We start from the raw sequence: 1,153,433 nt of genomic DNA, 5'->3' as shown, positions 1-1,153,433 counted from the left end.
CAGATTCTTTTAACAGCCTTTTCGTAATTGATCTATTTTCTGGCTTGTATAATTAGTTGTTCCCTTTCTAATTGGGTTTGATATTTATTGCCTGGTCCCAGCCCCATGGCCCTTACAAAGGCAGGCAACCTTAACTATTGATATGGCACTAGGCAGCTCTACAAGCAATATTTTCCTGGACATAGTGCCACACTAAAATAGCAATATTCTGGGTGTGTCTACATGAAATGCTTTACTGCACATTAAATTAGCCTAACGTGCTGTAAAACATCCATGTCTACATATGTTCAGGACTTACTGGGCATGTTTACACATGCACATTTCCTATGCAGTAATTTAAGATTCCTGAGCAGTAACTGAAAATTACTGCTTAGTAACAGTGTGTGTCTACATGTGCATGCCCTTACTGTGCAGTAAATATGATGATTAAGCCGACTGGGGCTTAAATTTGATACCTGCATTATTCAGGTATCAAATTTACACCTGATTAGTTACTGTGCAGTAACGCACGTGTAGACGCCTTTCTGTGAAGTAACACTGTGTGTGTGGACTGACTTGGGACTAACTTTAGTCACAAGTCAGTCTACACACAGCATTACTGTGCTTTAATGGCTGCACATGTAGAGGCCAGCTTAAAAAATGCTTACTGTGTGGTAAGTTACTACACAGTCAATGCATGTGTAGGCATGCATGGCCACTGTGCAGTAAATTAGGCTAATGTACTTTTGCTAGTACCAACATGCAGGTACAGTAAAAGCTCTGTTTTCTGGCATCCCCCAAAATATGCTGGTTAATTGAGCAGCTTCAGCCACCGCTTCTCCAGCCATGTCTGGGGCATCCCTCCACCCCTCCCATGGCATTGCCACTCCTCCTGCCGCATAGCCACCCCTCCTGCAGGTCCTGCGGGCCCCACAGAACAGGGAGGCAGGCCCCACACAGCCCCGCACAGCCTGTTATATCCTCAGGCCATGGGGGCTCAGCAGCACAGGCTGCTTTGCCCCAAGTCATGGGGGCTCAGAGACATGGGCACTTCCGGTTTCACTTTATCTTACAAGCCAGCATGCTGGTTAGTGGAGCATGCCGGCTTGTAAGATGCCAGTTAACAGTACTTTAACTGTACTAGATTAGTGGCACATTAGCTACTGTGCAGTAGTGCACATGTAGATGTTGATCGGAAAAAAAATGCTTCCAGTCAGCAAATTGCTGCAGGTCAGCATAGCCAGCAGGGGGCCTTAGGAGATAGGGGAGGTGGGAATTATATGTGGCTCTGGCACAGCTCAGCTTCTGGCTCTACCCTCACATCTTCCTGTCCAGTCCTGGCACTGCTTACCCATCGTGTCTCTCCCTGAGTCCCAGCACTGCTTCACCCCCACACTTGGACATGGCACATCACTCCAAACCAGCATTGCCAAGCTGGGCTGCAATCCCTGCCAGCCATGGGCTGGCAGCTGGGAGGGCCTGGAGCTCCCCCTGGTGGCTGAAGAGGGACAGAGCAGGACAGGGGGGTAGGATCAGCCCCAGACTCAATAGCTCCCACTGGGAGCAAATTTGATCCTGACATGGGTGCATGCATAGATGTGTGCTCCAGAGCACTTTAATGAGCCTGATTTTTCCTCACAGAAAATTCAGGTGCATTAATTGCACATGTAGACATGCCCTCAATGGGGTTCAGGAACTAGCGGACAGGGGACACATTTACATGAGACCGTACTGTGGAGTAGCTCATTGCTATAATGCAGTAGCATTGCTAGACACTAACCATGATGTGATGCCACTGCACAGTAGTAATGAGCTTTCCTCTGCCCTGGCATTAAGGCATGATGGGATTTAATATGTGACCCCATAATCATGCCTCCTGCCATGCATGTGTGGAATGGCAGGAGGCATGATTGTGTGGATTGTCCATTAGATCCCATTGCACCCTTACCTGCACATGTAGAGGGGCCCTCATTGTCAAAGTAGAAGCCCAGCTTATTCCCATTTAGTGTTGGGAGAATTATGTTTTCCAGTGTGCAGCATACCCCATCTTTATCTGCCAGTCTGGGTGTCAGTTTTTGTCTGTTGACAACCTGCTTCATCTTTTCCTTCTCAAGACCAGCATGTCTGAGGTTTAGAATTTCCTTTGATCTTAGGCACAGCCTTGAGGAGAATAAACAATTCTGTCCTGGATGGAGTCAGCTAGGGGATATTAGAAATAAACAGCTTCCCCTCTGTTTCCTCCAGGCTCTATCATTGTTTCACTTCCAATGCTATTTCTTTAACAACCTTTCATTTAACACCTGGCAATCAGGCAGGGCTAATAACAAATAGGTAACCAGAGGGAAATACAATATTTATATATAAAAAACCACATAACTCCTTCTCTTTCAACATGTCTGCAGTGTTTATGTGTAGCATGCATTGTTATATAATTTTATTTTACCATCCAAGTTCCTTAAAAATAGGTCTCAAAAGAAGAATGTTTACAAGCTATGGATGATAAAAGTAGAGCTGGACTTCATATGGGAAGGGTTGGATACAGATTTTGATGCAGATATTCCCAAATATTCTTTGGGCTTTTTTGTTTAGGGCCCAGCTTTACACAAGATCAGTTATGTTGCTTATTAAACAGGATCAAATATAAACATCAGAATGCCAACCCCTTTTCTCTATCAATATAGCTCTGATCAACAAAGCACTTAAATACTAGCTAATGTCTCCCTGAAAACACTACCTAACATTAACTGTGTGTATTCCTGACAAGGAAGGTCATGTGATCACAGCATAAAGAACTCATTGTAGTACACTGATGCTAACTGAATACCTTTCACCGCAATTGTTACGTCATCTTGAAGGTGTTATGAAAATATTACATTCATAATTTTTTTATGCCTTCTACTTCAAATACATAACTACTGTTAGCATATGTTTTATGTCAGTGAGAGATTTATTGTGACTATGCTGAGTGAAAGAGAAACAGGAAGAAACAGATAGGCAAAATGTTTAAGCTAAATAATTCAGTTGAACAGATTCTACCACCCTTATATCCTGGGCGGTATCTTTGAGGGAGTATTACTCTTGTTCACAATAATAAGAAGACTAAGGAGACAAGAAAAATAAAGAACATAAGAATATTGGATAGAAGAGCTCTTCTGCTATAAAATACTACAGAAAGTCCTTGGTCCTCTCCCAATACTGTAGCTTGGTTTCTGCATTCTGTTAGATATCTGCCTGCTTTATAGCTGGCTTGCAGAGGTAGAAAGCACTACCAAAAATATTTTCAACAAAATATATCTATCTGGGATGGACTCTATTTGCATTGGGATGAAAACTAACAGCTTGAAGCACACCAAAAATAAATAAAAGCAAAACCAATATTGGTTTGGGCTCTTCTGTAAGTTGTCTGCTGTTTACTTTAATATCTAGTATTCAGTTTTGTGTTTTCCAATTATTTCTTTTTGCACTCTTGAGAAGCAAAGTTTTAATATTGTATAATATTACACACATGCGCACACACACACACACACACACATATACACACAAATGTTAGTATTAGTTGTGGCTTAAAATATAAAGCCACTTCTCTACCCTAAATTCCAGTTTAATATTCAGGTTAAATTTAAACTATTTTATGTTCTCAAATAATAAAAATATTGTACTTTAATTGTTTAACTGAACTTCATCCAAATTTCCTATATAATTAAAATGTAGCTGATTTTTTAAATGAAAATGGCTCTTTCTTTGTGGATTTTTGGGTACTTACTGCATAGAGAAATAAGCTAAGAAATGTAATAATAATAGTATTATTGTTGTTGTTGTTATTGTTGCTGTTAATAATAATATTTAGTTGTAGTAGTATCAACAGCAACAGCAAGTTTAAACAAATAAAATCCAGATAATCATTTTTAACTTGTCTAAATTGTATTTTATGTGGTTTGCATCTACTCCAATGGGAATGGTATGTCTTAGCTAGAGAGTATCAGTCCATAAGCCAGTCTCTGGCTAAGACTTACCATTCCCATAATATATACATGCCATTAGACCCTTTGGTTTAAGGAAAACTATTTCCATAATGGATAGAATTTTAAGAATCATCTATATATTTAGCAGCTCCAATCAATAAGAGCTGAATGTTAGATTTACGACCTTTGGCACCTAAATTAATGGTAAGTTTAGGTGCTTAAATAGGCGTTAGGTACCTAAATAGTTTCTGAATCTGGACCTAAGTCAAGTAGGGTATATCTGCACTGGGATGCAGTGTAGATATACCCAAACTAACATTAGCTGCTAGCTCAGATACCCAAGCTTGTACAGCCACAGCGGCCATGTCCATAAGAGCACGATCCATCTTTAGTGCTTCAAATTGCACATTCAGGTATTTTCCTAAGATCCAGGGGCAAAAAAAAAAGCAGGGTGGCACCCACAGAGACAGTGTGCACAGCCCAAACTGGAGCATGGATGGCTGGAGCTATGCTCCAGCAGCCGGCCAGACTCCAAGCTGCAGGAGCAATGCAGCTGCAGCTTCCCCAGCCCTAAGGACCCCAAATAAGGCTGCTGGGGTCAGCACCTGTGGTGGTTCCAGCCTCTCCTACCCCACTCAGGGTAACCTGCTGTGCACCACGGGGCTCGTGGAATGGGCATTCCTGGGGGACAACTAGAAGCAGCACAAGATGTCTCGCTCCTAGTTACCCCAGGGAGCCAAATGTCTGCACTCATTTAGATGCAGCCAGTAGCATGGAGATCTATAAAAAGAGTTGTTGTTTGAGGGTGTGTGTACACATTCAGGGGGGCACAATCTACAACTACATAGCTTACTTTAAGCCATTTGATTGTAGATCAGGTTTCACATTTACAGATGTCTGCTGGTGTCAGAAGCCATGCCATGAACTTGATGTAAGCCAGTCAGGTTTGGGGAAGTGGTGGGCAGGATCCAGGACACTGAGTAGGTCTGTGGAGAGGGGCATTGGCAGGATCCTTTAAGTACCTCCTATTCTTAAGTACCTTCTATTATTAGCTGGCAGGTCTGTTGTGGGGGGGGAGGGGAGGGGAGGGGGAAGTTTATGGGTTGTGAGGGGGTTGTCTATCTAGAGATGCAGGGGGTGTGAAGTTAAATTAGCTTGGTCAGGATATGGGGTAGAAAAAGCACAGCCCTGAGGGCTAGAGCAAGTGGTTGGGCTTTCCCAGATCTAGTGCTGTGCTCCAAACATGGACGGATGTTTGTTTAGATTGAGCTAACCCATTCTTAATCTTAGTTCACTGCCTCAGGTAGACTAAATTAGATCAAGCCAGCCAGTTTTTTCCTTATTTAACCTTCCCAAATGTCTGTACAGTTTGGCACTTAGATCAACCTAACCCTAGTTAGATCAATCTAAGTTTAACATCTGTACGCACCCTGAGAGAACACATCAACTATAATTGTTATATCTGTATGCTCATGTAGGAATTCAAAGTAATTAATTTGTTAAAACTTTAACTCCAGATAAAACTTACATCACTCTGAGAACATGTAACTGTTAACAGTTATATTTATAACAATTTATCTTATTATTAAAGGATGCCAGTACAATCATTATATTTGCCTATACCCATAGGCTATTTAACCTGACATTTTGTCTACCTGTAACCAGGGCATTTCTTGGCATTACTGCTGGCATGGTAAGTTTATAGTGTAGATTTCTTTTTAGGCTCTTAAGTTATTTAGACACTCTTGACAATGTTATCTTATAAGACTGGGACTACTTTAGGTTCACATTAGTATTGCTCAACACACCAAAGTCCAGAGACATGTTCCTGGATATAGTCCTGAGGGTCTTCTTGGGAATGTTCTTCTGTATCCCCTTAAAGGCCTTGGTTTCAAGAGTACTTCAGCACAGATGTTGAGGACAATTATGTCAATGTACTTCCAGACTTGGACTGTAAATGTGGGTGCAGGGCTGGATGTGCCAAGGGTGACTTAGATGAGCCCTTACTTTTTCAGGTTGATTCATGTATGTACAAGTGCTTTATAGGGGCTCTCTAAAGCCAGAAGGACTCAACTGCTTATGTTATTCAGTCACAATGTATTACTAGTGTACTCACTTGAAACAAAGAACATCTTTTTTTTGACTATGGAAAGTTAACAAGGGAAAATTTACTACAATCTGAATAAATTTGATCATTATAGGAGGTATTTCATAGACTTCCATTTCCACATTAACGTGTATCTATATTTCTCTCTTATTTTCAAATCATCTCAATTATAATTACTGTTGTTTTAGTAAGCGACCTGAACCCAGTTCTTAAACAAATATGGATTAACCAAGCCTTTCCTTATACCAGATAGAGATTATTTTTAAATGATGCAACATCTATGATCCTATGATATCTCTCCATCAATGTTTGGATTCATGAAGGAATTGGAACCTAGCAACAATCTTCCTGATAACAATGAAAAGATCCCTATAGTCCTTGACCTTTCTGCCTATCCACAAAACCAATATCAGTGTTGATGCCATAACAAAACAAATATCAGCAGTTTTTCTCCCTAGTTTGGAATTGATTTTTGTTTTCCAAACTTATGTTATCTTGAGATTTCCCATCAGTGTCTTTCCTCAATTCTCCTCCCCAAAGAATGTGAGTTTTGAAATGAGTAACCTATCTTATATCCAACAGAGAAAATGAAAACTCTGCCAGACTTCATGATGGGATATCCAAGAAAGGTGTTTTTTTTTAATGTTTGAAAATAGATACAAATATTAAAAGAAATAACAATACAGATTTTTGGAAAGTATTTTTAACAAACCTTAAATAAAACCAAAGAAGAAGGATGGAAAATACCTATTTCTGTTTAGTTCTTTAAAAACAACATCCACCAATGCTTTCTAACCTTAACAGAGTTAGGTATATTGCATAATTGGGAAAATGTTTATTTCTGCTTGATCAAACATTGAAATTCTGATGGAACTGCTGATTGTTGCTTGCTGAAGAAACAGTCTTATACACGTTGTTAGTATTTTCCAAGACATGGTTAGATAACCTGTATTATGGAGGAGGAAGAGTAGGAGAAATTAAGAATTTGGGGTATTAAGCATTAACAGAAATCTAAAAAGGATTGTTCATCATAGAGCCATAGGAAAATGGGACAGAAGCCTCAGGAAGACTTCCAGTCCAACTCCCTGCTCAAATTTGATCTTCCCTGTCTAAATCATGTCATACAAGTGCTTGTGCAGTCTGGTCTTGAAACCATCAAAGTATGGCAACAACACAGCTGTTGTTGGAAGTTGTATTACATAGGTAATATGTTCCTGAGCTTAACTAGCTTCATATATAAAATTTCCTAATATTCACCCTAAATTTGTTTTAGGGAAATTTAAAACCATTACTTTTTGTCCTTCCCTTTTGTACATGGAGACTCCTATACCACCATCCTCTATAATACCCCTGTCTGTATTTGATTCCCATTGCTAATTCCAGCCTACCCCCCATCTTCTTTTCTCCACAAAAAAATAATACCAGTTCTTCCAATCCTTTCTTTATAAGTATGCTTCCCAGATTTCCAGTCATTCTGTTGCTCTCCACTAGCATACTCATTCAAAATTTCCTACCTTCATTGAAGTATGATGCCCAACACTAGATACAGTACTCCAGGTGATGACTCACCACTGCTGAACAGAATGAAAGAAACACTTTCCTTGACTTGCAGGTGACACTGCTGTTAATATAAACCAGGAGGTTACTGGTGTTTTTTGCAACAAGAGAAAATGTTGACTCATATTCAGCTTGCATTCCAGCTAGTCAGATCCTAAGCTAACGGAGAGGAGCTGCAGAAGGATATCACCAAACTAAGCGGAAGAGGAAAAAAAAATAGCAGATGAACTTTATCACTGATAAGTGCAAGGTAATGCACATGGGGAAAATAATCTAAACAGTACATACACAATGCTGGCTTCTGAACCAGCTGTTATGACTCAGGAAAGAGACCTTAGAGTCATTGTAGATAGTTGTAAAAAAATGTCAGTTCATTGTGCAGTAGCAACCAAAAAAGGGCAATAACATTTTGGGCATCATTAATAATGGATTGAAAACAAAATGGAGAATATCATTGTGCCATTATATACATCCAAAGTATGCCTACATGTTGAATATTCTGTACAATTTTGGTCTCCACATTTCAGAACAGATGTAGGAAAAGGTACTAACCTTCCAAAGTTTCTACTGTCCCATTAGCTTGGTGTCATCTGCTAACTACATACTAAATCCCATCCTCACTCATGAAGATAGTTACAGACACAGGACAGAGTGCTGGGGAACTCCACTCAGTACTTCTTCCCCATTAGACATTGTTAACTATCTTTGAGCACAATGATCTAACCATTTATGTATCTACCATGAAGTAATATTATGTAGTGAATATTATGTAGTTATTATGTAGTTAACTGATATGAATATCATATGGAAGAGTACCCAAAACCTTGCTGAAGTTGAAGTATATCACATTGGTCTCCTCCCATGCACAATTCCCATTACTTGTTGCAAAAGGAAATCAAGCTGATCAAGTAGGACTTGCTCTTGACAAGCCCATGGCTACTGTATGGATTGTCTTTGCATTTTGAATCTAGAGCTATAAAAAGGAGTTTTCTTTATACTTCCTTCCCCAGAACCTAGAAATTCTGCTAGATATTTCTGGCTTCCTCCTTTCTGGTATGTCTCTTAAAAAATAAAAAAGAACTGCAGAGATAACCCAACCAGAGACAGAGGACAGCAATGTATCTCAAGAAAGCAACTGAAACATACTACTGAACCGGAGTGGGATGGAATATAATTGGCTCCAGGCTGAGTTAACTCTTCCCCCAACCTCTTTCAAGACCCTGAACTGTACAGAGGATACTCTCTCTATTTGCGTTGTTCCGGGGGGGGGGGGAGGGGAGGGGAGGGGAAGGAGGAAGCAGGAGCCATGCAGCTTTCACATTACCCCAGACATAGAAGTCAGAGAATAAGGCCAGCAGAGCAGAAATGGAGCAGAAGCAGAAAGTAGTTCAAGCAAGGACTGACTGACACAAATTATATCAGCATATTGCCTTCTACACTCTTCACTCCAATTAATTCTCTCCCATGTCAAATCAGTGGGCCCGGATGAACTCCATCCAAGGGTGCTGAAAGAATTGGCCAGTGTCATAGCAGAGCCACTGGCATGGCTGTTCAAGTACTCATGGTGCTCCAGTCAGGTCCCAGAGGACTGAAAAAGGGCCAATGTGGTCCCTATTTTCAAGAAGGGGAGGAGGGAGGAACTGGGAAACTCTAGGCCAGTTAGTCTCACCTCTATCCTTGGGAAAACTCTGGAAAAAATCATTAAGGATCACATTTGCAGGAGCCCAGCAGGGGAAATAATGCTAAAAGGGAATTAGCACAGATTCATTGCAGGTAGATCCTGCCTGACTAACCTTGTTTCTTTTTATGACCAGGTCACAAAATGCTTAGACACAGGAGTTGAGGTAGATGTCATCTACCTAGACTTTAAGAAGGCCTTCAATACAGTATCTCATTCTGTTGTCATAAATAAACTGACAGGCTGTAATGTAGATAATTACATGGTCAGGTGGGTAGCAAATTGGCTTAGGTGGTACACCCAGAAAGTGGTGGTGGACAGGTCAGTATCAACCTGGAATGATGTGGGCATTGGAGTCCCCCAAAACTCAGCCCTTGGACCGGTGCTATTCAGTGCCTTCATCAGTGACTTGGACGTGGGGGTGGAGAGCACTATGTCCAAGTTCACAGATGATACCAAAATATGGGGCAAAGTTAACACATCAGAGGGTAGGTAATGGATCCAGGCAGATCTGGACAGGTTGGAAAAATGGGCAGAATGAAATAGGATGCAGTTCAACAAAGACAAGTGTAAGTGCTGCAGCTGGGCAAAATGAACCACCAACACACTTACGGGATGGGGGATGACCTTCTCAGCAGCACAGCAGCAGAAAGGGATCTTGGAGTCATAGTTGACTCCAAGATGAACATGTGTCATCAATGTGATGAAGTGATCAACAAGGCTGACCTGACATTATCATGCATTAGCCAATGCATGACAAACAGGTCCAGGGAGGCGATGCTTCCCCTTTATGTGGCACTGGTCAGCGCACAGTTGGAATACTGTGTCCAGTTTTGGGTGCTGCACTTTAAGAGGGATGCGGAGAATCTTGAGAGGGTTCAGAGGAGGGCCACTCATATGGTCAGAGGCCTGCAGGCAAGGCCCTATGGGGAGAGACTGAGGGACCTAGATCTCTTCAGCCTTCGCAAGAGAAGGCCGAGAGGTGATCTTGTGGCTGCCTATAAATTCATCAGGGGATGGCAGCAGGGAATAGGAGATGGTCTATATACTAGAGCACCCCCTGGAGTAACTAGGAACAATGGCCACAAATTGACAGACAGCAGTTTTAGAAAGTTAGAAAGAACTTGTTCACAGTAAGGGTTGCCACAATCTGGAATGGGCTTCCAAGGGAGGTGGTGCTCTCCCCTACCCTGGGGGTCTTCAAGAGGAAACTGGACAAGCACCTAGCTGGGTTGTCTGATCCCAGCACTCTTTCTTGCCAGGGCAAGGGGTCAGACTTGATGACCTACTGAGGTCCCTTCTGACCTTAACATCTATGAATCATCTATGAATCTATGTCCTGACTCACTGCAACCCCTTGTGGCCTGTATTTTCTTTGTCCTTCCCCTCAACTGATCTCTCTACTCACATAACTGCACAGAAAGTTTTTGAACAACAAAGAAAATGAAGATAATGAGGATAATTTTTACTTTCTATCTATGTCTTTCACCTACTGTTTGTCTCTCTTTCTGTTTATATAATAAACACTTATGGGCAGGGACTTTTTCTTCCTGCATTTGTACAGTGCCTAGTACAATGAGACTTCACACTTGATTGACTTCTAGCCACAACTACAGCAAACAGGATTAATAATAGTGATAAATAACCCAGTGATACTTATGACTGCATACCATAAAGGTAGCAGAGTGTAAATCTAAGTTATGATATACTACTGAGCATGCCATTTCTATGTTATATCTTACTCAATTTCTTTCATCTGACAACCATGTCACATTAATAAAACTGGTGAGGCTTGAAATATGAGATTATACAGACTTCTTAAAGTTATCATCTATTCAATAGATAGGAAACAGTGTTGATCTCTTCCATTTTTTTGTTCTAAGTTTAGTTACTACTATTATGCAATGGATATATTCAGTCATAGGTTAGGTACAGACATTAAAAAAGCCTGAGGTGGAATCAGTCTAAGTTATGTGGTCTTTGTAATCAGTGTAGTTTAGAACGATAGCAAAGAGAATACACATTTGCCCTTTGGTGGAGGGAGTGCAGGGGGAAATGGACAGATGACAAATCTTAGATTCTGTTCTACCACTTTTCCACTTTTAAATCAGGCTATGTGTACCAACTTCTGTTCTGTTACAGGTATAGACCAGATTTGTGTGCTGAACTTCCATTCTGTTACAGGTATAGATCAATTTCCAATCACTTATACCAGTAAACGTGTAATGTCTGTACCTGGCCATAGGTAATAAAAGTCTGTAGTATTTTTCACTAGGAAATCTGTTATGCTCTATTATCACTAAAATAAACAAACAAAAAACGCAGAAGATTTTAATATGCTCTCATATAAAACAGAAAAGAATAGAAAAACAACTGGCTTTAAATTCTGTTTGCCAGCTGGATCCTTTTTTATCTGATCCATTCCCTAGTTATTATTTGAACAAGATTGGAATAGATCAATGGCTGATGTTAAGTGTTATTTGTTCCTCTTCTTTTTAGCATGTGGTATTGGCTCTATTGTTGTTTTTGATTTTGCCTCAATGAGGAAACTCAGAGCACTGACTCCAGGAGGAGCTGATGATATGGCTGAAAGGGATTTGAAGTCTTTAGCACAGAAGGAATCTTTAAGGCAGCACATTGTATTTCAATAAAGTGCTTATTGCTATTTGTAATATATCCAAAGTAATTAAGTCCTTATTTGGCGTTCACTTTTGGTCTTCAAACAAAGCCTTTCTACATCTAAATCTGGTTTTGATGTTTGAGAAGATTTAGTTTGTAAATATTTTGATATAAGACAGATTTTCTATTTTTAGTGGTAGTAACGACATGCTGTGAGGGGATGGGCAGAATTGCCAGTAAGGAAACTGTTGAAATCTTAGCAATAAAACTATCTCCTAGGGTACATTTTTTGTTTGTTTGTTTTTAAATCTTGTTCCTCTCTTTATACAAAGGAATATTGCTTTAATTCTCCTGGCAACTGTTTGTTTGTTTTTTTACAATATCTATGTAGAACAAACTCCAGGAGTAAATTTGCTGCATCATTACATTTTACTGTTACAAGGACACATTGTTAGGTTGCATACAGGCATTTGCTGCACTCAGTGAATGTTCATGCAGCTGATTTTAAACCACATGAACATAGACAGGGGGTGCATCTACATGTCACTCTATGGTGAAATATTGATCACATGGGTTTACACGTGATTGTAGGCTATGTCACCATAGCAGCACGCTCCCTGGTTATAGCGTGCTACTACAGCAACGTAAGTGGTATATCTAAGAACGTGCCACCTGTACACTGCAGTCTGGGCAGTTACTACACCGTGTTCCAGTACTTCCACGTTGCAAATCCTAAAACACGGTGCAGTTACAACATCACCATATGGTGACATGTAGATGTGCCCAAGGAGTGGAGCATGCAGCTGTTCATCAGTCCCAGGAGTAGCATGGGGAAACCAGAGTAAGTCACTTGGTGTGGGGGAAAGGACAGGCAGAATTGTGGGGGGGGCAATGTGTATGTGGCAAGTCCCATAGGATCAGAAGGGGTGCACAGCTGGTAGGTCTGCAGTAGTGAGGGTTGGGAGGTTTCCATCCAGGAGTTCAGCATCAGGGAACTAGAAATAGCCCAGTCACAGTTGTGGGGGGTGGAAAGGCACAGCCATGGGGATGGGAGTTCACCTTCTCAGGTGAACTAACTTATATTGGACCCACTATTTCTTGCCTGATTTAACCCATCTGAATGCCTGCACAGATGGGCATTCAGGTTGACCTAGCACTAGTTAGGTTGATCTACATCTAATGCCTGTACACAGCCTCTGATCCTCAGTTTTCTAGTCTGGAATCAGCTCTGTTCCTGATCAATAGACTGTTGATGTCAAAACAGTTGAAGAAAAATAGATAAAAGAAGTAAATATGGCTTCATTTACCTGGAGAAATCAAATCAGGCAAACAAAACCCCTTTTATTTTTGCCTTGGGATTCATATCTGTCAAAAAAATCAATTAACAATCAGATTTTCTCTTTTACCTGACTATTAACATGATGAGAAAGGTACAATTAATAGCTTGATTTTATTTTCACCAATCACCCATGCTCCTCATGAGGATGCACTGAAAAATACTTACACAGGAATGGCATGTTTTAAAATGGATATGCTGTCTACAATTCATAGGTTGTTTCAGAAAGTAATGGCAATTTCTAAATAAAATCATTCTGTGTGCAGTGATTATTTACTGGGGCACGTCACTTCTTTACATAGTCATAAAGGATGGATGCATATGACAATACTGCCATCAGCATTCCCTGTTGCTGTGTTGTTTCCCACTCATTGCACACAAAATGGTTTTATTTCAAAATTGTCATTACTTTCTGAAACACCTTTGTAGACATGAATTAAATGAAGCTGTGAGTTGGTCTTATTTTCCTGGAGTTTACTTATTAATATCAGTCATTACAGTCTCTGATATATAGCATATTGTCAAAATGACAGGGTTAGTGAAGGCCAACACTTGTAGGCAGCTTCAAGAGAGAGAAGACAATTCCTTTCATTTTCTTTTAGGAGGTAACCCTAAAAGATACTTTGCTGAGACAAATATGATTGTATATTTTCTAGAAACTGCTGATGAAAGCATAACCCCTGTGAAAAGTAAGAGATCAGAAAGTGCAAGCTTTAGACTTACCTCCACTTCCTCCACAAAAATTATTTAAAGAGATTATCTTTCAGAAGCATATTCTTGTACTCCATGGTAATTTAGAATTGTATAAAAACATTTCAATTTTGGATTAAGCTTTCCTCAGTTATCGTTAGAGATTCTCAACATAGAACCGTTAGTATCTCCTAGTTGTTGGAACTAAGGACTAAATCAGAAGGGAAAAAAGAAACCCCCCAAACCAAAAACCAACCTTAGAAGCCTAAAGGTTAAACTTTGAAACACCTGGGGCCAACTACTATTCTGTTAACTTAGATAGCGTAGAATCAGAGAAGTAGGATTGGAAGGGACCTTGTAGATCTTCAAGTCCGACCCCCTGCCTGGGCAGGAGAGAAACTGGGCTCAAGTGACCCCAGCCAGGTAGGCATCGAGCTGCTTCTTAAAGACCCCCAGAGTAGGAGCCAGCACCACTTCCTTTGGAAGTTGGTTCCAGATCCTAGCCGCCCTAACTGTGAAGTAGTTCCTACGGATGTCTAATCTGAACCTGCTCTCCAACAACTTGTGGCCGTTATTTCTTGTTATCCCAGGGGGCGCTGGGGGAAACAAGGTCTCCCCCAAACCCTTCTGGTCCCCTCTAGTGAGTTTATAGACGGTCACAAGGTCCCCCCTCAGCCTTCTCTTGTGAAGGCTGAACAGGTTCAGGTCCCGTGGCCTCTCATTGTAGGTATCTAAGAGTTGAACTGTAATCCTGAAATCCTGAAAACTTTTTTATCCATTTTTGTTTGTTTGTTTGTTTTTCCCCCCAAAGACTTAAGCAGAGTTGGATACAATTGCAATTAGACATTTAGGACCACAGTCTTTTCTACCTATTAGGTGTATAAGTCAGTTTAAGTAAGCATGATCCTTTTTCATCCTGCTCAAGTCCCTGAAAAACTATTAATATAAAAGGCAATGGCTCCTCCTCCTCTTGCTCCTCTATTCTTCTTTTTGACTCTGCCCTAAGTGGAAGGTGATGGTTGCAAAAGTAGATGCATTGAAGATATTCAAGACTTGAACAGGGTGAAACAGAGTCATTTTTAACTGCCTAAACCATGTTGTAGATATCTAATAGGTGGAATAGAATCTCACCCTGGATGCCAAAGTACCATTTAGACACCTCATAGGTAGAATAGGATCTAGTTGCTAAATTTAGGCACCTATTTCCTGCAGTATCCAGAAACTTCTATATGTATGGTTCTCAGAATAAGATCCAAAATAACTAGCACACCGAGCAGAAAACCACATAGAACCTGAAGAGTTAACATGTAGCTGGCTGGAGTGAGCCAAAAGAAAATACTAAGGTGTATATCTTATTAAATCCAGCACCCTCAGCAGGTGTTCAAAGCAATGTCTCCGTGTACTCCAGCCTGTAATTCTATACTAACAAGTCAAAAGTGATGTCTTTCTTTGAAAACATAGCTGAAGAAAGAGGTGCTGCTGCCCTTCTTTAACACAACAAAATAATGTTTAGGGTTCAATTCCCTCTTATTCATACCTCCATCTCCCACCTCCCTAATAGCCCTAAATCAACAAGCGATACATTGTTCTGAAAAGAGAGGAGAGGCAGCCACCCCCTTCTGTTGAACTGTGTCCCTACACAAAAATAATAAATTATTACTTATCTAGCTTACACTTCATATGACACCAAAATACAGCCATTACAAAGATGGAAAGTGTCAGGTGCTTCAGAGCAGCACAATGAAGTATTGTATAAATGCTTGGATAAATAATACTTCTGTACCCAAGTGAGTTTTAAATAAGCAGAATTTAATTAATCTAACTAGGATTTTGCAAGGATACAGGGAGGAACAGCTCTACATTGTGAAAAGTTCAATGTGATATTTAACAATGTGTGTCTAATATCTTATGTTTCATCCAAAAATGAGCACCTGGGGAGGTATTGAACCTTTCTTCATTATGTGGTAAAAATATAGCTCCACCTTAATTAGCTATCAAAATAAGTAAAAAAGATATTTATTATACATATAGAGCATGAGATAAGATAATTATTAAGATAGTTTACACTCTTATTGGGCAAAATTCATCTTGATTCAATTCTATCAATTTGGAGTAACTACAAAGAGACGAATTTGGTCCATTCTGTTTTCTCCTCCTCTTCTCCCTCCACCAACTTCTCACATATAGAAAAAATGAGGAAAACTCTGGTGTTCTCCAGCAGTTTCAATTTTCTATTTGCTTGTCTAGTGAGTTGCAGTTGTTTCACTGGAATTAATAAAAAGCTGTATATATGTAGGATTAGAAAACATGCCTTATAGTGAAAGTCTCAAAAAGGTCAGTCTATTTACTTTATCAAAGAAAAGGTTAAGGAGTGAATTGATAGCAGTCCATAAGCATCTCTTCTTAGGAGCAAAACTTTGATAATGGGATTTTTAGTCTAGTAGAAGTATGTGTAATGCCTACTGGAAATTGAGACTAGAAAAATTCAGATTAGCAATAAACTACATTTTTTACCGGTAAAGTAGTTAACCATGGGAACAACACAGTAAAGATCGTGGTACATTCTCCATCACTTGTAATTTTTTTAATCTGTTGATTTTGTAAAAGATGCCCTATTTCAAGCACAAATTAATTGAGGGAAGTCTTGTGGCCTGTAATATACAGGAATTCAGACCAGGTGACCAGACTGTTTCATTCTAATTTTAAAACTCTATGAATAATTCATAGTTGTTAGTTTCATAGTGCTTAGGGTCAGAACAGGACCTAAACAAATCATCAGGTTTGACCCCCTGCCCCGGGCAAGAATGAGTGCCAGAGTCATAACACCCCAGCCAAATATCTGTCCAGGCTCCTCTTGAAGGCCCCCAAGGCAGGAGAGATCCCCACCTCCCTTTGGAGTCCATTCCAGAGCCTGTCAGCTCTAACTATAAAGTAGTGTCTCCTGATGTCCAGCCTGAACCTTCTTTCTAACAATTTGTGGCCATTATTCCTAGTAACCTCCGGTGGTGCCCAGGGGATCAGAGCCTCACCCAGTTTCCTCTGGTCTCCCCTGGTGAGTTTGTAAATGGCCACCACATCTCCTCTTAGTCTTCTCTTATGGAGGCTGAATAGATTCAAGCCTTTTAGCCTCTCTTTGTAGGGCCTGCCCCACTGCCCCTTGACCATGTGAGTCTCCCTTCTCTGGACCCTCTCAATCCTAAGCACATCCCTTTTGAAGTGCGGTGCCCAGAACTGGATGCAGTAGTCCAACTGTGGCCTGACCAACACCACATAGAGGGGAAGGATCACCTCCCTGGACCTGCTTGTGATGCATCTGTAGATGCATGGCAAGGTGTGGTTAGCCTTACTGACCATTTCCTCACATTGGCGGCTCATGTTCATCCTGGAGTCAGCAATGACTCCAAGATCCCTTTCTGACACTATTTTGACAAGAAGGGTGTTCCCTAGCCTATAGGTGTGTTTCTGGTTCTTTCTCCCTAGATGCAGTACCTTGCACTTGTCTTCATTGAATTCCATCCTATCTCATCTGCCCACCTCTGTAAACTGTCTAGATCTAGCTGGATTCTGTCCCTCCCCTCCAGCATGCCCACCTTGCCCCACATCTTGGTGTCGTCAGTGAGTTTGGACAGCATGCTTTCCACACCCACATCCAGATCACTGTTAAAGATGTTCAACAGTACAGGCCCCAGGACCAAACCCTGGGGGGACTCCACTGCCCACATCCCTCCAGGTCAAAAATGACCCATCCACCACCACTCTCTGGGTATGACCATCTAGCCATTTTGCCACCTGGTCTGTAGGCAGTCTATAGTAGACGCCCACTATCAAGTCCCTTTCACCACAACCCCCTTGCATTCTTACCCAGAGTACCTCAGTTTGCCCCTCTTCTAACCCCATCCTGTTCATTGAGGGTGTGTATTGCTCTTTGACGTAGAGCGCTTCCCCCCTCCCTACCACTTTTTCCCTGCTCTGTCTTGCCTGTACAGCCTGTAGCCCTCAATTTCCAGTCATGGGTAGAATCCCACCAAGTTTCCATGAGCCTCACTAGGTCTGGGTATTTGCTAGCTAGCAGGAGGGCGAGTTCCTCCTGCTTATTCCCCATGCTTCGAGCAATTGTGTAGAGGCATCTGAGGCCTCCTGTAGGTGCACATGCCACCCCCTTGTTCCTAAGCCTGCCCTGGCCCCTGTCACTTACCCAGGTACTACTTGCATGTATCCCCCAGCTTGACAGTGAAGTGTCCTCATGTTCCTCTGCATCCCCGTCCCCCAGTGAACCTAGTTTAAAGCTTGCTGTATGAGATCAGCCAGACTGGAAGAAAAAAACACGCTTACCTTTCGGGGAGAGATGAAGCTCATCCTGCCTGAGCATGTCCTCTGTGTGGAAATGGGGGTCATGGACCAAGAACCCAAGGCCCACCTGGTAACACCAGCTCCAAAACCACCAGTTGACCTCACTGATGCATGCTTCATGACGCCGTCTGCAACTGCTTACCGGAAGAATAGAAGAAAAAAAACACCTGTGCCCTCATCTCCTTGAGCTTGGCCCTTAGAGCCTTGTAGTCTCTCATGATGCAGTTTGGGCTGCCCCTGGACACGACATTCATTCCCATGTGGATGAGGACCATGGGGTATTGACCAGATGGTCGGATGAGATCCAGGATCATCTCCGTGATATCCCAAATCCGAGCTCCAGACAGGCAACAAACCTCATGTGCCATGGGGTAAGGGCAACAGATGGGCCCCTCCGTTCCTCGCAGGATGGACTTGCCGATGACGAGGACCCAGCATCTCTTCCTCTTGGTGTCCCAGTATCGCTTAGTCTGTGCCATGCATGGAGTAGCATCGGCTCCTCTGGAGACATCCTCTCCCTCCTCCCCCTCCACAGCTGCCAGGGCCTCATACCTGTTCCCCAGCTATACCTGGTGAGCTGACACTGTGGCAGCATAAGTAGCCCTGGCTCTGGAGGTGACCGTCTGCCATACCGCTGCAGTGGGTCTCTCCTGGAGGGCTTCTCCACTAGGTTCCCGATTCTGCAGAGAATGAAAGTACCCATCAGTTTCATCCTTGGCAGCCCTGATCCCCTGCAGCCTGCTGACCTCGGCCTGGAGCTCCCTTACCTGCACCGCCAAGGCCCAAAGGTGGGCACATATGGGACAGACGAGGGAATTCCCACTCCCCACTCCCCTCCAAGGCTGCAGAGGCCCCACCAGGTAGCTCCCACAGACAGGGGGGGAGGGTGGCTCTAGCCCCCCAATGGGCTTCATCTGGGTGGAAGCCTCAGAGGAGCCCTGGGTAGGCAGTGACACTGGGGGCAGGGCCCTGGCAGTCCACCATGTACTCACCATTATTGTAGAGTGAAGTGTCTTCCTCTCTTCCCTGTCAAAACCTCCAACCTGGCTCCTCCTGCTTACCCACCTTGTATGAACGCCGGTATGCCCTTACAGAGCACATCCATTTGCATGCAACTCAGAAGTGCAGCTCCATGCTGCTCTTTGCTAAATGGGATCCCGGGGCTTTCCCTTTGGATCCGCTGCAGCTGCATCCACCCCTCCACCCTGCTTACATTTCAGCTGCTGTCACCTCTGCCACTGGTGCTGGTCTTGGGTGAGTGTGTCGAGGGCACACATGCACTTGTGGCACACGTGTGCCCGCTCCTGCTCCCAGTCCTGGTCCCATCATAGTTGTTACAGACTGGAATGCACCTTACAGATTATTGGGTCCAACCCCCCTGCACTTGGGCAGGAAAGACTGTTGGGATCAGATGACTCCTGCAAGGTAGCCATCAAAATGCTTTTTGAAGATCACCAGAGTGGGTGACTGTTCCACCTCTGAAGGGAGCCTGTTCCAAACCCTCAGTACTCGACTTGTAAAGAAGTTTTTCCTTATGTCTAGTCTGAAGCAATCTTCAATCAGCTTGTGCCCATTATTTCTAGTCCTCCCCTGGGGGGCCTTGGTGAATAGTTTCTCCTCCAGGCCCTAATGTACTCCCCTGATATACTTACTGGCTGCCACCGAGTCCCCTCTGAGTCGTCTCTTCTCCAGACTGAACGGTCCCAAGTGTTTCAACCTCGCCTCATATGACCAGGTCTCTAGGCCTCTAATCATGCATGTGGCCCTCCTTTGGACTCTCTTGAGCTTCTCCACATCCTTCCTGAAGTGCAGCACCCAGAACTGGATGCAGTACTTCAGCTGTGATCTCACCAAGGCTGAGTACAGCCAGAGGATGACATCTTTAGCCTTGCTCGAGATGTCTCAGTAGATGCGTGCCAGTGTTCGATTAGCTCTGCCAGTTATGGCATCAAATTGTTGGCTCATGTTTATTTTGTTATCTATCATGACACCAAGGTCTCGTTAAGTTGTCATGCTTGCAAGTGTAGCAGTGCTGAGCCTGTGTGTTGTGGATTATTTCTCCCCTGATGGCGCACTTTGCACTTCTCTGTATTAAACAACATCAGGTTGAGGTCCGCCCTCCTCGCAAGCCTGTCCAGATTGGCATGTAGTGCCAGCCTGTCCCAGAGCATGACCATGCTCCCCCATAGTTTGGTATCATCAGCGAACTTTGCCAGTTTGCTTTTAATACCCAAATCCAAATCATTGATGAACATGTTGAAAAGCCCTGGTCCGAGTACTGAGCCTTGAGGGATGCCATTGGTCACCTCCCACCATGATGACTCAGTTCTGTCAATCAGTACTCTCTGGGTCCTACCACAGAGCTAGTTAGCTAGCCACCAGACCATAAAGTAATTGAGGCTGCATTTTCCCAATTTAACCATGAGAACATCATGAGAGACCAGGTCAAAGTGAAGTGTCCTCATGTTCCAGGTCAAAGGTCTTTTTGAAATCCAAGTATATGACATCAACCTCATTTCCCCTATCCAGGTGGTGAGATACCTGATTGTAGAAGATGAGGTTGGTCTGGCATGACCTGCCTGTAACAAAGCCATGTTGGCTATCCTTCAGAATACTACCTTCTGTTAGCCTGTGTTACGCCTCAGCTCTGTATTCTTGGGCAACCCTGGCACAGGATGCAGTCTGTCTGACTCACAAAGGACTCCCCCACCCCCTCCCCTCCTCTACATAAACAAAACTGATTAAGATGCAGTGAGAGACGCACCTAAAACTCTCCAGATAAGGGTGATAAGAGTGAACAACTGCCCTAGGTCTCATTTACATCTGAGATGGAACCAGATGACCATTCATTTACATGAGAGATGGAAAACAGAAAGCCTGAAGCAGAGACTGCAGTGAATTCTGGGACCAGAGAAGCAGGAGAGCGCTGCATGATGGGGAATCTGTGCTTCCAATGTTAATCAACCCATGTTCACACACACCCAGCTCAGCATTTATCAGACCAGTTCTAATCTGGATTTGCTAAGGACTTTTCTCCCCCCAGACACACACACACAGCTCTAAGTTTAATAGGCATCTTGGGCCGTGCATTCCCCGGTCCCACTATGGGAGGCCTATTTATCTTGATTGACTAAAACTCGGTTGCCGGGTTAGGGAATGCCGAGGCAAGAGACCGAGTCCGAGGGGGTACGGGCAACATTTGAACAATGGTTAAGGGTTCATCACAGCATCCAGCCTGCTGGAGCCCTAATCCCAGGTGTTGTCGTATCTTTCCCGAGACGACTGGTGGGAGTCCTCTCCACAAAAGGTTATGAGCAACCCAATAATTGCTTTAAGTCTGTTAAAAGACTATAGTAAAATCTGGAAAAGTCATGCTAAGCTGAGGCTTGTGCACAACAAGTAAAAATCCAAAATCCTGATACTGCAAGCTATCTATTGTTCCTGAAGAAACCACGAGATATCCCATCAGGATATCTGCCATCCATAGGAATCTCAAGCTGGCTCCCAAGTATTTGGGTTACTCCCTTATCTTAAGTGTTTCCTGATTATCAATCAGTTTCCTGAGATGGTCCAAACCAGATAACCCCTTGTCAATAGAAAAGACAATGATTTACACTACTGAGGGTGCTTCAAAGCAGCTGAACTGAGGGTATAAAAATCTGTAAGTGTGTGTGCTTAAAAAAAGAAGAAAGGAGAAAGAGAAAGAAGAAGAAGAAGCAGGAGGAAAGAGGGAGAAAGAAAGAAGAAGAAGAAAACTCCTGTGCTGACACCATCCCCTGTCGTTCTTGGGACGCTGGAAGAACAGATCGTCTCTCTCTTCAAGGATTGTGCTACGGACTGTGCCTGTCAGCTTTGCAGCCTGGGTACCGTGGACTCGGTGAGATTCCCAGCGTTCTCTCTCTTCTTTCTAGGCATAAACTTCTGAACCTGACCTGTATCAGTTAAGCTTGAGCTAAGTTTCCCCAAATACTTAGTGAAACCAGGGTAGTATTGTCATTGTTTGTGCTTGTTTTTCTTTTGCATGTCTATTACTACTAGTACTATTCTATATTTCATATGCTTAGCAATAAATAACTTTTATAGGCAAACTGGTAGTAATTGGGTATATTTTTCCTTCTCTGCTTCTTTTTCCTCCTGTGCTCTGCAGCAACGCTTCTTTTACCTATGCTAAAGATCCCGGTGAAGCCTAAATTATTGTGGGGTCTGCTCATCAAGAGGCCAAAGATTGGGACGTGCTGAGTTTGAAACACATAAGGGGATCAGCTTGTACAGGCTGATTGACCCAGTTTGACTCAGACGTGCCCTTATGAACTGAATGCTGGCCCATGAGGGTGTCAGCTGGACACCCAGCCGGATTCAGAGGGATTCTGTTTACCTGTGTGCTTGTGTCTGACTGCATTTTATTGTTGCTCTTATGAACTGATTCTTGGCATATGAGGGTGTCAGCCTGTCCATGCTGATCAGCCCGGCCAGATCAGGCGTGCCACGTTAATTTGTGTGTGTTTGTGTGTATGACTGATTTGGTAACTGGAGGAACCCAGTCCCATTGAGATTGAGTCCTGCAAGATAGCTCCACTGGGGGTGAGGGCTTGCAGAAGGGAGAAATACAGCTCCGTATAGTAACACAAGCAGCACATTGACAGAATCACCAAGACCCTAGAAACTATCCCTAATAAATGAGCACACCCCAAAGTAATGGGCAAATTTGGTAACACCTGTCAGTGATGAACACTTGGATAATTTTTTCCAGGATTTTACCCAGGATTGAGGTCAAACTGTTTGGCCTGTAATTCCCTGGGTCCTCCTTTCTACCTTTCTTTAAGATAGATGTCACATTGGCCTTCTTCCAGTCTTCTGGGACCTCTCCCGAGTATTCAGATAAAGCAGGCTGACACCCTTGGATTGGTAGAATACTGACGTGAAGGATTCTTGCAGGAGTTTGGTTTTGTCCTGACTATTGGTTATCAATCATCCCATTTTATTCATCAGGGGCCCTATGCTTCCCTTATTTTTTCTGACTTCCTACATATCTAGAAAAGGACTTTTTGGTGTCCTTGATTCTAGTTGCCATTCTGTATTTATTGTGTGCTTTTGCTGTCCTGATTTGCTCCCTACAGGTGTGGGCTATTGCTGAGTACTCCTCTTTGGTAGTTATTCTTGACTTCCATCCCTTGTAGGCTTCTTGTTTTGATTTCAGAAGGTCCATGACTTAACTATTGAGCAAAAAGGGTCTCCCAGCCCTTTTGCTTCCTTTCTTTTGAAAGGAAATAGACTTCCTTTGAGCTTTTAGGATTGCTTCCTTTCAGAATGACCACTCTCATTGTACTCCCTTCCTCATCAGACCATGGTCCTGCAGGGCCTTGTCAACCAACCTCCTGAGCTTGTGGAAGTCAGCTTTTCTAAAATCAAGGATTTCTACTCTACTGGCCAATTTCCCTGACTTATGGTGGATAGAGAAAGTGATCATCTCATGATCACTGTCACCCAGTTTCTCTTTGATCCTCAGATTACTCACTAGGTCATCCCCTTTGGCCAGAACCAAGTCCAGGAATGCCTTGCCCCTGGTTGTCCTGTAGACTTCTTGAGCTAGATAGAGCTCCTCAATGAAAATGAGGAAGCTTTGTGAGTGACCAGATCTTGCTGAGTGCTCATTGCACAGGACATCAGGTAATTGAAGTCACTTATGATGACCTTACTCTGAGAGCATGCAGCCTCTGCCAGTTCACCAAAGAATTCCCAAGTGAGCTCTTCCTCTTGGTTTGGAGGTCTGTAGTAAATTCGTATGGTCAAATCCCCTCTCCAATTCTCTCCCCATATCTTGACCCAGAAGGTCTCGAGTTGCCCTTCTTTATTTCCAATCTTGATTTTTAAGGAGATGTAGTGTTCCTTCATGTAGAGAGCAACTCCTCTACCCTTCTTCCCAACATGATCCCTCTTACATAGAGTGTACCCCCCTATGCCTATGGCCTGGTCTTAGGTGGAGTCCCACCAGGTCTCTCTAATTCCTATGAGGTTGTATTGGTTTTTGGGTAGCAGGAGGGCCAGTTCCTCCTACTTCTTTCCCATGCTTCTTCTGTTAGTGTACAGGCAACTAAGCCTACCATTGGAGGCCTTAGGCTTCCTGGTGAGCTGTTGAATAACCTATTCATTGGCTGTTGTTGGAGAATGTTTCCTATTGTACCCTAGGATGGTTTCAAGGTTGCCATTTCTCAGGCTTGTGCTAGTAGTTGATGGCTCATCCCCTGGTGATCTCAGTTTAAAGCCCTGTCCAGGAGGTCTGTCATTCTAGCTGAGAAAAGCTTCTTCCCCTTTGATGTGACGTGGATGCCATCTCTTCCCAACAGGCCACAGTCCCCGATTCCATCAACTACCACTGAAATATTTATATTCCTTAAGGAATCTTAGTGATAAATTGGAACTACATTGTCTCTGTGTGTGCACATAATGTAGTTCTGTACATATAAAGTGTGTAGGAGGTATTTTGCTTAGTAAAGCTAAGTAACATTCTCAGAAATTTTGAAATTAGCTAGGTTATAAGAACTTTGAAAGACTATGAACAAAGTGCACATATGCACCCCCTCCACCCCCCACCCACACACACTTTCCAAGGACAATGTAAAGTTTTTCAATACTGCTGTCTAATTCCCTTGAAATGCCAGGATCAGATTTTCCATTTATTTATGCTGTTCGTTCCTGCTAGTTGCAGGAATTACTGGGTGACATTCAATCCCATGTTATATAGGTACTCAGGATAGTGAAAATATGATGACAACAAGTATACATAATTAAAAAGTATACTCGTTGGATATATAAAAAATTACATTTACAACATAGTTTTCTTACTCACTATAAAAATATCATTTCTTCAATTATGCTACATAAACTCACTTTGGAGTTTAGCATCTGCTATTAGTTTGGGAAAATATGTTGAATTGATGTTAGGACATCAAACTACAGGGGCCTTCGGAGATAGATAAATGATGTTCTTTGCAGATTGCTGTGTCTGAAGCTTTCAAATACATCCTTAAAATTGGAGTTTAGTATGCCAGTAATGATATTGAACTCCCAGTGCTCATCCCCCATTTTTTAAGAAAAGTGTTTTTTTCTTTCCCAAAATTCTACCCCTCTGATTGCTGCTTTCCAATTCAGACCTGTCTGTATTTTAGTCATGCATAAAATTCTATGGGGTGTGTGAGATTAAGGGGTACTACAGGAAAGAAATCTATTTGAAGTAAAATATTACACTTAGTGTTTGCTATTGCCAGTACTTCTCTAACATATTTGTTCAGCTATTTTTAATATAGTAATAAATTTGTTATTGACCCTACAGCTCTGAAAAAATAGACTTGAAGGCATTTTCTCCTTCCTTATTCCCCTCCTCTCCCCAACCCTGCAACACTTTCTCTTTGATTGTCAAAAGCCATCAGTGCATAAAATGACTACACTTTAACCTAGATGAGCCTGAAAGGCAAAATTCCCAAACTATCTTGAAAGCTTGTCTCATATTAAATCCCTATGCATCTGTCTGCCTTGGTGTCATTTCTGGTTCAGGTCCTTCTAATTAGAGACTCTTTTAGGGGGGAAACATTTACTGACTATCCTGGCAGGAATTATTCTTGCTTTCTAATTTGAAGGTCAAAGCAAATTACATTTACTGGGTTTTTGTTTCTTATAATTCAAGGAATATATATCTTTAAACGTATTTATCTTAAAAAGGAAAGAACACACATTGAAGAAGATGTGAAAAATATCCTCATAGTTGAGAAAGCTGCTTCTCATTTCAGTTATAAGATGCGAACAATTATTTTATGCACATTAACAACAAAACACCAATTCATTTTACTTGAAAACATAAATAGGAGAGAATTGGGACGTATACTGCCTACCTATAGAAATAAATCCCATTCAGCGTAGGTTTTCATTTATGACAATGACAATGCAGAAATGTAAACCAGTGCCAAACTTGGCCCATGAGCACTGAATGGAGACTCATAGCAAGATAATGCTGGATAGAAAATGAACTGCAGATGAAGTGTAAGAGATACCCTGAAGACCATGCTTGTGCAGACCTTTACTTTTGGCTCAAAAAACAAAGTATTTACTAGAGAAGTGGAAGATCTCTTCCAGCACCATAGAGGAATTTTCCATATAAATTACTTTTAATGGCACATTTATTCTTGCATAGGACTCTAAGCAGGTATATGTGATAGCCTTCTGTTGTACTTATAAAGAAAATGTCACAATATAAATTTTTTTTAGCTCATAAGTAGAGGGAGATTTAATTATTCATATGTGATGGGACCACAGGCAAAATTTATAACTATTTTCTAACATGCATGCTATAAAACCTATCCCTGACACACTCTGCACTCTGTTTATTTGGTGGGATTCATTTTGTAACTGATATTTATTTTGTCTTTTTACCTTAATTTCCTTTTTTTCTTCCTCCGGTCATTTCATCATTGTGCTCACAGTGATATTTACTCAGTCTGCATTTGCTCATTTTCATTGGTTTAAGATCACCATGCAGTTAGGTAGGTTTAGTTTAGGCAAGGTAATGGGAATGCTTTGGAATTATTTTCTAATTAAAAGCAGGGAGAGACCATGTCAGTGCAATACAGATATAGAGGCAGACAGAAGGATAGAGCACATTGATATATACACCTTATATTTCAAATATATTATATATTAAATATTATATACACACCTCATTATGACCTTGGTTCTGCAAACAAATGTGTCATTGTGGACCATTAGTCATACACAGCATACCACTGACAGTCTCTGACTGGTTGTTTTGTGTATTTGAGGAAACTACTTGATTTTTGTTTTTTATTGTTTTTGCTTTTTTTTTTTTTTTTTTTTTTGTCTAGGAGTAGAGCCCATAAAAGGTACTTACTTAGTGAAAAATCTAAATAAAGAAATGGTAATAGAGATTTGTCTCCCAAATAAAACTGTTATATTCAATTACTCAAAAGAGTAATTGAACTGTTACATTCAATTACTCAAAAGAACAAAAAAGATACAAAGCAATTTGGAACTGTAGCTGAATTAGCATAGGTCAAATATATAATGAAAATGACAGAGAAAATCAGGATACTTTTCTGTGTCAATAAAATATACTTGCACTAAATTGGTTTCACTTTTACTTGTACGTAGCGTTTCAGCTTGACACTGCAGCTTAAAATATAAAATTCTTTACGTATTCACAATGACTTCTTTCATTTAGAAAACGTAAACTTAATATAAAGAGGTTAAACAAAGCTTTGTTTTACCTGGTATTTACCTTAGGTTGTATCTGCTTCTTCCCCAGACCTGAGGAAGAACATTTTGTGCCGAAACGCTTGTTTAGCATCTCTCCCAGCTACATAACTGGTTCATGATATTGAAAGACATTGAAAGATATTGCCAAATTAATATTTTCTCACTATGTATGCAGTATATTGAAAATATGAGTACTCAGTGGGTGTATCTACATGTGCAATTAATTCAAAGCAATAAGCTCTGGAGCAGTTTGAGCTGGAATAAACTACTTCCAGGCATAGTGTCTTCACACACACCTGGGACAGCAGCAATTTAATCTGGGGTGGAACAGTTTACTCCAGGGCTGCTCCTGACCTGCTGTGCTGTGAGCTTCAGGTGGCAATGTTGGGTAACAGAGGGGCTGGCTGGGGCATGAGGGTGCTAAAGGTAAGGATCCATATGGCTAGGCAGGCAGGAGTCTGGCTTCCTGCTAACTGGGGTGACTGAATGCAATTTACACCTGCAGTCAGTGTCTACACATGCACGTAATCACAGATAATTACGCAGCCATGAGATAGTGCTCTCCCCAGCAGTACTATCTTACAGCAGTATGAATTAGTTTACTGCAGCCTAATACCTTCACATGTGCAGATGGTGATGCTTTACTCCACAGCTAATTAGTCTACTCGACAGTAAAGCACACGTGTAGATGTGGCTAGTGTGTAGTAAAACATGCAAGCACAGCATAGACTTGTATTAGGAATGATTTTGTGCAAATTAAGGAAAATAAGTATTTTCAAAATTTAGAGCTGCTCCAACTTTATACTTCTATTTAAGTATAACCAGGTCTCTGCCAATGTGACTAATTCTACATGTGGTGTGAAAGAAAACTAGAATCCATGTAACTGGTAAGAGTGAATATTGCAGAAAAAGACTGGCTAAAACAGAAATCATTTCAAAATTGACCTTGTAAAGTTCTGGGTTCTATGGACCTGATCCAGGAAATAACTTAACCACATACTTAACTTTAAGTAAAGGAGAAGCACAACTGGGACTAAAATCTTGAGGGCTTGATCCAAATAAAGGACTTTGATGTCCTAGTGGGAAGCATGGAGAAATCAGGCCCAGAAGTCCAAGGTAAATCCTCAAGAACACTGATAGGATGGATGTTTTCATAAAGGGTACCTACAGATGTTCAGACCCCCACTCTAACTCATGGCCCTTTTCATAAAGCTCCATGAGTTACGGCCTCTACCCCATTCGTGCCTGTTTGGTCATGGGGGAGATTGAGCCTGCCTGCACCAGTCCTGGCCAGCATGTGATGGCATTGCACCAGCCTCTGAGGATGCTGAGGTTCACGCCCCCCCCCCCCCCCCCAGCTCTGGAGCTGTCAGCAAGGGAGGGAGGGGGAGGAAGCAGCATGAAGTTTCCAGTTGGGCTTTGCCCAACCTGAGATGAAGGGGTGTGGAACAGAGTCCCCTCACCTAGCAGGGTCCTCGCCAGCTACCCCAGCTGGGGTATTGAAATGAGCCAGGCTTGGCTCATGAAGTGAAGGGTCTCTGTTCCACTCCTCTACTCAGCTTAAGCCAGGCAAAGCAGCCACCTGCTGCTGCTGCTGCTGCCACTCTCAAGAACCCCATCTGAAGCTGGGGAGGGTAGGATGGAACAGAATCCCCCCACCTGATGGGCCCAGCCTAGCTCCCCCCAGGACCCCAGACAGAGTAGCCGAGGGGCGTCCGTGAGGTGAGGGGGCTCTGTTCCACATCCCCCCCCCCCCCAGCTCAGGCTGGGCAAGTGGGCAACTCCGTGTCGCTCCCTTCCCTGTTCCTCCCCACTGACAGCCCCACCCCTGCATGGAAAATTAACTCTTTTTAAAAGCACTCTGCAGCCATGTGCATGTGTTATTAGAGCACTTTCAGGGGCTATACTGTATGAAAAAAATCACTTCTGTCTGTGTTCAAAATGCTATGGATGAACAGAACAGTAAGAAGTTATAGTTGTTTTCTTCATTTACATAATATCCAACACTGTAACATGTATCCAGGATGTGAGAGGGATTTCCTCTCTGCCAGAGAGGAATTAAATGTATCCCCCCACAACCCTCCGTCCCCATTCCCATCTCTATTGAATGTCCTTACCTGCACTCGGTAAGTGATTTTAGGGGAAGAAACATTCTCCTGCTTCACAGTGCCGAGAGAAGTGAAGATTTACTGAGCCAGAAAGATTAGACAGGAGGGCACATAGTTCTTTACCTGGTGATCCTCATCTAACAGACATAAGCTCTAGGCTCTTGTATTTACTCCAAGCACTGTTTGTTTATATATTATTTAATTACTGCATTACGTAAATACATAAAAAATAAGGAACAAGGATTTTCAACCAGGTTTCTCCTCCCATCCTGGGTGCGTGTCCTACATACTAATCATATTTCATTTCTGACCTGTGAATCCTATGTTCTTTTTCACCCAATAGAATAGCTTCACAAGGAGGAACAGTAGGGATAAGTCATAAAATAAGCTGTAGCCTGTTAGGTAGGCCATTCTCTTAAAAGAAAGAAATGTGAGTTTGAATCCTTCAGGGAGAGGAGGGGACTGCAATCAAGTCTTTCACTTCTAGAAAAGTGGCCTTACCATTTACTGTAGAGAGAGTCATTTCTGCCAGCTACAGAGGAAGACAAGAGAGAGACAAGTGAACCTTGTTCAGGATTTTGAAGCCCCTCAGGAGGGACTTTTGGGCACTAGAACCTGAACAGATGAGCGGTGCCTCCCTGCAGGCTTGAATGAGGTAAATAGGATAGGACTAAAAACTTGATCATGTCCTAAGAATTCCCCTATTGACTAGCTCTAGGTAGTTGCACACTGAATTGTACTAGTTTTCGACAATTCCCCAGCTCAGCTTTCTGTTTATTCATTTTGGACGACTATTCTGACCCTACTATATGATACAAGTCTCCCATTGAAGGCAGTGTGCTTCATGTAGGTTTCTGTGGGACCAAGTGCCTGGAAGTTAGGCATTATGGCACCTCACTTATAGTTGTACAAGTGCTTGTCTACACAGGAAAGTTATCACGAAGAAGGCTAGAACAGTGGTGTTCTGACTACAGCTCGTGGGCTGGATCCAGCTCCCAAAGTGATTGGAAGCAGCCCATGGTACAAGGGATCAGCAGCAAGCAGCTCAGTCTGGTGCATTATCCTCCCTAACCTGGGCCAAGCTGCTGATCCAGTCATCCAGGTTTCTTAGTTCTTTCTCTTTTCTCTCCCCTATGCCAGATGCTGTTTATGCTCTCCCACCCTTTTTACATCCCTATCTCCTCTAGGCAGAAGGCTTATTGAAGTAAACTGTCTTCCTCTTCCCACCCCACAAGTATTGGCAGCTACATCCATTTCTCCTCCTCACCCCCACCAGAGGGTAATAGGAGGGGAATCACAAGCACCTAACCCACCTCTATGAAACACTGAGCTCCACTGAGCACCTGAAAAGTATTTCTCTGACTAGAGTGCAGAGTAATAATCCAAGTTTGCACTTTGAGAATTGACGTGTTTTTCAATAATATTGAGCTAAATTCCAAAAATTAAAAATAGATCTCTCAACTCTCAAATCTCCAAAGTACCTCTTGAGTATCCATCAAACTTCTGAAAGAAATATAGCTAGTATAATACTTGCCACATAAAGTGGCTTACAATATAATGGATGCTATATTTTACTGTGAGTACAAATGCACTAATGTCACCCCAGTAGCCATCAGTCTTTAAATGAGTTTCAAAATCTCTCATCATTGTATTATTTAGGTGATTGATACAGAAATTAAGAATCACACAAATAAGGCTGAAATATAACTTAATTCCTTGATGTTGTTGCTATTTCTACTTCCGTCATAGTCTATGCTACAGTTTTTTTCTTTTCCTTTTTTCTCTTCATCTCTTTTCTACAAAATATTTCCTTACCTCAAACTCAGTAGTGTTTCATACTCCAACCACACGTTCTGCACTGCACTCTTATTTTTAAAATGCTAGAAAATATAGTGAAATTAACAGAGAAGTAGTTTTGATACATAGGGTTGTGACCCAAACACTGCAATAGTTATAGGCCTATTAGGCTGCTCAATTTCCTAGTGTCGTTTTACAATGAGAACTATATCCTGGGATAATATACCACTCAATCTTCAACATCAGAGTTTATTTAGTTCAAAATGCAATTAGTATCAAGTTAATAGAAAACACTGTCAACTCTCAAGATTAAAGGCAAATTACTGCCCTGTATTGCATGGACAAACTACTAGTGGAAGAGGGTGGGTGTTCATAGCATCTGGGCAAAAATGCATCCTAGCATTCTGGAACAAAATAGCTGGAAGAGCATAGACACTTCTTTTCCCAAAACCAGAAAGAGTGAAGCCAGGGGAGAAAAGCTATTATTTTTGGATTAATTCCTCTTAGTCCCTAGTCACATATTCTGTGGGGAGGAACATGCAACTAGAGCTGGCATTTACATTTTTTGGTGGGTCTGAAAATATAAATCAAATTTAAATATGGAAAACATAGCTAAGGCAGGGAGATCCTAAATCCCTGTTTGTACTCCTATTAATATGCAAAGTCTGATAAAGGGAATTTAGCAGAAGGAACCAGTATATATAGTATTACCATGAAGAAATTATTATGGTACATGAACGTGAAATCCAGCATAATAGGATAAATAGTTATAGGCATGGCTGCTGTAAACAAGAGGAGAAATGTAGTTGGATACAGCAAATCAGCTTGAATTATTCACTGGTTTTAAGTTTTCCAGTATTTTCCTTGTATGCAAGTGACATCACATTTAATAATCTAGGTTATTTTACCATTAAATAAATGCCTAAAAGATTTTTCCATGCCCACAATAGCCCAGACAAGGATTTATAGATAGACAATGGCCTGGCAATTAAACTGAAGTCCTAACTGCCCAGAGACACTGAATGGTTGGTTCAATTCCAATGTAGGCTAACTGCCACCATCTAATAGGTGGTCTGTGTGTAATGAGCTGTTTGCTTCACTTCTCTTCTTGCAACACAGATGTCACTAACATAAGCCAGGAATGGCAATGTGACTGGCAGCAAAGCAAAGCAGGATTTAGCAGGCAAGGAAACACAACTATCTTCTACCTGCTGCCCCCCAGCGGAGAGATTTCAGGCAGATGAATGCTTTAGTGGGTAGAAGGTAGTGCTGCTTATTCCTGTGCCATTTCATCAATTTCCTGTGACACTGATGCAAGCACAGGGAGGGGCAGCACAAGGTTTAATCACCACTCGGCTTTTATGTAAGCATCAAAATAGGAGTACATCAGTACTTATGCCTTATGCTAAACCTCTGACCAAGGGTGAATGTCCATTGAAGAAAGAAATGTAGACATTTGGTAGTTTTGAAATACCAAATTCAAGCAAAAATATATATATTATGAACATGGTTCTTTTCATGTTCTCCTTTTATATGTAGAGGCAAATTGATTTATTAAAAAAAATATTTCGATGAAAAGAAACATTTAGAGAAATTAGAATGACTCTAGTACCAATTTTATATATAAAACAAGCATCCTCAAGATAAAAGGCAACTGTTAAATCAGTTACTCATTTTGCCCCATCTGTATTTTGTTTTCTTAAATTATTTTATTTTATATATATCTTAGAAGAGGAGAAAATTGTGCTTAGATGGCCTATAGATAAGATGGGTAATTAAGATGTTTATCAAAATTATATATTCAAAAGTACTCATATAAAAGCAAAACTTGTTCTAAACAGTAAAAGCATTAGCCTGTGGCAACCATCACAATTCAGTCCTAATTAGACAATAAGTGTACAGAAATGTCAAATGAAGAATTTTGTTTCTTTCTTGGATCATGACATTTATTGCTTATTTTTTCCTCTATTCACAACTGGGTTTATTGGAGCAAAGGCTTATTCTGCTCCAGGCTGTTAGCTCTGTATTTAGTACCCAGAGGCCTTGTTCCAGGTGGGCAGTGGGAGGAACGGGACCCTCAGACCAACCAATTGTGAATAGATGAAAATATAAGCAATAAACAGCACGATACAATTATCCAAGAAAGAAACAAAAATCTTCATTTGACATATGGTGCACTACAGTGATGCAGTGATCATATGTGTCTACACATGATCACCAGGTACGTGACTATAGCAGCACATTCCCAGGGTATAGCACATTGCTATGGGAACATAGTGGTGAAATTTGCCTGTGCGCCCCACACACGATGCAACGGTGCAGTAACTGCCCATACTACACTGTGCTTTGGTATTTTCAAAAGGAAGTACTAAAGCAATCACCATAGCAACGTCACCATACGGTGATGTGTAGATGCACCCTCTGTCACCTAAAAACTCTATTAATAGAGGATCCAATCCTTAAAGGGCAGTTCTCTTAGGTGCATGGCCCTTTATGACCATAAAGGTGTGTTCAGACAAATGCACACGTGGGATTCCCTGGGAACAAATAGCAGTAGCACATAGTTTCATAGATTTCATAGACATTAGGGCTGGAAGGGACCTCAGAAGATCATCAAGTCCAGCCCCCTGCCCCAGGGGCAGGAAGTCAGCAGGGATCATAGGATCCCAGCAAGATAACCATCTAAATGTCTCTTGAAGGAGTTCAAAGTAGGTGCTTGAACTACCTCCAACGGCAGTCTATTCCAAACCTGGGGGGCTTGGACAGTAAAGAATTTCTTCCTTATGTCCTGCCTGAAATGGGCATGTAGTTTGTGACCATTTGACCTTGTCATCTTTTGGGGTGCTCTGGTGAACAGACGTTCCCTCAGATCCTGGTGAGCACCCATGATGAACTTATAGGTGGCCACCAGATCACCCCTGAGCCTGCGCTTTTCCAGGCTGAAGAGTCCCATGGCTCTCAGCCTCTCATCATAAGGTCTGTTTTCCTGACCTCTGATCATGTGCGTGGCTGTGGCTCTCCTCTGCACCCTCTCAAGCTTCTCCATATCCTTTTTGAATTGTGGAGCCCCAAACTGGACACAATACTCCAGCTACGGCCTCACCAAGGCCGAGTACAACGTGAGAATGACATCCTGGAATTTGCTTGAGAAGCATCTATGGATGGAAGCCAGCATTTTACTTGCTTTATTAGCAGCAGCATCACATTGAAGGCTCATGTTCATCTTGTGGTCAATCATGACCCCCCAAGTCCCTTTCGCCAGTAGTGTTAGCCAGCGTATCACTGCCAAGCCTATAAGCACGCTGTAGGGTTTTTTTTTTTCCCCCAAGGTGGAGAACCTTGCATTTTTCAGTGTTAAACACCATCAGGTTCTCATCCAACCATTTCTTGAGTCTGTCAGGTCAGCCTGGATCAACCTCCTGTCCTCAGGTGAAGACGCTTTACCCCAGAATTTGGTGTCGTTGGTGAACTTGGCCAGTCCACTTCTGATACCAATGTCCACATCATTAATGAAGATGTTGAATAGTATAGGTCCAAGGATAGAGCCTTGGGGGACCCCACTGGTCACAGTGTCCCATGATGATTGACTTCCATCAACCACCACCCTCTGGGTCTGACCACGGAGCCAATTCCCCAGTCAGCGGATCATGGTGAGGCCAAGGCCACAGTTAGCCAGTTTGGCTAAGAGGTGATCATGGGATACCAGATCAAATGCTTTTTTAAAGTCAAGATATATGACATCAATCTCTTCTCCCTTGTCCAGGTGATAGGTCACCTGGTCATAAAAGGAAATAAGGTTGGTTAAGCAAGACCTACCCACGACAAATCCGTGCTGGCTTTCTCTTAGGATGTTGCCATCAGTCAGTCTGTTAAGAATAGCCTTTTTGATAATCTTTTCTAAGACCTTCCTCGGGATAGAGGTCAGGATGATGGGCCTATAGTGTGCTGGATCCACTTTCCTCCCTTTCTTGAAGATAGGTACCACATTGGACTTTTTCCAATCTTTGGGCACTTCACTAGAGTGCCAGGAGATCTCGAAGTTCCATGCCAGGGGCTGGGCTATGATGCTAGCCAGGTCCTTGAGTACCCTGGGGTGTAAACTGTCAGGGCCAGCTGACTTGAAGGTATCCAGCCTCTCAAGGTGTTCCTTCACGAGGTCAGCATTGATGGAGGGTAAGGAGTCTCCCTCACCTGGGCCACCTTGTCCCATAGTAGGCAGGGGTGTCCCATGGGACTGGTGAAAGACCAACACAAAGTACCCATTTAGCAAGTTGGTTTTTTCCTGGGTGTTGGTTGTCAGTTGTCTCCATTTAGCAGGGTTCCAATGTTGCCCTTGCTTTTCCTCTGGCTCCCCACATATCTAAATAAAGGACTTTTATTGTTCTTGACATTTGTAGCTAATTGGAGTTTCATCACAGCCTTGACTTTCCTGGTTCACTCACTGCAGGTCCATACCAGTGCAGAGTATTCTTCCTTGGAGGTGGATCCAAGTAGTTGTGCCACTACTAGTTGTCTCCAGGGAATATTGTGCATATTAGGGCTGTGCGAAGCTTCGGGTGATGATTCTATTCAGAGGAGATTTGGCGGCCAAATCTCCAAATACAAATTGAATCAGGGGACCAATTAAAAGGTCCAAATTGATTCAAAGCTCTCCACATCTTTGGAAAAGATGTGGAGAGCTTTGATGACTTGGGCAGTCCCCAGTGGCTGCAGCAGGGAGATACAGCTAACTCCAAGCTGGTAAGTACTAGGGGTGGGAGAGAGGGGGCTGGGGGAGGGGAGAGGGGACTATGGGGGGGCCGCTGCCAGCCCACGTAACCCTGCTGCTCCCCCAACCCCCCCACAGGTGCCCCCACCTGCCCCAGCTCCCAGAGTTTAAAAAAAAGCCCTGGTGCTCACTGGGTGCTGCCGGGTGGGGGAGGGTGATACCTGCTGCCTCCCACTGTCCCATACTGCATGGGGGGCTCTGCATGAATCCCCAACCACCCCCACTTCCCTAGCTCCCACCACGGGTGCCCCACCTGGGCCAGCTCTGGCCATTTAAGAAAAAAACAACAAGAAAATCCCTAGGACTCATCACTCTTGCAGTGGCCTCAGAGCTATGGGGGCTTATGCAAAGTCCCCCATGTGGCACGGGGCAATGGGGGGGGGGTCGATGGGCTTATGCAGAGACCCCCATGCAGTGTAAGGGCAGCAGGGATCACCCTACACCTGGCAGCACCCACTAAGCTGGGGCTTTTTTTTCCCCCAAGTGCCAGGAGCTGGGGTGGGTCGGGCAGCCATTGCCAGGCTGGGAGAGCAAGCGGGGGTTGGGCCTGGGTAATTCGGAGATTTGAAGATTCAGCAGCAGCTGAAATTCTGAATCAGATTTGGCTGAATCAAATCAAATCGGGACTGTGATTCGATTCACTGAAATTAATCACTATCCCCCGAATTGTCTGAATCCGAATCTGAAGCAAATACTAGCCACTTTGCATAGGCCTAGTGCATTTGCAGTCTAGTGTGCAGCAAGTCACCCCGGGTGCGGTCCTGCAAATTAGACAAGTCTACAATGCCACATACCATACATGTGCACTTGTCTGGATGTGCCCTAAGAAGCTGAAGCATTATCAAGAGGCCAGAAAGAAACAAGAACTAAGTCCATGATGTATTTTTAGTAGAATCACTGCAGTTTGAAAAATACTTATTAGCATATTTAAACCATATTTGTGCCAGGTCAGGACTATTCTTTTAAGTAATATTTTCCACTGCTTTTTTGCAGTCTACTATTTCATGTGTTTGAATTCAAAGTTTTTACCATCTCTCTTAAGAGGTTATCTCACTGTACTTTTAAGAAGACTAGTTTGCAATTACTCTTTCTATATTATAAACCAAAAGTCCTCATTATATTTCTACACTAAGTAAATTGTGGGATGTGCTGGCAGAGTAGTTAAGGAGGTTTTCTTTCACTCCTGCACTATATTCATGCTGAATTTTGCTTCCCAGTTGGCCCAAAACAAATAGACAGTCAAAGGTATTTAGATATGGTGCTACTCACTTCACCTCCTCAGGTGCCCTTAGCTACAGAAATGTGTGCACCTTAATTTCTCTAACCCTAAGAAGTCATTAGTCTTGGAAGGACCTTTCTTTCTGAAATTGTTTATTAGGAATACGGGCAAGGAAAGAAGTCATTGATCTGTACACATACAGATCCAGGATCCAGAAACAGTGCCCAACAGGACTATGGAAAAACAGCAATCACTATTTCTACCAGAGCCTAAATTAGAAGCCATGTTAGAGCTTGGCTACATTGGTCTACAATGTGCCTTTTAGCCAAGGAGATTAATTTCACCAGAACTAGAAAACATTGCTTATTATTCATAGAAAGGGTTGGATTTTCAGAGGTCAGTGCAATGCCCTCTCTAGTCTTATTTGAATCCCATTTTAACGTTTTTCAGGGTTTAAATTGGATTTAAAGTTTACATATGCAAGTGTTGGGATGGCATTTAGAGTTGCAGCAAATTCCACTAATTTACCTGGGCTTCATTTGGAGAGGGCTAAATTTTACTATTTAAGCAGGTTTCAATGCATTTAGTAACACCAGATGTAGCATAGAACTACCTAGCTAATTTTATGTTGTGTTCCAAAGTACAACCTTTTTTTAAACCCTTAATTATTTTTGTGACAAAAAGATAAACAGGGATTAAAGTACAAATAAAGAGTGTAGCAGTGAGTAGAATGAAAGTGTCTATCCCAGGTTAACTTGAATTTTATCTTTTAGCTAATGTTTGCTCTTTTACATTCAGTGTTTGCATATTTTATCTCTGCTTAATTCTTTTGTTTCCCAGTTCTCAGCACAGATAAAGACACAACCTACACAAGGGGAAAAAAATCAAACCAACGATACAATTCAGGCTCAAAGGAGACCTATGGTTCAGCAACCCACCAACAACTTAAAATATTACCAGGCAATCTCTTTTCCATGATAAAAAACATGCCAGGCAAATAACACTATTTGAAAAAAAGATTACCTTGGCTCTGCAATATCATTTTTGTGTATTTGAGCAGTACCTGAAATGACCTCTATAGTATATTGCACAGTCTTTTGAAAGTAAAAGTAAACACCACAATTTTTCTTTTTAATCATGTCATTAGTCTGAGAGAATTAAACTAGAGGCTGTCAAAAATGTGATTAGTTACTGTAGTCTAATACAGTGGATCAAATCAGGAAACCATGACAAACACCCATAAGCGACCATAATCAGTAAAACATTAACACCAAAAATACATCAAAATAATGTTAAGGTTTTGATTTAAATAAAAAGCAATTAAATTTGTTCTTTATTGCACCAAAGAATTGAAAGGTTCTGATCCAAGTGTTTGAGTATATGTAATATACCATGTAATATAACCTGCTACCCATGGGTGTAAGTTATCATAACATAAAGTTATTTTTGAACAGCTTTTGAATTGAATTTATTTTTTTAAATGATGTTGGGAAAGAATTCCTTTGGCCCGAATAAAACAGGCAAGAGGAAAAGGAAAGAAAGAAAAAAGTAAAAAAATCCAACAAACTTCTGCACTGAGATAATATTATAAAGCAAAGAGCAGACTTACAAAATCAGTTTTGTGCCTGACAATCAAAGAAGTTTTTCAATAGATTTAAGACATAAATAGGACCATGGAGGAGTACTTGAAATCAAGCAGTCTGAAAAAGAAGGAAGGCAATTGTCTTAAAAAGTCAGTGTCTTTTTTTATAGATTAGTTTAGTAAATAGTAGTAAATGAACTTGATGTTAATCAAGGTGACTCTAAGGCTAAGTGCAGATATTGAGCGGGGTTAGGGGGAGGCTAAATAGTATTTAAAATAGCCACCGGATCTAAAGCAAGTCAGGATGGAGGGGGCTAGCAGGGAGAGTTGGGAGACTGTGGGTTACAAACAGGTGGGAGGGTATTATGGGGGAAAGCAGGATCTATGGGAGGATCATGGTGACAAGCAGAATCCACAGGAGTGATTGTGGGGGATGGGGGAACAGGCACCATTTGAGACAGGATGGGGGAGCAGGCATGATCTGCAGGAAGATAGGAAGAAGGTGTGATTCATGGGGGAATGGGAAGGGCAGGTGTGATCCATCACTGGTTGGTGAGGTCCAGGAGGGTTTGGTCGGAGCAGGGGGATCTTATAACATCTGTGGGAGGGTTTGGGGGGACCAGGAGCTATTTTTAGGTCCCCTCGGTGAACCTACCCCCCATCCTTCCCGCTCCTCACTCCACTGGCATTTATTTCCTTGGTTCCCGGCAGCAGCAAATGCTGATAAAACCAGCACCAGAAGCAGTTTGTGGGATGGGGAGCTCCTAGGGTGGGGAGGGGATAGTTGCTCTGTAAGGGGAGAAGCAGGAGCTAAAAATAGCCCATCACCAGGGGACAGATAGGAAAAATGCAGCTCCAAAATGGGGGGCCGACAGCCAGGTTTCCCCAGCCCCAGGGTTGTGCAGATAACTCACATTCAATGAACCAGTCTAACCTAGATCAATTAAGTATCATATTGATCCAGGTCTATCTTACATTGGATTCCACCATTTTTAGACTGGTCTGTGTGTCTAGAATTTCTGTTCTGTTACAGGTTTGGACTGAATTCCAAACTAGGTTAGACTGGGTAGCTGTGAATGTTTGCATTTAGCTGGAGATGCGTCAAAAGGGCACTATATCAGTTATAAGTGGGTGGTAAATTTTAAGTGGATTTCTTCATTCCTAGCCGAAAAAGAGGTAGGATACAGCAAGCATTTAATAAAAGAAGATAAATCAATCCCCCCCCACCAAAAAAAAATATTGCTTTACATTTTTTTGCCTAACTGACAACGTCTGGAACCAAACATTACAAGTAACCCCTCTTCCCAATCAGTACAAGCAAACCTGAGGTTTCAATATTCCTGAATTCTAGAGAGTAAGAAGCCAGGATCTAGATTTGTGTTTTGTGAGTTGCATTGATCCCGTGTTAGAATATGCAGAGTGAATACGTGGTGAGGGCTTCATAAAAGAACTTTAAGGAGAAACCCTGTTTCTACAAACCCTCCTGGGGTTGACTGTTGGCTATATTGTGACTGCAATGGGACCAAGATTTTGTGATTAGATTTTAGTGATTTATGTTATGACAAGACAGAGTTGAAAAGGAAGTAAATAGGAGGGGAATGGGTTAGAAGAAAATAGCAGACTGTAGAGAAATGGAAGAATGAAAAATACAAGTGAAGGAAAGGGTAAAAGAAAAGTGTGGGTGAAGGTAAAGAGGGAAATTAAGAATTACATTTGGAAAGCAGAGAAGAAGATGGAAATGAGAATCCATATGGAGCAAAAATATCAAAAGGGACAGGACTAGAACAGGCAGCAGGACCCAATTTTACCTGGAACATTGGAGGTGAACTCCATTGTAACAGTTCAGCATTGTGAAACATGAGTTGGCTCACTACAGAGACTTTTGATAATATAGTTTTTCACATCTTCCTTTTCCAGCCAAACTGGGTGTGTCTACATGTGCAAAAGCTGCCAGATGGATTTACTTCACAGTAATTTACTCCAAAGTAAACCCACCCTGGGCAGGTGTCTACATGTGCACATTTGGGAACAGAATTGCTCCCAATGGAAGCAACCCAGAGAGAGCTGCTCCCACCTCCCTCTTCCCCACCTGCAGCAGTCAGGGAGAGCTCCAGGATTCCCCTGAGTGCTAGCCAAGGGGCTGGCAGGAAGCATGGCAGGATTGCTCCCTGCCCCTAGGAGCTGCCTGCTGCTGGGACAGGCTCCAGTGGCAAAGCCCAGGTGGGGACAATGTCCCCCTTACCTAATAGCAGGGACCTCTAGACCCTAACACCCTGAGTAGGGGCAAGAAGCTTGGAAACAGCTGTGAGTGAGGGACAGGTCCCAGCCCCTGCCCCAATTTGCCAGTGGGGCAGCTAGCAGTGAGCCCCCATCTGGGCAGGGATTCCCTGCCTAGCCAAGGGTTCACTGCTAGCTGCCCCACTGGTGGATTGGGGAAGTGGGGTGGGATCTGCCTCTTCCCTGAAGCCCTCTCCAAGTCCTCCTGCTCCAACTGCCTGATTGGGGCACAGGGCTCAGGAAGAGCTGTGTGGAGGGGATCTGCCCCAAACTAGGACACTTCCTGGCCAGCTCTGGGCTGCATAAGAAAGTCTGCATGTGCAGCCCATGGGTGGCTGGGAACTGTTCCATTTTGGGCAGGGGAACATTGTCCCCGCCTAGGGTCACCCAAGCCAACCTCAGCAGTGGATGAGCCTGGTGACAGTAAATAACAAAAACACATTATTGTATTGTGGATCCAATATTTATAAATACTCTGTTAATTAAAAGTAGCCAACAATGTTCAAAGAATCTTTAAAGTGTCCTTTATCAACACCACTATCATCAGATGGCAATAAATCCATTAGTTCTGTATATATCACATCCTTGGGCTCAGGTGTTTAAATTTGCAATAGTTGTTGCATGTCTGAGACCCTCTTGAGCAAAACAGGCAATTGAGTGCTCCTTACCTCCTTTTCTTCAGGAATTTGAATAAGGTATTGCCTCTGCTTCTGTAGTTTGTGTTGAATAGAGGTGACAACCTCAAATGACTATGGGGCTTCTTCTTGTGACATCAGTACTATTAGTGACCTTTATTTTGCAGCTTAATTTACACATAGCCTTTTTCATAAATTGCCTCAAGACCATGTTGATATTATATGATACTTTTCTGTCTTTGTATCTCTGTAAGTCCCTAGTGACAGGCATCAGGTCCCAAGAGTATATCAATTCCTGCTTTCAGTTTATGCTTGAAAATAATGTTAGCCAATCTAAATAGTTATTTTTTATATTGAAACAGACCTTCTCTTTTTTCTTTTTATGTCCCTAAAATGAGTTATTTCCCTTATCTTGGCCAGTATTTTTGGCAAATTTGACAAGTCTTAACAGATTCCTCAGTGTTTCCATGCATTTGAAGCCAGTGTTAAAGAGAGAGATGTTTTAGATTTTGCAATCCATATTCCCTAAATGACCTTCACATAACTTTTATGTATAAGGAGAGATAACATCCATGATCAGAAAATTCCTGTACATGGATCTCTGAGGACAGTTTTGGCTAAAATTATCATTTATTTTTTATTTTTGTATTGGTTTACACTATGATTTATATTATTTACATGCCTCTAGAATTTAATTTTCTGTAATGCCTTATGAATTACCCTCCTGGTATCTTTCTACAAAATCTCATCTAGTACTGGGACCTCCCATTTAAATTGACAATAGAAAGCAGACATGTGCTATCCCAGCCACCAGGTGCTAATAATTTTAATTACTTTTTAAAAGTTCACATAATCAGAAGTAGGTCTAACAATCATAAATAATTTTTTGCCTAAAATCACGTGAGTTTCTTTTTATTATATATGAATAATTTAAGTCTGGAATCTATACCTTTTTCTAATGACAAGAGAATATATTTGCAATCACCAAATCTGTCCCAGGGATATATTTAGATAGCAATTCAGACATCTTTGGCTGAAAAAATATTTTTTGTATTCTCACATAGATGTTTTCCAGACCACTTTTAGCAATAAATTGTTTTCTGATAAGTTTCAACTAACACAGGGCTCCCATAAAGAAAGATATGAAACTTCTTAACTCATGGGCTATAGCTGAAGCCTTCTCTAGTTGAACATAGTGATACTTGCTTTTTATTAGTGCCTATGATAGAAACAGTGATCTACAGTTGAGTCAATGCTTTATGAAAGAAAAATGTACCACTCCCCTCCTAGGAAGCATTTATAGACAATTTATTTTTTGTGCTTACACTCACAGTATGGTCATAGCATCTCAGGACTGAAGCACTAGTGTAATTAATTAATGTCTCCAGTTTTGAAAGCCACCATTAAAATGTACATCGTATATCCATTAAACAGCTGTGTATAACAGCAGTCTTGGGTTAATGGTCCAGGCAGATAGGTAGCTTTGATCATATGGTGTTAACTTTTCCACCCTATTTTATTATTATACAGAATTTACAACTTTATATGCATAGCTTTAGGAACCAGCTCTGTCTCTTCTCAAAGCTTCTCAGAATTTCTGATCATGATCCTCTACTGCTTTTCCCCCCAATATTAAGTCATTTATAAAGACCCTTGTATTGTCTATACCAATAAAGAACAATGGTATTTCCTATTATATCAATGGGTGCTCAAAACAAGTCCATGAAAATCAAAGGAAAGGGTTTCTTGCAAGCTGCAGATTAAATAAATACAAACTCATGATCTCTTTTCTTAACCATATCCATCAAAACACTGATGGTGCACTGAACACAGTAGTGGATTAGACATTTTCTGCCTCTTTTTTTTTTTTTTTTTTTGTAGATAGTAGAAAACTAACTGTTTCTGAACATCTTTGCAGGCCTGAAGCAGGCTGGCTGACAGAAGCTTGCAGTAGCCTGCATGCTCCCAGCTGTAGGAGCCTGCAAAGACTATAGCCCATCTGAAGTTAGCAGGTACTGATTACAGACTGATTAAGAGAAGTAGACCAGCTGCAGAGGATAATTAGGTGGCCCACAGGAAGTTAAAAGTATGCTGGGAAGAGGAGCTAGGGGAAGGAGAGTGGGTGTGGGTGTGGGTGTGGGTGTGGGTGTGGGTGTGGGTGTGGGTGTGGGTGTGGGTGTGGGTGTGGGTGTGGGTGTGGGTGTGGGTGTGGGTGTGGGTGTGGGTGTGGGTGTGGGTGTGGGTGTGGGTGTGGGTGTGGGTGTGGGTGTGGGTGTGGGTCTGGGTCTGGGTCTGGGTCTGGGTCTGGGTCTGGGTCTGGGTCTGGGTCTGGGTCTGGGTCAGCAGCAGCAGAGCTGAGCCAGCAACTCTAGCAGCACTCCAAAACCAGGAGAGGAAAGTCAATTGAGATAGACAAGGAAGACTGCACTGTAGCCCTAAGGGAGCATCATGAAGCTGGCAGTACCTTCCTGGGGAGAGACCTTAGGGCTTTGAGTTGCCCTGTATGAACTGTATTTGTGGTGGGTGTTTTGAGGACTGGTTTATGTTGATTCCTGAGGGTGCCTAGGAATAAACATATGGTGTGAGAGATTTAAGTTGACTGTTTGGACTACACAATAACTCCAAACATGCTACAGGGCCTATGCCATAGCTTGTGAGCATACTCACTCTGATAGTTCCTCTCTAGGTTTATACTCTGCTTTCCTAGAGGCATGAGTCATGCAAGAGTTTAGATGTTTCACTTCTATTTTGTTCTCATTAAGCACTATTATGTCCTTTGGAAGGTGTCCTCAGATGTCATCCTCTAATGTTTTGGCTCCAGTCTCTTCAATAAGTGTATTCTGGCCTGACCACTCAGAACAAGTGCCACTGTCTAGTACCCAGCAGAAAGAACTGCAACTCTATCTGTGATTTGTGATTCTTTTTAACTCTGGGACAGCAGAAGTACAAGGTCGTGGAAATCAAGCATACTTTATCTTTTTGAGAATATTTTAACAACCTTTACAGGACAGTGGCTGTCATGGTCCCCTTGCTTTAACGTTGGCAGATCAGATTCTTGCGCTTGTCACGGTTAGCTGTGTAGTTTTGCTAATAGTTTAGTAGGGCTGTGCAAAATTTTGCCAGCTGTTTCGATTCAACACTGTTTTGACTCATTTCAAGCTAGAAACAGCAAAATCAAATCGAAACAAAGGGCTTTGAAACAGCCCTAAAAGAAAACAAGGCTAGTTGAAACATTTCAAAAGTTTCAAAATGTTTCAAGTTTTGAAGCAGCCAGCACCCAGGTGGTGGGAGATGGGAGAACCAGGGCTGTGCTCCCAGCAGCTCCACAGCCCCATGTGGCTCAGCCCGGAGCGCAGCCCTGTCTCTTTCCGCCTCCCATGGCTGGGCTGTGGGAGGTCGATCACAGCTCAGGGGAAGGGAGCTGAGCCCAGGCTCAGTTCCCTTCCCCAGCCCTACAATCAGGTGGGGGAAAGGAACTTAGCCCTGCTGAGCTGATTTCCCCTTCCCAGCACTAGATCAGGCTAATCGTAGCGCTGGGGATGGGAACTGAGCAATCGGGCTCAGATCCCTTCCCCAGCTCCACAGTCACAGGCAGCAATACCCAGCTTCCCTTCCTCATCTGGCAGGCAGATCAGGGGCCTGCAGCCCCAGGAGGACTGGCACAGCCCCTGCAGTCCTCTCGGGGTTGTGGGCTTCCATCTGCCTGCCAGATGAGAGAGGCTGTTTTGAGCTTCCCTATTATAGCAAATGGGCAAAACGTTGAAATAGTGTCACTGTTTCAACAAAGCGAAACAGAACAGCAGTTTTGATTCAAATTAAATTGAAAATGAAACTCTGTTCTGTTGAAAACTTGAAACTCAAGTCAAAATGGAACGGTACCATTTCATGCAGCCTTATAGTTTAGGCAATGGATTTATATTAAGATGAGGATGATCCTGCCTCAAGCAGGAGGTTGGACTAGATGACCTCTGGACATCCCTTCCAGCTCTACTTCTGTATAACTCTGACTGGAAGTGCAAACTGTGAACTGAAAGCAAATATATGGATACGTGGTAGTGAGAGAAGTAGACCTGAGAACAGTGGTTATTTTTAATTTTGATGTATTTTTAATCTCCTATCCTACACCTGAAAAAAATGTTTTAAGGATAACTATCCAGATATTTAGGAAGCTGTAAAATGCTTCTTAGAAACTGTGTAAAAGGCAGAGTAACAGAAAATTGGATTTTTATGTTCATACAATTAAAAAAATCCTAGCTAACAGATACCCTTTCAATAAGGTTCTCCTGAAAGCACTACACAAAGCTACAGAACATCCAAAAAAATTCTTTGTACAGAACTCTTAAGCAACCTATGGAATTGAATAGATAATACTAACCTTGATACATAGAGTTTCCACAGTCAAACTCGTTTCCTTTCTTGAAGACTGTCATGGTCATGGGATCCCTGAGGTTTGGATTTTCCTCATCATTCTAGATCCTTAAGATGAAAGCAAAGAGCTGTGATGTGAGCTCCTCTCCCCCCTGCTTGAAGATTTCAGTGAAATTCCATTAGCTAGCTTCTGGTGCCTTGTTTTTCTTTATCTGCTTTAAGGCTTTCCTTTATGGCCTTCCTGGTCAGAAGAATTCTTAGATAGCCTCGGACTGGGTGCTGTGGGATGGAGTTGAGAACCCTTTCATCAACAACAGTTTCAATTGAAAAGATTTTCAAACTGCTCCTTTTGGTGAGTGTTAATGGCTCCCCTTTCCTTGATCAGGTCTCCTCCATCCTTAGGTCTCAAGGTGGTTAGTCCCTGAGGACATTTTTACATGTGCTCTGGGGGTTGGGGACAGTATTTTAATTAGAGTGCCACAATGTCTCATGTATCGGTGTCCCCATGCTTCAAAATGGTGGAAGAGGTATTGAACTAAACCTTAACAAATGAGCTTTAGTTCAAGAACCCCCAGTGCTATATTAAAGCATGGGGACACTGATACATGAGACACAGGAGGCTGCTAGAGCATGGTAATTGCCACGCTCCAGCAGACTCAATCAATCAAGTCTCTTCAACGCAGTGTGATTACAGTGTCAGAGCAACCTCCACACTCATGTACAGGCACCCTGAGTGCTCTGAAAAAACATGCTAAAAATGCACATATTATGCTTGTCAGCAAGATGTTCTGGCAAGCACAAAAGGCCTTTCCAAACACTAAAGGCTCTTGTGAAGAAGACTCTGGAGAATGTTGAGTATTCCCCATACTTCAGAAGCCATCTCTTGCAGAATTCTGATATTGATTAAGAAATCCAACATCACCTCAAATGTACAAATTCAGACTTTGGATGGTTGAAGAAATTGATGTCTAAAGATCACAACATCAGATACAGAACCAAATGCATGGTTTATCAAGCATAATCCCCACCTTACTGTATGGAGCTGAGATGTGGCCAATGTACTGGAGACATCTCAAGTTGCTAGAGAAGTACCATCAATGCTGCCTGCAGAAGATTCTTCAAAATCAGTGGAAAGACAGATGCACTAACATTAGCATTCTCTCATAAATAAACACCATGAGCAGTGAGGTGATAATCATCCACCACCAACTTTGCTTGGCTGGTCACATCTCCCAGATGACTGACTTCTGAAGCAAGTTTTATTCTCCCAGGTCACTCGAGGCATACACTAAAGAGAAGGGCAGAGATAGCACTTCAATGAAGTCCCCAAATCCAACTTCAAAAATGCAACACTGACATCAACTTGTGGGAAACTATTGCCCAGGACTTTCCTAAACATAGGAAGAGTCTGCTGCAAGGATCTCAGTACTTTGAAACCTTTTGACAACAATAGGAGATGGAAAAGTGTAAGCAGTAGAAACACTGGACCAAATCAAGAACCCAGAGCCACCCGCCTTACACAGAAACATGCGCCTGAGTTGCAAGAGAGTCTGTCAATCCTGGATAGGCCTCATCAGCCATCTTTGAGCCCACAATAAGATGATCTTCCTCAACTTGAAGGACTGTTTATGATGATGATAATATAAAGTTATATATGCAAGCTCCCAAATATTAAGGAAGAAAACTTTATGATATGAGACTTACTTAAGAGGATATAGCTTACAGAGTCGAGAAATATAGGGCATATATAATATATTTAATCACATTAGCCTTTCTAACACAGCTAAAAGCTGGTCTCTACTAAGCCATAGAGGGAAGCAGGATACTGGTTTTTATTTGTTCTATCCTACATGAAGTTCTTCATTTACACTACACTATATTCTATCAGGTACTTGTTCTATCCTACATGAAGTTCTTCATTTACACTACACTATATTCTATCAGGTACAAAATGCTCTGTAATCATTTGCTCTATTTTTATGTAGTATGGCTGAATGTGCCTCATTAACAACTTATTAAGTTGTTAATTTCTGTCCTAGAGGCCTGCTGTACAATACATGCTTTATACAGTACAGTAATTTCTTGTTTAACTCTGGCTTAGTCATTCTATGTGGTGTGTCGCAATGCAGGGATTTTGTTTGTGCTACACTAAGACCACTTTTTTTTTTCAGCAGCATGTGCCCACACCTTCCCCTCTGTTCTCAAGTATTTTAGCATAAGATTTGTATTGTAGTGCTTCTCTACATGAGCTATGGGGAGCCTGGAATAGCCCAAAGTCATGCTGGAAATATTTCAATAAACAACAAGACATTCATTTTGCAATGATCTTTAAAAAGTTTGGCTTCTAATTTTCTGTACACAGTAAAAGATAGTGCATATAAAATTGATTTCAGCAGCAGCAGTGTGCCCACATTCAAGGGCAGAATTTGGTTCTGGATATTTTAAACAGGCCAGATTTTTCCTGCCACTTGGGTGAGTCAGAGCAGCTACATATTCTTAGAAGAAACAATACAGTCTTTGTGATGTATTGTATGTTAGTAGTTATTTTATATGGAAATTTCTGAGAATGATGCCCAGGAATTTAGTATGGACTGGAAGATGCACTGCTTGAATCAGCAAGTCTGAGGAGCACAGAAACTGGGGAACTTTTCCTGTGCACACAGAATACAAACATCACACACAGGAAGGTGTTGCTGGGCACATCAGCTCTAGTACAGGAAGTGTTGAAAAAAAGGACATATTGCTGTGGCCTGTTGCATAGTTCAACAGAGTAATCCCTTGGATCCAGGGAAGCATCTATCAGAGAGGGACCCATCAGGGGACATAAGTCTGATTTATATAATATGGAAGAAGACTGGATTTTTAGTGTCACTGACCAAGACTTGGGTTTGCATGTACTACCAGAAGTAGCGGTCAGAGGTGGTATCTGGGTTACACCCTTAATTGAAGGCATCCCTATAAGAATGGAGCTAGCTATAGGGGCTGCTGCTTCCCTAATATCTGCATCTTTGTATAAGCAGTGTTTGTTGTAGGACCCTTTAGAGAAAACCTCCATGCTTCTGAAAACTGACACTGGAAAAGGTCCCAAAAGAGATACTTCAGGTGACTGTTCCACTAGACAGACAGTCAGCCCATTTACCCTTGTATATGTGCCTAAAGGAAGTTATCCAATTATCATTGTTTGTCAGATCTTGGCTAGAGAAGCTGAGAGTGAAGTGGAATGAGATCAGGTCAATCAGAAAGGCACATCAAGGCCATGAAGAAATACTGGAAAAGCATTCCAATTTTTTTTTTTTTTCAATGCACCTCAGGTGGCCAAGCAACATCCCAGCCAAAATAGTGTAAGCTCAGAGTTGTACCTTATACTCTGCAACCCATGATGAAAGCTGATTTAGATCATTTGGTAAGTAGTGGGGTATTGTCACCAGTTGTACACCCGTTGTTCCAGTGATCAAGAAGGATCACTCAGTTCAAATCCATGGTAACTTTAAAGTGACATTGAATTTAGTTTTATGTGTTGTCCAGTAACCTTTGTCTCACATTGAAGATTTTGTTTGCTGCTCTTAGTGGAAGACAATGTTTTAGTAAATAGGATTTGAGTAATGCTTACCTCCAAATACATCTCACAAGTACCTCACCATAATCACTCAAGATAGATTATACTTCTATAATCAACTGTCTTTTGGCATTACATCTATTCCAGCCCTCTTCCAGAAAGCCATTGATGAAATCTTAAAAGGCCTGAAAACAATACAATGCTATTTGGATAGTATATCATTTATAGGAAAGGATTGGGAAGACTATTGTCAGAAACTTGGTTGTTGTCCTGCAATGTCTGAAAAAGTATAGATTGTGAGTGCACGGGGAGAAACACGAGTTTTTTCAAATTCTCTATTGAATACCTTGGGCATGTCTTTGATGCCATAGGTTTAAAGAAATCACCAGAGAGAGAGAGAGAAGGAAATCATTCAAACACCACCGGGGAAGGTATGTTTCACAGTTATGTTCCTTTTTAGGATTACTTAACTATAATGGTAAATGTTTGCCTAATCTGGCAACAGTATTGTCTATATGAACTACTGCAAGCAAAAAAAAAAAAAAAAAAAAAAAAAAAAAAATGGAAGTGGACTACAGAATGGGAATGTGCATTTAAGGAAACAAGAAAATTGTTGACATCAATTGATGTTCTTACACACTTTGATGCTTCACTTTCATTCCTGTTAGCATGTCCCGTTTCACCATATGGCTTTGGGTGTGGTCCTTTCCCATGTTTCTTGATGGCACAAAGAAGCCAATTGCTTTTGCTTCATCAATGCTAACAGCTTGTGAAAGGAATTATGCACAGATAAAGAAGAAGAATCTCAGTATTATCTCTGGAGTATAGAAGTTTCATACTTTTCTGTATGGCAGCCACAGCCATTACTTTCTATTTTTGGACTAATACAAGGTATTCAGTTTCTAGCAGTAGCTCATTTGCAATGCTAGGCATTGTTATTTTCTGCTCACTTTTATACTATTCAGTATTGAAAAGGGGGTTAGAACACCAGTTTGGATGGGCTTTCACACATGCCTTGTCCCAGTGACCACTAAAAGGAAGGCACCATGGAATTATTCTATTTGAATTTATGGATCATTTACCTCTTACTTACACACACTCATCAAGAAGGAAACTGCTAACGGTGCTGTTCTCTCTCTTGGTTCTACAAGGTATGATATTAAACTGCAACACTAAGCTGACACCTTTTGTGTAACATCAGTCAGAATTATCAGTACACCAAGGTTGCCTCTTGTGGGGGATGCAAGTGATAATACTGAGATTACTCCAAAAATGTGTTCCGTCTTCGCTTTGTGAAGGACATTTTGGCATTGTGAGGATGAAAGCTTTAGCCTGGAATTGTGTTGGCCAGACACTGATCAAGACATTCAGAGAACAGAAACATGTCAACAAATTCAGAAAGATTTTTGCCTCGCTTATTGGCACCCTTGGTCTTGACCTCAGACTACATGGGCATGTATTCCTGTGGATTATGCAGGGTCATTGGAAGGCCATATGTTTTTGTAGTGATTGATGCACACTCTAAGTGCCCACAAGTTTTCAACAAGTCTTCTACAGCTACTCAGACTACTGAGCATTGTTGTGCCTTATTTGGTCACTTTGGACTACCATTGCAATTGGTGAGTGACAACAGACCTTAGGTCTCTTTGGAGGAATTTAGGAGGTTCCTTGTTTCCAATGAAATTCAACATATACATTCTGCTCTTTATCATCCTGTGACAAATGGACTACCTGAACATTGTGTATAAACTCTCAAGCATGCATTATGAGCCAATTGGTCTGCCATAAATCTTCAAAACATATTGGACAATTTCTTATTTATTGCAACATGCCCCGTGCAACTATGCAGGAATCAGTTGTTACTGTTTTTATGTCCTGATGTTGCCTCACAGATACACAGATCCCAAAATAAACAATTGATCAATGGCACGTGTCTCTCAATTGCTTGTTCCAAGTGGGGAACTTGGTCTAGGCTTGTAGTTACTCTGGTAGAGAAAAATGGGTACTAGATGTAGGGGGCCTGTTTCATTTATGGTGCAACTCTCTGATAGTACTTCAAGAAAAAAACATATAAAGCAGTTGCAACCACAATATATACAGAAGTCCGAGGAAGCCCCATTTGGATGTCCAGTTCCCCCTGTTAAGCCTACTCCAATTACAAGTTTTGATTGTGCAGACATATTGAAGGAGACTGAAGTGCCAGATACGAATGATTCTTTACTACCACCTGATCCTGTGGTACGGGGAGACAGCACCTTAACCTCATCATGTTATCCTAAGAGGGATACAAACTTGTGATATGATTCAACCTCTAAAGTGTCTAGTTGGTGTGTTGCAAGGAGTTAGATATTCCCTGTTGCTGTTGTTGTTTTGTCTGTATTACTATTTTTTAAAGAAAATAGTATTTTTAAGGTTGGGTGTGTTTAGTTAAGGGGTTCAGTAAATGGAAATGAATTGATTGATGAGACTATTCGGGTCTCAAATACTAATTTATTGAACACATAAGAAATACCAATATTTAAGCAAGGCTTTAAATGCAACACTTAACCTTTAAGCAAACTCTAACGGTTAATATAAATATTCTTATGTAAACTTCTGATGGGTACAGTAAGTTCAGCTGGCCAGGCATTCATCACTGCACCAGGGTTCAAGTGCCTCTTGTGTCTTGTCCTGTGGGTTTTCTACTCCCCCAACTTTAAGTCCTTTTATAGTACTTATATAGTGGTCCTATTTACAACTTCGAGTTGTTCCATTTTCTGTGCAGTTCCCTGAATTAGAGTTGTGACTGCTGCAATTACAGTTTCATTTTACCAGTTGCCCAATCACCCTTTTCTCCTCATGTGCTTTCTTTATGCTTAGTCAAAAGCTTTTTAGCTGTTCAGTTTGCAGCACTTGTGTTTAGCAAGCTGTATTTTTTCCATTGCTTATGCCATGTGCCCTATACACAATATCCACCAATTATCTTTCACAGCTGTTGCTTGTTTTCCCATTAAGCTGCTGTCCATATTCTGTTGTGTCAGACCACCAAACTACATCCTGTTTTAGCTGTCTGCTGACAGGGACCACAAAAACGTTATCCCACGCTGTGACCTACCGACCTCCACATTCAGGTAGTTGTGCTAAGGGACAAAATGGCATTGCTTGTGTTAAGCATTTTGCTAAGGTGGCTTTCAAGCCTACAGGGTGGAGAAATGTGATGTATTGCATATTAGTCACTATGGGTGCCTATCCATGAGCATGGAGTCTGTTCTGACATGCTGTAATTCCAGTGCATCAGAACAGACTCAGTTAATCAAGTCTGGTGGAGCGTGGCAATTTCCACTTTCCAGCAGCCTTCTGCATCTCATGTATCAGTGTCCCCATGCTTAAAAATGGTGGTGGGGGTGCTTTATCTAAAACTCATAGAACAAGCTTTAGTTTAAGCACCCCTACCAGCATTTTTAAGTGTGGGGACACTGATACAAGAGAACACTGTGGTGCTTTAATTGAAGTGGCTCTTGAAGCCACTCTAATTAAAGCACCACCAATCCACCCCAGAGCATGTGTTAAAGTGTCCTATGTATGGTACTGTTTCTTTTAAAGTCATTAGCCTGTATGCCTCATTAGACATTATGATTTACTTTCAGTTTTGGTTTCTGTTCAGAATAATAAAGTTACCAGCCATGTGAGTTGTGTGGTGCTTTCTCTGCTAATCTAATATCCACACCACTGTGGAGTCACATGACATAAAAATCTTCTACCATAACCTGTAGGAAGAACATTTTCCAGTAAAAGCAAGTTCATTTGATGTCTAAGCACTTCACAAAGTTCATCAGAAGGCATTTTTATTCAACTACCTGAATCCCAGTTGTTTTAGTTAAAAGTTATTTCAGTAGCACCAAAAGATTAATGATAATGGAAGCAGCACAAATTAGCTTTGTAAATTAAGAAAATGTATAAACATGAAAGATAAGGTAGCTCTTAAACTCAGTAGTTACATTGTCTTCACTACCAAAATAATTAACAACAAGAGAAAATTAACACTATAACATCTTGTTTTGGAGTGGTAGTAGGGTATATTTAGAAGGCTTAGAGAGATAATGACTCTATGCCTAAGTGCTTGTTTGAGGAAACAAATGAAGGATTTCATATGCAATATAAGTATCTAGTCTGAAAATATCTCCCTTTAAATTAAAATTAAATGAAAATAAGATTGGCTGAGGATACAATGCATTTCATGCTCATAAAAGAAAAGGACTGGGTACTGGGAAGACAGGCACAGTGCCACGTGAAAGGGCAAACAAGTTCTCAAAGATGAAGCCATTGGCTTTCACTTTTATCTGCATAATCTCTGTTTCTCAGTTCTGTGCATCTTTAAGGAGAAATAACTAACTAATGGAACACAAACAAATTATTTGTTAATTTATAATAAAATAAAATGGAGGCTGTGCAACTAGTCTTTCTTTCCAAATCCTAGAATCAAAAGCTAGGAACAGACATTAAAAATCATGTAGACAAAACACCTGCACAAATACAGGATGTGCCATTCTTAACCAGTCTATTATTCAAAACTGCCAATGAAAGAGAATCCAAAACATCCCTGGGCAATCTGTTCCTTTATATTACTGTATTTATAATAAAAGGGTTTTTTTCTGAGAATTAGGGGTTTTTTTTGTTTGTTTGGTTTGTTTTTTTTGCTGCAGTTTACACCAACTGCTTCATGTCTACACTCCTGTGGCAAGGTGAGATAAATTAAGGATGTTTTGTTTGAGGGTGGGGGGGAAGAGATTAAGAGGGAGAAATATAAAAAGAACAATGAAGGATTTTACATGCAATATAAGTGACTAGTTTGAGAATATCTCCCTTTAACTTAAAATTAATTGCTGCCTCCTGTCTGAAATGCTCTTGGAGCACTCTGATTGGTTGTTTCAGTGAGTAATTAGAGTGCTTCAAAAGCATTACAGATGTAATGACCAACTAAGCCCTTTATTATATTAGAATTATGCTTCCCATATCCATGATTGCAAATCTACATAGAGAACAGCTGGGCTGTAGTCAAATCATAGGATCACAGAGAAGTAGGGCTGGAAGGGACCTCCATGGATCATCTAATCCAGGTCCCCGCCTGAGCAAAAACCATTTATACATAGGGTACATGCCTGCATCTCCCCTAAGGGAAGACATAGCTTTTCCTCTAGGTTGACTGATCTCATATGGCAGGCTTTAAACTAGCTTATCAGGGGAAGGGGCCACTTCAAGTGGAGAGGATGCTTCACCAGCATGTAGGGTGACTAGAGGAATGGAAGCCCAGGTAAGCATCAACATCCTGGGAGTAAGGGACCACAACTGTCCTGGGAGTGGGAGGGAGGCACGTGCACCCTCAGGAGGCCTCAAGTGCCTCTACACTAATGCTCATAGTATGGGGAGTAAGCAGGAGGAACTGTGCCTCCTGATTGTGAATAAGAACTTAGGCTTAGTAGGGCTCACAGAAACCTGGTAGGACTCTACCTACGACTGGGTGGCAGGCATTTGGGGATACACCCTATATAGAAGAGACAGGACAGAGGGGAAAGTTCGGAGGGGTTGCACTCTATGTCAAAGAGCAACTCACATCATCAAGGATTAGCTTTGGGTTAGAGGAGGGTCAGGTAGAGACACTATGGGTCAAACTACAAGGAGGGCATGGCAAAAGGGACCTTACTGTGGGTGTCTACTACAGACCACCCAACCAGGGGGAAAAGCTGGACCAGGACTTCTCCAGTCAGCTTATGGAGGCAGTTAGGTCAAGGGAAGTTATTGTCGTGGGTGACCTAAACTACCCAGACATTTGCTGGGAGAAGCAGACAGCCAAGTCTGACCACTCGCGTAGGTTCCTGTCTGTATTACAAGACCTTCACCTTATCCAGGAAGTGCACAGCCCCACTAAGGGTAACGCCTTGCTGGACCTGGTCCTAACTACGGGGGATGACCTGGTGGGGGGACTGTAGGTCCTGGACCACCTGGGCAATAGCGATCATCACCTGCTGGATTTCACTATCCAATGCAGGGTGTCAAGGGCTTACACCAAGGCCAGAGCCCTTGACTTCAGAAGGTCCAACTTCAATGAGCTTAGGAGACTAGTGGGGAGGCAATGAGGGCCCAGAAGGTAGAGGAAATGGGAGTCCATGAGGGATGGTCATACATTAAGGGAGTGATCCTCCAGGCCCAAAGGATAACAGTCCTTGAAAGAAGCAAGGTGGGTAAGAGTGCTCAGGAACCCCCTTGGCTCAGCAAAGGCATTCAGGAATGCCTGAAGACTAAAAGGAGGGTGTACAACCAATGGAAGGGAGGCGCTAACACCAAGGAGGAGTACACCTCCTTGGCCCGGGAGTGTAGGAGGGCTATTAGGAAGGCCAGGTTGAGATGGAACTCAGGCTAGCATCCAGAATTAAGGACAACAAAAAGTCTTTTCAAGTACATTGGGAACAAGAAGAGGGCACCAGGCAATGTAGGGCCCCTGCAAGACACAAATGGTAATCTTGTGGCCACACCAGACAAGAAAGCTGATATTTTTAACAGTTTCTTTGCCTCTGTTTTCTTGAACAGGGACTGGGACATCCCACCTACCAGAAGTAGGAACAGTATTGGGGATAGCTCTGTCAGGCCTTCAGTCAGTACAGATATAGTTAGGGATCTTCTGGAAGGGCTAGACATTTTTAAATCTGAAGGTCCAGATGCCCTCCACCCAAGGGTGTTGAGGGAGCTGGCAGAGGTCATCGTGGAGCCCATGGCCCGGCTGTACGAGCATTCGTGGTCATCTGGCCAGGTGCCGGGGGATTGGAAACTGGCTAATGTGGTCCCAATTTTCAAGAAGGGGAGGAAGGAGGACCGAAGTAACTATAGGCCTGTAAGCCTCACCTCAGTGCTCAGGAAGATCTTGGAGAGAATCATCAAAGAGCACATCTGTGGGGGGCCTTCAGGGGAGATCATGCTCAGGGGCAATCAGCATGGGTTAATCAAAGGCAGGTCCTGCCTGACCAACCTGGTTGCCTTTTATGACCAAGTAACTAAATTCTTGGATGATAGTGTTGCCATGGATGTAGTCTTTCTAGACTTTAAGAAGGCCTTTGACACTGTCTCTCACCCATCCTCATCAATAAATTAAGTGACTGTGGCATTGATGCCTGCACCGTTCGATGGGTAAAAAATTGGCTGATGGGGCACACCCAGAGAGTAGTGGTGGAAAGGTTGTACTCAACCTGGCAAGATGTGAGCAGTGGGGTACCCCAGGGCTTGGTCCTCGGGCCCGCATTGTTTAACATCTTCATCAGTGACTTGGACAAGGGGGTGGAAAGCACGCTGTCCAAGTTTGCTGATGACACTAAGATGTGGGGCGAGGTGGACACACTTGAGGGGAGAGAGAGGCTGCAACTAGATTTAGACAGACTACAAAAGTGGGCAGATGAGAATAGGATGGAGTTCAACATAGACAAATGCAGGGTGCTGCACCTTGGGAGAAGGAATCCACAGCATACATACAGGCTGGGGAGTTCCCCTCTTGAAAGCACAGAGCCAGAAAGGGATCTTGGAGTCCTTATTGACCCCAAGATGAACATGAGCCACCAATACCAGACCATAGCCAGCAAGGCCAGCCATACCTTGTCATGCATCCAAAGATGCATCTCAAGCCAGTCCAGAGAAGTGATACTCCCCCTCTAAGCAACTTTGGTCAGGCCGCATTTGGAGTACTGCATCCAGTACTGGATGCCGCACTTCAAAAGGGATGTGGCCAGCCTGGACAGGGTTCAGAGGAGGGCCACCCATTTGGTGAGAGGGCAGCAGGACAGGCCCTATGAGGAGAGACTGAGGGACCTGAACCTGTTCAGCAAAAGGAGGCTGAAGGGGGACCTGGTGGCTGCCTACAAACTCATCAGGGGAGATCAACAGCAAATAGGTAGAGTCCTTTTCTCCCCAGCACTGCCTGGGGTGATGAGGAACAATGGTAATAAGCTGATGGAGAATAGGTTTAGGTTAGAGATCAGAAGGCAATATTTTGCAGTTAGGGTGGCCAAAATCTGGAACCAACTTCCCAGGGAAGTGGTCCTCGCCCCTACCTTGGGCAAATTCAAGAGGAGGTTGGATGATCACCTGTCTGGGGTCTTGTGAACCCAGCATTCATTCCTGCCTGTGCCAGGGGGTCTAGATGATCTGATCAGGTCCCTCCTGACCCTAGCTACTATGAAACTATGGTTTTCATTCATCCTTAAATTAATATGGAATGACACAACTTGGTCCTTGTGAACAAAAATAGTTGGGGGGGGGGGAGAGGAGGGGGAAGCCATGATGTAACATCAGGCTAAGAAACACTTTTATATACAACCACAGGGTCTGAGTCATGGCCAAGGAAAGGGGGAGAAGCTAGGAATTCCCTGCATTTCCATGTTTTATTAGATGTTACTTTTTCTTCTGTGCATCCCTCATTCTGAGTTGTCCTGTACATTTCTTAATTGTAGCTAGAGGAGCTGGGCTGGGAAAAAGTAGATGTATATAGGGACCCTGAAACCTTTGACTGTTAGTATCAAGAACTCATAATCACTGATAAAAAGGTTAATTTTTAGATATGTTTTTTTTTTCCTATATACAACAGCCAGATGAATGAGTGAAATGCATTTCAGCTCAACTGGAACTTGGAAATTAATTGTGCCAATCAGTCAGTGAGTAGTAACCTGTCACAAGTGCCTGCACATATTAACTATCAAATGAGTCAAACAAATAAATATGCAGTAGGAAAACCTTTTATGTGTACAGCACACAGTCATGTCTGCTTCCAATAACACTAAAAGAACAAATGAATTTGCAGTGCCAAACAGAAATGCAAGTCTAAAGCCAAAATGGCATTAATTAACCAAGGTTTGTAGGATCACCACAGACAGATTCCAGAGTCACAAATGAGATGAAGCATCCAGTTTCTGAGCCTCTGTGTTTGAGCCAAAATAATTGTTCTATGAAACAATCTGGACAGGCAGCTGAAAAAGAATGCTACTTGGGTAAACTATTTGAACTAAGCCACAGATTAATTTTCTGGTTGATGTTTGTCATCATGGAATGACACTGTAAAAAGCGTATACACATTATTTAGTCTACTTAGATAAGCTGAATGGATACAAGTCCATGGGGCTGGATGATGCACCTGAGGATGCTGAGGGAGTTAGATTATGTGATTGCAGAGCCACTGGCCATTATCTTTGAAAATCCATGGCAAAGAGGAGAGGTCCTGGACGATTGGAAAAGGGCAAATATAGTGCCCAACTTTAAAAAAGGGAAGAAGGAGGACCCAGGGAACTACAGACCAGTCAGCTTCACCACAGTCCCTATAAAGATCATGGAGCAGGTCTTCAAGGAATCCATTTATACATACTTGGAGGAGAAGAAGGTGATTAGGAATGGTCAGCATGAATTCACCAATGGCAAGTCATGCCTGACCAACCTGATTGCCTTTTATGATGGGATGATTGGTTCTGTGGATTCAGGGAGAGCAGTGGACATGACATACTTTGACTTTAACAAGGTTTTTATATGGTCTCTGTTGGGTAGTCACCAGTTATGGGTGAGTGCCTTTATGTCTGGTTGACATTCACTGGCCTTCCCCGGGGTGCTGCAACCCTGGGTCAATCTAGGTGGGGCTCTTACTCTCTCTCTCTTCCTGCCTGCCTTGACTTTGATGTTTAAGAATTTTCCTTTTTATTTTTATTTTTTATGAGATGTTAATGAAAGGGAGGTGTGGTGACTACCCTGCCTCCACCGAGACTGACCGTTGGTTCCTGCCTGATCCCTAGGACCACGAATGGAGGGGACAGCTAAATGACCAGGCAGAAGAGATTCTTCTCTTTTTTTTTTCTTTATTGTGATGATGTCCATCAGCTTTATTCCCCAGGGCTGAGCCCCTGGCGTCCCTTGGATTTATCCAATGTTCCTCCCTGGTTTCTTGTTCCTTGCACCTGCCAGCTGATGAGGAGTTCCCTTTTTTCCTTCTCTGAGCTTATCGTGGCCATGCCCAGCTTAATTGGTGGTGCGTGGTCGTTAATGAGCCAGCAAACACAAACAAAATAAAACAGTGGGGTGGGGAGAACATTGCCTTCTCCTGCTTTCCTTCTCTGACTGGCCGTGGCTTCCTTCTGCCTCAGCCCCTGGGTGCGGCACCCCTGGAGAGACAGGGTTTCATTTCTTCCTTTCCTCTCTTTTGTAAAACTTTCTTGCTCTCCTTTGCTAGCCTCTGCTTATCATGGCTGTGCCTGTCTTAATTGGTGGCTTGCAGCAATTAATCAATGTTCACAATGAGACAAACGGATCGGCGGCTTGGGAGCATCTGCCCCGCTTTTTCTAGCTCACTTTTCTTCTCCTCTTTTACTTTCCTCTTCTTTTCCCTCCCTCCTCTTTCACCCTTTTAGTGAGGTTCCTCTGTGCCTTTGGGACCTGATTGGGCGCTTACCCTGCTCCCGGGGCATCAGTCTTGTGCCAAGCACTCCCAGTGTTCATCTTAGCTGTGGTCAACCATCCTTGCCTTCTCCTCCTCCCCGGCTCTGCCCACAGCCCCTGGATATTGCCCTGGCCATGGATTCACACCAATCTGTCTCACCTGCCAAGGTGACAAAACTTGGCTGGAGTGAACCAAGAGCTCCATCCTCAGCATGGAGGTCCTATTCTAGTGGGATCCCTGCTCCTGGTTGGGGGAGGTCCCTGGGTGAGTACCCTTCAGTCCCTCACAGTTTCCCACAACATTCTTGCAAGAAAGCTAAGGAAGTACAGTTGGGATGAATAGACTATAAGGTGGATAGAAAACTGTCTGGATCATCAGGCTTATAAAGTTATAATCAATGACTGAATGTCTAGTTGGCAGTAGGCATCAAGTGGAGTGCCCCAGGGGTCAGTCCTCGGGCTGCTTTTGTTCAATATCTTCATAAATAAGTACAAGTGCAAAGTCCTGCACTTAGGATAGAACAATCCCATGTACTGGTACAGGCTGGGGACTGACTAGCTAAGCAGCAGCTCTGCAGAAAAGGACCTGGGAGTTACAGTGTACAATCATCTGAATACGAGCCAACAGTATGCCCTTGTTGTGAAGAAGGCTAACAGCATACTGGGCTGCATTAGTAGAAGCATTGCCAGCAGATTGAGTAAAGTGATTATTCCCTCCTATCTGGCACTGGTGAGGCCACATCTGGAGTACTGTGTCCAGTTTTGGGTCTCCTACTACAGAAAGGATGTGGACAAATTGGAGGTTCCAATGGAGGGCAATTAATATGTCTAGAGGGCTGGGACACATGACTTTTGATTAGAGGCTGAGAGAACTGTGTTTATTTAGTTTAGAGAAGAGAAGACTGAGAGGGGATTTAATAGCAGCCTTCAAGTACCTAACATTTGTTTTCAAAGAACATAGAGCTAGACTGTTCTCAGTGATGACAGATGACAGAACAAGGAGCAATAGTCTAATGCTGCAGTAGGGGAAGTTTAGGTTAGCACTTTGGAAAAAAAAAAATCTCTCTCACAAGGAGAGTAGTAAAGCACTGGAACAAGCTAGCTAGAGGGTTTTGGAATCTCCATCCTTGGAGGTTTTTAAGACCTGGTAGATAAAGCCTTGGCTGGGATGATCTAGTTGGAGATGGCCCCACTTTGAGCAGGGGGTTGGACTATATGACCTTCTGAAGTCCCTTCCAACCTTAATTTTCTATGATTCTATGATTATTACTGCCCACTATGACCACTTGTCACTGCATGTGGCACAGACATTCCCCAGAGACAAGTGTGGTGCAAGGTGCAAATGTCCACACACATCTGGACGCATCCCATGAAAGCAGCAAAATAGTGAGACTTGCTTCCATCAGTAGTGATAACATAAGCAAGAAAAGTTTACTAGCTTGAAGCCTAGCATACTTGAAGAACTATGAGGCCTATCAGGCTCCAAGGAGACATCAGGAAAGGCTCGCTAGGATGTGCTAGTAAACTCTAACTCTCATTGGTCATTAAATGCACAAAATACACAATAACAATAAAAACTGTTAAAAGGATGTGGCAATCTGTCTGGCATTCGTAGGGAGAAGCACAGTTTGTTGAAGGGAAGAGCTTAGAGGTGGCCCCAGAAAGTTGGTCTGTATGCACCTAATTTGAAGCCTTGCTTGCTGTAGTTATAGCCTCTCTATAAATAGCTCTATTAATAAAGATCCAATTTATTTTTATAAGCATGGAGCTCTTTCACACTATTACTCAGCACGCGGTACATGAAACACTGTGGGTGCAATCTAGCCCTATTGAAATCAACAGGAGATTTGAAATGTACTTCAGTGGAGCTAAGATGTGTATGAGAGCAGTCCACTTAACTTCAATGTGACATTGTCAAGTTAAACACAAACATAAATCTTTGCAGGATGAGCACTTCAGACAATTTAGTTATGTATATTTATCAATTAATAAGAGAACAACAGTTTGAAACAGCATGTAACACTGACAGGTGCTTTAAGAAAAATGGTGTTATTTAATTTGACTAAACCTAATGGAAGTTCAGCTTCAATGAAATCAGCATTCCTGATCAGTAGGTTTTAGTCACCTGCTGTGTACTGAGAGAGAGAATACCAAGAACAGGCTGGAATTTTCCTGGAAAACAATATTTTACTGGAAAATCACAATTAATTGAAACCAAAATGTTTTATACAAATGTTTCACTTTCTGTACACTTGTACTGAAATGAGGAAAGTGTTCTAATGGTAAACTTTCTAGTTTACAGCTTTCCTGCTTTTCCAATGGGCTACTACAGGCAGCACAGGCAGCTGTCTAGGGTGGCAAATTGTAGGGGAGGGGTGGCAAAAATGGTGCTCTGGAAGGGCAGGAAGCCCATTGGTGCTCTGAGTGGGCAAGTGGTGGATGCACGCAGATGGGCCCACCTGGCATGATGCTGCTGCAGTAGCAGAGCAGGCTGTAGTACAAGAAGTGATGTTCAGGGTCTTTGTGAAGAGGAACAGAAACCTCCAGATTAGCTTGTGACACAGTTCCATGGTCCAGCTGTTAAGCACCCTATACACGATGGCTTCATAGGGCTGGCACAGGGGGCATGGTGCTGCACCACTGCTGGTGCATGGGGGCACTCCAGGAGGGCTCCCAGGGGACACCACTGACACTGCTGCCACCACTGGGGCTATGGTAGGCTGGGTTATTGTGGTATGAGGGCCCTGTCAGCTTCCAAAAGCTCTAGGGATAGGTGGCTGTGCCTACATGCCCCCCCCCCCCCCCAGCTGGCTGCAACTGTTATTTAAGGGTCTGCCCCACCCAGAATGAACAGGGAGAGAAGCAAAATTTTGTCTGCCTAGGGCAGCAAAAATCCTTGTACAGGCCCCGAGTCAGGCTCCAAGGATTTGCAGTTTCAGGACAGCTTTACCATGCCTGACAGACACCATGGGGATATGGTATAGCAATGTGAAACATTTAAGATTTCACTTCTACAAGCTAGCAACAAGTTCACCAATATTAAAACTTCTGAGTTGATAAGATTGTTGGCTAGTTTTTCAAATTTTCTGAAGTTGATTTAAGCCCCAAGAGGCATGGTAATTACCCATAACTGTCTAACCTGTTTTGTTTTCATTTTTTTCCTTTTTCAATCTTTATTACTAAAGGGGATTCCTGCCATTGTTTTTAGTTCAGGCAAATGACTGGTGGTGTGTGTGTGCAGGAAACTGTGTGCATAGTGTCCACAGAATCTGTAAAAGCTACAGAATTGCTTCTCAGATATCTAAACATATCAACTTGAAGCAACCTTGCTATCTAAAATATAAAATAGACACGCATTTGCAGAATTAGAAGCTATATACTAAATCCTAAAACATTAAACTTTTTTCAACTAAACTTTCCATTTGAATTTTAAATGTAAACAGCAACATGATCTTGACTAGTTTTGAAATATTTTTTGTAACCTAATTTCAGACAGAAAGAACAAGTTTGGCTCATACAAAAGCATCCACAGTTAACTAGGCTGCTTTAATTGGCATCACATCTGCAGACTGAACATTAACTGAGAATAATGCAGCCTTTTCTGTAACAGCTATTGGGCTGGAACATAAATTTGTTGAGTGGGACTTAGGTTCATGCTGATCTATTATTTTTGGGGTTGACAGCACACAATACTATGGGCACTGACAGATATGGGGGAGAAAAATGCATTCTATAGGAAGCAGCACTGAATTGCTTCAACCCAGCTCCATAGTGGCTGTAGAGACTGGACACTTCAATGGGGCTTTTTGGTGCTTTTAGCTAAAGCTGATTCAATTAGCTATTAGATAAAAGCACCAAAAAAGCCCCACTAAACTGCCCAATCCCTACAGGTGTTGGGAAAGGCAGGAGCAACCAACACACTGCTTCTTCTGGGCATGTGCTGGGCTCAGTACAGGAGCATGCCAAGTTTAAAGCATAGTACCATTTTGGGTTTTTTTCCCACATCTGCAAGCAGCTCATAAGTCTTATCCAAATTAGCATATGCCCTTTAAAGGGAATGTATGCTTTTTTGGATATAATTTAGTCAATTAACTAATTACCATAATGTTGTTACTTAATATTAGCCTAATTTATTTTATTATTTTTCTTTGTTACTTAGGTATATCAATAAAGTGTATAAAATTGATATCTATATACTTTGGTTCTTCCCAAGATGCTAGGATTCACAGTGTGAGGTATACAAGGATATATATGAAAGGTAACTTTATCATTCTCTAGTGGTGGTCTACAGAACTGCTTTAGACTAATCTTATAACTAATCCTTAAACAGGAACTCTATTGAGTTCTTAAGGAAAAGTCTGTATTGATCATTTATTTCAATAAGGAAGATAAGCTCTATAACTTTTGAAGGCCTAAGAATGTGGATACTGATGGCTTAAAAATGCTATTTAGAGGTTTGCTTGTTGGGAATTGATATGTGTGTGTGTGTGTGTGTGTGTGTGTGTGTGTGTGTGTGTGTGTGTGTGTGTGCGCGCGTGTGTATGTGCACATTAGAATGGTTCAGGAAGGACAGCAGGAGTTAACTGATTTCTAAAAACCTGGGTCTTACATATGCACTTTTCTGAGCCTGCAGAAGCAGATAGACTGTCTAACACAACAAGGCCAACTGATACACACATCCTGGGAAAGTGGGGGCATGTACCCACTGTTGCATAACATGTGATAAGGTGGCAAAAGCTCACAGGTCCAGAGCAGGAGGCTGGAATTTTCCAGTTTTGGGGGAACAGACCAAATTAGGAGGACACCGGTAACGCACAAAATTAGTATGTGGGCATGTGCAGCATACTTGCACCACTGTTATTTAACATCTATATAGATGACTAACCAATCAATTTGGAAATAAACTGTTTCATCTATGCAGAGGACCTATGAGTAACAGCCCAAAACATTGGCTTTGACCATGTTGAAAAATCCCCAAGTGAGACACTAATTGGCCTAACCTCGTAGTATATTAAAAACCAATTATGGGCCAACACAGTAAAAAACAAATCTGTTCCTTGCATCTGAAAAGCCACAAGGCCAACTGCCAGCTCAACATGACATGGTCTGGGACCCCATTAGCCAACTGCCCAAATCCATTTTACCTTGGAGTCACCATCAATCATACCCTCTCATACAAACAACACATCTGAAGCCTACCAACCTAAACAGTGAGTACCTGCTGGCTGGTATAGCTCCACCTGACATCAGAAGAGAAGCAGCCGACAGGATAGAATGATTGAGACAAAATGAAGATGTGAAACAGTTGCTGTACAGCCATCCTGCAGCACACAACTGTCTGAAGTCACACAGGAGCTTCTTCACAACCATCCATGCTCTCAATGCCTAGGAGACATGACTACAGATGTGGACCAAATGGCTGAAGAAAATACCTGAGAGTGAAAAATGGAGATTCTAGCAGCTGAGTCCTTACCAGTAGGGGTTGATGACCCATGGCAAAGGTGGTGATGTCTCAAATGCCTATGAACCAGACTTGGAACTAATGAAGTGGGGCTATACCATTGGTTCAACCACCTGTGACTGAGGCACAGAGCCTCAGACTATGTAATACCTGCTGCAATGCCTGCTGCTCAAAGGCATGTATATAATGAAAGATCTCTCAAACTACAATAAATGAGCACAACATCTGTAACAAAATGGTCAAATGTGGGTGTAGATAAAATATGAAACTTTTTATAAGGCTTTGAAGAAGACAGGTAAATCCCCTCTGTCATCATAAAGGTTTTCATCAATATTCTAAAATCTGCTTGTACCTCTTCACAAGTTCTCAGAAATGTCTTTCAACTTTCTAAAACTTGTCATAATACCCTTTTCCTTAAGCACTACCAGTTATTGTTGATTCCACAAAATATCTGAGCTGATGTCCAGGCTCTTTCTGCTACTTCTACCTTTCAAAATGCTTCTATTCTGGATTGTTGAGAGGATGCAAGACATTTTGCAAGTACTCTTTTTTACTGGACAAACTAGCTGGTAGGAATAGATTAAGATAAGCTTTTGGGTAACACAGTAGCCTCACTTGGGTACCTGAAGAGAGGAGGAATAGCACAAAGATTGCAGGCCTTACAGCTAGGGAGAGACATTCAAAACGCTTGAGCCTGAATTCATTCAATATTTGAATATTAGTCTAACCTGGCTAGGCTAAATAAGTTTTGTAACTAGACAGACATCCCAGAAATGCAGGCACATGCCTGCAGTAGCTCAGTCTAGAAACCGGGGGGTGGGTATTAGAGCAGCCCTCCCTTCCCTTTCTTAGTGCTGAGCTGAGCCAGGCCTGGCCAGGCCCCAGAAGGACACTGTGATTAGGGGAGGTCCCCCTCTTGATGACAGAGCATTTATCAGCTCTGTTATCAGCATTTAACACCCCATCAGAAAACAAAGCCTCACTCATTACAAGCTCTTAAACCACATTTTTCAAAAGAAGGAATGCAGGGACATTATCATCTGAACTGTTGATTACCTCCAAAAACCCCTAAGTGGGCACTGTCCTATCTGCATTACACAGCATTAGTTAGCATACCACATGCTGGCTACAGTCTGTCCTGTGGGAGAGAGAAGGGAGGGATCTCTGCTTAAGCAGTGAGTGGGGGAGGGGAATAGAGGGGGGCATGGGGAAGCCAGCAGGCCCTGCTGTGCCTGCAAGTCTCTGCTTGAGCTGCAGCCAGGGAGCAGAGAGGAGGCACCAGCCCTGCTGTGGAGCAGACAGTCCTGTCCAGATTAGAGAGCATGCTGGGATGCTGGGGGTGTCTGGTTTAGCTTAAACCAGCAAAGGGTCTGGGACAGACATTGCATAAACTGGTTTGACCCAAATCAGTTAAGTCTGATACTACATTCAACCAGGTTTATCTCAAACCAGTTTCAGCCATTTTCAAACTGGTTTATGTGCAGTGAACATCTGTTCTGTTACAGGTTTAACAAGTTTCTGATCACCTAAACTGGTTTATGTGTAATGTCTGTCCCTAGTCAAAAACATAACTTTCATAGCAGAGCAGATTCATTCACCACCAATTTTCTATGGTATATGAATGAAACTTACCCTCTCTAAGAATGCAGGCAATAGGAGCAATTTCAATTAAAGATGGTTCCAGACTGAAACATCAAACCCAAAGTGTCTCAGATGCTGGGGATCTTCAAGTATAGGTCTAAACTTTGCTCCTGCATCCCTCTAATTTAAGTTGATTGAGAATAGGTCAAGTTTTTTAGGAGTATTTAGCATCCATCTAGATACCTAACATTATGTCTCCATAGTGCAGATCAATACAACACTGAAACCCTACATGCATGCTCTGTGAATATGAGCTCCAGAACCCAATGGAGCAGAGCTTATTGACATATTCAGCACTGCACTAATGGGATTAACACAGCTCCATGCAGAGCTAGCATGAAGAGCATTGCATGGCATTGCCTTGAAGCATGTAGACATACCATAAATGAAGTGGCCACATTTTCAAAAATCTTCAGCCCCCACTGAGATAAATGAGTTACTGGTTTCTTAGACCTTTTAAAAATCTGTTTATTTAGGTATCTAACTGGAACTGTTTGGTGTACTAAGTTCTTTGAAAAATCAGATCTACTTTTAGTTGTAAATCCCCTCCTAGTTTTCTATTTTATTTCTTTATCTCTTTATGTTTGTCTCTCTATTTTAGTCCATAAAAGGACTGCCCCAGTAGAAAGAAAGGAAAACAATTATTTTAGGAGGAATCCCTACATATACTTCACATGGAAGTCAATACAAAACAAAAGCTGGTTGTATCCTTTACCTCACAAAGCTTGCACTTTGCACTTGCAGCTACTTCACTTGAACAGAACATTTCAGGATGGTCAGTCTGTATCTAGATGATATGAATTTCAAATTATACATAAAATTAACTGACTGAATTGTTCTTCCTTGTCAAAATTACCTCTGTGGTTGGCCTCTTAGATCAGTGACATTATCTACAAAAAGTAAGTAGATATGGATATTTAAATACATTCCAGAAGTGTAGTATCAGCTGTAGAGCAATTTTCTGTCCTTTTCTTTCTCCCCACGTATTTAAACCATGTCAAATTCTGCAGTAATTCACATTAAACTTTATCTGTAGAATTGAATGAATAGGCACAAACATTGTCTCAAATATCAATAAATAAGAAAATGCATGCATGTTTTTAATTCTTATCCACCTATGAATGACACTGCCTTTACCAAAAACAAACAAAAAAAACCCTTTCTCCCCACCAAACTAGACACAGGCTCTAAATCTGTAATATAAACCACTGCAGTTGATGGGATGGAGGAAAAAATGGTGAAGTCACATAAGTGAATTCTTATACCAAAAAGAGTAATTGCTTAAATAACTAATATTATATCCTAACTGGTTACTTGGGCCACACAAAACCCTTTCCTAGTTAAGTCTATTAACTCCATATTTCAGAATGCTGTGATTTAAATGATAAAGTAACATAATCCAAAAGATGAGGTCTGGTTGATTTTGCAGTGCTATGTAAAAACTTTCTTTACGAATTGTGTCGTAATATGATTTACCCTTTTAATTTCTTACTGTCTAATGGCCAGTAATAAAAGTAGAATGCAGTTTACTATATGGGTGAAGTCCACAATCCTCTGTCAAATTATTGCAGAGGACACTAATCAACTTGGGCCTTACCATAAAAATGACAGTCATCTAATAAAACTTGTCATAAGTTTATTAAAACTTGGTTTAACTTGTTTCTCAGTAGAGCTCTTTCTTGAGTGCCAGGCACAATCCAAATAACAGGGAATTCCGAAGGCAGCTGGGATGAGGACAAATTTCTGCTCAGTTTTAATAAGGATGCCAGCTGGAACTCTCCTGATGTATCAAGTAAAGAGCTCTGTTTCTCCCTCCCACCTTTACCCCAAAAGAATAGTCTTTATTGGTTCTTCTAGTAGGATTTTCTATTTCAGGGTAATGAGCTTATGCAGTACCTCCTTCTAGACTCTGACTTAGGATGAGAGCTTTCCTGAGGGCAAAAATCATGATGCAGTTGAGTTCTTTTTTCTGTACTTTTTGAAAGTTTCCCTATCACTTGGAAGATGTTTTTCCTCACTTGTCTTGCAGCCTTGTTACATGTTAATTTTAAGCAGCTCCTGGAGCGCTTGACCACTGGATTGGCCACACATTAACATCTGAAACTAGTTTTAAACACACTTTAGGCATCTTAAAGTTATGCCACTCCAAGGCAGGTTGATCTATGATCTGTGTTACCTAGCTTGTGTTCCATTAATGTGTGGCCGCTCTTCACAGATGAGCCTCCCAAGTTGTAGTCTTCTAGCATCACAGGATGCAGTGTTCCCTCCCTCACCCTCCTGTTGTGTGTGGACAGATTTTACATCCCCTGAACTCTATCAGTGAAGGGGGAGGGGAAGGGGCTCTGGCACCAAGCCAACTGCCCCACCCATCTCCAGGGGTGCAACTCCATGCAAACAGCCTGCAGAGCACATGCCAGATAGCCTGGTTGCAGGGCATGGACAGGTCCATTGGTTCTGGGTGCGACCCCTGAGCCAATTTGCCACCCACCTGACTGTGTAATCATCCACATCACAGCCTGTCAGTTTATTTATGAGAATGGAATGCATTACTGTATTGAAGGCCTTCTTAAAGTCTAGGTAGATGACATCTACCTTGACTCCTGCGTCTAATCATTTTGTGACCTGGTCATAAAAAGAAACAAGTTTAGTTAGGCAGGATCTACCTGCAATGAATCTGTGCTGATTTCCTTTCAGCATTATTTGCCCTGCTGGGCTCCTACAAATGTGATCATTAATTATTTTTTTCCAGAGTTTTCCTAAGGATAGAGGTGAGACTAACTGGCCTAGAGTTTCCTGATTCCTCCCTCCTCCCCTTGAAAATAGGGACCATAGGGACCACGCTGGCCCTTTTCCAGTTCTCTGGGATATGACCGGAGCACCATGAGTGCTCAAACAGCCATGCCAGTGGCTCTGCTATGGCACTGGCCAATTCTTTCAGCACCCTTGGATACAGTTCATCCGGGCCAGCTGATTTGAACACCTGCAGCCCCTCAAAGTGCTCCTTTGCTAAGTCTTTACTAACAGTTGGTGGGCTGGTGTCTCTCCTGTGTCTCTCTATGATCCAATTGGGAAATCTGTCTTGGTTTGTGTCTAGGAATACAGATGCAAAGAACTCATTGAAGAGCTCAGCTTTGTCCCTCCTCTCTGTCACCAATTGCCCTCGTTTGTCCTATAGGGGTCCTGTGATATCCTGCGCCTTCCTTTTGCTCCCTATATACCTGAAGAAGGACTTTTTGTTGTCCTTAATTTTTGTCACCAGCCTAAGTTCTAATCCTGCTTTGGCCTTCCTAACTGATTCCCTGCTAGTGCAAGTCAGGGAGGTATACTCCTCCTTGGTAACTACCCCCTGGTATCCACATCCCTCTTCTTTGCCCTTAGGCTTTCCTGAACTTCCCTGTTCAGCCAAGAGGTCTTCTTGGCCCCTTTGTCCCCTTTTATGTGCAATGGGATTGTCTCATTCTCTGCCCATAGTATCAGTCCCTTGAGGAATGACCATCCTTCCTGGATCCCCATTTCGCCAATGCTCTTGAACTTTAACACCTCACTAACTCATCTCCTGAGCGCATTGAAGTTAGCCTTTCTGAAATCTAGCACTTCAGCCCTGCTGGTTAGCTTACCCACCCTTCGCCGGATAGTGAAGTCAATCAATTGATGGTCACTATCCCCTTGGTTACCTTGTACCTGCAGATTCCACACCAGGTCATCCCCTGTAGATAACATCAAGTCCAGCAAGACATTTCCCCTAGTGGGATTGTATACCTCCTGTGTTAGGTGGAGGCCCTGTATGCAAGTTAAGAACCTATATGAGCAGTTAGATTTGGTTGACTGCTCTTCCCAGAAGATGTCAGGGTAGTTTAGGTCACCCATGACAACCATATCTCTCAACCACATGGCCTTTGATAGCTGTTTGGAGAATTCCAGGTCTAGGCCCCTAAGTGCTTACCTTAATGCCCTTCAGAGGAGATCTGCCAACCTGTAAGAAAAAAGACTCTACCTTTAGAAGAGAGATGAAGACCATCTCATCCCAGGATGCCTCTCTCATGGAAGTGCGGATCGTGATTGTAGAAGCCAAAACCCCCATGCTGGCACCAACTCCGGAGCCATAGGTAGACTTCCCTGATGCAGGCATCCTGATGCTGACAGTGACCGCTGACCAGAAGAATGGACAAGAAGACCACCTGTGCCCCCGATGTCCTAAGCCTGGCCCCCCAGAGCCCTGTAGTCACTCATGACGCAGTCTAGACTACTCCTGGCCACATCATTCGTGCCCACATGGACAAGGACCTGGATAGCAATCAGAGGGCTGGATGAGGTCATGAACCCTTGCCATGATGTCCTGGGTCCTGGCTCTGGGTAGGCAGCAAACCTCTCGTGCTGTGGGATCTGGTCAACAGATAGGCCCCTCCATGCCTTTGTTAAGTCAGCGTATTGTCTTGGATTGTTTTACTCCTGGAATCCTGTTTTGTACTCTGACAGAGGTCTGGAGTCTGACAGAAGTGTGTTCTGTTCACTGTATGAATTCTAACTCGTCTGCGTTGGATAACAAGAGGCTCTTTTCAACATGATAGTTTCCAAGTGGCTCTTAGTCTCCTAAAGGTCCAGTCTCTCCTTAAGGCATTTTTTGCCTGTATTTAACTTCAACCTAAAAGCAATGTGACAATTCAGTAGGATCTCAGTGTTCAGAACAGGCTATTGCGCTTCTTGATCCATGAATAGATGGCTAAAATAATCCTCAGGTAGGCCAAGGAGGAATTTATCTTAAATCTTTGTCAGATGAATTGAAGGAAGATTATATGCAATATACAAATATGGTGGGTTTCTCACTAGATGATCAATGCAGTTTTATTGATTATAAGTATCACCAACATGCTTTATTGTGCATGTGTACCCCCCCCCCAAAAAAAAATAAAATAAAAAAAGAATAAAAGCAGTGAGAAAGAAACCACGACTTTTGGCTGTTACGCATCTCCACACAGAAGAGCTCAGGGAAGGCAACCAAGCAAGATCTTACTAGTCAAGTGCAATAGTTAGTTGTTTTTTATATTATATAAGAAGTTTAATTTATGGTAAGCAGTAATGCAGGTCCAATATGTTGTCATCACTTGAGGGCTGAACCAATCAGAGCTAAGAATTGGGGGAAGAAGGTTTAGAGATAAAAGGTGTTATAAAATTAATCAGGTGACCTACAATAAACTGAGAGATGTGTTTGCTATCAGGAATGGGTTGAAAGAACTGTAGCACTATGTATATAGTTGGAAGTTATTTCACCTTGCCTCGCTAATGTAGCCCTCCATTAGAATATTTCACCTACAATCATGTGTTAAGACAGAGAAGTTGAACAAGAAAGTGAGTAGCTGTGACCCCCCTCTCCCTCCCTCCAACCCATAAAATGCAAAGCCTATGGAGCTGACAATTAGCTATTAGTTAGTTGTTTTACACTAGTATTTCATTCCTTTTAGAGTGAGTAGGATAGAGCTCTGTGGAGTGAAGTTCTATAAATTCTTACTTGACTTAGTTTATTGGGGAAAAAAAGATAACACCCTGTGGAATGAGAGCCTTACATAATCTAAAGAATGAGTGTTTTATATGCTGATCATGCTTCTAGCTGTAAGAATATCTCAGATTTTTGTTTACAGAAGAGACTGCAAAGTTTGGAAAAGAACAAAGATGCTACCATTCTTCTTTGAGCTCTGCTGTATCCAGAGGACATACACTATATATATTATAGTCTCCCTGCAGAGACTGAGGGAGTGTACATTTACACTGCATACTGTGTGTGTGCAATCAACTTCCTATGGAAAAAAAAAATGATCTATGAAAGAAAGCAGGTGAATGTATGTATTAAGGTAGGGATGGCCAAGCTAATGAATGTGGGCCACAAGTGGCACAGGCAGGTACTGTGTATGGCATGCAACAGATTGGGGAAGGGACAGCTAATGCACTGCAGATAGGCAAGGAAGCAGAAAGCAAAGCAGCAGATCGGTTAGGCCAAGGGGATTAGAGTGGCACCCGTGGAGAGGGTAGGGCTAATTTGGGGCCTTCCTGATAAAAAGATTGACCCACACTGTACTAAGGTATAGAATTACAAATGCTATTTTGGAACCTGCATTTAAATATATAGCAACAAAGTAGGTAGTTTGTACAAAGAACCAACATATATACTACCTAATAACTTTTGTTTAAAAAAATCCATAAGCATTTAAAAAACCTTTTAGAAATGTTTTAGTGTGTATTAAATGTCTGTTTACTAAGAAAATTATGGTATGCTTATCTTAGAAGGTGAGAATTAGGTATCAAATTTATCAGACACTCACAAATTTTCATATTTTTGTCAAGAATTAGCAGATTCCCCTTTTGTAATAATTGTAAATACTGCACCATGTATTTCTACTACTTTCTTATTTCAGTGGCCAGATGCACTTTTCACATCTCAAAGAATATGACAGGCAGCTTGGGGCTTACTCTTGAACAAACTATGGATGTTTGTGGATTAAGAGATAGAACCATTTATGGCACAATCTAATTAATTTACATTTTTAAAAGAATAACTAAATGGTCTGGAAAATGAGAAAGCTTTCAGAATGTTTATCTAGTTCCATCTATGTATTGTACTAAAATGCAGGTTGAATTTTACAACACATGACTTATTAGTCTCATTATCATGATTCATGAAAAGCAAATCTATTATAAACAAAACTTTGTTTCTTCATAACTGCTTGAAACAAAATGTTCATAACAATGATACATCTGATAAAAAATAGGAAGATTTTTTTTCATCCAAGTTCAGAATACATTTAGATTCCAACAATGATAGTATTCCTTTAGCAATCATTTTTCTAGGTCTGCCAGTTCACATGCAAAATGTCCTTCAAAGGTCAAAATGGGTGAGACTCATCTCCCACTGACTTTCAAAGGGTTTTGGCAACTATGTCCTTTTTCTACCAATTAAATTGGTTATTATGAATTATAAATACCTCTAAATTATGAAGGCATTCCTAATAAAAACTTGGTTTGAAAACCAGTTTGTGGGGATAGGCTGCAAGGGGCTTTCATTAAAATATTTTGAGAGGGGAAGGAGTGGGAGATATAGCAACATACTAACAGGAGCAATATCAGAACTTCTCTTTATTAATTAGTTATTTTCATGGTAGCTTCAGCAAAGTAGGTACCTCAGGATGACATTGATCTTGGTACTATCTTAGAAACAGTAACACTCTTCTAAACTGCAGAGATTTTCCTCAGTGCTGCTGAACATGGTGCAAACTATTTTGTTTGTCTTTTCTTATCTCACAGTAAGTGAGGCTAAACCTCAATATTTTACTCCCTGTTTCAGTCATGCAATTAATTGCAGTTTATCTTCATTTACTTTGGCATAAAAAAAGCCACATGAGAGAGTTACACTAGATCATCTGACATCTGCTCCTGAATGGAAGTGCTCCCCTTTTAAAATTGTCTAATTGTACATCTGTCCATATTCTTATTGTGTGAATATTACTCAGTAATAACTATTCATTAAGTACTAGATTCTGGCTCTGAGCTGCAAGACTGTTTTCAGTCTCATTGAATAACTGTATTCCATGCTTTACTTATTGTTGGAAAGGTTGTCATAAGCCCATAAGACCATATTTGCTCACATGTCCCAAATAAAATATGCACCTTGTTTTTGGGATTGCGGGATCCCAGACTTATAGCCACATAGGTAGAGCCTCATCTTCAGATCATTCACTCCCCCCCCCCCCACTTTCCCTGCTACTATTTTAATCTTTTCAGAGCTGAACTGTCAACAGTTCTTGACTACTCAGCCAAAAGCTGGAAAAGTAGCTACTGCTGAAGATTGGCCCCACAGGGTACTTGAAAAGAGCTAAAACAACTAGAAAAGATCTAAAAACAGTTTACAGGGCTTGAAATAGGAGAAGAGAGACCAGGAGTAGCAAATAAACAGCAAAATTGCCAAAGATTGCTTGATTAGTGGAACATCAAGACAATTAAAAAGAGAGAGGGTTGTAAACATTTCTGGAGTGAAGAACAATTAGCAAGAATCAAGTAGATCATAATGAACCATTAAGTTAATTGACTCTTTCAGCACAGGCAGCTGGTTTTAAACTTTTGGTGCAGCATGAATCAAAGCAAGGTGAGACTGCATTGTTGCATCTCCCCAGGATTTGCTCCTGCTGTACTGCACCCCTCTCTCCATGCAGCTGCTGTATGAAAAGGAAGGAAAAGAAGCAGCGGCCATCTTACAGTATAGTATCCCCATGCTTCTTTTCTTGGTAGCAAAATCCACGTCACCATGTAAGACACACAACCCAATTTTGCAAGGCTAAGTTTTGGGGGAACAGTATGTGTGGCATACAGTAAATGCAGTAATAATGATAAATGTAATAAATCCATAAGTCCATAAGAATAAATCTAATAAAGCATCAGTAAATGTGTTACCCTGAATGAAAGTTATTGACAGAAAATTAAATAGTTAATAGTGAATGAATGGGCTTCCATATTTATTTCCTCTCTATAACTTAATTTATTTACTCAGTCTCCTAGACATGAGGAAATTATAATGGTCAATCCTGCCTGTGTCTGGCACAACAATGCATTTTGCTTCACTGTCCCATTTTAACAGAAAAATACTAATCCCACTGAAATCAAACAAAGTCTTTCCACTGGTTAAGCTATGTTAACCTTATCAGGGTATAATTGACCAAATTAAGGTTAGTTACTTATCTTATATTCAGGGTCACATATACTAAGCACATGGAAATTTACATGCTGAAAAAACTATTGCAAGACTAGATACTAATGCCACCACATGGACTAAGTACAGGCATAACAACTGAAATGCTAGGACAGTTGTTATTTATATACACAAATACTAAATGACTGTGCAGTAACAGGAGTTACTATGCAGTAGCATTGCCGAATGGCTTTTAGATTATGCTGATTGCACAGTAGCTTGTTATTACTGTGCAGTAGCATCGCGTCATGCTTTGTGCCATGTGACGGTACTGCATAGTAGTAATGAGCTATTGCACAGTCAGCATCTGATTTAGATGTGGCCAGCATGTAAAGTAAGATAGCGCATTAACACCTCACAGTCACTAGGAAGCTATTTGGTAATGAAGAATAGATCAGGCTTCCATGCCTGATATTTTCCATGGGTTTTTAATCTATTATTCTAATCCTCTATACAAGTTTCTATTGGAGGCAGTTCAGTTTGTTAGTTATCCTATTGTCCCCACACTATCACAATAGTTTGAGCATAGCAGATGCTTAGTTTTGATTCCCTCTCCTTGAAGTTTCTGGGAGTTCTAGAGAGCACCCACCTATATGTGCTGGGTTTTCCCTTGCTGATCACTTCCACTGTTGCCATGAAGAAACTCACAATGTTTGTCTCTACCATCATACTAGATGGCAGTATTTCTTCTTGTTTGTGTGAACAGACCCCTGGGTTCCAAACTCTTACCCAAAAACAAATTTATTTATAAAATAGCACATTTATCAGGTGGCTTATTATCTTGGACAGTCAGTATTTTGCTGCAAGACATTTAGGCCTACAGAACTATTCTAGTATCTTTAAACCCAGGTTTTTGTAATTGTAAGAGAAATATGCTTGTATATCAATGGAAGGGGTCTAGGTAAAAAGCATCAGGAACTGAAAATTATCATTTATGAAAAAAAGGTTGATATAAATTGGCAGTACTGAAACTTCATGGGATGATTCACATTCTGGAATGTTAAAATCTTTACTTACTATCTATTTAGAATTTGAGTAAAGGAAATAGTGAGTCACATTTTACATTAAAGCCACCATTACCTGTGTTAGAGATATTGAGGACTCAGAGTGACAGGATCTTTAATGCATATGGATCAATGTGCTAACAAATAAAGCAACAAAAGTTATAGTGCTGATTGTCTATTACAGACCACTGAACTCAACCAGAGAGTAATTGATGTTACTCCTTAAGCCCTTATCTGTAATGTGAAGAAAGAAAAAAATTGCTATTTTGGGGGACATCAACTTCAAGCAATTAGGGAAAAAAAAGAACGCACATTTCTAAATGTTACAGGCAATAATTTTCTAAAACAAAATGGTATTTTTAGTTACCTGGCAGGAAGCAACTGTTTTGGACCACATTATGCCAGATAAATATGAATCGATTACTAAAAGGGTAATAGGTAGCTACCTAGGGACTATAGTGATCATGACCTGATTACAATGAAAATAGAAAAATAGAGGGAAGTCCCAACTAATTATGCACATGCTTGCTGCTTCAAAAAAACCTGATTTCCCAAATCTGAAGATAATTATGACCAAAATTGATTAGAATAAAACAAAATACAGATTGAATGAAACTGGGAAGCTTTTCAAGGAGAACTCACCAGATGCCAAAAACCCAAGAGGGCAATTTGACAATAAAAACCAATCCTGGTTCACTGTCTAACTGAAGGAATCAACTAAAAATAAAATAAAATAAAAATGAAATAAAATAAAATAAAAATGCCTACCTACATAAAACAAGCAAACACAATATATAACAGATAGAAGAAAGGGGGGAGTGGACAGTCATTGATATAGATTAAAAGTTATGACATACAACCTTTTTAAGAGAAACTTAAAATATCAGAAAAACATCCATGGCTAAAGACCGTAAGCAGGAAATGTTTAAGTATATTAAGATTGCAAGAAACCCTTACCTTAGGTGTATTTCTAGGAGGATATTCTAAAATTATTAATGGTAACAGAGATAAAAGGTAGAAATAGATTTTATAGATTTCATAGATTTTTAGGGTCAGAAGTGACCTTAGTAGATCATCAAGTCTGACCCCCTGCCCTGGCATGAAAAAGCACTGGGGTCAGATGACTCCAGCTAGGTGCGTGTCTAGTCTCCTCTTAAAGACCCCCAGGGTAGGGGAGAGCACCAAATCCCTTGGAAGCCCATTCCAGATTTTGGCAACCCTCACTGTAAATACATTTTTCCTAATGTCTAATTGAAATCTGCTCTCCATCAGTTTATTCCCATTGTTCCTAGTAACCTCAAGACGTACCCTGATAAATAGAGTATCCCTTATTTCTTGCTGCCCCCCACTGATGAATTTGTAGACAGCTACAAGATTCCCTCTAAGCCTTCTTCTGCAGAGGCTGAAGAGATTTAGGTCCTTCAATCTCTCCTCATAGGATCTAACCTGTAGGCCCATAACCATATGAGTAGCCCTCCTCTGAACCCTTTCAAAGTTATCCAGTTCCCTCTTGAAGTGCGGTGCCCAGAACTGGATGCAGTACTCCATCTGTGTTTTTACCAATGCCACATAGAAGCGAAGTATCACCTCCTGAAACCTGCTCGTGATGCACTTTCTAATGCATGAAAGAGTTCGGCTGACTTTACTTAACACTTCGTCACATTGATGACTTATGCTCATTTTGGAGTCAACTATGACTCAGAGATCCCTCTGTGCCGCTTCAAGAGTCACCTCCCAGCCTGTACGTGTGTTGGTGATTCTTTCTCTCTAGTTGTAGCACTTTGCACTTATCCTTGATACACAGCATCCTATTCTGTTCTGCCCACATTTGCAACCTGTCCAAATCTGCCTGAATCCACTTCCTGACCTCTAGCATGTTTACTTTGCTCTATAATTTTGTGTTGCCTGCAAATTTGGACAGAAGGCTTTCCACGCCCTCATCCAAGTCACTGATGAAAATATTGAACAGCACTGGTCCAAGGACTGAACCCTGGGGAACTCCACTGCCCACATTTTTCCAGGTTGAAAATGACCCGTCCATTACCATCCTTTGTGTGAGCCCTATAAGGCAATTCTCCACCCACAGGGCCATGTAGTAATTTATGCCACAATTGCCTAATTTATTTATAAGAATGGGATGCAACACTGTATCAAAGGCTGCAGCAGTGCACCTTTGGGTGCCTGCCACTTTAAAAGCAGAGACAGGCAGCTACCAGGGGTCTGAAGAGAGCACCCATTTTGGAACACTAGGCATATAAAGGCTTCAGTTTGCTGCTGCCAGCTCAGGAAGAAACATCACCTGGTTGAGTGGCATGGAAGATGTAGAAGTAAGAGCAGGAGGCTCTTGGTCCTGGGCATGACCTAAAACTGGACCCTGACAGGGAAGGGTGGCCTGGTGAGGCTCCAAGTGGCATGGGAGCCCCCAGGAAACACCAGGTCAGTTACTTCCCTGGTGAAAGGCATGTAGGGGCATCTTAAGCCCAGCCCCCACCATCTGGTGGGTAATTCTGAAAGTTAGGGGAGTTGTGGGGGATTAGGTATGCCCACATGTAGGAGCCTGAGCTCAGCAGGGATGCAGATCCCAGAAAACCCAGAGGAGGTAGTGTGTAGAGCATTGGGATGCCCCACACAGAGTAGGGCTGAAGTGGGAGTAGGCTTGAAGGGCTGTACATGTGAGGGGGCTGAGTAGGGCTGAAGTGGGAGTAAGCCTGAAGGACAGTCCCAGAGGCTCGCTGAGTAGGGCCGAATGGAAGTAAGCCTGAAGACCAGCACAAGGGCCAGCCCCGTGAGAAGTTGGATGCAAGCATGAGACAAAGATACCAGTGTCGGGTGTAGTGTAGAGTTGCCTGGTGAGGGACTTGAGGCAGAATTAGCCCAGGGTTTGGCACAAGGCTGGACCACATAGAATACAGGAACTTGCGGGAACCAAAGGCCTGTGTGGCAAAACCAGCAAGTCAGTAACGATGCCCGATGGCCCAAGAGGGTCCACTCAAGGAGGATCAAGTGCAGTGGAGTGTGGCTCAGTAATGGGTAGTATGCCAGAGGCCCTGGTGAGAGGAGGGCGGAGTAGAAGAGGCTTCTTGTGAGAGGGGAGGCAGTGTACATGAGTGGGTGTGTGGAGCTCAACTTTGGACTAGGATTGCTCCGATCTCAGACTGGGGAGTAAAATTAATCTGGATGCTACCTGCAAGGCATGGGCTGTGGTGTAGGGGAGGTTTGGAGCTGCAGATAGCACCCCCTGGCATTGGGGCAGGAAATGGGCAGTCTCCTGCATTATACCACCACTTTATGGGAACAGCAAAGTCGTGGCAGGAGAGACTGGGCATAGTGCCCCCACAGAGACAGGTGGGTGGGCTGGCATGAGACCTGGCCCCAAGAGCTGCCCCTTGTCACAAAGGCCTTTTTAAAACACAAGTAGATGACATCTACCTCAACTCCTGCATCTAAGCATTTTGTAACCTGGTCATGAAAAGAAACAAGGTTAATCAGGCAGGATCTACCTGCTATGAAGCTATGTTGGTTGCCCTTCAGCATTATTTTTCCTACTGGACTCCCACTAATGTGATCTTTAATAATTTTTTCAAAAGTTTTCAAGGACAGAGGTGAGGCAAACTGGCCTATAGTTATACTAAATGTTCAGTAAATATTTCTAATCTGTTTTTGGATTATTTAATTTATATCACATAAGGTTATTAAATATGTTCCTGTCTGTTTATAACTAAGAAGGATGTTAGGCACTTTTAAATAGGCAGGACAATTACTTGCATCCAAGAACCTGGAAGGTTCTGTTTGAGCAAATCCCTCATCCATGAGGTTAGTGTTTAATAGATCTTTAAATACAATAACAGGGCAAGTTATAGGACTGGAAAAGTCCTAATGTATGGCAACACTGAAAAGGGGCAAGTGGGAAGGCCCCAATAACAATAGGCTGGATTGTTACAGGTCATATAAGCCCTGGGCAAAATAATGCAGAAGTTAATAGGAATTTGATTAAAACAAACAATTCCATTTTTTTAATGACATTACAGATTTGGTTGACAAAGATAATGGTTTATATGTAGTGTATTTAGAACCTGTTCTAAGTCATTTGACCTGTGTAAGGATCTCTACAAAATGGAGGCAGTATCCTGGAAAACAGTGATGCCAAAAAAATGGACAAACAACTTAACATGGGTTCCCAGTGCACTGCTATGGCTAAAAAGATTTTGAATGTGATCCTTGGACATATTAACAGGTGAGTAATAGCCAAAAATATGGAGGTGAATTTTACCTACTTATGTATTACAGGTGAGACCAATACTGGAATTCTGTGAAAAGTTCTAGTGTCTACATTTTAAAAAGAAAAAAATGGAAAGAATGAAGGAGCAAGAGAAAAATTGTTGAGGGCTGGAAAATAAAGCTTTACTGTGAAAGACTTAAAGATCTCAGTTTGAATACCTTATTGAAAAGATTGAAAGGTGACTTGATGCCCACATGAAAGTACTTTCACAGAAGGAAGACATTATCAAGTAAAGATATTTTTAATGAAAGAGAGAAAAGCATAACAAGCATCACTGGCTGGAAGCCACAGCAAGACAATTTCAAAGTAGAAACTACAGTGAGATTAATTAACCACTGAAATAAACTATGAAGGAAAGCACTGGTTTGTCTATCTGTTGGAGGCATAATTTACCCTAACTGTTGAGGTAGCACACTCCCTTACTAGTTAAGTCATCAAGAGGAGAAGTATAACTATTGCTTACATTACCAAAGAAATGTGGACTAGATTTGCTGCCTCATTTCCTAAGGAAGTTCAGGTTAGGAGTAGGATTTCTGATACTTTTACTGCTTGGCATCTAGATGACTGTGACGCTGGAATCTCTCTTGGCATAATTTACAGCAGCTCTAGAGTTACTCTAATCTACAAGTGTTACTCAGGCTGCTTATGGACTGTTACACAGTCCAGAATGACTAATAGTCCTGAGCACTTAGAACTTGTCGTCTTTTCCTTGATTTGTTCACTGCAGCTTAAAGGTATGGAGAGCGATACATAGACATTTTGTTGCTCTAGTGCCAGTCCACTGAAGTTCCCAGAATCATCTTCTGACGTAAAAGAAGAGAGAAAACCTGATAAATGCTTGGGAAAATGTATGCAAGAGCAAGGATTTCTTAGGCTGATCTTTTATTGGACCAACTATGTAATTGGGATAAAGTTAGACAACTTTTAAATGCAAGACATACTTCATCAGGTCTCTTGCATTTGAAAGCTTGTCAAACTTTATCCCAACTACATACTTGGTTCAATAAAAGATAGCACCCTAAGAAATCCTTGCCTCTTGGATAATTGCTGGAACATCATAGCTACAACATTGCTTTTACATTACTAGAAAAAATATACATTTGGAGATGGTTAAAGCTCTAAAGAAACATGTAGGGTGCAAACAGAAGTGACAATTTTCACCCTATATAAAGCAGCCTATAGCCTCGACCAAGCACAAGTGCACAGCTGTAGACTGCTTTAAAAATGGCCAATCAGGTGAAAATCTGACCTCTCAATGCATGAGGAGTCAGATGATGTTTCTGAAATATGGCATCTTCTGTAACTTCTATATGTACTGCCTGCCAGCCTCAAGCTGTTTTCACAATGAGAGGGGAGAAAGGGACTGGAGGGAGCTTTTTTTAGCCCCAGCTGAAGTGTGGGGCAGGTGTACCAGAGCTCTTTTGAGGTGGGGGGCCTCCAATATGTCCAACCCCACAGTATACTGACCCCACCCTCCACCACTGGCTGGGGAGCCCCTAGAACAAGCTCACTCTCCCCCCCCCAACCCCATTCTAAAACAGGCTGAGAGAAAGGAGAGACCTGAGGGACCTTTGCTAGGGGAAACCCGCTGCAGGCTAGCAACCAGCAGCTAGATTCCCCTCCTTCCCAGAACCAACAACAAACTTCTGGTCTGGGGCAGTGTTGTAACTCAGATTGCTTCCTGCAAAGCGTTCTGAGTTAAAGCAGAGAGCTGCACTTCTGCCTGCACCCCTAATATCTATTATAGGGTTATTAATATTTACTTATGTTTAAGAATGACTTCATTTTTTTAAATGAATTTTACTCACTATGAAAATTTTTAATATGTATGAGTAAGTGAATGAGGGATGTGAATGAATGATGCACTGTCTTAATGAGAATGTTTGCTATCATGGATGCTAATACAGAAAATGGATTATACCTCCAACTTTTGCTAGCATAGGGTTTAAGTCTTGGCAGTGAGCATAAAATTATGATTACTGATGATGGAGTGTATGACTGAGGGCATAGAAAGACTTTGGTCTGTTTTTGAATGATATAAAATGTTAATTATAAAATACATTAATTATGTTTTAGATGAAATACTAAAAGCAGCAAAATAGCTAAATAATAAAGAATTGCATATTTAAGGAACTACAAAACAGAGAATTAAGTTATGATTGTAAAATATAGGCAATATTTATATTACCCCATAAAGAATGTATACTTTTTTCATTTCATAATTTGTATCTAAAAATATGTACCCCAAATATATACCCCAACTTTTTTTATTTGCATCGGAAGTCATAAATACAAAGATAAAAGGTAAAAAAAGATTACCTGTGAAGAAGCTTGTGATATCATTAGTTGGCACAGACTGCCCATTTTGCCATTCTAAGAAGGGAAGGAGGAAACTATTTCTAGGGACACAACTGGTAAATGGATAGCAGTATGCAGGAAAGGGCAGAAAACTTGACAGAACCTTTTATTTCCCAGCCATAAACCACCCAGCAATTACAGCACAGCTATTTTGAGCCTCCACACAGTGAAAATGATTTGGTACTGTTGCCGGTCAGTATTTTATCTCATCCATGAAGCAGGTGGGATACCACAAATAATAGAGCCATTCTTAAAATCTCTGTACCCACTCTGTCTATTTTTGGTATTATACACTTTCCTCTTTTGGTAGCTTGAAATACATTTAACATCTAGCCTCATGATTGATTAAGGTCACTACAAAACAAGAAGAGATTATGGATATAAAGCCAAATTAATTAATAAATAGGTTTTCTTAAAAAAATACCCAAGGGTTCATACAAACCCTTTGTATCAATCCCTTTGTATCAACAGTCACACTATTTCATTTGTATATAGCCTTATCAATGGTATGCAAGGGCAGTTTCTTCTATGCCTGTTCATTTTTTTCCCATCTTAATCTTTGTCTCTCGTTTCATCCCCTTTCATTTTTTCATGTTCTTTCTAGCTCTCTTCTTCCAGACCAACACTTTCAATTTTATACTTTTCTAAAATCTCTTAACAAAATTTTTATTGTACTTTTTCATCAAATCACATTCTTATTAGAGAATGAATTGTAAGCAATTGTATGCATCTGAACTTCCATTTTCTCAGCAATGTCACAGGCTTCCCAGCATTACAGTTAAAAAAAAAAAAAAAGAGAGATAAGGAAAAAATAACTATTATTTGTAGAAATATGAAACAATTAAAATTGTTTTTAGATTGGTTATTAGAAGCTCAGCTAATAATGTCAGGTGTAATAGAAGACAGTGACTTAGTATTCACATTCTGATTTTTAAGTGCCATCATCCTGGGATAATTGTAAATGTATATGACTTTTTGTGTATTGAAAAATAAAATGAGCCATTTGTTTTCAGGAAAAATTAAGAACTGCATTAACTGGTGGAATCATAAACTGTTTTGATGACATAGCTAGAGAAGATAAAAGCAGAGTACTTAGACTTTCAGTAGTGAAATATGCTACCAGCACACAACCATTGAGTGATTGATGCATTTATCTAGCTTTTAAACTGTGAAATAATCACTTCTATAGAAACATGGGGTATAAGCCTGGAAGAGGTACTTCTTGGGTCATCAAGTCCAGTCCTGTGCTACCAGAGGCAACCACATTTTATAATCCCTTATATGAATCGATCTAGCATCACTTTGATGCTAATTAGGTATTGCCCCTTTTGGAAGGCAGTTCCAGAATCTTACTCCTCCAACAACTGGAATCTCCTTTCTAACCTAGGGACAGACATTCAAAAATCCTGAGCCAGAATTGATTCAATCTTTGAAGGTTAGTCTATCCTGGCTAGGCTAAATCACTTTCAGACATTCCAGAAACATAGGTACATGCCTGCAGTGGCTCAGGCTACAAGCCAGGGGGAGCAGCCCCCATTTCCCTTGCACAGGGCTGAGCTGGGGGAGTGGAAGGGGCATGGCCAGGCCAAGGCAGGACTCCTGATTAGCTTAGCAGGGAATTGATAAGTGTTTATCAACACTAACTCAGTGTTTATCACCCCATTAAGAAAACAAAAGAGGCATATTACCAGCTACCTTTGATTCTACCTGTTAACTCAGCATGGGCATTGGCCACAGCATGTGGTCTGCTAGTTACTACACAGATACCATTCAGCAAGGCAGAGGGGAGGGGGGAATTCCTGTTTAGCAGGGAATGGTGAGGGGCAGGGGGGAAGAAAGCCCCAGTCTCTGCCAGAGCTGCAGACAGGGAGCAGAGGAAAGCCTTGTTGTGGAGCAAGGCCCTGCCCAACCCAGAGAGCATGCTGGGATGTTGGGGGGTATCTGATTTATCTTAAACCAGCAAAGGGTCTGGGACAGACATTGCATAAACTGGTTTGACCCATATCAGTTAAGCCTGATACTACATTCAACCAGGTTTATTTCAAACCAGTTTCAGCCATTTTCAAACTGGTTTATGCACACAGAACGTATGTTCTGTTACAGGTTTAAACCAGTTTCTGATTGCTTAAACCAGTTTATGTATGTTTGTTCCTAGCCCTAATGTTGAGCCAACATATATTTATGAACAGTGTTTACCCATTTATATGTCTACCAACATTAAAAAAAATGGAAATAGCTCTTCACCCTCCATTATGTTTACTTGTCTGATTTATTTATAGCCATGACATCCTCTCTTGGTTTCCATTTTGTCAGGCTAAACAAGCTTCAGCTCTTCATTACCTTGATCTTTTTAAAGGCCCACCACTGACAGTTTATTTCAACTTCAGGATTGTAGTAGCTACACTGGTGATTACAGACCCAGACCAGGCAAAAAGAAAATGGGAGATCTGTTACTAAGTAGGGAGTGCTTCCAGGTCCTAGAGCAGGTCCATGACTCCCAACTTCAGGGGGAAGGAAGGACAATAGGAAGGAGCTGTATCATAACATTGAAATGATGCAAGTTTTTTGTAATGTACCAAACAACAAAACTACTTCAAATCTACTATAAAGAACTGACATGTAGGCCTTTCTCAATCTAAGGAAGACATTTATTACATCCTCCAAATAGTCTCTAAGTTTAATACCATTACTCCTCCTTAGTGGGGGTGGGGTGGAGGTGGGGGGAGTTTTGAGATAGGATGGACAATGAGGCTTTGGGAATTCATCTTGAGCACATTTTGAAGATTGATGTAAATCTGTCCTTCTTTAATGACATATTGGATACATGGGGCAGTGGATGTGGGAGCTATGATGTAAAGCAGGGAAATTATTTGTGATTTATAAGCTGTGGAAAGGTTTCAATCAAAACAGAAAAGAAGGTTTGTGTATTGCCATCCTGCTTTTCTGCAAACAGAAACATTTGATTTAAAGGATATCATTTTCCTGAAGTTAAAATTCCCTGCAATTGTTCCTTTTCCAAAATTAGGCCCCCAGTTTTGTTTCTTGCAAAGAACTTTTCTTAGCCTCTGATCAATTTACAGCACTTCCATCTAAGCTCCCAAACATATATTCCTCACATTAGAAGCCTACCAGCCTCAGTTTAGTACAGTGTAACTCAAAGTTGTGAAATTAGTAAGATGTGAACTGTGCTTTGATTTTAACCTGCTTCTAGGCAAAGTCACAGGTCACATCCAGATGTGCAGGGGCATGCACTTGCAGTGGCACAAATAATAGCAGCACAAATTTGTGCTACTACTTTGTGTCACATTACATTGCTTTGCACATGCACTTTGGTGAGGGACAAATCGTCTCACTTCAGACAAACTGCCCTTTCCCAGCTCCTCCCAGTCCCAGTGTTCTGGATCAACCAGGGCACAAATGAAAAAGCAGAGACACTTTGGACAGTAGCCAGAGCATCTCCCTGGAGGACGGAGCCTCTGTTTGTTCCAATGCATGCTGCAATAACATGTGTCAATTTTTTTCTTAGCATTTTTTTTGCTACCGGGAAATCCTGGTGCCTTAAACTGCACATACCTCCCATCTGTGGAGATCCCAGGGTCAAAAAAAAACCTGTGCCAAAAAAAAAAAGGGAGTAGTACACATGGGACAGCACATGATGTCCCATACTGGAGCCTGGCCAGCCAGAGCCATTAATTAATATACTAATTGCACATTATTTTAATACATAATACAAAACAATACAAGGCAATAATACTTTACACTTACATAACTAGTTCTGTCGGTCTCACAAAGCATCCAAGCCATGGTGAAGCTAGGTGGTGAATGGCAATATAGCAGAAATGGTCAGGTTCACTATATCTTGGGTCCCCCTTAAATAACTATCCTAGAATGTTGCTTGCTCCAGGTCTTATAGCCAAGCCCAGGGGGCTGCTTATCCTTGCAGAGGCTGCACTGTTTCCCTACAGTGGGACCCCCAGGGCTGGAGGGATCTGGCCTGGCAGGGTGGTGGAACTTCTGCCCCCCAATCACAATCACAGCACTCCCCTGCACCTTCCCAGAACCGGCCTGTAATCTCTTTGAGGCCCTGCACCTATGTTGGCAACCAGCAGCAGCTGGGGGTAGCAAGTTGGCCCTGGAAGGCAGGGTGAGTCAATGCTGGCCCTGGCAGTGGATCTCAGGCAGCCTAGTCTTCCTTCCTTCCCCGAGTGATGCTCCCTAGAGTGGGCCCCATTAGATGCCTTGCTGGCTTCTTGGATCATGGGTCCCTCCCATTTATCAGATCTTCAGTTCTCTGGCCCCGCTACCCCCAAGAATCTTCTAATCAATGTGTGTGTAACAGGTTGCCCTGCCCAGTGCTATCTTCCTGGTAATCTGCGCCTTGCGTGGGGCACCCTTGGAGCCTTCTTTGGGGTCCTTATGTCCCGCCCTATACTCGCCTGCCACGTCTTGATGGAAATTATGATGATCTTGCAAGCGGGAGACTGCCTATTGTATTGGGTATGTTGGGGCCTTTCGCCTATGTGGGCCTGACCCCTGTTTTTCTCTAGCTAGGCCTCTCCATCTAAACCCACTAAGCAGGGTTTGACTCCGAGGTTCTAGCCTTTTCTGGTGTCTTGAGGCTCATGGCCCCCTTTTCTGCTCCAATCTGGAGCCCGACACTCCTAGCCCAGAGGTCCAGGCACTGGCCCCACAGCCAGGGGAAGCCACAAGTTCAAAACCAGGGGACAACCCCACATTCACACCCTCTCAATCCAAAAAAATACCAAAAATAAAGTTGCACCACAGGTGCACCAGACCTTCCCAGCCTTTTTAAGATTGCACCTTCAGGCGCCGGGGTCTGTGCCCCCCCAAAAGCCACGCCCTCACTGGTGCCAGGGTCTGTGCCCCCAAAAACCATGCCCTCGCTGGTGCCAGGGTCCCCACTCCATAGTGTATCCCCAAAAATGAGGCCTCCTCCTTCCCCTAATAGCTTCATCCAAACCACCAGTCTTTCATTAATCAAAAAGAAAAAAAAACTAAACAGTCCCATCCATGCCACCAACTAATGTGATAAAGAAAAGAGCATGCCAGCTTACATTCACAGGGTCCGGGGTTTGGCTCCCCACCATCAGCTCACTTCCTGGCTGTGATGTGGTTGCCGCCTCTCTGGGGCTTCCATGGCTCCCTTCTTTCCGCCTTCGGACCACTCCTCCATGGAGCTCTCTGAGACACTCCTTCCCCTTCAGCAACTCCCCTGCAACTGCCATTGTGGCCAGGGTTTTTATAGTCCTGCCCCTTCCAGTCAGCTGACTAGATGGCCAGGCTCAGCATTTAACCCCTTCTTTCCCAGCACTCTGTGCCCCGAAAGGTCTGGCCTTAAAGGGGTGGACGTGCCTTTTAGTAATAGGGCTAGGGTCCCCTGTTAGAGTGTGGTATGGAACATTTCCCCATGGCTGCCATCCAGCCTCCTCCTCCTCCTAACCCTCCCCCCCACCATGAGACTCTTGAGCATGTCATCTATGAGAGAAGTCCCTGGAACAGGGCTCCCCATGTTTGGGCAGGACTGGCAAGCAGCCTGCCTCACCACTTTTGCCCAGGAGGGCAATGGTCTCTCTGTGGGAAGGGGGACTGACAAAACTCAAGGGTGTCATAGCTGGATCCCAAGCAGTCTTTGACCCTGTGAATAAACTCCCTATCCCAGCATTATAACTCATCTTCACAGTGGCATGGGTAACCATCTGTTGACCTTATTCTTGGGCCTTAGCAGTACATTCCTGGGCCTGGGTGTTTTGTTCAAGTATCACAGTAATGTAAAAGCAAGCAGTCACCAACCTGCCCATTCCAACTGCCTACAATGAGGGTTCAATTTCATTTCACTAGCTCTGTCTATGTACATATCTCTGGCCAACCACCCTGAATCCATCATCTTGGGCTCCACAACTGGGTCTCCCACTCACAAATACAGAGTCTGCAGACATCAAGGGATCTATGACAAGTTCTCTGTCTGGATCCTTTCCCCTGCCCAGGGCCAGAACCCATATAGCTGGCATTGACCATGCTCTGGAACACCTGCATTCCACTTCCCAGCTTGGAAAACCAGGCATCTGGGGCCCATCTCCCTGCTGTGGGGACTGGGACAACTGGGAACCAAAGCAGCTGGGACCAGAGGGATGAACTTCTCCAGTGTTCCAGGAGGAGAAGGAGAAATGGAGTGGGAGCAGGGTTGCTAGGAAGAATTCTTGTTTTCCACTGTACCTTATCTGATGCAGTGATCATAAGTAGGTGCTCTGCCAAACAACACCTGGAGGCAAACCAACAGAAGCCCACAGTTGTAACTGCTGGCTACACCTCAGCTGTGGGGCTCTCAGGGTCTGTTTGGGTGCCATTTTGTGTAAAGTGTTTCCATGTCAACAAGCTGGCCTCTCTCAGGAAAGCAATATGAACTTGGTTATCAATTAATCAGATTTATGGTCCCACTCAATGTAACACAGACTGTTAAGCCCCCATCAGCAATAGGGGGTACTAGCCCTGGCATCTCTGCCTCTTTCCAGGTAAGTGGTGCAGGGGCTGGGACGGGGGGGAGGAGGGGGGAGGTGTTTAGAGTCACAAGGTCAATGGGGAGCATCAATAAATCAGTATTGTCACTCTTCCACCTGGAAAATCATCAAACCAAGAGTACACTGAATATCAGAGGAGACCACTGTATTCTTCCCCATGAGCATATCCCAGCTTATCAAGGAATCACATTACACTATTCCTTCACCTATAAACATCACATTCAGAAGGTCAGAAGTGAAGTCTCTGCCTAGATGTTTAGCCAGCATGACATGGGGTGCCAACTTCAGAGTTCTCAGAACCATTGCACCTGAATTGGTATACACCCAAGAAGATTATTCAGCCCCTGTATGGTCCAGAAGTTGTCATATTAAAAAGCTCAACACTGTACTTAACAGTTCACAAAGACCAATAACAGGCTGCACAACTTACATACAGATGTATTCCCTGCACTCTAGGGCATTAGACCGAGTGACATAAGAAAACCGAACCTAAACGCTATCCTGCTGCCAGTTTCCAGGCCCATGGAGAACCCATGGTAGGGTGGGATGAATGGAAATTAAATGATCATTCAGAGAAAACCAGTCTGAAATCTATTCCTAAAGCATTTTATACCAACACCAAATGAGTCCCCCTTTGGGCATGACCTTGATAAGAAGCATAGGTCAAGCTGAACAGATTTATATCTGGATATGGACACTTCAAAACAACATTGTACAAGATGAACATCTTGGACAGCCACCTGTGCAAATACAGTGTACTGCAGACAGCACAGTACTTAATTGAAAGCTGCAATCTTTACAAATGCCCAGACAGAGTAATTGGAATCTGCACCCTGAACAATACTACCAAACAGTGGCTCATATTTGGCCAGAGGGAAGAAGGGGTGAAGAGGGCTTGGAAAAAGGGGCTTTGCCACATCAGGTCATTGAGAGCCCAAGGGCGGGGATATCTCAGCAGGCAGGCTCAGGCAGACCATGAGCTCTGGCCAAGGCTAGAGCACCCCCTGGAAAGGGGGGGTGGGGGTGGGGGAAGCAAGGTGGTGTGTTCCACATGGGTTCCTGGCAGAATGCGACCTAACATGAGTCAAAATGTGATCTGGTACAGATGTCACTCTACGCTACAGCTCTGAAATCTGATAGCATAACCATCCAGACTTAACTTAGAGGAGGATCCACTTTATAGCACTATGTGCCCTGACCATCTGTCTGGTTATGGCTGTACAGTGCTTTTTGCACGTTTGTTGCACATAAGCATAATGTTTGTAGCTGGCCTATTTCAGCTTCATGAAATATTAGGCAGGTGGGCTTCACTGCACTGCACCTAGCTCAGTGACTGTCCTCTGCAGTGATCTTTATGCAAAGTTATGTGCTAGAGTCAGTGCAGAGACATCCTCACCCTTCATCGTCTCGGTCAGTAAAATCCTCAACCTGCTTTCCCTCCCTACACAGGCTCTTCATGGAAGGGCAACTGGTAGCATTGACAATCCTGCCTGCTTGGAAATGAACTGTTTGCTAGCAGGTAAATTCTTTTTTCTACTTGTTAAACCTTTCTGGGAGCACATTGCCTCCCAATATCCAAATTCCTAAAGTGGTAGCTTCATAAGTAGCAGTGGAGGGATTTTAGTTAGACTCTGTATATAAATGAAACTGTTTATGTCAGTACTTTCCATTTTCACAGGGGGAATGGGAAGGAGTAGACAGCTGTTTCCTACCCAAAGTTTTAGATCATAGGGTATGCACCAATGATCTAAGTCTTTTAATACTTCTCTATTTTTTTGTACCACGTATTAACTTATTTTACAGAATAGGAAACCAAGGTGCTAAAGGATCAAGTGGTTTACTTAAGGCCACAAAAAAGGCCTTACTTTATTTAGCAGGTCATCAGACCACCAAATTAGGACAAAAAAAGAATCTTAGACGTGGTAAATAATGGATAGGAATGATTGTTTTTTAAGGTGAGGTGGAATTCACTCCATATATAGATCTCACTGATGCAAAATTCAAGAGAGTCTTCTTCCTGATTTTGTTATTCCCCTTTACAAATATCAAGCCTAGCTTCTGGAAAGGGCATTTCTAGAACTGCTTTCACAGTATTCACCCTTCTTACAGTTTAATAAATAGATGCATTGAACAGTTATGGATGGTCAGAAGTTTTGCAAATTTGTCAAAATTGAAGCAAGATGGCACAAATCTGATGGCACAACAGAATTCAGGAAAGCTTCCTTTGGAATCCATGCAAGGTGATGCAACACTCAGTGTTCCAGACCCTGGTTCTCTGCAGTATCCAGGCTATTGCACCGGTTACCTAATGGATGGCTGGGAAATGGGACTCAGTCTTGCTGTCTCCCAAACTCTGAGGATCCCAATTCTTCCTCAGCCCACCAAGATAAATCACAACTTTGAAGCTACTGGAACCAAACTGCAAGGTCAAAATCCAGAAGGGGCGCTATGTACTTCTAAGATATGACTCTTGGCAAGCCTGCCAAGCAAACTGCCTCTGAGTTAGGGGCTCCTGAGTGGTTGGTTGTCCCAGAGCTCCATTTACTTTTTAAGAGCACTTCTAAACTTTACATTTCTATTTGAGAATGAAAATGAATTTTAAAACTCTGAAATTCTTTTGCAAACTGTAATTGTAATGGACTGGAGCATGAAAAGTCTCCCTTTATGATTAGAAACTAGATCATAAACCAGGACAGAGGGCTGATAGGCAACAATAGAAACCAAGTCAAAATTTTAATCCAGGTAATAACCCTGGGCAAGATCAAGAGTCAGAATCTAGGAGCAGAACTCAGGAAGCAAGGTAAAGAGCCTTAACAAGTAGGCAAACATAGAAAAGATGACAAAAGATTAGAGCTAGGAAAATGCAAAGGCCAAGCCGGACAAGCTTTGGAAGCTGTCAGAGACACTAGGCGGCTGAATTGTTCAGCAACCAAAGCAGAGGAAGGGATACCTGTTTAACATTAGGTCAAATTAAAGAATAGAAATAATGCTATTTGACTTAGTCTTGATATGTTTGGTAACCAATAATATGGCATAAATATCAAATGAGAAGTTGCAAATGCCCACAGTGGTTAGTCCATGAATAAGTTCTGGTTAACTATTGGCTGCACAAACTATTTTGAAAACAACTGGAAACAAAACATTTCTGAAACCTGACCTGTTTCTGATAAAAACAGGAAAATATAAATAATTTTATTTTATAGTTGAACTAGCAGCTTCTTGGTGGCAAGAATATTAAGCTGTTTGCATGGCATAATAATACGTCATTAAAGAAACAATACTGTTAACAGACTTACTATTCTTCCCTACTGAAAATGGTGGGGAAGCTAAAAGGCTACTTAGAAAATGGAGTAGCAGACTTGAAACAATTGGTGTATGGGTCCCCAAATTACTAGACTGGATGTATTAAGAAATATAGTACAGAAGATCAAGAAACTGGCTGCACCTGCTGAGATGACAGCCTTGAGAATTGTTCCAAAATGAAAAGGTAGAACAAAGGCTACATGACCAACTCATAAAAGGAGAGAAAAAATAAATAAAGGCTACAATAGATTTCTTAGATATTTCTTCATGACTTCATAAGCAGCATAAAGATCTATAGGGTTTTCTTCTTTCTTGTGGAAAAAATAGGGATGCTCACAGATATTTTTGGTATAAGAGACTACAATGCTAGATGTCTAAATACATTTCATTTCACTGATGAGTTCACATGATGGAGGAAAATACATGCCAATAGTGGGACAGAGGTGCAGTAAATGTATATGAAACAGGTAACTAAAGACCTTCTTCCCTAACTTCATTAAGGTGAACTCAAAATATCTATTAGGTAGAGAACGCAAAGTATGAAAGTCATTATAAAAACAAAATCTTCAAGAAATTTCTGACAACGTGTAAAATTCTATTGTTCTATAGCTGATTGCACAGAAATATATGTGCATTTTATGGTTTAAATTAAATCGTAATTAAAACAATTATTCTATGTGGTTTAACACTAGTAGAAGGTCATCAGAAGAAGGTCATCAGAGCTTGTCTAGCTAAGGTCTCACTGGTTGTGTGCAAGCATTCATTCAAATGTTTGAACACCAATTGATTTGCATTTCAACCTCATCTGATGTGGTGGAGATTTCCACAATACTGGCCATTTAAAAAAACAAACAAACTGAATTCCTGTGAATGCTTGTTCACCAAGCATTTCAACTTATGTAAATGTAATTCCATGTGTAGAAATGTAACATTTGCACATATTAATTTATAGCTCAATAAATATATAGATTCATAGATTCATAGATGTTGGGGTCGGAAGGGACATCAATAGATCATCGAGTCCGACCCCCTGCACAGGCAGGAAAGAGTGCTGGGTCTAGATGACCCCAGCTACATACTCGTCTAACCTCCTCTTGAAGACCCCCAGGGTAGGGGAGAGCACCACCTCCCTTGGGAGCCTGTTCCAGACCTTGGCTACTCTAACTGTGAAGAAGTTCTTCCTAATGTACAGTCTAAATCTGCTCTCTGCTAGCTTGTGGCCATTGTTTCTTGTAACCCCCGGGGGCGCCTTGGTGAATAAATCCTCACCAATTCCCTTCTGTGCCCCCGTGATGAACTTATAGGCAGCCACAAGGTCGCCTCTCAACCTTCTCTTGCGGAGGCTGAAAAGGTCCAGGTTCTCTAGTCTCCCCTCGTAGGACTTGGTCTGCAAGCCCTTAACCATATGAGTGGCCCTTCTCTGGACTCTCTCCAGGTTATCCGCATCCCTCTTGAAGTGCGGCACCCAGAATTGCACGCAGTACTCCAACTGCGGTCTGACCAGCGCCCGATAGAGGGGAAGTATCTCCTCCTTTGATCTATTCGTCATGCATCTGCTGATGCACGATAAAGTGCCATTGGCTTTTCTGATGGCTTCGTCACACTGCCGACTCAAGTTCATCTTGGAGTCCACTAGGACTCCAAGGTCCCTTTCCACTTCCGTGCCACCCAGCAGGTCATTCCCTAGGCTGTAGGTGTGCCGGACATTTTTCCTCCCTAGGTGCAGCACTTTGCATTTCTCCTTGTTGAACTGCATTCTGTTGTTTTCTGCCCACTTGTCCAACCTGTCCAGGTCCGCTTGCAGCTGTTCCCTGCCCTCCGGCGTGTCCACTTCTCCCCATAGCTTTGTGTCATCTGCAAACTTGGACATAGTACATTTCACTCCCTCGTCCAAGTCACTGATAAAGACATTAAAGAGTATCGGTCCAAGGACCGAGCCCTGCGGGACCCCACTGCCCACACCCTTCCAGGTCGAAACCGACCCATCCACCACGACTCTTTGGGTGCGACCCTCTAGCCAATTCGCCACCCACTGGACTGTGTAGTCATCCAAGTCACAGCCTCTTAACTTGTTCACCAGTATGGGGTGGGATACCGTATCGAAGGCCTTCCTGAAGTCTAAGTACATGACATCCACCCCTCCTCCTGTATCCAGGTGTTTCGTAACCTGGTCATAAAAAGAGACTAGATTAGTCAGGCACGATCTGCCTGCTATGAACCCGTGCTGGTTTCCCCTCGGCATAATTTGTCCTGCCGGGCTCTCGCAAATGTGAGCCTTGATTATTTTTTCAAAGATTTTGCTGAGGATGGAGGTGAGACTGACTGGCCTATAGTTGCCCGGGTCGTCCTTCCTCCCCTTCTTGAAAATGGGGACCACAATGGGCCTTTTCCAGTCCTCCGGGACTTGGCCTGTGTGCCACGAGCGTTCAAATATTCCCACCAGTGGCTCTGCTATGATGTCGGCCAGTGCCTTCAGCACCCTCAGATGGAGCTCATCCGGGCCTGCTGACTTAAAGGCATCCAGGTCTTCCAAGTGACTCTGCACCATCTCAGGGTCTATGCATGGAAGTCTGGCACCTTGCTGTTGCCTCTCTACCACCCCAGTGTGAGATTTGTTGTGCCCCTCGCTTAGGAACACTGAGGCAAAGAACTCGTTGAGGAGTTCAGCCTTATCCCCCCCCTGTCCGTCACCAATTGTTTCTGCCCATTTAGCAGGGGTCCTATTCCTCCCTGGGCCTTCCTTTTACTCCCTATATATCTAAAAAACAATTTCTTGTTGTCCTTTACTTGGGATGCCATCCTCAGCTCCATGGTAGCTCCATATGACGCAGAGTTTTCAGGGAAAGACTTAATAAAAAAGAATTCCCCATCAGAAACACCAGTACATTTCCATTGTTTAGAGGAGGCAGGATTCATGTGGGTCATGCACTGTCTAACTAGCATGGTGTTCAGCTCATAATGGTCATCACTGCCAAGACATAAATGGCAGGTGATGGAAGCCAAAGGAGATGCAGCAGCAGGAGTAGAACATCTGGTGCTATATGGATATTTGCATTATACATTATTATAATGTTCAAGAGACCCCAATCAGATTAAAACCCCCACTATTAGGAATAATGCAGCACAAAAGCTGCCTAGGGGCTCTGGCAGGGACCCACTTCAGTCTGAAAGGAATATTTGAGATGCCTAGATAGTGTAAGTACAGCTGTCTTTATGTATTTGTTAACTCAAAATCCATATGGATTTTGCATTTATTCGAGGCGTGTTTTCAATGACAAGTTTACCATTTGTGCCATTTTGTTTAATTCTGTGCAGCTGAGCTTTTCTTTCCTGTAATGATTTTATACTTGATAGAAATGAATAAACAAATAATCTAGCTTTGGCATGTTTAAACTCACCTGAATGATCCTGGCAGCTCTCCAGTTCGAACTGGGAAGATGCCTGTTTGTAACTATTCATTTTATGGCTGGAAGATGCAGGAGTAGATGACGAACTATGCAAATTCCATATTGTGATGTTTCACAGACTTTTGACATTACTAGATTACAATATAATGCAAGTGTTAATTAAACTCAGTCAACTAAAACATACTCTAAGAATCACCAACTTAATTTACTGTGGTTTCACATTTTCCATTATTAAAAAATAAACAACACATAAAATTAGAATTTATCACGTTGGCTGCATTTTTATACAATCACTTTTGTAGCCTTGCATTAAAGAAGAAATCTGAATCAGTGTTGTCACTATAAAGCTTTCAAACAAATCAATGTTAGAGCTATTGTGATGCAAAAGGCCCATTATTGCATTATGTACCACAGCAAAACCTGCACTAATCATTAGTGAAATCTTCCTTTCCCGCAATAATTCCTCTTCTCTCCCTGGTGCTCCTGATTGGCTTTCTCTGACTCCCAGATCTATATCTTCCACCTCCTCTATCTCTAAGTCCTGCATTGTCTCCTCTTTTCTGTATTTAGGTGGCCTGGTTGAGCTGTCTGCTGAGACCTCCATTATTCATCATATTCAGTAGGAATTCATATTGGATAATATTCATATTGGATTCAGTAGGATACCTTTCACCATTAGAGATTTAGTTACGTCCTTTATATGAGAATACAAAGACAGTGTAAAAAAGGCTCATTGACTTTAATTGGTTTTGGATAAGTTCCCAGATGACTTCACCCTATTCCTTTTAATTTTGCTTCACTGATAACCCAGTGTTATATAGAAGAGCAACCAATATTTTTTCTCAGGATCCCTTTCTGATATTAGTATTACTCCTCTATGAAGTGGTATTAGATGTCGGGAGTTTGCTGATCCACTTTCCAGTATAGAAGTGCAATGGACTCTGAGTACATTTTGTAAATGTAACTTGCTTTATTTACACAAATCCACCAGTCTTAAAACAGTGTTGTTCATGTGGTAATAGGCAATGCATGCCCTTTTTCAGGACAGTTTCTAAGCAGAATGTCTATTCTTAGAAAGGTCTCCAAAGATGTCCATTTGGTTATGTGCCAAACCGAAAACTAGGCAGATATGAACATAGGCTTCAAGAGCCAAATTAAGCACTAAGGCCCCTGCCAGAGATTCAGAGAAAGGTGTGAGAGGACCTGATGCATGATCCACACAATTATGCCACACATGCATGGCAGGAGGCATAACTGTGGGAGCCAGCATCAGATCCAGTCACACCCTATTGCTGGTGCAGGGGGAGCCTTGGGTGACAATCCTGAGCTCCCCCTGCATTGTTAAGTAGCAAGCTCCTGCAGCTGGGAGCCTGCAGCTGATAGGGCTCACAGATGAGAAGCACCCCATGTGTTGCCATAGCTGTGAGTCCTACAGCTGATGGGACTCACAGCCCCATCAGCTGATGGGGCTCCTAGTCACAGGGGGAGCACTTGGCCACACTTTCAATTAATGGCATGATAACAATGAACACATTTTTTGTGGAATAACTTTGTGGCTAACTCCTTGTTTTATCACACCATTAATTCATTGAATGTGTGTGTGGCTCACAACTTAAGACCGGATTAACTAGGTAATCATGTCTTAAGTGTATCGTATAGATGATGGGGCCTAAGGGACAGATCCAAAAACATGAAAAACAGGCATCAGATTGATTTTTTGTGAAAAGTTTCAGTTCCAAATTTCCTGATTAGTCTGGATGAACCTATAGCACCAGGTGCCTTTCTTTTCTACACAAATGTTGTTTGGGACCTGGTAGTTCTTTTGGACATACTTAGAACTGACCTTCCCTAAACAGTGACCATGAGCTGATCACCTTCACCATCTGCCATAAAGCTGGCAAGTCAGTCAGTAATACAGAAGTCCTCGACTTCAGGAAAGCTGACTTTGACAAGCTAAGGAGGCTTGTCAGAGAGGCCCTAAAAGGCCACAACCCAATGGAGAGGGGAGTTCAGGATGAGTGGTTGCTCTTCGAGGGAGCAATCCTGGATGCACAAGCAAAATCCATCCCATCTCATAGGAAAGGCAGCAAAAGGGCACAGCAGCCTCCTTGGCTGTCCAGAGAACTGGCGGACCTCCTGTGTCTTAAAAGGAAGACCTACAAAGGATGTAGGACTGGAACCGCCACCAAGGAGGTATACTCTGCTCTGATACAGAGACCTGTAGAGAGAAAACCAGGAAAGCCAAGGCTGTGATGGAACTCCAGCTAGCTACAACTATCAAGGGAAATAAAAAGTCCTTTTTTAGATATGTGGGGAGCCGGAGGAAAAGCAAGGGCAACATTGGACCCCTGCTAAACCATATGGGGCAACTGACAACTGACATCCAGGAAAAAGCGAACTTGCTAAATGGGTACTTTGTGTCAGTTTTTCACTGGTCCCACGGGACAGCCCTGCCCACTATGGGTCAGGGAGACCCAGGTGAGGGAGATTCCTTGCCCTCCATCGAAGCTAACCTCATGAAGGAGCACCATGACAGGCTGGATACTTTCAAGTCAGCTGGCCTTGATGGGTTACACCCAAGGATACTCAGGGAGCTGGTGAGCATCAAAGCTCAGCCCCTGGCACAGATCTTTGAGAGCTTTTGGTGCTCTGGTGAAGTGCCTGATGAATGGAAGAGGGCCAGTGTCATGCCTATCTTCAAGAAAGGGAGGAAAGTAGATCTGGCAAACTACAGGCCCATCAGCCTGATCTCTATCCTGGGGAAGGTCTTGGAAAAGATTATCAAAGAAGCCATCCTTAATAGACTAGCTGAAGGCAATATCCTGAGGGATACCCAGCATGGGTTTGTTGCGGGTAGGTCTTGCCCGACCAATCTCATTTCCTTTTATGACCAGGTGACTTATTACCTGGACAAAGGGGAAGAGATTGGCATTGTATATCTTGACTTTAAAAAAGCATTCAATCGGGTATCCCACGATCACCTCTTGGCTAAACTGTCTAACTGCCGCCTTGACCTCACCATGATCTGCTTCCTGGGGAGTTGGCTCCATGGTAGGACCCAGAGGGTGGTGGTTGATGGGAGCCAATTGTCTTGGTGTGCTGTGACCAGTGGGGTCTCTCAAGGCTCTTTCCTAGGGCCTATACTATTTAACATCTTCATCTATGATGTGGACATTGGTGTCAGAAGTGGACTGGCCAAGTCTCCCAATGACACCAAACCCTGAGGTAAAGCATCCACACTCGAGAACAGGAGGGTGATCCAGGCAGATCTTGACAGGCTCATGAAATGGGCGGACAAGAACCTGATGGTGTTCAACACCGAAAAATGCAAGGAAAATGGGAGGAAAAACCTGCAGCATGTTTATAGGCACAGTAGTGCAACACTGGTTAGCACTGCAGATGAAAGTGACTTGGGGGTCATGGTTAATCACAAGATGAACATGAGCTTTCAGTGTGATGCTGTGGCTTGTAAAGTGAGCAAAATGATGGCTTGCATCCATTGATGCTTCTCAAGCAAATCCTGGGACGTCATTCTCCCATTGTACTCGGCCATGGTGAGGCCGCAGCTGGAGTACTGCATCCAGTTTTGGGCTCCACAATTCAAAAAGGATGTGGAGAGGCTTGAGATTGCAGAGGAGAGCCACACACATGATAAGAGGTCAGGAAAACAGACCTTATGATGAGAGGCTGAGAGCCATGGGGCTCTTCAGCCTGGAAAAGTGCAGGCTCAGGGGTTATCTGGTGGTCACCTATTAGTTTATCAGGGGTGTTCATCAGGATCTGGGTGAATGTCTGTTCACCAGAGTGCCCCCAGGGATGACAAGATCGAACAGTCACAAACTCCACCGCGACAGATTTAGGCTGGACATAAGAAAGAACTTCTTCACTGTCCGAACCCCCAAGGTTTGGAATAGCCTACCACCGGAGGTGGTTCAAGCACCCACTTTGAATGCCTTCAAGACACATTTGGATGTTTATCTCACTGGGATCCTATGATCCCTGCTGACTTCCTGCCCCTGGGGCAAGGGGCTGGACTCAATGAATCTCCGGGGTTCCTTCCAGCCCAAATGTCTATGAAATCTATGAAACATACAGGCATCTAGCTTGTTAGGTATTCATGGAGTTTTTTTTTTAATGTTAAGCACTCATTGGATAATAACAAATAATCTAGAAAACAAGAACTGAAATTTAGGATTCCTCACTCCCTGTTGAGTATCGCCGTCATTACGCTACAGTAATTTCCCTTCTTCAGTCTTTTCCTTCTTTTCCTATGAATTTTTCATTCTTTGCTGCATAGTAGCCTACCAGCTTCATCAAAAGGAGTGGAAAGTAATCCCACCTAGTTTAGCCCATAGTCAGTGGTTTGATTGTGTTCTGGGGAAGTGGGAGATACAGATTTGAACCCCAACTTAGAATCTACAAACAAGGACCTCCACTTCGTTATTGAGTGTTCCCTCCTCTAGACTATTATATAAAGAGAGGTGACAAACCCAGCCTGTCTCCTCCCCCCCCCCCCCCACCCTTTCACCCTCAGTTCGATCTGGAACACTGTACTCCTTACAGGCCATATCTGGATCAGAGGGGCAAGCCACAGCAGGGGCGGAGCAAGCCATAGCAGAGAAGGCAGTGGCAGGGCAAGTAGCAGAAATGCAAGTGGTACTGTTGTCAACAGAACCCTTGCTTCCTCCCACAAACCTCCCCTCCCTGCACCAATGGTGGTGGTCATGCCCGGTAAGGCCCTGTAGCCTGTAATTCTGTTGCAGGCCCCACATTCCCAGGGCCATATGTTTGACACCCTTAATATAAAAGGTAGTTATAAAAAGTAGTTGTCATAACCACCTCTTCCCATGTCTTAAAAACAGTGAACCTGCTCAGTTCTGTAAAACAATTCTTCACTTTATGGAGTGGATTCAAGGTTCTGAATCCCAAGTTGGTGTCTCCCTTACAGTTGTGACTCAAGCACCTAAGATTCAGGGTGGACCAGAATTTCAGGCATTAGCTGAGCATGTCCAATATTACCCATTAGCTAGTTGTTGGGAATTCTCTGATCATCATTCTGGCCATTCTGTATCATTCTTATGGCCCAAGGTTATTAAATTCAGAGAAATCTGTGCTAAATCTGAATAGCTAGTTCATTAAGACAGTTATGGGACAGTATAGCTGCATTATAACTGTGTTGCGTCTCAGCTAATATATCCTACTTCTCAGCAGAGTTAATTAGACTGGTTGCTGTTCCACAGTATCATAGAATCATAGAAAATTTGGATCAGAAGGGACATCAGGAGTTCATCCAATCCAACCCCCTGCTCAAAGAAGGAACATCTCCATCTAGATCATTACAGCCATGGCTTTGTTGAGCCGGACCTTAAATACCTCCCAGGATGAAATTTCTACAACCTCCCTAAGTAACCTTTTCCCATGCCTCACCACCCTCCTAGTGAGAAAGTTTTTTCCTAATATCCAACTTAAATCTCCCTTGCTACAGTTTGAGACCATTTCTCCTTGTTCTGTCATCCGTCACCACTGAGAATAGTCTAGCTCCATCTTCTTTGGAATCACCCTTCAGGAAGTTAAAAGCTGCTATCAAATCCCCACTCAGTTTTCTCTTCTGCAGACTAAATAAACTCAGTTCTGTCAGCCTCTCCTCTTATATCAGGTGTCCCAGGCCCCTAACCATTTTCACTGCCCTCTGCTGGACTCAATGATCCACATACTTGTCCACATACTTTCTATAGCGGCGCGGGGGGAGGGGGGTGCAAAAACTGGGCTTGACATGTGGCCTCACCAGTGAAGAATAGAGGGGAGCAATTACTTCCCTGTATCTGCTTGCAAGACTCTTACTAATGTAGCCCAATATGTTCTTAGCCTTCTTGGTAAGAAGGGCACACTGTTGACTCATATGCAGCTTATTGTCCACTGAAACCCCCAGGTCCTTTTCTGCAGAGCTGTTTTTTAACCAGTTGGTCCCAACCCTGTAGACACAGTAATGTGGCTACACTGGACCTGACAACTGAAGTATTTCTAAACATGCTTATTTAGTTAGCACTGCATCTTGCTGCATATATAGTTTATAATGTCTTGTAAACGGAGCCTAAGTATCTAATTCTGGGCTTGGCTTTCACTCTGGGGGCCAGGCACCAACAAAAAAAGTTAGGTATGGCATTTCCTAATGGAGAATGTTAATTGTACATATAGTTTCCCCTTGCTTTATGCTATATATGTGTTCCTGGAAAATGGTGCATGACTCAAATTCACATAAAGGGAACCCACTTTACAATGTAAATAGGGCTATGTTCCAAGACCTTGACTGTACTGACCCCCAGACCCATTTCTACCAATTTACAAGACTATAGTGGTAATTACCAACAGCAGAGAGGGGTAGGAGGTAAGCTAGTGGGACGCTTAGAAGCCATAATAGGGATGGCAACTACAGAAACACGTCACAGACAACAAGTAAGGAGCACAGATCCATATAGGAGCCTATATTTTTGTGCGCTTCACTCCCACAATGCACCGCACAAAGCAGCTGACTGCAGGCTTCCACCGCACTGATCACATAAGAGTAAATTTACCTTACATATAGCAAATTTTTGGTATAAAAAGGGTGAAAGCATAAGAGTGAATTCACACGTACAGAACCTGCATAAAGTGAGGGAAACCTGTACATAATTTACTTTGTTAGCAATATATGTTTTCTTTATAGATCACACACTCGTTTTAGCTTATAACATTCATTTACAAGGAAAAAAATATCAGTGCATTGTTACTTTACTGGCTATATATGCTAGTATAGGCATTTATTACATTTTTGTTATAGCTACACAAAGATACCAAATTAATTCTGAAAATACATTTTTCAACCTGCCATGGATTTTATCATAGTTCAGGAGAGAATTGAAGTGCTACAGAAAGAAATTGAACTGAACATGAACCCATTCAAAATTTTCGGGGAAGTATTTGTTATCTTCTTTCATTAGCTGTAGTCCTAAAGTGTTCAATGAGGTTTAACATGATAAAGTAGGTGATACTGTATTTAATAATCAAGGTAGATATGCACTGCAATGATGGAATATATCTATGAATCACTTTAGACCACATGAGGGTAAATCTTAATATGCAGAAGATATATTTTGTCTAAGCATACCGTGTGTACTTTAGAATATAGTGGAAGCATAATCAAGTCTGTATTTATATACATAACTCTTCATAAAACAGCTCTCTAACATGGATTCACTTTCAACTCTTTCCCTGCCTATCTTATGCCTTAAATTTAATGTTGCTCCATGATGGAGAAGATAGATAGATGGCCTTTACGCTCAATTTCAGGATAGCAAATCAGGATGCCATTCCCTTAAATGTACCCAAAGATAATGATAGATAGCTACTAGTTACATTGTCCAGTTCATGGCATCTATACAGCCATTCTTTCCACCCTTTTTTGAGTACCCTTGCTAGCTAGTGTGCTGCAGCATGGCAGCTCAAGGCTCTATCACCTGGGCAATGGAAATCATTTCCTGGAGTTTTTGTTCAGTGCTGTGTAAGTCCAGATAAGTATGTCTGAGGAGGATGAAATTAGGAACTCCATGGAGGATGACCATGGGGGGGGGGGGGGTCAGGGGTACACAGATAGACTGATGGAAATATATAGTCATGAGAACCTGGGATGGATCCCAGGTCCCAGTTGTGGACTGGAAGAACCTCAGGTTAAGCAGAGTGATTTTCCTCAGGAACTACACTGAGATAACAGTTTTACTCCCAAGATAAGTCACAAACATGAAGGTACCTGTAAGCACAGAAAATCAATGTAGTGGTTACTGGAAATGAACAAAACCTATTAGCATCTGGTCTGTTGCCAATCATTTTGGTTTGGGCAAGTCCATGACTGGGTTGCCCATCCATAAATTGTGATTTACTATCCAGCAGGTACTAACACCATGATTTCACTGACTATCTAGCATGCAAGAGATTATATCTAGATTTACCCATACAATGTTTCTAAATTACATGAGGAGGAGAAGCCACATCCATAACCACCACCATGCAGATTGAGAGACAACTAGACAGCTAGAAGAAGAGACATTGAGTCATCATGGTGGGCGACTCCCTCCTTGGAGGAATGGAGCAGCTTTCCCTTTAAGCTATGTGGCGTGCACAGCCACGCACGTGCACTCATGCCTCTTTGCCAGGCACGCCTGCATGGTTATGCATGCCATGCAGCTTAGAGGGAATATTGGAATGGAGGGAATCATCTGCCGCCCAGATCCCATGGTATGGGAAGTATGCTGCCTGCCTGGAGTCTGGTCCAAGATGTCACTATGAAAATTCCTGAGCTCATCCAGCCCTCTGACTACTATCCCATGGTCCTCATCCATGTGGGAATAAATCATACAGCCAGGAGTAGTCCAGGCTGGATCATGAGTGACTACAAGGCTCTGGGGGCCAGGCTTAGGAGATCGGGGGTACAGGTGGCCTTTTCATTGAACCTCCCGGTCAGCAGTCATGGTCAGCCTCAAGATAGCTGTATTAGGGAAGTCAACTTGTGGTTCTGGAGTTGGTGCCATCATGCAGGTTTTGGCTTCTTCAAACATGATCCACACTTCCATGAAAGAGGCATGCTGAGATATGATGGTTTCCATCTCTCTTCAAGGCTGGCTCTCTGTTCTCTTACAGGTTGCCTAATATCCCATGCAGGACTTTAAACTAAGTTTGTAGGGGGGCAGGGATGCAGAAGACAGAGAGAATTTAGGAACAATGAACCACGAGCCATGCACTGGAAAAGTCCACATAAGTACTGCAGGGCCCAACAGACATCAGAACAGGGGTTCTCCTAGGGCACCCATCGGGGGGCTTAAGTGTCTCTATATTAATACAAGGACCATGGGGAACAAGCAGGAGGAACTCACGCTCCTGCTTGCAAACAAAGACTTTGACTTGGTTGGATTAACTGAAACCTGGTGGGACCCGGGCATGATTGGTCAGTAGGAATTGAGGGCTATAGGCTGTATAGACATGATAGAGTGGGAAAAAAGTGACGGACATTGCTCTCTAGGTTAAGGAGCAATGCACATCCTCAGTAATCAAGATGGGATCAGAGGAGGGTCGAATTGAGGTACTGTGGGTAAGAATACAAGGAGGTTGAGGTGAAAGGGACTTGGTAGTGGGAGTCTATTACAGACCACCACAACAGGAAGATGAGCTAGACCTGGAATTCTCAAGGTTGCTCTCAAAGGCAGTATGCTCAAGGGATATGGTTGTCATGGTGACCTTAACTACCCTGACATCTGCTGGAAGGAGCAGTCAGCTAGATCTGACCATTCACATAGGTTCTTAACTTGCATACAGGACCTTCACTTAAGACAGGGAGAATATGGTCCCACTAGGAGAAATACCTTACTGGATTTGGTGTTTGCTACAGGGAATGACCTGGTGGGGGATCTGCAGATATCAGGTAATCTAGGAGATACTGACCATCAAATTCACTATTCATCAAAAGGTGGGAAAGATAACCAGTAGGGCAGAAGTGCTAGACTTCAAAAAGGCTAACTACAATGAGCTCAGGAGGTTGGGAAGTGAGGCACTGAAGGACAAGAGCCTTGGTGAGTTGGGAGTTCAGGAAGGATAGTTGTTTCTCAAGGGAATGATTCTTTGGGCACAGAAGAAGACAATCCCATTACACACAAAGGGGGATAAAGGGGCCAAGAAACGCTCTTGACTGAACAGGGGAATCCAGGAAAGCCTAGGGATGAAAAAAGAGGCATACAGACTGTAGAAGCAAGGGGTAGCCACCAAGGAGGAATATACCTCCTTGGCTCGCACTTGCAGGGAATCAGTTAGAAGGGCCAAGGCAGCAATGGAACTCAGGCTAGCAACAATAATTAAGGACAAAAAAAAGTCCTTTTTCAGGTATACAGGGAGAAGAAGAAGGCACAAAGTAACATAAGACCCCTACAGGACAAGCTAGGGCAATTAGTGACAGATAAGAGTGACAAAGCTGAGCTCTTCAATGTGTTTTTTTTGCATCAGTATTCCTGAAAGTGGAAAAAGACATATCTCCATATTGGACTATAGATAGGCACAAAAGGGACACCGGTCCATCAACGGTTAGCACCAGCCTAGTGAAGGGACATTTGGAGGGGCTTGATGTATTCAAGTCAGCAGGCCCAGGTGATCTTCATCCCAGGGGTGCTGAGAGAATTAGCCAGTGTCATAGCAGAACCACTGGCAGGACTGAGCACTCATGGCATTCAGGACATGTCCCAGAGGACTGGAAAAGGGCCAATGTGGTCCCTATTTTCAAAAAGGGAAGGAAGAAGGATCTGGGTAACTATAGACTGGTTAGTCTCACCTCTATCCTTGGGAAAACCTGTGAAAAAATTATTAAGGACTACATTTGTGGGAATTCAACAGGAAAAATAATGCTGAAGGGCAACCAGCACAGGTTCATAGCAGGTAGATCCTGCCTGACAAACCTTGTTTCTTTTTACAACCAGGTCATAAACTGTTTAGATGCAGGAGTCGAGGTGGATGTCACATACTTGGATTTTTAAAAAGCCTTTCATATGGTGTTACATCCCATTCTCATAAAAAAGCTAAGCGGCTGTGATTTAGATGATTACAAGGTCAGGTGGGTGGCGAATTGGCTACTGGGACACACCCAGAGAGTGGTGCTGGATGGGTTGGTCTTGACCTGGAAAGATGTGAGCAGTGGTGTCCCCCAAGGCTTGGTCCTCGGGCCAGTGCTGTTCAATATCTTCATCAGCGATTTGGATGACAGCGTGGTAAGCACACCGTCCAAATTCGTGGATGACACCAAATTATGGAGCAAAGTAGACACACTGGAGAACAGGAAATGGATTCAGACAAATTTGGATAGGCTGGAAAAGTGGGAAGAACAAAACAGGATGCAGTTTAACAAAGATAAGTACAGAGTACAGCACCTGGGGAGAAAGAATTACCAACAAACATACAGATCGGGAAATGACTTTCTGGGCAGCACAGCAGCAGAAGGAATCTCAGAGTCATAGCTGACTCAAAGATGAACATGAGTCGACAATGTGACGAAGTGATCAATAGAGCTAACCGCACTGTATCATGCATTAACAGATGCAATCATGAACAGATCTAAGAAGGTCATACATCCCCTCTATGTGGCACTGGTAAGGCTGCAGCTCGAGTACTGCGTCCAGTTTTGGAAGCCACACTTCAAGACGGATGTGGATAACCTTGAGAGGGTCCAGAAGAGGGTCATTCATATGGTTAGGAGCCTGCAGGAAAGGTCCTACAAGGAGAGATTTAGGGACTTGGATCTCTTTAGCCTCTGTAAGAGAAAGCTGAGAGGGGATCTGGTGACCAGCTACAAATTTGCCAAGGGCGGCATCAAGGTATAGGAGATGCTCTGTTTAACAAGCCACCCCTTGGAGTAACTATAAAAAACAGACAGAAACTGACAGGGAGCAGATTTAGACTAGACATTAGGAAGAACTTATTTATGGTAAGGGTTACCAGAGTCTGGAATGGGCTTCCAAAGGCAGGTGGTGCTCTCCTGTACCTTGAAGGTCGTTAGGAGGAGACTAGACAAACACCTGGCATCATCTGATCCCAACACTCTTTCCAGCACAGGGCAGGGGTCAGACTTGATGATCTCTTGAGGTCCTTTCTGACCCTAAAAATCTATTAAATGTATAAGGGCAATCAATGGCACACATTTGGCTATCTTCCTGTGTTCAAAGTGCCATGGTTTGGAGAACAGAAACCACAAGGGTTAGTTTTCACATTGTGCTACAGGGTATCATGGACTGCCAGGGAGATTCATGAAGGTCATCATGCAAGTCATTAGGCAGAATCTACAATACCATCATTTTCAGGAATGTCAGCCTGCTGCCTCTGATAGCACAAAAAGAATTTGTCTTTAGCACTATCTGGTCACCCTGTGGCTCACAAAGCTTTACATCAGATCCTTGGATACCAGGAAGGAGCTCTGTAATATCAGCAGAGCATCTGATGTAAGATTGTGGAGTGTACCTTTGGGTATCTCAAGGCCTGGTAAAAGATACTGGGTACATGCCTGGGTAATCATTTTGGCCTATGAGCAGTATAACATCTGAGAAGCCAAAGAGAATGAGATAGTTACAGTCCAGAGACACACCAGCCAGTGATCGTCTCAAGCTCTACAATTATCAGGTGTTCTCCTGAGGGGGTCTCTGAAAAACTAATTGTAGCAATGCTGGAATATGGGGTGAGAGAAAGGGACCAATGAACAAGTTCAAATTGCTTTATTTGTTATTTGCTTGTTTGACTATTTTTATTAGAGAGATATTTTACTGTGAAAGAAGAGTTCCATTTTTTATCGTGTAATTTTTAATGGTTTGAATTAACTTGTAGCAATGCAGTCTTGCAAGTTGTCTTCTCACTTCTTATTGCATATGTAAGACACTTAAATCTCTATAAACATTACTTCTGTACATATCTTGAATTTTGCTTTGGACTACTATCATACATAGTTTTGCACTACAGTAAGTAAGCCAGCACTCAGCAGTTGTATGTAGATTAATCAAATTATCACATAAATTATATATATATTTATCACATAAATTATATATATATTTATCACATAAATTAACTCAGCTCATAGCTTTTTAAAAATATATCTGAAAAAAACTAGCAAGAGAAGATATGGTTATACAGGCTAAATTGCAAGAATTTTTTAATAGAAAATGTCATTAGTTTCTCTCAGGTGTATTAAATGTACACAGTAAGTTAATTATCAAGTGTATCTTTGGTAAAATACTGCCTTATGCCCTAAATTTTATAGCGGGGGTAATAAATTAAATACCCTAATATTTTAAAACTGCAGTATCTGTTGCTGGAGAGAAAAGCAAAGTATCTGAAAATTATCAATCCAGGCTGTCTTGGCTTAGAAATGGTATTTAAACATTTATTTTTTGGGAATAGACTTATAAGGGTGTGTGTGTGTGTGTGTGTGTGTGTGTTTAAATGTTTAAATACCATTTCTAAGCCAACACAGCCTGGATTGATAATTTTTAACCATATCTACAAATCTACAATTTTAAAAACATAAAAATTACACTTGATAAAAAAAGGAACTCTTCTTTCACAGTAAAATATTTCGGGTTAGATTTGTTCCACCAGAAGGTAGGAGTTTGTTGGTCAGTCCATTAGCATCCCACAGAGTTTTGCAACTTATTTCTCCCACCTCTCCCACTTAACAAAATTAATTTATTCCCTATTTATGAAATCCCCTTTGCCAAGCACGTTTCTTGTTTGAGGGCAGAGCACAAAATGTTTGAATGTTTATCTCTAATAAAAATAGTCAAACCAATAAGCAAATTGCAGGTGAAGCAATTTGAACTTTTTCAAATAAATACATATATAGTATAATGGTTCAGGATGGGCAGCAGGGGTTAATTGCTTTCTAAGAAGCTCCAGTCTCATAGTCACAGTTTCTCCCAGCCTTAGAAGCAGACAGGTTGACTAACACAACAAGGCTAACAAGAACACATGGTTTGAAAACAGCCTGGGAACTGGGGGAGTATATACCACACTGCCCATAACATGAGATAAGTGACACCAGCTGCAAGGCTCCAGAGCAGCAGAGGGGCCTGAGTCCTGGTTTTGGGGGAAAAGACCAAATCAGGAGAAGGCCTGGAAGGCTATGTGGACGTGTGACCACAGAGAGACAACCAACCAGAGATAGCCATGGATGAAGAGTCATCAGGAGTCATCAGGAGGGAAGGAGAATACAAAAGCAAAGACTTGAGATTAACAAAGGGTCCCTCTCTGTCCCTCCTCGTCAGTCCCTCCCTTTGTCCCATCCCTCCTTCCCTCCCTGTTCCTTCCCATCCCTGTCCCCCGGGACAAATCCCCAAGCCCACCATGGACAGAGGGCACACAACCAGCCCGTCTCATACATCCCACTGGAAGTGGGGTGTGGGCCTCTGCTTCCCACCTCCAGACAGCTAATATGTTGACAGCTGACACCTAAGAAAGATCCTCAGAGTGAAGACTGTGTTCTGGCCAGATGTATTTTGACTCTGATGACAGCTCTAGGATTTGGTAGATATATAGAATTGCTTGATTGTTTGTATTGCTTTTTTTCTGTTATCACTGTGTATCAATAAATTTGCCTATTATCGAATGGAGAGGTTGTGGTCGGTCTTAAATTGGGTTCCCCCTATCCCTCCTGGAACAAGGTATCTGGATCCTAAATCCAGAGCCAACAGGTTGCTTGTAGCTGGATTACCAAACACTTTTTTAAGGGCACCGATAAAATGACTTTTAAATAACAGCCTCCATGAAGTCAAAGGTCCTGTCTCATGAAAATATTTAAGCACATGCATAAGTCCATGTCTACTGAGGGAAGTACATAAAGCACAGTTAACTTGAAATATTCTCTTCTATTCTTTCATGAACAGAGATTGTTTTTGATCTGGGACTTAAATGCCAGATCTTGGAAAGTTTTGAAGAAAGGACAGGAAGTCAAGAATCTGGAATTCAGATTCTGAACTCAGTTACACCAGGGTCAGTGAACGGTAATATCACCAAAGTTAAGTAAATGAGGCTCAATCCAACAAAGCATTCAAGCTAAGATTGAAAAATATCCTTCATCTATTCCTGACTCTGCCATAGACTTCACATCTGACATCAAGAAACTGATTTCATATCTTTGCATTTTAATTTTTCCATCTATACAGAAATGGAAAATGCTTTCCCATCTCAGAGAAGAATTCTGAGGCTAAATTCAATAATGTTAATAAAACATTTCTAGAAACAAAGAACATTTTATACATGCAGATATATAATAGTAATGATGATGATAACTGTAATAATATCCATACTACTACTAACAGTAATAGTATGGAGAAATAATGGGGGTTTTAGGCTATGTTCTCTCTGCTACCTGCTGACCCTTAAACAGATGTTTTCATCATTTGAAAGTAATAAGGAACTGTACGTCCTGCTTAACACACACAAAAATTATGTAAAATGTTTTGGTCCTTTATTGCCTAAAGGTATGAGAAAGGGCTCTGAAGCAAATTATAGTTTCTGAAAATGACAAATTTACATTGAAGAAAAGCAAACTTACATAGGGAGTCTACATTCTACTACCAGTTTATGGACTCCACATTTAAGTAATGAAGGAAATTATTTTGCATGAACACCCTTTCTTTAAAAAAGTAGATTAAAAATTAACTTAGTAAGATTAATATGTATATATCTGATGTTTTATAGTAAAAAAACAAAAACCCCTAACTCATAAAACATGATAGAACAGCTAATTAAATGTCTTTTAATATGGATAGATGTAAGCCAAAGGCTAGCCTTAGGAACAGTGTATTGGTAACATAATAATACATTGCTCCAATCGGGCTTCATTACAACTCCTGGATATATTTAATTCTGTTCATATCCAGCACAGCTCTCAGAAAGAACCATTAAAGTATATCATCTGGCTTGTCACAAAAAAGTATAAGTCATCAATTTCAATCTAAAAGTAAAAGCCAGAGCTTGGCGAACTTCTGCAAAAATATACCTTTGCTTACTATTGATCTGTTTGTTACTTTTTACTGTTAAATTTTCTGTCACCTTAATATAATGACAATGTTCAGCCAAACTGGGACCTGAGTGATAGGAGATGACTTCTTGTAATACAAATCATAAACTTTACCTTGAATGAGAAGGCAATTGCATGAAAATGTACAAATATGCTAAGAAAAAAAAATGAGAAGAAAAAAATAGTTCTATTTCTGTTTTGCTCTACTAAAGCAGGGGTGGGCACAATGTGGCCCGTGGGCCAAATGCAGCCCATCAAACCATTCTATCTGGCCCACGAGGCCCCTAAAAAATTTAGAAAATTAATATTTATCTGCCCCCGGCTGCCTGTCATGTGGCTCAATGGCTTGCCAAAACTCAGTAAGCAGCCCTCTGCCCAAAATAATTGCCCATCCCTGTACTAAAGGCTTCTTACTTGTGTTTATTCCATGAAATTTCAGAAAAAAAGAGAATGATTTTAGGCTCCTATCTTTGTCATATCCTTGCATTACTTGGAAGGACTGAGAGAAATATTCTGAATATACTTTTATCAATCTGATGTAAACAAGTGGTGTCAGAGATAAAGGCCTGCAGACCAAGTCCTGCCCACAGTCCTATCATCTGGCCCCTGATGCTATAGGCAGCATGTGGGGCATGTTGGATGGCTCTGCATGCTGTCTGCAGTGCCTGCTTCAGCTCATCTCCTGGAACAGCAGAGCAGCTACTGTATGCAAGACAACCCTGGAGAGACTGCTGCTCTGCTCTGGGGCCATGCATGCAGCACAGCCTGGAGTGGTCAGAGCAGGACTGTGTGGGTGGCACCTGCTCTAGCCATTTCAGGACATGCACTGGATCCAAAATGTGGGGCTGGTCTACTTGTCTGTGCAGGCCTGCGTGCCAGCTTCATCCCACTCATTTGGCTCATGGGGCTGTATGAGTTTGACATCCCTGAGACAAACTATAAATTGTGTAAAAGGGTGACCAGGCTTTATTATTGTTTTTTTAACTCTAAGGGCAAATAAATAAACCAGTATCTCTCAAAATAAATCAGTGACTGTGTCTCAATTAAGAGTCTCTCAAATACCTGATTTAATATTCAGTGGAAAATGAATCAGAAGGAATTTGCTTTCAGAATTAGCCTAGCAACATGCAGTGGAATGCACTTTGCTAGCTAGCCCTTTCTCATTCAGTATCTATAAATACAATTCTGTTGTGTTGGTTCCTAGGTTAGGGGGTGACCTGAAGGGTCACCTACTCTAATCTCACTGCACAGATGAAAGATAGCTTACTCCTAAATCATCCCAGAGAGGTGTTGATCTAGCTTCTTGTTGGAAACCTCCAGTTCTAAAAGAAATTCTATAACTTCCTTTGGCTGTTTGTTCTGTTCCACTGTTCACTGATCTTCCAGTTAGGAAGATTTTTCTGAGATTTGATTTAAATCTGTTTTGTTATCGTTTAAATCCATTGTCTGATGCCCTTCCCTTTGTAGAGAAAAAGAAAAATCTTTCTCCATCTTCTTTAAAGCAGCCTTACAAATATTTGAAAATTACAATCATGTTCCCCTTCAATCTCTTTTTTTTCCAAACTAAGCATACCTAGTTCCCTCTACTTTTCCTTACATGGCTTGCATTCCAACCCTTTAATCATCTTTTGCTGTTCACCTCTCACTTCATCTCCAGTTTCTTTACGTATTTCTTGAATAACTACCTAATCTGGATACACTGTGCCAGCAGAGGCGTACTAGCAGTGAGTACAGGCCCCTGTACTGCATACACTTCCATTAATGCAACACAAAATTGTATTTGTGATTTTCGAGGCAACATCACATTTCTGATTCATGTTTGATTTGTGATCCACCATAATTCCCAGGTCCTCTTCAACAGGGTTATAGCCAAGCTGTTTCTCCCAATCTGTACCTGCCAGGCAAAATCATTGATTAACTCTTACTCCTTCACTTTCTAAAATATGGAGAAAGGCATCAGATGAGATTTCATAGTTTACAAAATTATTGCAATGCATTTGTATAAAATCCTTATCCAAGGCAAAATTTGCTTTAAAAAAAGCCCCAGGCAATATAAAAATGAATGTTCTGTCTTATTTAAAAGTTAAATATGTTTCTCTGGTTAGATTTAAAGAACAGCTGCACATTTTGCAATACAACACTAACAAGTTGTAGTATAATATACTTCCGGTGCAACAAAAATCTTCTATTAAATCAGGGCAACATTGTCTATGGAGTTATATGATTATGTTTGAACCTTAATCTGTTAATTTTGCAGTTAGTCATATTTATGAACAGGAAGAAGCATTGTCACTCATTCTAAACAGACACAATTTAATTGTACTGACTGCAGTAATTCAATCTTTTTCATAACTTCATATTTATTGCTAAAAGGGGGAACTCAGAATGTCTTTTATATTACACACTAAAGACATTTAGATTGGATCTACACAGATCAAACTTGTTAAGAAATTGAAAAATATGATAAGCAGAATTTACTTTGCTGACTTCCTTTTCCCGAAAAAAATAAGAAAACAGTAAGAACCTAATTTTAATTATATCAAAGTCCCTATACTCTACACTGGGTGCATCTATACAAGCATTTACTCTGGCCTAAATGTGCTGTGGTGTAAGCTGTCAGAAAAAGGGTTTTTGGGTAGGTGTCTACACATGCAGAAAGTAGGGAGAAATTTTTTTCCCAGTTCCCTACAGCCCTGCAATGGTCCCCCCCAGGGAGCTCCAAAGGGTGCTAGCCCAGGGGCTGGCAGGGAGCACCAGGCCAGGAGACAGCTATCTAGTCCCAGGGGACTGCCTCCTGTCCCAGGAGGGCCAGCACCAGGGAGCTCCTAGCCCTGGCTCTTTGATCAGGGGCACAGGACTTGGAAAGAGCTGCAGAGGAGGAGCAGGTCTGAGGCCCCTATCCTGATCCATCAGTGGGGCAGCCACTGGTGGACCAGGGCAGAGGCCTGGGACCTACCTCACCCCTGCAGCTCTTTCTAAGTCCCTTGCCTCAATCACTGAACTCAGCATGGGGCTGGGACCTGCTCCTGACTGGGACAGTTCCTAGCCAGGCCCAGGCTCAATGGGGAAGTCTGCACATGCAGCCTGGAGCTAGCTGGAGACTCCCTGAAACAGGATAGTCCCCAGCTACCTCCAAGTTGCATGTGCTTCCCCACAGAGCCTGGGGCTGGCTTGGAATTGTCCCAGTCAGGGGCAGGTCCCAGACAGCTCCAGGCTGGGTAGGGAACTGTCCCCATGCAGGGAGCTCCCAGCCCCTGCTCTATGATCTCAATCATGATTGTAGAGTAGGGGTTGGGGAGCTTGTTACCAGCCCCCACTCCATTATCATGGAGCAGAGGCTGGGAATAGGCTCCCAGTCTGTTCCCAGTCCCAGGCTCCACAACTCCAGAGTGGGGGCTGGGAAAAAGCTCCCTGCCCCCACTCCACAATCATGATTGAGGAGCAGGGGCTAGAAGCTCCTTGCTGCTGGCGCAGAGGAACATTGGCCCCATCCAGGCATGCAGGGTGGTGGCTGGGGAGTTTGTTCTCTGCCCAGTTGCATGAGTGTACAGCTGGGGAAGCTGGGAAGCTGCTCCCCCCCCCCCTCCCCCAGCTCTGTGCTCATGGAGCTGGAGGGGGCGGGGAAGCTCCCCATCTCCTACCAGCAGGGAGCTCCCAAAGCTAGCTTCATATTTGTTGTGGGGACACTGCTGGGAGGTGCTTATCACCCAGCATGGGGCTCAGGCTGGGAGATGCTTATCTCCCAGTGGTGGGGCTGGTAGATAAGGTCTCCCAGCCCCCCACTCCCTGATCGTGATGGCACAGCGTGCCTCCCTACTGCTCTGAAACGGACAGATTAAGCCAAAGCTATCCCACCCACCCCGTCTCCCTGTGAGGGAGGGTATATAGGAGGAGGTGCAAAGCATCCTGGGATGCTGGGGAACTGAGTTCACTTGAATCTGGAGAGGATCTGGGACAGAAGTTCAATAAACTGATTTAATCTAAATCAATTATGTCTGATACTACATCCATCCAGGTTTATCTTAAACTGGTTTTGGTCATTTTAGAAGCAGTTTGTGTACTGAACTTCTGTTGTTTTATGATTTGAACCAGTTTCTGATCACTTATACCAATTTATGTATAATTTCTGTCCCTGGCCATAGAGGGCAGAAGGCTGTTTCACCTAATGAATGACCAAAGTGCAGCATGTGACCAACTCTGTTGGATTCTTTTACTCCTCAGGGGCTAAGTACAGACTTTTGTTTTTTTTGGGGGGGGGGGGTTAGGGGGAGGTTAGATTGATTTAAAAATGTCTACCTTTTCTAACTTAGTTCACCCAGGTGTGGACCTTACACTTAGATCACTAGTTAGATGAATCTAAGGGCAAACTATATATAAGTTTGGTGCAAATAGACCAGACTATAAATAGTTGAATTCAGTCTAAGATAGACTTCAATCAATGTGCACTCAAATCAGATGGATCTACATTAGACTGCTGAATCAAACTTCTGTACAATTCCCAGTGCAGCCCCAGGCTTGGAAAGCCCAGCCCCTGGCCCCACACCCAGGACTGCACTTTTCCTACTTGCCCCCTGGCACCAGGCCACTTTTAGCCTCCTGGCCCCTGGCCTCCCCTTCCCTAGAAGATCAGCCAGCCCCTCTCCCCCCTGAATCCACCATCCCATAATCTACTCCTGGTTCTGGTTTTATCAGTGTTCACTGATGCTGGGAGCTAAGGAAGTAAGTCCTGGGGGAGAGGGGGTGCGAGGGATGAGGATGCAGGTTTGGCAGAAGGATTGGGGGGCAAAAAATATCCCCTGGTCCCCATTTACATCCCCCTGGACCCCACAAACCCCCTTGATCCTGACAAACCCTCCTGGATCCAACCCCTACAGACCCTGCTTGAATCCCTGATCCCCTTTTGAATGCTGCCTACAACCTCAATCCCCATAACTGCTCCCACAGATCCTGCCTCCCCTGATCCCTCCTTCAAATCCTGTGAGCCCTCTGATCCCTCTGTAGATTCCACCTGCCACTGATCCCCACCCCACACCCCTCCAATCCCTGTTTCCAAGCCTGCTTTCCCCCATATATCCCCAACCCCCTCACAAGTCCCACCCATCCCAATTTACCTTAGATTGGGTGGCTATTTTTAACTCAGTCTAACCCCTCCTCCCCCCCAGCTTCCCTAAAGGTCTGTACTTAGCCTGGGTATGTAAGTGCTGTCACAAACCCCACAATATTTTTAGTTGTTTTTTGGATGCCATACATATTTTCTTGAGTTTTTACTGATATGCCACTTGTAGTATCTACAGATAACTGGCATTAAGCTGTGTACAGCCATATCATTCTTATGCATTATGCATCACTTCTATGCATTATGGTATTTGATATAGAATATTTTTCTTTTAACGTTATGATTGAATAATATGATAATGATTTTTGTGTAACACTTTTATAAACAATGTGTTTCTTTCACACCTGGGAAGGGCTTTAAGCCTAAATAACTGCAGAGACATAATCACTCAAAGTAAGCAACCAACATGGGTATTACATACGAGGCAAATAGGCCCTTGTAGATGTGCTCTGAGGCATGAGCCAGGCCCTCCAGACAATGACAAATTTTAATCTTAAAAGGGCCTTAAAGAATCTTAAAAGAGACCCTAGCAGGAATGTCACCTGGGATCAGGCTATAGAAATATGGTTATTTCTCATATTAGGAAAATTCAATAAGAGACAGTGAAGAAAAGTATCTTTTTTCAGTCTCTGAAAGAATCCAAGTATTCTCCTGGTCATAATTAGATCAAGAAAGTCTTCTTTTCTAGTAAACATACACACTTGAATAGCAGAAAGTTATATGCATAGTATTGATCTTCCCAAAGAATCCAATGGACAATGTGAGTAAATGGCCAGATTACATAATATGCTTAAGCCTTGTCAAGCACAGAGGTGCTAAAGCTTCCTGGGTATAAGCTGTTTTGGGTCCCTCAGCCAGTGGGATAGGTATTCTGGCTGAAAGGAGAAAATACAGGAGACCCCAGAAAGAAGGTCAGAGGCAGGAGATGCTTGCTAACATGTTGAGTAGGGATGTGCGCAGCAGGCCCTATTCGATTTGGATTCAGATTCGGCCCAAATCAGGGACAGTGATTTAATTAATTGATTCTGATCACTGTCCCTGATTCAATTTGGCTGAATCTGAATCTGATGCTGATTTGGGAATCAGCAATGCTGACTCGATGCTGATTTGGAGAATCAGCAATTCAGATATAGATGCAGCTTTGAAAGTTTTTTCTACTTGCCTTGAGGTAGCAGCATGGCTGATGATTGCTGCAATGCTGGGAGCATCCCACAGGAGTGCAGGGGGGCCCTCCCCATGCTCGGCAGTGAACCTGGACATGGACTGGAAGCAGACCCGTGGACTGGGTCTGCCTGGGAGCATGCTAGGGCCCCCTGCCCCACGCCTGCCCAGCTCGGTGATCAACCACAGGGGGACCCCAGTTACCCCCCCAGACCCAGGAGGCACCAGTTGCTAAGCCAGGGGGGCAGAGGGAGGGCCCCAGCATACTCCCTGGCAGACCCAGAAGTGGATCCGAAGTGCTTCTGGTCCATTTCTGGGTCTACTGCTGAGCATGCTGGGGCCCCCTGCACTCCTGTGAGACACTTCATGGCCAGCATCACAGCATTCACGAGCCACCTGCTACCTTGAGGTATGTAGAAAAAACATCTAAAGCTGTGCCTATATCAGAATCTCCGAATCTTTCTGAATTGATTCAGAGGCTTTCGATTCAATTCAGAAAGATGAAAGGGGCCTCTGATTTGATTCTGATTTGGAGATTTGGCCACCGAATCAGGCCAAATCTCTGCTGAATCAGGTACCGAAGCTTTGCACAGCCCTAATGTTGAGCTGAGGGCAAGCTGCATTCTTAGGTTTAAGATGCAGACTAACATTAGATTATTGTCTGATACTTTCTTTTGTTTGTTCATTCTTCTGTCTCTGGGTGTATCTCAACATATGGTTAGTGATTTCTTATATTTGCTCTTGTTTTTATCATTTTTTTTTTTTCTGAGTGATAACTGTGATCTCATGGTGTTTGACCAGAGCCAGGCCTCTTCCAAAGAAAGAGGATTTCTCTTTTTTGAGAGTGTGACCAGACAAGGATATGATTCTTCTAGCTGGCAAGATCTGGGTGAGACAGATAAGGCTGAAGTGCCACAGGCCAACGGGTTTGTTCCTGGTATATCTCAGGTGATTCTCAGTGGTCAAGCAGTAGATGTTAGAGAAGGGTGTGGGGTGGAAGGGCACCCTATTAAAGTGTGAGAACACCCTGGAAGTGAGTTTCAAAGGCACACCTGACTGTATCCAGGGTCTGGGTGTGTCACAGGGGTGGCCATTGTAGCAATAGGATTGAACTCCACTCCAGAGTTACACAGATTGCTATAATGGGGATATATGCTCACCCAGAGCATGTAATGTAATCATTCCTATATTTAGTCGGGTAATTCAGTGCTGGTTGCAGGCTGAACTTTGGTCATTCCCTAAGTGAAACAGAATTCTGCCTAGAGATGCCAAGTACAAGTAGTTTCCTCATCCCTGTCACAATTGTTACTTACCTGAGGCTTCAAGAACAGAAAAAGGAACTCTTGGAGTAACCTTATATTTCCCATAATCTTTACAGAAGCAAATAAGCTCCAACATCAGCAGGGTATTTGCCCACACTGGACATTATTAGAGCCATCAAATCCATACTCTATGTTCACTCTTCTGTTATTCTGATTGATTTACCTTTCCTCTCTCTATGACTAAACTCCATCAGAATCTCATTACTACTTCTTCTGTGAAAGCATTTTTCCCACTTGGGTTCTATCACCATTGCAAACAATCACAGATTATAAATAATAGCGATATAGTTACTAACATAGTAGTTCCTTACAGAAAGGGGAGCAAAGAAGTTCTCCTCTTTTCCAAATATGACTTGATTTTTAATTATAGCCTATTTAACTATGGATTTTCTCATGGTCGCATTTATTTTCTATCTCCCCAGTGCTCAGTACTCTATAAACAGCAGGTTGCACTCTCTTTGTACTCCTTATTTTTAATAAAGACTTTGAGTGTTGACTGTTCTCTAGTTAGTACATTTTTTTACTTTTCCCTTGGGGAGAGGTAATGTTTGATTTGAATATACTGCCAATATGAGAGATCAGAGCATTTATATTTCAGTTGCGTTGAACAAAATCCTTGATTTGATTCTTACCAAAGATGCCTTGAAGTTTGCTCTTTCCTATGGTCTTCAACTACCACAAAGGAAGATTTCTGTCTCAAGAGAATAAGCTTTATGGGGGTTTAAGGGTTTTAGTCTTTACAGTTGGTCCTTACTTGCTCAACAATATCTTTTTGTTCTGAGTGCATATTTAGTTATTGTGTTAAAGAGAACTGTTGATTTTCTTATCCAACTGATAAAACAATAGCATTGCAAACAGAAATCTCAGATTAATCCTAGAGAGAGAGTTAAAATGTGCAAAACGTTTGAGGAGGTGAATGCTATTAGATATGAACATTTGTCATGACCAGTGGAAAAAGAAACCATTAGCACTTAACAACATACATCCCTACATCCCTCAATATAAATACAATTATAGGATATGATCCTGACCATCCAAAATAGCTCTCCTTTTTAATCTCCTGCAGTCACCAATTTTGTTTCTATGTAGATTACATATAAAAAGAATTTCACAATACTTTACCCATCTTTTAAGTAATGAAGTAAAATTATTTCCTAATAAATTTGCTCACACATATAATTGTGATCTCTAGGACAAAGATAGAAGATGGAGTCTTTGGATCCCCAAAGGGTATTAATGGATATTTTAAGTTCAGAGCTTGTATTTTACTAACTATGGCCTGAGGCAGTAATAAATCATTTTCAAACAGTGTACTGAATAAAAGATAAGTACAAATATCACTAGGATCAATAGCCTGGGGTTTTATCATTGTACTATAATTACTAATATAATTTAGCTCTAAAGCTATCTAAAATTGAGTTTAATTACCTAAAGAGAGCACAAGAATGGAATAGAGCATATCATCTAAAAATGACATTTTTTTTTGTTGCAAAAACCGACCTTCAGCTGAAATTATTTGCTAACCTGACTAGACACTTAAGCAGTCATTTGAACCCATATTACAAACTCAAAACCAAAGATATAAAAAAGAATAAGAAATTAGTACTGTAACTACTAAATATTTGTAGGAAAATGTATAATTACATAACATGTTTTCCTTCTCTGCATTTGCATCTACCTTTCTCAATATTTTGAGAATTCCACAAAGATTTTCATTTACTAGTATGATCCTCTAGACAAAGAATCCTTTTACTATTCTATTAGTAACTGTGTCTTGTACTGCACCACTGTACCTTACTCCTGACCTGTAAAGATGGTCTTTTGCAGTGATAACAGAGTAATTGAGTCCCCATACTCATCCAAGCAAAGACTGACAGTTATTCCAAACAGTTAGAATTCTTTATTTATGCTGTTATCTAAACAGAACTCAGCTGAGACCACAATACTTACTTCAAATGAATCTATTTGCATCAGGCTTTTAAACAAAAATGCTCAAGTTGTTCTCCTTAGCATATTGAAACAAAATAAACACGTGGGGGTTTTCATGCAATACAAATAATCTGCATTCTCATAGTATAAGAGAAATGCTTCTCTGGATTATTTTGGCAATTCAAAGTCAAATTAACTGTTTTGCATGCAGTCTATAATCTGGAAGGTCTGTGTATATAGGTAAAAGAGTAAAGTGACACACCCAACAGTCCCAGGTTGGCAAATATTGTTATAGGCTCAACATCAGAAATGGTACTTCTCCTTTAAACAACAACTTTAACACAATAAGAACAAGTGGTTGGAAGAAAAGTTTGCAGTTCTTATTAATGCAAAACTAAACTGAGTTTGGTCAGAAGCTTTGCCTAAGAAATGATTATGGGTTCCATTCCTGTATTATACATTCATGTATATACAATACATGAATGTACAATACATGAATATACATATACATATACACTACAATACACAATACATGAATTATAAAATAAATGACTATTTAAATTATAAAATAAATGACTGGGGGACCAGTGTGAAAAAAATCATAACTCTGAAAAGTTATTAGCTGGTCATTTTTATGAATATATAAGATCAAATTGGAAAAACTCAAACTTCTAGGTTTTCTTAGAATCTAATATATTGTGAAACTGAAGTTCTTTCCAGTTAAAATGAATAATCAATGTAAACTATTTTACATAATACCCAGCTGCATCCTATTATGATAAAACGGTTAGGTACACTTTAGTGATAAATGAAGCATAATATTAGAGTTATATGAAATATACAATACAAGATTTTAAATGCCTCTGATTTGCATAATGTGCAGTTTCATAGGTATTAAGTGTTTTGTAACAGTATTTTTATCATGATAACTTTTAATTGAAGTTGAGTAGGACACCTTTGGTGATGCCTTTTGAAGTTCTGGGCTGGGCTGGCTTGATCTGCTGATATTTTGGATGATGTGATTTTTTTTCAAGTTCCATTTACAATTGAGCCTACCCCAAATGTTGGAGACAATCATCAGAGGCCATTTGGATGAAAACTATTTAAAAATGGGGAGACTATATGGCAAAGTTTTGATATGGTTGCATTTAAGTTTGCAAATTACCCATCTTTCATTTTTTTTCCAAATAATGGTAAAATAATTTGAAACAATTTCCACCAAAAATACTATATTATCAAACTGGATATCAATGTTGGTGTTTACTAAACCTCTGCCAATAACAATTTTGCTAAAGCTTTTCATATACATTTTAATGCAGTTTTATGAAAAAGGTGATAGAAATTTTGTGAACAGTTTTTACAAACTCTAGATTTTGGTGTAATTTTTAATCTTTCAAAATAAACAGGCAACTTGTAGACAAATAAAGTTGGATTTTTTTCCTTCTTTTTTCCTACTTTACTCTGTTTTTGCATTTTGTGAGCTGTCTGAATTGGTCAAGAGCAAAACCTGAATATATATAGTGCTGGAGACATATAATTGTGGAAGTATTTGGAGTATCCAGTAAGGAAAGCACTTGCCAGTTCACCAACCTCTGAAGAACTCTACCAGGTGATAAAACAGATTAAAAACAGCAAAGCATCCGGCACTGATGGCATACCGGCTGAGGGCTTCAAAGTTGGTGGAGAAGCTAAAACCAACAAGCTCCACACACACTGTTTCTTAAAACCTGGAACACTAAGGCAATTCCTGCTGACCTAAGGAATGCCAATATTGTCACTATTTTAAAAAAGAGAGATAAGTTAAACTATGGAGACTATTGAGGTATCACCCTCCTCTCCATCACTGGGAAGATCATTGCTCAAATTCTGCTGAAGCAAGTGTTCCCTCTTGCTGAGAAAATCCTTCCTGAGTCTCAGTGTGGCTTCAGACCACTGAGAAGCACTGTAGACGTGATTTTTGTGGCCCAGCCAATTCAGGAAAAATGCCAAGAACAAAACCAGGATCTGTATATGACCTCTATTGATTTGACCAAAGCCTTCAGCTCTGTTAACTGTGAGACTCCATGGAAGATCTTATAGAAGTTTAGCTGTTCATGGAAATTTATCACCATCCTAAGGCTCCTTCATGACCAGATGACTGCCTCCATCCTATGCAGTGGCTCCACTATGGAGCCCTTTTCCATTGAACTGGAATCAAGCAAGGGTTGTGAGAGAAAGCACATCTTTGAGGAAAACCATCTCACCCTGGAGGAAGAAAAATGACAGAAATGGAAGGAAAGGAAACAAGCCAAAGAAATCTGTGGTCTGACCCTTCCTTTAACCACCACCTGTGACATTTGCCAGAGTCTGAGGCTCTAGGATCAGCCTTTTTAGCCATCAGTGGACTTATTTACAGCCCTTTACTTGAGCCGTGAGAGTGATTATGCTTGACTGTGAGGGATCACCTCCACTCCTGCTGACAAAAGGGTTATTTGGAACCGGAGAGACTTCTAAAATGCACTTTTAGGGTGCATCTACATGTGCGACTAATGTGACGCAATAATCCTGGGGCAGATTAAGCCAGAGTAAACTGCTCCTGGAAACAGCATAGAATCACAGAAAGTTAAGGTTGGAAGAGACCTCATCTAGTCAAACCCCTTGCTCAAACAGGACCATCCCCAACTAGATCATCTCAGCCAAATCTTTGTCTAGGTGGGTTTTTAAAACCTCCAAGGATGGAGCTGCCATGACCTCTCTAGGTAACCTGTTCCAGTGTTTTATTACCTTCCTAGTAAGAATTTTTTTCCCTAATATCTAACCTAAACTTCCCTTGCTGCAACTTGAGACTGTTGCTCCTTGTTCTGTCATCTTCCACCACTGAGAACAGTCTAGCTCCACCCTCTTTCAAACCTGCATTCAGGTAGTTGAAGGGTGCTATTAAATCCCACCTCAGTCTTCTCTTCTTTAGACTAAATAAGATCTCAGTTTTCTCAGTTGTTCCTTATAAGTCATGTCCCCCATCCCCCTTACCATTTTGTTGCTCTCTCCTGGACTCTCTCCAATTTGTCCACATCCTTTCTGTAGTGTGGGGCCCAAAATTGAACACAGCTCTCTACATGTCACCTCGCTAGTGTTGAATAGAAGGCATCTACACATGCACCCAGGATAGCAGCAATTTGAGCTGGGAAGAAGCGGCCTGGCTGCCTGGGCTGGCAGTGCTACCTTATGGCAGAGTTAATTAGTGTACTGTACCCTAATACTGGTAAATATATAGATGTTGACACTTCACCAGAAAGCTAATTAGTCTACTCCACCATAAAACACACATGTAGATGCACCCTTAAGGTATCTGATAGGGGTATAAACTATAACTTTTAACCAATAGCTTAGAGTTCTTAATTTAACTGAAATGCTCCTATTAAGCTGCCCTATTTCAGGTTCTGTAAGTTCCCTTCCTCCCACCTCTACCCCCACCATACAATTTGGTAGAGATAAAAGCCACCAAAGAAAGTAATTAGATTTTTTTTTCTATTTTTGAATGAACCGTAAGGTCAACACCCCATAGTTCTTCAATATACAATAAAATAGACTCTACCTTAGATATATAGACCTCTAGTGCTGCCAGTACTGCCCTTCTACCAGTCTTACTGTAAAAGAATAAAACTCCACCTGAATCTTGTTTTGCTTTAATATTTTATATATGTATGTGTTTATTCCAGTTCAGATTTGTATTAAAATAGATTACAGGATAATTTAAATGATGATACCAAATTCATTTCTTTCCTGTAAAAATCATACACATTTCCTTTTTTCATGTCCAACAAACAATACCTTGGATTTAACAGCATTGATTTCCAAACTATTTAAGAGACAATACTGCTGAATAGCATTTAGAAACCTTTGAAGGCCTATCTGGGATTGTGTCATTAATAATGCATCATCTACATAGAGTAAGACAGGGATAGAACTGCTCAAAAGCATAAATGTGTGGAATTGATTCCCTGTTAGCACATATTTTAGATCATTTATATATAGATTAAAAGTAGTGGAGCAAGGAGACATCCTTGTTTTACCCCTATCCTAGACAACTTCTAGATAGAATACCACTGATCCCATTATACAACATATATACTGTCTTTGATTAGTAAGCAAGAATGGATGGTAGAAAAACTTTGTCCATTGATATCTCTGGCATTTTCTTTCATAATTTTATTATTCCTTTTTCAATACTATAATTTATATAGTTGCAGGTAGGTCTTGCTTGACCAATCTCATTTCCTTCTACGACCAGGTAACCTATCACCTGGACAAGGGAGAAGAGATTGATGTCATATATCTTGACTTCAAAAAAGGCTTCGATCTGGTGTCCCATGATCGCCTCTTGGAGAAACTGGCCAATTGTCGCCTTGGGTCCTCCACGATCCGCTGGCTGGAAAATTGGCTCCGGGGTCGGATCCAGAGGGTAGTAATTGATGGAACTCACTCATCATGGTATCCTGTGACCAGTGGGGTCCCCCAAGGCTCTGTCCTTGGACCCATACTGTTCAACATCTTCATTAATGATGTGGACACTGGAGTCAGAAGCGGACTGGCCAAGTTCGCCGATGACACCAAACTTTGGGGCAAAGCATCCACACCAGAAGACAGGCGGGTGATCCAGGCTGACCTGGGCAGGCTCAGCAAGTGGGCGGACGAGAATCTGATAGTGTTCAACGCCAATAAATGCAAGGTTCTCCACCTTGGGAAAAAAAACCCGCAGCATCCTTATAGGCTCGGCAGTGCTATGTTGGCTAGCACTATGGAAGAAAGAGACTTGGGGGTCATCATTGACCACAAGATGAACATGAGCCTGCAATGTGATACAGCAGCTAGTAAAGTGACCAAAACGCTGGCTTGCATCTATAGATGCTTCTCAAGCAAATCCCAGGATGTCATTCTCCCCCTGTACTCGGCCTTAGTGAGGCCGCAGCTGGAGTACTGTGTCCAGTTTTGGGCTCCACAATTCAAAAAGGATGTGGAGAAGCTTGAGAGAGTCTGGAGAAGAGCCACGCGCATGATCAGAGGTCAGGGAAGCAGACCCTACGATGACAGGCTGAGAGCCCTGGGGCTCTTTAGCCTGAAAAAGCGCAGGCTCAGGGGTGATCTGATGGCCACCTACAAGTTTATCAGGGGTGACCACCAGTATCTGGGGGAACGTTTGTTCATTAGAGCCCCCCAAGGGATGACGAGGTCGAATGGTCACAAACTACTTCAAGATCGTTTCAGGCTGGACATAAGGAAGAATTTCTTTACTGTCCGAGCCCCCAAGGTCTGGAACAGCCTGCCGCCGGAGGTTGTTCAAGCGCCTTCATTGAAAACCTTCAAGATGAAACTGGATGCTTATCTTGCTGGGATCCTATGACCCCAGCTGACTTCCTGCCCTTTGGGCAGGGGGCTGGACTCGATGATCTTCCGATGACCCTTCCAGCCCTAATGTCTATGAAATCTATGAAATTTAGTATTCAAAAGACCCCTTTCAATCTAAATCCCTTTAAATTTGGGTGCCAAATATGTGGAGGACATAACACTTTGAGGGGAGACAGAGGAGACAATAAATAAATATCCTCTAATATTAATCATGCTATATTTTTCAGGCATCACCTTCTGATGGGGAAATAGTCATTGGTTTATTGGTATATTGAATGGTCACAGAAAAGGGCTAAGGGCAGACACTCAAAAAGCCTGAGGAGGAATTGATCTAACCTATGTGTGTTTCTATAACAGATATAGGTTAGATTGGAAATTAACAGAATACATATTTGCCCTTGTAGGGGAAGTGGGGGGGGGGGGGACAAAGACCTCCTGCACTGACTGAGGCCAGCAGGCTGGGGGTGCTCCTGCAGACCTCTCAGCATGCACAGCAGGCTCCCTGGGCTGCCAGAGATTACTAAGTGATTTGCCCAACAGCCCAGGTGTGGCCCAGGCATTCCCTAGGGAAAAATAGCTGTGGGGCAAGGTGCTCCATTGATACTTGTCCCCAGGGAACCAAATGTTTGAGCTCATCTGGATGTAACCTCCATGCTCTCTATCCTGTTGAAATAATGGAATAGAGACAATGATATGACCCAGTGCTTTTCATGTAAAATAAATGCTATACAAAAGTATACAGAACATACAGAAAAGTAAACAAAGTAACAAATCTTAATCATCAGACTAATTTCTTAATGAAGATGTAAACTTAAGGCTTGGGTACATGACACAATTACTATGGAGTAATTTACTCTGCATTTTACTTCATGGCAAATTTACCCCATACTATGGCACAAACACAACATTAGCTTTCTCAAGGTAGCTGTCTGCTGTTTGTGCTATTGCAGCACCTGGCAACTGGATCAGGAGAACTATTTGCTCTGAGAAAATAAATAGCCCTGGATAGGAAAGCTGAGACATGATGTGGTAGCTAAGTAACATAGCATTTACTACACATATTTCAAGAGGTGACAATACTTTGAACTCTATTGATTGATTATGTATTAGGGCTGTGCTTTGTGCCCACTCCAGTTTTGCTACACAGTGAAGTCAATTTACTACATAGTAAAAATGTTACCTATCCACACTCTTAGTAAGACATACAAAATATGAATAAAAAATTACTTTCAGTAAATGCTATTAAAATATATATATACATTTCCACCAATGTGCAAATAAGCTGTAACAACTGGCTTTCTGCTGATTAATCTGCTTTTTTAAAGTGATTAAGGAAATAAGTTTAAAAAATTAAATGTTGCAGAAAGATGCATGCTAAAATTTAAAAAGCTAATGTTTAGATCACATTGCTTTAGTCATTCAGGTAATAAGCATCTTAAATTGATCAAGATGAGAGAACAGAAACAAATGAATGAGGAGGATTTGCCAAGTACTAAGAATGGTACTGCAGAACAGTAGCTCAGCTATCAGCATGAGGTAAAGAAGGATAGAAAATAAAGAAAATACGTTAGGATTCTTTTCTCTCCCTCAACAATACCATTAAGATTAATAGGAAACTCTACAAAACAATCGATTTCTCCAGGTCCAAGTATATTCTGAAATATTCATGTTGAACTTCATTTTCTGAAACTACACTAACATGCAGTAAGTCAGCCCCCACATATTTTGTTCTAATTCTTTTCTCTTTGCTTTGTCAATTTTCTATTATCCCTGTACCCACTTGCATTCTATTCCTGGAATTTTGAATCGGGCTATAATTTGGGACAAGTTTCTCGAGTGTTCAGAAATGATTCCCTAATCTTTCAATGGATTATAGGAATAGTTAGAACATTCTGATTCTTTTTCTCATGTCTGTAATTAAAGCCAGTTTTCTTTCCATACGAAGAAGTTAATTTAGGACATCTTTTTGCAGTAATTTCACTAGTGTGGGGCAAGTGGTGCAACAGCTTATGGGACTGACTATTGAGGGGTGCTAAATTCAACCCTGAACTTCAGGATTTTTTTACCACTGCACATGCAGCCCTGTATTGCCCTAATCCAGTCATTGGAGCTGGGCAGGCAGTGCCACATGTAGTAATGTATCTGGAGAGCAGGCGGTGAACAGAATGATGTCCTTCCAATGCCTGAGAAGTCTGTGCCACCACAAGTACAGGCCTACATGCAGTAACATATCTGGGGGCAGAAAGGATGAATGTGACACCGAGGGTAGTTTTCAGGGAGCCTGGCCACAGGGCTGCTGCCACCAGAGTCAACATTGCTACAGCAGCATCAACATCATCCACAGCAGCATCAGCCTTCACTCTGCACAGAGAGAGAAGTGGCAGGCAAAACTTCTCTCCCCCTCCCATCTCTTCACTTTCCCCAGCTCTTCAGTGGTCATCATACCCCCTGACCCATCCCTCCACCCTCAGTGCTGAAGGAATACCATACACCCCTGTATTTCTATTACTGATATTGACTAGTATTTATGTTATGAATAGTTCCATTTAAGGTAATCATATTGGTTTCTTACATGGAGCTAAAATAACCAGAATATCACAGAATAAATTATTACTTAAGATAAAGTTTAGAGAATACATGAATGTATACTACATGTATACATTCATGTATATTGTATAATTCATGTATTGATTAGGGTGAAAGCTTTTGGTATAATACTAAATGTAAAGCCCACTTAGTAATCTGTATCAGAAGACTTGTCACATGCTATATTTTCATAAAATCTTTTGAATCTAAGTGTAGGACAGTTACATTTTTGCTGATATTTGCTTAAGAGTAATACCTACTAGAGTTATTAGCATCACCCTTTCATCCCCATACCACTACTATAAACACTTCTGTTCTATTCTCTCTGTTTAGAGTGAAAACTGTTTTGTAAGGCAGGAAAATGTTTTTTTTTTTCCTAAAGTTGTAAAGATCTGGTTTTTGCAGTGAAGTAGAAGGCAAGATCCTGACAAAAATCCAATCCCTTTGTGTTGCTTTGGTTGCATAGATGCTGGACAGTGTCTGGATCATCAGACCTGGAGACTGCTAAAATGAGAATCTCTAACTATTGTTATCAGTGCACCTGACTGCTGTGCAACCACCTGCAGCCTGCTAGAAAAGAGATGCTGTGGCCAAAGTACTTTACATGCTTATGTTCCTTGGAACTTATTTATCTCCTCCTAGGAGCTGCTGTTACTTAGCAAAGTTTACAGCTACTTCTGGATCCTTTCACTGGGAAAGACTGAAAATTCACAACATGTAAAATTTATATTTTACCAATAAATGGAAATTCCAAACAAATTAACTTTGAAAGGCTTTATTTTGGAACTCCAAGCTTTAATTTTGCAATTCTAAAATGTTATTTACTTCATATTGTAATTGTTAATTTACTTTTATCTTTTTTATGACTATTAGGAGTATCCATATAGAACATAAAAGTATGACACTTTGATACCACTGAGGTAGAAAGTACTTTGATCTAAATGTCCCATTGCTGAGAAAATTCTCCCAAAAGAACTAACTTGTTCTTGTAACATGGCTGGTCATGGAGACCTGCTAACTAGATAGAAATTTACCAGTTCAGGAATAGTATCATTTAGCAAGATTAAGTGAATCAATTAGTTAGTTTAACACACGGTTAGCCCATAAGGTAATAAGTCTAAACATCTTAAAGAAGTCTGTAGAGCAAATCACTTTATAATTGATGATGCTGCTGGTTTAAATGTCTTTAAATATTTAATATTTTTTCTTTCTAAAGTATGAAATAAAACTGCCAATCCTGCAGTACCTATGAGATTTATATTGTACATTCATCACTTTTAGTCATCTATTCCTTTCCCAACTTCCATACTGCCCAATTTGCCCACAGCACTCAAACCTAGTTTCTCAAAGTTAGTCATGCAATTTGAATAGATGACCACCAGTGGACTTCTGAACTGATATTGTATTTTAACTTCAGAAAGCTTACATATTACACACCCTGAAGTTCCATTAATAATTATGTTGCCATCTCTACTGTACTGTTCTAGAGAAAGCTGTAAATAAACTAGTAGTACTACTATGTATCCTCAATACTCCCTATGTTCAGGTTTTTTCCCTTGACTGGTTCAGATAGCACATAAAATACAAAAACAGAGTAAAGTTGGAAAAAAGAAGAAAAAAAATCTAACTTTATTGATCTACAAAATAAAATATAATATTTAAAATAAAATTAAAAAAAAATAACCATACGTGCCATCTCAGACCAGATTTTCATTAACAGAATACTAGGCAATAAACATGTATAAGATATATATTTCTATTCATTCAAATACTATATTTACCTATTACTGTTAAACTACTAAAGCATAAAATAACTCCAAACTACCAGTAGGAAATACTATGTAATCATGAAAATCCAAACACTGTTCAAATTCCCTCCCTGCTTCACTTGTAGGGATCTAACTAAGTAGCTATGATTTCACTTTATCTGTAAGAGAGATACCATTTTGAAAGTAAATATATCTGTACTGCTTATGTTACCTTCATTCACTTAAAATATTAAAACCCAGGGACACAAAAAAAAACCTCTACCTAAAGTATTTAAATAATGTAACAATATGTTGCAATATTAAAGACAAACATCAAATATCTGAATATCTGTAGATCCCAGTAAACAGATTTTCACAAGAATGGATATAAACATTGATGTTATCCCTATGCAAAATTAATCATTAGTGAAATTGTGCCCTTTTATACTAGAAATGAAACTTATTAGAGTGATCTACACCTTTTAAAACACAGAGGCATAACCAGTAGAGTTGTACCCTGATTCATACTTGATAGGTTTTGTTCCTGGTCCACCAAAATGGAAGTAGGGCATTAGAGGCTCTCAATATGTAGAGCAGAGTGGGAGCAGAAAGATGCTAGAGCAAATGCTACTTCCAAGAGTCAAATTAACTCTCTTCTGACTCTGAAATCATCAGGTTTATATGGCAAAGTACTTAATTCAGTGACAGCTGCAGGGAAGGGTTAACCTCATTTTTGGTCTTGACACCTCCTTCTCTCACAGTGTCTCCTATGATGGGGAGTGTTGGGGTGGGAGGAAATAAGATTTCCTGCCTCCATTCTGGCATCTCCTTTACTAAGTGCCAGGGGCTCATACCCTAGTCACCCACTGTAATGGGGTCTAATGTTCCCTTAAGAGGGAACAGTTAGCTTTAGGGCATTCAAAAAATAAACTTAAAACCCCAGAGGAGCAAGCAGAAGAGGAAGCATGCTGTGAGCTAAACCACTTGGTATATGGAGGAACCAGGCTGCTGTGCTGGGCCCAGAATCAAAGGGATTCCCCTTCCAGTGTCTGGGACAGGACACCATTTTTTTTTCTTATTTTGTTTGTTGAAAAGCCTCTGTTTTATCTGGGAGGACTGACTGAGTAGCTACCCAGGGAACAAACTCACCTGCAGAAACTAGCAGGCTAGGCAACCCACTTAGACCCATCCCTAGTTATATTGCTGTCAAAATGTTGAGACACGGCTATTGGCATGTAGGCTGCAGGTAAGTATACTCAAACAGTTACAAAATTTTAACTGCTACATAATTGAAAGGTGTTTTCAAGAGAAGGCTATTAAATCAGTGCTCCTGAATGTACACTGAATTCATTAATTTTTGGGGCCAAGTAAAGCATAAATCCAGATATCACACTTAAAGACTGTATTATGGTTTTGCCAGAAGCCCCACTTAATGGGGATGACAGTTTGCTACACAGGGGGTTCATCTACATGAGACGTGTTACTGTGCATTACAGCAGTTTCCTGTGCAGTAAACGTGCATGTCTACACATACGTGTGCTTACTGAGCAGTAAAAACCCTTAATCCCACTTAAATTTAAGAAAGATTAGTTCCTGTGCAGTAATGCATATGTAGACATGACCCAGAAGCAAGTTCGTTCCCAGTTCTGCCCAGCCACTAGGGGGGCCGGCCAAGGCCCAGCCCCAGGGCTGAAGGCGAGGAGCCTCTCCTGGTTGTAAAAGCCTGCAGACATTTGGAGCCCTACAGCATGCTCACCAGGAAGCCTGAGGACATCACAAACCCTGTGTGTCTCCCTTATTAGGCCACAGGTTACCTGTGCTTGACTGCCAGCACCAGAGCGCTACTGCTTGCACTTCACTTCTGCCCAGCTGCCAAGGCAGTGCTGTTGGGGCCAGCAGGGTGCTGAAGGGTGCTGCAGGCTGCTGCAGCCCTTGAGTAGGCCTTTTAGCCCCCCAGGACCACCTGCAGACAGCTTCTGGGCAGCAGGGCCAGTGCTACCTGCCTGCAGCATGTTCCCAACAGCCTGTCCTGTGCCTGCAAGTGCTGCAGGGCACTACCTCTGCCACATGGCTGCCAGTCCCATTCTGTGCCCCTGTGCTGGGCGCTGCTGGAAGCTGCTCAGGGCCAGGAACACTGGAAAAGCCATATGGGGGCCCAGAGAGCCAGTCTGGGACCCAGTATGGCATCATCCTGCCAACCCAGACCCATGACAATACATGTCCGTGCTCTCTACCTGGGGCCTCAACTGGACCAGGAAAAGACTGGTGACCTCATGGCACTATGGGGTGAGGCACAGGTGCTGCACTAATATGAGTGGGGCAGGAGTTCCAGTGCCACATCTGAGGCCTTGTCAGGTTGCATGCTGGAGCAAAGGCACGATCAGTCAGTGCAACAGTGCTACGTACAGGTCAAGACCTTGAGGACACAGTGGGTTGCCATGACCAACCACAACCATTGGTCTAGCCATGCCTGCAAGACCATGCCCTTTATGCGCCAACTGTCCCAGGCCACAGCCATGCAGTTTACCCCAGCACAAGTGGCCTGCCTGAGCCGCTACTCCAGCCTGGCACCTCCGGTGACACGTCAATGGAAGAAGGGGTCTCAGGTGTGCAGTGTCCCAGCTCTCCAGCTGACATTTACACCAGCAGCTCAGGCAGCTGTGCAGCCCCAGGGCCAGCCACAAGGCATGGCCAGCCATGACACTACTGGCTGCCAGCAGTGCCAGCTCCTCCCTGGGGGGTGCCCACAGCTGGGAGCTGGCATGCTGCACCCCATGGGCTGAGGACACTATGTGTGGCTGCACACCAAGTAGGAGGATCACACCAGGCCATCAGCCTTACCAGCCCTGGCCATGTGGCAAGCACTTCACTGGGGGAAGGACCCTTCCCTCCCCAGGCCCTGACCCTGTTCCCTTTTCCTTGCCCAGACCACCTGCATTCCCCTCACCCCAGGTTCTCCCCCAAAGCATGCAAGGAGGTGGGAGACAACACAAAACTTTATTTAGCAGTCCATGCCCCTGCAGCTAGGTGGACACAGGCCTCTCACACACTGATGAATATGTTGATGCCAGTAGCAATGTCCTCATCAGCAGTGTGGGTCAGGGACATGTAGCCCAACCACAGGTAGCCCTCCAGCTGGCAGTGGAAGTTGCAGGGCAGCCCAGGCTACATCCTACATTTAGTGCAGATTATTTTCCTTCCTCTCTGTCCTGGCTGATGAGCACACAGAATAGCCAAAGTAGGAGGGTAGTAAGAGGGTGCCACTCTTTCCTTTGTCTATCCTCTCTTCTCTCACTAGCCCAGGAGAGGGAGTAGTTTTGTTGAAATTTCCTGTCACTTGTACAAGTAACTACAATAAGGATGGAGGGGAGTAAAGATAGTGTTTTATGGTCCATTAGTTTTCTGTAGAATAGGTCACAGTCTAATCCAAAAACAGAGTTTTGACACTGTCTTCATTGACAACAGGATTAAACAGACTGTAAAGATAAGTAGTGAGTTGTACCTTGGTTTTATTTGGCTAGGGATAGAAATTGCACATAAACTGGTATAAGTTAAGGGGAAACTGGTTCAAATCTGTAACACAATGAAAGTTCAGGCTGTTCCTGACCACTTTCAGAATGGCTAAAACATTTAAGATAAACCTGGATGGATGTAGTATCAGACTTAGCTGATTTAGGTTAAATTAGTTTATTGAACTTCTGTCCCAAATCCAGATTCAAGTGAACTCACACAGAATCATAGACAATTAGAGCTGGATGGGACCTCAGGAGGTCATCTAGTCCATAGTTTCTCAACCTGTGGTATGCAAAACACAGGCAGGAGGTACACAGGTACCACAACACTCTCTCACTCTCTCTCTCACCTTCTTTTCCTCCTCTCAAAACTATGGCACGTTGCATGGTGCTTTAAATTCCCCAGTAATAATTTGGCATGCCGTGCAAAGCCCTCCTAGCTTTGGCCCAAGAACATACTTGAGTTGTGCACCCCAGTGTAAAAGGTGGCAACCCTACCCACAGCAGATCAGACATCTGTCATATCACGGCCTTATATACACAGCCCTTCTTCCAATATATGGCACACATTAGTCTGTAAATATAAAATCCCCTGGAAAATTGAGTGTTGGGATATGTATTAAAATTTTCAGAAGTTAGGGGGTACTTGCTACTTAAAAGGTTGAGAAACACTGATCTAGACCAACCCCCTGCTCAAAGCAGGACCAGCCCCAACTAGATTATCCCAGGCAAGGCTTTGTCTAGCAGGGGCTTAAAAACCTCCAAGGATGGAGATTCCACAACCTCTCTGGGTAACCTGTTTCGGTATTTTACTACCATCCTACTGAGAAAATTTTTCCTAATATGTAACCTATAGTTCCCTTGCTGCAACTTGAGACCATTGCTCCTTGTTCTGTCATCTGCCCCCACTGAGAACAGTCTAGCTCCATCCTCTTTGGAAACACCCTTCAGGTAGTTGAAAGCTGCTATTAAATCCCCTCCCAGTCTTCTTTTCTCAAGACAAAATAAGCCCAGTTCCCTCAGCCTGTCATCATAACTCATGTGCCCCAGCCCCCTAGCCAATTTTCTTACCCTCCACTGGACTCACTCCCATTTGTTCACATTCTTCTGTAATGTAGGGCTCAAAATTGGACACAGTATCCAGCGTCCTAGAATGCTTTGCACCTCCCCTGCAAACTCCGTCTCAACTTGTCCAAGTTGTCTGTTTCAGCGGACCAGGTACATGTATTTTAGCATAGCCCAGCTTCTGGTCTGGGCCACTACAGGCATGTGGCTGCATTTCTGGAATCAAAAGTGAACATCTGTTCCCATGCTTATTAGTTCCATTTATACAGCTTAGACTAACCTGGAAAGATTAAAGCAATTCAGCCTCTGGCTTTTTGACTGTCTATACTCTGCCTTAAAGACAACCTCTAACCCTACGCTTACTGTGACAGTTGAGATCTGCTGTACACCTTGGCTTTACAGGACTAATTTCAAGGTAATTCAAACCTTCAAAATTCAGCATGAATAAAAATCTATATATTAGATCATACAATTACATATATCTTCATTAAATTATTAGAAGTATTATAGTAAAATTAAAAGAAATGTTATTTTACATCTCCACTCTTATTTTTACCGTTATGAAAAGGTTCAACAATATTTTTAGCTTACCTATTTTTTTTAATAAAGATGGCAACAAATTTTACATGTTATGTAATCTTCTTAGCAGTTGCCTCAAAATATATATCCCTTGGTAAATCTGTGTGTGTGTGTGTGTGTATATATATAATACCTAAGTACAGCTGGGACAGAAAAGAAAAGAAAGGACAGATGTAAGTGCTGAACAACAGTAGTTCCAGTAATTATGCTAATAAAGGTATCTTTATGTACTACCTCTCAGGGAATTCAGAGAGTCAATAAAACAACTGGTAGTTTCAATACATCCATTCTTTTATGCTTAGCAGAATATTTGATGTGCTAAGAATACAAGATAAATTCTGAGATACTTACTCCATCTTTATCCCATTGGAATGTCATAGGAATTTTGCTTGAACAAATGCATGACATAATCTCATTACCACTCAAGTCAAGGGTAGTTCTGTCATTTACTTCAGATGGTGCAGAGCCAGGCCTTGAGTTAAAAACCAGAACTTACTTCAGAATTAAATGTTTATCCTCTTTCCTTTTTTTTTTCTTAATTCTTAAAATGAATCCTTTTTTACTATTTAAGGGTATATGGGACTCCTCCCTTCAAAGTTAGCAAGGCATGATGGGTTAAAGTAATCCATTATTTATTCTGTATTAATTTATATGTTGAAACACTTTAGTATCGTCCATAGCTAATCACTGTCACTTGTTTCCCCTTGGTCTAGAATATATTAAGGCTTATATTAAATACAAAAGGACTGCTACAATCCGCACCATCATCCATATGGGGAAAAAATCCTAATTTGTTATGATTTCTTAGCAAACTGGCTGACATGGGACCTTTTTTCTTGATCAAGAGATGTATGTTCTATTTAAGATCTCAGCATATGAGAGTATGCAGCAGAGGTGGGCAAAATATGGCCTGTGTGCTGTATCTGGACTGCCAGCCACCAACGGGAGCCCAAGGAGGAAAGGCTGTGCCTCATGCTTCTCTACTCTGCTGCAGCCAGGGCCAAGCCAGGCTGCATAATGTGCAGACTACTCTGTTCCTCTACCTCCAGATCTCTCCTCCCGCATCTGGCTTTATGTTGTTGCTGTGGTTGCACCGTTTTGACACCATGGCTGCTGGCAGCTTGTCCCACATTGGACAGAGCATGATGCAACATGACAAGGAGCTATCTCACCTGCCATGATGAGCCACTGCCACTGCAGCACTGCTAGTCTGTGCCAGTCACAGGGGAGGGGAAGCAACCCCCAATTTACCCAGTGTGATACAGTGACAGCTAGCTCATTGTGGCAGCCTGGCCAGGTGTGCTGCATTGTGCCCCATCCTGTGCAGGTGCAGTTGCCAGCAGCTGCAGTGCCAGGAATGCACAGTGTCACAGGCGGAAAAAGACCGGGGAGACTCCCAGGCCCATGGAGGGAGTCCCAGAGCCAGGGGCAGGGGGCAGAACGGAGAGGAGGAAAAATAAAAAAAAATAACTTACTCACCACAGGATGCGAGGAAGAGCAGGAATGGCAGGAGAAGCTCGCTCGTGGCCTGGACGACGCCTTAAGTCACCTACGGTTGGCGGATGATGTCACTCCTAATCGCCGGCCAGCAGAGATAAAAGGGCCGGCGGCGAAAAGGAGCGGGGCGCTCACGTGGCTGCCGGGAGGGAGCCTGACCGCTGGAGTCAGCTAGAGGCCCAGAACGCCGGCGCTGACTGCCGGCGCTTACCAGAGGGAATTAAAGAAACCCAGGGACGAGCCAATGCCTGAGGACAGCACGACAGCGGTGGGTGAGCCAGGAGAGAGAGCGGTAAGAGCTCTGGCAGCGCGGAGGGGTCAACGGACCGAAGAAGACCCGGAGAGAGGGCTGCGGTCTGGGGGAGACCCAGAGAGAGGGCTGCGGTCCAGGGAAGACCCGGAGAGAGGGCTGCAGTCCAGAGAAGGCCCGGAGAGAGGGCTGCAGTTCAGGGCGAACCCCAGAAAGAGGGGCATGGCCCCAGGAGATCCAGAGATAGGGTCACACCGGTGGGATACCAGACAAGGGGTGACAAGAACTTGAGATAGACAGAGAGGGGGCCACAGAACCGAGCCACAGGCAGATGACCCAGTCATTAAGCAAAAGGGCAGAGAAGCTACTGGCTGCACAAGGAAACCTAATAGGGGCAGGGTTATGCCTCTCTTGAGGTCCATTGAGTATTTATTTGAGTTTTGAAGGGTGTTTTGTGTTCCCTTGGATTAGAAAGGGCTGAGGTCGTGACGGCAGGGAGCTAGAGCTAGGGGTGAGCTCGTTGGTTGAGGATATTGGGAAATATTTGGGCAACCACAGAAACAGCCAAGATCCACCGGGCTGGGTAAAGGGCGAGGTGCAGGGGAGGAGGAGCCTCGCAGAAGACATCTACTACGCAGGTGCCTGATGAGGTTAACCGCGCTACACGAAGCTCCACCCACTGAAAGATTCAAGTCGTGGCAGGTGAGAAGGGGCAGGCTGCAGCATGTGGAAGAACCTCCTGGAAGGCCACCTGCGACGGCTAAGTGAGTACCGGTAAGCACTCAGAGCAAGGAAGCCCGAGGTAAGATGTATGAGGCCCAGTGGGTGCACACAGCACTAACAGGAAACCGAGTGGAGGGATGCATATGGGGGGGCAGAGGAGTCAGTGCATCACTTGGCCTGGCCTGGCCTGGCCCTGGCTGTGGCAGAATGAAGTGGCATGGGGTGCAGGCCTCCATCCTCAGGCTCTTGGCAGAGTCTGGAAGGGTGGATAGCACCAATTGTCCCCCTCCCCTCCCCAACAGCTCACCATAACTCCTTAAGTAGCCCTCCAGCCCGAATAAGTCACCACTCCTGGTATACAGTATAATCTTGGACTGTTTAGCTGTTATTATCCATTCATTTCCCTGATATATAGGAATAGAATACTAGATATCAGTGCATAGATTCTTAAACTGAAGCAGACATTTTGCCTCAGTACTTTACAGTGTTCGTTGACAACGAAAAGTAATTAAAAATGAAGATGTATCTCCTATTCCCATCACAAATCATATTTTATTGTTATTCATGCTTTTTTACACAAGCATTTGAAGGGTATACTTCATAAATTTTTATGATTACATGAAGAAAAGTGGATAATATTCCAAATAGGCAATAACTTTACAAATTGTATGGAAATGAATGGTAAACGGCTTGCTACTGCTGCTGCCTTTTAGATGCATGCTGCAATAACATTAATCACTTAGAAAGATTTTTATTCAAATGGTTATGTTCAGAAATTTTCTTCAATACAGGACATTCATTGCTACATTCAGTGGTCTTATACATTGTTCTTTATTACTGTTTGACATTTTCCATGCATTCTCTGCTTAAATTATTGGGCCTTAAGTTTCTATACTTGAGGGGAATTCAAAACACAGTTACCATATGGTATATTGGTTGGACTTTGTAACTGAGATATAGACTCTTGGATATGGAAGCTTGTTTGATGGAAGAGTCAGTGTGATTTGGCCATGAAGAACCTCTCATCAAAGTGACAACTTGCTATTGATTATGTTGTTTTATGTGCCATTGCCATTTGCCATGGGCTTTTCTGGAAGAATGAATTACACATCTGTACTGCACTGATAATATTCATACAATACTTTTGTAGCTTCTTGTATACAGTCAGAAATATTTACAATGGGTCCAATTAATCTGCTGTTATATCATGATAAAGAAGGAAAGTCAACCGTGACACCAGATGAATTTGGTCTATTATGAAATCACTTGACAGGATATTCAGCTTCCTGATGGTAAATGAAAACATACTCTTGCTTGAAAAAATAGCAATCTACCTACACACATGACAAGCATTTTTGGGACAGTTTTGTAGTAGGCCATGATGCTAATCAGGTGCATGTGAAAGTCTTATCTTCTAAGAATGTCTAATGACCAGTACCTATACCGTAGTTATGTTTCATACTACAGTGACTTTCATCTATTCAGAATCAAGTTACTAAGTAAGTGTTAAGAAGACTTGCTTATTTTAAGACTGATATTATGCATTGTTATCTAATACAAGGTCCTTTGAAGGCAAGTGCAGTAATCTCATAGATTTTACTGTGATCAGACTCAGGAAAACAACTATCCTAATCAGAAATATAACAATGAATGTAGTATATTAATTAAACTATGATAACTGTCATAGATATTGTTTCCTGCTGTCCTCATTTTCTATGCCTCTCTCTTTATTCCTCCCAATTTATTTCCAAAACCACTTTTCCCCTCTACCCACATTTTCTTTCCAGCTCTTAAATCTTATGCAGTATTTGGGACTTGACTTCTCTCTCTCTCTCTCTAGACTTTTCCTTATGTTTAAATACAGATAATTCTGTTTTAAAGAAATGTGATGCATAAGAGTTCTGACATTTGTTTTCGAGCCCTAATTAACATAGGCATTATTGGAGACCTTACATCAACTAATGCAAAAAGTCTGCAAATGGTTCCCAGGGATCATAGCACAGGGCATAAGGAGACAAACCCATTACATGGATAAACCACAGCTGCTGGCCTACTAAAACCACAAAGAAGCTTTAGAATTGTCTGTAGAGATACCCAACTGGTTTCAAACTGGGAACCATAGTGAGGAGAGTACATTAGCCTGCTGGTGTCATGCTAGGCCATGAGTGGCCAGGGTAGGGAGGCCACCTCAAGGTCAGGAAAAACAACCAAGATCCAAGGAGACTATGCAGAGACTGAATGTTGAGAAGCCAGGAGGTCTGTCTGGGGAACTAAGTCAGAGATCCAGAGGGTCAAATAGAGCATGAGGTCAGGAGGCTATCCAGGTCAGCTGTCCAGGAGGTCAAATCAAAATCAGGTCAGGTATCCAACGAGTCAGGCCAAACTTGGGCCTGGTCAGATACCCAGAGAATCCATCAAAGAGGCAGTAGCAGCATAAGCCAAAAGTGCAAATGCCTAGTTACAAAGTACACTTCCTTTTCTGGGTCAGAAGTTTATATTGAAAGGGGTGAAAAGTCAGCTGACTTTAGCTGAACGCTCCAGTGGCAGGGAGTGGGTATGTGGCTAGACACAGATGGAGGCCATCTGTGCCTGGCCCAGTGATCTATTGAGGAGGTGGCACACCAGGATGAGCAGTTGTGCCATGCAGGCTAAGGCCCTGGATTCAAGGCCATGGCTTGACAGCTAGCTACTGTGCATGCAGATTTAGGTTAATCTGGCTATGCAGAATAAGCTAGTTTGAGTAGGTCTGCATGGCACTGTGTATGCCTCCATAGCAATGTATGTTGTGATGTGTCTATATCCTAAAATGCCAATTGTGGCTATGAGAGAAAAAAAGAGTAAAAGGACAGCATAGACATAATTGTCATGGTTAACAGGTAGCCTGGGAATGGAAAAACCTGAAAATGCCTCATGTGGCAAGGAAAAAGCCAATTTTCTTCAAAAACTGAAGGGAAAGAAGTCTAAAAGCTGGAGGACAAATGCAAGAGTCTAACTGCAGCAACTGGAATGCTACATGAAGAGACTGAAGAATTTTTGACTAGGTACAAACATTACACTTATACTGGTAAAGTGATAGGAAGCCAATCTACACCTGTAACAGCACCAAAAATTCAGTGTACATAGATTAATTTAAAAAATGGTGGAACCCAATCTAAGATAGACCCAGATCAATATGGTATCAGACTTAATTGGTTTAGGTTAGATCAGTCCACTGACTCAGGTTGCTGTCCTCTGGCATCCCAGGTACCTCTTTGGCACTCTTCACAGGGAGGCGAGCTCCGGCTGAGTGCCCAACTGGCTCCACTCCTGAGCTCTCACAGAGCCTAGTCAGTACAGTGGCTGACACATCTTGGGAAAGGAGTGGAGGAAGGGCTGCTCGGGCTGTACCCAGTAGCCCTGTCCTGTTCTGTGGGGATCTGCCAGCTTACAGAGGAATGAGGGTCCCTGGATGGGTGTGCAGGAGCCCACCCAGAGACCACCATGGCTCCACAAGTGGACACAGCCCCAGGGAGCAAGACTGGGCTGCAAAGCATGGCTGAACATGGTTGCCTCTTCTGCATAACAGCAGCTGTATGCCTGTGGCTGATGCTGAAGAGTGGGAAAGGGCTGCTCAGCCATGCCTAGGTTGGGACCCAGAGGCCTTCAGGGTTGGGTTTGGCCTTTGTGCTTAGCTCAAGCTGCATTCTTAGCATGAATTGTGGTTGAGACATGCATCCAGTGAAAGGAGCAGATGGAAAAATACTCTCCCCGACTTAAAACAAATCAGGAAGTTGGTTAACTAAATTGAATAAATATAACCTGTGCAAAAGAAGAACAGACATCCCCATCTAAGGAAAAGCTACCCCCATCTAAGAATGAAAATGACCTCAGAATAGAAAATCCCAGTTAAAGATAACCATATCTGGCAAACGGAAGCAAGATTATTAATATGCATTAGGAGGAAGGCTTATGTTAATTGTATGTGTTAGGAAATGCAAGCTCTATAGTATATAAAGAGAGATGAGAGAGTGTACCCTTTGGAACACTCCTGAAGAAAGCCTGAAGATATCCTGTCACCGATCCAAGATCCTGTCAACATCAGATGTGGAAACCAGGAGCCCCAGACAAGACTTCATGGCTTGATCAACCAGTGAAGTTGTGTTCACAACATTATGGGGTGAACATCTGCTCTGACTAGCTACAAACCTCAAATTTTTAACAGCTAATGCTGCTTTAGTGCTAATGAGAGTTGTATCTGTTAGGGTTCAATAAACTTGCTTTTAGTTTAGGACAACTGTGTCTTAGTCTCCTTGCCTGGTATAATACCCATTATAGCGTCATAGGGATGAAACACCAGCAATCAACCAGGGGTGGCCCAGCTGGTCAGCTGCACTGGGCTCTGCTTAGCAGTCTCTGGCAGCTCAGAGAGCCACTGGGAGGCTTGCAGGATCACCCCCAACCTGGCTTTGCCCTGGGCAGGCAGCCTGCATGCCCCACCTACCAAAGGGTGAACATGTGTTCTGTTCGTTACTAATCTAACCTAAGGCACTTAAAGTAAAGAGTGTAACTTAAATCACTTCTGCTCTGAGTTTTTTGAACATCTGTAACTAGACTTTGTTTAGTAAGTATATCTAGTTATGTATTCCTTACATTTTGCAGAGTTTTCGGACTGAAAAAAACCAGGGATCTATTCTTGATCCAGCCACTGGTCTCCTAAAGGATATTGGAAATTCACATCAGCAAAATGGGATAATATTGCTAATCTTTTCTGTAAGGTACAATGAGACCTACTAAGTAAAAAGCACTTTAAGAGCAAGGTATAAATATTATTACTTCTATAATCTCACCTTTTCCTACCAGTAACAAAATCCATCGCTCATGGATGGGTAGAGATGAACAAGCTGATAGGACTGATGATGACACTAAGTGCTTCACTGAGGGAAGAAATACTTCCTGTTAAAAGCACTGCTTATGTACTTCTCTTGGTTACTACTATATTTTTTTTGAGAAAATAAGTATATAGTGATAAAGTTAAGGTTTTATTTTTTTTAATTTAAATGTGTTTTATTAATAAGCCATCACCCCATTTCAGTTACATTTAACTACATTAAGTCAATGGAAAGGGATCAATGAGTTTTAGACCAGCCAGTAACAATCTGTCTTGTGAAAGACACACCAATATGGCACACTAATTATAAGTATCTTGATATAGCCAATTAATTCTATCAAACTGTTCCATACCAAATCTTAGAATACCACAAAGGTAAAAAAAAAAAAAACAAACCAGCAACAAGTAATTAAAAAATATAAAACAGATATTTCAACAGCCCACAAAATAAAAATACCAATTCCCTTTTATTTGTAAGGGTGCCCTCACTTCTGTCTAATTAGCTGAATTTCTAAGTAAAACAGAGTTTTACAAAACTTTAAAAATTTTAAATTAATACTTTACTTCACTAGCTGACTTGTGTGAGGCAAACGATAATGGTATAGGAAGAATGTAACATAGGAATTTGTGGGAGGAAAAACCAGGGAATAGGGTGGGTTCTCTTGTGCAGATAAGCTATAAAAAGACAATTCTTGAATCCTACTAATATTTAGATGTATTTAAAGTAAATAATAAAATAATTAGGGGGCTACTGTACCTTTAAAACTCATACTGGCATTAAGGAGATGCAGTGGAGCTTCTAAAAGTATTCTGGCCAAAGAAGACACAACAATACTGGGTGATCTTGAGGTGCACCATCCTCATTAAACAAGATGCAATTCCTGTCCTTTTACATATGTAGCATATTATAGAGAGGCTGATATCATCTGCAATGCTAGCCTGGCACAGCCATTCTGCTTGAAAGAAAGCAGGACTGCATTTTGGGTCCTCAGGATATTGAAACTAGTGAAGCAAGATGGCTCTGATCCTTGCTCTTACCCACACTACCTGCATTGGCAGATCTCAGGCTTTTTCAATATCTAAATGTCTCATAATTCTGTTTTCAGATCATTAGACTGATGGGTTTCTCTGTGTGTTTATATAATGAAGAGATAAGCTCTTGCTCTTAACAGTGACTTTCATCAACTAATGGAGCTAAAACCATTAAGTATCCTATACCATTTACTTCACAAGTTTCATCATCATTTGAGCTTTAAGCAATTTTAACTAACACATTGGTATTTCTAATGAAAAAAACATTTTTAAAAGGTCCTTAGTGGCCTTGGGAATGCAGACATGCCTTAATGACAAGGGATAATTTTATATTTGTACTGCCAAGAAAATATCAACTATGCAAGCCTACATTTAATTGCAAATGACCATAAATATGAACAGCCATAGGGCCTGCATAAACATTGATAGATTTAATTAGATATAGCTTAGAGAACCAGTTTTAAATATCCATTATTTTTCTCCATAAACATCTGCTTCATTATTTTTCCATTAGATAACTGATGTTCCTCTACAATCAAGTAATGTGTACAGAAAATACTTATCTTTTGTCAGTTAACCCTGGGAAAACAGGCTCTAAATAAAGTTTGTTTTTTTTTCCTATATTGTGTACTTTGTTTTTTGTAAATCAAGCAACTCGCAATCAGTGAACAGTGTCACTGAATGTAAACTGAGATCGCCAGGGGACAGGGGGACAACCAGCAGAACAAGCCCAGGGGACAACAAACAAACAACCACTACAACAGGGGATAATAGGAAGGACACTACAACACAAGCTGAGAGAATGGAGCTTCCTCAGTGTGACAGCAAACCTAGTACCTTCAGTACACAAATGCCAGGAGCATGGGGAACAAACAGGAGGAACTGGCTCTCCTTCTTCCCAGCAGGGACTATGATATCATAGGGATAACAGAGACCTAGTGGGACTCTACCCTCAATTGGACTGTCTCTATAGAGGGCTACACCCTGCATAGGAGGGATTGCATAGGGAAAAAGGGTGGAGGTGTAGCTCTATATGTAAAGGAGCAGTATAACTCCTTGGAAGCCAAAATTGATACTAAGGAAGGGCAACCTGAGACCTTCAGGGTCAGGAAACAGGGGGAACATGGCAAAAGGGATCTAACTGTAGAAATATATTATAGACCTACAGATCAAGATGAGGAGCGAGGTCTGGAATTCTCCAGAGAACTGGAAAAGGCTGCGACAACACAGGATATGGTTGTCATGGGCAACTTTAACTACCTAGACATCTCCTGGGAAGAACACTCAGCCAGATCTGACCGGTCGCATAGATCCCTGACTTATATTGGCAAGCTCTACCTCTCTCAGGAAGTATATGGGCCAACCAATGGAAATGCACTCCTAGATTTAGTTTTGGCTAAAGAGGACGACCTGGTGAGTGATCTGATGGTAGAGGGTAACCTAGGTGACAGTGACCACGATACTATTACTTTCACTGTCCATCATAGTGATGCGAAATCTCTCAGTAAGGTACAAATCCTTGACTTTAAAAAAACTGACTTCAATGAGCTAAGGACTTTAGTGAGTAATGCCCTATGGGATATCATGGACCACAGGGAAAGTGTGGATGAAGAATGGTCATTCCTCAAGGAGACGATCCTTAGTGTACAGAAGCTGTCCATAAATGTACACAAAAAAGGTAGCAGAGGGGCCGGGAGGCTATCTTGGCTCAATAGGAAAGTAACAGATCTTCTAAAAAAGAAAAGGGGGGCTTACCAAGGATGGAGGCTAGGAATAGGCCCCAAAGAGAACTACATAAGAATGGCCCAGATCTGCAGGGGGCAGATTAAAAAAGCAAAGGCGGTGACCAAATTCAGGTTAGCAACCAAAATCAAGGACAATAAGGAGTCCTTCCATAGGCACATAGGTTACAAGAGGAAAACCAGTGGAAATGTGGGATCACTGCTCAATGCATCTGGACATCTGATCACTGACACCAAGGAGAAAACTGAACTCCTGAACAAGTACTTCACATCTGTATTCCATCAGTCTAAGAGTGATAGCCTGATGAATGCAAATATAGCACAGAATAGTCACAGTAGGGATCATCATCTACCAACATTCAATGTAGAACTGGTGAAAGAATAGGTAGAAAGGCTGGATATCTATAAGTTAGCAGGACCAGATGAACTCCATCTGAGAGTACTGACCGAACTAGCCAAAGCCATCGCAGGACTACTGGCGAACCTCTTTGAGAATCTGTGGTGCTCAGGAAAGGTTCCAGAAGACTGTAAGAGGGCCATTGTTGTACCCATCTTCAAGAAGGGGAGGAGAGAGGACCCAGGGAACTATAAGCCAATCAGCCTGACCTCAATCCCAGGAAAAATCCTCAAAAAAATTCACAAAGAGTCCATATGCAATAAGCTAGAGAAAGGCAAAATTCTCAATGACAGCCAGCATGGTTTTGTTGTGAGTAGGTTATGTCTGACTAACCTCGTCTCCTTCAATGACCTGGTTACTCACCACCTGGAAAGGGGAAATGAGGTTGACATCATTTACCTGGACTCTAGGAAGGCTTTTGACTTGGTGTCCTAGGAGGCTCTCAAAGTAAAACTAGGGGAATATGGGCTCAACAATTCAATGTTCAGATGGGTGGGAAACTGGCTCTGGCAGAAGGTAGTCAGTGGGGTTCCCCAGAGTTCGATACTTTGACCAATGCTCTTCAACATCTTCATCAACGATCTGGATGTGGGGGTGAAAAGCACACTGGCAAAGTTCTCCAGTGACACTAAGCTGTGGGAAAGTGTGGCCACACATCAGGGTAGGCTGATGATCCAGGGGGGCCTAGCCAGATTAGTTAGATGGGTGGACCAGAACCAGATGCTGTTCAACACTGAGAAGTATAAAGTGCTCCATTTGGGGAGGAAAAATCCCCAACAAACTTACAGGCTCAGTAGTGCTATGCTAGCTGGTCCTATGCTAGGACCTAGGGGTCATAATTAACCATAAAATGAAGACCAGTGTGATGCTACAGTTAGCAGAGCAAACAATACGCTGGGGTGCATCAACCAATGCATCTCAAGGAAAACTAAGGAAGCTTTTCTTCCACTCTACTCGGCATTGGTGAGGCTTCAGCTGGAGTACTGCATTCAGTTCTGGGCACCACACGTCAAGAAGGATGGTTCATGTGACCAGACTCTGGAATAGACTCCCAGCAGGGGTGATGCAGGAACCTAGCCTGGAGATCTTAAAAAGGAGACTGAATGCACACCTTGCTGAGGTTTTTCGACCCCAGAAGTCTTTCCTACCCAGAGCAGGGGGGCTAGACCCAATGATCTCATGAGGTCCCTTCCAGCTCTAAACTTCTGTGAACGTGTGTCAGTGAACCCTACAAATGTTCTATGGGTCATACTTTATTCTTTTTATTTAGTAAATTTAGTGGAGGGATTCAATTAAGATACTCTTTGAAGATTTTTTTCTGTTTTTATCTTTTATCTTTAATAATGCTTAACACTTTCTTGATGCTTTTCAACTTGGACATTTGCCAACATTTTTTCATGAACTATATTAAGTAGAGCTAGACACAAAGCAAGCTTTTTTGGTTCATGGGAAACTATATTTTATCAAAAATGCATTTCAGTTTGATTTGGACTGAAACAAAAGAAAATCCCATAAACTGGGAATTAAAAATAATAATAATTTTGAAAATTTGAAGTAGTATTTCAGTGTTCATCAAATACCAGATATTTGGAATGAAACATCTGAACCCAACAAACCCCCTAGAGCTTTTGTCAGATCATTCCCGACCAGCTCTAGTGTCAAGATGTTGACTGTCCACATTTTTTTCTTTTCTATGCCATTAAAGCAAAAATTTCAGACCACAGGTGATTTTTCTGATTTCAGTAACATAAAGAACTGTCTATACAATTTTAAACTATACAATTCATCATGTGACGATGTGTTCTTATGTAGTGTTTTTTCATTGGTGACTTTTTTTTTAGTGAAACTATAATTATATTCTCTGCTGTGGTATCATGGCAGATGATGCAATATGGATGTGTACATCTTAGTATGTAGCAAATCCCCCAATTTTTCTTTTATTATTTTAAATAATAATTTTAAACCCTCCCCTTCCCAACCATTTCTGACTTTCTCTCTGCCCCTCTATCCCTTATAAGTGATTACAAGTGACAGTAGGTAAGTTAAGTTCTTATACTCCCTCATAGTAACAAGCCCCTTTTATATTGTAAATAGTGTTCTATTATGTTTTTATTGATTTTTACTGTTTTATATTGAATTTATATGATTTAGGCCTATGTCTGTAAAGTAATGTCAAGTTTCCATTTTGTATGTCAAGCCTCCATCTTGTGTCCTCTGCCCAGGTGTACCCTATGTTGTAACTGTGACTCATGTCTAACCAGTCTCATATAAATTGGTTTCTGAATGAATGGGAATAAATAAGGGTGCTTGAGGTACATTGGCAGCAGGCCTCTACTGAATGATCAACTCAATGACTGGACCATTGCCTTGCATTGACTCACCCAGGAACCACAGACCTCGCCCAGCAACAGAACAAAAACCCAGAATTTGAAAGAAAAGACCCTACAGAAACCAGCAACCCCACCATTGTGTCCTACAAGACAATGAGGACACCTGGATCTGCACATAGGCATCTGAGCAGGACTGTCCTTGCCTGGACATGTCTCTCCCATAAGAGACACAGGTAGCCCACTCCTATAAAAGGGGTGGTAGAGTGTGACCTTCTTGGGACACCCTCTCCATCTGGACCAGCACTGTGCCATGCCACCTATCCAACCAGCGGCCCTGCTGGCAAACTCCACTGCCTCCAGCAGCATCTTGTTTCCTGCCCCAGCAGCTCCTTGTTTCCTGTCTCTACCCCCTGGTTTCCTCCGTCTCTGTGCTACCTCCCAGATCCCCCACTGTCCCTTTTCTCCCTGGCCCCTGTGCTGTTCTACTGCCCCTCACCACTGCTCCCTGATCCCCTGGCTTATCTCCACCACCTCCAGTGGCTCCTCGCAGCCTCTTCCCAGCAGCACCCACAGCTCCCAGCACCCACAGCCCCTCTCTGGTGCCTCCGCAGCCCCTACCTGGTTCCCAGCACCCACAACTGCTCCCCCACAGTCTTTCCCCAGTGCCTGGAGCCCCAATCTGGCTCCTGGCACCCAGAGCCCCTCTCTGGCACCTGCAGTCACTCCCAGCTCCCCCCGCTGCTCCCCAACCTGCCTCTCGGTTCCCCTGCAGCCCCTCCCTGGCACCCACAGCACCCGCGGCACCCATGACTCCCCAACCCAGCTCCCAGCTCCCCCACAGCCCCTCCAGTCCCCGCCCCATCCCAGTTTTCCACTCCCCACATACCTTTCGGCTCCCCCGCAGCTCCAGCTTCTGCCCTAGCCTTTGCGTCAGCTTCTCCCCAGCATCACTCCTCTGCTCTGCTGGCTTTCAGCTTTTTCCTTTAATCAATCTACACCAATTAACCTTAAGTACCCTCAAGCCCCAGTAACCTTACGTAACCCCAGCAGCCACAGTAACCTTAAATAACCCTATTCCCAAGTGACCCCAAATAACTCCAGGGTATATTGACCTCAAGTAACCCCAGGGGCCACCTGATCTTAAGTAACCCAAAGCCCCAGTAACCTCGAGTAACCCAGGGGCCACTTGACCTCAAGTGACCCCAAGCACCAAGTTACCCCAATGCCCCCTAGTGTTAACACAGCCATGAAACTGCATGTTTGTGTATATGTACATGTGTGTGAACTCACAGTGGTGTTTGTGTAGTTTGCGTGTGTGCACATAATTGTGTATCACGCCCTCCTGTCTAACAGCACAACATTCGGATCCCGAATGTTGATCTGGTATGTGCCAACAAGTACATGACAAAGACCCATATTTTCCTATAATGAACAAAAGTGAAAATATCGTTGAATTCAGTAAGCCTAAATTAAAACTTGCGTAACCTACACCCACTCCTTTATTTGTATAACATATTTAGAGTCAAACTGAGCTTTCATTGACTTCAGGGGGAATCTACTAGGTCAATAATTATAAAACCTTTGAGGCAGTGACTTAATTAACTACTTGTATGTTAATGCTAGCTTAATTTAAAGCAGTCTGGCTGGGATTTTCAAAGGCACATTAGGTAATTAGCTGGTGGGTACCTAGCTCCCATTGAAACCAAGTACATAATTACACCTAAAACTCACAAGCTCATAGATGCTAAACAAATTATAAGCACTATTTGCAGGAGTAAGTATTGCAGGGTCAAGTCATAATTCTAAAGTTTTCCACTTCAACTATACCAGGGCTTTTTAGTATACTACATGCTATATACATAACTACTGTATTTTCTTGCATACCACATATCCCCAAATATAATGCACACCTTATTTTTTTAAGGCAGAATGTAATAAAAAGATTTTTCCAGGGTCGTGGCCAACTGTGGGCCACAGTGTAAGTCCTCTCGGAAACACAGTGTGTTCAGGAAGCAATGCATAGCATCCCAGGAGACAGTATCAATGAAGCAGGAGGAACTTTTTAGTGCATCAGGACAGCAACAAAGCTAGGTCTCAGATTCTTGCTAGGGCAGTAGTAAGACTGTTACTGCTTTACTGTAAATATTTCTTTATATAAGTTCCTGTAAATAATAGAGTTATATCCACACAAAACCTCATCAGTATACTACATACTGCATCCAGCACCTTGTGTTACATAAATTGCCAATTGCTTAAATCACAAGTGAGACTTTATAAAGGGGAAGGCAAGGTGCTGCGTTTATTAATTACGTGAGTTAGACATAGAGGTTTGGACACACTATTCATACAAACACACACAAATCATCTTACATATCATTACACACATGCATATACATAAACCAAACAACCATTTCATCCACACACACACCAGATATAGTTACCAGCAATAGTTGCTCAGTATCAGTCCAGGGTGGTCAACCCAGGCTTATTGAGTAGACGATGATGATTTGAAGATAGCAGATTTAAAGATAATAGCTAGACTGAGGTGAACACATGCATCTGTGCTCTGATGAAACAGTAGTAGAGGAAGAGACTCACCCAACTTGGCATTTTCAAAGTGTTCTTTTATAGGGATTGGCATCCTTTGTTTCAGTGCTTTGGGGTTTTTCCATACCCAGCTTCTGTTTTTGCAGTTGTTCTTCGTCTTCAGCTTATCTTAGCCTTGGAGTGTTTTTGCTGCCCGTCTGGCAGGATGGGTGCATTTCTTCTTGTTATCTTCTTTGTGCCCAAGGCCTCAAAGGGATTCTTCAGCCATTCATTAATTAGTTTACTGACTGGTAACTTACATTTGGTGCCTTGTTGCTTACTAAACAGTTGAATCTTCTTCTCCCATCTCTATGCCATTCTCTCACCATTCACCCTTTTACACACACTCATACATAAAGGCTGTGCAGAGTTCATTCGCTTATGTCAAGTAGAGGGAGACAAAATGGAGTTTTCAAGTTGCTTACAGGACAAGATTAACATGGTTATATTTTACTATTATTACACTTTATGTTAACATCAGCTACATTAGCTCAGTTCATGCTACACTTGCTTACCCTCCACTAGGTGGTTCTTCAGTCAAGAGCTACTACATCACTAGCAGTTCTAAGAGGTTTAATAATCAACTCCACCCCAACTGCTTGCATCATCAGGGAGAAGTGGTGGCCATCTTTGCAATCATAATATCTGCTTGCTCTATTCTATCCTGATTCTACTCCAGAAAAGAAGCATAAGCTGGCCCACTTAAGATATGCATCCTGATTTTGGAGGGCTAATTTGGGGGAAAAGTGCATGTGTGGTTTAAGAGTAACTAAAATATGTGACATTCACTAGGAAAATGGGTCTTCCCAGTGCTGCTTTACATGGTATCTTTGTGATAAATTATAATTGTAGTCCTTTGCATATACTTCACTAGCCTCAATACCTTTTGATTCTGTTTGATAGGACACTGCTCAAGCATAAACTTAAAAAAAAAGGCAAGAAAATTATTCAGTCATTTTCAGTCATCACAGGTTAATTACAAAATTTTCAGCCTTCAGAATTTTTTCCTATTTGCAGTTTACTAATCTCCCAGAGGAAAGCAATCTATTCAACTGCTTCAAGCATTGTAGTAATTCAACATTCAGCAGCTGCTCACCTCATTTGTACTGCACCAGGGTTCTCTATTCCTGAGAATCTAGATGCAATCTGTAGTAGATAGGGTTTTTCACAAGAGCAGTGGGACTTAATTTCTTACTGACTTCCCTAAAAGGTAAAAAGAAAAAAGTGAATTTACATATGAATTTGAAAACAGTTAACTTTTTACTTTTCCCAATGTTTTCTAGACTTCTTTCCAATGCTAAGTGAACCAGCATATATTGTCATTGTCATAACTTGGATTCCAGCATGTATTCTGAATTTATGATTAGTTTTTAAAAGAATATATAAGATAAACTAAAAAAGAACTAGAAAAGAAAGGTTAAAATCACTTTAGACAGTAATCCTTGTGCTTGGTTATGATCCTGTAGGTACATTTAGCAGATATGCCTTTGTAATGAAACACCTTCAACTTTATATAGTGTACCCACATTACTGTAGTATGTAAAGGGGCTAGAAGTTGTCACTGGAATGCCCTTTCATCCTCTGCAGATGGATAGAGAGTGTTGGCAGGGACAGGTAGTGAATGGAGCCTGAAGAGGATAAGATGGAAAACCTACTTTCCTTGACCTGCTTTTGGGCCAACACAGCTTTCCCTATCTCAAACTGTATTGCAAGGTAACTAGCCTGCTCAAATCCATCAGGAGATGGACAGATATTAGAATCATTTGATGAAGTGGGTAAGAAAAACTATTTTATTGCAACATAATACAAAGGAGATTTTAGTAGGAACTTCACTAAGACATCTCTCAGTGCCATCTCAGCCTTATAGTACAAAAATAAGAATCGTGTTAGTCAAATAAATTCAGAATTTATTTTAATGCTATCCACAGTGGACACAATATACACTATCCAGAAACACCTATGAGATTTGCAAAATTAATATCTTGCATGCATCAGTGAAATGAACATCATGAAAATCAAAGTTTTCTGACAAACTACCCTACAATTTTCCAGAATGCTAGCACAGCAGAAAAAACATAAGTGGCTAAGAAACTGCAATCAGTGTTTTTGCCTTCAAAACAAAGACAACACAATATTTTGATCATTATTTTCTTTCACATTATCACAGGATAATTTCTTATAAAAACAATGAAAGACGTGTAAAGGTTTAAGTGATTATAAAGCTTCTAAACATTTTATCAATGTTGCTAAGGTTTACATCTTTTATGAATTTTTCCTCCTATGCTACACATTGATATTCTAAGTATTATTTATACACTCATTTAGCAGATGATACCCAGTCTTATTCTCTTCTTAATGCGTTATTTTTTTAGGCTTCAGCTATTGCCTTGCTATGTAGAGAGCTGAAGCTACAAAGAACAATTTTACTTCTAAGGAACTAGCTTTCATATTTTCAGAATCAAAGCCAAAAATACTATACTATATATTAAAAAGAAGGAAAGAAACTTATTTATGCTAAATAAAACCAACAACCTTCACATAGGTGGAATCAGAAACATTTCAGTTCCTGAAAAAAAATTCAACAGTCTAAAATGAACATGATATTCTACTCATGTTGGTATGTAAGCAATGGTTCTCAGTAATGGATCTATTACAGATCCTTTTGAGGTTTACCTCCTTCATTGACAAGGCTGTGTCATCACTCCAACACTCTTAATATTCCTTACCGAATACTACATCTGGCCACCAACATGCTTCCAGTCAGAGTGGAGCTAAACTACCAAATGGATGGTAGACTGTTTAATCTCAGCCTGCTCTGAGCCAAAACTAAGACTATGCCAACCAGTGAGCTACAGTACACTGATGATGTTGTAGCATGTGCTCACTTGGAAGCAGATCTTCAGGCAATTACTGATGTCTTTACTGAGGTGTATAAGAAAATGGGACTGATGTTTAACATTCAGAAGACTAAGGTCCTCCATCAACAAGCTCTTAATAAGCAGTCCCCAGCTCCAGTAATTCAGATTCATGGCAAGACTCTGGAGAACACTGACATTTCCCATACCTTTCTCAACCTGAAATTGACAAAGAAATCCAATATCACCTCAAATGTGCAAATGCAACCTTCAGACGCCTGAGGAAATGAGTGGCCAAAGATTGTGACATTAGATCTGAAACCAAGCTCACGTTTTACAATTGTAATCCCTACCTTACTATATGGAGCTGAGATGTGGACAATGTACAGGAGATACCTCAAGTTGCAAGTTGCTGGAGAAGTACCATCAATGCTGCCTGTGGAAGATCCTTAAAATCAGTGAGAAAACAGATGCACTAACATTAGCGTTCTCTCACAAGTAAACAACATGAGCATTGAGGTGATAATCATCCAACATCAACTATGCTGGACTGGCCACATCAACTGGATATCCAACTTCTGATTCCTGAAGTAAATTTTATTGTCCCAGCTTAATCAAAGAATCATAGAAATTAAGGCCTGGATGAGACCTTTGAGGCCTTAAGTCCAACCCCCCTGCTCGGGACAGGAATACAAATAATCCCAGCAAGGTGTCTGTCCAGTCTCCTCTTGAAGATTTCCAGGGCTGCACAGTCTCCTCGGTAAGTCTATTCCAGATTCTGGTCATCCTTACTGTAATCAAAGCGTAAACTCAAGAGGAGGGCAGAAAAAGTGCTTCAAGGACATCCTCAAGGCCAATTTGAAAAAATACAAGGTTGACATCAACTCATGGGAGACTTTTACCCAGGATCAACCCAAGTGGAGGAAGAGTTTGTTGCAAGGATCTCAATTCTTTGAAACCTTGCAAAGACAATAGGAGACAGAAAAGTGGGAGTGGCAGAAACAGCATGCTGGAGACTCAATCAAGAATCCAGAGCTACTCACCCCAAACAGGAACACATGTCTCAGTTACAGGAGAGTCTGTTGATCCCAGATCAGCCTTGTCATCTATCTTTGGACCCACAGATAAAGCAACCATGGAAGACAATCAACCTCAACTGTGAGGGACTGGCAATAAACACAAACATATACACATATATAAATACTTTTGTAGATTCATTTGTTCAAATGTATAGATAAATATCCAAAAACTTAGCAAGTCACAGATAACAGCATAGACAATAAAGATATTAGCTCCCAAAGAAGCTAATAACTTTAGGAATAACTGATTGATATCAAGAACTGTAACTGATACCATACTGCTATTGTTACTGAATGAACATTATCTGAAAAATGATTATAGCCAAAAAATTTGAAAAACTGGTTATCATCAGAAATTCAGACTGGATTTTCATAGAAACCAAGCAGTTTCTGCAAAATCCACAAAACCACAAATTAAATAGGTCCCTATTAATAGCTACCTCTTACTTATCCTTTAGCTTCCAATGCTTTCCTCTCATTCTTAGGAACTAGTAATCATGCCTGGGCACTGAGTGCTTGCTAATGCCTCTTTGTACTACAATTTCATCATATTCTTCTTGAATCATTTCCACTTTTCCAAAACACTGCATGAACTGATAGATCTTTTTTCTCAAAAAAAAAAAATATATATATTTTGATGTTTCAACTTCAGATGCTTTTCAGTAGCTTTCTTGCCAAAGGATTCTAAGAACAAGTAGAACAAATTAGTATTTCCTGACTCTAAAAAGCTGTCAAGGAACAATTTTGTTATTAAGCTGCAGGGAAGTCAAATAAATTTTGAAAATATAATATACTAAATTATAATGTACTCTTTCAGCAGGCTGATATTCATTTTTTATAATACAGTTTTCAAACCAAGCTGTTTGTTTTTTTCTTTCTTTCTTTTGGTTGATGGGAAGGAAACCTGATGCAGGAAATCTCCAAACCCAAATCAAATCACTAGAAGCTTAAAACTTTCTGAATTGATTTGGAGCCTCCGAACTGATTTGGAAAAGATTAGGAAGAGATTCAGAGGTTGAGAAGGCAGTCTTTATGGGGAAACAGAAACTTAGAAGAGGGAGGAGGAGCAGGGGGGGAAGGACTGACATCTCTAGCTGGCCAGTGACTGTGACTTCTCTCTGACTGCCCTTCCAATCACAGTGTCTGGGGGGAGGGACATAGAAACAACATAAAACCCTGAGTGTGCAGGCTTTTCTGTCCCTTTCCTGAGCTGTTTCTGCCTTAGCAACAGCATCTCAAAGGTACTGCGGCTACTAGCCTGGCTTCCTAGCCAGTGGCCTGCTATTTTTTGCTGTTAGAAGGGATTGGCTAAGCATCTGTCTACTTCCAATTCATTTCTTTCAATTTATATTTGGTTTTATTCCCACCCCCCAAATACTTCTGAAAGAAAAAGCTCAGTGTTTTTCCTGGCAGTGTGATCCATCACTGTGCAGGGAGGCACACATTGCACACACACACAAACACATAGAAGAAAAAAAGTCAGATATTCATAGAGAAGAAGAGATTCAGATTATATATAGTAGTTATTAGTTATTAATATTATTATAGTTAGTTTGCATACAGACTAAGGACAACACAGAAGAAGAAGTCAGATAGAGATTAATACACACAACACAGGTTGAGATTAATACACACAACACAGAAGTCAGAATCTTAGAAGAAGGAGATTTTTTTTTTTTTTTTTTTAGGTACACTACACAGAAAAGAAAAAGAAGTAGTCACACATTCATTTAATAGCACATCACAGAAGAAGACACCATATATAGTTATTAATAATCAATCAAAATCAAGAGTCAGCATACCAGGCTCCAGTACACACACACAACAACACAGAGAGTAAGCAACATACAGAAAAAGTCCCACAGCCACACACACCTTTTGCAGCACAGGAAAGAATAATATGAAGTGTACTGGAAAGGCAGGTGCCAGATCTTCTGGCAGGGTAGGGAAAGGAGGTAGGGGGAGAGCTAGAGCTGCAAGTTCCCCAGCCCCGCAAAACATAGATGCATCCTCTTCCCGAGCAGCCATGAGGCTTCTGCTGCCAGTGGAAGCAAGGAGGTGTGGGGCCAATATGGTCAAAGCTGTCCGTGGTGCCAACTTTGTTGGCATCCGCTGTGTGGCACACAGGCTGGACCTCATAGTCAGGGATGCCTTGGAGGGGGACAGGGCTACGAATGATGGTGCCACCACCACTATCGCTACAAGCCAGCTGATTTCAAAATGCGGGAAGGTGGTGGGTTACTTCTACTGCAGCATCAAGGGGGGCAAGATGCTGCAGGAGAAACTGGCAGAGCTGAGCATCCCACAACACAAAATCAAGCAGGATGTGGAGACAGTGGAACTCCACATACTTGATGCTTGAAAGGCTGGTGGAACAACAGAAGGCCATCCATGAGATGGTCTTGCTTGGGGAGATTGGGATCAGCGGCCCCCTGAACAGAGCTGAGTGGGGTACCATCTCCCAAATCTTGGTGGTCCTCAAGCCCTTCCTCAAGGCCACCGAGACCTTAGCGCTGTTGATGCCCTCCTTAGCCAGGAAATCTCCATAGTGAGGTAACTTGAGAACCAAATGGAGAAGTTCCACAGGATCAATGTTCCTGGCTGGGGCAGCCCACTCTCACCAGACATGCAGGCACTGGTGAGGTGGCTGAAGAAGGACATCAGGAGATAGCTAGATCCCTTTCAGTCCAGTACAGTCAACATGCTGACAGGCATGTGTAACCCAAAGATGAAGGGGAGGATGTGCACTGGCAGCACCAAAACCCTCAATCACTGGACGCAGGTGCTGGTCAACAAAGTCATTGAGGCCAAAGGGCAGAGGCAAGGGGATGTGGAAGAGGGGGATCCACTTTCCCGTGCCAGCACTCCCAGCACCAGCACTGCCACTGGCATCATAACCAGCCAGTCTCCTCCACACCAGCCACTGCCAATGTGGGCCAAGGGCATGGCTTCAATGCTGGGGTCCACATGCATCAGACCCCAGCCTCAGGTAGGTAGCACTGAGGTTTGGTGGCTACCTATCTTGCCGAAGATTTGGAGCTACTGGACTATGACCCCTTTGCCTACTGGGCAAGCCGCAGCCAGATGTGGCCACAGTTGCAAAGGAATACTGGTCCTGTCCACCAACCAGTATTCCAAGTAAGAGGCTGTTCAGCATGGCTGGGGATATAGTGACACCCCAACACACCTGCTTGGATCCTGGTTTGGTGGAGCAGCTGATGTTCTTCAAAGTGAACGTCCCACTGCTGGGGTTCCCCAAGCTCCACCTGCAGATGGACTGAATGCTACCCTCCTCACTCCGTCTTTACCTATTTCAATTTTTCCTTTTTTTAAAAACCAGTTAATGCCCTACTCTCATCTGGAGGGGGCACTCACTACATTATCAGCAAGCAGGGGAAGAACATGTCCCTGCTGAGCTCACCCCCCTGCCAGGATGAACTTGGAGGTATGAGCTGGGACTCTGGGGAAGGAGGAGGTGTCAGGTCCTCAGCATGACCATTAAAACTGCACCCTGCCACGGTAGGGAGGCCTGGTGGGACTGCTGGTGGTGCATCAGCCCCTTAAATGCCATGACCAATGATCCCCTTATGAAAGGTGGGTAGGAGGCACTATAACCTCCAGCTAACACATGCACGCACACAGACGTGTCACATCTTTGACAGGCCTGAGTCTTGCTGGTTGCAGTGGAGTTGTGAGGTTCCCGGTGAGCTCAGCTTAGCTGCCTGGGATTCCAGCTTTTGCATTGAAAAACCCTTTGTCAGGCTGAGGAAGTACCTGCAGTTGGTGTGTCTCCTGGTCCTGGATGGAAGAAATAGTAAAGAAGCCAGAGGCTGGCCTAGCACACAATGCAGGCAAGAAAGCTAGTCAGTGAAAATGGAAATGGAGGCATCAGGGGGTGAGGGACAGGCTGGAGTAGAGGGATGTAACAGTGTAACTGGGGAGAGGGATGTAACAGTGCAGGTAAAAGTGCAGAGGCACCTGGGAAGTCAGACATCTGGCAGGTTGTAGTGTGTCAGAATTCCAATATCTATACTGAGGCCATGAGTTTCTGTACCTAGGAAGCTGATGAAGTTAAGTTCATAGGCCCGGCTGTGAAAACTGCCACCATTTTGAAGCACAGGTTGCTCAATACATGAGGCACTGAGGATGTTTTAATTAAAGCAGCTCTTTAGAGCCACTGTAATTAAAATGACCCCCACTCTGGAGTACATGTAAAGATGCCCAATGTTTCCATAGGTTGTATCTGATGTTTAGAGAGGAAGACATATATAATTTGTTCCATTTCATTCACATATAGGAATGGCTTTCAGATGATGGTAAACTGTCAAATACAGCACCCTGAGCTGCACTATATCCTTTAAAGAAAAACGTCTAAAGGAGGTAGTACCAAAACAAATGGAGAAATTTTAACTGAGAAAATATTTTCCTTCCAAGCAATCTCAGTGTAAAGCGTATCTCTTTTACACATTTTATTGAGCTCAGTACATCATGCAATAAAACAAATATACTGAAAAAAAATAAAATTTAAATGTCTTTTTTTTTACCTCCCCTATTCTCTATATTAGATGTTCAAGTAATTGTAGGGCAGAATTGAAGATTAATATATTGGGATGATGTGCAATACATATTTTCTTGTGACTCTTACTGATCTGCATCACAGAAGTGATTTAAACTGAGAGACTAGCAATGCGTATCTTCCAAGAGAAAAAGGTTTGTTCATGCAGCAAAACAGGAACTGAAGGGCTATGCTTTCATTGTCAAAACAATCTATTTTTTCAGCAAGATAACTAAACTGAGTTATATATTTTGTTGTAAAATCTAAGGGTTGAACCTGCCTTTTTCTCCACTATACTTCTCTGGAGCTGACCTTGCTTTGCTGTACTCCAGACCAAAATACTTGTGCCTCTTTTCCACTAGGAATTTATAATGACATGACAATGTACAGTTAGTTATCTAACAGCAAAATCAAATGTTTTTTTTGCTATGAAGACATAATCTAACACAGGGCTGACTAGCTTCGGCACAGCCAGGAATTGCACATGGTACCTATTTGCAGTTTCGTGTGAGCTTCATGCTCTGGAGGCAAACCTTCCCTGCCATGAAGCATTGGGAGTGATGGCTACCACAGCCCTTGGATCACATATTAACTGCTTGCAGGTTGCAGGTGACCTGTGGGCCAAATGCTGGCCCCTCCTGGGCTTCATTCAGTCTGTGGACCTCCAGTTGGACAGTCCTGATCTAAGCCACATATTGACACTCTAAAATATTTCAATTGTAAACCCAAATTTGAATGCTCTGTTATACCTGAGTTTCCTTTAGAGAATATAATTGAATATGTTGGATCCTAAATAAAGCTTCAGTTCATTTCAATGCTCATGTGAAAACATCAGCACCAGTTACCTAAGGGACTGCTGACATCTTAGTGAACCAACTTTGAAACCCGGGTTAATAAAGGATATAAAAATGTGTATGCTCCTTATCTTTTTTGGTTTATACATCTCATTTTTCTGTCATTTGTAGTTACCACCCCTAAATGGATGCTTCACTCCAAAATAAAAAAAATTACAAAATTACAATATGAAAATTATACCTGCTCTTCTTCTTCTCTTTGTGTATCTACACCACATTTGACCATTGTGTTACATGTGCTTGTTTATTGTACTTTGAGATATCTTTCATTGTACATGTGCCTTCAAGTGGTGGGCATTGTAGCAGGTGTTACATAATGTGAGACTCTGTGCCACCATCATAGGTGGCAGAACAAATGGTATAACCCCACTTCTCCATTAGTTCCTTGGATGTCTGACACCAGTACATAGGTATTTGAGATATCCCCACCCTTGCCATGGTTCGTCAGCCTTTGGTGGTAAGGCTTCGGCTGCTGGAATGTCCATTTTTCTTCAGTCTCTCATTCCACATCTGTGGTCCTGTCTCCTTGTGTGTGGCATTGAGAAGTTGAGTGCTGGTGAAGAATGGGGATGCTTGTATGGGGGCCACAGCAGAAAAGTTCATGTTGCAAGCCCTGTCAGATAATACCTGCAAATTCTGCTAACACTCCAAAACATGGTTTTGATGATTGTACCCATTTACTCTAATGATCTGTTCCTTCTTTGTGTTCAATCACAGCTACCTAACTTCAGTGCCAAAAATAAGTGCTTTTTTCCCCCCTGGTAATGCAGAAGCAATACAGTTAATGGAAAATAAACAGGATTCTGCTCTCTACATTTATCTGAATCATCACCAATCATTTTTGATTAACAAAGTAGGGTATAGCTTAAGATAACTCATGCTTCTCTGAAAGTTAGTCTATGATGGGCCATGCTACCCTGCTCTCTGCCTAACTTCAGACCAACTTTGTTAACTACCTCTAAGTTCTATTTGTCCAATATTTCTCACAAAGAACTAGAAACCATTTATATTTTTTATGTTTGGCTCAGGAGGGAAGTGTAAAGGGAAACCCTAGATCAAAACATTAAAATAGTCTGGATTAAAAATATAGGAATCTTAACTTCATGTTGAGGCACCAAGACTTTGGGGAAACTGAATTAATGTTACTGAGCTCTTTAAATTTGAATCTGCACTATTCTTTAAAAAAATGGAGTATTTTAATCCAGTGAAATCCATTCAAGAAAAAAATAACAATATCTCATGAGGTTATCTCTGCTAAATATTTTAATATTCTGCTAAATATTTTAATATTTTAATATTCTACATATTACCTATATGCCACTAAGACTTACATATAGACTCAGCTATGTTTGTATTTATATTATATTATATTATATTATATTATATTATATTATATTATATTTAGAAGGTACCCATTTATCAAATAATATAATTATTCCAATGTGGAAGTAAGAGTCCCTGGTTTTCAGCAAAATTATTATAATTTCTTGACTGCTCCATCAAAATCCTCCTGTTCCACTTTATTTCAATGCAGTTCATATTGCATCCCTATTTTTATCAACATATTTCTAGTTATCTGTTGTTGACAGGTGTGAGATTTACACAGAGCATTTATTTAATGATTAATGTCAGAGTGCTTACACAGAGCTACTTGTAAATGTGAATTCATCAGATTAAAGCAAGAAATGGTACATTAGTTGTCTTGCCTTCACTGTTGAATTACATTTTTTTTTTACTTGACACATAGCATTGGAATGAGAGTAATCTGAGGACTAAATAGCCTTGAAGTTATAGGACTGCTCATTACCTGTAAGCATGAAGTGGGTCCAAATCAACAAAAGATCATTATGGATATATGTATTAATCAATCCAATATTTTTTGTGTTTAGCACAAGAGCAAAGTATAAAGGAAACCCTTAGATCAGAACGGGCTCCAGAATTGGTAAGGTTAATAGCTAGATCAAAAAGTTCTGATCATGTTGCTCTTTTTTCAATTTGATTCCTTTTTTAACATAAAAGTTCATAAATTTCCCCAATATCTCTGTGTGGCACGGCACTGTTGGTGCCTGCCACTTTAAGGGCTGAGCCAGGGCAGCCAGCAGGTGTTTGATTGTGGAAGTCATTTTAGACCCAGGCTGCCTATATAAAAAGAGCAGTCTGCTGCTGGCAGGTCAGGCAGTAACATTGACTACAATATCCTAGAGGTAAGGGCAAGATCTGTAGGGGATAGTTCAGAGGCTCCTGATCCTGGGCATGACCTAAAACTGCACCCTGCCAGGAGTGGGTGGCCTGGTGGGGCTCTCAGTGGCACAGGAGCCCCTAGGAAATGTCAGGCTAGTTATCACCCAGATGAAAGGTGGGTAGGGTCACCTTAACCCCAGCCCTCACCTTCAAGTGGGCCATATACCATCAGAGCAGGGTAGGCCAGGTAAGCTTCAGGAAGCACCTGAGCCTACTGGGGGAGTGACCCTGCAGGGCCAGGCATGCTCCCAGAAGCACCTGAGCCAGGAATGGGGGACCCTAAGTGCAGGCAGGAGGTGTAAACCCAACTGAGGGACTCGACTGGTCAATGCTGGGGCCAGGACCAGAAGGGTCAAAAAGGCCAGGGGTCCACCATGAGGGTTGCCCATGATAAGCAAAGAAGTTCAGGGTCCCAACTGGTCTGAGACAGGGCCAGGGCTTATATGGAAGCCAAACATTCCATGAGTGGGGACACAGCTAATGGACAAAGGGGACGGTTGAGCCAACTGCCTGAGATGCCATGTGCAAGGCTTGGGACACAGTGTAGGGGTGGAATGGAGCCATGGATATCTCCCTCCAATATCGGGGTGAAAAATGGGCAGCCTCCCATCTTAATTAACAACATAATTAATTACAAGGTGTGCCAGGAAAGTCAGGTGGGTGGTGTGCCCAGAGGCAGGTGGGAAACTAGTTCTGTGGCTAGTCAGGGACCTCCACTTTGCCATACTCTGGTCACACCTTGAGGCTATGAAGGCTAATCTGTAACTCTAAGAGAAATCCTTTTTGAGCAATGCAAGACACTTCTTTCCCTCAAAGGATCAACATGATGTACATCCAGGACGTCCATCTACTTCTATCAGTAGTGTAATCAAGTTACTACAGTGTTAGTAGACTAGAAGTTCGCCATTTACTTCGACTCTCCATCAACAGTTTTATAGTAAGGAGCTTTCAGTAACATTTTCATGTCAATAATATATTGTTAAGTGAACATTCAATTGAATATTATGCTAGAGGCTGGATTCTTCCATTAAGTATGTCTTTCATCTATGTGCAGTCACAAAATTCACTGCATATATCTACATTATATGCCAGTTATGTTTCGTGGAAGTGTGACACACTCTGGCCCTGGATGTGGCCAAAGGTGCTTTTGAGACACACTTCTGGGGTGCTTTGACACTTTCATTGATGCCTTTTAGCCCCAAATCCCTTCCTGACATTTGCTACTTCACCTCTGAGAACAGATTGAGATGCTTCAAGGGTTACTACCCTGACATGTGGCATTTCAGCTTCATCTGCCTCACCTAGGTCTTATTAGATCTTAGCAGAAAAGATTTTACCAGCTAATAGAATCACACCCCTGTCCAGTTCTGTGCTTTGAAAAGTTGGATCCCACTTCCAGAGAAGAAGCCTACCTGTATGGTCAAATACCCTGAGATAACACTTAACCTGACAAAAAGTAAGTTAGAAAGTTAACTGAAAGATTTGTTATAAAACAGGGTAAACATGAGAAAACAGTATCTATCTATCTATCTATCTAGAGAGAGAGAGAGAGAGAGAGAACATAAATAAACAAAAGAAAATGTCAGAACAATATGCTGACTTTACTCTGTATCTTAAAGCCAAGAATGAAGTTTTATTCAGCCTGTTAGGTGAGGGACCAAAGTTCCTTATCCCCAGGACGGTTTAGATGAAGCATTATTTTCTTGACAAGGCTTAAGCATGTTTTCTTAATCTATTTACAGAGCCCATGCTATGCATATAATTTTCTGAGCTCCCCACCCCGCCAACCCCAACTTCCCAATGGGGCATGTTTCTGCAACTAAAAGTCTTTCCTGATCTATTTAAAACCGCTAGAATCCTTTCAGACATACCCACCAAATTCTCTCTCACTCAGTTCTCCTGTCCTGAGAAATATCCTTCTTTGGATTGTCTGTTCCCAGGTGACATTCCTGTTAGTCTCTCTCCTTTTAAAATGTAAATTTGACATTGTCTGGAAGGACCAGGCTCATGTACCTCTGAGCAAGTAGGTCCCTAAGGGTGATGAGTAAACAAATTCATATCAAATGATAATTCTCAGCAATTATTTTTCCCAAGTATGTCCAGCAAATAGGTGAGAACAATTAAGTTAATCACTGCCACACTAAACAAAATTACATGTATAGAAAATACCACAATTCATGTAGACATATTAATGATAAGTCACATTAAGATTAATGATAATGATGCAGTTTCATGCTACCTATACGTAGTGACCATACATGCTGTATCAGTAAAGCAAAGTCAAGACATCATTTATGACCTCCCATGTATATCTTAAATTACAAAAGGGTTTGTAAAAAGCTTGTAAAAAGCCATTTCAGAGCTGATCCATTTTTGCCTCAATCCTATACATGTTGTAGAAGTAAGGTTTGCTTATTTTGTTGATAATGGAAGTAGACTCTTATCATGCACATCACTAAATGGGTATTGGTCATGGGTCCTTCTTTTAGTTCTCATACATATTTTTCTATTCCATTTACACTGGTTTTATAGTTGTCATTTGCTTTCTCCCATAAAACAGGGAAAAATATATTTTGATTACAAGATATTTTTCAATAAACCTTGTTAATGTTTAAATGCTAACTTGATTAAAATGCTAAATCAAATCAATACAACTTGAGAGAATATTTACACTTCATCTTTGTAAACTATTGTAGGCTTTGAGCTAGATTCTTTTACACCTCTTAGATCGGTAAGTGGACTTAGGTACCCAAGCATGATGTTATTCCACTCGGCTCAAGTTCCTAAAAATTAATTAATGGAAAGGTAGGTGGATCCCCTTCCTCCTTGCTGCTTTCTATGACACTATCTTAAGGCTCAGATGATGATGCATTACAAAAGGAGATATATTATTGGATTTTCAGGACTTGAACAGGGCGGAATAGAATCTCATGTAGACACCTACTAGATCAGGGGCAGGCAATTATTTTGGCTGGGAGCTGCTTAATGAGTTTTGGTGAGCTGTTGAGTGTTGTAAAGGTAGCCCCAATCTTGACAGGTGCCTTGCTCCCTGGTCACCATCTTGGGACCAGAATTCCTACCCCTAACCTCTGACCTTTGCCACTGAAAGTCCCTCTCCTTGCCCCTCTAGAAGTACTCCTTTTGGGAAGGGAGGGTTGCCATCTTCAAAACAGAAAAAAATATATGCTAAAAGTCAAACACCTACTATAACATCCTTTAATTTTATTATAAAAAAATATTTTTTGTTGTGATTGTAGTGTATCTAGAGGTCATTGCATAATAACTCAAAAATAAAGTCTTACACTTGTATATTGTGTGTGGAGGTGTGGGGTATGGATGGATACAGGTGTGTGTGTATGGTGGGTGTGGTAGGTATGTGGGGGTGTGGGTGTGGCTGTGGTTGTGGGGAGGCAATAGAGCATGTTGGAGGTTGTGGGGACAAGGTGTGGGTGTGTGGCATCTGTAGAGTGTGGGGACCCCACCATACACACTCTCCCCCATGATGCACAGCCCCTGACCGCAGTGGCAGCAGCAGCAGGTTGCGGGCACTCAGGGCACTCATGAACTATACAGGTGCTGCCATCTGGTAACATGTGGCCCTGGCCAGTGCTGCACATGGTGACAAGCAACACAGTCAGGCTGGCCTGCCTCTATCATACCGGGGTCCCCGCAGCACACATGCAGCTCACAGCACTCACTCACCATTAGGGGAAGTCCCATATGATGAAGCTGGCTGCCTTCCCTGCCCCCTGCTTCCCAGCACAGTCCCAGGACCTGCAAACAGGTACTGGGGAAGGCAGTTGGCTCCATCACATGGGGCTTCCCCTGGTGGCACGTGAGTGCAAGGAACTGCACATGCACTGCGCAAAGCCCAGCACAATAAAGGCAGGCAGCCTGGCCGTACTCCTTGCCACCACGTGCATTGCTGGCTAGAGCCAAGTGCTGCTGGGCAGCAGCATCTGTGCAGGCCATGAGTGCTTTGAGCACTCACTACCTGCAGCCCCTTCTCCACTTCACTACCTGTTGAGCAGCAGCAGCCCCACCTAGAAGCTGTGTGCTGGCCAGGCCCTTCTGCCCACAAAGGTAGGGAAGCAGTGGGGGTGGAGGCAGAGCTGCAGCTGGGTAGAAAAGCACAGCATGGGGCTGGGGCTGGAGGCAGTGTAGAGCTGTGCCCAGATTGGTGGTGGGAGCATGGAGTCCAGTGGGAGGGTGTGCCAGCTGTCCACCTCTATTATGCAGGGCTCTGTACAGCACACGTGCAGTTTCTGGCACTCATGTACCACCAGGGGAAGCTCCATGCAACAGAGCTGGCTGCCTTCCCTACCACCTGCCATACAGGTCCCGAGTGTGGGAGCAAGGTATGCAGGATGGACAGGGTGCAATTAGTTGGTGAGCATGTGCAGGCCAGATGGAACTGTCTGGTGGGCCAGATCTGGCATGCACACCATATTTTGCCCTCCCCTGTAGTAAATGAACTAAAATCTGGTTCTTTCTGTTTCCCAATAGCCTTGGTGGAAAGCCCTTTACATAGACGTGCCTAGAGTTCTTGTTCTGAGATGCTGGAGTGCTGTCATTGTAACAATTTATATGTATCCCAGGTAACTCAGGTATATTCTCCCCTTCTCCAATTGAAGGGGATTGTTAGCTGGCAGGCATGCTGTGGGGGAACTGCAGACTGCTCAGTTTCCCTCCATCCCTATAGAACCAGGCCAGGACAGTCAGGGGACTTAACTATATGCACATTTATTTACATTAACTTATCACAAGGAAAAGAAACATGGATATAAACATATGTACAATATATATATTTATAACATATCTAAACAAATAACATAAACAATACCTTCTGAGTAAATGCAATAAAACCTTATACCAGTGCTCCAGATACAGGTAAATCACAGGTAAGTATCTGAACTGAAACAGATAAACCCCAAAATAAATATAGATAGTGAACAGATAAACTCTAGATAAGTATGGTTGAACAATAAATAAGCCACAAATAAGTACAAATAAACAACAGGTGAAATAATAGCAACAGGGGGTCCCAACAGAGCCCTAGGACTCTACTCATCTACTCATTTACAAACATGAGAGTTCACAAAATATAAGGCATGACATCACACCACTTATGGCACAAGAAGCCCAAAGATAAACTTAATCCTGAGGGGAAATCCCAATGCCCTTGGGCTTTTGCCAAGCCCTACAAGGAAGCTGGTAACTTTAGGGCGGGGCTCCCAGTGGAACCTCCCATTTCAAGAGCCCTTAACTAACCAGGGGGGAATCCCCCTCCCCTGTGGGAATCCTCTTTTCCCTGCAACTCATGGCTCCCAGGCCTGGAGGTTGGCCCTCATCCTCTGTGCCAAGCTGCTCTCTCACCTGTAGTGGAAGTTGGGGGGGGCTCCGCTATGCAGGGCTTCTGGGGCCTCTGGCTCAGCCCTGTCTTCTGGCTCAGTAGCCCAATCACTGTCTGGCTCTCTGGACTCAACCTTTTGCTATGGGTCAGAGGCCTGGGCTGCCTCAGGCAGCACCAGGCTCAGTCTGCTCCCGGACCCTCCGTGCAGCACTTCCTACACCGAGCTTCCAGCCTTGTCCAGGGTGTTGAGGACCTGAGCCACACAGGCACTCCAAAGGTCCTACTCCATGCACCAGCCTGTGTACCATGCCTCTGGCTGCATGCCAGAGATTGCAGACCTGAGCAGCCTCACACAGCTCCCAGGGTCTGGATGCTGTGTGCCGTGCTGCACACCGAGAGCCTAGCTGCTGGAGCCATTCGCCATTCCCTGCTGATGGAAGTCTTCAGGGGCATTTCTGGGCTACTGCTTCGCCCTGCTGAGAAGCTCTCCTCAGCTCTTCTAAGACCCTCTCTTCTCTCTTCTCACTCCCGGATGTGTTCCCCTCATGCTGGGCATGCATCTCCTTCTATACTCTCCAGGGCTCCGCCCCTGAAGTCTTCTGGACCTGGGTGTTGTAGTCTTCAATCAGGTCCAGGGGGAGGGGGAGAACTCCTCTCCCTCTCTCTTCAGGAAAGGGGCGTGACTTAACTCCTCTTGCTGCCTCCTGATTGGTGGATGGGGCCCATCAATCAAAACAGTAAAATTTCAAGCTTGGGACTGAACCCAAGCTCTGAAAGCAAGCCTGCTACATATATAAAACAAATCATTGAAACATACAATACTTTTTGAAGCATATCAAACACAGTGACTGGTCAGTTCCCCTTGTGCTTATACAAGCCATAGCAGAGTTGCACCATATAGGGGAGTAAGTGAGCAGGTTATGCATAACAAATGTCATGGTTACTCCCAAAATGTTACAGTTCCTTTTCTAAATATAATTAATATGCCTTTTTAATTCTTATATTTGATGGCTATAGCACTGGGCAACAATTCAGGAGTCCTAGGATTTCTTTCTGGTAAAGCCAACAGTGCTGGGTGAAATTAGGCAAGACCCTCTCATAGGCCATCTGTAAAATGGAGATAATGAAATGTTGTAAAGTTCTTTGTGACCTAATCAGGAACAGTGCTATAAAAGCGATAGGTACTGTTTATTTATTGTAAATTATTATGCATGTTCTTCCTGGATATACCCTTACTTTGTATAATTCATCATAGATTAATTAATTAATCTAATTCTTCAATTTGTATAAATTTGTATAAATCAGCCACAGACGCTCACTTGGTATCAGTCAGCATAGATTCCTTAATTAAGGAATCCAGGAATTAGATATATTAATTCTAGAGCTTACACGAACTAAGGTTCTGGTCCTTCATATTTTGGAAAACTCATAAAAAGGCATTTGGGGTGCTTATAGACATGAAAAAAAACAAAACAAAATAGCACTTTACCTTCAGCTTGGTGCGCCCCTACATCAAATGCAGCACATGCCCAGAAGAGGAATTGCATCCGTTTGACCCCACTCACCCAGAAGCATCCAGGGCTTTCTGATGCTTTTATCTAAATCAGCTATTAAATAAAAGCACCAAAAAAACCTTGCTGAAGCACAAGCTATACAGATGCTGGGGAGCTGGATCAAACTGAAACGATTCCTCCATTGGTAAAGTGCTGTTTTGTTTTGTTTTTTTTCCACATCTGTCAGCACCCTTGGTGAATGCCACTTTTCCTTACTTTAGTTGCACTGAATTATGCAGCTGCACAGGTTTATTATTTATACAATGAATGAAGTACTCCCTGCAACTAGGAAACAAGTAGATTTTTTTACATAGGTGAAGCATAAATATGTTTCCAATTATTCTGTTGTATATTTGTTCAAGTAAGCATAGAATTTGAGTTACTGTTTAATCCTGCAATATAGTTATTTATAGATATTACTATAGTTTTAAACTGACTGGCAGCATTCCATAACAATACATATTTTTTAGTCAGTCAGCTTTTGCTGCACAAAACACTAGTGCATTATGTATGTCTTAATGAAAACAGGTAGTAATTTCTTCTTTTTTTCAATATCAAATAATGTTCCATGTGATATAAAAACATATTCAAAGACACATTCTTTGCTTTGTGCATTAAGTGTTAAATTCACCACAGATGGCATTTTTTATACTTACATGAATCTTGAAAATATGGATATGTTTTCAACAAAGCAAATATATGTAGTGTGTGTCTATAATTTGATACTATATTATGACCGTACAACAAACAGAAAGGTCCAACCTGAGTCTAGGTGAATCTTCAGGCCAAAATATTGAAGATACATCCGTTTCTATCTCCATTGAAGGGAGTGTTTTAGCTAGCTTCAAGTCTGACTGGCAAGCTCAAGCTCAGGAAAGATTATGCTAATATATCTTATTTAGCTAGTCTGTCGGGTACAAATGTAGCCTGCCTTACACCTTTAACTCCCCAGCCCAAATGAGCAGGTACATCTGGGTTGACCAAAGTGAACTTTGATTTTCACCTAAAACATGCTCATGTTCACACCTCTCTCTGCAGGTATGTGCCTTAATCTCTTTACCACTATAACCTTTATAGCTGCTGAGTGGCTTAGGCTAAATGGTTTGGTTGTCTCAGCCCCGGTCTTAATAGACCTCCATAAAAGGCAACTGTTTTCTCTTTTTCTCACTGAAGGACTAATGCAAGCAGCATGAGGTGGGGTTTGTGGGGGTTTTTTAAGGTGGGATCTCAAAATCCAACTAAATTGTTCATAAGAAAAAAATTTATTCTTGTTAAAATACCTAAAATTTATTGAAAATATACTTCCTGCCTACGAAGTCCTACAAGCTTATTTCATCCTCTCTCTAGAACAATATGTCTGTCTCAGATTCTCTGATTTTCTGGATGACTAGCTCTCAATCTCTCTCTCAGAATACTATTCTTCCCTTTATAAATCCTTTCTGTTCATTTCTGCAAAGCCACCTTCTCTGCAGCCCAGTCTGTCCTTGAGATCTTCATGTTCTTTTACCTCACTATTCCTTGTTCTCCCCTTTTCCCGCATCTCCTTTCTACTTACACTTCTATTTACACACTTTGAATGCAGGAGATACGTGAAACAAAGTTTTTACACATCTATTACTTTTTGGACTTAGGATTCATGAAGAAAATCACCCTGGATACAGTGTATCAGACACTTAAGCATTTGCTTTTAAACAGAATAAAGATGCATTTAAGCTGTACTCTCACACATTTTATGTTCATTTTACTATGAAAAATAGAAGTAATCAAAGCAGTTCCAGGATACAACCTAACTTGCAATGATAAATTCTCATGACATTTGCTAGTGGAAATGAATGCAAATAAAAGCATTAGAATATAATAGCTTGTTCTGCACAGAGAATATAAATTTCCTTCATGGTAAACAAGAAATTTAAATTGTTGGTGGTCATGATGTTATGACTATGGTCAGCTAAGCACAAAGCTTCAGTAAGTGTATGATGAGCATAAGTTGCCTAAAGTCCTCCATTAAAAATAAAACAGATTCTACTAGTCATTCTGGAAGAGAACAGCTTTGCAATTAGAGTATTTGCTGGGATATATACCTCAATCTAATCCCCTTGATAAATAACAAGAAGACCTGTGATAGCAATTTATCATCAAATCAGAAGGTAAAAAATGTACTGAGAAAGCTAAACAGGGAGATAAAAAATGAAGAGGTATGCACTTTGGAGTATCCGTACCCAAATTAGCCTTTGTAAACTTCTGGGAGAGCTCTATGAACTTCTTATTTTGCTCATTTTAGGTTTCTTGTTTAAACGAAAAATTAAGAGGCTTTGAGGCTACTAAAGCATTCACAATTATTCTAAAAGCACATGGAGCCTTTAAACCTTCCCACAGAGCTTTTGCCGAAATAAGCAATTGAAGAGGTACCAGGAAAAATCAAACTAGAAAAAGGATTGTGAAGCCCAAATGAACTTTGCCAGCTTTGGGGCACTCAAGATCTTTTGTCAAAAGGAAGAACTGACTGGAATCTTCTGCCTTTTTCTTTGCACCCTCTGCATCAAAGGGTGAAGTTAAACATTATACTTAGACCATATTAAGGGCACTTAACACACACATATCTGCAAGTTAAAGCTTGTTAACAAGCAGTCAGTAGTGGGGGCTGGTGGTTGAGCAGACAGCTGCTGGGCCTGGCAGGGAGATAAAGACTGGATTTAGGTATGTGGGGATGATGAAGCCCAATCTGTGGCCTGGCAGAAGCATGAGGAGGTGACACAGTGCAATGCATGGCCTGGCTGGGGTGGTGCAGGCCAATTCTGGGCATAGAAAGGTGACAGAGACTGCAGTGAGCCAGGGAGCAGCCAGGGATGAGGACCCTCCCACCACTGTAACTGCTCTCAGCCTTTTAAATATGAAGAATATTTATATGAACCTAACCAAAATCTTCTCAGAACCACCTATCCCTCATAAAAATCCCTTTCTATGCCCGGCAGCCAAGAACATGAAAACATAACTTTGTTTCCGTGAAAGACACTTATGGCAGAATCTTATTCAACTTTACATGCCCAAATGGCCATTACCCAAACTTATAGCTGACGCTTAAGTACACTTAGAAGTCCTATTCCATGTTTAATGTGGACACATACAGGAAAATAAGATTTTGCCCTTTGTTCTTGTAATTGTGCTTTGAGAAGGTTAAGACGTCTTACGTGTGAGTTTAGAAGAACCTTACCTATATGTTTCATACACGAGTTGAAGTGAAGCTCTTTTAAAATACCAAAGAAAAATTTCAAGATCACTTTTAGAAAAGAGAAACATGTTGGGTATGATTCTGTATGAAGTCACTGACTTGCTGAAACTGAACTTGGGTAGAGACTTAGATCTGCTGTCTTTGTAGTGTGTGGTAGTTTAGGCCCCCTCTAGACATACCACTATAGGCATGATAGGATGTAGTGTGTGGTCCACACAATTGAGCCTCCTGCTATACCACACACGCATGGCAGGAGGCGCAATTGTGGGATCATGCATTAGATCCAATTGCACCTTATTGCCAGTACAGGAGACGCCTGATCGTGGGCTCCCCCTACATCATCAAGAAGCGGGTCCCCACAGCTGGGATCCACAGCTGTGGAGGCCACGTCCAGCCAGGACTGAGAGTCCCCCCTGACAGAGCTCTCAGTCCCAGTTGTGTGTGTGGTACGGCTGGGACCAAGAGCCCTGTCAGGTGTGGGGATTCTTAGTCCCAGCTGCAGCCCACAGGTAGCCAGACTGAGACCCTGGCCCCTAGGGGACTCTCAGAGTGCCTGTATATATGCAGGGAGGCTGCTCTGACGTGCTGTAATTACAGCTAATTAGAACGCTCCATCAGCCTCTGCATCTTGTGTATCAGCATCAATGCACTTCAAAATGGTGGTGGAGGTGCTTTAAAGCTTGATTGATGAGCTTTACTTAAAGCACCCCCACTGCCATTTTGAAGCATAAGGACACTGATACACAAGATGCTACAGGCTCTTAATTAAACTGGCTATCAGAGCCACTCCCCCATCCCTGGAGCACTTGTAAAAATGCCTTTTGTCCCTGGTGTAGTGGACCACTCCTAAGGTCTCCCAGTTGCAGGTGTGTGTGGAGCATTTCTTCACCTCTGCTGCTGAGAAACCTCAATGGCTATGATCTCCCAGTCCCAGAGATGCGTTGTCCTCCCCAGAGCCTGGGAAATCACAGCTGCTTCAGTCTTCCTGCAGACTGCTCACAACCACAAATTAAAGCTGGATAAAAACCACTACCCCTTCCCCACCCTCCTCAGCATCCTAGGTCCCTGCTTGCTGTACCTCTCCACTCCCCTCCTGTTTACTTGTGGCTGCCCATGTTGTCTGCCCTGGGGTAGCATGCAGGGAAGGGTTAACCTGCCTTCCTAGCTGCCACTCCTGCTCTCTCTGGGCAAGCTCAGCACAGAGAGGAGCAGCAACTTGGCAGAGAAGCAGCAGGGGCCAGGAAGGCAGGTTAACCTTTCCCTGCCTGCCCCCCTAGGACAGACAGAACAGGTACCCACAAGTAATTGTAAGTGGTGGGGAAGGAACCAGGGAAGCTCTGGAAGATGGTGTGTATGGGAGGAAGCCCAGAATGGGCTTACCTTTCAATCCTCGAGGCTTCACCTGGCCTGAACATTCGACTGCTCCAAACTGAGGCTAGTACTGATACTGAACAACATTTGTGCAGCTCACAATATAACAGGCCCTGAGACCAACAATCAGCTGATTTGACTTTCTTCTGATGGTTGGAACCAGCCCTAGCCAGCACTGCATCAGAGTCCTAGACCAGTCTCAGCATTGCACCAGTCTTGAATCAGCTCCATGGCAGAATCAGGGCTGGGAATGACAATGGGGGCTTGGTACAGCAATTTGTTTGTCTTATATCTTTGGAGCAAACATTACTTGTATGATCTAGAGATACATTACTTGTATGATCTAGTGATACTCCTTGAGTGAAAAGTCCTAACTGTGCTATGGTATGATTGCACTTAGCATGTGTTTTACTATTTGAATGCATGGACACATGCGTTTTAAATGCAGTTAACACGTCTTAAGTCCTGTGCAACAAGACCCTTATGTTTCTAGTTGAATTAAACAAAAGCTTAAGGGCTAGAGTTATTTAGGTACCTACTTGGTTTAACAGCACCTGAGTGAGGACTTTAAGGACCTCTTTAGTTCCTTAACACTGGACTTTTGTGCCTAAACTGCTATCCCACCTATTTTCCTTAATCCTTTTTTTTTTTTTTTGGTATTTTTATGTTTTATTAAAGAATACTGCTGTTCCTCTTTGTCTTAAATAAGAAAGAATTACCCCTCAGTGATATAGAAAACAATCAGAATTAACAACAAACTGTTATCCATTGTTAATAGAAGAACAGTCGCTCTTTTAAACTGAGTAGCAACTGAAAAAAAATGTGGTAAAGTGAACCGATTTCTGCAAGAAGGTTGGTGAGACCTTCAGTTCTAAACTCAACACTCAGTTCTTAAAATGTTCACATTGTGCTCAATTTATCTCGTCTACATAATAGAACCAGTAGACCTAGATGTAGCTTAGACTGCTCCTGAATAAGCTTCCCCTGAAGTGCTCTGCAGATATCTCTTAATGAGGTTAGGGTAGAGAATAAAGATGTGACCAAAAATGGGAGGTATAAGAGTAAAAGGTAAAGCAAATACATTGGTCACAGCACTATATAGATAGCTTTTTTCACCCCACCTCTTTTTCAATTGTACCAGAGGGCTAAAAATTGAAATAACTGGCTATATAATCACAAGAAGGTACTTTTATGTTTTGACTGATTCACCTCTGATCTTTTTTTGTCTATGGTGATGCTAGAATAAAACACAGTTTCTTTAAAACTGATGTCCTGGCTAAAATCGACAGATGCATACAGGGACTTGGATATCTCAATGAATCAAAATTACTGGCTGCAAAATATAAAACCATTATATCTTCTATGCTCATTTTAGGTACTAAATGGGGCATCTATATGCTGCTGTTCAGCAACGTTGCTACTGTGCTGTGCTTTAGTACTTTCTTTTGGAAGTACTAAAGCATGATATAGTCTGGGTGGTTACTGCAATATGCACGCGGCACAAAGTTAGATTTTGCTGCTATGTCACCGTAGCAGCGCACTATAACTGGGAGTGCACTGCTATGTCAATGAAGATGGGGATCACGTGCAGACCCACATGATCACTACACACCTGTAGGAGAATGTGTAGACGTGCCTAATGGATGCATCTACACAAGATGCTTTACTGGGCTTATATTTGAATAGTTGACCTGTGTTCCATAATTTCTCTAGGGTAGCCTCCTCGAATTCTTAGCCAAACTCATAGTCGGAAAGTTCCTCGTCATTTCCAATCTAAATTTTTCCTGCTGAAGCTTAAATGCATTGCTCCTAGTCCTGTTTCCTATTGCCTATCTCCATCCTCTTTGTAATTGCTCTTCAGGTATTTGAAGACTGTCAAATTCTCCCATTCTTTACTTCTCCAGATTAAAAAAACCTGAATTCTTTCAGGCTTTACTCATATACGAGGCTGTCCATGGTGCTAATCAATTTTGTTTCTTTGTGCTGCATTCTTTCCAGACTATCCATAGGCTTCTTAAAGTATGGGACCCAAAGTGAACACAGTACTCCAGACAAGGCCTTATCAGTGCTATATACAGCAGAAGAATCACTTCCGTTGATTTGCAATACAAACCAGCAGGCTGCTGCTTTGGGTGTTATCTTTTTTGCCAGGGGGAGGTTACAACAAGAGCACACAGCTGGCTCATATTCAGCTTACGGCTGATGGTCCACTGTAACCCCCAGGTCCTTCTCTGTAGTACTGCACCCTACCCACTCGTTCCCCTGTCTGTATTTGTGGAATTATTTCATTCCAAGTGCAGGACTTTACACTTTTCCTTGTTGAATCTCATCTGATTGATTGTAGACTATTTCTCCAATCTCTCCAGGTCTTTCTGGATCCCAGTCCTGCCCTCCATCCAACTTGACATTATCCAAAGATTAGCTAAGTGTACACTTACCGTATTTTCGCACATATAGCCCGCACACGGATGTAACCCGCACCCATGCATAACCCGCAGAAAATTGCATTTTCACAAAATTTTCTGTGCATAGCCTGCACCCTTGTATTCCCCACACACCTGGGCGAGGAGGAGACGCAGCCCCCCAGCCCGCCTGCCCCACCACCCCTTGCCCGGCCCCCATGGCAGCAGCGGTGCAGCCCAGTTCGCCCTGGCCCTCAGGGCAGTGGCAGCACAGCCCAGCCCACCTGGGCCCCGCTGCAGCAGTGGGTGGCAGTGCGGGTGGTCTGGGGGCCATGGCAGGGCTCACTGGGCCCGGGCAGGCTGGACTGCGCTGCCGCGGGGGCCAGGTGGGGGGCACTGCCCCCACTACAGGGCCCAGGGCAGGCTGGGGCATGTCGGGGCCGAGGCGGAGGGCGGCAGCATGGGCAGGCTGGGGGGGCCACAGTGGGACCCCTAGGCCCAGGTGGGCCAGCCTGCGCCACCACTGCTGCAGGGGCTGGGGCAGGCCAGGCTGCGCTGCTGCTGCCATGGGGGCTGGGTGGGGTGCGCTGCTGCCGCTGTGGGGGCCAGGGCAGTTTGGGGCATGTCAAGGCCGGGGCAGGGGGTGGCAGCACGGGTGGGCTGGTGGGGCGCAGCGCGGCCCACCGGGCCCGGGCTGCACCACCACTGCCACAGGGGCTGGGGCAGGCTGGGCTGTGCCACCACTGCCACAGGGGCCAGGCGGGGGGCGCTGCTGCGGCTGCCGCCTGCCGGAGCATGTCAGTGCCAGGGCGGGGGGCAGCAGCAAAAGCAGTGGTGCGGAGACAAGCAGTCTTACCTCTGCCACATTGCTACTTAACCTCCCCCACCCTGCTTGCTGTCTATCCCCTGCCACTTGCCTCAGCTGGTTCTTGCCACTGCTCCACACCTCCCCCCGCCCCATCACTTGCCACTGCAGTGCCAGCACCCTAACCACTTGCCTCCACTGTAGGGCAGCCTGGATCTAGATGGAACTTTAATGCTTAACCTTATATTTAAAATGGCCTGAATTACTCCAGCAGATCCATACATATCCCCTCAGACTTTTAGAATACTTAAGATTTATACTTGAATTCCTTAGTTCAGTCATTCTTAATAAAGAACCATCATGTGATATTCTATTATAAGGGGCATGTTTTCAATATCTCCAGAATACAGAACAGTGCAATTGAGAAAATTTACTTCAGTCAATATAAAACAATTCCAGAGAAACAAATATATGCCAAGTATATGTAACTTTTTTCCCCTGAAAACAGCTACAGAACTCCTCTCCCATAAGGTCCTTTTTTTATTCATGTGGGGCTACAAATGCTATATTTTTTGTGTGCCTTGAAAGGGACAGTTTATTATTGATCATGTCATCCACAGTCCTACAGGTTATGAATTTACCCAGTTAAAATAAACTAGTTCTAATTAAGGGATCTAGCTCATAATAAAGATAGTTCATTGCGCGGAGGGTGGGAGGTGGGGAAGGGGAGTTGTTCCTAACGTAATGCCTTTTTTCCCCATTTTAAACAACATGCTAAGGTTTTGTTTTGCATTCATTTGTTGCCAGGCACAAAAGGTTTTAATCAAATAATGACTGATAACCATAAACAGAACATTAGCTTAATGATGTATGAAATGTAGCACAGTTATTTGTTTATGCATATTTTTTTCCTTAAAGAGGAATAAAAGTTGCCTTACTTTAAATCCTTATTACTTCAGTAATCCTTATACAAATGTGTCCTTTAGGATAATCTTCTCTTGATGGGCACAAATCAAATACAATTTTCCTTCTCACTGTCTACTAGCCATAATTGCATCTTGATTCTGGGCTGAAGGTTTGTTCAATAATATAAGCTGTGACTGAAAAGAAAAGACCAAACAAGATGGCAGGGTAGAGTTTGGTGTGTTTTGGAACATCAAGATAATCCATATTCATTTTGAGTCCCCGACAAAAATAATGTTTCAAGCCATGTGGTGTTCCTTTAAGTATGCTCAAAGGAATATGAGGCATGAATATTTTCATAGTTTCTTGAAAGTCACTTAGGCCACCTCTACACATAACATGTATTACACAATCACCTGGCTAATTGCACAATTAATTTAGACTTTCTACACATGTAAATTATCTACCAAGCCTTAAGAAGGTCCAACCAGCTATAAAGTTAGAGCTGAAAAATGTGCAATAACTTTATAGCTGGTTTCTATCCCATTTTAATTTGTATATGAACTAGGGTCTGTGTCCCAGCCACAGGAGTGCACAATGCATTGCCATGGCTGAGAGTTCTGAAGGTGATGGGACTCCCAGCCACAGCACCATCCCACTGCTACAACTGGGAGTCCCATCAGCTGATGACACCGGGCACTGCCTTGGCTGGGAGTTTCATCAGCTGTGGGACTTGCAAACATGGTAACCTGTTACTAGTATGTTGGTAGAGAGGGAGCCTGGGATCATGATACTGGGCTCCCCCTGCACCAGTAGTAAGGCATATGTATATGTATGTATGTATGTATATGTGTATACACACACACACACACACACACACGCGCGCGCGCACATGCACACACATATATATATACACACACACATATATATATATGTGTGTGTATATATATGTATATATGTGTGCCTCTACCCATCTTGGCATTAGGACTCAATTCAAGAGGCAATGGCAATAGTAGTAGCAATACAGCCCCTCTTTATACTGAATAGCTCATTTGTTAGAGCACTCACCCCAGGATGTGGGTACTGTGTATGTTTGGAGGCTTTCATTCTCTTCTATTGAAGCTGTCCTACTTCACATAGGACACTTAAAAATCCTTTGATTTAAGAGTCTGTATTGCATTGTATCCTGATGGTTAGTTTGTTAGTCGGAAGAGGAAAAGATGGATTCCAATCTTGAATTAATTTACAAGTTTCTGTAACAACTTTATAATTTTTTTTTAAATTAAATTCTACAGACAGTTAAAATTCTGTAGTAAGGATAACTTTATTTATTAAAACTTCTGAGATTTCAGTGTGTTTTTCATTGTATGCTAAGACTTTCAATCAAGGATTCATTTTTGGACCTTATTTGCAGACAGAGTTATAATTTTATGGTCCTTAATAACCCATTACAGGTCTTTCTACCTGTGAAAAACAGCTCCGCTGAACAAAGATTTTATTTGAAACTGAAGGTTTCTGAAAGGGCCAAGCTCAAAATTCTTTGTGTTCAGAACATACTGGAAATCAGCTCCTTTGCATGACTTCTTTGGATCAGGTACTGATGAGGGTACAAAAGAAGGGAATTAAAAAGGTATTTAATGGAAGACAAGCTAAATGCTGTTAATTTAATAGGAGTTGAGTAGTGGAAAACTGATTCCTTTTGGACAAAGATAGTGTTGACCCTTTCCCTGATCCTGGAAACTTGTATGTGCTTGCTTAAACTTTATTCACATGAACAGTAAGATCAGAGTCAATGGGACTATTTAGTGATTAATACATTACACGTGTGCACAATATTTGTTGGAAAGAGAATTGAATTCTTTCTACCTAAAACTTAGGTACTATGATAATGGATTCTAGATATATTTCGCATAGAAAATATAAATATAGACTAATCCAATGTATCCCTTTAGAGAATTTGAAGTTATGATATAAAGTAACGTTAATTGTGTATGTGCATGATATACATAGTGTGTGATCATATACATCACAAACGCAAATGTGTGTGTGTATGCACATACATGCATACAGGCATACATACATTGTACTCTGAAAAAAAGTATGCTTCTGACATAAGAAAAATGAAATTTATAATAAATATCATTCTGGGTTACTCTTGCAAACAAGTCATGTTTAAAATTTTGATGGATTTACTTTTCCTGTGTTAATAATTTCCCTTGACACTTACTAATTATAAAATGTTTTTACTGTTTACCCAATGGATTTCAGATTTCTGTCTCCATTACAGCCCATCTGCTCCTCCTACTTTGATGTTACAAGAATAATTAAAACTAGATGAAGTTTCTTTTATAAAATAAAAACTTATCCAAAACTTTATCAAGATAAAGCAAATTCCATTTTTATGACCAAATAATCAATCCTCTTTCAGCAGCCAGAGAAAATTCAGTCCCTTAGGGTGTGTGTAGATGAAATGGGGACCCTAAATTGAAGCAATAGGTTTTTAAAAACTTCGTTTCAATTTAGGGCCAATTAAACCCCCATAGCATGCATACATTCAACTTACCTGCCTCTCCAGTGGCGGGGAGGGGAAGGCGGGCTGCCAGCAGACAGAGCGGTCCCTGAGCTGTGGTGGGGGGCTGGTGTTTCCCTCCACAGCAGCGGCGGTCACTCCCCCCAGTGGCACCCACACTCAGGCACCCAGCTTGGGTGTTCCTGGGGGGCACTGCAGCTGCAGAGGGAAGCACCAGGTCCCCGCGCAGCTCAGGCAGGCAGGCTCCGGAGGTACAGAGGGGGACAGGGAAATATGATCAAAATTGATCTACCATACATAATAAAAAGTTATCTTCTCAAAGTTAGAGCTACTAATATTGGACTTTTTAAAATCACACTCATCAGGATTTTTATTTGATGTTTTCAGGGGTTTTGTCAGGAACAAATATATGAACACACTTGCACTAAAAATATGAATGATGTTTTTTCACCAATTCAACTTAAAATGTGTTCGTGTTTAGTGTATGTTGATTGGAGTTTCAAATTGGAAACTACCTTGAAACTTCTTGTAGCTTTGGAAAAAAAAAAAAGAGTTCTAAAATACAGCTAGAAATTTATAACTTTTTCACTAGTCATTCTACCATCCATTTGTTTTGAAAGAAAAATATCAAAAGATTTCTATGCAAGCTTGCTAACTGAAGAATAGTAGATTACAGCTTGACATTTAGCACATTTAAGCGTAAAGTTTGCAACATATGTATGAGGCAAGGATTTTCCTTGATATTGTTTATTAGACCAACTGTAACATTAGAACAGATGTTAAGCTAGAAACAGACATCAAATTTGTGTTGCCATAACAATTTTTATGCAAGCAAAAGCAAATGAATATCCATGCCCTTTGTCATACCACAAATGCCTTTTTTCAGCCATGGTAAAAGACAGTAATAATTTGTGCCACTTTTTCATGGTGGATTTCTATTTGCTTAATGGCTCAAGAATGTAGGCAGCCCAGAGCCTCCAGTAACCTGGGGCTTGAGGGCCTGTTCCTGTGTGTCCCTGGAATTCCAATAATTATTGGTGATATTTATTTGAGAGCCTGTGTCAAATTTACTATAATTTTGGGTACAAAAATGAAAAGAAGAATTCAGTTTCATTTGAGTTTCAAATAATTCAGTTTGCCACTCTCTCTCCCCACCCCAACTGAATTTTTAGTATTAACACCCCCCCCCCAAAACCCCAAACAAACCCCAAAACATCCCATCCCACACTGAAGCCTATAATAAAGATCATCAAACAATCATATCCTATACCTTGGGAGAAATCTTTCCAGCCTTTCAGCTTCTGGCTTTTAAACAACCTCCAAACTTCAACTAACTCATCATTAAAAGTAAACTCCCAGCTGACCAACAAGCATTCAGTGATACACAAGCCTGTCTTAATAAATGCAAAACCTGACAACACATCTCCGCTGCCATCCACGCTCCCACAATGATGCTAGAATCCATGGATCCTATATATCCATCACAATGTGGTATACTTCATCCACATTATGGAAAACATGTGGGTGAAAAAACCCAAATAACTACATTCCAGAATGAACTGTCATAGAAAAAAAGTTAAAAATGGCTACCCAGTCACATATGGGAAAACACTTTTCACAGAGCAATGGCTCCATTTCTGACCTCACAGTCCTTATACTCAAAGGAACTCTACAAAACAGCTGAAGAAATACCTGAAGAAGTGTCTGGGAAAAAAAATTATAACTTTACTAGATGCTAAACACTAGGCACTAAATATAGACCATAATACTATCAACTAATTGGTGTCTCTTTTAAATCCTCTGTCAACCACAAGTAATAATAATCTTCCTGAATCAGCTTGTTCCTTTATAGAATTAGGTTATCTCTTCGGTTGCATTTCTTTGGCTTTGAAAATGCTTCTGATAACTTCTCTTTCTTCCTAGTTCACAGCCATCCTCCACTTCTTTAAGTGCCTGTTTTGCTTTGCTTTTTCCATACAAGTTAAGTATAAGTCATTGTTTTATCTGGTATTTAACTGAAATAGTACCTCCTTCTTTCCCAGACCTGAAGAAGGTCATTGTGTGCCCAAAAGCTTGTCTAACATCTCTCCCAACTATATAGTAGGTCAATAAAAGAAATAACAACAACAACAACAACAAAAATCGACAGCAACAATGATGATGATAACAACAATCACCCTTTGCTTTTCTTAAATAAAATTGTGGCCTGGAAGTATACTGTGGTAGCTGGCATGTGATTACTTTCATATTTACCACCATCACTATAATAATACTTGAATTTTGCTTTTTTATTTTTTTTTAGAAACATACATTTTCTGCTATGTTTTTGACAAAGAAAATTTCTTAAACAGTTAATGGGGCTTTCATTTTACTAAGATTTTTGATAAAAGGCATTGTTGGTAACTATTAGTAACATTTTCTTCATTGAGTAAATATATCTGATTTTTTTTTTAAAGCCAGCAGAAAATTAAGAACCCCAAACTTAGTCTGCTTTGAATCCTGGAAAACAACACAAAACAAAAATCAGCAGTTTGGACTATCTTGCAAAAAGATGTTTCATTTCTTCAACCAGCCTTAGCTTTGTTCATAGACTGGGCCTGGCATTTACATTGTAAACCAGGATGGTAACTATGGTTGTATAATTTTTTAGTAGTAGTAAATGCAGAATTGTTAAATGCAGAATCCCGGAGAAACTGACAAAAAACAAGAAGTGAGTAGGCTTCTTGTTTTCATTCTCACTGCAGGATTTTTTGCTTTTTATTTTTTTTTGGAAGGCTTGCCTACAGCTCACTATATATTTTGTTGTTAGCAGAATCCTAAGTTGGTGTAAATTCATCATTGAAATCAACCTTTGCCACTGGAGTTGCCAGCCATTCCAGAACGCCAGTGCTAAACTCACTGACTATTTTTTGTATCTAAAAGACACAATATTTTTCCTGCAGGATGGCTCACGTCCTTGGTTTATATGATAAAACCATCACTATATACACCAATCTGGATGTTTGTATAGGGTCCTTCTACATGAGCAGGTAAAGGTGCAACGGGATCCAATGCATGATCCACACAATCGCACTTCCTGCTATGCAACATGTGCATGTCAGCTGTGGGGCCTGCAATGGTGGCAGTACAGGAAATACTGCTTACGAGGTTTGCAGCAGCAGCAATCTCCCTGCTTCTGCTGCTGTGAGCCCCTCGCCTCACATGATTTGCAGCAGGGGCAGCATTCGCCCCACTGCCCCTGCTATGAGATCCACAGCTGAAAACACTGCCCCTGCAGTGAGCTCCGCAGACAAGAAGGCTCGCAGGGGGGAGCAGGGGGGCAGTGTTCTCCCCACTGCAAGCCCCAGAGCTCACAACACTGCCACCACTGCAAGCCTTGTCAGCTGTGGGGCTCATAGTGGGTGATGCATCCCTGTGGCTGGGAGCCCTTCAGTGGATGGGGCTCCCAGCCACAGGGGACCACTTTGCCACATGTTCAATTAATGGCATGATTCAAACAAGCTCCAAAGATATTACATATTTTTCGCAGAATAACTTTCTAGTTTTTTGCTTTCTTAATCACACCATTCATTGGCTGAATGTGTACCTGGGTTGCAACTTAAGGTGCAATTATCTGGTTAATCATTTAAGTGCAATATATAGAGGGGGCCATAGTGACACTATCATCACTGTATGAACTAAAGAAGTAAAATATGAATGAAAACAACCGACTTGATTCAAACCAACTCTCAACAACTTAAAACTAGGTAATATGAACAGTTTGTAGACCATACTGAAATCCATTAAACTACACAGACTTACATCTGCTGAGGATGCAGACAATTTCTCTAATCTATGTGAGGATTTTCTAAACTCATTACAAAGATCTACAGTGACAAGTCAACATTCACCACCAGTCAGTCCCCAGTCAACCTGAATTTCAGACAAGGAAAATAAACTTACATAACTTTATGATGGTGTAAAACAGAAGAATGGAGTATCACTGCCTTACTTCACAGTCATTTCTTGCTGCAACAGTGGTTGGGAAGTGACTACTAGTCACTAAGCAATCTTACAGTAATCTGTTACAAAGTTTATTGGCAAACTTAAAAGCAATGGTGATGGGATCCAAAGGGAGTTCTACCCATTCCTCTTGAGCTTGAAGCTGCTCTTCAGAACAGCATCTTAAAAAGGAACAAAAAGATAAATGTTCAAACACATCCTTTGGTTATAGCTAGTCTAAAACAAGAATTTAAATCCTTTTCCTACCTGAAGTGAATGTGAATATCTGTTTCAAACAAGAATGAGATATCACCATTCCTCTTACAATTAAAATAATTGAATTACAATTAAAATGATTGAATGGTATAAAGATATTTCTAATCAACTGTATCTTAGTGTAGGTATACTGTCGAGGCATGCTGCAAAGATTTATAAAGATTTGCTATGGCAAGCTAGTCTCCTAAGTATGAAAAGCTCACAGAACTGATGAAGTAAATCCCATAGACTGCTACTAATCAATACTAAAGGCTTATATGCATGAGTATACAATGCTACAGATAGCTGGCATGAATGGCCTTCTCCATGAGAGCGTGCAACTGCTCTGGGGCTGTGTGGGAATGTGTGTCAATGCTCAATGAACCAGCACAACTACTCTGAAGGACTGAGCAAGTAAAATGAAAGGTATTATTATTTGTAGCTTGAACTGAGTTTAATGCATGATTTATAAAATACATTTTGTATGGATGCAAGCCAACTGTAAACCTCCGAAACCACTAGTGAAACAATTGGCATGACCTTGGGTTTCCAGTTACTGTCATAACTGATTAAACTGGTGTCTTTCATATGTAAAAGCTTTGTAAAACCTTCCATTATCCTTGAGTAATTGACAATAATGTGTGGTTTAATGGGCACTTGGGCATTACATCAATATTAAAAACTTAGCTTTTGATTTTTAGAGTTTTGTTACTTAACAGGAAATAATTTATTAATTTTCAGGTTGTTTTAGTTAGTTTAGCTTTATGTCATATCAAAACCTCAAATAAATTCCTCTCTCAATTAAAAGGATGTTTTCTGAACATAACAAAAGAGAACTTATCTAGTGCAGCACTAGCTAAGGAATTAATTTGTTTCCTGAAAATGTAGAAGAGGGAAATAAATCACCCAAAATTATGGGTGATACATACATTATGAAGGCATAAAGCTGGGAAGCTTAAGAGCTTTGATTTCATTAGAGAACTGAAACCACATGACAACAGAAGCCCAATTCAATCATTTTCTGAAAGGTATAAACATAGTCTTACACTATGCAGACTCTATAATTTGGGAATTTATCATTTAACCAGAAGTGTGCAAGTTGCTAAGTATAGTGGAATAGTGGAAGTTCACTTATTAACTAAAAGGTTTCTGTTTCTTCAGTTTTTCAGCTAATTTTCTTCTAATTAGCTTGCAAAAAAAAAAAAAAATCACATGAATATTTGCCAGTTACTATGCAAGCAATCCATGTATTAGCTCCAAACATGATGAGAGAGGTCTGCATTATCTTCCACTGAAAGAGTAATATTTCTATTTTACAGTTAAATAAAACAGTACAGTAAGTATCTTACCTCCAATTCAGCTATGAATCCCCTGAATCAAGTGCCTCATTATATATTAAGAGAGAAATTGCTGCAAAAATCAGTCAGAGACATCCTTAAAATGGGACCTCTAGAATTTACTACCTTTCTCAAAAGATGTACATGCTTCCCTAATTAGGAAGCTTTCTGACTGATTCACCTATGTGGAAGGTTAAAAGTATAGGCCTGCAAATAAGGGCTTTGGTTTCAAAGGTGTAAACTCGGTGAAATGAATAGAATTAACTGCATTGAGGAGGTCAAGGATTTAAATGTGAAGGTGGTTTAGAGTTTCTCTACATCAAACATACAAAAATTCACCTGGAACTTGTTTTTCCAAGCAAAGAAGAAAAGAGGGGGGGAAAAAAGAAAAAGAAAATACCCCAGGCCTACCTACCTTGATGAGGGCCTATGCAGGCTGCTGCCTAGGCAAAGGTTTAGGCAGGGGCTAGGCACAGGCTCATTCTGGGCAACAGTGCAGGGAGGAGTTGGGCAATAGTGCAGATTCAAGCACGAACTGCAGGCAAAAGGTGGGAGGTGAGGGGAAGTTTCAGACTAAGCAATGGTGCAGGCAGGAGATATATGAAGGTGTAGGATCAGGCAGGAAGAGAGGCAGCTGAAATTAGATGAGGAAATTGGGAACCAGACTAGCCATGGTCCTGATTCCTAGTCCTGATTCTTTTTTCCTAGTCCTGGTTCCTGATCCCTGGCTCTGTGTGTTCTAGTCTGCTTCCTGCCTTAATATGTGACTATCAAAAGTGGTGGGAGATATGAATTGGGAGGTTTTTAAATTAACCAGGTATCCAAGCAGAAGTCAGTCTTGGAAGAATCAATGTACTTCTGGTTAAGGCTAACTTTGGTGGCATAAAACTATTACTTACAAAGAAATTGCCATCTGGGATCTGGAATTCAAGATAATAGTGATTGACTACAGAGGTCACTCTGGACATGAGTTTAGGTAGTATACAGGTAATGAAACAATGAAGCATAGATAAGCAAAAGCAAGTCCCAGTCTACTGGGAACCACATGGCAGGGAACCACTGAGAATCTGAACTGGGATTGAGACAGGTTTATGCTATATTGGTGCTCAATACAACTCAGTAAAATGAATCTCAATGAAATTACTAAAAGTTCCTTCATTGACCAGTACGTGTTTGTGACAAAGATAGAGAGACACTTGAAAATATGCTCAGTGGAGGTTGGCTGCTGGTAGTGTTCTCAGAGGTAGTTGAAGGGAATGTGCAAAATGCAGGCTGTGGAGTGGACATCCAATCTAGTCCCTTGCACTTGGATATTAGTTTTCCAAGCAAGTCGGAGAGTTGGTTATCAGAAGAAAAATTGTGGATAAGTAGTTGGGTTTTAGGAAGCAGTTTTTCCCTTATAGGTTGTGAGTAATCTTGTTGGGAACCCTGTTTTATCTGGAACAGCTCATGAAAATGGTGGTCAGTCTTAGTGTACAGACTGACAAAGTATCAAGGCTGATTGGCAGATCAACTTTCACCAGCTCATCTTTTAAGTCCTCATTCAGATCTTGGTGAAAATGGATATCAACACCAATTCATTTCAGCCTGCCAGCAATGGAAAAGAGCAGCTAAGTTGAGATGGGTCAACCACTTGCTTCAAGGCAAACAGTACACCTTTGACATTATGCCTATGATCAATGTCATGAAAGATCATGAGAAGACATAAATAGGGCTTGTGTCCAATCAAGAGGTTTCCTAGTCAGCAACCTGATCATCAGTCCCATATTGATTTGGTTCATCAGGTATGAATTTGGCTGAAGCTTAACATAAATCATCATAGATGATGGAATTTTTGCTGCCACCCATCAGAATTCTCTGTGTAGGAGTGCCTGGGTTGGGCAAGGATCAAGCACTGCAACTGTCTAGTCATGCAACTCTTTCTGTGGAATTCCTTTCCCCAAAAGTCAGAGATGGTGATGGGCTCAGTAGTGACGCTGATTAAATAGTGAGGGCCAGGACAAGACTAGTTAAAGCTAGCAATCAGTAGTCAAAGTCAGTATGTAGGAGAGCAGGCAGAAATGGGGAAACAAGATGGAAGCTGAAGACAAGACAAGATTCAGGACAGGAACAGGGAAATAAGGCTGAAAGGAAAACAGGAACCAGCTACGGGCTCATGTAGCCTGTTACAACAGCCTGTTGCTACTTCTCTGTAAAATCTTAAGTGACTGAACTTTTTCCTGTTTCCTTATTAACATGGACCAAAGAGGAGCAAGACCAACCAGGGCATAAACTTGTGTTGATAATCTGCCTGTTGGGAGAGTCATCAGAAAAGTGGAAAATATGACCTGGGCAACTATAGAGTGATTTGTGGGACCTTATACTATGAGAAGATATGGAACAAATTTAGAAGGGTAGACAATGACACACAGGAGCCAGCAACACAGAACTAGCAAACACGCCGGCAAACAGACAAGTCTGAGTGGGGAAGTTTGCCTGGTCATTTTCTTTCCTTCCTTCCTTCCTTCAGTATAACCTTGTTGAGTGAAAACAGGTGAAGGAGGAAGAGGGATTTTTTTTTCAGGAAGGAACAGCAAAAGAAGAAGGAGCTATTAGGAGAATCAACAAGATGGCTAGAAAACATCACAAAGCCAAAGCCTCTTTTACTGATGGGGCTTCTTCTGCCTGTACCTGTGTCACTGACCACCAAGGCTTCTAATTAGGTTCCAGTCTGGCTTTGCAGGGCCTATGGCCTGCACACTGCTGCCAGGGACAGTCAGGTAGAGGAGTGCTTGTGGTGTGACAAGTGCCTTCTGGTGGATTCTTTCAGTAATCAGGTAAGGGAACTTCAAGGGAAGGTGGATAGGCTCAGAAGAATATGCCACAATGAGGCCTTCATCAACTCAATGTACAAAAAGACCAGCATCATGAAAGAGGGACAGCCGCGGAAGGTAGAAGCTGGCACCTCTGCAAGGTGGAAGCTGGAAGCTTGTCACCTCTGGCAACACTCCTCTTCCAGTCCTGCAGCTGTATTTCTGGACAATAGGATTGAAGCTTTGGCCAGAGAGGCTAAGCTATGCACCCCAAGGTGGGTGAGGGTCAGGTTAGGATTGCTGCCAAAAGGAAGCAATGGATGGTGGAGGTTGAAAATAGAGGCATCCATCTGCTAGGTCCTGATATCTGAAAGTTCAGTTAGTTGTTTAAAGAAAGCCTTGTTCACCTCCTCTTCCTGGTGCTGTGACCTGTAGCAGATATCTACCAATACATTTCCCTTACTACTCTCCCCTCTGACCTTTACATGGAGGTTTTCAACAAGCCTACCTTCCACTCTGTACTGCACCTCAGAACACATGTACATAGCTTTCATATAGAGAGCAACACCTCTTTTTCCCCCTGCCTAGCTTTCTAATTACTGGGACATCCACTAGGAAGGAAACACAGAAGTGCATTAGCAGTCTAGCAAATCCTGGAGAGTGTTGAGGATAACTTTTTGATATAGATGGTAGCAAGGCCAAGTAGGGGGGAAGCTCTTCCTGCCTTATTGCTCACAGACCAGGAGGAACGGGTTGAGAATGTAAAGGTGGAATGCATCTTGGGTAACTCTGAGCACAAAATAACAGAGTTTAAAATTGTAAGGGGAGGGAAGAAGGTTAAGGACACTGGACTTCAGAAAAGCAAACTTTAACAAACTCAGAGAACTGGTGGGCAAAAACATCTAGGAGGCAAGAATTGGGTCTTCATTGGTTTTCAGTGATTACTTCTCTTCAGACATCATGGCTTTTTAGCCCTCCTAGGTGTGAAAGAAGCTTATTGTTTAAGCAGTGATAGGAAATTCACTATCAAACTATGCAATTCTGGCCCTACATAGCAAATAAAACATACATTTTATATCAAATACTACAAGGAATATAAACATAAGGATGATTCAGCTAAATGCAGATTAATACCACCTCTTTGCTGAGGCCACACATGCCATGTCAGTAAAACAAACTCAAAAAAACATGAATGACATCCCATGAACACCTAATATGATGGAACTGTGATGGGAGCAACAACAATTAGGTATGCTAAAGGAGAAACACTTGAGATGTTACTAGTGGAGTTCCTCAAAAATTGGTCATAGAGATGGTCTCATTCAATATTTTTATTAAGGACTTTGGCACAAAAAATATGGAATTGGCTACTGCAACTTTCTGATAAATCTAAAGCACTGGCAATTCAGACTAGAATCCCAGTTTGTTTCAGGAAAAAACTGGATGACCATGAGAAATAAAGATTATTCATTTAAGAATTAATAACAAGAATTTCTGCTATAAAGCTTGAGGCTCATCATCTGAAATAACAGAGGAGGAGAAAGACTTGGGCATCCCAGCCTATCACAAAAGTCACCAGCATGATACAGCTGTTAACAAGACAAATACAATACTGGTTAGGTATCTTTAGCAGTGTATTAAAACCTTGTTGATATATGATAATGAAACCCAATATTGTGTGGCTTTCATACTGCATCCCTTTCTCATATCTTTCTCCAGGTTTTTTTTTCTATATTGAACAGTTTTATGAGCAAATACTCTGAACTAGATCTAATAAAGAACCTATAAGTTGCTGCATGGCCTAACTTGTAATTATTGCCTCAAAAAAGAACCTGGAGCCAAGAGTGAAGGCACTCAGCTCCCTATATAGTGCCAGGGGACATGTATACAGTTGCCCAAGAATGGTGATTCAAAGAATCGATAAACTGAGCTAAGAACTGCCTAATATTTTTTGATAGGAATGACTAAGGATGCAGGGAAGGGATTATCTTGGTTATCTCATGTCATCTTGTGGTGATTACAGGAAGGTATCTTCACTCCCAGAAATTATTGAAGGATAGTTGCCTAGAAATATTATTTGAAAAAAAAACCTGAACAAGGTTCACTATTATTTTTTAATGTAGTAATAAGAAGTGGGAAAAGAATGATAGTGCTGTTGGTTACTTAAAAAAATAGTGGTTAGAACAGAGAAATGGGAGATTGAGGCTGAATTTCCCCTTAACCTGAAGGGGTCTGAATCTCTCTCTCTCTCACCTCTCCGGAGCTGCCCTAATGACCAAACTGTGGAATTCTAGGTCAGGATGTGCTTCATCCTCCCTGTTGAAACTGCAGAGTCAAACAGTGAGATTCATGAGGCTGGAAGAGAAGCAGACAAGAAGTTCTTCGTAGCTTAATGGTTACTGAAGTTAGTTAGGAGGGAAGGGTCTTTAGTACCTCTCTCTGCTCCCAACATTATTGCTGTTTTTTTTTTTTTTTTTAATCCAGCAACTATTTACAGTGAAATTCATGAACAATTTCAAAAGGAGGGATCAAAACCCAGGAGTCCTTCCTTACAGCTGAGTGTCCTAACCACTAGGCTACAGAGACATGATCTCTCTGCATACTTGAAGTATCTAGTCCTGTCTGGGCTCTTATGGGGACTTATATGCTTCTCGGTTGAGTTCCAGAATCCCAACAGGGCTTTGGCATGCAATGACCTAATCTAAAAATCACCCTGATTACAGCCTTTGGTGTAGCTGTATCAGCATATCTCCCTACCATACACAGGCAAAGCCATTATTTGCAGTCCTGGAATTTCCTTATTTCAACAAGGTGTAATCTTTAATGGTACACTTATCTTTCCACAAGCTTTGAGCTGTCTGTTTGAAGTGCATATATGGCCCTATTACTATCATTTCAGACAAGAGCAGTTTTAAACACTTAGGGTGCATATACACAGGCTATTAATGCACTGTAATAAACTCCGGTGCATATTGCACCAGAGTTTATTGCTCCTGGGTGTTGCATTTGAACATGTGCTTAGGACCATTGCTTGGGAACATGTGCTTGGGACCATCCCACACCATACTGGTGAACAAGTTAAGAGGCTGTGACTTGGATGACTACACAGTCCGGTGGGTGGTGAATTGGCTAGAGGGCCATACCCAGAGAGTCGTAGTGGATGGGTTGGTATCGACCTGGAAGGGTGTGGGCAGTGGGGTCCCACAGGGTTCGGTCCTTGGACCGATACTTTTCAATGTCTTCATCAGCGACTTGGACGAGGAGTGAAGTGTACTCTGTCCAAGTTTGCGGATGACACAAAACTGTGAGGAGAAGTGGACACACCGGAGGGCAGGGAACAACTACAGGCAGACCTGGACAGGCTGGACATATGGGCAGAAAACAACAGAATGCAATTCAACAAGGAGAAATGCAAAGTGCTACACCTAGGGAGGAAAAATGTTCAGTATACCTACTGCCTAGGAAATGACCTGCTTGGTGGCACGGAAGCAGAAAGGGATCTTGGAGTCCTAGCGGAGTCCAAGATGAACATGAGTTGGCAGTGTGACGAAGCCATCAGAAAAGCTAATGGCACTTTATCGTGCATCAGCAGATGCATGACGAATAGATCCAAGGAGGTGATACTTTCCCTCTATCGGGCACTGGTCAGACCGCAGCTGGAGTACTGCGTGCAATTTTGGGCACCGCACTTCAAGAGGGATGCGGATAACCTGGAGAGGGTCCAGAGAAGGGCCACTCCTACGGTTAAGGGCTTGCAGGCCAAGCCCTATGAGGAGAGACTGGGGCACCTGGACCTCTTCAGCCTCCTCAAGAGAAGGTTGAGAGGCGACCTTGTGGCTGCCTATAAGTTCATCACGGGGTCACAGAAGGGAATTGGTGAGGCTTTACTCACCAAGGCGCCCCTGGGGGTTTCAAGAAATAATGGCCACAAGCTAGGAGAGAGCAGATTTAGATTGGACATTAGGAAGAACTTCTTCACGGTTAGAGTGGCCAAAGTCTGGAATGGGCTCCGAAGGGAGGTGGTGCTCTCCCCTACTGAGTATGGGGAAGTACCCTGGGGGTCTTCAAGAGGAGGTTAGATAGGCATCTAGCTGGGGTCATCTAAACCCAGCACTCTTTCCTGCCTATGCAGGGGGTCGGACTCAATGATCTATTGAGGTCCCTTCCGACCCTAATGTCTCTGAATCTATTGCACATTGAGCCAGGGTGTAGCTGCCCTGGCTGGCAGGGAGACCAGGCGGGTCAGCCTGCCAACCCAGGGCTGTTGTCACCTAATTCAGCGTGCTGCAAAGGGGCCGGCTGGGGCATGTGTGCACTCCAATGTGGGGTTGGACGTCAGGCAGTCCCCACACTGAAGTACCCTCATGCCTCAGTCAGCCCCATCAGCATCTACATGTGCATTGCTGCAGAGTAAAAAACTCCACCTCAGGAAAATACTTGTATTTACAAGCACTAACCTGCAGTGGAGTTAATGAGTTTACTCCATCACTACACACATAGACACTGAGACATTTACTGTGAAGCTTATTAGGCAATTCTGCAGTACACATCTTGTATAGACACACCCTCAGAGAAGAAAAACTTTAGCTGCCTAGAGAACTCTGGAGTGAAAAAGGGTTTGACCTAGCAAACACCAGCAAGTTTGAGTATTTCCAGAATCAGGCAACCAAAGAGTAAGGGTTGAGGGCTTACAGTTTTGGACCTGTATAAGTTAAATTTGCCTAAGTCATACTTTAGGAGGCTAAGTCCTTTCTTAGAACCGGGCCTCTGTCTTTCTGGATATTTGCACATTGTTAAAATTACAATATTAGCAAAATAGTACTAAGCAGTCATAGTATTGGTGCCTAGTGAACAAAAAGGAGAAGCATCACATCCTTCTTGTAAACTGCAAGATATTTCTTCTACAGCAAAAGTTATTAGCCTACATTTTTGAAGCTGGAAGATCAGTTCTAAATCTTGGTCCATATATTTTCTCACACATTACATGTTTGTTTGTGATTTATATGGCAATTGTGCCTTATGAAAATATAGGATTGTTACCTCCTAACACACATTATTTGTGAGAAGATCTATTTCCTAGTCATCCATTTGTACATATTTCTGAGAAGCTCGTACTCAGTGGTCCCTGTACCACCTCAGTCAGACCGATGATAACTAAATCAGAGTTTTGAGGAGGGTTTTAGTAGCATAGTGGTAAGATGTCTAAGGTGAATCTGCACCAGAGCTGAAAAATTGGGGGCTCCACTGTTGTTGAAAAGTGGATAAGAAATATATTGTATGCAAGGTCACTTTTGTATAATGTGACCTGGATTCTAAATACTTCAGTTTTTGCATACCACATTTTAAATACCTTAAAAGGCTCTGATTTTCTAAGGACTAGATGTTTTCTGAAAACGCATTTTATTAAAGCTACAAATTCTTTATCACTTTTAAGAATATTGGTCCATTTTTTTTCTGAAATAATGAATAATAAAACTAAACCAAAATGGAAAAAAGATATTTTCTGCATACAGCACTCTCATTTCTCATAAAGGAAGACAAATAAGAAAGAACAAATATATAGTCTCAATGAAAGAAAGAGCACAAACTGATTCATTCTGTAATGATGTGCATCTGCAGATAAACACAAAAGAAAAAGAATGCTTTTTTTTTGGTAGAGTATTTCAGGAGCAATAGAAAAGAACTAAAGAAAAGATTCTTAATTAAAAGTACCTATGACTGACCAGAATTTAAAAAATAATAAAAATACTAACCAAACTTTTAAGAAACTTATTTCATCATGGTTCATATTCTGAGTGAAGGTTAGAATTGGTTCTTATTTTATCTGAAGTGGCTTTACTCATTCTAAATTTAACATATACTTTATTGCCAGAGACAATGCAAGATTAAAAGGAAATATCTATAGGAAAGCCAAATTAAATAAAGTAGTAGCATTATCCACACTCCATCTGAGAGAAATTCAGCAAGAAGGAAGCTTTAGTTTCCAATATGTACCAGCAGTACCAGAACATGCCATAAGACAAAAGAAATAAAACTGTCTATCATGATTGTGGGGCCTAAAATAAGGATTACTGTTATAAAATAAAGTCAGGTTGTTGGCTCCATAGAGTATTTAAGACTGTCTATCATAAACTAGATGTGACTTAGAAATAATCACAGGAAGAAAGCCTCTCAGGTCATTTCTAGAAATAAACAAGAATTAAAGCCCTCAAACTGTCAGACTGATTTTTTTTCTTTTTTTTTTTTTTTGTTTCCCCCCTATGGGTTCTTATTGTATTAACACTTAGGACCTAACTGGTTGAAACATTTTTTCCCCCTTGCAAACATTATCTTTAGATTCTTCTGATCTCACTGCAGTAAGATAGGAAATCAAAAGTACAGGTGAATAATATGTGGTGGATAATCAGAATCACATTAATAGAAAGAAAAAGAGCACGCTGTTTTTACTGAAAGTGCAAAAGTACATTAAACTATAGGGAAAATGGAACTGCTACAGTTTTCAAGTGACAAAGAAAAAACTGGCTGTGGGTGTAGTTATTAATTTATTGGGAATTAAATAAATGTATGCCAGTGGAGAATATTGAATTCCCAGTTTAGTTTACTCACAATTATTTATATGCCTGAACAGATGGTTTGAAGGCAAAAACTGTAGCACTTCTTACAATACACAGGTGTAGCTTCCTTTTCAGAAGTCCAAAAAAAAGCAGCTGTGTTTGAGCAACTTCAGCCAGCCAACAACAGTTTCTCTTTCTTTTGATTCTCCAAAGATACTATTACCACAACTGCTGTGTGTGGGTTTCACTCCTTCTCCAAAGATAATGATGATCACTTTTGCTATAGCACAATCACAGCCTGATCTAAAATCACCCTGATTACAGCCATTGGCATAGCTGTATCAGCATATCTCCCTACTGTACACAGGCAAAGCCATTATTTGCAGTCCCAGAACTTACTCATTTCAAGGTGTAAGCTTTAATGGTACACTTGCCTTTCTACAAGCTTTGAACAGTCTGATTGAAGTGCTTACGTGGCCCTATTACTATAGCATCTGAACACTTCCAAATCTTTACTATTTTATCTTTTTAGTAGACCACTGTTGTTCAGAAACTCTATTATTACATTATAGTTTGAAGTAAAAACCCCCTCCCCACCAAAAGCCCACATTCATGAAGGCACTTGAGAAATAGGATGCATTGCATCACCTTTCTTATAAGTCCCAGTCCCTGTAGTACAAATTCATTACAATGACTTAGATGCATAGGCTGTCTGTATAGCACATCAGGAAAGTTAAATTTCTCAGAATTAGATTCATAACACCTACATGCTAAGCAGAGACCCATCTAAGCAATAGAAAATGTTGAGATCAGGGGCTTGTCTTAAGTCACCTTAGGAACCATGTTCTTCCGCTAAGGATACACAGTCTTCTTCTTAAGGTAGGAATCTAAGTTACTGAATAAAAAAAAAGAAAAGAGCTAGAAGGACCGGTCAGATCAACCTCCCCTGCCCAAGGTGCAAACATCCATCTAAACCATCCCAGCCAAGCATGCGTCTAACCTGCTTTTCAATGATGGAAAGTATATAGCTTTTCCAGATGATCTATTCCTGTGATTAACCACCCTCATAGTTAGAAAATTCTTCATAATGAGCTCAAATTTCCTTTGTTCCAAATTAATAATTTATTGTTCTGTCCTTTCTGGACACAAAGAACAGTCGATCACCTTCTTTTATATAACTAACAATAAAGTCACTTTTGTTGTTCTCCACTGGACCCTTTCCAGTTTGTCCATGTCAAAGTGTGGTAGCCAAAACTGGTAACAATACTTCAGGTGAGGCTGCGTAAATGCTTAATCAAGTGAAAGAATCACTTCCCATGACTCAAATGTGAGATTCCTACTTATACATCCCAGCCTGGTGTTAGCCTTTTCCCTCCCCCCAAACGAAAGCATGATGTTAACTCATATTTAGTGTGTGGTCTGTTATAACCCCCACACACTTTTGTGCAATACTATGGTTTAGCCAGTCATTTCCTAGTGCATTTCATTGTTTTGTCCTAAGTGCAGGACTTTACATTTATCCTTATTGAATTGAATGTGTCCTTATTGAATTTCATCTAATTAATTTCAGATCATATCGCCAATTTATCAAGATTATTTTACATCCCATTTCTATCTTCCAAGGTGTCTGCTACCACACCTACTTGATGTCATCCATAAATTTATGAAGTGTGCATTCAGTCCTTCCCCTTAGTTATCAATAAAGGTATTAAAAAGTACCAGTCCTAAGACAGAGCTCTAGTGAATCTCATTTTAGAACTCACAGTTAGGCATTGAGCTACTAATAACTACTCTTTAAGCAATGATCCAACTAGGTATGTATCCAACTAGTAATTTGATCAAGACCAGGGTTGTCCAACTTCCAAGCCCCTGCAGGTCATACCAGTGGGGGTCTCACGCACTGCGAGGGTTGCATCAGGTGTGCCATGCAGATTCTTCCCCCGACCCCTGGCAAGAGCACTCCCCAACACTGCTGCACTGGGTAGCCCCCAACCACTGTGCTGTGCAACCATGATCCCCCCATATAATATGTGCCCATACAGGAACCTCCCCACCACTGCACTGCACAGTCACAATCCTCCAAACTTATGTGGCCCCAATTCCTACCACCCCTAGACACAGCCCTGATCTCAGTCTCAACTCCCAGTGCTGCCACATGCCTTGCTCCCTGAAGCAAAAGGAGAAAGCACCAGCCAGAGGAGGGTGTGGGGAACCTGGAAACTCCAACTGCTACTACAGGTGGAACAATGTGGAGAGCAGCAGCCAAGTGAGGGCCCGGGAGCTGCATATTAATCCTCAAGGGCTGCACATAGCCTGCAGGCCATCAGTTGGTGAGTCCTAATTTAGACTGTTTCCTTCCTTTACTAATGTGAATAGCATTGGACACAGTGTTGAAAACGTTGTGAAGTATATCACATTCACTTTTTTCCTCCTACATAAAGCCCATCACCATGTCACAGAAGGAAATCAGGTTGGTTAAGCATGACTTGCTCGTGACTGTGACAGGGGGCTATCTCAAGGCTGGTCATAACATCAGCCCATCATCTGCCCATCAGCCCATCTTTGACATCAGCCGATCCATCTGTCTAGGGCACTCTGCCCTGTCTCACCTGCCACACCATGACGTATCAAAATAGATGGAAAATGCAGGAGGCTGCCCATTTATTACTCAATGCCAAGGGTGTAATACATGGCTCTAAACCTCCCCTTACACCATGTTTCATGCTTTGCAGATGGCATTCAAAATTACTTCTGAGTCTCCAGCCACTTACATGGAGCACGCTCAGCCTCTGGCCCACATTTGGCCTCAGGTGACTTCAGATGTACCTTGGCCTCCCTGTCCCCCTTCACTAGGGCCACTCCAGCCAGCCTACATGCAGTCCATTGTGACCTCTGGCTTTCTGTCCCACACTGGGCTGAACTCAGCCCCTATCCCCTCTTTGGGCCACTACTCCTCCCCTCACTGGGGCCACTTCTCTACCCCTCACTGGGCTCCTAGGCCTTATGCCCCTTAGGCCTCAGGTCCCTGTTTAGTGGACTGTGGCCCTGTGTCAGGCCCCACTCTATTGGCTTGGCCTTGCCTCAGGTCCTATTCAGTGGACCTTGGCCCTGTGCTTTTCTATCGGGATGTGTTCCCCTAGCCTTTCCCCTCCATGGGGTACCCACAAGGCAGTGGGAGCTGAGGCTTTATGGAACCCCATCCTTGCCTTTCATTAGGGAGGAACAGGTATGGCATTCTCTGGAAACTACCGCATCAGACCATCCAACACTAACAAGATGTAGTTTCAGGTCATGCCCCAGGACCAGGAACCTCCTACATCCCCATAGTTCCTACCCTGACCTTCAGGTGTTCTGGGAGCTGCAGGTAGAGTGATGCTGCTCTTCTGATTCCCTAGACGTAACTGCTGGCTCAGCTACAAGGGCCTCGGTTATACTGAGGCTGCCCAGCCCTCCTCCAACCTGGAGGCCCTCTTACAGTCATGTGACCACCTAATTGAGATCAACCACACCTGCCAGCTACACACCCTGCTCAAGCCCCTTAAAATAGTGGGCACCAAAGGTACATATCTAGGTGCAAAGATTAGAAACATATCTACATTGGCTGTTCTTGATCACCTTATTATCTTTCATATGCTTACAGACTGTTCCTTTATGGATGGGTGGAGGCAATTGTCAACCAATGGTCAGTGTCAAACCAGTGAGGGAGCACTTAGAGTGGCTGAAAGTCTTCAAGTTGACAAAACTGGATGGACTACACCCAAGAGTGCTGAGGGTATTGGCTGGAGTCATTGTGGGACCATTGGTGAAGGTATTCGAAGACTCATGGTGTTCAGGAAGACTGGGAAAAGGCCAATGTGGTGCTAATCTTTAATAAAGGGAGGAGGGAGGATTCAGGAAACTACAGGCCAGTCAGCTTGACCTTGATACTGAGTAACATTTTGGAAAAAAATATCAAGAAGTTAATTTGTGAGAGACTGGCAGAAGGCATGATTCTAAAGGATAGTCAACATGGTTTTGTTGTGGGCAGGTATATGGGGTCCCAACCCCCTTACTAGAAGGAGGGCAGGGGTAGAGCACCTCAGCACTTGCTGGGGCATTCCTGTCCCTTGTCTCCCCTCTCCTCACTTCAATATTTCCTGCCAGCGGGCTGTGGGAGCAATGCTCATGGAGAGCTAAGTGTTTTCCTTCCTAGCATTCAACACACCTGATCAGTTGGGAGCCAGGTTTCCAGGAAACAGCCTGTGACCAAATCAACTGGCCAGGAGGTCAGGTGACTACAGGCTGAGGAGGATAAGAGGGAAAAGGAAGGAAAGGCCATGGCAGCCAGAAGGAGAGAGCCAGAGCTGGTGGGGCTGTCCCCAGGAGAACCCCTAAGGAAGAAGGGGGAAACAGCAAAGCTGCTGCCTCAGGACAACAGAACAAAAGCTGCAGATAAGTTTACTTTTGTTTACATTTTTTTTGGGCTTTGCACAATCCCCATTAGCAGCCCAGGCAGGGCTTCTGGCACCAGCTAGGGATTTCAGTTTTGGCAATGCAGGGGGAATCTAACAGCAGGGTTCCTGATGCCTGAGGGGCTTCCCTGCCATGTTGCAAGGGCAGCTCAGGTTCCCATACTGTGGGCTTGGAGCAGGACCCTTGGCAGCTAAAGCAAATGTGACCAGTAGCAAAGGTGCCTGGCCAGACACACTTTGGAAAATGCACCAGACTTGTAGGTGCACCCCAGGGTGGCTTACAGCAGGGCATGTCTGACCAACCTTTTCTCCTTCTATGATCAGGTAACAAACCACTTAGATGTGGGAGATGTGGCTGATGTCATATACTTAGATTTTTAAAAAGGCCTTTGATATGGTCTCCCATAAAGCTCTTATTAAAAAAAAACAACTAGGGGGTTGTGGGCTGGCAGAGTCCACAGTCCGATGGGTTGGGAACTTGATAAGTGGTTGAACCCAGAGAGTATTAGCTGATGGGTCTGTATTGTCTTGGTGGGAGGTGGCCAGTGGTGTCCCACAGGGTTCAATTCTTGGCCTTATGCTGTTCAACATCTTTATGAACAACTTAGATGTGGATGTGGAAAACACGCTGGCCAAGTTTGTGGACAATACTAAGTTATGGGGTTGAAATGGTCATGGTAGGAGATAGGATGCAGACCTGCACAAGCTGGAAAAGTGGGCAGAGTGGAACCAGATGCAGTTCAATAAAGATAAATGCAGAGCACTTCATCTGGGGAGAAATACCAATGATATGTATATAAGTTAGGAGGAAATGTCCTGGCCAGCACAATGGCTGAAAGGGACCTTGGGGTAATAGTTGATAACAGTATGGACGTGAACCGCCAGTGCGATGCTGTAGTCAACAGAGCTAATAGCATACTGTGCTACATTAACTGATGCATTGTGAGCAGGGCTAAGGAAGTGATACTTCCTCTCTACTCAGCACTGGTGAGACCCCAGCCAGAATACTGGTGTCCAGTTCTGGGCACTGCTCTTCAAAAAAGACACAAGGAATCTTGAATGGGTCCAGAGAAGGCCCACAAGAATTACTAATGGCCTGGAGGAGAATTATGAGGAAAGACTAAGGAAACAGGGACTGTTCAGCTTGGGGAAGAGAAGACTGAGGTGGACTTGATGACCATCTATAAGTATGTAAGGGGTAAATATCAGGAGCTGGGAGAAAAACTATTCACTAGGGCACCCCAGGGGAGTACAAGGAGCAATGGCCATAAACTGTTAGGGATGGTTTCAGGTTGGTTGTAAGAAAGAACTTATTTACAGTAAGGGTGGCCAGAATCTTGAACAGACCTCCCAAGGAGTGGTACAGTCCCCAACCTTGGAAGTGTTCAAGAGGAAGGTAGACAGACACCTTGCTAGGATCATTTGATCTCATCAGTTTTCCTGCCCAGAGCAAGAGAGTTGGACTCAATGATCTTTTGAGGTCCCTTCCAGTCCTTCATTTCTATAATTCTATGATGATGTGCTCCAGAATCTTTCCAGATTGCACAGGCTAACTGGTCTTTATTTCCATGGTTCCTCCTTGTTAGCTTTTTTGAAGATGGGTGAAATATTTGCCTTTTTTCAGTTATCTGGGACTTCACCTGCTCCCCGTAGATTAGGGGGGGCATAATAGCCAAGGAATCAACAATTACCTCAGCCACCTCCTTGGTGTCTTAAGGACCAGTCAGTTTATCCAAATAATCTCTAACCTTTTTTTCTTTACTTATTTTTATTCTTTTACTTTGACTCAGACTTTCAACAGACTTTCCCACCTCATATAGTATCTCAGAACAAGTTTAAACATCTTTAACATATAAAGCAGTTTTGCCTCCTTTTTCCCCTGCCTGTCCTTCCCCACCAACTCTCAGTTATTCCAACAAGGTCATAATCATGGGTGACTGGTGCCTCCCGAGTCTAGGGGGGGGGTCCCCTAGCAGCTGATTGCTGAGCCAGCGACAAAACCGGAAGTGCACTTCTGGTTTTGCGGCTGGTGCTTCCATGGGGTGCATGGCTGATCTCAGGGAGTGCACGTGCACCTGCATGCACCCCTTACACGTTGCCAATGGTCATAATCCTGTTTTTACAGTTCTGGTTTATTCACCATTTTTCTTCAATTAATATATAAACATCTTAGATGACTAACTAAAATTTATCATTACTGAAGTCTAGAAAAGACTGAAGAATTCTGGAGGGACCTTACTAAATTGGTAGATGGGGCAACACAATGGCAGATGAAATTCTTTACTGATTGTAGGCATGTCAGGGGTAGGTGTCCAGGCCTGGGTACTATCTTGACTAGGATTGTTGTATTAGTGCCACTCTTGTCTTTCTCGCCCACCACAACTTGCTGTAAGTTTAGTTCACATAACAGGAGTTCACTATTATTACACATAACCCTCCCACAGATAGGATTTATCGCTTCCAGTAGTCACTAGTCCAAATTGAGGCCTGTCCTTTTAAGGGCTGTCCACACTTGCCAGTCCAGTTGCCCTGTGTGTTTAAACAGGACACTGCTGACAGGGAGCTCCATCATCCCGACACTTCCTCCACATCCACCAGTGATTAACAGAAATATACAATAACAGAAAAGACTGGGGCCATTTGCTCCTCTCACCCATGTCCAGGAGTGCTATAGCCAGGACCTTCCGCTGCCTCTCACTTCCTCCTTCCAGTCAGGGACAGCTGCCTTTCCTTCTCTGTCCAGATGCTGTGTGACCAATCTGTTGGCTTCTCAGCCTGCTGCCACTTAGCCACACCATCAGGCAAGTTCATTTGCATGTGGGGTTTTCCCAGGTCTCCCCAGGACCTACTCCGAGTTGGGTTTTCCCTCCAACATAGCAACCAGCAGTTTCTGTGTTCCCTATCCATGCAGGGACAGGGCTGAGGGAGGGACACAGAACCTTGCTTGTCACTCTGCTACACTGATAAACACAATGTAATGTATGTGTGAGGAAAAAATAAGCTATAAAAATATGAATAATATACACCTTTACACATTTTTAATAAACATTACCAGTTCAAGATAAGGATAGAACAGTGTAACAAGTCAAGACCTATTTCCAGTATGCAAATGAAGTTACAATAAATCAGTAAGGTCTTAGGATGCAAAATGAATATGATGAGAAGAATGAGAAAATATTATAATAATGTAGATTTATTTAATTATAAATAAACCAGTGGTAAGTGTCTGATCCAAATTACTATTCACAGTATTAGTGACCCAGTCTCAAAAATATTGTAGAATTAAAGTAGGCTGAGGAATGGGTGATAAGAATATAGAATGGCCTGGGGAAAAAAATCTAATTTTAAGAGAGATTGAAAAGATTAGGAATGCTCGCCGTAAAAAAAGAAGAGATGAATAAAAGGTGTTATAAAAAATATATAAAAGAATGGATGACAGAGGGAAAGTAGAATGGAAAGAGAATACTGGGCTAAAAAATTCATGGTTCTATGCTAGTATAGCCATAAGAGCACAGGAATGGTCATCATGGCCTGATCTCTTATTTTCACATTTAATTGTGATATATTAGACCTGACTAATGATTTGATTAAAAAACTGGAGTAACAGAATGGTAAACCAAGTTCATTAGTGTGTGTATAGCCCTTACAATTTTTAACATAACATTATCATTTGTTCTTACCCTGCTTTTAGTCTGTTTAGCTTAAGCACAAATCGTAATACTCTTTAGAGCCAAATGTGACTTCATTTACATTGTATTTCCTTTTAAATTTGTACAGCATTGATTCAGTTTCGATTCACTATGCTATTTTAGGTAGTTTCAATATGGGTTATAAGCTTGATTATGATTTAAGTGTAGGTCTTTTAACACGGCCATAAAAAGAAAAAAAAAAAGTAAAAGTTTTAGGTTGCACCTGTGATTCAATTACCTCAAAATAAAAGCCAAGTGTGCAAGCTTTCAGCAATAACTTTTCCTCAAAAAAGGTCATATAGCATCCTGACATGGCTGAGTTGCAGAAGTGTCAGTGCATTCAGTGCATTAATTAAATACCTCAATTAAATACAGAGTTGCACCAGATTTATTGTTTAATCAATGTATGTAATTTATCATTGCAAGGTCTTTTTAGACTGTTTATCAAAGCTCAACATTTTTACATGTTGGACATGTGGACTAGTGTTACCAAGGGGTGAAAGTAACTGTTGTAGGGAACAAAAGCTACTGTATTAAAAGCAGTACTTCACAGGGTATACTTTTAGTTCTAATGAATCTTTTTTCTGGAATTGAGCATACTAGAAATAAGGATTTTTTGTAGGTTGTGATCTTGGTCCCTCATTCCCAAATCAACAGTGGTCGGGATTGGCAGCTCACGTAACTTCATAGGGAGAGGAACTACTGCTTGCCTCATGTAACATAAAAGTGAGCCTTCTGGCTGGATAAGAGACAGGCGCCAATGGGATACCTATCTCTTCTTTCCTGACTATAAGGAAGGAGGCCCTGATGCAGGCATTCAAAGGGGGAGAAATGCAAATATGACAAAGTAGAGAATCCTTTTTCACTGTAAGGAACTTATGGTCTACCTTTGGGGATGAACCCCAAGTTAAACTCCAAATTTGCTTCGTACATATAACCGCAAACTCCTTGTTCATTAAAATAATACACTATAATTAGGTAGTGATGTATTAGCATGACATTAGTCGCATTTACAATCCAGTTATAATTGCTTCATAAATTTTTGAAAACTAAATAAACCTTGAGAAAAAATTGAGAAAAAAATTAAGTTAATGAAATTTACATATAAATCACATTTTACCATTTTTTTCTATGTAAGATAGAGTTTATTTCTTCACTACAAACATTTCTGTACATTGAATAAGATGACTTAGTTCCCTATGGGCTGGTAAAAAGTGTTAAATATGCAATAGGCACTCTTTCTCATGCATCAATTTGTCATAAAAACATGAGCAAGTCTGAAAAAGGAACCTGCATATTTATTGAACCCAATAAAAAGAAATTATTACTTTAACAGAGCGATGTTTTGCAGTTTTTTTGCTGGCTGTCTACAAGATAATATAAAGAAAACATTTCAGTTGGATCCTGAAATTTAGAGATTCCACAGTCTTCACTCTGGATAAGCAAAATGTAACATCAACAGATAACTGGGTCAGATGGATGCATCACAGATCTTTTCCCAGATTTTTAACCAGCTCCAAACTATTTTTAATAATACTTTAAAAACTTGGATGACAGTTTTCTTCCTCATTTCCATTTGCACTTGTCTTGTACCGTCTTATTTCTGGGTGGCAGGGAAAGTGTTGAAATATTATGTATAAAACTGCCCAAGCAGTAATTGCCATTACTCCATTAAGAACAGCAGACCTTACGTAATTTCCAGCACAATATTATATACTCAGGAGATTCTGATTATCAGATATATGCTCAGTTTCATATCTTTAATTCAAATGAAACCTCTGGATCTTAGCATTTTAGCCAAACTTCATTCCTTAATCAGGCAAAACTCCCGTTACAATCAATTTCAGCAGAAATTGGCCCAATTATATTAGCAAACAGTAATATTATTCAATTAATATTTATAAATAGTTTGGTGGATGCGATTGTAATAAGTTATTTTGAACTTAATGTTGCAGCCGATCTAGGAAAAGCCAGAAAAATAGTATGCTTCAGTAAGTTTGCCTACAGGCTTTTTAGTAGTGCTGACATGTAAGTACTGTTTGTAATATAAATTCAGCACACTTAACAGGTGGAACCAAGGTTGCTCGGGTGTACTAGTTGACACAAATTGCATTGGTAATTTTATTTCCATCTTGCAGAAGCAGACCCCACACCCTTTTAAAGTCTAACTCTGTTTCATAAGCCTAGAAACAATGAGAAGATGATCAATATATTTGGGGCAGGGCTTGGCTGGTTTAGTAACCTGTCTCTGAGGACCATTCTGATAGCTTTCTTCTTGTCACAGCTGTCAGAAACAATGCATTTATGAAGAGTTTGAGATCCCTATTAGTCATTGTTCTCAAGGGCTCTGTGAGAAACATGCATAAAGTTTCATGGAAAGGTTGAAGTTTCAAAATTGGTTTTTAGTCTGCATCAGAACAAAAATGAAACTTTCAAAGTTTCTCATAGGAAACCCCCCCCCCCCCAAAAAAAACAAAAAAACAAAAAAAACAAAATAAGCTCCACTTCAGACTAAGTCACTGGTCAGTAGTTAGGATGCTCACCTGCAATTTGGAAGATCCAAGTTTAGTTTCCTGTGAATTGATCAAGGCAGTAAGAGCCTTACTCATCAGATTATTGCCTATTCTGGGTCTCTTACTCTTCTTCCTATCTTCCAACACAGATCTGAAAGATCTTCATCAAAACAGATACACTTCCATAAAAATAGTTTTGGTTTAAATGAATCACCATTGTCTCCCAAAAAATAAAAATAAAGAAGCTTTCTAGGAAAATCCCCTACTTCCTGTGTACTTCTTCCCAGTTCCTAATTTCCAAGCCGTGTTTAGCTCTCACTGATATGCTGACCATAGTTAATTGGACTCTTGAGTGTCTTTCCAAAAGCTTTTATAATTGTCTGCTATTATTTTTTTGTTAAACGCCTGTGATTCAGTTTGTATCACTTTTAACTTTAAGCCAGTATTAGACAAATGCCCCATTGTAGTTACAAGCCATTGGACTGTTCAACATGCTGCTTTTCTTAGGAGTTAGAAATACCAATTAAAGAGCCCACAGTATTTTTCTCATGAATATTGATGTTAACCTGAATGCTTTTTAAAATCACAATTAGGCTCTGCTGTCTAAAAATACATGCAAAAATACTCATTGACATTTCAACCAGATAGAGCTTTCTGTTACAATTTGTTGCCTTCATTTCAATGGCAAAGGAAGTTAATTTCACTGGAATAAAATGATTTCCTTCTCAGTAAAAAAATAGTTTTCTTTTCTTGTTATCAAAACAAGATACAGAAGGCATTTCAGTTTTATAGTTAAAGTTGAAATATCAGTTGCATCAGAGTCATCAATCTGATAGGTCCTCCCTCCTTGGATGCCTTCATGACAAGAAATCTGTTCTTTCATGTCTTTCATGCTCAGTTTGTCCCCCTTCATACAGTGGAGTGACATTTCCAGGACTGCTTTTCATATATCTCCTCATACCATGTCTAAAATGATTCAGCTTACTCCATAATTGCTATGGGAACTAGAAATCAGATGAGGAGTGAGTTCTCTGTAGGGACAAATATTTGCAGTTCTGCTGTCCCCAATAGAGTAGTGTCTACCTGAAGTTGTGGTGAATTGCATGGTTCAACTGGGTCTCTTCTCAGTCAAATGAAGGTAGGGAGCATTCCATACATCCCTGAACAAAGTTTGGAATTTTTCAATATGTTCTCCTCTGTTTTCTTTTTTGCTTAATAGTAGGTGATGGCATATTGAATAACACAGGCAGTCAGTTATATATACATATATTGGTTGCATACAACCTGACATGTCTCTCGGCACTAGGTTTACCTGAACTTCAATACATTTAGCATAATAGAAATTTTACTAGACTGGCTAAATAGCATAAATCTAGTACTTTATTCTGAGTGTCATATCTCTACCCCAAGTTATTCTGGTGAGTTTACTTATTAAGCTATTCCTACTTTTGAGTTGATAAGCAGTTTTCAGAAGGTGATTTGTATAGTTAAGCGTGGAGTCCAGAGTGATGTCAAGGTAGAGTAGTTTGGAGTTTATATACTCTCCAGCCAAAAAATCTGTTAGATCCTTTAAGTCTGAATGTTTAAGTTATAAACACAACATTACTGCCTGAAACAGGTTGATCTTAAAGCTTCATTATTTATAATATAAATGAATGGTCTTTATTAAAAAGTCCTTCCCTTTACTTAGGCCCCTTTTTTTGTCACTCGGCAAATATAATCTGCATATTTGAAGATTCTTAAGACTGCAGTTGAAATTTCATTTGCATATAGCTTAAATAGTCAGGACAAGTATGGCAATAATGTAAATATAACATAGTTTAATAATAAAGAAGTAGTGGTAGTATTTACTGAGACTCATCTACTACACTATCTCATGATGTCTGCTGCATCTACTAGCGTAATCCACTGCAAAATCTGTTATCCTTGCACCAGTTTTCTCCAGCATAGAATAATCTTATCAAGTATGAACTAGTAAATATGTCACAGGACATGTGGACTTGGCTCTTTTCCATCATGTTTGTTACCAGTTATTCTATCTAAAATTATCTTGCAGTTATCTTGCCGTATATTTTCAGTCCTAACTAACAGCTGTGGTTTTTATTTTTTAAATATGATTATATACCTTTAGGTAAAAAGGAGCATTAATTCTTTTAAGCTGCTAACCAAGCATTGGTCATATGTGCACCTAAAACCTGCCAAGATCAGGATTTTCATTCTTTGAAAGAGTTGACTTAATAGCACTAGGTTCACAGCATCTGTTCAAGCTTTAAATTATATGTAAATATATTTCTATTGAATTTTTTAATGTCTTCTCATTTAGCAAAACTGTAGATCCATCTTGCTTACTGTCGTTTTTTTCATTAGTGTCATTTGTATTTCCTTTTTTTCTTTCTTTAATGCTTTCTTTGCTAAATATTAAGATATGCATGACAAGTAACTCACACAAAAAATTGATATACTGGAAGGGGGCTTGTCAGCATTAATTCTACTACTAATATGATTTCAACTATTTAAATGGAAACCTTCAGCCAAAGTAATCCATATACATAATTATATCATCCGAGGTATTGTTATTTTTCTTCTTCTGTGAGTTCTGGACTGAATTTCTGCATACGATATACTTGGTATTTAAAGGTCCTACTATTCATTTTCATAGCTGTCTTATTTTGCTCATATAATTTAAAAACAAATTTCTTGACTATGAATTTGGCCTACTGCTGTTAAAGATGTGCCCCTTAATCAGAACCTGAAAAAAGAGCTCAGTACATATTGAAAAAAGCTGCAAGAAATCTTTTGAAATTATGCATTCTGTCTGTGAAATTGAAATATGTTCTTTAGAAATGAGATGCTGCAGCCTTCTCTCACAAAAAGAAAAATATCAATATTCTGAAAAGGAGAGTGCACTTCCAATGAGAAAACCTAAATGTTTTCAATAGGACACATTTCAATACTGCCTATTCAGAATCTTTAAAGGCAAGGAGCACAAAGAAAGAAATTCACTCTCTTTCTTTCCTCAATCAGGACTGGAGTCAGGAGATCCTGCAGGGTGTTTCTATATTATTTAAGATGAAAAATAATCTTGAGAATAAATCTTTAGAAATCAAAATATCTTAGCCAAATCCCAGATTACTAGAAATAGTGCCAAAGAGGAGAAGTTTGTGTCCTGGAAAGCTTTTGAAGAAACCAATTTGTCAATAAAGTATATTAAAATAGTTTGCAAATACTACTATAAAATGCCTTTTATGTCTTACTAATTTTATTTAAAACAAAAGATGCAACAAGGACACAACGGTTCATTGATCATGGACCACTGAATCTTGCCCCTGCTAGCATAAGCAACCATGTCACATAATCCCTTTCATAAATTGATCAAGCTCTGTCTTAAAAGAAGTTTGGTTTATTTTTTCTGTAGCAAAACCCCCAGTTTTTCTTTTATTTATTTTAAAATGCATTCCCTCCCCTTCCCCAACCATTTCTGACTTTTTCTCTCCCTCTCTATTCCCTATAGATAAGTACAAGTGAGCTCTGACTTAGGATAAGCTTTAACATTTTTATTTTGGTAGCAAGTTTTTGGTTTTGGATATCCACTGTTTTATATTGTACTATTATTAGGTTTGTATTGATTCTTACTGTTGTATACTGTATTATTATCATTTTTGTATCGATTTTTATTGTTTCATATGGATAGTGTATGGTTTAGGCCTGTGTTTGTAAGTGAACCAAAGTCATGTCAAGCCTCCATCTTCTGTCCTCTGCCTGGGCATCCCATGTTGCAACTGTTCGAGTCACATACCCCTCCCATGTAAATTGGGTCCCCGATGAATGAGAATGATTGGGAATGATTGAAATACAATGGTAGCAGGCCTCTACTGAATGGCCTGTAATGACTGAGCTATCACCTTGCATTGATTCACCCAGGAACCACAGACCTCACCTAGGAACAGAGACAAGAACCCAGCATTTGAAAGACAAAAGACCCTGGAGAACCAGCAACTCTCACCATTACAGACACCCGAAACTGCACATCCCTGCATGGAGCACACATGCTCAGTACACCAGGGGCTGACCCTCGCCTGGGCATGCATCCTGTCACTAGGGTCACACAAGGTCTGCTCCTATAAAAAGGGGCAGTGAAGACAGACCCAGCAGGAACACCATTTCCATCTGGACCAGCACCATGCCACACCACCTATCCACCCAGAGGCCCTGCCGGCGACCCCCCCTCCGGACAACACCTACTGGACAAGGACCTCTTCCAGCCTGGATAGGTAGATATTACCTGCACACCTCCTCCTACAATTTGGACTCTCTCTCTCTCTGTGTCTCTCTCTCTCTCTCCTCCTGGACTTTCGTTGACTTCAGCCCCTGCACCAAGCCTCTCTAACCCCTACTGCCATTGTGGGTGGGTGTGGGTGGGTGCAAAAGAACCAGTAAGACATTGTGTCACCATCTCCCCTGTTCAATAAAACCACAGTCATTTGCAACCCTGAGCTGGGTCATGTTTTACTGAATCCCAGTCACTTCCTTATCTTAAATTCCAGCCTCATTCTTTCTCTCTCTCTCTCTCTCTCTCTCAGCTCCAACCCCCACTGCTCTCCACTAGTTTCCCGATCTCCTCTCAATTCCTACTGCCTTTTCCCTGTGACTTTCTGCTGCCTTTCTCTGCTTTCCTGCTGCCCCTGCTGCCTTTCAGTCTCTCCTGCCACTTTACCTGTGATGTTTCTGCTGTCCCTCTCTCTGTTTTCAGGCTTCCCCCACACCTTCTGTAGTCCTCCCCCCACTGCAGCTTCCAGATCCTCTTAGCTGTTCTGCAGTTTTTTCCAGCACCTAGAGCCTTTCTCCAGCTCCCAGCACCTACTGCCCCTCCCTGCAACTTTTCTAGCTGCCCTGGAGCCATCTTCTGGCTCCCCACACCCAGAGCCCCTCTTTAACACCCATACTTTCCCTTAGTCCCATTTTCCCTCTCCCCACCTACATTTTCAGCTCCCCTGTAGCTCTGGCTCCAGTCCCAGCTTCTGTGCCCGCATGGCTCCCCTGTCCTGCAGGCTTTGGGAATTGTCTTTTAATCAATTAAGATCAATTAATCTAAAGTTACCCCCGAGCCTCAGTTCTTCAGCCCAGGCCCCTCAAGTCTACTGGTTCTAATCCTGGTTCTGGCAACTTTCACTCCCTACACTTTAACTCTCTCTCTCTTTCTCACCTGAACTGTACCCCAAGTACACACTGTACCATCCAAGTTAGGAGCGTGTGTGTGTGTGTGTATGACATTGTGTGCATGATATATGAATTAGTGATCTGTGTCTAACTTTGGGGGTGTATAGTGTATGTGCTTGAATTGGTAATAGGTATGCATGTGCTTAGGCTGGTTTGCATGTGTATGTGCCTGAGCTGGTAGTGTGCGTGTATATGCACCTAATTGACTTGGGTGTTTGTATATGTGCAACTGTGTCACACCCTCCTGTCTAACAGCACAATATTGAGATCCTGAGAGTTGTCCTAATCCCAAAGACAACATTTCCATCAATTTTCCTATTGGAAGGCTGTTCTGTACCATCATTAATCTGATGGTTAGGAATATTCTTCTAATATCCAAGCTAAGATTGTTACCAAATTTACCCAAATCAACCCTGAATTTAAGACAACTCCCCAATACTTTGATTCTATCCATGGAAAAATTATATATTTCTTGTCATTTTCCATGGATAGAATCTAATTATTGGATGGTTATCTTAAATTCATCCCCGTCCTCACTGCTGCAAGGGGACAAAGCAGTGGTGGGGTGGGAGGAACAGGTGGGGTTGAGAGGTCAAGAGTTTACTCCCTGCCACTTGTCCCTCCCCCACCATTTGATCCCTTAATGCCTACCTGCCGCAGCCTTTCCTTTCCCCCTCCCTCCACCCCATGTTAAATAGTGGGGAAAAACTTCTGCTTGGGATCGGGTAAATACCATAGCAGGGAAATTCTAACCATTTACTCTTGTGACAAGGTTGTCCTTTAGATTCAGGAATCCACTCTTTCTTGGATATGTTGCTGAGACTAGGAGAGGGGGGCACTTTAATGGAAATTATTTCCAAGTGCAAGTTGGTTCCAACTCAGCCTTCACCATCACTGCTGCTGTAGCTACAATCACCAATCCCCACCTTTCACACCACTGCTGCTGCTTCTCCCTCCTGCCTGGGTACTGCATGGGTAAAGCCCTCCTGTTCTCCCCCCCTTTCTCCCCCCCCTCCCCCAAAATATGCTGCAGAAAATCCTGGCCCTTTGAGCTGGATGAAATAGCTCCATGGACTGGATCTGGCCTGTGGGCTGTAGACTGCAAGCCTCCTGTATAGAGTATTCCAGATGTGGTCTTCCTAGTGCCTTATACAATGGGATTAATACTTTCCTAGCTCTCTTGGAAATATCCTGTCTGACAATTATATGCACCCTTTTCTATTTCTGTAGCCATATCCCCATTTGTGCTTTTGCCCCTATGTTCAACATCATAGCCCTTATGGAAGATTTATGTGACAGACTCCTTCAATTTCTTCACCACAACTAGGGTCCTTAAACTCTACCCCATCTTAATAGCATAAAAGGTCTATTTTTATCCTTCATTGTTTTAGATTGCTAAATATATATAATTGGTTGTTTTAATTCCTTTTACAGGGCATATTTTAAATGTCAGAGTTCACTTTATTCACACTTACTGACCTGTAAAATATAGCTTTATTTTTGCTAACCAAACTTTTTTACCCCTTCACCACCACCAATCTTTAGAGGTTCTATACTTATTCTAACATCCATTTTGAAGTGGCTATTCAACAAGCTGGATTTGAAAGTCCTTTTTTCAATTTAATTTTCCCTTTGTTTGGAGAAAAAATTACAGATTTTTTTTTTAACTCGAATTCTAGACTTCCTCTGACTTGTTCTTATAATCACATTCTTCCATGGTCATCCTACTTATCCAGGGTTGCTGTCTGGGTCCTCTTGTTCAGAAGATATTTTAGAGTCTTGTGACATTTATGCAGCCCCCCACCCCCCTTCCTTTCCCTTCTCCCCTCTCATTTCTTTAAACCTCCATCTGGACTCCACCTTTGTTTCCAGCTGCATTGTTAACTTCTGGATCTGCTCAATCAGGGGACTTTTAGTACTTAAATGATTTCCATGTGATACCCATTCAATCTCACACACAAGCTCCTCTCTTTACTGTTCTCTGAGTCCTGGGTGTTTGGATCTTTGAACCTTTTGTTTATCATTTAGGTTGATCAGGTAATTGTCTATCACCTGCAAGGTTTCTTCTAGACACAAAATGCAGAAGCCAAACAGGTTTTTCAGACATTACAACCTTGAATGCTGTATGCCTCCGGAGGTGGGGGGGGGGGTATGGCGACTGCCCACAAGTGGTGTTGGCAGTGGAGGCATGGTGGTGGTGAGTGGGGAGCTCCCTTAGCCTGCCACAGCAGTGTTGGTGGCAGGGTAGGGGGGTTGGCAAGCGCTGACCGGTGGTTGACAACCACCCACAGATGCCACTGGCATCAGCAGCAGTGGTGATTGGGGACCACCCACATTTTCTCTTTACTTGTCTGTATTCACTGGCTCCATTTGCTGACCAGCAGACTGCCTGCATGTTGTGGTTCCTGAGTACGACATCACATGCACCATCATCAGAAAGAATAAAGACATTTTTGCAACTGAAAGTACTCCCTTTACTCACTCAGAGATGCTGGGGAGTAAACAAAATAGCTGCTGAGTCAGGTACTTCTCAGACAAGTGCAGAAGTAAGACAAAAAAAGATTAGCTGACCAGAAATGTTCAGGGTCATCATGCTGGCATATTCCATAGGAGTCTGACAAAAGTAAGCAACCTAGACTCAATAAAGGTGTATTCTTGGTGTGGGTAAAGTACAACTGATGTATTTACCTCTGTACAACTCAAAGGGCACAACTACATGTGCTATTAATACAATATAGGCTTACTGCACAGTGTTTTACTATGCAGTATACCTTCCCCAGGAGCACATCTGTACATGCACCCTGTGGGGAGCAAATCTGCTCCAGTGGGAGCAGCCTAGTATAGAGCTACCCCTGCCCTGCTTTGATCCCTGTATCATCCTGGGGGAGCTTCCGGATCCCTGGGGGTGCTAGCTCAGGGGCTGGCAGGGGGCACAGAGACAGCCCTGATATGCATGGGGCCAGGAGAACTGCAGTGGCAGCTGTCTCCTGGCCTCATGCACACTGGGAGGTGTCCTGGTGTTCACAGGGCTGGGCAACAGCTGCTGCTGCAACTGGCAGAGCTCTCCTAGCCCCATGCATACCAGGACATACAGCAGGGCTTCCCCGCCCAGCAAGGGGTCACCAGGAGCTGTCCCACTTCTGGGGTAGCTGCTGGTGAACCCCCAAGTGGACAGAGATTCCCTGTCTAGGCAGCTGCCCCAGGACCCCCCAGCTAAGCAGAGAAGCAGAGAGCTCCCCAGTCCCAGCACTGCTCAGTCCTGACTCCTGTGGGAAGCCAGAAGTCACACAGCAGCAATACAGGGGGAGACAGAGAGCGACCCTCTCCCAGTGTTGATCAGCTCCTGGGAGTTCTTGAGGGGAGAGACAGGAGCTGAGCAATGCCAGGACCAGGGACAGAGAACATCCCCTGTGACCTCCTACTGGTGTGGCCAACTGGATGGAAATCTGCTCCCAGTCAACATTTACATGAATGCTGCTGCACAGTAACTACTGCACAGTTAATATAGTATCTATATTTACATGTACTAGCTAACTGTACAGTAGAATAATCTACTTCATAGTAGATGCCATGTACTTGTAGACAGTGATGCTTTACTGGGCAGTAGATTAGTATACATGTGTAGAGGCAACCAAAGTGAAGATGAGAATTTGATTAGGGTTACAATTTGGTTAACAGTTGTGCTAATGATGAATAAGCTGAATTTATTTTTGCCCGTTGCCTAAGTTCCCTTTTTTTTAAGGCAGCTAATGAAAGAGCTAGAAACCAGTTTCTAACCCTTTAGATACCAATATCTTAATTTATTTTATTAAAACATATAGCAAAAGTTTGTCATCTATAGAAATAAAAGGAGAGCAGAGAAGAAGCAGTGAAGTCACTCCATAATGAGAATGGGATGGAGAAAAGGGATAGTCCAAGTATGGTCATAAACCTACTTTGCCTCACTGTTTGAGAAAGAAGATAATGTTGAACCTATGGCCAAAGACAAAATGGATAACAGTGGCAAGAACATGGAAATAGAATTATCCACAAATAAGGTGGAAGGAGAATTCAAATAACTTAATGTAGTCAAACTGGGGAAGAAGGAACCAAATAATCTCCCCTCCTATAATTCTGAGAGTGCTGGAATAAGAAATCACAGGACATGTAGCAACTATTTGAATAAGTCTATCAAATGAGGGGTGGTGTAACATTGGAGAATAGCAATTATAATACTTTTACTTAAGAATGGGGGGGAAACGACAGTTATAGGCCTATTAGTCTGACATCAGTGGCATAGCACTTGATGAAGCAGTCTGTCTCCTATGAAATTTAATACTTCTCTGAACCTATTAGCCTCTAACGTGCTGCCCTACCCTGCCTTCTGCCCATACAAGTCTTTGGAACAGTTCATGAAGGAAAAACTAATTAAAGCCACAGAGATAAATGGAAAGTGTGATAAGTTCAACTTGAGTTATCAAAGATAAATTATACCAGACTAACTCGGTAGCTTACCTTGTTAAAATGCCAGATTTTCTAGACAAGAAAAGCTAGGAAGGACTCAATTGTCTGGAATTCAAGAAAGTGTTAGACACAAGGAAAATTATTAGTTAAGCTGAAGATGTGGATTAGTAGAGAAATTGCATGGTGGGTAACAGAGTAATAGGAATGAGATAGTATTCAATAATACAAAATGAAAGTTTATTTACTTAGTGACTAATAATAGCTTATAACTGAAGTTATAATTATGAATATAGTTATTTTCACCATTATTTAGACGTGAAAGTAAAATTAACCACAGACTGACTATGAGCTGCTTATATGTAAGAAAAGGAGAATATGATCTTTAGATTTATCAAGAGAGGTATTTCTAGCCAATATAGGGAAGTATCTGGTTCATAAATCATACAAGGTATTTTTGAGACCTCATCTGGAAGACTGTATCCAATTCTGGTTACCACATTCATGGAAGATAAACTCAAACTGTATCAGATTCATAAAAGGGATACAAGGATGGACAGTCCATCATATAAGCCTACAAGACTTTTGCTTGTTTGACCTAACACAACTGTTACATAAGCTGATTTTTATTAATAAAAGGACTCCATTTAGATGACACGAACTTGGATCCTCATTTGAAATACCATGTGCTTGGTGCTCCTGCTTTCAGCCATGAGGTTTGGTATGTGCTTGGAGCAAAATTCCTCAAGCACATGGAGCTTCCTGGTTTTGCTCTCCAAATCATCCCCCCTAAAACACTCACGTAAACCTACAGGGAACCTGCAGATTGTTATACCTTTCCTTATAAAAAAGAAAACAAAGTAAAACAAAAATGAAGAGAAGAGAAATGTGTATGGTTCAGTACATAGATTTGGTTGGGGCCAGATGTTGCCAATACACAGCCCACCATGGGGACATAGCCTTCACCACCAGGCCAACCTGACCAAATGTATTTAGTATCTCAATCTTGTGATAATAGCAGGTTACAGTAACATAAAATAGCTGTGTCAAAAGACAGTAGCATTCACCCAAAGGTACCTAGGATTCAGAGAATTGACATAACCAATTCCAAGTCTGTACACATCTGGTCTCACTTAAAATGTATCCTTTATTTGCAAAATACACTTAGCCCAGCTACTTGCGGCTGTGTGTAGAGGAAATGAGAGGTGTGTGTGCACGACACATTAAAGCAGGCTAAATGATTTTTGCACCACTTTAATAGTTTTGGTGTTTGCACACCTTGGCAGTGTATTCCACATTAATTCCAGCTGTTGTAGGAAATTCAGGAGTGTAACACACCTTAAATGACTTGGGGTGCAGCAAACTACAGGGGGTGCTGCCCCTACAGTCACTGAGTGAAGCACTGGGCTCTGTGCAGCTCCAGAGCTCTGCAGGCAGCCTGACAGCAGCCCAGGAAAACAGGATCCACACAAGAAAAGCAACGAGCTTGATCTTCCCTCCCTCCCCGCTCAGGAACCTGCCTGCCTGAGCTGCACAGGGGGCACGGAGCTTCCCTCTGCATCTGCAGTGCCCCAGGACTGGCCGAGCCAGCTGCCTGTGGGTGGATGCCACCTGCAGGTGGCCGCAGCTGCCACAAAGGGAAGTATCAGCCTCCCCCCTGCCCCCCCCCTGCAGCCCAGGGACCACTCAGCCCACCAGCAGCTTGCCCTCCCCTCCCCGCTGGAGAGGCACGTAAGTCAGCAGGGTGTGTGCATGACACAGGGATTTAATCAGCCCTAAATTGAAGTAGTATTTTTTAAAAGCCACCGCTTCAATTTAGGGCCCCCATTTCATCTACACACACCCTCATCACTAGCCTGGAAGAGGGACAAGACAGCTCCTACAGCATTCTCTATCTCTGTGTCAGTGTCTCACTGGAGTAAATGTTTCTTACTCACCGGTCTTCTTCCCCTCTTGTCCACGAATCAAAATTATTAAAGGTTTTTTGCACCTTTGGCCCAACCAGAACAACCATGTAAATTATCAGGCACCTGGAAAGAGCATCTTCCCAGTTAACAGATTAAATACTGTTCCCTTAACTCCCTGGAAGTTAATTAAAGCAGGTGTCTAATTTCTACTATTGTTTCATTCCTTGTTTCCTTTTCTTAATAATTCTTTTGATTTAACTCTGAGTAATCAAACAAAATAATGTGAGGCAGGTGAACAGAAGCCTATAAGCACAGAAATACAAATATACATAAATATAAGTGCACATGCACACACGTTTATATTTCTGTATATTTGTACAAAATAATTTGTTCAAGAGATGACCTCCCAAGATGTCCTGGTATCTGGCTTGGCACTTCAGGTTCACCTAAAAAATCTCAGGCAATCCCTGAAAAAATTATATTTCTGGAAAATTTATAAGAAATAAAATTTGTATATAATTGTATAAATCTCTGCACAAAATGTGTTAATCTACACTATATTATTTAACCTCTGTGTGAGGTGATGTAGAAAGCAGATGGGATATTAAAGTCTTAAATGTCAGCAGCATTCTTGTTTTTCAAAAATATAAACAGGACCAACTTTAAGTCTTATGAATCCCTAATCAAAACCAGCACCTGGATGAATAGCAGCTCACTAAAGCTTAAGCCAGCCAAGAGAGAAAGATTATCAGTGTGAAAGGGATGCACTTAAAATAAAATGCCTTCTCAGGGTTTTGTATGCCCAAACAGCTGTACTTCTCTGACAGATTAGAAGATTGTGCTTTATCCTGGAGATCTGGCAAGAGTAAAACACATATCCAGGCATCATTACTGCAGCTACTTCTGTCTGGGAATCGCGCCATGTGCCCTGAAATTCTCCAAAACTATATTCAGGCTGTTCGTATTAGTTGTGTTTCTCAGCATAAACACAGGGCTATGTCAGCCCAGCTATACTGCTTACTTTCTGGGTGCACTTAGAAAGAAATAAGCATGGGATATTTTTAACTAGTGCTCCTAGAATTCACCATAGAGGTACTGCAGACAGATCCATAGGCTTCCGTGACAGGATGTGGTACTATTTTGTAATATTTTTATTGTAATTGACAAACCCTCAGTTTCTCTCAGTTGTATAATTTCATAGATTTCATACATTTCATAGACATTAGGGCTGGAAGGGACCTCGGAAGATCATCAAGTCCAGCCCCCTGTCCCAGGGGCAGGAAGTCAGCTGGGTGCATAGGATCCCAGCAGGATAAGCATCCAATTTTCTCTTGAAGGCATTCAAAGTAGGTGCTTGAACCACCTCCGATGGCAGGCTATTCCAGACCTTGGGGACTTGGACAGTAAAGAAATTCTTCCTTATATCCAGCCTGAAATGGTCTTGCTGGAGCTTATAACCATTCAACCTTGTTGTCCCTTGGGGGACTCTGGTGAACAAACGTTCCCCCAGATCCTGGTGGATACGCCTTATAAACTTATAGGTGTCCATCAGATCGCTCTTGAACCTGTGCTTTTCGAGGCTGAAGAGTCCCATAGCTCTCAGCCTGTCATCGTAAGGTCTGTTTTCCTGACCTCTGATCATGTGTGTGGCTCTTCTCTAGACTATCTCAAGCTTCTCCACATACTTTTTGAATTGTGGAGCCCAAAACTAGATGCAGAACTCCAGCTGCAGCCTCACCAAGGCTGAGTACAATGGGAGAATCACTTCCTGGGATTTGCTTGAGAAGCATCTATGGATGCAAGCCAGCGTTTTGCTCGCTTTACTAGCTGCAGCATCACATTGAAGGCTCATGTTCATCTTGTGGTCAATCATGACCCCCCAAGTCCCTTTCATCCATAGTGCTAGCCAGCATAGCACTTCCTAGCCTATAAGGATGCAGGTTTTTCCTCCCAAGGTGGAGAACCTTGCATTTTTCATTGTTAAACACCATCAGGTTCTCATATACCCATTTTCTGAGCCTGTCGAGGTCAGCCTGAATCATCTTCTTGTCCTTGGGTGTGGATGCTTTACCCCAAAGTTTGGTAACATAAACAAACTTGGCCAGTCCACTTCTGATTCCAATGTCTACATCATTAATGAAGATGTTGAAAAATACAGATCCAAAGACAGAGCCTTGAGGGACCTCACTGGTCACAGGGCACCATGATGATTGACTTCCATCAACCACCACCCCCTGGGTCCGATCACAGAGCCAATTCCCCAGCCAGGGTGTTGTGATGGACCCAAGGCCACAGTTGGCCCTTTTTGCCAAGAGGTGATCATGGGATACCAGATCAAAGGCTTTTTTAAAGTCAAGGTATACGACATCAATCTCCTCTCCCTTGTCCAGGTGATAGGTCACCTGGTCATAAAAGGAAATAAGATTGGTCAAGCAAGACCTACCTACAACAAATCCATGCTGGCTATCCCTCAGGATGTTGCCATTGGCCTGTTTGTTAAGAATGGCTTCTTTGATAATCTTTTCTAAGACATTCTCCAGGATAGAGGTCAGGCTGATAGGCCTGTAGCTTGCCAGATCTACTTTTCTCCCTTTCTTGAACATAGGCACCACATTGGTCTTTTTCCAGACTTTGGGCACTTCACCAGAGTGCCAGGAGTTCTTGAAGATCTGTGCCAGGGGCTGGACTATGATGCTAGCCAGCTCCTTGAGTACCCTGGGGTGCAGATTGTCAGCGCTGGCTGACTTGAAAGTGTCCAGCCTCTGAAGGTGTTCCTTCACGAGGTCAGCATTGATGGAGGGCAAGGAATCTCCCTCACTTGGGCCTCCCTGTCCCATAATGGGCAGAGGCATCCCATGGGACTGGTGAAAGACTGTCGCAAAGTACCCTTTTAGTAGTTTGGCTTTTTCCTAGGCGTCAGTCATCAGTTTTCCCATCTGGTTTAGCAGGGTTCCAATGTTGCCCTTGCTTTTCCTCCGGCTCCCCACATATCTAAAAAAGGACTTTTTATTATCCTTGATCCTAGTAGCCAGTTGGAGTTCTGTCACAGCCTTGGCTTTCCTGGTTTGCTCCATGCAGGTCCGGACCAATGCAAAATATTCCTCCTTGGAGGTGGATCCCGTCCTCCATCCTCTGTAGGTCTTTCTTTTTAGATGCAGGAAGTCTGCTACTTCCTTGCTGATCCAAGGGAGCTGCTGTGCCCTTTTGCTGCCTTTCCTCCAAGATGGAATAGCCTTAACTTGTGAATCTAGGATCTCTACTTTGAGGAGCAACCACTCTTCCTGAACTCCCCTCCCCTTTGGGTCATGGTCCCTTAGGGCCTCACTGACAAGCCTCCTCAGCTTATCAAAGTCAGCTTTCCTGAAGTCGAGGACTTCTGTATTGCTGACTGACTTGCCAGCTTTATGGCAGATGGTGAAGATGATCAGCTTATGGTTGCTGTCACCCAGCTTCCCTTCAATCATTAGGTCACTGATTAGGTCATCCCCAGTTGCCAGTACCAGGTCGAGCAGCGCTTTACCTCTCGTTGGCCCGTAGACTTCTTGTGTCAGATAGAGGTCATCCACACACAAGAGGAAGCTTTGCAACCACTTGGATTTGTCCGAGCACTCTTCTCATGAGATGTCTGGGTAGTTGAAGTCTCCCATGACAAACATGGACCAGGAGCATGCGGCTTCAGCCAGTTCCCTGGTGAACTCCTGGTCAAACTCTTGACTTTGGGAAGGAGGTCTGTAGTAGACTCCCACCACTGTGCCCCTGTGCCATGTTCCCCATGGATTTTAACCCAGAGGGTCTCTAGTCATCCACCCTAGTCACCAATATCGGCTTGCAGGGACACGTAGCTCTCCTTAACAGAGAAAGCTACACCCCTACCCCTTTTGTTGCCTCAATCTCTCCTGTACAGGATATAGTCGTATATACCTGTGGTGCAGTCATGAGTGGAGTCCCACCAGATCTCCATTATCCCTATGACATCATATTCCTTTGTATTAAGCAGGAGGACAAGTTCCTCCTGTTTATTCCGCAAGCTCCTGGCATTTGTGTACAGGCAGGACAGTGTCCCTTTGGGGGCCCTTGCCTTTCCTACTGATTGTTTCAGGGCTGGGGCAGGGGTGGGCTCCCTTAAGTGCCTTGGCCTGCTGGGTTTGCAAGGGTTGCTCAGCGGGCCAACAGTGGCAGTAGTCCCCCCATCCCCTGGTGGTCTTAGTTTACAGCCCGGTGGAGCAGGCCAGCCAGTCTGGCTGAGAAGAGCCTCCTCCCCAGCAGAGAGAGGTGGAGGCCATCCCTTCTCAGCAGCTTACTGCCTTTCTCACCAAAGAGTGGACTGTGGTCATGGAAGCCAAAGCCTTCTCGATGACACCAGCGCTGAAGTCTTTGGTTCATAATGTTATACACTGGAAACATTATGGGCGAAAGACTCGGGAGAATGAATATTATTTCTGTAAATAGATGACTCAGCTAGAAGAGAATGAATCATGAAGAATACAATACACCACTTTACCTATAGAAGACAGACAGCATGTCCGCTTGATGCAGGCTAATTATGGGAGATTTCCTGCGGAGGTCTGGCGTTCAGGAGTAACAATACAGACACTCCAGTAATCCCTAGAAAATCCTCTTCCTCCTTCCTGAGGCAGTGACCAAGGAGGAAGAACTCTTTTTCCTTCCACTGCTAAAAATGTAGCAGCCCTAGGGCTAGAATTAATCCTATAACCTAAACAGAGGGAGAGGGAGAGGTGTGGGATATATACAGATTAGAGCTGGTCAAAACTTTCAGAAAAAAATGTTCATAGACTGTAAGGCCAGAAGGGACCTTGGAAGATCATTGAGTCCAGCCCTCAGCAGAAAAGAGAACTGGAGGACAGATGACCCCAGCAAAGTAACTGTCTAGTCTCTTGATTTCCAGGGTAGGTGATTGCACCACCTCTGGAGGGAGATTATTCCACAGTCTGGACACCCTGACTTTGAAGATGTTTTTCCTAATGTTGAGCCTTAATCAATCTTCCAGGAGTTTGTGGCCACTACTCATGGTTTTCCCCTTGGGTGCCCTGGTGAACAATTGCTCACTGAGCCCTTGATGTACTCCCCTAGTGTATCAGTAAGCTGCTACCAGCTCCCCTCTCAGCTTTTTCTTCAGGCTGAAGAGCCCCAGATCCCTCAACCTTTCCTCATATGGCTTGTGTTTTAGGATCATACGGGTGGCTCTTCCTTGGACTCTCTCAAGCTTGTCAAAGTGTGGTGCCCAGAACTGGATGCAGTACTTCAGCTATGGTCTCACCAATGCCGAGCAGAGAGGAACAATCACCTCCTTGGTTTCACTGGAGATTCATCGATTGATACATGCCAGAGTATAATATGCCCTACTGGCTACAGCACCGGACTGCCGGCTCATATTTATACTGTGGTCTGTTATGACCCCCAGATCCCTTTTATTTGTGGTGGTACTCAGTTTGGTGCTGCCAAGTCTGTAGGTGTTTTGGGGATTGCTCATCCCAAGGTGGAGTACTTTACATTTCTCGACATTGAACTTCATCAGATTCTGATCCGTCCAACTTGCTAGCCTGTCAAGGTCCATCTGTTTCTGTAGCCTGTGTTCAAGCATGACCATGCTTCCCCATAACTTGGTGTAGTTCATGAACTTGGCCAGTGAGCTCTTCACCCCCACATCCAAATCATTAATACAGATGTTGAAAAATACTGGACCAAGCACCAACCCCTGTGGGACACCGCTGCCCACTTCTTGCCAGGTTGACACAGATCCGTTCACTACAACTCTCTGGGTTCTATCCTGCAGCCAATTTTTCACCCACCTGACTGTCTTGGAGTTAAGCCCCCAATCCTCCAATTTTCTCATGAGGACATTGTGGGATACTAGATCAAAGGATCTATGTTACCTATTTGATAAACTTGGCAAAAAAACGGCAAACCTTCCTCACATATACAACTGCTGAAATGTTAAAAAATCAAAATATTCTCCCAGTTCCAAATGTCACATTGTTACAGTTGGAGAGTACACATATAGAAATGCTTCTTAATCCCCAACAACCCATTTCAAAACTACTAAAAGTAGAGCAGGTGCAGGTCCCCTGCCCATATTATGCCCCAGATATGGCCTTCCAAAGGATAAGCTAGCCTTGAGACTGCTGCAGTCATTGTATATGATCTACAGATGCTTGTGCACTTCAAATGGCTGCATGAGCTTGCCTCAAGATTTGTTCCCAAAGTAATGAAATAATAACTTAAAATAGGCAATGTCTAGGCCAGTAGCTCAGTTTGCATGAACATGGAAAGAAAGTCATTTCTCCTATCCTGCAAGCTTTAAGGAAGAAGCATGCAGGCATTCACTGCTACTGGCAGCAGCACAGGCAGCCCAAGGTAAGTAACTTGAGGGCAGGGGAGGGGTGGGCAGGACTGGGGAGGGGTCTGGCAGATCAGTGGGGGGTTTGCCCACTCCAGAAATTTAGCTGGGGGGCTAAAAATAGCCTAGACTATTCAAATATAAATCTGCCTTAGGCTGCCTGTCATGTGGCCCTTGATGGCTTGCCAAAACCCAGTAAGCAGCCCTCCGTCCATAATAATTGCCCACCCCTGGTCTATCTAAATGTAACGCTCATACCTACTGGGTAGAGTTTTCTCTTATGTAACTGTCTGATATTATTTTACAAAGGCAGCATTAATCAGCTTGGACAACCATTCTTATATTCCTCAGGCAAATGCTGCTTTCTACTTGCTCCATAAAACTCTGCAGGTTACAGCTAGAGCAACAAAAGTTGCTTTTAAGCAGATGGAAGGAGATGGAAATTAGGACCAGGGAGATGGGAAGAAAGACATGATTGCAAGTAAGAAGGAGAGGCTGCTACAAATGTCACTCTAATATATTTTTGACTTCTAGATATAGGAATAATCTGAGGGCTAGATTTGCAAGCTGTCATTGCAACAGGCACCTCCAGCATGTTTCATCCTTTGAACACCCTGCCTTGTTCATCCTCTTTGACGTCCAATAGTCCTTAAAGGTTTCAGAACTCTTTGGCAGCTTCTACTTAACAGATTTCCTGCCTGTCAATTGCCCAACTAACTCTGTACTCACAAGTGCAAGTATGTATTTTTTAACTTTAGCAGGTAGTAGTTGTTAAAACTGTAATAGTGGAAATCCACTAGCAGTAGATCATGGAAAAATCATAATTTCCAATTTTTTATGGTTCTATCCTTTGTTGAAAAACATTAGATCTGTGATTATAAATAAATAAATAAATAAGAGAGAGAACATACCCCTTTCCTCCAGCAAAAGGTGTGACTTTACGATTCTTTGGTCTATACTATCTGGAACATGGAACACAGAAAAGTTCTTAAGACAGCAGGTAATGGTAAGTAACCGTATGTAACCATAAATAACAGATCTGTGAAAGTTTACAAATACATTAATACCCAAAGGCTCTTTCATGCTATTGCTGTTGTTTCTTTGTGTATAACAGGGCTGTCTAACGGATAGCCCATGGACCACTTGCAGTCCATGAAGGGTTAACATGCTGCTACTCCCTGCCCCCTGCCCCCAGGCTTCCCCACAGGGTTTTGGGGCTCATCCTTCCTCCCATTGCTTCCACTGCCTGACCCAGCCAATGCAGACCTTGGTCTGAGTGAATGGGGAGCTTGGAGCACTCGCATGGCACCATGCCATAGAGGAGCATAAAGGTGAGATGGGGCACTGTGCTGTGCAGGGGCAGTTGGTAGATGTGTCTGCTTGCCATGGACAGTGCAGCAGGTGGGGGAGTGTCTGCTTGCTCCTATGTGCACTGCAGTAAAGTGGGACAGGCTGGGGTGAGGGATTCCTGCCCATATGCAGGCTGTGCAGTGTGGTGCAACCGATGGGGTACATCGGTGCCCAGCTTCTGAGAAGTTTGACAGCTCTGGTGTATAAATAATTAAATATTCATAGGGCAAAAGAGAGAAGGGACTGACTCCAGATCAATGGTTATGGTCTCACCTATAGCATGGGAAATACAAGTTCACATTGTTTCCCCACTACCTGTTCTTTTGGACCTTGAACTTGAACCTGGACCTCCCGAATTCTCGCTAAGTATCCTAATCACCAAAGTACGCAGACCCCTGGGCTGCAGCTTACCTGTTAGCAGATAAGCTTTCTTTCATTTTGTTTGTGAATCCTACTCTGGGTCTTTCATGATTTCACTTTGAACTTGGATTCCAATCAATTGATCATGTGTTGGGGAGCATCAGTGCTCACACAGCTTTGCACATGCTACCTGGCAGAAATTTAAGTAACTTTGGGATTAGGCAGCAGTTAGATCGCATTTTTGGGAATATCAGTGGCAGCTAATTGGTGGATTTCAACTCTGAAGTACTTTGTGGTTCTGAGCATTAGTGACATCCCCAGGTATAAAAATATTCTTTTGCATTGCATTTTTTTTCCAAAATAAACAAAAAAGAGAAATGTACTTACTCTTTAACAAGGGGTTTTTGCAAAACCTAATCTATCTATTAGAGAGGGGACAGAACATAAAAGTAAAGAATGTTGCCACAAAAGTTAGAAATATCCCCTCTAATAGCTTTTGGGGCTGATCTACATAGTAGGCCTCTTGTTGTACATTCAGTCTGAAAGCTAATAAATCTGCTTATGGGAAGTCCTAAAAGGCAATCACTTTCAGAAATGGCCAATTTTGACACCAGCTATTGTTTGAAAAAATCCAAATGGCATGTGATTTATTGTGACAGCAATTGTAGATGCCAAAAATGTTCTGGGTCCATTTCCAAAAGGAGCAACATATTCTGTATGGCGAATCATATGTTATTTAAATCTTTCTTATTGCAATATACAGATTTAATGCACTGTATCCTCAGTGGAACAAAACACAACCATAGCCAATATTTTTAAATGTGCATACATAATATTAGACAGCTAAAATTATTTGATTTTCATAGGAACTAAGCAGCCACATTGACTTTAGCATCTTTGATTATTTAAGTGCCTGCCTTTTGATTTAAGGGTGCTGGCAGACATGGGGGGTAGGGGACACACTTTACCTGAAGAAGCAGTGCATTAGTTTGACCCAGCGCTGCAATATTTGTATAGATTGGGCACATCAGCAGAGGTTTTTTGGTGCTTTTATTTAAAGCTGATTCATTCAGCTATTAGATGAAAGTTCCATAAAAGCCCTGCTGAAGCACCCTGATCAATACAGATGTTGGGCAAGCTGGGTCCTCCTAATGTAATACCTTTTCTGGGCATGTGATGGACTCAGTGCAGGGGCACACAAAATTTAAAGTAAAGTGCATGGAGGTAGGGGAGAAGAGGAGTTGTGTGTTTTTTATGTCTGTAAGTAGCCAAAGTGACTAACTTTAGGTGCTCATGTTCTAAAATATTAGCCTTGATCAATATGTAATTGCACCTTTTACTTTTGTTGTTGCTCAAAGACAAGAGGGCTAAAATCACTTGTTCTTTTATTCGGTGCACTAGACAACGGAAGTTGTATCAGAAGCCAGTACTGTTGCCTAGTTCTCACGCTGCCCCAGTCCAGATATAAACCACAGCAATCTAGGAGCTATTTTAACTTATAATGCTTTGCTCTGATCCCCAAAAGACCAAGCAGGAGCTCTCATGCAGCATGGAGCAGCATTCTGTTCTTCCTTCTCTCTGTTATGTCCTGTAAATCAATGCTGCCACAAGGGACGGATGGCATAGGAACCAGCTGTCAGCTTTTCTTCTGGGACCAAATCCAGATTATTCCTACAGACTTCACTATACCTACAAATAGGCACCTTGCCCCAAGAAGATGATCCTAAATCAAGTGGATTAGACACCTAGGATCAATCAATGGAAAGATATAGGCATCTCTCTAAAGCATAAACCAGAGCGTTTAATCTTGAGCAGTCAGGTACCTAGAGGTAGCCAATACAGAATATTGGGGACAGCAGTGTGTCCAAATTCCCACCCCTCTATGGATGTTAGGCCAGATACACACATTACACATAAACTGGTCTAAGTGATTGGAAACTGCTCTAAACCCATAAACATATAAAAGTTTGGTGCACATAGCCCAGTCTAAAAATAGACCAAATAGATCTGGTTTAATGTGCACTCAAATCTAATCAATTTAGTTTAGACCAGTGAATCAAACTTCTGTAACAGATCCCCTATCAATTCAAGTTAGATTGCTGTCCTCGGGCATCCCAGCCTCCTTTGTGGCCCACCACAACCACCCACCTCCCAGGAAGGTGCGCTAGCACTTGGTTCATGCTTGGCTTCTCTGGTGGAGCGCTCAGTGGGCTTTGCCCCTGAGCTCTCCCAGAGCTGAATCAGCACAGACTCTCTCCCCCAGCCCCACCTCTTGCTTTCAGCCATTTGTCAGTCACCGGTAGGCAGCAAGGAGAGAAAAGGAGGTGCCTATGTTCCCTGAACGAGCCCTGGGACCTGGGCACCCGTGTCCCCAGACTGTGCTCCTGCATCCCATCATGAAACCCTACAATGTACACAGGCAGACAAGGTTCCTTGGGTGAATTTGATATCTTTTATTAGACCAACCCAAATGGTTGGAGAATAGTTATTAAGCAAGCTTTCAGGTTCAAAAACCCTTCGTCAAGCTAAGGAAGCTTCACCAGTTGGTGTGTGCTCTTCTGAAGCCTCCTTAGCCTGACGAAGGGTTTTTGAACCCGAAAGCTTGCTTAATAACTATTCTCCAACCATTTGGGTTGGTTTAATAAAAGATATCAAATTCACCCAAGGAACCTTGTCTGCCTGTGTCCTTAGACCAACACAGCTACAACCCAAACCCCTGCTACAATGTATACACACACCTGACACTGAGCCCAGCAGAAACTTCATGCTCAGGCACAGCCCCACAGACCCTGACCCTAGCTTCTACACATCCATTCAGGGACCTCCCCATTCCCCCATCCTCAGGCAGGACTCGTGAACGACCTGTGCCCCCAGCAGCTGTGGGGGGGCATGGCTGCACTGGCGGCAGCAGGAGCACTGCAGTGAGCAGGGGGTTCCCGCAGATGCCGCTGGCACTGTTGGCGGCAGGCTGGGGAGGTGGGGGTGAGCGTTGACCAGGGGTTGGTGACCACCTTCAGGTTGGCCTTTTTGTGAGGGGTGTACTGCCACAGCCAGGGGGTGCATGTGCACCCGTGTGCACCCCCTACACATCACCCCTGCACAGACACCAACCCTGGCTCTCACACATCCAGCCAGGGTCCCCCATACCCCCATGCTCAGGCACAGCCCCATGGACCCTGACCCTGGCTCCTGAACACCACATCTCAGAGGCCACAGACAGGCACCTTGCCACCCAGACCCCAACATGAACCCCAACCCGAGCCAGTGTTGGTATCTCACCTCTGGTGGGTCAGGGTGGCAGGGGGCAGAACATAAGGACTGAGCATGAACAGAGGCAACCCTGTGACCTCCACAGCTCAGCCACTGCTGGCAGGTACACAGGCCATGGACACCTGGGGTGTTGCTACACAGTCCTGGAGTACTAACAAGGGGGAGGTGTGTTTTCCCATGCTTGGCAACCAATCAGGGATGGCATGGGTGCTTGGCTGCACTTGGCAGTCTCTAGCAGCCCATGGGACACACTGAAAAGCATGCAGCAGTGCCCCCATCCTGCAGGCCTTGACCAGGGCAGGCAGACTCCATGTGCCCCCTTTCCCTCCCCGACCAAAGGGTGAATGTGTATACTGACTTAGGTTAGGTTTCTTACAGAAACCCATGTAGCTTAGATCAGTTCTACCTTGGGCTTTTTAAACATCTGTATCTAGCCTTAGAGTTGTACATTAGGAGCCTCGATCTACTTGTGATCCAGAGTAATCAGAGAGTAGGTACCTGACTCACGCTGATAGCACTGAATTCATACTTCACAATCAGTATCACATGAAAACTCTTAAGGCGCTTACCTCTCAAGTAGTAGTTTAATGAATAAAGCACTAATCCAGGAAGTGGAAAACCTGGGTTCTAGGTCTTCCTCTACCTGATGAGGTTCAAATGTACAGCTCCAGAAGAACAGTGCCTTAGCCACCAGATTAAAGAATAGCTGGCATTTTTACCCCTCCCATTGAAACTGGGACACTAGACATGCAAAGGGCTAGAAGGAGAACAAGCAAGGTATAATATGACTTTGTAGTCCAAGCATGGTATAACATGATTCCATAGCCCAATGAAGAAGTCTCTCCCTTGGAAAAGGGAGGCGGCCTTTATTCCAGTCCTGCAACAAGTTGTTTCAGGGTTGTTGTTTTTTTTAATCTAAAGACTAATAAATATATATAAACAGATCTGGGAACAGATACCAGAATCCCTCTACTTTTGGTTGGAAGGGAATGTAGTCTTGTTGAACCAGGATGACACTCCTGGTACAGGGTGTTAGCATGGGACAGGAAAAATGAAGGCAGAGACAAGGATACAAAGGCAGTAATAAGGTGGAAATAACTGGAGAAAAGACTACTGGCAGATTTGCTGATAGAATTCATGTGGGGCAAAGCATTCATTATCAGGATGAGGAAAAGGAGGTAAAGCTTGATATGAAAATACAGTGAAAAATAAAACGGTAATATCAGAATATGAAAAATTCATAAAAAAGATGAAAATCTTATCTTTGCAGGTGGTAGGGGTGATCATGAGGCACTGTGTAGCCACAAATCATAGAGCCACAGTAAATCATAAATTAATTTACCTTGGAAATTTATTTTAATTTCAGGTTCATGCTGAATGTATTACAGTATGGGGGTGCAGCCTGAAGGATGACTTCGACACGTAAATGTCAATGTTCTAGTTGTTTAGGGCACTAAGAGAAGAAGGGTGAAGGATCCAAATCCAATAGATTTATCTTGTAATATATTCAAATATGCAGGCAGCACACAGTCACACAGACATATTAGGTTACAATTTCACCACTAGATGGCTGTATTGATCATTAAAATTCATGTTTCTTCCTAAGAAGCAGTGTTTTAGTGGTTTTTTGTTTGCCTAGTGAAGTAAATGTGCTCATTGCCAAAGTGACATCCATTTTTATCTGAAAACAAAATGGATTTGACCAACTAAATCTTGAATTCCTATAAAATACTAGATTAGCTGAGGTAGTAAATTATATTAAGGAAATCCAAAAACACTGGAGGGATGAACTGCTTTAAATTACATCTCTCTATTTCTCTCTCCTTATAATTTTTAGTGCTATTTCTATGAGAGTCAGGCTGAAAAACAAATAATGAAGAAATGCTTCAGGAAAGAGGTATTTACCTTAAAGACTCCAAATACTAATCATATGCTTAAGCTCATGTGAACATTTAAAATTTGCCAAGTTTTTTTTCATGTGAATCAAGTTTTAATTCTACACCTCCTACTTGTATCTATATACACTGTACAATAGCTGGGATGGCCAAATGGTACAGGCAAATAACACATGTATATTCTCACATGTCAGCATGAGTTATCACTTGTGGTTGCCAGTGTTTTCTATGGAAGCAACATGTTCTAGACAACTTGGATTGGTGAGGCATGCAAAATAAAACAGCACTTTGCAAATCACTAATCTTATAGGCATCTCAAGTGTGCGTGCATCAATTGCTTTCAGGATAAGTTATCTTTTTTCAAAGTTTGTGAACTAACACAAAAGATCAATCTTTTCAAAAGCCTGGCCACAGACACAATACCATAATTCATTACAGAAATTGTTAAATTCAGGGAAGCTGAAAATATGCAGCTATAGAAGCAAACTTATATAAAAGATACAGAGAAGTTCAAGCATACAATGCTGCACATTCTAGAAACAGACTCCTTTTAAGTCATGCTGCCCTATATAGGCAACATGCTTCCTCCGCTCACTGCTGATTCGCTCCAATCCCACAGATTTACACGATAAAAAAGGATGCTCTAGGTCCACCAAACAATGTTAGTACCTAAAGTACACTTAGTAAGAATTTAGGCAGGTAAGTCCAAAACATTGTTCCTAATATGCTTGTCAGCTGCTGCGTAGCTCTGGAGTGCAGCTGAGTGCCGTAGACCACTCTTTTCATCAGCATTTTCCAGGTGACTAATATTCTGCCTGTAAGCCTACCTGTACATAAATCAGTTTTAACAGGGCGGAGGCACTCAGATCCTATTGCATGCCTAGGCCCAGTAAGGATCCAGAAACTAGGAGTTCCTTTGCCTGCCTCCCTCAAAGGGTTAGATATGATAGGCTTGCTTTGAGGAAGCTGACTTGACTTCTTCACAGAACTCAACTCAGGTTGAGTTAACCAGGTTAACCTCTTCACAGAGGCCTGCTGCACCCTGGCAGGTAATCTGGATGGAAGAGCTCACCAAGGCCACTTTGTTTCAGAGCTCTGAAGCTTCAGTGAACAATTGGACCAAAGACCTGTCAGCTGCTGCTTGGCCAGGCAACCCTAATTTGATAGCAACTTAGCAACCATACCAGCCAACTCTGCCCAGCACCAGAGCAGGACCTAGAAAAAGGCTTGAGAAACAGTAGTATGACCCAAAAGCAGCCTCCAGGATCCAGAAACTGTACTGGTCCAACTTCCCCAAGGCAATGCAGGAGATCCAGGTGGGGCTTGCAGCAATGTGCCAGATCCCCTGAGAGAGACTTCATGTCTACTTCAGCAGCATTTTCCATCCCAAGGCAGAAACTGTGACTACACATCCATTGAACCCCTTTCACCTGTTAACTCCATGGAAGGCCTTGAAGCTACATTCACATCAAGGGGGGGTGGAGGCCAGGCTGAGCAGGATGAGAGGCACCACTCCAGGTGAAGATAGAATCAAATACAGCCTGTTGAAAAAGTTGGATCCAGCCTGCTTTATGCTGCTGTTGCTCTTCAGCTGGTACAAGGAGTTCCACCACATGCATGGTTTCTGGAAAAAAAGCCATGACTCTGCTGATCTACAAGAAAGGTAAGCCTGAAAACCTGAGCAACTGGAGACCCATTGCTGTTTGCTCCACCATGTACAAGTTCTATGCCAGATGCATCACAACCTGGATCACTAACTAGGTAGTGAAGGGTGGGGCTATCAGCCTAACAGAGAAGGATTGCCTGTCAAACAAGGGCTACTATGAATCTAATTTCACCCTGTAGAAGGCCCTGGATGACACTCAGAGAGGAAGATGCCAATGTGTTGTAGCATGGATGGATCTTTCCAATGCCTTTGGTTTGGTGGCCCACCAGCACATCTTCAACACCCTCTAGGAGCTTCGGATGCCAGATACAACCATCCAACTCATCTGGAAGCTCTACAATGGCTGCACCACCACCATCACCATCCAGTCATCAGAGGGTGAAACTTAGAACATTCCCATTCAGACTTAGATGAAGCAAAGCTGCCCACTCAGCTCAATCATCTTCAACCTATCAATGGAAGCCAACCTATCCATGGAGGCCCTCCTTAACTCGCGCTTGTAGGGAGGCAGTTAGATGGGCCAAAGCTACCATGGAGCTTGACATCCCAAGTTAAGGATAACAAATTGTTTTTTAGATATGTAAGAAGTAAAAGGAAGGCCCAGGGTGGAATAGGACGCCTACTAAATGGGCAGAAGCAATTGGTGACGGACAAGGGAGACAAGGTTGAACTCCTCAATGAGTTCTTTGCCTCAGTGTTCCTAAGTGAGGGGCAGGACAAGTCTCTCACTGGGATTGTCAAGAGGCAGCAGCAAGGCACCAGACTACCATGCGTAGACCCTGAGATGGTGCAAAGTCACTTGGAGGAACTGGATGCCTTTAAGTCAGCAGGCCCGGATGAGCTCCATCCGAGGGTACGGAAGGCACTGGCTGACGTCATTGTGCAGCCACTGGTGGGAATATTTGAACACTCGTGGCACACGGGCCAGGTCCCGGAGGACTGGAAGAGGGCAAATGTGGTCCCCATTTTCAAGAAGGGGAGGAAGGAGGACCCAGGCAACTATAGGCCAGTCAGTCTCACCTCCATCCTTGGCAAAGTCTTTGAAAAAATTATCAAGGCTCACATTTGCGAGAGCCCGGCAGGACAAATTATGCTGAAGGGAAACCAGCACAGGTTCGTAGCACGTAGATCATGCCTGACTAATCTAGTCTCTTTTTATGACCAGGTTACAAAACGCCTGGACGCAGGAGTAGGGGTTGACGTCGTTTACTTAGACTTCAGGAAGGCCTTCGATACGGTATCCCACACCATACTGGTGAACAAGAGGCTGTGACTTGGATGACTACATGGTCCGGTGGATGGTGAATTGGCTAGAGGGTCGCACCCAGAGAGTCGTAGTGGATGGGTCGGTATCGACCTGGAAGGGTGTGGGCAGTGGGGTCCCGCAGGGCTCGGTCCTTGGACCGATACTCTTCAATGTCTTCATCAGTGACTTGGACAAGGGAGTGAAATGTACTCTGTCCAAGTTTGCAGATTACACAAAATGTGGGGAGAAGTGGACACGCTGGAGGGCAGGGAACAACTACAAGCAGACCTGGACAGGGTGGACAAATGGGCAGAAAACAACAAAATGCAATTCAACAAGGAGAAATGCCAAGTGCTGCATCTAGGGAGGAAAAATGTCCAGCATACCTACTGCCTAGGAAATGATCTGCTTGGTGGCACGGAAGCGGAAAGGGATCTTGGAGTCCTAGTGGACTCCAAGATGAACATGAGTTGGCAGTGTGACGAAGCCATCAGAAAAGCCAATGGCACTTTATCGTGCATCAGCAGATGCATGACAAATAGGTCCAAGGAGGTGATACTTCCCTTCTATCGGGCGCTGGTCAGACCGCAGTTGGAATACTGCGTGCAGTTTTGGGCGCCACATTTCAAGAGGGATGCGGATAACCTGGAGAGGGTCCAGAGAAGGGCCACTCCTATGGTTAAGGGCTTGCAGGCCAAGCCCTATGAGGAGAGACTGGGACACCTGGACCTCTTCAGCCTCCACAAGAGAAGGTTGAGAGGCAACCTGTGGCTGCCTATAAGTTCATCACGGGGGCACAGAAGGGAATTGGTGAGGTTTTATTCACCAAGGCACCCTTGGGGGTTACAAGAAATAATGGCCACAAGCTAGCAGAGAGCAGGTTTAGACTAGACATTAGGAAGAACTTCTTCACAGTTAGAGTGGCCAAGGTCTGGAATGAGCTCCCAAGGGAGGTGGTGCTCTCCCCTACCCTGGGGGTCTTCAAGAGGAGGTTAGATGAGCATCTAGCTGGGGTCATCTAGACCCAGCACTCTTTCCTGCCTATGCAGGGGGTTGGACTCGATGATCTGTTGAGGTCCCTTCTGACCCTAGCATCTATGAATCTATGAATCTATGAATCTGCCACTATGGCAGACAATTCAGCCTCTATGATTGTAAGCTGAATATCTTGGCCTACTGATAGCCTGGTCCTCCTCATCAACAAGGATGCTAGATAAGCTCTGAGGCAGCTGGGTAAATGGGACTCCACTTCAATGCCTTTGAATATGCCTCCCTGCACACTGACTGCAGGAAGAGAACTGTTTTCCTGGCCTCCATTGTCAAAATCCAGAGCAAGCCCATGAGGCACCTGAAGGAGAGGGATAGCTACCTCCAGCTGGGCACCCCATTGGACACTGGGTGAGGCAGACGCTGGAAAAGACCATCCATAGTGTCATGCAGGATGTCCACAAGTGTAACACTTCCCTGCTAACCCCCTGGCTAAAGATTGATGCCTTAACACTTTCTCATCCCATGCATTTTATCTATCCTGAGAGACTCAACAGTCCCCAAGATGCCTCTCAAGAACATGCACAATTAAATGAAGTTTCTCTTCAAAAAAATGGATGAACCTGCTGCCAGGGTCCAGCAACAAGATCCTAAACATTCCCTAGTGGCAGGGGGTGCCATCATCCATCATACAGGTGACCTCTATGGTGTTACAGTGGTCACCCATGCTCTCTTCCTTCTGACCTGCCCTGATAAGTAACGTAACTGCAGGTGCTCTGAAAGAGACTATCAAGAAGAGGATTACCGAGCCTCCACCCAACAAAGACCTGGCCTCATTTCTGAATAGATCACTGGAGGGTGAGTTTAGGTAAAATTGAGGGGACTTTGCCTCACCGTGGAGTCACTGGTGCCTCAGGAAGTTCATTAGCTGCTGTTAGACATGGCACAAGGTGTGGCAGGGGCTGGGGTATGTTGAGGCTCCAAGCCCCAACCACCAACTGCATCACCATCACTCCCACACCAGCACATGTCTGAAGAGGTTTTTGAAGGATGCCATGCAGGCTAATTCTATTGGTGACCTCAAGGGAAACCTGACCAGGACAAAATCTTTGCTGTTACCTCAAAGTGGGATGCCAGAAACCACTTCATGCCCCATGGGAACGTCACATGTTTCACAAACAGGCATTTCATCTATTAGCCCAGTATCAACTGCCCACTGGTCCATCTAATACAAAAACCATGATAAGAAGTGAAAGAAGTACAAAAGCAAAACCCTGCCCTCCATCTTCTGTAGTGCAAGCCCCACTCCAGAGTCTGGAAAATCTGCTACAACACTGCGCAGGACTGACTAGTGAAACCCATTTTGAAGACAGGAGGGATGGTAGCAGTGAACCACACTGTCCCAGGCTGACACAACCAGATACACCCAGACATCATTGTAATGGACAAGGACAACAAATGGGTCCTGATGATTGATGTGACTATTCAAAAACTGGTGGTAAGTTTTTGCTGAATCCTGGAAACAAAAGCTGAACAAGTGCAAGCCATTGGCCAATATCCTAAGGACTAAGGGGTATAACGTGACAGTGCAGGTGCTGATTGTTGGGGTGCTTAGAGTATACCTGCAGAGTACCCCACTGCTATACCAAGGTGATGAGGCACCTCATGGTATCTGATACCATCCAAAGGCCCAGAGACATCTGCATTGAACACATTATTGGCTACCACCAATTTGAGGACAGCCTCTCAACAAGCCAAAACTGAGACCAGGGCGGGAGGAGATAAACCCCTATTGATCTATACCAATGTAGTTACTATATGTGGGGTCCTGTACTACGTGTGGGGTCCTCCTTCTTGCAGCATGTTATTTTTTTCTCCCCACATCCCTCCTTCCCCCAACAAACATGCACACACTCCTATTCCAGGCTAACATAGGCTGAATGGCCAACTGTATGTCTTAGATTGTGCCAACATACCCCAACTATTTCCATGTGCCCATGTAGCCATCATGCATGGGGTCCTGTATTTTCTTCAATCTCCACAAAGCCATGTTAACTAACTATATATTTTTTAACATTCACTAATAATTTTTAATCTGTTCTTATCAGTTTAATATTCATGACTTATTCCTTTTAAATTGTAGACCAAGGAGATCCTGCTTCCCAGTCTTTACAGTAGCTTAGTAGTTAGAGCATTTTACCAGAAAAGACCTACTTTCAATTACTTACTCTATCTTTGCAGATTCAGATCCCTGCGTATGTCATCTCACAGGAGTGTGATGCATATTTATTTTGAAATAAGAGTGAGCATAAGTATGACACCCTAATCTAGTACTCCTCACATGGGAGGGACTGTCCTGGGTATAAAATGTACATTAAATGGTTAGTAGAAAACCACATACAGGTCTTGAATTCTTTTGGGCTTGAATAGAGAAATGAAACTGGTTTTTTTTGCAGTCTGGATGAGTGCTCCTACCACCAGGTTACTGAACAACTAAGCAGCAACATGTGACTTTACAATCACTGCCTCCTTTGCCATGTATTGAAGGAAGAGTGACATCTGCTTGGTATCATACCTTCCTTCTTCAGTCTCTGTCTCTCATTTTGTTTTGGGTATTTTTCTTTTTGGATATTTTTAGAAGAAAAGTGCATAGACAAAATTGAATTACCCTCTAAACTTAATTAAATGCTCTGGTTTCTCAATTCCAGGCTGTGGAGCCATCCCCCTGAGTCAAGTGCCTAAGCATGGGAAAAGGACAAGTCAAAAAACACAACACTGTATTCAGTATTTCCTATTAGGTAATGCTATGTGGCTCCCAGTTCAGCATCCTGCTGTTCTGGATATCATTCTGAGAGGCCTAACTATCCCCTTGCATCATACAGGGAGTTTCCTTACCTACATTTTGGGTTCTGGATTTGACTCTAGTAGCCACGTGATTTTTTTCCATTTCTTTCTGTGTCCCTCATCAACTGACTTAAAAAGGTCATGGGCCTTGAGCAGAGCTCCTGCATAGCTATCAGATACCTGGAGGATCACCTCTATGTGCTCCTTGATGGAAGGTGTCTAGGCATGCCATCTTTGTCACTGCTAGTCACCCTGGCTATGAGTGACAATGAGAGCACTGGGCCCTGGACCATGCTGTCCTTTGTCATGCCTAAAGAGAGAGGTAGCAGCATTTGCTTTAAGAGCCTGTCTAAGAAGGTGCTGCAACCTACCTGTGTTCTCACCACTTGTCCTTATATAACCTAAAGTTGGTGCCTAGTGGCACAAGGACAAGTCCACTCAGTCTAGTGCACTCTGTTCAATTTGCTCGTCACCAAGAGGTAATCTCCAGTGGCAGCTGTGGCATGAAACTCTGGCCATGGGTACCCTTATCTACCACCTAGACACTCTTCCATACCTTCCTTGACTACCCCCAGCTGCAACAATTGTTTGCCACCTCTAGAGCCCTCTTTGGCACACTGGTCTTGGATTCGTCAGAGACAGCATACATTTCTTTTCTCCTGTACCAGGGAGCTGCGTGGTGTGACAACTGTCTGGCCATCTTTCTGCTGGGCAAAACCAAGATAATGACCCTGAGGAACTACTGGAACTGGTGTGAAGGGACTGCCTCTGGTGATGCTTCCCACCTCTTTAAATCCTTGTCCAGGAGTCTCTCTCGAGTTTGGACATTTCACCCTGCAACACAGGCACCAATTTGTGTTGTGCTGAGTCATTGAATAGACTCTTCTTTGGAAGATGGTTAAATAATTCTAGAAGTGTGACTGGACACAGAGTGTGTGTGGTGGGCAAAGGAAGGTTTCAATCTCAGGCTACAATGTATTCTAAAAGACAAATACTTTCATGCCCATCCCTTTGAGGGATTATGTCCTTTTACCATTTTGTTTTTAATGTTTTTATTATAATAACTTAAAAAAAAAAGATATAGTCTTTCTTTTTTGATCTAGCCTTAAATGGAATAAGAAAGATAAAAAAGAGCAAGCGTCCACCTTACTCAGAGAAGTGCACCCTAAACAGAGATCACTATCCACCTGCATGACTTCCATCCATTAATAAATTACAAGATTAGGGAACAATGAAGAAACATCAGCTTGAGTCTTTCAGTTTTTATAAAAACAAATGTGTTAAAAAATGATCACATTACCACTGTGATCTCTGAGACTTTTGGTAAGGTAAGGTGAGCAACGTCATTGTGTTTGTGGCTCAAACTAGATTTTTAATGGAATTCTAGCAGCATGAATGCAGCAAAACTAAGAGAGGCTTATTTTCATGCCTGCAGGGACTTGTTTTCCTGTTTTCTCAGAGATAAGAACCAACAAGCAGTAGTTACCTCGTGCAGTGGTGAAGTAGTTATCAGAAATCTGGTACAAAAAATGTTCACTGCAATTTCCTAATACTCCACAGGAGAAGAGAAAACATGCAGCTGTCATTGTTATATGTAGTTGAACTAGCAAAGCGTTCTCATCTTTTTCATCCTCTCTCTCAGTTTTGTACTTTAAAGCCTAAAAAAAGGAAAACAACAAGTGAAATGACCTCTTGGCTTCTTTGCAGACTGATGGAGTCATCATAAGTTCCTTGAGATGCTAAATTTATTCTTTAATTTTTTTTTTTTTGGTCTGTTAAGCATTAGGGTCCAAATTATGACCAACTCTTGCATGAACAATCCCAAGATCAGCCACAATTGCAGCATCTTATGCTACCCTGAAAATAAAATCTAGACCTCTACTAGTATTCCCTAAGTGCCAGAGTGAATTGAAGAAAATGTAGGTGTTCTCATTTCCTTTGTTTTTACCACACACACACACACACACACACACACACACACACACACACACCCCTACCATCCACCCACCTCAGAACTACCAGCAACCCATTGGTCATCTGATGGTGATGTTAGCAGTGGCCTCATGACAGAAACCTTAAAAGTTTGCACCATCACTTACCGAAACAATTTCTACATATTAGCATTCTCAGTTTGTTTTACAAAGGAGATTTAGGGTCTGAATTTCAGCAGTAAATTGGCATTGGCATTCTTTAAAAAAATCCCATTCAGTTGCTGCTGAATCTTGTAAAGTACCTAAAATCTCTGCGGTCTGGATACACAAAAGAATTTATTGCATGTCTATGCCATGGCACCAGCATGTCCCAGATTCTCAAACATGTCTCAACCATCAAACCTGGAAGTACACCAATGAGTCTTCTCTGGTATTGTCCCTCAAGCACGTTGAAGATGGTCTTGAGAAAAGACACACAGAAATGCCGGGGGGTGGGGGGCAGGGCAGGCTCAGAAATAGCAGGGCTAGTACACATCACCATTATGATATTGGAATGCCATTATGTGCCTAAGTCCAAAATTTAGCTCCACAAAACCTTTCCAACCTAGGACTGGTAACTTAACCTAGGAGTCCATTTAAGCTCCTAACCATGAAAGAGCCAGACAGAAGTACTACTTCCCATTCTAACTCATGGCACTTCACAGAAGGTACCATGAGTTAGACTGATCCTCCCGACCCAACATATATTAACTGTTGGGTCAAGAGAGTAGGGAATTGAGCTTCAATTTGGAGCTGATCCAGGGAGAGGGGTGGTGCATCAGCAGCCTCTTCCCCTAGCCCCGCCCCACCTCTCCCAGCTCCAAGGCTGTCTCAAGATGGGAGGAGAGAGAGCTTAGATTGGTGTTTGTCCGGCCTGTGCTGTAGTGGGGGCAGATGGATTGCCCCCCCGCAACTTCAGTGCAGGCTGGACAAACACTAGTCCGAGCTCCCTCTCCTCCCTTCTCTCTGCCTCCCATCCTAAGACAGCACCGGGGCAAGGCTGGGCTGCAGCAGCCAGGCTGCTGAAGCAAACACAAGTTAATGAAGGTGCTCCACTTTGGAGCGCCTTCATTTGAACCTTCATACAATGAGGGTTAATTTGTCATATGATTGGAATGCTTTGCAGCCACGCTCTTCTGTTAGGACATGGCTGTAGAGTGCTTTCATGGAGCTGATCCCACAACAAATGTAATTTCTGTCTGTGCCTAAAGCTCCTTTAATACTTGCTTCTGGGTATGTCCAGAATTACCTCAATTTTAAAGTGCAGTACAGATAAATACATACCTCAGTTTCATCAAAATCTATAAACTATTTCCCCACTTACAATGTCCATAGTATCTGATCCAGTAGCTATGTTCAGAATGTATCTAACTTCATACAAAACCCAGCTAGTATAAGGAAGTGGTACTGGCTTTTCCACTGGATTCAGAGTAGAGATTTGAACCAAGCCTTTCCATATGCCAGCTTAGTGCTCAACTACTGATGGGTAGAAGAAAAACATCCCCATTTCATTCAAGAAAGGTTTGACTGGGGATAGTTATCTAAACCAATGGAGGATTCACAGCTGTGAATCTTGAGCTGAGAGAAATGCCTCCCTCCAACATTAGCTACCCAGTTCACCAGAAAGGATTTGAGGAAAAGGGCTTAGGTCCCTATGCATTTTCTTTTGCCTAATTTAGAATGATCTCTCCTAAGCACACTGGCTTCTGGGAATCCCTTTTTTAGATGCCTGTGTATGAGTAGAATGAGGGATCTGAGTGCCTAACTCAATTTTGTTAAGAAACAGGTGACTAAAAGTTAGGATGATGCATCAGTATGTCCCTCTTATAAATCTAGTCCTATTTCTTTATTAGTACAGTCAGGCCTCAATTTACACCATATTTTTTTGCACAGTTTCACTTATGCACAGACAATTAATTGTGACCCTTTATTTTTGTACACAGTATGGATTTACTTTTACACGGTGCAGCACAATCGCCAAGATGCACAGATGCATCTAGAATCAGTTGGTCACTTCCTGCACCCTCTCCACCACACTGCTCTCAGTGTAGCTGATAAGTGTGTTGTGTTGTGGTGGAAGGGGAGGAGGGAGAGAAGGGGCATGTGGGGGTGCAAATCAGTGCCCCTTATGGTGAGGGAGGGAATGGGGCAGGGGCTGGGGCAGGCACTGCCCAGCTGGGGTGGGACGGGTGCAGGACAGACCCGTAGCTCACCTGGGGGGCCTGGCTTCTGCCACTGAACGCACCCCGGAAGGGCACAGGGGGGTGTGCGCCCCTCCCAGATCTGCGCAGGGTGGGGCGGGCTGCAGCTGTGGGCTGCCTGGGGCTCCTCTCAGTGGCCTGAGCTGGGCTGGGCTCAGGGCGGATGGCAGCAGTGCTGGAAGTGGGGTATGGGGGAGCTATGGCAAAATTTGGGGTGACTAGCACCTGTGTAGCTCCCTCCCAGCACCACCACTGCCTGCCCTGAGCCCAGACCCCACAGAGAAAAGCCCAGTACAGCCTTGGCTCCAACCCACAGCTGCAACCCACCTGCCCTGCTCCACACAGATGTAGAGGCACACCCCCCACCATGCCCTCCCGGGGTGCACACAGCAGCAGGAGCCATCCCTCCCCTGCCCTCCCCCAGGCAAGCCATGGCTCCATCCCACACCCACCCCACCCTGCCCCAGCTGGGCAGCATCTGCCCCTGCCCCATTCCTCCCTCACTGTGGGGTGCATTGATCTGCCCCCCCCACACCCCTTTCCTCTCTTCTCTCCTTCCACCACACCAGACTTACCAGCTGTATGCAGCTCTCCAAGCTGCTGGGCTCTGCTCCTCGCTGGCCGCGTGCTGGACTGTGGCTGCATGCATGGGTATACATTGGCCAAATTATTAGCTGCATCTGGAACCTAAACCCTTATTTCCCATAGATCCTTGGTATCTTTTTACATGATTTCCATTTGCATGGCATTTTTTCAAGAACATAACCACTGTGTAAATCGAGGCCTGGCTGTAATAGCAAAATTACATTCAACTATTTAATGGGACAGTACATATGCCTATAAATGGCTATTACTATAAATGGATTAAACAAGTATCTGAGCCTGCATAGAATCCAAATCAGAGAGCTGAGGCTGCACCAAAGGATCATAATCAGGGAGTCTCAGTCACATTCCTGGTCCACAACATTATCCATGTCCATAATCTAAGCCAGTCCAGAGTCAGGAGCCGGGGAGTCCTGAACACTTACAGAGGGTGAGGTACTGGAGCCCAAGGCAGGGGCAAGGCAGGAACAAGGCATGAGGGTCCAAGACAGATAGCAAAGTTAGGTGCAGAGCTGATGCTCCTGCTGAGTGAGAGAGAGTAGCAAATTGTCTGAATGAAGACCTTGGTTTCAGCCCAGCCTAACTTGCAGGCAATTCATTTACCCCTTCCACTTGCTGCCCCTCTGACACAAAAGGATTCTGCTCAGGATGAAGATTGCCTTCTAACACTTACTCTTGGGAAGTTCTGATAAATGAAGTACTTAGTACTCCCCCGATAGTTTAAACCACTTGTACAGATACACACTCCAAAGGAAACTATTGTGCATTACTTCTCTGACATGGGTTCCATGCAGTTTTTTTTTCTGTAGCCATTTTTCAGATTTTTTAAATATTTCCCCTACTTGTCCCTTCTGGCCTCTCTCATGAACATGGATTTCAGTTTGCACCCTTAGGCTGTGTCCAGATGTGAGGTATGTGGTTCTGCAGACCTATCTGTGAGATGCTACACACTGCACATGCAAGCATTTCCCATGCTGCTACTTTGCAGTGCAGGGGGTTTTCCTGACCCTGGGAAATCCCAGGGTCAAAGAAACCCATGCCAAAAAGTGGGACAATGCAGGTGGCAGCAGCAATGCGCACTGCCTCAAACCAGAGCCTGGCCGGCTGGAGCCACACTCCAGCTGCCAATCAGGCGTCCTGCCACAGATGCAGCCACAGGACCCTAGGTAAAGCTACTGGGGCCAGCACAGTTGTTGGGCCCAGCTTTCTCTACCCCACCTGGGGTAACCTGCCACACACAAGAGTGTGTGGCATAGGCATTCCCTGGAGAGCTTGTGCCACTGCTACTTGGTCCCCAGGGAAACAAACATTCATTTTCATCTGAATCTGCCCTTAGAAATCTGAATCTGCCCTTAGAAATCATAAGCCTAATTCTGGTCTCATTTTTCCTAGTAGAAGGTAAAAGAAACCACACTGAAGTCAATAAAGTTACACCAGGGTAAAAACTGTATGAGATCAGAATTAAAGGCTCAGCAAACTCCATCAAACTCTTCCATTAATCTGATTTACTTCTCACCTTTTGATTCTTCCTAAGTTTTTTCTGTTATTTGCTTTTTATTTTAGGGTACCGGAACCTAGCACTACTTATGAAATTGACTGAGAATAATTTTTATTCTTGGCTACGAAATAAAAAAAAAAATATAATACCGTGGATTGGATATACTGGGAACACATTCTGGACAGAGATGATGTGACACTTACCTTTTTAGTAAAACTTGTGGTCATCCCTACACACAGTTGACTGGAATTTTCAAACAGGCTTGTGCAAAAGTGCCTAGGATATTAATCTGCACATGTACTCTCATATTCAGAGCAAATGCTAATTTCTTTGGGACAACAGCTAATGAAAAGAAGTGTTTGTAGTTTATGGTTATTCTAGAATTGTTATTTGAAGAGTACTAAATCTTAATTTTGTTTTCATATAATAACAGAAGGGCATCCCTCTTTTTTGAAAGTGCAACCTGGAAAGTAATGAACTGATCAAAATATTTTCCAGAAAATTGTCCGGAGGCATTTCTATAGTTATTGCTGACAGAAGTCACTTCAACGTGCTTTCTTAAATAGGCTGATATAGTAAATTACTAAAAAAAATGTCACAGGTGTTGTTAGACAGCTGGATTCAATGGTTTTGTTAGTTTTAAACTAAGAAAGCCATTAATGACCAAGCAGGAGAGAGTGTGAAATATTTGAATAATAAACAACCATGAAGATCATTGAAGTGATTGGGACCACTGTAAGGCAAGACAATGATGGGGGGGGGGGGGAATATTACACAGGAAATTAAAAAAGCTAATGCTAGGAACACTGAAGAAGATGATCTCAGAGAAACAGTGTAATGCATTGTTTAAAAGCTAAAAAAATTAAATACATAAAATACCCTGCTAATATAATTATCTAAACAAATATTATACATCTAGAACTGTAATGAAAGAACATTTGCATATTCAGCTGCACCAAAGACCTTAATACAGACACCTAGTATCATAATTGTTTATCTCAAAAGAGAAATAAATTATGTACTTTGGGTAATGTTGTTTGAGATGAGCATTAACTTTATAGAAGATACTCTTATCTCTCTCTATTCTAGTTTAAAGTTATGAATCTCTACTTATTTAATCTAATCATCTAAGGAATTTTACTGTAGGATTTTTTTTTATATTTTAGTTATTTTCCAGATCTTTTTGCTTTCCTTAAAAAATGTTCTTCACAAGTGATAAATAACATTTTTTTGTAATTAAAAATAATGAAAAAAATGTCAGTGAGGAATGAAAGAAAAATAATTGAAAAAACCTGATTAATAATAATAATAAACAGTCACAACATTACAAAATATTTTTCAATAGTAGGGCACATCTTCAGAAAGATGCAAAGGTTGCAATACATATTTTTTTATGCTCAACTTTAACAGTCAGTTACCATGATATCACATACAAATAATCTAGTAGTTCCATTTAATGGCAGTATCAAAAGAAAAACTGGAACCTTATACATATCTATTCAGGGAAAATTCTGATATTTCCCTTTAGACTGAATGTTATAACATATTATAAGGAGATCAGAATGTAATCCTCAGTGCTTAATACTCAGAATCAACAATCAGATGTTGAACAGGAAATTAATTTGGATGAAAAATAGTAATAAAATATTGGTTATCTGCCAATTAAAACATATAGATTTAAATTAGTCATAGAGAAGTAGAGAAGTAGGGCTGGAAGGGACCTCCAAAGTTCATCTAGTCCAACTCCCTGCTTGAGGTAGGATCATCCCTATCTAAACCATAATCTAAACTTTACTAGGTCAATTAGGTCAACTGAAACATTTCCAGGAGTTTCAAAAACTTAAATTTAGACCTTGTGCTTTTTTTGCTTTTTTTTTTTTTTTTTTTTTGGAGGGGGGGAAGGGGAGGAGATTGATTATTTCTATACATTTTATTGAATTTTAAAACAAAAGCAGTTTTAACTCCCAAGGCTTTTATTTTTAAAATATCAAAACGTGGATAATTTTGAAGGATTTTGTTTCAGTCTTTCCCCCCAGATTTACCTATTCTCCATGGACAATCTTTGATACGATGCATCTGCAGATTCTGACATACTGAAAAAGAATTGCCAACTATTCACCCAACTGAGATCTAAATTTATGCTTAGAGCTGCTGAGCTCACTGATTGCCTTGTGTCGGGGTGTATTGATCTGAATAAGCCTTGTTAGATGGTTGCAGAAGGGGATTTTTCACTACTGTATAAGATGCAATTTAAGTCAGCAAGATCCTTGGAATGCTTCAAAGATTTTATTTTGGTGAACTTAGATATTTCTTTAAGAACTAAGAGATTTCTCAAGCAGGAGTGTCAATATGAGAGCAAGTGTGAGAGGAAATATTATGGCTTTGCCCTTCTTTAATGAGCCTGCCAATGAGTAGATTCTTAGATGCAGGTTAGATGAATGAAGTTAATGAAATTCTGAGGGGAAAAAAATGAGAAGATTTCCTAGAAACAAGACATCAAAGACAAATGGTTACTTACAGCATATTATTAACTGAACCCTAGAGTTGCTCAACTTCAACCATGCAGCAAAACTGCAATTAAATTAGAATTGGATCATTGGAAAAACCTCAAAGTTATTGGAACATGCAGCAGTGAAAAACCTCCGTGATTTTCTCATCCTCTACTTTGTGTCCGTATACCAGTGAAAAAGTGTGAACCTACATTTTAGGATTCTGGGGAAGCAAATACCCATTCATGTTGTGATGATATTAATACCAAACAATACAAGAAAGGTTGAAAAATATTAGACTACATACATCTCTCCTATTGATCCTAACAAAATGGTCACTATGGAAGTAAATTTAGGAAAGCAATACAGAGATTGTAATTCTCTAATTTTATATGCAGTGAAATTAGCGTATTGTCTATTAGATATGCAAATCATAACCAACTTCTGTCTTTGAAATCCCACATCTAGGAAATGAAATTCTAAATGTAAAATAATTTTTCCTTTTTAAATCTCAAAAGAAAAATGGTTGCCTAGCTGAAGAAGATTGATCTGATTCTGAAAACTCTTTCTTGAGGATTTAGAAATAGAAGTGGTAGATTAAACTAATCCTTGAAAATGACTCACATTTACTGAAGATTTTCACTCTTTGATTAATATAAATATTAATATGATTAGGAAGCAGGAAGCAGGTTATAGAATGCTAGCTATTTCATTACAACTATGCAAAACGTTTACTGATACATTTCATATGTCTCTCTATTAAGACTAATATCTATAATACCTTCCCTTTCCTTACTGCAAATTTCAGCTCATACAGGCCATTTCGATATTGTTGTCTGAGCTTGTGAGCCTGTTACAAGGTAAAGAATAGAGCAGCTTGAAGCAAATCCCTGAAACAGGAGAGAATGAATACTGGTTGCTAGGGAGTTTATGGCTAGCACAGATGGATGCAAGGAGTTTGTGCAAGAAACACAGCCTAGAAAAGCAACACAACATGCAGCCCTTAGTTCTTAAACCATCACACATGGCTATCAGCAAAAGTTACAGCTGATAAATATATACAAAAGAAAAAAACCTTGAAAGATCATGGCAGAGAAAATCATTGCTTTCTACCATATATTCTCCCATTTAATTAGAAAACCCCTGAGTTTGAATTACAAAGGATGCTATCAAAGGAAAAATTATTAAACAAGGAGAGACCTGTCCTCCATTCTTAAATGAGGACAAAGGACTTGCAACCATCAAGTTGATTAAAAATCAAACAATTTTTAACAATATTTTTTCATTGAGAAGGGTAAAACAAGAATATTTTAATCATTATAAGAAGGAATAAGTGGGGGGGGGGGTTAATGTTATTCCAAAATAAAGAAGAAAAGTTGTTTTATTTTCTCCTTAGAACTGAACTTGTCAGACATTATCAAGTGGCATTCACTTGGAAGTGTCCAGCTGAGGATGAGATTCTCATATTTTTAAAAGCATTGACATAGTAGTGCAGAGAATTCAATCTATTTTGAGAGCTATCTTTTGTGATAGTTGCATGTGATTTCTACATGATTACTCTTAAAAGGAAAAATAAAAAGGGTTTTCTTTTTCATTTCTTTCTACTTACGCGACATTACTGGATCTTATACATGGATACATGCATAGAAGCATTTACATTTCTTTAGTACAAATTGAAGATAGTGGAATTGGTACTAGGTTGCAACACTTCTACCATGTTTGACTTTATCAGTGTGCAAGTAATGTGACTTACTTCATTATTTTTCTTGTTCCAACTTTGATCTTTTCTATGTTACTCTCTGCATTGATGAAGACCTTCTATTTCTACTGGCGAAGGATTTCATTATTCTACATTCAAATCCTTTCAGAGCTTCACTTGTTCCATGAGTTCACCAGCACTAGCCCTCTTCAGCAAAATGCTTTCATCCCAAGAGTCAAGGCAGGAAACAGGAAAGTAGCAGATAAAAAATTATGCTCCTTTAGTTTTCCAGTAGACTTTAGTTTATCTATGACTTGAGTTTGGCAAAGCTTAGAGAGTTAAGAGTTAGAGCTGAGTCCCTTAAGTTTCACTTCTGCTTGGCAGATGTACTCAGCGGCACTTCAATTCGGCTTTATTGTATCATATTTACAAGTTACAATTGCATATATCCTACAAATGCCTTATTCCATAACAGTATCCTTTGGTTCATATCTTTGTTGCTAAGCACAACACAGACTTAGCTGCAGATTCTACTTAAAATTAATATCAAGGAGCAAATTGAAGACAAAATGTACAAATGAACGCTGCCAAATCTGGCTTTCTAGGATGTTAATATAATTGTCGCCATATACAAAGAGGTCTCTTTGAATATTCAGGGCCCTCTGGCCATGCTAGATAACACCACAGTAAATCACAGGGTACACACTCTGTTGGTGCACCTACACGTGCCCCTAACCGCACAGGTGGTACTGCACAGTTACTTAATACTTGCTCTCACCCCCTGAGAGTGCCGGTGTACCCCCTGACTGGCTGTGCTTGTCACTTAGGCAATGAGCAGGGGGGGCAAGCGGGAGTGCCAGTTGGCCCCCCTGCAAGTGCTGGCCAGACAGCAGGAGTGCCGTGGCACTCCCAGAAAATGCTGCAGCCATCAGCCACCTTGTGATTGGCCGTGGGAGGACCCCGCCTTGCTCGCTACCATCCTAAACTGATTTGCAAGTTAGCCACTTTTCGACTTTGGCACCGGCCTCCATGATTAATATGTTAGTACTATAACATGAATGTTTTTTCAGCATATTATGACCTACTCAGAATTCTTGCATTTGGAGCACTTTAACTAAGAATGAGTATTGGTCACTATGTTCAGATTTAGATGCACCCTATTGCAATGTTTTAGAGGCTTCACATCCAGTGCGAATGCTGGGGCTCAATTTGTTTGTGATATAATGTTCTAATATGTATAAAGTATTCATGAAAGACAAGGCTTTTTGCAGGCTCCTTTAGAAACATGAATTTGCTTGCAATACAGGGAGTGCATTTTAGTCACTGAAATAAGAACATCACTATCTTAAATGGAATGGTCAGTGCTGTGGATGAAGAGTCAATACACAGTGCTAGATGGCTTTCAATGTAGCCTAGGCCAGATTTTGAGTCCATACTTTAATTGTCTCTCTGGATTTTCTATTTGCAAATGAGATAATTGAGCTTTAAGTACTTGATATGCAAGTGCAATCAAGTACCTTGACATTTGAAATACTTAAGTTATATCTGTAATTATATCCAACCACAGGATTCATGAGCAAAAATGTAATGCATCTCCTACACTCAGAATCTTGCCCTTTATGATCATGTTTTCTGATCTCCCCCTCATCAACTTTTTTTCAGGTTAGACTTTTAGGTGGAGTATGCCCCAAACAAGTACTTGAGAGTTCAGTGGGGGGAGGGGGAGGTGCTTTAACCATTAGGCTATAGTGCAAAAAGTGATCACAATCCTTCTCCACCGCCAGCATTTTGTGTAACATTATTAGCGTTTCCTAGATACGTCTATGATATTGAGCATCCTAGGATGCTGGCTGAGGGCTTCTCTATCCTAAAGGAGGTGAAGGTCAGGTGTGAACCAGGCAATGAGCTGCTCAGTCCTGTCAAGACTGAGATGCCTCTTACCATGCACAGGGGCAGACGTTCAAGAGCCTGAGGAACTCTGAGGCACTTTAGCAAGGTTTGGTACCCTTCCAAGTAGGATAGTGGAAGAATTTTCAAGAGTAAAACTTTGGATCCAGACACTTGGGGCATTGATGAATGGCGGGGGGTGGGGTGGGGATGCTTTAATTACAGTGGCTCCAAAAGCCGCTCTAATTAACGTGCCCGGAGCATCTCACATATCAGCATCCCCACTCTGAAAACAGATGGCAGGGATGTTTTAACTATAGCTTGCCAAATAAGCTTTAATTAGTGCCCCACTGCCATTTTTCAGTGTGGAGATGCTGATACACAAGACGCTGAAGTCTGCTGAAGCACACTAATTACCACACTCCAGCAGACTCTGTTAATCAAGTCTGCTCTGATGTGCTGTAATTACAGTGCCAGAGCAGCCTTGCTGTGTGTGTATAGGCACCCTTAAATTCCACATAAGACCCACTTTAAGTAGTTAAGATACATTTAAGATCTGGCACCCTACTTTCTGCTTCCCCAAATCTGATTAGACAAAACTTGGTTGTGTTGGCCTTTGTAACAAAACTTCATAATAAATATAACTGTTTTAGACGTGTTTCCATCAAGGGCTGTGCTAGAATCGTGGAGTGCAAGTTGAGGAAAACAGCTGAAGTTGGAGTTCATGTCATTTTACATTGTTCTGGGATTTTTGTACTTATTCATATAGCTAGTAAATGGTGGATTTTTCCAGAACCTTTTAAAATATTGATGTAGAAGATTACTTTTAAACTAAAATGCCATGGGAGCTGGCAGATTAAAAAACAACATAAGGAGACATGAGGAAAAGTAGAATGAATTTGTCATAGTTAATTGTGGCAAATGTTGTAAGATTTATGTAAATAGCTGGCTGCTTTTTTTCCCCCCAAAGTAGCAGGAAACTTCTCTTTTGTTCAGTTAAAATGAATGTCTCCAATTAAGCTGCCATTTCTTTCTGAGTTACTAGTCTACATCCAGCAACCAATGTATTTTGTGATAGTGGTAATCCTCTTCATTTGTAGGCCTCCTTAATAGAACATATTTAAGACTTTATCACTGAAATGCAGACATTGCATGTGTAGAACATAACAGCTGTTAACGGCACACAACTCTATGCCTATTTTTGCTGCAAATAAACAATCTGCAGCTGATTTAAACTACAAGTTTAGGTATAGCAAGGCAGAATATAATTATCCTATTGGAGTTTGGCCGAGGTTCAAAAACTAAATATCTAAATAGTACCATAACATTTTAAATCTACACCTGATGAGATACTCACATCCCACAGAGTGGATGATCCTTCAAGTAAAGCTCTCTATCACTATGCTAAGACCCTTGTCTCAAAAGAAACTCAAAAGGCTAACTACAGAAACTGACAATATTACATAGATTTTTCTGTGGAGGTCTCTCAGCTAAGCACTTGTATGATGCTTCTTAGCTTTTACTATTTTTTTTAGCAGGCAAGATCACAGCTGAGATAGCATTATTGTACACCATCCGAACTAATTATAAACTTGCACATATTCTTTTTAAAATTACAACCAGCATTAAACATTTTTGAAGGGATGTATAACTGTTTGTAAATGACAAGCATACTTGTATTTTGTGTAGGAAGGAACATTTACCAGACATTTGTAAAGGTGGGGGTTTTTTTCGACTCATGAACTCTCTTGTACCATATGTCCACATTTTAAAAATAATTTGTTTGCAGCAGATATAATTAGCGGCATTAAAGTACATTTTTCTGAGCTGAATTTACCTATTTATGTGGGAGGCTTAATTGGTGATCACATGTAAATTGACACTTATATGAAACTGAGAAGCCTGTTGAAAAAATGCACCCAAAGGCAGATGGTGGCACTCTGGACAATGTGCAAGTGTTAGAAGGTACAAGCATCAGATTTCTGAGTAGAATCTCTACTTGTTGTAAAAGAAAAGCTTAAAAACACTTTCACATTTTACTTATGATTTAGGTACTCAATACGAGATGTGTATATAATATTTCAACTGTTTACAGTGAAACCTAGATTCTTTGCAGGGTTAAACTTCCTTACTCTCCAAGAAGAAAAGGGTTTTCAAACTACTTGGTGGTTTATACAGCTGCACCAAACAGCTGTGAGGGACCAAGGCATTGATAGCTGTTTACCATGTCTCTTATTTCAGTGCAGTGGGTGCTACTTCTCCACCAGCTGTGCAGAACTGCGGCTCTGCTTCAGGTCATCAAAGCAGCAGCACCCTTTGATGAAAAAGGGTCAATAAGCCTCAGAGCAGTTCTTTACTTTGTAAATATTGTAAGCAGGTTGAGCATCATTTCTGCATGCAAAAATCTGGTTTCTACTGTATCTAAATAAAATAAATTGTCAGAAAGGCAGCCCTGGGCCTTTTAAAAGGGAGGAGGAACACTTACAAGAAAGTTAATACCATTTCTTGCTTTTGATGGAGTTAATTTACTTCTCTGATACTGCTAAGTTAACCCTGCCTCAGCCATGTCTCTGGAAACACAAAAATAGAGTATTTTTTTCAATAGTTCAGGTGCTACAAATAGCAAGAGAAGCATTTTGAGAGCAATTTTCAGGAAGGAGGATTCCATCTTGCCTCCATGTCTTTCAAATTAGATCATTTGGATGCATTTTTTTTCCCTTTCAGTAGACTAGCAGAGCTTTCAAGGGCATTATATAAACCTTTTCAGCAAAATATATATCATCATTTGTTTTCCAGGTAGCTTTTCATTACTTTCTCAATTAAGATTATGTGAAAAGAAACTATACATTTTCTCCAATCTACAGCCAGGAGCAGCCTAAAGGTTTAGCTGTGGAAGAAAATAAAAAGAGTTTTACTGGGGGCTAAGTTGGACCTATTTTGCAGAAGGCTCTTGCTAAAGTAACTTAGCACATTATAAGGTGTGCATGGTTTGAGGAGTGGATCAAAACTGATGACTATCTTGGATATCCACAAGGTGACATATTGGACTCAATGAAGTTAATGAGAGTTTCATCATTAACATCAATGGAGTTAGAACTCCATCCCAAATGAAAGAAAGCTGGAAACACTTTAAAATCAACAACGACTGTGGTTTGAAGTGATAAGTTACAGATGTAAATGATCATGATTCCATTACAGTTAATCAAGCTGTGTAAGAGAGAATTTGGCCTAGTATATCATATGAAATGTAAAGCCTTTAATTAAAAAGCTTAAGGGTCTATCAGCTATCAATTTTTTAATACTTAAAAAGGCACTGTTATAAGGCTGCCAACTGTGGTATTTATACTCACAAAAGGCAGCAGTGTGTATGTACACACATATGTATAATGCTCACAGTTTCTTACATGCACCCTTTTCTGTTGGTGACAATAACTCAACATCTTAGAGATGAAAAGAATAATAGAAAACAGGGGTGGAAAGAATCCCAGGGTCATCCAAGTCCCAAGGCAGGATGACATAAGATTTTCTATGAAGTAGCAGAAGTGGAGCATCCTAGTTTTGCACACCTTATCATTCACTATCTGCAGTACAAGACAGATGAGCCTCCTCTCCCCTGCCTTCAGATAAAACAACATTACATTCTCCTTGGGTTATTAAAAGAAGATGAAGTTTTGGCTGTATTGTAACATTCACTGAACTCCAGAGTTTTTAAAATGTACGGGGTTTATTCTCCTTTTGTCAAGCATTATCTACATACAGAACATCCACATGGTGTTGGTTACAGAAGGAAAAAAAAGCATAAGAGACAAATTACTGTAAAAACTGAGTAACAGACAACTTACATGGTTCTTGTTTACAATGAGAAAACTTGTTAGAAGGGAAAACAGATCCAGTAACTAGAAATGTATGCAGATTTTAATTTTAATTAAATCTACCTGCCAGGAAGTTATTTATTTTCAAGCTAAAGAGAGATCTACTGTATCACACAGCGCAGGATGCTAAATACACACAAGATTACAATGCTAGAAAATTTCAGGTTTCTAAGCAATTTTACACAATCTAAACTGAAGTAAAATTGTATTTAAAAAAGATTTTTTTTTTCTGATTGCCTTAGTAAATGGAGGTCAGTTTGAGAGCCCATAGCATTGTTTAGCAAAATAAAATTATCTCCAAATATTTCTGACATTACCACAAGTCTGGATAGTTTTTTTTTCTGCTGGCTTCAATTAGTCACATCCCTGTATTTTTTTTTCCGATTTTACTATCTGTTATTGTTCTAAATTCTTATCCCATTTAGATGTGTAAGCAATGTCCACAATTAGAGAAAGAGGTTTTTAAAAAATTAAAAAATAATACAGAAGGAGAGTTTGTTTTACAAGTGTAATCCAATTGGGCGAGTAGAATGAACAACTTATTGAGCTACTCAAAAAGATTCAGGAAGTATAGGTAAATGCCATAACTCATAAGCAAAAATTCTATCCCCAGGTTGTAATCTTAAATCCAGTTCTCTGCGTTCTATAGCTAGTTCTTTAAAACGAATACCTGTTCATTTTTTTTTTCAAATAAGTTTTCTTGCCAGTGAAGCTTCATGTTTGACAAAAATGTATTTTATTTTAAGCAGATCACATGATGTTTCTCTTTAGTAGAACTGAAACTCCCTCTTGATGCAACCCTATGAAATCTGAAAAAGCCTAACACCTATTGCTGCAAAGAAAAAAAAAAAAAGATAAAACTTCTGCAAGCAAGTGACAGCATCTGAACTAAAACTCACAATAAAAATAAACTTCTCAAACTGTAGTGATCAAAAAGCAATACAGAAGACATTGCAAATATAATTTTCCCTTTTTTCCTTAATATGTTCCACAACCTGATTGAGACTAAAACGTGAGATACTAAATGCTTCTTTTCTGTGACAAGCAATCCTGTAGCCACAATGGGAATAAAGTATACAATTTTTACTCTTCCACTTCCTTGTGAGACATTCCCTTCAAGGCACAAAAAGATTAAACAGTGGACAGGACAGGACAGAACATTTCAGTTTAAGAAGTCTAAAGTTGCACAACACCTCTTATTTCATATTCAAAGCAAACCAAATCAAAATTAGAGTGATTTTTTTTTAATGTGCAATGGATCATACCGAGACATTTGATATTCCCTGAAGATTTGATTTTTTTTTTACTTCTTTAAACTATTCTATTCTATTTTTTTTTTTTATAATGAGATTTTAAGAATTGGCCTATTAAGATATTAAGCATAATTTTCTATACTGAATCCAATCAATTAATGCAATCTTAGCTGGTCATTAGTAGTAGATATTTTTGCTGAGAAATTCCACTTTTAGTATCTTTAGTATCTTTTATGTTAAAGTGTATACCAACTTGTATCTTAGCCAAAACAATGACAAATATAGAAGGGTCTAATCATTTCAAAGGAAAACTGGAAATTTAAAGAATGGTGTTAAGTGCAATGTACTGTAAAACTATTTTGTTCCATTATTATCTAGCATGGTTCCTTATGCTTCTCCAACCCAAATTACTGTGTTGCCTCTCTCAACTTCAGTGATTTCACAATTTAACTTGTTGAGCCGTCCATCCAGGATAAAGAGGGATTTCTTGGAAGGTGTCATAAGGTATTGGCCAAAGAGACCGCTGTCCTTGATAAGCCGGTTCTTACTGTTCCAAGGCCATTCTTCTGCCCCAATAGGCTCCTTAAGGCTCTTCACCATCTTAACTTTGCCAGAGGAGAGCTCTACAAACAACACATCCGTTTGCAAGCTGGAGCTACAATAGACATTGTACTGATGGGCTTCAGTAAACGATGGCTGAAAAGCCACATCAGATATGTGCAAGTTAGTGTGAATGTCAAATGCATCCTGGATTTCTCCTCTAATTGTAATGGACTGGACCTTCATGAGACCTTTTACATCATCAATGCTGACAAGGTAGTGCCCATCTGGAGAGATATATGGGGTGCCTGTCACATCACCATTATATCCAATCACACTGTCAGTAACACTATCCACTATAAGCTGTGGTAGAATAGCCCCAGTGGTATCAGGCTTGCAGCAGATAAAATAATATCCTCCAAGATGTGTATAAGCCAGAGACTGAGGAATGCAATTATAATCCTTTAAACTAATTGTCTTGATATATGACATAGTTTCAAGATCAATTTTCTGGAGTACAGTCTCATCTTTATGAAGAATAAATCCGAACCTAAAAGGAAAAAGTACAAATATCAAAGAAAGTTCATAGCTTAATTGTATGCATTACATACAAATATACAAAATCTATACAGACAAAGTGGATGAGTTAAAATATATAGCAACATGTTCCTGAATATCTGGGCTTCAGATGTTTCCAAAACTGTTCATATGTTTTATTGACCTTCTGGCAATTATAAATCAGAATGTGTTTTAAAAAAAAAAAAAGTAAAACCATGTACTGTATCTAGTAAATTGGAGAATATATTTTATTTTTCACCTAGGGAAAAAGATAAACATTAATCTGGCTGTCTCAAAATATACTGAGATGGTGTATATTCAATTACAAAATCAGATAACTTTTACTAAACCCAGAATGGATAAAAGACTTGAATATCAATATGTAGAACATCCCACATATTCACTTCATTTAGTTTGCATATTTTTTTAAGAACATCCAATTAATCCAGTGCTCACTGCTATTCAGATAATCACATCAATTCTTCCCATTTTAATTCAGCTGAAGTGAGTATCATAAAAGGGTTGAGTTTTTTGCTTTCCAACTACAAAGACCTCATTTGTTAAAAATTTAAATAACCTTTTTATGCACTTCCATAAATCAAGCGTCCCAGATTTCCCATTATCCCATATCGTCCCCCTATCTAATCACCAGGCTACAAGTTAGGTATTATACCAGTGCCTCTCCAGCCCTCCTCTTGAAACTGCTTCACTATCTTACCTTCAATATCCTACATGAACAAACCTTCAAATATATAATTTTTTTTTAATAAAAGAATGAATGCTGATTTTTTTCCAAATGTAAGTTTTCTCTGTTGGAATGGAAAGTTTTAACTTTAGTTTAGATAGCAGGTGCAAAAAGCATATATACATAATCTTTTTTCATTTGGACCACTTGACTCAAAGCCAAAAATCTTATTGGGAACTAAAAAATCTTCTTTTTCTCTTCTGTAGCATCAATAAGGATATAGGTGGAAAAAATCTGGTCTGCTCCTCCGAAACACTTAAAGACAGGGAGTCAGATTGTCTAGGTACCTGAAAACATAAATAGCTGCCTCATAGGATTTTCAAAAACATCTCAACAAGTTAGATACATTGGAAAATTCTACCTGTATATTTAGGAGCCTAAACGCCTTTGACAATCTGGGTCCCCACGGCCAGAAATAATCCATCAATTTAATAAGTACATTTTATATTTTCCTTGCTTTCTAAATCAATTAATTTTACAAGCAAAACATGTTTTGATGAGCATTTTAAATGCATCTAGCACATTAATAGTACCTTTATTGAACCAATAAAAAATATTTTAAAATGTTGCTGTTGTACATTTTAATTGAATTATAATTTCCATCCAAACACAGCTTGACACAACTCACAAGGAAAATGATCATCTAGTAAATAAGAAATGCATCATCCATCTTTTTTCTAACATAATAAAAATTAAGAACCTGAATAAATATATGGTAAGTTGTGTAATTGCTTAAAAAGATCTGCATACATATAATGTACTATCCTGATTACCAAAACAAAGTTGCAAATTTAGTACAAAGGCCATAATTGGTTGCAAAGCAACATGTTTTAATGTTTATACCAACCAATTTGAATGAACTTCCCTGTAAGAGAATATAACGTACAAATGCAAAACAAGATTAATATCAATTACTTAAATAAAGATTTCCTGCTAGCTGATTAAAATCGGTGATTTAAATCAATCCACCCAGCTTCTGAGTGCTTGATTGAGCGAATTTAATGGTCAATTAATGCAAGGTTTTTGCATTTAATTGCCATTGATTTTAAAAGAGAAAAATATAAGTTGTTAATCTTAGCTCCTGCGGTCCTCAGTGAGAGCTGTATGTTTCTTGAATTACACAATCAAATTTTGATTATCTTATCTTTGGTTAACCAGAACCTTTGATTATAAAAGGATGCATTTATTTCCTGAGATTTGCCTACAGATCAGTAACTCCAAAGTATGTCCTGAACTGTAGGGAACTCTAGCCCTTAAATGCTATTCATATCCTCAGTACAAGAGTAATCAGTAGGAACTGTTTACAGGGTCAACGGACTCTTAACAAAGCAACCATCTGCTTTGGCTTCTACCATTTCCTCTAGCAGGCCAGTCAGAGCTAGTCAGTCTGAGCTTGCAAAAAAAGTCAGTTTAATGGGCATTCAAAACCAGCTCCTTGCACCAGAGTTCTAGTTTTGAACCCTAACCATCTCCATTCCACATCATGCTATAGTGCAGGAGATGGCAAACTATGGCCTGCAGGTTGCATCTGACCCATGGAGCCTTGGTTGAGGAAACATCTGGCAGCGGGTGGCTCTCCCTGTGTTGTGCTGAACTCAGAAGCAGCAACAATGGGTCATAAATCCTTGCTCATCTGACCCAAGCTGGGTCATTCCAGCTCCCCTCCCTTGCTGTAACATTTTGATTGTTCCTGCTGTAGCCCATGAGGAAAATGGTCTAGTGCTTCTCCCCCCTAAAAGAGAGAAAGGAAAAGGATGCTATACCTAGCATGGTTCTGTTCTCAGGGATTGGATAAGATTTCTAAACTTTGTTTACAGGTTCTTGGTTGGAAACTAATAGGGTTGGGAACTTCCAAGTTGCAGGACCCTCATATTCTGGTGCTAAGTTTGTTGTTCTTATAAAATTCAACTCTAAAGAGATACTTAATTTATTATTTCCTTCTGTTGCAACAGCTGATCTTATAAATTCTTTTGATCAGCTACATTCTCAAAGACTTAGGCCACACATTTACACTGAATCCTATTTTTAAAGTATGTAGGTAAGAGTTAAATAGATTTTTCTACTGAAATTGCTACTTCTTTCTCATTTGAAAATGTCTTTAGCTTTGTTATTTCAAAACTCTTTTTTCAATGCCTAAGCTATTCATTCAGTCCTGTTTAACCAAAGCTTTAAGTCTAGTTGTTCATAAGATGAAAAAAAAACACACATTTTTTAAAGCAGGAAAATATTTATCTACTCTCTTGTTACTCTAAAATGAATGAGGAGATTTTTTCTTAAGAAAACATTTTAAAAAAATCACCTTCAGGCCTAGACTAACATGACAAATTTCAGCCCAGCAGGTAATGTTTTGGAAATAAGTACACAGACAGAACAGAGATAGCTTTTCAAGAAGAAGAAGAATACTTCTTACACATATAGCAATTTTCATACAAAGATCTCAAAGCACTTTGCAAACACTATTGAAACTGAAGCACAAAGAGACTGAGTCACTTGCTGAGAGCCATAAAGATGGAAGCACAGGTCCTCTACAAAGACCATACCACAATCTCTCAAATGTTAACAAAGATAATAAATGGGTAGTAAGGAAAACAATAAAAAAATGAAATTTAAAATGGACTATTTATACAACATTTGAGCAAAATGGTGTTTTTAAATATGAAAATGAATTTAGACAGGTTCTTAGAAAACAGTTGCCATGCAAAACAAGAAGTTGGCAGGTTTTCATCAAGTTCTTGGGGGAAGGAAAAGGACTCAAAGATGCACAATAAGTAACTTATTAGAAGTTTATCAAAATTACTGACATCATTACCCTTTTAATGAACTAGTGAAAAAGTCCCAATTTTTAAGGGCTATTAATTAAGTTACAATAACATTGAACTGAGCCATCAACCCAACAATATGGGTGAACAGGCATAACAAAAAGGAAATTCAGAAGGAGTAGTTACCAATCCTGTGCTTGGAAATAAAGGGACTTGATGAGCTGAATGTAGTCTGTTTATCTCCATGAGAGTGATGAGAGAAGAGCCTGGGGTGGTTGAACAGACCAGGTGAGCAATCTGCCTTTTATGTCTCTGTGAGGTATGTATTCAGACCCTTGGGTATTCAAATCAGACTCAGTATTTGAAACATCTGAGTGGTTAATCAAGCCCTGTCAGTTCATTAGACACTGAGAAGGATGTGAAACATCATACACTAGGAATAAATATTTCTAAATCAAGAGGCCCAGATAACTTGCACCCAAGAATCTACAAATACTCGCAGAGGATTTAATGTTTTATTACATCTTGGAATGCCAAGGACATTCCAGAAGTCTGGAAGAAGGCTGATGTGCCAATACTGAAAAGTGGCAACCAGGATGCCCAAGTAACAATAGGTTAGTTAGTATGACATCAATTCTTATAAAATAATTTAAAAACTAATATGAGAAACAATCGGTGAGAATTAAAGGACAGAAACATGATCTGTATAGTCAATGTGAACTGATGAAAAATAGGTTTATCACAGAAATGTCATTTCATTCTTTAATCAGATAACAAGCTTTGTAAATACAAGCAATCGAATAGATGTAAGATATACATGTGAGACATTTTAATATTGCACAATATTCTGAGTATCAATAAACCATTTTCACTCAACTTAGAACCAGCTTTCAGATTCTCAAATGAATAGTAGTCAACAGATACTGTCATAGAACTAGGATGTTTCAGGGACTTGTAGTAAATCCAGGGCCATACACCAAGCTCAAAAATGATCTAGGTGTAAATATAAAATCACTGCTGATAACAGTTGTGACAAAGATTGGCAAAGTATGATACAATGACAGTATGAAATAATGAAATAATAGTGTTCATACAAAGCATTCTGGTTCATTGTTAAGTAGGGCCTGTTGAAAAATAACCTTGAATATAGCTTCATACAATGCTTGAAGAAAGGAATACAAGTTCTATTGAGAAACATGGGACTAGAAAGGGGTGTGCAAGGCCAAGAAGTCCAGGCCCCTGAGTTTGCAGGCAACCACTTACTCAAACATTGTCCACCCCAACTCTTCACACATCACACAAAAAGCATATTATGAAAACAAAACTGGAGGAAAAAAGCTACTGAAACCCATGGTTAGAAAGCAGGGAAAACAAGGTCACTACTTCTCCAATGGTAGTGAGTTATTTGATTAGTATATGCTTTGAGGATCCCAGAAAGGCACAATGCCTTCCACTATAGAGGAAGGAAAAAGCCTCCATATGCCTTCCTGACCCTAAATTTAGTGACTGATTTAAACCTAAGCAAGAGTCAGATGCTTTAGCCAGATATTTGCAAGGTTTCTGAGGGTTAAGTTACATGTAATACTTAGACCATATTAAAGTTTGAATATGCTGTTAGCAGTTGCGTTTCTCGTTTGCACAGCTCTGACTTGCCACTGAAGGGCTGGCGAAGAGGGGTGTGGAAGGCTGCAAATTGCTTGTTTTATCTTCGTGGAGCAGACTGAAGTTACCCCTGCATAGCACAAGCTGTGTAACATGTTCCAAAGTTAACCATTTCCTGAAGTGGCACAGTTTTGAGATGCTCAGAGGGCACTTAGCATGAGTTAATGAGCTTTAATGTGCAGGCGCTTATGTTTTAAGTGCCCTTAGCATGGTCTAAATGTAATATATAATTTCACCCTGTGTACCAGCAAGAACACTATGACATCTGAATTAAAAGTCCCACCTTCAGCCGCAGCAATGTCTAATATTTTGAAGGAAGAAGGAAAGCATACACATACAATCCAATAAAACATTCATAAGGAAAAAGACAATCTTAGCAATATGGGCAGTCAGCAGGCAGCCTGAAGCATGGAATTACTAGACAGTGGACACCTCCCATATGTTAACAGAGTTAACTTTAACCCTAACATGGGCACAGCCAATTCCTGAATTCACATATCATATGCATTGATAAATATACCAAAACACCCCTCCATAAACTTATTGAGTTCCATCTTGAAGCAATTCAGGGTTTTTTTCTCCTTTGGTACGTGTTCAGAACATCCCAAAGCTTCATTTCTTCAACAGTTAGTAATCTATTGATTTCCAGTCTAGATTTGTTCATAACCAGTTGATGGCCATTTGATCTTGTACACATATTGTTCTTGAATTTAACTAGCATATTTCTCTCTCTAATGTTCACTATGCAAATATATTTATAAAAAAATAATCATATTCCAGTTTCAATCTTTGTTTCGCTATGCTATAGAATCCAAGCTTTTAAAACCTATGTAAATTTAGTCTGGCAAGTAGGGGAACGTATCCTGTACAACAGTGACCTCCAATAGGATTTCGGGGTCATAATGGACCTTGTAATGTGAGGTTCCAAGGCTGCCCTATGGCAAAATGGGCTTATGTGTTGCTTGGATGGATAAGGGTGGGTGTGTGCATAGGAATAAAGCCATGGTTTTACTTCTATATATGGTCTTGGTGGGATTGATATCAGAATTTTCATGCAGCTCTTGATCTGCCATTTAAAAAAAACAAACTGATTTTTTTTTTTTAGAGGAATCAGTAGAGCCACATAATGCTTTGAAAGCTAGAGAAAATGCCTTGCAGTGAGAGACTTAAAATACTTAGCAGTGATTAGCTTATCAGAAAGAAGGCTGAGAGGTGATTTGATTACAGTGTATAAGTATCTTCTTGGGGAAAAAATACTGGACACTTTTTAATCTAGCTGAGGTAGGCATAACAAGAACCAAGGGCTAGAAGCTGAAGCCAGACAAATTGCTATTAGTATTAAAGCACCAATTTTTAAGGAGGAGGAGGTTTTACTGACAATAGAAATGGTGACTTTTCCTTCTATTGGGGTCTTCAGTTAGAGACTGAAGACCTTTCCTGAATGAAAATACATGATTTTAAAAGAATGAATTTGTCTCATACCATTTCTGCTTTATATGTTTTATCATTTCTGTACACTGTGAATTTCATTGTGGATTTTAATTAACTTTTCTGAATGACCTTTCATACAACTGCACATGCATCTCAAATTAAATGTCCCCTCTAGTCTAAACAATTTATTTTCCTAGGGCACTGAATTTCACTGAGAGTTTTTGGATTATTTTTATAATGCTACATTATAAAATGTGATCAAAGAGGCCTAAAGTCTTATATGATATCTCTTTTGAGGAATAAAATGTAATATATCTTATGTTAATGTAAATATATAATTACACTTCAATATGCATTCATAAAATAAATTATATAATAAAATTCAATAAGAATAATGATGACTATAAATATATTTTTATCTTAAGAAAAACGTACCAGAGCTATAAAGTATTCTTATGTTAATCATCAGTAAATTGTAGATTATCTGAAATAGCCTTAGGTATCTTGGTAGATTGACAATAGAAAATGGAGCCCTTCCCCACAAGGTGGCTTATTTGAATATGTATCACAGATCAGGAGCAAATAAGTAATCTTTCCACGTGATGGTGTAATGACCTGGTGCAACCATCTATGAACAATTGTGAACTCTCTTCATAATGTTATGTGAAACTACAAGTATCTCTTTGATTGTAAGGATAGCCACATTCCTGTGGTCTATTTTTCTGCTCTTTAGGTCTAGAATTTCAAGTGATAGTAAAGAGTTAGCAATGGAGTGTCATTAAACGTTGGCTCTCCTTTTAAAAGGACTTTTGGACAAAGAGAGAGCTACTGCCCGAGTAAGTGTGGTTTTCAATTTGAAATTGAGCAGCGAAAATTAGGCAATGGGTCATCTGGTTGGGGGGTTTGAATACCAGATAAAGATGACTGGGAAATCCCTTAATGGAAGAAACTGGTGCAGGCCACATGAGCCAAAGGAAACTTAAGAATTTGCTGCCACCATATACTTTCTGGATAGTGGAATTCCCTTACATAGCTGTTCACTATCTGATATAAATACACTTAAATGTACAAGAGAGTTTTTGGGTTCTTTTTTTTTAATATAACTACTCATAAGTGTGCTATGAAATGATGCCTGTAGTTTATGTGCTCTAAGCCTGTTTTATAACTAAACCACCGGTAAAACAACTGATACATCAGAGCACCTTCAGTTTTCCCAGATGATTTATAAGTAGGAAGTAGTATGTTTACTACAAAATTTCTCTCATACAGATTGATATGCAGTGGTCTCCCACTGTTTGTTAATCCCCAATTAATATTTATGAGAGTTTGAGCCTTCATCTAGCATAAAATCTAGCACAGTATCTGGCGGTCTATGCAGTGTTTGCCAGAGCGCATTTTGGGAGCTCATGCAACTCAAGCCTGCAAAACATGAGAACTAAAACTTATATTTTCAGCCCTTTATTTCATGTTTAGTATAGGTGGGAAGCTGTACCCTGTAGGCATATTCATGTATGAAGAGTATTTATCACAGTTGCAAAAGCTGTAATTAATGGTTTCTTTTTCCATTTATTCCATATAAATGTCTAATAAATATCTCAGTTTCTGAAATTTAGACCAACTAAAATTAAAATTAAAATTAAATAACCATTTTAAAATGATTTTTAAAGTATATATAAGAATTAACAGTATGCTACAAATGACTCCTTTCATTGTCTTAAAAACAAATCTGACACAAGACTTGTTTACCTATGCCGTGTATTCCTTAAAACTTGACTGTTTCTATTATTGCTTGTTGCCTCCTGTAAGGGAAAGATTGATATTCAACATAAAGTACTAAAGAAATAGCTTTCCAGCTGAACTTCAGATGAAAGCTGAGGTGAAATATATCCTTTCTTAAATAGCAGTTACATTCATCGTTAGTAGAAAAATGCACAGAGAAGTACAAATGGGTACATTTATTATGACTGTAAAGCTAGAGCTGGAACAAGTTCCAAGTAGCTCAAAAAACTCAGGCATATTTGAAAAATGGATGTGCGTTCTTGAGCCCCAGATTTATGAATGTGAAAACCACTATGTAGGCAAAACCAGTGAACAGTAAAAGCCATTATCTGCAGAATGCTGAGGCATGCCTTCTTGCACAAACATGATCACCATATTCTGGTTATAAAAGACTTCCACTGTCATGTGTCCTATCATAGTCTCCGTAAAACTCCTGTACAAAAACTTTCATAGCCAGGACAAGCTACCTCTGACAGTCCAAATCTGTAGCTTTTTCATTCTTCCCCATTTGAACTGTTTTTATTTCATCAGCTATGTGAAATATTTTTCTCCATGGCCTCCAACCAATGAGCACCTGAATACTTCAAGTATGATCAAGTTTCCACATTCTATCACAAGAATTGCTATGATGAATAAAACTAACAACCTACCTAGTACAGTATTCTTTTACAGTGGTCATATCTGTCTTTTACTTACAAAGAAGATGCAAGAAATGCTAAAGTTAAGAGTTATGGAATAATGTATTCATAGGGAAAGCTTTAGCCATCCTTTAGTTTATCTCCCCAAGCATAAGTACTTAATTTACTTTTCTTTTGTTTGTTTGTTTTTGTTTTTTTTTGGGGGGGGGGTCTGGTAATCCTAGGGGCGGGGTGTTTTTTTACTCCTACAGTCTCTCATTATTCCTTTTACAGTACACTGTCAGCATTGCTCCTCCCTCCCCCCCCATTTCTTACCCTGCCTCCTTTTGTTTGTTCTGTTTCCTATTCTCACATTGTTCTTCCATTGTTTTAACTCCTGTGGCTTGTGAGATATATTGATGGTAAAAATAAATGACATTGTACTGTATAACCTCACATACTGCACAACAGAAGTCTTTTACTTATAAGAAAATGCTGTATGAATGCAGTATACATATTCTGCTTCCATAAAGGGATTTGTACAGATAGCTCCCTACCACTGCCTGAAACACTCACATAAGAAGAGATTCATCATTGTCTTACAGTGCATGAAATATTTTCCAAACTGATCTAACACTGTTGCCATGGCATAAACATAATTTGTATCTTTTAATATCAACTGTTGTGTATCTTTTTATAAGGCTCCATATGGCTTTGTCTTTGCCATTTGGACCATAAGGCCCTGAGTGACACATGTACAAAAGGAATGAAGATCTTCTCTTTTTGATGGGGCAAGGGAGAAGGGATTTGTGTTTGATTATTCTCTTTTCTGTCTTTATAAGAATTATTATTTCTACTCTCTCATTAAAAATAATTTGAAAGCAGTAGCACAATTTAAGCTCTGAGTGACTCTATAGACAAATAAAGATGTTGTTTTCTGAATATATGTTTTCCTCCAAACTAAATATGGCTAGTTTCTTCCACCTTTCCTCATGCAACTTGCATTTCAAGTACTTCCTCGTGTTTATTGTTTACTTCTGCATCTTCTCCAGTTTCTGAACAACCTTCTTAAAAATGCAGTGGCTAAACCTAGACACCAGTTTCCAGATGAGGTACTGTCACCTTCAGTTCATTGCATATAAAACTTCTTTTAATGCAAGCCAAAATGAGCCTGCAGTTTTTGCTGCAGTATTACACACTAACTCTAGCTATGTTTATATTCTGTCAAAAACCTCAGATCCTCTACTCATTGCTAATGCAAAGTCAGTTATTCCCTATTCCGTATTTGTTCATTTGGCTTTCTTTCCTGTGTGTAGTGCCTTCTATTTGTTTTTGTTGAATTTCAAATAGCAACAGCAGAGTTAATTGCGTAGTAGTAATGGTGCATGGTTTAGATGCGTATTTGAAGCCTTATATTAATTGTCCAAGCTAATGGAATATTTTCAATCCCAAATCTTTCCTATACCCAGAACAAAACACTATGTCCACAGTCCCATAGGAGAAGCAATTATCTTGCCTTCTGCTTTTGGAGATGGTGAGGAATTTGGCATTTTAAGTGAAATAGATATAGGATGTAGTGATCCTTTCCTGTGAACCCATGGGCCAGATTCTGTTCCACCTGTCAGGCATGTAAGTGGATTTAGGCCCTGATATCTAAGGGTATTCAACCTTGCTCGAATTCCTGAAAATCTATTAGAGCATCTGATTTTTTAACATACTGTCCTACCCATGAGACAGGGTATGCACAAGCGTTACATTTAGATCAACCTAACCAAGGTTAGATAAATTTAACTGGCCTGGTGTGCAGATGTTTGCAAGAGTTAGGTCACTCTAAAAATGCCCCCCCGCCTTCCCCCCTATTAGTTAGTTCACCTCACACTTGCACACATTCACAGCAAGGCCTTGGCTATGGGAAAGCCCAGATACTCACCACAGCCCTGCGGGGTGTGCTGTTCTTACCCATCCTGACTCTGATTGGGCCATGTTTAACCCAGACTACCTCTCCCAGATTAGACAGACCTCCACAGACCTGCCCCCAGAACCACCAGCCCACCTTAGACCTGCCAACCCCCTTCCCAGCTCCCCTGATCCTGCCAGCCCTTCCCCCCAGTTACTGACCTCTAGCTATCTGCAGCACTCCTGGCTTAGGTTTAGAAAGCTTAGACTCCCAACTCCCCTTACTACTTGCCCTCTAACCCAGAGCCAGGATATAGTCTAGGTGTGTCTTGGCTCCTAGCCATGCTGCTGCTCACCAGCCTTCTAGTGTCAAGTCAGAGCCATGCAATCAATTAACCCTTAATGTGTGGCTACTCACAGCATGCTCTAACATTAACACAGCTTAACACAGATTTAGTAGGTCCAAGAATAATGTGTAACTTTACCCTGGGTACATTTGAATGTGCATATTAGTGCGATGCAGTAAACACCAGTGCTTATCACACCTGAGTTTATTGCTCTCAGGCACATGTTTACAGGAGCCAGGTTGAAGCAGCCCCAGTTGGCAGGGGGCCTGGAAGGTCAGCCTGCCAGCCCAGGGCTGCTTTGACCCAGTTCAGGGGGATGACTGGGGCATGAGGGTGTTTCAGTGTGAGGCTAGCTGGCAGGCAGCCCCTACACCACAGGTAGGCAAAATGCAGCCCAGGGGCTGGATGCAGCCTGCCAGGCCATTCTATTGGGCCCATAGGGCTCCTAAAAAATTTAGAAAATTAATATTTATCTGCCCCTGGCTGCCTATCATGCGGCCCTCGATAGCTTGCCAAAACTCAGTAAGCGGCCCTCTGCCCAAAATAATTGCCCACCCCTGCCCTACACTGAAGCACCCTTGAGTCCCACCCAGCCAAGGCAGCGTCTACACATGCGCTGCTGCAGAATTTTTTATTCCACAGCAGGATAGTGCTTGTAAATATTTACCAGTACTATCCTGCTGTGGAGTAAATGATTTTACTGTAGCTTAATAGAGGCACATGTGTAGACACATGTTGTTTACTGAGCAGATAATTAGTCTACTGTGCAGTAAATGTCTCATGTAGATGCTCCCCCCAACCCCCAGTCATAGAAGAGCAGGGAGGAGTAGGAAGACCCCCTTTCCCCCCAACACACACACTTTTTCTATTAACAGATTTTCAGAAACTTGAGGAAGGTTTAGTAAGATCACACTAAGATATTCAGGTCCTTTTACGTACCTAATAGCTGAAATAGAATGTGGCCCTTTCTGTCTCTGTTAGGGACAGCTCTGTTTAATTTACAAAAAAACAATATCCACAGTATCTATCCACTTGTCCAGTTCCTTCTAAAGGCAGGTGATATAACAAGGGGAGGAAAAGGAATTCAAATGTGAATTTTGTTATATGATTAATATGATATTACTTGAAACTGGCCCCTTTTTAAGAAATTAAACTATGCTATTTTCCCACGTTTCATAGAAATCTGCTGGCCTTGGAACTGATTCTTTTTTCATTTTTACTACCTGTATATTATTACTTTATGTATAGAAGCTGATATAGGGGCACAAGTGATCAGGTAGGGAATACCTTGACGGAAGAGTTATGAAAAGACAACAGAAGCAGCCCATTGTAGCCCTTCACCTCTGCCCTACTGTCTTGCATCTCCCAAATAAGAGACAGGAGCTGAAGCTGCATAATGCTGAGGGAATTCTAGATTAACACCATAAATATGCAGGGGTGGAACCCGAGTCAGGCAGTTCATTGGGCTGGGTGGGCTCCATGCCTCCACATGAAGCTTCCCACTGGAGTACTTGGAAGTCCCATGTGGAAGCAAGGGGCCCGCCTGGCCTGGCCTGATAGGACATAGCTCCATGTGGATCCAGTGCCACAAGCCCCATATGCTAGCACAGAGCCAGACCAGTCTGGTTCTATGGCATGCACCAGCAAGCCAGGCCAGGCTGGTTCTGTGCTGCCATGTGCAGCTCCCAGAATTCAGCACATAATTTTGAATTTTTGCGTGCATACTTTTGAATTTTGTGTGCATAATTCCCTGGGGTATAAAATGCACATGTTCTCACAAGTGCTATATAAATACCTTGAAAACATTTGAGCCTATTGTTTAGATCTCTTGTACTAATTCAGCTTCTTAGTTTTAGTCTTGCAAACCTCAGAATACCACCTTATATAATACTGCACCATTTCCACCCAGAAAAGGTATCAAATGTCTCAGTCATGAATCAGCAGGAACACTCTGGTAGATAACTATTTCTCTGTATTTCTAAAGCCAATTGGTAAAGGTCACAGGGTTCAAAGCTGCCCAAACTTTGCATTTCAGTTACAGGATCTGAAAAGTTTCCAATACAAATAACACTACCAGTTTAAAGTTATCTGTATCAGAATGAAGAGTAATATAACCCAAGATGTGTGACTTCAGTCATAGTTACAGAACCAGTGAAGATGTGGACTTGCTCAGGTCTTACTAAAAGAATTTGTCTACACTAAGCAACTAGGATAGGAATTTCAAGTGGACACCCTGCTGTAACTATACAGTACACCCATTACTTAACTTTGCACAAACAGCCCTAAGTAGAGAAGTCCTTCATGTTAGGAGAGAAATTGTGCTCTTAATTACAGAAGGGATCTCTCAGCACAGGTGAGATCATATGGATAATAGAAGAGAAATGTGAGGAAAACTAGAATAAAAATAGGTTATTTTTTCCATTGCATCTTATGTTGTTATTTATAAAATGCAGGTGTTAAGTTTTTGTAACTTTACATATAGACATATTTATTATGACATTAAAAAAAGGAAAAATGAGTGAATGGATAGTGTGTCTATGGAAACTATGAAGTCTGTTATCAGTTTCTCACTTGCTTCTCTAAAGCATGTATTGAATTGATTATGCCTTTTGCAAAGTAAAAACTGACTGAAAGTGCTGAGAATCTGATGTAAGAAAAGAGGTGTAACTGTTAAGTTTGGTATCCTGGGCAAAACTTCCTGCAGTGCCAAGCGCTGAAGAGGAGGAGGAGGGTGAGGTTCTTACCTGCCCCAGGCCTATGCTGCTCCTTCTGTGTCCCCAGACTTAGCTCCCGTGTTTGGGTGCTGCAGGGCTGCTCTTGATAAAAACTCCAAGGGAGAAGAGGGCACCATTTCAGTATGCTAAGTTGGCACCTTGGGTCGATGCCCCTGTTGCTTCCCTATTCACCCTCTCTGCCCAGTTACTCTACTGTCGATGAAATGAGCATGAGTGCTTAAGGACAGTTCTCTTAAAACAAAGAAGAAGCAATAAAACAAAACAAAACAAAACAAAAAACCCACCTCATCTGGAAACTCAAAAGGGAAGGACCAGTTAGAATCAGGAGTTATTCATGTTGGCCACAAAGAGGAACAGCAGAATTCATGGTAAGGTAAAAGTTGTAGAACATGAGGTATATAATGTATGTGTAACAGCTCTAATATTTCTATGAAAAGTAATATAGGTTGACATTGCCCTAATGATGCAAAATTTATGGTATGAGCAGTGATGTGATGAAAGTTTTAACTTAAAGATTCTTCCTAATTTAGAAGAATTGGAAATTGGGACTGGTGCCTCAGTTAGGGAGCACTTAGTTAGAAAGGGTTTGCAGAGGTGTCCTACTGTCCCATAATTAAAGGTAATTTATTTCTTCTCATCCATGTGTGCCTCTGTTCATTGACCAATGATCACTACAGGTGGACCCTTATAAGCGTGACTTCTATAGGATTCCATTTACCTCTAATTGTGGGTTCATAGAAATAACCGTACAGGAGTGGGCTTTGTTTTAAAAAAAGAGATCTTTTACTAATGGTACAGGAGACCAGTAATTATCTCTTAAACATATTAAACATATTTTAAAAGTGTTAAAATGTTAAAATATTTTAAAAGTTTAAAAATGTTATCCATCATTTTTTTCTCTTATGTAATGAGATTATTATTCACTACAGGACCACAGAGGGAAATGCTAATAATTAAAGAAAAGAAAAAGGAACAGAAGTTTTTTTTTTTCCCCCTGAGCACCTTTTCTTTGGCTGTGTGCCTATGTTGGCTTTAGGGGCCCATTCACTTGTTGTGACAAATAAAATAAATACATAAACAGAATCTCTAGATATATGGTCCTCCAAGAGTCTGCTATTTACATTATAACCACTACTTATTATCTTTGCTGGTCTCTAGCTTATTACTTTCCATGGATGGGTATGTGAATGATATCATTTGTATACATTGCTTATTTAATTAAAGGGTTTGCACTCCATTTTGAAGTACCACGTGGATAATTTACTCTGCCCAAAATATTTTTAAATGGCTAAATCTGTTTACTGTGATTTTGGATTTCAAACATTATTATAGGTTTATACAAACATATCTATATCTGTTGAGAAAAAATATACATACTTTAAAACTCTCTGATGAAAAAATAGCAAAATTGAAAGGGCATAGCAATCCTCCCTTCAGGACTTATAGAATAACTGTTGCCTAGGACAATACATTTCCAGCAGGTTATAGAAGGGAGACCTTTCTACATTTCTGCAATTCAAAAATGGTTGTTTGATGATAATGAAAGGCTAAGTAGATTTTGCCCAGTGGCTATTGCTCATCAGAATAAATGTTGTTTTTCTTCTTGGTGCTATTACAGTCTCTGAACTTTAACGTTTGTTTCTTTAATTCTCTTTCTTGCTGTTCTCTATGACATTAAGGAATGGTAAACTGCTACTATGTAGTTTCAGTAGAATTTAGTGTTTCTAGTTCTGAAAAAGAATATTGTACTAGCAAAGCACTCACCTAAATACTGTGGAACATATCAATAAATTCTGTTTTTTATTTTGAATGTGCTCCCTTTAATTCTACAGTTTATTCACTTATTGAGAGACGGTGGATATAAAAAGACTACAATATTTCATGGCAATAGCCTGAGATCCTACCATAACAAGATAACAATCACTACAATGTGTTCATCGGGGAAATCTAAACATTGTGATGCTGAAGATTATACATTGGAAATAGACGAACAGACCAACCAAAGAAAGCAGAACAGAGTGCTACCAGCTTATTGGCCTAAATTGAAAATTTGGGCCAATAAACTGAAGGACAAAGCAGCCATCACAGGGGGAAACATGCTCATCACCGCTGTTTCCTTGTCAAAGGAACAAAAAAGTGAATTCTAATGAAAAGTGGGATTGATGACAGGATCTCTTCCCTGCTGTTATTCAGAATGCTCAACTGACTGTTGCTTGACAGCATGTGCATCTACATGTGCAATTAATGTGAAGCATATCGCACTGGAGTTTATTGCTCCTGGGCACCACATTTACATGTGCACTCAGGACCACAGCACATTGAGCTGGGTTGGAGCAGCCCCAGCGAGCAGGGAACCCAGGGGGCTAAAAATGTATTCACTTTTTGCTGCATGCATCTCATGAGCTTAAGGTCAGACACTGGGTCTTGCACATATGCCCTGAATATTCTTGAATCCCAAATTGTACACATAAAGGATTGAGCAGGTTATTCACTCCTTCCTCCCATTTTCAATACTTTTCACATTTTGGATAAGCTTGCACAAGATACAAATACAACCACATTACAGAATATCATTGACAGAGGGATTTCTTTATGGCCCCAAACTGCACTGGAGTCAACTAGATATCTGTAATTGACTTCAGCTGGAGCAAAGCCCATATTAAGTACTTGCAATACATTGCATAGTCACAATTTGTTATTCTAAATGTATATGTAGAGAAGACAGTGTTTTTATAATTAATGCAATGAAGAGTTTTTCAAATTTATAAATAACTGAAAGGCTGTACAGAGGATAACTTGCAGACAAGGGAAGGGGATGTGTGGAGTTGGGTAAGGCAGAGGTTCCCAACCACGAGGCTGCAGCCTGGTACTGGGCCATGAAGGGTTGGCTGCCAGCAGTCAGATACGGGGTTACAGCTGGGTGGCAGGGCAGCCCCAGGAGGGAGGCAGCTGGCTCCATGCACCCTGTCCCACTTCTATTGCCATGACCATGCCTGGCGATGCATTGCCCACACTGCAGGTACCAGGGCCCCTGCTGGGACAGGCAGGACCCCCCAGCCCCACCTGTGGCTGGGAGCAGGGGGATGAGGGTGGGGAAATGCCTGGGGCAGAGGGTGGGGAGGTGGCTCCATTGCTTGCTCCTAAGGAAGGCAGTGCAGCTTAAAAAAAAAAATCTTTTAGCTCACCTTGACATTGACAGAAAAAACAAGGAAGGGCTAGATACTCTGACACAAATAATAAAAAATACAGCTAAACATAATACTGAATGTCAGGATAAGGAAGGTAAAGGATTAAGAAGATTTAGCACTTAGAAAAAAATGGTGACATCAAGGTGGGCTGAGGTCATCTGGAATGCAGAAATATTTGCATATGCCAGAAAAAATCACCAACGTGTCTAGAACAGGTGGAGGGGTGAGTCATGAGACAGAGGTAAGGATTGATGAAGTTGATTAAACATTTGTAAATCAGAACGATCTCAAATTTTTTCAACATTAAAAAACCAAGCCCACTACCAGGATAGTTAGTGCATTGCAAGAATTGGAATGATCTACTGGGGTGGTTTTCAACCTATGATCCACAGACCTCTGGGGGTCCACAGGCTAGGTCTAAGGGGTCTGTGAAAGATGAGCATGATCAAGCAAAAGTATACGAATATCCACACTTACAATTCAAAAGGATTTGCACCTCCATTCAATTTTTTTATGGATTCGCAAATGAAAAAAATGTTGAAAACTGCTGATCTAATGGAAACAAGTTAAACAAGTTAAATTAGTCTATTACTATTGGCTAAGATTAAGAAAAAAGCTGAAGTGATCAAATATATTTTACACTGCAGTCTTAAAATCACATTTGAGACTTCAAGTGAATGGATGACTCAAAGAAAAAGCTATCATTGCAAATGTAAGACACCATTCTCCCTTTCATGGGAATCATCCATGAGTTAGATTTGTGAATTTTACAGGAGGCATAAGTTGCGGGTGGTCCCCAAAGTAAAATCAATATATGAGAACCCATGAAATCTGATAAAGAGACATGGAGGAATCCAAGTGAGGGTCTATGCAGATATATGCTCTGAACTGGCACTCGGGTAATTCCACTGGTGTAAATTTTCTAAACAAAAAATCTATGTTTCCAAGTCTTGCAATTTTATTAGAAGCCTCGTGACTTCTAGTTTTGTTGTTGTTTTTTTTATTTATATTCGTGTTATTTCCTGAGAGTCCTGGCCCTAAATAAAAAGAACAAAGAAAGTTTCTAGCATTTGTGTTTAGGTAAAATGGTTGAACATGTTAAGTGTATCCTGACAGCTCAAAATTACAACAAACCTATTTTACTTTTTAAAAATATCATGCAGCATTCCAAAATACAGACAAAATAAATGTCATGATCTTTTTCATTCCAAGAATCATAGAAAAGTAGAGGTAGAAGGGACCTCCAGAGGTCATCTAGTCCAACCCTCTGCCTAAGGCAGGATCATCCCTTTCCAAACCATCCTACATGAATCCATTGTCTAATCGATTAGCAAAATTACAGTCAGTCCTGATGCCACACAAAACATAACACCCCAGCCTGCCACAGATAAAGTAGGATGACCACGGCGCTCAATTTCCTGCTGCTGCAAACCATCAACTATCATAAGCTAACGAGACAAATTCCACTGCTGGTACTGCAATTACACTAATGAAAAAAAATTATGAGTCCAATATTTTTATTGGTGTATATGTTGTTTATATATATATATATATATATATATATATATATATATTCTTTCATTACCCACAAGGTAAGGTAGTGGACTGTATTTTGGAAATATTTATCAGTCATGTGGTTTTGTTCACTATTGAATTATAAGACTATATATATAAAGGAAGCATATATAAAGGATATTATATATGTGTGTGCGTGTGTAGCATATATAAAGGAGATTATATACACACATGTATACATACAATGCATAAATATATCAAATTGTATATTGGTTTTATATATGCATACACACACATATACATACATACACACACACACACACATATACTGTCCTTTATATATGCTCTCTCTCACTTTCTCTCTCTTTATATACTTTCTTATCATTCAACAGTGAACAAGACCACATGGCTGACAGATGTTTGCAAAATACAGTCCGCTGCCTTCCAATGCATTACCTTGTGGGTCTCAAGCTCATAACCAAGTTAAATTTACTTGTGGTCTTTTGTGCAAATAATAAAAGCATGATGGAAAATAAAATAGCCCCTTAATGTAAAAGCCTTGGACTGAGTTTCTTTTTAATAGCTATGATTTGGAGACCCAGACACACTGACAAAATGACTACCTGTTTAATTTCAGGTCCTTCATAGGTAATAAGTGATTTTTTTAATTTAATTTAATTTTTTTTTTAGAATGTGACACATCTGATATAGCTATGTTAAACAGCACTAGTGGCAAAATACTGCTGATCTTTGAATGGTACAGGCTATGTGCTCTGCTGGTAGGGGTTATTGTTTAGCCATAGCTGAATGCATTTATAGAATAGATTCTAGTGTTTTGGACATTAATATGCTGCCACATGCTCCTTTATTTGAAAAATAGTGAATAAAAACATACCCTATAATTATTTATTTGAAATAACGGTCTATTTGGCTATTTCAAGTGGGCATAGAATAATGGATACTACTAGCACATTTCCCTTCAAAGATATTTGCATAGACAGTCAGGAAGAAAAAGTACAGGTGGAAATCTGAGTTCCTCTGGATTCAATCTCTAACTCCCATTGAGTTCACTGGGGACTAGATTTTACACATGCAACTTTTCAAAGCCCAGTTCAGGTCGGTGCCTCAGTTGTTGTACAGGAGAAGTGCACATGTAATTTCCCTTTACCATCACCACTCTTTTGTCATGGCACAGGGACTGGCCAGAATCACAAATTTGTCTCTAATATTAATGGAGATGTCTTTATTGTAGGTAGGTAAACTGACAGGTTTTCATTGTAATTATTATATTATAAGTATTAATTGTAATTGATCTACAGCCTTGTGAAATTCTAATCCTAAACCACACAAAGCAAACAAACATTGCGCCACAGAAATTGAATTAATATTTTTTTTCCTTGGTTTCTTTTATTACTGGTTTTCATAATAAAAGGGAGGTAACTAAGTTTCAGGGCAGAAATAGTAGTCATTTTTCAAGGCTAATTTAATAAATTCATCATGACTACACTGGCATATTTGTTGTCTCTACAAATTAACAGCTCTTAAAAATAATTAAAACCACAAAGCTGAATCATGATGTATAGCATATTACAAAATAATGCCAATTATTTTTTATATATCAATTTCATCTGCTAGGAATGATCAGGTAAAGTCTCTTGGAACTGTTTTGAACTTGAACTGTTACATCAAAACATTTCTTCCCCACATACCAAAATAACTTAGATGACTTACATTTCTTTTAGTTTATTCATTCTTTATATTCCTTTTAGAGTAAAGATACCCAATGTTTATATTATACTTATTTTTAAAGGAAGGTTTCTATTAGGGCTGTGCAAAATGGCTTCATTTTGATTCAGTTTTGGATTCAGCCATTTCAGAGGACAGTGATTTGTTTTGGTGTTTCAGATCACTGTCCTCTTCCGTTTTGGCTGAATCTGTTTTGAACAGACTGCAAGCTTTGCATAGCCCTACTGCCCAGCCGGACAGGGCTTGGGGCCGGGGGCTTGGGGCCCCAGCGGGGAGCAGGACAGGACTGTGGGCGGCTCATCCAGGAGAGGGGGAGGGCCACTGCCCTCCATGCAGGCAAGGAGACCCCCGCACTGATCTCTGACCCCTGTCATGCTGGGTTGCGGGGCAGGGAAGCAGCGCAGACCGGTAAGCAATCCTACTGGTCCCTGCTGTGCAACTTGCCTCTGCAGGGAGCAGAGCTCCGCACCAGGGGTCTCCTCACTGCCACTGCCCACCCCGCACTGCCCCAGCAATGTGGGGCTGCACAGGGTGGACAGCAGTGGCAAGGAGACCCCAGCATGGATCTCTGCTCCCTGCAGAGTCAGGTCATGCAGCAGGGACCAGCACTGCCCTGCCATGTGACTTGGTTCTACATGGAGCAGAGATCCACGCTGGGGTCTCCTCACTGCCACTGTCCACCCCACGCTGCCCCAGATTTCTGCTCCCTGTGGAGCCAGGTCACATAGCAGGGACCAGCACTGTCCTGCTGTGTGACCTAGCTCCTCCAGGAGCAGAGCTTGGCACCAGGGTGTCCTCGCTGCCCACCCCATGCAGCCCCACATTGCCGAGCCAGTGCAGGGCAGACAGCAGCAGTGAGAAGACCCCCAGCACAGATCTCTGTTCCCCATGGAGCCAAATGGTGCAGCAGGGCAGCTGTTTCCCTGCAAACCCGGGTCCAAAACACTGCAATTTTCTGAAACATTTCCGAAATGTTTTGGATGCCTCATTTCATTTCAGAAATGTTTCTGAGCCTTCCATTTCTGTTTGGATTCAGTGTTTTGGATGCCAAAACGGCTGCCGAAATTTCACACAGTCCTAGTTTCTATCTATTCCATTTTCTTTCACTTCAACCTATTCATGAACAAAATGTTATCCTTTGAGATAAAATACCTAGTTTACTCACAATATTATCATCATTGGCTACTCAGAAACATAATTAAGTGCACAGCTGCAATTCTGGATTGAAGATTCTCCCTATCTCTTTCCAGTAGAAACAAAGTTCTCTCTTGACCCTTGGCAGTCTTGACCCCACCGAATAAGAATATACTAGCTTGCATTAAAAGTAGCATGATATAAGACTTCTGAACATTCTTCTGACTCTTCAAGCTCCATCTGAAAACATTTCTTCCTAAACTAGCACTACAGATGAGAAGCAGCCTAATTCCCTACACTATTAGGCCCACATTAACATTGTGTTACTAACATATGTTCTTAACTATCAGTGGAATTTATAAAACATTAAACAAATAATGTTTGAGCTATATAACATAAGCTACATTGGACATTCAACCTAAAATTTAATTCTATCTCTATTACTGGTATTTTGGTGGCAGGCAATATAGATTTCATTGCTTGCACCTTTTTTAAATCAAACAAATGTAGTGCTTTCTAATTCTGCAGGATATCTGAAGCAATTTTAAATGTGATCTTTTGTATATTAGTACCAGGAATAGTCCTTTCATTGTTCAGCTCCTTTATAGCAGTGCAGGGGTCTAAGCTCTCAAATGAAGCTGAAATCTTTCAATGCAAATATTTAAATATATTGAATTGTCCCAAACTGCTTACATTAAGGAGTACTCACCACAATGTATTTTCAATTATTTTCCAATTACACTTTAAGACTCAGTTTTTAGAAAAGTCGGTATGAATAAACAAGTTTGATTTCAGAGTTAATGATTCTCTTCTCAACACAGAGAGAGAGAGAGAGAGAGAGAGAGAGAGAGAGAGAGAGAGAGGAATGAAAAGATTTTGAACAGAGAATATTTTAATGTTATTTGTATCTCAAGCCAATCTACCAATGGGTTGATTGTTCATTTTTCCACTGGTTAAGGTGGAAATGATGCTCAAACTCCTTGTTAGAAAAATTAAAATATCTAAAGAGCTAAAGTGAATCCATTACAATCAGTTCATTTAATATTGCTTTTGAAACATCGTACAGCAGTGTAATGATAAACTTTAATTTATTCCAATTATCTTTTGTTCACTTAGATTTATAGACTGTGGAGCTAACATAATCAGCCAGTGTGCTCTTTAGACTTCTAAGAATATATTTTCATGGGTATTTTATGAGTCAGATTTTTGCAGCCATCCTGCATACTAATTATAAATGTCTATTTTTATGATCAGGACCAGATATTAAGAAACAATTAAGGACAATATCATTGCTTACATTAATCTTCCCTGGCAGAGAGGACAGTTCATGAAATAAAGTTTCTTTAAGGTAAATACATAATGCCAGTACTGAAATGCTTTCTGAGTTTTTACATGCAAATCTCTTGAGGGAATAAGTAAGAGGCAGGCATGGCTGAACAACTCTGAAGGGCTTTGGTACTGGACTGATAATACATTTAATCTAATTTATTTGCCTATTTTTATGGAGTGTTGCAATGGGGGGAATGGGGGAGTGGGGGCATCTTTTTTTCAGCTTGTATGTACTGAAAATAGGGGTAGGAAACTAAAAAAATATGTTACATACAGACACTACCCAATGTCGGGAGGATTTAACTGACATTGTTACAAAAGTCAACAGGTTACTGGTACAATGTACCAGTTGATAGTAGGCTACACATATATTTGCAAGGTTTAAAACATTCAAAATGAACAAAACATTTCCTTTGAAAGCTTTTCTCAATTTTTCTCAGTACCAAACCCTGATTTATGTAGCATTCAGTTCTAAATCATTACTATGTTCAATATATTGTATCTGTCAGCTGCAATTATTCCTAAGGTGGATTTCTGAATTGTTACTAACAGAGACCACAATCTTAGTAAATGCTTGAAGTCTTAGTGCATTTAAGGCAACTTATTTTATGAGTAACAAGTAAAATGTGGCTACCACTGGACTCAAGGTTTCAGTGGTAAAGTGATTTGTTCAGCTGAATTCTTGGAGGAGGCCTCTCAATCATAATACAAAATACTCTGTGTACTTTGCAGGAGGACTAGTCAAGCCCTACCATTATAGCCCTAACATTTTTAACAGTATTGTTCTTTTACCCAAACAGTGCTTTCTGTTTCAGCAGTGAGGCGGCAGAGTGGTAAGATTAGGGAAAGGGATAGCCCCTTGGGACCTTGGTCAGTCTCTAAGTTCAAGGTCAGCTGAAGTCACCTCTGCTGGTGCTGATAATCCTGCTCATCTGGGAGCATTTAACTAGGAAACAATAAGAAAGGGGTGGTGGTGGTGATTAAGGGGACTAAAAATAGCTTGGTCAGGGTCAGGGAGGTTCAGAGAGAGCAGTTCTAGGGAGCAGGTGGGTTTTCCCAGCTCCTGGGCTATACTCCAAATGTGTCAAGGTGTTCAATGTTCAGACTAAACCATTCTTGATATAAATTAGTTCACTTCCTCAGGTCTTAAAATGCCCTTTAACCCCATTCCCTTTTACAAAGAGAAAGTATTGGGCAAGATGCCAGTAGCTAACTAAATCTGAAGGATTCCTTTAGGCCCACAGATGGCTGAAACTCATTGTTGTAACATCATAACACTGCACTGGACTAGTCTTTTGCCTCTTCAATACCATTACAACCATACTGTGTTAATTCAATTCAATATAAACTTATAGTCACCTACTTAAACCCATCTGTTGCATGCTATGCCTTCTTTTCCTGTATCTCTGGGCCACACACTGAAAATAAACTCTAAATCTCAAATTTGGAATTAATTCTAAAAAATACAACATACAAATGTTCAGAAAGCAAATCACCCAGCTCTATTCCCATAAAATAAGCAGCTGCACCTACTTTAATTCAGCTTTCACTCAAAGAGGCACTCAAACTGCAAGTTTAAATCACTTCTCCTACCAATTTACTTTTCCAAAAACCCGTAGTTGTAAAGTATGAAGCCCACATCTCTTGAGAGTCTTTTAAATGCTTACAGCTTTAAAAACTACAGGCTAATGCTTTAGGCAGCAAACCCTTGATTCCAGGATGATCTCTATTGCAGATAACTGATGGGTCTTCAGGTGATTTAAGAGTCCAATCCTTGAGCCACAGACCAATCTCCTGAAGTTGTAGGTCTTTCCTCAGGGAAAAATAAACCAATCAGCTAGAATTTCTCTCCTTTTCCTTTCTCCATTCTTTCTCCCCTGCTTTGAGAGCTAGATGCTTTATCTTGAAATGGGATGCTGCTTATTCAGGGTTGTGGTGCCATTAGAGTCAGTCAACAGCCAGCTCTTCCCAGCTCTTGATGTCAGGCAGCATTTGTTTTCTTCAGATATGCCTTCAATGTGTCCTTGGAGCATTTCCTCTGACCACCACAAGATCTCAGGCTGTTACTAAACTGGGAATAGAGTACTTGCTTAGGAGGCTGAGAGTTGGGCATCCACACACAATGTCTGATTGAGCAAAGTTGGTGCTAGAGGATCACTGACTCAATGCTGGTAACATTGGCTTCAGCAAGGATGCTGGCATTTTTTCAGTCATCTTCCCAGTTGATGTGGAGGATTTTCTGGAAGTATCATTGGTGATACCTCTCAAGGCTCTTGAGGAGATGATGGTAGGTAACTCATGTTTTACATCTGTAGAGGAGAGTGGGGATGTTGACTGCATTGTAGACCTGGCTCTCACATCTTTCCAGAGATCATGATGAACAAAAACACACTGAAGCAATGTCCCAAAGGAGGCACTTGCACACCAGATTCTGTGAGGTCAATGAAGGCCATACACACAGGTCCTGATGTTGTTTTGGATGCTTTTCTTGGAACTAGTGAGCAACAAAGATCAAGTCAGTTGCCCCATTGGATGGCCTAAAACTACACTGAGATTTTAGCAGGACTTCCTCAGTAAGAGGTAGAAGATGGTTCCAGAGGATGAGGGGGAGTATTTTCTCTGCTGTGGAAAGGAGGGAGTTCCTACACACAGACTTATCTCCTTTCTTGAAGACAGTCACAAAGTTGGCATTCCTCAAGTCCCCTAGGATCTCTGTTGTTCCAAATTCGTTGAATAAATTCATGGAGTCTCAGTACCAGTTCCTCACCACCAGCCTTGTGGATTTCAGCAAGGATGCCATCTGGTCCAGTAGCTTTGTCGTCCTGGTTTCCTTGATGGCATGTCAGACTTCTTCTAGGATAGGAGGGTTGGTAAGGGATCCCCTTTCAGGATGTGGGGTGATGGATTTGATGGTGGTATCTTTGGTATCCACTACAGTTGACTCACGGTTCAGGAGTGCCTCAAAGTGCTTTTTCCATGTAGCTTGAATAGATTCACTGTCTTTGAAGACTGTCGAGTCATCCTGCAGTTGCAGCAAAGTAGGACCCTGGGAAGTTGGGCTGCAGATGGCTTTCATTACCTGGAAAAAGCTACACATCATGTTTATCAGCACAAAGTGGGATCTCCTTGGCTTTGTCTTCCCACCACGGATTTTTGATTTCTTGGATCCTCCTTTGAACTTCAGCTTTGAGGAGCCGATATGTCTCCTTCTTCTGTTGAGATGAAGTGTCATCTTGCCAAGTAGAATGAGCCCTTCTCTTCTGATTGAGGAGGGCTTGGATCTTGGCATCATTCTCACCATCCAGTCTTAGTGCTGATGGATGGTATAGCCAATGGATTCAGCACAGTCCATATGGATGGAGGTTTTAAACCCCTTCCAGAGTTCCTCAGCGTTGCCTTCATTTGTGGACAGGGCAGAGAGCTTTCCATATAAATGCTGTGAAATCCTTACAGACCTTGGGTCTTGAGAGTAATTCAGATTGATTTTGGCTGTTTTCAGTGGTTCCGAGCAAGCTGGATGTTTATAATGGATTTGATAAGACAGTATCTAGCCACAGTAATCTATCCACAGTCATTGGCTCCTCACATGGCTCATGTGACATGGACATTCATTTGATCACAAGCTCTAATAATAACATAGTTAAGAAGGCTCCAGTTCTTAGAGTGAGGGTTTCTCCATGTGTTCTTGCATTTGTCACTCTGCCTGAAGGTGGTGTTTGTGACAAGACTTTGCTCCATGCATTTGTTTAAGAGAAGGATGCTGTTGAATTTGGCTTTCCCTACCGTTTCCCAATGATGCCACTCCAAAGTTCTGGTCATGACCAAATCTGGTGTTGAAGTCACTGAGAAGAATGATCTGTTCCTCCTTGTGAATATTAGTCAGAATGTGGTCAAGGTTGGAGTAGAACTGTTGCTTGACATCGTCGTCAGCATCAAGTCTTGGGGCATACGTGCTAATGACAGTGATTTACTGGTTGTTGCTAAGCTTAAGACAAAGGAACATTAGATGTTTGTTGATGCCCACGGGGGGATGTATAAATTGACTGATGAGCTGATTCTTGATGGTGAAGCTGATGCTGAGAACACATCTGTCCTTGACCAGTTCCCCTTCCCAAAGACAATGTGGCTTCTACCCTCTTCCCTGAGCTGATCCTCATCTGCTTGTCTTGTCTCACTCAGAGATGCAATGTCAATGATATATCTCACTAGTTCCCTGAAGATGATGGCAGTTCTTCTTTCTGGTCTTTCATTGCCTTGGTTATCCATCAAGGTGTGAATGTTCCATGTTGCCAAAATCATTGTCGTCTTATAATGTTTTTCACTACAGAGAGAATGATTCCACTGGATGCGGTTATCTAGCCAGAAGCAGATATAAGACAGCCTAGATTTAGGGCACCTTTTCTAGCCCCTTCCTTATGTGGGCTGACCACAGGGGATTCTGAATAGGACGTCTCAGTCACAGTAGTAGCTGCCAAATTGCACCTGTCTCAACCCAGGTGCAAGACGACCATTAGGCTACTACTGCCTGCATGCATGGCATTTGGAAGTTGGCACAGGAGAGTATGTTGTTTCCTGTGGTAGAAGCCTGTGTGCAACTTTGTATAACATGAGGATGCTGATACATGGGAACAGCAACCACACAATCTTAACAAGGTGGACATCTGAGCCCAGTGACAAGGGAGAACCCTAGATGACAGGAGACCTCCATCTTGCTGCAACTTTCTTCCATCCTTACAGTTGTTGAGATCCTGACATCATCTTCCACCTGATCTGTCACTGAGGACTTGTGGTTGGACGGTGGTTTTTCTGGAACCTCCACATAGGCCTGTTTACCATGGGTGACCCTGCCAGGAATGTAAGACTCCGGGGCAACACAGCTCTGAGGATCACTGGGACACATAAGCCTCCCCACCACTACAAGGCTTTGGTCCATGGAGGGGAAAGCTTATATAGTTGAATGATTGAAATATGGTTCCCAATGGGTAAGTCTTGCATAATTCATTCCTGACAAAGCTTGCAAGACTTAATGTATGGCAAATATAGTAAATGGGTATATATGACACTTCATTTTATATGACATGTTTGAAGCCATGCATTTCTCTCTTTTAAATGCAAGATTAAAACAGAAACATATCAAAGTATATCAAATATGTAGTTCTATCAAACCTTGTCTCATTCAAACTAAAATAAAACCTTACCTATATTCATATTCAATATATTATTACCATTGACCATTTAAGTTTTTCCTAAATATGAAAATGAGCAGGAGCCAATAGCTCAGCATAGCTATCTCTCACCCTCATCTGAATGTTTGCACACTATATCTATTTATTTTACACGCACATAAACAACTACACATATAAACATACAGACCTTTATACATATACAACTTTATTCTATGTCCTGAGATAAATTAATTAGAACACATGGTAGATGATATTTATCAAACCAACTTATACAACATTTTAGATTTACAGTCTAATTTAGTTTGCTTAAGAAATATCTCTTTCTAACCAGACTTACAGGGCACTTGTACATGTGATGCCATTACCATGTAGACATGATAAAAATGTCACTGTGTGTGGCTGAATGGCATCACACTGTACATGTGCAGGAGTTTGGGGGGTTTAAAATGAGTTTACATTGTGATGTAGTTTAGTTTGCAGCAATGTGTTGCAGATCTTAGTAAGCTTGCCCCCTGGCTGTGGGAGAGGCAGGCAGGCTCTGCAGAAAAAAAGGATTGGGTCCCTCACTTCTTCTGCCTTCAGCAGGTACCTGCTGGTACCTTCAGGTACTTACTGACCTTACTTACCTTTAGGCACCTGCTGAAGGCAAAAGTGGCAAGGGGTCAAATCCTTTCTTTTTTTCTCCAGCAGAACCTGCCTGCCTCTTTTGTGGCTGCCTGGGTGAGCTGCCAGTGGGCTGAGAGGCCCCTGAGCTGCAGGGGTCCCCAATCCTTCCCTCCATGGTGGCAGCATCCCCAGGGACCTCCTGGGCAGGCTGGTAGTGGGCCAGGTGCTGCCCCAGCTTGGGATCAGGGAAAAGTTGGATGGGGCCAGGTGCTGTCTCCAAGCTGGGGCAGCACCCAGTCCACCAGCAACCTAACCAGGTGGCCCCAGGGGGTTCCACCACCATGGAGGGAAGGACAGTGTCTCCCAACAGCTCAGAGGCTGCTTAGCCTACTGGCAGCTTGCCCCCCAGCCATGGGCAGGCTCCGCTGGAAAAAAAAAAGAATTGGGCCCCTTACCACAACAGTGACAGAAACCCCTATGTTGAAATGGTGGGTTTCAATTAAAAACCCACCATTTCAATTTAGGGGGCATAGAATGCAACCCTAAGGACTAAACCCCCTTCACGTGTACAAGCATTCACAGTCATGTAATATCAGTTTTGTCGTGGACATCAATTTGGTAAGCCATGCACATTCTGTAATCTGCTCCATCACTCAAAGAATTTAGTGTTCAGCTGACAAATGTGCATAACTACTGAAGGCTTTCATTATGATTGAAGAGTTTGCTCCTACATGGTCAGGAGGGACTGATTCTAACAAAGAGCAAAGAGGAGTTTCTCAACAGTTAACTATCTAAACTAAATCAGCTACCAAGGTTATTTCCCTTGTAGCTGTCTGTTGCTACTCAGGCTCATAAAATGTTCTCCTGGCTGCTTAATACACTAAAGGATAATAAGCTGGAAGTTTGATGTTTGTTGCCTAACATCCTTAACACACTCCTGCTGTTATTGAGTATTTTCATTGCTGACTGATGACAGGCTAGATTTAATAGACAGTCTTTCCATACCTCTGCTAATTTGATGGATTTCTCTGGTGCAGTTAATTTAAAGCCTTCCCTGAAACATTGCTCCCATAGTTCATTTTTATTTAAACAAAACCTCAATGTACTTGAAGGCAAGGGGCATACAACAGATTCCTTAATGAAGGGACACCTTTAAGTGGATAGCTCTAGAAAAATAAGTAAAATAAAGTATAAAAAGAGGCAGTTTGTTTGCATAATAGTTTGTATATTAGAAGTATTTAGACAGGTATGCAGTTAGAGGTTGGTACATTTTTAGTAATAATAAGCTAATGCTCTTTTCAGTGTCAAATATGTTTTCTTAGTTGCTAAAAATGGTACATATTTGACCAGAGTTAAGATTTGTCACGATGGAATTAATAGTGGAAGAATTTGATTATGGACTTGCATGATTGATAATCACAATTTTTATCTGAAAAAATAAGGAAGGAAGAATGCAAATAATGGCCTACTTGGTTGCTTAATGGAAAAAAAACACACTTCCTATTTGTTGACTTGAAACTTAGTATTGCTTATATCATTCTTCTAGAAATTTGAAAAGAAATATTTTCTTCCTTATTGGATATCTTTTTTCCCTAAGTTTGTTGATGTTTTTCTATTTGGATACCCGTATGAATGCTTCCAATGGAGCACATACCAATTAAACTCTGGTGAATTAATTTCATTAGTTATGTACAAAAATCAATGTTGTCTGTGTGGGAAAAAAAATATTGCAGGCCCTTTCTAAGCAGTAACCATTTTATTTTGGTCTGCTTCCTGGCATGAGAATAAATTAAACAAGTAAAATAACATAACATTTATAAAGCCTAAAATACAGTCCTTACTTTTTTTATTTTATGCTGTGTTCTTCCTATTTAATTCTTTCATTGTTTATCTAAGTTTTAAATTTATTCTTCGGTGCATTTTCTTTAATTTGGTATTTTAGTCCACTTTCTGCCTCTACTTATAAAACCCCCACTTTGATTGGGTCATTGTGGCCTTTCCCTTAACAATTTTCCTTTCTTTTTTTTTTTCTTTTTTTTTAATCTCTACACTTATTTGGATCTTTTTTCCTTATTTTCTATTTGAAGATGAATACACCTAACTGTCAACTGTTGTCCTTATTTTCTGTACATCTGATTGTAAAAACACTTCATGAAGAATGCTATCAAATTTGTGCTATTGTATTAGGAGTTATAATTATACTAATTTTTTACACAAAGGCAATATCTCTTTAAATACACATCTGCCTAAATAGCACAGAACTGTTTTTAATAAAAACAAATTTGTACCAAGTTCATTATTTCTAATATCTACTAAATACTTAATCTATCAGCATTTATTGTATGGCTGACTGATGACAGTTACCATATTTTCTCACATGCAACACAACGTTTTTTCCAAAACACAGCTGCTAAAAATCACAGTGGCCATTTTACATGAGATAAACAGTAGAAGCAGGTTCTACCTCAGTGGCTCTCACTTTCTTAGATTCAAAGCACCCTGGATAGACTTGAGGCACCCCATGGAAAAGCTAGTTCTTCGTTTTCACTGTTTTTTGGCTATGGAAAGATAATAAAGTAATTCTTCTGTTGCAAGGAACTCGAAGACCACAACTATGGATTTCTATTTTAAATGTCTAGGTTTAGCTTGTGAGCATGCACTAAACATTGCTAACACTGTATAGCACTCTACTGAACCCCTAAAAAGATTCTCAAGGCACTTGAGGGTGCCCTGGCACCCTGGTTGAGAATCAGTGGTCTACAGACTACTTCATTCTGCCTTTCAAAAACAAGGTACATATTTAATTCTGGGGTGTGTTTTAAGGGAGAAAATATGCTATTTTGGCTATATTGTTCACTGGTAGTTGCATCTTGGGCTACCAAAATCTCACATAATGGTTTTTGCTTTTACATAGCTAAAAGCAAACATATTTAGCAAAACAGTGTCCAACAAGAATCACTGAAATATTGCTCAGGAAACCAATTAAATTAATCAGCCCAACACGCCACTACAGATCACTGCCAGGACTCTCCTCTCAGAGTTGCCCTGGATTATGGATTAAGATTTTATGGGCAGCTGTCCAGGTTAAAACCACTGCCTGTGCTTGTCAAAAATGACAAAATTCAAAAGAATGAGTCCCCCAAGGGAACTGCTACAGAAACAATCACACCCCATTTATGATAGAGTACTTATTTACTTGATTGCCATTTTAAAGGTAATAGCCAGCATTCTTGCAGTGCACAGCTATTTCAAATTTAACACCTCTGGTTTAATGATTTTCTAAGCATGAAGATAAGGACTGTTTGCACACTATTTCAGGGCTATGGTGCATACTCATCTATTTAATTAAAAGAAATATATGCATAGTAATTGTAGTCAGAATCACAATTTATTATTCAAATACACTAATTTACATTTCCCTATATGTTTTCATTTACATATGACTGCCTGACAATTTACTTGTTAGCTAGGAATTATGCCAGAAATTAAGCATTTTACCTTTCAATGCAAGAGCATCCTCAGGAGAATGGCAAGGTTGCTTTCTGTTTTCAAAGAACTGGATTTATCAATGGTATCACGGCGTTTTTAGTTTTGTAAATGTTAACACAACTCATTCATAATTCAGATGTTGGCAAATACTCCTAATGAGAACTGCTGATTTTCATATATATAAAAAGAAAACTATTGCTAAATTTGTAAATATAATTTAAGGGGGAGAAAACTGTGATTTGAGATTTTAAGAGCAGTTCTCTTTAGAGTGAAAAAGGATGGCTTCTAAATAAAAAAAGATAACCCTAATTAACACAGTTCTGTGGAAATTTCAAAAATCTTTGAGAATCAGAGTACTAAACAGGTGAATTATTTGCATCTTGTGCAATAGTAAAAGCAAAGAAGCATTCCTTGGGCATACAGAATTCCCCCATAGAATTTACAGAAATGGTAGGGATCCCTGAATATGGACTGAACTTCTTATCTGCAATAAACTGCAGCAGCAGTGACTGCTGTTAGAAATTATGAAAGAATTAGCCTTTTCAATACACCTGCAAATACAGTATGAAGAAGGACAAATGGTTTAGCCTTAAAACTGACTAATATTTGTACATATACTATTGCTTACAGCACTTGATAATGATTCAGCTCTTTCCTCTAGGCATGGGTAGAAAGGAATGACTGGCAATATATTAGAAACAGAACAGAGAGATTATTTCTTGTATTCAAATATTGCTCTCCTTTCCTCAAAAATCTCTCTTTCTTCTCTCTCTGTGACCTATTTCTTTCTAAATCCAGTTGGCACTTTCTCTCATAACTGGTATACTTCTGTCACAGGGAAAGCTTGTATATTTGCTGAAACAAATAGGCAGGGTTCATGGAATTTATATGGTCTAGTGATTTGTTGGTGGATTATTACATATTACATTCATTCAGAGAAAAATCCAAGGCCCATGAAATTAACTACCTCTACTGATTCAGATTGTAAGAAGTTCATATTAAAACATCTTAAACTAGAAATAGATGTCACCAAATGAAGTGGCAATGTGTCACAGCACAACTTATCTGCTTCACTAGGCAAAACATATAACACCCCTTGTCTTGCCTTTGGTGGTATTGGTCAAGAGTCAATATGATCTTCCCTCTTTCCAAAGTGAGCTAAACTGAGTCCTTGGTGATAAGCAGAGATGGTCTGACTGAGTGGGGAAAGAGGGACTTTTCCACACCCAGCCAGACCCAGAGCATGCATCTAACCAACCGGGGGAAATGGGGATTTTCCCCCACCCATGCCCCAGGTCTGGTTGCACAGGGACAAGCCCTTACCACTCAACCAGACCTGCTTTTCCAGGATCATGTAGGAGTGGATCTGGCTGAGAGGAGTTTCCCGATTTCCTTACTCATTGCTTCAGGTGCCTCTCTGCAAGTGGAGAAAGCAGACAGGTGCTCTGGGGGCTTGAATTAGTTTTACACAAAAGTGCCAAAAAGCCCTGCTGAAGTGCCAAATCGATACAGATGCTACAGGTCAAACTAAGGCGCTGCTTGTTCTGGTAAAGCGTGGGGGGCGGGGGGTTAACTTCTGAAAGCAGTCTATATATTTAAAATGATTTTGTCATGAAGAGGCAGCAAGAAACTCACTATACAGATTAATTTATGAGAGTTCAAACACATGAATTTGTGAGTGTTTAATGAAGAACACCAATCATACGTCATGGCAAGGGCCAGAAGTTACAGATAAACTGGTTTAAGTGATGATCAGAAACTGGTTTAAAACTGGTGAGACCCCAGCTGGAGTATTGTGTCCAGTTCTGGTCACCACACTTCAAAAAAAGATGTGGAAAAACTTGAAAGGATCTAGAGAAGGGCCACAAGAATGATTAAGGGCCTGGAGGACAAACCTTATGAGGAAAAACTAAGGGATCTGGGACTGTTAGCCTGGGGAAAAGAAGACTGAGGGGGGACTTGGTGGCCATATGTAAGTATGTAAGGAGTGAATATTGGGAGCTGGGAGAAAAACTGTTCACTATGGCACCCCAAGGGAGGACAAGGAGCAATGGCATAAACTGCTGGAGGATGGTTTCAGATTGGATGTAAGGAAGAACTTCTTTAGAGTAACGGTGACCAGAATCTGGAATAGACTTCCACAGGAGTGGAGCAGTCCCCAACCTTGGAAGTCTTCAAGAGGAGACTGGACAAGCCCTTGCTAGGATCATTTGAACTCAGCAGTATTCCTGCCCAGAGCAGCAGGGTAGAACTCAATGATCTTTTGAGGTTCCTTCCAGCCCTTAATTTCTATGATTTTATGTAAAGAAACAGAGGTTCAGTGCACTTAAACCACTTTCAAAATCTCCAAAATTGGTTTAAGATTAATCTGGTTTGGTTGGATGTAGTATCAGATTGAACTGATTTAGGCCAAACCAGTTTACAGAACTTCTGTCCCAGACCCCTTCCCGGTCCAAGTTAATTCACAGTTCCTGAGGATGCTTTGCAGCCCTGGGCTTTGCTGTCTGCTCCAAGGGGGGCCATAGCTAGACACTGGCCAGGCTGGCAGGCTGAGACAGAGGAGGGAAAAGGGGGGTTAATCCGCTCCACCTGCATGGGACCCCAGCTGGATTCTGTCTAGCAGAGACAAAGCAACCCCTGCCTGCCTCTTCCCCTGCTTCCTGCTCAAGATGAGGCGTGGAGGGCATGGCATGGCCAGATGACAGCCAGGCCAGCACACTGAAGCACATGGTGGGGAGGAGGATTTAAACTCTGCACCCTCCCCTGTACCTCAGAGTGCTGACCTGACCCCCTCTTCCCTCCCCTCTGCCTTAGCATGATGTCCTGGCTGGCATTTGGCCATGCTGCCCACTCCTCCACTCAAGCAGAGAGCAGAGGAAAAGTCGGGCAGGAGCTGCTTCGCTCCTGCCAGGCAGACACTAGCTAGGGTCCTGTGTTGGTGGGGGGTGGTGTTTAAACCCCTCCCTGGTTCCAGACCCCAGCCAGGGTTTGTCTAGTGGGTGGGGGGGAACCCCTACCATGCTTTTGCCCCCCCCACTTGAGGGGGTGAGAGGGAAGCCCTTGCTAGGGTTTTCTCCCTCACTTGAGCAGAAATCTGGGGGGGGGGGCATGCCCTGGCCTGGGGCTGGCATGCTGAGGCAAGGAAGGACAGGGTTTAAACCCTGCTCCCTTCCCACCTAAGCGTGGGAGCCCTGAGCTGGGATGTGGCTATGCCCCCCACTCCACTACAATGAATACCTGGAAGGGGGCAAAAGCCTGGTGGGTGCTGCCCCCCCCCCCAGGTAAACTCGAGCTGGGGTTTGGGGTCAGGGAGGGTGTTTGAACCTTCTCCCTCCCCACCTCAGCCTGTGATCCCCTGGCTGGGGTGTGACCACACCCCTCGCTCTTCACCCAAGGTTGGGGGAGGCGGGGGCAAAACACTGGCATGGACTGTGCCTCCCCTTAAGCAGGGAGCAGAGGACAGAAGCCTGGCAGGGGCTGTCCCCCTAGCAGATTGGGGCTGGGGTCCTGAGCGTGCCTAGGTTTAAAACCCCCTCTCTCAACTCAGAGTGCCAATTCCATGCTGGGATCCAGCCAGGTACCCTGATCTCTGCTCGAGCTGAGGGGCAAAAGCCTGGCAGGGGCTGCCCCCTGTCAGACCTCAGATGGTGTCCCATGCAGGAGTGGGAGGGTTTATGCCCCCTCCGTCCCTGCCTCAGTGTGTGAGCCCTAGGCGGAGGCTGGACCACACCCCCTGCTCCTTGCAAGGTGGGCAAAAGCTGGGCCTGGGACTGTGACCCCCACAGCAGGCAGACCAGGGAAACCCCCCACCCCCATCTCAGCCTGCTGGTCTGAGCTGGGAATAGGGAGCAGGGGATATGCCTGGCAGGGATGCCCCCCTGCAACAGACCCAGGCTGGGGTCCCATACGAGCCAGGGAGGAAGTTTAAAGCCTCCTTGGCCACAGCATGATGACCCCAGGCTTGGGCCTGGCCACACCCCCTCCGCTTGAGCAGGGAGGGGGAGAGAGCCTTCGAGGCTTCCTCTTCTCCCTTCCTTTGTCAGTGGCTGGGAGGTGTGCTCCAGAGCGTCCTAGGTTCTGGCCCGAGCCACTGCAGGCATGTGGCTGCATTTTTGGAATCAGACATGAATATCTGTTCACTTGCTTCTTGGTTCGATCTACACAGTTTAGACTAACCTGCAAAGACTGAATTGATTCAGCTTCTGGCTTTTTGACTGTCTGTACCTAGCTCATGTATTCAACAATACCAAAAAAGATGATCACCAGCTACCATCGAAGACCAAATTCCATATGATTAATGCCATTTTGGGATATATGAACAATGCATGCATGTTACTAAACCAAAATCCAGGTTTCCCACATATAGGGGAGCATCCAAACTTCACAAACTTCAACACTTAAAAATACATGCAATCTCACGCTTATTTCGGATGTGGAATATCTTGTCCAGGTATTGACATCAATGGAGGTTTCCAGCACATACCAAGATTAGGCAGAAAACTCTAGTCCATGACCAGAGTACAAAAAAAAATAGGTTTTAACACAAAGCTCTAATTGAAACTGCCCCACAGAGTAAAATTTTATAACACGGACCTAGTTGTTAGCTTACTGTTGGTTTGTTTTTGTTTTCCCATACAATATATATTTTAGGTAGGATATCACAGTTCAGTTGCAAGTTAATTACAAAAATATGGCTCAGCTGAAACTTACCTTATATGGGTAATGATGAGGGTTGTACTAGGAATGAAAAAGTCATCCACTCTATCAAACTGCCTTCCCACTGGCTGCGTATGGATTGTGTGGTGAGAAACACTTCCACTGGCCTGTGTTATTACCTATATGATGTAGAACAACATTACATGTTTTAGTTAGTCATTCTTCATTGAAAATTAGACCAAATAAATAACATATGATCAACATAATAAGCTGTTTTACAAACACCCAATTTGTCTAGTCCCACCCACAGGAATGCTAGTGCATTTAAGGTGCACAACCAAATTTAATAAAATGGAATAGTGGGCAATGAAAAGTTGACTTTTCACTGTACGCTTGTTTATATTATTCCTTAGGCCCTTATGCATCTAACTGACAGTCTTCTAGCATTCTTCCTGGTTATTTTAGGTCTACACTTTGCACTTTGGATGATCTATAACATATGCAAGTTCTAGAAAAAAAAGTTTGTAATGGGGAGGAAGTAGAAGGGACTATTTGTATTTTAATCCCGATTTCTGAGTGGTTAGAACATCTACCCAGGAAGACAGAAACCTGGGACCAAGGCCTTCTTATCCCAGCAATAGTTTGTACCTGTATCTCTGACTTCCCAGCACTGTGATCTAATTGGGTCCCCGGTCCCCAGTCTGGGGAAGGTACAAGGAACGCTACAGCATGACTTCTCCCAATCATGGGAAGAGTCAAACTTTGAAAAAATACCCCCCAACAATCCCCATAATGGAGTTCCCAGTCTGTGGAAGGCACAGGGAGAGCTGATGCTTGATTCCTGTCATTGAGATAAGTCAAGCAGAAATGTAAGCCATTCACTCTGGCATGAAAAACTTGTGCAGGGGAGAACTTCCAGGTTGCAAAGTAAATCTCTCTTGGGTCTGGGGCTTGTTTCTTCTGTGAGTGTATATAAAGCACTTACACAGTTAAACTAATGCCACTTATATGCTCGAAAAGAAATTGAATTCCATCCTACCTGTTTAGACTATGAAGACTATAACAATGGAGTAAAATTGACTGGTATTGCCAATCCCAGAGAATCACTGTAGGTCTGATCCCAAGTTTTCGATAATTACTTTTTTTTTTTCTTTTTTTAAACTTTAGTAGGGGTTTGGACCTTTCTAGGCTGAGTCCTTAATTATGCATCTAAATGAAATGTCCTAATTTGGACAAAAATCCATCCAGTAGTTCCCATTGAAACTACGTCATTCATTTGGTACCTAAGCAAGTGAGTTTTTCTTTAGGCTCACACTTAAAAAATCTTGGTCTTAACATTTACATAGAAAAAGAAGGATAGATGGGAGAAGATTCTATGCAGCACAGAAAAAAGGCAAAATAAAAAAGGTATCCTGAAACTGTGAAACAAAACTATCAGGTAAAGAAGGAAATTGTCCCAGGGCCCTGATGTGAGGTGAAATGTAGCACAAAGGAAAAGAAGGAAAGAAATGAAAATGTACTTTTGAAACATTTTTAAATGTTCCGCACTGACTGTACATCTGTTTGTCCATGCTTGAAGGCACTACAAAAGTGAAGATTTTTATGGTTTTATTTCCAGAAAAGTGCAAGTGTTAGGAATTTTTTAGCTTGCTTAACTCTGCATAAAACCAGTACAGCTTGAGTGAAATGCAATCTAATTATCCAGCATGTTTAAAATCCACTGAATGTTCCAGTCAAACACAAAGCCACAATCAGTAGCAACATAGTACAAAAAATAGGTAATTAGAAAACATGATGTTCTTTTCTCCGGTATCCGATCCCCGTTATCAGTGCCACAGCATCACCTTGTTTGAAATAAAACTGATGAAAATAATCAACTTTACTGAAGAAGTTCACAGGTTATCTAAATAATTTTCAGGTAGTTCACTTCACTATTGCTGTCAAAATAATTAAGATTATGTTTTAAGGACATAATGCTGCAATTAAGCAGAGTTTCAATTTGTTATATTACTATCATTTAATCATTTTGGAACTACCTTATTTCACTGCACATGGGTCAAAACGGTGTATAAGTTAACCACATTTTTCTGATCCAAAAAGTTAGGTTAACTTATACACTGGATCTACACAATTCCTAACTTTTTGGATCAGATATATGGGGTTGACTTATACGGGCCCCTGTGCACCCTCATTGTAGGCTGGGCACCTGGGGGTGGACATGTGCTACAGTGGGATATGGCTAGGCTTTGCACTCAGCTGGCATGCCTCAGGCATGATCCTGATCCTGGCCCCATCCCCTATGAGCAGTGTTGCCTGGGCTGCACCAGCCAAGTGCCAAGCCTGGTCCCGTCCCCTGTGAGTGGTACCAGGTTCAGCACTCGGTTAACATGGCCCCATCCTCCGAGAGCACACTATGGAAACATTGCTTGGCTGGATGCTGAGCCCAGCCCATCTCCTGCAAGTGGCACCGCCTCAGTCATGTCAGCTAAGTGCTGAGCCCAGAACTGCTCACAGGGGATGGAGCCGGGCTCAGCACTTGGCTGGCGAGGCTCAGGCAGTGCAGCTCACAGGAGATGGGGCCAGACTCAGTACCTAGCCAAACAGCATCCCCATAGTGATGGCAAGGCCTGCAGGCCATGCTCAAGCTGGGCCTGAGCCCCGTGGCCTTCAGTGACAGGGATGTTGTTGGTAGGTGAAGAAAGTTGGGTCAGGGCCAGACTGGGCCCTGGAACCGGGGCTGGGCTGGGGCATCACTAGGTTTGGTGGGGGAGGTCAAAAGCACTGATAAAGTGTATAAGTCGAGATTGAATTTTAAGAGATAAAACTTGGGCTTCAAAACTCAATGTATACACTGTAAAATACGGTAGACATTTAATGTAATTTAAAACCTTTTTGTATCTATTCAATGAAGAAGTATTACCAGGGAAACAGTATTTTGAGTATACAGTGAAAATCATCACTGCCAACACAATTTTTGTTACAGCATCTATTTTTTTTTAGCTAAAAAGTACATATTTTAGCATTATTTTTCTGCTTCTGAAGATGGTCTGATATTAAATTCTGTACATTAAATTATCCTTAAGAAGTGGTGAGCCTGCTAAATCTGGGTGTCTGCTCAGTATCGACTGGTTTTGTGATGTTGGCAAGTATGTTCTTTGTATACAGTGAGTTAATCAAGGCACTAATTCATGGAAGAATCCTTATGCAGGACAGTAAGTACATGCTTAAGCGCTATCTTGAATAGGAACAGATGAAGATAAAGGTTGAATTGCTTTCTTAACTCAGGGCCCAAATTTATAAACTAGATATTTGAAACTAGATTTCTGGAAGGTGATATGACAATATATGAATCAGAAACTTACTCTTTGATATTAACTTGATTATTTGCACTTCTACAACATTCAGATAAATATACTCACCTGCAGAGTTGGTGAATTCTTTTCCATACTTCCCCAGCTGAGCACCCATACCTGATCATGTGATTTGTCATAGTGCAGCTTCACTGGTACTGGGTCTGTACTTACTGCCTACAGTGTACAAAAAAGTGAAACACTCAGTGTCTGGTTTTGAAAGAGAATAGTAATGTATAACATTGAATAAAAAATTATGACTGGATGAGGTCTTCCAGATACATTAAGAAAATTTAAAAATTAAGCTGTCAGTTGCTGAGGCAGCCCTTTGAGTAATTACTGTATTTCTACTTAAAGAATTATATCTGTGTTCATTATTTACACAATATGACACAGATATATGCTCATTCAACACTTAATTAAATTGCATGCCATTCTGAAGCTATTAAGAATCAGAAAACAAAAGTAGTAAATTAGCCAAACATTTACTTATCCTTCTTACCATATTTTACACACCTTAACATATACGGGTAAGATTTTTACTGCTCATGAACTGAAGATGCAAAAGAAATTCTGATCAGCAGTTTCTATAAAAGTTTCCATTTCTTCTCATCTGTAGGTAAGTGTATTTGTGAAATTTATGTAAACATTTAAAAGCTTAAATGTGCAAAACATGTTTCATAGATTGGAAGGGGCTGGAAAGGACCTTGCAAGTTTATTGGGTCCAGCTCCCCTGCACTAGGCAGGAAAGACAACTGGGGTCAAATGACCCCAGCGAGGTGACCGTTCAGTCTCCCCTTGAAGATTTCCAGGGTAGGTGATTGCACCACCGATAAACTGTTTGTTCCATCTCACTGTTTCCTAGGTTCAGTGTTTAAATGATTAAGTCATCAACTATAAGAAATTAAATGTATATAATACTGTGCCTATAGCAGGTATTTTATTAGATAACTAACATTTGTTAGTTAACATCTGTTAATGTCTTTATGACTCGTATTTAATTTACAAAATCAAAAGAGGTTACCGCAGCAAAGATGTTACTTAATTTTCCCTAAATGTACACTTCTACCACAGATCAATACCACTTTTGTTTTTAAATTCATTGAAGTAATTTCTTCCTAACAAATTAAACCATTCAGTACAACATCTCACCCAGCATTTATCAGCAGTTACAATAAAGGACAAAATAATCCCAAGGCAATAGTTTCCATCTTTCTGCTGGAGTCAAGGTAAAAAAGCTTCCTCCCTGTAAGCCTAAGCCAAGGGTATGTAAAAGTAAGTCTGGTTTAGAATCTAATTACACTATTGGCAGCACCAAGTTTTCCTTTGATAACTAGTATCATATGCCATATTGTTATGGAAGGTCAGAAGAGGTTTAGGACCAGATTCCACTTATTAAGCACTTAAATGACACTTAGGCCATGTACAGACATTACACTTTTACTGGTTTAAGTGATCGGAAACTGATCTATACCCATAACAGAAGTTCAATAAACAGGTTGATTTTAAAATGGCAGAATCTGGTCCAAAATGTGTACCCCCAGTTCCCCCCACCAAAGGGTGAACGTGTGTTCTGTTCACTACCAGTCTAAATTACGCTGCTTACAGAAAACTGTATAACTTGGATCAATTTCTCCAGGGCTTTTTGAATGTCTGTACCTAGCCCTAGATGCCAAAGTGCTATTCTGTTCTACCATGCTGGAGACTCTGAAGAGATATTAACATAACTATGTTTGTAATATGCCTTCATTGTAAGTCCTGGAAAGCAGTGAGGAGGAGAAGAACCCACCCATTATTTGTATTCGTGGTTTCTAAGAGAAATGAACAGGGTGGAACAGCATCTTCCTTAAGACTCAAGTAAGTGGAAAAGCAACTGGCATCTTACAGTCCATCTTCGGACAGGAATGACAAGCTAACTTCCAAAGGAAAGAGTTAGTTATAGCTGTTTTACAATCTGAATTGTTTGTTTCAAAATAAACTTCCAGACTATGCTGAGAAAACAATGTAGTGTCATTGGGCTCATGTATATTAGCATTCCGCAAATGTACCGTGATCCACAGATGTATTGGCAGATTCAGGATCAGCTTAGATTACATGACAACTAAATTAGAACTGTTCACATTCCATTAATAACATATCCAAATAATCGATTACTTAAATGTTTACAAGGCTAGAAAGAGAACTTGGGTGTAAAGCAAGAATAGCTCTTTCCCCCAACAGTTAATATGATTCTGATATATTAATGTGGAGTATATCTAAGAATTTGTGGTCAAAATTTCCTAATTTTGAAGGTTTGTGATCAAATTCTAATGTCACAGAGGTTAGCTCAGTATAACTCAAATGAATCCTGTGCCTCTTAGAACTAATATTTTTCAGGCATTTGAATACACATCTTTAATACTTGGAAATTACTTGTTAACAGCACTGTATACCTATGAGCAGAGGTAGAAATCTTTGTGATTGTTAAGTGGGGAGGAAAGCATGTTTGATTAGAATTGAAAGGACAATTTTATATTATGGGTGAGATAAAACAACAGTGGAATAAAAAACAACAACAGTGAGGATTACTTATCTATTTTGGTCCTTAAAGTAGAAAAAACATGTGTGGATCATTGTATCTTGATTTCACATTTCAGAATTGTAAAGCACAGCTTGTTTATCAGTTTGTCAAGGAGAGTACCAGCTGGCTAATTAAGTAAATCTAATTTAAACTAATGATGTAGACCCTTAAGATAACATACTAATGGCTGGCTGAGACTGCCGATGATACTTAACTGTACTCCTGAGGTGTTACAACATGACACTGCTTCAGCTTAGTAGAACTTGCTTTTCTTTTTTAACATAGAATACAGGGCCAAGTTGTTTACTAGCTATATTTTTAAGCAGCAAGATAACCCTTGGAAAAGGTCACTCACACTTTATAAAAAAAATATTTCCGTAAGTTAAGTGATTCCCCATCTAAAAAAATATCTAGACTAGTGTGCTGTTCACTTCACTTCCCTGTATTAAATTTCCATGTAGCTGCGTCACCCAAAAAGTCTGAATAGCTAATACCTATGTTTACACAAGAATGCTTCCTATTTGGTGATTCCCCAAGTTTCCAGTCCTGCTTAGGAGCTCATTTAGCAGACCACAGGACAGAGACAGAACAGTCGCTGTCATAAAGAACTTTGAAGGCAAGGCCTATTATCCTGTACACATGCATGAGTATTGTCCCACTGAAGTCAAAGGACCTGCCCACACTTAAAATTACGTATACACAAGCTGCAGGATTGGGATCTCATTTATTTGTAACTCAGAATGTCCACTATAGGACCCTCTTAATCTGGTAAGAGCTATATCATCTTATTCTTACATATGTACATCAACAGTTTTGTCGTCATTGCTTATTTTTATCAGACAAATAAATTGAGGTGTCCAGAAAATTTATTAAAAAAAAAATATTGCAAAATGTGGAAAATAAACACATGAAGCAAACTAATAATGGATTAATTATGGGGGGGGGGGGGGAGAGAAAAAAAACCCACAAATACTTCAGCATAAAAGTCTGCATGAAAGCTAAAAAAAAGGTTTTTAGATGGCTTATTAAAGTTTCCTTATTATAGAAACTTGATAGCTTTTCATTATGTAATCCATTACTCCCTCACAATTTCAAGCAAGATTTTTCCACGTTAGATCCTGACCAGAGCATTTCTCTCTGCCTAGCACTAATCTTAATTTTTGCCAAGTATAGATACAATTTTTCCTTGAAGAAAAGAGTTTAAATTATGTGAAATGTATGAATAATAATTTCAATATGGAACTAACACATTACCAGAAAAAAGGAGCATATTTTAGGAAGTACGGCCTTTAGAAAGTACATCTCCAACAATGTTTGTATTTGGCTTTAATGACAGAGGAAACAATCAGTTAGGACTATGCTTTGGTTTACAAACAAATTACTATTTAGTTCTCACCAGCCTTTGATTTCTTGCACATGGCTAGGCTAGGAAATTGGACTAATATAACTAACAATTCAGTTCTAATTTTTGGGGGGAAGGGGGAGGGGAATCCTGATGTTGTGGGAGGAGGGGAAGAGGTAGGGAAGCTTTTAAAGATTACTGGCATTTTCTTCAATGGTTAGGAGACCAAACTGTTTCTATGACTTTCTACGGTACACATCACAATTTGCATGCAATTCAAGTGTTAATCATGCCATAATTAGCAACATACCATGCATGCACTGTATTTATGGCAATAGAAAATGGAAAACCACATGATAATTCACAAAATATTTAACATTATAGCTAGATTGTATGAACCATAAACTGAACATCTAACATGCTCTATCATCCTAATGCCAACAATCAGATGACTGTCAGCACTGCGAACTGGGCAGCCCCTGGTTTGGAATCAGGATGGGTGATTCCCTGATCCCAATGTTGACAATGGCTAATTTTTGGCATTGGGTTATGGACCTGTAAAAACCTGGACCTTTAAGATCCTTGATCTAGAGGTCCCATTCTTTATGGCTCATAAAGGTGCCAAGTCCTAGTGAGCCGTAGGGTATGAGACAGCTTTCGTGCCTTGGACACAGTCCTCTTCTGCCTGATCTTCAGGATTGGACAGTGGACAGCCCTGGGTCAAAACGGAGATCAGGGATTTCTGGTGCCCAATTCTGGTGCTTTACTGAGTGTCTGGATCTTTCACCAAGCAACCCTGTGGACCAGGACAAAGCTGTCTCTTGTCCAACTGGTGGAACTGGGTTGAGGGCAGGTCTGGGTCTTGAACCTGGTTGCCTCCTGCTCTAACCCCAGAGCCAGCCCCAGGTCCCAAATCTTCTTTAAAGACAGGTGTGCTGCCAGGGATGGGGGAGCTTCTCCCATCCCCAGCTGCACATGCCAGTTTAAAGAGACATCTGTCATGAGCAGTGGGATGTTGGAGCGCTCTCATCCCCAACTGTGCGTGCCAGAAAAGGCTCTCTGATGGGGCTCACGGTACCCCAGACATTTAAAAAGGGGCTGTGCAGTTGGGAGCCCTACTTCTACAAATGCTTTTTTACATTCCCAGCAGACCATGAAAGTGGCACCTGCAGAGCAGGGAGCTCGGGGTATAGCTGAGAAGCTTGGAGCTTTCCATTCCCCACCAGCTGCATGATGCAGGGCTCCCCTTACTGGCAGCTAGCAGTCATGCAGTTCTAGTCCAAGGAATTTTCTGCCCCATCCCCAGAATTGTGACACTTGCCACGTACGTCTGGCATAGCAGATGTTGTTTCCAGAAATGGGACAGAAAATTCCTCAGACCCCAATCACACCACGGGCTTAACATCTGCTAGCAGCCTAGGGCACTGCATGTAATGCTGTGAAAAGTGCCAAAGGACATCAAATTAGATTTACTCTAATTCTGAAAGCCATCTGGGGATCAGCAGTAACACATTAAAATGTTTGGTACCCATGAACTATTTCATATGTAAGTTACATGGCATTTTTTAGTGCCCTTGCTTTGATAAACAGATCCCATATGATTACAGATGTCAGTGTCTTAACAAAGTTTAAGCTTTTCAGTTGGGGTTTTTTTGGTACAGTTGTTTCTTGTAGCTTTATTGCCAATCTTACTAAATGTCTTAGGTATCTTTTATTTATAGATACATTTTTCTGAATTAGGCACTGTCAAAGTTATAAACCTTACCAGGCCAGGCCTCTCTTGGTCTGCTATCAGGTACCATATAAACCAGTACAGCCTATTCCATGTTTGGATTGTTGTTGACTAAATCGGTACCCCCATCAGGGCTAGTCTGGGTGAGGAGAGAGTGTGTGGACATGCAGCAGGACTAAAAACAAAGACCTGTTAAAGGGCAGATGAGCTCCCTGGCCATCCACACCTAGAGAGGAGATGGGCACTGCCAGGTCCCTCTGTCCAAACAATTACCAATGATGCACAGAATCTAAGGTACCTCAACAGTCACAGCGGCCTCAGGACTGACTTGAATTGACTTGAAAGTTATAGAAAGGCAGACAAGAACCAACACGGCTACAACCTATACCTCATAGAAAGGGAAATGTATTTTTTTGCTATTATCTGCATTCTCTTCTGTTGTCTAGACCAGTTGTGGCCAACCTTTTTGGCAAGTGTGTCACAAGTTAAGCCCTGTCCCTTCCCTGAGTACTTGATAGAGTATGCACTCTGGGGCACTGGAACAGAGGCAGGGCTGATCGATCCTCTGGCCGTATGGAGCAAAGAAGAAGTGGGACATTGCTGCAATAGAAGATTTTATTAGAAAAAGCTAGATTAATTTCCCCTGTCTCTACAACTACCACAATTTTATATGGCATATGAAGATCAAAATACCTTAAACTGGCAGTGGCTGTGGGGATGTGGGAAGGATTAATTTGGCTCCACTAATCTGGAAACTGGATCCTCCTGCCTCCATCCCAGTGCCTCCCTCTACTAAGTATCTAGGGGTCTTGTGCAAAACTTAGCATCTGCCTGTAATACCCATGACACCCATGCTGTTGGTCAGTCAGCCTAGTCCTGACTGAAACCTTGACTTCTGGATTAAGCTGGCCAGGCTGGCATGAACACTGCTGCATGCTCTGAGAGGGTGGACCACATATTAACATTATTATTTTGCTTGATACAATGGGAATCTTCCTCAGAATTCAATTGTTTCTTGTAAAAAAAACTAAGGCCTACAGGGAAATTTATCCTGGCAGATTCTCAACTAAAAGCACCATGGAATCTGATGTGTAATCCCAATAACTGCGCTTCCATGTTCAGTATGGCAGGAGGTGTGATTGTGGAATTGGTGATCAGGTCCTCATTGTACCACATTGTTCATGCAGGGGGAACCCAGGATCATGAATAAGTATTCCTGGGAATCAGGGAAGCAGTCAGCTAATCCCTGCTCCCAGCCTTGGGAGCATATAAGAATTAAGGTCTCCAATGAACTCCCCCTCCCAACAAAGCTGGGAGCACAGATCAGTTGACGGCCACTCCCAGTCTTCAGCCCATGACTCTGATGTGCTCCTGAGGCTGGGAGTCCCAATCAGCTGCCACTCCCAGCCTCTGGGGTGCACTGGATTTAAAGGTCCTACTGAAGGCTGGGAGGGCATATCAGCTGCTGATCCCAGCTCCTGGGGTGTATTGGAGCCCTTGATTCTACTGCACAGCTGCGGCTGGAAGCAGCATCTGATCAGGGCTCCCAGGCTCCTGGCACAGCTGGAGTCAAGGGCTCTACTGCACCCTTGGGGCTGGGAGTGCAGATTAGGTGATCCATGCTCTTGGGATCCAGGATGCAGCAGAATTAAGAGCTCTGCTGTGCTCTGGGGGTTGGAACTGCGCATGTGGGAGTCTTTTACTCTGCTGCTCCCCAGAGGTTGGGAGCACAGATCACCTAGCTTGTGCTCCCAGCCACAGGGCTGTACTGGAGTCTTTGACTCCACTGTGCCTGGCAGCAGGGTGTGATAGCTGATCAGTAGGCCTGTGCAAATAGGGAAGTATTTGATTCAGATTTGGCCAATTCGGAGGACAGCGATTCAACTTGGAGATTCGGATCACTGTCCTGAATTGATTTGTCTGAATCAGCTTCAAAAGATTTGGCGCTGATTCAGAGACATTTAGTGATTCAAATCAGCCAGGGAGAGGCAGGCACATCCGGATGGCTCCTCCAGCTGTGCCTGCCTCTCCCCAGGTTCGGGGAGCTATGGGAGAAGCCCCCATGGCTGCCCTACTCAGTCCCAGCCTAGTGCCAGCACTTCCAAAATAAAGTCCCGCACTCAACAGCTGCAGCAGGGGCTGTGGAAGCTCTGGGGCCTCCTGACACAGTGCCCCCATGCAGCCCTTGCTTTCTGATTGCCCCCTGCCTGGCCCCACCTTTGATGGCTACCCCGCCTGGCCCCAGCAGTCTGGGAATATAAGAAAAACACACCCAAAAACCCGCACTCACTGGCAGTAGCAGTGCCTGTGGGGGCTCTGGAGCCATGCGGCAGAACCCCGCCACACAGCCCCCACTCCCTGATCTCCGCGGGCCCCAGTCCCACCCCCAATGGCTGCCCTGCCCAGACCCAGCATCCCGGCAATTAAAAAAAAAATAGCCCTGCACTCACCAGCTCTGGCAGTGGTAATTGGGGTCTCATGGCAGAGCCCCCCTGCACAGTGCAGGGCAGTTGGGGGTAGCAGGGATCGCCCCCCCTTCCTGGCACCTGTGTGGCAGTCGCCCCATGGCACGGGTGCAGCATGGCTTGGCAGGGTACTGCATACTGTCTGGGAGCTGGGGCCACTGGGACTGAGTGGTTCCAGGCTCTGGCTGACAGGTGGAGCCACCCCAGCTCCTGGACAGAGTGTGGCACCCGCATCTGCCATGCAGGTGCCAGGCGGGGGGGGGGGAATCCCCTCTGGCCCCCACTGCCCTGTGCTGCATGTGGGGGCTCTGCCACAAGCCCTCAGACACCCCCAATGGTAGCTACCAGTGCGGGTGAGTGCAGGACTTTTTTTGTTTGTTTGTTTGTTTGTTTTCTTAAGTGTTGGGAGGCTGGGCTGAGCAGGGGATGGGGCCGGGCAGGGCAGCCATGGGGGTTTCTTCCACGGCTCTTCTAGTTGTGCCTGCCTCTGCCCTGGTGGGGGAGCTGCGGGGGCTCTGCCCTGATGTCGCTTGCCTAGCCAGCATGGGGGAGGGAGGGGCATAGCCCCCAATCCCAGTGCAAGGCATATCCCCCAATCCCAGTGCTGCTGCACCCATATCAGCAATGGTAGCAAGGGCTCTGCCCTGCTGCCACTTGCCAGCCAGCGTGGGGGGCATGGGATGCAGGTGTGGAAGTGCTGGGAGCAGGGGCTATGCCCTGCTGTCACTTGCCCCTTCCACCTGAAGCAAGCTGCGCCCACATCCTGCCCCTCCCTTGCCTCAGCTGTGTAAGCGGCAGCAGGGCAGAGCCTCCGCTCCCAATGCTGTCATGCCCACATCCCCACTCAGGCCCCTCCCCAGATAATGTGCTGCCTGCCCTGGCTGGGCTACTTGTCCCAGCCCCAATCTCTCCCTCCCCCGTCCCCCAACCCCAACAGACTTACCACCTGGAGACAGCTGTCAGCTGCCTGTTTAATCTATGGCTGAATATCTGAATCGGCTGAATCTTCCCCAAAACTTTTCTGAATTGATTCGGATGCTCCAAATTAATTTGGAGCTTTTACTTGGTCTCCCAATTCAATTTCAATTCAGAGCTTCGGTCGGTCCCTGAATTGGGCCAAATCTCCTCCAAATTAAATCAGCTACTGAAGCTTTGCACAGCCCTACTAATCAGGGCTCCCAGGTTTTGTGGCACAATAGAGTCAAGGGCTCCAATGTACTCCTGCAGCTGGGAGTGGCAGCTAAGCAGGGTCTCAGCCTTGGGTGCATTGAAACAGTTGACTCCAAACCAATGCACTCCCATGACTGGGAACAGCAGTTAGCTGATCAGCACTCCCAGTGTGGGGGGCACATGGGAGTCAAGGGCTCCCATGTGCTCCCCAGACTGCAAGCCCTGACCAGCCTGGCACATGTGCAATTTAAGGCATGATGTGAACCAGCCACAAAGTTATTACATACTTTTCATGTATTAATTTTGTGGCTTATCCCTTGTTATATTCTATTATTCCATTTACTGCATTAACCTGTGACCATGTTACTATTTTAGATGTGATCAACTCTGTCAGAGACCTACGGTCAACAGAAGGTGTAAGAAGAGGTGTCTTGTGCTTCCATGTGTAAGGGCTAATTATTAGGGCTGTGCAAAATGGGCCCTATTCAATTTGGATTCGGCCCAAATCAGGGGCAGTGATTAGATCCGTTGATTTGGATCACTGTCTCTGATTTGATTCAGCCAAATCCGAATCTGAAGATTTGATGCTGATTCAGTGAATCGGCGATTTGGACACAGGCACAGCTTTAAAAGTTTTTTTTTTTTACATACCTTGACGTAGCAGGTGTGGCTCATGATTGCTGCGGTGCTGGGGTACCCCAGGTATCGCCCTCAGACCCAGGAGGCACCAGTTGCTGAGCTGGGGGAGGGCATGGGCCCCCCCCCTGCACACTCCCCAGTGAACCAGGAAGTGGACTGGAAATGCTTGTGATCCACTTCTGGGTCTGCTGCCAAACATGCTGGGGAGACCCCTGTGCTTCTGTGGGATGCTACATCTGCCTCATTGCTGAATCTGTCCAAATCTCTCCAAATTGATTTGGAGGATTCTTAATTGATTGAGAGAGATTAAAAGGTCCTATGCTTTGATTCAGATTCAGATTTGGCCACTGAATTGGGCCAAATCTCTGCCAAATCAGATCAGGAACTGAAGCTTAGCACACATCTACTAACTATACCTTTGGGATTAAGAGAGATCTATTCCCCATATACAGTCCCACTCTTCCCACAATACTGGAATACTTAGAGGTACAACAGTTAGTTCCCCTCTTGAATAGGATTATGTATAATGCGAGGGGTGTAGGTAGGTGATGCAAAACCAACCTACAGCCCCTGCATTACATTTTATACTTTATGCATTATAAGTTATACTTTATATAGAGAGCTTGTAGAACCTATAGTATTTGGACTCTTGATAACAGACCTATACATTTTTACCTGATCACATTTTGCTTGGAAGCTGATTTATAGTCTCATTTTTAGCCTCATAATTTGACTTGTTTCTTAGATATTAAAATGTCATATTAAAAACTTCTCTAATCATATGTTGAAGAATTAAGTAGCCAGTCAATTCTATCACATAATGCCAGCAGCCTCAGCTTTTAAATCTGCAATGTAAAATATTAAACCAAAAACCCAGTTATGCAATTTCATAAATCCACAATATACGAGGACCTCCAATGTATGCATTTTCTTTTTTTACTCAAAAGCATAATATACTGATTCCACAGGGTATTTTACTACTTCAATGGTGTTATGATTTCACCTTTTAGCTTTATCTAAGCAATGAGATTAACTAATTTCAGAATCAAGAAACTGTTAATATTCTTCAGCAATTTCAGATTTTAAATCTGCGACACGATAGCCTGGCTGTCCAAGCAGTTTTCAAAATATCAAAGATGTTTTTGTTTCATCCTGTTCAATACTAACTTCCGTCTCTCTTTTCGCATTATTTTTTTTTCTTCAAAAATTACCAAAAACATCTTAACATTGGTTATCAGATTTTTTTTTTTCATTTCAAATTGTTTTTGGTAAAGGAAAAAAGAAACCCTTGCACCTTTCTGGATATTCTGATAACATTTTCAGTAACATTTGTGATACAAACATCAAATCAAATGAAAAAGTCTCTCTTCTTTAACCAAAAACCAAATTAAAAAAAAAATCACAAAATATTTTCTAAAATACCTTTCTCAGATTAAATAATTAAATTGAAAGATTTTAAGATTTTAATGTAATAATCAGTATTGATGTGCTGGTTAGTGCACTAGCCATATATTACATGGTGGTAAATATAACAATTAGCTTTAAAATGCAACAGTTTTTACAATATGTAGCTACCTAAAATGGGAAAAATAAATCATAGTTTTGTTAAGTTTAAAATTAGTTTTAAAGCTTGGGTACTTTTATAATGATTCCATTAATTTTTATAATGACAGTTAGATATTCTAGAAAACAAATTGGATTTGTCTACAGAATAAGGTTTAAAAAATCCTTACATTTCAGATGAAAGTTTAGTTAATCATTTACACTGGGATTTTATTATATATGAAGATTACATGTCATTAGAATATTTGTTTTATATATGTATTACATTATATAGAGTGAGAACCCCTCAGACTCCAGACATTTGTATGATTAAAATTTAAATCTGAACATTTGCTGTGAGGTCACAGACCCCTTCTATTAATTTCACATATAATTGCCTTTCTTCCGAGAATGAGGGAATTGCTAACAAGTTATGAGGCTTATTCGTTAACTGGATTCAAAGCTCCATGCATCCGAATTAAATTTATTTTAGGCTGTGCTAAATCTACTTTTGAAATAAGTTAAAGATGATTTTACATGTTTTGAAATCTACTGCAGTTAGAAAATTCCACTGAGGGCAGGAGATTATTGGCGATCCTAAACTGTGTGCCTGTAATTCACTGACCTTTGTTGCAGCTGAAAGCAAAATAAAGTTAATTTTCCTGGTCAAATGCCAACAGTCTAAAAGACTAAAGAGTGTATACTGAAATATATTCCACCGTATGCATCTGATTTAAAAATGAAAAATGGACTATAATGTCTCTTTGTATAACCAGACTGAAAAAGAACCAGTAAAGAAATTGATTGTGATTTTGCCCCTTGTAAATTGTAACTGTCTTGTAAACAGCTGTAAATACTAGAAATTTTATCATTTAAATAATATCTTGATACTCTGACATTTAAGGCTCGTGAAGTTCATACTATTATTTTCAAAGCATATACAGACATTTTGCTCATTTCATATATGTGTTGATAGAAGGCTGTGCTAATTGCCATTACATAAAATAATCTCATTGAGCTCAAAAGAAGTATGGTCTCAAGGTCTGTAGTAATCAGAGTCTTTCCATTGTCCTAAATGGAAATATATATTAAGTAAGTAAAAACTATTGAGTCATTGACATCAATCTGACTTGGAAGAAGGGCACCAGAACTAAACTACATCAAAATATATCCACCTTTGCCAAACAAACCAAAATGCAAAGCTCTTTGTCAATAGGGAAGGGTTCTCCCCTGCCAAAACCATTGCACAGTTTATGAAAGACCAAAGGACCTGGCAAAGCTCTAGATTAAACTAAGGAATACCTACCCAGTGCAAAGTACCTTAATCTATACTATGAGAAGTCCCTTTTCTTGGAACAGCTGGCCTGGAATTTTCTTAATATAATATGTTTTTCACAAGAAAAGCTCAGGTCTCCAAAACGAAAACTTTCAGGAAACACAGTGGTTACAATAAAAGTTTTTCAGGAAAATGTTTAGTGTCACAGATGGATCAGGACAACTTTCCAAATCTAGCAGCCGGTAAAGACCCATTTTGTTAGGGTGCTTCTCTGAATGTGCAAAAAAACAAATAACAGAAAAACTGTTTGGTTCAGATAAACAATTCTAGTCCAGGTATTGTTCATCTTAAGGGAGGGTCCTCACTAGCACATTAATGGATTTTGGAAAGGGAGGTTAGGTTGGGTGGAAGCAAAGCAACATTGCTGAGATCTGTGGGTATCCCACAAAGTGCTTCTATAGAAAGCTGGGGACAGTCTGCCATAACTTATGAAGTGCTGCAACCATCTCCACAAGAGCCCAGAACATAAAAGCACAAATTGGCTTAAAGTCACCTCGCTTCTCATTTCCACTGATCTTCACAGTCTTGTATTATGTTTTTTAAATGCAAGTGTTTTTTAAAATGTGTGTTTAGAGTCTGTTCCACTGGGGCTTATATATCATCCAACACCTTCAATTTGAGTTCTTTTGATTTATTTATTTTTTAATAATTTGCTGGCAAAATACTCTTTTAACCATAGAATTCCATTTTTAAATGTCAATAAGGCTTTTACTTAGAGCTGAATAGGAAACGTATTGACAAACTGACAAAATAAAAATGCAATTTAAAAATTGTACCATATGCATGGGAACAAAACAAAAAAGACATAGCAATGATTTTCCACCCGGGGGGGGGGGTGGAGGGGGGAAGAGAAGCCATATAGGAACCATGTGGCAGTTAAGGCCCCTACCCAGAATATACTAGAACAACTTCAAAGCACTGTTCTGCCTGATTCAACAAAATATTTGATCTTCTCACTTCCCTAAATCAGGTAAGCAGCCTAATTACCAAAATACTACTGATGATTTTAGGGTGTCAAGTTCCTTTCAATCTCTGCTATTGGAACTGTTCCACTTTGTATAAAATACAAAATATTCATTAGCACTATGATTTCTATCTTGGTCTCTCACATTCAAAATGAATGACATAACCATTGGTTTATGATGTCAGTTTCTCTCTCATCCAATAAACAGGGTGGAGACAAAGGGTGGACAGATCCAACAGGAGATATTATTAAGAGAGAAAATATTGACACTGGGGACTGTGGTCACAATGCGTAGGACCATAACTTTGGATGCAGGACTTCAAGGGTCAAATCTCTATGCTAATGGCTATAATGTGTATATGAAAGTGACGTGTGATATTTCCAATGGGGGTGACTGAATGACGCACACTATAAAATTATCAATAGCCTGTTTTACCTCATTCAGACCACCAACATGAATTTTCATTTCAGCCACCAAGGTTAGCCCTTTAAACACTAGTTTGTTGGTAGGTGTCTTGTCCTTTAACTGAAAGTCCATCCTGGACATTTCCTTTCAAAACTCAATTTTCACACACCCATGAAAAGTTTCAGATTTGATAACTGCATTTTCCAGTGAAAAACAATTTAACTGGAAACTATACAATGGTTCATTTACATTTATAAAGTTATTTTCTGATTGTTTCTCCTTTACTAACTGCCTCTAAATGGAGAAAGAATGAAACCAACAAAATAAGCATTATTATCAAATAACCAAAGGGAAAACACTGGTAAAGAATCATTAACTTATTTCAGATAGGGACAGAAATTACACATAAACAAGTATAAGTGATCAGAAACTGGTTCAAATCTGTAACACAGCACAAGTTCAGTACACATAAACTGCTTTCAAAATGGCTGATACTGGTTTAAGATAAACCTGGATGGATGTGTAGTATCAGACTTAACTGATTTAGGTTAAATCAGCTTATTGAACTTTTGTCCCAAATCCCCTCCAGATTCAAGTTGTCTGTTCCATTCGAGCAGAGAAGAGTGCTCTAAGCACCACCCAGCTTCTAGCCTAGGCCACCACAGGCATGTGGCTGCATTTCTGGAATTAAAAGGGAATGTTCACTTGCTTATCAGTTCAATCTACGCAGCATAGACTAACCTGCAAAGATTTAATTGATTCAGCCTCAAGCTTTTTGTCTGCCTGTACTTAGCCATAATGTTCAGTGTTAATTGTAGACAGCCAACTTGAAATAGTTTTTGGAAAACAGTGTCTATTGATCATCGTCAGTGATCCCCCACAGGAGTGACCATCCTTGACCATGAGGGATTGCTGACAATGATCAGTGAACACTCTTTTTTCAAGGCATTCTAAGTTGGCGGTCTTAAAAAATATATAAAAAACTGAAAACACGTTATACATGCAGACTTAATTTTCAAATTTGGAAGAGGTACCTGCACAACTTTTTGAGACTGTACATCAACAATGAGCACTCTATCGAAAGTGGGCTGAGTCACATAAATGAACTTGTCTTTTACATTAACAGCAGATGCCCACACACACCGCTGAATAGTATCCTCTGCAGCCTTGGGGCAAACTTCATCCTAGAAGCCAGAAACAAAAACCAACATAAAAACAAACAAGAGAGAGAAAGATAAATGAAAATAATGAAAATGTGTCAGCCTACACAATGATAACAATAATAAAAACACTTTTCAAACTATTTTATGCCATATTTTTTCCCAGGTTCAAATGCAAGGTAAAATTCATTTCATCAGAAAAAAAACCCAAACAAACAAACAAACAAACAAACAAACAAACCCCCCCCCCCAAAAAAAACCCCTCATACACCATTTTAGTGTTAAATCCAATAGAAAATATTTCATTTAGATTTTTTTCCACAAAAATATTATGGGTAAAATTGGAAAAGCCAAAGTCTTATCAGCTACAATGAGATTAGGATTTAATTCTATGTATTTAGCTTTCTATTTCCAAGTAGAAGTCTTGCCTGTATCAAAATAAAAGTTTAGTCATATGAATATATTTTCATGCGAACAATTTTTCTCTTTGCATTAAGGTATATTATTCCATAGTACTCATCATCCTTAAGATTTATGCAGAATAGGTTAATTTTTCTATGTGCAGCTAGACAAATCTACTTAAGACAATCTACTTCATATTCTTAGAGACAGCTGGAAACCACAGGAACATTTTGGAAAAAAAACTTTCTGCTTAAAAATATACAGGATATGTTAACATTTCTAGTTTTCTTTTTCTCCCTTATTACTAGGGACAGTTTCATCACATCAGAATTGCTGTTTGCTTAGCATTCATCTGCTGCTTATTCTTGACATAATCCTTTGCTTGGTAAATCATAACTGGTTGCTGCGGTAATGATTATGGTATGTCAGGGGATGATGACTTCACATGAGGAATAAACAGAAGGAGTTGATGAGCTCTTAACAAAAATCTGTTTTCTCACATAGAGCTGCTTTGGGAGAAGGGGAAAAAAAGTGACATACCAATAGAAGTGGGACTAAGTAGTTCCTTTATTTTTTTTATGGAGCATGAAATGTATTTTATTAATGCCAACTTTTCTTTAGCCTCAAGATATGTTGATGTTTGCCCCTCCGTACATTTGATAGAGTCACACTAAATCTTCACGTGTCAAAGTGAGAAACAAATCAATTTTCAACCTGAGTAGATCAACCTACTTGTACAGAAGGTCACTAAGCACTACCTTTTGCTCTATGGCTCTTAAATTTCCAGAGACAGGAACCTACAAAAATCACATTAATGGAAAAATGGTCCTGAACTCTAGTATCTTGATACAGCATCTAACACATGCATTTTATGGAACTTTCATGAAGGCAGAATAAGATGTCTTTTGAAATGCTTATACCATTGTGAAAATCCAAAAGAAAAGACAAGAAATAGGTTTTTTCTTTAAAAAAAAGGAACATGTGCATGAGAGAGGAAATTGTTTCTTCCTTTTACTTTTTAGTGCAGTTTGTTGTTGTGCAAAAAATTCTAATATAATAAAGGACTTAGTCTGTGCATTTGTTCGTAACACTTTTGGCCAGCTGTGCATGCACAGCAGAGGGCGGGCGGTGATTGGCTGCACGGGCCCAAGTTTGAGCCACTGCCAGGGAATTTTGTGGAGAACACGCTCCAGCTGCCTGAGAAACAAGTCTTCCCCACATCTCCCTACCTGAGGGCAAAGGTGGGGGTTACGGTGGCCCTCACCTCCCATCCCCACTGACCCCCCAGAACAGCCAGCAGGGAGAGGGAGGTAGTGGGTGGGGGGAGGCAAAGGGAGGGATCACAGTAGTGACTGTTGTCAGGGCTGGGTGGTAGGGAGCAGGGGAGGAGAGCAGTAATGGGGCCATGACAGCAGCTGGAAGGAAGGGGGAGGTGGCAGGGAGGGAGAGAGGCTGCATGGGTCCAGGTGGGCATGGAGCAGGGGGAGGCAAAGTGGTGGGTCATGGTGGTGGCTGTTGTTGGGGCTGGGCAGCAGGGAGGAAGGAAGGGAGGGAAGCAGGGAGGGGAAGAAGAGAGGGGGTCATGTTGGCCGCCCCTCCCCACTGCCCAGCCCTGACAACAGCCAGCAGGGAGAGGGAGGTGGCGGGGAGAGGGAAGGGAGCAGGGATCCATCATTCTTGATTGGCAATTAGCTAGTACACATATAAGACTCCTACATGAGCAAGCAAGTATCTAATATGCTATACAATCATCTCTTCAATTGTTTATTGTCATTTGTATAATATTCAATTCCCACTTCCATTGGAGGATTATTCTAGTAATGTCACAGGCACCAGCCTTGCAAAATTATCCATGCAGTCAGTTCCCTACACCTGTATGAAGGCATATTGCTTGATCTGATTAGTGCACAGGAAATTATTTCAGCTATTCAAATGGTATGTTCCCTTTCCCAATATCATGCTATCATGCAAAATAAGCCCCAAATCATGAAAGACTAGAACAGAATTTATATATATATATTGCATCACAAACATGATGTAAAAATGTATACCAAGCCTTTATCATACAATCATGGAGTATTAAGGTTGGAAAGGGCCTTAGGAGGTCATCTAATTCAACCCCCTGCCTGAGGCAGGAAAGATCTTGTGCTCTGTATGGGCATCACACCTTCAACCTTGGCATTATTAGTGCCACACTCTTTTCTTGGAACAAAAATTAAAGGGGTACTGAAACTGAACTGTGCAATTAATAAGAGGAGAGGGCAATTTGCTGGGGATAAAGAGCAGGTGAAGGGAGAGTCTTACCTGCTTTGAAGACTGCTGCTCCCATGAATGGTCCAAAAAGGGGAGTTAGACCATACCACTGCACCCCATCTGGATCTTCCCCTGCCAAGTTACAAGGGCACTGTGTGGCCCCTTTGCCTGTAGTTCTTGGGGACGGCATGCTCCAAGGTCCAAACAAAATATCCAGTTTTTCAACCCTTACCTTGAAAGCCAGTTTCACTTCTCCCATTCTCCCCAAATGAGACTGGCAGCATTCTGACTAACTTACTATGTCAAAGCCTGAAATATTCCAAAACCTATATCAAAAGCCTTGCAATATTCCAAATAAACTATGTTCACTGCATTCATTCAAACACCCACTAGTTACTTTGTCAAATAAAAAGGTCAAGTTGTTTTAGCATGATTTGTTTGTAAATTCATCCTGGCTGATATAGATCACTCTTTCCTCCTCCAGATGTTTTTCAATATCTTTTTTTAAATATAATTTTCTCCAGCAACTTCCTGGGTATTGAAGCCAGACTGACAGGTTTATAATTCCTGGGTACTGCTTTTAAAAAATGGAAAATATGTTAGGCCTTTTTCAGTCCACACCCATTTCTCACAACTTTGTAAATATTGCCATTGGCCCTAGGATGAATTCAGCACCCTGAGATGAATTTTAATAAATCTTGCCAAGTTACATTAATTCAAATTAATCAAAAGGTCTCTGATGTCCTCTTTTATTACCCCACTTGATAGCCCTGTTAATCTGACGTCATCCAAAATAGATCCTTTTTTTTCAAAATACAATTTTGTCTTACATCATGCTCTACAGATGCATATTCAGCCATCTAAGTTTACATTGTCTGGCTTTTCTTGAATTCAAGAATAGTTTTTTGATAAACAGAACTAAAATTTAGCCTTTAAAAAAAAATTGTATTTGTTGAGACTGAACTTGACATTTTAAAAAAAAAATATGCTTTAATTTTAAGTTTTCATATTAATGTCCCCAGTGGTTTTGTAAGTTGATAATATTATTTTTTCTTTAAAATATAAACCTACATATACTATCTTATCATTTTAATTAAACTAGGAGCAAATTACTTTCTTTCAATTTAATGTCTGTGCAAAAAAATAAAACAACTGGTTAAAAGTGTGTTTTTTTTTAATTTTTCATTCCCCCCCACCCAAACACACCCTGGTTTTATTCAGAAAGTGAGTTGTTTTAAATTAAATCTAATCTAATCAACAGATAGAAGAAAATATCATCTTCATTTGAAAGTGAAAACTTTTGAAATAAGTCAGAGGAAAGAAGACATTCTCAAGACATTGTTTATGGATTTAGGGGGCAATTTAATCCAAATGATACTAAAGTTTGTACAAAGATTTTTATTTTACTTTAACTGGCTTTGTATCACACCCTTTCAGCAAGGTTCTTATGCTTATTATGTATGATTTAATAACATGATTAACATTTATGCTATTATAACCACTATCACCACTACCACCAAAACTTGTCATGTGCACTCTTTTTGAAATACGATGAAGTTCTGAAATGTTAAAAAATGATAGTTCAAGCAAACTCCTTTGGATCTTATATTGCATGACTTTTTATGCAGTTTACACGCAAAGCATTCTTTCAGAAAAAAATTAATTGGCACCTTTAATGCCGTTATTTTTGAGCCATTATTTTTAATGCATCACACCTGAATATGATGCAATTGGTAGTGTAAAAAAAAGATTTTGGTAAACCGCATCTTGTTACAAAAAGCACCCATTCTGACCTCATCTGAATATGTAACCTAAATGTAAGCATGCACTTAGGGCACATGCATACATTTGCAGGACCTGATCTACAATACCACGGCTTACTTTAAGATGCACAATTGTTGATGAGATCCTTGCTTAGATGCATGTTCACTGGTGCCAGAAGCCATTCTGGAAAAATGATCTAAGTAAGGTGGGGTGGGGTGGGGTTGTGGGACGAATGGTATCAGGGAATGGGTGGGGGGGAGCTAGCTGGTGTGGGGGGCTTGGTGCGATCAGAAAGGGCTGTACATCTAGAGTTGGGAGGGGGGACAGAGGCCCAATAAGGGATGGGGTGGGGGGAGGGTAAGAAAAGCACAGCCCCTGGGCTGTGCTCTGGATGTGTACACACATTTGGTTAGATCAGGCATGGCTTAGCCTGATCTACATAGTGGGCTTCCTTAGGTGAACTAAGTTAGATCAGGCTGGCTATTTGTTGTCCAATCAAAATTCCTCAAACGTGTATCCGGTTTGGCTTTTAGTTCAAGCTAAACCTCAGATAATCATGGCCACCACCATCTCATTATATAAGAAGGCAGAACAAGGCTATGTTGAAATTTATGGGAGTTTTGTCACTGACTGCAATGGAATGTGCTTTTATCTGAGGCATTTTTTGTTTCAAAAGTAATTCAACTATTTTTATTTGATTTTACCTTTCAGGGCAGAAAAGATCCTGCAAAGTTGGTGGAGTGTAAATGCAAAATGGAGAACAACTATCTAGACAGCAGTACTGCAGAAAAGGATCCAGAGATTACAGTGGTTACAGACCAAATGAGTCAACAATTTGATGTAAAAGGGTAAATCTTATTTTTTGGTAAATATTAATAGGAATGTTGTAGATATCGGGAAGTAGTTATTTACCTTCAGTGTGACACTGGGTAGGCCTCATTTAGATTAGTTTCCAGTTTTCAGCACTACACATATAGAAAAAGTAGGTTAACTGAAGAGTGCAGAAGGAGAAACAAAATCTGAAAAATGACCTATTAGGAAACATTGAGAGAACTGGATTTGTTTTCTCTGGAAAAAAAGAAGACCAAATGCTAATGTAGAAACTGTCTTCCGGTATGTACAAGGTTGTTTTAAAGAGGACAATGATTACCACATTCATTCATATACTACATGCACCTTTTCCCAAAAATTACTGCTCCAAACTTGATGTCCGTGATTTAGGAAGGAAGCTGATTTCTGCATTAGATTGGAGGTATATGGATGCTGGAATGGCTGCCAAGGACTCTGCTCCCTTCCTGACTGGCCACATGCAGGAGGGCCAGGGTCCCATCCACAGTATCATTCACCCTCTTGCCACAGCTGCACAGCTATAGGTTTAACCATGTCGCAGCCACTGTTGAAACAACAGCTGCATTTGGCTCTGCAATTTGGCAACAACAGTGACAGGGTTAAACCTCTAAACTGTGCAGCTGCAGTAAGACGAGGAGTGACTTTTCTCCTGCATGTGGCCTACCCATGCATAGGCCAGTAAAATTCTGGAAAACTTTTTTCTTCATTCTGTCTTCCCAAAACAAAGTGCGTGTCTTATTTGAGAGCATGTGGAATGTGAGAAAATATGGAAAGTATTCTCCATGTTCACCGGTAGCACAAGGGCTTAATTTGTGGCAAAGTTGATTTACAGTAGACATTTGGATTTTTTCCCCTCCTCTAATCTGGAACTAGTTCAGCACTGGTGTTGGGTGTGGTCCATAACATGAGAGCCCTCCTGAGCATGCATACACTGATTAGAGGTGGATTAGAAGAGCTAAACATCCATCTGGATGATGTCAGTGACCCACTTGCATCTGGAGAGCTTGTGCAGCAGGTTGTGTGGTGCAGTCGAGTGCTGTGTTGAGTGCCAAGAGCACAATAGTAGGGCGTCGTGTGCACATGAGTATGATCGGTAAGTCAGAATGACTGACACATGGGGTGATTTTGGTGAGTATTTAAGGAATCCTGAGGCGTGATTCAGCACGCGAATGGAATATGGAGGCTTGAAAGTACTTGAGGTTTGAATGGTGTGTGAGCTTACTTGGTGGGACCTGCATGTTCCAGGCATATGAGCAGTGACTCTAGCAGTGAGAGAGAGAGAGGGGTGACTTATCAGATTATAATTGGATAGTTACCTGTAAAAGCGTTATTGGATCGGGACCTCGATCATCCATTGGATCGGTAATTATCACCCTTCCCTCTCTCGGTCTCAGTGAGTACGCTCTGAGGGAAAAGACTGAGGGCCTGACTGTCACTCCTGCTCAGTGAGCCTGTGAAGGCCCCGATGCTGCCCTTCACTGCTCCTGGGCAGTTCTGTTTATGGTGTATTGCAGTTAACCACTGTATGTAGTTAATGCTTGATGTTATGTACATTCCCTACTGTTAATCTTGTTTTTGTTGTGAGCGTGAGTTTATAATATACTTTTGAACTTTATTGGAGCCTCTGTGTATTTATAGGGTACGTGAGGGCAGGCTGTAGCTCTATGTATATATCTGACCCCCAAATTCACCTCTAACAGAGATAACACACGAGAGGCCCTGGCTGTCTGAGGAGGCCTAACAACCCTCCGCCCCTTAGATTTCCCATAGGTGGTCAGTGTCCAGCACCCCTGGTGGTGACCACCTTTCACTAGCACAGTCTATCTAAGAAGGCTCACAAATAAACTTCATTGGATATCTATATCTATAGATATCTATATGTATATCTATCTATAGAGAGATCTATATGGACTGATATATCTATTGATAGATAGATATACTTTCAATGAAGTATATTTGTCAGGCTTCTTAGGCTGTGCCAGTGCTGAACTTGTGTGTGTGTGTGTGTGTGTGTGTGTGTGTGTGTGTGTGTGTGTGTGTTTTAAGAACAAACTAGACAAACAACTGTCAGGTATGGTTGAAATATCTTTTAATCATGCTTTAGAGCTTAGAGAAGCAGAATGGACTGGGTGACCTGCTTTATTCTCAGAACAAGAGAAGCTCATTCTCATCCAGCATTGAGAAATAATGCTGAGCAGCTGGGGTGGAGTATCATTATAGCCTGAAAAGGATTTAATTCTTCCAGCAACCAGGTTAGTTTGCTTAGTTGCTTTATTATCCAGATACTACCATATTGGGCAGTGCACACTTACCGACAAAGTGTATGGTGTACTCAGGCAAACAGCCCTCAAATAGGTTTAAGAACCGTATGAAACAGTAGCTCAGAAATATATGAAAAGTAATTCACATGGCTGAACAAACACCTCTCTTTCTTCTACTGCTGAAAACTTGCATTAAGAATGGTTTTCAAAGACTATGAAGTGCTTTCCAGAGCTTGTATTATATTGAAAGAATTAACTAATAGAAATATGTTATCTGTGGAAGGAGCAGGGGGAGACAGGACCCTATCTGAACATAGTCATATAACAAATAAAATACAAAACCTACCCAATAAAACTGTGCAACAAAGAAAACAAAAAAATGCAGAATAACTGAGAATGTTCTTTATGAATCCTCACCAGTCACCGATCAAGCACAGATGTGATACAATGCGACACTGCACCAAAATTGCATTTTTACTTAGAACAAACTAACAGCTTTTTCCAAAAGCAGTTTGGAAAAGATATTATACTCTGTAAAGGAGTCTGTTTTTATCTTAGCTTTCCTGGTCAATGAGTTATTCTGAGCAATGCACAGCTGTTGGCTTATTATCAACACTACAAATAGGGAATTCTGAAGACCATGTTCATCCTTTTTTTTTGGAGGAAAATAATCTCAACAGCCTTTTATTCTTCGGTAGAGAGTTTCATTGGAAACAAAATCAAACTATTTTTTGAAAGGGAAATGAACTAGTATAATGAGTATCTTAAGGTGAAAAATAGAAACAATATATATAGCTTCATATTTCCTTCTGCAAAAAATAAACCTTGTTATTCAAAAGAAGGAAATATCTTGATTCTTGGATGCTTGTGAAGACATATAATTGATGAAATAATGGAAATGACACCTAGATTCAAAGGCAACATTTCCAATCTTTTTGTAATGTATCAATGATACCTTCTGACTCTACACATAAGATATATTCTATATCCTGCAGGTAACCCAAGTTCATTTCTACTTTAACAAAGAAAAATGAAAAAGTCACTTTCTTACCTCTTCTTTTGCTTACTTTATAGAAGGCTAAACAAGGGAAATCATTTCCCCCCCTATTTTTATCATTCAACTTATTTATGGTTCCTTCAGATTATCACTACATTCTCAAAGAAAATATAAGACAATATAAAATATATGCTGTTCTCATTTTCTTTTTAACCTAATAAAATTTAATTGACTTCTTAAATAATCAGCTTTTGAATTACCCATCCATAAAGAAAGGTCTCTGGCTTATTTTTGTCTGTGTCAACCTAATTTCACTTAAGCAGCACAAATCAAGGCATGATTAGCTGCTCAGCATAATTATCCATGCTAAAATATGTCTTGCTGTTGAGTGTTGCAGCCTTTGATATTTATAATGATAGCTAAAGAGGCAAAATCCTCCAAGAAAGTTTTGTTTTTATGCAAACATACTTTTGTTATTATTATTTATTATTTATAATAATATATTATTTGTTAGAATGTGCTTTTTCCCTCAAGGTGACTACATAGAGTCTAAGGGGTTACATTACACATTCATTTTAGGAGGCTTGGGGAGTTGTTAACCACTAGATGGACCACACATTAAGAAGTTTGAACTAGTTTTAAGCACCCTTTAACCATCTTAAAGTTAGGCCGCCCCAGGACAGGTTTCTCTGAACTGTGTTACCCAGCTCATGTTCCATGAATGTGTGACCACTCCTCCCAGAGATAAGCCACCTAGGTTCCAGTCCTCCAGCATCCCAGGATGCAGTGCCTCCTGCTCACTCTTCTGTTCTGTGCATACAAACTTTCCACCCCCTTAACTCTACTGTCCAGTGGGTGGTACTGGCACCAAGCCAACTCCCCCTCCTGCTCCCAGGGGTATGTCTTGGCTGGGTAGCTAACAGAGGCACAGACTGGTCAGGGAGGAAAGCCTAAGGGGTGGAAGAGGGGTCAAGGTAGAGGTCCAGATCAGGGTCCCCATGACCAACTTATTCAAACATAAGAATTTGTTTCATTTACTTACTCTTCATACTTTTAAATGTTGTTTACTTCTTTTTATTTTATCCTTTAGTGGATAAAGGATAAAAGATAGTGGCTTCAGTTGGTGAGTTCCTTCATTTCACCATCCAGTCCCCAGCCCCCATTCCCATTCATTTCACTGCCTAGTCCAACCCACCCCCACCTAGAGCAGAGATAGAAGCCTGCCATGACTTGCAGTCCTGTAGTGGGAACTCACAACTGTAGCTCCTACTCAGGTCCAAGATCACCAGCTTTCTAGTGGCAAATCACAGTTGTGACAGTCAGATAAGATTTTTAGCTTGAATGTGTTTAACTCTAAACTTGAGCTAACACTAACGCATCACCATTTGAACAGCTTAAAGTGTAATATATAACAAAGGCCTAAGTGATAAGAAACAGATATTATCAATTAAAGCTTTAGAATAGGCTTCATAAGATAAGGCCATCAACCTTAATTTACCATATTTACTCAAATACAAGATGACTATAAAACACATGGCCAATATTGAGCAAACATGCTAATGGGAACCTACCACATCTTTTTTTTTGCAAAAATATTACATATTCAAGAGGGTGAATGACATGCACATATCACTGTGCCTCTAACCACCTGCCAAGTGACCACACTACTACATTTTTTTAATGAAAATATTTCATGTTTCAATCCAAATCAATTCCAAATCCGTGAGTCAGTCAAAAACCATTAGTGGCCCTACTACTGGCAAACATCATTCACCTCCACCTAGGGCTTCAGATATTTCCAAATCATTTGGCAGGCATCCTACATGCAGGCCCAAGCCTGAAGGCTTAGGGTTCAGACACCCCTGAGTTTCACTTGCCTTCAGCCATAAGGCCACAGGAGCAAACTAGGAGAAGTTTCCCATTTTCAAGAAGTGGGCATTAAGCCAAGATCTTCCCACTTGAGCAGCAAATGGGAGGTTTACTATCTATTACCTTCACAGGCACTACCATGTGCTAGAAAAGCAGTTATCCCCAGGTGTGAGTAGGAAAACTGCCCTGGTGGTCATGGTATTTCCCCTGTCAGGTACACAAGGATTAGTTAGTGCAACCTACATGAATAAGTTATTTGATACCACCCACTGCATGCTGTCCCCCTCAGCAGCAATTATTTTCAAGTCATGGTGAGTCATTACGCTGCATACAATTTCCAATGATTCCTGTTTCTTCACCAGCCTTTAATATCTAGCAAACATCACCAAATAGGCCCTCTCAAACAGTTCACCCCAAATCCCTCTGTCACCCCTTCTCTCAGCCTGTTGCATATGTTTAGTGTGGCCCTGCCCTCCATAAGATGGAGCCGGGCCAGGTTCCCCTGCACCTCATCTGCATATACATTTTTGGAGGATCCCAAGGCTCATGACAAGAACACCTGGTTCCAGTCATGAATGGAGTGCTAATTAGTACATGGAAACATTGTGGGGGGTATCTGGAGTATACATAAATACTGATCAGTGCTGGTTTGTGGGATCACCATGGCTTGAAACACTGTTGACTCTGCTGGGACCTAGTACAATGAGCTATGTGGTAAATAATGAGCCTTTGGTTTTGGTTTTAGACTATTATCATATATAGTGGGCGTGTCTACACATCACCATATGTCAATGTTACTACAGCGCCATGCTTTAGTACTTCCTTTTGGAAGTACTAAAGCATGGTGCCGTAACCATCTGTACTGCTCTGTGACCGAGGCACACTATTAGATTTTGCACTACGTCACCACAGTGGCACACTAAAATGGAGAAGCGCGCCACTATGATCACTACTTTACCATAGACCCACATGATGGCTACTTTACCATAGCGTGCCATACAGTGATGTAGCACATTGTTACATAGCCGTATGGCAATGTGTAGATGCGCCTAGTTTGTACTATAAATAAGTAGACACAAAAAAGGCAAAATGCATCAATTCTGGATGAACTAAGTCCATGGATACTACAGGTATATTTATTTCAAGGTCAGTGTTTTCAAATTTGCTCCTCACTTCCATGTGCTCAAAGACAGCAGTGTCTGACAGTAAGGAGGAGGAGAAGGGGCAACAGGGAGAATAAGCTGGCAGAGGAGAGGAGGGGAAGGGGGCTACCTGATCCCCAGACTTATTTTCCCTGCTGTAGCAGTGGGAGGGGGAAATTTCAAGGCAAACCTTCAATAATTATATTCTACACCTGGAAAATTATAACACATTTATAAATTTTCCATATATAGAATATAATTAATGGGGGATGATCTTATAGAATCATAGAAAATGAGGATTGAAATGGACCTCAGGAGAAAATCTAGTCCAACCTCCTGCTCAAGCAGGACCACCCCCAACTAGATCATCCCAGCCAAGGCTTTGCTGAGCAAAGTCTTAAAAACTTCCAAGGATGGAGAGTCTACAACCTCTCTGGATAATCTGTTTCAGTGCTTTACTACCCTCTTGGTGAGAAAAAAATTCCTAATATCTAACCTAAACTTCCCTAGCTGCAACTTGAGACCATTGCTCCTTGTTCAGTCATCTGCCACCACTAAGAATAGTTTAGCTCTATCCACTTTGGAACTGCCCTTCAAGTAGTTGAAGGCTGCTATTAAATCACCCTCCCCTTCCCCCTGTCTTCTCTTCTCCAGACTAAATAAACCTAGTTCCCTCAATATTCAGTGTCATCTTATATTCAAGTAAATGCAGCACATACCAAGCCCACAAATGCCCATACCAACATATCAGTTTGTAATCCCTCTAGTAGCAACAGAAAAAGTGAAGAAGAAATATATGTGAAAAATGAATGTAGCCAGCCCTTAAAATATACAGAAGAAATAGAAGACACAGATTTTGGTGAAATTCATTTCACACCTCTATTGGCTACAAAGGACCTGGTGTTGCTTATACCAATTCTAACTTCATTTTATAGTGACAGACTCCTGGCTGATAAAACTGTCTTCATTTTCTTCAACAGAGCTCCTGAAGTTGAAAATCATGGAGGATCTGTCTCATATTTGCCCTGAGGAACTGACTGTTTATCTTAAAATAAAACAAAATACATGGCAGAACAATACCAACAACGTGTGGAGAAGTGACATCAGAAATTTGAAGATCAACTCTGTAAGCATTTCTGAAAAGCAGAATTCAAAAAGGAAAGATAGGAGCGATGTTTAACAGATGCATTGTGCACATGAGCAATATGAAAGAAAGTGTCAAACTGAGAGTGGAATTGGACTCTCTCTCTAACTCAGGGAAAAGAATGGGAGAAAATAGAGGAAGAACCTGGAGAAAGGAAGGGAACAAATGCAGATCTGAAAGAGAGCTGGGGTTGGCAAACTAGGGCAGGGGTTGGCAAACTTTTGCTGCTGTGAGCTGGAGCTTGTAACCCAGCCCCCTGCTGCAGGCTGCAAACTTCCACCCCCAGAGAGTTCAAGCCACGTCTTGCTTAAGGGATTCTGTTCTGGAAACAAGTACAGGAATGAAAGCGTGGCAGGGAGGGTCTGCGGAAGAAAATGCTGAAGAAGGGACAAGCAGCAGGGCACAGTCTGTGCCACAGATCCCCCATCTCACCCTGGGCTGGGTCAGACCTTCTTGGGCCAGATCTGGCCTGCAGGCCAGAGGTTGCTGATCCCTGACCTAGCAGAAGGGGTTTGAATTCATCACAATAAAACAAAAGAGAGAATGGAAAATATGCAATTACCTACTTAATGGATATGCAGAAGCCTTTGGTTTCAAAGACTATCCATGAGGTACCTCTTGCAAACATTAAGCTGATAGTTATCATTTGAAAGAAAAGGATAAATGAGAAAACACTCACAATAAATTTGAAAAAATACTTGCCTGAAACCCAAGGAGTTTTTCACTGGGTTTAATGTGCCTCTGAAATTCACATTCTACTGGCTGTATCACTTTGATTCCATCTTCATAAAAAACATAAAACATGTTCCCAATTCCCAGACCTTAGGAACAAAAACACATTCAAATGTACAAAATTAAACCATTAGAAAAAAGCAACCCCCAATTTTTTAGAACCAAAGCCCTCATTTTAATGCTAATATGAGATCAATTTGTTAATGGCTGTGTGATGATAATAAAGCTAACACCATGGGATTTTTTACTGCAAAGCTGAACCCAAAGTGTGATGCTATTCTTTTTACAATGTTTCCCTGTGAGCAAGACAGCAACTTTACAAACAGAGATCTGGAAATGCCATATTTTGACAGATGAAATAATGAATGAAATCATGTGAAATCTTTTACATGATAATCAAATGAAAATAAATTCCATACATTTTCTCACGTTTCTTTTTCTGTGGAATGGAGAATTTAAAAGTAATTAACATATTACATTAACAGAAAAAGTCCTGAGTCTTTGTTATACCTTATATATGACATTTCCTTCAGTACTGAAAAGGTAATGCTCTTGATAGTCTTTTACTGGCAAGTCAAAAGTTGAGGAGAAATTTAATCCTAGTTTAAAGGGCCACAATTTCTGTGGAGCTCTACAGTCTCTCCCCCATGAGTAGTAATCTCAGGACTGTAGCATTCCTCTAATAGCTTAACCTATATACCTCAGTTTTTCATCTATCAAAGTTAATTGTTTTGGTATTTTATTTGTCATGATTATTAGTTAATATTTGGAACCTGTTACGAAGATGAAAACCACTATATTCTTGCAATCAGCATGAAATCAATTATGCCCATAAAGAGTTTCACATATATTTCAGTAACATGTCTAAAACTTCCACTAATATCAGCAGGACATTGACATGGGGACTGGGGAATAGACTTAAGAGAATATAAAGTTAAAACAAGAATTTTGATTTTATGTTCTCAGGAAAGTCCTCTGTTATCAGAAAGCAAAGTCCTCAGAATAGCATACAACATGAGACTATTATTCTATTAGAAAATGAAAAATGAAACAACATAAGGATGAAAAACAATAATACAATGTAAGAAGTCTTAGAGGATCATCCCCTGGCCCTGCATTTGCAGTGGAGTAAAAGGTAGCAGAAAGATGCCAGCTGGGGGAGGCAAGGGAATTTGAAAATAAAATATAAAATATAGTCAATTCATATAGAAAATTATTCGCTTTAGATAATCCTATGGGAAGGGAAAAACAGGGAGAAAACCCCCAAAGTGGATCCTCGCAGAGATTTACCCCAAATCTATTCACTATAATGAGAAACAAGGAAGGGTTTGACATCTCACAGAGCTTCAGAGAACTCCTAAAGTGCCAAAGTGATGCAGCTACTTGATTCTTAATGCATGCTCCCACCTGCAGATACCTCTCAAACCAATTAAAGTGGGTTTCCCGCCACACTGGTGCCTTTGTGCAAAATTAACTCTTTCAGGAGGAATAGGCCCTCAAATATTTGTCAAGCTCTGAACCCTTGCCCTTTGCAAACTCTAGTGTCACAAAAATGACTGACTTCTTTCCCCAATTTCTGCACAGAATGGAGGAAATATGTTTGTATAGCAGAACCTCAATTACTGATAGTATGATTCTAAAGACCTTCATTATAGCATTCTTCTGTGGCTGCTATGTAAAGGTTTCATCAGTCCACTAGGTCTTATTCTTTATTTATATAGGAACAGAACTGCAACAGACCTTAGCTAATTTTGCCAAAGAAAGCACTTTCAAGATATTCACAAGAGAGAAGAAGATGTCATCTCAGAAGTGAGATTTATCTGGGTTTTTTTATTTGCAAAAATATTTGCCACATTTAGATAGATTTATGTCTGCATTTCACTCTACTTGCCTTTTATTTGAAAAGTTATGACACTGTCTTTAAGTACATTTTCCTTGTACATACCATCAAAGCCAGACTTAGAAAGGGGAAGGCTTTTGAATAGCTTACAAAATACAGACCCTGCGAAAAAAACTACCTTTGCAATATGACAAATTGTCGGCATTAAAAAAAAACAAACTGGGAACTCGCTCTCCTGAACAATCCTAGGACCTCAACTTGTCAATTCTTTTTAACTTAATTAACTGTTAGCAAGGGTATTGAGGGCAAGGAGAACTAAAGGGTGATTCTAACTGGCAGTGGCACTATAATATTTTGTTCAGCATTCATAATCACACAATCCTTTAACTACAAACAAGATGGGCACATCTACACAACTCATTAACATACAGCAATAAACTGCTCTGCGATTTATTGTTCCTGGGAAGCTCCTGGGCACACAATTTACATGTGCACCTGAACATCAGCACGTTGAGCTGGGTCATAGCAGCCCCAGCTGGCAGGAGGCCCTGGGTGTTAGTCTGCCAGCCCAGAGCTGCTCCAACCTGGTTCAATGTAGTGTAGAGGAGCCGGCTGGTGCATGAGAGTGCTTCAGCATGGGGCTAACCAGCAGCTAGCCCCTGCATTGAAGCACCGTCATGCCCCAGCCAGCCAGCTCAATGTCTACACGTTTGCTGCTGCACACAAAAAAATCCACAGCAGGGCAGAACTTATATTTACACATCCTGCCCTGATGCAGTGTATTAGTTTTGTGCATGTGTACACACTGAGACATTTACTGCACAGTTAATTAATCAACCGTGCAGTAAACATCTCATGTAGACACACCTGATAATTCCTAAAGGCAGCAGTGAAAAAAATTCCCTTTCCTTGCAGGTTTGTAATGCTGAAATTCAGAGCAGCTTAATATTTTTCAATTTAATTCCAACCTAATTAAGCCTGAGATCCCACCCACCCTATCCAAAGCCTGCAGCCATTCTACACTCTCCGGTCCATAGCTAAGAGCAAACTCCTGCATGAAGAAACAATAGCATCTCTTGACAGAGTTAGGGTGTTTAGAAAGCACAAGTTGTTAGGGCTGTGACCTGAAACAGGTAGTGGGTAGGCAGGCAGCAAACTTTGAGTACTGATCACAATCGATTAAAAACCCACTCTTTTTCCCTGTCTCCTCCACTCCTTAGATTTCTCACCTTACCTCCCCCTCACCTTTGTCTCCCCCCTCCCCCCCCCCATAATTTCAGTATTTGGTTTGTACACTGCTTAGCACAGTGCATCCTCAAAACTGACTACAGTTACATGAACCTTTCAATCTAGTTTTTCCCAGCAATTTACAGTAGCTGTGCAGCCCACATAATTGTTTCAAGAAGCAGATGCACCTAAGATTATCAGTTATTGCAACAATAAAAGGTGTTGCCTTCTATGGATCACTCCTGTCACAGGCTAGTTGGCACCAACACTTGTGAGAAGAATGGGAACTAACCAACAGTAGTAAACAAAAGAGTCTGCCTCAGCCCATTCAGCCCACGGGTATAGCAAAACTAATTCAACTTCTTAGTACCTGTTCTGCAGGCCAACATCCCACAGCTAATGAGAGATGTCTGTTAATCTTTTAATCTTGTTCCATTTCTGTGCATACTCTAAGTCTATTATTTATTATTAGGAGAGGAAAGGATTTTTGTGGGTGATGCTGTTTATTGGACCTACTGTATACTGGGGAGGGAAAGAGGCAAGCTAGTGAGTACTAAGTACTCTTCCTTATTACCAATCAGTTTCTAATGACAGAAATCAACATCAAGCCTGACTTTAAATGTCTGCAATCTAAAAAAAGACAAAGGCAACCAAAGCACTAGTAATTAGCTCAGAATTTTGAAAGTCTTCACAACAGATTCTCATTCTTCCCCTGTGAATTTTAACCCTCATACGTGACTCACAAGCAATGTGTACAGTGCCTCACTACCAGGCCCAAGACTGCTGCTGAGAAACAAGCTCTGTCCACCCACCCTCACTATGCCTCAAACAAGTCCAGCAAGTGGGCAGATTAGACAGCTCAGTGGGATCCTCAGAATTGTTCTCAGGTTTTTCCAAGACAGACAGACTTAGAGCAGCACTGGGCACATGAAAATAAATCTTAAAAATATATAAGAAGTCTCACTAATCAAAACCTATTCTAGCAAGATCCCATAGCAAAATCTGAGATACTCACTGTTACCCTGAATCTTCCATTGAAGATAATTGAAAAAAGCTTATATCTCTTGAAATATATGAAAGTTCCTCTATAAATGTTAATGAATGTTAACTATTTGAAGTTAATAATAAACATTCATAAGTAACACTTTGGCTTTACCCTTTTTAACTGAGTCTGGATGTTGCAGAGGGTATGTCATATGGAAACACTGAAATCACACCTTGTAAAATAAATATTTATCACTGGAGGTAAACCTTAGAAGTCAACAATGATCTCGACACCATAAACACCTAATACTGTTCTCATGACATCCTCCCATAAAGAAGCAAGATCTAAATGGAAAGCATGAAACCTAGCTTGACCCTTCCACCTTCTAACTTCATATCGAAGAGAGAGAGAGAGAGAGAGAGAAATTAGTTTGCCTTACTAACTCATCAAGAAACTGAAATTTTTCTTTTTTTTTCTGGGAACTGCACCAGATGATACCCTTGGGATATAAGAATGATTAACACTATAAGGTCAGAATTCTGACAAAAGACAGGATGATTTCCTAAAAGATTTATAGCATCAACAGGACAAGTTAAGGGCAAAGGACCTGTCTGGGTTTTCAATCTTAACTGTGGGTTTTTTTCTATCCCTCAAAGCTCTAATATACACAAATGTGCTTAAATGTAAACCACAAAAAGTTGCTCAGATCCATAAGAAGTATTTTTTCCTCAAAATATTGAAAAGCTGTTGATTATAGCATGCTTATATAAAGGCATTTTAATACTATGAGGTTTTAACAGAAAACATGAATGGAAAAATAATTACTATAACTACTTAATACCAATAAGAAACTTAATAACTGAAAAGACAAACATATAAACATAGCACACAACAAAATAATTTGTATTAGTACCTTCCTCTCGCCACAATATGTTTGCAACTGCAGCATGTAAGAGAGAAAAAACAAGAGACAAATGAACAAGAAAAAACATGAAATGGTATATCTCCCATTTAAATAATTAAGATGTTACAGTGTTTAGGGTCTCTAAAAAGTGTGAATATATAAAAAAATGGAAATAGTGAATTAACCATAAAATCCATAACAAATTGTTTTATGTCAAAATGGTTTAAAAAAAAAAAGACATGACTTTTTCATACTTGTTACTGAGCTATATGCCTTGCAATTAACTTCTTTAGCCTTTATCAAAACTTTTTTTTTTAAGTTTCTGTTACAAACTACAAATCTGAAAATGCGAATTCACAGGAGTATAGCTAAGATTATGGCTGAAGTCACCTTCCATCTAGTTTTAGTGCAAGGATCATATTTTGAAGATATGTGTTTATTTTAGAAGACAGTAATGAGAGAGGAACACAAAAAGTGGAAATATTTATAAAAAGGCATTCTTTCTTTTACATGTCTGATGTTTTGAAATTAATACAGAAGGTCTACCATTGACTTCAAAAGTAGCAGAACAGGAACAAGGTGACTTAAACTAGTTATATATGTTATATTCACATTAAAATCTGCCATATTTGAAACTTGTTTAAGCAGCTAGGTTTGGGGCATTTGTGACTGGTAGAAACTAACAATACAGAACTTGAATTTCATTCAATCTAGGGAAAATAGACCAGACATAAATATCACGATCTAAATTTTAAGTGTGTAGAGGTTAGCATGCAGTGGAAGAAATTGGTAAACCAAAAATTGTAGAATGGATAAAAGGAAAAAGAACAGAAAAAAAAAAGAGGGGAATTTAAGTCCCTGTAGAAAGCAGTCATACCCTCTGCTAAATTTTTGATTCAGGAAATAAAGACAATATGGCAATTGTTTTCCACAGCCCACAAAAAATATGTTTAGTTTATTTTACAAACCATTTATCAGTTCTGATCTGCTGCATGACCTTAGCAACAGTACTCAAAATGTTGTCCTATTAATAAAATGAAAGTGAGGATAATTATCTAGTTCCAGGACTTCTGAGATTCATGGATGAACAATTGGAAATGATTATTAGAAATAGTATGGTGTAGAACTGTTAACTTTTTGAATGAAAGGTACAAAAGACAAACACACGTCTTTGCTGTTCCACACCAAGGAACAACAGATAGATACATAGCGGTGTGTCTACACATTCATTAATGTGCTTTTGCTACTGCATGATAAATGTAGTACCTATAATGTGAGGTAATAAATAAATGCACATTATGCTGCACTAATGCACAGTAATGTAAGTGACATTTAACGTGCTTTTTTAGTGACATTTAATGTGCAGTAGCCTGTTTTTACCGCACATTAGTGTATTAGCATGATTTTTGCCATGATACTTTAATGTGCAATAAAATAGGCTATCTCACATTAGAGCACACATGTAAATGCCCCCATTATGTATTAACAATTACTGTCTTTAAATACATCTAATTGTCCCTTGAATGTAAATAGAAACCTTGTATTTTCTTGGATAACTGACACATTAATGTGATATAAACTATAAATGCCAAATACCAATTGTGTTTCTGATTCTATCATCCATTATGAATTCTTGGTAACACCTTTCTACATAACGAGTTTGAGCCCCTGGCAATGTGAACTGTAATAATTGCATTGAAGTAAAAATGAAATCAACCCAATTTTCAATTTGTTTCTATAATCTCAATCATTCCTGGGTTTTCCTGATATCAGGTTAACTTGTTAATTCACAAACAAACTATCTTCAATGGAGCGCTGGTGAATCACTGGAATTGAGGACTAGTCTCTTGGTACCCTTGAGTGTATTTGTTGAGACTACACGAAGGGTAATTACTAACCAAACACAAGAAAATCAGCTCAACTGGGTCATAAAATGGGTCTGACTTATAATATGATGTTACAGTGCTAACAAAGGTTGTTAATATGCCTCTATCAAAGGTAAGATACAGTACATCTTGCACGCATGTGTAAACTACTTGTCCACTCTGCTAAATTTTTTTTTTTTTTTTTTGTCCTTGAATAAAAGTGTTTAACAGTTTGCTGCAGATGTAAACCTTTCATTAGAAACTGTGATCATATAAGGATTGGAATATTAGCTAGATGTGTTATTGACTGCTTTTCTTTTTTAAGTAAAATACCAACTTGACATCAAAACAGCACACACACACACAAAGAACAGGTTGAGAGCGTATAAAAAATAGATTTAAATTTGTGTTGATCCAGACAATGAATAGATATTGGAGAAAGAAAAGAATGGGGTGAGGATCTCTTGAATATAAAGAGAATTTTCTATGAGATAAAGAGAATTTTAAATGAGATAAGTATACTGTTGCTTTTTCTGAAGAGCAAGAATAGTGTGTTAAAGGGACAGACTTGTTAGCTGATATCCTTGAAGGGAAGGAAAGGGAACCACTATAACACTGTCCTGCCTTAATTCCATATCAGCCTTACTTTTCAAACACCCCACTATCTGCTCTGGGGTTGCTAGTCTGATAAGGGATGCAACAGAATTAGCACTCTTCACTGATTTTTTCACACACTCCTCCCCACTCACTGTGCAGAAAAGGGGATACTGTCGCTTTAAAGCAGAAGAACTGCACTTATCTCAAACAGGAAAAAGTACTTATGGGACATGACTAAGTACCAACTCTTGCAGAGGGATAGAGTGCAGTAGACAGAGGCAAAAAGTGGTAAGTTCTGCATCCTAGCCAGCACAGATGTACAGCACAGTGGCCTCTATTGGCCTGCTGGTGGTGGTGTGGCTAGGGAACCAGCAGTGCCAGCTGCTATTTTTTCATGGCCCCTTTCCCCAACCAAGTTGGCAACCATGGCATTCACAAAGTAGCACAAATGATTAAACTGTTTTTATACGTCCATCACAACAGGGCATTAATTTTATCTATGAACATTTGGGCTTTGCAGTATTTCTGGATTCTTTTTTTTTGTTCATTTATGCACTTGTTTATGCAATCTAATATAGTTAACCAGTTCATTTCTGAAAGGATTTAAACCTCTCTGCCCAGGGCAACATGGAGAGGCATTCTTGAAATTAGTTTTCCTGTCCACATATGGAAAGACAATGAACATTTAACTTAACTGCTCTTAGCTGAAAACTCTTCTGCATTGGAAAAACAGATTCCAGGGAAAATGGAATAAGGGACTTAGAAAAAGCTGAAAGCTATTCTCCCCAACCAGGAAAATATTTTTATACATATTTGGGGTTGCTATAAGGCCTACAAGATGTAAGACCTCAGAGCAGTATATGGTCATAAAAGTAATTTCTAAGTAAGTTTCAGGCCTATCTCCCTAGTACTGTATAAATGAGTAGATAGCACAATTGAATTTTGGCAAATTACTTGCAGTGCATTTACTACTATTATTTTTTTATAGCTTTAAAAGTAATTGTTAAAGGAACGGTATCTGCTTTCTCCACATGACAACTCAAATTAGGCAATGGTTGTGTTTATACAAACACAAAATCAAAAAAAAAGGAACATATCTCTAATGCTATAATTTGTCTTGGCATTAGTTAGCACTTACACACATACTCTTAAGCAATAGGTGCAATGTTATATCATTATTGTCTGGCAAGGGAGCCAGAAAGAGTACATTTTTAATATGACTTTTTAAAAAAGTGCCAGTGGTAATGGAAGAAAAATATTGATAGGATTCTTTTCTCAACTTCTATTACCTTGCAAGTAAAAACTATTTTTTCCAGTAATCTCTTCTCTCTCTCTTTCTTTTGGACAGTACATAAGCAATACTTGTTGGGACACAACGAAACATACTGTTCTTTGTGAAACAATGCACTCTTTCAAAATGATCTAGGTGATAATCATGTGATGGAGTACACCTGACAAAATATGCTTGACTCTTTTGTTTTACCTTAGCATCCTCTAAGTTTTAAAAGTAAAAAAAAAAGAGGTGTGGGGGGAGAGGGGCAGGGGAAGGCTGTTCTGGCTACATACTTTGCTTTCATTTCAGGATATGCTAAAACAATACATAACATCTATTTGCCTAATTACTGAACTTTTACTTATCAGTTAACATGTCACAGCTATGGTAACATTACTATTACTGTTAAACTATGAGAGCTTACAGAAGAATACTGTTTGATTGATTTTTACTAATTATATCTTTGTACACTCTAACCACATATAGTACATCTATAACTGAAATAATGTCTTGAATGGGATTACACACAGAATGCTACTGTAAAAGATTAAATATGAACATTTTTCAATGAGCTTGACTTCTCAAGAGTAGGACCTAGTGCTTAACATCATTGTTAGCTGTACAGTAAAATCTCTGATTTACTATCTGTAAATTCTGGTAATGAGATATTATGAATTACTTTATCAAGGCTTATGAACACAATATCATCTACATGAAAATAATCAGAAAGTGATTCACAAGCAGAATTTATAACTCCTAACTGGAAATCTTAGTTAGAGAGTCTTTGTCTATGATGTTGTCAGAAGGTATAAACTTTATTTAGCTCTACCATAAAATAAAATGCCAGCATAAATTATCTCCAAAGAAATTAGGTAAATAGGTATCATTCAATATGATGTGGAACAGGGAGATTCCATTAAAGGTGCATAAAACCTCACAGAGAGAATTTAGGCAATAAATCATAGTCAAAAAGCTTTTAGTCTTATTCCAAATTCTAGGCAACAGTGATGTCCGCTTGCTTATGGATGGCCATAAACCTGTCAAGTCAGTAGCATTCAGATCACATAAGCTCTTGTTAAGTGATAAGCCTATGACATTACGCAAAAAAGGCAGTGTGTTAGAAATAGATCTATTTAATGGAATGGAAAAGACATATTATTTTTTTAAACAGAGCCCCAAGACACAGAATGCATGAGGCAGATAATTTTCAACCCGCTCCTGCTGAAGAGATGAAACAATTTATAGAAGTTTCTTCATGGAATTTGACAGTGCCACAGTGAGTGAACTGGGTAACATAGTAAGCTATAATTGAAGTTAAAGAATAAAAATTGCTGCATAAAATACTAAAATGTCCTCAAATATTGTTAAACTGATTCTGAAAATTCAACATTGACATTATGTGACAACTTGCCATTTCATTCACTAGATTTTCAGGTAAGTCTCTAATGTGCAAATGTAGACCAAAATTGTAAGTCTAGGGACAGAAATTACATATATAAATTACACATATTGATTTATTATACACCTGGATTGATACAGCATCAAACTTAACTAATTTAGGTTAAATCGGTTTCTTGAATTTCTGCCCCAGATTTTCTCCAGATTCAAGTTCACTCACAGTTCCCCAGCATCCCAGGATGCTTTGCACCTCCCCCCCAAAATTCCCCCCTTGCAGGGTGGGCAAGCTAGCCTTTAGCTCTTCTTTACCTGAGCAGGGAGGCATTCTCTAGTGACCCTCAGCTTCTGGCCTGGGAGACTACAGGTATGTGGCTGCATTTCTGGAATCAAACATGAATGTCTGTTCACTTACTTATCAGTTCAATCTATGCAGCTAAAACTAACCTGCAAAGATTATCCAAGTTACTAAATCCTTGGATGATGGTGTTGCCGTGGATGTAGTCTTCCTAGACTTTAAGAAGGCCTTTGATACTGTCTCTCACCCCATCCTCATCAATAAATTAAGAGACTGTGGCATTGATGCCTACACAGTTGGATGAGTAAAAAATTGGCTGATGGGGCACACCCAGAGAGTGGTGGTGGATGGGTTGTACTCAACCTGGCGAGATGTGAGCAGAGGGGTACTCCAGGGCTCGGTCCTTGGGCCTGCACTTTTGAACATCTTCATCAGCGACTTGGACGATGGGGTGAAAGGCACGCTGTCCAAGTTTGCTGATGACACTAAGATGTGGGGTGAGGTGGACACACTTGAAGGAAGAGAGAGGCTGCAAATAGATTTAGACAGACTACAAAAGTGGGCAGATGAGAATAGGATGGGGTTCAACATAAGCAAATGCAGGGTGCTGCACCTTGGGAGAAGGAATCCACAGCATACATACAGGCTGGGGAGTTCCCTTCTTGAAAGTACAGAGGTGGAAAGGGATCTTGGAGTCATTATTGACTCCATGACGAACATGAGCTGCCAATGCCAGACCGCAGCCAGCAAGGCCAGCCATACCTTGTCATGCATCCAAAGGTGCATCTCAAGCTGGTCCAGGGAGGTGATACTCCCCCTTTATGTGACTTTGGTCAGCCCGCAGTTGGAGTACTGCATCCAGAACTGGACACTGCACTTCAAAGGGGATGTGGCCAGCCTGGAGAGGGTTCAGAGGAAGGCCACCCACTTGGTGAGAGGGCAGCAGGACAGGCCCTACGAGGAGAGACTGAGGGACCTGAACCTGTTCAGCCTCAGCAAGAGGAGGCTGAGGGGGGACCTGGTGGCTGCCTACAAACTCATCAGGAGAGATCAACAGCAAATAGGCAGAGCCCTTTACTCCCTAGCACCACCTGGGGTGACAAGGAACAATGGTCATAAGCTGATGGAGAATAGGCTTAGGTTAGAGATCAGAAGGCAATATTTTACAGTTAGGGTGGCCAAAATCTGGAACCAACTTCCCAGGGAAGTGGTCCTCACCCCTACCTTGGGCAAATTCAAGAGGAGGTTGGATGATCACCTGTCTGGGGTCTTGTGAACCCAGCATTCATTCCTGCCTGTGGCAGGGGGTCAAGCTAGATGATCTGTTCAGGTCCCTCCTGACCCTAGCTACTATGAAACTATGAAGATTGAACTGATTCAACCTAGGGCTTTTTGATCATTTGTATTTAGCCGAAGAATTTGAAGGGGTACTTTTTAAGGGTGCTCTTGTCAACTTAGGCCCAATTTCTGTTTGTTTTTTTTTAAAGAGCTTTTGGAAAACCTAACAAAAATTAAAACATGGCGATGATCAAAAAGCTACTCAAGGTACTAAGGTACAATGATCCCAACATGAAGCTGACTATATGTAAAGTGAAATTAATCTAGTTGTACTGCTGATACAAAAACAAAAAGTGAAAAATATGTTTTAAATTATTAGAGCTGTAATAACAGCTGCCTAGGAAAACATGGAGGACTGTGATCCCACATTCTAGTCCCAATAACCTAATTGTTAGGGACTTGGTACAGAAAAGAAGAGCTCCAGATTTTAGGTTGCCCTTGCCCAAAAGTGGTCTAAATCTGCATCTCAGACTTCCCAACATAATACTCAAACCTTCACATCATTGATTAGGCATTATTCCCCTCTTAAGCACTATTTTTGAACCTGAGCCATTTTCCCCTTTTGTTAACTGTATAAATTAACATAGGGGCAATCATTGTATAAATGGATGGTGAGCAGTGCAGAGGGGAAGCTTCTGCCTGACTGGGAGAAAAGCTGAATGATGGAACCCAGAGGGTCCATCCATCCAGGACAACAGCCATTTCAATGAGCCAATCACACACTAGATTGGTCTACTCCTGTTGGCTCCACATACCTTCCATTGGCTGCCCAAGGGAGAGCAGTTTCAAAAGGAAAGCTAGAGAGCTCATTGAATAATGATGAACCTATGTCACTATGGTGACAGCACTGTGTTAGAAAGTTGGAGTTGCACGTTTAAATCGTGTATGTTTTGAGAGGGTGAGGGGGAGGGGGGAAGGGAGTCTACAGCTTAGATTTCTAGATTCCTGGACAAGTAGTTCCTTAACTGAAAATATACTAGGTCTAAAATACAGGGGTAGGAGTCCTCCTCCTCCAAAGTCTAAAAACTACTAGTCATTAGATCAATTGTTCCTAATGGCTTCCAAGCATTTTATGCATCCAGAGTAGGCATGTGTATACAGCTGTATACATGCTTGACTACTGTGTAGCCTACTGTGTTTGCAACAGGAACTACAGTCTATCCATACCGAAGAAGAATGAAGTGATTCAGGATGAACAATACTATGTATCCACAGTGCAGGTGTTACAGAATTAGAACCTGTGTCTAAGTGTCAAAAATACCAGTTAGACAGCCAGAAAATTGCCACATAGGTACACAAAGGAGAACAGAATTCTGTTCCTGGTTTTGTGGGCTGGGGACTTAAAAGTCATCTCAAATATGATACCAATCGTATCACTTCCATCTATGCTATTATCCACAGAAATTAGTATGCCTTACCCACGCTAACCTAAATAGGTGACTGGGATATTCAGGTGATCTCTTGACCTATTTAATTTGTTCCGTGCACACAATCACTTAAAACAGATTTCACAGTGCTTCCTATCTTTTTTAGTATTTTAGTCAGAAAGCAAGCTTTGGTCTTGTTCTTTCATCACCTATTTGATTATATCCTAGTTTTACGTTACTTGGACTAAAATTGAAATATATCTGCACTATTACCTGAAAAAATGTAACTTAACTTCAGCTAAATTAAAACAAAACAGTCCACAAACTAGCAAGGCTACTTTTTCACCATCCTCTCATGAGTAATATTTCATTCTATGACAGTAAGAAAAAATAGTGCTGACAGCCATCATCTACACAGCCACAAAGATGCTGTCAAGTCAACTTTATTCATATGCCCTAATACATTAATTTATTTCCAGTGGCATAGCAAGAGCACTTGGAACCTTATAATTTGGGTTTTATTTGTGGCTTTCAGAACCCAAGTTGATCTGGTCTGTAGCTGTAATATTAAAAACACCTCAACTACTAACCTGATGCAGTTTAGGAACTGATTCAGATTTTGCATTTGCATAGTCAATTTGAACTTGATACACCCATTGTTGAGGGAGAAGCTACTCATATCAATTACTTTAATGACAGAGTTGTAAACTTCATAAAATGCAGGTGCAAACAATATACTGGAAAAAAGAAATAGCTGTATTTTCAAGTGTTGTTGGAGGTAATGAAAATAATGTTTAAAAATATTGGGGTAATTGTTCCCTTCAGGAAAAGAAGCAATTTTAGCTATATTAACTATGACCCTGTATTAAAGAGAAGATAATATTGTTCATCCTAAACCATTTTATTCTTCTCCATCATATAGCAATAAAAACATTCATGTTCTCATATTTTTATTGACCTCTTCTTCCAGAAAGAAGAAAGGTAATGTGGCCAGAAGATGTCCTATAGAGATCATTGACATCAGTTCTAAGTCACTTGGAAAGACTGCAAGAAGGGAAGGAAATACATTCTCTTTTAGATGAATTCAAACCTAGGAAGTTTGCTTTCCATGGTTGTTAGCAAACACTACAATCTGTTCCTTAAATATTTCTATTTGTATCTCGAAAGGAGGAGGATGATACACCCACAGTCAGAAGAATAATGAAGTACTTACCAGCCCACTAGTAACTAAGGATGGATAAATATTTACATCAGGAAGTCCAGACATATGCCCTCAAGAGCTATTAAAAGAGATCTTTGGACTTATGATTTAGTATGTTCTAATACATTCTGGAATACCAGATAAATTTCGGGAGCAATGCTAATATTATGTCAATATTCAAAAAGATTAAATCATATGACCTGAGTAACTAATTATATGTCAGTTCATCCAATATCATTTTCAGAAAAAAATGAAAAGATTGATTTAGGATTAAAAATTAAAGCAGAGAAATATGCATTGGCATATTAAATATATGATTGTATCAAAAATTCCTTTAAAACAAATCTGATTTCATTGCTTGATGGAATGTACACAAGGGCCAAGCAAATGAACATGAGCTACCAGAGTGCTGCTAGAGAGAGAAATAGATAAAGGAATCCTCAGATGCATAAATAAGGGAAAAATGACTAGGCGTAAAGATACCTAGTCACTGACTTTAGCAAGGCTTTTGATATAGTCTCCCACAACATTCTCACAAGCAAGCTAAGGAAGTACAGGTTGGATTAATGGACTATAATGTGGACAGAAAACTGGCTGGATCATAGGGCTTAGAGGATAATAGTCAATGGATAATAGTCATTGTCTAGTTGACAATGTCAAGTGGAGTGTCCCAGATGTCAGTTCTGGAGCTGGTTTTGTTCTTATTGGTGGTAGATACGCTGGAGGGTAAGGCTAGGATTCAAAGAGACATCAACACATTGGAGGATTGGGCCAAAATAAATCTTATTAGGTTCAAAAAGGACAAGTGCAAAGTCCTGCACTTTGGACAGAATAATACCACGCACCACTACAGGCTGGGGACTGACTGGCTAAGCAGAAGCTTGGCAGAAAAGGACCTGGGGATTATAATGGTCAGTAGGGACATGTGAAATGGGCCATATTCAATTTGGATTTGGCCTGAATAAGGGACGCTGATTCGATTAGTTGATTCAGATTACTGTCCCAATTCAATTTGGCCAAATCCAAATCTAAAGATTCGATGCTGATTTGGAAAATCAGTGATTTGGCCAAAGGCACAGCTTGAAAAGTGTTTTTTTACATACCTCAAGGTGACGGGCACAGCTCATAAAAGCTGCAATGGTGGGGCAGATGGAGCACCCCACAGGAGCATGGAGGGGGCGGGCCCACATACTCAGCAGCAAACTCGGAAGTACTTCCAGTCCACTTCAGGGTCCACTGCTAAGCATGCAGGGCCCCCACCCCGCACACTCCCCCCCTCCAGCTTGGTGATGGACCATGGGGGGACCCTGGGTGCACTCCCCAATCCAGGAGGCACCAGTTGACAAGCCAGAGAGGTGCAGGGGGGGAGCCCCTTGAGTGCGCCCCAGCGGATCCAGAAGTGGAGCAGAAATGCTTCTGGTCCACTTCCAGGTCTGCTGCCGAGTGCACTGGGGACCCCCCTGCACTCCTGTGGGACGCTCCATCTGCCCCACCATCTCAGCATTCATGAGCTGCCTGGTACCTTGAGGTATGTAGAAAAAAACCTTTAAAGCTGTGTCTATGTCTGAATTGTTGAATCTTTCTGAATCTCTCTGAATTGATTCGGAGGGTTCCTATTTGATTCAGAGATTAAAGGGTCTCCTGATTCGATTTGGAGATTCAGCCACCAAATTGGGCCAAATCTCTGCTGAATCAAATCAGTGACTGAAGTTTCGCACAGCCCTAGTAGACAGTAAGCTGAATATGGGTCAACAGTGTGCCCTTGTTGTGAAGAAGCCTAATGCCATACTGGGCTAACATTAGTATGAGAATTGCCCGCAGACTGAGGGAAGTGATTCTTCCCTTCTATTTGGGACTGGTGAGGCCACATCTGAAGTACTATGTCCAGTTTTAGACCCTCCAGAACAGAAAGATTGTGGACAACTTGAAGACAGTCCAGCAGAGGGCAACAAAAATAGTTAGGTGGCTGGGCCACATGACTTCTGAGGAGAGGCTGAGGGAACTGAATTTATTTAGTCTGCAAAAGAGAAGACTAAGGAGAGATTTAACACCAGCCTTCAACTACCTAAAGGGGGTTCCAAAAAGGATGGCGCTAGATGGTTCTTATTGGTGGCAGATCATGAGATCCTTGTTCTGTTGTCTCAAGGTCTCATGTTCCAGTACAGAAAGTTTAAGTTAGATAAAAACTCTTTCATTAGGCACTGGAACAGGTTACTCAGAAAAACTGTAGGTTCTCCATCCTTGGAGGTTTTTAAGACCCAGCTAGACAAAGCCTTGGCTGGGTTGAACTAGTTGGGGATGGTCCTGGTTTGAACAAGGGTCTGGACTAGATGACCTCCTTAGGTCCCTTCCACCCCTAATTTCCTATTATTCTAAGGAGGTATTTTACTCCATCTATGAAGCATTAATGAGGCTAATAGCAGAATAATATTGACAGGTTTGGCATGCTCATGCACACACACACACACACACACACACACACACACACACACGAGAGAGAGAGAGAGTTGAAAAAATTGGTAAGAATTGAAAGAAAAATGAATGAAAAAGTCAAATTTTGGGGGAAAATGAGAGAGGCTTCAAGATCCCTGTAATTAGATTTGGTTTAAATCTAATTTGGTTTAAATAAAGAAAAAGGTCAAGAGGTCATCAGATGTGCAGAAATAACCACATGGGAGAAAATCCTGGATACTAAAGGGTTCTTGAATTTAGTGGAAAAAGGCAGAGCAAGAACTAATGGCTAGAAATAGAAACTTTCTACAAATACTTAGAAATTAGGCCTGTTTTGTTTTGTTTTTTCTAATAGTGAGGTGACTAAGCATTGAAACAAACTTTCAAAGGAAGTGATGGATTCTCCATATCTTTATATCTTCAAATTAAGATTGACGATGTTTCTGGGAGGATGTGCTTTAGCTAACACAAGTTATAGGACTGTATATGGTATCAATCAATCTATTATTTTGTTAATTTTTATCTGAAACAGTAGATACATTAGGATGAAAGTGGAAAACTAACAGTTTTCATTCCATTTTATTGTAAAGCTGAAAAATCTAGCTCCAATCGTTCTACTAAAAACAAGCCTGAGGATTCCTATGTATTATTTTACATTAATATATTTTCCACATGTGAGAGAAAGGCAATTCACTTTTGTGAGATTTGCATTATGTTTTAAATCCCATTAAAGTAGGATGTCTCTGTCAATCATCTTAGGGGATACCCAGCTGGGACACACCTGCACTCAGATTCTGTGGTGACTTTGTTCCCAAATTTGAATGACAATTGACACTTCTTATTTCACTGGCATTAAACCAGTAGAACTGCCACAAACAGAAAGGTTAAAGAAATAGTTCTTCTGCTACCATAGCAAAGGATGATGGCATAGGACAGCCATTCCCCAATGCACTGGTTCTCAAGCTTTTTAAACTGAGGCACTCTCACATAATTTTTGTGAACTGAGTAACACCCCATATCAAAAACCACCTTATGTATCACAGTGCTTACCTCTTTGTGGAGGATACAGGTAGTGGGGGCAGGGGCAGGGGCATGGCCAGACAGGAACTGAAACTAAGCTGGCATTCACTTGCTTATCTTCTCACACTTGGCTTATCTCACAGCTCCAGTACCTTTTCAAAGGATCTTGCCAGATCACCCAGAGGTGCCAGACTCTGGTTGAGAATCTCTGCCCCAAAAGTTATATAAACTGTCAATACAGTGGAAGGATGCTAAATACTGGACTGTTAAAAAATCACATAGTTGTACAGAAGGTGGTCAGGTGTTGCATACTGGATAAGGTTAAAGTGCTAACAAGAGACCAAGGTTTTCTTAAGATTGTTGTCCTTTGTTATAATCTTACTTGCATGAGACAGAACATCAACTCATTGTTTAATTCAGGCATAAATTTAACAGCTCTGAATGACAAAGCACTTTTCACATAGTTTTTCATTTACATTAATCTTGAATTTCCATCTTCATGATGAATCATTATCATCTAGGTATGACTTCCCTGGGGAATGGAAAACATGTTACTTATTTCTCCTATCCGCTAGAAACTTTAAAATAAATCCAGTAAAAGAGATCCCCCCCCCCCACCAAAAAAAAAATCTTTGCCTCTTACTGAAATACCTAAGTCATACCTCACACTATTAATTTCCCTATTAATTTCCTTTCATTCTTCTTGCTAGTGACACATCATCACATCATACAGGTCACTAAAGAGCCACCTATCCATCATTATTTCTCTTTGTATGTCTGTATATGTGATCTCTCTCTCACACACACTATCTATCTGTTCACACACACACACATATAAAAACACACATACATGTACATATAAATACACACACGCGCGCGCACACACACACACACTAAATTACATGCATATGAAAATGGCTTAAAGTTTTGTTTGCTGTTAATAGTTTCAACTAACCAAATTCCAGGGTTTTTTGTCAATGATTTATTTAACAACAGACAAACTGTCACACTTCTGTCAAACTCAGAATCTTTTGTAAGGTCAGGAAGTGTTTAGTTTCTACACAAGATATTTTTGGGTTTCAGATAAGAAGCCAGCATTTAAGACACTTGTGTCCAGCCTTCAAAATAAACTGTATTTTGTTCAATATTCAATATTGAGAAACTCATGTTGATTAGACTAAAAATGAGAATACAGAGATTAAATATAACTGCTTATATTTAATCTATTATACAAAACCAATTCAATTTTTATTGCCAGAAAGTTTTACATGCATCTAAACAGTGCTCAAAAAAACCCAGTTCATAAAGGTAACATGCTATTACAGGAAGTGATGAAAGGTAGTTAGCCATCTTGGTCTGAAATTAGGTAGCAGGCAGTGTAGAGATGCACTTTATAGACTAAATAAATCAGGCATTGAGTAAATATGGTACTAACAATAGGAAGGACCATAGTCTGTGTATTTTGTTTGCTGCACAATATAAAAGCAGTTACAGCTCTATATGTTCTAAGTACCCAGGAGAACTGCTCATTATAAATTATTACCTCTCAATAGCCAATCAGCACTCTGACTCCCCTGATGCTCTGAAAAGCTTTTATTTTGCTCAAAGTGCTGTTTTGTGCTGCTCTGAGTCTTCAGAGCAGTTCAAGTCAACTGACAAGCTGGGGAGAAAGTATTTCCAACAGGGATATTCCCACGCTTTTATGGGGGGAGGTGGGGAGGAGGGGGAGAAGAGTCTAGATTAAGAAAATAAACATGCCTGCTTTATTCCTATGATAGAGGATGAGTGGAATGACATATCATAAAAGTAATATATTGCGGTTCTGACATAGGCAAAATATAAAAATCATATAAAAAAATCACATTTGAATCATACCAGAGGACATTCTTGAACCATAAAATTGTAGCCTCAACAGCAGGAATTAAATTATAGTTGTGATGATAACCTTATAGATAAGGTAACAAATATTTAACAAGATGGTTTTCTCGGTATCTTTCTCATTTACATTATTAGTAAAGCAATTTATTTCACAAATCAATGTTTTGAGGTGTTTGAATAAACACTGAGTAGCCTTAGTGACAAACCCATTCCACTCTTAATTTGAAGCTAATAAATTACTAAATATTCTGTAAAGGACAGTCCCTTTCGAATGAAACACAACACTGGTTCTGGCAAAGAATGAATATACATTTGTGTTGCCTGCAGTAAACAGCATTTGCTCAGCCAGGCAAGTAATGATAACTTGATATTGGCAATACTACCCTTTTTTATTTCCATGAACTTTAACCTCATATTTATGTGCAGATACAGGTATCTAAACTACAATGTGGATATATGCTTCTTTTTGAGGTGCTAATTGCACCCATGTTTAAAATGTTGCTTTTGAGGTGTCATGAGGTACAAGTAGCTGTGGGCTACATCTGTACTTATTAAACTACAGAGTTGGAAAAGCTTGTTCAAATATCCACAGACATAAGAGTATATTAAATATAAAATTATGAGCCTCTAGCAAGCAAAGTTTGACTAGACCCTGTGTGTATGTGTGTGTGTGTGTGTGTGTGTGTGTGTGTGTGTGTGTGTGTGGTAAGGTCATCTGTATAGATGATCTTAGAAACAATCTGGTCTATGTTGCATCTTCCTCCACTTACGAATTTCAGCTAAAACTGAATGGCCATGATGCCTGCTCCCAGCATAGTGCTACTGGACTTGAATGCATTTATTGAATATGTATTATTTTTAGGGGTGCACCGATAGACATTTTGGGGGCCGATACTGATAGCTGATATTTAAGGAGGCATATTGGCCAATGCCAATCTGATTTCTGATACAACAGCATGCAGCTGGTAAGTCTGTTGTGGTGAAGGGAAGGGGGGAGGGAAGGCATATGGGGAGGCAGATCAATGCCCCCCATGGTGAGGGAGGGAGAGGGCACAGGGGCAGGCACTGCCCAGGCAGTATGGGGTGGGCATGGGAAAGAGCTGTGCCTTGGGGGGGGGGCGTCTCCCACCACTGCACACACCCTGGGAGGGCATGGAGGGGGCATGTGCCCTCAGATCTGCATGGGGCCAGGCAGGCAGGCTGCAGCTGTGGGCTGGAGCTGGGGCTGTGCCAGGCTCTTCTCAGCAGGGGCTGGGCTTGGGGTGGACAGTGGCAGCACTGAGAAGGGACTATGGAGAGGGCTGCAGCCACCCCAAATTTTGCTGTAGCCCTGATTCCAGTATCACTGCTGCCTGCCTGAAACAGCCCTAGCTCAACTCCCACCTGCCCCCATGCACCAGGATGAGCTGCGGCTGCACTAGATGGGTGGCAGTGGTGCTGGGAGTGTTGCTACAATGAAATTTGAGGTAGCTGCAGCCCCCTCCATAACCCCCTCCAAGCACTGCTGTTGCCTGCCCTGAGCCCAGCCCCCACTGAGAAGAACCTGGCATAGCCCTGGCTCCAACCCACAGCTGCAGCCTGCCCACCCCACCCTCCACAGATCTGGGGGCACATGCCCCCATCCCCGTGCCCTCCCTGGGTGCACGCAGCAGTGGGAGCTGCCCGCCCTGACAAGCCGTGACTCCATCCATCTGCCCCTGCCCCCTCCCTCCCCAACCGCAGGGGGCTTTGATCTGCCCCCCATGCCCCTTCCCTCCCCTTCCACTACAACAGGTTTACTACCTGCATGCTGCTGGGGTCTGCTCCTCGCTGTCTGCATGCTAGGCTGCAGCTGCGTGCATGCATGGGCATTTATCAGCCAAATTATTGGCCACTTCATGCCAATTTCTGGTACAGCCAATTTTCTTTATAACAGTACCGAACTGATACCAGACCAATGTATCAGTACAACTCTAATTATTTTCTTTCCATTATTGGTTCTGTAAATCCCATAAAGTCAAAGAATATGACTATAAAACCATCATATTTTTGCATTATAATACAATTCCTGAAAAAAGCTGTTTGGATTTGTTATATAATCTTTTCAGAGTTTCAATTTAAAACAAAAACATTGTCTTAAAAAAAAAAAAGCCAAACATTTCTTTGCAGGTGCATAATGTGAAATGATAAACTAAATTGGCAAATATACAATCTAAAAAAAAAGTCCAGATTAAATAAATACATTGCAGAACATAGAGAAAGAGATTATTAAGAATATTTAAAAAAACCTTGGATAAATCATATTTAAAATATTAAAAGGCTGAGGGGGCCCAGACTTTCTCTCAAACATATCTTTCTCCTGACCTTAGAATATCTACATTATTCAAGCTGAAGATGACTATCTTGACAAAATTAAGGTTTACCACACAGTTTTGTAATCCCACAACAATAAAACTAAAAACCTGCATTTTTTGTGACCTTTAAATGGTCCTTTCCTATTTTGTTCTATTTCTGAGATCAGGCAAGTTTCTTGACTGCTACCTCTTCTCCTAAAGATGTCATGAAATGAATGAACGTGAAACAAATAAATTGATGTGTGTCTAATAAAATGAATAATAATATCTTCAGAATAAGATTTGAATACCGTGAAGTAAATAAAGTCATATTGCCATATGCTGAACAATAAGGATAAAGCAAAATATTGGAACAATGTCACTGACTGAACAGTTTTCATCCTGTGCATTGAATACAGTAAGGCTTCTGTGACTTCATCAGATCCATCTCTACTGACCTAATATTTCCTACTCTCTATCTGTTGGTTCTAACATATCTCTTTTTAGTCAAGGAGACTGACACAATTTCTCTTCAGCTCCTTTCAGTCCCAGTCACCAGAGACATTTTCAGTCCCAGTTCTCCTTCCACAATCACCCTTTGGTTCCAATCTTTTCCCAGGCTTTTTATTACAATAGCAACCTTAACACCCATAGTTTGGCTCTTGTCCACTCTACATTCAGTTCAGGAAGTAGTGCAACCAGGCATGGGTGAAAGGGGCACCCATCCCAGTGGTCAAGTTAGGAGGGGTGCCAGAATCACCTCTCACCCCTGTGGAGTCTGCACTCTGGTAGCACACCCATGAGAGGAGCTCCTAAACAGTCCCTGGTAGCTGCTGCTTTAAGAGCAACAGTTGGGGCAGGCAGAGCACATTGCAGTGGCAGCAGTACCTCAGCTGGGGATTGGTAAGGAGCTCCCAAGTTCCCAGCATGGGTAAGACAGCTCCCCTCCACCCCTGCTCTCAGAAACACATGCCCTCACCCTTAGTTCTTGGAAATGCACTTCTCCATTCTTGAAACATTCTTTCCACTCTCTTGTAGGGTTTCCACTCCCAGACATCAACTCTGCTTGTTACACTGTTCAATTTAGAGACCAGTCTTACCTATGTTGCCTAAGACCAAACAATGAGCACTGAGAGCATAAAGACAATCTTCATGGTTGTAGTTGTGGCACCTAAACTAGGCATGTCATGACCCACAGATGTGATTGCTAATGCTAGAGTTTGTTCCATGTGGACAGAATCTCCAGAGATTTTAGATTGCTTAGGTTTGGGAGAGGAGGGGTCATCCTTTAGATTTTAGTTAAGGCAGAACAAGTCTCTCTGGAGGACATACAAATAGCATTTTCCATGGTTTTATATTCCAAGGGCCCAATTTGGAAAGATTTTAGCAAAAAAAAGCAAAAAGCACCTTCTTGATGCAATGTAACCACTGTCAAATGTCAAGTCCTTGCTCCAAGGACAAGGTGCTAGAACTCCTAAAATAACAGATTTCTGTAATATGCACAAAACATTTTCCCTTAACCTCATTTTCAGCAATACTTGAATCTCCTGGTCTGGGGAGAAAAAAAAATCCCCCCTCTTGCCCCCCCCCGCCCAAGATAGATATCAACAATATAGAATTTTATCCCAAGAGGTTACACTTTGGTAAAGTTATACACAGCTGAATGAAGTGTCATATATAATATGAAGTGTCAGGTGACTTCAACCTGCAATGCTCCCAGCCTCGACTGTAATATTATCTGTGATAGTTTAGTAAGTTCTCCCAGGTGGCTGTACTAGGAATACCTTGAGAATTAATGCAATGAGACTCACTGTTAAAGTGACTATCATTTTCATAGCATATACTCATACCAATTGATATTTACGTAGCAATAACTAAAATTTTAAGAGCTATCCCATGAAATGTAAGTCAAGGCTCTTTGTGGCTGGGAAATATCATATTTATTTTGGTTGGAAGCACGGTTTCTAGATCTTTAGCCCCTTTGAAATTTCTTTGCATCACTCTAGTTTTGCAAATGGCATTTAGAGCAGATTTAAGTTAGTAGTTAAGGACTTCCCTGGCAAAGTGGAATTCTAAGAGCATAAGAATTAAGGTCATTGCTGCTTTTCCAGTCTTGCCGGTGTTCTAGTGAGGGCTGGAGTGTGGAGGGAACATATTAGGAGCAAAATGAAACCACAGAGCATGTCCCCATGCGCAGGGGCATGCGGATGCTGCAGTGAAAAATAGCAGTGGCACAAATTTGTGCCACTGTTTTTGCCACTGTACAGGAAAAATTGACCCAGATGTGGTACCTGGGGTTCTGGGGGCCTCCCTGTGAAGCAGCAGCACTGATCTGGCCCCTTGGTTTCTGGTGGCACATACTGCTGCCACACGTGCTGCACCACTTTTTTTAGTGGCAGGTTTTTTGGGTTTATTTTTTTACAATGGGATCTTCAAGTATAAAAAAACCCCCTACTGTGCAGCAAATCAGCAGCATGGTGAACACTTGCATGTGTGCCGCACGCAGTTTGTGGCAACTCAAACTGCTTTGAGGTGCCACAAACCACACATGTGCACTCATAGAGATGCCCCCAAAGAGTCAGACCACAAGTCATGGAACCTGTTAGCCCTACAGCAATTTAGAACAACCTGGTCAGCTACACTGAGGCCTAGATTGCCTCTTAATTTAATCTAAAAGCAGAGGGGGAGAAGATTAGCTGAAAGTAACCTATGTTTCTACTTTGCATTTCAGAAATGCAGGCAGAATTTTTTCCAGGAATTGAAAAAATATTTTAGCTAACTATTCAGAGTGTAATATTGATGTAAAAGACAGTTCAGTTTACAAAATGAATTAGAAATTTCACTTCACTTCTCAGTAGACTTAAAATTTATCATCTCATTTCCTTTTTTAATGATCCTTTTATATAATCATTTTCACAACTTTCTTTGTTTCCTTGTTTATACTTCCCAACTACTTAGATGTTGATACATAATTATTTAACATTTGATTATTTTTCAATATCAATGCTCTTTTAACACACAGCTAAGAAATATAAATAAATAAATACATAAATAAATAAATAAAAGAGAGACTATTTTTCCAGTACATACGGGTCTTCCGAGCTGAATCTTCTACAAAAAGAGAAGAAATGTCTTCATCCACTCCTGCTTCATTCTTTGCAATACAAGTATATGCTCCCGTATCTTCATAGCGCACGTTGCTAATGTGAACTTCACTGCCATTTGCTGAAAGCAAAGGAGAATGCAACACGTGAACAACAATTTTAGTTTTACTACAGTGCTTTCAGGCTTATCCTAATTAAACTACTTTCCTTCCTCAGTTCATATATTGGACACATGCCAGACTACTCCAAAAGTATTCAGTTGGTTAGTAAACTCTACTCTCATTCATTTCACAGATAACAGGAATATCTCAACCATTTTGGATGCTTGGCTCCAGATGTCAGTCTCAGATTTTGTACTTGTTTCAGTGACAACATAGATCTGAAAAAGTGGTGTGCCCTCTTCTGTAGACTTGAGCTGTTCTGCTTTATTAATGCTGTATCTGATCATTTGCAATGCTAGCACCTTGCATTGCTGATTTAACAGAAAATGCCATGGAGTTCACAGCACATAATGGGAGAAATTTTCAGTACAATATATTCTGCAAGAGATGTATAGCTTCCAGAATATAGAACGCAACATTTAATGAGCTTCTTTATTATTCTGTATAATCGAGTTAGAAAAAAAATGATGGCCTAGTTTGCTTGCTTTCATCTCACAGTCCTTGTATGTACTTCTCAATTTAGTCAATTGTAGCACTGTACATTTTGGTGATGGGACTCATACATACAAAATGTATTTGGACAAATGGATTTTGTGCATGAGAATTTATTAATGTATGCTTGTAGCTGTTAAACTCTAAAAACACCTGGGAGCCTGTATTTCTTTGTAAAGTTCATTGCAGAAGTAATGGGCATGATTTTGATTTTGTATACAATGAGGTCAGGATGAAACTCCTTGGAAATATCAGAAAATATACTTTTCAGATAGTGTCATCAAATATGCACTATCGCTTTAATATGCTTCCCTGCCAAAAAACTTCCTTTATTTTTATTTCTTCCCAGAAACCCTAGAGAATCATTTTCACCTGAGATGAGTGCAGAATAGCAGACAAAATGTTTATAAAATAAGACTTTACACTTTTTTTCATGTGGAGATGTGTGTCCTTAAGTTTGTGCATAAGTTTGCATATGAAAAAAAATACTAATATTTGCTCACACAAATTGGAGGTTGTACATTGACTTTGGAAGACAGAGGTAACATTATCTGATTTTACAGACATATACCTTAATCTAATATATGGCAATGTTGTAAAGGCAAAATATTCCTGCTTAACTTTGTAGTGCCTAATAAAAATTGTCCTTTACAAAGGTACTGCAGAATAAGGATGAAGCAGAACCTAGAGGTTTCCTGTGAAACTTGTTACAGAACACCTTTTCTCTGGGTTCAGACTTTAAATAGTTTTTTTTCTCTTCCAAGTTAATGGGTAGAGGATGGGAACATCACTGGAGAAAATATATATTGCACTTATCCACATCATTAAGCGATATGCAAGAAAAAATATAACTCATTTTATTTATAACAAGGCATTTAATATATGAAGGTCTGAAGGCTTCTCCACTCTACTCTCCAAGGCAAATTGATGGAAGCCCAGGAGAAGTGCACCCTGGGAGCAATTCTGCGAAAGAGAACACTGATTGTAGTGAATGTTCTTAAAAGGGGAAATTGGATTGGGCTATGGCCAGGGCATGTGGATAAGCAACGTGTTATAGGAGAGCTCAGGACTGGCTGCATAAAGGTAAAAGTAACACAATCTCTTCACAGAACATTTTGCTGTCTCTCATCGATCTCTATCCTACTTCTAGCTTCAAACTTGCATTTTATTAGAAGGAATTTAGCATTTTTTTTATTCCCAAGCCTCTTCTCTGCATGAAGTAAGGGGAGAATGAGAGAAAATAATTTATTTTACTAACAGAACAAATGGTCATCAAGAGGAGAATGGACAACAAACAACTGTGGGAACTCAGACAACCATAATGTCCATTAGCGATCCTTTAGGCTTCCCCTAGCTGCTTCACAAGAACACTTCTTTAGACCCTTCTATTTCTGCTCTTTTCCCATCAAGAGATTTCCCATGTCCCCCAGTCAACATCTCATCTATTTGGTTTGATGGTGTGGGTTTTAATCCTCTCAAATTTGGATCTCCCAAATCCTTGGTGAGTTCGTTTTACCATACCCCACACCCTACACTACCTTAGACATTTGACCATCTGCTATATAAAACCAGTATATTTTTAGCAGTACAACTATCTTCTCCTCTTACAGGGTTTTAAGAAAAAGCAGCAGCTGCCACTGCCTCGCATGCAGGGACCATAATTTAGGTATCCTCTGGGAATGTCCATTAGATTCAAGCCTTTCAGGGAACACAGATAGACAGTTGACTAGTTTGTTGAAATATACATGGCATAAAAGTGAGCTAGGTGCTGAGCTGCTCAGCACAGTCAAGGCTAAGATGTCTGTATGTATGCCTAGGAGCAGGACTTGACAAATGTGCTGAAATTTATAAAGGGCCTACAGAGTTGAGGTGCTGCAGGGTTAAGCAGCATATGAGTGAGAATTCTGCAAATGGATTTAAGTGCTAAATCTAAAAATTTCTATTTCAGTCCCATTTGAGGCACTAAAGTCCTTTTTCGGAATGTAGGCCTTAAATCGTAATCCATCTTTAAATTAAACTATTTGTTTTCAATGGAGATAAACACTGACATTGCACACTATGCCACATTCTGACCACAATTAGACTAGGATGAATATTTTTCTAGATTGACAAAGTCAGAAGTACTTTAGACTTCAACAAAACATGCCAAAATCTAATTCAATGTTTTTAGTTTTTAAAAGAACAACATTGCTACTAATTTAGGGAAATGGAAACATGGTATAATTTTCAGCAGTACCAAATTCACAACAATTTCAATGCCTAATAGGCCTGTGTGAATAGGGAAGTATTTGATTCAGATTCAGATTCAGCTGATTTGGAAGACAGTGATTCAATTTGGAGATTCACATCACTGTCCTGAATTGATTTGGCCAAATCAGCTTCGGAAGATTCAGCGCCGATTCAGAGAGATTCAGTGATTCGGACTGGCTGGGGAGAGGCAGGCACAGCTGGGTGGCTCCTCCGGCTGTGCCTGCCTCTCCCTAGGTAGGGGGAGCCATATGAGAAGTCCCCATGGCTGCCCTGACTGGACCCATCCCCTGCCCAGCCTCAGTCTAGTCCTGGAACTTAAAAAAAAAAGAAAAGCAAAAGGCCTGTACTCATCAGCTGCAGGAGCAGCAATTGGGGCCTCTGGGTGCTTGTAGAAGAGTCCCGTCCCCCCCGCCCCCCCCCACATACAGCACAGAGCAGTGAGGGCAGCGCAGTGCAGATGGCTTCTCCCTCCCCCACCCCCCCACTTAGCACCCGTGTGGCAGCTGCCTTATGGCACAGGTAAAGCGTGGCTTGGCAGGGTACGGTGCACTCCCTGGGACCTGGGGCCACTGGGGATGAGTGATGCTGGGCTTTGGCTGATTGCCAGAGCCACCCCAGCTCTGAGACAGTGTGTGGCGCCCTGCTGAGCTGCACTACACCCACGTGATGCAACAGCTGGTGTGTGGGAGCCTTAAAAAAAAAAAAAGCCTGGCACTCACCAGCTGCAAGAGTGGTGATTGGGGCCTCTGGGTGCTTGTGGCAGAGGCCCCCATGCAAGACAAGGCAGTTGGGGGCAGTGTGGATCAACCTCCCCAACTGGCACCCGCACTGCAGCTGTTGCATCGCATGGGTGCTTTGTGGCTTGGCAGGGCACTGCATGCTATCTGGGAGCTGGGGCTGATGGGACTGAGTGCCTCCAGGCTCCAGCTGCTAGGTGGAGCTGCCCCAGCTCTCAGGCAATATGTGGTGCCCTGCCGAGCCACACTGTACCTGCACTACGGGGCAGCTGCCATGCAGATGCCAGGCAGGGGGGCCATCCCTGCTGCCCCCCACTGCCCTGCGCTGCATGGGGGAGCTCTTCCACAAGTCCTTAGAGACCCCAATCACCACTGCCAGAGCTGGTGAGTGCACGGCTTTTTTTTGCTTTTTTTTTGTTTTTGTATTTTTTTAAGTCCTCGGAGGCTGGGCCAGCGGGGGGTGGGGCCAGAAAGGGCAGAAGGGAAGCCATGAGGTTTCTCCTGTGGCTTCTCCACTGGGAGTAAGAGCTCTGCCCTGCCACCACTTGCCAGCTGGTGCAGAGGGCATGGAATGTGGGTGTGGCAGCACTGGGATCGGGGGCTATAACTTGCTGCCACTTGCCCCCTCCACGTGTAGTAAGCTGTGCCCCCCCATCCCAGTTAGGCAAGCAGCAGCAGGGCAGAGCCCCCACTCCAGGCACTGCCTCACCCACATCCCACACCCCTCCATCCCATCCTTGAGTAACATGTCCTCCCGCTCCAGCTGGGAAACTTGGCCCAGCCCCAGCCCTGATCCTTCCTCCCCCCTCCCACAACCCCGACAGATTTACCAGCTGTAAGCAGCTGTCATCTGCCTGTTTAGTCTATGGCTGAATCTCTGAATTGGCCAAATCTTTTCTGAATCGATTCAGAACTTTTACTTAGTTTCCTGATTCGACTCCGATTCAGAGATTCAGTCCCCAAATCAGGCTGAATCTCCTCCAAATTGAATCAGCTACTGAAGCTTTGCACAGCCCTAACACCTAATTATACTAAAATCTATAAGCTTGACTGACTTACTGAGCTTACTTTCTCTCTTGAAGCAGGCTGGCAGAAAAAGAGGTGATGGTTGAGCTGAGCTTCCATAATATACTGATCAGCAAGGATAAGCCATAGTGTAGCGATACGGATGGCTGGAAACATTAACATTTACTGCTAATAGAGGCGGAAGCTTTTACGTCTCCCCCCGCTATTCAAGAAAAAAGAAAGCAGGCAGGGATTTGTGCCTCAGAATGTCTCTAAGGCATGGTTTCACTTCTCTTAAGGTGAGGCAGTTCTACTTCTCACCTTCTACTTCATGCTTGTACCTTAACTTATAAATTAAACCTAAACGGATATTGAAAATATGCAAGGTGAGAATGCTGTAATGCTATTTAAAAACAATCCATTCTTCTGCCATTCGAAAGCAGCAAATATGTTCCTTTACCTTGAAGAGTTAACTGTTTGGATAACTTTGGAGTAATGTCAATTCCATTCTTCAGCCAACCAAGTTGTGGACTGGGGATACCTTCAGCATAACATCGGAGACTAGCTGTCACACCTGGTTCCCTGGCCTGGCTTTCTGGATAGACTCGAATTACTGGAGGAACTGAATATAGAAAACAATTATCAGTCAAATGAAAATAAAATTCTCTCAACATTTTTTAGCATACAATTTCCCAAAGCAGTTGATGTTAAAGAATCCTGCAGCAATCTATAATGAGACAATGAAAACAAATGATATGATACTACTGTCATACTTAATAGAATCTAATATTGAACTCTGTCAGACATCAATTTATGAAACAGAAAGAATACCCTTATGAGAAATACCTCTTTCTACCGTCAACACCTCAACTGCACAATCCCGAATTTTAAATCAGTAGTTCTTAAGAGTTTTTTTAATAAGATTTGTTGGTAATTTCCTTCAGAAGAACATGGATAATTTACAATATACCAGTATCTTTCATTAAGGTTGATAAATAATTTACTTACATTTCACAGTATGATTTTGGATATGGTGTTGCTTTTTATACTCTTTGAAACATATTTCTATTCTCCTTTCTTTTCTGTTCTCATGCATATTTCTATCTTCCCCTCAACCTTGTCATGTCAGAAGGAGGATTCTTTTCCCCTCCTAACAGCCAATACATCCATTTTATACGAACCTACCAATCTATTTATATGAACAACAAAAAGATAACATTTGGAATTATTATAAATAGATTTTGAAGAGGTGTAAAACTTTCTGCTTCAGGGGTTAAGCCAAATGGAAAGAATTAGGGAACTGATCACACTGTTTGCTCCACATAAGTTCCATGCCCCACTCTTAAAACTTTTAGTATGAGTCACTTCTTATTCTTCATCTTGTACTCTTGTCATAAACCAGATGTTTTTTTCCAGAATCATGCAGAAGCGATGGCTGTTTCTGTTGCTTCAGTGAGGTCCTCCTTTGTACAGATCTCACCAAGTCATAAAATAAGCAGGTGTTCCATGGTCTGCATTTCAGCATTCTCATATCATTACAGTAGGTCCATTCAATCATGTTTGTTTTTGAACTTCCAGTTTACAGGCGCAGGTGGTTTGGTTCAGGCATCGCCATGTTGACCAGTCTATATCAGTTACTTCGGTGTGACTATAAAGTGGATGCCTGGGGTCTTTCATCTACCAGGATCTTTCTTTTTGGCTCGCTACCTTTCTTCTGATATCAGGTGGTGAAATGCCAACCAGTAAGTACAGGCTATCCATAGCTTCAGACATCCTGTTATTTCACAATAGCTGCTGTTTAGAACTGGGTCTATTTTCTTGGCATGAAGTGATTATTCCCATACTGCACATGCATACTCTGCAATGGAGTAACACAAGGCAATAGCAGTGTTTTGTAATGTAGCTGGGTTCACTTCCCACTTTAAGGTGGCCAACTTTCAAAGTATGTTGTTGCATACTCTGACTTTCTCTTTCATCTTCTCTACATGTATTTTGAAGTTAAGTGTTCAGTCCAGTGTAACCTCCAAGTTAGGAGGGATTGGGTGATTAGTCAGTGGAATTCCACCCCGGGTAATATTTAATTTCTGCTTGGCTACTCTATAGCATAGGTGAAAGGCTGTGACTTGCATCTTTGCTGAGCTGCCACAAAGCTAGTGGCAAAGTCCTTCTCTTGAAATGATGCATAGATCATCAGCATATATAAAGCTCTTCATATTGCTCTGTATGGGTTGGTCATTGGTATATATGTTAAAGAGGATCAGGGCCTCCCACAGGGCAGCGTAGTAGCAATTTCATTGTCATCTCCAGTGGCTCCATTTCTAGCATAGTTATAAGTAAAAATGTCTATTCTCCAAAAGGGATTGGATGAGCTGCACTGGGGAGTAGTCATGTGTCATGTGGTAGTAGATTTGGCAAGCATGTTTCAATGATTGATTGTATCATATGAGACTGCTATGTTCACAAACATAGAATCTGTTATCATCCCTTTCTCAAATCCATCTTCTAAATGTTGGGTGCTGTTTAGTATCTGGCCAGCACAGGCTTACCTGGTCTAAATCCAACTTGTTCTGCTATCAGATGTTGTTTGATATGAGGTGAAAGGCAATTGAGAATAATGTGTTCATAAAGCTTATAAATACAGCACAGGAGTGACACTAGTCTGAAGTTCTCTGGGCCAGCTTTATCAGAGCTATTATATGGGGCTTGTTCCCATAGTTTAGGTATGCTAAGGGACAATAAGCAATTGTTAAAAGGAGTAAAAACCCTTAAATTGGTTGCAGGACCAAAGTGTTTGATCTGCTCCATGCGTATGCTGTTGAGTCCAGCTCCTTTGGTGTTCCTCAGGTGACTTATTCCATCATTGAGTTCATCCATTATGTATGACATGCTATAATAATTTTCCTCCAGATCACTTTTCCATCTAATTTGTATTTTAGGCTGTTTATTTAGAGCTTTATTATTGAGCTGAAGCTGGTAAGCCACTTGCTTGGCTGTGATGTTGTGGTATTGCTGTACTTTTGTCAGGTCATTTACTCAGCTTGCAAATGGTTAATCATGCTTTCCTTCTAGTGTGGTTTATAGCTATTCCTTCAAACAATTCTTTCCATTTCCATATTCATATCTATTCCTTCCATCAGTTCTTTCCATCCACCTTTATTCTTGGACTTTATCAGTTGGGGCTGTCCCTGCCACAATAGTGCCTTCTGAGAAAGGGTCTCTCTGAAACATTTGCTGCTATTTTATGTATTCAGCTGCTAGCATGGAAGTAAATACTGGTATATACTCAGTTTTGTATCCTCACAGTATATACCTTTTGGAGGTTTTGCATAGTGCATTCACTAATAGCTCATAATTATCCAAGACTGGTTCAATGTGTGCCACTTTTTTGTGAAGGTCTTCAGAAAAGCCTCTCTAAAATGCTTTTCTGAAATTGAAGCATCTATGCATTGGTACCATAACTGGAGTTACGGCTGCTGTGACATTGAGAGCAATTAGTCTGTCTTGTCTGTAGGGGATAGGTTCCAGCGTGTCTTTTTTTTAACATAACTTCTAGGTTGCTGTCAACAAAGGCAAGGACTGGTTTATAGCTCCATCTCCATCAGGAACTAGTCAAAAACCCAGGTAGATCAGGCTGAAGTGGTTTGCCTCAGCCCATATCTTGATCAAATTACTATTTTCATTGTTTTCACTGTAACTCCACGTGACATTGTGGCTGTTCAAGTCACTGAAGATCACACATGCTTTTCTGTAGTCTAGGTTTCCTGGGTTTACGTATGCAAAACACTTCCCTGGAGGCTTATAAACAGATGTTGCAGAGATGTTGTCTATATCAACGATCAAGATTTCAATGCCAATGTTGTGTTGATGGTGGCTCTGGTTTTACAAAGATAGAACTGCCTTATTTCTTGTGCTTCCTTTTGATGGCTAAATCTCATCCCAGGGATCAATGGCTTATTGCTGTTTGGCCCTTTGTGTCTCTTGGAGACAGAGCATATGCCACTTGTAATTGGTGTACATCCTGGAAAGAATGTCCTGTATTGGTCACTGATGGAGGTAGAGTATTGGAGCTGATAGATCTTGGGTCTCATCCAATATAGAAATTCCAGTGTTCTTAATCACTAAAACTGATAAACAGCAGTAACTCCTGAATGATTAAACGGTCTGAAAAAAAGATTCCCTGACTAAAACATACTAGCTAAAACAGGAGCAATGCTACACAGTATCTACTAACCCTTATTTGCTCCATAAAACATTGATATTATTAACAGAGGCTGTGTTCCTGATTTAATCTTTTCTTCTGTGCTTTTTAGGGAGTGCTTTTTCTGAAATCCTGGATATCTCTGCTTTTACATTATTATCTGATATAGTAACAATTCAATTGACATTAAATAGTAAAAAAAAAACCCAAACACAAAAAACAGATTTCATGACCAAGCTGTAATCAGAGGCTTATTGAACTTGACCAGTATGTTATACAGTAACTGGAGACATACACAATAATTCATAGCTAATATATAACATGGTGTAAAATGTAAGCTGTAAAAATCAGAGGGAGAACATTGTTTATGCTAACAGTGAAAGCCTCCAATTAAAAATAATTATCTATTGTTCCATCAAAACAAGACTAAGCTTATAATGGCATAATTATTACTTGATATGACATCACTTGCTTTTTAGGCAAATTGAAGAGCAAAATGTATTAATCCAAAATAGCTTACATTTATAAGTTAAGGACAAACAGCCATTTCACAGGCTTACATGATATTGCTTATAGCATAAGGTATACATATTATATACTCACACATATATGTATGTACATATAGATTTTTATACAGTTTTTCATGCAACTCATAGTGCCAAACCATCAATTGCCAGAGGTATAGAACAAATTAATTTGTTGCTTTATACTGCATTGGGGGGGGGGGGGGAGAGAGAGAGAGAGAATCAGCAGCACTTTTCTAGGCCTTGTAAATTTGTTACGATGCATGCTTAACAATGAAAAATCTGCTATGCAACATGCCTGTATTGGCAGATAGAGGACATGTGATATAACAATGGACATATTCCTATTGGTAATCAATGATTAAGCAAGATTTCCCAAGCTCACTAATTAGATTTTTAGCCAAGTAATTGGTGATCTTATCTGTAATTATGCATTGAATAGAAGGAACCTTGAGGTTGTTGCTAAATGAAAAACAAGCTGTAATGAAGGTTAAAGAAAAATACTTCCCATTCCCCAAAGTTTTTTTTCCAATGTAATTAAAAAAACATGGAATGCTTAAATGCTGTCTATATAATACAGCTGAATTGAAAATGAAATAACAGTTGAAAATGAAAAAAGTATAACAAGATAAAAATCAAATATTAACAATGATGGTCTTGGCATGAGAATTAGTATTTGCAAAAGTTACCCAAACATTCAGAAGAAATGTCCTAGCCCATTATCACATTTCAGTATTGTTCATATAGAAAAGCCTCAGCTTTCTGCATACTTATGTGTATTGCACCTCAGTATGTGTGTCAAATCAGAGTTTTCAAAGGTTTTTTAACCCTAGTATACATAGACTACATAGATAAAGGGCTTTCTGAACAATCAATGTGGAACAAATGAAAGACCTATTTCTCAATAAAATTTAAACTTGATTTTTATTTCTGAAACTCAATCACTGGCTCACTCACAAATACAAAGCTATATTAAAAGAAAATTAAGAAGATGGGATTCTTAGTTTTTTACTGACAGGAGAAGAATCTCAGGACTCTTGGGTACCATTCCAGGTTCTGGAAGGGAATATATTTTTGTGGGCAGAAGCCCTTCTACTGTTGTTCCACACAAGCCTAACTCCTTCCACTCATATGCTATCTGCAACCTTCCCCATTACTATTTCTTCCACCACCCCAAGTTTCCCAGACTCCAACTCCTCACCTCCTTATCCCTCTTCTAATTCTCCCTGATCATGTCTCAAACTTTTCTACCATGGCTTCTTGTGTCAGTCCTTCCTGGGTTTTCCAACACAGTCTCCCTGCTCATCCACTCCCATTCTACCTCCCCCAGCCTGGCATGTTCATCATCTGATTTCCGTCTCCCCAACCCTGATTTTGGTACCCACACTTTTCCTCAATTCTACCTAACTGGTCTCAGTTCCTCATGTTTAGTCATCCCATCTGTGCATCCTCCCATTGTCAGCCTTTCTGCCTTGTCTCTTTATTCATTATCAGTATTTCCCCACCACTACATCCCATGCCACCTTCATTTTTCCTTTTGTCCCCCTTGATTAGAAGCTCACAGGCTCCTCTTCCAAAATCCCCTACTCCCATACCCAGTTTGTGTCTTTCTTCAATTCTTCCAGTCCCAATCTATTCCTTCTACTGCTTATTCTTAACCTCAGTTTTAGTTTCTGTCTGCTCGGCATCTGAATCCCATGCGTTTTTTCTCCATGCTGCCTGAACATCAACAGAAGAATTACAAGTAGCACTGAAGTGACAATTTCCTTGTCCTCACTCAGCAATCAGCACCACATCTGCTACCAACTGCTGTCAGGCCCAGCTGCAAGAAAAAACTATGGTTCAGTTCCTAGTAGTCTTGAGATATAGCATGCTGATTGTACAAAAAATGTTTAGAGAATTTAGCTGCCAAATCCTTACAGCTCTATTAAGAACGTGTAAGGAGATATTTTTTCAAAGGCTTACATGTGGCAAAATTTGAAAGATATTTTTGGAGAGACAAGAAAAGCCATGTGCCGGGTACCATGACAGGTTTTTACGAGCTTTTCAACAAAATGGTTGGAATAATTTACTGTGTATTTTTCCTTAATCAGAATTTCAGAAAAAATCCAAAAAGTAAAAACAAAAGAAAAGAAAAACAACCCTTGGGATAACCAGTGTGGAAAATATCCTTTTGAGCAGTTAAATTTATAAACTACTGAAAACATTATCTTATAATGAAAGGGTGCCTATACATATACACTGAGACTGCTCCGAAGCACTGTAATTACAATGCATCAGAGCAGTCTTGATTAATCGAGCAGACTCCAGCAGATTCCGGCGTCACATGTATCAGCATCCCTGGGTGCAAAAAATGGTGGTGGGGTGCTTTAAGTAAAGCTTGTTCAAAAAGTTTGACTTAAAGTGCCTCTTGCCACCATTTTTTAGCTGATATATGTGCTGCCCCAGGTGCTTTAATTAGAGCAGCTCTCAGAGTCGCTTTAATTAAAGCACCGCCCCACCCCACCTCCCAGAGGATGTGTATAAGTGCCCAAAGTGTCCAGAAACCATAATATTGGTGTTGCTACCTGCACTGCTTAAGATATATGTATAAAATGATATATTAATATTGACTTTTTTCTGACCAGGAGAAAATAAATTGTAAACTCACCATGTTTAATGAAGGCTTAGTAATTATGTACTTTTGAAAAACTTATTATTGAACAAAGTCTCAAATCCCACTGACAGCTTAATATAAAAGCTTGAAATAGAATGTATATCTATAATAGTAAAAACTCAGATCTCACTATCTTAGACATATACTGCCTCTCAGAAAGAGTATATCAGACATATATGCTTGGCTATGCTGTAAATAAATTGCATATATGTTTATGGTAGTGTTGGCATGATGCTGTAGACATGGCAGTCAAGAAAATATATGAGAAGCAAGGATTTTGATTATATATGTGAGCTATATATTTTATTGGACCAATTGCATGGTTGAAATAGACTTAGAGAAGCTTTTGAAAGAAGAATGCATTGCATTTTTCTCTGTTTTACTGAGTTAAACATTCTTCTCTGCAGTTGTTTAGCCCATCTGGTAGTGGTCTCTGTTGCAGTGTTGAGACTCATCCTGTGTTCAAACCTTAATGACAATATGTTAAAGGAAAGCATAATCATTTATTAATAGAATATTTTGCATTTTTATTTTAATAGATCCTAGGAAGTTAGGAAAAACGAAAGCAAACAAACAAAAACTAAATTATATCTCAATGTTGGGTTGTAATGGATTATAATGTATTCCTTAATTATGAATATTTTTTTTCAGAACCTGGGAAGTGAATGTGAGGCACCCTAAGAACTGTGCAAATGAGGCATGCTCTTAGGTAAAAACAAAACAAAACAAAAAAAACCTTCGTTAGTTATTTGGTTAGTTTTTGATCAAATGAAAAATTAAGTTGGCTTAGATCTGCTTGAGGTCCTTTATTATGTGCTTCATAAGGACTTTTGCATAACTAACTTTATTTGCACAAAGGTTAAGAACATAAAAACATAAGGCCTGCCATAATAGGCCAGACCAATGGTCCATCTATCCTAATATTCTGTCTTTGACAGTGTCTCGCCTGGATATTTTAGAGGGAGAGCTTATGAACAGAGTATATGAACATGTTCCATGAACAACTGTAAGGACATGCATGCTATAGCACTTAGCGTGTGCATCTATGTGAGATATTTACTACAAAGTTGATTAATTAGCTGTGCAGTAAAACATCACCATCCAGATATGTGATGCTATTAGGATAGAGTAAATTAATTAAATTAACTCTGTCATAAGATAGTACTGTTAGACATGAGTACTATCCTATAGCAGTTATTTACTCCACAGCAATGCACTTGTAATTACTAACGGGTTTTCCTACTGGCTAGCCCCACAGTGGAGCACCCTCATGCCACCTGCTTGGTGCTGCTGCACACGCAGTGCTACGTTCCTGTCTGTGTGTAGCAGGCTGGGGCTGGGCTGTGTGTGGCACAGCCCCTCCTGCCGGCCTGCCGCATACCACTCACAAATTGTCTACGTACTACTGGTGGTATGCATACCACAATTTGGGAACTGCTGATCTAGATCCATCTTGATTCAGCAGACAAAAAACTGCTTAGTGCCTGAATTCATTACTCTGCAGAGGCACTTAGTTGTCTCCATGATCTATATAGAGAGTCATAGAGAAGTAAGGCTAGAAGGGGCCTCTAGAGGTCATCAAATCCAAACACCCTGCCTGTGGCAGGATCATCCCTATCCAAATCATCCCATAAAACTGTGCGGGCCGGGAGCAATCTGAGGCCCTTTTTTTCATGTGGTGGGCTGTGGCCAGCAGCCCAGACACGCCGGGTTGGGGAAGGCAGGCGGCATGCTAGAATTAGGCACGGACGCTTAATGGTTGTTTAAGATTGTTTACTTACACCGTAGATGGTCGCGGTGCAGGCTGGAAAGCTTCCAGGAATACGTCGCTTAAATCCTAGTTTTAGGACTTGGACAGAGCTCTGGATTCACTCACACGAAGTTTTCGAGGCTCCGTGGAACTTGCGCACCGGGAAGGGTACGTCGACGGATCGTTCGGCGACGGGGAGAGGCGAGAGGCTGATCAGACCCCTGTTGCCTTCTTGATATTCACGCTGGGTCCAATAGGCTCTGCAGCGCTTAGAGATCTTCACGAGACGTGAAGTCTCCTCCTCCTGATGTTCGTGGAGTCCTCCAACTTGGGTGGAAACCACTCAAGCCTCTTATACGGCTAGCAAGCCAATCGCTAGCCGCCACGCAGGAATAATTTAGAACTGACCAATAGTGGGGCACGAATCTAAATACAAATGGCGGGAACTCCTTGCAACGTGCATTTCTGTGCTGCAACGAAGAAATGCACCCTTCAAAGAAAGCTACAAACGGCGGGAAAATAATTTAGCAGTGCCAAAGCTAACACAAACAAAAATCACACCCTTGGGTTGTGACAAAAACCATAATCTAAACTCTGCATAAAACTATCCTCAATCCTGACACAACATAGACCCAACACCCTAACCTGCCACAGGTAAAGCAGGGGAAGCATGGCACATCCTGTTTCTATAAAATGTAATCAATATATGCTCAGGAGGTCCCAGGTAAAGTGCCACACCCTCCACTACAGAGGAAGGCAAAAACCACCATAGTCCACACTGATCTGATCATGGGATAAAATTCCTTCCTGACCCCAAATATGGTGACTGGTCTGACTTGGAGCAGAGGGGCAAGACCCTCTACCCAGGAACCTATAGCTTTGCTCCTAGCAAGAGAAATGACACACCCCATTTGAAGTCCTCAGGCTTTGTTGTAGCCAATACCCAGTGCCTCTGGGGAAGCTTAAAACACCCTAACACACAGAGCAGAAAAAAGGGGCAGGAGCATGGGAAATACCCCTGGTAGAGAATAGGCATAACTACGCCTAGATCACGCCCAGCCCAGAGCTCTCCAGCGTCTTCTTGAGATATGGGTATCTCAAGTGCCTACCCCTTTCAATTTGGGTCACCCTTCTGAGGCAAAACATCATTGTTTTAGGTGCACTGAAGCCTAAATAGAGACCCTATAGCAACATATAGATTTGGGTCTCTAAAATTGGACCTGAATCAGTTTTCTTTTACAGTTAAAGAGAAATATCTAACTTGGATGTAAGAAGATATTTAAATATAATGGATAATTCCTTAAATGATGTAAATCTGAGTAGATTCACTGCTTTACATTAAGCGAAGGTTTGGACTCTGAATTCTTTCCTTTAAATTAATAATACATCCTTCTAAGTGGGAGTTTGTCCAGAAGTCAGCTTCATCTGCCTACCGTTATTCTGCATCAACACTTGTGATCAGGAATAAAAATCCCCATGTTATGCATTACCTAATAACTTAATACACCACTTGGTTAAATGGTTTTCTGGCAGTATTTGCTTCCTTTCTACCTTTTCTCCTAAATGCTGTCACAACAGATGAAATCCTTGATGTTCATATACATATAAAAATGGGTTCGCTTTCTAAAAGAACTGTCAAATCCTTATGATTGCCCTTTGGCAAAATCTGTGCGATGATATCCCTAACTAATCATTTGATATGAGAGAAGAATTGAGGTCTAAATAAAGATCCAACCTCATCTAGATGTTCTGCACAAAACTGCTATCAGTATTGAACAAGATTAGCATCTGCGTGCTTGGAGAAAATAGAACTATGAGAATAGCTAAATGTACTCAAATAACCTGGTAATTAAACAGTTAATCAAAAAAAAAAAAGAATGCAAATGAACTACTGCTAAGCTATCTACACAATCAGTTTTTCCCAGGGTATTTCTGAGGGCTCGTGTGTCAGCTGTGGTTGGAACATGATTTGAAGCCTATGATTACTATACATTGTTCTAATGATATCACACTCATGTAATGCTGAGAACAACAAAAATAAAATGAAACTATTTTCCACACTGGGCTTTAATAAATACTTTCAGCTAAAATAAAGCAGAATCTGCATTAATAAAGAAGCATAGATTGTATCATAGTAATGTTATGCCTGTCCCCAGGCACCACAGACAGATGTGGGGGGGCTCAGTTAGAGGCAGAGGGAGATGCAGGGGGCAAGTGATACGGGGCAGGCAGCAGAAGAGGTAGGGGCAACCATAGGACGGCAGGGGATGGGGGCAGGCAGGGGAGCAAACGTCTGTCTCCTTGCCCTCCACCTTGCTCCACCCCTGCAATAATTAGATGGTATACATGGAAAACTATAAATGTGTTATAATTTATAATTTTCCATGTATAGAATCAATTATAGGGGGGGAGGTGATCTAAAATGCAAAGTTTCTTTGGTTTGGGGTAAATATGGCAACTTAACTATTGGGAAATTTGCTTGCAGTTTGAAGCAGAGTTTCTATCACATTTGTGATAAACTGCTGGGCCACTGCAATTGTCTAAGTTTAGCAGAAAACAGAAGATGAATCTGAGGTAAATCATAAGCTTACTCATGAGTAAAACAGCCCAAATGTTAGAAAGTGATTTTTTTTAAAGTTTGTCTTTGCTGCTGGCATTATTTGCTATTTCATATTGAGGAATTCTGCCATTATTTTTCCACGGATTATTCATACAGTTGCTGTAAGAAGAAAGGTTAGAAATAAACTTGAGGAAAAGAATACAAATATCTTTAAAGTACCAATGACTCACCAATGCATTTGTGTTGTTCTATTTGGTGTGTGTTCTTTTGTCAATAAAATAAGATTTCAATGAAAAATTATAGGGTTGATTTTATAAATATTTAATGGGTTAGTGAACTGGCTGGTGATCCTTTGTCTACAGCATTATTAAAGCCATCAATTCCCCCAGGCATTATCCTAGCTCAGGCTTTCTGTATTCATGATTTTCACAATAGCTCATGTCAACAAAACAAGGGAGTTTTTTTTTATTAACATTATTGCTATCATCACAGAAACATGTCAGACTCCAACATCTAAATAATATAATCTCTATTCTATAGTTACATTAGTCCCTTAACTTCATGAGCACCAAACCTCAGAAATATTTGGAGGAAAATGAATATTTTTAAAGATCTAAGAAAGGTATTGAACAAAAGAATGAGATTTGCCATTTCATATTTTACCTTCCTAAAATCATGGAGACTAATTTTTTGGGTCAGATCATATAGCTGAGACTAATTCTCTATTTTCAAAAAGGACTCCAGTGTTCACCCAAGGTTTCCCTGAATCACACCTTCACTGGGCAACCAAACAATCTTTGGTTATTTTTGTTGAATATATGAGTTAGCCTGGTATCTCGTGCCTTCATGTTATATAAAACCCATGTCATTGGGAAATATTCTTTGGCAGAATTCTTTTTAATGCAAAGGACCCAATCCTGTGCAATGTAGACTAAGCGTCGACCCATGTACCACTTTGTTCGAAAAGAATCAATTGTATGCTCAATGCCAAGAATTCAAATACACTCTGCTTTATTAACTATCAGTATTTGCTAATGAGGATAAAATGTGTTATGTACATTTCAAGTAGCATTAATTATTAAAATAATTATTACTGTATCAGCACTACTTTGTACTGAGTTGTCTGTTCACAATATGTATGAGAAAAGGGTTAAAATGGGTTAAACAACTCTTATGGAAAGCACTATTCACATACAAATTCAGGAATATATTTCTTCTCCATAAAGTGTGACTTTTTTACAGTAATTATCTGCATTATTATTTGAATAAAGTCTTCACTGAAAAGCTAATTATTGTTACTTAATATTCAAAGCTATGATAGTAAAAAAACAATCAGAGTTTAATCCTGGCAGAGTCACAAAATAAGCCAAAGTATAACATGATAAAAAATGTAGAAGGATTGGCCTAAGCAGTGAATACAAATTACATGAAAAACACTTCTGAGACAATATGGATTAACGCACACGCATGCATATTGCAAAAGTGTTTAAAATCTAATTAAAGTGTCTTCATAGTACCTTCACATTAGATCTTTAAGATCAACTAAGCCTCATTATCTCATTAACCTTCCTTTTGACTCCTCTGTAATACAAGTGTCATTATATTAATTAGCCATTATCCTGGCCTGTAAGTACTGACCATTGTGTCTGTATTTAGGAACATTACTGCTTAGATGTACAGATATAATTTATAGACGTGCTGTACATCTGACCAGTGCTTAAAGCTTAATGCTGCCCCCTCCCCCATTTAACTGACATGCACATTCTAATGGCTTAAGCAGAACGCCATCTCATTTGATAATGCTGAAACAGATTAAATAATTATGCAAGTGCATTTTACAGTATATAACATTGCCATTACATTAGATAGCATAGTAGTGTGAAGGCATTAAGCATTAAATGTCAATTGAGTTTTTAAAGATTGTTTTTTTTTTTTTTAAACAGAACCTAAAGCTGAAGAAAATTAAAAAGTATCCAGACTGGTGTCAGAAGGGGTCACACCAGTGCTGACTCTTGGAGCAGCAGCTGTCTAGCCAGAGAAGATATGGACCTGTCTATTTGTACGGGAAGCTTTAAATTATCTGACAGTGGAAAGTAGTAGCACAGGCAGCTCTTCCCTTTTGCACCATGTACATATCTAATAATGTCTAAATGACTAATAAATAATAACATAGTACTAATGAATTAATCCTGTCATTTCACAGAAGTGTATGAAAACAACTAACTTTAGACATTTCATTTTTGTAAGCAAAACTTCCATCTATTTCAACAGTTTCGTCTCAGTAAAGAGGGATGAATCGAGTCCAAATGTCACACATTTAGAACAGCAGTATACAATTATTTATACTGTGGGAAAGCCCCTCATTATGTTAGACATCCTCTTAAGTTAGACAGTCTAGATGACACGGGCAAGGAAAATAATCTGGGCATCTGTATTTTGTATGAAGAGGAGGGACAAACGTATATTTCAGATAAAGCAAGGAAGGAGGCAAGCACAGCAGTCACCTGAGGAAATAGTGAGAACCTGGATGAGAATCATTTCTGCCTGGAAAAGGCGACAGGGGGTATTTCATATATGAGAGAAGAAGTGACAGGTTACGGACATAGCACTAATGGACATGAGGGATGAAATAGTACTAGTGAACAAGAGAGTTTTTCCTTAGTCAATGGTGCTTTCAACAGTAACAAAGAATGAAGGAACAAAGTTGATTTCTGAAGAAAAAGCAGGCATTTAGCACAGCCATCCAGATATTGGAGCCACTGGTTTCAGAAACTCAGCTAGAATAGGGGAGCAGCCTCTGAATCAAAACTTTCTCAGCTTCTTAATCATGGAAACTGCAATGGGAGAGAAGCAATGTAGGGGACAATTCTGGACTTGCCCTGTTCACTCTCCTCCTCAGCATCTGCCACGGTGTGAAACATGCTACTGGGCAAGATGCATCTATGTTCCTCCTCAGTAAATGATATTTCTTATGTTCTTATGTAACAGAGAAAGGAGGTAAAAAGAAAAGAGCCTGGTGGAACCCCCAGGTATGGTTTGACAGGGGAAGTGGATGACTAACAGAAATCATTTGAAAGAAAAATCAGAGGTAGGGGTTTTGCATGTGTGAACAATATAAGATAGGCTCCTTTATATCCTTACAAAGGCCTTGAATATGTTATCACTTATAACAATCAGAAGCCTAAATTGGTGCTCCTAAAACCATATTTAGGCACCAATGTAGGTAGCCTGATATTTAAGTTAATAAGCAGCCAGAAAGTCTCACTGAGATTTATGACAACCTAGTACTTTGGACTCTTGTCTGGAAAATGAGTTTAAGTATCATGGAAACTGAAAATATTACAAACATTTTCACTTTTTTTTTTTTTTTTGGCAAAGCAAGAGAGCTAGAAAAGTGTTGTTCATAGTTCATGCAGTACAATAATTAAATTTCTATTCAAAGCAACTTTTTTCTCATAAATACTTATTGCTCTACAGATGGCATGCTAACAACGCACAATACTTAACGGTATTAAGAGTTCAGAATATAGAGCAAATAAACTGTGGACCTGTCTTATTTTTTTAAATACGTATTATTTATGTATAACTACAAATGCTATTACATTTTGTTTATAATGTAATGTTTGTTTTGTTTCTGCAAGCTTATTTATAGAAGGCAAACTATTAATAAAAATGTATTACCAGCATCTGCGCTTATGTTTACCAATTAAGATAAAATTTAAAAAGTGAACAAGGCTACCGAATAAAATCCAGCCACTTTCCTATGAGCTGGTAATTAGAACATCTTTCCTTACCATTCACTTGGAGAATATGAGTTTGATACAGTTTATCATAGCCATCAGCATAGCAGGTGTAATTTCCCATGTGAGTAGTGGTAACCTTAGTAATGTACAAGGACCCATCATCTCCAAAATCCTATAGGGAAAGATTAAAAACAAGGTGATCATAATTACCTTAACAGCACTACAATAATCGTGTTCTTCATCTTGGCAACAAACCTGTGCTGCAAATATCAAGTGTCTACTTTGCAAAGCAAAATATTCTAAAGGTAATGATGCTCTGGATATTGGTTGGTATTAATGAAGACAGAATTTGATTTTAATACAGTTATAGTTTTGTATTTTCCTTTTGCACATCACATTTATTAAAAATAAATCTGTAAAACTCATTAAACATTTATGCTAATAATATTTTTAATTTCACCTAGATTGTCTCGATTGATTTATTTAACAACAGTAACAAATAGGGGGATGTTACTTTTGTATCTCTCTTCAAATGAAGTGGAGGGGGAGAGGAGGAAGGAGGTGGGAAGCAAGCCCTGTCCAGTTTAACTGTAATACTGTATTGCAAAATTCAGTTTCTATTTATACTTAGAAACTTTAATACACACATGCACACACAAACACACACACTTTTTAATGAACTTTGGACTCACTTAAATTCTACCTTCAAAAACATATTTAATCAGAAAACAGGTTCCACAGCATTAAGGTACAGAGTTAGAACATAGGTTCAGTCTCAACAACATTGACAGACTGCATCTAGAGAGAGGCAGTTAACCATGTTAGTCTGAAGTCAGGCAAAAGACAGGATAGATTTGCACCTTACAGACTAAATAAATCATCAGAACTATTTATCTATCCATCTATCTATTTGTCTATCCATCTATTGCTTTGTGCATGTCCTGTCTAAGCATCTGACCTTGGGCTCACTGAAATTAAATGCTAAGTGTAAGGCATTATTTCTACTAATAAGATAGAATTTCAAATTTAGAAGTTAACTGCCATGGTAGTTATTAGGCAGACTCACAATAAAATAGCTACTCATACATATTCAGTTTTTCTTTGCATTATTTTTCATTTTCTATGGTGGTAACTTTAATACAATATTCATTTCCCAATGCATCTTCTTCATATGCCCTACGAATTTTCAGTTACTGTGTTCAAAGTCCTGCTAGGTTACTTTTGTTCTACAACATTATCTGCCATTATTTTCTCTGATCATATAATTTCTTATTTCTTTTTATTTATGTTTACACTGTGCACACTTTTAGTAAAACAACAGGTTCTTCCTGGTGTGTTTTATTTATATATATCTATATCTATTTGTCTATATAGACACACACACACACACATACACAGATAGATAAATAGAGAGATAGAGATAGAGATATAAAAAGCACACACAGATATACATACTAGGCCTGTGCAAAGTGGCAAGTATTTGCTTCGGATTCAGCTGATTCGGAGGGACAGTGATTCGATTCAGTGATTCAAATCACTGTCCTGATTCGATTTACCTGTTTTGGATAAGGCGTTTTGGCACTGATTGGGAGATTCAGCCATAGAATAAACAGGCAGGAATCCTCACCACGCTAGACACAGTTGCCTCCAGCTGGTAAATCTGTTGTGGTGGGCGGGGGGGGGGGGAAGGGCCATGGGAGGGGGCAGATCAATGCCTGCACAATGAGAGAGGGATTGGGGCTGAGGCTGCAGGCCGCCCATCTGGGGCGGGGGAACAGGGGACTCGTGGAGAGGTTCTCCCACCACTGTGGGTCACCGATCCAGGAGGGCATGGGAATGGGCGTGTGCCCCCAAACCTGTGTAGGGTGGGTTGGGCAGGGCAGTGCTCTGGGAGGCTAGCTCCAGCTGCCTGCCCCTGAGCTGTGCTCTGCGGGGCAGGTGGGGCCCGGGCTGTGCTCTGAGTGGCTAGCCCGAGCCACAGCCTGGAGAACAGCCCTGGCTCTGCCTGCCCCACAGAGCACAGTGGAGCAGGGGCTATGGGGGGCTGCAGCCAGCCTAAAATTCTCCATAGCCCCTGCCGCCAGTCCCTCCCCAATCAGGGTGCATGCACCCATTGCCATGCCCTGCTGCTGCTCGCCCAGCTGGGGTGAAGCCATGGCTTGTCCGGAAGGTGCGGGGAAGCTGGGTGAATGAAAGGAGGGCACAGCCTCTGCTCCCAACACCTTCTGCCACCCGGAGTGCAGCCTGGCCCAGTCCACACCGCACAGATCCAGAAGCACATGCCCACTCTCATGCCATCCCAGACTGGTGGTGCACAGTGGTGGGAACCCTTCTCCCTGAGTCCCACACCCACCCTGTGCCTCAGCTGGACAACTTGTCCCAGCTCCAATCCCTCCCTTGCTGTGGGGCCATTGATCTGCCCTCCCATGCCCCTTCCTTCCCCACTCCACCCACCACAACAGACTTACCAGCTGGAGGCAGCTGTTTCCAGAGTGGTGAGGACTCCTGCCTGTTTAGTCTATGGCCAAATCTCCGAATTAGGGCCAAATCTTTTCTGAATCAATGTGAAGGCTTCCGATTCAATTTGGACCTTTTAATTGGTCTCCCAATTTGATTTGGATTTGGAGATCCAACTGCTGAATTGGGCTGAATCTCCGCCAAATTGAACCAGCTGCTGAAGCTTTGTACAGTCCTAATACTGTACATAGATACGGGAAATAGCAATAAAGTTAATTTGAACAAAAAAGTTCTTTCTCAAAAATGTCTAGCAGCTGGTATTTGATAGTGCAGATTGGATATTTTGTGGAACCTTTTGAACATATGTCTATTAAAGATTTGCCCAACTTTACAGGAAAATGGACATGGGAGGTCATTTCCATCCTACATTTCTTTATTAAAAATGCTGACATCAACTTTTCTCCAAAATATAGTCAAGTTAAGAGGACAACATTAGTGAGCACCATTCAAAGTACTTAAACAACCAATATATTTTATGCAACCGCAAAGAGAAATCAGAGTACGCTGATACCAGAACGGAAGCATATCCTTGTACAGCAATTGATCAAAGACATAATTACCCAGTATAAGCAGCTAATCCGAGTCAGACAATTATGTAATGATTATCCAAGAAGCCCTAGAATATATCATAATGAAGAACTAGGTATTATTAATCATTGAGGGGCACAATAAAAGAGCCTAAATACACAGTTCAAATGCTTCATAATGAGTTCATCTAGAATTGCATCTAGGAAAATTGTCTGTTTATTTACAAAACCCTTAGTGAATTAGGATATGCATTTTCCCTGACTTATACTGGTGCTTTCTCAGTATGTGAGGCAGAGCTGCTCCAAATTGATAAACCATTTCTTCCAGAATTAGAAAACCTCTACTACGCTTGGAACTCTTCCCCAATTTACTAACCTGAAATGTAAAACTCTTCATTTGTGAAACAGAATGGGAAGGGAAATCTGAAATATGGGTATTTAAGCTCCTAATGGCAATTTCAATGGGTAATGAAGAAAAGAAGGTTAACACTTGGAGATAAAAAATGTATCATCTAGCCCAGGTGTGGGCAAAATATGGCCCACGGGCCAGATCCAGCCTGTGAAGCCATTGTATCTAGCCTGTGGGGCCCCTACATTTTTTTTGAAAATTAAAATGTATCTGTCCTTGGTTCATGTAAAAAAATTACAGAAACCAGAGGCAGTAGGACCCAGGGGAATCCTCGGTGGGCTCCTGCAACAGCAGGGCCTGCCCGGCCCTGCCCCACCAGCTGGAAACCCCAGCAGGGGCTTCTGGCCTGGGACCACGTGGCTGGCCTGGCATGGGAAACTCAGGTAAGGGTGGGGGAGGGCAAGGAAAGAGCTGGTGGGGAGCACAGGGAAAAGCGGCCCCTCCCATGGCCAGCGCTCCCTGCTGCAGCCACTCACAGCCCACGCTGAGCTGTCTTGAGCAGGCACAGGCAGCCACATGTGGGCTACGAGGAGCTGCAGCATGGAGAATCAGGCATGGGGCGGGGGAGGGGCCGCTTCCTGCCCCCACTCAGCATCAGCTTGTAACCCAGCCCCACGCCGGCTCCAGGCTTGCCTGTTAGGGCTGCACCGTGGCAGCAGCACCTGCAGCCCCCTCCCTGCTTGCCATGCTGGGCAGCATTTGCTGCTGTTGCCCACCTGGTGCTTGCGCTATAGTAGGCTGCAGTGAGGCTGCCACCGCTGCCTCTGTGCTGCCCAGCACGTGAGCTCCAGGCAGGCAGCAGCAGCAAACACACCCTGGCCTGGCAAGTGGGGGAGCCACACCTGTTCCCACTGTGGCACAGCCCTGACAGGTGAGCCCGGAGCTGGCACAGGGCCCAGGCTGGCAGCAGGGTCAGGTTATAAGCTGGTGCTGAATGCGGGGAGTGGGGGAAAGCAGCCCCTCCCTCACCCCGTGCCTGATGCCCTGCACGGCAGCCACTTGCAGCTGACGTGGGGCTGCCTATGCCTGCTCAGGAGAGCCTCATTCAGGCTGTGAGCAGCTGCAGCAGAGAGCGCCAGCCATGGGGTGGGGGAGGGGCCACTTTTCCCCATGCTCCACACCAGCTCCTTCCTGCCGGTGAGCAGAGGGTCGGATCTGTGCGGTACCCCCCCACACCTGTACCACATGGCTGGGGGGACACTGGAAGTGAGCGGGTGAGGGAGCACAGGGCCTGCACCAGTGTCCCAGGGCCAGCGCCAGAAGGGCCCAAAGCAGGGTGGCAGTGGTACAGGGTCCCGGCCATCAGGGGCTCTATGGAGCTGGGCCAGCTCCCCCCTCTCCTTGCTGGTTGCAGCCCAGCCTGGCACCACAGAACCCTGCCAGCCTGCACCCTGCTCTGGGCCCCACCAGTGCTGGCCCTGGGACATTAGTCCCAAGACACTGGGGCATTGGCCCCAAGATGGTGACCAGGGGGTGGGGCACCTGTCAAGGGGCAGGGCTACCCATTAAGCCCTCAATAGCTTGCCAAAACTGGGTAAGCAGCCCCCCGCCTGAAATAATTGCCTGCCCCAATCTAGCCTGTTAATACTTTATTGCTAGTGATGAGGCATGAGAGGGAGCAAACTCACGCTCGACTCTCAGAGCCCAGGGGACCTTGTAGGACAGTAGGTAAGAAAAAAAATCTATAATTTTTTTAAACAGTACATGTTCAATATCAAATAAAATGCATTCTCAGAATTTTAGACTCACACTTCAGAGTAGAACCAGCTTTAATGGTTCCCACTATTTTATGGTGTTAATGGTCTGCTGCTTTCTTTAATTGCCTAGGTATTTTTCCATGCTGTGTACTTTATTTTAGTTGTTCTGTTTACTTTTTAAAAAATCTGGATATTATTACTTTTTGCTAAAACATAAGTCCGTCCAACTGTTTTCCTTCCGTCACTTGTTGTTGCTCCTGTGAACTAAAGAATGCTTCAGGGATTTACTGCAGTGCTACTGTTTTTGTATTAGGTTTTGATCAAAGAATAGAGAATTATTTCTCAGAGATTTAGTACACCACATTTATTGGATTTGCCCAATTCCTGTTACCAAATGGTGGGGACCTTTTTGAATGAAAGAAAGAAAATAACCAAAATTATGTTAAAATATGCAATATACCTTTTACAAAACCTTACAAGTTGAACCTTGTCCTGGTTATACCTGCAATCTACAGTTGTTAGTAATAGCCTGGAATACAATACACATCTTACTGGACTAGAGTCACTAACTTTAAGATGCATTTGATTATATGGACAGAGGCTACTGGACCCTTATTCCTACATAGCAGTAATAATGTGACACTGCCATACAAATCAGTTAAAGCCCCCTTTGCTTTTAAAGCAAGGACATCTAACATGAGAAATTCTATCTTCTTTAGTTAGCATCTCCCTTAGTTAAGTAGCAGAACTAGGGTGGGGTGACTGGGGCAGCTGCCTCAAGTGTTGACTTGAGTGGTGGAGGGAGCTGGGGGACAGCTGCTGCCTCAGTACATAAGTATTGTTAGACCGCAACTACATACAGTGCCCAACAACTAGGGAGACAATGATCCAATTGCTCAGAGATCAAACACCAGCACACATTGCTAGCAACAGCTTTATTCAAAATGGAGACAGGTTTGGTCCAGCTACAACAAACTGGGAAACTGCTCCGAACATTAGTTCTTTTCACATTTATACACCTTGGTTCATACTCATTAACATTTACTCCACCTTTGTTCCTCCTTTATTCCACCCATATTTCCTCCTAGCTCAAGTGCCACTTTTGTTTATTGTTTGTTTCATTAGCATGGAATTGCCTATGCATTTCACTCATTTGCATGCCTTTTTCTAAGAGCGCATGACTAAGACTTTGACCTCTGCTTTCTTCAGTCACTTGCTGTTTCTTGCTGACTTCTTCATCTCCAAGGTCTTACTTCTGCTTTATCTCCTGATGGTAGCTGGTGGGCTGTATCCTGTTCTCCTTATACAATGAGCTATACATCTTATAACACTACAACACTGTTAGGAAAATGCTTGCCTAAGCATTTTGCAATGTTACTTTTAATATATCATTCTGCCTTGTGGTTAGCAGCTTTGCCAGGCCACAGGCTATAGCCTTTTATTCAGCTGCAGATTCAATGTTCCCTAAGATCCAAATACAGTTACCCTAACAATTATGTTGGCAGCAAAATGGCAGCTGGAAGTTGTCACTGCACCCATTTGTCACAACTGCCTAGGACACCCTGCTCTCTTTTTACAATTTTCCCTTAACCCTTTAAATTTGTGGCTACTATAACTTCTGTAGAGCTGGTATGATTTCTACTCCTGATGGTATTCACCCTAGGGTCTTAAAGGAGCTCAGATCAGAAATTGTTGAACTCCTAACTGTAGTATACAACCTATCACTAAAAACAACCTTGGTATCAGAGGACTGGATTGCCAAAGTGACTGGGCTGCCAATGTGGCTGCCATATTTTTAAAAGGCTCTAGAGTCAATGCAGGGAACTACAGACCAGTGAACCTAACTTCTGTTCCTGGAAAACTGGTAGAAATGGTAATAGTTTAAAAAAATATATGTTCAGCACATGGATGAACATGATTTGCTGGAGAGGGATCAACATGGCTTTGTCAAAGACATCATGCCGCACAATGCTACTAGTATTCTTTGAGGCTGTCAATAAGAAGGTGAATCTGGGTGATCCAGGTGACAAAGTATATTTGGATTTCCAAAGAAGACTTTGAAAAGGTTTCCTTATAAGGGGCTCTTAACTAAATTAGACAGTCATGGGATTACAGGGAATGTCCACTCATGGATTAGAAATCATCTTAAAGATAGAAAGCAAAGAGTGAGTGTAAATGGTCTGTTTTCAGGATGGAAAGAAGTAAACAGCAGGGTTCCCCGGGGATCTATGTTGGGACCAATGCTGTTTAACATCTTTATAAATGATCTGGAAAAATGGAGTGTAGCGAGGTAGCCAGATTTGCTGATGACGCAACATTATGCAAAGTGGGGAAAAAAAGGAGACTGGGAGGAACTACAGAAGGATCTACCATGATTAAGAAAATGGACAATTAAATGGCAAATATTCAGATGATTTTGGCACCTGGGCCAAACTTATACCTCCCCAAATTATACCTACACTATAGTGGGCTCTACATTAGGTGTTACCACACAGGGAAGAGATCTGAGAGTTATTGTGGGCAGTTTGCTATAATATCAGCTCAGTGCTCAGAAGCCATCAAAGAGGCAAACAAAATGCCAGGAGCTTGGGGAATAAACAGGAGGAACTGGTCCTTCTGCTAAACAGAAATGACTATGATCTCATAGGGATAACAGAGACCCGGTGGGACTTCTCCTATGAGTGGACCATGGGTATAGATGGCTATACCCTGTACAGGAGATATGCTGAAAAAAGGGGTGGGGGTGTACCTCTCTTTATCAAAGAAAGCTATACATCAGTACAAGCTGAGCTTGGCACCCATGGAGGATGACTGGAGACCCTCTGGGTTAGAATACAAGGGGAACATGGTGAAGGTGATACAATGGTAGGAGTCTACTACAGACCTCCAAATTAGAAACAAGAGTTGGACCATGAATTCACCAGGGAACTGGGTGAGGCTGCATGCTCGTAGTGCATGGTTGTCATGAGCAACTTCAACTACCCAGACATCTCATGGGAAGAGCACTCAGCCAAATCCAATCAGTCACAAAACTTTCTCACATGTGTGAATGAGCTCTACCTTTCTCAAGAAGTTTATGGGCTGACAAGAGGTAAGGCGCTGCTGGACCTGGTACTGGCCAAAGGGGATGATCTAGTCAGTGATCTAAGAATCGAAGGGAAGCTGGAAGTCAGTGACCTTGAGCTGATCACTTTTACTATCCATTGCAAAGCTGGCAAGTCAGTCAGCAATGCAGAAGTCCTATACTTTATGAAAGCTGACCTTAAGCTCAGGAAGCTTGTTGTCAAGGTCCTGAGAGGCCATGACTTGCAAGGGAAGGGAGTTAATGATGAATGGTTGATCCTTAAAGGAGTGATCCTAGAAGCACAAGGGATGTCCATTCCAACCCATAGGAAAGGTAGTAAAAGGGCACAGCAACCCCCTTGACTCATCTAAAAAGAGAGGCTTATAAAGGATGGATGACAGGAAACACCACTAAGGAGGAGTATTCTGCACTGGCCCACACCTGTAGGGAGCAAACCAGGAAAGCCAAGGCTGTAACCAAACTCCAACTAGCTACACAAATCAAAGACAATAACAAGTCCTTCTTCAGATATGTGGGAAATCAGAAGTAGAACAAGGGTAACAATGGACCCCAGCTAAACCAAATGGAACAGCTGACTACCAACACCCAGGAAAAAGCCAACCTGCTTACTAATTACTTTGTGTTGGTTTTTCACCAGCCCAAAGGGACTGCCCTAACTAATATGATGCAGGATGGCCAGGGTGAGGGTGAATAAATGCCCATCATTAGTGTGACTGTGAAGGAACACCTTGAGAGGCTGAACACCCACAAATCAGCTGGTCCAGAAAGATTGCACCCAACAGTGCTTAAGGCACTGGCAGATATCATAGTGTGGCCACTGGCAAGGATATTCGAGAAGTTGTGGCACTTGTGTGAAGTACCTGAAGATTGGAAGAGGGCCAATGTGGTGCCTATTTTCAAGAAAGGGAGAAAAGAAGATCTGGGGAACTACAGGCCAATCCATTTGACCTCAATCCATGGAAAGATCTTGGAAAAAATACTTTAAAACCCATTCTCAATAAGCTAGCTGAAATCAACACTCTGAGGGACAGCCAGCACGGCTTTGTTGCGGTTGATTTAATCAGAACTACTTAACAGAAAGTCTTTGTAAACAAGCATCAAAGTTTGATATTTATTTGCTCTCTCTCTTACTTAGGTGTGTATGTGCAGTAATAACCCAGTTAACCACTTCCATCCCCATATTATCAAGATGTGTCAGTTTCTATAAACTGAAAAAAATATACCTTCAAAGAAACAAGGTAGAGAGGTAGAAAAGTTGAAAATAGGATACTTTGTGCTACTGCATAAAGACTATCAATAACATAATCGTATGTCTTTCTATGTGTTTCTACATTTCCTCCAAATACAATTGCATGGCAAATATGAAAAACACTTTTTAAAAATAAATGTAAATGTTTTAAGATTGTACAACTACAAAATAGATGTTTGAATGTGTTACAGTCTTGAGTTGAATGTCCCCTTTGTTAAGGGGAACAGCACTCACTCTACTGGATTGTTTAAGGGTATGTACTGCTTCTCTGGGCAAGCCTGAAAGTACCCTCAGGAAGTACTCTCCAGGTCTGCCCATTCACATAGGTTCCTAACCTACATACAGGACCCTGCACCTAACACAGGAGGTATGCAGTCCCACTAAGGGAAATGCCTTATTTGACTTGGTGCTGACCACAGGGGAGGACTTGGTGGGGGATCTGCAGATACAAGGTAACCTAGGAGATAGTGACCATCTGTTGATAGGATTTATAATTTGGCAAAAGCTGGGAAAAATAACTACAAGGGCTGAAGTGCTAGACTTCCAGAAGGCCAACTTTAATGAGCTCAGGAGATTAGTTAGATTGGGACTGAGGGATAACAACATCAGTGATTTGGGAGTCCAAGAAGGGTGGGAGTTCCTCAAGGGACTGATCCTGCAGGCACACAAAGGTACCATCCGAGTACACAAAGGGAGGCAAAAGAGCCAAGAAACCTTATTGGCTGAGCAGGGAAATCCAGGAGAGCCTACAGGGGAAAAAAGGGGCTTACAGGCTGTCGAAGCAGGGGGCAGCCACCAAGGAGGAGTATACTTGCTTGGCTTGCGCTTGCAGGGAAACAGTGAGGAAGGCCGAAGCTGAAACAGAACTCAGGCTGGCAACAAAGATTAAAGGTAATAAAAAGTCCTTCTTTAAGTACGTTGGGAGCAAGAAGCAGCTTCAGGGTAACATAGGGGTTGGACATATTTAAGTCAGCAGGCCCCGATTAACTTTACCCAAAGGTACTAAAGGAATCAGTCAGTGCCATAGCAAAACCACTGGTGGAACTGTTTGAGCACTCATGGCACTCAGGTCAGGTCCCAGAAGACTAGAAAAGGGCCAATGTGGTCCTTATTTTCAAGAAGGGGAGGAAGGAGGACCCGGGTAATTATAGGCCAGTTAGCCTCACCTCTATTCTTGGCAAGACCTTAGAAAAAATCATAAAGGATCACATTTGTGGGAGGCCAGAAGGTAATATAATTTTAAGGGGAAACCAGCATGGGTTTATAGCAGGCAGAACCTGCCCGACTAACCTTGTCTCCTTTTATGACCAGGTCACAAAGTGCTTAGGTGCAGGAGTAGAGGTAGATTTTATTTACTTGGATTTTAGAAAGGCTTTCAACATGGTGTTGCATCCAATTCTTTCAAGTAAACTAAGTAACGGTGATGTGGATTTTTTCCACAGTCAGGTGGGTGGAAAACTGGCTAATGGGATGTGCCCAGAGAGTGGTGGTGGATGGGTCAGTTTCTACCTAGAAAGATGTGGGCAGTGGTGTCCCCCAAGGCTCTGTCCTTGGACCAGTACTGTTCAATATCTTCATCAGTGATTTGGATGAAGGTGTTGAAAGCACTCTGTCCAAATTCACAGATGACACCAAACTATGGGGTATTGTAAACACACTAGAGGGTAGGGTGCAAATTCAGGTGGATTTGGACAGACTGAGGAAGAGAGTAGATCAGAATAGGATGCAATTTAACAAAGATAAGAGCAAAGTGCTGCACCTGGGGAGAAAAAAAAAAATCACCAATACACCTATAAACTGGGAAGTACCATTCTAAGTAGCACAGCATTGGAAAGGGATCTTGGAGTCATAGTCGATGTAAAAATGAACATAAGTCGCCAATGTGACGAGGTAATAAGTAAGGCTAACTGCACTCTTTCCTGCATTAGCAGGTGCATCATAAGCAGCTCTTGGGAGGTTATGCCTCCCTTCTATGCAGCATTGGTGAGGCTGCAGCTGGAGTACTGCATCTAATTTTGGGTGCCACACTTCAAGAGGGATGTAGATAACCTGGAAAGTGTTCAGAGGAGGGCTACTTGTATGGTAGAGGGCCTGCAGGTAAGATCCTATGAAGACAGATTGAGGAACCTGAATCTCTTCAGCCTCCGCAAGAGAAGGCTGATAAGTGAGAGCGTGGCTGTCTACAAACTCATTGTGGGGTGGGGCGGGGGGAGGTCAGCAAGGAATAAAGGAGACTCTGTTTACCAGTGCGCCTCTTGGGGTTACTAGCAACAATGGCCATAAACTGAAGAAGAGCAGATTTAGATTAGACATCAGGAAGAAATTCTTTATGGTTAGGGTTGCCAAAATATGGAATGGGCTTCCAAGTGAAGTGGTGCTTTCCCCTACCTTGGAGGTGTTCAAAAGGAGATTAGACAACCATCTGGCTGGGATTACTTGACCTCAGTGCTCTTTCCTGCCCAGAGCAGGGGGTTGGACTCGATGATCTAATAGGTCCCTTCTGACCCTAGAATTCTATGAAATCTATGAAGCATATGCTCTGCCTGCCTACTATGACTCTATACATTTCAAACCCAGTGAACCCAAACTGAGGGTGACTGCCACTTTTAAGACCTCTGTCTTCAGTGTGCTTGAAAAAAGTGGTGAAGGGCCTCCATTAGAAGTGTTGTTAAAGTGGTACAAACAAAGTAAATATGGTGAACAGTGTTGGAAGGGAAAAGAAAAGCTTAATAACTATAGACACTATCAAAGATGATCTTTGAATGAAAGTGAATTTTAACATTTGCTGAATATTTCAAAAAATTATTCATAGGCTATATTACTAGAAAGTCATGAGGTTATGCTGGCAATTTAGAAACTGGCAACAGCACCTTCAGCACACATAAGGAAAAAAGATTTTTTTTTTAACATTTAAAGGAATGATATTCCTAAAAATATAGCACTACACACATTTCCCAAAATTCCTTTAAAAATATGGTCACTCAGAGTTTACTATAATCTAAAATGTAGTTAACAATTAGCTATTTTTTTAATTGGAGAAGATGGAATTGAGCAATTATTATGGAAACAATATTTCTAAGTACCCATCTGTTCTGAGGACTTGGCATTCATGGACATGAGAGATAAATTTAACTTATAAAGTTTTGCTGTAAAATTATTTAGTTGGTTGAACGGTTTATGTGTAATTGTGTTACTGATAATACAACATAAACATGATATTTGTTTTTATAGATTAATAAAAAAATAAGGCTGGAAGTAACCTGAAGTGGTCTTCAGCCCAACATCCCATTCTTGAGGCAGCAGCATAACTGCCTAAACCATTCCAGCCAATTATTTGTCTACCTTGCTCTTGAGAATTTTCCAAGGATAAATATTCCAAATTGCCTCTGTTCTAATGTTTAACCACCTTCATAGTGGGGAAAGTGGCCATGGAAAATAGTCTGTTATAATCCTCTTTATAGCCATTCTTCACATATTTGAAGACTGTTATCAAATCCCCGCTCAGTCTTCTCTTCTCCAGACTACAAAAGCCTGTCCTCCACCCTTTCCTCGTAAGCCTTGTTTCACTGTTGCTGCTCTCTGATAGATTCTTTCCAGTTGATATTTTTTTCCTGCAATGTAGTGCTCAAAACACGCAATAATCTCAGTGAAACCTCGTCAGTGGTAAATGCAGCAGAAGGATCACTTCCCTTGACTCACAGGTGACCCTGCTTTTGATACAGCCTAGTATGTAATTGCCACCCCCCACCCCCGCCAGTAAGAGCACATTGTTGATTTATATTCAGACTATGGCTCACTATAACCCCCAGGTCCTTTTTAGCAGTACTTTTGGCTAGCCAGTCATTCATAAATTTCAATTTGTGCATTTACTAGTCATTTGTGATTTTCTCGGGATTTAATGAATTCTTTTATATATTAGAAGACTGAAGGACTTTTTGATCACTTCATGGTCCTAGCTCACGTATGGCTTTGGAAGTCACTTGGCTCCCCACCACCTCCAACTTCCAGTCTGTAAGCAGTGCACGTGTAAATAAAGTAACCATTCTCCAATCTATATATTACTGTAGAGACTGGCATAATTCCATAGATTGTCATTTTGTCAGATTGCTGTTAAACCATCACCATGATACTGCTTTCTTAAAATGTATTTTTTGGTTTCTATAAATTCCTGTTTCCATTGCAACTTTTGATCCTTTCTTTTAGCTGGAAATTAACACTTTCCTTTAAATACAAAACAAAATGAACAACACCATAAAGGAAATACCACATGCGTTTTTCTAATGTGTACAAACCTTCTTATGCAAAGTTATCTGCACTGCAGAAGTCTAGAATTCTGGAACAGATGGACCTAGAGGTGGCTGAGACTTTTCTAAAAACAAACAAGCAAACCAAAAAACGGAAAAAAAAAAAGTATTTTGGTCTTAAAAGTCTCATTCATCAGAAAAGGATCTCAGTTTCCAAGTGAATTTTTCAGAGATCCACTGGTTTTTGTCTGTTCATAGACGACTCATTTCTCTTTCTGGAACAGTCGCACTTTATATAACTAATTAAAAATTACTGTGCCAAGGAGAAAAATGCTTCTTTAGCTTAGTACTTACCTGGAATGTGGGAGACTGATTCAAGGCCTTTGTCAAAATAAATCAGAACAGGAATCTGAATTTGCATCTACTGTACCTCAAATGACTGCCCTAATGGTAGGACTACTGATTATTGTGGAGTGGGTTGTTCTATCTTGTGCTTCTCTAAAAAAAAAAAAAATAAATCTTACCTTTGCCCTGATGCAGAATAAGTACATCATTTGATATTTTGAAAATGTTTGCATGACTTAATAACTGATTAACAATCTCCTGTATAGCTCTTAATATGCCCCAGATATACAGCACTTCAAAGAAGAGGTCCTTGCAGACAGCATTTTGGAGGGTTGTCTTTACCCAGTATTTTGGATAGACTTCTTTGTCCCTCTCTTTTCCCTTCTTAATATGAGTGATTTAGGCTTGAAAGAACCCTTCTCCTGGCCCTAGCGAGAGACCACACAGCAGTAGGTCAGGCCCAAAGTGCTTCAAGAAGAAGCTCCTAGGCATTTGATTTCATGTGCAGCCCTCAAGCCGGTACTTTCATGGCCTGTGCTATGTAAGAATATTAATCAAACAAAATGTCCTATTATGGAATTTAAATCTATGACTCTAGTAGTATTAGACCCTTTAAACCATTAGTCTAGGATGTTCATCTGATTCTTCAAACTCCATATTTCAGCTCAAATATGACAAAAAGTAAATGTACCAAAAAAACGAAAGAAAGAAAGCTCATGGGCCACAGCTTTAAAAACACATACATTATTTTAAAGGATACATTTTTAGATGGCAGAGTTCACACTAAATTGAATTGTCTTATTAAACACAAAACTTGAATCAATATCTCTTTGATAATATCATATGAAAACTGTATTTCTTACTAAAGTCCCAGTGATGGTGGATCAATGTATAAATAATAAAAGTAATACTGAAATTATAATGGTTGGTACCTATTGTTTTATAGAAAATAAAGTAAAAGGCTGTAACATTAGAGTACTACCTTGCTAGTGTATCAGATTATTTTACCCCCTTTTCATAGAAAAATTATCATCCTAATAATGGAAATGAGAGAGTGGGAATACCTGAATCAATAAGGAAATGATTTGTCCCTTAACAATATTCAGTTCAGACTGATGTCTTATGGGAGAACTGCATCAATCATTGCTACAAAGTTGGTATTTCACAAGCCACGGCCATTTGCTTGCAACTTAAGCAAATATACTACATATAACAAAACCTTTTTTCATACTTTCATTCGCGCTGTCTACATCTGATCCTAGTTAATGCCTGCAAGTACTACTATACATTGATAATATGTTTTCTTTGCATATTATTTTAATAGCTGTTGGCTATGTTTTTACAAGGACATTGAGAGAAGAGATAACCTTTGAAGAGTTAACTGGCAGAATTTTAAAATAATCCTTGATGTATACTTGGCTTGTCAGATAAATGCTGCTCACACTTTTCATGTTAATGTCAGTTTCACAATTTATACTTCCTTAGTAATCAGTCTCTCTGTTCATGTTGGCAACTACATGATCTACTACTGCATGTCAGAAAGGAATTTAATTTCTCTATAAAAAATAGTAAGTACACATGGCACTAATCCAAGATTTAACCTTCTCCTACCAGCAAGAGAAACAAACCCACAAGTTTTCTAAATATTCAATAGCCTACCTTTCCATGACAATAGGCAAAAATCAGAAATCTACAATAGGTCTACAGTAGGCAGAGCTGCTGACAGAAAACATCATGCACCATATTGTTTTTCAAAGATTATTTGCTATTTGCAAGTGCTGGGCACCTACATCAACTAAAATCAATGGAATCTGAGAGTGGCTGGCAAGTCTGATGATGACAGTCAGATCTTTTGGTAAAGCAAATGCATGAAATTGTATTGAAATTGATTAAAATGATTTATTTACATCAGTACACTTTGATCCTAGTGTCTGCCTACCTCTTGAAGCTGCTGAATGCACAGTAAGGGCTGCAGTTGTACACAAAAGATGAACAAAGGGAAAAAGGATCATTTGCCTGAGATTGAAGAACTGATTATTATACCCCCACTCCACACCCCCTCAGAAAGATGGTAAATTCAATAGTTCTTGTGCTTTGTTATCAATCAAAGGAAGAAGGGAACAGAATATTCAGGCCTACAAATTAAGCGAGAAAGCAACTCTACTGCTTGTTAACACTAGTTACTGAAATGCCATTAAAGCCCATCCCTTGCAAACCAGGAATGAAAACAGGGATTTGTCTTACATCCAGTCAAGCAAAGAGAATCTGGATAGCACAAATTTAAGGACACTTGCAAGTTATGCCTTTTGAATTCCAATTCAGAATGACACTATCTAATCATAGATATCTAAGAATGAAAAAGTTCCCCAACAGAGTAAAACATGATACTCATTCTGGTGGTAACCAAATATCCTATGCTGCTACTGCTGTTTTACATATAGATAGTTGACAGAGGAAAGTGAGACCTGTTGAGTACAATATCCTGATTTGTTCCCTCTGAGTTTGGTAATGACAGGAAGAACATGACCTGCTTACTGCATGCTTGTCTTAAACGGGGGGGGGGGGTAATCATTTTGGGCAGAAGGCTGCTTACCGAGTTTTGGCAACCTGTCGAGGGCCACATAGGTAGCCCCACCCCTTGACAGGTGCCCAGCCCCCTAGCCACCACCTTGGAACTGGAAGTCCCTCCCCTTAACCCCCAACCTTTGCCACCAGAAGCCCCTCCCTTGCCCCCAGAAATACTCCTTTCAGCAAGGAGTTTTGCCATCTCAGAACTAGAAAAACACCAAGTTATATGTTAAAAAATCAAACATTTACAACATTCATTAATTTGATTAAAAAAAAAAAATTGAACTGTCCTGATTTGCTCCCGCAGTTTGTGTAGTGTACATAGAATTGATCGCACAATAGTTTAAAATGAAGGCATACTCTTGTATACTGTGAGGGTGTGGGAGACATGCGTATAGGTTTGTGGGGGCTGTGGGGGTGTGGATATGTGGGGTAGATAGGTATGTGGGTGTGGGGGGAGGGAGCATGTGAATGTGTGTGGATATGTGGGGTATGGGTGGGTCTGGGGCTTCTGGGGGGTTGAGTGGCTGGGGTGACAGGTGTGGGAGTTTGCATATATGGCAGTGTGAGGAGGGGTGGGTGCATGCGTATGGTAGGGGGTGCTTGTGGGACTCATCCTATGAACACACACACGCTACCCCTCTTCCTCCCTCATTGCACGCACGCTCACACACACACACACACACACACACACACACACACTGTGTACTTTGCTCACTACACACTTGCTCTGTGTGCTTTGCTTACTATACACACACACACACACACTGTGTGCTTTGCTCACTACACGCTCTCTCTCTCTCTCTCATTCCCTCATTGCTCTCTCTGTCTCTGTCTCCCACTCCCTCATTTCATGGACAAACACACACAATCCCCTTCTCCTTCTCCTGGCCCGGGGTACCAGCATGCCTACTCCCATGGTCCAGCAATGCAGGTGGGGGCCACGTGGTGCTGGAGCAGACTCATGCAAGGAAAGCTTGGGCAGGCAGATACTTCTGGGTGGGGGGGCCAGGGCTGGCCTTTCTCCTGACTCCTGCTGGCTTCCCCTGGGTCTTACTGCCCCCATCTCCTGTCAGCTTTGAAAGGGAGCCTGGAGCAAATAAATATTAATCTTCTAAACTTTGTAGGTGCTCTGTGGGCTGGATAGAATGGCTTAGCAAGCCAGGGCTGTATTTTACCTACCCCTGTCTTTAAACTAATATCATCCTAGAGATCTTTTCCTCCTCCCCTTGACATTATGGGGTAAGGGGAGAGGGGAATACAGCAAACTTAAGGGAAAACCCCTCCTCCCCCCCCCCCCCGATTAACTCTGTTTTGTTGATTCAGGAGATTTCAATAAGATTTTTACACACTTTTGGATGTTCATCAGAACCAAAGCACTGAAAATGTATATAAAAGTTAGCCATTTCCAAATTTCCCTCAAAAGAAGTTATGCTTTGACAATTAGAAATTATCTACCAGTTAAAGGGACAGAATTGTGATATATCAGTAGAATACTAAAACACGTGGAATCCAATCCAAACAATTTACAAGAATAGCTTTCTCCCACTGTCATTCCAGATCTTCTCATTAATGTCTCAGTTGAAAAAAGAAATCCAATTAATTAATTAATAGTAAACCTATTGATTCCAGCCCTATAAACAGAATGATTTGGTATAGACTACATTTGATCTGAGGAACACTGGGAAATGAAAACTCTTGTTTGAAATAATTTGCCTACCCCAAGCTTTTATAGCAATAAGCAGCACTAATGCTTTATCTCCAAAGAACAATATATTGTAAAATAACTGGTGTATGAGTCATCAGGATTAATAACAGATTTCAAGGTAGTTCATTATCAAGTAAGGTACAGAAAAAAATCCTAAGTGACAAACTGATGTATAAAAATTTTTGAGGTATTTGGTTTCAACAAAGATTCTATATGATGGATGAAGAAAGAATGCAGACTCTCAAACACACAGAGAAATTAGTTATATATCCTTTCCTTATCTCCCCAAGTTCCTTGCCCAAGGAGAAAGCAAAATGTTAAAATGTGTCACGTTTGATTTTGCTGCTTCTTTTTGCAATGGATTATTCCAACTTGACAGATTGAACTCATTGTATCCTTTTTGTTAAATAAGATCTTTCCAAAAACATTTTAACTCCAGCCAATTTTAACTAAGTACTTAACATTAGCTGGAGTACAACAAGCAAATGATGAATTATGGTCATTAAAAACTGGAAGTTAAGAGAAACTAAGCATTTATGTTTAACGTCCATCTTAATTACGTGAAAACTTCACATGTGCACATTGCCTTCTCTCATAGCATCTTTGCCAGCTATAACTTGTATCACGAGAAAGCTGTACTGGACCAGATCTATTCCTTGATGGAAACATAAAATTGCCAGCAACTTCAAAACTTCTACTATTCCTATTGAAACCAAGTGTTTAAGAAAATTCCATGTTTTTCCTATCTTAATGGATTACGGAGATTGGACTTTAGAGGTGACTTCTTATTTGACTTTGATTTTGTTATGAACAGGCAAGGTGTAGCCTATTAAAAGCAGTGAGTAGGAAAAAAAAAAGCCCCCCCCAAAAAAGAAAGAAAAGAAAAATGAACTGTGTTGGAAAAAGCTGTCCTCATGGCAAGGTTTTAGCAGCTACATAATACTGACAGCAATTATTTGTTGGAATGGAAGCAATGTTTTTATATACATGTGGCATCTCATCTTTGAAACCACAATGGTCAGATCAAACCACAAATATCCCATTATGCTTTACCTTGCCCAACTGCCTAAAAAGCTGATGGGTGGGAGGGGATGAAGAAACCCTCTGGGCTTATTGCAAGGCCCAACACATTTGGAAGATATTTGGACTACACTGGAGGAAACGTGAATTCCAAAGGCACATACAATGTCATGTGGCAAATATGTATCAAAGGAACTCTAGCTCTAACCTTTTTGTTAATTTTAATTTTTGCAGTATCCTGAAAGATGGGAAGCAGAAGAGGGGAGGAATGTCAAGCAATCTTTAACAGTGGCAGATCCCACACAAATACATGGCTGTGGCTGTGAACAGGACACAAGCACTTTCTATTCCATCCAAAAGACAACTGATCATTACTGATCACTGAAAACAGGTGCTAGGTATTGCCAACAATTTACTCAAGCTCTTACCTGTGTTCTGCTCCAGTTTCAAATTTCAAATTTATTTACAGATAAAGCTATCAAGGATTTCTCTGTACTACCCTCAGATCTCAGCTGCTCAAGAGCTAGGCAAAAGGGAAGTGCTGAGGGTATGAGCAAGTTCAAAACCACAAACTTCAGGTGTCTCATTCAGTTATAGCAAGTTGTCTCCGTCCACTTGAGGACCAGACCCTGACTCCTTTCCTCAAAACAGGCACTTATTTCCTATTCAAAACACTGAATAGGGCTCACTATTCTCTTTTAAAACACAGCGAGAAGAAGGGATGATTTTCCCTGTGTCTATAGAATAAATAACACAGTGATCAAAGTACTCATCCAAGTTGTTGGAGAAGTGCATTTAGATCTTTTCTCTTCCCCTGGCCCCCAAAATTGCCTTAATTCTCAGGCTACAGGCTATTAGAATGAGTTGAATGAGGCACACTTAACCCAACCTGTTGAAAAGCTTACAGAACCCCTCCCCCCCCCCCCACCGAACACAACTGCAGTGCCTAATGGAGTTTGGGTACTTCTGGGGGTTAGTCAGCAGCTGAGGAAGGGTTTTCAGGGTCACTAGTTTAGACTTTTGATTTTTCTTCAAAAGCACAAATACCTAAATATTTCTCCTCCCCCTTTTTTTAGCTCTTAGATCTACACATATACAACATCCAATTGCCATATATTGCAGTATTGTATCCCTGATAGGTTCTGCATACTGTGGTTGATAAAGAAACTGTTACTTTCCTGTGAAAGTGCTTGCTACGTAGGTTGTCCCACCTCCATGTGATGGAAATGTTTGTGGAAATTCTGCATTTCCTGGGGAAAACTAGGTATTTATTAGAGGGTTTGTTTTTGCATATTATTTGTATTATAGAAGAATCTAGATATAAAAGATAGAATTAGGGCCAAAATAAATAAAAACCAAAACAAAAAAATCTACATTTTTTTAGGTAATAAGACATTACCAAGGATATTTCCATTATTTAGACTCAGGGCCAGGCTACATTGAACCTTTAAATATATGCAAGAGTAATCAAACTGAACTCAAGCACATCCTTATGTGCCTTTTCTGAATTGAGACCTAAGAAATCAAATACTGTAACTTTGCTATTGTGTTATTTCTGCTTAATCACCTCATTCTTTTTATTGCAAACACTACTCAGGTAGAAAGTATGGCAGGATGGCACATTAGAGACTGTTTCAGAGACGCACAAACTTGTGTAGGCAACAATCTGCGTTGTCAAATGTATAAAAAGCTCATCCTTCTCTAAACCAGTCCGTGTTAGATGCGCCTCTACACTACACGTGCAGGTAAAAGGTGCAATGGGATCTAATGCGTGATCCCATCATGCCTTATTGCCAGTGCAGAGAGAGCCTGATCCCAGACTCTCCCTGCACCGGCAAGAAGCAGGTTCACATAGCTGGGAGCCCCCTCAGTTGAGAGGCTCCCAGTCATGGGGGCACCCCATAGACCCCTGGGGCAGGGGGACTGTGGCAGCCACAAACTCCCAGCCTTGATGGTGCATGTAATCCCCTCAAGTGGTGCATGAAATCCCTTCAGGAAAACACCAGGCCTGGGAGACTGCAGTAGCCATGATCCCCATGCCCAGGAGTTGCGCACACCCTTGGGCCAGCCATGTCCACCAGCTGTTGGGACCCAGCCCACCCTCTGTCCACAGCTGTGTCTCTCAGTTGTGGGACTCCCAGCCCCTACTGGGCACGGTACACCCCTGTGGCTGGCAGCTCTGCCAGCCACAGGGGAGAACCTACTACATGTACAACTCAATGGCAGCCAGCTATAAAGTTAATGCAGAATTTCAAGTTCTAATTTTATAGCTTGTTGGAGCATTTTATGGCGTGATAGCTACATTGCACATGCGGCTGGTCATCAGACAACTGTGCAATTAACCAGTTAATTAAATGATACCCATAACATGTAGAGGACACCTAATGTGCCACCCTGCCCTACCTTCTACCTGACTTTAAACTAACACAGCTAAACAGTTCTCTGGTCATAGAAATCACTACTACTTAGTAATTCCTCACAATCAGATTCTGAGATTCCTATCACTCCTTTCAAATCAATTCTGCTTTTCAATGTGCTTTATGTGCGCGCCGGGTCTGACACCGGGTCGCTTACGTCGCTCTGCATGCGGGCTGTGGCCAGTAGCCCGGGCAGGCCGGGTCGGAGAGGGCAGGCGCCGAGCTAGAATTAGGCACAGACACGTAACGGTTGATTTTAAGATTATTTTACTTACACCAAGATGGTCGTGGTGTAGGCTGAGAACTTGCTTGAGTTGCAGTTACAACAAAAAACACGAACACACGTGGAGGTTGCAAGGCTCCACGCAGACAGAACATGAACAATCACGTGGAGGTTGCTAGGCTCCATGCAGACAAACTCCAGATGTCCAGGACAAGCGCGCATTAAACTCGTCGTTACGTCTTATAGTAGGCTCCGTTCGAAGACGGGAAGAGGTGGGCGGTGGATCAGGCCGCCAAACCCCTCTGAGCGACACACAGGGTTTCTATTACCCTGCCGCGCACACCCAGAGTCCCCAGGAGATGGATGTGGAGTCCTCTTCGGCTTGGGCGGAAACTGCTCAAGCCTCTTATACGGCTAACAGGCCAATCGCTAGCCGCCACGTGTGAATAATTTAGAACTAGCCAATTGCGGGGCACGGATTTGCATACGACGAGCGGGAAACCTTTGCACCGTGCATTTCTGTGCTGCAAAGGAAATGCACCCTGCAAAGATCGCTGCAAAGTGGCGGGAAAACTTCCCTGCACGCGGGTTCTCTGTGCAGCAGAACTCCTCCATGCAACGAAGTTATATACCCACGGGGATAATCCTTAGTGCCGAAGCACGCACAAAAAAAATCAGACCTTTGGGCCATGACACTTTATTAAATTGCCAATAGCATGTAATACAAGGTAACCTCTCATACACTATTTTTATTCCTTTGACAAAATATTGCTAGAAGTTTGATTAGTATTCTTTTAAAATCTTGTAAAAATTGACTTATTTCTTGCTTATCTGGATGATTGTATTTCAAGTTTCTGTCTTCCACATCATCCAAAACTTCATAAATCAATATCTTATCTTTGAACTAAGAAACTACACACATAGACAATACTTGTCTTTTTTTTCTCAAATTCTCATGCTGGGCAATATAAAGGAACTATTGTTTAGAAAGCAAAGGTGTTAAGATCAGTATACCTGACATAGTTTACTGAAATACCTTGAAAGTGCTTCTTCCCTAGCATAGTTCAGTCTTTGCCTGCAAGGCTGAAATGCAGAGAAGATGCCTTTTCTATTGCTGATTCCATTCGCTATTGACTACATCCAGTTATATATTACTCTAACTGTACTTTATCATCAACAATTGCTGAGACATTATGTTATATGTTCCAAAAGCAAGACTATTAACAAGTGAAATTAAATGCATAGAGGAAGGGAATCCTTTTTCCTTAATACAAATTAAAGTATTAAATGCTTAAACTACAGTGTTTTGCATTCATAGATTCATAGATTGCAAGGCCAGAAGAGTCCTGAAAAGGTCATTGGGTCCAGCCCTCTGCACCAACAGGAAAGATAACTGGGGGTCAGGTGACCCTAGCAAAGTGACTGTCTACTCTCTTCTAATGATGAGCCCGAATCCATCTTCCAGGAGTTTGTGGCCATTACTCCTGGTTTTCCCCTTGGGTGCCCTGGTAAACAGTTGCTCACTGAGCCTTTGATGTACTCCCCTAGTGTAGTGGTAACCTGCTACCAGGTCCCATCAGCCTTCTTTTTCTCAGACTGAAGAGTCCCAGATCCCTTAGCCTTTCCTTGTATGACTTGAAACAATACTTTTAAGTATTTTTTTTTCATTTTTACTTTTTATTTTAAAAGTAGACTTTAATTTGAATTTACATTTTATTTAAATGGCACTGAATTCAAATCATTCAGGTGAAAGCTTTAATATTTACTTACAGCTGAAGATTAAGAGTGAACTCTGCAAAACTTTCAACATTTGTAGAATTATTTAAGAAAATTAAAATTGGGCATATTGCCATTTTATAACATCTATTATTAGTTTGTAAATTTACCATGATGTCCAATTAGACACACACACACGTTTTTATATATATATATATATATATATATATATATATATCAATCAATCAATCATCATGGGAACATCTTAAGCTCCCACTGAGAATTAGGCCTTGTTGTGATAGGCACTGCATACAGGAAAAACACTAGTCCCTGCTCCAAGGGATCAATACCAGAAAAATAAAAGAGCCAAGATAATTTAGAGTGAAGAAAATCCAGATGGTCATGGAGCTGTTTTCTTAGATACCAGAAGCAACAGGTGCTAAGGTTTTAAGAGAGCTTTTTTAGTGTGAGAGAAATGGACAAAGTTGAGAACTTTCAACCCATTTAATAACAAAAAAACATATTTGCAGGATTACTGGAACATATGAGACTAAAAAAATGTGCATATAAGAAATTGAGCATGTCAGTAAGGATAAAATAAAGAAAGCAGGGAAGGGCCAGGCATCACAGCATCAAAAAATAGGAGAATGATTTTTCCCCAGTGCTGCCATTCATTTTCCAGGCCAGCATGCCACACCATACATGAGAATAAAAACTATGGAATTAAATATTTTAAAGAAATGATGTATACAAAAGGACAGCAAGTTGAATGTGGTGGCTTATTACATATTAAACTTAAATCCTTTATGACTTGGATACAGGGTCTTCCAGAGCCAATAGAGATAACTGAAGAGATTGACCACTAAAACCATGTCTGCGCCTGAAATCAACTCCAGATCCAATTTTGACATCTGATCTTCCCTTCAAGAAAATTCTATTGCATGGGGGTGAGGTATTGCATCAATTTCAGAATTTTCCCACAGCAATTTAAATCTCTTCCTCTTAAAAAAGTTAGGTCTGGTCATTTCAGTTGGCCTTGTCCTCAGTGAAGTGCAAATTATGCACCCCTGGGGCTTCACCTAGCATGTGAAACTGCTGTTCTTGCAAAGAGATGTTCAATATCCTGAGCCTGCCTGAGATTAGCTACCACAATCTGAGTTTCATTAGCAACAAATGAAGACCTCTTCCTCCAGTCTCTCCAAAAGCCAGAATACCATGAGTAAAGGGTATTAATAATGACACTTTTTACTAAAGCTGTGCCAATAACTGATTTTTTCAGTTTATAGGTGAGTCCAAATGTGTTTATGTGTATAATTTATTATATTTCACTTGATACAAGCAAAAATATATATATATATTTTAACCAGTCAAACAATCAAACAAAAATTGTTTCAAAGGGAGCAGAATACATTACCAAACCTCAATTAAAAAAAAAAAAATCTAACATACAATACAGTCATCTGGTTTGTGACCAATCTTAATTCAGACCTTCCTGCAAAGAAAAAAATACTCAGTGCAATACCAGAAAAGGTGGTCTTAATCATGCAGTGACTATTAAAATCTGTGTCAGTTACCCAGTGTAAGGACAGAAGGGGATTCATGACAAGTTTCCTTTTGGGTCTTTCTACATCTCTGGACCATGTGTATATAAGGAAGCCACATCTTGACATACCCTGTGTCCTTCTCTTGGGACAGATTTCTCTCATTGCTCTGGCTCCATGTAAACTGTGAGTGGAATATACTCCAGTTACCTTCTGTTATAGGTAGCAGCCTCACAACTATTATAATAGATATTTAGTTATCTTCATCACTATTGGGTAGGGATTACATAGTCTGTCATATTCTTTCTGGTGATAACAGTGAGCATTGCTTGAAACAGGCATCTCACTTAACTACTTATAGACCCTCTCCCAGGTAAACAATAGCCAACATTTTACCTAAAGCTCATTAGCCTGCCTGTTTGATTAAGCAATTTTCCAGGGGTGGGTAGTTATTTTGGCTGCAGGGCCACTTCAATGCATTTTGGTGAGCTGTCAATGATTAGACATGCAAAATCTTCCAGAAGATATCATTTTAGCAAATTATAGATAGAAAATGAACCACTTATTAAAAATCAAACATCTATGATAACATATTTTAATTTTATCTCAAAAAATAATTTTGTCCTAACTTATGTTTTGTTGGTGAGGATGTGGGGTGTTTGTGCTGGGGTGTGTGTCAGGGGGGGACTGGGTGTGCATGTATGTGTGGGGGCTGCCTGTGTTCTATGTCCTGGGAGATGCCTGAGAATTAGGTGTATAGGGGGCAGAGGTCGCATGCAGCTGAATTTGCCCTAGCGGTGTGGTACAGGTGTGGTCTGCCTCCTCCCCATCCAACCCACAGCTTCCCCTGTAGCGCTCCAAGCCACACCTGAGGGAAACCCATGCCATACTTCTGCCTGCCCTGGCCCCCAACAGTGAACACAGCTTATTAGTGGGGCTGCAGCCACCTGGGTACTGATTGGCTCCCCCTTGCCTTTAGTGGCTCCTTGGCCTCCTCCTCCTGTCCCTGCTGTGCTGCTCTAGGCAACAGGTAGCGAAGGAAAGCCAAGGGAATGCATGCTGAGAGGCAGATAAGCAACCATTTACGGGCAGCCGAGTGGGTAGAAGACAGCTAGGAGTTGGAGCCATCTCATGCCCTCATGGCACGTATCACAGCTGCTGTCACTTCTCCCCACTACATGCTGCCCAGAGCAATAAATGCATTAAGGGCAGGAGGAGGAGCTGAGCAGTACCTAGGTGACTACAACCACTCTTGGAGCAAGCAGCCCCAGCAGGTAACTGTGCTTACTAACTAGTACTGGCAGGTGTGGGCATAAGCACAGGGCAGGGCTTGGCCCCAGGCAGAAAACCATGGGCCAGATACAATCAGTTGGTGGGCACCTGCCTGTGAGCTGGATTCACTCAGTTGGTGGGCCACCTCTGGCCTGTGAGCCACATTTTGCCCACCCTTCCTTTACTTCTACCTACCCATTTCCCAGCCTGCAGTGGAGTGAGCACCATATTTCTCTGAACCTTTGAGGTTGTGAGCATTATATTTTACTTGGTTCTCTGTCAGATTATGCACCGCATTTGTGGTGAGAGAAAAGAACTACAAAGGCCAATTTCTTATGTAAAGACAAAGAACACTTAAAAGTTGGTTCTGCAGCCACATGTAATATAGAAAGGTCTGGCTGTCTCATGGAACAAAGAAAAGGAAATAGAGCTGTCATTTCCAGGTCATTTACTCAAACCCAGCTCAGGTAGGTAATCATGAACAGCTGTCATCATTAGTATTCAGGCATCAAAACAAAAACAAAAAAATGTCTACCATGTTTCTAGGGGATGGGAAAACAAGATGAGAACAGCCATGGAGAATGCAACACCAGTCAGGTCTTGAGATTACCTCCTACCCCACCTCCTCCCTCCCTGGCCAGAATGGAGGTAAGGGAAAGTTTGTCTGATATTGGTCTGTGGATCAAGACCTTGATGACCAACAATTCACAGAACAGATTAAAAAAATTAAAATGCACCTTATCAATTCTGGGGTGTAAGTTGTAGCCGTGGTGGTCTAAGGACATAAGCAGACAAGGTTCTTTGGGTCAATATGATATCTTTTTTTAGACCAACTTAAAACTTTTTTTTTTCCAAATTTTAAGTTGGTCTAATAAAAGGTATCAGATTCACCCAAGGAACCTTGTCTGCCCTATAAATTCAGGTGCATTTAAAAAAGGAAAAATTGCATTATACCAATGGATTAAAAAAGCCTATGACAGCATACACAACTGAAAAGTTATTAGAAGAATTAAAAATATTATTGGGGGCAAATGTCATGATTTAATTTAGGTTTAAGGAAAACTTTTGTATATTCCAGCCCAGCCCAGCCTTAGATTAGAGGCATGAAAAAAATGATATGAAACTAACAAAGGGAGAGAGTCATTTTAGCATATAAAATGCATTGGCTATGGAGGCCAAGGCTATTTATTTATGAGTGAAAACAGTTCCGGATGCATGGTGGTGAAAAATGAGTGCTACAGTATTTAGACAGCTTTTAGCTTAGCATAAATGTGACAAGCCAGTAGGAATACGCAGGAAGGTGATAAAATTTACATATGGCACAGAACTTGGGATGAGGGAAAAGAAATCAGTCAGTAGTAAAGTAGATCATCAATAAAATTTAGAAGTAAATGCATATATGGTAGTAGGAGCATGGGTAGATAGATCAGTGAGCAGTTTAATTTAGAGAAATGTTAACTGCCATCACTTGAAAAGTGTGCCAGACATACCATCTTGTGCTGTAATCCTGTCAGAGCTCACAAATTAAGCAGAGTTGATCTGGATAAGCAATTTGCTGCATGTCACTCCTGCATGGAGTGGTGCTGGTGATTTTATAGGTGGGTGGCAATGTTCTTTTTGAGTCAGTACTGAATCAATGCCCTGGCACTTTGATGAAACACTTGTGGTCTTGGCCTCTTGTAATCATTAAGGATTGCAGGGTATTTTCTGGAACATTATATGTGTTGGTCCTGGCTAAATTCCAAGTAGGGTAATTACATTCCACCTATCTAAATTTTCTCTCCTGGGATTCTGTATTATTTTAGCATTCCTTGCCTTAACCATTTGGTAGTATTACTGTATATGTTAAACAGCTTCCTAGAGGTGCAATCGTGTTTGTGGTTTGTAATGTAATACACTAAAGCAATAGTTCTAAAGTAAGGCTTATGAACCTGAAAAGGCACACAAAGCTACTTCCTCCTTAAGAATCATCTATGTCTCTTTCTTTAGCACAAACACTTTCTGCTACTTGTAAGGTAAATACAGGATACACAACTTTCTAGAGATTATTTTTAAACAAATAATAAATTAAGGGGAAAAAATTGTTAGAAGTCTCTTGACATCCTATGCAGCTGATTCATGCAATTCTTATTAAATATGTGGATGACAACAAAATGGTAGTGCAGTAATGAAGCACAGTATATACCTGGAAAACTTAAGAAAATACGGAAGTATGAGTGGTTCTGTACTCACAAATCATTCAGCTAGGACAGGAAATGTGCAGCACATAGACAGAATAGGGAAAGCGGTAACTATTATGGGACAGGGAGGCCTGGGTGAGGGATATTTCTTGCCCTCCATCAATGCTGACCTCGTGAAGGAACACCTTGAGAGGTTGGATACCTTCAAGTCAGCCGGCCCTGACAATCTACACCCCAGGATACTCTAGGAGCTGGCTAGCATCATAACCCAGCCACTGGCATGGAACTTTGAGAACTCCTGGCAATCTGGTGAAGTGCCCAAACATTGGAAGAAGGCCAATGCGGTGCCTATCTTCAAGAAAGGGAGGAAAGTGGATCTGGCAAACTACAAGCCCATCAGCCTGACCTCTATCCCAGGGAAGGTCTTAGAAAAGGTTATCAGAGAGGCCATTCTTAATGGACTGGTGAATGGCAACATTCTGAGGGATAGCCAGCATGGGTCTGTTGCGGGTAGGGCTTGCTTGATCAATCTTATCTCCTTTTATGACCAGGTGAACTATCACCTGGACAAGGGAGAGGAGATTGATGTCATATAACTTGACTTTAAAAAAGCCTTCAGTCTGATATCCCATGATCACCTCTTGGCAAAACTGGCCAACTGCAGCCTCAGGTCCACCAAGACCCGCTGGCTGGGGAATTGGCTCTGTGGTCAGACCCAGAGGGTTGTGGCTGATGTAAGTCAATCATCATGATGCCCTGTGACCAGTTGGGTCCCTCAAAGCTCTGTCCTTGGGCCTATACTATTCAACATCTTCATTAATGATGTGGACATTGGAGTCAGAACCGGACTGGCTAATTTTGCCGATGATACCAAAACTTTGGGGTAAAGCATCCAAACCTGAGGACAGGCAGGTGATCCAGGCTGACCTTGACAGGCTCAAGAAATGGGTGGACAAGAACCTGATGGTATTTAACTGTGAAAAATGCAAGATTCTCCACCTTGGGAAGAAAAACCTGCAGCATCCTTCTAGGCTTGAAAGTGCTACCTGGCTAGCACTATGGATGAAAGGGACTTGAGGGTCATGATTGACCACAAGATGAACATGAGCCTTCAATGTGATGCTGTGGCTAGTAAAGCAAGCAAAACGCTGGCTTTCATCCATAGATGCTTCTCAAGCAAATCCCAGGACGTCATTCTCCCGTTGTACTTGGCCTTGGTGAGGCTGCAGCTGGAGTACTGTGTCCAGTTTTGGGCTCCACAATTCAAAAAAGATGAGGAGAAGCTTGAGAGAGTCCAGAGAAGAGCTACAGGCATGATCAGAAAACAGACCTTACGATGAGAGGCTGAGAGCTATGGGACTCTTCAGCCTGGGAAAGCAGAGGCTCAGCGGCAATCTGGTGGCCGCCTTTAAGTTTATAAGGGGTGTCCACCAGGATCTGGAGGAAACTTTGTTCACCAGAGCGCCCCAAGGGATGACAAGGTTGAATGGTTATAAACTCCTGCAAGACCATTTCAGGATAGACATAAGGAAGAATTTATTTACTGTCTGAGCCCCCAAGGTCTGGAATAGCCTGCCATCAGAAGTGGTTCATGCACCTGCTTTGAATGCCTTCAAGAGAAATTTGGATGTTTTTCTTGCTGGGATCCTATGACTCCAGCTGACTTCCCTCCCCTGGGGCAGGGGGCTGGATTCAATGATCTTCCGAGATCCCTTCCAGCCCTAAAGTCTATGAAATCTAAACAGCTCTATAATAATGTGTGTATTCAGATAAGTCAAATGAATAATGACATTTTCATGTTTTAACTGTAATTTTGGGATTGAGAGAATAGGTGCTCAGGCAGCAGGTTTTATGAAGTTAAGAACCACTATATCTATGTTTATAGAGAGAATGGAAGAAGAATATGCAGCCTCTGTGATGCACAGAAAAGTTTAGAAACACTAGATCTACAAAATACAAAGAGGAAAGCAGAATAAGAGCTCACATTGAGGTACACAAAATCTGAAGTGAATTAAGACAGAGTAATAGTGCCTTTCCTGTTCTCAGAATTTTTTTTCTTAATAAAAGAGCTGGCATCTCAGTGGAAAACAATTAATTGAATGTTTAGAAAAATATGAGGCTTCCAAAGAACATGCAAAAATAGATTTAAAACTGAAAACTGTAAGTATCCATATAGAATATCTTTGTGCGATTCTTTCCATTTGTTTTTGGTATGTGCAAAATGTACAATGTAATAGTTTTACTTCCCTAACACGGTACACAGAATTAGGAAGGTATATCAGTTACTTTAGGAATGTATCTTCCCATATTGAACTTTTACTTAGATATATACTAACTCTTTCCAAAGACTTTCTGCTGCAGCCATAATCTTTGGATAGTGTTGGCTATGCCTCTGTGACTAAATTCTTATACAAAGTATAGCAATGTGAGAGAAATTCCAAATAGCAGTATTAAATATGAACTTCTGTACCAATTTTCTTATCTTCCCTGTCTTTCCACTAGTCCCTCATGGATGGAAGCCTGCTACCTCCTTAAACCTGAACTTCAAGGCAAAATTTTGAGTGCTGACTACTGATTTTACATGCCATCATTTCTGACTGCTTAAATGCAAATGCCTAAAATGAGCCCTATTTTTGGAGAATGGATATCAGCACTTCCTGAAAATTACATCCTTTTTAATTGTCCTATTAGTACTACGTGATGCTGCAGGAAGAAAGAATCACGGGAAAGAAAAAAGTCTGCAGTTGTGCTTCTTTACAAACACCATGTTCTTTGTCTAGGAGACACTGGGACTTTCCACTAAAATGATCAGCCTCTTCCGCAGACTCAAAGCGCCTTGTGGACTGGACTGTGCCATGTCACTAGAATTCTCTTCTGCTGTTAGTCTTGGCTCAACCAGTCCTTTAACCTCCAGCCATAACCACCCTGCCACCTGCACACATTTGTACAATAGTTTGTTTCTACACTCATTACAAGTTTCAGTTCTCTTTTATCTGCTTATATCTGGCTACCATCAAATGCAATTCACTATGAGCCTGTGAATGCCCTGGTCCTGGTCTGCTCTTACCTGCCTCTACCATGTTTCAACACCCAGACATCTAGGACAGGGATAGAAAACTCCTGACATGCATGCCAGTTAGTGGCACCAGGAGGTGTACCAAGGAAACTGTTTAAAAACATTTTTTTTAAGTTGCTGCTCTGGGCTCTTTCAAGAGACTCAGGAGGAGATACTGCCTGAAGAGTTTCCTGGAGGAGGTATTAGGGGCAGGAAAGATGCCCTTTCTGCAGCTCTCACTGTACCACTGCCAGTGGGGCAGGCTTCCCCACCTCCTCTTCCCTCCCCAGTGGTGCCACTCCAGCCCCTTACAAGGCAGACATTGCATTTTTTTTGGCACTCTGGCCAAAAACGTTGCCTACCCCTGATCTAGGAGATGCAACCTATTTCTTATGCCCTCTGCCACACAAGCTATTCCAGGGGAGATCCTTGTCTTGGAGTGGTCACCAACAGTTTGTCCCAAATCAGACCCTGTTAGATCACTAGAATCATATGAAGAAAAAGTGCTCACAGTACTATCATTTAAGAGCTTATCTTCTTTCTCAGGTATTGGTTTCTCATGAACATCTTGTACTGTTCAAAACAGAGCTCAGAATACAGCCATTCAAAATGACAGGGGTGTGCTTCTAATACTTGCTTCCCTGAATGAAGCTGGCAGTCTAGCACTAGAACTGGTTAAAAAGTGAACAATTTCATTCCACAGATAATTTTGACATTTAAAAAATACCTTCAATTCTGATTTGTAATAATAAAATTCTGGTGGAAAGGAAATTTAAAAAAAATGAAAATATTTAAGTGTTTACGTTGGTTTTTTGCTTTTTTTTTTTCCTCCCTAAATGAAATGGAGGTAGTGGATCCTTGGGGAAATCCATGGGCTGTTCCCAGGGTGACATAGGCAGTCCACAGAGCCCCCACCTAGAAGTCAAGGTGCCAAGAAACTATGAGAGCCCCATTTTGATCTACAGTTAAAGGGCTTTCAGGTCACCTGGCATAGATCATAGGATTTTAGAGGTCAGGCTGCTAAGAGGCCCAGCTCCAAGCCAGGACTCTTAGGTGTGAGTAGAAACCCTGAAAGTTCCCCGCTGAAAAGCCAAGAGCCTAGATCCTGAGGGTCAGCAATCTCTTAGATGAGCTACAGAAAACCAGACAGATAGCCATCAAAATTCTGCCTGTAGTGAATCACAGGGTCCAATGAGATCAAATATTTCTACAAAATAAAATTCTGATTTGTAAAAATTAAACTAAGATAAAAAAATATTTTATCAGAACTATTCTGACCAACAGCACTTCCTAATATATGACCAGAGCCCAGTCTCAACCCTATCTACTTACCGGTACTATACCATACTGCCCAGACAACATTTTTCTTCTTTTGCCAAGTTTCTCAGTTCCTTTCTATCAAACCTTTCCTCAGCACAGAACTGCTGAATTCTTCTAAATTATTTAAAACTAATTTTTCCCCTGACTCCATTCCTTACTTACCAAGATCAGATATTAAGGTTTGCTCATTATCAAATTATTATGATTTGTGTTTCTTTAAAAACATTATACCCTTTATCTTTGACCCTTGCTCTATTAACGTTATATTCCCTGTTTATTTGATAAGGTCCCTGTAAGTACAGCAAGAACTCTTCCCTGTAGCAAGGGCAGCTTCACAGTACTCTCAACACAGAGCTACATCTTCAGAGCACAATCTATTACTAAAAATATACTCAGCTGAATATTAAGAATTTTAGAAAATATTTTAAATAAAACTCATGCCCTAGATGAAAAGTCACAAAGTATGTTTTTTTTTCCCTTGTGCCATCTTTATTTTACATTATACAGTCCCAGGTGATATTGATATTTTTTTGATATCCTGTGTATAAAAAAAAAATCAAAAAAATCAGTCCCCACACAAAAATATTAAGCCTTATGAGAACCCTGTACATGTCATCACAGACATTTTTCTCATGGTTAAAATGAGACAAAAAGATGTGAAACAATAGTCAAAGAAAGTGCTACACAGTATAAATGGCTGAACTAGAACTAAAGTTATGCCACTATGTCCCCTAGCAAATGTTAACTCAATTGCACAATGGGATCTAGTGCCTTAGCTTTACCCACCTCATCCAGATCTTGCCGGCTTTTAGCAGATGGGATTTTGTTAGCCAAAAGAATCAACCCCTGTCTGGTCACATGCTCAGAAATTTTAGATCCTTGCTTCAATAGAAGAGGCCTGCCTGTATGTTAAATTCCCTGAAATCACTTTTACTACTGACAATAGTTAAGTTACAAAATATAACAAAAAGCATTATTGCAAAAACAAGATCAAACAAGAATTCAGTAACTATATATTGAGATACAGACAGAGATAATAGGATCATAGGAAACAGGGATGGAAAAGATCTCACAAGGTCATCTAGTCTATCCCCCTACTGAAGGCAGGATCATTCCTGCCTGATCCCAGCCAAACACCTGTCTAACCAGCACTTGAAAACTTTCAGGATTGGAGATTCCACAATTTCTCTAGGTAGCCAATTCCAAGGCTTGACCACCCTCATAGTCAGAAAGTTCCTGCTAGTCTCCAACGTACATTTCCTCTGCTGAAACTTGAGGTCATTGCTCCTAGTTCTATTCCCTATGGCCACAGAGTAAAGCCCATTTGCATCTTCTCTGTAATCACCCTTCAGGTATTTGAGACAGTTACCAAATTCCCCTTCAGTCTTCTCTTCTTCAGACTAAATAATCCAAATTCTTTCAGGATTTCCTCAGAAGTTTTACTTCCCAGTAATATTTTTTTGTCATTCTATGTTTATGACTATTTCCAATCTGTCCACATCCTCCTTGAAGTGTGGGGACTATGTTGAGGCTTCACCAGTGCTAAACAGAGTGCAAGAATCATTTCCCTTGATTTGCAAGTGACATTCCTGTTAATACAACCCAGTGTGCTGTTGATATTTTTTCTTTACATTTTTATGCAATAAGAGCACACTGTTGTCTTGTATTCATCTTATGGTCTACCATAATCCCTAGCTCCTCCTCTGCAGTACTACATTTTAGCCAGTCAATTTCCAGTCTGTATCAGTGAATGCAACTATTCTATCCCAAGTGCAGGACTTCAAACGCCCTTGTTGAATCTCATATCCTTGATTATGGACCCTTTCTCCAATCTATCCAGGTCATTCTAGGTTCTAGACCTACCTCTGGAGCATTTGCAACTCTGCCCAACTTTGTCATCTGCAAATTTGCTAAGTGTGTACTTACTTGCATTATCCAAATCATTAATGAAGAAATTAAACAATACTGGACCCAGGACACATCTCTGTGGAGTCCCACTTGATACCTCTTCCCAACCAGACATTGAGTCATTGATGACTACTTGTTAAACATGATTCAAACAGTAATGTAGCCACCTTGCAGTATTTTCATCTAGTCTGTATTTCCTTAGTTTGTTAACTAAGGACTAATTGTTTCCTTAGTTTGTGTCTTCTCACAAAAGAGAATGTTTTGGGAGACATTGTCAAAGCATTACTAAAGCAAGGTATATCGCACATCCACTGCCCTCCCGCCATCTGCAGACCATGTCACCTCATATCAGACCACAGGTTGCTCACTTCTGGTTTAGAAAGCAGATTCTGCCTCTGCCCTTTATGTAAGAGCTCCCTACAACTTCTTGTGTCAGCCAGAAAACCTAGCCTACTGACTGAGGACCTGAAGTCATTTCCCTATGGCCAGAAAAATTAAAGACAAACGCTTGTTCTCATGGGAAGGTTTAAGTATGGTTTCTTATCTAGCCTTTTACAACCATTTTCTGTTGGATTCTTGGGGAGCTCAAGTTTTGCAGCTCAAGTTCTGCCTCACAGGGGTGTACTTGCTTACCAGACCAGAAGTACATCCTGAACTAATTATGACCAGGAGAATATTTGCATCCTTTCATAAACTCCAGGAAGGCCAATTTAGACTGAATATTAGAAAAAAGTTCTTTATGGTGCGTTTGTCCAGGGCCTGGAAGAACCCTCCACCTCCCCCAGGTGGTGCAAGCACCTACTCTGGATTCCTTCAAAAACAGCTGGATTTATTTCTTGTGGGGGTCATTTGATCCCAGCTGACTTCCCACCTATGGCAGGGGGGCTGGACCCAATGATATCTTGAGGTCCCTTTCAGCCCCTAACGTCTATGAAATATATGAAATCTATGACATATTCCAAAGATCCCATCTCTCACTTAATTTCTCCACCATGAGAAATGTCCTTCCTTGAATAGGCAGGTATTGTTCTTGTCACATTTCTCTCCTTTTAAAATTGTATTTTGTTATTGTCAGAAGAGAACTAGCTGAAGTGCCTCAGACCGTGTCCACATGGGTCTATTTGACTGGCCATTAAATATACCCATGTCAATAAGAATATTTTGGGAGGCAATGTCAAAAGCCTTACTAAAGCAAAGTACATTGCGTCCACTGCCCTGCCCTCAACCACAGAGTCTGATACCTTATCATATCAGACAAGGCCCTATGATCTCCATTCTACCTTGAAAACCATGCACACACATACTGTTTGTATCATGCTGAGACGTGAGCAGCTACATCTGTCTGGGGCCACTCAAGGTTCAAAGTGCTAACAAGGATCAGGACTAGCAAACAGAACCTGAGGTTGAACTGTGTCAGGAAGCTAGGAAATCAATCAGAAAGCAGGGTCTAGAAACAGGTGGAGTGAAGAAGCCAAGAGGTCAAACAGAGTGAAGTCCATGAGCAAGCCAAATCCAGTAGCTTGGAGGTTAAGCAGAGAACAGAGCTAAATAGCAAACTGGAAAGAACAGTGATGACTCAATCTCTCAGGCCATCATGTGGTGCTGGACAGACATGCAGGCAGGGCTGCTTCTGCCCAGCATCCCCTGTGGCATCAGGAGAGGCTGAAGCTCTCACCCATGCCACTGACCAGCAGGGGCTAAGGCCTGAGCGTGACTCACTCAGGGCCTACCACATGGTGCCACCACCTGCAAGCCAAATAAAATAAATTGCTTAAACGGATCCAACCTGTGGGCCATATTTTGACCACCCTTGCAATACTCTTTGTGTGATTCTTTCCAATGGAGACATTCCAATGGAAAGAATCACACAAAGGTACTCCTCTTGTCCCTGAATTATTATGGGGAGTGGTGAAGATTGGGGATGTGGGAAAGAATTTTCTATATGTGGCTTGAGTAGTGACATATGGAATAATGGGTGGATCTTCAGTGGCTGGGGGAACTGTAGTTCAGAGACTACTGGTTTGATTTGTCAGATTATGTGGAATAAGTTTGGTTGACAACTACATTTTTTCCCACAGTATAGGCAGGCCCTGGCTTTTGATATTGGTCTGCCTGCCACTTATATTCTTCTTTTGTTCTTTTTCTAGATGAGATGATGATTTAATTCCCACTGGAATTCATGAGGTCTACTCTGTATTTCCAGCAGTGCTGGCAGCAGAAATGAAAGTGAACTTCCCAGGTTTTCCACCTCACTAGAACAGACTGCACCAAAACAGAGCATGTCACAATGCCCATGGATGTTCACTTCCCTTGGTTTCCCTCTCTATGGAGTCAGATGTAATGTTGATGGTTTCTGGCTTGGGCTGCTGCTGTAACAGAATTTGGAGGGCATAGACCACAGTCTCATCAATAAAACTGTCCACTACCCCAGAGTATGGTAAAGCAGTTAGGACCAGATGACAAATGTGACCAGGGACCTGGAGGCAGACATTCAGCAGAACTGACGGTTCTAATAATCAGATTTGCTACTGGTTTCCATTAATGGGAGGTTGAAGGTAATCACTTTTCCCAATTTGGCTCCCTCTTACCAGGCCTAGGTTGGCTCTATTCTCTTGCCTCTTCCCCCTGCGAGCTGTACAACATCTGTGTCCTGAGGCCCCCACCATAGTGACACAGTTCATACTGGCAGCATCATTCTCATTCATCTGGAAGAGGGCAATGGTGCTCTACATCAATCTGCATGGGTTCAGGAATGGCAGCAGTGGGATGAGGAACTGGGGGGTAAGCAGTACCTTCTTCTTCCCTCCTGTCATGGCCCAAAGGGGTATCAGATCTTGTGTGTAGACCTGGGAGTGGACCAGGCATAGGTAAATCATAGTTTGAAGCAACAGAGGCCAGATCCAAATTATAAGCCAGGGGGCCAGAAGCAAAGCACCAAGCTAAGGGAATAACCAGGATCAAGTTCAGGAAGCCAGCCAAGGTCAAACTAGAATTCAAACACCGAGGCAGATGGTTTACTAGAATGAGATGTTAGGAAGCAAGCTGATGTCAAACCAGAATCCAAAGTCCAATGGGCTAGGTACACGGTTAGGAGTACCGGGGCAGGAACCAGGTAACTCACAGAAGTCAGAGCTAGTCAAGGACAGCAGGGCCCAGATGCTGCAGGAGCTCCTTAAAAGCAGCTCCAGAACCAATAAGGGGAAAGGGGGTTGGGCTCAGCTATCCCTGTTATTGAGTTGAGTGTGGCTGACCTAATTACACAAGCTACAGTGAAGAAGCCTCATACTGTCACTTCTGGAGACATCAGTCAATTCAAACTGCCAGGTCCACAAGATGCCAAACCATAAAAGGGCAGTTCTATCTATGCCAGCTTGTCTTTGACCTCTTTCCACCGCATCCTGACAGTTTGATAGCTGCTTTTTGTCTTGAAAAGGAAGAAATAGAAAATGTAAACAAACTACAGCACGACAGCGGGGTGGTAGGTCACAGCCTTTATCATACCACAAAGTAAGCCCTGCCCCCTCGCCAAATGACACTCCAATCCCCTTGCTCTGCTCTCTCTTTCCTTCTTGATCCAGTGCTGCTGCTCCTTTCCCCACCTGCTCAATTGCTGTGCTCTCTCCTCCCTGCCTTATCTGTGCTGTTTTTCCTGCTCTGGGCAGACATGCTGCATGTCAAACAAAGCTGTGTATTTGTGACACACGTGTGGTGAGTGAGCTACCCCTGCTATAGCAGTTTTCATTTCTGAAAGGATGCAAATGTTACTGGTCAAACAAATCCACTATTGAAAATCGACAGATCACACAACTTGTACAAAACAGAGTTCACTGACCAAACCGCTTACATATTACAACATATTGGAGACAGCTCAGGGATACAGGAAAACTACTTGGGCTTCTCCTATTCACCAAGTGCCTAGGGAAGTCTGGACTTGCATGTTTCTTGCAAGGGGCCATATAAAGGCACAAATCACTAAGTGCTGCTCTGCTGGACTAAATCCCGTCCTGTCAACACCCCTAAGAGTGAATGCATCCAGCCCTAGCAATGGCATAGATCCTGATACTTGTAAGACAGTTCTGTAGTCTAGTTGATACAAAAAGGAACTACAAAAAGGCCCTTCACCTTTATTCACATTGTTTAGCTCTGTGCATAAATACAGGGATTATTATGCCCCTGCATAAACTGTTTAGCATTTACATATGCACAGACCTTCATAGGACGGGCCAGAGATCTAGATTAGGTTTAGTCCAGATATTAGGTGATGTTATAAAAGTATAAAGTAAAAAGGCATCATGGGAATTAATTATGTTGATATTTCCAGAAGCTGCAGAAGCATCAAAGTTAGAGAAAATATATTTGTTGTTTTCTTGTTTGATCAAATACGAGGATGATCACAGTAGTTCTTGCTACAGGAATATTACTAGCAATGCATAATGAAAATGTATCAAAGAACAGAATCTATAAAGCAGTCAGTTTATCTAATAGCATTTGGATTCATTTTATTTCCACAGTTGAGAAAAGATTGTTGTGGGATTTTTTTGTTTTTAAAGGTAAAAGAACACTGTCTTTATGGCAGAAGTATTGAATTTCCTATGACTGAGTCTTTGAATCTACATAGATCTAGAGCAATAGTCAAATTTCTTAGATCCATGGATACATACTCTACATTATTTAGTTATACTGATTAGTCGTCATATTAAAAGTAGTGACCTCCACAGTGACTAAGGGAAGGGGATTGAAGGTAGAGGTTAAGCAGTTTCAACTGTCCAGAGCAGGTAACAATAATACCTTGTTGACTATGGGTACCATGATAAAAAATGACAATTTGAATATAGTACAACACATTTCATTAGGCTTATAACTTCAGTGTGGTAAAATACTACTTGATATAATAGATAGCTGAGCTATTTTATGCAGCTGGCAGAATGAGTGTTATTTTCTTTCTTGGTGCATTTTAAATAGTGCAGGTTTTGAAAAGTGCAGTTTAATTAGAAAACAACTACATTTGAAATATTTTATCTTTAAAAACAAAAAAAGTTCATGTTTCTGGCTGGAAAATGTGTAGTTACTTTTACCATGGGAGTTATAAAGCAAAAAAGAAAGTAGGAGGAAGTCAGATTTTCTCTACTTCGAGTGTCCATTTTATCAGGTCACTTTTGTTTTATTTATGTGTTTAGCAGCAGAACTTAGGGGCCTAAGCAGAGATCAATACACCACTGCATTATGCTATTGCATTATGTTTTGGTCAATTCTTTCATCAGATTACTGTACATGCGAACACAATGCAGCAGAGGAGTGCAACAATCAGAATGGCACAGGATTAGATAGACTTCATGAACAGAGACTTTATTTTACTTCTGTCAGGTATAGGATACCACTTTTGGGGAACATCTACATGAGATGTTTACTGTAGAATTATCTAATTGATTTTGCAGTAAACGTTTTGGCATCAACACATGCAGCCCTATTCAGCTGCAGGAAACTAAAAAACTCTGGCGCAGGTTAGTACTTGTAAATATGGAGTGTTTTACATGCACCAACGCATGTGTAGATGCTCAGCCGGCTGGCTGGGGCATAAGGGTGCTTCAGTGCAGGGGCTGCCTGCTGGCTAGCCCCTCACTAGAGCCTTCATGCCCCAGCCAGTCACTCTGCAGCACATTGAGCCGGATTGGAGAAGCCTTGGGCTGGTAGGCTGGCCCCCTACCTGAGCCTCCTGCCAGTCAGGGCTGCTCCGATCTGGTTCAACGTGTTGCGGTCCCAGGCACACATTCAAACGGTGCATCCAGGAGCAATAAACTCAGGTGTGATATGCGCCAGAGTTTATTGCTCCAAATTAATTACATGTGTAGACACACTCTAGTGAATGAACTTAGTCCCAAATCACATGAAACAGGAGAATCAGGTCTACTGAGGGATACATGAGGCAGAGGTAAAACCTTACTTAGACCTTCAAATCTTTCAGGCAGGGACCACTTTTCCATCCGTCTCCATACAATGGCTAGCACAATAAGATCCAGGTCCATGACTACACTTTGAGATGCAACCATATATGGATAACTAGAAATATGATACTTTTTAGGTCCCAGGCAAAAAACAGTGCAGCTTGAAAAGAACAGAAGGCCAACTGGGAAAGCTGAAGAAAACAGGTGTGTTTTTCTAGAAGAAAGCTTCAGTGAGGTTAGAGGTAGAAAGAACGTTTTACTAAATTGCTAAATCTGAAGGGAGTGTTTCTATTGATTAGAAATTAACGTTAATTAATCAGATTCCCAAAAGGGAATAGCTAGTGAAGGGAAAAATAAAAACAAAATGAAAAACAAATCCACAATGTGAAGCATGTGTGTGGAAAAGAAACATTTTCTTTTTCAATTAAAAAGTTAAGTAATGGCAGAAGCCATTATCATAAGTATGTTAAGCAGTAGTTATGTAAAAGGAATATTTGTATAGAGTGAAATTTTACTACTACTTGATAGGGTTTTACCTATTTTTAAGAAGGAACCCTCAAAAAAATGTCCAGGGGTACTGTGTAAAGAAAAACAAATGAAAAATGTAATCAGTTTACCCAAAAAGGCTATCAAAGTAATACAAAATGAAAATCAATGCCCTTTAACTCTGTGAGCATAAGGGCCCAGCTATACATTCAAATTAAAACTGGACAGAAACTAGCTGTACAGTTGTTACACACTGGGCACATCTACATGAGATTCTTACAGAGCAGTAGGCTAATAACACTGCACATTACTGTGTGCTGGTCAAAAACTGTGTTGATACGCTACTGCGCAGTGTTATTAGGCAACTGTGCAGTAAGCATAACCCCCTCCCCCCCCATGCACTGGCACTACTGAGTAGTAGCATGATTTACTGAACGTTGAATTAGTACTTGGTTAACCAAGTACTAAACTTAATGCACAGTAACTAGGGCGCATTAATGAACGTATAGACATGCCCACCATCAAGCAGTAACTTTATAGCTGGTAGGATCCTTTTATAGCTAGATAGTCATTTTTATCACGTGATACTTACTTTGCACATGTGACTGTTTTAAATATATTGTACAATTTATTAGTTAATTGCATAATATATGTAACATATACAGAAACTAATATGTAAAAGTAGGAAAATGTTTAACATTCTTAAACAGGGTATATGATAACAATTTCTTATTTTGTTAGCAGCTCGTAGAAAACATTTATACTATCCTCTTTCAGAGAGTTTAACATAAGTTGCCTGAGGTTATTTTCAAGGATGCCTCCAGGGCAGGGTAGACATGTTATATTACAACCTTTGAAAGACATGAGACCTTTCCACACTAAAGTCATAAAAGGCAAACAGAAAAAAAGATTAAACAGACCTGGGTATGGTTAAAAGCAATGGTACTAGGGTATAGATTTATTTTTAGTGCATGATAAGAATTTTAAAATGCAAGTAGACTTTACAAAAAGTAGCTATGTGGATCCATCTATTAGAAACAATGTGAAATTGCCTAACCACAATTTTGCTGGGAGAAAATGGACCAGACTCTGCTTTCAGCTACAGTAATATAGATTCGACCTTATGATACGGCACATAGGGCTGGATGGTGTTCCCTCTAGCAGCAACAGTAAAACTTTGATTAATTTCATATGGCATAGGATCCAGCACATGATCTTTCTTGCAGTGATCCCATGTCACAAGGGAAAAAATACACTCATGCATCTCCCCAGCATTACTCCAATATGATATCATTTACTACCCAGGATACAGTGTGACCAGAATACAGCATACTTTTGTATAATGTTTATTACTGCAGATACCATGACAGGGCTAGTCAATCAAGGATCTTTAACTAGAATTCTGATCTACCCACCTTCTCCATACTCTTTGGCTGAACAGCTACCGGGGGGGGGGGGGGTGGTATCCTATACCTTAATGATTTAGTATATAAAAATGGAAAATTAATAAAGTAAAATGAAAACATGAATGTACCATATCATACATTTCTAAAAAGTATAAGTTTATAGGATCAAACAGATAAAAATAAATGAAGGGATGCAATAAAGGAAAGTACCAGACCCTATAAGTCATATTCCTATTGAATATTTCTGAGTCACGTGAATTATCCCAGTATTTCCTCTACCAGGGGTTTTCAACCTTTTTTGGATCAGGGTACCCCCAGTGGCTGGACGTGGGGTGGTGGGAGGGGTGGTGTGCGGCCACATGCAGCGCATACCCCCAGGGCGTTCTCACGTACACCCTGTTGACAACCCCTGTCCTATACTATATGATGAGCATGTACAAAGAAAGGAAGGTGAAAAGGGAAGACTAAACAATAAAAGGTTCAAATTTGTTATGCCACAATACCTATGATATTAACAAACAAGAAATTGCCGTGTATAACCATTTTGCATGAGTGAACTAAAAAAGTTGAAAAGCATAGTTTCATAAAACAAATAGGCATGTATGTGAGTTAGAATGCATGTGAGAATTTAAAACAAAACCATTACTTTCATTTTCAATTTTAAAGATCAAATAAACAGTTTTGATATTAGTCCAGTAAATTAAGGAGAAAAGAACAAATAATTCTTAAGATTTCAAAGGAATGATGCCAAATATAAGGTCAAATCAAATGTAGAAAGGTACTAACTTTGACAGGTCATTATAAATCAAGCCTGACAATTTCATAAAATATAATCAATAAAAAGTATGAAAGCCAGGCAACAGACAAATTTGAGTGTTTCATAAAAATAATTCATAAGGAAAAGTGACATCTAGTTTATTAAAGTGAACTTTATACACCCTGTCAAAAACTCATATTGAAGATTGTTGTGCTAAGTGGAATGTTGTGGCATTTAATTTCATTGCTTATTATTTACTGCTGAGAAAGTATGCATTTGTGTATTTTTAAAACAAGCTATTCAGAAACAAGATACATATATAAGATCATTATATTTTGATTGAAACTGAAATTTGAATGCATGCATAGTAGACAGTCTGCTAAAGAAAAAGGAGGATAACCATATCCAAATACCTTTGTTGTTTGCCATATCCTCTAGAGAAACTTTTGGGATCCTCTCATACCCTAATATTGTTCCCTGATTATACATATAATATGAAAATCAGGGGTCCAATCATCTCATTCTGAAATGAATACTCCATGATGTTTTAAGGCTTCTGACTCATTACATTTAAGACGTAATTAATAAGTTTATCACTCCTTAAACAGTAACCTGAGAAAGTCAATGTAAGGCATGATAATACAGTAAACAAGGCACAAGTTATTCCACATATAACATTTAAACAGTTTCTGTCTTGTTTGTATCACACCTTAAACTGAATGTGCGTCTAGTTAAGGCTGGCCCATGACAGACCCTGGCATTCAGCTGAGTGTCAGGATCCAGTATGGGGCACCTCCACGGTCTGAGACAGAGTTGCCCCTTACCCAATCAGGCTGGGGGTAGAACCAGTCCTTGGACTCCAGGGATTTGGCCAATCCCTGGAGGCAGACAGGAATGGTGGGCAGTAAGCCCACCATTGGAAAACAAATACCTGACTGCACGCTCACTGCATCCAAGACCTTTAAAAACTACATGTGCATCTGAACAGCACACTTGATTTTTTGACATGGCCCCTAGGACCAAGGAACCTCTCCCCAGTCCTGAGGTCCCTGTGTAGCAGGGATGTCAGAAAACCCATGTGTGCAGCTTAGATGCACACATAGTTTTTAAAAGTCCTAGTATGATGGCACTTCAGGACTGGGGAGAACACTCCCAGATCAAGGACTCCTTGTACTCCAGGACATGTAAAAATGATATGTGCTGCCCAGCTAAGGGCACACATGGTTTTTGCTCACCTGTGGGTGCCAGGACACCAGAATCAAGCTGCAGAAGCCTAAGGTTTTCATGAATCCCTTTATTGCCTTTGGGAAAAGACAAATGAGGAGACAGGGAGAAAGAATAGACCACTGCTGTGTCAAATAGGATGAATATACCATGGAGGTCACTGGTAGCTCCTTGTGTAAGAAAATGAAAGAATCCATGTATAGATGGTCCTTTCAAAGTACAAATCATAGGCCCCGTATTTAGATATGATGCTGTACTCCTTTTGAATGAAAACAAAACCTCAGACTATCTTCAACTGAGCACAAAAGGTGAAGAAAGAATAAAAAGAGTGGAAAATCAGATCCAAAATAAAAAAGAGCTAGATTAAATGAAGTGCTATATATGAAATTAAGGATAAGTCATGCCACTTTATTTATTGTTAACTTTGATTCAATCTATTTTTGATAGTGCAATGATAGGTAGTAGGATCAACAAAATGTAAAAGAATGCACTTCAGCCACAAGATGTAGGATATTTACATTAAAAAGCTTGAAAATGTATATTAAAAGTACTACTGAAATGCCATGTCATATCAATTCAGTGATGGGTCAAGGCATAAATGTATTACAGTATGAGTCATACCAAATCTATAAAGACACAATTAATTTTTCAAGGCATCATTCTGACAGGTGCTGGTTATCCACCACTCCCAACATCAGGAAAAAAAAAGGAATCACACAGACAGCAATCATATGAATTGAAAGAAGGACTAAGGGCAAGTAGACATGTCTAGAATGCTAGTTTGGTGATACCAAACAAACTACTTGGTTATTCAGTATATTGTTGTACCTATGGCACTGTGTAGGTATACTATGAATACATTTTAAAATATATTGCTTAATACAATAAAGTAGTTCGCAAAGAAATTTTAAATGATATTAAATGAATCACTTGATAGACACACCATTTTTTCTCTCTAAATATCAGGTCTTCTAAATGTAAACAAAAATGGTATTGACACTACATGACACCTTGCATCCTCTTTAACACTGCTGCTTCAGCTTTAAGATTAGATGCAAAGATTATCTGGCTTCATTCTGACCCCATTTGTCTGCTTATATTCTATGTTTAAAAAAATCAGGGCTTATAATAGCTGATATAAATATAGAAAGTAAAATCCTGACTCCTTTGAGTTGTCCTGTCATTTCAGGAAGCATACCTCTAATGATGGTGGCCCTAAATATTAGGGCTGTGCGAAGCTTTGGCTGCTGATTTAATTTGGCGGAGATTCGGTCCAATTTGGTGGCTGAATCTCTGAATCTGAATCGAATCAGAAGACCCTTTAATCTCTCTGAATTGAAGCGGAACCCTCTGAATTGATTCACAGAGATTCGGAAAGATTCGACGATTCGGACATAGACACAGCTTTAAATGTTTTTTCTACATGCCTCAAGGTACCAGGCAGCTCGTGAATGCTGAGATGGCGGGGCAGATGGAACGTTCCACAGGAGCTTGTGGGGGGGGCATCCCCAGCAGACCCAAAAGTGGACCAGAAGCACTTCCGGTCCACTTCTGTGGCTGCTGGGAAGTGCGTGGGCCCCCCCACAACCTCCCAGCTCGGTGACTAGTGCCTCCTGGGTCTGCCGGGGCACCCAGGGTCCCTCCATCACTGATCAGCAAGCTAGAGGGGTGTGAGGAGGGTGGGGCCCACATGCTCAGCAGCAGACCAGAAGTGGACCGGAACTACTTCCCATCCACTTCTGGGTTTGTTGCCAAGCATGCAGGCCCCCCAATCCTGCCATTCCTGTGGGAGGCTCCATCTGCCCCACCATCACAGCATTTACAAGCCATGCCTGGTACCTTGAGGTATGTAGAAAACACATTTAAAAGCAGTATCTACGGCCAAATTGCTGATTCTCCAAATCAGCATCGAATCTTCACATTCATCTGAATCGAATCAGGGCAGTGATCTGAATCAATTAATTGAATCACTGTCCCCAATTTGGGCTGAATCCAAATCAAATACGGTCCTACAAAATAGATTTATAAATATATATGTGTGGTTGTGTGAGTGAATTAATATTCAGTTCTCAAACCTAAGCTAACACTACTGTAGTTTGTACAGTTAGTTATAAGGGAACATGAACTACACTACCCTCTACAGACATCTTAAATCCCAATGCTATTCAAATGCAACAGAAAAATAGGAAGTGCAACAAGAGATACACCTGGCTAGACAGCAATCTATTTAAAGAGTTAAAACTCAAAAAGGAATCCTATAAAAAGTGGAAACTTGGTCATAGTGCAAGGGAAGAATACAAGAGTATCACACAGACATGTAAGGAAAAAATTAGGAAGGCCAAATCCCAATTTGAGATGCAGCTGGCAAGGAATATAAAAGGTAATGAAAAGGAATTCTACAGGTATCCTAGGGTATTGAAGAGATTGGCTGTATAATTTCACAGGCATTGGCAAAGAAGGGGAAAAGAAAGGATCCAGAAAACTAAAGACCAGTCAGCTTAAGATACTGGCTAGCCTCTCTATCCCTAGGAAGATCATGGTGCAGGTACTCAAGGAATTCACTGTGAAGCATCTAGGGAAGAACAAGGTGACCAGGAATAGTCAGGCTGGATTCATTGTGCCTGATCAATCTGATTTCCTTCATTGGAAAGGGACTTAGAATAGATGACTTCATGATCTTCCAGTGCTACTTTCCTATGATTCTATGAAATTATACAAGGATTCGGTGTTCTTGAATGTTAAAACTGCCTCAGTACAAACAAATGAATTGGTAATAAAAATGTAGGATAAGCTGTAGCACACTGTTCTCTTTGAATAGGCTTATCTGAAGCCGAGTATCTTCCTAAGTTCCAAATTCACTTTCCATAGCCAGATTTGAAACAAAGCTCCCCTCTGTGGACCCATCCAATTACTATGCTTCTTCCTCCTGGGTTTTTTGTTTGTGCTACTTTGCCCAAATGGATGTTAAATTATGACTGCATAGCAACTCTTACAGTAAATGGAAAAAATAAAACTAAACAGATGAAACATCTGGTGAAACAAGGATCACAGGGTATGAAATGACAAAAGAAACAGCAAAAAATCCAAGAAACGACTGAAGAAATAAAGATAAAAGGTATATCAAACCAACAAAAAGTAGCTAAACAAGGAAAATAAAGTTTAAAGGAACAACAACAAATGATACCAAATTATTCTGGGTGCTCAAGTCCCAAGCTGATGGAGAAGAGCTGACAGAGAAAGACCCCACCAAGCTAAGTGAGTGAGCAAAAAGTATTGCAGATAAGCTTCAGTGTCAACAAGTGCAAGGTAATGCACCTAGGGAAAGATAACATCCACTGTATGTACACAATGACTCTGAATTAGCTGTATGACTTGGGAAAGGGACTTTGGGGTCATTGTAGATAGTTTTCTAAAAATGTCAGCCTAGCATGCACAGTAATCAAAAAAGGTCAATAAAATGTTGGGCATCAATAAGAAGGGAACTGAAAACAAAATGGAGAACATCCTCATGCCATTCTATAAATCCATGGTGCACCCACATCTTGAATACTCTTTGTAGTTATAGTCCAAACAACTCAAAAAGGATGTAGTAAAATTGGAAAAGGTACAGAGAAAGGCAACCAAAATAATTAGGGTCCTGGAACAGTTGACATCCTAAAGACAACAAAAAAAAGCTAAGACTCTTCAGTTTAGAAAGAAGAAAGCTAACTAAGGGGGAATATGATGGAAGTTTAGAAAATCATGAAGAGTGTGGACCAAGTGAACATGGAACTGTTGTTCACCAAGTCCCAGCATAGTAGTGGGGAACCTCCTGAAATTAGTTTTAAAGCTGTCACCTGTTAATGAAAGAAAATATCTTTTTATGCAACACGTAGTTAACTTGTAGAATTCACACCCACAAGAGGTGGTGGTGGCTGATACATGGCCAGATTCAAAAAGGGACTGGGTAAATTAATGGATGATAGATCTATTAATGATTATTGAACAGAATGGTCGGAAACATTTCCTCTGGTATGTCTAAAGCAATAGTGGTGGATGCCAGGGCAGGTACTGAATAGGTACAGATCACTCTAGAGTTATCTAGTTCAATACTCTCCCTCTAGCATCCATCTCTACACTGACAGAGACAGAATACTGGGCTAAATAAACCATTGGTCGACTCAGTTGGGAACTTCCTATGTTCTCATGGTTCAAGCATGAGATGGTAGGAGATAACCAAGAGCATGAGGTCAGTGGGGGTTTTCTTCTTGTATTGCAGGAGGTTACTGCGGGGTATTTTGGTGGTTCTTTCAAATATGCAGTCTATGTCTCTACTGGAATGTCCTTGCTGGGTAAAGGCAGTTTTCAGTTTGGTGACTTTGGTGTCACAAGTATTCTCCTCAGAGCAGATGTGGTGGTATTGACTGTAGAGTAAAGCAAGTGTATCAAATGCACTTTGGCCTCTGGTCTGGATCTGGACCATGGGGCTCCTCAAAAGCTGTATTTTGCCCAGGGTGGTGGTGATAACTGCAGCAGCAGCTGCGGTAGCAGATTTGATAACAGATTTGGTAACTGCCTTCAAACATTTGTCACTAGAGAGATGATGGTAACCTATACTTTGAGGCCACAGGAGACAGGATAAGGAGTAATGGTCATAAATTGCAACAAGGAATATATAGATTAGATATTAAGAACTATCTCACCATGAAGCTGGTTAAGATTGAGGCAGACTACCTAGACAGGTTGTAGAACCTTTACCTTTGGAAGTTTTAAAGAGCAGGTTAGATAGGCACTTGACTGTGATATTTTAGTATTGGATGATCTTGCCTTGAACAGGGGGTTAAGATGACATGACCTCCTGAGGGCCTTCCCAATCCTACTATTCTAGGATTCCATGTTGTTATGGTAGTTTATCCTGACTATATTTTTGTAAGGGAGGTGATATTTTGGGATATTCACATATTGCAATAATTATTCTCTAATATGGTTGGATCTGTATATGCGGTCTTCTTTGCTCAATTCTAAGAGTATTTCTAACATATCAGAATGACGGCCTACTTGTACACAGTCTATCTGTGTTACAATTCCATCTTTCCTTTGTTCAGCATTGAATCTGACACAATTAAAATGTTGGGAGGTTTATCATAAACTTTAATGGGAGTAAGAGTGAGACTGCAACCACTACTGTTATCATGAAGGTCATAAGAAGAAATTATGAAGAAATGCCATGAACAAGCTGATAAACTGTGATTCTGAAAGACTAATTTAAAATGAACTATGAGCTATTGAAATGCTACCCTTGTAGAATATTTTCTTTATTGCTTACATTTATTGCTTATGGAAAAATATTGCATGACAATTCTAATCTTTCGCAGATCTACATTTGTTAGCAGAGATGCTCAAAAGCCACTGCTCTAAAAGACCCATAGACAACCAATTTACCAAAACCCATGATCTTATAGATCTTGATTATCCAAATGTTACTGGGACTTATAATTCTAAAACTATTGGAGTCAGAGATGTGAAAATTATTCAAATTCCATTTAGTTTAAGACTGCATATATAAAAATAACTATCCTACTTCCTCTCCTTTCTTATTACTCAAAAACACCTGGCTAAAACATTTGCTAATAATATCCTATCAGAAGCAACCATCAGCTTGTTAAAAAACACTTTTCTATTTTATATGGCAAGGGTTTGATAAAGAGCTATTAGATTGTTTTAGAGTTGCTCACTACTTACATTGATGTCTTCCAAATCTAAGTTATTTAGAATGACATTGTTCCTCTTCCAGATGATGGGAGGTCTCAAGGTTCCTTGAATGGCACAACTAAGGACAGCACTTTGTCCTACTGTTGCTGCAGTGACGCTTATTTTCTGATCTTCCGGCAGACTCAACTGAACCACCTCTGTAAGATATATTGTTTGTAAGGTTAATTAGCATGCAGTTTTATAAGGTTAATTAACATGCAGTTTCTGTACTCTAGTAATTTAAGGTTTTTAATTTGAATCAAAGGGAAGAGAACTTCCAAACGACCATAGGAAGTTTAAACTGTTTCAAATAAAAGGTCAGCATGACATTTCAATTAAATTGATTGACAAGTATCACCTTGTAAGAAGAGAAGCATTTAATATGAAATAAATTCCTGAAGCAAGTTTAATAGATGACAGACTGGATACAAAGGTGGACACATGAAGTTGTTTAATTGCCTGATCAACACAATGCTTCGATCTGCTCTTAAACCAAAATTAATCTTTTTATTCACTACTTACTATACTATAAAGGCAAAGGCAAGTTTGCTTTCCTTCTGAGGCAAAACATAAACAGAGTCAAAGTAATAAAATATGCTAGTATGGTCAGAAACATAGTGATGGGCACGAGAGGGGAAAAATATGTGGGGAGCCAAGGTTAAAGGTCCAGAACTACAGATTGCTCAAATAACATGGGATGCAAAATTAGATCGCTGAGACCTGACTGTGTAAATATTAAAGAAAAAGCTCAAGTGCTATTTTGACAGGTCTGCAAAAAACCTGCTTTTACTTTTTTTTTTTTTTTTTTTAATTTTTAAAACCATTTGCAAGTATTTGCTCAAACGCAGGAATTGGCAACCTATGGACTGAAAGGTCCAATCCAGTCTAAGGCAGCATTTGTCTGCAGCAACCACCCATTCCCTCCACAGCCCTGCTGTTCTCTCATGCTTGCACTTACTAAATGACTTGCACATGACTTACTAAAGTCATGTTTGCCACAGAATTTGCCACTCCACTGTGCTTTTGGGCAGGCTGGGATCAGTGGTGAGAGTAAGTGCAGGTGATTTTGGCCCTCCAGGAGCCAGATACCTGTTGCTCAGAGCATGGGCTGAGTCAAAAGGAGCAGGAAAAGGTTGCTCAACTCCTGCTCTAGGGGAATAGTATAAAGAAGCTGAAAGTTATATGGCTAAAATCCCAGCAGGGGCCAACTTAAAACAATAATAGAATGAATACCTTGTCAGAACCAGTATTATAGAAATCAAATAACCCAAAAGAAGACTATTTCTGTTTAATTTAACATTTTTCAGGGAAGATGAGTACATGACCATTACGTTCTGAAAACAGAGACAAAAATTTCTAGAAAGGCTGATAAATGTCTTTGAAATAGAAATAATGTCCTACTTAATAAGAGATATCAATTGACCAAGGATAGAACACTTGTCATGTACATCTGGTCCCATCATCTTCTCATCTGAATATTTACTTACACATCTGATATGTGTCTGTGTTCAGATGATGACAAAGGAGCACATGGAGATTTCTTGAGTGACAAATCTGCTCATTGCAACTATGCTTGCTTTCCTTTTTAACATCAATGGAAACATGATTTATTGATCAGGATGACGCTATACATAAAGATGGAAATGTCCTTCTAACTCTCAGAGTGAGATTACACATTACCATTAGCATGTGCTAAATCTAAGAAATATTAGACTGTGTTAAAGATAGCAATGCTGTGAGCAGTCAGACATTTAAGAGTTAATATCCTCTCAAATGGGCCCTGCTCAGATCTGCCACTAGAGGGCTGGCAAGCAGGGGTTATGGCTAAGACAAGTCTGCCCTGCTTGCTGGTTCTCTAACACACTATAGGCTGGGGGCGGGAGAAGGAACCCACCCATGCCACTTCGATACAGTCCCCCAGTTGCCCCCTCCACTCCTCGAATTACCACCTATTGACCCTCAGATCATTCCCACACCCTCGATCAATCCTTCCACTCCTGCCACCCTGCTCCTCCATGCCCATTGCCCTGCTGACCCAATCAATCATCTCAAGAGCAGCAACAATGCACATCAGTAGGGGGAAACAGTTCCCCCTTCCTGCCTTTTCCTAGACTCCTGGAAGTCTGTGCCAACCCCACATGTCTGGATCCAGCCCCTCCTGGGCCCCAAAGCTGCCCTGCAGCTCCTTATGATAGAGGGCAAGAGGGAAGCAGGGATTTGTTGGACTGCTGCAGGACTGGCACTTTTCTGGACCTGTGAGGACCTGCTAGGCACACTCATGGCTGCCTGCCCTCCTTCCCCCATGGGGAGCTGCTGGGCAGCTACCTATGGGGCCTGGCAGGGGCAGTGTGGGCTTGAGCTGGGGCACAGGGAGCTGCCAGGTCCACCTGCCCCTGTCCTGCAGCAGCCCAGAAGCTCTCCCACTCCCCCTGCCTCTTCCTCTATGTCTGTCTCCTTTACCCATGCCCCCCTTCCTTTGTCTCCCTTTACGACCTTCACCTCTTTCCCTTCCCTTCCTACTCACCTGCTGCTTGGAAGTCCCCAGCTGTCAGTCTAGTGTTGCAGAGTCCTGGATGATATCTAGTCCATCTAGGAGTGGTGCCTCCTGGGGTACCCGAGGACCACAAATTGGTGGTTTTATTTCACTTGAACTGCCAGAAGTAACTTAACTCTAGCTGGATAGTACAGCTAAAAGATAATCCTCACCCAAAGTGGCATAACTTTATGACATCTAGAGGGCACTTATCACTTTTTAATGAGCTTCAATATGCAATCATTTGCATGCTAAACACACTTAACATTGTAGTAATATGTAATCTCAACCTCAGAAGAATACGTATAACTAGAGACCTACCAAATTTGCAGTGGAAGTGGGGTGCATGGAAGCTCTTTCAATCTTGCAGGTTCCCCTGCAGGCCCCCCTCCCCACAGATTAGCAGAGTGGCCCTGCTGCTCACAGCTGGTCACTCCCCAGTCACTCCTGATTGATGGGGAAGCAAAAACTGCAGTTTTAAATATAGCACCATTTTTACCTCCCCACTGATCAGCGGCAAACAGCAGGGCTGCTGGGGTTCCTTAGCCAATCAATGGAGGGAGGCAAAAATGGTGCAATATTTAAAATGGAGGATTTCACCTCCTTGCCAATCAGGAGTGAGCAGAGAGTGGGTAGTAGCGAGCAGTGGGACCTCTCTGCCAATAAGTGACTGGGGGGAAGAGGGGCAGTGTGCAGGGGAACATGCAAGATTAAAGGAGTGAATGCACGCCCCACTTCTGCCGTGAATTTGGTAGGTATGTATATAGAATTTACAATCCATCAGGAAAATATGATTGCAAATTATGCACCGCAAGAGCACTGCTAAATTAATTTTACCAGATTTCTTCTATGAGTAAAACATTTCCTTTTCCATATAATGACATTTGAAAACAATAAGAAACAGTGCATTCACAAAACTCTTCCAAATGAAAAAGAAATTAAAATGCATTATAGGAACATATACAAATCACTGTGTCCGCCAAGAAAGTGCTGAAACATCTATGATATAGTTTAGGAAAGTGCTGAAACATTATTCCATTGAAACATGTTATAGTTTAAATGAAATATATGTTTTAATTATATTTCAAAAAGTAGGAGAAACTGGGTACATCTATATGAGACATTTACTGTGCAGTTGACTAATTAGCTACACAGTAAATGTCACACATCTACACGTGCATCCCTATAAGGCCAGAGTAGATTAATGAACTCTGCAACAGGAGTTATAAATACTTGCAAATACTTGCAATAAGCTCCAGAGTTTATTCATGCATAGTAATAGCATGTGTAGACATGCCCACTGAGTTGGGTTATAATTTACGTAGGTTAGGTCATGCTATGTCCTGATGACTTATTTGGGAAAGTATGTCACATAAATGGCAAAAAGTAACTTAGGATCCAACAGAACTGGAGAGCATCAATAATTTAGATACAAAAGACCAGAATAACAGAGTAGATTTTTTGAAAAGGAAGAACAGCCTCAGAGATTTCTAAGGAATAGAGAATTACTGATATTTGACAATCAAATAAGTTTGCAAACTGGAAAAAAACTGAAGACACATCTTTCATATTGTGAGTGAGATAGTGTATCCTTATTGTTAGATAGTTAAAAAAAATACTATCTACAGAATCAGTTTGGAACATCTAATACGTACATGCATATACACATTTTTTAACAGAGAGAGAGGTATGAAAAATACAGTAGTTTGAACAGAGGAATTGGAAACAGGAATACTGAACTCCAATTCTGACACTTTCTATTATTATTGACAGGTCACTTTTTCCTCTTGTGTTACTTAGTTGTCTGTAAAATTGGAAAAGCAATTACTTAGCACATCATTAGGACTCATTTATATATTTGTAAAATATACTGATGTGGAAAAATATTATTTCAGTGATAAATATTTGGAAATATTTTACAATATGGACAGAGGATATTTCACAGGTGATTTAAAAGGGCTACCTGTGGTTCTTTAACAAACTTCCTATTAAGAATGAAAATTAAAATAGCAACATATTGCTGTATTAAGAGAAAGTTATATTATTGGGTCCCTGGCCATATATTTATTACACACACAATCCTGAAGCACAGAATCTTCTCTCTACCAGTCTATCAAGTCTCCTAAAAATCCACTTTTTTCATGATGATCATAATATGCAAGTAGGTAGTACTTAAAAAAAAGAGGCAAAATCCCTACTGGATTTTCAAGTGTTTTCTTTTTCTATGGGCCTGTTTTTCAGATGTGCTCACCACTAAAAACTACAGTTGAGTTAATGACAGCAGCAGATGTTTAACATCACTCTCTGGCATATCAGGAATAAGATAGATGCTAAACAAACAACATGATATATCTTAGTAACACCACAAAGAGTCTACCCTGTAACAGAGCAGTGTAAGGAGGAAGTTTCAACAAAAACATGACATTTAAAATCACTTTCCTTTCTAGTTTTCCAATACATAACATACTAAATATGGAGAACACATCAAAGAAGTGAAAATATAGTAGTATTTTTATATTTGAGTTTTTAAACATGACTGCTGAAATCACTCCAGAACGAATTTGATCACTGGCACTAAAAAAAATAACTCCTCCTGACTAGAAAAATATAACAGAACAGCTCGTTATTCATTATATGAAATGTCCAAAATATTAGGGGTGCACCAATAAAGATTTGTTGGGCTGATACTAATGGCCAATTATTAATGAGCCATATCCACTGATACCAATTGCTAATATGCAAGGCCAGCAGCTTGGAGAGCTGTGGCCGGCTGGTATGTCTGTTGGTGATAAGGAGGGGAGGGGAGGGAAGAGGCATAGGGGCCCCCTCACAGATTGAGGCCCCCCACAGTGAGGGAGGGTAGGGGCAGCTGCTGCCCAGTTGGGGCAGGGCATGGGACAGAGCCGCAAATGGCTCATCCAGGGGCTGCAGGGTGGGGGTTGGCTCTCACTGCTGCATGCACCCCTGAGGGAGGCAAAGGGAGGCATGTGCCTCCCAGAGCTGTGAGCAGGGTAAGGGTGGGCTGCTGCTGCAGGGTGTGGATGGTGGCAGTCCTGGGCTCTTCCCAGCAGGGGGGGGCTGGGCTGGGGCTGTACTTGGGGCAGGCGGCAGTACCAGCTCTGGGTGGAGGGGGGTATAGGGTGGGCTACAGCCACCCCAGAATTTGCCATAGTTCCCCCCATAAGCCCCTCCCAGAGCAGCAGCCTCCTCTCACTGTGTGCACAGATCTGGGGGTCATGTTCTCCATCCCTCCCCAGGGGGGCGCAGAGTGACAGGAGCCACCGCTCGCCCCCCCCCCCAACCCACCAGACAAGCTGCTTGCAGCTCCATTCTGCAACCCATCCCACTTGGGCAGTACCTGCCCCTGTCCCTGCCCCAGCCCCACTCCTGCCCTCACTATGGGGGCTTCAATCTGCCCCCCATGCCCCTTTCCCCAACAGATTTACCAGCTGGATGCTGCTCTCTAGGCTGTTGGACTGGCTGTGTGTATACTGTGGCCATGTGCATACATGGGTCATTTACTAATGACATCATTGGCCACATCAGCTAAGAAAAGCTGATTGCCAATAATGTCAATATCCCTTTTATTGGTACTGATATGATATGGACTGATGTATCAGTGCACCTGTACAAAATATACCATTAAGAGTATTTACATATTCAATATATATCAATACCAAAATCAATACATAAATATATGTTAATATATACCTCAACATAGTCATGTTCAGCACACATTTGAATTGCCAAAGACTAGGCTGAGATGTTTTTAGTTCCTCTTGCCTCCTCCCAACACAAGTCAGTAGAAGCATAGGCTAACAACTTCAGAATATTTTAACTTAATATGGATAAATAATAGATTTATTTTACTTTTCTACTCTTGTAACATATTGTGCTGTACCATATTTATCAAACTAATTAACATAAGTCTTGGTATTTGAAACAGGCTGTCAGCATGCTAAGTGCTGCTTATGTTTAAAAATGCTTTTTAATAAATGCATCATATCGCACAGAGCTGAGGGATTTTCTCTATCAGAACTAAGCCAATAAATCTACATCTATATAATGCAGTGAAAACCCTGACACAAAATACTACTGTTTTTACCTTTTTGCTCACTTCATTTTATGTCTATGGAAACCTACTTGTCTCCCTTGTACCTACACATAATTGCACGAAGAAATGAAGTGGTGGCTGCTACAGTTACTAAGAGAGTGAACACAAGTGAAAAAGGCAATGGTCTCAACTTCCTCTAAACTGAACTTTACATCCACAAACACCAATGAGGATGGGAGTTTCTCAGAAGAAAGAATCCTATTTAATTACAACCTCTGTGACTTTCCATTTATATGCAAAGGGGTGGGGGAATATTACTAAAGCAATAGCCTCAAACTATGCAATTTCAGGAAATCAGCATAGAGGGACAAAGGTCTAGAAGGTGCCTCCCAAGCTATCAAGTCCAATGTGCATTTGCTGGCAACCATTTTTCCAAATGATCTACAAGTCATACTATGACACATCTTATGAGACACCCTACTCAAAATGTGACATCAGTCATATTTCAGTATAGGGTATCATGTTCAATGTATTCAGGTGTAGGAATCTCAAAGGTAGCAGTCCATTCTTCTATATGCAGACAGATTTTAAGAGGGAAACTGAATCACTATAAGAAATGAAAGAAAGAGGTTAGAACAGCTGGGGTTTTTTCATCATTTATCCATAGTTAGAATCAAATCACCAAGGAAACATAATGCTTCCCTTGGCAGGAATGCAGAACTTCTGAAATGCACATCAGTTTAAAAAAAAAATATATATAATTTGAGTGGTGGTGCAATCTATGACATTTCAAAACAAATGTATTCCCAAGTATAACACAAAGTTAGTTTTTAGAAGTAAAGAAGAAAAGAACAACATTAATGCAGAGCTATTTTAACTAAGAAATTCAGCATGAATGAAAAATAACAATAACTATATAGCACATAGCCTTTAAAGGAAAAGTAGTTTAACCTTTAATTTAAATGTGCCTTTATCGCATAATTTCACAACACATCTATTTGATGCAAAAGCAAGTAAATAATTCAAAACTGTTATTAGCAAAACAAGTGCTCTGGAGGCCTTTCAACCTCACATTTTATGGGAAGTAAAGCTTTTCCCATTTTGTTATTGCTTCTGGTATTTGCATTTTTCATTTCACATGCAAGGAAAAAAATGCATGGTTCGTGGAACAAAGCTTTAATAACTGCCTTTCCATCAGTGTAATGCACAATGAAAACAATGTAATTGAACAGAATAATCAGGAGAAAATAGGAAGCAAGTTCAAACTCCATACAAATTTCAACTCAAAGCTAAACAGACTCATTTTACAAGTTAAAAGTTAACAAAACTTTGATTATGTTTTTAAAATGAATTTTCAGTAATTCTTACAAGTAGCACCAACAGCTCTAAAATGGAGGTTTTTCTGTCTTTATCCAGGAAGAAAGAGATGCTATAATAATAGACTGTTACACCACTGCCCTTTATCTTGTGTAGTCATTTGCACCAACAGCAAGTGAGTGCAAATTGCTATGATATTGATTTGATATCAGTTTAATAATTTAATACTGGTGCAAATGATTACATGAGGACCTGAACAATTATGAGTATGCCAGAACTGACCTTCTCTATCCTGCAGGATTTCTGTGTCCCAGCTCTAAACAGGAAGAACCATAACCAGATATGAGGCTGCTGTTACACGTTACCTTTCCAACATGTTAAATCCTTTTAAGATATGCAGGTACAAGGTAACCTAGGGGATAGAGTTCACTATTTGGCAAAAGGTGGGGAAGATAACTAGTACGGCAGAAGTGCTGGACTTCAGGAAGACCAACTTTGGTAAATGCAGGAAATTAGTTAGGGAGGGACTGATTGGTAATAGCCTTGCAGAGATGGGAGTCCAGGAAGGGTGGGCATTTCTCAAGGGACTAATCCTGCAGGCACAAAAAAAAGACTACCCCAGTCCACATAATGGGGGGCAAAAAAGCAAAGAAACCCTCTTAGCTGAGCAGGAAAATCCAGGACAGCCTAGTGAAGAAAAGAGAGGCCCATAGGCTGTGGAACCAGGGGGCAGTGAAAATTGCGGTTTGACTGCTGGGTTAATCAATCTAAGACAGGGGATGGTAATTTGCAGCCTGTGCACTGGATCCATCCCACAGAACCCTTGGGTCTGGCCCATGAAGGCATGGCTTCAGTGGCATTCAGTGATGAGATGCTCAGCACATACCACACTGCAGCAAGCAACAGGAGATTCAATGGAGTTGGGGCTCTATCCACCACACCACAGCTGGGTGAAGCGGGTTTCAGAGGAAAGGGGTCTCTCCTTGTGCCACACTGCAGCAGGAAGAAACAGTGGGTTCCTATGCCAGCCTACCTCAGATCTGAGCCTGTCACCAGACAATGTTGCCAACACCTAATCTAAGGGGTATACTTTACAGCACACATACTGTTGTTTTGAACCAGGAAAAGAATACAAACAAATCTGGAGTGTATCATGCACAGCATGATTTCTCTTTCCAGATCTGTTCTCTTCTACCTACAGCCACATCCACACATCTCAAGAGGCAAAGAGCAGAGTCTGAAAACATTTAGCTGAAAGCATTGGAAAAGAATCATATAATCCAGGGTAAAAGCAAACCTACAATGTCTGTGGATTTCCCATGACTCACAGGGGAACTTTTCTGCTACTTTTTGTCCCTTTTTGATAGCAATATGTCCTAGCTACAAAGTACTTATTCATTTCTGCAGAAACCATGCAATAATGTCAGGGTACATCTACAGAACTGCTGTGACTTTAGCTTATGTAACCAATACCCAAGACTGATTTAAACTAGGTAGAGCAGATACTGGTAGCTGGAGCTACTATTGCTATCCTACTAGGAGCATGAGCTAGCTAGTTATAAGCCAACTGGAGTTCTCTACATGAGCTGTAGTCACTGTAGGCTACTTACACCCTAAATCTCACTTATTTCATGTTCTGAACATTTTTTTTCAATCATTCTGGTATTTTCAAAGAGTGAAATTAAATGGGAGTAATAACTAATGCTTAATCTACCTTTAACCTATTCAACATGATTGGTAAAATGTATTATTCCAAAAGGTTAATTTTATGGGGAATGTGGATTAAAGATAAAAAGATGTGAATAATCTGAATAGTTTGGGCTGATACTCTCCATATATGGGAGTTCTTCATAACACCTTCCAAGCTATCTATTTCTCTGCCAAATTCTAGACAGTTAGAACAATTTTATTTTTTTTTTAAATAAATGAAATTATTCTAAAAATGTTATGTGCCTCTTTTCTTCTATGACTAAATCTTTCATATACAGATCTGCCCCAGATTATAGTAAAACAGCTACAGCAAACTGCCTACAGAGGTAATTTATTAGCTCCTTTTAGCCCACTAAATCCAATATTCAATAATAGAAACAATTAAAATGACAGTACATTTTGTCTAATGTGTTTCAAGTAGCGGACATCAAATAAGCTTCAAGAGCTTTAGGAAGTCAAGATGCTGTTGTGTTATCGTTAATACATAAAATTCATGCTACACTTTTCTCTGGAGTAGAAATATTAATCTTCTATTTAGACAAGAAAAAAATTATATCAATTTTCTCTTTTCCAAATGCCACAGTCTATAAATCAAAGCTAAATATATTGCCCAATGGAGACATACATATATGATTGATACTTTTTGTAACAGAAATTACCATGTGACATGCAGTAATAAATGTCATCAAGTAGAAAATCTTTTTAAGAACACTGTATAAATTAAGTAGAATATTTGATTTTAGAAACTATAGTACATGGTCACAGATATTTCCATTTAAAGTAACCACCTGCTGGGCCACGGCGCCACCCACTGGCCACGCAGCTGTGCTGGGGCTGCTCTGTGTTGGGACTGCCTTTCTAGGCAGCCCAGCAACAGCAGCTCCTTTGCTGCTGCCACCAGCCCCAACCCCACAGTGCAGGTGGGCACCAGCATGCGTAGCCCCAACCCCATGCTCCTCACACCAGCTCCAGGCTTGCCCATCCAGGCTGAGCAGCAGTGGCAGGAAAAAGAAACTGCTGCTCAGTGCAGAGGCAAAAGGGGCCCCTTGCTATCCCGCTGCTAGTGCTTCCTGGTACAGCAACCCAAAACCAGCACCAAGCTGCCCTGTGTCTGCTCTGTTGCCACCACTGCCCTGCGGAGCAGCCCAGAGGCAGTGATGCAGTGGAGATGCAGGGAAGCCTGGTGCTGGCTTCTGGCAGCTGCACTTGGAAGTACCAGCAGTGGAAGGGGGAGAGGCCACTTTTCCCCCTGCGATGAGCAGCAGTTTCTGTCTTGTGTAACCACTGCTCAGCCCAGACGGGTGAGCCTAGAAAGGCAGTCCTGTCATGGAGCAGCCCCAACCCAGCTGTGTGCCCAGGGAGTTGTTCCTTGGCCCAACAGAACTGAGGGACCCACCAGAGGCTAGACAAAGCCCCACCACTGGCCTGCCCAGCCAGCAGTATCTGGCTGTGCATGTGCCCAGCCACTGGAGTAGTGAGAGGTGAGTGATGGGATTGCGGGGGGGGGGGTGTGTGCTGCGGGGCAAGGAAAGCTGCTGTGGGCCATAGTGGTGGTGGCCCTGGTGCTGCTGTGTGCAGTTAACCACAGCTCTGCCAGCCCCACAGAGGGTTCCCTCCCCATCAGAAAGGGGCTTGTGGTCCCTGACATTATGATATGTATTGCTGCCCCCACCAAGGGCCCTGCCCCCTCCCACTGCAAGAGCTGGGTGGGGGCACAGTCATATGCCAGCCCTCAGGGCCTCTTGGGGGGGCAGGGGTAGGGGTTATTCCCCCTCCCCTCCAGCATCTGGGAGAGGAGACAGCAGAGGGCTTATCCCCCCCCACAGGGAGCGAGCGCAGCAGTGATGGCAGGCAGACCTGGCTGCCAGTGGGGTAGAGGGAAGACTAACCCTCCTCCCTGCCCTCCTCTGCCTCAGGTTCATAGTGGCCCCTGCTGCAGCAGTGAACAGGGAGCACCCAGCAGACCCGGCTCGGGTCCCTGATGGTGGCACAGGGAGAGGGGAATTGAAGACCTCTCTAACTAGAATCCTGCCCCTGCCTGTCTTGGCTCAGGCTCAAGAGCAGAGGGACAGGGCCAGCCCGGTTGGGCTGGAGCAGTGAGCCCAGCCCAGAGAGCATGCCATGACGCTGAAAGAGTCTGGTTTAACTTAAACCAGGAAGGGGTCTGGGACAGACATTGCATAAACCGGTTTAAGTAAAATCAATTAAATGTGCTACTACATTCAACCAGGTTTATATCAAACTTGTTTTGGCCATTCTGAAATGGGTTTATACACACTGAACATCTGTTCTTTTACAGGTTTAAACCAGTTTCTGAACACTTAAACCGGTTTGTGTGTAATGTTTATCCCTAGCCACAGTAACAAGGACATACATGATAAACAATGAGGAAACTGCAGCAATTTGTGTGTTGTTTTTTTTAATGAACGATCTTTAGATTTTGCAGCAGTCAATCCAATTGGGTAATCCTGGAAGGGACGCCTTTTGTCATCAAGTCAAGTGCATGCAAACATTTCAAATTGCCCTGTTTGTTAAACAATGAAACTTTGCCTGTTCCAGAACCTTGGTTCTTGGATGGCTGGAGACCTAATGTTCAGATTATTCATGGCCTGTTGATATTCGTTTGATCTTGGACCAATATTGTGCTTCAGCTTAAAACACTCTTTCCTTTCTCTGGTAGTTACCATTATCTTCAAAGTATTTATACACAGAAATCATCACTATTTTGCCAAGCTCTTTTTGTTTCCTCATAAGATTTGCCCCATTTCCTTGATCATAGTATTTGCTCTTATCTGGACTTATTCCAGTTTGATTGGCCAACGGTGAGCAGAAATGTACACAGAATTTCAGAACATCTATTACCAAATACCTCATATAATGGTACTAATACTCCCCTGCATTTAATGAAAATACACTGTAAATCGATCTGCTGAAATGTAAGCAAACAAGAACTAGAAAAACAGCTATAAAGTAATGGCCAGAATTTTATTACCTCATGAAATATTTCAAATTTTCCATGTGCTCATGCAAATGCAGCACATTGAGACAGGGTGGAGTGGCCATGGCTGGCAGGGGACCCCTGGGAGGAGGAAGGGGAGCTCAGCCTGCCAGCCCAGGGCTGCACCCCCTGACCCTGTGTGCTGGCTGGGTCACAAAGGTGCTTCAGGATAGGACTAGCTGGCAGGCAGCCTCTGCACTGAAGAACCCTCATGTCCCAGCCAGCCCCTCCAGTGCTGCTATAGAGTTTTTTATTCCACAGTGGGATAGCACTTGTATTTACTGCTATGGAGTAAATTATTTTACTCCAGCCAAATAGGGGTACATGTGTAGGTAGTGAGATGTTTACTGCACATATAATTAGTCTACTGCATAGTGTCTCATGTAGATATTCCCATTGAATGTCAGAATGAAACTGTAGAAAATACTCAGAAAAAATGAGCAAAAATACCAGTAAATTCAATTTAGATAAATGTTAAGTAATACTGATATCAAGCAAAAGTACAACAGGGGGGTATTGCTGGTTACAGAGGAGCAATATGAAACAATATATAGATATAATAGGTCTGAGCTTACAATTTGATGTTATCAAATTAAAAAAAAAAAAACCCACTATACAGAGATGTGTTGTTTACAAAACAGTATTATAGCTAAGTGATAATTCCTCCAGATATACGTTCGGCACATTTACAGAATCATGTGCATCCTGGAGTTCCCCACTATTAAAAAAAAAAAAAAAAAAAAGCTATTAAAGAAAGCCTTCTAAGAAAGCATACAAAGGCATGAAAAAATAAAGAGATACAAAATGTAATATATACAGTTTAGGGAAGCTGAAAACAGAGACAGGTGTGTATAAATATATTTTGGGAAGTAAACTAGAAGATAAGGGATTTACTTAAGAAACTACAAGGAGTAAGACACTGAATCCAGAAGAGGTGTCATGTGTTAGTTTAGATCTGTCCAATGGGCAGTCTTCAGGATCCATCCTAGGAGCCACTTCTATTCCAAATCTACAACTGCTGCCACTGAGGTTTCCAGGATCCTCTTCCCCACTCTGGCTTCTGTTTCCTACCCCCACCCCAGGAGCTGCTACTTGCATGCACTCCTGAGACAGAGAGCACATACTTAAAAGATACTCCAAAGCCATTCAGAACTGCTCATAGCCCATCTTCACTGCATACTTTCTAGAACCAGATAAATGGAATGGGTATGAATGGGTGGAGTTTAATTCTGAGGCTTATCTGAGAGGTTAAATAGATGAGACCAAATGGACTTCCTGGATCATGAAGTCCTGTCCTCTGCTGTCACAGACAAGCACATCATAATTCCTCTTATAAACCAATCAGTTTATACCTTTTACTCAGTCTATACAGTTTAAACTCCATCTGAAACCAGTTAGATTTTTTGGATAGTCACAACTTCTATTGGAAGGCCACAGTGAACAAAAGGCACTGATGTGGTGGTTAGAAGACATCTTCTAATTTCTAGTTTATGCCGATTTCCTTATGCAGACTTGGTCCTTAAATTAAAAAGATCTTCTCTTGCCCTGGTATTTAAATCCTTGCTGAATTAGTAGATAGCAGTCATATTCCTTTTCTACATTTTTTTGCTATGCTAAGTGGTCAGTAATGCTGTTATATTGCATTTAAAGCTGAGAGCTGCCAAACAATGGGCAATTACTCATCACAAGACAAAAGAAGTTTGTAGGTTATTCCAAAAGAAGTCATTTATAAAAATAACAAATCAGCCTTATAGGTACCAAGTAATCAACACATTCACTTTGTTATCTATGGCCACCATTTTTAAAGAGGGTGGCCAAGTACCAAAATTAGTAAAGTGACTAGGCTAAATTTCATCCCTAGCAACTCAAAAATGATTTCCAGTCATAAAAAGTCCCCTAAAAATGCACAGACATATATATATATATATATATATATATATATATATATATTTATATATTTATATATATATATATATATATATATATAACTGGACTAATTAAGCTCTTGATTTTTGTTTCTGCCCTAGAAATGTTAATTTCCATTACCATAACCTTGTTCCTGTTAGCCTTCTGGGGCTGCTTCCAGACATATAAAAACCAAATCCATGGTGGTTTACATTAAACTTGATGTGCTCCCATGCCAAGCCCCATGCATGCCCAAGAAAGGAAGCACCTTAGTTGTACCCAGCTTGCCCAATATCTGTAAAGATCAGGTGCTTTAGCAGGGCATTTTTTCTCTAATCTAATACCTGTTAAATCAGTTTTAACTTAAAGCACCAAAAAGCCCCACTAAAGTGCCAGATCTTTACAGGCACTGCAGAGCTGGCTCAAAGTAACACATCACTTTTTCCAGTAAAGGGCTTTTTTTATGTCTGCAATGTATTTTCCCCCTTTTTATTCTTTATGAAAACTGAGGCAAAGTGTTCATTTAGTTTTGGAGTCCATACTGAGATTACCCTTGATTTCTAGCTCATTCTTACTTTAGAGTGGCCCAGCTTCTTATTTTCTTGTGGATAAAAACAATTTTGCTATTTGTTTTAATGTATTTTGGATAATCTGTTCACATTTAAGCCATACACTTCGTAACCTCTAAGATATGGATAATCAAACTGATTTTTTTCTAATTTTGCTAATCAGCCTAACTTTTTTCATTTCTTGTTGGATAATTTGATTCTTCATAAATATAATTTTTAATATTTTTTTAAAGGTGTTTGTTTATGTAGTTGGATCTAGTGCTCTTCCCTACAAGTTCTGGATAGTTTTTGCACCTCAGACAAAATCCAAGTGGCTCCCATATCCAAGTTCTTGGTCTTCTCAGTCTACTGAAGTTCAGTAACTAGTTCCTCCGATTTCTTGAAGTGTCCCTATTTGCAATCAAGAACTGATGTAGCAGCTGCAATTTTGTTTACTCTTCCATTTGACTTTGGCTAGCTGTTCTATAATGCCTTCACTACTTATCAAACCCTAGCATCACCTCTTGTTGGGTCAGTGAGTATTTGGAAAAGAAGTCTAACGACTATCATGGCCAGGAGTAAGTATCTAGGTTCTATCACCGTTAGTACTTTTTCCTTCTCATATGCATCTGGAAATATCTCTTATAATCCTAGTAGTATTTTTCAAGCTGAAAACATTATAAACATCTATATCCATATGTGAATCTCATTGAAAGGTGCTAAATTTAAAATATATCACATTATTACTGTACAGCACTACCTCACCAACCTCACTTTTATTTCTAAACCCAAGAGTTCATATATATTTCAAAATGGATTTATTCCCCCATACTGTAAGAAAGACTCATGAGAACGTTTTTCAGTCTCATCATTTATAATTTCCTTATTTTGCTCTTGTAAAATGATACACATTTTTTAAATAAAAAAAAAGAAGAAATTATCTATGTTATGATACTTCTGAAAGGACTGAAAGATCAAGTCCCACTCTATTAAGGTACCTTGAAAGGGACCATTTGCCCCAAAAGGCTTACAGTGTAAAGATAATTGTCTTACTATTACTTATTGATTACTAATGTAAAACCCTGCACTAGACACAACTGGGTTCACATTAAGTAGGATTAAAACTTCAGTAGCTAATGCAAATGAGAACTGATCAGCAGAGATAACTGTAAGAAAGCTGTAGGATCATAAATGCGGATTGATCAGTATGTGATATCAGTCTCCAATTCTCTCTATTTACCAGCTAAAACAACAGAGTTTAGAAGATAGTAAATAAAAAAGTTTCAGACAAGATATTTGGCAGGAATATCCCTCTTGTCAAGAAATAAATTTCACACTACACATTTTTGTCAGTATCATGTTACTCTTAATGTCTTTAGAGTATGACTTTTTGCTCCAAGTAGGCTAAAACAATAATATTGTAATTTTAAAAAAATGTGTAAAAATTGTTTTAGATAAAGATCAATGATCTTCAGGAATGGCTGACACACATTTTACCCCACCTTTGTACACACTTTACCCCACATTTCTTCAATCCATGGGACAGCTAGGGATGGGGAGGAGCCCTTCATAATTTACAACAGCCTCAGGGCTGCTATAGCAGAACAGTTGAACATTAAGGGCATTTTCACATGTGTAGGCACTGCAGCTCGGGGTGCTTTGAAAAGCGTTGGTGTGCTTGGTACCACCTCAGAGGTACTTTAGTTCAAAAGTGCACCACCACCATTTTCTCTGCGCTGGCACATGTTTTTCCACTTATACAACCGCAAGCATCACAACGCAGTGCGTGTCAGCTCCTGTGCGATTAATCAAGCCTGTTCTGAAGCAGCAGATCTCTGGCGCATCCAAGAACTAAGAGATACGAGTATAAATGCCCAATGTTTCTTGATCTACCTATGGAGATGTGAATTCAGCCCTACTTTGGACTCAGGCTAAATCTTTCACCAGTTGAGCCATCTGTAAATGGGTAATGGATCACTTAGGCTAGGAGACAAAGAAGCCTGAATGTGATGCAGGCCACATCACTCCTGTTTGATGTTTGAGGAGGGGGAACAGTGTTAATTTAAGCCTGTTTATAAAAGTTCCTCCTAGAACTCTAGTACATTAGACAGTGCTTTAGGATATACTTCCTTTGGAATAAAACAGAAGGTCTGTACAGCACATTATGTTAGGTCTACACCGGGCAAGGATTCCTTCCCTACATGGAGAAATTTTCACATAGACTGACTTTATATCAAAGTAAAACCCTCACGCACCACATGCTGAGTGTCCCTGGGGCTAAAGCTACTCCTTAATAATGGGTAGGAAATGGCAGGATTCCACATGGTATTTCACATACATGACTTTGCTGTAAACTGTACTCAGTTATTACTGCTAAAAAGAACCAAAACCTGAAACTAGCACGTAAGTGTAGAACAACTGGAAAGTAAAGTTATAAAAATGGTAAGTTCTAAATTTTGTATCATGCCGTAATTGATTAAATATTAAAAGCAGGAAGATCTTTAATTAACCAAAACATACTGCAATCATATATTCCATTAACAGCTGTATAATTTGAGCCTCCTCATTTACTTATGTAAGTTTTATTTATTTATTCATGGCAACCACAAAATACCCCTTTGAGTCTAAACTAATGAACATTATACAGGCTGGTACTCGCTATCTAGAATTAAGACTGCATTAAGCCTGTATTCATTTTGTTTGCCTATTTAGAGTGTAATTTAAAAGCAATCACCTTTTAATCCCATAAAAAGAAGTCTTTTGCGTATGGCCTACAGTATGCTTCAAACTTAATGGTTAGTGCATGAACGCTAAAAAGTGCTGCGATGGAAAATTTTTGCATCTTACTCTTGTTTTTAGTGGCTTTAGTGTCAATTTATGAATTTGTGAAAGAGTATTATTGCATAAGACATGGTTTTTTTTTTACTTTCTCTTCAATCTGGTATAAATGTTAATTCTGTTTTAAGTTCATTTCCCCCCATTTCGCCTCATTCTCCTCCCCACTTCTACAGAGGAAAAAAAAAAGCTTCATCACACTGTTCAAAGAAGGCTTAGTGTCTAGAGTTTGAACAGATGAAAGCTACCAGTAGTTAGTAGAATTTACCTGGAAATAAATGTAAATGAAAGCTAAACTGATAAAAGTTTGATACCAAACCTGTCTACAAAATAATTTGTTTGTTACACTATCAAACAACATAAACTAGCATTTCCTAATAGGAAACTACTGAATCACAGAAACAAGAAAATGATGCCCTATCTTCCTCATCAAAATTATTCAATTGATTAGAAACTGATTATGTATTTAGAATTAACAGTGAATTATTCTTCCTAATGTGTGTGTGTCTCTGTGGGTTTTTTTAATGACACTATGCAAGCTTAATTCTGGCTACTGGGGAGAATTTCTGGTGGGTGTCTTGTTCCAAATATTTATGTGAAGATGTAGGACAAACTGTTACATATGTCTTCCTTGAAAAACAGAGCATGGGAGGAATTTTCATATTCACATTATGAATTTTCAACCACTGGTTCTCTCATTCTCTAGGAAAAAGCTCAATACCTGTTATTCCCTCAATACTCCCTATTCTATTTTAAAAAAAGAACTGCTTTAGTTGATCTCAAACTTTAATACACCCAGATTATCATCCCAGTAACACAGTTATCTAAAAAACATGCACATTTTTCCTGGAAGATAGACAAAATGTGGTTTTGTAGTCTGGATTCATTTTTCAAATATGTTATCTTTCAAAAAGTATAAAGGTCATAATGCAGTCGGACCATCCATTAATAGGTCAGAGTTTCAAAATAAAGAAACAGAATTGGCAGCAATTAGTGACCATCGTTATTTCTATCAGTTATTTGAGAAACACAGCTGATATCTACTATTCATCTGTAGAAGGTCATGCTATGTCATAAATACTAGAAACAAGGTGAGAAGGGACAGATAAAGATCTACATCCATTGTAACTTTTACTCTACTGGCATCTGGGTTGTTAACGTCTCATATGGGTGTCATTTCTTCCTTTCAATCTCTAACAAAGTTAAAATGAATATATTTATTAATATATTGAACTACTATTTTGTAGGGCCCAGAAATCTAAGCTTTTACATAATGCAAAATGAAGTGGATTATTTTTTTCCCCTTTTGGAGGAAGACTTTTTTTTTTTTTTACATTTCAGCATGCCAGGCTCTGCAGAATGTACTGAGTCTCACTTTAAAAATAAATGAAACATTTGAGACCTGAAATTCTCTATGTAACAAACTGATTTTTTCTCCTAAAGGATTAACAAACACCCAGAACAATGTGCTTGTTCTTAGGTGCACATGTTTATTCAGGATCTTTGTGTTAAGTTCAGTTACAAGAACTGACTACCTAGTGGACTTGTCAGGTCACCAGCTGCTACTTACCATTTACCACAAGGAAGGAATATAGTTTTTTTTTCAGGTCATTTGAGCTTCGCATATACCACACTGACTGGTTGGCTGGTGAAATCCAAATTATTTGCAATTTTTCTGCAGAAATGCACTTTATTTCCCAACCACAAACATTTTTGTGGATCTATTTAAGAAAACAACATGGTGCAGAGCCAATATAAAAAAAAATCTATTTGGAATACTGATGACTCATAACAATTGCTGTTCAAGCACTGTGGTAAGCTTAGACTTTGTCTTTAATCTAATAATAATAATCATAATAATTTTCAAAAGTCAATCTGGAAGAAGAAATGAAGTTAATGGTTTGATCAAGTAGTTTTCCAGCTTACCTAAAATTGTCATTAATATAAACACATTAATACAGAAACAGTAAGACACTATAATAATATCTTAAGACACTATAGTGTCTCAGTAAAATTTCTTTATATACTAAATATACACCATACCACATTAAATTCACTAATCTTGTTTTACATCAGATGTTTCATAATGTCAGAGTGATATTGCAAAACAAACAACACTGAAAATGGTACAAACAGGGAAATAACCTGCTCATATGTCATTTGTGGGCTAGTCCAAGGCAGCAGATGCGTCTGCTTTGCTTGGATTTTGGCATAAACAAATTATTCTCATTTTCAGTGGAACATCTCAGTGGGAGATGTGGGGGAACTAGTTTTTGAGTAGCTGTTGTTTTCCAGGCATTGGGCCAGCAAAAGAACTCTTTTTGAAAGCTAAACTCGGTTCTCATAAGACTAAGCTATGCCTCTCTTCACCAGCTGTCTGAAAAAGTATCCCTGACACTGACTTTGAAGTCAGATAGTGTAGCAGTTTCTTCGTTCTTCATCCCAGTTAGAGTGATAAAAATGAAGGAAAGTGGGGGGCCCTGGTGGGGGCGGGGGGGGGGGGGAGGAGAAACACAATATAGCACTTTTCAGGTTTGAAGTATTGTAAAACATCAACTGATCTTCACAGCTCCCATGAGAGCAATGTATTCTTATCATTCCCTTAACAAGACAGAAACAAAATGTGTGACTTCCTTACTGCCACAGAGTATGTTAGAGGCGGAACCCCAATTAAAATTAGGGAGTCCTTAATTGCCAGCCTTATGTTCACCCTAGGACAGGATTCTACCTTTTAAAACTAGCAGTATGGCATCCCACAACAAAAGCTGGTAATAAACAAGGAATATAGATATAATTACAATGCATTCATCTTTTACTCTGAAGACAAGTCACTTGAAAGTCATTTTGTGTTGGCACATAAAGTTTAATATTAAACATTGCAGGTTAGTAAGATATTTTGTACAAGCCAATTCTGCAGGGAAAATTAATTCAAACTGTAAAAGAAAAACAAACCTGCCTGCAAGAGAACTTTGATATTAATGGTGATGCAATGGGTATTTATAAAGGATGATTTATGGATTATGTTAGTCAATATTTATTTCAAGGAGAAACACAGGCTTGCAATTCATGCAAATGCCAGAAAGTTTATTCATTTTAAATATATATGGAGTTCAGCATATTTTTATTTTATTGCTTACAAAATATTAAAGATGATACAGCTTTAAGAAAAATAAAGGCAAAAGGTAAAATACATCAACCTCCTGATTTAGTAAAATTACTATTAGATACCTGCATTAATTGAAATCACTGAACTCTCTTTTATTTTTCAATAGTATTAGATCTAAGACATGAACATATACACAGGTATCCAAACAAAATGGATCAGGATTGAAATATATAAATTAATTAAACCAACATATGTAAGGTTATAGCTATTTCTATAATAAAATACTATAAATTTATATAATAAATACATCATAGAATAAATATTACACATCATATTTATATAATCATATTTAAGCACATAAAATGTGAATACACCATGTTTACATAAATCTAAGATGAACCTGAATTTAACATGCCCCCCACCCCAATAATTAGATATATATGGAAAATGTATAAATATGTTATATTTTCCCAGATAACTAATCTAAATATTGGAGGTCTGTCTTGAATTTATCACTTTCCCACTTCTATAGCAGGGAAAATAGTGGGGGGGGGGGGGGCGGGGGGGTGAAGGATAAGTCAGGTGGTCCTCTTGCCCTCTGACCCCCCACTTCTTCCCCCTGCAGCCCTTTCTCCCCTTAATGTCAGACCTGGCTTCAGCTCTGTTCCCTCCCTGAACACATGGATGTGAGGAGCAAATTTGAAACACAGGGGATGAAAAAACATTGACTTGGAAATAAACATACCCATAGTAATTTGCTTATAGGTACTATGGGTACCTATAAACTTATTTAATCCAGACTTGATACATTTTACCTTTCTGTAAAAAAGAAAAGAAAACAAACAACAAAAACCAAAAACTGCTGCAAGCTTTAGCACAGATATTCCCTAAACACAATTTGGAGCAACACTTTTGTACCTACTTGTACACAGTAAAAATTATGCATGATACTAGTCCAAAGCCAAAAGGCTAATGATTTATTATATAGTAGGGCTGTGCAAAGCTTTGGTAGCCGATTTGATTCAGAGGAGATTCAGCCCAATTCAGTGGCTGAATCTCCAAATCTGAATCGAATCAGGAGACCCATTAATCTCTCCGAATCAAATTGGAAGCCTCCAAATTGATTCAGAGAGATTTGGAGAGATATAGCCATAGAGTGTATAGGCAGGCACTGGGCAGTGCTGGCAGAAGGAGCTGGGGGAACAGCTTGAGCCAGCAGCCCCAGGAGAAGCCAGGGCTCGTCCAGCTACTCCCCCAGCTGCCCCCAGCTGGGACAAGGCAGGCAGTGCTGGCAGCCCTGGGAGAAACTGTGGAGTCTGGGAGAAATGTTTGGGAGCTGGGGGGAATGAACAGGGGCTTCCCCCAGCTCCCGGTTCAATTACCCAGTCACCCCCCACCTGGCACTCACATGCCAGCTACCTCATGCTGCAGGTGCAGCATGGCTTGGCAGGGTGCTGCACACTGTTTGGGAGCTGGGACAGCTCCATCCGTCAGCTGGAACCCAGCATCACTCAGCCTGTGGTCCCAGCTCCCAGACAATGTACATGGGTAGCTGCTGCATGGGTGCCAAGCCTCCCACTGCACGGGGGGGGCTCTGCCATGAGTGTCCAGAGGCTCCAATCACTGCTGCTGAACTGGTAAGTGCAGGGCTTTATTTTATTTTTTATTTTTTAAGTGCTAGGACTAGATGGGTAGGGGATAGGGCTGGGCAAGGCAGCCATGAGGGCTTCTCCCACAGCTCCCCTTGCCTGGGGAGTGGCAGGCACAGCCAGAGTAACAACCCAGCTGTGCCTGCCTCTCCGCAGCTGATCTGAATCACCAAATCTCTGCAAATCAGTGCTGAATCTTCCAAAGCTGATTCGGCCAAATTGATTCAGGACAGTGATCCGAATCTCCAAATCGAATCACTATCCTCCAAATCAGCTGAATCCAAATCCAAATTGAACACTTCCCTATTTGCACAGGCCTAGCAGATACCTCTCATAAAAGATTCATGTGCTAATTAGCCCCCCACTCACAACTGGAACCAAATGTTCTTGTCACGAGCCCTGGGATCCTTCAAAAATTTATATGTAAATGAGGTGCAGGGCTAACTGGTCCAGCTCCACCTAACAGAGGGTGGAGCCACACCAATTACATGTGATGGGCTGAGAGAGGGGGTGACAGAGCCTCTCATTTAAATAGGTATGTTGGTGATGTTTGCAAGATATTTAAGGCTGGTGAAGAAACAGGAATCATTGCAAACGGGAAAGAAAGGCTCACCTCAGCTGTGGAAGTGAACAGGAAGTCAAAATGTAGCAATATAGTAACTTACCATGACTAGAAAAAGAGTCAATGCTGAAAGGGACTGAGCACAATGGGCACTATATCTTATTCAGATGGGCTGCAGTAACCTATTTTTTGTGGTAGGTTCTCATCAGCACTGAAAGCCTAATTTATGCCTTTGAGACAGAAAGGGATTAACAAAGCATTTGGGTGTAAGGAATGGAGGATGGAGACCCAAAGCTCAAAACCATGGTAGTGGTGAAAAGTAAGCATGTGATGGAAGAAGAGTTGAAGAGCAGAAATAAAGATCTGGAGACAAAGGTGGAGGAGAAAGGAAGAGCGAAGGTGACAGCAGGAGCAATGGCAAAGGGCAGCAACGATGAGAGTGATGACACTACAAGGAAGATGGGAACAAAGGAGAGCAGGAGACAGAGTAGGAGTAGCAGGAGAAGGTACACGTGCTGAGAAGAGGATGGTGGGAGCATGATGGTAGGCTGGCCTACTGAGAGTGGGATGGCAGGAAAACATGGAAGAGGCACCAAGAGAAGCTAGAGTGGAGTGGAGGCTGTGGATAAAGGCAACTTTAATTGTTGATGAGAGGTAGACAGGATCAAAGATGAAAAGATATAATTTCCTGGAAAAGGTACTGTTTGAGATTTTGGAGGTTCAGGTGGAGCATCTCAACAGCCTGATGGCTTTCTTGAACCAAAACACTTTGTAATTGACCTACTGGGATGGACAAGAGTACAAGAACTTTTGGAATAAATATGCAGAGAAAGGTGGGAGGCAAAAATTAAGAGGCATAAAGTTTATAGCAGGGGAAAAAAAACCAAGAGAAAAAGTAATTATAATTGAATGTACATGGATTTACTAGAGGCAGAAGACAAAGAAAGATGCATGGAAAAATGTCCAATGGCTAATGTTGTTAGAGAAAGTAAGGAACAAATATGGTATGTGGATGGGGTCTTGAAGGCTAAGATTAGTGCTACAAGCAGATGAGTGGAGCCCAGGTGGGATGCTGCCATAGGTGAGTGGTAGGGGCAGTATAGGGGGACACATGCTCCCCCACCCCCCCTCACAGGGCCATCCCTGCCACTGACAGCATTTGGGGTGCTCACCAGCTCCATTCCACCACCAATGCTGCCAGCAGCATCTGCAGGTGCTCGCCAGCTCCGTCCCCACTGCCACTTCTGCAGGTGCCCCCCAGACTCAGGAGGCACCAGTTGCCAAAGGGTGCCGCACCTCTCATCAGTGATCCAGATCAGGACACAACTGGTTTTTGTACTGTACCATGGGCAACCAAAACAGTGCAACAAATGCAGAAAGGTAGAACAGCTGTCTGCACACTATCCTCTCACAGTGTGCTACAGATGTGAAGAGATGGGACATAGAGCAACAGAGTGCCAGGAGCACCCTAACATGCTCTATTTGTAAAAGAGGGACACTTGTATCATAGGTGCCCCAAAGCCTTTGCAGTCCACAGTCTCTGGAGCTCCAGCCAGGGAGCAGATGGGACGGGCCAGCCCTGCTGTGGAGCAGAGAGCCCCGCTCAGCCTGAGAGCATGCCAGGATGCTGGAGGTGTCTGGTTTATCTTAAACCAGCAAGGGGTCTGGGACAGACATTGCATAAACTGGTTTGAACCAAATCAGTTAAGTCTGATACTACATTCAACCAGGTTTATCTCAAAGCGGTTTCAGCCATTCTCAAGCTGGTTTATATGCACTGAACATCTGTTCTGTTACAGGTTTAAACCAGTTTATGTCCCTAGCGCTTGTGATCTTACTTTTAAAGAAAGGGTAGAAGGAACTCCTTAATATGGACTATAAGCTAATGGCCAAGACTCTGGCTTTGAATACGTGGGAAAACCTTCAGAAGATAATACACGAAGACCAAGTATGAGCAGTGCCAGACAGACGGATCTCCAAAGCAGTCAGAGTGATCAGAGAAGTATTGTCCCATATCCAAGTGAGGAAAACAAATACAGTTATAGTACATCTAGATTTAGAAAAGGCAAATGACAGAGTACATGACTACATATTCAAAGTGCTATGAAAAATTCGGTTCCCAGAGAAATGTATATGTCGGATAAGGTTATTGTACAGAGAAGCAGAGAGTCAAATCTAAATTAATGTGCATCTAAGCTAGGCTTTTAAAATTCATACAGGGGTGAGATAAGGGTGCCCCCTGTCATCACTACTATTTGTGTGCAGCATGGAAGTGTTACCACATAGGATAAGAAAAAATAAGGTCATAAGTGGAGTAAAGATACCAGGAGAGGGAAGAGGTAAAATGTGTATTATACATGAATGATATAAATGTAGTAGTTAGAGATAGACTTTCAATGAAAAGGGTACTAAAATACACATCAAAGTTGGAGAAGTGAGGGGGCTAAACTAAATAAATCAAAAAGCAACATAATGGGAGTGGGAAACTGGAGAGACTTGCAGAAGCTTGGCCTTCAAATATGAGAGACAAATCAGAGTGCTAGGGAACTTGATGGATGCTGAGGGGAAAGGTAATGTAGCATGGGAAAAAGTGATGGCAAGGCTATGGCAAATATTTTGGTTATTGCTACTACCAATTATACAATATACAGAAGTTGTATTCCCATCAACATGGCAGCAGATAGCAAAAGTACAGAAGGAAATGTGTATTCTTCTGGAATGCCAAAAGAGAAAGTTTGGGTAGATCTGACATGTACATAGAAAGAGACTTGCCGGACTTGGGATTGTTCATCCATGCAAAACATGTAAGTGTAGTATGCAAGGTAGTAATGGAGGGAGAGGGGAAAGCAGTCATCCAATTTCACACAGCTTCAGTTTTGAGGACATGGGGAGTACTTCAGACCTCTTTAAGGAGTCCATGGGCATAGCAACTGCCAATTAATTTAATCAGGAAGGTGTGGGAAGCAGTGGTGGGTAAACAGCTAGAAGGGGAATGTGCTGACTTAGTGTGGCTGGTTGTAAAAAATATCTTGCCAGTACCCAAAAGAGAGGTGCAGGGAAGAAAAAAATGTGGGATGTGTTTGGGAGTGTACATATGCAAAGGCATGTGGAAAAGGGTCCACTGCTTTCTGAATGTCACCAAATTAAACCTGTTGCTAATAAGGAAGATGGTACTATATGGACTCATACCAAAGGGACTTGAGGAAATGTTACTAAGGACTTAGCATGTGTTAAAACTCGTTTTTGAAAAGTAAGAAACCTCTGGGTTTGGGGCAACTACAATACAAGGCTTTGGCAAAACCCTATGATGGAAAGACTTTGGGACATCCAAGATAAAAGTGTTCTTCTCTCTTACAAATATCTTTATATTGTATCACTAGTTTATGAGAAGTATGAACTCTGGGAGTTTAAGGGGTTGGCTTTTACTGAAAAAGTGCCTGAAGCTGGGCTGGAACTGAAATACTGCATTGATTGGGAAAAGGATGAGATCAGAGAAGAAGTGGAGAAGAAGCAGAGGAAAAAGGAGCAGACATGCTTGTTTCACTGAAACAACAGAGAAGACTGACGGGAGAGGCAGAGAGTTTCAGAGGTGCTACTGAGGTAACAGTTTTTCATGGGGTTCTGTAGGGGAAAAGAGTTCTGTAAAGGTTTTTTTGTGGAAAATTGATGCATGTTGTTTGAGGGTTTAATATATACAGTTGTATATTTTTGCATATGTAGATGTTTTTGCAATATGAAGTTTTGGTAAAACAAGGAAGTTCAATATGTGAAGCTTTGTAAGGGTAGAGTGATGTCCATTTTTGATAAAATTTGTAACTAAAAAAAAAAGTACCTATCTGTATGTTTCCCAACAAGGGCTAGGTGTTTTATAGGCATATCCAGCATGGGCTGCATTCAATCAGCTTGGTAGCTGGTTTCCATTATTGAGCACATGTTGCTTCTGGCAACAGTTTAACAATAGACAGTTTACTTAATATAAAATAATAATAGCTGCAAATATAAGACAAGGGGCTTGCCCCCGCCCCCCGCCCCACACACACACACATACACCCCCGCCCCCGCCATGATGATGATTGGCAGGGGGGGACCTCATCTTTTATCTGAGTAAATAGAGTAAACTTCCATCAGCTCATAGCTAATAAAGACCACGCAGTTTAAGTGATAGTCAATTTTTCATTTAGTCATCATTCTATAATTGTACTTGGCACAATCAGTCAACCTTCCCAAAAAAGGTGACTAAACATGTTCCAAAAACAATCCAATATATTTACAAATTCTGAATGTTCTGGTCCAGCAATCCATGATCTTTGAATGTTGTGAATTAAAATTACCCGGCTTAGGTCAGAAGTGGACAAGTAGGTGCTAATACCATTTCTCTCCATGGTGGCACAGGAAAACACCCTGCTGCTGAAGCCCCACATCTGGGGCAAATTCAAAGGCTTCATGAACTGTATTCAGCCTATGGGTCATACATTACTGATCTCTATCCTGGATCCCTTATGAAGTTTTATATCCAAGTTAAAAAATGCTTACTGACACTAGTTGCAAGTAACATTTATAAATAATATCCACACAGGCAGTTCCCAATTTTATATCATTCATAAGCATTTATGTTTCATATGAATGAGGAGAGATTAAAATACAGGGAAGGCATATGCTTAGAGCCCCACCTCCTGGAGGTAAATGATGATATCAGTTTCATCTTTTTAATCTCTTTCCAGCCCTCTTGGTTATAGAGAATACATTGACTAAATGTAATAAGTGATTCCATCTCTTTACACAACATCTATTGGTAATTTTTTTTAAGACTCTCTCTATTGTGTGTGCCCCAACTCAACCTTTTCTTGGGAAAAACCTGAAGGAGGGCCATCTTAGACTACAGAATGCCTGTAAAGTAGGGGCTGGCAACCTAAAATCTGCGGGTTAGATATGGCCCACAAAAGGATTCGATCCAGCCCATAAAGGTCTGATGCAGTCCACATTTTACTAAAGGCATGTCAATTCCCAGGTGTCTGATCTGGTCCACATTTTGCTTATGGCACATGGATCACCTCCAGCCAATTGTTCCAGCTTGGGTAGAAAGCTGCTCTTCCTCACTGCAGCTTCTGTTCATTGTAGCTGGAGTGGCACAGGCTGAATTTCAAACTGTGGCCTAGGTAAGTAAAAAGTTGCCCAACCCCTGCTGGAAAACCTTATAAAAAGGGTGATTAATTCTCAGATGCACTGGTCAGTGAGTTCCTCTGACATTACTCTAGAGACTGCTTAACTGGAGGAAACGGTTCTTTGTAACCCCCTATAGGTGAGTTGCCTCTTCAGGAGTCCACTGATCTAATGCTCTTCCAGGACACACTGAAACCCTTCTGAAGAAAGAAAAAAAGGAAGCAATGTTCCAAAGAGAGGATGTGGACAGCATCGAGAGGGTCCAAAAGAGGGACATTCACATGATTAGGGGGCAGCAAGGTAGGCCCTATGAGTGGAGGCTACGGGCCCTGAACCTGTTCAGCCTCCACAAGAGAAGGATGAGAGGGGATCTGGTGGCCAACTGCAAACTGGCCAAGGGGGACCAGCAGGCTATGGGAGAGTCCCTGTTCCCCCGAGCACTACTGGGAGTATCAAGGAATAACGGCCATAAGTTGACTGAGAGTAGATTCAGGCTAGATATCAGGAGGTGCTACTTCACAGTCAGGGCAGCTAGGATCTGGAACCAACTTCCAAGGGAAGTGGTGCTCACTCCTACCCTGGAGGTCTTCAGAAGGAGGCTAGATAATCACCTAGCCGGGGTTGTTTGACCCCAGCATTCTTTCCTGCACATAGCTGGGGGTTAGACTTGATGATCTGCTTAGGTCCCTTCCGACCCCACCAACTATAAAACCAACTATGAAACTGTGAGAGGGGGTGGCTTAACCTACTCTAAAAAAAGTAGCAATTCAGTGTGTTGTTTCAGCTATGATAGCCCAGAAAACATGCAAGAAACAAAAGGTTTAGGTGATATCTTTTGCTGGAATAACTGGATAGTTGGAATAGATGTTAGAGCCTAACATTTTGTTTAACATCTCTCCCAACTGAAAGGAATAAATACTTTAGTACCTACTAATACACTGTAATCAAATTACTATTATATTTTCTTTTCAATAAGCTAAAACTTAAGTCTCTCACAAGCATAGCATTTTTAACTAGCCCTCTAATAGTTGTTGTGACTCTTTTGCACCCATTTTGACATTTTTTTTTACATTGAAGATATCAAAAGGAGCCAAAATATTCTACTGCTTGTATCCCTGATGCCATCTACAAAGGCAAAATCACCTTCTTACAGCATTAAGAACTCCACTTCCAGCAGAAAATGGTTGAGCTGGAAGCCTGTAGTAAGTCAGATGAGAACTGGCTGATTGTAAACAGCTTGGGGAAGTACAGAGTCAATTAAAAATATTTGATTTTTTTAAATGCAAATAGTGCAATATCATTAAGGAATTTAAAACAAATTATTATGTTGATATACTAGCATGAACCCAGCTTCCTGTTGCACCGCTGTTCTCTGTCATATTTTCCAGAAGCCACATTTAGTTCCAAAGTTGAAACTCTTATTGTTTGGAATGAGAGGAGTTAGGAGCACTGCAGAAACAGTAAGCTTAGCCCCTGCTGGGAGGGGAGCAATGACTTTCAGTTAACAGTAACCTCTCTGATGGAGAATGGTACAATAGCTACGTACTCTTAAGAGAGACCTGTCTAGGCAATCGTTTTTAGATAAAAGGATGATGGCTAATGCTGCAGCACTTTGAGCAAAACAGTGAAGAGTTTAAAGCTATGGCAAGGTTCTGTCAGAGATTCAAAACACTCACATGGAATAAAACCATCAAATGGATAAATGTTTAGCTTGGGGAGGTTTTGTACCAAGATTACTGCTGTTGTGCAAAAATCTGCTTGTCCTTTTTTTCTTTTGAAGAAAGTATTTAAAGGAGTATAACAAGGGAGGGAAGGATCCCATGAATGCACATTCTTTTTAACTATATATTTTTTCTTGGAAAATAACGTTCTTATGCAGTCCTCCCTCTCCTTCTTGTTAACCCCTCAGAGTTACAGAAATTTCCAAACATTATAGTTTCATAGTTGTTAGGGGCTGGAAGGGACCTTACAGATCATCAGGTCCAGTCCCCCAGCACTTGGGCAGGAAAGACTGTTGGGATCAGATGACCCCAGCAAGATGGGCGTCAAGACATTTTTTGAAGATTTCTAGGGTGGGTGACTGTACCACCTCTGGGGGGAACCTGTTCCAAACCCTCAGAACTCAACATTAAAGCCTTTCTCACAAGGAACCAAGAGACATGAAATCCATGTGAAAGCACGTGGTTTCCCCAAGTAATTTGTTTCTATAAACGCTGTTTTAGACTGAAGAATTAGTAGAAATTGTGAAGGGAACTTTATCAAGTTTTTGCCCCCTTTCCACCAGAAATTCCAGGTCATGTGGCTAATTGGTTAATTCAGTTACTGTGACCAACAATATTTCTCCAAAGGGTGTATGAGGACGCAGCCCCTTTGACTGTAAACGTGGAGAAACCAAAATACTCCATTAACCACAAAGTCAATAATGAAGCATGTGACTTCAGGTCAGCACCTTGTATGACCAAAGAACACAAACTAAGATAAACTGAACTAAACAGGAAAATATTGCCAAAAATCTGAAGAACTGATCAGCGACTTTCTTACAATTATTATTTTAACAACAATGGCTGGTGTGACTGCCACTAGACTAAGAAACTGCATTAACAGCTAACGGTTAATCGATGGTTAAAACTGACATCCAAATCTTAGACTGCAGAAATTAGAGAACTGTGATATTAACAGTCCATTAATAGAAGGTGTAATGAAGATGAGTCACACATACTAGAATTCTGGTAAGAAAATGTTTAATTTCCTGAATATCATGTGATATAGATATGGGTTCCATCAGATTTTGTTTATATTATTTTCTATCTATCTGAAAGTGATTTGAGAAAGCTCACTTTACCTAGTCCCAGATTAGGCCAGCTTTTCACCGTGAGTGAATCAACAGCATTCCAATAAGCTCAATACCACTTTGTGGTTTCATACCCCCTGGGGCATATTGCTCATTGTTACTTTGGAGTCCTGTCCTAGCAACTGATACTCCTAGGTCCATGGTGACAATAATCCAATATTACTTCCATTTCCAATAACATTTACTGATTACACTTTTCATCAAAGGACCAAATGAATCTCTAGTACCACTTCACTGACTCAAAAGAAATAGACTGATTAAGATATAACAATACAGTCAGATGAATCTGAACCTTACTAACATAGATCAATACTGTTCAACCTTTTGGTCCTGCAGGCCAGATGAATGGCACAGGGCCAGTCTGAAGGCTGGATCTGGCCCAGGGGTATGGAACTGCCCCCTCCCTACCCTGCATGTGAGGATTGGGTCCCAGAGGCCTGGCACCACCTCTTCTCACACACTAGGATTGGCTGCCCCATTCAATGCCCAGGTCCTGGGGCTCCCCATGGGTCTGGAAATTTGGCAGCAGGAATGGTGTCATATGTGGAGCTCCAGAGGCAAGATGACCTAGTGCCATGGGCTGAATCTGGCCTGCAGGCCAAGGGTTGAGCGCCCCCTGCCATAGGTTATTTGACTAATGTTAGGGAGATAGATTATTTAACGTTATTTATCTTAAATAAAATATACTTGAAATAACAAACAAACTTTTTTTTGCTCTCATGGTTACTCAAATTCTACCTATTCAAAATATTATATTTACTGATTTATATTGGATTATTCACTCTTCTGTTTATTTGCACAGAGTGTGGAACAATGAAATTCCACTTATGATTGGGCTCTTAGGTACTGTGATGATTCAGTTAGGACTGTATATTAAATAAATATTGCATGTCTTTTGTTTGTCTGTCTTGGCACCTAGCACAAATCTGGAGTACTTAACCAATAATCAAGCTTCATTTCTCATGGACATATTAAGACACACTGATATTACAACATCTGTGCAATTAAAACCACACATCATTATATAGACAGAGCTCAGAACTATTATGTAGTGACTGCAGTCTTAAACTACTTAGCTCCAAAACTGCTAACCATAGTATTCAGCTAAGTGCAGACTAACTAATGGCCCAAGTATTTACTCAGTGTCTCAAATTGGTTTTGCAACCCAGACTGAATTCTGTTCTATTTCACCTGCATTGACAACAGTACCAGGGACAACTGATTTAATGCTAGCTTGGGGATGATTAAATAAGTCATCAAAAAACAAGTCCAACACTACCATAAGCAGCCCAAAAAGATTGAGTTATGCTTAGCTCACTTCCATGTATTCTCCTTTGGAATAAAATTAGTTGGGTTGTGGAAACTGTCTCCAAGAAGCAACACTGGGAAGGAATAATTGCCTGCACTAATAAAAAATGTGCACAAGAAAATAACTTCTACAATTGGATGCCTTAAGCAAAGAATTACCTTATAGATTCTCCATAGGTAATGCAAATTACTACAGTTGCTAGAGGCTAATGTAATTACCCGATTCACGAACAGCTACAAAGTATTTATTAGGAATCAGGGGATTTTATAACTGATCAAAAATTGATATGATATTCAAAATTGCAATGCAAATCTGAAGTAGTACAGGTTTTTTTGTTTGTTTGTTTTTTAATGTAATAACCATACAGACAATCAATTCAAACAAATACTTAACCTAATGTCATGACTACTTTCTTCCAAGTATTACCTTACTGTGGAAATCTTGCACATATTCCAGGAAATTTTAAACTATTTATTATCATATTTTGTATCTTACATTATTTAAAAAGTTTATGTAACCTAGATGTAAATGCAAACAAATACAATTAGTTCATTACTTGTTGTTCACATAAGACAGCTTATCATATATCCAGTTGCTTTAATAATAAGAATGCAACATTTGCCATCACATTTTAGTCATTTCCAGCTAAACTTCAGCAAGTGAATGTAAATTACTGTAGCTTGCATATTTGAAGACATTGCAGTCTCTCTACTTTAAATGTCTGTCAGATCTGGCACTACAACAAATTTAATGGCCATGTTTTCAAACATTCATGGTCTATTTATGTTCTTAAAAAATAGCAAGAAATGAATGACAAGTGTAAAAGCAAATATATAATCTGCCTGATCAGAACCTCAATAATTTACATTGGAAGCTGGATAACAGACTGCAGCATTTGGTGCCAGTAGGCTATACACTACTGAAACAAGTATGGTAATACAAGTAATAAAAATGGCTTCAGAAAATGATGGACTAAAACTGCATTAATTCCTACATGAAATATTTGACTAAGATGTCTAAAATATTAAGTTATTAGTTAAATTAAGCTTCAAGATTATTGCTTTTAATTAAATTTCTAGGACTAGTTACTACCCTGTTATACAAACACGGCCCATACAATTTATAAAGACATAACATTAACAATATATTTTCTCCCCCAAGGATTTGGTTTAGGTGGATGAAGTAGTGGTGTGGAAGGGAAAACAAAACACCACAACAAACAGACCAGCCCCAAATTCCGCTCTACACCAAATATTTATGACAGCAGTGCTCCTCCACATGACTGGATTAGACCCTAAAAGGTATTTCCAGTAAACATATATTCAAGCAGAGAAATTACACATTTCTTTAGGACACTTAATTTAGGGACATAATGCTAGGCCCTTGGGGTTCCTTTAACTACAAAAAATACCAAAATGAAAAACCTACCTCCCTATCTTCTACAAGAAAAGTATCAATCTCTTTCCAAAAGTTGTCTTAAGAAGAACATGATGTGTTATTCTTGTGCTTTATAATATAAATATACTAATAAAAAAGTAAGTTATACACCAGAAGGTACTATTATCAGTTAATAAGCTTCTAAATTAATGTTATTAAACCTAGTGATATCATTTCCTTATTGCTCTTTATTGCATTCTAAAAGGGTTTGGTGGGAAATAAGCCATTTTAAACCAAGGTAATTCTTTTCAGTGCAAGCCTGAAGCAATAAAAGATTAGATTACTTACTGAGTATTAGCACTGATCGTTATGGGTCCAATGTTGCAAGATGCTAAATGGCTTCAAATCCCAGAGAATCAGCTTGAGTTGATATTACTCAGCGCCTTTCAAGCTCATGCACTAGGTACTAATATTAAACAAGCATGCAATAGGGTTTTCTTTCTAGTGTTTAACACCAGCAGGCACATTGAATTTTACCAAAATATAACTGACAACACCTTTTTAAATTATTATTTTGCTTTGTTCCCCCCTCAACATATTTTGTTGGCTGATATGGAGAATGAAGCAGCCAGATGCCAGGAAAACATTACATATACACAGATTATAGGTGGATGAAGTCACCTGCACAGGAGAGGACACATGACTTAAGAGAAGATACAAGAAATAATATCCACATTCATATTTCAATTGGTAACCCAGCATAAGTTTTCCAGTATTTAATGTGATAGTAAGAAAACAAACAGATTGTTAGGCTGACATAATACATTTCCATTTTAACATTGATGATTTGTTGATTTATTGGCACAAAAAGTTTTCTGAGGAACTGAAATATGCGAGGGGGGGTGTTGTTTGTTTTTTAAAGAAGCTAGTTTATAAGGCAACTAACTTCAGAATTTGTATTAAATTTGCAATCAAGAAAGAAGAGTCAAAACATGTGAACTAAGAAGCCCAAAGGCATAACACATATCTGTGAAACTCTGATTTAAACAGAAAAACCATCAGTGGGCTTAATGGTTACTTATATTTCCCTATGTTTACCATAGGAATACTTAGAATATCTTGCAGAAGACCCCTTTAAAGTCAACAAGGTTTTATGGTATATCTGGATATACTTCCTGAAATCCACTGCATGCAAAAGGAGGAAAAGGTGTGCCAGTGCTGTTATTTACACAGTACTTCTTTGCATAACTCCCCCCCCACCCTCCCCCCATACTTTTATTGTGTGGGGAAAAAGTCTGGAGTACAAAAATGCCACATCATTGGATGCCATTTCTTTTTCCATTGCTTTCTGGAAGAAAGCAGCCAGACAGTTCCAGAACCTTGCAATTGATAGACTAATCTCTGTGCACAGAAGAGCTAATTTTCCCTACCATTCCACCTAAAGAGGGGTGGAAGCATTTTGGTTGATTGCAGCTGGCTGGCAAGCAGCTGCTACTGCCAGCTCTTTTGCTCCTAACATGACTCAGAGTCCTTAGCACAAATCTAGGATAATCTGTTGATTTTTTTCAGAGCTGCTACCAACCCAACACTTATAAATCCAGGATACAGGACACTCCTTGGCCTGCCCCGCTCTGAGGCTGAGGACACATGTTGAAAGTAAAGATTAAAACCAAACTGGGGAACATGTTTCTCACATAAATTTGGACTGCAGGGTAAAAAGGTTTTTGATGTATTATTTTTTATTCATTTAGGCCAATATATAATAAACTGTTTTCCCACTTGCTAACATCCTCAGCTGGCAAATATAAAAGTCCTGATCCTCCATAGCATAACACTTTATTTATAGTATGTGAGAAGCCTAATTGAATTAATCATGAAACATGTTACCACAGGAGATTAGCAAGCTATTAAGGATGGCTACTGCAATGCAGTGGGGAGGGAGGGGGGCAGGGTGTTACTTTACAGTGATAACCCCCTTTCTTCCTAAACAGAAAGCTTTGTTAAACAATGGCCAAGACTGAAAAAAAATGACTAATGCTTTTGTGAAATTTCAACCTTCTTTGCAAAATCTACACTGGGAAAGGGTAGGGAACTAAAGCCTAGAAATGAACTACTGATGGCAGCACGGAGTTGGCTCTCACACCACAGAGCCAAGTGCACCAATACAAATGCACATACCACAAAGCCAACTGCACCAATACATGTGACAATGAGGTGTTTTAATTAAAGCGGCTCTCCAGCAACCGCTCTAATTAAAGCACCCACCCCTGAGCATAGACGTGCTCAGGGGTGCAGGAGCGGGTACTTAAATTAGGTTGCTGGAGAGCCACGAATTAAAACACCTTGCTGTCATTAAAACACCATGCCCCACATATCAAAATGGCCATGGGGGCACTTTAACTAAAACTTGTTGAATGAGCTTTAGTTAAAGTGCTCCCATGGCCATTTTTAAATGTGGGATGTTTAAAACATGATTAATTGAATTGGAATTAGAATACATTGGAGCACACCTATAGACACCCTGAAAGATTCATTTTCACCTTTCAATTGCTCTAAAATTAATATTTGTAGTGTTTAATGAATGTACAGCATTTTTCTTCAGACTACATTAATGTCAGGGTACATGAAGTGCTATAGTTATATCAGTTCTCATACCACAATCATATGGATCAAATACAATTTTTATAAATAATCCTGGAATGGCGGGTCTAAATTCTGTTCTGTATTTGGTATTTATAGGGTTATGTACTCATGTGTAGAACATGTATATGTTTACTTAGCATTCAATGCTATTCAACTAATAGCATTTATGTAGTCAATAAAATGGTAATAAATGTCATGTCTACAGGATATTTGGAACTAGCCCACTTAAAGAAAATGAAGCTTTTACAATGTCTTTGTTATCTGTTATTTTCCCTCTCACACACACATTAATGATTTTAAAGGGTTATTCTTAACATATCTTCATACTAACCAATCTCAAGTTTGTTAGGATCTTAGTGGTTCAGAAGAAATGACCAGCTTTTCCATCTACCAGGTCTCATCACTGTCTAGGAAAATATCCTCTTCAGGGTGCGTAGGCAATAAGCTACTCTCAGTGGCTATGCCTGTCATGATATGTGATGATATGACAGCCACAACAAGGGATGCTCGCTCACTCAGTCATATTTATGAATCCATTCAATCGGTATTCACTCAGCACATTCCTTCACCCATCATGCGGTAATGCATACTTTAAAATAGCTACCTCTATAGTAATAGTAAATGAAAAGAGTGCAAGGAGATGTCACTTGTTTTAAGAATTTCTGGGGTGAGGGTGAAGTTTTTGTTAAACACAAATGAATTTAGACTAAATTTAACAGCGACAGTGGAGTGGGTATGTTGTAGATTATTAGACTAATTAGCATGCATGCCTAAAAAAAGTGAAGACAATCTTAAATCCCTTGTATTTCTGTAATATTTAACACACCATATTCTTCCTGTTCTTTTTTTAATTCACCAAAGAAAAATTTAGACTGCAGAAAAAAGTTGAAGGCAATAGGTCTCACTACAGCAATACTGACATGGTTGCTAATTAAAGTGTAAACTAGATATGCTAGACATGAAGAGGTTTATACTGAAAGAGAAGAACATTTCTTTTTATATTAATGAGAATACGCTATTGTTAGCAAGTAAACAGTCACAGTAGCAGGGTTGTTTTGTTTTGTTTTTCAACATTAACCAATAGCAATTAATGGTTATGTTAAATCTGCCTTTAGTGGTTTTTAATGAAATCTTCATGTTCATTTGGTGCAAATTAGACTTTTTAACTACTGTATTTAATCGAATCCAAGACATGTGTGCCCCCCCCCCCACCCCCCATCAGCACTGGAGGAAATGAAGTCTCCTCTTGGAGACAAGTACAGCCCAGGCAGGCACTGGCTCAGTTCTGGCTTTTGCCCCAAGCTCAGGGCTAAACATGGAGCAGAGCTGTCACCTGCCTCAGGCTGGAATAGTCATTGGTGGGGAAGGAGGCACAGAGCAAGGTGGGCATAGGGAAGACTGAAAAAGAGAACCTGCACTTCGCCCCCATTCCATGCAAATGCCTACCCCCCACCCTGCTCCCTACTGCAGCCTGTCCCCTCCCCCCCTTACTTTCTGCTCCAGCCACGACCTGGTTGGGCTGAGAAAGGTGGCTAGAGCACAGCATAATCTTCCTTTCTGGCTAGGGACAGAAGTTATACATAAACCAGTTTAAGTGACCAGAAACTGGTTTAAATCTGTAGCAGATCATAAATTCAGTGCACATAAGCCAGTTTAAAAATGGCCAAAATTGATTTAAGATAAACCTGGTTGAACGTAGTATCAGACTTAACTGACTTGGGTCAACCCAGTTTATGGAACTTCTGTCCCAGATGCTTTCCTGGTTTAAGTTAAAACAGTCCCGCAGCATGCTCTGCAGCCCTGGGCTGGGCTGAGCCCACTTTTCTGCTCTCTAGCTGGGGGTGACAGTGTGGCCAGATGCCAGCCAGCATGGCCCTTTGAGGTAAAGGGAGCAGGGAAGGGATTTATTCCCCCTCTCCCCTCTCCCATCAGGGGACCACAGCTGAGGTCTGCCTGGCCAGGGTGCAGCTGTCCATCAGGCATTTGTCCCCCTCTCCACTCCAGTGGCGGGGACAGGGGCATGGCCAGTGCCAGCCACTATGGCATCACCATCCACCTGCCTCACCCACAGTTGTGGGGCTGTGGGGCTGAGCTGAGCCAACCAGCAGGCATTGCTGAGGACGGACGCACAGGGACCGACCCAGGCTGGGCCATGGGAGCTGGGACCTTGGCTCAGGTGGGGGAGAATGAGTGACTGGCTGAGCAGCAGGCTGACACCACATGGCTCTGGGTGAATGGGTGGAAGCTTTAACCCCACCGCTTCTGCCCAGCACATGGAGCTCTGGCTCCAACTGCTTTCCACCCGCCCCAATAACAGGGGCTGCATATTGTGCCAGGAACAGAGAGTGGGTAGAAAGCAGCCAGAGTTCCAGGCAGTGGACAGAAGCCACTGGGCTAAAGCTTCCACCCATGCAGAGTGGTGCTGCATGGTGGGGCAGGAGCAGGAACCACAGCTGGAGGTGAGGGAAGCAGAACAGCCTTGCCAAGCCCAGCCTGCATGAAGCTTCCCCTCACAACCAGCAGCTACTTCACCTCATGCTCTCATTCCCACTCCTGCCATGCCACTCTACGTGGTGAGGTAGGAGGGGTGTAGCTTTAGCTGGGCAGTTTCTGCTTAGAGCAGGGCTAAAGAAGGGCTGACTCAGGGACAGGAGTGCAGCAGGGACAGGAGTAGGAGTGAGAGGGGAAGTAGCTGCTGGAGATGAAGGGAAGCTGTGTACAGATTTATTTGGCAGGGATATTCTGTTCCCTTCACTTCCAGCTGTGGTTCCTGGTCCTGCCCTGTTGCCAGCATCACTCTGCATGGGTTGAAGCTTTAGCCCGGCATCTTTTGCCCAGTACCTGGAGCTCTAGCTCCAGTGCTAGCTGCCTTCCACTCACTCTGCCCGCTCAGCGCAATGAACAGCCCCTGCAGCAGGGGCAAATGTAAAGAGCCAGAGCTCCATTCGTCAGGCAGAAGCCACTGAGCTAAAGCTTCTATCTGCTTACCCAGAGCTGCGTGTTGGTGGCAGCAGCAGTTGGAGGCAAGAAAGGCAGAAGATCCTTGATGGTCCTGGCTAGTGCACAGCCTGTGGTGTGGATATAGCCAGCGGGTGCTGCACAGGAGTGGAGTGCGGTGTGGGCTGCAAGCCCCTGTGGTGGGTGCCTGCTGGGCTGTGCACCTGCCAGTGCCTCTGAGCCAGTCCACGCAGCCCACTGCTCAGCCAGCCACCACCCATACCCGCCAGCCCAAACCAAGGGCCTGACCCCTGCACCCCAGCCTGGGATGGCCCCTGTTCATCTGCCCTCAGCAGTGCCTGCAAAACAGCCTGAATCAGCCCTGCAACCTCAGCCCCAGGCAGATGGCAGGGCCATGCTGGCCGGCTCTGGCTAGTCCCCCCCCCCCCCACACCATGTGAGTAGAGAGCAGGGAGAAAGCTGGGCAGAGCCCAGCTGGGGTCCCCATGCCTGAGAGGGGCAACAAGGGAGTTTAGTTCCCCTCTGTCCTCTTTCACCTCAGGTGCCACCCAGCCAGTGTCTGGCCTTGGGGACAAGCCTGGCAAGAGCCGCTTCCCCCTTCTCACCCCAGGTACAGCTTGGCTGGGGCCTCTGCAGGCCAGGGTGAAGGTTTAACTCCCCCCCCAATCATACTCAGCAGTCCACCAGGGCCTGGCCACACACCCCCAGGTTAGCATCCCTCTAGTCTTACAGCTGTTGAGAAAGGGAAGGTAGAGCTGCTCTAGTGCCCCCAGCTTCTAGTCTGAGCCACTGCAGGCATGTGCCTGCATTTCCAGAATTAAAAGTGAATGTTTGCTCACTTGTAAATCAGTCTGATCTATGCAGCTTAGACTAAACTGCAAAGATTGAATCAATTCAATGTCTGTCCCTAACCTCTGAAGCCTGCCTTTGAATTTGATGTGAAGAAGCCAAATCTCCCCATCCTCATTGCATTTCTTTCCTTGCCCTCATATCATCCTAAATATCTTGGTGCTTTCATGTCATGCTTCCATGCTACTGTATGTTCTATATGTCATGAATGCACAGTGAGACCAAGGTTATAAAAAGAGTGAAAGAAATTTATTAGATACCAGACAAAAATCACCACTACAAATAACCTGGCTGTGCAGAACCTAACTCAGCATATATAGGTCATGTAAGAGATTTTTGTGAATTGGAGGCCCTGCAGATTACAGAATTAAAAAAAATCCTACCACAATGTATTATATTTTATATCAACTTAATCCCTTTATGTCAGTCCTTCTGCACACCAGGGAATGCTTTTTTTTAGCTTATTAATGAATGATTAGTAATTGTTCTAGACACACTATAGTTTTTTCCTTCACACGTTCTGCATGTTTTTATGGTGGAAATAAACCTGGAAGGAGTTGAGCATGCTAATCCCACAAAAATAACAAAGCTGCCCAATATAATTACTAGGGATGTGTGAAACAGCATCGTTCTGCTTCGACTTCTGTTTTGACGTTTCAATGGAACAGTGTTTTGCTTCAAGTTTTGTTTCATTTCAAAATCACTCTTCCATTTTATTTTGTAGAACCTGTTTCAGTGTTTTGATGCTGTTTCACCCATAAGGTATAATGAGGAATCATAAAAGGCGGCAGACAGGCAGATTGGGGACTCACCCACACCCCCAGGAGGGCTGTGGGGGCTGTGCCAGAGTCCTTCCAGGGGTGCATGCCCCCAACCCGCCAGCCAGATGACAGATGATGACAGCATGCACCCCTGGGAAGACTCCAGCACAGCTCCTGCAGCCCTCCCAGGGGTGCTGATGGGCCCCCAATCTGTGCGCGGCAGCAGCGATCTTCCCAGCGCTGGGTGTGGGCTGCGCTGAGTGCCAATCTGTCATCTGTCAGGCAGATCAGGGGCATGCACCCCCAGGGGGACTCCAACACAGCCCCAGCAGCCCTTCCGGGGGTGCAGGCAAGCCCCTGACCTGCCTGCTGTATGTTCTGCATGTTTGGTGCTGCCGGCTGGAACCAGTGCTCCAGGTGCTGCCAGCTGGAACTGGCGCTGAAGCCAGTAACCTGGCTTTGAAACTTGAAACGTCTTGAAACTTTCAAAACATTTTGAGTTCCCTTGTATCATTTTGAAGCTGTTTCGAAGGCTTTTGTTTCATTCCAATTTCACTCTTTTGAGCTCAAAATGCATTGAAACAGCTTCAAAATGAAACGCCGTGTGAAATTTCACACAGCCCTAATAATTACATAGCATCATCCACAAGAGACCTCAAGATACATTTCAGTGCATCTTCCAGGAAGTCACTACTAGTGAAACTTCCTGGATCACAACCACAAGTTCAAGCCAGAATCCCCAAAATTTCCTGAAGAGTGATTACCGTTGGTACACAGAAGCACATAGTTGGAGTAGTTGACTTTCATGTATCCACAATGACAATCAAACATGATTGAAACATATATGCCATCACCTATTAATTCATGTACAGGTTAAAGAGTAAACCCAGCAAATGCATGGTTTTTTTTGAGGACTCAAAAGGTTGGAGTTTCTGACAAAATACCCAAAAAGAATTTCCCCACATTCACAGGTGCAAGAAATACTCCATGTTCCAGTAAATGAAGCCCCTGAAGACAAAGGCCTTTTCAGCAGTAGCTCTCATCACCCTGTCTCACCAAATAGGGCTTCTTAGAGAGAGCAGGGAAGAGGACTTATAGGTTGGCAGGCTGGGTGAACATGGATAAGGGTGAGCTTAATTTCTTAGACGGTTGCTTTTTTTTTCTTGTATCATTGTTTTTACAACTAAGTCTTAAGCCTCTGCAAAGTGGAAAAAGGAGGATGGAAGAAGAGATGCTTTGAAGGTGCAGTTAATTATAATATATCTGAGTCCCTTCCAGCTCTAAACTTCTGTGAATCTCTGTGTGTGACAGTCTACATGCTGAATGGAAAATGATGGAGACAGACATAACTGTTAAGTAGGAAGGATTCTGTAAAAAGGTGCCTCTGTGGGCAGAGTGGAGGGAAGGCGATAGGAGGGTATTTGGAAGAGGTTGGGGGTGTTATTCTTTTGCTCTCCTGTACAGGTTTGGCATACCTATGGGAGCAGGGAGATCCTGAAGTCTTTGTGTGTTTACCACCAACTACAACCAATGCTTGGTTGTATACCAGGGAAGTGATGAGGAGCTATTAGTCTCACACAAGCGATGGGGGCAGTCTAATGGATTCCAGATGAGAAAAGAGCTCAGCTATCAAGTGGGAGCAGGCCAAGCATCACCAGCTCATCCAAAGTATAATATATCAGAATGGAGAAAACCCTTGTTAAAAGTCATGTGTTTTCTCTTCAGAAAAATGTTTTGAAGAATACCTATAATTCAATGCAATCTGTAACACTGAAAAGACAAAAAAATTGCTTGTCAAAAATATCTGCAAAGGACAAGTATCTTAAGAAAGAAAAAAAAAAAGAAGCATAAACCAAGAAACAAGTACATGCCACACATAACATCCATGACAAAGATACTTTATAGAAAAAGGATGAAGCAAAAATACACTCAGGACAAGGATCCCCTTGTAAACACATTCAACTAAAAGAATGCTCACACAGAGGTACATGCATGTGTGTAGGGAAGTAGGAGGGGGTGAGGGGGAATGAGAGAGAGAAAGAAAATATCTATCTATTAAATGCATAACCTTTTGGACATTTATTTTCACCTTGCAACTATACATCCTTCTCATTTGTCTTTTACCTTTTCTGCACTTTCCTTTCCCCCAATAATAAATCTTATTGTCCTTCCCTGCATTGCTTTTAATATTCTGACATTTCACCTCTCTCACCAATGCATTTGTTCCCTTCCCTGCATCTACTGTCTGTCCTTGTTCCCACCAATTTATTTTTTCTCAATCCCACTATTTGAACCTCACCTCTTAACCTCTGTATTCTACTGCCTGATGATTCCATTATATCAACCCATGCGCTCTTGAAAGTTTTCAGTTATGTTATTCAGACCTGAAGTCTAGATAATACAGTGTACACAGCTTAGTTTCCCTTGGATTTGTGTGGGTGTGTTTTGTGGGGGTGTTTTGTTTAGGGCTTTTTTTTGTTTTTGTTGTTTATGATTACCCCACATATCTCTCGATTGGTTACAATGTCAGTCTCTCCTTCCTTCCTGCCTGCCTGCCTTCCAGATCTTCAATCTAACAAATTAATTTCCCTCTTAAGGAGAACTATCGCAATGCAATCTCGACCCCAAACATCAAGGATAAAAATAATAGTAATAAAATAAATGTTATTTTGTTCAGAGTTGAAATACCTATATAGTTATGTATAATTAAGTAATTTTCAAACCATAGATCCTTGACACAATACAGTTATAGTTGTAGATACAATATCGCCAGTTAATTGGTGCACACTCTTTTTTCTATCGGTGCATTAAATACTTGGCAGAATATACATCATAATATTTAGTAGGTCACTCAACAGACTGCTGTCAGAAATTCAGCTAATGGATCTGCAGAAGTTTTAAGCCTTTTAAGTCTAAACAGGATATAAGGACTACCCTTTGGTCATGGGGTAAAGACACCTGGGACTGATGATCCGACTTTCTGTAGAGCCTAGTCCCAGACACTTATCACAACTTGAAACCGCTTTTTCTAGCTGCCACCAAAGGTACAAAACATCTGGTTTATTGCAGAATGTATGTCATAGATGTTAATAAACAGATATCAGATATAGAAAAAAAATATACACAAAGCTTATAAAGACGCCATTATTTTTTGCCTAAAGAATAAAAGGCACCAGCTGATGTATATTTTGAAAAGCAAATATGCTAAACACTGTGTTCCTTACAGTAGTTAGCCTTTCTGCTGGAAGTCCCAGTCTGTGCTCAGCAAGACAGTATTTTTCTGAGCGTCATTGGGGTCTTGGTACAGATAGCTCCCCCTTAGCTTAAGCTGCTGAAGAGGACCAAAAAGGGCAAATACATGCCTATTGTCCTTGTACACCTATCCCTCATCAGCTTCCAACAGGTAATAAGATATCTCTATGCGGTATTCTTGTTAATAAAGCAGCATTCCCTCCACTGGCAACCTAATTCTATGTAGAAGCTATACTGAACCCCTTTTAAAATTTCAGTTGAAGATGGAACGCAAAAGGTAGAAAGAAGCCGAGTACCAGTTTTTGGAGTCTGCAGCCTGAAAGAGTTCATAAGCTCAAACAGAATCCAAAAGCATGGACATTATTCCCCAGTCATCCCAATAATTCCTCTGTTGTCATCATCTACTGCACCAAGGCAAGGGTGGTGCCTGCATATTAAGAAACCGTAGTTGAAAATACATGAAAACCCATTCTTCATATGCAGGATGAGAGTAACTCTTATTGAAAGAGTGACAGGAAGCCTACATTTTTCATAACTCCCATGAACATAATTGGGAGGAAAATGCACAAAAAAAAGTATTAAGATTAAAGCAACGATTGAATCTGAATAACAAAGAGAAAATTAAAGAAGGGATAAGAGAATCAGTTTTAAATGAATGATTAGCTAATAATTCAAAACTTCTACCCCTTTTCTTTAGAATTTTGGAATTGCTTAACTTCTCCCTACTCTTTCAAAAGGTAGCTCCCAAGTGAAAAGAAAATTGAGCCTTTTCATTGTGTGCATGCAATAGCACATTTTAATAAATAATTCCTTTTTTAAAAGAAGAAATAAAAGTCAATTTCATCCTTGTTTAAAGTAATGCATACCTATAACCCTAAAATAAAAGCAACAAAGGGGGCTCGTACACTTAATCTTCACATGGGAGTCATAAAGTCGGAGTAAATCATATGGTCAAGCTGGGAATTAGTATAATAGATTTTATAATGGCAGTCCTTCTGAATGAAACCAAACAGTCAGGAAAAAAAAAAGCTGTGTTATTTTTGTTTGTTTGTTTTGTTTTTAGAAACCACTAAAATTATTCCAATTGAGCCACGAACAAAATATTGGTACATATCAATCCACTCATCCTACTACAGACCATATAACAACTTTTGACCAGAAAATAGGAATGATTCTCTTAAAAATGGGATGGGTTGCTTGGGGTGCTGTAAATGAAGCAGGATTACAATATGCAACAGAGCTGTTCAGAAACTTCAGTGGCATCATCCCCTATGGAGGTATGCAGTTCTGTTATAAGAAAATGTTTTGCTAAACAGTTTTGTGCACTCACTTGCTCTCGCTCTCCCTCAAAAAAGAAAACTAAGAAATAGGTAAGTTCTGGTGATATACAAAAGCCCATATTTTTAATTTTGAAATGAGATTTTAATGGAATCTACTGTAATCACATTATACAATATGTATTATGTGTTATCAATTCAGCCCCAACATCTTGTCTTCACTTTTATTCGCTCCTAGTCCCACCCTCCCAGCTTGCCATCTGCTCTGTGTGTGTGTCTACACATGACACTACGTCGCCATAGCGATACTCTATGGAGACATAATGTTGGTGGGCACAAACCGTGATGCCAACACTACATTGCCATAGCGACGAGCTACCTCGCTATAGCATGTCACTACAGTGATGTAGCTGCTAAAAATAAATGTGCACCACCCAGATAGCTGTTACTGCGCCATCATTTAGTACATTCTAAAGCAAGTATTAAATGACAGCACAGTAACAACTGCACCATGGGGGACAGGTGTAGCTTCATTTGCTTCATCTTCATCCAGTCCCCAACTCATTCCAGGTAAGGATGAAGACTACATACTCTGGGTTGGAATAATGAAAGAGAGGGGTTCTGGACATCAGGGAACTGAGGTACAGAGAATGAGACCCCAAGATTGTGAACATCTGGCTTTTCACCTTGAGACACAAGGTCTGAGCTTTTAGTTTGCTTAGCAACCTATGGTACTTAAGCATGGCTTCCACTGACTACTTACTGCTCTAAGTGCTCAGCACTTCTGCAGTTCAGAACCCTGGATCCCATGTTGGAATCCTTAAACTGAGGAAAACCTGGTTTAAGTGATAACACTGCATTGTGCCACTCAGAAACTCTGTTGCAGAGGCAAGGGGAGATCCACTTCTCTGGAGTGGCATTCAATTGTGTTAAACACAAGGCCTTCATTTTCCTTCTAGTAATTCCCTGCATTATTCCCTGCATCCCTTTTAGCTTCCCTAGATAATGAGGCAGAGACCTGACATAAAAAAAGCTTATTTCAATATCCAGAGCACTGCCCCCTGAATGAAGATGGGAAATGGCAGAACGTAATTAAAGAGTGTATCAAAATGTATATAAGATTGTAACCTCAATGCCATTCAGTTTGTTTTTAAAAATAATTTCCTAAGAAATTAAATCATCAAATAATTTAATATGTAGTCATAGTGGCCCTGCAGAAATTGGACTTTTGATCCATAGAAGAAACCTCTAAAAATGAACAACAGGATAACTCTTAACAGTAGTAGTAAGTTAATTTCTCTCTGTGGATGAGTCACTAAAAGTCAGAAACACACATTACTACTGATTTTACAGTTATTTACAGACAAAAGAAAGTATAGAGATGAGAGACTACTGAATCCAGTTCCTGTTTCTTCAAGGGACCATAGGGACCATGCTGTAATCTGTTTAAACTAGCATGCTCACATTCTAGTAGCAATCTACCCATGATACAGCAGACCTCAGCATAGGCTAATTCACTGAGAAGAAGAATAAACAAGCCTATGCTGATCTCTGTGATAAGACAAGTAGATTGTAGACTGGCAAGGCAAATAAACTGCTTGCTTGGCTATTTCTACACTCCAGTAGTATACTCCAGTACATACAAAACCCAAATTTGTTTTCTGTTGATACAAGAACTACCTACCTCACAATGGATGTTTGCAACTTCTTATTCCTACAGGACTTTCAAGTCACTAGGCAGCCAAGGACAGAACCACTGACATCCGTAAAATTTCCTGTTCTTATGAGTAATTCATATTCCTAACCACCACACACAAAAAACCAAAAACCTAGGGGACCAAAATAAGGAACTCAATTCAACATACAAATTATGTCATTATGTTACTTCAGATGAAGCCTTATCTATATTTAACTCTTAACTATTGAGGCAGTATTCTAGGTATTTAATTAAATAGCAGTCTGGAGAATATTTGGGTTAAATTATCATAGTATTACACAAGTTATTATTCTGTTGTTTTGGTAAGAACTTCAGATGACATTGAAATGAGCTTCAGATGCTTTTAAATGTTTAAATATTTCTCTTTCTAAATGGTGTGTAATACAACCAATTATGCAATATCAACCCTGAAATTTAATTCCCAATCAGTATATCATGGTGTGAAAAATATTTTTTCTTAGCGTTTTCAGTGACAACGTGATTAAACATTCCAGTCAAAAGGAAATATTCTGAAGACCATAAGTTAATTCTGAAAGTTGTGAACCTTTATGCTATGCTTTCTAGATACTTCCAGGCCTTCACTATAAATGAACTGAGGTATTAATGACTTTTTACTAAATTACATTTCTGCAGGTTAATTTAGTATATCTGGACCACCTGTTTGCAATGCATCTTTCTTAATAAAAGAAAAAAAAAACTACTCTGCAGTATTTTATACCAACAGAAAATATAGAACAAAATTTTGCTGCTGGCTAGATAGCCTTTTAAAGTCAGTGAAATTTCTGACTATAAGAAAGGGTTGGATATGGACAAGAATGGCCAGTAGGTATGACCATTCACAAAACAATATTGATAGAATTTAACAAGCCCAACATCATAACTGCTGATAATGTTGCAGGTCTTCTTTCCTCTTCTAAAGAAAATGTAATATAAACCAGATTAATTTAAAAATATGACTGAGCCTGCATGTGTTAGTTTGGGAAAATTACTTTTGACCTAATCTATTGTAAAAGATCTTGGTGTATTTATCATAGTTTGATAGTTGGTAGGGTCAGAAGGGACCTGAGCAGATCATCAAGTCTGACCCCCTGCCATGGCAGGAAAAAGTACTGGGGTCAAACGACCTCAGCAAGGTGTTCATCCAGTCTCCTCTTAAAGACCCCCAGGGTAGGAGCCAGCACCATTTCTCTTGGAAGTTGGTTCCAGATCCTAGCCGCCCTGACTGTGAAGTAGCGCCTCCTGATGTCTAGCCTGAATCTACCCTCTGCCAGCTTATGACCATTATTTCTAGTCACTCCTGGTAGTGCTTAGGGAAACAGGGACTCCCCCAATGCCTGCTGGTCCCCTCTGACTAGTTTGTAAATGGCCACTAGATCCCCCCTCAGCCTTCTCTTGTGGAGGCTGAGCAGGTTCAGGTCCCTTAGCCTCTCCTCGTAGGACCTGCCTTGCTGCCCCCTGATCGTGCGGGTGGCCCTTCTCTGGACCCTCTCCATGTTGTCCACATCCCTCTTGAAGTGCAGTGCCCAGAACTGGACGCAGTACTCCAACTGCGACCTGACCAGTGCCGCATAGAGGGGGAGGATCACTTCCTTGGACCTGCTTGAGATGCATCTGTGAATGCATGAAAAGGTACGGTTGGCCTTCCTGACTGTGTCCCCACACTGTCAGCCCATGTTCATCTTGGAATCAATAATGACTCTGAGATTCTTTTCTGCCTCTGCACTGACAAGAAGGGAGTTCCCCAGCATGTAGGTATGCTGCTGGTTCTTCCTCCCCTGGTGCAGTACCCTGCACTTGACAGTGTTGAAACCCATCCTGTTCTCATCCGCCCACCCCTGCAACCTGTCCAGGTCTGATTGCCGCCTATTCCTTCCTTCTAGCATGCCCACTTCTCCCCATATCTTAGTGTCATTATCTAACCAGAAAAGTGATTTTATGCAAAAATCAATTCCAGTGCATGTTTGTTGTGTTTACACATGGCTAGTTTGAGTAAAAACATTTTATTTAAATGCTAAGAGTTTAGCATAAACATTTTCAAGCAATTTTACTCATATAGATCCAAATTTAATGCCTCTTATGTTTACTGCAAATACAGATGCTGAACATCAATATTGCATACTTGCAGTTACCACAGAAGAAACATTTAAAATGCAGCACTTCAATCTACAAGGTATTTCTGGAACTAATCAATAATGAAATGGGAATTTTAAGAGAAGAGTTGACAACACCTCTAACTCATGCTTTAATTCATGATGGTTTAGTTTAAAAAAATATAATAATTTTCCCATTTTATTTACTATGCAGCTTGATTTGCCATTTAAATCTTAATACTCCTTTCCCAGAACCATAATAGAATGTCTAAATATTTAGAACCATTGGAATTATCAAGATTTTTATAATAATGAGACTTTGTAAAAAATGTTTTCTCTTCTAGCTCTGTCAAGCAAGGAAAAACAATGCATATAATATAGTTGTCAATATTAAATCATCTCATTTACAGACAGGCTAAAGAAGGGCTGAAAATGGAATTTCAGTATTTCTGGTGCAACAAAAGGTAGAGAGTAGTGACACAGGAGTGACACTACAGTTCTCCATGAACTGGAAAGTGTGGCTGAGCAGCAACTCTCTGCAAGAGTCTGAACGGTAGAAGCCAAGTGAGTAGGAGCAGCAGTCCTATCTGACCATGGAGTAAAAATCTTTCTTGACCCCAAATACAGTGACTGCTCTGATCCTGAGCAGAGGGTCAAGACCATCTAGCCAACAATTTCCAGCTTTAAGATCCAGTAGGAACATTGGCATACCCCAGGGAAAATTCCCAGGCTTGGCTGAAGCCAACACCTAATACCTCTGAAGAAAGTTTAAAACACCCTGGCATACGTAGCATAAAGGGGAAAGGGAGCAACTAGCAATGCCCAGAAGCATGGGAAATACCAATAGTAGAACATAGGCATCACTATGCCTATATCAACTCCAACCAATGGCTGTCCAACCTCTTCTTGAACATCTCCCCAGTGATGGAGAGTCCACAACTTTCCTAGGCAGTCTATTCCACTGCCTCATTAGAAATGGTTTCCTAATATTCAGTTTAAATCTATTTTGCTGCAACTTCAAGCCGTGGGGTCACATACTACTCTCTGCAGCAAGAAAGAAAGGCTGCTTTCCCTCTTCTTTATGGTAGCCCTTCAAGTATTTGAACTACTACCATGTTCCCTCTTAAACACCTTTTCTGCAAACTAAACATGCCTAGCTCCTTCAGCCTCTCTTCTTATGACTTGCTTTCCAAGCCCTTTATCATCTTTGTTGCCAACCTCTGGACCCTCTCTAACTTCTCCACATCCTTTTTAAAATGTGAAACCTAGAACTGCACACAGTACTCCAGATGAGGCCTAACCACTGCCAAGCACAGAGGCACTATCACCTCTTGCACCTTGCACCTAATGCTTCTACTGATGCATCCCAAACCACATTGTGTTTTGTGCAGCTGTATCACACTGAAGACTTATACTTAGTGCGTGATCTACCAAGACTCCCAATCCTTCTCCATGGTGCTTCATTCAGCCAGGTATCATCCATTTTGTATTTTTATTTCTAATTATTCTTCCTGAGATACAACACCTTTCACTGAAATTCATCTTGTTAGCTCCAGTCAGCTTTTTTCCCAATCTGTCAAGATACTTTTGAGTTCTGCTCCCATCCTCCAACATGTTCACAATCATTCTCAGTTTTGTGAGCGAATTTTTTTGTGATTTTTTTGAGCTCAGTGACTTCTGAATTTCATGGAGGAAATTAACCTATATTCAAGAAAATACAAGCATGGCCTTACCTTAAGGTCAAGGGAATTTGAGCATAAGTTTAAATTTAAGCATGTAATTAAGCACTCTCCATAATCAGGCTATATCTGTAAATCTTTGGAGAATTAGACCCCAACTACATGAATATTTCTAAATCTGTAGAGAAAATATGTATTAAGTGGATTTTTTTTTATTTTGGCATGGATCTGCTGTTATGATATTAGGTTAAATTTATAAAAGGATTAATGTGCAATTGTTTTCCATTTAGAGAACTGTCATAGATGATACATGATAGTTTTATATCTACTTCAAAATTCTAGCAAAAAATTATCAGGATCAGGAGAGGGGATTGTTCATTTGATTTCCCACCCCCTCCCTCCCCACCCCTTTCACTTAATTACATCAGGTAGGAATATCTTTATTCCTAAACATATCAACACAGACCTTGAATCCAGATAGACAGCCTTAGGTGGCTTTAAAGCTTAAGATTTGAGTCAAACATTCCTGCTATCAGGAATCCCCAAAGTACTGCAGTCTTACTCCCCATTATCCCCTACCCCCGATTCATACTAGGGATAGTGTTTGCAGGCTAGGCAGAAGATAGGGAAGGATGGTACCTTAGAGACTTACTGGTTCGGAGACTTTCATAGGTGTTGTGTAATACTTACTTGCTTGCTCGCACCGTGTGACCAGCTGTCATTTTGGGGAAGTACTAACTTACAGATAAGCAGCCGCAGCCATTGCGTATCCTACCACGCTATTGCCGTAACTGTTGAGCACCACCTCAAACCCGGGGAGAGACTGCCATATAAGGGAACGAACAAAATAGTAAAAGCCAAGTGGCTTACGGGGGTACTGGCACTTGCGTCAGTCTTATAAAACAACCAGGAATCCAGAAGAGAACACTCCGGAGTCCGAGACTAAATGAGCAGGGTGGAATCTGGCCAATTCTACCCCAGTCTCGCGAACACCCACCTATATCCAAAACCCAGGGCGACCCCTTCGTACCCCGAATGAGCAATCTCTCCCAGGGGAGCGAATAACTGCAGTAACCTGTAACCGCTTTAAGAAAACTGAGCCTCACTACCAACGTGAGTACAAAAATAAAACTTTTCGCATTACGCTTTAAGTACCGAGGGGCTCTGCCTCTGTGTTATTACCTCCTCGTTCTCGCCCAGAGAGTTTAACTCGCACTGTGCACGACATGGTGACGAGGATGGGATCCCCGAGACGAGAAGAAAAAACACATGCAGACCCCTTAGTAAAGTATTGCCCATGGGCCAGCCATCAGCGGCCCCCGCCGACCGATACGGACAGCCTCTGGGCCCACATCACCTATCATCAGGTCGCGCAAAATGGAAAGTTAGGGGGCTATTTGTCCATCCAGCCGACCAACACCCTCACACACCAGCCCGGGGCAGCCAAAGAATGGGTGGTGTCCGGGCTCAGTCCCGCTGCGCTTGGGTGCCTCCTATCATGCCCCTCTGTCCTGTATCAGCCCCCCGACGTAGTGGCGGAGGTCGAACTTAGTCGGATTAAACCAATGGGTGAGGGTATCGATCGTGCGCCCGAAAAAGAATTCGCCCGGTGCATACAACACCTCAAGACAGGAGGAGGCTGTGATACCCGCCCCCGACAAGTTCCGCTGTCCGGCTATCATCCCGGGAAAGGCCGAAAATGAAATATTAACTACCTTGAGGGAGAACCTAGAAGAGGAGGGCAAAAACTCCTCTAAATGGGGCGGACAAAAGTGGAATAAAGGAAAAATGCTTAATGTCTTGTTTCGCTCGTTTTCCACACTAATGAGACATGCCGCGAATCAAGCGAATCTAATACAGATGCTCACGAAGATGGACGCCGACCATACCGCGACCGCACCTAAAGATGGCTCCAATGTGGCAGCGCAGGGACGGGGAGAAGAAGAGGTGGAGACCGTGAGTAACAAAGATCCGCCCCCCTCACCACGGGAGGCGTTCCCTGTGGCATCAGCCCCTCCCCTCGAGGGGGAAATCCTGCCCCCCTGTCCACATGCTTTATGCCCACCAAAATATCCGCTCGGGGATCACGAGAATCTAGACATCGATATGGTTGCTCCCCCCATACATGCCAACCCGATTGCCATCACTAAGGCGGTAGTAGACCAAGCGGGAACCAGGCGGACCACTACCACGTATCGTACCTGCTCAAGGGGGGAACTACAAGACCTAGCGAAGGACACCAAAATTCAGCCGGGCGAAACCATCGCCATCTGGCTAGGACGATTATTGCTAGAACATGGGTCAGAATCAGTTGATTATGAGGAGTGCGCGGCGCTTATGCGTCAGCCGGCTTGGAGCGGGGGGGCATGTGTCGACACGGACAAGCTGTTCCGTAACCGACGCTGGCCCATACCCTTGCCGGCGGCCACCATCCCGGCGCTTATGGTCCGCGCCCATGCGTGGCACGCGGACCCGCCCCTTACGCCCGCACCCACCCAGCTTCTCTATGCCATAGTGGGAACTAGCTACTTGACCTGGAACGCCTCCCGCAGACCCTTAAACCTTACGCATCAAGAATCACACAGCACCTGGCCTCACCACTATTGCGGAGACCTGGCAAACGTTCCGGTGTCCACTTCATTTGTAGAGTCGTGTGTGGAACTATACAGAGGTCCCAATACCCCCGTGTTCCAGCTTCTACTAAGCCCATTGATTGGAGAACCCCTCGGGAATGTTTTCAACTCCCTAGGAAAACTGACGAGCATCCAGCGAGGACAACACACGCAAAAGGTCGCTGCTGCCACAACACAATGGTCGAATACGCCGGACAAACCCCGCAAACCTCGAGACCCGGGACCACCGGAGCGATCTCCGGAAGAACGAGCCATGTTCGAGTTCCTTCTCAACAAAAGCGGCCTGACCAAGGCACAAATCCGCCATTTGGGAGACGCGGCCCAGCGGGCCCTGGCAGAGAACTTGGGCTTTACGTTTCGGTTGGGAGATGTACAAAAGGAAAAAAACGAGTAGCGGCCACCGGGACGGGCTATGCCGGCCGCGATCCCACAGATGACTGCCCGTACGCCACCTTCGACGTAAGTGCAACTTCTTCTTCTCACGCTATCCCCGTTCGGTTTCTCCTAGACACAAGCGCACAAGTTAACGTGCTACGCCCTGAAATTCCCCACGTACGCACATCCAAGACTCTGTTCGTCAGGGGCCTTCACGCGACTTCAGCCACCACCGTGGTAAAATTTTTCATTGCACCCTACCCCCTCTATGCAGTTATGGGTGACCTTAACATCTTAGGCGTCCCGGCCAGCAAAGCCCTAAAATTAAAGCACGCCATTTTTTTGTCCCTCCCGTTAACTATCACACCAGTTACAAAGCATCAACCGCAACTGAGCGTCCCTACGGCGTGGCGTTACCAACCCATCCCCACACAGCCGGTGCTACAGTCCAAAGTCGACGCACTACTACGAGGTTTGGAGCAACAAGGACACATTCGGCCGGTCAATGCCTCGACCTACCTATCTGCGGGCTGGGGCATCCCCAAACCTAGTAACCCAGATGACGCCCGTCTAGTCGTGGACTATCGCCAAGCCAACCGCCGGTGTGTACCGCTCCAGCTTAGCACACAATTATGGAAATAATGGATGCTATAACAGCCGTTCAGCATGAGGGAGAGTGGTTTGTGACTACCATTGACTTAAAAGACATGTTTTATTCCATCCCTATAAGTGACCCGCAGGGGATACTTAATATGTGTGTGGGGGGAAAGATGTACACCTGGGCAGTCTGCCCACAGGGATACCGTAACACCCCCGTGTTGGCCACTACGGCCATGGGAGAGACATTGCACACCTTTGAGCCTCAACACCCACCCCACGCTCACATATGGTCCTATGTCGATGACATCATTGTCCTCGGTACTGATCACGCCAGTGTTCGGGCCACCACAGCTTGCCTCAATAAACATCTACAAGATGAGGGATGGACCGTAAATACGACAAAGTCCCACCTCGAGCCCACAACAGACATCATATTCCTGGGGACTCGATTCTCCGGATCATTCCATTGGGGAACCACACATGGAACAGATGTCCCTCCATTGGATGTACACCCAAGTACCCTAAAGGATTTTCAGGCCCTACTTGACCGCTTGAATTGGTTTCGCAACTTTCTTACACCCAACCACCTTCCTCTCTTACAACGCTTACAACAACAAATCCGAAAAAAGACTCAGCGTCGTTGTCCCTGGACACCCAAAGACCAACGCAACCTCGTCGCTTTATTCACCACAGTTCGAGAAACGAAGCTTCAGGCCCCACCGATGACCGCACAACTGACGATCTCAATAGGATATACCACCTCTCACCTCTGGTTTACCACTTCCACTTCGGATCATAAGCCTTTAGCTTTCACGGGTCACAAAACCCTTCAATTGCATCGACATCGGTACGGATGCCTGGCCAAAATCATGTTAGCTGCCCAAATGGCAGAACATTTAGCCCCATCGCCGGGGACACTCCACGGACCAGGGGCGAGCCTGCTCACCTCCCTCGACCCCTTCCGACCCCATCAAGACTTCCAGGGGACTCTTAAAACATGGACTGGCCTCATTTTACGACATCAGTATTACTGGTCCAGCTGGGCCCACTCTGACGCAGAGGGATTTCCCGACCCCACCGCTGCAAACACACCCGCCAGGCCTGTTTTATATGGTACAACAACTCCAGCCGATGGTGGCAGATGGTACCACTAGAGACAACGGCCACTATGGATATTACTGCAAGCCGTGTTACGATGTCCACGTTATCTCATCCAATCTCGGTCCTAACTCGGCACAACAAAATGAACTGCTCGCTTTCTATAGCGTTTTAGAACATTGTCTCGAACGTCACAATGGCACCCTCCCGGTACCTGTCATAGCCATCGACTCCGAATATATTTACCGTATTGCCACGGGTGCCGCCGACCCCTCCAAGAATTCACTGCTTTGGGAGGACGTCTTCCAGATTCTCCGCCACTTTGTTGTTCTCCCTATGCTCAAACATACCTGCTCACATCGACCCGACACCGACCCAATACATGCCATTATCGATAAGTTATTGGCCACTAACTCTCAAAATGAGTTCATCGCAGCATGGCCAAAGGAGGTTCGAGTGGTTTCTACTGCTACAGTGGACTATAACCCTTTCTTATCCTGGCTTCAAGAAAGCTGGGGTCACCCAGGGCCCCAGAAGGTCACGCGCACTTGGCATGCCCAAGCACCAACAGGACCTGCACCCTCATTAAAAGATTGGCAAGATATCACACGGGCCTGTATAGCTTGTGCCCAGAATAGACCGCATCCACATCGGCACCAACGGGGCACCTTTGATCCCACCCTCTTTTCCCCTTGAAAAACTTGGCACCTGGATCTCCTTGGACCCCTTCCAGGAGCCAAGCCGCCGAACAAGGACCTCACTATAGTAGACCTTGGCTCCCGACAGCTCCTCGTTCTCCCCACTCATCGTTCGAATGCCCCTGCCATCATGACTTGCCTTAACCATGCATTTGCCCGCTGGCAGGTGCCCCATGCCATTCACTCAGATGGCGGGCCCCCATTCACCTCCAAGGCACTGGACAACTTCGCCCGGGAACGCAACATACAGTGGCACCATCATCTTCCCTATCATCCACAATCTAACGGGGTCATCGAATGACACATCGGTCTTTACAAGGAACACCTTCGTCTTCAGGGAGGGGGCTCCTACAAAAATTGGACCAAAAATTCCGACCTGGTCCTAACCGCTCGGAGTTTTTGGTCCAATTTTGGACCAAACCCCTTTGGGAGGAGCGCACCGCCCTCCCTCGACCCCCCTGGACTCCCTGCTATGCAGCCTCAGACCAAGTCTGGGTCTCCATTCCTGCCACGAATGATCGCCAACCTGTCCCTGTTGCTGGGACAATCGTACACCCCGGCGAATTCCCTAATACTTACTTAATTTCTCTCCAAGCAGCCTCTCCTCCACGCAACGTCTTGGCTCACCACAACTGGCTAAGCCATCGAACAGACTTATCTCCTGTGGCTCTCTAACCCCTGTCCGTAGTTGTTATATTTTTCAGATCCGTCAGCATGATGCCTTTTATAGCTGTGTATGCATGTTGTATCCTGTTGTTCCCGACCAATTGGGCCTCGACCGACCCTCAGCAGGTGCCACCCGAGCCACAACATGGACGAGAGGCCGACTCACCACAAGACGCCAGCCCACCGCCGTCATCCAACACCGTCCTACTTATGTTGTCCACTTGGGCCGAAACCCTTGGCACCGCCACTAACCACTCCAGCCTTACCGCATGTCTCCGTCTTCCCCTTTTCATTTCTGATCCGGTGCTTACCTCCTATCTTGAAACACTCGATGTTCCAGCCTGGTTCCAGGATAGATCCAAAGATAATCCCCCGTCCATCACTGTTTACTACGACTGGGAGTCCCATAAGTGGGTTCCCAGAAACACAACCTATACTTGGCCGCCAGGTATCACATTTGCCCACACGGAACTGTATGTCTACATCCACTGATCATGTAGCAGGGACCATAAGGCCAGGTATTCCTCACTCAATTTCATGTTCTCGGATCCCGTGGGGAATCAAGCCTCGGGGCATGAGTTGGTCCAGGCCTGACAACTCTCTGGCCTGGAACCCACAGGCCCTGACTCCCCCATGGTACCTCGAACTTCCACCTTGTACCAGTCCTTGTGCCAATTGTTGGGGTGCTCATGCTACTTGTCCACTCAGACCTGGCACTGTCCCTCAAGTTACCCTTTCGCCTTTTCGTAGACCCCCATCTTTAGTTACCTGGAACGCATCTTTAGCCGTCAACGTGTCCGAACATTCTACATGGCATTCCTTTTTCTACCATATTTTACGTGCGGCATTAATGAGTTTGGCTTGTCATGGAGCAAAACTCATCCCTAATAGACCTCCAGGAGCTTGGCAAGCATTTTCTTTTTTGGGTGACTGTGCACAGTTGTCTACCCCTGCTCCATTAGGACTACTGTGGGCCTGCTCTGATGGCTAGCTATATACCACCTTGCCAGCTACCCTTTCTGGCATCCAGTGTTTTCTAACCCACGTAGCGCTGTGTCCCCCCTTGTACGCTAATACACATTTACCCCACAGTCTCTTTATACGCCGTCACCGACCTACTCGTGAGCTCTACCCACACCAGGAGACATGGAGCCGACTATCTTGGCATAAACGTTTGTGGGAAGCCATAAAATGGGGGCCGGAGTCCCTCATTCCTGGATACGGAGGAATCAAGATCCATTTAGCTCTCATACAACTCATTGAACAAGTGGAGGAACTCACAAATGCAACCCGCACAGCAATACAGCTACTTAACCTCCAGTTACAAGCCACCTCTTGAACGACTTTACAAAACCGCTTGGCATTAGACACAATTCTTCTTCAACAGGGTGGACTTTGTCAATACCTCAATCTTTCTCAGGACCATTGTTGTATTGCTATCCCCAATGTTTCTCTTCCCTTATCTCTACAAGTCGACAAGATGAAGGAAATCGCAGCGAAGGTCAACCATCTCTCGGGTATAGGCCAAGGTTGGCTGTCAGACCTTTTCCGTTGGTTTGGATGGGACACGTCATCATGGCTCCTCAACTTGCTGATGCCCTTCATTACGCTTTTGTTACCAATTGATATCTTTCTCTGTTTCAGTTGTTGGATCTTACAGTATCTCAAAACAAAACTAACCTCGCTATCTGCTTTTGTATATACCCGCTTGCCGACAGGCCCTGATCTTATTGATCCCGAGCCAATTGTCCTTGAACCCCTCTCCTCTAACCTCAACAAAATGTCCAACTGGTCAAGGGGGTATGTTGTGTAATACTTACTTGCTTGCTCGCACCATGTGACCAGCTGTCATTTTGGGGAAGTACTGTCATTTTGGGGAAGTACTAACTTACAGATAAGCAGCCGCAGCCATTGCGTATCCTACCACGCTATTGCCGTAACTGTTGAGCACCACCTCAAACCCGGGGAGAGACCGCCATATAAGGGAACGAACAAAATAGTAGAAGCCAATTGGCTCACGGGGATACTGACACTTGCGTCAGTCTTATAAAACAACCAGGAATCCGGAAGAGAATACTCCGGAGTCCGAGACTAAACGAGCAGGGTGGAATCTGGCCAATTCTACCCCAGTCTCGTGAACGCCCACCGATATCCAAAACCCAGGGTGACCCCTTCGTACCCCGAATGAGCGATCTCTCCCAGGGGAGCGAATAACTGCAGTACCTGTAACTGCTTTAAGAAAACTGAGCCTCACTGCCAATGTGAGTACAAAAATAAAACTTTTCGCATTACGCTTTAAGTACCGAGGGACTCTGCCTCTATGTTATTACCTCCTCATTCTCGCCCAGAGCGTTTAACTCGCACCGTGCGCGACAATAGGCAGACATTATTGGGCAATGTGTCCTTCCCTCCCTCCAGTCCACCATGTGAAAAGGCAACAACTGCCTCCCTCCCGATATGGGCTGTGAGCTCCCCAGGCTCTTGTAGGCCAAACTGCCACATCCCAACCACAGAGACAGAGGATGAAGAAGATATTAAAGCAGGAAGGGGAATCCAGAGACCTAGCAGCAGAATTCGCAGGAGAAGAGGCCAGGTGAGAATTTGCAGGGTGCTTGGCTTCTCAGGGCTACATATGGCCCACAGGCCACCATTTGGCCAGCCCCAAATAATTTGATAACGAAAACACATGCACTAATGCCTAAAACTATATAGGACACAAGCTATCAAACTATGGTAGAAAGATATCCCCCCCCCCTTTTTAAGCACAACTTATGCACAAACTCTCTAAAATAGCATTTCCTCTTTAATAAACACAGAAATCACCAGGTTAATACTCAAAACCATAGGCAACAGAAAGTAGCTGAATATAGCTAGTAACAATTAGGCATTTAAATAGATATCAACTTGACACTACAAAAACATATGCAGGAGGTATTAATCAGTACCATGTGTTAAGTACAAGGTCAACCTGTTCTGAAAACAGCATATATGTTCCCTCAGTCATCTCCACCATATGTCCATGATAGAAGGATTGCAATTATAATACAAATAAAATGCACTAAACATCGCATCCCTGAGTTAGTAGAATTCTCAAAAGCAGAAGAATACATCCAGGGAAATCTCCCCAATCTCTCTTCCATTCTGGACTGACTATTTCTTAAATCTGAATATTTAGGAACTCTCCACTCCATTAATACATTTCTTCTCCTCTCCTATATTGTTTTGTGTATATACCATTCTCTTTCTAAATGTTGCATAGTACAATATTGCAATATTTACTATACTTATTTAGCCTTTATTTGAAACTTTAAAACCTGTGCATGATACCATCCACCTTCCAAGGAATTTTCCAAATAAATTAATGACTAATTTAGTTCTTGAGCATTTGGTAGTCTAGGTGTGTAATGCAGCCCCTACCCCATCACTGAAGGAGAGAGCAAGTCAGGGAGCAGCTGGCCTGCTCCAGCCCCCTGGAAGGACTAATAGTGGCAGAGAACCTTTTAACAAAATGGTTGCCCACCCCAGGTGTGGCCAATAATTGACGTGCCTGGGGCAAAAGTAGTGGGTCAGGTGACCTTAAAAGGGAGATAGATGTTTTATAAAATCAGGTTGAAACCTCATGATAGGAGGGTTAAGGAGGAGGGACTCCACTCTGTGGAGAGCTAGAAGGAAGCCCGTGCACCATTAGGCAGCTGACCTAAGCAATTTGGTCTTATGTTGTAACTCATTACCATAGCAGGACATTGACTCAGAGTCGGGGAGAAACCTTTTGTTTGGGAGTGGAGGATCTTGTTTTTCTTTGAGTTAAAGTTTGAACCAGAGGACCATATTGTGGCAGTAGGGGAGAGGAGACAACAAAGAAGCAGCAGCTCAGGTCCTAAACTCCTTCAAAGATGTAGAGGGGCAAGCAGCATATGTGGGCAAAGACTAGGTAGGCCAAGGTCCAGTCATGAGTCCTGAGAAGCCTGGAGGCCACAAGCAGCACTTGGGGGAGTGCTGCTATTAGCTGAAGGACTGTAGCACAAACCTAGAGCCTGTGAGGGGCAAGGCCAGGGCCGAGGGGGCCCAAAGCCCATGAAGGCAAGGTTGGACCTGGGACATAGAAGCCTAGGGTCCTGGGACAGTAGACCTCAAGCAGAGGGGCCCATCCAGAGTAAAGTGGACCAAGGTCAAGGGGCTTCCACCCAGACTAGGTTCTAGGACTTGAAGTGAACCCCGCCTTGGCCTCTAAGGGCAGCTCCCCAGTCCAACTGTAACATCACAGCATGGCAGGCAAGACAACAGTGTGGGACCCTGAGAGGGCAGAGGGGGTGAGCAAGGCAGGATTCAGATGGCCACTAGTGGATTACTTGGCTGCCTCGGGGCATGGCTTGCTACAGTGCATGATAACTTGCCAGTGGTTCCTTAAGCCTATACCCTGGAATTGAGTACTGACATTTTCTGTGAGGTTTTGAAACAAATGTGAAAAATCTCTGGATTTACATATTTTGGATAAATCAAAATGCAATGTATAATACAACGTGCAGAAAGGATATGACTGACCTTGGATTATCCAAGAATTTTGAATGGTGAAATTTTTAATAAGAGAATAGTCTCTGTATATATGCAGTTTAGTAAAACATGCTCCCCTTCTGCTCCTCTCTCTCACAGATCTACAATGCACAGATCCATATATAATTAAATATTTCTTTTTAAGCAGTCAGAGAACCAGTAATGATCAGGAGTGATCAGCATCACAGTGTAAAAAACAAAAAACAAACAAACAAGAACTGAAACCATAAAAACATCTATAGCAGACAAAAATACTTGGTATTCTCACCTCCCAATACACAGTGTGTAATATAAAAACACACTGTGCTATATATTAAAGAGTCAAGGCTGAATAAAAACGACTCCTCCTCAGTCATTCCCTAAGCTAAGCAGAGAAATGTATAGTAGGATTAGCTCCAGCATTTTTTTGACATTTTAATCAATGACCACAGTAGAGACTACAACAGCTTTGTGCAAACAAAAAAATCTGATGCCCATCATCATGCAAACATTGGAATGATAGAGATCCATGTGCTATAAAAGACCTTATAAATGTTATGTATGCCCACTTTAAAACATATTGGAAAAAAATATTTCACTAGAGAGACCTACTGTTCAAGGCTTCATAATAGTTCCTAGGGCTTGGTTCAGTAAAAAATGCATTTATATTTCACACCACATAGCATTGCAGAAAATGATTTTTTTATTCTTAGTTGAGACTTTCCCAGCGTATGAATGAGTCAGAATGGCTGTCATAATGAAATCTTCTTAAACATTGTATGTTCCAAAATGGAGCACACAGTCAAATATATTTATATGCAGTCATCATTAATATAGATCAATTAACACTTTAAAAAGGTAGAAGAGATCTTTCTTTAAGTAAAAGCTTCCTTCAGACCTTTTTCTGAAAGTAGATACTTTGTAGGAGAGTTCAAAAATAGCTCATAATTTATAGTTTGTCACTCACCAGATTAAAGTAGATTCTCTCATTAACCAATTGATCAACATACTCATTTTTTAAAACTTAAATATAAATCTGTAATGCTGCCAGTGAAATGAAGTCTCTGCATGACAAAAGTATTAAGATGAGCCTTTTATTTTATTTTAATTCTATTTTATTTTATTCTTTTGTAATGGGAAGTTGAAATATTGCAGGCACACTTGCACAATATAATTTGATTAGCATATTGAACTACTGTAAATAAACCTCAAACTGTGAATTCTGATGCCTCCAATGTTTCCAGCTTTAAATTTCCAAAGTGAACTGAACTTTGAAAACACCTTTGTCCCAAAAAGAAAGCAAGGAGTCAGGTTTTACCAGGGTAATCCAAACTAGTTCAGGAAGCACTGAGACAGGAACAAATACTGGGATGAATCCATTCTTCTATATGCAACTGCAGGAAAAGCAGCCTCTGTCTTTTCCTAAACCACACATTTTCATTCTCCTTCTCTAGGGACCTGTTAAAAATATTATTAAAGGGGCAGGTGACATGTACAGGATCTGGAATCAGTTCCCTAGACTAATCCTCTTATCTAGTGGCATTTCACTAGGGCAGGAGTGACTAACGTGTGGCATGTGCATCACAAATGGTATGTAGCTGACCAGGGATGGGGACAGGCAGCACAATGGTAGATAGGATGCAAAGCATTAAGTAGAGCAGCTGACTGGGAAGAGGAAGGGGATGGGAGTGTACGGGGCTAATGTGTGACATGTCTTCCAAAAAAGTTCCCCCCCCCCCCCCCCCGACAAGGGCATAAGAATACAGGAACCACAAATCCAACATTATGATGCTTCCCCTATATGCAGATTGGGTCAGAGGAGGAGCCATGAAACAAAGAAAGTGAAATAATAGTTATTTAAAAAAGAAAAACAGATAGTCTTGTGAGCACAAGAGAAACTCAGAAGAGAAAAAGGGAGAAAACAGAAAGGAAAAACACAGAATATCTTTTGCTGGCTATAGAAAACAGGACCAATTGCTGCCAGCGTTCTTGAAGAATTTTTCATTGGAGAGCCATTGGTTTATTTAAAACAAACAAACAACTCCCCTCCAACCTCCACTCCTCCAAAAAAACCCCAAACAAACAAACAATAAAAGTAAAATATAAAATGACCAGAGAAAGAGGGACCATAGGGAAGAGGGACACTTTTCCCTATGAACAGTAAACTCCTGCTAAAAGGGCTTCCTCTTATATTGTTTCTCACAATTGAAGATTTTTTTTTGAACTTTTGATTTTGTTTGCATTGCATGCATTAGATATTTAAAGACATTTGGCAAATCTATCAAACGTCCACAGCAGAAGAGTTCAAAAACTTAACAGAACTGGAATTTTTACTAAGCTCTGTTCTATGCATCTTAGGCACTTCTAAAATTCCTGTCAGGGTATTAAGTGCTTCTCCCAAAATATCATCTTCAAACATATGGTTGTGGATGCTGTCACCATCATAAATACTGAATAAAAATAAGTAGCCTAGACAGTACTGAAAGGTTATTTTTAGTGGGTTTTTTTTCCTGTCCATGATCAATTTTAATATTCTAATGATAAAACCATTTTTTTTTAACTCATTCATATAAATAGACTCTCTATGCTATCCACTGCTCAGAGGCAATGAGAGATATGTATAAATAAGTTAATAAACAATGGGAAAACCCCTTTCCTGATAGCACTTTTGGGTGAGGCAGCATGTTCCCTTGCCTAATCCACTGAATTTCATGGTCATTTTCATGCAGATAATAATGAGCAACACAGTTTCAAAGGATTTTGTCATCTATAGTAGACCACTGTTTTACATGTATTCAATTTACCCATGTCTCTCTCGAGTCGCACAAACTCGGCATACACGAGGTTTCTCAGGAATGCAATATATGTGTAAGTTGGGGTTCTACTGTACCTTCAAAAGTGGGCCACAAAAGGCAGTGTAGAGCATCCATAGGCTTTCATCCTTGGTCTCAGCTTCACCTGCTTTGCATGGCTGAAGCTGGAATGAAGCTGCAAAATAACTCTGGAAAAGCAGTAAAGGATTCCTCAGGCAGAAAGGGATACATTTGGAGCTTGAAAATGAGAATGACAGAGCATGTTACCTTACCAAATTCTTGAATGATGAAAAAAAATTACACCAGGAACTGAAACCAGCTGAGAGTTGTAAGCAGATAAAGTAACTTAGATGAATTTTAAACCACCTTCCCTTTCCCTCAACTCTTCACAGCTGTGCTAAGTATAAATTTGCATGTGAAATCAAAACATCTAAACATCAAGTTTCATAAGTTTGAGAACTGAGTATTTGCCAGACACTGAGGCTGATGGGCCAAGTACAGGCATTACACTTTTACTGGTATAAATGATCTGAAATCAGTTTATACCCAGAACAGAACAGAAGTTCAGCACACAAAACCAGTCTATAACCACAACAGAACAGAAGGTCAGCATACAGACTAGTTTAAAAATGGTGGAACCCAATCTAAGATTTGCTCTCTCCAAAGTGTGTGTGTGTTCTGTTCACTACCCAATCTAAACTACGCCACTTACAGAACTACATAACTTTGATTCATTCTGCCTTGGGCTTGTTGAATGTCTATACCTAGCCAAGAAGTTTCTATTGGACTTTTATCTTTCTGAAGATTTTACAATGAAGATAAACAATTTAATCCATCAATACTGTTAAATTCCTCACTACTACAATTTTTTTTGTAAAAACACCACAAAATTTACTTTTAAAGGGGAAACATCAGCTGACTTTAGGATTGTGATGGGTAGTAAAGGAGAAAGTAGTCTCTTACATATATAGGGTCCAGGTGGTTTAGCACCTTGAATTGCATCAAGAAAGCTATTGAGAGCCAATGTAGATACTGAATGACTGAAATTACATGTTCGTTGTGCCCCCAGAGACAAACCGAGCAGGGTGTGGGGCCCAGGGAAAATCAGCCTGTGCAGGGCCTCGCCCCCGGACATGAGGAAGCTGGTGGCGGATTCAGTGGCAGCAGGGGGGTGGTGCTAACCAGTGTTACCATATTTGCCCATCACTTTGGGGTGTGCTCATTTATTAGGGATACATTTCTAGGGTCTTTGTAATTCTATCAATGTGCTGCTTGTGTTACTTGTGTTTCTATACAGAGCTGTATATCTCCCTTCTGCAAGTCCTCACCCCGAGTGGAGCTATCTTACAGGACTCAGTTTCAATGGGGCAGGGTTCCTCCAGTCACCAAATCAGTCATACACACAAACACACAGATTAATGTGACATGCCTGACCCGGCTGGGTTGATCAGTATGGACAGGCTGACACCTTCATATGCCAAGAATCAGTTCATTAAGGTAACAATAAAATGCAGTCACACACATGCACACAGGTAAACAGAATACCTCTGAATCCAGTTGGGTGTCCAGCTGACACCCCCATGGGCCAGCATTCAGTTCATTAGGGCACGTCCGAGCCAAACTGGGTCAATCAGCCTGTACAAGCTGATCCCCTTATGTGTTTCAAACTCAGCACGTCCCAATCTTTTGTCCTAACTGTCCTAGTAGTGGTAGCCTCTTGATAAGCAGACCCCACAGTATTTCTGGGCTTCACAGGGATCTTTACCTTAGGTAAAAGAAGCATTGCTGCAGAGCAAGTGGGGAAGGAAAAGTAAAGAAGGGAAAATACACCCAGTAACCACCAGTTTGACTATAAAAGTTATTTATTGCTAAGTATATGAAATATATAATGGTACTAGTAATAATAGACATGCAAAGGAAAACAAACACAAACAATTACAATACTACCCTGGTTTCACTAAGTATTTGGGGAAACTTAGCTCAAGCTTAACTAATACAGTTCAGGTTCAGAAATCTATGCTTAGAGAGAAAAAAAAAAGAGAGAGAGAGAGAGCGAAAGCTGGGGTCTCACCAGTCCAAGGCACTCGGGTTCCAATGCTGACAGGTAAAGTTCTTAGCACAATCCTTGAAGGGAGACGATCAATTTCATCCAGCTTCTCGAGGACAACAGCAGATGGTGTCAGAGATTTCTTTTCTTGAAGCACACAGGTTGCTGCTTTTTTACAGATTTTTATACCCTCAATTCAGCTTCATCAAAGCATTCTTTTAATAGTGTAAATAATTGTCTTTTCTATTGACAAGGGGTTATCTGGTTTGGAACATCTCAAGAAACTGATCAATAACCAGGAAAAACATAAGGTTAAGGAGTAACCAAACACTTAGGAGCCAGCTTGAAATTCCTATAGATAGCAGATATACTGGGTGGGATACCTCATTGTTTCTTCAGAAACAGTAGGTAGCTTGCAGGATCAGGGTTTGGGATCTTTACCTGTTGTGAACAAATCTCAGCTTAGCATGACTTTTCCAGATCTTACTGTAGTCTTTTAACAGACTTAAGGGGATTATTTGGAGTGTTCATAAACTTTGTGAAGAGGACTTCCACCAGTCATCCCGGGAAAAGTATGACAACATTTGTGGTTAGGGCTCTAATGGGCTGGACGCTGTGATGAACCCTTTACCATTGTTCAAATGTTGCCCATACCCACTCTGACTTCGTCTCTTGCCTCAGGATTCCCTAACCCGGCAACCGAGTTTTAGTCAATCAAGTCTAAATAGGTCTCTCATAGTGGGACCGGGGAATGTACGGCCCGAGATGCCTATTAAAAACTTTACTTCTGTTTAGTTCTTGTTAGATGAGGTGTGTGGGAGCGTGGGGGGGGATTATTTTGTAAATCCAGATTAGAATTGGTCTGATAAATGCTGAGCTGGGTGTGTGTAAATGTGGGTTGATTAGTATTTGGAGCACAGATTCCCCATCATGCAGTGCGCTCCCCTGCTTCTCTGATCCCAGAATTCATTGCGGACTTTGCTTCAGGGTTTCTGTTCTCCATCTCCAATGTAAATGAGTTGTCATCTGGTTCTATCTCAGATGCAAATGAGACCTAGGGGAGTTCTTCATTCTTGTCACCCTTATCTAGAGGGCTTTAGGTGAGTCTCCCACCGCATCTTCATTGTCTTTCATAATCAGTCCTTGTTCAGGTAGAAGGAGGGGGGGGGGTGGAATTCTTTGAGTCAGACAGGCTGCGTCCTGTGCCAGGGTTCCCCAAGAACACATTCATTAAGGGAAAGGTAACAGCAGCTGGATGTGAAGCCAGTAGCAGTGTGGAATCACTGTGCCACTCCGCCTAGCTCTGCGGGGGCCTTCCAAAGCATGGGGCCTGGGGCAGTCACCCTGATTGCCCCCCCCCCCCCCCAGGGATGGCTCTGAGTGCCCCACCCTTGCCCAAAGGCAGGACACCACACTCTGCACCAGCTGCAGCTCTCTGGCATTTTCCAGCAGCAGCCCTGTGTAGAGCACATGTCAGTAATCTAGCCTTTAGGTTCCAAGGCATGGATAATGGTGGCCAAGAAAGGGCTTCTAGCCAGGTACAGAGGATCCAGGGGCACCCTAAGGCTGCTAAGCCTGAGGGACAATGGGAGGCTGAACACCAATGATAGGTGTCTGAGTCTCTCTCAAGTCAAGTGGTTTGCCCACCACCTTCACTTCTGTCTTCTCTGGATTCAGTTTCAATTATTTCACCTCCATCCAGCCCCCAACTTCAGCTAGGCACTAAGAAAGGACTGAGACCACAGGGCCAGAATTAGATGAGAAAGAAAGGTAGAGTTGGATATCATGATGCCACCTCACTCCAAATTTCTGCAAAATCTTGCTCAGTGGCTTCATATACACACTGAACAGGAGAGAGAGAACCCTGGAGGACCCCACAGGAAAGGACCTGAGGAACTGATAAACATTCAACTATCACCATACTCTGGTAGTGATTAGAACTAATTTCTGAGTTACTGGGCACATCTACACAAGGTGCTTTAATTGAGATTAGTGCAAATTACTGTGTAGTAATCATCACCATCTACACGTGCAGGCACTTACATGTGCACCTACACATGCAATAACTTGCTCTACTAGCAAGTAAATTTGCTACTTGTAAATACAAGTAACTTGCTCTAATCACAAGTAAATTAGCTACCGGTAAGTAGCAAATTTACTCATGATCAGTTACTGCACAGTATGGCATGTGTAGACAGCCTAATAGGAGCAAACTAGCTCCTGGTTAGCTGGGTAGCAGCAAGTGGGAGATTGCTCCCTGCCCCTGGGAGCTGCTTACTGCTGGGGTGGGATCTGCCACTGGAGCTTGGGTGGGGACAATGTCCCCCTGCCCCAGAAGCAGGGAGCTCCCAGTCCCTGCTCCCCAATCATGGAGTGGAGGGTGGGAGCTTGGTCCCAACCCCAGCTCAGTGGTTGCAGGGTAGGACCTGAGAATAGGATGGGAGCTCTCAGCCCCATATCTACAATCACAGAACTGGGAAAAAGTTCCCAGCCCTGTGTTCTGACTGGACAATCAAGGAGCAGGGCTTGGAAAGAGCTGCAGGGGAGGGGCAGGTCTTAGTCCTCTGTCCTGATCCACTGGTGGGGCAGCTAGCAGTGAGCCCCCAGCCGGGGATATCCCACCCAGCAGGGGGCTTGCTGCTAGCTGCCCCACCAGTGGATCAGGGCAGGGACCTGTCCCTCCCCTGCAGCTCTTTCCAAGCCCTCTGCCCCCAATCAGATGGCTGGGGATGGGAGCTCCCTGCTGCTGGGGCAGGGGGCATTGTCCCCACCTAGGCTCCACCACTGGAACCCACCCCAGCAGCAGGCAGTTCCCAGGGGTAGGGAGCAATCTCCCAGCCCCACCAGGAGAAAGCTGTATCCTGGCCCTGTGCTCTCTGCCAGCCCTTGGGCTAGCACCCAGGGGGAGCCTGGAGCTCCCTCTGGCAGCTGCAGGGGGATGGTGCAGGGCCAGAGGGGGCAGGTGCAGACTGCTGCTAGGAGCAGCAAATCTGTTCCTGCATTCCCACATGTGTAGACATCTGCTTAGGCTTCAGCATTAGCATGTATAGACATGCCCGCTGTCTTGCAGTCAGTAGCATTAAAAAAAAACAAAAAACCCAGACCACAAATAACCTTTTAATATATTAGTATATGCCTTTATTCAGCATAAAGTTACCCTTAGAAATAGTTCTGTAGTAGTAATTGTAGCTTATTGTGGAAAACAATATTTTTTCTATATTTTATATAGATTGCCCATTGCTTAGTTTTATAATTTATGATAAAGTTGTTTGCATTCATTGCATTGAATCAGTCGTATTCAGAATTTTTTTACATTATTGAAGATCTTTTTACTGCTGGCATAAAAGGAAATGTCTACTTATACAACTGCATCTGTTACATGATAAAATGGAATAATTTATTACTCTTTGCTTCTAGTATGCCCTTTGAGTTGTAAGCCATTGTGAAGTCCACGAGGTACATGCTAATTTTTATTTCAGAAGCTACGTTAAGAGAAAACTATATTAACATAAAATAATTTGTTTCATAAAATAAGAAAAGGCAAACAAAAAACATTATTTCTAGTAAATATAGGATTACCCTGAGAGCATGGATAACATCATTCAAAGTCAGAAAATCCTTGAAAAGTACAAAATTGTGTACATTCTTCATTACAGAATCTGAAGCTTGTACTTAATTCTTCTACAGTTTGGTTAATTCCATCATTTTAGAGTTTAATCAGGTCTTTTTGAGACAAAAACAATATATTATTTGTTCATAAGGTAAAGAAAAACCCATATAAAAACCTTTGAGTTTATATTAATGACAGGGAGATGAATATACATGCACAATTTAGTCAAGATCTTTATAGCTGAAGGTTAAAAACCATGAGATAACCATTATTTGACTTTTTCTAAACTACAGGCTAGCTATTGAGCAGTGAAAAAAATGTATTATAAATCCCTTTTAAATCAATAAAATAGAAGGATGAAAGGAAGATTTTGTTTATGTCATTATCCCATGCTCATATCTTTAAAACTAAAATTACATATATACACACACAAAGATAATAATGAGTAACACAAGTTTTTGAAAGGTTTAGTTATCTACCTTCAAAAATGGGGTAATACAAAAGGAAGTTCTGTCCACACAACCTTTCTGCTGGACACCCACAGATCAACCATAGGCTTTCAACCTTAGTCTCATCTTCACCTGCTTTGCATATATGTTTTTCACCATTAATGCCACTGTACAAGGCACTGGAGTAACTTTACCTTAACTGCAGCATGAGGTTTTGTACACTCTTGTTCAAACCTGACAATACTTGTAGCCTCTCTCTGCACCTATTTGTGGAGTGGAAAACCTATCTTACTACAGCAGAGTAAAGGCTCTTGGTTTCTCTTAGTAAATCAAAACTTGCAAGACACTTTGAATTATTTTTATAAATATATTAGGGGACAAGTGCTGGGTAAGGAGAAAAGCTATGTAAGCTAATGTTAGCATAAAAACAAATGGAAATAAAACAGATGGGAAAACATTTGTGGGGAAAATTTGTAAGTATGTTTCCAACCACTTAGGAATTTAGATTTTGCAGTAATTTTCCAAATAGGAGAAATGAGAACTAAAAACTACTTCCGTTTATGATAGAGCTTGTCAAGTTTATAAATGGGATTATAGACTATTAAAGTCCTTTCCAGCCATATGTTCCTAAAAATCTTCCTGGGAAATTTACTCCCACCTCCAATATTCAGGTTAGTTTTGCCTTTTTATGCCATTATATTATGGAGACTGATTCCTCTTATACCTTTGTAAGTTGACACTATTCAAAATAAAGGCCTGAAAATATAAACTGTATCTGCACCAAAAAAGTTGTTATCCATAAAAATGCGAACACTATCAGATGTCTACTATGTGCACAACACCCATACACAATCTATCCTCAAGGCAACTCTGAATCCAATGGTATCATTAATGAGTCACTAGACACGCATCTTATTGGGGGAAAATGTTACGTATCACTGAACAGTGAGCTGGTATACAGGTTTCAGCATCAGGAAATTATCCGCAGACAAACAGCATAATTTCTTCCATACCTGCAATAGATGCACGTAGCAGTACACTAGACAACATCTGTGTTTACTAATCCCAGATCATAATTCAGTTGCCTTCCTTTACTGTCAAAAATAGTAGTAATTTTTCACACTTTATTTTGTTTACCTTTCTTGAGTGATTGGTACCAAAGCCTTAATAATATAGTACCATAATACAGAACAGATAACTATACAAAATTATTCACTTAAAACTGATCTAAGCATGAGGGGCCATAGTCAAGGGAAATATTTCCTGCATTTGTTATCAACTAGCCAGTAATGTGCTATTTCTACATAAATCACAAGCTAAGGCATATTTTTTCTGAGAAAAGAAAGAAAGGAAGAACATTCATAATGATATTGATATGGTCAAATGATGTGATTTGATAATGATTTGATCAAAACTGACCAAAAAGTATACTAATATATATCCCATCAGAATCCCTGGTATACAAAACAGAATTATTTTTTGATGGAAAGGCTAAAGTAAAGAGCATTTGCTGTCTTCAAGTTATACAATTCTTCAGCCCTTCTTATCCTATCCATTATCCATAAATCATTCCAAACAAGTCTTCAAATTCCCTAACACCTTTTATTTTGGGTCAAGCACTTTTTACTTCAATCACTTAAATTATGCATGATAGAAACAGTATGCAGTCGCTTAGAATTTTTTGTGTAAATAGGGGGTTGTCAAATGAGGGTATGTGTATCCCCAGGGGTGCTTTGAAAGGTCCCAGGAGGTACGAGTGGCTGGGTGGGGAGGGAGCGCTGCTACCCCACACCCCCACCTCACAGGAGCAAGGCTGGGGTGGGGCGAGGACAGCGGCGCCTCTGTGGGCTGAACAGGCACCAACCAGTTGGCTGGATGTGGGGGGAGAAGCTAGCATGCGGCAGCCACCATCCACCACCCCGTGCCAACACTCCATGTGCAGCCACCCCCACTCCCTCCCATTCCCAGTCCCGCTCCACGATTGGCTGCTGAACGCCCCCCCCCTCCCCCGCGCTCCTTGACTGGCTGCCAGGGGTACACTGCTCAAAAAAGGTTGAAAATTCCTGGTCTAAATGTATAAACACACAAATCAATTCTAAAAACTAACCCTTTGATTTGACAGTAAATATGGCCTCATAGATCAAACAGCTTATACATCACTTGTTTTCTAGTGCCTTGAAATTCCACTTCATCTACTTTATTTCTGATGCAAGGTTACTTCCTCTCCATTCTAGTATTTACTGTGTTACTCTTAAGCAATTTTCCCACTCTATTTCAACCTTTAATTATAGCCCTATATTTCTTCCTGGAAAGATCTCTTTTATACTTGGCATTAGTGTATGTGTATTTTAATTGAGGTACTTATCACAATGCTTATTTAAACAGTTTCTATATATCGGAGATTGATTCTTATTCTTTTCTTCTTCTATTCCATCTGAAGCATAATTAACAAAAGTATTTCTTATACAGTAAATTTCTTAGCGTTTTGTCCAGCCTAAATTCATAGATACCAATAAATCTTGCTTCTACCATTTCAAGTGGGAAATTATTTTAGAAACTCATTCCCAGGTTGTTTTACTTGATAATAAGTCTAACATTATTTAATTTATATTTCAGATTATACACATTCAGCTGTCCTATTTATTTCAAATATATATTATCAGGGAAAGAGATTGTCAAAGCGATTTTCTACAGACAATTGAGCATATATATGTTAACATCTACAACTACTCATAGAATGTCAAGAAAATCTGTCATCATTTCACATATTAAAATATGTATTATAATCTCTCTTAAAAGATGGTTTATTTTGTACTAGTAGAAGAAAGATAAAAAAAAAAGTCCTGTTGTCTGTCAGGAGCCATTACATTAAATTCACAATATAATTTACAGTCATGCTTGATTCTGTCTGAATTTACAATCTTTAAATGACAGCTAAGGCTCTAATTATATCACTGGGGGGAAAAAAATCTTACTAGGAAATATTAATGAAAAAATAGTGATAATTAATCCTATAGGTATCACATTCCTGTCCCTGACTGCATATTAAAATTAAAATTAATCACCTAATCTTTTATAAAATTAAGTTTAAGAGGTCTAGGTTGTGTAACAGATTAATGAAATAGGTGTTGAATCCCAAGCACATGAGCTCAAATAACATTCTCAGTCAAAGGTAAAACATTTACATGAAATCACCAGGCTCAGTTATTAAATTCACCTCTTTACTATCACACTGCTTATACAAAATTTCCCAAAGGTTTTCTCATTGCTCTTCATCGTATTGATACATCTGTGTGCTATTTACTACAGATATTCTACTACAACATTTCAATGGGAAAAGGGTGACAATTTGTACTTGCTGCCACAATTTTTGATCATATCAAACATTATAGATCCTTACATAATTCTATAGACTTCTAAGTACACTGGAATACAGAATCATAGAAAACTGAGGTTGGGAAGGACTTTAGGAGGTCATGTAGTCCAACCCCCTGCTTAAACAAAGATCAGCCCCAACTAGATAATCCCAGCCAAGGCTTTCTTTAGATACATCTTAAAAACCTCCAAGGATAGAGAGTCTACAATCTCTCTGAGTAAGTTGTTTTAGTGTTTTACTGCCCTCTTAGAGAGACGGTTTTTCCTAATACCTAACCTAAACTTCTCTTGCTGCAATTTGAGACCATTGCTTCTTGTTCTGTCATCTGCCACCACTGAGAACAGTTTAGTTCCATCCTTTTCAGAACCACACTTCAGGTAGTTGAAGGCTGCTATTAAGTCCCATCTTAGTCTTCTCTTTTCCAGACTAAATAAACCCAGTTCCCTCAACCTCTCCTCCATGTGCTCCAACCCCCTATCCATTTTTGTCAGCCTCTGATGCGTTTTCTCTAATTTGTCCACATCCTTTCTGCAGTGGGGGCCCAAAACTGGATGCAGTACTCCAGATGTGGCCTAATCAGTGCCAAATAGAGGGGAAAAATCAATTCCCTTGATCTGCTGGTAACATTTCTAGTAATGCAGCCCAGTGTGCCATTAGCCATCTTTGCGACAAGAGCACACTGTTAGCACACATTCAGCTCATATTCACTGTAATCCCCAGGTCCTTTTCTGTAAAGCTGCTGCTTATCCAGTCAGTTCTCAGTCTGTACCATTGCATGGGACTGTTCCGTCCCATGTATAAGACTCTGCACTTGTCCTTATTGAATCTCATGAGATTTTTTTGGTCCAATCCACTAATTTCTCAAGGTCTCTCTGAACCCTAGCCCTACCCTCCAGCATATATACTACTCCCCCCAACTTGGCATCATTCAACTTGCTGAGGATTTACCCTATCCCATCTTCTAGATCACTGATGAAAATATTTAACAAAACCAGATGCAGGACACTCCACTTGATACCTGCTGCCAACTAGGCATTGAACTATTGCCTACTACCCTCTGAGCCCAGTGATCCATCTAGTTTTCTATTCACCTTAAAGTTCATTCATCCAGCCCATACTTCTTTAGCTTGCCTGTAAGAATGTTGTGGGAGACTGTATCGAAAGCCTTGCTAAAGTCAAGGTATATCATGTCCATTCGCCTCCCCACATCCACAGAGGCAGTCATCTCATCACAGAAGGCAATCAGGTTGGTCAGACATGACTTGCCCTTGGCGAATCCATGCAGATTGTTCCTAAGTAATCACCTTATCCTCCAAGCTTTTAGAAATGGATTCCTTGAGGATCTGCCCCAGGATTTTTCCAGGGACTGAGGTGAAGCTAACTGGTCTGTAGTTCCCTGGATCCTCCTCCTTCCCTTTTTTAAAGAGGAGCACTATATTTGCCCTTTTCCAAACTTCCAGAACTCTCCCAATCACCCTGAGTTTAAGGATGATGGCCAGCAGCTCTGCAATCACACCAGCCAGTTCCCTCAGTACCCTTGGGTACATCCCACCTGGCCCCATGGACTTGTACATGTTGGGCTTTTCTAAATAGTCCCTAACCTGTTCTTTCACCACTGAAGGCTGCCCACCTTCACCCAAACTGTGTTGCCCGGTGCAGTAGTCTGGGAGCTGACCTTGCCTATGAAGACCAAGGTAAAAAGGCATAGAGTATTTCAGCCTCTTCTGCATACTCTGTCACTAGGTTGCCTCCCCCATTTAGTAAAGGACCTACATTTTCCTTGATTCTCCACTTGCTGCTGACATACTTATAGAAATCCTTCTTACTAGCCTTCATGACCCTTACTACCTGCAACTCCAGTTGTGCTTTGGCCTTCCTGATTTCATCCCTGCATGCCTCAGCAATACTTTTATACTCCTTGCTAGCTGAGATATACATGAGATATTCCACATTTCAGCTGTCTTTGACAATTAAGAAACTCTTAAAATACCTTGAAATCTCAGGGAAAGTACACTGATTAAAAATGAGTAACTGGGTTTTTTTTAGGCCATCTGTTCCATTAATCACTATGGCTGCTTACACACGTAAACAAACAAACAAACCCCCAAATGGTGCTTTACTTTAAACTCTGTGCACCCTTGTGCCGAGTCCAGCACATGCCCAGGAGAGGCATCAGGTTATAGTTAGACCCAGCTCCCCAAATGTCTATATAGAGTGGGTGCTTCAGCAGGGCTTTTTTGGTGCTTGTATCTAATAACTGATTGAATCAGTGCCAAAAAATCCCTGCTGAAGCACCTGATCTATACAGACGATGCAGAGCCAGATAAAACGAATGTGCTGCTGCTTCCAGTAAAGTGTGTGTGTGTGTGTGTGTGTGTGTGTATTTTTTCCACATCTGTCAGTGCCCTATTATATTTATATACACATCAGAGTCCTTCTCATCAAGCAGGTCCTTATTCCTTAACATTCGGCAGCAGGCAAGTATCACTACCCCAATTACACAAAAAGTTAATTGCGATTTCACACAAGGTCCCTTCACGCAGAGCTTGCAATGGAACCCATTTCTTTACACTGTCAGAGCCAAGTCCTACACACTGCCTTTCTGAATGAACAGCCTTGTCACTACTATTTGCACCAATTGTTCTATTCAGCAGATAGCCCTTCTGAGAACTATGAAGACAGGCCCAATCCTCATATCCACTGTTTTAACATTGTACACTAATGCATGAAAAAACTATGTATTAAGTTAAAAACAAAACAAAACAAAAAGCTCACTGTTAGCTCAAACGGAAGAGATTTGCCCTGAGGTTCCAAAGGTCAGGGGTTCAAGGAATAATATTAACTCCTGTAAGAGCCCTTTGATTAGTTGCATATACAGACTGTACAAACTCATTTCTACCAGAAGCCTCCCAGTTTTCTTCCACATAAGAATAGTCTTGCTCCTTGCACTCATCGTGCTCCTCCTGGCTGATCCACAGGATAGAAGGGGGGGGACTCAGCCACTGCAGCAAGGCTCCAGGAGCTGATCCAAAGCAATACAGGGTGAGGCAGAGACATTTGCTGCAGTGGCAAGGCACCCATGCTTTGCCACTGCCTGCTTTGCCCTGCACTTCTCCAAGTCAGCTGGGTGGTATGAGCAGCAAGGGGAAGCTAGAGGGGCCATAAGCCAGTAGCAAGGTGGGAAATAGGGTTCCCACCTCTGTTTGAATCTATTCTGAGAGGTTTCATCACATGATGTAATGGCATTAATGACTTTACATCAGAAAGGCAAATGCGTATTACTATACACCCAGCCCAGCCTCTGGCTTCTTTACTTTTCATTCCATCCAGGAAGAGCACACACCAACTGCTGAAACTTCCTTAGCCTGACGAAGGGTTTTTGAACCAGAAAGCTTGCTTAATAACTGTTCTCCAACTATTTGGGTTGGTCTAGCAAAAGATATCAAATTCACCCAAGGAACCTTGTCTGCCTATGTCCTTAGACCAACACGGCTACAACCTAAACCCCTGCATATTACTATTACATTCTAAAAAACCACTGGACAACTGTATACATCAGATTCAACATTTAATATTTATTTTAATGAATGCCCTATCATTTATCTTGCAGGTGACTCTCAGCAGTCTTCTGGTGATTTATCCCTTATTCCTGGAGACTCCAGGGCAATCCCACAGGGAAGGGCTCCACAATGCCTGGCTCCAAGAACCTCTGGCTTCCCTTTGCTTTCCCCACCCACCTGCCTTGGCCACTCCACTAGTCTCAGTGGTTGGAATTGCAATTTAAAAGCCAGAGGGAACAGGAGTAGGGCATGCAGAGCCCTACTTCAGAGGTTTTCCCCACTTTGGACATTTAAAAGCTGATGGCCAAGAGTGGGGCTCTAGGAAAGTCTTCTATACCTGGTTTCCATCAGCTCTCCCTTGCTGCCCCACTTCCCAACTGAGTGGTGTAGAGATTTAAAACTTAGTGGCTAGAATCTAGATTCTCAAGCTCTGCTTAAAGCCACCAGGTTTTAAAATCACTGGCCTGATGCTCAGCTGGGCAACAGTGTGGCAAGGGGTAGCTCATGGGAGCCTCTCTCTTTCCAAAACTGGGGACTGCCCAGTTTGGGGAAGAGGCAGGGAGTGGAAGTTGCTGCTCCCCTTGCCTGCCCATCTACAAGAGGGTGGGCAGCTGTCACCCCACACCTTCTCAAGATTGGGGTGACCCCAGTCTCAGGAAAACAGGGGCTGTTCCCCTAGATCCACTTCTCCTGGTCTCTACAAGGAGTTAAGATGGAAGGAAGTGTACAGACATGCAGGGCATTTTTACATGTGCTCCAAGGGCAGTGGGGCAGAGCAGATGCTTCAGAACAGCTCTAAGAGCCACTCTAATTAGAGTGCCTGCAACATCTCATGTATCAGCATCCCTGTGCTTTAAAATGGCAGCAGGGGCACTTTATGTCAAGCTTGTTGAATGAGCTTTAGTTAAAGCACCTCCACCACCATTTTGATGCTGATACATGAGACATGGAGGTTGGCTGGAGCACACTGATTAATATACTCTAGCAGACTCGGTTAATCAAGTCTGTTCTGATGCACTGTATTTACAGCACGTTGGAGCAGCCTCTCAGCACATGTACAGGTACCCTCAGTCTCCTGGGAGAAGCTCTCCAAGGAGTGATTTAATCCTGCTGTTCCTGGTTTATTTTTCTCCCTGGGAGAAAAAGCCTGAAATGTCTGTACAATTTGGGTTTCTACTGGGAGAACAATGATTCTCTTGGTAGAAACTGAATTTCTGCATCTGGCCATAGTTGCTTATGTAGTTGTTGTCCTTACAGTTCTTTATTTTAGAAAGAAGTATATTATACAAAATGATAAAAGCATGTTTTTTTGTTGACAAAGCCATTATTATCTTAAAATTGTGGAATGACATACTACAAAACTCTCTCTCTCATTTTGATTGTTTAGTACACGTTTTAACCATTTTTGAAGCAGAAGTGATTGAATTTTTAAATTCTTCCTTTTTCTCCAAATTGTGATGTAATATAAGGTAGAAACAGTTATTTTCTTCATGTAATACAACATTCTGAAAAATTGATTCAATTGTATCAAAATGTTTTATTTGACATTTTTGACTGAAATGAAATATTTCAACATTCCTAAATCAATTTTTTTTCTCTAGCACAGCATATTGAACAAAATCAAAATGGTTCATTTCAGCTCAGTTTTGATATTGAGCCAAGTCCACCAGAGGAGTCTAGTAACTCATAACAGCTTTAGTTTAAATAAGTGATGCTTCTCTGTTATTTTCTGTGCATTTGAATTACATTTCCCAGAAAGTATTTTGGTCATACGATATCCAGGATGCACCAGAAGACATGGAAAAGGGGAGATTTAGTTTAATCTAGACACCCAAAAAAATTACTCAAAGAGGAGCTTGAATAATCAGAAGGGTGTGCAAAGCAGGAAGTTAATATGGAACAAACAAGCATTTGAGACAATGGCTATGCACAGGCAGGAGAATCACTCTTCTCTCAGCAGAAATGACAAGCATACATGAACCTAACTCAGTTCTTCCCAGGGGAAACGTGCCCCTATTGGAAGAATGTTTAGTTCTCTCAGAACTAAACATTTGTATACTCCCCTCTTTGTCTGGTCTGCAAAGGGACCAGACCCTGAGTTTTAAACACTGCCCATGCCATTTTGCTGCAGGTGGAGTTAGCAAAGCCTGCAGGGCTGGGGGAAAGCTATCCTGCCCCAGTTCATGGGGCATGTCCAGACGAGCGCACATGTACCTTTTGCAGCATCTCAAATCAGTTTGACACACTTTGGCAGTTCAAAGTGGGGTGCAGCCTTGGGTCTGCAGGTCCAAGGGGACGGATGATGTCTCAGGTGGCAGCAAGTTGCAGCCAGGCAGCAGCCCCCACTGCCAAACTGCTGCAGTGGGTAGAGAGTAAGGGACCACTCCAGGTTAGAGCTACTTCAGAAGTCTACCTGGCACAAGGGGTTGTGTCCCCAGATACCAAGTGGCCAGGCCTCAGAAGCTCCTGAGGGCAAGTAGCTCTGAGGTTCTTGCAAGGGCAGGTTATTATATTTCTGGGGCCAGCACAAGTACTGGCCCCAGGCTCTAGCTCCCCCTGGCTGCAGATCTGGGAGGAGCTGGGCAGGGTTATTTTGCCCCAAGTGGTACAACTTGCTCCACATTAAAGTGCATGTCCAGGCATGAGTGCTGAGGCAAAACGCCCCAGCTGAAATTTGTGCTGCTCCTATTTGAGCTGCTGCAAGCGCACATGCCTGCATGTGTGGATGCACCCATGAGCTTTAAATGGCATCTCTTCCCTCTCCCCCGCCCTCCCCCCCATTCCCCAGTTCATGGCCCTGTATGTTGTAAATGCCACGATTTAAAATCCAGGAAGACAAAACCTGGGGCAGAGAAGCTGTGTCCCCAGGCCTGTTTTCCCATGCCTCTAGCTTTTAATTACCCCATAGCAGACCATCTGCACATGAGGCAATTTAAAAGCAGGGGACTGCCTATTGACAGGCTGTCCCATTTCCAGGTAGTGAAGAGAATGACTATCAGGTAATGGACTCCCCTAAGGGCAGAGTGACATTCAGAAAAATTCTTATCAGTAGAAAGAAATCTCTGTCTGTGGCCTGTGTCCTTTTTATTATGCAATAAGTAAAGGGAATTGGCTACATCTCAAGAATGGCTTATTTGAGGGTTTTTTATACATGAATTAACAAATCATAAACACAATCATAATTCTTATTCTACCTTCCTATTTGGCCTCATATATACAAACAAGGGAACCAGTAGCTTTTATTGTTCAATGTTTTATGTACACAAATACTCTTTAAAAACAGTAATGGAGCTTACAAGGACAATCACCTTCCAGAGTAGATTTAAAAGGTGTCTTATCTAACATAAGACTCCTTTTGTTATAACAGGTAAACAGAAAAGAGTGCTATTGTTTATTATTACTTGTATCATGGTAGCCTGAGGAATATTGCTCTAAATCATGACCTCATATTCTAAGCACTATAAAAACATGCAAAAAATGCTACTCTTCAATTAAGAGTTTATAGTGCAAGTAACACACCACGAAACCACTTAAAATATTTAAGTAGCTCAGCATGAGTGGGTACTTGTGATGCTTGTAGTCTTTCTGTAGCCTGAGAAAACTTTTTAGAAAATGTTATTTTTTGAAAATATTGTACCCAGATCATAATTATATCAACAAGGGCACTACACAGAATACTAGGGGACAAACAAGAGAATATAGAGAGTTAAATCCTTGCCCCATTGCTGTTGTAATTTTTGAGGCCAACATTTTGCCTAGAGTTATTTACACTTTTTACTTAGCAAGAGGGAGTTAACCACATCACTACTGATTTGCAGAAATCTAGTGCTATACAGCATGTTAAGTTGTTGATCTCAGGCATGTTCTTAGCAGACAGATATCCATATTTAAACACATTTAAAAAGTCACAATCCATTGCATTCTATCAAGTTCCTATTTTGACAGATGGGAAAAGAGATCAAACTGAGACATCAAATTGTTCTCTGGCTAATCATGGGTTAAATCATGGGTTTCATAGTAATTTGGGGTCATAAGGGACCTGAACAGATCATCTAGTCTGACCCCCCACCACTGGCAGAAGCACACGCTGGGATCACATGACCCCAGGCAGGTGTTTGTCCAACTTCTTTTTGAATTTACCCAAGGTAGGAGCGAGGGCCACTTCCCTAGGAAGTTGGTTCCAGATCCTAGCCACTCTAACAGTGAAATAGTGCCTCCTAATCTCTAACCTGAACCTATTCTCCAGCAGCTTCTGGCCATTGTTCCTCATTACCCCAGGTGTTGCTGGGGGGAATAGGGCCCTTCCTATTTGCTGCTGATCTCCCCTAACGAGTTTGTAGGCAGCCACCAAATCCCCCCTCAGCCCCCGCTTGCTGAGTCTGAACAGGTTCAGGTCCCTCAGCCTCTCCTCATAGGGTCTTCCCTGTTGCCCTCCAACCAAGCGGATGGCCCTCCTCTGAACCCTCTCAAGGCAGGCCACATCCTTCTTAAAGTGCAGTGCCCAGAACTGGATGCAGTACTCCAATTGTGGGCTGACCAATGTCGCATAGAGGGGGAGTATCACCTCTCTGGACTGGCTTGAGATGCATCTTTGGATGCATGACAAGGTGTGGTTGACTTTGCTGGCTGCAGTCTGGCATTGATGGTTCATGTTCATCTTGGAGTCAATAATGACTCCAAGATCCCTTTCCGCCTCTGTGGTCACAAGGGGGCAGCTCCCCAGCCTGTATGTATACTGTGGATTACTTCTCCCAAGGTGCAGCACCCTGCATTTATCTACATTGAACCCCATCCTATTACCATCCACCCACTTCTGTAGTCTGTCTAAATCTAATTGCAGCCTCTCTCTCCCTTCGAGTGTGCCTACCTCTCCCCACATCTTGGTGTCATCAGCAAACTCGGACAACTTGTTTTTCACCCCCTCGTCCAAGTCGCTGATGAAGATGTTGAACAGTGTGGACCCCAGGACCAAGCCCTGGGAGACTCCACTATTCACATCCCACCAGGTTGAGTATGACCCATCCACCACCACTCTCTGGGTGCACCCCATCAGCCAATTTTTGACCCATCCAACTGTGTAGGCATCAATGCCACAGTCGCTCAATTTATTAATAAGAATGGGGTGAGAGACAGTGTCAAAGGCCTTCTTAAAGTCCAGAAAGACTATGTCCATGGCAACACCATCATCCAGGGATTTAGTTACCTGGTCATAAAAGGCCATCAGGTTCGTCTGGCAAGACTTGCCTTTGATGAACCCATGTTGATTTCCCCTGGGCATGATCTCCCCTGCTGGCCCCTCACAGATGTGATCCTTGATAATTATTTCAAGGATTTTCCCCAAGACCGATGTGAGGCTTATGGGCCGATAGTTTCCTGGGTCCTCCTTTTTCCCTTTCTTATAAATGGGGACCACTTTAGCTAGTTTCCAATCTCTGGGCACCTGGCCCGTAGACCACAATTGCTCATACAGCTGGGCCAAAGGCACAGCAATGACCCCTGCCAGCTCTTTCAACACCCGTGGGTGGAGGGCATCTGGGCCCGCAGATTTAAAAACATCCAGCCCTTCCAGAAGATCCCTTACTACATCTGCGCAGACCCAAGGCCTGGCAGTGCTATCCCCAAGATTGCCCCTACCTGTGGTAGGAGAGCTGTCCTGGTCCCTGTCCAAGAAGCCAGAGGCAAAGAACTTGTTAAAAATGTTGGCTCTCTCATCTGGCATAGCCACAAGATTAACACTTGAGTCTAGCAGGGGTCCTACATTACCCAGTGCCCTCTTCTTACTCCCAATGTATTTGAAGAAGGACTTTTTGTTGTCCTTAATCCTGGTCGCTAGCCTGAGCTCCACCCCCACCTTGGCCTTCCTAATAGCCCTCCTACACTCACGGGCCCCTCCCTTCCACTGGGTGTATGCCTCCCTTTTGGCCCTCAGGCATTCTTGAATGCCTTTGCTGAGCAAAGGGGGTTTCAGAGCACTCTTACCCCCCTTCTTTCTCTGGGTGACTGTCACACTCTGAGCCTGAAGGTTTGTCCCCTTAAGGTACGACCATCCCTCATGGACTCCTATATCCTCTACCTTTTGGGCCCTCTGTGCCTCCCCCACTAATCTCCTAAGTTCGTTGAAGTTGGCCCTTCTGAAGTCAAGGGCTTTAGTCTTGGTATAAGTCCTCAACACCCTGAGCTGGATGGTGAATTCCAGCAGGCGATGATCACTGTCACCCAGGTGGTCAAGGACCTGCAGTCCCCTCACCAGGTCATCCCCAGTGGCCAAGACCAGTTCCACTAGAGTGGCAAATTCTAAGCAGCTGTTGCTGGTGCCCAGGATTTGGGTACTCTGTGGCTACATGGTTTCTCCAGGAGGGCCCATAAGGAATCTCTCATTTTCTTGCTTTCACTTTGCATTAAAAGAAAAATAAATAACGCCAACCTTTAAAAGAGCCAAACTACAATTGCTCTTTAGAAGCAAATAGGAGAGAGAGGACAAGTGACATTTGAGTTTGAGTTTCTAACCTTTACATTTATTGCATCCTGGTTACATTACATATTTGTCATTTTAAGTTCACTGCCTTTATTTATTTATTTATTTACGGTGACAGAAGAATATGCAAAAACTCAGCCTCTGATCTTTTCCTAGTACCTACATAGGGGAGGAGTTTTTGCTTCTGTAATCAAGACATCAAATCTTGACTGGGTACCCTAACCCCTCATCACCCTTGCTGCCATTTCTGCCAGTACCTACATCCTGAAAATGTGATAAATTTCCAAGATGTCAGAAAATAGCCTTTTTTAACATGTTATCTTGTCATGAGTCCTGTGCAGAGTCTGTTAGAAAACTCCATTGAACAAATGCAGCCAGGGCAGAGGAGTGTGAAAACAGCCAAACTTGTTTTAAGGTTGGTAGTAATCACAATAAAGAAGTGAAGATTTAGCTAATATAGTTTCACTTGTAACACCCTGATTACAGTAGCTTTCACCTGAATGAATAAATACATGCCCAAATAAGTCAAATCATCTACAGTGCTGGAGTAGTGATGTCACACTTAAGACCTGAGCACGCATGCACCTTGTACTGATTTCCACCTGGAAGTGCTCCACTACATCCTAACAGTCAAGTTATGCTCACTGTTAAAAGAACCATATCATGGCATTTCAAATTAGAATGTTTTTTAAAGACAGAGCAAAATACAGAAAGGAAAACTAAGAGAATAATAGACTAATTCTTGTACTTACGAAATGCTCTGTAGAATTCTTCCAGAGCTAGGTGCTTGTCACTGTTATAATCATCATATTTCAGCAGATCGAACAGAGAGCAGTCAGACAGATCCTTGCCAAGTTCATCCCGTTTTATTACCTGACAAGAAAATTATAACCATGAAATTACATTTGAGCTCTTAGAGTTATGTAGGATAATTAATTGTTTCTAATCATAATTTAATACATCATTTTAAGACTGCTTTGGGGCAATGAACTAAAACTGTATAAAGTTAGGGATTTTCAATTGCTTTACAGTTATTTATTACAGTTTAAAAAGTTAATACCTTTAGGATACTGCCACAGAGTTTACACAAAAGTTTGTGAAATACGAATTATATAGTCTAGCATGAAAAAGTACTAGATAGGTATTCTGGGCTCTAGGCAAGATTTTAATGTACCCTATTTCTTTACATGACTGATCAAAATACCAAATCTCTCAATTCTATTGCCTTACCTCATAAACAATTGAGAACTTCTGAAAATTAACTAAAATAAACTATTGTTACACAGTTATTTACTGCAGCTTCTTGTAGGCTTTCAGCAGGCCTGTTTTTTTCCAAGAAACTATTATAGAAGTAGCTGACCCAAAAAGACTGTTCAGTTTCTCCACAGGGGGCACATTCACTTTTTAAGTAGATCATAATTAATGGTTATTAGATTTCAACTCTAATGAATTTCTGCTGGAGAAGTGTTCTTTATATGGTGCACCATTTATACTCTCAGTTGCTAGAGCTCAGAGACCAATCTGGATTGCACAAAAAATTGTCAAAGCAATTAATTTAATTAGCTTGATGCCATTACATTTGTAAAAGTGTCACGAGATCTTTAATAATTACAAATGTTTAGAACTTACGTTTTACATCACACCTCTAATAGAAAAAAAAATATGCTTCTATAATAGTCAAGGACTATTTCAAACAGTCAAGAACTAAGTTCAAACTCCTGTGTAATCACAATGACAACTGTATTACCATATAGCTGTAAAAGCAAATGCTTCTGTATGCTGTACCTTCTCAAAACTAAACAGAGGATGTTTCTGTTGCTCCACCCAGGGATCAAAAGACCAGAAAGACCAGTTACATTCATGGCTATCATGAGGGTAAATGGAACATTTCAAAACATGCAAATGTCATAGAGAAAAGGTTTCATTAGAGCAGGGGCGGTCAGCCTTGCAGCATGCATGTCAAGTGGCTCAGGAGGCCTCTGTTCATAACAACAGATCAGGGAGGGAGCAAGAAGCAGAAAGCAGAGAAGCAGATCAGACAGGAAAGGGACTGAAGTGGCACGCAGACAAGTTTCAGGGTTTAAAATGCATCCCAAAAAGATTGGCCTCCTTAGAGCATAAAGCATAAAGGACAGAAAACAACACAGTCTTTTTTTCCTAATAAATGGAATCTCCCCTATATTTATATTGCTGAGGTTGGAAAGTGTGTAGTAAGTAATCCAGGGGGGTTCCAGAAGAGCTGAGCCTTCATAGATGCAACTGAAATCAATGAAACTCTGTTTGTAACATAAAATGTAGTATCTAATGTTAAATACTCAGAAAATTTGGCTTTTTTTTAATTCAAATTGAGCACAAAAATAAATGGGTGCTTTTTTTAACTTTAATTTCTCTTTGCATATGGTCCCAGTATGTTACATTGGGAGTATGAAATCCAATAACTAACACTTGTGTAACTCTCCACCTATTGTGAAAAGCACCACAGTCGTTCATGGGAAACATGTATAATTTTGTCCATGGAGTAGGATTAGAATAGCATGCTGCAAATAAGGGATGCATTAAATCAGGACTGTACAATTGGCACCCAAGTATTTAAATTGTGGCCCAAGACTCAAATTGCCCTTACAACCTGGTTCCTTGTGCGGTTCCTAATAGGTCTAGGCACCAATCCCACCAGCTGGCATCACCTCCTTTCATTGCCTGTTCTGCTGCCATCCCCACACTTCCACCCCAGGTATCTGGGGTTTCTGGGGCCTCCTCCTGCATCTACTTTCTGCCACTCCCCTGGGGACAGTGCAATACAGTTTCAACAGGAGGTAGTGGGTGTGGGGGGGGGGGGGACGGAGGGAGAAGATGCACCTGAAGGAGAGGCATTTACAGTGAAGTGTCATGCAAAACCACTCAGAACTTGGAAAACCCAACATTAAATAATGAGGAAAAAATGAGAAAGAAGTGCTGCTCATTTTTGTGAATGCTAACTATTATGGGTGCCTATTCACATGCTTGGGGTGGCAGCACATTTTAATTAGAGCAGTTCCCAGAGACCTACTCTAATTAAAACACCTTACCATCACATATATTAATCCCCTGCGCATTTAAAAATGGCTGCAGGATGCTTTAGCTAAACCTCATTCAACGAGGTTTAGCTAAAGTGCCCCTGTATCCATTTTAAAAGGCGTGGGGCTTAATATACGTGGCAGTGAGGCGATTCTGGAGCGTTCTAATAAGAACACAGAGTGGACTTGATTAAACAAATCTGCTCTGATGCATTCTAATTAGTACGTGAACCAGCATGTGTATAGGTACCCTATGTGAACAGAAAAATGAAGGGGTAAAAGTATCAGGTGATATGATTGAAGGCTGCATCATAATACAAGTGAACAAGGAAGTGAATTCAAGTTATTTATACAACCTTAATGCTAGAATTTTCCAATTTAAGTGTCTGGCATAACAGCCTTAATTATGATGTTTTATGCATCTAAGGCCCCCAAAACATATGTTACATTGAAGAGGTGATTAACAGTGCCTTAAATAGTAACCTGGCCACAGAAGGAAACCAAGTTAAGGTGTGATAATGCAGCAAATGAGCCAAAAAGTTATTCTACATATGATGTGGGATAATTTTGTGGCTCATGTATATCACGCCTTAAACTGAATAAGGCAGGACCTAAATATAGTTACATGTGCTGCCTTTTATTAGGCAAATTCTTTCCTTAGGAAGAAAAAAAACCCAACACAAAATGAGTTTTCAATGCAGGTGATCAATTAAACTATATTATACATGTGTCCATAGTATTGATTCATTTTTGTGTTCAGCTTTATATATTTGCAATGTGGAGGAAAGGATTGTTTAGCTGGTAAAGCAATAGACCATAGGTCAAAAGCTGTGTGTTCCTCTCCTGGCTCCACACTTGACTCTGTAGATGGTGTTCAGAGTTAGCCAAAAAACGTTTGGTGAGTTTTGAACAACTTGAACCCTGACAGATACCCATATGGTGTCATAGTGAAAGTCCATCCTTTTCCATAAGGCTTTACCAAAGAAAAGTATCCACATTTACAAATGAGAAAACTAAGGTGTCCCAGGGGTTCTGGGGTTGCAGGAGAACCCCAACCCAAAATAAAAGAAAGCCCCAACTTACCGTCTGCAGGGGCCGAAAGGAGTGAGAAGGCGTGGGCAGAGAAACCGCCCACGTGGCTCAGCAGCTGCGTTCATATTCAACTGGGGCTGGGTGACGTCAGCTGGAGACACCACCCGGCGGAAACAAAAGGTGGCCCTGGAGGTACAGGAAGGTGGCTGGTGAGCAGAGGCTCAATGGAGAAGCCCACATCCCGAGGGACGCAGCCGCTGCGTTGGGCAGCCCGGGACGGTGGGGGTGGAGCCTGTGGAGGCACCGACAGAGAAGCCAGCAGAGGCACCGGCGGAGGCACCGGCGGCAGCACTGGCGGTGGAGCCGGCGGAGGCACTGGTGGAAAAGCCGGCAGCAGAGCCTGCAGCAGCACCAATAGCGAAGCCTGTGGAGGCACCAGCAGAGAAGCCGGCAGCGGAGCCAGCAGCAGCACTGACAGCGAGGCCGATGGAGGCAGAGGCAGTGAAGCCAGTTATAGAACCGGAGGAGGCACCGACTGGCAAGCCGGCAGGGAAGCCGACAAGGGGAGTAGTGGTGAGTGGCAAGAGCAAAGGAAGAGACGAGAGCCGAGGAGGCAACAGCAACTACAGGGAAGCCCGGAGCAGAGGTAACAAGGGCGGGGCCAACATGAACTCCAACGGGGATAGCCGTGGGGTGCGGCAGAAGACCCCAAGCAGGGACGGTTAAGTGGTGGACGGGTCCACAACATCCCAAGAAGAGTCAGCTGGGACGCCATACCCAAGTGGGGCAAGCAACTGGGTCTGGGGCACCTAGGCACAGGGAAAACACGGGGCCCATAGGCTAAGGGCAATCTTTATTCCTTTGTGGCCTCCAGGTCCACCGGTCGCATCTCTTCAGCAGTCACGGTGGTGGGGATTGCACGCTATGTCACAGGGTGGTTGGAATAGGGCACTAGGGAAACGGGTTAGTCGGATCTAGGTCCAAGGGCCTTGAAGTTTTCACGCTCGAGCCGTGACCCAGGGACACTAGGACTCGAGGCTGGAGGGCCACGGGAGGCTGGGAAAGAAGCTGAATGGAACCAGGGGTGCCAAAGGGCCAGAAGACCTGAGACCGAAGGTGGCGAGTGGCCGGGGTGTAGGGGAGGTCGGAGCCCCATGAGTGCCCGCCAAGAGGCGTGACGACCCTGGAGGCTGCCTTGAAGGGGAACCCCTCCACTGAGGTACCATTCGAAGTCGTGGCAGGAGAGTTAAGGGGATCCACAGACATCAGCCAGGGTAGTCTTTGGGGTCCACTTGCTAGCTCGGGAGAGGCAAGATTGATAGTGTGGGCTAAGGCCGCACGAGAACGCCTGGTAGAGCAGACGCGGGCACATAAGGCAATGTCAAGACAGGTGACTTGCCCAAAGTAACAACAGCTGACTGAAGAACTGCTTCTCTGCCCCATTACGAGGACCCAAAGAACATTCTTATACAAATGAGAATGTAGTCTGTTTAAAAAACAAAGCAAAACAAAAACCCATCAGCAACAAAACCCTCCATATCCTGTAATGCTTAGGATCCATGTGGGTGAAATGATAAGGATGAAAAGGATGAATCTCAAGGTGAAGTCTTGGCATGCTACCTGTAAACTCAGGCTAAACGCTCTGGGACCTTATTAAAACTCTTCACTTCTTTGTTAGAAGAAGCCTTCTGATACTGTGCCAACACCTGGTGTTAAGCCTGTTCAAATTGTCAGTATGAGCAGCTCCTGAAAGTGAAAGCTGGCTTTCCAGTCATAGTCTCTCTCTTTCCCCACCTTCCTTTTTAAGAGAAGTGTCAGGGATAAAACATGGGATTAAGAGATACAGAAAGTATGCTTTGTTTCTTTTGCCCTCTATAGAACATGCTCCATCTGCTCTCCAAATAAACTCTCTCTAGGGAAATCTAAGTTGAGTACTCAGTAGACTTGGATGATTCAGCACTTAGCTTTGAAGCCTTGCTCTTTGAAGTATTCAAGGCATCATCTCTACACTGCACCTGGTAAAGAAGAAAAGGTGATGATTCCTTGCATGAAGCACTAGAACAGAAAGAGACAAACACATGCCAAGTGCTGAGATAAGCAGCATGTTAAGATAAGAGTGGGCTTCAGCCCAAAGAAATTCAGCAACAGAGTACCTGCCAGTAAGCTAAGAGGGTCTTAAAAATACAGATGCTGAAAGGCTCTAAGACAACAATGCAGCAAAATATTACATCCCTCTCACAACCTGAAGGAACAAAAACAAAAGCACCCAAATAAACATGGGTGGGGGGGGGGGAACGTTTAAGGGACTTTCATACCATCAAGGTGCACCAAACAGTGCAGTATTTGTTCTTCAAATTTGGAACTCTAAACAGAACAAGACTTTGAAAGCAAAATTATAAGTGAGACAATGCTCAGTAAAGGAGAACAAAAGGAGTGGTGAAGTATTCAGATTCTAGAAGGAACTCTTCCTTCAATAGTGACAAAAAGGAAATAGGCGTATTTGGAAGACACACTTGTAGTACATTTTAAATTTTTTTACTGTACATTAAACCAAGTGAAGTCTTCAAATTTTACTTTTTCATCATGTAATAAACAGAAGAAGTATGATACCTAGAGATATTTAAGAATAAGGAAAAACTATAATGAACATTTTCAACATTAGGCAATTTGAGTACATGACAGCCTTCTTAATATCTGCTCATTTTTAGAAAGGAAAGAATAATGGTCTAATGTTTGCATGCTTAAAAAAAATTAAAAAAGCCTTCCAAACAGCTAAAAGAAACAGGTTGTATAGATAATAGTTTTAAAATTATATTCAAGATTTTTATTCAGTAAACTCTGAATCAGATATTAAATAGGAAAGAGAGAGAGAGAAAGAGAGAGAGATCTATATATATAGGTTCTTGCCAAACAAAAAAATCTTGAAGTATGCAAAAAGAAATGTGAATTAATATAATTTAGGAAAATAGTAAAATAAGTACTAAGAAAGTTTAAAATTGTCACATAATATTTTTCTTTTTTTATCAAGAAAGACATTTCAAACATTATTTAATCTCAAAAAAATTGAGAGAGACAAATATACCAACTATACAAGTGATAAAACTGAGAAATAACACTATGTTACAAATATACTTTTACCTTCATAGGGGCTAATATTAAAATAATTATTGTAGGGAAATTATGAATAAAACTAATTGGAAGGAAAACTTCAGATAGAAAATGTGAAAGAAATTCAAGAAGTTTTTGAAGAGTTTACTAGAAGGTCTAAAAGTCAAAGCTCTGCAATTTAGAAAAAAAACATGGGTAAAACATGCAACAGGTTAAGTGGTGAAGTAAAATTATAATCAAAAGTAGAAATTTACATCAAAATTAGAAAGGACGGCAAAATGCAACTAGTGCATATTAGAAACTATAAAGTAGAAAAAAATTGATATGTGAAAATAAATATAATAAAGAAAAAAACAGGAAAAATAATCCAGGTCTGGCATAGCAAGAAACTCTTAAGGGCGTTGGTTATGCCTATTCTGAAAGCTGCAAAAATGTGAATCAGTGTTAGTGCTAGCTCGAGTTTGGAGCAGTCACACTTCAGGCCAGCAGGAACTTGGAAGACTGAAAGGTAAAAATCCTCTCCTTTGTCCCATTCTGGGCTCCCCCCCTGCTCCCCAGGGGCTCTCCTGATTCCCACAGCACCCCCCTCCCCATCTTTCCATGTTCCCAGGACATTACATACTTGTGACTGCCTGCACTCTGTCCAGGGCAGAGGCAGGCAATTATTTCAGGCAGAGGGCTGCTTACCCAGTTTTGGCAGGCTGTCGAGGGCCGCATGAGTAGCCCCGCCCCTTGACAGGTGCCACGTCCTTTGACAGGTGCCCCACCCCCTGGTCATCATCTTGAGACCAATGTCCCAATGTCTTGGGACCAATGTCCCAGGGCCAGCACCGGTGGGGCCCAAAGCAGGGCACAGGCTGGCAGGGGTCTGTGAAGCCAGGCTGGGCTGCACCAGCAGGGAAGGGGAGGCCCCTGCCAGCTGGGACCCCGTGCTCCTGCCACCCTACTATGGGCCCTGCTGGCACTGACCCTGGGACACCGGTGCAGGCCCCGTGTTCCCACTGGCTCCCATACCCACTCACACCCAGTGCCCCCCAGCCCCTACAGTACAGGTGTGGGGTGCATTTTTGAAAAAAAGCAAGGGTAGAGAAATATTAATTTTCTAAATTTTTTTAGGGACCCCGCAGGCTGGATAGAATGGCTTTGTGGGCCACATCCAGCCCACGGGCCATATTTTGCCCACCCCTGGTCCAGGGGGAGCAGGCAGGGAAGGCTCACCTGGCTGTTCCACTGCTGCTGCTGCCAGGCTGCTGCTCTGCTGATCCAGAGAGTAGCAGCAGTGGTAGCAGTGGCCAGGTAGGCAGTTTAACCCTTCCCTGCCTGCTCCCCCAGGACAGACAGCACGTGCAGCAACAAGTATGTTTCAAGAGAAGGGCAGGTGGGGATGGGAAGTGACACTGATCTGGGGGAGTGGGTTGGCTGGGGTGTTTGCACTAAGGTATAGCCTAGAGTGGCTACACCTTAGCGTAACATGAGCCAGGTAGCATGGTTCAGAGGTAATCCTGCTCTGGAATGGCATAACTGAGCGGCATAAGGAGCACTTAAAACTCATTTCAGGTGTTAATATGCAGACAGTCCAGGTGTTAAGAACTCCAGTTACTGCCCAAAATTACTGTGTAACAAGGCCCTAAGAAGGAATCAAGGTATGGTAAGGGGATATAGGTATGGAAAAATTGTTAATAATGATGTGTAAGAGACAAGAACATTCAAGAAAATTTTTAATTGGTCATTGGAAAGCAGAATGAGGTTCTCACTGACTTAGACAAGTGAGAACCTGTTTCAAAGAATCATTCGAGTATAAAAGGGCTCATCTGGACCAAACCCACTGCATGTATGCAGCTCCTAAATAATCCCTGCCCAGTGCTTATCCAGCCTCTTGAAAACTTCTGTTGAATGAGATGTCACAACTTTTCCCGGACAGTCCATTCTACTGCTTACTATTCTAACAGCCTGAGATCTAATCTAAAACTACTATTTTGAAATTTAAAGTCACTGCTTCATATTGAAACACTGCTTCAAGTGCAATTACCTTTAGATAGGTGTGTGTGACGAGGGGAGAACAAAGTACTAAGACAACAATTAAGCAGAGAACAGCTAACAAGAAGCAAGTGCTGGAAGTTAAAGTTTGACAAATGCAAAGTTCACAAGTGAACATTTTCAACTATAAGGACAATTAACCTTAACCACTGGGACAAATTACCAAGGTATTTTGTTCTCTTGAAACTGCATGAAATTCAAATCAAGACCGGGTGCCTTTTTCAATTTATCAGAGTCAATAAAAGAACAGAATTCTATAGCCTGCGACAGTTTAAAGTTATGCAATCTAATGATAAGCTATGGTATGAATCTGCTTTAGCCAGCAAGGAACAAATCCATGGGTTTTGGAGGTCGGGGGCTTTGGTATAATTGTTTAGCAGCAAAAATCATAATCCTGGATACATTAGAGAAAAAAGAAAAAAAGAGAGAGAATTAAACAATATTAAATCACATTTTTGGAGCATAATGTTTAATATGAAGGTTATCCTTAATGAGGACTAAGTTATGTCTCTGATCATGCAATGTAAATAATATATTTGATGTTTTGATTTTGGACTGCTCTGAATTAAACACAATGTTTACAATGAAAACTTCTCCATGTCAGTGAACTGTCAAGAATTTGGCATTCCTCCCAGCATGAAATTAATTTGCCATACATCCAGAAATCTTTTTCACTTTCATTACATATCATCAGCCAAGTGTTTAGTTAAAGAAAGACTGCTATTTGTTTATCTGATTCAACTTTAAATTCCACAAGTGTGTTGACATTTAAAGATATTTTTACTAGACCAGTGATGCTCAACCAATCCAGCCCCATGGGCTGGATGAGTGGCACGGGCACTATCAGTCCATGGGCCTGATCCAGAGTGGGATTAGCACATGGGGACTGAACCACACACACAGGATCCAGATGCAAAGTAACTGCCGTATACTGACCTAAGCTCATGCACTAGCAGAGTCCAGCCTGTGGGACCATGTTATCCAGCATATGAGACTCCCCAGTTTCTGGAAATTTGGCAGCTGGACAACAGTGGCAACATTAACTGTCATGGGTCTGGCTGCTGCTACCACTCCTGTGCTGCCAATTTTCTAGACCCTGGGGAGCCCCACAGGCTAGGTGACATGGCTCCACAGGCTGGGTTCAGCCTGTAGGCCATAGGTTGAACACTACTGTTTCTAGACCATATAGGAAGTACAGACAAGGGTACAGGAAGTATATCAGCCATATAATTTATCATGTAAACTTTTATGGTTTTATGACACAGTGAGGACTGACATTTGAAAAATAAATCATATTACAAGTGGTTTTGCTTTCCAACATGACTCTTATTTTTTACTCACAATACCCAACACTATTTCAGCACAGAACCAGCTAAGGAGCTAACTTGGAAGGTCAGGAAGAAAGGTGGGATTGTTGCTATCAGTTAAACTTTGCCCGTTTCACTTTTGAGTTTGGATACATCTGAAAGCTCCATTAAAAAAAGTGGCATATCTTCAGGGAAGAAGCCAGAAATGAGATAGTTTTTTTCATTAACTCACATGACATCCCCCCACACCTCCAAAAACACTACCCAACAGTTTTTAGTTTGCCTGTTATTATCATTGATGGATTCAATTTAGTACCTAAAGGAAAAAAAAACAAAAAACATGCATCATCACTGCAAACAGTTGTTGTTTACAAGGAGCAGACAATTTCATTAAAATGGAAAAAGGAATTCATCTTTTCTATAGAGACAGCTGTAAAGAACACGATTGTGCATGACTTAAGTATAAATCTCTGTAGTTCCAGGGACAACATAAACCAGACAAACTGCAATTTAGGGGACTTCTTTCGATCCCATAAAGACCTAAATATTCGGTAGCCAATTCAATTTGAAGAGAATTGGCTAATTCGGCGGCCGAATCTTCCATATCCAAACCAAATTGGGAGACCCATTAATCTCTCTGAATCGAATCAGAAGTCTCCAAATCAATTTGGAGAGATTCAGAGATTCAACCATAGACTATACAGGCATACACTAGGCAATGCCAGTGGGAGCAGCTGAGGGAGCAGCTAGACAAGCCCCGACTTGAGCCAGCGGACCTGGGAGAGGCCATGGCTCGTCTGACTGCTCCCCTGGGCTGCCCCCCACATCGAGGCAAGGCAGGCAGTGCTGGAAACCCTGGGAGAATCTGCAGGGGCTAGGGGGAAGCCCCTGTTTGTTCTCCCAGCCCCCAATCATTCCCACCAGCTTCCCAATCAGTCTCCCCAGTCCCTGCAGCTTCTCCTGGGATGCTGGCTCAAGCCACAGCTCATCTAGCTGCTTCCCCTCCTGCTCCCGTGCCCGGGTGAAGCAGGTAGTGTTGGCAGCACTGGGAGAAGCTGCAGAGGCTGGGGGGTGGGGGGGATGATTGGGAAACTGGCAGGAATGATTGGGGAGCTGGGGGATCAAACTGGGAGCTGGGGGGAAGCCCCTGTTCATTTCCCCAGTCCCCGATCATTCCCCCCAGTTCCCAGTTTGATGCCCCAACTTCCAATCATTCCCACAACTCCCACTAATTTCACTAGAAAGGTTAGATTGGAGACATGACAAAGAAGATTAACAATTAAGATGCTACAAAAGAGACTTACTAGAGCAAATGTGCACATGGCATGAAACTGGAAAGGACTGTGGACACCCTAGAGGACAGGAACACAGTTCAAAAGGATCTTGACAGACTGGAAAGCTGACTGGAAGAAGTTCAGCACCAAGAAATGCAAGGTGCTACACCTCACGAAGAAAATTTAAAAAAAAAAACCCCACACAATACAAATAACCAACTAGATAGCAGCACTACAGAAAAGGATCTAGGTGTCTTGGTGGATCACAGACTCAACATAAGTCTGCAGTGTGACATAGCTGAACATAAGGTGCATACAGCTTGTGTAGCACCAGTAGGACCACTAAATGCAAGACATGGGAGGTGATACTTGGCACTGCTTAGGCTGCATCTAGGAGTATTATGTGCAGTTTTGGGCTCCATATTTTAAAGAGGATATGGAAAAGTTAAAAAAGGGTCCAGAGGCAGGTAACAAAAATGATAAAGGGCTTGAAAGGCAAGCCATATAAGGATAAGCTGAAGGAAATAGACATGTTCAGCTTGCAGAAAAGGCAAGGGGACATGATAGCCATCTTCAAACATCTGAAGGGATTCAATAAAAAGCAAAACACCTTTTCTCTCCTGCTCCAGAGAGTAGAACGTGGCCCATGGCTTGTGGCCCATTAAAACAGTGAAGCAATAGAACCTCATCTTGTATTCAAGTAAATACAGTAAGTAAGACAAGGTTTAGATGAGGGTGATCCTGTCACAGGCAGGGGGTTGAACTAGATGATCTATAGAGGTCCCTCCCATGAGTTTATGATTCTATCATGCTTTGGCAGAAATTTGATCTAGTCAGTTATATTTAAATATGTGCAAGTATTTTTTTCTGGATATGGTTGTTTCCCAAGAACAAGGTAGTTGGATGCAGTCTCCTTTAATCACCCAAATTACTCTGTAGGTTGCACTGATATCCTCCAAGCCATCATTCAGGTCTGTTTAGTGTTACAGATATAGACTGAGAATATAGTTAAGCTTTCTACAGCATCTTGTTTATATAAATATTATAGTTCAGCACATAGCCTAGAGTGAAAAAAAAACTAAACTCTGTACTAGCAAGGGTAACTGAACAGGTGGTATTTTTTTCCTATTGAAAATGAAAGAAACATGGAACAAAATCATAACCAATTTTTTTCTAGCTGCCCTGGGGCAGGGGGAGCCCCAAAGCTGTTCCTGCCATACTTCAACAAGCATTGGCAATGTATAGGGGAGGCGTGCAGGTGCACGTGCACCCCCTGAGATCGGGCATGTACCCCCTGGAAGCGCCAGCTGCAAAACTGGTGATTGGCTGCTGGGGGACCCCCCTCATCAGCAATCTGGTGCCCCCCCCAGACTCAGGAGGCACCAGTTGCCCATGCCAGCAAGATTGTGTGGGGAGTTGGGCTCAACCCAGGACAGCAAGCAGTGGTAGTTCCAGGCAGGTTTCTCTTCTCTGCCCAATCTATCCAGGGTATTCCCTGGCAGCCAGGAGCAGGCTCAAGAATGGTTAGCTTGCCTGCCACCACCTCTGTTCCCAGCTGAGCTTGAATCTTCATGCAGCCCCGCTGAAGTGATGCAGGAGTGGTTCTGGAGCTGTTCCTGCCCCTGGGCCAGCCAAGAATAGCAAAAGAAGCAGACGTGGAAGGGGGCAAATTGGGAAAGGGAAGGAAGAAGAGGTGCCCTTGAGCATAAAGAAGAGAGGAGGAGGAATCAAAGGAGGGAGTAAAAGATTCTTACCTGATTCAGAGACATTAAAAAAACAAAAAAATAAAACCTTGGTTACTCCCTTGTCTGCCCATTCAGGTTGGGCAGGGGAGGAAGGATTGGGAGCAGAGATGCAGCAACTTCTGCAATGCTAGTTCAAGCTCTGCATCTTGTTTCATATCTCCCTTGCTCCCTTTCCTTTTTCCTAGCACAATCTTTGAAACAGGACAGAATAGTGCTAAAATATTCCTCTGGAATTTTGGATGCAGAAGGCAATAATGTGACTATTTATATTAATCAAAAGCAATGAAGTCAAAGATACATCAGTCAAAAGAACAGTATTACTATATATATGATGGAAAGAAAATGCTATTATTTTCCTATATTAATGCTTTTGCAAAAGGAAGAAGAATTATACTTCGGGAAGCTTGGAAGAGATAGATGGTTCTATAATTCAATTCAAATGGTGAGCCATATCAAAGACCCATGTATTCTAAAGAAATAGATCAACAACATTTTGTTGGGAAACATAAGAAGTGGCAGGGATTGGACCAAATTTTATCATACAGGCCTTAAAGATGAAGCAGGCGGCTGGAAAATTTGATTAACGTGTCTAATATTCTGCTTGCACCTTTTAGAAGCAATGACTGCTGTATTACAATACAATAAAAATGATACTAAATTTAGCTTATCTTTTTATTGGATATGTAATAACTATGTTATTTCTAGGAATATCCTCCCTTCTATGCATGAAAGGTTAGTATGTCATGCAAACAGACATGGATGAATGACCATATATTATTTTTTTTATGTAGATGTACTCATACTTCTATTAAATAATTCAGTCTTCCTACAGCATGCTTTACTGTGCACAATTATAAACCTTTACTTTTTGTATATCTGATATAAAGTTTTACACACATAAACAGACCTGCTTACATGCATGTTCATTTTCTTTTGTTTCTCCTCCTGTACAAAGTTCCAAGTGTAAACATGTAGCACTGTGCCATTTCTCATGAAATATGTTATATGAACTTTGCCTCCACAGGTGTTTATAGCACAAGTATAACAAATATACAAAAACATGTTTTATCTGAGATTAAAGTATTTTTCTCCCCAAAACATCAAATTATCTCTTGACTTCTGAGCAACGTAGCAGAGGAAAAGAACCTAAATCCTTTTAAAACTGGAATTGATAAGTCTTAAATTGCTAAGGGACAGTATGATATGATAGGGAGTTCCTGATCCAAAAAAAAATTGCTCATATGATATGTGAAATCAAGTATTGCAATCCCTATGTTGTAGTTTACAGACAGTTCTCTAGCAATGTGGGCAGCACACCAAGGACACATATGAGGAAAAACCAAGAACCAGCAGGACAACATCAGGAAGGCAAAGGTAGAAATGAGCTGCACCTGGCATAAGAGGTTAAAGACAAGAGGAGGAGGTTCTATAAGTATGCTGGACAGAAAAGAAAGGTGAGGAAACTGTGGGTCCATTGTTTAATAACCAGCTTTTAACAGGATATGCATATAAGTTGGAGCTACACAGTTACTTTACATCATCAAAATTTTTGGCTTGAACCAGACACTTAAGAATTATTTGGATAAGGACAGGGACAAGCTGAGATGAAATAACAAGAGAGTTTTTGGTAGGTTCTCAAATTCAAGTTCTCAAGGCCTGATGAACTTGATCCCAGGATACTGAAGGAAGTGGTAGAGGAGATCTTGGAGCCTTTGTCAATAATATTTCCAAAGTAATAGGAGATAGAGGACTGGAAAAGGGCCAACACAGTTCACCTCTTTAAAAAAAGACAAAAAGGAGGACTCAGGGAACTACAGACTAGTACGTATCGCCTCAATACATGGGAAATTATTGGAGCATAACCTAAAGAAGTCCATTTGCATAACTACTTGTGTAGATAAAGGGGAAGCTGGGGATACAGTATACCTGGATTTTTGACAAGGCATTTGACAAGGGCCCACAATGTGATCTTCTCATAAACAAACTGGAGAAGTGTCAGCTAGACAAAACTACTGGAAAGTGGTTAGACACCTGGCTTAATGGCCACAGGCAATTACAAATGGATTACATCAGAATGGCAGGAGGTTTTAAATGGAGTCCCACAGGGGTCTGTCCTGGGCCTAGTGTTATTCAATGTGTTTCTTAATGATTAGGATGCTGGAAAAGAGCTTCTTGAGCAAATTTTAAGATAACACAAAACCAGGAAGGATTGTGAACACACTGGAGTACAATTCAGAAGAATTTTGACAGACTGGAAAGCTGGGCTGGATCTAACAGGTTCAGAGCTGACAAATGCAAGGTAGGTCACAGGTTCAATAGGAGTCTGCAGTGTGATACAGGTGCACAAAAGGTGAATGTGTTTTTGTGATACATCAATAGAAGCATCAGGTACAAGACATGGAAGGTCATGGTGCTTCTTTACTTTGCACTGCTTAGGCCTCATCTAAAATATTGTGTTCAGTTCTGAGGTCCACTTTTTAAAAGGGACATGGAGAAGTTAAGGGAGGTCCAGAGATGGGCAACAAAAATGATAAAGGGCTTGGAAAACAAGCCATACAGGGAGAGGCTGAAGGAGATAGGTATGTTCAATTACAGAAAAGGTGCTTAAGATAGCAGTCTTCAAAGAGCAGCCATAAAAATATAACAAAACACCTTTTTTATCCTGCTGCAGAAAGCAGAACACAGACCTATGGACTAAAGTTGCAGCAAAGTAGGTTTAGATGAGATATTAGGGGAAACAATTAGATGAGATGCTCTGGGTCAGGCTAATTACCATCTTTGGGGTGAGGAAGGCATTTTATTCCATGGTCACCTTAGTACAGACTGTGAGGTTTTTTTGCCACCTTTTGTAACAGGGGGCCTGGTCTTCTTCGTAGGATCTCTTGAGGGTATTTTAACCATCCTTGCAGCAGCAGGACATTTGGGCACTACTGTTCTATTCATTCACCTGTGGCAAGTTGGTGTTATGTCTTGAGGTTATTCACAGAAGTTTATGGCTGGAAGGGACCTTGTGAGATCATTGAGCAGCCCCCCTGCTCTGGGCAGGAAAGACAACTGGGAACAAATAACTCCAGCAATGTGTGCATCCTGTCTCCTTTTGAAAATCTCCAGGGTAGGTGCCTGCCTAAGTTATGTCAGGGCTGAGTGCATAGTTTTGCTACTAAGTTAGACAGTGGATTTGTACAGGATGGTTTGGGTAGGGATAATCCTGTCTGAGGCAAGGGGTTGGACTACATGACCTTTGGAGGTCTCTTCCAGCCCTACTTCTCTATGATTCTGTCTGGTTATCCCATGCTTTGGGTCTTTCCTAGTAAATTCTACAGATCCAGAATGATCTTTTTTCTCCAAAATTGGGCCAAATCTCCTCCAAATCGAATAGGCAACTGAAGCTTCACACAACCCTAATAAATATGGTTTCAGGAAGGATTTTTTCCTTTGCTTCCATTACTCCCTTACTTGACATAGATTGTGGGGGAAGCATGGGGTATGGTCCCTTTCCTAGGCTTATATTACTTCTTTTACTTTGTACTAGGGCAGTGCTATCATCTCTTCTGCTTTCCTTATTTCTTATATATGGTGCTCTTGGTGTTCCTGAAATTGTACCTTGTAGTTGTATGGCAAAATTTGAAGTGCCAGTTTTCAGGAATCCTTGGGCAAATGTTTGCCTGTGAACAAAGGAGATTGAATGCAACAGGCCAGGGACAAGGAGAGTAGGGGGAGGGAAAGGAGTCTTTACAATCGTATGTCCCCAAATAGCAGTCAACTTCATAAATCAATTGGCCAATAGGTAATTTATTTTCTTTTGTTCTCCTTGATTTTTGTTTCTTGATTTGTATTTGACTGTTTTTCATTTGGAATTGTCTTTTGTAAAATTGGGATGAATTTAAACTGAGCCAGGATCAAAATAAAATGAGAAACAATTATGGGTTTTACAAATATCCCAACAAATTGTTTAATTTACCCCATCTTTAGCTTGTAAAAAAATAAAGAAAGCAAATGTACATTTTGGCATCTGACACTCCAGAAAATAGAACACAAATAAATATTTTTGGCTCCACACAGTAGATTATGAAATACACACAGTGCAGGGGGAAAGAGTGGGGGGAACAATATGAAGCTCATTATTCATCATTACTCTATCTGACAAGCTTAACCTGCTTTTGAATCAGGTCATTTTATAAGAATTTTTTTTTCCTTTTTCGTTAGTATATTTTGCTTTAAACAGCCTACCAATATAGCAAGTAAAATAAAGTAGCACAACAACATCTAATTTTGGAGGACTTAACCAAATATAAAATCATCTCATCTTTTTGTTACATCACTATAACAAATGTACTTCAGTATCACTAGCTGAGCATGATGAAGCAAATATGTTTGAGTTAACAGTTATGGTAAATAAAAACTTTGGTGTTGTAAAAGGTCACTTCCACTATATGGAAACTACTCCTTTCATAATTATAAAATACATATAATCACACTTTAATTCCATGTCACAGTATATTTCTGGTGTGCTCATGCTCGCTCTCTCACTCTCTTCAGCAACAGAAGAATAAATTAACAAAGGATATGAATAGGCATTCATTTCTAGCAGTGGATATTTCTGAGAATTTTTCTCTTCTACAAATCTTTCCAAAAAATGGAGTAGTACAATTATTCTAGCCTGCAGGCACCTTCTCCTCACTACTTCCTGTGCCTTCCCAAAATGGGGGGTGATTCCTGTATAGGGAAGTCATGGAGAGCAGTGGCTGCACCATTCTTCCTATTCCCAAGGGAAGAGTGAAGCAGCGAGGAAGCAGGTCCAAGAAATCAGTGAGATGTCTTTCCCCATCACTCTCCTCTCCTCTAATGGACTAGAGTGGTAGGGAAGTAAAGCAGTGATGCAATGTCCCTCCCATTCTCCAACCATGTGCCCTTGGTCTGGGAAAAGGGTGTGGAACAGACAGCCAAAAGAAAATTCAAGAGCAAAAGAACAAGTGGCGGAAAGAGGAATCTCTTAGGATTTCTTATATTATAAGAGGAATCACGTAAGATATAGGGAGCTGGGGCAGGCTCAAGGCCTACTTAAAGAACCAGTTGCCCAAGAGAGTCTGAGAGTGGGGCCCAGGAGGGAATACAAGAGCCCAGAGAGAGTGGTGCCCAGAAGGATGTCCAGGAACCAGAGAGGGGCCAGGACTAGGACCAGGGAGTCCATGAGCCCAGAGAGGGGTAGAGACTGGGTCCAGAGGGTTCATGAAACCAGAGTGGGGCTGAGACTCAGGCCAGAAGGTCCACAAATCCAGAGAGGGGCCAAAACTTAGACCAAGGGGTCCACAAGCTGAGAGGGGCTCTGTGTGAGACCAGGGGGTCCAAGAGAAAGCAGGCTGAGTATGAGACCAGGGTCTGAGAACCCAGAGAGACAGGTGGAAAGAGGACCACAGGGACCAGGTGCAGGCAACCAGAGGGTCTGACATTACAGAGGGGACCTGAGAGTGTTGAGGAGCCCAGAGAGGGGCTAAGTTGAATGATCATCAGGTAATTATCAGTGAGTGATAACACCTGCGTGGCATGGTGTGTGGTGTATGGGATGACAGAGCCACACAATAAGCCCTTAAGGCTATGGAGGAGCATAGATGTACACTTAGGCCTTAAAGCTGCAGGAACCCTACAGGGCACAGACAGACCAAAAGGAGCTTAAGGCCCAAATTAAGACTATTAGGGTCCAGCAGAGACCCAGTGGTGACTCAAATGGACCAAGGCTCAGTCTAAGGCATACGGGCAACTTCCCTTATCCAGTTTCTAATAAGAACATGGCTTGGTGAGCGAGCAATCAAGGGAGAGCTATAGAGTTAGAGCTGAACAGGAGCCACATGGTCACCACGGAGAATCATGAACGACCCTGTGGCCTGAACCCTGTCACACTGGTTACATTCCAAATTCAAGATGACCAACACCTCCATTACTGATCTTTAGTATGCTTACCATTGTGTTGTGTTCAATTAAAGAGCACCAGGTCACTCTCAAGTATTCTGTGAAGCATGTGAAATGCTTGGACTCACTGGGAATGTCTACTGAGATGCTTAATAAGCTGTAGACTGACTAACTGTACATTACAGCATCATGGCAAAAACTGTGCTATTACACTAATGTGCAGTAGTATTAGTAGTATTAGTCTACCGTGCATTAACGTTAAGAAAAAAGAATGTGGTCATGCTAATGTGTAGTAGGGCAGCCTACTGTGCATTTAACTAGTACTTCCTTTTGCAAGTACTAAATTTAATGTGCAGTAGGCACTGTGCATTAATGAAAGTGTAGACACCCGCTGTCAACTGCACGAAAACCAAGATACTTTACTGAGCTACCCCAAACCAACCAGCTGCTCCCACATACTACAATTAGAGGACAATCCTTGAAGAATAGTGAGAATTTCCCCTACCTGAGTAGTCAGCTTTCCCAAAACAGAAGTATAGATGTTGATAAAAACTGCCATTGCTGCCTTTGGATGTCTCCAAAATAGTGTATTCAATGATCATGACATCAGAACCCAAAACAAACTTCTCTTCCAACAATCTGCTGTTTTCTCTACCCTGTATGTGTGAAACCTGGACAATATATCAGAAATACCTGAAAGCTTTGGAATGTTAGCATGAGCGATATCTTCAGAAAATCCTCCATATCAATTGGAAGGACAGAAGAATGAATGCCAGCATTCTGGCTCAAACAAATACCACAAGCATCAAAGCTACTTTATATGGCATTAGCTTTGTTGAACAGGACATGCCATAAGGTTTCCTAATGAATGGCTCCCAAACCAGATCCTGTACTCCCAACTCATCAACGGCCATCACTCTAGAGTTGGGCAAAAGAAGAGATTCAAGAGTACCTTGAAGGTTAATCTGAAGAAATACAATATGAATACTAATACCTGAGACACTCAAGCACTGAATCGTCCCCTATGGTGCCATGAAATATGACAAGGCTTGGACCATTTCAAGCAAACTCACTTCACTATGGAAGCAAATTGTAAGAGAGACAAAGGAAAAGAGCAGTGACTTGATATCACCAACATTCACTTCTTCCTTTTGAAATTGTCTGCCATGTCTGCAATTAGATACACAGATTTCGGATTGGCTTCTTTAGTCATCCTCAGACTTACCAATGACTTCTCTATCTACTGGAAGACTGCTCTTCTCATATTATGTGACTGTTTGTGACAACAGTGGTGGATTATGGAGCCAAAATAGCTTATTTAAAGGTAGCTTGTGTATCTCTACACTACACTGCAGTGTAGACATTTTATCCCATATTACATGAAATAATAGAATTACATGTGTTTCAGCAGTGGTGTATTGTGACATGTATTCACTTGTGACAAATTACATTTGGATACTGACTGCTGAAATGAAAATAAAAATATTAAAGACTGGCCAGCTTTATTAAATTATTCCAGTACTTATGAGAATTAGGGAAAAGTCTCATTCTGCAAATAACCATTTTTTAAAGTATCAAGAGAGAATTTTGCTGCCAGAAACAGTATTTGAATTTTACATACTGGAGAAAGAAATTTTATAATTTGTAAACCAAATATTTTAACCAAGAGCCAAATTCTGCGGTCATTTTTTTTCAGGTCTCCAACAAATCATTTGAATTTTTTGCTAGTAAGGACTGATTATGGGCCTATCCATACTCTGAGGTACTGAGGTACCATGGGCATATGCTATGCAGAAAGAATGTCTGGTTGCTATAAAACCTCAGTACTGAAAATTGAGAATATCTGACAATGAGGCTTTGAATTAACTAAATATAGAAATGGGCAATTAAATCATTCTTCTATCTTGGAATCAGTAGACAGCATTCATTATTTTTTTCATACCCAAGTATTTTCACTTTTGAAAAGCATCAGTCATTTATATTGATGAAGGTCACACACTGTATACAGTTTTGCCAGAACTGGGCAATAAATCTTTTACCCATTCTGTAAAAGGTTTTGAGTAGTCAACCATTTTCCCCATTTCCCATTGGAATGAACAAAGGGTCTTTTAAAGTTTTTCTTAATATATAGCAGTAGTTGTAACAGTAATTTCTGTCATTTTCTTAGTATAAAATAGACACACACACACAAATACTTTCACCCTTCTCAAGATAACTTATAGTTAAGACACTTGCTGAAGGTACTGGAGACCAAAGTTCAATACCCTGCCCTGGCTAGTTAAGGACAGTGGGGTCCCACATCTAGAGCAAGCATCCTAACAACCAAGCTTAGAGCTCTTCTAATTTGGGTCTTCATTTTGTACGAATAATTAAAACTCACAGAAGCAGGAACCTAAACCTGGGTCTCCCATATCCCAGGTAGGTGGAACTGAAAAAGATACAGAGAAGGGAAACCAAGTGATCAGAGGCATGGAACAGCTGCCATATTAGGAGAGACTAAAGAGGTTAGGATCCTTTAGTCTGGAAGGGAGAAGGAAGAGGCTGAGGTGGATATGACAGAGGTCTATACAAATCATGAAGGGTGTGGACAAAGGGAGCAGGGAACTTATTCACCAAATCCCAGAATACTTGAACTACTGGCACCCACTGAAATTAGTAGGTGTCAGGTTTAAAACTAACAAGAGACTGTAAGCAAAACTTGTGAAATGCATTGCCACAGGAGATGGCAGAGACAGATAGCAAAGCCAGGTTCAAAAAGAGACTTGAAAAAAAATCATGGATGATAGATCTATTAATAGCAGAACAGAATAGTTGACTGTTTCCTCTGGCATCTCTAAATCAATAGCAGTTGATGCCAGGGAGGGTAAGGAATAGGGGATACATCACTCTAGATTTATTTGGATTCAATGACTTCTCAATGTCAAAGAGAGGATACCAGGCTAGACTGTCCATTGGTCTGACCCAGTATTGCACTTATAAATCCCTTAATCTTTGAACTGTAGCAGTAGTTTCTGACATTTTCCCAGTTAACATTTAATTCCACAGAAGAAAGTCCACCTTCCACACTAACTGGTAGTTATTCATTCATCTGGTCTGCAGAAAGGTTTAATTTCAACAAATCAACAGTATCAGACCAAAAATAAAATTTTGTTGATAAATTTCTGAATCATTTATTGAAAAATCATTTCTGGCCCCAACTGTTCAGAAATCATAAGGTTACCTGCAAAGCAATGCATTTGAGGTTCTTTTAATTTGCCTTTTGGTTTTTGAAGAACTAGAATTTATGACTAGAAATTTAATTTCTCCCTGCCAAAAAGGAAAAGTGAAATTTTCTAGTACTGATTATTACAAGAGTTGGGGCTTAGAAAAAAAACACAAAATAGGATGAGGCTTGCAATAAAAGCATGAGAGCTGGCAACACTGAATTAATTGGGTGAGAAGATGGCATATTTTGCAGCTGGGGCTTTTGGCACCCAAGAAGCTACGTACATTCCTTGCATGTTTAGACAGGGAAGGTTGGTGAACTTTTGATATCAGGGAAGATGTACAGCTGCTCTTTCCTTCCAATGGAGAAGATTAGAAAGCACAGTTTCTAAAAGGACAGCACTATAAGTCCTTATCTCTTACTGCAACACCACTGTGACAAAAGACATAGCAACAAAATTATGGAATATAAAAGACATTATTGCTTTTGAACAGGTGTACATACAGTGAAACACATTGATTTTCACATGACACTTGTTTAACTGGTACTAAAGTCTGTGTGCATTAATTTGTGAAAAAATATAGGGAATAAGAAAGAATGGTGCAGAAGGAAGTCAACCAAAAAGGCTTTGAGTCCAGAAGATTTTCTCAGAGTTCTGAAAATGTGACAAGCAAGATTTTTCTTTTTTTTCTTTTCTTTTTTTTTTTTCCTTTTTGGTTATATCCATAATTGACCAAACTGTATATAGCTGGGAAAGATAATAAACTAACTTTCCATTTGGGCACAACATTTTGTTCGTCATCCAAAAACTGCCCCCACCCCAACCTTGCTTCTTGATCCTGACTTTCAACATCCCTGTTCTAGTCTTGATCCTAGCAAAGGCTGTCAGTCACCCAAAATTATGGCAGACTTTTACTGCACAAAAATAGAGATTTGCAAGATATTTTCCAAATACCCTGCAAAATAAAGGAGGAACTGAAATTTAGTTTTCTTCTGGTGCAAGTTGACATCTCTATTCTACAAGAGTTAATGTTAAATTTATTCTATGTATATAATTAATTAAACTTTACTCCAATACAATTATATATGTATCCATATATAAATATAAATCCATATATAAATATAAATGCAACCACTTTGCCACCCTGGTATGCACAAACATACACACAAGCCAAATTTATTAAGGCCCCATATACATGTTGCACTTAAGGCATGATTAACCAGTCAATCATGCCTTAGGTAGTCACTTGGCCACATGTTCAATCAATTAATGGCACAATAAAAACAGGAATAAGCTACAAAGTTATTTAACAAAATGTATAATAACTTTGTATCTTCTTCCTATCATGCCATTAATTGAGCATGTGGTTGTGGCCCCTATGGCAGGGAGCCGTATCAGCTGATTAGAGCTTCTAACTTAGGGATCCCATGGGCACCCCTGAGAGCTCCCAACTCACAGGGATCCCAGGGTGCGTGTGTGTGTGTGTGTGTGTGTGTGTGTGTGTGAGAGAGAGAGAGAGAGAGACGCATGCAGGCCCTGCCTGGGATATCCAATCAGCTATGGTCTCCCAGATGCAGGATCAGGGGGCCCCCAGCTGTGGGATCTTGCTTTTTGCCAATGCTGGGGGAGCCCAGGATCAGGTTCCCCCTCTGCCCACAATAAAGCGTGATGGAATCTGATTCACAATCCTAGAATCATGCCTCCTGCCATGCACGTGTGGCATGCCAGGAAGCACAATTGTGTGGATCATTCATTAGACCCCTCATGCCTTTACCTGCAAATGTAGAGGGGTCCTGAAAAAAGCTTGGACAGGTTCTGAGGAAGAAGGAAGATGTACTTTTATGAGAAACCAATCAAATTTCTTCTCCTTTCCTTGGCTTTTAAGAGAACAGTAAAATGAAATGTTTAGATGCCTCCTCTCCATGTTTGAATGAAATATTTTATTATACATATAGCACATTTGTGATATTCTTGTAATTATCTCCAACCACTCAGAAAACTACATTTAACATATACCTTTAGTCAGCTTCCTTGTATTTGGCTCATTAATAAAACTCAGGTAGAATTACATCCTAACTGAACCTCAAAGACTTTCAAATAGGTATCTTCAGCATTGTATTTGTTTTTTTACTCTTATCCTTAGCATCATCACTTTAGAGATATGGTTCCTTCTTGCCCACTAATCTACATGCAACCAAAATCTAAGGGAGGAGATGTCTGAGTTTAGATCAGTGACAACTTCAAGATCACTTGTGTCATGATGTATTCAAATTTAGGGCCCATCTACACAGCAAAACAAAAATTGTGATTTTGAAACTGGTAGGCCTACCTGTGGTAACATGAATGAAAATAGTGGGTAAAATAACAGAGAAGTTAAACTGGTACAGATTGCACCAACTATGCTACAATCACATCTTCATTTTGTTGTCTAGACAGAAATTAGAAATTTGAGTTTGCCACCTAAGAAAGCTATGCATCCAGCAGTATAAGACACACATCTATAATCCTCTACGACAAATAAATCATACCTAAAATTGTGTGTACAACTGGACAAAATAACTGAAATAACCTAGCTTTAAAAATGAAGAGCTGTGAAATAATATTGAAAAATATATCATTAAAAAGTTCCCTCCCACCAGTGAAATGTAGCATATATGTATAAATGACCCAGTTGTCCTGAATCCTACCTCACCAACCTTCTAGTGTCAGGACATAGCTGTGCAGGCAAGAAATAGTATTAGCTCTTAATGTGTAAGTGCTCACAACATGTTTTAAGTTTAACACTGCTTAACATTCCACAGATTTAGTGTGGTCTAAATGCAACATGTAAATTTACCCTAAGAAGCATACTTGCAAGTATCATCTATAAAAGCATCATAGGCTGCCTATTCATTCAAGCTATATACTACCTACACAAACAGCATCAGAGATTTTGCAATGTGGGTCATATTGAACAGAGATCTGCTAATAAAAAAAAATAAAAAATAAAACCCTCTTACCTGAGATAGTTCATTACTGTCCACAAGCCCATTCCTGTCAGAATCAAAATAATTAAACATCTGATCCACCAGAATTTTCTTTAGAGCTATTTTATCTTCTATATTTTTTTCTTTTGCTTGTGCAATGTATCTCCGGTTTTGTAGGTCCAGCAGCATATTTTTCACTTTGCTGTATTCAGGAGATTTGCACTTATCCCCTATAAAATAAATGAACAATTTAAAATTATTTTGAATGATATGGTTCAAACAGCTTAAAAGAAAAAAAAAAGAAAATCTGAAGACATTAAAATTATGTATTAATAGGAATATTAAATAAGGTTGCTGTATGTAGTTTGGTGAGGCAGAAAAAAGCTCAATATAAAATTGGTGGGAGGCCTACCATTTACTTAAGTGGTTGTTGGCAAAAGGGAAATAATTGTCATACTGCATTTCTACAATCCTATGTGCTGGTTTTCTCCCTCACAAACTGTTTTTAATACATTTTTGTGATAGTTTACATTATATGAAATTTTCTGCTATTGCTTTTAAGCTAGGTCATTTTGGAGTGGTCATATCTGAAAAAAATTCATATTTTTTTCTTCTGTAATACTGCATTTTGTATGAATAGTGATACTGTATATATTGCAAAGCAAAGGTAAATAACTGAAAATGAACAATTTGCTGCATAAAAAAAAACTAATATAAAAAGTAGAACACTTTATCCAAGTACTTTAAAAACTAATTCAATCCTTTAACTTAAAGAGAAGGAAGAAGATTCATTTTATTACCTTCATAGTCAGATCTCTCTATAAAAGCAGCTTTTTGCAGATGTCCTGGCTACAGCTATTTGCTGTAACATAACACACCTGTACATACATATGGACACATCCCAGCTCCTCCCTATGCCTTTAAGCTCCATTACACATGTACAGGCCATATTTCAAGATGAAGGCGACTGGGGGGGGGGGGGGGATTGTTTAATACTTTCAGTGTGCACTGGTTTTTGTTTGTCTTAATTAGAAAGAAGCTTAAGGTTTCAAGACAATATCTGTTGGTATGTGAAAGTCCATATAAATAACCAAAAAAAAAAAATTGTCCTATTTCAAAGTCATCCTGGATTTTGGGTAATTTAAGGGGAAAAATGGACAAGGGTCTGGACTCTCACCACTTACCATTACTTCCCTCAGCACAGTAGCAGAGGGGGACAATTTTAAGGTGACTTTCTACTAATTAGATGCTATACATGGAAAACTAAAACAAATTTATAATGTTTTTATGTATATAATCTAATTATTGGTAGGCTCATCTTAAATTTAAAGTCTTTGATTCTGGTAAATACGATACATTGGCCAATGGATTCTTGGGAAGCTCAGACTATGCATATAGCCCCCCCCCCCCCCCCAACATCCCCCTACCAAGGGTGTAATTTGTTTACCAAACCAGAAGTCTTTCCTGATCTAATTATAATCAGGAGAATATTTACATGCTTTCAGATACATCCCAAGGATAACATCTCTTTTAATTGTGTAGGGGTTTTGGCTATGCTAGGCCATAGTTATGCTAAGCTATAGTTAAACTAATAAACTGCAAAGGACCTTGGGAGTAACAGGCTTCACTGGCCACTGGATGACCTGATAAAAGAGACAGTGAGCAACAACACAAATGTAAAATAAGAAACAGTAACTGAACAAGTTGAAGAGTGAAAGTTAGAACTCACTAAAGTAGGTAACAAGAGAGAAGTTGTACTCAGCAGGCTGAGGATGCTCCAGCTAAGTAAGAGAATGAGCTAGAAAGGCTCAAACTCAGCAGACAGTGAGCTCTAGATGCCCGAACTTGGAAGGGGGAAGCTGTAATTGGCAAGGAATGAGCTGCAGGTGTCCAGACTTGGCCAAGAGACAAGTAAAGAGGAAAAACTTGATTGAGAGAGGTAAAGAGAGAGAGAGAGGAGTTGACACAGAGTGAGGGCATCTAGGTTATAAATATGGGGGTTGAGAGCCTTGCCTTTTTGTAGCAACTTAGGGGGCGCCTGGGCACATAATGTGTCATTTTTCATTGTCTGGACAGTTTTGCTGAGCCAGGATGACTGCTAGGCAGCCCTACTAGCTACTATCCTTAAAAACAATAAACTTATCTGAGCTTTCACCACCGAACATGAATTCAAGTTGTTCTTTCTGCATCACACTGAAGTTCCAAAAGGCTGGTTGTAGGCAATTGTCCTGAGAGTACCCTGACCCTGAACACCAAGGGCAGGAGAAGGCAGGAGGCTGGTTGGGAAGCCTCCCAAGCCCTGAAACACTTCAGAACAATAAAATGTACTTCCCTGTATACCCAGTGTCATTCTTGCCCTTGGTCTCTTTTTTAAAATGTGCATTCATCATTCTCTAAAATGTTCTGGGTCAAGTACCTTGGACCACAGCCACAGTGGTCTATCTGAATGGTCATTAAATATACCTGTGTAACCCAGGTACACCTAAGGGTGTGCCCTATTCTCAATAGGATGGAATGGGTAGGCAGGAGTGGGTGCTGTGAGAGGGATGCCAGCCCCCATCCCCACCAAATAACTTTTTTCTCCCTCCAACTATGGCAGGGGCAGATGTGGGCTGCCCACTGTGGGCTCCCCCCCTTAATGCCTCCTCCTATGTTCTCTGCAGCACAGCAGGTGAGACCCAACAGAGGAAGGCAGAGCGGGGCAGGGAGGTTTGATGTCACCACCAGGAACCCTGTGCTGCCATGGCAAGGTGCACCCAGCCTGCCTGGCAGCAGTGGGTGTGATGCTGTGGAGTTGTTTCCCCCACCCCCACTGCTGCTGGGTGGGTAGAGAGTGCCTTGCCATGGTAGCATGGAGCTCCAGGCAGCAGCACCAAGCCTCCCCACACCACTCTGACCTCCTGTGCTGGACCTTACCCAGTGGGCCATGGAGGAGGAGGGCAGTAGTAAGGCAGAGAACTCAAAAACCAGAGTCACCAGCCTACATCATCCCTCCCCTGTGGGTTCCACTCCAGCCATGCTGCCAATGGGATAGGGGGAGCTGGACTCCAGGCTCTGCACTTGGCTCTGGCCACAGCAGCTGCCACCTCCCATGGGCGGTAGCTGGGGTTCAGGTACTGCTAGGGAGTGACAAGGTGCTGCAGACCCAGGTCCCTGGCTAAATATCCCTAGCAGCTGGGGGCCCCTCTGGACGGGCTGGGAGGGCAGGGGGCTGTGGGTTGGGGAGTGAGGACTACTGGCAGGGCCAGAGGGCTGTGGGTTGGGAGGGCAGGGCAACTGAAGGGTAGAGACACCAGTAGTGCTGGGGTGGATAGGGGGCTGTGGGTGGGGAGAGAGGGACACTAGCAGGGCCAGGTGGCTGCGGGTCAGGAGTGAGCAGCATTGACAGGGCCAGAGGCTCTGGGTCAGGAGTGAGGAGCACTGGCAGTTTGGGGGGGGGCTGTTACCTGAGTATGAGGGGCACTGGCAGGGGAAGGGCACCAGCATATCAGGACTGCTCAGCATCACAAGGTGGCACGGGGGGCAGTGTATATCTAGATCTAGATCTAGTGTTGTTTCATTTTAATTGTGGAAAAACATGGATTTGGGGGGTTTTAATCAGAGAATTTGGGATTTTCATCAGACAATTTGCAATTTTTAAAACAGAAAACTAGGTTCCCTGGCAATCACATGGTCAGATCCAGTAATTATGTAGGTTAAAATGCTCTGGGCCCCATAAGTATGTATTTGTTAAATTATTGCTGTATTTTCCTGCTGCTCTTAATGATCCTGTAGCACTAGTAGGTTAGGAAAAAATGCATTAGAAAGATCTTGAGAGCAGAGAACGGAAAAATGCATTGTGGAAAGATGCTACGCTAGTTCTTGCCTTGGCAGCAATGTCATTTTTTGATCTTACTGGGGACAAACAAGCCTACTATAAGGAAAATCCATTTTACAGAACTGAGCACCAAGCCCATTAGAAAAAAATGTCTAGTTAGTTGTGAAATGTCTGTTTTGGTAATCTGCCAAATCACTGTTTGAGACTTCTGGGATGGTATTCCTTTGGGATGTCCTGGGCTTAACTCCTTGGAACTTTCTTGGACTGCAACTACTACTAAAGACCTTGAAAGTTATCTATAAGTTTTATATTTTCAATAACTAGATCATTCTTTTCAGCTCATTTGATGCATAAAGCTGATTGAATAAAGGCTGCAACAAGTTCTTTGCAGATCTGGGGGCTCCTTCAGCTACTGTCATTGCCAATTTGTGAAAAAGTTGTGAAGTATAAATTGTTCATTATTTTCTATGTTTATTGTTGCACTTAGGAATAGGAATATGAAGAAGAATGAAAGGATCATGGTGAAAAAATAGAAAAGTTTTAGAAGCTCCCATCTTCTAACTTCTGTGTATAAACAGCCTTTTTTTTTATTCATCAGACTAGTTGCAACTGCTGATCCTGTATGGGTCTTTGAAACTGGAAGGGAGAATAACATATAACATATTCTATAAATCAAACTTTCAAAGTCTTTCTGATATTCTGGTCCTCTAAACAGTCTATCAGGGCCTGATTCTAGGATGCTTAGATGGGAAAGAACAACTTCTTAGGTGTCTTGATGGAGGACAAGTTATCCCAGAAATAAAAGGACAAGTTTTTCTTTCCCATCTCAGTATACTAGAATTGTATGTGGTAGTGCTGCATCTCAGTGGGAGCACGTCTACACATGCACATTTCCTGTGGAGTAAATATAGCAACTTAAACTGACTTGAGTGTAAATTTGATACCTGCATCATGTAGGAATTAAATTTATGCTCAATTAGTTAGTGCACAGTAATGCATGTGTAACACTGTGCTTGTGGACTGACTTGGGACTAACTTTCATCCCAAGTCAGCCCACACAACATTAATGTGCTTTAACATCTGCACGTGTAGATTCTGGCCTACACAAGATTTTCCAGGACACCAAGGCACCCATTAGATGGAATTCCAGGGAACCAATTTAGGGAACAGAGCCTTGTCTGGAGAACCCTGTGAAGGTAAAAGATGTTGGTTCTCTGGAAAAGGATCATAACATATCAGTGGTGAAAACAGGAAAAGAAGGAACACGTGTTTTAGTAGAGATTCTGTATTTAGTGGGAACAGTAAATAGTTTTGTTAGAGGATTCTTTTGTTTTCTTATACGCTGGAGACTAGCAGCCTTGTTACATGTTACACTTGGGCTTCTCAGAGTGGTAATCAGTATTAGCTCGAGTTTGGAGCAGTCACATGTTCAAGCTGAAAAACTTCTCTGACTGTCTTGGACCTACATAACTGTGACTGGATCCTAGCAAGAAGAAGCCTGGAGGACTGAAAAGTAAGAATTCCTCCCACCCCGCTCTTCTCTCCTGCCCCTTGGGGCTCTCCCCCAACCCTTTGAGGTTCCCTCCCCACCCCCAGGGCTCACCTGAACCCCTCAGCTCACCTGTGGCTACTGGTGCTGTCTTGGAGAAGCAGGCAGGGAAGGAGAACCCACATGCCCAGCCATTGAAGAGCCACAGCTGCTCTGTGAGCTAAGCCCAGCTCAGAAAGTGGGAATGGTATCAGTGGCTACAGCCAGGCAGATGGCTCCCTTTCCTGCTCCCTTGGGACAGCACCAGCAGACACAGGTGAGCTTGGAGCTATGGGATGGTAGAGGGTGAGGGGGAGCAGGGACCTGGGGTGCCAAGGGGTAGGGAATGGTTGGCCTTATCCAAAGAGGGCAGGGGAGGCGGAATGCGGTGGGGTACAGGAGGACTGATCTGGGCTGGCAGGGGAAGGAGGTGGGGGATTATAGCCTAGAGTGGTTACATGTTAGTGTAACAGAAGCTGGATAACACATATCACAAATAAACCTACACTGTAGTGGTGTAACTTTAAGGCAACTAAAGGGTGCTTAAAACTGGTTTCATGTCTCAATGTGTGGATAATCCTGGTGTTAAGAGCTCAATGAGCCAAGAAAAATTAACATATAACAAAGCCTTGATGCTGGTAACACTGATATTGAGTTCTGTACCTGTAATTTTAACAAGTTAGTAATGCTGACACCAAAGACCCTGGTGTTTGTATTGGGTTTTCTATTCTGGACTTCAGTGCCAATTTGATGTCAGCGCCAGAACTGAAAAAAAAAAGTTCTTTCCAGTGCTGGTCTTAGGTGCTAGGGTTGATTTTGTCTCAAGTCAGCATTGAGGCAGCAAAGGTTTATAGTAGCCAGACTTTGAAAACCACTGTTTAGAAAATCCAAACTTTTTGGTGGATTGCCTTTGGCTGGTTTCGCTGTTATGCCCTCTACCAATTCTCTTCTTCAGAAATCCCTCTCAGTTGAAGATGACCGTCTTCCATGATTGTCTTATCTATGTGTCTGAAGACAGCTGATGGAGGCCTATCCAGGGGGGACAGACTATACTGGAGCTTGGACATGTGTTTCCATATGGGATGTGTGGTGCTGGATTCTTGATTCCTGGTTCTGGTTTGCGACATGCTGTTTCTTTCCACTCCTACTTTTCCATCTCCCGTTGTTGTCATGAGGTTTCAAAGTACCAAGAACCCTGCAGCAAACTCTTCCTCCATTTGGGGAAGTCCTGGATGATAATCTCCCATGAGTTGACACTGATGTTCCATTTTTTTAAGTTGGCCTTGAGGATGTCCCTGAAGCACTTTCTGTGCCTTCCTCTTGTGCATCCATCTTGGCTGAGCTGGGAGAATAAAACTTAGTTCAGGAGTCTGGATTTGGATATACAAATGATATGGCTGGCCCAACAAATTTGATGTGGGATGCTCATTGCCTCAATACTTGTGGCGTTTGCTTGCAGGAAGAAGATAACATTAGTGTGTCTGTCTTCCTACTGGATTTGAAGGAACTTCATCAGGCAGCCTTGATGGTACTTCTCCAACAAACTCAGATGTCTCCTGTCCATGTCTCGGCTCCATACGCAAGTTGGAGATCATGACTTTTTGATAAACTATGAGCTTGGTTTTGGATCTGATGTTGCAGTCTTCAAACCTCCATTTCCTTCAGACATCCAAAGGCCACACATGCACATTTGAGGCAATGTTGCATTTCTTCATCAATGTCAGCCTTCTGCAAGAGATGGCTTCTGAGGTACTGGAAATACTCCAGACTCTCACCATGGAAGGCCATGTATAATGTTCATGAGGTGAGAGGCTTGTATTGTTCCTGGCATTTTTCCTGCAGCTGGGGAGCTGTGAAGATCATGTCAGTTGTGCCTCTTGATGCCCTAAACCCACATGGAGATTCTGGGAGGAGACCTTCACCAAGTGCAAGGAGATGGTTCAGAAAGAGTCTCACAATGATCTTTTCCGTGGTGGACAGCAAGGCAATCCCTCTGTAGTTTCCACAGTCAGACTTGTCTCCTTTCTTGAAGATTGTCACAATCATGGCACTCCTGAGGTTGTCTGGGATTTCCTTATCATTCTAGATCCTTAAGATGAGGAAATGAAACTGTGATGTGAGCTCCTCTACTCTGCTCCTCTACCATCTGCTGCTGATGCCTTGTCATTCTTCATCTGCACGATAGCTTTACTCACCTCGTCAAGGGTTGGAGGGATTCCAAGATCATCCCTGACTAGGTGTTGCAGGATGGAATTGAGAACACTCATCAGCAACAGAGTGTCAATTGAGAAAGTCTTCAAAATTCTCCTTCCAATGGGCATTGATGGCTTCCCTTTCCTTGATCTGGTCTCCACCATCCTTAGGTTACAAGGAGGTGGTCCTTGAGTGCTCAAATCATAGGTGGCTTTGGTGGCACTGAAGAAACTGCGCATATCATGGATGTCAGCAAGATGCTGAATCTTCTTAACCTTGTCTTCCCACCATTTGTCCTTCAAATCATGGGTCCTCTGGACCTCTGCCTTGGCTTTTTAGAGATTCAGTTTGGAGTTGGTGTCATGTTAACAAGCACGCAGCTTTGTGTTTGTGATCGATAAATTCTTGGATCTCCCGGTCTTTGTCATTAAACCAGTCTTGATGTTGCCTCGTAGAGAATCCAAGGGTCTCTTCACAGGCGCTGATGATAGTAGCCTTGAAGGCACTCAAAGTGCTGCTGACATTCTACCATTGTTGTTGACTGGAATTCACCGAAGCACTGGTGGAACAGGTCTCTAATGCATGGGTCCTTGAGTCCTTCAATGCTGATCTTCTGTCAGCATTGCTTCTGATGCAGCCATTGTTTGGGAGACAGTTTGAGTGACAAAATTGAGTGGAAGAGTCAGTGATCAGTCCAGTAATCATCAGCTCCTAGCATAGATCGGGTGATGTGGAACTCTTTGCAATCATGGGCACAGATGATGACCTAGTAAATCATGTGCCAATGCTTAGATTGTGGGTGTTGCCATAATGTCTTGTGCCTGTTTTTCTGGCAGAACAGGACACTGGTGATGGTGAGTCCATGTTCTGCACATTTGGACAAGAGGAGGATACCACTGGAGTTGACCTGTCCTACTCTATCCTTGCTGATGATTCCATTCCAGAAGTTAGAGTCTCATCTGACTTTGGAATTGAAATCACCAAGTAGAATAAGTCTGTCTCCCTCTGGAACATCAGAAAGGACTTGGCCAAGGTTGATGTAGAATTCTTCCTTGCTTTCATCTGCGGCATCAGGAGTCAGGGTATATTCCCTGATGACAGTGGCATATTGGCTCCCCACCAGTTTAAGACAGAGAGTCATGAGGTGCTCATTCATTCCAAACAGGAACTTACTGAGTTGATTTATAAGTTCATTTTTAATGGCAAAACCAAATCAGTGAAGTCAGTGTTCTCGTTCCTCTTTACCCTTCCAGATAAAGGTATAGCCAAGTCCATGTTCTCTGAGCTGCCCATTTCCTGCTTGTCGAGTCTTGCTCAGTACAGCTTATCCTTATGTGGTGTCACCTGAGTTCTCAGGCCATAATTGCAGTGTGATGCTCTGGGCATTCACTATTAGACTTGTCCACGAGGGCCCTGATGTTCCAGGTCCCAGGTTCTTTGGTATTTTCAACCACAGTTAAAGTGATCCCATTGGACACAGTTATTTAGTCAGGAAGAAAGTAGGCAGGCTACATTTAGGTCACCCTTTCTAGCCCTCTCCTCAAGTGGGGTGAACAGAGCAAATCCTGAAGAGGGCTGCTCAGTCACAGTTACAGCTGCTGAATCACACTTGTGTTATGTTCAAGTGCTGGATGACCTTCTTGTAACTGCCACCTTCATGCTAGTTCATGACTAGGAGCTTCCAGACCTCACAATCCTGCTTCTGTCACCATCAGTTGGTTGCCAAAGTGCTTGAGGAATTTGCTGGAAAAGCTGTTTTCATGGAAGATTCCTGTGCATGACTTCTTTCATTAGGAAGAAGCTGCTGTACATCAGCTTCCACAGAGTTCTTGACAGAACGCAACTGTGATCCAAAGGCAAGGAGACCAAGGCAACTGGAAATCTTGTTCTGCTGCCGTCTTCATCTGCCTTTGCAACCACTGAGATTCTAACATCTTCTGCCTGCTCTGCTGTTGGGGACTTGTAGACCCATGGCTGGAGGCTTGGCAGGCTTATAGTGGTGACTTGTACTTGCCAAGTCACAGCACCATCAAAGGATATATGTGGCTTTTCAGGATGAAAAGCAGTACCATCTGCTGTCCTCACAGCATCCTGGTGGTGCTGCTGTTTGGTCCATGACTGCTTATTCATCAGCGTTATCTCTGTTTCTTTCACAGCTAACCTTCCCTGAAGGTCATTCCACTATCTGCCATCCGTACTGCTGCCCAGCATGACTACAACTGTGCCACACAGCCTACACCGTTTATGGATGTTGTAACTGGAAGAAAACTCAATTTGTGAGAAATGAAGAGGTAGAGGTTCCCTTCTTAGTACTGAAGAGGTACAGTTTAGGCATAAACTTTTTCTGAATGCAAGTCTGCCCTCAGAACAAGGAATCTTAGGCAAGTATCTCTGAACTGACAAGTTTCTGAAGAAGGACCACCACTGTGGACAGGATTTTGGAAGATGGCCAAAACAAAATTGACAAAAAAGGAATGAATCACAAGACATGAAGGCCTTAAATCCCAAAGTTTGGGTTTTGGGCATTTAATAGAAAGGTTTTATTGACATTAAAAAATAAAATCATGTAAAAAAAAGCAAGAAACTGGTGTAGGTCCAATATTTTTCTAAAAGTGAGGCAAAATAGATACTACAGTGCTGTGCTTCATCTCAGTGACACAAGTATAGCTACTTCTATCAACATAGCCCAAGGTAAGAAACTTAGGAACACGGACCCAAGGGGGACAAATGGTCACAAACTTACAAATCTCTTCTTTATAAAAGGCATGCAGGATCCACACAAATTTGAAGAATCAGAGGTGTCATACACAAGGTGACTGGGGCTCATTAATATATGGAGGACCTATTCTACAAAACTATGTGGAGAACTTTCCCTAGAATGCCAAAGTTATTTTCCACGTAAATCACTGATTTTGGAAAAAAAAAAAATCTCTCTGTCACAATAGGAAAGATGGTTAACACACTTTAGGTACTCAGGATACCCAAATGCCTAGCTCTGCTGCCATTTGCGATGTGTAGGGTGTGCATGTAGGCGCACATGCACCCCCTGAGATTGGCCACTGCTGACACTGCCGGCAGCCCCTGCAGGTGCTCCCCACTCACCGTCGCCATCCCCCTGCCGCCAACACTGCTGCCACTGCCTGCAGGCAGTTGCTATGCCCCCCAGCTTTGGGACAGACCCAACATTCATGTCTGCTGCAGCCATGTTGTGAAATCCTGTATACTTAGATGGGTGTGAAATAGTAAGTTTCTTATCCAGATACATGGATAATATAAACATTTTATTCTTTATTGTACATGAATCATTCAGATGGAAAGCATCAATCTTATATATAGAGAATCCCTTAAAACTTAAGAAATTTTAGAAGAGGAAGAATATAAAAAGGTCATTATTTCATCCTAAAATGTCAGTACAACTACATGAATAATAATTATGTCTAAAAGTTTAACTGAAAGAATTCAATCACTTACTAATGAAGATATTTTTCATGGTTTTTTCTTGAAAACCACTTTATTTCTAAAGTTTGAAGAATAGGTCAATGACTTGTGCTAATTACAGTTACTATTCACAGATTTAAGACAAATGTAGAAAATGTCTCTCCTGTTTATATAACCTGTTTATCTCCAATGGATTCACATTTGGAAGAGGAAGTATATATTTATAACATACCACAATTTGTCAAAAAACAGTTGTTTCTGTATTTTTTATAAAAGACTATCAGTCATAATGATGTACATGCAATGACTATTGGTGTAATATAGTTTAAAGCAGTGGTTCTCAGCCTATTTGCCAGTGGGCCACACTTGAAGCTCTTAATGTGTTATGTTGGTGGCACTCACACAACTTACTTCCTGTGTACCATTTAAAAATTTTTTAACAGGATGTCACATTGGCAGCAGCAGTGTACTGATTGGGCTGCATGTGGCCCATGGGTGATAACCAACCACTGGTTTAGAGACTGCCTTTTAAGTGATTCAAAATGAATACAGATTGACAAATGAATAGTTAAACTCATGCTCAATAACTTTTTTAATTACATTATAACAGTATTATTGTCAGTTAGATATTTTTGGATTTAAGCCTGTATTGGTACTAAAGATCAGCCTGTATCAGTACTAAAAATAGCTTGGACAAATCAAGTCAGCAAGAACAATATATCTTCATACACAGACTACCAAAGAGTAGGCTTACTACACTTCCTAGTGGTCCCTCTTCTGCTGATTTCTGTTGGAATACTACTTTTTTCTTTTCATTTTCTTTTTTCTTTTCAATTCCTCTACCCTTAGTTTTTCTTAATGGGATTCCACCTATCAATACAAGATTGTTTTCATTGTACTATACACTTTATACCATTAATAATAAAGTTAAGCCCTTCTATTGTGAAAGAAGAATGAGAAAAAATAGCTACAATCTTTCTTTCAACTAAATGTAGCTAATTATTTGATAGATTATGAAATACTAATAATGAGGTTTCTTGTGTCAATCCAACTAAAAAGCAAGGAATTTTATCTCTTTCTACATATTATCTCCTATAGATAATAATTTTAGACTAGGCAATAGTGTAAAAGCTTATTCTCTCCATGGGTTTGTTTGTAGCATTGTAAGATAGCTGTAATTTCCTCTCACTGCACATCTGTCCTGTGTACATACACACTACATACATAATCTGTTCACTCTATATATGAAGCTTTATTTTCAACTACAATTCCAGTCATGGTAGTGGCTAGTAGTAAGATGAAATACAGCATCATTTTTATCACTGCTGGAATGCTATACAAACATGATCAACATTTAACCAAGTTGTTCAGACTATTGTAAAAATAATTATTTACAGAACAAACATTTCCCCTTTAGCTGTATCAGCTCGAGTTTAAACACGTTATTCTTGTAACTTACGAAAATAAGGGTGAAGAGCAACAATTAAGAGGGTCCAGTATTTCAGGTTCTTTCCCAATTTTGTCTCTATTTCTTGTGACCCAAGGCAAAAAATAAATGTCAACATTTTCCCAGGACAGAATTGTTTTATTATAGTATCCTACAGATATACAAGCCCATTGTGCTTCCTAAGTACCTGTGAAGTACCTGATATAACACTTATTCCTGGGAAAGTCATGACTGATTCAAGTTAACTGTCATTCAAGCAGCAGTGTGTAAATATCTGCCCTATGCCTGTTTTGATGCAAGTCAAAGCCCAGGACAATCAGACCTGGAATAAACCTGATGTCTGCTTTTATCCCAAGCAAAGGGGGGCAAGGGAAGTGTGGCACCAGCACTAGCCCCAGATGTGGACCCTGTGAGGGATGCAAAAATAGCCACCAGCACTGGCAATATAGCCAGGAATGGTGTCCCATGAACCCCTGCTGCACTGGACCCTCAAACATCCACTTATGCCTCTGATTTAACCTATGCCTCAGTTCCATAGGTACTGAATGGGAATATTTCCCTACCTCCCAAAAAAAGGCACTGAACACTTGAAAATTGCTTTTAAGTCACTGGATACAAAACATTTACATATAATTGCCAATAATCACTATTTTATTCGCTTTCTCCCTGGCAAAATTTAAGAATAACAAAGGCAATCAGGACTCGTAGTAGAGATATGATCTTTTATTAGACCAACAAGAGTTTTGCAAAAAAAAATATTTTATTAGACCAACATCATCTCTACTACAAGTCCTGTTTGCCTTTTCCTCTAGACCAATATGGCTATAACCTGGATACCTGACACATGGAAAAATAGCAAAAGAACTCTAGCAGTACAATTTGTTTTCTGTTGCTGTTTGTTTATAATTGCTCATGACTGATTACAATGAATCATGCAAAAAATAACCTGAATATGATGACCTTCAGTCATGTAGCAATTCATCCATTTGACAAGCATTTGGAGAGGACTGAAGCCAGAGATGAGTGGGGTTGGAGGTAAAGAGAATTTATTTGTATGTTACCTTTTCTTATTGCACTAAAAAGTGTTAATGATATTACTATTGCTTTTTTAAACATTAGTTGTTATGGAAACTAGAAATCACATTTCATCATCTTAAATAAAACTAAAAATACAGATAAAATGATAACTTCTTATAAATATGTCAAATCATTTAATTTCAATTTAACACCAATTGTTTCTTATCGCTATAAGAAACCAATGTGAGGATAAGTAGGGAGGAAAAATCGTTGTCATCACTATTATTTTTACTAGTAAGACTGAGCCAAAAGACCTGCAGAAGCTTTGACAATTCTGCCCCAAATCATAGTTATATCCAATTTTCTCTGTTTCTTGATTAGATAATATTTGACAGACAGACCTTCCCAACCAACTAACATCTTAAAAGCACTGCTTGGAAAGCTTTGGTGTAAAGTGCACTTTTCAATTATTATCAGATGTTACTGACAGTTTACCTTCGATAATGATTTAAGTCAATTAATATTAGTGATGTAACAAATATATGTATCTATTTTGAGTTTAAATAAATTGGATTTGGGCCCTTTATCTGTAAATATATAACACCTAGAGAGCATTTTTAATGCATTTGATCTGGTTTACCAATTATTATATTATTTTTCTTTTCATTGCTAAGTTCCTTGAATTTTCATTAAGAAAATTTTTCTTTTTTTCCCCAATACAATAAAGAAATGTTCAATAGTGAGTACAACCAAAATCTGAGAGTGTCATAATTTTGGAATGGCTAAATTACTTATAAGTAGGGAAGAAGTCATTCCAAATAATTGGCAATAAAATCTTCATATCATCTCTAGAATGATAGATCACGCAAGCTATATATATCATGTGCTACATGCCATGGAAAAACACATTATACAGATTTTTGGTTTTTTTTCAAACAGAGATTTCTTTTTGCATCTTGCTGCCTATAAGCTTCTCTGACTAGATCATGAGTCCAACTACAAAGGGCTCATAGGGAGAGAAAAATCTTCACTATGATTTAATGCACCTCTAAAAGTGACTAAATAGGTTTGTTGTTTTTTCCTTCTCTCCACCCCCACAAAAATATTTACAGGGCTACTAATTTAGTATCTGATGCATCAAATGGATGGGTATATCCTTTCTAATGACATACTTTTTTTTTTCTATCTGTGCAGCAGTGTTACATATTGGAGTCTAAACTGGTTAACCTTGACCCAATACTGAATACTGCCAATCCTAGACTTTTTGGAGAATGCACATTTCAGAGAAAACAAAAAAATCTTCCATTTAAGGAAAAATAGTATGTTGAAATTGCTTGAAACTGATCATAGGTTTAAAATGTTCAGAACAGTCTCCACATATGGATTACTAAATAGAAGAATTTAGAGTTAATAATATGCTGTCAATCTAAGTATATAAGGATTATTTATTTCATACACATTTTGGTGGCATCTAGGACTGCAGTCATAGACCAGATCTGTATTTTTCCAAATGTTAAATAAACACAAAAGACAGTCCCTGTTTAAAGAGTTTACAGCATAAAACATAAAGCTAGATACAAATTGGTGGATATAATGAGCAGATGGGAAGTGCATATAGAAACAATGAAAAAGTACTGATCAAAATGTGATCTCATTGTAACAGCTCTTACTGTTGTCTTGGCTATACTTTACTGAAAAGAAAAGTGTTATGTAGGAATCTGAAAGAAGACAGTCATGTAGTTCAACAGACATGCAAGAATTTCCCCTATGGGACAGAAGTGGCAAGAGAGACCCCCTCCACACATTACACATATCACCCAATTAACTTGCTAAATTAGGCAATTACCTTAGGACCAGCTATATATGCAAAATACTTATCATATGATAAAAACTCAAATCAACCACAAAAGGTAGACCTTGAAAATGTGTACTAACTTAATAGCTGGCTGCTATTGAGCTTTAATTTGCATGTGTAACAGAGTCTCACTTGAGGCTGGGAGCCCCTTCAGCTGACACAGGCCTTAGCCTCAGCAATGCACCATGTCAGCGTGTAAACCCCAGGCCTGGGGTATCATGGCTGCTGTGATCGCCAAGGTTCAGGGGTGCATGAAACCCCTGGGCCTGGGGGATCACAGGAGTCACAGTTCCCTAGAACCAGAGATTTCACATGTCCCACATCTGGGAGTCCATGGCCACCACAATCCCCCAGCCCCAGGGATACATGGGTCACCCCCATGGCTGGGAGGCCCTCAAGTTAGGGGCTGCAAGCTGAGGGATTTTGCTTGTTTCCCATGCAGGAGAAGTCCAGGATTCAGCTCCCCTCCACTGACAAGAAGGCACAATGGGGTCTAATGCACAATCCTACAATCACATCTCCTGCTAGGCATGTGTGGCAGGGCAGGAGGAACAATTGTGTGGATTGACCATTAGATCCCATCATGCCTTTACCCGCACATGTAGAGGGGGCCTGAGAAGTAGAAAATTATTTGTGGAGGTTTTCTATGATGGGCAGAGGCAAGGCTGTTGCAATAAACCAAGAAGTAAACAAAGACCTTGCAACCACCCTCCTTCTGCCAATGTCAGTCTTCACTTCCCACTTTTTTTCACATAATCACTCACATTTTCTGTTGTACTGCCACTCATTCGTTGAAAGAGCTTGTCTAAATATCTGTAAAAAAATAAGTTATTACCATTCTTCAGATCCCTTGTAAAAAAACAACTCTTTGTATATGGTGGCTACAGGATACAGTAATTAGACACTGTGTTCCCAAGACCACAGCCTATTAGGTTTAACCAATGTTGTCCCAATATGAGGAACACAGAAGTAGATGGGACTCCAGCCACTGGATTCAGTCATTGCATTCAGACAAAAGCATCACCAAAATCACCACTTCAAACTCTCACCTATTACAAAGAACAAGTTTCAAAATACTTTTGTAATCTGTCATGTTTTAACACAAAGTAGAGAGCAATGCCAATGTCCTGCCACTGCAATGACAGGCAAGTTATTGTATCCTCAGAATATCCTAGGAAAACAACGATGTCCCATACCACAGTCGAAGGCAAAATTCCTATCCATTTATGTTTATCTGCTATAGGGAAAAATTCTTTCCTGACCCCAAATTTTGCAACTTTATGACAGTAAGAGGAAGAACTAAGTCCTCAAGTTAGCAACCTATGGCTTTACCCACAGCTTGCAATTCCCAGTTCCAACAACTGTATCTCCTACCATGACACAAATGCTTGGCTGGAGTAATGATTTTGGGATCAGGGATTAAATCCCTTTTCTATTTTTGAGTGAAAGGCGCCATGTATAAACCATGTTTATGATTGGTTTGCCATTTTATGGCACTTTAAATTGGGTGCATACATAGCACCACTGCCACGTATGGCATTATTAACATATTAAGTATCAGCAAAAGTACCAATGCACTCCACAAAAACACACATGTCCCTCCAAACCCACAACCAGGGCAATCTCTGGGGTGGGGGTTGAATTGGGTGACTGCCCTGGGCCCCCATTTTAGGGGGGCCCTCTTGCAGGGTCCACCTAGTACTGGTGACTCTGTGTCACTGCCAGCTTCACATCCAGCTGCCCACCACCCCCCACTCCACCACCACCAGCTTCTTTGCATCTGGGCCCTACACAGGCTGATTTGCCCCAAGCCCCAGACCCTACTAGGATCATCTCTGCCCACAATAAACACTTAAGCTGTGGCTGAAACTCTACAAACTATGAAAAATCCATCAACTGCCACAGAATTTCCAGTTTGCCACACAGCAATGCTACAGAAACTAAAGAATTTGAATCAAAATTTGGGTCTTGCACCTTGCATTTAGGCTTCAGGTTTGGAAACCATTATTAAAGGTAGGACAATGAGAAAGTGTTTATGTATGAATCTAGTTCAAGCTTGAGTAAGGATTTACTTTCGATTGAAACAAATTATTTTTAGGTATTAATAATCATCATCTAAGAAAATAATTATTTCAGCGACAAATTCATGTTTCTTAAATGATACCATGTACATAGTTTCAAAATAGAAGTGAATACCTATGTATAAAAGTAGTAACGGAACAATAGGTGAAAATAATTGATCAGGTAGAATTTTCTAGACAAATAAAAGGTCTTCAGATCAATTTAAATCAAAACAGCCTGCCAATAAAAATAAGAACTGAAGCATCAATCAATATAATCATTATTCTAAAAAAAAAAAAAAAAGCCCTATTAAAGATATCTACTATAAATTTTTAACATATCCAAAATAGTATGCCTCTGACAAACTGCTCAATCAATACAACTCAATACCCATGTCTGAAAGAAGAAAGACACTCAAGGTAAATTAAAATGTATCTTAAAAAAACAACACAGAAATTAGGACCAGCACATCAATGTAAATACATTATTTCTACAATTATATAGCATGAGACCCTAGGCATGTCTACACATGCATTTAGGCACACCTGATTTTAATATACATTACCTTGATGTGCATTAAGGTGATTTACTCTCACGTCTACACATTACTTAGTCCCAAGTCAGTCTATACACAATGTTAATAAGCCTCAATGCATCTATATGTACGTTAATGAGCTTTAACTATTCATGCCTACATTTGACACCTGATTTTGTAGGTACCAAATTTAGGCATAATGGCCATTTGTACACACCACAAAAGTGGCCTTTAAAGTAACTTAATGCCCTTTTGCACCACTTTACTGGTGCAGCTGTTTACACATGTCGGCGGTGTAATGCACATTAAATGACTTTGGGACACAGCAAAATAAGATCTATCCAAGGTGTTTTTGTTTGCTACCTTACAGCCACAGAGAGAAGCACCAGGCACTGTGCAGCTCAGCGGCTGTGCAGGCAGGCTCTACTGAAGGGGGGAAAAAAAGCAGAGAGCCTGATCTTTTTTTTCTCTCCTTGGAGCCTGCCTGCCTGTCTGACTGAGTTGTGTGGGTGGCCTCTGTGGCTGTGGGTGCTGCTGGGGAGATGCTGCTGCTGCTGCAGAGGGAAGCACCAGCCCCTATCCCCGGCACAGTTCAGCGATCGCTCAACACATCAGCAGTTCACCCTCTGTTCCCCATGCCAAAGAGGCAGGTAAGGATTGGGCCCAACCCTTGTGTACATGCCACAGGGGTTTACTTTGCCCTAAATTGAAGTGGTGTTTTTAAAAACTCACTGCTTCAATTTAGGGAGAATTAAACCGAAGTAAACCCCCACAGTGTGTACAAAAGGCCAAATAGCCTAAAATTGCCATTTTTAAGGCACATTAAAGACAAGCATGTATAGACATGCACTCTTAATGTACCTCGTATTGGCTAAAATACCTTTAATCAGGATGTGTAGACACCCCCCTAAGTTTTTTTCTTAACACTTTATTTACCTTCCCTCTTAGTCAAAGCTCTAGACCAGGGCAGCCCAACTGGTGGTGTGCACCCCACAAGGGGCCAACATGTGGCCTGTAGGTCTTGACAGGTTAACACACAGCCTTCCAGGCCCTAATGGCTGCTTCCGACTGCTGCATATCAAGGAAGGGTCCAGAGATCCATGAACTGCCTGTATAGCCCATGAAGCAGGGGGCAGCATGGGACAAGGAGTTGTGTGCTGCCAGCACAATCCATACAGCAAGGGGAGCTGGGGGAAACAGGGCATATAACATGTCAGCATCTCTGGTATAATATTGTTGAATCCAGAAATGTCAATTACATTTAAAAAATGTGCGATTATTCAGAAGAATCCTGGGAATTAAAACAATCATTAACAGATTTCCCTCCTTTATCTTTCCAGCCCTATGGAGCTAAACAAAACACATCCAAAAAGTCTATGAGCTAGATAATATGTATTTCCCTTATAAATTAACTTGTTTTTGTTGTTGTTTAGAAAGTTATGAGCATATTCCATGCTGGCTAAATGCAGCTGAATAAAATCAGCTGATATATCACATAAAAGTATTTAAAAACTAAAGGATTTTCTTATGAAAGGAGTTTACTAGAGTTTAATCTAAAGCACACTGACCTCAACAAGACTCTCCAACTGATTTCAAATCTGCCAAATACCTGTATCAAATAGGCAATACAGTCTAAGAGCTGGAGAAGAAACTTCTTAACTTCCCCTGCACTTCTGGGCAGTCCAAGGGAAAAGGAGAATTAGTGCTTGAAAAGAAAGGTTGAGCCAAAAAAGACCATTTCTATGGCTCGCTCTGTCCTTTTCTACTACCCTTCCTTCCATAAGGAAGACTTAAACAGGACTTAAAATGAACATTTGGAAAACAGAGTATGACAAAATACAATCCAGCCTACCAGGGATGGATGAACACTTGAGTATTTTCATAGGCAGACAAGGTTCCTTGGGTGAATCTGATATCTTTTATTAGACCAACCCAAATAGTTGGAAAATAATTATTAAGCAAGCTTTCGGGTTCAAAAACCCTTCGTCAGGCTAAGGAAGTTTCAGCAGTTGGTATGTGCTCTTCCTGGATGGAATGAAAGTAAAGAAGCCAGTGGCTGGGCTGGTATGCATGCAAGACAGGTAGTCAGTGAAAATGTAGATTGAGGAGTCAATGGATTAGAGACAGGCTTTGGGGCGGGGGGGGGAGAGAGAGAAGGGGGATGAAAGTGGAGAGATACCTGGAGAGTCAGATGTCAGGCAGGTTATAATGTGTCCTAAATCCAATGTCTGTATTTAGTCTATGATTTTTAGTATCCAGGAGGTTGATGAAGTGGAGTTCATAGGCTCGTCTCTAGGAAGTGTTTTGTAAGTTTCCCTTGAGAATCAGGACTGAAAGATTGGAGAGAGAGTGGTTTTCTTGTGAGAAATGTGCCCCCACCGGTAAATAGGTATTTCTGTCTTTGATAGATTTCCGGTGTGCGTTCATTCTGGTGCACAGTTGTTGTTTGTTCTCTCCTACGTATTTTCCATCAGGGCATTTGATGCATTGGATGAGGTATATTACATTTCTGGAGGTGCAGCTGTAAGATCCAGGAATGCCGATGGTAATACACCCTACAACTACACCCCACAACAGAGCCATCAGCATTCCTGCACCTCCAGAAATGTAATATACCTCATCCAGTGCACCAAATGGAATTTATAGCAACGGATCTGAATAGGACTACAATATGAAAACCATCAAAATGACAAGTTATTCAGTCACTTTATGGTTGAACAAAATTACAATTTTCAGAGTAATAAAAGTAAATTTCAAGAGTTTTTAATATAGTGTAATAATTTCCACCTTGCTCTGGATTTCATTTGTAAAACTCAGGTAAATTATTTTGAACCATTTTATTTCAAGAATTGCATATTCCCTCTTTCTTGGTGGCAAGTCACATTTCAGCTATTTACTCCAATAGAGGAAATTTAAAAGACAATATTGAAGTTGTTGTGAAAATTTAGATTTTATCATCACTTATAAACTAGTCAAAAACAGCATCTATAACAAGTGTGCATGCATGTTTTCATGAGAAAACAGAACCTCAACTACATCTTAAAGGACCGTACCTTAAAAAGCTAAACACAATTCTTTTTCAACTCAAGTACTCATGCTTTTAGAAGAGGAATATCTATCTCCTGTCCTAGTGTATATATTTTGAACATTCATCTGAGTTAAGAAACATTTTATAATACAAAGGACCAGATTCTCAAAGGGACCTACCTACCTAAAACGAGGGACTTCAGTGGAATGTAGGCACCAAAGTTCAGAAGATCACCGCCCCACTTCCCCCCCCCCCCCCAAAAAAAAAAAAAATTAAGTACGTAAGTACAGTTCCTTAGGCATTTAAATTTTGCTTCAGACATTCTGGCATCTTAAACTATTTTTATAGAGTTGAACAATTCTGATCCTATCCATGCCAAAGCTCAGTCAAGATTCTTAGAATTAGGCCTTCCTCCACAAGTGTTCAGAGAGGGGGTTGATTCAGAAGGGGTGATGTGAACACACATAAGCACACATTTGTGGGATTGAGCTCCATGCCAAATCACAGTACATGGGGCCACTTTCACTCAAACACTTGGCTATAGGAGATTTTTCCACTCCCCTTTTTTACAATACATTAGATATTAAAAGAGTCAGCCAGGGCATGTGAGAAATGGATGCCATGCCCTTCTTAGCTCTAGGGAATTCAAAACTACATTTTCATCTCTCTGGACAATTTCCTAATTACCATACTATGAGAAATCCTGGGGAAGGGTCATTGTCTATGCTCACTATATAAGTTGTAAAATACTAAACTAATAAATATTTTCAAAACAACATTTTAACAGGTAACATATAATTTACTGAATTTCAACAGACACAAATCCTAAGCATGATGTAAAATGTACCCCTAAGACTGCGATTTTATTAGATTTTCATATAAAAATAATGTTCTGAAAGTCTGCTGTTTTCTTTAATTAAGGGTAAACTTGAGATTAATGTCTATTCTGCCTTGTCTGAAGATATTCATGGACAAACCTTTAATACTTAAAATTAACATACAATATTCATATAAAATGTTCCATCTCATCTCATTTTCGGTTCAAGCCAACATGTTTAAAGAATGAATTAAAATGATCATTAAAAATAGTTATTAGTATTTTGAAGCATTCCATTCATGTTTTGAAAAGCAAAGCTGTAACAGCTATGTCAAAGTATGAAAGTAGGAGGAGAAAGGACTTTTCCATTGACAGAAACAGGAAATACTCTCTAAAAATTCTAGATACTGCAAAACCGACTTCTCTTTTGTTAATATACAATAGGCCTGAGTATGTTGACAGATGAAGGCAATGCAGAACCTTTCAGTTTTAAGCCTGTGCTGGAAGAACAAATCAACTTGATAGTCATGATGCATTGTGCATTAGCCATTATATACGGTACACTTTCTTTAAATATTGATATACCATGGGCCTCCTCAGACACCATGTTTGCTTTTAGTTTTGTTTCCTGTTAGGGCAATAATGTTACCAGTCATATAAAATCTGTGTTTCTCTCTCTCCAGCTAATCTAATCTCCCCACCACTGTAAATGCATTACTATCTGACATTCTTGGGGTGTACCATCTTAAATATTTTGGTTGTTCACAAATCCATTTTACTGTTTTATGTTTGTATCATGGACATAATCAATGTGATTATCACCTAAACTGCAAATGCAGAAAAGTGTGACAAACACTAAACAAACATGGAGAATGTTCTAGAGTTTGTCCCTCTTTTAAAAAAAAAACAAAAAAAAAAACCCAACAGATATACCAGATATACCTGGATTCAGTGGAATTTCAAATCAATTGCATCCATCTTTGATTTGGTTTAAAGTTATAGTTATAAACTCATAATATTTGGAGACACTTAAAAGCTGAATCCAATTTCCAATCAAAAGTAACTAAGTCTTAGAAGTTAGTTATACACTCCAGTAGGAAAACAGAGCCTCCTCATTGCCTAGTTTAACTTTCCAATTTTAAAATATTTTAAGAGTTTTATAGACTTCTTTACTGTGGTTCACAAATGAAATTGTCTGCTAACAATTTGGTCATTTAAATTAAATTATTAATATACAGCTTATAGTTTCAAAGAATTTTAAATGTTCATCTTTCAAAATGATCTGACTGAGCATCTTGCTGTCTGTTTTTGAATGTAAAAACTATGGTTAACAAAAGTATTTAAAATGTCAAAAATGACTTTATGCAAATCATCTGAATGCAGTAAGTGCCAGTTTTTTACCTCAGTTACTCATAAATCAATTAGAGCACTGAACAAAACCACAGACAGCTTGACTAAGATTGCATTTGTTCTGTTAATTAGGTACGACTCTCCAGGTAGTGGAATCTAACATTTTTTCGTTTTGATGGTTTTCATCCATGATGTAAAAATGATTTTGTTATGTTATTAGCCCTCTCTGCTGAAGTAGTTTTATGCTAAGATATTCTTGGCTTTATTATGTCAATAGATTCCATCAGTTCAAATTAAATGACCTAAATATACACAATTGCATATTTCATTTGACTTGGCTCCAGTAAGATATCTTTTCATAGATACTGACTAACCCGTGACCTATTCAAACCAGTCTAGTCTATCTATCTATGCCTCATTTTGCTTTTTTGTTGTCTTCTTATTACTGTTTTAGTTGTAATGATCAAAGTAAATTGAACAAATAAGAAGACTAAAAAAGGACTTGGCAAGTTATGTTAAAATGAATCCATGGATTTCAGAAAAGTATGTATCTATATACCATTATGGTAAAGAAAATACTCAAACCAAGCACTTATTGAATTCCTCTTATGATTTATTATAGTCATTGTCAATTACTAGAAAATAGGAAGAAGATTCTTTTGCCTCATTTACTGCATTATTTTATCCCTGATACAAGGCTAAGCATCTGTTTTGTTTTTCTACTTCTCTACATACATTTCAAACTTCAACTTGACATGCAATATGAATAGAAAGGTAACCTGGAGTTCTTTGCACTTTCCATTCACACAGCTTATTAAAGACAAAATGAGAGAGAAAGATAAAAGAAGGATGTCCCAAAGGAGGACACTGCTGAAAGTAAAGGTTGAGACAAAGTTCAAAGTGTGCTTTATTTTTTCCTCTAGTGGAGTTTCAGTGCAAGCATTTCTGTATGACCTTCTGCCACAGAGGGCTGGACACTTTTTTTTTCCATTACAGTATTTATTCAAAGTGAAGGCATAAAATGGTCTAGCTTTACATTTTAAAGTGATACATATTGAGAGTTAAAAACAGTTCAAGTCCAGAGGGAAAATGTTTATGGCAATGTTGTATTAGGCATAACTCTATACAAACTATTTTTAACTCTGCCATAGGATGCTCTCTAACTTCTTGAACTGATTGGAAAGAGGAATGTGGCATGTAATAAGGCACTGTTTTCCTGCCTAGAGCATTTACCAAAATATGGGGTGCGTACAGATCTCTCAGTTGCTCTCTAGAGTCTCAGCTTTCATTAAAAAAAAATAGCTGTTGTGGTTGAGAAGAAAACCATCAAAACGTGGAGTGAATGAAACCAATGATTTTGGAGAGAGCTATTCCATTCATTCCTATGTGAGCTTCCACAGAAGGCAAGTTAGACAGACACCTTATAGGGTTTGTCTACACTTGCAATTAATGCCAAGTAAGGCTACTACACAGTAAAATAAGTAAACTGTGCTCAGAAACGTGTCTACATGTGCACCCCGTCAGTCACAGATTTGCTCCCAACAGCAGCAGCCTGGACCAGAGCTACTCCTGCCATGCTCTGCCCCCCTCACCACCCCCCCAGCCAGAGGGAGTTCCAAGCTTCCCCAGGTGTCACCCCAGGGGCTGGCAGGTGGCATGGGGGCCAGTCCCAATGTGCACTGGGCCAGAAGAGCTGTGCCAGCTGCAGAAGCAGTTGTCTCCCAGCCCCCTGCACATGGGGATGAATCCTGATGTGCAGGGGCTGGGAGATCTGTGGGACTCCAGGAGCAACTTTCTCAGCCCTGTACACATGGGAACCCATCCTACCCTACCAGGAGGAGATTTCTGCATTCATCCATGAAGCCCATCACAAACAGATTAACTCCTTAAAAAAAGGAGAAAACAAAAATATCCAAGGTTGCAGGCTCCAACAGCAGCCCTACAATCACGAGTCACGTCAACAACCTATCCAACCACACACTCAATCTGATTGAGTGTCTTGTTATACATTACACTGAGCTGCACAAAAGTTGTTGGGTGTTAGCACTAGCTTGAGTTTGGAGCAGTAACATTCAGGCCAGCAGGTCCTGGAAGACTCAAAGGGAAGAATCCCCACTCCAACATTCTGGGCTTCCCTCGGCCCATCAGAGCTTCCCTGGTTCCCTCTGCCCTAGGGCTCTCCCCTGCCCCTCGGGTTTTCTCTTGTCTGCTTACTTGCAGCTGCCTGCACTGTCTATCCTGGGGGAGTAGGCAGGGAAGGGTTAACCTGCCTTCCCAGCCTCCACCACCACTTCTGGTGAGCTGCTGCTCTTCTCTGGGCTGAGCAAGGCCCATCAAGCAGCAGTGGTGGCATCATCCAGGCAGGCAGGTTAACCCTTCCCTGCCCAGTCCTGTGGGAGGAACAGTGCAGGCAGCCACAAATAAGCAGAGTTGGAAGGGGAGACAGTGAGCCTGATCCAGGCCATTGGAGGAGGGGGTGTAGGTTGGGTAGCCTAGAGTGGCGACACTTTAATTCAACAGAAGCTGAGTAACACAGATCAGAGATAATCCTGCCCAGGAGTGGCATCACTTTGAGCCACCTAATGCTTAAAACTAATTTCTGGTGGTAATGTGCGGGCAATCCAGGTGTTAAGAGCTCCAGGAGCTGCCAATTACAATGTAAGAAGGCCCTACACTACCCCTACCCTAAGGGCCTTCTGCCCCACTACATAACTCAACATGGTGTAGCTTTATGGACACCTTGAGGCTTTTTTCTTCCATTTAAGATTTAGATTGAGGGAAGATTTTCATGCCAGGAAACCAGACAGTGATCAAATATGCCACAGGTCAGACCTTTACACAGCAAAAGGAAAATCACAGCTCCTAGACTCCACCAGAGAGCAACAGTCCCACACTGGACTATATTAACTGTTTCTGGTTCTGTGTCCACTTTGAAATTGTCAAAAAAGTAACACTGCTTACATTAAAACCTCAGTCCTGCAAAATAGAGTGCTACACTCAGCACTAAAAGCAACCCAGGAATTATCGTAGAACAGAATGATGGGGGGGGGGGGGGGAGAGAAGCATTGTCATCACAGATAAAACAGAATAAATATGGGAAGCTAAGAGACAATTTTCTAACACAGAATTTTATAAACTCCTGACAAAGCATGCCAGGGCACAATATGTGAGGAACTAGATAAACTCTTAAAGGATCTACCTCTGGGAACACAGAAAAGGATTACTGCTTCAACCTCCTGGGAACTTAGGCCAGGCAACTTTTACTTATTTACCGAAGAAACAGAAACCTGGCAACTTAGGTTCCCCAATGCACAGGCACCATCAGAGGTAGCTTTGGACAATGTTGACTCTATCCTATTACCATATGCCACTTCTGCTGTTAGCTATTTGAAAGGCATCACTGATTTCCTTCAATAAACTGAGCTCCATTGACAAGCTTCCAACAAACATCATACTAGCTCACATATCTGTATACCACCATCCCCATAGATGGATTACAAAACATAAAAAACACTATCATCAATGTGAAAAATGCTTAATTTTCCATTACACGATCCCATTTTGTCCTCACATATAGCTATTTCAGATTTCAGGACTCCCTATACCAGGGGTGGGCAAAATGTTCTGTGAGTTGGATCCGGCTGCCAATTGATTATATCCTACAGACTCTGCATGGGGCTGAGTATTGTCTGCTCCTACCCTGGCCCACCAATGGCACTGCCCAAGTCCCAGCCAATGCACGTAGGTTCCCACAGGGATGCTGCCACCCCTGCTGCAGCTGCCTGGGTAATGCTTGGCTCTTTTCACCTCCTGTGGCTCCTCCTCCTCCTGGCTCTGCTGCACTGTTATAGGCAGAGGCAGCAGGTAGCATGCGGAAGTGGTGGCAGCCAGGTCAGGGGGAAGCGGCAGGCAGGTAATTCCTGTCCCAGTGCCCAAGGCTCTAGCTCCAGCTCCCAGCAGCCTGGAGTGATGAGCAGCCACCTCTGGGCAGTTGAACAGGTGGAAGGCAGGCCCACCAGAAAGCTGTGCATGCTGGCCAGAGCCATCAGTGGGCACTGGGCAAGTACAGACAAGGACACAGCACCATGTGGAGCACTGTGGGGGCAGCCACAGGCTGGATGGGGTGGGTAGACTGCACCTGCACCGTACAACCCAAGCAAGTTTATTTGTTTTTTTAAATCTATCATTTGTTAAAATGGTATCTGTTGAAATATTTTGTGCATGCAGCATTCAACAGCTCACCAGAACTCTTTCAGTGACTCTCAAACTGAAATAATTGCCCACCCCTTCCCTATACCTACAAACAAATGGCACTGGCATGGGCAGAGATATGGCTCCCCTATGGTCCAATATATTTTTGACAGACCTTGAAGTACATTTCTTCTGCAGCTCCCCTCTCATCCTTCTAGTATACCTCAGGTATATCAAAGACAGCTTCATAATATAGACAATTAGGAAGGAATCACTAGAGAAATTTCACCAGGATTTTTAACAACTTCCACCCCACCATCAGACTAACTCTAGAATACTTCATCCAGCAGATTGGTTTCCTAGACACATTCATTTGCAATGGCCACATTGTTACCATACTGTATTAAAAATTCACCTGCACATCATACCACAGCTACCTTCAGGCCACCAGCTTTCACTTAAGCACACCATAAGAATCCTTAGTCCCCATTTAAACCATACTTAACACAATCCAACATGTGGATGACTTCTTGTTGTACAATTTCCTGTTCAAACTAGTTTTTCAATTTTTTCTGCCTGAGAACAGCAATTCTAAAATCAGGAATAGAACCTCCAGGGAGGTGCTTGGACACAGGCTTGCAGGGGTTTGGGTTGTAGCCGTGTTGGTCTAAGGACATAGGCAGACAAGGTTCCTTGGGTGAATTTGATATTTTTTATTAGACCAACCCAAATAGTTGGAGAATAGTTATTAAGCAAGCTTTCAGGTTCAAAAACCCTTCGTCAGGCTAAGGAAGTTTCAGCAGTTGGTGTGTGCTCTTCCTGGATGGAATGAAAAGTAAACAAGCCAGGGGCTGGGCTGGGCTGGGGAGTCAGTTGCCAGGCAGATTATAATGGATCAAAAATCCAATGTCTATGTTTAGTCCATGATCTCTAGTATCCAAGAGGTTGATGAAATGGAGTTCATAGGCTCTCTCTGGGAAGTGTTGCGTAAGTTTCCCTTGAGGATCAGGACTGAGAGATTGGAGAGAGAGTGGCCCTCCTGTGAGAAATGTGCCCCCACCGGTAATTGGGTATTTCTGTCTTTGATAGATTTCCGGTGTGCATTCATTCTGGTGCGCAGTTGTTGTTTGGTCTCTCCTACATATTTTCCATCAGAGCATTTGGTGCATTGGATGAGGTATATTACATTTCTGGAGGTGCAGCTGTAAGATCCAGGGATGCTGATGGCTCTGTTGTGGGGTGTAGTAATTGTAGGGGCGGTGGAGATGACTTGGCAGGTTTTGCATTTCTTGTCATGGCACGGTCTGGATCCTTTTGGTGTGTTCTGGGCTTGAGGAAGTTTGCTTCTGGTGATGAGGTTGGCGAGGTTCGGTGCTTGTTTGAAGGCTAGGATGGGTTGCTCTGGGAAGATCTTTTTAAGAATAGGGTCTCTTTCAGCAGCTGATGTCTGATTGGTGTTCCTTCATTCTTACATGTAGAGACCACCCTGTCTGCCAAGCAGGCAATGACATTTATGACAGTTGTAGAGTTCCAGGTGAATGAACCCTGGGGGCATGTCTACAAATGCTTTTACACGCACCTAAACTTAATGTGCATATTAAGGTGATTTAGGTGCGCGTCTACATGTGCATGCACTAAGATGCATTAACGCAGTGTGCAGGCCAACTTGGGACTAAAGTTAATCAGTCCAAAGTCAGTCAACATACACCCCATTAATGCACCTCAATGCATCTACACATGCGTTAAGGCACTTTAGCTATCCATGCCTAAATTTGATATCTGCTTTGCAGGTATCAAATTTACAAGCAAATAGCCTAAAATCACCATTTTTAAGGTGCATTAAGGGCATGCATGTATAGACATGTGACCTTAGTGCACCTTAAAAATGGCTAATGAGCCTTAAATTGTCATGTGTAGATGTGCCCTGGATTTTGTACTCATTGTTAACTGATGCAGTGATAATGTGGTGGGATCAGAGCAGATAGGGTTGTAACAGAGTTTGGTCATAGATGAACACCTTAGAGATCTGGAACAGGGATTCTTCTCTCAGCTCATTCCCATGCTACTTGAATCATTTATATTGTTAACAATTTTACTATTCAAAGCATTTAAGAAAAACAATTGTTTTACTGTTAATATCCACAGAGCATTTCCCACTGCAGGTATGAAGGATTCAGATGCCAGAGTCCTGATTAGCAGTATATATTAATGAGTGACTATCATAACAAAATTTATAGCACTACAAAAATAACGTGTCAGCATGTGACAGCCTTAGACCTGCAATTCTCAGTACATGGGTTTACAGTAAAAACATAATATTCTCCCCCTTTTGAATTTCAAAAAGCAGAGTGTGCTTCTCTTTCACCTCCAATTGGAATTATATTTGTTTAAATATATGTGAGAAGAAAGCCAGGCCCACAGAAGCTTAACTTTTGATATAAGATTCATTTCATGGAGTTGCAGAGATAGTACATGTACCATATGGTAGCAAGCCACCCTTAAACAAAAACTGGATCACTGTCTCCTTTTACTAAAAACTGCCTAAACATTTGCCCTGAGAGACACTGGCTTCACTACTAAGAAATAAACTCTTCCACCTAAAGATTCCTGTTACAGCTAAAAAACAGGCTGCTGACTTTGTAACACCATAGATAAAGCTACTCTCTCACATATCTGTAGTTTATCCATGGTTTGATGCAGAAGCATGTGATTAAAAGAACTTGAATCCACATCCCATTACCTACTGTTAACCAGGCGTACCATTTTTTTTTTTCAAAGAAACACTGAAGCTTGCCTTTCCTTTGGGATTTTATTTCACCAGCCTAAAGAAGGCAGAACTCAGATACAAACCCTTCTATTAAGAAAATGTAAGTTTTTTATAGTGTTCCTTAAGTTAGAGTGGCCCAACTTCTGAAAGGTAGGAGGCTGCCACCAGGTTCTTCCCTATTATGTGGGTGGCCCCGTCTCCCCTCACCATGTAGGCAGCCCAAGCAATCGATCCCCTTTTCTCCTGCCAGATAGGCAACCCAGCACTTCCCCTGCTGCATGTTCATTACCCTCCCACTGCCCCATCCCACCCCCAGGAATGGGACAGGCAGTGAAAGCTGGAAGACAAAGGAAGGGAGAGTCTGGCTGCAGAAGCATCAGGAGCAGGGAGAAGGTGGGGAAGTGACAGCCAAGCAGGAAGGTCCTGCCTTAAAAGCACAAAAATAAGTCTTAAGACTAAAACTTATTTTTTGACTACCTAACTCCATGCATTAAACTGTAGCAACTATTGTCACCACTTAAAAGGAGATATCAGAGTTTGTCAAACTACACTTGAAGGTTGTATACACACAACAGAAACACTGATCCCATGATCACCTCTTAGCAAAACTGGCTAACTGCAGCCTCGGCTTCACCACAATCGGTTAGCTGGGGAACTGGTTCTGGGGTCAGACCCAGAGGGTAGTGGTTGACAGAAGTCAATCGTCGTGGTGCACTGTGACCAGTGGGGTCCCTCAAGGCTCTGTCCTTGGGCCTACACTATTCAACATCTTCATTAATGATGTGGAAATTGGTATCAGAAGCAGACTGGCCAAGTTTGCCGACAACACCAAACTTTGGGGTAAAGTGTCCACACTTGAGGGCAGGAGGGCAATCCAGGCTAACCTTGACAGGCTCAGGAAATGTGCAGATGAGAACCTGATGGTGTTTAACACTGAAAAATGCAAGGTTCTCCACCTTGGGAAGAAAAACCTGCAGCATCCGTATAGGCTCGGCAGTGCTACGCTGACTAGCACTATGGACGAAAAGGGGTCATGACTGACCACAAGATGAACACGAGCCTTCAGTGTGATGCTGCAGTGAGTATAGCGAGCAAAACACTGGCTTGCATCCATAGATGTTTCTCAAGCAAATACCAGGACGTCATTCTCCCGTTGTACTCAGCCTTGGTGAGGCTGCAGCTGGAGTACTGCATCCAGTTTTGGGCTCCACAATTCAAAAAGGATGTGGAGAAGCTTGAGAGAGTCCAGAGGAGAGCCACATGCATGATCAGAGGTCAGGAAAACAGACCTTATGATGAGAGGCTGAGAGCCATGGGACTCTTCAGCCTGGAAAAGTGCAGGCTCAGGGGTGATCTGGTGGCCGCCTATAAGTTCATCAGGGGTGCTCACCAGGATCTGGGGGGACATCTGTTCACCAGAGCGCCTCAAGGGATGACAAGATCGAATGGTCACAAACTCCTCCATGACTGTTTCAGGCTGGACATAAGGAAGAACTTCTTTACTATCCAAGCCCCCAAGGTTTGGAATAGACTGCCTCTGGAGGTGGTTCAAGCACCTACTTTGAACACCTTCAAGAGATATTTGGATGTTTATCTTGCTGGGATCCTATGACCCCAGCTGACTTCCTGCCCCTGGGGCAGGGGGCTGGACTCAATAATCTTCCAAGGTCCCTGCCAGCCCTAATGTCTATGAAATCTATGAAACAGAGTGTTTCATGAGATAATTTTTTGCTAAGAATTATTGATCTATATAACTAATAAAATATACTCTATGCTGACATTGAAAAAGCTTCAACTGAATTAAATTATTAAGTTAACCCTAAAAAACCCCAAAACAGATAACATAGCAGCAGAACAGTTATTGCTTTAAAAGCAGAGAAAATGTGAGGATGTTACTGTACTGTTCATGTTGACAAATCCAGAGTTTTTAATATTAAACAATGTATAGTAAGATAAAAAGCCCTGTTTTTAATGCACACATTTTATTTGGATACTGATTGAAAGTGATTTTTTTTCTTAATAAAATTTGAGTTTAGGCAAAACCCAGATTACGTTCAGTGAACCTAAAGCTTGACAGAGTTACTGTTAGTTTCAATGATATTCATCAACTTTCCTTGCTGGTGCCAGCTGGTGGCATACCTTCACACAGGATCGCATTCTTAACCAGTCATACAATCTCCCCCTTAATTTTCTCTTGTCTTTGAAGGTTGCCGGTAAGGACAGAAATGTGTTCCTGGAGTACATCAGCTTTTTTCCAACTCTTCATTTCCCTCTTTTCATGAGCACATTCTTTTGTCATTTCCCTTCAAATCCTCAAAAGGGATCTGCTGGGGAAGACAGTCCTGTGCAACCATACCCATTAACAACATTTTGGAAAGACTTGTTTACAGATGTTTTATTCAAAGACAACATTTTTGCATCAAAAAATAAGATACAGTCAAGAACAAGAGCACTCAAAAACAAAACTGTGGGACCACAGTAAGCACATGGGGACCATAGTAAACAGGGCTTGCACTCTGGGCAAACTCTGTTTTACAGAGCAGAAGGAAGGAAGGTGATGCTGAGTGCTGGAGAGAAAGGGGTACTGAGATCTGGGCTGCAGGGCAAGAGTCTTACTTACTTCAGGGATTCAAAAAAAAGCCACTAGCTGCTGCTGCTCTTGTATGACCTGCCTGCCCTGACTGTTGCTCCTAGAAAACAGTGTATGCACCTAGCTGATGCAGATGCAACCATAATGCCATGCGGCTGCTTCTGCTGCCAGGCTGTGAACTCCATAGGGGGACACCATTTTGAGGCTGCTATTAAGTTGGCACCGGCAGCTGTTGCCCTACTTGCCTCCCAGAAGATATGCTACTAAACACATTTATAGTTCTGTTTTGAATATGTATCTTTATGCACCCATTGTGTAAAATCTGGAAGATAAGACTGAATGTGGAGCAGAACTAATATTTTACATGGTGTGGGTTTCCTGAAGGCATGTTTTATTTAACAAATAAATGTCTTCTAAAGAGAAATATATTTTAAGTATCAGTCTTTCTCAAAATTTGTATTTGGCCATTGCATGGATAACTTTTATTCTGAATGTGAAGCCATATTCAGGGCAGGGTCATCACAAAAGCACAGGTATCACACAAATAAATATGATATTCTACTTGCTGAGTTTGACCAAGATTCATTCTGTCTTTCACTCTCATTTTAATCTGAAAGCTAAATATAATATGCAAAGTATAAACTCACAGATGAAACCATGCATATTTAACAAGGGCAACAGAATCCCAATGTTTCTATATCAATGAATTTGACAGTTCCTTTGCAGTGATTAGAGCTTATACCACCAAATTACCTGAAGCAAATTCTCAAACAACTAGAAACACAGAGAAATTAGTAACTAATATTAATCTTTAGGACTTCTATGTTTATAGCCAGGTTTTTACATAACTCTGATTTTTTTATGACTGTAATTCCTTAGCACAGTAACACAGAGGAAAAGACTGATAATATCATGGGGTGTACCCTTATTTTGATTTGAGGGGAACTTCAGCTTTTAATCAGTCAAGAATGTACCTGGTACATAGCAGGGTTCCATTCTTTGTTAAATATACCTCTTGACCTTGAATATGACAGAGGTGGGAAGAGCTTTCAATCACCTGAGACTTTTTCCTAAATAACTGTTCAGGCTATATAATTTACCATACTTTCTCTTTCACTAATGGGTCACTGGCCCTTAGTCAGTTATCAGTCCCAGAACCTGTGTTCTCTCTCATGTACTGACAGAGAAAGCCTGTCTATTTGTACAGCAGGAGACGGGAAACTCAGAAACCTTTGTCATTCTCTCTTTTCCCTAGGAAAGAAGCTGGATTAAAGTACTCCACAGGTTGGCTTGGAAAGATGAAAGTCATCTGTGGGTCAATTCTAGCCTTTCAGTTAATGTGTAATGTGTGTGACAAAAAAAAAAAAAAAAAAAAAAAAAAAATTATCCTACACTTCTCTAGGTTACCTAATATAGTAAGTGGCTTTGTGACAAAAGGTCATGTGGAAGATCATCTTGAGAAGGAAACTCAGTCTCCCTTCCTCCTCCCATTCCTATAGATGAACAAAAGCAAACCTAATAATGCCAGGCCAAAAATGAATCCAATAATCAAATTAAATGTCCAAAGTATTTCTATACTGCAGTAAGTCTCTGCCCTCTACTTTCATGCTGTAAACGTTTTTGATAAAAAAAGGATCAAAAACCAATTCTCACCTGCCACTTACTAAAAAGTTGAACACTTTCCCATTAGATTTCTTAGTAGCAGATGCATTAAAAACTTTTAGTGATAGTTTCACCTTTAAGAATATGCAAGTTGACTTCTTTTTATTGATCTCGCTCCACTGATAAAAGCAGTAAATAAGATTTTATCCCTGATGCGCACACACAAAAAAAAGTAAAAATGACTTAACTGCACGCTTCTTGACAAAGGTTAGACACCAACGCGTATACCAATGGCAACACAATATGGTTACACTATTATAAGGCAACAAGGAAGCTCTGTGCTAAGAACAGAATCCAGAGAATCAACAGCCTGCTAATGGGACTGACCTCCTGCTGAGCCTTTCTGCAAGACTGCTGAGAAAAAAGCAAATCTCAAAAAGTCTTCTCAGTAAAGATTCTTCAGCCAAGGGTCTAAGCATACCTACCTGTGCCCAAGAGAAGATGAAATTGTCATACTCTCACTCTGCTCCCATGTCTCACATCTACATATTGCCATGATGAGAACCTCTGAGCTAGAAGTGCACAACTCCTGTTTTTTCCTCTTTAAATCCAGTTCCTAATGCAAAGCAACAGTAGTCACTCCACAGCAACAAAAAGTGGATGCTGGACTTGCTCTGCTACAGTTCAACCACTACTGCTAAGAAGATGACCTAATCTTTTGCACCTCAGCATGTGACAGAAACCATGTACCTACTGTTTTCAGAACTGTAACAGGTTGTTTTCTAAAGACCTGAACTTCTTATTATGGTCTTTGATGGCTTAAAAATGGTATTTAAAGATTTACTTTTTGGGAATTGGTATCTCTCTCTCTCTCTCTCTATATATATATATCTATGTCTACATATCTACATATCTACAGATATTCATTAGAGTAGATATATATCTATAGATAGAGCGATCTATCTATATAGATATATATTCATTAGAGTGTTTCAGAATGGACAGCAGGAGTAAAGCCTGGATCTCTCTCAGTTGTCTCAGCCTTCAGAAGCAGACAGGCTGTCTAACACAGCAAGGCCAATGAATATACAATCTGCTTAGAGAGAGAGACTGGTGGAGTAAATAAGAATGGACTCTCTCTCTTTCACACACATACCTAGGACAGATTTTTTGTTCTCTAATACTGAGCACCCTCTTAATATGAACTGAGTTCCCTTAGGACTGGGTTTCTGTCACAGAGTTTGCGAAGGCTGGTGACTTTCTAAACCAGAGAAGTATGAAGACAACATGAAAGAATGCAATGTTCCCTTCAACACTAGCAGATCTTCAGGGAAATGAGGCACAGCAGGAGGTAGGCCCATATGAAACAGTCATGATAGGAAACAAACAAACAAAAAAATCAAATTCCAGACTCCCAGGAGTACCATAAGAGTCTTCCTCAAGCAACCCGTGGGGAAATTAGGATGAAGCACTTTGGGTTTTACTCCCCACATGGGTGTAGGAGCAAAGCCCAACATGTCCTTCAAAGAGAGCAACAGATGCCCTGCTGGGAAATTTTGATTTTTGTAAAGATATTCCTGAAGCTTGCTATTTTCATTTTTTCAGTCTTCCTGTAACCTCTTCATAGTGTGAGATGTAAAACAAGCATAAAGCCCCAGTAGCTTAGTGAATCTTATGTACACACCCTTACCATAGCACTTAAAAAGGCAGAATAACCAATGACTTATTCAGAAAGATGACATCTTCCAGGACAAGGCAAATGGTAGCAAAGGCAATCCTTCACCACACTGGGGGGGGGAACTCCCCCATCACAGTAGGAGTGGGGAGAGTTAGGTAGGTCAGACTGGGCTAAGTTCATACCACTTTCTCAAGCAGTATCACCAAACCAGCAAATGCATTATATTATATACTCTTGGTAAATAGTTTTAAGGATGCTTCCAACTAATATTATTAATCCTGAATCTAGCCTGTCTTACAGTACTTAAAGTTCAGAGATCAAATTACAGTGGTTATAATTCATAATAGATGTAAGAGTTTATTTACAAATGCACACAGTAAAATCTGTTTTATCTTTTTCCTTTTTAGAGAAACACAATTATGGTAACCGGATATTATTAGGTTGCAAAGGGAGAGCTGTGGAGTTGTCACCCTGTGAGGATCAGTGTCACAACAGGGTGAAGGGAAGGGGAACTTGAAAGGGCAAACTGCATGCTACTGATCCCCCATGCCACCAAGGGCTGGATCCAATCTCTTCCCAGGCCAGATCTGACTTGCAGGCTGTCAGTGACCAATCTCAGATTTAGCAGAATTAGATAACTAATACATGAATATCAGAGTTAGGAAGGCCTTCTGAGGCAGCCTGGTACATGGTCATGGCATCACTATTAAGTAGATCCTCAAAGCAATACATAATTGTGGGTAGGTCTTGCCTGACCAATCTCATCTCCTTCTATGACCAGATGACATATCACCTGGACAAGGGAGAATAGAGTGACATCATATATCTGGACTCTAAAAAAAAGCCTTTGATCTAGTGTCCCATGACCGTCTCATGGAAAAAATTGGCCAACTGCAGCCTCGGATAGACTACAGTTTGATGTCTGGGAAATTGTCTCTGAGGTCAGACCCAGAGAGTAGTGGTCGATGGCAGCGAATCATTATGGTGCTTTGTAACCAGTGGCATCTCCCAAAGCTTTGTTCTTGGCCCGGTTCTCTTTAACATCTTTATCAACAATGTGGACATTGGTGTCAGAAGCACACTGGCTAAGTTCACTGATGACACTAGACTTTGGGGCACAGCGTTCACACATGAGGACAGGCTAGCGATCCAGGCTGACTTGGATAAACTTAGTAAATGGGTGGAAACAAACCTGATGGCGTTCAATACCGATAAATGTAAGGTGCTCCACCTTGGGGAAAAAAAAAAGCCCACAGCATCCTTATAGGCTTGGCAGTGCTACATTTGTCAGCACCACTGCTGAAAGAGACTTGGGGGTCATGATTGACTGCAAGATGAACATGAGCCACCAATGCAATGTCGCTGCTGGTAAAGCAAACAAAACCCTGGCTTGCATCTATAGATGCTTCTCAAGTAAATCTCAGGATGTCAGCCTCCTGCAGTACTCAGCCTTCGTGAGACTGCAGCTGGAGTACTGCATCCAATTCTGGGCTCCACAATTCAAGAAGGATGTCAAGAAGCTTGAGAGAGTCCAGAGGAGAGCCACGCGCATGATCAGAGGGCAAGAGAATAGGCCTTATGAAGGGAGGCTGAGAGCCATGGGACTCTTCAGTCTGGAAAAGCTCAGGCTCGGGGGGGACCCGGTGGCTGCTTATAAGTACATAAGGGGTATACATCAGGATCTGGGAGAACATATGTTCACCAGAGAGCCCCAAGGAAAAACAAGGACCAATGGCCATAAACTCCTCCAAGACCGTTTTAGGCTGGACATAAGGAAAATTTTCTTTACAGTATGAGCCCCCAAGACCTGGAATAGACTCCCTCCAAAAGTGGTGCAGGCACCTACTCTGGACTCATTCAAGAAATGCATGGATGCTTATCTTGCTGGGATCCTTTGACCCTAGCTGACTTCCTGTCCCTGGAGCAGGGAGCTGGACTTGATGATCTTCGAGGTCGCTTCCAGCCCTAATGTCTATGAAATCTATGAAATAATAAATAAGTGTAATTAAAGAAAAAATATTTCCCATTTTCTTTTGGTTTTGTAGTAACTAGAAAGCACATTCAGCATTACATTAATTTCAGTACCATATGTCAAGCTTTCAGTAATAGTGAAGTCACACAGAGCATCTCCTTCACTCAAATTAACCCCTGGAGTGTTCCTTGTAAATGCAACATATGTCTACAAATTGACAGTAACATGGCCATATGAGATGTTTGTCACATACCCTAGAGCACTGAACTATTTTACACACAAATGCAGGTGGTACTCTTCCATCATAAAAGAGTCTCTAGGTTGTGCTTGAAATAGTCCTGCTTGAGACTGAAGACATGTTTTATTAGTATCCATGACTGTTCTTCAAAAGCCAAAGTGTAAAGAATGGATCATATCCACTCAGGCAAACAAGATGCCCTTTTACATATCTCACACTTGCATACATTATTGCAGGTCATAGCACATGGGGCTATGGCTTTTTTGCTTTTTCAGAGTGCATGACTACCGCAAAGGTAGAGCAGGAATGAGCACTGCAGAGAGGTTTAGTGCTGTTTTTTTTTAATGGGTTGGCCCTTGCAGTTTAGCTAGAATAGAAGGGGAAGCAAGCTGAACTAGATAAAGCTCCAACAAGGTTTACCAAGAGAGAAGCAAGTACTGAACTGTAGTTCAGACACAGTTTGTTCCTGGAATATTCTATTTACGTACTGCCTCTTAGCACTCAATGCCACCATGTATTCTTAAATTATATTTTCAGATGCCACACCCACTCAGTTTGCCACGGTTCATGCTCAGTCTCTGTGCACATCATCCTTGAGGGACTGAAGATTTGTAGAGGTCGTATGATAGCTTAAACCTTTCTTCCCACCAATTAATATTCAGTTTCTTATATAGGTGTCAGTCGTGACTTTCTTTTTTTCCTTTTCTCTCTCCTGCTCTCCTTCATTCTTCATTCAGATTTGAACTTCTGTATTTATTAACTAATACTAAATTAAGAGAGTAATGTCATGCATCTCTAAGAGCACTAGTAATCTAAAATAAATTTGGGAAAAAGAAAAATATTTTAGCATCAGCAAATGGCAGAGAAACAGGAGGATATGCAGATCTTACCAAGGATATGAACTTATTAAAAAGGGAATATGAAGAAATCGATATTCCCCTTACTGAAAAAAAAATACTGCTTAGCAGAAAATATAAAAGCAAACATCGCTAAATGGATACTTGCTTATGTAATACTATGATTCAGCCAACATTTATCCCCCATGATTTTCTTTCTTTAGACTAAGTTAAAGGGAGAAAAATCAATAATACATTAGTATTGAAACAAATTCTAAATGTGTGGTGAAGGATATAATCAGAATGGCCTACAATACTAATTCCTTGATTCTTTATCTGCTTTACAAACATCCTAGATTTGTTCTAATACCAACAAAATTACACACCTCAAATGTATTTAATCTAGGCCTATTACACAATTCAATTGACTTAAAATGGATTGTGGAAGGTCTGAAAAGAACTTTGACTGACATTTCCAACTTAATTTAAAGGGAGAATAAATATAAACAATTTCACTTATAATATGGAAAACATTAAGACAAGACATAGCATATACTATTTTTATAGGGTTGCTCTTCCAGAGCAGAATTTCACTATAGGCATATATGACAATATGAAAGGTAAGGTTTTAAACAGAGATAAATATTAATTAAATAATTACCGCTTACCCTTGTTATAAGGCTGAATATTGTCTGGGAACAAATCAGATGAATAATAAGTGTACTCTTTTCGGCCATCTTCAGGCATTTTTCTAATCCATGAATGAATTATTGATTAGGCAAAAGTATCTGAAGGCAGTAATGGTTGGTTTGTTTTAGACTGCCTTGGGGAAGAGAAGCTACAGAGTATGAAAGGGAAGGTTTACACATTTAAAAAACTCTATCCAAGCCACATGTTGACTAGCCTAGTGTGGAAGGACTCTGTATTATTCACTTTAACTCAGAGTGCACTACTGCAGTACAGGCAACCCCCACTTAACGCTGTTTCACTTAGCTTTATTTCACTATAACGCTCATTTAAATTGATACCCAATTTAACTTAGTAGTCAGCGAGTTTCATTATAACACTTGCGGTCACCATCTTGGATCATCAAATACTTTCAGTTTCTCTTAACGCTCAGTTTTTCAGAAACCAATTAAGAGTGCTAAGTGGGGGTTGCCTTTATTCAGTCTCCCCTATATATTTTGCTACCTGCTTAATGTTTCTTACCACTAGTTCCTCCAGTATTGTCAGATCAAAAGAACACTTTGGGGTAGCACCATGCTTCTACTGCAAGGCAAAAACAGATCACCAGAATAATAACTGCTGAAGTTCTATTATTTATGCTTTCCTCTTCATCAAATGTTCTTCCAGATCATATTATTTACATACCTTTTTTCATATCTGCAAGATTCTTTTTCCATTTCAAATTACTGATAGGGTTGTGTAGCCAATTGCTGTTCAGATACTGATCAAACTACTTTAATCTATTATTTTAAATTGGATAGTTTTTAATAAACAACACCCAAACTTAAAACTTCTATGCCACTAATGTTTCCAGACATCACCTTTGCAGATGTAACACAAAGGGAATAAGAGGACTGAGTCTCTAGCAATGTTGAGGTTATGAAACAAAACTCATTCCTTGACAAAATCAACGTTACATTTCCCACTGAGAAAAAGGGTCCAAAATCATGGAAGGAAAGAGGAAGAGCAAATGAACAGTGACTGTATATTGCTTTGCATTTGTTTACTCATCTGTTTAAATTACGCTAATATGCTAATGATAAACAGGAAATGTGTTTGGCCTTGGTAAGTAGAGTAATAGTTTAAAGGTTATATTTAGAAACCAGCTTTTTAAATATATCATCACAAAGTAATACTTCCATACTGATTAAAACAGCCTTCAAACAACATTAAGCTATGTTGCAAATTTTAAAACTTTAAAAGCTTTACATAAAATTATGTTCTCAAGTCCATTTTCAATGGGTCTCCATGAACCAAATTACAATGGACACAAGTGGCATTTACACTATTGATGCTTTTCCATACACATAATAAAAAAAAAAAAAAAAAAGCCCCCAAAACTTTGAAGTTGGGATTCATGACTGCAGAGTTCCTAGTACATTTCATAATGGTGAATTGTTTATTTTTTAATCTATTATTTGGGGGGGTTTAGCCAATATAATTGTTATTTACATATAATTACGTTGGTTCAAATTTTATCCTCAGACTCATCCAGAAATACCTGACTTGAGAAAACAAGCATTAATTTTACTTTCTGTCTTCCTTTTCCTTCACCCTTGGAGTTATATGCAAAATTCATGCAAAATTAAGTCTTCATTAAAAAGGGCTAAAACATTATAAAAGCAGGTCCACACTGATACTGTACTTGAGCTAAGTATTTGATGTGAATGAAGAAAAGACTCTTTAAAAAGCTGACTACCCAAAAGGAGAAGTTCAGCCAACCATCTTTGAAAACATAAATAAAATTTTCTTCACAATGCTTGAAAAAATATTTGTGCTAACAAAAATTTAGTCTGAAAAGGAGCACAGTATTCTCTATTATGCTCCTCTTTCTTTCATGCATTGCAAGTTTATATCATCAAGTAAAAACAAAATATTGATGTTATGAAAAGTTAACTTATTTTCAAACGCAAGGACCTGTTAAAAATGTACTGTATACATCTTCTGTTGAGCATTGGCTATTTGACCTTTAAACTTCTGACATTTAGAAGTGATGCTACTCGTTCATATTGCATACAAAATACCCAGTCACTGTGGACTAGACTTGCTTTCCTCTACACACACTAAAACATTTCTGATAACCTCAAACATACGTTTTGAAGAAGAATAATGCTCCCATATTATAAGAGGAGGAATTAGACATATTTAATATGGATAGTTCCATTTGTGCTTCATGGTCTTGCAAGCAGGTTGTAAACTCGCTGTGAGAAATCCCAGTTCTACTGTAATGGTGTCCAAGGGGAAGGCAACAAATTCACACTCCAACTTGGAGAAAGGAATCCTGCCTTATTTGCACATCAAAGAGCAACTCACAAAGACACTCTCACAGACCCAGAGGAACAGACTTCCATCTTCAGCTTCCTCTGTGCAAAAATGAAGTTTATTTTCTACCGATGGGGCTTTTTACCATCTTTAACTTTCCCTGAGCCTGTGGAAGGGCACGTGTGCCCAAAAGCTTGCAGAAAAAGATTTTTTTTTTTTTTAATTTCTTGCTCTAATAAAAAGTATCACCTCTGAACCAAGAGTTCTAGAGTTTTGCATTTCTATTTGCACTCTAACTTGGAGGCCAGTGAACATAATGCTAATGCTGCATGTAACAGAAATGGAATCTTTATGCCAATTGCTTTCTTCCTTAGCCCCAGTATCTATAAAGCTACCTTGTATATTAACTTCAACAAAAAAGGTAAATTGACAAAACAAATGTGAAAATACTAAATTAGGATCACTCAGAAGGAAGAGAGAAGAGTTTATAATTAAATATCCAACTTCCCTACAGAACTATTTAAGAACTGTTTTCTCCTTGCTGGAGTTTCTCTCCCTTTCTTCTAAGAAACCACAGAATTACTGCTGAATAATCTAAACTAGTACGAATGCCCATCTGGTATTCTATGAGTAGAAAGGTGGTGAGTCACATTAGTATAAAGCAGGAGTCAGGCAAGGCGGTACCTAAGTGCACTTTTACATGTGCTCTGGGGCTGGGGCTGGGACTTTAATTAGGGTGGCTCCAAGAGCTGCTCTAGTTAAAGTGCTGTAGCATCTCATGTATCAGCATTCCCATGCTTCAAAATGATGATGGGGGCACTTGAACTAAAGCTTGTTGGATGAACACACCCAACAATGCCAAAGCAGATGGTATCTCACATGCTTTGACTGAGTTGTGATGCTTTGTCTGCCTTTCACAGTCGACATTTGGGTACTTTGAGCTACCCACTCATGGGAAGTCTCCCTTGACTCGCCTGTCACATCTTGATCTCAAACAGAAAGAATGAAGAAAAGGGAGGTTCTTATGCTGATAGAGACTATTCTGAGTGTATTCCCACCACCAGTGTTTCCATGGGCCTCTGCCTCCCCTACACCCCATCCACTCACCAACCAAGCTTGCTGGTCACAGATGTTATAGAACTTAGTGGAATGCAGATAGCACTTTTATCCTTATTTTTCTCTTATTACTTTAGTTAGGACAGGGACAACCCTGTAACATTGGTCTTATGATCCCTTTGTCCTAACAATTCTATCATGGGTTTACAAGAATTCTGGGTCCCACGACTCTTAAGTAAGTCATGTATGTATATATATATAAATCAATTCATCACTAATCAAAATAAGGAGATAATTGAATAAAAATGTTATCACTGATTAATTCATCACACTTTTTTTCTAATTATGTCAATTTTATCATCAAAATCCATTAGGAGGGTTCCTCCTCATCCACAATCAATTGTGTTCCTTTTTATCCGGTGTACAGAGTTCAGCTCCCACTCAGAGTCAGGACCCCTTCTCAAAATTCTGTCTTGCATTTTACACTTCAAAAATTATTCATCTGCTGAAACTCCAGCATGAGACTTCCCCAGCTTTATCCCTTGGGGTGTCAGTCTTCAGCTGCCAGGGTCCTGAGGTCTACTTGGAACTCCCTTCCCTGTTGCTCTGCACCATTTGGTAGCGGGAGACCCCTCCAGGTCTCCAGTCTATGGAACCGGGACAGCTGCTTATCCCGGTTCTGGTCGAGTTGGTGAACGCAGATGTGTTTCTCTACAGCCGACCAGTTCCCCTTGTCTTTTTTTAACTCTCCCAATAGGCAAGGGCTTGTGACATCACAAGCTGTATAACCCTGAAGACTCAGTATGTACATACTTATAAATCATGGAGGCAGTACCAGGCACTGCTCCAATCTCACTGGCTCCTCCTCTGTCGGTAAGTTGGCCCTCTTCTGCCCTTTCTGGGCAAAACAAGTGGGAGGTTGTTGCCTCAGCTGAATCACTTGGCTCCCCGCCTCTACAGGGGCTAGTTGCATACCTTGTCACTCAGCGACAATGAACTTTAGTTAAAGCACCCTCACCACCATTTTGAAGCACAAGGATGCTGATACACAAGACCAGGAGGCTGGCTGGAGCATGGTAATTACCACACTCCAGCAGAGGCAATTAATCAAGTCTGTTCTGATATGCTGTAATTACAGCACCTTGGAGCAGCCTTTATACTCATGTACAGGCACCCTAAAAGACTTACTGGTTCAGAGAGGCACAAGCTTTCACAGACAACAATCTACTTCCTCAGATGCTTTAGAAGACTAAAAGAAACAAATGGTTTTGTATATATAAGGAAAAGGGGAAGGGATGCTCCTAAGGGAGGTAAAGAGGGGGCTGACTGGATAAACTGGATGAAAAAGGCAATTAACACCTTGAAGTATACTGGAATTACTAGCTAGTCCAGGTAATAGGGCAGAAATTTAAGATCAAAAAACATTTATTTCTGGTTGAAACTATAGTTATATACTTTCTAAAGCATTTAAAGTTTCCCTAATAAAGCAAGTGAAAATTGATTTAAAGAATTGCTTTTGAATCTTAATAGATTCATTCTGAAAAAAATCAATAAATGGACCTGGTAATTTACTGTGTATTCTAATAATACATGTTCCACTAGTTTGATGATGCTGAACTTACTCCATGTTCTATCCTTAATGCACACCGTTTAATATAATATAAATATTGAAAAACCATTTGTTGAATGTATTTGTAAAAACTGTAACTAAAATTTTCTAATTGTAACTCCCTCAAATGATGGAAGACCATTGGTATTCATCTTATGCACTAGGAATTGAATAGCTTCATACATTATTCTGTAAAACAAGGTTAAATAAGAGGCTTTACTAAGTGGTTCTAGACTGGATTTCCTCAAATCGTTTATTGCTAAATGGCGTCTGTACTGTTTGTCTTGGCTTTATAAGGGGTGCAATATTATAAAAACTTAGTAAATATATAGTAAGAAGGAAATTTAACTAGGTTAAAATTACTTTATTTGAATTATGGGATTTAAGATAAAAGAAAGTCTTTGGAGGATCAAGACCCACATTTTCTCCATGACAAAAAAAATATCTTCTTACAGTGCTCATATTGTATTTGCATGTACATTCTCTTCCCTGAAAATTGAAGTAATTTTATTACTTTAAGCAGCTTTCACTATATTAACTGAAATAGGATTCCTCATGTTTTCTTTAGTCAGCTGCAAAACACTAAATTCTGTTCTAAGTTAGCATTGCTAAAGTCTTGTGTGAACATAAATTTATTGCATTAAAATAAATTCACATTTCATAAGTGTCACAAGTGGGCCTTCTTGGGGCCAGTTAGAAGTTAGCCCACCTGTCTGTTTCTGGGCTAACTGCTCACCTCTCTCTCCTGCCATGCCTTGATGGAAAATGATTAAGATATTAACCAGGTGGAAGGCTACCCATTTCCTGCCCTGATGCCAGAGGGCATTATCTGAGGCTTGAACTTCCCCTACACTGCAGTCCATGCCTTGCAGATGGCATTTCAGTTCTTAACATCTCCAGCCCCAACCTGGGCCCCATAACACTCTAATTTGGACCTCAATTAGATCCCTTCCCATCAGATTTTCATAGATTTCATAGACATTAGGGCTGGAAGGGACCTCGGAAGATCATCAAGTCCAGCCCCCTGCCCAAAGGGCAGGAAGTCAGCTGGAGTCATAGGATCCCAGCAAGATAAGCATCCAGCTTGCTCTTGAAGGTGTTCAATGTAGGCGCTTGAACCACCTCCAGTGGCAGGCTGTTCCAGACCTTGGGGACTCAGACAGCAAAGAAATTCTTCCTTATGTCCAGCCTGAAACCGTCTTGTAGTAGTTTATTACCATTCGACCTAGTTGTCATCTCTTGGGGCGCTCTGGTGAACAAACGTTCCCCCAGATCCTGGTGGTCACCCCTGATAAACTTCTAGGTGGCCATCAGATCACCCCTGAGCCTGCGCTTTTCCAGGCTAAAGAGCCCCAGGGCTCTCAGCCTGTCATCATAATGATAGATGACCTATTTTGCCCTCATTTTAGGCTGCTTAGCTCACTGTACTCTTCCCCCTCTTAGGTGTGGTCCCCCCACCCCAGGACCTTTGGCCACACAGGTCTTGGCCTCACCTCAAAGACCAGTTGGAACCCCAGGCCCCCAGCTCTGGGAGTCCCTCACGATGGGCCCTGGGCCCTTTTGACCCTTCTGGTCCTGGCCCCAGCATTGACCAGTCAAGAGTTCCTCAAGTCAGGCTTCTAAGTGACTAGCCCCCACTCTTTTACGTGGGTCCACCTTCTCAGGATCTACTATGGGGTTACCCACCCTGTTGTAGGGGCTGGGGTTGTTAAGGTGCCCCAACCCAACTTTCACCAGGGTGGTAACTGGCCTGGCATTTCCTGGGGGCTCCCACACCACCAGGAGCCCCACCAGGCCACCCATCCACAGCAGGGTGCAGTTTTTGGTCATGCCCAGGACCAGGAACCTCCAAACCATCCCCATAATCTCCAGCCCTTACCTCCAAGGTCTTCCTGGAGCGGCAGAGGTCAGCAGGGAGATGTTTCTTGCCTGCTGGCTGGTCACAAACTGTTCCCCTTTAGCACAGAGAGTTGGGCTTTAAATGGCCACCCTCATCAAACACCTGCCCTCTCCCTGACTTAGCCCTTAAAGTGGCAGGCACCAACAGTACCTTGCCACAATAATTTTATTTTGTTTTCTTTCATAAAGTAAGATTTTCTTCAAGACACCCAACTATGTTAGAATAACTTGCAGCATATAATTCTTGGATAGCATTTTCTTTTCTCCTACTTCAACATGTATTTTTCTGATTTTGTGAATTTGAAAAGCAAACCAAAAAACACTTTTTTAAGCACGGAAGTGGTTAGCCATATTAGTGTGAATGCAAACAGAAGGTAGGGCAGGTTAGGGACTAACTGGTTCAGAAGGATACACATTTTCCTAAGCAATCTACTCTGTCAGATGCAATCACTGCATGCTATCTTATGAAGTAGATCAAAGCTGATGAGCAGCTAGGGGCTGCACCTGGGTGATCACCAGAACTCTGGTCCATAGACTGAATAGATACCTAACCCCCACTGCACTGCACACCTGCATGTCCTCAGGCTAACTCTCAGATGGGCTGTACTGCACTGCCCCACCCCCTGGGGCAGGGGCAGGCAGCAAAAGCTGGAGGAGAGTGAGGAAGCCCAGAGACTGTCCTTGATGTTTCAGATACGACAAGTGGCAGCCAGGCAGGAAACTTGAAGTCATAAATTAAACCCTTGCAGGTTGCATGTAGCCTAGCCTGCAGGCCATCAGTTGGACAGACCTGAAGTAGGCTTGTGCCTAGGAAAGATCATAACTCTCTGAAAGAGTTAGGTGCTACCCTGACTTACCTTCTGGCTCTTTTAAAGCATTAATTTGTGTTTAATTTGTACAGAATTATCTTTAAGAAAGGGATGGTTTCAAAGCATATGCATTTGTTACTTCCAAAATCATGTGAAGGGAAAGTAAGAGAACAAAGGAAAGGAAATTCACAGTATTTTGGACAAATTAGGTTTATGCAGTGGGGTGAAAAGCAATATAAGAAAATGAGTGATGGACCAAAAATCATTATATTGGGTACAACCAAGTAAATGAGATACAGATGCTATTAGATAATTCCATAATATATCAATGTAATGTTTAGCTGAGAGAAGGAGGTAAGTTGGGTAACATGGAATATTTAAACATATTTAAAAACATTGATCTAATAGTAGGAACACATTAAGAAGCATTGCTGAGTTAAGCCTTGACTCAAACATTTATATGACATGTACTAAAGTTTCAGACTGTAGTTTAGAGTTGATAGATTTTTCTACCTATTCATTTTTCAAGAAAGTCAACCAGAAAAGTGAGATAAGGATTGTGTGGCTTAGTGGAACTAATACCAACCACATTGCTCTGCAGTGATCACTAAATATCAACTCAGAGCTGAATCTCATAGCAGGGGAAAAATGATTTGAGTTACTAGACCAGCAAGTTATATAGTATTGCACAGATAATGCTCATCCTCTATACAAGATCTTGTAAAGCATGTTAGCTTCTTTTTAATGATATTTTGCTATCGGTATTTACAAGATAAATATAATTTCAAGTGTATTATGTTACAGAAAAAAAATCCAGTAAGAAACGCTCTATACTTTAACAATGTAATATTTATAAAAGTCAGCTTGTAATAGATAAGGACCTAAGCTTTAGAATTCTAATTTGGACCCAAAAAGTTGGACTTTTTTTTTTCTATCTATGATGTTGACATATTACAGAGATAATGATTTATTCCAGGAATCAGAATATCCAGTTTAGGTCTTTTCAGAAATACTTATATATATCACTGGAAATATCTTCTACACATAACCTCTCCACAATAACCAAGGTTCAAATAGCAAAGGAAGGGTGGCGGAGTCCAGATAGAAGTGATATGCACCACTACTTACAAAGAAAAAATTACACAACAAGCAAAATGATGCATCTAAATCAGATGAATTTTACATCTGATCTGAAAGAAAGAGGAAACAAAAATAAAGGAAGGAAGAAAATGCCCTGGAAGTTGGTGACAGACAGAATCTTCCATCCCTTAAAACCACAAAGCTGCTGAAGTCTTATTTTCTTCACCGTTTTTCTTTCCTATGCTGTTTCTTTCCTTTATCTGGCCTTTTCTCCAATATCCCACTTTTTTTTCTTTTTTTTTTTTGGCCTGATTACTATTAGATCTAAAAAAGTTCTACAATGTTTTTCCTTACAGTATTTTATTACTTGATAAGTGTGTTTTTGTGATGTCACTAAAAAGAAAAAAACAAATTAAATACTTTATCTGACCAGTTAAAATTTTATATCTTCTATTTAATTTATTTTTAATTTAAAGAACATTTATGAAAAGAAAAATACAAAAAACTAGACCAGTGATCCTCAACCTTCTGGCCTGGTGGGTCAGAAAAGGTACATAGGGCCTGCCTGCAAGCTGTATCGAATTCCAAGCCCCAAGATTGGGCCTTACGCCCCATGCTACCCCTACCTGTTGGAATTAGGTTCTGAGACACACTTGCACAGGTCAGGTTCCAGGAGGATTGTGCTGCCTCCATCCGGTTCTGCATGGGGGTATTGGGCTCCAAGGGCCCCACGCTATCTCTGCCTATGCCCATGTGGTGAGATAGGGCACCAGGACCCTATGCCACCTATGACCAATCCCACATGTTGGGATTGGGCTTTGGGGGCTCTGTACCACCCCCAAGCACCAGGATCAGGCCCTGTGCTACCTTGTGTGACTTAACACAAGTCAGAAAACACAGAGCAGGTACCAGGTCTGGCCCACTGGCCAGACAGTTCCCATTTGGATCAGGACATTGCAGTGTGAGCGGTGCCTCCTGGTGGTGACCCTCAGGGAAAAGGCAAGAGAACTTCAGGAGGAAGTGGCTAGGCTTCGAAGCATCTACTGCCATGAGGCATTAATCAATTCAATGCTGGAGGATACCTCCAGGACTGTGGAGAAACAAATGCCAAATGCAGTGCTAGAGAAGAGATAGGACACTCAAGAGGGAGGAAGTTGGAGGCTTGTGACTTCTAGAAGCAAGCAGAGATCTTCACCTCCACCTGCTGTCATTCATCTGGAGAACAGATATGCAGCCCTAGCTGCAGAGTGGGAGGAGCACATTCCATTTGTGGAGGAAGACTGGCCAGGCCTCATCAAGGTTGGAAAGACTGAGATGACCACCACCAAGAAGAAGCAATGGGTGGCGATGGTCAGAGACTTCCTTTTGCAGGGTACAGAGGGAGCCATCTGCTGACCTGACCTGTTGTCTTGGGAGGTCTGCTGCTGGCCTGGAGTCTGGTTCCAAGACATAACCGAAGGATTACCAAGGCTCATCACCCCTCTGACTACTACCCCATGTTGTTCATCTATGCAGGCACCAATGATACTGCCAGGGGAGACCTTGAGCATATCAAAAATGACTACAGGGCTCTGGGTGCAAAGGTGAGGGGGTCTGGGGCTCAGGTTGTGTTCTTGTTGATCGTTCCAGTCAAGGGAAAGGGCCCAGGCAGGAACAAGTGCATCCTGCAGATCAACATCTAGTTGCACAGGTGGTGCTGCCAGCAGGGCTTTGGCTTCTTTGACTATGAGATGTTCTTCCAAGAGGAATTATTGCTGAGAAGAGGTAGGATCCAACTGATTAACAGAGGGAAGAGTGTCTTTGCACACAGGCTTGCTAACTTAGTGAGGAGGGCTTTAAACTGGGTTCACTGGGGGATGGTGACCAAAGCTCTGAGGCAAGTAGGAAAGTAGGACACCTAGATGAAGAGCAAGCAGGGACTACTTAGGAAAGCTGGATGTGTACAAGTCCATGGGGCTGGATGGGATGCACCTGAGGGTGCTGAGGGAGTTGGCTAATGTGATTGCAGAGCCACTGGCCATACTCTTTGAAAACTCATGGGAATCAGGAGAGGTACTGGATAATTGGAAAAGGGCAAAAGTAGTGTCCATATTTAAGAAAGGGAAGGAGGATCCAGGGAACTACAGATCAGTCAGCCACACATCAGTCCCTGGAAAAATCATAGACCAGATCCTCAAGAAATCCATTTCTAAGCACCTGGAGGAGAAAAAGGTGATAAGGAACACTCAGCATGGCTTCACCAGGGGCAAGTCATGCCTGACCAACCTGATTGCCTTCTCTGATGAGGTGACTGGCTCTATGGATGCAGGGAGACTGGTGGATGTGGTGTACCTTGATTTTACAAGGCTTTTGATACAATCTCCCACAGCATTCTCATAGGCAAGCTAAGCAAGTATTGGCTAGATGTATGGACTGTAACATGGATAGAAACCTGGTTGGAGCATCAGGCTTAGAAAGTAGTAATCAGTTGCTCGATGTCTAGTTGGCAGCTGGTATCAAATGGAGTGCCCCGGGGTCCATTGGGTTTGTTCAATGTTTTCATTAACAACCTACTGCACCCTTAGGAAGTCTGCAGATGACACCAAGGGGGGAAGCAATAGATATGCTGGAGGGTAGGGCTAGGATCTAGAGTGTCTTAGACTAATTGGAGGATTGGGCCAAAAAGAATCTTATGAGTTTCAACAAGGACAAGTGCAAAGTCCTGCACTTAGGACGGAACAGTCCCATGCACCAGTCCAGGCTGGTGGCTGACTGGCTGGGCAGCAGCTCTTCAGGAAACGACCTTGCGGTTACAGTGGACAATAAACTGAATATGAGCCAGCAGTGGGCCCTTGTTGCCAAGAAGGCTAACAGCATACTGGGCTGCATTGTTGGTGTGTTGCCAGTAGGTCAAGGGAAATTATTATCTTCCTCTATTCAGCACTGATGAGGCCACATCTGGAGTACTGTGTTCAGTGCTGGGCACCCGACTACAGAAGGGAGGTGGAAAAATTGGAGACAGTCCAGTGGAGGGCAACAAAAATGGTGAGGGGTCTAGGAGACATGACTTATGAAGCAAGACTAAGGGAACTGGGTTTATTTAGTCTGTAGAAGACAAGACTAAGGGGGGATTTAATAGCAGCCTTCAACTACCTGCACAGAGGTTCCAAAGAGAATGGAGATAGACTATTCTCAGTGATGGCAGATGACAAAACAAGAAGTAATGGTCTCGTTGCAGCAAGGGAAGTTTAGGTTCCATACTAGGAAGAATTTTCTAACTAGGGCTAGGGACAGGCATTACACATAAACTAGTTTAAGTGATCAGAAACTTGTTTAAACCTGTAACAGAACAAAATTTTAGTGCACAGAAACCAGTTTCAAAATGGCTGAAACTGGTTTAAGATAAACCTGGTTGAATGCCATATCAGACTTAACTGATTTGGGTCAAACTGGTTTATGCAAAGTTTGTTCCAGACCCCTTCCTGGTTTAAGTTAAACCAGAGTCCTGCAGCATCCTAGATGTTTTGCAGTCCTGGGCTGGGCTGGGCTGGGCTGTCCGCTCTGGAGAATAGGGTTGGTCCCACCCCTCTGCTCCCTAGCCAGAGCTCTGGCAGAGACTGCAGGCACAGCAAGGTCTGCTTGGCTTCCCCCTGCCCCACCCTCCCTTGTACTCGCATGATTGCTCGCTGCTCAAGCAGGGATCCCTTCCTCCCTCCCTGTCCTCTCCCACAGCATGGGCCCCAGCCCCAAAGACGCTAGGCATGCAGTATGCTAACTAATGTTAAGGGGTGTGTGTGTGTGTGTGTGTGTGTGTGTGTGTGTGCGTGTGTGTGTGTGCGCATCCAATTTCACAGGGACAGACAGATAGAACAGTGTCTGCTTAGGGTTTTTTTGGAGTTAATCAACAGGTCATCTTGTAATGCCCCTATGTTCCTTCCTTGGAAAAAGTTGTTTAAGAAGAGCTTGAACTAATGAGAGAGGCTTTTGTTTTGTTGATGGGCTGATAACCGCTGTGATATCACCTACCTACTGGCTCCCTTGCCTGTCAGGTTTGCAGACGGTATGAAGAAGCAGGGAGATTGAAAAGTTCAGTATCATGAACAGATGCATGCACTGCACACCCCCACCTTTGCCTCAGAGGGCTAGCTGAGGGCTGGGGTCTGGCAACACATCCTCCCCTTGAGTAGCAAGCAGGCAGGGTGGTGGTTTACACCCCTCCCTAATCAGAGCATCCTGCTGGGGCCCAGCCACACCCCTCCTCAGTTTAGCACTGTGAAAGGGAAGGAAGGGCTTCTCTAGCACCTTTTGGACTTCTTTGGTTCAATTTTCTTATTTTATTTATGTATTTATTTATTGCCAGCTGTGGTCTCTTGCTTCAAATATGTGAATATTAGTTTTGTTTTGTTTTTTTAACCTATACTACATATACAACAAAATGTGGACACATTTATTGGGACAATTAATTTATTTCAGCAGGAAAAGAGAAGCAAGAGTGGGGAAATTTCTACAAAGACCCATAATGGAGCTCATCTCTGAATTTGTCTCTAGAAAGAAACTGACTATAGCCTAGCAGAATAGGTTCTGGAGATTATGCATGACCCTGAGGAATCTGTGGAAGCCTTGTACTCCTGTGCTAGGGAACAGACATATGAATTGGCCACGGGGTGTTTCCCAAAGATGGGCTCATGCAGCCCTTCTCCATCACACCCATGAGGCACCTGCAGTCTTAGAGCGAAAAATTAAAAGAGAAATTCAGTTTAGTACCCCTCAGAGAAGAACAAACCTTCAAAACGGCATCTCCTAGAGGAGGGCCAGTTCACATGACTAAGGTTCAAGAGCAGGTCATCAAACTTCTTTTCTAAGGAGACTATTTTTTCCTCAATGTGTATATTATGATGTGAAATCCTACCCAAGTGAATGCAGCTGACTGTAGGAAAGCACCTTAGAGACCTCAGGCTTACCCAATTACTTTGAGCCATAACTGAAAACACTTTGAAACAGCACTGGCAGAAAAGGCCTTTTTTTTTACTTGACAAAGTGAACTCCAGTCCTGCTGACAAGGCCTAGCCAAGAAATTACAGGGCCCAGAGGAGGATACTTTCAAGAAAGTTTTGATCACACAGATGAAGTACAGACAGTCAAAAATCTGAGGCTGAATTCATTCAGTCTTCACAAACTAGTCAAAGCTACATAAATTGAACCAATAAGCAAGGGAACAGCCATTAATTTGATTTGGGAAATGCAGTCACATGCCCATAGTGGCCCGGGTCACAGGCAGGGAGGGCACTAAAGCTCCCTGCTTGGCTGGAACAGACAGCTTGGGCCAAAGCTAGCCCACCTACCCTGCAAGGGCGGGGGGGAGGAGGGTTGTGGGGGAGGTGAAAGGCATCCTGGGGTGCTGGGGGACTGTGAATTAACTTAAATCTGGAGGACATCTTGGACAAAAGTTCAGTAAACCAATTTAAACCAAATCAGTTAAATCTGATATTACATATATCTAGATTTATCTTAAACCAGGTTTGGCCATTTTGAAAGTGGTTTATGTGCACTGAACTTCTGTTGCATTACAGATCTGAACCAGTTTACAATCACTTATACCAGTTTGTGTGCAATTTCTGTCCCTAGCCACAAAGTCACCCTTACATGCCTGATCAGTTAAAGGGTCAGCTGAACTGAACTAAGTGGGTGATTTTGTAAAATAGCAAAGGGGTGATCAGGTAGTGTTGAGGTAATATAACTGCCATGATGTTCCAAGAGATGCATGAGAAAATAATTCTAGTTGCCAATATCTTTTACTGGACCAGTTGTATGGTTAGTATAAACATAGGCAAGCTTTCATGTGTCATAGTATCTACCTGAGGAAAGTGCTGTGATACCGGAAAGCTTACTTATGTCTATGCCAATCATACAGTTGGTCCACTAAAAAAATATATCACTAGATAGATCACCTAGAGGCAATGAAGGGCAAACTCCAGCAAAGAGGCAGCCTCCCTGTTTTTGAATGCAAAAATGAAAGTTATCACTTTGAGAAAGATGGTCAGATTATTGAATGACAGCTGATTAAAGGATCTAGTAATATGTGTTGTGTGGATGCATATTAGTTATGAAGATATAGCATAAGACAAATACTTAAGTGCTTATGGTTTGAAAAAGTAGCTATGTTAAGCTGAACAAGGAAGGCTCCCATAATGTTTGGGTATTCATAACAGAAATGTAGCTATGTTCTAGACTTGCATAAAATAGCAGTCGTAAGTCTCCAGGGAGTCAGTGTTTTCAGGATGAACTCCATTAATATTATTTAACTCCATCCATGTTGTTGGATGTTGGCCTTTGAGACTACTTTAAAACTAAGTTAGCTACTTTGCCAGTACATCACATATGCTATACATAGTATGCCCAGTTCTGCATTCATTCAAGCCTGTTAGCAGGGTCTTCATATGATTCATATATGCACTGACTAGTGGTTGAATTAATCCATACTCTACCAAGGTTGACAACAGTTATTTCTGAAGCCTGTTTAACCCTTAAAGGTGTAGTGTACTCAGTGCAAAGCAAAAGTGAGGAGGAGGACATTACGCAAACTGTACAGAAATGAACAGTTCCAAGGTAATCTTGTTCTTTCTAGAGAGTGGCTAATTAGTGAATGTGGTCGAAAAGTTATTCAACTTGCAGGCCCAGGCACTCCTATGATTTACTCCTTTATAATCCCATAAACTGGTAAAGGGATGCTTAATATACCAGACATAGAGCACTAAAATGTAATGAGAAATATTTTGGTCAAACATTCATCAGTCTCCTCAAAACTAGAAGATCTCACTGTGGCTGAGTACAGACAGTCAAAAAGCCTCAGGCTCATACCAGAAGCCAGGAGGTGCTAGAGCACAGCTCTCTGGCATGTAGCCAGCATGGGCTGTGTGTTCATTTCCTCTTCATGCTTCCAGGTGCCTCTGGGATTTGTAATCCACAGTCACAGCCAGCTGTACATTTTTGGCAGGGCAGGGCAGGGCAGGGCAGGGCAGCTCTGTTCTCAGGGGAAGGAAAGTTTAATCTGCCTCCCTGGCTTCAGCAGGGGTTTTCCTGGGGGAGGGCAGTCCCTGCCTACCCCCCCCCCCCGACCCTTCTCTGCTGGAACAGACAGCACAGCCAAGCCCAGGGCTGCAAAGCATGCTGGGATGCTGGGGGACTGTGATTTAACTTGAACCAGAAAAGGGTTTGGGACTGACATTGCATAAACCAGTTTGACCCAAATCAGTTAAGTCTGATACTATATTCAACCAGATTTATCTTAAACCAGTTTCAGCTATTTTGAAACTGGTTTGTGTGCACTGAATGTCTGTTCTGTTACAGGTTTAAACTAGTTTCTGATCACTTAAACCAGTGTATATGTAATTTCTGCCCCTAGCCTATAAGAAAACAGGTAAGGGTTGTAAAGTTAACTGTAAAGTTATCTTTTTCTTGCCAAACAACTTATTTAGGGGGGAAAATTGTTGTTTTATTTGCTGAACTAGTTCCTCCTATTTTCAAGCAGTAATCTTCAAAGCTACTCAAATTTTAGTTGTTTACTGCTAACATAAATAAAAAATGAAAATTGCTTACCTTTTCTTAGAATTAATCTTCTGCATTTAGTATCTGCCTTTCCCTTCATCATGTTTCTTTTCAGATCAGACATTCAAAAATGCTGTATTTGCATTTTGATATAGAAATACTGCCATTTTTAGCAATGGTAGCTGAATCAGATATACTTAATTTCTTTTCTCAAATCATTACATCTTACTGTCCCAGTTATTCAGTAGAAGCAATATTGTTCAAGCAGCTGAAATCCTGCTATAAATCTAAAGAAACATGCTCTCTTTTTGATCTGTCTCTACCAAATTCCAAGACCAGCAATATCCTTGGAAAGCACAGTGTAAGTGCTATGCTTTTATTTATTTTTTTTATATATATAGATCACTTCTTGGCCTCTTGAAGGCTCAGATCAGGTCCCCCACCCCAGGCATAATTGGCTAACATTGTATTTTCTGTAACCTAGTTGCATTCTCCTCCTCACCCCCATCCCTCTTATGTCACTCCCTTGCTTGGGCAATCTGTATTTCCCTACTGGCTTTGTCATCTTTTTGGGTTCATAACTCTTAACATCTACTAATGAAATTCAATCTATCTATCTATCTATCGATATCTATATATCAATATCTATATATATTATGTTTACCATGTTATATCCAGAATATATTTCACCTTTTGCAGAGCCTTGAAAATCCATGTTTACAGGCAGACTGATTATACAAAGGCAGATCACCTTGCAGAACTCCTTTCCTTGAGTCAATAATTGAAAGTTTTCCTCATTTTTTGCTCTATATATTTGCAACTGAACTAATCTCCTTATGGAATCTACACCTTGCCATGTCTCAGCTGTTTCTGCTTAATGGGTTCCTTTTGCAGAATACAGCAGTAAAAAAACAAATAAATAAATAAATAAATAAAAAAGGAGGGTCTAGGAGGACTAGGCACATTTTTCTGTAACTGCCACTGAACTCAGGTTAAAATAATTTCTTCATGGCTTTTTATTATTCTTTTTCAAATGTGTTGTTATTATGCCACAATTTATCTGGTAGCATTAGCATAAACTTTGAGTTTAAAATAATTCATGTAGATAACTAGTTTAGTGCATTGGACCTAAAGTTATAATTTCAAATTCTGATGTGGTTAACTGGAAAACACAGGATTTCCAAACAACAGGATTTGGTTACAAGTCTTCCATTATTATTAAAGTACTGAATCCTAAAGGCAAGTAACTCCATTAGAATATATCCACTCATATTCTGAAAGAAAAAGTAACTACCCTCTATGACTGTAAATATAAATGGAATGTGAGGAACTGTACCTTTATGAAGCTCTGACACAAACCATATAGGTACCAGTTAGGCTATACAGAAAGCTGTATTAAGCAATGCTGATCATTAAGCACTCAAACACTATGGGTGTATCTACACGTTGCCTTGCGGTAACATTGTTACTGTACCATGCTTCAGTACTTCCACTAGGAAGTACTAAAGCATGGTGCAGGAACCGCCTGTACTGCACCATACACACAGTCTAGTTATCTTTAGCAGCTACTTCACCATGGTAGCACACTATACCAGGGGAGTATGCAGCTACAGCAAAGTAGCTACTGGTCACATGTATGATGCATATATCTAAATCACTTTTACATGTGCTCCAGGTGATGAGTACCCCTGAAACCTTTATATGTTTTTTTATACATTGGGAACAGCTTTGTATATTTTGAAAAAGTATTTTATCTAACCAAGGGCATAGAGTAGGTTGTTTAGGCTCGGGGAGATCGCTTGTTGCTTAGTTGCTTAATTGCTGGCCTCGCTAGAAGGAAAGGCCGTATCAGCGAGGTCCCGGGGGAAGTTGGAAGGGGGGTTACTTGGTGGAGTTGGAAAGGGGGGTTGCTTGCTAAGCTGGCTGAATAACAGGTGCCACATCAGCAAATTAACTATTATGAAGGCAAGTTCAGCTGGCTAGGGGGTAGTCTGTAGCTAGGGCAAAGTGCACATGGACCAAAAGGGGCAACCTATAGTGACTATACAGTGTGTAAGGCTAGAAGAGGCTATATAAGGCTGATGCCCACTTGGGAGGGGGTGCTTGCTTTGCGAACGATTGCCAAGCACCACTTTCTGTGCAGAAATAAAGATTAAGTTGGATCCTTCACCCCTGTGTGTTTATTGGCACAAGCGCACCAGGCACAAACTCACTGTCCTTTGGGGACAACAATTTCTGGCGACCACGAAGGGACCTTAGCTGACTGCCTTGCCCGGTCCACCTCTTCGGCTCCGGCAACAACTGTGGACGGCGCGAGGGCCAGGCGCCACCGACCTTATTCGTCGGAGATCTGACCGTCTCCTGGTTGCCTGATGGAGTCGTGGACAGGCACAAAGGCGCAACGCTAGAAGGACCAACTTAATCGGGTGGGGCGAGGGAGGTTGCAATGGACTGGTGAGTACTTCTTTTAATATTTTGAGCAGGTTGGGAAAGAGACAGCTTTAAAAGTTCCGATCGTGTAGACACCCTACGCGAGTGAGATCGGGTGGCAGCCCTGTGAACTCCCTTTAATCAGTTTGGTTCTGAGGCTGAGCGGCGGTCGCCTTCCGGTAGTTGGATAATGGGAAGTAACCAGTCCAAAATTCCACCCTGCAGTCCCTTAGGATGCATTTTGAAAAATTAGCCAAATTTTGGAAGTGACCCTATGACAAAACAACAGATGATTCGGTATTGCAATACATGTTGGCCACAGTACCAACTTGCAGATGGTGCAGCCTGGCCAGTGAATGGGTCTTTGGATTATAACACAATCTTGCAGTTACAATTGTTTTGTAGGCGCCAAGGGAAGTGGGATGAGATGCTTTATGTAGAGGCATATATGACTTTGTATGGGGATGGGGTTACGCAGAAGTCATGTGGGATATTTAGGGGAAGTGGGGTAATGGCTTTATGGAGGGTCACCACAGTATGTCCGAAGGAGCCGGAGGAGGAAGACGTGCAGTTGCTAATTGCTCCCACGGCTCCCCCGTCTCATCCTGTGAGCCCTGCGTCACCACAGGGGACTTCCACTGCACCTGTAATGGCTCGTCAGGGACTCCCGGCTGGCTCGTCCAGTCCGTTGTCCCCCACCTCGCCTGACAGCCCTGGGGTGCTGTCCCCGGGTCCGGTGGATGCGGGTGGTAGCAATCTGGCAGTAGAAGGGACTGTAGGAGATGGGGCGTTTAGCCCTGTGGAGAGTCGCTTACGATCAGGGGCCCAACCAGTAGTTCAGGCCACTTTGCAACAAGCGGTGGGTCCTGAGGGTGAACCAGTTTTTGTCCATGTGCCATTCATCACGGCAGACTTGATAAATTGGAAACAGTCCGTGGGCCAATATCGCCAGAATGTGGAGGCAATGGCCCAGTTGTTCTCTACTATTTTCCTCGCCCACCAACCAAACTGGATAGATATTCAGGCCTTATTGGCCGCTCTTCTGACTCCAGAAGAAAAAAGGTTGGTCTTAGAGAAAGCACGCACAATAGCACAGCAGCGTCACCCAGCCGGTAATGTAGATGAACTTTGCCCTAAGGAAAATCAAGACTGGGATCCCAACACCCGAGGGGGCCGGAAGGAGTTAGAGCTGTATCAGGAGTTTGTGCTGGCTGCTCTCCGGAAGGCTATCCCCAAGCAGAAAAAAATTGTCTAAATTGTACGAAGTGCGGCAGGGTCCGGAGGAGGATCCATCCAGTTTTTATGGGAGGTTGTGCGAGGCAGCCAGACAGTGGACGGATTTAGATCTGGAGCTGCCAGAAAATGCTAAGATGTTTAACACACTGTTTATAGGACAGTCAGACCCAGATATTTGAAAAAAACTACAGAAGGCTGAAGGAGCAGCTGGAATGAGCATCAGCCAAAAGATTGAGATTGCTTATAAGGTATACTCCAACCGAGATCAGGTTAAGGAGAAAAAGGAAGATAAGAGAATGAAGGCACAGGCGTCGTTACAAGCATTGTTCTTGGCACCGGCAATTGTAGATCAGAGGAGTCGAGGACGGGGCAGGGGAAGTAGAGGGCATAGAGGAGGCGTGAGCTATGCTCCGGGAGGCTACGGCCAGGGTCCCAGGCTTGGACCTAATCAGTGTGCTATTTGCAAGCAGGAAGGGCATTGGAAAAATGAGTGCCCCAAGAGGGGGGAGAAGAGATGAGAGGAGGAAGAAAGATTGTTGTTAGATGACTCTGACCAGGAGTGACGGGGACCAGGGGCGAACACTGCAGTAATCCCTGTCTCCCCCGATGAGCCCCTGGTTAAAATGCAAGTAGGGGGAGAACTTATTGACTTTCTAGTAGATAGTGGAGCCACGCATTCAGTTGTAACCAATTTTAAAGGACCCTTACAAAAACCAAGATCCCCATAATTGGAGCCACCAGCCAGTGGACGTATCATCCTTTTGTGCCACCCATGGAATGCAAATTGGGAGGAAAGAAAGTGTGTCATCAGTTCCTGTATATGCCTGAGTGCCCCATACCTTTGTTTGGGAGGGATTTCCTGTGCAAATTGCAGGCCCAATTGACCTTTTCGGAGGGCAAAATTACTATGAAGATACCAACTGAGGAAGCCTGGAAGGCTCAGGTGTGTCTCCTATTGCAGGAGGGGGAGGAAGGGAGAATTCCCCCTGAAGTAGAAGACGCTGTAGTACCCTGGGTATGGGTGGGAGAGAAGCCAGGAAGAACCAAACTGGCCACCCCTGTAAGCATTGATTTAAAGCCGGGAATTACCCCGCCCAGGGTGCCACAGTATCGATTGAAAATAGAAGCTTGGAAAGGCCTGGAACCACTTATAAAGAGATACCTTGAACGTGGTTTGCTTCGGGAGTGTCAATCATCTTTCAATTCCCCCATTTTGCCTGTAAAAAAACCCCACAGTAACGAGTATTGTTTTGTGCAGGACCTCAGAGCCGTGAACAAGGTCACAGTGACCCTCCATCCGATGGTGCAGGACCCTTATACTTTGCTGGCTACTTTGTCTGCAGAGGAACAGTGGTTTACAGTCCTGGACCTGAAAGATGCCTTCTTTTGCATCCCACTTGAAAGAAACAGCCAAGAGATTTTTGCATTCAAGTGGGAAGACCCGAATACTAGGAGAAAAACCCAAATGTGCTGGACAGTTTTGCCTCAGGGTTTTAAGAACAGTCCCACTATTTTCAGCACTGCCCTAAGTACCGACCTTCAGAAGTGGGACAAAGGGACATCAGATACCCTGTTACAGTATGTGGATAATTTGTTGATTGCAGCAAAAACGAGGGAAGAGTGACACCTGCTGACCGTAAGTTTACTGAACTTCCTAGGACAAGTGGGATACCGGGTGTCTCGGAAGAAAGCCCAGATCAAGCAAAAGAGGGTATGATATCTGGGATTTGACATCTCGCAATGTCAGAGGATGTTGGGCCCTGAGAGAAAAGAGGCCATCTGCCAGATGGCAGTCCCAAAGACCAAGAGACAGTTGCGAGGCTTTTTGGGGATGGCAGGATTCTGCCGGATCTGGATCCCCAATTTTGGACTGATAGCCAAGTCTCTTTATGAGGCCACTGCTGGCAGCGAGGGAGATTTGCAATGGATGGCAGAATGCCGAAAGAGCTTTGACACTATCAAACAGGCCCTCATGACGGTGCCGGCCCTGGGCCTACCTGACCTGAATAAACCATTTCAGCTTAATGTTCATGAACGCCAAGGAGTGGCATCAGGAGTGCTGACCCAGTACTTAGGTAGCTGGAAAAGAGCAGTGGCCTACTTCTCCAAACAATTGGATCCCACTAGTTTGGGATGGCCGGCCTGCCTGCAAGCAGTGGCAGCTACCGCTATGCTGGTAAAGGAATCTAAGAAACTTACTTTAGGACAGCCAATGACTGTGTATACCCCACATTCAGTGCTGGCGGTGATGGATGCAAAGGGGGGAACCTGGCTTTCCCCTGGATGAATGGCTAAGTACCAGGCGGCTCTCCTGGATCAAGGATACATACAGTTGCAAACCTCTAGTACCCTGAACCCAGCTACACTGATGCCATTGGAACAGGATGAAGGATTATATCATGATTGCATTGAAACTATTGAGAGTGTGTATGCTAGCCGGCCGGATCTTAAAGATGCTCCACTACCTAATGCAGACCTTGAATTCTACACAGATGGAAGCAGCTTCATGGACAATGGAACCCGAAAGGCGGGATACGCCGTGGTTACATCATGGGATACCGTGGAAGCAAACGCCTTGCCTCCAAATACCTCTGCGCAGAAAGCTGAGCTTATTGCGCTGACCCGAGCTCTCCATTTAGCAAAAGGAAAGACAGCCACTATATACACGGATTCGAAGTATGCTTTTGGAATCTTACACGCCCACAGAGCTATATGGAAAGAGAGAGGACTCTTAACGGCAAGCAAAAGCCCAATAAAACACGGAACAGAGATCCTGAAATGACTTGAAGCCGTGATGGAACCACTAGAGGTAGCTGTGGTGCACTGTAAGGCCCATCAAAAGGGAGATGGTGAGGTTATAAGAGGAAATCGATGAGCAGATGCTGCAGCAAAGGCGGCAGCTAGAGAACAAGTTCAGGAGACTCAAATGTTGGCTTTGATGGCTCAGGTAGTGTTGCCTGAAGAACCTCCCAAATATACTGAAAAAGAGAACCAACTCACAGAGAAATTGGGAAGCAAAGAACAACAAGATGGATGGTGGGTTTTGCCTGAAGGACAAGTCCTGATGCCAAAATTGATTCTTAGCAAAATGCTCCAAGAGTACCACCAGAGCACCCATATGGGAGCTGACGCCATGACCCAAGGTCTCCAAAGAATTGTAGTGGGACCTAAGATGAGAAAAACAGCAGAACAGATAGTGCGAAGATGCCCTGTCTGTTGTGCCAACAATCCTAAGATTTCCCCCAAACCTCCGCCAGGAGCAGGAAGGCAAGGACTATTAGCAGGAGAATGTTGGCAGATAGATTTCTCTGAAGTTCCCAGGAAGGGACACTACAAATACCTGTTAGTGCTTGTGGATACTCTGACTGGATGGACTGAGGCCTTCCCATACCGAACCAACAAAGCAAAAGAAGTGGTCCGAGTGATGGTAAAAGAAATGATTCCACAATTCAAAATCCCGGAGGGATTAGCCTCGGACCGAGGGCCACACTTTGTGTCAGAAGTGACCCAGGCAGCTTCCCGGGCTCTGGGGATACAATGGGACCTTCATACAGCATGGAGACTGCAGTCAAGTGGACAGGTGGAACGAATGAATCAGACTCTAAAAAGACAGCTGGCTAAACTTTGCCAAGAGACTCAGTTGAAATGGCCCGAAGCTCTGCCTCTTGCCTTGCTTAGAGTGCGCATAGCCCCTAGAGCTAAATTGGGAGTTAGCCCATTTGAATTAATGTATGGCAAGCCATATCCTAAGAATCCAGTGGTGACACATGGGAGTCAAATGCATGTTAAAGAGGAAGGTTGGATAAAAGACTATTTGTATTCTTTGTCTGCTGTATTATCTTCTCTCCACAGGTATGTCCAGGAACGACTTCCACTCCCCTTAGATACACCAGTCCACAAGTTCCAGATCGGAGACGAGGTGCTGGTCCGAACGTGGAAAGACGAGCCGTTTCAGCCCAGGTGGAATGGACCGTATCCTATGATTCTCACCACTCACGCTGCAGTGAAAGTTCAGGGGGTAAAACTGTGGATACACTACACTTGGGTAAAGGCTGCACCAGAAGTACCACCTGCGGGAGAAGTTGCTGAGAGTGTCGCACCGGAAGCCGACACAAACGGACACCGTTGGACAGCAGAGCCAGTAGAAGGACTTAAATTTCTGTTTAAACATCAACCATGTGGAAAGTAGTTCTTTGCATAGGTGTAATGTTTCTAGAGTCTAAGGGGTTGGTGCATCAAAGGTTCGATAAGAGTCAAAATGTGTGGGTTCATTTGGCAAAGGACGTATGAAATGTCACTCATTTTTGTTTGGCAGGTGGAACATCAGTTGACGATATTTTCACGTCATGCCTTATAGGGGTGCCCACTCCATTAGAAGCACTCCGGAATCAGACTTGGTTCGCATCTGGGGGAATAGGAGGTCCAATCAATTACACTAACAACTGCATGTGGGGAACCATTACCACAGAAAGAAACGCTAGTACCTTTGAAATAGATTTGTTGACAGTCACCTCCCCTGATAACATCAGCTGTGCCAATTTTGTGAACTGTACCCAAGGTTGCAAAAGCCAAACCAAAGAAATGAAAATTTTCAATTGCTCAGACGTGACTAATGTATCTTGCAACTACGGTCATGTTGTATTACCCCAGGGGTGGTTCCTCCTTTGTGGGAAGACTGCCTATTCATACATCCCAGCCAATGCCACAGAAGGCCCTTGTGCTCTGGGCCGGTTGACTGTCTGGCTACCGGGTATGCCTATGACCTCTAGTAAGCGTCACCAGAGAGGTTTGAAGGTGCTAGATGAATCCTGTGATAGTGACGTAAACCTCCTGAGTAAGGCCAAGGTATTGTCCTTAGCAGTTTCCATAGTAGGGGTACCAGGCCTAGTGGTGGACGCTGAGAGGCAGCTTAGTAAGGTGGCCTGTGCCCTGACAAAGGGCCTAAATACAACTTCACAGGCCCTAGCTGCCCTCAATATTGAAATGAAAGAACTAAGAGGAGCTACTCTGCAAAATAGAGCAGCCATAGATTACTTAATGCTGAGGCATAACCATGGATGTGAAGAGTTCGAGGGAATGTGTTGTTTTAATTTGACAGATAATTCCGAGTTAATAGAGTCAAAGGTGCAGAAGTTAAAAGAAGTTCTGTCTCACATTAAGCAAGGGGAAGGGTTCGACTTCTCATGGCTTACTTCTTGGCTTCCTAATTTTTCATGGCTTAAGCAAATTTTCCTATTAGTTGTGGCAGGTATGTGTATTTTCTTGATGATTTGTTGTGGGGTACAGTGTGTGACAATATGTTGTGAGGTACTCAAGAAATCAATTTCTTCCCCCGTTCACCGCATGATGTTTGTAAAACCATCAGTTACAAACCCAATCCAAAACAATTGGGAGGGAGCGAAGAGATTTCTGGAGATGATAAAGATGGTCGAGGACTATGGTCCTCTTTCATAGGGCCATAGCCTCGAAGTGGGTATATGATGAGTACCCCTGAAACCTTTATATGTTTTTTTTATACTTTGGGAACAGCTTTGTATGTTTTGAAAAAGTATTTTATCTAACCAAGGGCATAGAGTAGGTTGTTTAGGCTCGGGGAGATCGCTTGTTGCTTAGTTGCTTAATTGCTGGCCTTGCTAGAAGGAAAGGCTGTATCAGCGAGGTCCCAGGGGAAGTTGGAAGGGGGGTTACTTGGTGGAGTTGGAAAGGGGGGTTGCTTGCTAAGCTGGCTGAATAACAGGTGCCACATCAGCAAATTAACTATTATGAAGGCAAGTTCAGCTGGCTAGGGGGTAGTCTGTAGCTAGGGTGAAGTGCGCATGGACCAAAAGGGGAAACCTATAGTGACTATACAGTGTGTAAGGCTAGAAGAGGCTATATAAGGCTGATACCCACTTGGGTGGGTGTGCTTGCTTTGCGAACAATTGCCAAGTACCACTTTCTGCGCAGAAATAAAGATTAAGTTGGATCCTTCACCCCTGTGTGTTTATTGGCACAAGCGCACCAGGCACGAACTCACTGTCCTTTGGGGACAACACAGGGATGGGGGGGGGGTAGGGGTGCTTTAATTAGAGAGACTTTAAAGTCTCTCTAAAGTCTCTTTAAAGTCTCTCTAATTAAAGCAGCCCTACCCCCACCCCCCCATCCCTGGAGCACATGTAAAAGTGATTTAGATATATGCATCATACATGTGACCAGTAGCTACTTTGCTGTAGCTGCATACTCCCCCGGTATAGCATGCTACCATGGTGAAGTAGCTGCTAAAGATAACTAGACTGTGTGTATGGTGCAGTACAGGCGGTTACTGCACCATGCTTTAGTACTTCCTAGTGGAAGTACTGAAGCATGGCACAGCAACAATGTTACTACAAGGTGATGAGACATTTAATTAGAGTCTCTCTAATTAAAGCACCACAGTGTCTCATGTATCAGCAGCCCTGTTCTTCAAAAAGGCAGTGGGGGCACAGCAGTTGAACTGAACCTCATTCAGCGGCCCTGATGCACACAGACCCTGAAACATGAGACGTGGGAGGCTGCTGGAGCACAGTAATTACCACGCTCTAGCAGACTCAATTAATCGAGCCTGCCCTGACGGACTGTAATTACAGCGCATAAGAGCAGACTCCACGCTTGTGTACAGGCACCCTAACTTGCTAAACTAGCTGTTGAATAAATGGCAGCAGAAACAAATCTACAGAAGCACACACTGAATTCCTGGGAAGTATTGGAACAGATGAATAGACCTGCAGAATCAAGTATATTAAAACATGCAAGTATAAATTAATTATGAAAATGTCATTACTTTCTTCTCCTGAAAGTGAAGGGTAAAACCAACATTTTACAAGATTTTCAAGTGACAGAAAATATATAGTTTAAATTTATCCAAATTTATGCCATGCAAATTACTTTGGACTCTAAGCACTTTAAAGTGTGTTATAAAATCTCATTTCCTACACCTGTTGTATGATATATTTTATGTGAAAACTGTTAGATACAGGAGCCTTGCGTTTCATTCTCAAGCAAACATGAAGTGTTCAGGCAAGATATTTCCAGGCCAAGAGACTGCACTCTGGGGTCTTATCCTTGAATTTAATAATTATGCAGTTTCAGAAGAATGCAGTTGTTATGGAGGGAGCATAGTCACACAGAAAAAGATATGGCCTCAAGTACCTTAACCAGTTCCTATGACTGGCTGACCATAACCTTAAAGTTTCAATAGATATTCCATAAGGAATTGGTGTAGTGAACAAAGCATAATAATACTAAGTTATGTTACTTTAACACAGATTTTTCTTTCCAGAGCTGGTGCTTCTTTTTTTCTTTTTCTTTTTTTTTAACTTCAGCTAGCAATAACTGAACCTGAATTATTCATGAATCATCACATTCAGAAGCAAATGCAAGATATCCAATCATGTAGCCAGCTACAGATAGATTTATTTTGCAAATACCACTATGGATACCACTGTCAGTAAGCACTAATATTTTGAGGACAAATACTTTTTGCTTGAAGGGAACAATATGGGGCCTTTAAGTGGCTCCTGGAGTTCTTTACCCCTGGATTGTCTTTGCACATTAACACACAAAACTTATTTTAAGCGCTCATTAAGTGGCTTAAAGTTACACCACTGCAGCCTAGGTTACTTTCTGATCTGTGATACCCAGCTTACTGTATAGCCATTCTAAGATATACTTTAGTGTAAACACCCCAGGTGTGTCCCCTCTTCTCGCCCAAATCAGACCCACTGTCCCCCCCTCCCACCCTGCCAATTGGATCACTGCCCCCTGCCCCATCCCCAACCAGCCTTGATCAGCCCCCTCCCCACAGAACAGGCCAGCCACCCTCAACCCTAGTGCCCTAGATCCCTACTCCCCACTCCTCCCCTGGCTTACTTTCAGGTGTCGGTGCTGTTCTGGGAGAGCAGGTAGGGAAGGGGAATCCCATACCCAACCCTACTGTTGCCATCACTGCCACTGCTCTCTGGACTGGGAGGAACAGCAAACTGGCATTGGCTAAGCAAGTGAGTTCCTCTGTCCTTACTTACTTTTTTGCATGTGGTATTAGCAGCTTTAAAGAATAAAGCAAAAAACAAACAAACAAACAAACAAAAAAACAGTTAAAAACAAAACAAATTACCAAATCCATTTTGATGAAAAACTAGACCATACAGTTCTGTTTCAAGTCACCAAGCAATAATTGCCTTGAACATGGCAAAGCAACATAGGCCTATTTGGCTACTGTTACAGCAGGAGGACCTAACAGCTGGTTATTACAAGAAGAACCACCTTGTTGTTATATAGTTAACATCTGTGCTTCCTAAATAGTAAAGTAAATGAAGATAATGGTTATTACCCTGGATTCACATTTTGCCACCTGCTTTTGCATGGCAACATAGTTTGTGTAATCAAATCACAAAGCCAAAAAACCCCAAGTTCTATCCATCAACACTTCTGTGTAATGTGCTAATACAGAAATGTACAGCACAGAAAGAAATGTTAAATACACACACAATCCAGTGTGTCTAAAGACTATTTTCAGAATAAAAATTGCTGCTTTAAGTTTTGTAAGATGGTAGAAAAAATGTAGAAGATAGCCATAGCAAAAGCCTAAGGTTTACAGCATTTGTTCCCCTCCTGACTGAACACACCTAATGGTTTTGCAGTTAATACAGTGGAAGAGAAATCACAATTAAGGAATCCCTTAAGTACAATTATTTCATGTAGCGCTCTTTAATGAGTGTTTAGAACATTTATAAATAGAGTTAAGGGCAAAAGTTAAAAAAAAAAAAATCTCAATCCAAAACCTTAAGTAGTGGTGACGACTGAGGTCAAAAGTAGTAATTTATAACACTACATACTTTTCTAGCCTGCAAGACAATTTTAATGCCAAAATATAAGAAATCTGGAACACAGCAGCTGGGGTTTCTACACAAATGTTTGTTGCAGAATGTAAAGAAAAAAACAAAACCTGGGGCATTCCATAGTAAAAAGGCAGGATGGGAATAAGACAGTGTTTCTGTTTCTGTTACAATCTCGAAGATATTTGTTCTGTTTCTCATTAAGGCCAAGTACAGACATTTAAAAAGCCCGAGGTGGAATTTATCAAACTTACGTGTGTTTCTGTAAGTGATGTAAGTTAGTTCAGGAGCAGACAGAACACACGTTCATACTTTGGGGGGGGGGGGGGGCAGCATGCGGGCTGCCTACACTGGCCAAGGCCAGCAGGTTGGGCTTAAATGCTTCAATGCGTTCCAGTAGGTACTCTGGGCTGCCAGTGACTGCCAAGCACAATTGAGCAGCTAGACCACCCCTGATTGGCTGTTGGGCATGGCTGAGCACCCCCTCCCACTCCCCCATCATTGTCAGCCATAGCCATCTCTGTCAACTGTAGACAGGCTTTGGAAGCAACTATGTTCACCCACCCCCAGCAACCTGGCCAGCTTCTTTGGGACAGCAACCACTCATGGGAGCATGGGAGTCCCCGGGCAGGCTCCTGCACATCTACCTAGGGATCTCCTGCAACTACAAGTAGGCAGAGACCAAGGGAGCAATGACAGGCTGCAGGGCATGGCCAAGCATGCCTGCCTCCACTGCCCTGTCATCATCAGCCACTGTGCTAACTAGACTCTGCGAGAGCCTGGGGCTGGGTGCAGGGTGAGTTCTACCTCAGTTTCCTGCAAGGGGAGGCTAGTGAGGTCTCACAAAGGAGCCTGGGATGCCAGTGAACAGTGACCTAACTTAATTTGATAGGGAATCTGGTACAGAAATTCAATGCACTGGTCTAAGCTAAATCTATTATGTTTGAGTGCATATTAATCCAGGTCCATTTAAACCAGGTTCCACCATTTTTAGACCAGTCTACATGCACTCAAATTCTGTACCATTATGGGTTTAGAATGTTTTCCAAGAACTTATACCAGTAAAAATGTAATGTCTGTACCAGGCCTAAAAGAGCTGCTATTTTAGCTCAAAACAGTCATAGCATGGCTCCTTAGATGCTATCCCAAGTTCCTCCTCACTCACTAAGTATATGTGGATCATGTTATCCCATTACAATGTCATATCTTAATGCTCATTTGTTGTTGTGTTTTTCCTTTTTGTTTCTATCAGTGTTCAAATGATATGATCATTGAATAAAACATTTGGAGTATAAACCCTTCCCACTTTTATATGCATTCTCCCAAATCATTAGCAATATGCTTTTAGTTCCAAAGCATGTAAATAACTTATACACATTCATAGCTATATACTTCTGAATACTATAAGTGATTTAATTGGAACAATTCACAGACACAAAAAAATAAGCATATACATGTGACCCTGGTCTAAATTATTATCTGTTGCTGGTTCTAGGTATTGTTTTGAGATACAGGAATACATTTCCAGAGTTTTCGTCCTTTCTTATGTATGTATATATACAATTATGATTGTGAATATTGACATTACAGCTGTAAGAAGCAAAATAAATTTCTTTCAATTCTGGTTTACGAGATCATGGTCCCTAATTCTGCTCTAATTTCTCATACTATGTGTGTTTGCTTAAGGTAAGTACATTATCATTCATCTATTTGAGTATAGCTCCATCTTTTATACTTTTAAAATCTAAATTACATGCCACATTGTGAACTAATTGAAATTCCATATCCCTCTATTTTCCTACTCAGTTTACAGCATACATTTAGCAACATTAAAAATACCAAGTTTTTTTTTTTTTTTTCCAGATTGTTCTTTGCATTCTATTTTATGTGTTTATTGAACATTTCACCATAAAGGTCAATAAACGTACTGGGATATATGATCCACTTGAATGCTAAACTACTAAGCAATATTCTTGAACAGATGCTCAAACCCTAAGATGTCCCATTGCAATACTGGAACAGAATTAACCATATGTCTCCTAAGGCAATTCTCCATCGTGCATTGCAAAAATTCATATATAAAATGCAATCAAAAGAACAACAAATACATTTACTAATATGACAAATCAAAACACTTGCAACCATGATTTAGTGTTTTAGACACAAAGCAATGAAAACAGATTCAAGCAGCAATTCTAATGGTGTCAGTTTAATATGCTTTTGAAAATGAAAACAGTAAAACATTGGAAATCTTGTTTGAGATTGGTTAATTATCATACTCCAGTTTCTGAAACCTCTGCTTCTACCAAATAACATTTATACAAATAATCTTAATGACTTTAAATGAGATAACTTACATAAGAATATGCTGCTGACTGAGAAAAAGTTTGCAGATCTGGGATCTTGCTTTTTGTGCATCTATCAGTTTCTCAACACCATCCTTTTTATATGGCATAAAACAAAATGATCCAAAGCCCGTAGTTGAATGTGTGAGCTACACTGTCTTCTGCTGATATGATGTTAATTCATGAGTCTGGTATGTGCTGTACCACTAATAGCATCAGACTTGCTCTCAAAAATCATAAATCTCTTTCTTCCTGGGGTATCTTTTATGTGATATAGATAAATTGAACTATTTAGTAACTTCTGTTAACTGGAGAACATAATTCACATATCAAGAAATGACAATATTCCCACCAACTCAGAAGCTCAGAGTTGAATAAAATCCCATGCATTACTTCAAAAAAACCCCCAAAAAACCAGAAGTTCCAGCAAGGATGCAAGTATTGCCCTTTATTTATTTTAAACTCCCAGTTAGAGTTTTGCAGTGTTTCTTAGAAGTTCAGAACACATGTACCTTGTTAGTCACAAATTCAAGGTACTGTCCAAGATCCATACATTGCAGATTACAAGAAGTTGAAAACCAAGCCAAGTTCAGTACTGTATTTAAGCACATTCTTAATTTCCATACAGAATGACAGAACTTCATTTGATTGTGTTCAGTGCTGTGCAGAGTATAGATACACCTAAAGGCTATACTGAGCTGTTCTGCTGACCTAGGACATTTGCAAATAATCACTTGTGCACCTTTCCCATTCCCTTTCCCTATACTGCACAAAAATATTAAGAAAAAAAAACAAAACCCATGGATGCTGCAGTCAGTAAACACACTGCTTTCTAATTACTGTAAATAGCAATTGATAATAACAAATACTACTTCATGCCATGCCACAGGTAATCAGAATATAAGGCATATTTAAAAAAATAGTGACAACTTGGCAATACAAAAATGAACTGAGTACCTCAGATATTAAAGTCTAATCTAGGAACACTGGTGAGTCTTTTTTTCTTTTGTAGCGGGGGAGCAGGGCTGGTAACAACTGTGAGTCAGTATTATGTTTAAACAACAACATTGACTATGGGGCTCATACAGACAGCAATTTAATCACACAGACAGTAATTTATATTGGTCATCATGCCTTTGGGGTTTCTGGGGATTTCTTTTTAAAGCCTAATTTTGGCCTGTCCTGTTCGTTACTGAAAGGAAACAGGGATGGAAGAAGCTGTCCAATTCACATGAGACCGTGCTCTTTGCAGTTGCTTCTGCAGTGCATAATGGTATAGGCTCCACAGCACCAATAGATTTCCCTGTCATATTAGCAAGTGAGATGAGTGGGAATAACCTTGACTGCCCTGTAGCAAAGTTACTTCCTGAAGCCAAAAGAGTTATGTTATACTCATTGGCGATGCATGTGCACCCCCTGAGTGTGGCAGTCCACCCCCTGTGAAAAGGCACCACCAACACTGCTGGCAGTGCTTGCGGGCAGTCACCGCTCGCCAGCCCCACCCTCACCACCAACACCACCGGTGGCGTCTGTGGGTGGTCCACGATCACTGCTGGCTGCTGCCACTGGCGTCTGCGGGGGGGGTTGTTGACCACCTGTCAGTGCTTGCCACTTCCCCCACCACCACCACTGACAGTGCCGCAGCCACCTGTGGGAGCTTCCCGCTTGCCGCCGCCATGCTCCCACCACCAACAGTGTCACCGCCGCCTGCAGGAACTCACCATGCCCCCCCCAGCCTCCTTCGAGATGTAGTTGAAACCAACCCCCCCCCAAAATAAACAAACTCAACATGTCTAATGTTATTTCATGACTTTGAAAAAATACCTTAATGTCAACGATATCCTAGAAAATTAAAATGTGTTTAAAATGCATCTTGGAGAGTAAACATAATCCAGTTTAATTCATTTTTTTTATATGACTACTAGCTATTCACCTCTCTTCTCTACTTTGTCACTCAGATACATAGTATGGGGGGGGGAAGAAGTTGGAAATGACTTTAGAAGATTATTGAGTGTTGGCTGACCTAAAATTAGATATTCTAGTTCTAATTTAGTTGTCTGCACATATTTCTATTCTGACTCTTCACAGTTCTTCAAGGTCGGTTTTTGAGATGCAGTAATTTTCAGTGACAGGTTTATTACTGCTATTAACATTTTAATACATCAAAAATAGATATGGATTTCACTTTCAAAAAGCCACAACAAATGTGACTTTAATGTAAGCTCAAGTCTAAATTTGTTTTCATTGACATTATTCCTTTAAGCTAACATAACAATGCACTAAACATTGGCTGACACTGAAGAGACCTGCTGTAGTCAGTGTCCCTGTGCATTAGCAGGTGTGCTGTAAGAACATCATTTTGAATTTCATCAGCTCTGATCATTAACTTATCATGCGGTGAAAGGATTTTCTCAGAGTGACTGTAGTGCCAAGACATACTGAAAAGGCTTAGGAAAAAGTATTCAAGCAAGAACCAACAACAGATTTTGTTTACAGGTGGGGACTAAGGGGAAGCACTAATGCACTACAGTGTTTTGAAAGACAGATGGCAGAACATTGGATTCAGATTCAGTCATAAAAAAAGCTTTATTATATAGTTCATGGACATCTGGGGGCAGGAGGGGCTAACGGTAAGTATCCAAGTACACCCCACAATTACATTAAGCAGTGTAACTAATGGATCACATTTTTTTTCTCTTTCCCTCTCAGGAGGGGAGATATTTATGCAGGGAGGGAAGCACCCTTTTATGGAGGGGTGGGGCCACAAGTAAAAGTGAAAGAGCTACAAATACAGGACCTTAGTTCTGGAAGGAGCCTCCAAGGCCATTGAGTCCAGTCCCCTACATTTACAGGCAGCCATCTGCCCAATTTAGATTCCTAAAAATATTCTACTTCAAATCCTTTCTACATCACAACTACAAGGCACAAAATCAGGAACACCAAAAACAGCCCACAAATAAATCATAGGTAAAAAAGCAGGGAGACAAAAACACTGCTAAACACCATGCCACTGCAACAAAAGAAGTAATATATGAACAGAGGACCCTAGTAAGAGGATCATACTCCAAATTGCACAGGAAAGGAAAAACACCAAAACCAAACCTTACTGTTCTTGTCAGTCTCAACAAAGGAAAAAATCCCTCCTGAGCTCTTCCTACCTGTGTATTAATACAAATACATGCTACTGTATATTAATCAGATATAATTAATACATGTATTAATTAATACTACCTTGTCTTTTCTATGAGCAGAAATTGGTGAATTTTATGACAGTCTTTTGTTCCTGGGTGAAATGGTCCCATAGGTTTGAACTGGCCTCCCAAGAAACTCCATCTCCTGTAGGAGGAACCATGCATGCCAGAAGAAACAATGGATGCCCGCTTGGTCAGAAGCATGTGTTCAGCCAATTGGATGAATCCTTAGTGCACAAATACCACACTTTTCATTAGATCTCATTCTCCTTCGCAAAGGATTTGAATACTGCCATCACAAACCAACCTCAAAAGCAGGAATGGTTTGGGGGGTTCAGAGGGTATCATGCATAGGTCTCTGAGTTTGATCTAGCTACCTTCATGTTAGATTTCATTCAAAAGCTAATAAATGGCGCTAATTGTTATCACTTGTATGGCTGTATAGATTACGTTACTCTGTATGTATGTACACATGTATCTCTGAAATTTTGTGACATGACTTAAGTCAGAAGATTGACAGTAAAATTATAACCTTTAAAACAGGTGACAAAAGGTATTCCTCTCTAGTTAATGGCTATTTGCATGTCAAGAACTATGGCTCATGTGCCTAATAGACATTGGTGAGCCAAATTCCCAAGTGTTGATGGCCAGTTGTATTCCAATGCGGAAATCCAATGGCAGGTGTGTGGAAGGAGGTATCAGGGCTCCCCAGCCAAGTATCAAGGAGGAGGGAATCCCAGAAAGAGATTAATGGTACTACTTCTCTTGAATTGAAAAAAAAGAAAGAATAATAATGAGCTAAATGAGGAGTACATAGCAGAATCTGGGAGGAAGGCCAGGCCCTAAAGAGAAGAAACTCCCATGCACCTAGAAAGCAAGGCTGTCAAAAATAGGGAGGCAACAAATCTCTGAGAAGGACATCAAAATATTCCCAGAGATGTATAGCAAACATCCAGGAATGAGAACCTTTAGCCCCATACAACAGCAAGTCCGCTGCAGGGAGAAGGGCCATTGCCAGGGGAATATCAGACCCCAGGCAGGAGTACTATCTTGCTCCCTACTGAACAAAAAATAAAGATGGCTTTAAAGTATTTATGAGGCACCTGTTGTCAGGAAGTAGTCTTTAGAATTCCCCATGCCTTGAGGTAAATCAAATCCATGCCTCCTTGTCGCTTGGTGGTTAGGGCACTTTTGGGAAGTAAGGGATGCATATTCAAAACTGACCATACAGAGAAGAAACTGAGCAGGGGTCTTCTATACCACAGGTGAATGGCCTAACAATTCAGATTTTTGGTAGACAGAGATCTTCCTCTATCAGGTTTGTGAATCTAGCCTGCTGTTACAAGTACTGGAATCAAGTACTAGTGTTTTTGGTTTAGCCTAAGAGCCAAATAATCATTATTCCAAAGTGAAGAACTATACAAACATGCATGCATGGTGTTTAGCTGATTCTTAAAAAGAGAGAAAAAAGAAAAAGAAAAACCCTTCATATTTCTTTTATAGTTGTTCTCACTTTTTTCCAACTTCCAAAGTAGGGAGGCATATTAGATCCCCTACTCCTTCAAGTGCTCAGGTTTCACTTGTTCCATGTTTCTTTGGCATCCAGCTGACTGCGTCTACATGAGATGCTGACTTCACAGTAGCCTGTGACTACTGCACAGTAGCATCATGTGTCCGAAAGCAAGACATGATGCTAGTGTGCAGTAGTCTCCAGGTACTTCACAGATAGCATAACAAAAAAATTGTTCGACAATGCTACTGCACAGTAATTTGTTTATACAAGTACTAAATGAATGTGCAGTAGTGACTGTGCAGTCAGTGTCTCGTGTAGACATGGCCTTCAATACCTAGCCTCAGAAAAAATAGTCAAGATACCTATCCAAATGTGCTACTCCTGTCCATTTTGCATTTTACCTCCTCTAGAGAGTGCTCTGTGTAAAAGTACTCTGTGGGCTCTGTTACAGATTGTCTCTAAAACATTTTAAATCTGTAGAATATTATGCCATCATAATATTAGAAGAGTTTCAGAGCAATCACAGGTAAAGGGTTAATGTTGTCACAGACCTGCACAATTGTGACTTACCACAAAAGGGCCTGGTAACTAAGGGAGTGGAAAGGAACCAGAACTCTGGGTTGAGAGAAGAGGGTGGAAGGTGTTATTTCGCTTGGAGACACAGAAACCACCATGGGGATGTGGTTGGAGCTGCAGGTCATGGAGGGGGAAGGCTTAAAGAAACTATGAAGTGAATGCACAGGGAAGTGAAGTAAAGAGAATGGAGTGATTAAAAAAAAAGAAGAAGAAATAAAGGACTGAAATCTTGCATGTGTTTCACTAAAATGGGATTGGGATTACAGTCAGAGGTCTGGGTTCGAGGGATTTGTTTCAGCTCCACTTTACCTCCTATCTCCAGCAGCATGTGTGCTTCCAGCAGGGAAGGGGGCAAGAAAATGGCCCTTGGCTGGCTGAAGGGTTCTCCAAATCCTCCTAGCTGCCTGTGGTTGGAGTTTTCCTGCAGCCAGCAGACATGGTTACAGGTGGTTAATTAAATAATGCCTGTGTTTCTGACAACTATGAGCTCTCTGGTATATCTGCACTGTCGTACTGGCCTGGGACATTAATTCCAGCTTTGCTTACTTTGCATCATCCCAGTCCCTCAAGCTGGTGCAGGGTGTTCAGTAGGGCTGTGTGAAATTTCAGCAGTCAGTTCATTTCAGAGGTGTTTTGGCCTGTTTTGGCACCTGAAACACCAAATCCAAAATGAAACAGAAGGCTCCGAAATTAAATGAAGCCGTCCAACATGCTTTGGTAATGTTTTGGAAATGTTTCAGATGTTTCGAGCCAGGCTTGCAGGGAAACAGAAACTAAGAGGGAGGGCAAAGAGGGGCAGAAGGACTGCTCTGATATTGACATCTGTAGCTGGCCAGTGTCTGCGATCTGTCCCTGAGGTCCCTGCCAATCCCAGTGCTCTGGGGGAGGGACAGCAGCGTGCTGTCATCCCACGTGAAGATCTGGGGACTTGCACCCCCAAGAGGAGACTGGCACAGCCCCGCATCCCTCCAGGATCTGCATGCAGGATGACAGAATGCTGCCACTGCCAGCACCATCATCTGAGTCTGCTCGGCACAGCCCACACTGAGCACAGCTGGGGAATCCATGGGAGAAGCTCCCATGGCTGCCCTCATCACCTGCCCGGCCCAGCCTCCTGGCACTTAAAAAAAAGCCCCTCACTCACAAGATCTGGCAGCAGTGATCAGGGTCTCTGGGGAATCATGGCAGAAGTCTGCCACAAAGCATGGGGGGCAGTGGGGATCACCCCCCGACCTAGCACCTGCGCAACAGCTGCCCCATGGTGTGCATGCAAAGGAGCTTGGCTGGGCACTATGTGCTGTCTGACAGCTGGGGCCACTGGGGCTGAGTGGTGCTGGGCTCTGGCTGACACATGGAGCCACCCCAGCTCCCAGACAGTGCACAGAACCCTGCCCAGCTGGTTTGCACCCACATCATGGGGCAGCTGCCACATGGGTCCTAGGCAGAGGTAGTGATTCTTACTGCCCTGCACTGCACAGGGGTGCTCTGCCACAAGTGCCCAGAGGCTCCAATTGCTGCTGCCAGAATCAATGAGGAGCTTTTTTCTTCTTTTTTATTTATTTTTTTTTTAAGTGCCAAAACTAGGCTGGGGCCACTCACACGGGGGATGGGGCCAGGCTGGGCAGTCAAGGGAGCTTCTCCTATGGCTCCTCCTACCTGGGGACAGGCAGCCACAGCCAGAGGAGCCACGGGAGAACCTGCAGCCACCTGGCTGTGCCTGCATCTCTCCAGCTGAGCCGAATCTCCCAAACAGTGTCAAAACTCCGCAACAGATTCGGCCGAATCCAAACGGATTAGTGATCCAAAACACCAAAATGAATCACTGTCCTCCAAAATGGCTGAATCTGAAATCAAAACAATACATAGCCATTTTGCACAGCCCTAGTGTTCAATTGAGCTGACCGACTCAGCCAGCAGCCAGCTGTGCATTGCCAGCTACAAAGGGAGGGATAGGTGCTGCCTGGGTGAGCCCTCCCTGGCCCTGGCCCCAGCTGGAGCCTAATTAAGCCACTTGTCTTTAGGTTCCCCAATACAGAGTTGGGTTGGGAGCTGGGTTACCACTCACAACAAGGCAGAGTTGGTTGATACCCATCAGGCTTGCTGCATTATTGTGACTTTAGGGCAGATCTGAGACCTAATGGTCTTGCTCTATGTTCGGGGGGTGGGGGGGGGGAAACATGAGTGGTGTTGACAGAGCTATTTCAAATAAATACTGGTTTCAGTTTAAATTAATACCCTGGGAGGGAGGGGAAATTGATGAGTCATGGTGGCAAGTAGCCAGGGGGTAGACAGGGGGGGTGGGGCAATGAAAGAAATGGCTGCCCAGAGCTCAAGCTAATTTCCCAATTAAATTACAGTTAATTGGTTTTTGAACCCTTCCCCTTGCACCAAGGTCACCTATCTGAGTGCAGAAGGAATTCCCTGGCCAGTTAGGTACAGTACAGGATCCTTCCTGATGGCAGGGGAGGTAAGAAGGGAGGGAGGAGACTAGGTGGCTGCCTCAGCTTGGCCAAGCCACTCACTTTTGAGTTCCCTATGTGAATAGGCGAGACAGGGGAGGGGAGTATTAACATCCTCCCATTATCCATTCACCCTTTAGCAAATTTCACTCCCATCCTAGCAATGTTGGTTACAAGTGGTCCTTCTCACACTGTCTCCCCACACTCACCCTTGTTCACATAGGTTATGGAGAGGTATAAATTGCTGGCAGGCATTGAGAATTGTGGATCATGAGAGGGCTCTGTCCAATCCTCACCTGAGCAAGGGGCATAAGCAGGAAAGGGCAAGAGCTCTATGGCCTGCCAGGAACAGGGGAAGTAAGGCATGGGGAGATGGGCAGGAAGCACTCAAAAAGCCCATTTCATACATTATGATACATACTTTTTCTTTCATCCAACAAATGGAGGGGAGGCGTACAAACTCCAAACTCGTACTATCTCCTTGATAAAACTCTGCACCAACTAACTTTACTATAACTCGCTAGGCAACAGTTGCTTTAAGGAAATAGGAACGCACTTGACAGAAATATGGGCAATGACAGCAGGAGAAAGTATGGCATAGCGGCTCCCATCTCCTGGCATCTCTTCATCAATTCTTAAATAAATGCTTAAATATATAATAAGTAGCAAGCTATGAGAAAAACCGGGGGGGGGGGGGGGGGGGGGAAGGAAAGGGATTGTAGAACATAGACAAAATGGCTTAAACTTTAGACGCTGTATTGTGTATATTAATTACAATGTGCACTCTTACAGATATATTTGATAGTTTTATCATTATAGTTCAAGTTAAAATAATATCAGTTTCCTTGATATATACAGAAAGACAGACATTTTGGCTGGCATTAGGTAGTTTATTTTCATAGGATTCTTTTTATTAATTTAATTAATTTATGTGCCTCTATTCTCAGAAAATGTTAGAGAAACTTACAGTAAAAACCATATACATTATGAAAACAAATAAAAGTCAAAGTAATAAAACTCTCCGAACAATACCCCAGAACATAACTCTCCTTGCTAAAAGCTTGCGCAAATAAAAAGGTCTTACAGGACTTTCAGAGTATGTCCAAGCTTGGGGGAGGGAGTTTTGAAGCTTAGAAGCATCTATTGAGAACAATTTTCCATGCATTTTTGCCAAATAATCTTTTCCTACAGATGGAACTTGCAGGAGATTGCTGTCTGCTGACCCTGGTGATCTTGACAGAACATACAGGATGGAGGCACTTACTTAAGTATTTTAAAGTTTTGAATGTCATTAATATGACCAATGAACCCTGCTGAAATGCACCTTAATAACGAAATGCCTTTAAAATAAATATTTGCATATGGTATGTCCATTTACATTTTCAGTTTTCAATTTAACTTTTTTTAATGCATCTCCAATTAGAATATTTTAATTGATAAGGAAATTGTTTTCTCACAGTGCAAGGTGACTCAACTGATTCAATAAAAAAACTGTATATTAAAACATCAGAAAAAAATAATGGAAAGTCTTATAGGTTAATCTAAAGTGCCTGGTTTATCTCCCTGGTAAGAAATTAGTTCTCATGGTAGATTTACCAAGTAGAGAGAGGGGTTATTTTCAGTCTCATAGTTTCTGAATGTCCAATGCTTAAAAGTTCTTTGAATAAGAAGTATATTGTTAGTGCCCAATGATTAATAAAAAAATTTAACTATTTGTGATACAGTGGTAATTTGCATTTTCAATCCCATTAAAAATAACAATAATAATTAATAGTTTATCTTTATTTGTTTACTCTTGGAAAGTGTTACTTTTTTGAGAACTGGTTTTACACTCTTTTTGTGATCAAAACCCTTCCTCATACAACAAGTCAGTTATGCAAAGGTGGCTTGCCAGTTTTACCCATACTTGGATATGACCAAATTTTCTTGAAATGGTATTATGCCTAAACCTAGGTCAACCAGCTTAGTTAAACAAAACAAGAATCTCAGAAGAATCTTTGCTAAAATTTCAATCCAATCTTTTGGCCTTGAGATACATCTACTACTACCATTCTTGTAGTAAAATATGAATTTATACTACTATTGTCTATTTTTGTTCTGAGCTGGAAACATGAGAATTCTGCAAAAAGGTTTGTATTTGGACTTTGCCAGCAAGATAAGTTATCAGGTACACTCAGGTATACTGGACTAATGCTTCTCCCATCAATTGAGAGAAATTCTAACATGCAACACAGGAAGTAAGGACAAGGAAACCATCTCAAATGTGACCTCAACATTCTTCCAGGCACCATGACATGCATGCAAAAAGTTAGAAGTAAGTTAGAACTCAGACACCTAAAGAGCAATCGTTCTCGTCTCCCTCTTCTCCAAAAGGGACAGAAATAGATTAGGGATGGGAAGGGGCAAGAGAGAAGGAGGAATAATTTGGGACAACAGCAGCAGAGGGAGGAAAGTGCAAAAAGAGATGTGGGAGAACCATGATACAGGATGGGGAAGAAAGCAATAAAATCACATAGAGCCAAATCACTAGACAATATACCCCCTCGAAATGTGAAATTGAATTTGGAATCAGGAATCTCAAATTTCTGTGGCAAGTAGAAATGGACATAAGCACATGGTTAAATCAGAATGGCCAGAAGCTGCTGGAGAACAGGTTCAGGTTAGAGATTAGGAGGCACTATTTCACTGTTAGGGTTCTTAGGATCTGGAACCAACTTCCTAGGGAAGTGGTCCTCGCTCCTACCTTGGGTAAATTCAAAAAGAGGTTGGATGAACACCTGTCTGGGGTCGTGTGATCCCAGTGTGTGATCTGGCTAGTGGTGGGGGGTCAGACTAGATGATCTATTTAGCTTCCTTCTGACCCCTAACTACTATGAAACTATAAGAACCTCCTTCAGGTGCATCAGTTTGGTGCTTTATACTGGCAACACGTGGGAAGGTAGAATTAAAAAATAAACAACTGGGGAAAAGTAAACCCAGTTTCAATCTACAGAGATAAAACTGGAAATGAAAAGCAATCCTGCGGGGTGCAATCTGTTTTAATTTCTAAATTAATAGAACACATCGGGGGGAGACAGAGAATCTGAAGCAAATGTGAACTATTCCAATTTTAACAGGGCATTTGATATAGGTCTCAGCATTATGCCCCCAGAATTAATTCAAAATTAAATTTGAATGCAGTCCTTCATACAAGTTGTCAACTTGCTGGTAATCTATACCCATATGGTTTTAAGATACTGCAATGCATTACATTTTAGGGATGGGATCTCTTTCTGGGTACTATAAAAATCTTTGGTGAGTCTAATATTTAACATCTTCATAAGAAAGATGGAGTATGTACCAAGTTTAAAGTGCATAAAACCAGGCTGTTTTTTTTTAAAATGAGGATAGTGAAAACAAAGATTAAGAAATATAGTCAGAAACTAAATAAATTGGATAAAAACTGCAAAACTAAATAACTTGAAAACACAGTTATGAATATAAAGGGAGAAAGCTGTTAAGATTAAGATCAGAGACCTATGTAAGTGACACTTGAGAGCAAAATTGTTTTGTTTTGCTTTTCAAGAATGCCAGTGTAATGGTGAGTTAAGTATGCAGTTATGTATGTGGATATATTTTATACTGAGACAATGTTAAAAAAACTTGCTATATTGAATTTCTGCAGCTGCACCTGAAATCGCATATTCAATTCTGGGAACATTACCAAAACCAAACAAACCCAAACAAAAAAACAAAACACTAGCACATTAGAAAGAATTTAAATGAGTAACAAAAATTAGAAGCTTGACAGGGTTTTGTGTTTCATTTTTAAAGGTCAGATTTAGATAAGCAAAATACAAAGAGCTTCCTTCAATGAAAACTTAAAAAAAATGAGAACAAACAGTCAAAATTTTTTACAGGTGTAAATGACAAGACTGGAGAACAGATAGTTAACATCTAACATAAAAAGGAAAAAATATTTAAAAAATGATAAATGGGGAATTTAGTTTGACTATTGGGGAAGACTTTATTTATTTATTTATTGTAATAGTATGCTCTAAGTAGCTAGGGGAATAACCTCTATGGAACGGATGGAAGCAGCCTTACTGACTCAGAACTAGACTAGAGAATGCACTAAACAAAAAGGAATCGATTCTCCCGAGAGACCATTTACAGAGAGACAAAATAGATGACTTGATAAGTAGCTTCCATTTCTAGTGTCTAAATTTATGAACCTGTTATTTTTCAATACTAAATCTGTATGCCTTAAAAAAATAAAAGCTCTAGATTCAACACTTATTCTGCTCACATTTATACCCATGACATCTCACTTATTAGAGCTACAAAATATAGAAAACCTTGCCCCAATGTAATCCACCAGAAAGTTTCTTACAATTAAACTACACTATTGAGGAAAGCATCCCAAACAATTGGACATTTATTTAGTTCATCTTTAAGAATACTTATATCTAAACTACTCAAAGTCACCCTGTTTTAAAGAAGACACCTACTCCACAAGAAAGAAAATAAAATGTCCCATGTTATATTGTCTGAAGAATTTATGAGAAAATAAGTAATTACAAAATAATGAAACCTAATAGACCTCTCATTGCTAAAAACTGAGGAAAGAAGCCTTAAGTTAAAAGGCCAGTTTTAGGGCTCGGTTATGCCCAAGTAAATATATTGCAATTCCTTTGACTTGAGTCTAAATTTGTACCAGTGTAACCAAGAACACACTTCTTAGCTCAAAGTGCCTATGTTCTGTCTAACAGTTACAGGGCACATCTACATGAGATGTTTACTGTGGAGTTGCCTAATTAGCTCCACTGTAAAGTCTCAGTGTCTTCATGTGTAACCCTATTAGGCCACCAGAAATTAATAAATGCCGCCGTAAGTTATTACTTATCAACACGGGGCATGTCTATGTGTACAATTAATGAGACAATAAACTCTGGTGCATACCACACCAGATTTTAATGCTCTCAGGTGCTGCATTTACATGTGTGCCTGGGACTGCAGCATATTGAGCTGGGTTGGCGTATTTGTTAATTGACTGCAGCCTACCGGGGCTGCATGTGTAGATACTGGGACTTCACTGTGGACCTATTTAGGCAACTGAATAGTAATGTCTCATATATACATGCCCACAAGTACTATCTCATGGTGGCATTTAGTGCATGTAGATGCTGCCTGCCAGCTAGCCCCACACAGAAGCACCTCATGTCCCAGCCAGCCTCTCCACAGCACACTGAGCTGGGCTGGAGCAGCCCCATACTGGCAGGCTGATCCCCCAGGTCCCCTGTACCTGGAGCTGCTCTGATTCAGCTCAACATGCTACCATCCCAGGCTCACATGTAAATGAGGCTCCTAGGAGCAATAATCTCTGATGTGATATGTGCCAGAGTTTATTGTCACATTAATTGCACGTCAACTCACCCACAGTCAAAGAAAGATGCATTAAACTGGTATATAACAACAAGTGCCCGCTCCTCACCCACAACAAACATTTAGCTCCTCAAATAATTGAACAAAATACACAACCTTCAAGCACATCCTCACACACTGCAAGAATCCAGCACATAGTCCTGAACAGATATAGGACATGACAATATTTTACTTTCATTTACACTACTACAAAGCATCAGTGACTCCTCTGAACTAAATTTTACCAAAATTCAGTTGAAGTACTAGACTTAACAACAGTCAGCAAAATAGACTTCACCCTTATTTTCTCAAACAGAAATTGGTATCATTTACTGTGATTTAAACATTCACAAATGGAAGAAGAAAACAAAACCAAAATAAAACAATGCTCTTTAAATACATACTAATTCCTTTCCACATATCCTATGTCCTAGGAGAGTCTTCTGCCCTGAAGTCTATATAGAATTTAAGACAGCTTTTTCCCCTTATTCTCTCCTGGTAAATTATTCCAGTTTACGTAAAATATCCTTGGAGCAGGAACAGAATCTAGGGTGTCCATGTTTATTAACCACCATGAGTGACTGGTGCCTCCTGAATCTGGGGGGGGCACCCGCAGAAACCACCAACAGCAGCGGCCCTGTCAGGGGGGCACCAGCCCTACCAACAACATCAGTGTCGGCCATCAGGGGAGACACTGGCCCCTTTGGGGTGGGGGGCATGTGCACCCCCATGCACCCTATACCAGTTGCCTTTGTTAACCACTAGGATAAAGTAATTTGCTCCCTCTCCAGAAATATTTAAGAATGTTATAGTGCAAAACATTTAAAGAAGTTGGAGAGTTGCATTCAAAGTCCTTGCTTCTCAAATCTTCAACCAATCCTCCAACTAAAATAATGTTGGGTGGTTACCAGATTGGTTTCTTCAGAAAAGATGGGTGGAAGAATACATATTTATGCTGCCTCTAGGGGCTTGAGCATGAAGTAAATACTGGCAAATTGGTTCTGTTAAGAATTTGGCAGGTGTGTGCTTATTAACCAGGAGCCCCAAAATGTTATCAGAGACAGGTTAGACACCTATGGGGTAAATATGGCACTTCAACATTTGACTGAAATACTTATGGGGGCTGTTGTGTGCAGATCCCTTTAATGAACTGCACCTTCATTCCAGAGAACATTCTTAACTTGCAATAAAAATTACTACAAGGGCAGAAAAGTATCATGCTTTAAGTACTAATAAACCTGTTTGTTATTTTACTAAAGGAGTTGGTCTTATTAAACCAGGCATTTGATTTAATCTAAAAGGCATTTCCACGATACAAGGGTTATTTTTTTATCTCAGAATAAGTTGAGTGACCTAACTGCATTAAAAAGAGTCGTGAAGTCTAAAAGATTCTTGATCGTTAGTTTGACCAGAACCAGAAAAATCAGTCATTTTCCATTTTTTTTTTCCTTCAGATGTACCTGCCATAAGTCTGTATTTTACCAAGCATACCTCAATGACAGAAGCAGATCCAGAAGCATGCAGGAGAATGAGAAACTTCATTTCTTTCTTGGTCCTGTCACACATCATCAAACTGACCTACCTCTTTGACTCAGCTCAGTTTACCAGCCTCTTAGCTGGGGCTGCACTCTTTTTTGCATTGTGCCTCGTGTCAAACCTGCCTGTCTCACAGATGCGTCTGCTGCCCTTGAAGACCATCTCTGTACATGACAAGCCCTTCCCAGATGGCAGCTCACTATACAGCCCTCCTCTGTTGCTGAATGTTTTTCTAGATGTGGACAGCAATGAGTGAGGGGCCTGGTACTCTGTTGCCCAGCAAGAACAGTGATGGGATCTATTCTTAGATCCTTTCTGGGAAGGTACTTTACACACAAACAGTCAAAGTTCATCATGCCCATGTCCTTGCTGCCCAATCCTTACATGACTTGGAAGCAGTGCCTATTGGCAGCAAGAGCAGAGCATGCCTACCCAACCTGAACCTGATATACTCTTTACAAGCTACCCATCACTCCAGTGGCAGTGGCTGAATGTGGCCCTGGCCAGTGTCAGCACCTACACTTTCTGTCAGGAGGAGGTGGAGGTTTCTTTTTCATGCCTTCCTGGACTGTCCCCATGAAACCACTCTTTCCTACTTCCATCACCCTCTTTGGCACACTGGACTTGACTTCTCTGAGACTGTGTACATCTTCTCTATCTTGTACTGAGCAGTTAAGGGTGGGGAAGGTAATCTGCCTGGCAAATTTCCTGTTGGACCAGGCTACAATGGCAGCACTGAAGAACTGCAGAAATTGGCTCACAAGGGCCAGCTCCACTGATGTCCTCCAATTCTTCTGCTTCCTGGTCCAAGTGTGTTATGCTTACATTTGGAAACTTCACTTTGAAACAAAATGTGGACCCATTTGTGTTGTACTGGGACTTTCAGGGGGCCCTCTGCAAGATGGAAGGCAGACAACTGGTCCTACATATTGAACACACGAGGGCCAGCAGGGAGGGAGTTTCAGTCTCTGGTAAGATGATATTTTTTCTCACAGATATGTGTTTCATGGTCAGCCTCTAGGAAGGCCACACACCTTTGCACATTCACTATTTCACTGATATCTCTTGAACATATATTAACATTTTATAGAAGCAGGGAATTTGTTACTGTGGTCCCCTTGCTTTACCTGTGGCAGGTCAGGATGTTATGTCTCGTATTGCATCAGGGTTGATGGTAGCTTTATTAAGAAATTAGATTATGGATTTGTATAAGATGGATTTGTTTAGGATGGTTTGGACTGGAATGATCAAGCCTTAGGCAGGGGGTTGGACTAGACAAACTCTGGAGGTCCCTTGCAGCCCTACTTCTCTATGATAATGTCTATATTTGTTTCTAAAATTTGTATGAGAAAGTTTTAAACAGTAAATAAATATCACTGTATACATAACACACTTCTTAAAACAAAAAGGGCATTTATTACATTAAAAAGGTATGACACTTTAATAACACTATTTTTGCCTTATAGTAAAAAAAGTCGTCAACAGTAAAACTCTCTTTGATTGAATCAATCTTCAGTTGATTCAGATGCTCACCTCTAGTCACAGTGAAGAGGGTAGAAAGAATGGCCATTAGATTCTATTCTACTGACTGCTCTGGAAACACCTGATGAGGAGGATAGCCAGAAGTTCCCATATGCAAACCATTTATATGGCAAGCACTATTCAAGACTATGTTCAACAAGACAAAACAACAAGAATTAATCATTTCTAGAACTGGAGACTTTTACATGCTGTTGCTTTACAATCGGCCTGAAATTCAAAAAAAAAAAATAAATCTTTGAATGTGTGGCACAGACTAAGAGGATATGAAATGTGATCCTATATTACATTTAAATATTGCTCAAAAAAGTACTGCTTGTATTTACTCAAAGCAATGAAAATCTACAACAAAAAATTCCCCACAGAAAACTCTAACCTTTACATACCTTTGACGTGGCATATATGTCTACACTTTATGAATATTAGAATGTATCTAAAGTTTATGTCCAAAATTCTATTGGAATAAAGTTTCTTGATGAGTTAAGTTGATGTTTAAACACAGAAGACAGATTGGATTTTGGTATTACTGTAAAGCCTCATTAATTTGATATAGAATAGTTCAAAGTGTTGGATAGCTGAAAGTTCTTGTCACTCCCCAGCCAAAAGGATAGGTGTTTGATTGCATTAGGATATGGCTACTTTGAAATTTGAAGACATCTTTTCATGCTTTGGACTATACACCCATGAAAACTTCTTTGTTTATTTTGAAGTACAGTAATATTATGTAGATAACACAACAACGTTAGTCTGCAGACAGTGTCCTTTTCAAGCACACAGTCTTGTATGTTATGCACAGCAACAGTCCCTACCACTGCTCAATAATGTGCCAGTAATTCTATATTGCCAGAACTGTAGATATGTTTCAGTTGTGTGAAAGTCCAGAAGGGGTGAGCATCATGGCAACCAAGAGCAAGTACAATGAGTTAACAGTTTTGCAGAAGTTGAAAGTGATATACAAAGTAACTAAGAAAGTAAAATCCAAACCAGAAATTGCTAAAGGATACAGTATTCTTCCTTCTACACTTTCAACCTATTAGAAGAATCAGGATTCAATAGAGAAGATGGCAATGGAAAGTGATGAAACTGCGATGAAGAAAAGAATCTGAGGTACAAAGCATTCAGATTTAGAAAAATAACTATTTCAGTGGTTTTGTGATACAAGGGTGAGTAATACCCCAGTACATGGGCCATTACTTAAAGAGAAAGCATACAAAATTGCTTTGAAGCTAGGAATTGTTTTTCAGTGTTCTAATGGTTAACTTCAGAGATTCCAACATTATTGCATCATTTTGCTTTGTCTACACAACAAAGCATGTTCCATTAATATAATAGAAAATGGGAGTGAACATATGAAGCCAATTCTGGACACAAACAAACAGCGGGACAAATGCCATGCTGACAAGATAGGATGTTCTTTTTAAATGACCTGAAGCCTGATAGGTAGGGACCTACTGAAATCATGGCAGAAGTAGGCTGCATGGCAGCTCCTTTAATCTTGCAGGTTACTCCATGTACCCCACTCCTCCACCGCCGATTGGCTGAGGGGCCCCGGTGGCCCTGCTGGTGATTGGCTGGAAGGCAAAAATGGCATCATATTTAAAACCACAGTTTTTTACTCCTTGCCAATCAGGAGCAAGTGGTGGGGCCCCCCTCCACCAATCAGCAGGGGAGGGTGCATGGGGGAACCTGCAAGATTAAAGAAGCTGACACACAGCTCACTTCCACTGTAACACACCACCCTGTATTCTGTTACTAGCAGGGGCCTGAGTGGCAGCTAGGCAGCCTGCAATACTGATTAGGCAGAGTTGCTTGATTGGAAGCAGGGCCCAGCTGTGCTCTATAAGAGCTGAGCCCTGAGCTGCAAAGAGACAGCAGTTTGCTGCTGCAGGTAAAGCATCAACACTTGGCTGAGCTGCTGCCCATGGAACATTCTTGGAGATAAGGGCTGGGGTATGGGGAAGGGAGAGGCCCCGTGGTCCTAGGAATGACTGGAAACTGCACCCTGCCAGGAATGGGTGGTCTAGTAGGGCTGTCTGTGGTGGGATAGTCTCCCAGAAATGCCCAAAAGGCAAAGTGAAAGGCAAGTATGGGGTGCCACCTATCCCCAGCCCCATACCCCTGGTGGGTGAACTTGAGCAGGGGGAGCCCAGACTTGCTGAGAGTACTGAGGCATGGCCCAGGTCAGTGGAGGGACCTGTGGCAGTGCCCAGACTCTGCGGTGGAGGTCTGAGGCTGCATATAGGAGCCAACATGAAGCTCTAGGGGGGTGGGGCCCTGAGCCTTGGGGACCGATTAAGGAAGTTTCCTGGGCCACAGACAAGGGAATAGCTCAGAGAGGACTTGGGGACAGGGCTCAGAGCTCTGATCCCAGAGGCAGGCTTGGAGGCCTGAGGTGTGTGGGCTTGGAGCCCAGAAGGGGTTGAGAGAACCCAGGGTGAGGGTGCTGGGACCATGTGCTCCAGTGGAGAGTAAGAGTCCCGGTGAGACTCCAGAGCTCAGGTCCCAGTATGAGCCACTGGAGGAAAGATCTATGAGGCATGGGATAGGATAAGAGGAGGTCAGACTTGTATACATAGGCCCATGTCTTCAGGGCAGATAAATGGGCAGCCTCCACCTGATTAACATCAGATAATTAGTAACATCAAGGCATGGCAGAGAAGGAGGGGGGCAGCTGGCCATAAGATAATGTTTAGACCAGCCCTGGGATGCCCACTTGTTGTACCACCGTGAATTTGGTAGTTCCCTACTGATAGGACACTGGCACTCAAAGAAGAAATGTGTCATAGTGGGAAGAAAAGCAAAGAAAGGCTCACTGAATTATTCTGCTGCAATGCCAATGTTAGTGAGAAACTACAGTCACTACTGGTGGGAAGTTTGAAAATCTCCGGTGTATGAAAGGTGTGAATCACCTGCCATGCCTGTATAGGGCCAACAAAAATGCATGGATGATGATGAAGTTGTTTTGAGAGTGGCTTCTCCAATTTGAATGGCGAATGACATGCCAAAATCAAAACATGTTTCTACTAATTGATTATTGTGTTTCCTAACTGGGAAGGATTAGGCCTGTAGGATGTGCATGTACTCCTTCTCCCACAAAGCAGCGTGAGTTATGTTCATCCCCTAGATCAGGGATTAATACACCACTTTAAGGTGGCATATTGGAAACAACTGCCATGTTACCTGCTGCAGGAGGTTTCCAAGAATGCAGCAGAGCCACAAAATGGAATGTTCCTAACACTATGAGACATGTTGTCATTGCATGGGATAAGGTTCTACCCCACATCATTGTCAACTGCTTCACAAAGGGTAGATTTGGCATTAAGGATGTCAAAGAAAGTGAGATGATCCTGACTGGGTTGAGCGTCAAAGAGAACTGGATTGCCCCATCAATTTCCAAAAGTTCAATGTGGACGATAAGGTGTCAAATTTTGCAGAAGAAAGTGGTAAAAAAGCTAGTCAAGACCCTCTGTAGAGGAAGACAGAAGACAATGAAGAGGTGAACACACATGCCATGGAAAGAGGTATATACGGTCCTCAAGTCCATGCTGAATGTGCTGCAGCCACAAAGGATGGGGGATTAATGAAATTTGTGGGGGGCACAGGGAGAAAGGGAAGGGGGTGAGGGGGGCAATGAAATTTGTCCATGACCCATATAACAAGATGGTCAAGCAGACTACAATAAACTCTTTCTTTAAGAAACTGTGAGAGAGATTATACAGGTACTATACAGTGAATAATAAATACAGTGTACTATAGTGCTGTAATTTATATCATTTAAACCCATTTATTTCAAAGTTGGTATTTTTTGGTCCCCTACTTTTCAAATTAAAAAGGTTTACTTTATATAAAATGTCAGTATGCTATTAAAAGTTCCTTTAACATAGAATTGTAAGTTTAGTATCTATACATGTAACTACATATTATTATGCATGCAGTAGTTGCCAATAAGAGTTGTGGGGTTTTTTTGCCAGTAATTCATTATACACTGTAAATAGCTATGATTTCCTGTACAGTATCTCTTGGAAAATGCTGTTTGAAGTGTACATATGCCCACACTGCCCCAGCCCTGAAGCAGTGGTAGAGGCAGGAAGCAGCAGCTGGAGAATCTTGCTGCTGTTGCAGTTGGAGCAATGGGAGAAGTGGCAGCCAGGGAGGAGTCTGGGGCTTGCAACTTAATGCCTCATGGGCTACCTGCAGCCCACAGGCCACCAGGTGGATACCTCTATCCTAGCATATTGACTATACCCCATAAAGTAGAGCTTGAAGGGACCTCAGGAAGTCACCTAGTCTAATTCCCTGCTCAAGGATTATCCTTATCTAAGCCACCTGATATGAGTGTTTGTATAACCTATTCTTAAAAACTCTTTGTGAGCAACCTTCTCACACAACTGCCAGGCATAATGACCAAAATGTCAAATGCATTCTTATTTTGCCACAGGTAAAGCTGGGGGGTGAGGGTACAGTTAATGTCCTGACACAGAACAGGAGTAGTTATTAAAATAAGCTCGGGAGATGCAAGGAGAAGAGCCAGTCTTTTCATGGGTAAAATTCCCTCCTGATCCCAAATGCGAAATTAGTCTTACCAAAAAAAGGAAAAAAACCCTGTAACAAGCAACCTCTAGGTTATCCAAGTCCCTGCAGGAACATCAGTGCACCCCAATCAAAATCCCCAGCCATCTACAGCCACCACTGAGTGCTTCTGAAAATGCAAAAGAGAAAACAAAACCGGTGGATCAAGGGGAGGGTGTCCTAGGCTTCCAAATGTTACATTTTACAGCACACTCCAGCCATTACTACACCTAAATCTTTCCTGAGCAATGCTTACCCAACCTCTTCCTAAAAACCACCAATGAAAGATTCCCCAATTTTCCTGTACAATCTATTCTAACTGAAAACGTGTTTCCTGATATCCAACATAAACCTACTTTGCTGCAATTTCAAGCCATTGATCTATGTTCTAGTTTTGGCAGCAAGAACAGTTCTTCTCCCTCTCTATATATACCAGTCTTCAAATATCTGAAGGGCTGCTATCATGTCCTGCCTGTGAACCTTACTCACTTTTTCTGCAAGCTAAAGATGTTTATTTCTCTCTCAGCCTCTTCTCATGTGGCTTGCCTTCCAAACCATTTATCATTTTTGTAATCTACCTCTAATTTCTCCATGTCCTTTTTTACATGGAACTGCATACCATACTCCAAGTAAGGTCTAACCAGCACCGAGTAAAGTGGCAGTACCACTTTGCTCCTAATACATCCATTATCAGAATAGCAGGAAGTCCAAATGGAGTCCCTCAAAAGTCTGTATTAGGTCTGGTGCTGTTCAGTGCATTTAGTATTTAGACAGGCTATTTTGGGAAAATTTGCGGATGATATGGAAGTGGAAAGGACTGAAAATGCACTGAAAAACAGAAGTACAATTCAGAAAGATCTTGATAGATTGGAAAACTGGTCTAGAAACAACAGGTTGAAGTTCAGTGTAGACAAATGCATGGTGCTACACCTAGGGAAGAGTAATCCAAAGCTAAATACAGAATGGGAGATATTTGGCTAGGTGGTAGCACTGCTGAAAAGGATCCTGGGGTTTTGGGAAATCACAGACGCAACAGGAGTCAGCAATGTGATGCAACTGTTAAAACACTGCAGTTGCATTCATCAAGAGGAATTCTAGGCCAGTTTTCCAATCTATCAAGATCTTCCTGAATTGTACTTCTGTCTTTCAGTGCATTTTCAGTCCTTTCCACTTTCATGTCATCTGCACATTTTCCCAAAACAGCCTTGTCTAAATACTAGATTCACTGAACATCACCAGATCTAATACAGACTTTTGAGTAACTCCATTTGGACTTCTTGCCATTCAGATAATGAATCCAATTATAATTACCCTTTGCTTGCAGTTATTGAGCCAGTTGTCAATTTGTAGTGGGCTAGACAAAACTACATTTCTCTAATACTTTTATAGAAGGTTATATGGGACTTTGTCACAGGGAAAGAAATTCTCACCTGCTTTGAGCACTTTAAAGTCCCCAGAGGATCCAGAAAGCACAGTCCAGTCCAAAAAGGGAAGTGCAGCCATGCCACTACAGCCCTCTGGATCCATCCCCATCTAGTACCTTGACTGTCTACCATAAAATATAGTTGCCAGGGGCTCCAATATCCTTTCTACTAGTTACTTCAGTACCCTGGGATGGAGTTCATCAGGCCCCACCGACTTGAATTTATTGAAACCCAAACCTTAAATTGAAAAAAGCAGGAGTAATTTTGTAGTCAGTCATCAGATGCAACATGGCAAGTAGTAATAAGGTACTGATCCCTTTTCTTTCCTCCTGCCTGGAAGCCAGCAGTTTTGCTCTAAGTTCTGGTGCTGTGAGCAAAAGCAGCTGAAAGAAAAACCTTCTCACCTTCTCTTACTCTGGGCAACTGCTCAGTTCTTATAAAATCTTCAGAAATGTCAAAGCATTTACTGATCATGCTTAAAACCAAAATTGCAGAGGCTTAAAATCAAGCCAAATCCAAGTGAACCTTTCAAATCATGTCAAAAAGCATCTTACTGCTTTAAGATGCCAGGTCCCTACTCCAAAGCATGAAACTGCAAGAGATTCTTAAATTTTTTCAGTCAGTTACATTAAAAATACCATGGAAGGCAGGGGTATGGGAAATGGGCCATATGCAATTCAGATACGGCTTGAATCAGGGACAGTGATTCAATTTGTTGATTTGGATTACTGTCCCTCATTCGATTTGCCTGAATCTGAATTTGAAGATATGATGCTGCTTCGGAGAATCAGCAATTCAGCCACAGATAGAACTTTAAATGTTTTTTTTCTACATACCTTGAGGTACAGGGCAGGGCTCGTTAATGCTGCAATGCGGCGCAGATGGAGCGTCCCACAGGAGTGCGGGGGGGGGGGGGCGCATGCTAGGTGGCGAACCCAGAAGTGGACCAGAAGTACTTCCAGTCCACTTCTGGGTCCACTGGGGAGCATGCAGGCCTCCCCCCCCCAACCCCCTGGCCCAGCAATTGGTACCAGGGGAAACCCAGATAGCACCCCCCCCAGACCCAGGAGGCACCAGTCATTGAGCTGGGGGGCAACACGGGGGGGGAGGGGCTGCATGCTCCCCAGCAGACCCATAAGTGTCTCTGATCCACTTCCGGGTCTGCTGCTGAGCATGCTGGGGAGCCCCTTGCGCTTCTGTGGGATGCTCCATCTGCCCCAGAATCTCAGCATTCATGAGCCGCCTTGTACCTTGATGTATGTAGAAAAAACTTTTAAAGCTGCATCCATGTCCACATCATTGAATTTCTGAATTTCTCTGAATCAATTCATAGGGTTCTGATTCGATTCAGAAAGATTAAGGGTCTCCTGATTTGACTCGGATTTGGAGATTTGGCCACCGAGTCAGGCTGAATCTCTGCTGTATCAAAATCAGCAACCAAAGCTTTGCATAGCCCTAATAGAAGGTTGCACAGTTAAGTGTAAATCAGGAAATGCCAATACTGAGGTTGTAACTGTAACAATTCCTACCACCCTCTACACATATAGCACCAAACAAGCCTTAATTATGTGATTATAGACTACCTCACAGAAATTATGTAATAGAAGTAGCTGACATCCATTTTTCAGCTGTCTTTCAAGTTCAATGGAGCATTATGGCTAACAAATATATTTTGTATGCAAAGATCATCAACAGAATATTTTGAGTCATAAATCTCTAAGCAAGAAAAATTCAAAAACAAAGGACCACTGTTTCTGTCAACAAGTGCTTTACAGTCCAATTTATAATAAAAAAACCTTCAGCCAATTCATTATAGATATATGTGAGTCTTGTAAACAGATTAAAAATAATGAGATTCATTAGCACGGACTCCAAAAGCTAATACAGTTTAACCTTGCATAATGAACATTTTCCATGTAGTAGATGTTGGTAAAACATTCTTTGCATAGCTTATTCTTATTAGTAAGAAACATTTATCATAAGTCTGTCTGCTTATAATCTATTTCATGAACAAACAATAGCTACTGATTTTTGTTTATATTGAAGATCATGGTACTTAGCTTGAAAGAAAAATGTGATATATTTTTATTTGGATAACATTTTTTCCATCTGCTATTCTTAATTTAATAACAGCAACTACATGTCACTTGTCTATATGTGACTTGAAAAAAGTAACAGAACTTCTATTTTAAACATCATTTAGAAATGAAAAATATTCTTCAAAACCTGTTTGACCAGAAGACTAGACTCTGCAAAATCAATCCAGCATTGCAGAAAAATATACTCTATTTGTGTAAGTTAGATTCTTTACATTAGAAATTACAGAAATGGCACAGTGTTTATTTGCCAAAACAGCTGAAACAGGTTTAAGATAAATCTGGTTGATTGTAGTATCAGACTTAACTGACTTGGATCAAACCAGTTTCTGAAATTTCTGTCCCAGACCCTTTCCTGGTTCAGGTTAAATCAGAGACACCTAGCATCCCAGCATGTTTTGAAGCCCTGGACTGGGCTGTGGTGTCTGCTCCAGAGGGCAGGGCTGGCCCCACTCCTCTGCTCCCTAGCTGGAGCAGTGATGGCTGGCTGACAAGGGGGTAGGGGGAGCAAACCAGGCTACAATTGCAGCCCGGTCTGCAAGTGGGGGGGACTGCTCCCCACACAAGCCCCAGATGGGGTCTGGGGCCAGAGAAGGCCATTAAACACCCATCCCCCCATTCAAATTTAGTGCTGGCTGTGGATGTGGACTAAGAATCCAAGAGGCACCTGGAAGCCAGAAGAGAAAGTGATGATCAACCTTGCAGAGTCCTGCTGCTCTGATACTAGACTACAAATCTGGGGATACTAGGGGGTAGCAGAAAGAGGAAACAAACACACAGCCATAATGGATGTACCAGACAGCCGTGCTCTAGCAACCTCCCCCACCTCGAGCCTTCTGGCCTGAGCCACTGCAAGCATGTGGCTGCATTTCCTGAATGTCTGTTCACTTCTTTTTCAATTTACTCTCTGCAGTTTAGACTAACCTGCAAAGGCTGAATCAATTCAGCCTCAGGCTTTCTGACTGTCTGTACTTATCCCTGGAGGCCATCTGGTTAAGCCACCCTGCCTGAGGCAGGATCATTCCTATCTGAACTTTTCCAAATAAATTGTTGCCTAACCTATTACTAAAATTATATAATCAACAGTAATACAACCTAAGCTGCCACAGGTAAAGCAGGGGTGAAATGACAGTCAGTGTCCTGCAGTGTAACCAAAGCTCTTAGATATGTGCTTAGACTCTGGCTGTGCACAAGCATTATGTTTCTACTAGGAAAACTGACACTCTTCCAATACAAACTAACAAGCAGAAGTGTTTATTCAGTTTCTGCAGGGGGAAACATACCCCCACCAGGAGAAAGATCTTCTGGGAATAACCAGGAAGATCTCTCCTGAAAGAGAACTCTGTCAAGAATGAATGCTTGTATGCTCCCCTCCTTGTCTGGTTTAGTAAAGGTAAGTGGAGAAGTAGTACAAAGTTTCCCACCCATATCCTAGACTGGGAATGGAAAGGGAGCTTCAATGACTGCTTCAGTCCCTTCCTGAACCAGCTTGGGAAGGGAGTGAAGCAACTGCACCTTGGAGTAGGGTTCCTGACATGGGGAGCAAACCAAACGTTTGTCACACTGGTCTAGTCCCCTTCCAGACTGAACCAGGAGAGGACTAGAGTAACCACAACTCCCCATGTCTTTCCCAGTCTGGGGAAGACATAGAAAACAGGGGAGAAAGGGCAGCTGCAAGCTGAACATCTGACACCTGTACTAGTTCCCCTTCTTCAAATAATTTGAGCACTGGAAATTTATCATAACATTTCCAAAGTTAGAAATGAATGCCTCTCTCCATGCCCTCCCCTGTGATGAATGTCGAGACCAAAATCCTAGCCAAAAGTTTATCACATAGATTGGAACATGTCCTCCCTAAGGTAATTCACAAAAGTCAACTAGGAGTTATCAGAAAAGACACAGTTCAGATAATACATGTCAGGTAATTTATAGTAGCATAAGTAAAAATTGCCAGAGCCCCTATGGCTCTTTTAACCCTTGAGGCAGAGAAGGCCATCAATTGTATTCCTTGGAGCATCTTTTCTGTGTATTGCAAAAGATGGGTTTTGATAAAGAATACGTAAATTGGATACACTTGTTACATACAAATCTCACTTCAAGGAGTTGTTACCATAATATATCATCTGATCCACTTCTCTTGCAGAGCAGGACTTTATAAGATGGCCCATTAACCCCTTTCTATTTGATTTAACACTGGAACCATTGTCTACTGTTATAAAGAATAAGGGTGATCCAAAAAGCATTATGGTAGGAAGTAGCAAATACAAGATCCCACTGTATGCAGATGATTAGGGACCTACTAAATTTGGGGCAGCTGCCCCCCAATTTTGTGGGCAGAATTCAGAGCCTGGCAGCTATTTCATGGGCAGAGCATGGCAGCTCCCCACAGCTCTTATTGGCCTAGGGGCTCCAGTGGCCCCAACCCCATGACTGATTAGCTGTGAGGGCTGCCTGTCATGCAGTCCTGCCCCTCAGTGTGGATTGGTAGAAAGGGGTGAAGCCACATGACAGGTGGCCCTCTCAGCCCATCAGTGGCGAGAGGTGGGGGTGGCAGTCATCTTGCTAGCAGCCCTTTTAGTGGGCAGATGCCCCTCCTCCCTCGGTGCACTGCTGCACCACCCTGAAAACTGCTAGCTCCCTCTGGTGAGCTAGCACTGTCTTTTTAGTAAGGCCCCTCCCGCCCACGGATTTCACGGACATAGCCCAATTTCACAGGGAATGCCAGATTTCGTGAAATCTGCAAAATCTGTGAAATTGCAATTTCAGTCAGTCTGAGAGATCAGTTCCTGTCCTTTTATCATTAATTAACAATTTAACAATGTATCTCGCTATAAAATTAACTGGACTTAATCTGAGTTACTTTGACTAAATAAAAAGTCCAAAGGGTATGTTTAGCAAATGACAGTACCAATGGCAATCAGAAAAAAAAATAAATTAAAATAGTTACAAATACTGATATTATTGTCTGCCAAGACTTTCAGAATCTTCTCAGTGTTACATTAAAGGATTTGAACAAATGAAGCATGTTGGCAGCATCCTTGTAGGGGCATGTTAATATTTTAAAAGTGAATGTCCTACTTTACCTAGCTTACCTATTACATAAACTACCCATTCTAATCTCACAATCCTATTTTGTTAAAATTAACTAAATATTCTATGGATTTCTGTGGGGAGATGATAAAAGGGCTTTAACTCATCAAAAAAGATGCAACTGCCATTTGAAATGGGTGGCTTCCAGTTTCAAAACCTTCCACAACGTCACAATGCCATATTAGTAAATTAGGATGTGTCCAGGATGGCTGATATAACTGATCACTGTTCTGTATGGATGAAAACTATATAGGCACTTGTGTTTCCCCTTCCATTATCAACCATTCCTGTCTTTATAACTCTAATTCCTACAATTTTTGCAACTCAATAAACTTTGAAAAATGTGGCAAACTTACTGCAGTTAAGCCCTTCATTACATCGGAATGTCTTTTTGGAAGAATCCCTTTTTAATATATGGGTCCCATAAAAAAATGGAGAAAGTGGGTGGATAAAAGTATTTAGCATGTTCAACAGCTTCTAGTAGGAAACTGTATTAAATCACTCTCTGATATATGTGGTCAATATGACCTTTTGAAAACAGTTGAATGGCAATAGATATCACTGCATCAAGTATTAGAAAATCAGTTTCAACCTGAGGCTTTAGGCAGCAAATGTTCCATATGTATTTTTTTTTTTTTGCCTTGACATCTGCTTCTCTTCCTGTGTTATCATTGTCACACAACAAACCTGATAGCTTATTTAGATTAAAATGGAATGGAGACCTATGTATCCAGAAGACAGAAGTCCAGTGGAAATCAGGAATTTGCCATACTGGAACACTGACAATTAATCTAAGACTTTATCTTATACAAAAGAATATCACTTTTTGTCTACACTGGGCTCCCTATAAACTTAGAAAAATACCATATTTCCCCAAACCCAAGATGACTTGGAATGTAAGATGACCCCCTAAATAATTAGATTCCATAAATGGAAACTTATAAATGTATTATAATTTTCCATGTATGGAATCTAATTATGGGGGGGGTCATCTTACATGTATTATAATTTTCCATGTATGGAATCTAATTATGGGGGGGGGGGCATCTTACATGTATTATAATTTTCCATGTATGGAATCTAATTATGGGGGCGGTCATCTTACATTCACACCCCCTACCACTGTGGTGGGGAAAGCAAGGGCAGGGAGCTGGGCGTGGGGGTGGTGAGAAGCAAGCAAACTAGTCTCTGACCCTTGCCCCTCACCACTCCCCCCGCTCCCAACCTGTAAACCTGCTGCCTGCCCTGCCAGCCTGCCCCTTGTTTCTGCTGCTGTTGCAGTTCTTCCACAAAACTAAACAAAAGTAACTAACAGAAAACAATTCTCTGTACCTGCCTGCATATACTTCAGGAAACTTGCACCAAGAGTACCTCACTTCATCTGCTGTATTCAGCATTCCCTGAGGTGAAGCCTTTATAAATATTTCTGATCCTGTGTAAGATATAATACAGAATAACTACGATAAATGAAAACAACAGATTTTTCCATGTTTTATGAATTTACATTGCTCATATTCAGAAACACCCAGTATTTTATCTTTAAATTATGCCCCTCTCAAAAGTGATCTCTTTTGTGAGATATTTACATGAACTAAAACAGATGTGTGTACAATAAGTACACTGTATAGAAAAAATGATTACTTCCTCAGCTAAAGATCTCATTTAATTTTCTTTCCATCTCTCTGTTTGGGTATCGCATTCAATAATCCTTCTCTCATCTCATAGACTGTAAATCCTTCTTCTAGATGCATTTGTTAATCCCTTGCATCCTCTACTTCCTCTCTCACATGATCAGTAATCCCCCACCTTGTTAGTCAGAAGTGGCAAGTAAAAACTAAAATGAAAGTGCACTATTTGGACATCTAAATAAACTATTTTAATTACCAAACACATATTAGTGACATATTTTATATACATACATAAGCACACACATATATCAGGCCAAGAACTGCGTTTGGGAACAAGCCAAGTGTGGGAGCTGAAGGATCAGACAGAGCACAGAGTCAGAAGCAAGGAGCTAGGAGATCAAGTTAGGACAAGATGCGGCACACAAGCCAGAGAAAAGAATAAGGCAGGTTGGAATCAGATTGAGCCCTATTACCTGGACACTTCCTTTTCCAGGTCAGTAGTAGATGGAGTGGTGGGTCAGGTGACCCTGGCCAGCCACTTCGATGGCAGAGAGTGAACAGATGGCTAGACTCAAATGGAAGTTTTTGGACACCCTGCTCAGCCTAAATGACCAACTGAAGAGGTGACAGACTGGGATGAGCAGTGGGGCCTCAGCTTGCCTGGCACTAGGTTCAAGGCAACATCCAGACAGGTTTGAGACCTAGCTGTGTCCCCCGGCCTGATCCTGGGGCTCAGGTGGAGAGCTATGCTCCATGTTCATGGGCTGCCCTGTACCCTGTCTTCATGCTAAGCTAAGTAAGTGTCAGGGTGGAGCACAGGGTAGCCCCAGGTCTGGGACACATACCACAAAGTTCAATTTAAGGCATGATTTAAACCATTCCAAAGATGTTCTACATTAAATGTGCAATATCTGTGTCACTTTTGCCATTTTATAACATATACATTGGCTAAACATGTAACACATTAACCATGCCATTAAGTCTAACTCACATAAATGTGATGTTAGGCATGGTCCACAGGGGACTGCTTGTGAATAAGATTCATAATTCTACCTCTATGAACTCACATACAAGATGCAAATTTCTCCTCAGTATCTATCTTCAGGATGAGAAACCTATCTGATATAACTATCAAATTATGAATATTTTTGGAATTGTGACACCAGTAACAACACTTCTTAGCTTCTACTCTATACATCAAAGCACATTTGATCACCAAAAAATGAAGCATTAAAAGTGGCCACCATGGGAGGACTTCCAGAGGCTTCCTTCTTTCAACAATCCTTTCATTGTGGTAGGGATAAAATATTTCTGCCCAAGTGGCAATTAGGCATGTTTTCTTGGTTTCTTCTTTTTAGGGATAGCCAGCACGGGTTTGTTGCGGGTAGGTCTTGCTTGACCAGTCTCATTTCCTTCTACAACCAGGTGACCTATCACCTGGACAAAGGAGAAGAGATTGATGTCATATATCTTGACTTCAAAAAAGCCTTTGATCTGGTTTCCCACGATCACCTCTTGGAGAAACTGGCCAATTGTCGCCTTGGGTCCTCCACGATCCACTGGCTGGAAAATTGGCTCCGGGGTCAGACCCAGAGGGTAGTAATTGATGGAAGTCACTCAGCATGGTGTCCTGTAACCTGTGGGGTCCCCCAAGGCTCTGTCCTTGGACCCATACTGTTCAACATCTTCATTAATGATATGGACACTGGAGTCAGAAGCAGACTGGCCAAGTTCACAGATGACACCAAACTTTGGGGCAAAGCATCCACACCAGAAGACAGGCTGGTGATCCAGGCTGACCTGGACAGTCTCAGCAAGTGGGCGGATGAGAATCTGATGGTGTTCAACGCCGATAAATGCAAGGTTCTCCACCTTGGGAAGAAAAACCCGCAGCATACTTATAGGCCCGGCAGTGCTATGTTGGCTAGCACTAAGGAAGAAAGAGACTTGGGGGTCATCATTGACCACAAGATGAACATGAGCCTGCAGTGCAATGCTGCGGCTAGTAAAGTGACCAAAACGCTGGCTTGCATCCACAGATGCTTCTCAAGCAAGTCCCGGGACGTCATTCTCCCCTTGTACTTGGCCTTAGTGAGGCCGCAGCTGGAGTACTGCGTCCAGTTTTGGGCTCCACAATTCAAAAAGGATGTGGAGAAGCTTGAAAGAGTCCAGAGAAGAGCCACGTGCATGATCAGAGGTCAGGGAAGCAGACCCTACGATGACAGGCTGAAAGCCCTGGGGCTCTTTAGCCTGGAAAAGCGCAGGCTCAGGGGTGATCTGATGGCCACCTACAAGTTTATCAGGGGTGACCACCAGGATCTGGGGGAACGTTTGTTCACCAGAGCATCCCAAGGGATGACGACTAGATCATAAACTACTACAAGACGGTTTCAGGCTGTACATAAGGAAGAATTTCTTTACTGTCCGAGCCCCCAAGGTCTGGAACAGCCTGCCACCGGAGGTGGTTCAAGCGCCTACATTGAACACCTTCAAGAGCAAACTGGATGCTTATCTTGCTGGGATCCTATGACCCCAGCTGACTTCCTGCCCTTTGGGCAGGGGGCTGGACTCGATGATCTTCCGAGGTCCTTTCCAGCCCTAATGTCTAGGAAATCTATGAATTTTTTTCTTCTTAGTAGTGGGGGTGAAGTCACTACAAAAAATTCTGACTCTCTAGTTTTTCTTCATTAAAATAAATGCCTACCACCTTTGAGCATGGAGCTTGGGTAATTAGTTGTGTATGGCAGTAATGGGGATTATATCTCAACTATATTACTTTGCACCAAATGTAGAGACTCTTGCAGCTGCTTCTGCTATATGACACTGCAGAGTTGCATTTACCCCCATGTAAATGGGCAGCTGTGGCTATGTGCTGTGCTAACAGATGTTACATGTTGCACAGGGTACAGACCTGACATAATTTATTTCTGCCCTGGAGCAGTAGGGATACTGGGAAAGACTTTGGCCTATTTAGTAATAATCTCTTTCTCAGGCTGCTCCATGGGCCAAAAAAAATAGTCTGACCTTTTTAGGTCAGCTAATTCTAAATTAAGTAGCTAATCACAAATTTTAAAAAGACTAAAATTAAATCAGCACAAGATGAGTTTTACACGCATCTGTCTCATTTAACTTCTGCTTTACATATATGAACCTGCAAAGGGTTAGACTGAATACTTAATCATTAAACCATGAGTACAACAGCAGGGTCAAAGGTCCCAGTCAAAGACAGATGCCCTAACAGTAGGCTGACCACACAGAAATCCAAGACATCAAATCAGAAAAATCGAGGACACTGCGCCCCCCACCCCCCCCCCACTTACAAGTTGGCAGGGGTGGGGCAGCATGCTGAACAGGCAGCAGCATGGTGCCTGCCTGCCCACCTGCAAGGTACTCTGCACTACTCCAACTCCTGACCCACCACTTATGCGTTTCCAGAATTCCCATTATAATTCTGAACAGCCAGCTGGGACTAGCCTCTGAAATCCAGGACTGTCCCCACTAAAATGGGACAGATAGCTACCCCACCCATATACAGATCCTTCTTGCAATAAGGTGTTGAACTAATTTTAATATGGATAATATATACTTACAGACAAAAGACAAAAAATAGTACTGTAGCAAGATAACAAATAGCTATAGTAGGTTATAACAGTTGCTTAACATGGATCTTTAATCATACCGAATCAAATCATTCAGGAGTTTTGTGACATTTGTCTAATTTGTAGAAAAATATGTCAAGAAGTGAAATATGACTGTATAAAGCCTTCTGTATAACTGTTTTGGTTGTGATTATAATTTAGATTTTGTAGTTCAAAACTGGATCTAGACTACGTTATCTCTGAAATCCTTCAAAATGGTATTACAACTTCATCTTGGCACATTCGTGGACTTGATAAGCCCCCAAATGTCATCTGAAACATTAAGTGGGTGTACTTGTTGTCATCTGTGGCCATAACAATACTTTCATGTGCTATTTCAGTTCAAAACAATACTGAAATGAAGATTCACTTCAGTCCACAATGATTTTTGCAGAATGCTTTTCCCCAAGGACCTTTATAGGAGTTTTAAATTTTTAATTTGTTTGACATCTTCCTGGGTTTAAAGGTGACTTCAGAATAGTCTAACAAGCATTCTTTTTTTTCCTAATCAGTCAAACAAAATACTTCATTCTTTATGCTGAAGAAACTGTTAACATGTCAGCATGCTTCAAATTTTTTTTGGTTTTTTTTAAATGGAAGTTCTATAAAGCATCCAGCATATTTGTAGAAGAAGTATATACTAGTTGTCTGCTATTAATATTCTAATATGCCCTTTTGTGGTCTAAGCAGCAGTGTAATGGGACTTGTGGTTGTAGGGCACTAGAACAGCAACCCTAGGTGACACCTTTGGGACGCAGGGTGCAAAAATAACCAGTCTCAGCTGGCAGCTGGCCGGTAGCACAAACCAAAACCACTCGCAACACCACCACTGCCCAGAGCACAGCGCTGCCCTGTTATGCCTCTGGGCCTAAGGCTTCAGCTAGGTTAGTATTTTCTATGACCACAGAGTACTTAAAAGTATCCAGCTGCAAGACTGAAAACGTATCATCTTCTAGAGCTAATTACATGAATATGGGTCTGTTTACCTAAAACTTAAAACTATCATCTTTACAAATATCTCAACATTCTGAGATTACAAAGAGAAATACTTTCAAATTGAAAATTCATGTCAGGAAGTCCCAATTCAATGCTGCATTTGTTCCCTCTGATCCAGACAACCCTTATCACATTTCTTGAGGCTTTTTTCTCGCTCATCCATCCCTAATCCCTCTTCTAAGGTTCTGTTTTTAGACTTTCCTTCCCCCTGCTGGTCAACTCTGAGACCTAGGATGGTGAGGGAAGCAATACCCCTTTCTTTCTATAATACCTAAGCCTACAGTAATTGACTCTAAGCTGATTGCCTGTCTTATCTCAAATTGTCCTTGTCTAATTCAGGATTTTCTTAAGTGACTACTGACCCACTTTCAAAAAATCATAAATCCTTAACTAATTCTGTGTATAACAGATTATTTAGGGATGTCATCTGTTGTGCCCAACAAAAGTTCAAACCACTTGAAAAATTAAATTTGATTCATTAGGACACATGTTGGCATGACAGTGGTAAATGTCACCCTAGCAGAGATTATACACACACTTATGCATATATATTTATATGTGGAAGTTGTTGGTATGTCATCTTAAACACAGTCCAGCCAAGCAATTTTAAGCTGTCCTCAACAGACAATACCCATGAACATAATGCAGACTTACACTGTGATAGAAAAGCAACGTGAACAGTAAAGTAGAAGCAAATCCGATTAATGACATTTATGACTATAAATGGCTGTATGGTCTTCCTGCACATAAAAAGGAGAGAAAAAGACAGAGTCCATCCCTCAAAAATACACTTTCACCTACAGAAACACAGGCAGTAAGGGTATTACAGGTGTCACTGCGTCTACTGACTTCTGCAACTATTTCTGTACAGTTCACAAAACTTCCTAATAATGCCTAATATGTTCCAAGTGGCTGTCAACAATCATTTCTTTCTATTCAGAAATGAGGGTAACAAAACTGAGAGAACAATTTTACTTTAAGCAGACCCTTGAACAGAACCTACAAGGCTAATGTGACAGACCTTATTCTCCTCTGCCGGCGGACATTTCCTTTCAGAGAGTCAGAAGGTGAAATCTGAGTACTTGACTATTATTCTGCCTGGAACAACTGGATCAATCTGGGAGCATAACTGCAGAAATCTAATTTCCAACAGAATGTTGGGTAAAAATAAAACAAAAATAGCTGTATATACTATGACAGGCTGTATTTACTAAATTATAAAATGAGGTTAGCCAAGAATGCCAACAGCATACTGGGCTGCAATAGTAGAAGCATTGCTAGCGTATCAAGGGAAGTAATTATTCCCCTCTATTCTGCATTGGTGAGGGCACATCTGGAGTACTGTGTCCAGTTTTGGGCCTCCCACTATAAACAGGATGTGGACAAGTTGGAGAGAGTCCAGTGAAGGGCAACAAAAATAGTTTGGGCGATGCAGTACATAACTTCTGAGGACAGGCTGAGGGAACCAGGCTTATTTAGTCTTCAGAAGAGAAGATTGAGAGGGGATTTGATAACAACCTTTAATTACCTGAAGGGTGGTTCTGAAGAGGATGGAGCTAGACTGTTCTCAGTGGTGACAAATGACAGAACAAGGAGCAATGGTCTCAAGTTGCAGCAAGGGAGGCTTAGGTTGGATATTAGGAGAAACTCTCTCACTAGGAGGATCGTGAAGCTCTGGAATGGGTTACCTAGAGGTGATGAAATCTCCATCCTCGGAGGCTTCTAAGGTCCAGCGAGACAAAGCCCTGGCTGAATGATATAGTTGGGGATGGTCCTGCTTTGAGCAGAGGGCTGGAACAGATGACCTCCTGAGGTCCCTTCCAACCTTAATTTTCTGACATTATGAGGTTCTTCCACAGGGGAAAGCCAATCATAGAACTGAGCACAAGGGCTATGTGGGTGGGGATAAGGCAGGTAGCTGCTGTGGCTCAGGCTCCAGCCCTTGCCCAGGGTCAGAGCCATAGCCACAGCTGCTGCCTTTCTCCCTACCCCTATTGCACCCTGTCATCCCCCCACTGTAGCCTCTTCTCCCCATCACCCACCCCCCATGCAGCCTCCACTCACCTGCCTGCCTCCCTCCCTTCCTCCTCTTGCCCTTGCTTTGCACCAGCAGGCTGCATGTAGCCTCAAGGGCACTAAGCATGGCCCCAGCCCATCCCTGAAGCAGCAGTAAACACCCTGAACAGCTGTTATGGGGACAGATTGTGGTCATGCTCAATGCTCCAAGCTAGAATGGGGACAGAGCCTGCCAGCACAGAGCAAGGCTAAGGGGGTGGGGAAGCAGGGAGTAGATGCTGTGGGACAGACACAAGGCGAGGTAAGCTGCTTGACTTCCCCACAGCAGTGGGAGGAATGGATTAAAGGCAACCCTCCAATAATTAGATGTTATATATGGAAAATTCTAAGAAATGTTCCATGTATAGAATCTAATTTTTGTGGGTTGTCTTAAATTAATGGTCATCTTAGATTTGAGTAAATACTGTATGGTACATCTCCCTCTTGAGAAGAAGATACTCATTATAAGTTTCTACCTAAGCTCCTGTGGATATGGCATATTGTATATATCTGAAGGATTTGTTTTCAAATTATGTTTACTACTATTGTAGAGAAAAATGTGTTATTTATGAAAGAAGGTATGACAGTATATACATACAAGAGGACAAAACCTGAATTTTAGCATCTGCCATCTTCTGAGAGCTTGGTTTTTCAACCTTAGCAATTTAACATAAGGTGTCTGTTCTCCCCTACTCCCCACATCATCAAATGATTTTTTAGAAGCCCCTACATGATCTGATTTTGGTGAGTCTCAGTGCTGCCTTCAATGTCACACACACTGTTATCAAAATGCTTTGCAGCAATGAATGAACACACCAGGGAGCTGAGAAATACATAGGCCATGAAGACAACTTTTGCTACCCCTGCATAGCAAGTTGCCCCATATCAAGTTTGGGGCATGCTAGTATGGCTGCATGAATGGGAAATTTGTCTTTCCCCTGCCCTGAAGTGTATGTAGTAGATTTCAGTTAGCAAAAAGATCTTAAATAGCATCTGTTTCATTCAAAGTAAATACCAGATTCTGGGCATCTGAGTATTTGGAGCAGACCAAATTGATATCTATACTACAAAACAGGTAGAGAAACAATGGCTAGTACTTGCTTTTTCATACTGTGCCATCCACTTGCCCAAATGCTTTTCTGAAGAAAATGATTTCAACCCTTTCATCCAACTGTCAAAGGTGACATTTATGGTTCTGTTTTTCTTGCTGCAGTCACCTATACTAGGATTCAAATTAAGGCACCTAAGTAACCAGATTAAGAGATGCATTGCCTAAGTATTTACCTCTCTGCTGTGGCAAGCAATTGAAGCTGTTCTAGGCAGGCACCTAGAACAGTGATTCTCACCCAGGATTCTGTGAGATCCTTTTAAGGGTGCTTCAGGGTATGCACAATATTAGCACTGTTAGGTATGCAAGCACCTACATATAATTCACAAGATAAGCCCAGAGATTTCAAATACGAATGCATACCTTCAAAAACATTCTGGCCTGTCGTGGTCTGTTTAAGATCTTTGCAACAAAAGAATTAATTTTATTAGTTTTCCATAGTCAAGAAATGAGTTAAGCACTATGCTGTATCTGTGTGTTTTACCTGAAGCATTTTAGCATACACATACTGTGGACTCCTACAGAACTTTAAAGTCCATGCTGGAAGCGCCCAATGAGTTTTGTGGCTAAAGCAAGGCCAATTTGCATTGCTATTTGGAACTTAGGCAAAAACTAAACTCCACCAAATTCCCATTCATGCACCTAAAGAACCAATCTGAATTCCAGTCCTTTTCACTGAAAATCATGGCACAACCATTGTGTTTATTTCAAATAACTACTCAATGATTCAGTGACTACAGACATATGACTCAGCATGAACGGTAAGGGCTATAGAGGGTTAATGCAATAGCAACTAAAGTCACTAGAAGCGAGTTCAGATCTATCAGATTAAGCTTCAACTTATGCTTTGACTTTCTAGTTCCCTTCTATCAGTTGTTAATAATGTTCTTTGTCCAACACCTGTATGCCCATGGATGACTCATGTGTGTCATGTTGATTAATTTACTGACCATTTCAGCAGCTTTGGAAGTGTTTCTCAAACTGTGGGTCACAAACCAAAAGTGGGTTGCATGAATATATGAAAGGGTCACAAACAAACTTTAAAAATGGATTCTCCCTTAAAGGAGAAAAATATGGGAAACTGGCTTTTCCCTTGCAGGCTGAGAGAGTTCCAGCCTGCAAGGGACTGATTGGGCCCCCCCATGCTCCACACCCCCCCCCCCCGGGCCCCACACACCCACTGGTGCCCAATACATTGGGAGACTGGGGCCAGGAGGTAGGGGGCAGTAGGTCAGGAGTGAGGGGCACTGGGTCAAGACAGGTCATTGCTGTTTACAAATGGGTCTTGGTACAACTAACAGTCGAGAACCACTGAACCTCTCTTCCCCACACCACTCACCTCCTTGTAGTATTTTTATATGAATGGTACATTTCAGTAACAAGAATTCAGATTATCAGAACTGTGCTAGTTAGAGGTTTACATGTATACCAATAAAGTGCTATTTAAAAAGAACTGTCAACAAAATATGTTTTGCAGAGTTGTTTAAAGGCACTGTTTTCCAGTTTTGAATTAAAGAAGTATTTTTAGATTTTTTAGGCTAGCTCACTTGCTACAACACGATTCTCCTGTCATAACAGCATGGGATGCATCTGAGAGATGACACTGGCTGTCAGTTGAGGAAATTGAAAACGGTGGAACTGATGTGTTTCCAACTTTAAGAGATTTCAAAGAGATGGTGCAATTGTCTGTAAATAGAGTTTAAAATACTATTAAACATCTGTACTTTGAAGTGTTGCTCAAAAGATGTTTGATGCCCCTTACTGCATCTGGTCAAGATAATTAAAATACCCAACAGTCTAAGAAGTGTTACACATAGAACAAACTGATTGTTTTTTGTTAGCAAAGATGGTGAGCAAGTTATCAAAGTTGCATATAAATCTGAAATGATCATTCAAAGTTGGTTGAAGAAAATGTGCCTCCCACATCCCAGAGGAGAGAGAAGTATTGAGTTGGTACATTGTTATGATTCCCTCCTCCCTTAGGTGATGTGGATAAAAGAAGTATTTCTCAGTAGCAGAAGGGCAACAGAGCAGCTCACCTTTGGGAAATGGGAAAAAGGATGTTTGTCTTCTATTTAGTCTTGTTGAAGAGCTGATTAACAATTGTGTTTACTTTCCTCTTCAAGTATATTTTATTCCTGTTTTCTCTTTCCAACTTGAAATCTCTTTGGTAATAATACTATGTATTGATGACCTCTAAACTGAAGAAATCACAGTTACTCTATTGTATAAGGTTTTTATTTTTTCTGCTCCCTTCATTCTCTGAATTTTTAGGTTGCTGACAACTTTCTCATGTGTTTTAATATGATATAGTAAACCTTTTTATGGTGCTGTTGCTATTCAAGACTATGTATTCTTTTTACTTTTACAAATACTCCTAAAATGTAATCCTAGATGATCCTCCTAGCCACCCAGAAAAGAAATTTCAGTGTTTGTTGCTTCATCTCAAGATATTCTCTTCCCATCTGAAAAATCACTTAAAGAGTTAATTTATGGGAATAGAGAAACATTAATAGATATCTTGCAAGAACTAAATAAAACACTCCAATTAGGGGATCCCTAATAAGTGAAGGAAAAGCCCCATCAACCTCTAAAAGTTGGGAATGGTAGACAAATCTCTGTTCTCTTAGCAGTCCATTTTTGTCTGTTTTTTGTTTTTAATAAAGTCATACACTAATTCTAGTCTGTTGTTTTTTCAGTTGGTTTCAGAGAAGAGACATGTTTTCCTATTTCTCCTTAGAGATATGATGATAGGTTTATAAGAAAATAGGCCAAAAGAGACCACATGAGCCCCCTGCTCAAGGCAGGATCATTCCTAACTAAATGATCCCATTGTCCTTTCACAGCATTTGGTGAAGTGATCTCAGGCTCCCCAAAACTATACATCTCTGCTTTACTTAGTTTATAAGATATAAATCTACCCTGTCTTGGAGTGAGAGAAGAAAGTGCAGTTAGGACCTGGAATAGCAAGCTACTAATAGCATGGCCTGCTTCTTAATCCACACCTGCAACATGACAAAGCTTCTTTGCAGACTTTCAGAACGTACATTTCTCCTGGACAGATACTTAATTTGTTTTTGTTATAATATTTTCAGAAACATGGTCAACATGGCCACTATTAGTATAAAATCAAGACTGATATACTCGACTTATCTTTCTCTGAAACCTAAAACTAAAAGCAAGATTACACCTCTGTTTAAATGGGAATGCTTACTTTTTAAATTAAAGACTCAGAAGTAATATATGCTCTTCATGCCACAAAATTTATTTAAGTCAATTTTCTAAATACGTCTTCATGCAAAAACACTGTCATCATTTTGCATTGTTTAAGATTACTATATTTAGCGTAAACTATTTTTGATATATAGATACATATACCAGAGAGGTCTAGCCCTTAACAGCTCTGGGCTGTTATCTACTCAAGGAGTACCTGTGAGCAGTTAAAAACCCAGACAGATATCAGGGAGATCGAGCTATGGAGATAAAACAGTCAACAATCTAGAGATGTACTGAATTCAAGGCAAGGTCAAAAACTAGGAAGGGGCCAGAGTAAGGATTGGGTTTGCACTTTAACAGGCTGTCTGAAAAGCTCCCTTGGGAACAAAAGTCAAACTGCAAGAGGCAGCAGGCTTATTAACCCACTTGCAGTACAGAAGAGTTACAAGTTATTGTTTTAGTATAAAAAAATTAATTGTAGTTGTAGGTTCAAGTTTAGTCTAAACAGCATGGGCATATGTGTTACTGGATGGTATTAAGGAAGTGGCCTATTCACAATAGCATTGGACTTTAGCTTCTAATATTATACTTACCAAAACTGAAAAATGAATAGTTCTACGTAAATCAGGTAGATATGACTATCTTTAAAGGTATTTTTTCCTCCTATGAATTCATAATTCTTTGAAAGAGGCCAAGATTTTTTTGGGTGATATATTTTACTGGACCAACTGCATGGATGGGACACAATCAGACAAGCCTTTGAATGCAAGACCTTCTTCAGGTCTAATTCTTTGTACTTGGCTTTTTATGTTGCTTCAGAAAGTAACACCAGAAAATATTCTAATGTTTCATAGTTTGTAGGGTTGGAAGGGACCTTGACAGATCATCAAGTCCGCCCCCCTGCCATGGCAGGAAAGAGCACTGGGGTCAAACGACCCCAGCAAGGTGTTCATCTAGCCTCCTCTTAAAGACCCCCAGGGTAGGAGCCAGCACCACTTAGCTTGGAAGTTGGTTCCAGATCCTAGCCACCCTGACTGTGAAGTAGCACCTCCTGATGTCTAGTTTAAATCTACCCTCTGCAGCTTGTGACCGTTATTTCTAGTCACTCCTGGTAGTGCTCGGGGGAACAGGGACACCCCCAATGCCTGTTGGTCCCCCCTGACTAGTTTGTAACAGGCCACTAGATCCCCCCTCAGCCTTCTCTTGTGGAGGCTGAACAGGTTCAGGTCCCTTAGCCTCTCCTCATAGGGCCTGCCCTGCTGCCCCCTGATCATGCGAGTGGCCCTCCTCTGGAGCCTCTCGATACTGTCCACATCCCTCCTGAAGTGCAGTGCCCAGAACTGGACGCAGTACTCCAACTGTGGCCTGACCAGTGCCGCATAGAGGGGGAGGATCACCTCCTTGGACCTGCTTGAGATGCATCTGTGGATGCATGACAACGTGTGGTTGGCCTTTCAGACCGCGTCCCCACACTGTCGGCCCATGTTCATTTTGGCATCAATAATGATTCCAAGATCCTTTTCTGCCTCTGCACTGACAAGAAGGGAGTTCCCCAGCCTGTAGGTATGCTGCTGGTTCTTCCTCCCCAGGTGAAGCACCTTGCACTTGCCAGTGTTGAAACCCATCCTGTTCTCACCTGCCCACCCCTGTAACCTGTCTAGGTCCAATTGCAGGCTATTCCTCCCTTCTAGCGTGCCCACATCCCCCCACATCTTAGTGTCATCAGAAAATTTGAACAGGGTGCTTTTTACCCCTCGTCCAAGTCACTGATGAAGACGTTGAACAGTGCGGGTCCGAGGACCGAGCCCTGGGGGACCCCACTGCCCACATCCCTCCAGGCCAAAAATGACCCATCCACAACCACTCTCCGGGTGAGGCCCTCCAGCCAGTTAGTGACCCATTTGACTGTGTAGGTATCAACACCACAGTGACCTGGTTTTTTAATGAGAATGGGGTGAGAGACAGTGTCGAAAGCCTTCCTGAAGTCCAGAAAGACTACGTTCACTGCTACACCTGCGTCTAAAGATTTTGTGACCTGGTCATAGAAGGCCACCAGGTTGGTCTGACAGGACCTGCCACTAATGAACCCGTGTTGATTGCCCCTAAGCATAACCTCCCCTGCTGGCCCCTCGTGGACATGCACCAGGATAATTCTCTCAAAAAGCTTACCCTGGATCGAGGTAAGACTAACTGGCCTATAGTTCCCTGGGTCCTCCCTCCCCCTTTTTTTGAAAATGGGAACCACATTGGCCCTTTTCCAGTCCTCTGGCACCACACCAGAGCACCACGAGTGCTCATAAAGCCATGCCAGGGGTCCCGCAATGACCTCTGCTAATTCCCTCAGCACTCTGGGTTGGAGGTCATCAGGACCAGCTGATTTAAATACGTAATGGTTGAGTTACAGAAACTGAGAGACTGGTCAGATGTTAAAATGTCCTTGTCACTGACTACAGGGGTAGGAGAGCACACTTTACAAACCTACAGATCCCACTGAGACCTGTTTCAAAGGCACAGGAACACCAGTCCAAAATTAAGCAATTCTACTCCTGAACCAACATAGAGAAACATTCTTAACAACCCACCAACACTCCTCCCCCATGTTTTCAGAACTGCTATACACTCATCATCAGGATAGCTTTCAGGTTCATGTTGATAAGCATGATGATAATAATAGTACTTTGAAAACATTTTCTAGTTAACACTCATGTGTTCTGTAAGCAAGGTATTATTCTAACTCAATAGATACATACACTAAACGAGAGAAGAACCAAACATTGTTCCTGACTTCGGGTAAGTATTGGTCCCCAGACAGAAACTGAAACTCTCCATTTCCTAAATATAAATCCAGTGTTTAAATCACCATTTAATATTATTCTGTGATCACAGAGTAGATGACATTTACAAGAGATCCCTGCATAAAAATTTAGCCTCAGAAAATAGTCTAGAAGTCCTTAACAACAGCAATTAGTGTTACAATAAGACAAAAATATCAATCTTTATTTGTAAATGGGAATAAGGAATATTGAAAGCTGTTTTCTGATATGCAGATAGGACTACTCTATTTGTTCAATAACTAGAATGAAGTGGGATTTACAAAATAGACTACAAATAGAATCATGAAATGAGAGCATGATTTATTATGGTTATTATTCTGAAAGTAATACTCAGTTTGAATAACTAGTATGAACTGTCCACTTGTCCTGTTCCTACCCAAGCTCTTAAAGTTCAGTAAATTTTAATCTTCCATGTATGCCAATTTACTGAAAAAACAATATTAAACATATGGCTATATAACCCCTTTCAATATAAATAAGTTTCCGCTACTGAAAAAAAAAAGTATGCCAAATTATTTCAGAATTGGTAAAAACTAGGAGTGTGTGAAGCAGGCTGTGTTTGATTCAGATTCATGTTTGGCCTGATTTGGAGGACAGCAATTCAATTTGTTGATTTGGATCACTGTCTTGATTCAATTCAGTCAAATCTGAATCTGAAGATTCAATGCCAATTTGGAGAATTAGCGATTTGGCCATAAACACAGCTTTAAATGTTTTTTCTACATACCTCAAGGTACCAGGTGCAGCTTGTGAATGCTGAGATGGTGGGGTGGATGGAGTATGCCAGAGAAGTGTGGTGCCCCCCCCAACCCCCCATGTGCTCAGCAGCAGACCTGGAAGTGGACCACAAGGACTTCCGGTCCACTTCCAGGTCCGCCACCGAGTGTGCCCCCCTGGCTCAGTGATCAGCTGTGGGGGGACCCCAGGCACAGAAGGCACCAGTTGCCAAGCTGGGGGCCAGGGGGAGGGTCCCCCACATGTTCCAAAGAGGACCCAGAAGTGGACTAGAAGCACTTCTGGTCCGCTTCCAGGTCCACCACTGAGCACACCGGGAACCGCCCCATGCTCCTGTGGGAGGCTCCATCCACCCCACCATCTCAGCATTCACAAGCTGCCTGGTACCTTGAGGCAAGTAGAAAAACCATTTAAAGCTGTGTCTATGTCCGAATCATTGATTCTCTCCAAAGCTATGCAGGGGGATCCAAATCAATTCGGAGAGATTAAAGGGTCTCCTGATTTGATTTGGATTTGGAGATTCAGCTGCTGAATCAGGCCAAATTGAATCAGTGACCAAAGCTTCACACAGCCCTACTAAAAACTACAAAAAGTTCCTGGGATAATATTGGGTTTCATCAAATTTAGGATTGTTCCCAACTCCTCAACTTAAGAATATAATACATGTACTGCAATCAGGGAATGAAGGAATTTGCTCTTACACCAAATGTTGCCCTCTACTTCCCCAAACAGCTTTTTTTCAATGAGAATGCTCAAAGAAACAGCTACTTTTATCTACCCATGAGGCTTCCATTGCTTCTGTACAAAAATGGAGGAGAACTGCTCATCTCCAATGTTCAAAGGACCTCCTAAAGAAGTTATATATACATGTACACACACAAGCACACATATATGCATACACACACACACACAGATATATACACACACATACACATTTACACAAATATAAATGCACACATATACATAGCATGATGCTACTTGGGTAAAGTGGACTCTCTCCTAGGAGGAAGTGAACCCTAGGTTCTGGCCCCTGTTTCCAGTACTGTTTATACATTCATTTTTTATTAAATGCAAAGAGCTTTCAGAACACAACCAGGGCTCTGCTGCCTATACTTCAGGGGCCTGCCCTCTTCACTGGGACACAGGAATGAGGATCCATTTTTCTCTTTTTCCTTTGGCTCCTCCTTTCTAATAAGTGGTCCAGGTTCAACAAGAAGGGCAGAATGAGATGCTACTTAGGAGCTTAGAATATATCTGCACAAATTTTCTGCAACACTCCCAGGGAGGGACTTTTAGGAGCACACCTAATCCATCCAAACACCTAATCTACACTTAATATATGCCCATAAACACCTAAGCCTAACATTTATCTATACAACCATTTTATTAGGTACATATTAAATACCTAAGATGACATAGGACAGGATTCCTGATTCTAGAAGGGGCATTTGAATTCAGCAGACAAAGATATAACAATACCCAATAGCGGAAGTTGAAGGTACTTAAATTCAAAACAACAAACAAGAGTAATTAAAAAAAAGTCACCAAGGAATGTGCTGGGTCTCTATCATCTGAAACCTTCAAATATTTCTAAAAGGCGTACTATAGCTCAAGTAGAAGCTATGACCTGTGTTATATAAATACATCAAATTAAATGATTAAATGACTCCTGGCCTACAATCTACAAAAATTTATGTGAATCTGCCGAAAAGGAGAGGAGAAATTATTTTTGAGAGTATGCACAGATGCTATACATCAACCTGCTATTGAAGGCAACCTAAATCCAACATTAATGCCCCATTTGGAATTGTATTCTGGCACTACTGAATACTTTCAGATTCTGTAAATACCAACAGAAATATAAGAGAATACACAAAACAACTAAGCCAGCCAACTAATTTTCTAGTATAGCCAACTTCTCCTCCCACCACCCCCCTTTTTTTTGGACTTGATTTGTCAGAGATCTCAGAATGAAGACTTAAAAAACAACAACAAGGGGGCAGGGGGCAACTTTTCCATCTTATTGCAGATTTTACATCTGTTTGCTTAGGAATTAATTAACAAGACCCTCATATAGAGATTGCTTTAACATCTCCAATAGGCTCATAGGTAAATAAGTCCTAGACAGCTGCTAAGATGCTGTTCAACTGAGAGCTTCCCAAATCATTCTACATATAGAGACTTACTTCATAAAACAAAACAAAACAAAAAACACAACATAAGAAAACTATGTTGAAAACTTATGGTTGCAAAGGCAAGAATTTGAGCACTGAACTGCCACAGTTATGCATGTACATGCAATCTTTGTAAACCTTTTGATGATCTTTTCCTCATATAAAGCACATGCCTTGAGGGTGCTGAAGCTGAGAAATGCAGGGCTCTGTTTTTCCAGAGGTGCTGAGTACTTACACCACCTGCTCACTTTATCCAGTGTTATGGGTGTTCAGCATTATTGAACGTATATTCCAGAAAAAGGAATTTTGAATTTGCAGCTGTGTGGAGTTTCTAATACTGCTGGTCCATATATATGCATTCCTGTTTTTAGAGAGAATTCCTAAAATTATAAAGGGAGTTGTAGTGGTCAAGGCTGGAACTTCACTGGCCCCACTTTTGCAATGGATTTGTCAATTATACTAATTGAGGGGAAAGACTGACATTTGGCTCTGAGCAATAATTTGCAAATTATCTTTGATAAATTTATTCATTATAGCTTCTTATGAATAAGTACTGTGAAAATTTTAGCCTACAGGCTCTTGGGAAAGAGGTTATTAATACTCATATTCCATGCTATATGCAACCAAGCATGCTATATGCAACCGACTTTAATCAGAGGGATCACTATGTACCCAAAGCTTTATTAACAGAAGTCAGACCCTTTGTCTCTACAAATGGGTTATACCAGATTGTATTCACTGGAAAAGGTTAGGAATCTATGTGCGTATAAAGGTTTTTGGGTTGTTTTTTTTAAATGAGCATAGGATATCTTTAAGAGTAAATATTCCTATATTTATTTGCACAAATGTTCATTATGCTTTTGATTTCCACTACCATTGCTGGCAACAAAACTGTTCTCTCTCAAGTGCTTAGTAAAGAAAAATGGTTATGAAAGCAAGACAAAGTATCTGAGGGTTTTTTTTTTCCTCCAGGAATATTTGGAGTATTTTGTGGTGTATTTAGTCAGCTTGAATGATGATCACAGTAAAGCACAAAAGGTATATCTAAAATATGAAATCAAGCTAAGAGTCTTGCACTCTGCACTGAATGCACATATCTCTATATAACGGATAATAGAAGACTTGCTAAATATCATGAACATCAAATCATTGAACCCTTAAGTAATTTCCTACAGTACCAAATTAACATTTCAAAATCCTAATCTCTCGTTTAAAATCAGAGGAAAGTACTGCCTTATGTTTAACAATAATAGGAGCTGGATTTTAAATTACTTGTGTGGCTATCTAGTTTTCTATTTGCAAATGACTCTTCAGTTTGAAAACAAAGAACAATATTTTAAAGGGAATTAGATTAAAAATGAAGAGCCCTGGGGTCCCCCCTCTTCTCTGTACTCTGCCTCTCATCCTACCTTTTGTTCAGATTACAAAACCATTTCACAAAAGACACTCCCTGCCTCACGCTGGTTTGCACGTGTCAATCCCAATACCTGTTGGACCCCCAGAACCTTGCTGTCCTAATAGAATAATAAAATTAAATATGGTCACATGTCAAGTTAACGGCAGATCTGAGAAAAGGAATCTTACATCCTGGTCATCTATCGTTAAAACGAAAAACACACTGCAACAACATTCTCTAAACCCAGTAGATATTAAAGGAGTAATCAAGTTGCTTCCCCTACTACAGTACTTAAAAATTCTAAGTATTGGATCATTAAACCATGCAGTTTCATTTTTTGAACATTTTGTTATTAAAGGGGGGTACCTTTTGGGAGACCTTGTAAAAAGAATAAACAGTCACCAGCTGGGTTCTAATTAAGCCTTCAGCTGCAGCTGCTCCTCACAATTCTTTACTAAGAAAACAAGATTTATTTTGCTTTCTGGCTTTACTCCAAGGAGTTAAATACTGACACCTATGGGACTTGAGTTTACCTGTTGTCTATTTAAAATGTTGCCTCCCTACTACTTCTGCTCTTAGTGCAGTCTTGAAGACAATACATTCAATTTTGCAATTAATCAATCAAGGCATTGTTCCACTGTGGAACACCAAAACCTTTCAGCAGTTCCTTGAAAGCATTGTAGCACCCTAAAACAACCAGGTAATCAGACACCAGCCATAAGGCACAGATGAAAATTTCTTCTGTCTGATTCAAAGGAGGGAATTCAACTTGGGTAGATTATAAATGTAGCTAGTATCTTAAGTACAAGGTTATGAGTTCAGTCACTCTTGGTATCAGGAATCTGCGCCATGTAAATAATTCAGTATTCTATGGACCAGCAAGAGAGACTAATTTTACAGCCCAGTGACTGGGGCATTAACTTGGGATAGATCAATTTGAGTCAATGCAAACCAGGGAAAGCACCAATTTAAACTTAAATCATCCCCTTCTCCATCTCTTACCCAACTCCATGCAAAATGAAACTTGGACTTCATAGTTAAAAGACAGGCATTTGTTCATAAAACATTTTGGTTTCAACTAACAGTTAGCTCTATTCTTTCCTGTATATTATCTTTCCACAAACCTTCCATCTAATGTCTCCTTCTAGGTCTTGTTTGTACATTTTCAGGATGGCCCCTTTTGTTTTTCTTCTTTTGGCTTGCTGTAATGTCCAGTGAAATCTATGGGAATCCTTTAATCTGTTTCCACAGAACTTGGATCAGGCCCCAACTGCACCCTTTCAATTAATTATATTTTTATTGTATAATTACTTCATTAGCTCAAGCCTTTTCCCTAGAGGCCTTTACCTCTGGCTGTGGTTTAGTGTACATCGTGCATAGTGTGCATGTGTTTTTTTTTCTTATATATTTAGATTCAAAGTTACACACAAATTAAGAAAAATATGGAAAATTAATTAGATATGTGAAAGCAATTTTAAGTCATAACTCTCAATTTAAAAATGCTATTGGAATTCCTACACTCAGCCATAATAGTAGTAGTAGGGTTTTCAACTGGTTCTTTTACATAAGGCTTATCAAAGTCTGTGTTTTCCTACCAGCAAAACTAAAATTTCTGCTTTAAAACTTCATCATACAGTTAAAAAGATGGATATATTCCCAGGATGGCCATATGCCATCTGCTTAAGCAAATACACTTAAAGATGCTTTCTACAATTGTGATAAAGTGACAGCAGATCTAAGAGCATACAGAGCTCAGATTCTAAAATGATGATTATACAGCTGTAGTTTGCATCATTAGGGACCAATAAAATCTTTATGTTCCATTTGAATGGCAAGGATCTTTATCAAAGAGAAGCTGAAATGGGCAAATAACAAAGAAATGATCCATTCAGCAGTTGTTTTAAATTTAGGAGTGCTAATGAAACAAACTTCTTAGCCATAATTAGTATTTAACACTGGAAAGGTATTTTCTCACTTTTAGATGTTTACATTGATATACTGAAGTAGCTGTTTTGCCAGACACTGGAAAGAGGGTTTTCACCTCACCTTCCTAAGGCAATTAGATAGGTAGAAGCAAATTCTAGATTCTCAACAGCAATGCAATCAGAATTCTCTCTATATTTAACAGGTTCCTTTTCTTCTTCTTTCATTGAAGCTTGAAAAATGCTAAATTCCTTGAGTTTTCCCTGCCCAGTGGGTTTTTGTAGAACACAAAGGCTGTGAATACAAAGAGCTTGCAATCATCCTAAACAGACAACACTTTAGCTTTTTCTATTCTACATAAATGTAATATTACTAAGTAACTATAAAATTTGTTTTAAAAGAAATAGAACAAAGACTTCAATGGGCTACATATTTATTGGTAGCCTTAGCAATAATCCCTTAGAGAACACAGCTAAGAATTCTATAGCTTTAGGTGAACCTAAGCAGTTGTCTACAATGAATGCACTTTTTCTCCTTTTTCTAGAGATTCAGCAGTACTAGTCCTTAAATGTTGCTGCCATCTGCTCTAGCCTCCAGGGAGACAAACTTTCCAGGTAGTACACAGTTCAGAACTTAATTCTGCCCAACCTAATAAAGATAAATGCAAAAATTCCATACTCTATCCACTTGTGAATGAAAGCTGCGATTGAGTTTTTCTTGGGCCTACATTCTATTTTGTTTCACTTACAAGTTTTATTTTGTTTCTGTTATTCAGTTTCAACAGTCTTGAAGTTAAATCAATATTATTATTACAGACATGCAGAAAACTAGCGGGTCTAATCAGATTTTATTTGCCTGCTATATCAGCTTCATTTAACATTCACTTAAGTATAAGGAAAAGCACATTTGGTAGAACAACTGGTTACAAAAATGTTTTGCAATATTAAGTAACAACATTCCTGGAAATTGAGCATCTTTCTGAGATAAGAAAACTTGAAATATACAAAAAAAAAAATTCTAATATTTGAATACTTTACTTTGGTATCTTAGTTCTGTTCCCATTGAAGTCAAAAGGAATTGTGCCATTGAGCCACTGCCACTGAGGAGCAGATTCAGGCCCAACCAGTGGAAGCTAATTAATTAATTAAATTAAACAAACAACATATACATTTTGTTATTCTTTGAATTAATCTCTTAAAATCAATATTGTACCTTGCAGCTGTGCATGAGGGTTTGAAATGACAGTTTGGGGGGATCTTTCGGGAAACAGTCACCTCTGAACACTCAGTGCCTGTTCCAGTTCTATGTACAGTAGATCCACAGATGGCCAATTCCTATCACATTCATGGTGCCAGCTCATACTAATCTCAACACAGGCCAAAGTTATCAACAATACTTCCATAATGTAATTTATTTGGATTCTAATTTGTAGCGTAGAAAGTATAATGCAGTCTTCTCAGAGTCGGCCTTAGGGGTGAGCAACATGTGCAGCTGCTCAGGGTGCTATGGTCAGGGGGTAGCATGCACACATGCATGAGCAGCCCAGGCTCACAGCAGCACTCTTCCCCCACCCCAGACAGGAGAAGGAGGAATGGCTCACAGCCCAGCCCATCCCCTGAGCCACCGCGCCATCTCCAGCCACTCCACAAGCGGAGATGGCTGGGCAGTGTGGGCACCATGCCACTCCACCTCCCCACTGGACTTTTCCCCACATCTCTGCCTGCCTGCCAGCAACACCACTGACTTGTGGGAGGGAGAAGCCAAAATACAAGTTTGCCTAGGGTGCCATTTTCCCTGAGGCTGACTCCGAGTCCTCTATACTAAAGATTTACTTTAAACCTGTTATCTTTGAACTTCCCCCAATTACTGTTGTATGCCATGGTGTCAAAGTACCTGCACTTCTGAGATCCTTTGTGGTTCCTTTGACTTCATCCTTTCAGGTTTCATGACTACCTATGCAGTACTGGATTTTGTTATTTGAAAACTCTTAAACTGCAGTGTTAATTTGTGTTTTCGCCTTCCCCTCCTTCCGAAGAGGAAAAACACACAAACCAGAATAATCTCTAGTTCAAGTGATGGTACTAAACACAACTTTACAAATAAGAAATCATAGCTGCTTCCTCATCTGAACTCTGGAAAGACCCAGTACCAACTGCCTCCAGAGAACTTGTACAGCAGGGGGAAAAAAGAGCAATAAAAAGATGATATTCAGAGGGGTATCCTTGAAAGAACAAAAATATATTTTACTACAACATGCTGCCCATTATCTTTATATCTAGTTAACTGGTGAAATGAAAAATGTTCACAAATAAAATAACAGTAGCTATGTTTAATGTACACACTGAAAGACACAGCATGATATTTGCCATTAGTATGTTCACCTTCTCTGAATCTCAAAGGTAACTTTGGAGCATATAGCATGCCAAGAAGAGCAGATGTTGATTTTGGATTACAAAAGATTTTATTTTGTTTTTTTTTTTCGTAAAGGTGGCAAACAAACAAAGCCTTTTGCTGATGTGATCAGCATATTTTCCTTCTTTCCTAGCCTAAGCCTTTTGCTTTAGAAATGGGGTTAATGTTCCTGTGCATACACATTGTTCATGCCAGAAGATATTTCCTAAACCATGTGCAACTATAAGGCTACTAACTTAAGGACAGATTGTGCTCATATTCATCACAACACTGTGCCAAACTTGTAGGCTATGTATGATCATGTTCAGCTTCCTTGGATCATGGCTTTGGCATAAAAGGCGGGCAGTGGAGCCACAAGCCCAGTGCCCTTTATTAAGCAAGTAGATGGGGAGAAAAGTAATTGGTAATCATTTCACCTCAGATGCCTACCACTGGATATGAGGAAGGGAGGGAAAGATCACAAGCCAAGCAGTTAGTAATTACATAAATCGGTAAATATTAACCATCTAAATCTAGAAATTCATTACTTATATTGCCAATTCCCTGAGTTGCCTAGTGACTTCTACAAAGAAGGAAGGGGAGGGGAAAAAGAACCCACACACATGCATGCACACACAAATGCAACTCTTACAGCAATTTTCTTATAGAAACTCATATAGGAACTTTCATTTCTACCCAAGAAAACTTTTACAATCTTTTCTCCAATGCCTAATGAAGGGTGTTTGTGCCCGAAAGCTTGCAATCGATTTTTTTTTCCCCCAAAAATCTTGTTGGTCTAATAAAAGATATCATCTCTACTATGAGTCCCGATTGCCTGTTCCTCTAGACCAGTATGGCTACAACCTGGATACCTGACTCTTACAGCAAGTTATTCAACAAAAATGCAATGTGCCCCAAGAAGGGTACTTTGTGCCTGAAAGATGTTCTAGTATGTTTTCCCCAAATAAACAGTTGGTCCAATAAAAACATAACCCCCCAAAAAGTCTTGCGGGCTTGCAACTTTCCTGGACCATCACAGCTACAATACCACTGCAGCCCTTTTTCAGACCAAACATTCTAGGCCCAATTAAAGAGACAAAGACCAAACAAACTAAACTGTCAGTGTCTTGAACAGTGACACAACTTAGGCTAAGTACATAGTCAAAAAGCCAGAGGCAGAATCAATCTAATTTTTCACAGGTTGTGTAGATTGGACCAATACTGAACTTAACTCACATTGGCCAAGGCAACTCACATTGGCCAAGGCTTCGGTTGGCCAAGGCAAGCAGAAGCCTGTACTTGCAAGGCCAGAAGGCAGGGGATGCTTGAGCATGCCATTGTCAAGTGCAGCTGAGCAGGGGCCATCCCCAGTTGGCTGCCAAGCACATACCCTGCAGCCCTCTTCTGCTCCCCAGTCTCTGACCCACGGGGGGGGGAGGAGTCCCCCATCCCAGTGCCAAGACAGGGTCTGCCCACATGGAGGGAGCCCCATACCTCAGAGGTTTTCTCCCATCTTAGCGAGGATCTCTCCAAGTTGGGGTCTGGCAAGTACGGCAAGCAGGAGCTGGGAAGGGAAGAACAAGGTGACATCTCCCTCTGTCTAGCCTCTTCACACCCCCCCCCGCCCACCCCTTTCCCAGCCTCCCCAAACTCCTGCCTGTTCTGTTGGCTCAGCAGAGGGTCTATGTGGTGTGGATGGGTCCAAGTAGGTGCTGGGCTGGAGCAAGGGGTGTGAGCCAAGTTCCAGCACACCTCCCTGCAAGGGGCAGTTAGCAGGGGTTGCATTGCATCCTGGGATGCTAGAGGACACTAACATAAGTTGCATTGGGAGGGTATCTGGGTCTAACAAAGTGATGGAGGGGTCTAACCTAAACTGATTAAATTTGATACTACATGCATCCAGGTACATTTTAAACCTATTTATACCATTTTGAAATGGTATAAATCGCTTGCTGAAATTCTTCATCCAGTGCAGGGTGACAAGGGCCTGCAGTAAGGCGGTAGCCCTAGACTTCAAGAGGGCCAACTTCAAGGAGTTGAGGAGATTGGTGGGAGAGGAGCTGGGGTTCTCGAGGGCAAGGGAACTCAGTGCCCAAGATGAGTGGTCGTTCCTTAAGGAGACGATAGTCAGGGCCCAAGAGGTGACGATCCCAACTAGAAGCAAGGGGGGCAAGAGTGCCCAAAAGCCTCCCTGGCTCACCAAGGACGTCCGGAAATGCCTGGTTGCCAGAAAGGCAGCATACACTCGGTGGAAAGGGGGGGCCATCTCCAAAGAGGAGTATACCTCCACTGCTCAGGCCTGTAGGGGGGCTGTTAGGAAAGCTAAGGCAGACATAGAGCTAGGACTAGCGTCCAAGATCAAAGATAATAAAAAGTTCTTTTTCAAATATATAGGGAGGATGAAGAAGGTGCCGGGAAACGTGGGGCCCCTGCAAGATGCGCTGGGCAACCTGATGGTCGCGCCAGAGAAGGCAGACCTCTTTAACAAATTCTTCACCTCCATTTTCTTGTGCAGGGACAGGGACTCCCCCACCGTGATTCAAGATGGACTCGAGGGGAATGCCTCAAGACCTAAGGTTGAGGAGGACTGGGTTAGGGTGCTACTGGAGGGGCTGGAGGTGTTCAAATCAGCAGGTCCAGATGCTCTCCACCCCAGGGTGCTGAGGGAGCTAGCAGGCCTTGACATGGCTTTATGAGCACTCGTGGTGCATGGGGCAGGTGCCAGATGATTGGAAGATAGCCAAAGTGGTCCCCATCTTTAAGAAAGGAAGGAGGGAGGACCTGGGCAACTATAGGCCTGTCAGTCTTACCTCAGTCCTGGGGAAACTCTTTGATAAGATCATCAAGGAGCACATCTGTGATGGGCCAGCATCAGGGATGATGTTCAGGGGCAACCAGCACTGTTTCATTAGGGGCAGGTCATGTCAGACCAACCTGATTGCCTTTTACAATCAGGTCACAAAAGCATTGGATGCAGGTGTCGCCGCGGATGTAGTCTTTAGGGCTTCAGCAAGGCCTTTGACACTGTTGACCGCCCCATCCTCCTTAAAAAACTAGGTGACTGTGGCATCAATGCCTACAAGGTCAGACAGATTGCGAATTGGCTGAAGGGTCGTACTCAGAGGGTGGTGGTGGACGGGTCATATTCGACCTGGGGGGAAATGGGCAGCAGAGTCCCCCAGGGCTTGGTCCTTGGGCCCGCGCTGTTCAATTTCTTTATCAGCGATTTGGACAACAAGGTGAAAAACAACCTGTTCAAATTTGCTGATGATACCAAAATATGGGGAGAGGTGGGCACATTAGCAGGGAGGGAGAGACTGCAAAAAGACCTGGCTAGGTTGCAGGGGTGGGCTGACAAAAACAGGATGTGTTTCAATACTGACAAGTGCAGGGTGCTGCACTTGGGCAGTAGTAACCAGCAGGACACTTATAAGATGGGAAACTCCCTTCTTGAGAGCACGGAGGCAGAAAGGGAGCTTGGAGTTATTATTGACTCCAAGAGGAACATGAGCTGACAATGCGAGGTCACAGTCAGCAGGGCTAACCGGACCTTATCGTGCATCCACAGGTGCATCTCAAGTAGGTCCAAGGAGGTGATCCTCCCCCTCTACACAACACTGGTCAGGCCACAGCTGGAGTACTGTGTCCAGTTCTGAGCACCCCACTTCAAGAGGGATGTGGACAACATTGAGAGGGTCCAGAGGAGGGCCGCTAACATGATCTGGGGACTGCAGGGCAGACCCTACAATGAGAGGTTATGGGACCTGAACCTGTTCAGCCTTCACAAGAGAAGGCTGAGGGGGGACCTGGTGACTGTCTATAAACTCACTAGGGGGGACTAGAAGGGTTTGGGGGAGACCTTGTTTCCCCTAGCACCCCCCGGGATAACAAGGAATAGTGGCCATAAGTTGTTAGAGAGTAGGTTTAGATTAGACATCTGTAAGAACTACTTCACAGTTAGGGTGGCTAGGATCTGGAACCAACTTCCAAGGGAAGTGGTGCTGGCTCCTACCTTGGGGGTGCTTAAGAAGCGGCTCGATGCCTACCTGGCTGGAGTCATTTGAGCCCAGTTTTTCTTCCTGCCCAGGCAGGGGGTCAGACCTGAAGATCTGCAAGGTCCCTTCCAACCCTACTTCTATGATTCTATGATTCTATGAAACTGTGCACTGAACTTCTGTTCTGTTATAGGTTTAGCCTCATTTCTGATCACTTACACCAATGTGTAAATTATGTGTAAATTTCTGTCCCAAGCCTTAGAGTGAGTTCTGTGAACAGATGTCTAAGGATGTATACGTACAGCAATAAGGGTTTCCAGAGGTCTGTTTCTATTCAGAATGATGAGTGCACCTTGGGGAAAAGGCACTATGAGCTCTGAAAACAAACTGGTGTTGTTTATTGTGAATGATGTTGTGAACAAATAAGGAGTTTCCATGTTAATGGAAAGTAAAGGGAACAAGAGCCTGAGCCATGCTTATAAGTTACAGGCTCTGTCTAGTCCAAATTCCCCTTCCCATCAGTTAACAGGTACCATAGACCTGGCACTGACCCTTTATGTACATTTTATGCGTCTATTAATCCCACTGTTAGTGAAAGAAGCAATTGCTTTATCAACAGGCATACAGTAGCAATCTCTGAGTTACACATATTATGCCAATATGTCATGTAAAATGTACCTAACTGCTACGGTCTTTAATGGCCAAAAATGTTATATTAATCAGACAAATTTTCCTTATTTAAATGATAATGTTGACATGATTTTAATTAAAACTAAAGAAATGACACTGTTTGTTAGATAAAGCAATGTATTTTAACTAAATGCTGTGTTGTGTTTCTCAGAATTCAGAGTAAGAATCTCATTTACATTTCTGTCTACAGAAGGAATATATTTCTCCGCTTTGCTTAAAATTTATGATTGGACTGTGTAATTTTAATTTGATTTATTACCTACTAACAATTTTCACTATCCCAGTGTCCCTAGTCAAAAAGAGAACCTTTGCTAAACCAAATATAAGCAGTGACAATTCCTTTTCACTGATGTTGCCCATCTATTGTTCCCTTTCAAGAGAAGCTGCCCAAAACAGTGGGTCTTCATATGTATTTTATTGTACTAAATTTTGCCTTATTCGCTTTTGCAATTACATTTCCCTAGACCTTGAGCCATATGTACCATCAAATCCTGCTCTGCTCTCAGCTAGGTTTAGGAAGGCAGGTGAAACAATCACAAAGCAGGCCTCTGCATGCTATTAGCATGAAAAGGAGACTGTAGTGATGTTAGTAAGATGACCAGCATAGGGAAGGAGGTAAAAGAAGGTCTCCTGGATCCAATACAGAGAAGCTGCATTATACAACTTAACCACAGTGCAGGACGGGAAGGGGGACTGCAATTCACCCAGATGTCAGCGGAATTCTCCGTAAAGAGATTAATTACCTGAGTTTTGTGATGTCTTTAATGAAGAAAGTGGCAAAAAGGGAAGGAAGAGAAATTTTATTCATCATGTAAAAAAAAAAAAAAAAAAAGGAACAAGAAAAAAAATCGTGGTGTTTGACTCAATTCTTATATATGCTTTAGTTACTGCACATGATAAATACTGCATGCAGGGGCAGATCCAAATGGGTGCAGCAGTGCAACTGCACTCCCCTTTTGGACGAAAGTGGACCACAAGAGCCTCCAGGAGCTTTAAGTCCCTAAACCAGGTGAACTCTACCCCCTCCCCTTAGTGCTCAGAGGTACGTCCCATTCACACCCCTCCCCTGCTTGCTGTTTCTGCTTTTCTTACTGTCTTGGGACTGGGAGAAGTTCCAGAGCCCCTTCTGCTTGCTCCACCTGGACTGTACAGGGGATGGTCTCAACAGGAGACAAGGACAATAGCAACAGCAGGGCGAAAAAGCAGTATCCCCCTCCCTGCCTGGTCCACTGAGACCAGGCATGGGGAGGCAGAACTCCATGCACATCCCCACTGTCACTGTCCAGTCCGTAGCTTTAGTTGAGCCCAGCCTCCATGCAGCCCTCTTGGAAGGGGCACAAGCAGCTCTGGAGCTGCCCCCTTCCCCAAAACAATGGAGAAAGCAGCAATATGGAGGGATGAAGGAGAGGGATCATGACTCCTAGCAAGAAGTGGAAGGGGGCATTTTTCACCTGCTTCAAGAACTTTAAAAGTTTCCAGAGACTCCTGGGGGGGAGGGAAGCAGCCACCCCTTCAGTGTGGGGTGCTGCTCCCACACCTTCCTTTAGGGAATCTTGGATCTGCCCTTAGCTGCATGCTCTTGAGAACCGTGTGAACAATATGTGCGTGTAACTTCAAAAAAAGTTTCTCATTCATGAATTATTAGCAAAGTCCAATTATACATATTCTGGAGAATTACTGTGCTATACTTGACATGCATGTAGGTGTTTTGAGACACTGGTGAAATTATTCATGCAGATACATTATCACCCCTTTCAATTAAAACTCACTAACTGATACAGCTAACACATCTTGCTAAGTTATTTTACAAAGCTCTTTTCCCCTTCTACTTGGAAAATAATTATACTGAGGAAAAAAAAAAAAAGAGAGAAAATGTGGTTTTCAGAAAGCCTTAACACCTACACTGTGTGAGTCAATATATTTCAGCACAATTAGACTGCGTTTCTTGTTGCATGAAAAGAAAAATAAATAGGCAAGATGTACAAAGCGAATCATTACATATGTGTTTAGCATACTGTTTATCTGATTCAGAGATCTGACAGAGATTTCCCCCTGTAACATGCATACACACATTTCTTTGTGTGTTAACTGATAGTGATGATGCCTCTACAAGCAATTTCAAACTTCATTAAGCTTTGTGCAGAGATTAACTAAGAGAACACTAATTCTATATCATTATATGAATGCAGAAGACATAATGGGTTGAATCTTATTAACACATTTATTCCCAGCAGTGAAGGGGTGAGAGTTAGAAACCACACAGAAAATTAGGACTGCTCCAGTCACTGGAAAGAAGTGCAGGATTTACACTATGTGCTTAATCGCCCCCAGTAAAACACAGACTTTACAATGACTGAGTGTTGCAACCACCCCTAGAATCTTTGCCCCATTTTAGAACTACTGATTCACTCTATGCCACGGGAAAAGAGAGAGAATGAGATTTTAGGTTTTAGTTACAAAGACATAAAAGGAAAGTGGGAGGGGGGGAATCTTTATAGGATGCAGGTTAATTTTGTTCTCTCTCGTGGGTGCTAGGGCTTGTAAAAATGTAAATAGCAAATGATTCAGAAAATCAAAGGGGCACTTTCTCAAGTAGCTATACTTCCATATGCATGCTTTCTTCCTAGTATGTTGCATACACCTCTTACAATAAATCCTTGCTACAAATATTTCATGCATGATCCTCACACTGCATTTTTGCTGTCATAGAACTAGATGTTTGCCAGTATGATAATTGTTTGATTGCAAACCAACAGCGAGTTCTAAAAAGCGGCCTACATAGAGCTCACTGCAGAATCAGCAAAAATTACATTGGCTTTTTGCAAGAAATAGATTACTTTCCCCTCTGGTTTTTGTTATGGTATATTACTCACTTTTATCCTTAGCACTGGAAAAGTTTTTTTACCATTTTAAACATTGCTTTTTCCCCTTGACCAACCCTCTATGACGTTCACCTAGACTAGATGCTTTAATATGTCGTAATTATGTTATAGAATCCTGAATGGGTTTTATAACATTGGTTTCAGTCCTACTACTCTCTTTCGTATGGCATCAGATAATTTCCATATCTATGAGCCACTGCCTGGTATTATCGTTCGATGTGCAGATTCCATCAGCCCCATCTGGGTATTTATAGAGATTGCAGCTTTCGATTAGGTGTTGTGTTATTTGTTAGACACCACTTTCACACAGGGGGCTGTCCAAGATGTTCATCTTGTGAAGCATTTTTTTTTAAGTGTCTGTATCCAGATCTTGGTCTGTTCAGCTTAACCCATGCTTCTCTGTCAATGTCATGCCTAATGGGGGGAGTAGTTTAGTGTTGGTATAAAATGCTACAGAAATAGGTCTGACCTTTCCCAGCAGTTGGCCAACTCCATTGCCCCCCGAAGATTTGGTTCAGCATCCCCATCTCTTCCAGGCTTTATGTGCAAATGAACTGCAACTTTTAAGTCTCATAAGCCTCCATCTGTTTGGGTCTTCAGTTAACAGTTGATGAAGCAAGTGATTTTCATCATCTCTTGCCTCTATTGCCAGTAATGATATTTTAGTCCCACTGCTGTATAGCAACAACTGATATTAGGTCTGGCCTTGGCAACAAAGGGACTGACAGGAATAATGGCCATTCAAACCTAAAGAAGTCAAGACACTTTGTAATTAGAAATAGCAGGTGAATTAATTGGAAAAAGGAAGTCTGTTGTCTTTTTTTTTTTTTTTTAGGGTGCTGACATTTCCTTTGATTTGGATTGTGAGAGTGGCTTCTGGTTCAATACATTTTTTTTTTTTTTTTTTTGGTGCTAAGACCGGAAGCAACAATGTTGGCTCTGTGACTTGTAATTAATGCGGGGATGATAAACCCATGACATGCATGCCACAAGTGGCACAGGCAGCCTGTGCAGAAGGGGGAGGAAAGAGGGACGGCAGTGGCAGAAAGCAGAGCAGTAGGTCAAACAGGAGAAGGGGATTAGCATGGTGCTTGGGAGGGTGTGAGAACCTATTTGTGCACCCTCTTGACTAGAAATTGATGTCTCCATTTGCTCCATACGAGAATGGTATCAACCACCCACCACTTTCCTATTGAGCTAAATTCGAGCTTTCAGTACTACACCTTGTAAGACCTTTTTCTTTTCAATGAAGGTATCATCTTTCATCTAACATGATCACCCAATATCCTAAGTCACCTAAGCCTTTCTCAAGGTGCAAATGGATTGATTCTGTGTGCTCTATAATGGATTATATCTCGTGGCTGTTACAAAACCTTGAAACAACAAATGCATGTGTTCCTCATGTAAAATTATACTCCATAGAGTATATGTTCTAGACTTTCATCCTATTCATTTCTAAGTGAAGATATTATTTTTTGTCTTATAAAGCTCTAAACAGGTTGATCAGGGGCCACATTTGAAAAGCACCTCTTTTCTTATGATACTATAACAATTGCTGTTTGAACAAATCACTCCTGAAGTTCCCTGGAGAAAGGAATATAGTCACATTTCATTCCTTCAGAGAAACAGACTGGACTTCTGAAAGAGCTATCTGAATATACTGCAGTAACCTACTAAAGTACAAAAAGAAAAACCCCTGTGATCACACCCCCCTGGTGGTCATCTGCCACCAAATGGAACAGATCAAAAGAATCGCCAAACAATTACAGCCTATACTTGACAAAGATCAAACCTTGACAAGAACATTCCCAGCCTCTACACTCCTGGCTTTTAAACAGCCCCCTAACCTTGCATGACTCATCATCAAAAGCAAACTCTTCACTGCACAGATAGACATCAAGTGGAACACAACCTTGCCTTGGAAAGAAATGCTTAACCTGTCAGTACATCTCCTCTGCCACTACTGTTAACATCCCCCCAACAAAAGCATCAGAATCCATAGTTCCTACACATCCCCTTCCCAAAATGTAATATGCCCAATCCAATGTACCAAGTCTCGCCAGGCCCTGTGTGGGTGAAATTAAACAGCAACTGTGCATCAGAATGAACTCTCACAAAAAAAAGTAAAAGAAAATGTAAAAGACCCTCCCCCGCCCCCCACCACCACCATTGGGGCACATTTCTCAGAACAAACCACTCCCTTTCTATCCTTGTGCTCAGTGGTAATCTACCTAACACCTTAGGGACAAAAAATCATAAGTTGGCTGAGCACTAAGAAAACCCAAGGACTAAACACTGGTACTGGTTTTATGGCACATTATATTTTACCTGGCTCCCAAATTCTTTCTACACATGAAAGAGGACAGTGACCCTCATCCTTTTTGATAGGCCTTAATCAGCCTTTTTTTCTTTTGCTAATTGTGTCCCTGCTACCCCGGGAAGGCGCTCACACCCTCTCCCCTCTGCTGTTTCTCACTATGCTTGGCCTGGCTCCCTGTCACCAGAGACCTGAGGAAGAATGTCTTGCATTCCCAAGCTTGTCTAACTTCACCCCAACTATATAGTTGGTCCAATAAAAGATATCACTCTAAGAAATCCTTTTCTTTCACGTTCACTTATTTATAAAATGTTAATAACTGCATGAGACTTACTTGTTAATATCTAACACACAACACATTAGGGAACAGGAACAGAAGACTGACAGGGACCCTGCTACTCCAGACCACCCTGCGTTTTATAATCCCTGTCAAAATTTATTCAGGGTTCATGTTAAAAGAATAGCCAAGTACATTTTCTATTAGTCTAAATAGTTTTACTCTCTCATTAGTGCCCCCCCCCCCCCGCCCCTTACTCCCCTTCTCTCTCCCCCCACCTTTTAGGTATTTATAGCAAGCAGTCTCCTCTAAGGTCTCTTTCTTATAATATAAAAAAAACAAGCATTTAATTTCCTCATATAAAATTTCTCAATACTCCTGCAAATGTACCTGTTCCAGTTCGAATTCCTCCTTGAAAATGGGTGACCACAATGTATACAGAGTATTCTAAATCAGGTTTTTCCACTACCTTGTACAAATGTCACTGATACACCCTATCGCCACTGTTCCATTTTAAGATTGTAATTGCCTTTTTCACAGCTGCATCACACTGGCACTTAGATTCATACTGTGATCAGTTACTACACCAAGGTCCTTCTCCTCAGTCATCTCCTACTAATGAGTTCCCAGTTTATTGCAGCAGTTGTTATCAATCCCATAATGTATGACTTTCCATTTTTTTTACTACCAGATTTGATCAAATTCATCAGTCCTCAAGGCCATCAAGTTCTTCCTGTATCCTGATCCTCCTCTCCAGCGATGAGGATTCCTAAGTTCCTGCCATGATCACTTTCCATCCATATAAAATAATTGATTGTACAAATGACTGTCATAAAAATCTTTAAAAAGACTAGTTTGAACTGATCCTTGACACATCCATGTTTTCTATAGAAATCTTAATTAGTATATAAACCAGACAACTACTGATATGTTTTCTTGAGGTCATAAAAGATTGAAATGATAAATGTAATAATGTTAAATAATAAGTGTAAACTTCAATATGAAATTAAAGTCTTCATGATTAACCCATCCAAAACTTATCATAAGAACTAAATGGCCTGAGAGGCGTCTATCTACTTAAATTATGCGAGCACAGTATAAAATTACAGAAACAATTCCAGCACGTGGCTTTTTGGAACAATTCTTCCTCACTCCCTCTTTTTTTTAAATAATAATTTGAATTTCTCTCTTCTTTCTCAGCTGCACACCAAGATATAGGAATGGTTCAGGACTTTGGTAAGATTTCTGAAAAATGGATTAAATTTAAATATTTATCATTATGCATCAACTAGGTTATCTGATCTTAGGGTAATTGAGAAATCAATTTATTTATTTGGATATGTTTAAAAGGTTGTCACAAGTGTCTAGAATTCTAGACAAATGTTCTTGATGCAAGAAAACAAAAAATGTAATAAAGACAAAATAGGGAATGGGTGCTGATATAGAAAGCTATTTTTTTTAATAACTGCTTCACCTCACAGGATTAGCTAGATCAAAGCTGTCAGCAAACAGAAAAAGCAAGTACTAACTCGTATAATGGGTTGATTATATACATTAAAATTAACTCAGAGAATATTCAGAGACTATAGATCTATTAAAAAAAAAAACCCTTCAAAATGGGAGAGGAAAAGACTGACAACAAGAAGAGACCATACAGAATAAAATGCTTACTCTGCAAAACTAGCTAAAAAAGGTTATACTACTTCCAAAATAGGGGGAAAAAGAAAGTTAGCTTAAAATTCAAAATGATGGATCACACAGCTGTTTAGCATCATTTCCTGTCCTGAGTTTTTGAAGGTGGAGTGTAGTAAATATGGTCAACATAAAAACTAAATAATCATGTGGATGATCTGTTCTAAATACTGGGAAAAATGCAGCTAGGAAAGACTTACATTAATTCTGTTTTCTTTTTATTGGAACAGATTATCTGAAGAGATTAATCTAATTTCTAATAAGCAGTTCTTTGTCAAGACATCAGTTAATGAAATGAAATTACAATATTGAAACCCTCAGTTATTATGGGAATTTAGTCAATATCAGACAAAATTGTTTCAGGATTTTGACAATGCCCAATAGAGAGGCCAGGATCAAATGCAAAACTGAAACATTTAAACAATGAAATAACACTGTAAAATACATGGTCATATCTTTCATATATCCATGTCCCCACACTTACACAGCTGCACACTTCCTTGAATACTAGCAGCTTTCTGCACTTGCTGTTTTTAGCTTTGAAATGTCTGCCATTATTAAGCTCTGACCATAATCTAACAATACTTGTGGGTACTGTAGCATACCACTTTCAGAGGAGAGCATAAGGTAAGTTAATACAGAGCATTTCTCATCTGCATTTTGCTGGAACAGTACATATCACCCACCATCATTCACTGCAGACATTGTTTTGAACCATCTTGGATCGCTTATGAAAGAACGAGAGGATGCATATTTTACTGGAACAGAAGGGACTAAAAGGAGAGCTTGATCTGAAAAGACTTCAGGATCTGCCTCCTCCCATAGGTACCCCAGACCTATGAGGGGGAGGGGAGGCACAGGAGAAACACACACACATACACACACACACGTGTGTTTGTCTTCTGTTAATTCAACCCCAATGAAGGGGTGGGGAGGGAGGGAGGGAATACTTCCAGATCTTAAGAGGCAAATGGTCAGATGCAAAAGGCTCATTTTTTATATCTTAAGAGCTGACATTCCTTGTCATCATAAGGAGTGCCATGAGGAATGTTTATATGGAGGGAGAGGAGAAGAAGGAAGAACCTTATTAATAAAATATCATTATTCTAGAAGAGCCCTAGTCAAGTACCAAACCCAACAGTTCTACTGTACATAAATCAATGTCATAAGAGAAGTCCATTTTAGGGAAGTGTTTGGTACGAATGAAACATAGAAAAAGAAACTCCTGTTACAAAGAAACTTTCAGCCTGCCATTTAGATACAAGGCTTCCCAGAGTTACTGACCTAGATTTAAGAAAAGAAGTCACTAAGGTATACACCACACCAAAGTGCATGCGACTTAAGAGAAACTGAATCTTCTTTGACATTCAGGCTTGGGCACTGGCCATCTAGTTTCTATTATGCAATGGCTGTACCATCAATGGCATCATTGCCCAATCACATGGTTCATTGTCCCACACAAAAAAAGTCCAGTTCCTAAGAAAATGAACAATTCCAGATTTCTTAGTGTGGCAGACAGCCATTATCTCATGCTGAGAATACACGCAGTAAAGTCATGGAGGAAGCACAGAGTGGAGCAGTTCTAATCAATTGCAATCACCACCCACTGTGGCTTGTTAAAGCTAGGTTGGCAACAACTAGGAGGGGGTTATTTATTATTATCAAGTGCAGTGTCAGCCAGCTACTTTTCTGTTCTCTAGGCATAAAGTGCATGGCCTGAGACCAGCAGGGGCATCCTCTTGGGTGACATATATATTCTCAATACTTCCAAAGAGTCCTTTAGCCAGCCCATAAATGCCAGTAGCACCAGCACAGCAGACCTCACAAATTCAGCCTGTTGACATCAGTTGCAGTGAACGTTTTGCACTTTATATCACTGTACATAATACACTAAACAAACTTGAAATATGTCATGCCACTCACTCTTTTCTCCCTCACTAGTATGTCCATCTTCTTTTCCTTCCTACAGTGACCACCTTCTACCATCTCTTTTCCCATTCCCTGTTCCCTTTCTCTTCAGAAATCTCAAACTAAGCTGTTAGAAAATACAATCTCCATGAAGTACGCAAAACAAATCAAACCAACCAACCATTTTTTCTTACTGATATAGCTTCATCTTCCTCTCTCTTCATCATTGTCTATTTGTCACAATCATTTCTTTAGTCCAGTGGCCAGCAACTTTTTTCAAGCTGCAGGCCAGAACAATCCAACCCCAGTCCCATATGGGTCAGGTGAATTTGTTGATAGGGTGGCCAGCAGAAAGGAGGCGGGGGGAAAGGCGGGGGCACACACAATTTCCCTGATTCTCTGCCGAAACCATGCAGCTGGGAGAAGCCACTGCTTCTCCTAACCCTGTGCTCCTGGGCTGCGGTGTGAGCAAAGCTGCAGTGGGGCTGGGCAGCTGGCAGCTGCTTCCATATTGGTGCTCCTTCTCCCTGCTGCTGCCCTTCCCCCCACTCCCACCCCCATCAAGCTGAGCTCTTGGTACAACTCTGCTCTGGCTGGAAGCTGTGCTTGCACCACAGCCTTGAGGAAGGGGCTGAGAGAGGCAGCAGAGGTATTGATACAGTCCCTGACCCCAGTGAAGCTCCCTTCCAGCTGGAAGTTGCAGTCGTGTTGCAGCCTGGGGGAGGGGATGAGGAGACAGAAGTGGTAATGGCATGGACATAGACAGAAAGTACATGAACATAAAAAAGCCTGACAGATCCACAGACTGGATGTGGGGGCTCCAGGAGCTGGATCTGGCTCATGGGTTGCTGAACCCTGCTTTAGTCCATTCTTAAAAAATGCAAGAACTTTGGGAACAGATCAGTTATTGTTAATATTCCAAGGACACACCATAATTTAGTCGTACATAAATAATTAACATTGTTTTTTTTTTTAAATATGCACATATTGTGACAGTTGATCCCATCTCAAACAGTGACAGCAGTACTTTTTTATTTGACATTGATAGGATACTGCAGTCTATAGCTTACTCTTCCTGGCTCAGAAAATACTTGCAAGTAATATGATCCTAATTTCTGGGTTTTTCACAGAGATTACTTTGAGAAGAAAGAGTACATCTGTCTCCCCATATCAGATGGAACTCAATGTATTGAGAATTTATATAGATTTATAAGTAGAATCTGACAAAATCCTCAGTGTAGATTTTTTTTCCTTAATTGCTGATGCAGATCCAGTTGCTCCACAGATATACCAGTAAGGAATGGTAAGAAAAATGTCATTATCATACAAAAAGTTGCTGTTGTTTTAAGTTTAAAATAGACAATATATTGACTGTCTAATCCATGTCAACATGGACTAACAGAAGAAGCATTGTCATTGCTCTTCAGATTAATGTGCTTACATGTTAACATGTGGGGACGGGGAGGGAAGAGAGTGAGAGAGATGTATGCATTATTGCATTTGTTATGGGAAAGATAATAGAAGAAGATGGTGCCAAAAGCAAGACAAAAATGAATTTCCTCATGACCATTTTAGAGCACGCTTTATCAAAGACACAAGAGTGAAAAGAACTCACTGTTTTTTTATCCTGTAGTCACTTCACTTAGAAGACCCATACAACATGTCAGCCAATGCAACCCCCCACAAAAAAACCCAACCCCAATCAACTGCTTTAAAGGCAAAATATTTATATCACAAACAGAAATGAGAGAGACATCTGAAAACTTATCATTTTAGAAAATGGTAGAGCATTATTAAATGGTAACTTAAATACTGGCACTCAAACCATTTCCCTTGACAGGCTATGCCTGGGGCTGGGATCAGAGGTTGTCACTGACTCAAGTCAATGGGCCATCCCAGCACTTGGATAAATCAAATGTCCCTGCACAATACCACACGAGATGGCAGCAATTGAACTCTTAAGTTAACCCTCAATGGGATCAGGCACAGACGTTCGATAAAGCACTCTAACAGAAAGTGCTTTAAATTAGTACACATCCATGCAGAATTAGCTTAAGAGTGGGATCCACCATTTTTTAAGTGATTTATGTGCCATGTACATCCGTTCTGTTACAGCTGCGAACCTAACACGCATTAAGTGGAACATCCATGCTTTTCCCAAGTGATTCCACTCAAAAATCAGTTTCCAAATCATTATGCCAGAGCTCAGAGCACTTTGAGGTTAATTTGTAAATTATTAAACCACAAAATTAACAATTATATTCCTAAGCTATTATTATTTGTGATGCTAATTGAGGTACACAGAATATTTGCTTGTCAGACTTTTACTCCTATATGTCAATCAATGCAAAGAAGTTGCCCAGATAACATGCTTCCTTATAAAAGGTGAGATTCCTTCTTTATTTTGTCTTTGGATCTGTATTCATGCTCAGGCTGCAATTTTAAATGTTGAACGAGTAAATTACATTTTTTAACAGATGGACTATGTCAGATTGGGAAGAAACTGTGCTCATTAGAAAGAAGTTATACTGACTTGGAAATTCATAGAAAAAATGAATAAAGGGCCAGCCTGCTCTAGGGATAAAAGAAAAAAGAAGAAAAGAATAGTATATGGCCCCTTGAAACTAACACAAGGTAAAGTAAAAACAAGGATTGCCAAATTCTGCCAGCGTATCTCACTTGAAATCACTTTGAAGTCAGTGTGCAACTAACTATAGAAGCCAAAGTGTTAATTTCAGTCAATTTAATATTAAACAAAAGGCATAGGCCACTGAGTTATATTACATCTATGACAGATGCACAAATTAAATCTCCACATTTGTAAAAATAACCCCAACATGTTGAAGAGCCCTCACTTCAGAACTTTCTCTCTCCCACAGTCATTCTGATAAAGCCTAAATGTGTGGATCCAAGTGTATAATGCAAAAATTACTTTATCTAAATCAGGGCTACACTACAGAACATGAATTTTGGTGGTCTCCCCCTCCTTCACATTAGCTCTTTATTTTAATTAGCAAAACAATGTCTTACAATATTTCTACATACATAACAACAACTAGGATAAATGCATCTGAAATGTTAAAATGAATAAAGTTTGCCACTTCAAAAACAACATTGTCTTAAACCTGCAGCTTTCTCACAACTATATCTGCATTTATACTATAATGCAAGTAATTCATACATACAATCTCCCCAGAACACCTAGAAACTTCCTCTTTATATTTTTTTCAGAAATTCCTGTTTTTATTCCTTAATATTCATTTTTATTTGATTTGATAGATGTTGCTTAAACATACTGTTTTATGTCAAGCAGAACTCTTTTTCTACTTTTTTAGTGGACTTCCTCCACACACATTGGGGGCAGGGGGTGGCCATCTCTAAAACTTCTTGAATAATCGTTAATGAAACAAGACAGTCATTAAAAAAAGAATACAAACCAATTCCTCCTAGTCAAGCCTGTTAAGAGTGGCTTTACTTGAAGCCATTTATTTGTCTTTCCATTTGTTTCACTAAATAACTGATAGAAAATGTCAAATTCAGAAAGTGGGGGGGGGGAGGAGAAAGGTATACATTCAATAGGTGCACATAAAACACTGTTTAAAATCAAGTACTGTATTTGGCAGTATTCCAAGACCTCCATTTAAATTAAATAAAACAGAGCAAGTTATAAAAGTTATCTTTATTCTAATACCATGTGGCTAGCAGAAGTTACATTTCTCATTCACCATGACCACAATTCTTAGAATCCAACTACACAATAATGCTGCATGGCACAGTCTGAGGCTCTGTGGCACCACAATGAAATTTAAGCTTGTAATTTAATGTCAGTGATTCAGGAAAATAAGTTAACATGAAGTGGCTGCCCCAATGTGTAAGGTAAGTATGCTCATCAGCCATGCTTTACAGCTCTTTGGGTGGACTGGTCCCAGAGCCACAATTTACTTTCCAGGTTTATATGGACCCTATTCAGATACTGAATAAAATGAGAAAAAATAGCTGTATGAAATCTCTAGAGTGAGATACTTGTCAAATCAACTTTTTGCATCACTTCTTCACAGTGCAGTCGGTGCAGTTTCTTTAGTACTTTAAATTCAATGGTACTCAACTTCCAGTCTGCACGGCCATGTCACCTGGCCTGTCAGGTTCCCCAAAGGCCTAGAAATTTGGTGACAGAGTGGTGGTAAGATTAATTGCCATGGCAATTAACTTTTCCAGAGCTGTGGCAATTAACATACCCTGTGGCCAGATCTAGCATGCAAAGTCACGTCTGTGAACTGACCCCATGCTGGATCTGGCCCCATGCCACTTGTTTGGACCACAGGGCCAGAAGGTGGAATACCACTGCTTTAACCACATTTTTTCAGAATCTGCAGCATAAGACAAGAGTATTCTAGAATTTGTCCAACCATACTTACCTTTGAAGAAGCAGTCTTCATTGTGAACGATGGTAATCTTTTTCTTTTTCAGGCAAGCAGCCCTGTGAACTTCACAATGGTTTTCATAGAATTCTCCATCAGAACCACATACAGGTTTGTAGTGAGGCTTGCAATGTTCCATGCACACACATTCAGCTTGGCCAGTTTCTCCATTGACAACACAATGTCTACCCAGACCGCAGTATTTATTTTCACAAGATCCAAGAGGTCCATCCTGACCCATGTAACCTGAGGGGAGGAAATATTAAATGAAGTAAAATTATATAACGTCTGAACACCAGGACAATATAAGACCTTCAGGACAGGTATAATAAAGATGAAGTAGGAGCTCTAAGAGCCTCATGTAAATTTCTATAGTATAATTTAGATTAGCATTATTTTATTTCAGATCATCTTAAGTTGCAAAGTCATTTTTTTCTGTATCCTTTAACACTGTATGCACATTTGGAAGGAGGATTAAAAAAAGTCTGTTATAAAAGTAACATTCTACTGTAGAAAAAGCAAACAAGACCTTCTTTCACCTCTTCTCCCCAGACTTCCTTAAAAATACCCCAGGAGTTTAGCAAATACAATCACTAAAAGTTGAGGCAGTCAGTATACATGACAGTGAAGTATAAAATGATGATATTGTAAAACTAATCTGCAGTTCTTATTAAGTAGATCAAAACTGGAAGATGTTTCCAATTTTAAATTCTAGTGCAATCTTTTCTATTTCATCAAGAAACCTTGGGAAGAAAGGATTTTTGCCAGTTTCCAAAACAATTATTTGTAGTCTACAATTAGTTTGCAGAATGTCTCTTACATACACTTTTAAGTCATCTCTTACTCTTATGTTTACGAGCCCATTTTTTCATTTTCTCAGTTTGAGCCACAGTAGAGAATTTTAATAACTGTTACTGATACTATCCATCTAAATCGGTAGTTCTCAACCTTGTTAGACTCAAGGTCCCCCTCAGAAAATGCTCTGAGATTTCACTAGTTTTTTGACTATGGAAAAATAATAAAGCAATTCTTCTCTTACAATGAACTCAGGAAGACCACAACAGATCAGAATGTTTTTGACACTATGGATTCCTACTTGCAATTACTGGGTTTTAAGTGTGTAACACCTACTTATGATTCAGAAGATAAAGTACTAATATTGTACAGCACCACATGGCACTATTAAAGGCATCCTCTGGCACCCTGATTGAGATTCAGGGATTTAAATACTTGTATCAATTAGATAGCTAGAAAGGTCACTCTTCTTTAATGTCTCTACAAAAAGGAAAGAAAAGGTCAATACTTTTTCCTACACAGAAAACAAGGTTCATATATACAGGCTATTTTTTTAAAATACAGTAATATTTAATGTTGATTGAGTAGTCTCATTATTACAACTCTACTGGAACTAAATGGTTAAGTTCACCTTAAATGGTTAAGTTCACCTTAACTTTACAAAACAAAACTGGAGAAATCAATCTGTAGCTACAAAAGGAAAAACTGTGACTAACTTTATGAAACGTCTCAGCTAATCAGTGAAGGAGCAAACACTGAATACAGAGAATATTTACAGTATAACATCAAATTTGAATTGTAAGCTTTGGGAATACCAGTTAAACTAGTTGCACTAGTAAATTAATTATTTTCTAGGAATTAATTTCCTGTTTTACATCACATCCAATATGCACAGATTCTAAGCAACTTCAGTACAATTAAACATAATTAATATGTAAGATCCAAAAGGATACTTGTGTGATGTAAAATGAATGGTGAGAACATGTCCTTCCTGACAATAATTATCCATGACTAATGTGGAACATAGTTCAGCTGAGATTAAATCAATTTAATCTGATTATCATGCTTATGTATACATTCAGTTGTCATTATATACTAAATGAATTTCTAGAAGAGCAGCATCCAGTACCATTACATAATTTACTCTTTGGAAAAGATGTATTTCCACACTAAATCATTCCAACTCTTGCAAGATTTTTGTTTGTAAAAGAATATTGCATATTAGTAGACTGGCTTATTATATAAATATGTACAAAATCCCAAAACAAATATCAGAAGCCAAGAGGAGTTGCTCTTTCACCTACAAAATGAAACCAAAATTGCCATCCACATTATTGAGGTACTAAAAGATGCAAACTAGTCAACAAAACTGTTGAATAAAGGGGGGGGGGGACGGACCCAACAACTGTGTCTGACCACTTGTACATACCATGGGGGTTTAATTCAGTTTAGTTCTCTCTAAATTGAAAAGTTGGGTTTTTAAAAACACCACTTCAATTTAGGGAGAATTAAACTGAACTAAACTGGGGGCGGGGGGAGAGCTGTCAGTGGTCCAAGCAGTTATTGAGCTTTACAGGGCCCCACCAGGCAGCACCTGCCTGCTAGCACCTGGCCTGGGCACTCCCGGGGGGCTCCACAGCCATGGAGGGAAGCACCAGCCCCCCTGCAGCTGTGGAGGAAAGCACCAGGCTCTCACACAGCTCAGGCTGGCAGGCAAGCTTCAGGGTGGGGAGAAAAGAAAAAAAAAAAAAAAAAAAAAAAAGATGATCAGGCTCACCACTTTTTTTTCACTTTTTTTTTGACTATGTGGGCTGCTGCCAGGTCCCACAGCCTCTGAGCTGCGCGGGGCCTAGCAAGCCTCAAGCACATTGGCTTCCAGTGCCCTATGCATTGCTGCATTTTGTAAGGTAGCAAACTAAAACACTTTGGAGGCATTTTATCCTGCTATGTACCAAAGCCATTTAAAGAGGAATACATCACCAAGCCTGTGAACAGCAATGCCAATAAAGCAGTGCAAAAGGGCATTTAAGCTGCTTTAAAGGCCAATTTTGTGGTGTGTACAAAGGCCCTATTAGAAAAGGCCCATAACATTTTCTAGTATTATTCTCTTAGGTTCTCTCCTCTTCCCATAACAAATGTATTGTCCTGCCCCTGTTTTGTCTCTTCTCTCCTTTGTGACTCTCTTGGCCCCTTTCCACAGTCAAGCTAAACTCTGCTTCCAGCCAATGCTCCCCTAGTAAAAAAAAAAAAAGTGGTGGGGAGGGAGCGGGGAGAAGAGGGAAAGGGGGAAAGTACCATAATTAATGTTGCTTTCAGTAGCATTAAATGAAAAACCTACTGCAAAAAGTAAGCGTGTAAACATAAGAATTATTTTTAAATGCACATTCCATTTCTGTGAAAGTATCCACTTATTTCAGTATCCAAAAATAGTCTTTATCATTTCTTATAACTCTCTTATTAGGCCCTAGAAGAGTAAGTCATTGAATGAGCTTTAGTTAAAGCACCCCTACTACCATTTTGAAGTTTGGGGATACTTAATACATGTGATGCCAAGGCTGCTGGAGTGTGCTAATTAGTTAAGTCTGCTCTGATGTGTTCTAATTACAATGGGTCAGAGCAGGCATCAGACACGTGTATAGGTGCCCATTTTGATTAACTCAGATCCTTTTCATTATTATTATCCTTACAGCTTTGAGAGCAAAAGTTAAAGATCACATGGAAATGCTTTTAATGTGTAACATACCTGATGCATTTGTTCATTAAACTCATAGTCAGCATACATGGAAACAGACTGGTAAGACTGGTTTTAGTAAGTAACATTTCCAAAAGCACTCAATTTGTTTAGAAGCATTGGATTTACACTCCTACATCCCTAGGTGCTTCTGAAAATATTTTACTCAATATACCAACAAGCTAGTACTAAGTATTAGACATTAAATGATAAAAGTTCATGTAAATCCAACTTCCTTATATTATTAACAACCTCAAAGTAGACTCATTCAACATCTGAGAGTACTTTATGGCACAGGTCATGTACACACATTACAAAATTATGGGACTCCCAGGAAGTGATAGAATTGTTGTAGTTTGAGGCCAAAGTCTATAAATCATTATTATTTCTGCTTTCTGAATTGGGAGATAAAGATCAGAGACTGACAACTGTTCTGAATTATTAGTATGTGTAGAGACTTAACAATGTATACTGCTATGCAAGTCGAGACTGTTTTGAGACTTCACTTGGGATTTCATTTTAGTACTGTAATTGAATCTGGTTCCTGAATGCAAAATGCCAACTAAACAGTTATATTAGGGTGTAGGGAAGTGATTTACATAATGTGTATCAATATCTACTATATACGGCTAGGTGACAGGAGTAATAGTTCTACAAGTCAATAAATAAACAAGCTTTCTGTCCTAATGAAACTTATATTTGTTTGCTGTGAATGACCTTTTAATCAATTTCTGACTGCTTTATAACATTAAACCATAAATATTCTGATACCATATGTGTATTTATATAGATCATTACCCACACAATCCTGGTCACTTTCAAGATTTCTATTGACATGGATAAGGACAGAATTGCATCTGTCACCCTCAGCTTTTACCTAAAATTCACTTACTCCTCAGTGACCTCAGCATATTCAGAGACTACAGCAAACAGTTTTGAATTTCTGAACCGAGGACACATTTTCTAGTATATTCCATGATTACACTATGAATATACAGGTTTTCAAGCTTATGCACTGTGAAATAGTTTATTTTTAAAAGATGGTTGCAAATTTATTCCTAAAATGAAAAGTTTCTGACTTGTTTACCAAAGGCATATATAAGGCAAAAGAAAAATATCACCTGCACTTTTAAAATAAAGATAATATGATGTTTATAAACCTAACTCTATAAATGAAAATGGCTGAAAATGTAAACAAAATATAAACAACTACAGTTAAATTAAAATAAGGGGATAGAAACAAGATAAAGCATATTATTTAAAAAGAAATCTGTTGCAAAAAATAAAAATAAAATTAAGAATTGCGACAATACCAATACAGCTTACGGTAGCATATAGCAAGAAAAAACCTTGAACCTGTATCACAGAAAATAAATTCCTTGCCATGAGCTTCCGTGTGCTGGATAAAATCCTAACATTAGCAAGATGCAAGGCATATACAATCTTTTTAGAAAGATCCTTTTGTCCTGAGATAAGCAAGATACTAGTAGCATGACTAAAGCCAAGAGAAAAAAAAGTACTACTTTTAAATATAGTTAGCCAAGCTCTCCCCCTGAACATATCTCATACTATTTGTTTCATTCAGTGAGAAACATATGCATCAAAAGCAAAAGAATGTACTATGAAAACATAAATAATTGAATGCAAGGGATCCCAGCTTTTTTAATTCTCTTCAATAAGGGCAATTACAGCATTAGATAACAGTACTGACATCTTGATGCTAAAGACATCAACACATAGATTGTTCAACCAAATCTGATGGTAGAAAGTTGTAAGCATATATCAGTAGCTCCTCCTCCATCTACTTAGCCATATAGCACCTATATATGTGCCCAACATCTACCCAGACAGATTCTAAATAGAATGCATCAGGGCAGATTCAATTAAATAAATCTGGTGGAGCATGCTAACTAGCACACTTCAGCAGCCTTGGCATCATGTGCACTGAGTAGGGGTGTGCAAAGTGGGCCGTATTTGATTCAAATTTGGCTCAGTTCAGGGGACAGTGATTCGATTTGTTGATTTGGGTCACTGTCTAGATTTGATTTGACCAAATCCGAATCTGAAGATTCTCTGAATTGGCATCAAATCAGCAATTCGGCCATAGACACAGCTTTAAATGTTTTTTCTACATACCTCGAAGTACCAGGCATGGCTCGTGAACGCTGAGATGGTGGGGTGGATGGAGTATCCCACAGAAGCGTGGTGGGGGGGCCCTCGCATGCTCAGCGGCAGACCCGGAAGTGGACTGGAAGTGCTTCTGGTCTACTTCTGGGTCCACCGCCTAGTGTGCTAGGGACCTCACCACACTCCTGTGGGATGCTCTATCTGCCTCACCATCTCAGCATTCACAAGCTGCCTGGTACCTTGAGGTATGTAGAAAAAACATATAAAGCTGCGTGTACGTCTAAATCGTTGAATCTCTCCAAATCAATTTATAGGGTTCCAATTTGATTTGGATAGATTAAAGGGTCTCCTGATTCGATCTGGATTCAGAGATTTGGTCACCAATTTGAGCCGAATCTCCACCGAATTGAATCAGCAACCGAAGCTTTGCACAGCCCTAGCATTCAGCATCCCTGCACTTCAAAATGGTGGTAGGAGCACTAACTAAAGCTCATTTGATGAGTTTTAGTTAAAGTACCCCCACTGCCATTTTCAAGCGCAGGACACTGAATACAGAAGATATGTATATGAAATATTATCACACTCAGCTTTATAAATTGAATTAAACTGGTCTAACACAAGGAAAGCAGGTAGTGCCAGAAGTAAAAGTCCATTATTCATTTAGTTAATTGTGCTTAGATAGAATCATGGAGAAGTTCTAAGCCTATACAGTTTGAAAGGAATATCTGCAGAACTTGAGCACAAATCAGCTTAAGAGGGGTGGAAGGGAGGGGAGAGAGATAGACCCTGAGGATGAATCTGATTCAAAAGACACCATCTGCACTCTAAGGTTTACCAAGTCTTTTATTTATGTACTTTAAATCCACAAGTCTGAACTGGCTTGCATAGCTGAAAGCACGGGTAAAAGCCTAAGTCTCACGTTAAGGAGACTCTGACTCACCATGTTTACAGCAAGGGTGGATGTACTGAAATATGGATAACAGATTTTAGGATTGTATAGACATCAAATGCAATTCCATAATTCCACAGGTTTGTCTGTTCTAGTCCTAGCTACTGACTTTCCCTTGGCTTCTATGCACCAGAAAGTAATTGCATTTATGTTCTATTTATACTTTATTCCATACTGCTATATGTTTGGTTATTTGACATTTTGGCATGCAAGTGCTTGGGGAAAAAAAGGAAGATTCTAGAAGTTGTATCTAAAGTTGGTAATAAAGTAACCTAATGAAAGCAATAGCAAATAACCAATTTGAGGAACCACAGTCCTTCAAGAATATTTCTTGCTGCACATTTCCTAACACATCTCTGAGTAGGGAAGGCGGACAGAGATGTTAGTAGCTCAAATTCAAACGTTGGGCCTCCTTAGCTTTAGGATTCAGCCTACATGACCAAATATCCACTCAGTTACCCTGGCAGCAGCATCCATACATGGCACTACAGTTACCTAGTTTTAAGGCTAGGTTTCTAAGGCTCTAGCCTGCTGCTTTACGAGTTGCTGAGCTACATTCCTGGCCACATGCATGCTGAGGCTGCACACATGCATGCAACATTTTTTGGTGAAATTATTAGCCACATCAGGCAAAAAAAAGCCAATTACCCATAATTTTAATTTTCTTTTTATTGGTGCCAATACAATATGGACTAATGTGGCAGTGCACCTCTAGTATTTGCAGCAAGGCACAAGTAGAGACAATTGATTCATCAACAATTTCTGACCCTCAGAAGGTAGTGATGGGTCCTGGAGTGGAGTAACTTTTGCTGAATAATGTCACAGCAGAATTGAGACATGTTGTTGCACATAGCTACTGCTACAGATTCTCAGGAACACTGGCACAAGACAACTAGTATAGAGCAGTAGAACTCAGAGACAAAGTATCAGAACCACTGCATGACAAAGCAAGCCTTTATGGATTGGTGTGATAGTCAGTCTTCACCCTCCACGCACCAGGAGATGATGACAGGGGGCATATCATCCCCAAAGCATGTACTTCTGCTCTAAAAGTAAAACTGGACACAGCTGACAGCTATAACTGAATAATCCCTGAGAATGCATGAGTGCTAAAAGAATAGAATATATAGCTTTATGTATCAATCATTAGCAAAAATGTATGAGAAGTGCATCTGGGCCACATTGCATGAATATGAGATATTTAATTTGATTGCAGAAATAAACTATATGGAGCATGTGTTTCTGTGTGGGGTTGATGGCGCTGGATTTTTTATTTGGTCCATGACACACTGTTTCTGCCACTCCCTCTTTTCCATCTCCTGTTGTTGTCATCATGAAGTTTCAAATACTGAGATCCCTGCAGCAGACTCTTCCTCCATTTGGAGGGGTCCTGGCTGATAGTCTCCCATGACTACACATTGATGTTGCATTTTTTTTTAAGTTGGCCTTGAGGATGTCCCTGAAGCGCTTTCTCTGCCCTTCTCTTCAGTATGTGTCTTGGTTGAGCTGGGAAAATAAAACTTGCTTTGAGAGTTTGGAGTCAGACATCCAGATGACACGGACAGCCCAATAAAGTTGATGCCGGATGATCACTGCCTCAATACTCATGATGTTTGCTTGTAGGCAGATGCTAATATTGGCGTATCTCTCTTCCCATTGGATTCAGAGGATATTCCACAAGCAGTATTGATGGTACTTCAACAACTTTACATGTCTCCTGTATATTGGCCATGACTCAGCTCCATACAACAAGGTGCGGATCATGGACATGTGTAGATGAAATGGGGGTGTTTTTAAAAACACAGCTTCAATTTAGGACCCTTTAAACCCCCATGTCATGCACACACCCACTTATCTGCCTCTCCGGCAGCAGAGAGAGGAGGGCAAGCAGCTGGTGGGTGGAGTAGTCTCTGTGCTGCAGGGCGGGGCTGGTGCTTCCCTCCACAACAGTAGCAGCTGCCTGTCCCCCAGGTGGCACCCACCCAAGGCACTCAGCTCGAACAGTCCTGGGGAGCATCACAGCCACAGAGGGAAGCACCAGGCCCCCGCACAACTCAGGGAAGCAGGCTTCAGGAAAAAAAAAAAAAGATCACTGCTTATTTTTTCCCCTTGGGTGGAACCTGCCTTCCCAGGCTGCTGCCAGGCTGCCTGCATTGGCTTCTTGCAAAGCCCCTGACCTACACAGATCCCAGTACTTCACTCCTCAGAGAAGTTTTAGTTTGCTGCATCCCAAGTCATTTAAGGTGCATTACGCTGCCAAATTTGCTACAGTTGCTGGAATTACTGTGCAATATGCTGCTGATGTGTGCAAACACTAACACCATTATAATGGTGCAAAAGAATTTAACCAGCTTTAAAGTGTTGTGCACACATGCCCTTGTTTTGTCTACACACAGCCCATAACTGCTTGAAAAACCATGAGCTTGGTTTTGGATCTGATATTATGATGTTTGAACACCCAATTCTTCAGGCATCCAAAGGCCGCACTTGCATATTTGAGGTGATGCTGAATTTCTTCATTGATGTCAGCCTTCTGAGGTACAGGAAATTCTTAACGTTCTCCAGAGTCTCACCATAGATCTGGATTACTGGACCTGGTGACTGTTCATTAGAAGCTCACTGGTGGAGGACCTTAGTCTTCCAAATGATACATATCAGTCCCATTTTCTTGAAAGCCTCAGTAAAGGTGTTGACGATTGTCTGAAAGTGTGCTTCTGAGTGAGATCACACTACATCATCAGCGTACTAGAGCTGAATGAAAATGGTTGGGGTGGTCTTGGTTTTGGCTCAGAGCTGGGTACGGTTAAATAGCTTACCATCCATTTGGTAGTTTAGCTTTACTCTGGCTGCAAGCTTATTGGGGTCAGATATAACATCATGGCAATGAATATTGAGAAGAGTGTTGGAGCAATGACACAGTCTTACTTAACTCGCATTTTAACCACAAAGGGATCCATTACTGAGAACCACTGCTTGCATACCACCCTGGAGCAGTCAGAGAATGGTGACAGATTTCAGTGGGCATCCATACTTCAGAATATTTCACAGCTAACCAGCCCACCTTCCCACTCAATCCAAGTCCCTGGCAGTGGGCATGGGGTGGATGTGCCAAGATGCCTGGCCAATGGGGCTGGGTGTAGCAGCAATACTGGCAGCAGCAGCTAGGAGTCGCTGTGCACAGAGTCCAGCTGCTGCACTACCACAGCCCTGCAACCTATCTGGGGGTGGTGACACTGGGTGCACACACCATGTCCAAGGCTCCTCCCTATGCCTGGACCAGGCAGGGCCAAGGGACCAGCCATAGACCAGATAAAATCATTTGGCAGGCAAATCCAACCCATGGGTCATATTTTGCCCACCCCTGCATTAAGTAATAATGATATGTATACATTCTGACAAATTCCAAAAAAAACATTGTATCCATTTAAACAAAAAAAAAAAAAAAGAAAGAAAAAGAAAGGATACTATAATATACATGAAATTAGCTCCCATCTTAATCAGATGCTACAGGACATTTAGCAATATTTCAGGACATAAAAGAACACTACAATTTCAGTTCATAAGGTAAGTTAAAACTAGTCTCATTTGGAATACATTTAACAATTCAAAAATAAGTTCTGTTCAAGTTTGGTATGTGGGTAACAACCACAGGGTAAATGCCAAGGAACTGAACCCATTACTCATGTTCTAGGATAGAAGATAGTTTAAAGTGCAGATTTAGGGGGCTCAAAGTGGTACAATCATAATTAAAACTCCCTTCAAAGAGGGAACCAAGCAGGAAGCACATGAGGAAGGGGATAGGTGAGGGGAGGTGAGGGTCCGGGGGAGGGGGGGATACCTGCCCATCAATGCTGCTTTCCACCACAGAGGTAAGGGAAAGTCTCAGGATGCTTGTGCCCCACTCCAGCCAGAGGCTGCTGGGAGTTACTCCTGTACAGGCAACAGTAGCAGCTGGTGGGACCCTGGTCCCTGCATTATGTTTTCCTAGTAGCCCAGGGCCTCTAGCTGTGGAAAACAGCTATGCCAAGTGCTGGACTGGGATGGGCTGGGTCAGGGATGGGAAAAATCAGTAGGTAGTCCCCAACTTGTACCACCTACACATGGCCAGTGGAGGAGGTATGGCAAGACACAGGGAGACTGGTCAAAGAGGACACACTGGAAGGGGTGGGGAATCCACCACTGCCACTATCCCTGGATAAACCTGGTACCCCTTGCAGCTGCTCCCTGCATCCCTAGAGCAGGGCAGGAATGGCTCTGGGGCTTACCCAATCCTGGATAAGCAGCAGGCACATGTTTCCTTCCTATACCCTGAGGCAACTCCAGCAGGAGAGGAGGGAAGAGGAAAATGGAGGGGAATGGAGGTGCCACTGTGTCCTAGAGGGGAATGGCTGGCCAGAGTGGGATAATGGGGTGGAGGGATGAGGGAGTCATATCTGCTTAAGGGACTCAAAGTCCCTGGCAGATGTTGACAAAGTGTGATCTGCCCACGGGAGGAAGGGGTTCATAGCTGCAGCCACACCCCAATGCTCAAAGCCCCCTTTTTGAAATCTATATCTGGCCATGGGCAGTTTCTACTAGTCTTGCAAGTACCAAGTGAAATGTAAAATGTAGCACAGTTCAATATTTCCTATCACTTTATCATCAATGGTAAATGTCTAGGCATCAATACATAATTTGGAAAAAAAAATCTACTTTGGATCCAACACTTGAAACTGTTCCCAAAAGGAAAAATCTCCTCTCTTGTTCTATTCCTACCCCAATCAAAGCAGCCCTTCCAAAAGCTACTAAGAAAAGAAGGATTATTAGAAGTCATGACACCAAATCATGGCAGACGTTGGGAAAGGAAATCAACACTATTTAGGATCAACAAGTGCTACTGCTGCAGCCCCAGGAGACTTGCAAGACCAAGGTAAGGACCAAGGTAAGGCTGCTGGGAACAGCCCAAATGCTGGCTGCAGCCTCCCCTACCTTACCTAGGGCAATCTGCCACATGCCAGAGTGCGCATTCAGGGACATTCCCTGTGGAAAAGTAGCAGCGGCACAACTGTGCAACCCTGCTATTTGTTCCCAGGGAGAAACAAGCGTGTGCTCTTGTCTGCATGTGCCCATCCAGTCCACATCTTTCTCCCCACTGCAATGGCTAGGAATGTTTTTATACATAAATAAATAAAAATGTTGACAGGTGTGTCTGTGTGTGCACATATATATGTGCACATATATTTCCCTCCAAAATGATTAAATGATAGGAAATATTTAACTGTGCTACATTTACATTTAATTTACTTGCAACTGGCATACATCTTTAAAAAATTATAGCCCATTTTCCAGCTATTAAATCTTCTGTTTAATCACTACATCTTTACAGCTATAAAGTTCATGACAAATACAGGCGGGAGAAAGAATAATCTCTAATCTTCGATCTTCAGAGGACATTCATCTATTGACACAAGACTCTGTGTTACTTGGGTTCATTGGCAATTAAAAACTGCCACTTTAGGGAAAAAAGAAATATTTAGCCAATTAAAAGAAAATAAAACTTATACCTCCTTTTTCTGGTAAAGTGCGTCTTTTATTCTATGGATGGTACTTAATAAAAAGCTTCTTAAAATGAAATAGATTTTGAAAAGAAGAATGAAAAATGTTTATTTCCCAAGCATCAGCTCATTTAACATTCCTAAAGCTCTTGTTCTTTATTCTGGTTTTGTTCCGTTATTTCTGAATATATTCTAAACATGCATCTACTCTGGTATTCTGAGGATTTTCGTTTTGTATATTTTTCTCAGTTTCAAATATGTACTTTCTGAGTTTATTACGCTCCGTTAAAAACATGAACATTACTGGAGTTTTATGTATTATATGAATATATGTAGGTTTTTGTAATTTTGTCTTGTCCAAAACACTTTTCAGTGCATTCATGCTCTAGATAAAATGAAAAAATTTGGAATTCCACATTCCCCCACAAAATTATACTCTTTCTTCTTTGCCCTCAGTCTTTCTATGTCACATTTTCCTGCAACAAATTATGAGTTTGTTTAACTGCAGCAAGACCCCAAGAAGTGCTGACCCCAAGAATTAGGACTAGAAAAGTTTATTTCAGAAGGAGAATTTGAGTGGGCTGAATGGTAGAAAAGTCAGTATCCAAACACTGAAGGCTTTAGTAATCAAGATTCATTTGGCAACCTAAGCAGGTGTTGTAAGGTTTTGTTTATATTCTTGCGGAAAAGTAAGCAACTAGCTTTTGTCATAACATGGGTATGGAGAAAGATGACAAATCAGAAATGATCCCAAAGGTATGAGCTTTCATGACAAGGAGAAAGCTGAGATGGCCAGCAGTGATGGAAATACAAAAAGTAGAGGGGAATCTGGGTCAGAAGTTGGTGAACAGGTCAGATAAATGGTACCAGAGAGATCCACCCGATTAATTTAGACATGTCATTTCCAAGGACAGATCTAACATCTCTCCCAACTACATAGAAACACAGATACATAGGATTTTGCTTCTTGTGACTCTCAGAAGTTAACTAGCACAATAGGAGGGAATGGATCCACTGTGCTTGTGGCAGTCTCCAACACAAGGCCTGTAAGAGGACCTAGGCTGTATCAAGGAAGCAGAAAATAGATACTTGAGACCCAACAGGACAGCAGTGGAGAACTCTTGGAGAGATGTCATAAGAAATGAATGCAGACAGAAAATGGAGCATAAGTGTTGGTAGAATAGACAGATGTTGGAGAGGCAGGAAATGTTCCTGTGTAAGGTTTGTTCAGAGGTCCCTAGGGAAAGAACTAGCTCATAATCCGGCCATATCAAATCTAAGACCAAAAGGGTTAGTTCTGGAAGATGGTTCCTAAACAAAGGATCCATAAAAGGCATAGGACTTAGGGGTCAAAGTGCTCAGGGGTGAGACTTCCTCAGAAGACCACTCATAGAAGCTTTAAAGTGAAGGCAATAGTTGAGAGGACAGTTTGTGATTTAAGGCTTAGCTAACCTCTCTTCCAACTGTACAGCTGATCCAATAAAAAGATACTACCAAAAATGCTTGCCTACCAAAACTAACCCACTAATCATGAGGTGGAGAATTAAGAATGAAAAGTGAACAAAGATATAAAGATCAAACAGACATTCTCCAAAAGCATAAGGTGCATGCATTCCTGTAGTTTGAAAGATTTTTAAGTTTGCTCCCGATAGGCTCCACATGCCACTGGTTACTTACAATACTGAAATTCCTGGAAACAAAACAACCATTGATTTTTAAAAAGTTATATTGCAACCACTCCATCTCATTCCCTGATCCCTTCTTGCCAGCACTTTGCAGTGCCCAAAGCATGTCACCTTGCATTAGCTTCCTGGACTTAATGTAATAAAAACATATATTGTTCCCTATGCTTGAAGCACAAAAGGCAGGCCTACCAAGAAACCACTCTTCTCTCGCACCCAATCATAAGAACTGCCTTCTCCCCATCACCTTTGTGCACTTCTCGTCCTTCTCCATTGTGCTTAGCTTTCTAATTCCCCAATGCCCTCCCTATCTGATCCTCAACTTTTCCTCCCAACCCTGGTCCATAGCCAAGGCCAAGGACAAGGAAAAGCCCAGGCTGTCCTGTTTCCTGGCTCCCTTGTGTAGTTACTTCACCCTCTTACTGGACACCATTTATCTTCCTTGCCCTCCCAAATCTTATATTCCTTGATGTCCTTCTGCACTTCTTTTGTACACCTAGTCTCCAACAGCCCCACCTCCCATACATTGCTAATGACCCACCACACAGTAGCAGGCTCCAGCTACTGTCCTCCTTGTCTCTAGCCTGAAAAGAAATACTTCCCCTGGGCTCTTGTCGCTCTTATAACTCCTTTACTGAACTGCAAAGAAGGGTAAGGCTCTTGCATTAGATTTCAGTGTACAAGAAAGGCAGCTCTGACATTTTCTACTTACTCCACTTAAAGGATATGGATAGCCGGTATCATGTAGTCATTGCCTAAGGAGGAAAAAATTGTTGTGGTTCAGAAATTTTTCCTTAACCAACTATGGCTGTTCAGAAGAACCACCAAAAAGAGGAGTCCAAACATCACAAAAGTCACACTACTGCTACTGTTGGCAACCCTGATTTGTTTCCTCATAACTACTCCTGTTGCTATGCAGAGTGATACCCTAACTACCATAATAACTACCATAGCTCCATCATGGGGCATCCTCCGTTCATTTGCCCCACTGGCTCTTCACTGCTAAACTCATCTGTAAATTGCTCCTTTTTATTTGAAACAGACTGAACAGATCTAGAATAAGAGCAATGTTGGACTGATATGTAAATGTACATTGATGTCCTTCAAACAGTTTCAAGTCAGTAATTCATTAAATTTAATTAACTTCTTGGCTGCACCTAACATTTACTGTGTTGTTCCTCTTCATATATTTTGCCTTGCCTTTCAAAAACGTTTATTAGTCAGTTTTGTCAAACCAGGAGTCCAGAAACGGCTTGTCTAAAGCAAACTCTGGAGCAAACACTCATCTCACCTCAAACACATGGACTAATATTCAAAAGGTTGATTCATTTTCAATAGCAGCACAGCAGGTGACCCTCCATTCTGCCAACTCTGCTTTGCCCAATGTCACCAAATAACAGCAGGAAAGGTACATTGCAATCATTATAGTTTTGAAAAGGTCAGAGTACAAAAGACATTTGCAGATTTTAACATTAATTTGAAATATAGCTTGACAGAAATCCTAGTGCCTGGATTAGTGCTATCTGACAGACAATGCTACCCCTGCAGGGCATTCAACAGAAATGTAGAGTTGGTTTTAAAAACAATACTCTATGCCAGAGATGCTCAATCCCTTGCTCACGGATGAAATCCGTGGATCAGAAAATTTGGTGGTGGGGAGCAGTGGCAATTAAAACTGCCACTGTTGCCCAACTGCCACCAGGTGGCCATATCAGGCCTGGGTCACACTCCCAGATCTCCTCACAGCCAAGTCAGGCCCACTGGATGGATTCAGCTCACAGATGGACACCTCTGACTTGCAGGGCAAGGAGGTTGAGCACTCCTCCTCTTGGGACTTGCCCCCCCCCCCCCCTTATGTTAATGAAATACAAAACTAAAACAAAAATCCCAATTGCAATCATGCAACTTGGTTGGTCCTTTGAGATGTACCTTCCACACCTCAGCATATCCTTATGCCCCAAACCCCTTTCTGGTGTCTGCTGCTTGACCACTGAGAACCAGCTGAGGTGTTCCAGAGACCAACTCCTTGGCCTGTGGTCCCTACCCATCTTGCTCAGGCCATGCTAGCCCTTAGCAGAAGGGATTTTTGCCAGCTAACAGGATTCTAATCTTGTTAGGTAATGTGCTTAGGAAAAAAAAAAAAAAAAAGGATTTTTCTTTCCGTGAAATGGGGTAAGCATAAAGGGTCAACATACTCTGGGATCATAAGTATCAGAGACATCAAGTGGGTTATAAAAAGATAACAAAAGTATTTATTATAAACAAGAAACATAAGAAATCAGTAATGATATGTTAAGATAGACAAAGATAGAGAGTAGAAGTAGTTCTCTTAGGAAGAACTTCACAGTTCGAGTGGCCAAGGTCTGGAACGGGCTCCCAAGGGAGGTGGTGCTCTCCCCTACCCTGGGGGTCTTCAAGAGGAGGTTAGATGAGTACCTACCTGGGGTCATCTAGACCCAGCACTCTTTCCTGCTTATGCAGGGGGTCGGACTCAATGATCTATTGAGGTCCCTTCCGACCCTAACATCTATGAATCTATAAATCTGTGAAGGGGCAAGGCAAGGGAAGAAGGGCTGGGGGAGGAACATGAATAGGGATAGGGATGGGGACCAGTCCTGGCCTTCCATGTGTTGCTCTTTACAGAGCACACCAGACACAGCTACTCCTGACCAATGCTTAGCCAACCTCTTCAAATTCCATAACTTCTACATGGGGTGCTGAGAGAGTTGGCTAATGTGGTTGCAGAGCAGCTGACCACATAACTCTTTGAAAACTCATGGTGACTGGGAGAGCTCCAGGATGATAGGAAAAGGCCATATATACTGCCCAGCTTTAAGAAAGGTAAGAAGGAAGATCCAAGGAAGTACAGACAGGTCAACCTTACCTCAGTCCCTGGAAAAGTCATGGAGGAGGTCCTCAAGGAATCTATTTCTAAACACTTGAAGGAGAAGGCAATTTGTGAATTCATGCTGACTATTCCTATGGGCAAGTCATGCCTGACCAAATGATGGCTTTCTATAATGAGATGACTGAGTCAGTAGGTGCTGGAAGAACAGTGGACATGATATGCCTTGACTTTAGCAGGGCTTTTGTTATGGTCTGCCACAACATTCTTGCAAGCAAACTAGCTAAGGAAGTATGGGTAGGGTGAATAGATTGCAAGGCAGATAGAAAACTGGCTGGATCATCAGGCTCAGAGGGTAGTAAATCAATGGTTTCATGTCTAGTTGACAGCCAGCACTGAGTGGAGTGTCCCAGGTGTCATTCCTGAGACTGAATTTGTTCACTATCTTCATCAATGACTTATAAGATGGGATGGGGTGCACCCTCAGCAAGCTGGCAGATGACACCAATCTGGGGAGTAGTAAATACACTGGAGGGTAGGGCTAGGATTCAGAGAGACCTTGACAAGTTGGAGAATTGGACCACAAGAAATTATATGGAGGTTAAATAAGACAAAGTGCTACATCCTGCATCTTGGATGAAACAATCCCATGCGTGGGTACAGGCTGGGGACTGACTGGCTAAGCAGCAGTTCTACATAAAAGGACCTGGGGGTTACTGTAGACAATAAGCTGAATATGAGCCTGATGTGCCCTTGTTGTGAAGAAGGCTAACAGCATACTGGGCTGCATTAAGAGGAGTGCTGCCAACAAAGCAAGGGAAGGGATTCTTTCCTTTATTTGGCACTGGTTAGGTTATATCTGGAGTATTGTGTCCCCCCACTACAGAAAGCATGTAGACAAATTGGAGACAGTCCAGCAGAGGGCAACAACAATGGTTAGGGGACTGGGGCACTTGACTTCTGAGGAGAGGCTGAGGGAACTGGGCTTATTTGGTTTGAAGAAGAGAAGACTGAGGGGATTTAATGGCAGCCTTAATCTACCTAAAGGGTTGTTTCAAAGAGGATGGAGCTAGACTGTTCTCAGTGGTGGCAAATGACAGAACAAGTTGCAGCAAGGGAAGTTGAGGTTAGGTTTCAGGAAAAACTCTTAAGAGGAGGGTAGTAAAGCACTGTAACAGTCTTCCCAAAGCGGTTGTGGAATCTCCATCCTTGTACGTTTAAAGACCCAGCTAGACAAAGCCTTGGCTAGGATGATCTAGTCGGGGATGGTCCTGCTTTGAGCAAGGGGTTGGACTAGATGACCTATTGAGCTCCCTTCCAACTCTAATTTTCTATGAACTTCCCTAGGCAATATATTTCACTGCCTTTCTGTTCCAATAGTGAAATGTTTCCTATTAGTCAATCTAAGTGTACTTAGCTATACATCTAAGTCAGTAGTTGCTTCCTGTTCTCTGCAGCAACATTAAAAAGTGTGTTGTTCTTCTTTATGGCATTCCTTCAAATATTTGAAGACTTCTATCATATCCCTTTTCAATCCACATTTTTGCAAGCTAAACAGGCATGTTTCTTTCAATCTCTCCTTGCATGTCTTGCCTTCCAAATCCTTTATCATTTTTGTGTACCTCTGATAAAAAAAACTTCTGCTCGTAGAAAAGTCAACAGTGTGCAATTATTTGATGTAGCGATTTGCAGATACAACTGAAGTCAGAGCAGGGTTGGTACTAGTCAGGCATCAGAACAGGCTGCTAGAAAAGCAAGGAGTAAAAGAAAAAAAATAGAAACTGAAGCGGGGGGGGGGGGAGGGGAGTCTACACTGTCCATACAGATTACCATTTTGAAAGAAAATGGCATTTGGAGCAATGAAGAAGCAAAGCTCAGAACAACTCACAGACAATTGAGTTAAACAGCATAACCTATTCTTTCTCCTTTCCAATTATCCAACACTGAAGAGACACCAGTGAAATATAGGATCATTCAGAATTTTATAGAAGGCAAAAATTCTTATGCAATCATCCCAATAATGGTTATTCTACATAGCAACAAATACTGGGCTCTTGTACATTTTCTAAACATATATATTATATGGAGATTATCTATATTTTTATGAGTTCCAGAGTAGTGCAAGACCTTTGAAACAAGTTACTGGTGTTACTAGAGATACATGGTGTCACTCAGAAAGTTCTAGGAGATACCTGCAACAAACAATGAGCTATAACAGGATGCTGGAAAAGAAAGCAACCCCCTACCCCTGTCACATACTATCATATTTCTTCATTGCTCATTATTTAGCAAGCCTTTAGAAGATGCTTCTAATGGCATTATGCCAGATTAGGATCTTCTTTAAACCAGCCAGGATTGTGGGTACTGAATATTTTGACCCTGGTTTATCTCCACAGGCTATCACAAATCCATAACATGTGCTTGTAAATAAATCATAGCGCTCATTCACTCACTTATTATAGGAATGAATTAATTTGATTTTACACATGATATAATAGTGACTATAAAGGATACATAGTCAAAACTTGATATTTTGCTGATCAACTTCTAGTCGTTTTTGAAGAGTTATAGAAATAGGATTTCCAATTGTGCAAAATATGCTTACCTACTGACAAAACTTAAATGCACATGATTCTTTTATATTCTGAAACAACACTAAATACCATGGAAATTCCCAGATGAAACAATAGGGGGGAAAGATTTCAATTTGTTGTTTATTGTTCAGTACAGGATCTTGTTTCTTAGAGTCAGGCTCTTGATGGAAAGAAAAAAAGAAAAAAAAAGTTTAAAATTACTCAGCAGAGCTGACCTACTTTGGATTTTTCCTAACAAGAGAATATATTCCCCAAGGATTCAAACAATGAACTGTAACATCAGTACAGTACTCGTGTTTTAAGCTCTCTAAACTTAAATATTATTCCTAAAGGTACTGTAAGTGGCATTTCTGAAAATGATGTTTCAGAGGCAGTAAGGATGGTTCTTTGATGGAAGCATCATGCTTCTCCTAAAAGTAGTTACCCACAACGAGGCTTTTTAATTTACGTCTATGCAGAAGTACTGGAGCAGATGACATCTCATTAAGTAATGATGAGCCTTTATAACTCAGTCCCACCCTTTTATGCAAGCATGAAAAGAATACTTCTAAGAAGTGGCTAACAGTGTACAAGTTTTGTATTATGTATCCTTAAAAATAAATGCACATAAAATAATGTTATCAGAATCAATCATATAAACCATGCAGAGATCCAGAAATCAAATCCAGTCTCCAAGGTGTTAACCTGAGGCCCTCAAGCTCCTGAACTTAGCATATTGCTTCCCCCATTTCTCTCCTGCTGCTGGAGTCTCTGGTCTCTCCCTCTCTCCTCCAGCCTCTGCTTCCTGCCTACACCCTGTGGGCTAGCATGACACTGGTATGATGCAGCAGGGGGTGGGGGAAGGGATGCCCACATCATAGCACATGGCCTGCACAGTGTGCAACCCCTAGTTACTCTGAAGTTGGACAGCCCTACTAATAATCAATACCCCAGTAGTTGTCAGGTCTTGTTATACTCAACACACCCCTCATTAGACAATGCACTCTGAAAAAATATCAGCACTCAGCTTTTACTTATTTTTTTTTATTACAGAAAAATAGAGTAATTTTTCTGATTTAAAGAATTCATAAAGACAACAGGCCAGGAAGTTTTTAACATTATGGATTCCTACTTGAGATTTGGATACTTACGTTTCAAGAACATAGAATCTTGCACACTTAACAACATTAATATCATATGGCCGTGTCCCCCCCGCCGCACCCAACACCCTTAAAGGGATTTCGCAGTACTCAGAGGTTGAGAATCAGTACTATTCACATATGAATGAACCAGTCACTAACTCAGCATAAAGCCTTGTTGTTTCCTCTGAAGGACTCTTGAATTGTAAGACATCAAGACTTACTGACAATCATACAACACAGACCTTACACCAAGATGAGGGAAAGTAATAAGATTGTTTCCTCTCCCTATTTGAGAATAATATCAGTTGACTGAAGTGAAATATAGATGGCAGAATGAAATAATGGAAATACTTATTTTTGACACATGATTCAGAGACTATACACGTGAAACAAAAATGCTTTCTAAAAGCAAACAGTAGCAAAACTTTGCACAAAACAAGGTATATTAAAAAACCCTATATTTTTCTATAAATGTTACTGCCACTTATTAAATAATGCATGGAAATCTGTTGAAATAAACATTTTTTTTTCCAAAGGGTAAACTTCCTTTGCTAAGGTAATAGCAAATATCTTGCCATAATTGGAAAACAAGAGAGCTATTCAAGTGATTTACTACCTGATGATAGAATTATGTTTAGATTAATATATTAATGTAAATGTATGGAACAGTTATTAAATGTATAATCATGACTGACAACCATGGTTAGAAATAGCACATTCTAGAATGATATTTTTTTTAATCTCTTTTGTCTTTATATTCAATAGGTCACTGATGCTTAAAAACAAAAATAAAAGTTGCACTTCCCAAAAGCCAGATCAACATTTTAAATTAAATGCTACATATTTAAAAGCATAAGAGGAAAACATTTTAAATCATAGTAACTCAGGTAATTCCTATTCCAAAGATTAAACTTGGCATGTTTTCCTTTGTGTTAATGATAATTAAAGAGATGGCAAACTATGTTCTCTCAATCAGCGGCATCTTTTTGTCTGTGAGAGAGGGTGGATATCGCAGCATATTACATAGATGTTTTTCAGTGTCTTGTGTGAATGAGTAGTCAAAGCCGAGATTTGCATGATCTGCAGCAGCGTACGTGCCATGGTTGGGTGGTTCAGGAGCTGCTTTCTTCCTGTGGACTCTTTTCTCTTCAAGCTGTTGGAGCCAATTCCTGTCATGGACTTTAATGCTCTGGTGGAGATAATGACACCACTTGTTCCGATCATTGCCAAGGTTTCTCATTGACCAGGTTCAATTCCAAATGCCTTCATATCTTGCTGGCAGAGAAGATTCTTTAGGTAAATCCTGTATCTTTTATTAGACCAACCAAAACAGATGTAAAAATTCTTCTTTGCAAGCTTTTGCCAGGCTGAGGAAGGGTGTTTGTACCCAAAAGCTTGCAAAGAAAAATTTTTCCAACTATTTTAGTTGGTCTAAAAAAGCATATTGGATTTACCAAAAGAACCTTGTCTGCCCATATCCTTAGATCAACATGGCTACAATCTAGACAATTCAGATCTCATTTGCATGTGTCTTTATAGTGAAGCTTGGGGCATCCTGTTGTTCTTGTTCCCTCCAATAGTTCCCTATAAAGCATGTCCTTGGGTATACGTTCATCTTCCAGTCTGATCAGATGGCCTTGCCAACACAGTCATCTCTGTCCGAGTAGGGCTGTCACACTTGGTAAATTTGCCCTTTGAAGAAATGCTGCATTGGTAACTTTATCTTGCCATTTGATGTTGAGCATGTAGCGTAAACAGCGCGCGTGGAAGCTATTTAACCCTCAGTTAAGCTGCTTAACCGTATGTTTTTAAACATTAATATAAATATTAATATATGGTTATAATATGTTTTATAAATAGTTAAATAAAATATTATAATTAATCTTATACACCTATACTATAATATAAAATTATATTATAATAAATATGTATAAGTCTATAATTTTCCTTTGTGATTATTAGAGATAAACTAGAATCATGAATCTTAGAGCCGAGCTTGCTAAAAGTTCCAGTCCACTTCAATCTATTGTCTTGGTGCTTGGTCTCTTGGTGATATCTAAGAACAGCCAGGTATGAAGCTTAGTTTTACTAAAACTTGTAAGAGCAAACAGTAACCTTTCAAACTACAAATTAAAACAGAATTCACTCCAAATCAGCATTTACTTATATTTACCACATCACAGTTCTGGATGCTGCAGGTATTTCCCATTCTAAGAATATTTAAACTAAGAGCTCTGTTGTACGTAATCTTAGGCTGGTGGCAGATGTTAAGGCTTCATGCAATTGTAGTCTAAGGAATATTATGCCCCATACATTCTCTGTCGCCCTGAAGCAGTAAGCAGCACTAAGCTATAAGCCAGTATAAATTGTTACCACTCTGATCTAGTCACATTCAAGACTCATTCTGTGCTATTATATGACTAGAAACAGACAGGGCAATGGCCTGCTGTGTGTCTATAGCAATGAGAGGGGTGTGTGAATATAGCTTAGTCTGTCAAGATTAGAAGGTCTCTGAGACAAAGGCGGCAGAAAATTTCTGCATTTAAGCATTCTCCATTGGTGTGCAGCAGGGAGCCCTGGATGAATGCCTGCCTGATTTTTAAAGTTCCTTGGGAACCATAAGCCTGGCACTGGGGGAAAAGGCTCCCCAGTGCTCTCCAAAGAGCAGTGGGAGATGGGGGAGCTCCCTCATCCACCACTGCTCATGCTGGGTGCCTTTTCAAAAGGACACATCAAGCTGGAGATGGAGAAGTTCCCCCATCCCCAGCTATGCTTACCTGTTTAAAGAGTTGTCCAACATGTACAGCTGGAGATTAAGGAGGTCCTCTATCCTCTGTTCAAAGCAGGCTTGTCTTTAAACCAGCACATGGGAGAAGCTTCCCCATTCCCAAGTGCACACCAGATTCTAAAGAGGCACATAGCATCCCCCAGGGATAAAGCAGGGGGCAGCTACATTTGGGACCCAGAGCTACTCCCAACTTCTCCACCAGTTGGGCAAGGGATGACTTGTCTTGGACCCCAGCATTGCCTACTGCTAGATCCTGGCATTCAGCTGATCCCAGAAAGCCAACATCCAGATGCTGACAATCAGTGACTGTCAGCACTGGGACCAGGACAGCCCCCAGCTAGGTTCTAGACCATAGACTGCCCAGGTCTCAGTGGCAACAATCAGCCAATCATCAACAACAGAAAGTTGGGCATGCCACATGCTCAAATTTATGGCACCATACAAATCAGCTCATTTTGGGGGGGAATATATTTATGGCTAGTTTGCCATAAATAAAGTGAACACGTAGTGCATTGCTCTTTATGGCATAATTAACAGGTTCGCTGCACCTAAAATGTAAAGTATGCTAGAGATCTTAACTACTGTATTGTTAGTAACACCACCAAAATACAGGTTTCCCTCGCTTTATGCTGTACATGCATTCCTAGAAAATAGTGCATAACTTGAATTTCCATAAAGGGAACCAACTTTACAGTGTAACAAATACGGATAAGTTCCAAGACCTCAGCTGTACTGACCCCCAGACCCATTTCTACCATTTTTACAAGACAATTTTGGTACTCACCAAAAGCATACAGTACGCACAAGCACAGGGTGGTGCTGAATGTTACCACAATGGCCATGGCAACTACAGAAACACGTGTTGTGGAGAAGTGAGGAGCACAGATTCACACAGGAGACTATATTTTGTTGCATGTCACTGCCACAGTGCACCGCACAAAGCAGCTAACTGCACGCTTCTACCACACCTATCGCGTAAGAGTGAATTTACCTCATATATAACAAATTTTTAGTATGAAAAAGATAATCACATCAAAGCAAATCCATACATACAGAACTCGCATAAAGCGAGGGAAACCTGTACTGTGGTGTGTTAGATATCAGCTTTTAATTCGGTGCATCCATATAGTATTCACTATTTTTGAAATACAAAATCCATTCTTATATTAATTCAAAATTTTACTACCTATTTTATAAAAATAAAAGCAATTAAATTTTGCTACATACACAACTGAAAGCAGTGTGTCTAAGCTCTTCACCAATTCTATTGAAAGGAAAATTATTGCAAGTCCAATAAGTCTATTTTCCAAGCACTGCTTTTTATTCTCTAAATACTTATTTCTATTTAGAAGATAGACAATATTAAAAATGCAAATCTTTTATTCTTAACTAAAAAGAAAATAGAAGAAAAGTACAATGCAGACCTTTTCTCCCTCTCAGCTTAATGGTAGGATGATCTTTCTTCCCAGCAGTCTAAAAGCTGGTTAAGGAACCTAAATATTAAAACGTTTCTATTTATTGTTTAAATACTTAAATATTTAAAACAATTATTCATGCAACTATAATCAACTGGGATGATCTGCAAGATGTTAATATGTTAGTTTTCAAACAGGTAAGTATTTTTGTAATACACTAATTCTATGTTTACACACAAAAATAAAATTAAGTATGTATTCTCTACATTCATTCTATTAGTAAAGTGGCAGCATTTGTTCTAACAATAGGTTTTTCTACCTGACTTAGAAGTTCTTCTGTCACTGGTTAGTTACATGTTTTGGGAAGTTGAAAGGGGAATAAAAGTAAAATGGGTCTACATAGTGACCTATCCTTGTTCCATCTTACCAGTTTCCCCAGTTAGAGGTAATAGACAACCTAAGCCTGAGGTTACATCACTAACTGTAGTTTAGTGGCTTCTAATAAACCTATCCCCTATATATTTGTCTACTTACTTTTATACTGTCATGGGTTGTTTTGAGGCAAATGAGTTGCACATATTAGTTACATGTTGAGAAAAAGAGGGGAGGGAGGAGGGGGAAAAGGGTGGGGCAGAGCTTAAGGGATTAGGGGCACAGGTTGTTTTCTCCTCCATCCTCCCAGTTATGGAGAGGAGTGTCAGATGTATTGAAGAGGTGAACCGAAGACTCCGGCAAGGTGCTACTGAGAGGTTTTCAGCTTCCTTGACTACAGCATGCATTTCAGAGACAGAGGACACTACAGCATGAGCTGAGGGAATGGAGCTCCCTCAACATGACAGGAAACCAAGGACCTCCAGCAGAAGACTTAAATGACTACACAAATGCCAAGAGCATGGGGAACAAACAGGAGGAACTAGCCCTCCTGTTTTCCATCAGGAACTACACTATCAGAGGGATAACAGAGACCTCGTGGGATTTTACCTATGATTGGACTGTAACTATAGAGGTCTATACCCTGAATAGGAATGATCACATAGGGAAAAAAGGGTGGAGGTGTAGCTCTATATGTAAAGGAGCAATGTAACTCCTTGGAAGCCAAATTTGGTACTAAGGAAGGGTGACTTGAGACCCTGTGGGTCAAGATATGGGGGGGGGGGAGCAGGGAGGAATGTGGCAAAAAGGGACCTAACTGCAGAAATATTATAGACCTTTGAATCAAAATGAGGAGTTAGATCTGGAATTTTCCAGAGAACTGAAAGAGGCTGTGAAAGCATGGGGTATGGTCGTCACGGGCGACTTTAACTACTGAGACATCTTCTGGGAAGAACACTCAGCCAGGTTTGACCAGTTGCATAGAATCCTGACTTGTATTGACAAGCTCTACCTGTCTCAGGAGGTATATGGGCTGACCAGAGGAAATGCACTCCTAGATTTAGTTTTGGCCAAGGGGGTTGACCTGGTAACTGATCTGACAATAGAGGGTAACCTAGATAATGGTAACCACAACACTATCATTTTCACCATCTGTTGTAGAGCTGGGAAATCTATCAGCAAGGTACAAAAAAAGCTGACTTCAAAAAGTTAAGGGCTTTAGTGAGTAATGACCCAGGGGATCATGAACCGCAGGGAAAGATTGTGGATGAAGAGTGGCCATTTTTCAAGGACATGATCCTCAGTGCAAAGAAGTTGTCTATACCCATACACAAAAAAGGTGGCACAGGGGGCTGAGAGGCCATCTTGGCTCAAAAGGGAAGTTGCAGATCTGAAAAAGAAAAGGGAGGTCAACCAATGAAGGAAGCTAGGAACAGGACCCAAGGAGAACTACATAAGATTGGCCCACACCTGCGGGGGGAGATTAGAAAAGCAAAGGCAGTGACTGAATTCAGGTTAGTAACCAAAATCAAGGACAATAAGAATTCCTTCTTTAGGTATGTAGTTAACAGGAGAAAAACCAGTGGTCACATGGGACCACTGCTCAATACATATGGACATCTGATTACTGACACCAAGGAGAAAACTGAACCCCTGAACTAGTACTTCACATCTGTATTCCACCAGTCTAAGTGTGATACCCTGTCAAATGCAAATATGACACAGAACAGTCACAGTAAGGATGACCACCTACCGACAGTCAATGTAGAGCTGGTGAAAGAACAGTTAGAGAGCCTGAATATCTATAAGAGAGCCGGACCAGATGAACTCCATCTGAGAGTACTGAACCAACTAGCTGAAGTCATCACAGGACTGCTCATGAAACCCTTTGACAATTTGTGGTGCTCAAGAGAGAGCCCAGAAGATTGGAAGAGGGGCAATGTTGTGGCCATCTTCAAGGGGAGGAGAGAGGACCCAGAGAACTGCAGGCCAATCACCCTGACCTCAATCCCAGGAAAAATCTTTGAAAAAATTCTCAAGGAGACTATACGCAATAAGCTGGTAGAAGGCAAAATTCTCAATGACAGCCAGCATGGTTTTGTTGTGGGTATGACTAACCTCATCTCCTATGAGAAGGTTATTCACCACCTGGATAAGGGAGATGAGGTTGACATCATTTACTTGGACTTTAGGAAGGCCTTTGACTTGGTGTCTTATGAGGCTTTCAAAGTAAAACTAGGGGACTATGGGTTCAGCAATTCAATGGTCAGATGGCTGGAAAACTGGCTGTGGGGTCAGATCAGGAGAGTACTAATCGACAGATCTGTGTTGACCTGGTAGAAGGTAGCAAGTGGGATCCCCCAGGGTTCAGTACTTTAACCAGTGCTTTTCAACATCTTCATCAATGATCTGGATGTGGGGGTGAAAAGCACACTGACAGAGTTCACCAATGACACTAAGCTGTGGGAAAATGAGGCCACACATCAGGGTAGGCCGATAATCCAGGCATACCTAGACAGATTAGTTCAATGGGCAGACCAGAACCAGATGCTGTTCAACACTGAGAAGTGTCAAGTGCTCCATTTGGAGAGGAAAAAATTGCAACAAGCTTACAGGCTCAGTGATGCTATGCTACTTAGCACCACATCTGAAAGGGACCTGGGGGTCATAATTGACCATAAAATGAATTAGCCACCAGTGTGATGCTACAGTTAGCAGAGCAAACAATTCACTGGCATGCCTCAACTGATGCATCTCAAGCAAAACTAAGTAAGTTATTCTTCTGCTCTACTTGGCATTGGTGAGGTTGCAGCTGGAGTACTGCATCCAGTTCTGGACAACACACTTCAAGAAGGATGTGGAAAAGCTTGAGAGAATCCAGAAAAGAGCTACTCATACGATTAGAGGCCTGAAGAGCAAGCCATATGAAACACTGACATATATGGGACCGCTCAGCTTAGAAAAGAGAAGACTTGGTGGAGGGAGGGGAGGGGCGGTGGGGGGGGGAGGGCAGCAGGTTACAAATATATCACGGATGAGCATCAGGGTCTAAGTGAACAACTATTCACCAAAGTGCCCAGGGGAAAACCAGCAGCAATGGTCAGAAACTCCTAGAAGAAGGTTTCAGAATTCATATAAGGAAAAACGTCATGGTTCGCGTGACCAGCCTCTGGTCTAGACTCCCAATGGGGGTGGTGCAGGCACCTACCTTGGTGAACTTCAAAAAGAGACTGGATACGCACCTTGTTGGGGTTATTTGACCCCAGCAGTCTTTCCTGCCCAGAGCAGGGGCCTGGACCTGATGATCTCCCAAGGTCCCTTCCAGCCCTAAACCTCCATGAATCTATGTTCCCCCGTTGGTATGTGTACCAGTTTTGGGACCCCTATTTTGTATCATGAATCCTATCAGTTCCTTATTCACTTTTTCCATACCCTAACTTTATTATTCTCAATCATAAACATGGTCAGTTGTCAATCTGAAAAGAGAATACAGTCTTGGGGGAATCAGGAAAATTTGCTATTGTTTTCCAGGGAGAGAAGAAACCTTTAGAACAGCAGGTAATGGGGGCAGGGAAAAGCAAGACTGGACAGGGGAGCAGAGGAAGATTAGAAGTTCAAGCAAAACAGAAGAGAGGATACAGATGTCACACAAGAGAGGACAGCTACAGTTAAACTCCAGGCCCACAGAAGATAAGAATAGTTTTTAATATGGTTATAGATTTATTCTATACTGCCCCCCTCCCCCCACCACCACTGCAGAGTGGGCAGGCTCCACCGAAGGAAAAAAAAAAAAGTGGTGAGGGGCCTGATCCTTCCTTCTCCCTCCCCCCCCCCCCCACCTGAGCCTGTCCACCTCTATCAAAGCTGGGGGGAAGCTGCCAGTAGGCCCTGAGCTGCAGGAAGCCCCAGTGCTTCTCTCCGAGCATCCCCCAGGACCATCAGGATAGGGTGCTGCCTGGGATGGTGCCACCACTGCGGAGGGAAACATGAGGCCCCCTGCAGCTCAGGGACTGTGCAAACCACCAGCAACTCATTCCCTGGCTGTGGGAGATGCAGGTAGCTTCTGGGAAGAAAAAGAAAAAAAATCAGGCCCTTTGCTACTGTTTCCCCCTGCCGCCCCCCCCGAGCCTCCCCATGCAAGCTGCCGCCAGGTTGCATAGCCCCCAAGCTGCAGGGGGGCAGCAATCCTTCCTTCTGCAGTGGCAGAGCACCCAGGGCTACCCAGGTGGGCTGCTAGCTGTGTGGATGCAGCCCCAGCTCACAAGCAGCCCCCACTAGGTCCAAAAGTGCACAGAGCACTGGAAGCCCAGGTGTGCTCGGGGAATCTCAGGCTTGGCGGGCTTCCAGCACCCCATGCACTGTCCCTGCCACTTTCCACCACCTGGGACTGCCCAGGAACAGGCTGGCTGCCCTGGAAAGGCAGTGAGAGGGTGGCTGGGTGTTCTGGGAGCCCAAGAAGTCAGCGGGAATAGTGCACAGGGCACTAGAAGCCCACCAAGCCCAGACTTCCCCGAGCATGCCCAGGCTTCCAGCACCCTATGCAGCATCCCTGCCGCCTTCTCTGGATAGAGCCCTTGTCCACGTGAGAAATATCTCTGTAATTAGTTACATAGCAAACTAAAATACATGGGATGTGTTTTAGTGTGCTATGTAAAAAAATCTTTTAAAATCAAAATCCACCACCAAACATGTATGGTATTATAAAATTTAATCATAACACACCACTGAATGTGTACACTGTTACTCAATTAATTTGTTAAAAAGGGCAATTAAACCACTAAAAGGGGCAATTTCCTCATGTGTACAAGGGCCCTCTTATTCTATGACTGTAAACAAGCCACAAGGTCAGACTTTTAATAAAATATGTATTTATATTCCTAAGCCTGTGTTTACACATGGACAGCTTTATGTAGCCTTTTTGAGGGTGAGGAGTTTTGATCCCATTAAAGTATTCAGTCAAAGGATAACTAAAAATCCTGCATTTGAAGAAATACTTTTTCAATAAAAATTTAATAGCAAATGTTTTGCGGGTTTCAGCTAGTAAATAAATATTGAGATTCTTATTGGTCTTGATAAAAATACAAAAACTTGACAATTTTTCATGGCAACAAGTCTGATGCTTCTCATGAGGGTGAAGTTACACGTTACACATAGATAATACCAAAGAGACTTCAAGTTCAAGTGCCCTCATATTAAGGATCATTAACTCATACTAAGTGCCCTCTGAGCATCTCAAAATAACATTACTTCAGGCAAGGGTTAACTCTGGGAAGAGATAAAAACAAGCAATTTTCAGTCCTCCAGAATCCAAGGATGAACCTCTCCCAGCACCCCTACCACCCACCTCCCCTCCCCCACAACCAGGAATACAGCCCAGCTGTCCTGACTCCAAACCACATCCCTGCTCATCAGCTCTCCAATGGCAAGTAAGAGATGTGTAGGCAAGAAACCCTTAGGCTAGGGGTAGAAATTGCACATAAACCAGTATAAGTGATCAAAAAACAGTTCAAATCTGTAATACAACAGAAATTCAGTCCATATAAACCACTTTCAAAATGGCCAAAGCTTGTTTAAGGTAAGTCTGATGCTACATCCATCCATATTTAACAGATTTAGGTTAAACTGGTTTACTAAACTTCTGGCCCAAATCCCCTCCAAACTCAAGTTGACTCAGTACCAGAGTATCCCAGGATGCTTTGTACCTCCCCCACAAACCCTTACCTCACAGGATGGGTGGGCTACCCTTGGGTCAAGCTGTCCACTCCAGCCCAGCAGGGAAGCATGCTCTAGCACCCCCTGGCTTCTGGCCTGGGCCACTGCAGGCATGTGGGCGCATTTTGAGAATCAAAAGTAAACATCTGTTCACTCACTTATTGGTTCAATCTGTGCAGTTTAGACTAACCTGCAAAGATTGAATCGATTCAGCCCCATTTTTTGACTGTTTGTACTTAGCCTTAATTTACAATTACTCACATTATATTCAAACTTTAAAACTGCTTAATATTCCACAGATTTAGTATGGTCTTATTGTAACATGTAACTTCACTCTCAGTTTTAATTCTCCGTAAAAAGATTAGCATACCTCCAGGGTAACCTGGTTTGTATTATTGCACATATGGGAAAGCTCATAGGCTCCCAAGTCCTGAAATATACCATACATTCTACTGCAAAATCAAAATGAGTTGAAACTTGTCCTCTGAGAAGAAACAACCTGCCTGTTTTACAATCTCTCAATCAAGCTAGATTAACTGGCAATTCCAGGACAGACATATGGGAAGTGTATTCAAGAAACATTTACATCCACAAACCATACAAATTGTGCAACATCGATATTTAGACAAAAGTTCATGACTTCATGTTTTATTTTAACAAACAAAGCAGAAGGATTACTCTCAGCAGCATAGCAAGGCAGTCTGAGTCAGTGGTGACATCTGGTTGCTGTTATGCCATTGTCACAAATTTTTGCCTATGATAGGAGGCTTTTTTTTTCCTGCCCTGGCCCCAAGTCATCACCACAGGTGGCTGCCCCAGTTACAACACTGTTTACAATGGTTGAACTATTGTTTTGTCAAGCAAGTAGCACAGCAGAGTATCCTACTTCTTTTGCTGATCAGTTCACTCAGGTAGTAAACTGATGTTCTCAGATTGTTTGTGAATGTTTTACTTCTGTGTAAAAGGAACTCAAAAGAACTTTCAGCATTCATTCAACCGAAGTCAGCTGTGAACAATGACATGTCAGACCTGGTCACTATAGTGACAGATGAATTTAGGGATGTCACCAAGGATATGCCACCATATTTTATCCAAATATGTTGGGGGTGGGGGAGAGAAATCTCTTGACAATTCCTATTTGCAATACCCCCCAAACAGGAAAACTATCCTAGCTCGTGTTTTCATTATATGTTCCAAGGGCAAATATAAATGGAATCTCTTCTGATTCAGCAAATGTGATGTTTGCAAAAAACAATTCTAGCATACGCAAAGAACATGTCAGTTTGTCATATTACCTTCCACGTATGTCTCACATGGGACACTTCAAAGTCATGTTAGTTATTGCCTTTGCTTATCATTCTTACGAAAAGAAAAATCTAGTCTCATCTGTGATGCTGACAAATTGTCCTAGATTCAACATACTTTAACAGGTGGATACATTTTTAATAGGTTGTAGAAAGATTCCACAGCCAATGGATTATTTGCAACAGTAGCACCGAAATGGAGGATAGGGCAGAAATCAAAGATCTATTATTTATTTCTTGAAAGATGATGAAATGCTGTATTCTCTTATTTGAGAGTGATTTAATAAGTCCATATTGTCTTAAGCAACTTAGTCCCAGATATACCTTGTTTTCAACAAAGGATTCAAGGGTGGCATGCATATGGGAAGTGAGCATGCATCTCTCTCAATTAATTTTTTAGTTTGAAGCAGTGATTTGTACTATAAATACTATTAATCATCTGAATTTCAGAGACCAAAAACTACATAAGTAGTCTGCCTCTCAGCAGAGCTTATTGGAGCATACACGGCATTGCACTGATGTAGCAACTATGATTCCAGTTTGGAAAGCAATGCTTACAAACCAGACTGGGCATGTTTCACCCTGGAGCTGCCTTGCACAGTACTATCAGTTATGTGGTTCAGTTTTTTGTAACAGTCTTATGGGATGTGAAATCCTGATGAGTCAGTCAGTGAAAATAAAAGGCATTCTGAGTCTTTTTCCTAGTACCTAGGCCTTTCTTCACCTGGTGTACTAGCTGGCAGGTTGCATTTTCTTTAGACCAGGCACCATATATATCTTCTTGTGTGGTTTTAAAAAAAGAATTAAATTTGAAGCAAACTGTTTGATTCACATCTTGGATTTGCTAAATCCAAGGTAGGCTTCTAACAGAAACCTGCCTGCATTCAAGGCAGATGCCCCAGACACAGGGAACCTGTGCTTCCAGAGACAGCAGTTCCAAGGCAACCAGACATCAGAGCTTCCACATGCTCTGCCTTGGAGCTGCATACTAAAAATAAAGAGCAGTGGAAGTCCTGGGAGATCCAGCTCTTAGTCCTCAGTTCCTGACTCCATATCAGGAGCCTAGAAATTTAGACAACATTGACTTCATCTGCAAAGCTAGCAGTCTGGAAATCCTGGGAGAAACAGGCTCTGTATTTCTGGCAAACTCCATATGGTGGGTGTGGTTGGGAGCCCAGATCCTGCAAGCTATTCAGTGAAGGTGACATAGCTATTAGCAGTGGTGAAACTTAAAAGAAAGTCATTTTCACTGAGGAGCATATATGTCATTCAAAAAACAAAAAAACAGGATGGAGTAACATGTTTTAATATATCAAGACTTGGTGGGGAAGGGTAGCAGGAGATTCCCCATAATCCTCTCATTTCTTCCCAGTTTTATTTCTCTTAGTCTTCTAAGACATTGGCTAATTGGACCAAGACAAATTTCACACATCGCGTGCAACTGCTATGCAATACCCCAAGAGGAAAGTAAAAATCAGTGCTTTGGACTGCCTGCCAATGGTTAGAGTTTACCAAGTTGGAGTGTGACGCAGGAGTTCATATACTTGGCCTGTGTTTCCACAGCAGCTAGACTGCAAGTGAGAGTCAGCTTCCTTAGGCAGAAGATACTTTTTCTATTCTTACTTTGCTTATCTATCCTTGTTTGCATGCATTTGTCTTATTTTGTCATTAAAGGAAGACTGGATTATAACAACATCAGAAGCTTGAAACTGAATTTCTCTTTACCCTCCCCGTCCGCCCCCCTCCCCCCCCCCCCCCGAGCAGTCATTTCCATGTTTACTGCTATTTACAGAGAAGACACATCCAAAACTGTAACAGGGTTCTTCACCCATAAAATGCTCCATACAAAGAAAGGTACAGAAAATCCTTATTCAGTGGGGTGGAGGGAGGGAGTGTTACCAACAATCTAACATGGTAAGAATCCAAAACAAAATTTCAGACCACTTTTATCTTTTATGTTGTAAAACAAAGTGAAACGTATGAGTCACATTATCCTAAAGTACCCCTATTACCAACACAATATTCTTTTACAATTATCCAATATACAAACCTCATGATTAATGTCCAAACTAATCTATGTTTTTAGAGAAGACCCTTAAAACTTACCAGTCCAAGCCACAATAGTCAGCCCCACTCTAACCCTGTTTGCAATTACGTCAATTAAGCTTGTTCACCAAATCATCAAACAAGTATCCCTCCTCCTTCCTATCCTCAGGAAAGAACACAAAGATGAATATCACCCAGTCACCTTTCTGTAGTAAAACTTTTTTTCAAATACGCTTCTATTTTTCTTCTCCCATGCTCACTTGCTCTGAGTCTTTCTAAACCTCTCAGCTGTAACTCCATGCTGATCAGTTGATCCCTCTCACCTGGCAATTAGGCTTTCCCTAGAAGGACTGGCTGTTCTCCCTGCTCTCTCTCTCTCAGACTCTTAAAGTTTGAAAGGTTTGGCTTCCTGGGAATAATTCTAACTAGAAGAAGACTATTTTATATGCACTGTGAGACAAAATATTCATAAAGCAAACAGAAGGGAAAAATGGAAAACAGTTTGAGACCAAAGCCCTTAAAGTAACTGAGCAATGTGTTAAAGAAACCACCTAAAGTTGTGGTTAACTTGAGTGATCTCTATGATCCACACAGAATGTGCACCACTTGGTAATGATTAAATCTGGCAGACTTTCAAAATATTTTTGTAGCTGGACTATTTATTACTTAATGTGTATTTGCTTAAGATATATGTGTGTGTGTATGTGTGTGTATATATATATATATATATATATATATATATATATATATATATATATATATATAAATGTGAGAAGTCAAGCTGTGCCTTTTGTGAGCAGCTTCAGTCAAATTCTGTTTACTGAAGTCAAGTAAATATCACTGACAGTATTAGAAGACAGACTCTGAATTCTAATTTCATCTTCACTGACATTACTCAGGAATTATTCCACCTAAATCATTAGAGATACCCTGGCAGAACACTAGTTTAAGTGAATCATTATTACTTGATAGGCATGCTGAAGAACTGGAAGGGTTTTCATTCTATTTTTATTATTTTATTAATACTCAAAATGCAATTTTTAATACTCAAAGAACTGTCCCTTTACATCGTCCCACTCAATAAGTGAAAAAATACTAAAAATATCAAATACAAATTGTGCCTAACTCGGCATTTTAACAAATTCCTTATTCTCATGCTCTGCATACGTTAAGCACCTTTTTATGAAAAAGAATACTCATGCTTGACAATCTCCCACACAGCATAAGTTCATCTAATAAAAATAAATAAATTTTATGCAACAGTTCTTAGCCAGCTCTGCCTTAGCCAAGCCCTTCTTTAAGAGAAGGCAAGGCTCATGCACACAGAGGCAAAGTAAAAAGAATAATAATTATATAAAAATACAGTTTCTGTTGCTGGCTTGTTATTCAGCTACTAGAAGACTAGAGGCACAGAACATGGCATATAATCCAGTTAGCTGCTCTTAGATTCTGAGTCTAAAAGAACTTTCTTTACCTTGCACTGAATTTCTTCTTGTCAGCTTGTGGAAGTAAAAACTTCCTTTGGGTTCAGGCTGCCTCAGAATTAGTTTTAGCCTGACAAGTTTGTTCCTGGTAAAGTAAGACCAGTGTTAGATGGCCAAACTGCCTTCTGTTAGACAGATGCAAAAGGAGGAATGAAAAGGAAATATTTGAGAGTCTACGGTGAGTGTAATAGAGAGAACGTTATGTCCACATCTCAGGAACTGGTCAAGAGAGTAGTGTAACTGTGGCAGGGGGACAAGTAGGGCACCAGCCTTGGGTGGCAGTTTAGAGAGGGTGCCAGTATGACCCCATCCCTGTAGAAGCCTTGCCATGGCAGGCACAGCCCTGCACCACCTGGCCATAGGAAACAGGCAGATGTAGCCCCAGATCCAGTAGCATATCAAGGGGGAGAGGGGTGTCTGTGAGGTGAGTGAAAAGCCATCTCTCTGGGGAGGGATTGATGTGGGAGTGTAGCCCTATGACCAACAGCATATTTGGGGGAAGGGGAGCAAATAAGGCATTACAAGTGGCCCCTGGGAAGCTTACCTCACAGGCTACAGCTCACTGCCAGTGTGCAGTAAGTCTATTCTTTGCTGTAGCAGCCTAAGCCTATGCTGCTACAACAGCAGCAGCTGTAGCAGTAGCAACTGTTGCCCAAGCGTGAAGAGCCTGGGCAGGTAAGACTCCCTTCACCTCACCTCAAGCTCTCTAGTATCCAGCATAATTCCCACCCCTGCCCTCACACATGCATCTCTGCCCTGGGTGCTGAAAGAACTCACTACACCTCTTGGTTAAGACACAGCCTCAGGAATAACAAAGCCATCATGTTTCTTTTTCTTATGTGCTCTGGTCAAAACGTATTTCAGGATTTCGGAAAAAAGGTAGATATGTGGCAAGGTCTTGAGTGGTGATAGTGGCAGTAGACATGGCAATGGTTGTTACACTTTCTTTATTCTGTGCTCTCAGCATGAAGTTGGTTAACATGTTTGTTAACTATAAGTTTGTCTTGCCATTCATGTGAGCCATGACTAATTTATTTAAAGGAATAAAAAACCTGAAAGCCAAAGTATAAAATTATTCTGAACAAAATTTTAGTCTCATCTCATCCAAAGGTCCTTCAGTGTTAAAGATCTGTAACCTTGAGATACCCAGCTTTGTTTTGCTGTGTGTAAAAAGAGTTATGTTGTACATAGAATGCTTAATTGAACTCTCTTTTTTATCTTCAGTGGCAGGCATATTCACTCTTTCATATATACAACATATACATATAATACATGTATATAATACATTATATATACTATTTAAAAAGACAAAGAAAAGGAATTAGGCCATCAAGGAAGGGTTAGGGACCTAGATAAGTAGCAAGCTAGCAGATGGCATGGCATACTCTTTAGCAGCCAATACGAGAAAATAAGGTCAAGAAGGGATCAGGAACCAGTGGGCAGGAGGCTGGTTTATGGAGGCAGAAGACTTGAGCTGCCAGATTGGTATTTGGTTGGAGAGAGAAAACAGAGAGAGTCTGAAGGCTGCTACAAATCATGAACTGGGAAAAAGAAACAAAGGGCATCACAAGAAAGAACTGGCTATGCTATCGTATTGTGGACCTGACAAAGAACAGAACTGAGAAATAGAAAAGTTCATGACTGGGGAAAGCATGGCTTTGAGAACAGATTAGAGAGCCGGGCCAGCAGGAACTGAAAATAAATAAAGAACTGAATTAAATAAATTCAAAAAATAAAGAATGAGGCAATATCAGGGATTACATCATGTCACTCACAGATGCAGAAAATATTGGTTAACAGTACTGTGCAGTGAAGAAAGACCATCTGGGTCCAAATGTCTAGGCTTCTGTTCCAGAGAGAACAAAATAGTCAAGTAAATTTAATAAAATACTTTGAACTAAAAAGCTTTATCTCTTATGTGTCAAAAGAAAGTTTAATGTTTTGATATTATATACCTAAAATTATTTAAGTCCTTTTTGTTGTTTACCTACTTCTCCAAATAAACCCTATTTTGCAACTTTTAAAAACTTTGTTTCTACCAGGGCAGCCTTCATTTCCATAATATTTTAAAGAAGAATCCAATTTTGATTTTTTTTCTTCAAATCTTGCTCAAAGCCTAGAATAGTCTGAATTTCTCCTCAAGGTAGAGAAAAAATAATCTTGAGAGACTTTGAGGTAGCAGTGGAAATTGGTTCTTGAGATTATGAAATTTTGTCAGCAAGAAAAAAATTCCCTCAAGCATACTAGTTGTTAAAAAGACTAGTGACAAGGAATAAAATGTAAGGAAAGGCTATCATCCCTGCAGTGCCATTTGACATCAGAGGAATGTTAGAAATAAACATTTACCCAAAAGAAGCATGTTTTTCTTAAACCACGAGGAATACAGAAACAAAGAAGAAAAACTAATTAATAAGGAGGGGAAAAACTTAAATCTTAAGATGAGCACTACTGCTGTAAAGTATATTGCTGAGTCCTATTTAACATTAGGTAATAGTTAAAAATACATTTTAGACTATTTTAAGGATGTATAGAATAATCACTTCATGTAAAATCCCCCAATAAACTGAAAAAAAAATAGGAAGAAACATGCTTTCATTTGTTTCTGTTCTTGACATAAATAAGGGCCAATATAATTGAAGCTATACCAAGTTAAAAATATGTATTAATTAAAAGGGTTCAAGCTGAATGGTACTTTTTTGGCAAAAGAGAAACAACATGTTCATATACAAAATGCATACACATATACCTAACCATTCATATTTATATAACAATCTATACATTGCTAGCTTTTATACACAACTATATGTAATTTTGGTCTACCGTGCTGTGTTGTATATAACGAGGTGGGAAGAGAAGAAGAAAGGCACCAAACCTAAGTGCCAACTTAAAGAGGGGTACCAGAATGGCATCCCCTGCATTCCTGAGTCTTTGCTGTGTCAAAACACTCAGCCAAAGGATCTAGGTTGGGCTGGAGCAGCTCTGCACTGTCTAACCATAGAAGCCAAGTACAGGGTGGAGCAGATAAGACCACTATCCTTCTCTCTTCCTCCTGGCTCTCCAATTCTCAGCCCCGTCCCTCCCCCTGGGTTCAGGAGAATTTTGCCCAGGGCATGAAACTCATTCGTTATGCCCCTGAATGTGAGTATACTGGTGACACCATTGTTTCTGCTACAGTAACTGACATAATTTTAAAAGGATGTTAGGGAAAAGAACAAAACAGAAGGAATCATGGTTATAGGGTTTGCATTCTCACCTGACAATCAAGGTTTGTGTAGTGTAACTCTCCTGTGAAAGTAAACTCAAATAAAAGGAAAACAGACAGCAAGAGAGTCTCCCCTTTTCAGTTCAAGGCAGAGAAAAGTTTGCCCTCTTCCCTCTATCCTTGGTTATTCAACTCTACTTGATCCTGTTCTTCTTTTTTAATAGTAAGATGAAAATGAAACAAGGCAGAGAACGCGATGTAGCAGGAGCAGGCAGAGCTGATGTCTGATTAAGATGTAACTCTCAGCCTTCCAGACAGTAAACAGATCACTTAACGGGAGAATAAGGTATTCCAGCAAAGGCTCTCCTTTTCACTTCCTCTCCCCTAAAAACTTCTGTTTCCTCCTACTATCTCCTTCACCTCTTCAATGATGAGATGAAGGAGAACGCTGATCCACGATTTCCACATACACATATATTGTTCCTATTTTTCCCCTGATTTGGAATCATATCACAGAGAAGCAGGGGTGGAAGGGACTTCCATATATCATCAAGTCCAACCCCTTGCCTGAGGCAAGACCATCCCAATCCAAACTATCCTATACATTTATTGTCCAATCTCTTAACAAAACTACACGGTCAACACTGACAACACAAAATGTAACACCCTAACCTGCCACAGGTAAAGCAGCGGGACCACAGTGGCCAACATTTTGGCACCCACTTTTGGATTTCTCAAACTTTTCCATGTCCTTTTTAAAATATAAAGCCCAAAACTGCACACAGTATTTCAATGCCAAACAGAAAGGCTCTATCATCTCCTGTATCTTATGTCTAATACTTATATTGATGCATCCCCAAAACCGCATTCACGTTCATGTGGCTGCGTCACACTGCAACTTATGTTGAGTCTGTGATCTACCAAGAGTCCCAGATCCTTCTTCATAGTCCTACCATCCAGCCAGGTGTCATCCATTTTATATTAGTATTTTTCATTACTTTTATCACAGTATAGCACTTTGCATTACACTTCATTCTGTTAGCTCTAGCCGAGCTTTCTAATCTGTCAAAATCCTTCTGAATTGCACTCCTGTCCTCCAATATGTTTGCAGTCCTCCCCAGTTTTGTATCATCTGCAAAATTCCTCAAAGGCTCTCAATTCCATCATCCAAATAATTAATAAGCATGCTGAACAGCAGTAGGCAGAGCATAGACCCCTGTGCAACTCCAGTTGAAACCTCCTGCCATTCTGACATGGATCAATTTATAATTACCTTTTGCTTGGGGCTATCAAGCCAGTTGCCTATCAAAGTTATAGTAGTTTGCCCAGCCCACATTTGCCCAATACGTTTATGGCATACTCATGTGGGTAGAACCTTGTCAAAAGGAGACTGGATGCACATCTTGCTGGGGTTATTAGACCCCAGCAGTATTTCCTGCCCAAAGTAGAGGGGCTAGATCCAATGATCTCACAAGGTCCCTTCCAGCCCTAAACTTTTATGAATCTGTGAATCTGTAAATGCCTTACTTAAGTCCAGATACACTATATCCATAGCATTCCCCTCATCCATCCAACAAGTTACCTTTTCAAAAAAGAGATCAAGTTTGTTTGGCACAATTTATTCTTCATAAATCCATGTTGGCTGCTCGTGATCATTCTTTCCTCCTCCAGATGATTGCAAAGGACCTTCCTTAAGATATGCTCCAGTAAGTTCCTCAGTATTGAGCTAAGGCTAACCAGTCTGTAGTTCCCTGGATCCTCCTTTTTGTCTTTTTTTAAAGAGGGGCACTACTTTGGCCTATTTCCAGTCCTCTGGTATCTTGACTACCTCCCATGACTTCATGAATAAGAGTGTCAAGGGCTGCTAGATCATAGAATCATAGAAAATTAGGACTGGAAGGGACCTCAGTAGGTCATCTAGTCCAACCCCCTGCTCAAAGCAGAAACATCTCTAATTATTAAGGGTGTGCAAAACAGACCCGATTCGGATTTGGATTCAGCCCAAATCAGGGACAGTGATTTGATTAGTTGATTCAGATCACTGTCCCTGATTCGATTAATCCAAATCCAAAATCTGAAGATTTAATGCAGATTCAGAGAATCAGTGATTCAGACACAGACATAGATTTAAATGTTTTTTGTACATACTTCAAGGTATCAGCATGCTTGTGATCATTGCAATGCTGGGACACATGGAGAGTCCCACAGGAGTGCAGGGGAACCACCCACGTGCTAGGCAAAAAACCCAGAAGTGGACTGGAAGTACTTCTGATCCACTATTGGGTCCGCCAGGGAGCATGCAGGGCCCTCCCCCCCCTCCCCCATGCCTCTCCCAGGCTCAGCAATCAGCCGTGGGGAGACCCTAGATGCCCCCCCCAACCCAGGAGGCACCAGTTGCCAAGTTGGGGTGGCTGGGGGGGGGGGGCAGCATGTTCTCCAGCAGACCCAGAAGTGCTTCTGGTCCACTTCTGGGTCAGCTGCCAAGCATGCTGGGGAGCCCCCTGCACTCCTGTGGGGCACTCCATGTGCCCCAGCATTGCATCATTCACAAGCCACCTGCTACCTAGAGGTATGTAGAAAAAACATTTAAAGCTGTGTCTATGTCTGAACCTCCAAATCTCTCTGAATCAATTTGGAGGGTTCCAATTCAATTAAAAAATATTAAAAGGTCCTCTGATTCGATTTGGATTTGGAGATTCGGCCATCGAATCAGGCCAAATCTCCACCAAATCGAATCAGGGACTGAAGCTTTACACAGCCCTACTAATTATATAATCCAAACCAAGGCTTTGTCTAGCTGTCTCAAAGGTTAGACATTTCACAACCTCTCTGGGTAACCCGTTTCAGTGCTTTATTGCCCTCCTAGTGAGAGTTTTTCCTAATAGCTAACCTAAATTTCCCCTGCCGCACCTTGAGACTGTTGCACCTTGTTCTGCTACCACTAAGAACAGTCTAGCTCCATCCTCTTTGGAACCACCCTTCAGGTAGCTGAAGGCTGCTATCAAGTCCCCTTCCAGTCTTCTCTTCTGCAAACTAAATAAGCCCAATTCCCGCAACCTCTCCTCATAAGTTGTATGCCCCAGCCACCTAATCATTTTTGTTGCCCTCTGTTGGACTCTCTCCAATTTGTCCACATCCTTTCTGTAGTGGAGGGCCCAAAACTGGACACAGTACTCCAGGTGTGGCCTCACCAGTGTCACATAGAGGAGGAGAATCACTCCCTCAATCTGCTGACAATGCTTCTATTAATGCAGCCCAGTATACTGTTAGGCTTCTTCGCAACAAGGGCACACTGTTGGCTTATATTCAGCTTCTTGTCCACTGTAACCCCCAGGCAGCTCCCTTTCTGCAGCGCAGCTGCTTAGACAGTCAGCCCCCAGCCCATAGTGGTGCATAGGATTATTCTGTCCTAAATGCAGGACTTTGCACTTGCCCATATTGAACCTCCTGAGATTTCTTTTGGTACAATCCTCCAATTTTTCAAGGTCTCTCTAAATCCCAGCCCTACCCGCCAGGGTATCTATTATTTCCCTCAGTCTGGTGTCATATGCAAGCTTGCTACAGGTACAGTCCATCCCATCTTACAGGTTGGTGATAAAAATATTGAACAAAACCAGCCCTAGGACAAACCCCTGGGGCACTCTACTTGATCCTGGCCAGTTATCAAGATATCTTCTGATATCAGAGAACTCCTTTGCCAGTTCCTTCAGTATCTGGTATTAAATGCAGTAAGACCTGCTGAGTTGAATTCATTCAGATCCATGAAAAGCTCTCTGACTGTCTCTTTTGCTATTTCAACCCTCATCTTGTCCCCTACCTTGTCCAAATAATCTGTATTAGGTGTCTGGCTGTAGCTTAATCTTTTTGTGAAGACTGATGCAAAGTAGCTATTAAGTAGCTCCATCTTTTTAAAATCTTTTTTGAAGTGTCCACCCTAGCTGGTTGATAGTGGACCCACAGCTTTCTTTGTCTTTCTTTTAAAACCAAAATACTTACAGAACTTCTCCTTGTCGTCTTTAACCTACTTTACCAGGTGCAGTTCATTCTTTATCTCTGCCTTCCTAACTTTACGCCTGCAGGTTCCCTGGTATTTCCTGGTTCACTTCCCTAGTGATCTGCCCATTTGACTATTACAGTAAAAGCTGCGTTATCCGGCACCTTACAAGCTGGCATGATCTATTAACTGGCATGCCGGCTGTAAGGTAAAAGTGAAACCGGAAATACCCAATATGGCACTTTCATTTTTGCCAAGCCCCCACAGCCCCGGGCAAAGCAGCCTGTGCTGCCAATCCCCCATGGCACAGGGCACAGCAGCCTACATGGGGCCTACCTCCCTGTTTGTCAAGGCCTGTGGGGCCCACAGGAGGGGCGGCGATGTGGTGGGAGAGGCAGCAGCCCGAACAAGTAAAGACGCCTGTTCGTGCCTCTCAGTTAACCGGCATATTTTGTTATCCTGCACCCCCCATTTCCCAGGGGTGACGTATAACAAAGCTTCTGCTCTACCTGCTTTTGAGGCATCCTAAAAGCTTCTTGTGTAGCTACATTGGTCTCTTGCCATTCTTCTGCTGTTTCCACCATGTCAGAACAGTTTCTCTTTGGGCCTCCTATACTGTGCCCTTTAGAAGCTTCCAGCCTTCCTGGAGGCCTTTAGCCTTGGGTCTGTCTTCCCATGGTGCCATGCCTATCAAATCCTTAAGTTGGGTGAAATCTACCTTTTTGAAATCTAGAATCTTAATTCTGCTGATCTTATGCTTTTCCTGTCTCAGGATATGGAATTGTACCATATTGTGATTGCTTCCTTCCAGGTTGCTCATCACCTTCACATCTTCCCTATTGTTCAGGACAAGATCCAAGATATATGATCTCCTTGTTGTATCCCCAGACATCTGGAACAGAAAGTTGCCCTCCATACAACTTAGAAACTGGCTTGACATTTTATGTTTGGCTTTGTTGTTCTTCCACAAGATACCCAGAAACCTGAAGTCTTCCATCAGTACCATTCCACAGCTCTTGGATAGATTTATCACCTCCTTGAAGAGTGTTTTACCTGTCTCCTCTTCCTTATTTGGTAGCCTATAATAAATCCCAAATATTATATTGCTGCTGAATCTTTCATCTTCACTGAAATGCATTCTGCTCTGCTATCTTCTTCCCTCTGAGCCAGAGAACATGTATACATGTTTTTGATATATAAGGTGACACCACCACTTTTCCTCCCAGCCCTGCCCTACCAAAACAAAATATAATACTCAATGTTGACATTCCAGTCATAAGAGCTGTCCCAGGTCATAGTTCTCTTCCCATGCTGCAGCTTCCAGCTCATCTTGTTTATTTCCCACACTTCTCACATTTTGTGTATATAAATTGGACATATTTTTCATTTTGACCAACTCACTTGCCTTTTATACCATTTTGCCATCCTGTGTTCTCTGGCCATTTCCCAGAGTTTAGCTACTTCTTCCAGCCCTTTCCCCACTGAATAGTTTGCTCTGCTGCTATAGGATTTTGTTCACCATCCCCTGTGGAACCTAGTTTAAAGCCCCCTCCCCCTCCTTTACTTGGTTAGCCAGACAACACTCAAAGATTCTCTTTCCAGTTCTGGTCAGATGGATCACATCTCTTGATAGCAGTCCTCCTCTTGATTCAATTATTATATATGGATGTGTCATTATGTAATGCTGAGAGTTGTAGTGGCAGTGTCAAAATAGATGAGCTCTCCCTTTCTACTAAGATATACTTTGGCCAGCCGACTCCTCCTCCATTTGGGGTGGTTCTGAATGATAGTCTCCCACAAGTTGATACTAATGTTGCATGTTTTCAAGCTGGCCTTGAGGACATCCTTGAAATGCTTTCTCTTCCCTCCTTTTGAACATATGCCTAAAAACCCAGAGCCACTCACTCCACATGGAAACATGTGCCCAACTTACAACAGAGTCTGTTGATCCCAGAGAGGCCTTGTCTGCCATCTTCAGACTCACAGATAAGATAATCATGGAAGACAATCATCCTTGACTATTAAGGATTGCCTTTGAAGATGATGACTTTGGCCAGATGATAATTTACACACTTGTGAACAGTGTAATCTCTACAAAGTTAAGAATACCTTGAGGATCCCTGTCCACTAGAAAGCCTCCACATGCTAGATGTATGTAACTATTTTGTGGCACAATAATATATATACTGCATATATTATATAAACAATATGTTTGCATATATTGCATAAAGACAACAGAACTACATTGCACTTTCAAAAAATTCTCTTTACTAGTGCATTTGAAGTTCACTGTGAAAGATATTCTTCTGGATTCATTTCAAACCCTTTCCTTTTTTTTCCCATTATCTGAAACTATGCTCACAATCTTAAATAAAATCCAAGAAGCAGAAAATTATGATATAGTGGATAAAATACAGTTAATCTATGTATCAGCAATGTGAATACACTGATTGGATTTCCATTTCTGCAGCCTACACTTAAATTTGTCTTGAATCTTCCTACTGAGAAAAACTGAATTTTAAATCAATATTTTTCAGGCCCTTACATTCTCATAACATTTCATCCTACATTTATTAATCATCATGTTCCAATACAAATCCCCTATAACAACTCTTAGATGAAGGTTTTTTTGGTTATAATCCTAGAACTACAAGGTACCAATTGCTCTGTAAACTACAGAAAAAAGTTACATTTATACATCAGGAGTTTTAGCCTTAATTACCTTTCATTTACTGTAGGTGTGAATTAAATCCCTAAGAATTCAAAAGTGGATATCAACAAAATTGATTGAACATTACTCACAAATAGCTAGGATTTTTCTTTTCCATAGCTGGATCCTGCTGGAAGCATGGACACAGTGGACAAGTACATCAAAGCTCTTTAATATAGTCATTTCAAGGTTGATTTCCTTTTTGTTGACAAAGGACAGAAACAGCTTTAAGCTTCATGGCAAGCAATGCTAATAACATATGTGAAACTGTAATAGTTTACATTTATATTGACAAGTTAAAACCTACAGTATATTTTTCATTTAACAATAAGATTTTATCAGAGTCAAAAGTGAATAATATAAACCACTAAATTTATATTTGCCATAATCTGCAAGTGAATAAGATCCAAAATAGATTTGGTCTGGTTTAGTCATGAACTCCAATTTTATCGAAGTGCTTAAACAAGAAACACTAATTTAAAACAATTAGAGTATTAGAACCCATCAAGAAAGTATATAGCAGTATCCCAATACTGTATTTAATTACTGCCAATTTGTCATCACTCTATGATAAGGCTAACATTGGTTATACATTCCAATTCAAGTTGGAAGGGGACTCAAGCAACTGCCAGAATTCCCCCAAACCAACCTCTACCTAATGTGAGAAATTCAGGCTCAGATGATGAATGGAACTATCTGTATCTTTTGGAGAAAAAAAAGAACCTGACAACTACTGCCGAATAACCAAAGGAAGATCCAGACTAATCTTTTCTTAGCCTTATGCTTAGAATTGGGATCAACATGCAGCGTCAACTATATTCCACAATAGCAGAGACACCTGTCCCACAATGTTAGGAAAATCACTATTAAGATCAATGGGTATGACATCTGTATATCAGAGAAGTTGCTTGTAAATACTGTATCTTTACTTTCTTCAATAAAATTAAATTCATGCTCTAAAAGTCTACATACAACTGAATTATCATTATTACTTGAATATTGTATTACCCTACTTATAAGATGAGCCCCCAATAATTAGATTCTATATCTGGAAATATAGATTTGATATAATTTTCCAGGTATAGAATCTAATTATTGGAGGTCTGCCTTGAATTTGTTCCCTTCCCACTGCTACATATGGGAAAATAAATCTAGGGGGTCAGATAGCCCCTCTGTCTACCCCAACTTCTTCCACCACAGACCATTTCCCTGTCCTTATTCTCAGACCCTGACATCCCAAATGGAAGTGAGGAACAAATTTGAGAAAACTCACTTTAAAATAAACTCAGGTATAGCAATTTGCATATAGTACCCATAGTCCTAGTGTACCCAGAAATAATACTTTTTTTTTTTTTTTAACTACTGCAAGGTTTAGTATAGCTACTCCATAAACAAACGTCTAGCACTTTAGTATCTATTTAGAGAAAGTACAAACTAAGCATGATATTAGTCCAAAAGGCCATATAGTTCCTCAGGCTGGGCCCCAGCAGGTGAAACAGCATCTCAATCCATGGTGACCCCACAGCTCAGCACTACTCATTACGGCCACGTTCAGGCAAGTGCAAGCATTTCATATGTGGCACCACAGACACATCTGTGGTGCCTACTGCACATTCAGTTGTTCTCCATGCTGCAAAAAAAAGCAGAGTGGTGCACTGCAGCTGCAGGCCAGGCTCCACACGGCAGAATCACTGCTTCTGAAGGACCAAGAAGCCTCCAGGACCCCAGGTAAGGCTGCTAGGACCAGCCCAGTGTTGGCCCCAGCCTTCCCTACCTGACCCGGGGTAACTTGCCAGAGCATGCATGGCATGGGTGTTCCCTGGAGACAACTAGAGGCAGCACAAGGTGCACCACCACTAGTTGTCCCCAGGGAACCTGGTCTGGCTTCACCTCATGGAGGGCAGGACCACACTAATTATACGTGGCAGGCTGCGAAGGGGGCGGGGGGGGGGGAGAAAGATTCTGGATAAATAGTTTGCTACCCTGCTTAGTGGTGTTTGCCAGACATTTAAGGGTGGTGAAAAATCAGAAATCATTGGAAGTTGGAAAGAAAGTTGCAGCTCAGCTGTGGGAGTAAAGAAGACATTGAAATGTAATGGCTTACTCTGACTTGAAAAAGAGTTGGTGCTAAGGGGGACTGTGCTCAATTTTGTTCAGATGGGCTGCTGGTCTATGTGTTCTATAGTTATTGTTGGCTCAGTGTTGGCTATATTTAATCAACCTTGTAGTTGATTTCCATTAGTAAGTACATGCTGCTTTTAGCAGTGGTTTGAAGATTGGAAATCTATTTAAAGTGGTTTCTTTGTATGCAAAAGTGAAATGATTTAGCTTTCCCCTCCCCCTCCCACCCCATGTTGACTGAGTTAAAAAAAAACACCTTGTCTTAAATTTGAATAACTATGTTAGTTATGCAAAGAATACAGCATTCTACTGTTTAATAGTTGCAAACTAGTACTGAAATCTGTAAAACACTTTTCTGACTATTTACACTTTGAGAGACTGTTTTATTTTTTCTTGTATACTATACTGTTTTCCACTCATCACAAAGTGTCATTCTCTGCATGTGTTTGGAAATGCTTGACAGGTCATGTTCTGATATGCTACTGTTTAGAGAGAGGAGAAAGAACACATTGTATTTTATCAATTTTCCTTACTTGGCATGCTGTATCCAATAAGGCAAAAACAAGAAGCAATTACTAATTAGAGGTCACAGATGAAAAAAAAAAGTGTACAAAAATATCAGCTGCTATTACAGCACTAGATTTTGTCCCTTTACTCATGGTGAGTACCATCTAACTGCACAAGTTATCCCATATACTAAAAGGATTAATTTTAGTGGAACTACTTGCAAAATAAGGAACTACTCACTGTCAAAAAAAAAAAAGACACATTTTAGCATAAATAAATAAATAAATAAATAAATAAATAAAACAGAGGGAACTTCTCCCAAAGGTGGGAGGGATTTAATATGACAGAAGACAGAAAGGCTTAAGGTTACTTTTAAAATATTTAGCTTCAAGACACAAACTTTTTCAAGTAAATAAAATATTCAATGCCATTACAGATGTTCCTCTATAGTAGTAAGAATTTGGAATAGGGCAATCTATAAAAATATAGAGAGTTATGATGTCTTTTATGCATTAAAAAATCAGAAGTTTTTACTTCCTTGTGTACAAGTCTAGTAGAAAATGTCTTCAGAGAAGTATCACCATAACCCTCAATTTTGTTAAAGTACTGCTTTCACCACACCATTGCAAATCATGCAGTCTAAAATCCAAGTGAAAGAGTAATGAATTATGCATTAATTAAAGAATCAAAGAATAAAGAATGTCAGTGAGCAAACTTGTACAGATAATGTTTTCTGCTGATGAGCTCTGACTTCAGATTTTCAACGTATATCACATGGTTGCCAGTCTGCAACAAAATCCCTGAGACACCCACCAGAGCACAATAAAAGCTCTCTCAAACTCAGCTGCTTTATTTATTATTCAGCACATTTCAGGGTCATGCAAGTGTTTAGAATACACAATACATGCATTTGGATGCTAAGAAGAGTGAGCTAATAGCAAGCAACTATAATGCTTGAAAGAGGATGTGTGGGAACCACAGTTTTTACTAGAACTGGTTGGGAATTTTACGACAAAGTACTGGTTATTGGAAAATGCTGATTCATCAAAACAAGTTTTCTTTGGGAACAATTCAGTTTGGACTAAACGTAAAACAGGAATGATTTATTAGGTCAAAAATGGTCAAAACCAGAAAGAAAGAGACCATCCAGGAGCAAAAGGCTGCTGGGCAAAAGGCTTATCTGTATTAAGGGGAAAAGGGCTTACCTGTATTAAGGGAAACCCTTTTTTCAGTTCTTTGTCTAAACTGATTCAAGTCAGATTCAAAGCAGTTAGAGGTATCTGTGATTGCTGAGTGAAACTTCCTATTCTCCTCCAAATCAGTGACAAGAATATTATAACAAAAAATCCAGTTGTACTCTCAAGTTAACATTTTGCCTTTATTTGCTAATCTAGAGACAACAGAATCTGCCCCTTGGTCTTCTCTCTTTTAGTCCTTAAACTCTCCATTCCCATGATTCTAGTAACCTTCTTTCCACCTGTTCAGTTTGAATTTATCTTTGTTGAACATATGTGACCGGAACTGTTTACTATTTCCACATGGGGGCTGACAAATTCCATGTACAATAATATCAACACTTTCCTGTCTCTAATGGAATACCTATTCTGATCCATCCTTTGACCACACTTGCCTTGTTTCAGAGGCACACCATATTGATGGCTCATAATTCTCCTGTGAATGATAAATGCACTTGGGTCTTTCTCGTTCAAAACCTCCTTTCTCTTCCAAGTGATGTGATCTCCATTAATAAGAAAAAAAAGTTGTATTATTAGGTACTAAATCCCTTGCATTCTAAATTATGCACTTTCTTTCCAGTTCTATTACTTTAGTTCTCAAAGTTAAATACTTCTACGTTTAAATGATCATATCGCATTAATGTCATGTACAAATTAACATTTTTTTATAGGCTTTTCTCTTTTGGCAGAGGAACAAGCATGAAAACTCTCATGTTACTGTGGAAGTTAAATGTATGACAGAAACTGGGATTATAAATTAAAAGAAGTTTCAGTTTTAACATGTTCCCCCTACATAAAATCACTTCAAACTTGTCATCATATTACCATGCTTCAATAAACAGCCAAGGATGGATCTAGAGGAGTGCAGTGGTATGGTCACACACCTATTCTGATTCCTGCTCCACCTAAAGTTTAAAACCAACTGCATGGCAACAGTATTGGCATTTTCTATCCAGCCAATACTGAAGGGGACAATAGAGTTAATGGATCATTCTGATCTACTGGATTCCTGCTAATTTCCCTTCATAGGTTTTAACAATTCACTCTCCATTTTAATGGTCTTGATGTTCCACTAATCAAGCTATCCACTAGCTTATCCTATTTCCCAGCCCTGCAGTCTTTTAGCTTTAGCTAAAACCATTAACTTAGGTGTGGAAATAACTGTCAGTTAAGTGTTGAGTACACTGTCAAGATACTCAAGATGATTAGATTTTGTTTGGTGACTGTGAATAAGAGATTTACTTTTCACTCTGATGACTACAAGACTAATGGAACAATATATTTAGATTACTTTTGCCTATTTTATATTGTGTTTTATGCATAATACATAATATAATAAACGAATGCAAATTCCAATAAAGTTGTATTTGCTTTTGCTTCAGTTTTAATTTGAAAAAATATAGCCCTAAGCCTTGCATGTATTAGTAAAGGTTCTAGTTTCCTTTTAACTAGAAAAAATAATTATTGTGTCATATGTGATTATTCACTTCACTATCTGCACTCCCTTTTCAAAATCTTTGATCAGCCCATCCACTAAGCAGCATAACAGATAACAATGCACTGTCACAGTAGTATTTTATACAAACATGAATTTTGAAGAAAATAATTGAATACCATTCAGGACAAGATTGTCAAGGAAACTAGGCTGTAGTTGTCAGGATACTGGTGTTGGAGGCAGGTTAGAATAGGTGGCTCTAAAATGGCTTTGTGTTACTTACATCTATTAATCATTTAATCAAGTGTACTAAGCATTTATATTAATCACATTTCTATGTTTCTATTGGGATGATACTTGGGGACAGACCTGCTTGGAGCAGGGGTTGGACTGTATGAAAAGCCTTACTAAAGTTACGGTATATCACATCTACTGGTCTTCCTGCATCCAAAGAACATCTCATGACAGAAGGCAATCAGGTTGGTCAGGCACAACTTGCCTTTGATGAATCCATGCTGACAGTTTCTAATCACCTGCTTGGAATGGATTCCTTGAGGACCTGTTCCATGATTTTCCAGGGACTAAGGTGAGGGTAACTGGTCTGTAGTCCCCTGGATCCTCCTTCTTCCCTTTCTTAAACATGGGAACTCTATTTGCCCTTTTCCCACCATCTGGGACCTGATGAGTTTTCAAAGATGATGGTCTTCGGCTCCTGATTCACATTGGCCAACTCCCTCATCACCATTGAGTGCATTACATCTGTCTCCATGGATTTGTACACATCCAGCTTTTCTAAGCAGTCCCTAACCTGTCCTTTTGCCACTGTTGGCTGCTCACCTCCTCCCCAAATTGGGCTGCCAGGTACAGTAGTCTGGGAACTGACCTTGCCTGTGAAGACTGAGGTGAAAAAGGCATTGAATACTTCAGGCTTTTCTGCATCATCTGTCACTAGGTTGCCTCCCCCATTCAGAAAGGGACCCACACTTTCCCTGATGTTCCTCTTGTTGCTGACATACTTGTAGAAATTGTAGAAACCCTTCTTCTTACCCTCCATGTCCCTTAATAGCTGTAATTCAAATTGTGCTTTGGCTTTCCCGATTTCATTCCTGCGTGCCCAAGCAGTACTTTTATACTCCGCCCTAGTGGTTTGTCCAAGTGTCCACTTCTAAAGAGTTCCCTGCTAAACCAACCTAGTCTTCTACCATACTTGCTAGTCTTCCTGCACATTGGGATGGTTTCTTCCTGCTCCCTTAGTAAGATTTCTTTAAACCAGCTCTCCTGGACTCCTTTCCACCGCAGGCCAGCCCATGAGTTGTATGCATGAGTCAAGGTCCAGGATCCTTACTCCACTGCTCACCTTTCTTTTCCTCTGGATCCTGAACTCAATCATCTCATGGTGACTGCTGCCCAAGTTGCCATCTGCTTCTATATTCCCCATCAATTCTTCCCTGTTTGTGATTAACAGATCAAAAAGAGCATGGCCTCTAGTTGGCCTCTCCAATACTTGCAGCAGGAAATTGTCCCTAACACTCTTGAGAAACATTCTGGGTTGCTTGTACACTGCTGTATTTCTCTCCCAGCACATGACAGGATGATTGAAGCCCCACATGAGAACCAGGGCCTGTGATCTGGAAACATCTGCTAGCTGTTTGAAGCAAGCCTCTGCTACCACATCCTTCTGGGCTGGTGGTCTATAGCAGACATCCAGCAGACATCCAACATTACATCATCATTGTTACTCTCCTCTCTGACCCAGGGGGGAATTCCCTAGCAGCTGGCCATGTAGTTCAGATTTAATTTCATGGACCACAGAATTCAGCCCAAGATTTTACTTTAGCTCCACTAATTTAGCTCAATGATGTGGACATTGGCATCAGAAATGCACTGGCTAAGTTCACCAATGACACTAAACTTTGGGGCACAGCGTCCACACCTGAGGACAGATTGGTGATCCAGGCTGACTTGGATAAACTTAGTAAGTGGACGGATACAAACCTGATGATGTTCAATATTGATAAATGTAAGGTACTCCACCTCAGGGGAAAAAAACCGCAGCATGCTTATAGATTCAGCAGTGCTATTCATAGATTCATAGATGTTAGGGTTGGAAGGGACCTCAATAGATCATCGAGTCCGACCCCCCGCATAGGCAGGAAAGAGTGCTGGGTCTAGATGACCCCAGCTAGATGCATATCCGACCTCCTCTTGAAGACCCCCAGGGTAGGGGAGAGCACCACCTCCCTTGGGAGCCCGTTCCAGACCCTGGTCACTCGAACTGTGAAGAAGTTCTTCCTAATGTCTAGTCTAAATCTGCTCTCTGCTAGCTTGTGGCCATTATTTCTTGTAACCCCCTGGGGTGCCTTGGTGAATAAAACCTCACCAATTCCCTTCTGTGCCCCCATGATGAACTTATAGGCAGCCACAAGGTCGCCTCTCAACCTTCTCTTGCGGAGGATGAAAAGGTCCAGGTTCTCTAGTCTCTCCTCATAGGGCTTGGCCTGCAAGCCCTTAACCATACGAGCAGCCCTTCTCTGGACCCTCTCCAGGTTATCTGCATCTCTTTTGAAGTGCGGTGCCCAGAATTGCAAGCAGTACTCTAACTGAGGTCTGACCAGTGCCTGATAGAGGGTAAGTATCACCGCTCTGGATCTATTCGTCATGCATCTGCAGATGCACGATAAAGTGCCATTAGCTTTTCTGATGGCTTTGTCACACTGCCGACTCATGTTCATCTTGGAGTCCACTAGGACTCCAAGATCCCTTTCCGCTTCTGTGCCACCAAGGAGGTCATTTCCTAGGCAGTAGGTATGCTGGACATTTTTCCTCCCTCGGTGCAGCACTTTGCATTTCTCCTTGTTGAATTGCATTCTGTTGTTTTCTGCCCGCTTGTCCAATCTATCCAGGTCTGCTTGCAGCTGTTCCCTGCCCTCCAGCGTGTCCACTTCTCCCCACAGTTTTGTGTCATCCGCAAACTTGGACAGAGTACACTTCACTCCCTCGTCCAAGTCGCTGATGAAGACATTGAAGAGTTTCGGTCTTAGGACTGAGCCCTGCGGGACCCCACTGCCCACATCCTTCCAGATCGATACTGACCCATCCACTATGACTCTCTGGTTGCAACCCTCTAGCCAATTCGCCACCCACCGGACTGTGTAGTCATCCAAGTCACAGCCTCTTAACTTGTTCACCAGTATGGGGTGAGATACCGTATCGAAGGCCTTCCTGAAGTCTAAGTATACGACATCAACCCCTACTCCTGTGTCCAGGCGTTTCGTGACCTGGTCATAAAAAGAGGCTAGATTAGTCAAGCATGATCTACCTGCTACGAACCCGTGCTGGTTTCCCCTCAGCATAATTAAGCCTGCTGGGCTCTCACAAATGTGAGCCTTGATAATTTTTTCAAGACTTTGCCAAGGATGGAGGTGAGACTGAGTGGCCTATAGTTGCCTGGGTCCTCCTTCCTCCCCTTCTTGAAAATGGGGACCACATTGGCCCTTTTCTAGTCCTCTGGGACTTGGCCCGTGCGCCACGAGCATTCAAATATTCCCGCCAGTGGCTGTGCAATCATGTCAGCCAGTGCTTTCAGTACCCTTGGATGGAGCTCATCCAGGCCTGCCGACTTAATAGCATCCAGATCCTCCAAGTGAATCTGCACTATGCTTGCTAGCACCACGGCTGAAAGAGACTTGGGGGTCATGACTGACCACAAGATGAACATGAGCCTTCAATGCAATGTCACAGCTGGCAAAGCAAACAAAACTCTGGCTTGCATCTATAGATGCTTCTGAAGTAAATCTCAGGATGTCAGCCTCCTGCTGTACTCAGCTTTGGTGAGGCTGCAGCTGGAGTACTGCATCCAATCCTGGGCTCCACAATTCAAGAAGGATGTCCAGAGGAGAGCCACGCACATGATTAAAGGGCAAGACAATAGGCCCTATGAAGAGAGGCTGAGAGCCATGGGACTCTTCAGCCTGGAAAAGTGCAGGCTCGGGGGCACCTGGTAGCTGCTTATAAGTACATAAGGGGTGTACATCAGGATCTGGGAGAACATCTGTTCACCAGAGAGCCCCAAGGAAAAACAAGGACCAATGGCCATAAACTCCTCCAAAACCGTTTTAGGCTGGACATAAGGAAAAATTTCTTTACTGTCCGAGCACCCAAGACCTGGAATAGACTCTCTCCAGAAGTGGTGCAGGCACTTACTCTGGACTAATTCAAGAAATGTTTGGATGCTTATCTTGTTGGGAACTTTTGACCCCAGCTGACTTCCTGTCCCTGGGGCAGGGGCTGGACTTGATGATCTGCGAGGTCCCTTCCAGCCCTAATGTCAATGAAATCCCATGAAATCTATGATATTTAGTTGACCTAAGACCTAAACTATCTTGACCAAAGATTGGAAGCTTCATGTAATATTTCTGCTGAAGTTCATAATATATCAGTTGCATATATGATATGTCCTGTGTTGAGAGAATGCTATCCTGACCTTGGATTTTATGATTAAATACATCTTTTCCATCTCTAATTTTCATAATTTTACCTTGGTTTCTTGCTGAGGAAATGGTGCTTATTGGACCTTTTCCCCTAGCAATTAAAAGTAAATGAAAATAGACAAATAGAAAACCCTTGAGGAGCTAATCAGCAATCAGCAGTATAACTAAGAAGTATCTGATTTGCTTTTGTCTACAGAAATGGATTTTGTGCATGAGATGAACTAACTACTAAGATTAAAGAATTTCACAACATTTTATGTATTATATGTAGTTAGATTCCATCTAAAGTCAATCCATCTGTTAAATCCTTTGGCTGTGACAGGACTAGAGCTCCTGTAGTAAGGAAATGCATTTCTAAACTTAGCTAAAGGTTGCATTATCCTCATGAAGGGCAGTCATCTTTAGACAATGGCTTCATCCTATTAATGCAAGAGAACATTTTAGGGCTATCACAAGATTTGTTCAGCTATTCCATTGTTGGATTTACTCATCTGTGCATAATTTTGCTAATAACTCCCTTTAAAGATTTATCATCCAGACTAGTCTTTAATTAGCCCCATGTTACATGTAAAATACCAACCTTTAAATTCTTAATAAATTTGTGCATGGTCTGTAAGCACATGGCATGTCAGGTGCTTTAGAGCTACCACCAAACTCAAAGGTTTTTAATTTTATTTCTCTCTAGCTTGAATCAAAGGTGGCATTTGTCTGCTACCAACATTTATATTCATATCTAACCAGGACTTTCAATACACACAGCAGTTTTGCTGTATAATTTTCTAACTGGAACTGTGAAAGGATAAATTCCATCTACAATACAAAAAAGATTTATTAGCTTGATTTTTTTTAATCCATGTAATTTAAATATGATTCACTTGGCCATTATTCAGAAGGTATAACAACATTTTTTCATATGGTCTCCTTAAAGGCACAACCATTAGGACAAATTTAAATTTGGTAGACCTCTAGTGGTTTCAATATAACTGAAAGCAGTGTCTAGAATATAATTCCAAAACAGATATGATACATTCCAGATTAGGCAAACTATATTAGTCTTAATTACTTGTTTAAAGAGAGGCTGAAACTGACACCATATTTAAAAACAATTTTACCTGATAGTAGTTTCAGTCATAGTGCAAACAAAGGTCTAGGGAAAATGTCTATTTGATATTGTTTAATTACACTTGAATTTACACTTAACTGAAAAAGTAATTGAGATGCAGAATAAAAAATATAATTTCTGTGGGATATGTTAAAATTAATAATACATACAGTAGGCAATGACTACTTACAGAGGTAATCTATAATGTCCTGCTATTTGCTAAGAGATGTCTCACTGGATTAGCCAAGTTTACCAATTTTACCATTGCAACCCTTAACAATAGATTGACTTTTCATGATTTGAAAGGCTGTGCCTGATACCCAAAATAACTAGTGAAGCAGGAGTATGTTTAGGGATGAAGGTATAGGAAGAAATGTTCTCCTAAGGCATAATGAAGATTAGTAGGGCAGTAGGTAGAAAGAAGAAACACCTTTCTGCTCTCTTATCTACCTCTTTTAGAATTAACTCAGACACTTATCAATGAAAAGATAAGAGAAAACAATATTTATCCATCTGTCTACCTTTAACTGCTCTCTCCCCATTCCAACATTTCCTCTTTCCATTGTTATCTACTTTGTTCCCATCCTGTCTTTCTCCACCCACCAACTCATTTCTGGATTTAACTGCACTCTGCTTCCTCAAGGTTGTAGGCCTTTAGGGCGCTTGTACATGTGATGGTAGCCACAATGTACATATGATGAAAGTGTCATTTATGTGGCTTAAAGGTGTTACACATTACACGTGCACCAGTTTTTGGAGGTTTTAGATGAGTTTGCGTTGTTGCAAACTAAACTACACCCAGATGTAGTTTAATTTGCAATGTTGCAAATTGCAATGATGCAGCTGCCAGCTCACCCCCTGGCCATGGGAAAGGCGGACAGGCTCCACAGAAAAAAAGGATCAGGCCCCTCATCACTTCTGCTTCAGTAGGTGAAGGCAGAAGTGGTGAGGGGCCCAATCCTTTTTGGGGGGGGTGGAGCCTTCCTGCCTCTCCTGTGGCCAGGGGGTGAGCTGCCAGCAGGTCAAGCAGGCCTTAAGCTGCAGGGGATGCCAGTCCTTCTTTCTGCAGTAGTGGCACCCTCCAGGGCTGCCCAGGTGGGCTGTTAGCAGGCTAGATGCTACCCCAGCTTGGAGGCAGCACCCGACCTGAGCCAACTATTCCGATTGCCCGCTGGAATCTTGCCAGGTGCTGCTCCCCAGGCAGGCTCAGGGAACAGGTGGATTGGTCTAGGTGCTGCCTCTGAGCTGGGGCAGCACCCGGCCCACTAGCAGCCCCACTGGGTGGCCCTGGGGGGTGTTGCCATTGTGGAGGGAAGGACCAGGGCCTCCCATAGCTCAGGGGCTGCTCGGCCTGCTGACAGCTCACCCTCCCCACCCCCAACTGTGGTCGTTTATTCAGACAAAAATACTGCAGATAAAACATACCATAACATTCTAAGTTTACGAAGTATTACTTATCACCTGCCTAAGTCTTTAAGTCTAGTACTCAAGTGTGTTGGTTCTATTCTGTTAAATGTCTGTTTACCTTCTCTAATCAAGGTTCTCTTGTTATAGTATTTTTATTCTTTGTTTCCCTCAGCCATGAAACTTTCCCAGACTTGTAGCTTGTGTTAGTGATTTGCATTAATCTACCACCCATTCACACACTCACTAGGTGCATCTACACATGATGTTAACTGTACAGTAACCTAATAACACTAAACAGTAGTGTGCTGGGCAAAAACTGTGCAAATATGCTACTGTGCAATAGTATTAGGCTAGTAAAAGCTCATGCACCAGTGCTACTGCTCAGTAGTGTGTATTACTGTGCATTGATTTAGTACTTGGTTAACCAAGTACTAAACTTAATGCGCAATAACTACAGCATATGACTGTGTAGATGGTTCAGTGACTCCAATTTCCACAGAAAATCCTCCCATTGAGCCACATGCATAAACATTCATAAACTTAAAGACCTTTTGCTTCATACCATCACCAAGTTCCAACTCCTACTCCTAGTTTGTTCAGGGTCATTACTTGTTACTTGACTTGGAGAAGTAAATACAGCAAGAAAAGTCACAGTAAAGTTGTATGTTACACTTAGAGCATACTAAGGGGACTTTAAATGTGATGGTGTTTATAGATATGCTCCAGGAGGTGAGGGGGTGGGGGGGCAGCAGCTCCAAGAGCCATGCTAATTAAAAGCATCTGGAGCATCACGTGTATCAGCATCCCCATGCTGAAAAATAGTAGTGGGGCACTTTGAACTAAAGCTCACTGAATGAGTGAGCTTTAAAGCACCCTGCCACAATTTTTCAGTGCAGGGACACTGATACACGATGCAAGAGTCTGCTGGAGTGTGGTAATCAAGTCTGTTCCAACGCACTGGAATTATAGCCTCCCAACATATGTATAAGTGCCCTTAATGTTCATATATTACAGCTCTTTAACTTGTGCTAAGTACCCCCTGAGCACTACTTCAAGTGAGGATTAACTTTGGGCTATGCTACCTAGATGAAATGGGCTAAAATTTAGCCCACAGAGATTAAATGAACAATTTACAGTCCTCCAAAATCCCAGGATACACTGTTTGCAGGTCCTTGCCATGCCATTGCTTGCCAATCCTCTAGTAGAAAGTCAGTGCAGGGCAGGCAAGAAATGGTATAAAACCTTAACATATAACACCTTGCAGGACATTCTGACTTTAACACTATTTAACATTCCACAGATTTAATCAGATCTAAGTGCGATGTGTAATGCCACCCTCAGAGACTGCAAGGTACATCCAGTCATGTGGTATGCCACTGAAGAAATACAGCCTTAGAGAAACTTGCATTCTCTGCTTTTTATTCCCTCACTTTACTTCATCCATTCTATGTATTTCAGAAATGGAAGAACTTGATGGTAGTCAGATTCCAGGTCAGTTTCCTGGGATAATAGGAGATATAGTCTACAAGGAATCCCCGAGCAACCATGCACCTAGAGAAATTCATTACCTTCCCTCCAGCACCTACACTGAAATGCAGCCAACAGCTGTGATATTATTGATGGGGATTAGCAATATTAGTCATAAAAAGTCCAAGCTATGTACAGTATTATGCTGTATCCTTGAACACAAAACATTGTGCAAAAGATGTCTTAGGTAAAGATGCATTTTTAAGGAGGTGTGGGGGGGGGGGGGGGAGGAGAGTCCTCCTAAGTTCATTGCTCTAGCACGTAAATGCAAATTAAACTCACTTTAAAAAAAAAAATCCATGCAAGTCTGAGACAAGCTTCAAATGTCAAGCTTTTCTGCTTTTCGTATAAGGCTAAACCTGTTCTTCCCTATGACCTTTTTAAATACCCGTAGGGATGCGCATACCCACAGCTGACAACCACTGGCCTAATAGTTAGGTACTCTTGTGCAGATAGATGTGGATCTGAATCACTTTAGGAAGAATAAGTAATTTAATTTACAACTCCCACTTCTATAACTAGTGCTCTAGCTACTAATGGAGGCATCACAACTACTCTGGCTCACTATAACATCTTATAACATGTAATACTTAATAAGGGAAGGGGGTGAAACAGAAGGTATAGCTGTTCAAGCTTTTAGAAACATGAAATTTGTAGTTAGCGTGCTCACTTTGGGCAGAATTCTATGCGACACGGAATGTGTGAGACTGCATGGGCATGTGTAGGACACCAAAATGTGTGTGAAATACCATGTGGTAAGGGTGTGGATGTGTTTGTATGTTGTAGTTTTAACTAAGTTGTACTTCGTAAGTTTGTCTAGGGGAAAAAGTGGATCCCTGGACAGTACTGCCCAGTATCATCACTCTGTTAATGTTGCAACGTTAGTCATTGAGTTTGGGAATCTGCTGCCAAAGAGCACCACACACTAGAATATTGTGATGTCTATTTTATTTTTGGATAACAATAACAACAAGGAGGGGACTGCTTATGTAAATACAAAATGATTGCACAGTAACAACTGTGCACTCTGCTACACGTGTTGATGCGGCCTTTACATAAATTATTAAAACCCACGTATATACATTCCTAAAATCCTTAAATCTAATCAAATTACCCTTTTGATTTTGAACTGTTCTGTCCAGCAAAAGTTATTATACCTTCCTTATCACCGTAGTAATAACATTTGTGTGCCTTCTGATAATGCATTAAATACAATTATTAAACAGGATCTCTCTTACTCCTGAGTTTTCTGTTTAGTGACCTAATGACAGTGGTCATTAATACTATCTACAGTACTGCTTATCCTATTCTATCTTCATTCAAATAATGGCATTCCTGGAAACCAGACAAGCAGCACTAGCAGACCTATGACATGAGTAAGTTTACAGGTAAGTTTGAAATTCTGTAAAGAATTGAGGCTCACTCAACAGCACTAGCTGAGTGTAGTGATAATAGAGTTCAAAAGACAAGCATGAATGAAAAGAACTACATGACTTCTATTGTGGAGAAACAGGCAAGTCTGTTTAAACCCTTTGTCTCCCTAGTTAACTAGCTATTCTCTGAGAGAACATCTCCCAATTACCAACTTCCTCATACTCCTTAGTTATGGAGTATCTCTAAATTATAACTACTATCACTACAGTAAGCACAATTTAAATCAAAGATAGGTGTACCTTGAATCAGCAGGCTTTTAAGTACTGCATTTACTCAGTACCAAGTATTGAACCTGAATTTAAGACACATATCAAGTAATTCAGTTCTACACATGAAAAAATTGTAAATTTGTTATTTTTTTCCAGGTATAGAATCTAATTATTGGAGGATTGTCTCAAATTCTGACTATAGCAGGGAAAGCAGTGGCTGGGAGGGAGTCAGCAGCCCTTCTCCCCTACCTATTTCTTCCCCCTGTAGCCTTCCTTCCCCCACTCCACCACCAGCAGCCCCCATGTCCAACTGCCCACAGCCTCTGTCCCTCCCCTCAACTCCCTAAAATCTGTACCCCTTCCCCTCCCTGCCCCTACTGTCAGATTCTTCTCCGTCTCTGTTATGTTCCAGAGTATAGCACATGGAAGTGCAGCCCTTGCCAGGCCATGCAGCAGCAGTGGCACTACTGATCAGCCAGGCAGGGGATGGAGTTTCCATGTGCTTCGTGCCGAGGAAGGAATCTAGACCAAGTCAAAGCTGAGCTGTACCTAACAGTAACTGGGGGAATGAAGTTGCGGGGAGGACAGAGGCTACTGAAGGCAAGTGGAGGTGGGAAAGCAGAGGCTGCTGTGGGTCTAAACCTGGCCCCAGCCTGGGCTCAGGGCCAAAGTCAGAGCCCCAGCAGCCACCTCCCCCTCTGCTCTATACGTAAAATCTAACACAGAGGGCTTTATTCCCCCATGCTGATGGAGGAAAAAAATCACCTTAGATTGAAATAAATATGGTACTTATGTCTCACTTCAGAAAAGGTACAAGAGCAAAGAGTAGGGCTCTAAAATATACTTTGTGTTTCCCAAAATTAGTTCAATAACTAAGGGGAAAACTATTTTCCAGTCTATATGGTAGACTAAATCACTAAGGCAAACTCTGCTGCCAAGGGAAATACATGAATTTTTTTCTGATAATTTCTTTAATCACACACAAAGCCACAAAATTATTTTTTTTTAATAATCATGAGACACTATGTGAACCAGAAAGCAATTATCTTATCTGCTGATTTATTTTTATCATTAATTTTAGTAGGCTTTTCTTAATAGTCTTGTACATGTAAGACATTACAATAAAAAGGGTTTGATGGTCATGCACATATTCCTACGTTATCAGAGTTTTTTAGTGTAAGATCTTCATTAAAGATTAATTGTCATTTATGTTCATTTTTGCTTTGACTTTATGTATAGTGTGTTAAATTTATCTTTTTTTATGGGATAAAGAAAGGCAAGTCTGACAAAACAATAAAAGTGCCAACACCTTTAGCACATAGGTTTAACCAGAAATGTTATTGGTGTCATTTGGATGATTAGTCCAGTTTTAAACCATTTTGACAATATACTGATATTTTAGGCTATAAACCCATTATAAAGTATATACAACAAAAGCATGTGTTATCAGTGAGTCTTTTTATGAAGACTGAATTGCATATCTTATGCCAAAGCTACTTAGTATGGTAACATATTGCAAGAGCTTAAATGAAGTTTCAACAAATATTTAAGATAGCAATTAAAGTGCACACTCCATGAACACAATTAACTTGAATACAATTACTGCAAAAGAGAAACTCTAACATTTGACGTCCCCTCAAGACATCTCAATGTGAATTTATATGTTTAGCATACGCCTCCTTGTTGGTGGTATTTACAGACTAAAATCAAGGTAGCACATATTTTGTAGACATTAATTATTGCTGCGAATGTATAAAATATTATCTTTTCAATTAACAATGCACTGCAGCTCTGTTATTAGAGCACAAAAGGAAAATTGAGCTTCAGTGCCAAGCAATGAGCAATTAGATTCATGTCTTTGGGGAGCATTTCTAGTAAATCTTATTTTATATGTGAATAACCTAAAATTATATCTTTCCTCCCCCAAATATATTATTTTACTTCATCCATCTCTATCTCCCAAAATGCAAAGTTAAAACTAAAAGCCTGCTGTGAAAATCAAAACAAATCAATCATTTTCTTTTAATAAAAGTAACAAATTTTATAGCTTTACTTGGGGAAGAGGATTTTATGTCTGTCTCTCTCAAAACAGAATTTGAAAGTGTAGTAGGCACTTCGTGGGACTGAGAATGAGATGTGCCCCATCCCCCCCACCAAATTAAATTGAAACAATGATTGAGAATTAAGTAATTGAGAAGGATGATAAGAACTACAGAAATGAAATTATGGTCATTGTTACGAACCCAAAATATTTTGAGATGTCCATGGAATATCATGCATGTTTTCTTGAGTTTGTTTTACTGATGTGGCTTGTGTAGCCTCAATGTATAGGTAGCATCAAGCTATATTTATCCTTGTCTTTATTAAGTCTGTATGAATTGTGGTATTTAATATTCATGTAACTTATGTTTCATATTCCAAGACTGTTTAGTATTTAACTTAAGAACTTAAGTGTTCCTCCCCATTTCGTATCTGAGAGAAATAATCACTGAGAATTAGCATGTGATATGGGTATGTTTAATGGTCAGTGAAACAGGCCCTTCTGGATGTGGTCAGAGGCACATCATTCCAGGCAATGAAGAATTTACATTTTAAAAGAAGAGACCCATAAGAATAACATATGAGAACAAGATATTCAAGGACATTTCTCATAATGTGGAAATTCAGTGAGAGACAGTATCTTAGGATATTGGCTAAGCAATCTTAGATCAGGAAAAACTTTTGGTTTAGTAAACAGATACACACTTTGGGAGCAGGAAGTTTTATGCATGGTATGGGCACCCCAAGAATCCAATAAATACAGTATGTACATGGCCAGATAAGAAACTATATTTAAGCCTTGTAATGGAGCAAGTGTTTGTCTTGGGCATAAGAAATGACTTTAGGTCCTGTGCCAATGGGCTGGGTATTCTGGCTGACAGGAGAGTTGCAGGGAGTCCTAACAGGAAGGTCAAAGGCAGGAACTAAACTAGGTAGAGGCTGCATTCTTAGGTTTAAGATGGAGGTTAAAATCAGACTATTGTTCTGATATTAATTTTGTCTATCTCAACATATGGCAATGATTTCTGATGTTTGCTCTTGTTTTTGTAATAAACTGTTCTGTTATCTTTTAAAAAACTGTTGTTCTGAGGTGTGGGGGAGTACTCTTGGCCAGCATCTTGCCTGCTGTTGCTCTTTGTGTTCCATCTGCTTGGGACTGAGTGCTCTAAGACACCATTGTCTGCAACAAGCTTTCTGGAGCCTGGCTTCAATGCAGAAAAAATAACTCAAGTTCATGTTTGGTGGCAAAAGCTCAGAAAGGTTTGTCATCTTTTACTACAGTACACTAACCAGTCTGTTTAGCAATCAGTCCAGCTCAGCAAAATTGCTCAGAAACAATGGTAACAACTTATGTGCAGCCATGCTCCTCAAGGTAGCTACTAAAAATAAGTCTCACCGCCCTTGTATTTGTACCAGAGATGCCCCCATGCCGCTACAATTATTATCTATTTCTCTGTTGAGATGTCCACTTCTCCTTGCCTCCTTGCCAAGTTTGAACACCTGAAGCTCAGCTCTTGCCAAATTCGGATAGAGTCCCGAAGAGAGCCACTCGCGTGATCAGAGGTCAAGAGAGCTGGCCTTATGAGGAGAGGCTGAGAGGTATGGGACTCTTCATCTTGGAAAAGCATAGGCTCAGAAGGGACTTGGTGGAAGCCTATAAGTATATCAGGGGTGTACATTATGAAGGGTGGTTGTTCCTAAAGGAAGCAATCCTTTGGGCACAGAGGGAGATGATCCCAGTAAGAGGGAAAAGGGAGAAAGGAGCCAAAAAACTTCCTTGGCTAAACAGGGAAATCCAGGGGAGCTTAAGTGCAAAAAAGAAGGCATATAGGCAGTGGAAGCAGGGTGAAGCTACCAAGGAGGAGTATACCTACAAGGAGGAGTATACCTATGGAGCTGAGGCTGGCAACACAAATTAAAGACAAGAAAGTCTTTTTTTTTAGGTATGTAGGGAGTAAAAGGAAGGTGCAGGGCAGCATAGGACCCCTACTGAATAAGAAGGAACAATTAGTGACAGACAGGGGGGACAAGTCTGAGCTATTCAATGAGTTTTTTGCCTCAGTGTTCCTGAACAGGGGTCAAGATAAGTCTCCTAATGGGTTCTTAGATGGGCATCAGAGGACACTAGCCCACCAACTGTCAGTGCTGACTTGGTGCAGAGTCATTTGGATGAACTGGATGTGGCTAAATCAGCAGGCCCAGATGAGCTGCATCCTAAAGTACTGTCATAGCAGAACCACTGGCACGGCTGTCTGAGTGCTCATGGTGCTCGAGTCAGTTCCTGGAGGACTGGAAAAGGACCAACATGGTCCCTATTTTCAAGAAGGGGAGAAAGGAGGATCCAAGTAATTATAGGCCAGGCAGTCTCACCTCCATCCTTGGAAAGGTCTTTGAAAAGATTATGAAGGATCATATCTGTGGGAGTCCAGTGGGAAATATTATGCAGCAGGGCAACCAGCATGGATTTGTAGCAGGCAGATCATGCCTGACCAACCTGGTTTCATTTTATGACAAGAGCACAAAACATTTAGATGCATGAGTAGCAGCAGATGTTGTTTTCTTGGATTTTAGCAAGGCCTTCAATACAGTATCACATCCTAATCTCATAAATAAATTAAGAGGCTGTGACATAGATGTTTACACGGTCTGGTGGATGGCAAATTGGCTTAGCAGTCACACCCACAGAGTGGTAGTAGATGGGTTGGTATCGACCTGGATGGATGTGGGTAGTGGGGTCCCGGATAGATGTGGGTAGTGGGGTCTCACGGGGTTCAGTCCTGGGACCTGTACTCTTCAATATCTTCATCAGTGACTTGGATGTGGGTGTGAAGTGTATTCTGTCCAAGTATGTGGATGATGCTAAATTGTGGGGTGAAGTGCACACTCCGGAGGGTAGGGAACAATTACAGATAGACCTGGACAGGTTAGAAAACTGGGCAGTACACAATAGGATGCAGTACAAAAAGGACAAATGCAGAGTTCTGCACCTAAGACACAAAAATATCCAGCACACCTACTGGCAAGGAAGTGACCCTTTCAGCAGCACAGAAGTGGAAAGGGATCTCGGAGTCATAGTGGACTCCAAGATTAACATGAGTTGTCAGTGTGACAAAATCATCAGCAAAGCTAACCGCACTTTATCATGCAACAGCAGATGCATGACAAATAGAACCAAAGTGGCAATACTCCCCCTCTATGTGGCATTGCTCAGACCACAGTTGGAGTACTGCATCGTTTTGGGTGCCATACTTCAAGAAGGATGTTGCTAGACTTGAGAGGGTCCAGAGGAGGCCACTCATATGGTTAGGGGCTTATAGAACAAGTCCTATGAGGAGGGACTGAGGGACCTGGGCCTCTTCAGCCTCCAGAAGAGAAGGCTGAGAAGTGATCTTGTGGCCACCTACAAATTCATTAGGGGAACACAGCAAGGGATCAGAGATGCTCTGTTCACCAGGGGTTCACTCTTGGGGTCACAAGGAACAATGGTCATAAACTGACAGAGAGCAGATTTAGGCTAGATATCAGGAAAAACTTCTTCATAGTAAGGGTGACCAAAATTTGGAATGGGCTTCCAAGGGAGGTGGTGCTCTCCCCTACTTGGGGGTGTTTAAGAGAAGGCTGGATAGGCATCTGGCTGGGGTCATCTGACCCCAGCACTCTTTCCTGCCTAGGCAGGGGATTGAACTCAATGATCTGTTGAGGTCCCTTACGACCCAGGATCTATGAATCTGTGAATCTATGAATCAGGATCTGGGAGAATGTCTGTTCACCAGGGCTCCCCTAGCGAAGACAAGATCCAATGGCCACAGATTGCTGGAAGGCCATTTTAGAGTGGATGTAAGGAAAAACTTATTTACTGCCCGAGTCTCCAGCATCTGGAATAGACTCCCCACAGAAGTGATACAAGCACCTACTCTGAACATGTTCAAGTTGCGTTCAGATGCTTATCTTGCTGGGTTCATCTGACCCCAGCTGACTTCCTGCCCTTTCAGCAGGGGGTTGGACCCAATGATCTCATGAGGTCCCTTCCAGTCCTAATGTCTATGAAATTTATGACGCTGGCAACTTGCCTCTTTGATCTGTTTTACTAGTAAGATCTCACTTTTTGCTTCTCAAGTTGTTCAACTACTGTTATTTGCTATTCTCTTCTCAGAAGGAGCATTTCACTCACTGACTGTTTTATCAGGTCATTCTGCAGTCAGTGAAGCTTGCTTCTCCCAAGTTCCTTTTTAGCACCTTGGCTATAGCTTAGCATAGCCATGGCCTAGCATAACTGACAGTATTACAATAACATACTTATTGTCAAGGATAAGTATGATTTCAAAGTATTTGACCATACAGGCAGGCCTCTTCCAAGGAATTGGGGGTCTATCATTTCTCAGCACGTGACCAGACAAGGTGTGGTTATTCTACCTGGTGGAATCCTTCTGCTAAAACCTGGCAAGACTTAAGTTGAAGCACTATCAGTTGGGAAGGTGACCTTCAGACAGAATATGTTCTTGTAGGAAGTATGAGATAGGTGATGTAGGTTAGGTACAGACATTCAAAAATCTTAAGGTGGAATCAGTCTAAGTTACATAGTTTTCTGTAAGTGATGTAGCTTAGATTGGTAGCGAACAGACACACATGCACCCTTTGGTGTGCCGGGGTGGAAAGATCTTAGACCAGATTCCACCATTTTTAAATCATTCTGTATGAACTAAACTTGTTTTGTTATGAGTATAGTTTGGTATTGCATGCAAACTTCTGTTTTGGGTATAGACTGGTTTTCGATCACTTATGCTAATAAAAGATAAAAGTCTGTACCTGGTCTTAAACTGCTATGTGTGGTCTTGCTTGTTCCTTGAAAAAATAAAATAAAAACTGATCTCTCCATTAATGGACATTGTTATATACTGGGCTAATGAAGACAAAATCTGGTTTTTCTCTAATAATTCAGCCTGTGTATAATCCATAGGTTTATATACATTACTTGCACAAAAAGTAAGAGTCAAAATCAAATAGAATTCCCATTTTAGTTTATTGTCCACGGCTTCATTTTATCTTTTATTATTTTCATCATCGTATACTATGTTCTGTCTTAATTTTGTGTAAAATAGTACAATGGATAATCTTACCATATGTTTTTAGCAAAAATTATATATTATATAAATGTTATTATATAATGATCATTATTTATTTTATTGTGTTGTTTTAGTGAAAAATGTAAATAAACCACCACATCCTACTAGACAGAGATACCTCCAGAAGATTTCATTTAGAGTCTACTGCTTAATGATAGTAAATAGAACCTATTAAAGGGATCACCTAGATCAGCAGATCAAATTATTGTCTTTTTGCACTATGGAACTTGCTTCATATAGAAATGTTTACTTTAGAAATCGCTCAGTACTTTTTTGTTTACATTCTTCTAGAATATAAGTGAAAATTAAACTAAAACATGTCATTAGTATTTGGGCAGGAAGAAAAAAATTAAGACAACAATTTAGAAGTAGAGCAAAGAAAGCAAATGTGTGGACCCAGCACAGCTTTCCCTCACTTTCTGCGGGTTCTGTATGTGTGTATTTGCTCTTATGCAATGAACCTTTTTATACCAAATATTAATTATATGCAAGGTAAATTCAGTCTTATGTGATCGGTGTGGTGGAAGCCTGCAGTCAGCTGCTTTGTGCAGTGCATTGTTGGAGTGATGCGCACCAAAATACAGTCTCCTGTGTGAATCTGTGCTCCTCGCTCATTGTCTGTGACATGTTTCTGTAGTTGCCATCCCCATTATGGCTTCTAACTGTCCCGCTAGCTTAACATTCACCACTACCTTGTGCATATGTATACTGTCTGCTGTTGGTGAGTACCTAGATTGTCTTGTAAAAATGGTAGAAATGGGTCTGGAGGTCAGTACAGTTGAGGTCTTGGAACATATCCCTACTTGTTAAGTTGTAAAGTGGGTTCCCTTTATGCGAATTCGAGTTATGTGCTGTTTTCCAGAAATGCATGCACAGCATAAAGCAAGGGAAACCTGCATACATTTTACTTCTTAAAAAAAACAAAAAACAAAAAAAAACAAAAAAAAAAAACAAAAAAAAAACCAGTTCATAGATATACATTGGTTAAAGAAATATATTTCAAGATAAAAACTTCCCAATGAAAAAGCTGTCAAAATAAGTTAGTGTTCTAACCTAACAACTGTGGCAGTGTCCCTTTTAATATTCTTTCATAATATCAAAGAGAAAGGTCTGCTAAGAGATAGAACCACTGTCAACAATGAGTATTGTACCATCATTTTGCAGCATGCTAAGTAATAGCCCTCAGATGTTGAGAACAGAACTTTTTTCATCTGACCTATTTGCCAGCACTATGATACAGTAAGTCTCAACTTATGAGGTTATTAGAACAACAACTTCCATTGGTTTATTTAGAATGTGAGGGATGAGAAGATTATCTCTCACATCTAACCCAAAAAGACAACTTAGACCCAGAATTCAAGGTCCACTCCTATGCCTCCCATGGCAAAGCCTATTGGGGAAGGGGTGCCTTCCACTAGCCTCACTCATCCCCTCTCCCCTACTACAGGGCATAGGATGGACTTACCTGGCTCCCTGTGGCCAGGCTGCATGAGGCTTCCCTTGCCATACAAAAGACTTTTGTGAGGGAGGCGGCCACACCACCACCCCCTCTAAGGAGGGGGCTGGTGCCGCTGTCTCCCTGCCCTAGTTATGCTACAGAGGATAAAATGTTTCTGGTTCTTAAAAGTAAGTAGTCAAGAATTTAGCTTTTACCAAATATGGCGACTTGTGATGGTTGAAGGGAAAATCAGATTCAAATTTATTGGACATTTCCAGTTATTTGAATAATGTAAAAACTGCAAATTAGTTACTATTAATTTTTTAAACCACATAAAATGAAATGGTTTATTTCTCATTATACAGATTTCATTATTTAGTAGGGGAAAATGAGCTGTTCCATTATTTATCATTTGTCGCTAATTTATTTGGTGTAGGGGTGTTCAAATATTTTGGCCCAGCAGCCAAGAAGTAGTTAGACATATATGCTGGGAAAATGGGAGAACAACAAATGAGAAAAAGTAGTATCTGAAGAAGAAAGAAAATAAAAGGAATAACACATAGGGCAGAATCCTATTTCATTTTAGGTGTCCAAATGGCAGCTACCCATTCATGTAAATGCTGTTTTTGCCAATTTATCTCTAGGCATCCAGCCTGGTTGGTATGTTCAATAGTGCTGCACTCTTTCTGGCAGGTATGCATTACCATACTCTTGAAATGCTGGGTGAGACAAAATTGTAGGTGGGCCAACAAATCTGAACAGCAAGTGTCTGATGCTGCAAAAAAAAAAAATGTCCTATGATTCAGCTTGGTGGATAGGACACCCATCCAGAAAGCAGGAAACTCAAGGTCAAGGCCCTTTTGACCCAGAGTGGGTTTGAACCTACATCTCTTGATGCTCAGTGCAGGTCTATGAAAGCCAAGCGACATGTTAGGTATTTACTAAACCCCTCTTAGCCCTTCTCTTGAAATCAGTCCACTGAACCCTGCATTTCATGATTATTAGAGAAAGTGAAGAGTATACAGTATTGAAGAAGTTTCTGACTCACTGCGAAAAAGGACTTAGGCCAGAAATCAAGACCCCTTCTCACCCAGAACAGCAACAATTTACCAAGCCACATACCCTCTGGCTTTTTTTCTTCCTCCTGGGCCTACTTATCTCCCTGTATTGGCTGCTCAGGAGGCCAGCTCTAACCAGGCACAGACATCATCTGTGACCCTAAGCAAATCCACAGCTGTGAAAAAGGTGAGCAACCCTTCCTGCATTAACAACTGTAAGGTACAGAGATAATAAGTTAAGGAAGACATATTAAATAATTTGTTAGGTTGAGTGTGTGTGTGTGTGTGTGTGACACACACACACACACACACACACACACTCAACCTAACAAATGGTTAAGTGGTCCAGAAATTATGTGAGAGGCAAGGATTTCTTAGGGTGATATCTTTTATTGGACCATCGATGTAGCTGGGATAGATTTAGACAAGTTTTCCAATGCATTCTCTCTCAGGTCACATATTTCTCTGCTGCTTTTTTACAACATATTTCTCTGTTGCTTGAGGAAGCATGTCTTGCACTGGAAAGCTTGTCTAAATCTATCCCAACTACATAGTTAGTCCAATAAAAGTTATCACCCTAAGAAATACTTGCCTCTGCACTAAATAATTTCAGAATTTGGATTTGTAGAGTGGTTTCCTTTTACACAGAGAAGAGGACGCATTTGATAATCCTCAATATGTAACATTGCTAGGGAGAGAAGTCTAGTCTCCCAAAAGGGCTGAGATATTTTTATTACAGGCTCTTGGTCATAAAGAAGTATCTGATATTCGGGCCACATCTGATATTCGGGCCACATCTGATATTTGGACCTTTAACTCATGTTCCTGTCCTGTTGTAATTAACAATCATTCTTTTCTGAACTAGTTTTGAAAATGAAAAAGATCACCTTCTTTTCTTTACCAAAATGATTATATGTACGTATGTATGCATGTATATAGGCATATATGTATGCATACACACATACATATAAATATTAGGGCTGTGTGAAATGCCTGCATTTCATTTTGGTTTTGGACTCAGCCTTTCAAAGGGACAGTGTTTCATTTCGGTGTTTCGTAGGGCTGTCCAAAATGACCGTGTTTCGTTTCGTTTCAGATTCAGCATTTTGGAGGGACAGTGATTTGTTTCAGTGTTTCGAAACACTGTCCTGTTTCATTTTGGCTGAAACTGTTTCGAAGCTGTTTTGGAATTTTGACAGTGTTTCAGTGTTTTGGCCATAGGCTATAATGGGTAATCACCAAACTGCCTATAACTTTACAATTTCTTGCCTGATTCAGATTGAACTTTCAGAGATGCTAGCCCCTTCTGAGGCCATGAAGCCTGCCAAGTTTCAAGGAGATAGATGTAGGGATTTCTGGGAAACTGCCTCAAACTGCTGACAAGCAAAACTCATGACGTGTGACTTTGTGTGTGTTAAGACACAGTGGGGTGAACACTGCAGGACAGGTAGTCTCTGTTCTCACCCTCACAACTCCACTGCAACCAGCAAGCTGCAGGCCTCCTAAAGATCCTACAGGTCTGGGCTTTCCCCAGCCAGGACTGTGTGGTAGCTAGAGCTTATCAGGTGCCTCCTGCTCCTACCTGCCTGTCACCAGGGAGGTTCATGGTCCTGGCATTATCTGTTGCTGCCACACCACCAGCAGTCCAACCCAGGCCTCCCTACCCTGGCAGGGTGCAGTTTTAGCTCATGCCTAGGATGATGTGGGGCCTCCTCCCTAGCCCTTATACCTCCAAGTTCTCCCTGCTGAGCTCCCATGCCAGGAAGATGTTCTTCCCCTGCTGGCTGTGCTGGTGAGAAACTAAACTGCCACCTCCAGCTCTGAGAGTGGGCATTAAATGGCCACCTTGTCCTGCCACATATATAGCCCCTTGTGTGGGCATGAGGGAGGCCTACGAGGTTTCAGGCAGAGTGGTGCAGGGGTTTCTGTGAAACTGTACCTCTAACCGCTGAAAGCAAAACTCGTGTCACTTGTGTGTGTTAAGGGGTGTAGGTTGTAGCTGTGTTGCTCTAAGGACATAGCCCAGACAAGGTACTTAGGGTCAATCTGATATCTTTTATTAGAGCAACTGACTAGTTGGAGAAATTCTTCTTTGCAAGCTTTCAGGTTTAAAAGCCCTTTGTTAGGCTGAGGAAGCATCTAATTGGTGTGTGTGCACTCTTCCTGGATGGAAGAAATAGTAAAGAAGCCAGAGGCTGGCATGAAATGCAGGCAAGAGAGCCAGTCAGTGAAAATGTAAATTTAGGCATCAGGGGGTGAGAGACAGGCTTGGGGGCGGGGAGGAGGAGTGGAAGGGGGATGTAGCAGGTAAAAGTGGAAAGGTACCTGCTGCTACCTGGGGAGTCAGATGTCAGGCAGGTTGTAGTGTGTCAGAATTCCAATGTCTATATTGAATCCATGTGTTTCTGTACCTAGGAAGCTGATGAAGTGCAGTTCATAGGCTCTTCTGTGAAAAGTGGTTTGTAAATTCAAACAAGCACTGAACCTCGCTAACCTCATCACCAGAAGCCATCTTCCTACAGCCCAAAACACACCAAATGGATCCAGACCATGCCATGACAAGAAATTCAAAACCTGCCAACACATCTCCAGTACCCCCACAAACTGCACACCAGAATCTATCAAAGACAAGAATATCCAACTACCTGTGGCAGCACATTTCTCACAAGAAAACCACTCTGTCTCGTCTCTCAGTCCTGATCCTCAAAGGGAATTTACAGATGGGCCTATGAACTTCACTTCATCAACCTCCTAGATACAGAAATTCATTGACTCAATATAGATATTGGATTAATGACACACTACAACCTGCCTAACATCTGACTCCCCAGGTACCTCTCCACTTTTACCTGCTACATCCCCTTCCCTCCTACCCTAGTCTCTCTCTCACCCCCTGACACCTCAATTTCCATGTTTACTAACTGGCCTTCTTGCCTGCATTGCATGCCAGCCTCTGACTTCTTTACTATTCCTTCCATCTAGGAAGAGAACACATACACCAACTAGATGATTCCTCAGACTGACAAAGTGTTTTAAACCTGAAAGCCCATGCCTTGAAGATGGCATCCCAGGCAGCTAAGCTGAGCTTGCCTGGAGGCTCACAACTCCACTGCAACCAGCAAGCCTCAGGCCTCTCAAAGATCTTAGGGGTCTGGTGAAAGGCAGGTAGGAAGTGCCTTATAACCTCCAGCCAGGACTGTGCATGTGTGTGGTGGCTGGAGGTTATAAGGCACTTCCTACCCACCTTTCACCAGAGATAGCCTCAGTCCTAGCATTTCCTGGAGATGCCATGCTTCCAGCAGTCCCACCAGGCTCCTGACCCTGGCAGGGTGCAGTTTTAGTGGTCCTCCTTCCCCATAGCCCCAGCCCATACTTCCAGTTTCATCCTGGCATTGGAGCTCAGTAGGAACATATTCTTCCCCTGTTGGCTGGTGATGCAGTGAGTGCTGCCTCCAGCTCTAAGAGTGAGGCATTAAATGGTTTTAAAAAAAAATTAAAAAAGGAAATAGGTACGGACAGAGTGACGAGGGTGGCACTCACTCCATCTGCAGGTGGAGCTTGGATAACCCCAGCAGCAGGAGACTCACTTTGAGGAACACCAGGTGCTCCACCAAACTAGGATCCAAAGAGGTGTGGTTGGGTGTCACAACATCCTCAGCAATGCTGAACACCCTCTCACTTGGAACACTGGTTGCTGAACAGGATAGACATTCCCAGGCAACTGTGGCCAGATCCTGCCACATCTGGCTGCAGGTTGCCCAACAGACCAAGGGGTCACAGTCCAACAGCTCTGCGTTCTCGCCAAGATAGGTAGCCACCGAGGCCTCAGCACTATCTGCCCAATGGTGGGGTCTGGTGCATCTGGACCCTACCATTGAAGCTATGCCATTGGCCCACATTGGCAGCACCTGTCATGGAAGAGACTGGCTGCTGCTGGGAGTGCTGGCAAGGGAAAGTGGATCCCCCTCTTCCACATCCCCCTGCCTGTGCCATTCTGCCTCCTGGACTCTGTTCACCAGCACTTCTGTCCAGTGATCCAAGGTATTGTTGGTGCACAGGCTCCCCTTCACCCTTGGGTTGCACATGGTTGCCAGCACATGGACCATACTGGACCAAAACAAATCTAGCCATTTCTTGATGCAATCCCTCAGCCACTTCACCAGTGCCTGAACCTCTGATGACAGCAGCTTGCCCCAGCCAGTAACACTGATGCCCTGGAACTTCTCCATTTGGTTTTCAAGTTCCCTTACTATGGGGATAACCTGGATAAGGAGGGCATCGCCAGCACTGAGGGTCTCGGTGGCCTCAAGGAAGGGCTTGAGGATCACCAAGATCTGGGAGATGGTATCCCATGCTGTTTTGTTAAGCAGGCCACTGATCCTAATCTCCCCAAGCAAAGCCATCTCATGGATGGTCTTCTGTTTCTCCACCAGCCTTTCCAGCATGAGGCATGTAGAGTTCTACCGAGTCTCCAGATTCTGGATAACGTTGTGCTGCAGGATGCTCAGCTCTGCCTGTTTGTACCGTAGCATTTTGCCCTCCTTGATGCTGCGGTGGAAGTAGCCCACCACCTTCCTACACTTCTAAATAAGCTGGCCGGTTGTAACAGCACTTTCACTTGCAGCCCTATCCCCCTCCAAGGTGTCCCTGATTATGAGGTAGAACTTGTGGGCCACACAGCGGATGCCAACAAAGTTGGCATCATGGACCACCTTGACTATGCTGGCCCCACTGTCGGTGACCATGAACCCACGGGTGAGCTTGCCCTGCCCAATGAGCCACCCCCGCACCATGCGGTTCATAGCCCCCATAATCTCTGTTGCTGTGTCGGACTCATCCATCACCTTGGCTTGAAAGAGAGCCCACCGATGGCCTGACTAATGGCATCAGTGTGCTGTGAGGGAGAGGTAGGCATGATTTCCACCCCAGCTGCTCCAGATGTCAGCAGTGAAGTGCAAGACCACCTGTGGACCTGCCTTGTGCAGATCCTTCCTCAAGTACTCCCTGCATGCCTCATACAGGGAGGGCACCACCATTCTGCTACAGGTGGTGCATGTGGGCACTTGGTAAGATGGGGCCACGAGCATCATGAGCTGCCTGAACCCTGGCTGCCTGAGCCACCTGAACCCTACGGAAAAGGGCTGGCCATCCAGAGCAAGAATCGCCCCAATGCTATGGGTGATCTTGTTCGCCTTTGCAATACACCCCCTTTCCCCCACTGTTCCAGGGTGGCCTGCCCCTGCTTTGGGGGGATGGGAGCTTTGAAGCAAGAGTGGGACTTATTTTTGGGCAAACTCCCACTGGTGCCAGGCTGAGGAGGAGTAAGGGCAAGGGGTGGTGCCTGCAAAGATGCATCAGCATCCCTGTGGTGCTGTAGTGTTTCTCCTCCTTGCCCTGGCTGGTCTTACATTGGCAGTGCATGCAAATAGCATACCTGAGATCATCTGCCACCTCCAAATGATCCCATGCACACTACCCCCTCACTTCTGGGGTGCAGGTGAGGAACCTGCCCGATCCCTCTCCTCAGCAGGCAGAGGCACAACAACAGGAGTGGACTCAGATAAGCTACTTGCCTCCATAACCTCTAACTCAATCTCCTCCAAAGTGCTTTCTGGGGAAGGAGACCTGGCTCTAGGGGAACTTGGAGGGACTGGAGCTCTGATTCCTCCTCTCAGATTCCTCCTCTGTCCTCAGAATTTCTTTTGCTAGGATGCTCAGGTCCCCTACTTCCAGATCCAGCATCTCCCCTGGCACTGGAAGGCTCAGGCTGGGAACTGAAATGGGGGTGGAGGAGACTGTCATGCTGGTGCTGCTTTTCATGCTGGTGGTGCTGGAGGTTATTATTATGGCTAGTGTTATTGGAGGGGGTGCAGATGCAGGCGCTGGTCCCACCTTCTTGCTGCCACCAGCACCAGAAGCCTTATGCCTGCTACTGCTAGGAAAGAGTGTGTGTCTAAGTTGGGGGAAGGGGGGAAGGATGGAACTTACAGCTCTCCCTCTGCCCCCTCTCCCTCCCCAGCCAGAAGACCTGGCACCTGCATTTTCAGCATACTTCATATTTCGTGTGCTGGAAAAAAATTGTGTGCCTGTGTCTGTGTGAATGTGTATATAATAAATGTATGTGTATTGAATGCTTTCCAGGCAAACCACTGCTTTCTTTTTGTTTGGGGGTGGGGGGGAATAGAACAAATAACAGGATTTTTGGAGAAGGATAGGTAAGGGTAAATACAAAAGGGTTAATGGCAATGGCAACAACTTGGTAACAAGGCACCACCAAGCTACAACCCAAGCTTACAGATGCTGCTCTTTGCTGCTGCTCCAGACACACACAGATGCAGCTGCAAAATGGCATACAAAAGTTCACAAACAGCCTTATTATGGTGCTTCTCTGTCCCTCCCCCAGAGCACTGGAATTGGAAGGGACCTCATGGACAGAGCACTGTCACCGGCCAGCTATAGATGTCAATATCAGAGCAGTCCTCGCCCCCCACCCCTTCTTTACCTGCAAGCCCACCTCATGTGTACATGTAATATGCATGTATGTAGATGTATTATACAAATTATTTAAGTGGTCTTCCTATTCTTCTTGTATTATATTATAGGTTAAGTCCATAAAAGATATCACCCTAAGAAATCCTTGCCTCTCACATAATTTCTAGACCACCCCAGCTACAACATCACTCTTACACTACTGAAATTATTTAGGTTAGATTAAATAGCTCATTATTGGTTCTTCTTTGTAACTCAAAACATTTTTTCACAGTCACTGTGAATGATGTGGGCATATCTACATAAAATGCTAAAAGGGCAGTAGATTAATTCTAATGTGCATTAGCGCATCACAGTGAAAGCCATGATGATGTGCTAATGCACAGCAGAATTAGTCTACTGCGCATCAGCATCACATAAAAGACGTGCTTGTGATACTGTATAGTAGTGCTGATTATGGCCCACTAAGTACCTGTTACTATAGGTATTATACTTAATGTGCCATAATTACAGTGCATTAATGCACATGTAGACATGTCCTGTGAAACTGATTCTGTTTAATATACCCACTAATTTGTATTTCAGAAATCACCTTTGAGTACCAAACTAATATTGAGAATAAAAGACAAAGTGGGACAGCCAACGAAGGGTTAAATAAAAGGTTATATTAATTGTTTCCGTTTCTCTCTAAAGTCTGCTGCTGAACCCCAATAAAGAAACAGACAAGAAACCAACTACAGCATGCAGTCACAGAAGTAAGTTTCTCTCTTGTCTTGGCAACTGAAATAAAAAAAGAGAGACTTGGATCCTTTTACTTTTTGGAAATGCTTCCCTAGATTTTTCTACCACCAAGCAAACCCAGCATAATTTGCTGTGAAAGATACCATCTTGGAAGCATGTGAATGGTACTAAGTTGTAGTTTTACATAGCTCCACTTAAGGCAGAATGTTTTACATTGTTTTACATAACTCGACTTACAGCCTCTCATTAAACTGAGTAGGGAACTGAGCAAAATACATGTAATTTATGTGACATTTGCATCTTTTGTTATCAGATGGCAGTACACTACCATTTCCAAATTGTGGGCTGGCTACTGGCTACAGGATGGAAAGACCATGGGAGTTTCATGATACTAGCTAAACCCACACAAAAACTACTGTAGAAAAAGCAACAGAGAACTATAGAGAGCTGGTTAGCTGAAACACAAGGATCATATCAGTCTGTAGAGTGGAGGCAGGCAGTTTAGAGTAAAAAATGTTTTAAAGTTTAAATTTCCCTTGTGTTACATAATTTGCAGCTGCACTGTTTTACGGTTTCAACAGGCTAAGGAAAAGTATTATGAACTGTAGTAGCCGTGTTCTCTACAGAAAATAACCAGAATTATGCAAATAATTGAATAGCAAAACATAATCTGAATCTTTATTACTTAAAAACTGCTTAACAAAATCTGTGGAGTTGGAGATGCTCAACATTTCTCAGGGTCAGAAAGTTTGGTCTTATTAGGTTTATCTGGGGCCCAATTCTGTTTTTGTTGAAAGCTATGGGAGCTCTCTGGAAGAGCTTTTGCTTTTACTCTCTTTTGAAATAAAGCATTGATGTTCCTGAACACTCTCCCTCGTTTACCATTTTACAGACAGAATGTGGCTCCCTTAGCACAGAGACATAGAATGAAGAAAAGGGTGATAAATCTTTGACCAGCCAGCTTGGAAAGCAAAAAGGCGAAGATGGATGAGAGCCATCAATAACAGTAGCATCCATAAAAAAGGATAAAAAGTACCAATGAAGGTCAGGCCCATACCCACTCTGATTAACCAGTGAGGATGGCTGGTCAGAGAGGGCAGCATGTGTGTCACCTTCTCCCAGAGCAAGTCCATTGCAATGAAACCTGGAGGCCCCCTGATTAGGTTAGCACAGTTTGTCATGAAGATGTCAGCAATGGTTCAGCCCTTCCATGCTACCTCTTATGTGAGCTGAGGCCATAAGTCACAATTCACTCCTTAAAAATTTTAAATCATAGTTTACACAAGTAATTGAATGTTGACAGTTACTCAGAGGTGAAGTAGAAATTCCCTGCAAAGGAACACATGAAAGCTTGTTTAATAATTAGAGAACTGTCAGGGTGGCACAATTCACTTTTCTGTTTGCCTCATGAATACAGTATTATCTTATATTCATTCGGAGAATGTCCTCCAGCTCAGCTCAGTGAAGGATTCCAAAAACTGTCAGGCACACAACAAACTAGACCATTGCCATGTGGCTTCACAATGTCATATGACAAGATGTGCCATGTTATTTGGAAAGTAAGAGCATATTTGTGAACTGAAGCAGTGAAAACAGAGCAGCAAGCCTTTTTTAGAATGTCTTCTTCCCATTCATTAGTGCAGAAATTTTATGTGAGCGCATTGAAAAATGTGTATTCTCCATTTCTTTTGAATTTCCATGAATTCTTTGAAAAACTGAAATAATAGCTATGATTTTCTTTTGTCTTATTTTGTTTTGTTTTAGACCTGCCTGTCAAAAGATGCCCAGATGAAAGCTGAAATAATAAGGAAGATTTGTTGTATGGGTGGATACTTTAACTTAGAAAATACAATTTCAGAAATAGTGATGTGATCCAGTTTGTGTTTACTGATCTTTTTAATAAAACCAAAAAAACATTGAGTTGGAAGAGGTAAAATTTATGACAGAAGATGAAAAGACTGAAAGAAGTCATCAGCCCTGCCAGAATCATCTCTAATACTGTACTCTTGGACTGTTGGATTACCTGGAAAGTAAACTAATGCTTCAGTGTAAGTCATGTGGGTTTAAGGGGTCTTAGAGAAAAAGCATTATTACAGTCCATGGTATGAACCATCTCCACATATAGTTAACATTCTATGAACAAAACAACATTCTTCAAGCTGTCCTTCCAGTGCCCTAGCAAAAATTAAGAAATATAAAATGCTAAACCTGTTTAACTTAGAATAGCAAAAGAGTTAATTCTGATAATGAAATAACCCCTTACAGTGTTGTCTTTGAATCATTAGAGGATTTGCAGATAGTATCTTGTGAATGCAAACAAGCTCATCATACAAGTACAGATATCAAGAAGCCCTTTTTCCTAACATTAGTGGGTATGCATATTCAACAGAATGCAAATATTGACTTTTCTGATAGCATCCAGATCAGATTACTAAAGTGTCTGATGGGACACTGTAATCCCACTGTGGGAAGCAGGACTGACCTTCATGCTCTGTAGGGCTAGCATGTAGCTTACTTGCATTTATGATTCCCCTAACCTTTAAACTGTTGCCACAATTGGAAAAATAAAATAGACATCTGGAAAAGGGCAATTGCTCTCAGTACAAAAACGGCTTAAAGGAAAGTAAACACGCTTCATGTCTCATAATGTCTCTCTAGAGATTCAGGGCAAAGAAGAAATTAGGTTGCAATTGTCTGTTCATAGAGATAATTCAGCATCTGAAAAAGGTCCTTCTTTTTAATAAGCACAAAAAAGCTTGATAAAAAGGTCAGATAACTGCATGTCCAGTGATCAATATGCCTAGCAAACCTATTGGTACATTCAAATCTATACAAAACAGTTAACATTTTGGATAATTACTGATCAAGCCAGTGTGTGATCAGTCAGGTGCTTTTCCTTTCTAGAGTGTGATTTAGGAAACTCAGTGTGGTACCATAACAATCAGTAGCTTTCTGGAATGTTTCCAGAAATATGTTTTAATCTGAAATTACATTTCTTGTAAATTTCAAAATCTTGCCTGGTCTAGGAATTTCCAAAGAAAGTTCAAGGTAAAACGTAGTGGAAAGAAAGAGTTTTTGGATTTCCTACAAATTTATTACTTTTTCAATAGGCACAAGTAGTAGTGAGGAAAGTGGTGGGTATTTTCAAATAGTTTGCTTAAAATAAATATTGAAAAGCTTCACAAAAGTATGCCTTCTTCTGGGATTTTCAGAAAAAAATGCTATAATAATGGTTTCTCTCATTGTTTCCACCTTCTGTCTTGAGTAGCACCAGAAAATGAAGAGATGTCAGAACAAACAGATTTTATGTATATTTTGCAAGTCCAAAAAAGGCTAATCTTGCTTTTTGATGAAAAGGTTATTAGACTATTTTGCTTAATCAGTCCTCTACCATCAGTATTCAGAAATTTATAGCATACACAATGGCTATAGTGGAGTGACACTGTAGCCATGATGGTTTAGAAATGATACAAGAGGCAAGGATTTTTGTGGGCGATATCTTTTTTTGGATTAACTGGATGGTGAATAGAAGATTAGACAAGCTTTTGAATGCAAGGTGTTATTCAACTTTACTCCTAACACGCAGTTGATCCAATAAAGTATATCATCCAGGTTAAATGCAAATGTACTTGATTATCTGCCAAACGTATCTGAGCATTATTCTATATACATCATCATCCCAAATTGATTTTCCTCTTGTTTCCCCCACACTCCCTATCTGTATTTCTAGCCAAACAGTAAAAACTTGATTTTTCTATTCCTTCCTCTCACCCTTATATTACTCACTTTTTGCCCAAATTTTCCTTCTTCTATCTTTTTATGTTTCTCTTTTGGGTGCTTAATTCCCTTTTGGCAAATCCAAGAGTACATATTTTAATTTAAATTGCTATGCAGGTTAAAATTCTGCTTGCATTTTCCTAATAAAAGCATAATATTTACTTTAAAGGTCACTAAAGTTTCCTATCATGAGGATTAATTTCTTGATGATGACCTTTGTAATGTTGTTTTCCTTTAATAAATTTTAATGCACTCACTATCATGTTACCCAGGCTATTATACAAAATTTGAAATGTATAGGACAAATTAAAAACTGATATGGTGAGACACTTAAATTTACACATATTCTACTTATATAAATGGACCCCGATAGGATATAGTCAAGAAGCTGGAATTATCTAAATAGACTAAAACAGGGGTTCTCAATCCCTGAGCCACAGCTCAGTGCCGGGCCACAGCAGGTCAGCTGCTGGTCCACAGCACGATCAGCTGCTGGACCAGAAGCAAAGCAGCTGCAGACCAGCAAACCATGGCCCCCCAGAGCTGGGCGGAGATGCTGTGGCTCCTTCCACAGGACCCATGGCAGTGCAAGGTTTGGTCCACTGCCCCACCTGGAGGGTGAAGGTATCTTTACCTGTCTTCCAGCTGGAAATTCTGGCCACAGTTTGCCAGGCTGCAGCCATTTCCAAGCCGTGGTTTGCTGAGCCACAGCATAAAACCATGAATTATGTGGAACCCCTGGTCTAAGACCATGAATTAATATAAGAGCCTTCATTATTTTTATTTAGGTACAACAAAAAATCAGGTTCATTTTGACAGAAAAATTATAAAGTATAGTGACTATACAACTATTTACCATGAATAAAAAGAAACCTAAATTAACAATACACCCTCTTCATCCTCCTTTCTATCTGGAAGGTGGGGGGGAGGAGGGAGGGAAAATGAGAGGCACAACCCACTCTATTAGGCTAGGGACAGACATTCAAAAAGCCTGAGCCTGAATTGATTCAATCTTTGCAGGTGAGTATAACCTGCCTAGGTTGAATTGGTTTGTAACTGCACAGACATTCCCAATGGACTGAAGAAATGGATCACATCCCTGCAGTGGCTCATATAGAAGTTGGGGGGTGCTAAAGAAGCCCTCCCTTCCCTTCTACAGTGCTGAGCTGAGAGGCGGGTATGACCAGGCCCCATCAGGATGCTCTGATTAGGGAGGGGTTTAAACCCCTATCCTGCCTGCACTGGCCCAGACTTTTCCCTGCTTGCTGCTCAAGGGGAAGGAGTGTTGCCAGCTCCTGGCTAGCACTTTGGGACAAAGGGCAGGGGTGTGTAGTACATGTACCTGTTGATGATACTGAGTTTTTCAATCTCCTTCTCCCTGCTTCTTCATACTGTCTGCAAACCTGACAGGTGAGGGAGTCAGCAGGGGGCTGATAACCCAGCATTTATCAGCCCATCAACAAAACAAAAGCCTCTCTCATTAGTTCAAGGTCTTCTCAAACAGCTTTTTCCAAGGAAGGAAATAAGGGATATTACCAGCTGACCTGTTGATTAGCTCCAAAAAGCCCTAAGTGGACACTGTACTGTCTGCCTGTCCCAGTGAAATTGGAGACACAAACACCTCTCAGTATTAGCTAGCATACCACATGCCTAGGGTCTGTGGGGCTGGGGTACATGCTATAGGAGAGGAGAGGGAGGGAGGGGGAGACCCCTGCTTGAGCAGCAAGCAGTAGGGGGGAGGGGGGAACAGGGAGAAGCCAGGTAACCCCTGCTGTGCCTGCAATCTCCACCTGAGATCTTTCTAGGGAGCCGGGGGGGGGGGGGAAGAAAGGGGCAGCCACGTTCACTGGAGCAGATAGCACAGCCCAGGGCTGCAAAGCATCTAGGATGCTGAGGGACTTTGTTTTAACTTAAATCAGGAAGGGGTCTGGGACAGACATTGCATAAACTGGTTTGACCCAAATCAGTTAGGTCTAATACTATATTCAATCAGGTTCATCTTAAACTATTTTCATCTATTTTGAAACTGGTTTATTTGAACTGAACTTATGTTCTATTACAGCTTTAAACCAGTTTCTGATCACTTAAACCAGTCTGCGTGTAATGTCTGTCCCTAGCCTTAGTGCTTTTATACCTGACAGAGTAAAAATGAGCTGAACAATATTAAAAACTGTTTACAGTTCTATGTGAGATGTTTAAACATATTCCTTCCAGGCTTTGTGGTACTAAACCCATTTTGCCAATTTTACTTACTTTCTTGTAACTGTAACTTTGCATACCTTTTATTTGAGGTGTTTGATGACTTAATTATAAATAGCAACAGGATTCTTCAGTGTTTTGTTTTGAGGGGTCAACTTACTGCTAATTAGATCATATTGCAAGCTGAACAAGCTGATCCCCAGGGATAGAAATTATGATAGTAGAATATTATTTTTATATGGCTTTGCCCCATTTGTAGCACAGTTTTAGTGAGCAATTAGCCCTACAGCTACCAAATCAGAGCTCTTACATTTTATGAGAGAGAATCAATATGTGCTCTAATTAGAGCCTACATGGCATTTGTAATAGGAATGGGATTTTTGTGCGTCTTTTTGTATGCTAAAATTCTTTATTTCCTCCATTCCCTCTGAGAATATTTATCGAGTTCTATGCAGCATCTTCTACTGCTTAAAAACTCCATGATAACAATAACAATGGGTGGGGGGGGGGGGGGTAGGCAATCATTCTTTGTGTATTTGGTTATTTGATTTTGACTCAAAAACACTCCCAACAATTTTGAAGAAGCTTTAACCAAGTAAATTCATTAGAATATGATTAACTGTTCTTAGAAGGTGCCATTCACAGTGGTAGTTGGCTCCCTTTCATATGATATCAGTTGGTAGCAATTTAAAAGCAATTATTCTGGGTCTTTGAATACCCTGTGGTTTTAAGCAATAAACAGAAGGCTGAGCACAGGCCTGCATTTTATAGGAACAAAATATCATAACTCATTCAAAGCTATTGCAGAAACATGAATCTTGCAATGATATGGTCTGGGGTGAATTCCCAACAGGAGTTAAATCTAGAGGAGAGGGCACTTTTTCAGTTTGCCTTTGTCTCCAGGGAGTTTTGTTCATGGAACAGTTAGCTTAACATTTTAGATGTACACACTGGTGTCAAAGGTTAGAATGGAATATGTAATAATGTAGGCAAATACAATGCACATATTCCACATGATATTTCCATAAGTAAACTGAAGAACTGTTGGCTAGACAGAATTTCTGTTAGGTGGGTGCATGCTTGATTAGATAATCACAAGCAAAGAGAAACTATAAATAGAGCACTATCAAAAGCAAAAGATGTGTCAAGTGGGCTCTGTGCTGTTTAACATATTTATTAATATTTAGATATAGGAATAGAGAGTTTACTGATAAACTTTAAACATGGTACAAAACTGGAAGGCAAAATAAATGGAAGGCACTACACAGAAAGAAGAAAAAGCAAATATACACATTTAGAATGGGGGATGGTTAATAGTGCTGCCAAAAAGATACTGCAATGTGATGGTCGCTCTCATATGCAAGTGCGCGCGCACACACACACACAACCAAATTAAAAGCACTTGTATTAACTTACATATTGTATAAAGACACAGCAAATTATAGTACTCCTGTGATGGAGTACTATACCCTGTTCTGGGAATGGCATGTTAAGAATGACATAGAGAAATTGGAGAAGATGCAGAAATGAGAAGGCTGTGAAAGACATTTGAAAGCAAGTCAAAAGATTGAGATAACTAGGCACGTTTAGCTGGAAAAAGGTGGCTAAGTGAGGACACAACAGCAGTTTTAAAATATTGAAAAGACTTTCCATAAAGAAGAACTGTTTTCCCTTGCCACAAATTACAGGATATGAAACCTGGCACTTAAATTAACTTAAGTGAGTTTAAATGGCAACAAAGCATCTTACGATTAAATTTCAGGTGGGATGGAAGAGGAAGGGGGAAGACTGGAATCTTCCAAACTGCAAGAATGGGACAATGGGATAAGCTTCTTGAGGAAGCTATTAAAATCTCCTTCACTGGAGGCTGTCAAGAAGAGGTTGTATTAGCATCTGTCTGAGATTGTTTAAGAATAAAGAGCTCTGCTCCTTTGTAGGGACTTGGTCTAGATGCCCCTTGAGGTCCTTTCCAACCCAAGATTCTACAGAATAAAAGACAACTCCTGTAAACTGGGTTCTCAAATTTAGTCATATCAGCTGAATTTGAAAAGACAAACAACAACTCGGCTTTGAAGAAGTGAAGGAAGGGTGTTTTGTGTACAAACTGATTAGGATTCTTAGTAAAAAAAAAAAAAAAAGGCATAAATATAATGTTCATTGTTATCAAGACTGCTTTCCTCAGGATTCCTGGAAATGCCTAATAACCCCAGACAAGACTGAATACAAGGATTTTAAGATCACTTTGAGCTACCCTTAGAGGAACAGCAGACAGCTAAGAGATGAACAGGGTGACATCCTATTTCATATGATTTGTCCCCACGGAAGACAGATACTAGCTGAAACACCCTGGTTTCCTTTGGGCTAGCTTCATTTCAACAAACTAGCCTAAAGGATGACACAGGGTTTTATGCCAGAAGCACATAGAATCTAAAATGAAAATGCATAGTAAATTGAGCAACTGAACATGTTTCTGACCACTAATTCAGGTTTAGAGATTTAGGAATAGGGATGATAAAACTACTTTGTTACTCCAATTCAGTGAAAGTTTGATAAATGAGGAGAGTAAACCTCTACTGAAAAAGTGAATAGGTTTTTAATTACTACAGATTATCTTTATCCTATCTATACTAACTTTACACCAAGTGGCCTTCATCCACATCACTACCAGACACTACATTAACTGATACTATTTATCTTATTGAAAACAAGATAATGATTTTAAAGATTATAACATATGGGACCCCTTTTTGTAATCTCACTAAGTGTTCTATGTTCCATTTTAGTTCCCTTTAAATAGCATGCTACTATTAGTCAAATTTAATAGCATTACTACTTTTTGCTATGTGGCTATATATCTTCCATTGCTGTGTGTAGCTTTTAAGAAACTTTTCAGGCATGCAAAGTTATAAATGGCATGAATGGAAAAATAGAGAATGTGTATCATTCAAAATGAAGTGGGGGTGGAAAATTGAAAGAAAAGGCTCTAAACCAAATCATTAGGTTGCAGGAGCTCGTAAACAAAAGCTCTTTAACTTGCATAACTATTGCATAAGCAGCAAACCATCCCTTAATTTTATAGCATAGTGGAAAAACTTCCCTAGAGAAAAATATGCTTTAATATTTATTCCAATGCATTAATAGCATTGTTTCAAAGTCATATAAGATTATAACTAATTTTACCACATTTTTTTCTTTGTGGTTTGCATTATCACTAAAATGTTTCTCATCCTAGAAATCTGACTTCCATGGATCTTTTAAAAATGTGGGGAAGTGAATTTGAAGTCTTCAAAATTATTTTGCTACAAAGAGACTAATAATTCTGAAGCATAACTTCCTTCCATGTTTTCCCATCCATCAGATCACCAACAACTACAGGACTAAATGAAGTCTTGTCACTCATTCAATTTTTATTGCAAAATATTCCACCTCAACTCCCTGGTTTGTCGACAGTATCTGAGATTGCAAACTATTGTTGGCACTGGATTTATGACCCAGATATCTTGTTCCAGATGGATCCAAAACTTCAGACTGACCATGACTTCTCCACTCAATAACAGGCACATTTTATTGATGCACAGTGATAGTAGATAAGAATAATGTAGGCAAGGCAAACCAAATAACCTCCCCAATTCTATACCTACAAGTCCTAGGGCTGTGATAGAGGGAAAGTATGTCTAGCCACTATGCAAGATTCACCCAGTGGTTCTTGCTTGAATCCCAGATGTTAGCAGACTGAAGGTTAAGGGCAAAAGCTCCCCCCAACCTCACATTGGGGTGGGTGAGGTGGGCTGGTGTTGTGCCCTCTGCCCACGGTGGCCTCAGGTTCCCCTCTCAGGCACCCTTTGCTGCTCTGTAAACCCTTCTTTTGTATCCTTTTTCTCCTCTGATGATTCTTTATTCTTGGGAATAATTGATTGGTTTCCCTGTGGCCATCATACTGTCCACTTTCTGTCCTGTCCTCCTATTGCTTTGTTTCCCAAACCCATCACATACTCACATATTAATTTGTTTGTTTACCAATCTTGTAATTTGTTCCATCTATCAAAACCAGGAATCCCAAGAGCTTTGCAGCTGGTCACTGTCCTGGCCAATGAGGCAGAGTCCCTCATCTCATATTATGGAACAGTGCAGTACACACTTCAATTTCCCAACCTGTGTGTGCGGGCTTCAGACACAGTGGGCCTTGAAAGGAAACTGTGTAACAAACAGGCTTTTAGAAATCAATTAACCCTTGCCATTTCACTGGACCAGTGTTCTAATGCAATATCTACTTTACCTATAAGCCAGTTCCCAAAAACAAACCTCTAAATACCATTTTCTAGCCATCAACTATGACCATCTATCCAACTGCTAATTAGTCCCACAGCTATTTAGAGTTTAAGGTAAGGTTCATTCTCTCTCTAATTATCCCAGGTAGAAAGGTGTCTTTGTTCCACTGATTATGCATTATTTTTACAAGGCCCAAAGCCCTTGACAGGCTAAGTGGAATCCATGAGTAAATATCCAGATTGACTCTATGGAGGATAGTGTAAATGGTAATGGGGGACATAGTGGAAAGACATAGGTTATATGTGCAAAGCATATTTAGATATGAGCAAAAAAAAAGAAGGAAGGAAACATTCTTGGCTTACTATATACAGCTATTTTGTCTTAAAATCAAAAGCATTAGCCAAAGTAAAAAGAAAAAAAAGTTGCATCTAAACATGGACAATCTATTGAATATTGAATATTTAATCTATATTGATAGTTCTTTTAGGATCATTTCAGAATATCATAAAATAGGCTGGTAGCACTTTTTGACATGTTCCACTATAAGACCCTGTTTTCATTTATGTTTAATTTTACCCACTTAGGCTTAAATGTTTCATGCCAAATGTTTGCCTCAAGTTGATCCACTTTATTATTATTTTATATCTTCAAAATAATTGAGGTGATTCTAAAACCTAAGACACAGGAAATACATTATTTACCTATGTTAAAAATAGTGATCTTTTCCTTTAAAATGTTTTAGCATCCAGTCTTTGAAACAGAGAATTTAAATTTGATAGGGAAATGTTCTTTGTACCAGGGATCTTTTATGAAACTTTTAGCCTACCCCATGAAAATCAAACCAAATGTGACCTATGGAACCTTAATTCAGCTCATTGTGTGTATACAATATAATGCAATATTTAAATTTCATGATCACACCTATTTTTTCCATTTGCCTCAGTCTATAGAACAGATCTTCTTAGGAAATAATTCAGTTAGGGACACCTACTTCATTGGCTGCTGATGTTGGTAAGTGCATGATGAAGCACACCTCAGGAAGAGAGACAGGGTGGTTTCACTGTTAAAGCAGTGAACTGGATTCTATCCCTGACTCTGCCAAAGGGGCCCTCTGCAATGCTAGTTGAATAACATAAAGCAAACAATTCATAGGTATTTTTCATAGGTGCTTCAGGGTTTATTTTCTGGGTACCTCACTAAAGACTGTGCTTTCTGATTTGAAGAAGTGTGAAGTACAGGTGGGTAGAGAATGGCAGCTCATAAAGCCCTGAGTTTTACAAATAGCTCTTCCAGCCAGTCTCCAACAAAGCCTCTGCTCTGTTATAGCACGAGTGTTATAATAGTGAAATGTAATCATGTTAGTCTTGTCCTGCAAGCAACTTGAAAACTCCATTTTGTATCCTTCTCCTTGACATAAGTGAATGAACTCTGCATAGCCTTTATGTATGTGCCTGAACCCCTATGTGTAACTCATGTAATCAATAAAGGCGGCACCTTGCTTTATCCCCCTTTATAAAGTCTCACTTTTGATTTGAGCAATTGGCAATTTGTGTAACACTATCACCTGGTTAACTCCACTTCCTCATGACGTTTTCCACATAACACGAAGAGCTTCCACTTTGTAAACAGTCCTCAATCTACATATATTTTTCTAGTCTTGTCTCCTGATCCTTTCCCGATTCCTGCTGTTACTTCTGTAACCCTTGGTTTCTGGCCCTTGCATCTCTGATGATTTACCCCCAGTTCCTGGTCTCTGCCTACAGTGTTTTTAAAGATTAAAATGTAAAATTCATTGCTGTAGAGAGTAATGCAATATATATGTATAGTTTTAAAGGATTTTGTTTATTTTAGGAGAGAGAGAGAGAGAGATTTTTATTCCCTAAGTTAGCAAACTATTTTTTGCTTATGTCTTAAGTACTGTAGCTCAAAGTGTTATTCTATGGTATATGCCTAGGTCTGGCGTAAAAGACAACAAAAACTCCAAAGCCCAGAGAGAAGATGAGAAGATTGAAATAAACTGTGGGGGGGGAATGAGGTTAAATAGATGTTTCAAAAAGTAGGCTATATTTGGGGTATAATAAGGACCATACAGTAAGATCTACAAAATTCCCTCAAATGTTTAGAAATTTGTGTGCTCATTTATTCATAACTTGCAAGTGAAATATCAGTAAGTGCTCCTTAAGGAATCACTTTAAAATACTAGGATATGTAAGGGTATAACTCCAAAATGAGTGGTATAAAATGCATCAGGATAAAAGTTAAACATCCAAATAACTCCAATAGACATTATTTAAAATTAAATTTTTTTGGGGGGGTGGGGGGGTGCTGACAGTTGTAACGAATCAACTTTAGCCCCATCTAAATAAACCAAATATTTAGCATTTTATATATTACTGTAAGTTTAAGAGAGAGCTCTGTAACTAATTTTCACTGAATTTCACATTGAATAAATGGGTACTCTGTCTAGATAATTATATCTATCTGCTAAGGAAACAGTGGTAAAACATTGCTTTTTAGCTTACAGAGCTCTTCTCTATTCCTCTTTTTAAATTCCCCATGAATGAAGAGCAATCATATGCCCTTTCAGCTTTTAATTTGCTCAACTAAACAAACCACGTCCTTTAGACTTCATAAAAGAGGCCCCCGATCCCCTGATCATCTTAGAAACTCATTTCTCCATCTGTTTCAAATCGTATTTCTTGAATCTGGGTGACCAGAATTATACATCATTTTTCAGATGAATCATCTTATAAAGTGCCTTATACAATGACAATACTTCTTGCCCATCTCTACTGGACATGCCTCTTTCAATTCATATTAAAAATGTTATTTGCCTTTTTCATAGCTACATTCCATTAGTGGCACATAGTCTCTTTGATGAAAACACACAGGACACTCTTTCCCTCTGATTTTCAAGAAGTTAGCCCAGTTTATAGCAGAATAGCCTTGCTATTCATCTATCAGTGTACAACCTTCTAACTTGTACTATTACATTTAATCTCATATTTTACTCCAATCTCCAAAGTCATAAACTTCTTCCTACAAGATACTCTGATCCTCTTCTATAATAACAGTGGTTTATTACTTAGGAAATTACTGAATTTGTTAACTCTCTCCTACTTTCTGTGCCAAAAGCATTAATAAAAATATAAATAAGCCTAGTACCAATATCAATCTTTGGAAACTCCAGTAGTAACCTTCTTCCAGTTTAATACTTTCTCTGTTCAGCACAACCTACTACCATCTGTTTTGTTTTTCAGTTCATGGCCTAAAATTCTTGTACTAAACCTCATTTTCTACCCCTTAATGAATAATATCCCATCCCAAGTGGAATTTTATCATATGCTTTACTAAAGTACAAACAGATTTGACCTACCATATTTTGCTATCTAAAACTATAAAGAGATTCATAATTTTTCCTAAAATCTTGTGTAGTTTTGAAATGAGATGACTGAGCACATTATTCCCTAGATCACTTTCACCCCTTTCCTTTCTTAAAACTTATTTTTTATTTCTTATTATGTTTGCTCATTTCCAGTCATATGGAAACAGATTTGATAGAATTATTAAGAAGTCTTGCTACTGGAATTCTAGCTGTTTCTTTCAGAAGTCAGGCATGACTTCAGTTTGAGTATGCTAAGTTTTTTTCAGTTTTGCTTCTAATCAGACATGCTAATTTTCAGTTTTATATACTCAGTCCCATTAATCCTAACATCTTTGCCCTACATTCTACATCATTGTTCTAATGAAAAATGTGGCAAAATGTTTATTTTGATTTGGGATTTGACCTAGATTTGTTTACTTTTGATCATATTCTCACTGCATAGTGAACCTATTTCTTCTTTGGTTTTTCATCTTTGTTTATATATCTAAGGGACATTTTTATCATTTGTTTGTTTTCAAGATCCAATTATGTAATTTGGGAATTTTGCTTAAATAATTTCCAAATATTTAACAGTAAAACTCCAAGATATAGGAAAAAATCATAAAATCTATTTTTATTTATGGAAGGAATGATGTGTGCAAATTAAAAAAAAAAAAAAAAAAGTACCATTCCCCACTGCATGTGATTTAAAGATCTGCATAATAATCCTAATGTTTTGGTTAACTGAGAAGAATGAAAGTATAAAATATATAATGTTTAACCCCAATATCTTATCCAGTACTTAAATATTTAACCTATATGCAGTTTTCATCAATGGAATATCAAACCATGGCATGTAGCTGCAACTTGAACAATACCTATACAATACAAAATATACCGATTTACTAAGCAAAATGGGCTTGAATCTCATTTATATCCTTTTAAAAGCCCTTTTCTACCACTAAACTGTTAATGAGACTCAACCCCAATTTGTATATTTTGAAACAACAGGTCCTTTGCTTTTCAGCAATCATATGATTTCACATTCAGTATTTTAAATATTGGATCTAGCTTAAAGTTGTATGTGCTTTGATATAGTATCAAGTTGGGTTTATTTGCACTGGACTACCTACTGAATTAGGAACACTTCTGAAGGCTCTGAAGTTATTCAGAGTAAGATACAGCTGGCATAGAACAGCATTCACATTTCTGTTCAATAGAAACAATGGCAGAAAAGTAGTGCAAGAGCTGATGTGTTCCTCCTTTGGGATGAAAGGTCTCAGTGTGTTAATTGGGTTCCTAGCCAGACATCTGTAGCAAAAGAAAAAGAAAAGAAAAAAGGAAAACCAAAAAAACCCAAAGCCTCATGTAATTCTTTCTTGAATGGATTTGGATCATCCTATTTTTAATATTTAATGGAATATTAGTTTACAGCTGGTGCTTCCAACTGGATAGTTTCAGCTACTCAAGGAGCTATTGAAAACAAGGATTACAAATCTTCTTTTCTTCTCTTTTAGAAAGGGAACTGACTTTCTTGTATTTGGAAATTGAAAAGCAGAAAGGCATTTGATCGACAGCAGCCTTGGGTTTGGATCATTTCAGAGAAGGGGTTTAATAATTACCCACATTTAAACTGCTAGTTAAGAATGGATGCATTCATTCTTTGCAAAGTCTCCTTAGAAACACTAGGCTTTAAGCATAATCAAAACAGACAGCTAGGTCCACCCTTTATGATAATGTGCCATGCAGCTTTATTAATCTGACCTTTGAAAATAAATGAGAAATTTAATACTGCCCCACCATAATTGTTAGTGGCAGGCATTTTAACAGTCTTTAATTTGCACTTCACTTTAATATCTGCTCCCAGTTATGATGTAAACATTAAGAGGATTTGACACTATTAATAGTGTTCTAGTGTCTGGAGCAGTGGCAAAAGAGTGTTCCTGGAGTAAACTAGAACATGACCTTAATGGATAATGAAATGCATCAACCCTTGCTATATACAAAGACTAAAGCACAGACTAAAGACAGTAATTGTTTCAAAAGGCACCTGCAAAATGTACAGTGCTGCAATTACAGGGTATGCATACGAAAAAAGCGTACTCATTGGACTCATATTTCAAGGTTACGTAAGTTCTGATTGTCCTTTAAATTGCTTGTAAGAGATATGAGAAAATAATATGTTCCCAATATGTAATTAATAGCACTCTGAAGAATTCACAATGAGACTAGAAAGCTAAAAGAGCGTCTTAACTGGCATGCATAAGGAAACTGCTACTGTGCAACACAAATTCCTTTTTTCTGTATACAAAAATTATTAAGCTGTTGGTATGTTTTTTTTTCCTGGTCATACATATAAACATTATTTAAATATTGCTTTCTAAATCTAAGGTATCTTATAGTTATTTCATTTTATGGAAATCACACAATAGTATTCCACTTAAAGGTAATTATCATGTAATGTAGTTTTGGGTAGTTCCATATAGCAATATAATTAAAAGCATTTTATTTCTGGAAAGCTACTATATGTGATCATTAATGTGTGGTCTTAAATACTCCTTCTTTCATTTTAGTATCTTCTTTCACGCTATGTCCTTACACTTAAAACACTTTCCCTTACTCATCTATCAAATTACCAACCTCCTTTAAAGATCTGTAAATGAAAAAATGTAACTGAAGTGCTAACTACTTATAGTTATTACTTAAGTCTGGGTTGAAAAAACCCTTCCTTTATATAGCTTTTTAATAATTAATCCATCAAAGATCCCTGCATAATTTTCTTAAAAAGAGCTTCATGCCTGTCTTGTTGAGATCATAAGCTTCTTGGTACAGAGATTACTTTTTCTCCCTCTATTAACAATACATCCTAGAAGCTTCTTTTAATTAAGATTACATTGAAATTTGCATGTAGGGCAAGAAATATATTTTTCTATACACTTTAAGAAATTATTTTAGAAATCTACCTTGTATTTTGATTCCTTATAGAAAATGCCAGAGTTCTCAGATTATGTCACTTCCAAGGAACAACAAAATCTAAAGTATAAGCTACTTCTATCAGTATGCATTTTTGATTTGTTAATATGTTTAGTATGAAAATACTAACTGACGAATATTCTTGTTTTAGTTTATATTTGTTATCCCGTATGTAACACAAAGCCTAGGGCTCTTGTTCCTTTATGATGAAAGGTACCCAGCCAGGGAGCACTGCAGGCCAGGCAGGTGCAGGCCAATGAAGCAATTAATAGGCACCTGCAGGCAGCCTGCTGACCAGAAGTGAGCAGGGCTCCAGGAGCATAAGCCTGAGGTTTGGCCTGGCAAGCTAGTTTAGCCCTGCCAGCTTCAGAATTAGGAGCTCTTCTCAGGATTGCAACCCAGGGACACTAGATTGTTGGGTTTGCAGCCAGCAGGAACACTGAGGCCTGGGGAGCTCACCGGTGGTTTGGGTTGGGACTGTAGGGGTGGTTTGCAGTGTTCCCATTAGTGCCCGAGGGGCATGCTCAAGGCTCAAGCTACTGTTGAGACCAGAGAGGGGCAGAATGCAAGTCCACAGAGCCACACAGTGGCCAGGGACCCAATGCCTGAGAGGGGCACAGCCACACAGGGGCCAAAGGCCCGGCATCCAAGAGAGGCACAGCAGCAAGTGATTGCTGGGCCAAGAGTGGGCTCAGTTCTACATGAAGGCCACACATTAAGGCTTCATCCCCTCTGCAGAGTCTACCACTCCTGAAAATTTCATCCAACTTGGACAAAAAACAACAAAGTTATAGATATTTCATTGATTCCCCATTGTACCCTATGGCCAGATCTCTGAGGCGGCTCTGAAGCTTTGGAGCTGCTTCAGCTGGATCGAGGCTGAAACCCAGTCCAGAGCTCTGGATTGGATCACGGCCATCCAAAGTGGCCGGGTCCAAAGCCGGATCGGATTGCTGCCAACTCGCAGAGGCCTAATGCCTCTCCCCAGTCTCTAGCTCCCAGCATCTAGGGATCTTTGAAAACCTAGCAGTTTTCACACAATCAGAATAAGACTAATTTTATGCCAGATCACAAAGATCATGGAACCTGCCATGTGTGTGTGGCATAGCATTTTTATATTTTTTAATAGTACTTAGGTTTTGTAACGAACTCAATACATGCTACTGGCTTCAAAAATTTGCTAGATGTATTCACTAGGTGGTCATGTAATGCATTAAGAATGACTTAGGTGGACTTAAGAACCTTATAGCATGAATTTGAAGCACAAGAGTTTAAGCAGTAGTTAGGTAGCCAGCTAGTCAAAGACCATGTTCATGAGTAGGTTACTATGGATCTTTTCAAACCTAATTAATCTAGGCTTCTAGGCAGTTTTGTGGCTGCTGGGCAGAGATGATATGGATTATTCTTTGTTACTTCAGCCTTTAAATATTTCCTAAATCACATTCAGGCACTCACAAAAACTTTTGGGTCTTGCTCTTTATGGAGTATCTATGGCATAGAACAGTGGTTTCCAACCTTTAGAGACACAAGGTACTGCTCATAAAATGTCATCTCCTAGCTTTCATTATTAAAAAATAATACAGCAGTTGTTCTGTTGTGAAGAACTCAGAAAGATCACAACAGGTGGGAGTATTTCCAACACTATGGAATCCTATTTGAAATATCTTGTGAATCATGTAGGTGTTTGTGCACCTTACAGTGTTAATATTGAGAGGCACCATGCAACACCCTTAGGCCATGTGCAGATGAACGCGGACATTTGGTTCCCCAGGGACAAGTAGCAGTGGTGCACCTTACATGCTTGGCCTGTGGCAAGTTATACCAGGGGCAGTAGGGGAGGATGGGACCAGCACTGCATTGGCCCCAGAAGCTTTACCTGCAGTGCTGGGGGCCCCCAGGGGCTGCAGCAGCAGTAATCCTGCTGGGCAGACCCTGCTGGGTAGAGCCTGGCTGGCAGCCACAGAACAGCTATGAGTGGCCCAGTTGCATTTTTCAGTGGCACTCACTACCGATGTATGGTCTGCTTCAGTTTATTTTTCCAAAGGTTTTTTTTTTTTACCCCTGGGTCAAAAAACCCATGGGGGAAAAAAAACGGAGCAGCGCATGCATGGGCAGCATGCCCTTGCAGCATGGAGAACACCCGACTGTGTGGTATGTGGCACTGCAGACATGTTTGTGGTGCCACATACCACATGGCCAGGCTCATCTGGATGTGCCCTTAAAAGCTAGGGACAGAAATTACACATAAACCACTATAAGTGATTGGAAATCAGCTCAAATCTGTAACACAACAGAAGCTCAGTCAATATAAACTGCTTTCAAAATGGCTGAAACTGGTTTAGGATAAGCCTGGATGGATGTAGTATCAGACTTAATTGATTTAAGTTAAAGCAGTTTATTGAACTTCTGTCCCAGATCCCCTCCAAATTAAAGTTAACTCACAGTCCACCAGCATCCCAGGATGCAAAGTCCCTGTCCCTTCCACAGGGTGGGTGGGCTAGCTTTGGGCCAAGCTCCATCCAAGCAGAGAGACATGCTCTTGTGCCCCCTGGCTTCTGGCCTGTGACACTGTAGGCATGTGGCTACATTTCTGGAATCAAAAGTGAATTTCTGTTCACTTGCTTATCGGTTCAATTTATGCTGCTTAGACTAACCTGCAAAGGCTGCAAAGGTGTTTTGCCTATCTGTAGTTAGCCACAGCACTCTGAGTGAAAAATCACTTGCATAGAAATATGTTCTATCTTCAAAATATCTCTTGTGAAGCTTTAACAATCCAATAAATATAACCTAGGTTCTGAAAGGACAAATTATCAGAAAAAGGGGCTGGAAATACAGAATTATTGCATAAAGTACACTGGATTTCTACAATGTTGCCTCATCTCAATGTAGACAGATAATTTTGTAAAATACCAGTTTATCAATTTTTTCTCCTCAACCTCCTGAATGACAGAAGGGTCCCAGAGGAGCAAAGTTAATCTCAGTGACAACCCCTTTGCCTTGAAAATGCTGTAAGCAGTAAAAATAAATAAATAAATGGATTGTCATTCTTGTGTAATTCCTAAAGCTGCTTATGCCCCTGAGCTACAGAGTATTTTATATAAATTTCTGCTGAACTATGTTTTATTAAGAATGCAGTAAAGCTGCAGTGTGAAATATAATTTAACTGAATATATTTTTCCTACTATATACATGTTATTTCATGCCACTTGTGACAGGTCTTTGACATAGGATGTGTTTCTTATGTGCCCTTTCAAAAGATTATATGAAACTTTGAAACTGGATCACATTCTTCTTTGTATTCAATTGCATATAAACCTGGAAATACCCTACAATTACAACAGGGAGAAAATGGAAGAGGACAAGACTCTTAACCCATCCCTTAGATTTATGACGAAACTACAAAGTTAGCTCACTATGACTAACTGAGGTTTGAGGTTAACCACCATTCACAAAATTCAGTTTTGCTAATTTATCAACAAATATCTTCTAGTACAATAAGGTTTCTAATTCTCTATTTTTCTATTCAGTATATATATGTCAGGAAGGTTTGCAAAATCCACAACTTCTTCAAGGCAGAACCAAATTATTTTGATCTCGTTTACTTTCATTATAATTTGTCTAGCTAAAATATGGCAAGGACATTTTGATAGTGTTGTGGACTGTCTAGTGTAGATATGTATCCTTGGAATCTACTGGAAGAATCAGAACTAATTCAATGTAGTAAAAATCCTTTTGTGGGGCTCTGTTCCTCTAACAGCTAAAGAAAATTTTCTCTCTTCTCAAATACCAAGGGTCAGTGTTTTCTTTTTAGATTAAGAAGGTGTCAGTTCCTCACTGTCATTTTGATGTTCTGAATTACTACTGTTTGGTGACAGCTGTAAAGCTTCAAATGGCATTAGATCAGTTTGAGAAGTGAGATTTGTGTCACATATGACAATAAGCTTTTTCTAACTTGGCTACTGTTCCATATGTGTACCACTGGCCTTTGCTAGATGGAATCAGAACTGCTAAACCACAGGCCATAGGCCACATACAGCCTGTGACTATCAAATAAATCCTTTATTTGAAGCAGTATTAGTCTGTTATGTATGAGAGAGTGACTTAGGGCTCAAATGTTTGCCACAGTGAAAATCAATGCAAATAATGACCGTTTTTAATCTGTAGATGGCCAAAGCGGTGTGATAGTATTTTGAAGAATAAGTAAATAAAGAAACCCTGAAAAATAGTAAGATTTTTCCCAATAAAAATAAAAAATTATGATTTTCTAACATAAAAAACTCTGAGCCAGGTTTCAGGAATCAAAAATAAACCTTTGGGTGAAATGTTGACGTTATTCATACATCAACAACAGTTAAGATATTCTAAGCGAAGGCAATCCTTACAAACCTCTAGCTGATAATGTAGATATTGTACATTGGACAACCAAGCCAATGTTCTCAATACATAGTTTATTTGTCTAATATAAAAATGCAAAATAGTACTGCAATTACACAGGATGCAGGTTACAGCTAAAGGATTATTCACTTACTGCCATTTGAATAGTTTGAGTTTTCTTCATTCACAAGTCTTAAGGAATTGAAGTAGAACCAGCAAAGTCAGCCACAGGCTAAAAAGAGTGGGTTGAAGTCAGACCTATTCTAAATCCCCTAACACCATGAAACTTGAGACAATCATGAATTTGGCCCAACTGACTGATTAATGCACTGATTTAACAGCTGACTAGCTTTGAACTTAAAATCCAAATTCCCTTTAATTAGTAAACTATTGCTGAATACAAAGCATTAATATAAGATTCTCCCACAGAATACAACACAGGCTTAATCTTCAATTTATATTGTTTTTATTACCTGTGTAATCCCAACTGCCATTGTCCCTTTGTTTTACCTATGGCAGGTTTGGGTGTTATGTCTTATGGTTGAATATGTGGTTTTACTAATAAATTAGACAATTTTTTCTATGAGTCTGTGATTAACATCAATGGTGTTACTTTAAATTTATAGTAATTTATATAACAAGAAAATCAGGCCCAAAGGATTTGAAAACTGAATTACTTACTCATTGAATCATTCTTTCTCCATGACATTTTTATACTGACAACACTTTACTGAAACCAGTAAAATTATATTGGTATACATCTGGATTGGATCAGACCCATATGTATTATTTTCTCTGTTATTGTGGAATTAACTGACGTTTGTTATAAAAATGAATTTGTTATTCAATGAAAATATAGTTAAAATACTTTTAAGGCTTCAGAGCTGTTATGTGGTATAATGATTTAATCCTGTACAGGTTCACAAACTGAAGACGATCCCAAATTTTCACAAATGTGTTCCATAACAAATTACAAGCTGTTCTGTAAGTGACACAAATCTCTCAGTAGGGTTGCTTGTGTAACTAAGGCGAGCAAGGTTCGGTCTCATTATTAGCTTTGCTGAGTTAATCAGCCATAATGAGAAGATCAGGTGAAGCTCAGGCTAATGTAGTTTTATATTGCTTCTGATGCAAGCTTGTTCAGTGCTCACTTGGACTCAGTGCAATATGGTGGCATCATCGTGACAGTACTAATTCTGTCCCTGTTGTGCTGCTCTAATAGTGTAACAGGAATGAAGAACTGCTTTAACAGGACAGCTGGGGCTTTGGGTACCTGTGTTTGAAGTATTTTTAACTTGTGAAGAAGCTGACTGATTCACAATAACTCTGCAAGGACAGTGCTAGGTGTCAGAGGGAATGTGGCTTGAGCAATACTATACTAGAAGATTGGTTCTTACAGAGCTGTTCCATTTGGTACAACCAGCATCAATAAAAGGGCAATAGAATAAAAAAAAAAATAGTAGATGGGTAACACTCCTTTCAAGCTCATGGTTAAACTGTCCATTTCATTTTAGACAAGCATAATAGGCCAAATCCTTACACAATCCTATTCTTGTATGAAGGACATTTTGGATTTAAATATCACTAGCTTAAGTAGAGGGGTTTTTTTTAATATTTCAAAAGACAAAACAGTTCTTTCCACATATCTACTTATATGTATTGTTTCAAGAGTATTGGGCCAGATTCTTCTGTCACAAATATTGAGACAGCAGAGTTAATATTACTTTTAGAAAGTTTATGAAAATGAAAAATCACAAGATAGACAATAACAAGACAAGATTCTCTGCAGTGGTGAACTGTGCTGATGTAATGTAATATGGAAGTAGATAGACTAAAAGGCACAGAGAAATGTGGTTGGCTTTTTTAGCATCAAAGGAACTATTACAGAAGGTCTTACTAGATGACTACAATATTTGCTTGCAAGTATTCTTCATTTTCTAATAGTGCAAAATATAATAAGGCAATTTGGCATTTTCCTAGCAAAGAAACAATGATTTAAGTGGTTTTCAATCTTTTTTGATTTGCGGACCCTTAAAATTTTGGATGGAGGTGTGGACACACTTGTCAATTTCAAACAGAGGTATGCACCTCTCTAAATTGTAGATGATCAGATACTTTTGATTGAAAATAGTAATCTTTCATGGATCCCTTAGACATAGTCTAACAACAGATATGACAATAAATTAAAAATTACTGATTTAGATCAAGGTCCTTTCCAGACTTATTCCTAGGTTTATTTGAACATTGGAATTTTACTTTTGTTTGTGTATAGGAAAAATAGAGATTTGACACCTTTTTTAAATCAGTTACAGTATCAATCTGTTATTCTGACCATGATTGGTTCTGAGTACTAACATTGCACAGGTGAATTGTCCTTTTTGACTCCCATATGGAAACTTCTTTATTCCTGGTAGCCAAATATCATAAAAGGAGCAAATGTTTGCTAATGAAATCAGAAAAGCCACACAATATGTTCATAATAATAGAGAATTACTTTTTTTTAATTTATCTGTAAGGCAACAACCATTTTGCTTTCAGATTGGTAAGGTAAGCATTAAATGAAAAGGCTGAAACATTTTGAGAAAGTCATACTGTGTAATTAAAGAGCTGTCAATCAATATTCTTCTATCTTGTGTTTGTTGACAGTGCATGTTCAAGAGATCAACAGCAATGCACAAAAACCTGAACGCATTTCTTTTAAGTCAGTTTCTACAATGTAGGTGAGTAGTAGAAAAAGAGATATTGTAAAAACGAATAGCATTCAAATCAATTAAGCACATATGTTTTTGTTTACAAAAAGTGTGAAAATTTGGAGTTTTTTGCTAATATCAAATTGTCCTGTTTTATGCTTTTTGATCTTTCCAAGTTATCAGTACAATAGATGGAATTCATTTTTGATCCAATACAGTTATTGTTTTTGCTCTTACACTCTTCAGATAATTGGTATTTGGCCTGCTTGTACCTTAATTGTAAATTAGTTTTTATTATTAATAAAAACAGAACAGCAATAGAGCTCTAATAAATATTAAACATTGATTTTAGGAGTATTTAAAACCTTGATTCAAGTTCAGCACTTGATCATGAACCATCAGTAATTAATGAGAATATCTGTGCCTCCAGAAACAGTACATCAGGGCTTTTGGCTAACACTGCTGTTCTGTTTAATTGTCTACAAACTTTGTCTCCTAATCAGGATGTAATTGGCATTTGGCAAATAAAGTCACATGAGGTAACCATACACACAGTTTCTGTTCTCTTGCATCTCCTATTTACATGCATCAAATTTACCAGATTTACAAAAGCACTCTAATTTGAGCTTCTACCACTAGTCATGGTACATTATATTCATAGATACTAAGCTATGCAAAATAGGAAATTTGACCTTGTCTAGTCTTACATGCCCTTATTTACTATTTAGGGCCCTATTATGTCACCACTCACATGGTATATTTAAATTTGTGCATAACTAAATGATGCTCCCTCATTTACACTACGCATAATTGATAATATTTATGATGCCGAAGAAAACACATTCATCTAAAAGTTACTGAACCAGTAACATCAGGAAATGTGACAGTATATTGTAAAACTGTTATTGGAATATTATTTGATGATACAACTTTGTAAACAGATGCAAATCTTCTGATTTAAGTGGCCCTCTGGAAAGTTCCAAGATCCATAATGTGGGAAAAGGAAGATAATATCACAAATTAGGAAAAAAAAATGTCATAATGGTTCAATTTGATGACTATTGTCTACTTTTGTATGAATGACTTAGTAGTAACAGCAGAAGTAATACTTGGGATGAACAACTGTGTCACAAAGGCAAGAAAATACTAGCAACAATAAATAAATAAAAATCTTGAAGTTACAAACAAGTAATGAAAAGAATTAGCATAATTTTATCATCAGATTAATAATCATAAAATTATATTTTGGTTGCTAAGGCTTTATCTTGCTCCTACTGAAGATGATGACAACAAGTCCTATTTACATATTTGTTCAACTTTGGTGACTATCAAATTTTTTCTTAATAAGGTAAACTTCAAGGAATGCACGTAAAAATAGGAAGAATTGGAATGTAACTGGCAGCAAGATGATAGGAAATTCAAAGGCTTATTAGTGTCATCCCATCCTAATTTAAAGACCAGTTTTTGAGTCTATTATTGCTTTTTAGAATCAGATAATTACAGAGGCATCTTCTCAAAGCTATATCCACAGATATAAAGTAGATCTTACGTAACACAGGAAGTAAAAAACATAATTTAAAATTCTGTCTTAGGAACATAAGAATATTTTGAATTTACTAGAAGAATTTGTGCTATACAGTACACTTAGGTAAAAAAAAAAAATCAAATGTACTGGTTGTCAGTAAAAGGTTATAGACATCCAATATGAATTCAGCCTTCTATCATTACTCCATTCCTTTAATCTATCTGTGAATGACCAGTAAAATTCCAGTGCTATAGCAACATGCCTTCAGCTACATGTAAAACATGAACTGACACACCAAGAAAGAGATGGAAGTTTATGACAATGACCACCTAGAAAGGAATATATTATGACTGTTTTAATTTCCAATAAGTATAGATGTATGGACAGAAAAATGGAAATAATTTTCAAAACACTGTCTTGTGACTATATTTTCTTGGATCACTGAAATCTTCAAAATTGGATTGTCAGCTTTAAAATGCACAATGCACAATATATAGGAAAACCGATAGATTAAAAGTGTTTTCTATGATGTCATGGGTGTATTCCCAAGAAGATGCTGGCAGCTCTGAACACCAGTTTCTCTAACTCAGGAGTGGGCAAAATATGGCCCGTGGGCTGGATACAGCCCACCAGCCCATTCTATCCAGCCTGCAGGGGCCTCTAAACATTTTAGAAAATTAATTTTTATATGCTACTCACTGCCTGTCAAAGAAGACAGGAGCCTGTGGCAGCAAGGTGAGCCTGGCTCCACCCCACCCCCCTCCGTCACCCTCCCCTCTCTCACCATCAGCCCCAAACCAGAAGCCTTGTGACCCTGGAGTGCCTCCCCACACCCGTCCAAGTAGAAAGTATGGCAAGATTGGATGGAGGGGGGTGAACCACTGGAACAGCCCAGTGGCCGGGAGCCCCGTGGTGCTTCCTGGGCCAAAATGGAAGTGTGTGCTGGGGGGGGGGTGGAGGGAAGTTGCTGCAGTGAGGGGGGTGCAGGGAGCAGTGCAGGGAGCAGCAGGGGCCGCGGGAAGTAGTGGAGGCCGCGGAGAGTGGCAAGAGCATGCACCGCTCAGCTTCTTCTCACCAGTGCCGTCCCAGCCGGGCCCACCTTGTCCCAAGCAGCATGCAGCAAAGCAATGGCTGGGCTGGCTTTGCCATGTGCTGCTTGGGATGGGACGGGACAGGCCCAGCTGGGTCAGCACTGTTGAGAAGCAGCAGCTGAGCCATGTGCCGCTCAGGACCAGCTCAGCCACGGCTTCCCCTCCCCAGTGCTGGCCTGGCCAGGCCTGAGAGGCATGCAGCAAAGCCGCGGCTTCTATTTACCTCTGCCAGCCTGTCCTGGCTGGTCCCAAGTGGCACGCAGCTCAGCCGCCGCTTCTCCTCTCCAGTGCCAACTTGGCCAGGCCTGTTGCATCCTGAGTAGCATGCAGGGAAGCAGTGGCTGGGTCAGCTTTGCTGCATGCCGCTCAGGATGGGACGGGCCTACTACTCCCCTCCTGCCCCCCCCACTCCTCCAGCTGCTACCTTCCCAAGGCTTGGCCAGGCCAGTAAACCTAAGGTGCATCCCCCTGCTCCTGCTTTTCCCCACACCTCCCTCTCTTTCTCTCTCTCTCCCTCTCCCTCCTTCCTCCCCTCTCTCTTCTCTGTTCCCTTTCTTCCCTCTATGAAGTTTTATTTATGGTCACCAGGTTTAGAATTTTTAGAAAGCCTGGTATTTATCTTAAAACAGAAACATTTATTATTATTAACTACATTAATATACAGTGCATCCTTCCACATACCCAGTTTTGCCCCAGTTTTGTTTTTTTGGCATGCCGGCACTCCAGCACCTTTCAAGGTAGACATTGTGGGGTTTTTGGCATTCCAGCCAAAAACATTGCCTACCCCTGACACAGACCATGTGACAGAGTTTAATTTCCAGTTCCAAGGCCATACTACCCACTTCCAAAAGGAGTACTTCTGGTGGCAAAGGGTAGGGGTTAGGTGGCAGGACTTCCAGCCACAAGATGGTGACCAGGGGATGGGGCAACTGTCAAGGGGTGGAGCTACCCATGCAGCCCTTGACTGCTCATTGAAATTCATGAAGTGGCCCTCCAGCTGAAATAATTGTCCACCCCTGTTCTAACTGCTTGGAAATCATGTATTTGTCCTTAGAACTTTTTTTTTGGCTCAGTCCATTGGATGCATAAGTGGACAATATTCTATAAATCCTTGGCAAATTTCTTTGCTGAGATGGCCTGCTAAACTGGTGGGTAATGGACTTCTAAGAGATAGGTAGCCATATTGACAATGAATCAGTCAACCAACCAGCATATTCTATAATGTACCAACTTAATATTGTTAATACTGGCTAGCTGGATTGAGATGTCTAGATAAAGCTGCATACACTAGATTCATAGAATCATATAGAAGAAGGGTCATTTTGTCCAATGTCTGAGGTAGGATCACCCCTATCCAAACCATCACATGCAAATCTACTCTCTAACTCAGTAAAACACCATAAAATTTAGATATATCTAATATTTTCAGACCTAAAAGAGAAGTGAATGTCTAAAGAACATGCCATGGTATATCAATCAAAGTTCTGAAGGGCCCTACACCCATACCATCCCTTGATACCTATATTTATTCTAATGCATAGACACTAAAATATAGCAAAAGTGCTAAAACCAAACATACATATACAGAGAAAAACAACAGAAATACAAAAAAGTGCTTGTATAACAAAGCAAAACATATATTATTATAGTTGCATTAGTTTTATAAGGAAATTTTTTGAAGCCTCACCTAATTTAAAAATAAAATTAGGGTTTGGGAATGCATTAAATGTGAAGTTCAGTTCCTTATATAAGACTTTCCATATCACACTAAGTTCCTTTACTTTGCTACATCAGACTGAAATACTTGGCAAACAACCTGGGCTGATGATTTTAACTAATGTGAAGGTTAATTATAAGGTTATTACAATTTTCTCTGTATTTTAAAATAGTTAGCACTTACCTTTATTTCTTGAACTTTCTTGGTTCTTTTCTTGCTGCAATTAAAAATACAAAAAATAAATGTTATTTATAATATTGGTTAACATAAAAATCACAAAAATACACGGCTGAATGGGACCGCAGAAAGTCATCTAACTCATACCTCTGCTCTGAGGAAGAATCAGATATACTTTGGCCATCCTTGACAGCTACTCAGCTAACCTGCTCTTATAAACCCCTAAGAAAAAATGTCTACAACATTCTTTGGTAGTTTATTCTAGCACGTAATTCTCCTTATAGTTCAAAAGTGTTCCCTGATATCTATCTAAACCATCCTGCTGCAAATGAAACAGATTGCTTCTTAATCTATCTTTTGTGACCCTGAAGAAAAATTGAGCACCACTATCTTCATAATGACTGTGGCAGAGCACGCTTGGTGCCTGTCACTTTAAGGGCTTAGAGCAGGAAGCTAGGCAGTGGCAGGTGCAGGCCCCTGATGAGATGGTCACATGACTGCAGGAGGGTCATGTGATTGGAGGAGGGAGATGAGCTGCCTCCATTTTAACTCAGGTCCTCAGGGATGAAGTAGCAGTTTGCTGGCTGTGGCCATAGAGAGAACACCACCTGGCTGGAGCTACTGCTCATAAAAACTTGGAGGTAAGGGCAGGCTTTGTGGGGAAGGTAGAGGCTCCAGGTCTTGGGCATGACTGAAAACCACACCCTGCTGGGGCAGGATGGTCTGGTGGGACTACCTGTGGTGGAGTCACCCCAAGAAATGTCAGGCCAGTCACCTCCCCAATGGAAGGTGTGTAAGGGGCATTTTATAACCCCAGCCCCTACAGCTTCATGGATTGAGACAGCCCTGAGCTGAGTTGGTAGGGGCAAGGAGTCCTGAGCTGAATTGGTATTGAGAGATCTGAGGCTCAAGTGCCGAAGAACCCCAGTGAGGGAGCAGAGGAGTGTGAGGGAGAGAAGGCAAGCCACTAGTCAACCTGACTAGGTGGACCCTTGACTAGTCAATGCTGGGGCCAGGACCAGAAAGGTCAAAAGGGCCAAGGGCCCACCATGAGGTTTGCACAGAGACAGGGGCATGGGGCTCTGACTGGCCTGGAGGGTGAAGACAGGGCCAGTGACACCAAAGGTCCCCAGGGAGGGGGCATACCCTAGAGGGAGAAGGGTACAGAAGAGCTTGGCTGCCTAAGAAAGCCGGGTGTTAAGTTGTGGATGCTATCTGTGAGGCATGGAACACTGTATAGGGAAGATCGGAGTCGTGTACACAGGCTCTTGGCATCAGGGCAAACAAATGGGCAGCCTCCTGCCTGATTGACATCTCTTAATCATTATCATTGAGGCGGGCCGATGACTTACCAGCTCTGGGACAACCCCCTGCTACAATGACCTTGTGTATGCAAAGACTATTATCATGCTTCCCACTAAACAAAACTCAAGTCTTTCCACATTTCCTCAGAATTCATAGTTGTTCCAATAAGATACCATAAAAAACAGTTGTCTCCCATACCCCATGTCTTCTAAATGTATTTAGTTGCTCTTCTCTGGTCTCACTTTAATTTTTTCTACATCCCTCCTAAGTGTATTGGTCAAAACTGTACACTAAAGAATTCCATCTAAACTCTCACCAGCATTAAGTTATTTTGCTTTTAGAACTGATGCTTTTGTCAGTCTATCACTCTGTTTTTTCAGCACACCATTGCACTGTTAATGGATATTCAGTTTGCAGTTCACTATAACCTCTACATCTTTTTCTGCAGAATTGGTGTGTAGAGAGTAATTTCCTAATTTGTATTTGTTTGTTTTTTTAATTTTTCTTTCTTCTTGCCCAAAGCATTCTACACTTATCTTTATTGACTTTTTTATATTAGCAGATTAACAAAAAAATATTATCCCACAGAGAAAGCACATTAGAAATAACAATACATTTTACAAAAATGCTAACATAATTGACTAATACAGAATCTGAATCACTTTTTGAAAATAATCAGAAGTAGTCTATCTTAATAACCATATGTAGACAATTAAATTTTGGTAAACTGTTCATCAGAAACAAACTTTGATGCTGATGTTTTATTATTCAGAATTGTCCAATTAACAATTTATCATATTTTACTCTATGGATTTATATTCACCTATACACCTCCTACAATGTCTTGAAGTGTTACAAACCATCTGTAAAGTTTGGTCACCTAAGATACTTCAAATTGTTTCTGCTCCATGGCTGGATGCCACAGAAAAAAAGGCATTTGTCTACTCTAGTCCAGTACCATATGTTTGCTAGTAGTCTATACCTCTTGTTCCTGAAGAAGTTGCAAAATAATTCAAATGAGAAATTATAACTTTCTCTTAGAAGGTGGTTTATCCTAATTGAAGGCAGCTACTGTTGACTTATAGCTCTTTAAAATAATGTAACTGATCCACTTGACTCAAATATGGTCGAGTTGGAACTTGTCAAAAGTGGCACACATTACTAGATTACTGTTGACAGCAGTGACAATTCTTTCATAACCTTGAAGGCAAACTCTGTGGTATCTGCAAGTATTAGAATCATATGCACTGACCCAAGCAAAACACCAGCAACAAAAGTAACGCTTGCGTAGGACTACCTCATCCTTTACCTTCTTCAGGCTGCAACCTGGAGCCTCCTTTTCTCCTCAGTTGTAATGAGATGTCCATCTATATATCTTTCTCCTCCTTTACCTGCCCCCTCCTCTTGCAAAATCAGAAGATTAACTCAGAATTTTATTCCTTTGGCCAAACCTCAGGAAAATCCAGTTCTCCCTTGAGCACCAGAAAGTAATAGATTTACCTTTATGCTCTCCCCAGGCATATCCTAAGACTCATTTCATACCAAAGTGATACGGGCTATGCTGGGGCTTAATGGTCTATCAGTCTCAGACACTGATTAGACAAAATCTGCTGAATCTTAGTCCCCCTGCTGGAAAGAAAACTACAACCATTTTAAAGTCTATGACAAAATTTACCGCACAAGATGCTACAGAGACGTAGCAACAGCAGACACAAACCGTGACGCTGCTGGTACTGCACAGGAGCAATGAGTTCCTGTGCAGTAGGGTCAGAAATGACCCATGTGGCACTGGAAGTGTGCAGTACTGGTAGTCAGGCGTACATGTAGATGCACCTCTATGTAGCAGTAGATGGTCTAACCTGCACAGGATGTGCCATGCTCACATTCCTCCCAGAGGGTCAAGAGCACTTCATCTGCACTACATATAAGTTGGTGTCTGCCCTGGAGGAGAAGAGTCAAAGCTTGGAAGCACAGGCATTCATACCACATTGCATCAGGATACAGGAAGATTATTTAGACATGGGTTATGAGAAGCTGGTACTGGAGAGGTCAAAAGGAAATGAGAAATGGCAGCATGACTGCTCAAAGAAGGAGGACCCCCAGTGAAGAGGAACAGATTGAAAGCTGTTGCTAAATTCTAACCCTGCAGTGGACCTGCTGAGGAAAAAGCAGAGGAGAGGACATCTGTAGGCATGATGCGGAGGACTCAGCAGTTTAGAAAACAGGAAATGCAAGGCCCCAGGGACAAGGGCTCTAAGACCACTGCACCATAAAGGAAGAGAAGTGGTGGTGGTTGGTGATTCCCTTCTGCAAGGGATGGAGACACCGATTTGGCATCCAGATTTAGGGGCCTGCTTAGAGCCTGAATTCAGGATGTTACAATACTGTGCCCTTGAGAAGCATCCAGCCCTCCTTCAGTCTATCTTCATAGGCACTATGGCTATTAACATCTTGAGTTGCATGAAATTCACTTTTTTTTTTCTTTTTTTTTTTTTAGAGAGAGCATCCTAACTTTGCTGACCTCGTGCTTCCTGGGGTCACACTGGCTCACCCATCCTTTGGACCATTACACCTTCCTACTTGTCTATGTAAGTACCAGTGATACTGCCAGAAATGACACTGAGGTGACTGTGAGGCTCTTGGCATGAGGATTAAGGAACTTGGAGCACAAGTGGCATTTTCATCATTTCTTCCCATGGAAGGCAAGGGTCCAGGAAGTGGTGTCAATGTGAAAGCCTTGGACTCCTCAACAACAGGTAAATGTTCCTGGGAGAAGGACTGCTATCAAGAGAGAGGATCCATCTGATGAGAATGGGAAAGAGAATCTTTGGGTAACATCTGGCCACCCTAGTAAGGACAGCTTTAAATTAGATTCCATGAAAAATGGTAATCCAAACCTTCCAGAAACAGAACACACAGTCCAGAGTGGTGTTGGCTGCAGCAAAAGCTGAGGATTTTGACTGGGGTGTCCCAATGCTCCTACTGGGACCAAAGACAGAGGTTCCTGGCTAGAGGGTTTTGCCCCTACGGTCAGGTTCAGATTGATCACTGTATTTGGGGTCCAGAAGGAATTTTACCCCATGGTCAGACTGGTATACACTGTGGGGGGTTTTGCCTTCCTCCACAGAGGGGTGTGTGGCCCCTTACCTGTGATCTCTCAAGTGTATTTTAACAACCTTTTACAGATGCAGGATATTAGCTGCTGTGGTCCCTCTGCTTTCTGTGCCAGGTTTTGGGTGTTTTGGCTTGTGTTGGGGTTTACTGAAGTCTTACAAAGAGCTTAGATCATGAATTGTACAGGATGGTTTAGATAGGGATGATCCTGCCTCTGGCAGAGAGTTGGATTAGATAAGCAACCTTATTTCCAGTCCTACTTTTCTATGTTTCCTATGATTTCTATTATTTCCCATTGTCCATGTAAACATTTTAGTACTATTTTTAATCATGCAAAAATCTTAAGTTAGTATTCTTTTGGCTGCAAATCAAATTTGTTAATCATGCATTTTATTAAAAGTTCTCTTTCAACCAGGTTTTAAGTTTTGGCCTAGCAGTTTCCAATATCAATTTATAAAAACATTAATGTTGCATAGGCATGAATCAGAGTCAAGTTTCTGACATTGTTTTTTTGCCACATTTTGGTAATGAAAAAATATCTAGCCTTCCCATTAGAAACAATTTTCATTTCAAAATTAAACAATTCTAATAAGAAATAAAAATGGTCAAGAACCATGTTTTTTATTAACCTGAAGTAAATATTTTGGGCGGGGGTTACTTGGTTTTTTTTGAGACTTCAACTCTTTGTTCATATTTGAAGCGTTATTCAGTACAGGAAGTGTTTCCAGCCCAGGTCTCATCTATGAACAAGAGAGAAGACAGTGGCTGCATAAACAATTATATCCTCCACTTGTCCTACTTTTACTCGCCATATCCAATCCTGCAAACTATAAAATATAAACAATTTATCATAAAAAGTTTGTGAAAAACCAATAAAGAGGCCTGTGATTATTGCAGAAATGAATAATTTTTTTTTTATTTGAACAGAAATTTGTGAATAACTTTATACTATTTTTCTAGTTGGCCATATACTTCCATATACTAAACAAATATCTTCAATGAAAAGTGACTGGTACACTACAAATGCAGAAACATGGCTTTAGGTTATATCATCTTAAATATGTTTCCATTTGAAATATGACAGCAAATTAACAATGTCTTACTGAACACCTGAACTCTATACTGGTATTAATAAAAAAAAAAAAAAAAATCATTTATGAGGAAAAAAGAAAAGGATCAAGTATGCTGCAGCATTCATGAAAAAGATACCATAGACTTTCAGCAATCCTGCAAGTTAATTTACTAAAGGGTCCCCTTTCATTAATCTGAAATTAAAGCTAAAGTTGACAATTCTCCTGCTTATTCATTTATCAGCCTCCCTCTTTGACACGCATCCCATTGGCTGCCAGACAACCATAAAAGTATTTTTTACTCATTCAAGGATTAACTGTCATCATGCCATATTCTTCTAATTTAATTCTAAATCATATTTTATTTTCTGATTGACAAGTTATTTCCCTAGAAGTTCATATGCTATAACAGTTTGGAAGTATATAATTCAAGGAAACTGTCTGGCAAGTACACATGTATATAATTGCATACATTCACTAAACACCCTAATGTTATCCTCAAAACAAAAGGCACAATTAAGAAACTACCTACATATTCAGAGTTTAAAAATGGAGAAGCAGATCATCAGCTTCTATAAGCTGTCGTCTGTGGAACCCTGATAACACCTTAGCTTACACCAGCTAAGAAAGACTGACTATTCAAAGACTGCCCTAAAAAATAATCTGAATAGTTGTCTTTGATTTATTTTTCAAATTCCTTGTTCTTTACCAGCCGTTATTGTCAGTAATGTTTACTGAAATTAAGTTATCCAAAATGTCACTAAGTATGAGTCTACATTCATTACGGAATATTTTGTTTTGTTTTGTTGTATATTATACATAACCAGTACTCAAACCTGGAGGGAGTATCTAGGACTAGGTAAAGCTCCTCATGAATCATCTTTGATCCAGAGGATGGAAGTAAAGCAAGAAAGAAGGAAGCAGCATCCTGTAAATTTGGACTCCAACTCCAACAACATGTGGATCTGTGAAACATGTAACAAGCTGTGTTGCTCTCAGTTTGGGCTTCTTAGCCACAAATAGATTCATCAGGCATCTGACTGGGTTTCTTACATGTATACCATGATCCAGAGAACCAGAGTAGTTGCTTACTACTTAAACCCTAATCATAAATGTGATTATAACTCAGGATCTGTCCCTAAAAAAAAAAAATCAACTTGATTACAATCAGGTGCTAAGTGCAGTGTTCTGTCTGCTGTACCTATAACAGCTAAAAGAAATCCATCTAAAATATTCCTAAGGTTCCTATTATTGCAATACGAATGTCAATTTGATTGGCAAAAACCTAAAATGGATTTATCATTACACAGAATAAACAAGTAGCTGCAGGGGACAGAAGAAAGTAAATCAGAAGCTAATTCTTACATGCTTCTTTCTAAATTCCAGTGTACCTTTCTTTCTTCTTCTTTTTTTCTTTCTTTCTTCTTTTTTTTTTTTTTTTTTGAGACCAAAACAATTATTTTAAGCTGTGACATATAACCAGACTCTACCTATGGTATATGGCAAAACCTCACCATCTGAAGCTAATTTCATGTCCCTACCTACCTATTTAAAAGGTATTAGGTATGTAATAATAGTTGGGAACAATAAATATTTATAAATCTATAAACCTAAATTTACCTATATCTCAATGCTGAGAATCTATTTCATCATTCTATCCAGTTAACTCAGTTGCAAGACATTCTCATTCATGCAATGCAAAACCTGATTTTTCTATTTACTTCAATTCTTGTCAGGTAGGGTAATACTATATAATCATTCCTGAAATGTATTTTTCACCATAGGCCTATATCATAGAGTCCTCTTCCCCTCAGGGGTGGTATTAGCTTAGGATAGTTTCTGAAGGCCTTGTTCTGAAGGCCTTTGTCTAGTTTCTGAAGGCCTTGTTATACCTTATCCTGTAAGCCATGCAAATATTGATCACTTAGGGCATTTTTACATGTGCTCTGGGAGGGGTGGGGGCACACTTTAGTATGGCTCCCTAATTAATGGGTGCTTTGAACTAAAGCTCATCAAACAAGCTTTAATTCAAAGTACCCCACCCCCATTTTTCAGTGTGGGGACGTTGATACTCGTGATGCTACAGCGATGCACACTGACACTTGTAATGCTAGAGTCTGTTGGAGCATGTTAATTTCTATGCTCCAGCAAACTCGATTAATATTCAAATGAGCTGGATTTCCAGTGCGTCAGACCAGGCTTCCTGCATATGTATAGGAGCCCTTAGTGCTAACCTGGAGTTTGGGGTAGTCACACATTAAAGCTGTCAATGTTACCTGCCTCCCCTAGAGCCCAGTGTGGACAGCATGCTGGTGATTAGCTGTGACAAGGCAGTACCCCTCCCTATCAGGGCTGCTAAATGCTCCCACCAGCCATAAAGTGGTGCTGTGGGAGAAACCAGTGGGATGGCACAGTGCAATGCCCCTAAGTCAAGCACCAATGGAGCCATCAGTCCCTTGCTGAGTCAGGACCAGAGCCCCACCATGCAGCACCCTCCACATTCTTGTGGCAACCTCACATAGCTTTCCTTTTTCTCTTGTGCTGAGCCACACTCTGCCTACCCTGCAGCAGCATCTTGGTGCACATGCCTCTTCCTGCCCCCCCCCACCTCACTCCCCACTGGCCCTGACCCACCTCAAGTAGCCACTTGGTCTGTACAGTGTTCACAGCAAGGCTGCCCACATGGGAAGCACCCACCCTGGTGGGAAGCACTGTGACTACAAGGTTCTCTGGGGCTGCAAAACTCATTCTGCTTCCTGGGAGCAGCAAGGAGGTTTGGGTGGCAGTGGGAGGCACCGCAGCCACTGCATACTCCAGGGTTGTGGCAAGCAGTGGGCAAGAGGCACCGTGCCCAAGCCCCACTACACCCTGGCATCCCTGTTCACCCTGACTTAGGAATGGCCACTGCATCCTGGGGTACTGGAAGACTTCAATTTGGGAAAAGTAACAGTGGGGAGTGGCTGGAACAGGAGCAAAATTAGGTAGATTGGAGATAATTCTGCCTTGGTGTAGCTTTGAGCTTTATAATGGGTGCTTTAAAACACATAAAGGCATTTATGTGCAGCCAATCCAGGGGTCAAGGAGCTGCCTAAAATTACCATGTAACAAGGCCCTGACCATGTCCTCTGAAGCCAGCCCTGTAGCTTCTGCACAAGATGGGGAGCCCTGGCTCCTTTCTGTTCTGAAACCCCGGCTTTTTAGTTCTCAACCCTCCCTGGTTGTTCCAAGGCTCTGACCGAGGCAACTAGGTTCCAGCTCAGTATCTCGTACTGAGAACTGATGCAACCCACAGTTCCAAACAGAAAAACAGGCAGCTTCACTTTGATAAAAGCATGTATTGGGGAAAAGGCCACCCAGCTGGAGGTTCTCTGCCTCTTCTATCTCCAGTCCAGCCCAAAGTTTGCTTAGCTCTTCTCTCTCCAGCCTGCCCAACCATTTAACCTAAAAGCTGCTCTCTCAGCCCTCTGGGGACTGCCTTTACTCTCATGTCCCCACTCTGCTTCTTTGCTACTCCACCCATTGGTATGCTTATTTCAGTGTCCTCCCTTTGACCTCTCCAAGCACCTCCTCCTAAGATTAAGAAGGAAGCCTATCTGAAGCATCAAAAAGGCTATTTAAGTCCTATTAATTCAGAACATCCCTTCAGTCTTGTCCTGCACACAGACAGTTCTGTTAAAGCAAACAACAAAGCTTACTTTTTTTTTTCTTTTTCTATAGACATAAGTAAAAAAGAATAGAAAAGTTTTAAATAAAACAGCATGACCTATAATCTCAGGTGTGTAGGTAGCAACTGCTACATTCTGAGTCCTGATCTCTTAATTTATTGTTAAATCAGAGGGGCCTTGCAGGAAAGCAAATTAAGAGATAGTCAAGCCTCAGTATTTCATTTTTTTTTTTTTGAAAGGGAGGAGTAAAGAAATGCTAGAAGGGATGTAAAGGGTTTCCAGGGAATGAAATAAAGGGTAGATATAGAATAATTGGGAAAACATATAGAGGAGAGGGAGTTTTGACCATAAATTGACTTAATTGAAATTTCACCATAATAATTTGACTGTTGAAAGAAAAATAAAAAACTGAAAATGTTTTACATTTCCAGCATTCTGTCAAACCTGAAAACCATCAAAGAAATAAAATATGTTATTAGTAAAGATTTTCATTTTGTAGCAAACCTAATTTTCTGTTGGAGAAAAGAAAAAAGATGGATGGCAATAATTCATCCAGGCCAAGTCAGGAAATTGAGTCTTAGTTTCCACAAAAGTCTTGAGAATTCTGGTTTTAAATTACTATACATCTTTTCATGTACCCTTTCATAGAATGCTGCACCACACATTCTAGCCTTATTGGATGCCTGTAGACATGCTGCAGGGCTGCTCTGATGTACTGTCCTTACAGTATGTTGGAGCAGACTCAATTAATCGAGTCTGCTGGAGCATGGTAATTACCACACTTCAGCCACCCTCTGAGTCTCATAAATTAGCACCCCATGCTTCAAAATGGTGACAGGGTGCTTGAACTAAAGCTGTTTTGATGAGCTTTAGTTCAAGCACCCTTGCCACCATTTTGAAGTGTGGAGACGCTAATACACAAAAGGCTGCAGTGCTTTAATTAGAGCAGTTCTCAGAGTTGCTCTAATTAAGGTTCCGCCCCCCAACCCTGCCCCGAACATATGTAAAAGTGCCCATTGTGCATTATTTTAATAACAATCTTTTTGAAGAAATGTTTTACCCCTAAAGAGAAAGGGCAACATTGTAAGTACCAGCTTACTCCATTATCCATCAGTTATCAAAATGGGAGCAACACTGATTGTGAAGATAATATTATCCTTCTCTTCTGGCTGAAGGAAAGATGGTAAACTTTATGTAGTCTTTCAGCAGGAAGGAGACAACATTACATGTATAAAAAATAAACTATTAATGAGAGTGCATGTATTTAAACTTCTTGCTATCTAAAATCTGGATACTAAAAAATCTAGCTACATGGGGTACCTGTGAGCAAACCAATAACATGTTAGTAAGGGACCTTGTGTAGATTTAATGATAATTAAATCCTTGGGGAAGAAAGAATTACTCTTCAGGGGTATAAGGCCATCCCCCAAATGGAAAGAGAATTCCCTTTTGCCTCTATTGGCAGGAAGCAGCTTTAGGAACTATCTCAAATGTAGAAACTAGTTACATCAGCAAAATGTTCTTTGTTTTCAAAGATTTTTTATTATTTGTGTTTATACAGCACAATGGAACCTTATTCTGATTTGGATCAATAAGTGTAACATTAATATAATAATAAAAGAAGAAAAAAATCATATTCTTTTAGCATAGTTTATTAAATAAGAATAGGTAACTACTATTCTGATATGAGTAAGAAAGATGTATTAATTCTATATAAAATTAGAGAAGTGGAAGTATTAACAGAGTTACTAGTGTATATACTCCATTACTCATCTCTGACTACATTAAGATATACAAAATAATTATGCATGGAAGTCTGACAATCATAAGAGCAGAAGTCTATTTACATTTTAAATAAAAACAAAAATGATCGCAACAGAAAGATCACACACTGTTATCCACCACTTTACATAATTTGTAAACACCACAAATTACCCTGCTCCCTAGGACTTTTTTTCTGCTTGACTCTATGAAAATAGCCCTGAATCCAATATGTTCCAGCCAAATTACTTAGATGAGTTGCATGGTATTGCGTTACATTAAGTTGCATCATGTTGTGTCAGCCTTGCCCAATGAAATTCAGTAGTGCACAACACAGTGGAACTAAAAAGAAGTCTCTCTTTTGTGTCCAACAGGCTCTATTCAGTCCAAACTTTTCAAAGCACAGCAGATTAAAGTGGAGAAAATGTCACATTTTCCACTATGTTTATGAACTAGAAAAGATCATGGATGACTGACCACACAAATTGCTACTTTGGCACATCACGAGTTATAAGATGCTTGCAGTATATCTTAAACTGACTGTGGCAAAGGAAGTGATTTAAATACACAAAAATACTTTTGGAGGGGTGAAATCTTCCTTTCTAGTAACTGGTCTCTAAGTCTGAATACAAAAATACACTCAGTCTGTCTTAGAATATTCTGAAATCCTGACATTATTATTGTTTTGCTATGACACTGACTAGATGGCACAGGTATAGTTTGAAATTTTCATTTGTCAAGGAAGCTTTTTCACTAACTTGTTACTGACAGTTAGGAGAAGCATGGAAGCAGAACTGGAAGGTGGAAAGGTTTCTAAAATAATGGCTCTAGAAAGACAGAAATCAATATAGTCACGTATAAAGATATGCAAATATAGTCAGATAAAGCAGAGAGCCATCCATAAATGTGAGAATGTCCACCAGACTTCCAAAGGTTCAGAGTTGTTCCCCTCCCCACTCCCCAACACTTCTGTATTTTATTTCATTTTTTACCTCTCTAGCTGGCTATGGCAAAGTTGATATTTGTCTTATTTAGAGTACTAGACTACAAGTTTCATTGACTTCCAATTGGAAATGTGCTCCTTACCCTTTGATGCATTTCTATTGTACTTATGACAACAGAGACAAGAACCTTTGTATCTCTCTTTTCGCCTAGGTCAAGAATGGAAAGAAGCAGCCTCTTTTTCTCTTCAAAACATGTTATCAAGTCTACTTAGGCTAAACAGATCTTTTTGAATATTTTGTATATTAAAATGAAACTTCTGGATCAATAAAACTCTTAAAATATACACAAGTGTTAATTAGTCTAACACATACTGTAGGCTGCCTTTGGCATGTGAATGAATTATTATAATTTTACAAACATAAATTGCTAATTAAAGAAATTGTAATAGAAGAGGGAATACAAACCTATTTGCCTGATTAACAAATTTTATAATGAAAAGTTATTACCAGTCATATCATATGATGTAGTTAAATTGCAGAAAATGGCTTTGGTGCTCATTATATTTTATATTCACTCTGTGATGTTATTTTCATTATATATTAACTGTTTGTAATGAACCATAAGGAATAATTGCTATTAAAATGTAATATTTTGATGCAAGAGTTGCTGAGGTAAAACATCAATTCCTGCCATATGATTAAAAAACTGCAAATGATGAAGTATTTGAATAACAACATCTTAATAGCTTACATTAATATAATGATTTTAATATGTAAGGATGCCAAGTTTCTTTATGAACTATATACATACAAATACTTCTTCACTCTTGGAGAGGTAACTAATTTATGAAAGGATGTTTATAGCCAGGTCGATCACTGGAAAAAAACAGTGTAAAAGAACTTGATAAGCCACAATGAGAGAAAAATGTGATCATGCCTTGTGATACAAAGTTCCACAGCATTGGAGTGATTACTTCCTAGTACAAGTTCTCAGTGATAATCACATCATCATTGGCAACCCTTTGATTTGAAGACAGTCTCTACCATGGGTTCATTGATAGATCTTGAGGTGACTTCATATCCCTCCACCGAAGTTCATAGATTCATAGACATTAGGGCTGGAAGGGAACTCGGAAGATCATCGAGTCCAGCCCCCTGCCTCAGGGGCAGGAAGTCAGCTGGGGTCATAGGATCCCAGCAAGATAAACATCCAAATGTCTCTTGAAGGTGTTCAAAGTAGGTGCTTGAACCACCTCCAGTGGCAGTCTATTCCAAACCTTGGAGGCTTGGACGGTAAAGAAGTTCTTCCTTACGTACAGCCTGAAACGGTCATGGAGGAGTTTGTAACGGTTTGACCTTGTCATCCCTTGGGGCGCTCTGGCGAACAAATGTTGTCCCAGATCCTGGTGAGCACCCCTGATAAACTCATAGGTGGCCACCAGATCACCCCTGAGCCTACACTTTTCCAGGCTGAAGAGTCCCATGGCTGTCAGTCTCTCATCTTAATGTCTGTTTTCCTGACCTCTAATCATGTGTGTGGCTCTCCTCTGCACTCTCTCAAACTTCTCCACATCCTTTTTGAATTGTGGAGCCCCAAACTGGATGCAGTACTCCAGCTGCGGCCTCACCAAGGTCAAGTACAATGGGAGGATGATGTCCTGGGATTCGCTTGAGAAGCATCTATGGATGCAAGCCAGTGTTTTTCTCGCTTTACTAGCTGCAGCATCACATTGAAGGCTCATGTTCATCTTGTGGTCAATCATGACCCCCAAGTCCCTTTTGTCTGTAGTGCTAGCCAGCGTAGCACTGCCAAGCCTATAAGCATGCTGCAGGTTTTTCTTCCCAAGGTGAAGAACTTTTTAAATACAGGAGGTCCGCTAGTTCCCTGGAGAGCCAAGGGGGCTGCTGTGCCTTTTTGCTGCCTTTCCTCTGAGATGGAATAGACTTTGCTTGTGCATCCAGGATCACTTCCTTGAGGAGCAACCACTCATCCTGAACTCCCATCTCCTTTGGGTTTTGGTCCTTCAGGGCCTCACTGACAAGCCTTCTGAGCTTGTCAAAGTCATATTTCCTGAAGTCGAGGGCTTCTATATTGCTGACTGACTTGCCAGCTTTACGGCGGACGGTGAAGTTGATCAGCTTGTGGTCACTGTCACCCAGCTTCCCTTTGATCCTTAGGTCGCTGATTAGGTTGTGCCCATTGCCAGTACCAGGTCAAGCAGCGTTTTACCTCTTGTCGACCTGTAGACTTTTGCATCAGCTAGAGCTCATCCATGCATGAGAGAAAGCTTTGCAACCACTTGGATTTGGCCGAGCGCTCTTCCCACAAGATGTCTGGGTAGTTGAGGTCTTTCCACAGGGGAGAGTAGACTGCAGGCTTGGATTCATCTCTTTTTCCTTTCTCAGCTCTCTCTTTTCTGCTTTGAAGGCAAGGAACTTCACTTTGAAACAGGCTGCTGCTTGGTTGAGTTGCAGAGCCATTTCAGTCAGTTTGCAGGCAGCTTCTCCCAACTCATGATGTCAGCATCCATTTTTTGAAGTATGCCTTCAGTGTGCCCTTGTTGCTTTTCCTCTGGCTACCACAAGATCTCAGGCCATAACTAAGCTGGGAGTGGAGCACTTGTTCTCGGAGTCAAGTCAGGCATCCATACACAGTATCCAGCCCAGTGGAGTTGATGCTTAAGGATCACTAACTCAATGGTGGTAACGTTGGCCTAAAAAAGATGCTGGCATTCGTGCAGCAATTTTCCAATTTGATGTGGAAGATTTTCTAGAGACATCACTGGTGATACCTTTTCAGACTCTTGAGATGACAATGGTAGGTCACCCACATTTCACATCTGTAGAGGAGTGTGGGGATGATGACTGCACTGTAGACCTGGACCTTTGTATCTTTCTGGACATAGCAATCAATAAAGGCACATTGAACCAATTTTCCAAAGGAGGAACTTGCACATTGGATTCTGGGCTGGATCTCCTCATCAGTGTTCACTCTGAGAGAGATGACTACCAGGGTACTTGACTATCTCCAAAGTCTACCTCTTGATGGTAATTTTGAGGGTCACATTCATGGCCTGGAGCAGGCTGATAGAGCACTTTAGTTTTCATGATGTTGAGAGAGAGGCCTCAAGTTTGGTAGGCTTCTCCGAAGATTTTGTGATCTGGAGGTTTTCCTCAGTGTATGCAAGGATGGCAAAATCAACTGCATATTAAAGGTCAAGGATGTTTGTTTTGAGCACTTTGGTCTTCAAGCAAAAACATCCCAGATTGAAGAGCTCTCCAGCCATTCGGTATTCAATGTCAATTCTGGAAAGAGGTTGTTCTTAATGAGAACCAGTATGACTATAAACAAATGGAAACCAAAATTGGGACGATGACACATCCTTGGCTTGTCTCTGGTTCGGATGACAAATAAATCTGTCTCTGATCTGCTACAAAGAATGGTTGAAGTCATCTGGTTGTAGAAAAGCCTTAGGGTCCTTATGTACTTTTCTCAGGACATCCAAATCTGGCCAGTACTTTCCAAAGGGCTTCATGCTTGAAATCACATAAAAGCAGTATAGTCTTTCTATGTATAGATACACTCTAAGGACTAGACTGTGATATGCATTATGCCCCCAAGAAAAAAAGTAAGATCTTGTTAATACTACTACACAGCTACCATAAAACATAGTAATAACTAAGGGTATTCACTCAGTCCAGGATCGTGCCCTAACTCCAACTGCAATACAGAGAGATACAGTGATTTAGGAGAAATGGGCAGGAATATCTCCATTACTCACTCCTTTTCTCACCAACTCAGAGAATACTGTAAATTGGTATTTGTAACAAGGTGCCAGCACTGAACCTACAGGCATAGGCTAGCACTGTTGTTATGAAGCATCATACTTTTAAGACCATTCATGTTGGAGATACACTGCAACCTAGAAAGACAGGTCAGTGAGGATGAAGGGGTTATATGACTTGGGGTCATATGACTGATAATGTGAGGAAGAAAATAAATTAAAAGGCAGGACCTATTTCACAGATAGACATGCATGACAGAAGAAACCTGTTGGAGGATTCTCTACAGAAACTATAAGGGCCACAAATGCCTACTGAATGTAACCATCAATGATAGTCATGTGGTTAGGTGCTGGAGCATAAGAACAAGGTTTTGTTAGTGGTCTTTTTCTAGAAAAACACCATGGAGTGCTGATATCAGTCTACAGAAGGTTCCAATAGGACTTGGGAAACTGAGATTCAAGAGTAGAGGGTTGAACCATTTTTATGTAGAACAAATAATAAAAGAAACCCCATTTGCAATGTTATCAAATTAGACCCTTGAAAAAGGTGGCAGAGGCTTGGTTGTGGCAACAGAGGGGAAACATATATTAACGCTCCTATACTGGCAGTAGAGACCAATAGCACATTACCATGCCCAATCACATGGTTAGAACAAAAAGGAAGCACAGATACATTGATCTACAATAGCATATGTGCATCACAATGGCTCCTGGAATGATGCGTTTTATGAAAACCTCTTTCTCCAGGCTGTATCTCAAGGCACAGTCACCCTGATTTTTTTTCTGTTAGTAGCTGTATGATGTCAAATTATATTTGATATAATGAGTGCTGCCAAAATGAGCATTCATATCACAGCAGCAATCTATAAAACATGTACATTTTACTAATAATTATTTCAAAAAGGAAGCAGTGAGAAAGACCAATAGGGCTTAAGAATAAACACTTCTGATAAGCTTAGGCATGCAAAACTGTTGATGATATATAGAGACATGGTTTTCTAAAATTGCTGTGTGATATAAAAAGACCTATATGAAGCAGGTTGCAAATAGTTCCTAAGAGATTGAAGCACCCTAGCCAGAGTTAGGCCCATCTGCTCCAATTAGGACTGTGGTAGAAAGAAGCTGACAAGCAGCTTCTATTTTCATCTTATTTTTGAATTCCCAAAACCTCATTTAACTACATCATAGATTTCTAGTTTATTCATAAAGCAGTCTTAATTGTTCATTCATTTTCAACCTAAAACTGTTTTAAAAATATTGCTGTATGATAGCTACTGTACTGATAAATTATCTTTAGCCATTGATATTGCTTTTTTTTCTCCATATCTTATTGATTTAGGGAAAGGCACACTTAGGACATTTTGTATTTTTATAAAAGTATATAGACATAAAAAAAAATATGTTTTATTTGCCTGCCTGTTTTGCACACATTTACCTGTGTTCGCACTCTTTGTTTTTATCAGAATTTATAACATAACTAAATGAAATAATTTATTTTTCAAAAACAAGAATATTACTGCTGACTCAACAGTTTAAAATTGTTCCAAGTGGTATGATATTTAGCAGGTTAAAGTTGTCAAGCTGACATTAAGACTCATCTGTCATTGGGTGTTATCCCCTCATATTTATTTCATTGTGAATATTGGGTTCATTGTGAAATTGGTCTCTAATTTTTGATGGAAAAATTAGTAACACATACAGCCATATACTGGGGATAGGCAAGTATCTATTGCAATTTACAAAAGACAATACAGTGTTGTATAACTACACGTCAGCATTCTCAGCAGATTTGTCTAGAGGGCAAGGAACAACCAACCTTGTAATCGTCTATAACACCTCCTCTATTTCACTCAGGGTGAAAGTCACCTTACACAAGATGGCCTGTGCAAAGCTTTCTACTCTGAGCTGTATTTAAGCTCTTAACATGGGGATTAACTGGTGCAGATGGCAAGACGTAGACCTTTATACTGAATAAATTGCATCTGGGAAGGACATAGAGTATGGCCACTGCCAAAATATTGATTTCTATTCCAACCTTGATAACAAAATGAGCATCTTTTAGTTTAAATGATGAAATCCAGGTTAGAAAAACTTCTGAACTAAGCTGGAACATTATGGCTATTTCCCTATAGCAGAATACACTTTTCAAAGGAGGGTCATACATTAGATGAATTAGGATGCTTATTATACTGCTTATTTTATTATACTGAATTAAATTAGTAATGTTTTGTCTTGCTCTAAAGTTTAACTACTCAGACATTAAACAGAAACTTTCAACATGGAAATGCCTTTATGCCTGGGCAATATGAGACTTTTGTTTACATTGCAACTACTGTGAAAGAAAGTGGGCATAGTAGGAAAGCAGATATACTGTACAAACATAGCCATAACAGCATCAAGAAATATTTCAAGAAGTGAAGGTTTCTACTGGCAGACAAGGTTCCTTGGGTGAATTTGATATCTTTTATTAGACCAACCCGAATAGTTGGAGAATAGTTATTAAGCAAGCTTTCAGGTTCAAAAACCCTTTGTCAGGCTAAGGAGGTTTCAACAGTTGGTGTGTGCTCTTCCTGGATGGAATGAAAAGTAAACAAGCCAGGGGCTGGGCTGGGGAGTCAGTTGCCAGGCAGATTGTAATGTATCAAAAATCCAATGTCTATGTTTAGTCCATGATCTCTAGTATCCAGGAGGTTGATGAAATGGAGCTCATAGGCTTGTCTCTGGGAAGTGTTGTGTAAGTCTCCCTTGAGGATTCAGATCCCACCTCTACCACCACGTGTGGCGGGCCAGTAGGGGGCGCTCCTACGTTGAGCCGCCCACCTCACTGCACCCGACCACCTTCCAGGCTCCGAGTGCCCTCCCTGGGGTGCCTCACGTCTGGCCCACCCCTTCCCTGGAGCACACCCGCTAACCTGGGGTTCCCGTTACCACCATCCAATGCTCTGGACTCACTCCAGTTTCTGCGGCAGCAGTGGAATCCGAATACCCTGCTGTTTTAGAGGCATAATTTGGGGTAAGGAATAGAGTCACTGAAATCCCTTGAGCAAACAATTTATAATTTGGTATTGGGTCACCGGGATAGTGTAGATAGTCAGGATGGTGGACAAGTATGTCCAGATGACTGTGCCTGAACTGAAAGAGCTGGCAAAAGAGAGAGGCTTTCAGGTGAAGAAAGGGCTAAAGAAGGAAGAGCTGGTTAAACTCTTGTGCACCAGTGAGTCAGAGCAAGTGTCAGCTTCACACTCAACAACTCCTGAGACCGACCCAGGAGCACACTCCCACTCGTCAAGTCTGGAGGCCGCCAAGAGATCACCCTCCAAGGGGGAGCGGCAGAGACTCCATGAGCTAGAGCTGAAAAGGATGGAGTTAAAAAGGCTGGAGCTGGAGGCCCAGCTTGAGGCAAAAAAGCTGGAAGTCCAGCATGAGAAGGAACAACAACAGCTAGAAGCTAAAAGGATCGAGCTGGAGGAAAAAAGGGAACAAAGACAGCTGGAGGAAAAAAAGCTGGAGCTGGAGGAGAAAAAGCTGGAGGCTCAGCTCCATCTGCCGACCAACGGGGAAAACACGAACACTCCGCAAGCGTCCAGGGAACACCCCAAACTGGACATCTCAGCCTTCGCTTGCTACCGAGATGAAGACGATCCAGCAGTGTTCCTAAGCAACTTCGAAAGACAAACCCAGCGGTGTAAAGTGCCGGAGGAAAAGATCATGATGTACTATTCTGCTCTGGTAGAAGGTGACATGGTAGTTGTCCTGAACAGCCTGCCCTCAGACGCAGCTGATGACTATAATGCCTTCAAAGCTGCTGTGTCTAAAAGGTTCAAGTTAGGACCGGATTATTTTCAGAAAAAATTCCGGAATACGCGCCCACAACCCAGAAAGTCATTGACTGATTATGTGGCCCTGTTGGACAACACATACATTAAATGGTTAGCCGAAGACAAGATTGACACTTTAGAAAAGGCACGACATCTCATGGTGCTGGAACAATTCTATTTTTGGTGTCTGAGAGAGGTTAAGACCCTGGTCAGGGACAGGGACCCCAAAAATGCTCAAGAGGCCGCTGAGATTGCAGACTGACTGTTGCTAAATCGTGAGAAGCCTCCCTACTCTGGGAAGGAACAAAAAAGGTTCCAAAGAGGGGGGAAGGGGGGTCCAGGTTAAAAAGGGGAAAGAGGACCACCTCCTGCAGAGTGCAAGGCGGCCCCAGATTCTGACAAACCACCCAATTCAGAAAAGAGGGGGTGCTATAACTGTGGGGAGCCGGGCCACATCAAGCCCAACTTCCCAAAGCTAAGCAATAGACCCAGGCCCGTCAGGCATGCAACAGCCATAAGCAGTGAGGGGGAAGGCTGGAGCCACTCTGAGGGGAGTGTCTGTTGCTACAGGATCACAAACTCGGAGGAGGTGATTGCCCCCCACCGGACCATGATAACTGGACACGGGGTCCAGTGTGACCTTAATCAATTCCAGCCTGGACTCGCCTGCAGACATAATCCCGGGGAAGACCCTTACTATTCACGGGGTGGGGCCCCCACCTCTGACGGTACCGGTAGTCTGTGCACCCGTCGTGTGGAACGACTGTGCAACGTACCTGGAAACGGGGGTACTGGAAGGGGCTCCAGTCCCCATCCTGGTGGGACGGGATCTTATGGGGCAGGAATCCCAGCTCCGGAGGTGGGAACAGACCCAAGAGCCAAAGCCCTGTACTCTTCATGTGGTGACTTGTCTGCAGAGCAGGAAGGCTAAAGAGGGGGGGTTAGAAAATCCCCAGGAGACAGCCACACTATTGGCCGCAGTGGAAGGGGCCCCTGCAGATGGCGATTGCACCCCGGTTCTGGAAGGAACTAGCGACCCCAAGGGTGGGTTAAGTGACAGTCCCGGGGAGGTGTGTATTCCGTCAGTGGCAGAGGGAGGTGAAACTATCAGGGAGGAGACCCAGGAAGTCCCTGAGGATGAGCGTGCACTCCCTGCAGGAGCACCTGAACTCCCTGCTGATTGCCTATCTGGGCAAGAGGAGTTCAAGTGGGAGGTTCTGGAGGACCCCAGATTGGAGGGACTCCGGCAGATGACTCAGGAGCAAGAGACTGAGTTCACTCCAGACAAAAGGGAACAGGTGGTCTGGGATAAGGTGCTTCTCTATCGGTTGTGGGTGCCAAAGAACCATGCCGAGACCTGGGAGCCCCAGAGCCAGCTCATAGTACCCCAGAAATACAGACAGCAATTGCTCTCCATGGCTTATGATTTACTGTGTGCTGGTCACATGGGCAGGGAATGGACACGCCAGCGGTTGCAGGTGAACTTTTTTTGGCCCAGAATTGCCCAGAATGTGATGGACTACTGCAAATCTTGCGAGACATGCCAGCGGACGGGCAAAAGTGGGGACAGGAGAAGGGCTCCCTTGCAGCCCCTCCCTATCATCGATCAACCCTTCCACAGGGTGGCAGTAGACATTGTGGGACCGCTGAAGCATAAGACTAGTAGAGGAAAGAAATACATACTGACTCTAGTGGATTTCGCAACACGGTACCCAGAGGCAGTTGCCTTGACCTCCCTTGAGGTACCCGTGGTTGCTGACGACCTAATCAAGGTCTTCTGTCAGCTGGGTTTTCCCTCCGAGATGCTGATGGACCGGGGTGGGAACTTCATGGCGGAGGTGATGAAGTGCCTGTGGGAGTGCTGTGGGGTGGAACACCTTAAGACCACAGCCTACCACCCTCAGACAAATGGGCTGGTGGAAAGGTTCAGTGGGACCTTGAAAGGGATGCTAAAGGCCTATGTGGACTCCAACCCCAATGACTGGGATGAGAAACTGCCACATCTGCTCTTTGCCTACCGGGAGGTGCCCCAGGAGTCCACTGGGTTCTTGCCCTTCGAGTTGATGTTCAGGAGGTGAGTTCGAGGTCCTCTCGATTTGGTGAGAGAGGAGTGGGAAGGGAAGATCCCTTCCACAAAGACCTCAGTGGTGGAGTATGTGCTTAACTTTCGTCAGAAACTGACTGACAAGATGGAAGTTGTATGGGACTCCCTGGGACAGGCCCAGGAGAAGCAAAGGTCCTATTATGATGAGAAGGCCTGCTTACGTACCTTTGAGCGGGGTGATAATGTGATGGTTTTCCTGCTACTAAAAACAGACAAGCTGCAAGCTGCTTGGGAAGGTCCTCATGCTATCTTGGACAGACTGGATGATGTGACCTATGTAGTGGCTATTAGCGATAGAAAACCTAAGACAGTTCATGTGAACATGCTTAAACCCTACTATGACAGAAAGGAGATGGTATTCTGGGTTCTCTCCATTGAGGGAACACTGGAGGACCCAGATGAGCCGGTCATGTATGGTGACTAGGATGGCGAGGCAGGGATCGAGGAACTCTGCCTGCCGGATCATCTGCCCTCCCAGGACAAGGACCAGCTGCTCGCAGCACTCAAGGACTTTGAGACAGTGTTCTCTAATAAACCAGGTAAAATGGACCTGGCAGTACACTCTATAGAGAAGGGGAGCCATCGCCCTATATACTCCCGACATTACCCTCTTAATCAGAAGGTGAGGCAAGAAATAAAACGGGAGATCGCAGAGATGGAAGAGTTGAGGGTAATCCAGCCTTCAATGAGTCCCTGGGCCAGTCCAGTGGTACTCATCCAGAAGCAGGATGGGACCATCCGGTTCTGTGTGGACTACCGGAAACTGAATGCTATTACCACCCCTGATGCGTACCCTATGCTCAGGATGGACATTTTGCTGGATCGCCTGGGCCCAGCCAAGGTCATCTCTACTCTCGAGTTGTCTAAAGGATTTTGGCAGATGGCACTGGACAAGGATGCCATAGCCAAGTCTGCCTTTAGCACACCTATAGGGCTATATAAGTTCACAGTTTTACCTTTCAGTATGCGCAACTCTCCCGCCTCTTTCCAGAGACTGATTAATAATCTGCTGCAAGGATGTGGGCAGTTTGCCATGGCTTACATCGATAACATCGCCATCTTCAGTCAGGATTTCAAGTCGCACCTGACTCACCTGACCACCATGTTAGGTAAGATAAAGCAAGCTGGTCTTACTGTGAAAGCCAAAAAGTGCCAGTGGGCACTATCTGAGGTAGTCTACTTGGGTCATCGTATGGGTGGAGGTCATATTGCTCCCTTGTGGGACAAGATTGAGGCCATCAAAGACTGGCCACCTCCACAGACCAAGAGGCAAGTCAGATCTTTCCTTGGCCTGGCGGGTTACTACCGTAGATTTGCCCCGGGGTTTGGAGCAACCGCAGCACCGCTGCACGAGCTGACCAAGAAGGGCAGACCGCACCTGGTGGTCTGGAAGCAGGGGTGCCAGGAAGCATTCAACACCCTCAAAGCTGCCCTGGTCAAACAACCGATCCTGAAGGCACCGCTCCATGATAAACCCTTCTACGTGGCAACGGATGCCTCTGACGTAGGACTAGGAGCTGTACTCTTACAGGAATACCAGGAGACACAGCACCCCGTGGTGTACCTCAGCCGGAAGTTAATCCCTCGGGAACGGAACCTGTCCTCCATCAAGGAGTGCTTGGTAATCGTCTGGGCCCTGAACAAGCTGAAGCCCTATTTATGGGGACAACAGTTCACCGTCCTGTCAGACCATGCCCCACTGCAGTGGTTGCAGACCATGAAAAACACTAATGCCAAGCTGCAGCGATGGGCCTGGCAGCTTCAAGTGTTCAACTTCACTGTCGAGCACATCAAGGGAAGCCAGAATGTGATAGCGGATGCCTTGTCATGAAAGAACTCTGGGTAGTGGGTCCTCGGGACTCAGGACTAGTGAAGAGATCACTAGTGTAAGACTGCCCATCAGGTTTTATGGTTTCTGTATGTTATTGTTATAACTCGTTTCATGTTTTCTTTTTTTTCCCTCTTCTTCTGGCATCCCATGGGAACTCCCTGACCTGACACACCTGGACCCATGGCCCTGAGAGGCCCTGTGTCTGAGCTTTTAAAGGGGGGGGGGGGGAAGTGTGGCAGAAATGCCACCGTCTGTGCCCTTCTCCTGAGATCTGTCTCTGCCAGCATGAGCAGAGAGGCTGGTGTTGAATTCCTCAGGGCGGGGATCTCCCTCCCTTGTCTACATGACAAAAGCCTGGTGCCTCGGGGCCGGATGCTCTGGTCACCTGGGGAGGGGGAAAGCCCCGCTCACCAGCCCAGGTAGCCAGTGATGCTTTTTAAGATTGGTTGGCTTGTGGCCAGCACTGGCAGCTTCGATTGGACCAGGCGGCTGAGGTCAGAGAGGTTATTTAAAGGCCCAGGCCAGGAAGAAGGCAGCCATTTAGCCATGCAGTCATCCAGGTGAATCTGAAACAGGCTTCCTCCTCATAACCGCTTGCTCAAAGAGTGACCTACCTCCAGAGGAAAACTCCAACCACCTCTGGATGATGCGTGTGAGTAAGCTACTCGAGATCAGACTAGATATTTAGCTTACAGTAACTCAGATGCGTGTTTAAACGGCTACCTCAGCCATTCTAGTTTGCTCTATGGGATTCCTCTGATATTCCTCTGATATTGTTCTACCTTTTAACCTGTTTCCGCCCTACCCCCTATAATCAATAAAGTTCTCCTTTCTGACTGGTGTGGGAGACTTATTGAGGGGTGGGTCTAAATTATGCCTAGGAGTCCCCTTAGGTCTGTGGACTAAGGGAGGCTTTCCTAATAAGCCCCTGACTTGGGGAAGTGCCCCAAGTGCCTGTATTGGGTCTAGTACTCATTGGACGATCATGCCTGTGTTTTCCAAGGTGTGCCGAGCCAGAAGTGAGTCCAGAGCCTTGGATGGTGGCAGCGGGAACCCCAGGTTAGTGGGTGTGCTCCAGAAAAGGGGTGGGCCAGACGTGAGGCACCCCAGGGAGGGCACTCAGAGCCTGGAAGGTGGTCGGGCGCAGTGAGGTGGACGGCTCAACGCAGGAGCGCCCCCCCTCAAGGGAAACTTACACAACACTTCCCAGAGACAAGCCTATGAGCTCCATTTCATCAACCTCCTGGATACTAGAGATCATGGACTAAACATAGACATTGGATTTTTGATACATTACAATCTGCCTGGCAACTGACTCCCCAGCCCAGCCCAGCTCCTGGCTTCTTTACTTTTCATTCCATCCAGGAAGAGCACACACCAACTGCTGAAACCTCCTTAGCCTGACGAAGGGTTTTTGAACCTGAAAGCTTGCTTAATAACTATTCTCCAACTATTTGGGTTGGTCTAATAAAATATATCAAATTCACCCAAGGAACCTTGTCTGCCTATGTCCTTAGACCAACACGGCTACAACCTAAACCCCTGCAAGGTTTCTACTGTACATTTATACAGTAAGTATCTCAATGAAATACCCAAACTTGAACTGCACATTAAAAAGTAAAAGGGATGTTTGAGAAATGAGTTTTCAGAACCCCACGACACTTTATCATTATAATTCAGTGTTATAATGGACAGGCCTTAATGCATATCCAAGTACCTTCCCCCCATTTGTGAGCCCCCAAAACTCCAGGTATTCATACAATTTCTGAAAGTATTTGTTTCCTGAAGAACAGTCTCATTTTTTTATGGAATAGCGCAGATGGATCTTAGCTGCACAATTCCCATTGACATTAATGGGAGTAATTTGCCTAAAATCTCATTCTGTTTTGAAAATTTCAGAGAGGGTTTTTAAGTGTAATTTTCTAAAAACCACATAATTTATGTTGCATTTCATTATTCAGCCAGTCTGAGATGCAGTCAGATCTTCTCTTTGCTCTCTGAAAAATTTGGTTAGATAAAAGAAAATCTGCGCGAAGAAGGACAATTAGAAAAGTACAGACATGTCAGCTTCAATATCAATTACTCCGAAATCAGGAATATAAGTAATAATTAGGGTGCCTTAGGACACAATTATTGATCAAATTGTAGTATACCTAGCAGTAATGATTAAAAACCATACGCTGAGGAATTGGAGAGGCTTTTTTTTCTATTTAAGAGATAATGTGTTGTTTTTATCATTAATTTTGAAAGGTCAGAAAAGGTAGTGTTGCAATGAAAAAGAGAACCTCATTTTATGAGTATTAATCAGTTACATCTGCCCTTTCACATAGCACTCAGACCTATATATTTGAGGGGTATGCTCATTCTTACCCAAGATTTGATGAAAGATTATATTACAGTGCCTACTGTGTGACATTTAGTAATGTAGACCACAAAATTAAAAGTGTTTTTCTATTAAATCTTAGAAAATTTAAGACTGGCTCACTCTATGATAGCTGCATATCAACCAACTTTGCAAAATAAAAGTGCATGAATGTATATGTAAGTACATGTGTGTCTATAAACACATACATGCACATGTATAAGTGTGTGTGTATAAACACACACACGCACATGTGTGTGTGTGTGTACACTTATATATATAAATTGTCTATTTAGATACTGCACACATACATATCAGTTAGAGACAGAATTTATACAAACAGGTTTAAGTTATTAGAAACTGGTTTAAACCTATAGGTAACGACCAGACAAGCCCGCACGTGCCTCTTACAGCATCTCAAACCCCTTTGAGATGCTACAAGAGGCATGTGCAGGAACAGGAAAAGGTTCCCTCTGCTGCAAGTTTGTAGCACGGGGGCAAAATTAGACCCCTGGGTATCCAGGGCTAAAAAAAAAAAATAATAATAATTAAAAAATAAAACAAGCTAAAAAAAGAGGGGCAGGGCAACCGGAGGCTGAGGCAACTGGAGGCTGGGTCCTCCACAGAGATGCTCTGGGTGCCATGCAGGGCAGGCAGCATGCCAGCAGTGGGGCTCCAGTGCTGGTAAGTAAGGGGTCGGGAGGGCTGGAGAAGGGGGAGGGAACTATGGGGGGGACCCTTACTGGCCCTGCCCACTCCCCCAGGCCCCTGATCCCTTCCCCACCTGGCCCCAGCTCTCTGACCCCCCTGATCCCTTCTCTGCTTGGCACTACCCCCTGCCTGCCCCCCAAGCTCCTTCAATCCCTGCCCTGCCAGGCCCCATCCCTCCCAGCCCCCCAATCCCTGCCCCCCCCAGCATCCCCACAATTAAAAAAAAAACCAACAGCCCCAGAATTTACCGGCACTTTGAGATGCCACCTGGGTTACTGGTGCCCGCCCATATAGCGGGGCAGGGTGACAGCCCCAGGAGCCCCAGCCTGGGCCCTGCTGCCCCCAGATGCCCTGTGTTGCTCTGGGGCAGGCTCTGCCAGGAAGCCCTGGAGCCCCACAGCCTCTACTTCTATGGTGAATAGAGGATTTTTTTTCCTTTTTTTTCTTTTTAAAGGGCTGGTGCGTGGGGTTGGGGGGGGCAGCCACAGGGGCCTAGGGATGCAAGTGGGGGATGCGGCTAGGCAGGGCAGCCATCAGGGGGGCTGCACCAGCCAGTGGGGAATGGGGCCAGGCAGGGTAGCAATCGGGGGGGCTGAGGTGGAGCATGTGAGCCCTGAAGGGGGTGGTAGCCTATGTGGGGGACATTTGGCCCCTGTTGGGTGGGGGGGCTGTTACCCCTGGTGGGGAGCTATAGCCAGGGCCCTGCTGTGTGGGGACACCAAAATATATATTCATGTATTCATGAAACATGTATTTAGAGTTAATTTTATAATGATGATAGAGACACTGGTAGTCTTCCAAATTACTTTAACATGGTAGATATATCAATAAAACATTGCCCAACTGATCACTGTCTCTCTGTTTCACTCTCTGTATATATCTATATAGTGGTTTTTTTGTTTTAATTGTGGAGGAACATGGATTTGGGGGTATTTTACACAGTGACTTTGGAATTTTTTTGTCAGGGATTTTTCAGTTTTCCAATAGGGAATACCAGAATTCCTGCTAGGGAGGCCAGTGGCAAGACCCTGCCTGCTCAGAGTTGGTACCCTGGACCCAGCTGGCTGTAGCTGACCTCCTGGCCAATTGGGGCCAGGAGGACATGCTTTGATCATTCAAAGCAGGCCACCAAACTGGGAGCATCTTCCAGGTGATACCTGCCCAGATGGATGGGCAGGGGGCACACATGGCAGTAGTGCGACACAAAGGCCAGCTCTGCAGCCACAGTCTACTGGAAGCTGGCCCAGAGGGGCAAGTGCCTCATCTGGGTCTGGCAGGTGCACAACAGTCACAGCCAGGCAGCAGCCCCCACTGCCAGACTGCTGCAGTTGGTAAAGGTTGAAGGGAACTCTCAGGGCAGCTTCAGCAGTCTGGCTGGCACAAGGGGTAGTGTCCCTAGGTACCAACTAACTGGGCCCCAGAAGCTCCTAAAAGCTAGTAGCCCTGAGCTACTTGCCAGGGCAGCTTTTTGTACGGATGCGGCCAAGACAGAGCAGCTTTTTATACTGTTGGGGACAGCACAGGTGCTGGTCCCAGGCTCTAGCTCCCCCTGGCTGCAGATCTGGGAGGAGCCAGGCAGAGTTATTTCACCCCAAGTAGCACAATTTGCTCCACAACAAAGTGCATGTCCAAGCACGTGCACTGAGGCAAAAAGCCCCAGCTCAAATTTGTACCGCTTCTATTTGAGCTGCTGCAAATGCATGTGCTTGCATGTGTGGACACGCCCATAATGACCGAAACTGGTTTAAGATAAGCATGGTTGAATGTAGTATCAGACTTAACTAATTTGGGTCAAACCGGTTTATGAAACCCCTAGGCAAACCCCAGCTGAGGGCTGGGACCAGGGAGGGGCATTAAACCCCTCTTCCCTTAGTTAAACCTGCTTCCCCTGAGTAAAGCTGCCCTGCCCTGCTAAATTTACTGCTGGCTGTGACTGTAGACTACAAATCCCAGAGGCATCTGGAATTAGGAAGAGAAAGTGATGAGCAACTCTGCACAGTTCTGCTGCTATGATTCTGGCCTGCAAATCCCAGAGACCTTGGGAACAGCAGGAAGAAGCAGGAAACATACAGCCCTTGCTGGCTACAAACCAGAGATATGCTCTAGTGTCCTCTGGCTTCTGGCCTGAGGCACTGCAGGCATGTGGCTGCATTTTCTGAATGAAAATAAATGTATGTCCATTTGTTTTTTAGTTTAATCTCTGCAGTTTAGACTAACCTGCAAAGACTGAATCGATTCAGCCTCAGGCTTTTTGACTGTCTGTACTTAGCCATATAGAGTAAGGGAATAATATATGCTGTAGATACTACACACACATACACACACACACACACACACACACACTATAGATATACTATAGATATATTGATAATTGGTGTAGAGTCCCCTACTCCTAACTTTATAGCTTTTAATTATTTTGTTTTATAAATTTTGTTGAATTCAGGAAGTTATTTTTTTTAGAACTGTAATAATAATTCAATAAGAAGCTTATGCTCAATTATATGTCTATATATATATTAGGCATCACAGTTTGGTTTGTTTATATGACATCTGTATTTTTAACAGGTATGATTTTTTTAAGCATCTTTTTCTGAATACATCATACCTTAAACTATGTGCACTTATTTTTTCAGAGCACAGACAACTTTCCTGTAATGACCTTCCTGTATTCATTCTGAAATCCTGTCAGAATCTTATTTTTTCCATGATGACATCTTATATCATTAACTTTCAGCTCCTCTTTTTCTGCTCCTTACTTTGTTCCTTGGGAATTATTTTTTTTTTTACACATTAGAAACTTGTCCTGCAGTTCTCTCACCTGCTGCAAATTGAACCTTGTGTACACTTTTCAGTGCATTCACTTTTTTTTTCGGTCCTGCTAGACAACTTCGGTGATCAGCTTCTTTATTCACTTTCACAATTTAAAAAAAAAAAAAATCATACTATAGTAATTGATAACTTGACAAAAGCAATGTTGGTTTTTAAAATACATTAAACCAGTGGTTTGGTACCAGCTCTGCATGATATTGCATGCATAAATTTAGCTCAACAGTAGTCCCAAGTTTCCCAAATGAGAAAGTTATTGTACTCACATGTGGTACTCTTAGCTCCATAGTGAAGGGAAAGGGGTGGTCACACACTCCATGTATTCCTCCTGGCAATTTATCCCTCAGGAAGTATTTAGTATTGACTGCAGTAGACTATTAAGCTAAAGGTTTTATGGATGCCTAGGGTGCCTATAGACACATGTGATGCATGCTCTGACACTCTCCACCCATGTGTGATGCAAGCTCTGTAATTACAGCGCATCAGAGCAGACTTGATTAGCTGAGTTTGCTGGAACATGGTAATTAGCATGCTCCAGCAGCCTCAGCATCTCATGTATTCAGCATCCCCATGCTTCAAAACAGTGACAGGGGCACTTTAACTAAAGCTCGTTGGATGAGATTTAGTTAAAGCACCCCTGGTGCCATTTTAAAGCACAGGACGCTGAATACATGAGATGCTGCAGGCACTCTAATTAGACCAGCTCCCAAGAGACACTCTAATTAAAGTCCCACCCATCCCCAGAGAATGTTTAAAGATGCCCTTAGAAGTGGGAAAACAGTCTTCAAATATTCCATTTATTTTGAATTGCCATGATCAGTATGAAAGCAATGTGTTTATTTTTAACATTTTGGCTTTAAATCCATTAATGTTGAACTTCAAGTACCACAGAAAATGTAATCCCATAATCTTTAAGTGTTTGCATTTCCTCAAAAAGTTAGATCGAAATCCTAAAGACAATGACAAAAGGCAGTGCAATTAGGATATAGGCCTATCCTGAGCATGCTTAAGACCCTCTAATTTTAGTACACTTAAGCCTGTGGTTAAATACTTTGCCGAATTGAGACATTGACTCCTGATCAATCCTACTCTCACTGAGTGCAGTATCTGTGATATTGCATTACTTAGTAAGCTAATTTAATTCAAAGAAAATGAATTTTAATACCGTTACATTCAAGATCATATGTTGAGAAAGATGAAGTACAAACCATTCCAACCAAATCTGGGAATGTATCCTTGAAAGGACTTAGGAGTCATACTGGACAACTACAACATGTGAGGGTATAGTAAAAAAATGCCTAATGAAATTCTCGGATTCATAAACAATAGTGTGTTAGCACAGATATAGAGTGAGTTTCACACATGTATATGGCATCAGTAAGACAGATACTGGAATGCTGTGTACTCCGCTGGTTTGCATAATTTAGAAAAGGATTTTGAAAAATTAGAAAGAGAAGAAAGGAACAAAAAAGGTGGTATACAGAACATGCCTTAAAGTGAGGTTATGACACCATGGGCAAATGTGGCCAGATCTGAATCTGAGAGCCCTTCTAAACATACAGGTAAAGACATGATAGGATCTGATGCAGTTCATACAATTGCACCTCCTTCCATGCCATACATGCATGGTAGGAGGCACGATTGTGGGATCCAGCATCAGATCCTATCATGCCTTATGATACAAGGGGAGCCTGGGATCACCATCCTGGGCTTTCCCTGCACCAGAAAATAACAAGCTCCTGCAACTGTGAGTCCCAGCTGACTCACTGTCATGGTAGCTCCCCATGGTTGCCAGAATCAAGGGTCCCACAGCTCTGAGCTCTGGGTTCTGGCAGCTGTGAGGCACTGCTGGGACCCAGTGTGCATAGCTGTGAGGTGCTGTTGTGGGGGAGGAGGGAAGGTCCCATAAGCTGCAGGTGTCTCCCTCCCAGCAGCCATGGGACGCTGCTGGGGCTGACAGTCCCCTCAGCTATGGGACTCCCAGCCCTGGCTGCACATGGTGAACCTCTGTGGCTAAGAGCACCATCAGCTGAGAGGGCTCCCAGCCACAGGAGCAGACCCTGCTACACATGCAAATTAAACCTGGATAGAAACCAGCTATAAAGTTATTGCACATTTTCCAGTCATAACCTTGTAGTTGGTTGGACCTTTTCTATGTGTAGCCATTTAAATTAATTGCATAATTAGCCCAGTAATTGCATGATGCATGTAATGTGTAGTCAAGTCAAGTCAGTCCTAAGGTCACTGCAACTGCTGGGGCATCTTAAATGATGTAACAATCCATCTAGTTTATTTGATTTGCTTTGCATCTTTGGTGATTCTTTGGGTACAGTGACCTGGCTGTGCCCATCTCCTCTCCAGGTATGCTCCAGGTTGGCTCGCAAGGAGCTCATCTGTCCTTTGACAGGTATCATTTTTAGTCCTGCTGGGTGTCCATACATCCTTATATCACATAATTCCCAAGAGAGTTTTCAAATTAACAGCCTATAGAACAGCATGGGAGAAGACACTCTCCACCCTTTTGTTGAAGAAGCTGGGGTTCTTAAAGCCAAGAATAAAAAGCCAAATGCCAAAGAAGGAGAGAGAGAAAGAGGGCACAAAAGCATTAGAAGTCTAATTTTGTAGCCTAGTTATTATGGACTCAATTGGATTGTAAGATTTCCAACCAGTGATCACAGCTCCAGGTTTATTTATTTCTATTTAATATAAATTATAAGAACAGTCCTGGGAACTGGGACAAGAATTCATCACTGGGCTGCAGCGTATGGTCCCCCTAAATCTGTTCTTCTGATTTCAGGACTCTTGGGGCATTTTTACTCATGCTCCAGGGGTGGGGAGGGGGCTTTAATTAGAGCAGCTCCAAGACATACTCTAATTAAAGTGCCTGCAATGTCTTGTGGATCAGCATCCTTGCATGTCAAAATAGCTGCAGGAGCACTTAAACTAAAGTTCATTCAATGAGCTTTAGTTAAAGTGCCCCCACCACCATTTTGAAGTGCAGAGATGCTGACACGAGACACAGAGGCTGCTGGAGGCGTGTTAATTAGCGCACACTGATGCACTGTAATTGCAGCATGTTGGAACAGCCTCCCTGCAAACCTGCAAGCACCCTTGAATTCTTGATTGGAGAGTTGCTCAACTTCGTAGGAAAGAAGAGAGGATTGGTTGGGAGGGCAGTCCCCCAACAAGATTATTCTATAGTCTTGTGGTTAGCATACTCTCCTGTAACTGTGGAACATGTCAGGGTTAATCTGGCTAAGGAGAACCTAAAACCCAGGCCTCCACTTCCTATAAAAGGTGAGTGGCACTAGGCGATTTTATGGAAGATGTGTGGCACACTACCAGCACAAAGTATAATGACATGACAGGAATTTACACAGTGCATTAACTACTCTGTAGTAATGATCCACATACCGTCTCATACTACCCAATAAGCAAAAATGAAACCATGGCAGATAAGCCCCCAGTGAAATAAATCTAAGATGTCCCCATTTACTGAAGAATAACACAACTACTGTACAGCAGTTGATACAATGTAAGTTCTCACCTTTTGTAAAATAACTAATTTTTTTCTATTCATCTATATCCTGATAAATGGTGCTAGAAGGCTTTGGTAAAAGTACTGGAAGCTGGGAATGGCAATCAGAAGTATCACATGCCATGTACAAAGAATATTTTTGTTCATTTTTTTTAAACACAATCTTTCGGACTCTTACAAACCTAAAAGTTAGTAAAAATCAGTTTGTTTGTCAGGTAAAATGGAAATACAAAATTAAAAATTTAAAAGATCATTGAGAATAAGTGATAAAGGTGTTGCATTCTACAGCTAAAATTATTAGAAAATGAATGCTTCTGAGAATTCTTCAGTGTTGGTATTCTTACTATTTTCTGGGTTGTTGGGGAAATGTGCTTGCACCCCTTAAACTGAAAATTCTACTGCTGACTGTTCAACAGTCAGACTTCTGAAAGACCCTGGTAGTAATTCCAAGTCCAGAAGTTACAACAAAATATACTTTTAACAATTTTTTTCCATGCCAAACAATAGGTGATTATTCAGTGAAGAGAAAGACAATGTGGATAAGGCCTTTGAATTCAAACCATTAGAAACTTATTTTCAAACTGCTGACTATCTGATTCAAAATAGTCAGCAGGAAAACTAAAAGCCAAAGAAAGAATCCATTGGTGAAAGATTTTTCTTTTTAAATCTCCAAAATAGCTAGAAGATTATATTTCTATGAGCTTCTAGGACAGATGTAGAGCCCCGCAATCCACAGTGGCAAAAGCTGGTTGGAAATTAAAATATTTTTCTCTTCTCCCACAAAGATACTAGTAGCAGCATGGGTAAAACTTTTTTCCCCGAAGTCTTTATGACCAGCTCTACTGGTTATATTTAGTGCACCTTGCTAAAATGAAGTGTTAAATACCACATGTTTTGGGAGCAGTGGAATCAAAATCAAATAGGTTATTTTCTAAAGTTAATATTCCTGGAACTCACTTAAACTAAAAGCTAGCGCTGGCTGAGGAACCCACCGAGCAAGATAGTTTAGCTTACCACACAACCCATAGCAACAATATAAAAAACCAAAGTACTCGAAGTTTATGCTTTTGAGAGAAAAAAGAAGTATGCAATAAGTAAGTTGGAGGTCCCAGATAGCGATGAGGAAATTACTTAATTTCTTCACCAATTTATATTTAAGAATACTTAGATTAATACAGTGAAAACCTGGCACACACCAAGGCAATCTATACATTAAAAAGGAGGGATTTGATTGATAATGGTGGATTTTTATTATCTGACTTTTGTGATAGATGCATACATATGCTTATATAGTAAGATGTGATTTAAGATTGCCTTTAATCTCACCATACTATACAGGATCTTGCTACCTTTATTTGCTAGATTTAAGTACCTTCTATTACCACATTTCTATCCCCCATTCAGTTACATCCAAACTGTGATTGTTCTGACAGGAAGGATTGAAAACTTCTCCCTTCTTTTTCCATTCCTATCAGAATGTTTTGGTTTTCTTTAATATTTAAATCACTTATTTATACAATCCAACAACTGTCTACATATCTACAACTGATCAGTTTGAGAGAAATCATATGTCCCTTCAAGCTACTATATGAGGACATCCATGGGTAATATTTTCTATCAACTGTGGGTGGCTAGAAGACTGAACTTCATTCTGGTACATGATGATCTGCCTTCATCTATTCATGCCTTTGTCAACTCTCAGATGGATTACAACACACCTGGGAATAAAGCTATCAATGCATAGAACTCTCCAACTGGTAAGGAATCCTGCAGCACTTTTCAGCAACACCAGCTACAATGAATGCAACAGTATTTTTCTCCATTCTGTCTTCTCCCTTCACATAGAATCAAGATCAAGTTGTCAGTCCTTATCTTCAAGGCACTAAGGGACACAAGGCATCTAAAACAGCATTTCCCAACCCGTGGGTTGCGATCCAAAAGCAGGTAGCATGAATATATGAAAAGATCACAAACAAATTTAAAAAATAGATTCTCCTCTAACAGAGAAAAACATGGGAAACCATGGCTTTTCCCTTGCAGGTTGTTAGAGTTCCAGTCAGTAAGGGGCAGCTTGGAGCCCCCACATACCCACCCCACACACTAGGGTGCTGGAGCTTGGGGGCAATGGATCAGGAGTGAGGGGCACTGGGTTGGGATTGGCCATCAATGTTTATAAATGGGTCCTGGTACAAAAAACATTGAGAACAACTGATCTAAAAGACCACTTAAAACTCCAGGGTGAAGACTGTGGTCTAAAGCTCTGCTGATCTTTTCAGTAACAATTCCAAGAGACTGACTACATTGAGGTCAACCAAGAATTAAGTACCAGCGCAAACCTCATTAAGTTCAATGTGCATGTCTTAGACTTGCCTTTTGTAATACACACAATAGGTATATTTTAAAATATCCAAAAAACTATCTATCTATCTCCCTTTCCTCCACAAAAATCCATACCTAATTAAAGAAATAACATGCTACTAAACAAGATGTGTCACTGCAAATTCTTCTCCCCATGGACACTAGATGTGAGAACAAATATTACTCACATTTTTCATAAACTTGTGCAAAGCACCCAGATAATCCGGTGATGAATGAATCATAAGAAATTATATAAATTAAAATAATGGGTTCATTATTTTTCCTGGGATCAAATTGAGACTGCCAGGTAATCCCAATTGCCTTTTTGAACTACTGGCTTATCTTTCCTCATGTCCTCTGGAACTTCTTAGGTGTGGAAAATGACTTATTATTAAAAATTTAAAACTGTAGTCCAAATAACTCCTTGCTTAGCTCTTTTAAAAATCTGGAAGTTATCCAAACCCCATTAATTTAATGGAATCTATTTTTAGTAGTTATTTAACATATTAATTCCTGTTAGAATAGAAAATATTTCATCATCATAATCATCACCATCATTGTATATACAAGCTCCATCTCCCAGCCCAAAGTGGAAGGCAGATTCAATTAAATAGGATGTGCTTAACTAAGCATGAAAAAACTAAAACTTTTTTTACATAAAGGATGTAGGCCTTCCTTGTTATTTCATCTTATGTCTCTAGCTGTAGGGTTCCTGTTGACAAGTCAGTGACATTTTGTTTTGAAATGAACTGACCTACTTCATTGCACACATTTTCTGGTTATAAAAGTTTCAGGACTTTTCAAGAAAGCTTCTTATGAGAAAGGCATCAAACTGGCTCTGTGGAAGGACCTATGGTGAAAAACAAGAGGCTTGAAGTAAAGGGACTCATTCCGAGAGTAACAATCACAACTCCCCCTCCCCTCACCCCTTGACAGAAATGGAGGTCATGACTCACCACCAGGTAGGATGAAGAAAGACTTGTGAAAGACTCTAAAGGAGATAAAGTATAGTATGTTTTTTGAACACACACACAAAAAAATGGACAAGCAAAACAAGTCTGTCTGTAAAACACTTTGCAGAGAGGGAGAGCTTATGAATTTAAGAACATCCCAGGGGCCCGCATCCGGGACATTGCAGAGAGGATCCCCAAGCTCCTCAAACCCACAGACCGCTATCCCATGCTCCTTATTCATGTGGGCACCAATGACACGGCTCGGAGCACTCCCAGCCAGGTCATGAGGCGCTACAGGGATTTGGGAGCGGGGCTTAAGGGTCTGGGGGCACAGGTGGTGTTCTCGTCGATCCTCCCAGTCTCAGGCTATGGGCTGAGAAGGGACAGGAGGATCTATGTGGTCAACCAAAGACTGCGGCGCTGGTGTCGTCAGGAAGGCTTTGGCTTTCATGACCACAGCCCGCTCTTTGGCGAGAGAAGCAGCAAGCTGCTGGGAAGAGATGGTCTCCACCTCTCTCCCCTAGGGAGGAGGCTCTTCTCAGCCAGACTGGCTGACCTACTCCACCGGGCTTTAAACTAAGCCCACTGGGGGACGGGGGGACTACCGCCACTGCTGGCCCGCTGAACAATCCTTGCAAAGCCAGCAGATCATGGCACTCAAGGGAGCCCGCCCCAGCCCCAGTCCTGGTAAAATCTGTGGGCAAGGAAGGAGCCCCCCAGGGGGCGCTTGCCTGCCTGTACACAAATGCCAGGAGCTTGGGGAATAAGCAGGAGGAGCTCATCCTCCTGCTCAGTGCAAACAATTACGATGTCATAGGGATCACAGAGACCTGGTGGGACTCCACCCATGACTGGACCACGGGGATAGATGGCTATACCCTGTACAGGAGGGATCGTGTAGAGAAAAGGGGCGGGGGTGTAGCTCTCTATGTTAAGGAAAGCTACGCGTCCCTGCAAGCCGATATTGGCGACCAGGGTGGACGGCTGGAGACCCTCTGGGTTAAAATCCGTGGGGAACACAGCACAGGGGACACAATGGTGGGAGTCTATTACAGACCTCCCACCCAAAGTCCTGAGCTAGACCAGGAGTTTGCCCAGGAACTGGCTGAGGCAGCTTGCTCCAGGACCATGGTTGTCATGGGTGACTTCAATTACCCAGACATCTCGTGGGAGGATCGCTCAGCAAAATCTGAGCGGTCGCAGAGCTTCCTCTCGTGCGTGGATGACCTCTACCTGACTCAAGAAGTCTATGGGCCAACGAGAGGCAAAGCGCTGCTCGACCTGGTGCTGGCTACTGGGGAGGACCTAGTCGGCGACCTAGTGATCGATGGGAAGCTGGGTGACAGCGACCACGAGCTGATCACCTTCACCATCTGCCGAAAAGCTGGCAAGTCGGTCAGCAACACGCAAGTCCTTGACTTCAGGAAAGCCGACTTTGACAAGCTCAGGAGGCTTGTCAGTGAGGCCCTAAGGGACTGTGACAGCAGGAAGAGGGGAGTTCAAGAAGAGTGGTTGCTCCTCAAGGGAGCGATCCTCAATGCACAAACTAAGTCTATTCCATCTCGGAGGAAAGGCAGCAAGAGGGCACAGCAGCCCCCCTGGCTCTCCAGGGACCTAGCAGACCTCCTGAGGCTAAAAAGAAAGGCCTACAAAGGATGGAGGATGGGAGTCACCTCCAAGGAGGATTATTCTGCACTGGTCCGGTCCTGTAGGGAGCAGACCAGGAAAGCCAAGGCTGCAACTGAACTCCAGCTAGCTTTGAGCATCAAGGACAATAAAAAGTCCTTTTTCAGATATGTGGGGAGCCGGAGGAAAAGCAGGAGCAACGTTGGACCCCTGCTGAACCAGATGGGGCAACTGACAACTGACGCCCAGGAAAAAGCCAGCCTATTAAATAGGTACTTTGCGTCGGTCTTTCATCAGCCCCATGGGACGCCTGTGCCTGCTACAGGGCCGGGAAGTCCGGGTGAGGGTGATCCCCTGCCCTCCATTAATGCTGACTTTGTGAAGGAACATCTTGAGAAGCTGGATACCTTCAAGTCAGCCAGCCCTGACAATCTTCACCCCAGGGTACTCAAGGAGCTGGCGAGCATCATAGCCCAGCCTCTAGCGCGGATCTTTGAAAACTCTTGGCGCTCTGGTGTAGTGCCCGAAGACTGGAAGAAGGCCAACGTGGTGCCTATCTTCAAGAAAGGGAGGAAAGGGGATCCGGCTAACTATAAGCCCATCAGCCTGACTTCTATCCCGGGGAAGATCTTAGAAAAGTTTACTAAGGAGGCCACCCTTAATGGACTGGCCGACGCCAACATCTTAAGGGATAGCCAGCACGGGTTTGTTGCGGGTAGGTCTTGCTTGACCAATCTCATTTCCTTCTACGACCAGGTGACCTATCACCTGGACAAGGGAGATGAGATTGATGTCATATATCTTGACTTCAAAAAAGCCTTCGATCTGGTGTCCCATGATCGTCTCTTGGAGAAACTGGCCAATTGTCGCCTTGGGTCCCCCACGATCCACTGGCTGGAAAATTGGCTCCGGGGTCGGACCCAGAGGGTAGTAATTGATGGAAGTCACTCATCGTGGTGTCCTGTGACCAGTGGGGTCCCCCAGGTTTCTGTCCTTGGACCCATACTGTTCAACATCTTCATTAACGATGTGGACACTGGAGTCAGAAGCGGACTGGCCAAGTTCGCCGATGACACCAAACTTTGGGGCAAAGCATCCACGCCAGAAGACAGGCGGGTGATCCAGGCTGACCTGGACAGGCTCAGCAAGTGGGCGGATGAGAATCTGATGGTGTTCAACGGCGATAAATGCAAGGTTCTCCACCTTGGGAAAAAAAACCCGCAGCATCCTTATAGGCTCGGCAGTGCTATGTTGGCTAGCACTATGGAAGAAAGAGACTTGGGGGTCATCATTGACCACAAGATGAACATGAGCCTGCAATTCAATGCTGCGGCTAGTAAAGCGACCAAAACGCTGGCTTGCATCCATAGATGCTTCTCAAGCAAATCCCGGGACGTCATTCTCCCCCTGTACTCGGCCTTAGTGAGGCCGCAGCTGGAGTACTGCGTCCAGTTTTGGGCTCCACAATTCAAAAAGGATGTGGAGAAGCTTGAGAGAGTCCAGAGAAGAGCCACGCGCATGATCAGAGGTCAGGGAAGCAGACCCTACGCTGACAGGCTGAGAGCCCTGGGGCTCTTTAGCCTGGAAAAGCGCAGGCTCAGGGGTGATCTGATGGCCACCTACAAGTTTATCAGGGGTGATCACCAGCATCTAGGGGAATGTTTGTTCACCAGAGCGCCCCAAGGGATGACGAGGACGAATGGTCACAAACTACTACAAGATCGTTTCAGGCTGGACATAAGGAAGAATTTCTTTACTGTCCGAGCCCCCAAGGTCTGGAACAGCCTGCCGCCGGAGGTTGTTCAAGCGCCTTCATTGAACACCTTCAAGATGAAACTGGATGCTTATCTTGCTGGGATCCTATGACCCCAGCTGACGTCCTGCCCTTTGGGTGGGGGGCTGGACTCGATGATCTTCCGAGGTCCCTTCCAGCCCTAATGTCTATGAAATCTATGAAATAAAAACTTTGCAATGAGCAAAATAGCATAAAGAAGGATGGAGGAGCTTTGTGCTCAAAGTGATGTCTAACTACATGGGAAAAACTGAGATGCAGATATGAAATGCATAGCATCTATATTTTCCAAAGAAAATGATAAACAATTAAATGACTAAGGCAATGACAAAAAAATTTTAAAGATTCAAATCAGCAACAAGCAATGATTTATTTTACGGTATAATAGGAATGGCTATTATGATGAACAAAGTATTGAACATTATACAGATTAAGAATTTGCATGAATAAGAATCTTATTCAAAGGTACACTTTTTTATTTTGTTCTGTGTCTAAACTACTGGAACTTTGGAATACTAATGTGTCTTTAATATTAGAGGAGCACTGCCAGCAAATCAAGGGAAGCGATTGTTCCCCTCTATTTGGCACTAGTGAGGTCACATCTGGAGTACTGTGTCCAGTTTTGGGCCCCCCCACTACAGAAAGGGTGTAGACAAATTGAAGAGAGCCCAACAGAGGGCAATGAGTTAGGGGGCTGGGGCTTATGACTTCTGATGAGAGACTGAGGGAACTGGGCTTATTTAGTGTTAAGAAGAGAAGACTGAGGAGGCATTAATAGCAGCCTTCAACTAACTGAAGGGTAGTTCCAAAGAGGATGGAGCTAGACTGTTCTTAGTGGTGGCAGATAACAGAACAAAGAACAACAGTCTCAAATTGCAGCAAGGGAAGTTTAGGTCAGATACTGGGGGGAAAAAAAAACTTCTCTCCTGGGTAAAGCACTGCAACCCAGTGAGGTTGTGGAATCTCCATCCTTGGAGGTTTTTAAGACCCAGCTAGACAAAGCCTTGGCTGGGGTGATACATTTAGGGATGGTCCTGCCTTAAGCAGGAGGTTGAACTAGATGACCTTCTGAGGTCCCTTCCAACCCTAATTTTCTATTCTATGATTTCTGGAGTGGGGTACCTATAACTGGGTTGAACTGAAGACATTAATTTAAATGAGTGAAGCAGTTCCTAGTATATGCAAATACTGAAACATAAGGTTTAACATAAAGGCTCACAATTGCTAACAGAACATTTGACATTTTTAAGAATAATAAGGGGAAAACTTGTTCAAATACAATTTGAAGCAACTAAAAAGCATGGGTGTAAAATTAGCTAAGATCTGAAAGCTTGTTTTCTTTAAGATGTAATGTTTTCCACAGATGTAGCAACTTGTTTTATATTATCTACATACATTTTCAAAATTTTACTAAACTGACATCAAGAAAATAAAAACAAGATATTAGAAAAAAGACTAATGTCCAAAGAATGCAGAGAAAACTTCTCAATTAAGAAAAAACAGGTATTTTCAGAGAACCTGAAATCACTTTTGAGGTGATCATACTTTTGGTTCAGAAAATTAACTATGTTGACAGAGAACACTCAGACTTGCACAATATGTTCATACAAATCATGTAACGCTTAAACACATTAAACCACATATTTCAAAATATATACATTACAGGGCAATCATCACTGTATATAAATATTTCTAATGGGTCTGTACTGGAATTGTTGTTGTCCCACTATAATTTAATATCTCTATTGATGATTTAAAATATAATATTTTTAAATAGATAATTTTCAGAATAAGTGAAATATTACAAGAATAAGTGAGTTATACAGTCATTTGGAATTTTTGCTAAACTAAGTGCAATCAAATGTTCTGAAACAGAACAAAGCAAAACTATACAACAAGGTGTAAAGCATGTAGGCCACGCTTGGAGGGACTGTATTTTGGAAAACAATATCACTACAAAGGGCAGGGGGGAAGGTTATGGTAGATAACCAGTGAACATGGGCTCTTAAAGTGATATTATTACTAAAAGGTCTAAGACAATCCTTATATGCATAAGTAGGGCAATTTAAGTAGAAGTAGTAAGGTGATAATACATACAGTATTCACAAGACTAGTGGAATACTCTGCCCAATTATTTTTTTCTAAACTCATTAAAAAGGTTATACAGGTGACTTGACCACCCTGTAAAGGTATCTTCATAAGGAGGTCTCCAATTGTAGAGGATATCAGAAAAAGGCATAACAAAGCAGAATGGCTAGAATGGAGGCTAGGCAAAATCAGTGGAACTAACAGTGAAGATATGAGTCTATTTTAACAGTTCACTAAGGATGGTGTTAAAGTTTTCATAGGATAAATACTTTAAATCAAGACCAGTCATTTTTCTAAAAGAATTGTGTAACAGGGTCCCATCCTAGATTACTCTCTTATGCCATGGCAAGGCCTTATGGGTACATGATCTCCTCTCTGGTTCCTAGTTATTCCTGAACTAGAATACTTGAAGTAGGATTCCTCATTGTAGGGTCTTCAATCTAATACAACTATTTAGATCTTTAAGTCCAGCCCTTGCTCAGTGGGCTCAAGTCTATCTTCTAGGGTCTGTATAACTCTAGTTACGTTTCTCCCTGCTTTGGTGAGAGTGAGATCAATATGTAAACCCGCTTAACTTCTGAGCTGGAGAGAAAGAAGATGACAAAGAAATAGAAAGACCAACCTCGTATCAGCTCTCTGTACCTTTCCCTATTTCCAGTCCTAGCTTGATTTAGCCACATAACGAGCCTGATTGGCTAGGGACAAACATTACACATAAATCAGCATGATTGGAAACCGATTAAAACCTGTAACAGAACAGAAGTTTAGTGAACATAACCAGGTTTCAAAATGACTGAAACTGGTTTAAGATAGATCTGGATGAATGTAGTATCAAACTTAACTGATCTAGGTTAAAACAATCTATCAAACTTCTGTCCCAGATCCCCTCCTGACTCAAGTTAACTCGCAGTTAGGCACTGCATCTCCCCTGCAGCACCCACTCACAGGGTAGGCAAGGTAGCCTTGATTCATGCTGTCTGCTTCAGCTGAGCAGGGCTGGCTTCACACCTGGACTGTCACAGATTTGAGGCATCAAAGTCTATGTTCTGCAACCCTGGTCCTGCCTATATCTGTCAGCTCAGCAGGGTGGGGAATGGGAGGCAGGGAACAGAGCCCCCCTCCCCAGCCCTGGCCCCAATCCCTGGTGTACAAGAGTCCCCACCCCCTGCCTGGGCCTGCATGAGACTGAGGCACAGATTGGAGGGAGGGAGCAGCACCTCCAGTCTGGAGCCAGCTCAGACCCCATGCCTCAGGTGGGGTTCCCCCACCCCAGGGTTCCTTATCCTGCCACTGGTGCACAGTGGGAATTCCCCCCTCCCACCCTTCCACATGGTCCAGTGATGGCTTAACCCCACCCCCACAGGTGCAGCGGGGAATGGTCCTCGGGCCCAGGGCCCAGCTGGTGCCTCAGCAGGGGGTTCCCCTACCCCAGGCCGGCTCCCCCAAGCCCTGCAACCAATGCAAAGGGAGAATTTTCCCCTCTCACCTTCCCACATGGGCCAGTGATGGCTTAGCCCCACCTCCACAGGTGTGGAGAGAAGGAGGAAACAGTCCCTGGCACTAGCCTGCCTGGGGCTGAGCTAGTGCCAGACAATGCCAGACTATACTGAGGGGTGGGAGGGAAGAATTCCCCCTCTGGCAGGTCTTGGGGACCCTGCCTGGGGTGGAGAAACCCCTGCCAAGGTACAGGGATACCCCCCCCCCCTTGTGGGCCAATGCCCAGTGCTGGCTGGGTCCTGGCCTGGAGGGGCTGTTTTCCTGCTGTGGGGGGACACCAGGGGCTGGGAGTATGTGCTAGGCAGCCAATCAGGGATGGACCACTTTCAGCTGCATTTGGTTGCCCTTGGCAGTGGCCAGCAGGCATGCTCTTGCACCCCTCAGCTTTTGGTCTGGGCCACTGTAGACTTCTGACTGCCTTACTGAATTAAAAAATGAATGTCAATTCACTTCATTATCAGTTCAATCTACGCAGCTTAGAAAAACCTGTGAAGATTGAAACGATTCAGCCTCAGGCCTTTGAACTATCTTTTTTTATCCTTTGTGACTGTGGTAAATTCTGCTACCTGGTGAGGAAAGAAGGTTAAGTCATAGCTAAAGCTGGACCTGTAAGAATATGCATTATCTTAACTACTGGCCATGTGTTTGGGGAAAGAATTACTGGTGAAACTGTTATTCAGATAAGGCTAGGTTCTCATACTGGCCCCTGTGGGCCTTAAAATCTATGAATAAAGCATTTCTGAAGACTGGAAAATAGTTCCAATAAATATATAAAGTAATTTGCTACCATATTTTCGGTTGTATTAGTGACTTCCTTAACATATAGCAAACATACTGTTGTAATTTGCAAGAATTTCCTAAGACAAAAATGCTTTTAAAGTCCTACATTGAGTAACACTGAAATCTAGCTCCCCATGACAAAAATCAATAGGAGTGTCCCAGTGGCATGATTCAATATGGGGACAAATTTTGATACCTGATAAAAGATTTATAACAATTCTTATCTATAAATAAAGGAAAATAAATTGGCAAATATATAATCTGTGATTAAAAGGCAAGATAATCAACAGAAAAAAAAAGTCACTGAGCTACAATTGAAATGAAAAAGTTATTTATATTGTCTAAATGATTAAAAAAAAAAGAGGGAGACAAAGTGGAAACAAAGAGAAAAAATGATTGTCAAGCTAATGCAGCTATTAAATGGAATATGGAATCCTCTTGAGACACTGTTTTGTCTCTGTAACACATTATGGAGAAATAAAAATAAACTTTTTAAAGCAACTTTTTTAGATTCATATATGTAGGGTCAGAAGGGACCTTGTAGATCTTCTAGTCCTACCCCGCGCCCTGGGCAGGAGAGAAAACTGGGCTCAAATGACCCCAGACAGGTAAATGTCAAGCCTCCTCTTAAAGACCCCAAGGGTAGGAGCCATCACTACTTCCCTTAGAAGTTGGTTCCAGTTCCTAGCCGCCCTGACTGTGAAGTAGTGCCTTCTAAAGTCTAGTCTGAACCTACTCTCTAACAACTTATGGCTGTTATTCCTTGTTACACTGGGAGGCGCTCGGGGGAAACAAGGTCTCTCCCAAACCCCACTGGTCCCCCCTAGTAAGTTTATAGATGGCCACCAGGTTCCCCCTCAGCCTTCTCTTGTGAAGGATGATCCAGGTCTGCCCTGCTGTCCCTGGATCATGCGAGTGGCCCCCCTTTGGACCCTCTCAATGCTGTCCACATCCCTCCTGAAGTGTGGCACCCAGAACTGGACACAGTACTCCAGCTGCAGCGTGACCAGTGTCACATAGAGGGGGAGGATCACCTCCTTGGCCCTGCTTGTGATGCATCTGTGGATGCAGGACAAGGTACAGCCCTACCGACCGTGTTCTTGCATTGTCGGCCCATGTTCATCAATAATGACTCCAAGATCTCTTTCTACCACCGTGCTTTCAAGAAGGGAGTTCCCCAGCCTATAGGTATGCTGCTGGTTCCTACTGCCCAAGTGCAGCACCCTGCATTTGTCAGTATTGAATCCCATCCTATTTTCATTTGCCAAGTTACTTAGATTAGGTTTCTGGCACACTTCCCAGCACTGGCAAATATATGCAAAAGCTGACCCCAGTCTATGATCATGAGGCTTAAAGTAAAGCTTTTGAGTGTCTGTGTGTACCCTTAATGCAGTGCTGGACTAATTCACAAGTCTTGAGTGAAAAAAAAGAGATGAGAGTAGTTAGGGAACAGGTATGGAAAAGTTGGCAGGTAGCTTGAGACAGGTAAAGTAAAGAGGAAGAAGCAGGATCTTGCTTACTTATATGGTGCCAGCTACTTCAAAAATAGGTATTTGTCATGATCTGAGGTCTATTTTTTGAGTAGAAATCCAAGAAAAAAAATCCTGTTTTTCCATAAATCTATTCTAGTGCAGCTATTTACTTATTTTAAGCAAAGAATAGTGTACTTCAAAACAAATTGTGTTTTATTCATGGCTAAAAAATAGAAAACAAAAGAAATTACTCATCTTGTTCATATCATAAATTGCTCCCACAGAACCCACTCCCATCTAACAAGGAACTCCTCTGATACAGCAATCAGAGAAGGCCAGATTATTAAATTAACTTGTGACAAAAACATGAGCACCTAAGAATGTTTGACTTCTATTTTATTCTTATTGCCATGATATAACTTGTGATATTAGGAAAGAATGCTAATTAAGTGATGGATCATACATACAGAGGTCATCATCCCTCGATTGGGTCATAGGATCATTGAAAATTAGGGCTAGAAGAGGTCTAACATGGTCACCTACTTCATGCTCAAGGCAGGCTTATACCTGACAACCATCCCAGCTAAGTGTCTATCTAACTGCTCTTAGCAGGAATAGCTACCTCTACAGGGTTGACATATTCACACAAAAGGACATGAGAGTCAGTGACTGGGGATGATGCTGAAAGATGTATTTACTTCATCCCTGGTGCCATCAAATTACTTGAAAAAGGTCAGATAGAATCCAAGAAATATGGAATCATAGAAAATTAGGGTTTAAAGGGACCTTAGGAGGTCTTTTAGTCCAAGCCCCTGCTCAAAGCAGGACCATCCCCAACTAGATGGTTCCAGGCAGAGTTTTGTTGAGCCAGGTCTTAAAAACCTCCAAGGATGGAGAGTCTACCACCTCCCTAGGCAACTTGTTCTAGTCCTTCACCACCCTCTTAGTGAGAAAGTTTTTCCTAATACCCAACCTAAACCTTCCTCGATGCAACTTGAGACCATTGCTCCCTGTTCTGTCAGCTGTCAGCACTGAAAACAGTTTAACTCCATCATCTTTGGAACCACCCTTCAGGTAGTAAAAGATTGCTATCTAATCCTGCCTCAAGGCTTCTCTTCTGCAGATTTAATGGGAATTTATACACATGCTTGCGCCACAGCGCCGGGCACTTTTAAAAGTTGTGCATTTCGCTGCTTATACATCAGCACTGAGAAAATGGTGGCGGTGCACTTTTGATCTAATACACCTTAAAGGTGTTTTAGTTCAAAAGCGCACCACTGCCATTTTCTGTGCACTAACATGCATTTCACCGCTTATACAACTGCATGCAATGCAGTGCAGTGCATGTCAGCTCACATGCGGAGCTGACTTGATTAACTGAGTCTGCTCCAACCCACTGGATCTGGCACATTATGGGATGAAAATGTATGTGTGTAAAAGTCCAATAAACCCAGTTCTTTCAGCTTCTCATAAATCATGTGCTCCAGCCCCCTAACCATTTTCATTGCCCTCATGAAAGCTGTCCAAGATAGATGCTGCCAGAAAGATAGTCAGATGCTGCCAGTGAGCTGGCATTGGGTAACACTGGGAACTATAATGAAAGTACAGATCCTTTGCATCAGTAGCCCTAGACTCTTGGAGAACGGAAAGTTTGTATTCAAAAATATAACTTACTTCTATAAAGTAAGGTTAGGTAGCAAAAGAGGCAATGGGAAAGGAACTCTGTAACGGAATCTTTATAGGTTTACTCTCCTTACACTTCTCCAGACAAGCAGTTTTTCTGTGATTGGTATTTTCAACAAGTATCAACTACAATATGGTAATTTCATAGATTTCATAGACATTAGGGCTGGAAGGGACCTTGGAAGATCGAGTCCAGGCCCCTGCCTAAAGGGCAGGAAGTCAGCCGGGGTCATAGGATCCCAGCAAGATAAGCATCCAGTTTGCTCTTGAAGGTGTTCAATGTAGGAGCTTGAACCACCTCCAGTGGCAGGCTGTTCCAGACCTTGGGGGCTCAGACAGTAAAGAAATTCTTCCTTATGTCCAGCCTGAAACGGTCTTGTAGTAGTTTATGACTGTTCAGCCTAGTCGTCATCCCTTGGGGCACTCTGGTGAACAAACGTTCCCCTAGATACTGGTGGTCACCCCTGATAAACTTATAGGTGGCCATCAGATCACCCCTGAGCCTGCGCTTTTCCAGGCTAAAGAGCCCCATGGCTCTCAGCCTGTCAGCGTAGGGTCTGCTTCCCTGACCTCTGATCATGCACGTGGCTCTTCTCTGGACTCTCTCAAGCTTCTCCACATCCTTTTTGAATTGTGGAGCCCAAAACTGGACGCAGTACTCTAGCTGCGGCCTCACCAAGACCGAATACAAGGGGAGAATGACGTCCCGGGACTTGCTTGAGAAGCATCTATGGATGCAAGCCAGAGTTTTGGTCGCTTTACTAGCCGCAGCATTGAATTGCAGGCTTATGTTCATCTTGTGGTCAATGATGACCCCAAAGTCTCTTTCTTCCATAGTGCTAGCCAGCGTAGCACTGCCGAGCCTATAAGGATGCTGCGGGTTTTTCTTCCCAAGGTGGAGAACCTTGCATTTATCAGCATTAAACACCATCAGATTCTCATCCACCCACTTGCTGAGTCTGTCCAGGTCAGCCTGGGTCACCAGCCTGTCTTCTGGTGTGGATGCTTTGCCCCAAAGTTTGGTGTCATCGGCGAACTTGGCCAGTCCGCTTCTGACTCCAGTGTCCACATCATTAATGAAGATGTTGAACAATATGGGTCCAAGGACAAAGCCTTGGGGGACCCCACTGGTCACAGGACACCACGATGAGTGACTTCCATCAATTACTACCCTCTGGGTCCAACCACGGAGCCAATTTTCCAGCCAGTGGATCATGGTGGACCCAAGGCGACAATTTGGCAGTTTCACCAAGAGGTGATCATGGGAAACCAGATCGAAGGCTTTTTTGAAGTCAAGATATATGACATCAATCTCTTCTCCCTTGTCCAGGTGATAGGTTACCTGGTCGTAGAAGGAAATGAGATTGGTCAAGCAAGACCTACCCGCGACAAACCCGTGCTGGCTATCCCTTAAGATGTTGGCGTCGGCCAGCCCATTAAGGATGGCCTCTTTAATAAACTTTTCTAAGATCTTCCCCGGGATAGAAGTCAGGCTGATGGGCTTATAGTTAGCCGGATCCCCTTTCCTCCCTTTCTTGAAGATAGGCACCACATTGGCCTTCTTCCAGTCTTCGGGCACTACACCAGAGCGCGAAGAGTTTTCAAAGATCCGCTTAAAAAAACTGTCATTATAAAAGTAAAAGGCACTGACAGACATGCAGCTCCCCACTCTAACACGGCCCTTCACAGATAGCTCCATGAGTTAGAGCAATGCCCCACCCACCCCACCGCCTCAAGACAACAGATGTTCACTGTTGGATTGGAGGAGGGAGAGGGGAAATCAAGCTCCACTTCAGAACTGACCAAGAGTAGAAGCATGCCCACAGCCTCTTTCTGCTAGCTGTATGAAGCAGAGGAGCTGCAATCTACCCGCAGCCTCTCCAGTTCATTCTGGTCAAATCCCAGCCCGCAGCTCCCCCCTCCACCCACTTATCTTGTTTCTCTTCCTGCAGCCAGCTCTGGGTGTGGGGCTGAGCTGCATCAGCCTAGCCCCGATCACACACACAGATTAATAGAAGTTACCTAAGGCACTCTGCTTTGGAGCACCTTCAGCTGATGCCTCATTGAATGTGTGTCATGGCAGGGCTGTGGAGCATTTTCGAGGGGCTGATTGCACAACAAATGTCACATCTGTCAGTACCCTAATGGCCACAGGAAAGAGTTAACATCAGATTCAAAAGTAAAATTTTATTCATATCTGTGTGAAAGAGAATAACATGTTTAGTTTTATAAGATGATAGGACTAAAGAAAAGAAAAGAAAAGAAAAGAAAAGAAAAGAAAAGAAAAGAAAAGAAGTTAGCACATAAGCTTAAGGGAAACCTTGGAATTTGCATCCCAGTCTCTGGGTTTGTAAATATTAAAAGGACCATAGATGCAGAGCATAAGGGCCTACTGGATAAAGAAGTCTCATGTTATTTTCATACTGAAAGCAGCACTGATACGTTATAGACAAACACTAGGATTCACAGCTGCATCCTGCTTCAACAAAAAGCAATTTTTTCTACGATGGAGGATTTAAGGGGATAAAATTATAAGGATTCTCAGGGCTTATAGGCAAGCAGAACTTCTGGATATAATTGCATATGTCTAACTTGTTTGGAGTTGTTTGGAGACTTGATAGTTTAGGCTTTTTCTGCTTGACTTATCTCTGAATCTTAGAGCAGCATTTTGATGCATTTTTTTTTTTCTGAATATAATGCCCCAAGTGAAAATGTAACCTTAGAAACTTGTATAACATGGTCCATGTTGGAATATGTAACATTCTTATGAAGGCTCACATTTCCTGACATACATTACCATAGATAATACCTTCCATATTTTTTTATGAAAAGTGTATTTTATCAATATAGCTATATTCCCAGAGTATTCTGCTAATTTGTATGTCTTCCTTTCTGTTTACAAAAGTTTATATTTTCTTATTTTGTTTAATTTTTCTAATAAAGTAGATTTTTCATATGATGACAAAAAGGAAATAGTGTGACCTGCAGAAATAGTTATAAAACTTTAGTTATGGTAAACTTCTCCAGGAGCACCTCTGTAAAACAGGAATCCACTAGCTGTCCCATTTATCTGAGAATAGACATAGGATCTTAAACAAAAAGCTATTTCAGTGATGGTAGATAACTCAGCTATTTTTTCTAGCTGTCTTCTCTCTTACAGGAATCAAAAACTAAATATAATACTCACTAAACAAGGCCAGTGATGCATCATGTTTGAACAATTTCACATAATTTTCAAGGATTAGCTTGTTAAATACATTTTACAGCATAGAAGGGAGAGGTTTATATATACAAAAGGCACAGGTATAGGTGGCAATTTTCACCCATTCTGGTCCCTAAATGCACTTTACAGCCATGACCAAACACAAGTGCATGGCTGTAGACTAATTCAAAAGGGCCCCATCCTATAACAATCCGAAACTTCATTACATGAGAGTTCAGATGAAGGAGCTCCAGAGCAGAGCACCTTCATTAACTTCCGTCTGTGCATGTTGGGAGCAGGACTTGGCTGATGCAAACAGCCCTGCTCCCAGTGCCATTTTCAGAATAGTAGATGGGGAAGGGAGCAGATGGATCTTGTTCTGGGGGTTACCCAGTGCAATCCACTCCCCCCCATACTTTAGCACAGCTAAGGAAACCCTAGAATGGACCTCTCTCCCCTGCCTTCTCCCTCTCCCATCCTAAGACAGAATGGCAGTGGGGGGAGGAGTGGGGGAGCTGGGGAAAGAGGCTGCAGAGGCACAGCCTCTCTCCTTCGATCAGCTCCAAAATAGAGCCTGATCCCACACCATCCTGATCCAACAGCTAATGTCAGTTGGGTCAGGTGGATTGGACTAACTTGTGGTGCTTTCAGTGAAGCACCATGAGCTAGATGTGGGACCTGCAGTTTTGTCTGCACCTATACAATGATAGAAAATTAGGGGCAAAGGGACCTCAGGAGGTCATCTACTTCAACCCTCCAAGGATGGAGATTCTACCACCTCTCTGGGTAACCTGTTCCAGTGTTTTTACTTCCCTCCTAGTGAGAAAGTTCTTCATAATATCTAACTTAAAATTCCCTTGCTACAATTTGAGAGCATTGCTCCTTGTTCTTTTATCTGCTATATATCTGCTACATCTTGGATAACCAGCAATAATATATACATGTAGATATATAGAGATCATTCTATATTTCTTAGCCTCTGGCAAGGTAGCAGAAGCCACTTTTCACCATTTAATTTAGTTGTATTTATTCTTTTTACACCTACACCTTGAAACCTCATATCATATGCCTGTCAAGTGAAGAAATGCTTACACATTGGCTTCACTGCCACAACTATCCATGTCATCAGCAGAAAATTCATTAGGATGCTAGAAGTACTTTCAAATGATTTCAGATGGGAGACTTAGTATTAATAAATTATCTACAACAGCTCACCAGCAATGCAAGATATTTCCCAAATGGAAAAGCCTTTACAAACATTTTTTAGTGTTTTGACTAATGAAGAACCAGGAATAACGTGCAAAACATGTAAGTCAAATATCATTCAAACACAGACCAATGTCCTCTTGCATAAGTGGATGAAATTATGTGTCAATCTTGATCATAAAAGGCAACCTGAAGAGGAATTTTCAGAAGTGCTAAGTACTGGCCTTACTCTATTTTTACTAAAGGCAGCCTGTGGGGGGGGGGGGTAGCAGACCAGGGAGTGGGAGCAGAAGTAGGCCAACAGTGAGCCGTTTCAAAAATATTTTGCTGTAATCTACATCAATGAAATTCCTCCTACACCAACAACAGCTCCTGTATATTCATAACCTCAGTGAGGACATGAATTTTGTTCATTTTTCTTTTTTCTGCTTGACAGAATTTTAACAATGTTCTTTTGAACAGAACTGCTGAGGACATGCTAATAGCACCGCATAGTATTGCATAATTAAGATAGAAATGTTTATTTCCATTGTTCTGAAGTTAACTATGGAAAAACATACTTAGAAATATCCTCCTTGAATAACACAAATGCTTTGGTATGTAGCAATGCTTGTAAGTTTATAAAAGGATACAAAAAATAGGCTGTTTCTGAATGAAAAGGAGATAATCACCAAGAACAGTTGCTTGATATCTGGTAATTTCCCAGCTGCCCTGTGTTATATTCGTTCAGGTATCATTCATATGTTCAAATATTTGACCTTAATTTATATGATATTACAGAAAGGCCTGAACTCTTGTAAAATGATATGCATGGTGAGGAAAAACTGCAAATAACTGAATTATATTCCATTAGATAGATTTCAGAAGCCAGAAGGGGACACAACACTGGGAAGCCAACTTGCCACTTTAGATGCTAGATATTGAAAATACAACTTCTGAAACACTTAGCATTTTCAAGTAATAAAATGAATAGGATTATACTTCCTCAGGTGAAATAATTTCTGATTTGTGGATCCACCAAAATTTGATATCTGATACAGTATAAACAGAACTGGAAAACTTTACCAGAAAAGAATTCCACAGTTCTCATGGAATGTAATTTAGGCATAGATAATGATGCTTCACACCGGTGACCACCCATACAATCAGGCTGGCCAAGGGATCATTGCAACCCAACACCAGAACTGACGCGTGCAGGCACTGAAAGACGGCTTACCACACAGTCTTAACCAAAGAATAGTAAATTCAATACTGGAACAGAGTTTGCCAAAATTTCCATAGTTCCTTGAGTAAAGAGAGGTCAGCAGCTTGGGTCTACATCCAGGATTTGGGAAAAAGGGGTGAGGGGAGAGCCACCCACATTGCAGGTGTGGCTTCACCCCTCATTCCCAGTCTCCTTCCTACACTGCGCCCCTTGGTGAGGTCAGATTGCACCATGGGAGCCTCTGGGGACTTTAACAGCTCCTTCCCCTCCATGCTCAAAGGCATGTCTCTTTCTTTCTCCTTCCATCCCTCCCCTACCTGATTTTGCAGCTTCTTCTGCTGTCCCAGCAGTGCGGGAAGCATCAAAACTGTTCTTGCCTGTTTCAGCCAGGATGTGTGGGACTTGGGCTCTGCTGAGCATCGCAACTGTGGTAGCAGTGGCAATGGGTGGCATGGTGGGTTTCTTCACCCTGCACAGTTCCCTGAAAGCAGGCGTGGGGAGGGAGAACATAGATGAGCCCACCCCCAACCTAGCCTGGCTGAAGCAGGTAGGAGCAACTTTGAACCTTCACCTACCCTAAAGACAGCAGGGAAAGCAGCAGCTTCTGGCTGAGGATGGCACATACCTTTGAGCACATAGGGGAAGGTGGGAGGAGGATTCTTACGTGCTTTCAGGACTCCAGAAGGCTAGGGACAGAAGTTAACATATAAACTGGTTTAAGTGATCAGAAACAGGCTTAAACTGGCATGGCGAAGGGGGCAGGGAAATAGTTTATTTCAGCTGCATCTTTAACAACTGCATTTCAAATCATTGCCTGCACAGCAAAGGTAACTAAGACCTTGTTAAAAATGTTAATCGAAGAGCCATCAAGAGACATCAAGACTGCAGTATGGGGCTAACAACTTTGATTGTTTCTCAATTATTGACCCATCTACCTAGCAGAAAGTGTTTTCCTATGCAGAGACTTAGTGGAGGAAGGGTCAAGATAGGACCCTTCAAAAGGAGAAGACTCCACTCCATCCCACTTCTGGCAGAGATTAAAGTAAGCAGCTGGTAAGGGGAGGGCATGTGAGGCGGGGGGGGGGGTGTGAAGTGATTCCTCTTAGCTCCCTCAGGCCATGGGGGAGGGGGAAGAGGCTGGGGAACTGGGTTTGTCCCTTGCCACCTGTAAGCACAGAGCCAAGCCCTGCAGGACCAGACTGAGCAGTGGGAGGTGTTGACAAAAACCTGGCACAATCATCACATGTATGTGCTGGAGACAGAGCTAAGGGAACAGAAGAGGATCCTAGACTGCCTGGGTTGGTGTAACCAAAGAAAGCAGTGAACTACATTTACATTATAAAGCAGAAGCTGTAACAAGGGGGAGACTGGAATACCTAAGCAGAGACTTATCTTTTTGGTTTATTACATACCAATTATGTTAGACTAAGTTGTGTGTGTACTCACTGCAGTGGTGATATGTGGAGAGTGCATGGGGGTGCATGTGCACCCCCTGAGAGTGCTGGTGCAACCCCTGACTGGCTGTGCTCACTGCTTAGGCAATGGGCAGGGGGGCTGTTGGGAGTGCCAACCAATCACTGCAGCCGCTCCCAGAAGTGGCCGCAGCTGCTCCTGAAAGCAGCTGCAGTGATTGGCCGCAGAGGGGCCTCCCCTGGTCATCAGAATCAGTCACAGGGGAGGAATGTGCTCCTCCTGACTAAGGCAGCACCAGTCACCCATGTCTCACTGTATTTTACTGGGTTGTATCTTAGCTTAGATGAAGGTTTTGATTGTTTTGTCATAGGCTTGAGGTTGCAAAGTTCTGTGTTCAATACATGCTCACTTCAGAGAAAGGATTATTCTTGTTCAAGCTTTTATGAATTCAATGCCACTACCTTTTTCCCCACCCCATCCCCCTCCTCAGTCTAGCAGCAGCTGTTCCCCCTCCCTTGAGTGCGGGAGGGGGGAGGCAGAAGCCTGGCAGGCACTGCCCCCCCCAGCCCACTGCAGTCCCAAGCTGGAGTTCCATGTGGGCCAGAGAGGTGATTTAAACCCTCACCCCAGTGTGCTAGCTCCAGGCTGTTGCCTGGCCATGTCCCCTCTGCTCCAGCAGGGAGGGGGAAAAAGTCTCTCTTCCTTCTCTTCCTTCCCCTTTGGCAGTGGCTGACAGGCATGCTCTAGCACCCCAAAGCTTCTGGCTTGAGTCACTGCAGCCTTGTGGTTGCATTTCCTGCATCAAAAGTGAATGTCTGTCCATTTGCTCTTCGGTTCATGCTCTGCAGCTTAGATTAACCTGCAAAGACCGAATCAGTTCAGCCTCAGGCTTTTTGACTGTTTGTACCTAACTGAAAGTTCCCCAGAAGTTTCCATGGCAAGGTCCAGTCATGCCACTGTACCCCCTCTGGATCCGCCTCTTCAGCAATTTCCTTAGGAAAATCCTGCACCTATCATTTCACACAGCAGGGTTGACAATTCCCACTGCAGACTTCCCATCCTTCCATTCAGGAAGGATTTGTCATGGCATAAGAATTGGAACACCCGTGCTCTAATCAGTCTGAATCAGACTGACATATCAAATATATTTGTCAATCTACCTTTTCTCACGCATTACCTATTGCAAATAATATGCAGACCCAGGCAAACTGAAGGTAGGAGAATGGAGGCTATTGACTGCTGAAGGAAAAGAACAGTAATAGAATGGTCTGCTAGATACACAGTATAAGGTTTACTCTATACACAGGATTTTTATTCTGCCTTGTCTTTCCCTTCTACCTACCACAGCAATCAAAGTAATCAAACACTTCTGAGTCTCCTAACCAAAAGTTAGGGTCACTGCTCCATTTTCTTATTAAGAGAAAGAGGGAAGGAGTCCCTTGGACCAGGAAAAAAGAAACAAGTGGAAGTACAGCTGTATGAAGCCATGTGGTGTTTCTGGAAGCCTGTCATGGTCCTACTTTCTTTCTGAAATGTCTTTACAGTAAAAAAAAAAAAATGATGATTCTGTTTCCTCTTCTCCTACTGTGCATAGTGCCTTTATGGTGAACCTGGACTCTGAAGGGAACAAAGATGTACATGTATGTTTTCTTAAATAAGGTGGTTTCAGCTAGCTAAATGTCCACAGTATTTCTAGGGAATTCATATCCTCAGCATTAACTAGTGAGATTTGAAGAACTTATCTATTTAGTTTATATACACTTCACTATTAAGCCCATTAAACTAGTGGATTAAAGATTCTTTTCCCTTTTTCATTATCTTGAGCATGGATGTTGCTGCCTTCACTGGCAACTATATCTTTTCCTGGTAATATTCTTGGCAGCTATTTTGTATGTGTGTGTATCATTGTGACATTTTAATTCTCAATAATCTCCTTTCACAGCAAAATAGATTTTAGCTAAAATCTGCTCTAAGGTTCATCTATACAGAACTTTCAGTATTAGATTTTGACCCCATATATTGCAAATATACACACACGTATATTAATAGCTATATATTAACCTAATTAGGTTTCCCTATATCATCTTGTAACAGCTGTACAAAACTTGCTTTGTGAATATGAAAGACTACTATTGTAAATGGCAACTACTTAATCAAGCTGACAATCAATCATTATTCCAAGTTAAGTTAGAAACAATGGTCCATTTTTTCCCTTGTCATCTCCCAGTTGAAGTCTTCTGGTTGGATTGTAGTCATTGGTTAAGCTTTCCAGTACTATAGAAACAATTAATCCTCATTTGGTTACATCCTATGTCTCCAGAAACAATGCACACGTTATTCGTTCAGTAGCCAGCATACTTTGTTGTATTTGTGATTGTTGTTATTTACATAAATAAACAATCTAAACACTGCAGATACAAAACGCCTGAAAGAAGTAGAAACTCTCAAATAGATTGTTATAGTACCTATCACATAATTATATACAGATAATTATATATTAGCTATACATAAACACACACTCTTGGACCATGCGTCTGTGCCTGAGTTGACTTAAACCATCTGGATGTGGAACTGCCCTAAATTAAATTTCTCGTATATTTATATATATCTATATTATTAAGAAGCTCACTATGCTAGATCATTTTATCATCTAGAATAATTTTTTTCAGAAAATAAACAATATTTTCTTGGCTAAAAGTCAAAATACATTTTCTCTTTCTTAGTCTCTTTCTCCTCTTTTTCCATTTAGCCTCTTAATTTTAATCACTCACTTTTTTCTTTTTATACTTTAATTTTATCCTTTTTTGTCAAAGAAGCAAAGATATACAGTATAGTTCTGCTGTAAAATAAAACATCTTCCTTTTTAACATTCCTTTCAAGGCCTGATGTTGTTTCCCTTTTAATAATGCCAAACAAGAGTAACTTGACTGAAGTCAGTCATATTACACTGGAGTAAAGAGCACCAGAACCAGAGCCAGTGCCTTTGGATAAACTGCCCATAAGGAGTCGAACATTGTAAGTTTCTGTGGATAGCAGAAGTTCAGGCTGTTTACAGAGGGCAAACCCACCCATCCCAAATAAATGGTGCTTTACTTTAAGCTTGATGTGCAACCGCATCAAGCGCAGAGTATGCCCAAAAGAGGCATTGCATTAGTTTGACCTAGCTTGCCCAACTTCTGTATAGATTGGGCACTCCACCAGAGCTTTTTGGTGTTTTTCTCTAATAGATGATTGAATCAGCTATTAGATAAAAGATGCTGCAGAGCTGGGACAAACTAACACAGTTCATCTTCCTGTAAAGTGTGGTGTTTTGGGGTTTATTTTCACATCTGTCAGCACCCTCAAATATCACACACAAATTCTTTTTACCAGCTCTGAGAAGCTAAGTTTTACTGTAATAAATGTCCTATCTGGTTAGAATTAAGAATTCAGCCATCCTTTATTTGCTTACTGGACTTCTAGCATCATTCACCTGTGTTCTCATTTTGTGTTGATACCTTTGCACCTATGATGAACCATAAGTAAACACTTTGGCTAAGTACAGATTTTAAAAAAGCCTGAGGCAGAATTGATTGACTATATGTGTGTTTCTGTAAGCAGCATAGGTTAATTTGGTAGCGAACAGAACACATGTTCGCCCTTTGGTGGGTGGGGCATGCAGGCTGCTTGCACTGGCCGAGAGCAGCAGGTTGGAAGCACTCTTGCATGGCTCCTGTTGAGCTCTCTGGGCTGCCAGAGATTGGCAAGTGCAGCCGAGCACAGCCAGGCCACACCTGATTAGCTGCCGGGCACAGGCAAGCATGCCTTCGCTCCCCCCCACCATCATCATCAGCCAAAGGTATCTGTCAACTGCAAGCAGCTTGCCCATCCTCTGCAGCCCACTCATTCTCCCTGGGACTATGCGTGCTCACAGGGACATTTGTGGGTGACTTTCATGTCCCTGGGTGGACTCCTGCACCCATAAGTCCAAAATTAGTTGTTCATTGTTTCTCACCTCCTCTTTTTATCCCCATTTTGGCATTTTTCTCCGCTCCTCTTGGAAATGAAGGTAGACAATCTAAGGAGTTTTTCCTTGGTCTTTTCATGGTGACCCTCCATCTCTGCCTCTCTCTGTGAATTTCCTCTGAGTTTTAGTCTATTTTTTCTTGCTTTTCATTTTTCTCTGCTATAACAGCAAGGTATGCTATGTTGATAGTATGCATATAAAAATGAATTAATGAATTTAAAGCCTTGGTCATGGCAGGTAATCAGTAGAAATACTTAAATGCTTAAAGTTAAGCACATATGCAAGTGTTTGCATAATTAGGATCTACTGTGTTCATTACAGTATGAGAGCATTTGGTACTGTATTCTATTGAAATTACATTTTATATATTAATCTTTCCTGTGAGAGAAATATGTTTTACACAGAGTAGATTATTAGGCCAATTCATTCAGTCCTTACTCAACCTCACCCCCAATAATGTCACTTACAAGTTTAACCTCCAGAGACTGAGGAATGCACAGATGAATAATTTACCATAGGTAAAATGGAACAGAGTTCTACCATGGAATAACTGATGCATTTCTGGGGGGAGAGTTAGGGGAGTATATGCTTTTTGTTTGCAGTAAGTGGAAGATGAAGTGCAGTAGCTTAAGCTTTAATGAAAGAGAAACAAGTTACTTATGTTTACTTTTCACTTACCTTGCAGGAAGTGTGCATGTGAGCAGCTGCTGTGGAGCAGCTGACATATGATTAATCCCTACTCTTTTTACCCAATGATAAATTATTCACATGTTCAAAATGCATAGCTGTTTAACACAGATAATGGCCCTGACTTTCCACTGATGTACACTGGACCTGTAACCAGAAGTAAAGGGCAAGTATAACTTTAAACCACCTTGGAGGCCCCAAAAGGGTTAAAGATACCAGGATAATGCTGCATGTTAGAACAGCATATGCTGGAGCATTTTACGAGCTGTTTTACTTTGCAGCAACAACAAGCAGCCCCCAAGGGTGTTTATAGCAGCTAGGTACAAAGACGCCATAACTATGTCCCTTTTTCCTTTGCTATTCCTCCTAAACTGGCAGCTGGGTAAGGTGGACTTCAAATTGCTATGATGGTTCAATGCCAACAGAGAATCACATTTTCTAGAGACAGTCAACTTCTGGTAAGAGAATCAGTATTTAATACTGCTTTTCATAGTTTGATTTTTATATAAAAGGTCCAGCTTATACTTGAATCAGACCAACATTTGGAAGATATTATTACTGAATAAGCTTATTTCCAAATGTTACTCTAATTAATGTAAGCACGTGGAAGTTAATGAGGAAATTATTCCTTAGCTGTGGAGTACAAAAGCAATAAGCGCCAGAAAATTATTTGTACCTTGTGGCGTAATCTTACTAGAGGCTGATAAGGCTTGAAGTCCTTGGCTGGCCACCCTTCTGCTCCCAACAAAATGCATCCAAGAAATAGAAAAGCTGTCCACCACATATACATCCTTACTGGTCTCCTCCTGTCAAAATAAAAATGGTAAAGGATCAATGACAGATTGCAATTCATCATTTTGTCACAAGTAATACATTAAAAGCTCAAAATACTTAAATTTCATGTGTCAAAACCAGTTATCATTATTCAACTGATGGCCCATTTAAAAAAAAAAAAAAGGCTAGTGTTTGGAATGGTATTTTACTGGATTAAATCCTTTCTAATCAGAATACAGCACTTGTATTACAGCCTGACAGAAGGAAAACAAGCAAACTTGAAAAGGGAAATCCATAAAAAATTACCAAAGAAAAAATCCCACATTATTTTCTTAAAACTGAAAAGAACAAAAAGGTGAACATTTATAACAGACCAATTTTTTTGTTCATAATCAGTATGCAAAAATACATTGTCCCCATACCAAGAGGTATTAGGATGTTCTCTCTCAAATATCCACATTTATCTGAATCCAAGATGACTTCAAACTTAAAATGATGCCCTAATAATTTGATTCTATACATGGAAAATTATACATTTGTTATAATTTTTCATGTGTAGAATCTAATTATTGGAGGGTCCCTTAAATTTGTCCCTTTTACTGCTGTGATAGGGAAAACAGTTGGGGATAAGGCAGGGAGCCAGAATCCCTTCCCTTGCTTTCTCCTCTTCTCCCACGACCTCCTGCTCCTTGCTACTGCTCCATACCCTATACAGCACCTTCACTCTGACTCCAGGCACAGCTCCAGCCCCAGGCCTGGGTTGGGGCCAGAGCCAGAGTTGGAGCAGCAGTCTCCCCTGTGCTCTACCCTACTGCTGAGAGCCAGAGGTGTCACCACCACTCCTGCCTGGCCACACCAGGGTGGCTCATATGGCATGGAAGGGGACACAGGGCAGTGGATGTACAGGTGACACTTTGCAATGAGGGTCTCTCCTAAGCCCTCCCCCCAACACACACTACATGGTCTCAACCATACCCCCTCATCCATACCCCCACAACTCCCTTACTGCATGAGCTAAGCCAAACTGGCCCGACAGCAGCAGTAGTAACAACTCTGTCCCAGAATCTGAGCCTGAGCCAAAGCATCTGTCTGCTTTGGGCTCATACTCAAGTCTAGGATGAGGCTTTTTTTTCTTCATATTGAATGGGAAGGGGTCATCTTGGATTTGGGTAAATACAGTATATATTCACTGTTCTACTTATCCTAGTAGGTAAATTAATCCAAGTAGTATACAAAGCATTGTACACTTATGTATGCTGTTTCCTATATTCTATGAGTTGACAGATGATGCCTGCACTGCATAAGTATTCCTAGTTTGTTAATTAAACTCTCAGAGTCCTTCTCTAGTACATAATATAACTACTGTAAAAATCAGGATAAGTTATATGAGGTAGAAAAAAAAAACAAACCTTTTTTTATTATTATTATTTTTGTTTCAAACACTCCAAAACAGAGTTGTAGATTATTTTCATGAGTACTACCCAAGGCCAGAATAAAACACTGGAGGGTAGCAAAACACTGGAGTAGGATACCCAGAGAGGTTGTGAACTCTCCAGTCTTGGAGGTTTTTAAGACCCAGCTAGAAAAAGCCTTGGCTGGGAGGATCTAATTGTGGATGGTCCTGCTCTGAACAAGGGATTGGAGTAGGTGACCTCCTGACACCCCTTCCAACCCTAATTTTCTATGATTCTATGATAATAGAATGAAGGTTCCAAAGTTTCGTAGGGAGTAGTTTGAACACTGGCATAAAACAGTATTGTTCTAGTGGACTCCCTAAACTTTTATTACCTGCAGAGCAAGTCAAAATAGCTAGAACACAGGATACTATAGTCTTATCGTTATATTTACACCCCAATTTAATGTGGCATGACTATTGAGTGGGAAGAAGCATGGTTTAAGACTATTATTCCACAGCCCATAGGTTACCTAAAGAAGTCTCAGATAATGTGTTCCCCATCAGTTAAGTCTGTCAGAGGCAGAATAATAAAACAAGACCACCATGAAGCCCAGAGCCCCAGACTGGAACCTGGAAACTATGTTTACAGGGTATCTATTAGGCTTAAGAAATTTTCTATTTCCTCATTAAAGATTTGCTCAGTGGATTTATTTTGTTTGCTTTGAAATGTATTCACAATATATTATCTATGAAAATTATACCTTGAAATAAATAAATATCCTGTGAATAGGTGTTTGCTAGCCATCACCCAAAATTATGGGGAGTGGCACACAAACTACATGTAGACATTTGAATCTATGTTTTGTGCCACAATTTGAAGGACTGCACTTTGAAGAACCCAGTAACAAATTCAGATCTTAGTTACATTTGTGAATAATAATGTAGCATCTGTAAACTTACAGTTTGTCTCAATACATTCAGCTCAGACAAACTCAGAGTGATCCATAAACTAAAACAGGAAAAATGCTAGAAAAATTATTCTAAGTTATTGATCAGCTTCTTTTCTGAGATATCATGCTCAAGATTGTGCCTGCAGATCCACTGCTGTTACTCTGCACATTTATAGAGTGACACATAATTTCTGGAACAATTTCAGGGGTTCCTTATCTCCTACTAAGAGGAAAGATGTTCACACAGATGGTAGGCTAGGGCTTAAGAGACTCATTCCTGGTTCTGCCCAGAAAATTGTGCACGTCTCAATTTCGCATCTCAAGAATCAGGTTCATAATTTCTTGGGGGCATCCTTTTTCTGTCTTATCTATTTAGATTGTAAATGCTTTGAGGCAGGGACTACCTTTTATTGAGTGTGTATGCAGAGTATAAAAAAGTGGGATCAGAATCTTGTATAAAGAGTTTAACTATTAATGTAGAAAAAACAATAAACATTTCCATTTAATTGGACTTGATATGGACAGGGAAGAAACAGGGGCTGCATGAGGGGATGGGCTAGAACATTTATCAGTACATGACTTAACAGCCATTACTCTCTACTCTGCAAAGAATGAAAGAGCAGGAATGTTGAGAATCACTACAGGTTCAGAAATTCAATAATTTATAACATTTATAAACTATGACTTGATTGGGAACGGTTTATCTGGTCTCAGCATCTGAGGTAGGGCTGTGTGACGTTTCGGTTGCTGATTCAATTTAGAGGAGATTCGGCCCAATTTGGCAGGTGAATCTCCAAATCTGAATCAAATCAGGAGACCAATAAAAAGGTCTGAATCGATCTGAAACCTCCAAATAGATTTAGAAAAGATTTGGAAGCGATTTGGTGATTTAGAGATTCAGGCAGTCCCCACTCACCACCACAGGAAGCTGGACCCAGACTCCATGCCGGTAAGTAGGGGTCAGGGGGGTGCTGGCAGAGGGGGAAGGGGACCATGGGGAGACGCCCACCAGGCCCCGTCCCCTCCCTGCTCCCCCAGCCCCCCTGAGCACCCCCAATTCCCGCTCACTCTCCCAGCCACGTCAATGGCTGCCCTGCCTGGCCCCAGCGCCCTGGTACTTTAGGAAAAAAAATCCCTGCACTCACTGGCTGCTACAGTGGCCACTGGGGCCTCTGGGGGCTCATGGCAGAGCTCCTCCACACAGCATGGGGCAGTGGGAGGCATCAAGGAATGTCCCCCTTCCCGGAAGGAGCCAGTGAGTACAGGGCTTTTTTTTTCATTCTCTTTTTATTCTTTAAAGTGCCGGGACGCTGGGGCCAGGTGGGTCAGCCATTGACAGGGCTGGGACAGCGGGTGGGAAATGGGGCCTATTCAATTCAGAGATTCGGCCAATTCAGGAGCAGCCAAATCTCTGAGTCAGATTCAGACAAATCAATTCGGAATAGTGATTTGAATCACCAAATTGAATCGCTGTCCCCAAATCGGCCGAAGCTGAATCCAAAGAGAATACTAGCTGCTTCGCACAGGCCTACTGTGAGGAACTCTCCTTTACCAAGTTCTGTTGAACCTAGTATGTAGGGGAAGGATTTCAACTTGAAAGACTTTATTACATATCAATTGTCTATAGATAGTCAGTAAGGTGCTCCACACATTTGTGATACTATGTACATGATAAATAACATTTAAAAAAAAAAACAAAACCTGGAAAGTTACATCATGAAGATCTTTTGAAAATAATGAAAGCCTACTGATGAGATCACATGTTTTACAAATGGCCCACAGTACACTGCTACTGTCAGTCTGGGTTAGATTCTGCAGCTGAAAAAGGTATTTTACCTGTGTTTAGAAAACACTCAAGAGTTTTGGAAACTCATGCTATCTAAGTAACAGTGACTGCTAAAGGACTGATTCAAACACAAAATTCCCAGTAGTTTAAAAAAACCTCCCAACCCTGCCCCTTCTCCTAACCAAACCTAATGCCAATGAAATTCAGTGAGGTGGATTTAACAGGTCATAAGATGGTCTTTCATGACTTATGTTTAAAAAAATGCATTATAGCTAATAAAGTAAAATAATTAAAATTTTACATTTTTTAACTTTATATTTCTCATTTACAGCTATTTTTAGAGTTGATCATATAAAAAGAGCTAACTTAAGAGAAGAAGCTTTAAAACAGCTCTCTTAACAGAGAGATTATTTATTTAATAATATTTTGAAGTACTGTCTTTAACCCAAAATGAAGAAACATGTGAGGAGCCATTCTTATTTGAATTAGTAACCGGCCATTTATGGACTGCTTTGGGCAAACTCTAAAAAATCCTGATTCAAACCAACTCTCTGTAACTTGATTATGATAGAGAGAAATCTGAAAGTGACATTTAAAAAATCCTGATATTCTCCTCACGCAGCTCAGGTAACAGGACATTGTTTGTAGGCTGTGTAGGGAGATGAAAGGGACAGAATCCTTCTGTTCAGATCCAGAGCAACTCCGGCTGTTGTTACAACCACTTATCTGGGATTGGCAGAAGGATCTGCTCATAACACATGACGGGTGCATCTACACATGAAATTAGCGTGCCTGATTAAACTCCAGTGCAATTCGTGCTGGATTCAACTGCTCCCAGATAGCAAATCAAACTGGGACTGCAGCAAATCAAACTGGGGAGGTCCCAGGCACATGTGAAGATGATGACTGAGAGCAAGGAGCCTGAGAGTCAGCTTTCGGTGGTGTCGGGTGGTGGTGTCAGGTGACAAGAGGGACTGGCTAGGGCAACAAGGGTGCTACACTATGGGACTAACCAGCAAGCAGTCCCCACACTGTAGCACCCTTGTGCCCCAGGCAGCCCCAGTCACAGTCTACACATGCATTTTGGTGCACATAAGTACCCCGACATAGGATAGTACTTGTCCCAGGCAGTACTATCCTATGGCAGAGTTAATTAATTTACGGCACCCTAATAAGGGCACATGTATAGATTGTGGCACTTTACCATGAAGCTAATTAGTCAACTTAGCAGTAAAGCACATGTGTAGACGTGCCCTATTACTCTCATTTCAGGCTGAGAGAATTTGTCCTTAAGGTTACCAACCAGATTGCTAAATTTAAAAGTTAAAAATTATGCAGTATGCACAGTACATTACTATCCATGTCATAAACTACATATATCATGTACTTTTGCAATCTCACATGCAGCATTCTAAGTCTCTGAGTAGCTTAAGAATTATATATAGTTTTGATCAGCTTGCCACATTTTCCGCACCCTGTTCCTTACCCCATTCTGGATTTTCTCTAACAAAACCGCACTGGCTAGACCTATATTATTAAGTCCCATGCCACTGACTGATGAACATCTTACATGTATGGCCCATTAGAGCTAAGACAGGAGATTTTAGTTATTGAAAAGAGATTTTCAACTTTGTAATGGGATACACAGCAAACATTTCTAATTTTGAAAGGCCCTAAAATACCAGACTTTAAAAAATATGACTAATAAAAGAGGCTCCCAGACATTAATAAGAAATCAGAGTGTTTATGTCTCAGTTACTTTTGAGAAAACAAAAAACCTTTTCTTAAGGCACATGTTTAATGTTCACCAGTATGTCTGATTTTTCTAATTATTTGTTGATGGTTGTGAACATGAGTATATGTATGCTTGGTGGAATGCCAGCTTTTTGTGAGTTTGGCTCATTTCTAACTCATTTGGCATTATGTGCAACTAGAGCAGATTTCATGAATGTAGATTCAGATGGTTTGAGCTACAGTAATCAATAAATGACTCGTTCACTGGTACTTAAAATAATAGATAGAGAAAAAGGAATACAGCTGGTGAGGCAATTCACATAAGGTTTCCAGAAAACACTTTTTAGGCACTTATGTGGCCAACATCACTGTATAATCTAAGCACCTCAGATGCTTAGGTTTATCTCTCCTTACTCACTAAAATCCTCTATGAATTTTAAGTGATTAAGCTCTCTGTTAATGAAACTGGTGCATGTCTCCTGCTGAGCCTCAAGTAACTCCCAGTGATATTAGGAACCCACATTATGTAGAGCATAAAAGCCATATACTAGGTTTTATCAGCAAACATCTTGTGCCTATTCAGCTTCTACAGAAGTCTAGAGATTTCCTAAAAGTCTGTGGATAATTCATTCATTTTTCTAAAATATAAAATTTGATTTTATATCATGAAGACAAAATATAATTGGTCCTATCCACAATGTATTATGCTTTTCTGTTTCTCACCCTACAAATGCATATTTCTCATAGAAATTAAAATATGAATTATGGGTATATAGGGAGGAAAAAGTCAAGTAAATTAGTAAGGCATTCATAACTTCATAAATACTAGATACACGATGGCACTACATCAGACTTGTACTACGGGTATTTGTAAGATATAACATAAGATTTTAATCAATGAGACTCTTATGGGACCTGTAAGAGAGCATTTTGCCAGAGATGCAGTATATACATTGAATCCATCATGTAAATGTAAACAGACAACACAATAAAGAGATGAAGTTTGAGATATGTGCAAACCATTCTACATATTCAGTATTATTCTATCTTGAAACATGAGATAGAGGCAAGTAGCTTGTGAGCAAGCTTAATCATAAGTGTGTATTTACTTTCTTCCTTATTACCCAATAGTGAAAATAAAGGTATGGATGTGCATCTATGAACAGTCAGAAGAGTGCCCTAAGGAACGGATTCTATTCTACCTATAGGATGTCTAAGGACACATATATACGTGCTACTAATATGAAGTAATAAACTCTGGTGTATGTTGCACCAAAATTTATTGCTCCCAGGCCTACTGTTTGAATGAGCACCTGGGACCGCAGCACATTAAGCTGGAATGAAGCAGCCCGGGCTGGCAGGTGGCCCAAAGTGGGTGAGCCTGCTGGCCCAGGGCTGCTCCGACCTGACTCAATGTGCTGTGGAAGGACTAGCTGAGGCATGAGGGTGTTCCAATGGAGGGCTAGCCGGCAGGCAGCCCCTGCACTGAAGCACCCTAATGGCCCAGCCAGCTGTGTCAGCATCTACGCATGTGCTGCTGCAAAATAAAAAGCTCTGCAGCAGAATGGTACTTGTATTTACCAGTACCATCCTGCTACAGAGTTTATTGGTTTACTGCAGCCTAATAGCCCTGCACGTGTAGATGCCATGCTGTTTACTGTTGAGCTAATTAGCCAACTTTGCAGCAAATCCCTCATGCAGACATGCCCTAAGTGGATTTAGGTGTCTACATGTGATTCTATTCTGTTCAAATCCTTGAAAATGCATTAATGCTTTTGTAACATACCATAATCTGACCCTTAAGACTGAATCACAAAAAAGCAGTGAGGAAGTGGAAGCCCCCTCCCCACCACCCCTTCAACTTTTGTATTTGCAGTATTTCAGGGACTTGAGCAGAATGGAATAGGATCACGCTCAGGCACCTAAGTCCATTTGTGTGTCTAAAGGTGAAATGAATACAGCCCTAAGGGTGCCCGTACACAAGCTGGGAGGCTGCTCTGAGATGCTATAATTACGGCACGTTGGAGAAGACTTGATTAATCAAGTCTGCTGTAGCGTGGTAATTACTGCGTGCTAGCCAGCCTCCACATCTCATGTATTAGCATCCCCACACTTCAAAATGATGGTGGGAGCGCTTTAACTAAAGCTCGTTTGATGAGCTTTAGATAAAGTGCCTCTGCCACTATTTTGAAGTGCAGGGACACTGATACACAAAATGCTCTGGGTGCTTTTATTAAAGCACCAGCCCCTCACCCACTTGCCCCCAGAGCATGTGTAAAAATGCCCTAAGAGTCCAGGGACATTACTGAATTTACACTACTAAAGTTTGGTTTCATTTCCTTTTTAGTCATTTTAAGAAAACTCAGTTGAGCATAAAATATAAACAGGTTGGGGAACAGTTGTTTCCTACATCAGTTTGTAGGAAGGCTCCTGGTAATACTGCTATTCCAACTACAATTTTTTACTATATTATTCTACATACAACTGTTTCTCTTGCACTCACCTGAATGCAAGCATCATGTAGTATAATTTTTAGAAGATCATTTCAGCTAGGTGGGCCCATGTCCTTCATTAATTCGAGTCCAGTCCTGAAATACTAAATAATGAAGTAGCTACCTTTCACAAAGTACAAACTGCCCCATTCTGTAGGAATCACTTACAATTTTCATCTTAACTCTCTCTGCCAATCCCTTTGCAGTTTCAGTTCCCTTTTAATAGAGGCATATCCCATGAATCTCAGTTTAAAAGTTTCCTCCCTGCAAAATCTCTTGTTCCTTCCAGGTTTCCCAATGCAGAGGCTGTATTGAATCTTATCCTTAGTGTCCCTGTTACTGAAAGCAAGTTTGCCTCTCATAGGTCTTGGATACGTGATATATTTACACTGAGGCCAGGTATAGACATTCAAAAAGCCTGAAGTGAAAGTGATCTAAGTTATGCACTTTACTCTAGGTGTCCTAGGTCAGTTCAGGAGTGAACAGAACAAACATTCACCTTTTGGTGGGGAGGGTATGCAGGCTGCCTGCACTGGCCAAAGCCATAAGGTTAGGGGCACTCCTGCTTGTCTCCCAGCATGCCAGAGACTGCCAAGGGCATCCAAGTATAGCCCAGTGGCCAGGCAACCTCTGATTGACTTCTGGGTACATGCTCCCAAGCCCCTGTTGTAACCATGGACCTCCCCCCCCGCACCTAGCCCTAGGCTTCTAGGGCAGCCACAAAGCAAGTCTCCATGGCATGTCCCCCATCCCCCCCCCACCCACTGCCTGGACTGCCAGGTGTGCCATAGTGATCTGCTCTGGGGTTCTCCTGGAAGCCTACAGCTGGGTGCTGGGGAGGGTCTGTGGTGATAGCAGGGGGTTGGGGGCATGTCCCCATCATCCAATCAGGGATTGCCTGGCCACTGGACTACACTTGGCTGCCCTTGGCAATCTCCAGCATGCTGGGAGGTATGAAGGAGCACCCCCAACCAACTGGCTTTGGCTAATGCAGGCAGCCTGCATGCCCCCCCAATCCCAGCTGCTCTGTAGAAGAAAGAAATGGTCCCCTTGGAGCTCTGGAGAATGGCAGGAGGCAGCAGCAGGCGCTCGGCAGTCATGCACCATGCATCAGGGAAAGGGATGCTCTGCAGAAGGAAGGATTGGGCCTCTCAGAAATCCAGTGAATGACAGGCAGTAGCAGCAGGCACCTGGCATAACTGCAGGAATCTCGATTGCAGGAATCATGCTGGGCATCTGGTGCCACTGCCTGCTGATTCTGTGCTGTCTCGAGTCTGGGAGAACCTGAGCTGGGTCCATGCAAGAGAAGCCCCCACTCCCCTCCTCCTTCCCTCCTGCCTGCTTGTGGCTCACAGCTAGCTAGGATGCTGGTCTGGGGGGAAGGTCTGTACTGACTCAGCTCTGTGACAGCTCAGGAGTGGATCCACTGGGCATTTGGCTGGAATGGCCAAATGCAAGCCAAGTTCCAGCACACCTCCCTGAAATGGGAAGTGAGTGGAGAACCAAAAAGTAGCCTGGGATGCCAGTGGACAGAGATCTAACTCGAGACAGTGGGGGATTTGCTACAGAAGTTCAATAGACTGGTCTCATTTAAATCTAGTAAGTGTGATGTCACACTGATCCAGGTCTACCTTAGATTGGGTTCTGCCATTTATAAAAGTCTATGTATGCTCCGGCAGCCCTGAGAGAAGCCAGCTGCTCCCTGGGCTGCTCCCCATAGCCCCCCGCCTGATTTGGTTCGGAGAGATTAATGGTTCTCCCAGTTTGATTCAGATTTGGAGAGTTAGCCACCAAATTGGGCTGAATCTCCTCTGAATTGAATCTATTAGCAAAGCTTCACACAGCCCTACTGGTCATCTGTCCACTCTGGATCCCTGTGTAATTTACAGGTTATACAAAGTAATATAAATTTACACTGATGCAAATGCATTAAGTATCCAGATATATACAATTACTTCTTTCATTGTTGCAGCAGTCCCCATTTCTGGTCTACAACAACACGATCTATTTGGAGATTATACTTTCTCAAATACCTGACCTTCACAAAATTAACTGCCATAAGACATGTACAAGTCTGTGCCTGTATGTGCTCCATGTATGGGTACTCAAGAGATAAGGCAAAGTCACATAATGGACATAATTATAACAGGAAAGATCTTGTTCAAGACATTATTGATAAATGGAAGAGAAACTAATAAATCTTTGATAATGCAGGGTTAAAATGGACTCTAACAGCATTGAATTAGAATACTGAAAAATATTACTTCAAGATTTTGAAATTCAAATATTCATGAGAAATTGTATTTTTTCAGGGTCTGAATAAAAATGGTTTGCAAAATTAAACATGGCGAAAGAAGCAAACCTGATTTCTAATACTGAAGAAAAGTTTTTTGTATTTCATATATTCAAAAAATTGTTTGTTAAACTGTAGCTGACAATAACCTTGAAAGTTAAAGGTTATGAATGCTGAAACTAGCCACAGGCTTTTGGACTTTTGCAACTGTTTGCACTAGAGGAATGTCTCATAGTACAATGAAAATCTAGGTTATAGAATAGTAATTTCACATAAGATAGACAGGGCAGTCACATTTCACCACTCTTCCTTCAAACTGCATAAATTTTAGCCCTGTGTGATGTAAAAGAATAGCAGCCTTACAGTTTAAAAAATGATGTGACCTTGAAGAGTTTTGTTCTTTGTACTTGTCCAAGAGAAGAGAAAATTATTACATGCTCAGTCTTCTGACTTCATTGCTTCTTACCTTGATGAGTACTTAAAATGTAAATTAAAGAAGAAATGTAGCTTTTAGGACAAGCTCTGCCTAAGATCCCAGAGGTATGATGTCTGCAGATCTTATTTGCTACTCCAGAAAAAAATCATTTTTGTCAAAGTCACACGAACTTTTTCTTGACTATATTGCATAATTTGATTCCCCCCAGTGATTATTTTTTCCTTAAAGAGCTATTATAGAGCAAACTGCTCTCTCTTAAAACAATGCCTGGTTACTATCACATAAGTTTTATGAGTTATATCATTTGCATTTTACTATTATTAATATAAAGAATTTTGTTTGAAATTAGGGCAAACTGCCCTAAATTAAATAAAGGAAATAAAAAATGTAATCCACAATCCAGACTATGCTGTTGTGTTTAAGTGGACAGCAAGAGTCAAGACTATGCCTGCAAATAATGGCTAACATAATAGAGCCCTGATTGGCCCACTGGGCACTGCTATGCACAAACTCATAAGTTTGTTTGGATGTTGTAGGCTATTGGAAAAAATATTGCTCAAAACAGCATAATAGAAAATGGTATGTATTGGCTTAGAGGATATGATATGATCCAACTGTAACAAATTATATCATGACCTTTATCATTTCATATTTGCAGAGCTTATATCTTTCACTTATTTGCATGGATACCGATAGGTGCATAATTCATTTTATTGCATAATACAAGATGAGTCCCAATTGTTTGCCCCCTACTAACATTAAAACAAACTTTGGTTCTCTGTGTATGTTTCAAGTGCATAAAGTGCTTATGAGTATATCATCTTTCAGTTCCACAGTTGCCTTTTTAGAAACACTGAAGGGGAAACAACTGCAAAAGCTTATTAATAAAATCCTAAAAATGGATGGGATCCATGTCAGTTTTAGGGTTGTTATTTCACACCATTTTCAGGGCTTCAAATAGTAGTCCTGAAACTGATCATTTGAAGCCTTGAAAATGATGCAATTCAGTCAGCTTTTGGGGTGCTAATATACTACAGGCAACACCTTGTACTTGATGAGCATAATTTACATTAATTGCAGATAAGTGCCAACTCCTGGTAAGCCATTTTTCAGTCCTGAGGCTTTGTACTTAAACGGAACACACTTGCAATGAAACTCAATCAAGAGTGGTAGAATTGGGCCATAAATCTTATTGACTGACTGTCTGATTGATTGATTCTAATCTTTTCATTCTGTGTATTTTGATACCAGTTTATATCATATAGTTTACATTCATGCAGGAATTACCATAATCTTAATTATATAATTACTAGCATATTTTATTTTTATGTGGCCGCATCTACATGTGCACTTTACTGTGGAGTAGACTAATTAACTGCAGAGTAAAGCATTACTGTTTACACATGCAATTATATTAGACCGCAGTAAACTAATTTACATCACTGTAAGATAGTACTGTCAGGGACAGTATTATTTTATGCCAGGGTAATTTACTGTGATTACACACACTTGTAGATGCTGACGTAGCCATAAATTATACCCAGTCAGCCCAGCCAGCTGGGGACCAGACTCCTGCCTATCACCTAGCCACATGGTTCCATATTTTCAGCATCCTCATCCCCCAGCCAGCCCCTTTGACACCCAAGGACACCACACAGAGCCTGGGGCTCATCCCCCGTGTTTCCTGCCAACGCAGGCCTTCTCTGCCCTGACTCAAATTGCTGCTGTCCCAGGTGCACATGTAAATGCTGCACATGGGAGTAGTTTACTTCAGCTCAAACTGCTCTGGGGTTTATTGCTTTGCATTAATTGAACATGTAGATACACCCTGTAGGTTTAAAATCTAAACAGAAAGCCTGATCACAAAATGGCACAGAGCTTTTTTTATAGATTATATTAATGTAGGAATGTATGGGAACTACTCAATTTAGGGCTACTATTTCCCACCATTTTCATGGCTCTTAATAGTAGTAATGGCACGTTTTTACTAAGTATGCAGTATGTGAGATCAGTAACATGTTAATAAGAAGACATGGTGATACACTAGTTGATAGAAAATAAATGATGGGTCCAATTATAAGTTATTGGCTAAACTATGCTGCAAAGAAAATGTCACATTGAAAACAAAGAGTTTAAAATTAATATAACTGAAACACATGTTTTAAAAAATACGAGCATTCAACAAATGTAGTTTTGTTATGGATTTGGCAAGCATGAAGTACCTTCGTACTTTCCTCTTTTCTTTCTTTACTGTAAGTAGGGAAAGGGATTTCTCCTTTAAATTTTTTATGCCTTTTAAGTATAAAAAAATTGAGCACCTTTACATTTTAATCTGTGTTCTTCCCCATTGCTTAAGGCTAAATTTTGTCATTAATGCTCAGCCCACAGTAGGGGGTGATGAAGATGCTTGTATCCTGAAAGCAGAGAGTTCAGATTGTCATGTGACTTCAATTATATGAAACCTTTCACAGGTTTTTCAGTGATGTATTGCTGCTACAGAGAGTTTGTAACAGACAGTATTTTAACACCATCCTTTCCAAAACCTTTTCAGAATCCATTTATTACCCCATGTATTGCACTGATATGCCTAAAGCCTACAATATATAATGTGGTTACCATTACTATTTCAAGATGGGACAAGAGATATTAACTCATCTCACTTCAATATTGTCATCATTATAATTCATACTTTTGGAAAAGACTACAAGTTGCTATGCAAACTTTAGTTCAACAACTCATATTTTTCATTCCTGAAATGATTTAATCACTGAACTGTTATTTTTTATCTTTATATATATCATCTTTAGAAAATCTGAAGAAGGGTACTCTATGCCCAAAAGCTTATCCAACATAACCCCCCCCCCACAATACTTTGCGCCTCATACATTTCCTGGATCATCACAGCTACAGCAGCACTCCAGCCTTACCGTATGCACGCACGCACACACACACACACACACACAGGTTACATACCTATACTTATATACATCCCACAAACATATGCACATATACGTACATATTATAGCTATTTCTATAGAGAGAGAGATATAGATGGGTAGCTTGAGTATGTGTGCATTTGTGTGCACACAACCATTAGGGCTGTGCAACATTTGAAGGGGTGTTTTATTTCAAAGCTCTTTCGATGTGTTTCAAGCTCGAAACAGCAAAATCAAAATGAAATGAAAGGTATTGAAACAGCTTCAAAATGAAATGAGGGCACTTGAAACATTTAGAAAGTTTCAAAACATTTCAGGTTTCAAAGCCAGGCTTGCTCACAGCTAAACAGAAACTAAGGAGAGGGAGGGGAAAGAGGGGGAAATGACTGCTCTGATATCGAATTCTAACTCCTGGTTTAATTCCCCAGCTCTCTGATCATTTCCCCAGTTCTTCCTGTGGGGTGCAGGCCCCCGATCTGTGTGCAGGGTTTCATCAGGCTGCAGAAGACTGCTGAAACCCACCTGCTGAAACACAGCACACAGATCTGGGGGCCTATGCCCCCCCAGGGAAAAGCTGGGGGAATCTTCAGGAACTTGTTGTCCAGGAGTTGTTCAGGCTCCTGAACATTCTCCCAGTTCAATTCCCCTGTTCCTGGAAGAGCTGGGGTATGATCAGAGAGCTGGGGAATCAAACCAGGACCTCCAGCTGACAGGTGGATCCACCCCAGCTCCAGGGCAGTGTGCTGAGCCCTGCCGAGCCATGCTGCACCCACACCACAGGGCAGCTCCCACACAGGGGGGAATCCCCTCTGCCCTGCACTGCAGCTCTGCCACAAGTGCCCAGAGGCCCCAATCACCGCTGACAGAGCCGGTGACTGAGGGGCTTTTTTTTTTTTTAAAGCTCTGCACTCACTGGCTACAAAGCATGTAGATGACAGCATGCTTCTGGCTGGGGCCAGTGCCAGCACCCAAGTCTGCCTGGTGTAGCCCGCACTGAGCGCCGGGAAGAACCTAGTGCTGACACTGGCCCCAGCTACCAGAGGCAACCTGCTGTCATCCCACACACAGATCTGGGGGCCTGCAACCCCCGGGAGGGTTGTGGGGCTATGCCAGACTCCTCCTGGGGGGCACAGCCCCAGATGTGTGTGTGGGATGACAGCATACTGCTGCTGCTGACAAGTGAAACTAGTTTTGCTTTCAACAGTTAGAGGTGCAATTTCACAAAACCCGTTGGCAGGCTTCATTACCTCAGAAGGCTCTACCATCCCTGCAAGTTTCGTCTGAATCAGACATGAAGCGACAAAATTACAGGCATTTTCGTGATTCCCCATTATAGCCTATGGGAGAAACACTGAAACAGCATCAAAACAGCGAAATAGTTTTGACAAAACGAAATGGAACAGTGCTTCAAAACAGCAAAATGAAACAGCGTCCCTTCAAAACAGCAAAACAGAAGCTGAAATGAAATGGTGCTGTTTCATACAGCCCTAACAACCAGATATAAAAAAAAAAAATCAAAAAAAATCAAGGGTGAATCCACAGTGGGGTGGTGGCATGGTTGCACCTTCTATTTGGCTGTGCATGCATGCACAATGAGCTCTTAGAGCTTACTAACATGTCAGCAGAATTTCTGTTGGGAAAAAGGGGAATGAGTGGTATTAGCAGCAAAGCTTAGCCCCTGATTTCATTAAACCAAGAATTGAGCAGTATCACCACTCAACCCGTCCTTTCTTCTGTTGCTAAATTTGGTGGTAAAGACAGAAGGGAGAAGGAAAGGGAAGAGCAGACAGCACAGGCTTTGAAGCTAAAAGCAGGGACTCTGGGCAAACCCCATGCCAGTAAGCTTATAGAGCTCACAGCAAATGAGAAGTTATGTTGACATTCTGGTGAGCTCTGAAAGATCAGTAACATCCAAGATCACAGTAAGAGGTTGCAGCTACATCCCCCTCTAGCTGTGTAGCACGTGTAGCAAGAACAATCTTCATTAGGCATGTGCCATGGCTGAATGGGGTGGCAACAACTATGTTGCCACTGTCCTGGATCTACTTGTTATTATGTGTATATGAATATGTGTGTGTGTGTGTGTGTGTGTGTGTGTGTACACACACTTGTATGGACCCAGGGGAACAGACTTCCACCTTCATCTTCCTCTGTGCAAAAATGAAGTTTATTTTCTACCTACGGTGACTTTACCATCTTTAATTTTTCCTGAGCCTGCGGAAGGGTATATGTACCCTGAAGCATGCAGAAAAAGATTTTTTTTTCAATTTCTTTGTCTAATAAAAAGTATCATCTCTGAACCAAGAGGTTTGCATTTCTTTTTGTCTCAGATGAACATGGCTATCAAATACATCCTTGAAACATGGAAGATGCCAAATTTTAGCTGATTTTGGATTTAAACTTCATTGCTAAACAACAAGAAACACTTCTATGCCTTTCTGCTATCTGACACCACCAGGGATGGAAGCTGCCTTATCTGCACATCAAAGAGCAACTCACAAAGACATCATCATGGGCCCACAGGAACAGACTTCCACCTTCAGCTTCCTCTGTGCAAAAGCAAAATTTATTTTCTACCTATTGGGTCTTTTTACCATCTTTAATTTTCCCTGAGCCTGAAGAAGGGTGTGTGCCTGAAAGCTTGCAGAAAATGGTGTTTTTGGTGTTTTTTTTTATTTTGGGTTTTTTTGGGGGGGGGTGGGGAGTGGTGGGGGCTGCAATTTCTTAGTTGGTCTAATAAGAAGGTATCATCTCTGAACCAAGAGTTCTAGAGAGTTTTGCATTTCTTTTTGTCTCAGACCAACACAGTTACCAAATACATCCCTGGGTATATACACGTACACATATTATATACATATCCCCATACATATACACACACATATACAACCCACTCACGCTATATCTCTATATCTCTAGAGAAATACATATGCATCTATATATGTATATGCTTGTGTATATGTATGTATATGTGTATTATATGTAGCCTCTGTGTGTGTCTTTATACATTGAAGTTGGAAGGTTATAGACCTTCCAACTTACAGATTGAATTCTAATTGAGATATGATTACATACGTTCTTGATAAGTAAATGTCGTAACTGCATACATTATACATAATTATAATGCAGGTCAAATCTTCAATCTGCCCAGGAGACCATGATGGAACACATCTTTCTAGTCTTGAAATCCTATGATTGTTTGTAAAGTGGGGAATGCTGCAAATAATTTAATTAGTCAAACTGCTCCTTATTTAATAATAGTAATAACATTTTAAAAATGGAACTGCCAACACCTGAGTTTATATTAAAAAGTGTAAGAACATTAGTCATTAGACCCTGTTCCCAATTCCTGCATCTGAAAGATAGAGGCTTCCTAATTAGCATTATCAAGTAATACTATTATTTTGTACCCTTGAAATGTATTCAGATTTATTCTGAAATTATTCCGGTGCTGGTTTGGCTGTTCAGTTTATATAAGACCCTCCCAATCAAAATTCATATGTATATCTTATCCAAATAAATATAAGCTACAAATTTTGGGTCTGTCTCTAAACAAAGGATAAATTGTAAAAGGTTCTGAGAACTTTCAACTTCTATTTAAGCCACGAGGAGTTGTATGTTCTTAACTACTTTAATAATTTAGGCCAAATGTACCTCCTCCCCCTTTAGTCAAAGATATTTATGATATCTATGAATAATATATATTGTGGCTATACGGTTAAGATAACACAATAGGATTCTATGCATGAGAAAAAAAATCATGTATAGTTCTGTGTAAATAAATGAGGTTTCAGGGGAAAAAATGGTGTGGATTAACCATTTTATTGTGTTTCATTTCTTTTTTTCCTCTCCAAAACAAATAAGCAAACAAACAAACAAAAAATCTTGAAAGAAAAATTGTTTCATTTTAATCAAAACAGTCCATTCATTTTTTTCTCAGTACTGTAACTTGTAAAAAAAAAAAAGAAAGATGAGATTCACAACACTTGCAGAAGAGGAGGTCTCCTTTCATCTAATAACTCAGTGATTAAGATGTTTACCCATAATATGGGGAGCACAAATCCATCTCTCCCCTCTTCTAAAATGGATCTGAACTCCCATCTTCCTTGCAACTCCAGACCTCTCTTCAACTTCCTTGCCATCCTGCTACATTTTATCCTGGAATGGGAGGAGACAAGCATTTTCTCTTGTTGATACTCTTCTACTTTATTTGAATAATTAAACATTAAGTGGCACAGATACTGGAACTTAGCTGTAGCACCTCCCAAATGAGTATCCTAATATTTAACCTGGCAAGTCAGTCCTCTCCTACTTTTTGTAGGTATGTTTAGACACAACATTGCAGTACCAAGGAGAGAGATTCAAATTAGTTTGGGTACCAGGAATAGTATAGTTGTGGTGGCATGGCACTCCATCTGGACTGATTAGCTCCCTTGAGAAGGTTTTTAGGTAATGCAGTTACAGTGCTTCCAGTCTGCACGCTAGCTCAGGTACCTCTGCACAGAGCTGAATTACACCATGTAAACATATCTCATATCAATGACTACTTAAGTATTTTATATCAAGTGGAAGAATTCCATAAGGAAGGACTGAGGGGAAACCCATCTCAAAATAACCTGGTGGTTAGAACATTTTCTTAGGAGGTGGGAGACCAAAATCCAAATCCCTTCCTGAATCATGCAAAGAGCAGATTTAAACCAAAATCTCCACCACTCCAGTGAGCACCCTAAATACAGGCTACATGTTTGTAGTCTCTCTACTAGTCAAGCATTTTAATTCCTTGAACATTTTACATACAAACATTATAATAAGACATGCCTATTCAATTCAGGTTTATCTTTATTTCAGTAGCAATAATAATCCAGAGCTAGTATTCCCCTACTGGAATAATTTATCATAACATGTCTTGCTCCTAATCTATTCAAACTTCTTTGGTCAGCATTAAAAAAAAGGATCAAATTGACCATAATTACATTGTTACAGAGAGGGCCATTCATGATAACTATCTTTTTATTTACTTATTAATTTATTTTTAGTTTCTATTCTTTTCCAACAGATTCTTGGTTGCCCATGTTTGATTCCACTTTGTAATTCTTAGATTGAATGATGTTTCATTTACAGGTTTTTAGCAAACATATGCTAAACAATATTTTAAAGCTCCCAACATTGTTTTCTTCATAAGTATATCACATAGATAAAATTCAGATACTTTACATAACCCTTATCACTTAATGCCATTAAAAAGGTTGAAGCTCTCTATGTACAATGATAAAAACCAAAGATTTAAGTTAATGAATGTTCATTGTCCTTTAAAGCAGTTTAAATGATGAGAAAGAATTTACATCTAAAGGGGAGACTGCCCTGCTTAAAAACGAATGCATTTATGCCTTAAATTACAAAGTTTTCCCACTTTCAAAGAAATTGCTTCAGGAAATTCTTCACATATTATCTTATTATGCTGAACGACTTGAGGGCAACCAGCCAAGATATTTGTCACTAAGGACATTGATAGAATTCATTCAAAAATTTAACCATTGTGTCCAAAGAAATGGATTTTAATCAACTTAATGCATTTATAAAATGTAAAAATGAAATTTTAAATACTAGTTAGATCATAGAATTCTTCTTCTGTTAAGTCAAGATACTCTCCTCAGAACAGAGGACTCATTAGATATTAAGTTGATTTTAACCAGAAGGTCATTTTTTAAATATCAAGAAATAGTTAGGTACACTTTCAGGACTTAACAGTCTTTGTCTTGCACATATATCTAATCTGATAAAGTGAGAATATAATTAACTATCTAATTTCTATGCATCAGGCACAGGCTATAGGTTCCATCATCATTTTCTGTGTTAATAGATTTATAATGTAGCCACAGTAATAAATATAAACCATGCTTCACTGCCTATGACTTTGAACACTGTTGTATATTTTGATGTAAATAAATTTCTGTCATTGAAGAACATACCACTACTATTTCATGAATACGCTTTTTTTCTAGACACACTGACATTTTCATAGCACCTGCAAACAAGATTATTTTGTTTTGAGCAATCATTTAGAGTAGCAGGATATCTAGCCAAGTGTCATGTACAGTATACAAGAAAAACAATCATATTTATCCTCAGTTGGAGTGAGTACCGAACACTTAAGTTCACCTGGTGGATTTTATGTATTTTTTCATATTTCCAAGGGGAAGCACTCAATACAGATCAAGAGAGGTTTAGAGGTGGCTGTAAGTCGGTTCCGAGCTTCTTAAATCCCTGGGCTCTACAGAGAGCAGGTCGGAAGACTATTTTAATTTATGTTGTGTACCTCAGACCCAAGGGCTGTGCTAGTCAGGCAGCATTAGGATGTATGGAACATCTAGGTCATGGTATTTGTTCTCTGGCTGCACTCCCTCTCACACTGCCAGCATGAATGGTTGGTCAGGAGTAGTATGGAGGTCTATGCCATTAGAGGAATTCTGCAACACGATCCACGAGGTTTAAACCTGCTCTGTATCAGTGCAAAGGAGTCTAAAAGCACCGGGCAATTGATCCTGTAGCCTGTTCTAACAAAACAATTCCAATGATTTTTTTTTTTAAATGAATGATGCAACATATTACAACGGCATTTCAAAATTATGTTAATTAATGCTGGGTGGATGTTACAAAATATTTTCCACAAATATTCCCTCAAATTTAAAATGATTTTGTTTCAATCAGGAACATGCTCTTTTTGTGCTTGCTTCCCCTAAACATTCTAGTGATAAAATGTTCTTTGTATAAATGTTTGCAGATAGCTAATTTTAAACTCAAATGCTGGAGTATGCACACTAAAAGTGACATAGAATGGAATACTGTTTGACAAAGCCAGGGGTTCTGACTTCATGCCAGAACACAGACACAAAGGAAACTGAATGAGCCAACCAAGGGTATTAACCATAGTCTTCACAACTGGGAATCTATATGCACATGTAATTGCTGTGCATAAATATGATAAGAGAAATTTATATTTAAACTTTGAACTGAGCCAATAAATCTTGGAGTAGCCAATTTCCTAGAGATGAATCTTTGAAAGGAAAAGATTTATAATAGTCTAAGTTTCCTTAATCCTGTTATATTTTCTAAATCTCCTGAAACTACTCCATCTGCCTGAAAGATTCTGATTCCAAATAGCTTCTTCAGTATGTCCTTTTCAGTTTTATTCTGTCAAAGAGTAGAAACAATGGCAGGCGTTCAGAAATGTAACTAAGGATTTTGATGCTCTGGGCCAGGGGAGAAGAGAGGCAGGGTGTGGGGGAAGGGACAATACTGAGCACTGCAGTCTTATCCTTCCTGTATCTGTGCCACTGCTGGCACATCATGACCTCCCCAGTCTGATGTGGCACCCCACTAATTCTGCACCTGGGGATAGCACCATACTGCCCCCTCCCCCTTAGTAACACTACTGCATGCAACTAAATCATACCTAACCAAATACAACTCCTAATATAGACAAATAAATTGAATGTGTATGCCTTCACTTTATGGATTAGAGATTTAAAAAATCATTATGTAAGTACATTTAAGGAAATTCCTTTATGCCTGTTAGGTTGCACCTTTCTGTGAGAACCCCCAAATAGTGTCATTGGGATTCTTGCCACAGTAGCATACTACTTCGCATTACTATTGGGAAAAAAAAAATTGAGGGGAAGAAGAAAAACCTTGAGTAAATTGATAATTGAGTAAATTATTTGCTGTGAACTGTGTACTCCAATATAATATTAACAATGTTTTTGTAATAAACATAACATTTATTTTTTAAAAGCCAGAATAAAACCATCTTTCTTCATATCTGTGACACATTTAAAAGAAATATAAAGAATCAAGACACTGCAAACTTAACCCTTTCTGATTATATTCTAGAAACTGGAATCTCAGTCTCTCTCAAATGCTGTAGAGAAAGAAACACGATAAAGGTATTATCCTTCACAGGCTCAGAGGAGCCTTTTTAATAGAACTGAATTGCGCCTGTTGATCTCATTTTTCCGAAAAGCTTCATAGCTTAGTCCCATGGAGCTGCTGTGTTTACCAGAACTGATATTTGAGATCAGTGCTAGTATGAGGAACTTCTATAGTCAGCTAGGCAGTCCCTTTCTTCTCTTGTTAACTAGGCTCGTTACTGCTGCTTCCTCAATCTCGTAGATGTACATCATTGTGTCAGCTCCTGAGCTTGTGGGAATTACAGCTGCTTTCTATTATGAAATCAAGAATGCTGTCAGTCTAAAACACAAGTTAAAATTAGTCTATTTTTTTCCACACAGCACCATCTAGTATAATACTTAGAGCCACAGCACCTTCTATAATCTTTATGAACACTGGGAAGACTTTTTAATGTATGTTTTCAACAGAATCCTAACATAAACAACAAGCCAGTTTTGAAAGGGACTTTTTTTTGGTTAAGTAAAATACTAAGTTTTAATGTAATTAATAATGATAAGAAAGAACAAAAATGCTCATATATTTTCTTAATTTACTATTAGTGTTATTCTGAGTAATGCATAGTTCTGTAGCAGGCAAAATGTCCATTATAATCAAAATATGTTTGCTCAATCTGTTAACCTTGTAGGCTGAAGGATGAGAGACTATGCACTATTTTACCATCTCTATTTTACCTTTTAGCCATTCAAAGGAAATTTGAAAATGTCCTTCTCATGTAGGTGTTAGACACACATGCAAATACTAGGCCTTTGAAATCAATAGAAAGACTTCCATTTACTTCAATGAATTTTGGATTAGGACACATTTCTATAATCAAGTGCTGAGTGCTTCTGTTTGTAGGATTCCTAGATTATAAACACGGTATATAGTTGGTAGTATGAAAGTTGCTTTATGCTTTTGACAGAGATGGGTCATGTCCCTCAGAGGCCAGGTGGGTCATAAGAATTCAAGAACTGATTATTCAAAATTATTCAACTTAAGGAAAGGGATGAGCAGTGAAAAGTTACTAAAGTCTAAACAAGGATGTCAAGAATAAAAAGGAAGCCAATTAGGCAGGATACCTCGGAAAGAAAGAGAGAACACTCTGGATAAGAGGGAAAGTGGTTGATTAAGTTTTTGTATGGGCTTGGGAGTAGGGGGAATATTAAAAAACACCAAATATGGGAAAGGATAGTTGGACTGAAAGGCTCCATGGTAGAGAAAACAAATTATGATTGGCCTGGCTTTCTAAACACAAACTGACATGAATGGACTACCGCAGGAAAGGTGAACTAAAGCTAGGAAGCAGAAAATGTGTTGCTTTCCTTAATACCTGCTAGGGCTTGTACTTTACTCTTTAAGTAAACACTACTATATATTTAGAAGCTCCATGCAAAGCCTATTTCTAGCCATGTGTGTGCTTAAAGCTACCATAACAGTTGAATTGTAAACCAGAAGCCTCAAACAATCAGTGAAATTCTGCGATAAGTTATTTCTAATCATTGGTAGGTTTATGAGTAATTGGAGCTAATCATGGAGGGAAACAATTGGGTATGGGGTGACATGGATGCCAGACAATTGATCTGTTTGCCACAATTTTACCTAGAGATCCTAGAATGAGGGGCATATCCTAAAATCTGATCAAACAACAGCAGCCTAAAGCACAGAGAGATTCTCCAACAATAATCTGATGGATGGTCAGCAGAAGTATAGCAATAAAAACTTTGATGCATGTTAATGGCATAGGCATTAACAACATTCAGTGACGTGTATGACTGAGCCCAATTCTGTTCTTCCCCAGTGATACTGTGTAATTCTGACTATAGGAGGAATCTTGGCCTCACTGAAAAAAAAAAAAAAAAAAAATCAATAACAAAACTCTAATTTATTTCACTAGGCCCAGGATTTCACTTTATTTCTAGAACTGTGAAAATAGGGAATGAAAAAGAACCAAAACAAGTTGCAATAATAATTAAATGTATATTATTTATTTCTTTATCCAATAACTAATTTAAAAATTAAATAAAATGTTCTCCATTTTTAAAAGAATGCTATATGAAATAAAAATAACCTTATAACAATAGGGAGAGTGTCCGATCATTAAACTAACTGTAAATTTATAGATTTTTTTCTTATTTTGATTGCTTTGGTTTTTCCTCTTTCAGCTCTTGAGAAAGTTGGCTTTTAGTTTTACTGTAAAACCACAAAGGTCAACTTTCCTGATGAGCCTGAATGTTGCTCAGTCAGAAATAAGTGCAGAAAATTGCACTTGTTCTGTCAGTCATGAAAGAGGATCGGGTTGCTAGGGTAATGTAATGTATTCAAGAGTTTTCTTAGATCTGTCAATTTAGAAAGCTCCCAGAACCTGGCAGCAGGGCTTTATTCTTTGGGAATGCAGTGGAAAAAAGTTTGGAAAGACTTCTTTGACCCCAGTTAGAACTGGATCTATGATGCCTGCTAGCCTGACTGCTTCACTTGGACCATCGAGTAAAGATAAAATAAAATGTATATCTTCCCAAAAGTTTAAAGAAAAAGAGCAAGCATTATAACACATGGATGATCACATTCAATACAAGATTTTAACTGTAGTTATAGGAATTGCGCATGACATTTAAGTTCTAATACACAGAATTTAATAGGTAATATAACAGATAGAGTGATAGAAGTCTAAGGTAGGAGTACATTCCATATTTGTAGTTTTTTGCATTAGCACAATCTCTCTTTTCTTTTCTTTTTTGTAAAGCCATTTCTGATATAAGAATTTTTGTCTCTACAACTGTCTACTTTGACTCCCATACATTATGATCAGGAACTAAATAACTGGCTAGTTTTATTATTATGATAAAATGGTCAAACTCATTTCATTTTATTCAAGAGATCCCCAGATTCACAGCCAGTAAAGAGTGAGTGACATACATTCATGAAATGAGATTCAAATGGACCCTTCTGGATATTCCTCCCTCCCCACCCCATTCTTTAAAGGTATAAACAGCTATTTCCTAAGCCTTGCTGCTATAGTCTACCTCCAAATATTAACTCCAGGGACTACCCTTGAAAAATGATACAGACAAATTGGAAAAAATCCTATGGAGAGCAACAAAAATTAATAGAGATCTAAGAAACATGACTTAGAAAAGGAATAAAATGGAAGAACTGGGAATATTTAGTCTGGAGATGAGAAGACTGAGGGTGATTTTTATAGGATTATTTAATAGTTTTCAAACACTTGAAGGATAATTGTAAAGATGATTGTGATGGACTATTCTCTGTGGCTGCAACAGACAGGAAAAGTAGTAAAAGTCTTAAATTGCAGCAAGGGAAATTTCTCACTATGAGGGTAAATAAGCATTGGCACCTGTTAACTGAGAGGCTGTGGAATCTCCATCAGACGAAATTTAATTACAGTTTAGACAAATATTAGCCTGGGTTTTTTTAGACAGGGATGATCCTACCTTGAGCTGGGAGTTGGACTAGAACTCCCAAGGTTTCTTCCAGCCCTATTTTTTTTATTCTAAGCTTAATTATTAGTAAGACCACCTACCATTTTTCTGATGGCAAGAACTATATCTTGAAAATCAAAATTACCTCTAGTAATTTATTTCACAGTGAAAGTTATTTTTATTCTTCTTTCAAAAAAAACACATGGGAAATACAATATTTTATAAACAAAGAATAGGAATACTGTTGAAATAGCCACATACTGGGTTTGTCTACGCAAGACATTTACTTCAATTGTCTAATTAGCTTTGCAGTAAAGTCTCAGCATCTACACGTGCAGCCCTATTAGCCAACAGTAACCTAATTAAAGCCCCCTAGTATAGTACTTGTCAACACAAGTGCTATCCTTCAGCGGCATTATTTATTCCACCGCAGTGCACATTTAGATGCTGATAGAGCTGGCTGGGATACAATGGTGTTTCAGTGTGACAGCTGCCTGCTGGCTAGTCCCACACTAAAACATGCTTTTACCCCAGCCAGGCCCTCCGCAGCATGTTGAGCTGGTCAGAGCAGCCCCAGCCTGGCAGCCTCATCCCTTAGGCCCCCTGCCATCCAGGGCTGCTCAGGCCCAGCCCAACATGTTGCAGCCCTGAACACGCATATACATGCGGGGCCTGGGAACAATACACTCCAGTGCAAAATGCACCAGAGCTTATTCAGTCAAATGAATAACACGTGTAGATATGCCCACTATTCCCAAAATAGGGGGAGGGGGTCTTGAGAGTGGGGCAGCTCAGACCCCTGATCTGAAGGGAGCAGTGGTCCCTCCCACCCTCCAACACACCAGGCTGCTAGGGACTCATGTTTGGAGAGGGGCAGCTCTGGGCTCTACTCGCTACCACCAAATGTGTGTGTGTGTGTGTGTGTGTGTGTGTGTGTGTGTGTGCGTGCGTGTGCGCGCGCGTGTGTGCATATGTTGGGAGGGGAGGACAAGCTGGAGATGGGAAGAGAGGGGCAACAGAAAGAGGAGTGAATGGAGGGTCACAGAGGCAGTGAGGGGGGAAGTTCTGGGGGCCAGGGAAATGGTGGGAGGAGTGATAGGAGGAGGGAGGGAGGAAGGAGGATGAGGAGTGAGTGGCGGGGCAGTGTTAGCAGAGAAGCATGGGGAAGGAAGCCAAAGTAGGAGGAACCAAATTGGGTAGAGTGTGGCGGGGGGGGGGCAGGCAGGGGGCACAGAGGGGTCTGATGGAGTCAAGAGGAAGTTGCCCAGGTTCAGCCTCTTGCTGACACAAGGTGGGGCACATGTACATGCCAATACAACAGCCTGGATCTGGAGCAGCTGAACACACACACACACACACACACACACATATACACACACACACATGCACACACACACTTGCTATGGAATAAGGCAACTTTCTCCCTGCTCAGCAACAGCCTCCAGCTCCTGATCTCTTGCCCATCAGTGCCTCAGCCGCTCGCTTTCCAGGCCTCACTCACCCCATTCTCCCACAGGCAGTCCCTGAACCCTGCCCCTGCTGCTGACCAGTGGGGAGGTGGATCAGCATGATGGGGTTGGGGGTAGTGTCCTGGATTTCCTTAAAAATAATATGGTTGCCCTATTTCTGAGGATGACTCTAATATGGAAGAACTCATAGTTTGTACAAAAGTAGCAATAAACCCCTTTCAGTCCCTCCTTACGGTAATGTGAATTTCAAGGATAATACCTTGGGAATAAACAATAGCTGAAGCACTATTTGCTTTCCAGCAGAACTGCCCCTCCCTCCTTCCCCCTCCCTACTTTCCTGGGCTCCAACACAGAAATATCAAAAGTTATACAGACTCTTGGGCAAAGTCAGCATACAAGACAGCTCAGATGGATGTAAATATTGGAAATATGTTATTCTGTTTATCTTTTGCCGTACCAAATACTTACAGTAAATGGCTTATGTGAACGTTTTAGAGAAACCTGGGTTTTTTTAGAATGTTGTCATTAATTCTCTGTACTATTATCAAGAGGCATTCACTCTTGTATCATGTATTTTTTATTCCATGAAAGAATGGTAGGTTTTTAGTTTCACTGCATATTTTAAAAGTCTTACTATTTTAACGCATTTTTGCTTTCCCTTCAGATTCTGAAAGAATTCAAAAGTATATTTAAACTGATTTTAGATAAAAACGTCTTGTAACATTTGGATAATTATGTGCTTGTAACCTCATCTCATTATCCAATAAATTCCCTTGATGTCAGCAAGGCTAATGCAGTTTTTCAATGATTCTGGACAGTTCTTTTTGTTATCCAGTCAAAAAAATATGGGTTAATGTAGCTTGCAACTGTTCCCAGTCTTTTCTCTGATAAATATTTTAGTACAGTAAGGTCATGACCAGTCAGACTGGGAGCAAAAAATATAACTTTTGGTTCTTTGGTCTGGTGGTTCATTTGCTCCATTATTTCAAAATGAGCATAATAAGCTTCAAAAGATGATCTTACTGCAGAGCTGACTGGTTTCTGAATCAATCAATTAACTACATTGTCTACATAGGCACCTGTCTCAGATTACTATGGTTCTAAACTAGACTTTTGATTTCATAAAAGAGAATTGTGGCTTTCCCCCCATACTAGGACTTCTCTGAATTCCTGAAGAAAGAACCATGGGTTGTGATTGAGGCCACTTCTCTTTCCAGAATTCCAGCTCATTATGTAATTATGTAAGAAAGGCAACATTTCTTTTGAACAAAAGAGAGAGAAACAGAGACAGAGACCAATTTAGCTCTTCTTTGGCTTTACCAATTTTATGACAGATTTCTTCACTCTTTTGTTTAAGAGATTTGTCCCTAGACATAATTGCTATGTGACATTAATTTCACAAGATTTGTTAGCTGTTTTTTCATGTTTTCAGATTGTTGGATCATGCTTTCATTGGAAGTGTGAAATTACTTTTGTATCTCTTTTAATGATTGCTTAGGAACTGTTCCTAACAGTATCAGGCAGTTATTGTATCAACTTTTGTAGCTTTTGTATATTCTGTGTCTCCTAGCTATTGATCATGTTTGGTGTTAGTTTCAGATAATCAGGTCTTTCATGTTATTTAGCCAGCCTTTTTATTCCATTAGTATTTGTGGCCCAATTATCAGAAAATCATTAAGCCACCCTTGTGACCACCATAATGAGATACAAAAGTAATAGTTTTCAGCATATATTTCATTTTTATAAGAATTAGAACTAACTAGTACAATGCAGAAACAGAGCTACAGACTCAAAACTCCATATCAGCTCAAAGTCACCATTCAGTACTTTTCAGGAGTGGTATACAGAGATTTGTACAGCTTCATTCTGTGTTTGAGCTCCATAGCACTGTCTCTGAAAATCTTTAAGCATAGAACCAGCATAAAAATAACACCTGGGTTGCTACTTAATTGACTTTAAATTACATTTAAATTCTTATGGTTTAACTCTGTTTTGAAAGTTGGCAACTATGTTTAAGGTCCTTACATTTATCCATACATAGCTTAAATAGGAACTCCAATATAAAATGGCATTTTTATAAAATCTTAAAACATTTAATCAAGAAATGCAACTTCTTTTTTCTTTCAAATTTTGCATACAGCAAGTAGCATATGCACTTCTTCATTATAAACAATGTGAAAATCTTGAATGTACACTTTTCCTGTAGTAAGAATTAGAAGCAGGTTTTTTGTTCACTAGCCACTGATTCTATTTCTCTATTTATACTTGCCCAACCTCCCTTTTGAAGTAGGACTGTCCCACTTACCTCTCTATGGCTTAACAATTTCTTTTCCAACCCATATCTATTATATAGCTGTTCTCCTGTTGCTTAGAGGTCTATGTTAAATCATATTTGAATAATTTATTATACAAATAATAAAGGATGTGTAAAACATATGTAAAAAGATATTTTCCTATTGATTGCATATTTGCAAAAGTTGTCAATAAGGTAGGCTCCAGTTGTTGTAGAATAAAGTGTAGGAAGCCTACCCATTCTAAATTCAACTGCTTTGAAGAAATCATCCTTCATTATTGGAGGGGGTGGGGTTCTGTATGAGTTGTGCACATTCTGGAGGACAGCAGTTTAATAGCAGATCATTAGGTTTGCACTGAAGTTGTAGCAACCCTTCTAAATGCATACATTATTCCCATTTTGGAGATTTTGTTTAGTTTCAGACAAACTATGTTTGCCATTACTGGTAACTGCTTTAACATATGTCTAATAAGGTAGAAGTCCTTGTTAGTACTACAGATCAATCACCATTAATGTTCTTTCGCTGTTATAGCTGGTCATTATTTCTGATGTGGTAATGCTAGTTTTTAGTTACTTGCAGGAAATATAGTATTAGGAAAAAGGAGGAAGTAGCAGATTTCAAAAGATGACTTGATTTCTGCTACAGTGTCCTTCTAATGTACAGTTGAAAGATTCTGGGCTCAATTCCCCTCTCTTTTTCAGTGACCCTAGCATCAGTGAAACTACGTCAGATTAAAACCAGACTAAAAGAGAAACAGGCTCATTGTATTATTTCAGGCTTTCCTCTAGAGCTAGCTATGTGGTCAGAATGTCAAAAGATTCATTTAGTTTAGAAATTGGAGGAGCTCTGCGATCTGTACACTTGCTTACAAGCTGTGATTGAAGGACTGGTATGTCTATAGGGTACTAATATACTAAATATGAGGTTTCTTTTCATTAAAAATATGTAGGAATGGTCACCTCTTCCACTATATTACTTTACTTTCAGAATCTAGAGCTGTGTCCTCTTTCTTTAGCATTAGATTAGAATTTGCTCTATAAAATTGAAGGACCACTACTAAACAATCAAGAAAGTTTCTCTGACTAGGAGAGTTCAAATACTCTGTATACTTCAATACAGGGAAAAAGAATGATTTCTTCCTCAGTAACAGTAAAAATACATCCATCATAAACTAAAGGTTTTATGTTCCTGAATTTAACTTTAAAAGCATTAGTTTCTCAAATAAATGCAAATGATTTGCATTTGGTAACACAAAGATAAAATATACAGCAATATATATACAGTGATAAAAAGAGCCATTTTCCAGGCCTTATATGTCAAGTTTTTCAAATAAATTTGTTCAGATAAGCATCTTTCAAATGATTATTATTCTTTTTTTTTTTGTTAACAGTTTCCAGATTAGAATACTTTGGCCAACAGGAAAGCATTTTTAACTGGGAATTGCAGCTTCTAGAGTTAACTTCTCTCATTGATCTCATGTATTTTAAGTTTGTTAGCTGCCACTGCACTTTGCCTATTTATTCAGTCTTTTTCAGTAGCAGTCTGTTGGAAGGGGGCTGATATTCTTCTGGGGCATGCTGAATTTTCTTGAATGTGCTTTTTCACAATTTAGTTCTGTTTTTAAACTTCTTTGGTTATAAAACCGAAAACTCTCTGTGAACCTACAAATTCCATAGAGTACAATTTATAAGATAAAAACAAATAAATAGACAAGATATACTGCTACTTAGGCATGTCAGAATATTCTAAAACTTAACAAAAAAGAGGAGTTGAGACAAATAACTAGCAAGAAGTAAAAAAGATACAATAGAAAATGGTGGGGAAATAACAGCAGAGAAGCTGGTGGACACGGTAAGTGCAAGAAGAGAAGAAGGTTAGGCTTGGGGCAAATACTATATCCAGCCATGACAGAAAGTTCAGGTACAGTACTACAAGATTATGAAGGGGCTGATCCCATATAAACTAGTCAAAAGTGATTAAAAAATCGTAAGTATTGTTAGAATATAGGCTCAGTATACATGCAAGGTAAACAAATACCTTGAGAAATTAGGGTTGAAGTTGCTGTTGTTGCCATGATGGTCCAAGAAATGTATAAGAGGCAATGATGTCTTGTGATATCATTTTGTGATATCTTTGTGTGATGTATATAATCGGTCCAACAAAATATTTGGGGGAGCTATTGGACAAGTGCTTAGGCACCAGATACCTGTAAAACACTTGAATAAGGGTAACTTGATGCCTGAAAGCTTATCCAACAACTTTCCCTTCTATGCAGTTGGCTCTATAAAAGATTTCACAAAATATGACAAGATACCCCTCTTGAGAAATTAGCTCTCCGTAACAATGCATTGACATGATAGACTGCAGTCTCTCTTTTCAAATGCTGTTTATCGTTCTCCCAGAGCACTTGGCCAGGATTCCCTCCTACTCTTCCTTCTGACTCTGGAGGCTCCAGCATGCAATATGCAGGTGCAGTGCTCAAGTTTGCTACTGCCAAGGAGGATGTCACCTCATGTTTTTACCAGAGGCACCCATGTCAGGAAGGCAAAACAACTTCCCCATTTTGGCAACAAAACAACAGGTTAACATCTCCTGTGAGAAGCAGCAAACTCCATTGCCAATGTACAGAACTACATTTCTCAGAAGTGCCCTACATTCACTGACACACACTTGTGTGTACCTGCCAATTGTGGCAGGGGCTAGAGCTGGAAAGTGCACATGCAGTGGGACATGGAAGGGCAAGGCACCCCAGGACCACCCTGTCATCTTGCTTCTCTTAGGCAATGCCCAGGGTTCATGTCTTGCTTGCCCACCCATCCTTATGCTACTGCCTGTTTCCACAAACTCCTATTAGTTTATAGGATAGTGATCCTTAATGGTGGCCTCTTCAAAGACCCAAATACTATGAAAGTTCTTATCTTGGACTGTCTAATTTCTAAGTGGCCAGGGACTGCATGCCCCTCAGGCCACAAGAGTAGGGAGCCATGGCCCCCACAGGGCCACCACCCCACTTCATCACATGCCTGGGTGCCCCCCGCCCTTGCACCCAACACCATCCCAGTGCTGCAACTTGCATCCAGGCACCTTCCACCACCCCTCTCCCTGCTGCACTGTGTTCCCTAGCTTATCCCCATGAAACTGAACACCTCTAGTGTACTGCATACCCCCTGCTCCTGTTTCTCATGCCCTCCTGCTGCTACTCCCTGCACCTCCCTTACCACCACTGCAACACATGCCCCAACTCACCCTTAGCTTCCCAACAAAAAGCTCCACCACTACTCAGACACCCTGACTGCAGGATCTCCCAGCATTAAAGGCTCATCTACATTGCCCTGCCCCCTGGGCCAAGGACAAGAGCCAGATAGCCATACGGAAGAAGAGCCTAGAGTCCCTGACTACTGCTGCAGCTGGAGCTATGTGGGAGGAGCAGCAGCAGCTGGGTGGGAGCCCAGAGACCACAAATTTACCCCTCATGGGCCACATGCTGTCTATGGGCCACCAGTTAGAAAGCCTTGAGCTCATCGGTGTTATGGAATATTGGTGAAGACAAGCAGATGCCAGAAGATTATAGTCTAGCTTCTGATTTCTCCCTGTCCTGAAGACAACAAAAACATATTGAGTTACCTGATAGGTGGGAAGAGAGAGAAAAATGTTATTTAGGGGTGTAAGAGGAGGACTCCTACCCCTGTTACTATGAAGCAAGAACAGGGCTGCAGGAGACAAGCTGCAAAGCCCCAGTCTGGTGATAATTGGGCAAATGAGCATGGAGCTAAGCAGCAGAGCTGAACAGGCTGCAAGAGAGTAGTTGACAGAGTAGATGGCTTGGCTGCAAGATGGTACAGGGCAGCTCTTAGTGAGGCAAACTCCAGAGTCGGAAGCCTACTTGCAGGGAGGCAGGCAGCAGAACTTGACAGAGACAGCAAAGTAGCAGAGCTAATTGCCTGCAGGGGACTAGAGAGGGAAGTCTGCAGGAAGCCAGGATGCAAAGCAATAAGCCTGCAGAGAGACAATTAGCAGCACCTGGGCCTTATTGCACAGGTAAAGGAGTCAGGTGACTGGAAGGAGGAAGAGAAGTCAGGGATATACATACTGAGCTCCAGTACAGCCTCCCACATTTACCATATCATCAAAAAGGCAAGGCAGGAAGGCAGGCAAAGATAGGGCAATAGTCTGAGAGACCACAGTGGGTTGGGGCAAGATTAGTGTGGCCATCAGGTGGAATGATTGTCTTCAGAGATGGGATCCTATTACAGAGAGTTTATCTACATGTTAATGAGACTAGACTAGAATCACAATAGAATTTTAATGCAACTAGAATTTCAGATGGATTTGGCATTGATCTGATCGTTTTCAGAGAAGTTTTGAATACTTAGATTGCAGTATCATCATAAAGCATAAGGAATGTGCAGATTTAGAAACTAAATTCCCAATAATAAAACTATTTTTCTTTACTTAATTAAAAAAAGTATAAATCCAAACTCAATTTTCCCCATTCATATTTAAATTGCATTGAGAGCTGTGCTCTCAAATATTTCAAATTTCTTTCACCATTTACAAATGCATACTAATTTTGTTAAAAAATATCAATTTTATTATTCAAATACAGGATTGCTGTATCTCCAGATTCTTCAGAGATGGGAATGAAGAACACCCTTGGTATTAGGTACATTGCTTCTGTACATTATTGGAAGTTACCATAGTGATAAGTATCATAACTGAACCCAAACAAAATAAATGTTCACACTCAAATTCAGGATTGCATTAGAAACTTCAATAACTATGTAGCTAATAATAAGGAATATTTAAAGATGCTTACTACAATGTTCACGGGCACGGTGGATATTGGGATAGTATGAGGGCATGGTGTTAAGGTTAATATTCAGTCCCCAAGCTGTTGTGTGTATAAAACACATCTTTACTGCTGCTTTATTGGTTTTATTTTATGAGCTATATGCAAAAATGTATAATGACAGATGCACACTTTACCCCTTTTAAATTTTCATTCTATGAGAGAACATTTTCTATCTCAGAGCCTGGAGCAGTAGGTGAATGAGACTATCACAATGAAAAGATGCAAAGGACATACATATATTAGATTCTTGGTCTTTGGGCATACTATTTTTTTTTTTAATTTCTAGAGCCTAAAGCACTGTGTTAATGCTTCAGATGAAAGCCCTAAGGTTCTCCCTGTGTTCACTGGGAAAAGCAACAAGAACATGAAAATGTAAGTTGTTCAAATATTTTTTGTGCCAATTTCCCATGTATCAAAGAACAAAATAATTCCAATATGAGACTAGACAAAAATGGAATATAGGTGAGTGACACTGTCTGAAAGTCATTTGAGAGACGGTTGCAAGTTTGGGGATTGTGTTTACCTAGCACCAGAATTAAATCTCAGGAATAATATTGTTCATTTTCTTGTGTCCTGAACAAATAACTCATTTATCCCATGTATTAATATGCAAACTACTTTCTGTAAAACTTACTAGTTGTGAAAAAAAACCTACTCACTGTAAAACTATAACAACTGAAATAAGAAGATCCCCCTTTCTTAACTGTAACCAACAGACTGCTGATTGAGTTACTGGACATTCTGAATTTTAATTCAACAAGCAGACAGTTGAAGCTGAGCAAGTGCACTGGAGAATGGACCTTTTTAGGACTTACATTTTCAATGTCCATTGCAGCAGCTGAGGTTCACTTTTCTTAAAAGGTCAGTCTGCTAAATGCAAAATAAAACCGACATTTAAATCATAACCTGGTGGAAAAATGTCCTCTGGATTTATATATGTACATATAGTTCTGAACCCTGCTTCCACAATTATTTCTTGGCAATAATTCTGTATTTTTTTAATTGATGACTACCTAACAGCAGGGACATGTAACTACAACTCCTGCCATCATATATGTATGTTCTCATCATAACAGTCCCCTCTTACTTGTTCTCCTTGGCCCGTGAATCTTGCACTTTTGGCTGTCAAATAATCCAGCTCAAACAAAAAGATTGGAGGTGCTGATACAGCCTGCCTAATAGTAAGACCTCTCTCCTGGGAAATAAGAAATGACCTTGAATTCCCTCAGAGTGAGGATGGCCTAGAACACACATGTTAATTTTCTGGGCAGATGCTTTTACCACTAAACTAAGGATATGGACAGATATAACACTGAAAACATTTGGAACGCTTTTGAAACTCTGAAGGGCCAGTTGTGCAAAGATACAAACCCTCTGAAATGTTTGGAAAGTGGCTGAAACACTCCAAAAATGGTACCTGAGGTACTGTTTTGGACAGTTTCACTTTTGGTCACATTTACACAGAGACAATACACAGGAGCAAGACTGAGATGCATGCTGGGGTTGAATCTGGAGCCAGGACTGGATCTAGAATTATCCCCTGTACTCCTCTGCCAAATCTCTTCTGACTCCCAGGACCCCCATCAAAGGGCAGAGGTTTCAGTGTGGGGTTGAAAGATCTGGGTACTCCTCCACCCCTGCTCACCTCTTCTTTCTGATCTCCCCTTCCCTGCACACTCCCCTCACTGGCACTAGTGGATGCTGGAGCATTTGAAATCTTTCAACCAGGACATAGCACAAGGGATACACCTATGACCCCTGAAGCATTTCCTTTTTGAAGCATTACTATGTGCATTTCACTTGGAAACATTTCAAATGCTATATCCGTCTGCATGTTAAAGGTGACAAACATTTGAAAGTGAGTGGCGGGTGCTTTATTTTGCTGATGTCAGTTTCTAACCGGATGGACATGTCTTCTTTAAAGCCCTGAGTCAGCTGCTCCAACTCAGGAGAGGACAAGGAGTTCAGATATAATGCTATGCATTGTATTCCTAATGACTAGCAGTGGATACCTTTCAGCTGAGTGACTGGATGATTAACATTAGTCTCACTTAGTCCCCCTCCACTAAGTTCAGTGGTGGACTACAGGAACTACACATAGCCACTGAGGATGCTATTGAATGGCTTGGCAATTACACACACACTGACTGACTGTCAGATAGGACCACTCTACTAAGATAAGAAGCAAAGTGAAAAAAGTAATACCATGGCCAGAACCACAAAACAGTCATCTTAGGATGGCAAAGACAGACTATGAAGAAGAAGCTACACCATTCTAATAGATGGGACATTCTGTTTACTCTCATGAACACTGTGGATTATAGTGAGTGAATGCTTAGAGACTGTCAGTCTTGGACCTACTGTCCGAATTCTGCTCAGGACTGGAGAACAGTTGAAGACAGCACTGAGAAAGCCTGCCTTTACCCATGAAAAACTTAGCCTGCTAACTTCCAGGGAGGACAATGCATCTACTTTTTATAAAAAACTGAATGATTGCTTAGCTTGTGAATCAGAGTGCACATAGATCAATGAGGCTTTTTGCTCATTTAAATGGACTTTGAAATGAAGAAAAAAAAATTAGTCATTGCTGAGAAAATGGACACAAAGGGAGAGATAAAACACCTACTCTGGAATGCTTTAGTGGAAAAGGCATTAAAAATAATCAGTTAAGAAGAAATGTCTAGTCCCAAAAAGCAAATTGCAGGCACTCTTATAATGACTCTTAATGATTTCTTCTTGCACTGGCATGTACAGGATTTAGTTATATAAACCCCTGCCCACCACATAAGAAATTAAACTCTTGAATTGTCAAAGTTAATAAACCTATAAAAGTGTTTATTCTCTTGTGCACGTACACATTTGCACCCCCCCCCCCACCCCCCAGTAACACCACTGGAGTTTACCTTCTATGCTCTAAGAAAGAAAAATGACAGTATTTGTGGTTATATATTTAATGAATATTCAAAAACTTTTGCTGTAAGGCCAGTACATATGGAACTGGTGGTACCAGAAGAATCTGACTTGTCTACTCCAGAAGAAGGACTAAATCTATAAGAGTGTTTGAATTTTTATTTTTAAGAGTCCTCTATTTAAAGAAATAAATAGTGCCATGATAGTTTTTGTAATGAAATCATATTTGCATTTGTTACAGTCTCATGTAAATATTCATATGGAGAACAGATACCTACAAGCAACTATTAACAAAGTAGGAATTGTTTCATTAGCTCAGACCAGAGGTCCATACTGTACTGTAGCTTTTTTACAGGATTTCTTTTTCCTTACTTAAAATATCTAGAAATCCTGTAGTGGAAAACTGCTGCAAAACTAATTCACAAGGAGAATTCTTTCCTAAACTAATTCACAAGAGAATTTAAACTAGTGGTTGTGTGTACCTTGAAGATCAATGCTTATATCCTTCCTAGCATTTTTTAAATCTTATATTGGATCTAATAGTGAATGTTTATACTATCTGTATTTTTTAATCCTAATTTCAAAGAGTGTGTGTTGGTATTTCCATTTTATTAATATTACCTTTGTTACCACTCAGATGAACTCAGCATCCCTTTGGTTTTATATTCTAAGAAAAGGGAAAATTGTAATACACTTTAATGACCTTCTCTATATCACTATTTGTATTTTTTTTTATTTTCTCCCTGCCTATTTGCCTCTTTTCCGGAAGATATCACTTGAATCACTTCACACTACCTCATTGCAGAATTCTCTACACATACTCCATATTTTTGTTCTCCTTCTCTGAACCAACAACATCTCTTCTAAATCTTTTCTAAGTTAAGACCATATAACTGAAAATGATACTCAAGGTAAGGGGGAACAGTTGACTTGAATAATGACATTCTAATATTGTTAAGAGTTTTGGTTTTGTTTTTAGTTTTTTCTTTCTAGATGCAAATATGTTGTTTGCTTTTGACTTAGGTTACACACTGAGCAGAGGTTGTCCAGAGCCCATGACTTATATACTTTGATTCAGGAATAGAAAAGGGCTGTGTATACTGATCACTTTTGCTTGAATTAGCTCAGTGGTTAGGATTCTGGGTTCTGGGCCCCCTTCAGCCAGAGAGAGTTTGAGAAAGAAAAGTACTGTAGAAAATTGTACCCCTCTATGCGACTTCAAAAGACTACTAAAGTAGGGTTACTATACATCTTGGTTTTCTCAGACATGTCCTCTTTTTGGGTCCTCCCGTCTCCGACCAGGCAGTTTTTTAAAATACCAGCACATGTCCGAGATTTTGCTCTGCCTCTGCTCAGCATGAAGTTTTTCCCAGCACTTCCTGGCTTGCCCCAGCAAAGATCTGCTTGGGGCTGTGGGGGCAGGAGAGGGGCATCACATTCATCTACTTGCAAGCCCTGGCAACTGCATGCAGGTAAAGCCAGGGCTTGCAAAGTGTGTGTGTGTGCATGTGTGTGCACGCACATGCGTATGTGTATGTATGCACGCATGCATAAGATGGGAATGGGTGCCTGCTGGTGCCAGGGCTGCCTGCCTGCCCCTCCAGCGGGGAGAAGAAGTGGGGGGTTCTCTGAGAGCAGTGGGGAGTTGCATGGGCATCAGGGCTGGGGGACAAGAGGCTGCAGGTTGCGAGTAAAGGGCATCGGCAGGGCTGGAGGGGCATGGGTCACGAGTGAGGGACTCTGGCTGGCTGGGGAACTGTTGCTTGGGAGTGAGAAGCAGGGGCAGGGGCAGTGCATAGGCCTATCACTGCCCCCCAATCACATTGCTCCTCCCCACCACCCACCCCACACACTTCCTCTTTTTTGAAACTGGAAATATGGTAACCCTAATTAAAGTTAAAGGTGCCTGCCATTTTCTTAGTCCACAGGGGCTAATTTCAGGCTAATTTCATCTGAAAACTTGGTCTTTGATAAATAGGAAAATGTGCAAACAAATTTACAACTTGTCTTTTGTCTAAAACACAGAGTTCATTTGTCTTCTGCCTATGATGAATGAAGCAAACCATATTCATGTCCTAGAACACCACTCTAAGCACAGGTCAGGCTGGGGTACTCACCTAACATGGTGGAGGTTTCAAAAGGAGCTCCAATGAAAGTATTTGATAATGGCTGACCTGTAGTGGTTGAGTCCTTTGTAAAGTAATGACAGAAATCCAGGTTCAAACCCCCTCTGAGTGAATGAGGCCCAGAACTTAGAACATCAGCCTTTCCAGGTGAGTGCCCTAGCACTCAGTTATTTGGCGGGGGGGAGAGGGGAAGATGTTATCCCTTCCTGTCTCCAGTCTGTAGGTGAACCTAGTCATCCATGGGCACAAGGCTATGAATCCAGGAACAAAAATACCAAAAAATGGCCACTTAGAGGACCAGGAAAGAACAGGATACCCCCTCAGAGTTTTTGTGGTTTCTATTGGAACAAAAGTGATACATAATAATTGAGACATTCCTGTAATTTATTAAACACAGAATTTGGTAGACATAGATTATATTGCATCTGGCTATTGTAAAAATGCATTTTAATCATCGGTGTAAGTGTCTACTACCTCTGTAAATAAGCTCATTTTTAATCCTAAATATTGTATTAGAAACCTGCCTATAGATATACTCTTTTGTATACTCATTTGAAAAAGGCATTTCTTAATAAATAGGAATACACACTTAATGCTAGAAATATTTTTTAAATACAGTAATGCTTTAAGAACAAATTTAAATAAAAAACACTATCACAGAAAATAAAGCCATGAAAATACCCTTCACCATCTTCCCTCAAGTATACTGAAGTACTTATCAAGTACTTTATTATACAAGAAGTCTTTCTGAAAGCTGTTCTGAAAAGCTCTGTTGGACACCAATCTCAATTAATTCAAATGCAAATAAACTGTGAACTTCAACCCACTTCAAGCAATCAGTGACAGCCTTGCCAACTGCTCCACACATTTAACTCTTTCTCTTCCCTTTTTTAACTCTCCTTCCTTTAAAACACTTTCTTCTTCCATAATGTCATTAATTTCACCTAATACAAAGAATAAAGGTAATCCATTAAATTGAATAGCCATGCTTCTATCATGGTATATTTTTGGACCAGTAAAACAAAATATCTGTGAAAATTGCTGGCTAACAAGTAAAATGGAAAACAATAGAATAACAAATATAAAATATAATTCCTACTTGCATATCTATTTATGTGGGAATGGGCCACAACAGGGTTGGCTAGTTTAAAACAATGTACTCAGCCTAGTAAACCATTCACATTAATAAACGGGGAATGGAAGCCATGGAAGACACTGGCAATGAGTTTTTTCAGCTTCTCTGCCACCCTGACAGTGAAGAATTTTCCCAATCTCTATTCACACCCCTTATTGTTCAGGCAAAGCCAGGCCAGAATTAATTATAACCTGTCTGTTACATTATTCTGTGCATTTTTATAGCTAATGTGGGGGGGGGGTTGCTGTTATGCACATTTGTAAAAAAAGAAAAGAAAAGAAAATACAATAAATTAATTAATTAATTAATAAACCCCAATAACTGCCTTCCAGCAGGAGGAACCTGGGAGGACATCATTAACCAAAAAGTTTGATACAGAATGTGAAAAAAAATGAGTCATAGAAAAATGAAGAGTAAAGTTTGGTTTATGAAGAAATACACAGAGATAATGTAAGAGGTCTTGCTTCTTCCTATAAGTTGGAAGCAAATAACATAATTCCTTGGGACTGAGAAAATGGTAGGAACCTTTGACCTTAATGATCTTGAGGTATCACCAGGGGGATCCAATTCTTATACAGTATTGTTCTCTGAGATAGTGAGTATCCACAATTCCCTGATATAAAATGTTCAGCATGGTTGTTCGTGTCACCTGAAAACTGAGTCTTTAGCACACAGAAGCATGTGTTTAATAAATTTGCAAGTTGTCCTTTCTCTAAAACACATAGAGAGATCATTGTCTTTTCTGCTTATCAAAAGTGAAACAAACCATATTGTATTAATATGTATAACATGATAAAAGCAAAGTCACTGACTTTTAGTTTACTGTCAGACATCAACAGTGTCTGAACTATAAAAAGTGTTCTTCAGGCTGAAACTCAGATGAATCCACTAAGCCCTTCACTTTGGTTTATAAAGACATAACATCCTGAAACAAGATATAATAATTACATACATAAAATATTTTCTTAATTTAAAATGCAATAAAAAGGATGCAGAAAAAAGAAAGAGTTAAGGCAAGTACTTGATTCATAACTTCCCCTTGCCTGGTAATTAAATATATGAGAAGTTCAACATAATGAAATAATCTGAGGTCTCTGCAATATCTGGAAAGAATATTTTTTTTAGTCCCAAAACTATTTTGTTGTCAGGTCTGCAAGCATTCTTTTTCGAACCAGCTTTGAAAGCTCTGAATTCAAAAAACTCAAATTCAGAAGTGATGTAAGCAGATACAGTTGTGCACTGTTAGGCTCCGTATCTGAATTTGTTTCTTTAAGTAAAGAGGCTTTCCTGGAAATGGTGACAGTGATTTCTGTAATAGCATTACTTTTCTTTTCGTGTTCTAGATGCTCGAGAAGGTAGAGGAAGAATGTGTGTATTATAGGGGTGTGTGTGTGTGTACAGTATTATGTATACTGTTTATTCTGTATAAAGATGTGTGCTTTATGTTTTATTATACTGTGTTTTTTAAGCCTCAGGTAGTTAAAGAAACACTGAAAAGGGGTGGACAAGCACACAGAACTGTGCAAAAAAACAGTTCATAATTATATCAAACCAGAGCATTTTTTCCCAAGACAGTATTATGGAGAACTCTCACTTTCAATCCAATCAATAACTTTTACAAGTCATCGTTTAACTCCGCAAAAAAGCTACACAAGCAAATTTATGTTAAGAACTACTGAAAGACTATCTGAGACACTAAGGTAATCATTGTACATACATTTACAAGTATGTGAATACATTTCATAGATTTCATATATCTATGAAATAGATCTATTTCATCAGCATGGAAGAGGCCCAAAATGGAGCCTTTACTAAACAGGATATTTTGCCTGAGTAATAACCTAATGGCAACAGTGGTGTGTGAAAGTTGGGTACTTTTTGCATTACTTCCATATTTAAACATACCACTGAATTAACCTTGAATAATTTTGGCACCTGTAAAATACTCTTACTAAAGTCTTTAGAACTTTGTATTAATATGCCACATCCTTCAGTTCTGTTGAAAAAAGAAAGAGGGAAATAGAACACCAAAACAAAATGCAGAACTGTTCCTGAAGACAGAAACTTTCTAATCATACCACCTGAAGAAAAGAAATGCTCATGGGCTACAATGTCTGAATTACTCTCAAGCTAGGGGTTAAAAAGAATGTCAATTTTTGTGTGAAGGGAGAAATCCCATTTTACTCATTGGAAAAGTTCTACAGAATTGGCAAAATCTATTTTATATCAATGCTTGATATTTCTAGAAGACAGCAATAATGTTTACCAATAATGTATATAAACATTTACAGTGATCAAGATAAAACAGTACATATACTTAAAAGTACACTATGTATAATGTAATAGTTATCATGTCATTAAGTTTAGTAAGAGGAATAATCTCAGTAGGCTCAATCCTTCAAACTATCTTCATGCATGCAGTCTCACTGAGATTAACCAGACTATGTGTGTGTAAGAACTACTCAAGAAAGCAAGGATTTGCAGGCTCAGGCCCTTCATGCATGCATACATATCAGCATTATAAAATGTTGTCATGTTTTCTTCATACACATCTTTAGTTTAACTGAATGGTCCATATTTCAAAAATAAAGGTTTGTGATATAGCATTTCTATCTCTCAAAGCAAGTTTGCAGAAATATCACTTGCTCCCCACTCCTCCCCCCCCCCCCAATCAAGTGGAAGTTTTAATGTATGACCATTTTGAAAATATTACTAAACAAATCACACAAGCAAGATGTAGGCTAATGAAGGATAACAGTATATGTGAATTCTACAGAAACTTTTTTCCTCCTTGGCGTGGGAAGTGGGGAGGGAGAGTCACTCCTAATTATTGTGAGTGGGGGGAAATATAAATAAGTATAGATGGACTGCTAAAAGACAAGGTTCAATTCTAATTACATGTAATTAAATGACTTAGCATTTACAACTATGTATTTTTCCTGCATTTAGTAGCTTTTAACTTTATAATCATTATTTCTGCATTGCTGACAACTATCCTTATTTATCTTCTTGTAGATATATATTCAGGAATAAGATCACATTTGAAACAAACAGTATAATGCAGGGAGAGAAGAAGTCATTGCTGTAGTAACATGGAATGTAATCTTCTTGACCTGCTTCATTTCAGTAGCATAAAAGTTATGAACTGCTTATGAACTAACAGTACTTTCACTTGTACATTAGAAATGTGTTATGCAACAATTGTGTTTTAGGTCTTGAATCTAAGGAAAAGAATCGCCTTTGTTAGAGTAATGAAGTAATAAGTAAGGTCACAAAATACAGTGTGGGAGCCCTAATTGCCTGCCTAATCCATTCAATCATCTCTCTGGCTCTGGCTGCAAGCAGCTAGTCTATTCATTTTAGAATCAGCCTTCCTTTCCTACACAAAAAGGTCCCTACTTCTCTCCCAGCACATGCAGAGCTTTGCCAACTCACAGGAGAGAGACATCTTCAGTAGCAGCCCCCTAAGTGGAGCAGAGCACTCCGCTAAGCACACAAAAGGTTAAATACTGCTGAAATAGCGAGACATTTCATCTGCCCACGCTTCCCAGTTCCATTCAATTACCAACAGCAGCGGTCCTATAATACAACATAATACTGTATTATTAAATCAGAGTTCCACATTTACATGTACTTCTAGCCTGAAGGAAGGCCTGACATTCAGCAGTCAGTACTAGAACAAACAACCCACAACTTTCTCCCTCCCTCCTTTCCACACACACACCCTTGGAAAGGGCAAAAGATGACACCCCTGGAAGAGACTGAGTTTACCTTATCATCATCATCATCATCATCAAGGTCTACCCCAAGGCATCATTCTTGATCTGCCCCCCACCAAACAAAACACACTTCCCACATGCTGAGCACACTGCTGTGTGGCAACACCCGCCTTCCTTGAGCAAATCCTCACTAATTCCTACTTTACCCACGACTTCCCAGCCTGACCTGGCATACTCGTCCACCCCCCTTCACTCCTAGCAAAACAGAGGGCAGCTTCCCTATTGCCCTCCCCCCTTCCCCTCCCTTAAAACAGCGCTGGCTTCTTGCATGCGGGCTCTTAGCATAAATCACTGCATGCATCCATGCATATCAAAAACAAATAAATAACTGCATTAATACATATGTAATACATAACTGAATACATGCATGAAGAACAAAGGACGGCTTAAAAAAAAACAAAACAAAACCTGTTCCCCCCCCCCCCCCCCGCATCCAATCCAAGCAGCACAACTGTGGCAACTTTGCAACCAAAAGCAGCCCCCTCCCAACTTCTTCTGCATCCGCCCCTGGCCGCCGGAGCCCACTGTGAGCCTGAGATCGGCTCGGCTCTTCCCCAAGTGTTTGTCTCTCTCTCTTTTATTTTTTGTTGGCACTGCCCTGAGGTCTGACAACTTCTCGCCTGGTCTCCCTCCAGGAAGGCAAAGGAGAGTGTCTCCCTTACCTGATCCGAGGCTCCCCCAGACACGAGAAAAACCCAGTGTAAGTCCCCGAGGAGCGACCCGCGCCGTCCGTGGCTCAAGGCAGGTGCAGGGAGCGCTAGTTGTGTGCCGGCAAAGACGATCCGCAGCCGCGCCGGTGAGAGCCGAGGGAGCCGAGCAGTTTGGGGGCAACTCCGGAGCTTCCCCCTCTCCCCGCACTGCCCTCCACAAGTCCCACGTGCGGGGCCGGCGCCTCCCGGGTTCAGCACCAGCGGCGGCGTGGACAGCACCAGCTCCGCTCCCCTCCACCGTCCCCGGCACTGAGCAGCGCGCTTCTCCCGCCTCCTCGCTCCCCGGCGCTGCCACTCAGCCCCGCCGGGTCCCGCCTCCCCGGCCCCGGCCCTCACGTCAGCCCCGGCTCGTCCCCGTTTGCACAGGAGCCGGGAGGGCCCGCCGGAGCCCGCCCTCTGCTCGGGGACAGCTGAGTCCCGAAGCCCCCCTCCTGCCCTTCAGGGGGCTGGGAAGCAAGTCCAGCCTCCCTCATGTGGCGCGCCTGCCGGAGGATGCGGGAGTGCCGGGATGTATGAGGTAGCCCTGTTGCTCTGAGACAAAAAGGAACGCAACATTCCCAATTAGAGCCTTTATTTTATTTTATTATTTTTTTTGGCAAAAATCTGGTTGGTCTCATCAAAGGTGTCACCTCTACCACAGGTTCAGATTCTTTTTCACCTCTAGACCAGGGGTAGGCAACCCGGAGTGTGGCGCTCAAAGACTTTTGCTTGGCACGGGTGCCTCTTGGCGAGGAAGGGGCCGGGGCTACATGGCCACAATAAGCATCGGGCCCTGCGTGGCTCCCCTGCCATCCACCCCTGGCATGCCAACATCTTACAAATTGAAGTTGTAGGTGTGTTTGGCACTCTGCCCAAAAACGCTGCCGACCCCTGCTCTAGACCAATACAGCAACAATCTGGATACCACACAAAACTCTACAACTCTTGGTTTGGAGAAGATACCTTTGATTAGACTACGGGTTAGCCATCCCTAGAGTGCAGCACATGAAGGCATTTTGCTTAGTGCACACGCCTCGGGGAGGACGGCAGGGAAGGGGCAGGGGGCTTCACTGCCGCAACAAGGATCAGGCCCCCTGCAGCTCCCCGCTGTCCACCCTTGGCATGCTAACATCTTGCAAGTGAAGTTTGTGGGCATTTTCAGCACTCTGTCCAAAAACATTGCCAACCCCTGGATTAGATCAACTAAGAAATCACTATATCTATATAGATATCTATATTTTGCGATAGATAGATAGATAGATAGATAGATAGATAGATAGATATTTTGCAGAAAATATTTTTTTTTTTTTTTTTGGTGATTTCTTAGTTGGTCTAATCAAAGGCATCTTCTTGTAACCAGGAGTTCTAGAGTTTTGTGTTTCTTTCAGGTATGCATTAGGTAGCTGTGTTGGTCTGAGACAAAAAGACATACAAAACTCTCAGTTAAAAGGGTTTTTTTGTTGTTGTTGTTGCAAAAATTGACTTGGCCTAATAAAAGGCAATCACCTCTACCACAAGTTCCCATTCCTTGTTGCCTCTAGACCAATATGGCTACAACCTAGATACCATGCAAAACTCTAGAACTCTTAGTTCAGAGATGATACCTTTGATTAGACCAACTAAGAAATCACTAAAAATTATTATCATCATTATTATTATTGCAGAAAAATATATATTTTTTGTGATTTCTTACTTGGTCTAATCAAAGCAATCATCTCTAGATCAAGAGTTCTAGAGTTTTGCGTTTCTTTCAGGGATGCTGACTGGGATCCTGGCACTGGGTTGGGGCTGGCCATTTAAAAAAGGGACCTGGAACAAAAAAAGGTTGAGAACCACTGGCCTATACAATGAGGATTAGAAGGGACCTCAGGAGGTCATCTAGTCCAACCCCCTGCTCAAAGCAGGCCCAGGCCCAGCTAGATGCTCCCTAGCAAAGCTTCATCTTCAAAACCTAAAAATATCATTCAAATCCATAACAGCAAGAAGTGGTGCTAGTCCCAGCATTGGAGCCTTTCCACAACCTTTCACAGCAGCACAGGGGCCAAAAAACATTAGGGGAAGGAGCAGGAAGAAGTGCAATTACTCCCCTCCCCCTGCACCCCAAGGTTCTTTAGGTAAATGTGATCTCTTTTATTAGACCAACTAGCTAGTTGGAAAAATTGTTCTTTGCAAGCTTTCGGGCACAAACTCCCTTCTTCACACACAGGGAGAGTCTGCTGTTGTTCTGTGTTCTCCTGGATGGAATAGAAGCCGTTACCCCCCATTCCCCTCCAAATGGCACTTGGGCTGAGAATGGTTGTGGTTGCATTGGGAAAAGCAAGGGGAAAGTTATGTGGCATCTACTGCATCTATCTGATGAGTTAGCCAGCTGAAAGCTCAGGGATGTGGAGGCAGTGCTCAGCCTCTGCAAAGGTGCTCCCCAGTCATCTATATCAAGTTTTAATGGCCCAGTTCTGAGGGCAGGCTCTTCACAGCACACCTAAATGTTACAGACTTGCACATAAATGGAGAAATGCATGCACACACATATACCTGAGTAGGAAGGGTGTCATCATTATGATACGTAGCGCTTGGAAAAGAACGTTGACTGTCCTCGAAAGAACAGAAATTGAGAGCAGGAGCATGCCTAAAAAATAGTAGGATTTTCATTCCCCTACCTATGAATTCAAGCAAAAAATGAATACAATGGCAGAAGTTTATTTGGAATAGGTTTTAATTAGAGATATAATTTTAATTATATGTATACATATATACATACATACATATTATATATTTAATATAATTTTAATAAAATATTATTATTTCTTAATTTATGGTGGTAGAACAGGTAACAGACAGTAGATACCTAATGACGTTGAAAACACAAGTTATATTTTGCCTTTGGGCCTACTGCATGTTCCAATCTAAAGTATTATAACTGTCTTTACATCATCCATGGCCAAGGTAAGACAGACTCAGCTGTATCTATGGTTCTGGGCTAAGTTTAGTAAAGAATTAAGCTATGATCCTCCAAAAGTAACTTTGTTCATGTTGTTAGTCCTATTGGTTTTATACTTAGTTCATCCAAAGGGGCAAATCCATAACCTTTAATAGAGCTACTTTTAGTACAAAGATGTCACCAAACAAAGTTTTACTGACTTCCAGAGGATTCCAGGTTCCTATGGAGAAACTCCAGAAGGCCAAAAAGCTTATTCTTCCCCATCTATCCATGGATACACCATAAAGGCATGTCTGGCAAATAGCTGATCATTGAAACACTTCAGTGCTGTTTCTTCCAACACAAAGCAGAATGGCACTGAAGTGGTCAGCCAACACTGCCTCCTTCCAAGGCAACTGTACCGAGTGCTTCACTGCTAGAGATCAAAATCTAGTGCAAAAACATAGTTTTGTTCCAAAGGCATCAAACATTGCACTCGTGTATGAACTCATATACACAACAGCAAAATAAGTACCCAGCAGAGTGCATTTGAAAGTCACATTGCATTGATAACCATAATAGGAAGGCATAAAATCTACTAAGTAATAGAAATGACAGCAGCAGTGATGCAGCATTTTTTGTTTGTTTAAATCCTGAACCACTAACGGAATCAGCAGTAAATCTTTGAGGCCATCACAGAAGTGTTCACAGTGCAGCCATGTCAGATTCCAAAGAAACTGCAAATTTTGCTAAGTGCCTTGTCATAAGGACGTGAGAAAGGAAGGAAGTCTTCTATAAATCTCATGTCTACTAAAACATAGTTTGGAACATGCATGCAAGAACACACATGAATTACTAAAGGTCAATTCTGCATTTTACTTGACTTGTATTCAATCATGTTCCTCTGCTTTTGGGATACCTCCTGCAACATCTGCTCATACAAGATCCTATTTAATTATGAATATTTTGATATAGTTATAATAGCTATAACTTTGTTCTGGTTCTCCTCCCTACCACTACCCTCTTGCATCATGTATCAATACTTGTTTTCAAAATAAGCATATTTTTAATTAGCAACTTAAGATTCTGGTTTCCTGTTGAACAGACAATGTTAACTTGATACAGTAGTGTTCTCCATTTTGTGCCTTCTGGAAAAGTAGGGCTTAGGAAGAAGTGTTTATGTGGGTAAATTAATTAATACTTTCTTAATTATTTTAGGAAGCAGTAGACCGTATCCTCACTGCTTACCATTTGAATGCTTAAGTCCACTAAGTCATGGTTGTATTACTGTACAAGCATTCAGTTGATTACTTGTACCTTGCTGTTACAGACATGAAAACTTTATGGAGAATGTACAACTGTATTTAGCAATTAGGTCTTAGATAGCAGAAAAAGCTGGTAGTTAATTGCATATTTCTTTTTTTCCAGGACTGTTTAATTTGGATTTTATTCCATAGCATCTTGCCAGATGCAAAGTAATACACTATGTGCTACAACAGCCATTATTATTTATTAGATTTAATAGTCCAAGTGCACAAATGTTAACTGTCTGGTTGGCTGGTTTTCATTTTCCAACCTTAAATTGTTATATTCAAAACATTTGGCATTTTTATTTTTTATTGTATTGTTATAGAAAGCTTGCTTCAGTTAGAAGAGGTTGTGATAAATTGCAGCAAATGTCAAGATATTAGGGGTTTTTTACTACTTTGTTATGACTACCTTAAAAAAAAAAAAAAGCAAGAGTATTTACCTTTTTCTTTTTAACTTTTTGTTTATGATGGTGATTTTTAAACTGTTTTGAGTACAGCAATACATACAAGATAGACAAGAGATCAGAGATTCAATACATAGAAGGAAGACAATACAAGATAATATGATCAAAGTGTTCAAATACCCAGAGAGCATCTGTCTAACACATTTCCCTTGTTTATCACATACAAGCCTATATCATACTCATACTGTGGTGAACAACTGATACATTTTTAGCCTGACTGATTTAGGTCCACTTTTCTTCTGCAAGTGTTTAAGGGCCTTCTCCTGAATCTTTTACATCAGCATCAATGGAACAGTTGAGTGAAAAATGAATGCATAATTAGAATATGAAAGATTAAGTATACTCAATAGACAGCTATTTCCTTTCTCCTCCTTCCCAAAGTCTCTTTTACATCGTTAGTATTTTCATGTCCACTTTAGTCATTTCTCTGTATATATTTCAGCATTCAGGTTACTGCAATATCTTAGCACACTGCTACAAATAAATTTTTTAGAGGGACAGATTCTGTCACCCAGAAGTACATAAGATTTATTTTATTTTAAAAAAGTGTGTCCAGTGACTTCCAAGGACCTCCATGACTCCGTTCAGATCAGAGTTACACATCACATTACTTTTCTTGGCCAAAAGTGAGGGCCTTATCCACAGCTCATTAAAATCAATTTCTGCATTTGGATGAGTCCTTAAATGACTACAATACTGACTTTTAATGAATAATGTTCTAGCCAAGTTATGTGCTGCTTTCTTTGTAGTATACGAATCTGAAAAAAAAAAAAAATGAATTCACACTTCCTTGACAAAATTACAAACATTCCTTAAATCTAGTCAGTGCAATCTGAACACCCCCATATATCTGCCCACTCATTACCTGCAGACTGATCTCCAATCAGTTTAAACAACCTGATAGATTTTGGCTCTAAATAAATATTCTTTCAGAATATATGGCCCCAACCATCACCTTAAAAGGTTATTTTTCTCCTCTCTTTTCACTGTCATTTCTCAAAGATAGCTTATTCCTTTCTTCACTGGAAGAAAAGCAGCTGCCCCTCTGAAGCAGCTCATGCTAGTGCGGTACATTATTTAGCTCAAAGCAAACAAGAATAGGAGAATTTTCAGTCAGCTAACATGAACAAGAATGCATTACCATCCAAAATAGAGCTATATCACAGCATGAAGTTCAGAAGCCTGAATTTGCTTCATATCTTCTTATGGACATATTTGCTTTCTGTATGGTCTAATGATTTAAATAATTTGAATTTATAAAAGCTTGTTGCCTAAATAATAAACCATAGATATATTTGCAGAGTAAGTACAATTCAATGAGATTTTGCATTTACTTTGTTCTGGCTATTTTACCTGAGATCCTGAACAGCAGAATGGCAGGCAATGGCATAGAAGAGATTGCAGCCTGGAGAGAGGTTATATCAGTCATCTGGCATGGGAGAATCCCCATATGACATAATGAATTATAGTAGTCCAGGACCCTAATGTCTTGGCCTATATCAAGGCCAATTCCCAACAAGCCTTGAAAACAGAGAGAGAGAGAGAGATGAAAACTCGACTTAAAAGATGCATTTATGGAAGGGTGTAAAAGCAGCATAAGTAACAGATTTTATAATGATGCTAGAACAATGTATATTTATATAGCCAAATAGCCAACATATATAAACAAAAACTTGAAATGACATTAGACTTGTAAGTCTACCTGTTATTTCTAGTAAAATAAATGTTGGTTTTGTCAGTATGTAGTACCTTTAAAATAATAGTGATTCAAAGAAGATAGCATTACATATCCCTTTATCAGTATTCGTGTTAATAAAACAACAACTGATTAAAAATAATAATAAACTACACTTAAAATTAATTGAAAATTACTATTAACATTTCATCTTAAAAAGTGATACTAAGCATTTGATTTCTAAACACACAGCTTTTGCACTAATCCTGGCCCTAAACTTTATTATTCAATATATCTTTGAAACCTGAAAACATAATGCCGCTCAATATGTGGGGGAGGAAAAATGTTTATAGGTATAAAAAACAGAACTGAGACTATTCAATTTCAGTATTGAGTGGTTAGGTTTAGAAGAGATCTCTTAGGGCATCTATTGGAGAATCTTAGTATTGCACATGAAAAAAAAGTTTGCTTTCTTCCACACAGGGCCCTTAGAATAAGTTATTTTCAAAATAATAAAATGCATATTACTGAGGATGGCCTGGATGGAAGGCTGTTACATTTATTGATTGAGCTATTTAAGAAAAGCAATTTTAAAAATGAGAAATATACAAAGTACTAGGAGGCTGCAAACTGAAACATTCACTATTTTGTTGCCATCAATTAACTAATTAACCTAATCATGCTTATTTAAGCAAGATCAGATCAATGAATAGAACTAATTTTAGGATTTTACATATTTATAAACAAATAGTGTTTACATGACAGCACCTGAAGTCACATTAAAAAGATTACATTCACTTAAGGATTGCCTTTGCTACCTAAACAAGAAGTAACCCATTAAAGATATGGTTATGTAGATATGTAGATACTGACAAACTGGCTTTATCTTCTACTACTTCTACATTGAAGTACCCTTTTGGGTACTTCAATGTAGAAGCTGTCTGCCAGCTAACCCCACACTGAAGCACCCTCATGCCCCAGCCAGCCTCTTCTCACCACAGTGAGCTGGGGTGGAACAGCCTGAGGCTGGTAGGCTGCCCCTCTCAACTCCCTGCCAGCTGGAGCTGCTCCAACCCAGCTCATTGTGCTATGGTCTTGAGTGCACATGCAAACAGCATGCCAGGAACAATAAACTCTGTCACAAGAAACACCAGAGTTTATCGCTCTGCATTAATTACGTGTGTAGATGCACCCAGAAGGTACTCTTTCTTTTGGGAGAGAAAAAGGGATCAGAAAGGAAAGCTTCCATATGGGAAAAGCATAAAAATAAACTTTCTTCAAATAAATTGAGACTACATATATATATTATAGTCTGTATGTATGCTATAAAAGGCCAGACACTTGCTATATTCCATCTTGCTTCCCTGCCCCATCAGACAGTGGACAATAGGTTGCATCTACCAAGCCCTTGTTTGATAGGATAACAGGGTGCACTGCATGTGCAGGTTTTAAACATAGTGGTTAAAACTTCTTTCACACATAAGATGCAGGCATACCAAAAATGCAAATTAAAAAACACATATGTAATCTTTCTGCAGAGCACCTGTTCTATTCTGGGGTGCTAAATATATTTTACCTTGGTTCGAGCCCCCACCCAGACTACCTGGGAAACACTAAACGAGTCACTGAGGTGTCCAATAAGACCAACAACCGTTTCCTCACAAGCAGTGTAAACACAAAACGCAAATTTATTACAAAGAATAATAATAAAAAAGAAAACACTAACTATAATTTTAAAACACTATAAACTACAAAATAAGGTCTATAGGTGGCTCCTTCTTAGGGAGGTTTCACCCATACCCAGGCGGTTTGGGACTTGGGGGTTCCCCAGCAGGTAGTTCTGGGGGCCTGCACAGCTATACCTGCCCTTCAGCGATAGGCTGGAGAGGGGGGCCTGCACCACAGTGAACCTATGAGCTGCTTCATGGGTTCACTGCACCTCAGGAAGCATTAGTCCTTCTATGTTGCAAGGGGCCCCTTGTTTTCCACTGTGAAGCTGTAGCACTGATTTCCACTTCCATGTGGTGGCTTTGAGAGGTTAACTGTAGCTTTCATCATCACATTGTACCCTAAAGGTGCAGGAAACTGCAAGAGAAACCAAAGAAAAGCCAGCCAAACAGCAAAAGAGCCTGAATTGCACACAGCGCCAACCTTGCTGCTTGGTCAGGACAAAGGGCTACAAAAGCAACAACATGTGCAAGACAGCAGACATACAGCAGGGCTCAGTAACACAGTTATGCTGAGACATAACAGCTGTAAAACAATAAAAGGGGGACTCAGGTCTGTCCTGCACCAAGGCCTGTACATACAACGAAAGAGCGCCAGGCCTGTTTGGCTGCAGCTACACTGTTATGCTGAGACCTAACAGCTATTAAACAACAAAAAGGGGCCAGGCCTATTTTGGCTTGGGCCTGAACTACAACTAGTGCCCACCCACACTGCTTGGTTGGGGCATAAACTGCAATAGGGACAAAAGGAAGCACAAGCCTATCTCGCTAGGCCTGAACTGAGCTGCAATAGCTGGCCAGGCCTATACTTCACTGAGGCCTGGATAAACAACAAGTAGGACCCGGTCTCACCCTAGCTTAAACCCTGCCAGGCTTAACCCTGGCCCAAATTTGAAGCCAAACATATGACTGGGGTTCAGTCACACACAGGTGGGCTGAAATGCAATAGCTGTGAAATAGCAAAAAAGGGCCCAGGTCTATGAGTGCAGCCTGGACTATGTAGTCTCAGCTATACTACAATGCTGAGACACTACAATTGCCAACACAGGAGGCTAGTAACTGCCAGGACCCAGTTCCTGCTTAGTCTGCTTCAGAGATTAATACATCCCACTCAAGGCTTGCATGGTCAAAACTGCCAGCAAGACATGCAGCTGAGGTTTAGCCACACATTTAGGCTGGAACCAAAAGAAGTTGCAACAGCAACTAAAACATGCCAGGCTCTTAGCCCTGTCCCAGAGCACACCAGCAAAACTGCCAGGCTCCAAACCTCGCTAGTTGGGTTTGCTGCAGGGATTTGAAAGCCCCCCCACCCCGTGCACATTGTGTCATCTCACTCAAAACCCAGAAAACAAAAGGGGAAAGAAGAGGGAGAGAACAGGGGTCTCAAGCCCTGAGACACACTCTCTCTCCCTGTACCTGAGGCCTTCCCATCACATAACTTTTGTTTGCCTCTTCAGTGAAGGGGGGGCAGGGGGAGACCCCCCCATGGGAAACAGGTTTTCTGGCTCCTGATTCAGCAATGCAGCTCTCTCAGCCCCAGGAGAAAAGAGACCCCAGGCCAGGTGGCCTGAGCCTTAAACAACTTTTCTGACAATTACAGGGTCCCTATCAAGTAAGAGCATCATTTGAACACTGCTAATGGAGACCAATCAGTTCAAAGGTGGTCAGTGCTCCTGCATTTGCTCCAGAGTCAATAAACTGGTTTTACAGGTACTTAAAGGAAACTTAAGACAATGGTCTGGATGCAATGAGGAGGAGGAAAGCTGCTTCTTTTTCAATCCCAGAACCACCCCCCGCCCCCATTTACAACAACCAAAAGCACACTTTTCACCATACACAACCCCAAGTGTGTGTGGGTGTTACACATATTTAAAAAGCAACTTTAGTTTCTGGCTTAGACATGTTCCCATCATAATTATTGCTGCTATTCTATGCATCTTCTTCCCCCACACCCCCCATTTATTTTGCTACTTTGCTCAGTATCTCTTCTCTGTTCCATCAATGCCCTTTTATTCCCTCTTCTCTTTTGGGGGGTGGGGGGGGGGGGTTGGTAAATGTTGGTTTACCTTTATTTTTCTTTCCCTGCAAGATCTCTTCCCTATATAAAAACAGTTATGTGACCATCCTCTTGCTCCCTTACATACATTCTGTCAGTTATCACAGATGCCTGGAATGAGTGGCAGGGTTTTAGGCTGTTGTTGTTTTTTTTTTTTGTCAAAGCTTAAGACCTTTCAAAGGGCAATTCACATAATGAGCTTGTTTCACCTGTTCTTCTGTAAAAACATCTATATCAAGTTACTTTATAACAAGTGAACACGTATTAAACTAATCCAAATAAAAGGTAACCATTAACTAATTTATTTTTAATTTCTGAAGTAACCAATAGGAAACAGGGGGAAAACTTCCATACTTCAGCCCCTGTACTGGAAGGGTTATGGTACTTTCCCAGAAAGCAGGAAACCAGATTTCTTGCTCTATATCCCTCCTCCCTACCTTTCCCCTCACCCCACTCTGAAGAGTGTGAACCTATGTCCATCTGATTTCCCAGCATCACCCAGTTCTTTCTTTAGAACATGGTTAGATGCTGGCTCTGTGTACAGATACAAGAAGGGGAGATATGTGAGACCAGAAGAAAGCAAACATACTAGAAGGTGTGTGGCTCAGTAAGATAAATACTCCCCTAAGCTGAGATAGAAACTTCCCCACTGCACTCTATACATTTTAGCTAATGTTTATTAAATGTAAACATTAGATAAAATGTATAGAGTGCAGTGAGTGTAGTACTGTAGCTCAACTCCAGAAGGAGGGCTGGAGAAGGGCTTAGATAGTAGGGCTAGTGTACTGAGCTAGGAAGTCAGAAGGATACAAGTTCAAAATCCTTCTGGTTAAATAGAAGCTGAACCTGCTTTATAGGTACATGCCCTAACGATTCACAAAATGGGACTTAAACATGGAAGAGTCTTTCTCCTTCTGTTTTTTTTTCAAGACTTATGCTCAGGTATGGATATATATAGTTATACACCTGAGCACTATTGCCCACTGAGCCTGTTTAGTAGCCATGTGGACACTGCATGGGTAATAGCATTTCAAACTGTGCCTAGGTGCCAAAAATATCATTTTCACAGCTGGAAAGCTGCCATTTGGGCATGTAATGAGTAATAGAATTTTGATTGTGAACTATGTCAGTCATCAATGGTTTTAAAGGGGATAGATATTTGTCTGTGATATAAATAGAAATGGAAAAATTCATCACTGAAGGTACTTCTACAAAATTAAAAGAAAATCTCCCCCCCCCCCACACACACACTTTCTAAACTACTTCCTTCTCCTTTACCTTCTTTGTTGAAGCTTTCTAAACCACTTCTTGTATTCCTGGCTATCCCTCTCCCTCTCTCTTAGAGGAGATGGTATGACTTAGCTCTAATGCTGGATAGAATTTGAGATTGCAAATGGATAGAGCAGGGGCAGGCAACGTTTTTTGGCCAAAGTGCTGAAAAACACCATAATGCCTACCTCGGAAGGTGCTGGAGTGCCGGCATGGCAGAAAAACAAAATGAGGACAAGGGGTACATGGCAGGATACCCTACTTGTACCCCTTGTCCCCTACCCAAAGCCTCTGCCCCCCAGCCCTACTGCCACTTGCCCCCCACCCAAAACCCCTGTCCCCCAGCCCTGTTGCCCCTTGCCCCCCCACCCAAAGCCCCTGCCCCCCAGCCCGGTGCTCTGTGGCTGCCAGCAGCTACCCTGGCTGTGGGTAGCTGCTGGAGCCCAGGCTGCTCCCAGCAGGGCTTGCCACTGCTTGCTGGGAGTAGCCTGGGATCCCAGCTGGCAGCAGCTCCCCAGAGCCAGGGTGGCTGCAGCTGGGAGGCTACAAACAGCTGCGCCAGGCTCATCACCTCCATGCCAGGAGCGGGTAAAAGAATGGGGCTGCGCTGCCTCAGGCCCCGCCGCCTCAGGCCCCGCCCCCACCACCTGCTCCGAGGCGCCTGTTTGCGCCAGTGTGGGGCTGGTGCTGGAGCCCGGCACAGCTGTTTGGAGCCTCCCGGCTGCAGCTGCCCTGGCTCTGGGGAGCTGCTACCAGCCGGGATCCCGGGCTACTCCCAGCAGGCAGCTGGGGCACTGCAAGCCCTGCTTGGAGCAACCCGGGCTGTGTCGCTGGCAGCAGCTTCCTGGAGCTGGGGCTGGCCGTGGCATACCAAGCAAAATGGCCTTGCTTGCCATGCTCGGCACGTGTGCCAGGGGTTGCTGACCCCTTGGATAGAGTAATATGTCATGCAAAAAGAAGGGGCTGGATCCTGTGTTTCTCTCCCCTTTGGGATACAAGATAACAATAGTTATTTGTGGGACAAAATAAGGCTCCAAGCTTCTAGTTTGAATGATTCCTCTTCTCATCTTCCTCCCTAACCCTCTGTATAAATACTGATATGCACATGCTTCCCCATACCTCTCACTCATGCCCCAATGCAGACTAATCTGTTTACATTGTATTAGTTACATGCTGTAACCACATATGTTCTTAGTCATCATATAGGTAAAGTAGCTCAAGGTAACATAGGGCCTTGTTATCTGGTAATTTTAGGAGGTTTGTATAGCTCTTAAAAGGTGTTAACATGCAGCCAATCCAGGAGTTAAGTGGCTTAAGGCACTCATTATTTGGTTTTAAATTACATCACTCCAGGGTAGGAGTACCTCTCCCATTCCATTAAAGTGTGGCCACTCTCCACAGCTATTCCACTCAAGTTAAAGTGTTCCAGCATCCTGACCTCAATCAGGGAAAGCAGGGCCAGGCACAGCACCTCATCCCCGGGCACATCAGGCACAGCAAGCTCCGGAGTCCAGAGCAGACAGTGAGATGGTCTGAGCGGGGGGAGGGGGAGCCCTGCTCACCAAGTCTGTAGTGGCAAGTCACAGCTGTGCAGGTCAAGGACAGTCAGACATGGTTTTTCACCTTAAGGTGCGAGTTCTCCACTGAGCCAAACAACAATAAATCGATTAACATTTGTGCAGCTTGCAGCATAAGGTTTAACAAAGCCCATAATTTAAAGGTTAGAGATGCCTTCAAAAATGAGGAGAATAAAGATTATCAAATATCATTACAAAAGTTTTTATGAACATTTCCCATTAGTCCTCAATGTTATTTTAAATTTTAACCTCAATGTTATTGTAAATTTTAATTTAAAACACAATCTAATGTATAATATACGTACTAAAAAAATCCTTTGATTTTTTACAGAGAAGGATGAACAATGGGGCATGACACTTGTTAGTAAGCTAAAAGGGTAGCTTTTCCAATGCTTGTACAGCTTTATAACACATCTCTTCCAGCCTTCAACTAATTTTGTTCCAGAATTAAACTAATTTTAAGACAGGAATTCTTAATTAAATGATATGACATACTATCCAATTAGGTGCAAAATTCTGTTTTATCAGTACTGTTTTGTGTTCTTTACAAATTCATCAGATTTGTCAGAAACAGAGTCAGGTTTTCTTCAAAAAACACCATTAAAAGTTCTCAAAACAGAGATGCATTATAACCTCTTGAAACATTCAGTTAAATCATCATCCCGTATAAAACATCCTAAAAAGAACCTTACCATTTAATGTAACCTTTCATTTAATTCATCAGTGAAGAAACAAACTCACTGAGGTCTTTATAATTTTTTTGGAGAGTTCTTAGTAATAATAATTTAAAAACTACCCACTTTTATGGGATTACAATCAAATCAAAATCATTCTTTTCAGTGAAATAGTTAAAATAATACATGGATAAATCTTAGCATTTTTATTGCAACTGGTAAATTAATACGTAAAATCCATGAGTATCAAATCTATTTATGATAAATATGTGTTTCCCACGTATACCTTCCCAGTTCTTTGGGATTTATGTCCACAACATTTTTAAGGAGGTGGAGAAGTATTATTACCACTATTTTTGCATACATGGAACTGGAGTCTAGACTAGAAAGATCAAGTTATTGACTCAAAATGTTCCAGGAAATCTTTGGCATCTCTAGAAACACAGATATTCTGACTACCAGTTCTGTAACTACAAGTCATTCCTTCCTTCTAGATCAATATACAGGTTTTAAAATGGATATATGGATGACAGCCAACCTTATACTGCAGTAATAGTAATAAAGGGAAGTAGGCTTACAAAAAATAACCTCACTGAGCTACATGCACCTGTGCATTCCTTTTAATACTCATGACACCTGAAAATATCTCCTCCTCCAGTTTGACTGATTGACTTCAAGTACTATTGGCACTGTAAAACTATTCATAATCCTTGTAAACCATGTCAACTGTGTGGCATATATTTTATTTTTGGAGTGCAGATACATATTGAATTCACTCACTAACATTCAGTACATACTTTTGGAGCATTTATTTATTTATTTATTTATTTTACTACCAACATTTTGGAACAGACTCAAAATACTTGCACATTAGCATCTGTCTCTCTGCAAAGTCATTTGTTTGTGTGTCATCAGGAAGTTTACACCATCCTCCTTTTAAATCATAAGCTTCAGTATTCATGGTTCTGCATGACAAAGTATGTAGCTTAAGGCATATTGAGTGCCACTTTTACAGATATATGCTTAAGGCAGATCAAGTGCCATTTATATAAATTATATCCAAAAAAAAAAAAAATGCTAAAAGAATGTTGAGTTGCAAAGCCAAGCACTCAAGAAAGAAAATGCCAGATGGCCCATGCAATCTTAATTTGCTCCACTTGTTTGTATGCATTATAATAGTTTTAATTACATGATCGCATATTATTTTTCCACAGGACCCTTGCTTATTTAATGAATGGATATTGGTGCAGGAAATGGGACTTTACAGTATGTATTATTCTTTCAGTTTCTTTCACCCACACCATGTAAATACAAAATTATCAATTCATTCATGGGTTTTTATATTGTTCTTCACAGGTACAAATGCATTTAACTCTATAGCATCTCTGAGATATCACTTGGTAATTATTGTTATTATTTTGCAGACATGGAACTAAGGCACAGAGAAATTAAGTCAGAAATGCCCACTAATTTAGGGTGGCCAGACCTGCAGTCTGTTTTTAACATTCAAACATGGCTTCAATTAATTTTCAAGAATGTTCAGCGCTTTTGCAAATCTAGTCCCAGATGACTTCTATTGGATATCTAGAAAATTAGCAAAACACAATTTTGGACCCCCTGTGAAAAGTCTGGCTTCACTAACTGTCAAAAAACTAACTGTGAGGGTCCCTAGGCTGTGCTGCTACTTGCCCCAAGGAACAGACTGAGGCTGCCCTAGGGTAGCTCCCCACCCAAGCTCCATTGCCCCCACTCTGGACCGTGCAGTGAGAGAATCTCTGCCAGCCCTAAGTGGCCACCTCTTGAGGTTATGGAAGAAATTTTTAGGTCCCCCACTCTTTGGACAGGGTTATTCTTTCCGCAGGCAATCAGTAACGAGTCAAACAACAACAAGATTTATTACATAAGGTGAAAGTATGATACAGGCAAAACTAACTACAGATTTGGAGACAGAAAAACAGAACAAGAAGAGTTCCTTTCCCTCTCATCTGCTATATTTGAGCCTTCCTGAGTCTTGCCAGCAACACCAGAAGTCATGTTTTCTGCTGATTTCTTTCAGCCCTGACCCCGGGGGTCTCTGTGATCCTTCCCAGCCAAAAGCTGACTGTCTAACTCCTTCCAACTAATCCCCCTACCAGCATTCCCAAGTCACCAGAACTCTTGATAAAGTATTCATCTGCCTGAAGCACCTGGCATTTCTTCGTCTGGGTGGGCAATTCTTCCCACATGCCTTTACTATAGAGGAGTTGATTTGATTTCCCTATTACAAGCAAACAATACCTTGGGGTCCAATACATTCTGCCTGTGTCTGGGAGTAACAATTCTTTTTGTTGCCCAAGAGCCACAATAGAAAGAAAGATTCAGCTACTCACTCCCTTTCTTTAACTAAACTGTATCCAAAAGCATAAAGATATACACCATACAGATGTATAAACCATACATCTATTCAGTAAGTGGATGCTGGATAATACTGGCTATTCAATGAGACCATACACACATATAATATCAGTACAGTAAAAACAAGAAAACATTCATGACATGCTATAAACCTCCAAAACATAACAGGGTTCAGGGCACTAATACCACAGAAGTCTGTGGTAGAGGCAGGAATAGAATCCAGTTCTTCAGATAAAAACATTAAATTTCCTGGACTACAAGAGCTTCCTCTCTTTGTGCAATAACCTGCCTTATTCACTGCACATTTCAGCTTTTGACAGAAAGAAATAGAAATCCCTTTGTCAAGTTGTTGGAGGAATCACGGCACAGGACACTTTTAATGAGGGATAAGCAAGTAGCTCTGCAGATATTTTTTGGAAACTTCTTATAGGAATGAAAGACTGCAGTAGTAGAAAGCAAGAAGCTACTTATTAAAGAAAAAAAAGACAAGACAGAGGCTGGAATCAGTGGTCAGTTGAAGGCAGGAACTGACATTGTATTAGTGAAGATGGGATAATAGGCAGGACTGAAATGGGCTTTAAAAGGAATGCAAGTAGCTTATAATTGTGGTGATAAGGAAGGAGGAGCCACAGGAGATATGCAGAAAGAGGGGCAGCGATGATCTTTGCAACAGCACTGTAGATGGTGTGGTCCATCTTTGTATATAACACAACACCTTTTTTTTTTCCACGTAAAAAGAAACTAGAAGCTAGGGGCTGAGATCTATATTACTCAGTTTTAGAGTGAAGCAAAAATAAGTATTACTTCATTGGAATGTGCATGAATTTACTAGATCATACAATATATACTAAAAAACCCAAAAAACTGGGCAAAAAAGCCACTCAAAATATATTGTTTCTTTAGTCCTGTAGTCATTAGAGGGTGCAGAGTGAAGCTCCCTGCTATAACAGAGAATGCTTTGCTACCTTCCAGCACAGGCAAAAAAACCTCAGACCAAACTCCCTCAGCTTCCTTTCCCCCCTCCCATTCTGAAAACAACTCGAGGCTGGGAGGCAGCCCAAACAGAAGTTACAGAAGATGCTCTGTTTTGAAATGTCTTCATCTCAACCCTCATGCAATGAAGGTTCAGATTTTCACCCCATTGGCCATTTTTGTAGTGGTCTGCAACCATACACTTGTGCTTGGTCATGGCTATAGACCACTTTCTGTGGCCAGATCAGGCAAAAATTGTCACTTTTGTCTGCACCCAGAATTAAATGTCCATCTCTTTAAGATTCATAAAACAAAATCAGGACTTCCTGAGCATCTTGAGAGTGCATCTGCTACATCCCTGAAAGTTATTTCCACACCTGAGTTAATGTTCACCTGAGTCAATGATTTAAGCCATAATAAATATAGTGTACAGGGCTGTGAAATAAGAGCTACCTTACTAGGAGCAGCTAGCATACAGAAAAATGATAGAAGAAGGAATAGATTGATTAGTGGAATACAGGTTTCTCTTGATTTATGCGGGTTCTGTGTATGTGAATTTGCTCTTATGTGATGAGCATTTTCAGACCCATAATTTGTTATATGCGAGGTAAATTAACTCTTATGTAATTGGCATAAGCGCCCCCCCACTTCCCCATCCAAGCAGGTAAGTCTGTGGGGGGACGAGAAAGGGCCATGAAGCCAGGGCCCCACTTACCCCAGCTGCAACCAGCCCCAGGAGTGGCCGACGGAAGCTGCCTGCAGCTGCTGGGCTGCACTGTGCTTCACCTGTCCCCCTGTGCCTGGGCTCCACCTGTCCCACTCACCCCAGCTCCTGGGATGCACCAAGCCATGGTCAGGCAGCTAGTGTCAGCTGCTCCTGGGACTGCTGCAGTAGGAGCTAAGGTGAGTGCAAACAAGCAGAGCGCCAGGTGGCATGGGGTACAGCGCGGCTTGTCTGCATGTACGCTAGCCCCTGCTGCTTCATCACCAGGAGAGAGGTAGTCGACGGAAGTGAATCATCAAGGTGCTCCGTGACCAGTGGTGTCCTTGGACCTGTTCTCTTTAATGTCTTTATTAACGACGTGGACATTGGTGTCAGAAGTGGACTGGCCAAGTTCGCTGATGGCACTAAACTTTGGGGTAGAGCTTCCACACCCGAGGATAAGCTGGTGATCCAGGCTGACCTGGAGAGGCTTAGTAAGTGGGTGGATATAAACCTGCTGTCATTCAATATGGAAAAATGCAAGGTACTCCATCTTGAGAAAAAATACCCGCAGCACGCTTAAAAGCTTACGCTTGCTAGCACCATAGCTGAAAGGGACTTGGGGGTCATGACTGACCAACAGATGAGCATGAGCCACAATGCAATGTCACAGCTGGTAAAGTGAACAAAATTCTGGCTTGCATCCATAGATGCTTCAAGTAAATCTCAGGATGTCATCCTTCTGCTGTACTCGGCCTTGGTGAGGCCGCACCTGGAGTACTGCATCCAATTCTGGGATCCACAATTCAAGAAGTATGTCAAGAAGCTTGAGAGAGTCCAGAGGAGAGCCACAGGCATAATCAGAGGGCAAGAGAACAGGCCTCATGATGAGAGGCTGAGAGCCATGGGACTCTTCCACCTGGAAAAGCGCAGGCTCAGGGGTGACCTGGTGGCAGCCTATAAGTATATAAGGGGTGTACATCAGGGCCTGGGGGAATGGCTGTTCACCAGAGTTGCCCAAGGGATGACAAGGTCCCACGGTCACAAACTCCTGCAATACCATTTTAGGCTGGACATAAGGAAAAACTTCTTTACTGTTCAAGCCCCCAAGGCCTTGAATAGACTCCCTCCAGGAGTGGAGGAAGCAAGCACCTACTCTGGACTCTTTTAAGAAATGTTTGGATGCTGATCTTGCTGTGATCCTTTGGCCCTAGCTGACTGACTTGATGATCTTCCGAGGGCCCTTCCAGCCCTAATGTCTATGAAATCTATGAAGATGACAGGAAAAAGGGAGACAAAAAGCATGAGATGACTACAAGTTTTGTCAGTTTTCTCAAGGAAGGGTTTGGTGAAATTTTGTGCGGAGAAAGAGAACTGGAGATGAGGAAAAGAGGAGGGTTTGAGGATGGAATCAGTGATGGAGTAAAGGAAGCTAAGATTGCTGGAGTGGGGTTCACTTAGAATAGAATAGAGTTGTTCACATAGTGCTTCTGCTCCATACTTTCCCTCCCCTTATGCTTCCCTTCCACACTTCCCATCCCCTTTCTATTCCTTCTCTACTTATGTTTCTGATGCAGGAGAGGGTGCAGGGGAGAGCAGGTATTACCTGATTCAGGGACAAACCTGGATCTGCTATGAGTCAGGCTGGCTATAGTATTTCACCCACATGGAAACAGATTCTGAAAAAGTGAGTATTAGGACTTGTTAGGGCAGGTCTCAAAATAGAAGAAAGCAGGAAAGAGTGGATAGGGTGGAGAAGAATGAGGCATGATGAGATTATTTCACAGTTACCAGGCCATCCATACCTCCAGATCAGCCCTGAGAATGATTTGCAGTCTCTTTGACTATAAATCTTCTCAGACCTCAAGTCTCCATTTTTCTTGGGATGAGATTGCTCTCACGCCTGGTCTGGAGCTATAACCAGCACTGCTTTTGCAGACCAATTTAATCCCTGAAGTTTTTTTCTACTGAAGCTATAACTAGTGGCACCTAATAATGATGTGTCTGCTTCAACACAAATATTCTTATTTTGCTTATTTTGAATAAAGCCATGCAAAAAGTTAAAATAAAAAATGAACAATTCTGTCTTCTCCTAAGAGTCTGGGAATCTCCAGCTGACTAGAACAGGGCCACAGAACCTGTGCATATATCTCTACTCATTTATTACATAAGCTGCCCACTAATAGGAGAGGTTACTCCCAAACCACTGCTGCAGGCAGTTAGTAGTCAGTTTACCGTATTCCCTGAAGCACATTATTTCCCTTACACATTCTATACTAAATATATTACCAATATTTATTTGACCCCCAATCTCTCTCTCTTATGTTTTGTAGCAGGTAGGTTTATGTGCATGGTGTAAATAAAGAACAAAATTTGCTGTCTTTCAGTTTCATTGGATGTCACTTGTTCTTATATTATTAGAGAACATAAACAGGATCTAGAATAGAAGAGAGAATTTTAGAATAGAATGTGTACTCTTTAAAAAGAAATAAATAACACATTTTTACATGAAAACTGAACAAGAATGTATAAAGGCATTGCAATGCAGCAGTCAACATAGTTTACTCTTCTGCAGTTTAAGCATAAGCTTTTTGACCTTTTTCTGCAGTGATGCATGCCAATATATACTCACTGCATGTCATTCTATATTAGTACTTTCTATATTTTTAGACAAAAGCTTTGTTCAGAAAGGAATTGCAAATGATAGTACTTTTCAGTAATTTGAGGTAAAATACATTATAGCTAAGTTTGTAGTTATCCCAAACATCAACTTTCATAAATTGAAGAAATTACAAGATAAACACACAAACACAAGAGTTGAAGACATAAAAACATGAGTTAGCAACCCCCAAAACCTTAACTTTATATTGCAGAATGGTAGAAGGTTGATTTTCACTATTTGACTACTTCTATTAGAGTGCAGTTGTCATAATTTGCAATTCCATGTCAGAAGTAACACCATGTGGCTTAACTGATTAACAGTTTGCCTTTTTTATATGTGCAATCAGCTGTTAACAATTATCTGAAGACCAGGATTTATTCACTGAAGAAATTCACACCTAAGTTTGAATAATGAATATATTTGAGAATCACTGAAAAGAAAATTTGGCAAATGTAAAAAAGGGCAAAATTAATGAGTTCTTCATTGGGAGTAATTGCCCAGTTCTGTTATACTATCTCATGAAAAAATACAGAACAAAATAATAACCAAGACAATAAACTGCACTAGTGTTAAGTACCAACCCACCAATTCTGCTAGTTCTATTGGTGGGGCATTCATAGTACAAAATTTAACTAAGTTTGCCCACAGGTAAAACTTTGCTATTAAGCAACTGTGTCATACATTTTAAGCGATACAGGGATTTTTAGGGAAAAGGAATGTTTCTTGCTCAGATAAACAGAATGAAATTATACACCCTTATTTGATTCTTGCTTTATACATGTGGCTAGATTCAAATATGGTCTTATGTGGCTGCACAGGGAATTTAGTGGTTTTAAGGTTCATCCTTGTATCCTCCATTGCTTCTCAGGGTTTATCCAGCTTGTATACTGATCTATACTATAAAAGATTTGCCAGCACAGTAATGCAAGCTAGGGAGTATGCCAAGATTCCATCCTTCAGCTGACTTAACTATGCTGCCAAGCAATTGGTACACAACTATTTTGAGAAGAGGGTTTCTGCTACTTTAGCTTCTGTCATTTGGGGAATGACATAGCTAACTCAGCAGAGAAGCCCTTCTGCTGCCACAAAGAGTTCCAAAAAATTGAGGCTATAAGAAGGGGATCATCTATCTTGGATTTTGTCCTGATTAATAAGGAAGAATGGGTGGAGGATGTGAAGGTGATGGGAAGCTTGGGAGGAAGCAATCACAATATGATACAATCCAAGATACTGCAATGGGGAAAGAAGAGGTCAGCCAAACTCAGAAGCTAGATTTTCAAAAAGGCAGACTTCAACAGACCGAAGGAGTTAATAGGCATGGTGCCCTGGGAAAACATACTGAAAGATAAAGGTGCCCAAGAGGACAAGAAGTTTCTAAAGGGCAGGCACAGTACTGGAAACCTAAAAAGATTCTGTTCCAACATGATGGAAGCACAAAAAGCATGGTAAGAAACCAATGTGGCTACACAAAGAGCTTCTAGGATGCTTTAAATGCAAAAGGAAAGCAAACAGACAGTAAACACGTGTGCAGGTCACCAAGGAAGCGTACCAGGAAAGAGCAAAAGAGAAAGTCAGAAACTTTTGGATGAGTCTAAATGAATTCAAGTCAGCAGGCCATGATGAACCTTGTCTCAGGGTACCAAAAAAAAAAAAAAAAAAAACTAGAGGAAAAGATCTCTGAATATTTGCAAATAATATTTGTGAAGTTGTGAGAGACAAGTGAGGTACCAGAGGACTGGAAAAGGGTCAACATTGTGTCCCTCTTTAAAAAAAGGTAAAAAACAAGGACCCAGGGAACTACAGACTGGTTAACCTCACCTCAATACCTGGAAAGTTACTGGAGCATATCCTAAGGAAATCCATTTGCAAGGATCTGGAGGAGGAAAAGCTGGCCACAAGCAGCCAGCATGGATTAACTAAAAATAAATGATGCCAATCAAATATGATCTTCATTTTTGACAAAATAACTACATGGGTGGATAAAGGGAAGGCTGTGGATATAGTGCATCTGGACTTCACCCAGGCTTTTGACAAGATACCACATGAGCATCTCGTAAATAAATTGGAGAAATGTCAGTTGGACAAAACTACTGTAAGATGGACAGGCATCTTACATGCAAACAAAGGATAATTATAGAATGGCAGGAGCTTTCAAGTGGAGTGCCATAGGGATCTGTGCTGGGCCCGGTACTGTTTGACATGTTTATTAATTATCTGGATGTTAGAATATGCAGACAGAACAAAACTGGGAAGGACTGAGAACACACTGGAGGACAGAAGGAGAATTCAGAAGCATCCTGACAGATTGCAAACCTGGGCTGGAGCATTATTATTGACAAAATTAAGGTAGGCTTCAGGAAGACTAATCAAATTGGTGATACTTAACTGGATGGCAGCACTAGGGAGAGGGATCTGGGAGTCTTGGCAGATCATGACTTAATATAAGCCTGCATTGTGATGTAGATACACATAGGGAAAGTGCAGTTTTGGGATAAATCAATAAAAGTGTTAGGTGCAAGACATAGGAGATGATAGTGCCTTTCTTCTTGGCACTGGGTAAGCTTCACCTAGGGTATTGTATACAGTTTTGCATTCCACATTTTAAAAAGGTAGTGCAGAAGTTAAATAGGGTCCAGAGATGGGTGACAAAAATGATAAAGGGCTTGTGAGGCAAGTCATACATGGAGAGGCTGAAGGAGGTAGGCATGTTCACCTTGTGAAAAAGGTGCTTAAGAGGGGACATGATAGCAGTCCTCAAATATCTAAAGAGCTGCCATAAAGAAGAAGCTGCAACAAAGCAGGTTTAGATTGGATATCAGGAAAAGATTCTTCACTATTAGAACAGTAAGACAGTGGAACTGACTATCTAGGAAAGTTGTGACATTTTCATCACTGGAGGTGTAAAGAAGTACTTGGATATTCATTGGTTGGGGATGATTTTGGAGTGGTTATGCCTATGTTCTGGTAAGGTTATTTCCTATGCTTCTTGGCTTTGTTGGCTGCCACACTGCCACATGAGAACAAGGTTTTTTCCCCCCTTGTGTTACTACATGCATTAGGATTTTTTTTTTTTTATTTGCTTGTTTTTTGGCTTATTTATTTATTTATTTATTGCCTTCCTCAGAAGCATTGGGTGTTGACTGCAGTGAAGGCTCGGGACTTTGACTGGGGTGTGCCAGTGCTTCTGCTGTGACTGGAACCTGGAGATTTCTGGCCATAGGATCTTGCCCCTATGCTCAGGATCGGACCAATCACCATGTCTGCAAGGGTAAGGAAAGAATTTTATGCCATGGCCAGATTCACATGGTCTGTGGGTGTTTTGCCTTCCTATGTAGCAGGGGGCATGACCCACTTCATTGGTACTTGAGTGTGTTTTAACAACCTTTCCAGCAGCAGGATGACTGCTGTGATCCCTTTGTTTTACCTGTGGCAGGTTAGGGTGTTATGTTTTGTGTTTGTGTCAGGGTTGACTATGTAGTTTTACTAACAGGTTAGACAATGAATTTGTATAGGATGGTTTGGATAGGGATGATCCTACCTCAGGCAGGAGGTTGGATTGATTAACCGCTGGAGGTCCCTTCTAACACCCCTTTTCTATCATTTCTATGATTTCTAATAGTTTGATAAATAGACAAGCTGTAAGTCATAGCAGGTTCAATGAAACTGCTAATTCCACGAACTTGTGGAGAAAGAAGTGTTGTATAACAGGTTGGCTCCCCTCATCCCACAACTCTACCCCATCCCAATCATTGCTAGCTGATGGAACCGAAATCCTATCCCAGCAGTGATCACTTGAAACCAAACTCCAGCGAGCTCCTTTCACTGGGTTAAGTAAATATTATCAAACTGTATATTTTTGAACTCTAGATAAACAATTGCTACAATGAAACTTTATTTAAAAAATGTGTTGAAGTGTTCTAGTCAGTGAATTTTCTCATATCAGTCTAGGTGAAAGTAGAATCTAGTACCTTGTGCTATATGCTGTGAATATATTTAAGCATGTACTCAGCAAGCTAAGAAAAGGAAGTGTTAAGAGGCACAGAAAAAATCAATCTTAAAATTACATTAATACAACTCATTTACTACGTCTGGTATGCAGATATTAAAAGCAATATTGGAACATGTAAATAAGTGCCTAAGCCTGCAGTAAGTGGGACTATTTGCCTGAGTAAAGTAAGAAACAGCATAAGGAGTGAAGAATTAACATATTTAACTGAAAAAGAATACTGTATTAAAGGAAGCTAAGGAATCAGCTTAGCTGGGGTAATTTAGATACATGTATCTTCTTGAACCCAGTCAACAATTCATTCCAGAACAATATCATGGACTGACTGTCCAAAGACAGAATGCATAATGGTCAGTTAAACCCTATAATGATGCCAGTCCACTCAGCTCTACTTCTTTTTACTACCTAGCCATTCTATGTTAGAAATAATCCTACTGCTCAGTTGCTAGTTAAATCCCTTGTTTCATTATCATTTTAACAATTAATTGGTCCTAATTAAACTAAAGCCAAGGATCTCCAGACCTCATAGGCACATTTATTATGGAGGAACACACATTTTTTCCCGCAAAAGAGTCTCTTCCACTTAGTCAGAAATCATATTTTGACTAGGACCAATTGTTGGAAAATAAAGCAGCCCTACTGCACACACTTCCTAGCATACTAGGAATACAGTTTGGTTTATGTGACTAACACAAGACTGAACAATAATTTGTATAACTGAAGTTAACAGGATTCCTTTCTGAATCCATGAGGTGCAAATCAATTCTCACCAGATACAACATGTTTATAGTTTGCTTATCCATTGCAGTTCCTAGAGTTCATTCTTTGAGTAACATGGTATTCATTACTAAACCCAATATATGGATCACAGAACTGATTCACAAAGTCCAGTCTTTTGCTTTTCAATAGAACCATGTGAAGTAAATCACCCCCTGCCCCTTTGGAAGGCTGTCCCAAAACATCAACAGTTAGAAACCGTCAAAGTTCATGCTGAACTTAGAAGTTCTTGGGCCAACATTTTCCTTTACCTTCTTAAATAGTTCTATTGCCTCCCTGGTGTTTACCCCACTTTGTATTTCTAGCCAGTAAGTCTGCTCTCAGCTTTCCTTTTAATAAGCTAACTAAACCAAAGTATTTTTTTACTCCCCTCATAAGTTTGCTATCCCCATAATAATCTTACAGCACTTGTTGCAATTGAGTTCATTTTCCCTAAGGATGAAACATCCCATATCTGAGAATGTCTCATATGATATATTGTAAGATTACATCATAGCCATAGCTGAGAATGTCTCACATGATATATTGCAAGATTACACTTGTCTTTTTCAAACCCATTTCATGTGGATGGCATGTAGATTGGTCCAGGGAACTTCTAAAAAGCAAGCAGCCCATTCTATCTTCATTTATAGGTCACAGATGCCACTCTACCCTGCTGGCATACATATTCTCCATCTTGTGGGAGCTAGAACTACTTTACTTAAAAGAACCAGCAACCTTCTGATAGGGCTCCGTTGATTTTATATACTTTTTTTTTTTTTTTTATAATCAGAATTGCCACTGGGGGCTAAGTCAAATACCTTACCAAGGCTAAGCATAAGAGCTAGTCATACATTTGACAGCCACACACTTTCCAGTGCATTGAGAAAAGTGAGGTGTTCCACATAGTATGCAAATTTTAATGATTTTTTTTCCACCAAAAATCTAAATACACCATTTGATAAGGTTGAAGTATTTCAGAGTGGACCCCTTCCATTTTATATTTAAAAGGACTTTTTGCTCTGCCATCTATATTATAGTACTATAAATTATAGTACATAAAATAATAAAATAATGCATTTAAAAATGAAAAAGTAAAAATGCAAGATTTCATCTTCTTTGGAACAGTTTTCCTCAAAAATATCAGATTTTTTAATCAATCCATACATCTTGTAAATCTAGTTGAACTAGGAATATACTGGCCATATAGTAAGTAAATTTATCACAAACTTGAAATTACAATAAAAAAAGATATTGTTTGTTGAATGTAATTTTCCTTCCATACAAAACAATTTTATCAGTATAATTATATTATCATCTTATAATTCTTTACTGATTATGTTCTGTATCAGCCTTTCCAGGATCAATATCAATCTAAAAACCCCATGATACACCCTTTTAAAATATTGCCACAGCCTTCACTTTTCACTGGTGTTTCCATCCCTTTATTTCCATTATGTTTTCAAGTGAACTTGAAGATAAAGCTTCTGATTGATTTACCAGTTGAGCAATCACTTCATTAAATGCTAGTTCTGTGGCAAATAAATCATACCTCATTCATTGAGGAAGGGTACTGTGATACCCAAAGGCTTTCCTATGTCTATCCCAACCATGCAGTTGGTCCAAAAAAGATATCACCCACAAGAATTCTTGCCTCTAGCATGTTTCCTGGACCATTACAGCAACATCACCATAACGGTACTGTTATTTGATATGTATTGTGAAAATTATGTATAGACTTAAATATCAAAGTTGTTTTAGTTGAAGGATATTAGAAGTCAAACCCATCATGTTCCTTTCATTGTCCCAATTGCAACCATGAGTTAAACTATAACTCTTTAACTCATCTTCAAATGCCAGTCCCCATATACTTTGCCAAGACTATTCTCATTAATGAAAACACTGAGATTGCTGAAATCCAGTTATATTATGGGGCCATAATATTTATCATGCATTAATATTTAGACAACTGTTCAGTAGCTGTAAAGATGTTTATAAATCCTGAAAAATTAATAGGTATGAGTACATAAGTAATAACCATTATCCAAAAAAGTCATGCTAAAATCTTACCTTTTACTTGTCTGTCATTCACTTGTTTAAACCTTTCAGATTCCAACTTGAGAGTAGATGCAATATTAGATGTAGGTAACCAATCACACCACTAACAACAATTATTTTGTTGGGACAAGCTATTTGGTGAGTACCTACAAATAATCAGTACATTCTCAAACATTTAGATTAATGTACAAATGATTTTCATTGCGAAAAAAAGGCTAAATTTGTAACATAATCCACAACAAAGAATTTGATCAGATCTAATATTTACTTTGATTTAATACTGTACTCATTCTTCTTTTACTCTATTTAATCAGTGGTATTACTTTCAAGGACAAAAGCCCTATGGAACTTAGCAAACTACTAACTGAGGCTGGATATAGCAGTATATTATTTTATTCTTTGCGGAGGTTCATCTGCCCTAGTTGGTCTGGCTGTAAGAGCTGTTCTAGTTGCCCTACCAGCAGATCTCTTGCCTGCTTCCTTTTTGCAGGAAGCCAGTCTGTGCTAAAAATAAACTCTTAACATTTTGCTAATCTTACCTGAAACCTATTAGTGGGATCCTCCCGCACTGAATAACTGGCTTCTACAAAGATTTCCTATTACAAACATATTTACCCCAATTTCTTAATGTTGAACTTTTTGGATTTTTAGCTTTACATGGGTATTCAGGGGGTCCTGCCTAATCCCATCTCTCTCTCATTTAATAGAAGTTAATTTTGAAAGTTTATCTTTTTATCTCTGGTTTAGTTTCAGGATCTAATTTTAACAGTTCTGTTATTGCTCAGCTTTAAAAAAAAATCTAATTTCATTACCCTATTGCAAGATTCTCAGCCATTATAAAATACTATTCAAATTATATTGATTCTTTCCATGTTTACCATGAGAGGGAATTAAATCTAATTCCCACTGATCTGAGTTATAATTGATTTATCCTGCTGATTTCATCCAGTAGGTTTCCTTCTGTTTTCTATTTTACAAAACTGGATATGAAGATTTTTGGATCACACTATGTTTCCCTAAATTAGACAATATCTTTGTAACAGGAAATAGTAACCCTGTTAGCTGCAATCTAAGGGGGAACAGGACTTTTGTAGCCAGGAAGGTCTAGCAATAACAGCAACCAACCCCAAAAAGAAAACAGTCCCTAGGAGGGTGTAGAGCAATAACAAGCCAAAGCTTGTTAGACAAATAGTGACAGCTGAGCCAAACTGATTATCAAGTAGAGTGGAAACCCCTGTGTGGGCTGGAGAGCCAGATAACAGGAAGGAGTGGAGCTCTGGGGCACGTAAAACCAAGGTCTGGGAACTAGCAGGGTAGTCTGACTCTGCAGGTAGTAGATGTATCAAAGGTCAAGTCTGTGTGAAAGTCTGCTCAGGATTCCTGACCATACTGTAACTTCTGTAAAGCTTCCTTTTTTAATGGGCACATATACAGGTGATCTGAGATCAGTTTACTTGCGAGTAAATGCTCCCAGGCAGACATCTATGCAGGAACATGGGAGCAGATTTGCTGCTCTTAGCAGCAAACTTCTTTCACATCCTGTGGTCTGGCAATGGGCCTCTCTCACCACCAAGGCTCAAGGTTTCCTCTGGGTGCTGGACCAAGGGCTGGCAGGGAGCACCAGGCCAGGAGACAACTGTCTGCTGGCCAGAGCTGAGACATTGCTCCCTGCCCCTGGAGCGCTGTCTGCTGCTGCAGGGGAGGACAATGTCCCCTGTCCCAGCAGTAGGAAGCTCCCAATCCCAGTTTCCTGATTGGGGTAGGGGACTTGGAAAGAGCTGCAGGGGAGGGGTAAGTCCTAGCCCCCTGCCCTGATCTGCTGGTGGGGCAACTAGCAGCAAGCCCCCAGCTGGGCAGAGGGTCCCCAGCCTGTTCCTCACCCTGCTCCACAATCACGGATTTGGGTGGGGAACAGAATCTGCAGCCCCCTGTTACCAGGGAACTCCCAGCGCCAGCTCCGTGACCATGGGGCTGGTGCTGGGAAATCCTTATCTCTCAGCACTGGCCCCATGATCACAGAGCTGTCACTGGGAGATAAGGATCTCCCAGCCCCCCACTCTCTGATCATGATCTTGGAGTGCGAGGGGCTTGAAGCTCCCTGCTGCTGGGGCCGGGGGACATAGTCCTCACTTGGCTCTGGTGGTAGAGCCTGCTTCAGTAGCAGGCAGCTCCCAGGGGCAGGGAGCAATCTCCTGCCCCTTGGTGGCCAGCAGGGAGTAATCTCTCACCCCAAGGTATTTACATGAGCACTACTATGCAGTAACTACTGGTGAGTAAATTTGCTGCTTGCATTTGCAGGTAGCAAATTTACTCATGATTAGCAAGGTTTACAGCACATAAGCATGTGCACATGTGGACACATGTTTACTGAACAGTAAACTATGCTACTTTGCAGTAATGCATCTGAGGTAGACATGCCCACTGAGACTTTCTTGAGGATCAGATTAATTTTCATGTTCACAGAATAAATCTAGGTTCACACTGCACATGCCAGTGTCTGATCCTCTCTTGTGATATGGTGGAAAATATTTAAGATTAACCTTTTGAAGAAGGCCTTCTGGAGTCTCTGCTAAGTGGAATCTAGGAGAGTTTTCCATATTTTGAACAAGTCCAAATATTTGGGAGCTTTGAAGCCAGTCTTTGTCTTCTGGCAGCAGTTTTGGTAGTAATTTAACTCCATTTCTAGTATTGCAGTTCATTTGGTTTTTTTCTTGCTGAAGTTTTAGTTCAGTGCCTCATTTCTTAAATTTCTTCAGGCTGGGCCATCTAGGTTTAAGTTATATTAGTACCATAGATAATATCATCTTAAATTGTCTTCCCATGAGCACTAACCCTAAATTTAAACAGTAAAGAGATTAACCCTAAATTGCATCACCAACTTTCATTTACATATTTTGATTTTTTTTTCATTACAAATAATAAACTCACATTAATGTCTAAATACTATTTGATTCTGTTTCTAGGCTAAGAAACAAATGTTTATGCAAAGTAGGAGAGCTCCAACTAGAGTGAGTAAACAAGAGAAAGGCTGACTCATTGTTAGAGCACTCTATTGGTTAAGGGGACTTGAGAAACAACAAAAGTTACCTGCCAATCTGGAAGATCCCATTTAAAATTTTTACTCCAAATCATGTAGGGCAGTAATAGAACCTAGGTAGCCCATGTGCAAAGTGAATGATCTAGCCACTAGGCAACTGACTGTTATGATCAATCTCTGTCTGCCCCATTGGTCATAAAAAATATGAAAAGGTCACCATAACATCTTGAACCTCAGGGTTCTCATAAAGCAAAACTATTTTCTGAGAAGCCCTAGTTATTATCAACTTTTCTCCAATAAAGAAACTGAAACACAAACTGATCAATTAAGATACTTTGCCAAAGTCATTGAGTAAGTTTGTAACAGTGCTGGGAACAGATTCCAGATATATTGACTCATAGTCCAGTGCATTAAGAAGGCATGGTACACAGGTATTTCTTGTAAATTTGTCTGACTTCAATTAATTCTTAGATGGCCACCCTGCTTTACCTTAATAAAATTCCGACTGAATTGCAAATGATTGATATCAGACACTGGACAACAAAGATGAGCTTCCTAATCTTGTAGTTTAATAATTTAGATCTAGCTGCTGATTTTGTGTACACACATTCAAATAATTTGGGAGAATTCTCCCATTTTTGTTCTCCTGGTAGAAAAGCTTACCCAGATCTGTATGTACAGACATTTAAATATTGAAGCCATGAAGAGTGGAAAGCTTGCAGTGCTCACACTGTGCAGCTGGGGTTGAAAAAATACAGCATGGATAACTCATTCACATTCTGTGTTGACATACAGACTCTTTCATTATTTTATTACATGTTGATTTGATTAGTGGAATTCTTTCTGCTCTCCTTCCTGCTTTTGCTACACAGATAGACCCCAGTGTTTCTATTATACAGCAGTAAGGCTTTGTGCAGAAGTTGAATTTTCTAATGATATTACTCTTGTTCTGGGGTCACTTTGGATCCTTTCATGTCAGCAAATTAATCTTAACATGTGGTCTTTCGAGCACTATATAAAATCCTGTTTGGCATTAACTTGTTTATTCTGTTTAAGTCTTCACATTTTTCTGGTTAGATCCCTCTTCTAGCAACTAAAGCTTGCTCTGCCTATGACTGGTCCTTTTTCACACTATGGTCTTGCTATAATGTAGCACTTTCAATGAAGGGCCTTCTCTAAGAGAGTTTAAGGGAAAGGGCAAAGGTTTCTATTTCAATTTAGCTTATGGTTAAGCCATATTGATTTTCTTTTTGATTTTGTTGTAAGACACCTTGAATTTCTCTTATGATATTGTCACCCTGAAATTGTTTTGTATTTTTGTGGAAAAAAAATCTTCAAAATATTTGTCATTAACTTTATCTATAACAATGGTAACAAAGTTACTATAAGAAATTCAACTTTTCATTACAGTGCTTTGCATTTTATAATATTAATGATGCATGCATTCTGAATTTCATATAAACAGAAAAACAATATTGTACTTCATGTTGCTGTGTGCTAAAACGAAAGGAACTAGTCAGCTCAGGACAAACATGGCTCCATATCTTTGCTCTATATCAGTGGTTCTTAACCTTTTTAAATTCAAGGCACCCCTTGGAAAATGTCAGCTCTTAGCTTTCACTCTGTTTCTGACTGTGGAAAAAAAAATATTGAGCAATTATTTGTTGTAAAGAATTTATGAAGACTACACCACAGATCAAAATGTTCTTGATACTATGTATCATCTTTTAAATCTCTGGGATTATTTTGAGAATTATGTGTAGGTGCTTACACACCTAACAGTTCTAATAGTGTCTGACATGCTGTGGCCACCTTAAAATAACCTTGCATTTTAGGGTTGAGAATGATATTTACTCTGGTTGAGAATCACTGCTCTATATAAAACATCATTCCCATGCAAGTTATCCTTGCTTTCTGTATCAAAGTCGCAGGGCACTCGGGTGCCTGCTCCTTTAGGGGCAGAAACTGCTTGGGGAGAGAGCCCTAGCAGTCAGGCAGGAACCCCACAGATGCCACTTGCCATGGCAGCAGGAATGAGGGAATTAGCCCACACCTGCAGGCGGTCAGCTGACCAGAAGAGGTAGGGCCTTGGGCACATAAACCCCAGGGCTGGGATTAGAGGGCAGTTCTCTGTCAGCAGCCAAGGGGGAAGGAGGTTTCTTAGAGGAAGCTAAGTGGAGATGTTTGGCTGCCTGGATTAAGAGGCTCCAGGAGCTCACTAGGGACCCTGGCCTGCAAGGCATTTAATACTAGGGAGGAGGCACAGAGCACACCTTGAGTGGCTTGCATTATGTTATATCCCAGAGGCTCATATTTTGATTTCTGTTTGTAGCACCGGTGGATTGGGCTGAGGCTATTGGGGAAGGAGAAGGCCTCATTGGGGGCCCACTATGGTGTGGTGACCCCAGCGCCAGAGTGGGTGCAGTATTCAGGGGGTGAGCAGACCTCAGTGCCAGTGTGGGCACAGTATTTGGGGGTGAACAGGCCCCAGTGTCAGTGTGGGCACTGTGACAGGGGGTGAGTGGACCCCAGCACCAGGGGTGAAGTGACAAAGGGGGTGAGAAGACCCTAGCACCAGGGGGTGCAGAGAGAGACACAGGGCTACGGAGAGCACAGCGTCACGGAGCGCAGAGAGAGACGCAGGGCTGCGGAGAGCTCAGCGATGACCGGAGGTCAAGCTAAACTAAGGCCTTGCAGGGACAATGTGTGAATGCCATCTGCGAGGCTTGGGGTGTGGTAAAGGGACGGTTTGGAGCCACGCATCTGTCCGATAAGGCTGAGGCATCCATTTTGGAGCGGGACCCAAAAGGGGTCCAAGAACCCACAGGGTTCAGTGGGGTCCATCAGGACCGTGTCCAAGATACAAATTTGAGGGCAGCTTCCCTATCTATTACAGTTACAGCAAGACATGACAGGTGAGAGAGGGTGCCCGTTGGGCAGGATTGGCGTGGTCAAGGAGTCCTAGGGGTATCATGGCCATCCCTGGGGAGCCCATCCCATGACAATCAACAATAGTTAAACAAGAATACTTAAATGTACTTTATTTTCTACAGCTAATAGGAACAGCTTTTTATATACTATCTAGTACAGTCCTTTACATGGGCTATTATTTTTTCTAATATGTAGATATTTTAAGAGAGACCAAGCCTGACTCTTACATACTGCAATAGTCATGAGTAAATGGATAAATCTGACATCTAGCAGCACTATTTACCTCCATTGTGAAGCATTTCTGAGCCCAGGGTGGGGACGACATTTTCAAAATAGAGATATTGTTTGTAAGGATCCCAACTACTTAGATAGACATCCATAATTATACATTCCCACTTACCGCAGTTATATCAAGAAGAGTAACAGGTAACTTGCTCAAGAATCTAAATACTTAGCTGCCTAATTTTAGGCAAGGGCCATACAGATTTCAGTAATGGAGACTTTTTTTCCTACAGGTGAGGAAAAACATTTGAGTGCCCTCCCCATCGGTTGACTTCAATGTGGGGGGCAGCCCTGCCACCAGGGCAGGAAAGAAACCTTCAATCATTGATGGCACCCAGGCAAATAGAGGCCTGAGGAAATGTCTGCAGTTGCTTCCTTGCAAGATTTAAAAGCTAATAAGTTTTTAAAATTACACTAGTTTGGCTATGCCAGCATTTTTTGTCTTGATTAGTTAAATGCAAATGAATTAGAAACTTCTCAGTGTTTATGTTTTATTGCAGCTTGTCACACATCATCTTTCTGAATTTGGGTGGCTGGCATTCGTTATAACTTTCCACGTTTCATGCCCCTACTAGAAGCTGTTTGGAGAAGCTTGTTTGCTTGTTTTCAGTCTTGAGTTTGCCTCTATCATTGCAAATATATCACAACTGAAACTAGATAGTACAAATGTGGTATGTTGCATTAAGAACAGTCATACTTAGTGATCTATAAATTAAATGTTTAAATACAATGTGTGCTATTAAAGCAAACTATTCAAGCAATCTAAAGAATATGAAATATTATCTATATTGTATTACATGCTTCTTTTCCTTCCAGCTTCATGCAACTCAAAATATGATGAGTATACAGGGTATCCTTCCTGGAATTGTAGCACAATATTGAGCAATTAATATCTGGATTGTTAAAAGAGAAAATATTCTCCTGAGATATGTGGACATTTTGAACGTAATCATTCTTCACAAGTACACTACTGGGCCAGAGTTGTTTACTTTTTATAAAATTAGGTTGGAAATTACTTATAGCAAATTATCAACTACAACACATGGTTCTTAAAAAATGCATTATTCATTTTCTCAGATTTTTTTTGTACTCTGCTTATATAAAGAATTAAGGAAGTCATGTTTTATTCAATTTATCCACCAGCAATGTTACAACAAACAATGCTGTAAAAAACACTATTAACTTTGATAGTCTCTTGGCAGTAATCATTAAATAATTAAAATTTTAATGAACTCACTAAAATTCAAGGCAACATATTCTCAAAGTATTAAAAAAATAAATTGTTGATAAATCATTGTCTTCATTTATTAGTCCTCTTTTATTTAAAAAGCAATTAAAACTTTCCCCAATAACATTACAGACTTCACAACTTTCCAGCTTTCACCTCTTCAAATGATAAGTCTAAGTCCAGTGGTCTTTATGCAGGTTATAAATTCACATTCAATTTATTGCAGCCTGCACAACTTCTCTTGAGGTTTTGCCTGAGAAGTGTTTGCATCATTTGGCCTAAGCATGATGGATTTTGTCAGCCTCATCAGACATCAAATAAATATTTCTATTGTTAAAATTAACATGGATTTTTTTTTTTTTAGTGAATTCCAGGCAAAGAGCCATATTTCATAAATAATTATAAATTGGACATTGGAACACCTGAATTTTAGGGAGACAGACTAAATAAACTGGAGCTAGGTAATTGGAAATGTTCAGCATATAGGGTTTGAACTCCTACCCCTCTCTAGGACCTGAAACCAGGTACATTAAACCACTTCAGAGATGAAGACCAGAATCTCCTCCCACAAGGAGGAGTGTACTAGTGTTCTTTTAAAGAATTGAGCAGGGCTCTTGGTTTTTAAAATACAGTAGCCAGAGAAGGAGGCAATGCCTGCATTCATGTGACATTGTAGTGGTTATACCACTTGTCCAGCATATGGACAATGAGTTCAATTACTTCCTCAACTTTTTGGGACTCATCTTTCAGGAGGATGCTGTAACTACCAGGCTACGTACTTACCTGCTTTGGGGATACTCTTCACCTCTCTACTTAGAGCCAGGCCATGTTGCACAGAGGAGTGCAACATTCATATGTTTGAAAAGGGAGCATGATTCTGTAGTCTGGCAATTGTGGACATCAGCTAGAAGTGGAGAGATACTCCTAACTGTTTATGGAAAATACATAAACATGCCTGGGAACAGGGACCAAGAATCGCTTCTCCCAGTTGAGTATTCTAGCCAATAAGCTATAGAAGCATGCTTCTTGCTTGGTCTCCTCTTGGTCTCTTAATTTTTTTCATTCTTTTCCTTCACAATAGTCTACTTTCAATGGGAGTAGTAAAGAATGTTTTCATCTAACTTGGTGAGTTTTTAGCTCTGGCTGTGCTGGTCTAAGGACATAGGCAGGCAGGGTTCTTCGAGTAGATTGTGTTATCTTTTATTAGACCAACTGAGTAGTTGGAAAAAAGTTCTTGGCAAGCTTTTAGGAACAGTCACCCTTCTTCAGGCATAGGGAGTATCTGCTGTTGTGAGACTCCAAGAAAAACAGCAGAGATTCCCTATGCCTGAAGAAGGGTGACTGCGCCCGAATGCTTGCCAAGAACTTTTTTCCAACTACTCAGGTGGTCTAAGAAAAGATACCACATCTACTCAAAGAACCTTGTCCACCTAACTTAGTGCTCAAAGTGGGTGGTAAGGCTCCCATGGGAGATTAATTTGAAATCTCTCATACTAAGGAGAGCATAGAGAGAAGGTCTCCCTCTTCTTGATCAAATTCTCTAACCACCATAAAGGCAAACACCTGAGTCAATACCATCTCCTACTGCACCCCATTTTTAAAAAAATAAGTAAGTTATGATTATATATTGTAGTACTGTTAGGCTAGGTTTTTAGGGGATTCAGGAGTTGTTCCACCTAGTTTCTAGATCCCCATGGGGCTTAGAAAGGAGGTAAATGTTCAGTTTTCCAAGTACAACACAGAACTGTAAGCATCTAGGGAGTTTTCAGGTCCTAAAGGGAGGCCCTATATCAAGGTTAGGCATCTCTAGGTTTAAGTGCCCATTGAACGGAGGTTTTTGGATCACAATTTTGAACCTTGATGACTAAAGTCTACTTAAGTCCTATTTCAGCATTTAAGTCATTTTATAGATGTGCATATTGCCAGCCCCTCTCCCCTTCAGTAGAAAGTCCATCCTTTCCCAGCTGTGGTCTCAGAAAGAAACAGAATCTGCAAAAGCTTGTCTCCTAATCTTATTCGATAATCTACACTCAATATTCCACAGTAAAGTGAAAAGAGAAATGCAGTGTCAATATGTCCTAGTTCTTCCTTTCCGTTAAAGTTGGTGTTCAGTTTAATGCTGTGCTGACAATATTAAATATCTGATTCTATTTATACTGGAGGTAACAGATTTAGTTTGAATTGTTCAGAGTGTATATTAACTCTGTCTGACCTAAACCCTAGTACTAGAAACAGAAGCCCCACAGAAAAAAGGTCTGCTTTGTTGTAATGCCACCATCCCTCCAAGCTTTTACACAGAGGCAACTACTTTTAATTTCTATTGGGACTCCCACAGACACTATGCTGACTGCGGTCAATGGGTTCTCTGGCTATGCCTTCTTCTCAGCTCTCATGGCATCACTGCAATTTTGATTATTTCCTACACCAGTGGTTCTTAAACTTCTTAGAATCAGGGTGCCCCTCCACAACTGTTTTGAATCTGGAGGGACCCCCCGGTTGAGAGGAGCTCTTGCACTACTTCAGATTATCTAAGTGGTTCTCAACAAGGGTCCTTCCATCACTGCTGCCTAAAGCAGGCAGGAGAGCTTGCTCTTGCCACAGCCCTTGCTGACATGACTGCATGGCATCTCTTGAACACAGAGGCAAGCAGGGCAGGTGGAACTGTCTAATGTGTTTCTCTTTCCAGGATGAGTAGAGAGGAGAGGCAGAGGTTAATTGGGAAGGGCTGTGTCACAAGCAGGCTCTCCTGACTGCTTTAGGCTTATTAGATAACCCTAGTGTAGCAAGAGTGTACATTTGTGCTGCAGCCCTTCCCAGACTGTCTCTGCCCAAGGCATATGGGGCACTTTTATCTGGCCATAGTGGTGGTGGTAATGACCATTTTGTGACACCCATGAAAGGGTTGCATGTTACTCCAGGTGAAACCACTATTCTACTTCATGTACCTATATTCTAGGAGGTACTATCTCAGGATATATTCCTGGAATATGTCCCAGTAAAATCTAGCAATATACACATGGGATAAAATTTTGCTTCTCTTGAATTCAGTGGCAAAACTCTCATTAATGTCAGTGAAGTCAAACTGCACCATCTGCACTCTAGCATATACATACTTTTCCCCTTGAATCTAATTTAGGATAAAACTGCTAGTAATTCACAAGTCAAATATCTGGTTATTATACATGAAGATTGTCTCCCCTGTGCATTTAAAGTTTTAATTTTTATTTTATTTCAAGGATTTTTTGTGTTCAATTGCTGTTACTTACCTTAAAATATCCTTACTTGGGTTTCTGTGATTTTCTTTTAAGCACAGTAATTAGACACAGAATAACTATCCTGCATTACTCTACATACTTATACACAAATGCCATCCTAGACTTCTTAAATCTGCATGTAGGTTTCAATATTGCAACCAGTCATCACATTTAAATGAAGTCTTTTTACCCACCCGTCAAGCAGTACAGTGAGTCTATCTTTGTAAATGTTTTTACATAATGTAGGACAGAGAAGGCCTAACCTTCAGAAGCTTGCACACTAGTTAATTGCAGGATGCCATAAGCAGATGCACAGACAACTGAAAGGGATTAACAGGGAAGCTGTAGTTACATATGCATTTAACTAGATAGTTTAGAATAAGTTCATTTTTAACAAATTATGGAAAATAACAAATACCTGATTTAGCTATCAGAAGTCTCTACTGTTGGTTTAGAAATGATATTTAAAGGTTTGTTTTTTGGGAATTGGCCTATAGGTATAGATATATGCATTGTAATGGTTCAGGATGGGCAGCAGGGGTTAATTGACTTCTAAAGAGCTTGCTGGAGGTAAACAGGTTGTCTAACACCAGTTAACTAACACCAGTTGTCTAAAACAACAAGGACAACAAGAACACACAGTTTGGAAAAACAGCCTGGGTACGAAGGGAGTATATACCATGCTACTCATAACACAAAATAAAGTGACACCAACTGCAAGGCCTCAGAGTGTGGGGAAGGAGGGGGATGGGAGGGGAAATGTGGGGTTGAGCCCCAGTTTTGGGGGAACAGACCAAATTAGAAGACCCAGAAAGAGCAAATTAGTAGGTGTGCATGTGATAAGTTACATGGACTATGACAACAACACAGAGAGACGAACCAGAGATAGCCATGGATCAAGAGTCATCAGGAGTCATCAGGGGGAAGGAGAATACAAAAGCAGAGACTTGAGAGAAATGAAGGGTCCCTCCCTGCTTTGTCTCTCCTTGTGTCCCGTCCCTCCCTTCCTCCTACTTCTCGAGAGGGGTCCCCATCCTCGTTCCCCAGGAAGGGTACCCAAGTCCACCTTGGAGGGAACATGACCAGCCCATCTCATACACCCCATTGGAGTGGGGGGGAATGGGCCTTGGCATCCCACCTGTAGACTGATGACATCTGACACCTAAGAGAGAGAGCCTCAGAGTGAAGACTGCATCCTGACTAGATGTACTTTGACTCTGATGATAGCCCTAGTATTTGGTAGATATATATAGAATTGCTTGATTGTTTGTATTTTTTTTTCTGTTATCACTCTGTATCAATTAATTTGCCTATTATTGAATGGAAATCTGAGTGTGGGTCCCCCTCCTACCCACTAGAACAAGGCCTCTGGGTCCTAAATCTAGAGTCAACATCTATGAATCATCTAACTAACCACTTTCACATCCAGTTTCTCAGAAGCATCATAGGAGAAGCAATTTTTGAGAAGGAATGTGACTGAGGACGGTTCAAGGAGGACAATGCATTACCAAACAAATCTCTTCCAAGCATATTTTAGAAGTATCTAAAATGAAAATCATGCAGTTTTCTCTTTCACACTTTTGCTACTCAGTTGTAATCAAAAACATTTGATTAACATCCTTGCATGACTAATTAGCATTCTAGAATCCTTAAAGTTTCCCTCCAGCTAAGATTGTTTTAAGATCACTGTTATGCCGCACAGTTACTTTTGTATATCTCTGGATAATGATTCCGTCTTCATAGTTCTATTTAATAACAGAAACAGAATACCAGTTCTTTGAAAAGGACTAGTTTGGAGATCAGAAGTCACTTTATTTGCTTTTCTTATATAGTAGTCTTTGAGATAGCATTGCTTGCATTTTTTTTCCTCATACCTTTCCCCAATTCTGCCAGTTCATTCATAGAGGATTCTTCACTTAGATGGTACTTCTGGTCCCGCTGCTAAAATGTGGACAGTCCTGTAGTGCCTTGCCTACTGTTAATTATCTAGTTGATATTTACCAGGGTATTACAATCAATAGCCAAATAAATAGCTTCCTGCTTTATAGCAGGAATGTTAATTGCAACTTCAGTGATCATTTGGAGTTTGTCCATTTTAAGTCTCTAATCAGTTTTGTAGACCTAATGTAAACTGAATACTGAGTTTCACTTAGGTCTCTTCCTTGAGTTGTAGTCATCTCTCCCCTACTGCATACTTCATATTCTCTCAGCTCCCCAAGTGATCGTCCGCTCCCCATCCCATTTACCATAACCTTTTGATTCTCATTTTTTGTTTTTCTTATATTCCTTTAGATCCTCTAAATTTTATTAGGGAAACACACACTGTTCTTACTATACACATTCTGTTTGATATTGGTAGGTTTCTATAAATTTAAGTTACAATTTACAGACTAGGAATTTCATTCAAACTAAAAAGAAAAAAATGAAGACGAATGACTAAAAATCTACAAACTTTTATCTTAGAAAATGAAACAGCTTTGTAAAGCAGGAAGATATTTATTGACTATTTTAAAACTACAGGATAAAATAGTTTTTTCTCCTTTGTGTTTTCTGTGCATGAGTAGACACTCATGTGTGAAGGTAAGATTCAGGGTAATCTTGTTTACTTTGGCTTAATCTGACAAAAATGAATTAAGACAAACTTCAATAATAGCCTTTGAAATAAACACTTCCACATATAGATAAGGATTGCTGGGGTGCGAAGTAAAGACATTCCATTTCTCCTAGGAGAGTTGCTGCCCTCCCAAGAAAAATTATGAGTATACAGTTGTTCAAACTTTTTCTCTCTCAGAATAAAAATTGTTGTTCCATGAGAAAAATAACTTGGGAACAACCATGATTAAATCACACCCAGGAGAGTATCTCTAGGGAGAACAAATTTCTGTACATGCTGGACAACCTCTCTCAGAAAAGATCATAGTACTTCAAGCATTCTACCCATTTCAACCTGTCCCCCTTCTCCCCCCCTGGGAGATACTGTGTAACTCACTGGACTGTGCTGCTCCAGTAGGGAGCAGAATACACCCCATTCACAATCCTCATATTTTGCTACAGGGAAATACAGACAGACCATGGGCAACCTGAGCCAGGGAAGCCCTATGCATTGCTGCGATCTGTCACCAGGCAGACTAAGAGAGCCTGCAGGGCATGCTAAGAAGTGTGTACAGGGTCCTTCCTCCCTACCCTCCCAGTTTAACAGTGTCAGTACTGCATGATCTCCACTTTTCAGGGCTTCAGCATTCAATCAAATGTCTCTATATATGGCTCTGGAAAAGTTTCTGTACCAGGAGAACAAATTTGGGAATTTTTTTATAATCCCAGATTATTTGTATATGCATATTTAGCCTGGTTTAAAACCAACACAGATAGGTGCAGAAAATAAACCTAAAATGCTCTATTAAACTCTCTTCCAGACCAAAGCACTCATAGATCTTCACAGATTTGTGGTACAAAGGAATGTTTGTCAGTTTTCATCAACAGATGGATTGCCTGTAGGCTGTAGCCATGTATGTAGATAACACAGATTTCATGCTTCATAAGCACTTTTTCTTAGTAGCTGCCATTGGCAGTTGCCTCCAAATTCTTTGGTGTCCATTTAAATATAATTATTCCATTTTTATTTAGCATTAATGAAAAATGAAAGATAATTCTCCTTTTCTGTCTTCAATGTGTGCGGGCCGGGAGCGGTCCGAGGCCCTCAGGGGCGCGCGGCGGGCTGTGGCCAGCAGCCCTGGCACGTGGGTCAGGGAATGCAGGCCGGCGGACTAGAATTAGGCACGGATGCGTAGCGGTTGATTAAAGATTATTTTACTTACACCGTAGATGGTCGCGGTGCAGACAGGAGAAACTTGCTTGTGTTGCAGTTACAGATAGGAAAGAAGAGCGGACAAGAGTTCTAAACTCGCGAATTCTAGCCCAATCCGGCTGAAGGCTCTAAAACCGTGAGCCCGTCGTGTCAACTGAAGAAAACAACTCGGAGAAGAGCTCTGGATACACACACTCACGAAGTTTGCTAGGCTCCGTGGAATAGGCGCGCAGGGAAGGGGTTCGTCGAGGGATTAGGCGGCGACGGGGAGAGGCCAGAGGTTGATCAGACCCCTATAGCCTTCTTAAGGTGCACACTGGGTCCGTTAGGCTCCGCAGTGCTTAGAGTTCTTCACGAGACGTGAAGTACTCCTCCTCCATGAGATGGTTGTGGAGTCCTCCAACTTGGGCGGAAACCACTCAAGCCTCTTATACGGCTAGCAAGCCAATCACTAGCCGCTACGTGGGAATAATTTAGAACTGGCCAATAGTGGGACACAAATTTGCATGCGGGTGGCGGGAACTCCTTTGCACCGAGGTTTTCTCTTTGCAACTGAGAAAAGCACCCTGCAAAGAAAGCTCCTCATGGCGGGAAATAATTTAGCAGTGCCGAAGTGCGCACACACAAAATCACACCCTTGGGTTGTGACACAATGATGCATAGTTTTTCTTTTTCCTTTTTCATAAGCCAATCCCTGTCTGATAACCTTCAAATTGTATTTTTATAGTTGTAGTAATATGTTTTGAGTACAGCAATAATTTTCTATATGCACAATAATAAACATAAAATATATTCCTAAAATAAAACCAAATGTTAAAAGACTATTAAAAAAAAACCAAAAACTTTGGCATGACAACAAGATTTGGCACTATGTATGTTGACAGCCTGAGGGCTCAGACTTAAAAAAAACCAACGCAAAGTTTACACCCTTCCACCAATGTAATTTACATTGGTTTTGTAGACCAATATAAATTATACCAGCATCTGGGACAGGCAGCAAACCACTTATACTGGGGTACCTGAATACTGTAGATGTTATTACCATGTCTCACTGCTTTGTGGCAGGCAAACAGACACTAGCCATGATTCTGGGCCTATAGCTGGGCAACTTCATCCACTCCAGTGTAGAATTATGTTGGAATCTTTCTGCAACTTTTTTTTTTTTTTTTACCATAAACTAAAGATCCATCTGAACTCCTGGTTATAGATGACTGGATAATGATTTCCTGCTTAAAATATCTAATTCATCTCTCTGTGAAGTCAACAACAGTCTTTCTAATAACATTAATAATGGCTGGATTAGATATGTAAGGGATTTAATTCAGGCATTCATGAATTTGCCCCATTGTATATGGTATTTTCTTCTATTATATTGGATTTATTACTATAATTTTATAGTATCACTTCTTCAATGACTGAATTTCTATTTGGGTAGGATATCATTCTTTTCATGATTTCTGTGGTCCTTTGTCTTCATTCATTGAAATTTTGGGGTTTTTTTGGGCCAATAACAAACCTAAGGAAAATAAGTTTTTATTGATGGGTTTGTGTTAGTGATCAAGTCACTTCTTAACAGAGAGCCACACTGCATGAGCTCTAACTTTATAAAACCTGTGAAAATAATAGATAAAGTAAACTGAAACAGGAAGGGATGCTGACAGTATCCCAGTCCAGAAGAAAGGGAGTTTCGTGGGGGTATCAGGTTGTAACTGTGCTCTGGGAATGCATCCAAAATATCAAACGCTTTACAGCCTTTTTTAGATTTTACATGAAGCTGTGGTTAAAATGTAAACATTATTTCATAATAACATTATATTATATGCTCCATTTCTAATTTTCCATTTAAATCCAATGAATTTCTGATACAACTTCATTGACTTCAGTGGGTTTACACTGAAGATACATTTTCCTCCACTCAGTACAATTTATGCAGATTTTTTTCTTTCTTTTCTTCTTTTTTTTAGCTAGGATTAGAGGATTCATGAAGATAGAGATAGTGATATGGAGCCTGCTTCATGATAAACGATATACTTTGGTTCAAAAAATAAATTGGAAATTGTGGTATTGACCTATTAAATATTGTAAGATAGTCATAATCATTTAGAGTATTTAAAAAAGGATAATATAGGCACAAAATAATTAAGATTTAATTAGAACAGCCTGTCAATTACTTGCACTCACTGGAAAATACAATAGGCTAGAATAGTTGAAGCTGCCATTTATTACAATGAGAAAGTCTTCACATTATCTTAAGAAGTTCTATTGTTGAGATCAAAAGCAAATGATGTAATTTGCTTGCCTGTAAAGGACTGTGATTTTTTTTAAAAAGAAACTCAGTTGCTGCTAATCTAGAGAAATTAAAGAATGTGTTAGGAAGAAAGTGAAAGCATCAGATTGCATCATATGGGCCTAAAAAAAATCAATCTTCAGTGCGCACATAAAATTCATGTGCCAAGAAATAAAGGGAGCATAAAGTTACAGTAAAGTTGCTTGAGCTTCTTTATAGAAATATTTATCACATAGACCCAATCATTGTTCCCATAGAAATTAATGGGAGTCTTCTCAGCAGATTTCCCTGATCATTTTTATCCAGAAAGACATCCAGTTATTATTTGATCCTATACGCTGCTGAAAGAAGAAATTTCAGGAATCAATATGCCAGCTCTCAGAACTCTGCACATAGGCTGATCAATCACATAGGCCAAAGGAATGTGACCATGCTCAGAACATCACACCTCTATACTTGCACTCAACAAACCCAGGTGAGTAGTGTGTGGAATGTGGGCTTGAAAAGACATAAAAGGAGAGAGGGTGATTAGGGTATAGGTCCTTAAGTTCAGTCCAGTGACTGCACATGACATGAATAACAATCCATTTTAGGACTTTCCAATATTTCTCCTGACAGGAGAAATTGTTATTAGAAGTCCAATTATGAGAAGTATCTAGAAGTAATATAAGAAACAGGCAAGCACAATGGCTGACCACTAATAGAAGACTGCTTATGTCATAAGGTACATTATTTCATAGATTTCATAGACATTAGGGCTGGAAGGAACCTCAAAGACCATGAAGTCCAGCCCCCTACCTCAGGGGCAGGAAGTCAGCTAGGGTCAAAGGAACCCAGCAAGATAAGCATCCAAAAGTTTCTTGAATGAGTCCAGAGTATGTGCCTGCACCACTTCTGGAGGGAGTCCATTCCAGGTCTTGGGGGCTCAGACAGTAAAGACATTTTTTCTTATGTCCAGGCTAAAGCAGTCTTGGAGTTTATGACCATTGGTCCTTGTTTTTCCAGCCCAGGGGTGGGCAATTATTTGGGCTAAAGGGCCACATAGGGAGTTTTGGTGAGCTGTTGCAAGCTGGGTCAGTGCTACCTTTCCCCTACCATGCTGGGTTAGCACCTTCCCCACCTTCATCTGTCCACACCAGTTCACCAAAACTCTTTAAGTGCACTTAGCCAGACAGATGGGATAGCACCATAGGTGGGTGGGTGGGGAGTGGCATCCAGGAGTGGGCAGGTGGGTCTGCCTGGCATTGGGATCACAGGATGGTGATAGTGCGGGACTGGGGCCCAGGGCAGAGCTACAATCCACTCCCTACATGATCATGACTAGTCCAGCCTAGGAAGGGGACAGAGCACATGCCTGTGACCTGACTCCCACTTCTTTCATCCCAGCACAGGCACATACAGGCAGCTCCAATACAACATTGGGGCTGCCTGTATGAGGGACATGCTCAGCTGGGATGGGCTTCACCTGTCCCCCAAAGGTAAGCGTGTGTTTTCTTCTAGGTTGGCAGATCTCCTCCGGCGGGCTTTAAACTAGGCTCGTCAGGGGGAGGGGAAGATGAGGGCGGGGGAAACTGTGGACCACCAAACCATGTGGCACCCACAAGGACAGCCCAGCCTGAAGAAAGAGAGCATTGGGAACCTGAAAGCCATGGGGAGGCCAGCACTACGGCACAGGTAAGAATCAAAGGGCCCCTTGGGACTCGGAGTGGGGGGGGCAGCAAAGGCACCAGTCGCAGAGCTCAAGTGCCTATATACTAATGCTAGGAGCATGGGAAACAAGCAGGATGAACTAGCGCTCCTGCTTGCACTAAACACCTATGACTTAGTGGGGCTAACGGAAACCTGATGGGATTCTTCCCATGACTGGGCGGTACATATTGAGGGTTATAGATTGTACAGAAAGGACAAGATGGGGAAGAAAGGGGGAGGGGTTGCGCTCTATGTCAGTGAGCAATATGCATCAACCCTCATCAAGACGGAATCCAAGGATGAGGAAGTAGAAGGATTGTGGGTTAGGCTACATGGGGGGCAAGGACAAAGGGATTTGGTGGTAGGGGTCTGCTACAGACCCCCACATCAAGGGGAAGAAAGAGATTCGGGGCTCCTGAGGCAACTCTCAGAGACCATAAAAGCTAAAGAGGCAGTAGTCATGGGGGACCTAAACTACCCGGACATCTGCTGGGAGTCACAGACAGCAAAGTCCCACCACTCATGCAGGTTTCTAACCTGTGTACAGGACCTCCACCTGACACAGGAGGTACACAGTCCCACTAGGGGGAATGCCATACTGGATCTGGTATTGGCAACGGGAGATGACATGGTAGCGGACCTCCAGATCGGTAGCCATCTGAGGGACAGTGATCACCTAATAATAGAATTCACCATAAGACATCGAGTGGGTAAGGTAACTAGTAGGGTGAAAGTGCTAGACTTTAGGAAAGCTGATTTCAATGAACTCAGGCGATTAGTCAAGGACGCACTGCAGACTAGGAGATTTGAAGAGATGGAAGCCCAAGAAGGGTGGCTGTGCCTTAAGGTAATGATCCTTCGGGCACAAAGCAAGACAATCCCCGAGGGAGGCAAAAGAGGGAAAGGGGCCAGGAGGCTTCCCTGGCTGACCAGAGAAATCCAGGGCAGCCTAAGGGACAAAAGGGGAGCACATAAAAAGTGGAAACAGGGAGAGATCACCAAAGATGAATATACCTCCTCTGCTCGTGCTTGCAGGGAGGCAGTTAGATGGGCCAAAGCTACCATGGAGCTGAGGATGGCAACCCAAGTAAAAGACAACAAGAAATTGTTTTTTAGATATATAGGGAGTAAAAGGAAGGCCCAGGGAGGAATAGGACCCCTGCTAAATGGGCAGAAACAATTGGTGACAGACAGGGGGGACAAGGCTGAACTCCTCAACGAGTTCTTTGCCTCAGTGTTCCTAAGTGAGGGGCACGACAAGTCTCTCACTGGGGTTGTAGAGAGGCAGCAGCAAGGCGCCAGACTTCCATGTGTAGACCCTGAAATGGTGCAGAGTCATTTGGAAGAACTGGATGCCTTTCAGTCGGCAGGCCCGGATGAGCTCCATCCGAGGGTGCTGAAGGCACTGGCCGACATCATTGCACAGCCACTGGCGGGAATGTTTGAAAGCTCGTGGCGCATGGGCCAAGTCCTGGAGGACTGGAAAAGGTCCAACGTGGTCCCCATTTTCAAAAAGGGGAGGAAGGAGGACCCGGACAACTATAGGCCAGTCAGTCTCACCTCCATCCTTGGCAAAGTCTTTGAAAAAATTATCAAGGCTCACATTTGTGAGAGCCGGGCAGGACAAATTATGCTGAGGGGAAATCAGCACGGGTTCGTGGCAGGCAGATCATGCCTGACCAGTCTAGTTTCTTTTTATGACCAGGTTACGAAACGCCTGGACACAGGAGGAGGGGTGGATGTCGTATACTTAGACTTCAGGAAGGCCTTCAATACGGTATCCCACCCCATACTGATGAACAAGTTAAGAGGCTGTGACTTGGATGACTATACAGTCCGGTGGGTGGCAAATTGGCTGGAGGGTTGCACCCAGAGAGTCGTGGTGGATGGGTCGGTTTTGACCTGGAAGGGTGTGGGCAGTGGGGTCCCGCAGGGTTCAGTCCTTGGACCGATACTCTTTAATGTCTTCATCAGTGACTTGGACGAGGGAGTGAAATGCACTCTGTCCAAGTTTGCAGATGACACAAAGCTATGGGGAGATGTGGACACAGAATGCAGTTCAACAAGGAGAAATGCAAAGTGCTGCACCTAGGGAGGAAAAATGTCCAGCACACCTACAGCCTAGGGAATGACTTGCTGGGTGGCACGGAAGTGGAAAGGGATTTCGGAGTCCTAGTGGACTCCAAGATGAACATGAGTCGGCAGTGTGACGAAGCCATCAAAAAAGCCAATGGCACTTTATTGTGCATCAGCAGATGCATGACAAATAGGTCCAAGGAGGTGATACTTCCCCTCTATCGGGCGCTGGGCAGACTGCAGTTGGAGTACTGTGTGCAATTCTGGGCGCCGCAATTCAAGAGGGATGCGGATAACCTGGAGAGGGTCCAGAGAAGGGCCAATCATATGGTTAAGGGCCTACAGACCAAGCCCTATGAGGAGAGACTAGAGAAACTGGATCTTTTCAGCCTCCGCAAGAGAAGGTTGAGAGGCGACCTTGTGGCTGCCTATAAGTTCATCACGGGGGCACAGAAGGGAATTGGTGAGTATTTATTCACCAAGGCCTCCCCCGGGGGTTGCAAGAAATAATGGCCACAAGCTAGCAGAGAGCAGATTTAGATTGGACATTAGGAAGAACTTCTTCACAGTTTGAGTGGCCAAGGTGTGGAACGGGCTCCCAAGGGAGGTGGTGCTCTCCCCTACCCTGGGGGTCTTCAAGAGGAGGTTAGATGAGCATCTAGCTGGGGTCATCTAGACCCAGCACTCTTTCCTGCTTATGCAGGGGGTCGGAATTGATGATCTATTGAGGTCCCTTCCAACCCTAACATCTATGAATCTATGAATCTATGAACATGGCCGAGGAGTGGTACAATTCAGCAGTTCATTTCATCTCCAATGGAGTATGACTGGATTGTGGTACTCTGTATTGCTGGGTCACATCCCTCCTCAGCCACACTGTACTGGGACTGCCCATGTGTGCCTGTGCTGGGACAGAAGCAGCAGGGACTGGGTCATGGGCTTGTGCTCCACCCCTCCTTCTGGATCAGGCTGGTCACAATCCATCATATAGGGAGCATATCATGGCTCTGCCTTGGCCCTGTGCTGTCACCACCCCATGATCCTGGCTCTGGCCCTGCCTGCCTGTCCAGCTCCTGCATGCTGCTCCCTGCCCACCCATCCTAGTCTCAGATGACACTCATTACCAACCCACAGTCCCATCCCATCCAACCAGCTGAGCACACCCTACCTGTGAGGGTCCAAGGCTAGTCTCCATGGAGATCTTGCTCACCTGCTCTATCTAGCACCCCTGAAGTACCTGGGCAGTGGGAACAGGGCTGGTGGTAGCAGTGACCCTGGCAGCAGCAGCTGGAAGAAGCCACCACCAGTGGGGCTGCTGGTCAGTGGAGTCTGGCTGCCGCACTATCCCAACCCTGCTGCGTGCCCAGGGTGGTGGGACTGGTCATATGCCCCATGGCCTGACCTGCCCCCCATCCTTGGGCCAAGCGGGGCTGAGGGACCTGCTGCAGGCCCTTGGTGGGCTGGATCCAGTCCACCGGCCGTATTTTGCCCGCCCCTGTACTAGCCTGGCTGATTATGAATTAACACTGACTGGAGTATTATTTGGCTTGAGGCTGAAGGTGGGCCCAGGAAACCTGACAAATCGAAAAGGAGCTCTGCCAGTTAATTCTCTTCTATTGGTTGTCTCTTTCCCTGGTGCAGAGAAATGGATCTTATTGTAGCTCTAGTGCATTAGCCTTCACAGAGAGAGATCTGAAAAGCAAAGGTAAACATAGGCAGCTGGGGTTAAATAAAGGTAAACATAGGCAGTTTGGGGGATGTTGCAAGTATAGCCTTTCTCCCACATTCAGAGTTGTGGCAGGGATCACTTTCACTCTTAGTATGACAGACTGAAAAGCCCAGCATGGACCTGTCAGTGAGCCCTGGCGTGGGGCATATTAGTCCATTGGCTGTTTCTCTGACTGTCACAATGCATCCCCATACAGGAATCCATATTTTATTTCATATGTTTTCTTGTATCTGTGCAATCAAAATGCGTGACTTCACCACCCTATTATGAGTCTGTCAACCCTGCCTGGGACAGACGCAGTATACAATTTAGGAGGTGGGAAAAGCACTTGAAATAGTGGTAGGCCCAGATTAATATGAATAGTATTAAAAGCCCGAAACTTAAACTACAAAATAAACCTTTAATTTCTGAATTCCGACTGTTCTAATCTACATATTTCCCCTTCTAATTCAGTTCATCCCAAATATTATCCAACTAGCATTTTGTAATAATATACAGGATGGCAGCATAAAGTTTTATATACTGACACTAGTATAACATTTTATATGCAAAGTCTAAAGAAAGAAAATACTGTCTAGCAGTTATCACAGAACAATATAAATGTGCAGGGTGTTTTTACTTGTGCTTCAGGGGTGAGGAGGGTCTTTAATTAGAGTGGCTCCAATAGCCAACTGCTGGCAGCCTCTCATGTATCAGTATCCCCACACATCAAAATGGTGGCAGGGGCACTTTAACTAAAGCTTATTGAATAAGCTCCTACTGCCATGTTGAAGCACAGGGATGCTGATACATAAGACACAGAGACTGGCTGAAGCGCACTAATTAGCACACTCCAGCACACTTGATAAACCGAGTCTCCTCCGACACACTGTAATTGCAGTGCATTGGAGCAGCCTCTCCACATGTATACAGGCACCCACACACACTACATATCTGCTGCAGATATCCAAGCTCCATTAATGTTAATATTCTCTACATCTATTTACAGGAAAATATGCTCCATAATGTTCCATAACTCATATACCTTGTCATAGTGGTTGGGAAGATATATTCTGTTTAATGTAAAATGTTCCAAGATATGCAGGAGCTTTTGATTTATTTGTTTGCTTTTTTAAGTAAATAGTTGTAGGGTTGAGGCAGTATGCACCACCATGTAAGTAATGTGACATTATGGCTAAGGACAACTGTATTAAGTGGAAGCAATCTGTTTCTTTCCTCAAATTAGTTCCTTTGGTAGCAACACTGGTAAGTAAACGGATTGGAAAAAAATATATATTTCTCAAAGTGGGACACCACTGCAAACCCCTGTAATAAAAGCAATGTATCTAGTTAATAGGAAGACTGAACTAACTAACTTATGACTTCCCTAGACATGTCTTTATCTTTCCAGTATTAGTTTCTTCCCAAGTATCTCATTGGTGGTGAGCCCAGGTTTCAGTCAAAAGCAGCTTGAATAATAGGCTTTGATTATCAATGCTTTTTATAATGAAATATGAACTTTCACTAATGTCAAGTTGATTTAAGAGGGATATTTTTGTATCATCCTCATTTCTAGTGCAGTTATCATGGGAACTAATTTGAGAAAAGAAATGGAACATTTTAATTCTATAGAAGAACAGATCAGCCTATACATAGAATAATTTGATATTAATTTTCCATTGTTTAAATGACCCCAAGCAACTTAATTTTATATTTTCACACATGCAAACTTTGATAACATACAGAGATAAGAATTATTATACCAGGTTTGTCTTGTGGTCTCTCAGGTTCAGTGTCATTTCTCTGACAGTATCTTCACAAGTAGATGCAAGAAAGCTCATGCAAAAAAAATTATGAAGTACAAGGTTATAAGCAATGTTTTTTCTTGAGCTCTATTAGAGAGACATTGACCTTTGGCTTAAAGCATAAGAACTAGCCCTTGAATTTTTATTTTGTTATGAACAATATTTTGGTTTAATTGAAGTAGGTGGATATTTTTCTATTGACTTCAGGAGAGCCAGTATTTTATGCATTCTTTCTTATTATTTTTTCTCACGTTACTCTGAAATAACAGCATTCAGACTGAAAATATTTCCTGTCTTTGAGCAAAGAGATATACCACAACTCAAGAATACCTTATAAGAACTTATTCTAACACATTTCAGTCTGGCTTTTCCTGTTATATTTTCCCTTGAAATATAATTTTTTGAAACAACTTGCATACAATATCTATACTTAATAAAATGTTGGTATTAACTCACTTGTTGATTTTCAACTTTTAAAAATTGGCTTTTACATAAAGCCTACAACATTTTAATTGCTGGTAATGAATGCTCAGATTGGCTTTTCCTAGTCCTTTCTTTGTTTGATTCATACTTTGCTCAACCAATTAAAATGTATTAAGAGGCTCATGTTTTCATTCACTATAATGTTTTGTTGCGGGGGGACCGGGCAGAGTGGATTAAGCCCCTAAAAGCTTGGATTTTTAAGCTGTCTGCTTTTATTTGTCTCCTATTATTTGTGCTTCTAAAGAATCTCCACTGTAATATGTGTTATGAGTTAGTCTCTTTATTTTTTAAGCCTTCCATCAGTTTGGAATAAAAATGAAAATTAAACATTTTGGATAATTTAAAATGAATCCTGAATTATTTTCATGTAATTTCTCTAGAGGATAGAGAACACGTAAACCCAGGACAATTATATACTGTTATGAACTGATTTTCTTTGAATATTGGTCTCCCATCTATGGTCAGGTTTTCACAGTTATGGAAAAAAAGGAAATGTTGATACTACAATATTGCAATGAAATATCCAAACAGTACAACCTTTTAACTAAGTATGCTTTCTCAGACCCTGCAGTCAGAGTAGTAACTAACAGGTTTTGCATCATTGGTAAACAATCCTGGAGATGGGGTTAGCAGGGAAGGGGCAGTGCATATATGGTGATACACCTCACCATCTGCACCCCCTTTTTCAAAATACAAGCTCTATTCATACATGTAACCATCTGCTGCTGCTGCTGCTGCTGATGGGGTGCAGACTGTCTTGGGGAGGGGAGCAACCATTCTCGCTTTTCCACTAGGCTGCTGTTTGTAGCCAGTGTCCAACCTGGTTACACCAACCAACCCCCAATTATGTTAGTGCCTTCACTGGAACTATACTAATGTATAATTATCATTAGAAAGATCAGAGTCAGCCCTGCAGAGTGTGTTCTGTCCCTCTATGTTCTACTTTTATTTCATTTCCTTTATTTGCTTCACTTTTCTTCATTTGCTTTCATCTCTTCTGCTCTTGCAGAGTTTTCAGTTCTCTTATCAATTTATTGTGCTCTCTTCTTGCATTTAAATTCCAACTAGGACTGATATCTTCTCTTCCTTTCTACCAGTCACTCTTCTTTATGCTTTTTTTCCTCCCTTATTTCATTCCCCTTCCCCTCCTCTTATCCCCTATAGGATGGGCTGTAGGATGCAGGACGGCTGGCAACACACTGCGAGGGCTAGAGGAGACAGAACTTAGAGGAGTATTTTATCGTTCCTGGGACCTAGTTTGGGAAGGGGAACAGTGTCAAAATATACCTTACCACATCAGGGGACATAAACCCAGCATTAGTGGGCATTTGTAGATGACACAGGAGTTTAATATTCTCCCTAAATTGAAACGGTAGTTTTCTGAAAACACCACTTTAATTTACAGCGAAGTAAACCCCCGTGTTGTGTACACTTGTATCGGAGCCCGATCCTTACCTGCCTGTCCAGCAGCAGGGAGGGGAGAGCGAGCTGCTAGCAGGCAGAGCAGTCCCCCACAGGTGGCACCCACCCTCAGGCACCCAACTCAGGCAGTCCCAAGGGGCACAGCAGTCACCACACCACAGCACTCGGCCCCCCCTCGCAGCTCAGACAGGCAGGCTCTAGGGGAAAAAAAAAAGATCAGGCTCACCGCTTTTTTTTCTTTCTTTCTGTACAGTCTGCCTTCCTGGGCTGCTGCCAGGCTGCTTCCATGGTCTGCCTGCACAGTTCCTGAGCCGTAGGGAGCCTGGTGCTTCCCTTTGCAGCTGTAGGGTAGGAAACTAAAACTCCTTGGAGGTGCTTTGCTTTGCAGTGCCCCAAAGTCATATGCTGCATCCCGAAGTTATTTAAGGTGCGTTACACCACTGAATGTGCTACAGTGGCTGGAATTAATGGGCCATATGCTGCCAAATGCACAAAAGGCATTTAACTTGCTTTAAATCCGCTAAAAAGTATTGTCTACAAATGGCTTATGAAATCAATCTTTCCCACAATTTTTTTTTCGTAAAAAAGAGAATGACAGAGGATTCCAAACTGAGATATCCAATTCAGGTACATCTGCTTCTCCATCTGCTGGAAGCCTCAGAAACTCCCCAGTTTAGTAATAGTTTCCTCAGAGGCTTCTGTAAGGGGAAGAGACCAGGGCAGGACAAAAGACCTGAACAACTCAAGTGGGAAATACTTACTGCAGGTGCCAAGAAAAGCTCAGCCAGACCCTTGAGTGGGCCAATTCACTTCTTCAGTGCACGCTCCCTGCAGACTGGCAGACAGAGTAAGAGGAGGAGTATTTATGGCCCTGGAGAGGGGCAGTCAGGAGAGGGCTGCAGTCAGTAGCATGGAGAGATGCTGGTGGTTTTCTAGGAATGCAGCTAACTCTGGAGTAAGCAGGTATGTGGACTGGACAGGGTGATTAGATGACCATCAATAGAGCCTTGAATGTTCTATGACCACCAATAGAGCCAGGGGACTGCCAGAAGACAACCAGGGAGGGACTAAAGCAGCAGAGATGAAAGCCAGCTGATGGCAGAGCAAGGGAAAGTAAGGGTGCAGCTACTGCAAGTGGCTCCATGAGTTTTCAGGGGCACAGCCGCTTTTGATTTTTACTCCTTTCCTTTTTTTTTTTTTTTCTTTTTTTGACTGGTGTTGCTATCTGTCACTAGTAAGGGTGAGTAAAGCAAGGGAGCACCCAGCAGGAAGCCAGCAGAGGGAAGCCAACAGAGTATTACACACACATATTACACACATGTATATGGCTTTATAATATAGCTGTTCTGTATCTGCACACCTTTGAATAAGACTTGCACCTTGTTCTCAGGAGGCAAAATAAAGAAACAAAGATTTTTTTCATTGACTGAAAGAATGTAATTGCTTTGCTTGTTCATGATCACATGTACCTGTAGGGTTAATGGAGCAATCATCCTCTCATGCACCTTACTGCAGTCAGCATCAAATTTCATTGCCAGTAACATCTGCCCTGGCAGCAGCTTCAGGATGTCCCTTTGACAAAGTGAAATGGAGGAAAGGGGAATGTAACCCTGTCCATGCTAGATAGGGGCAGCAAAATGAGGGAGCAGGGCTCTCTAGCTGCTGTCTGGTAAAAGTGTAATGTCTGTACCTAGCCTAAATGTCTAATTGGTGGTGTTTTAGATAAAAGACAAATCTGAGAATTGATAATGGCAAATTATGACATTTCTGTAAGAGTTTTAACTGGTAGAGACATATATAGCCTATTGTCAGAAAATGATAAATAGCTATTATATGCTGGAACTGAAGTTTTATAGTTTCACATGTAAGTTTTAACCAATTTCATTTTCTTAATACACTTGCTGATTTGAAGATGCAGTCATTTTCATTAGCTGAAGGTGATATGTGACCACCCAACAGCTATGAGTGATTTAATTTCTATGTTTAGAAAAAATAAACATATGAAAACAACATTTTTTTTATAATCTTGACAGTATGCATCTGCCCCAGTCCTTGCTAAATCCACCTTTAACATTCACTTTTGGTCAGTAAATTTTGCTGAGATTCTACTGAAACCAATAATATGACCGCTCCTTTAGTTGCACGGGAAAAATGCCAGCTTTTATTGACAATACTGGATTCTATTCATGCTTGAACTAGTAGTTACTCTCAGATTAAACATTTGAAATATAATCTATACTTCAGTGGACATTATACTTTGATGAAGCCTTTGATTTCTATGTGGTTCCCAATGGGCATATTTGTTGTATTGCAATATTTTTCTACAAACTAATGTTTTTAGCCTAACCTGCTTAGCCTCCCTGACTTTAAATTTTAGGGTTTTTTTTCCTAGAAGGCAACGGAAAATTTCTCTGCCTTTTAATTTTCCCTTAATTCCATCACCTTCTCTCCCCCTTGCTGCTCTTTCTTGACTGCTGCCCCCTATGCTCCATAGTGTATTTCAAAACTAAAATCAAATCAAAACATACAAAATTTATATCACAGAAACAGAAAATTAGAAATAGGTGTTTAAACTGTAGAACTATAGACAGAGGCTGAGATCCTATGTATTGACAGCTGCATTACATTTATTTTTATCACTTGGCAAATTCATGATAGAAGCAAGTGTTTTCATAGTAGTGCTCCCCAGCATGGTGGTAAGTTGCTCATTATATTTTTTCTCTATTGGTATAGGACCAAACATGTTGAGATCCTAATCCTCCTTGGGATATTGCAGGCAAAAATAGGATATAAAATAATATTTTTTTTAATTTCACAGCCTTTCCATACCTCCCATTATTGACAACACAGTGAGCTATCTTGACTCTTCTTCTCTTCTTTTCCCACATACCTTTATTTCCTCACCTGCTTCTGTAGTCCTTCTCTCCCACTGCCCCAAACCAATCATACCTCTTGTTCAAGTTTTAGTTAAAGGCTTATTTTCAGGTTTATTCTTTTCAATATCACATATTTCTCATCCCACATCTCCCACTCCCATCCTAAACAGAAACAAAAGTCCTGCTACAGGTCAACTTTTGTACAAAGGACTGATAAAACTACCACAGTTCTTTCTTTACTGGAAGCAATTTTCATAGCTGTGTTTCAGCTATAAATGTTGATGGACCAGCCTTCCCACAAAACCATGAACAGATTCCTAATGGAAGTGAAGGTTACATTTAAACTACACCAAACCAAATACTAAGAATACTAAAGAAGAATCAATCAGCTGCATATCAGTGAGCTAGACAACTTAATAGATTCTTTATCCATTTCCAACTTCATTCCTCATACAAAATATGTAGATTATATATATTATAAAAATATACCAAATAGTTACACTTCAGTAGTCACTTGGGAAAGATTCTTCTATAAATAGGGATGTGTTATTCTTTAAATTTTAGGGTGACCAGGAGACAGCTGAATGATTTTCCTCTGTTAAAAAAACCCTCTGCTTGTTGTGCTTACCTTAGGCATAGGAGAATGGCAAATTGAGTCTTGCTTAATCTCAGTGAAAGTCCATCTATAGGACACACAGCTTTTTTTTATGGGCTCACATGCCTTAATTCAGGGGTAGGCAATTATTTTGGGTGGAGGGCCACTTACTGACTTTTGGCAAGCTGTTGAGGGCTGCACAGGTAACCGTTCCCTTTGACAGGTGCCCTGCCCCCTGGTTGCCATCTTGTGACCAGAAGTCCCACCTCCTAATCCCTGAACTTTGCCACCAGAAGTCCCTTCCCTTGTCCCCAGAAATACTCCTTTCAGCAAGGGGTTTTGCCATCTCAGAACCAGAAAAATATCAAATTATATTTTAAAAATTGAACATCTACAACATTAATTTGATTAAAAAAAAAAAAGTTTGTCCTGATTTACATAGATTTCATAGATTTTTATGGTCAGAAGGGACCTCAGTAGATCACTGAGTCTGACCCCCTGCTGTGGACAGGAAAGGGCACTGGGGTCAGATGGCCCCAGCCAGGTGCTTGTCCAGTCTCTTAAAGACCTCCAGGGTAGGGGAGAGCACCACCTCCCTTGGAAACCCATTCCAGATTTTGGTAATCCCTACCATGAAGAAGTTCTTCCTGATGTCCAATGTAAATCTGCTGTCTGTCAATTTCCGGCCGTTATTTCTAGTTACCCCAGAGTATCTCTTATTCCTTGTTGCCCTCCCCCAATGAATTTGTAGATGGCCACAAGATCACCTCTCAGCCTTCTCTGTGGTGGCTGAAGATATCCAAGTCCCTCAATCTATTCTCATAGGGCCTTACCTGCAAGCCCCTAACCATATGAGTAGCCCTCCTCTGTACCCTCTCAAGTTTACCCACATCCTTCTTGAAGTGTGGCATCCAAAACTGGACGCAGTGCTTCAGCTGAGGCCTTACCAATGCCACATAGAGGGGAAGTATCACCTCCTTAGACCTGTTTGTGATGCATCTGATAATGCATGATAGAGGGTAGTTAGCTTTACTTATCACTTCATCACATTGTCAGCATATGTTCATCTTGGAGTCTGCTATAACTCTGAGATCTCTTTCTACTGCTGTGCTACTCAGAAGGTCATCTCCCAATCTGTATGTGTGTTGGTGATTCTTTATCTCTAGGTGTAGCACTTTACACTTATTTTTGTTAAACTGCATCCTGTTCTGTTCACTTTTCCACCCTGTCCAAATCTGCCTGAATCCTTTCCCTGCTCACCCGTGTGTTTAATTTGCCCCATAATTTGGTGTTGTCTGCAAATTTGGACAGAATGCTCTCCACGCCCTCATCCAAGTCACTGATGAAGATACTGAACAGCAGTGGTCCAAGGATCGAACCTTGAGGGACCCCGCTGCCCACATCATTCCAGGTCAATACTGACCTGTCCACCACCACTCTCCGGGTGCATACCTTAAGCCAATTCACCACCCACCTGACCATGTAATCATCTATGTCACAGCTGCTTACTTTATTTATAAGAGTAGGATGAGACACTGTATCAAAGGCCCTTTTAAAATCCAAGGAAATAACATCTGCCTCGACTCCTGCATCTAAGCATTTTGTGAGCTGGTTGTAAAAAGAAATAAGGTTAGTCAGGTAGGAACTAACTGCTATGAATCCATGTTGGTTGCCCTTCAGCATGATTTTTCCTGCTGGACTCCCAAAAATGTGTTCCTTAATAATTTTTTTCAAAGGTTTCTCCAAGGATAGAGGTGAGACCAACCAACCTATAGTTACCCAGATCCTCCTTCCTCCATTTCTTGAAAATAGGGATGACATTGGTCCTTTTCCAGTCATCTGGGACCTGTCCTGAGCACCACAAGGGCTCAAACAGTCTTGCCAGTGCTTCTGCTACGACATGTGTTTGTGTAGTGTATATAGAGGTGATTGCACAATAGTTTAAAGTGAAGTCTTATGCCTGTGGAGAAGTTAGGCAGCATGGGGGGTGGGTATAAGTTTGTGGGGGACTATGAGTGTGTGGGTATTGGGGGTGATGGAGCATGTGTGGGTATGGGGTTTGTAGGGGACTGTGTGGGGGGAGGGAGGATGGAGTGTGTGAGGAGGTATGGGTGTGAGGGTCTGCATGTATGTTGGGGTGTGTGTCTGGGACTTTCCCTATGAACACACACACACACAGTCTCTCCCCCATTGCTCTCTCTGTCTCTCTCTCCCCATCCCTCATTGCAGGGACACACATGCACACAGAGCCTCTGCCTCATCCCCCTCCCCCCCCACACACACACACAGTCTCTTCCTCATTGCTTTCTCTGTCTCCTCCCTCATTGCAGGGTCATGTGCGCATGCGCGCGCACACACACACACACACAGTCTCTCCCTCTTTCTCCCACACACAAACACAGTCTCTCCCTCATACTCACTCTCTCGCTCTCTCCCTCATTGCAGGGATGCATGTGCACACAGACACACACGTGCACCCTTCTGGTCCTGGTCCCAGCATGCCCACATGACCCCTTGCTTTGGTGATGTAACTGGAGACCATGTGGTGCTGGAGAAACCAGCAGTGTGCAGGGAAGCAGTGAAAGCTGCAGCAGGCAGGGCTGGGAGTGGTGCAGAGCCAGACTGGCCTTGCTGGTAAGTCTTGCTGGCTTCCCCTGGGTCCTAGTGTCCCTGGCTCTTGTCATCTTTGACAGGTAGCCAGGAGGAGATAAATATACATTTTCTAAAATTTTTATGGGCCCCATAGGCCAGATAGAATGGCCTGGCAGGCTGGATCTGGCCTACAGGCTGTATTTTGCCCACCCCTGCCTTAATTAAAAAGGTCAGGTTACCAAATCCTTAAAACAAGGACATCTTTTTTTCCCTTACATATTCATAAGGAATTGAACCAAAAATATTGTAAGGTAGTTTGAATACAAGCATCTTCCCATCTCAGTTGCTCATATTCCCATATATTATCTTTTAGCAATGTCATAATTCACTAGTTTAACAACAACCTATCTTCCAGGTTAGATGAGACCTGAATTTCCAATATAAAATATGTTATTTTAATAATGTAAAGTGTCCTGATCTTCTTTTGTAAATCACATGGATTGAAAAATGTTTACATACCAGTAAACATTTACAGAATTTCTACTTTTACCGGATTTGTAATATTGTGTATTTTTTTGTAATAAAGAGTACTATTCAAGGAGGGGATAATAGGATTTCATTGAGATACACTGTAAATATTCACTATATTTTAATAAAATGTTTGTTTACTATATTACTAAAAATTGCCAATGAAAGATATTTATGAATAGTTCTGAGTCTTTTAGAAAAAAAATGTCACAGAAGTAAAAGAAGGGTTCCTAACTAAAGATGACAAACTAAAATAAACTTGTGACAGATGCTGAGAAGTAACACAGAAAATGGCACAGTGTTAATGTTTTAACAACCTTTCCTTTTTCCAATTAGAGGTGAAAAATTATACCCTGACTTTTACAAGGAAACAGCTTATTTATACTATTACTTATTCCTTAAAATGCTTGAAGCACTGTAATATAAAATAGAAAAATCAATCATAAGATTTAGACACTTAGCATCTCTATCTTCAGATAGTTTATGAACTTGAAGTGGGATTAGATTCAGAAGGACAGGTTTAAACTGTTCTAGATTATATGATACTGAAAGCAAGACCAAAAAAATAGTCCTTATAATTATGAATCATTGTAAATATAATGCAAAGGATCCCAAACTGGATGCCTAAAGAACCCCTTGCAAAAATGACTGTAAACTAACAACAGTGCAAGTATCTCAGATTGAACATGCTAAGAAAAAAAATTTGAAAGATTATGTGCACAGAATCATTTAAATTAGTTAGCCCCAATTTTAATACTGTAGGCAACATGGAGCTTGATGCAGGCTAACATACCCTTCCAGGAGTCTGGGTAAAGTAAATTACCCTGGCTCAAGCTCTGTGCTGATTCCATAACCAAGCTAGCTGTTACAAGGTTAGCTCAGCAATTTCTCTGCTGTATCACCACCACTTTGGTAGCACCCGCTGACATTTGCCATAATAAATATTCATTACAACAGAGTCCCATCTCTCCTCTACTATGAGAAACAGTACACTGTGTTTCCTTGCAATTGCAACAACAATCCAGTATCAGTAGGGAACTGCTCAGAAAGTCACAGTTTGATTCACACACAGCTAATTTTATTATTGCTCTATATGTGGCAGGAGCTGAGGATGGCTTCCAGCCTCTGAATCACCATTTGAAACACAGTGAGAAAAGAAAAGGTGCCTATAGTCTGCAGTGTTTTCACCTTTTATGATTTTACTATTGGTCTTCCAATATTACAATTTTTTTAAAGTTTCAGCTACCAGAGATGGACCAAACAAATAAACATAAACAAACAATCAGAAAACCTTACAGAGCTGGAAATTATGAATTGTAAATATCAAAAAAGAGAGATAAATAAGATAAAGAAAATGAATTCAATATGTATTTGGCTTTAAAATATATTTTTAAATCACCTTTTTTGGTATGGGGCCTGCACGGTTTTGGATAGTAAGGATTAGAAATGCTGAACATGGAGTATGAATTGCATAAACAGATGACAATAGCAGCATGAATAAGCATGATGAAAAAGTACTTGAGATCCTGGAGCAAGGGAAGGCCTTGGCATAAAATAAATGAATGGACTGGAAAAAGAAAAGAAAAGAAAAAGCATAAAGTGGGCAACCAGCAAAGCCCAGAATGTCACTATTTAATTTTAAAAATTCATGATTATTTACTAGAATCAAGAGACATATCATTAAGTTGTCTGGTATTACATGTTAATACAAATTTCTGCAATAATGGTAAATGACACTTCATCAATAAATTATAGATGCCATTTCTCAAATCCCAAATCCATGAAACTGTTGTGGGCATTTTTTTAATCTATCAGGATGAAACCAACAGTACTAGGGCTGAATTTGGCACCTTGAGTATAATGCCAATGTTAAATTAATTTAAAAATGTGTAGACTATGTAAAAACAATATTTTGAACTAGTCATAGTTGTGGAACAATCAATGCAATTCAGGAGGGACATGTTAAAGAATGGTTTTAAACCACGTATGTTCCATTCTGCTTTCACCCTGGCTCCTGCAGTCCTGATTGATCCTGAAGACTTGTGACTTGTTCTACCTGCAGGATTTAAAGGTGACTTTAGTACAATCATGTTTCTCTAGATCACAGGGAGTGGACTAGCCTAGCCACTTATTACTTTATGCCACCAAAGGATCCATAAATAATAGCATGACTCTTCTGTTACCAGGTACGACGTGTAAGGGTCTCTTTGCACCTGCTGGTGTTGCACAAAGACACAGCCTGAGATTTAGGCACTACTTCTGGCCAAAAGTATATATGCTCAGAAATTTTCCTGAGTACTTGCATACCACTTATTTATTTAGTATCATCCTATTTTCCTTCTTAGCTCAAGAACAATAAACACTGACAGAAAAGTCTAGATAGGAAGCCTGACTATGACAGTAAATATACATTTAGACCTGAAAAAGGACAAAATGTATGATTCTTCTCAAGTCTGTAGTGAGAACAGCTTAAATTGATACCATTTCTATTATTGAGTCTTATTAAAACAAGATGGATTTTACTAACCATGCTCATTAAAATATTGCCATGAGAATGATTCAAATGAATTATAATGCCTAAGATCCAAATCCTGGTTTTACTAAAATTAGTGAGAGTTTTTGCCTTTGTGTTTCATAAATACTGATTTAACAATAGCATCTGTTGGATTATATGAAACTGTGAATAACTTGCTAACATATATAGAACACACACATAAATTAGGAACGATCAAACTAAAAGTTCTGTCCAAATAACTAATTTTAAAGTGTTGTTTAATGAAAAATACATTAAATTAATTTCAGTGTATAATTCAAAAGTGCAACCCATGGGGTAACCATAAGATTCAGTAATATTATATAAGAAGACCTAGAACTCAAGTCTTGGAGGTATAACTTTGAGATACATGGGGCCTAATTGGTCTATTTGGTCTTGACATAAGCAACTGGCTTAAGGAAAAGTTGGACATAGGATACTACGGCTAAACTTAGTATCATAGAATCATAGAAGTAGGGTTGGAAGGGACCTTGTAGATCTTCAAGTCCGACCCCTGCCTGGGCAGGAGAAAAACTGGGCTCAAGTGACCCCAGCCATGTAGGCATCAAGCCACTTCTTAAAGACCCCCAGGGTAGGAGCCAGCACCACTTCCCTTGGAAGTTGGTTCCAGATCCTAGCCGCCCTAACTGTGAAGTAGTTCCTACGGATGTCTAATCTGAACCTACTCTCCAACAACTTGTGGCCGTTATTTCTTGTTATCCCGGGGGGCGCTGGGGGAAACAAGGTCTCCCCCAAACCCTTCTGGTCCCCCCTAGTGAGTTTATAGACAGTCACAAGGTCCCCCCTCAGCCTGCTCTTGTGAAGGCTGAACAGGTTCAGGTCCCGTAGCCTCTCATTGTAGGGTCTGCCCTGCTGTCCCCGGATCATGCAGGTGGCCCTCCTCTGGACCCTCTCAATGTTGTCCACATCCCTCTTGAAGTGGGGAACCCAGAACTGGACACAGTATTCCAGCTGTGGCCTGACCAGTGTCCAGTATCTTACTAGTATAGTAAGATAGTATAAAAATATAAATTAAAAAAGTATAAATTATAAATAAAAAGTATACAATAGTACAAGATACTATACAAACAAACTAATCAAAGATACAAAGTTTCTTTTGTTCTGTTATCAGTATTTGATTGCATGATATTGCATGAAATTGAAAAATCACATCCTGGTAGAAAGGGCCCCTTTGTGCAGGTGCATGCTTATAATAATTTATATCTCATAATTAAAAACATTAAAAAATAACTTTAAATCTTGCAACTGAGAATGTCAATAATCTGAGCAAAAGGTACAGAATAGATGACCTGATTATCAATACTCTAGAGCATCCAGAAATCATGCTCAAATCAATGAATTATGTGGGAGCACAGTTCCTTTAAAAATAATTCACAATGAATAACAGTTGTCACAATGAATGGTAAAAAATCATACTTCATTATGTAGGTTTATTTATTATGTTAGTATCATAGTACTTAGGGTCGGAAGGGACCTAAACAGATCATCAGGTCCAACCCCCTGCCCCGGACAGGAATGGGTGCCAGGTTCATATCACCCCAGCCAAATATCCATCCAGCCTCCTCTTGAAGATCCCCAAGGTAAGAGAGAGTACCACCTCACTTGGGAGAGCATTCCAGAGCCTGACAGCCCTAACTGTATAATAATGTCTCCTGATGTCCAGCTTGAACCTTCTCGCTAACAATTTGTGGCCGTTATTCTTAGTAACACTAGGTGATGCCCGGGGGAACAGAGCCCCCAATTCCTGATGGTCCCCCCTCTTTTTGAGTTTGTAAAACACCACCAGATCCCCTCTCAGCCTTCTCTTGTGGAGGCTGAATAGGTTCAGGCCCTTTAGCCTCTCTTAGTAGGGCCTGTCCTACTGCCCCTTGACCAGTGTGGTCCCCATTTTCAAGAAGAGGAGGAAGGAGGACCCGGGCAAATATAGGCCAGTCAGTCTCACCTCCATCTTTGGCAAAGTCTTTGAAAAAATTATCAAGGCTCACATACGCGAGAGCCCGGCAGGACAAATTATGCTGAGGGGAAACCAGCACAGGTTCGTAGCAGGCAGATCGTACCTGACTAATCTAGTCTCTTTTTATGACCAGGTTACAAAATGCCTGGACACAGGAGGAGGGGTGGATGTCGTATACTTAGACTTCAGGAAGGCCTTCAATACGGTATCCCACCCCAAACTGGTGAACAAGTTAAGAGGCTGTGACATGGATGACTACACAGTCCAGTGGGTGGCGAATTGGCTAGAGGGTTGCACCCAGAGAGTCGTGGTGGATGGGTCGGTTTCGACCTGGAAGGGTGTGGGCAGCGGGGTCCCGCAGGGCTCGGTCCTTGGACCGATACTCTTTAATGTCTTCATCAGCGACTTGGACGAGGGAGTGAAGTGTACTCTGTCCAAGTTTGCGGATGACACAAAGCTATGGGGAGAAGTGGACACGCCGGAGGGCAGGGAACAGCTGCAAGCAGACCTGGACAGGTTGGACAAGTGGGCAGAAAACAACAGAATGCAATTCAACAAGGAGAAATGCAAAGTGCTGCACCTAGGGAGGAAAAATGTCCAGCACACCTACAGCCTAGGGAATGACCTGCTGGGTGGCACAGAGGTGGAAAGGGATCTTGGAGTCCTAGTGGACTCCAAAATGAACATGAGTCAGCAGTGTGACGAAGCCATCAGAAAAGCCAATGGCACTTTATCATGCATCAGCAGACGCATGACGAATAGATCCAGAGAGGTGATACTTTCTCTCTATCGGGCACTGGTCCGAACGCAGTTGGAGTACTGCATGCAATTCTGGGCATCGCACTTCAAGAGGGATGCGGATAACCTGGAGAGGGTCCAGAGAAGGGCCACTTGTATGGTTAAGGGCTTGCAGGCCAAGCCCTATGAGGAGAGACTAGGGCACCTGGACCTCTTCAGCCTCCTCAAGAGAAGGTTGAGAGGCGACCTTGTGGCTGCCTATAAGTTCATCATGGGGGCACAGAAGGGAATTGGTGAGGTTTTATTCACCAAGGCGCCCCTGGGGGTTACAAGAAATAATGGCCACAAGCTAGCAGAGAGCAGATTTACACTGGACATTAGGAAGAACTTCTTCACAGTTCGAGTGGCCAAGGTCTGGAACGGGCTCCCAAGGGAGGTGGTGCTCTCCCCTACCCTGGGGGTCTTCAAGAGGAGGTTGGATATGCATCTAGCTGGGGTCATCTAGACCCAGCACTCTTTCCTGCCTATGCAGGGGGTCGGACTCAATGATCTATTGAGGTCCCTTCTGACCCTAACATCTATGAATCTATGCAAGTGGCCCTCTTCTTGACACTCTCAGTGCTAGCCAAATTCTTCTTGAAGTGAGGCGCCCAGAACTGGATGCACTACTCCAACTGTGGCCTGACCAGTGTCACATAGACAGGAAGGATCACCTCCCTGGACCTGCTTGTGATGCATCTGTAAATGCATGACAAGGTGCGGTTAGCCTTACTGACTGCTTCGTCACATTGGTGGCTCATTTTCATCCTGGAGTCAACAATGACTCCAAGATCCCTTTCTTCCACCATGTTGACAAGAAGGGTATTCCCCAGCCTATAGGTGTGTTGCTGGTTCCTTTTCCCTAGATGCAGCACCTTGCACTTGTCTGCGTTGAATTCCATCCTATTCTCATCCAACCACCTCTGTAATTTGTCTAGATCTAGCTGGATTCTGTCCCTCCCCTCCAGCATGCCCACCTTGCCCCACAATTTGGTGTTGTCAGCTAATTTGGACAGTGTGCATTCCACACCCGCATCCAGATCACTGCTAAAGATGTTGAACATTACAGGCCCCAGGACTGAGCCCTGGGGGACTCCACTGCCCACATCCTTCCAGGACAAAAATGACTTGTCCACCACCACTCTCTGGGTGCAACCTTCTAGCCAATGGAACCCATCTGACTGTGTAGGCATCAATGCCTCAGTCACCAAGTTTTTTTAAGACAATGTGGTGGGAAACCATGTTAAAGGCCTTCTTAAAGTCCAGGAAGACAACATCCACCCCGACACCCTTGTCCAGGGACTTTGTGACCTGATCATAAAAAGAAACCAGTTTAGTCAGGCAGGACCTGCCCTCAATGAACCCATGTTGGTTGCCTCTGAGCATTACCTCCCTTGCTGGGCCCCTGCAAATGTGCTCCTTGATAATTTTCTCAAAGATCTTCCCAGGGACTGAGGTAAGACTGACTGCCCTATAATTGCCAGGGAACTCCTTTCTCCCCTTCTTCTAAATGGGGACCACATTGGCCCTCTTCCAGTCCTTTGGGACCTGGCCAGTGCCCCATGAGCACTCATAGAGCTGTGCCAGGAGCCCTGCTATGACACCCGCCAATTCCCTCAGCACCCTCGGGTGAAGAGCATCCTGACCTACTGATTCAGCCCCTCCAAAAGTTCCTTAACTAGGTCATTCCTGACCCTAGGCACGGTGGTGCCTCCCCTGGGTCTGTCTGCAATTCTAGTGGGGGAAATGTCCCGGTCCCTGTTCAGGAATATGGAGGCAAAGAATTCATTAAAGAGGTCAGCTTTTTCATTTGCTGCAATCACCAGATTGCCAAGCCTATCCTGGAGGGGCCCCACATTACCCAGTGCCTTCTTCTTACTTCCTATGTATTCAAAAAAAGATTTTTTATTATCCTTAATTCTGGTTGATAACCCTAGCTCCATCTCTGCCTCAGCCTTCCTAAACAGCCTCTCTGCAGTCCCAAGCAATGGAGGTGTATCACCTTGGTCCCACTGTTTGTAGGCCTCCTTTTTTGTCCTCAGGCATCCCTGGATGCCTTTGCCAAGCCATGCCATAGGGGCTTCGTAGCACTCCTGCTCCCCTTGCTGCACATTGGAAAAAGCAAGGGGGTAGCGGGAATTGAACCAGAGACCTCTTAATCTGCATTCAAATGCTCTACCACTGAGCTATACCCCCCCTTGAATTAGTCACTTAATACTTGATTCTTCCCTTGACTTTAGTTTGAGGGTTATGAAACCCTTAGTTACAGCTCTGTGCAGGGGAACTAATGGTTCTCACCAGTTCACAGAGAAACTTTTCCTTGTTCTGAGAACTGATGGGAATTACTAAATTTTAATATAGATGTATATCTTTTCATTTATTAAAATAAAGAAATGGTCAAGGAAGGATGTGGCATCCATTTTCTGTTTTAGTTAGATTTCACATTTAAAAATATAAACTGTCTCTTATAAATGGCATATAATATCTGTGCACACAAGTTATGTAAATATAGCATGGGAAATGAAAGCATATATTCCACACACAAACACACACATGGCAAGGATTTCTGTGGGTGAGATCTTCTCCTGGACCAACTGCATGGCTAGGAAAAAGTTAGACAAGCTTCTAAATGGAATCCATTCTTCATCTAGTCCTTTGAATGCTGCATATTCAAAAGCTTTATCCTAGCCATGTACTTGGTCCAGTAAAAGATCACACCCACAAAAATCCTTGCCAATTTACATGTATATAGAAGATTAAATGTATCAAAACCCATCCAACTTAAAACCACCTATTATACATCTATCTATATCTATATCTAAGATCTAGATCTAGAGGAGTGCTAACAAGCCCCTAGATATGGATATAGATATAGATAGATATACAAATAAAGATGTATAGAGCGGTGTGTGTGAACTATATTAAAATTTTATTTTAATATAGTTAACCAGTGGAAAATAAATATTTGCTGACCATTTATCATAGACGTACACGTCAGGGCATCAGGGCTTTACCTGATAGGGTTCAGAGTCCGTGTCTCTAATGTAGTCTATTGGCCAGATAGTCAGTAATGGCCGTCAGGATGTCTGTACCTGTGGTTGCACTAAACTCTTAAGCTCTTGGCCACCACAACTTGATGATACACTAATTAAACAGAAGGAAGAGTGTGCAAGTATTTTCAGTTCCAAAATTCTCAAACTGATCTTCTGGGGACTCCTCCTTCCCCTACATCCCCTACCCATTCCACTGTGATAAAGTCATGGTCTTGGTCAATGAATAAAGTTCTTTCCCTAATGGGCATCACAATATACAACAAAAACAACAACAACAAAAAACAATGTCTTCTTCTCCTCATAGTGCATGTTGCTCTATTTTTTTACTATTACTGGTTACAGTCAAAGTCCAGTATTCTCTGGAGCTAATCACCAGCCAAGTAGGGAAGCTGTCTAGACATAATTACTTAGAAGAAAAAAAAACTCAACAAACTATGGCCCAGCACATGCGCTTGCAGCAGCTCAAATAGAAGCGGAGCAAATTTGAGCTGGATGTTTTTGCCTCAGTGCACATGCTCGGACATGCACTTTGTTGTGGAGCAAATTGTGCCACTTGGGGCAAAATAACCCTGCCTGGCTCCTCCCAGATCTGCAGCAAGGGGGAGCTAGAACCCGGGGCTAGCACCTGTGCTGTCCCCAGCAGTATAAAAACCTGCCCTGTCCTGTCCTCAGCAGTATAAAAAGCTGCCCTGGCAAGTAGCTCAGGGCTACTCACTCTCAGGAGCTTCTGGGGCCCAGCCAATTGGTACCTGGGGACACTACTCCTTGTGCCAGCTGGACTGCTGAAGCAGCCCTGAGAGTTTCCTGCACCCTCTACCCACTACAGCAGTCTGACAGTGGGGGCTGCTGCCTGGCTGTGACCTGCTGTCCACCTGCCAGACCCAGATGGGGACTGCACAGCCAGTAGAGGCATCTGCCCCTCTGTGCCAGCTGCCAGTGGACTGTGGTTGCAGGGTTGGCCTCTGTGCGGCACTACTGCCATTTGTGCCCCCTGCCTGGCCATCTGGGCAGCTATCACCCGGAAGATGTTCCAGGTGTGGTGGCCTGCTTTGAACAGTCAAAGGATGTCCTCCTGGCCCCATTTGGTCAGGAGGTCAGCCACAGCCAGCTGCATCCAAGGTGCCAGCTCAGGGCAGGCAGGGTCCTGCCGCTGGCCTCTCTAGCAGGAATTCTGGTGTTCCCTATTGGAAAACTGAAAAATCCCTGATAAAAAAAATCCCAAAGTCACTCTCTAAAATACCCCCAAATCCATGTTCCTCCACAAGTAAAACGAAACACCACTATAAAAAGAGAAAGAGGCAGTGATCAGTTGGACAATGTTTTATTGATATATCTACAGTGTTAAAGCAAGTCTCTTATCATAATAATAAAGTGAACTCTAAATACATCTTTCATGCATTCATGAATACATATTTTGTTGTCCTCCCACAGGGTGATGGCCCCCACACAAGAGGTTCAGCCCCACGAGGGGATTCGGCTCCCACACAAGGGGTTCAGACCCCAACAGAGGGTTCAGCCCACACACAAGGGCTACGGCCGCCCAACAGGGGGTTCATCCCCTACACAAAGTTTAGGCCCCCCAAATTAAATGGACTCCACAGGGGCTACCACCCCCCCCACAAAGCCCACATGCCCCACCCCAGCCCCCCAATTGCTGCCCTACCTGGCCCCATCCCCCACCAGCTGCTGCAACCCCCGCAATGCCTGCCCCACTCAGCCCCACCCCCCATTCCCTCCAGACTCCCCAATGGCTGCCCCACTCACCCCACAAATTACACCCTCAGGCCTCCAAGGCTACCCACACAACCCCAGGGACCATCACTTTAAAAAAAACTTCAGAAAAAGAACAGAAAAAAACTGGGGGAAAAATCCTCTGCTTACCTTAGAAGCAGGTTTGGGGAAGGTCTGGGGCCTCCTGGCAGAGCCCCCCCAGGCAGCACAGCACATCAGAGGGGCAGGTGGGCCCAGGCCGGGGCTGCTGGGGCTGTCACTCTGCCCACAGTGTGTGGGCAGGGTCCCAGTCAGCCAGATGGCAGCTCTAGTTGATGGTAAGTGCAGTTTTTTTGTGTTTTTTTCTTTTAAGTATGGGGTGGGGGACCAGGGATCTGGGGGGCTTGGGGGGATGGGGTCCACCAGGGCATGGGTCAGGGGCCTCAGGGGGGCTGGCAGGGGGAGGGGCCAGCCAGGGCTGGGGTCATAGGTCTCAGGGGGACTGGTGGGGGGAGGGGCCAGCTGCGGGAGGGGTCAGGGGCCTCAGGGGGCCTGGCAGGGGGAGGGGCCAGCCAGGGCAGGGGTCAAGGGGCCTGGAGGTGTGGGTTGCCTCAGGACATGGTCCAGGGCCGTGCCCTGCTCTGCTTTTTTAAATTTCAAGTCTTTTAGACTCCTGGATATCCAGGGTTCTAATTTTCTCCCCATACTTCAGATGAATTTTTTCCCCACATCCCTCCCCCACCAGCCCCCCTGTCAGCCCTCCCAGGTCCCCTGACCTCTGCCATGGCTGGCCGCTCTATAATGGCCAGAACCAAAAGGGTTAATGAGCAACTTAGAGCAAAAAAGAAATCTGCTTTTTGAGAGTATCTGATAAAGGCACATTATGAAACTACTTCTTGCAAATGCATCCTGATTGTCTGACGTATACCCATAATGATATATATATATAACTGTTCACAATGATCATAAGATGGACATAAGTTTTAAAAAGCAGAACTAAAGAATAACTGCAGACTTAGCTGATTTCATAAATTTTTGCTTAAAGGTCAAAAAGATTAACAAATGTAACCACAAGGTATAACTAACACATCTTTAAAAAATTGTAAGTAGGATGGATTTGGGCAGAAAACATGCTAATCTCAGACCCCAAAGTGATGTGGTGTGATTTGCTTATTGGGTAAACCCAAGCTTGGGCAGTAACCTATTATAATGATTTCTAACACCTTTTAACCTCATAGGGTAACAGCTATAGGGTAAGATTGTGAGTGGCTCTAAAGCCAACAGATTATCATAGAACAGGACACAAAAAATACACACACATTAAGTGACCAGCAGGAAAGATGGAACAGAATGGTCACTGCTGTCTCATGCCCCCGGATCCCTTACTCCCAGCGTGAGTGAGGACCAGATGCTGACTGAGGGAGCTTCCCCGGTATTTCCTCCAACAGTGTAGATCGGGGATGCCTGACCTTGCTGAATCAACTTGACATGTACCTGACACCAAGGGACTATCAATAAGTTGCTAACCAAGTGGGAACTCTTTGTTGATTTGTCTGTTTGTTTTTATTATCACTGCCAATTTTTAACTTTTATTGTTATGTTGTCTGTTTATTAGCTTAACCTTTTTACTAACTGTTATACGTGCAAACTATATATTTTGTTGTTATGAGTAAAATTCATTTTTACTATTACAAGTGAAACTTTTCATTGCTTCACACCCAACTTTACCTCCTCAATCCCGAACCAAACAGCCCAGTAGCTGATACAGTTGAAGCACTCAGTCAGCCTGCACCTAAATCGATACACTCACAGTGCCCAGCTGACCTGTGACACCCCTCCCCCCACCAGCCCCCCTGAGCCCCCAACCCCTGCCGGGGCTGGCCCCTCCCCCCGCCAGCCCTCCTGAGACCCCCGACCCCTGCCACAGCTGGCCCCTCTCCCTGCCAGCCCTCTGAAGCCCCTGACTCCTGCTGCGGCTGGCCCCTTCCCCCACCAGCCCCCCTGAGGCCCCCGACCCATGCCCTAGCTGGTCCCATGCCCCCATACCCCCCCATCCCTGCCCCCCACCCCATACTTAAAAAAACCCCAAACCCTGGCACTTACTGGCAGTTAAAGCTACCATCTGGCTGACTGGGGCCCTGCCCACACAGTGCGAGGCAGGCTGACAGCCCCAGTGGTCCCAGCCTGGGCCCTCCTGCCCCTCCAGTGTCCTGTGCTGCCCAGGGGGATCTGCCAGGAGGCCCCAGAGCTCCCCCCCCCCAATCCCTGCTTCTCAGGTAAGCAGAGGCTTTTTTTCCCATTTTTTCTGTTCTTTTTCTAAGGGTTTTTTTAAAGTGATGGTGCCTGGGGTTGTGAGTTGTAGTCTTGGGGGCCTGGGGGTGCAAGTCGGGGAATGGGGCTGGATGGGGAAGCCATTCAGGGGGTCTGGAGGAGTGGGGGGTTGGGGCTGGGTGGGATAGCCATTGGGGGGCTACAGCAGGTGGTGGGAGATGGGGTCAGGTAAGGCAGCAATCAGGGGGCTGGGGTGGGGCATGTGGGCCTTGCAGAGGGGGTGGTAGTCCCTGCGGGGGCCATTTGGCCTCCGTTGGGAGGCCGTACTCTTAGTGTCGGGGATGAACCCCCCTGTGCCGAACCCCCTGTTGGGGGTCTGAACCCCTTTTGAGGGGCTGAACCCTTTGTGTGGGGAACAGACCCCTTGTTGGGGGGCTGAACCCATTGTGTAGGGGCTGAATCCCCTGTTGGGGGGCCGAAGCCCTTGTTTGGTGGACCAACCCCTTGTGTGGGGGCCATCACCCTGTGGGAGGGCAGCAAAATATGTATTCATGAATGCATGAAAGATGTATTTAGAGTTCACTTTATTATTATGATAAGAGACTTGCTTTAACACTGTAGATATATCAATAAAACATTGTCCAACTGATCACTGCCTCTCTTTCTCTTTTTATAGTGGTGTTTCGTTTTACTTGTGGAGGAACATGGATTTGGGGGTATTTTAGAGAGTGACTTTGGGATTTTTTTTATCAGGGATTTTTCAGTTTTCCAATAGGGAACACCAGAATTCCTGCTAGAGAGGCCAGCAGCAGGACCCTGCCTGCCCTGAGCTGGCACCTTGGATGCAGCTGGCTGTGGCTGACTTCCTGACCAAATGGGGCCAGGAGGACATCCTTTGACTGTTCAAAGCAGGCCACCACACCTGGAACATCTTCCGGGTGATAGCTGCCCAGATGGCCAGGCAGGGGGCACAAATGGCAGTAGTGCCGCACAGACCAACCCTGCAACCACAGTCCACTGGCAGCTGGCACAGAGGGGCAGATGCCTCTACTGGCTGTGCAGTCCCCATCTGGGTCTGGCAGGTGGACAGCAGGTCACAGCCAGGCAGCAGCCCCCACTGTCAGACTGCTGTAGTGGGTAGAGGGTGCAGGAAACTCTCAGGGCTGCTTCAGCAGTCCAGCTGGCACAAGGGGTAGTGTCCCCATGTACCAATTGGCTGGGCCCCAGAAGCTCCTGAGAGTGAGTAGCCCTGAGCTACTTGCCAGGGCAGCTTTTTATACTGCTGAGGCCAGGACAGGGCAGGTTTTTATACTGCTGGGGACAGCACAGGTGCTGGCCCCAAGCTCTAGCTCCCCCTTGCTGCAGATCTGGGAGGAGCCAGGCAGGGTTATTTTGCCCCAAGTGGCACAATTTGCTCCACAACAAAGTGCATGTCCGAGTACATGCGCTGAAGCCTAAAGCCCTATCTCACATTTGCTCCGCTTCTATTTGAACTGCTGCAAGCGCATGTGCTTGCATGTGTAGATGTGCCCATAAAGTTTATCCTTGCCTCTTACATGATTCCTGAACACAGACTCCAGAAGCCAGCTGGGATTTCCTATATTGTGAACACTGGGGCCAATAGAAGCCCAAAGCACAGTCACTTGACACTCTCAATGTATGCGCACACTGCCAGGCCCTTCAAACAGTGCGGTCCCAACTGAGCATCCAAGGGAACAAATTGTAGAAAGATTTTACACTAAAACAAGAAAAAGAGACAGCTTCACTCACTCAGAAAGTGGTAGGTGGTTTGTGGCTCTATTGTCCTTTCTCTCTCCCAAATCTCCTCTCTGGTTATGGAGGGGGCAGGTCCAGGCTTCTCATGCAGGCCTTGGGCTGGAGGGTCGGACTGGCTTGCAGAGTGCCAGTCCTGATCTGGCTGTTCTGACCAGCCTCCTCAGTGGCTAGTAGCTTCCCTTTGATGGCTGTCTGCCAAGATTGCCATCTCCTCCAGTTCTCCTGCCTTTGCTGGGTCAGTAGGTTTTGCCAGGCAAGCTGCTTTTGGTCCTGGCTGTCTCCCTGAGCCCTCTGGCTTCCAGACTCTCCCTCTTTCCCTGAGCACTTATGATTGGGGTTTTCAACACCAGTGCTGGGCTCCCTCCTCCAATCTGAAGGGAGTAACTGATAGAAAAATGTTGCTCCGCTGTAGCTTCCGGGTACGATGGATCTACACTTGCAGGTAAGGGAATCTCTTGGCCCACCACTTCCCCTGCCTGTTTGAGCTGGTCCTTCATTCCCTCACAGTATATAATTAATTAAATAAAATGCATAAGTCCATGGAAAAGTGATGGAAAGAATTTAAAAAAAATAACTCTACCATTTCTCTTTATCATCTATTATTTGTAAGATATATTTCAAAATTGGTTTAATTATTATTTGATTATTCTTTAATTTCCAATCCAATGGCAAATTTAATTTTTGCTATTGTTCCCTTCTTAATAAAATGCACTCAACAATCACAATTTCTTTCTTATTTGGAGGTGATAGATTACCTGGCAATGTTTAGATAACATTAAAATTTACTCTTTTTCCTTAAGAGAAGCTCAAATAAAAGGCAACATTGCTCCTCTTTTTTTTTCAGTGCATACCTCCTAGTCAGTGACAAATTTCTTGTCTTTTTATTCTCACACCAATTTAAATCTCAGCAAGCCATTGTAAAATTTGATCAAGCACTCTATTTCTAACTTCATACATTTCTTACTTCCAGTTATCTAATGCTATCTTATAAAGAGAAAAGTCAACAGCTATCATTCCCTTATGTACAACTTATAACAACATAATTAGCACAGCATCATTAAGTCTTAGTAGTATCTCACTTTCCTATTTTATAGGACATAACATGGCTGAAAAATATAAAATCATTGTAATAAATTCACATTATTAACAGAAAAGGAACATTTATTTTAGTAAAAAAAAATGTTTACTAGTATTTTTCAACTATATACCTACGACAATAAGCCACAATTTCAGCTCTCAATCTCTGTATTCCTTGGGCACCTAATTAATTCACTCTCAGCTCTAATCATCCTTTATTTGTAGTTGTCCAGCCAATTTTCAGTGTATATGACAGTGTTCATATCCAAGCCAAGTGGAATTAATTTTGCTAATAAGATTTCAAGAGACAGTGTATCACATGCTTTAACAAAATCCTAATGTATCACACCTGCTGTGTTCTTGTAAATGACTAAATCCGCAATTTTGTTACAAAAACAAACCTCATCCATGTCTTCCAAGATTAGGTCTATATAAACAGGTTTCCTCCATGGATCCACTGTTCTTTTAGATGCTTAGAGGGTTTTAAAAAATATATTATTCTTTACATATATATTTCATTACCTGATCTGATATTGAAATTAGATTTACAATTCCAGTATACAAATAACTGATTTTTCTGTGTTCAAGGAAAAATATAGGTTGAAAGTAGATTTGTCAGTTGAGGGAAATTATTGGCATAAAAGAATTAAAAGAAATTGTTTTATGCATCCAAAAACCTACAGAAGTTTAATTATAAAATTAATTTTTTTCAAACTTTGGGTTTTCTTTCTTTGTTTCAACCCTATGAATTCAGTAAAACCAAAAACAAACAAAAATCCTTGCCAAACATTTTTCAGAAAATATTTTTTTTAAAGAAAAAATGATTTGGGATGAAAAATTATACTCAACTAGCTGCTCCTTTTACAAGACATAATGAACTACTTGTGATAATTAAAAAAACAATTCATGATAAATGCAGAAATACAAGGGAAAAATAAATGTTGAAACATTTCCTAACTTGTGTGGAGGACAATTTTCTGTTCCAAAAGGATGAGGATAGAGGATTTCTGGTTGTATCTTGGGATGGGCATCTCAGAATGAAACACTCACAGTACAATAGAATTCCTGAGATGGGGAAAGCATGAGGTCAGCAACATTAGGATGCTTAATTCAAAAAGGCAAATTTCACTCTATTCAAGAAGTTTAATTGACAAGGTGCCACAGAAAGATAGACTGAGGGATAAAGGCACTCAAGATGCCTGGGAGTTTCTAAAGGGCATTGGAATGCCAACAAGAAACTGTTCCAACACAATAGAATCATGAGAAAAATTCCAAGAGACAAATACAACTGCACAAGAATCTTCCAGGATGTCTCAAATGCAAAAGGAAAGTATACAAGCAAATAGGCAGATCACTAAAGAACCTTACAGAATATAGCAAGAACTTGGAGGGAAAAAAATCAAAGGCAAAGATAAAGAATGAGCTGTTAAAGACAACAAGAAGAGGTACTATAAGTATTTTGGCACAAAAAGAAAGACCAAGGAAGCTATGGTTTCACTGTCAACTAGCCAGGGAGAACTCTTAACAGAAGATGCAAAAAAGGTGCAGCTAGTCAACAGTTGGTTTGCCTCAGTCATCAAAAAACTGAGCTGCAGCCAGACACCTAGGAAGGACTATTTGGATAAGGAAGGTGAGAAGCTGAGGAATGAAATAACAAAAAAAAGGAGACAGCCAGAGCTTTTGATAGGTCTGCAACCGATCTTGGAGCAATTGGCAATGATATTCATGAAGTCATGGGAGATAGTGTGGTACCAGTGGGCTGGAAGAGGGCCAAAATAATGTCCTGCAAGGACTCAGGCAGTTATAGACCAGTTAGCCTCACTGTCATACTTGGGAAGTTACTGAAGCATAACCTAAAAAAGTCCATTTGCAGCATCTGGAGAGACAAAAGCTGATCACAAACAGCCAGTAGGACTTCATAAGAAAAAAATCATGTTCACCAAACTTGATCTCCTTTTTTGATGAAGTAACTGCTTGGGTAGATGAAGGGAATACTCTGGACTTCAGCAAGCTTTTTGAGAAGGTCCATCATGACTTTCTCATGAACAACTTGGAAAAATATGGGCTGTACAAAACTACTATAAGGTTGATAGACAACTGGCTCAATAATCACAAGCAAAGGGTAATTATAAATGGATCCATGTCAAAATGGAAGTAGGTTTCAAGTGGAATAATGTTAGTGTTTATTAACGATCTGGCCGCTGGTATAGCAAGCTTTTTGAACATGTTTGCAGATGATATGAAACTGGGAATGATTGTGAAAACTGCAGGATTGTAGCATAATATAGAAAGTTCTCAACATATTGGGAATTCAAGCTAGAGCAAGAGGCTGAAGTTCACTGCTGATAAATGCAAGGTGCTACACCTCAAGAAGACTAATCAAAAATAAAAATCCAAAATGGATGACACCTGGCTGAGTGGTAGCACCATGGAGTACGATCTAGCCATCTTAGTAGATCACAGACACAATATGAGTCTGCAAAGTGATATAGATGCACAAAAGGCAAATGCAGTTTAAGGATTCATAGTTTCATAGATTCATAGACATTAGGGCTGGAAGGGACCTTGGAAGATCATCGAGTCCAGCCCCCTGCCCCAGGGGCAGAAAGTCAGCAGGGGTCATAGGATCCCAGCAAAATAAACATCCAAATGTCTCTTGAAGGTGTTCAAAGTAGGTGCTTGAACCCCCTCTGGCGGCAGTCTATTTCAAACCTTGGGGGCTCGGACAGTAAAGAAGCTTTTCCTTATGTCCAGCCTGAAACAGTCATCAAGGAGTTTCAACCTTGTCATCCCTTGGGGCGCTCTGGTGAACAGATGTTCCCCCAGATGCTGGTGAGCACCCCTGATAAACTTATAGGTGGCCACCAGATCACCCCTGAACCTGCACTTTTACAGGCTGAAGAGTTCCATAGCTCTCAACCTCTCATCATAAGGTCTGTTTCCCTGCCCTCTGATCATGTGCGTGGCTTTCCTGTGCACTCTCTTAAGCTTCTCCACATCCTTTTTGAATTTTGGAGCCCAAAACTGGATTCAGTACTCCAGCTGTGGCCTCACCAAGGCCGAGTACAATGGGAGAATGATGAAGCCAAGTGCAATGGGAGAATGACATCACTGGAAGCAATAGCTGCAAGACACAGGAGGTGATAGTCTCTCTCTACTTGGCAATTGTTAGACCTTACTTTGAGTTCTGTGTGCAGTTTTGGGCACCACATTTTAAAAAGGATGTGGAGAAGTTAGAGAAGGTCCAGAGATGGGCAACAAAAGTGGGGCGTCTGGTACAAAGGGGAGCCCAAGATGACTGCCACTTCTACCTGTCACTGCTGATTGGCTTAGAGGGTTTTATGTAATGAGTCCCTACCCCTCTCCACCAATCAGAAGTGAGGGGTGGGACTGTATGACAGACAGCCCTGACAGCTAATCAGTGATGAGGGGTGAAGCCACCAGGGATTCTCAGCCAGCCAGAGACAGGGGGAGGGGGCCTGCCATGATCAGCCCAGGAAAATGGTGGCTGGCCCTGCAATATCCAAGAGAAATTAGCTGACCACCTCCTCAAGTTGGGTAGTTCCCTATCTATGAGCACACAAACCCCATATCTACCCCTCCATACCCCCCTACAGTACAAAAGAGTACAACCTCATTTTGAGCTATTATGCAATCACCTCTATATGCACCACATAAACACACACAAATCAGAACAAAAATGTATTTTTAAATAAAATCAAAATATATTATTGTCAGTGTTTGATTTTTAGTATACAATTTGGTGTTTTTTTCCAGTTCCAAGATAACAAACCCCCTTCCCAAAAGGAGTAGCTTTGGGGGGCAAAGAGAGGGACTTCTGGTGCAAAGGTCAGGAGTTAGGGGGCAGGACTTCTGGTCCCAAGATGGCAACCAGGGAGTAGGGCACCTATCAAGGGGCAGGGCTATCCTTGCAGCCCTCGCAAACTCACCAAAACTTAAGTGGCCCTCCACCTGAAATAATTGCCCTCCCCTGCCCTAACAAGTACCTGGAAGCCTGAGGGAGCACTCTGTTGAAGATGAAGTACTTGAGCAGAGACAGCATAGACCCCAGGTGAGGAAGACCTAGCTACAAAGGCAGAGCCAATTGTCAAGGGAACATCCCCAGTACAAGAGACCACCTCTCCAACAATACAAAAGATAAAATCAAAGTCATGGCAGCAGTGGTGGATTTACCATGAAACAAACCATGCAGTGGCACAGAACCCCCAGTGACAGGGGGGACCCACTGCCACTGCTGGAGAGCCTCCCACATTTTGTCTGTGGCCCTCCTTCCTGCCCAGTGGGTTGTGGGCTTCTTCAGCCATTCTGGCTGGAAATTCTGGCCACCTCCCCTCCCCCATGGCTGCTGTGCCACACTAATTCCCTTGTGGATGTGCTGTGGGGCAGGAGGTGGGGCCACACCCTGCTTGGATCACAAGACCTCACTAACCATAAATCTGCCACTGCATGGCAGGCAAGAGACTGGAGGTGTGGTAGGGCTGGGAAAGAGCTGATAGGCAGGTCAGACCACAGGGAGCACCAGGTGCTGAGATGGCAGATCTGGGACCTGCTACAGATTGGGGTTTGTTTTCTCAATTTCAATTTTTATCATTTTTCTTTCCCGAAAGAAAAAGGGCTTTTTAAGTCCAGGGGTTTACAATTGGGGAAAAAAGCCAAATTAATGGATATTTCCCACAGAAGAAGAATGCTGATTTTTCACTCATCCCATCTCTGAATGAATCCTTTTTCACTCATTTCTGTTCTTAATTTTCTGACTTTTACCTATGCTAGTTATTTCCATATAAACTAAAATTAGTCGGAATTGTTTGACATTTATTAAGACCTCCACATCTTTTGTTCTAACACTTAGAGGCAGTGTACTATATTGTTTTGCAATCTCAGATATTTTAGTCTAGGCTCTTCATTGTGGAATCATCAGATTTACTTGATGATTCCACAAAGAGGAACAGTGCTTTACCTTGTCACCAGTTAAGTGCTAATGAAGTCAAATTCCACTTTTTTTCCCTGATTCTCTTTATTTCTGTCTTCCCCTGATCCTGATATTGAGCAACTGCATTATGACTTTCAACATCTTTTCATGCAGAAGGAGGCAGGAATTTCCTTAAGACCTGGGTACTTGTGGCTGTGGTTCTATGAATGTTGTAAGACATCTTGGTCACATCTATTCAGTATGGAACCAGACTGGTCTCACCATACCTTCTGCTACCCTTGACTAGGCTGTGGGTGTGGATGCATTTCCTTATCCTAATTATACCTCCAATAGTTAAAACATTTATTTGTGAATATGTTGCATCACCATCATAAATATATCAAGATGTTTAATTTATTAATAATCATCATACAAGTAATTTATTTAAGGATAAACATGGAGCAAGATTATTTTAGCTCCTGCACTTTTCAAACCATAATATCTAAATAGACTGATAAACAAGACAAATGAAAGCCAAAAAGGTATTATTCAGAGGTTTAGAAAAAGAGAATTATTAAAAATCCAAACTAATCTGAATGAAGATAATGGAGTTGTGATTCAGTGTAATCAATTTTCAGGTCGACTTCTCTCTAAGCAAGCTACAATTTGCAAATTCTAATGCTATCATCAGTGTCAGGTTTTGGGATTTTTTAAATTTTTTTTTTGCATTTATGAAAGTAAACAAACTAACTAGGTATTCCCTTGGAAAGAGAAGTATTGCCCAACAGTCATAAGGTAGACCAGTGGTGCTCAAGCTTTTTCCCCAGTAGGCCAGATGGGCAGTGCCCAGTCCATCTATGGGCTGAATCTGTTTTGTGATCCTGAATTGGCACCAAGGGTAGACACTATCTAGTTGTGCAGAGTGGGGTGGGGAGCAATCCAACCCAAACCCAGGCCCATGGGAAGGGGAAGGCGGGTATGGCCTGCCCCTATGGGGGTGAAATGGGAGGTTGCAGACTGGCCCTGTGGCAGGGGCAAAGTGGGGTGTGATCCAGCCCCACTTCAGGGGAAGGGAATTGGTGGCGCTGGGCCTGGGGCTTAGGAATTTTGGAGGGAGAGGGGAGGGTGGCTATATTTATGACCATGGCTACCCCACTCCCACATTTACCAACCTGTGGGCAGCTCCATGGGCCAGAAGTTGAGCACCCTGAGGTAGACTATAACACTGAAATGTGTGACTGAGTTGTCTAGAGTTTAATATTGTTTGAGTATATGTGTGAAGGTTATTTCCCAAAACCTTTACTCCCCCTAGGTAAGTCAGTTGCAAGCAGACCTGGAAGAACAGTTTAAAATAAAAAGGGCCTTTTGGTGCAATAAACTATAAGTCTAATGATCTATTTTGATTAGAAACATACATATTCTACTTATTGTCAATTCTTGCATTAACTGGGCTAAATTCATTCTTCTTTCACACAATTAAAATGAGATGTAAATCTCTGCAAGCCAAATGGATATATGACAATCAACAATGTTGTTCAGATTTGTCCTGTCATAAATTAACAATGACTGTTCATTTGGTTTGGAGATAGTGTCAAAAAGCTGGGCCATAATTAAAGAGTAACACAATAGTTCTACCGAGTCTAGAACATAAGATCCACATCCTATTCCACCTACTAAATGTATAAGGACCTAGCAGCTACTTTCCCTAAAATTATACTTCTTGTGGGATTTGCACAATGTTCCTGTTCCCTTTATAGGCATCATGTTTGGATTCAGCTCACCCAGCAGAGACCTGAATAAGTACTAACAACAGCACTGAATTCAAGTAGCAGGGAAGAAAGACTCACTCACCTTTTGCCCAGTAGCTTTGTAGTTATATGGCCCAGGAGGTAGAAGACTTTGCTTCTAGACTTTCTCAGCCTGACAGATTTTGAACGTGCACCTCCCACTTTCCAAGACATTATGGGCCAAGCAGGGATGAGAGTATCCAGTAACCTATCTGTGGACACTGGGTCTCTGGGCAGTTTCATGTGTCTAGGTCCCTAGAGATGAAATAGGATCTGAGCCAAAGTATATCCTTCTCAATTTACAAATGTTATTTTTGAAGTAAAAATATACGGAGACCTCTTAACTTAGAAATTTCTACCAGTCCAAAGAATACAGTTCACTAATTCATTATATTAAAAAAAATCCTGTATCTTAAAGAAAAAGATACAGCTAAATGAATCATGCATATAATAATGTATGAATATTTTAGAAGCAAATTAGCCTCATTTATGTTCATTTATCTTCACTTTTTAATTTTTTTTTAATTATTTGGTTGGTTTTAAGGAATGTTTATGTGTTCTTCATGGACTATTCTAGAAGATAATTTTATTGATAGAAATGGGAGCTGAAACTGAAATTTAAGTGAATTTTGCTGGAGAGCTGATTTAAAAATTGTAATGCCAACTATTTGCACTGAAAATTTGATGTTAAAGTTTACTCTCAGCCCCATTTGCAATCACTTGATAATGGAAGTGAATCATATAATAAATGCTTTGATTTGATTTTTAATTTGCAAATACTGAATTTCTGAATATTCTTGCAGAACAGTTGGTAAGCATACCATAGAATTATACATGTTCACATACAGCAATAGATTCTGAATACTGGGGGAAAAATCTTGACTTTTATTTTATCTCCTTGTGAATAATACATAAACAGGAAATAAGAGACTACATTTGACAAATAAAATTGCCTTTGATCAATTTATCTGTTATTTAAATATTCATAATTATAGCTGTCTCTAAAAAGTGTACAATAGGTTAATATAATGTAGAAAAATAAAGTGTAACAAACAAATGTTGTTGTCAGTTACCCCAAAACAATTCCTTTCATTACTAAATGCTGCTTCCGGGCAGAATGGGAAATGAACCCTACACTAATAATTGCACAAGGAACTACTCATTCTTCTGATGGGGAGTATTATAAATTTCTTCCATCAAAGCTAAATTTAACATCACAATTTAAGCATGGCAAGAGTTTTTGAAGATTCCCTTTTTTCTTTGATCTGCAGAAGCTTCTATTTTTTAATGAATTAATTGCATAGAACTATCATTTGAGCTATTTCTGGGAGACTTTGCTTGTTTTACAGTATGTCCTTAGGGGATTGGAGACATAAAGGTTTTAGTGGTATGCTGGACTCATCATTATTTTCCCCCATTTTTTTATGCTGGGTTCTGAGTAGGAAACAAGAGAGTTAACATGTTTTTTTTCATTTTTCAGCAGTGTTGGAAGAGTGATAAATTATCTTTGAACAGCAATTATGTGTAAAAAACAAGACTTGTAGTGATTTATGTTCACAGCATGACACAAGTACAGTTTTTTTCAAGACTATCATAATATAATTTAAAGCAAAAGATGTACAAAATTGAGTAAATACTATTTGTATTGATTCACTAATTACTTTAATAAATTGAACTGTAACCTAATACTTTGCAGTTTTCACTAAAATGATTTCCCTTGTTCATGTCGTCATCATAGAATTTCACATGCAGCACACTTTTTTATGGGAAAATGTAAATACTATCAGCTTTTATAAGTTTAATGTAATATATGAAGAAATAGGGCAGATTCATCATGTGCTGAGTGGACAGATGCCTTTCTCATGTTAAACTATAAACTTAAATGGCATTCCTATTTGTCATACTCTCTGAATTTTCAAAGAATATAATCCTAGCTGTATTTATCCATTTTCTGCATTGTATATGTAGAAAGCTGCTATGCAGAACTTAGTTCTGGAAGATTTTAAAATATATTGGTTATAGTTGCATACAGAAATTTGAGAAGATGAAAGTGATCAGAAATTTGGGAGGAAGGGACCTTGGCTTCATATAATTTATAATTCCAGAGAAGGAGATCATGAAAATAAAGCAAGAACAGTGGACTCCAAAAAGACAAATTTCAACAAGCTCCAAGAAATATTAAGTCAGGCTTCATGGAGAGAGAAACTAAAGGAAAAGAGACCAAGAAAGCACAATATCAAACTATTACAAAGCAGAAGAAAATGCATCTTCTTCCTCCTCCTTCTCTCCTCCCTCCCCCCCGCCCCAAATAAAAATAAAAGGGAAATCCAAAGAAATTACAGACCTGTCAGTCTAATTTCAATGGCTGGAAAATTACTAAAGCAAATTATAAAGCAGTCAATTTGAAAATATTCCAAGGATCTAGAGGTGGCCACTAGTGTTAGACCTCAACTCCATGGGGGAATAACTACTGAGTAACAGGATTCATGAGTGATTGGATCATTGTCTCCCAAAGACTAGGGAGGCGACAATCCAATCACTCATGGTTCCTGTTCTCATTAGCCAGAGCAAGCAGGAAGCAAACACCAGTGTACATTGCTCACAACAGCTTTATTCAGAATGGAGACAGCTTTGGACAAAGGTCCCTCACAGACACAGAGCCCGTGAAGCACGGGACCTGCCCCAAACAATAGTTCTTTCCACATTTATACACCTTGGTTCACATTCATTAACATTTACCTTGCCTATGACCCTCCATCGGTTCCACGCATTTCTCCTCCCATCTCAAGCTCTGCCTCTGTTTACTGTTTGCTTCATTAGCATGGGATTACCTATGCATTTCATTCATTTACATGCCTCTGTGCTAAGCGTGCATGACTAAGACTTTGACCCTGTTTTCTCCCAATCAATTGTGGTTTGTCGCTTGTTCTTTCTGGTTCTTTGCTGATTTCAGCACCATCTCCAAGGCCATACTTCTGCTTTATCACCTGACAATAGCTGGTGAGCCACATCTTGTTCCCCTTATGCAGTGAATCATATATACTCTACACACTACTCCATTGTTAAGAAACTGCTTGCCTAAGCATTTTCAAAGTTACTTTTAATATGTCATTCTGCCTCGTGACCAGCAGCTTTTGCTGACACACAGATACAAGCCTTTTTTCAGCTGCAAATACAGTGCTCCCCGAGATCCAAATATTGTCACCCTAACATCTAGCATCAAACATGGGATTTTTCAGAACAAATAATGCTGGAATCAACTTGATTTCCCTTTTCAGGAGGGTAACTGGTTTCATAGACATGGAAAATGTGGTGGACACAACATACCAAGATTTTAGTACACAGTACCACATTTCCTTTTCACAGCTGAGGTGAAAAAATATAGGCAAAATAGAATAACCATTAGATGGCCATGGAAAGGGTTTCACCAGGTTGCATAATTTTGTTATCAGCCCAGTGCTTTTTAATTTTTCTTAATGCTATGGATATTGGGATAGAAAGTAATATGATCATATTTGTATATGGTGCAAAACACGGTATGGAGTGTTGATAAAATACTGTATTTACTCAAATCCGAGACTATTTCCAATGTAAGAAGACGCCCCCCCCCCCCCCATTAGATTCTGTACATGGAAATGTATAAGTTTGTTATACATTTCCATGTACAGAACCCAAATCATTGAAGATTAAATTAATCTTCTCCACTGCTTTGGTGGGGAAAGTGGTGGAGGCCAAGAGGCCAGACCACTGCCCTTTTCCCCCTCTAGCTTTCTGCTGCAGCTCTTATCCATACTAGGGAACTCAGCAGCAGTATGGCCCCAGCTCAGCCTCACCCAGGCAAGGAGAAGCAGTGGCAGCTCCTAGCCCCACAGTGTTTGGGTTGGAGGGACCAGGCCCTGAGCAGGAAGTAAAGGGAGAAGTGACACCTGGTGGGAGGACAGGGGGTAGGAGGTAGGGAGAGGCACAGGCACAGGCAGAGGCAGCAGAGGTTGGGGGAGCAAACTGCAGGCTCCCTTGCCCCCCAGCCCAAGCTCTCCCCAGCTGCATGCCACCTCCCCCTGTCAAACAAGCTATTCCAGACTGGTGCAGGCAGTGGCTCAGCTCTGGCTTCAGCCCAAGGCCAGGGGCTAAAGCCAGAGGCAATCTACCACCTGCTGTGGGCCATACTTGAATCTAAAATGAGGTAAAATAACAGAGAAGTGTCAGAGTGAACAGGAGACGTGTGCTCACCAGGTGGTGTCAGAGCACCCCTGGGAAATGGGTCCTGTCACAGGAAGGTTGAAGAAAGTAGACAAGTGGTAGAGGTTTTATCTCTTGGGTGATTCAGGAACATCAACGACTCTATTTGTATAGTGGATTGGGCTAAAGGACATTTGAGGTCTTTTCCACCCCTATGAATCTATGTAGGTTGTTACCTGTAGAACAAGAAGGGTATTTATGCCCTGGTTCAACTTCTTATGCATGTGCTTAACACTAAGCATATATTTAAGTATGATTGTAGTGAATAGGATTTAAACATAGACCTTTGTGCTTTGTTTAATAAGAACTGGATTTCTCATAAGCTTTAAGACAAATGTGTTTAAGTGCTTTCTGGATCAGAACTGAACACATCGGTAGCTCGACTTTAAACCTGGTGTTCACTAGGGGCCAGTCTCATCTTGATGGCTCTATGCCTCCACACTGACTCATGCTTTTCCCTGACTCTTAAATAGTGCTACTATTTACATACTTAAAGGAAGCATTCATTCAATAAAAGAGAAAGGAAGAACAAATTCCTAGTGAAATCTAAAATTCTTATTAGGCAAAATGAAACTTTTTCTTTTAAGTAGGAAATCATATTTTAGCCAAACTACAGACCCATTTTAAAATGTTTCTACTGTATGAAAGCAAATATATACTTTAAAATATACAGATCACATTATAAGCTTTTACATGTTTTACATGCACCTGTCTTTCAGTTTGTTTCTTTCAAAATTTAATTTTCGGATAGAAGTAGTAAAATATGGAGGGAGGTCAACATTTTGTATAATCTTGTCATTTTTTTCAAAACTCCTAAATACGAGCACTTAATGTAGATTTGCACTTTGGACTCAGGAAACAGGAAACTGTTCTACGAAATATTACCTATAGAATTATGGCCTAGTGACATTATTTGGGCTGACTGGTAGATTTGAAATATAGTCATATTGAAGATGCCCATATTAAGGACTTCTGAAAACTAACTTGCAGACTTCTGTGCAGAGTAGAGACACCTGAGATACTTTTAAATCTTGGGTCATAGAAGCTATCTAGCTATAGCAAAATGGAGTTCCATGCTGAGAAACAGGATATATTAGCCCAGGCAAGGGCTAGACTACTGCAGCTAAACTGCTTCTAAGACCAGAACTGGCTCATTTGGAACTATATTGGGTGCCTCTGCACTACACTGTAGTACATGCATGGCCAAGCACTCAGGCTGCAACTAGTGGTGCATATAGACATTTAGGGCCCCCATAACTCATGGCACTTCACACAAAGTGCCTTTTGGGTTGGCAGGCCTCAAGCCTGCCTGCACTGGCCCTGGCACCTGAAGAGGCTGCTGAACTATCCTTCTCCCCAGCCCTGCCCCCAGCTCTGGGGCCAGGCCCACAAACCAAGGAGGGCTCCCTTTCTCCTCCTACCCTCCCTGCCCTGGGCCTCTTGACAGCAGCAGCAGCTGCCGCCAGCCTGACCTAGTCAGAGCTGTAGCGGGCTGGTGGGGTGAAACCGAGCCCCCTTAGCTCATGGGCCTGGCCCAGATTCCTTCAATATCCCAGCTGTGATAGCTGGTGAGGGGGGTGGCCCATAAGGCAATGATGTCCATTCCACCATGCCCTCCTCCCCTAGCTCTAGTCAGGTCAATCCCAGAAAGCATCTGCTTGCTGCTCCCTCCCTTTCTCCTTTCCTCTCCCTTTTCCTCCACCGCTGACAATTCTGGAGGCAAGGCTTCACTGCTGCTCACTGATGCAAGCACCAGCCCATCCCTACAAAGCACAAAAATTAACCCTTAACACAAGTTCCCTATGGCACCCTGCTTTAAAACACCTTCATCTGATACCTCATTTGACAAGGGTTAAGTTTTCAAGTGATCAGTCATTTTAAAAGTACTTTGCAGCTGCATTAAAATTAATGGCACTAAAGAAACACTGTGTTGAGTCATGGCTGTAGAACACTTCCAGGGGCCCAATCACACAAAAAAATTAACTTGTGTAAGCAACCTAAGATGCAACATCTGCTTCTCTAGGTTAGGCAAATTTCCCCCATGCCCATATACATGCTTCCTCTTTAGAAGAACCTATGTCTTTTCTTATGTGGACCTTTACCCAATTAAATACAACTTCCTCATTTATTTTTAAATTACTTCCAAGGATGGGATGTCAAACTATGATTTGATTAAGGCAAGCCTTACAGTGATGGACTGATTTACTCTTCAAATAACCAGGGAACCTACCTTTAGCTAGTGTAGACAGTCATAGCTCCACTGAAGTAAACTAATTTACTCTGAATGTTACTAGGAAAGAAATATCAAGGATGGCAATGGAGTTATGACAACATAGTAGAGCTGACAAATAAGCTAAGACAAGCAAAATGTGATGCTGCAGATAGGTCCTGCCTCCTGGTTACTATATGGGACCAGAGACCTGTCCAACATTACATTCTACTTGGCTTACAAGTGGACAAAGAAATGGTCCCTCCCTGTTTTAATCTTTCTATGTACTAGGCACGAGAAAACTTGGAGCACACAGCTTCTGCTAGCAAATTTCCGTAAGCCTAGCCCAATTTTGAAACCCTCTCTACTCCAAATTTTCCTCACTCGGTCAATACTGAATGTGTGCAAGATGCATCTATGAAGCATTTTCATGTACTGGCTTACTGAATCACTGCAAGTTGAATATTTCCCTATCTGCTTTAGAAACTCAGCACATTTCATATTCATTTATCTTATCCCCATTACATGCTAAATTGTTGACAATGTAAGATGGTATAGTTATAAAAATGCTTGGAAGTGGACAGGAAATCCTTAATATTAATGGCATGATGGTTATTGCTAAAGAGCTTCAAATGAAAATATATTTTAAGTATTGTTATTTATTATGCTTCTGATCTTTCATTTGCATGCTTGATGGGACTATTATACTATAGTGTAAATAAAAAATAATTTGGTATTGCACTTGCAAATATCACTGTTGATAATTTCCTAGGAGAGAGAGAAAAAAACCCTCCAGTAAATTGCACTATATATTTAGTGTGCATTTAGAATGTCTTTATGTAAAAAACAAGAATGTTTAAATGAACCTTCTTAAATTGCTTATGAATCATTCTATTTAGACAAGCTAATCAAAGTCCTTCTGTTGCGTGCCCTGGAAAAATATTAATGTAAAAAATATATAAAAATATTTATCCAGAACTATACCACCAAGCAACTTATGAAATATTAATGGACACTTTTCCATATTGCTTGAAGATCAGAATGTCACCTCCCACATCCTGATGGTTGCATAGCTACAGCATTCAGGTTTATTCATCAGTTCTTTCACCCTAACAGAATAAAAGGTGACATTCTTGACCTATCAAGAAAGGCAAGAACACATACATATACTTGATCTAAGATAGGATAATAGTTTGGTTAAAATACATCAATAAATAATGGAAAGCATGTGTATATTTGAATGGGAGAAACATTTTTTGTCTTAGTTCTGCCTTTGAGCACTATTATATGCTCTTGAGAACACTTAACCAAGAACCAAAATTATAAGATATGTATGTAGCAATAGGAGCACTCCTAGTACTTGAAAAATAATGCATGTTTTAAAAAGTTTCTATGTTCAACAGCACTAGGAACCTTAGGGAACTAAAATTAAATGGTAGTATGGAACTTACTGTAAATATTACAAGTGCTATGTGGGGTACATTAAGGTAGACTAAATGAAAAATCTGAAGTATTAACTTACATATACTGTTGGGGATGCTGATCCATCCCACACCTTCAAAGAAGACTGTGCAGAATGCAGAGGTGGATTTATGCAAGGAAATGATCACTTGAATGAGAGTACAGGAGATCCACCTTCAATACCCAGGACAGCTGTCTTGACCTGGGCAGGAGGGGTGGGTGCCCAGAGCTCAGCAGGAAGCAGCTGATAAACTGTATACCCCGCCCCATATTCTAATTTCTTCCCTTTGTCATGCTTATGTCACAGCCAGTCACCATTTCCTTTGCTAGATATCATTGCTACACCTTGTTGCTGTTTTGCCTATTATAATTAGTGGTAACTATTGTTATCATATCATTATGTATGCATATAGACTTTGTTCCACTGTTGCATAGGTGCTGTCCTGGCTGGGGGTCACCATAGGTTAACCTGTAGTCCAAAGTTCCTCTTTGTGTATTGTTCCCTAATAAAATAGGGAAGCTTTAACCACCAGGCTATCTATTTTATCTGCCCGTATCTGTCTTGAGCTAGTTCAGGTGGCTATTGCAATCTTTGGACACTTAGTCTTGTGACTCCAGCTGTAATCTAGCATTGCTAACTCAGCATTTGTTATTAGTTATTTGTATCCCTTTCTGTACATATACCTTATCTGTGTAACTTGTTTTGTAAATATAAGGGGCTCACACCTCTATTTTTAATTAGGTATCTACATGGTGGTAATAAACTGTGTAAATTAGTCTATGTAAAGTTCCATACTACCAATGCTAGATTGTTTTTGGTACCCATGGTGGCTCTAAGATAAAGTGTGCACTGTAGACTTGATCATGAAGTGGCTTATTAACAGGGCTTTACATTTTCTTAGTGAAGATCAAGATTTACAAGTGGTCTCATTTTCTTTTAGTTTTTGACTATTTTTTTGACTGGGACCACTGGGGCTGAGAGGTGCCAAGCTCCAGCTGACTGCTGGAGCTGCCCTAGCTCCCAGACAGTGCACGATGTCCTGCCAAACTGTGCTGTACCCCAGTTATCCTGTGCTGCACTGGGGGGGGGGGGGGCTCTGCCACAAGCCCCTAGGGGCCCCGATTGCTGCTGTCAGAGCTGGTGAGTGCAGGGCTTTTATTTTTTTTTAAGTGCCAGGATGCTAGGGCTGGGCAGGGAATCAATCAGGGGTGGGGCTTGGAAGGGGGGAGGATTAGGGAGCAGGGGCTGTGCAGGCAGGATCTGCCACATGTCCCCAGAGCCCCTGCTACAGCCAGTGAGTGTGAGGCTTTTTTTTTTTTATTCCCAGACTGCTGGGGCTGGGAGAGGGCAAGGAGGGGGCTCTCAGGGAGTAGGGGATGCTGGAAAGGGGGGCGCTTATTTTTTTTAAGGTGCTGGGACTAGGCTAGGGCTAGGTGGGAGATAAGGCCAGGCAGGGCAGCCATGGGGGCTTCTCCCACAGCTCCTCTGGCTGCAGCTGCCTCTGCCCCGGTGGGGAGAGCCACAGGAGAAGCCCCTATGGCTCCACTGCTCAGCCTCATCCCTCACAGCCAGTTCAGGGGTGGGGGGCATGATGCAGGCACAGCTCGCTCCGGGTGGCAACAGGGCATGACCCCTGCTCCCAGCACTGCTGTGCCCACATCAGCACTGGGAGTGGGAACTCTGCCTTGCTGCTGCTTGCTAGCCAGTACAGGTGGGGGCAGGCACTGCCACTGCTTGCCAGCTGGGGCAGAGGGATGCAGGATGTGGGCATGGCAGCACTGGGAGTGGAGGCTATGCCCTGCTGCCACTTGCCCCTTCTGCTTAGAGTGATCCATGCGTGCATCCCACCCCCATCCCCACCCTAGCTGGGCAGGTAGTCCCCACCCTAGCAGGGCATGGCCCCCACTCCCAGCACTGCCATACCCACACCCCGCATCCCATGTTCCCCCATCCCACCCCCCAGGTGATGTGCCTCCCCCGCCCTGGCTGGGCAGCTTGTCCCAGTCCCAGCCCTAATCCTTCTCTTCCCCATGCCCCTTCTCTCCCTTCTCCCCCAACTGCAACAGACTTACCACATGGAAGCAGCTGTGTCAGATGCCTGTTTAGTCTATGGCCGAATCTCTGAAGTGGCCAAATCTTGTCTGAAGCTTTTCTGAATTGATTTGGATGCTTGAAATTGATTTTGAGCTTTTAATTGGTCTCCTAATTCGATTTGGATTTGGAGATTCAGTCCCTGAATCAGGCCAATTCTCCTCCAAATTGAATTGGCTACTGAAGTTTCACATAGCCCTACAGGTTGGAGATCCTAATTAAGTTTGGTTTGTGATACAAAGATGTATTACAGAAATAGCTACATTAAAATAGTAAGACCCCAATATTACAAACCCATCAACTTTGACAATGGGCCCTAAATAGTCATAAAGTGATTGATATCTGGTTTAAACCACATTTAATGGTGAAATACAGGTTAACTGCAATATAAATACAGTCCTATGCTGTACAGAATGTTAAACTTGCCCATTAAATCAAAATTTGTATATGTTCTGTTAATCATGCGTACACAATGAAACTCCTAGTTAAACACTAGGAACATGTTTTGTAGTTCAATGGTTTTCAAGATATCAATCACCTTTTTTAGGTAAGCCTGAAGAAAAATCATTTTTAAGATTCTAATTCAAGATCAATTTATTTTAATGTACTGTTAAATCTAAATGTTGGATCTAAATATCTATTGATGGTGCTTTCCTTTCCTTATTCCAATGGTGCTTCCTGTTGTGGCACTTTGTCTTTTTCCATACTTCCGTGAGCTTGCACATCAATATTTGGTGACATATGTCAGGCTATGTGAAATATCATTCAAGCAGTAGCAATTGGATCAGTTATTAATTTCTTATATAGCATCTTGCTTCTTGTTTGGATTGCTCTCCTTTTAGCTGCTTTTATTTGTGAGCTCAGAAAATGTTAGGCTGGTAAAAGGCTTGCTGGCTGAGTTGCCTTTACTTCTGCCCTGCATTCAATTTTTATCATTATTGAGTTTGTTTCCCTTTATGGATATAATCATGAAATTCATTGGAAATTGCCCTATTGCTCCTGCAGCTGAACTTTGTAGAAAAAAAAGCTCCATTATATTGTCCCTTCACAGCATCAGAAAATAGCATAGTAACAAAAGGTATTCCCAGTGATCTTGCTCTGCACTTTAATGAAGAAAAACTTTTATTAGTCTAATTGGTTACTGAAATATTGTTTCACAAGACATAAATCCATTGATACTTTAAGAATACAAAAATCAGCATTTTGTTATTGTCTCCCCCACGATGAAACTATTTGGCTTGTCCTTTTTCCCCTCAATAAGATGTACAATCTGTGTTCTCATGATCTGCTAAAATCTCTTTTCTATGGAAAGAAACATTTCTAGTAGAGAGAAAAATGTAACTTTAATATGGAAAAAAGCCCCCACCATATCATATCCTCTCCAAAAAGAGAGGGGGTTGGGGACAGGATGGGGGAAAAAAGTCAAAGGGCTTAACTGCCCTTGGGACAACTTACAGTTCAGTCTCAACAATTTCTTCCAAATTAGGAATAAATCCCATAATCCTAATAAAACTGCAATTTCTTCAGCAAAACCACATCTATATTTTTTCAGAAAGGAAGGCTCTTTATTTTTAACTTTCCGGTAAATTGCTGTTGAAATTGCAATCTCCTGTGTATCATTCAGCTGGCTCAACTCTCTCTCTCATTCTGAATCTTCCAAATAAGGTCTGTATTTCTGGTGATTGTGGCCTGTGTCTCATTCCATTGATAGTCTGATTATTCTGTCTAGTTGCATTAATCATTTTTTATGCTCTTTAAATGTCAAGTTAAGTTCCATGTTTTAGGAAGCACTTCTTAATCATGGACTGGCACAATATAACCGCTTTCCTTTTTCTCTGATAATTTTGGCAGTTATATTACAAACCACTTAAAGAAAAGTCAGTTTTCCCACTAGCTGATAGATCTGCAGTTTTCTTAATGATGATCTTATTTTATCATATTTCTTTTTAAATATCGCATTAACCTGAAATCAAACTGGCAAACTATAAACCAATTTACTTTCAGATGTTAACTACTGTATTATAAAACTAGATCTGATTGATATGTCACCAGAAATGTAAAACTATTGGTCCAAATTCTGTTTAGTTGTGCTAACATAACTCCTCTAAAGTCAGTGAAATTATTTTAGAGGCACATTCATGTTACAGAGAACAGATCCTCATCCAATATCCTTAGCTTCATATAAATACATTTTTCAGAGCCTAAGTTAAATTTTATCTTTATTCTTATAGCAAATCCTCACTTCTGTCAAAGTCATTGTCATTGTCAAATGAGCTTAACTGAATATGCCATACGAGTTCCTTGACATTCTCAAAAGGGGGAAGTAATGGTATAAGGCTATCAATTAAATAGAGAAGGTCTCTTCCTTGAAGGTAACAGATATCATATACAGTATTCATTTTTTTCCAAGTGAAGCATATATGCCTGGTAGACCAATGAAAATTTCTTCACTGTTATTTTAGCTTAAAGCAGAGATAATAAGTTACTGAACCCAAGCGTCTCCACTGATATTCATCTTTCTGTGACTTAGATCTGTTCAACAAGAAGGGAGGAGTGAAAAAGATAGTGTACAACCAGTGCAATGCAGAAGCCTTTTCTATGCTCTGGGCTACAGCCAGTGAAAAGTTCACAGATCTTCACAGTTATAAATATACAGTTATGCATAAAAACACTTCAGCAAATACAAACATACGGCATATTGTCAGAATCATATCAATAGAAATAGTGAATCTGTACACAACATGCATTAGGCAAGCATTAATCTAGTTCAAAAGGACAAGGAGTTTACTTTACCTTCAAAATTGTTTTTTGTTTGTCTTGTTATATCACCTGCTGTATTCAGGGGGGGGGGGGGTTCTTCTAATACATACTTAAACTTGACAAAGTAAACAGCTTTTCTCACTATTATCATACCAATTTTAGAACTCATGCAGAGTGAGAACAGCTGATTAAATGTAGTAAGAATCATAATCGTACTTCTGGCATTGTTCTAGCTGAAGATTAAAATTAGTGTGGAGTGAAAGATAGTACCTTAGGGAAATGGAAAACTTACTGCATTTTTATGAATTTAGATTAATATTTATAAAGAGATTGTACACACGGTATCATAATGCCTTTTGTGATTTTAAACTCAATGCCTCGAATACTTTCATTTTGTCAAAAAAAAAGTTTAATTTTAGGGGTTTTCTTGTGTGGATAGAAAATACCTGATCCCATGAAATATAAGGCTATTGAAAAAGTAGGAAGCAAAGCATATTCCTGTTTTCTCCCAGTAAAATATATATATATATATATATATATATATTACACACATGAGCACACACAATGTATCCATACTACTGACAAAAATGGCCCTGACATTTTTAACATGCATTTGCAAAAGTACATAATCTATTATTCGGGCTGCGTTTTCTTGGCACAGGGTGAGGAGGAGAAACAAAGGTGACTTTCAGGTAAATTTTGGGCTGCCCCTGGAACCAGCCAGGAATCAAAACACACCCAGAGCAAATTAGAGCTGGCAGAAGGTGCTCTGCTCTCATACTCAGCCAGCCACCCTTGATTTTACAGAACTGTTCCAGCAGCAGTAAAACAGGTTGGTTATGCTATTTTTCCCCTCCACTACTCCCTTATAACATCAACTCTATGCCATCTGGTAATTTCACTACACAGGAAGAAGCCACAGGGACCTGGTTAGAAGAGTTTCTGAAGACTGGCACTGCTACCACAGTTGTGTAGAGCCTTCTGGATTGGGAGCCAGAATTTTGAACTATAATTTTTGTTCTAATTTCATTTATAACCCTGTTTAGACAGGATGATATTCCCCTCTTCCCTCCTGAGCATCAAAAGGAGAAGCAGGATGATAATGTGTGGGGAATCAGCTAGTGAAACATGCAGAAGAAAGGGCTACATACCATATTTACTCAATTTTATTATGAGGATTTTTCATGAAGAAAAAAGCATCTTCTTTTAGATACAAGTAGGAGGGTGCAGGGGAAAGGCCGTTGTGCCTCATTTTCCAGCCCTTACCACTGTACCTGAAGCTGCTGGCTGCCTGCACATCCCACCCCTCCATCCACCCACTGCCTCTTCACCCCGTCATCTCTCCCCCATGCAGCTTCTGCTTCCTTGCTTGCTCTCCCCCTTACCCTTGCTGTGCATCGGCAGGCTCCATCCATACACCAGACTGGAGCACTGAGCATGGCCCCGGCTTGGCCTTATAACAGGCTGTTACAGGGGTAGGCTGGGGCTAGGCTTGGTGCCTCAGGCTACAATGGGGATGGATCCTGTTAGCATGGAGCAAGGATAAGGGGCATGGGGGGAGATGGGAAGCTGAGGCTGGTGGGAGGGGAGAGCAGGAAGGGGTAAGCAGAGACTGGGGGGAGGGTCAGGAGAGGGACCAGGGGTGGCAGGACCAGGTACAGGCAGGAGGCAAAATGTTTGACCTCCTCACACCATCTGCTCCTCCCAATGCCTGGCCCCGTGCAGCAGGGGGGATGAATTAAAGATAACCCTTGAATAGTTAGATCCTATACATTGGAAAAATATAACAAATTTATAAAAATATTCCATGCATAGAATATAAGTATTGGGGGATTGTCTTAAATTCAGGGGTGTCTCAGATTTAGGTAAACACAGTAATATGTTCTTTCACCTATCAAACACTACTCAATACAGAACAGGAACACTTGTATAATGTGATAGATAATTTACACTATTTCTTTAAAATTCTCATTTCCTTTGGAATTATTACTGTTTTTGAAGATATCTGGAGTCTTTGTATAGACTTAATTTCTTTTTCATGGTCTTAAAAGTTGCATTTATCTAGGCAGGAAGTAAAACAATTTGGTTTTATGAAATAATGTTCTTCACGGATGCCATATTATGTTACCTGAGACCACAGCAGTATGGCAAAATGCACAGACAGTTAGAGAATGGTGCAGGCTACTGGACCTTTTTGAGACTTTCAACCCAATGGGTGCATCTAGATGAGCCTGCACATGCCTCTTTTTGCATCTCAAAGCAGTTTGAGACATGGCAAGAGGCATGCTGGGAACAAAAAAGCATTCCCCATACTGGGAAAAAAGCAGGGCAGGCTGGGGTCCTCTATAGAGATGCTCTGGTAACTGGTAACTGGAACATGTGCTGTGGTGAAAATCCACGGCTTAAATTTGTGCCGCTCCTATTTGTGCTGCTGCTGCAAGCTCACGGATCTGTATGTGTGGACATGCCCTATGTGTGCATATGGCAGCATTTATTTCAACAAGACACTACAGTGACAAATAATTGATGCATGCAACTCTAAACTGAGTATCGAATGCTAAAAACAATAAATTCCATAGGTAGGGATCTCTAAATTGCACCAGAAGTGGCACCCCCACCCCCCAGTGTCTCCTTTAATGTTTTTCTTTTTACCACTTGCCCTCCTGCCCGACTGGCAGAGGGGCCACACTGGCCAGGCCATTTGCTGCTGATTGCAGGGGAAGTGAAAACCACAGTTTTGAATATACCAGTTTTCACTTCCCTAGTGATCAGCAGCAAATGGACCAGCTGGCAGAGCCCCTCCACCAATCAGGAGTTGGGGAGGGCGGGGGAGGGCACAAGCGGCAAAATGAAAAACTTTAAAGGAGATTTACAGAGATCCCTATCCACAGGGTAAAAAATATTCAGGCATTTAAGTATCTCTTTTAGTTTTACTAAAAATATAAATATTTATTTGCATTATAATTATTTAATTGTATATTTTGCCGTATTTGATCTTTAGCACTTTAATTTCAAGTTCACTAACCAGTATTTTAATGATTTTCTAATACTGCACTTGGTTACATATCTTTCAGTAAAGTCTATTTTTCAAACTTGAAAAAGTAAATAGAAAGCAAGCTTTATCCTTAGGGAAAAAATAAACATAGGACTCATAGGATGGTAGGGATGGAAGGGACCCTGGAAGGTTGTTTAGTTCAACCCCCTGCTCAAGGCAAAACCAGATCATCCCTGACTAAAAACATCCAAGTACTTGTCTAATTTGCTCTTGAAACCTTCCAAGGATGGAAGTTACATTTTCTGTAGGTAGGCTGTTCCAGTGCTCAGCTACCTTCTTGGGCCTTGTTACACAGTAATTTGACAGCTCTTGGAGATCTTAACCCCTGGATTGTCCCCACATTAAGACCTGAAACTAGTTTTAAACACTTGTTATACTGCTCAAAGTTATGCCACTCCAGGGCAGGATTATCTCTGATCTGTGCTACCCAAATTATGTTATACTAAGGTGAAGCTAGGCTACACCTTAGTGTAAGCTTCCCACTCTCTCCCCTCCCCCCTGCCACAGATTCCGTCCCCCACCCCCAGCCCTGAACCCCAGATACCTGCTTACTGCCTACTTCCCACTTCCTTGTAGCTGCCTGCATTGTCTGTTCCAAGGAGCAGTCAGGGAAGAGTTAAACTACCTGTCCGGCCATGGCAGCAGCTGGACAAGCAGGTTAACCCCGCCCTGCCTGCATCCCTGGGACAGACACTGCAGGCAGCTACAAGTAATGTCCTATGGGCAGGGGGAGAGCCCCAGGGGGGAATCCCAGAATGGGAAGGGGGGGATTCTTATCTTTCAGTCCTCCAGGCCCGCGCTAGTCTTCAGTGTGACTGTTCCAAACTTGAGCTAGCACTAACACTGATCAAAATTTGTGACTTGCAGTGTAAGGTGTCACTAACACCGATCAAAATTTGTGACACACAGTGTAAGGTGTAACAAGGCCCATAACTAGAAAGTTCCTTCTAATCTCCAACCTAGTTTCCCTTGCTGAAGATTGAAGTAATTGCTTCTAGTTTTGTCCTTAGCTGAAAATATGAAAATAAGTCTTTTATATAGATAGATTGAGAGCGAGAGAGAGCGCAAAAATGTTTATTTTATATATATATATATATACGTACACACACACTCACACAGGCACACAAGCAAGGGGCATATATATGTATGTATGTATGTATGTATGTACGTATGTATGTATTTGCATTACTTCTAGCAAAAGACTGTTCTGTGGCTGCTGTGACTCATCTGACAGTCAACTAAACACATCATTGCCATTACATCATACATTTTCCCATCACAATTGATAATCCACATTATGCTCCCGTGTGTCCACATGCTCATGTGTCCATCACCAAGTGTCAAAAGTTTATTCTGAGTATTGACCAAATATAGTTCTTCCAAAACCAAAAGTAGATTGTGGAAATAAATCTCTGAACACATTAGGCTACTCACTGCAGTCTCAGATAAAAGATCAGACTTAATACATTGTCAGGTTAACAGAGGTTAAGTAGTCCTTTCAGTGATTACTGAACTCTGCCTCACATGTTGAAAACTCTAGGTGTGATATAGATGACTGACCACAGAGTCAGGACTCCATGTGCACGCTCACACATGCAAGCACATGCACTTGCAGCAGCTCCAATAGAAGTGGTGCAAATTTGAGCTGGGACTTTTTGCCTCAGTGCATGTGCTGAGACATGCACTTTGTTGCCGAGTAAATTGTGCCACTTGGGCAAAATAACCCTGTCTGGCTCCTCCCGGATCTGTAGCCAGGGGGAGCTAAAGCCCAGGGCCATCACCTGTGCTGTCCCCAGCAGTATAAAAAGCTGCCTTGTCCTGGCCCCATCCATACAAAAAGCTGCCCTGTCCTGGCCCTATCCATACAAAAAGCTGCCCTGGCAAGCAATTCAGGGCTACTTACTCTCAGGAGCTTGTAGGACCCAGCCAATTGGTACCTGGGAACACTACCTCTTGTGCCAGCTGGATTGCTACAGCAGGATCCCAAATCCATTTTTAAAAATATGCCAAAATCCACATTCTTCCACAATTAAAACAAAAGACCACTTTACACACGCATCTATAGAGAGAGAGACAGAGAGACAGTAATCAGTTGGGCAATGCTATTGGTATATTTACAATGTTAAAGCAATTTGGAAGCCTACCAGTGTCTGTATCATTATGATAAAATAAATTCTAAATACCTATATGTGTTGATGTGTACTTTTGGTTTTCCTCGCACATGATGGGTGTGTGATGGGGGGATGTGGTGTTTGAAGGAAGGGGGTGGGAAGGGATGTGGTGGAAGGTGGGTGGGTGTGTTGAGGGATGTGGGTTGGTGTGTGGGTAGGTGTGGGGCAATTGCTGGGGGGACTGTGGGTGTGGGGGACCTTGTGGTGGGGCTGCTCAGGAGGGGTAGGTCCCACAGCCCCCACAGGGTACAGCCCCCTGACACAGGACATAGAATGCCCCCCCTGCCCAGGGCCCCAGCTCCCCCCAGAGAGCCACAACGCCCCCTGCCCAAGGTCACAGGCACCCTGGAGGGCCACAGCCCTGCCCAGGGTCCCAGCTCTGCCCTGGAGGAACACAGCCCCCCCCCACCCAGGGTCCCAAGCACCCTGGAAGGCCATAGCCCCCCTGCCCAGGGCCCATAACTTACCTTTAACAGCAACAGTGGAAGTGGGGTGCTCTGAGCTGGCTGCTGCCAGCTCCCAGCTCTCAGGGACCATGCACTGAGCCCAGCCATGTCCTGCTGGCCCTGGGGCTGCTCATGCCACCCATCTGGGCCAGTCCCACAGTGCATATAACAGGACTGGCCCAGCCGAGTGGCATGAGCAGCCCCAGGGCCACAGCAGGACCCAGCTGGGCTTGGCACGCATTCCCTGCGTGCCACACCAGGTCCTGCCACTGTGGGACTGGGCCGGCCAGGTGGCCCGGCCAGGGCTTGCAGGACCTGGCTGGGCTCAGCACATGGTCCCTGCATGCTGCACAGAGTCACACCTCTCCCCCACTGTGCCTGCAGGGAGGTGGCGTGTGGCAGGACCTGGCCCAGCCCCATGCGACTTGCTAATCCAGCTTTGCACCGGAGCAGTTCACATGGCTCTGGGAGGCGCAGCTCCTGCATGCACCTCCTGGAGCCGTGCAACCCACTCCAGTGCAAAGCTGGACTAGCAAGCTGCATTGGTCTGGGCCAGGTCCCTCCAAGGCTGCTCCGGCCACTCACCCCCTGCAGCTCTGGGGACATGCCTCCACGCCACTCCCCAAACTTCCCCCACATCTCCCTGCCAGCACCCACACCCACCCACACCCATAACCCCCATCTTCATTCCGCATTCCCTAACTTACCTTGGACAGTGCCAGGGGCAGCAGGAGCACCAAAGAGATGCTCTGCCCAAAACCAGAGCATCTCTTCTGGAGGACTGACTCCTGTGCTGGCTCCAGGCATCGTCTGGGACCATACCTCACTCCGCTCTTCTGCAGAGCAGTTTTTTTAGACCCCTGGATATCCAGAGGTCTAATTTTGTCCCTGCGCTGCAAACTTGCAGAGTGAGGAATATTTTTTTGTTCCTGCACGTTCCTCTTGAACCATCTCAAAGAGGTCTGAGACGAGGCAAAAGGCACATGCATGCTCATCTGGACGTGCCCCAATTGGCCAGAAAAGCCAGTGATATGTAGCCAAAGCAACTGCCAGCCAAAATGGAGAATACATACATTAATTACAGTTGCTTTGCTGCTTAACTTAGTTTCCTAAATCTGACAAAAATTAAAGTCAGTTCTATTCATGGGCTATATTTTATTGGTTTGATGGTATTTTAAAATTTTGCATGAAATGTGGGCAATAAAAAACTTAGCTGTAGGTTCAGTGAAAGATCAAATATTAAAAAAAGGAAAATATGTATTATACAAAATGAGCTGTTTGTTGCTACCTTCAGTGCACAGAGAAAGATTTCAGTCCTGGGGTTAGAAATCTATTAAGACAGAATACCTGAATAAACATATGGATCACTATCATTATTCAGGAAAACTATCTATAGGAAGATAAGATGAAAGGAGTAACACTTTGTACTTTGATGCAAAAATTCATTTCTCATATAGGGCTTTTAGAAAATTCTGGCAGTGAAACTTGTCTCAGACGGCCGGAGCCGATTTGAGGTGATTTAGAAATTACTCGGACGTTGGGCGGGCTGGTGAATGGAGAGGCAGACAAAGCGTATTGGTTGCAAAAAGCTTTACTTACGCCGCTAGTAGTCACGACGCAGGTGGTCCAGTCGCTTAAACAACTACATGAGTTGCTCCAGCTGTCAAGGCTCAGGCCAGCGAATCCGTACACGAAACAGGCTGGCAGGAAAAAGGGTACATCAAAGGATTGCGCTCGGCGATGGGGAGAAGAATCGATAGGTGATCAGGCTATCGATCAGCTCAGCCGCAAGTCAGGAATCTTCAAAGGCACTCTGCAGCGTGCTCAAAGTTCTCCGACTTGGGCGGAAGTTGGACAGAATTTTATACGGCTAACAAGCCAATCGCTAGCCGCTACGTAGGAATAATTTAGAACTGGCCAATAGTGGGACACAAATTTGCTTGCGAATGGCAGGAACTCTCTTGCACCGGGGGTTTTCTGTTGCAGCAGAAAACTTTTGCTGTGCACAGAGACTCATGTGGCGGGAAAATTCCATCGTGCTGAGGCACTAAAATCATTGGGTTGTGACAAAACTCTGTATGACTACTTATCTCATCTGTATTATCAGAAGTTAGAGGTGTGCAAAAGTATAAAGAAACTTCATGACCCCTCTGACCCTTGCAGTGGGGGAACACATTTTGAAAGAAAAGATTGTTTAATAAAAGATGCCTAATGGTCCCAGTAATGAATTCAAAAACTCCTTTAAAATTGTTCAGTGGACAACCATGAAAGAAAGGAGCTTATTGGAATTGTATTGTACTTGTTAAACACAAATTCTATTTCAAATAAACTATTTGCATATCATATAGATCTCTCTCTCTGTATATGTGTGCGTGTGTGTGTGTATAATACATGCACACACACATTCATTTTATGACAGTCCTTGTATTAGGGCTGATGCTTCTGTTCTTCTATAGATTTCACAGATTAGGGTTAATACTCACTCAGTAAGAGTCTATGAAATTAAATGAAAAGATCATTCAATTATTCATGATCAATGAAATGGTTGGGCACTCTGTAGAAAAGTTCAGCTACATTTGTCATATTGTTACAATAATGAACTTGTTCTTCATAGTTAATGAACAAAAGTTCTGGGTATCTGTAAAGCTCATGTACTGCATAGAAAATATCTCACTTAATATTCACAGTCCTTAATGAGGTAGTTTGTGATATAATTAACAATATATAAACATCTAATTCATGAATTGGTCAGGCATGCAAATATACTTAGGAAAACTAAACCAAACCACAATCATCTAGGATAAGGAAAATTAATGCAGACTAAGAATGATCTATCAAAAGAAAGAGGTCCTTGTTTGTCATAGATTATACTAATTTAGGACAAGATATTAAGTAGTAAAAAGAAATTAAGGAAATACTATGAGATACAAAAGAAATTAGATCCCTGCAGTACATTTAGCACAATAACTTCATTGAAAATAAGGGGAAGCTTCAAGGAAGGATATTGGTGAAGGAAGATGGTTTTGTAACTTGTAAATAATAATACCAGCAGTACAGCTTTTATATAAATGCTTTCATTTTAATAAGTGAAATAAAATTCAGAACATCCTATCCCATGTAGTTATAGGTAGGGTATAAACACAGGAGCATGCCAAGAACTCAAGGAGAGGCCTATTGCTATAATATAATTCTGAATTTAGCTATAGATCTTAGTAATATCCAGGTAAAATGAGAGTGATTCAAAGATAGGTGTGAAACATACCTTCCCCTTGGCTCCAGTCATCTAGGTTTTATTGCCATTGGATTAAGGTCTGTTTCCCACAAAGTATTGTACAGTTGCTGATGCCGATGCTCAATGGCATCTTCACTTTAAACAAAAACACATGCAGGTGTCTTTCATTAACAGCGAGTCCTGCAGTAATGGACAAGTGGTGATGAGAGCAGGTGCTAGTGATTACAGAAGCCCTTACTCATGGACTTGCATGGAGGCAGTGATTCTATGATAGCTGTTTCGTGGGGTATTACCTGATTACTGAGACCATTGCATGCCAGGCTGGCCTCTGGCTTCTTTACTATTCCTTCCATCCAGAACCAGGAGACACACCAACTGAAGGTACTTCATCAGCCTGACAAAGGATTTTTCAACCTGAAAGCTGGCATCCCGGGCAGCTAAGCTGCGCACACCAGGAGCCTCACAACTGCACTGCAACTAGCCATTATCAGGCCTGTCAAAGACGTGACAGCTCTGGGCTTTTCCCAGTCAGGACTGTGTGCATGCATGCATTACCTGGAGGTTATGGTACCTCCTACCCACTTTTCACCAGTGAAGCATTTGCTCCACCAAACCAGCATCCAAGCAGGTGTGGTGGGGTGCTACCAAATCCCCAGCAATGCTGAACACCTTCTCACTCAGAACACTGGTTGGTGGACAGGACCAACCTGTCTGTGACTTGCCCAGTAGGCCAAGAGGCCACACAGCAGCAGCTCCATGTCCTGGGCAATATAGGCAGCCACCAAGGCGTGAGCACTACCTGCCTGATGCTGGGATCTGGTGGCTCTGGACCCCACCATAGAAGCCATGCCCTTAGACCATATTGGTAGTGCCTTTAGTGGAGGACAAGACTGGCTTGTGGATAGCATGCTAGAATGAGACAGTGCATCCCTCTGTTCCACGTCCCCCCACCTCCACCATTCTTCCTCCCTGACTTTCTTTACCAGCACCTCCGTGCACTGATTCAGCATTTGGCTGCTGCATACAGTGCCCTTCACCCTTGGGTCACACATGGCAGCCAACACATGGACTATTCTGGACCACAAGGGATCAAGCCATTTCCTGATGCCCTCCTTCAGCTGCCTCACCAGTGCCTGCATGTCTGGTGACAGTGGCTTGCCCACTGTCATCTACCTGGATTTTAGGAAGGCCTTTGAAACAGTTTCACATCCTATTCTCATCGGGAAGCTCGCAGGCTATGGAGTGGATGCCTACTTAGTCAGGTGGGTGGCCAACTGGCTTAGGGACTGCACCCAGAGGGTGGTGGTGGATAGTTCATTCTAGCCCTGGAAGGAGGTGGGCAGTGGGGTCCCACAGGGTTCGGTCCTTAGACTGGTGTTATTTAATATCTTCATCAGTGATTTGGACAGGGGTGTGGAGAGCACCCTCTCCAATTTCACAGATGATACTAAGTTATGGGACAAAGTTAACACACTGGGGGCAGGGAGCAGATACAGGCCGACCTGGACAGGTTGGATCAATAGGCAGAATGAAATAGGATGCAATTCAACAAAGATAAACGGAAGGTACTCCACCTAGGAAGGAGGAATCTCCAGCACACCTATCGGTTGGGGGATGACATCCTCAGCAGTTCAGAGGCTGAGAGAAATCTTGGAGTCATAGTTGACTCCAAAATGTACATGAGCTGGGAGTGTAACGAGGCCATCAATAAGGCCAATCGCACCTTGTCGTGTATTAGCAGATGCATGACAAGCAGATCAAGGGAGGTGATGCTCCCCCTCTATGCAGCATTGGTCGGGCTGCAGTTGGAGTCCTGTGTCCAGTTTTGGGTGCATGGAGAATCTATCTGGAGAGGGCTCAGAGGAGGGCCACTCACATGATTAGTGGCCTCCATGAAAGACCCTACGAGGGGATGTTGAGAGATCTGGATCTCTTCAGCCTCCACAAGAGATGGCTGAGGGGAGACCTTGTAGCCACCTATAAGTTTATCAAGGGAGAACAACAGGGAATTGGTGATGTGCTATTTACCAGAGTACCCCAGGGAGTAACTAGGAATAATGGGTGCAAACTAGTGGAGAGTAGATTTAGGTTAGACATTCGGAAGACATTTTTTATAGTAAGGGAAACCAGAATCTGGAATAGGCTTCCAAGAAAGGTAGTACTATCGAAATAACTTGGAGGTCTTCAAGAGGAGACTTGATAGACACCTGGCTGGGGTCATCTGATCTCGGTCCTTTTTCCTGCCAGGGGCAGGGGGTCGGACAAAATGATCCTTTGTGGTCCCTTCTGACACTACAATCTATGAACCTATGACTCTATGCCCCTGCCAGGAACATTGATCCCCTGGAAGCTCTCCATTTGGCTCTGAAGTTCCCTCACTATGGGGATCACCTGGATGAAGAGAGCATCAGCAGCACTGAGGCTCTCGGTGGCCTTGAGGAAGGGCTTGAGGACCACCAAGATGTTGGAGATGGTATTCCACTCAGCTTTGGTTCAGGGGGCCACTGATCCCAATCTCCCCAAGCAAAGCCATCTCATGGATGGCCTTCTGTTGCTCCACCAGCTTCTCAAGCATCAGGTATGTGGAGTTCCAATGAGTCTCTACATCCTGCATGCTTTTCTGCTGTGGGAAGTTCAGCTCTTTTTGCTTATCTCACAGCATCTTGCCCTCCTTGATGCTCTGGTGGAAGTAGCCTGCCACCTTCATGCATTTTGAAATTAGCTTGCTGGTAGTGGCAGCACCATCACTGGCAGCCCTGTCCCCCTCCAAGGCATCCCTGACAATAAGGTGCAACTTGTTTGCCACACAGTGGATGCCAACAAAGTTGGCATCATGGACTGCCTTGACCATATTGGCCCCATTGTCAGTGACCATTAACCTGTGGGTGACCTCACCTTGCCCAGCGAGCCACCCCTGCACCAAGCAGTTCATGGCCCCCTGATCTCTGTCGCTCTGTGGGACTCATCCATTACTTTGGTTTGAAGGAGAGCCCACCAATGGCCTGACTGGTCACACCAGGGCCCTGTGAGGGAGAGGTAGGCATGATCTCCACCCTGGCTGCTCCAGATGTCTGAGGTGAAGTATAAGGCTGCCTGCAGACCTGCCTTGTGCAGCTCCTCCCTCAACTACTCCATGCATGCCTCATACAGGGATGGCATCACCATCTGACTGAGGGTGGTGCATGCAGACACTTGGTATGGTGGGACCATGAGCATCATGACCTGCCTGAACCCTGGCCGCTCAGCTAGGGAGAATGGCTGCCCATCGACAGCAAGCATCTCCCCAATGCTCTGGGTGAGCTTGCTTGCCTTTGGAACACGGCCCCCCTGCCCTTTCTGTTTGCCTTTCCCCCACTGTTCCAGGGTGGTTTGCCTTTGCTTTGGGGGAATGGGGGCTTTGGAGCAAGTGGGGTACTTCCCTTTGGGTACATTTCCACTGGTGCCAGGCTGAGGAGGAGCAAGGGCAATGGGGCGGTGCCTGCAGAGATGCTTCAGCATCCCCGTGGTACTTATGTTTTGTTCCCTTGCCCCAGCTGGTTTTGGCTTGGCAGTGCAGGCAGATAGCATATGTGGGATCATGTGCCAGCTCAAAATGATCAAAGACCACACTACCTTCTCACTTCTGGGATGTGGGTGCATCTGTGGTGCACTTTCTTCTTCCTCAGCAGGCAGAGGCACAGCAAGAGGAATAGCAGACTCAGCTGAGCCACTTGCCTCCACCTCTACATCAACCTCCTCCGAAGTGTCTTCTGGAGAAGGAGACCTGGCTCAAAGGGAAACTTGAGGAGTGTCAAGCATAAACTCAGCTGATTCCCCCTCCTTCCCCAGAATTTCCCTTGCTAGGGCACTGAGATCCAGATCCAGCACCAGCTCTTCTTCAGGTACTGGAAGGCTCAGCATGGGAAGTGACACAGGGGTGGAGTAGGCTTCTGTGCTGGTGCTGGTGGTTGTGATTCTCGTCATGGGGGGTGGGGGGGCAGGTTATGGCTGGTGCACACGGAGGGGATGCAGTCTTGGGCACAGGCTGTGGCAGTGGCACTGATCCTCTCTCCTTGCTGCTTGTAGCAGCCTCATCCCTTGTAGCTGAAGGAAAGAGGCTGCATCTCAGTTTGGTGGGGGTAGAACTTATAGCTTTTCCTCTACCCCCTCTTCCACCCCTCCCTGAAGGCTGGCCAGTGTGGTCACCTGCCTTTCCACCACGCTTCATGAGGTTTTTCATGTCTTCCTTTTGAAGAAATATATAAATGTATTTGTGTTCCTATATAAACTCAAAACTGTAGGCCTGGTGCAGTGAGGAGATTTATGAATGCGATAGAAGTATATTTGTCTGTGTATATAAATTCAATAGTGTTGATGTGGTCAAAGAATGAACATATAAAAACAAATATATATAGTAAATTCTATAGCAACCCTATGCAAGTATAGAATAAGTATAAAATTCAAAAGAATAAATCAATGAATATAATAATAAAATAAAAGCACCTACAAGAAAAAGGTATTCTGAAATCCCTCTTGCTAGGGTAGCAAGCAGGAAATCCCTTAGAAAATCAGTGCTGCTATCTGTAGTGGTCTGATGGTGAGCTGCTAGAACACACAGCTCAGTAAGTCACCGAAGGCAGAAAGCAGGGCAGTTCCAAAAATGGTGGCTTTTATGCAGTTTTTTCATCCCTCCCCCAGAGCACTGGGATTGGCAGGGACCTCAGAGAAGGGTGACAGTCACTGGCCAGCTAGACAGTCAATAATAAGAGCACTCCGTCCCCCACACTTTCCCCCCTCCTCCCCCTCTCTCTCCTTACTTTACTTTCTCTTTCCCTGCAGGCAAGGCATTGAAGGCAAGCCCCAGCTTCACGGTCGAAACTCAAAATGTTTCAACCTTTTCGAAACATTTTGACCTCCCCTATTTTGTTTCAATGCGGTTTTGAGGCTCCCTGTTTTGTTTTGATTTCAATTTCTCGAGGTCAAAACGGGTCAAAACAGTGTCGAAACAAAACGGGTAGTGAAATTTCACATGGCCCTAATGCTTATACATCTCCAGTTACATTGGACAGGACATACCATAAGCATTTCTGACAAATGGCTTCTAAAACAGGTCCTACACTTCCAGCTCACCAATGGTCACTACTCTAGGTGTAGGCAAAAGAAGAGATTCAGGGACATCTTGAAGGCCAATCTGGGAGACTCGAACACTGAATCATCCCCAATGGTGCCGTGAAATACAAGAAGAAATAGATCATTTCAAGCAAACTCACCTCTCTATGGCCAGATTCAGACATGCAGGCACACACATTTAGTGATGCCACAAAACTCTTTGCTGCACCACAAACCGCACATATTGCACATTGAATGGTATCCCACACAACTATTTTTAGCACTGGGGCAAAATTTGCTGTCAGGATTTCCCTGTAGAAAAAAAACCAAAACTCAGCAAACCCTTAAAAAAGTGGCACAAAGCTTGCCGAAGTGCAGTGTGCTGGGACAAATGTGGAGACGGTGGAACAGGCAGTCCAGGGCTTCCTGTTCCCCCATCTTTGTGCACTGCAAAGTCTTGGCACTGAGGCAGCCTCTGCCCCAACTAGCCACTCCCTAACTGCCTGCCCTGGGCTGCCTGCTCCCTCATCTTGAGGCACACTGTACCCCAACCATCCAGAAAGCAGCTAGATGGGGTACAGGGTGCCTCAGCGTAGGGGGTCTACACTACACGGAGATGGTGGAGCAGGAAGCCCTGGGCTGGCTACTCCCCTGTCTCTGTGTGCCACTCCCTGGCTGGCTAGTGCACAGGGTGCCTCAGCATGGGGGCAATGTGTCTCACTGAAAACTGCATGAGCATGGGCATGCACTGCAGCACAAAGTGGCAGCACAAACTTGCGCTGCTACTGTTTGTGCTGCTGCAAATACATGTCTCTACTCATGTGGACATGGCCTATGGAGGTGAAAAGGTGACAGAGGCAAAAAGGAAAGGGCTTCACCCTGAAATCACCAGGATCCACTCTTTCCTTCTGGAATGGTATGCCATGTGTGCAGTCAAACATGCAGATCTGGACTGGCCTTTTCTCTGCCTCAGCAATGACTTCCCTATCTATCTACCAGAACACTGTCATCCTCATATCAAGGAATAGCCAACTCCAAAAACCTTCCCCTTGTTTGGCATGACTTTTAGGGAAGAAGACAAACTAGGCTCCTGCCACACATCATACTAAAGACATGATTAATTAGGTTGTGACTGATCCACACATTTAATCAATTTATGGCATGATAAAATGAGGAATAAGCTACACTTTGTGGCTGGCTCCCAACTAAATAAGCCCAAAAGTCATGTGCCCCAGCCCATGAACCATTTTCACTTCCCTCCGCTGGACTCTTTCCAATTTGTCACCACTGCTGAATAGAAGGAAAGAATTACTTCCCTTGATCTGCTTCCTGTCCTAATCTGCCAAGAATAAATTCACTGACAGATTATCACATACTGAAAAACATAGAACGAGAGCCATCAAACTTTGTCTATATAGGCCTTGCAAATGAGCCAACAAATATGCCACATATCTTAGCCTGTATCTTAACAGGGCTTTTCAATAATGTTAAGTCAAATTGAGCTAACCCTTTTTCTGCTTATCAAGACAGGGTCAAGTAATCTTCAGAATCTGTTTTCATCTGTCCATGCATTTGGCAACAAGTATTAACTAATGTCATTTTTGAGAATAGGAAAAAAAAATGAGATGCTTTGGTGTTTTTTGACCTTCTGTAACTAGCCAGATTAACATCTCATTTAATCCGTCCAGCTTCCATCCTCAAAGCCGTTTTTCCAGTTCAGTGGCAGTTTAAATTCTGAACTGAACATCTCTACTCAGGCTTTATTTAAATACTACTCATCATTCTGTATTTTATCATCTCCATTAAACACAACACAAGATTAAGCTTTGTGGTTACTTACTGTTAAATAGATGACTACTGTTGAAACTGGAAAATAAGAAAATGAAACGAAATGGATGAGCAAGCAGAACTGTACATGGAAAAAATACTCCTTATACATAAATATCATGATAGTACATTGTAACATTGCCTAAACTTCAGATTTTCTATATTTGAATAATACTATTCCCGTATTCTGTTTTATTTTGGAGCTGGTCTTTGGAATGTATTGTGCATAGGTGCAGTACCCAATCCTGCCAATATAGGACATTATCCTAAAAAGATATGCTATCTCACTGTGGGCCATATAGTTTATTAGATTATGAGGCAAGAAAGGGCCTTTGTGACCATTTAGTATGACCTCTTACATAGCATAGGCCATAAGATTTCCTTGCTTCACTAGGCATCTGAATTAAAAATACCTTACAGTATATACCTAGCAGTATAGACCATTCAGTCTCCCTTTAAAAATGCAACTGCTGGAAAATCCAAATCAGACCTTAGTATACTATTCTAATGGTTAACTATTAGCACTGGTAAAAAATTGCACTTTATATGTACTCTAACTGAAGCTTGTTATTCCTTTCTCTGCTAAATTGAAGAGCCCATTATCATTTTTTTGCTCATCGTGTAGACACTTATAGACTGTGATCAAGTTACCCCTTAACCTTCCTTTGGTTAAGCTAAACATATCAAGTTCCAGCTATTATCCCTTTGTGGAGATTTCACTTTAGGTGCTTTACAATTCACATTCTTTGATCTTCTCTAGGTCTTAGTGTTACCTATTTTCCTTTCTCTTTTCCAATCCTCCTTTCATCTCCCTTTCAATATGTACACTTCAGTCAAATTTTATCTAGAATATATCCTCGTTTCCTAAGCACCAGTCTTCTTCTGTGTGATGACACTTCAATATGGACCCCAGGGCCTGATTAGCACTGAGTATGAAAAGTTAACACTTGTATTAGTGTCTTAATAAAATACTAGCAAAGTGACCTTCAATTCCTGCATCTTACCCCACAAGCTTTCTAAAACCAGTGATGGTTTAAAGTTTATTGGGCAAAAAGAAAATTGGAGCTCCTCTTCACCATGGGAACTGGATTTCAATGGGGGAAGGGCCCCTTCCCCTCCTGGTGCTGCCACAGCCAAGTTTGGCGGAGAGGGTCTCTGTGCCCTGGGAGGCCTGGGGGCCTGGCTGGGCTGGGTATGGGGTGGCACATGTCCACCTCTCCTTCCTGCTCCCCATCCCCCCTTCTCTCCACCACAGCTGGAGTGGAGCCAAGTGGGGTGAGGGTGGATGTAGGCTGCCTCCTGCAGGCTCAAGACTCTCCGTTCAGTTGCCTATGCCCCAGGGGCCCTGCACCTCCTGATTGCCTGACAGTGGGAGGCACAATTCACCACCCCCACTGCCACCAGGCAGGCATGGGATGCGTGCCCAGTGCAGGGCTCCCAGGGTAAAGGCAGCAGAGTACAGAGCCCCAAACCCACAGTGGGCAGCCTGCATATGCCCCACACACAAATATGGGGGACACATGCCCCCCATGCCTCCCCTGGGGGGTGCATGCAGTGGTGGGGAGCAGCCTTCTCCACCCACCATGGATGAGCCACCTGTAGTTCCGTATTGCTCCTCCCCCTGGCCCTGGGTCCCCCAGCCCCAGCTCTTGCCCCAATTCCCTCCCTCACCATGGGGGCCTTGATCTGGGTCTCCATGCCCCTTCCCTCCCCCATGCCCCTTCCCCCCATTAGACTTGCCTGCACGGAGCTGTTCTCCATGATGCCTGGCTGTGTTTCTGGCTACATGTGGCCAGGTACATGCTCATACATATTTTAACCATCCAAACTTGAGTAATATATAATATTTACCATAGTCCTGGAATTATTTAGACTTGTCTGAGTGCTCATGCAATCAATAAAGTGTTACTGGATTTTTTTTTCCCCCAGCCCCATCTGCCTTCTGAGTATTCGTTGTGTATCCCAACATGTACAACTCATTCAAATATATTCAGAGGTCATCAGCACTTGAGAAAGTCTAACTGGCTGCCAGTGATATGTACCTCTCCTCAGCAAGGTTAGTAAGAGCTATCATTATTATGGCATTTCTGCTTGCAGGTCATAAGAAAGAAGAATTAACTACTTTAAAGTCCCAAACATTCAAGACATTTTAATGTAGGGAAGTAGTAAAAGATCCAAGGGTACCTGGGGCAGAAAAGTGTGATAGTTTTCTTATAAGAAGTTCTTCTTTTCCCCTGGTACAGCCCAAAAAAATTAAAATAAAATAAAGCAACAAAGCCATCTAGTTATATCCATTCTTCCCCAAGATAATTGTGTTGAACCAAACATGAGACAAGGTAAATAAACACTATAAACACCTTCCATCTAAACACCTGCATTATTAGAACCCATATGCTTTTAATGCTCTAATTAGTCACAACAGCAACTAATTAACTTACATAAAATGAGCTGACCAATGGAAAAACAAGAGGTACTTCTGAATTATAATAAATGATCATGCTAACGTCTATGCTGAAATCTATAGCTAGAATGTTTGAGAATGATTCATGTGTTGTCAATGTGCCATTAAGTGTTATCTCATGTGGTAAAAGGTCACATAAGCCATAACAATTCAGAGAAGATACAGAAACTCTGAGGATCCTATTTTTGTTTTTTTAGGTTGTAGGTTATTTAAGAGCTGTTTATTTATTAATGGAGCTTTTTAAAGATCTATACTCTTGTTTCATCTGTGCTGTTAAATCTTCCTGCTCTATTTCCCTGCTTTATAATCATATTGCCTGACCTTCCTACCACCTCTTCTGTCAGATGTACATGGAAGGATTATTCTAAGGGTGTCCTCTCTCACTACCAAAATAAGACTATAAGGGCAGGATTTCTGTTCTGTTTCCCCTTTGTATGTCTAAATGGTAGTTTTCTAGCTATAATAGTGGCATTTTCAGCATTTGCATGCAGGCTGTGATTCAACTTCCCCTGCAGTGTGGAAACATAAGCATACTCTGCAGGCTACGCACTGTCTGGGAACTTACACAGCCATATATGTGCATTCAATTTGGATGCATACCTGCATCTAAGTGCTGAAAATATAGCCAGCCAAAAATGGCTGCATGACTAACAGGTGCTATACTCCAGAGGAGGAAGGTTTTAGACCCGACTGGTTAGGGCACTTGTCCAGGAAGCAAAACATGAGGGTTGAAAGCCCATTTCATCCTGAGAAGATTTAAACTTGCATCTCTGATTTCTTGTCACAGACCTCATGCCACAGGTTAGGTACTATCCACTCTCTTTTCTAGAGCTCCTTTAGAAGCTGGCTTCTGGGCAGCCAAGAGAGGTAAATGCATAGAGGATGAGAAAAACTGGAAGGGGTATGTGGCTCAGCATGACTGGCTGAACTGAAAGTAGCAAGCCCCATGTTCTAGCCCCTAGTCTTGTTCCCAGTGGAGTAGAAGCTTCCTCTCTTCAATCTCCTTCATCCAAGGACTATTAAATGCAAGGGACAGTGGCTCAGCTTTGACCACCTCCATGCAGACACACAAAAGGAGGTAGAATTCTGTCCTCTATGCTTTCAGAAATCATCTATTCTGGCCATGTACAAGCATTACATTTCTACCAGAAGAATGATCATTCTCACAGCAGCAATTAGAAGCAAATTAGTAGCCACTGATTCTCCTGGGGGAAAAAAATGCACATTCCCTGGCAGAAGGTTTGCCAGGTCCTAGCCTGGAAGAACTCTTTTCGCAAGAGACTTTCTCTTGCTTGTACATTCCACTCCCAGTCTACTCTGAAAAGGAAGGGGAGCAGCAGCTGCTTCTCCCTCCCCTTCCTTAAACCAGGTAGTTCCTGGTTTAGAGAAGAGGTGGGCTTGAGGGGGTTTGCCCAGGAATTGCAGAGCCTGGGTACTTGGAATCAGGCTAAGGAATACTGTGCTCAGTCTCAGTTCCTGGCCTCTGGGCTTTAAATGCCCACCTAGATGACAGGGGTATAAAGCCCTACAGGCTGGGGAACTGATATCTGCTTGTAATAAGCCCTGGGCCCAGGGGTGACTGTAATGCCCCCTGGTGGTTGCTTGGCCTCTGCTCTGCCCTCGCTTCTCAGGCTGGCTCTCCTTTACCTCTTCTGCCACGCCTTGTTGTTATAGATCCTTGGAAAGGGAGACTGCCCCTGTCCTGATCTCATGCTGCTGTTTAGGTGTCACTACTCAGTACCTTAAAGGCTTATAACATGGCTCCAAGTGCCCCTTAATTTCACTCATCCCTCACAGATGTTATCAAGCAGAACCACTCTTAGGCCTATACTGGGACCCAATCTCCATCACTGTTGGTACTCTGAATCCCTGTGCCAAACCTCCCAGCCCCTTCCTGAGCTCAGGCCACTGTCTCCAACTGCCCACACCTGGGTACTTTACCCATTCAGGCTGCTCCCAGGTATCTAGTCCCTCCTGGGCACTGGACCCTCCTGGTTCCCCTTACCCCCAGGCACCAGACCTCCTCTGGTCTTATCTCCACTCTATTCCTGAGCTCTGTCACTGCTCCTGGGCCTACTCCCTTCTGGGCACCAGATCCTACTTGTCTCCCCCCCCCCCCCCCCCCGGCACTACACTTTCTCTGGTCCTGTCTCTACTCTATTCCCAAGTGCTGGCCCTGCTCCCAGGCCTCTGGTCCTGCACCCAGGCCTCAGTCCATGCTGGCTCCTATCTCTGCTCCTGGGTCTGTTGAGACCACCACCACACCTTGTCTCAATCCCTAAACAACCAAACCCCACCTCAGGTCAGCTCTAAGGCACCCTTCTCTTAACCCCTGGGAGTGCAGAGTCTCCTGATGCTTGTTCAGGAGTTCCTTTCATGTCAGCATCCAGGGTCGGACCGTCTGCCCCAGCTCTGGCCCTGGGTTTATCTCTGGTTAAGCCCTACCCCTTTCTGATCAGGTGCTCCCATGCCTGCTAACTTAGCTCCTTTTAGAGAATTTTCCCTTCTTAATGTAACAGGCACATCCAGCACCTATTACACTGCTCCAGTTCATGTTCCTACAGGCTTTAAATGTCAGGTGTGTTGCTCAACTGGGTGGCAGACATGGAGATTTAAAAGCTGGTGAACTAGAGCCTAGGGTCATGGAAGCTGTCCTCTGCATGCTTCCTGCACCTCTGGCTTTAAATCACCCTGTGTGCAGCCCATCTCGGCCACACATATTGCCTCTTGACAGCTTGGCCCAGAAAGGGGATAGGACAGATTGTCAAATAACAGGCTCTCCTGAGAGTGGGGGTGGCCCAGGGAGCAGCCCTCTAGGGCCCTCTGGCTTCAGAACTTTTCTGTAGGCTGGAGTGATGCAAATTAACACCTGGATGCAGCTTTTGGGAATCTGGCCCTCAGTCTGGATCACTGTTTAAAAAGTAATAGTTGGTATAAGAACATTCTTTTCAGAGGCTGTCATTTTGGAACATTCTGTAGGCTCTTGGTCTTAAAACAACCCTAATTTATTTGTCAGAGGGGAGTTGTATGGAGTCTGATTTCTGTTGGCTTTTATAGGTCAAGCTGCCACAAGCCTCCTGCTTCTTGGCCTTGTGTGGGCTTAGATCAAGTGTATTCGTATCTAGACTGAGACGCTTCATCTTCGGACCACTTCTCCCACCGTCGCGGACCATTGTCACGGGTATGTGTGTTTCTATCCTCTTTCTCTCTCAGCGTCGCGAAACCCCCCCTCCCTCCCCCTCCCCACTCCCCTCTCCCCTTACCCCCGGGCTTAGTTGGCTAACTTTGTATCGCATGTAACCTAGGTGCGTTCCCAACCTCACCCCCATCCTTTTATTGTTAGTCCCTCGCCCGGGCGTTCTGTATTTCCCTATCGGCTTTGTCATCTTTTTTGGATTTACCATCCTTACCATTTATTGATTTTTGCCAGCTTGAGAAAGGTGCTGTGAAGGACAAGAGGTTGTTCTGTAATTTTTTTTTAATTGGTGGTTCTCAACCTTTTTAGACTTAAAACACCCATTGGTAGACTGAACAAAGAGTCCTTTTTAGACTCAAGCACCCCTCAGAAAAATGTCAGCTTTTCATTTTATTCAGTTTTGACTACAGAAAAGCAATAGCATAATTCTTGTATTGTCAAGAATTCATCAAGACCACTTCAGGTCAGACGATTTTGAATACTCTGGATTCCTATTTGAAATCTCTGGGTTTATCTTGTGAATTATGTTTGCATACCTGGCAGTGATAAGACTGTGTGGCTTCGTGCAGTACCCTTGGAAGTATTTCAAGGTACCCTAGGGTGCCATGGCTCTTTGGTTGAGAACCATTGTTTTAAATAGGATATTCACTGCATAGCTATATTTGGTTTAGTTAAATACCTTGGGAAGATAACAGAGGAGCAAATAACAATGACTCAAGAAAATAAATCCCTTAATGCATTTGGGGGTCTCAGAAGACCTAAGCACAACAATTAGTGGAGGTTTGCTCAACCCTCCCCCCCCCACCCAAGCTTACCATACCAGTTTTAGACTCTCTGTTTTAAAGAACACATTGTCTTGTGAAGATGCAGTTCCTGGAGGTAAAGACCTAAAGGGGCTGCAACATTCTCTCATGATAAAAAAATGCTTTCAACTGATCTTAGTGACAGGTGTAGAAACAATACCAAGACCTATATAATAGTAGTCTGTTGCTCAAGTATTTATCTTTATTATCTTCCCTTGTAGACAAGCACTAGAGGGACCTGGGGGTCACAATTGACTGGAAGATGAATGAGTCAACACACGATGAGGTTGCCAGCAAGGCAAATAGAACTCTGGCATGCATCAGCCGATATGTTACCAATAGATCCAGAGAGGTGCTTCTCCCTATCTATCTGGCATTGGTAAAGCCACAGCTGAAGTACTGTGCAGTTCTGGGCACCACACTTCAGGATGGATGTAGATAAGGGTACAAAGAAGATATGATTAGGGGCCTGAGGTTAGGCCTTATGAGGAGAGACTCCAGGAACTGGGCCTGTTCAGTCGGGGTAAGAGAAGACTGAGAGGTGACTTGATAGCTGCCTACGAGTACATTAGGGATGAGCATCAAGATTTAGGGGTGCATCTCTTCAGGAAGGCACATCAAGGGAGGATGAGGACCAATGGATACAGGCTAATAGAGGGAAAATTTATGCTGGACACAAGAAAAACTTTTTTTCCCATAAGGGTTACCAGAGTCTGGAACACACTCCCAGCAGAGGTGGTGCAGTAGCCATCCTTCAAGGTGTTCAAGATGAGACTGGATAAGCACCTTGTTGAGCTCGTTTGAGCCCAATAACTTCCTCCCCATGGCAGGGGACCGGACTTAATGATCTTGCAGGTCCCTCTGGTTTTCACTTCAGCTCTGAAATGCTTTAAATCCATTTAATAACAATAAATTGACCTACAACTGAAGAGCTATTGAGGGGGAACAGACAGACAGCCCTGAGAAGAAGTTAGGTCCCATACGAGCACTTCTGTTACACCCACCTTCTTCCTCCCCCTCCCGTTTTCCTCTGGATGCATAAGTACTCCCAACATAGAAATAGGGAGATGTTGGCTCATGTGTCTATTAATTGTCCACTATTGGTGAAAAGCTTCCAATGGGAAGATCAACGCACACTGAACCCACTGCTTGAGTAATTATGGCTGATAATATGGGGTACAGTAGCTTGGGACCCACCTGAAGCATGGGAAAACCACGGGATTCAAATTTATGAGAGAGAAATGCCTGAAAACTTAGATTTGAAGGGCTGCACTCAAACAAACCAGAGAAGAGGTCAGTCCCATAGGCATGAAATAAGAGTCCTAGTACTTCTTATTATCATTCTAGAAATCCAAATACACAAATTTAATTCATGTGAACTTTTAAAAGAAGAACAACCTTGCAGGAGCACTTATATCCCACCTTTTATTTTTGCACTCTTCTACATTATCAATTTTAAACTTTAAATTTTTCAGTAGTGGGGTTGGTTTTTTGGGGGGTTTTTTGATCTGTCTGGATACACTTAACTGTCTTTCTTAGTGTTTCAAATTCCACTTGAAAAGGAAGCTGCTTTCAGAATGGCATTGTTTTGTTTTGGATGAGATTCTCCAATGGCGTATCTCAGCAGCAAATGTTGAGCAGCTGGAAACTACCTAATTAGACTAGTCAGGGAAAAAGGATGTTTGAGATGAATAATAATCACATCCATCACACTTTATATTTTTTCTTATTTATGTAGTGTACACCTGTGGCTTGTTGGCAGTGCATTTGATTGCCGTATAAGAGACTCAAAGCTAGCCTTATTTTTTTTTATGCTTCTGTGATGTTTAAATAGCTTTTACATGTTCCTTTAATTATTATAGGTACAATTTGTTTACTGAAGCATTTATTTTAAAATATGTTTTGTGCAAAGGACCAAATTATGCTTTTAATTATGGTTTTTGGAAAGGGCTACAAAGTTAGGGAAATTTTCCTCTCAATCAACAACAGCATCCCACAGATAAGGATATATAAAAACAGAGGTTAGGATATATTATTAATGGTAAAGATGGATAGAATTTAAAGTACTTAGAAACCCAACAATGCAGATAGTTAATAGGATTTTTGAAAGCATCTGAGCACTAACTCCTATCATAATTAATGGGGGTTATACACCTAGATGCTTTTGAAAATAATTACTAGCTGCTTAGTGGTACTGAAACACCATTAAAAATGTGCCCCTTTGGACCTAATCCAAAAGTAAATGAAATCAATTGAAAGGTTCTTACTAAAGTCATGCGTAAGTAGAAATACTAGCTTGCATGACATTATTGCAAGTCTCATGCCTTTTGCTGTTTCATTTTAAGCCCCATCTTTTGGGTTCATTTGATTGTATAAGAACTTCAGCTTTCTTTTCAAAAGTAAATCTTTATCCCTTGTTGTAGAAAAAAGTTTGAAAATATAACCTGGAAATACTCTGCACTTGCAAAAAATGAAAAGCAAAAATAAAACACACATTTTTTTTGTTTTGTTTTTTTTAAAGTTATGGAACTTTTAACACAATGAAATGTTGTGATCTGATGACTGAATAATAAGTCAGGCTACAAAATATCATGAGATTGTCAGAAAAAAACAAAAGTCCCATGACATCAAAAAGTATAAAAGTCTTGCTTAATTTTTCAGCTGTTAAATTAGCTTTACATTAAATATTTTTCACTGACAGGAAAATGCAGATAAGTTGGAGGACCATCTCTCTCTCTTTTATTTTAATTTATACAGGCAGTCTGCAGTTAAACTCACCATAGAAATAATAGTGTTATCAAATTAGATACACTGTTGTGTCTTAAATTATTTAAAAATCTTGCCATGAAAGCCTCATTATCAGTTTTCACACTTTAATGTCCTATTGGATTTATTTGGGGAATGAGGCACTTAACATATTCAGAACTGTCTAATTCAGTGCAGCATCATTCATAAGCAGGTAGTTTCAGAACTGTAAGTACTAGAAACAATTTTCATGACATAAAATTGTGCATTGTGCAGAATAAGAACCTGCTAATATACTCAATCAGACAAGCCACTACCTGACAGTTATTTTTATAAATATCAATGCACAAATGTCAACAACTTTGGAAGTACAAAGGCAACTGTGTCAATACATACAGCACTAAAAGTTAAATAGCGTTTTAAGTACAAGGGGGTCAGCATATTTAAAATAAATACAGGGAGGCACAGTAGAAAAATGTAGTGGCTAGAAATCATGATTCCTCGATTTGATTTCTAGTTCAACAGTTAGCCTGCTGTATAACCTTGGGCTATTCTGTCTACCTCTCCATGTTGTTAGCTTTCTTTGTTTTATTTATTGATTTATAAGTGCTTTGGGGTAAGGATTATTTCTCACAAAACATTTTGCTGTAGAGCTGACTAATTAGCCCCGCAGTAAAACATCACCATCTACACATGCAACCTTATTAGGTCACAGTAGACTAATAAACTCTGACATGGGGTAGTCATACTAAACACAATAGTACCCTGTGGTGGCATTGTTTCATTTACTGTAGCTTGTGTATAGATGGTAACAGGGCTGGCTGGACCATGAGGGTACTTCAGCGTAGGGGCTGCCTGCTGGTTAGCTCTGCACTGAAACACCCTCTTGCCCCAGCTAGCCCCTCCACAACATGTTGGGCCGGGTTGGAGAAGCAAGGGGGCTGGCTGGGGCATGAGGGTGGAGCACCTGTGCTGAAGTACCCTCATGCCTGAGCTAGGCCCCCTACTGCACATGGAGGCCAGCCGGAGCAGCCCTGAGTTGGCAGGCTGACTCACTGGGTCCTCTGCCAGCCTGGGCTGCTCCTACTCGATGCTGCATGCTGCTCAAGAATAAACTCCAGAACAATGTACTCCAGACTTTTTTTCTCCTGAGCACATGTTCAAACAGCATGCTTGGGAGCAAAACTCTCTGGAATAACATGCATTATTGTGTGTGCATTCATTGCATGGGTAGATGCGCCTACTGAGTAACAGCCTAGCACCATGGGTTGGACTTTAAGATGCCAGTATATACAGAGTATGTTAGAGTGACCTTGCATGGATATCCCTCCAAGAATATGTTTATGTTGAACAATGACAATTTATTGTTAACATACCTGAGCTGGCATTTAATGCTTTCCTCAACAGTGTAATGAAGCACATGCAAAGCTCAGTGCTACCATGGCTAGATTGCTTCTGGTGTCTGATTAACTCATTTTCAGCTAACTTGAGCTTCTCTATGCTGCACTACAGTGTAGAAATATCCTCAGATTAAATATTGCAGCCTGCTTCATGGCTCTTTCCTCAGTTAGATGTATGAATTTTTATCAATGGCATTTTCCAAAATAAACACAAACCTATTTAGCACAGGTGGTACTGAAAACTGCATGATATGATGTGGAAAATACAATCCTCTGTAGGCCTGAAACTCCTTTTCCCTGTTTCTTTCCATGCAGTAGAGCTGGTAAAATAATGTCAGTTGGAGAGGTCATTAACCACATCTCTGGACAGTTCTGCTATTGGATCCTTTTTATATTAATTTTCCCCTTTCTTCTTCAGTTTCAAACTGTGACCAATATGCAAGTTGTGATGTCCTCTCCATTTCTCTAGTGACCTTCGGATGTGTAGAGAAGTACTCTGTGCATGTTTTACAGCACTGTAATTTAGAGTACTTTTTATAGCACTATAAAATTACAGCACTGTTAAACATGCCAGAAGTACAGTGTTTGGCGGTGGGGGCTCTGAACCTCCCTGTACTTTCCAGGCTACGAGTTAGGGGGTGCTCTGCAGCCTTCTGGGGCTTCTCCACTAGTCAGAAATTTGGCCAGCATACAGAAGTTATTTAAAACACTGTAGATTGCTAATGTGTTGTAAAATATGATGCTTCAAATTTATTATCTCATTTAACAAGTGTTAATTTAAAGCTCAGTACCCATTTTTAAAGTGCTGTAAGGCCATGCACTTCTGTTCAGTCATGGCAATAAAACACTTTAAATGGAGGGGAAAAAGCAACTTCTGTACACACCTTTGATCTTTGGCATATTCTATTCTACTTCTGATACCTCCTAGCACTCCATTTTCTTTAATCCTACAATACCCCACATTGATTTTGTTAAATTTCTTTAAAAAATTGAGATTACTCCTTCAAACAGCTATGCCTAGGGTAGAACAGACATCAACTTTGTGCTGCCATGAACCACAGTGGCACAAAGGGAAAGCAAGACGACGTCTATACCTTGTCATGCCACAAATGCTCAAATTTATGGCTGCGACAGAATGTAGCATTAAATTGGGCCACTTAATTGCGGCCCACTTCTATTTCCTTATGGTAGAAGAGTTTAGGGCAGCATGAAGCTGCCTGCATTCACCAGCCTCCCCAGTAGAGGGACTCTGTGGGCTTGAAGGGCCTGGTACTGTGCACCACAAGAATTTCTGGGCAGGATTGGCTCCCTCTGTGCTTGCAGACTGTGGAAGTTCCACCCCCCTCCCCCTGTGTTTGCAGACACAGGGAAATCCATTGCAGAGGGATTTCCCCATGTTCATCTGCAAACAAGAAGATTGGGTGGGAGTTCCCCACTCCGTGCTTGCAGCTAGCATGCAGGGAAAACCCCTCCAGAAGGAATCTCCTATGCTTATGTCTGTAAGTAGGCAGGAACCTGTTTAAGATATGCTTGTGGGGAAGTCCCCCACAGGGAATTCTCTTGCTTCCCAACACAGCAGGGCATGACAACTGGGGCCATCTATAGACATCCATGGAGCTCAATCATCTGTGCCACAATACTGTGGTGCAGCTAGTCACAATTTACTGAAGCCACCTGTTTCAAGCCCTAGGTTTCCCCAAACCCCCTGCACCTATCACCTTGAATCTTAGCAAGCTTAGTGGCCTCAGCAGGGGCTATCATGCTTGCAGTTTTGACCTTCTTGTGGCTTATCACATACACGTGACATGAGTTTTGCTTTCAAGACCTTGGGGTGCAGTTACCCCTAACCCCCTGCACCTATCTCCTTGAAACCTGGCAGGCTTCATGCCCTCAGAAGGGGCTACCATTCCTGCAAGTTTCATCAAAATCCAGAACTGACAAAGTTATAGGATGTTTCAACCTTCCCCGTTATAGCCTATGGGCGAAACAGCAAAACATTTCAACTTACCTTGTTTTGCTTTGAGGCTGTTTTGACGATAACTGTTTCATTTTGATTTTGCTGTTTCAACCTCAAAACAAGTTGAAACAGTATTGAAACAAAACTGGTGGCAAAACTTTGCACAGCCCTACTGCACAGCCACCTGGGGGTATCACCCTCCCAGGCCTGGGGCCTGGTCCTGCTACACCAAGGAATTAATATTAATCATCATGTACCCTGTTATGTGGTACTCTAATATTTTTCTCCTACAGCAAGTATGCCAGCACACCTCAGCCATGACTGATAATTAGGAGATATCTATATAATTGTCATCAATAGAGCAAAACATTCTTCTCTAAAGCACAGATCAGAAGGGCATTCAGTCAGGAAATAAATTTACAGGGGTATTTCAAATTGGTACAGTTAGTAAAAAACTTGGATGAAAAGCTAAATTGGGCTATTAATAAAAGTAGTGATTTTGTGTCCCAGGCTCATGAAAGCATAAAATGGCCTGATTTTCACAAGGTGGCCACATTAATTTATCTCATCTGGAGTACTCAAAACACCTGAATCACACAAAGTAACATGCCAGTTTTAAAGTCGTTGTTACAAAACTTGCATTGTATTCTGATAACAGCTATGTGTATTGCCAGGCAGATCTCTTTAGTACAAATTGAGGTTGTATAGTTTTATTCACATGCTCTGCTATTGTAAAATACCTACTAAGATTATCAATTTGAACAGAAACCCAATAAACTTTCATATTTTTTAATATCTGTTGTATATCGTGAATGTCCTTTCCAAAAAATGCTTATAGCATAAATGTAATGAAGATAGTTAACAGTTGCTTGTTTAATGTCACACTTTCTATTCAGTTCATCTTTTCAAAAAGAGATTCCATGATGATATATCAGATAAGTACATTTTTTGCATTTGACATAACTGTTGTTCAGATTTCATCTTCATTTTTGTTAACTGAGAATAAGTGTATCCTGACAGTAAATCAGTTCTCATCAGGGTTAACATTTCCTTCTAACATTATGAACTTCTGAAGTTAAGAAAGACACCAAGGTTGCTTTTTTATGGAGAATGTATGGCATAATTCAAGACTTTTAAAACTATATTTATAAAACTAAATTTTATAACATGATGATTTTTTCCTCCTTCAGGCAGGATAAAGAAATGGTTCTTTCCTTCTGGCTGGCTTGCTTGCTATCTGTCAAAAAAAGCAATGGAGCAGAGAAGTAAGGAAGTGGTGAGGTGCCCACAGCAGCTGCCACACGCAGGGATAGCAGCAACTTCTGGTTGCCACTACCATGAGTGGTACGATAGCATGGCTAACATTTTTTCTGCCTTCTCCCCCCATCCAATTTGGCACCTAGTCACCCTGCCCTAGTTACACCACCACATTTGAGAGACATAAGAAATCAGCAGTACAATCACCTGTTTTCTGTGTTTTATGACTACACAGAATACATCAAGCTTCCAGGGTTGTCAATATGACAACTTTCAAAAGCAATAAAAATTAAAGGTGGATCAAAGTTGTATTGAAAGTACATGTGCTGAATGTGAAAGTGTGACATTTTTAGCAACTCTACACACTCTTGGAAGTAAAAGCAGTCATGCAATAAAAGCACGCTGACATTGCTTTGTCATGTCTATGAGCATTGCTCCTTGATTACAGAAGGGAAACAAAAATAAAGAAAAATGCCATTTCTGATTGTAAGTAGAGGAGGCTTAACTGCCAGTTTAATCATTGTCTGCAAAATACTGCAGTGCTGCCTGATGGAAGAACTGCTGCTGCCACAGGTTTAAATTGGCACAGTAAACAGGTATATTTCTTCCACAGATGCAAGCCTCTCTGCTTTCAGCTGCTTCCTATTTGAATAGCTCTCACATATTTGTTGCTGGGCTGCTGTTCATAACATCTAAATTATTAACCATTGGAAAGGTTAATTAAAGGATGACATCTTCAGACCTTTTTTGTAGTCTTATATCTAGTATTTTATTCAAATATGTCTAGCCTTTATAATATTTTATATGCACTATTTTATTCAAGGAAGCTATCAAAAATAGTGAGCCAGAATTTTAACTGGTATAAATTGACGTAACACTTTAGAACTCACTGAAACTATCCCGATTCACACCAAGAAGATGTAGAAAGTGTGCCTAACAGGACTTAAGCAGGCTTTAGAAAATACATGAGGCTAAAAGTGAAATCCAAAAAATGCTGCTCAGCTAACACAGAAGTCAGGAAATACTAAAACTCATTAGGTGTCCAATGTTTGAACTGAAAATTCTTCAAGAGTTTGTAGTTGTATTCCTGGGTGTGCCAGGGACTGCTCCAGTCTGGACAGTTCCTGTTTATGGCCCGATTAGTATCTTCTTGTTCTTCAGCAAACCCTTGCAATCAGGGTTGATTGTCTGCCATGATTGTCTTATCTGCATGTCCAAAGATGGCTGATGAGGCCTATCTGGGATTGACAGACTCTACTTGGACATGCATTTCCATGTGGGATGGGTGGCAGTAGATTCTTGATTAGGTCAACAACATGCTGTTTCTGCCATTCCCACTTTTCCACCTTCTGTTTTTGCCACGAGGTTTCAAAATACTGAAATCCCTGCAGCAGACTCTTCCTCCATTTGGGGCAATCCTAGGTGATAGTCTCCCAAGAGTTGACATCAATGTTGCATTTTTTTAAGTTGGTCTTGAGGACATCCTTGAAGCGCTTTCTCTGCCCTCCTCTTGAGTGTATGCCTTGGCCAAGCTGAGAGAATAAAACTTGCTTTGGGAATCTGGAGTCAGATGTCCAGATGACATGGCCAGCCCAGCTAAGTTGATGTTGGATGATCATCACCTCAATACTCATGCTTGCAGGATAACACTAACATTGGTTCATGCATCTTTCCACTGGATTCAGAGAATATTCTGTAGGCAGCATTGATGGTACTTCTCCAACAACTTTAGATGTCTCCTGTATGTTGTCCATGTCTCAGCTCCATATGGCAAGGTGAGGATCATTTTTTTTTTTATAAAACATGAGCTTAGTTTAGGATCTTACCATCCATTCAGTAGTTTAGCTCTACTCTGGCTGGAAGCTTGTTGGTGGTCAGATGTAGAATCACGGCAAGGAATACTGAGAAGAGTGTTGGAACAATGATGCAGACTTGCTTAACTTCCATTTTAACTTCAAAAGGATCTGTGATAGATCTGTTACTGAGAACCACTTCTTGCATACCATAATGGAGCAAGCAGAGAATCATGATACATTTCAGTGGGCATCTGTACTTTAAGAAGGATCCTCCAAAACAGTTCTCAGCTGTCAGAGTTGAAAACTTTGTGAGGTCAAAGGAGGCCATGTAAAGAAGCTTATGTTATTCCTGGCATTTCTCTTGCAGCTGGTGAGCTGTGAAGATCAGGTCAGTTGTACCTCTTGATGCCCTAAACCCACACTAAGATTCTGGAAGGAGCTCATCAACAAGTGGAAGGAGATGGTTCAGGAGGGTTCTCACAATGATCTTTTCTGTGATAGACAGCAAGGTGATCCCTCTGTAGTTTTCAAACTTGGACTTGTCTTCTTTCTTGAAGACTCAAGAATCACAATCATGGCATTCTTGAGGTCATCTGGAATTTCCTTATCATTCCAAATCCTTAAGATGAGGGCATGGAGCTGTAATGTGAGCTCCTTTTCTCCCTGCTTGAAGATTTCTATGGGGATTCCATCCACACCACATGCTTTGTCATTTTTCATCTGTTTGGTGGCTTTCTTCACCTCATCAAGGGTTGGAGGGATTCTGAGATCATCTCTGACTAGGTGTTGTGGGATGGAGTTGAGAACACTCTCATCAACAGCAGTCTCGATTGAGAAGGTCTTCAAAATGATTCTTCCAATGGGTAGTGATGGCTCTCCTTTCCTTGATCAGGTCCTCCTCCATCCTTAGATCTCCAGGGCATTGGTCCCTGAATGCTTGGACAATAAATGGCTTTGGTGGCACTTAAGAAACCAGGAATATCATGGATGTCATGAGGCTCCTCCTCTGCCTCCTACCCTTGTTGGGATGTTCTAGGTGGGGAGGGGGAAGCTGCAGACTCCTGCCCCAGTGTGCGGGGCTCCATCTCCAGCTGCCTTCAACCCACTCTACCCACTTGGCATGATGAACAACCACCTGCAGCTGGCTGAGTTGATGGAAGATGGCCAGGAGCTAGAGCCCTGCAAACTGGGGCAGGAGTCATCCAGCTGCAGCTTCCCTTCACCTGGAGCAATGAAGCAGGGTCAGGAGAAAGAATTGGAGGAGCCACTGGAGCCAGGGCAAGCTAAGCAGGACCCAGGCATCTGCAGCCACACTGGGAGAAGCCCCACCAGGAAACTGTGCATGCTGGCCAGAACCATCCAGCAGGCTACCCCAGACAGGAGTGGGTGGGGCTTGTTCCCAGGTGAAGCACTTTAGGGGCAGCCACAGGCCAGTTGATGGAGGAGAGAGGAACACACCTGCACCAGCATTGCCCAAGCAAGCTTTGATGCATATGCCCCCTGCCTTCCCCCAGTGGCAATGTGTAGGCGGTGCACGAGTACCACCTGAGAGCATTGGTGTCCCCCCTGATAGCAAGCGCTCTCAGCTTAGGTGATGGGCAGGGGAGGTAAAGCAGAGCACTATTACCTCCCTCCCTGAAGAAGTGCTGCTGCCACTTCTGGGTGTGCCACGAGCAGCTCCGAGCTCAGCATCTAGCTGCGCAGGCCCCCCCTCCTCACCATGGTCAGTGATCGGCCATGGGGGGACACCCCCACTGCTGACACCATTGCAGTCACCTGAAGATGGTCCCTGCTCAGACCGTCCTTGCTGCCGACGCTCATGTCACCACCTGTGGGCAGTCACCGTGACCCCCAGCCTTAGGAGGCATGCATTGCCTATGCCTCCCCCCACCCCTTGCCAGTTCCTGAGGCCCAGTATACAGGTACCCCCCACACATGTGCAAACCACCCCACACTCACACTCTACATCCCCCCTACAGACACCCTACAACCCACCCACACACCACCCCCACAGCCCTCCCCACACATCCCTACACAATATACAAAAGCTAGACTTTATTTTAGCTACTATGCAATCACCTCTATATACACTACTCAAAAAAAGCATAAACCAGGACAAAAAAATATTTTTTTAAATAAAATTAAAATATGTTATAGTAGATGTTTGATTTTTAGTATATGATTTGTTTTTAATCAAATTTATTAATTTGTTAAAATGATATCTTCTAAAAGATTGTGTGTGTTCACAGCCCTCGACAGCTCACCAAAACACATTAAGTAGCCCTCCAGCTGAAATATTTGCCCACCCCTGACGTATATCCTACTGTTTAAGGTTGGGAGGTCTCCTGGGACATGTGAGTTATGGGATCGAACCTCCATCAGGCAAAGGAAGATTTTGAGCACGTGTGTCTCATTTTCTGAACAAGTGCTCTAACCACTATGCTATTTTAATTTAAAAAGAGGCATTGTAAAAGCTCTGATCACTTCTTTGAAAGAATACTTATAGGTACCTGTCCTCAATGGAAGATCTTGGGCATTGGATCCTGAATGGATAGAGAAACTTAAGTCAAGACTATTGGCAGATACCTCACATCTGAAGAAAGCTTGGATTTTTTATGTTTCTCAGTGTTTCCTACTTCATTTTGGTTAGCTGTAGGCAGCCACCCACTCCTTGTGCAGTTTTCTTGAGTTGCCATTCTGAGGTAGGAGAAGCCTCAGTGTCTAAGGATGAAGTTACATGTTACCCTTAGGCTATATTAAATCTATGTAATATTAAGGAGTAATAAAGTTAGAATGTTCTGTGAGCAATAGCATATTAAGGGTTAATACTGTTTCTTACCTGAACAGTTCTGACTTGCTGCTAGAGAGCTGGCTAGGAGCCAGGACACCTGGGCTCTATGGCTCTCTGGGACAGGACAGGAAGGTTGGAAGCAGAGAATCCTGGGATGCTGGAGGCCTGCAGATTGCTCATTTTATCTCTGTGAGGTTAAGTTCAGTCTTCTCAACACAAGCTAGGCAGCATGGCTCAGAGTTAACCCTCACCTGAAGTGGCAAAACTTTGAGATGCTCAGAGGGCACTTAGCATGAGTTAACAAGCTTAACATGTGGATGGTTCCATTTTAAGTGCTCTTAGCATGGTATAAGTACAACTTGTAACTTCATCATTTATAACTTTGGGCTGAGGATTTCATTGAGACCCTAGCATCTATAAGGTAAGCATTTCAGTGCTTAACTAGTATATATGCAGATCTAATATTAGATCTGAGCTGAAGCTTCATTATGCTTAATCTCTTTGGGCACTTTTACACATGCTTCAGGAGTGGAGGGGACACTTTAATCAGAGCAGCTCTGGGAGTACCACGGTATCTTGTGTATTAACACTCCCACACTTCAAAATGGTGGTGGGGGCACTTTAACTAAAACTTGTTTGATAAGCTTTAATTAAAGCACCCTCACCATGACTTTGAAGTGAAGTGGCTGGAGTGGGGTAATTACCACAATTAATCGAGTATGCTCTGATGCATTGTAATTACAGCACATTGGAGAAACCCCACAGCACACCTATATGCACTATTTGTGACTAGTGCTTTGTCATCCAGGTGGAATTTGTTTCAGTATTTGACACTATAAGCTGAGTCAAATTGCAATGAATATAACAAATTGAAGAAGTGATGGAATAAAAGATAACTGTGATATGAAAATCTGATTACTTTGCATTTTAAGAGGTATTTAGGCATCCTAAGATCCAAAGAGACAGTGTGATTTTCTAAAACTTCTAGGTACATAACTCTCAAGTATGTTAATTGGTCCTAGGCATCATAGTAACTTGAAGGTTCTGGGCCAACTTCCTCCCACAGAAATAACTGTTTTCTCATATATATGAAAAAAGAAGGATTTCCACTACTGTTTTTCTCATAAGATTATTAAATACCAAATGCTACATTGTACTTATTGCACCGCTAGCAGTCTTAGAAATTTAAAATCATTTTCTCTAATTTCTTACTTCATAAGAATGGAAAAATCCAGTATTGATGTTTTTAAAAGTCCTTTATACAAACTGCCACCTAAACACAGGATAGGGCTGAGGTTCCCAGCAGCCCTGTGCCTGACAAGACTGTGCTTGCTTGATTCTCACCTGCCATGTCTTTATGTTGAATATTTTTCAGTCGGAAGGTGGTTAATCTGCTGAGTGGGCAACCTGGGTATTTTTGGTCCGGGTTTTCCTTGAGGCTTCTACCTCTCCTTACACCCCATCCACGCACCACCTAGCTGGTAAGGCATCCATTGACTCTCAGGAGAATCAGCCAGTGTGCTTCTTCTCTTAGGCTTGTGGCTGTCTCAGGTATGATTCAAGGATATAGCTGTCTACCCTGCCAAAGACAGTTATCGGACCTACTCTGAGCTCCAGGGGTGAGGATCAGGCCATTCCCATCTCCCAGGGCACTGCTTCTGGAGTCCCAATGTACTACTTGGTGCACTGCCTTCCTCTGCTCATCTTCATCCTCTTCTGGTGAAGTTGGTGGGCCGGAAGTACTATTGCAGCTGTAGGGAAGACCAACCCAGAAGGAACAGTAGTTGGTAAATCAGGGCTCCTGCAGTTGCTGTGCACCTGTCTTTACTGCCAGCTTTGGTGATGAGGGTAGGTCTCCTCCTGTTCTTGCTGGGGTCTCATAAGAGGCTTCTCTCACCTCTTCACACAATTTTGTAAAATTCCAGAATCCAAATTTACACAATGCACAAAACCAAGAACAACATCTTCCTAAGTGAAATTTTTCCATTTAAACTGAATTCTTAACTTACAGTACTTCAGGGGCAATGGAGGTGGGAGTTTCATCGCTCTACAGAAGTACTGGGGACAGTACATATGTTCTCTCAGCCTACCTGTAAAAATCAGAAGAATTAACAAAACAGAACAAACAGGACCAAATAAATAAACCCACACAAACATCATATTTCACAGATCCAATTAGTGTACTTCTAGGCATACATCTTTATGACAACTAATTATATTAATAAGACTCTTATTGACTAAGTCCCTTTTCAAGCAACAATAAGCTCTAGGACATCTACTATTTAAGCAATGACAGACACAGAGTCTGTCATTTTCAAAGCAGAGACTTAGACAAAAGGTAAGGCAGGCCATGACAGCAGCTTTCACAACTATTGATATTGTAGCTCTCCAGTAAACCTTAATGATTTCAGCATGTAATTATTTTACCATCTGTCTTCAGTAGACACGAATGTTATTGCTGTCCTTCAACTAAGTATAATGAGAAGATATGTACACTACTATTGTTGTACATAATGGCTAATAAATTAGCATAAAACTTTTACTCATACAGTATTGCAAATAAAAGGAGCTATTGGCACAAATATTGCTGTTGTTATTATTATTATTATTATTTTATTTATTTGCAATCTCACCAAATGTTTAATGGCAGGACACTTGTATTCAATGGTACAAGTGTTGAAGGTTTGAAAGTCTTGAGAATTTGAAATTGAGAATTTTTGTATAAGTGTGAGTGATATGAATGGAGTAACAGGGATTAAGTAACTGATTATGCCAAAAAGGTTTAGGAAGACATACAATTTAAGATAGACCTTTGTTATAAGAGGACCTATAAGTGGCATGAGCCAGCAATGTGCTCTCGTTGCAAAAAATGCCAACAGCTGATACCGTGTTGTATCAACAGGGGTTCCAATTGCAAATCAAAGTAGCGGATTCTGCCACTCTGTTCCGCACTCACCTGGAGGCCTCCCCTGGAGTCCCATGTTCAGTTTTGGCCCTACACCTCAAGAAAGACAGATTGGAATGAGTCCAGCACAAGAGTGACAAAAATTATTAGAGGTCTGGGAAGAAAGATTTATGAGGAATGGCTTTAAGCACTATGCTTGTTTAGTCTGGAGAAGAGAATACCGAGGAGAGATTTGATAACAGTCTTCAAATACCTGTAGAGTGATTATAAAGAGGATGGAGATGGGCTTTTCTCTGTGGTCACAGGGGAAAGGACTAACAGTAATAGATTCAAGCCCACTGCAGCAGAGGAATGTAGGTTGGAGATTTGGAGGAACTTTCTGCATAGACTGGGATGGTTTATAGATTGCATTGATTTAATAGATTTCATAGACATAGGGCTGGAAACCTCTGGGGGAAGTCAATTCCAGTCCTTGGGGGTTCAGACAGTAAAGAAGTTTCTCCTTATGTCTAGCCTAAAGGACCATCCTGTCTTGAGTATGGAGCTGGGCTAGATGGCCTTGTTAGGTCCCTTCCAGTCCTACTTTTTGCCCTACTTTTCTTTTCATCCTATGATACCATAATAGCTACCCTTTAGCCACAAAGTCAATTTATTGACAGCATGTCCTTCATAGTTTTAGAGTAAACAGCTGTTGCTATGTACTGGCATCAGAACTGTTGGTAAAAAGGGAGAGATTTAGAGACATGCTAGCCTGACCTACTATTGAAGTTACTTCCTTTCAACATAAATTGGGCCATATTTAGGATGCAAGACATGTGATCCCCTGAGCTGCTTAGCAAACCTCTGGAGAGGCTCCCTCGGGGATAGTGCTTGAGACCAGGTAGGTAGTGGTAAACCCTAAAGAAAGTATATTCCTCTGGTGGTACCATTCCTAAAGGAAGTCAATGAAGAATAAAGAAGGCAAAAAACAGAATCTACAGGCTACATCATCCTGACCAGCCTAGGGTTCAGAGGAATTCCACAGTTATGTTATCACTGGTTGGTAATTCATTATTTAGTCCCCTAAATTCCAGTCATTACTCTAATATAAAACAAAAAACATGCAAGCTAAAAATTCAGCTTTTTTCCAGTATAATTTTTTTACAAAATTATGTCAGGGGTCCCATTTAATTATGTTTTTTCTTTAATAAAATAGCAATCATTTATCTAAAGTACTAGAATAAAAATATAATAGTCCCAATTTTTAGAAATGGTCATAAGAGAAATCCTGTAGCGTTTCATCCTATTTTTCTTATGTACTTCTAGGCAAAATATTTTGGAAACATTTACCTTTTCTTCTTCAGATGTGGATTTCTGAAAATAACATTTTAGGAGGAGTACTGGTCAGTGTCAGTTGGCTTGGAAATGGTATTTAAAGGTTTACTTTTTGGGAATTGGCTTATAGGTATCTATCTATCTATCTATCTATCTATCTATCTATCTATCTATCTATCTATCTATCTATCTATCTATCTAGATACACACACACATTAGAATAATGATTATAGCAGCAAGGGTTAATTGATTTCTGAAGAGTTTGGGTCTCAAAGTCATACAGGTTTCCCAGGCTTCAGAAGCACATAGGGTGTCTAACCCAAGCAGGAAAACAGCAAGGCCACACATCCTGGGTAACTGAAAACATCCATACTTTATTTTCATTATAGAGATAGGCCTGGCTCCAGGGCAGTAGTGCCTGGTTGAAAAAAGTCTTAAGTTTTCTGCTTTTGGGGAGATGGACCAAATTAGGAGGATACCAGTAAAGCCCCAAATTAGGAGGTGGGCATGTGATAGGTTTGTGAAAATAGGGTTTTGGCTGACAACACAGGACATGTTGTTGTGTGACCAACCAGCAACAGCCATGAATTGAGAGTTATCAGAAGTCACCAGGAGAAAAAAGAATACTAAAGGAAGAGTTTTCAAAACAGAGGGGAGGGAAACAGTTTTGCACAACAGGGAAATAGGGTACCAGTCCCGGACCTCCAAGGCTGCTGACACTGGACACTCAAGCAAAGGACCTCAAGGTGGCATTTATGTATTGGCTGGACAGACCACTTGCCTTGTGTATATTCTGGGACTGGGGAATTTGGGTAATGTCTGCTGTACTTGCTTTGCTTGCATTGCTTTTATTTCCTATCACAGTATATCAATAAACTCGCCTATTATCTACCAGCAAGGTTTGTGGTTGATCTGAGGGATGTGCTCTCCCGAAACAAAGGAACAAAGGGCTGGGTTGTGAATCCAGTGCCAACACAGAGAAGGTGATTCTTGTATGCGCTATTGATTAATGTTTCATTATTTAACATATACATATGTAAAAAAAACAAAATAATTTATATTAGGCTTTGTGCAGGCCGGGAGCGGTCCAAGGCTTTCGGGGGCGCACGGCAGGCTGTGGCCAGCAGCCCTGGCACGTGGGTCAGGGAACTCAGCACGGCGGACTAGAATTAGGCACGGACACGTAGAGGTTGATTAAAGATTATTTTACTTACACCGTAGATGGTCGCGGTGCAGGCAGGAAAACTTGCTTGCGTTGCAGTTACAGATAGAAAAGAAGAAGAGCGGACAAGAGTTCTAACCGCGAACTCTTGTCCAAGGCCGGCTGAGAGCTCTAGAACCGCAAGCCCATTGAATCAACCGGACGAAATAACCCGAGAAGAGCTCTGGATACCACAATGAGAGTCCAAAAGGTGACTCTCCACGAGCGCGCAGGGAAGCGTACATCGAGGGATCAGGCAGCGACGGGGAGAGGCTAGAGGTTGATCAGGCCCCTATATCCTTCTTAAGGCACACGCTGGGTTCGTTAAGCTCCACAGCATGTTTAGAGTTCTTCATGAGATGTGAAGTCCTCCTTCTCCTCCAACTTGGTCGGAAACCGCTCAAGCCTCTTATACAGCTAGCAAGCCAATCGCTAGCCGCCACGTGGGAGTAATTTAGAAACAGCCAATAGTGGGAAACAAATTTACATACGGGTGGTGGGAACTCCTTTGCACCGGGGTTGTCTCTATGCAACTGAGAATTGCACCATGCAAAGAAAGCTCCTCGTGGCGGGAAATAATTCTGCAGTGCCGAAGCACACACAAAATCATACCCTTTGGGTCATGACAGGCTTCACAGACCTATAGGGATCTTTTGACTCCATAGACATTCACAGAAGTTTAGAGCTGGAAGGGACCTCATGAGATCAAAGGGCCCAGCCCCCCTGCTCGAGGCAGGAAAGACTGCTGGGGTCAAGTAACCCCATCAAAATGTGCATCTAGTCTCCTTTTGAAGATCTCCAGGGTGGTACCTTCACCCCCACCACCTTGGGCATCTATTCCAGAGTCTGGGCACACAAGCCATAAAGACTTCTTTTCTTATATCCAGTCTAAAACCTCCTTCTAGGAGTTTATGACCATTATTCCTGGTTTTCCTCTGGGGCACTTTGATGAACAGTTGTTTGCCTAGCCCCTGATGCTTTCCCCTGATATATTTGTAAGCTACCACCAAATCCCTCCCCTGCAAAGTCTTCTCTTTTCTAAGCTGAACAGTCCCATATCTGTCAGCCTTTCCTCCTATGGCTTGCTCTTCAGGCCTCTAATCCTATGAGTGGCTCTTTTCTGGACATGAAAATTGTGGAATAAACTGTCAATAACATCAATGAATAAAACTCTCATACAATTCATTGTTATGTACTATTTAAATACAGCATCTAAAATTGGGAGGGGTACAACAAGAGTGTTTTTCACTCTGCTACTTAATCTATTCTCAAGTGATTTAAAACCTATTCTAACAGGGAATCAGGTCCATGCACCCATAATACTGAATTATTTCACATGATATTGAATGATTCCACATTTACTAGCGTCACAGTCCCATAGATCCCATAAGCCTTGAAGGGTTACTAAATATTCTTCAGCAGTATAGTGCTCAAATAGTTCAACACTGCTAAACCCAAGTTAATGGGGTTTTTGGGAATTAAAGAAGAAAACTTTTTTTTTGTTTGGTTGGTTGGCTGGTTTGCATTACAGAAAAATAAATTAGATGTGGTGTCTTCATTTAAGTACCTTGGAATAGATTTTAATTAAATTCTAAATTGGAATATGTATATTGAAAATGTAAGCATTAGAACGAAATACATTTTGGGTGCAGTTTTATTCTTTTACATAAGATAGGAAGAAGGGCAGTACTGACAGCACTGAAAAAGGTCTAAAGAACTAAGGTAGAGTCTATTTTACCGTAAGGACTATGGAGTGCCTTTGGTTCACTCAATATAGAAAAAATCTCTTTAAGGAGGCTTTTATCTCTACCTAGTTCCACCATCAGAGTGGGGCTTACTTGATCTGAAACAGGACCGTGAGCAACTTACAATTCTAAATTACTGGATGAAAATTAGAGCTTTTACACCTATGAGATACCCAAAGTGCATTTTAGAAGCCTTTTCTCTTCCAAATGACCCCTTAAATGACCTGGGAAATGTATTGAGAGTCACTGACCCTATATTTCTCCTATATTTGAAACACAACGTAAATTTAGGAATTAATATATTCCAGCATAGAGACAGATGTGGAGGCAGTGGGATTTTTCTCTTGAACTTTTTTTTAAGATTAATAAAACACTCCTTTGAATTAAAAAAACCCCTACTTATCTGAAATATGAAACTACAAACAATGAGAGGCCATTATTACCCTGTGATTCACTCTAATGAGAACTGCAGTTGCCATGGGCAGGTGGTTTTGGATCTGACAGAATTTGTTCTTGTGGAAAGAATTAAATCGATTTTTAAATCGCTATTTGTGGTCCAGTTCATTCTTTAATTAAGTTACAGCAAAATGGATATCTCCATTAGCTGAATTTTTTATCATTTTGATAATAATGAAAAATAATTTTGTTTTTTCTCTAACAACTCACAGCCTGACCTATACTCCCTAGGTGTATTTGCATAGCATACACAAAATAAGGGCCAAAGTGAAATTCCCCTGTTTTACTTCATTGTCCACAGGTGCATTTGACCTTTTTGGATCATCATGTTCTATGTTGTATTTAGTTTTGTTTAAACTAATAGAATATGCAATCATCATATGCATTATAAAAGTGTATACATTTTATCATTATAGCATATACATACAAAATGCTATTTTTAATTTAATTTTATTGTTTTAACAAAAGCTGCAAGTAAATTACTATTATTACAGGTACTACATTTTTCTATAATACTTTTGAGGTGAGGCTGAATGTGCAAAATTTGTAGCAAATGTTACCTAAAGAACTCTGTCATATTTTGGGCTTACAACCAATCTCCCAAGTAAGTGAGTTAATGAAATAAAATGCCAGTTATATTCTATGCTTTAAAAAGTTTGGACTAAAAATATGATATCACGAAAACTAATCCTGCCTTAGGTATGAGATCTCGACACTCTAGTAAACTCCTGCAGGTCAGTATGACAAAGTATACTGACTTTGCAAACCAACAGGACAGTGTTGTTTCTCCCAGGCAAGCTAGATAGCTTATCTCCTTTCTCTGTGATTCTTCCAAACATCAAGTAGTTATTCTATCACTCTGACTACTGAATTAACCCATCTTTTCTATATGGCATTTTATGGACCTTGTAATAGCACCTACTAGAATCAGTGACAGGTCCAGTAACTTTCTGTAATTCCAAGCTATATCATGTGACTTGGGTCAGGGGAAAAAAAAGATCAGTCTCTTAAGAATTCCCTCTCTTTGAACTTTTTATCACTGTTCATAAATATCATTGAATACTTGCTCTGTTGCTCATTCTGAGCACTTTCTTCCCCTTGATGAACTCTGCACTTTATCATTACACAATTGCTAAAGGAGAGTTTAATAGTATATAGCAGGTTAGCAAGTCCTTTTTAATTTGCAGTTCCAGAGCATACTTTTTGTAGTTTAGCAGTTTTAAGATGATTCGTTTAAAATTCATGTCACTTGCAGAACATCCAAGTGCTAGTTTGCCTCAATAAAGAGTAAGTAGGACCACAAAGGCTCCTTCACCCTCAGCTATACATTTTCTATGTATAAATAGTAGAATCCTATGCTGCTACCATGTTTCCATGTATCAGATACCTTTTTTCTTACACTTTAAAACTATATATTTAATGCTGCACAAGGTAGCAGATAGACAGCACTAGTGAATAAGTCCATTTATTTAATGTTGGGTTTTTCCTCCCAGACTAATTCTGAGTAGTACTTCCTTATGACTTCAATACGTGCCACTCAAATGAACATGATAATGGCTATGGAATTAGATATTTTCAGAACAAATACATGATTGTAAGTAGCTGGGAAGTTTTCCCAAACCTTGAAAATTGTTTCAGCCTTCAGTTGGAGGAACTATAGAGATGAAAGCATAATTCAATCTTTATTCTTTGGTTTCTCAACTGAGACTAATTCTAATCTGTGATATGGCTATGTCTATCAAGAAAAAATTCACTGCATATATTATCACTAAAAAGCATTCATCAGAAAAAAAGAGTTGTACTTATTTTAAAATAGAAGACCTACACATTGAAAATGTGTGTATCACACAATCATTTGAAGATGTAAATTTGTACCATAGCTGAAATAATCATATATGTATGTATCTTGTCTTTAAGATGCACTAAATTGCAAATGCTCTGGGTACCTAGATAGAAGGATGGTTGGATTTGATAAGCAGATTTGACATGCTAGATTTGATAAGCAGGCCAGCACAGAATTAAGTGGCTTATGTTGGTGGCATAGAAAAAGGAGCATAGAAACTTTATGCATTGCAACAATTGTGCCAGAAAGTACCAGAGATTCATAAATTTCTACCTATGCCTAAAAAAGTTAAGTGATCTATCCAAGTTTGAATATGCACATTAAGGCAGATAGGGGCATAAAGGTAAATTCTGATGATATATGGCTCTCCAAGTACACAGACCACTAAAACAAAGTTCCAGTTAGATAATCAGGAACAAAGGTAATTTTTCTGCTGAAATAACAGAAATAAACACTGACAGGCATTCTGCAGAGAACAACTGTTTATTCAATTGCATATCTTTCCAGATAATAACCTGCTCTCTGTTTTGGTCCATTAAAAATCTAGAAATTAACTTTTTTCTCAAATTACTAATTCATTAAATTCAAAGCATTTAATCCTCCCTGTTTTATTTTACAATTTTACTATAACACTGAAAACATATTCTATATTAACCATTGTCCCATTATGGGGTTTAAAATATATTTACAATATTATAAGTTTTACCTTCATCCACACACCAAACATTTAGCTGTGGCTATCACTTAAGAATGGTTTAAACTCCCTTGTTTCAAAAGCATGCCAGGAAAATCAAGTACTATTTTGAGCCAGTTCTCTGTGAGCCAGTACAATGTTATGTGTGGACACAACACAGTCCACACCTAACATCTGCTCATTCCTCCAGGCATCCCAAACTGCACCACTCCTCACCCCACCCACCAACTCCATATACGGTAGTGTGGTGGCTCTGGGATCCAGCATGGATCTGCCAAAAGTTCTATTGCCTACAGAGACCACAGTTGGTAGGGGTAGGGAAGCAGAAAGCCTCTGTGGCAGTTTAATTTACATGCTAGGGACCCTGGTTAAGGATTCAAGATTTCTTTGGGGCAAAAAGTGGGTATGCAAGTGCTGGGAGTGGCTGTGTGACCCACACTTGTGGTTCTCAGGGGTATGGCTGCTCCAGGACCTTCCCAAGAATTCTGCAGTATATCAACCATTTCACCTTCCTGCTACCTACCCTGCAGCAACTGGGGCCCAGGTTAATTTGGGAGAGGAGTGAGAGTAAAGGGATTGCCAGATGCTGGGGGAGGGGAAGGTGGAGAAGTGCTATGTGATCTTCTTCTTGTGATGCTCATGGGGCTGAAAAGAACGTCACTTTCTTAATTTTGCAAGACCTGAACTGGAATGCATTTTGTTAATTTCCCTTCCCCACACAGACTGATGCTGCAGGTCCCAGGCTCATTTGAGGCACGGGATATTGGGAGTGAGGGGTAGCCAGGTGTTGGTGAGGGACTGTGTGAGCCCCTCTTATGCTTTTCAGGGAATGTTCCAACACTGCTCCCTCTAAGAACTCTGCAAATTTTCCAAACCCTGCCCAGGAAACTGACCTAGTCAATGTCATCTCCCTGCTATGGACCCAGGGCACCACAAGCAGGGGGCCAGTCAACCCTCACCAGCACCTGGCAACCCCTCCACTCCTTCTCTGCCCCACTTCCCAAAAGCAATGAGCCTAGGAACAAGTAGCTACAGGATTCACAAAAGGAAGGTGAACTTGATTAAATGCCTTTCAGGGCAGAGGTTGAAAATCTACAGACATTGTGACACCAGCATGACCCTGAATTGATTCCCTCTTTACAGGTTAGTTTAAGCTGCGCATCTTAAACTGATTAATAACTGGACAGACATTCTCTGTTAAATTAGGAAATGCAGCCACATGCCTGCAGTGACTCAAGCCAGAAGCTGGGGGGCACTAGAGCATGCCTGCGAACCACTGCCAAAGGGGAGGGAAGAGAGACACCGTCCAAGGCTTTGACCCCTCCCTGCTGGAGCAGAAGGGGCATGACCAGGTACCAGTCAGGGCTAGCACAACATACAGGATGCAAGCCACCATCCGGGGGTGGGGGACAGGGAGGAGCAGCTGCTGCCAGACTGAGGAGTGGGGATGGGGAAAAAGTCCTTTCTCTGAAGCAAGCATGTACTGAACACAGCCATTTGCAAAGCATGCAACAGGAAACTACCAAAAATCTTTGCCTAGCTAAAATACAGTCTAGTAAAACACAGCATACACAACTTAGTCTAACTTAAAATATCAACCAGAAAGTCAAGAATTAGTTTTATTAATCCATTAATCCTGAGAGCAGAGTGTCTTCTTACAGCCAGGCATTCAGAAAGGCTTTCTTTAGGTATTCCTACCTTTTATGCATTCTACTTTATAATGTAAATATACCTCTCTGCATTCTTTGGTGAAGCTGTCTGCAACTTCCCTTAACTACATTTCCATCATGTTTGATGACTGTCAGGTCTTTGCCAACACTTTCCATCTCTCAGTCTGGTCTGGCAGGTCTTAGCTCTGGGTTCACAGGTACAGGGCTTGGATCTGCACACAAGGGACTAGCTTGCCTCTCTCCCCACTACTTCAGGACATGCTGCGGAATGAATCCCCTCCCTGCCCAGCTGCAGGCAAGCTGCAGAGACTGCAGCCAGATCCCAGAGGCTTCTGAGGGAGAGTGGGACCAGAGGAAGGAATTAACTCCATCCCTGCCTAGCTGCAGGCAAGCCATGGAGATGTGGCTGGGGCTGGCAAACCCCAGCTGTCGTCCACAGGGTTTGTCAGTGGAGAGCAGGGTGGGGGAGGGGAGCAAGGATGGATGGAGGAATTTGTCTCAGGGGCCATGGCAGGCCAGCGTCTGGCCACACCCTGCCCCTGCTGTGGCTAGAGAGCGTAGGGGAGGGGCCAGCCCAGCTCACTGGAACAAAGCTCCACCCAGCCCAGAGAACATGCCAGGATGCTGGGGGAGTCTGGTTTAACTTAAACCATCAAGGGGTATGGGACAGACACTGCATAAACTGGTTTGAGCCAAGTCACTTAAGTCTGATACCACATTCAACCAAGTTTATCTCCAACTGATTTCAGACATTTTCAAACAGGTTTGTGTACACTGAATGTCTATTCTGTTACAGGTTTAAACCAGCTTCTGATCACTTAAACCAGTTTGTGCGTAATGTCCGTCCCTAGCCTGTAAGTGATGCAGAGCACTCACAATGTTGTTTCTCCTGGAAACAACAAGCAGGTGTCACAGAGCTCTGGCAATCTTGAGGAAATTGTGAACCCATTCCTAAACAAACACATTCTTGGAAAGGTTCAATTGTTATGTCTGTTTGCATCCTTGTTTGAATCTGATAGCTAAATTAAGCCTAACAAAGTAATTTATATATAATGTATCCATTGCTTGATTTTCTCTTTTAAGGATTATATACATTTTATTGCTCTGTGTTCTTGATACGTGAAAACTGCAAGAGATTCTTCAGCATCCAGTGTAATAATACTATGCCCCTGTGCTTCACCTTCAGGCAATTCTTCTTCAATTTATAGGGCAGTAAATACAAAAAACAATTCTTCTTTTAATTCTATTTTAGTTTTTAATATTTAGGGTTGTTGAACTATTTAAAATCAAAGATGGTTAAACTTCAATGGAAAGAATAAAATGATAAGATGCCAGAAAAAAGACAGAATATGAGAAGAGCATTTCTTATTCTGTTTTGCAAAAGAAAAGCAAATACCACAGCTACTCAGAATATGGTTCTTACATTGCTCTGCTTGAATTGAATGGAAAAAAATTATCTTTGATATCAGCCACTTTTATACCTGGTAATATTACATTGATAATGTAGTCACTATGGTTTTTATTGTTAACTTCAATTATAATGTACAAACAATGCTTGATGGCATTGTGGGATTCTGTCAAGGCTGGTTTAAACTGTAGCAAACTAAACCATTAGTCCTTCAGCCTCAAACTTGCCCTAAACCTGGGTTTAAAATTTACATGATTCCTTTTATGGTGCTGCCTAAATACTGTGGTCTATAGTGGTTCAGTTTTAAATATTGATCCCTTTCACCCCATTGACACTCTGGCTAGGGACAGAAATTACACATAAACCAGTTTAAATGATCAGAAACTGGTTTAAACCTGTAACAGAACATAAGTTCAGTGCACATGAACCAGTTTCAAAATGGCCAAAACTGGTTTAAGATAAACCTGGTTGAATGTAGTATCAGACTTAAGTGACTTGGCTCAAACCACTTTATGGAACTTCTATCCCAGACCCCTTCCTGGTTTAAGTTAAATCGGAGCCCCCAGCATCCCAGCATGCTTTGCAGCCCTGGGCTGGGCTGTGCTGTCTGTTCCAGAGCAGGGTTGGCCCTGCCCCTCTACTCTTTAGTTAGAGCAGGGCCGGAGGTGTAGCCAGATGCCAGCTTGGCATGGCCCCCTAAAGTGAAGGGGGCAGGGAAGGGGATTATTTCCCCCTCCTTCCCCCATCCCTTCCCTCTGCCCCCCAGGACCCCTGCCTGGGTCTTCCCTGACTGAAGCACAACAGCCCCTGTCAGGGCTTCCCACCCCCATCACTGCCCCAGTGACAGGGGCGGGGCCATGGCCGGACACTGGCCACCATGGTGAAGGAGGTAGGGAGGGGGTTTATTTCCCCCCTGCCAGTTCTTTAACAACTGCATGTCAAACCACTGCACAGCAAGGTAACTAACACCTTGTTAAAATGTTAATCCAAGAGCCATCAAGACTGCAGTATGGGGCTAACAACTTTGATTGTTTCTCAATTATCGACCCACCTACATAGCAGAAAGTGTTTTCCTATCCAGAGACTAATTGGAGGAAGGGACAAGATAGGACTCTTCTTACAGAGAAGACTCCACCCCCTCCCACCTCTGGCAGAGATTAAAGTAAGCTGTTGATATGGGGAGGGGGTGTGATTCCCTCCAGCTCCCCCAGGCCATGGGGGAGGGAGAAGAGGCTGGGGAACCCAGCTTGCCCCCTGCCACCTATGAACAGGCCCACGCCCTGCAGGACCAGACTGAGCAGTGGGAGGTGTTGGCAAAGACCTGGCACAGTCATCACATGTATGTGCTGGAGACAGAGCTAAGGGAAAAGGAGAGGGTCCCAGACTGCTTGAGCTGGTGTGACCAAAGAAAGCAGAGAATTATATTTACATTATAAAGCAAAACCTGTAAAAGGTGGGAGACTGGAATACCTAAAGCAAGTTCTTTCTGAATACCCAGCTGCAAGAGACACTCAGCCCTCAGAATTGCTTAAGATTTATGCAAGGCTTTCTCTTGTTGTTTTGGCTTATTACTTTCCATTTTAAGTTAGACTAAGCGGTGTGTGCTCTCACTGTGTTCTACTGGCCTGCATCTTAGCTTAGGCAAAGGTTTTGGTTGTTCTGTCGTGTGCTTGAGGTTGCAAAATGTTGTGTTCAATACATGTTTGCTTCAGAGAAAGGACTATTCTTGTTCAAGCTTTTATGAATTCAATGCCAATACCTTTTTTCCCCACCCCATCCTTAGTCTGGCAGCGGCTGCCCCCCTCCCTCAAGCTGGTGAGGGGCAGAAGCCTGGCAGGCACTGCTCCCCACCCCCGCAGATCCAAGCTGGAGTGCCAGGGAGGGGATTTAAACCTCCAGTGTGCTAGCCCCAAGCTGGTGCCTGGCCATTCCCCCTCCTGGTGAAAGGGTGAGAGCCTTGGAAGGCTTTCCTTTCTTGCCTTCCCTTTGGCAGTGGCTAGCAGGCATGCTCTAGCACCCCCCTCACACCCCTCCCAGCTTCTAGCTTGAGCCACTGCGGGCATGTGGCTAAATTTCCTAAATTGAAAGTAAACATGTGTTCATTTGCTATTTGGTTCAATCTGTGCAGTTTAGACTAACCTGCAAAGACTGAATTGATTCAGCCTCAGGATTTTTGATGGTCTGTACCTAGCCTCTAAGGGCACAGACAGAAGTGACATTTTTCGTGCATATGGGCCCCAGAAAGTGCTCTACAGTCATGTTGTAACACACATGCACAGTTGCAGAGTGCTTTTAAAATAGCCGACCAGATCTTAGATTAAGGCACTTTCCTGTAGAGCAAGTTAGAGAACTTGTATTCCCTTGATGGTAAATTTTTCATGCAGAGGCAGAGCCATCAGCAGGGAGGGAGGGGAAGTGAGCAGCATGGAGCTGCTGGCTTGCCTGGCCTGAGCTGGAGGAGGGGTGGAATGGAGCCCCCTTGCCTCATGCTCTTCCCACAAGCTTGAGTACCTGCTGGGGTACTGAGAGGAGCTGGGCTGGGCCCATGAGGCAAGGGGGCTCTGTTCAACTGCTCTCCCCTCCTCTAGTTCAGGATGGGCATCTTGAGAATGGCAGCAGCAGTAGCTGCTGGCTGCTTTGCCTAACCTGAGCTGGAGGAAGGGGGCAGAACAGAGTCCCCTTACCTCACACCCCCTAAATAACCCAGCTGGGGTGCATGGGGTGGCTGGGGGGTGGCATGAGTCAAGGGGGACTCTGTTCTACTTCCCACCCCTCTGGCTCAGGCTGGGCAAAGCCTAGCCAGCAGCTCTATGCTACTTTTGTCACCAAAGGGAAACCCTGGTGCATATGTTTCTTGTGTGTGGCAGGCTGCAGCCCCTGTACCTCCTCCTCCAGAACTTGCTCCTCAAGTTCTGGCTGCACTTTTTCCCCGCACCTTTTTGTTTACGCTCTCCCCATCCGTCACCCCACCAAGGCCCGGGACCTCCTGGCCAACCTCCTCCTGGCTCTGGCCAAGCTGAATATCTGGCTATCCAGGAAGCAGGCTCTGACCCAGAAGGCTCCCGGAGACCTAGGGATGTTTTTCCTCGGTGTCCTTTGCGCGTGTTTCCGAGTAGAGCATCGCTGGGCAGTAGTTGCCTGCATTCTATCTGAGTTCGAAAGCCAGTGGGCACTGTCCGGAGTGCTCTGTTTGGTGTCCCCCCAGGGATCACGTGTTTTGGCCCTTTGACCCTGCACGTGCACACCTTGTTTTCTCATTTGTTGTCCCCCATAATCTTTTGATTTTAAAGTCCCTAGCTGCCCAGCAGTGGTGGTCCACAAGTTTTCAGTGGGCTAAGCCCATGGGCCTTTTAATCAAATAGACCAGCAGCTCCATGCTGCTCACTTCCCCATCTCCCTCCCCCTCTCTGCTGACAACCCTGGGGTTGTGGGGGGAGGGGACTGGGGAGAGGCTGCTGAAGCACCCTCGCCTGCTGATTAGGGCTGGTACAGGCAGGCTTGATTTCCAATCCCGACCGGCCCAAGAGGCAAAGTCTGAACATCTGTAGGCACCCCAAATCTCACCCTCTGGGAAACATCACCAGTCCTCAGAGTAGAGCAGTAGAACAGTGATTTTTACCTTCTCTTACTACCCCCTTCTCCTCCCTTCCCCACCTCCCTCTGGCTAAACTGGGTCAGCAAGCATCTAAGTTGCAACTAGACCTTAAAAGCTTAGTCTAAATGAATCCTGACAATCCTCATGATCACAAAGGATAGATTCCATCAGCCAGATCACACAGTATTTCTTCTAGTTCCTTAGACACAAAGTATTTGCTCACACAGAATTCATGAGTTTTGAAAAAGAATGATAAGGAAAGTTACCAGTTCTTGGAAGATTTTTTGAGAAATATATATGATAGACAAGGTATTGTCTGCTCATTATGAAACTCTAAATTTACTCCATTATTATGAAGTCAGGCAGACGGCTTAAAGAAAAAAAAATATTAATAATTGAGCCTGCTCCAGTCAAGATCTCACAAAATCCTGACTGTGGCTTTTAATTGATTTCCCCATGTACACATACACAATTCCACTTCATCAACTTTGTCTTCTTTTCTAATGAATGAATTTATTATGAACCCAAATGCAGTCTTCTCATTCATATGTTCTTTTTTAATAGTGTCCTAGTATTTGTTCCACAAGGCCCCACCAAAATTGTCTTGATGCTCAACTCTGCAGGCAGTCACAAATGCGACACATCTTTAAGAAATAAATGTAAATGCCCTTACAAGAAGGGCATTTCTTGTAAGGACAAGAAGGAAGAATGTCCTTCACCTCCACCTGTAGAATGGGATACTAATAAAAATAATGATCACATTTTAGAGGGAAAAGAATTACTCAAATGTAAATGGGGAAAAAAGCAATAACAGAAGATAACATAAAACCATTCAACAAAGTTTCATTTAAACCTTTGTCTTTTGAAAGCAACCTTAGGCAGGTACATGGAGTTACCAAACCAAGTCTTTATATGCAGTATATTCATAAAGATGAGAATCAAGTTGAGGCATTGCCTGTAAGCAATGACTCTAAATTTGACTGAGAAGTCAAACTCTACTTGTTAGAGGTGTCAAGATGAGATGTCACTCACAGAAACATCTCAGCAGAGCCTTGGCCCTCAATTGAACTCTTTTGGGGCTACTTGATTTTTTATTATAATCATTAGAGTTGGAATGACCTGTTAGGCTATACTGGCATGACCTGGTAAGGGTTTTGATAGCTAGTAGATTCTGCAGGTTTTTATATGCTTTTGCTTGAAGTTTTATATATATAAAAAAGTCCAGACAGCTAAATTACTGTGTTTCAGTTTTTAATATTAATACTATCCTAAGATGTCCAGGGACAAGTTATATCTCTTAGATCTACTGTCTCCAGCTGACTGCAGCCTTATGTGTGCATCCCTGCACCAGTTTATGTTCAGTTCTCTTACCTTTGTACTTTAAGAAATAAAGACCGAGGGTAAAAAATTCAATGGAGGCTCTCAATGCTTTGAACATTTCACCTTACATTTCTTTTTTATAAATAAAGGTAGATTCTTGAGTGCAAGATGACAGCTTTGAAACAAGAATGCCAGCTTCTAAGCAGGATCAGATCTATGTGTCCTGAAAGCACAGGTTCATGGCTTCTTGATTAGGTATAATAAAACACACAGGGAGATAAAGTTCAGTGATAATTGCTGCACTACAGCTATACTCACGTATAAATACAAAAATTGTCACAATATAGTGTGCTGGAAGGTCAGCTAAGATTCTTTCAGTTCCGTTTCTAAAACCAATGCTTTCATTTGTAAAAATACAAACATTCAAGCCTCAAAACTAAGGATTGTCCTGGTGGGAGGGAGGATGACTGGAACATGCAATGGTGATCTCTTGGTGGCCCAATGACTACCTGGGAGTTATTGGTATCTATAAATTAAAGCAACTTCCAACTTATATAAGCAATTGCCCACAGGCAATTCCCAGGAATCAGAAGACTGGCATAAACTCACTTTCCCCTCCTTCCCTCGCATTCTATCAAGCCGAACTTCAGACACTTGGAGTGAGGATTTTGCGTAAGGATCGCTATAAGAAATCATGACTCTGCAGGAAAAAAATAACAGCTATGCCACAAAAGATAACCTTTTTCTATGAGTTCTGCTAAAGCTACTCCTGAGCCTTAGGGGAGAAAGCAAGTCACTTACCCTGCTGTGTGGCACTTAAAGGTGAGTACAATAGCCTGTGTTACATTTGTTGCCATTTCTGAGAAACTAAAGCAGATTTTTAAAAAAGAGTTACATCTTATAGAAAAATACTCAAGTCCATTATTCCTTGAATACTAAAAGATGAAACATTCTAAAAAAGTAGCCCACTGCAAGTAATAAATCCTAAGTTAAAGCAGAGACCATGCCATATAGGAACAAAAGTAAAATTTTCCTTGAGCACTTATTCCTATCAAACTCTTTAAAAGGGAAAACATTCACCATATCCAGCCTTCCCAACAACTGCTACTCAGACAGACTAATTCACTGTCTAAAGGCTGAAGAAAAACCCTGACAGGATAAAGTGGAGATGCCTAGTACAGCAGCTCTCTCCACCATGCAGGAATTTGGTCATCAGTGATTTTCCAGAAAATTAGAACAATAATGGACAGAACTATCAGAGTCCACGATGCAGCTGTAATCCATAAACTGATTAATAGCACATATAGAAGGTTTCCTTAAAGGGTTTGCAAGCATGGAACACCATATACAGCTCATTTAGATCAGAAGATACAGATTCCTGGCTAATGAAATTATGAGCCTTAAAGGAAGGGGGGGGGGGGAAGAAATGGGAAAATAACTAGCTCTTGGACTCATTCAAGCAGAGGGAATTTCTAAATTACCTTCCTTCTGTGCAAACATGGATTCCAGAACTTATCAATCTTTTTCCTCTATGAAGGTGACAGCAGTATAAAATATAGGAACCTTTTTCTCATTAAATTCTTGACCTTGTTCCCACTCTCAGGTGTACCCTTTCAGCTTCCATGGCTTGAATGAGCATTAGCTACTATTAGCAGCAACCATAAAACAGACAGTACTAATATGAGAAAACCTGGATTTAGGAAATATCTCAGGTTATGTCTACACTGAATCCACAATACTATAGATAGACCTAAGCTAATTAAATTAGCTACCTCAGGTAGCAGAAACAGTCTAGTCATGACAGCAGAGACATCAGCATGGGCTAATGTACCTCCCTTCTCAGAGGTTTTGCAGTCCACCCTGCCAGCTAGACTTGCTGCAACCTGAGTTTAAAGTTAGCTCAGAGAAAGCCTACACTACAGTGGCTGAAGTATAGTCATGTTTCAAATTACAATACATAATCAGAGGCCACATACAGACGTTCATTTCCAGTGGTAAAAATATATCTAAAATTCAGAAAAATTCTTACCATTTGAAAAATAGGCCAGGAGCTGGAGCGGACTTGTATTGCAGGCCCCTGACTGAACAGCTACAAAGGCAAGCTCTTCAGCCATGGAGCATTTAGAGGGCTGTTCCTTAGGCCACCCCTGCCCTTAGGGGACCCCATTATTTGACATCCTGTCCTCTCCCCTGTATGGAGAAGGGGTCAGGCTTTCAACTGGCAGTTGGCAGCTACCACAGACAGCTAGGGAGGGTTCTGGCCTTGGGAGAATGCCCCCATCCCACCAATCAGTTGACCAGTGGGACAGGATGTGCATCCTCCTATAGTGGGAACCCTCCCAGTTCCAACCACAGAAGAATAGGTTTGCTTCCATGCATTCCTCTGGCTGACCCAGAGGAGTTTGGGAGGGCAAAGCTCCAGGAGCCTTGCTGCTGCACCACAATACCCTGCATCTGTAGTGCTCCATATGGACCCGGTCAGCGGATGGCAGGAACATTCTTTGGTAGCGTCAAGGCTCTGGAGCCTTGTCACCATGGCACAATAATCTGACTGTTCCCACACTTCTCTAGGTTGGCCAAAGCAGTACAGAAGGGATGGGTGGCCAGGCACCCTTCTCCCCAACAGCAGTCTTCCAGGGGTTCTGGGAGGATTTCTGCTGCAGGAGAATAACTCCCAATCTGGCCAGTCAGATGATGGTGAGGGTGGAGGGCATTCTCCCAAAGCAGGAACCCACTCCAGGAAGGCTTACTGCAGGAAAATGACCTTCCTTCTGCCAGTCAGCTGACCACTGATTGGTGAAGGGGCTGGAGGAGGGTTTACGCCAGGGCTCCCTGGAAGGTTATCCCTGGGTGAGCTATCAGGGAGCCAGTGCTCTCCCGTCCTCCCTCTCCTTTGGAGAAAAAGACAGAGACCATAGGACTGTGGGTTATCAGGTGTCCTCAACACCAGAGAGAAATGTACAGCTATTCAAGGAATTTTGGAAGGAGAGAGATCTCCACATAGGTATCAAATTTAATCTATTGTGGAAGAGTCAGTTCTCTTACATAAAATATCCCTTGAATGGCTGTATACTCTCTTTTTGTGACAAAAGCAAAGTTTTTCTCCTGACAGAAGTGTAATGTCTGTTCATGACCAGAAATACAAACCATGATTAAGAAAGCAAAGCAAAGCAAGCCAATCCATTGGCAAGACACAGGCCTAGAGAAATGGAAATCAGTTATTATAAATATTGGTTCTATCTGCCCCTGACATTACATGGCAGATCTTTCCAATGTCTCACCTACTACGTTATTAAAAACGTTGGCTTCTTTGATCAAAATCTACAGATGCTGAGTATCATACTGTTTGGGGAGAGTAATTGCTGAGTTCTAGAGTAGCTTTCTAGAATCAATTGCTCCTTAACTGGTATTATTTGAAGTTTGATTTCATGGAATAGTGCAGAAGTATCAGAAGGAAAAAATATATAGTCCTCTGCTCAACTTCACAGATGCGCTGCAGTTATATGACCCATACATAGCAAACTGTTCCAAGATCATATGAGCAGCTTACTTGCTGTTTGTCAAATACATTCAGAGTGAACTCTAGGATAACCAGACCAAAAAGATGGAGTCAAGCCTAGTATTCAGGCCTACCTCAATCTTTCAGCATTCACTGGGTAGAGCAGCAGTTGGCACCATTTTCTAGCAGCAAGCCAGAATGCCCAAGCAGCAAGCCCAAGTCTGAGGTAGGCTGTCACCAGGCTTTTGACACTGTGGCTCTTCTCCCCACCACTGAGCCATAGCATAGGTGAATCCCCTTCCACCAAAACATCAATGTCCCCCAGTTCCACAGGCCTGATCCTTTGGCTCCATGGTTATTAACCCCAGAGTTGGAAGATATGAGCTGTTAAAACAGTTACGTGATTACAGTTTAAAGATAAATAAAGTAGAAGCATAGAACTGCATAGGATTTAAATACATTACTCATATATGGGACAGTCTATTTTTAGGGTGTCAGAATCAGAAAAAGTTTTTGGTATGGATATGAATGAATATCTTGTAGAAAAAGAAAGTAGAATCATGGGACATGGAAAGCACTGGAGAAACTCAATATCAATAGGAAATCAATATGCTATCTGGAGAACAAGATTTCCTTTAACATGCTTGTAGAATCACCCTTCATCTCTCCCCCTTTCCAATAGATCTATTTTTGCAACAAGCAAGCAAAAGAATCGACTACATGAACAGCACTGACATTTTAAGGCTGAAGCTTGAGAAATTAACCTGATTAACCTGAATGCAGATGTATAGCAAGATACCGAAAGACTCATTTGATTATGACAAAATGCACCAGTTTCTACAGGATCATAGAAGCAAAGAATTTTAATTCCAAGGCAGAAATGTCTTTTAATATTATTGAAAGGAATGATGGGGTAGAGACTGGGAATGAGGTGCAGTAATTGAGTTGTTAAAGGGCAAGACTGCAATAATGGGAGTGCTATAAACCAGGCTTAAAAAGTTACACGGGCTTGTGTGGTTATTGAGTATTGTGTAGAAGAGCACAGCTACTGCAGCACAGTATAGTGTCAGAATAGTGTATTTGTATGTGTGGTAGGGACAATAATGCCATAAAAAGCTATTATAAATTAGAGTTGAAGTACAGTATCAGGGCTGTTCAAAGACCAAGGTTGGAATGCAATAAGAAAGATGAACTGAGGATCAGAAACGGAAAAAAGTCAAGAGCAATGCGGATTAGAAATGAGGCATAGTAACAGAGCTATATGGGTGTATTGAAAAACACCTACTCACATTAGGCATTATCTAGCCAGTAGAAAGATGATTTTCACTTGTACAAATATTAACTCGTGTAGTTTAACCACCTAAAGGTTACTCCCTAATCTTCAGATGCTGTTCATTTACAGGTCAAAGGACACCTTAGGGTGGGAACTGAGAGGTTAATTCCCTTTGGATTTTTGGTCATCACTAGAACTAAAATCATTTTCAAGTCAGATTTTTATTTACTGAACTCTGTGAATTAGAAATGTTTGAACTCCAGACTTTCATCAAGTAATTCCCTGTTTCTTATTCAGCAAAGATGGGCAGAAGTTTTAATGTATCATCGATAATCTGAATCATTATTGTAGTAACTATCTAGTTGGCATCCCATCTCTGCTGTAATAAGCAAAAGGTCTGTGCAGTTCCAACTTGCACTACTGCATAAGGCCAGTAAATAAAACCCCATGGCTAAAACAGCTTTTACATCCCTTTAGTTTCAAACTCACCTACTGTACAGCTATCCCTCTAGCATCATACAACCATCCACTCAGTGTCACAACAGGCATGATAAACATAAGTACTTTGGTCCCAAGAGTATTTTCCCTATTCTGTAATAACATAATTAAAAAGGATTCTTGCTGGTAGGGTTGTTTGGTCAGAGATTAATGTTTAAATACTCTCCAGCTGGTGCAGCAATTTGGACAGACCCATCATTGCCTTTAGGATAATCCTGAAGTCACATGCTTCTCAGAGGCAGCTGACAGAGAACTCCAGGTTCTTATCCATTTGCTGTTTAATCTTCAGTCAACAAGAAATTCAAAGCCTTTCTGTTAACCTATCCCTCTGGGACATCAACACCATGCATAAATTTGGTTACGGTAATGGGCATGAAGAGTAACAAACAATGCAAACAAACTCTGTTCAAATTAAAATGAGATTTTTTAAAGCCTGCAGTGTACCTGGAAAAGCTGGGCTGTTGGAAATGTAGCTATAAAAAAGCCCTAGGAGGTTTCCTTGGTAGACACTTCCAATTCACATTTTACCTCCATTCTCTCACAAAATATGATACCTATCTCTTGACATTTTCAAAGTGTGGTCAGTGTTGTCCCTAACACTTTTTAGTTTATAATTAGAAAACGTGTCTGGTTCTGGCTATTTCAAAAACATGAAAAGCTGCAGTTAGGAACATGTAAGCTAAAATGCTAAACTGTTTTAAAGGTATTGACAGACTTTTAAAACAGAGTCAATTTCCTGAAGGCTTTTCTACTCAAATCATCTATTTTCTGCCTAGGAACCGAACATCAATTTGACTTGTGCGGATCTAATCCATTCTGACTTGGACTTACTTCCAAAAGAATATTGTTTAGGCCATCTTGCAACCAAGTGGAACACAATAAAGAACTGGACTTAGGTATCTCAACATGCTGGTAAAGAGAGTAATATTTGTCTGTTTTCCTAGGCTTTTAGCAAGAGAAAAATATCCAGATTGTGTTAATTTGTCACATTGAGCCAGATTAAGCTCCTGGCTCCTAGACTATCGGCCAAAATTATTATTAATTCTTAGTTTTACATTAGTGTCTACCAAATCTATATCCAATTATGTCACCACATATACACAATCATTTATTTACAGTCTCTCTACTAAAGTGATTATAAACTAAATAGAAAAAAAAACCTAATTTCCCTTCAGTTCTGGGAAGGGCAATACTGGCACAGATAGGTGAGATGCCTTGCTAATAGATCAGAGAGTAGCGATAGAGCTGGGAATAGGACACAAGATTCCTGGGTTCTAGTACACTGACTTATCTGCTGGATACTACATATCCATTCTTTATATAATCTGATGGATTGTAACCATCCAAAAGTATTATAATTTATACTTGAAGTCTGCCAAACTCCTCAGCTTCATCAGTTTCCAAATTCAGTGCATTCTGAAATGAGAAAACCAGAAAGTAAAAACAATTATACAAAGTTTAAACTAATAGAAATTTCATATCCTCTGTATAGAAAGAGGGACTCTGTTCCTAAATACAATACAATACTGCAATACAGTCTATAGAAAAGGTGATGGTATTCATACATCCATATGAAAGTCCCAGTTCAAACAAAGACACCCTTTTCAGTTCAGGAGAATGCCCTAGTATTCATGGAGGCCCTAAGTACATGGGCATGGATTCCCTCCCCCCTTCCTCTTGGCCATGTAAACAGTAACAAGCCTTGGTTAATAGCAGAAACTATCTTGATCAGCATAAAAAGAGGATGGTTTTGTCATGGAAGTTCTGATCTGAGGTACAACAGGACAAATTCAGAGCACATTTGCTGACTACAGCACAAGGTTGATGAAATTCTCCTATGTAAAGCACCTAGGGTACATCTGTACTAATGCTGAGAGTTGACCCTGGTAATTGCCTACAGTCACATCCTCCTAACCATATCTTACATTATGGCCCACATAGCACTTTCCATGTTCTTCTCATTCCTTGAGTAGAGGCTTTATAGGAATGTATCTGCAATTACTTGTCATTCCATCCAGGCAGAGCACACACCAGCTGCTGAAGCTTCCTTAGCCTGACGAAGGGTTTTTGAACCCAAAAGCTTGCTTAATAACTATTCTCCAACCATTTGGGTTGGTCTAATAAAAGATATCAAATTCACCCAAGGAACCTTGTCTGCCTATGTCCTTAGACCAACACGGCTACAACCCAAACCTCTGCAATTACTTGTCTTTCCTACATTTGACAGTAGACAAAGGAAGCGGGATGCAGAAGAGCTGGAAGTCAGGAAGAGAAAGCTTTGGGATTGCACCTGGCAAACTTCTAGCACTTGTGGCCTGCAGCACCTGGTTATGTTTCACACATCTTAAACAGTGGGGAAGAGAACCCAGACTTGATCTCAGACCATTAAATCCAACAGTACTTCTAGGGTGACATTGGACTCTTCACAATGGTTAATATAGGCGTTTTCAGTGTAGATGGTGATAGGATTTGGACTTGATGGCAACAAGAAGTTTGGCCTTAACTATCAGGGCAGATGCAGTTTCAGAGACGTACAGATAAAAAGCACTATAGGAGAATTAAACATTCCTATTATATGAAGCTGGGCTATTATGGATTAAGAAAACACTTGCATAAGCAAGTTAAGAAGTGTATCAACTAGCTACCCAGAGAATAAGTTTGGATTCATCATATAGAACAAAACAGACAGAGATTGACTACATTTCTTTATTTTTAAAGTTCACCAGGATGCGATTTCTTAGATGCCATGGTGATGAATATAGTAAAAGTGAGAATGAAACAATTCACTTCAGAAATTTGAAATACACATTCTCTCTGTGGATTTAATACCATTCTTTATTCTCATTTTCCCCCAGTAACTAAAGAAATGAGAAATAATTTATTCCCTTAGGAGTGTCACAGTGAGTGAATAAAATACAGATATTTTTAAAGTGTAAAACCAATGACTGCCAAGGTAGACAATTCTTTCTAAAGGGCTTAGGAACATACTTGAAATGGATATGGTTACAATCATCACCCAACTGCTGAGCCATTTATACTGGAGTTCTGATGACTGCATTGCTTTTTCTTCTGCCAGATTCACAACAAGTGGACGTTCCACCAACTTTTTTTTTTTTTTTAATGACAGCACTCTCTCAATCCAGACACTTTATGAGTGCTCATAGATAGATGCTAAGTCACTTGAAGGAAAAAGACAACAAAATGTTATCGTTGATAAGCAAATGCCTTGCAAGGGAATCTATCATTTACATTTCTGGGAACAATATTTCCCAGCTGTCTTCCAGCAAAATTCAGGAGAATTTGTCTGTCCAAATATCAGAGTTTTTTTCTAAGCCATTTCTCCATCCTTATCTTTTTTGGAAATATTTTCTTTCACAGATGGGGAGTCTTCTAGGTCAGAGAAGCATTAGAAAAGAGTAGTCTCCAGAAGCTGTCATGTAATAGAAATAACAGAAAAGTACATGTTATTAACACACAGACTCGTATTGCCTTATAAAATACTCTGATGATGTTAACAAACCAGCAGCAAAATGTTTACTGTATCATTGTGTGATGTTTCAGTGCAACACAGGACTCACCAGTCTTCCAGGATAATTTCTAAGAGAATACTACTCTGCTTCCAAAATTAAAAACACAGGCATAATTTAAGGATAACAGATTAATAGGATTGAGGGCATTTTGTAAATTTAAGGAGAAGTGTATAACACATGGAACATACCTATCAGTTATAAAGGAGGCAATTACTGGTCTGAAAGAGGGCTTGCAAAATTTGCATTACTTATAGAATTCGGGGGAAAGAAGCTTTGATCCTCCTAAGATTGAAGTGGTCTTGCTGAGAAATACACAGGAATTAGAATCAGAAGATATGCACACAGGAATGAGAAGATATGCATGTTGCTCTGTAGAATTGGGTCAGACAGACTGAGACAACTGGAAATATTTCTAAAAGGGAGAAATTAACATGCAAAGGCAGATGTGTTTTGGGGATTATAGAACATGCAAATGTAGAACAATCCATGTTATGCTTATAGAACTATATGACATTACTAACATGCAGGTTGGCTTTCTTGCATAGTGGTAAGGACAGGGCAGATGTATTATTGCACAGGTCACCTACCACAAGTACACCAATTCCCTGGGGAGATGGGAGTCTCCAATGCTAAGTACAGACAGTCAAAAAGCTTGAGGATGAATTGATCCAATCTTCACAGGTTAATTTAAGCTGTGTAGATTGAACCGTTAAGCAAGTGAACAGACATTAACTTTTGATTCTGTAATGGCAGCCCCATGCCTACACTGACCCAAGCCAGAAGCTGGGGGGAGCTAGAGCACACCTTCCTGCTCAGCTGGAGCAGACAATGTGGACCAAGGCTAGCATGTCCACCGTGTGAGGTGGGTTTTGCAGGGGAGGTACAAAGTATCATGGGATTCTGGGGGACTGTGAGTTAACTTGAATCATGAGGGTATGTGGGACAGAAGTTCAATAAACCATTTTAACCTAAATCTGTTAGGTATGTTACTACATCCATCCAGGTTTATCTTAAACTGCTTTCAGTCATTTTGAAAGCAGTTTATGTGCACTGAACTTGTGTTGTGTTACAGATTTGAACCACTTATACTGGTTTATGTGTAACTTCTGTCCCTTGCCCAAGGCACCAGAAACCTATACTGAATAAATAGCTAAGATACTGTTGTCTTCTCTACTCCTTGATCTTTAGCAACTGATGAGCAGAGAGAGTGAACTAGCCATATTAGTCTGAAGTCACATAGTTGGCAGGGTAGAGCTGCACCTTATAAACTAACCGGATCAGAGATGCATAGCCTCTGATAAAGTAAGTTCTTGTTCACAAAAGCTTGTGCATCCCTGATTCAGTTAGTCTATAAGGTGCATCTGTCTTGCCTTCTGCCTTTCTCCAATTGTTTTGAATATCATGAGTCTCTGAAATCTGAAGAACCTTTCTCACAGCATTTTTTTGTAACTAAAGAATTCTTCAAGCCCAGATGTTGCTTGAAGGATTTCTATCTATAACTCAACAAGCAAAGGGGAATTTTTTTCCTGTGACAGGAAAAAAAGGAAGGCAGTAGGGATCTAAGAGGTTAGATAGTGATTTTTTTCCTGATGGCACATATGTATTTTGACAAATGTAGCTGCGAGCATTTCCTGTGAGCACTGAATGGACAATCAAAACAGGACAAAAGCATTTTCATTTTACTAATGCTATGCAGATTTTTACTGAAGAGAAAGAAGAGCTAGGCATGTTTTCAATGACAAAACAGCCTCTTTTCCCCATGGAATGAAGACAGACAGTGCTTATGAATAAACTCTTCTTATTAATGATTTAAAGCATTAGGGTCTGGATTAGGTACTTTGAAACATTCAGCAGTTATTGCCATTGTTTAAAATAAACCTAACAATCACAACAGAATACAACCTACTTAGAAATATCTCCTGACTACACCAGCTTACCTGGCCATTTACCAACTCTATTAGGTATTAGCAGAAATTAACATAGATTTAAATATGTGAATAGGCAGTCTCCACCACACTTACAATTTAGAACATAGTCTGGGCTAATGTCCAAAATAATCTAATTCCTGTGAGAAGATTTTATTATTAATGGGAAAAGGTAAACCTTACCTCAAATATCTTTTCTGAGTTTGGATTGTTCCCAGGCTGCTAATAAAGGGCTCCTTAACTCCAATTTTCTCTCACTCAGAGAAAGACATCACACAAAAAAAAAACCTTATACAAGCTTTTTTTCATAATCCTGGGTTTAAGTAATAAACAAACACGCAAACAAACAAGTCTACAGGATCTGTCGAGTAGTGAAGAGTTCTGCTTCTCTAACCAAAGACATAATTCATGATACCCTGCCCCATATTCCCATAGTAGAAATTTCTGTTATTCAACTATAAGTAGTAAAACACTAGATAAACACTTTGGATGGGCAAAGATGAGTTTCTATCCCCAGCAATTTGAATTTGACCAAAACAAACACACAGAATGAATCTGCACATGATTCCCACTGCCTTAATACTACAGAGATCCTAATGGATTCTGGGCTTTGGGCATCTTCCTGTCAGGCATTGGCATTAAAGGACTAGTTCTGCTGCCTTCAGATACATAGAAACAAGGAAATGGCCATTCCAAGAACTTAAAGATAAAAGATGAGAACTTCCCCCATAATTTAAGGGGAAAAATAAATCCTGCCATGCAAAAAATGCTCTTGAGGGGGATCGTTTGTGGAGCAATGAGAACTGAGATATTAGAGGGAAAATGTAATCTTTGTGTTTAGTGGGTGCATCTACATGTGTGCTTTACTGCTGAGTAAACTAATTAACTCCACAGTAAAGCATCATCATTTACATGCACACCAGTATTAGGGTGCAATAAATTAATTAATTCTTGGGGACAATACTGTTTTACAGCAGAGTATTTTACTGCACTGAAATGCACGTGTTCATGCTGACCACGGGCATAAGTTGCACCCATTCAGCCCAGCCAGCTGGGGACCTGCTCTACCTTCGCTCAAATTGCTGTTGTCCTGAGCTTATATGTAGATGCAGTGCCTGAAAAGGGTTTTCTTTGGATCAAATGGCTCCAGAATTTATTGCATCACATTAATTGCAGGGCTAGGTACACTTACTGAGTCCCACTTTGGAAATGTATTGTCTCTGGAGAAATTTGATGGAACAACCATAGAGCAATAAAAATATACCTGGTATTGGATAGTAGCTAGTGGCACTCACAGCACACCTATGTTTGAGAAGTCTTTCTTAAATGAGGGAAAATGTAAAGCCATAACTTCAGTGTTAAAATCCAGAAAAGCTTTTCACAAGTGTCCATCTAAAATAGTACAGAAATGCACTCCTAGAAGTTTTTCATCAGTTGGTTCTACAGACTAGACATCAGGCTTGATAAAATCCTGGAGATGAACAACTTCATGCTTTGTTCAGAAATTGTCCTCTGAGCAACATGACTGTAAAGTTGAAGAGCAATATTAACTTCAAAAGATATTTCATTTTTCAAATTTAGATCCATGCAACTCATTAAAGAGGTATACTCAACATGGTTTTTTAATTTCTTATATAGACATGTTCCCAAATTAGTGCCACTAACTCTGGATAAATAAGTGTAAATGACACTTAGAATACAGTAACTTTGCTCAAATCCAAAAAATAGTAGCATCTCCCTCACTAACAATTTGGAAGTTCATCACTGAAAACGAGAAGGTGGTAGATGATTTCATTAGGTAAATTCCCAGAAGTTATCGTTTCTAGAATAGGAATTTCCTGGAACAGAAAAAAAATTAGAGAAAGGAGGAGAGGTGGTCTCATGTAAAAATAAATCATACACAAAAACTCTAGAACCTACTATCAAATGTTTTTGCTCAAGTTAACAACACATTTTAGGAAGAGCCCATGAAACATAGACTTTTTTATTTTAGCACATAAGGTCTTGGATCACTTGTGGATAAAAGTTAAAGTATATACAGATATGACAGCCTTCTATAGTCCTAGGAACTTTTAATATATGGATATTGATGGCTATTGGGAAAACAATTTTTTTTTTTTATCAACATAAAGAATGAACCCTGTTCAGTTTGCATGAACTGCTTGTGTCTGAAGACTATGTGCCTTACCCATTTTGAAAACAGCATAGGACTAGGACATGACTACTGGACTAATTGGGTGCATCTACATGAGATGCTTTACTGTGCATTAGACTAATCTAATGCATAGTAAAGCATCACCATGTACACGTACTCAGCAATTACTTCACAGTCGACTAGTTTAACGTGCCATTTTGTAGTACCTGTAGATACAGGTCCTAGAAATCGACACATTAAAGTAACACACTGAAGCAAATATTCAGCGACTGACTGGGAACAAAGTTCTCCTGGTCAGTCTAGGGAGCAGGAAGCCACAAGGGGTGGAGAGAGCTGTACTGGCTCAGCAGGATGCTGCTTGCTGGTCATGTGGAAATTGGGACCCCTCCCAAACTCCACGTGGCTGGGAAAGCAGTCCCAGCTGCTAGGCAGCTGTTTACCAGCCACACAGAGATCAGGACCTGTCCTGATCTCCACAGGGCAGAGAGGCAGCTGTCCATCTGCCGGGATAGATCTCTCTGCCCTGTAGAAATTGGGACCTCCATGGGGCAGGGAGGCAGCTGCCTGGCATTCAAGCAAAGGCTTCAAGAAAAAAATGGAAAAGAAAAAAAGGGGAAAATAATGAAGTAATACTGAAACTGTATCAACATGGTTTGAAACAAAATACCTTTGTATAACCAGATAAGTGAATATTTGAAAACTTTTTATTTAGAAACAAGCTTAATTTTTCCCTTTCCTAGATATTATAAAAAACTGTATTACCCAAAGCACTCTGGACCTAAGTGTGCTCATGCTTACACTCACATAATAATGCAAGTTAAGTAAAAAAAAGCCTTTTGTTTTTCCCTGTTCATCCATAAAGATATCCAGACCTGAAGTCTCTGGTGATCTGAAATACTGAAAGCTGAGTTCTGTTTTCAGTCCAGTTTAATTAAAGCTTACTTTCTCTCTGTTGCTCAGATCACTAGAGAAATCATCTTTATAGATGAAATGGAAAAACCCAAAGGCTCATCCTGCCCCATTCTTCATTACCTGATAGGTTCCTAGGTATACCAGAAAGCCTACAGATTTCATGGTCTCCCACAGCAAAAGCACCTGAACCTTACTTTTTCTGCATCAGCTTCATGGGAGAGATACTCTATATCACATTACCATGACTGAGTCCTAGAAAAGTGATGGCCAGTATACTGGATATAAATATGAGTTATCATTTTAGCTACATTTCTATAGTATGGGAAGCTTGTCTATATTCTAAGTCAGTAGTTTTCAATTTTTTTAGATTCAATGCGCATCTTGGAAAATTTCAGCTCTACATTTAATCTCATTTTTTTTTACTACAGAAAAGTAATAGAGCAATTCTTCTGTTGCAAAAGAACCTGGAAAGATTACAATGGGTCAGACTATTTGAACACCATGGATTCCTATTTGGAATGTTTAGGTTTATCTTGTGAATCATGTTTGCACCCCTAACAGTGCTAATATTGCATGGTACTCCATGGCACCCTTGAAAGGATCTTAAGGCACCCCAGGGTGCAATGGTACCCAGTTTGAGAATCATTGTTCTAAATACTCTAAAGGAATAATTAAGCCACAACATAATAGGACACATTTATGGGCAAACAATAAGGATGTGGATTTCTCTCTCAAGGGGCATGTAGAAATGGGTGTGCACACCGTTTGCGGCACCACAAACCTGTCTGTGGCATGGCAAGCCACACTTGCCACATATGCATGCATTCATTGTGTTCATAATTTGCTGCATGGTGATTTTTTTTGACACTGGAGATCCCAGTGTCAAAAAAAAATCATGCTAGAAAAAAACGGGGTGGCATACGTGTGCCGCCCAACTAGAGCCTGACCTGCCATAGTCATGCTCTGGCTGCTGCACACCCAGATCACTGCTGTTGCAGCCCCAGTAGGCTCCCCAGGACCCCAGGTAAGGCTTCTGGGGCCAACCCAGATACTGGCCTCAGTCTCCCCTACCCAACCTGGGGCAATTTGCCACGTATCCGAGCATGCATTCAGGGACACACAGGGACAAATACATGCCACTGCTAGTTGTTCCTGGGGAAATGCATGTTCCCGCTCATGAGGATGTGCCATAGGAGGCTGAATCCATCTGGAATTGGGTTTTCTAAAAGATAGAACTTCTGCCATAGAGAAATGGGTCAAGGACAAAGAGGGACACAGACCCTTAGTCAAGAAGAAACACCACATTACAAGGGGAAAACTGCCATACTATGGGAATGGGGTAGGGTAAAGTAGGGAACCCTATTGAGGGTTTGGTGTTGAGAAATTAAAAAGACAAAAAGTGCAGAGATACCTTGTAATGATACCAAGAATAACTAGGAAAACATATTGCCTCTTGATTATCCACTGATACATTTTGGTTTTCTTTCCTTCTCTTTCATTTCTTTTAATATTCTGCGGACGTTTGTTCAGAAAATACTCTATGTTGTGCTGTATTGTAGTTCGGGTCAAGTGGCTCATAAGGTAATGTGTATACAGCAGTGGCAACTGCTTTATTAATGACAACTTTGAAGGCAAGTTGTTTTTTGTTTTTTTTTTATAAATGCAGTAGACACTTTAAAAGCCTTTCCATGTAACAGAAGATAAATCATTTTCAAAGGGAAATAAAAACAATATGGAAATTATGAGTACATGGTTAACCCTGTGGTTGCTTTTGTAAGGGTTAATATATTTCCAAGCAGAAGTATGAAGACTATAATTCAATTCCTATTTAGTTTTCATCCAATATGGAACAAAGAAAAAATATTTAAAAAATCATTAATATTTGTAAAATTTCAAGGGTTTGAATTTACAGCATGTTTGCCAATGTGTCATGCATAGATGGTACAAATATTAGTCCACAATGTCTTGCATTCAAGTGTCATGCAGGTAACATTTATGCATAATTTAAAAACACTTGTACACTGTATTCCATACATAACCTCTGTTTATTAAATATGTTCATAATTCATGCACTTTAAGGTACAAAGTAGTGTGCCAATAGAAGTCAGTACATTGAAGAAAACAAAAAGATCACTCTGAACAAGTTAATCTGTTCTTTACAAACTTTGTGAAGAGATATAAAGTGTCAGAAGACTATACTTACCTGAGAGAGAAAATGAGGAGGCTTTTTTAGTGCACACCAACTCTGAGACAAGAAAGTCCACATCATTGTTCATAGCCACAGAGACTGAACTGAATACCAGCTTTGAGCCCAAGCAGAGTACTAATCTTTATACAAAGCAGAGTAGCAACCTCAATCTCAAGTCAGAGAGCATTTTCATTGCCTAGATGGACTTCAGAAGGTAATGTACCAAAGAAAAGAAGCCAGTCTTACCACAAGAGATAAGATCAAACTACCATCATTTCTGAGTTTGGTTAAGTCACTTTTGTTTTTCTATGCCTTGGGCCCCATCTACATATACTTAAAGCATGATTAACCGGTTACAGTCAGATGTCCAATCATTTAATGGTGTGTTAAAATGAGGAATAATGTACAACATTATTCCAGAAAAATGCAGAATAACTTTGTGGCTCGTTCCTATCACATCATTAATTGAACATGTGAACAGATGCTTCCCTGTGGCTGGGAGCCCCATCAAATGACAGGGTACCCAGCCATGGGGAAACATTGTGTGCTGCCTTGACTGAGAGCAGGGAAGGATTAATGTATTGGCAAACTAGGCACATGCCTAGGGCCCTGAGCTGTGGTGGGCCCTGATCCTTCCCTCTGCAGTGGTGGCATGAATGGCCCCTTCCCTTCCCTTGGCCTTGCCACCACTGTGGCTGCTTCTTAGTGGTGGCTTTGAGCCCTGCTCCCCACAGGTGGTAGTGCCGGCATGGGGAGGGGGGTTTCGACTGGCCCAGGGCCCACAAGTTTGTTTGCTTAGGGCTCACTAAATGGTTAATCCAGTCCCGAGAGCAAGCCCTGTCAGCTGCCTTGCAGTCATGGCAGCACATGGGGCACTCCACCGGCTGTGAGCCCTTTAACTGCAGGATTTCTAGCCATGGGAGCTTGCTACTTGCTAGCACAGAGGGAGCCTGGGATCAGCATCCCAGGCTCCCCCTACACCAGCAATAAAACATCATTGGATCTGATGTTGGATTCCACAGTTGTGTCTCCTGCCATTGTGTGCATCAGATCTTATCATACCTTAACCTAGGGCATGCTTTAACCTCAATGTCTGGCAGGGCTCTTGGTTTTTCTGTTTGTGAACTTTGATATCTAGTGATAAAAATTCAAGTATAAGAGTCAGTATCATCAGCATCTGGATCAAGTGTAGTCTGTCCATTTTGAGAAGACTGGCCACCCAGAGAAATGGTCTAGCTGTCTGGCTTGTATTTGTGTTCCTCAAGGCAAGGCTGGAAGGATTCATAGTACGTTAGCAAGGTTTCCCACATAAATTAACTGCCTTTTTAAAACTCTTGCTAGTGCTGGAAGAACCACAATAGTTGGAGAGGAGATCCTGGCTTTTCTTCTTGAAGGTCAGGAATAGGCAAGGTGTCATCAACTCACAAGCATTATTCTGCCCAGAACACACAATCACAAGCACAAATGGATAGAAGGCAAACCTTACTATGATAAGGCAAGAAGGAGTCAGAAGTCACGTAAGGGTTTACTAATAGTAAACCCTTAAGTGACTAATAAGTAAGCCTAATAGTTCCAGCTTACAAACCATCAGCTATAAGCTATCCCAAATCAAGGTAGTTTAGAAGCATTGGGAAAGCTGAACCTGATTACAAGAAATATCACTTCCATTTCAGCTGAAAGAGTTTGGCATTTATCTGTGCCATCCAGACATAGGAAGCAGAAACAGTCACATACCATGAAGACACAGCAGATGCTAAAATGCAGAGAGTAAAATAAGAAAAAGTTGTTTGCTTGGCATCACAAGCAAGATTGCAGAGCAAACAAATGGATAAGAATGCACACTGGAATGACAAGCCTCTTAAAAAGAAGAAATCCTCTGGCACAGAGATAAAAGTGTACCCCAGTGAGGCTCATATCTAGAAGCCTTGTAGATATTTATTTGATAAGGCAGATAGTATAGCTAACTTTCTGCTGTACTTTAAAGCAGCAGCAAAACACAGATGCAGTAAAGGACTGTCATATTCTAAGTATTATTCAGGTGTTTCATGCTCCCTCAGGTCCCTTTCTGATGCCAAAGGAGATAAGAACTAATTTCCAATTACAAAATTAAACAATTAAAAAGCATAAAAAGTTAATGCAATTACTGTCATAATGAAAACCTAGCAAATATTACTTTGCTGTACAGCCCTAAAAAACATGCAGAAGTTCATCTAGACAAAAATAGAGAACACAGTATTTGAGGCCACCTACAATGAAATATGTATGGGCTAGATATCCTAAGGGCATATTTTTCTTTTGGGGACTTTGATAAATAGCAGCAGTACAGGATGCACACAGTCCAAGAATTTAACTATCAAAATCTTCTCTCTTTTCTCCTCTAAGCCAAGCAACTTCAGCTTTATTCCAAGTGAGTATGAATTCAATATTTTTTTTATACTAGTCTGATACAGGCATAAGCAAGTCACTGCTCCTTTCACACTGGCATAACATATGTGCAGGAATGAAGCAATATAAGCAATCCCATATATCTCACCACTGAAAAAATATCAATAGACTTGCTGAGAGTTCACTAGTCTTAATCCCACACTGAAACAGCAAAGATGCCAAGCAAATTCAGAGCAACCCAAAAAATTCCCAATTATGAACTCAAGTAGAACTGCTGCATCAAATCCTCCATCAATTTGAAATAGTATTTATTTAGACACAGAGGCCACATACACACGTACATGGACATTTGGTTTCCCAGGGATAACTAGCGGTGGTACACCTTGTGCTGCCACTATTTGTCCCCAGGGAACACTTGTGCCATGCACGCTCTGGTGAGTGGCAAGTTACCCCAGGTGGGGTAGGTGAGGCTGGGGGCAGCATTGGCTCCGCTCCAGTTTTGAGTGGTGCACACTGCCCCCACATGTGCTGCTCTGTTTGTTTTTTTCCCGTGGATTTTTTTTGACCCCTGGATATCTAGAGGTCAACCCTCCCCTCCACCCATGCTGCTCCCTTTTAGTGCGGAGAACTGAATATACAGTATGTGGTGCTACAGATGTGTCTGCGGTGCCACATACTGCATAGTCACACTCATCTGGATGTAGCCAAAGGGCGCATCCATGAGCACGCACATGGGGTTTGCTGCGCCACAGAACCATCTTCAGTGCTGCACAACATGCTTGCCACACATGCAGGGGATCCTGGTACTAAAAAAAATTATGTCAGAATAAAAGCGGGACAGAGCACATGGTGGCAGATTGCACTGCCCAAAACCAAAGCCTGGCTGGCAGCCAGAACCACACCCTGGCTTCCAGTCAAATTACATGCTGGTGGATCACCACTGCTGGAGCACCCAGATGGCCTCCAGGTAAGGTTGCTGGGGCCAACCAAGGTGCTAGCTGTAGCCTCCCATGCCCTACTTGGGATAACTGACCATGCACCAGAGTGCACATGCAGGGGTGTTCCCCAGGGATAACTATCAGTGGCACATATATACTAGTTGCCCCAAGGAAACACATGTTCCCACTTGTATGGAGGCACCTATACAAGAAAACATTGGCCCCTAACCGATATTGTAGGCACTCTTGACATAAATGATTTTCAATATATAAATACAGGAAAATTAAAACAGCTTATTACCCTCCAACAACCAGCAGAATTCAAATGGCTAAAACCCACAAAATGTCCTTTCCCAATGCAGATATAATCTATTAAAAATTCCACTTTGTGCAATGACCTAAGGAAATAGACTCACCCTGCAGTACTTCCTGAAGGTCAAGAAACTAAGGCTATTCAGAAGAGGAGCATGTAGAAGCCTTTTAATGTAAGCGTTCATTAAGAGCTTGTCCATGGTGATAGTACTGCTAAAAAAAAAATGTTAGCAATAAAGACTTACGCAATAAAGAATCCTGCTTTCAGTCATATTTTGGATCCATTTCATTATGGTTCGGTTTTAACATGACCATATATTTTTGTATAGCTTTTTCTTCCCCCTTAAAGGCAAGCAACTACAAAGATCGATATGATGCATGAAACAAACATTAGGAAATTCTCAGAACAAATGCTCCCCTCATCTTTCTACCTCTCATCTCTCTCATTCTTAACAAAAATGCACCCTGTTCTCAGTTCTGGTGAAGAAAAGAATGTCTTTTTGCCTTGAGAACTTCCAGGAGACTTTTAAAAGATTTTAGACAGCAGTGCTATTTACATGGGATATTGTTAGAAGTACTTTGTGTAGATGATAGGGAAGAAAGTTATTGAGTAGTGAGAAACATTGCCTGCTTTTTCCTACAGAACATATTACTGATGAATTGTGCAACTTACTTTTCAGCTTTCTAAGCTACTGCTTGACCAAGATTCACAAAGCTCAAGATCTGTTGTGAATTTCAACACAGGAAAAATAATACCTCAAGGGAATTTAAGATCATCACAGATCTATGTTAGGAGGAATACTCAAATCCTGATATTTTCGATAGTATTAAATTTCAGAAGGTCCAGAGCTGCCCAGATATTTTCAGAGTGAAAGCACTAATTTCGGAATGAATTTTGATTAAAATGTTTTTCTGTCATGGTGGTATAATCTGGTTTGTGTTTCCCTGTGATTTGATAATGGAAATCTTTATGGGTGAATTGTTCATGTTTCAAATATGACAGCACACAGAGGTGGTGTGATGCCAATTATGATGGCCTAGATGATGAACTATAGAAATATCACAGTCATCTGTATTTTCCATAAGAGCATTTTCTTCATCAGAATTTCATTCTGAATAAGTGGCTTTGAAATAGTGCTGAAACAAAGATGTTCTTAGATGAATAAAGATGATTTGTCACACTTATGAAATGTGTTTCCTTTTTAATAGCACAAATATCACTATCGTTAGCAATTTTACAAGTGAAGGAATTGTAACACGTGAGCCCAACTTTGGCTTTTTCTTCATGCTTTCCATCAGACACCCAGGTTAGGCTTATAAATTTGTTTCTTTTTCTGTCACAATTAGAAAAATCCAACAATTGAAAATATCTGTGTTTAATGGAATACTGGAAGATCTGTGGAAACTAACAAATAATTAAGGTAACTTTACAAGGAACAATACACATGTATGTTATCCATTTAAAGAAGCATGTTTTAGCTGATTGCTTTAAAATAAATCAAATCAAAAGAGCCAAAGCAAAGAATCATGCTTTTTTCTAGAATTTTGTTTTTAAAAAAGGAAGAAAGACTTTATTATAGTAATTGTCTTTTCAAAAATGCTTTATTTGGCCTGAGATACCCTCTTACCCAATAATCCTTCTAGTAAATGATTAATCATAGTCAATCTTAGCAAACCTGTGCAGAGAATAATCAGACAGGTAGGAAACGACTTCTGTAAATAAGAAATATAGGATAAAAAAATAATGGCAGGTGAGTTGAATGGCCATCATACAGAAAAACCAGAATACTTAATGACCTTTGCATACTTAACAGCAATGTTAGTGCTTTTTTTAATCAGTTCATGTTTCCTGTAAGCCAGTTTATAAAGCTAGACCAATGGTTCTCAACCTTTTGGCCCATGGACCAAATGAGTGGTACAGGGCCAGACCATCAGGCAGATTAGACCCACATGACTGCTTCCCTCTTCAAGACTCACGTGTCAGGATTGAGGTCCATATGCTGGGATCAGTGATAGCAGGCTTTGGTCCTCTACCACCTCTGCCCAGCCCTATGTGCCAGGATTAGGATTCCACACTATTTCCACCAGGCTCACCAGGGTCTCCATGTACTGGGATCAGGCCCCACACCACACTTCATGCCAGAGCTACTGCACAGGGCCACAGCCTGCAGGGCTTCCCATAGACCCGTAGACCCATAGGAAACCCCAAGGGGCAGATGACAAGGCACTAGAGGCAGATCTGGCCTGGAGGTTGAGCATAGAGAAGAGGCCACTTTGGCATTTTGGTGACACCTTAACAACCCAGGTCCTAAATTTCTGAAGGTCCTTAAGGTGAATGAGGGAAGATGTTGTAAAAGTTTCAGTTTGGTTCTGGAAACGTGCTTCAGAAATTGTTTCAATAAGAAATGAAAGAAATCTAATGAAAAAAATATAGTATAAATGGATCACACATCATGCAGAGTGAAAAATAAATAAATACAGTGGGACTGGAAAAAGGAACAGAGAAGGCAATATAGATTTTCAAAGAAAATAATATGGAAACAATATTTCCCTCACACAAAAGACTTTATTTTGCTGAAATTAAGGTTGAAGGCTGTTTGAATTCCTGCTACCAGTGGAAAAAAATGTTAGCAATAAAAAAGTTAGCAACCCAGGAAATATGTATCTCAAGCAAAGTAGACTACCTTAACTCTTCCCCCTACAGACATATCAGCCTATCACTTTTCTTCCTTTGCACTATAGAACATAAAAAATGTGCACCCCTGAACAACAGTATTTCCTATAAATGTGTTCCTAATCCTGCCAGCACTACTTTCTCACCATGCTAAAATTTGCTATATTCATTCGAGTGCTCTAAATCCATTTATCTTCATGTATGAAGTTTGTGTATGGTGAGGCACTAGCTCTATTTCTAGTAACACTTGCCTAATTATCTGCCACAGAAAATCTTAGGGGTCACCTTTTCAAGATAAAGAACATTGTCTGTGAGATGCAGAGCATGCTGGAATACTTTACAAGATTGGACCCTTGAAGAAAATGTCAGACTGATGTATTCTTAGTTTGATCAAACATCTCTTTGGGCTTTTTATTTATTTTATTTTTGTTCGAGAAGGGGTGCAATTGCAAGACTTTAAAAGGTGGTGTTAAAGTATCACACCCTTAGGACCTTGTTGCATAGTAACTTTGGGTGGCTCCTAGAGCTCTTAAACCCTGGATTATCCATACATTAACACCTGAAACTAGTTTTAAGTACCCTTTAGGCAGCTGAAAGTCATACCATTACAGGACAGGATTATCTCTGATCCATGCTGCACATTAATGTAAACATCCCACCCACCCTCCTCCCCCCACTAGTCTGGATTGGAAGTCCTCCATGGTCTGTCCCAGTGGAGCAGGCAGGGAAGGGTTAATCTACCTGTCCAGCAGCTGCCTCTGCTGCTCTTTGGAGCAGGCTCAGCCCAGACAGTAGCAGCAGTAGGGGCTGGGCAGGCAGGTTAATCTTTCCCTGCCTGCTGTCCTGGGACATTCAGTGCAGGTAGCCACAGGTAAGCAGGCGAGAGGGGAAGGGTAGGAGGGAACCTTGTGAGGCAGGAGAGCACCAGGAGAGCCCTGGGGCAGGAAAGCTCAGAATGGGAAAAGGAGATTTTTTACCTTTCAGTCCTCCAGGCCCATGCTGGCCTGCAGTGGGGCTACTCCAAACTCAAGCTAGCACTCACACTCAATATTTGTATGGCGCACAGCTGTAACAAGTCTCTTATACTCTTATGCTTCAGGTATTCTAGACTTTACAGTCCCTGATAAAATGAAAAAAAAAGTTTTCTATGAACGAATAAAAGAAGTGTGAGTTTGTGATTTTGTCAGACATTGTTCAGGGGCGAAATTTGGGTAATTTGGCTACCTTGACTGGGAACTGAAATACAGGAGTTTTTTAACAGTTACCTTATTTCCAGAATTCCTGAAAAGTGATGTGGCTGATTATTTGAAGCCTTGAAAGTCTTGAGAGAGAATTCCCTTAGTTCGAGAAAAATTCTCATATCTGTTGAAAAGGATTATTATTTCTGCAGACCTCAAGAGGCATTGAAGGAAAAATGTCCCATAGGTTTACCTCCACTGAAATCTGACCTACATATACCTGGTAAAACTATATACATTGCAAGGTAATGTTTTTACCAAAGTACTTGTACAAACCCTAGAGTGCCCAGAATTATACCAGTATAAAGGAGTCTTATGTTATTATAATATATTCACTTTCCTACATGGAAATAAGATATATTCAGATGAGCACATTAATAACTATGTCTATGTTAAGGAAACTGGACCACTTTGTTAAGCTCTGTTAGCATAATGAGAATGTCCACTAATTATAGTAGCCACCTTGCAGCAAGGTTTCTTGAAGCTGTGGACTTCCTAGGGTCTGTAAAAGGTAATTCCAATTTGCAAATATCTGTAAATCCTCCATACCAGAGCTCCTTCTCCTACAGAATGTAAAAAATGTCATCTTAATTCTTTCAAGACTACCAAATCAGGGCTGCTTTCCAATGCCTCCCAAGACTGAAAAATGTATGAGGATAGAGATTTCATGGGCATCTTATTCTTCACTACTTTGCAACCTATATTGGCTCTTACAGGTGCACTAACAGGTGCAAGATACCACCAATTAATATCTGAGTTCAGGATGTATTTTCACTTGTCCACATGCACCTGGAATGCACAAAGATTTGCACTCTATTCAGGCTGCAAAATAGATATACCTGGATTAAAACAAGGTGGGACTGTGAATACATTATACTGCTTGGAGTCCTACCCAATGCCTGTGTTATATTTTCATAAACAGAATTCATATAACTACAACCACCAAATTACCTTTACAGTTCTCTGCAAGTGTAGTACATAACACAGTTTTTACCATGCTAGATATTATAGCAACTTATTTTGTAAAGCCCCCAAGAAAAATACTTTCCTTTCTGTTCTTTCCAGGATGTGGAGAGAGGATCCCATGATTTAGATGTAGCTGAGACAATATTTGTTTTGAAATGTTGGGAGATTTTTTTTATGGCTAAGATTATTCCCCCTGCATGTCCATACATAATACATAATCCCTGTGAGTCACTGCAAATCAGGAAAAGTAGTGTAGAAAGAAGAGTGAGCCTGTTGCCAGTTCTTGGTTTCTGTCCCTTACCCAGCTAAAGCTCTGGAAAACCAGAGCCACCTCACTGACTTTAGTAAAACTATTGGAGATGTAAATTTAGTATCCATTTTACTTGGTCAACCCAAAATCAAAGATAATATGTTTAATAGGCTACAGTGTTTGATAAATACAAACCAGTTCTGTGAGTATTATAAAACCTGCGGCACCAGGAACTTTGTGAGACTTACCATGCCTAAATATTCCAAATCAGATACTATGAACATTGTCAGTTATTATGTTTTTACAATGTTTTATTCTTTCAAGCTTGGATTTCTGGGAACCTCAGCTTTCACTAAAAATAAAAAATAGATGTCACAATTGCAGAATAAAGCCTGAAAATGCAATTTGGGTGTATCTGAAAGATTTGAATATCAGAAGTCAAATACATAACAAAACTGGTTTTAAATGTCATGGCCTATAATCAAATATCATGATTTTCTGTCTCAATTAATAATTTTTCAACAACAAACCATGGTAATAGCATATCATTTTTAAAACACTAAAAACAAAAAAACAAAAATACCCACACAATTCCATTCTATGGTGCAAATTCTGAGCTCCTCTCCAGTTTAAATACAAAACAGTTTAATTTAATTTAGCGGCATTATTTCAGATTTACATGGATATATATAAAATCAGACTTATTAGTAGAATGCACCATCCTATACTATTTCCTGCTACCCAAAATTACTAGGATTCTGTCTCTTCCTTGCTGTTAGGGCTGTGCAAAGATTTAGTCACTGATTCAACCTGATGGAGATTCAGCCTGATTCGACGGCTGAATCTCCAAATCCAAATAGAATCAGGAGACCCTTTAATCTCTCTGAATCAAATCAGAACCTTCTGAATCAAACTGGAGAGATTCAGTGATTTGGACATAGACATGGCTTTAAATGTTTTTTTTTAATACCTCAAGGTGCCAGGCAGTTTGTGAATGCTGAGATAGTGGGTTGGATGGAGCATCCCACGGAAGCATGGGGAGGTCCCCAGCATGCTCGATGGTGGACCCAGCAGTGAACCAGAAGCACTTCCAGTCCACTTCCAGGTCCACCAGCGGGACCCCCTCCACCTCTCAGCTCAGTGACCGGTGCCTCCTGGGTCTGGGGGGGCACCTGGAGTCCCCCTATGACCAATCGCCGAGCCAGGAAGGTTGTGTGTGTGTGTGGAGGGGGTCCCCACATGCTTGGCGGCATTCTTTCCAACTTCTGGGTCTATCCCTGAGCACGTGGGGGGCTCCCCCACATTCCTGTGGGATGCTCCATTCGCCCCACCATCTCAGCATTCATGAGCCATGCCTGGCATGGTGGGCCAATAGGGGGTGCTCCTGCATTGAGCCACCCACCTCACTGTGCCTGATCACCTTCCAGGCTCCAAGTGCCTCCCTGGGGGTGCCTCACATCTGGCCGACCCCCTTCCTGGAGCACACCCACTAGCCTGGGGTAAAAACTGCCAACACCCAGGGCTGGGCTTTATTCTGGCTCTGTGCACCCTGGGAAATGCAGGCCTAGTAGCCCTCGGGGGTACTTGACTCACTTCAAGCACTTGGGGGTTCTTCCCTCAGTCGGAAGCACAAGTAGTGGTCTCCCTTAGTCCGCAGAACCAAGGGGACCCCAAGGCATAATCTAGACCCACACCCAATAAGTCTCCCATGCAAGGTACAAAGGAGAACTTTATTGGTTACAAGGGGCAGGGTTGGACTAGGGTACAGAGTTGGTAGTATCAGAGAAATCCCATAGAGCAACAGGGTGGCTGGAGTAGCCTTTGGTCACACATCTAGGTAGAGCAATATCAGAGAAATCCCATAAAGCAAACTGGCATGGCTGGGTAGCTTTTGATCGTGCATCTGAGTTACTGCAAGCTATATATGTAGTTAGATCTCAGGTAGCTTACTCACAAGTATCATCCAGAGGCAGGTGGAGATTCCCTCTGGAGGCAGGCAGTTCCTTGATCATGAGTTTTGAGAGAGACAGCAAATTTCAGATGGTTCAGCTCTTCTCTGTCTCTGAGTCTCCCTTATGGCTGCTGTCCCCTCCTCCTGGGCAGTCCTTAACTTATATAGCCCTTGTGACCTCATTTACCTGGTCCAATGGAAGCCGGCACCTGTTGGCTGTCAGCCAATCAATTTGAACTGCATCACTAGTTGCTGGGCAGACTGGCAGTCTCTAGCTCCCCAGGGAGCAAGCCCCTCACTCAGGTATGTGATGCCAGTCACGTAGGCAGAGGGAGCAGGTTTCCCCCCTCCCTCAGAAATGTATCCAGCTCAGGTTACCTAAAGAGATAGGGTAAGGTGTGTACCCTCTGCAGGGCCCATCTTAACCAAACTGTTACAGAGCAGAGTTTTTGAGGAGAAACAGAGGTGGCCTTCTGCCACACTTCGTACCTTGAAGTATATAGAAAAAACATTTAAAGCTGTGTCTATGGCCGAATCACTGATTCTGCAAATCAGCACTGAATCTTCAGATTCAGATTTGGCCGAATCAAATTGGAACAGTGATCCAAATCAACAAATCAAATCACTCTCCCCCAAGTCAGGCTGAATCTGACTCCAAATCAAATATGGCCCATTTCATACACCCGTACTTGCTGTAAGTTTCTAACTCTTGTGTTTTCACAGAAAAGCCTACAAACATGAGCCGGCATGGCTCAAAAATGAAAAGATCCCACAATGTTTTAAACTCACAGTTTTTGAATGCAGTATCTTAAGTGCAAGGTACATATAAACATAGTTTCTCACTTCTTTAGCATTAGTCTGAAATATTCTACCCTGCAAATCTTGCTATCTAGAAATGGGCTTCTGATTCCCTTCTAAGGCATCAACTATCTGTCTTTTGTTAATTTTATCCGAAAACATCTCTCTCTCTTCTTATATCTCTTAAATAATAAATAGTAGATACTTTAAAAGATGATAACATTATTTGGAAAATTGTTTTGAAACAATAAAGGAAGGCAGTCTGCTTTTTTATGAATTACCTAATTTCTCTATCAGTCTTTCCATTCTTGTCTTACTATCACAAATAACTCAAATGGTCTTAATAATTATTTTTTCTTGTGCATGAAGTTCATACAGTCTAAGCCACTAAGTAAATCCATGTGAATCCTGTTAGTATTAACTCATCAATGGAAGAATTAAGGCTGTATTATTTTCTGAACCACATGCAGTATGTTGGAGACATGGTATTTATAGGAGGGTAGACTACCAGGCTCAACTCCTGAGCTAAACCCAATAATGTTCTTCACACTCTAATGTGTGTTCTGTGTAGGCCAGCCTTGAGACATGCTCCAAAAGCCAGTACAGTTTTACTGTCACGTAATACCAACTCCAGCTTATATGGATTTTTGTTCTGCTTCTAAGTCTCAGAATGAATTTCAGCCTTTCAAGAAGAGATGCATTATTTAAGAAAAAGTTTGCAAAGATACTGAGAAGTTGAAAGTACCCACATGAAGAAGGCTGCATTCCTGTAAGCCCATGTTAAGTGACCATGATGGAACAAAAGAGAAACAGAAAACACAAACAAAATATAAATAAAACATGCATAGTTCACTGGATTCTTAACTTTCTTTTTAGGAATTTAGATCATATTATCCAGGGTACTGCATAGGAGGCAACATAATCATCATATTTGTTTAGCCAGCTCAAGTGCCATACAAATATTTCATCAAAACCCAAAATAGCAATTAGAGGGTGTGACTTCAGCTTGCATTAGGAAAAACTGATTTGAGATCTCTCTCCAGCTGCAGCACTGCCAGGTTGAAAAATAATTGAAGTGGAAATAATCAAATATATTTATTGGTATAAATTATTTTGAATATCTTGGTCTGGGGATGAACATTTTCAAATTATGTGATGCTTTATTTTAGATATTTTTTTACACTGAGTACTGTTCTCTAGCAGGCCAACACTTAAAGCAATATTGAAAAATAATAATACTTTTCTTAGCCAACTCTAAAGAATAGCACTTATAGAAAAGACAATTTTCTATATATTTATTAAAAAAATGTTAAGGAATTTTCATTCCAAAGGAATGAAATCAGATTGGAAGTGCTCAAAATTTACTGCACAATATGCACCTCAAGTAGGAGGAAATTTAACTTCTGAGAGATATCTTGTTCTCTTTAATGACATAGTTTCATAGTTTCATAATTGGTAGGATTGGAAGGGACCTGAGGAGATCATCAAGTCCAACCCCCTGCCATGGCAGGAAAGAATACTGGGGTCAAACGACCCCGGCAAGGTGTTCATCCAGCCTCCTTTTAAAGACTCCCAGCATAGGAGCCAGCACGACTTCTCTTGCAAGTTGGTTCCAGATCCTAGCCACCCTGATAGTGAAATAGCGCCTCCTGGTGTCTAACCTGAATCTACCCTTTGCCAGCTTGTGACAGTTATTTCTTGTCACTCCTGGTAGTGCTCGGGGGAACAGGGACTCTCACAATGCCTACTGGTCCCCCCTGACTAGTTTTTAAATGGACATTCGTCATTTAAAACATGATTACATAGTTAAAACACTTAACCAAACCACAGTCATTTATTATGTGATTTACTATGGGACAAACACATATCTATCTAGCCATTACAATCCTAACTGAACATCACACGTGGTAGTTGAACATGAGTGTCTGGGGTTAAGTATCTGTTGCAAAATCAGGCCCCAGATATTAAATATAAAGTTATTCAAACCATTGTGCTTTTACCTGAATAAGGTATGTCAACACCATTCACAGGACACAGTTCAAATTCTGCAGCTTGAAACTTAAAATTAGATGTGCATGTGGTTGGAAATTTCTTGAACATTATCAGAAAAAAATAAATGTTGCTACAAAGACTATGTGATTTAAGGAGATTTTAACTTACCACATATAGATTGGAGAACAAATTATATTAATCATGATAGGGCCCAGATGGTGGTAGAAATGACAGTTGATAGATTTCTTCACCAGATAGTCACTGAACCAATAACAGGGAATGCTATATTAGTCTTGGTTTTGGTAATGAAGGAGGAAATTAAAGCAAAGATGGTTATAGGCAATTAGCTTGAACAACCATGAATTAATTCATTTTAAATTAAATAGAAATTAAAAAAAAACAATTTGAGTTTTCAAAAGGGCACACTGAGAATTAAGACTAATAGTTAAGTCAACTGTACTGAAGAGTTCAAGGCCTTAATTGTGGAAGAAGCTTAGAACTTTTAGGTGAAGCTGCAAATACACCTGGGAACATATATTCTAAATAAGGGGGGAAACATAGGGAAGATTTTTGCAGCCTAATGAATGAATGGATTCTGAATAAATAACTACCCAAAAAGGATAGTATAAATAAGGAGAGATCCTTCAAATATGCAAAAGAATGGGAAAATAATTAGTCCACAAAAAGTTGTTTTACCTTTTATAAAGTGTACAGATAAAATAAGAATTGTCAAAAAAAGAAAAAAAAATAAATCAAGCTGCTTTCCTTCCAAAGGAAATTAAATAAATAGCAAAAAATCTTTTGACCATATAAAGAGAAATATAATAAGGAAAGAAATGGAGTCACTTGAGGAGATTACAAATTATATTTGTATAACCTAAAAACTAAATGAATATTTTGCCTCAATTTTCAGTGATGATATGATGCTGAACATAGGCCAAGGGCAAGATGGCTGATGGGAATGAGAGTACTGAAATGAAAATTACCACATCTGAGATGGAATTTAAATCTCAATGATTCAGTCAGGAGGAACGAGATTAGTAATTCTCAACCTTGTTAGACTTGAGGCACTGCACAGATTGAAGGCATCCCTCAGAAAATGCCAGCTCTGAATTTGCACTTATGTTTTAACAAAGGAAAAAATGGAGCAGGTCTTTTGATGCACACCAACTCGAAGACCACAGCAGGTCAGAATGTTGTACCACAATGAATTCCTCTTTGAAACCTTTATATTTATCTTGTGAATTGTGTATAGGTGTTTGCACACTTAAGACTGCTAATAGTGTGTGTCCCTCCCTATGACCCTTAAAAAAAATCCCATAGCACCCTGGTTGAGAATCACTGAATTAGATAATTTCCACCACTGAATTTCATTAAAAGTGTCATGATGAAACAATGGTCTATTCGAAAGGATTTCAAAGTAGACACACAAAAACCAATGGCTAAGCTACATTGTTTGTTTGAAAAAAACAGGTTTTCAGGTATCCCTTGTCCCTATGCAAGACTTCCTTTTCCCAAATTATCCACTGAACATAGTCACCTTTGGGAGTATTTCAAACTGCCATATTCATCCCCTTTACAGATAACCTTATTCCTGATATTCCATACCAAGAGAGAAGAAACAAAATTAGAGAGACCAGCAATAGAAGGTGGCCACTATATTGCCCACCTTGCTTGCATCAACACTTTTTTTCTTTAAGCACAAGAAAACCACCAATATAGACATTGTGTTCAGGCAAGCAGCATAAACATTTTACAGGTTAAAAGTCCATCTCATAATCAAGTTGCACAAGCTTCTTTTTTCAGGACATTTTGATACCCAGTACTGCCAACTCTTATACAGTTTAATCACCAGTAAGGTGATTTTAGCACTTCTTAGTTATTGGGCTCAGATTAGCAGTCATAAGATTGTCAGCTCTACCCATAGAGTAAACTTATTCTGAGTGCATACCCTCTCCAATGTCCCTACCTTCTGTGGTAGTGAATACAATCAGAGCTACTTTCAGAGTAAGGCAGAGCTCTTCCCCTCGAGAAGTGTACAGAATTAAGTGACTGAAATTTGGGGTACAGGGAGAAGTTGTAAGCAAAGTACCTCATAAAATCTATAATTTAATTGCAGCTAAGTCTTCTATGGTGAGTTCCTAAAGCATGGGCCAGAATCACCTTACTCGATAAGTTTGGGAGTTTCCAAAACTGTATTTTTCGCATACACAGTGTGAAAGTGCAAAGAATATTCAAAACTCTTAAGAAACTCAAAACAGAATAAAATGTGGTCCTCATTTCTTAAAAAATCCTGATTTTGGAATGTAATATATTCTTGAATGCAAGTGCGTTCTGATCTAAAAACAATCTGAAGAAGCTTTGCTTAGCTCTGTATTAAAGTAGAATTACAGCCCAGCTGTATCCTTTTAGAGGTTGCACATGCACACAACCACTAGGGCTGTGTGAAGCTTTGGTTACTGATTTAATCTGGAGAAGATTCAGCCCAATCTGGTGACCAGATCTCCAACTCTGAATTGAATCAGGAGACCCATTAATCTCTCCAAATCAAATCGAAAGCCTCCAATTCGATTTGGAGAGATTCAATGATTCAGCCATAGACACAGCTTTATGTGTTTTTTTCTACATACCTCAAGATATCAGGCATGGCTTATGATGCTGAGGTGGTGGGGTGGATGGAGTATCCCATGGGAGCATGGTGAGGGTCCCCCGCATGTTCAGCAGTGGACCTGGAAGTGGACCAGAAGTATTCTGATCCACTTCCAGGTCTGCCATGGAGCGTGCCAGGGACACCTTCCCCCCCCCCCCCAGCTTAGTGACTGGTGTCTCCTAGGTCTGGGGGGGCACCCAGGGTCCCCCTGAGGCCAATTGCCAAGCCAGGGAGGACATGGTGGGGGTCCCCCATACGCTCAGAAGTGGACCGGAAATACTTCCAGGCCAGTTCCAGGTCCACTGCCAAGTATGCAGGAGATCCCCGCTCTCCCATGGGATGCTCCAGCCGCCCCACCATCTCAGTATTCATGAGCCATGCCCAGTACCCCAAGGTTTGTAGAAAAACATATAAAGTTGTGTCTATGGCCGAATCACTGATTCGCCGAATCAGAATTGAATCTTCAGATTCGGCTGAATTGAATCAGGACGCTGATCTGAATCAGCAAATTGAATCACTGTCCCCCAAATCGGGCTGAATCTGAATTGAATACTGTCTGCTTTACACACCCCTAACACACACACCCCTACACACTACATTCCTTGTTATCTGTGTAAACTTGGTAGATTCCTTTGCACTGCTAGATTTCTTTTCTGAAAAAGCAAAACTTAGTTTAAAACAGCCCTTACCATTTCCAACAATAGGTTCTGTTACAGCTTCTATTAAAGTCAATGGGAGAAGGATTTAATGCTTAATATTCATATTAATTATATATATATCATGACAACAAGAATTTTTAGATGGGGCCAAGATTTTTAATCTGGTTTTGGTTAAATTGCTCAGATTTTTAACATTCATTATCAACACAAAATCATAGAATCATAGAAGTAGGGTCAGAAGGGACCTTGTAGATCTTCAAGTCTGACCCCCTGCATGGGCAGGAGGGAAACTGGGCTCAAGTGACCCCAGCCAGGTAGGCATCGAACCGCTTCATAAAGACCCCCAGGGTAGGAGCCAGCACCACTTCCCTTGGAAGTTGGTTCCAGATCCTAGCCGCCCTAACTGTGAAGTAGTTCCTACGATGTCTAATCTGAACCTACTCTCCAACAACTTGTGGCCATTATTCCTTGTTATCCTGGGGGGCGCTAGGGGAAACAAGGTCTCCCCCAAACCCTTCTGGTCCCCCCTAGTAAGTTTATAGATGATCACAAGGTCCCCCCTCAGCCTTCTCTTGTGAAGGCTGAACAGGTTCAGCTTTCACACGTAACCTCTCGTTGTAGGGTCTGCCCTGCAGTCCCCAGATCATGTGTGTGGCCCTCCTCTGGACCCTCTCAATGTTGTCCATGTCCCTGTTGAAGTGGGGTGCCCAGAACTGGACACAGTACTCCAGCTGTGGCCTGACCAGTGTCGTGTAGAGGGGGAGGATCACCTCCTTGGACCTACTTGAGATGCACCTGTGCATGCATGATAGAGTCCAGTTAGCCCTGCCGACCGTGACCTCGCATTGTCAGCCCATGTTCATCTTGGAGTCAATGATGACTCCAAGATCCCTTTCTGCCTCCGTGCTCTCAAGAAGGGAGTTTCCCATCTTATAAGTGTGTTGTTGGTTACTACTGCCCAAGTGCAGCACCCTGCACTTGTCCATATTGAAACACATCCTGTTTTTGTCATCCCACCCTTGCAACCTATCCAGGTCTTTCTGCAGTCTTTCCCTCCCTACTAGCGTGCCCACCTCACCGTAAATTTTGGTATCATCAGCAAATTTGAACAGGTTGCTTTTCACCCCGTCATCCAAATCACTGATAAAGAAATTGAACAGTGTGGGCCCAAGGACTGAGCCCTGGGGGACTCTGCTGCCCACTTCCCCCCAGGTCAAATATGACCCATCCACCACCACCCTCTGAGTACAACCCTTCAGCCAATTAGCAATCCATCTGACCATGTAGGCATCGATGCCACAGTCGCCTAGTTTTTTGATGAGGATGGGGTGGTCGACAGTGTCAAAGGCCTTGCTGAAGTCCAGAAAGACTACATCCGTGGTGACACCTGCATCCAATGCTTTTGTGACCTGATCGTAAAAGGCAATCAGGTTGGTCTGACATGACCTGCCCCTAATGAAACAGTGCTGGTTGCCCCTGAGCATCATCCCCGATGCCGGCCCATCACAGATGTACTCCTTGATGATCTTCTTAAAGAATTTCCCCAGGATTGAGGTAAGACTGTCGGGCCTATAGTTGCCCGGATCCTCCCTCCTCCCTTTCTTAAAGATGGGGACCACATTGGCTATCTTCCAATCATCTGGCACCTGGCCTGAGCACCATGAGTGCTTGTAAAGCTGTGCCAAGGGCCCAGCAATAACCCCTGCTAGCTCCCTCAACACCCTGGGGTGGAGAGCATCTGGACCTGCTGACTTGAACACGTCCAGCCCCTCCAGAAGCACTCTAACCCGGTCCTCCTCAACCTTAGGTCTTGAGGCGTTCCCCTCAAGTCCATCTTGAAACACGGTGGGGGAGTCCTGGTCCCTGCACAAGAAAACGGAGGTGAAGAATTTGTTAAAGATGTCTGCCTTCTCCTCTGGCACAACCACCAGATTGCCCAGGGCATCTTGCAGGGGCCCCACATTTCCCGGTGTGCCCTCTTCATCCTCCCTATATATTTGAAAAAGGACTTTTTATTATCTTTGATCTTGGACGCTAGTCCTAGCTCTATGTCCGCCTTAGCTTTCCTAACAGCCCCTCTACAGGCCTGAGCAGTGGAGGAATACTCTTCTTCAGAGATAGTGCACCCCTTCCACTGGGTGTACGCTGCCTTTTTGGCAACCTGGCATTCCTCGACATCCTTGGTGAGCCAGGGAGGCTTTTGGGCACTCTTGTCCTCCTTGCTTCTTGTTGGGATTGTCACCCCTTGGGCCCCGAGTATCGTCTCCTTAAGGAACGACCACTCATCTTGGGCACTGAGTTGGGCACTGCCCTCAAGAACCCCAGCTCCTCTCCCACCAATCTCCTCAACTCGTTGAAGTTGGCCCTCTCAAAGTCTAGGGCTACCACCTTGCTGCAGGCCCTTGACACCCTGCACTGGATGATGAATTCCAGCAAGCGATGATCACTATCACCCAGGTGGTCAAGGACCTGGAGCACCCTTACCAGATCATCGCCTGTGGCCAGGACCAGGTCCAACAGGGCATTTCCTCTGGTGCGACTGTGCACCTCCTAGGTTAAGTGGAGGTCCTGTATCTCAGCCAGGAACCTCCTGGAATGGTCCGACCTGGCTGACTGCTCCTCCCAGCAGATGTCAAGGTAATTTAGATGACCCATGACAACTACATCCCTTGCCTTAAGTGCCTCTGCAAGCTGGCCCGAAAATTCCCAGTCCAGCTCCTTCCCTTGGTTGGGGGGTCTGTAGTTGGGGGGGGGTCTGTAGTTAAATCCCTCTCCCCACGACCCCCTTGTATCTTGATCCAGAGCACTTCAGCTTGCCCCTCTTCTGACCCCATTTTGCTGGCGGAAGATGTGTATTGCTCTTTGACATAGAGCGCCACACCCCCTCCTTTCCTTCCTTCTTTATCCCGCCTGTAGAGCCTATAGCCCCTAATGCTAACTGCCCAGTCGTGGGATGAATCCCACCACATTGCTGTAAGCTCCACTATGTCTGGGTTTGAACTGGCTATTCTGAGGGCGAGTTCCTCCTGTTTGTTCCTCGTCTCCTTCAGCAGATCTGTCACAAAGCATCAAAGTGTGTATAGTCTTATGTGATAGTTGGGTTACGAATCAAATAGTTTGCCTAGGTTTGTTACATTGTTGAACTGGTAGATAACCTGGAACTGTATTTTGATCAAAGTTGTGATTACTGTGGGTACATACAAGTGTTCAAGGCACCTGGTCTAGGTTTAGGTAGCTTATATTTAGGGCCCCAAGAAATTCATGATTTTGCAGACTGCATGGATACCATGAAATTAGCTCCACACCATGGCTTTTAAGGGTTGTGAGCCTGTGTCAGAAAAATGTGCAAAAGCATAGTGTTCCAACCTGCAAGGGGAAACCTGGGCTTTCACATCATTCCAGCCTGCAAGTGGCTGCTGGACATGGCCAGGACACAGCCAAGCAGCAGAATGGAGATAAGTGTAATAGGGAGCAGGAGGGGAAAGGGGGTTTGGAGGGCCAGGGCTTGGGGATTGTCGGGGTGGTGGGGCAGTGTATGTGTGTCTGCCACAGGTGGTGGAAGGCCGCTCCTCCACTGCTGCTTACAGCAGCACCATGTACTGGCTCCACAACAGCCCCATGGGAAGGAAGAGTGGGTGTCAGGCAGGGCTCAGCCACCCCAGTAATATTTTCCCCCACTGCTTACGCCTGCCACACTTGTGGCACATGCACAGGTAAAGTATCATGTTTCATGGAATATTCATGGAAGTACCAGGACCCATTTGCCAAGATCAATGCTAGTTCCATGAATATTCTGTGAAACATGACACTTTATCTGCACACATGCTGCAAATTTTCTACAAGAAATCTGCAATTTTCTCAGGTTATATCAAACTACCTACAAGTAGACTGGGAGCAGTGCATACAGCTTCTGCTGCCCTGAGCGTCTTGGACAGTTTAAGGTAAGTATTTGGGGGTGGGAGAAGGGGCTGACAGGTTCATAGTGTGTCTAATGGGTCCCAGGGGGGAGGGGGCAGGTCTTGGAGGGGCTGCAGTCCAGGGAGGTAGTCAGGGAGCTAAAATATAGCCCTGTCAGGGTCAAGAACAGTGCAGCCCTGGGGCTGGGACAAATGGATGGACTTCTCCAGCCCCAGGGCTATGTTACTGATGCCTACAGGTGTCCACTGGATCAGGTTAACCCCTTTGTAGATTAGGTTAACCCTTTCTTGATCTAAGTTATGTCACCTCCTGAGGTGTACTTATATCAGGCATGCCATTTTTGGGCCTACAAATGGGCATTTAGATCACCCTAATTTTGATTAGGGTGATCTAAATATAACATTTGTACGTACCTTTATGGTTTGCAGTTGGTGGTTCTGACAGTTTCATTTTTAATTCACTGGTTCTGGAAATGGCAGTGTAGTGATCTACGAGCTTTAGGAAATTTTTTCAGTCTTTTCCTCAGTTAAACAAAATTATACCTATCACATATGTATATGCTATCTCTGTTATTCCTATTTAGATGGTACAATATAAATAACATGCATAGGGCTAAAGTCTTCCAATTAAAGCTAAACTGTGCCTTTTGGAAAAAAAAAAAATCTCTGTCACAATGGCAAAAAATCTATACATCCTGTCTGATATGCTCTCTCTCAAAAGGCATCCCTACAGTACAATTCAGGACTAAAGCTGCTGTTAGCATAAAATATTCCATGTGTTCAAAGTAATAACCTAAGTACAGGCAGTCCTCAGACTTACGATACAATCGCTTCCTGAAAACCATGTCTTAAATTGAAACGTTGTAACTCGGAACCAATTTTCTCACAAGAAACAATGTTAGAAATGGGGGTTTGGTTCCTGAACCAAGGCCCGATCCCCTATTTTCACCAAAAATACCTCAGAATTTTGTACTCAATTAATTATTGGTGAGTAATATAGCTACATTAATGTATTTATATTGTAAATAGCTATCATATTGATTTGGAAGGAATTCTTTGAGGTGACTTTGCTGGACTTTTTGAAGGGTTCTTGGCTGAAGTCTTCTCAGGAGTCTTGGCTGAAGGTTTTTCTGGAGTCTTGTCTGCTATCTTAAAGAAAGTGTCCAAGGAATTTTGGACAGATGTTCTCCAGGGAGATGAGTGATGCAGCAAACTTGTTCTCTGGCATAGCCTGGCATCAGATCAAGCATTGTAAAGTTGAAACTGATGTCATAAAGTTGAAATGGTGTCAATTTATAAATATTGTAAGTATGAAACGTTGTAACTCGACACGTTGCAAGTCGAGGACTGCCTGTCTACCATTCTTACCAAATTTTCTAAAATTCTACCTGTCTTGCAGAAGGGAGTGTTTTCTTTTTCCACACCCAGAAGCTAATTTATTAAATGGAGGGAGCCCTTCAAGGTAGGATTTTTTTGCAGAATAAGGGGAAGTTTAAGGCTTCATCAGTGGTGTCTTCTTTGAAAGGCAGTGGATGTTTTGCCATTGATTTCCATCGCTAAGTGTAACTGGGACCACCTTATTGAAAGACATAAAAGTAGGATATCTAAACAAAGTCCTGATGCAATAAAGCATTTATGCATGCACTTAATGTAAGCCCTGCTTAAACACTTTCCTAAACCCTACGTAAAATAAATATAATGCACTCCATTCTAATTTCCATTAAAGCATCCCCCTTCCCTCAGCTCCGTTAGATAGCATTTCTGAAACGCTAGGAAATATGTAAATATATGTACTTGTAAAGAACTCTTTCATAAATTATTTCTCTGAAAACAGTTTTAAAGTCTGCTGAGTTGTTCCACAGTGCCATCTTTTATAATACTGAACTATTAAATGGGCACTATGTAATGTTTCATCCTCACTAATGCACAGCACACAGCCAGAAAGCATTTTAAAGATGCGACAGTGTAAGGTAGGAATGTGGAAGGAAATACATTCTTAATGATGTTTACTCAGAAATGGTTCTAAAACATGAATTTAATTTGATTTTTAATATTAAAAATGGTTACACTTTTCCCACTATATATTTTACGTAGTGGTTGGATGGATATTATTGATTCCAAATTAAATACACTGATCTGAAATGCAGCTCTCTGTATTTCTTTAAAATAATAATAATAAAATGGACTGGTTAATGCTTTTCTTGTTTTAAAGTTAGTACTGCCATCTAGGGGAAGTTTAAAGAGTTTAAGAAACATCTGTTCCCTTTCTGTATAGTATTTAGTTTAGTATTTAAATAGTGTGACTTTCAGATGTTCTCGGTTTAGGTTATACTTTACATGAACCATACACATCTGTTAGATGTTTGCTTATCATTACTACCCAGAGTCTAATTAAATAGCATACTTACGCAAATAGTGGCAGCACAGTATTTCTTAAAATGCTCATAATTTCTCTTTGTGCTGAATGTACTTTCTTAACTCTGATGCCATCTAAAAATCCCTCTTACATATTTTTGGAAAACTAGACAGATGCCTGTCTACTATATTCAATACATAATATAAATAATGCTTCCCAGAAGGAATCCATTCATTACGCACAACTGTTTCTGCACCCTCTAGTATACTTTTTCTGACTAGTTATGTCATCTTCAGCTTACGTTCTATACTTCTGCTTATACTTTGTAGAGCTCCCAGGAAGTAAAACATGAAATATGTTTATTTCTCAGTGATAGAAAACCCATTTGTTTAAGAAGTATTAGTCTCATTGCATAAGCTGCCATATTTATAGGGTCCTTTCCACCATGTATTTACAAAATATTAACATAGAAAGAATGAAATAGGTTTAACCATGGTAATGAACCAACTGTAAAAAAACCCTACATGATTTAGAAATACTTCTTCAAATAAAAGCCTTTTTCAGATTCCTATGTATGTCACAGGATTTCTAAAGTAATTCGTATACCAAATGAGAGAACCTAAGAGTGTGCTGTTTTTGTATTCTGATTTATTGATTTTCCTTTTCAGTTATTATCGATTTAGTAAGCTGTTTATTACCTACATCTACAGCAATGTAAATGTGCCTGTTTTCTATAGGAGACAAATTGTTTACAATTAGTGCTGACTAGCAACATGGGATTTGTCAGACCTGATCAGCCCACTAGTCCATCAGATCCAACAGCACCCAATCCATGAAGTCTAGGAACCAAAAATCCACATACACCTTCATTTTTTTATTGGGTCAGACAAGACAGATTCTTTTATTTCAAATATTTTGTTGGCTTCAGTCAGAGGGGAAAACCTCACATATAGATGGTGTTTAAGCTTCCCACTAATACAACAAAATCTCAGTCTTGCCTTCCCTTGAAAGAAAGCCAGCACTGGCTCTTTCTACCCTAGAACATTATTAGCTTTTCAGCCCCTGGGATTCTGTTTATTTGACAAAAGAGACCAACTTCCTCTTCCAGGGTTACTGACTCTTCAAAATCTTTTTGCTCCTTCTTTTTTTCCTCATTATTCTTCCTAACCTAAGGATCTTTCCCCAGACTTAATATTTTTCGCAAGTGTTATGCAGTAGAGTTCATTGCAGCCTTGGCTGCAGGCCAGACCATCAAACCCTCCTAAGCTCAGTGTACAGGTTTTTATACCCTATAACAACCATAACACATGAATTTTGATTACTACTAACAGAATATGTGGCATTGCTACACATGTTGTTGATTATAAAATTAACCACAGGTCCAACTATAACTTTTCACTCTAAATTTCCTTTCTTAGGCTAGGGACAGGCATTCAAAAAGCCTGAGCCTGAAGGCAGGTGCCTGCAGTAGCTCAAGCCAGAAGCCAGGGGGTGCTAGAGCATGCCTGCCAGCCACTGCCAAAGAAGAGAGAAGGGAGATGCCCTCCAAGGCACTCACCCCTCCCTGCTGGAGCAGAGAGAGTATAGCCAGGCACCAGCCAGGGCTAGAGGTACACACAGGATGCCCTCCACCAGCCTGTGGGTGAAGGGGAGCTGCTGCCAGACTGAGGACTGGGGATGGGAAAAAAGTCCTTTCAGTCAAGCAAGCATGTACTGAACACAGCAATTTGCAAAGCATACAACAGGGAACTACCAAAAATCTTTGCCTAAGATACAGCCCAGTAAAACACAGCATACACAACTTAGTCTAACTTAAAATGTAAAGCAGGAACACAAGAGAAAGCCTTGCATATGTCTTACTAATCCTGAGGGCAGAGTGTCTCCTTACGGACATCAGGGCTCACTGTAGAGGTGATATCTTTTATTAGACCAACAGGATATTTGCATATATATATATATATATAATTGCAAGCTTTCAGACACAAACACCCTTCACCAAGCATTGGAGAAAAGATTGATATCTATTATTAGACCAGAAATCTTTTTGCAAAAAAAAAAAAAGTCTTTAAATGCAAGCTTGAAATGGAAGATATCACATTTTAGCCAATTTTTAAAATGAAATCTTCATAATTTCCCAAGCAGGAAGCAACTGTGACCACCTGAAACCTGAAATACTGCTCCTGCCTTGGTTCAAAGTAATTTGCATCATAACAGAGCCTCACAAGAAAGCTGAGAGACTCCTTATCAGCTAAGAACTGTCTGCCTAAATAAGCTTTGAAATCTGTGAAATCCTATGAAATATGAACTTTCATTTTTACCTAGGAGAGCTTTTACAATCTTTTCTCCAATGCCTGATGAAGAGTGTTTGTGCCCAAAAGCTTGCAATTAAATATACAATCTTATCTAGCAATCTATATAAAATCTTGTTGGTCTAATAAAAGATATCACCTCTACCATGAACACTGATGGATTTTTCCTCTAGACCAACATGGCTATGACCTGGATACCTCCCTATAGCCAGGCATTCAGAAAGGCTTTGTTTAGGTTTTACAGGTTCTACTTTATAATGTAAAAGTAATTCTCTACATTCTTGGGTCTGCAACTTCCAGTCAGAAGCTGTCTGCAACTTCCCTTAACTCCATCTCCAGAAAATATGTGATGATTGTCAGGTCTTTTCCAACACTTCCCACCTCTCAGTGTGGTCTTGCAGGTCTTAGCTCTGCTCACAGGTGCAGGTCCTGCTTCTCTCCCCCACTCTGGAATGCTGTGGAATTAAACCCCTCCCTGGCTGCAGGCAAGCTGGAGAGAGAGAGGAATTAACTCCATCTCTGCCTGGCTGCAGGAAAGCCGTGGAAGTGCGGCTGGGTCTGGCAAACCCCAGCTGTGGTCCACAGAGTTTGGCAGTGGTGGGGGGGGGGGGGGGAAGGAGACAGAGGGAGAAATTTGCCTTGGAGGCCATGGCAGGCCAGTGTCTGGCCACACTCCACCCCTGCTCTGGCTAGAGAACAGAGGGGAGGGGCCAGTCCTGCTGTGGAACAGAGAGCCCCACCCAGCCCAGAGAGCATGTTGGGATGCTGGTGGCCTCTGGTTTAACTTAAACCAGCAAGGGGTCTGGGATAGACATTGCATAAACTGGTTTGAGCCAAATCAGTTAAGTCTGATACTACATTCAACCAGGTTCATCTCAAACCAGTTTCAGCCTTTTCGAAACTGGTTTATGCGTACTGAAATTCTGTTTTGTTACAGATTTTAACCAGTTTCTGATCACTTAAACTGGTTTATGTGTCATGTCTGTGCCTAGCCTTAGTGCGTATGTGGATATAATATTTGGACCTAATTTTAGTGCCAATCTGTACAGATGTGTAGGGAAGTTAGATTAAGCAAAAAATGGCCAGCCTGATTAACATAGTTCATCTGATGAAGTGGATTAACTTGGATCAGGGGTAGGTTAGCCTGATCTAATAAATGTCCATAGACTTTTGAAAGTGTAGCTGCTCACCCCAGCCCTAGGGATGCCCACTTTCTACCCTCTCCAACCAGGCTATTTTTAGACCCACAAAGCCTCTATCCCCAAGTGGACAATCCCCACTAACTTCTTCCACAGACCTACCAATCCCCTGCCCCAACCCACCAAACCTTTTCATAGACCCAGTAGCTCCTCCCAATCCCAACCGCCCCTCACCCTGCCTTACTTAGATCACATTCCCGACATGGCTTCCAGCACTGACAGACTTGTGCACAAACCAGACCAGATCTATGATGAAACAGTTTAAAGTAAGCTGTATGATTTCAATTCGAATACTATGAACATGTTCACATACCCTTCATTTCTTATTCCATATACATCTTCACATTAGCCTTTGCCCTTCTACATCCACTCTTCTCTTTCAACTACTGCCATCCTGGACTCTGAAATCTCCTGCCAGTTTTTCCTATGAATCATCACAAGCCCCTCTACCAATATACAAAATGATAATAGACCAGTTCATTCTCTGAGCTGCAAGCACAGGAGCACAGTCTATTTGCAGATGCAAAGTGGCCCACAAGAAAGGTTGGTTGCTGGAAAGGAAGTACGTGCATCATAGATGTGCACAACTATGTGGGGTTGGAAAGAAGATAAATTTAGTTTACCAAAATGAGGTAAATCCCTTACTTCTAAAGGGAACTTATCCGGGGATTGGAAGAGAAGCCCACACCATTTTTATTGTCTTGGAAATAAGTAAGATTGGAGACAAACTATAAAGGTAAAGTTTCCACAGTCTTAAAAGGTTTCAGAGGCTTTTGATATCTATGATTTCTTCCAGTGAGAACTTGAAGGAGACAGTAATCTGCAAGAGAGTGATTCAACAAGTGCAAGTATACTTTGATTCACGTAAGAATGCCACTTGGGAAATCATTTTCCCTACAAAAAGCTAACTGCCAAGAAAAAAGGCAGGCTGGAAATCTTTATCAGACAATGTGTGTAAGGGTTTAAAAGCAGTCTGTAAATGTACATGTCTACTGAAGAAGACAGTATATATTCATAAGCAATATAATGAGACATTTAATGGTCTGAGACACGATGATGACATAATATGTTATACTGATATAGATCTCAGTGTTTGCCAAATATAGGCTTAACAAAGTCCCAATACCAAAAGCATATAAAAAGAAAGGAGATCTTGTCTAGATGTTATAACTCCTATGATTGAGGGAAGAAAGGTATCACATGACTTGCTTAAAACTGTAGCCATTATAAAATTTAGCCTCTTTTTACCAGCACTTCAGTTGTAACTGTCTAGTGGGTGGATCTGGGAGTGAGGACCAGCAGGGTTGCAGGGATGAACCATGGATTAGGAGCAACCAAAGGTGACCCAAATTCCAGCCCCAAGGGTTGGGGGCAAAGCCCGGAGTCTGAAACTGAACTGGAGGAATAACCAGAAACCAGCAGTTAGGAAGCAAACTGAGGTCACACTGAAGGTCCAAAAATGTTGAGGCAGAAGGATAAGGGATTCAGGAAGACAGAGAAGTTACCTAGTTAGGAGCTACACAAGGATTAGAGTTGTGCAGAAAGGTTCAAGTGCTGGAAGAGTTCAAGGAAAAATCATAGAATCATAGAAACTTAGGCTTGGAAGGGATCTCAGGAGGGCATCTAGCCCAACCCTCTGCTTAAAGCAGGACCAATTAGATCATTCCAGCCAGGGCTTTGTCAAGCCAGGCCTTAAAAATCTCTCAGGATGGAGATTACATACCCCACTCTAGATAACATGTTCCAGTGCTTCACCACCCTCCTAGTGAAAAAGTTTTTCTTAATCTCCCACCTAAACTTCTCTTGCTGCAACTTGAGACCGTTGCTCCTAGTTTTGCCATTTGTCACCACTAAGAACAGTCTACCTCCATCCTCCTTGGAACTACCCTTCAGGTAGTTGATGGCTGCTATCAAATCTTCCCTCACCCTTCTCTTCCTCAGACTAAATAAACTCAGTTCCCTCAGCCTCTCCTCTTAAGTCCTCATAAATCCAGGCTCTAAGCCATTTTTGCTGCCCTCTGCTGAACTCTAATTTGTCTATATCCTTTCTGTAGTGGGAGACCTAAAACTGGATGCAGTACTCCAGATGTGGCCTCACCAGGGCTGAATAGGGAGGAAGATTCACTTCCCCTCAATCTGCTGACAACACTCCTTTTTGCTGTTAGCCTTCCTGGCAACAAGGGCACACTGCTGGCTCATATTCAGCTTATTGTCCACTGTAACCCTCAGGTCCTTTTCTGTAGAGCTGCTGCCCAGCCAGTCAGCCTCCAGCCAGCATGATATTATTCCTTCCTAAAATGTTCTTAAAAACAGCCCTGGAACCATTCAGAAGTAAGGGGCTGAGGATCAGCTTGCCTTGATTAGCTGTTAAGTGTAGCTGACTTGGTTATAAGGCAGGGGTGGGCAAAATGCAGACTAGGGGCCAGATGTGGCCTGCCAGGCCATTCTATCCAGGCCGCGAGGCCCCTAAAAAGTTTAGAAAATTAATATTTATCTGCCCCTAGCTACTTATCATGCATCCTTGATGGCTTACCAAAACTTAGTAAGCAGTCCTCCACCCAAAATAATTGCCGGCCCCTGTTATAAGGGCTGCAGGGCAGGAGTCTGACTGACCCTTATGGAGCCGAGCCAGCTGACAGAGCAGGAACCTTATAGTAACAGTCATGATTTTATGAAAGAATGACATATATTTCCTGTTTCTAGTCACCTGACCTTACCTAAACGTTAATTACATGATAGATGTTTGTTTTTTCCTGAATCCATTTACACACATGAGTCATAAAGGGAAGGCTGCTGGAGCTTGTCATTCCTTTTCCAATACCAAATACCCATGGATAGATTTAAGATTTTGAAAGGGGGTGTGAAGATGATGTGATGCATCATAGCATATAATAAAATACATATATTTTTCCAGGTACAAAGAAATTAGAAGCTTTATTAATATACTAGGTCTATATTATTCAGTTTATGACTGAAGCAAAAATAAATATCACTTTATTAGAATTTCCATTAATTTTCTATATCATACATTTTGTATAAAACACAAAACAAACTGGGCAAAATAATCAAAAAATGTTGCTGCTTTAGTCCTGTATTCATCAAAATTAAATCTATGTCTCTTTCAGATTCATAAAAAAATATCCAGCCTTCTTGAGTGTCTTGATAGTGCATCCAATGCTTCACTGAAAATTATTTCCACACCTCAGTTAATGTTTTTAGTTAAATTTAAAAATAGACTGAAAAACAGTAAAATAGGAGCAACATTATCAGGAGGAACTAAGAGACAGCAGATTTTCAGAAGAACGAATAACTTAATATGGGGAACCTTAATACCATTAAAAAGGAAAAAGAGTTGTTAATACCTATGGAATGAAAATCTCAGAAGCAATCAGATAGATGATAAGTAGCCACAAAGTCAAATGACTCCCTCACTGCTGCCTGAGTCGAAATGGTGCTGCTGCTTCCTAGCAGTTGATTTTAAACTTTGGGTGGATCAGGAGACAAAGGTAGAGGGAAGGGTGCAACTGTACCACTGCATTCTTGCCCCCCCCTCCACATACCTCTGGGTTTTAAAGAAGCACACTTGTGCACATACCATCCTACCCACTTTCTCCAGGAAGGTACCAGGCCCTACTCTGCTGTTCTATTTTGTGCTGAGCTCCTCAGAGATTTATAGAAAGGTTTCTTAGTCACAGATACTAGGAAAGGTTGTCCACAAAATGGCTTTTGAAAATTCCTTCAGGATGCAGTTTTCCTCTTTCTAAATTCCCATTTATTTCTAACTATTGCTATTATGCAGAGGATATGTTGAACCAGCATTATTATTACAGTTTGTTTTTTTCTGGGATCAACAATTAGTTAATTGTTGATCTCAGCCCTCAGACAAAAACAGGGCCAGTTCAAGACTCTGGTGTGGTTTCAGGGCTGGAACCCACAAACTACTGACTGTGGCTCACAGCCCAGAGACTACACTGTTGTCTGGTCCCAGAGACCTATGCACCAGGGTATCAGAAAACCTCACAGGCAGCCCAGCTGTACACACAATCTTTTAGGCTAAGTATAGACAGTCAAAAAACCTGAGGCTGAATTGATTCAGTCTTTGCAAGATAGTCTAAGCTGCATAAATTGTACTGATAAGCAAGTGAACAGACATTTACTTTTGATTCTAGAAATGCAGCCACATTCCTGCAGTGTCCCAGGCCAGAAACTGGGGGGAACTAAAGCACGCCCCCCTACTTGGCTGGAGAAGATAGCTTGTGCCAAGGCTAGCCCACCCAGTTTGAGAGGTGGGATTTGTGGGAGGAGGTGCAAAGCATTCTGGTATGCTGGAGGGCTGTGAGTTAACTCGAATATGGAAGAGATCTGGGACAGAAGTTCTTAAACTGATTTAACTTAAATCAGTTAAGTCAGACACTGCACCCATCCAGGTTTACCTTAAACCAGTTTTGGGCATTTTGAAAGTGGTTTATGTGCACTGAACTTCTGTCGTGTGACAGATTTGAACTGTTTTTACTTATATCAGTTTATGTGTAATGTATGTCTGTTGCCTTAAGATACTGGGGCCTTGGCATCTGGGAAAGGCTTCCCAGTTCCAGGAGAAATCTATGTTTTGGGTATGACAGAAAATCACATATATAGTGGAGCTATATATATGGTCTTTAAAGATCCTAGCACCTGAGAGCTCCCCTCTACTTGGCAGTCTAAAAACAGTAGGGTACACAGTGGCTATCCTACTACACTTTCAATTTAAGGTGCAATGGAAACCAGACACCAAAATATTCCACAAATTTTGTGGAATATTTTTTGTGGGTGGTTTCCAATTGTCTTATCTCATTAATTGCCTGAACATGTGGCCAGGTTACTATTTATAGCATTACTAGCAGATTAATTGCCTCTTAAGTGTAACAACTGCCAGAGGCCTCAGTCTCTGTTAAGCTTCTTTCATTAGTTGAGACGGTGACTTTTTAATTTAATTTGTGTTCATTCTTTACAGAAAATTAAGTAAAGGATAGTAATACACACACACACTATTACTAAATATTATGTTGTGTTGTTCTTCTTGGAGTTATATTGAGGTGGCTTGTAAGATTCTGGTATGTGTACATCTTGCATTAGACCTAAAAGAGTATTGGTAATTATTGGATAAGGTATCCTAACAGCACATAATATTTAGGTATTTTAAAATGCTGAGGTTTTGTTTAACTAAGTGTATTGACACACTGAGGTATACTTTTATAAGCACTATTCAGAAGACTGGATTAATTGTTAGTCCCAGCCCCAGTCAGACAATTAAATGATTTGGGGACACCATTTGGGAGAATGAGCCAGGCAAGTGCTTGCAAAGAGTAGAGACAGTTTTATAACAGGTACCTATGGGAAGCTGAGGTAAGTACCTGACTGGCAAGCAGGAATTTTAGCATTTGAAACTGTGTAGCACATATTCAGCAAAGTTTGTAACTGTAGCTGGGGAATCAGTACTAAGAGAGGGGGCAATTTGAGATAAGCATGCAAGGCGTGATGCAGAGCTTGCTGTGCATGGTAGAAGTGCTACTGCTCTTTACCTTTACTCTCTTCTCTGTTTCCAACATGCCACTAATAGTGACATATTAGAAACAAGTTAATGAGGAGAGAGGTCTTCATAAAATCATAGTGTCATTGCAGGACTTTGAAAAATCCAGTTCCAACTTGTCATTTCAACTCCAATATTAACTAGCAGGCTTGCTCATGCATCTCCAGAGCAATGTTTTGATCACCTACCGCCAACTGAGGAAATGACAGGAAGACATTCTTTCATAAATGGTGTTGTTCTTGTTAAAATGGGCCTGTGGAGTTACATGATGGCTTGCTTTTAAGATTTTTTTTTCACCCAAAAAGGATCACAGTAAGTGAATTTTCTTCCCTTACTGGAGAGAAACAAAACAACAGGGAGGCTGAATTGATGATGACAGGATGATTTTAACTAAATCTGTTGCTAATATTAGACCCTCCTCTGGAAATTCAGACTCAAAATTCTCAAAAAGTAATTGCTTGTAACAGAAGTGTAGGTGACCATTTCCTGAATTATAAAATATTGATAGTTACCCTTTATGGCTATTCTGCCCATGCCTGCAGCTGCCGAAATTCATTTGAAAAAGAAAATGATGTTGATGTTCCTGAATGATTCTAGATTTGTTTAGTAATGCTTCATAATAGTTTGGTGACCCATTTAATTTGTGTCTGCATGTACTGAAACAGTCTCATTTGAGGAAGGCTAATTTTAATATTGATGTTAGGTAATGCTGCACAGTGTTTGTATTTAAGATGATACTTCTTTGCTAAGAGCTCAATCAGTTACGTTTTTTTGTATAAAAGCATTGATATGCATCCCTATGACTCATTTTTTTTTCCAAAATAATGAAAACTAATATCAGTTTATTTAAATGCTGTGACACAAGTAATGAATTATTACTGTAATATTCCACCGTTCTTTTTTCCAGGGCATTCAACTCAATAATGCTAGGAGCATTTAGGATGGCTCAAAAGCAAAACAAAAGCACACAGGAAATGGAAAGATGGACAGGTCACCATGGAACCACACTAAGAAATAAGAATTTGCAGGGACAAAATCAGGTAGGCAAAGGTAAAAAAATGAGTTTTACCACATGAGGGCAGTTAAAGACAGCAAATATCATAGATTTCATAGACATTAGGGCTGGAAGGGACCTCGGAAGATCATCGAGTCCAGCCCCCCGCCCAAAGGGCAGGACGTCAGCTGGGGTCATAGGATCCCAGCAAGATAAGCATCCAGTTTCATAATTATAAAACTTCATCAAATAGAAGTTTTATAATTATGTTGGCCAGAAAAGAAAATTCAAGGAAGCTGTGGGCCTACTGTTAAATAGCCAGGACAACCTCTTAATGGAAGATGCAAAGAAGGCAGAGTTAGTCAGCAGCTAGTTTGCCTCAGTCTTCACAAAAAAATTAAGCTGCAACCAAACAACTCAATAAAGATTATTTGGATAAGGAAGGGGACAGGATGAGGGATGAAAAAATGAAAGGGACAGTCAGACATTTTTGAAATTCTGAAATAATTAGTCAGCACAGCCTGATAAACTTCATTTCAGGGGTACTAAATGAATTGGCAGAAGAGACCTTTGAGCCCTTGACACTTGACATAATAGTTATGAAGTTGTGGGAGACAGACAAAGTATCAGAAGACTGGAAAACAGCCAAAATAATCTTCCTTTAAAAAAAAAGCAAAAAAGAGGACCTAGGAAATTACAGACTGGAAGTTACAGGAGCATATCACAAGGAAGTGCATTTGCAAGCATCTGGAGGTAGATCACAAGCAGTTAGCATAGATTTAGTAAGAACAATTTACCGTAAATAAGTTTGATCTTTTTTGACAAAATAATTAGCCGGGTGGATGAAGGGAATACAGTGGCTAGTGTATCTGGACTTCAGTGAGGCTTTTGACAAAGTCCCACATAACTTCCAAAGTGGAAATCATGAGCTAGAACATGAGCTACTGGTTAGCAACATTTTTTGGGAGAGCACCAAATACACCCTCAGCCTTGACTTGTAAGATGTTGGCATGCCAGGGCAGACAGTAGGGGAGCAATCTTTGTTGTGGCAGTGCAGCCCCTTCCCCACTGTCCGCCTCAAGTTGCATGTGTACCGGTGGTGGCAACGAGCCGGGTTGGGGCTCCACAGACCCCAGAGCAGTTGCTCAGTCTCCCTACCACCTGCTATAAGCAGCTAAGGCTCCATGGAAGACAGCAGGGGCAGGGAGGTTGGCAGGAGCAAGTGGCAGGGAGGTTGCAAGCAGCTGCACCAGGGTCTGTGGAGCCCTAGCTTGTTGCCAGCGGTGGCTTCATGCATGCCTTGTGACGGATGGTGGGGACAGGGCTGGGGCTGCACTGCCACAACAAGGATCAGACCCCTCATGGCTCCCCTGTCATCTGCCCTGAGGCATGCATGCCCTGCTCTGGCACACATGCTAGCAGCTACTTACTCCTGAGCTAGACAAAACTACTACAAGGTGGATAGCCAACTGGCTCAACTGCAACAAGCAAAGGGTAATTAATTATGTATGGATCCATGTCAGAATGACAGGAAGTTTCAAGTGGCATCCCACAGGGTCTGTCCTATTTCTTGTGCTGTTCAATATGTTTATTAATGATTTAGATTTGGGAAAAGAGAGCTTGTTGAGAAAGTTTGCAGATAGCACAAAACTTGAAGGTATTGCAAACACACTGGAGGACAGTTCAGAAGGTTCTTGATAGATTGGAAAGCTGGGCTAAACCCAACAGGAAGTTGGATGCCAACATGTCCAAGGTGCTACACCTTGGAGAAAGGAATAAAAACACAAATATAAAATGGGTGACAAGTGGCTGGATGTCAGCACTATGGAGAAGGATCTAGAAGTCATGGCTGATCACAGACTCAGTTTGAATCTACTGTGTGACAGTTGCCCAAAGGCAAATGTGATTTTGGGCTACATCAATAAAAGTTTTAGATGCAAAACACAGGAGGTGATAGTGCCTCTTAGTCATGTGGTTAGGCATCATTTAGAGTATTGGGATGTTCAGTTCTCCTCATTTTAAAAAGGAATATGTGCAAATTACAGACAGTTGAAAGGCAGGTGACAAAAGTGAAAAAGGGTTTGGAAGGAAAGGCTTATAAAGAGAGACTGAAAGGTATGTTCAGCACGAGGAAAAGGCAATTAGAAGGAGAAATGATAGCAGTCATCAAATAACTGAAGGGCTGCCATAAAGAAAAGAAAGAATGCCTTTTTTTCCTGTTGCTGCAGGGTGCAGAACACATACTAATGGCCTGAAGGTACAACAAAGTAGTTTGAGATTGGATATTAGAAAAAAATCCACTTTTAGAACAATAAGGCAGTGGAATTAACTGCTTAGAGAAGTTGGGGTATCTTCCTTAATTGGAAGTGTTCAAGACAAGGGCGGATAAGCATTGGTGAGCGATGATCTAGGAGTAGCTATATCTGGAGTACTGTAGAAAGCCAAAATTGGAAGCTCAGAACCCTTCGCCAGCCCCCCCCCCCCCCCCCCGACACACACAAACACACACAGATCACTGGAAGATAATGAGCAGAGTTCAGCAGCCCAAACCAAGGGAATATTGGAGAGGACCATTTGCAGGAGTAGGAGAAAGAAGCAGAGCTCCACCACTTAGTTATGAAAGATTAAAGCAACTGAAATAATGTAATGTGAATATACTGTGTATAGCAGCAGGAGGAATCAGGGGGGCAGTCTGCAGCGTGGTTCTGACTGTTAATTTAGACTACAGCTCCTAGAAAACCTCAAGGGCTGGGGGGAAAGGGAAAAAAGAATAGGAAGCTTGAGTCTGAATTAAGGGGAAGAGAAAGCAGTGTGCATATGGAACCTGGTCAAGCCAACTCAAAGGAACACACAGAGGAGCGGGAGATCTCATTGGCTTGGTCAGCCAAGACCGTGGACTGAAAGAGCTAGACTCAGACTTGGGGGCAGCTGCAGGCTGTTGTTTGAGCACTCTAGGGACTAAAGACTTGTTTGCAGCAGCGATGCATACGGGGTGCGCGAGGATGCACATGCACCTGCTGAGAATGCTGGTGCACCCCTGACTGGCTATGCTCCCCATGTAGGTGACAGGGAGGGGGGACAGGTGGGAGTTCTGGTGTCCCCCCCCCGTGAGTACCAGCCAGGGAATGGGAGCACCAGATGTAGTGCCACGGCATATTCCGAGAGCACTGTGGCTACTTCCGGGAGCAGTGCGGCTGCTTCCCAGTTGGTGAGTCTTTGGTGAGTATTTGCCCCTCAGTTGGCAAGATTGGCTGCGGCGGGACCACTGCCTGGTCACTGACTGGTAGCTAGGGGGGCACATGCCCCCCATGACTAAGGTGGTACCAGTCACCCATGCTTGTTTGGGAACACCTCTGGAAATATGACAGGGGAAATTAAGGTGCTGAATGTATGTTACCGTATATATGATGTTTCTTTACCCTTTACCTGTTCCTTCCACTTGGCACATTGGCTTGTGACCTTAACTGTCATGATTTTCTATATAAAAGTGGGAATGTCCCCTTGCTTCTTGTGCCAGTTTCTGGGGCTGCAAGATTTGCACAAGAAGCTTATGGAAAAGATATAGAAAGAAGAGATCTGACTAGTTAGAGGGTATGGTGTGTGGAGTTAGGCATAGCGTCCTCAGGCTGCAGTGAAGAATAGAGGATGTTTGATTTTCCCTTCTCCCCTCCCCATGCTTCTGGGCTTTAATGGCAGCCACATGGGGCTAGGAAATAATTCTCCCTCCCTCTTGTTGCTAAAGTGTTCTGGCTTGGGGGGGGGGTGTTTTTATTTTTGCCTTCTTCAGGAGCACTGGGTGTTGGCTGCAGCCAACTTGGTGTGCCCGTGCTCCTGCTGTGACTACAGCCCAGAAGTTCCTGGTTAGAAGGTCTTGTTCCTCCACTCAGGACCAGAGCAATCATTGTATTTAGGATCAGGAAACAATTTTACCCCATCATCAGATTGGAATATACTGTTTTGCCTTCCTCTGTAAGGAGGGGCACATCCCTCTTCCTTGGCTTTCTTGGGTGCATTTAACAAAGCTTGAAGTGGCAGGACACTGATGCTAAGTACAGCCATTACACACACACACTGGCTTAAGTGACCAAAAACTGGGTTAAACCTGTAACAGAACTGATGTTCAGTGCACATAAACCAGTTTGAAAATGGCTGAAACTGGCTTGAGCTAAACCTGTTTAAATGTACTATCAGACTTAACTGATTTGGGTCAAACCAGTTTATACAATGTCTGTCCCAGACCTGTTCCTGGTTTAAGTTCAACAAGATACCTCCTCCTCCCCCCAGCATCTCAGCATGCTCTCTGAGCTGGGCTCTCTGCTCCACAGCAGAACCAGCCCCTCCCCTCTGCTCCCTGGCTGGAGCTTCAGCAGAGACTGCAGATGTCCGCCTGGCTTCCCCCTACTTTCCCCTTCCCCCCACCACTCCCTGCTAAGCAAGGATTCCCCCCTCCCCTCTGCCTTACACAGGCACCTCAGCATTAGCTAGCAAACCACATGCTGGTCACGGTCCATGCTGTGGGAGACCAGTTCCTTCCTTTGAAAATCTGTTTAATAAGAGCTTGAACTAATGGAGAGAGGCTTTGTTTTCTTATGGGCTGATAAACACTGAGGTAGCAGTGATAAACACTGTGTTATCAACTGCCTGCTGGGCTGCTTGGGGGGCAGGGGGAATGAACCATTCCCTAATGATTTAATGAGAGTGTCCTGCCAGGCCTGGCCATGCCCCACCTCAGCTCAGCATTGTGAAGGGGAAGCTTCTAGCCTGAGCCACTACAGGCATGCATGTTCATTTTGGGGATGTCTGTATGGTTACAAACTGGTTTAACCTAGCCAGATTGACTAACCTACAAAGATTGAATCAATTCAGGCTTGGGCTTTTGAATGTCTGTCCCTAGCCTGACAGTCTTCATCCCCTTGTAGGTTAGAGTGCTTTGGGAGTCTTTACATAATATACCTTATAGTAGGGCAGCAGGGTTGATTGTGTTATTTCAGGAATAAGTTGGATGGGAATTTGTACAGGATGATGTGGATGGTCCTGGCTTGGGTAGGGTGTTGGACTAGATGGCCTCTGGATGTCCCTTTTGGCCCTGCTTTTCTGGGATTCTAAGTCTTTATTAAGTGAGTTCCATTACTTTGTCTAGCACTGATCTCATATCAACAAGCCTACGATTACCTGGATACTTATTTTTACCCTTGTTAAAATACGGGCACTGCATTAGTTTTCTTCTGGGTATATTGAAATTCTCCAAAATTCTGAGAGCTACTTAAAATTATTATTTAGTGTATATCTCTATGTAGTTCAAGCTAGTGCCTTCTGAGACATGCTGCACCTATTCTGTGGTTGTTAGCCTCCCAACTGGAAGCAATGTAACTATGTTAGTGCAGTATTATGTGCACGTGTATACAGATAAGGTCTGACTGTATCATGCATTAAGAGTCCACGCAGATCATCAGCTAGATCTTTTAATTTTTTTTAATGGAAATTGTCTAGGTCCTGTTTCTTTAGATCCTGGTTAAAATTGGAAGGGAAAAGATTTCAGCATCATTAAGTGATATGACTGTATCATAAGACTTCCTCCAAATACAGAACACAGATATTTAATGAGAATTTCTTCCTTTTCTACAGTAACATGACAATTTTATCATTCCCAGAAAGCAGTAGACCAATCCCATTTTTAAGAATCTTTTTCTTTCAAATAAGCTTAAACAAATATCTTTCCAATTGACCTGAACTTTGCAGGTCATAGAATTGTCCTTGTATCCTTTTATATTCTTTAACAAGGTAGTCTGTGCCATTATGTAGGAACAGTCAGCCCTGTTGAGAAAGCTCAGCTGCGGGGGCATTTGGTCAAGGAAGGAGTAACCCACTGGGAGAGAAAGCAAGGGAGAGGAGAAAGCAGGCTGTGAATGAAACACCTTGCTGCAAGGAAAGGCCAGCTGCTGTGCTTGGGGCAGAGCATAAAGGAGTTCCCCTCATAGTGTCTAGGAGAGAACATGGGAATTTTGTTTTGTTTATTTAAAGACTGAACTTTGCTTTGAAGCCTGTCTGAGAGGCTCCTCAGGGAGCAAATTCTTCTGCAAAAGCCAGCAGACTAAGTAACCCATTTACACTTCCTTTATCAATTTTTAACAATTTATCATTTTAATTTATGCTTATTACTGTCCCCTTAATCTTCCATTTGTTTTCCTATTTATGTAGCTGTCTTCACTTCCCATCTGATTCTGTATTTAAAAAATACATTTTGAAAAACAAGGACATTTCTGTAACAGGTAGGACTTGAATGAGGGCAGTTGGGGTTCAGAAGCCAAGAGTCAAAAATACTGGAAGTCATTCTGAGTCTGATGCATCACACTGGGGGATCAAAGTCATAGCCAAGACCAGGCCAAAAGTTAGAAGTCAAGAAATGCAGTATGCAGGATGGTGTAAGCAGGAGCAAGGTACTTAGGGTCTGTGACAGGGAATCCTAACCCTGTCATGAGGAAGAAGGTGCCCCCCTATAAGACCAGAACCTTCTTGGCATGGAGGGCTGGTGAGGAAGGGGTTAACTGCTAAACTGGGATGGCTAGTCAGCTGACCGGAAGAGGCAGGACTATAAAAACCCTGGGTTGAATGGCAGCTGAAGGGGAAACAGTGCCCCTGAGAGCTTCAGGAAGAAGTTTCGGGAGTGGTCCATGGCAGGAAGGGGGAAGCTATGGAAGCCCCTGCGAGATAACGACTGCATTCACAACCAGGACTGTAGCCGGCAGTGCTGAGCTGAGACTCAAAGAGAGTTCATGTAAGTAGACCCGCTGTGTTGGTTGAACGTGCAGTTATTTTTTTTTGGGGGGGGGGGATTATTGAAAGACTGGAGGTTTGGGTGAGGCTATTAGGGGATGGAGGAGACTTCATTTTTGGGGACCCACTCCAGACTGGGAGCCCCAGCACCAGTGAGGGCACAGCTTTTGGCAGAACAGGCCCCAGCACCAGTGAGGGCACAGCTTTTTTGCGGGGGGAAAAGCCCCAGCACCAGTGAGGCACAGAGAGAGACAGGGCTGTGGAGAGCCTGCGTGCCATTAAGGGTGCAGTTTTGGGACTATCTTAAAAAGGCCAGGGAGCCCTGGTGGTGCAGAAATATATTTTTCTATTATTTGGATGGGTGGGGTGCCCTGGTTTTAAACTTGTGACCCCCTGGCTGCAGGGCCAGCACCCATGCCTCTGGGCCAGGAAGTGCCATGCTTCAAAAGGGAGCAGAAAAGGGGGTGAAGAGCCTCTAGGCACTGGAAGGAAGAGCTAGAGCCTCGGAGTCCAAACCTGTTTGGTGGGTTTGGATGGAGAGACCTAACTAGAGGAAAAAGGGGTCAGGCCATCCTAGGAGAGACCCCAATATAATTGGCAGTCTCCCGCTTGCATAATAACTTCCATCAAGATGTGGCAGGTGAGATTAGGGCAGGACAGCAGAGTTCTAAGAGGACTCCAAGGGCACCCCACATAAGGCACAGGTGATCCGAAAGATGGCGCTGGGGAGGGTGACCTGTTACAGGGATCAAGACAGGAGTGAGACAAGAACAAGGATGTAGGCAGGTAACGATGAGAGCAAGGCAGGGACTCAGAGATTAGGACACAAACCAAGGCTTCAATAGCAGAATTAAGGTCAAAATAGTAGAGAGAGATTAAAGCTAGGAGGTCAAAGACAGGAGTAAAAATACAGGAGTCAGGCAAAGAGGTTCATAGCAGGGCCACCAAGAGTATTGTTGCTGAGACAAGCCTCTGCAGGAAGTGGGAGGGTTTTACAGCCCTCCCATTAGGGGCTTATGACCCCACTGGTCTCCCTTGGACCCCCTCCCACATCACCTGATCCCCTGTTAGGAAGCTCATGGGAGAGCTAAGTCTGGCTCAACTGGTGGAGCTGTGTGGCTGCTTTGTAGAAATGCAGCCTGGTGCTCTGCCTGTAGGAGCCATGGACTGAAGTTTGAATCTCAAGGTCCTGACAGTTTCTTTCACAGTTTTCCAGCCAAGCATTATCCTCTGAACTTTTAAAGATAAAGATGTAACTCCATGTCCATTGCAGAATGCCCTAGGAAATGAAAATAATAGTTTTATATTACAAATATTTAATTGCACCATTATACAGACTTCATATATTTTAATACAGACAAATGAGAATTAATAAAGTATTTGCAATAGGAAGGCCCATAATGAATTCATGGCAGAAGTGGGGTGCACTGCAGCTCCTTTTAATCTTGCAGGTTTCCCCATATACCAACTCTCTATTATTGGTGGAGGGACCCTGCTTGCAGCTCATGTCTGAACTGCAGGGAAGCAAAAATCATGGTTTTATATATGGCTGTGGTTTGCCTTTCCACCAGTCAGCTGCAAGTAGTGGGGCCGCTGGGGCAGGAGACAAAAATAGTGCCATATTTAATACCACAGTTCACCCCCCCCACCTCCCCCAATCAGGAGCGAGCCACAAGGGGGGGCTTTGGTGGGGGAGGGAGAGGAAGGTGTGCAGGGTAACCTATAAGATTAAAGGAGCCACAGTGCACCCCACTTCTATGGTGATTTCAGTAGGGCCCTAGCAATAGGGCTATGGGTTAAATATTTTTTGATTCAGTAGGCACTTGGGGGGGGGGGGGAAGCTAAAAATATTTAAAATCTAAAATGAAGGTTTAATATGTTTGTTTCTAAACCTTCCCTACACATGTTTTTGGTTATGTGACCTATTTAGTTGTCATTTTAACAACAGGCACTATCTACAATACTAGCAAGAAGGTTTCCCCTCTTTTATTCTGCAATCTCATGTTAAGAGCACTAGATCTGGTGTGACAAAGCCAAGTTCAGCTACCTCTTCTTCCAAAGGGAGGCCTTTACCACTAGGCCATAGGCTTTTCTGAGGTCATTACTTTCAGTTTCTCTCTTGATGACATTTTATTTTGTCTAAAATACTTTAGTAATCATTGGGTATCCTATCTCATAGCATAGCATACATAAGATAGCCCTAGTCACCTGTCTAGAGTCATTCTCTTTCTCTGTTTTTTTCTCCTCTAATTCTTTCTCTAATTGTTTTAGACTCAGTGGAAGACCACGGTGGAGAAACTGAAGGTGGTCAACCTCATAATGTGCTGTAAGCATGGATATTGCTTCCTTTGGAATACAGGTTAAAATCTCATCTGGCGGAAGAGAGAATGAAAGCTTATCATGGGTGAACTGCTGAATTACTGACTAAAACAAGGATTCCCAAATAACTGAAACAATTTTTGATGAATGGCCAATTTAAAAAAAATGGCTGCAATTTAAATGAAGAAAACAAGAATTTATTATGGACAGGTGAAAGACCAACCTTAAATAGTTCTTTGGGGAAAAAAGAGAAAACCAAGAAAAACTTATTTAAAAGGCAAAAGAGCAAAACTGAAAAATATACATGGTATGTCTTCCAAGTAAAATCTAAAGGGCTACTTTTTCTAGATAAGATCAAATAAAAAGAACCCATTTAGAAAATTATTTTAGGTCACCAGTGGCTCCAAAAATAATGCCATGGTTCAGTGGCAATCCCCCCAAATTTTATTTTTATCATTTTTAAGCGTATTTTCTCCACGTATACTGAACAGAAAAAGTAGCAAAGCTTACATTCAATTCCTAGGTCAGAAACATATAGTGTTCTAGTAGAGTTGAACAAAATCAACTATAAAAGCATTCTCTCTGCATAAAGCACTGTTATTTTCCAGCAAGAATCATATAATGCTTATATTTACATCCTTGATTTCTTTCATGCTGTATTTGTACAAATACATATTTATAATCAAATGTGAAAATAATTATCTTGAACAGTTTGTATGAGCTCAGAAACAGATGTTACATAGGAAAAAACTACCTTCAGAATTGCCTTTCACGATAGTTAGATTCAACAATAATATTATCAAACCTGGGATACACGAGAACACTAACCAAATAATGGATTCCATTTATGCCAGAACAGAAGACTCAAATTCTTACTTTCTAACAATAAACTACAGTTGCCCTATGTGCACTAAGAGACCAAATACTTAACGTAGCAAAAAGGGAACGGATTGATAACTTTTTAGTATTTGTTCAGAAGCTCTTTTTTTAGAGTTATTGCTCTAAATCAATCTATCAATCAATCTATAATCACACAAACTAATTCTCACCTTTCTTCTCAATATAGTTCAATCCCTAAATATGGGTACTATGTTTTTCTGACTTGGATTTGAACTTGGCAAATTGGTTACAAATAACAAGGAATGGAATGGCTTAATACCATTCATTTGTAAGATTGTCTGGAGCCTGACAAGAATGATGAATCTCTTTTGATCATATTGTATGTCTTGCTGTCCTCCTCTTATATATTCAGTCTATAATTCTGATACTGGTTATGACAGGGGGCACTCTCTAGGACCTGGTCACATTACCAGCCCACCCACCTGTCTAGGGCAGTCTGCCCAGTCTCTCCTGCCATACCTTGCTGTTAATATATTAGTGATAATAATTCAGGAAACTGCTCATTTAATGCCCCAATGTTTAGGGATTTACACATGACTGACCTTTTCTTATTGTGTCCTATGCCTCACAGATGTTACACTGTTGTTATCAACTGTATGAACCCTTTTGGTTGGTGCAGAGCTCTCTAGCTCCCGTGGTACCACTCCAGCACTGAGGTCTCTGGTGCCTGACTTTCGGTGCCTCTTCCCCTGGTGCTGGACTCTGAGCCTTTCTATGACATGTGGCTCTCTGTTCCTATCCCTGGCATCCGGCTCTGCATCTCTTTCTCCGTGCCTCCCTCTCTGATGCCCGGCTCTGTGTCTATCACTGGCCCTGCCCAGATCCTGTGCCCTTTTCTCCATGCACTAACAAGGCCTCCAGACCTCTCCTTATAACCTTATCCCAGGCCCCTGGATTAAACAATAACACAAATACAAGCCCCTGGGCTACAACATAATAACACTAATGGAGACTGTTTTCTGTATCTTTAAGAAGGTAAAGCTTCCACCCTTAGAATAGCATATCTCTTAGCCCTGAGTACCTTAGGCCCCTAGATCCTCACATTTCTTGTAGGGAGCAAAATAGGCAGCACCTAGTCTCAGCTAGCTTGCTTAGGCAGAGGTTTCTTTCCTTGGCAGTTGCTAGAGAGAGAGAGTTCCTGCTAGCTCTAGCCCTAGGCTTATGTCCCCCATGGCCCTGCCTCCTCCTGGTCAACTGATTGCCTGCAGGTGTGGGTCAATTACCCTGTTAGGCCATTACTTAGGCAACCTGCAGCTATGGAGTTCTGCTTAGCCTCCTGAGCAGCTGGGCCAGGTTGTTTTTGCCTTTTAAAGTAGCAGGTACATCTTGGTGCCCTGCTATACTGGTGTTTTAAAGAACTCCATTCTGAACAACACATCGTTTGAGAATATCTTTACAATTATTCGTATCTTGCATTCCATTTCTGATTTCCTTTTGGGGTTCACTTTTTCACCATAAGTTGACAGGCATCTTCCCACGGAAAAAGAGTTCTCTAGAGGACTTGCTGTACAGACATGGTCTCTCATGTACCGATGCCTCATCTACCAGGCCTTGAGTTAGCAGTGGAAACCAGTGGATGTGTCAGAGAAGAGATGCTCATTTAGACCTGTCTTGACTAGGAGACAGGCTTCTGGCCTTCTACACAAACTAAGGCTTTGTGTTAATTTCTATCTCTGACTCTGGATACAGTGCCTAAAATAGTCATTGGAGGTCATGAATATGTGGGTTACTGGGGCAACATTTCCAAAAAGCTGAAGGCAAAAATAAATCATTCTTGACACTGTAGCTATCTAGTTATCTATGGTAACAAGACACAAAGGACTAAAGATTTTGCATCAGGCTGATGAACATGGGGTGAGAATCCTTCAACCGGTGGAAAGGCCAGTGCCTCTAATTATTAGGAGGAAACACTTTGAAGACAAAGCAATTTGGGCTTGTTCAGGCTGCAGTATAAAACAGTTGCTCTGTATCCAAATATTGATCATCTCTAGGTAAGGTGAAAATGTTGATCGCTTTTATGGAAAATGAACTGTATCACTGAATGCCAAGGTAAATGACCTCACAGCTGAGTAGAGTACATAAACAAGGAGATGATACTATGAAGTTGCATTCAATTATCTGTAAAGGCTTATATTGGTGCCAGGAGTAAGAAACACTAGGGGTGCAGACAGAAGTGCAGCTCCCCACTGTAACTGGGAACACTGTATAGGAAGCATTCTGAGTTAGAACAATCCCCTGGAACAAACAAAAGTTCACTATTCATTCTAGGATAAGGGGAATCTAGCTGCTGGCTGCAAGCCTGTAGCTGGTTTCCCGTAGCACTGGCTCCTCCTCCCTGTGAGGATGCAAAATTTTCAGAATGGCAGGCAGGAAAGGGAGCAGAGGGAGTTCATTCTAGGGGTTCCCAGGCTAGTACTAGGGGTTCCCCAGCTGACACTGGAGGGTGGGGTGGGTGAATTGGAGCCCCCCCCACCTCATGGCAGGGGTCTTCAATATACCTACCCCACCCTCCAGTGGGGGCTGAAAAACCGCCAGCTCAAACTCCTTCCCATCCCTTTTCTCCCTCTCATTCTGAAAACTGCTCGAGGCTAGCAGGCAGCGCAGACAGAAGTTACAGAAGACACTTCATCTAATCTCTCATGCAGTGAGGGTTCAGACTTTCACCTGATTGGCCATTTTTAAGCTGTCTGCAGTTGTAGCCTTGTGTAAATTGCTTTCTGTCACCAGATTGGGCATAAATTGTCACTTCCATCTGCATCCTAGAAGGAATATCACCACTTCCCACTTAAATCAAGAAGTTGTGAAAGCTTAAGCAACTCCATGGGGCATCCAACCACCATTGGGGGAGGGCCCAAAACAGCAACTTGTAAGCACTGGAGGCTGGGGTTTGGATTTGGAAAGATATCTCAGAGGGATGGGAGAAAAAGAAGAAAAGGGTAAATTGGCTACTGGTACAGTGAATGGATTTACAGTAATTGGAGCTTTGATTGACTGTTTTGACCATATAATATGAGGGGATAAATTCACTAATCAGAATAGCTGTTTCTATTAGGATTATGCTGGAAGAAAAAAACATTTTTCAAATGTAATAAAAGACAATTTATTTAACTTATTTTATGTTATTAGAGCAGTCCTATCCTAAAGCAGTCCTAAGTTATTAGAGGAAATCCTATAGGAGGATTTTATCAGTACTGTGGTCACATAATGGATTCTTTATATTTAAAAATTTAGAAGAAAAGGAATTACCATGAATTAATTTTTTTTTTTGGTAAAATATTAATTTTCTACATATAATCTTTAGCACTACCTCATGTCACTTATGGAAAGATGGCTGGATGACAGTCCTATATCTCAATTTCTCGTTTATAAAGTTCATATCCTTCTTTCATCTACTGGACAACTTATTTTACTTTGTATATAATTAAAAAAAAATATCCACGAAGATAAAAGCAATCAGATGTCAGCTTCTGTAAGATCTTCCCTCCATGCTTCTGCAATGGACTTTCATTCAGTTTCTAATTATGGAATTGTATTGTTTTGATAGTTTATTTGAAAAAAAAACCCAATACACTACTGACTTCTTCAATTACCATAAAAATCAGAAACTTAGAACTAGATTTAATCATAGTGACATATTCCCATTTGATCTTCTAAGTGGCTATTAGGTCAAATGATCTAGACAACCAATAGAATGGAAATATAATTTAGACTATTAAATGTAGCAGAATGTCACACACAGCATTCAAACAGCTCTCAAGAAATTCTTCCTATACTATTTGTTACTTTCTGTTTAGGGTATTTATAGATTTTTTTCAAATATAGACTACATGCACTATAGATGTGAACAAAAGTCTATAAAAGTCAATGTCAACCCCCCCCCCCCCGATGTAGTCTCAATTACCCTTCTCTCTCCGCACACTTTCCTGTGTAGTCTGGGATCAGGGTGCCACCTGAGGGAGGTTTCTCAAAGAAGCCTCATTCTTCTCTTCTTGCTACTTTCCAACTTGGTGTGAACAAATGTCTTGGTCCAATTAATTAATCAAAGCATGCTTTAACTACACAAGAATTGTAGGCATGATAAGGCACTCTGAGATGGCTTTATTGTTCCCAATGGAGTGTTTCTGTGCCTCTTAATGGATGTGGTCCATTCCAGAGGGTCCAAATAGCCAAATAGCAGAAATTGGGTCATTCTGCCAAGGAAGTAAGCTGTGCATCACTTCAGACAGGGAACAGGGGCAGGGATTTAGCCCACTAACTGTTGGATTGCCTCACTGCCTTACTAAGTCCAAGTACCATATTAGAGAAGAGACAGTAGGACAGTAGCCTCTATAAGCAATAGAATGGCTGTGTTAACAGACTGTCATTAGTGAAATGAAAATGTTCTGAATTGTGTATGTGGGATCCATTACTAATTTGATGCTTGTCAATGGGATATAAGTTCACAGAGAGAGAGGAGAATGGACTTGCCATGCATCATTCCATCGTTAATGAACACCAGTTAAATATAAACTAATCCATCAGTTACTGTGGGGGGAAAAAAGTAGTTCTTATTTACATAGTACCCCGGACTATGTGAATTCTTGACAAATTTCATACATTAACCTTTATATAAAAAGACCAAATTCATTTTAGATAAGAGTAACCATATTTCTAAGTTTAGTCAAAGTTATTGTATTTGGATAAAATCTATGTAAGATTTAAAAAGTGCATGTTTTATTAATAAGGGAACCAGATCCTTTCTCCTTTAGCCCTAGACCTCAAGGCCTCCATTTTCATAAGCAGATGGAGTAGGGTGGATGTGAAACCTTCCTACTAATGAATTGTAAAACATGCTGCACTTCTGAAATCATTTCAACGTATTAACTGTAGTCATTTTGACAAGCCCTTACCTAAATGATAGCTTTCAAAGGGACTTGAATAAGGGGGAAAAAATCCAGTGTTTTAGTTCAAAAAAATTATATTGAATTTAATTTCACAGCAGGTGCCTATTTAAGGCTTTTGAATACAGCATAGTCTTCTTCAGGTCAAATGTGCTGCTTTCAAATACTTGTCTAAGACTGTCCCAACCATTCAGTTGGTGCAGTAAAAGGTATCACCCACAAAAATACTAGCCTTTCACATGTTTCTTGGACCACAATGACTACAACATCACTCCATCACTACCACAACTTTTAAGATACTGGGAACTTCCATATTAATTCTTCACCCTCAGTCTCACACATGTTTTGCCTATACTGAGGCATTTTTACCAAAAAAAAAAAAAAAAAATCCTAATTGCTACTAACAGCAGCTGGCATGACTAGCAATCTGGAAGCCTTACAATAGGCAAATCTACAATCTGACTCTGGAAATTACATGCAGCATCCTGTTAAAGCCTGAAACAAGTCTATTCAGCAAGAAAATTGCTGAGAGAGATCCATTTATGCTAGTTTTCTAAATTTTTTAAATGATATAAAAATCCCTCATGCAAAGCTATAGACACAGGAAATATATCATTTCTGATATAGACCCTGTGAAGACAGATGGGACAATAAGTATAGCATTTGCAGAATAAATTATATTTTATTTTTATAGATTCATAGATTCATAGATGTTAGGGTCAGAAGGGACCACAATAGATCATCAAGTCCGACCCCCTGCATAAGCAGGAAAGAGTGCTGGGTCTAGATGACCCCAGCTAGATACTCATCTAACCTCTTGAAGACCCCCAGGGTAGGGGAGAGCACCACCTCCCTTGGGAGCCCGTTCCAGACCTTGGCCACTTGAACTGTGAAGAAGTTCTTCCTAATGTCCAATCTAAATCTGCTCTCTGCTAGCTTGTGGCCATTGTTTCTTGTAACCCCCGGGGGCGCCTTGGTGAATAAATACTCACCAATTCCCTTCTGTGCCCCCGTGATGAACTTAAAGGCAACCACAAGGTCGCCTCTCAACCTTCTCTTGCGGAGGCTGAAAAGGTCCAGTTTCTCTAGTCTCTCCTCGTAGGGCTTGGTCTACAGGCCCTTGACCATACGAGTTGCCCTTCTCTGGACCCCCTCCAGGTTATCCGCATCCTATTTTTAGTCAAGGTACAGTCTCTTATTCCAATGGGCTAGTCTATACCACATCAGGGACATTCTCAAGAATATCTTTCCAATCCATTCCTATCACATACCTGGAAATATGTTGGGGTAGCTTCTGGAGTTATCTCCAGAAGCAGTTTCATGCAGCCTGGAGACTGAGTGTCTTAAGAGTGGCTCCAGAGGGACTCTTAAGAGCACCTTCACTGACTTATTTGCAAATCTGAAATGTGAGATGAAGAGTGGAGATAAGTAAAGAGTCAAAAAGCCTGAGGCTGAATTGATTCAGTCTTTGTAGGTTATCCTAAGCTGCAGGGATTTAACTGATGAGCAAATGAACACACATTCACTTTTGATTCAAGAAAGCAGCCACATGCCTACAATGGCTCAAGCCTGAGGGTGAAGGAGGGGGGAGCAGGGGCACTATATCATGGACAGCAGCCACTGCCAAAGAGGAGGGAAGAGAGAAAGCCCTGCTGGAGCAGAGGGGGCATGGCCAGGATTCAGTGAGGGCGGGGGAGGGGAAGGAAGGTAGTAGTATTTAATTCATAAAATATTGAACAAGAATAGTTCTTTCTCTGAAAAACTATAAACTGAAGAGCTATAATCACAGCCTGAGCTATGTGTTTGCTTACTCTTCCTGCTACCCCAGGGGTCTCTGGGATTTGCAGCCCACAATCAGAGCAGCAGGACTCTCAGGGTTGCTTATCACTTCCTCTTCCTGCTGCCAGGTGCCTCTAGGATTTGTAGTCTACAATCGCAGCCAGCACTAAGTTTTACCAGGGAAGCTCTGTACTCTGGAAAAGGGGAGTTTAACCTGGTGAAAGGGGAGTTTAACCCCTGCTCCCTGGCCCCAGACCCCAGCTGTGGTTTGCCTGGAGGTGCCAGTGATCCAGCCAGTGAGCCCTGTCAGCCAGCCCTCACTGCCCCAGCTAGGGAACAGAGGGGTGGAGTCAGCCTTCCTCTCTGGAGCAGCCAGCACAGTCCAGCCCAAGGCTGAAAAACATGCTCGGATGCTGGGGGACTCTGATTTAATTTGAACCAGGAAAGGGTCTAGGACAGAAGTTTCATAAACCAGTTTGGCCCAAATCAGTTAAGTCTGATACTACATTCAACCAGGTTTATCTTAAACCAGTTTTGAAACTGGTTTATGTGCACTGAACTTATGTTCTGTTATAGATTTAAACCTGCTTCTGATTGCTTAAACCAGTTTGTGTGTAAATTCTGTCCCTAGCCTGGGTGATCAAGATATCCTCAGGGATATCAGCTTCTCCATTCAATGAAGGGAAGGCAAATCCATCAGTAAAACAGAAATTCTCAACTTTGAAAAGGCAGACTTTCACAACCTCAGGAGAATGATATTTCAAGCACTAATATACCACATCCCCTTGGGAGGGGAGTCCAAAAGGAATGGTTATTCCTTAAGAAATACTAGAAGCACAAGGGAAGTCCATCCCATCCCACCGGAAATGCAGGCAACAGGCAGAAAATCCCCCTTGGCTGAATAGAGAACTATTGGACCTCTTAAAATTTAAAAAAGAGAAGCCTACATCAAATGGAAAATGGGAATCGTTACCAAGGAGGATACTCAACACTTGCCCACACCTACAGAAAGCAGTTCAGAAAAGCCAAGGCAGAAACTGAACTCAGACTAGCTGTCAGAATGAAGGACAACAAAAAGTCCTTCTTCAGATATGTAGGTAGTCAGAAAAAGAACAAAGGCAACAATGGACCCCTGGAGATAAAATGGGGCAGTTCACATCTGATGCCCACAAAAAATCCAATCTCCTAACTGAATACTTTGCATCAGTTTTCCAGTCGCCCAAGGGGGTCATACTGTCAGACAGAATATAAACTTCTAGGAGTGGGAGATGGGCCCAAAATTGACAGTGATCAGGTGAAGGAACATCTCAAAAGGCTAGACACCCATAAGTCTGCAGGCCCGGATGGAACCCACCCAAGATTTTTGAAGGAGCACATCCTATGGCAAAGATATTTGAGAACTCATTACACTTCACTGAGGTGCTGGAAGACTGGAAAAGAGCCAATATAGTCCCAAACTTCAAAAAAGGAAGGAAGGAAGATCCAGGGAACTACATGCCAATCAGCCTGGTGTTCATCCCTGGAAAGATCCTGGAGAAAATCATCAGGCACCAGGCAATGTAGGGCCCCTGCAACACACAAACAGTAATCTTGTTTCTACGCCAGACAAGAAAGCTGATATTTTTAACACTTTCTTTGCCTCTGTTTTCTTGAACAGGGACCGGGATATCCCACCTACCAGAGGTAGGGACAATCTTCAGGATAGCTCTGTCAGGCCTTCAGTCAGCACAGATGTAGTTAGGGATCTTCTGGAAGGGCTAGACATTTTGAAATCTGCAGGTCCAGATGCCCTCCACCCAAGGGTGTTGAGGGAGCTGGCAGGGGTCATCGCGGAGCCCTTGGCATGGCTGTATGAGCATTCGTGGTCATCTGGCCAGGTGCCCGGGGATTGGAAACTGGCTAATGTGGTCCCAATTTTCAAGAAGGGGAGGAAGGAGGACCCAAGTAACTATAGGCCTGTAAGCCTCACCTCGGTGCTCGGGAAGATCTTGGAGAGAATCATCAAGGAGCACATCTGTGGGGGGCCTGCAGGGGAGATCATGCTCAGGGGCAATCAGCATGGGTTCATCAAAGGCAGGTCCTGCCTGACCAACCTGGTTGCCTTTTATGACCAGGTGACTAAATCCTTGGGTAATTTTGGGTAGTTTCAGCCTGGACTACCATGGATGTAGTCTTTCTAGACTTTAAGAAGGCCTTTGACACTGTCTCTCACCCCATCCTCATCAATAAATTAAGAGACTGTGGCTTAGATGCCTGCACAGTTGGATGGGTAAAAAAAATTGGCTGATGGGGCACACCCAGAGAGTAGTGGTGGACGAGTTGTACTCAACCTGGTGAGATGTGAGCAGTGGGGTACCCCAGGGCTCGGTCTTTGGGCCCCCACTGTTTAACATCTTCATCAGCGACTTGGACGAGGGGGTGGAAAGCATGCTGTCCAAGTTTGTTGATGACACTAAGATGTGGGGCGAGGTGGACACACTTGAGGGGAGAGAGAGGCTGCAACTAGATTTAGACAGACTACAAAAGTGGGTAGATAAGAATAGGATGGGGTTCAACATAGATAAATGCAGGGTGCTGCACCTTGGGAGAAGGAATCCACAGCATACATACAGGCTGGGGAGTTCCCTTCTTGAAAGCACAGAGGCAGAAAGGGATCTCGGAGTCCTTATTGACTCCAAGATGAACATGAGCCGCCAATGCCAGACCGCAGCCAGCAAGGCCAGCCATACCTTGTCATGCATCCAAAGGTGCATCTCAAGCCGGTCCAGAGAGATGATTCTCCTCCTCTAAGCGACTTTGGTTAGGTCACAGTTGGAGTACTGCATCCAGTACTGGGTGCTGCACTTCAAAAGGGAAGTGGCCAGCCTGGAGAGGGTTCAGAGGAGGGCCACCCGCTTGGTGAGAGGGCAGCAGAACAGGCCCTATGAGGAGAGACTGAGGGACCTGAACCTGTTCAGCCTCAGCAAGAGGAGGCTGAGGGGGGACCTGGTGGCTGCCTACAAACTCATCAGGGGAGATCAAAAGCAAATAGGTAGAACCCTTTTCTTCCCAGCACCACCTGGGGTGATGAGGAACAATTGTAATAAGCTGATGGAGAATAGGTTTGAGTTAGAGATCAGAAGGTAATATTTTACAGTTAGGGTGGCCAAAATCTGGAACCAACTTCCCAAGGAAGTGGTCCTCACCCCTACCTTGGGCAAATTCAAATGGAGGTTGGATGATCACCTGTCTGGGGTCTTGTGAACCCAGCATTCATTCCTGCCTGCAGCAGGGGGTCAGGCTAGATGATCTGTTCAGGTCCCTCCTGACCCTAGCTACTACTACTACTACATCAAGGGATCCATCATCAACAAGCTAACAGAAGGCAACCTTCTGAATGCCAGCCAACATGGCTTTATAACTAGAAGGTCTTGCCTGACCAACCTCATCACCTTCTATGATCAGGTGACACATTGCCTTGATAAGGGAGAAGAGGTTGATGTTACAGGTGACCCTCGCCATTCATGAGGGATATGTTCTCATATCCCCCACAAATGATGAAATCTGCAAATAAGGCATTGTGTTCAGGAATGCAGTCTGCATTCATGAATGCAGTGCCCCCGGTGGCTGCGGGGGGAGAGGATGGCTCCAGTGGTGATGGTGGGAGCGCAGCGGCAGCAGCGGAAGCCCGGCAGTGGTGGCGGGAGCCTGGTGGCAGCAAGCATGGAGCTCCTGAGGAGCTTCTGTAAGTGTATAAAGTACATTTAAAATGTGGGTTCGGCATTCACGAATATTTGAAACTGCGAATGCTGAACCCACAAATAGCAAGGGTTTCCTGTATATACCTGGATTTCAAGAAAGCCTTTGACTTGGTCTTCCATGATGTCCTCATGGCTAAGCTGGTGAACTCTGGCCTCAACCCTCTCACAGTCTGATGGCTGAGGAACTGGCTCCAGGGTTGATGAGAGTGAATCAACATGACACAAGGTGACCAGTGGAGTCCCTCATGGCTTGATTCTTGGGACTCTTCAACGTCTTAATTAATGATCTAGATTTGGGCATCAGATGTGGACTGGTAAAGTTTGTGGATGACACTAAACTATGGGGGATGGCAGCCACACTAGAAGATAGGCTGGGGATGCAAATTGGCCTGGACACCCTTGCAAGGTGGGTGGACCAAAACCCTAATGTAATTTAATGTAAAGAAGTGCAGGGTGCTCCACCTTGGGAGTGTCACAACCCAATTAAACTGTGCCCATGCCACTAGCAAGAGACACCATTCAGACCATCCTCATTTCGCACACAGTAGTCAAGTAAGGGTTAAAAGAAATCCTTGCCAGAAACTCCTGAAACAAAACCCAGAGGGGAAACTATAAGTAATTGGTCAGCTGAAATAAAATCCAAGCGAAAACTGTATATAATTGGTCAAAAAAAACAAAAGTAGGCCCCTCATACGTAACAGACAGGAAACCTGACCCACTACCTTGCAACCTGATAGCACAAAGAACTGCTGCTTTGCCAAAAAATTAAAGATTCCACTTAACAGCCCATCATTGGATATCTCCGTTAGACACCTCTGTCTATAAATAGTTTAGCAGCTTCCGCCCAAGTCAGAGAACTCTGGGGAAATCTCTGAGGAGAAACCTGAGCCCATCACCAGAGTGACTTGGTGGTTTGATCACCTGTCAATGACTCCCCGTCATCATTAATCTTGACGTAGTAAAGCCCTGCAGGCACTATAGCTCGTTCCGGCGCCACGTTCGTCATTGCTGAACTGTAACCCGAACCCGTACACTTGACTATAATTGAAGCAACTGTAATGAAACAAAGGCTCAGCCTGCGTCGCACATCACTATCTGGGCGATGTAAGTAAACAATCTCCAGAAACCAACACACGTCTGTGCCTGGTTAATTTCACTCCATCCATTAATTACCTGCCTGTCAAGGTGAAAGTTTTACTGCTCCAGTGGGAGTCAGAAAGCAGCTGCTGGCAGCTGCTCTGATTCTCGACAGGGAGGAACAACCAGCCTCATACTTGAGAGGAACAACCAGCATCATACTTTTAGGCAGCACTCAGCAGTGCTACGCTCACTAGAACCATGTCTGAAAGAGACTTGGGGGGCTTGACTGACCACAAGATGAACATGAGCCACCAATGAGATGCCGTGGCTGGCAAAGCTAACCGAACTCTGGCATGCATCCATTGATGCATCTCTAGCAAAACCAGAGATGTCATTCTCCCACTTTACTCGGCCTTGGTGAGACCACAACTGGAGTACTGCATCCAATTTTGGGCCCCCTAGTTCAGGAGTGATTGGACAGGCTTAAGAGAGTCCAGAAGAGACTCACCCAGTTGATCAAAGGCCAAGAGAGCAAATCTCACAAGGAGAGGCTGAGGGACATGGAACTCTTCAGTCTGGAGAAGAAAAGGCTCAGGGGTGACTTGGTGGCAGCCTATAAGTACATAAGGGGAGTGCATCAGGATTTGGAAGAACAGTTGTTCTCCAGAGCTCCCCAAGGAATAACAAGGTCTGATGGCCAAAAACTCCTAGAAGGCTGATTTAGATGGAATATAAGGAAAAACTTCTTCACGGTCCAAGTGTTCAGGGTCTAGAACAGACTCCCCCCTAAAAATGGTGCAAGCACCTACTCTGGACTCATTCAAAAGGTGTTTGGATGTTTAACTTGCAGGGATTATTTGATCTCCACAGACTTCTTCCCTTTGGCAAATTATCTTGTGAGGTCCCTTCCAGCCCCCAATGTCTATGAAATCCATGAAATCCCAGCTTTGTCAGACTGCCTCTATAGTGTACATAACATGCTTACAAAGATTACTGAAGGAGAATAATACTCCTCAATTTGTGTACTAATAGTAGCATCGTAACATCTACTTCAATCAATGAAGTGGGACATTATGTAAAAAGGGAGTGAAGTGATGCCAAGTATAAACAAAGATGTAAAATAAAAATGGTTGCTATAAAGTGTGAATAACTGAATATTGCAATTCTAAGCTATCCATCAGCACTAAATATCACAGGGAATGCTGAAGGACATAGAGAAAATTCAGAAATTTTACCTAGAAATGAAAGCTATAGTGACCAGATAAAACAGGATTTTTTTCATCAGTTGGATACTTCTCTATCAATTTTTATTGAGGCAAAACTCACAGTCTTTGCCTTTTTTTGTGAATGGATAGCCTAATTTTTGGGCTAACAACATTCATTGTGGTAGGATTAGGTAGATAGATCTTAAATCTAGAGCCAGTATATCATTTTTATCATGTGGACAAACATAGAGGGGTAACTGAGCAGCTTTACACCCAGGGCATCAGCAGTGCATGGGCAACAGCTGCAGTTGGGCCACTGGTGGTGGCAGATGGACCAGCATTACAGCAGCTGCTACTTTTGCACCTTTCCCAAAACAGGATCCCAGGGCTGAAGCCCCAGTCATGCCCCCACCCCTGTAGTTTTGCAACTGGATTAGAACTCAGGTCTAATGGTCCACACTTCAAGGGGCACACTACTAAATCGTTCCCTGAACTGGGACATTATGGCACCTTTTACTACATGTAGGACTGTGGCTTCTATGCCTAAAAAGTCAAAGTAGCTTTTAAGGTGAAATGTGCCTTAGTGGTCAAAACACCACTTGTGAGCTGATGTTAAGACTACACAAGGGTTTAAGTGTAGCTGAAGCTTTCAAAAGATGTAGTTCAAATTGAATGTACCTTTATCACTTTAAGAATCACTGTTACAAGTGACTGCTAAATAATTTTGCCAGCAAGAGAAAGTGATTGTTATTACTACCACCAACCACTGGAGAGCAGCAAAGGATAAAAAGAGAAAGAGAGACTAGTAAAATAAATAAAGAAATAAATAACAGCAATGATGGCAATAGAATTAACAGTACAAAAAGAGAAGCCCTAACCTTTCATGGCAAAATATATTAATGTGGCTTGAAACCCCTTTACCTATTCAACTTAATTTACCTTTCTATGAAGGCAAGGAAGTCTCAGTTGTCTAAGTTTTAGACTGACTAATTAAAATAAGTTTCAATTAAAACTGGATATGCTATTTTAAACATGTGCCTCTACATATATTCACAAGAGCTGTTTTCCTTGCTTGTTCCTCTGTTTCAGTTGCTTGTCAAAATGCATTTTATTTCAGGAGGGGCAGAACCGTGCTGTATTCAGAGGCCAAACCCGTTTTCAGGTTGATCTGTGGCTATGTGAAACAGAAAGAGAGAGAGCAGGCTATTATGCTTTTACTAGAGGACATTATGCTTTTACTAGTATAAGTGATCAGAAACTAGTCTATACCCATAACAGAACAGAAGTTCAGCATATATAGACTGCTTTAAAAATGGTGGAACCTGGTCTAAGGCTTGTTGTCCCTCTACACCCAAAGGGTGAATGTGTGTTCTGTTTGCTATTGATCTAAAATATGCCACTTGCAGAAAACCATGTGTAACAAGGGGCCTTCTCGGAGCCAATTTGTCTTTGGCCCACCCACCTGTTTCTGAGCCAACCGCCTGCCTTCTCACTTGCCATGCCCTGTTGTTATCTAATTAATTATCTTAATTGGGCAGGAAGCTGCCCATTTTTTGCCCTGATGCCTGGGTGTGCTATCTGCTGCTCCATTCCTCCCCTACGCTGCAGCCCAAGCCTCACAGATGGCATCCACTGTTGTCAACATCACCAGCCGCACTCTGGGCCCCAGAATCCTCCATTTTGAACCCCACCTGACTCCCTCCACTCAGGCGGCCTACTCCACCTTCATTCTAGGCTACATAGCTCCATGAGCTGTTCCCCCTTAAGGGTGTGGTCCCCCCCCCCCCAGGAACTTTGGCTACACTGGCCCTGGCCTCACCTCCAGGCCAGTCAGAACCCCAGGCCCTCAGCTCTGGGCATCCCTTGCAGTGGGCCCCTGGCCCTTCGACCCTTCCAGTCCTGGCCCCAGCATTGACCAATCAGGAGATTTCAAGACAGGTTTCCAAGTCTTTTGCCCCACTCTCTCTCTGGGGTCCACTTTCAGGACCCTACAAGGGGTAACCTACCTGGTTGTGGGAGCCGGGGTTATTAAGGCACCCCGACCCACCTTTCACCAGGGTGATAATTGGCCTGGCATTTCCTGGGGTCTCCCATGCCACTTAGAGTCATGCCACTGAATCCTTAAAGTAGCAGGCACCAACAGTGCCCTGCCACACCATGTAACGTAGAAAAATTCCACCTCAGACTTTTTGAATGTCTGTACATAGCCAGAGAGAGTACGTATGAGCATGCATGCATGTTAGAGGTATCTACTAGTAATTGAATGGAAACTTATATAAATCTGGAAACAAATGTGATCGGGGGAAGCAGGGCAGGCCCTACGAGGAGAGGCTAAGGGACCTGAACCTGCTCAGCCTCCACAGGAGAAGGCTGAGGGGGGATCTATAGGCCTGTTACAAACTAGTCAGAAGGGACCAGCAGGCATTGGGGGAGTCCCTGTTCCCCTGAGCACTACCAGGAGTGACTAGAAATAACGGTCACAAGCTGGCAGAGGGTAGAATTAGACTAGACATCAGGAGGTGCTACTTTACAGTCAGGGCGGCTAGGATCTGGAACCAACTTCCAAGAGAAGTGGTGCTTGCTCCTACCCTGGGGGTCTTTAAGAGGAGGCTACATGAACACCTTGCTGGGGTCATTTGACCCCAGTGCTCTTTCCTGCCATGGCAAGGGGTTGGACTTGATGATCTGTCAAGGTCCCTTCTGACCCTACCAACTATGAAACTATGAAACATCTATTAGTGTGACATTTCTGGGGGAAAGTATTAACTAATACAGAGTTTACTGTAGGTAACTGTGACAGTGGGCAATTCTTCCAGGCCTGGTCACAGTACTGGCCTGCCCGCTTGTCTAGGGCAGTCTGCCTGAGCTTTCCTGCCATGCCTTTAATGTAAAGTAAAATGGTTGTAATATTGTGGGAGGCTGCCCATTTAAGATCCCGATGCTTAGGGGTTTGCACTCAACTAGGACCTTCCATTATCATGTTCCATGTCTTGCAGATGGCATCCTTGAGCTGTTCTATGCTCTGGCTCATGGATGAACCAAACTCAGCCCCTTGCTTGGCCTTATTCATTTGTCCTTGCACTCTGCCCCATTGGGCCTCATTCATACCACGCCTCTCTCACTGGGGCCTCTTGCACTCCACCTTCTCTCACCAGGTCTCTTACATGCTGCCCCTCACTGAGCCATACCCAAACCTGCCCTGCACCTTTGTGAGACCATGTAGGCTATCAGGCTTGCCTACTCACACTCCTTGACTGGTCCTGGTACAGCCTTTCAGGCCTCTCCCATTACCCTCATCTGAACGGTGACCAGCCAATTCACTGAACTCTAGGTTGCCTCTGCCCCTAGCCACTCACCGGGCCACTCAATTTAATTCCCTGATTATAGCCAATTAGTCGCCCCCTCAGCCTTGGGCCCACTTGTGGCCTCAGGCATCCAAAGACTTACCTAGGCCCAGCTGCCCCCTTCCTGGGGCTTCAACATATGCCCACTCTCACACTGGGGCCTCAATACATACACCCTGCTCCATGGGATCCATACTCCGCCTATGCTAGGGTCACGGGGTATTGAACCCCCACCGGCTCAGGTGCCTCTCTATAGTCATACCTGGCCCCACTACTCCCAGAGTCTTGCACCCTATGGTCTCAGGTTCCCTTCCCTGGGCATGCCTGGCCTGGCCCCACTATCTTCTGGGGTCTTACACCCCCCTGGGCTCAGGTGATTCTGCTTAGGCATACCTGGATCTCCTTCCTTCTGATCAGGCACCACCTTTCACTGGGGAGATAACTGGCTTGGCATTTCTGGGGGACTGTCCCACCACAAACAGCCCCACAAAACCACCCTTCCCTGGGAGAGTGCAGTTTTAGGTCTTGCCCAGGACCATGCAGGCCTACCTGCCCTAGTCTAATTCCCTTGTTAGGGTTCCTGGATGAGGTCCTTGGGCTCTGTATCTCATTATGACCCCATTTCTATAATGTAACAGCATGCATGCTGGCTGACCCCCTACCCTGTTTGGCTGTGATGTCCCCCCCATCAGAGGGACCTTCAGCCCATATGGGCTCTGGCCCCACCTCCAGGCCAGTTGGGGTGCCAGATAGCTCAAAGTGGCCCCGACCTGCCCCTCACATTGGGTTTAATTGCTCTTCAGCCCTGGCCACCTTGTGTTGACCAGTGTGAGGGATCAGAGATTCAACCTAACAGCTGCTGACCCCCATGATTCATGGAGGGGTCCCTTCTGGGTTGCACCAGAGAGCCCTCTTCTACCCCAGGGCTTTCCTGACCCCCTTGTAGGCCTACAAGCTGTTAACCCCCTTGTCAGGCTTGGCTGTGTTCACATTAGGCTGAAGCCTTCTTCCTGGAGTTCTGGGCCCCACTGGGCCCATAGGAGCTTCCTGCCATCCCCATAGTTCCTCTCTTACCTCCAAGGTGTTATAAGCAGCTGTTCAGCCAGGCGTTGCCTTCTTGGCTGCTAGCAGCAGACTGCTGCGCCAGCCCTGAGAGCCTGGATCTAAAATGACTGCCTCATCGGGCTGGGATGCACCTGCTGCTTGCCTGCTCTCAGCCTTTAAAGTGGTGGGTACCAAACATGCTCCACCGCACCAACATTCTGAATATTTTCAAAATTACATTAATGACAATTTCCAGTTAGTCCCCATTTTTCCCTATGCTTGCTATACCAATTTTCTAGTATACATATGTCTTTATCTAAAGCCTTGCCTAGAATCAACTTTGCAGGCCCACTTGTACTCTGTATTATCCTCATCTCACAGTTAATAATAATGGGGGCCCTCCCTTGATACCTCAGCTTCACTATGACTGAAAGGCAATTCAAGCCACCAGATGGCAGATGCTGCCCACTCTCACATCTGAGGGACATTGAAAAACTATAAACAAAGAGAAATCAGAAATATCAAAAAGAGTAAAGATTGATCTGTGGAGCTTGTTGCCTACTAAAATGGAAGAAAAAAGCCTTTTCTTTTTAGCTATTCTTTTATCAGAAGTTTATTTTTGCCAAAAGTGTGTTGTGCTATCTACAATAAAAGAAAATCTACTCATTCAGACAGAAAATATTTTCATATCCTGTTCAAATGAAAACTCTCAATACCTCTGCATTTGCTTAGAATGTCTTCAGTAAAAAGTGTAACTGCACAAAATGCATACCATATAACACTGATTCACTAATGCAGAGTTAAATGCCAAGAAAGAATAACACAGTTTCTTCTAAAATAACATAACGACGTGGGTATCTACATAAAATATAATATTTGCCAAGTGTTCATAATTCTTTTCCTACAGCATTACTACCCCTGTAGTTTAATATGACAATCACAATGCTTATAACAATATGAAAACCACTGATTTATTTAGTAACATCACTTTTGCATGATGACTGACTGAGCAACAATTGTTATTAAAGTGAACCAACACAGAGATGGGAATTAAGTGTCAATTTCAAAACAGACTTTTTTTTTTTTAAAGAGTGCTGTATTTTCCATAGACTCTAAGTAAGAATGGAATATGAAAAGAAAAGTGATGTCTCATTAAAGTAGGTCAAAAAGAACAACAGATGCTGAATCTCTAGCAAGAAATTAATAAGCAACCAAATATTGAGCAGAGCAAGTGTCATGTGCTTATGATAAGAATTCTACCTAATAAGTGAACTGCCACATCCTCTATTATTCTCAGTTTTCAAGCATTTTTACATTATAACAGATCTAGACAATATTGTAGGACTTCAGTGTCAACACAGGGTATAGCAGTAAAATTATCAAAGAAAAGATATGTCTGAAATTTATTGAAGAAAAATGAAATTTCCTTCCTAATCAAGATCGTCCTATGAATATTCAGAACAGTTTTACATTCAACAATATCCCACATTAAATCTAGCAAACAAACTGTGGACTCATGTCCAGACAAAATAAGTAATGCAATCATTGCCTTATCTTGCAGCTACTCTTTACATTCCATTCGAGTGATTTCAGTCCATCTAGATTGGGTTTCAGATAGCTACCACTTATCCACATCTTAACCTTTACCAAACTCCAGATAAGTCATTTAACAACAGTGTGAGATGGAAGCATAGAGTGAAAGAGAATGGAGGGGGGGAAGGGGGAAGAAAGAGAGAGAGAGATAGAGAGAGCGAGAGTGAGAGAGAGAGAGAGCATTCATATATGCATATGCAACCCAGGAAGAGCAAGATATAAAGAGCTGAGTATCATTAGCATACTGAAAACAATGTATCTCTCTCCCTTATACATAGGGAGCAAAACCGAATTGTGAATCAAAAGCCTTCACCAACAATGGGTCCAGTTTGTTCCTCACATATTATTATCAGTCAAGAAAGGCATGAGTCCAAAACACAGGATGTGGTGTGATGGATTTCCAGTTGTTCTATTGTTTTTTATAAACTGAAGAAGTAATGGATGTGTATTTAAGTTTAAAATGTTTCTGAATATTGTTCACTCAACTTTAATACATAATTGGTCACAGCATCTCTAATGATAGTAATATCGTGCTTGTAAAATGAACAGGACAGAGGTGGTAAAAATCCTCTATTTACCCTCTTAACCATGCAAAACATGTAGGAGTTCAGATATCCCTACATTATCCAAACAAGAAATACGGTTGTATTACTCCCTGCAAGTGTAACCATTTGTACTCTTCAAAAATAATTTTAAAGCCTATTTATACTTGAGAATAGAATCATTTAAACAAATCATTTTCCAGCATCATTTTAAACTATTTTCAACATACCGATTGCTATTTATCATTCACAGGAAGGGATAGTTGCACAGTACTTGTTTAAATTAGTATTCAAGAAATTTCACTGGTACCTATTGAATTATTTATTTACAGCTATTTTAATTATATTTGTCCAGATCTAATTTGTGATCTGTGCTTGCTCACCTCAGTCAATCTTTCTTTTAATCATGGCTGTGTGAGGGGTACAGAACAGCTTTTAAGTTAACCAGTTTATATCCAGCAACAAACTATAAACTAGCCCTCAACATTTCTGGAATCCACATTGTTTATCAGAAGAACTGATTAATGCATGCCTTAACTTGCTTAAAAAACACTGGTTTACCCATTCATTGGTTTACCCATTCCCTGGATCAATAGAGAAAGAGTTCTTTAGCCCACCAGTATGTAGGTTATATTATTGCATCTGGTTTTTTCCAGAAATACCTACAATCCAAAAAGTTTGGGGAAGAAATATTTGAACAATATAGGTTTTTATCACTCCATTTTTGTATGATATTACTTAAACTAAACAAGCCAAATGTAATGAATATAGATAAATCAATTCAAGTAAAAATGGGTCAATATAACATAAATCCAGTTGCAAAATTGACAATGCCCCTTGTAGCGCTGAGAGCTAAATATGACTTCTGTATTCACAAAGAGTTAATAAGAATTGTTGATTTATATGATCCTATTTAATCAATCTTAATAACAACCCATATGCTTAGGCAACAACCAAATAAGGAATAAGAGAGCTTCAAACCACTCCAAGGTTGAAAGTGTTAAGTCCCAGAAATTTTAAAGAACTTATCTGATGCCAATTAAGAAAGCACACCCATATTATTAGTGGTTACACAACCTCCAATGTCTTCTCTCCTCCTATTCTAACATAGAACTTCAGTAAACTACTCCAGTACAAATAAAGAGAACACAATGTGTACAGGAGGGTTGCATGGGATCAGGGGGCTCATGGGGTCTGCAGGATGTTTTGCAGGGCTCTCTCCCCCATTCCCAGGACCATGAACTTTTTTTAGTCCTTTGATCCCTTCTCCACAGCCAAATGTACAATCTCCCTCCAGTGAACCAACCCTCTGCATCCCACGTTCCCCCTCCCCTCCCACCTTTGCCAACTTACTTCTTTGGCTTCTATTATTGGTGAACACTGATAAAATCAGCACTGGGAGTGGCTTTAAGGATGTGGTGTTTGGCAGGTTGATGGGAGGGGGGGTATGTTTGTCTGGGCGTGGGGAGAGGGGCTGGGCTGCTAAAAACAGCCTATTTCCAGGGACCGGGTAGGAAAAGAGGAGTCTCAGGCCTTGGGCTGGTGGATAGGTTTTGCCAGTCCTGGGGCTGCTTTGGAACTGTATAGAAATTCACATAAAGCTTATTGTAGGACATTCTGGGTGTTTCTGTTGTTGTGCCATGCGATGGTTTGAAGTGGTGATTTGGGGAATTTTCTTCTGACCAGCTACTGGAGAATGCAGGGGACTGGAATTAGTGGCCCAGCAAGACCTTTGTTATTTGTGGTATCTTGACCATGGAGCTGTAGCTTCCAATGGTTAGTATCTGGCTAGCAGGAAGTCATCTTCGTATAGAAAATGAATTCTTGATTCTGGTCTTTCCATGGCTAGTTAGGACAGTAGAACTGTTCTCTTTGTCAGACATGGTGACCATCAGCCAGTGACCATGGTAGTAGCAGCCATAACAATATAACAAGCTGCAATAATTTTAGCATTCATGAGTCAATATAACCTGCTTCTAACAGGGTGATCTGTCACCTTAAGAGGGGGCAGCCAGTCCTATTGAATTGTTGCAGCTGTGAGGAAGCTGTTAATAAGAGACTGATTCACTGGGATCTTAAAAAGTCCAGAGAGGTGAGCAGAGACAGGTTGTGAAGGAACAGTCTGGGGAGTCTTCCTACTGACATTGCTTATTAAATGTAACTTGGGTGCATACAGACAGTCGGGGAGATTTGACCACATTCAGAATGACCATCCAATCTAACTTAGTTTGCCTAGGTGTAAACCTTACAGTTAGATTCCTAATTAGGTGGATTGGTTTGGCCATTTTTAGACCTATCTGGGGAGTAGTAGGAGACAGGAAGCTTTAGGCTGAAGTGCTTGATCCACAGAGAGGTCAGGTTGTTGTGCTGGGACATAACCCAAAGGGGGTCCCTTCCCAGCATCTGGAATAGGACAGCAGGATTTTGTTTTGTTTGTTTAAGACTGTTTTATTGCGATGAGGAGCTCCCCAAGGAGCTACGTCCATCTGCAGAAGTCAGAAGGCTAAGCACCAATCCACTTACACTGTTGAATGAGAAAGAAATGCTCATTCATCTTGTTTTCCAGGGTTCATTTCCCAATCCCTCCATGCACATAACAGTATCCGTTATAAAGGACCGTCTCTACATTCTAATCTTTCACTGATCTATCACTACAGAAGCCAACAACAGGGCCTCTTTCTTGCACTCAGGTTTTGAATATCATTAGTTGGACTGATTGGTCCATTCCCTTTGGAAACTTTCCTCAGGATCCTTTTGACAAGTCAGACTGGGTCAACTCCTCTCTGGAGGTCTCTGGCATCATTAAGTAGGATTGGGTTTGGTAACATATGTGCAAACAAAGAACCTTTTCTTTTCTGTACTTGGGAGCTTGGGAATTCCACAACAACAAAAAGTATATTTAGTCAGTCATAAAGTCTGTAGGTATTCTTAGGCATTTGAAGACCCATATTAGTCCACAGGCATTCTCTCAGCCATTCTAAAGTGTCACAACTGAACAACAATTTCAAAATGTAAAGCTAGCAAAAAAGTTAAAATATTCTAGCTATAAATTCATTCAGTTGTGTCCAAAAAGAGTCAGTTCCTTTTTAAATACTCATGCTTAGAACTTGCGCTTCATACTTTTAAATTTAGCAGTTTGCCTTTGAAAAACAATGTTTTGACACACAATCTTGGAGGATGGTTACTATCTTGGTAAAGGGTACATTATCCTTCCCTTCTAAAGAATCAGAAGTATGGGGGGTCAGTTTTTATTTCCCTATATATTTTAAGCTAGAAATGCAATATCCTTGTTTTTTATTCGAGTCAATGGAAATTTTGCCACTGACTTCAGTAGGAACAGAATATTTTACCCAAGACTGCCTAAATATGATTTTCCAATATAATTTTATACCTATACTTATTTGAATTTCAGGAGCCTTTGGGGATTTGCAAATATTTTTCAACAACAGTAATCTATCACTTGTATACATCTGAATAATGGGACACTACAAATAAAAGAAATGCTTATTACATCCACAGATATTCACATTATTACTTACACAAATATTCATGTTTTTCATTAAGTATTTGACCAATTTTTAGAAGGCTGCCAATTACTGACAGTTTTCATAGTTTCTGTAATGAGAACATGTCCACTGGGGGCTAGAGCAGCAAGCCCACTAAATTGATTTTCCATAGGTTAATGAGCAGCCAGCAGATGGTAGATATTTTCACTCACAACAATCTATGCTAGATATGCATGAACAAAATTTGTAAGTTTTTTAAAGGGCTGCTTCTGAGTCTCCTGATACCAATTATATATAAAGTCCAACTAGATATTTTTTTACTGATTTAATCCTCTTCAATATTGAACTGGTTCTTTGTGTGGAAACAAAAAGAGAAACAAGTTATTTTAATAGATCTAGGACATTATCTTTGTTTCATTGCCACTGGAGTACTTGCCTAGAGTATATTATTTATGGGAACAGAGTGACTGAAAACTAGTTACTTTCACACCATAGAAAAATAGTTGATGTTGACCTCTAACAATAAAATAAAATAAAATATAAACTGAGGTTAGAAACAAATTGGTTGCCTTAAAAGTGCCCAATGCCCCAAAAGCCATTATTAGAAACTTTTATTTTAAAGTGATCAGGTTTTTAGAGGTTCCCGGGACCTCCGAATGCAGGCGTTGAGCACGGCTGAAGGTCAGATCACTATTTAGAGAGAGTATTTAGACCGTATTTAGATGCCTTAAATGGGTTTAATATGGGTTTAAGGGATTAATCATAGGCATCCAGGTTTGAAGATTCTGCTAAAAGAATCATACAAAACAGGGCTGGAAGGGACCACATGAAGTCACAGGGTCAACTTCCTCCTCAAGGCAGGATTATGCCTATGTAGAGTATCTGACACAAAAATTTGTCTAACCTGAATGTAAAGACTTCTAATGGCAGAGAATACACAACCTGTCTCTGAAATCTGTTCCAGTACTTAACCACAGTTATGAGAAAAGTCATAGAAAATTCCTCCAATCTAAATGTCCTTTGTTGAAATTTCAGCCCATTACGTTTTGTCCCGTTTCTCTCAGCACAAAGAACAGTTGAACACCTTCTTTTATAACAATGCTTTTAGTCTTGGAAAACTTATCAAATCCCTGCCTCAGTCTTTTTGTCTCCAAAATAAATAGCTCCAAAACAAACGGAGCAGAAACATAGTGAAAAAGCCCTGGCAAAACAAATCTCTTCAGTGTCTTAAACCAGGTTTCCTAGTGGAGGTTTTGACAAATGAGAATCTTCTTACCTCCCAACCCCCAGGCCAATAGTTTTCTAGTGCCACTATTAAAATCAGTGACAGAATGCTTATATTAAGTAAACTGATTGCAACATGATTCACACCTATTATGATTTCAGATAGAGAAGATCCACCACAGTTAGCTCATGATATATTCAGTATTAACACAAATGGTTGGTTAACCACACTAACTATCACTTATGCCATTTAACTGATACATTTGTTCTACATCATTGACTCTTCAAGGTAGTGTGTTCTTCTATATATTTTGAGTCATACAGGATCACATTCTGCCTCACGCTGAAAAAACGAACAAACAAAAAAACCCAAGAACCATCAGCAAAAGCATTCTGCAGTTTAGCAGGTTTTGATGGACTGACTGTTTACACAGCCAGACAGATCATGAAATGCCTGGGACATTGCCCTGACATGTGCCATTAAGGCAAAAGTATTATAAATTAAACTTAAGCAAGACTGAAGTTCTTAGTGTGGGGCACAAATTCTTGGTAAAATTGTTGTAGTTTACTTAAAAATAAATGTGTTGTTTAATGCTATAGAACATTATGGGCACCATCCCAAAATCATTACTATGAACTGCTAAAGGGCTGTACTAAGTCTTACACAGAAACCTTCTCTAGAACTGTAAGTGTTCTAGAATTAAATAGGGATTGGAATTCTATGGGAATTATTCTGAAAAATTTTAGAATATAGAGTTTGTGGAGATTTTTTGAAACATGTTAAAGAATTTGCGGGTATGCAATTACTCAATACATTCTCTAGGGTATTTCAAAAAGTCTTTGGAAAAGGGAGCCACTACATTTCTTGCAATGTATCCTCCTTTTATCTCACAGAAAAGTTTTAAATAAATTCTGAATTCTTTGAGCTGGAGACAATGGGCCAGATGCCCTACTAGCACAAAATCATCCTAACCCTCTAACTACATTAGAGACATCCTGACTTATTCCAACAGAGGACACAAATAATGATATTACAGCAAATTAACAGTAAACAGTCCCTCATCATGGCACAGTTTCTCCATGGTAGCCATCTATTTTTGGCCTGTGGTGAATGAAAGCCAAACTAAGGCAACATAGCCCTGCTTCATTTAAGGTAAACTGCTTTCACTTCAGAAAGTTAAGTGATCTATTAGCTATCAGACTATTACTATATTTCAGCTACTACAGGGGTACTTGGAAAGGGGTTAGGAGGTACATGCAGGCAGGTAGGGATAGAGCGCCACCACCCACAACCGCACACCGCCACTCCTAGGAGCAGGGCCAGCGGGGGTGAGGGCAGCGGCTCCCCTCTGAGGACCACGCAGGCTGGCCGGATGTGGGGAGGAGGGGGGTAGCTTGCACGTGATGGCCGCTGCCACCATCCACCACCCCACGCCACTGCCACCACAGCATGCAAGCCTCCCTCCATCCAGCCACCACCATTCCCCACCCTACTCCACCACAAGTGTACCCAGAAGGGGTACACTCCTTAAAAAAAGGTTGAAAACCCCTGCCATAGTAAGTCTCCTGCTGACATGTTGCAATATATTTATTTGTCCCTATTCTGACGATCTGTCCTATGTAATTTCTATGTTCTAATGATCCTTGAAACTCACTTATGGGAAAGAAGTAAATTTGTAAACTTCAGAGAAGAGGAGTATCTTAGGAGGGATTGAGGGAGTTTTAGAGGTCTGACAAAATCCAAACTGTCAAGCATACCAGGAAGGAGGAGTCCATGGCCAGCCCTGCAGGATCTAGGTTTGTAAATGATATGAAACACACCAAAAAGCATTCCCTCCAGCCTTCCTTCCAGCTCTGCACATACAGCCAAATTTATGCATCCCTTAAGGATTCTCTTATGTAGATCTACTGTGTTCAGGAGATACTGCTCATGACGAAAATAGAACAAATTATGAACAGCAGCCATTTGAGAATATATTTTGGGACTTCCTGCCTCTTGCAGTTTTGAAAAAAATGTACTTACAACAGTATCTAGCACAAGAGTAATCTTGTTATGTATCAATATGGATTTCTGTCAATTCTAAACACAAAAAAATGCATATTATTTTGATTAGGAGTTCTGAGGAGGCTATTAGGTTTTCATTTAGCACCATAGAGACATAGTGTCATATTTTGTGTGGCCTTAGAGATGCTTAATTGACCATAGGTAGATGTCTATTTTTGAAAAATCAATCTAGTTGCCTCTATTCCACAGATGAGAAAACTCATTAAGTGCTTTAGTTGAGGAGATAGCTCCACGTTGGACTGAAGAGTTGTCTAGGGGCTTGCACTTGGGCTTATGGGCATGCACATAAGTGACTCTATGCCATGATCATCTTTGCTTAGGAAGTGTCTTCCTGTTTCTTAAATAGTATAAAATGTTAATGAGTCCCAGGAGCAGGGACTATAGCCTAGGACTTCTCTCTCCCAGAGGAGTCGGGTTACCACTAAGTTAGGCCCATGTTCTTTCATACTTTCTTCTGTCTGACTCCATAATCTCCATAATTTTGCCTATCTAATAATGCAGCTTCAACTGGTGGGGTAGTGAGTGACCTCACCTCACCTATTCTATAACCTTGTCATCAGGGCATCTCCTGAAAAATAAGAAATCTGGGAAATAAATGAGGAAGGAGTAGAAACAAGGCTTTCAACTTATAACAAGCCCTCCAAATAGGAGACTACTAGGTAAAAAAAAAATGAGCACTGCACTGTTCTGAACTGCAAGTGAACACAGCCACATAATGTTCAGCATGAGCTAGGAGTCTACACTGTAGAGAGAGGCATTTAGAAATTTAGCATTTCCTATTGGCTACTTCTAGGCACCCTTTGGGGATTTTTGTGGGCACTTACCCCTTTCCATTCTTTATACAGAACACCTAGGCACCTAAACCTAGGATCTTTCCTTCTGAACCAAGGTACCTACATTTCAGAAATGCCTAAATATAGGTGCCTCCAAGGCCACACAGAATGTTGACCCTAGTGCTCCAGTCTCTAAGGTTTTGATTTCTCATTGTTTTACAGACTGAATTGCATTTTATTTTTGTATACAGACCTTACTTATACCATAGTAACTTGCATATCACATGCACCTTTCCCACAAAAATAAGCCCTCCAAAACTGAGGTGCATGTCTTAGGCAGGAGTATTGATTTTCTGCACTGAAAGGGAAGGAATTAAAGCACAGATGGCAGTTTTAATGGCACTAGAAATGTGTTATTCCATGAAAATTAATAAAAATCAATGGAAATGTGAGATTTTTATATCTCTGTCTCAAAATGATAGAAGCTCAGTGATCTCCCTGATACCAACATATTTTTTTTTTTTTAAGTAGAGGGAATATTTCAAAAGGATTGCTACTTCCACTGTCACTGTTGCTTCCATCTTTCCCAGGAAAAGAAAATAAATATAACCAAAAAACCCTACCTTTCCTTCTTTAAATACTAAGAAGAATGCAGGAAGAGATGACATTTCTTCTCAGTGGGTGGATCTACATGTGCATTTACTCCGGCCCAGATTTACTGTGGTGTGAACTAAGCCAGAGTAAGGGTTTTGGGTAGGTGTCTACATATGCAGAGATTAGAGAGAAACTTTGCAGCCAGTTCCCTGCAGCCCTGCAATGGGCCCCTGCATCCACCAGGGAGAGCTCTAGGCTCCCTCTGGGTGCTAGCCCAGGGACTATCAGGGAGCATGGGGCCAAGAGACAACTGATTCCTGGCCCTGAGAGGCTGCGTGCTAATGAAGCAGGGACAATGTCCCCCTGATCCAGCAGGAGGGAGCTCTTGGCCCTGGTTCCCTGATCAGGGGCTGGAGGCTTGGAAAGAGCTGCGGGGGATGAGCAGGTCCCAGCCTCCTGCCTCAGTCTGCCAGTGGGGCAGCTAGCAGGGACCTACCCCACCCTTGCAGCTCTTTCCAAGCCCTGTGCCTCAATCACCTGATTGGGACATGGGTCTGGGATCTGCCCCTGACCAGGACAATTCTCAGCCAATCCCAGGCTACACAGGGAAGTCTGTATGTGCAGCCCAGAGCTGGCTGGGACTGTCCAAAACAGGACAGTCTCCATGCACCTCCAGGCTTCACATGCTTCCCTACACGGCCTGAGGCTGACTGGTGACTGTCTTGTTTTGGGCAGTCCCCAGCCAGCTCCAGGGGAACTGTCCCCATGCAGGGAGGGACCTCCCAGCCCCTGCTCCATGATCACAATTTCAATCGTGGAGTGGAGGTTGGGGAGCTTGTTTCCAGCCCTCACTCTGCAATCATGGAGGGTGCACTAGGAACAAGCTCCCAGACTGTTCCCAGCCCCAGGTCCACAATTGTGAAACTGAGTGAGGTACAGGCTCCCTTGCCTCCACCAGATGGGAGCTCCCAGCCTGAGTCCGACAGCAATGTGTCTCAGGTTGGGAGACTCTTACCTCCCAGCCCAAGCCCCATGACTGGAGAGCTCTGGCTGGGAGGTAAGAAGCTCCCAGCATTGGCCTCACAGTTGTGGAGCCAGTGCTTGGAGATAATGGTTTCCCAGTCCCCCGCTCCCTGATTGCAATGGTGAAGCGGGGGGCTGGGAAATAAGGATCTCAGCCCCTGCTCCCCAATTGCAATCTTGTACTGCAGGGCTTGGATCTCCCTGCTGCCAGAGCAGGGGAACATAGTCCCCACCTGAGCTCCTGTGATAGAGCCTGCCCAGCAGCAGGCAGCTCCTGGGGACAGGAAGCAATTTCCCATCCCTGGTGGACAGCTGACTGGGAGTACATTTTACTCCCAGTCAAGCATCTGCACGAGTGCTACAGTGCCGTTACTAATCTCATGAAAATTTGCTACTTGCATTTGCAGATAACAAATTTACTTGGGATTAAGGAGATTTACTGCAAAGTAAGCATGTGCACCTGTCGACACACATGCTTACTTCACAGTAAACTATGCTAATGCAAAGTAGAGTGTCTAGTGTAGATGCATCCAGTGTTACCCTGATTTTACTATAGTAATCCAACCTACTTTATGAACCTGACCTTCCAAATTTTTGAAAACCCAGATGCTTAAAATCTGGTTCATAATTTCATATTTAGACATATAAGTGAGTGGCTTGGTCATTCAAAGGATCACCTGTAGCAACCACTGATTTGCCTAGGTGGCTTTGACTTTTTTTCTGTACAATGAACAAATTAGAGTCTCTCTTGTAGAAATAATACTTTGCCTTAGGACATGGTTTTAGATAATAAAAGAACAATATTCCACTTCTATGCTTTTGTTAATTTTAAGTTTCCAACATTATTCATAGAAATGAACCATATTAGAGTGCCCAATGGCTATTATTTTAATATCCCTTTCACTGCTGGATACAGTAACTGTGTACCACCTATTAAAAATCTTATTTTAGTTTGTAGCACTTCTATTTTTGTTGCTATGTTGAAATGTGGATATAAAACTGTGCACTGAATATGAAGTAGCAGATATTCCTAAATACAGCTGGTTTGGAAGTATTGACAAAGTAAATTTTAGTCATAAAAATGCTGATATGTCAAAACCAGAACTTTTCATTAAACTTTCTGGGGAGAAGGGAGGGTAGAAGGAGGGAGACTAACTCCATAGCTCAATAGATATTATACTTGTTCAGATGTGGGAAACAAAGAGGTTTTTATCTGGGTCTCCTACATACCACGCATGTGCTCTAACCAACAGGCTATAAACTATTCTGGAGTTGTCCTTGTCTTTGGAAGTTTCATCTATGAACCTCGCTGTCTTTCTACTGATAGAACAGAATTGTCTGATCTTCAATTTAGCAAACCCTATGCTAGGAATGACATAAGTTTGGGGGTATCGAGTTTGGAAGAGGGAAGCAAGGCCATTAACGTGACCTTTCCCCTCCTTCCCCCAAAACATACACGACAGATGAAGTTCTAATATCTTCTTGCACTCCTTGAAGTGATTATAATTTCACCCAGGATGAAACAAGCAAAACTTCAGGGTCTCAGTGCTAGAAGAACACATGGCATAGCCAAGACATATCTAGATTTATTAAGAGCCAGAGAACCTTTCAAAACAAAACAGAAGCCTGTATAGGAAGAACAAGTTCCACCAGTAGTGGATCCAGCCTGAGGCAAGGAGGGGGGTGCACCCCCACACTTTGCTTGTGCCATACATGCACAGTGAGCTAATTGCCTGATCAGTGCAGACTCCTGCAAGAACTCTACATGAGCAGTGAGCTCTAAGTTCACCAGAGCTAAGTACGGCCAGTTAAAAGGCTTGAGGCTGAATCAATTCAATCTTCTCAGTTTAATCTAAGTTCTGTAGATAAGCTGATAAGCAAGTGAACGGACATTCATTTTGATTCCAGAAATGCAACTACATTCCTGCAGTGGCTCTGTTGCGTTACAGATCTGAACCCACTTACACCAATTTATGTGTAATTTCTGTCCCTACCCAGATGATCAGAATAGCAGCTATCTGGCTGGAGTCACAGCTTTCGTGGGGCTCCAGAGCCCAGGAGTGAACACCACTGCTACTTGTCCTCCCCTATCTCCTCTGAATTCAGCTGCACAGGACAGAAGGAGACAAATGATTATTGTAATACTCATCCCCTGGCCTGCGGAGCTGGGTGAAATAGGAGCTCTGGGCAAATCCCACATCCAGAGCTCATGTGCAGGAGAGCCAAAGAAGGGGTGAAATCTGAACCAGAATGGAACCAAATGGCTTGCCCTTAAAAAACTTAGAGGATGCAGAAGAGTTTTAAAACTAGAAACTGCAGGAAAGCTGGAAGATGTAGAAGAACATGTGGGTTGGGATGACACCAACCAGGAGTATGTCATAAAAACTATACCCTATTAAAATGAGAGGAAAGGAGTAGAACATGTGCAGGCAGAAGACAAAGAGAAAAAGTCAAAACAAATAGAAACCCAGGAACAGGATAAAATAGGCAAACGGACACATTTAAAAGTTTTTCTATATAAATGCTAAGGCCTGAAAAACACAGATTATGTAGAATGCCCGATATTAAATAATAATATTGTAATATCTGGAATTCAAAAACTTTGTGAAAGAAAGGGAGAAAAACAGCAAGAAAAAACAATAGTTCCATGTAGTGCTAAAAAAATTAGGATTTTAATAGAAAAAAGGTACTTTAGAATCTACATGGATAAAAATTCCATGCTTAAATAAGAAGGGTATAGAATTAGGAAGAAAATGACCTGTTAAAGAATAAAACAACACACTGGAGAAGCAACAAAAGCAGAATACACAATAATAATAGATTAATTATCCTCATGCAGATTGAGTAAATATCTCATTAGGGTATAAAGGAGTGACAACATTTCTGAATATTATAAATGACTATTTTTAGAGTAAATTCTAATACTAGAGCTCACAAGAGGAGAAATAATTCTTCATTTAGTCCCTAGTATCACACAGGACCAGGTTTAAGTAATAGCTATAGATTGATGGCTAGAAAATGATATTTAGAAATTTGCTTTTAGGAATTGGTGGGTGCCTCTACCTATGGATTTATGTTGCATTAAATTTACTGTGCAGTAAGTGGGAATATGCCAGCATCTACACATGCAGGTGGCCTGGGACTAGATATAGTCCTAAATCAGAGCAATCTGCCATGTGCTCCTGTGGCCACTAGGGGAAGCTCCAGACTCTGGCTACATGGCTATCAGCACTTGGCAGCCATGCTGAGGCCAGAGGCAACATTTGGCAGCCATCTTAAGGGCTCATTCCCACCCTCACAGCCCTGACCAGCCCCTCCCCTGCCTAGGAGCCATGTGCCCAGTACAGGACCAGCACATGGCAACTCCCTCCCTGCCCACCCTACCTACCCCTACCACCCCTGCCCCTTTCCCTGGTGACACATGCTGCTGCTAGCCATGGTGCTGGGCCTGTTGACTCCACTGTGCCCACCACCCTGCCCAGGCCCCTGGGCACCTGTGCACCCACCAGCTGCAGGAGGCTCTGGCTGACCCCCTCTTCTGCTCCAGCCCACCTGCCCTGCTACCCCCATCTTGCTGACCTCCTGCCCACTCCCAGCACCACTCCAGGAACCACTTCACATGTAAGAGAAACAGTACAAACCTTATTAGAACAAAAACCCTCTCCCCTCTCCCTCCTCAGCAAACACAACCTCCTTCCCCATCCTGCTTAAAAAAAAATTAAATTAAAAAAGCCCTGCACTCACCAGATCCTTCCAGGCAGGGATGGGGGGCAATCCCTGCTACCCCTTACTGCCCCATGCTGTGTGGGGGACTGCTACAAGCCCTCATCCCCCACCTGCTCTCCAAGCCCCATCAATGGCTGCCCTGCCTGGCCCCGGGGTCCTGGCAATTAAAAAAAAAAAATCCCCACACTCACTGCTGCCAGGTGGGGGAGGGGGGGTCCCCACTGCACCCCACTGCATGAGGGACTCTGCCACAAGCCTCCATTCCCCACCCACTCTGCCACAAGCCTCCATTCCTCCACCCACTCTGCCCTACCTAGCCCCAACATCCCGGCATTTATTATTTTTCAAGCCCCATAATCAACAGCTGCTGCCAGGCGGTGGAGGGGGGGGGGCGGGCAATCCCCACTACCCCCCACTGCCCCGTGCTGCATGGGGGGGCTCTGCCATGAGCTCCCAGAAGCCTGGCTTCTGCAGCACCTGGTAATTGTGGGGCTTTTTTTTGTTTGTTTGTTTGAAGAGCCAGGATGCTGGGGCCAGGTGGGGCAGCCATTGACAGGGCTGGGAGAGCAGGTGGGGGCTGAGGGGGCACTCAATAAGGCTGGGGGAGCAAGCAGGGGATGGGGCCTGGTGGGGGTCCCCCCCATGGTCCTTTCCCCCATCCTCCAACCCCCCCCCCTCACCCCATAGTTACCAACACGGAGTCCAGATCCAGGTCCCTGCGGTGGGAAGTGGGGACTGTCCAAATCTCTGACGCTTTCCAAATCTTTTCTGAATTGATGTGGAGACCTTCAAATTTATTTGTACATTTTTATTGGTGTACCAATTCAATTTCAATTTTGAATTGGAGATTCAGCTGCTGAATCAGGCTGAATTGCCTCCGAAGTTTCGCACAGCCCTACCAGTCAGCCCCCTGGCCTGTACTGGTGCATGGGATTGTTTTGTCCTAAGTGCAGGATTTTGTACTTGTCCCTGTTGAACCTCATGGGATTTCCTTTGGCCCAGTCCCCCAATTTTTTTAGGTCACACTGAATCCTAGCCCTACCCTCCAGCATATCTACTACTCCCCCCCACTTGGTGTCATTTGAAAACTTGCTGAGGGTGCATTCTATGCCATTTTCCAGGTTGTTGATGATTATATTGAATAAAACTGGCCCCAGGACCAACCTCTGGGGCACTCCACTTGATACGGGCTGCCAACTAGACATTGAGTCATTATTACTTTCTGAGCCCAATGCTCCAGCCAGTTTTCTATCCACCTTGCAGTTCATTCATCCAACCAACCCATACTTCTTTAGCTTGCCTGCAAGAATGTTGTGGGAGACTATATCAAGAGGTGTGCTAAAATCAAGGTATAGCACATCCACTGGTCTCACCAAATCCACAGAGCCAGTCATCTTATGATAGAAGGCTATCGAGGTTGGTCAGGCATGACTTGCCCTTGATGAATCCATGCTGACCGTTCCTAATCACCTTCTTCTCTTCCAAGTGCTTAGAAATGGATTCTTTGAGGATCTGCTCCATGATTTTTCCAGGGACTGAGGTGAAACTGACTGGTCTGTAGTTCCCTGGATCCTGTTTTTTCCCTTTCTTAAATATGGGCATTATTTTTGCCATTTTCTAATCATCCAGGATCTCTCCTGATTGCTATGAGTTTTCAAAGATGATGGTCAACTTCTGCAATCACATCAACAAACACCGTCAGCACCCTCAGGTGCACCCCATCTGACCCCATGGACTTGTATATGTCCAACTTTTCTAAATAGTCCCTAACCTCTTCTTTCACCAGTGTTGGCTGCTCACCTCCTCCTCAAACTGTGCTGTCAGGTGCAGTAGTTTGGGAGCTGACCTTGCCTGTGAACACTGAGGTGAAAAAGGCATTGAATTCTTCAGCCTGTTCTGCATCCTCTGTCACTAGGTTGTCTCCCCATTCAGTAAGGAACCCAGAATTTCCCTGATCTTTCTCTTTGTACTGACATACTTGTAGAAACCCTTCTTGCTACCCTTTGTATCCCCTGCTAGCTGCAAATCCAACTGTGCTTTGGCCTTCCTGACCTCATCCCTGCATGCCCAAGCAATACTCTTACAGTCCTCCCTAGTTGTTTGTCCAAATTTCCACTTCTTATAAGCTTCCATTTTGTGATTTAGTTTACTGAATAGTTCCCTGATAAGCCAAGCTGGTCTTCTGCCATACTTGCTAGTTTTGCTTAAAATTGGGAAGGTTTGGTTCTGCACTCTCAGTGAGGCTTCTTTAAAGTACAGCCAGCTCTCCTCTCCACCTCACACTGGCTTCCCAGGGAATCCTGAGCATGAGTTCCCTGAGTGAGTCAAAGTCTGCTTTTCTGAAGTACAGGGTCCTTCCTCTGCTAGTCTCCATCCTTCCTTCTCTCGGGATCCTAAATTCAATCATCTCATGGTCACTCCTTCCCAAGTTTCCATCAATTCATCCCTGTTTATGAGTAGTAGGTCAAGAACAGCCTGGCTCCTAGTTAGCCGGTCCATCACTTACACCAGGAAATTGTCTCCAACATTCACCAAAACTTCCTGGATTGCTTGCACATTGCTGTATTTCCCTCCCAGCAGATGTCACAGTGATTGAAGTCCCCCATGAAAAACACAGCTTGTGATCAGGAAACTTCTGCTTGCTCTTTGAAGAAAGCCTCATCCACCACTTCCTCCTGGTCTGGTGGTCTATAGCAGACCCTACCATGACATCACCGTTATTGCTCTCCCCTCTGAGCCTAACCCAGAGACTTTCAACAGGCCTATCTCCAGTTTTATACTGAAGCTCTAAGTAATCATATGGCTCTTTTAAATAAAGTGCAACTCTTCCCCCTTTTCTCCCCTGCCTGTTCTTCCTGAACAATTTATGCTCCAGTCATGTGAACTATCCCACCAAATCTCTGTTATTCTAATCATATCATAGTTCAGTGACTGTGCAAAGACTTCCAATTCTTAGTGCTTTTTTCCCAGGCTCCAATGTTGGGTCCACCTGGAACAAGGCATCTGAATCATAAATTCAGTGCCAACATAGATAAGCCACTGAAAAAGTGTAATCAAATTCAACATCCTTGCAGAGGGGAATGAGCCAAATAATTCTTCCTGACAATATTTAACTTTAGAAAGGGGGAAGGTAGTTAGAAAGATAATGAAAAGTAAAGCCAAGAAAGTAAAATGCCTACAGGCAAGAAAGAGACTATTTAAAAGTACCACACTAAAGGCTCAGAGTAAACATACACCACAAATCAAGGGAGACACTAAGCAATCAAAAGAGACATCCTGTTTAAAAAAGGAATGTCAAGAATTATTTTTGTTTCTCATAGCCATAATTCAAAAAATGGAAGTGATGCTCACATAATGAAAATACAAAGACATAAAATTTCAGGCAAGTTAATGCAGAATCATAATAAAGCAGGCCAAAATGAATTTGAGGAATGTCTTACTAAAGACATAAAAGTTATCACTTTTTAAAATGTACATTAGTATTAGGAAGCCTGCCAAACAATCCATGGAGCCATTATATAACCAAGATGCAAAAATGCACTCAGGAAATATGAGGTGATAGCAGGGATCCTAATTTTTTTTTGCATTGGTCACTACTACAGAGAATATTGGATACATTTCCACACCAAATCCGTTCTTTTTATTTTTAGACAAATAAATCTGAAGGACTTAATTAAATTTAGGTGACAACAGATGAGTTTTAGAGCAAAATGATTAACTAAATGGTACCCAAGAGTTCTGAATGAACTCAAATAAGAAATTGCAGAACTGTTGAGAAAAGTGAATGACCATTGCTAAAATCATCCATAGTGCCAAGCCACTCTATTGTTACCATGTAACACCATGAATACCAGATATGATCTGGGGAACTACAGATCAGCGAGTCTAATTTATATTCCAGGGAAATTAGATAATCTATAATAAAAATTAGAAATTTTTAGTCACATCTGATATCCAAGGAAAGCATCAAATGTTTTTTAAGGAAAACCATATCTTAACAAATCTGTTGCAGTTCTGTAAAGGTGTCAACAAGCTAATAAATAAAGGAACTGCAGCTGATAAGGCATATACGGATGTTCAAAAAGCTTTTAATGTACCTCACCAAAAATTCTTGAAAAATCACAGAGAAAGTTCTAGGAGTACTTTCTCATTTTTCACAGTGGAGGAAAGTAATAACTGGGATCCACCAGGGATCTAGACTGTGTTGTGCAGTATATTAATAAATAATCTAAAAAAAAGAAGTATATAGGGAGATACAAAATTATTCTAGACAGGAAAATCCAAAGCTGATGGAGAAGAGTTGCATAGATGCCTCACAAAACTGAGCAAATGGCAATTAAATGGCAAATATCATTCAGCACTGCTAAGTGCAAAGTAATACACATGGATAAAAAAACAACCCAAAGCATACATAAAAAGCCAAGGGGTGCCTCTATATGTGCCTATTAATGAGCCTGAATAAACTCCAGAGCTTATTGCTCCTGGCTGCACATCTTCATGCACGCGTGGGACCACAGTGTGTTGAGCTAGGTCTGAGCAGCCCCAAATGGCAGAAAGCCTGGGGCGGTGAGGTCAGCCTGCCAATCCAGGGCTGCTTCCCCCAGCTCAAGGTGTTGAAGAGGGGCTGGCTGGGGCAGTCAGGCAGCCAACACACTAAAACACCCTTGTGCCCCAGCCAGCCAGGGCAGCATCTACACATACACTGCTGTAGAGTTTTTTACTCTGTAGCAGGATAGTACTTATATTCACAAGTACTATCCTGCTGTGGTGTAAATTAGTTTACTCCAGCCTAATATGTTGATGTGAGACATTTACTGTTACTAATTAGTCTACTGAGAAGTAAATGTCTCGTGTAGATGAACCCATGGAGTGCAAATTTGCTACTACCACTGAGGAAAGTGCTTGCAGTATGGACTGATGTTAATCTGTGGTGCTACAAAGTACTTTAGCAATATAGGAGTGTACAAGTGTTCTGTCCTTTCACTGGAGAGTGTCATGGGATGGGGTCCTTAAAGATGGCCGTGTTACCCCTAAGCCCTGCGACCATGCCAATTTGGTCTGATGGACACCCTCTGTTCTCACCCGCCACGTCTTGTTGGAATAATTGATATAGGGAAGCTGCCTTTAAGCCTATCTGAGCACGGTCTTGATAGATTTCCCTGGGCCCTGTAAGTCCTGTTTCAAAATAGATGTCCCTGGAAAACCCAGCTTTATGGGCTACATGCATGACTCCAACCACCCCTTTACCATGCCCCACACCTCACAGATGGTACTGGCGTTGTCTTGCCTAGGCCTCAGTATAATTTGGCCCCTTGTCCTCACTGGGCTGTCCATGGCCCTTGCCTCTGCGCCCCTCGGTGCTGGGCTCTGTGCCCCACAAAGTGCTGCACCCTCTCTGGCGCCGGGGTCTGTGCACCCCAGATGCTGCACCCTCTCTGGTGCTGGGGTCCCCACACTGCCATGGGTCCCCAGTGAGGCCTCCTCCTTCCCCATATAGCCTCACCCAAACCACCGGTCTTATAAAATGGCAAAGAAAACACAAGCCCCTAGGCTATAACATAACAAAGTGCAAGGCATGCTCTGCCCCTTTAAAAGAGCAAAACTCCCTCTCTGATACAGCGTGCCTAGAGGCGAGGGTACCTTATGGGATCCTGGTGCCCCATTAGCCCTAAGGGTAGCGTATCTAATGTCTGTAGCTTCTCTGAGCCCTTCCTCCCTGAAGGCTCCTTCACCTTTGGCTGCTGGCAGGGAACTGAACTGCTGGGTCCCAGCCCTGTGTTTATATGGGCTTAGGGCCCTGCTTCTTCTGGCTAGCTAACCAGGTGCAGGTGCAGCCAATTCCCTCATTAGCCAGTTATCATGGCAACCTGCACCTGGGCTCTTATATGGACCTTTGTGTTCCCTCCCCGGGCAATCTCTGCTCTAATAGGACAGACACCTTAGTGCCCTACGACAGAGAGCTACAAAGTCACTTCAAAAGGTGAGCTCCCCAGAGACAGGGTAATTTCTGGCTGTTCCTTGAGTTCCCCTGTCCTCAGGAGAGCTTAATTCCTTGCCACATGTGGGGGGTGCAGAGAGCCCAGGCTGCTTTGCTTCACTAATCTGCTACTTGGTGGAGATAAGTATGCTAATAAGTTTGACCAATAAGTAATGAACCTAACTGACTTGCCCATAGTGCTCTATCTATCCCCACTTGCAGAGCTATTCTTTCAAAGGATTCAATATACGCTACTGGGTCATCTTTTGACATTTTATGCTGTTTAACCACAGACCAATTTTGCCGAATCCATTCTTGTTGTTGGAGTGCCTGTTGTTGTTGCACTTCCAACACTTTTATAACAGCCTGTAATATCTGCCCTAACATGTTCCTTCACAAGGGAGTGAAGTGTACTCTGTCCAAGTTTGTGGATGACACAAAGCTATGGAAAGAAGTGGACACGCCAGAGGGCAGGGAACAGCTGCAAGCAGACCTGGACAGGTTGGACAAGTAGGCAGAAAACAACAGAATGCAGTTCAACAAGGAGAAATGCGAAGTGCTGCACCTAGGGAGGAAAAATGTCCAGCACACCTACTGCCTAGGAAATGACCTGCTGGGTGGCACAGAAGTGGAAAGGGATCTTGGAGTCCTAGCGGACTCCAACATGAACATGAGTCGGCAGTGTAACGAAGCCATCAGAAAAGCCAATGGCACTTTATTGTGCATCAGCAGACGCATGACGAATAGATCCAAAGAGGTGATACTTCCCCTCTACCGGGAGCTGGTCAGACCGCAGTTGGAGTACTGCATGCAATTCTGGGCGCCGCACTTCAAGAGGGATGCGGATAACCTGGAGAGGGTCCAGAGAAGGGCAACTCGTATGGTTAAGGGCTTGCAGACCAAGCCCCACGAGGAGAGACTGGGGCACCTGGACCTCTTCAGCCTCCGCAAGAGAAGGTTGAGAGGTGACCTTGTGGCTACCTATAAGTTCATCACGGGGGCACAGAAGGGAATTGTTGAGGTTTTATTCACCAAGGCGCCCCCGGGGGTCACAAGAAATAATGGCCACAAGCTAGCAGAGAGCAGATTTAGACTGGACATTAGGAAGAACTTCTTCACAGAGTGGCCAAGGTCTGGAACGGGCTCCGAAGGGAGGTGGTGCTCTCCCCTACCCTGGGGGTCTTCAAGAGGAGGTTGGATATGCTTCTAGCTGGGGTCATCTAGACCCAGCACTCTTTCCTGCCTATGCAGGGGGTCGGACTCGATGATCTATTGAGGTCCCTTCCGACCCTAACATCTATGAATCTACGTCCATCTGTGCTATCCTATTCACCTCCATTTCCTGATCTACCTCCGGGGTCAGATCTTCCTTTTGTTTCCCAGCCAACGCACCAATGTGGAGCCACCCATGTCTGTCCCGTGAGGCATGTTTTGATGTTTCCATGGAATCTTTCACAGTCTCAGTTCTTTTAAGCATAAACATCATGCTCCTAGCATTGCACAACTGGGACGGGGGTAAGGGCACTCTCACCTGCCATAACTTGATCTTTTATGTAATTTGGGAGGAAGGTCCTAACCCCTGTGGGTGCTGTCCTTAAGCCAGCCCTGGCACTGACTTCTGGGGCTCTGCCTCCCCTACCTTACACCAACCCTCGAGATCTTCCAATAGATGTTCTGAGCACACAGACTATACTTTCATATCATGCCATCTGAGGTAGGTTATATATACATAAAGCAACAAACACTGTGTAACTCAAAATAGCACCCTAGGGCTTAGTCAGTTTTTGCAGTCCTCATGCCTGGAGTTGGACCACACAGATCCTTGCTTTAAGGGACTCTTTTTCACTTTAGTGGTCACAGTAAGCAGTGTCCCCTGTGAACCACATTGGGACCTGACCAGAGACATTGGACCTGGAAAAACAGAGAGAGAAGGGTCGTGAGTACAGGGGACCAATCTTCAGTCCCCAGTGACCAGGACTTGCCCATAGGTAAGTTGTTAGGGTCCTCCAAGCCACTTTGGTGGGTTTGCTGTTTGCTGGCTGTCTTCCACCATTTGCCCCTCTCAGGGCTTCTGGACCTCACTTCCAGTCCTCTCATCTCCTCATGTCGGGCTGCTTTTAACCTAGGCATAGGGTTCTGGTTCTTTAAGTGCCAGCGCTGGTGTCTCTCTAGAGCTCATCTTTTTCGTCTGTGCTGCTTTTTGCCATTGCTCCACCACCTTGTGTTGACTCAGCAGGTAAAGTCTTTCTTCTGCCCCATCACAAAGAACAAGGGGACACCTGACAAAATTATCTGGAAGCACATTTTTTTTAAGAAAGGAAGTATTCTTAAACACAGATATATAATTAACTGGTGAAACTGCTTGCTACAAGATGTTGTAAAGACCAATAACCAAGTTTATGTTAGGTATCTACATTTAGTGAAGATAAATCCATCAGGGGCTAGTGAACACAATAGACAGAGATGTAACTTCATGCTCGGGACATAAAACTCTTTGACTGCTAGTAACTGGGAGGGCCTGGCAAGAGACAGACCATTCTACGCATACCCTGTTTCTTATAAGACTCTCTTCCTTGTCCTTGTTGGGGCAAGGATATGTTTTGGTGTGATACAGTGTGGTGACTTTCTCTCTCTCTCTCTCTCTCTCTCTCTCTGTGTTTAAAGTATCAATATAATGCCATCACAGAATAAAGAAAATTGTTGAAATCTCAAAAAAAATCTTGGGATGGGAAAAAGCTTCCAGCACAGTTTTGCTTGAATCTTGCATTTGAGCTACAAAGCCAGAATATATTACCCTGGTTCTCTTCAGGGCCAGAACTGAGACAGCCTCTTAAATTCTTATATCAAACAATGTTGTTATATTTTATTACTTTCCATTCTATTTTAATGATGTGTTTAATAGTCTTCCTTGTCATCATTCCTTGATTATGTTAATTTTCATTAGTGAGCCTAGCATTCATTTTATTCAAACTTTAATTAATGGTTTAAAAATCATGGTATTGTTATTTCAATATATGGGTGCATATTTTAACTCTAGTCAATATTAATGGGAGTTACATCTTTGTAGCTAAGAGAATCCTTTCTTGATTTCCATAAAATAAATATAATATAATACAATCATATTATAATCCATAAAATGAATATTTGATATTATAAAATCGCTTCATAAACAAAAACAGACTCTGAGCAATATGGCTGTGCGAAATTTTGAAGGGTGTTTCATTTTGAAGCTGTTTCGATGTGTTTGGAGCTGAAAACAATGAGATCAAAACAAAACAAAAGGCTTCAAAACAGCTTTGAAATGAAATGAGGGCACTCAAAATGTTTCAAAACATTTTGAGTTTGAAATCTGGGCTTGCTGCAGCTAAACAGAAACAAAGGAGAGGGAAGGGGAAGGGGGGAGGGGGAAGGACAGCTCTCTGATATTGGCATCTAGCTCCCTGTTTGATTCCCCTGCTCTCTGACCGCTTCCCCTAGCTCTCCCTGGGGGGCGCAGGCCTGATCTGCAGTCGCAGCAGCAGCTGAAGCAGCAGTGGCAGTCTGCTGAAACCCAGCACACAGATCCAGAGGCCCATACCCCCCAGGAAGAGCTGGAGAATTGAACAGGGGTCTGGAGAATCCAAGTGGGAGCTGGTGGAACGTTCAGGTCCCTGCTCATTGCCCCAGTTCCTGGTTGGATTCCCCGGCTCCCTGATCTTTCCCCCAGCTCCCCAATTACTTCCCCCAGCTCTTCCTAGGTGGCACAGCCCCCCAAATGATACAGGATGACATCAAGCTTCCACCACCAGCTGGGACCAAAGCTGGGCACAGCCCAGGCCAAGCACCAGGAAACCTGGTGCTGCCACTGGCCCCAGCCGGCAGCCTCAGCATGCTGTCATCCCGTACACAGATCCAGGGGCCTGCTCCCCCTTGCAAGAGTCTGGGACAGCCCCACTGTCCTCCCAGGGGGTGCAGGCCCCCAGATTTGCATGTGGAATGACAGCAGGCTACCGCTGCTGGCAAGTGATACAAGTTTTGCTTTGAACAGTTTGAGGTATAAGGTGCACGGGTTTCTGGGACACATCTCCTTGGAACTTGGCATACTTCATGCCCTGAGAAGGGGCTACTAACCCTGCACTTTTCATTTGAATAAGGGAAGAAATGACAAAGTTATAGGCACTTTCATGATTCCCCATTATAGCCTATAGGCAAAACATCAAAATGCATCAAAACAGCGAAACAGTTTTGACAAAACAGAACAGTGCCTTGAAACAAAATGAAATAATGAAATGAAATGCTGTTCCTTCAAAACAGTGAAACAGAAGTCAAAATGGTGTTGTTTTGCACATCTGTAATGAGCAAATAATTAGAAAATTTCACTACAACACCCCTCCCCCCACACACACATACACACATAGGCACATTTGCATGCAGTTCAGAAATATAGGCATATTATAGCATCTAGAATGTGATACTTTTCACAGCACTGGTGAAATGATTTCTATAATATATACTCTTCTGACCACTTTTTAGATCCCTACCTATTTAATATGACTCTATTACATTATTATATAATACACTTTTGTATTCCAAAATAATTTTTATATTTTCCTGTAAAACAAATGGAAAAGAAATTATGCTGGCATGAATATTTTTACTTGCTTAGTAAAAATGGTTTTTTGGTTTTTTTAATGCTAAATGGTTAGCTAAAGGTCTGAAATTATTATCTTGGTCTAGACCTGAATTTAATAGGTTACAGCTGTTAATGGCTCTGCTCTTTCTCTTGTACTGAGGCAAATAAGAATCTGTACAACCTGTTCCTTTGAATGAGTCAGATGTTCTGTGGAAAAAAAAAATACATGGCTTAGTAAGGGGAATAGTATGATGTATAATTTTGAGGGGGCAGAACTGAGTTGAGAATGCATGGCCATTAATTCTGCTGTTTTCTAACAGTCAACTGCTTGATTTTGCAACTTGAATGCATTTTTATTACAAGCTTTTTTTTTAAAAATGTAAGCATATGTATCTGTGAAATATAGGCTTATTTTCAAATTGAGTTCTCCACAAATAAATTAAAGATTTGAGATTTTGCTTTCCTATTTTTGGTTTAGAAGTTATGCATTTTTCTCTTACGCTGGCTTTCCCATACTTAGAAGTTTGCACCTCTCCCTTGTAGGTGTTCAGTATAAACTACATTCTGTATTACAATAGATACATGTTCAAATGGAAGCTGTATTCTGCAGAAGTTTACCAGCTGGCATTCTGGTATGCCCTAGGGGAGATTGAAGGGCTGTAGAAATTAGTCCTGGGATATAAATACTTTCACTTTTTTGGCAGCTGTGTTTTCATATGGCTTTCCATGATACACTATGTTAAAAAATGTAATGTTAACAAGTCATGTGCTCAAAAATTGGAATATTCCCAATTGCTAGTGCAAACTTATTTGCCCCATAGCATATACAGTAAAAGCTCTGTTATATGGCATCCATGGGGAATGGGGGATGTCAGTTAATCAAATATGCCAGTTATCTGAGAGTTATACTTATCTCCACCTCGGTGGGTTGGAGGTGTCTTTGCCTGTTTGGGCCGCTGACCCTCCCAGTGCACCAGGGTTTCACTTCCTGGCATCAGTGTGCTGGGGGACAGGGAGGGGGGCCCCACACAGGCTGCTTTGCCTTGAGCTGTGGTCACTTTTGCCGCATCAATCGGCAGGTGGTACGTACGATGACAGATGCCGGTTAATAGAGCATTCTGGATGGTAAAGTGCTAGATAACACAGCTTTTACTGTATATATAGCTATAGATATATAGATGTGTGTGTGTACATATATCTATAACTTTGTATCTATATATCTATATCTCTAAATCTACACACACACATCACACAATTCCAATCTTTAATTGCACAGGCAGATAAAATAATGCTGTTGTATTGCAATGAGATAGATTTGAAGACCTATAAGAATAAGTCTAACTTGAGGGGAGGGTTAGAAAATCCAAAAAGGAAGCCATATTCTTCCTCAGAAAGGCTGCCTTCTTTTTTCATTCCATCTCCTTTCCCTTAGAGAAAAGGCCTTAATCCAAACCCATTATATGGGTCTACTGTATTCTGAGGGTTAATATTTGATGCCAACATTAGTGACCTTCTTCACCTCTGAGAGATAGGGAGTCTCTTCATACTTTGACATAAGGCAGTCTTTACATACATGCCCCTGTTTCCAAAACAGGAAGCACTTAATTCACCCCAAGATAATGAACCAGATAATATAAAATATGTACCTATACACATAGACATACACATATATGGCCTGTTGGAAGTTCATCATGAAGTCCTCTTCCATCTCAACAAATTGTACCCCTGCCATTTTCAGGATATTACCTTAGTGGCAAAACATTTATATATGGCATGGGACTTGGTCCTTACACCCTAATGACAGAGCAAAGATGGGGGGGGATTAATTTTCCAAGGATAAAAAGGAAGAGCTGGAAATGTGTAGGTGGGGAGCAGGGAGAGAGAAATCACTGTAGATCTACACAACCAATGCCAAGCCTCTGCCACACTTTGGCTCTCTGAAGAAAAACTTGGGGATATTAGACTTTTTCAAATTAAATAAGAAAAGGAAAGAAAGAAGAATAACTGGAATTTTCAAATGTGAGTTATATAACTTCTATGGAAAATGTCATGCCAATTGAATTGCTGAAAAATTGACAGTGATAAACAACTGGAAGTGATATTATGGAGCAGGAAAGGGTTTGACAATATAAAAAAGCCTACTGATAATCAAATTTTGCACAGTGTATCCTATTCCCTCACCCTTTGTCAGATACTTTTGGACTTTGAAATCATTGGAAAGAGTCATGACAGGGCTATGACTCTTCTAACTGATGCATTTTCTTCAAAAGACCAAAATAATGTATTATCCAATGGCTGTTTGACAGGCCTGAAGCAAATAAGTTAAAATACATAGTATTTAGAATCTGAAAGCACTTATATTATGGTGGGCACTGCCCTTTGCCATGAGAAAACAGTTAAGAACAAGCCTAAGTTAACAAGAAACAGACAAGAGGTGAAGTGAAAGGAATAAAAACAAGCAGATAAAAAGGGTTGGCTTTGGCCCTATATATAGCTTTTGTATAAAATATACATTAAGCATTCTTAAAAATACATTCTGCCAAACCTATAGTCAATGTTTTGCTGGGTCATGTAAATAAAACTATGAGTTTTTAAACTTCAACTACCTGGGGACTTGGCTATTTGCTATATTGCTCATTATTTGCATTGTTGAAACTTCCTCTCTCCCTTTTTGTCCTTCAGACTAAGGATGGAACGTACGACCTGCTGCTGCAGCATAATTTTAAACTGTTTGACAAGTAGGGCCAAGACTGAATACTTAAGATAGCCTTATTAAGTGGGTCTACAAATAATACAGAATATCCAATGACTATGTGACAATTTATAACCTTGAAACATTTTTATTTCTCCTGTGCTCCCATGTTCTTCCTCACTGCATGAACTTTATTTGTAGTTCTTTTGGACAGTTAATTGCCCATTTAATAAGATAAACCAAAGGGTAATTGTCCATTTATAGATATTTATCTCTACTTAAAACTTTGTATCCACTTCTGCATAAGCCACGAACAATAAAGAGTACAAACTCACGATGAATAATGGCACTTCCAGGTAGTTTGGTCCTGTTGAATTAAATAGGATATTAGTTGAGCACAGAGGGTACCAAATAAAATAAAATCTGCAACATTTAAGATTTATTTAGTTATATTATATATGCTACCAACACTCCTCTTCACCTACAGAGTATAATGACATTACATTTAGTCCATTGCTAAAGGACATCCAACTCACTTCTTTATAATTGCATGTCAAAAACTATGAATCACAATGCCCAATCTTGCAGCCTTTACTCATTGATAGGAATAAGCTGACGTGTGACTAAGGCTGTGTAAAGACATTCAAAAAGCCCAAGGAGGAATTGATCCAAGTTATGTGGTTTTCTGTAAGCAGCCTAATTTATATCAGTAGTGAATAATATACATGTTTGTTTTGGGGGGGCACACAGGCTGCCTACACTTACTGAGCCCTGCAGGTTGGGGGTACTTCTGCATACCTCCCAGCATGCCCTGTGGACTCCCCAGCCTGCCAGAGACTGCCAAGTGCAGCTGAGTACCTGAGCCACCCCAATTGGCTGCCAGGCACGGGCAAGCATGCCCCCCCAACCCTCTACCATTTCACTGCAGACCTTTCCCCATTCCCAGCCCTAGGCTTCTAGAAAAGCTCCAGAGCATGGTGGCATAGAGGCCCCTGGCTGAGTGTGCAGGAGCCAGGGTTGGGGTCCATGGAGCTGTCCCTGAGCACAGGGGATTTCCTGGGTTCAGAGTCAGATATGTATGTATGTGAGTATTTGTTCCAACCAAGATGACAATAGTGTGGTAGCTCAAGAAGTAGAAAACACAGTTTGTCAACATGAGTTTTCCCTACCTCTTCTAAAATAAAGTTCACACACTATGTGAAGTCAAAGCTTCACCATCCTCTCAAGGTTTTTTTGTATGAAAAGATACTAAATTGCTTGTTATACAGTTCAAATCTGCACAGTTTCTGATTCTTACTTGATTTTCAGTTGGACCAAACCCCACAAATATTTCAAGTTCCCAAAAGACTAGAAGTTTGAAGGACCCTGCAGATGCTTAGCAAAATAGAATTCTTATCAATTTTAGCAATAAGAATTGCTTAAAGTCAAAGTGAGTTACAGTCAGCTTAGTTAGATATGCTCAAGCATATTCATTCTCTTAAGCAATTGCAGGCAGTTTTGAGGCTCCCTGTACAGTTCAAGGAGAAGCACATCAGGAATCTGTGAAAGTTCCCAGCACAGAATTGCCTTTAGATTTGAGAAAAGGATTGTTGAATCCAAAGAGTTTCCAATAAAATTTATAAGCTCTAGGAACTGGAAAAATATCAATAAAGCGTCAATAAGTTTCAGTAAACAGAGGACCTCTACACAAATAGGGCTGACCTTGAGATTTCTAGGCCAAAGGAGTACTTAATTATCTAAAAAAGAGAAAGCTTGAAACAGTCTCATTGTCAACATATCTATCTGCAGGATGGCATCTTAAAATTCTTAAATTTATGCTTTGTTTTGAATATAAGAGAAATATTGTGCCAGTGACTCTCAGTACATTTCCCAGGCCATGTGTCTTGAGTAGAATATAGATGCTATTTAACCATCCAAGCAACGGCTTATTTGGCAAAGGAGAGGCTTCTGGAATACACTTCTTAGTGCATCTGCTAGGTGTAAAAGATCTAATTTTTATCCAGTAGTTTAAAGTTCTTAACTAAGTAAAGATGTCACATATATCAGTCTGGTTTCAGAGTTCATGCCTTCTCCCCAATGCAATTTTAGAATTAAGTAGAGATACAAGATGCGTTAAAAAGTAATTGGAATTTTTCTTCATTTTTTGGTTGGACCATTGGGTTAGAACCTCAGAGTTCTTCATAGAATAAAATGGACAGTTCTTTAGATTTATAAACCTTTAGGGCTGTCAGAGCCTCTCTTCTCCCTATCTTATTGGGAAAGGATAAAACTCCACCCAAGGCTTGTTTTAGTCTAGCATTTAGATTTTCAGTGGGTGTATCTACATGAGACACTACTGCACAGTGATTACTGTGCATTTATTTAGTGCTTGCATAATTGAGTACTAAATAAATATGCAGAAACTGGAATTACTACGCAGTAGCCTAATAATACTGCACAGTAGTGTATTAGTACTGTTTGTGCTGTTATGCACTTCTGCACAGTATTATTCAGCTACTGCACAGTTAGCATCTCATGTAGATGTGTCCAGTGTGCTTATTCCACCTCAGATTATTGCTAAAATAGATTCTAAGGTATTTTTAAAAAGAAACCATCTCAAGTGTCTTTTCCTAGAGAAACTAAACTTGTTTTCTGCTTCCATTCCAACCCCCCTTCCTCCCCCTCAAAAGCCAGTACTTTGGTTTTAGCTGTGTTTATTTCAAGCTACTTGAGGCACTATACTACTGAAAAGCATCTAAAACTTTGGAGGCCTATTTGGGAATATAGGCAGACAAGGTTCCTTGTGTGAATTTGATATGTTTTTATTAGACCAACCCAAATGGTTGGAGAATAGTTATTAAGCAAGCTTTCAGGTTCAAAAACCCTTCAACAGGCTAAGGAAGCTTCAGCAGTTGGTGTGTGTTCTTTGGGAATATGACATTTGTAAATATCTCATCTGCATAAAGCAAGGCAGGGACTGGATCATTCAGTATCCTGGGTTCATAAAACTGATTCCCTTTTAGCATGTTTTAGCTTATTCAAGAATAAATTTCAAGGTAACAGAGAAAGCAAACATCCTTGTCATACAACTGTCTTAGGAAATTATTAGACAGGGCACCACCAATGCTGTACCCTAGATGCTTTAGTTGAATAGTAAGTAACTATTCATTGTTAAGAGAGCTTTATACATTTGTAACCCTCTCCAGGCAATATACCAGATTCTGGATCCTCAGAGTGCCAGTAGCCCTGGGAACCCCCTCAGGCAGGTCTGCTGACTGAGGTGTCCCATGCAGAGGTGTGTCCCTCACCCTCACTGCCCAAGAATTTACTTTAAGCCCAATAACAAATTAGAGATAGAGATACAACTGCAACAATAAATAAATAATTCCACTATATTGGATGGTCCCACTTGCATCAAACAACCTCAATGATTACATTCACTTGGTTATAACACTTTAAAACAGTTCCCTACCCCCGCATTACCCAGGTTGATCTCCCTCTGGTCACACTCCCTGTAACAGGTGGACCTTCTCAGGGCCAATCTATCAATGCCCCACCCACCTCTTCTGGGCCAGCCACCCGCCTTCTCTCCTGCTATGCCTTGTTGTTTTCTAAATAGGATGTTAATTAGGTGGGAGGCTGCCCATTTCTTGCCCCGATGCCAGGGGGCACTATCTGCAGCTTCGTTCCTTCCCTACACCACAGCCCAAGCCTCGCAGATGGCATCCACAGTTGTTAATGTCACTGGCCCCACTCTGGGCCCCATAATCCTCCAGTCAAGACCCCTCCCAGATCTCTTCACTCAGGCAGCCTACTCAGGCTTCATTCAGGGATGCCTAGCTCCCTGATCTGTTCCCCTTATGGGTGTGGTTCCCCTGGGACCTCTGGCTACACAGGTCCTGGCCACAGCTCCAGGCCAGTTAAAACCCCAGGCCCTCAGCTCTGGGCATCCCTCGCAGTGGGCCCCTGGCCCTTCAGCCCTTCCGGTTCTGGCCCCAGCATTGACCAGTCGAGGGATTTCAAGTCAGGATTCTGAGTCTATAGCTCTCTCTCTCTCTCTCTTGGGTCCGCCTTCCTGACCCTTCTATGGCCTGGCCTTTCCTGGGGGCTCCCATGACACTGGGAGCCCCACCAGGCCACCTATACCCAGCAGAGTGAAGTTTTAGGCTATGTCCAGGATCAGGAGCCTCCTGACCATCCCCTACAGCTCCTGCCCTTACCTCCAGGATGTTCCAAGCAGCCTTGCAGCCAGGCAATGTTACTGCTTAGCCTGCCAGCAACAAACTGCTGTGTTTATATTGGTGGCCAAAGATCTAAAATGGCTGCCGCAAGCAAGCACCTGCTGGCTGGGCCCTTAAAGTGGCAGGCACAAACAGTGCCCTGTCACACTCTCCTTCCCATAACAATAAATGGCAATACAGCTTTAACTATGATCCACCACTGGTGGCAGAGGCGAGGCTTGTGCTGCTCCCAGGAAGGTGGACTCTTTGCTCTTTCTTGGTAACTTAGCAAAAACAAGTCTCCAACCAGTCACTGCAGGTAATAGGCTTCTTTTCTTTAGTTTCCTTCTTAAAAATATACCTCCTGCAAACACTAGGTTAAGTATCCCCTCACACACCCATGCAGATTTGGGATTCTTACAGCCCACTCCCTCTTTGGGCTGTCTCTCTCCCCCAGCACCTCTACATGCAGGAGGAATCCCCTTTGCAGGTCTCTGTTCCTGCACTACAAACTTTTTCAGCCCAGAGGACTTCCCTCTGCAGGTCCCTGACCAGGCAACTTCTCCCAGCTTCCAGCTAGCTTACCAACCCCTCCCCACTCTTTCCCTGGGTACCTGTGTCCCTGATTGCACAGCTCCAACCCAGGGTGGGGAATCAACTTCTCTTGGGATGACTCAGGCTGTCCTCTGTCCTAAGGTCTGCTCCCCAGCAAGCCTCGGCTCCATTCCCTCTGCCGGGAGGGTGGGGGTGGAAGGGCTGAGTGTCTTCCCCTCCCTCCAGGCTGGTGTTGCTCTCCTCTGACTTCTCCCCACTGCTTTTCCCTCCCTCCACTATTTATGACTCCATAGTAGCCAGTCAGAGCCGGGGCTTTGCAATGGGGGCTCTGCTCGCAGTTCAAAGGCTCCAGTAGAAAGCATACATTGTGCACAGCATACCCTCTGTTTGGAAAAGCTATTTCACCCCCTGTAAACTTTTTGTCACCTTTCTTGCAAAGTTCTTAGGCACAGCTCGCCCACTCAGCTTGCAGCTAAGCAAGCCTATGCAGCTGTTTCACATTGATGTTATTGCCAGTTTCTTCTATATTTTTAATCTGTTTATGGAGTCAAAAAGCTTCTTTTAGGTCTATGAAGACTACATACAAAATATTATATTTTTTACATATTTAGATGCTCAAAAGTGCAACTTTTAATGCATACTAAAATTCCAAATCATTTGCACTTATGCTTCATATGTGGCTCTACTAATTATATAGTCTATCATTCTTGCTTCTTTAATTGTATTAAATGTGAATGCCCAAGATACACCTTTAACAGTTCATCTGTTAAGCATTGTAAAATTCTCTTCTGAAATGAATTTTAAGGGGCACCACCTTCCTTCATTTAGTTTCTCATCACATAGGGTTGCTTGGGGCATTTCCCATACTTCATTTATATTATAATGTGTGCTGGTGCCATCAATTCTAACATTAAAATCACCTGCTATTATTATTTCTATTCTGGAAATTTACATTGAATCATCTCAGGAGCATACTAGGACAATTTCCATTTAAAGATTGAGCCAGACCTTGATGTGAATGGTGGGAAATAAACATTAATAAGAATCCAGGGAGGTCTTCCACAAATATTAATGAGCGCTGCTAGTAGATGGTCAGAGTCTATCTATATTTCTAAACTTTAAATCAGACTCCTTGTTGAAATGAGTGAGCATCTTTACATGTGCTCTGGTGTGGGAAAGGGGGCACTTTAGAGCGTCTACAGCATCTTATGTATTTAGCATCCCACACTTCAAAATGGTGGTGAGGACATTTTAACTAAATTTTGTTCAACAAGCTGTAGTTAAAGCACCCCCACTACCATTTTGAAGTGCAGGGACACTAACTACATGTGCTAATTAGCGTGCTCCAGCAGACTTGATTAATTTGAGCAGGCATCAGGCACTGTCTTTCACCCCATCCTCATTAAAAAACTAAGTGACTGTGGCATAGATCCCTACCTGGTCAGACGGATTGCTAATTGGCTGAAGGGTCGTACTCAGAGGGTGGTGGTGGTGGTGGACGGATCATATTCGACCTGGGGGGAAGTGGGCAGTAGAGTCCCCCAGGGCTCGGTCCTTGGGCCCGCACTGTTCAATTTCTTTATCAGCGATTAGGACGACGGGGTGAAAAGCAACCTGTTCAAATTTGCTGATGATACCAAAATCTGGGGTGAGGTGGGCACACTAGTAGGGAAGGAAAGACTGCAGAAAGACCTGGATAGGTTGCAAGGGTGGGCTGACAAAAACAGGATGCGTTTCAATACGGACAAGTGCAGGGTGCTGCACTTGGGCAGTAGTAACCAACAACACACTTATAAGATGGGAAACTCCCTTCTTGAGAGCACGGAGGCAGAAAGGGATCTTGGAGTCATCATTGACTGCAAGATGAACATGGGCCGACAACGCGAGGTCACAGTCGGCAGGGCTGACCGGACCCTATCGTGCATCCACAGGTGCATCTCAAGTAGGGCCAAGGAGGTGATCCTCCCCCTCTACGCGACACTGGTCAGGCTGCAGCTGAAATACTGTGTCCAGTTCTGGGCACCCCACTTCAACAGGGATGTGGACAACATTGAGAGGGTCCAGAGGAGGGCCACCCGCATGATCCAGGGACAGCAGGGCAGACCCTACAATGAGAGGCTACGGGACCTGAACCTGTTCAGCCTTCACAAGAGAAGGCTGAGGGGGGACCTTGTGACCATCTATAAACTCACTAGGGGGGACCAGAAGGGTTTGGGGGAGACCTTGTTTCCCCCAGCGCCCCCCGGTATAACAAGAAATAACGGCCATAAGTTGTTGGAGAGTAGGTTCAGATTAGATATCCATAGGAACTACTTCACAGTTAGGGCGGCTAGGATCTGGAACCAACTTGCAAGGGAAGTGGTGCTGGCTCCTACTCTGGGGGTCTTTAAGAAGCGGCTCGATGCCTACATGGCTGGGGTCACTTGAGCCCAGTTTCTCTCTTGCCAAGGTAGGAGGTCGGACTTGAAGATCTACAAGGTCCCTTCCAACCCTACTTCTATGATATGTAGGTGCCCACTATAACCAAACCTTCTGGCAGCCACCCTTTAGATCTATTCTTTTACCTTGTCTTATAAAATGAAATAAATCCAAGAATGGACACCATCTTCCCTTACTATGTCTCTTCTCTTGCAAAATCACAATGTCAAAATTATTAATAAAATTTCTCCACAATAAGTCAGATAATTTGTTTGACAACCCAGCTCTGTTCCAGACCAAAACCTCATATATAGGCTTGATTCAAAAGTTTTTGAACTTTTGGGCTCAGTACAGACAGTCAGAGAGCCCAAGGCTGAATTGATTCAATTTTACAAGTTAGTCTAAGCTAACCTGGGGTGGAGGGAGGGAGAGGCACTAGAGCATGCCTCCCTGTTCGGCTAGAGCAGAAAACTTGGGCCAAGGCTAGCCCACCCACCTTGCAAATGGGGATTTCATGGGGGAGGTTGCAAAGCATTCTGGAATGCTGGGGGATTGTGAGTTAACTTGAATCTAGAAGAAGTCTGGGACAGAAGTTCAATAAACTGTTTTAACCTAAATCAGTCAAGGCTGATACTACATCTATCCAGCTTCATCTTGAACCAGTTTCAGCCATTTGAAAATGGTTTCTGTGCACCGAACTTTTGTTGTTATACAGATTTGAACCAGTTTCTGATCACTTATATAGGTTTATGTGTAATTTCTTTCCCTAGCCTTGAAGAGAAAAGATGTTAAATGGAAAGGGGGAACAGAGATGGAGGATTCTCAAAATTAAACATATACAAAAAGCTTTTGTTTGTCTGTTTGCTTTGTGTCTGCATGCTTTGTTTCTAATGTGTTTATGTATATACGTAGATAACCATTTCTGAAAAAAAATTCAGGCTTGTTTACTCATTGTATTTTGGACTCAGTCTAAATCCAGAGAAAAGAACTGTCTTTGAATCAGGTCCTTGTTATTCTATTACAATGGAGTTGCATGTCATATTTGCACTAACAGGAATGAAAGTGAAAAAGAAAAAAAAAATCATTAAATATTTACAACTCCATAACTAAATTAAAAGGTTGGTGATATCATCAGTGCTGATCAACACAGATGTATGGAAAATTAACCCGGTCAGGCTAATATAATTCTTCTTATAAATTCAAGATTAAATGTTTATGTAATGAAAGATAATTAATGTAATATCATCTTCCCTTACCATTTCTTTGGAGTCTCAAACCAGCAGAGACTCACTATGCCTGACAAAGGGTGACTGTCCCCAAAAGCTTGCTAAGAACTTTTTTCCAGCTACTCAGTTGGTCTAATAAAAGATATCGCATCAACCATACAAAGAACCTTGCCTGCCTTTGTCCTTAGACCAACACAGCTACAACCAAAAACCCACCTTACCATTCCCTTAAACTTCAGAAAAAAAATCACTATTAACACATTGGAAAATAAAGATGTCATTGCTGATAAATTCTAAAGATGACACAAAGATTGGCAAGGTGATAAGTCAGGAACAGAACAGGTCACCGTTCATAGCAATATGAGTTGCTAGATAAACATAGGACAAATTAACATTTGTGTTTCACTGTGGCCAACTGTAAACACACACACACACACCAAGAAACAAGTCCTTGACAAGTGAAAATGTAGGGCCATGTTGCACATTACATTTAGGAGAATGTGAAAATCTGCATGTTCAAGCAGTAAAATGCATGCTAATTGCAACTGTATCACAGTAAAGTTATGCCTTTTTGCAGGAGGAGTATCTCTAGATTGTATTAAGTAACATGTGTTCAACTATCCTGGGACTGGTCCAGAGAGATAATACCAGTTCAAGATTCTGGTGTAGCAGCTGGGACTGACCATCAGCCCCAGCCCCTGCACCACCAAGAATTTTGAACCAATTCTAGTATGGTGCAAACATGGTTTTTAGGAGGTGCAAAACATGAAGAATTGGCTGAACTGGCTCCATTGCAGTCCCAGGGTGAAGACTTAGTGCAACTGCTTAGAATGCATTCTAACCTTCAGTACAGCACAGTAACACTTACTACAATCTAAATAAAATGTACTAAATGTTCCATATAGCAGGCCTCTTAAAAGAGATGTGTAAACAGGTTGGTGTGTCTGCTGTCATGTAAGTAGACTGTCCCCTTAGGGACCCCTCGGTTAGTCCAAACAATAGTCTATAAGCAGGTCTGAGTGCCTGCAGCCTTACTAGGGCTTTGCAGCCCTAGGAACCCTTCAGTCAGCCCTCATACTACAAGCAATAACCTTTGACCCAAACAAACAAGCAAAGCAAAACATTTGGCCTTTCTCCAAGTGGTAGGGGAAGGCCCTATTAACTCTGGCCTCTGGGTTCCTCTAGGTTTCAGTCTGTCTTCTGGCCACAAACTGCTCCTTCCCCAGCTGAAGTCATTTGCTTTCTCCCCTTGGCCTTTAAACTGCCAATTAATCACCCACAGATGGGCTTCTACCTCAGGGATGTCTGCCCCACTTAAAGAACCAGATTACCCTGCTACAAACAGGGACTATCCTAGAAAGAAGCAATCCTGAAAAGGCGTGGGGGTCATAATGGTTAATCATTAGGAGCTTGTACACATGATGAAATTTGGCTGTTCTTGTAGTTTAATTGTATTATGCTGTAAACATGTGGGCTTTTTTTTTAATGATTAAAATAAGTTTGTTACGTTGCAAACTAAACCACATCCACAAGTAGTTTAGTTTGCAATGTAGCTATTTGTAACATGGCAGCCTTTGGCAGCTCACCCACCCCACTGCGAGAGAGGTGGGCTGAATGCACAAGTGGTGTTGGGCCCAATCCCATTTCTTTTTTTTCCCACAGAGCCTGCCCACATCTCCTGTAGCTAGGGGGTGAGCTGCCAGTGGGTCAAGTGGCCCCTGAGTTGAGGAAGGCCCCAGTCCTTCCTTGTGTGGTGGTGGTGCCTCCTGGAGCCACCTGGGCAGGCTGCTAGTAGATAGCTGCTGCCCCAGCTTGGGCTCAGGGAACAGTTGGATCAGGCTGGGTCCTGCCTGCAAGCTGGGGCAATGCCCGCCTGCTAGCTGCCCACCTGGGTGGCCCTGGGGAGTACCACCACCATAGAAGGAAGGGGGCCCCCAGTACTCAGGGCCTGCCAGTAGCTCACTCCCCAGCCACAGGAGAGGCAGGCAGGCTCCATGGGGGTGGGAGGAAGGGTCAGGCTTCTCACCACTTTTTTTTCCCCCTCAGTGGAGCCTGTGTGACAGCTGATGCTGGGCTGTGCAGCCCATGAGCTGCAGGGGGGCCAAGTCCTTCCCTCCATAGTGGCTGTGCCCCCTGGGGACACCCAAGCAGGGTACTAGCTGTGCAGGTGCTGTCCAGCTCACAGGCAGTACCCACCAGAACCAACTCTTCTCCAAGCTTGAGCACTGGAAGCCCACTGGGTGCTGCTCCCTGTGCTGGCTCAGGGAAGAGTTGGATCAGGTGGGTGAGGCCTGCAAACTGGGGCAGCACCCACACAGCTAGCACCGCACCTGAGTGGCCCCAGGGACACCACCACCATGGAACGAAGGACCCCCTCCTCCCCCCTCCCCAGAGCGCAGGGGCTGCTTGCACAGGCAGCTTGAACAGAAAGTCTCTGCTGAGGGGGAAAAAAAGTGATGAGGGGTCTGATCCTTTTTTTTTTTCCCCTGTGAAGCCTGCCCACCTCTCCCATGGCTGGGGGGCAAGCTGCCAGTGGGCCCCAAGCTGTGGGATGCCCTGGACCTTCCGTCCACAGCAGCAGCAGCCCCCAGGCACCAACTGTCTGCTAGCAGCCCACCCAGGTGGCCTCGGGGGTGCCACTGCAGTGGAGGGAAGGACAGCTCAGGGGCTGCTCAGCCTGCCTGCAGCCTGCTCCCCAGCTGCAGGAGAAGCAGGCAGACTCCACAGGGAAAGAAAAAAAAGAAAAGGATTGGGCTCCTTGCTGTAATGGTGATGGAGGCCCCTAAATTGAAGTGGTGGGTTTTTAATCATTGCAAACCCACTCTTTCAATTTAGGGGACTAAACCCCCACCATGTGTACAAGCAGCCATCAGCACTTGAGCTCCTAGGACGATACTGTGTCCAACAGGACTAATGCAATACCTGGATGTGTATACAGGGAACTATTGACCATAGAGGTTAAACTTCCTCTGCCCTTGTCACTGGTATCACCTGCATTATAAAACTGCATTAAGTTGCAGTGTCTGCAATTCAAAAAGGTAATTGAAAATTTCAGAGGATTTAAAAAAAAACCCATAATATCTAAAAAAATTGGGGAAATACATTCTGTGGATTGAGAGAACTGAGGAATTTAGTCTATTTAGTTTCTCAAGGAGAATATTAAGGGGTGACTTGATCACAGTCTACCCACACAGAGAATAAAATTTTGATAATAGCCTCTTCAATCCAGCAGAGAAAGTTATAATTATTTAAATTTAATCATCAGCTAATTCAGAATTACTTTTACTATAACGACAGACTATGAAAAATATATGATAATTAAAATATTGCTTTCTGCTTTATTAGGATACTGCAATTGACCAAATAACCTTGCTTAGTTAATTATAAAACAAGGACAGATTTTAAGGACAACAGACCATCAATTCTCTGGAAACAAAAGTAACATCTGAGTCTGTAAAAGGAAAGGAAATATAAATGCACAATCAGCACTGTAACTACTGCTTTGGTTGAAAGAAATAGGGGAAATGAAGAGATTGCGGTCTTTATACTGCAAAATATCAAAGTCCTCTTGGGGAAAAAGAGACAAACTGAAGAGCTTTGAAGCAGACTGTTTTGGCTGTTAAAGACCAATTGCTTTCCCCTTGCTATTTGTTCAGTTAGAAATTCACATGTGTGTATTTTTGTATCTAGGTACCAGTGTTTTGTGTCGAACATATGCTTACATATTACAGACAAATGCTATTAACAGTAAGGCACTAAAGAGTAGCTCTTATTTCTTGTCTAATAATTTTTTGTAATTTTCTATCTGGTAGTGCTGAAAAAACAAGGATTTTTATAAACCATATCTGATCGTGATCTGTTAGTAACCAAAGGGAAACAATCTATTTGTGTATTGTTTGGATTTCAAAACCTTTATAATAATAGTTGTTACAATAGCTGAACAATGTTTCTTTCAATTGCATCTGGACTATAATTTTGTATTCTTTCCTCACACTGAAACAAACAAACGAAAAAAAAGGTGACCGGAAAGCCAACACTATCAAAATGAGCTGGTAGGTAAGGGAAAAAAGGAGAAGAGAAACATTGGAGAGAGGAGGAAGTAGAAACTAATACAAAGATTCTGAGCAGGTTTAGTGAGCAATGCATAATACAGGACTAAAATTTGCATTGCTGGCTGCTCATTCCTTCAGATATTAAAGGTCACAGGACCCAACTTTTCAGGAGAAAACTCTTTCCAATAACTTTGAAGTAACCTGTTGTCATAAGAAAGCCAGAGGTGGAGTTGTTCACTGATGCATATTCTGACATACCTGGGGATGTGATTTATGTAACAGTTTTGCAAAGATGGTACAATTTCACTCTTGAGTAAAGGGTAAATTTCAAAGGTGCCATCTAGCACCTAAGGCTGAGTGAAATTTTTCCATGCAATTTTTTCTCAAAACAAGATTTTCTATGTGAAGAGGCTACTTCTTATAGGCTATTTCAAGTCTTATTAACTGAAAGTTTCAGTAACATGTGCACACACTTTTTCTGACCATCTCTACTTTGAGCCTTAACTCTTTAAAAGATACTTACTTATTTCCAAATAAGTTTGAGAAGTATTGTTGTGTAATGCAACATTAGCTGACCTTAAATCCAAGATATGTTTCTTGCGGCCTTCCTCCAAACCCTACAGGTTGCTAAGTTGATATAACTAATTGTTTTGCATTGGTGTAGTCAAAACACACACATATATTATTGATAGAAAAGGTCAGTCCAATTGAAAAAGATTTAACCAAATAATTCCGACTAGCACACTGTATTGAATCTGTGCTCTTGGTCTGCAAGACTTAAGGGTTACTGGGTTACACAGCTGTAGAAATGTGGGACAGAGCAGCTTCTTCAGGAATTTTCTTCCTCTCACCCTTATCTATAAAAAGACTCTATTTAAATGTAAAAAGCTTGAGTGTTTCAGCAAAATAAAACTAAACCTCCTTCTGGCTGTATGATTAACTGGCTTGTAATGTGCATATAAAAAGATAGATTCAAAAGATGGATTCAAACACTCTCAACAATTGGACATACAATCAAATCATTATCCCATTTGCTTATTTCTTGCTGAATTGAGCAAAACAGCATACCCTCAGACACTATTCCATGTTTATCAAGGCTGATGCAGTACTCTAGAGAACCTGAGGGACTTTTTGTCCCTGTCTTTATAGGAGTGACCTTTCAGGAAAGGAAGGGCCAATGAACTAACATTAGCTCCAGATTTGCAGGGTAGATGCAATGAAGGGGCCAAGAGGGTTAATATAACAATGGTGTGGGATTGGATCAAAAATGTTGATGTGAAGATTGGCAATGAAAAACTAGAAAGAGTAACAAGTTTTAAGTACCTGGGAGCCACCATCACAGAAAACTTAACATCTGAAAAGGGCATCAAGGTCAGAATAGCCATTGCCAGCAGCCAACTAACAAAGCTAAAAAAAAAAAATGGATAAGCAGCAAGATAGCACTGAAGGCAAAGTTACATCTGCTGCATGCTGTGGACATCTCTATGATGCTTTATGGCGGTGAGGCATATATACTTAATAAGAAGTTAGAGAACAGAATTGACCATTTGAAATGTGCTGCTTGTCTTGTACACTAAGCACTGGATCAATGAGTTTCTCAAGCAGCAAATCAGTGAAGAACCTACAAACCGTTGTTGGAGGTTATGTGACAAAGACAGCTGCAATAGTTTGCACACAGTCACAAGAAGACTGGATACCCTTGCCAACACCATAATTCAGGACACAGTTCAGGGAAAGAGAAAAAGAGGTAGACCCAAGAACAGCTGCATCAAATATTAAGGACTGGATGCAGCATCCAGATGAACATGGCCGAGTGGTATGTGGTGCTGCAGACATGTCAGTTGTTTTCCACATATCGCACATTCAGTTGTTTTCCATGTTGCAATGAAGCAGAACAAAGGGTTTTTTGACTCCTGAATATCCATGGTTCAAAAAAACCCATGGGAAAAAAGGCAGTGGCACATGCTTTACTGCTTTACATGCAGGGGTAGTGCACACTTCTCAAAAGCAAAGCCAGGCTGCCTGGAGCCATGCAGTGGCTGCCAGTCAGGCTCTGTGCAGCAGAATTGCCACTGCTACAGCCCCAGGAGGTCCCAGGATCTCAGGTAAGACTGCTGGGGTGAACCCAGTGCTGGACCCAGCCTCCCCTATCCCACCCAGGGTAACTTGCCACATGGCAGAGTGTGCATGACATGGGCATTCCCCAGAGAACTAGCAGCAGCACAAGGTGCATTGCCACTAGTTGTCCCCAGGGAACCAAATGTCCACACCACATGTGAACACAGCCAATAGGGCTTCAACTGACAGAGTGTACAAAGCTAGCCAAACACAGAGCAGAGTGGAGGAGGGTTGTTACAGCATCTAAAATGACCCAATGATCAGACCAGCCTCAGAACTGACCTCACCTGACCTGTGGGAGTGGAAGATCTGATTATATTTAATTCAGGCTCTTACCTTGGGTAATGTATTTAACCTTTCTGTATCTTGGTTACCCTTCCTGCGATATGTTGTAGGAACATGCTGGATTTCACTCAGACATTGTGTTATACATTTGCAAGTTTTAAATGTATTTATTGAATTTCAACTTATTTCTGAATATTTTGTACCTGATGCTCTATTTTTCCCTGCTCCTATTCACCTGTACTCTTTTTTATTACTGTTATGGATTGTGTGTAACTTCTATCCTGTGTTAAAGACAGTTGTGAGAAAGAATTATGTTTCTTTGGAGAACCCTACATGACTAAAACACAGGAATAAGTCACCACCAAAACTAAACACTTATGCAGGTGGAGGCATTTCACTGAGTCATTTTTTAAAATTTAGGTGTATGTAGGCTTGTTTGTGACAGGCAGAGAAGTGCTGAGATATACTACTGAAACAGGAACAGATGGAGCATAAAGCCACAAACGCAGCCTGAACAAACAAGCACCAGAAGATTGGCACTTGGGAAAACCTAGAGAGATATTTTTGGACTGAGTGCTGGCTAAACGTTTTTTGCTCACAGTTCCAAGTTTCTTTCTCATTTTAATCCCTGCTGTGTTCAGATAAAGTAGATATTTTACAGTCTTTAATGTAACCCCTTTATTTACAATGATATCTAGCTCCATCAAGTTTATCTCCTAACCAAACCACTATCTAGTCACAAATTTGGTTAAACTGCTTAGGTTCAGGAGGGGTGATAGTACTTTTCCCCAATCCTATTAATTTTTCTAATCTTGCTTAAGTCATTACCCTAGCCATTGCCTAAGATAAAATTAGTATCAGTATAAAGGAAAACAACAGTGAAAAAGGGAGCTGAAAAAATAAACTTATGTGGTGGGCAACCCAGCACACTGGTTTTTGAGGAGGCCCAAGGTGATTGGTGGGGCATTTTCCCTTCCCCAGCAAGGGAGAGGCTTACCCTGCCCCTACCCAAGGATGAGGCAAAGAGCCGGACCAGAGAAGGGACTAACACCCCCTCTCTCTGATTGGTCCATTTGCAATTTGAGGGCAGAGCTTCCAGAGAGGATAAAAAGGCAGTGTACTTGGCACATGGGCAGCTGCGGTGTGGGATAAAGAAGGCGGCTAAGAAGATCTGGCAGAGTTGGCCAGTGGGGTGGAGCGGTTGCTCCAGAAGAGCCTGAAAAATGCCACAGACAGGGAGCAGCAAGCAACCACTTCCCCCAGCCCCTCCATAAGGGAGCAGGCATCGGCTCATGAGTCAGTGTACATAGAGTCTGGGAGTGGACGCGGTGACTCAGGTCTCAAACCCTGGCATGAGGCCGGGCATGCAGTATACAAGTCGGTACATGGAGGGTCAGGGAGCAGCCCGAGACCCCGGAGCAGCATGCAACAGCTTGGGTCTCTAACCCCAGCACAAGGCCGGGCATGTGGTGTACAGGTTGGTACATGGAAGGTCCAGTAGCATTCTGAGACCCAGGTGCTGCATGTGGCTGCTCAGGCCTGCAAACCCCTGGACAAGGCAGAGCACCCAGTGCATGGATCGGTGCATGGAGGGTCCGAGAGTGGACCAAGACCCTGGGCACTGTGGGTCTCCAACACCTTCCCCTCCTCGCACATGGCAGGAGGTAGCGGTACATGGGATGGTGCACAGGCCAAAGAGAGGGTCAAAGGCCAGGAGAGCCTCAAGCAGCTGAGGCCCTCCTGCTGAGGGAGGAAACACCTTGTCTGGGGAAACAAGTGCATCCTTATCAGGCCCCAGAGCATCATGAGTTGCCAGGGAAAAGGATTCCCACAGGGGAGGAGGGCCCTCCTACTTGGTGGCAAACAGCAGGAGGAGCACCCCCTAAGGGAAAGAAAGGTCCCGGGTTGAGGCCCGGCTACCTGAGTTATTTGAAGAGATCAAGTGGTGCAACTGGGATATCAGGGCACCCATTTCCCCTCCTCTGGGCTGTCTTTCCCCAGGGCATCAGCATTGCTTCAATGCAGCTTATTGCCTTGTCCATTCTCCCCTAGACTGTGCCTCATATTTTGTGAGCTCTGCGCCTTATGCTGTGTGAACCCTGCATAATATGCTTTATAAACTTTGTGCCCTATTAGAGTGTAATGAATAAGATTTAATGAGACCCCCTGTTTTGACTATCTGATCTCCCTCACCTGTGTATACAGTGTTTGCATGTGTGTGTGTGTGTGTGTGTGTGTTAATAGTATATCTTTTATATTGTATTAAATTTGTACATAGTTAAGTTTATTGTGTTTCCCTAGCCTTGCTCTATAGGGAGAGAAGGGAAACTGTGCACAGCTGGCAGTTTCACCTCCCACAGTGCACCAGCACCCTTTATCATTCCTGCTTTTGAAGAGGGGGTATTTATACGAGTACCACCTGGGTTACACTTAACAATATAATTCTGTCCATAACAAGAAGTTTAAATGACTGTTGGCTTTTTCCCTGGCCTGATTAGTAGGCAACCATAGATCCTCTGGATCATGGTGTCCATGTAAGAGGTCTAGTCAGATGCCTGAAGAATCCATTTGTGGCTGACAAGTCCAATTTGAGAGCAACACAGCTTGTTACAAGTTTCACAGATACATATGTTCTCTATGTTGGAGTCCAAATTTACAACATGTTGCTTTCTTTTTTCTTGCTTTACTACCATCCTCTGGATCAAAGCCACTTCATGTTGAGCTGCACCCTATGCCAAATGTTCCCTCCAGATCAGATGGGATTCTGCATGCTCCACAAAGCTTTCCACGTTGATTCTGAAAGATTTCATATAATTTTGCATACATCATGGTACCACTATAGAGGACAATCCCACTTTCTAGAGTCATCTCAAATCTCACTGTACAAAATATACTTGGGGATACAATCTTCTCCCATTCTCCTGACATGGCTGATCCATCGTAAACTTTTCGTCTTAATAGTGGTTTCTACGCATCTTAGTCCTGTGCACTTCAGTACCTCTGTGTTTGCTATTCAGTCTTCCCACTTTATTTTCAGGATCTTATGTAGCTACGTCATGTGGAAGCTGTTCAGTCTCTGGCTATGCCTAGCATTTGTAGTCCACATTTATGAACCATAAAGCAGGGATGACAGCAAACAAATCTCATAGATTTGTTCGCCTTATCTGATAGTTCCTGTTATTCCAGGCATGTTTCTGTGATAGCCTGAAATTCTTAACTGCTCTTCTGATTCTGTTAGTCAGTTCAGTCTGACAGTCAAGATTCCTTCTGATCATAGATCCCAAGTAGCAAAAACTGTCAATGACACCAAAAGTTTTCTCCTGCGCAGTGATGTCAGGTATTGGTTCTTTCACCCCTTCGTACATGATCACAGTCTTCTCGAGACTAATTGCTATCCTGAGGTTCTTGCATGTTTCAGAAAATCTACTTAAGAGATTTTTAAGGGAAGATCCACTACGAGCAACCAAGGCTGCATCATCTGCAAACAGGAAATCTCATTTCATTTCTGGAAGACTGTAACAATCATGGTGTCCCTGAGATCATATGGCATTTCCCTCATCATTCTAAATCCTTAAAATGAGGAGCATGGAACTGTGATGTAAGCTCTTCTCCAGAATACAGTGGGTATTCCATCATCTCCAGATGCCTTGTCATTCTTTGTCTGTTTGATGACATTCCTCACCTTGTCAAGGGTTGGGAGAATTTCAAGATCATCTCTGACTTCATGTTGTGGGATGGAGTTGAGAACACTCTCATCAGCAACAGAGACTTGATTGATAAGGTCTTCAAAATGCTCCTTCCAATGGGTGTTAATAGCTTCCACTTCCCTTGATCAGGTCCTTTCCATCCTTCAGTCTCAAGGTGGTTGATCCCTGAGTGCTCAGACCTTCAGGAAGGATGTGGATAAGCTCAAAAAGTTTACAGAGAAGGGCCACCCATATGATTAGGGGCCTGGAGGATAGGCCCTATGAGGAGAGACTCATCTGAGTGGATGAGTCAGTGAACAGTCAAGCAATTGTCAGCTCCTAGCATAGTTTGGGTGATGTGGGCATCTTTGCGATCGTAAGCATGAATAATGACATAGTCACTCAGGTGCCAATGCTTAGATTACAGGTGCTACCATCATGTCTTGTGCCTATTTTTATATTGGAATAGGGTGTTGGTGATGGTACGTCTATGTTCTGTGCATTTCGTCAAGAGGAGGACGCCACTGTAGTTGACCTTTCCAATTCCATCCTTGCCAGTGGTTTCATTCCAGAGGTTTGAGTCTCTTCTTACTCTGGCAGCAAAATCACCATGAAAAATAGGTTTGATTCGGTAATATTTCTCTATATGCTAGCAGGTACTATATGAAGACTTTACAGAACATACTTGTTTTGTTACAGAAACTTGGATTCAGTGATGCATTACTTGTCAAAACTCCTGTTGCATTCTGTGCAAATGGTGAAAAGGTGACAGAATAACATATATTATAATATCCTTGACCCACAGATATCCCTGTCC

At 41.6% G+C, this 1,153,433-nt stretch overlaps 1 protein-coding gene and 1 long non-coding RNA gene across 5 annotated transcripts; both read right to left on the bottom strand.

The window, feature by feature from the left end:
• Positions 1-255,298: 255,298 nt before the first annotated feature.
• On the bottom strand, positions 255,299-883,003 carry FSTL5 (follistatin like 5). Of its 3 annotated transcripts, none has more exons than XM_019481445.2 (16): positions 882,678-883,003; positions 837,949-838,078; positions 778,478-778,511; positions 672,552-672,800; positions 532,131-532,327; positions 507,215-507,335; positions 422,384-422,550; positions 371,898-372,018; positions 356,876-357,037; positions 351,757-351,891; positions 331,681-331,707; positions 326,686-326,804; positions 313,177-313,326; positions 298,056-298,163; positions 294,691-294,815; positions 255,299-257,808 (listed from the first exon to the last, which is right to left on the bottom strand). In XM_019481445.2, exons 2-16 carry the CDS (start codon positions 838,060-838,062, stop codon positions 257,106-257,108), a joined length of 2,532 nt encoding a protein of 843 aa, XP_019336990.1. In that variant the 5' UTR covers positions 838,063-838,078; positions 882,678-883,003; the 3' UTR covers positions 255,299-257,105. The 3 variants fall into 3 exon arrangements, with proteins under 3 accessions (XP_019336990.1, XP_019336988.1, XP_019336989.1); XM_019481443.2 differs by lacking the exon at positions 882,678-883,003 and adding an exon at positions 882,008-882,128; XM_019481444.2 differs by lacking the exons at positions 331,681-331,707; positions 882,678-883,003 and adding an exon at positions 882,008-882,126.
• A 2,523-nt stretch (positions 883,004-885,526) lies between these two features.
• Positions 885,527-911,080, bottom strand: LOC102572573 (uncharacterized). 2 transcript variants are annotated; one of them, XR_363394.4, is made up of 4 exons: positions 910,464-911,080; positions 909,937-910,070; positions 888,749-888,916; positions 885,527-888,153 (listed from the first exon to the last, which is right to left on the bottom strand). It is a non-coding gene; the product is annotated as an uncharacterized LOC102572573 (long non-coding RNA). The 2 variants fall into 2 exon arrangements; XR_009459807.1 differs by having other exon boundaries at positions 909,937-911,080.
• Positions 911,081-1,153,433: the final 242,353 nt, after the last annotated feature.

The sequence above is a fragment of the Alligator mississippiensis genome, chromosome 2 (assembly GCF_030867095.1).
Source record: "Alligator mississippiensis isolate rAllMis1 chromosome 2, rAllMis1, whole genome shotgun sequence".
NCBI lineage: Eukaryota > Metazoa > Chordata > Crocodylia > Alligatoridae > Alligator > Alligator mississippiensis.
This window is presented reverse-complemented; position numbering and strand designations above follow the sequence as displayed.

What these genes read in the sequence shown, in the direction of transcription:
- FSTL5 (XM_019481443.2), bottom strand. Translation starts at nt 882,030, where the DNA reads ATGATGATGATGATGATGATAAG. An exon ending in TGAAGACTGCTTCTTCAAAG is followed by an intron (nt 532,328 to 672,551) that starts GTAAGTATGGTT and finishes TTTATTTTATAG; the next exon opens with GGGATAAGTGCAAATCTCCT. An exon ending in TAGATTTGGAAGACATCAAT is followed by an intron (nt 372,019 to 422,383) that starts GTAAGTAGTGAG and finishes CTTTCCCTATAG; the next exon opens with GATTTTGGAGATGATGGGTC.